This window comes from Canis lupus, chromosome 18 (genome assembly GCF_011100685.1).
Source record: "Canis lupus familiaris isolate Mischka breed German Shepherd chromosome 18, alternate assembly UU_Cfam_GSD_1.0, whole genome shotgun sequence".
Taxonomy (NCBI): domain Eukaryota; kingdom Metazoa; phylum Chordata; class Mammalia; order Carnivora; family Canidae; genus Canis; species Canis lupus.
This window is the reverse complement of record NC_049239.1, coordinates 21607287-22569200: the sequence shown is the minus strand read 5'-3', so window position 1 is coordinate 22569200 and position 961914 is coordinate 21607287. Positions and strand designations below refer to the sequence as shown.

The following is a 961914-nucleotide window of genomic DNA, read 5'->3' as shown; positions in this document are numbered from 1 at the left end:
TATATCAGATTTTTTTCTATTGAATTGTATGAGTTTTAAATACATTTCACCACTTATCAGATATATGCTTTGCAAATATTTTCTCTCATTCCGTAGACTGCTATTTTATTGTATTGATGATTTCTTTTGCTGTATAGCCTTCTTGTTTGATGTAGGCTCACTTGTTTATTTTTGCTTTTGCTTTTGATAGCAAATCCAAAAAATCATTGCTGAGACAATGTCAAGTTTACCCCCATGTTTTCTTCCAGGATTTTGATGGCCTCAGATCTTAAAATGAAGTCTTCAATTCATTTTGAGTTTGTTTTTGTGTCTGGTGTAAGATTGTGGTCCAGTTTATCCTTTTGCACATGACTGTCCAGTTTTCCCAAAAGCATTTGTTGAAGAGACTGTCTTTTCCCCATTGTATATTCTTGCCTCCTTTGTCATAGATTAACTGACCATGTATGCATGAGTTTATTTCTGGGCTCTCCTTCCTGTTCCATCGATCTATGTGTCTGTTTTTATGCCAACACCATACTCTTATGTATATTAGAACTTTGTAATATAATTTGAAATCAGGAAGTATGATGCCTCTGCCTTTGTTCTTCTTTCTTAAGAATGCTTTGGCTATTTGGAATCCTCTGTGGTTTCATGCTAATTTTAAGATTGTTCTACTTCTGTGAAAAATGTCATTGGAATTTCAATAGGTATTACATTGAATCTATATATTACTTTTGGTACTATGGCCATTTTAACGATATTAATTCTTCCAAGCCATGAGTATGGAAGGGGTTCCATTTATGTCATCTTCAATTGCTTTTTATCAATGTCTTACAGTTATCAATGTATAGGCCTTCCACCTCATTAATTAAATTTATTCCTTAGTATTTTATTGTTTTTGATGCAATTATAAATGGGATTTTCTTAATTTCCCTTTTTGATATTTGCTATTAGTGTATAGAAATGCAACTGATTTTTCTATATTGAATTTTGTATCCTGCAACTTTATTGAATTAAATACATTTATTCTAACAATTTTCTATGGACTCCAGGGTTTTTTTATATATAATGTCATGTCATCTTCAAATAGAGACAGTTAAAAACAAAAACAAAAACAAAAACAAATAGAGACAGTTTTACTTCTACTTTTCTGATTTGAATGTCTTTCATTTCTTTTTTCTTGTCTAATTTCTCTGGTTAAGACTTCCTATAATATATTGAATAAAAGTGGCAATAGTAGGCACCCTTGTCTTATTTCAGATTTTAAAGGAAAAGTTTTAAAGTTTCAGTTGAGTGTGATATTAGCTGTGGGCTTGTCATAAATGCCCTTTATTATGTTGAGATATGTTGCTTTTATACCTATTTTGTTGAGAGTTTTTATGAATTCCTGTTAAATTTTGTCAAATGTGTTTTCTGCGTCTATTGAGATGATTATATGACTTTTTCTCTTCATTTTATTAATGTGATATATCACATTGACTGATTTATGGGCATTGAACCATCCTTACGTTTCTGGATAAGTCCCACTTGATCATGGTGTCTGATCCTTTTTATGTATTGTTGAATTAAGTTTGCTAATATTTGTTGAGAATTTTTGCATCCATATTCATCAGGGATGTTGGTCTGTGATTTTCTTTTTTTGTAGTATCCTTGTCTGGCTTTGTTATCAGGGTAATTCAGGCCTTGTAGAATGAATTTGGAAGTAATTCACCCTCTTCTATTTTTTAGAAGAATTTGATAAGAATTGGTGTTAGTTCTTTAAATATTTAGTAGAATTCACCAGGAAAGCCATCCGGTCATCCACTTATGTTTGTTAGGATATTTTTGACTAGTGATTCAATTTTCTTGTTAATAATTCGTCTGCTCAGTACTTTTAACTCATGATTCAGTACTGGTAGATTGTACGGTTCTAGGAATTAATCTTTTTTTTTTTTTTTAGATTGAACGATTTGTCGGCACATGACTGTTCATTGTGGTCTCACGAACCTTTTTATTTCTGTGGTAACAGTTGTAATATCTATTTTGTTTTTTAATTTTATTTATATGAGTCTTCTCACTTCTTTTCTTGGTGAGTTTGGCTAAAAGTTTGTCATTTTATTTATCTTTTCAGCAATCCAGCTCTTAGTCTCATTGATCTTTTTTTACTCTTCTCTTTTTAGTCTACTTCATTTATTTCCACTCTGATCTTTGTTATTTCCTTCCTTCTATTAATGTTGGGGTACTTCTTTTTTTCATGTTTTAAAAATTTGAGGAGGGTTGACACACAATATTACATTAGTTTCATATCTACAGCTTAGTGAATTGACAAATTTATACAGTATGTTATGTTTTTTTGTTTTTAAAGATTTTATTTATTTATTCATGAGAGACACAGAGAGAGGGAGAGAGAGAGGCAGAGACACAGGCAGAGGGAGAAGCAGGCTCCCTGCAGGGAGCCCAATGTGGGACTCTATCCCGGGTCTCCAGGGTCATACCCTGGGCCAAAGGCAGCACTAAAGCGCTGAGCCACACCGGGGTTGCCCTGCTGAGCCACCAGGGCTGCTACATTATGTTATGTTTACCAAAGGGTGGTTACTATCTGCCCCAGTATATCACTGTTACAGTATCTTTGATTATATTCCTTATGCCCTGCCTTTATTCTCCTGACTAGACACAACTAGAAAAATGTTGCTGCAGCCAATGTCAGAGAAATTATGGCCTATGTTCTTTTCTAGGATTTTTATGGTTTCAGGTCTCTCATATTTAGGTCTTTAATCCATATTGATTTTATTTTTGTGTATGGTGTTAGAAAGTGGTCCAGTTTCATTCTTTCACATGTAGCTGTCCAGGTTCCTAGCAACACTTATTGAGGAGACTATCTTTTCCTATTGCATATTCTTGACCCTTTTGTCATAAGATTAATTGACCATATAATCATGGATTTATCTTTGGGCTCTCTATTGTGTTCTTTTGATCTATTAGTCTGTTTTTGTGATGGTACCATACTGTTTCGATTACTAGAGTTTTTTTAGTATATCTTGAAATCTGGGATTGTGATATATCCAGCTTTGTTCTTGTTTCTCAAAATTGCTTTGGCTTTTTGGGATCTTTTATGCTTACATACAAATTTTAGAATGACATGTTCTAGTTTTGTATATCATGGGTTTTTTTTTAGTTCCTTGAGGAGTAATGTTAGGTTATTTATTTAAGATTTTCTTTTTTCTTAACATAGACATTTAGTATTATGAACCTCCCCCTTAGAACTGCTTTTGTTGCATCCAATAAGTTTTGGTATGTTATATTGCTATTTTCATTTCTGTTGAGATTTTTAAAAATTTCTCTTGTGATTTATTCATTGACTCATTGGTGTTCAGTAGCATGTTTAATTTCCACGTATTTGTGAGTTTTCCATTGTTTTTCCTGTAATTGACTTCTAATTTCATAGCACTGTGGTTGGAAAAGAGGGATGATTCATATGATTTCATATGAAATCAATGTTTTTCATATGAAAAAGATTTCAATGATTCAATCATTGAAATATGATTTCATATGATATCATCTTTTTAAATTTATTTCATATGATTTCATATGATTTAAATCTTTTTAAATTTATTAGGACTTTCCTTTGTAGTCTGACATATGATTTCTCCTGGAGAATGTTCCATGTGTGCACAAGAAGTATGTATATTTTTTTGCTTTTAGGTAGAATGTTCTGTAAATATATGTTAAGTCTATCTGGTCTAACATTTCATTTAAGTCCAAAATTTTCTTATTAATTTTCTGTGTGGATGATCCATCCTTAGCTAATACTGTTTTGATTTCTATTCCCTCTTTATGGATTATTAATATTTGCTTTGTATATTTAGATGCTCCTATGTTGGATGCATAGGTCCTCCTATGTTGGATGCACAAATATTTATAAATGCTATATCCTCTTGCTATCTTAATCCCTTTATCATTACATAATAGCCTGCTTTGTCTCTCCTTAGAGTCTTTGTCTTAAGTCTATTTTGTCTTACATATGCATACTACCTCAGCTTTCTTGTGGTTTTCATTTGCATGGAATATTTTTTCTATCCTTCCCTCTGTCTGCATGTGTCCTTAAGGCTTAAGTGAGTCTCTTGTAAACTGCATAGGGTTGGGTCTTGTCCATTTACCTTTTATAACTCTAAATGAGATCCACGATCATGAAATAATATACTTAAAAATAAATGCCATTTACTATTAACATTATTATAAGGAATAATAAATATCAAAATATTTGCTATATTCATTTGGCTATCACTATTCATGGAAGTGATTTCCGACAAAGAGAAATTTGATCTGGGATGCCTGGGTGGCTCAGCGGTTGAGCCTCTGCCTTTGGCTCAGGTCATGGTCCCCAGGCCCTGGGATAGAATCCTGCATTGGGCTCCCTGCAGGGAGCCTGCTTCTCCCTCTGCCTGTGTCTCTGCCTCTCTCATGAGTAAATAAATAAAATCTTTTTTTTTTAAGAGAAATTTGATCAATTAAGTCTTGTTAACTCTAAAAGAGTTGAAGAAAGAAGTGAAGAAGTCCCTTTTCTGACTCCATCTGCTCTTCTTTGCTCACTTTGCTCCTGCCAGATGGGCTTTCTCATTTTCTAACTTGCTAGGGACACTCTCCAGAAACTTTCTTCTGGTTGTTTCTTCTGACTGAAAAACTCTCCTTTGAGATGTGGCTTGCCACATTGTACCTTCTCACAGAAGCCTAACTGTTTTCATAGAACAACATCTTTGCCACCATTCCTTCATTTCTCTACTTTCCTTTTTACATAGTGACAAGAGCTCCCTTCTTGACCAAACTCTAGAATGATCCACTGAGCTCTTTTTCCACTAAGAATCCTGTCAAGTTGGTTTAACTAGAAATTCCTTCTTTACTCCTGATGTTTCCTCTTAGTAATTTTCAATCCACTGACCCTCCACCCCACAGCTTGGCTATAGATTCACACTTTCCTTGTTGTAGTCAATATTGAGCCCATTTCTGTACAGGCATATTTTTCCCCTATTGCAATAGTTTCTGAAATTTTTTTTTAACCACTTACCTGCCTTTAGGCTCTAGTTTTCTTTGACAATAGTACTTACCACCTTCTAACAAACCACATGGTTTAATTACTCTTGTATGACTTATTGTCTGGCTGCACCTATTAGAGTGTAAGCTTCACAAGGCAGGGGTCTTTTTTTCTCATTGATATATTACAAATACCTAGAAAAGTGATGAGCATGTAAAAGGATCTCTATCACATCTGTTGGATTTATTTGACTTAAAATCAATCAACAACAATTGTGTACCTATTATGATGTGTCTAGGTCTTGTACAGAAGGCGGGGGGGAAAGGAAGTTATTTTCTTCCAGTGAATTAAAGAAGCATTAATTGCTTCAAATTCATGACCTATATTATATTTCTCCTGGCATTTGATGCGCATTAAATCAATGGTCACTATACATCACCAGTTATTATGATAGTTTGTATTGTACCCATAATGTACATGTATAGTTCACATATTTGATATGCTTGCACTTACTTTCCTGTTAAGACAATGGGAAGAAACTGCCTTTCTATATTTAGCCAGAAAATGGAAAAGAAAAAGAATCCAGAGGAGATGCAGTTAAGGACTTGTGAAACTGAAAGCTTCAAGAACCAAAGAGGAACCTCTGCCTTGAGTCGAGATCATACTGATTTACTATTAAGAAGATCCAAATTTCACATATTACCACAAGGCAATGTTTTTTCAAAGATTTTTATTCTTATTTAGGATTGTGTAAAAGGAGGTTTTAATTGGTAGACAAGGTCCCACATTATCAAATAAGCTGTTATTTCAATGTTGGAAAAATTTAAATATTATCATAGGATAAAGCATAAGAGGCTGTTAAGTAGTAAAAGTCTAACATATTGCCCCTAGAAATGATATTTATTTATTTATTTATTTATCTATTTATTTTTAGAAATGATTTTTAATAATATTATTCAAAAAAAGCTAGAACATGCATGCTATCCCCAGGTTAGAGTATACTCATAGCTCAGGTTTCAGACTAAGATCTTGCCAAAAAAGAACAGGTTAAGAACTTTTCCTTTGTTTATCCTGCTGGTACATTTTTATAGAACCCTATGATGGAAATAGAGAATGAGAGAAGCTGTAAAGAGATGTAAATAGAATTGAATTTGGGGTAACTAGGTTTAGGCCAATCCTCCTTAGCAACAGAACAGTTAGAATCTGCATTTAAAGTAAAAATTTAACTATGCTATTAAGCAGTTCATTACCTGAAACTAGCAACAAGGGCCATGATACAATGATATGAAAATTGAAACCTATCTAATTCCTTGTCCCTGTGCTAAACAATATTGAGACAAACACATATATGTACATCCCTGTACTAAGCAATAAACAAGAGTAGGTATAATAACTTAGCTATTTGATCCAGGAAATATTTGCTTCTAAAAAATAGCAAAGAATAAATTAAAATAGCTTAATTATCAAAATGAAGGTGTTTGTTCATCAAGGCTCATTTCAAGATCATCACCTTGCTGTATTCACTAATCCATAACTATTATACCATAAACTCAACTCAGTCCCAACCAGTTCTTCACCTTGCAGGGCCCACTTTAAAGTCCCCTAGCCAAGGCCCTAAAACATCAAAAAATATTCTCCACTAAAAATTCTTTATTTTAAGATACTACTAAGACTTTCAAGGTGGGGGGCCCCTGGGTGGCTCAATCAGTTAAGCATCTGCCTTCAGCTCAGGTCATGATCCCAGCCTGCTTCTCCCTCTGCTGCTCCCCTTGCTTTTTTGTGCTCTCTGGATCTCTCTCTGTCAAATACATAAATAATTTTTTTTAAAAAAGACTTTCAAGGTGGAGTTCTGCAATAGGTCTAATAAACTTAGTTTTGCTTAATCAGTGAGTGCCTCTGTTGGTCTTTGGGGAGGACAGTGTTCACCAGATAAAACTAACTCAGTGTTGAAAGACAAAGTACAAAGTCAATGTCCAGTAGGCTAAGACCATTCCAAATACATTAAAGTTGAAGAAAATTGGGGAATGAGGGGGCAGTAATCATTACCACAAAAAACCACACACTATGAGTATTCATGAGTGTGTCTCCAAAAGAGTGTGTTAGAAATACATTATAAAATTGGGGCATTTATTAGGTGATTTTGGGACAGCTTGAAGGAAGATTTGGATTGAATATTGAATGTTGTTTGTGGATTGGATGTTGTCAGGAATTGGAGGCAATTCTAGAGTTGGCTATTATTTTTAGCTTTCTATTGCTGCATAACAAACTACTACAAATTTAGCAGCTTTAAAACAGTACACATTTGTCTCATCATTCTGTGGGTTGAGACTCTAGACATAACTGAGATGAATCGTCTGCTTTAGATCTTCTCACAGGGTTTCAGTCAAGGTGTCACTTGGGCCTGTGGTCTCATCTCAAGGATCACTAGGGAAAGGATTCATTTCCATGTCCTTGGCTTGTTGGAAGAATTCAGTTCTTTATGAGTTGTCATACTGAGGACCTTAGTTCTTTGCTGGCTGTCAGCTGGAGGCCACCTTCAGTTCATTGCCACATGGGTGTCTCCATATGGCAGCTTACTTCATTAAAGTCAGCAAGAGACAGCTAGTCAAGAGTCTACTGGCAAGATGAGAATTAAAATTTTATGTAATGGAATCATGGAAGTAAAATCTCATCATCTTTGCCATATTCTACTGGTTCAAAGCAAGTCAGGGACTCTGCCTACATTCAAGGGACAGAAATTACATAGAGGTGTGACAGCTAGGAGGAGGGATAATTGGGCCATGTCTGGAGTCACTCTGCTTCAGGCATCTTAAGGAATCTTACCTAGGACAAGGGAAGGATAGAGCACAGCTAAAGCTATGAGTAATAAAGCAGTAGTGCTAACTCATATTAACTAGGATAGGAGGATAATTGGATATTTTTGTGCTTTTGACAATCTTTGCATCTTTATCTGTTTAGACATTAATATGAAGTGGTCTTATTTTGGTCTGCATCCATTTATAGTCACAGATGTTGGTGGCATCTGTGATATTGTCTGATGTTGGTGTCGAAAATTGTCTCTTAGGACTCTGTTGTATAAACTATACAGACTTATTATGCACAATTTTACATAAGCTATCATTGCAAACATAGTTTTACTCAATAATGTGAATATAGACCTTTTAAAATTATTTTTTGTTTGGCTTTCTAAAGACCTGGATTAAAAGATAATGAGAGATAGTTGAAACAAAAGAACTTTACACTGTTAACTGTCAGGTTTCTGTTCCCCAAAACCGGCATAGCAGGAATTTCAACAATGTTTTTTTTAATCTTAGAAAAATGACTTAGAAAAAATTATGAATATGAAAATTATAGGAAGTGTGATGACTTAAATGTAATCAAATAAAAATTTAGTGATTGCAATGGTGTTTCCAAGGTTTATGGTTGAAGAAGAAAGTGCAGAATGGGGTTAAGCATCTCCCTTCTATGCACAAGAATGTCAGATGATAAAATTATGTTGGTCCGCCACTGAGAACAATTATATACTTGAAAAAGTGTCCCTGTGGAATCTATAATCATGACATCAAACTTCAGTAGCTGTTTCTGTAGGGAAACCATGACAATAGAACATGATAATACTTAGTACCAGTACTAGTACTCTATGAAAATGGCAGGTAATCCATGGTCAAGATGTCAAAAATTGTCCCTAATTGATTATCTTTCCCAATGTATTTGAAGCATTCCTGCAGATACCAAGGCTATGTCCTTTATTTTTTGACTATTTAATTTGCTCTAGTGTTTCTGAGTCAGATTAATCTACAAAAAAAAAAAAAAAAAAAAGAAAAAAAAGAAAAAAATCTGCTTCCCACCCCTGCATATGCTCATTAATCAGATTCTTTCCTAATGTTTTTTGGTCTCCTATGCTACACACAATAGTTATTCAACAGTCAAAGGCACAGTTCTCATTTACATTCTGTTTCCTGTTTCTCTTCTTAAAAGAATCTTCATTGTCTGTTTCTTTTTGTTTTTCAAGTCAAAGAAAATATTCCTAGCATTCTAGCATCTTCCTTGAAAACACTTCTGCTTCCATCCCACAGTCCCCAGTAGGTGCTGTTCTGCAGTAATTTGATAGTAACTTGCTCCTGCCTACATCAAAGTACTTATGCTTTAATCATTGAGAACCCGATTTCTCTTTCCCTCTGCTAAGAAAAGTATGTAAAACTTATAAAGGGTTTGCTCTGTTTTTTTCTGTTTTTTTGGTGGAGGATTGTTAGGCCCAGCTAGGGATTATGTGATTCCTGGGAGTTTGTGTCTTTGTTAACTTGCTCTCCTATTATTGATTTAGAGGATATATAACTCTGTCAAGATAGTTGTTAACTGGTAGACTGAAATTATGCTTGTCCTATAGCAATGCAGTCCTGTTGTCCTGTACAACGTTAACTAGGTTTATATCTAAATTAGTAATCTTGTTCAAGTATTCATTCTTTTCCAATTCTCCAATTAAGGATTTGACATACATTCACTTTAGGTTCATATACCAGTTATATATTCAACTTTTTGAAAATTCTACTTTGATACCACTAATCTCTTAGAGTCTCTGCCTTTCAACCTTACAGTCAATGTTTGAAATATAGCAGGTGCTAGGGAAATGTTTATTAAGAGTTTGAAGTGAATGTTGCAGAAAAAGAAACTGGACTTGAGAGGAGAACTTGTTTAAATTCTAATGATTCTGGTGTAATAGTGAAATTGGATTGAAAAACCTCAGTTTTAAAATTTTAGTCCAAGGATATTTCTAATGGAACATGACAGCTTGAACACCATATATAGGACTAGATATTCAAATACTATGGTTACCACATGCTTGGAACAAAATATTCTGTTACCTGAAATAAAACTGAAAAATGGCATAACTGCTTTAAACTTTATTATAATATTCAATCACCTTTATGAATGTCAAAATTATGTATAAAAGTAATGTAAAGTAGGTAGTTAACAAAATTATATCACCCATTATATACTTAGGGAACAGTTTTATTACTATACTATCCAGATATTAAAATTTTCAATAACAAAATGTAATAAATATGAGTTATTTTTAGAAAAAGGAGCACAGCAGGTCATAATAGTGCCATATTTTTTCAATTTTTATGAATCATAATATTTATATTACAGTTTCAAAAATGTGCATTTGTAGAACAAGACAGAACATCACACAATCTGGCATCAACTTACACTGTCTTTCAGAAGATAAATTCTAAAACTCTGGCCAAATAATGCCCTCATTTTATGTAAAAACAGACAGGCAGGGACAGAGACAGAGAGAGAAATCATACAGTTGTTCATGAAAAGGTTTTAGGAAAGTGACTTTTGGTTGAAGTCATTTAGAACTTCTCAAAATAAATAAATACACGTGCCACCATAGTCACAAACCAATTTTACAGACATGTTTGTCTATACCACAATGAGATACAAGGGAACAAACAATGCTTTCTCTGAATATTTATAAAGTCATACTAAGTAATCTTCATAAAAATCTCCTCTCATAAGGAAAATTTTAAATTAAATATAATCGATAATATAAATAATAGACATACATATCTTTCTGATTCTGTTTAAGTATTTGACAATTTTCTCTGTAAGGTCTTGACGGGGCCTTGGTAGGGATGTGACATTAAACAAAGCATTGCTTCTGCCCTCAAGAAGATTCATTTTCATGACAAAAAATATGTAAATAAAAAATAACCATGAAAAACAAAGTGATAGAAAGACCCCCAAACGAGAGACAGTATTTTCCCATGGAGGTAATTACCATGAAAAAGGTAACATTTGAACTGACCCTGAAACTGTCAATTCATTCCACAAACTTTTAGTGCATTTCTACTCCTTTCCAGTAAAATGTAACATACTCTGTGGAGGTGAAAGTCATTGCTTTTGGCTTCAAGAAGCGTACATTCTAAAGGCAGAAATGAAAATAGCAAAGGCAAGTCCACCAAGTGTGCTGGGATGGAGCTGTTGCAGGAGTCCCTAGGAACACAAGGAAGTGGTCAATTCAGCATGACCAGGGATGACAGGGCAAGAATGGGATTAAAGGCACAAAAGTGGAGGGTAAATTCAGAAATTGAAAGTGACTAAAAAATGTTCACATGAGCAAATGGTCATGATATATCACAAATGAAAAGAGAGAGAGTACAAAACTATGAGCTTCTGGTCAACACTGTTAGTGCCACACATATTTACCCAGAGGAAGGAGGGAAGGCCATCATAGAAAAGCCAAAATGTGATCAGTGGTGCTATGTGGGTAATAAGATTATATATGATTTTCATTTCCTTGCTTACACTTTTTATGGTCAAATCTGTTACAGCATATCTTTAATGAAGAAAAGATGATAGAGGCTATTTTAAAAAGTGGTCACGGGTTTCTGGAGTGTCATTTTCTATCGTGTGTAGTAGTAAGGGCTAGATAAAAAGACCTGCTGGAGAAGGTGGCAGTGCTTCGAGAGGCCTGTAGGGGACTTTACCTTCCTAGGTTAGCAATTCTGTGTTAATCTCTCAGCTCCCAAATGCTCACTGTCTGCAGTCTGTGTGGCTGCTAGACATTCACTAGGAGTCACACATTTGGCTTCTTGTAGCTTTTAAGTGTAGTCTTAATGAGTCTTACTGTCAAAATGATAAGGGAATATGATTTCTGTCAAAAGCTATTCAGGAGTAACAGAATCGGCAACTCAACCCTCTGAAAATCATTAGCAGGGACCCTAGGTCACTCAGTTGGTTGAATGTCCAATTCCCAATTTCAGCTCAGGTCATGATCTCAGGGTCACGGGATTGACCCCAGCAACAGGCCCCGCACCCAGCAGGGAGTCCACCTAAGATTCTCACTCTCTCTCTCTCTTCCCCCACCCTTTACTCATGGTCTAAATAAATAAATAAATAAATAAATAAATAAATAAATAGGGACGTCTGGGTGTCTCAGCAGTTGAGCATCTGCCTTTGGCTCAGGGCATGATCCTGGTCCAGAGATTGAATCCCACATCTGGCTCCCTGCGAAGAGCCTGCTTCTCCCTCTCTCTCTCTCTCTCTCTCTCTCTGTCTCTCATGAATAAATAAATAAAATCTTGTCAAATAAATAAATAAAATATAAATAAATAAATAAATAAATAAGAGGTATAAAGGCCTTACCCTCAAAACTAGAATCTTCCATTATTCACTTGCATATACTTAGAAGTTTATGGGCTTGTAAACTGACCTAAAACAATGGGAGAACTTCAAGTCCCTGCTTCGTTAAATGTAAGAGATCAGGAAACTAGAATAATCCAAATTTTAAGACATGTTTAGAAATATTTTATTCATGAAAAGGCATTAATTTTTAATCATTTGGAAAACTCACTTTCACTTAAGTGGGTCATTTCCTGACAATGTTAGAAAAATACAATTATTATATATTCAATGATAGTGTAGAACACTAGCTTTTTTCTTATTAATTCTGACATTTCTATTTGACGTTTTTTCTATTTATTGTTTTCATTTGGGACTGGCAAATAGTTTTTAGAAAGCAAGAGGAATGCAAGAGCTTTAAAAGCTGAAATAATTTGAGATTTTCTACACTATACTATTTTAAGCTTCCACCACAGCTTCCTTTAAAATTTTCATCATATATGTATTGGGAACTAATTCTAGCATTTCTACAGCATTTCTCAACAAAAAGCATTGACAGTTGTGTTCAAGGATGTGTTCAAATCTGCTCCAAATCAGACTGGCTTACATCACAGGGTAATAAATCTAAAGTCTTCCTTCCTGGAGGCATTGCAGGGTATTAATGTCTCTTTGTGGAAGGTAGGAGGGGCAGGTCTGCCAACAACTCCTACATAAGACCAAGATCCCCTAAGTTTCAAGGTTATTCAGCTGTGCCACAGATCTGCAGTGGGTGCAGTAGGCACCTTGGCCCACCGCCACGTTACCCCCTATGGGACTTGGGAAGAAATGGGAACATGAAGTATATGCTGTCTTTTGTGCCTCCAATAAGAGATGATTTAAAGCTTTTTGGGCTTGTTTTCTCCTTACCAACCAAATATATGGGAAGTATGGCAAGCTGACCAGTCGCTGCTCCTTAGGAACCAACAGTTCAAGAGATTAAAATTTGGGATTGTAAGAAAATATGTTTTGGGGGGCATTTATATTGCATGCATGTAAATTAATAGTCTGCATTTGTTTTAACAAATTCCAGAGATTTTCTATTTAAATACGTATCATTGGGATGCCTGGGTGGCTCAGTGGTTGAGCATCGGCCTTCGGCTCAGGTCGTAATCCCCAGGGTCCTGGGATCGAGTTCTGCATTGGGCTCCCTGTGAGGAGCCTGCTTCTCCCTCTACCCGTGTCTCTGCCTCTCTCCGTATGTCTCTCATGAATAAATAAATAAAATCTTTTAAAAATAATAGTAATAAATGTGTATTATCCTTAATGTGTCAAACATTTACTTTAATATTATAATTTCCTAAAGTATTTTTGGAGTACCTCCTTTGGAATTATCTTTAACATCTGTTTTTAAATTGCACATGTTATAGCCATATTTTGTTTCCCTCAAAAACAGTATCATTCACCTTGGTCTTATTTTTATTAACCAGATTTGTCTTTGACTGGCTTTCAGCTTCTGATATTCTCATCAGGGATTTTTTTCTAATAAAAAGAACTGAATTTCAAACTAAAGTAAATTCTAAACAAAGTATTCTCAAAGTATTAAATATTTTTTGACCCCTACGTGGATAAAGAAAGAAGAGAAGGAAGGAGGAGGGGGAGGAGGAATCCGAGCCCAGAAAACTAGTTTCTTGGATGATTTATGCAGATTTCAGGTACTTTTTACAAAGTTTTCCAGTTTTGGGGTTAATTTTATTTCACTAATTCAATTTAACAAATGTTTTAAAAAACTATGTATTGTCAACTGAGTTCATCCACCTTAGATGAGATTTTACAGTAAAACAAACCTTATAAAAATAAATTTTAAAAAACATGTAAAATGTTAAACAGTGATTTCCTTTCATTTGAGCCTCCTCACTCAGATTTAGTGTAGTGAACCTGAGGAAATAGAAGTAAAGCCGCCTGGAAACCCTACTAGGGAATAAGACGTATTGGATCACTGAACTTTTAAGAGGATCTCCAGACTAATCCCATCAAAACACAGTGCTATCAAGGACCCTCATGACAGCTAAGAATAGCCAAGAATTTCAACCCCATGCTTCTGGTTCAAAAATCTGACCCTATAATCTGTCCTCCCAAATTTTCCCTTGTCCTCACCCTCTTTCATGAAGTTCCTCTTGATCTCCCTCCCTTTATATTAAATCCCCAAAGATACCACTTTCCCTTTAGCCCTCTTAAAAAAGACCGAATTGTTGGCCTGTTTCTCTCTGACATCCAATCAATGGGAAGGCAGGAGACAGAGTATCCATATGCTTTATTCTGACTTGCCCTCTTTCAAACAAAATTTTCTTCTTCCCCATCAAAAATCTTTCCTCCTCTGAAGCTGACTATCCATCAAGGACATCGTCCTTACACTTTCTCAATTTCTCTATCTTATAACCTGTCAGTCATTCTCCCTCATTAAAAAAGACTTCTACTATATTGTCTTTCATTTTAATCTTACTTCCTTCCCAATTTTTCATGACCACAGCTTTCACATAAATGACAAAATCTGTATTCTCCCCTCTTGATTCCTTTGCTTATTTGTCCTCTGTCTCCAAAACATCTCCTTCCATCTCACCCGTATGCTCCATTCCCACGGTCCTGCTCTAACTCCCCACTACCCCCTGCCCCCTGATGCCGGCAGGGGAGTAGTAAGCAGCTAGTCTGTCGTCTGTTTCTCGCCCTTTATAGGAAGTAGGGAGGAAACATTATCAGAAACGAAAGGTCCCAGATAATTTTGTAATTATTGCAATAGTTTGTAATAATTTATATCTCAATGTAAAAAGGCTAATAATTGACTCTCAGATGATCAATCAGCTGGTGCATTCTAGGAGGGAAACATTTGTCTGTGGGTAGGCTTTTGTCAGGACAAGCCAAAATCTCTAAGTTTATCCAGGAAAGCTTCCTGGAGAATGTTATATAAGCTGTGTAACTCTGCAATTACAGAATGGATGTATTTCCTAACTTGAAATACTCCCTTTTCTGTTGGGTAAGCAGCACAGCTCATTCTGAGGCTTTATCTATTACTCTGGGCCAGAAGGCGGGTCCGATGCATGGAGGAAGATGCTGAGGAGCCATACTCTGGATCTTTTCCTATGCTTCTTGATTATTTATATGAAGCTTAATAGTAAAATCTATAATTTTAATGAATCTTATTTGACAAACCAATCCTTTCTGTCAGTTCAGTCAACAACTACACTATCTCTTAATTACATACTTTTTTTTCCCCTCCTAACAAAATTCTGGAAGCAGTTGAGACTATCTTAGTAAAATATGATATATGATCATAGCACATTGTAATTGTATCATTTATGAAAATCTATTTTTTGTTCTTTCTCTAAATAAATCTAGATTAATCTCCATCTCATCCTGTGGCTTTAAGTATCAACTCTATGCTAACAAGTTACAAATATTTAGCCCAGACTCATTCCTTCCACTCCATAATCTTACTTGACATTTCAGAATGTTTACTTGACATCCAAATCCAGTGGGTGCTAACAAACTTCTTGATTTTTTTTAATCCCTTCTACTTATTATCTATCTTAAGAAATAAAGCCATCAATCACTCAGTGGTTTAAGCTGCAAACATGGAAGCCATTCTAATTTTCTGTCTTTTTCTCAAGCTCCCTTTCCCAAAGCTAATTCATCACCAATTCATGTTGATTCTACAGCCAACATATACTTGGAATCCATTTGATGGATTCCATCTTCACTGGCACCGTCCTAATCTAAACAACCGTCATGTTTACTACAACAGTTTACAATGGTTCCAGGTTGATCTCCTACTGCCACTCTTACTTCTTTCCAGTTCATTCTCCACACAGCACCCAAAGTAAACTCGTAAATTCTGATCTCAACATCTCTCCTACCTAGAAACCTTCAGTAGCTTTTGAACACTGTGGAATAAAAACCAACTTCCTTATTATAATTTACAGCAGTGCGTGTGACTTGGCTCCTGCATGCCTCTCAGATCTTATTCTATAAACAATCCCTCCTTACTATATTTGGTTAAACTGGCCTGTTTTTCCTTCCTCAAGCTAGCTAAGTACATTTTGGCCTTTACCCAAGCTCTTTATGTAGTTGACTTTTCATTCATTTGGCCTCTGATCAAATGGCTTCTCTTTGGAAAAGTTTTCTGTTCTTACCCTCTAAAGCACTTTCTCTACTGGATACCTTCCACAGTATCATTGGACAATTTATTTAAATCATCTTTATTTATTGTTTTACCTGGTTTTTGTCTTTTCATTTCCCACTGGTTATAAACTCCTTGAGTTGATCTATTTTGATTATTTTGTTCATTACTTTATCTTCACGGTCTGGCACATATTAAGCATTCAATAAAGGTTAGCAATTATCATTGTTATTTTAAAACAAATATTTATTAATTACTTAGATTGTTTTGGATACCTCATTCCTTCTTCACAACATCCCTATGATAATATATATATCCCTATGATATATGTATATATATATATATACACACACATATATACATATATTTATATATTCACACCTCTATATATCTTATAACTGAATCTGTACCTATATATAGATATAGATATATTTTTTTGATGGGGGAGTTGCATTTTTTTCAGGGTTATATTCATTCCTAAGTAATGATGCAGTAGAACTAAGATTCAAACCTCAGGCTGGCTAATGGTTTATCTATCTTATTAATTCTTTCAAAGAACCAACTCCTGGTTCTGTTGATCTGTTCCACAGTTCTTCTGGTCTCGATTTCGTTGAGTTCTGCTCGAATCTTTATTAACTCCCTTCTTCTCTTAGGTGTAGGATCTATTTGCTGTTTTTTCTCTAGCTCCTTTATGTGTAAGGTTAGCTTTTGTATTTGAAATTCAAACCTCAGGAGTCCTTGGTCAAACTGTCTCTGTTAAAATTCGCTTTATAATGATTATTACATGTCAGTTATGGTAAGAAATTAGAATAAAACAATGCTATACTTGACAGACTCTGGTAACCAAAAAATTAAACAGTATTAGATAAATTATATTCTGAGCTATAAGAAATGCTTTTAGAAACTCTAACCTTTTGAGTTATTCATAGTATTTATGCTATGAGTAAAAGTTGGAATCAAGGGAAATAGAAAACATCCCAGTAACTCTCTGATGCATGCGTTTTCTTAGACTGCTACCCAGGAGGTTTCACAGAAACATGAAACTTTGACCCAAACTGGAAAGGAGTTCAGGAATTATTTTTTGTGAGAAAATTTGCATTATAAAAGATTTATACAATTGCCATACATATTAATGTCCTATTTGGGATATTATTATTACATTTAAAACATTAGGTAATGATTACTTTTTAATGGAGAATTTGAGACAATTGAGGCTTGAATTATAACAATGATATTTAGCTATGAAATCCTCTTTAATATTTTTATAGTACTTTTACTCTCAGTGTCTTGAATGATATTCTAGGATAACGTTTGGTCACAAGTTCTATGATGTTTGCTCTGTGAGAACAACAAAATAAAACAAAAATAATAGTACCAGTAGAAGTATGATATATTTGATGAATATGTATTGAACTCAAACTCATATTCCAAAGTTCATGCTAGATATTTATCTCCTAACCAAAAGGTCAAAAGAAAATAATGTTTAGAATATGAGCAAGAAAAATTACAAAGAGGGTGGCAAAATTTGAACACCCATTAATTCAGCTACAGTGTCAGAATATTTAAGTTCAGTTGAATAAATAAAGAACATTCCAGGGGTCAAAGAACAAATATATATGGCATGAATTTTGAGAACTGTTATGCTTAAGCTTACTTTAATACTTTAAATTTCATTTTGTGTGGCTTCAAAAATAGCCATCTTTACAAAAGTTACTCAGTTTCTATCTCTATTACTTTCCTATCGCAATATTATTTTATTTTTTTTTCACAATATTATTTTATATCCTTTTCACTTACTGTCTGAGCCACTAACTTCTGGCAATCCTCTAAGCACCTACTTATTGGTGCATTCTATTTCCATGTGACAGACGTTATCTTTCAGCTTGATTACTATCCACTAGCATTCATCATAATAGGCAGAAAATTATTACCCATAGCCCTTGGGCTTCTCCACATTTTCTATTTTGCTAGCTAGAACCCAACCTCTCTGAGCCTCGGTGACACACATACAAAAGTGGGCTAATCCCAGTCAAGAAGATTTGGGATGATAACTAAATTGAGGTAATGTTTATAAGCATGCTTTATAAAATAGCATGTCATAAGAATATAAGATATTATTACTGAGTTGATTTCACCAACCTCTCTATCCATTCCATTTATTGAGCAACCTGAATTAGAAGCAAAAAATATTAAATGATTTTTCTAGACTGAAATTTTGCCTCTATTGCTTGGGCAATTATGCCTTATTTTGTCAGAAGTGCCTAGAGGCAGAAAAGTATATGTAAAACAAAAAGCATTGCGTGAAGATCAAATGAGTCCCTAAGAATTTCTGGGAGTACTAACATTTCAAACTCGAAATCTGGATGTAACTTTTATTCTAGTCCTATTAGCTTATCTAATGTTGAACAATGAAGTTAATTTGTTCAAACGCCAGGTTAAGAAAAGAAGGGATGGATGGTTTGGTCTGCATTAAAAAAATTAAAAATACAAACATACAGCATTATTACTGACTGTTCTAGGAGGAGTCTCACAGTATAAATTTTGTTATAACCAACCCTTGTGATTAGCAAACCCTTTAAGGGGAAATAATGAAGCAAGATACTTTAGTTGGTTACAATTATCCATTAAAATATCTAAACAAAGATCCAGTACTCACCAAAATCAATGTGAAAATAATTTATTCCCTATTCAAAGACTACAGTATTCCACCTAGCAATTATATTTCTTGTTAAATAATACATTAAACACACACACACACACACACACACACATGGGGAGCCTGGGTGGCTCAGCTGGTTAAGCATCCAACTCTTGGTTTGGGCTCAGGTCTTGATCTCAGGATTGTGAGTTCAAGCCCCACATTGGGCTCCACACCAAGTGTGGAGCCTACTTAAAACACATACACACAAACACACACACACACACACACACAGAGGCAGAATTTAAGTTTTAGAAGTCTGTGTAAACTGAGAAGTATGCCTGGACTTAGTGACAAGCAATGCTTTTCTGAGAGAAATACTAAATGACATAATGTATAGCATATATAGAGAGAATACTATGACAGACACACATGATAATATAGAGTACAGCATTCATCTTTACTCTAATTTTAGGTAAAGATCTTTGCAAACACTTACTTTGTACTCCAAACTTTGACCTTGAGCATTTTAATATGATTATTACAATTAAATAAAATTTAATTCAAACACTTATTATATATCTAAGTGGCTGGCACTGATTTCAGTGCTAGAAATACAATGGTTAAAAAAAAAAACTCTGAAATAATAACTCCATTCAGCCCTGAAATTGGCATTCAATATTGAGGTGCTACTCCATGCAGGTAGCAAATGTACCCTTTTACAATCTGTAAGAAGATACCAGGGGATTTAGGACAATTCTAAATGTGTGCATAAGTTGAATGTTCAGCAGAAATCTAGATATCACAACATTTTAAAAAAATCTGTTATTATTGGAAAAAAATTATTTACTTATCTTTTAAATAATTGTTTTACCTTGAGGGATGTTGAATATGTAAGCATTCAGTCTAGTCCCTGATTGGAGCTACTTCATACTCACAATGGTTCTTCCTCAGCAACCCCAGAGTAGTTAATGACAGTAAGTACTTGGGAGTTCCCTTAGGATGTAAGGATCACCACTATTGCTTTTGTTGAAGCCATTTACATACCATCATTCCAGTGATTAATTGCCTTTACCTACTCTTTATTCATTTAAGAAATGTTTGCCCAGCTGTTCAAATATATTATAAGCTGTAACTGGAACACTAGCTCATAAATTACTTACTCTCTTTCTTTCTCCAACTAAATTAGTGATTGTATCAGTAGGGTAATTCAAATATTCCAATATGTTTGACTATTGTCATTTCACAAATGAGAGTAGATACAGTAATGCCCAGGAAAGATCTTTGAGCTTTTCCACAGACTTTGAGCTTCTCTACAACCTTATATTAAGGTGACGCTGAAAACAAATATGGTAGGACTTTCTGGCTGCATACACCAACAAGATAATGTGATAGAACAACTTTCTGTCCACATAGACAGGAGTCGGAGGTCAGTGGGTGAGTATAGCACAGAATATAACGTGTATTCTAGTATAGATATTTTCTTGGACATGTCAACTAGAGAACTCAGATTCAACCAGGCTTTGGAATCATATATGAACTGAATGTTTTTCTGGAAACCCCAGAAGTTTTTATTGCATGCAGCATGATATTTTACCAGGTTCCCCTTCCTAAGGATTTGTGAAAATTGCTGAGAAAATTTAATATATTCTAAAATTCATCCTGCTTGTCATTTGCTAGTTTGGCCAGCCTCCTGCCTCCAATCATTTGATCCAATCTGCTGCAAGATCTATAATCCAGCGATCTGCTTTTCCCAAGCTAGGGCTACTGTCTAATGTATCACATTCCAGTAATTCTTGTTTAATATCACCCATTAATGCTTCAAATCCTAGTATTTTTCTTGTCTTCTACTCTCTGGCTCATACTTTATTGATGGAAACTCTCTCATCTCATCCATGAGTCTATAGATGTGTCTTTAACTATAGGCGAGTCTGTAGACATGTCTTCAACTAGAACTGTTTTTTCCAGTTGTTAAAACAGAGAACATGTTCTCCTACTTGAAGACCAATTGGGGGACGCCTCGGTGGCTCAGTGGTTGAGCGTCTGCCCAGGGCGTGATCCTGGAGACCTGCGATTGAGTCCCAGGTTGGGCTCCCTGCATAGAGCCTGCTTCTTCCTCTGCTTCTGCCTGTTTCTCTGCCTCTCTCTCTCTCTCTCTCTCTGTCTCTGTGTGTGTCTCTCATGAATGAATAAATAAATAAATAAAATATTAAAAAAAAGACCAATTGATCCATGTATGTTCAGGATCTCACTTCTTTTCACCTGTAAATAATTTCTCCTCTCTTAGTTTACCTAATACCTTTTAAAATAATCTGTCATTTTTAGTCTGATTGATTTAAGTCATTTTTCCCATTTCTTTGTGATATATCTAGGTATAGAATTCCTTTATTTATTTAGATTCATATTTGTTTGGCTGCTTGAATTTAATTAAAGTCTACCATCAGTTCTAGAAAACTCTAACAACTATCTTTTTTAACATTGTCCTGTTCCATTCTCTCTTTTCCCCTGCTGGAATCCTGATTAAACTATGTTATTTTTTCTTTCTCGCCATATCCTTTATGTCATTTCTCTGCTTTTCTGTATTTTATTTCTGTTTTCTTTTTCTTTTTCTTTTATTCTCTCTCTGTTAACTATACTTGGAATGTTTTCTTTTGACATAAATTCTAGTTCATTAATTTCCTCTTTAGCTATATCTAATCTACACTTAAACTGATGTCTTAATTTTTAAAGTTTCTATTATTGTCATTTTTTTATTCCTATAATTTTTTGGTTTACTTTTTATAATTTCATCACTTTGACTACTTTCCGATTTTCAGCAAGCATCTTTGAGCCTGTGTGTTGCTTCTTTAAATATATTTGATACAATAGTTTTAGAGTTTGAATATGATCATTCACATACATTAAGCCTTTGAAGAGCAGTTTCTGGCACTACTGTAATTACTGTTTTGCCATTTCTATCTCCTGAAATCTACCTACATTTGGGCCTAGTTATCTTTGGATTCATTTGTGACTACGTTCAATTATTTAAAGAGATCATTTAAAGCTTTTAATGCAATAAATAAGATACTTGTTTGTTCCTGCTTGATATGTGAGGTTATTATCAGTTTAAGACTATCTTACACTAAGATAAAGTCCACAAATTTTGTACGCATCCTAGGAGACTTTAACAGACTATAATTTCGTGTTATCTGTTCCACACCTGGTTCACACTCTCCTTTAGGGTACCATATTTCTAAGACATTCTTGTCTCAGACCTACATTTTCCAATGTGGTTGTCATGCAGTCCTTCTGGTTTGCTTAAATATGGATATAAGTGACCTACTTGATATTACAATGCTTACTTTATATTACTAAGCCATACAAAGCAGCTAATTTTTTAACAAAACATAAAATTATTTTCATCCAATTCAATTACTATTCAGTTCCATTTAAGAATTCTTATAGAATACTTGAGAAATCAAACAATAAATAAACTATTATTCTAAATCCTACTGACAGCGCACATCCTTATAAATGTCCTTTATGTTTTTATTCCATTTACTGAATCTAAATAGCCATCTGACTGCATTTTTATTTAAAAATAAAAGAATAGAAGATGATAGGCATAACACAATGTCTTTGGAACTGAAAACATTGCCTACTGTTGCAAGGCATATACCTCCTGGGAGTATGCTGTGATCCTAGTTTCAATTATAGGTTTAAAAATCAGAGAAACAAGGAAGTAGTAATACTAAAATATATTTTTCTTTAAAACAATCTATATCCTTGACACAATTTAACAAATAGTGAACAATAACAAGGTATTTTATCTAGCTTTCAACTTTAAGGGATGGCTTCTAAAATAAGCTTCTAGAGAGCAGATAGATGGAAGAAAGGAGAGGATGCTGTCTTTAAAAGAATAAGAAGCTAATAAGGAGGAGGATGTCAGATTCATGAAGATGCAGCAGAAATCACTGTTATATCTGCCCTCCATTTATAATTTCCAAAAAGAATGTGGAGATTTTGGGGGCACCTCATGGCTCAGACAGTAGAGTATGCACGTTTGATCTTGGGGCCATGAGTTTTAGCCCTATTTTGGGTACAGAAATTACTTTTAAAACATTCCATTGAAGAAAATGAAGATTTCAAGATAAGATCTGACCAGGACTAAGTAACTTGACTAAATTCATCCTCTTATAGGGTATCTGGGTGGCTCAGTTGGTTACGCATCTGACTCTTAATTTCAGCTCAGGTTATGATCTCAGGGTTGTGAGATTGAGCCCTATGTTAGGCTCTGTTCTTGGCATGGAGCCTGCTTAAGATTGTCTTTCTTCCTCCCCCCCTCTCCACCTCACTCATGATCTCTCTTTCTGAAATAATAAAATAAAATAAAATAAAATAAAATAAAATAAAATAAAATATAAATTCATCCTTTTACAGGTCCATAATACAAGTCCATAATACAAGCACACAAGAGTGTCCTACGGTCTTGTTATTCAAAGTGTAGTCCATAGCTGGTAGAACTTAGAAATGCAGTGTCTTGGGCTCCACTCTAGACCTGCTAATTCAAAATCTGCACTTGAACAAGAGTCTCCAGTTGAATAGCCAAAATAAAGTTATGGAAGCAGTGATTTAAGGAAATTCAAAATTACCTAGTGAAATTTTTGATATAAATGTTACATTAATAAAGATTGTTTTAGGGATCCCTGGGTGGCGCAGCGGTTTGGCGCCTGCCTTTGGCCCGGGGCGTGATCCTGGAGACCTGGGATCGAGTCCCACATCGGGCTCCCGGTGCATGGAGCCTGCTTCTCCCTCTACCTGTGTCTCTGCCTCTCTCTCTCTCTCTGTGTGACTATCATGAATAAATAAATAAAATCTTTAAAAAAAAAAAAAAAAAAAAAAAAGATTGTTTTAGTTTAAATAGCAAAAGCACTTCATTTAGCTTAGTCCTAGTGGTCATTTTATGAAATATTAGAAAATTACAAATAGATAAGATGTATAAATGCTTCTGAAATGTATACCAATGAAATTGTGATTGTCAGGTCTTGAAACCTCACAAAATAAAGAGATTACAAAGATATTTACAAGGCAGACACCTGGGCAAAAGCAAAAGGAAGAAATAAATAATAAGTAACTATTAATACAGTCCTGCCTTGAATGGTAAGTGTACTTTTTAGGAGTTAGGTCAGAATCTGTTCATCTGATAATTCTGCTCCCTAGGGATTTTTCTTTTTTTTAAAAGATTTTTATTTATTTATTCATGAAAGACACAGAGGAGAGAGAGAGGCAGAGACACAGGCAGAGGAAGAAGCAGGCTCCATGCAGGGAGCCTGATGTAGGACTAGATCCCAGGCCTCCAGAATCAGGCTCTGGGCCAAAGGCAGGCGCCAAACCGCTGAGCCACCCAGGGATTCCCCCTAGGGATTTTTCAAAATAAAAAGATTCAAAGGAAGAAACATGTCATATGTATGAAAAAATAGACATCACAGATTTTTCTTTGAAAACATTAACCGAAGACCAATAATCTGAGAAGTAAAGAAGCATTAAATTGCAAGATGTTTATAGCATAGAATACAAAATTAGAGGTATAGAAATAGAACATGTTTATGACTTGGTATCAAGAAATAAGAAATCAGGGGTGCCTGGGTGGCTCAGTTGGTTGGGCATCTGCCTTTGGCTTAGGCTGTGATCCCAAGGTCCTGGGATCAAGTCCTGCATCAGCCTTCTTGCTGAAACAGAGCCTGCTTCTCCTTCTGCCTCCTTCTCTTTCTCTTGTCTCTCATGAATAAATAAACAAAATCTTTTTTAAAAAAGGAAAAGAAAAAAGAAATCAAACTTAAAATCCTGATTTTATTATACTTGTATAAATGCATTCCTATGAATGAGGGCTAGAAAAGCATTTAGAAACATGTAAATTGATTTCTTAGTGTCATGAGATGACAGCACTTTTCCATTTGTAATAATAAAATTTGCAATTTAGAAGGCTAACTTGTGGAATAGTAAAGACTTCCAAAAATCTATTCTTCCATAAAAACAATAAGAACATGCAAAATAAACATTTTCAGAATGCTGGAAATTAAGTAAAGTGATGAAACAAGCCAAGGAACATTTATTCAAGAAAAAGAGTTGGATCTTAGTATGAACAGAGCTTTATAGCATTTAATTTGCCCTCGTCCCATCTTTTCTCTCCTACTCTGTGGTAGCCTTGAAAACCCAAAATCTCACAACTACAATAACTATAAAAAATAGCAGCCTGTCAGGCCCTAAAAAATCAGATTGGTTTGGAACATCCTAAAAGCCGCATCCCCAAAGAACTATTACTATTTGACCTACCTGGCAGCATGCTAAAAAGCCTCAGGACTAGTTTTTATTTGATTCAGCTCAGAGATTCTTCTGCTGAACAGCACTGACCCCAGGACATTAGTAGAAAACAACCAGTGGAGTTGTTTAACATTGGAACTGCCTGAAATAGCATTGCCATTTGGGGCTCATAACATGCTGACCAAAAAAACTTAAAAGGAAAGACGGAAATCTTAGCAGTCCATAGGGGGCTCTGTTATGTTCTTGGGAATTTCAGAGTCCACATGCATATTTATGGCTGTGTTTTTTATTACAAAACACCTAAGAAGGCTACTATCTTTCGCTTCTGGCTGACCTTGAAGTTCTTTCTGCACAGCTAAGTGACAGCTAAGAAGAGTTCCAAATTGCTTGCTGTAGCATTGAAAACATACCTATACACACACAGCTCTTTGGCAAAAGCTGGGGGACTTATTTATTCAAAGTATTTAAAGGAATTTCTGTTCAATCATTACCTGAACACTAAGGTAACAGCAGAGATTTCAATGAGCACACACAACAAAGATTAGACACTTTTAAGTATTAGTTCAGGAAATTCACTAAGTAAACAGGAATAACAAAGCAAAATAACAAACCTGAATCAGTGTAGTGGGATCTAATTTGCAGTTGGAACATTACGTTATTTATCCAGTTTTTTAAAAATAATAATATTAAGAGATACGTAAAGAATCAAGAAAGTATGGCCTTTACGCACGGAAAAAAGCAGCCAGTAGAAACCATCTATGAGGAAGCCCAGATGTTGGACTTTCTAGACAAAGACATTAAATCAGCTATTATAAGTATGTTCATAGAGCATAAGACAAGTCATAGAAAATGCATTTTAATATACTTGTTATCTGCAGAAAGTACAACATGAGCTAGAAAAGCTTTGGTATTTTAGGGAATTTTTTTTTTTAATTTTTTTTTTCATTTATTTATGATAGTCACAGAGAGAGAGAGAGAGAGAGGCAGAAACATAGGCAGAGGGAGAAGCAGGCTCCATGCACCGGGAGCCCGACGTAGGATTCGATCCTGGGTCTCCAGGATCGCGCCCTGGGCCAAAGGCAGGCGCCAAACCGCTGTGCCACCCAGGGATCCCTATTTTAGGGAATTTTTAATTAAAAATATTTAACATGCTACACATGGTAAATGGGTAGGAGTGAAGAAAACAATATTCTTGTTTCAAATAAGTATTTATTCTTTTTTCTGTCTTATTTTATTTAAATTCAATTAGCTAACATATAGTGTATCATTAGTTTCAGATATAGAGTTCAGTCAATCATCATTTGCATGTAAACCCAGTGCTCATTATATCACATGCCCTCCTTAATGCCCATCACCCAGTTTCACTATGCCCTTACCCATCACCCCTCCAGCAACCCTTATTTTGTTTCCTATTATTTAGTACAAATTCCTATAAATTAAAAGTATTTATTCTTATTTAATGTACATTATATTGTATTCTAGTAAATATTTTAAAAATAGCAATTTACCTATGACATCTTAAATTATCAATGGGGTATTCTCAAATAATGAGGGTTTTGGGAAATCTAGTCTTTTGGGTTATTAGAGAAAATCTGTACAGGACAATGACATTCAAACAGCAAGAAATGAAAATGATAGAAGCGTTCAGAATAGGATTAGCAGAATATGATGGCTCCAGAAGAGAAATTCAAATGAACCATAACCAAAGCAGTGCTCTGATCCACACCTCATCAATGGGTCTTACTAATTCTTCAGTGAGAAAGAATTGGAAATTGTTATCAGACACCCATTATATATTATGGATACTTTATTGTTTATAATTAAATTTATAGTAATCATATAATTATATATCATATAATCATATAATAATAATAATCATATAAATTCTATATGTTCAGTACTTTATTATTTTCATAAATTGTTTTAATCAAAACATAGATTAAAAAATCTCTTCCTGGTATTGCTATAAATACATCTGTATAGCTGGCAGCATTCACCTAGAAGTGCTAGTTAGCATTTTGAAAAAGAGACAGCCAAAACCAAGTAATTAGCATTGTAAACAAATGGTTTATTTCTAGGCTAGAAGTCTCATGAAGGTAAGGAGATTTTTATTCTCTACTGAATCCTGAATACCTTGTCTAGAACCTGTCTGGAATATGTGGCTGTCTTTTTTATTAAAGTGCATATACTCATGAATAAATGATTTACCACATTGTCATAATCAGATGTATTTTATAAAAACTAAAGATCATATTGGAGTTATTCAATATTAGCTAAGCATGAACATCTAGACATGGAACAGGATGTCATGTAAAAAGCAGATAATTCTATTATTGGTGATGTCAACCAGAATTTAGATGGCCACTTGCCAATGTTGCTTTAAAAAAGGATTCTGGTTATGAAAAAGAAGTCTAGTTTCTTTTCATTATATCTATACAGAAGGGTTATTTTCCCTAATTTATAAGATCTCTCATTGTGAAAATAAGGTACCTTTTTCCCAGATGTTAATCCATACTGGTATCTCCAACCACTTAAGGAAGGTTCAGAAAGAAATAAAATAGTTTAGTATACTTAGTGGGGAAATTGCATAATAAATGAAAAAGTATATTTGTGTACTTCTTTAAATTAAATATGAATACACCTACTAGAGGGGCTCAAATTTTAAAACAGTGACAATGACAGATATTCACAAGGTTGGGAACAACACAAACTGTCATATGTTGTTTGTGAGAGTATTAAATGGCATAACTATAAAAACCACCTGGCTATTTCTTATAAAATTAACCTAGGTGTAACTTATGACCCAGAAACAAAAGCATATATTCACAAAAAATCATATAAGAATGTTCATAGCAGTTTTATTCATAACAACAAAAAACTGGACATGTTCCAGGTGTCCATTATTAGAACCATGGACTGTGCCATATCCATTATATGGAATATGAAACACCCAACATTGAATGACTAATACACGACATGAGTGAGTTTCAAAAGCATATGCTCAGTAATATTTTAAAAAGGCTGACACAAAGGCCACGTACATAATTCTATTTATATGAAAACACATGGAAGATTCCATTTATGCGAAGTTCTGGGTCAGACAAATGTAAGCTATAGGGGAAAATCAGAATGTCCTTTAATTCTGAAAACAACAGAGTAGGAAATGACTGGAAAGGACATCTGAAACTTTCAGAGAACTCCAGTGGTATTTACACCTAAGATCGTATATTTCATCGTATATAAACAAGTATTGGATTTCTAGCTAATGATACGCATAGGTATATGCTAAAAAGTAAATATAATATTAATCATAGAATCTAGTTGGCAAGTATTTGGGTGCTCCATTCACACCTCTTTCAATTTTTCTTTTGAAGATTTTCATGTTAGAAAAATATAGCTGGAGCGGGAATTTGAATCTAATAATTCACAGAAGTTAAAATGAGGACAAAGAATGCAAACGTATAAATATGGAAAACTTAAGTTGTAAAATTAAAGTCAGAATATAAACGCTGTGCGGCTGTCCTTCTGTCAGCTCTTTTCTTTTCAAGAAATACAAGAATGTGAAAACCTAACAAAAATCGAGTGAGTCTTCAGTGGTAACATGATAGACTTTTAAAGTATCAAGCTGATATGCTACTTATGTGAAATTTATTATGACAATGACGAAAAAAAACAGAGGAAGCAGAATAAAAGATCCCAAGACATGGTTCTTTCTTCTTTTATTCTTTCTTCATTCTTTCTTTTTTTCTTTTTTTGTTTTGAAATATACTTGATATGTAATGGGAATTTAAGGTATATAACATGTGGCTTTGATACATGTACGTACCGCAGTATGATTGCCATGGTAGGGAGAGCCGACACCTCTATCACATCACAGCTCATCATTTCTTCATGGTGGTGGGAACAATTGCGATCTAGTCTCTTAGCAAGTTTGATATTTATAATACAATATCATGTAGCTCTTTTAAATGTTTGCCACCACCACCCCCCAACTGAGGGGCAGTTCAGCCTTCTTCCCCTTTCACTTTCTCTCTCCGCAGGCTGTGCCTGGTTCTGCCCTGAGAACTCAGCCCCCCATTTCTCCAGTAGACTGGAAACCCTCCCAGGCCTCTGTCAGGGAAGCTCAAGAGTAGCTTTTCTTTCATCATCTTACTTGTCAAACACAAAACACATTGAACTAAACAAAGAGAGACTTTATTTAAAAGGATTATTACAAGGAGCAGAAGTGAGGGAGGTAGGAAAGGACGATTAAACCAAGGAGAGCTCTGACCAGAAGTTCTGCAAGCTTCTCACGGGTTAGGCAAGAGGAATAAGGCTGGAAAGAAACACTGTGGGGAAGCAGGGTGAAAGAGTGGTTTGATTGTGTTGCCATGGAAAAGTCTGCATGCGTGAATGGAGGTCTTGGTAGATTCCCCACAAAAAGATTCATGTGAGGATCCATGCTTCAGTAAAGACAGATGGAGGGGCCCTGTGGGTTAAGCCTCTGAGTCTTGGTTTCAGCTGGAGTGATAATTTTAGGTCATGAGACTGAGTCTGACTGAGTCAGACTGACTGAGTCCCCCGTTGGGCTCTGAGCTCTGCTTGGAGTCTGCTTGTGATTCTCTCGCTTTCTCTCCCTTTGCCTGCCCCGCCTCATGCTTACACTCTAAATAAATAAATAAATAGATAGATAGATAGATAGATAGATAGATAATAAATAAATAAATACATAAATACATAAATAAATAAATAAAATCTTTTAAAAAAGAAAAAGATAGCCAGATGGAAAGTACCAAGAGCAAAGCAGCCAAAATACACTCTCAAGGTGGGAGACCCGGAAGGTTCCCCAAGGTGGAACCCACCCCCAAGCTGTTTTGGGATTGGATTTTATTGGATCTCTCTGGGCTGGGAGGAGCTGCAATGTCTGGTCGGTGGTGTCTAACGGAGGCTGCTTCCAATCACTTGGGGGAACTCCTCCCACAAGTTGGGAGGAGGGGTTTTTGACCCTACCATGTTTGTACTGGAACCTTCGTGGCAGCCTTTGTCCATAGAGGTTAGGGGGGCAGGTTGCATTGTAACCACAAGCAAATACATTCTAATGAGCCTAGGGGTAAACCTGGGGCAGAGATGGAAAAGGACAGAGCAGGCTCTGCACGTGTGGCCCTGAGTCTGTTAGCCTCAAGGTCTAGGAACTCTGGCTCAGGGCTTCCTTCTTCCTAGTACCTAGCTTCTCCCTAACAACTGCACAGATCAAAGAACATTTTGCTGTAAGACCAACAATACCCTAGAGAGGCTGTATTGCTAGCTCAAGCTGAGAATGGGTCAAAATTCAGGCGCCGGCAACCAGAGAAGTTTGTTTGTTTATTTATTTATTTATTTTAACCAGAGAAGTTTAAACAAAGTTAAATTAGCAGTCATTTTGTTCGCATTCATCAGTGGTAGCAAGCAGTTCAATTAATCCTTTATGAGGCAAAAAAAAGAGAATTTGGAAGATCGATGTCTTACCTAAATCATACAGGGAAGCATGGTTATCTGCAGTGAGCCATCTCCTAGACATAGAGGGTAGGGGATTTCTTTAACTGGGGCTATTTTTCAGTAACACCGTGCTCCAGTAAATTTCAACACCGTCCTATGTTATACATTCATCAGCATGACTATCTGACATACGTGTATCTCACCCATTAAATTATGTTACGAGGAAATATGAGCCAAGTCCATTTTTGCTGCACATCACAATCTCAGAGTCAAGCGGGCTGGGTGTTAACCAGCATACAAAGGAAAGAATGAGCAAATTGATTCACAATAGTTAAAAGAAACTTTATACCTCAGTTTTCACATCAGTTGACTGAAGGATTTAGATAATTATCTTCCTATTCTGAAATATTTTGGTTTCATAAGACAAGGTATTTACAGAAACACATAGCATATGGATAGAACTGATTTACCCTATTTTTTAGCTGTTAAGGGCAAGATGGCATTTCGTTTGGTATTTTATCTCATGCATTTGAAGTTTTGTTGAAGTATAATTCATGTAGTGAATAATGGCAAAATAGAGATTTTAATTTTTGACAATGTAAACTTAGAGTTTAATTGCCTTTCTCCTTCATCTTGCTGAAAGACTGAATACCATTATCAGATTTGTGGTTGCACCCTCACTACGTCTGATGACTCTCATAATTTAAGAAATCAGCCAATCCAAAGACTTGCCCTGCTTCTAATATCCTGCCCTAAGAACTCCAAAGCTCAACGCATAAACAATAAAAAACCTGCTCTTACTTCCCCTAATGATTGCCATTTTGGAATTGTCAGTGTAATGCATTCTTCCTTGAGGCAGTGAGTCAAAAAAAACTCTGTTTGTTTGTATAAAAACAGCTTAACTTTATTCAAGAGGGCTTTTCCAAAACTTCAGTCCAATGAAACTGAAAGAAACTTGACCTCCTTTAAGAAAAGGAAACATTTGGAAAAACCCATTATGTAAGTCACCACTCCTTCCAAAACTTACATCCGTTTGGGGTAGGACCAGGTGGGGAATTCTCATTTAGGAAAATAGGGTCTAAGTTATAAGCAAAATGGGAATCTCATATCTCATGTAGACCAACTGAGGGTTTCAGCAGGAAAATTTCAAAATCTAGGATACGTCTACTCTTAGAGGTACTCAAGGGAAAAGTTAATGGTAACTGGAGAATCTGAGAAACCCTAGGTCATTGGTCTCCTTTCCCAGGCACTTTAATATCGAACCTCCCACTTCTCAGCAGAAGAAACTTAACCCAAGGACAATTTAGTAGAACTTTAAAACACAGAAGGGAATTTAAAAAATTTTTAAATTTTAGTGGGGGTTGAGATGGTACTTTGGAAATAGTTGTGATTTTAAAAAGACCAGTGAGCTTAGGGTGGATCTTTAAGGAAGGCGAGGATCCTACCTAGAGACCCTTGAGAATTTAAAGCAGTGCTTTGGAGTATAAGGTGCATATAAATCACCTGGAGGTCTTGGTTAAACTGCAGATTCTTATCAAATCTTTTAAAAAATATTTTAGTTATTTATTTATTTGAGAGAGAGAGTGTGAAAGACAGGGAGAGAGAGCAGAACAGAGAGGAGAGGGAGAAGCAGGCTCCCCGTGAGCAGGGAGCCCAACCTAAGGCTGGATTCGAATCATGACCCGAGCCAAAGGCAGACACTTAAGCGACTGAGCCATCCAGGCGCCCTCTCCCCTGAGTCTTGAGTAAAACCTGAGATTTTGCATTTCTAATAAGCTTCCAAGTGATGCTCACGCTGCTGGTTCTTGGTCTACACTATGAGTAAGAAAGGTCACATGGAATGTCTGCAAGGACACCCTAAGGCCACTGATGTTCAGCAGTAAGGGGAAGTGATACCAGGAACTTGACCCCTGATCGTCAACCAGAAGTCTAGGCTTCATCTGGATTTATACAAGGAAGGATCTTTGCAGAGTTTCTTTGGTTTCTAGGCCTAAGATTTCTAGGCCTAGCATGCATTACACAGGCATGTTTAAGGGTTTTTTCCATATGTGCATTAAAATTGAAATTTATTTTGTCTCCTTTAACTCTCAAAGTGTTTATATATATATATATATATATATATATATATATATAAAAATACGATCCTGCTTACAATTTTCAACTCAGCGAGGGGGGAAAAAAAGTCCCTGTTTATTAAGTCAGGACTTTGCCAATCTTTTAATTTAGTGTTGTCAATCTTTTCTGGTGCCTACTTGCTAATCCCCCTATAGGCTTTAGGCTAGAGTTGTGACTAACCAAGTATTTAACATGGAATGATGAAAAAGTGAAAGACATCTTGTTCCCCTGAAGCAGAATGTAAATTCATTCCTAATAGAAATCAGGGCTTTCAATCTCACAGTGCCTTAGTGAATCCATAAAACATTTCTAGCATGTCAATATTTGAACCAATTTAGGAGGAATTTCTCACAATGATTCATCTATTTATCAGAAACACAGGTTTAATATTTTGCATGGGATTTTTAAATGTTTTTAATTTAATGTTTTGGGTTTTTATAACATAGTTTTATGTACTTTATTAAAAACCTATTTAGAAATAGTGCATTCATTTAACTGTATACTAATTTTCAGAAGGTTTAGACAAAGCAATTGCTATACAGAACTAGGCATAATAAAAAAATACTCATACCTATTCAGCTCTCCCTAAACCCAAAGCTAAAGCATACATTTTTGCTAAACAAAACAAGAATGATCTTTTAAATTCAACCTCCATCTCCCTATGTGGGAGCAGAGGGCTTACTTTATATTCAGTAGAGTCACAGATGATAACCAGTTCCCCAAAATTTGCATTCCATACCCAGATTTTCTGTGGAACTCTAGGATGGTATTTTGTTTACCTGCGAGAAAAATTCACTAGAAACCACTAAGAAACTAACTTATTTTCTTAAATAATTTTTAAAATTATTAGTATTATTTGTTTCTCAGTAATGATTCTGGAGGACACATACATAGTGAGACAATTGTTACTAAATATTTGATTTTATGATTTTAAATCATTCCTCTTTATAGAGTTCTTTTACTTACAGTTACAATGTAAGGATTTTTTTAAATTACTAACTACATTTTGAAGACATTTGATAATGTTCACATGGAATGCCATTCCATGGATGTTTTATATTTAGGTTGGATATTTATGATTTTTTTTCTAGTTTTCTTAGCAATAAATGTTTTCTGCTTGACTCTGTGGTTCCTTCAAGGAGATATTTATGTATGTTTTGCTTTTCTTTGTCCTATTACTCAGTTAGTTGTTACCTTAAAAACATTATTTCACTCAAGGATCTTCTAAAGCAGTGAAATTTACTGTTTTCAATATTTTGTTTTAGAGTCATTAATTGCATCTTTTATTTATTTATTGTTAAAGATTTTATTTATTTACTTGACACAGAGAGAGAGAACAAGCAGGGGCAGCAGCAGAGGGAGAAGCAGGCTCCCCACTGAACAAGGAGCCAATATCAGGGCTCAACCCCAGGATCCCGGGATCTTGACCTGAGCCCAAGGCAGACACATAACCAACTGGGCCACCCAGGTGCCCCTAATTGTCTTTTAAAGCAATCTGGAGACTTCCTTCTGATTCTGTCCATGTATTTTAGAAGGCAGAAAAGATAACTTTATTACTATGCCCTTTTTTTGTTTCAAGGACAGACTACATCTGATGTATTTCAAAAGATATATGGAACTTTCCATTTTTATTCTAATTACCCTTTTTAATGATGTTTAATGTTGTCACTTAACAGTGAGGCCATAAAACACTATGCACGGAGGATGCAGATATTAATGACGGCTTCAAAGGAGTATAGTTTGGGGAATGTGCAGTATTGCAGACAGGAATATTTTCTCCCTTGTCTCTGAAGGGATTTTCAATGCAGCAGTACTCAGAGGACTCTCATCTATGATTTTGCTGAGTTTACCTCAAAGACATTTTCTGTTTTATCCTTTCTTTATTTGCCAGGCAGGCTTCAAGCAACAAATTTACATGAGAAAACCATAGTGTACTGACTTTTAATTAAACTTCACACCCAAAATGCATTGGGATTTAATTTAAATATTTAATTGAAACACAACTTTAAAATGAAGATAAGAAAAAAGAATATGAAACTAAGATTGCATGACACTCTGATTTAACCACAACAAGTCCACCCCTCTGTCAATGTGCAGGGAGCTCTCCTCACCCATGGACCACTGAAGTTCTCTTGCTAATGAGTAGCGCCTCCTATGGATTTTGCAGGTACTAAAACTCAGGTCAACCAACACTGAACTCACAATCCTCTCACTCTCTTGTCTTCGCTATTGTGATGAAGAACACTGACCTGCAACTAGTTGTCAAAGCCCGAAGTCCCTATTTCTCCTATTCCTATCTTCTCCTTAATCCAGTGTCCTTTATGAAGATGAACGGCACAAAGCTCTGCTTACACAGGGACACTGCTAACTGGCTGAGTAATCAGGTTTTTTTTCTTCTTCTTCTTCGGTTTGAGCAAGGAATTTAGAAGAACACAAAAAGCAGTGGAGTCAAATCAATTCCAGAACATAATAGCAGAGATCAATGAACTCCTACTGCAGAGGGCAACAAAATCATACAAGAGCCAGAGTTGGATTGAACTCAGAATAGTGTTGCAATATTCTATGAGGTATGGCTGTAGCCATTCTTGACTCTTCCCTGAAAGGTGGAGGTGTGTGTTTTTTTTTTCTCAATCCCAACGAACTTGACCCACAAAATACAATGCCTGTTCTTAATATTCCCATATTACCCAAGGAAACCTAAGCAAGCCCTGCCTGCTAATAGCCAGTGCATAGATGATCCGAAACTATCATGTCAAAAGGATATTGGTAGACAGCAGTATGCAATGGGCATACATAGTTAAAAGCAGAGATTTTGGATTGATTCCTGGTTCTGCCACTTACCAGCTGTGTGGCCTGAGGCAGATCACTTAACCTCTCTATATTTCAGTTTCCTTATATGTAAAATGATAATAGGGCTTAACTCATGAGATTTCCCAGTTTATATGACGGGACTTTTTTTCCTTCGAGTTCTTCATTTGATTTATAAGAATATTACATTGTATTATGAATAGTTAATTTTTATATGCATTGCATGTATTTTGGGAGATGTATTTTTACATTAATTTTATTTTACTCCTGGCCTTGTCTGTAGATAAGAATTATTCTGGTCTCTTGACATACTATTGTGATGTCAGTCCAAGAAATTGTTATGTACCATGGTAATGACCTTAAGTGGAGTAACATTGCTTTGTATTCACTTCCTAATTTCCATGGTTTATTTTTCTAAATGTAGATTTCCAAGATAATGGTACTTGCAGGAGGACCACACCCAAACGGTATGAAAAAGAGATATCTTTGTGTCATTTTTTTCAAAGATCATTTATACATATTTTTCTTCTATAATAAAGCAATAATACATTAACACTTTCAAGTTTGGTGTAATAAAGACTACAGTCTATTGTACTTAAAAGATGAACTGTAATTCCTCTTTTGATCATGTCATTAATGAGCTTGTAACTGCTTGCTAGAAATAAATCTCATTCCGTTCAGCGGCATGCTGCAGCCCGCTTATAATAACTATTGCGAACACCAGGGTTGAAGTTTTAGAAATTTGTATGCCAGTTAACATCACGCTGGTGACTTAAAATTGAAAATGGTGGGAATATTTACACCAAGGAAATCAATAAATGCCACAAATCAGGGTTGTTGGGGTTATTTTTTCTTATTTTTTCAGAGAGCTAACTTTTGAAGACTTACTAGCACACCACCGATACCATGATTTTGTCATATCATGTTTTCCCTGTTTTGAAACAGAATGACTCTTTCAAACCCCAAATTAATCCACTCAAACATTTGGCTCTGGCATTTATTCCACAGAAAATGTAAATAGATTTATGAGAGAAGCCCAGCATCTTCTATCCTTTGTAAAAAAACAAGAACATAAATCCTGTCTGTCCAAAATATAGGCAGAGTAAAGAATGTTGCCCTGTCTTCCTTATCCCATCTGTCATCATAGGTAAAATTTCAACTAAATCTTTTGAGAAATCTGAATAGAATATTTATAAAGCCTTATATTACAGGCTGTACTCAGCAACTTCAGTTTCAGAAAAAGGTGATTTTTATCCAATGAACAACAAGAATGATCTCTAAAGGAATATGCATACAGATCATAGAGAACTTTTTAAATTTTGGCAAATATGCAAATCAGTAAAGATCATTTTCTAATCTCATTCAGGCCACTTCTGAGACAATTATTAGTTCATCATCTCTGATAGTAATATTTGGGTGTTCATAGAGAAACCTAGCCATATTTCTCTTTATTTTGTGTTTGATAAGGAGAATTCTCATCAATAAAAAACACAAGTAGAGATAAATGCACTTCATGTAATGTTCTAAGATGTCCTATCTATAGAATCCTCAAAAATAGCCTTCCCAAATGCAGAGCAAAAGATGGACTTCTTATGTTAGACGTGCTTTTATTTTTTTTCTTGGGTAAATAGATGGTAATTGAATTACCCAGTAATATGTTAAGTATACATTTAGCTCTCTAACAGACTGCAGAACTATTTTCCAGAGTAACTGGTTATGCGGGTTTTGCACTCCCACAAGCAGTATATGAGATTTCCGGTTAATCCATGTCCTCACCCACACTTGGTATTATCTCATTTTTTGAATTTTGACATTTTAGTGAATCTGTAGTAGTATCTCTTTGTAGTTTTAATTTGCACTTCCCTGATGACTAGTGACATTGAGCATCTCCTCTTGTGCTTATTATGTGCCTTCCCTTTTGCCCTTAGTTTTTTTTCCTACATATACCTATCATGTGTTAGTAGATAAGCTACCTACCTTCCGATGCAAGCAGGTGAAACTCACCTGGATTGTTTTGACTAAGAAGGCACTTTATTCAAAGAATACTAAAGAAACCTAAGAAAAGTTGTACAATTGAGTTTAGGCAAAGAAGAATCCAGAGCATCTCTGGTATCTTTTAGTATAAATGTACAAAGAGATCTTTTTCGTACTTATAGAGCTGACAGTTAGGTGACTCAATTCTACAGCTTTAGCACATCACAGTTCCAAATTCTGGATGTCTAGAAAACTCTTATTGCTTCCATTTGAATTAAGATCTTCTTTAGAACATTTTACTTCTTAAATGCTTTTCCCTTAAATTATGGTAGAAAAAGTCACATTTGACACAATTTCCTTTCTTATGTGATAGTCTCATTAGTCTGCTATTTTCTTAAAGAACAGCTTATCCTCATATTCAGCTTTATGGGTTAATGATAAAGATTCTAAATGCACAGAGAAGGAAAGAGGATTGAAAATCTGCCTCATATCCACTACTTTGATGATTCTTGTGGAGAAGAAAAACAGACCGTCAAGGGGAATGTGCTCACCTGTAGCAGGTGGAGATTGAAGGTGAAGTGGAAGATGGGCCACAGGGAGAGCATTATGCAGAGGACATGCTCACATCAAAGAAAGTATACCCTGGACCTCTGAGGCAGAGAGCAATTTTTTGCCTACATAGGCAAGTGTGGCTGTGGACACACAGAAATTTGTAGGTAGGTTATTTGGAGGTAAAACTCCTCTTGCTTAATGTTCTTATTTTCTTACTTAAGAATTTTGATGCTGAGAAGAGAGGTTGTAGGACCTGAAGAAATAAGGAAAGAAAGTAGCTGAGGTAAACAATGGCTTTAAGAACCAAGAAAAATCTACACTTACCAAGCAGTGCTGGATAGAGGCTCAGAGGAGGCTATGGTCCACAGGATTGTAGGGATACTACCTGCATAGTTTTCTGCAAATTTTTTAGGAATCAGCTGTGGAAGAAAGGCTGAAGTGAGTAAGAAGAAAAGGGCTAATGTGATCCACCATATTTTTTTTTCTGGAAGAGAAGAAAGTAGAGCCCAGAGTATGAAGTTTAATTGACCTCAACGTTTTTGGTATCTGCTTTGGCTTGTGTGGTGAAGTCCTTCACTATTTATTTTTAAGATTTATTTATTTATTAGAGAAAGAGCACTCATGGCAAGGAGGGCCGGAGGGAGAGAGAAACTCAAGCAGATTCCATTCTGAGTGTGGAGCCTGATTCGGGGCTCAACTTCTTGACCCTGAGATCATGACCTGAGCTGAAACCAAGAGCTGTGGCTTAACTGATTGCACCACACAGGCACCCCAAGTCCTTCATTTTAAAAAAAAAGGATACAGGGGATCCCTGGGTGGCTCAGTGGTTTAGTGCCTGCCTTTGGTCCAGGGCGTGATTCTGGGGTCCCAGGATCAAGACCTGCATCGGGGTCCCTGTGTGGAGCCTACTTCTCCCTCTGCCTGTGTCTCTGCCTCTCTCTCTCAGTCTGTGTCTCTCATGAATAAATAAATAAAAACTTAAAAAAAAAAAGGATACATATTTGTGTTACTTGCTAATATTTTATTATGTTTATTTTATTATGTTTAACTGGTACTAGTAGTTCACACATTGTAAAATCAACTTTATTATGTATTTGTTATGTACTTGTGATAAAATATATTATTAGTTTTACTGAATAATAATTCTAGAAAACAACATTTTGGCAAAATGAATGCATGAAATCAATATTTTAATGACCTGACCATTACTTTTTTCCTATATTCTTACATGTAAAATGACTGTCTTCAAACATATAAACACTTCTAGCCAGTTTATCAAGCCTACATTGAGAAAATTACCGGTGAGAAGAAAGACTTTCTGAGAATAATTGTATTCAGAATCCAATCTTGCTATTTACTACCTGTGTGACATAATTGTGTTTATTGTTCTTATCTGTTAAAATGGGATGATGATAATAGTACTAACTTCATTGAGTTCTGACAATGAAAAGTCAATGTAAGTATAAGTCTTAGAGATCAGAGCATGAGAAACTCTATATAAGGCTTTTCTTTCTTTTCTTTTTAAAGATTTTAAAAATTTGCTTTATTTGAGGGAGAGGGAGAGAGAGAAAGGGAGAGCACTCACACACACACACACAGAGAGAGAGAGAGAGAGAGAGAGAGAGAGAGAGATGGAGAGGGAGAAGCAGATTCCATGCTGAGCAAGGAGCTGGATACAGGGCTCAATCCCAGGACCCTGGAATCATGACCTGAGCTGAATGCAGATACTTAACCAACTGAGCCACCCAGGATTTATTTTCTTTCTTTCCTTTCCTTTTCTTTTCTTTTCTTTTCTTTTTTTCTTTCTTTCTTTTACTTTCTTTTTTGGGGCGGGAGGGGAGGAGGGGGGACTTATTTCTTATTTTTATGTGGTCTTTTTCTTTCGTTCTTCGTTCTTATCTTGATTTCTTCAGTATTATTCTTACTTCCTTCTCCTTCTCCTTCCTTCCTTCCTTCCTTCCTCTCTTCCTTCCTTCCTTCTTTCTTTCTTCTTTTCTTTCTTTCCTTTTGGCAAATTAGATGGATCTGTGATGGCTTTCAAGATGACCCAGATCTCTCAGCTTCCCTCCTTACACTGAGCATGCTCTTGAGAGTAACAAAGTTCCTGTCACATAATTGATGCCCTATTTACCCCTTCACTCTGGATTCCTTCTTTTCTTCCATCTGGACAACCTCTGTACATCCTACATCCTACAACACTGGCTCATCTTAAAATATCACCTCTATAGTAAACTTTTTTTGACTCTTCCTGGTCCTTATATAGTTCTTAATATTTTATAAAAAATCTCTATTAGCATAAGTCACAGAGTTTGGCAACTTGTAGTGTGAATATTTGTTTTTTCTACTATAATTCAGCACTTCCAGAATAAAAGCTACGTCTTTCATTTATTCTTGCCCTAATATCAATCACTTACAATATTTGTTCAGCAGATGAAAAATTTGGAGAATCAAGAAATAAAGCAGCCCATTAGCCAACCAAATATCTTTAAGAGAAACGTTGGATAATAAATAATAAGAGTTAATATTTATTGAGCCTTATGACATGACATTCCCTTCCTCATGTGCTTTTCTCATTACATCTTCCTAAAAACCCTATGTTTCCCCATATGGAAACTGAGGGTTGGGCCAGGTAATGTACTTGAGTACACAGCTAGTAAGCAATAAAACTGACATTTAGGTCCAGGAAGTCTGCCTACAAAGCTTGAGTAATTAAACTAATATCATTTTTTGTTATATTGGTGATAAATATAAAAGCCATTCATGGATGTATATAGCACATGTCTCTATAAAACCACAGCTATATATCTATATATTTATGCAAACATTGTGAATAATTTCCTCTTTTGTATTTTCCTTTTATCCTTAGTATTATTTTCCTTAAGAACAGACTTGCTCTGATATAGTAATGAACACCTGCCTAATCTACATTTAATGAATGGTTAATTACAATTTGCTAATTTGCTGTGATTGATTGCTTTCTATATTAAATTAACTTTTGTGCTTAGATAGTCATGTTTTTTTTTAATGGCTTTGTAAAGTCCCTGATATCAAGATCCATGATTTAAAAAATAATGACAAAAAATAAATAAAAATAAAAATAAGTAATAATGAGGCCTTCCTCCACATTCTTATCCCATATGCTATTCATTCACTTATTTTTTCATTTGTGTAATAAGTCTAACTAAAGCATTAAGTAGGTTTCTAAATAGTGATCTAAACATTAAAAAAACAAACTCAGAAATCATTGTCCAAAGTCCCTTTGTTTTTGTTACATATGAGATTAAAAATAAATATTTATTCCTAGAAATGTAATGAAAATGTATTATAGGAAACCGTCATGTGCTGATGAACTCTTCTCCTCTTAATAGATTCTAATCTCAACTTGGCACCCAGGATCCAGTGAGCTATAACTGACTCGCACAGTTTTGGTTTAGTTTTGTTTTTATGTAAATTTGATATATTTGGCAACATTTAAAATTCAGGAGAATTTATACAAACTATAGTCCCTGCTTTCTTGTCTAAAAATCAGATCAGGCCACACTGAGCCCACCTTTCTTCAAGGCAGCAAGTCTCTCCTCCTGAGCAGTGATAACCCCTTAAGACCATTAATATGATCTAATTTCCCTCAGTCCTCCCCATTCATTAAGTTCAATCCAGCTCAATTCACTTGGTTATATAACCTTCCCCATTCCTGCAGACATTTAATTTTGTATCCTTTATTCCAAGCTGACTTTATTTAATATAAGCACTCCTAAATGGCATTTATAACTTATTATTCATAATTATTAGTTGTAATTATGTCATTATTCAATAACACTCTTTGTTTTCTCCTTCTTAAACTTTAAAATAAATGGCATAGAAGACACTAAAAGAGCTAAGCTGTTTTGACAAGCCCTGCAATATCTTTGGATTTTCATACTCGGGTCATAGTGTTTAATGAAAGTGACTAGTCATCCTTGACATGCTAAGAACCAGGGAGAAATGCAAGGAATAAATTACATGGCCTTCAGTTTGACAGCATCAATGTATCTTAAAGTTATAACTTTATAACTTCAATTTCTATTTTCAAGTGCAACAAAGAAAATGAAATCACACATGGCATGAAAACATCTAGAACAACAAAAGGAATTTTCTTGATCAAAGAAAACTTGGAAATGAGATATAATTATTAGAGAAAAATTGTTGAGTCTCAGGAAATAATTTTTGCTGCAAAAAGATATTTTTAGCATATTGAATGGAAGTCATATTTTTATTCACATTTTAAATATAATATAATTTAATTCAATTGTCCTTAGTAGACAGGGAAATTACTATGAAGTTATCTTTGTATAGAAATACCATTTGTTTGTGAATACATTAAAATTATGAATCTTGATTATCTCCTATGAAAACTAGTTCATAGTCAAATAGAGGAAATGGACACATCAACAAATACATGATCAAGAATAACAAGTGTTATTACAGGAAAATGACTCTGGTAGTTTTTCTTGGTTAAGATCCAGTTTCAAAGAATAGAATTTGCTCTCACTAAAATAAGCAGCAAGAGATTTATTATGGACAAGTAGGATAATTGGGAAAGCTGAAGATGCAGGTCCTAACTTGAGCTTTCAGAGATGATTCTCAGAGCTCCACCACCAAAGCAGGCTGCCAAGAAGCAACTGCCTCACCTGTTGAACTGAGATGCTTCCGCCATGTTGTCAGTACAGCCAGGATGAAAGGTAACGGAATGATATTTTAAATGGTGACATTTGACCAAAGCAGATATACATCTGGATATGACAGGTAAAGAATATGGAGGAGAAACAGACTTTAAGAAGAAGTCTTCCATTATAAGCAGATTTGGAGAAAGAATGTTCAGTTTTGGAGCAGATAAGGAGAGGCAATGTTCAGGTTTGATTGTGTGGAGTTTGAATAGTCTGTGAGGCACCCAACAGAAATGTCATAGAAGCAGTTGAATATAAGCCTGAGAGAAGTTAGAGTTCAAGATAGTAGTCTGGAAATTGAAGTTAAAGGTGGTAGTAGAGGTTGTGAACTTAGTTACGTTTGCTTAAAGGAAGAGGAAAGAGGGGAGCTCTAGCAAGGACCACATTTATGAGCAGGTGATAAAGGCAAAAATCCAGTAAAAGTGGTTGAGAGATGAGCTCTAGAATGCAGCAGGGTAGATAAAAACCTTTAAAAAAACTACAAGAGAGTGGCAACCTCTTTGAATGCTATAGAGAGGTCAAATAAATCATTAAGACTGTCAATTGTTTCCAGCATTGGCAACCACGGCTACTTTGACACGAATGCTGCCTTGGGAGCTGAAAAAGGCAGAAAGTAGATTGCAGTAGATTGAGGAGTGGTAGGTAATGAATCAGAGTCAGGAAGCAAAAACACACTCTTCTAAAATGCTCACCGATTAGGGTAAGACTTAAGATATCCTAAAAGCCGGGGAAAAAAGATTAAGATGAAAAAAGCTTTGTTTCTCTTTCTTTTTATTTATTAAACAAGAAGATAAATGAGTATATTTATATGTAGAGAAGAAAGATCAGAGAGAAAGATAAAAGTAGAAGAAGGAGAAAAAACGTGAATACTTGATAAAACAAGCCTCTTCAATATTTGAGATGATGAGCCTTGAAAGGAATAACTTCTCCCCCATAAGACTGTAGGAAAAAGAGAAGGGAATTGTCAGGTATAGGTATTTTGTTGTAGGGGAAGAAAGACAAAGTCACATTTGAAAGCCTCAAATCTTTGAGCAGTAGGATATTGACAGTCCTTGAGTGGCTGTGACTTGCAATCACTGAGGAAACGTGGTGAAGGCTGCACTGGCCTACAGTCTTGGTCTCTCTCTTGAGATGTGTATCTACTATCTGGCATAAAGAATGCATCTTATCACACTGCCACAAGCATAGGAGGTCAGTTTCACATACAAAAAAAAATTATAATTGGTCCAAGTCCCTCTTCATTTTGTAACGTTTTTCACTGTTTCATTAACCTTTCCTTCCATCTCTGTAAGTACCAATATCTAAAGTAAGATGTACGGGCCACAGTCATGAGCATCTAAAGAAGTAACCTCTTTGATTTCAGGAACTCATGTGATTATTTTAATTTACTCTTTGAACCCTTCCTATGTTGAGGTATGCTTTTGAAAATAGCCATTTAAATTAGTCCTCTTCAAAATTTTGGTACTAGTCTTATTGTTAGAAACCATAATTGTGCTTCAGAAGTTGCATGTCCATGGATGAATAATAAGCCAACATTAACTTGTATAAAGCCTATATAGCAGATATGCTAAGTTAAAAAAATCCCAACTCTATGCTCTAATAGGAAAGAAGACAATAAAAGAGACACAGAGATATATGGAATATGGGGTGTCATTAGAGGATATGGTGAAGTAGATTTGGGATATTCAATGTCAGACCCCCAGATGGAACTTCATATTATCTTCATTTTGTCTATCCCCATCCACCCTTATAAGTTCCCTTGATGGATACTTGTGCATTTTCTGGAAAAGGAAAGGAAAAGGAAAAGGAAAGGGAAAAGAAAAAAGGAAAAGGAAAAGGAAAAGGAAAAGGAAAAGGAAAGATGTATTAATATTACAAGTTGTTAGAAATACAATAGTCACTTGTTGTATAAGCTGATGTGGGGAGTGGGAGAAAATGACTCAAGACAGACACAGTAGTGGTGGAACAGCAGTAAGGGCAGGCACGAGTAGGGGAGCATCTGTCCTATAATTTTCTCTAGCACCTTACAGTATCACTACAAACTATACAATTGGCCTTTAAAAACATTTTGAAAGCAGTGTTGATTACATATATTAAATGTGGTTAGATTTTCAATATACTATGAAAAATTATTTTAGAGACAGAGTCTCTAAACCAAAATTATTATCTTTATTTAAAATACCAACCTGACATTTCAAGTAAGCCAGTCCATTTATTGGTTAAAAACATGTTGTATAACATCAATGAATAAGCTATTCATACTCTTGTTAAGTATTGTGCTGATCATGTGGACATTCAAATCTTGCCATTAACATTCTCTGAAAACAAAAATGGAATCAATATAAATAAACAAAGGAAAAGAACAAAGGATAGAGTCCTACGAAATCAAACATAAATGAAAAACTAATGTAGAGCTGGTATTACCTCAACAACATGTGCTTAGGAAATGATAAATATTTCAAGAAATAGTAGTTGAGAGAAGAAAAATCGACAGGAACCAAGATATATTTATCCACAAGCTGTTAAATGATCATTTCCCTGTTTTTTAGCATCTTGTTCTCGCCATATCTACCTTATGTTTAACACACTCTGGTAGAAACCACAGACTCTTACTGGAAACAGTTTCTTGAGAATAGTTTAACCTTTAAAAACATATATGTGTGTGTGTGTTTGTGTGTGTGTTCTATATTCATATTAAAATATGGATTCATTTTGGGACACCTGAGTGGCTCAGTTGGTTAAGCATTCGACTCTTGATTTCAGCTCAGGTCATGATCTCAGGGTTATGGGATCAAGCCTCACATTGGGCTCTGTATGGAGAGTGGAGCCTGCCTAAGATTCTCTCTCCCCCTCACTTCCTGCCTCTCCCCTGCTCATGAGCGCTCTCTCTCTCAAAACAAAAAGCAAACAAAATAAAAATCAAACCCACATGATAATAAAATAAAATATTGATTCACTTTTTTCTCAAAATACAGAAGAAACTAAAATAGCCCATATCCTTAACACTATCTATTGAGAAATATTTGGGAATAATGGATAAATAAAATTATCTATATTTAAAGTATACAAAGTGATGATTTGATATGGATATACAATGTGCAACAATTACCAAGATCAAGATAATTAACACATCCATCACCGCACATAGTTTGTGTGTGTGTGTGTGTTTGCATGTGCGTGTGCATGGGAATGCTAAAGATCTACTCTAAGTAATTTTGAAGAATGTGGTACTGCATCCTTACCACCTTCTTGACTGCTGTGACAAAGATATGTAATAACAAAAGATATGTAAAGTATTATGTAGTGTTAGAAAAGTTTTATTTTCCAGAAAATTACAAAATGCTTACCACCTGTTCCTCTCCTCAAAACACCCACTATTAATAGTTTATTGTGACTCCTTCCCCTCACCAAAATATACATTTATTCATATACTCACAGTTTTAAATTTACTTTCACAAAAGAGATCTTAACATATTGCCCTGAATCTTTCTTTTTTCCATTAAAATAGATCTTAGATATCTTTTCCTACTAGTACATATATCAATATTCATTATTTATTATTATGGAAGATCATACCATTGTATTATATATTGTAATGTATTAATCTGTCTCCTTTTCATCAATTATATTCTGGTTGTTTTTAGCATTTACTCTTATAAAAATATCTGCATTGAGTATTCTTGCACATAAATTTGGACAAACTGATAGATTAAATCTAACAGTGAGCCAAAGGTGTAAGTATTTTAAATTTTGACAGATACTGTGAAGTTGTCCTGCAGAGGATGGAACAATTTATGTTTCCAACAGCAATGTATGAGACCCTGGCCAGCACTGAAAAAAATCAAGTATTTTAACTCTTGTAAGTTTAGTAGGAGAAAACTATGTATTTTTTTTCATAATTTGCTGTTCCTCCATTGTTATCGAGATCGAACATCGTTTGCATACACTTTACGGTCATTTGTATTTTTTTGGAGGACACCTTGCTTTTTTATGAAACTTGTTTGTTCGAACAAGGGAAAAAAGGAGAGAGAGAATGACAAACCAAGAAGCGACTCTTTTTTTTTTATTTAATTTAAGTTCAATTAATTAACATGTAGTGTATTATTAGTTTCAGAGGTAGAGCTCAGTGCTTCATCAGTTATATATAACACCTCATGTTCATTACATGATGTACCTTCCTTAATGTCCATCACCCAATTATCCCATCCCCCCAACCCCTTCCCCTCCAGCCACCCTGTTTGTTCCCTATAGTTAAGAGTCTCTTATGGTTTGTCTCCCTCTCTGATTTTGTCTTATTCTATTTTTCCCCTCTCTTCCCCTATGATCCTCTGCTTTGTTTCTTAAATTCCACATATGAATGAAATCCTATGATAATTGTCTTTCTCTGATTGACTTATCTCCTTTAGCATATTACCTTCTAGTTCTATTCACATCATTGCAAATGGTAAGATTTCATATTATTTTGATGGCTGAGTGGTACTACATGTGTGTGTGTGTATATATATATCTTCTTTATCCATTAATCTGGCAGTGGACACCTGGGCTCCAATGCTTATAGCAGCCGTGCCCACAATAGCCAAACTACAGAAAAAGCCAAGAAATGACTCTTAACTATAGAGAACAAACTAGGGGTTGCTGGAGGGGAGATGTGGGGTAGGATTGGGTGAAATAGGTGATGGAAATTAAGGAGCGCACTTGTGATGGGATCTGAGTGATGTATGAAATTGCTGAATGACTATATTGTACTCTTGAAACTGATATAACACTGTGCTATCTATACTGGAATTAAAATAACATTTTTAAAAAAGAAACTGGTTTGTTTCATATTGAGTTGCATAAGCTTTAAATAAATTAAGAAAATTACCCTTTTGTCATATGCATAATTTTTTTCAGCTTGTTATTTTTCAGTTTTCTTTTTTGGAATATATTGTCATCTAGAGTTTTTTGTTTTTAATTTTGTAAGGTCAAATTTTTCAATCTTTTAATTAATGGCTATTCCAAAAGGCTTTCCCTGTTCCAATTCTATTTATAGATTCATTCATACTTTCCTCAGTTTTGCTAATCACCTCAGGTTTTTTTTTTTTAATGTTTTAATCCTTTGGCATTAGGAACATATCTCTTTTGTTGTTGTTTGTTCCAATTAGCAGTACTTTCTATAACACTGAACAATAATTTTTTGTACTTGAAAATTTGTATGCCATAATTATTATCAGTCTAATACCTCTAGGTGCTTGGATCTATATATTTAAGTTTCTGTTTCATTGCCTGGACTCTTTTTTTCCCCTGGATTATACTGCCTTAGGTATTTTCAGTAAGAGTACAAGAGTTTTACCTGGTGACTTTGCTTTGAAACACTTCATTTATTCAATTGATTTTTTGATTATGACTCCCTAGAGGTGAGTGGAGGTGGAAAATATCTGACTTTCCCTGAGCACTTGTTTATGTCACCTCACTGAATTATTTGATTGATTCCTAAACCATAATTCTTCTATACAGGTGTTAATTATCCAATATCACAGAAAAAAAAATCAGCTTCAAAGAGGTCAAGTATCTTGTGCAAAGTCACATAGCTATCAAGTGGCAGAGCTGAGATTCAAACCCATTATGTGTCTGATCTTAAAGCCTATGCTTCTTCCACAACCCTAAGTCTCAATATCTCATCTGAGATACAGGGTCAGGGACACACGGTGACAGGGTCATCCTCCAGCATTAAATATCACATAGAGAGTTGGAATTTGAGGTAGGATGCTAAATATTAGAAGGGAGGTAGGAGTAACCAGCATGGCATTCCTAAATCTGCTAGACAAGAGAGACTATTTGGGTTGGCGGATAGGGTTTGTAAAGGAACTTGAGAAAAATAAAAACTCAAAATGGAGTTTGAGACAGATGGTAGAGAGCTTTGATTACCTGGCTAGAGAGATTGTTTTGTATTTATGGTCTCATTAGAAGGAAAGTTTTTCCTTCTATGCAGTTGTGAGTGCTCTTTTAATTTGACTAGTGCAAGGGTCAGCCAAGTGTCTACTACAGGGCAATTTTGACCAGCCCATTTTTGTTGTTGTTGTTATAAATAACTTTTAGGGAAATATAGGCACCCCCCAGTTGTTTTCATATTGTTTGCTTTTATGTTTCAATGCAGAGTTGAATAGTTGCATAGAGCATGCCTAAATAGCCTAAAAATCTGTCCTCTGTAGAAAAAGCTTGATAACCCTTATCCTAGGATATTTTCGCAAAATGTCACAATAGCTGACCTGCTAAACAGATCAATTTTGTTTATATGAATAAAATGTCAGAAAAGGATTTTCAACATTGATTCAACATTGATTAATTGATTCTTCAACCCATGTCACCATCTAAAATTGCTTGAGGCATCTTTATACTAAAATTGGTATTTATTTAATTTTGTTTTTCTATAATGACACAACTTAAATCATTTGATGCATTCAGAGAAGTAAATAAAAGATATGTCAAACATAAATTGATCAATGAAGTTGTTTATAAGGCCTGATAAAATACTCTGAAAAGCACTCTTTTAAATTTTGCTCTAATATGAAAAAATTTAGAAGTAACCCAAGGTATATATCAAGAATAAAAACCCAAGCATCTAATATAAGGAAATAATAAATTTACTATGTAAATTATGTTACTCTTGTTCAACAAGAGAAGGCCAAATGGACTTCAATGGTAGTGATTATTTATTTGAATTTTCATTATTAGAACCCTTGAGTCATTAGCTAATTAGCGTAAAGTGCATTTGTGAGATGGAGGAGAGGAAAAATGTTGCTGGAGTGCATCAAAAGTGATGTGGTTCCAAGAGTGACTGAGCTCTTAGTAGCTTCCGCCTCTTTAGGTCCTTGACTGGCGACCCCATCCTGGGGTGCTCAAAGCCTCTCCTCCAAATGTCACTTTCCTGCTGAATGGCATCGTCCTTCTAAATGTGTAGAGTCTCAGTTGTTTCTAAATCAACTGTGGATAATTTATACAAAATGTGAACACAAAAATTTAGGTGTTGTTTTAAATTGATATGGAGTAAAATTTAATGATATGCTTCTCATCAAGATAGAAAATGATTTCCTATAATTATCTACTTTAAGAATAAAGTCTTTCATATTTAAAGGAGAATGAATAACTAAATAACTAAATAACTAAATAACTGAATAACTATTTTATCCATGCTCTAGACTTAACCTTGGCACTATTGGTATTGGGGCCAAATGCTTCTTGGTTGTGGGGCTATCCTGTACATTGTGGGGTGTTTTCCAGCATCTGTGGCCTCTACCACTGATTGGCAGTAGCAAGCACCCTATTCCCCTTTCCAGTAGTGGCACACAAAAAATGTCTCTAGACATTGTCAGAAGTCCCTTGCAGGGCAAAATTGGCCCCAGTTAAGAACCACTACCCAAGACAAAGATGTGTGACAGGCTGTGTGCGAACATGTGTACCTCATAATCTAGTTAATAACCAAAACCATGGTTTTAACAGGCAGCCTCCTGTTTTTGGATCTACTCTTTTTCTTGGGAATTGTATTTATTTATTATCTTTTGTGGGGAAGGGAAATGGAGACTCATATATTTAATCTTCAAATTAAACTATCACTAGGCTGCCATTTATTAGCTGCATGACTTGATAAATGACCTCTAGAAGCCTCAAGTTCCTTGTATCGGGAATAATTTTCATAAAGTACTTAGCACCTAGCAGGTTATTAATACGTTTTGGGTTTTTATGGATGATTATTTTAAATTGCATTATAATTATTTCTTTTCCTTCCTCATGGAAAGATTTTATATTTCCATTCCACATGTGTCTTCTATGATTAGCTTTAGCGAATAAATTGTGAGTAAAAGTGGCCACTTTCAAGAAGCTATAAAAACCATTGCATGCTTTTACCGCCCTTCCCCTGGCTCTCCCTTGAGACCAGCAACGTCTCGGGGGCTGTTCCTGCAGCCTGAGACCTGGAATGAAGACAGCATGGAACAGAACCATAGCCAATGTGTGGCAGACACGTAACTTGAGCTCGAAACTAAGTTGTGTGTGTGTGCTTTTTTTTTTCTTTTTAAATCAGCCTAACTTGGCTGGAGCTCATTGATAAGCTAATTAACCAAACATTTCTTGAATGCTTATCACATACCAGATGTGGTATTATGGATAAAGAGATCAGCAAACCCTTCCAGGCTGTTTTATATCGTAGATTCTATGATCAAGAAGGAAAAAAAATAACATGACAAAATTAGCTGACCTGAATGCGATGGAGGCTGCCTTTGTTAGGGAAAGGGAAGTGCCTTTTCAAGTCAAACTCAGGTCAACTAGATTGCTAGTTATAGAGAACAGAAGAAGAATCAGGCTAAAGGAAGTGCAGGGCAGGGAAGCATGCAAACAAGGAGCATTTTCCTTTAATAGGGAAGAATTAGGTGAGGATATGGCATGCAGACTGTGTAGACAGGAGGAGGGGGCACCTGAGTAGTACAGTGGGTTCAGATTCTCACTCTTGGTTTTGGCTCAGGTCCTGATCCCAGGGTTGGAAGATCAAGCACAGAATCCAAGCTCTGTGTGGAGTCTGCTTGAGTTTCTCTCTCTTCTCCCTCTGCCCTTCTCCACCTCTCTCTCTCTCTCTCTCTCTCTCTCTAATAAATATATACATACAGGAGAGGGAGATGCCATCGATATTTTATAGAAATAGTGATGACTGCATTTTGAAATTTGGGATTTATCTGTCTAGACAAAAGGAAAACATTAAACATTTCTAATCAGTAGAATAATAATGTCCTATATTATTCACTGTGTCATTGTCCATACTTCTCGCCTGTTTAGAAGATTTTAATGGCCTTGTAACATTATTTAAAGATGTGTATCTGTGTCTAAATGTCTTATTTCTCAGAACAAACTCAAAGAATAGAGGTTTTTACAGTAAGCTGACATTCAACTTTTCTAACATTGAATTTCTTAGAGAAGTATGATCCTGAAAGAAGAGTAAGAGGGTATTATTCCTTACTGAATAGCACTAGCTTTTTACTTCTTGTTGAAATATTGCCAGTGACAGTGTACTAGGTAGTGTTTCAGGGAGAAAGATGACAGGGAAAAAAATAATAATAACAAAAGCACAATAGTAAGCAAGTCCAAAATAGAAATGGAAACTTGTCATTGGGAAAGATTCTGGAAATGGTAGAGACTCATTTCTTCTTTATTTGAATTCTGTTTGGGATTCATAAGGAATTACCATTTTTTTTTCAGGTAAATCTTTTCTGGGCAAATCTATTCCATTGATGATAATGCCATCCTTTATGGATTTCCTGAAAGCTGTTTCTTGCTACAGAACACATTCCTAACTGATAAATTAGGACACTCAGCCTTTCCAACAATTGTGTAGCCAATCATCATCATCTTATTATTATCATCATCATATATCAAGTGGCTTTGTTCTCATGACTACACTTGGAAATATTATCTCAAATCATAATCATGATACATGGCCACACTCAACTGTAAAGGGATAGAGAGCAAATGAGTTTTAGGCTTTCTAACCTCTATAACCTTCATGGCCACTCTGTCCAGTTTTGTGCCCATTGCCACAACCTTTACATTTAATTCAATAATATTTAAAGTTTAGTTCCTGGCTCTTGGTAGGCACATTTCAAGTATTTGAAGCTACATGTGCCTGCTGGCTGCCATATTGCATGGTGCAGCAGATATGGAATATTTCCATCACCACAGAATGTTCTGTGAAAAAGTACTGCTCTATGATAAAGACATGCAAGAGGAATGAAATTCTACCAATCTTCCATCATGCCTCAAGGTGTCTAACATAGGGAAGGCCCATGTTCAACGGTTCTTCTAAAAGGTTAATAATTACTTATCTACTTCTGTTGTATGAAACCCAAATATTCTATCCCCTTACTGATTAACATTTTTAGAATGGGAAAGAGCAAATAATAAGTTAAAAATAGTGAGTGTACTCTAAATTTGTCTAAAATTCAGTGGAATCACCTACAAACTTTGGTCCTCTACTGCTACTACAAAATTCAAGTAAAGGCATAAAATAAACAAGACAGCAGCCTCTCAGAGATTTAATGCCACTTTCTATGCCAGCCATTCTATAAAATATTAATGAGGACATTTGCTGTAATAAATGTTAATACATTCTCTTGAACGTGTGAACACTGGCAGATGATTCTTTATAGTGACATTCAGTAGTAGGAAGAGTTTATTAAAACAATATATTAATTTTCAGGAAGCTAAAAATAATACTTAAGTTCATATCTGCTGTTTTTATAGTTTCCTACTGATTTTTTAAAATTGGAATAAAGTAATTTTTTGCAGCATAAATGTTTGAATCCAAGAACCAAAACATTGTGTCCATAAAATACCTGAATCTTGCTCTCTCTTATTCGTGATAACATTACTAGAATCAGGAAAGGATAATAAGCATCTATGAACTTCCATACATGAATGAAGGACACACTAACCCATCTCTAGTTACTTAGTGGATATGATTTAAAATCTAGCATCACTCAATATGTGATATTGAGAGAAAGTTCAAGAAAGTTCTCTGATATACTAAAAGCCAATTCCATGCATAGAAAAAAATCCTCGTTTCTATACATTAAAAAAAAAAAAGAATCCTCATTGAGAAACAATTGAATGGACCTTGTCTTTTCTGATATCTTGACGTAATGACTATGGCCTATATGTTACTTTTGTGATACCTCCTGGACCACTCAAAAATGCAAGTATAATTTTGAAACTCATCTTAATCTATAAATCACATAACTATTGATACGTAGGTAACTTTTACGATTTTTGCACTCACTAAATTTGCCTTTTGCAAGGTTGATGATTTTGTTTGATATTTCTGGTTATGATCTTATTAAATGTAAAATTATCCTTTTGGAAATTAGGTAGTGAAAGTAGAGAGATACGCTCTCTAGCAACCCAGAGTAAGATTCAGAATTCTAAACTAGTGATTTCCGTAAAAATATAATGGCATGCCAAGAATATTATTGAAAGTTCTCTGCCTTATATGGCACAACTTAATTTTTCAACAAATACTTATGGAGTACCTTCCTCAGGTGAATCTTCGTATTGCCTAATTGGAGGGGCCACAGAAAAGTTAAAAACACAAAACAATTCAAAAAATGGTTTGCAAAAAAAAAAAAAAAAAAAAAATGGTTTGCAGTCATAGCAGAGCCATTGTATTCTGACAGTGTATTGGAACCAGCTGGGAAGCTGTGGAAACTGTTTCCTCCAAAACTTGCTTGTTGGAGCTTTAGCTCCCCTTGTGGAGCTGGGACTTTTGGGAGGTCATCAGGGTTATGTGAGGTCATGATGTCAGGACCTTCATAATGGGATTGGTACCCTTAAATTGGTACCCCGAAATGAAGAGACAACAGAGAGCTTGTTTTTTTTCCTCTCCTCCAGAGAGTGTGGGTATGTGATTAAGTCATGTGAGTACAGAGCAAGATGGCAACCACCTATATAAATCAAGAGGAGCGGCTTCAAAAGAAATGCTTCCTTGCCTGCCTTTTTTATCTTGGGCTTCCCAACCTCCAGAATGGAAAGATATACATTTTCTGTTTTTACTATCTAGGTTATTGTGTTTTGTTATGGCAGCCAGAGGTGAGTGATATAGAAGCTAAAATGTATGAAAAACAAAGGATGAAATCTCCTACCTCTTCCCACTTTCAAATGTTTGTGTTGGTTTCATCTTGCAGAGCTTTAAGGAAGCTTCTCAGACTGATGAGTCTTCTTTCTCCTCTATTTGCATTGAGAACCACTGTGTAAGATACAGCGCTGTTAGGACAGAAGATAAAGATTACTTTCATGAACTTTTTAAGATAAAAATTGGGTGTTTGATTTTGTTTGTGTTCAGGTGATAGGAATTGATTTAGTTCAGTGAAAGGCAGACATCCCTTCCTCTACATGGACACCCTCATTTTCCCCGGGTTCTGATATCAGATGAAGTGGAATTTTGGGGAGAGTCATGGGAGAGCAAGGTAGGAAACATGAAATTTCTCAGAAGGTGCACTGTCCCAGGATGCACAATGCTTTCCATTTTGGGAGGTCCCAGTCTTTGCAGAACTTTTTTTTTTTTTTTTTTTTTTTTGCAGAGCTTTTCAAGGAGAATGGGAGGTCCTAGCCTACAGGTGGGAGCTAAAACAGGAATTTGGGGTTATCGAGTAAACTTTTTTCAATCATAGCATTGTAAAGTCTGGACTTGAAAGTTTAGTAATTTATATCTTTGTATGATATTGTGCATTAGTCATACCCATAATTTAGAAATAAAAGTCTTAAATTTCCATTGAAGGAGTTTTAGAGTCTGGGGTTACTGAGGAAGGCAGTATTAATTTCTTCCCCTACCCTCTCCTAATAACGTAAAATCATACTGTACACATAATTGGAAAAATAAACAGTCTTTTCCACACTCCAGCAACCCTTCGCGGGACATGATGGCGCTTTCCTAAGGAGCGTTCTCATGTCAATACAGGAAACCATTTCAAAGCCTTAAATCTCTAGAGAAGGCAGGGAGGTAAGAGCTGATACGGCACTACCAAGAAACTGCATTACAGAATGGGATGAATTTGCTGCTATTGCAGATTTTTATCATTTTTGAGTCTCTTCATTGGCTGACTTTGAGGGGGAAAGGAAAGATAATGATTAATAAAAGAGAGTGGCCACACTTTGTGCAAGGTAACTTAGTAGTGGTTTTCAAAGGGTGGGTGGGTCAGTTGCATCAGCATCACCTGAAACTCCTTGGAAATGCTAATGACTTGCCCACATCCAATCTGTAGGAATCAGCAGCTCGGGGGTGGGTCTAGTAGTTGGAGCTTAAACATCTGCAACTGATTTGGATGCAGACTCCACGTGAGAATCATTGCTTTAAAATAACATCAGCTGGGGCACCTGGGTGGCTCAGTCAGATGAGCATCTGACTCTTGATCACAGGGTTGTGGGTCAAGCCCCATGCCTGGCATGGAGCCCACTTTAAAAAATAATAACATCAGCTGTAGGAAGGTGGAACAGTTGGTGTAGGAACAAACTATTCACATAAAATGGACACCTACAAATAACAGGGGCAAAGAGAAGGCTGCAGAACCCCCACTTTGTGAAAAGCGTTGGGTCTCTAGAGAACACAGTGGCAGTGGTGGTGGTGGTGGGGTCTTCGTGAGCATTGCTGCGGGACAGTATGGCACAGCGATGAAGAGCATAAGCTGGAGCCAGATTCTCCAGGCTTCAGTCCTCACCTTTACCATCTAAGAGCTCCATGGCTGTAAAACATTTCTTGATCTGCAAAATACCTAACACAGGGTTTGTTACAGGGATTAAGGAGTTAATATGTGTAAAGCATTTAGAACAGTGCCTGGAACAGAGAGCTCTACGAGTATCTGGTATTTGGGTCTTTCTCAATATATAAAGTGTAGTTTTATATTAAAACCCCTTAATCCAATTGTAAGTTCACTATTTTCTTTATACTTATAGACAGTGCATCTTAAAGAGTTTAAATAACTTGATGGATTAGTCAGGATCCTTGCAATTACTAGTAACAAAGATATAATCAAAATGCTTTGAAAATTTAAGGGGAATGTATTGATCCGGATAGCTACACATTCCAGAGAATCTAGAAAATGTCTGCATTCTTGGTGCTCAAGTCATCGTGTCGGGACCTGTGTTCTTTCGCTATTATTTCTTCTGAGAGGGCAACTCTACACCCTCTTTCCACCTCATCCCTTCTGCTACCTCCCAGTAAAGTGAGTGATAGACTTTATTCCTGTTCAGAGACCCACATTGCAAATCAAAACCTCAGCCTACACTTACTGGAAACACCTGTCAAGGAATCCTAGCATACTCCAATCACAATCCTCCAACTCAGCTTTAGTTCATTTGCCTAACCTTAGGACCCAGGACCTGCTAGCTGTGGGAGGAAATCCCCAGACCTCCTAGCCAACCATGCCCTGCTTCTGCATCGCTTCTAAAACCAGCTGTGGGGCCCTGTACTCTTCAACGCTGCCTGTCCCCATCCCTGGATTGTTTCCCTGGAATAAGGACATACATCAGACTTGTAACAAATTGTTTTGGTTTTGTCATTTGACAGGAGGTTCTCTTCCTGAGTTTTATTTTTTAATTGGAGTATAATTGACAACACAATGTTATACTAGTTTCAGGTGTACAATGTAGTGATGTAACAATTCTATACATTATACCAGACAACACAGCAAGTGGAGTAAACGGCTGTCCCCACACACAAATTACTACCATGTTACTTACCATATTCTTTGTCCTGTACTTTTCATCCTGTGTCTTAGTATTTGTACCTATGGAGGTTTGTACCTCTTAATCCCCTTGACCTAATCCCCTCTTCCCTACCTACCTCCCCTCTGGCAACCAGCAGTTCTTCATATTTATGAGTCTGTTTTTGTTTATCCATTTATTCTTTTTAGATTTTACACATAAGTGAAATCATATGGTATTTATCTTTTCTGACTTAGTGTAACACTTTCTAAGTCCATCCATATTGTCATGAATGGTGAGATTGCATCCTTTTTTTATGGCTGGTTGAGCAATATTTCATTTGATACACGGTGTCAGCTTTATCCATTCATCTAACAATGGACACTTGAGTTGCATCCAAATCTTGGCTATTAACTCTGCAATAAACATAGAGGTGGTGCATGGACCTTTTCAAACTAGTGTTTTTGTTTTCTTAGGGCACATATCCAGCAGTGGAATTACTGGATTGTATGGTAAGCCTATTATAGGATTTTTTGAGGAACCTCAGCCCCTGGGCTTACCCACAAAAGCCTGACTTGGATGATGTGCTTGTCTTTGAGCCAATTACATATCATTTGGTCTGGATCACATGACCATCTTTCCAACAGCAGATCGAGTCAGAACACCTGATCCCCATCCTCTGACCTCAGAAGGACATGAAAAACTCAGGATTCTTGAACAGAAAGAACGGAAGGGGGATGATGGTAGGATTGAAAATAATAGGTGTTGACTGCATGTGCCTAGGGTCATCCAGGTGTCCAGTGGTAGAGCCATGCCTCCTATTAAAGATGCCCATCTGTTTAATTCAGAAGGCATGTTAAGTACTCCCAAATACTACGTGAAATTAAATATTTCTGCTGTTCACTATGAGCTGATCAATGTCCTGGGTTTGAAGAATGTAAAACAACATAAGACCCATTACAGCCCTAAGGAGCTTTATTTAACAGTGGAGACAAACGAAAAGAGAAAATGATAGTGTCTGGATTAAGGTGCTCAGAAAGAGGCATGAAGGGCTCATTAGCAGCAATTAGAAGTACTTCCCTTCTGATCATTAATCACCAAGTACACTTCTGAACTCCAGGATCCGTACCCTCCCTTTGCCAGGGAGCATAGGGCGAGGGGGTGGAGAGGAAGTTAACATCTGAGATGTACCTCCTGGAGGAGGGAGAAATTCTCCTCGGTTATTCTAATTTGATTAATGGAATCCTCAATGTCGATGGTCGACTTCGGGGAACTCACTGCATAAATTAAAAAGGAAAAAGAAAAATCAAACATAAGCTTTAATTAATATATTAGAAGATATCTTCTGCAAAATGGGGGATCTTGATCCTAACACCCCAAATTCTTTCTCCAAACTTTTTTAGTGCTTCAGAGAGAGCCTGAATTCATTCACAAAGAAATGAAAACGAGTTCATTTTCCCTTGGTGCTTACTGGTGAAAACTGCCCATTTAATATAAAAATGACACGTTGGGTGAAGCCAGCTCCATCTGGATAAACTCCGGAGCTGCTGAGGCCCCCGGAGCTCCAATCGGGGCTCTGCCTTTGACATCCGAGCGCTGTGCTTGGCTGGCAAGTCAGAGGGACCGGGCTAGGGTAGGCGACCCAGAATCTTCCATTCATCTCAAGTCAATTTCGTGAATTGGTCCTGAAAACCAAGTATGAGCTGGAGGGCACCCAGCCTTCCTGTGAAATCCACGAGGTGCAGGGAGCAGCACAGTGGTGATGTTAGTCTGGTTGCGTCTTAAGTCAAGATTCTGCTAAAGAGCTGGATTGGAAACTCTTCTTCATTTTAGGGGACGTTGTGAGGCCGTGTGGTCCACACTTCAGGCTGTTAGATTCGTTCAGCACTCCAGAGGTTTCAGCTGGTCCCTGGACTTGTTCAGCTGCTGGTCTGGTTCTGGCAAATTCTCGAGGAAGAGCGGCAGCCCTCTGCTCCATAGCATCCGCCTATCAATTTTCTCATTTCACACAATCTGTCACGGACATCTGCTAAGGGAAATTTTTGACTAAAAAAAAAACAAAAACAAAAACATAAAAGCATTGAGAACTCAACTGTGGAAAGAGGGATGTGAGAAATTTTGAAAATCAACTCCATATACTCTGATCATAAACAATAAAGAGTAGACATTGTATTTAGTTTTGAAGCTAAACAGAGTGAGGCTTGGCATTTGACAGAATGGCCAGCGCCTCCAGGAAAGTGGCCGATGCCTTCACTATTTCAATAGCTTAGATGTAGTTGGGTGTCATGGACGGAACCCTAAAACTCCTGGTAAAGCCCTAACCTCCAGTCTGGTTAGCCGTATTTAGAGTGAGGAATAAAGAGAAAAGGAGTCAGTAAGCTGGGGCCCTGACCCCATAGGGTTAGTGTTCATATAAGAGACACCAGACAGCTCACAGTCCCTCTGCACATCCCCAGTAGATAATCCACGTGAGGACAAATGGCTATCTCCAAGCCAGGGAGAGTGTCCCCACCACGAGCCAATTCCTGCCAGAAGCTGAACTTCGGTAGTTACGTGACACATGAAACCAAACACTTCCTCTACTTCTACCTGGGCCAAGTGGCCATTCTTCTGTTCAAATCTGGTTAAAAGCATGGACTGTGTCACACACCCAGTGATCCGTCCAAAACCAAGGACTGGACCTAAATTCCAAATACAGAGACTGAAATCTTCAGCCTTGCCTAGGGGAACACCTCGATCTTTGAACCTTTATAGTGTTGTTTTGTACAGGGCATTCTCTGTACAAATTTGTTGTGGTTATAAAACAATTAGCAAAACAGCTAACATTTGTATTTATTTTCTATTCCATACCTCTGCCCCATGTTTTTTCTCCTCAAAATCCATTCCTTTCCAAATGAATCTGTTGGAGAAAAAAAAAAAAGGAACTAAGAATGCTTCAGCAAGGCAGCATTGGTCAAGGAATTCAAGATGGTAGATGAATAAGCAATGATTCAAATTTGGGAAGAAAAGACTGCCAAACGATTGGCCCACCAAGCTTTTTAAATTCAGAAGAGCAATTCTAAATCTAAAGAAATGTAGTATTAAAGTAATTACATTACATTGGAAAAAAAAAAAAAAACAAACAAACTCCTCTAGCCTCCAGAACTATGAGAAAATAAGTGTGTGTTCTTAAACCACTCAACCTAAGGGTTGCTGTTGTCAAGGTGGCTACAACTGAATACTGTGGATCTTGGTACAGAGAGGTGGGGTACTGCTGTATCAAATACCTAACCGTGTGCAAGCAGCTTTGGAACTGGGTAATGAGAAGAGCCTGGAGGAGTTCAGAGGTCCATGTTGGGAAAACAGGCTGCTGTGGAGGAACTGTTGATAGAAATACGGACATTCAGGATGATTCTGGTGAGGGTGCAGAAAGAAAAGAGGAGAGCCAGAGAGAAAGCTTTTGTCCTAGAGAACACAGGCATCATCCTCTAGGATGCACAGGGTGTAGGTAGAAATAAGGACACTGAAGGCCCTCGTATTGGAAATGGGCAACTTAGTGAAAACAGGAGGAAGGAACGTCCTTGGTGCGTAGAATTTGTCTGAGTTGTGTTGTAGTATTTTCTGGAATTCAGAATTTGCAAGCAGTAAAATGAGCTACTTTGCTGAGGAAGTTTCTTAGCAAAGAAGTGAAGTAGCTTAGGTTTTTTTTTCCTTTCCTACTTGCAGTACAATGCAAGAGGAGAGAATTTTTTTTTTTTTTTAAGATTTTATTTAGTCATGAGAGACACACACAGAGAGAGAGGCAGAGACACAGGCAGAGAGAGAAGCAGGCTCCATGCAGGGAGCCCAATCCAATGCGGGACTCGATCCTGGAACCCCAGGATATGACCTGGGCCAAAGGGAGAGGCTCAACCAGTGAGCCACCCAGGTGCCCAAGAGGCGAGAATTGATTTGAAGAAATGGTTAAGCAAAGGAACCAGAACTTGAAGACTTCTAAAAACTGAGAAAGCTTCTTCTGAAAAGCACATTAAGGGTGTGGCTGAGCAAACAATTGATTAAGAATCTGGTTTGGATGCAAACCACTGATGTGATCATTTATTTTTAACAGAAGCCAGGAATAGAGGTGGAATTTTATCAGGAGAAACCCAGCCAGTTTTGAACTGAAAGGGGTCAGAGAGAGGCTGAAATGAAGGAAGGCTATCTTGGGTCTTTGTTTTTGTTTTTGTTTTTTTGGTCTACAGGATGGGACCACAGAACTCTTCAGGTCAAACATGTTTTATCCTTTAGGAAAAAGGAAGAACGACCCCAAAGGTGGTTCAGAGATCAGCAGGGTTGCCCTCCCTACTTGCCAGAGGGAAGCCTGGTTTCCCCTTCATTTCGGAGAGTGGGGCCTCAGCTTTGAGGGCCAATAATGCCACTCTCCAGTGCCTCAGGGGCCAGGCCTTGGCCATAGTTGTCAGAGCAGTGCTGCTCCAGGGAGCCAAAGGGTGGGGGTGGGAGGGTGATGCAGCCAGGCCGGGGGCCTGGAGGACAGAATATCAAACTGGAGGATTTCTCTCAACCTTCAGATCTAATGGAATTTACCCTGCTAGATTTTCCATTTGCTTTGGATTCGTCACCCCTGTTTTTCCTTCCATTTTTTCTCTTTTGGCATAGAAACATCTTTCCTGTGCCTGCCACACCAGTGTATTTTGGAAGCACATAACTTGTGTGGTTTCACAGGTTCACAGAGAGTTTTTACATTGGGTTGAATCCTACCTGGAGTCGCCCCCATATCTGGTTTAGTGATACATACACGAGACTTGGGCCATTAGACTTGACAGCTGATGGGAGAATAAGTGAAGACTTTGGAGGCCACTGGGATGGAATGAAGGTACTGTAGATGAGGGAAGGACAAGCAATTTGGGGTCAGGGTGGAATGCTGTGGAGTGAATATTGGTGTCTTTCCAAAATTTGTGTGTGGAAGCTCTAACCTCTGCTGAGGCTTAAAGAAACCATTAAGGTTAAATGGGGTCATAGGGTGAGGCCCTGATCCCATAAGATTAGTGTTCATATAAGGAGAGACACCAGAAAGCTGGCCGGTGTCTGGGTCTACACTCTCGCACTCTTCAGCTTCAAACCGTTAACATAATAAATTTCTGTCTTGAAACCACCCAGCCTGTGATGGTATTTTTTATGGCACGTCAGGCCGACTCCGGTGATAGACAAGGCCATGCGGATATAGATGCCTGTTTTATATGCCAGTCTATGTGTTCATGAGTGGATATTATCAATCTTATTAGCTATCGATTCTTGAATTGATTCACTGATAGCGATAATTGCTTTTCCTAATGTATCATTCCAGTAGCCTTTACAAGAAAAAGAAATGATACTTACCCCAGATAAATTTCTGTCACTATCTCTCCCTTGGGTTTCTGCGATCCTTTACTCGATCATTCTATTTAGCAAGGAACTACTTGCAAGTTCTAACATGCATAATATTTCATACCTTCACATGGTTAAGCATGATCTTCTCTTTATAGAATTCCCTCTGCCTTTTGCAGAGCTAAGAAACTTGTAAGCTTCCAGCGTTCAAGTGAACTATTCCATTTACACCCTTTGGGAAGCCTAACTTCATAGGCAGAATAAATGCCCCTTCCTCGGAGATGCCTGTGTCCCTTGTATGTCATTTAATTAGTGACTTCAGACGATATATGCAAAACCTGCAAAGGAGATGGCTGGGAGGACAAACGCTCGTGAGAGTTAGCACTGATGGGCAATGTTTCTGAGACAGAATTAAGAATGCGTAATTAAGAAAGAAAATTTTTTTTTTTTTTTTTTTTTTAAGTAGAGAAGTGCTGGGTGATGGCAAGATTCAGACAGTAGAGCTGAAACTCGATCTAGTTTTTAAGGAGTCTAACGCAGATGGATCTTGCAATGACCGAGGAGAGGGCAAAGATAAGTCCAAGTTAAGACTCTGCTGGAAGAGGCACAGAGAAGTGTTGGGGTCATGAGCTTATGACAGGGTAAGGAGGGCCATGATTTAGTCACTAATAGGAACTTCAAAAGAGGAGGAGCCTACCCACAGGGATGGGCAGGTGGTGATCTAGAATTGGGAGTGAAAAGGTTCAGATCTGCAGAAGAAGCCAGATGCCCGAGTAGTGTATCAGCCGCATGATCACTTGCTTCTCCTCAGTTTCCCAAGCTGGAAACCTTGGAGTCATACTTGACCATGACTTAGGACTCATTTGGTAGAGTTAGGCCACATCCTAGTGGTTATGCTTCTTAAATAGTTTTTAAATGCCACCCTCCTCTCTATCCCCAACTCTTATGTTATTAAATTAGAATCACTCCAGTACTAGATACCTTTGGTCTGCCCTTCAAGATTCACTCACTAGCTGCCTCCACCTGGCTCTGTGCTCTGGCTTCAGGCGGGGTTTGGCCAGTGGAAACCCTCAGCAAGAGGTGGCAATGAGAAGAAAGGTTCAGGCATTGAATCCCCTGATTCCTTCTCTGTGAGGTCTTCCAGGATGACTGTGTTGTGACAGAAGGTCACTGTTCCTTCTAAAGCCACCCATTGGCATGAGTATATTGACCCAAGTTCTTATGACCTTTCTTTACCCTCCTCCTTTGGCTCTTAGTACCTGGCTCATGCACTACCCTTGTTTAATGCCCCACACTGTGCACACACTCTTCTCCCAGTGCTAGGCTGAGTGTGCTAACAGAACCCTCTCTCCTCTTCCAAAAGGAAGAGCTGATCATGTCATTCTCCAAACTTGCAAATTCTCCTACAAGGTGGACTGAGTTTCCTTTTAATCATTTAAGCATTAACATTTGTGGGAAGAGCGTCACTTCTTGCAATGCTTGCAAGGACCCTGTACTCTGGCTGCTTTGAACATTTGGGCCCCAAAGACCTTTGGCCCTTCTGGTGTTCGTGCTTTGGCATAAACCGTGTCCTCTTCGTGAAATGCTCTCTCCTGAGGTCACAAAGAAACATATCTGTTCGTTGAGCAAAAACAAATGTCATGAAGGGTGGATCTGGGCGGGGGGCAGGGGGGTAATATTTCTTAGCTTACCTGGAGCAATTAGTGAGTATTTACTTAAATCCTATGACAAACTGTACATACTTCTATTACATTGCAAGTAGTACTGTATTTTCATGATTAACTGGCAGGCCTTCCTAGGCCCATTAGACTTAAAGTTTCATAGGAGAAGAACTGTGATATTTTAAAATCTTGATAGCAGTTTAAATCCTGATATCTTACTCCATGCCTGCCATAGATGTTCAGTATAATATGTGGAATAAATAAATATGCCAGCCTGTAAGCTATTAGCTAAAGACCTCACATCTGGTTAAAAGGTAAGATGGTCTAATGGTTACATCTTTTATTTTATTTACTCATGGCCAGAATTAATTTACCTGATCCATCTGGCTAGACTGATGTCCTCCTCCTCCCTGAGTCACTTATCCTATATATACACCTTTCTTAAAACTTTAAATCCGATAGAGAAGTTGATATGGACAGAGTGTTATAAGTGCTTACACTAAAAATTCATAGTCATTCATTAGGTATAAACTGTGTACCATTTTCCATCTATAAACAAATATTTACTGTGTATTTTATTTAGGAGACACGTTTTCAAATAAGAAAATGTGTTTAAACATACATGCCTTTGATTACAGTTGAATAATTGAGGTATATATTGTGTAGCTATAGTTAAATTGCAAGAAAAACTGAATTTATTCAATTAGAATATAAATAAAAATATATCCGGTAAATAATTTAGACCTAATAAGTTAAAGGGAGACTATCTTTCCTAAGTCTGTGATCCTTTTATTTAATGTACCTGCAAGTAATAGGTAAAGTAAAATGCAAACTTCTATTAAGATTTTTACTCCGTCCTTTGCCACACTGCCTACTTGAATAAACAAATTTAATAAACTGAAGGGATATGCTTTCCTTTTTTTTTTCTTTCTGCACAGATGAAGCTTTAAAATAAAGTTTCCCACCTTCTGTTAAGCTTTCAGGGAGGCATCTGTGCCTCTGTAATAAGCAGCTAAGAGGCTAAGTCACATATTTTTCAGCTAAAAAGTCCGATCTGGATTCTTGTGCTGTCTCATTCATGTGAGTCAATGGCCATCCTTGCAGCACTGCTCTGGGAAGGAGAAAAGAAGCTGATGTGAGTTGATCTAAGTTGTGGAAGTCGATCCTGGGCCAGACTATTGGTTGGCTCATGTATTTTGCCCAACAGAGGTTTTTAGGAACTATTGGCCCACCAGGGACAGAAGATCTCTCTTCTCAGGAGCAAGTAATACTTAAGAGAAGGCAGAGAATAAAGACTGAAATGTAAATCATAATTTTAGCAGTGAGAATACCTGTTTAAGAAAAACAGAATTCTAGGTTTCAGCTCAGGTTTCTGCTCAGGTCATGGTCTCCGGGGTCCAAGAGACTCTGTGTTTAGGGGGAGCCTGCTTAAGATTCTCTCTCTCTGCTCCTCCCCTACCCCACTTGCATGCTCTCTCTCTTTCTCTCTCAAATCAATAAATATTTTAAAAAATAAAAACAAATCTTGTCATTTTTTCAAAGAACAAACAATACCATGGAGAAACTACTACTAATCTGGCCGACCTTGAACAGAATAATGACTAGTTAAATGAATTGTGTTAATTCAAAAATTACTTCCTGCCACAGGTATGTCTCAACCTATGCAACAGAAGTTCAGGTTAAGCATTTATTTAAACTAAATTTTCCCAGTGAATTAATAGGAAATGCAACAGAGTTTGCTTTTTAAGGAATATCTATGGCGATGGCTTGTGGAAAATCATTTGTTAAACCATATACTTAGATCCAAATTTCTCTGAATATAAATTTAGATTTTCACGTTCAGTAATAAGATTCAGGAGATATCTGTAGGCTATCCTTGCCATTGGGCCCATTGAAACTGGTATGAGGGCCAGGATAATATTTTGATGTCATCACCAGTCTGCATAGCCATCTAGTTTTACAGCTGTTTGCATTTGGAAAATAAATGGAGTGTATTTCATTCCCAGGGCAGACCTTCAGCAGAGCCTCTTCCAAGCACTAAATTACAGCAGCGCACTGAAGACAAAATATGTTGTGTGATCCATGCCCATTTCATAAAACATTTTTCTCCCTAGTAAGTTTTGATGACTGCACCAATTCTTTGAAAAGCCATGCATATTGAATGAAGGAGGTGGTCTCCGAAAGTAAAGCAAGGCACAAGTTTAAGCCCCAGAAATGCCTGATTTTTTGAGTTATGATCAATACCATTATGTGCTTTTGCCTTAATATTTCATAGCATTTCCATGTTGAGGTGTTTGCATAATGTCACATTATCTTGAGGTAGTGATTATGGAATTGTCTCTAGATTATTTCCAATTTTTTCCAAAAACCTGGTAATGATGCAGTTGGCACCTTTATTCACATATTTTTTTGTATTTTTATTTTTACAGGTGCATAAATAAGCTGTAATGTTGTTTTTATGCAGCAAAAAATATTTCATCTGCATAGATAGGCCCTGTAAATGAAGTCCTCTCGGTGCTGTAACAGTGTTTGGCGTGCACCATACTCACTATATGTTATTGTGGCAACTTTGGGAGATGATGATTTAGAATTTGTTCATGCTAAACTGATATATAGGAAATAGTGTCTTAACGTAGCAAGTTTTTAATTCCTTATATGCTGTTTAGTGATCTTCCTGCAAAGAGTCCTAGCATCAAACATCTAGACTTAGAGACCATTTGCTCGAGAAAGATACTCTATTAGCTTCCATCACATAATCCCCAAACTATAATGAAAAACGTGATGCTTCCCTCACATGCATTCACCCTATAGGCAGCCAGATAAAGGTGCTGACAGGTTTTGCTTCAGTAACTTTGGTGACCTGAGGGTGCCTGGGTGGCTCAGTAGGCTGAGCATCTGACTTCTGCTCAGGTCATGATCTCAGGGTCCTGGGATCAAGCTTAGCAGGGAGTCTGCTTGTCTCCGTTCTTTGACCCTTCCCCCTGCTCATGCTTGCGCTCTCTCTTCCTCTAAATAGGTAAAATATTAAAAAAAAAAAAAAAACAACAACAACAACAACTGAACTTTGGTGAAGAAAACAGTGCCTGATCCAGGAATGACAAAAAAATTAACAATTTGAAGGATGTATTTGAGACCTCTGTAAATCCCCCAGACTTAGAAATATACAAGAACATGAATAGCATACGAAGTAGAATAAGTTCCAGCAAAGACTTTAAATCCATACAGGGAAAAATGAGCAGGTCGTTTTGCCCTTCCACATACACTCTTGATTTCTCTGTATAGGTTTAGGAAACTGTGTTTAGGGAATAAATCTAAGAAAGCTCCTCCCCTTGATTTTTGCAAATAAAATTGCCCATTTGCAGCTCCTTAGATATTTTTGGTTTCTATCACCAACAGTAGCCTATACAGACAATCTTTCATGGAATTTTTATTTGACTTTTATGTGCTCTTTTTATCACATTATTAGCATTTACTAGATAAATTAGAGACCAACACATCAAAATAAAATAAAAATCATAAATGGTATACAGATGGCTAGGCTCCAAGTGGTAAGTTAATTGACTAAATGTAAAACATGAACAAGACTATAAATTACCTATGCCATGGGTCTCCAGGTAACTCCTTGAAAACTACAATTCTTTAATTTTTGAAAACCAAAGTTCTGTACTTTGAAATTAGACTACAAGAATAACTCCTAGCCTGTATGAAACCATAAAAAATTACTTTAAGAAAAAAAAGTCTTGAGCTAGCTAATGTTGAATAGTTTTGTTAACTTGAAACTTCTTTGCAAAGAATTTTTAATGATTTTTTCAAAGTTTAAGATGTATGGGGATATATTTGTCCTTCTATTTCTAGGCTCCTACTTTCTCAGACCAGATACAACTATAGCTACCCACCCCAAATATAGTCTATGCATTGCGTATACATAGTATGTGGATACGTAGTACCATGGATGTGTTATAAATGTACCCTCCACAGTTTTAAACACAGCATATACCTTTTTCTGCTCCTTTTGAAAGTTTAAAATATGTTTTGGAGATCATCCCATATCTTATTTTGTTATCAACTGTGCAACATTCCCCTGTATTGTAACATAATTTTTTATACCAGTCTATACCTCCTTGGCTATTGGTTGCCTGCTTTCTCTCACTAATGTGAAAATACAGTATTGCATATTCTTGCAAATTTTTTGTAACATACCAGAGAATTTTTTTTAAAATAGCTTCCTAAAAATTGAGTTGCTATATCAAAGAAAAAGTGCATTTTTATTATTGATGGTAATTCCAAAATTTCCTTCATAAGAGTTGACCACACTCTCTAAAAATAATGTGTGAAAAGTACCCACATTATACAGGTCGAGGTTCTAAATGTTACCTTTGTTAATTCCTTAGGTGGCCAATACCTCCACTTTGTTATTTTGATTTACATTTTCCTTAAGAGTTGGGTTGAGCATCATTTCACAGGCTTTTGTAGTGAACTGCCAGTTCACGCACTCTATTTTCTAGCGTTGGCAGGTAGTTTTTTTGGTTTTATGAGCTTTTTAATACACCACCCTACCATGCCTTTTTTGTGAAATACATGCTTTTTGCAAAACATAAGCTAGACTTGTTCATTGTTTACAATATACTTTTTACATACACATTAAAATTTTTAGGTGATCAAATTTGGGAACAGATCGGTAATTTCAAGTTTTGGTATAATGCTTCCTATTGGTATTCAAGATCATTTTTAGTTTGGTATTCAAGATCATTTTTAAAAATTGATCTTTTAAAAATACTTCAAAGTTTTTTCTTTTCTTCATATTTTTATTCCATTTTTTTATACCTTTAAAATTTTTTACATATTTATCTTTAATTCTTCTGGAATTCTCACAGATAAAAGGAATATGGAAGAGATTCAGCTTGTTTTGCAGTCATTCACCTGAATCCTTAAGAGTTATTACACTACTGTTAGCTAACTTACTCATTGTATTTCACCTCTGATCAGAAATAGGGGTTTGTCATACACTGATTATTCACATCAGTTTTTATTTTTGAAATCTCCCCTTCTGTCCTCAGTACGAAACTGTTAGTTCTTGTGGCTTTATGCAATAATACAGCTAGTCTTTCCTTATTGCTGTCTTTTTCTCCATAGAACATGATTTCTATATTTTTATATGAAATTTAGTCTTCTCTAGGCAATTGAAGTTGCTGAGTGTTTTAGGGGGGTTAAATAAAAAGTATTAGGGTAACTTGGTACCATTTTATAACTGAGTTATTCCATTCAAGAACATCACATAAAAGGGAATAAATATTTTTCTTCATTTTCAAAAGTTAGATTTGCACAGATCTTGTAAATTTTATTTCTAGAAATTTAACTCTGCTTTTTCTCTTTTACTACTGTAAATATTTTTCTTCCAGATGTTTTCTACTATATGGCTATTTTGATAACTGCATAACTTTCCATGTTACTTATTTTGTCACTAAAATACCTTTCCATGGAAAGTTTATATAATCATACTACTTAAAATGACAATTTTTATCCTAACAGATTAAAAAATACTTTTTCTTGGAATCCATTAAAATTTTTGGATTTGTAGACTTATAATTTTCAAAGTTAGACAATTTGGGCTATTTTTCTATGTTTCTGTTCAGCATGCCACCCCCTCCTGCTTCTTTTGGGTCTCCAATTGCATTAATGTTAAACTACTTGCTATTTTTTCTTAGGTGATGGGTGTTGATTCTTCTTCTTCTTCTTCTTCTTCTTCTTCTTCTTCTTCTTCTTCTTCTTCTTCTTCTTCTTCTTCTTCTCCTTCTCCTTCTCCTTCTCCTTCTCCTTCTCCTTCTCCTTCTCCTTCTTCTTCTTCTTCTTCTTCTCCTCTTCTTTCTTCTGAATTGTCAGGAGCTCATCTGAGCTGAGAGAGAGTGCTGAGCTACCAGGTATCGGAATAGCTGATAAAAGTAGCCCAAAATAAGAGTTAAGCCTTCTGTCACCTTCTGTGATGGTATAAGCAGGAGGCTAGAGCAGGAGAATGTGCTCACTTCTCCTGTTCCACTGTCCCTTCTGGAACACATCTGGAAGAGGGTAAAGTGGCTCAGCATAGGCATGGCGGAGTCATCTCCTAGCTGATGGTCCCTCCACCACATATAAACAACAAAAAGCTTGGGCAGTTTTGTGGATGCTGAGATCAGAGAGAAGGCGGTGGTCTGGATGGGGGAGGCTCAGAGGAGAAGAGTACTGGACACTGAATCAGAGTAGGAGCAGATGTCTTCAGGGTTTCCCCCTGTCCTCAAGGCCAGTCTTCCCTGTCCTCTCCCCCCACCACACCCATGTCCCCCCGAAAGGAGGCCTCAGGAGAGATCACTGCAGACAGATAAAGAAATCAGGATGATTTCTGGGCTAGGAAAGCAAATATGAGAAGGGCTTGTCTGGCCACATGGGCCTGAGTCCCTGACCATCACTCTCTTTGGAGACTGGAAAGCTATTTATGTATACCAAGTCCACCCCGCGGAAGGCAGCTTCCTGCCAGCCACTGCCCTCCCTTCCTGGCCACCACTTGGGCGGTCAGACAGTCTTAATGGCTTATGGTCAGGCTTAAGAAAACAGGTACAGGTTTTTAACCTGGAGCCTGATTACTCGTGTTCTTTGTTTTGGACAGTTTTTACGTACGTTTATGGATTGATTTTTTTCCTGCAGTGTCTACGTGTATTTTTCATTTAAGATAGTGTTTTTTATTTTTAGAAATTTCTTTTGTGTCTTTTAAAATATCTTCCATATCTCATCTGTTCCTGTTTCCCTCTGCTTTCTCGAACATATAGAGCATATGTACAGTAACAGTTTGCGATCCTGCCTGTGTGCCAGATCTGACATCTCTGTAACTTCATGGTTGATTCCTATCACGTTTTCTCCTAATTAAGGAATATATTTTCTTGCTTCCTTGCCTACCTCTGAGCTTTTTAATGGATGTCAGACAATGTCTTGTGAACTTTGTTGATTGCTGGCTTTGTTGCACTTCTTAAAATCATTTTAGGTTTAGTTTTGATAAGCAGTTAATAAAGACCAGCAAAACCCTTTGAGGCTTTGTCAGGACAGGTCCAGAGTAGCCATATCCCAGGCTAATCTGGCCCTGCTACTACCGGCTAGTACCCTGAAAAAGTCTTTCCATTGTGGAGCACAAAAGATACCTAGCTCAGTACGAACAGGTTCATGCTCAGCCAAAGATTTAAAACCCTCTCCTACAAATGTCTAGATCCCTCTCCTTTTCCATGTAGTATTTGTTTTTTCTAGGACTGACTCTGCCCCATAAAACGGAACTCTTTGGGCCTTTCTGAGTTCTGACCTCAGCCTCCTTAACCCAGAGAGACCACAGGCATCTTTAGGTTCTTCCTCCTAGCACTACAGCCTGACACTAACTCCAAGCAGAAAGCTGGTGAGATCATAAAATTCACTTTATTTCCCTCATTCTGATATCATACCTGCTTACCACTTGCTATTCAACATCTAAAAACTATTGTTTAATACATTGTTTTTCCAGTTATTGAAAGTGTATACTGCTGTAGTTGCATGACAAATCACCATAAACTTAGCAGCTTAAAACAACACATTTACTGTCTCCAAGCTTCCACAGGTTAGGAATCCCGCCATGGAATAACTGGGTCCTCTCGTCAGGGTCTTACAAGCCAGGAATCAAGGTGTCTGCAGGACAGTTAGTTCTGGACCTTGGAATTCTCAGCTAAGCTTTTGTGGTTATTGGCAGAACGGCCACCTCTCAGCTCCTTGCAGCCGTTGGTGTCAGGTCTCTTTTCTTGCCATCCCTCAGCAGGGGTGGTTCTCAGCTTGTAGAGGCCATGTGCAGTTCCTTGCCTTTTTATAACATGGTACCTAGTTATGTCTAAACCAGCTTTTTAAAGCCAGGCCCAGTCATAAGAATCTACTTTTTTTATTAACTCCAAATCAATTGATTTGGGAGTTTAGGTTTGTGAAATTCCTTCACTTTTGCCATATTCTATGGGCTTAAAAGCAGATCTCACATCGAACCTGCACATAAGTGGGGGAAGCTGAGGATACGACTCACTGGGAGTACTCCTAGGGGATGTCTTACCGAGACCACGTGGCCATTTTCATCTTTATTTCTTGTTCTTGGTTGAAAGTGGAAATTCTCTAGTTTTCTTTCATTCTTTCTATGAGCCTGCAAGTAGAGCCCTGAAGTTATTAAATGAAGTGATATCAGACTTTCTTGTAGCCAATTTTAAGGGAACTTTCCCCATTATTATTAAATGTTGTCATGCTATCAACCTATATATTTATATGTTAAGAATGCATATTAAATATTGATAAGTTCAATATTAGCAAATGTGTTTTCACAACAAAGAAGAAGACTCTGATTTTTCCCTTTTGGTCTATCTATAAGTTGAATTATTAACATTGAAACAGATTGGCATTTCTAAATTGAACCTCACTTGGTTATGCTGAATGGTTTTTCCCTAGTATTAAGATTCTTTAAATTAATAGACAAAAGTGGGATTCTGTAGTTCTATATTGTAATGTTTTTATTTTAAAGATATGTCTGCTTCATTAAAAAATTCAAGTTTTCCTTTATATGCTTTAGAATGGTTTAAACAATCTAGAAAGGTTTTTTTCCTTAAGTATTTTATAAGATCCAACATGTCTGGCACTTGAAGAGAAATTGCTCTTGTTTACGTTCTCAATTCCTTGTATAAAAATTGGTCTGAATTTATATCTCTCCTAAAGTCAATATTTTTTATTCATATTTTGCTAGAAATCACTCTTTTCCAGTACATTTTTTTAAGACTTGAAAAAGTAGTTCATAGTTTAATTCCCACGGTACTTTTTATTTCCCATTCTGTTGCTTATTTTGTATCCTCCTATTTTTAAAAAGGTTTACAAATGATTTAATTATTCATTGAAAAAAAAGTTCTTGGACTATTTAACAGTTGGTTTAATTACCTAATTTATCTTACCTGATTCCATTCTTTGCCTATTTGACATTTTACTTTTTTTTTTTTTTTTTTTTTGGTACCGGGAGGGGGTTACGAGACTTTTTACTCTCATGTTTGTTTCTTGATTTGAAGATTTAATTCATTTATCTAATACTTCATTCACAAACTAGTTGACTTTTAGTCCCTAACTTTTCCTCCAGGTTCTGATTTTATTGTTCTTACTAAATCCAAGAGTTTCATATATGGAGTTTCATGTCACTTTTTCTAAGAATTTTTTTATTTTAGGTATTAATTCCTCTTTGATGTAAGAATTTTTATGGAGATTTTTTTAATAATTTTAATGTTAAGAGGATAGGAATTTTACAATTTGAGGTTTTTTTGGTAATACCTAATTTAATATAAAATGCTATCAAAAAATGTTTGCCCTGTAGTTTCTAGGTCTTATATTAATGTTCATATTACAGCCATTATAGGATGAATATATGTGCATGTTGTATGAGCACTTGAAAAGAGGAACTGCTTATGCAAGCAAAATTTACTCATTCAAGTTAAATATTTAGGAACCAAGAATATGATCAATGTAGTACCTAGCTAGAATTTTTTAATCCTAAGGTTTGTTGTATAAAAATTCAGGAATTATGTCCAGTGTTTATAGTCTGACATAAACAGCATATATTGTAAGCTCAAAAATAGATACTATCCCCTATCCATGGTGATGAAATTCAAGTTCTGAAAAATTAAAATTTGTTCTTAATTCATCAAGCTGCAAACCTTAACCAGAAAAAAAGAAAAATTATTTACTCAAAATCAGTAATACAGAGAAAAAATACTCATAAGACTTACTGTAGAAATATGAACATACTGTAAATAATTGAAGTGCTGTTTCAGACCCCTCTGGGGAGTTAGGTAACATTGAGTATCATCAACATTCTACCTTTCAGAAATCCAAGCCATATTAAGTTCCAAAATACATGTAGCCCCCAGAACTTCTGGTAAGGGATTGTAGACCTATCTTTCTGTTAAAGTTTTGCCCTATAGAACAAATACACATGATAGATTTATTTTGTTACTTTTGATATTAATAAGTATATTCTAAGGTAAGATATATTTTCTTTCTTCATCTACTTCTTTTTAAATGTTCTGTTATAAAAAGTGTGAACAATTATTTCTTTCTCAAAAATTAAAATTAGTGTAAAAACTATATTCTCTTTCATATGGGATTAAGATATTACAATTAACTATACAGAAAATGTTTCAGTTATGAGACATTGTTAAAATGCCTTAGAGCTCAGGTGAATATAATGCAGGTAAAATGAAAAGAACTTTATAAAAAATATTAAGGATTTTATTATTACAAACACAGATGAGATCTTAAATAGACTTGTTGATTCCGCTCTATTTTATTTCCTTGCCTTCACCAGAATCTCTACACACAGTGCTACAGATAAATCCAAATGCACTGCACCACTACCCTTACTTTCAATACTCCAAAGTACAAACAAGTTAATTACTACAACTTGCTGCCAGTAGTCCTCAAATCAGGAGTTGCCCCAGGTGCTGAATTCTTGGAGAGGAAGAGAGACAAACAGAAAATAGTAATATTAACATATATGGATGGCATAGTGGAAAATGCTATGAGAACAAACAGAAATAGGAAACCAATTATCCAAAAAAGAAAGAAAGAAAGAAAGAAAGAAAGAAAGAAAGAAAGAAACCAATTATCCTAGAGCATGAATGAAGACAGAGACAAGGAAAATTAGATATGAACCTTGGGATTGGTAGAAATGTTCTAATTCGTTAGTTGCAAAAAAAAAAAAATGTTCGTTGAACATTTGTGAGGCACAAAGATATTTAAAGAGAAAATGCTGAAGATAAATGAAAAGAAGGTTTACAATGAGTGTTGTTGGGGGATTGGGTGTCTTGCTAGACACTTTTGGCTCTTTCCACACCATGTTCCTGAAAGAGAACTGACTCATCATCTCTCCCTCGCATGCCTTGCAGCAGATTCCAAGACAGTATTACACTGAATGTGTTTTGTAAATTACAAACAATGATACAAACGTTAAGTGGTACTCCAACAGGTTCCAAGATAGCTCCATAGGCTTTAATAGGTTATGTAATTATCCTAGCTTTCCAAATTATAATGTCCTAAAAGTGATCATTAAATAAAATGAATAGAATGCTGATGGTAGTTCTTGTAAATAAATGCGATAGTAGTGAAGCATTTTAGAAAGAATTTGAGAAAGGGAGCGTTTTAATCTAATATCGCTGGAGAAGACAGCAGTTTTATAAAAGGGAAGAGATTATTAATTGTTTGCATTTTTAAATTGTATGCAGCAAGTTTGCGTTTTCTGTTTCACTAAAAGGCTCATTTGACATTTTCCAATAAATTCCTATGCTTTATATCTCAGCACCTTTGTGTTCATTTTATTTCAGTTTACATTTGCAATATGTGATTTATCTGCTTTTTTATCTGTGCCTCAAGAATAAAGTTCTTGGATTACATTTTGTCAGATAATATGAACAATTTATAAAGGGAAAAAGATGAACACCAACAAATTATTTTTTATCCCTCTGGGTTTTCTGTATGTAATAGACTGTAAAATATCTGAAAGTAAAGACTTTGTTCTCAACATGAAATTCTTAGTGTTAACCAGTATTGGACCAAGAATAAGCATTCACTAAATTCTGTTGAATGAAGGAATAAATTCATGAGAGATAATGTATTACAAGTGGGAAAATATTAATTATTGATTAGTAAACAGAAATTTTAACTCAAGAGCATAAAAGAAAGGTCAGTTAACTAGATGAGTTTACATAGTCTTTCCTCACATTAATATAATAAGGTTATAACAAGTCATAGAGAAATTGGCATATTCAAAACTGCTTGTGAAAATTAAATTGAGCCAGACCTTAAGAAAACCTTTCATCCCTATAAACTATATCCTTCTACTTTAAACTTTTCTATTGGGAGTTTATTCTAAGGAAATAATCCAAATGTGTTAAACAGCTATGAATATAAACAGATATTTATTTTTTAAAAATCCAAAATAATCTTGGCAACCTAAAACACATCTGATGGAGAAATGTTGAAGTAAATTCCTGTACCCTTTTAGGGAACCATTAGTTAGACATTTAAAAATATGCATAGGAATATAATAACTGTATAAATAACTTCTCAAAGTGTCAAGCAAAACTATTGGGATAAAAATCTGTACATATGTTCTATTAAAGGATATGTGCATTGCATCCATAGAAGGAAAAAAAGATGAAAGAAAACAATCTGAATTCAAATTTAGTTTATGATATTACTATGAGTAATTTCTTTTTAAAATCTTTAAATTGTCTGTGGTGGTTACATTGCTGACTCTTAGCAGTTCCTCTTCCATGGCTCTTACCAGTATTCACTCATTAACAGAGAAATAATGCTGAGTGTTTACTATATGATAGACTAATTGCTAGACGCTGAGAATATAAAATTGACTATGTTGATGATGAACAATCAATAAGATACCGTCTATGGGAAGAGTTTTCCCTGAATTTTAGCCTATTATCTGCAACTCTACTAGTGCTCCCAGAAAGTTCATTTGGTCACTAATAAGGCTGCTATGAGGAAGAGAGTGAGATATGAGTGTTAAAGTTTTTATGTGCAGAGGTGAAGGAAAAGTCAAGGAGACCTCATAAACAGATGTCTTTTCCAAAAAGTGTTGGGATAGGGGTAAGAAGAGAAATTTTGAAAAGAGTAACTTAGAGGTTTCCATATAATCATGAAAAATAAATTTCAAGTACTTCAACTTTGTAGTAATTCTCCTGGCACACGATCTAGACTTGTAATAATTCTATATGCAATCCTAAAACTTTTCCCTGGATGTCACCTTTCTCTACTAAATGCAATGAAAAGTGTTAGGGATTATCTCACATGTTTTTTGAAGTTAAAAGTGGGTACATATTACTGGAATGAAGGTTTGGCAGAAGCAAGAGCAGTGCTTAAATGTCCTTTAAACCATAAAGCAGGTGAGATAAACTCTATCAGTAATAGCATAATAGGAACACTAGAGCTGGAATCAAAAGGCCACTACTTGAGTCTCTGGCCTACTGCTGCTCAAAATAAAACCTTGGACAAGTCTCAGAAATCATCTGTTTCCATTTCCCTACTTCTTTATCAATGATGAGAAATCTCTCTATTTATCTACCTACGTATATTATCAGTTTATTAAAATCAGGTTAGAGATCAAATGAAAAATCTAAATGAGAACATTTTTCTCTTTTGATATGTTGTAAATAAAACATTAAAAGTAGTAGTAATTCTGGTAACCTCAAGATTTCGTATCTTCAGACCAATATGCCGTTGCCTCAAAGAAAGGACCACAAGTATTTTATCACTCTGTGTACTCATTTCCTTCTCCTAGATCTAAAATACTTAGTAAAAATTGTAGTTTAAGCAACTGTAGTAAAAACTCGAATAGTTAAGAAGGTCGACACGCATAAATTGGTTGACCTACAAGAAAGTTTGACTTACAGGAAGTGAGATCTCTTTGTGGTCCATTTTTATAATTGTGGTCCTGATTATGTAATTTATTCTATACTTTCAAATTAGCAGACTATTCAAAGAAGTGCAATAACTGGATACTGATGGAGAAATTATCACAAATTATAAATATTAAAAAGCATGTTCAGGACAACTACCCCGGTGGCTCAGCGGTTTAGCACCATCTTCAGCCCAGAGCATGATCCTGGAGTCCTGGGATGGAGTCCCAGGTCGAGCTCCCTGCATGGAGCCTGCTTCTCCCGCCTGTGTCTCTGCCTCTCTCTCTCTGTGTCTCTCATGAATAAATAAATAAAATCTTTTTATTTTTTTTTAAAAAAAAGCATGTTCAGATTTCTGGAATGGCCTTTTGTGTCTGAGAACATTATCTTTATAATTTTTTTCATTCAAAAATTTATAATCCATTTTATTGAATAGAAGTCTTAATTAAGCAACTTTCAAATTCTATGGCTTGAAAAAGAATTGAGCTCTTCAACAGAGACAACTTGAGAACTCTTCACGACATCTAGTAAAAGAGCATAGTTCCATAGGCCAAAAAACTAAACAAACAACTAAGTGACAGAGGAATGGTTAATGACATTTATCATTGCATTAAGTCTATATTTGGAATGTTGAGGGGTTAGAGTTTGTAAGTCATTCTCTGTAGGGAGAAGAGCAATTTCAGTAGGGTGTATCTAAGATATATAGCATATGAGTTGTCACAAAAGTTCTATTGAGATCATATAAAAATATATTGAATGATTCATGTTTCTCTGCTACAAATTACTTGCCTCAGTAAACACACTTCATTCTTCTTTATAAATTTGACTAAATGGGCAGAAAGTCTAATCAGGTAAATATATATTCACCCAACATAAAGTTTAAATAAAGTTCTATTTTACTTTATGACAGGAAAGGGTATCTCAAGAGAAATGGAAATACATGGAAATATCTAGATTCAATCAGTCGTTCTTGCTTTCCCAACTATCTCTTTCCCAAGACGCATATATGGCTTATTTTAGTCAAACCAAAGAAATTACTGGGTGATTCCTGGTCCTTACCTAGTCATTCATATAAAACTTATATTAAATATTCATTGCCTTTTCAATATTTTTGAAGTCTTTAAAAACCATGAAAAGTGGAACCCATGCAAGGACTTGAAAAGAATTTGGTTCTGGTAGAGTTTACAAAATTGCCCCCAACTAACATAAACAAATTTAAGTGTTTAAAGCATTCATTCAAAATGCTCTGTACCTTATCACATATAAGCTTTATTTTAACATATAGCTAGCATATCACTTTTTGTAAGATAGTTATATAAATATATACTGTATATATATATATAAATATATATATATAAGTATATACTGTAAATATAGCAGTGTAAGAGCACTTGAATCTGTTGTTCAGTAGGCACAAATACTCTGGCTACCTTTAGAAAGGAGAACAAGACAAGTTAATTGCAAAATGATAAACACTTTCAATATTCAACACACTTAGAATGCAGACGGAATTTGGCATACTTGATTTACTAATTTCATATACAATAACCCATACTCATGAAATATTTCCTGCTGAGTAATACAAGAAGTGTACCCCCGTGTACCTCCAATAAAAGGTAGTATTGCCAAACAGCTAGTTGTGTTGTTTTGGGTTCCAGAGTAATAGCCAGTCTACTAGGAACACATGTTAAATCCTCATTTATACTGGCGTGCATCTATTGTCTATTTCCGGTAGAATGGGTTTCGCTCTGATCAATAAATGTTTCAGCCTAGTTGTTCATCTTATTAGAGAGGTCAAAGCAGTGACAGAGGTACATCTGTTTTCATGTCAAATAATGTTGGAGGTAATGAATTTTCTCCAAGTAGATAAACAACACTCCTGCAATTGTCCTTCGGTCTCTCACTACAGAGCTGATCATGATTAAGCTGAGGCTCTTGGGGAATTGGAAGTGTTGGCATGTCTTAAAACATTTTTTTACTCCAAAATTTATTTCCATCTCTGTGGTATTTTCAGTTCTTGAGTAGTGACCTGGTTGCATAATATACATCTAAGATGACGCTTGTTACATAATGCATTTGCATAAGTGGGAAAATGTAGCAGAAGGATTGTTCCAAAATACAGCCAGTTAAAATTGTTTTCAGTTGCCTACATAACAAAAAAAGCCCTCTTTGCAAGGTTAAATATTAAATTTAACATGATAATAATTAATAAAGTTTCCTGATGAGCATGATGCAAAAATGCGTATAAATGTAAGTTCACATACATGCCTTGTTAGTGCTTGGTGAAGGCAATCCTGATATTGCACTCTCTTGAGTGACTAAATGAGGGCAACCATAGGTTGCATTTACAGGAAGGTAAAACACAAAGAGATGTGCAGACAAATCTAGAAAGTTTCTATGAGAAACTCAAGTGGTTTGGAAGCAAAAAGTATGAAGGTGTTGTCTCGCTTGCTTGATGGATAGGGACAGTTGTTTCCGTGTGGATTAAGTTATTGTGTTTCATCAAGCCTGTTTCCTGTAACAGAATTGGATGTGATGAATAGATTCAGTCACTCTGATTTGCAGTCACTTGGCAAATTGCTAGCATTCATTTTAGCCCCCACTTTGGCATTGATTGACCATGTAGCACTGTCACTTGAGGCAAGTCACTTGAACCCTATAGTCATTGATGTATAGATTGGCAAGAAATGATTTACGTATTTTACCAAACAGCCAGCCCTGGGGAGAGATACTCAGGCCATGGGACAAAGGGAAATCTTGCCAATTAGCAGATTAATTAGCAATACGAGGTCGTGGACAGGCCACCAGTGTCTGGGAAACCTACAGAGGGGCAAACTGCAGCTATCCTGCATCCACACTTAGGGACCTTATGACCTAGTAAAATTCCAAATCTTCAGCAAGCACATGATTATCATTAGGTTTTTCTATTGAAGACAGATAACAAACACTTAAAGTCAGTATAATTCCACAGGTTGAAGACATTTCAATTTCAAGATTGGGAAAGATGTAACTGAAAAACAATATTAAGCAATTTTTTTTCACTATACTTTTCTTAATTTTGTTTCAATACAGACGATTTCATCATTTGATGGCCCCAGATGGTGGACAGGCATTTGGGGAACATAATTCCTGAGAGGCAGCAGGACCCTGCAATAAAGATTCTGGTATTGGCCAGACTCTGGAGATGCAGAAAGACAGACCAGAATGCAGTGTCCAGAGGTCCAAAGTAGGCAGCAGTGCGTTGGTCACATGGCTGGGATTCACAACAGTCTCCAATCCTGAGGGAAGCAGGTTAGCCTCAGAGAAGATAGAAGCTGGCCGAGTTACTGAGGTCCGACTCAGATTTGAAAGCCAACACGTTGAGACCAAGTCCCTGGGCCAAGGATCAAAAGCTACAACTGTGTAGCTCAGCTAATAGTAGCGGTATAAAAAATGGAACAAAAGGGAATCTTAACCCCAAGCTGTCTAAATTTCTAAATAAGTAGCAGGCTTAAAATCACTAAGAATGATGTGATGCCTGGGTGACTCAATGGTTGAGAGTCTGCCTTCAGCTCAAGGTGTAACCCGGGGTCCTGGGAACAAATCCTGCATCAGGCTCTCTGCAGGGAGCCTGCTTCTCCTTCTGCCTGTGTCTCTGTCTCTCTCTGTGTGTCTCCCATGAATAAATAAATAAAATCTTTAAAAAAAAATTACTGAGAATGAAACACTCGATTCTCATCACTGAGGCTAGAGCTGTCTCGGTACATGGTGGTCATGTCCCTCGCTCTGCAGACGAAGTTGGGGAGCAGGGCTTCTTGCAGCTTACCACATGGAGGGATGGCACGGAGTGGTCTGACCCTACTAGGGGGAGCCTCTTTGTAGTCATTTTCTTACCTCTTCAAAAAACTTGGTGAAATGTTTCGGTGCAATGTTTCTGTCTGTGAGATAGTAAAACAAAACTGCTTGTAAGTCCTCAAAAGGAGCCCTGGCACAGCTCCCGTCGGAGAGTAAAGACTACGTAGCATTCACAGCAGGGCAATTCCTCTGCACAGAGTCCTCCGTCATTTGTCGGCAGTCGCTCTTTGACTCCTAATGGGGATAATCAAACATGAAATTTATAAAAAGGTACAATATATGGATCATGACTTTCCAGACACATCGATAGCTCATTTTAGTGGATTTCATTTGTTATTGTTCATTAAATCATGTAGCTACAATTAAAATTTTTCCAACATTCTCTTAACACATTTTAAAACATTCATTTTGTGCTTAAGCATTCTTTAACTTGGGTTGAAAAACTGTAGCCCACAGGCCACAACTGGCCTACCATTTAAATTTGAATGAACTTCAGTCTGAGAATATTTCTTTTTTTTTTTTTTTGAGAGAATATTTCTTAAAAACATTTTCAGTTGATTTAATAATAGGGCTATACTAAATTCTACCGCTAGTTAAGCAAAATGTTGTCCTCCCCCCAAATAATTTTATTCTCATTAGTAGAGCAATATTACACAAATATTATATGCAATTATTTTTATATTTTTAATTTTGTCAAAAAATACAGAAGATTTTTTTCTCTGTTAAAAAGAAACTATGTAACTTCTTCAATTTTACCTCTAATCCTGAGTCAAAATTACTTATTATGTAGGCTTACAGAAAAATTTACTGACCCTTGTTAAAAATCATCAAAGAAAGTTTACCTTCTGTGCATTATACATTTAAACATAGAAAAAATTTTATTTTACTTAAAATCTTTTAAAAAGTAAGTGGTATAAGTGGCAAATTTGGTTAGCTATTATTTCCATATGTGAGCAAGAAAATAAATCTTTAGTATATTTGAATTTCATGGATTCTGTCCTGAATAAATTATTGGAAGCACATCCACCTTGATAATTTTCAATTTTGAGACAAAATTCTTTTAACATATGAAAACCTTATATCAAGGCTCTGAATATTGTACCAAATATATCTTTTTTTTTTAATTCTTTTTTTTTTTTATTGGTGTTCAATTTACTAACATACAGAATAACACCCAGTGCCCGTCACCCATTCACTCCCACCCCCCGCCCTCCTCCCCTTCTACCACCCCTAGTTCGTTTCCCAGAGTTAGCAGTCTTTACGTTCTGTCTCCCTTTCTGATATTTCCCACACATTTCTTCTCCCTTCCCTTATTTTCCCTTTCACTATTATTTATATTTCCCAAATGAATGAGAACATATAATGTTTGTGCTTCTCCGACTGACTTACTTCACTCAGCATAATACCCTCCAGTTCCATCCACGTTGAAGCAAATGGTGGGTATTTGTCATTTCTAATAGCTGAGTAATATTCCATTGTATACATAAACCACATCTTCTTTATCCATTCATCTTTCGTTGGACACCGAGGCTCCTTCCACAGTTTGGCTATCGTGGCCATTGCTGCTAGAAACATCGGGGTGCAGGTGTCCCGGCGTTTCATTGCATTTGTATCTTTGGGGTAAATCCCCAACAGTGCAATTGCTGGGTCGTAGGGCAGGTATATTTTTAACTGTTTGAGGAACCTCCACACAGTTTTCCAGAGTGGCTGCACCAGTTCACATTCCCACCAAAGACATTAAAGGCATTCAAATTGGCAAAGAAGAAGTCAAACTCTCCCTCTTCGCCGATGACATGATACTCTACATAGAAAACCCAAAAGTCTCCACCCCAAGATTGCTAGAACTCATACAGCAATTCGGTAGCGTGGCAGGATACAAAATCAATGCCCAGAAGTCAGTGGCATTTCTATACACTAACAATGAGACTGAAGAAAGAGAAATTAAGGAGTCAATCCCATTTACAATTGCACCCAAAAGCATAAGATACCTAGGAATAAACCTCACCAAAGATGTAAAGGATCTATACCCTCAAAACTATAGAACGCTTCTGAAAGAAATTGAGGAAGACACAAAGAGATGGAAAAATATTCCATGCTCATGGATTGGCAGAATTAATATTGTGAAAATGTCAATGTTACCCAGGGCAATATACACGTTTAATGCAATCCCTATCAAAATACCATGGACTTTCTTCAGAGAGTTAGAACAAATTATTTTAAGATTTGTGTGGAATCAGAAAAGACCCCGAATAGCCAAGGGAATTTTAAAAAAGAAAACCATATCTGGGGGCATCACAATGCCAGATTTCAGGTTGTACTACAAAGCTGTGGTCATCAAGACAGTGTGGTACTGGCACAAAAACAGACACATAGATCAGTGGAACAGAATAGAGAATCCAGAAGTGGACCCTGAACTTTATGGGCAACTAATATTCGATAAAGGAGGAAAGACTGTACCAAATATATCTGTAGGTATTTCAAATAATACAGAATTATTAAATAGGATATTAATACTGAAGGATTATGAAGGATGAGAAGATCAAATGTTTTATATGAATGTAATGAAAATAAATATTTAAAAATAAAAACCTGAATATTTTCAAAAATAGAAGAAATAAGAATGATAAATTCTATAGAAAGGACAAAGCTTTTATCAAGATAGGATGCACAATTCTTTGGTTTTTAATGACTAATAGGCACATGTAGACAAGTATTAGTGACAAAATAGTCATACAGAATGTTAAAGAAGGAACAATAGATGAAAATTTCTAAAGAACATAACTTGCCAAGAAATAAAGAGAAAAATTGGTGCTTCTTCTTTTCTTAGACAATTTATATTGTATATTTCACTTCTAAAAAATTGGTGACACAAAGATATATTTAGTATTTATATTTTATATTTAATCATATTCTTGAAAACCCATTGACAATAACTTGAGCAGTTAGAATATATATAAACTTTATCCACTTTAGCAAGACTAGGTCAAAACCACAAACCTGTTTTTGAGCTAGAATTTTTTAAAATTTTATTTTAGGGAGAGAAAGAGAACAAGCAGACTTCATGCTGAGTGTGGAGCCAACATGGGTCTCAATCTCATAACCCGAGCTGAAACCAAGAGTTGAACACAACCAACTGTGCCACCCAGGTGCCCCTGAGCTAGGATGTTAATTTTTTTTTTTTTATGATAGTCACACACAGAGAGAGAGAGAGGCAGAGACATAGGCAGAGGGAGAAGCAGGCTCCATCCACGGGGAGCCCGAAGTGGGATTCAATCCCGGGTCTCCAGGATCGTGCCCCGGGCCAAAGGCAGGGGCCAAACCGCTGCGCCACCCAGGGATCCCTGAGCTAGGATGTTAAAATCATAAATCAAATTACAGGACCGTGCCCTGTTTTTCTTTTTTAAATAAGTAAGTACAAGTAAGCTTATTAAATGGAAATCTATAGATAAAATTTCTCATACCTGTCAATTTTCTACAGAAATCAGATTTGTGTTTATGACTTCTTAGGAAAGACTTCCTATTTGAATGGTCTAAAAGTAAAACTCCACATACCCTAAAATACATTTTTATCCCAACCTATTTTTTTGACAGTTATTATCCATACATAACCCTACCTTCGATGTTGCTCCCCCATTTCATCCTTATTTTATCAAAACATTTCTAAAATACACAACCGCACTGCCCTCAAATCTTTATCTCCATAAAGATCACTTTATTTCACAGCTTCAACATTTTAAGGAGTCTGTTAAAATACTCTCCTATACCCTGGCCTCTATACTGCAGTAAAGTCTTCCCATTACTTGAAAAAATGAACACACACAAACACACACACAGTCTGATGAGGACAATTTCTGCTTGAAATTTTCTAAGGTAGCCCAGGATCTGTAGAATAAAGTTCAAATTTCGTAGCATGATGAGATGCTCTTTCTCATCTGTATCCCTCTCTACTCCTCAGTTTTTCCTGGCCACGTGCCTTAATCTTAGGGCATCAGCTTGTCCTGCATCCCCTAACTAGTTAGATTACTTTATGCTTCTTTCCTTTGCCTCTTAAAATCTCTTCTTACCTTCTCCCTTTACTCATCCTTCACCTTCTAGACTGTTCTCTGTGTAATATTTCTGGACCTGCTCTTCATTCAAAGTTAATGCTCTTGCTTTATGATTTCACAGCACTCTGTACCATGTGTAGAATATTTGACAAATTTTATCTTTCTGTATCCCTGCTAGACTGTGCACAGATAACTGACAGAATGATAGTCATCTTTCTGTTCTTAACCCCTAGCAGTAGCTCGACTGTATTAGAGAACCAGTAGGTATGAATAGAAGCATGAGTGACAACTATCCCATTCCATTTTGAAAACAAATCATCTCTGACCACCTAAGCATAGTACCAAGCCCCTTCATGGCTCATCCCTCACCGACTCTAGAGAGTTGTTTCTGCTTTGACAAAACGTTCACTAAACTTACCCTATGGACAAATCATGTGAACAACAGATTTATACTGAGTATGATCTACATCAGTAGCTTATAATTTCACTTGGAAATTTTAATAATCATATAATTTTAATATATAATTATGTAACTATAATATATACAAGTTACAAAGCCTTACATATAGAATCGTCTAAATTGTAAATACTGTTGCAATATACAATTGTAATATTTTTTAAAATATTAAAGTAATCATAGACAAGAATAATATTTTGCATTCCTAAAGCACTTTTACAGTTATAATATCCTTCTATATAAATATTATTTAAACCTTGTATTTGGCAAGACTTAATATCCCCATTTTGTAGAAAATAATTTGTCCAAGGTCACAAGGAATGAACCAGAATAGAGCACATGATTCTGTTTCCCCGTGCTGTTTTCTCTACCAAATCACATTCACAGAGTAACAAAGTGGGGTAAGGACATAGCAGCATATTTGTATTTTGCCACCTCCTACTTAAAAATGTGTATGAGGAAATATGAAAATAGATTCATTCTAGTTGTGTGTTTAGCTACTGGAAAGTTCCAATATTGAAAAGTTGAAGGAGATGACAAAAGTAATTATGTTGCATCTATGACAGTCCTTTGATTTTAAATTCTTCCTGAAGTTAGTGCTACCGAAGTTTTTCCACTTGGCAACCTCTTGTGACTGTTTACCCCCTGAGCTGTCAAAATTATATCCTAATGTGAGGAAGAAATTTTTTATTTTAAAATAAATTTTCTCTAAAAATAAATGCAGCCACCCAAGTTCACCCTGTCCCTAGCAGTGGTAGATGAATATGCATCTCTCTGACAACCTAGCAGAGTAAGGGCTGCCGTCTTTCCCAGCAAACTGACAGTTGTTCTACTAGGAGATGAAAGGGGGGAAAGGCACAGCTAAATCTCACATCCATGTCTTTTAAGCAGACAGTGTTCTAACATTGAGTTTAACCTCCCAAACAGAAGACCCCTCCTTATGTAGAAAGACCTTTCTTCCACACTATGTATTAGAGAAAATACCTACACTGACAGGCAGTCTCCTGTGTTTTGTATAAAAGCCATGAAGTTGGGATTTGTAGATGATAAAACATTTGGACGTCTCATCAAAATGCTTAATCTTCTGGGCACCATAGAACTTAGATGGACTAGAACTGCAATAATTTTTACTTCTACTTCGGTAACCTAAAATTGGCTCCTAGTCAGTGATGGAAGAGTAAGACCCATTCCCTTGAAATTTATAAATTCTAACTCATTTGATCCATTCACTCATTCATTCTTGAAAGAGAATTATCTTCTGGATGCCAGTTATTAGGATAAGCACAAATGTAATACCTAGGCTAAAACCAGTAATGGGATGATTACGTCGGGGAGAACTTTATGAAAGAAGAAATACTTTTGCTGATCCCTAAAAGAGAAAGAAAATTGATCCAAGCAGAAGGACCAATGTATGATTAGAACTAAAGGCAAGAGAGTATATGACACATCTACGAATAACTAAGTTCAGTAATACCGGAGCTAAGCCAGAATCAGCAGGAATGGAGAAAAGAAGACCAATTCCAGATACTTTAAAGACATAGAACTGATAGGTTTCAGTGATGATGTGTTGAGAGTAAATCAGAGAAGTGTGATGTTTAGTTTTCTGATTTGGGTGATTGGCTGTATCATGGTGCTGTTCTCTGTCTGGAAAAATACAAGAGGTAGGGAGGGGGTCAGGGGAAAGTGGAGAAAAACAAGTAGCAGGCCGGGGGAGTTAGGGGCTCAGTTAGAACTACCTATGAAATACCTAGCGGGGTTACTGAGAATGCTAAGACAGATCTACCCAGATTGATATCTGGACTGGAATTTTAGTTTGGCAATTACTAGCATAGAGGTCTTAAGTGGAAATTCAACTTTGAATCTCTTTATTTACCTTAAAATGTATTAATACATTTATAGTTTCAAAAGTCATTTTTTATCAGACTTTAACCCAAAACAGTAGTGTCCTGCCTCAGTTCCACCTCTCTCCTTGATTTCACTCCCAGGCACAAACTTCCCCTACCAACCCCAGCTCCTTTTTATCTTACTCGCCTCATTTCTAAATGACATGCTCTACAACCATTTCTCCCCCTCACATTGTAGGTAATATATTGACTTCCAATTACACAAGCTGAGAGTTTTCCTCCTTTACATTTTCCCTGGCTGTTTTTTAAATACTTATGTCAGTTTACATTAGAAAAATTACCAGTGTTTTTATTTTACTATGACTATGACAATATTATTTATAGATAAGTCTTATAATGTACTATGCTTGTTTCCTCTCTTGTACAGCTGGATTTCTTTCTTCATGGAGTAATTGCTACCATTCTGTTTATTTGCTTAGTTTTCTCTCTTTTTTTTTAAAAGATTTTATTTATTTATTCATGAGACACACACACACACAGAGGCAGAGGCACAGGCAGAGGAAGAAGCAGGCTCCATGCAGGGAGCATGATGTGGGACTTGATCCCAGGACTCCAGGATCATGCCCTGGGCTGAAGGCAGGTACTAAACTGCTGAGCCACCCAGGGATCCCTATTTGCTTAGTTTTCTGTGTCTATCACCAATTCATTCTTAGATAGCTATCAAGAGAATAAATATCCTCGCAATATTTTTAAACATTTTTGTTAAATTTATGAATTTGTTCTTTTTGTTCTTTTTCTCAATATTGCTGTGAGAATCCTCTAGTGGTTTTAAGTTGAACTGGTTACTCTCTGGCCTGTTGCTGCCATAAGCTGTCATGTTAGGGACTTAACCAAAGCCCCATCCCTGAAAATAATGCTTTTCTACTACTCTCATTTCATAGACCCCCTATAATTGATTGAACTGTTTCCCCCAAACTGATACATTGAAGCCCTACCAACCTGTATCTTAAGATGTGACTATATTTACACATAGGGGCTTTAGAGAGGTAATGAAATTAAAATGATGTTGCTAATGTGTGCCCTGATCCAATCTGACTTGTGTTGTCACAAGAAACAATTAAGACAGAAAGAAACATGCACACAGCACAGAGGGGCAACCATGCAAAAGGCTGGCGTTTTTCAATCCATAGGAAGCCAATTCTGTACCTTGAACTTTCAGCCTCTAGGACTGTGAGAAAATAAATTTGTTTTTTTTTACCCAGTCTGTACCATTTTGTTAGGGTAGCTTAGTAAACAAACACAATCCTTTATATTGTTCTTTCCCTCGCCCCATTAGAGAAGGGGTTTATTGTGTTATATGAGAGACTTGCCATAAACAGACTCTTCCACAGTTAGTATCAAAACAATTGGCTGCACATTTCCAAGAGTAAAACAAACCATAGAGGTTGGAGTCCTACCTTAGGACTCACAAAAGTAAATTTTAGTAAAAACCAAAACTATTAAAACATTACAATAAAATATGAGCATATTTTTGACTTGAGGGTTTTAAAGTCCTTTGCAAACAGGTTTTAGAAAAAAATTTAACTTTTTAAAATTAAATTCAATTTGCCAACATATAGTATAACACCTGTATATTGTTCTTGATTCCTTCCCTCCCCACCCTGCTACTTTTTAGACAGAGTATATTCTCCAGGTGTTTTTTGAAAAAGAGTGAATTGGGGTGGAGGAAGGGGGCTTTTGTCCTATCTGAAAATATCTGTATTTAAACTTCATATTTATTTGATAAATTTTCTGGGTATAGAATTCTAGGTTGATTATTTGGTATGCTCCTATGTATTACCTCTCCTGTTATGAATGTTATATATCATATATCTATAACTTCAATTCTTACCTATGTATGAAACTTAACATTTAAGGGTAATCACTACTTTATCCCCCCTCCCATACTTGGAATACAAGTTTATTCCCAAACTTACTGTCATCCTGTAATTCAGTTTTATATTATTCTAATACATTAGGGCATTATTTGGTTACTGGATGCAATCAAGTTTTGTTTAAATTACCTGTACATTTTGTGTCTTTTTCTTCATTAGTTCCTTTTCTCAAACTGTCCAAACTGGACCATCTATCTTTTGCCTACAGATAATGGTTGAAACTTGAGATTTGTTAGCTCTGCAAATTGTATCTTTCACAAAATGTGGTGAAGTTATGGTCATTTAAAAGCATTTTCTACACTATTTTCTCTCTCCTATGCATTGTATTTTTTTTTTAGAGATTTTATTTATTTATTCATGGGAGACACGGGGGGGTGGGGGCAGAGACACAGGCAGAGGGAGAAGCAGGCTCTCTGCAGGGACCCCGATGCGGGACTCAATCCTGGGTCTCCAGGATGATGCCCTGGGCTGAAGGCAGGTGCTCAACTGCTGAGCCACCCTGGTGTCCCCTATGCATTGTATTTTAAAGAATGCAGAAGCTATCAGTAAATCAAAGTAATTTTAACAAAGGAGGAAGTTCTAAAAAGATACATCTGAAAAGAGTAGTGTATCTGTCATGATAGGCTACATCATGCTGTAGACACATCTCTTTGGTGGTCTAAAACATTAAAGGTTTAAATTCTCATTCATGCTCCATTTCTATTGTAGGTCCTCTGGAGTCTCTGCACTGCATTATTAGTTTCTGGAACACTAAACAGCTTCCATCTAGACTATTGTGTTCATGGCTAGGCTGGGGATGGAGGGAAAGAGATAAAGAAAGAGAGAGGTAGGGCCCCGGTTGGTGCTTTTGGTTGAGTGACCAACTCTTGATTTTGGCTCAGGTCATGATCTCAGGGTCATGTGATCGAGCTCTGCATTGGACTGCACATTCAGCGAGGAGTCTGCTTAAGACTCTCTCTCTCTCTCTGTCCCTCCCCTCCACTCTCATTGTCTTTCTCCCTCCCTCCCCCCCAAAAAAAATTTTTTTTAAAAGGAGAGGCAAATAGTTGATTCCTAAATACTACCTCCCAAAGTAAAACATAACTCCACCCAAATGTCGTTGGCTAAAGCAAACTACATGACCACTGCCTAATTCATGGGATCAGAGATGTCTAATTCTAAGTGCCCAGAGAAGAACTAGAATTACTTGGTGAACATCTTCAATAAAAAACTACAGTGAACAATATAAAGAAACCATGAAAAGAATTAGAGTAACGAGAATTTAGTGTTGAATTTGAGGTGAATAAAAACTGTTAAAAAATATTTCTTGGCTAACTCAGTTTCCAAAAAGCTACTAATGAAAAAATATTCAAGCAAAAATGACAAACTTTTACATTCGCTTAATCTAGTTCACTCCTTTCAGATTATAGTGAATCAAGAATTGATTGGGTTTTTTTTCTGAACAATCATAATAGAACATTTACAACCTGTATTAGACAACATATTTTGAATAAGAAAACATACCTTAAAATAATGGCCTTACCTATGTACCATATGCAGTCTAGGCCATATATGAATGCTGAGGAAATCTCTTTTATCCTAGTTTACCTACATGGCACAATGATAGGCCCAAAATATGGCATCAGGAACCTCTAAATTCAGTATCATGATAATTGGATAGCAGGTATTTGGCAATACAGAAATAGCAAAGTATTGCTAAATACATCATAAAGAGAGTGGGTGATATAGATAATATTAATACTCATATTTTGGAAATCTATGTTAACATCTTTTTTGGTTTTTTTTTAAACCTTTTTAAAAAGTAATCTCTATACCCAACGTGGGGCTTAAACTCAAAATCATGAGATCCAGAGTCAAGTGTTCTACTGACTGAGCCTGCCAGATGTCCATATGAGCATCTTCTCTTAAATTTCTTTGGAGTTTTATTTGGTGCTTAAAGAGTACCAAAGACAGATCACTGTAACTGTAATAATCCATTTGTACACTAAGGGGCGCCAGGACCATGTTCATAACACCACACTTTTAGATACAAAGAACTTCTCAAACCTCAAGTATGAGTGTCATTTCCCAGTATAAACCCCCTTTTTTGTGATACTAAATGGGGACCATCATTATTTCATAAATATTTTCCCCAGAGATTCATGCAGTCCTTGAAGCTCCAACTCAGGCACACCAAAGAAATCTTATTAGTGTCATTAAAATTAATATCCATTAAGAGCTTTACACAAATTAACTCACATAGCAACATCTTATTAAATCTCAAAGAAGAAATTCTTAGTCTAAATTTTGAAAAGCCTGAATGAGATATTAATGAAATGCTCTATGTTATCTGTGTTGAAGAGAGTATATATTAGATCAAATAATCCCATGTGTCTTTTCTTCTCTACTTAATATTTCTAGCTTAGAAGGTCGGGTTCAAATTAACGTCAAGAGAATTTTTTATAGAGAGGCTATAGCCTGAGCTCTATGGAGAGCTCTCATCTCTACCACTACCACCTGGAATCCTTGCTCAATGCCTTCCAGAAATGCTAGGTCTTGAGGATTATCACAGTTCACTATGTTTCAGGAAAAATCTATATATAATAAGATTGTTACTCTGAATACGGAAGAAAGGCATAGAGGAATCATATAACCCATAAAGAAAACCCACTTAACAGTAACTTCAACAGATTGCTGGTAAGGTTCACTGTCCTTCTAAATCTCTTTTTGTTTAATTCTCACAATTAAAGAGGCAAATACTATTCTTATTTTAAGTGTGATGAAACTAAAGCTTATAGCAATTAGGTACACTTGGCCTAGGTCTTATAGCTGGTAGGCGCTACAACCAGGATCGATAAAAGTCTGTCTTTTTTCAAAGTTCTGACTTCCAATATGTTATTATCACATTGATTGTTGCCAAATTGGTATACTGAAAGGTTTTTTCTAAAGTCTTTATTGTACTAATAACCTTACCAAATCAACTTTTCTTCAGGGATGGTACAAAAGTATGTTTCTGCAGAGGAAATACAACAGTGTCTTTTTCCACCAATCCTAAAAGTTAGATTTACTTGCAATTCACGTGATTGATTTAAAATGAAAATGGCTAGGTGCCGTGTTGAACTGGAGTACTTGTCACGGAACCTGACCTGTAGCTATCATCCTCAACTGGAGTTAATCAGAATCTGTCAATTTTGTATGCGGGTTTGTTCCTAGGGCCTGAAGGGTGAGGAGCTCACTAAGGATGGAAAAGGAGTTTCAAAGTGGAATTCTCTTTTCCAAGGACTTGTCACATCACTAGATTGTTTTATAATACAAGTCCGTGAGACTGGATGTATTAGCATATGTACACACCAGTACACGAGATTTTAAGTTTTCAACATTTATATAATAAATTGCTTTAAGATAAAACAGGTGTATGAAATGATAACATAGAAGAGTTTGAGCTTGTGAAAAAGGAAAGAAGGAAAGGAGGGGTTTAATACAGAAATTAGTATTTTTAATATTTATAAGACATTCTTTGTTTAAAAAGGAAATTATCCGCACTTTGTACTTTAACTGCTAGAGCTGAAAGAGATCAAAGAAAAGTTCTTATCAGTAGTAAGCTGTTGGCCAAACTTGAAACTTGTGCTTATTAGGCAGCAAACAGCCTAAGGGCCTTGATATTTAAACATAAAAATTTACTTTGTCAGCAAAGTAAGTTTAAGTGGCAGATACAGTTAGATACTGAGCGTGGAATAGCAATGTAACATATAAACAGGAGAAAAAAAGGAATGACCATTATGAACCCATTACCATTGAGACAAATTACAACCTTATGGAGCTTATGTCTCAATTTTGTTCCAGCTACGAGTAACCCAAGAACTGGGTCTGTCCACTCCTCCTGCCCAAGTCCCCCAGTGTACTTCTAGGGCCCTATTAGAGCTCTGTCCTATTCTTTCCCTATAAAGAATTAGTGCTGTTTTTTGTTTTGTTTTGTTTATATTTTATTTATTTATTCATGACAGATACAGAGAGAAAGAGAGAGGCAGAGACACAGGCAGAGGGAGAAGCAGGCTCCATGCAGGGAGCCCAACATGGGACTCGATATCGAGACCCCAGGATCACACCCCGGGCTGAAGGCAGTGCTACACTGCTGGGCCACCAGGGCTGCTCGAATTAGTGCTTTTTAGAGGATGACTGATTTGATGGCCAGTGAACAGAATGATGCTGACCATTCTCTTAAAGACCCTTCAGCAATTTTAGGGGCAATGCTAAAAAGAATCAATATTAAACTAGCTCTTAATGGTCAAATATGATAATTTGAGCATTAAAATAAAACTAAAAATGTTGATTATAATGGTAGTAAAGTTGACAACTGGAACATACTGAGTCTATAAAAGAATAGAGACCTATAGTATTCAAGAGGAAGGATAAAGTGTGTAAGAAGATTAAACAAAATTAGAAGGTAATAGGAGATGACTAGTTCTATTCACTTCAAAATGTAGTAAGGTGGAGTGTTCGTTGTTATACATATATCATCTTGTATGTCAGTTGCAAAAATGTAAATAAAAATTTCTGTTTCATGGAAGAACAAACAGAAGGCATAATAAGTAAACCAAATGGTGCTGGGAAAGTAGATGCTACATTGAGAACAGGAAGGACTAATCAACACCAGTGGTCAGAAAAAAATAAGCAAAAAAGAGAGTAAAGTGATGCTGGATAGAAAGGAATTATTTAGGGGCGCCTGGGTGGCACAGTTGGTTTAACCTTCAGTTTTTGGCTTCAGCTCCAGTCTGATCTCAGAGTTGTGAGATGGAGCCCCATGTTGGGCTCTGTGCTCAGCATAGAGTCTGCTTGGTTTTCTCTCTCCCTCTCCCTCCTGCACACGTACACTCTTTCTCTAAAATAAATCTTTTTTTAAAAAAGAAAGTAATTGTTTATTATTAATAGCTCATACTAATAGCTCATACTAATAATAATCTTTACTACATTCTAGTACTTTATATATATGTACTAACCCACTCAATTCTCCTAATATCTCTGTGAGTTAGATATTATTATTCCTCCCATTTTACAGCTAGAATCTGACACGCAGGTTCTGTGATATGCTCATGATCGCATAATTAACAAGGTTAGAGCTGTGATTTAACTCTAGTAATTAGACTCCAGGACAGTGTGCTTAACCTCTCTACACAATTAAACATTTCACAGGGACCCTTTGAGTTGAACTATTGGGATTCATTCCTGAGGTTTCAGAAGGAAAGACCATAGATGCTCCTATGAATTAAAATAATTTTAAGGAATTATAATTTTCATACAGTGGCCAAAACTTTTAAAAAGTCATTTTGTTGGGGCGGGGGGAGGGCACCCTGGGTGGCTCAGCTAAGTTTAGCGCTGCCTTTGGCCCAGGGTGTGATCCTGGAGACCCAGGATGGAGTCCCACGTTGGGCTCCCTGCATGGAGCCTGCTTCTCCCTCTGCCTGGGTCTCTGCCTCTCTCTCTGTGTGTGTCTTCCATGAATAAATAAATAAAATCTTTGAAAAAAAGTCATTTTGTGATGAACACATCAGGTTCAGAATCAAAAAACATAATATAAAAAGTGTGTACTTAAAAACTACATTTGATGAAACAAGCAAAATTTAGCTACTGAAAGGAAGTTTAGCTAGACTAGTGCCTTGTTCTTGAAACTTCTTGGGAAAAACAACTAAGAATCAGTTGATTTTTTTTTCTTATTAAATAATTCACTTACACAAAATTCACCCATTTAAAGTATATGATTCAGTGGTTTTTACTATATTCAGAATTGCATAATCACCATCACAATCTAATTTTCTCCACTCAAAAAAAAATATCATTTTCCCAATAGAATTGAGCAATCTTTTACCCAGATCTGTACTTCACTGCACCTCAGAATGTATTATTTAGGGGATAGGAGTCTGCAATCATTACTGAAACCCTCAGAAGGAATCAAAACATCATCACTGAATCTCTAGAGATTATGAAAATAAGAATGACAGTAAGAAATGTATAAAATGGGTCCAGGAAAATAAAAGAAATATATTAAGCCTATGGTGCTGATTTTTAAAGAGGGGGAAGGGGTATATACATAAACTTAAAAAGGAGTTTTGTGGTCATTTCTGCAAAATGAGGGGAGGGAGGATGGGGGATGGATGGAATAGGTGATGAGGATTAAGGAGGGCACTTGTGATGAGCGCTGGGTGGTGTATGGAATTGTTGGATCACTGGTATTGTCCACCTGAAATTAATATGGCACTGTGGTTAACTATATTGGAATTAAATTTTTTATAAAGGAATAGAAATGTACAAAAGATCCTATGTGTTCCTCATCACAATCCTGTGTGTTCTCCCCATACATTGAAGTTCCTATGAATGTTTGCGATCTTATGATTACACATGGTATTATCCTACCAGTAAGGCATCATATTATGAAGTCTATCTGCACTATTTTTGGAGTGCTCCTTATTTAGACTCCCATCTGTACAATTATTTGTAAGAAATTACTCTGAAATGTTGGTTATTCAAGAGTATTTACTAAAAGTGACTGAAGGGCTTTGTAATATGAAAGCAACTTAGTCATTTAAGCAGTGACATATATACATATATATGCGCACATAGGTATGAAATAGTTGTGCCTTGATGTGATGACATTTACTATCAGTTACTCAGTTGTCTACAGTTGAGACTTTGTTTACAGAATTTATCTGTTTTATATTTAGTTGTGCAACGGTCTAGGAATTCCTTTGAATTAAGGAAGTTCAACTCCCTCAACATGGACTTGGAGAAAGACTTTCTACAGTTATTATCAAGGAAATGGTATGTATTCTTTATGTAATTTTTAGGTCTGCAAACTCTTCCATCTTGTCCAGTGTGGAATTAGAAAGTAAGTCCATATAATATGGAGTTTTTAATAGGAAAACAGCTCCTGGGCATCTGTTGATTTTTCATTTATTTAGTGTAATCTGTTCCAGGCTGTTCTAAGTACTTCATAAACAATGATTCATTTCATCTTTCTAACTCGGTAAGGCAGGAGTTATCATTATCTCTATTTTACAAGTGAGAACTGGTGTACAGACATAAGAAGAAAATAAAAGTGTGCACTGAAGCTAGATTCTCACAGAAGTTACTGAAATTTAATTGTTGAAATAGTGTCCTAAGTGGGAATGGTAGGATCACACCAATCTGAAGGAGCTGCACTTACAAGCAAATTATCCACTAAGACGATCTGTAGGACAGCAGTGAATATTGTGTGACTCTCCCGTCACATCACTGAAAATAATAGCAGAGATATTTTTGACCTAGTCAGTGTTCCTCCAGGGTCTACTCTTTTCTTCTTTTCTTTTCTTTTTTTCAAATTTTTTTTAATTTTTTTTTTTTTTATTTTAGAGAAAGAGAGAGCACAAGTGAGGGGTGGTGGCAGAGAGAGAGACAATCTCAAGTGGATTCCACACTGAGCATGGAGCCCAATGCAGGCCCTGAGATCAGGGCCTGAGCCAAAACCCAGAGTAAGACGTTAACTGATTGTACTATCCAGGCGCCTCCAGGGTCTACACTCTTAAAATAACGTGGAAAGTGCGCCTGTTCCCAGAAGTCATTGACTTCTGGTTCTTTTGGCTCAGAATTCAGAGCCCCCAAGTCTCCCTGCCCAGTTCCCAAATGCCTCTTGATTTGTCGTCTATTCCCTGCAGAAGCCTGTATGTTCTTTATTTTCTCCTCAGTGGGAGAGACATTGTTTCAACTCAGTAAATTCTTAATGATGGAGCTAGAGCTTTAATATTGCACTAGAGCGGAAAACATTATCATCATAAAAAATCTATAGAAAATATTTAGTGACTCTTGTGAAAATCAATAAAGGGAAACCGCTAAAATGGAGCGGAGAGGTTCGGTAGGGGAGCTCTCATCCCCTACCGCTCACAATCAATTGGACACCCAACGGGAAGAGATGGGCCTTGCCCACCTGGTTCTACACCAGCAGGAAGGAGGAAGGCTTCCTTCTCATCTAGCAACAGCCCAGCCAATGAGAGCCATAGTTCAGCCAATGAAGAGCCACTGTACCTAGAACTCCCAGTCTACTCCATCGGAGCTATGGGCCTTCCCAACTTTCTGCTTTCCTCATGAATAGAGCATGTTCCTCTCCTTTGGTGGACTTGCCTATGGTCTCACCATAGTTTCCTTATCCCTGATTGCAATTCTCTATTATTCCCAAATGAATCCATCTTTTGTGGGTAAAATAAGTGGCAGTTTTATTTGATAAGGTTAGCCATCTGCTTTCAGCCCCACCACTGTGCAGGTGACTGGGCACCTGGTGCTGGGGGTTGTAGGCAAATCTGGGAAACAAAACCAATCACTGAAAGATACCTGTTGCCTTTGTAACAAGTTAGACTCATTGAGGTTTGATGAAATCTTTTAAATCCTATTGGGGGAAAAATTGAATGTTTAGATAAGCATTTCTCTGTAGAATACTTAGGACATGGTGACTTCTTTTCAACTACTGCTTTCCGGCTGACTTTGGTGATAAAATTCTCTGCTAATGCCAGTTCTCACGTACATTACTGGGATTTAATTGCTGAAACAGTGGTTGTGGCACAATCTGATCAAGTCAAGGAGCCACATTTATGAGGGCATTGTTTGGTAAAAGAATTTACCTAGAATTTACCTAGTTTATCAGGGCTAATGTTTTATAAAAACTAAACTGATGTATTTTAATTTCTCTCATGAAAGAAGGATCCTTTCACACTCTTCAGTTTCTAAAGCCCGATCTTGAGGATTATCACTGCAGAATGAGGAGGTAGGGTGGAGGGGTAAAATTGTGTCCACTTTTCCAAGGTAATAGTTTCAAGTCTTGGTTTCATGGTAAGGTAATTTGCTAAGTAAATTTAAAGAACCAGCACCCTGAATTCTTCCACAGTATTTACCCAACACCTTAGAGACAAAGCCTGTGAAAGAAATGTTACCAACTAACCTGAGTTTGCTCTTTGGTAAATCACAGGTAGAAACCCCCAGGTTGAGCTGTCGCATAAAGGAAACTTTATTCACAACAAATAAGGAAATCACAGGGAATAACCTACAAAACTGATTTCCCAAGCAAGGGTGAATGGATTCCTTTCATTTAGGATTGTGGTGAATATTTAGTTAGAGGAGCCTTGTCATCGAATGTAGAGGTAGGCCTAAAGTCGCACATGTGCCTTAAAGAAACATGCTTGCTTACACATGCACTGTATATTAAGTAAATGAGGCTTGTGCTCCACCTGGGGTAGAGATTTTGACATTTTTAAAAAAGGATGTATTTATTTGAGTGAGAGAGGGGAAAGGAAGGAGATTTTAGTATTTTAATGAGGGAGAGGTAGCTGTAGGTCACTGTGACCCATCTGCACAGGTGTAACTTGAGGGTTGAGTTCAAACTGGAATGGGTGGGTCAGAACTCATCCTATGGTAGTCACTATGGCTTGAGGGCCAGGTTGGGTTTCCATCAAGGGATGCTATACCCACTGGGTCTTATGCGGGTTAAGAGATAAACTGGAAACAAGAATTTAAGCAAAAATGTGGAACAAAAATTGATGAGTACAAACAGGTAGGGTGTAAAGATCAGCTGGTGACAGAAAGAGTTACTTGCAGGGAAGGGGGAAATCTGTCCTTTGTGGTCCTCTGGGAAGTTGTGGGAGGAGCAAGCAAAAAAGATAGCCAGAATAAAGGAGGAAGTATAGATAGATTTTAATCTCCTTTTATCTAATTCCAACTGGTGGTAGGCCACTGGATAAGGTGAGAGAAACAAAAAGAGCAAAGGGATTTTACTACCTTCTTGGGTCTCTAGAAGAAGGTATTTGTAGGTATTAATTGTACTAGCAGTGGTGTGTAGTGGAGAAAGAAAGGTGATGAGAAATGGCCATTTTAGGTGACTTAGATGAAATCAGTGCTTCATGACGTCCTGACTGAGAAGTTTCTGCACATGAGCTCTATCCATGAGACCTGAACCCACAGCAGAGTCCATGCTGCAGATGTGATATGTTCACCCTCTCAAAGACCAACACTTTCCTGAGGGAGTATCAGTCCTTCCAGGAAGCCCCAGCTCTTCATTAGGACCCCACAGATCATTGTCCTTGCTCAAAAACTAACAAGCTGTATATGACAGCTTGCTCAGCGCAGACACCAGGTCTGACTGTTTAAAATCATCAGCTGTGGGACGTCTGGGTGCCTGGGTGGTTGAGTGTCTGCCTTCGGCCCAAGTGGTAACCCCGGGGTCCCCGGATCGAGTCCGGCATCAGGTCCCCACAGGGACCCTGCTTCTCCCTCTGCCTGTGTCTCTGCCTCTTTCTCTGTGTCTCATGAATAAATAAATAAAATCTTTAAAAATAAAATAAAAAAATCATCAGCCGCTTTCACAGCCCATTTCATTTCCACCAGTGGTGCTCTGTGGAAGACAGCGCACCAAGTAGCAGCCAAGAGGCTGAGCAGAACAGGCTGACTCATGGGACAGAGGAGTTAAAATTGTAGTTGAAGCCTTGCTGAGGCTTTTGTTTACAACCTAAAAGGCCACCTAGTGCTTCACAAGAGTAGCATGAAAACCAAGCAGCCTTCACAGGAATTAAAATTAGAGCCTCAAATTCTGTCTCCAGTTTTTCATATGTAATCTGACATTCAACCCAAAACCTTGCATTTGAGAAAGTGGACAATATCATGATTGTTGTCAATATTAATACATTTGAAAAATCAGGAAAACTAACAAAAGGCTACATAACATGAGTTTCTACATATTTTAATGAGCTTAACTGAATCCAAGTCAGCAATATTATATTTATTATTTTTATGAGAATTAAGATGTGTGGGAGAGTTTGTGACATAAGAATGAAATGAATTATAGAATGTTTCAGATTCACAGTCAGTTGAAACCATACTGAGCTTGATTTCATTTATCTAAGGGAGAACTTGAAGACTTAAAAAGTTTACAAAGGTCAAAATCAGAGAAAATTTTAGAAAGTGAGACTGAAAAGGAAATACTTCTTTTTTTTTGTTGTTTTTTTTTAAGATTTTATTTATTTATTAATGAGCCCGATGTGGGACTCGATCCTGGGACTCCAGGATCAGGCCCTGAGCTGAAGGCTGCACTGAACCGCTGAGCCACCCAGGCTGCCGAAAAAGGAAATATTTCTTAAGAAGTCTGAGGAAGAGGGTCTGAACTATGGCAAAATCAATGGAAATAGGAAAAAAAAAAAAAAAGAAGTCTGAGGAAGGAGAATGTTTTTTTAACGTATGAAAAAACATTAGTTGGGAATAAACTCTTCTTAATATACAAATAGATGTTTAAGATCATTGAGGAAAGTTGTAGGATTATCCATGTTTTAGAGCAAAAATTAACAACAAATGGATTTTGTGGTTTCTTACCTCATATTTCTAACTCTTTGATTCCATTATTTGTATATTCATTTGTTTGCATGCTGTTTTCTGGTACATAAGTTCTTAAAATGTTTTCTTCAAATACATGCGAGTATAAACTAGCTACATATTCTTATAATCTAATATATCATGGATGCTAAGTGGTTGCTGCATCATACTGAAATCAATAAAACAAACTATTCAAGCTATAATAAAAGTTTCCTGGGGTGTTGTTGCCAGGATAAAGGGGAGAGCAAAAGAAGGAAAAGTGTGTCAGGGATTATACTTTGAAAGCTAATTGAGTTTTTTCTTTTTAATTTTTATTTATTTATGATAGTCACACAGAGAGAGAGAGAGAGGCAGAGACACAGGCAGAGGGAGAAGCAGGCTCCATGCACCGGGAGCCCGACGTGGGATTCGATCCCGGGTCTCCAGGATCGCGCCCTGGGCCAAAGGCAGGTGCCAAACCGCTGCACCACCCAGGGATCCCCACTAATTGAGTTTTTAATGACAAATCTCATGGATATAATCAACCCTAAAATTGCAAGGAGAGTAGAATATGTACCAAATCTCTTTAACAAACTAAAAGTTTTATTGTAGGAAGATTTCTACATAATTCAATGGCTATGGAAAATTGATATGGGCTACAATTAATTATTCATCAGGAAAATTCCCAGTTAGAGAAATCAACAAAAATCAAATGCAGACATGTAGAAGAAAATGGTCTAAGGCCAAAGACAGTCACTTTGTTCTGTCACAATTATCTGACTCCTTCCTAGAGGATAGAATGAAACCTGATAGACAGGAGGTTTAAAACCCACCAGGACATCTTGATTTTTTTTTTTTTTTTTTTTTGGTCAATTGTTTTCTAAATTTCTCTGCTTTCTTTTTCTCCATACAAAACTGCTCTGAAAGATTTATTCTATTTTAAGCAAATATTTAAAATAGAATTTAAATGAAATTAAATTTGGGAAGTGGTGGGGGACACCTCGTTGGCTCAGTTGGTTAAGTGTCTGCCCTCCACTCAGCACTCCTCTGGGGTCCTAGGATCAGCTCCCTGCTGAGCCAGGAGTCTGCTTCTCCCTCTCCCTCGGCTCCTCCCCACTGTCTGTGCTCGCTCCCTCCCATGCTCGCTTGCTCTCAGATAAATAAAATATTAATTAATTTGGGAAGTGGTATACATAATTAATTCTGCTTATCTGGTTCTTAGCGACTGAATTTGAAAATTCCCCAAAGTCCAGCCCATTAGTCTGTTTTTGCTCCTCATCTGGTACTTTGACTCAACAAGACCTGGAAACAGTATGCTGGTTTCCCCGGAGGAATAATTCTGAAGGAACTGTTAGAAATGGAGTCCCTCATGCTGCCTCAATATTGAAAGCTTGGTGCAAGTGGGATCCACTGGAGTAAAAGAAATAAAAACTAGGCAGGGGATCCCTGGGTGGCTCAGCGGTTTAGCTCCTGCCTTTGGCCCAGGGTGTGATCCTGGAGTCCCCGGTCAAGTCCCACATCAGGCTCCCTGCATGGAGCCTGCTTCTCCCTCTGTGTCTCAGCCTCTCTGCCTCTCTCTCTCTCTCTCTCTCTCATATGAATAAATAAATAAAATCTTTAAAAAAACAAAACAAAACAAAACAAAACTAGGCAGCTTTCTCAAAGCTGTTTTACAAAGAACAGAAAAACCTAGCAGGAATCATCACACATTGGCAGTTCTCTCTAAATGCTGAAGGGGTTGGGGAGGATTTTTCCTTTTTCTTGGGTTTGAGCACTGTTGTTTCAGTGTTGTTGAGCACTGCTGTCCTCTCCCTCCCCATCCCCCTAAAAATCACATCAGCTTTTAAATATGGATGTCCTGGAACACCTGGGTGGCTATTTATAAATAAATAAACAAATAAATAAACAAACAAATAAATGAATAAATAAATACATCAATAAATAGACTTTCTGTCCTGGCCTGGCCATAGAGATCACTGGAGGAATAGATGGATTTTAATTCATTCTTTGGATGGAAACACTCTGGAAAATTGTGTGGAGGTTCCTCAGAGTTAAAAATAGATCTGCCCTACGACCCAGCAGTTGCATTGCTGGGGATTTACCCCAAAGATACAGATGCAATGAAACGCCGGGACACCTGCCTCCCGATGTTCACAGCAGCAATGTCCACAATAGCCAAACTGTGGAAGGAGCCTCGGTGTCCATCAACAGATGATGGATAGAGAAGATGTGGTTTCTGTATACACTGGGATATTCCTCAGCCCTCAGAAAGGACGAATCCCCACCATTTGCTTCGACGTGGATGGAACTGGAGGGTATTATGCTGAGTGAAGTGAGTCAATCCGAGAAGGACAATCATCATATGGTCTCATTCATTCGGGGAATATAAAAAATAGTGAAAGGGATTAAAGAGGAAAGGAGAGAAAACGAGTGGGAAATATCAGAAAGGGAGACAGAACATGAGAGACTCCTCACTCTGGGAAACGAACAAGGGGTGGTGGAAGGGGAGGAAGGCGGGGAGTGGGGGTGACTGGGTGGCGGGCACTGAGGGGGGCACTTAGCGGGATGAGCACTGGGTGTTATGCTATATGTTGGCAAATTGAACTCCAATATAAAAGTATACAAAAATAAACAAATAAATAAATAAAGCAAAAAAAATCATTCTTGTCCTCACAATTCATTAGTGGTACCTTCCGATTAAATTTAACTTTTAGTTTTAATATCTAAAATAACTCATGGTTAGTCATCCAGATCAAAACTGGAGGTATTATACTGGACTGTATCTTCCCATATCAGAAATCCTTCTCTCTTTTTATCCTGCTCCTTCTTTTTGCTGAGTATTCCTCTAAAAAAGCAAAACCCAAAAAACCTCTGTGTATGTATGTGTATAAAGTCACCACAAAAAAAAGGGTGTTTCAAATGTCCACAAAGGCATGAGAGACTTTCCAGCTTACAGATTGTACATTTAAACACATATACATGTGTACACACTGGCCGTAATTTTGAGTGTGACCATTCTATTTTTTGGAAAAATCTTTTGAATAAATAGATCATTTGATGTCTTATTTACTTGACAATAATTTTCTCCTCTGGAGTCTACAACAGATAAGTGAAAAAAATGCCCAATAGCAATGTAGTTTTTATCATGTACTTCCATAGTCACAGGCATCAAGCTGGAATCTCACTCTTGTCTACAAATAATCATTAGTCACCACAGCACCTGAAGGTTCCATATGCTCCTGACAATCCCCCAAGATAGATGTGCTCTGTTATTTAAGATTTATGGCTATGCCCATGAGTCATCACTGTATATAATTCAAAAACTGGCATTTGCCCTTGTGCTTAAACATTGATTCTCCCATTCTATCAATGTTTACATCTTATTTTTACAAGTCATAATCAGTTTGTCTTAATAAAATAGTACGTGTTTATGAGCCAAATGTTTTAAAATTATAACTATAATTTGTTAACTAGGGGTGGGAATATTTATTATCTCACAGAAACAAATACATGTTTGAATTATTTGGTGAAGGTGTTGAGGAAGTGGAAAATATTTGGTTTCTAGAGAAGGCCCCCAATTTTTTTGACTTGGAAGTCAAACTAAAGAAAGCCTATTAGTTTGGATGAATGCATGGCCTCTGGGTCAGCATAAATTTTGTTCCATATGCCTGGTCTGCTTCCCAGAATGAAGGTGACATAGAGAGAGAGCAAAATCTTTGGTATCTGAACCAAAACATATTCGGAAGTTGGTCTTCACACACCACAGAAAATAAGGGTGGGCAGCTACATAAAGTAATTGGAGATTCAAGGAGATGAATTCTAATCTTGTAAGCAGATACAACACTGCTAAGGTCAACCATTAGAGAATCATTCCCCAGCTTCATTTTTTAACTCCTGTGGCTCTCCAGTGCCTAAAGGATGGGATCTCAGTTTTATCCTGTCATAAAATTTCTCTCCGAATTCATCTTGAGCTTCTTTCTCAAATTCACTCTGTCTTTTCCCATACATAAAATTTCTATTCATCTCCCAGGAAACATCTATGATTTCATAAAGTTCCCTTTTCTCCAAATGTTCCTATTTTTCTCTTAAAAACAACAGCAACAACAAAACCTTAGACACTCCTTAGACAACCAGATAGGATGTACCTGTTCTCATGCTTTCCCTGGTTTTCCAGGCACAGTAATTGACTCCTCCCACTGTTACCCTTTGCACTTTGTGTATGTTTCCTATCACCTCATATGTGTGATATGTGTGATCATAAAGTGTGTCTTTAGAGGTATTGGTTGCCCATTAGACTTGACAAGCATTTAGAATGTAACGAATCTTGGAAGAATTTAAATTCTCTGCAGAGTCCACAAACTCCAATCCATGCAAGGGGGGCAGGCTGCTCTAAGGGTTAAATTTTTGGAAAACCACTGCATGAACATGTGTTTATGATGATAAGTGGTAGCTCACCAAGAAAGTGGATAGAAAGTGGTGGAGACTGAAGACGAAGGAGCTCTTGCTGAATAGTGCAGCCAAGTGATCTCAAAATGCAAGACAAGCAATGTCTCTGCCTTGCTTGTTGCTTCCATGTCTTTCCATTGTTTTAGAACATAAAGAAGCAGGAACACACACACACACACACACACACACACCCCAAACAAAAATACATAGGTGATAAAATCCTGCCTGACTTGAAATCTCTTAACCTTTATGTCTGCACAGTAGCTCACATTCCTTCTTGATCTCTATGTGGCAGTCTTTCTGTCCTCACTACCTTCAGTCCTTCTGCCATATGGCTTTTTATGTGCTTTTCTTCTTTTTTTATCTTTATTAACCCTTCCTCAAGTCAATTCTCCCTCAGATTCCTCAACCCACCACCAAACGCTTCTGTCTCTACCGCTAAACACAATGCTTCCAGTTTTTAAATGGTAACTACAGTTACCTGTCTCCACACAAAGTTTCTGAGTTCCATGAAGATAAGGACCCTTTATCTGTTTACCCTTATTTTATCTCTAGAAGTAAGCATAGTGCCAGGCAGGAGGTAAGCAGTAAATATTTGTTGGAAGGAAGGAAGGAAGGAAGGAAGGAAGGAAGGAAGGAAGGAAGGAAGGAAGGAAGGAAGGAAGGAAGGAAGGAAAAAAATAAATTATTAGCTTTTAAATGGATGGATGGAAGTTCATTATTCTAATTATCCAGTAAGAGGATAGGTCTGTGAACGAGGGGACAAAGCTATTTAAGATCTTGCTGTACACCTTTAACTTAGGCCTTCAGTCAGTACACCAACAGCAAGGAATTGTTAATATTTTTAAAGATTTTATTTATTTATTCATGAGGGACACAGAGAGAGACAGACACATAGGCAGAGGGAGAAGCAGGCTCCCTGAGGGGAGCCAGCAAGGATTTATTGAATAATAATGCTTGACATGTGTATTAAATGCATGTATTAGTGTCATTATAAACAGTTTGATATAAGAAAGATAGTACATTTAAAAAGTTCTTTTTCAGTTTCATTCGTGGTGGAGAATAGCTTGGTGAGAAAAGGTAACCTTTAGCTCTTGGAGACGAGCTTCTGCTTCTGCCAGAGATTTTTCAGCTATAGTTTCACTGCATTGTTCTATTGTAGACTGATCTTTCCCCTTTCATGCTTTACTCAAGAGAGAGAAAATCTCACCAATTGTGATTTTAATGTGAAAACACATATATAACAATAAAAATCCCCCCAAGATAAGAAATAAAAATCAATAATGATCAAGAAAATATTTAGCTATCAGAAGACAAGAGAAGGAATAAAAATACTTTAAAGGTCTAATAGAAAATTACATAATAAAATAGTATTATTGCTTTCAGCTTTTATGTTTGACACATTTTGGTTTTTTTCAGTAGAATAGTTAAATGATGCTAACTCAAATGTTCTTTAAAAAAAATACCAAACCATACCAAAAATGCTCTTAACACAAATTTTGCATAAAAAACACATCTGAGATTTCATTTCAAATATGTGTTTTACATATTCATAGGTTTGTATATATTACATATTCAAATAGGTATATAAAATGATATAAATAAATATATATACTTACGTTAAATTATATGCATAATTTTATATTTAACATACATATATACATTTAGAGAGGCAACCTTAGTATTTGAGAAATAGGCTTTTTAAGGGGAAGTTTTTAACTTTTCTGTTACTAAGCTTTATATAATTAGCCCATCGGTCCTTTCAACTTAATTTTATATTTAATTATATATTAATAATCAATAGTATTCATGTGTGAGCTAGATCTCTGTCATTCACACAGGGAAATGGTATTTGATTGTGGGAGTATGTTATATTGTATTCACTCTCTTGTGGATATTTGTCTGTTTTCCATGTGTATCTTTAAGAAGAGGGCTCCTGGGGATAGCATGGTATTCCAGTGCATGTATGCCATAGTTTCTCTGCTCTCTATATCTAGGAGTGCAACTGATGACTAAACACAAAACTGGTTTTCAAATTGGCAATCTTAATGTGACCTTCTACCAGGAGTGGATGAGAGTTCCCATTGCTCAATGATCCCTCAAACTTGGCAGCGTTATCACACTTTCTAATTTTTCTAATCCGTCAAAATGGTATATCATTCTGCGTGATGTGTTTAAGTATACGATTTGGTTAATTTTAGTATAATCACAGAGTTATGTAACCATAACACAACCTAATTTAGGAACATTTTTATCATGCCAGAAAGAACTCCACATCCTGGAGCTACTCCACAACCCGCCCTCCAACACAGCCTCAGGCAGCCACTAATGTATTTTGCCTGTACAGACTTGCCTACTCCCAGCATTTCATGTAAATGTGACCACACAATATGTGGTCTTTTTTTTTGGGGGGGGGGGGTTTCAATATGTGGTCTTTTATGATTGCCTACTTTGCTTAGCATAACGTTTTCAGGGATGATTCAGTGTTCACATGAATCAGTATTTCATTTCTTTATATTACTCAATAATACTTCGTTGTATGGATATACCACATTTTGTTTATCCCTTCTTCAGTTAATGAACATTTGAGTTGTTGCCACATTTTGGGTATTAAGAATCATGCTGCTATGAACATTTGTGTACAAGCTTTGACGTGGACACGTTTTTATTTATCTTACATATACACCTGGGAGTGGAATTGCTGGGTTATATGGTAACACCATATTTATTTAACATTTTGAGAGATTTTCAAGCTGTTTTCCAAAGGAGCTGCATCATTTTAAATCCTACCAGCAGATGTGTGAGGATTCCATTCCTCCACAACCTGGTCAACAGTTACTGTATATGTTATTGGTTATAGTCATGCTCGTAGGTATGGGCTGGTTATTTCACTGTGGTTTTGATTTGTATGTCCCTAATGACTAGTGCTGAGAGTCTTCTCACATATTTACTGGCCATTTGTGTATCATCTTTGAACAGAGGCCTATTCGATACTTTATCCAAATTTCATTAGATTTGTCTTCTTATCATTCAGTTGTAAATTTTTTATGCCTTCCGGATACAAGTTCTGTACCAGATATATCTTGTAAGTGAGCTCTCTGTCAAATCAAATGACAATACTCCATCAATCAGTATTTTCTAGAAGGATGCAAGATCATTTTTATTCTTTTTATTTATTTATTTTTATTAAAGATTGTGTTTATTTATTCATGACAGACACAGAGAGAGGCAGAGACACAGGCAGAGGAAGAAGCAGGCTCCATGCAGGGAGCCCGATGCGGGACTCGATCCCAGGACCAGGAATCATGCCCTGGGCCAAAGGCAGACACTCAACCACTGAGCCACCCAGGCATCCTTCAAGACCATTTTTAAATAATGAATATTCTTTAAGGATAGGGCTTCTTGAGAAGCCACAAACTCATTCTGCCTCTTCTAATGTCTGTAAGGCTGTTGTTTTTCATACCTCCCATGGTTGTGAGGTTGATGTTATTCAAGGCTACTGTAGAGCTTTGGATATGAGAAAAGAACTCATATCCAAAATATATAAATAATCTTTACAGTTCAATAACAAACCAAAAACCCAATTTAAAAATTGGCAAAAAATTTTTTTAAATTAGCAAAAGATTTAAAGACACATCTTGAGAGAAGAATTATAAATGACAAAACATGAAAAGATGGCCAGCATGATTAGTCATTAAGGAAATGTAAATTAAAATCATAAGGAGATAACATTACATGCTCTTTAGAATGGATAAAAGTAAGACTCTTAATACTGACTGCTGATGAAAATGTAGTGCAACCAGAATTATGTTACTCTGTTAGTGGGGATGAAAAAAAAAATGGTACACTTTGAAAGAGTTTGGAATGTCTTATAAAACTAGAAAATTTCTTACATGCTCCAGCAATTCCACTAGAAATTTACCCAAGAGGAATGACTTCCGTTCACACAAAATCCATTCAATGAATGTTCATAGTAGCTTCATTCATAATAATAAAATTTAGAAAAAGTTCAAATGTCCATCAAAAGATGAATGGATTAACAGTTTGAATTACATCCCTACAATGTGATGCTATCCTTAATTAAGAGGAAACCTCCTAAAACTACAAAAATATGGATGAATTTCACATGCATTACAGTGAGGAAAGAAGCAGACACAAAAGACCATATAGTGCATGATTCTATTTATATGACATTCTAGAAAAAGCAAAACATTAATGACAGAAAATGGATCAGAGTTTGCCAGAGGCTGGGTGTAGAGGAAAGGAATTGACTATAGCGAGGCTCAAAGGGACTTTCTGGAGTGATGGGAAATTTTCAATACCTTGATTGTGACAGTGGTTACTATATGTATTTATTTGTACTGTCCATTTTAAAAGGGTAAATTTTACAATGTGAAAATGATGCTTCAGTAAAAGTGACAAAAATTTTACATGGATGTTATATTCAACCTTATAAATATAAATATTTTTATAAAATCAAATTACATTTACATTTTAATCCAGAAAACAGACAATACTATCAAGTCTATAGCAAGTGTCAATGACAACAAATGTGTAAGTTACAGAAAAGTAAACCTAACAAAGATGTATAAAAACTTCATGTAGGAAACTTGCAACTTTATTGAAATATTTTAGAGATGATGTAGATAGATGGAAAGACACCATATTGATGGCTAAGAAAAATTTAATGTTACAAAGATGTCCACTTCCCCTGGCTGAGTCATAAATTCTAGTTAAATTCATTCGCTCAGCAAATTTTTACTGAGTACCTATCTTTGCCCAAGGAACAACTGTTTTCAGTGCTTGAGATGTACAAGTGAACAAATCCAAAAATAACTGTCAGTTTTGAGTTTATAATCCAACTGGGTAGGAGATGGGTAGGTGAGAGGGAAGTAAAATAATAATAGGCATATGAATACATAAACTGCATAGTATGTTAGAAGGTGATATTTGACTAAAAACAAGAAGTAGAGGCAACTAAATGAGTAAAAGTAGTGGGGACGGAATTGGGACAGGTTACAATGTTAAAATGGAGTTTTCTTTAAAATCAGCTAATTTACTCTAAAATACATGTGAAAAATGAAGTGGATCAAAATAACTAACTCATTACTGGCAGACGTATATGCACTATAAAGCTGAGGTCCATCAGATATTAAGACCATTTTAAGTTACACTAGTAAGGTGGTCTTGTACTGGTGACTGGAAAACAAAGAAATGTAATAGAGAACCCATAAATATACCCAAAGGTATATAGAAGCCGAGTAAGTAAAGAATAGCTTGTTTGATTAATGATCCTAGGATAGAACTCTGCTTCACAGATACTCAAATAATTTCAAATGGATCAAGGAGTTAAATATAAAAGACAAATTATTTGAAGCAACAATATAGGGGCATATCTTTATGAAATTGTGGTTTGAACAAATTAGGACTAAAAACTGCAACAGTTTTGCGATACCTGGGTGGCTCAGCAGTTGCGGGTCTGCCTTCGGCTCAGGATGTGATCCCAGAGTCCCGGGATCCAGCCCCAGATTGGGCTCCCTGCAGGGATCCGGCTTCTCCCTCTGCCTGTGTCTCTGCCTCTCTCTGTGTCTCTCATGAATAAATAAATAAAATCCTTAAAAAAGTAAAATAAAAACCAAAACAGTTTCTTAAGGAGGCTTTAAAAATGCAACTATAACAACTTTTTAATTTCATTCTAAGAGTCTACTTCATTAGTAATCAAGAATGAATGAGTTAAATTCACAATATTATTCCCACATTCATTAGGCAAAGTAGAAACTGACAATTTCTAATAATAGCAAGGATGTGGAACAATGGTCACATGGGAGTTGAGAGTGATATATAACTGCTTTGAAAAGGAAACCATGATGCCTAATAAAATGTTTGAATATATGATCCTCAAGTCATAGCAGGAATGTTCATAAGATCATGATTTTAAATGAGTTAGAGCGAAGCAAGTTCACATGCGTACATCTCAGGAGCGTGACACTATGTATGCAAAGAAACTTACAGATGAAAGCCTATAGTAACTGTTACATTAAAATTGGTTTCAAAATCAAGGAAAAGAAGACATATTAGTGGAAATAAACAGATACGGCAAAACTATATAGCAAAGAATGATTAACACAACTTCTTGTGTTTACTTCTTAGAGGCAGGGAAGGGAAGTTATTGGGGAAGGGCACATAGGGACTTCAAACATTGAAATGTTCTATGTTGTAAGATTCATCATGGATAGGTCATCTTTTTTTAACAATGATGAACATTATGTAAATTCTTTCGTATATTTTATAATATAAAATTGTAACGAAGTATTGAATATGTTTAGCCATCTAATTTATACCCTATGGTCATCTTACATGTTCCATTTTATAGATACATAGAGCCTCATTTAATATTTGGTTTGCAAAGGTTAAATTCTTAACTACTTTTGAACTAAAATTGGAAAAAGCTTTTTATTTTTATTTTAAAAGATTTTATTTATTTATTCATGAGAGACACACAGGGAGAGAGAGGCAGAGACACAGGCAGAGGGAGAAGCAGGCTCCGTGCAGGGAGCCCCACGTGGGACTCTATCCCGGGACCCCAGGATCAGGCCCTGGGCTGAAGGCGGCGCTAAACCACTGAGCCACCCAGGCTGTCCAGAAAAAGCTTTTTAAATGGAGCCAATTTAACATTCCCTGGAGAAATGAGGGATGTTTTATAAAATAAGTCCTATTAATGCTATAAAATGTTTCCATTAGCTTTCTGATTCGTACAAACTTTGAAACTGATTCCTCCCTTCTCTACGTAGGGTAGGCTGGAATGTATTAACAAGTAATTAAATCAGTCATAACAAAAATTACAAGAGATGTTAAAGCTTGCCAAATACCTACTATGTGTTGGTACCTTTTTTAAGTGAGAGAACGTAGCAGACAACGATCTCTACCTTCAAGAAGCTCACATTGTCAGAGGAGGAGAAAGCCATTCACTAAAGGATATAAGTATAATATGTTGGAAGGTGATAAAAGTTATGGAGGAAATTGAAGCAGGGAAGAGCAAAGAAGTGCAGAGGTAGCGGGAGGGTGGATTTTAAATAGAATGATTAAGAAAGGCTTCCCTGAGAAGCTGACCCTTGAGCTGGTGACTGGGAATGTTAATAGGAATCCTGGGGGAAGAACAACCAGAAAAAGGAAACAGTTATAGGCTCCGAGGTGAGGATGAGAAATGGCGAGGGCAGCATAGATGGATGGAGAAGGGTCATCAGGACAGCAGTGTAGGAAACAAAATCAGAGAGGGGGTAAATCATATAAGACTTAGAGATGATGATAAGAGACCTTGATTTTATTCTAAATGAAACTGACAAATTGTACTCTAATTATATTTTATGGACATACATTGTAACAGGCTCATGAAGGAGATAAGGAGAATTAACTGAAGTTGGGCAAGGCAGATGAACAGGGTGACCAATCAGACCATCGCAGTAATCCAGGTAAGCAGTGATAGTGCTTTGGGTCATGTGTTAGCAGGAAGATGATGTGAGTTTTGTATTTTGAAACAAAGGCAGACAAGATTTGCAGAATTCATATGGAAATGTCAGAGAAAAAGAATCAAGGGTGACTCCAATGCTTTTGTTCTGAAAAACTGAAAACTAGAGTTGCCCTTCCTCTACTCTCACGTGAGGTAAACTATAAGGGGAGCTTGTTTAGAGAGAAGGATCATGAGTTCACTTTATTCAGTTCGAGATTTATGTGTGAACTTGGAGTTCAGAGACAAGTGTGGGCTAAAGATATAAATGTCAGTTAAATATATAATACCCGGCGTCATTAAGAGAGTGTGAGCAGATAAAAAAAATATAAGGGACAATGCCTGAGCCCTGGAGTTTTCCAATATTATGAGGTCTGGAGAAAAAAAAAGGCAAAAGAATAAGAGTGTGGTTGGTGAGGGAGACTGGGGAAGGACCAGGAATGATTTGTCCAGGAAATGGAGGAAATATTTCAAACAAGAAAAGAGTCACCAAATGTGCTAGATGGTGCTCAAAAGTAGAGGAAGATGGGGACTGAGAATTGATTGTTGGAAGTAAGTCATCAGTGACCTTGATAATTCTCTTGGTGGAGGAGGTTTGGCAAAAGCTATTTTGAATGGATCCAAGGAGAAAAAAAAATAGAAAGAATTGAAAACAAAGGAGATAGACAACCACCAAGAGTTTTATTATAAAACCAGAAAAGAAATAAGACAGTTGTTACAGAAGAATGTGGGGTGGAGAATTATTATTATTATTTTTTTTAGCAATGGGAGAAAGCACAGCGTATTACATACGGCAATGAGAATGATTGAGTACAGAGACTGATTGCATGAACCATGTCCCTGAGTGGGAGAGGAAATGGAGTCTGATGTACAAGTGGAAAAGATGACTTCCCAAAGGTGCAAAGACCATGCAGGATTACAAGAGTGAAGGTTGAGTCTAGGATGCTAATGATGATGGAACATGTGCAGTTTGGGTAGAGGGAGCTGGGAAAGATGGTTTTCCTGCAAAATCTTCATGACCAAGAATCACAGATACTGAGAGCAGAAGACCACATAGATTAGGAATCTGTGATACTAGTATTGCTTCTATTGCTCTGAGAGTCCTCTTGAAGCTAGCGGTCAGGGAGTTTAAATCAGAGAGATGATTATGGCAACATGTTTTTCTTCTATGCAAACTGAGAGATGGAAGAGATTTGAGGTAGATGCAAGAGAATGATTAAAATGTGGCTGTGAACTGTAAACTGATCAGGGAAGTGAGGACATGAGAGAAACAGGAAAAAGAAAAATTGGTATAGGGATTAACAGATTGTATACAGGGGTTTGAAGGATTGTTTGACCTTAGGGCAGGTGCTTGAAATGGAGATGATGAGGGTTTACAATGACTGCTGGTAAGTCCTAAGGGATGTGCACATTTGTTGATCTTTGCCTTGATAGGCACCTTTAAATCCTTATATTCAGTGGTCTGCACTGTTTTATGTATTTCTGAGAATAACATACTCAAAAATTATTACTTTGTTTAGCTTTTACAGTTAACAGTTTACTGCTTACATAGGCATTTTATTGTATTAAGGAATTGAGTATGCTAATGCAATATGCAAATTCTTATTTTAAGTCTTAAAATTATTTTCTTTTAATTTTTTAATTGAAGCATAGTTAACATACAATGCTACATTAATTTCAAGTGCAAAACAGTAATTCAACAACTCTGGTATGTTATGCTGTGCTCACCATGAGTGTAGCTACAATCTATTACCCTACAGGTTATCACAGTACAATTGATTATATTCCCTATGCTCTTGCTTTCATCCCTATGACTTAGTGATGCTATAACCGGAAGTCCATACCTCTCATTTCCCTGGATCCATTTGCCCATCTCCCACCCCACCCCCCTACTCTGGCAACTAACAGTTTCTTCTTGGTGTTTATGAGTCTGTTTCTGTTGGTTTTTTTTTTTTAATTCATTTGTTACGTTTTTTTAGATTCCACATATAAGTGAAATCATATGATGTTAGTCTTTTCTTGTCTGATTTATTTCATTTGGCATAAAACTCTGTAGGTCCATCTATATTGTCACAAATGAAAAGATCTTATTCTTTTCTTATAGTTGAGTAATATTGCTGTGTGTGTGTGTGTGTGTGTGTGTGTGTCTACATGTATCCTATTTTCTTTATCCATTCATCTGTTGATGGACACTTGGGTTGTTCCATACCTTGGCTATTATAAATGCAATAAACATAGGATTGCACACATCTTTTCCAATTAGTGTTTTTTCTTTTAAGTGCTCAGTAGTGGAATTCCTGGATTGTATCGTATCTCTTTTTAATTTTTTGAGGAATCTCCATACTGTTTTTCACAGTAGCAGCACCAATTTATGTTCCCACCAACAGTGCAGGAGGGTTCCCTTTTTTCTATAGCCTCATCAACATCTGGATCTTGGTGGGGGGCGGTTTGTTGTTGCTACTAGCCATTCTGACAGGTATAACGTGATATCTCATTGTAGTTTTGTTTTGCATTCCCCTATTGATTGGTGATATTAAGCATTATTCTATTAGTTCTTATAGAAAGTTGTAGTGTTCTTTTCCGCAATACATAAAAAAGTTGATGATATGAGAATATATAGAAAGTATACATAGTAAGATATACATCAATATCAGGATATATCTCATATCTTGATGATATGAGAATATATCAGTGAATGTGAATCACTAATATTCATTAGTGAATATATGCAAGGAATGCTGCCATAAAAAGGACCCACAAGTAGACTGGCATAAATAACAAAGATTTGCCTTCTCCCATGGAAAAATGTGAGTTGCATCTTCAGGCCATCAGGAAGCTTTCTTTCTGTAGTCATTCAGGGAATCTAGTTCTTTCCAAGTTCTTGCTTCTCCCATCCTTCAGGGCAGGTAAGACTCATAAGCATTTATGTGCCATGGACTTCTACAGTAATCTGGTGAAGTTCATGGATCATGTTTATGTGTCATGTTTACTGAACAAATAAAATGCTTCAGGAAACAAATAACACTGAAATACCATGATCAAAATGTATAAATATATGCTTCTTTAAGACTTTAAATTATAAGATTTTTAAATCCTACAGTTTTGCTATAAATAGCATAATTTTAATGCAGTTGTGAACATACATGCAATATCTTGAGATATCTGCAATGTCTGTAATATGATTTGAGAACATCTACGATTTCTGTATTCGCCAAAACCATAAGTACTCTTAATTCTGCTATGATTTATTGTCAATTTTTCAACAGAAGAAAACCCTCAATTAATAAAAACAAAGATAAATTTTTCGCCATCCAAGTTTCACAGATAGGTTGAATTCTGTCCAAGGTCACCGTTGGGTTAAGGGCTAAAAGCTGCTGCTGCTTTAGGGCATATATGTGACTTTCATTCAGGGTCACCCAAAATGGAAGTAGGAAAAAAGTGTGGAGGTCTGAAGACAGGCCTGAAAATTGACACATAGTACTTCAGTCATTCCATCTGAGATAAATCAATCACAGGATGACACCAACTTCAGGAGACCAGGACAAATGTAGTCCAGTCATACATCAAGAAGATGAAAAAACAGAGAGGACAACCAGCAGACTCTGCCACAAAGGACACACCGTACTTTCCCCACATTTCTCCTTCCCATTCCCCCTTTCATGTGATGTTTGTTTTATTTTGTTTTAAAAGTCAATTTTTCTTGCAGATCTGTTCCTTCTGGGTACTCTCTCAGTCTATTGGAAAATCTTAGAATACTAGGATTTTCAGAGGAAATTGTACTTCAAGGTGCAATAATTACACAATTCGAAGGCTTTTTTATTATCCAGGTATAATTGGGCTACAGTATTACTTTTAGGTGTACAACACAGGGGTTCGACATAAGTGTGAAGTGCCAGAAGTTCACCACAATAAATCTGCTTATCATCTGTCACCTTAGAAAGTTAATACAATATCATTGACAATATCATATTCTCTATGCTGTATGTGATATCCCCCTAACTTATTTTACAACTGGAAATTGGTACTTCTTAATCTCCTACACCCATTTTGCCCCAACCCCTACCTTTCTGGCATCTGCCAATCTGTTCTGCATCTATGAGGCCGGGTTTTGCTTGGAAGACATTTTAAGCATCATATAATACAAACAAATGCTGGGAGATTATTCAGAGGTAAGAAAAATGCAAGTATATATGATCCCGTGTATTGTCCAAGTTGGTCTATTATTCTGAAATTTTATTAGGTAAAATAGTTCTTGAAATAGTGTTCCATTTGCCAAATCAGAAATTAACTTTGTATAAAATTGTTGAAAAGATCATTTCTTATCTCAGGTATGTATATACATATGCACATGCATATATTACTTTATTTTTGCTTTTGATTCTAAATCACAAAGATTTACTTTTCTATACTTAAACAAATTAGTAGATAACAAAATAGTCTCTGAAACCCACAATATGATTATCAGGTGACCTTCTAATATTACCCAGGCAGAAGTAGCAATTTTGTGCAGCGAAGATGGCTATCCATCAGATTATTCTACTGTAATATCTCTGCTATGACCAGGGAGACCCAAATAATTATGTCTTCTGTAAGTTAGATGGTGGAAGGGGGAATCAGTTTTTATAAGCTTTTATTTATCAGAACATTTAATCTTGAATAAATATTAGATATCAGAACTTTATCTCACTTGTAATGACCTCGAATAAAAATGAAGATGTAAGAATAAGGTTAAAATGAGTTGTTGATACAAAGAAAAAAAGTCTGCTGCCAGGAAATCAGTTCCAGAGAACTGATTGGCCTGAAGCCCATTTTTACTTCATCCAGGGCAGAGGTGTATTAATAAATGCTTATTTTAGTGATTTGTTTAGTCTGTCTTTATAACCATGTGTTTTTTTTTATTTAATAGGGAATAGTGAGTGCTTTTTTTATAATTATAAGTAGAACACATTCTCTTAGATCTACTTAGCATTGATAATTTTATCACTGTGTCTGCGTCAGCTTTCTTTCTCCTTTTTCTTTTTTTTTTTTTAAGATTCTATTTTTAAGTAATCTCTACACTCAATGTGGGGCTTGAACTCATAACCTCGAGTTCAAGAGTCACACGCTCTATCAACTGAACCAGGCAGGTGCTCCTGTATCAATGTTTCTTAATCTTTTTTGGGAATCACCTGAAATTTGGTAAAAGCTATGTACTCTTTCCCTAAAAAAAAAAAAAAAAAGTACACAAATAGAAATTTTGCATAGAATTTTGAGGTTTCTACAGACACCCCAATATTCTTCCAGAAGGACCCTTAGAGTTCAAGCTGGAAAACTCTTGAAAACCCTGCTTCCTCTACAATTTCATCTAATGGCAAAGGAATCTGAGTGTAGGGATACCCTTTCTCTACATGATACATCTCTAATTTGTTCATTATGCTGGTCTCTCTGCTAGGAAAATGATCTTGCTGCTATTTTCTTATTCATTCATATATATATATATATATATATATATATATGAATATATGTTCATATATATATATTTAAAGATTTTATTTATTTATTTGAGAGAGAGAGAGAGAGCTCACACAAGTGAGGGGAGAGGGCAGAGGAAGAGAGAGAAGCAGGAAGCCAGACACAGGGCTTGGTCTCAGGACCCTGAGATCATGACCTGAGCCAAAAGCACATGTTTGACTGAACCACCCAGGTGCCCCAGGATGAATATACATTAACCACATCTTTTTATTCTAGTCTAGTTCTCACTGATTCAAACAGCGGAAGTAAGTGATACTGTGGATCATCCAAAATAAGGCAGTATTCACAAGTTTACATGACATCTGTTTGAAGCAGTTTAAACCCTAATTGTATTTTAATTACTATTACTGTTAAATTATGTACATTTCTCAGCATATATCACCACAGAAGAGACAGAAGTGTGTTGAAAGATGGAAGGCGTTTTGCATGTATGACAGGAGGGTGAGTGGGAATTTTCTGGTTGTCCCAGAATTGGTGACTAGATCCCAAAGCTGAGATCAAAGAAGTACTAAGCTCCCACTTTCTGAAGAGATAGCCCCCAAATGACATCAGAATCCTCTCTGCAAGATTTACTAAGAGATCAGAACTAGCCCTAGAAGGCTTGCAGAGTAGTAACAGCACAGCATTGCCTTAGCCTACTGAATATCCAGACCTAGCCACACGGCTGTGGAAGCAAGAGCAATTTGGCCTCCCCGTCTCTCATTCCCTCAGTAAAATTGAAATAATAGTGACTATGAGAGTAGTGCTTCAATAGTTCCACTTAGCACATGGTAAATGCTCAGTGGTGTTTATATCTAGCATTTTGTAAGTACTCACTACATCCTATGCTTCAAGGTCTTCCTTTTTAAATTTCTATTTCACATGGCTATTGTAAAGATTAAGGACCAACATAGATCTGAATAAATATAAAAGTACCTGGCCTTTAGTGAGTAGGCAATAAATGCATTATTCCTTCCATAGTTCATACAACCATCACGCCACGCGCATGCTTGTGTGTGTGCACGTGTGTGTAAGTATGTGTAAAAAACTGAGTAGAAAGAGATGCAGTTGGAGGTGTGGATGTGGTGAGCCCTGGGGAAAGGGAAGTGTGTTCTTTGCTGAGAATAATTCCACACAGGGAAAAGTTGTTCATACACCTGCAAAACAGATTGAGAGGGGGGGCTCCGTTAGAATCACTCAGAGATGAAGGCTCCCCAGAAGGGGCAGGGACTCCATTTCCCTAGCGAATGCTAGTTTAGCAAAAGACTTGCTGATGTGCCATGTTCCCAATATTCTTCCCCAGTCCCTGCAGTGTCTGAGCATCCTTTATGTATCACCTCCAATGATTCTCCAGCTTTCCCTAACTCTCAAACCAGATAAGATCTCTTGAATAGGCACACATTGCTTTTCTTTATAGACCTTACCAGAGTTGACACTTACATATTTATTTTGGGTCTGTTTGTTTAATGATTATCTAGCTTAATAAGACATAAGTTTCATTAAGACAAAGAGTCTATTTTTGTATTTCTAGTGTCTAGCCCAGTGACTTGCCCTTAGTTAAGTATTTGATAAATTTTGGGTAAATAAATGATACAAATTGGAAGATAGAAAAATCAATGTTCCCGTGTTGAAAAGGTTCCCATGATCCAAAAGAAGCATAGTACTAGATTAGTTTAGCTATGAAAGAAAAAGATTAATTCTGGTAAAATGATCATAGGAGGTTTATGACATATGTATAGGATTAGAATGAGAATTTGAAGAAAGATGGATGGCAATCAACAAATTGAAGGGGAGAGAAATCTAAGAAAACGTATGTGTGCTAAATATACTGGATTGTGAATAAGTGGATTTGGGAAAGAAGAGAGTAGATTGGGAAAAGAAAAGATACATCTATAATTGTGAGGAATTTGTCATAATAGGTCCCCTTCGATGTGATGCTAATTATTTGGATAATTTCCCATAGAGAATGGTTAGATATTGCAGTTTTTAAGCTGAGAAGGGCATAAGATACATATCAGACAAAGTTTAGTATAGAAAACCAAAGCTAGTTTGATTATTTTGAGCAGAAAGTAACTTAAAATTGCTGGAAGAGTTGGAGAAGTGAGCTCCATATTGGGCCTCCAGAGCTGGCTGTAAAATGTTCCTCAAAACCCAAGAAGCTAGAAAATAGACACAAACTCTGCAGAAAAGTTTTAAAACTGGTGCAGAAAAAAATTCACATCAATATGACTGATTGTAAGCAGAAACCAGACAGGTCAAACATATAAAATGTCTCCATATTATTCCTGCTTTTCAAATATCACATTATTGCCTATAATTGGCAAAACCTAATATGTATCAAGGAACCCAGCAGTAGAGCTTGGTTGGTTGAACACATGATGTACTAGGAGGATGGGGTGCACCCAGAGAGGATATGGAAGCTCCCCCAACCTCCCCACGTTACACTGTACATCTCTTCCATTTGGCTGTTCCTGGAATGTATCCTTTATAATAAACTGATAATACAAGCTGGATCTTGAATTTTCTGAGAAAAGCATATGAGTTCCTACCAGAGCTTCTTGCAATGAAATACACCAGCAGCTGCAATCCAGTGCAATCCTGTCACACCTTCATGATGTTCCCTTGGCCAGGAATATACTAAGAATACACTGTCTCAAGAATAGAAGCACGCAGCAAATTATGGCAAGACGGAGCCACATAAAATACTCTCTCAATTTTCATGACAAATATGGTAATTCTGTGCTAGCCAGCAGAACTACTTTCTTTGTTGTATGGATATTTAGAAACACACAGATTGGAATAGAATGGAACCTATCCTCGGTTGATAGAGTCACCACAAAGGAGTGAAAACATTAGTAACCATTATAGTTGCTGTAACACAGAATTGTTACAAAACCAACTTGCCAGCTAAGCACTCTTACTACTTATTATAGAATAATTGAAGCAATAAAGTACATTTGAAACCTTAAAAAAACTAGTATCAAAGAAATCTAAGAAATGTAGTCTTGGCTTATCTCAGTCTCTCTCCATACTATACTTTGTCTCACCACACTGTTGGGAGGAAGACGTGGAGTTTGCTAGGGTCAACCCACAACACCTCTCAAGGAAGTTTTTTTGTTTGTTTGTTTTTAATTCACTGTCAATTTACCAGTTGACTTGAAGTTAAGAGATTGATTTAATGAAGTTGGTGAGGGAGGGAAGTCACCAGTTGCTTACCCGCAGTCCATGTGTCTACATAAACGTTACGCTTTCAAATAAGACAGAAAATCAAGCTGACCTAACAGATGACTTTCTCTTTTCAGAATTGGTATATAAATGTATTCCCTTTAAAGTACATAATCAGTATGTTTAAAAAATTCTTTAGAAGTTGAACTTGGACTGTGGCAACATTTCAATTCTTAGTTAGAGGCGAGATCAAAAGCTCAGTATACGCTTTGAGTTGTTTTCCACTGAAAGAAGGAAGAGGTAGAGAAATGTGGGCAAAAAACATAACATTTGAAAGTATACAAAGATATGGCTTTAGCTTTTAAAAAAACTCCAAATATCTGAGGTGATCACTAAAATCTCGTGTTTTAAAATATTATTACAAAAATATTGCCTATTAGTATTACACTTCCAAGAACAGCATCCACATTTGGTTAATCACCAATAATCCATTCATCTAGTTGATGTATAGCCATGGCCAGTCCACTGCCTACACTCCAGCCTACATTTTGCTTTTTACAGTCCTTCCATTTGGAAGTGAAAGTCAGGATCCTTGCCAATAAAACAACCACCTCCAATGTTTTCAATATTGCTACCATCACCCTGGCAACACAGAAGACAGGACATAAATAGTTGCTCTGCCAAACATATCTCTTGCCTTGTTTTACCGTGGGAGTTAGAGTTGTCAAGGCAAGTTTATACCAAAGTTAAAAGTAAATTTTGACTTATCAATGGCAAGATTTTCTAAAAAGTGCATCCACATTTTATGTAGACCATTAAGTGGAAGTGTAAATAAAATATAAACTCTATGAGTACCAAGAAAATACTTGTCTTGTTCCCCAGTACTGAGTAGGAGTAGATGCTCTATAATAGTTAATGGATTATTTTTGTTCAATAGAGGCATAGGTTTCTCAAGTACATACAGATTCTCAAGTACATACAGATTCTCAAGTATATACAGATTGACATGATTTACATTACTGTGATGGTAGCATTAAAATATCTTCTTTTAAGATTTTTTAAAAATTTTTAAGTGATCTCTCTGCCCATTGTGGGGCTTGAACTCAGAATCCAGAGATGAAGAGTCACGTGTTCCACCAACGGAGCCAACCAGGAACTACTATCACACCTTTTAAAAATCATAGTCCAGAATATGTTTTAGTTGACAGAATTATAAATGCGTGCAGTGATTTAATGAATTCATTTCAGCTGAATTGTCTCATATACAATCGGACATAATATGATAGGATTCCATTGATGCTCTTGACACTGAACTGTGTACTTTTTATACATGTTGTAGCATTGTAAACCTTCCCACCCAGTGCCACGTGCTGTAGGTATTTTGGAGATAAAACCTAGACCTTAATGCAACAGCAGGATCGAGCAAGTTTACTCAGTTTGTCAGAGGAGGGCAAGACATGAACTCCGTTCATCAAACCCTGTACTCCTTTTACTCCCCATACTGCCTCCCTTGGTCTCTCTCCTCAGGCTACAGAGCTGTTTGGGCTTTTCTGGAGTTAAAAAGTCAAAAATCACACTGTTGTGGTAACCTGGTTTCACTTTCTTAGAATACCTGCCACCATCTCTCCCCAGTAGTGATCTGGGCACGTTTTCCATAATTCATAAATTTCCCGCTTTGAAAGAAGAAGGGCCATGGGAAGTAGAGTAGTCTGGGATTTCCTGCATGTTTATTGAGGATCTCTTTGAAATTAGAACTGGCTTTTGGAAATGGTTTGAGAGAAACAATGTGTATGGTAGATTTTGTGTCACCCTAGAATGAGCCTAATCTGATATTCAAGAAGTCATTAAATGAGAGCTTAATGGGGGGAGGGGGGATAATGAAATACATCACTGAGCTCCCCAGTGAGGAAATATTGTGGCACAGTAGACAGAACTTGACATTTGGAATCCGATTCCAGCTTGAATCTTGACTCTGTTACCTACCAATTTTTCTCACTTGGATAAATAATTTAAAGCCTGATTTCTCTTCTCTGTAAAATGGTAAATTAAAATATCTGGCTTTCAAGGCTGTTGGGAATTTAACTGCTAGCATGTGGAAGCACTCCAAAGGTAAGAAAGTGCTACATTAATATGTTGTGGCAATAACATATCGCTATTATTAGTGTTGGTCCCAGACAGAACACGGAATATTTAATCCAATGTCCTAATTGCACATAAAAGAAAACTGAGTCATAGAGGAGTGAAGTGAGACAAAGATTCCCAATAAACATGAAATAAAAAGAAATTTGAAAATAGATATAAGCCATCATTGCCTATCATCTGTGTATGCCAGTACATTGTCTCATCATATCTACAAGATTTAAAATGACAGCCCTTGCTTTTTGTACTTTGGCTAATGTGCTCTGAACGACTGAATATGAGAGAACAGCTGGTTACAAGTGCTACTCTTCTGTCCAGACTGGGAAGCCCCATATACGAAATAACAAATATTTGTGTAGGAATTGTGTTGTTTAAATAGAATGAGGTTGAGGAACCTCGGTGGCCTCAGTGTTGAACGTCTCCCTTCGGCTCAGGGCGTGATCCCGGGGTCCTGGGATCGAGTCCCACATCGGGCTCCCTGTTCAGGGTGGGTGGGGGGGGTGTGGTCTGCTTTTGCCTCTCCTTCTGCCTGCAGCTCCCCTGTTTATGGTCTCTCTCTCCCTTTCAAATACTAAATAGATAAATAAATAAATAAATAAAATCTTAAAAAAAAATAATAGATCTAATTATCTCTCAAATGCCCCATCTCCAAATGTCATCATATTGGTGGTTAGAGCTTCGACATAAGAATTTTGAAGAAACATCATCACAGTGCATAACAGTGGGAAATAGTGATTGGCTATTGAAATTTAATGGAGATTAATAAATGTGTCTATTAAAAAAGAACACAAGGTCCCTAACAAGGTGACTACCTAGCAAGTACATTTACTTCTCCTTCTCTAAGCCTCTATGAAAGATCAAAGAAATACAAATATTAAAAATTCAATTTATTACTGGAAGACTATAAAAGATAAAACTACACACATAAAAAAAACAAAGCTAGGGGTGCCTGGGTGGCTCTGCCAGTTAAGCATCTGACTTTGGCTCAGGTCATGATCCCGGGGTCCTGGGACTGAGCCCGACACAGTCTGAGCCTGCTTCTCCCTCTCCCTCTGCCCTTCCTCCCCCACTTGTGCTTGCACAGTCACTCACTCTCAAATAAACAAAAATCTTAGAAAAAAAAAAAAAACGGAAACAAAGCTAAATCCAAGCTATCACTCCCACCAACAGCAAAGAATGGTAAGAGATTCTGGAAGTCAGAAAGCAGAGTAGTGGATAATGAAGGAAAACTAAGCTGAGAAACTTGCAACCCTTACAGGTAAAATGGATTTTATTTATTTATTTATTTTAGATTTTATTTATTTATTTATTTATTATTTATTTATTTATTTATTTATTTATTTATTTATTTATTTATTTATTTGACAGAGAGAGAGAGAGAGAGAGAGAGCCCGCGAGAGCACAAGCAGGGAGACAGCAGGTTCCCCACTGGGCAGGGAGCCCAATGGGGCTCGACCCCAGGACTCTGAGATCATGACCCGCAGGCGTCCTAAAATGGACTTTAAAAGGGGTGTGAGGGCAGCCCGGGTGGCTCAGCGGTTTAGCGCCACCTTCAGCCCAGGCTGTGATTCTGTGGTCCCGGGATCGAGTCCCACGTCGGGCTCCCTGCATGGAGCCTGCTTCTCCCTCTGCCTGTGTCTCTGTCTCTCTCTTTCTCTGTGTCTCTCATGAATAAATAAAATATTTTTTAAAAAATAAAAATAAAAATAAATAAATAAATAAATAAATAAATAAATAGGGTGTGAGACACCCTGGGAGGCCCTTCAACTAATCCCAAGTTAGAGACCTTGGAAACTGGGAGGATGGCCAGCTAGTAAAAGAAGAGAAAAACATAAGGACTTCTGCAAGAGTCAGTGACTTCAGCATTAGTTGGGGGACTTGGCTGAGCCAGGGGTCACCAGTGGCCTCAGGGCCCCAAGATGCTCCCCCAGGCCAGTCGGGACCTGGTGTGACCAGGTGGCTGCCTTCCTTCCCACCTCATGCCGGAAGCAAGACACATAGTGGGTTGCCTCATTTCCGATATTTTAAGGGTCAAATTCTCTCGATGCTGCTCCTGAGGAGAAGACACGGGTGGGCCGCAGGGGCCTGGAGCTCCCTGGTGGGATGGGGAAGTCCGTGGGCCGCCGGGGGCCTGGAGCTCGCTGCCGGGTTGGGGAAGGCCGTGGGCCGTGGGGAGGGGGTCGTGAGGGCCTGGAGCTCTGGGGGGCTGCGAAGGCCGTGGGCCGCGGGGAGGGGGTGGGGGTCCTGGAGCTCGCTGCCGGGATGGGGAAGGCCGTGGGCCACGGGGTCCTGGAGCTCGCTGGCGGGATGGGGAAGGCCGTGGGCCGCGGGGTCCTGGAGCTCGCTGGCGGGATGGGGAAGGCCGTGGGCCACGGGGGCCTGGAGCTCGCTGGCGGGATGGGGAAGGCCGTGGGCCGCGGGGGCCTGGAGCTCGCTGGCGGGATGGGGAAGGCCGTGGGCCGCGGGGGCCTGGAGCTCTGGGGGGGCTGCGAAGGCCGTGGGCCGCGGGGAGGGGGTGGGGGTCCTGGAGCTCGCTGCCGGGATGGGGAAGGCTATGGGCCACGGGGTCCTGGAGCTCGCTGGCGGGATGGGGAAGGCCGTGGGCCGCGGGGTCCTGGAGCTCGCTGCCGGGATGGGGAAGGCCGTGGGCCGCGGGGGCCTGGAGCTCGCTGGCAGGATGGGGAAGGCCGTGGGCCGCGGGGGTGGGGGCCGCGAGGGCCTGGAGCTCGCTGGGGGGCTGCGAAGGCCGTGGGCCGCGGGGACGGGGTGGGGGCCTGGAGCTCACTGGCGCTGCGGGGCTGCGAAGGCCTCGGTCCGCGGCCGGTCCCGCCTTCCAGCAGGGGGCGCCCGACCGTCGCGGGGCGGCGTCAGGTCGCGGCCACACCCGGGGACCGGGGCTGCGGCGGCCACGGCGCTCGCTGCTCTGGCTACGGAGCCACCCTGCACTCTCTGCGGCTGTACTTTTAAGGCCAACTCCCGAGTGGCGGCAGAACGTTCTTTAGTTGAGACGCAGGCTTCCCCGGGGGCTCCGGAACGTGCCGCCCCTCCAGGCGAGGCCTCCCAATGGGGAAGGTCGCAGAGACGCCGAGGTCGGCCACGGCTCCAAGGGCTCGTTCGTTCACGCGCATGTTGTTGACCTCAGGACTGCATCAAGTCCATTTTCCATTCTCTCCACTTCTCTAGTTTTTAAAAAATGCTAAAGCCTCCAGGATCGCGGTGATCGAGTCCCACAGCCAGCCTGCCTGAGGGCCCCGCGGGTGCCGGGGCGGCGCCCTGCTCGGTTCTCGGGGGCGCGAGCCCTTCTCCAGGCCACGGGGAGCTTCGAGCTCTCAGCCGCTGCTCCGCAGACCTTGTTCACGTTAGGTCGACATTTACATTAATTTTTTGTGCAGAAATTAATGCTAAGACTTAAATTGTCATTAGAGAAAAAAATAAAGCTAATATGCTGATTTTATAAATAAGAAATTTGTGATGTAGATAGGATTTGTTGAAAATTATACCCAATTCGTAAAGGAGAAAGGACTAGAAGTTAATGCTTCTTCGCGTTTCCTTGTACCCTTTGTCTTAACAAATAGTTTCACAGCTCATTTTATCAGGAGGCTTTGGGGAGATTCGGGAATTATCTGATGCCAGGTGAGAAAAATCCCTCTGCTAGCCTTCTCCACTGCCTGTTTCTAGATTTAAATTGATCTGATTCCCACCTTGTGGAGGTTATTATCAGAGAGATGACCTTTTTGTTACCGCAGAGTACATTGGTCAAGATCAAAGCCAATTGAGTCAGACCTTATTTTCAATTTAGGCTCCTTGTTTTATTATATCTTGTGCAAATTAATCTCTCGCATCCCAGTTTGTCTGTCTTTAGCAGGGGACAGTGGTGGTAACTCTTTCATGGATCTAGTTTGAGGTTGAATCAGCTAGCGTGTTTCTATTGTAGGATGAGGCCTAGGGAATGACACTGTTAGTTATCGTCATTCTCTCACTGAGATCCCAATCATCCCTGCAGGGCTCATCTGCTTATACTATAGTGTCTAATATGTAGAAGGTGAATACAAAATATTAAAATGCAATTGTGGAGGTGCCTGGGTGGCTCCATCGGTTGAAGTCATGGGTCTGGTCATGATCTCCGGATCCTGGGATTGAGCCCTGCGTTGCTGGGCTCCATGCTTAGCGGGGGTTCTGCATCTCTCTCTGCCCCCACCCCCGTGTTCCTCGCTCTCTTTCTCTCCCCCTCTCTAAAACAAATCTTTCCAAAAATCAAAGGCAGGTTGTAAATCTCAAGTGTTGAATCTCTATATCCTCACAAGTGTATACACAATGAAACTGAGTAATGGATGAGAGAAGATTGCACTGGTGGAAATAGAGCAAAAAAGTTTACTACAAGTAGCTATGTCAGTGAGGAAAGAATGTATTAGTGCATTAGTAGTGAATTGGGACTCAGTAAATTTAATTTACACTAATGGCTTATAATGCGTAAGACTTTCACTCCATTAAAAAAAGTTTCTGAAGCATTTAAATTTCCTTATTTTATTTTCATTGGAATACACTAAGAAAATATTTACATATTCATATAGAAACTTAAAAGTTACCTTAAATTCCACCATCTGGAGAGCACTAGTTAAGTGTGTGTGTGCATGTATGCTCCGTAAACTTTAAAGATAACATTTTGATATACATCCTTTCATACTTTTATCTATACATCCATAAAGATTTGAAGAGAGTTAAGGAGTGGACCATATGGCTAACAAAGACAACAGTGTTTAAGGGAGAGAAAACAGTAAGTGCAAAAGCCCTAAATTGGGAACATGCCTAGCATGTTCTAGGAACAGTGAGGTATGTAATGTAGTGGGAGTGGATGGGTGAAAAAAAAAAGTGCAAACCAAAAAAAAAGGTAGCTAGTTAGACAGTTGAAGGTGATGGTAGCTTACATTAGAGTAGGGGCAGTGGAATCAGGAAAACTGTGATATTTTGGGGATAGATAACTTGATATATTTTGAAATTACAGACAAAAAGTGTTATTGGTGAATTCAGAATGAGGTGTGCTGAAAGAGGGCAGCCAAGTGTGATTCCAAGGTTTGTGTGTGGATCATCAGAAGACTGGAGCTGCCATCTGCTGAGTTTGGAAAGAATACAGGGGAAGCAGGTTTGGTCGGGTTCGGGGAGATATCAGGGGCGCCGTTCTGAATAGGTTAAGCTTGAGAGGCATAGTACAATTCCAAGTGGAGGTGCAGGGTGTGCATATGTTAACCTAGAATTCAGTGGAGAAATTTAGGCTGGAGCTTTAAACTTGGGGGCGGGCCATCAACACATAGGTGGCTCTTAAGTTACAAGAATGGAAAAGGTCACCCAGGGAGGATAGACAGAAAAAGAGTTTCAAGGTTTGAGGTGTGGGGCACTTCAAACTCCGAGAGTTTGGAGACAAGCCCAAGAGGCTGAGAGGTTGTCCTTGGGAAGTTGGGAGAAAATTGAGAAAGCCTGTGATTGAAGTGTTCTAAGGAGGGAGTGACAAAGCGTGTTAAGTGCCGTCGTCTGTCATTCAAATTGGCCAACTGAGAACGAACTGATGGATTCAGCAAGGTGCACGTCATTTGCTGCCTTCCATTCTGATAGGGAACTCATTGTTCAAATACCTCCTCGTGGAGAAGCAGGTTCTCCCCCTGCCTATGTCTCTGCTTCTCTCTCTCCATCTCTCATGAATAAATTAAAATTAAAAAAATACAAATACCTCCTCATTCTCACCTAATGACTTGCTACTTATTTCGATGTGAACACAGAAACAGAGAGAAGACCATTTAGGCCATCCCATCTGGGCCTTGGCGGGAAGGATACCCTCTCTCCTGTTACATGGAGGGACTCTCTGTGCTCTTAACTGTAGCCAACCTGCCTTCTTGGTCAAGAGCCCAACCCCTCTTGACAACCCAGGGATATCACTTCAGCAGTACCCGCTTCCAGCACTATTGTTTTCTCCATATTTTGATATTCTCATCAGCATATACATGTCTACAAATAAGTTTATGGGTCAGGCGAATATATACTTTTTTAATGAAATGGTTCAATAATTATCACTGTTCGTGTACATTCATAAAATCTTGGATCTTCAGTTATTCTTTTAGTATCAGAATCCATCTGTGTTGAGATTTAACATGCTTTTAAGCATGGAGAAAGTCACTGTCCTATTTCTGAGTTGCGTCTAAGCATATACATAACTACAAATTTAGAATATTGGTTTGCAAATTATCACAACTGTCTGGTGATTGACCAAGATTTTGACGGCATAGAACTGGAGTAGAAGAGCACCATAATTTTCTGGTTTCGGGAACGGCTGCCATAAAGCATTATCTCTAATTTCACTATCACTTGCACCCGGAGTGGCCTGAACCTCTCTAGTACACAATTCCTTCAGGCAAAGTATCTCAGATATATTTTATGAGGGGCAAAGAGGTTACTTGCAGTTGTAGGAACTGGGCTGGGGAGTAGAATTAGAATAGTGATTGATGCCAGTTTCTTTTCTCGGGTTTAAGTTCATGGAAGGGTATCAACATGCAAACAGCTCGTTGCAGTGCAGTGTGATTACTTCTTTAATAGGGCATATGGGAACATGTAGAAAGGACAGACAACCCAGCTTAGGAAGTAAGGGAATTTGATCAAAAGGACACTTACACATAGGGGATGAGGAAGATGGTGAAGGAGCCAAGAGGAAGGAATTAGGGAAAATCTGAGGCCTCATGGAAATAAAGACCCATGGTTCTGTTTCTGGACCACAAAGTGAAAAAAACAGAAGCAGAAGTTAATAGAAATGGCAAGCTCAGTCGGTTGGACATCTGACTCTTGATTTTGGCTTGGGTTAGGATCTCGGGGTCATGAGATCGAGCCCCATGTTGGGCTTTACTCAGCGGTCTGCTTGAGGATTTTCTCTCCCTTTGCCTTTCCCCTGGCTTTCACTCTGTCTCTCTCTCTGTACATAAATAAATACAATTTTAAAAAATAGAGAAGAGAGAAAGAGAAATGGGAAAGTAAAATCAACATTCCAGATTCATAGAAAAAAAAATGAAAACCAAATTTAAAGGTAGAGATTGAACACATTGACCTCAGAGGTCACAAAGAAGTTGATTTGAAAACCTTTATTACCAAGCACGAAGTATTGCATGAGAAGCCATCTACTGAGGAACCCCTTCCTTAGAAGACATTTGTTAACCAGAAGGAAAGGAAGGTAGAGGACAAAGAGGGCAAGCCAAGCAGGAAGGGAAACGGATACAACACTCTGAGTGCAGAGAAAGAAAAGCAGACCTTCTCCGCCTTCTAATGGCCAGATTTTTTTAAGTCTTAAGATTATAATGTCGCTTCTGGCAGTTGCTTGAGCTAAAACTGGCTTGTCTGCATGAGGTCCCAACAATATCTTTAAATGTGAAAGCAATTAATCAATAACCACAGTAGTTAATCCACATAATGTCAAACCATCAAGTCCTTTACTGAATGGAGGGAACGTTTTGGCATCCGCGATCCATCCCATCTTCAACCGCCCAAAGAATTGATTTTGAATCAGAGGTGCTTTAGGCAGATCGTGAAATTGTGAACTACATTTACTGCTCGAAGCTGCCAGGATGCAATGCGCCGAGCCTCTAGATTGTAGAGCTCCTCCAGGGGACAGGGCCAGCCTTGGCAGCCACGTGAAGTCGGCTGCTTGCCCAGAGTGCCCGAGGCTTCACCCTTCTGTGCCCATTTATTTCTTCTTTGGCTTCTATCTCCTCTCCTCCTGTCAAAACCTTTTTTTTCTTCCCCAGAGAGGGCCTCATGTCAGTCAATTATATTTTAATTTGGGTTCAGATAAGTGTGTTCTTTAGCCCAGGGTTACTTTGCATTTTGAGTCTGAGCATAAATGTTCTTCAGAGAATTTCAGGAATTAACAAGTAGGAAAGCTTTGTACGGTCAGAGAAGATACTTCCCAGGGTCTCCAAAGTCGTGCACCCCATAGATTCCAAATCTAGCTGAATTTAGGAACCTGCTAGTGAAAGAAGTCTCATAGGAACAGAGAATTATTGTTCTTTAGCAGTGGTGACACCTGTTAGTGATAACCTGCCCCCAATCCATTTTCCTGTTCTTCGTAACAGCACCCAATTTTTCCTTTAAAGGATTGCTAACCCCTCACTCTGTGGTTTGGGTAGGGGTAACTCCAACCCTGGCTCCCAGAAGGAGCCTACGATTCCAGCCTAATTAATTTGAGTGTCAAATTTTCCCAGATTCTGCAATTAATTCATCAGTAGGCAAACAGGAAGAGTCAGGGAAGCAGAGGCACATTGACATGGTCTGGGCAGGGCAAGGCCGGGACCATGGACCTCGGGGCTTTGGGACTTTGCCTGGGGTTAGAGGGGAAAGGAAGGTCTCCATTCTCCTGAGCTGCTGAGTGGGACACACGGTAGAAGGAATCACTTGCCATAAGAGGAGCAGCATGTCCCGTGATAGAGCCTGGAAAGGAAAGTGAAGACAAGAAACAGGAGAAGGTGTTTACAAATCCTCATCATCTCGTTTGCGCCGCCGGTCTTTGCAGCTACCTGCAGGAATACTTTTTAGTCAGCTTTGGTTTTATTATTGACAACTACATAAAGCATCGAGGTATTCCAGTTTCTGGTTGATGGTGCTCCCTGAGGAAGCCTGGGATGACGTGCCGACCGCACTGAGGACGCCACCCCTAAGGACACCAGACTGCCACCCTGCCTCCCCTGCTACCCTAAAACTTCTCCCCACGCCCCGCCAGCCCCAAAGCCTGATTTATTTTTGATGTTTATTTAACAGACATTTATAAAGTCATTGTCATTGTCCCAACTGCTTTACAAATATTGACTCTTAGTTTGTCTGACAATCCTGTGAGGTACTTTCTCTTCTCTGCTTGGTTTTGTAGTTGAGGACATTGGGCCAAGATCACAAAGCTTGGGAGCAGAGGCAGGGAGAGAACTGGGAATGGCTAATCCTTTTTTTTAATAAAGATTTTATTTATTTATTTATTTATTTATGATAGACACAGAGAGAGAGAGAGAGGCAGAGACATAGGCCGAGGGAGAAGCAGGCTCCATGCAGGGAGCCCGACGCGGGACTCGATCCCCGGACCCCGGGGACACGCCCAGGCCGAAGGCAGCCGCTCAACCCCGGAGCCTCCCAGGCGTCCTGCCTAATGCTTTTTAAAGCACTTATATCAATGTTCCTCAACCCTGTCTTCACATGAACCTCTAGGGAGTTGTTAAAAAACAAACAAACAAATAAATAATTCTCAGGGCTCAGACCAGAGATTCTGGTTTAAATGGTCTGCCCTGGGACCTGGACATCAGCATTTTTGAAAGCTTTATAGGTGGCTCGAATATGCATTTCTTATCAAACCACCTATTTGCAAAAAAATCAACAATTACCTGGTCCAGGCTCTGAGTATCCAACAAGGAGCTCACTCCAAAGCCCCATTGGCTTCTATATTTTCACTACGAAACAATACTTTTAAAGAGTTATTAAGACAATCCATTGTGATATATGTATATAATAAATTTAAGTTATGGATGATATTTGCTAGGATTGGAGATGGGGCTAGGGTTCATGAAACAATGAATGCACCTAATTGTGATACGGAGGGCAGCAAGAGCATAGGTATTTAGATTTAAATAATTGCAAATGACTCCGTTGTAGCTGCTTCTTCATGCTAAACAGAAAGTAAAATGGGATTCTTTTCCATGCAAGATTTGTACCCGGCCCATATAAATTTAATAGCAGTAAAATACCATTCACTTGCATAGTTTCTGTCTCTGAGGAGTATAGACTAGTACAAACTTGGTCTTCTCCTTTGTGTCTCGACTCTAAAATGAGACAAGAAATAATGCGTAACTTTATTTTCCACTTCCTACTCTCTCATTACCATCCCCAATCTCTGAACTTTTGTGTAGTTTTGAGGGGTCACAGATCCATTAAGCTTGCAGAGACACGTATTGGTAAAAGGTAGGAGTGACATTGTGAAGACCTCTCAAAAATAATGGAGAAAATATTTTGCTTTTTAATATCTCTGGTTACATTGCTTCTAATGCATTAATTTCCATCGTAGCTTGAACTATTCGTGTAGCATATTTAATACTTTCTAGTCCTCCTTCCATTTGCCCTTCAGATTTCTTTAAATGTTATCCTTACAGTTCAGTGTAATTTCTGAGATTTACGTGTACAAGGGAGATCCTAAGCACTCAGGGCTGCTTGATTTCTAATTTATTTTTCTTCAGGGGAAATGAGAAGCTGTTTTCCTGAAATAGTAAAGTATCACTTAAGCTTTTTTAAATCATAAGAATTAATGTGAGATCAGCAACTATATCCATATTTCAGATAAACATCCTAGTCTAAATGTTGTAGTTTCTTTCATTGTTTTTATTGTGTTTTTAAAGGAGTTTTTTCCTAAATAGAACCAACAAATTCTTTTAAATTTTTGCTAAGTTCACCACACTTTAGTGATACCTGCCATCCTCATCTATTCCTCATGCTTTTCATAAATCACTACAACTTTTTAAAAAAAAAGATTTTATTTATTTAGTTGAGAGAGCACAAGCAAGCACAGGGTGGGTGAGGGGCAGAGCGAGAGGGAAAAGCAGACTCCTCCCCTGAGCAGGACACCCCAAGCCCCCACACGGGACTCCACCCCAGGGCCCTGGGATCACCACCTGAGCTAAAGGCAAACATTTAACCAACTGAGCCACCCAGGTGCCCAATCATTTTGCCTTTCAAATAAATACATTTCAATACGTAGAAAGACATTGAGTTATTGATTAAATTGGTGAACATAGAAAATAATCTTTCCGTGTTCTCATTGTTGACAGCAGAAATATATTAGCTTTATTAGTTATTCCCTAATTAGAGAAAGTTCATCAGTGAGGGAAAAGTAACATTCACTCCTTTAAATTAGCAATATGTAAATGTAGAATTACTACTAGGGACTTATAACTCATCAAGGGGAATGCACTGACTTGTCTTCGGGTGGTCTAAAGTGATTCAAGGCTTTGGGGAAGACAGCAAGTAGGTATTAAAATATGCTTTCTATAAAAGGGAAACAGAAAACCTGTATTCTTATTTACTGAAGGGTATTTCAGCATAATAACTAGCATTTGGCAATCTTTGCCACCCCCTCCTCCGGATTCTGAATGAATTCCTTGATTGATTATCGAAGTTTTTGTTGTTTATGTGTGATGAGAGAGAATTTGGGATCTAGGGGTATTCAATGATTTTTCTGATTTACACCACCGGGGGGCACATTCAACAATTAGATTGCCCTCTACCAAATTGTTTCTCTAGTCCATGATGACTCATTTCTTGTGCTTTTTCTAAAGAGGTAAAAATTACTCATTTTTTTTTTGACCTCAGAAATTCTTAGGATTTCTATTGACCATCCTAGCAGTTCATTCATTTCTTTCATAGACTCCCTTTCCTGAGTTTACAAGGCCAACTGGGTCTTGGATTTGTATCCTAGATGTGGTAATAAATATAAAGGATGTTAATAATTCTGAAAACCTAACAAGGCGGGAAATGCATCTTCCCCAATATTCGTTACTGAGAGGGCTAGCTATTCCCAGATTAAACTGTAAAACAGATGAAATATCGTCTATTATGGTCTTCTTTTTTTTTTTTTTTTTTTTTTTTTTTTTTTTTTTTTTTTATTATGGTCTTCTTAAAAGAAGCAACTTCTTTGCCAGGCTCCTGTGTGGTTCAATAAACATGTATCGAGTTTTTACTGTGCAAGGCACTGTACTAAATAGTTAGCAGGCAAAGATGGATGAGTCATTGTCCTTACAACCTGTTGCTCTGCAAACCCAGTTTTTCCTCTCAGTAGAGTCTCTAAATAGGGTGACTGTACACCCTGATTTGCTCCAAACTGTCCCTGTTAACTTCTGCTGTAACAATATTTATAACTGCCACTTGACTCTCCAAGAATATATCTGCATGTATATGTATATATTTCCTTTTTATCTTTCATGATGTTAGTCACCCTGACAAAGAAAATAGTGTTGATGTTAAAAAGGACTTAATATAGGACTCTTCCTTGTAGGTATTGACTTGTATTTACCAATGGCTTAATGAGTTTTTAAAAATTTGTCTATTTTTATTTTGAAATTATTTATACATACAAAAATTTTGCAAAGATCATCTCAAATATCCCTTCAACTAGATCCTCCAAATGCTAACATTTCATAGAACCACAATAAAATGACAGAAAGCAGGAAATAAATATTGATACAATACACGTTCTAATTACAGATGTTATTCAGATTTTGTCAACTGCCCCACTGATGTTCTTTATTTTTTTTTTAAGATTTTATTTATTGATGAGAGACAGAGAAAGAGAGGCAGAGACACAGGCAGAGGGAGAAGCAGGCTCCGTGCAGGGAGCCCGATGTGGGACCCGATCCTGAGAACCTGGGATCACTCCCTGAGCTGAAGGCGGATGCTCAACCACTGAGCCACCCAGGTGCCCCATCCCTAGTGATTCTCTAGCCCAGAATCCAATAAAAAGTCACACATTGCATTTAGTTATAATTTCTCCTTGGTCTCCGCTAATTCTGGAATAGCTCTTCTAAGAAATGTCCTTCAAAGTCCTTCACACTTTTGAAGAATATTGGCAAGTTGTGTCTTAGAATATCCCTCAGTTTCAATTTATACTTTTTCATGATTACATTGGGCCATATATTTTTAGCAATAATAGAAGCAATATAGAAAGCTCATTACTTCATATTAGGCAACAGTCACAGGACTCCTTAAATGATGCTACAAAGACAAATGTCCACTCTTCAATTTTGCAGTGATAGTCCTACCCACATATTATATGGCTGTCCTATGAGGAGTTTGACTATGAGGACAGTTAATTCACTAAAAAATTAAATTTACCTGTATAAAGCAGCGTGGTCAGCTTTGATGTTGAAAAACTCTTTACATGATCTACTTTATCTAAAAATTCAGGCTGAACCAGCAATTGAAAAGGGCACTTCCTACATCTAGCCCTCAATACCTATGTGACACTCATGAGTCAATGAAGTGTTAAGTATTAGTAGAAAATGTATTGAGTGTTTAAGTCCGCCCCGGGTAAATGAGAGTGGAGGTTTTTTTCCTGGAATTCAATAATATAGCAAAGCAGTAAACATTGCCCTTTTCAAAAAAAGTACTACTCTTCTCTTTAGGATGTACTCCTAAAAGCCCTACTTTTTAGGATATCCTTTTCTTTATGTGTATAATGCCTGATTTGTTGAATTTGTTTATATCTTGGAAAGATTAGACACATATTACCTGCAACCTCCTATTTGTTGGCCCTACAAGGATTAATTTAGTGTACTACTATACTTTAAATTACTCTAAGTGCTATATCACCAAACTATATATTCAATTGTTGCCATGAGCTTTTTTTTTTTCTTTTCTTTTCTTCTAAAAGAGCTGTAGCTATTGATTCACAAAATGTGAGAATTTATAAATGCTATTTGGGTAACTTCAGTTTGTAAGGTTTTTAAAAACATTTTTTTAAAGATTTTATTTATTTAATCATGACAGACACAGAGAGAGAGAGAGGCAGAGACACAGGCAGAGGGGGAAGCAGGTCCCATACAGGGAGCCCGACGTGAGACTCGATCCCTGGTCTCCAGGATCAGGCCCTGGGCTGAAGGCGGCGCCAAACCGCTGGGCCATCGGGGCTGCCCGTTTGTAAGGTTTTAAAGAGGAAAAGGAATAAACATTTTTTTCATCCAAAGAGTCCTAGAAAAACTATTACAATGAACAAAAAAGTATTTGTGAAGCAATTTTCTATTTAAGCACGGCTCTGAAAGAAAATACACTTTGTTTACTAAAAACAAGTACAATGAAAACTTCTACTTCTTATATTTTTATTAGAATTTCCTTATTATTACTTAATCCCCATTTATTGTAAATTAAAAGGGCATATCATGCATGTGCGCGAGGTTTAAAAGGAGACAGATTTTTCTGTGTGATTATATAGCCCATGCGGTACTGTGGTTCTCATATCCCATGCATGTTTATGATGATGGACTGGAAAAAAAAAGAGAGAGAAATGTGCTCACACACTCCCTGAAGATAGTGTTAAGCCTCTTGTAAAACACAAATGCTATAAATTTTAAAATAAATTTGAAAGCAGTTTTTTTAGATTTTACCAAAATGCAAATAGGCAATACTCGTTCTCATTCAACTGAATCTGTACCAAAAGGAACATTAAAATTGGGGCCATATGTTCACGGCATGGGATAATCAGATAAGAATAAAGTAGTAGGAGGTTCTGGTTCGCCTGAACTTAATTATATGTTCTTATGAGTCCTGAGATGAAGAATTTCCTTTCCACATTTTATAATATTTTTTAATTAACTGCAAATCAAACAATTTTAAATATTTCTTTTAAAATTCAGCTTGATCCTACAGACCCAGCAGGAGGAAGTAGTTATACATTGACATGGCTACCAGTTGCTAGCAGTGACAGCTGTTCCAGGAGACACATATTTCCCCTTGTATTGCGTTACACATTGCATCTTTGGTTTCTACCTCCACACAAGTTAAAATCAGCACCCTGCAATAATCGTGAGAACTTCTTAGGTGATGCAGCAGAGGAGAGAGATCTAGATAGTAATACTACTTTCCAAGTTCCTGAGGAGATTAAACGAGGCGTATATGAAAATCTCTCTCACTTGGCCTTGTACATACTAGAAGTTTCTCTTCTTTTTTAGCTACAGCAGACCCAATAAGAGTTGATCTTCATTATCTGCTAATAATTTCACTGGGTCCAGACTCCCATCTCACTGTCAGTCTGGAATATCTCTGCCCTTTATCATTTGAGCTATTTTTTTCCTTGTTTATTAGAGAGCTCCACAAACTATTATTCACAAACCATGATTCCGCTGCCATTCTCTGAGGTGTGAGCATCTGCGAGCTGCTCGCAGAGGGTGCAGCTGTTGCTCGGAGGCCGGCTGGCTGCGTTGCCAAGCAACGGCTGCAAGCCAAATCCCGGGGCAGGTTGCTCGGCGGCCGCACCTGCCTGTCGACCCAGCTCTTTATTTAATTAAAAATCTGTTCCCGCACACCAGCTTGGCCGGGGGGGCAGGAGCAGCGATCGATCACAACTATATTAAATGGCCTGCCCGTGTTGTCTCATTGACTTCTTCGGCGCAAACCAGAGGTGTCTCTGGCCACCCCCTTCCTCTTAATGACTTTGCAAAAAAAGTGTGTCCGAGAAAAGTGTAGACGGTTTCTGTCTGCAGGACAGAGAAACGGAAACCCATTGGTCGGGCGCATCGCTCCTGTAATAAAATGTGCCAAAAATAAAATGTTTCATCGACAAGAAAGCTGCTAACAAGACAATACTGCATTTTTTATGTGCAAAACAGGACAAAGAGGATTTCAAGTAGGTATTTACTATTAATTGGGAATTTCAAAAGTCAATGTTTTCCTAGGCCCAATTGCTTTCCTTTCTCCTTTCAATTAACAAAGAACTTCCATCCCAGGTGGCATTACAGTTCACCCTTCTACAGGTTTTCTATTTCCATTCTCCTCATTTTCAAAACTGACAGAGGTTCTTTTATGTCAACCAGATAATATTTGAAATAAAACTGTCAGGAATTAAAACCAGCCACTGAAATGGCTTTTAAAATCCCAGGGGAATCTCACTACTGTTTGTATACGTGTCAGTTGCCCTCTGCCCTTAGAAGTTCATTCCAGCTCCCTGACCCTCTTAAGAATGCTTAGATCTAATAAGTATTTCAAGGGGAAAAAAATGAAAGCTCTTGATCGTGATTGCAGGACAAATTTTTTAATATCAGTAGGTGAAGACTTTAAAGTGGGACTCCAATAAGTGAAGTAGTTCTAATTTTTATGGCATCTATTAAAATCAAGAAAGGTCTTTATTAGAATCCAGTGTTTGTTATATCACCAAAAGCAGCATAGATTGTTATTTAGAAGACTTGAATTCCCTTTGACTGATATATAAATTACCTGTATAAAGGAAGCTTGCTCTTAGAAAAGGTACTTAAAATGCAAATAGTAATACTTCAGTGTTAATGGAAACTGACATTAAAAGAATATAGGAAAGTGGATTTTTTAAATATATTGCGTGTTCAATTAAATTGAGAATTTTTAAAATTTGAAATTAGGATAAAAGTATAAAAAAATTCTGCCATTATATTAGTGTTCTCCTGGTTTGATGCATTTTATAACTTTATTTAGATAAATGCAACTCACAGAATTCTATTGTCATTATCTGCTGCTTGCCTTTTGCCACACTTATATGTTCAATGTTGACATCGAAGCTGTGTTTATTGCTTGTAATACTGCTTAAACTTACTAAGTACCTCATATCCATAAAGCCCTGAAATTTCACAATATCTGCTTCCAATGGAGCCATGCTACCACCCTGGTCTTTCCAGTATGAATAATATAATTTTATTTTTTATTGAAGAACAATGGATATACAAGATTGTCTTAGTTTCAGGTGAAAAACATGGGGATTTGATGTTTATATACATTACAAATGGATCACTACAATAAGCCTAGTGATCCTCTGTCACATACTAAGTGGTTAGAATATTATTGACTATATATTCCCTATGCTGCACATTGTATCCTCTTATTTATTTTATAACTGAAATTTTGTACCTCATCCTCTTTCTCACCCACTTTGGCCAACCTACCACCACCCCTACGTCTGGCAACCATCTGTTTGTTCTCTGAATCTATGAACCTACTTGTATTATTCTTTGTTTTTTTTTTTTTTTAATTCCACATATAACTGAAATCATATTGTATTTGTCTTTTTCTGGCTGACTTTACTTAGCATAATACCTGCAGGTCCATCCTTGTCAAAATCACAAGATTTCATTCTTTTCTTATGGCTCAGTAATATTCCTGTTTGTGTGTGTATATGTGTGTGTGTGTGTGTGTGTGTGTGTTTATTACATCGTGTATCCATTCATCTATTGATGAGAATTAGAGTGCTTCCATGTCTTGGCTATTGTAAGTAATAGTGTGATTAGCGGGGGTGCATGTCTTTTCAAATTCATGTTTTCATTTTCCTTGGAAAATACCTAGAAATAGGATTGCTGGATCATATGATAAATCTATTTTTAATTTTTTGAGGTACTCCATACTATTTTGCAGAGTGCTTGCACCAATTTCTAGTCCACCAGCAGTGACCAGGGTTCCCTTTTCTCCACATCCTTTCCAACACTCTTTTTATTTGTCTTTTTGATAATAGCTATTCTGACAGGTGTGAGATGATATCTTATCATGGCTTTGATTTGCAATTCTCTGATGATTAGTGATGTTGACCTTCTTTTCATGTGCTGTCGCCATTTGCATATCATCTTTGAAAGAAAATCTATTCAGGTCCTCTGTCCATTTTTAATCAGGTTATTTTTGATTTTGAGTGTTATGAATTCTTTATGTATTTTGGATGCTAACCCCTTATTGAATATATTACTTGTAAATATCCTCTCCCACTCAGTACATTACCTTTTTATTTTGCTGATGATTTCCTTTACTATGCAAAAGCTTTTTATTTTGATGTAATCCCAATAGTTTATTTTTGCTTTTGTTGTCCTGAAACGATAAATCCAAAAAAAAATCACTTAAACTGATGTCAAAGAGCTTATTACCTATGCTTTTCCCTAGGAATTTTATGGTTTTAGGTCTTATATTTAAGTCTTTAACCCATTTTGAGTTTTTTTTGTATATGATATTAGAAAGTGATCTAGTTTCATTCATGTCCATGCAGCTGTCCAGTTTTCCCAGCACTATTTATTGAAGAGACTATCTTTTTCCCATTGTATATTCTTGTCTTCTTTGTCATAGATTCATTGACCATAAGGACATGAGTTTATTTCTGGGCTCTTAATTCTATCGATTGGTGTCTGCTCTTGTGCCAGTATCATGCTGTTTGGGTTGCTATAGCTTTGTAGTATAGTTTGAAATCTGGGATTGTGACAGATCCAGCTTTGTTTTTTCTCAAGATTGCTTTGGCTACTCGGGGTCTCTTATGATTCCATATAAATGTTAGGAGTATTTGTTCTAGTTCTGTGAAAAATGCCATTGCTCTTTTAAGAGTGATGACACTGAATCTATAGATTGCTTTAGATAGTACAGACAGTTTAACAATATTCTTCCAATCCATGGGGATAGTAGGTCTTTCCATTTATTTGTATCATCTTCAATTTTTTTTTAATCAGTGTCTAATGGTTTTCAGAGTACTTTCAGAGGTCTTTACCTTTTTGTTTAAATTTATTCCTAGGAATTTTATTCCTTGGATGCAATTGTAAATGAGATTACTTTCTTAATTTCTTTTTCTGATAGTTCATTATTATTGCTTAAAAGCACAAGTGATTTCTGTATATTGATTTTGTATTGTGCAACTTTACTGAATTCATTTGTTAGTTTTAGTAGTTTTTGGTGGAGACTGTTAACTTGAAACTAAAAAGTAGACAAAAGAGGGAAGCAGATGTTTATTTGGGATCAATGAATTGTCCTTCAGGGAGTACAGATACAAGTAGAAACCCAAATAGTGTCCTGTTTCTATGATGAAAGCAGGGATTTTTTTATGTGAAAAAGAAAGGTAAGCAATTACATGAGTTGGAGAAAAGGAAGGGGGAAGAAAAGGTTTTCTGTGAGCATTATCAACTAAACTATTCCGAGTTAAACATTGATTGATTTCTGATTCTATCTTCAGAAAGTCCACCACCATCAGTCTTGTAATCAGGACACCTGTTCTCCTGCCACCTTCTCAAGCCATCACTAAAAACAATTGCCATTTTGCCCAGTTTAAGGGTTTTGGCACTGGTCAAAGATGGCTAAGGCAATTTCTCTGCAGTGGCTACTCTGGCTCTATTTTAAAATGGCTCCAGTCAGGCAGCCTGGGTGGCTCAGCGGTTTTAGCACTGACTTCAGCCCAGGGAGTGATCCTGGAGAAAATAGAATAGAATAGAATAGAATAGAATAGCCCCAGTCATGTCAATTCTTCACTTTGCCTTTATTTGATCTCAGTCTCTAAAAGTATCACTGTTTAACCATTAGAAGGCACCATTGATCAATCATTGGAAAGCATCGCCATTTGAGTATTAGTAAGCCATACCGGTCAGCAAACATTATTGATCCCTCATTGCCAGGAAGGCTCATTCCTAGTATGTCATAAGAGAAGGAAAATTATTTCCTTAGGAGCCATAGGCCATATATGAGTAACAAGAGTGCCAGAGCAGGGAAAGGCTTTACTGTCAAGTTCCTTTAAGGCCAAATGTCTCTTTCATAAGCCTTAGAAATTTCAAAACGCTGAGTGACTATTATTTGGATGATTTCTTTATAACATTAAGCTATACATGGGGGATCCCTGGGTGGCTCGGTGGTTTAGCGCTGCCTTCAGCCCAGGGCGTGATCCTGGAGACCTGGGATGAGTCCCACATCGAGCTCCCTGCATGGAGCCTGCTTCTCCCTCTGCCTAGGTCTCAGCCTCTCTCTCTCTCTCTCTCTGTCTGTCTGTCTCTCATTGACAAATAAATAAAATCTTTAAAAAATAATATTAAGCTGTACAAAAGAGATGAAGTTTTATAATGACAACAATTTGAATAACAGTAAACAAAATGCTGAGTCCAAGTTGGAGGACTGATTTGCACCAAGAAGCAATTCCTGAGGGCAACCAGCTAAAAAGGATCAAAGAACCATGGAGTGTCAGTAGGTATTGCATTTAAACATCAGGTTTGTGTCTGGGTTTTATCTAGTTTGGTTTCTACTTTGCCAGAGGTGTTTACCCAAGTATAATAAGAGGTGTTTATCACGGATCAACCCCTACCCTCTTCAGCTAGGAGGTAATGAAAAACAATCCTATTATCTAATACTACTCTTGCAAGGAAATCCAGAAATCTTTCCTGGGCAGTTATTGCGTTAGCAAAAGTTAGCAATATCCTCCAGGCTTTTAGACAGATTTCTGATCATGTATTTGTTTATGGCAGTGCCTCCCCAGGGAAAAAGTAATCTTCCAAACCTGGCACCTGCAGTGGGATTGACACAACCATGCACTGAACATTCTTATGCAGCCAGTGTCACACTTTAATCTGTGCAGTAAATTTGAAGGTGATGTCTAATGCTGTGTTCTGGTTGATTATATACAATGAAATGGACATGACTAGTTAATACGCTGCATAATGACTTTCAGTTTGGTAGGGATTTATACAATGTTTTCCCCACAGGTCTTTTTGCCAAATACAAGTGAAAATAAATCCTAGTGAGGCACAAATTATGGAATCATCAGGATGAAAACAATCAAACCAAAGGTTTAAAGAGTATGAAAAATGGAGAAGGTTATCTGCAGCTAATAATTAAACTGGTAGAAATCAGGTAGCCTTTAATTTTTTCTGTTCATAAATATCATGCTTCAAGTCTTTGGTCTGAGTGGTCAGGCAAGGAGTCCTAAGAGTCCAAGTAAGAGCCCATATAAGCCTCACTCTATATGAAAGCTCAACAGTACAATTAACATAGAAAGTTAGGGGAAGAATGGTACAAAGATTGGTAATTAGATGTACTAATGGATCTCCTGATTCATTTACAGAGTAAGGCCTCCAATGATCAATTTAACAATTTAAGTTTCCTCCTTATAGAAGGGATTGCGATATACACACAGTGGAATCAGCCTTCCAGGCTGATTTATCTTTATAAAAAGGTAAGAGGGGAACAAGTTATTGTAGAAAATGTTTGACTTCCTTTTATTGTTCAAGACAGAATCAGTATTCTGAGACAAACCAGGGGTGCCCAGGTGACACAGTTAAGCATGTGACTCTTGGTTTCAGCTCAGAACATGATCTCAGGGTCATGAGATTGAACCCCACGTTGGGCTCCATGTTCAGTGTGGAGCCTGGGTTTCTCTCTCCCTCTCCTTCTGCCTCTCGCCATCCCCCAAAATAAATAAATAAATCTTTAAAAACAATCTGGGGCAAGCCAGAGAAATGTGGAGTTACTAATTTAAGAAGTTCATCAGTGTTGTAAGGTAGATCTAACATGAGAATAATTAAGACATACATAAGGGCACAGGCCCGGTTCAGAATTTTGGGTTAGCTATCCATATCAGATGTTGTCTGTTTCATTTTCTTAGTTTGATTTGGGGATTCCCCAGTATTTGCATAGGGCTACATTTGAGGTGGAGACTTTTTCAGCTGTGTGATGTATACTCAAGGCTCAACTCCCTGATGTTTGACTGCCATCTGGATAGTGAGGAAGACCTGGTATAGCCTCCCCAGGGAGATTTAAGGTCAGTCTTTATTCTTATTGATTTAAATAAGAAAGGTAGAAGAAAATTGGAAGCATTGTTTTGGAAAGCCATAGACTAATATTTGAATAAACTAGGAAAAATTTAAGATCCAGTCCAGTGTATAGGAATAAAACAAAACCTCAAAGACAATCTATAGGACTACAATCTAACAAAGAAAAAAAGTGTAAATATAATTTTTCTATAATTACCCCATTTTAAATCAAAGATAACAACAAAAATAATTTGTTTATTTTAAACTTGGCCTCATTATCTAAAAGCAGCAAGAATAGTGACTACTATATCAGCTCTTTTAAAGATTACTTTTTGGACTTCTGGGAAAGATGGCTGAGGAAGAAGACCCTTAACTCACCTTGTCCCATGGATACAACTAGGTAACACCTACACCAGTGTAAATAACCCAGAAAATAACTTAAAGACTGGAAAAACAGACTCCACAGCTCAATGGAGAGAAGAGGCTACATTGAAGGGAGTATGAAGAATGGAGATGTGGTTGGAGCTAAACGAACCGAACGGACCCATGGGAATGTCTGCAGGAGAGAGGGGCTCTGCTGACTCAGATAGGGGAAGAAAGATGATCTTACTACCCAACACCCCAGGCACAGGGAATCTGCACGGGGAGGATGAATATCGGTAACATTTGGCTTTGAAAACCAGAGGGGCTGAATTTCATAAGTTCTTAAAATTAGTGGAGCTTAATACCTAGGGAGATAGGAAACTGAGTACCCATCATTAAAGAGACACCACAGCAGATACAGCATAAAAGCAGCATTTTGAAAAATTCCCGGGTATTAGGGTAGGGAAGTTTTCTACTAATAGAAGATGTTGTATACAAACATAATGGTAGCCACAAATCAAAAGCCAATAATGGGGGGGGGGAAGGGCAAGCAATCCAGTATATTACCAATGAGAGCCAGGAAATCATGAGAGAAGAGAGCAACAGAAGAAGGTAACAGAGAAGAATTACAGAAATAACCACAAAGCAAGTAACAAAATGGCAATATGAATATGCCTAGCCATAATTTTAATGTAAATGGACTAAACACTCAAATCAAAAGACATAGGTGGCAGAATGGCTAAAGAAGAAAACCCAAAAGAGATTTATTTTAGACCTAAAGACACATGCAGATTGAAAATGAAAGGATGGAAAAGCATTTACCTTGCAAATGCAAGTGAAAAGAAAGCCAGGGTAGCAATACTTATATCAGACAAAATAGCCTTTAAACAAAGGCTGCAACAAGAGACAAAGAAAGATGCTATGTAATCATAAAAGGAACAATCCAACACAAAGATATAAATCATAAATATTTTGCACTCAACCTGGGAGCACCCAAATATGTAAAACAGTTAGTAATATAAAGGAAGTAACTGATAGTAATACAGTAATAATAGGGGACTTTAACACCCCACTTACATTAAAGGCTAGATCAGCCAAACAGAAAACTGACAAGAAGAGAGTGACTTCTAATGATACATTGGACCAGATAGACTTAAGAGATGCTTTGCCTCAAAACATTCCATCCTAAAACAGCATAATACACATTATTTTCAAGTGCACATGGAACAGTCTTCAGAACAGATCACATATTAGACAATAGACCAACTCTCAACAAATTCAGAAAGATTGCTTCAGCTCTAATCATTACGTCTTTCCTTCTACTGGTTTTGAGTTTTGTTTGTTCTTTTCCTAGTTCCATTAGGTGTAATGTTAGGTTGTTTGAAAATTTCCTGGCTTCTTTAGAGATGTCTGTATTGCTATAAACTTCCCTCTCACAAGATGTTTGCTACATCCTAAAGATTTTGGACTCTTGTATTTTCATTTGTGACCATGCATTTTTAAAATTTTCTCTTTGATTACGTGATCGACCCATTCATTGTTTAGTAGCATGTGATTTAACCTCCATGTGTTTGTGTTCTTTCAATATTTCTTCTTGTGGATGATTTCTAGTTTCATGGTCCTGTGATTGTAAAATATGCGTAGTATTACTACAATCTTTCAGATTGCCTGCTTCTCCCTCTGCCTATGTCTCTGCCTATGTCTCTCTCTCTCTGTGTGACTATCATAAAAATAAAATAAAAAAATTTAAAAAAAAACAATAGAACAGATCAATGAAACCAGGAGCTTGTTCTTGGAAAAGATCAACAAAATGTATAAACCTTTAGGCAGACTCATAAAAAAAAGAAAGAGGATTCAAGTAAAACAGAAATAAGAGAAAGAAAAACTAGTATCACAGAAATACAAATGATTATAAAACAATATTATGAAAGAGTATATGCCAATAAACTGGACAACCTAGGAGAAATGGATAAATCTCTAGAAATATATAGCTTTCCAAAACTGAATCAGGAAGAAATAAAAAATTTGAACAGACTGATTACCAACAATGAAATTCAATCAGTAATCAAAAAACTCCAAATGAACAAAAGGCCAAGACCAGATGGCCTCCCAGTTGAACTCTAATAAACATTTAAAGAAGAGGGCATCTGGGTAGCTCAGCGGTTGAGCATCTGCCTTTGACTCAGGTTGTGATCCCAGGGTCCTGAGATCAAGTCCCACATTGGGCTCCCCTCAGAGAGCCTGCTTCTCCCTCTGCCTGTGTCTCTGCCTCTCTCTGTGTGTCTCTCATGAATAAATAAATAAAAATTAAAAAAAAACATTTAAAGAGTTACTACCTAGTCTTTTCAAAATAGAAGGGGAAGAAATGTTTCCAAATTCATTCTATGAGGTCAACATTACCTTGATACCAAAACCAGATAAAGACACTATGAGAATGAGAGAGAGAGAGAGAGAAGTACAGGTCAATATCTCTGATGAACATAGATGCAAAAATCCTCAATGTAATATTAGCAAACTGAATCCAACAATACATTGAGAAAATGATTCACCACAATTAAATAGGATTTATTTCTGGGTTTCAAGAATGGTTCAATATTGGCAAATCAGTCATTACGATATGCCACATCAACAAAAGAAAGTATAAATACCATATGATCCTAAAAATAAATAAATAAACAAATAAATAAATAAATAAATAAATACCATATGATCATTTCATTAGATGCAGAAAAAGTACTTGACAACATCCATTTATGAGAAAAATCCTCAACATATAGGCTTAGAGGAAACATACATCAACATAATTAAAGGCCATGTATAAAGAGCCACATTTAGTATCATATTTAATGGTAAAAACAAAACAAAACAAAACAAAACTGAGAGCTTTTCCTGTAAGGTTAGGACAAGACAATGATGTCCACTCTCATCACTTTTATTCAATATAGTACTGAAACTCCTAGGCCACAGCACTCAGACAAGAAAAAGAAATAAAAGACACTTAAATTGTTAAGGAGGAAGTAAAACTTCTCTTTTGCAAATGACATGATACTGTACCTAGAAAACCCTAAAGAATCCACCAAAAAACTACTAGAACTGACAAATGAATTCTGTAAAGTTTCAGTATTTCTTTACACTAATAATTAAGAAGCAGAAAGAGAAACTAAGAAAATGACTCCATTAACAACAGCACCAAAAATAGTGAAAATGCCTAGGAATAAAATTAACCAAGGAGATGAAAGGCCTGTACCCTGAAAACTATAAATCACTAACAAAAGACATTGAAGATCACACAAACAAATGGAAAGATATTCCATGCCTGTGAATGGACAGCAAATGTCTTTTTTTTTTTTTAATGTCCAAGCAATCTATGGATTTAATGCAATCCCTATCAAAATACCAAACATGTTTTTCACAGAATTAAAATAAATAATCCTACAATTTGTATGCAACCACGAAAGACTGTGGATTACCAAAATAGTCTCAAAAAAGAAGAACAAAACTAGGGCATCACAATCCCAGATTTCAAGATAAACTATAAAGCTCTAATGATCAAATCAGTATGATACTGACACAAAAATAGACACATAGATCAACAGAACAGAGAGCCCAGAAATACACCCACGATTATATGGTCAATTAATCTTTGACAAAGGAAGCAAGAATATGCAACACTCTCTTCAGTAAATGGTTTTGGAAAAGCTGGACAGATACATGCAAAAGAATGAAAGTAAAACACTTTCTTACACGATACACAAAAATAAACTCAAAATGGATTAAGGACCTAAATGTGAGACCTGAAGCCATAAAAATTTCTATAAGAAAAGTTACAGGCAGTAATTTCTGTAACATTAGCCATTGCAACATTTTTCTAGATTTGTCTCCCGCGACTAGGGAAACAAAAGCAAAGATAAACGTTTGGGACTACACCAAAACTAGAAGCTCTGCACAACAAAGGAAACAATCAACAAAATTAAAAGACAGCCTGCTGAATGGCAAAAGATATTTGCAAATAACATATCTGATAAAGGATTAGTATCCAAAATACATAAAGAACTTCTATAACTCAACACTGAAAAGATAAATAATCCAATTAAAAAATGAACAGAAAACGTGAACATTTTTCCAGACGAGACATAGAGATGGCCAGCAAACACATAAAAATACACTTAACATTGCTAATTAGCAGGGAAATGCAAATCAAAACCACAACAAGATATCACCTTACAACTGACAGGTAGCTATTATCAAAAAACAAAGATATAGTAAGTATTGGGGGGATGTGGAAAAATGGGAACCCTTGTGCACTATTTATGGGAATGGAAAATGTGGCAGATACTGTGGAAAACATATGGTGGCCCCTCAAAAAAATTAAAAATAGAATTATCATATGATTCAGTAATCACAGTACTGGGTGTTTACCCAAAGAATATAAAAACCCTAATTCAAAAAGATATGTGCACCCAATGTGTTTATTGCATTATGATTTACCATAGCTAAATTGTAGAAGCAGCTCAAGTGTCCATCAATAAATGAATGGATAAAGAAGTCATATCCACTATATATATATGGATAGTGGAGATAGATAGATGATAGATAGATAGATAGATAGATAGATAGATAGATAGATAGATAGATAGATAAGATAGTGGATATATATATATATGGATATATATATGGATAGTGATGGATAGTGGATATACATATATATGGATATATATGGATATATGTGGGATATATATGGAGAGTGGATAAATATATATAGTGGAGTATTATTCAGCCATAAAAAAGAATGAAATCTTGCTATTTGCAACAATGTGGATGGATCTTGAGAGTGTAATGCAAAGCAAAATAAATCAGTTCAAGAATGACAAATTCTGTATGATTTCACTCATATGTATGATTTAAGAAACAAAACAAAGAAAGAAACAAAAAAAGAGAAACACCAAGAAGCAGATTCTTAACTATAGAGAACAAACTGATAGCAGAGGGGAGGTGGGCAGGGGATGGCTAAAATAGGTGATGGGGGTTAAAGAGCACATTTATGATGAGCATTGAGTAATGCATAGAATTGTTAAATCACTATATTGTACATCTGTACTGTATATTAATTATACTGGAATTAAAAATTTTTAAATAAGCAGAAATGCAAAACCAATTTTAAAAAAGATTACTTTGTTGGAACTTTATAAGCAAGGTATTAGGCTGATTTTTCCAAGCAGTTCCCTAAAGCTGTCTGTCATAGCTGAGTCTATGTATATATCTGTCAGACATGACATTTCAGTCAAAGTCTTGGCAGGGGAGCCCATTTTTAAGATTTTTGTCCTGTAATGAGGAGAATAGATTTTTATTGAATTTATGTAGATAAATAATAATGCCTGAATTCTGAAGGGATCAACTAGGCAGAAAAAAGATAAATGTTTTATTTTTGCTTACAAAAGTATATTTTGCCAAATTATTGACAGCTTTAGAAAAAGATTTTCTAAAATGTGGAAAAAGAAAAGATTCAAAATCAGTGATACTTCTGGAAAAAAAATTCATTTAAAAATATAACCATATTAGTTCATTTAGTCCAATGTAATTAATATTTATTCTGCTCAGGGCCAGTTTTGCCATTATTTTTATTGATCTTCCATGATGATGGACAGTGATAGTTTTAAGAAATTTGTCAAGTTTTAATTGTGCCTTTATAATTTGTCCAGCAAAGTAGGTGCTGTGATTATTCAGGATTGTGGAAGGTATGCCCCCACATGGGAAACAGATTTTACACTAAGCCAGAGTTACTGGCAGTTGAAAGAATCCAGTTGTGTCTAGTGGAAGGGGGTCTGCGATCTCTGGAGACGAAAATAGTGATCCTTAAATGCACTAAGAAGGCTAAAGGAATGCCAAAACTAAAAATGGAGTGTGCCAGCGAGCTGAGAAGGACCAAGTGCATGTCTTGGATTTCCCCTAGCTCCAACTATTCATTTAATTTATAACCCTTTTTTACCCATTTTAATTTGTCTAATGAAGACTGTTGCCATGTTATAGGGACATCAGGATAGCAAAAGTCTGATTATGAGGGGCCATTTTTTTTTGAGAAGTAGAATGGACTTTGCCCACATGTGCCACCATGTTTATAGATTTCATTGTCCATTATTAAAAATGTAATGAGAATTTGTTGAAATAGATTTGAAAGCAAAATTTAGTTATTTTGTGACACACAACCTTTTAAGATAACTGGGATTACAAGTGATAAGTTCATTCTGGGAAGCTTGTTACGATATTAAAAGGTTTAAAACACTTGGTCAAGTAAGATCGTAAGCCATTGTGACACAATACTCAAGTTACTCCTTCAGCAAAGGTGATAGAGACTGCTTTCAAATCCAGGCTAATGGGTTACAGGAACCTAAGCTCTTTCAGTAGGGAGGACTCGGTTTAGAGTAATCCAAAGAACTATAAAGCCATTTTTAAGGAAAAATCTTTTACAATCTTTTATCAAGAGCAGACCAAGGGCACAAGAAACAGTCCTTTTCAGACAGAGCAAATCAAGTTGTAGTTTCACAGCAGTGTACTTTTGATATTAAAACTCATTCTTTTTTTTTTTTTTTAAGATTTTATTTATTTATTCATAGAGACACAGAGAGAGAGAGAGAGAGGCAGAGACACAGGCCGAGGCAGGCATGCCGAGAGCCTGACGTGGGACTCCATCCTAGGGTCTCCAGGATCAGGCCCTGGGCTGCAGGCGGCGCTAAACTGCTGCCCCACCGGGGCTGCCCTAAAACTCATTCTTAAATAAATTTTAATCCTAGCCAATTTGACCAAACATTAAGATGCCTTTTTAAATATTTTTTCCCACAAACTTTCTGCAACTTCTTTTATGTTCATATTTTTTACTCAGCCTTCTCTCTTTAAATAACCAACTTTACTTTAGGACAAAATTACCTCCTTTTCCTTAAAAAAAAAAATTTCTGTTTTCTCATATCTTCATTTACTAAAAGCACACATATTCTTTTTGTATTTAGAGATATTTCCCTTAATATTTATAGTAGTGTTAATTATATTTATTAGAATTCTTAACTTTTAGAAGACTTAATTCTAGCAAAAACTAAGTAATGAATTAGGAATTGTGTGGCAAACCACCATTCTTAAGATTGCCAAGTTTATGAATATACTTCATAATTTCTAGAAACATGTTCGTTTACATAGTATACTCTTTCAACAAAGTACAAAACATATTTAACAGATCTAAGTTTATCTTTAGTTTGCCTGTAATAAAGAAGCCAAAAGTAGACAAACCCGTATTTAATAGTTAATATTTAATATTTTATCTTACTTGGAAATGATCTAGTTATTTAAATTGCTATTAATTTAACTTAGCAAATCTCCAAAGTTTTGTGGTTTGGGTTTTTTTTTTTTTTAAGATTTTATTTATTTGAAAGATAGAGAGAGCACAAGTGGGATGGGGGTGGGCAGAGGGAGTGAGAAGGTTCCTCGCGGAGCAGGGAGCCCAGTGTGGGACCCCATCCTAGGGTCCTGGGATCATGACTTGAGCTGAAGGCCAACGCTTAACTGACTGAGCCACCCAGGCGCCCCAATAAATCTCCAAAGTTTTAAGTTACCAGAAAGATTTTGGGAGCTATCTTTAAGAAAACTTTCATCAAACCAAGTTACTGTTGACAAATTTTGTAACAGAGATAACACATTTATTTTTAGTAAACCTAAGTAGACTAAAAGTTCTGTATAGAATGCTGATACTTCCAAAGACAATTCTATTTCAATTAAACAGACATACTTAAATTAGCTTTAAGAGTGAATATTTTTCCAGATCACATGAACTTGAAGAACATTTGGCCTAGTTTTTCCTTTTTTCCTGAGAATTTAGTATGCCCAATCCTTACAAACGGTTGCCTTTAATCAATCAAATTTTAATATTCATGCATCTAGGACACACATGACATATAGACATACTGGACAAAATTTTAGAAGATTTTTTAGAGGGTTTTTCCCCCCTCTCTAAATTTCAAATGACCTTTTCTCCCTTTCTGTTCTCCATTTGATAAGAATTATTTCCCTCAAGTTTGTACTTTAAATAAATATCTGGATGCTAGTTAACATTTTTGTCTTAAAGTTATAGGGATAAACCTCTAATGTATACTTAGAGGAGGCTCTGAAAGTCAGCTTTCATTCTGGCTAAATTTTCAATCATAGAATTATTCAATTTTTCCAAATATCTTGTCAGGTGTCAACCAGGACCAACAGCAAATATTGCTGGCAGTATTGAATAATCCCATTAATTTTTAATTTTAGTTTTCCTTTGGCTTATTTTAGGGAATAGCAGTTTATGAGAAAATCATTCTGAATCTCCTTGACTTTAGGAGGGGTCCATGTGGGGACTCTACTTTGAAGGTAGATACGGGAGTGTCTGTAAGGTCATTAATTTAGCAGCCTCTGTTTACAGGGGCTATCTTGTAGGCACTTCTTATATCTTTAATTTCTCATTAACTTTTTGCACTAAAACTTAAAAAGCTGTTAAAAATAATAATAATTTAAAATAATAATAATTTTAAAAGCTATTCTGGAATTTCAAAGTGTGTTTTTAAGTGTACTTCCTATTTGATTTTACCTAAATCAATGTTCTTCATAATGGTCATAGTTATTCTAGGTTATAGGTGTCCTGAGGGCTGGCAGCAGTTTGGTAGGACCCTAGCCACAAATTAAATTTAACCCACATTTTTGTTTAGCCATATCCAGCCACAAAGGGATATAACCCACATTTCTGTCCAATCATAGGGTCCCAAGTTACTAAGCTAAATTCTCAGGACACAAAATAAAATAACGAGACTGTCATTTTATAGATAATTACAATTTTCTGAGACTGTAGTTCTTTAAGCAAGTATGTTGGAAAATGACCCTCCTCTTAGTATTAAAGATCTCATTTGAAATCTGCAGTTTTTCTTCTCCTTTTATTTTTTTAAAGATTTTATTTATGTATTCATGAGACACAGGGAGAGAGAGAGGCAGAGACATGGGCAGAGGGAGAAGCAGGCTCCCCATGGAGCCCAATGTGGGACTCAATCCCCAGAGCCTGGGATCATGACCTAAGCCAAAGGCAGACACTCATTCACTGAGCCACCCAGGTGCTGAGAAATCTGAAGTTTTTCAAGCCAACTGCACAAAAAGACAGGTTATGGAAGCTCAATGGAGCCCCAAAGTGGCCTTAGTAGTTTTAAATCATCATTACTAATTTCTGTCCTTTCAAATAAACATTTACAGGAAGAGGGGCCGTAATTTCTGAACATAAACTCAGCAGGAGGAATTTCTCAGGGATTTTTTAGAAACTCAAAGTGTTCTTAAGGTAAAGTGAGCAATGAATAGGGGAATCTCTACCAAGGAGAGCTCTTCCAGATTAACCCAGATATTTACCATATAGGGAAACACTTCCAGCTGGTCCTGTGATGAACCAGCAGAGACCCATTGTCTCCTTGGGTGATCACACCCACATTGAGGTATTATCTCCAGAATTTAGGGAAAAAAAACAAAACAAAACAAAACACAGGAACCTCTACCAAAAGGAAGAAGGCAAAAAAAAACTGGGGAAATTCCCAATAGGAGGAGTCAGTCTATCTGAAGAAGCAGCTGAGCGCAAGGGGCTCGCTGTAGGTACAAACCCTGAAGATGCCAGTCCATGAAGGTGAGATTACTTCCAACACCAGATAAAGAAAGAGCCAAAACAAAAGACAAACATACATGTATTTGGGCTCAAAGAATTGCAATCCAAGAAGCACAGAGTCAATGGAAACCCAACTACCGTCCCACTTGAAAGGAGAAAGTAATAGGTTTTTATGAGGAAAAGGAAGCAACATGAGTTGAAGAAAAAGTTTTCTATGCGGGGTAACAAGCTGAACTACTTGGAGTTATACATCGATTAAATACTGATTCTATCTTCAGAAAGTCTCCAGCCATCAGTCTTGTGATCAGAGTATCCATTTTCCCACTGACTTCTCAAACAATTGTTGAAGAGTTGGAGTTTCGCCCAGTCCAAAGATTTGGGCCCAGTTCAAAGATGGCGAAGGCCATTTCTCAGCAATGGTTGCCCAAACTCTCTTTTAAAATGGTTGTGGTCATGTGGATTTATCATAAATCTCTAGGATTTTCTACATATTTTGTCATCTACAAATAGTGACAGTATTTTTTAAAGATTTTATTTATTTATCCATGAGAGACACACAGAGAGACAGAGACACAGGCAGAGGGAGAAGCAGGCTTCTTGCAGGGATCCCAACGTGGGACTCGATCCCAGGTCTCCAGGATCATGACCTGAGCCAAAGGCAGATGCTCAACCACTGAGCTAGCTACCCAGGTGCCCCAATAGTGACAGTTTTATTTACTCCTTTCTGATTTGGATGTCTTTTATTTCTTCTTCTTGACTCTGTCTAGGAATTCCAATATTATGCTGAATAAAACTAGATGTGGTGACCATCCTTGTCTTGTTCTTTATTTTAGAGGAATAGCTTTCAGCTCTTCCCCGTTAGACATGATGTTAGCTGTGAGTTTGTCATATATTTCCTCTATTATGTTGAGATATATTCCTTCTATACCTGTTTTATCAAAAATGGATGTTGAAATTTGTCCAGTGATTTTTCTGCATCTTTTGAAACCATCATATATAATTTTTATTTTTCATTTTGTTAACATGTTGTGTCATGTAGATTGACTTGTGGATATTGAAACATCATCCTTGCATCCCTAAAATAAATTCCACTTGATCATGGTATATAGTTCTTTAAAAAAAAAAAATGTTGAGTATAGTTGACGTACAATGTTAATTTCTTTTTTTTAAGATTTTTTTTTAATTCATTCATGAGCATACACAGAGAGGAGAGAGAGGCAGAGACACAGACAGAGGGAGAAGTAGGCTCCATGCATGGAGCCCGACATGGGACTCAATCCTGGGGCTCCAGGATCATGTCCTGGGCTGAAGGCAGCGCCAAACCGCTGAGCCACCTGGGATGCCCCGATGTTAAATTAATTTCAAGAGTACAGTGATTCAAGTTTTCTATACATTATGCTATACTCAGTACAATGATAGCTACATCTGGCAAAATACATACTGTTACAATATCATTGACTGTAGTCCCTATGCTGTGGCTTTAATTCCTGTGCCTTGTTCATTCCCTAACGGGAAGCCTATATCTTCTACTCCCCTTCACCCATTGTGCCTATCCCTCCACCCCCCTCCTTCCCTCTGGCACCCATCAGTTTGTTCTCTGTATTTACAGATCTGATTGTGCTTTTTGTTTGTCTATTCTTTTGTTTTTTAGAATCCACGTATGATTGAAGTCATATGGTATTCATTTTTCTCTGTGTGATTTATTTCATTTACCATAATACCCTCTGGGTCCATTCATGTTTTCCCAAATGGCATTCACTTATCCATTTTTATGGCTGCATAATATTCCATCACACACACACACACACACACATCCTATATGAGTTAGTGGTTTTTTTTTTGTTTGTTTCCTTTCGGTAAATACCCAGTAGTGGAATTATTGGATCATATAGTATTTTTATCCTTAATTTTTTGAGGACTCTCCATACTGTTTTCCACAGTGACTGTACTGATTTGCAGTCCCACCAACAGTCCATGACAGTTCCCTTTTCTTTACATCCCCCACAACATTTCTTATTTCTTTGTCTTTATTATAATCCCATTCCGATAACTGTGAGGTGATATCTCCCTGTAGTTTTGATATGCATTTACTAATGAACAGTGGTGTCAAGCATCTTTTCATGTGTCTGTTGCCCACTTGTATATCTTTGGAAATTTGTTCATGTCTTCTCTCCATTTTGTAATTGGGTTATTTGTCCTTTTAGTGTTGAGTTGTATAAGTTCTTTATATATCTTGGTACTTGTTCTTCATCAGATACATCATTTGCAAATATCGTCTCCCATTCAGCAGGTTGTCTTAATTTTGTTGACTGTTTCCTTCACTGCGCAGAGCTGTTTATTTTGATGTAGTCCCAATAGTTTATCTTTGCTTTTGTTTCCCTTGCCTCAGGAGAACTATCTAGAAAAATGTTGCTACGGCCAATGTCAGAGAAATTACTGCCTGTCCTCTCTCCTACAATTTTTATGGCTTCAGGTCTTACATTTGGGTCCTTAAGCCATTTTGAGTTTATTTTTGTTTATGATGTAAGAAAATGGTCTAGTTTCATTCTTTTTCATGTAGCTATCTAGCTGTTTGCTGTGGAGGGAAGCCAGGAACCACGGCCTGGCTAGATGGGGCATTTTCACAGGGGAATGTCGGGGTGTGATGTGCTATTAGTAAGCCAGAGGGAGAATGTTGGTGCTCTCCTGGTTCCTGCAGGTGTCCATGTATATAGGCTATGCGGTTGGGGAGGGAAATGCTTCCTGCCAGCTCCTTTGTTCTTGGAGAAGTCTCTCAAGTATTTCTGCCCCTCTGGTGCCTGTACTGAGGTTAATAAACACGTCTCCCTCCCATACTCCCCAGGCATTTTTGAAACTGTGGCTTCTGTGCCGTATCCCTATGGGGCTATCTGTTGTGCTATCTCTTTAAGGGCAGAGACTCCATCCTCTTCTTCTCCCACAGCCGAGCCAGCTGATTTTTAAAGGTCCAGGTATTAAGCCCTGCTGAGTGAAAGAACTTTAAAAAATTATGCACTTCTGATGTGATGTAATGAGCACTGGGTGTTATAAAAGACTGATGAATCATTGACCTCTATCTCTGAAATTAATAATACATTATATGTTAATTAATTGACTTTAAATTTAAAAAATAAAGACATAGCAAAAAAGAAGAAAGAAAACCAAAATTCTCAGGTGTATCACATAGAATGCTTCCTTTCAATTTTTCTGATGTTATAAACTGCAGCAGAAATATCTCTAAATATAAAAAATTATGCACGTCTGGTTTGCAAAGCCAAATATGAGCGTTTGTCTTTCTCATATGGGTTCCCCGTGCTTGTGGCACCTGACATGAGGCCATGTGTCTGTCTCCTCCCCATGCCTGTGGCATCCCTCCCTCCCACAGACAGGCCCACGGGTCTATTTAGCCCACAGTTGTGTCTTCTCCCTTCCTACCCTCCTTGAGGTGGCTCTTCTCTGCAGTTAGCTGTGGAGAATCTCTTCTACCATTTTCAGGTTTTTTACTGGGTTATTTACACCAATGTAGGTGTTATTTGGTTGTATCCACGTGATAAGGTGAGCTTGGGATCCTCCTACTTTGCCATTTTCCCCAGAAGTCCTGAACTTTCATTTTTTGATAGTGTTTTTCTGTTACTGATTCAGTTTTGTTCCTAGTAAATGATCTTTTCAGGTTTTCTATTTCTTCCCAGTTCACTTTTGGAAGATTGTATGTTTCTAGGAACTTATCCATTTCTTCCAGGCTGCCCAATTTGTTGGCATATAATTTTTCTTAGTGTTCTCTTATAATCCGTGGTATTTTTGTTTCATCAGTTGTTACTTCTCCTTTTTTGCTTTTGATTTTATTTTGAGTCCTTACTCTTTTTTTTTTTATTGATGAATCTGGCTAAGGGTTTATCAGTTTTTCTCTTTGCAAAGAACAATTTCTTGATTTCATTGATTTTTTTCTATTGTCTTTTCAGTCTGCATTTCATTTATTTCTTTGATCTTTATTATTTCCTTCCTCCTATCACCTGGGGCCTTGTTTGTTCTTCTTTCTCCAGTCCATTTAGATGTAGGTTTAGATCGTTTATTCAGGCTTTTTCTTATTTCGTGAGGTAGGCCTGTCATGCTATATATCTCCTTCTTATAACTGTTTTTGCTTCATTCCAAATATTCTAGATCATTGTGTTTTCATTTTCATTTGTCTTCATGCATTTTATTCTTTCTGTCATTGCTTTGTTTACCCATTGGCTGTTTAGTATTGTGTCGTGTAGTGTCCTTGTGTTTGTGCTTTTCTTCAGTTTTTTTCTTGTACTTGATTTCTAGTTTCATACATTACAGTCAGAAAAGATGCAATTCTCTTACATTTAATGAAGTTTGTTTTGTGACCCAACATGTGATCTATTCTGGAGAAAGTTCCATGTGCACTTGAAAAGAGAAACAATCTGTCATCTTTGGATGGAATGTTCTGTATATATTTGTTATGTTATCTTATGTCCATCTGGTCTGATGCTTCATTCAAAGACAGTGTTTCCTTATCCATTTGCAGCCTGGATGATCTATTTATTGATGTAAATGGGGTGTTAAAATCTCCTACTTTCATTGTATTACCATCAATTTCTGTGTGTTTATGAATATTTTCTGTATATGTAGTTGAGGGTCTCACTGTTGGGTGAAAAGATATTTACGGTTGTTACATCCTTTTGCAGTGCTAATGCCTTTATCATTATGTAATGCCCTTCTTTGTCTCTTCTCTCTTGTCTCTTTTTTTAGAGTCTTTCTTTTTAGTGTTTGCTTTGTGAGAGATGTATTGCTCCACTACCTTTCTTTTTGTTTCCATCTCCATGGAAATACCTTGTTCCATCCTTTCACTTACAGTCTTTATGTGTCTTTAGGTCTGAAGTGGGTCTCTTGTAGGCAAGCCTATGAGCAGAATGGGTCTTATTTTATTATCTACTCAGCTGCCCTGTGTCTTTTGTTTGGAGCATTTAGTCTAAATACATTTAAAATGGACTTTCAGTTTCTTGTTTTCCAGTTGTTTTTTATAGTTTTTCTCTGTTCCTTTCTTCCTTCCTTGGTCTCTTCCCTTTGTGACTTGATGGGGTTTTTTTTTTTAAATTTAAATTCAATTAACCCACATATAGTACATCATTAGATGGTAGGTTTTTGTTTTGTTTATTTTATTTTATTTTTTAAGATTTTATTTATTCATGAGGCAGAGAGAGAGATAGAGAGAGAGGAAGAGACACAGGCGGAGGGAGGATCAGGCTCCATGCAGGGAGCCCAACGCGGGACTCGGTCCCGGGGCTCCAGGATCAGGCCCTGGCTGAAGGCAGATGCTCAACCACTGAGCCACCCAGGGATCCCCAACATTTGCCGTTTTGACATCATATCTACATCTTTTTATTTTGTTTATCTCTTAACTATTTATTATAGATACAGTTGATTCTATTACTCTTTTCACCATCATACTAGTTTTATGAGTGTTTTGATCTATCTTTACTAAATGTTTGCCCTTATCAGTGAAATTTTTCTTTCATGTGTTTTTTTGTACTTACAGCCTTTTCCACTTCAAGAAGACCCTCATATTTCTTATAAAGTTCCTTTTAGTAGTGATGCTTTTGCTTGTCTGGGTTACTCTTTATCTCTCTTTCAACTCTGATTGATAATCTTGCCAAGTAGAGTACTCTTTATTAAAAGTTTTTTCTTTCTTTTTTAGCATGATGAATATCTCCTGACACCCCTTCTGGACAGCAAAGTTTCTGCTAAAAAATAAGCAGCTGATCTTACAGGGATTGCCTTATACATAGCTAATTGCTTATTTCTAGCTGTTTTTAAGATCCTCTCTTTTTTGTCCTTCTCTGATTGACTTACTTCACTCAGCATAATACCCTCCAGGTCCATCCACCTCGAAGCAAATGGGGGGTATTTGTCATTTCTGATGGCTGAGTCAGAAGACCAGATGGCTGGTCTCTTCCATCGTATACAGAGACCACGTCTTCTCTATCCATTCATCTGTCAGTGGACACCGAAGCTTCTTCCACAGTTTGGCTATTGTGGACATTGCTGCTGTGAACATTCGGGTGCAGGTGTCTTAGTCTTTTACTGAGATGCCCTTTTGATCTTTAATTTTTAATATTTTAATTATATTGCATCTTAGTGTAGATCTTTTTGGGTTCATCCTATTTGAGGCTCTCTGTGTTTCTTTGAACTGGGTGTCTGTTTTCTTCCCTAGGTTAGGGAAGCTTTCAACAATTATTTCTTCAAATAAATATTCTACCCCTTTCCTTCTCTTTTCTTTTTCTGAGACCCCTATAATGTGGATGTTAGCATGCCAGATGTTGTCTCAGAGTCCCTTAAACTATCCTTATTTTTTAAAAGTTCTTGTTGCCATTCAGTTTGGCAAAATTACCTTGTCTTCAGATTGCTGATTACATTCTTCTGTATCAGCTAATCTGCTGTTTATTCCCTTGAGTGAATTATCCAGCTCTTACTGGTAATTTTTCTTACATTTCTATCTCTTCGTTGAAGTTCTCACTGTGCTCATCCATTCTTCTCCTAAGTTTGATAAGCATCTTTATGACCATTACTTTGAACCCTTTATTGAGTAGATTGCTTATTCTATTCCATTTAGTTCTTTTTCTCAGATTTTATCATGTGCGTTGTGCTTTCATTTGGAACATACTCTTGTCTCTCTCTCTCTTTCTTTTTTTTGCCTCTCTGTGGTTGTTTCTGTGTATTAGGGAATTCAGGTATGTCTCCTAATCTTCAAGGAGCAGCCATGTGTAGGAGCTGTCCCATGAAACTCAGAAGCACAAACACCCCTGGCCACTGAGCCAGGTTCTCTAGGGGTATTTCTTATGTGGGCTACAGTTGCTGTCCTGTGTTGGCAGGGCCATGTCTCCTGGTGATGTGCTGATGGGTGGGGTTATCATCCAATTAGCTGTGAGGTCCAGCCAATATGCAGGATTATATGGGGCTGTCAGTGGGATGCACCCCCTGGCATTAACAGTATTTTTTTTGAGAGAGAGAGAGAGAGAGAGAGAGAGAGAGAGAGAAAATCTTAAGCAGGATGCATGCCCAGCATATGAGCCTGACAAAGGGCTTGATCTAAAGACCCTGAGATTATGACCTGAGCCGAAATCAAGAGTTGGACATGTAACTGACTGAACCATCCAGGCACCCCAGCAGTATTAAGGGAGAATACCTAAATGGCTTTGGGATTGGAATGTCAGAATGACAGAGCACAAATGGTTGCCACCAGTGTCTTTGTTCCCCAGGGAGAGGCCCAGATGCCTTCTGCCTCTCTAGCATCCTCTTAAGATTAGTAAGCATTTCCCCTTTCCATGTGGTATATGCACTTCTGATCTGGTATTTTCGCACTGGTTTCCAGGTTGAGTGAATCTGTGTGCAAGCCCTTTAAGAGCAGGTGTTCTTTTCCTTACACTTCCGTAGCTTTCCTGAATGTATTACCTGTTGATTTTCAAAGCCAGGGGTTTTATAGCCTTACCTCTCCTGTCTATGATCTAAGGATGCCTGATGGGAAGCTCCGATTTCTTTCTATTCAGAGAAAATTTCCATACCTTTGAGATCCCTTCTGATTATGGAACCCCAAGCCTGGGGTGTGGTTTTTACTAAGCAGAACCATACCTTTGTCTCTTCTACCCATCCCGGTGCTGTCCTTTGTTATGGGTACTCTGTTAATTCACTTTCTGGGCCCCCTTCATAGGGAATTATTAGATATGTACTTACAGATTTTATTGTGTCCACTGGAGACTGGGAAGTTAGGATCTTTCTGTGCTGCCACTTTGAACCATCCCCATATAAGTTTATTTTTGCTATGTGTTCTGGAACACTGATCACTAGGGAGGTTTCTGATCATTCAGGCCCCACGTGAAGCCCCAGGAGCAACATTCCCCTGTTACTTTCCTGCAAGCAAAACAGGATCAAGTAGTGATTTATTGCCAACCCAAGCTGAAGGCAGAGTCTTAGGAGATTTATAGGGTAAGGAATTGGAGAGAAGGCAAAGGAGAGAAAAAGCAGTTGAGCATGGAGCTCTCTGCCCTTTGCAGACACTTTCCCCAACAGAGACCAGTTTAATATCTTAGAAAAGCTGCTCTCAAATCTCTGCCACACTGTAGATTCAGTAAGGGTTGAATTATATTTTTAGCACCTAAAGCTAAGAAAGAAATTTAAAAACAAACAAAAAAGAATTGATTTAACATTTTTCTAGATTTTACTATGTGCCTGATGAGGTAACAATAAGATATTTTACTCACGGATTATACCACCTGTCCTGTACACAGTAGGATAAAGTGTTAGGGATTTATATAAGATGAGGTATGCTCATGTTGATTATGTATCCTCTATTTTTTTTATTTTTATTTTTTTGTATGAAGACACTTTTGTATACCCCCTTTGTAGAGCTAAGCAATATGATGGACTGCAGGGTCAAAGACTTATAATACACAATATAATTTCAATGGTCTCACGACCTGAGGAAAAATCTTATTAGAAAAAAGGCAATTACTTTACCCTGTGACAAGTCTCATGGTGTAGAGTAGAGGGACAAGAAAGTCTGACGCTTCATCTGAGATTTTGGTGGAAGGATGTACAGGTGTTTTTGTTTTTGTTTTTGTTTTGATGGACAGGATTAAAGACGTTTCTGGCAATGAAAATTGAATACATAAAAACATGAGAATGTTAAATAATGTGATGATTTATGAGAAATAAACATGAGGCAGTTTATATGCCACCGGGTGTAATAGCATAGCATTTAGGATCTCACGGCAATTAGAATCCTTCCATCTGCTACCAATAGTGACCCTGCCTTAACTAACCTTACCTAAGTTTCTGCGTTTTCTGCAGTAAAATGAGGATTATATAAGACCTCTATCACAGAGTTGTGGAGTTTCATATCATGTATGTAAAGTGCTTAACATAATCCCTGCAGTGCTTAACAAAGTACCACTTAATAAACAATCTAATAGTTATTATTATGATTGGGCTACAGAATATATAAAAATAAGTGATGGATATGGACCTGATTAAAAGTGGCCTTATGCCATGCTAAAGAAAAGCACTGTATTCTCAAATCATACTAAAATATCTTTTGTCCTTTTATGTCTTGCAATGGAATAGAATTGATTTTGAGTATTTCCCCTGATATTCTTGTGCAACAAATACCTCAAAGAAAACAAGCCTCAAAGAGAAGCCTGAAAATAGTATGTTTTTACAATGTTGTAAAGTGTATTTACTCAAACAATTCCAAGAAATGTATTTGTAAAGAAAATGTGTACTGGAAAGAGACCTCAGGGTAAGTAAACAAGAAAATGGTAATATAACCTCCTCCACCCCATTTACCATATGTTATTGTGTACCTTACATTAAAAAAAACTACAAAAAAAGAACACATGCTACTTTATAGCCTTCATGTGATATCCTACTGAAGCTGCTTTTAAAATTCAGAGTAACACATGACCCAGAGCTCCACTTACTTAGATGTCATTTCGTTTACCATCAGAAGAGGAAGTACACTAGCCTCTGTCATTTGAATATGTGACCCTCTTGCTCATGTGACATGTAGTTCACTTTAAAATTTCATACTTTGAACCTTTGTTAAACTTATGTGACTGCCTCTCTTCCCTCCTACCTCCTGCTTTTGTTTTATTTGTATTTAATCTATTCCCATCCCTCACCTCAAGATGTGTGAATATTATTAATTATCATAAATACATTTAACAAAATAAATCTTTTTTTTCTAACAGAAATATGCATGAGAATTATTGACTGTTGAGAGATCCGAAAGCATATCGATATAAGACATAAAGGAATTTTATTCCCAGTTTGCCCATTACATGATACTGAGCAACCACTTAGACTAAGTGGAATTCAGTTTCTACACCTAGAAAATAGATCAGTTAAATGCTTTGACTCTCTAGTCCTTCCCAGAACTAAAATTTTGGGGCTGCCATGATTTTATTTATAAGTCAGCTATGTTCTGGTGAAATGCATAATTAACCACTGAAAAACCAACAAAATGACTATGACTTACCATTGAAAAACCAACAAATATCAATATTTGTTGAAAGTATCAGTAATAGGGCAGCCCGGTGGCTCAGCGGTTTAGCACCGCCTTCTTCCCAGGGCCTGATCCTGGAGACCCAGGATCGAGTCCCACATCAGGCTTCCTGCATGGAGCCTGCTTCTCCCTCTGCCTGTGTCTCTGCCCACCCCCACCCCCCCTCTGTGTGTGTCTCTCATGAATAAATAAATAAATAATTAAAAAAAGAAAGTATGAGTAATAAAGATGAGGTAATAAGTCAGAGGTCAAGGTTACTTATTTTAGAATTAATGGAATAAGTACAACAGTGGACAGTAATTTCTTTGAGGGACACATTAGAGGAGTTTCATTTTGATTACTCTGAATGACACTAAAAGGCATAACACGTTCTTCCACACTAAAAGGTTTTTAAATCCTTTCTGTTCAAAAGAAGCAAAGAGTTCAAAATATTTAAAGCATCTCTCAATGAACATTAATGATTTTTCAGCCACTTGTTATATGTTTCCCATTTTTAGTACTCATACCCTGATTTTTTTCTGGAAAATACCTTGCTCTCAGTCCAAATGTTTCTCAGAGGAGTAAAGTACCCCTCTGTCCTATACACCATATTCCACTGGTCTTTGGAATTAATTAGGGTGGGACCCAACCTAAACAGTCAAATCAGAGTAAATCTCATGTCTTTTATTGTAACAAGGGAATAATACCATCACTTGTCCAGAGATCGGGGGCACTGGATTGTAGGGTGGAGAAGCTCTGAAAGGCCACACCCTACCAATATCTGAGAGAGTAAGTACCATTAAAAAAAAAAATTGGTGGGTGCCTGGGTGGTTCAGTGGTTGAGCCTCTGTCTGGCTCAGGTCGTGATCCTAGGGTCCTGGGATCAAGTCCCGCATCGGGCTCCCCATGGGGAGCCTGCTTTTCCTTCTGCCTGTGTCTGCCTCTCTCTGTGCCTCTCACGAACAAATAAATGAAATCTTTACAAAAATAAAAAAGAAATTGGCATTCATTTCACCCCTTCACAAAGTGACTACACGATAAAAGAGTCCAGAATCACTGACAAATCAATCTTTTTTTTTTGACAAATCAATCTTATGTCAAAAAACTTCTCAATTCTGCAAGACAAATTTATAAAAATATGACAAGTGTAATTTTATTTATTTATTTATTTATTTATTTATTTATTTATTTATTTATGAGAGACACACAGAGAGAGAGAGAGAAGCAGAGACACAGGCAGAGGGAGAAGCAGGCTCCATGCAGGGAGCCCAATGTGGGACTCAATCCCGGGACTCCAGGATCACGCCCTTGGCCAAAGGCAGGCGCTGAACTGCTGAACCACCCAGGAATCCCGGATAAGTGTAATTTCTTTATGCAGTCATATATTTTACTCATTTTGCATTTTCAGGTTGATTCAATATGAGATGTCATTGTTTGGATCAGTGCTGTGCAATAGCCACAAACCACATATGGCTATCTATTTACATTTAAATTGATTAAAATGAAATCAATTGAAAAGAAATATTTACTTCCTCAGTCTTTTTTTTTTTTAATTAAATTTGCCAACATATAGTATAACACACTGGGTGTTATACATCCTCAGTCTTATTAGCCATATTTCAAAGGCTCAGTAGCTATGTACCATTAGTATCTATTATATGGCTTATCCAAATATAGATTATTTATATCATCAAAGAAATTTCCATTGGTTAGTGTGGACTTGAAGAATAGAATTCCATGAAAAGCAAAAAAAAGTAATTCACTTGTCCCCAAAAAGGTATGCTTGGAGCCGAGTATGCAGGAATGAGTTGGTAATCAAAGCAGAAGATGATAAAGAAAATTATAGTATGTGAACAACAAAAGCCCCTGAACAAGAAATGACTTGCCTGAGGAAGTGACATCTACCTTGAAAGATGAAGTATACAGAGTATTTTTATTACTCACAAAATTTTCCTTGCACATTTTTAAAGTTAATCCTTCTAATACTTGGCTCCAAGTGGCGAATGTAATGCCTTCTGACCCATAAAGTGGTTTTGCCTTATCCAGAATTTCATATAATGGAATCATATGATATATGGTCTTTTATGTCTTATTTTTTCGATTAGTCTAATGGTATTTAGATGCATTTATTTTGTGGATATCAGCAGTTCATGCCTGTTGATGGCCAAGTAGCATTGTGTGGATGTACATAGTTTCTCCAATCACCTCTTGATGGATATTTACATTCTTTTCAGTTTGGGCTTTTATAAAGGAGTGTGCAGTGCCCATTCAGAGGCGTTGAGTGGACACAAATACCTACTTAAATTTCTCCCTAAATTAACATCTACTATGGTAATTCATTTCCTTTGAGTTTCTCCTGCATAAATATCTACTAATATAATTGCTTTTGAATAAATAACTACTAGTGTAGTTGAATTAGAGTTGAATAAATATAAAACCTTGGTCACTTTTTCATGGGATTTTCATTTCATGGGAAATGAATGAAGAGGATAATTTTCCTTCAGGAAATGATGAAGCTGCCTACTATCAGTTGGTGGTAGTTAAGAACCAAAAAGTAAATAAACTGAGATGCTCTGCAGTCATATACTGTTGTGTGCCAACCTCGTACACAATTGGACAATTGGCACTATAACTCCAATAACCTAAAACTATATTGTATTAGAACTTGTCTTATTTTTAATTTATTAGAATGAATAATCTTTGCTAATTTTAGAATATTTTCAAAATTTTCTGTAATTTGGGGTCAGTCCTCACTGTTGGTACATTCTTTTGCATAAATGAAGTTTTTTTTATCTTAACTAACTCAAAGAAATAATTCTAATATTTTGTAGTGCTTTGGAATATAAAATTCTATCTTCTCATACACAACCATAAGTTTCTGATATATGCGTGTGCAATGGGTAAATAATAAATCGACAGAACATATCTACACATATGTGAGGTAAAGTGCTATTATTTCACGGCTTAAAAGTCTTGTGAAAATTGGATACTACTTACATTAAATAAAGAATCAAATTACAATCTTTATATCAATATAACCAGTTTTACATTTGCATTTTACATAGTGCAGTTTCACATTTTAGATTCTTTGAGATCCTTAGACTTCCAGAACCCTTGGTCTGAGTTTACTTTGTCATATATATGCCATATGTTATCAAAAATATTCCTTAGTTTTGCATAATGGTAAACTTAAATCTGTATTTATTTGAATGAGTAGAAGCTAACAGCATATTCAGCTGTATAACTCACTGCGCAATGATAATGTTTTGCCTGATTATGGAATAAGTACTCCAAAATATTTAATTATCTTTGAACTAATTTAATAAAAATTCAATAGGAAGTACAGCTAGATCACAATCTAATAATTTATGCACAAATAAGACAGAATTGATGTTATCATAGTTATCTTGACTTTTAATCAAGTTTTATGTGATAAACTACCAGGTAATATTAACTAAGTAATTAGCTTTTTTTCCAATATCAATGCATTATCATGTATGATGTCAGATAATACATGACAAAGAGTCTAGACAGTATTTTCTTTAATAATAGAAATAAAATTCTCTATAGTACAATAGAACTAAGACCAATGTGGTCACTGAATAGACTTAACAAGGATGTTAAGTCAGTGTCACATATCCAGTTATGATTGTTAGTCTCTTCTTAATAAAGTATTACAATATCTGAGGGGAGTATCTTTATGAAAAAATCACTAAAAATATTTTCAAAAATCTATAAGAATATCTTTATGAAAATATATTCAATATGATTATTTTAATGAATTATTTGGCTAGAAAATGTTTTACTCACAAATGATCAATGAGTGTCATATATATGTATATGTTAGAGCATCTAATCTGAGGATGCTCTAATATATATTATGGAAAATGTAGCTGATTATTATAAAAATGGCTTGTCCAAAAAATAAATAAAATAAAATAAAATAAAATAAAATAAAATAAAATAAAAAATAAAATAAAATAAAAATGGCTTGTCCAACAAGACCATCTCGCCCTTCTATTCATTATTTGAATCCACTTTTAATTAAATGCTTGGGGCTCTAGAATTTAAAAAATACTGCCTTATCAACTGCATAAACATTTCTTAGATACAGTGATCAGGAATTCTGTTTCCAGACTCCATTCACCCATTCTAATTAGCTGATTTTGAAAGAAAGAAAACCTTGTTTGCCTGGAGTAAGATAAAAAGAGTGCTCTTTTAAGACTCACTTTTCTCCTAAGTAGTTAACTGTCTGATTAAAACTCTCTAAGTGAAGGAAATGGGCATTAGGAATTAATGAGGGTTCTTTATAGCAAAGATTAAAATTATAAAAAATAGAGGCAGAACAAATCTTGAAACTGTGATCATACTATATTCCAGAGGTATCAGTTTAGAGAGCTCCACTGGTAATTGTGTCACTCCAACAGCAGTGGCAGTTAGCTAAAAATTATTCCTTTGGGGGTGGCTCCTAAGTAGCTGAGAGTGCTCAGTATTGGTTGGTTGGTTGGTTGGCTGGTTGGTTGGTTTTTGAGGTATGCCAAAAGCATGTTATGTTTTAACAAAGCAGAGAAAGTTTTCAAGAAAGGAGGAGTCATCCAGACTGACAAATAGTTCTAGACATTGAAGCAAGGTAAGGCTGAAAGATGCTCATTTGATTTAGTGATGTAGAAATTGCTAATTTCCTTGGCAACTGCAATTTCAGTGGAACTGTTGGGAAGAAGAAGCCAGATTGCCATGGGTTGAGAAATGAGTGGGAGGTAAGAAAGAATTCATGATCAGTGTAAAAATTTCCTTCAAAGGGTTTTGTTATGAATCAGGATGAACAAATTAGCTGGCGAGGGTTGAGGGACTAAAAGAGAGTTCTTTGATTATTTTTTTAAATGGGAGCATGTTAAAAGGCTAATGAAGTAAAAGCAGGAAAAATATAGGTTGAACTAGAAGAGAGAAGTTAATGGAGCATGTTCTCTAAGAGTTGGGTGAGTCTTAGGACTCACAATTTTAACGAAAACAAACTCAAATGTTTATGTGGGTACATTTACTAATTCAGTAGCAGGATGTTGGGAGATTTTCCTCCTAACATTTTTCCTTTTGAAGTAGCAGAGAAGTTATCTGTTGAATATGAAGTAGGAGATGGGATAAACTGGCCCTGTTAGAAGCTCAAAAAAAAATTAACTTTATAAAAGGAGAGAATTAGGGATGAAAGGGGACTTTATTTTTTCAGATGGGAATTCTTGGCAGTGTAACTGGTACAGCCAATATAGACATCTCAATCAAAAAAACCCGAAAATCAAACCTTAATCAAATTAAACCTCTAGATCTGTCAACTTGCAAGAAATATGGAGGATAAAGGGACGTGTCAGATGACATCCAGAAAATGTAATCAGCTGAATTCCATGGCGTATGTGATCCAGTTGCTTCAACAAATCAGTGGCATTTTGAAAGGATAAGGGGAACACCGTACTTGTGATCAATTTGGAAAAATTGAGCATTAGCTGGATATTTTAAAATTAAGTTTCCATAACCGGATCTGAGCATTTCTTCTTTGGAATATAACTGCAAGCACTTAAATATTTTGAAGTTAATACTGTTAGCTGGATTTTAAATCATTCAGGACTACTGTTACTTTATTAAGTATGGCGTTAGTATTTCACTTACTTTTGTATGACTTTATCTGAGAGATAAATGTTGATGTGTTTATGAACAAAAAGATAAGATGTCTGAGATTCATCTTAAAATATGTGAGCATAAAAAACTTCGGAGCCAAGTTAGAAGAAGCAAGAATGGCAAAATTTGGATAATAAATGTTGATAAACAGTGTGGAGCTTAACTCTAGGCATCTCTTTCAAAATGTTTTGTTGGGAAGAGTAAGGGCGAGACAGTTGGAGAGGGTGTGGGACAGAGAGGTTGGTTTCTCTGCGGCTGATGAGAGAATCCAGGGGGCAGGGAGAAACTGATGATGCTGGGCAGAGAGGACTACGCGGGCGAGGTTGCTGCGGTGAAAGGGGAGGGGACCCAGAACTGAAGCAGAGAAGTCCAAGTTCACCTTTGCTAAGGGCAGGGAGCCTTTGGCCAATAGAGAAGGTAGGGCGCTGGGAGCAGATGTGCGTAGTTGGTACTCAGTGGGAGGAATTCACAGCTCCTAAATTAATGCTTCTCATTTCACGAATCCAATATAAGGCAAGATAATAAGTGAGATTCAGAAAACAGTGAGGGACCAAAAGAAGTTAGCCAAGAAAAGAGAAACGGGAAGCAGTCCTGGAGACCTGGCACGTGTTTTTCAGGCGGCTCTGTCTCTCCCCAACGCATCTCAGGGAAGGCCTTTGTTTATGAACAGGGGCGGCTGCGATGTGGTCGTGAGAGGACCGAGCACCTTGCTTCTCAGATGACTTTTTTTCTGTGAAATCACTTTATCCTGACATTGATGGGATCAGAGAAGTGAACAGTTCTCTGTGCCAGACTCTGATGAAGCTGCTGGAGGATAAGGGAGTGAGATGAGCAGGGCCTGGGGCCTCCCTTCCCGCCTGCGGCCTGCGGGCCTCTCCAGGCCTCAGACCCGCTGCCCTGGCTGCCCTCGAGGGGCTGCTGCGTCTGGGAGCCCTTTCTTGACTTTATTTCATGACTTGGAAGATGTCTGCTTTGCTGATCAGTGCAACAGAAGCAGAGGCGGCGATTCAGGGGGACTCAGGGATGGCACGATGACACTTGGTCAGCAGATCCGAAGCCAGGCCGCAGGCACGACGTGCCACCTCGCCCAGATCCTGGGAATTAACAACAGATTAGCACAACGTCCTGGTGCAAGTCAGAGTTGGAAGGCCAATTAGATGGAGCTTTTTTTTTTCTAATGTGTCAAAATAATGCAAGTGTCTGTGCTAAATAAATTCATGCTGATGCACTGCTGCGAAAATTGAATGATTAATAAGCTTCGGTATTATTCCTGCTTAGTTTAAGACCAGGCCGACTAAGGCTTGGATATTGTGCGTTGCACATTTCTATGTGGATGTTACAAATTCCATTTTAATTATCTACTTTTTGCGTGTCGTATATTCCCAGATGATACTTTTGTCCATTCTGCCAATTAATAAAAGACCTCAGGCCCTCGTTGTAGAAGAAAGTAAGCTCTGATACTATAAACTAAAATACTTTTCCGGTGTGGGAGCCATCACTAATAAATTCAGCATGCTTAAAATGCTCATAAAACTTTGGATCAAAATATGTATTATATAGTTTTTACTTGTAATGCTTCTGTAATAACTCTGATATGAAAAGTAATCTTAAGGAGAAAATAAATGAAAAATACCTTATCTGTGTCAAAAAGGTAGCAGTTTATTATGGCTATTTTTGATTTAAAATAAAAAAATTAGTTACTTGAGTCTCTATACTAATTTTACAGTGAATTTCGATAAGATACTTTTTTATGTGTGTGAACTCAAAAAAATGTGAAGAAATAAAGCATAAATATTAATCTTTAAGGTACCTCAACAATTCTGGATACATTTAGTTTTCTTTGAGAACATTTTCTTAATATAGCATATAGGCTAAATTTTTTTAAAATATGGTTTAAATTTTGTAAAATACTATATGTCTCTTGAGTAGAATGTATGTATATAATTCAATGTTATTTTCATCACTCATTGCAAGAAAATAATGTGAAAAAAATATCACAAATGACGCTAGATATGACCTTGCTAATCTCTCTTACAGGAGCAATCTGTAGTACATAAACCAACATATAGATTAATGGTCTCATTTCATAGTTTTACGTGGGAAGTTGGAGTCTTCTCATCCCAAATAAATATTAAAAAGCAAATTGAAGATAATAGATGGCATTCTATTTAGCATTTTTATTTATCTTTTTAAAGTTGGCTCCATGCCAGCAGAGCCCGCCATGGGACTTGAACTTAAGACCCTAAGATCAGGACCTAAACTGAGATCAAGAGTCAGATGCTTTAACCAGCTGAGCCACCCCGGTACCCCTTACTTAGCATTTTAAATTAAGTAATGTAATAAACAATAGGTAATCACTTGGGCTCTTAAAGTTAGAATAATTAATTCCCTGGAGTCAAATCAAGTTCATTCAGAGCATTACAAGATAGCATGGCCCTCATTTGTATACTGATATAAGTACTCTTCTTCTTTGTAATTTTAGCTTACAAAATTATTGTACCAAGTACTGAAAAGGTATGCAAAAGATCGAAATATTTCAAGATCTCCTATGGCACATTCTTTCTATTTAGAAATTCTCATCTCCAGGATCACACCCTGAGCCAAGGCAGAGGCTCAACCACTGAGCCACCGAGGTGTCCCGCATTTCTTTCAATCTTTTCATCATGTAAGTATATACACCTTTTAAATAAGATTATATTAGATATAAAGTTGCATTCTTGATTTCATTTTTGCTTTTACTTATTTTTTACAAACTGGAAGTTTGTACCTCTTAATTTCTTTTACCAATTTTGCAAATCAGTCTGCCCCATATACCTCCCCTTGGGCAACCATCAGTTCTTTGTACTTCAGTCTCTTTGGGTTTATTTATCAGTTATTTGTTGTTGTTTTTGTTGTTGTTGTTTTTAGATTCCACATACAAGTGAAATCATAAGGTATTTGTCTTTCTCTTGCAGACTTATTTCACTTAGTATTATTCTTTCTACGTCCATTCATGCCGTCGCAGATGGCAAGATTTCATTCTATTTATGGCTGCGTAATAGTCCAGGGTGTGTGCATGTGCACACACATACCACATCTTCTTCATCCATTCACCTATCAGTGGATACCTGCATTGCTTCCATGTCTTGGCTATTGTAAATAGTGCTGTAAGAAAGATATGGGTACATATATCTTTTTGAATTAGCATTTTGGTTTTCTTTGGTTACGTACCCAGTGGTGGAATTACTGTATCATACAGTATTTCTATTTGCACCAAATCACGTTCCTCCAACAGAGCACTAAGGCTCCCTTTTCTCCCCATCTTTACCAAAACTTGTTGCACCTTGTCTTTTTGATATTAGATATTTCACAGCTGTAAGGTTGATATCTCATTGTGGTTTTGATTTGTACTTCTCTTATGATTAGTGATGCTGAGCATCCTTTCATGTGTCTGTTGACAATCTGTATATCTTCCTTGGAAAAAATCCTTATTCAGGTCTTCTGCCCGTTGTTAGATTATTTTTGTGTGTTTTGAGTTGTATAAATTCTTTATATATTTTGGATATTAACCCCTTATCAGATAAATCTTTGCAAATATCTTCTCCCTCTTAGTAGGTTATCTTTTCATTCTGTTGGTTCAAAAGTTTTTATTTTGATATAGTCCCAGTAGTTTATTTTTGCTTTTTTGTTTCCCTTGCCTAAGGAGTCATATACATAAATATATTGGTAAGGCCAGTGTCTCAGAGATTATTGTCTATGTTTCCTTCTAGGAGTCTTAAAGTTTCAGGTCTCACATTTAGGTCTTCAGTCCATTTTGAGTTTATTTTTATTTATAGTGTATGAAAGTGACCCATGTTTTTTCATGTAGTTTTCTAGTTTTCCCAACACCATTTACATAAGAGACCATCTTCTCTCTATTGTATGTTCTTGCCTCCTTTATCATAGATTAGTTGACCATATAATATGGGTTTACTTCTGGGCTCTCTATTCTATTCTGTTCCATTGATCTACATGTCTCTCTTCTGCCAGGACCATAATGTTTTGATTACAACAGCTCTGTAGAAGAATTGAAGTCTGGGATTGTGATACCTCCTGGTTTGTTCTTTCTCAAGATTTCTCTGGCTATTGAAGGTCTTTTATGCTTCCATATAAATTTTAGAGCTGTTTGCTTTATTTCTTTTTTTTTTTGCTTTATTTCTTTTTTTAAGATTTTATTTATTTATTTATTTATTTATTTATTTATTTATTTATTTGAGACACACAAAGAGAGAGATAGAGAGAGAGGCAGAGACATAGGCAGAGGGAGAAGCAGGCTCCATGCAGGGAGCCGGACATGGGACTCAATCCCGGGTCTCCAGGATCACGCCCTGGGCTGAAGGTGGCGCTAAACTGCTGAGCCACCTGGGCTGCCATGCTTTATTTCTTTAAAAAAAAAAAAAAAAAAGTACTATTGGTATTTTGATAGGGATTTCGTTGAATCTGTAGATTATTTTGGGTACTACGTATATTTTAAAAATATTCTTCAAATCTATGATCATGGTATATCTTTTTGTGTCATGGTATGACATGGTATATCATTTATTTGTGTCATCTTCAATTCCTTTCATCAGTGTCTTCATGTTTTCAGAATACAGATCTTTCACTCCCTTGGGTAAATATATTTCTAGGTATTTTGCTCTTTTGGTGCACTTTTAAATGGCACTGTTTCTTAATTTCTCTTTCTGCTACTTCCTTATTAGTATATAAAATGCAACAAATTTCTGTATGTTAATTTTGTATCTTGCAACTTTCCTGAATTAGTTCTCATCTTTTTTTGGTAGAGCTTTTAGAGTTTTCTTTTTTTTTAATTTTTATTTATTTATGATAGTCACACAGAGAGAGAGAGAGAGGCAGAGACATAGGCAGAGGGAGAAGCAGGCTCCATGCACCGGGAACCCGACGTGAGATTCGATCCCGAGTCTCCAGGATCGCGCCCTGGGCCAAAGGCAGGCGCCAAACCGCTGCACCACCCAGGGATCCCTAGAGTTTTCTATATATAGAATCACGTCATTGGAAAGAGTGACAGTTTTACTTCTTACTTAACCAATTTGGATACCTTTTTCTTTCTTTTTTCTGTCTGATTTCTGCAGTTAGGGCTTACAGTGCCATGTTGAATAAAAGTGGTGAGAGTGGCCATCCTTGTTTATTTTCTGTCCTCAGAGGACAAGCTTTCAGTTTTTCACCATTGAGTATGATGTTAGCTGTGGGGTTTTCATACATTACCTTTATTATGTTGACATATGTTCCCTCTAAGCTCACTTTACTGAGAGTTTTTATCATGAATCGATGTATTTTCTCAAATACTTTTTTTTGCATCTATTGAGATAATCACAAGGTTTCTACTCTTCTTGTTAATATCATGTATTACATTAATTGATTTGCAAAATAGTGAATCATACTTGCATCCCTGTAATACATTTTACTTGATCATGGTGAGTAATCCTTTTACTATATTGTTAAATTTAGTTTGCTAACATTTTGTTAAGGAATTTTGCATCTATGTTCATCAGTGATATTGGCCTGTTCTCTTTTTTGTTAGTGTCTTTGTTTAGTTTTTATATCAAAGGAACACTGGCCTCACTGTATTTGGATGTTTTTCTTCCTCTTCTCTTATTCTATAACAGCTTGAGAAGAATAGATATTAACTTTTCTTTAAACGTTTGGTAGACTTCACCTGTCAAACTTTTTGGTCCTGGATTTTTTTGGAGGGAAAGGATGTGTTTCATTACTGATTTAATTTTGTTACTAGTAATAAGTCTGTTCAGATTTTGTATTTCTTCCTGATTCAATGTCAGAAGACTGCATCCAATGGAAAAAAAAAAAAAAAAAGACTGCATCTAGGAATTTCTCCATTTCTTCTACGTTGTCCAATTTCTTGGCATATAATTGTGTATAGTATTGTCTTATAATTTTTTATATTTCTATGGTATCAATTGTTATCTCTACTTTCATTTCTGATTTTGTTTATTTGAGCCCTCTCTTTTTCTCAATGTATCTGGCCAAAGATCTGTCAATTTTGCTTCTCTTTTCAAAAAAGCAGATCTTGGTTTCATTTATATTTCTTATTGTTTTTGTTTTTGTTTTGTTCTTTTATTTTTGTAGTCTCTATTTCACCTCCTTCCACCCTAATCTTTAATATTTCCTTACTTCTATTAACATTGGGCTTTGTCTGTTCTTCTAGTTTCCTTAGGTGTAAAGTAGATTGTTTATTTGAGATTTTCCTGCTTCTTATAGTAGGCCTCTGTTGCTATGAACTACTGTCCTGGAACTACTTCTGCTGCATCCCAATAATTTTGGACCACTGTGTTTTTATTTTTATTGTCTCTACATATTTTTTTTATTTCCTCTTTGAGTTCTTTGTTAACTCATTGATTGCTAAGCAGTATATTGTTTAGTTTCCATGTGTTCTTGTTTTCTCCAGCTTTTTCTTGTAATTGTTTTCTGATTTCATACTGTTGTGATCAGAAAAGATGCATGATATGATTTCAGTGTTTTTGAACTTACTGAGACTTGTTTTGTGGCCAAACATTTTATCTATCCTGAAGAATGTTCCCTGTGCACTTGAAAAGACTGTATATTCTGTTTTTCGATGGAATGTTCTGTATAATCTGTTAGTTCCATCTAATTTAATGTGTTATTCAAAACCATTATTTCCTTGCTGACTTTTTGTTGGGATGGTCTATCCATTGATGTAAGTGGAATGTTAAAGTCCCCTACTATCATGTGGTACTGTTAATTTCTCCCTTTACGTCTGTCACTCATTTTGTATGTATTTAGGTGCTCCTGTGTTAGCTGTGTACATATTTACAATTGTTATATCCTCTTGTTAGATTGATCTTTTTATCATTATCTAATGCCCTTCTTTGTCTCTTGCTACCAATTTCATTTTAAAGTTTATTTTTTCCGATACAAGTACTGCTACCCTTGTTTTTTGTTTTTGTTTTGTTTTGTTTTGGAGGGGTGTTGTTTTTGTTTGTTTGTTTGTTTGTTTGTTTTTTACTTTTGGACTCCAAATGCATGGAATATCTTTTTCTATCCTTTCACTTTCAGGCTGTATGCATCTTTAGGTCTGAAGTGAGTCTTTTATAAGTATTACATAGATGGATCTTGTTGGGTTTTTTAAAATCTATTTAGTCACCATATTCTTTTGATTGGAGCATTTAGTTCATCTACACTCAAAGTAATTATTGATTGGTATAAATTATTTCCATTTTGTTCATTACTTTCTGGTGTTTTTGAAGTTGCTCTTTGTTCCTTTATTCTTGTTCTCTTCCTTAGTGGTGTGATGGCTTTCTTTTATGTTACACTTGAATTCATTTCTCTTTATTTTTTGTGTCTCTTACAAGTTTTTGATTTGTGGTTACCATTAGATTCATATATAAACATCTTCTTTAAATATTTTATTTATTTACTGGGGTGGGGAGGGAGCATAAGCATGAGTGGGGCTGGGCAGAGGGAAAGGAACAAGCAGACTCTTTGTTGAGCAGGGAGCCTGAGAAGGGACTCGATTCCAGGACCCCAGGATCAAGACCTGAGCTGGAAGCAGATGCTTAACTGACTGAGCCACTGTGCCCCTACCATTGGGTTCATATATAAAACATCCTGTGTAGATAGCTGTCTGTATTAAGTTAATGATTGCTTAAGTGTGAACACATTATAAAAGCATTAAATTTTTACTTCTCCCTTCACATTTTATGTATGCAACATCATATTGTATTGTTTTTATTTTGTGTATTTCTTGACTAATTTGTATAGATATAATTGATTTTACTACTTTTGTGATTGAACCTTCATATTGGCTATTCAAGTAATTAATCTACTATCTCTACTGTATGTTTTCTTTTACCTGTGAAATTTTTTCCTTTCATAATTTTATTCTGGTTATGCCTTTTTCTTTCCACTTAAATAATTCCATTTACTATTTCTTGTAAGGCTGTTTTGGTATTGATGAACTTCTCCAATTATTCTTTTCTTTTTCTTTGTTTTTTGTTTTTTGTTTTTTTTTGCCTGGGAAACTCTTTACCTCTCCTGCAATTCTAAATGATAATCTTGCCAGGCTACATATTCTTGGTTGTAGGTTTTCCCTTTCACTACTTCATATATATTATGCCACTCCCTTCTGGCCTGAAAAGTTTTTGCTGGAAAGGCAGCTGATAACCTTATGGAGTTCCTGTGTATATAACTTTTATTTTATTTCTTTTAATGTTGACTCTTTATCACTACTTTTTGCCATTTTAATTCCTACATGTCTTGGTGTGGACATCCTTGGGTTCATTTTGTTAAAAACCCTCTGTGCTTCCTAGACCTGGGTGTGTGTCTCCTTCCCAGAGTAGGGAAGATTTCAGCTACTGTTCCTTCAGATAAGTTTTCTGCCAACCTCTTACTCTCTTCTCCTTTAGGAATCCCTATAATACAAATATTACTACACATATGATGTTGCAGAGTTTCCTTAACTTAGTCTCATTTTTTTCTTTTTCTCTTTTTGTTGTTCATCTTGTTACTTTCTATTACCCTTTCTTATAGATGACTGGTCTGTTCTCCTGACTCCTCTAATCTTCTGTTGATTTCTTCTAGTCTGTTTCTCAATATCAGTTATTGTATTCTTCAGTTCTGTTTTATTTGGTTTTTTATTTTCTCACTCTTTGTTGAAGCTCATTCCATTCTTTTTCAAGTCTGGTGAATATCTTTATGACCATTATTTTGAACTCTTTATCAGGCATATTGCCTATCTCCACTTCATTTAGCATTTTTTCTGTGATTTTTTTCCTGTTCTTTCATTTGGAACATACTCTTTTGTCTCCTCATGTTGCCCAACTTTCTGTATTTCCTTTTATGTGTAAAGTAGGTCACCTCTGTCTCATGGTCTTGAGAGATAATGGCCTTATATAGAAAATGTCCTTTTGTGCCAAGTAATGCAACTCCACCCTGGTCACCAGATCCAGGTGCTCCAGAGGGGCTCTGCATGTGGGCTGCTTGCACCTTCCTTTTGTGGCTGAGCCACATTTGCCTTCAGCCCATCTGGTTGCTTTGCCTTCTGTGAGAGCACTAGGCAAGATTTGCTCCCTGTGCTGTTGAAAAGTCCAGCTATAGCCATCATAAGGTCAGTGGTGAATGGGGCCAGCATTTGGCCTCTGTAGTTAGCCTCTTTGGTACAGCTGCAGGCACCCTCAAGGGCAGGACTTGCTCCCTATGCAGCTAAGAGGCCAAGCTGCAGGAACTCTGTGCATGTCGGTGTATGTGGTTATCTTCTCCCACTCCCCAGGGCCGAAATCGCCTTGGAGTGGAGCAGGTCAGCTGAGGCCGCCTGTCATATATGGCAGGAGCTGAGGCAAGCAAGTTGGATGAAGGAAGGGTACAGGAGGATGCTAGGGAGGGGCATTCCCTGCTAGCAGATGAGAAAGTTAGCACTGCCTCCCACGTCTGACCAGCTAGGCCAGAAGAGGGCTAGAAAAATGGTGCTTACCAGCACTTTTGTTTCCTGAGAAATCCGAAGATCCCTGCCCCTCTGGCACACATTCTAAGATTAGTCGATAAATCTTCACGTTTACCGGTGGTGCTTTTCAAATTGCTGCCTCTGTACTATGTCTCAGACTGTTATTTAGCTTCCTAGCTTTTTAAGGGCAGAAACGTAGTTTGCTATCACCCTCTGGCTCTCCCAGAAATTAGCCTGGTTGGTTTCCAAAGCCAGACATGGATGCTTTGTCTTTCCGGTGTGGGTTCCCAGGCCTCGGGGTGCACGACGTGTTGTCTGGTCCCCCTGCTTCTCTGTGTTTGTGATCTCTCTCCTGTTTATGGTTAGTCATGCTGGGGGGTTGGTTTCTGACCACCTCTGCATCCCTTCTACCCTTGATGGTGTGGCCTTCTTTCTAGAACTAGCTGTGAAAGCTCTGTCCTGCCAGTCTTCAGGTCATTTCCAGGCAATTTATAAATATAGTTGTTGCCACAAAATGTCTGCAAAATGAGATGAGCTCAGGATCTTCCTGTTCCTGCAGCTTTCCTAATTTTTTTAAAGATTGATTGATTGATTGATTGATTGATTGATTTATGATAGGCAGAGAGAGAGGCAGAGACACAGGAGGAGGGAGAAGCAGGCTCCATGCAGGAAGCCCAATGCGGGACTCGATCCCGGGACTCCAAGATCACACCCTGGGCCAAAGGCAGGTGCCAAACCTCTGAGCCACCCAGGGATCCCCACCTAACTAATTTCTTTTACTTACTCTTTAGTTGTGTTTTATTAAGTACATATATGCTTTACCTCATGGTTTCCATGAGTCGAGGATCCAAGTACAACGTAACTATGTCTTCTGCTCGGTAGCTTACGAGGCTGTCACGTGTCAGCTGGGCTGCGCTCTTATCTGGTGGCCTGACAAAGGCACGATATTCTTCCCAACTCATTCATAATTCACTTCCTTGTAGCTGAAAGCTTTTTCACTGTCTGTCAGCTAAGGCTGCCTTTCCATCCTATAGGCCACCTGCAATTCCTTGCTGTGTGCTTACTTTTCTTTACTTCTCTGGGTTGCTTTTTTGTTTTATTTTGTTTTTTTTGTTTGTTTGTTTGTTTTTGTTTTTGTTTTTGTTTTTTTTGGTGGCGGGAAGGCCATGTACTTCTCTATAACATGGGGCCATTTACTTCATCCAGTATGCAGGGAGAGTCTCTCAACTTGGTGGGACCCTCTTTTCAGGGCTCTCACCTGAGTAACTCTGGCTCCTCTAGAATAGTCTCCTTTTTGATTAATTCAAAGCCAACTGATTTAGAACTTTAATTATACCTGTAAAATTCCTTCACATTTACCATTATGCTACTGGTTAGTAGCAAATTGCAGGTCCTACTCACACTCAAGGGGAGGGAATTATACAGGATGTGATCCCAAGGGGCCAAAATCACAGCGACACACTCAGGTCTGTCTAGTGTTTGGTCATTTAGTTTCCTCAAAATTATTATTTAAAAGGTAAATATTTTTTATAGTTTTGGATGCTTTTAGTTGCCATAACAACAACAACAACAACAAAACTATCATCAAATGAATTTATAATATGAACAGATAGATTTGGAGGGAAAAGGAAAAAGTCAACTATTAAATGTTAAGAGAATTTAGAAATCACCCATTTCCACAAAGCATTACAGTAATTGAAACCAGAAAGATTCTCAATGGATTCTTAAACCATTGAATGAAACATTTTTGAATAACAGAAAATTTCAAATATTACTTCAGAGATTATTTATTAAATAAAAAATAAACTTTTCAATGGAAAATTTTTGTAGATATTCACCTTAATCAATTATTAAATGTAATAGAACAAATAATGATACTATCTGTCTAAAGACAATATCACCTATTTATTATGTTGACAATACAAAATTTCAATTTTGTAGGTTAAAAGTGACCAAATAGCAGCAGCTGTATGATTCATCCTAGTTTTTTTATGCATGAGATACTCCGCAAACAACTGACCCAAACTCTTCCAAAATGTTTATATTATGAAAAACAAAAAAGAGTTGGAAAATGATTATTGATTAAAGTGAACTAAAATGAAATAACAAATCATTGAAATATGCAATCTTTAATTGGATTCTGGATTTTTTTTAAAAAATCAGTAAAGTGGAAAAATTTGAAGATTAAGTATAAATGTATCAAAGTTAAATCTCTTGAATTAAGTAATCATAATTGTGGTAGTAAAAGGGAACAACCTAATTCCTAGGAGACATTTGCCAAAGTACTAAAATATGATCTGTACTATCATGATTTCTGAAAATTTGTTTCACTACGTTGCAGGGGTGGGGAGTTGGTGGGGCTATGTATTAAAAACAGCAAATGTGGCATTTTCTTTAGGATTGAGTGATATAAGTTGGAAGAGCCTTAAGGATATTATTAATAAAAATTTGAAAATATTAGTGACTGGTGTCCTTACAAGGAGAAGAGACATAAGCACACAGATATACAGGGAAATGCCATGTTATAATAGAGACGAAGATTGGAGTGATGTGCCTACAGGCCAAGGAATACCAAGGATTGTTGGCAACGCCAGTAGCAAGATAAAAGGAATGGAACAGATTATTCTCTAGAATTTTCGAAAAGGGCATGGCCCTACCAACATTTGATTTTGAACTTGTAGCCTCCAGAAATGTGAGGGAATAAATTTCTCTTGTTTTAAGTTACCCAGTTGGTGGTAACTTGTTATGGCAGCTCTAGGAAACTATATTATGAAAAAATATGAGAAGAAAGAGATGAACTAGCAATGAGCCTATTTGATTTTTGACAATTTATAAAATAATATAAAGGATCTGGGACTTCCAGAATTTAAAAATAAAATGATATCATATTACCAGCCCTTCTCTGAAAAAAAATACACAAAATAATTAATGACTTCAGGGCAAAGATCAATCCAGGGTGTCCCTGTAGGACTTTCTGTTTCTGTATTTAGAAGGATCTAATTGAGTGTTGCTGTTAAGCAAAACACTTCTAAAGATCTGAACAGATGACCTTGTAGTCCCTTTCTAAGACACTTAGGAGCCTCAGGGGTCCTGTCCCACAAAAGCTTCACACTGGGTACAGATAGAGGAAGGCCTGTCTGAAGAGATCTGGGGGGGATGACTTGTAGATAATGGAATTAATCCCATAATGATACATAGAAAATAATGAGACACAGACAGTAGAAAGTGAAAAAGAGGCCTTTGCTTCCAAAGGCAGCTAGAAAGCCCAGAAATCTCTTCAGCTGCAAATACATGTTGTTCTTTACCAAAATGGCAAGATGACTCAGCCATAGCACCCAGGAGTCTAGATCTATACATATCAAAGAATCATTCCCAGGGAATAGAACTAGTCCCTAATTAGTTAACACAGGTGCTCAACTAGATTTCAGAATTGCTGTGGAACAGTTACTACTGCAACTCTGTTTCCAATTCTCACATCCCTTTGAATGGGAATATCTATTGTGATTATTGCATCTTGGCTTCACAGTTGTATGTTGGGTCTGTGGACATCAGGTAACTTGGCTGTTTAGTCGATAGGCCTTCAGATTGAAAGCTACCATACACAATGAGCATCACCTCAGTGGCTTCCCCTGGACCTGGACCTGAGTTACAGGACCAGGTCCTAGAATGATGCTGTAACAATAATGAGGCTGAGTTCTTGGGAGGAGGGTAGAGGCTATATATTTTCTATATGACAGGAATATAAATAGTTTGTGGATAGAAGGTAGACTCTGTCAGACTAAGAACAGTGACAAATTTTTTTATCATTCCAGGGGAAGGTGGGGTTCATGTGCCCTTTACCTTGAATGTAAGCAGGCTTTGTTACAGCTCTGGTCAGTACATTATGGCAGTAGTGGTGCTGTGCTAGCTTCTGGGTTCAAGCATTAAGAGACTAGAAGAATCTACTTCCTGTGGATGCTCATTGTGCTGTGCCACATCAAGAAGAGTTTTACATATAAATTTTATTGTTCAACTATGGTGGGGCCACAGATCAAAAAACAACTGCCATTGAAAAAATAGTTTGTTGTTCATAATTCCCAAGAGAAGAGGATACACCACACCACATGGGGTCACTCAGAGAATCACTCGCAGGTTCAGGAAGGAATGTATGAGGGAATGTATGGCGTAGGAATCTTTACTGTGGTGTCCATGAGAAAGGCGAGCCCAAGTAGGTAGTTTTGGGATTGGCTAATTAGGGTCATTTCAGCAGCCTCTGGGATCTAGGAGCTTCTTTGCTGATCTGGTACCTGATGCTGTGATGATTAGGCCAGAAGCATATTGCTGCCCAAAGTGTAAAAGGCAGAGATAGAGGAAGTAGTAAAGAGTACGAACTATTGATTGGTTCATTTACATGCAAAAAAGCATTCCCCCTGGTAAGTCATTTGTTATCTCTAAGAATTGGCTAGCCCTCCCTACTCTACAAGGACTCACAAGCCAGAAATACAGAAAATAAGAAAACGTAGTTAATGCAGGAGGTCACTCTGGCCAAGGGATGATGGCCACATGAGTGGGTCAGACAGTGTTCAGTTTACTAAAACCTTCAGCTAAAAATGTGTGCCACCAGGTAATATGCACCACATTAAGACCCTGAGCAAAATCTCTACCCAGACAAGCCTGGTCAACCTGCAGAATCATGAAAGGCAGTCAGTTGTGTTTTAAGCCATTATGTTTGGGGGTGCACAAATCCCAGAAACAGGTAACAGAATCTGTGTATTTGTGGATTTTTATGTATCTACACACACACACACACACACACACACACATAGAGCAAGAAGACAGACAGAGCAAATGGGAAAAATAGCAACAATTGGTCAATAACCTGTGTAAAATATTTATAGTTGTTCTTTGTAAATTTTTTCAATATTTCTGTGAGTTTGAAATTCTTTACAATTTTCTGGAGAAAAACACACATAGGAATAAGAAAAACCATCTTGTGTGCAATACGGACATGATTGTACTAAGAAGGCCAGAGGAAAGAACTAAGCCTTTTCGATAGGTAGATGATTATGTGAGGAGAAAAGTATCCCATTGTGGGTAAAGCCTGCACTAGGAGAGGTGTAACATCACTGAAGTGTAAGAGGAGAGAAAAGAAGCTCTGTAAATAAAAGAAATGTGAAAATACTGTCAGATCCAAAAAATACTTTCGCATTAGGTTACTTCTAGAGATCTGGAAATTATTGTTTCCTTTCAGAAAATCTTTGAGGGGGAAAAAAGAAGTGTTTCTACATGCTGATAATTGGAAAATAAAAATGCCTGTGGCTTTAAAACAATACAATATCTTTATTGGCTCATATAACTGAAAAATCTAGAGGTAGGTGAGGCTTCATAGAAAGCTGAGCATATGGGCAGCCCAGGTGACTCAGCGGTTTAGTGCCTGCCTTCGGCCCGCGGTGTGATCCTGGAGACCTGGGATCGAGTCCCGCGTCGGGCTCCCTGCATGGGGCCTGCTTCTCCCTCTGTCTGTGTCTCTGCCTCTCTCTCTCTCCCTGTCTCTCATAAATAAATAAAATCTTAAAAAAAAAAAGCTGAGCATAATTCTTCATATATATTAACAGGGAGTAAGTTTGGTTTTTTTTTACTGTTTCTTCCCTCTGTCTTCCACTTTATCCTGAACCTGATTCCAACACGACACTCAGCACCTCCGAAGGATATCTGTATTCTTATTCCTTCAGGAAAGAGCAAGTGTCTTTAAAAATCTGAGATTCACTGAGACCAAATGCTCACTATATTCCCAAGGCTGCAGGCCGCTGTTCCATGCAGAAGAAGGAACGCCTTAGTTCTGTGGTTTGCTTCACGAGCCAGGAGCGATACGAGCATCTCTGACCCTACCTATAGGGCACATAGATGTGCCGAGAGCTTAAAAAGTGTAAATTGATGCTCGTAGGCAGTGAACCAATAACCACTGCAGGATATATTTTCTCTCCAGTTCTCATAAATTTCTCTTTGTACATTCCTTCCGTTTTTTCCTTACACTACCAAGTGACCATTTTCTAGGCTAGAACACCTACCTTTAAGAGAGCCAGCCTTATATTGGAAGCTGCCAGTCCTCAGGCAAATTTGTAGGAAAAGGACACTGCCTGCCTTGATCTCAGTCATATGACCAAATAAATGTGGCCATGGCTTTGGGTCAGTTCCAAGAAGCAGGAAGTATCTGGTGCACCACTGGGCTTGTGGTTGTGGATATCACTAAAAAAGGTGGTTTGTGGGAGGGCCACGTATCAACCACATACCTCCACATAGAGGAGGTAGTGGCTCTTGGCTCAAGTTAGTGGACAGGCTCCAAGGTGGTTTCCAGTGACCCCTCATCCTTGAGGGTTGACACCTCACCTGCTCCAGGTGAGTACCGAGGAGGTGATGGAACAGCGTCTGAAGCGACATAGAAGACACTGCAGCTTCAGCCCTGCTCTTGGGGGTTGCTCGCCATAGGGGAAGCCAGGCCCCGTGCCACCTGGGGGAAAACAAGCCTTTCTCCAACAGCCAGCCTCATCTTGCTAGCCCTGACATCTAGCAACACTGGAAACAACTTTCTGCTCTCGATAAGCCTTCAGATGCCTCCAACTCCGACCAATATCTTGACTACGATATAATGCAGGTCTCTGAGACAGAAGTGCCTAGCCTTTTCTGAATTTCTGATTCATAGAAACCGGGAGAGGGGTAAGTTGATGGTTGCCATAAGCCACTAAATTTTGAAGTAATTTGTTATGCAGCAATAAATAGCTAATATAGATTTATAGTATCTCTTTGTCAAAAATCACTGTATTGCTAGATGTATGCATATGTGTGTGCGTGTGTGTGTGTGTGTGTGTGTGTATATATATATACATATCCTGAATTATATATATTAGGTATTATACTTTATTAACAGTTCTTGGAAGCTACTCATTTTTTAAATAAATACTGATGTATTTTCTACTTTTAATAATTAGCAAGTGTATGTGTATGTATGAAATATAAAGTATATTTCAATTATTTCCTACAACAGTATGAAGTAAGTTATAAGGGAAAAACTGAGACTTAAGGAAGTTAGGTAACCTCTCTAAGAACCTCTAACCTAAGTTCACCCAGCTGGTCAGTGACAGTCCAAGACTTCAAGGCCATATTTTTTTACCTCAACGCCCATGCATTTAATCATCGCATTTAAAAAAATTTTTTTAAAGATTTTATTTATTTATTCATGAGAAACACAGAGAGAGAGACAGAGACACAGGCAGAGGGAGAAGCAGGCTCCCAGCGGGGAGCCCAATGTAGGATTTGATCCCAGGACCCCAAGATCACGACCTGAGCCAAAGGGAGACACTCAACAACTGAGCCACCCAGGTGCCCCCATTACATTTTATATAGACCTTCTATCCCTACTAATTGCTCATGATTTACTATGGAATTTAGAATGGTCATATTTTAGTTAGGATTTTGTATTATAGTCACAGAAATGATTGCTCTCTGTCTCATATATACTATGTTTTGGCATTTGGGTGTCAGAATGATGATAGCTTCATAAACCAAATTGAAATGTTATTCCTCTCAGGCTAGAATTTGCACTAGTTAATAGTGTGAAGATCATATATTCCCATAAAATATATATTCCCACAAAATAATATATTTTGAAAGCATGGAATCAAATTACCTGGTTGCAGAGTAACTTTGAGAATATCTTTAGTCCAAATATATTTTTTTTGTTTTTAATTTTTGTTTTAGGATAATCACAAATTTATGGAATGGTAAGTTTCTTTAATAAATGATTTGAAACCCAGTTCCCAAACTGATAACATATCACTCTCAAATAATTTCCATTGTGCAATTCCTATAAACAGGGGCTTTTCCACTATGTAAGAATAATATAATTATCAAAATCAGGAAGTTAGCACTGATATACTTTCCCATCTAATTTTCAGATCCCATTCAAATTTTACTACTTGTTCAAAAAAATATCTTTTCTGCCCATTCACTCAGTTGATAATTCCTGGCTGTGCTTAGCTTTCGTATGTCTTTAGCCTTCAGTCTGGAGGAGCGCCTCCATACTTGATTCTTGTGACCTTGGCATTGCTGTTGCTCATACGTGTTCTGTAGAATGCTTTTCCATTTGAAGTTTTCAAGTGTAACTTCATGATTCGATTCCAATTACGTCTTCGGTAGAAATGTGACAGAAATGGCTGCATCCTCCTCTTGACATCCTTTTGGGTGACACAGGATTTCAACTTTCCCCAGCACTCTTGGTGGTTCACTTTGACCCCTTGGTTAAGACGATGCCTCCTGGGATTGCCCACCAGAAGGTCACTATTTTCTTTTTGAAATTAGTATCTCTTGTGTGGAGATAGTTTGAGGCTATTTATGTATCTTCTTCCTCACTGAACTTTCCACTTCTCCACTCTGTACTTATTTTCATATGGACTCATGGTTTCTCCTTTGATTCAGTGGGTTAGAATCCAGCACTACCATCATGGGGTTGTTAATGCTGCTTCTGATGTGACCAATGGGAGCCTTTTCAGGGTGGCTCTTTTCTTTCTTGTCTTTGAGCATTGCCTTTTCTCGGGCACAAGATGTTCCAGGTTCATCATGTGATTTCCTTGTTGCAAACGTGTTGTTGCCATTTCTTCCACGTGCCCTGGTTACTTTTAGTAGAAATGGTTTTGAGAAGCCACGATTTGAGCTCTAGGTTGGTTTAGGTGATGGAGGTGTCACTGATCGCAGGTGGTGAACAGAGCTAGAGAGTGGCTGTGGGTATCAATGCACATGTGCGTGCGCACGCGCGCGCGCACACACACACACACACACAAACAGTGTGTTGATTGCTGTATCTACCTATATATGGGAAACTCTTAGTTCACCCTGATAAATGTAGTTCTGTTTCAACACCACAAGGTTCATTTTAGTTTTCTCCCTTTCCATATTTCCAATTCCCTTCTATGATATGGAGGAAGCTGGTTCCTGCAATGTTTTAACTTATTTCCTTATTTGATCAGTGCTCTGTTGGGAGGATTTATCTTAGATCGGCCATAAATGGTATCTGCCTTAACTATCATATTATAGTACTTAGTTGTTTGGGGATACATTCAAAGCTCATTTCTCATCTTGTGAATTTGTTTCCCCTGTTTTATCTTGAGTAGAACTGCTAAGTATCTCTTTGTTTTTTTATTATTTTTGTTTGAAAAAATGTTCGGTATAAGGGACTTCTGCTTCTAACTATGCTAAAGGAAGAGTAATTGGGCTTATTTTCTCGCCTGAAACAGTTAAAACTCAATGCAAAATATATGAATGATTTTCAGACTTTTGACACCAGGCAGCACGGGAAGGCGACACCTGAAAGAGGAGACGTTGTGTAGTCAGGTAGTTGCTAAGCAGCAGCATGGGGGCAGCTGCTAGGTTGATTTGCCAAGTTCCGTAGACTGGGCCAGCAAGGAAGCTGTCTGACTGGATCTGGACAGTTGCATACTTGTAGCAACTTGTTCAAAACCTCTGTTTTCTAGGGCTCTTTGCTACAAACATCTTTGAAAAACTACTCCAGGACAAAAGCTATCATGAAACATATAGAAATGTTATGAAAAGTGCATCTCAAGGGGGAAGACAAACTAAGCGGGCACTACCATTGCCCCAGCTTACTGCCTGAAGAGAGTGGCCGGGGTGCAGGGCAGAGACGGGTAACCCAAAGTTTGGTCGTCTCCCTGCCTTATGAAACGTTTTATCCAGTGGTGGTGAGAGGTGGTGAGTTCAGACATCTTTGCCTTGTTTCTGATCATAGCAATTTTATTTCTAGTAGCTCGAAACTGGGAACAACCCAAATGTTCCTGCACAGATGAATAGATGAGCATCTTATAATATATACATAAAATAGAATAGCACCCAACAATAGAGGAACAAATCAACAGATAGAACAAGACAGAATTGAAATAATTATGCTGAGTGAAAGAAGTCAGACATCAAAAAGGGCTCGTGTTGTATAACATTCTAGAAATTGCAAATCTACAGTAACAGAGAATTGATCTGAGTTGCTTGGATTGAGGATCAGAGATAATTACAAAATAACATGAGAGAACGTTAGGGTGGCAGATGTTTGTTATCTAGATTATGGCAGTGATTTCATGAGTGTACACATATGTTCAAACATCAATTTGTACATTTAAATATGTGCAATTTATTGTATGTAAATTATACCTTAATAAAGCTATGGAAGTGGAAGAAAACACTCTGGAGATAGTGGATTTATTTATAAAATTCTGTATCCTAACAGATATTTTGGGGGTTTTTTCCCCCTTATTTTTGTCTTCATTTCAGACCTCTTGAGTTGTATGCTTAATACACCTCTTATCCTCACCAAATTAGTAATGATAACACTTCATAAAATGAATTTGCTTCTAAGTATAGCTTTGATCACTTATTCTGTAATTTTAGTTTTGAATCTCGCCTTCACCTTATAGCTCTTTAGAAAAGTTATTTTATAATTTAGAGGGTGAAACTTTTAGTAGCGATGATGACGTTGCCTTTGGGGTAATCTTTTTTTTTTTTTTAATTTATTCATGAGAGACACATGGGGCGAGGGAGAGAGAGAGAGAGAGAGAGAGAGAGAGGCAGAGACACAGGCAGAGGGAGAAGCAGGCTACATGCAGGGAGCCTGATGCGGGACTCGATCCCGGGACTACAGGATCACACCCTGGGCTGAAGGTGGCACTAAACCACTGAGCCACTGGGGCTGCCCTGGGGTAGATAATCTTAACCTACAATCTTGTATGTCATTTGTTAATTTGTTCAGAATTGTACTTGTTCCCACTTAGTCTACATCACCTCTACCAAGCCAGTGTACCCAGGTCCTAGCTGCTGTGATTTTTGGCAATTAAGAGCTCACAGTTTTCCTTTTCTTAAGAGAATTGCCTCTAGCTAACAGAGTTGGCTTCATCCAAGAGTTAGGTCTCTCCCCTCCAGGGCAGCCCATAATCACTCAATGATTAATAGAGAGGCACAAAAAGTTGAGCCCCCTAATCTCAGAGTGAAAGGAATTACAGGTGCAACTACCTCCAGTGATCCCTTCCTCCTCATGCTTAAGTCCAGAATTTCCTGAGAGTACTTTCTTGCTTAGCTCTTTCCCCATTCCTAGCCTACTCCTCTGCTCCCTTCCTTGGTTAGGGTTTTTCCTCCCTGAAAGGCACGCCCTCAGGAAGTTACAGGCCTTCACTTTCCTACCTCATGCTCTAGGATACCATATTACCATCAGTTTTTTTAGAAGTGCCTCACAGATGCATAACAAGAATATGTACATAAGGGGACGCCTGGGTGGCTCAGCGGTTGAGCGTATGCTTCAGCCTCCGGGCGTGACCCTGGGGTCCTGGGATCGAGTCCCCATGGGCCTCCCTGCATGGGGCCTGCTTCTCCCTCTGCCTGTGTCTCTGCCTCTCTGTGTGTGTCTCTCGTGGATAAATAAATGAAATCTTTAAAAAAAAAGAATATGTACATAAGATCTGTGTTTACACACACAGGCCTCTATATTCATGCAAACTCTTGGACTGATCACCCGGGATCTGAGGTAGCAGCGGAGCTTGCATCGCCCAGGGTAGGCCTGTTTCCGCTCCTTCCCTCGGCACCAAAGCAGCAGCAGGAGCGTCCTGCGTACACTGCCACAGGGGAAAGCTGGACGTAGCTTAGACTTAGGCCCACATCGTTTCTATGCTTTTCCAAATAGCCCTTGAAACCCGCAGTAGAGGAAGTCATCCTGACAGCAAAGGCGTCCACTTGCCATAGCCACACTCCATTCTCCCTTGTCTCAGTAAATCCCACCATTTGCTGTTTTATTTTTTAATTTAATTTGTGTTTATTTGTCTTTGTAGGATTTTATTTATTTAGAGAAAGCAGGCATCGGCAAAGAGGGGAAGGCCCGAGGGAGAATCCGAAGCAGGCCCTCGCTGCACAGAGAGCTGGTTGTGGGGCTCCAGCTCACCCCCAAGACCAGGAGCTGAAACAGAGCCTGACACCCACCAACCAGCCGCCCATCGCTGCTTATGGTGAAGTGATCCCCACGCCCAGCAGGGGGCTTGACTCCCCTGGAGGTCAAGAGTCGCCCCTCTGAGCCAGCCAGGCGCCCCATCCCATGTACTGAATTTTTTAGATGAAGATCTTCGGGCTATACTTCACTCTGCTCTTCCTTTCACCTCGGACAGCCAATCTGCAGCAAATTCCATGAGCCTTACCTTCCAAATATAACCCCAAACTAGTGTTTTCTCAATACCGCCACTACCCGGCCTGTGTCTCCCCTGGATTACTGCCCTCCCCTCCTAAACTCTCTGTTCCCACCCTTGCCTCTTCTGTGCTAACCAGACCAATCATTTTGAAATGTAAGTCAGATCCCATCTGGAACTCTCCCTGGACTTTTCATCCCACTTAAAAGAGAATACGAATTCTTTACATGACCTGGCATGCAACTTTTTCTATACAACCTTTTGTCCTCTTGCCCTTCCTCTTATGCACTGGACTCGAGCCACACTTGTGTTCTTGATACTAACGCATGGTCCTGCATCAGGACCTTTGTACTTTCTGGGACAACTTTTTTTCCCTGTAGATTCTAGGCGACTTTCCTGCTTAACTCCTGTCTCTGCATAAATGTCATGTCCTCCAGGAAACCTTTCTTGATCATCATTTTTAAAAGTATATTCATTACTCTCTGTTTTCTGACTTTGCATTAGTTTTCTGCAGAACTAATTATATTATCTCTTGCTATCTGACCCCTCACTTAATGAAGGCTTAGAAATAATATATGTTTTGTTCACTGGTGTTTCTTCCGTGTATCTAACAGTGCCTGGTACATAACAGCTCTTTGTTAAATAAAATGAATGAATAAAAGAATGGACAAATGAATGACTCAAACTAATGCCACATTCTGGTTAGTGTTATATTTGGTTCATGAATATTTTCAACAGTTTTATTAATTTTTTTCTTGGATTTTCTGGCTTTTTTGTTTTTGTTTAGGGGGGCCTTTTTTTTTTTTTTTGAAAAGCAACATTTGCTTTTCTTAAAGGCCACAGATTTTTGGCTCTTATTTGGGATTTATGTCTCTGTATTTAGGCCAAACTTTCTTGTACAGATATTTAATTGACCCTTACGTTTCGAAGGACCAGTTTTATTGCCTTCGGCTGTTACAATGAGAATTCTGGGCATGGGGCATGACTTGACCCTGCTCTTCCTTTCACATTGAACATGGAATCTTCTCTCAACTGCTATCAGCCCTACCGTCAGAAGCAAAACCAAATGCAGCATTTTCTCAGCTCTCCCGGTACCATGCTCATTTCTTATCTATATTACTGCTATTACCTTGTTCTATCCTTAATTTATAATAAATTTGTAGGCATATTGTCTTTGTTGAACTTTTCATTCCTCTGGCCCAAGCTCACCTCCAAGAACCATCCTTCCATCCTCCTCTACCTGGGACAGATTGCTCTCTGGCTGTCACCATAGGATGCACCTTTATTTCCGTTATGGGTTAAATTCACTTTTTTCTAGATCCATTGTCATGATCATTCTTAGTCCATTATTTTGCTGAAGTATATCCTTTTGCTCTCACCTTCTAGAGTGAGCTCTCCCTCTCAATTTCCAATATTTTACCATTATCCTTAGGCCATTGTTATTTCTTCTGCACTAGCCTCCAGGGGAGTGTTCAATCTGAACATGTGTTTGTGCCTATTATATATTTTTATTCTTTGATAATTCCTCCTGTTCCCATTCCTATTTTCTCTAGTCTCCTCCTGAACTCAATTTAGTCAGGTATTGGGATCTTTAGATGAATTATTTCTCTCTTAAATTCTTCTTCTACATTTGCTTGCTCTACATTCTTTTGGTCTACATTCTGAGAGATTTTATTTATTCTATTTTTAAAGTTAATGTGGATCTATGTTTGTCGATTGTGCATGTTCTTTCCAGTAGATTTTTCTTTTTTTTTCCAGTAGATTTTTCTTTATTTCCTTGCTACTTCTGCTCAACCTATAACTAACTCTCCACACATATAGTATGCTAGTGAATGTGTTCCATGACAGCAACCAATTATTTTATCTTCTGTCCTTCAAGTTTCTGTCCTTAGTTTCCTCTTAGGAAATTCTTCATTTTTTTATTTTGGTCTTTTACTTTAAATATCTTGATTATCAGTTCATAAAATAATATTATTAACATCTCAATTATGGATTTATAAATAATAGGAAAGAGGGCTATTTATCTTATGCATTGAGGATGTTTACCGACTCTCTTAAAGGTAAGTCAAGGACCTGACTTTTATGCTGAGTTTGCCTTAAATTCCAAAACGAACACTGGGATGATGACACCTATTCTTACTCCTTTTCTTCTCACCAGAATTCCACTGAGTTATTTAGAGAACTACACTCTGTTGGAGGTTTTACTGGGTACATGCCAGCAGCAGGCTGTTTTTTATGTGGAGGCATGGGGGTAGGGTGTCAAGTACCTAGTGCTCAGTAATACATAATATTTCCATGTTCAAATCTGGTCTCCCTCCTCTTCATTTCCTCTGTCAGAACTATGTAATGGATTCCCACAGCCTGCTCTATCTACTGGCATTGTTCGTTCCACTCACTGTTTTCTAGATATTCAACAAAAGCTCTTGTGTGCTTTATACTCCACCTTCCTGTCCTCTCTGTTGGTGTAGTGGGATGCAATCTAAACTTTTTATCTTTATCACTATAATGTGATGTGGGGAAAGGAAGAACATAGCCAAGTTTTTAGTCTACTCTGTTGGCCCAGAATCATTAATGTATTGTTGTTGCCTTTTTTTTTTTTTTGATTTAACAAAATATTTGATTCAAATGTTTTTCTGCCTCTAAGGAAAAATAAAAGCTCTTCAAAAGGTGTTAGGCCTAGTGTCATTCCTGACCTTCGTAGGAGACCTTGACCAGTGAACTACTATGGACCTCAAGCCAAGCTTATTAAGTTGATCTGCTCTGATGGAAAAATTGCTATACTTATTTTACTTCTAAAATTATGATTCTGGGCAGCCCGGGTGGCTCAGCAGTTTGGCACCACCTTTAGCCCAGAGTGTGATCCTGGAGTTCTGGGATCGAGTCCCACTCCCTGCATGGAGCTTGCTTCTCCCTCTGCCTGTCTCTCTCTCTCTCTCTCTCTCTCTGTGTGTGTGTGTGTCTCATGAATAAATCAATAACTTCTTTAAAAAATAAAATAAAATTATGATTCTAAGTCTATTATAAAAATGTTTATTAATAAGTTTAAAAATACTTCTAATTGTCACAGAATACTTTCTGACTATATATTTTGAAAAACCAGAAAAAGCATTAGAAGACATAGTGTTATTAAAGAGGGTAAAAAAGAGTTTCATTCTTCAAAAAAGAATCCTCTTTTTATTATAAATTCTGAAGGGGGGGGAACCAGCTGGCATCAAAACAGTAAGTTTTTATTTATAGGAAAAAAAGAATGACAGCTCAATTTACTTTAAGGAGAAGTCATACCAAAAGCTCATAAGAAAAGATTCTGTCCTTTGCAGATGTTCATATTGGTCTCTGAATCTTTTTTCTAGTTGTGGCAACCAGACAGCATCTAGTGGGTAGAGATACACTGGCCTTTCTTCACGGCATGTGCCCAACAATGTTAGGGATAGGGGGTCAATAGGCTGCAAATGAGATTGTAGACTCCTATTATTAAAAAAATTTTTTTAGTACTTGAGAGATAGGAAGATGCAGAAAAGTAGTTGTAATATTTTTTAAGAACAAAATCATACCATTATTTGAAACTGTGTATCTTCATCGGTTCTTTGAAGACTCTGGCTTAATCTGGGTTAGCAGGCTGCTCTTAAACATGTCTGTATGGAACACCATTTGGAAAGCTCAGGACACACGTATTAGTTCCCATTTCCCCTTTGGAGAGAAAGTGCTGTCGATGAATGAAGCAATGTTTGGAATACACATTAGCAAATTCCAGTACATGCAAGTGGCAAGTGTTACTCTGTGGGCATACAGGAGAATTGTAAACGCATCACAAAACATAATTGGCTGTGTTATAATTGGACCCTTGAGAAATACTGTCCTTCTGCAACTCGAGGATTTTCTCCTGGGGAATAGGAAAACCATAGCTCCTTTCTTACCAGTTTCATTCCTGTGCATCTTGAGCATCAATTTAAACTGCAGAGTTGATAGTAACTAAAATATTTATTAAGGAAAAAAGTTAACTTCGTGGAAGTAATACCTTCATAAATCTGATCTTACATCATGCAGTTGTGTATTTTTTGGCAAGCATTATGTTTATTGTATTAAGCATTTCAACCTATGTTTATATGATGTATATTTTTAAGACAGTTTTAAGCCAATTGGAAGAAAAATTAATTTCCAGTTATAAAACACTAATCTGAGATTATTTATATGGGCATGTTAAACTGGAATCACAAGATTGAAGAAATCTAGATTTTTCATGAAGGATTTGTTGCTATCTTTGAGTGAGAGAATGTTTCTAGTTTTATTGTGAAGTGAGATTCTGAGAAAATCATTTTAAATATTAAGTCTCCTATTCATTTTAGGTATAATCAAGCATTGTCATAGTTGTGTGTTGAATAATCCTTGCTGACAAACTTTGCCTTTTTTTAATTGTTTTTTCTTCTCTGGACCCCAGAGCCCCTTGTTCCTCAACCTAACACCAGCCTCATTACATTTGTCTATTGATCTGTTTTGTGCATGTGGCATTTTTCTCACTCTTATAAGATTCCCAATAACAGAGAGCATATCTTATCAATTTTTTGTTGTTGTTCCTACTCTTAGGTTGTTACTTGCTAAGGGCTAGATTGTTGTTGAATTTACATTATCTAGTTTTTTTAATAAACTGGTTCTTTGGGCAGCCTGGGTGGCTCAGCGGTTTAGCACCTGCCTTCAGCCCAGGGCCTGATCCTGGAGACCTGGGATCAAGTCCCACAGCAGGTTCCCTGCATGGAGCCTGCTTCTCCCTCTGCCTGTGTCTCTGCCTCTCTCTCTCTGTCCCTCATGAATAAATAATAAATAAATAAAATATTAAAAAATAAATAAATAAAAATAAACGTTCCTTTTTATTCTTTTGCCTTCCCTTTAAATTCATGGGAGAGTCTAAAAAAGTGAATATTGCTCTTTGACTAAGCTGCTGCAAAGTAAGAAACGAAATGATGAGTAAATCATTACAAATAAGTCAAATCAAACTAGATATTGACACCTCTGAGCAATAATTAAGATTTTAATATCTATCAAAGGAAATTTTATTCTTTAGTAGAAGGCTTATAAACAACAAAGCTCTTTAAACACAAACTGGCTAAATATTCTAGGTAAATGTATTTATGCTTGCAAATTAGATTATTAGGCTTTTCAGTAATCTTAAAATGTCTGAAGTCAGCAGACCACCCCCTGTCCTCATGAGCACATTCAATATTTCCTTAACCATTTCTCTTATTCTCATAACTTATATTGTTATTCTCACTTTCTTTAAATTTTCTGTGGGGCCCTTTGCATAAGGAAAGCAATTTCTGAGATAGAGCCATTTGAAACTAATAATTACTAGATCATGACTATAGAAAACAATTCTTTAGCCAATTTCTTATTTTAAAAGCAGCTGAACATCGGTTGGCTCACACATCCTCCTACCTTCCTCCACCTTCCTCTCTTTGTCCATAATCTTTGGCTTCTGTTAAAGAGCCTATTCTTACACTGTTTGAACCTTGTCTTTCACCCACATACATCCTGCTACTTCGCAGGTAACCATGACAATGCTTCACAGTACTGAGGTTATGTGCCATATAAAATGCAGCCATGCTGTCTTAAATTTATTAGCAAACACACCTTTCCCAAAATACACACACGCACACAAAGATCATATTAAAACTGCATGACATTTAGGAAGTCTTAAAAGACCAAGTATACAATCAAATGATTTAACATGTGGGAAGAGATCATGATTCTTTTGTTAGGAACAAATAAAAAGCATACAAATCCTTGCTAGTACAAAAATAACATCTTAACGTTTTCTAAGTCATTATTCCAGATACTTTCACTCCTTCAGTGTCTGCCTCCTTAAAATTTACATTTGGTAATTAATAATCACAGCAAGTGTGGAGGTAGATCTATTTTCTGGTAAATTATTAACAATTGTTAGTTTAATATTTCTAAAGGCACTCGTCAAGAAGTGAGAAGATTAAGGTTCAGATTCTGGGCAACTGAGAAATCACTGGATCAACCATTCATGGCTGTATAGACTATATCCTAACATTATGTTGACTCACACTTAAGGATTCCTCATCACCTTTTTAAGGTATTCAAGTATCTCCCCTTCTGGCTTCTCTACAGAGCTCTAGTTCATTCTTGAGTTGGGATAATATCATAAAATCCACCAAAAATAAATATTTTTGAGTGTAAGTGGAAAGAATGACCTAAACACTGAGAATAAAAGAAATATGTTAGATGTTCATCTGGCGCTTTGGGAGTTTAAAATTAAATTAGAGACATGAGCCATGTCTTATTGAGTCTTTTTAATAAATGGCCTCTTTCCTTAATAAACTAGTACATACTCAGTGGCCAGTACTGCAACACACTCTCTTAGATGTGCCCAAGAAAGGTAGACACAATGTCAGCCCTCAGGAAACTCCTATTCTATCCATATCTTTCTTTCTCCTTCCACTGCACTTCCTTAGCTCATGCTCTTATTTCAGTACTAAAGTTAGTATCCTTTTCCCAAACTTTTCCTGCTGTCAGTTTATTATGTGCCAGCTTAAACTCTTGAAAACACTTTCCAACACATCACCAACTGTAGACGTTTCCAAAACAATGAAGTTTGTCATTGAAAGACCTCCAAAACCTGGTACTCAGTAAATCTTGTGTTACTCCATTACGGTATTTTTGCCAACATTTTTCCTTCTATCTGGCGCTTCCCTTTGTTTACTGCCTATCAATATTTCAAGACTCAATCCATGCTACAACTGGTCTTTGAGGCCTTCTCAGACATTCAGAATGATATCATTAATAATAAATAATAACAGATAGTACCAGCAATAATAATGATATTTAGTACTGGGAGATTAGGTCTGTGTTCCAGCTATGTACCTGGATCCGTGCCTTACACATATCATCTCGCTCAATCTCATATTGGCTTCTTATTCTTCCTGTAACAAATGACCACAAAATTACCAACTTAAAATAGCACAAATTTCTTATCTACCATTCTGTAGGTTAGAAGTTTAATGCATATCACTGGCTAAAATCAAGGTTTGGGCAGGGCTGTATTCCTATTTTATAAACTCTAGAGGTAATCTGTTGTCTTGCCTTTCCCAGCACCCAGGAAGAGCCATTATATCACCCCCACTGCGTGAAGAGTATATGGGTTGTATGAGAGCAGTGCTTAAAAACAGGAGCTCTGATTCAGAAAGCCTAGGTGTGAATCCTTACATTTCTATTAGCTCTGACCTTGAGAAGTTGCCTTTAATAATTCTATGCCTTAGTTTCCCTTTTCTTTGAAACTGGGATAATAATGATCCGGAACTCATGAGGCACTTAGGATTAAATGTATCAATCCATGTGAGGACTTCCAACAGCTTTTGGAAAGTAGAAGTATTTAAGAAATGGCAGCATTTGTTGTTTTTGTTATGATCATTAGACAAGCCTGTAGAGACATTGAAGCTGTTGCTTCCAAAGGGAGAGGCTGAAGCATAACCTTGAAGGGAGTTAAAGTGCAATTTAATAAGAATAGTAATTTCAATAAGAAAAGGCAAAAGATGGGGCTCGTCAGTTAAGCGTCTGATTCTTGAGGTTGGCTCAGGTCATGATCTCAGGGTCCTGGGATGGAGCCCCAAGTCAGGCTCTGAGCTCAGCATGGAGCCTGCTTAGGATCGCTCCTCCCTCTCCCTCTGCTCCTCTCCCTGCTCACATTCATTTTCTGTCTAAAATAAATAAATCCTTAAAAAAAAAAAAAGAAAGAAAAAGATATTTTTAGTAACATGCAAAACTGTTTAGTTGAAGAGCAGAAATAATGTCCATTAAATATTTCTTAGGACATTTCTACATGCTTAATGTCATAAAACACCTAATCTGGAGCCTGGAAAATAAAATTCTCCAATGATGTTCACTTGTCCTCAAGGCTGTTTTGTTCTGTTTTGTATCTCCTTTTGTCTTAAGTTAGGTTCCCTGGATGTTAATCCTGAGATGAGGATTGTTGTTCAAGTGATCTCTTAGAAAAAGGGAAGTGATGGGAGCAGGATAGAGCTGGAATGTGGTCTCAGCTATAGACTAGTTTCAGTGGGAGACTTCAAGAAGGTTTTGAGTGAAGTTTAGGCCAACATGTTGAGCAAGGGAAGCAGCCATTGTATGTTCTCATGCCAGTCTGCCCAGGTCTGGGTGAGGGACACCCTTCGAGGTGAAATAACTATAGTTTAGCAACTCTGGTGTGGGGGCTGCTGTGAATTGCTATCAGCTAAACCACACAGAAGCTGTTGAATGGGGGTACTGGCCAGTACAGGGGGTCTGAGAAAGATACCACTGCCATCCAGTCCATACTTGATGACTTCTTTGTGTTTTAGGATCTTCTCATTCATATTGCCCTCTACTCCTCTAGACCACTCATGAGCTAAAAAAGAAAAAGACTTCTGCTATATTCAGGTTACACATACATACATATCCATTTATATATAAGAATGCCGTAGGATAACATTATTGGGCTCTATGAAGCACAAGACACTGATTATCACTTGAGATGGATAATCTCATTTATTCCTCAGAATCCAGTAAGGTAATCAGTTTCATTACATCATTATCTAACTGAGGAAATGAAAAGATCAAAAAGAGAGAGAATTGATTACGGTCAAAAAGCTAGGAAGCATAAAAGCTGAGATTCAAATTTAAGGCCTGTCTCAGAAACCATGTTCTAAATGGAGCTAAAATAAATATACTACCTCTTGTCTTTTCTTTCCTAACTCTTCCCTTCTTTGGAGTCATGTGTAAATTCTAGAAAGTAGAGGGCAATCTACATGCAATAATTCTACTCGTAACATACCAGTCCTTAACACTATCTTTGGATCAAGTTCTCTCATGGTTCAAAGTCAGTTTCATTCCAATTTAGGGTTTCATCTAAGTTTTAAATTTGACTCTTATTCTTAGATGATTTAAGTGTCTTAAACTCACAAGCCTACAGTCAGTCTCAGAGAATCAGAAGCCATCTTAGAAATAAACCTTTCTGTGGCTGTCTTACCAGGTGTTCAAATTTAACGCTTCCCAACTTACTAGTTTTCTGTATCCCTACTGAATCTCACAATCATTTTTTTTTTACATGGAATATTGTCTCAGTCATTATTTCAAAGATATGCTTTAAAGGTCTGCCTCTACAAAGGTGATCCAGAAAGGCAGCATGGAGATACAGGAGAAGTGAAGAATAATGAGATAACTAAATAATATGGGTAAATCTGAATAAATATTGACTTGATAAAACTGTAACAACAATGTCTTAGAGAGTTTAAAATACTTTAATAATAATACATGAAGCAAGATGGCATAAATCCAGTTAATATGTTTCAGTATCTTTGCATTGTCTGGGAAATGATAGGTATTGGCTTATCTTAGACTTGAACGAGTCAGCAATGTAATCACTGGAGTAACCACTGAAAGAATATGTAATTATAAGTCTAACAAAGCAGATAATAAAGTAAGAAGAAAATAAGTCAAGGAATGAGGGAAAAGGCACACAAAAGAGACTTATAGAATGCAGAGAGCAAAATGATAGATTTGAATTCAAATAGAGTGGTAGAGTAAATATTGATGGATTGAACATTCCAATTAACAGGCAAGTATTTTCAGACTGAACTTTTTTAAGGGAGCCTCTCCCACAGGAAGCCCGGTGCAGGTCTTGATCCCATGACCCCGGGATCACGACCTGAGCTAAAGGCAGATTCTTAATCACTGAGCAACCCAGGTGCCCCAGACTGAACTGTTTAAAAATTAAAAAGAAAAACTATGCTGCTTACAAAAAAGACATTCTTCATATAAAGAAAGACCAGAAGTAAAAGAACTTTTTAAAGTATGCAAACACTTTTTTAAAAACTAATATAGCTCTATTTATATATGGCAAGAAGCATTACTATCAGTAAAAAGATATTTCATAAGATTTAATTCATTAAGAAGATATAACAATCCTCGACTTTTACATGCCTAATAACACTGCCTCAAGATATATAAAACAAAAACATGTAAAACTAATAAATCCACTTTCAGAGTTGGAGATTTTAACATAAGCCCCTTTGAAACTAACAGAAGAGATAAAACTCAATAGGGATCTAGGAGATTTGAACAACAGGACTATCAAAGTTGACCTAATTAACATATTAATAAGCATCACATCTACACTAAATATTAAGTCACCTTCAAGTTCACACAGAACATTTAACAAAATTAATTATTTGCTGGTCAAGCAAATCTCAACATTCTTCAAAGTACTACAACAATACAAAGTGTTTTCTCCAATCACAGACCAATGGAGCTAGAAATCAAAAGCAAAAAAACAAAAAACAAAAAAACAAAAACAAAAACTAGCCCCACCCTACCAAAATCCTCATAGGTTTTAAAATTAAACAATAATCCTCTGAATGACCTAATCACAGTATTTAGAAAATCTAAGAATTTTTAAATGAAACAACAGTAAAATACTTCCTATCAAAACATATGGGATGCTGCTAAAGCCACACTTAGAAATGTATGGAAAAGAAAAAAGCCTGAAAAATTAATAACCTAGCATCCATCTCAAGAAGCAAGGAGTGCATATAGTGCTCAGGTCTTGAGTTCTATATTTTATTCCTTTTCAAAAGAAAGCAGAGTGTTCACTTCAGCAGTACATACCCTAAAAGAAACCAGATTCCTCTCCCTGTAGAAGTGCTCGATTGTAGTTCAGAAGCGGGAAATGTACATGGTAAACCTGGGATATCCTGTTAGGCCTGAAAGTAAGGAAATTCTCTGAGATGAGTGGGATTCCAAAGAACACAGTATTTGATTTGGAGAGGCTTGTGGATTTTTATACATTGAATTAAGAATTCCCTAAGTAATCTTACTAGAGAGGGGGGGAAGGGAGAGAAAGAGGGAGGGAGAAGAAGGTTAAGTGAAAATGGGAAAGCTTAGATTTACAGAAAAATGTCTCTCTTTTAATGAAAGACTCGTAATGTGAGAAAATAACAATCTCACATCAATTGATGACATCAGTGGTGAAGCCATTGGGTGAAAAGTTGTCGGGGAACAGGACATTTGCAACTCTCAAAACGCTAGACTATGGATGACTTATCGATTACAAATGCGTAGCTTTTTACAATGAAGAAAATTAGGCAGTCCCCGTCTCAACCAAGGGATCAAATTTAGTGTCACCAAAAGTTGGACAATATGACATGATGTTCCTAAAGTTTTCAGGCAATAAAAAAAGCATACGTCATTGCCTGTGAAGTGTCCTTGCCAAGAATTTATCAGACTTGAATCTAATTATGTGGAAATCACTCAGACCAATTCAGGACCAGGGACATTCTACAAGACAACTGGCCTGGTCCCTTCAGTAAATCAATGTCATGAAAGACAACGGTAAGTGTACTGTTCTAGATTAAAAGAGATCGAAGAGACTCTCGAAATTGCCAATGTCATATGTAAATTTTCACTGGATCCTGAATCTGATAAAAAAAAAAAAATAGGGATAATAGGTATTTTGTAGAAAATTGGAGAAAAATGTAATGTGGACTGTATATATTTATGATATGAAATTATAGTCCATTTTCTTAGATGAAAAGAGTTACAGTCTTTTTTTTAATTGCTGCTGTAACAATATTGCACAAAACTTAGTTGAAACCAACAAATTTGCTAAAGATTTGTCGACCAGAAGTCCCTCACTGGTCTACGGGAGCTAAAATCCAAGCCCCGACAGGGCTGCACTCCTTGCTGGTGGCCCCAGGGGACAACTTATTTCCTTGCCTCTTTCAGCGTCAGAGGCCACAATCCCACTGGCTGGGTTGGTGACATTCTCTCTAAGCTGTCTTCCCTCTCCCAGGTCCCTGGGATCATGGCAGGGGAGATTTTCTACTTTTCTGCATCAGCAAAGGTAACCATTCACAGGTTTGCCAGGTGGGAGGTGGGTCTTTCCATGAGGGGGAGGGGGTAGGAGGGGGTAGGAGGTAGGGCATCACTCTCCCCGACACAGTGGTATGTGGTCCTTTAGGACAGTACTTTCATTCTTAGGGGAAGCATGTTTAGCTATTCTGGAATAAGTCTGCAACGTGTGTGTGTGTTTGTGTGTGTGTGTGTGTGTGTAGCCAAATGTAGCAAGATGTTAAGAACCGTTGGATCTAGATGGAGAATTTATGGTTGTTTTTTATTGTTTTTTCCATTTGTCTATAGGTCTAAAATTTTTCAAAAGCGAGGTACTCTTGAGCTTTTTCAGTCCCCAGACAACCCCAGGACATATCTGATTTAAGAGTGACTTCAAAAAAGATAAAATAGGGAGAGAATTTTAAGACTGGGTATCTCCATAAATATATATAAATACAAATACAGAGAGAGCCAAGTAGAATGAAGATAAAGCTGTACTTCATTGTTTTAAAAAAGCGGTCACTCATATTTGAGGGAAAGAAAAGTATTTAGTAGTTTGTAGGTGACACGATGACCTTGTTTTTGTCTATTTAAATAAAATTATAAAGCAGATTTGTTTTGTCTCAGAGTGAACTTGTCTGATGATGCTGTTCTCTGAAAATGCTTTCCAATGGGACAACATCGTGGCTGGGCTGTGAGTGACAGGCCCTGTCTCACAGCTCGGAGTCCCAGCGGCAGGGGTGGCAGGGGTGGGAAGGTACTCAGAAGCCTAGGGCCCTTTCCTTCCTGCTCCCTGCCAGGCCCTCCCTCCACCCTCCCTCCCTCTCTCCTCCCTCCCCTTCTCCCTCCTCCTTCTCCCCCCACTCGCTCCTCCTTCCCCCTCCCTCTCTCCCTCCTCTTCCCTCTCTCCCTTCCCCATCCCTCCCTCTCTCCCTCCCCTTCTTCCCCTCCCTCCCTCCCTCCTCTCTCTTCCATCTCCCCCTCCTTCCTTCCTTCCTTTCTTCCTGTCCTTAGTTCCTTTCTTCTCACGCTGTCTCCCCTTCTGGTTTGACGGCTTTCTTTAGTCTTAGGCTCAGATTCTTTTCTCTTTATTCTTTGTGTCTCTCTTACAGATTTGTGATTTGTTACCATCAGGTTCATATATAACGTCTTATGCACATAGCGATCTATACTGAGCTGATGGTGGCTGAAGTTCGAACTTATTCTAAAAGCACTAATTTTTACAACCCCGCCCCCCCCACCGTGTTCTGTGTGTATGATGTCATACTTTACATCCTTTTATTTTGTGAGTCCCTTGGCTAATATTCCTAGATATACTTGATTTTACTGCTTCTGTGCTTTAACGTCCATATCACTTCTAGATTTCCTTTCATAATGTTCTTACTCCTGCTTATTGCCTTTACTTTCCACTCAAGGAACTTCCTTTAACATGTATTGTAAGGCTGGCTGAGTGATGATGAAAACTCCCTTAACTTCTGACTGTCGGGAAACTCTTTATCTTCTATTCTGAATGATAGCCTTGCTGGATAATCTTGATTGCAGATTTTTGCTTTTTAATACTTTGAATTTATCACGCCACTGCCTCCTGGCCTGCGAAGTTTTTGTGATGCTTTGTTTTCTTTTCAATGAATGCTCAACACATAGCCACAAGTGAGTTTATTTTAACTCTAGTGATAAATCTGCAGAATACTGAATATTGTCCTGAAAAATGGTAAATAACCTAGGATAAACATCTCAAGGAGAATAATTATTCATCCTCATGCATTCACTTGACAAATATTTTGAAAGCCTACTAGGTGGAGAGTACTCTGAGTAACCCCGAGAGGACATGAGTAAGGGACAGTGGTTGTCTTGAAAACAATCAGAAAAACTACGTTTTGGTATATATGTGATAGATATTTCTAATTTAGATCATTTATTGTAAATAAGGAAAACTGTCAGCATGTTTATTAACTAAGTCTTTGTTAAAAGCTAAATTTAGTGGCTGAACTTACCCAAAGAAATCATTGCTAAATGTTACTAATAGCTGCTCCCCATAAAGATTACCAGCTGTGTGGTCTTTAGCAGGGCTATCCATTCACATGAATGATATGAAACCAGAACTGTGCCACGCAGTCTTGGACATTTGTGTATAAAATTAATACTTCTCGGTAAATTTTCTTCCATTGAGTCATAGCAAATGTGATAGTGGGAATCACTATTATTACTGCTAGTGTCATCAGCCTTTTATACTCAGTAAAAGTAATTCTCTGAGAGGAAATAGTTCCCAGGGGAAAACACAGCATTTAAATGTGGTATTAACAAAAGTAACTGACACGCAGAAGGGCCGCCCTCTAAGTCACATGTCGGCTTTTCATCATTAGCTGTTCTCTGCAGGTGCATTTGACCCAGTACATTTTCATGAGTTTAAAAGACTCCCAAGTTACCCGGAATGAATGAAAGAGTTCCTCTTTTTGGTTAATGGGCATTCTCACTTCCAACAGGATTGGGACATTAAACTTTCTGAAATTCACCTTCACGTAGCTTTCATTCCCTTTGTTCATTTTCTGATTGTTTAGTTACCTACTACAGAGATCTGAGAGTTCCTCGTTGCTCTAGGTTCTACTTTTGAGTCATTAAGCCTCAATACTCGCTCATTCCTCCCTCCGTCCACTTTCCTTTCAGGACTTCTGGAACGACGGTAGTGGTAGATCTTCTGTTACTGTCCCACAAGTCCCTGAAGCTCTGTTGGGTCTTGTTTTGTTATCAGAGGGGGAGTGGGCAGATGGAGTGGGAAGGAGCCAGTGCAGGGCTTGATCCCAGGACTCTGAGGTCACGTCCTAGCTGAAACCAAGAGTCAGGAGCTTAACCGACAGAGCCACCAGGCGCCCCTGTTAGTTGTAGGAGTTGTGGCCCCCAGGGACAGCAGGGCAGGAAGAGTGACCTCACTATCCCTGGATGTTGGCAAAGTCCTGGTTCTCGTCCCTGTCTCACATCACCCCGGTGGGGAAGGGAAGGAGTGTTCACTCACTGTGGCTGGTAGTGGAAGGCCGTGCCCCCCAACCCCAGTCTCCACAGCCCAGTGGGCATGGACCAGCCAGCTCCCAGCCCCCGCACCACCCAGAAGGCGGGTGGGGAACCTTGTTACAACCTGGAGGCGGCAGTCTTTCCTCCACCTTGGCTGATGTGGGAGGCAGAGGGGGAGCCATAGTTCTTCCTCTGGTGTTGGGCTGAAGTAGAGCAGTTATTTATTGCTTAAAATGTTTCTCTCTGGCTAAGCTGCCCATTTCCTAGTCATTTGGCTAGAGAGAGCAGGCTTTTGTTGGAGTTATTTTTGTCTGCCCCATTTGTATTTCCAGGTTGCCACTTTTCCAGCAGCCAGTCTGGGATATATGAGGCAAAGAGAAAACCCACTCTTTAACATCATGCTTTATATTCTGGTCCCAAGATATCAAGCTGGCCTGCCTTCTTCTCGCTGCCTTTGAGTTTTGTTATTTTTGTTTTATATATAATGTCTAGGATTTTTAGTTGTAATTACTGGGAGGAATATGGGGAAAAAAAAACACATCTATTCCATCATCCTGAAAGTAGAAATCTGAAAATAAATTTATATTTTCAAATTGATAACTTTTATTTTTTATTTATTTTTTCTTTAAAGATTTTATTTATTTATTCATGAGAGACACAGTGACAGAGAGGCAGAGACACAGGCAGAGGGAGAAGCAGGCTCCATGCAGGGACTCGATCCCAGGACCCCCGGATCATGCCCTGAGACAATGGCAGACGCTCAAGGCTGAGCCACCAGGCAGCCCTCAAACTGATAACTTTTAATTATCATAAATTTTATCAGGAGGGCAGCAAGACTATTTGATAGAAGTCTCATAGGACCCTCAGCATCCAGCTGATTTGGGTAGTTTTGAGGAAAAAAAAAATTTGTTCCTTTTTTTAGCTTTGAATTGAGAAAATTCTGCTTGACACAAATAATCAGTTACCATGATACCCTTTTTATTTCATCTAGGACTCACAGGCACATGTCACCCACTGCCTGTTTTGGTAGGCAAGGTCGGATCGCAGTCGCATGCTATTATTAACCTGTTGTGTACTTGGCCATACAATGGGAGAGTTGAGTGGTTGTGGCAGAAACTTTATGCTGTACAACCTTGAAAATAATGACTATCTATGCCTTTGAAGAAAAAGTTTGGGGGCACCGAGGTGGCTCAGTCGCCTAAGCGTCTGCCTTATGATCCCAGAGTGCTGGATGGAGCCCAGTGTTGGGCTCCTGCCCAGCAGGGAGCCTGCTTCTCCCTCTCTCTCTGCTGCTCCCCCTGCTTGTGTGCAATCTCTCTCTCTCTCTCTCTCTCTCTCAAATAAATAAATAAAATCTTAAAAAAAAAAAGTTTGTCAATTCCTGTTTACAATGTCCTACTTTACCTTCTTATAACACTAGTATATTACTCTAGTCCAGAAATTGAGATGAGAAAGAGTGGACTATTCTTATTTCAAAAATGAATTACTAACTACACTCAATAATTATTATTTTAGCCAGTAAATGAGCCCTTAGTCTTTTGAACATTTATTAATTGGTGAAAAATATTTTTAGGTTGTTTTTCCTTAATCTGACACATACAATATTGTCAATTAAAAAATAATAGATGTCTCAGTTTTAAAGTCAGAATTTCCTAATAAAATATGTTGAGTCTATGGTTGTAAACTTGTTTAATTGCCTATGCTTTATAACTTCATTAAAAGATTGCAGGATTCAGACTTTAGATTACCCGGTGGCATTTTCCTAGCAACATGCAAATAAGTGCATTTTTGCCACAGGTGAGAAATAGGTCAAAAGTGAAGTAAGGGAGAAAGACATGACCATAACTGTGAAATTCTTTTCTGTGTTTCCTACATTTGAGGAGTAGCTAGGAAACTCTCATGGCTGCCAAAGAATAAAGGAGGAGGAGATTGATAGGAGTTGAGTTCAGACAGGTGGCTGTGGACCAGGTCACGTAGGACCTCTTTTGCCATGATGAAACCTTAGATTATTCTCTGAATGAACTGGGCAGCCACTGGGAGGTGTTGGGCAGAGAAAGGAATTACACGATTCAACCAAAATTTTGAAAGGAACACTTTAGCTGATATGTGGAGAATGAGCTGTAAGAAAATAGAAGGGTAAGAGGAATACTACTGCAATAGTCCACGCAAGAGAGAACAGTGATTTGGGCTTGAGTGGTGGATAGTAAGAATTTGATTGACCTTGCTCTCTGGTTCCTGGGAGGTAGCTTCAATGGAATTTCCTGTGTGATAGAAATGTTTTGTTTTCATGGTAGACTCTGATAATTTATGCTAACCAGGTGACTCGTGGTAATCCCCTGCACAGTGAGAAGATGACTCAGAACGGCAGAGACCAAATCTACGATTAGAGGGCTGGGGCTTGAAGCCGCATATCAATCAGCCTGACCCTAGAGGAGAGAGGGCTCTGAAGACTGAGTTCATTCATGTCTGCAATGATTCTGTCAATTGTGCCTATAATGAAACTCCAGTAAAGAAGCTGGATACCAAAGCTCAGATAACAGAGTTTGTGTTCAGAGACATTTTATGAAAGGAAACCAAATACCACTTGGGCAAGTAAGGTTGGCTGCCATGTTTGAGGAGTCATATTTATTTTTGATATTATACGTTTTCCCTTAGAAGGAAGGCATTATATTTGACATGTTGTTGATTGTGAAAATAAAATAGTTTATAACACTTATGTGGATGTGGGAACCTTCTACAATATTGCATATTGATATTAACATTTAATAAATACTGGGGTAAGTCCGGTGTGACCCTGTCCACATCTTTGCACGTTATGGTGCCTCAGACTCTTAAAGCATATATGTTTGCTTTTATAGAAGATTGAATGAACACTATGCTTTCCAGTAATGACATTGTCATTTAAAGTTAGGGAATTGGATGCTCTTCTGAACTGGCAATGCCATAGCTTTAAACAGTTTCATGTGTATGTGTCAAATCACAAAGAACTGTACTCATATGAAGTGATTGGGTAGACTGGATGTTCAAATAAGCACATATGGCTTCAAAGAATCTGTAGATCTTAATTTGGACAAAGAAAACTATAGACTGCAAAACTTCAACTGAAAAAATCCTTGCAGGTAGAAGAATAGCACTGGATAAACAAATACAAGTAGCTAGTGATAAAAAAAAAAAAAAAGACAGATTTTTCAATGTCATTTTAAAATTACTACTGTAAAAATTGAGAATCACTAATTAAAAGCAAAGGACAATTTATTTTTTTTTCAAAGGACAATTTATGACCTCTATCTATCTGTCTATCATCTATCATCTATTTTAATAACTAGATTAATTAAATCTTTGAGCTCTTTGTGTCTATGTAGAATAAAATAGTTTTTTAGGACAGCAGACAGCTCCATTACAGGTGATAGAAAGGAACCTATGATTACCAATTATAGTATCATCTTTTTAGTAAAAATTCTAGCATTTGAAGATACCATGACTGTAGTCATGTGTGTAAGCTTCAGACAGCAATAGATGTTTTCCATAAGAGAATTGTATGTTGCTTTTGGATTTTTTCCAAGCTCTTTCAAAGATTTATATAAAACCAGCTAAATGCTTGATGATTTGTCAGCAACTCTATACTGCAGAAAATTTAGGCGCAGTATACAGAGCTTATCTAATATAAAGGAACCAAAGGAAAATGTTCTTTTGCGTTATGTTTAATGCAAACATTGAAATTAACTGAATGACTCGAATGCATGGAATTATGGGACTTGTCATTTTTAAAATTATCAGCACTCTGGTTTTCAGGTCATAAAAGGACGTTAAATTACATCAACTAGAGTCATGCAGGAGGAGTGCCCTCATTCTGAGTCTGTAAAAAGATATGAGCTCATTGACCTAACTGGCTAAGATTCCAATGTTATTTAAAAGATATGGAGACTTTCTCAAATAAACTTATTAAAGATGGTAGGAAAGTAATTTTGAATATATATACTTTAAAAGCATAGAGCATAGCAGTTATTTCGGTTATCTGTAGATGTTGATTATTGCTACTTGAAACCTAGTTCGGTGTTCCATCAACAAATGACAAGGCTCACTGCTGTGGATATAAAAAATGATGAGAAATAATTTCTGGCCCTTAAGAAATGTATATGCTGTTGTGGGAAGTATAGGATGTATTCACAAGAAAAGTAATTTGCGCAAGACGCTGCAGTTGTCAGAAGTTATAAGATAACTATCTCTGACCGAAGATAGTAAGATGAAGTTATTCGCAGTAAGGAGAAGTTGAGCTGGCCCTTGGAGGGTACGTCACAGCAGGCTATGATAAGGGGATCCAGTAAGGCAGGGGATCAAGCAAATGCTGTGCATGTTTGAAAGTGGCAAAGAGCTTTAGTTCCTGGGATAGTGAATGTGTGTGACAGAGCAGTGAAAATAAGATTGGCCCGGGTTGTGGAGGGTATTAAATGCCAGAATGAGAAAGAAGTATGGGTCCCAAACATTGTATTAATATTTTCATTTGGTTCATGAGTCACTTCATCTGTAAATCAAAATGCAAACTTCAGATGTGGATCAATTAAAAAGTGATGAACTTGCTTACCTAAGAATTGCAATTGTTCATTACAGGCCTCTTTTCTCTGATCCAAGAGATTCTGCAGAAGCAAACTGATGTAGAAACTTAAAACCATTGATTAAAAAATAAATAAATGAATAAAAGGGTGATATAACTATCTTTGTCAGTCTTAAGTATGAATTCAAGTTCTAAAAGAGGATTTCTCAAAAAATAAATAAAATAATAAAGTAGGATTTCCTACTGTTGAAATCTCCTCTGACCTTTTTTTTTTTTTTTAAGATTTTATTTATTCATGAGAGACACACAGAGAGGCAGAGACACAGGCAGAGGGAAAAGCAGGCTCCCAGCAGGGAGCCCGATGTGGGACTCGATCCAGGGACCCCGGGTCACGACCTGAGCCGAAGGCCGACGCTCAACCCCTGAGCCACCCAGGGGTCCCTGAACTGATTTCTTAATACCCCCCAACATACATGGTGGACGTTTGTGATTTGCCTAACCAGCATTCTTTCCTTTTACTCACTCCAGCTTTGCTTGCTCCAGTGTAGCTGATTTCCCTAGCCTTGGGGGAGATGTATGACTGAAGATGAATCACATTCCCTGATCTTGGAACCGAAATCCAGCAGAATGCCACAAACCATAAAACTGAGGCAAAATATCCCCATTTGTGGCAGCCAAGCAAGGAGGTGTATTGGTTTCTGACGGAGCCTCCAGGAGCTGTTCTGTGTCCTTGCAACCAGGACATAAGCTCTCCTTCAGTTTGCTCTTCCATCCTCCAAGAAATTCCGTTTTGTTTTTTTCCGTATGTTTTCCACAGGGAGTTTTTATGACTTGTAATTGATGATACTGACTAGTACCAGGCACCTTCTAATAACAGTTAGGAGATTTTAGTATGAGATGCATGAGTTGACAGCTTATATTTTGGACCTGCTAGTGTCTCAGAGCTAACAGGACAGTATAATTCATTATCTTAAACTAGGACACTTTTGAGACTGATGCTCAGTTTAAAAATTAATTAAAAATTAATCTGTAACAACAGATGTAAAGCAAAACCGGGGCATAAGTCCTGCCCTTTGTTTCAGTGTATCTTGTGTAAAAAACTTCAGATAACAAGCTCTGGTTTGCATTTCACCTCGTCTGAAAATGCTGTCAATGATTCTGTTAAATAATAAATGTTTGAATTCTGAATTACCTCATAAAATGATTGGAGAAAAAGAGTTATTGCAAAAAAAAAATCTCTGCAGCCTGATTTTCTCCTTAATGGGTCTTAATGAAAAGTTATTTGGGTGGTGGTTTGCAAATCATCATTTTAGCTGTGTACTCTATGCCATTGCTGGGAATCCATGTAATTCTAGTAAGACTATTTTACATTTGCTTACTCCACATTACAGTAAAAACAAAACCAAAATCAGCACCAATTAACATAAATGATTGAACTTCAAAAAAAATTGGAGTTTTTTTCAGTCTTTTGCTACTTTTTGGAAAACTGAAATATATTCCAAACTTCAAATAAGATTCGTAAAATCTGCAAATTTACCCTTTTTCATCAAGTTTATAATATTTTACCACTTTCTTGTGATTTTAAAATTGATTTAAAGGTGAAAATTCAGGGGTAGGTGGCTGACTCAATCAGCAGAGTGTGCAGCTCTTGACCTCGGGTTTGTAAGTTCTAGTCCCACATTACGTATAGAGGTTCCTTAAAAATACAAAAATAAATAAATAAATAAATAAATAAATAAATAAATAAATAAATGTCAACACTTAGAAGAACGTAAACTACTTTTTCCTTCCACGAGGATCTTGAGAGAGTACTTTTGGAGGTATGAGACCCTCAACAAAAACCCTTACTCAGAAAAGAATAAGTGGGTGTCACAACTCATGATTTGAGTCCTTAATCTGTTAACATCATTAAGACAATCAAGTAAATCCACTTTCTTTCTATAACTAAAAAACTGCTCTACATTAATTTGGAGATGTGACTCAATCATTTAACTTTGTTCTGTGAAATAGTTGTTAACCAGAGAGAGAGGCTCCGGTGCCCCAGCAGAAAGGAATAATGCAATAGTGGTTTAAGGCCACTAGAGGGGGAGTTGAAAAACACAGCCACAGTTCCAAACTGGAAAGTATCTCTGCAAAACAACGCTTCATTTCAATACGTAGCAATTTATATTTAAAAGTATTGTTTATCTTCATAGAATTTCATTATAAGAAGTCATACTTAAACTTTGAGATAATTTATAAACACAGTGATTTGATGATTTGAGCCAACTAACTGGAAACTGAGTCTTCCTATGTCTTTCCTATGATTTATTTGAAAAGAAACTAAAAGTTAAGACTAATAACATTCATATTTTATGTTTTAGTGAGTATTTTTTGCCATTTGATAAATTTGATAGATTTAGTTTACAAAAATAAACCAACACTTACGTGAAACATGCAAAGGCTGCTATTCGGGCATAATCACACGGTCTGTGATAGAACAGAAATCTGGCAGTACGTTTTAGGAAGAGTGTTTAGAATGACTGTAATTCCTGATAAATTCCAAATTCACTTTTTGAGTATCCCAAAGGCCCAGTAGCTCCTTCAGAATGTCTCCATTTTAGCCATAGGTTAGATTTATCCAAATCAACTTGGTTAAACATTTCCAGCTAGATATCGTTTAGTTCTTTTATTTTTTAACCCAAAACTGCTGTTGGAAAATGTATCATCTTTGAGTGTATGTTTCTTTTTCAAATTTTACAAGTATTAATTTCATTAGACTCCTTATTACCGTTTTTAATTATGAACGTGATGACAATGTTGAATGCTGACGTTACTGAGCCAGACACTGATCAGAGTCCACAATGATCTCGTCTAATGCACCAAAAACTGTTTTAGGTGCGTGAAATGAATGAACTCATCCAGTCCTCAAAACAAGCTCCGGTGAGGTACATGCTCTCATTATCTTGATTCTGTAGATAAGGAAACTGAGGAACAGAGGTTTAGTAACTTGCCTCCTATCTCATGCCAGTAAGGAGTGCAGCTAGGCGGTTGAGCCTCCTAATAGGTTGATAGTTATTTAGAAGTAATTAAGTTCTGCTACTTGGAAACAACAGATTGTTAGAAGTCATCAAGTTCTCATCTATTACTATGCAACCTTGAAGTATATGCCCATTTTTGGTTATTTATTGTTCATTTCTATATCTTAAATTTATATGACCTTAAATTTTAGCAGTGATATGACATAACAAAAAATCCTATTTTCTGGATGGTCAAAACATCATCTTCTTTAAGTTTCATTTTGTGTCTAAATCATATATAAATGTTGCACCAGGTGTCAAAACACTTACATTTTTTAATCTCAGTTTTCACATTTGCTTTTGCTGTTTGTAAAAGCTATATTAGTATGTACTGAATTTTATACAATTACCATTTAATCCTATTGATTTAGTGATATTTAGCATTTAATTAATAAATCTCATTCTATTTTGATTCCTTACCTGTCTTCCTTTTTCTGTAATAATAATGTTGATGATACTGAACAATGTTCATATGATGACATGATACGGAGGCACTTTGCAAGTCTAAAAAATAACCTAAGCCCATTGAATTGATCTCAAAGGTGGAGATTCTATTTCTGCCACTGCCACTTAACTTCTAGCAAGCAAAAGGCAACTTTCTGAGCTTCAGTTTCTCCATCTGAAAACTGAAAAAATTCCAAATGAGGTAGAACCACACAGTTTTCAGAAAGTGAAAAGTGAGTGTGCTAGACAACATCCTGTGGATTGGAAACCATGCAGTGGTGTGTTCGTTATCATTGCTGTGGTTAGTGTTACCTTGGTTAGAGATCAAAAAAATATCAAGAGATGAAAAAGAAGCATGTGACAGCTTATAAGAAGTGAATAGCAGTGAGGCGCCTGGGTGGCTCAGTCAGTTAAGTGACCTATTCTTGATTTCAGCCCACGTCTTAATAATCTCAGGGTAGTGGGTTTGCCCAATATGGGCCCCCAATCGGCCCCATGTTGGGCCCCATACTGGGCATAGAGCCTACTTTAAAAATAAAGTGTATAGCACAAATTTAAAAGTACTGTTTAAGTAAGATAGATTCTAATTAAGATTCTTGAAAGTATTTTTGATTTAAAAAAAAAAAAAAGGGACGCCCGGGTGGCTCAGCGGTTGAGCGCCTGCCTTGGGCCCAGGGTGTGATCCTGGGGTCCCGGGATCGAGTCCCGCATCGGGCTCCCTGCATGGAGCCTGCTTCTCCCTCTGCCTGTGTCTCTGCCTCTCTCTGTGTCTCTCTGTCACTGATGAATAAATAAAGTCTTAAAAAATAAAAAAATAAAAACCCTCAAGCACTAAATAGCTTCCAGTTTAGTTCTGTTCACTCTTAGATTCTGTGAAAGAATGTAAAACAGGATAAGGTTTAAAAAGAACTTAGATTCAAATTATGGATGGTTTTAATATCTAAAACAGTTGACCTTAATCTAAGAGAAAATTGGACTCACTGAATGTTTTCTCACATATAATGATACAAGACCCATAATTTAAGGACATTGATTTTACAGCAACATTTGGGACCAACTGTTAGGTAAGAATGGAGAAGAAAGCCAATTGTAACAGAATAAGTAATCAATTAAGAATGCCTACAAATATTTTCAAAGTATACACCACGACTTTTAAAAATTTGCTTCAAAGTTGAAAAAAATTAATGTTAGTACATAAACATAAATAAAAGAGGTAAATTTGAATTGAGTCCGTATTTTTGTTTATTGCAAATAACTCAGGCTAATTTTAAAAGCAAGCTGTCTAGAGCAGTTATATGCTCTATTAAAAGATCCTACTAAATTGTAAACAAGTTTGCTGAGATAATTTCCTACCTCCCATTTTCATGAATTCCTTTGATCATTTAATTTTGAAAAAGCACTTACATAAATTTCTATAAGTGAGTAATAATGTTTTGACTAAGTACAATATATTATCCACTTATCGGTCATGTAGAAATTTAATTAATCATTACTTAGCAGTGCAATAGAGATTAACTTTTTGACTTCAGTTTAACAATGGCCCATAATATCAAGAAAGTTTAAAATATGGGGGTTCTGGGTGGCTCAGTGGTTAAGTGTCTGCCTTTGGCTCAGGTCAGGATCCTGGGATGGAGTTGGGCATCGGGCTCCCCACAGGGAGCCTGCTTTTCCCTCTGCCTATGTCTCTGCCTCTCCCTCTGTATCTCTCATGAATAAATAAATAAATAAAATTTTAAAAAGAAGAAAATTTAAAATAAATATGAATCCACACAACAGTCAGTGGTAATGCTGTGGATGGTTTTGTTTATTAGTACTAGAGTGACATGAAACCAGCAAGTGAATCACAGCAGCTAGGAAGGAAGGAAGGGTCTAAGAATGGAAGCAATGGGCCAAGATTTCCCTAGAAAATTCCAGAAGAATAATATTAAGATATTTTCACTTACATTTGGTAATGAAGAAATGATAGGCTGGTATGAGTGAGGCATCAGAATGCAATCAAGAAAGTAAGGGGTATCCCAAGCCCAACAAGACAAAAAGAGCAAGTCTTTGAATGAAGCACACAATGATCGCAAGACAAACCCCGTGCTTTTGTCACCGCTTGTAAGCTGCAGGGATAAGGTATGGTGATCACACAGAGACTCACTTTAACTTGGCTACCCCTTCATGAGGAATTCATTTTGGTTTGTCTGTCTCTTCATGAGCAACGAAACTGCATCTAAATGTATCTGGGCTGTGAAATTGAATCCCACTTATTAAATAATAAGTGGCATCTATTGGCAAATTTAGGAATAAACATGTTAATATACTTACTCTGTTAGATGAAACATGACAACTCGCATATTTCCTGAAAGATCTGCTGTTCTATAGAGCCGGATGAGTTCAAGTATATGTTGGTTTATTTTTATTTTTTTTTTTTAAGTATATGTTGGTTTAAATAAGAAATTTTTCTGTTAACCACTGGTTTCTTAACTATGACACTCAAGTACATTTAAAAGTCTTATAAACCCGGGAAACACCAGAAGTGGTCTTATCGAGCAATGAGATATGATGCTGATGCTAATTTAAAGAAAAAATGGCTGTGTGGTAACAGCTGTTAGCTGCTGTGCTCAGACTCTCCACGCTGTTGCTTCTCATTTAAACATAGAAATGAGTGATGTCAGTAAAAATAGTTCTCCCTGGTTAGCTGGCAGCAGATAGACTTCCTAGTTTGTAGCCAAATATCAGAAACTTGATAGATAATATTTCTGTTGCTAATAAGATAGTATGGGCTTTATAGCTTGAAGTAAGAGTAAAATCAGAAGCTCAATGGAGTTGATTTAAAACAAAATTCATGGTTGGTTACAGATAGCGATCAATCACTCTTAAGGTTAAGCTGACTCCGCGGTCATAAACAAGAGTACACATACCAGGAAAAAAAGATATGGAAGTTTCTCTGTGTGCTTTTTAGTGGATTGAAAAGAGAGATTATGATCTGCTGTAGAATTCCAAATAAACCAAAGGTTGTTATTGTGCTTAAGGATAAATATAAAATTGAAATCTGTACCTTCTCTGCAGGAACAATTAAATATAGACCCACGACCTAATCTAAATTGAGTCATAAAAGTCTCATGGTGTCTCTAGTTGCAGAAGGATTCTTACTTCATGTCTCTATTTGCCTAGAAACCTGCTGTATAAGAAAAATGAGGGTGCTTGTGTTTTTATATCAAGCCTCGAGTTTTCAAGGGAAATATTCATAAAAGTGACATATTCTCTCATTTAACTAGTCCAGAGAACTAATTAAAGGAATAAGTGGATGTTGGGAAGGTGGAAATCTGTTTGTTGATGACTTGTTCATAACAATTTCTCGGAGTTCCTAGCCAGTAGGATTTTTTTAAGTGAGCAAAATTATGAAATTCCAATTTGAATCCTTTTATTTTCAGTAGAATTTTCTAGCAATGGGCTGGCTGTAGGAGACTCAGAGCCTAAGCTATAAACTTCACCATCATTCTTTCCCTTGCTTGACATGTTATTCCCTTTTTCAGTCTACATTGTTTTTCAAAACATTCCTTGTCCTCGGTGCTGAGGGACTAACAGGGAACAGAGAAGAGAGGCAACAAGTATATAAAGCATAGGGAAAGCAAAAATTACCTGACAATCAGAGGTCTGAATTCATTCCTGGTATTATAACTAACAAAAGCAAGTTCCCTAGACTGTCTGGGTTTTTGTTTCTTCATCTGCAAAAGTAGGAGTTAGAAATAATGCTCTTCTAGCTCTGTAGTTGATTATTCTGAGTGTGTGAGAGAAGCTGAGATAAATCCTCGTATATTACCAAAGCCCTACCTGTTAGGCAACAAGGGCAGCGCTTTTGGTTTTGCTTCTTCACAGAAACTAATGTGTCCTTTTCAAAACATCATAATTTCTATTTCCACTTTGGAGGGGAAAAAAAGTACAATATAAACTTCAAAATCTGGTAGCATCTGCGGAGAACTTTAGAAATCCTGTTCTAATATGCATTCCCTAAGAGATCTCATTTAACTAGATGTTTGCAAGTAACAGCTCTTTTTCTAGTAGAAAGGGCCGTCAGAATCATTTTGTTAAGACTTGAAGGCCATAGTTTTTACCAATTGTCATAGACCAAAAAACCCTATGTACCTGGAGAGTGAGCTGTGAACTGTGAGCTAACTATTGAACTCTGGAGAGAAATCGTTGTTTTAGATCACCGACGCACGGCAAAGTGTTGGAGATTTTATCATACTTGCAAGCTAACCAGTTGGCTTGCCGTAGTTTCATGGTTCTTGACAAAAGAGTCTTCTGGGTCAAAGAAAAATACCTGATTTCTCATTGTATCAGCTGACAACAAAGTGTGTCAGCATTTAAGCTTCCATCCCAATCTACACAGAAAGATTTGAAGCGGGACAAATGTTACCCATAGCTGGCGTGGGTTACGTTACTGGAGAAGAGTCCTGAGTTGAGGGAATAAATCCTTTGTAATGGGCACCAAGTCTGGCTGACCTTTGCCCCAGAAGAAGACCTGGTATTTATTTATGCACAACAGTAAGCCAGCTTTTGCTCCAGAGGGAGACACTATTTTCATCATAAAAAAATGCTCCTTATACAAACGTCCTCGGGAAGATAGTCCAGAGCACAGGTTGTTGAGTTCCACTAGCAAGTCGTACAGAAATCCAAGAGACCTGTGGAGAATTACTCTCAGCAATCTGTTAAATCAAGCTGTTTAAGAATGCCTAATCACAGAGACCACCTTAAAGTAAAGAATATGTAATATTTTATAATAAAACTGTTTACATTTTAGACATCAATCAAAATTAGAGTTTGGGACAACAGGGAGATAGAAAATAAAGCAAACCAGAATCTCATTTTGACCCAATAATTCTTTTTTCATCATGATAAGTGTGCTCTGTAACCCTCATTAACTGCTTCACCATCCCTCCACCTCACCTCACCTCTGGTAACCGGTTGGCTCTCTCTAGTCAGAATCTGTTCCTTGATTTGTCTCTCTCTCTTTTTCTCTCGTCCTTTGTTCATTTGTTTTGTTTCTTAAGTGCCACATATGAGTGAGATCACATGGTATTTGTGTTTCTCTGAATGACTTATTTTGCTTGACATTCTACTCTAGCTCCATCTATATCATTACAAATGGCAATATTTCATTCTTTTCTTATGGCTGAATAATGTTCTATTGTGTATATATAGCACTTCTTCTTTATTCGTCTACTGATAAATACTTGGGCTGTTTCCATGTCTTGCCATTGTAAATAATGCTGCAATAAACAGGTGCATATATCCATTTAAATTAGTGTTTTGTATTTCGGGGGGTACTCAGTAGTATGATTACTGGGTCATAGAGTAGATCTTTTTTTTTTTTTTTTTTGAGGAATATCCACAGTGTTTTCCAGAGTGGCTGCACCACTTTACCACTTTGCATTTCCACCAACACTGCACAAATGTTCCTTTTTCTCCACATCCTCGCCAACACCTGTTGTTTCTGTGCTGCTGATTTTAGTCATTTTGACAGGTGTGAGGTGATAGCTCATTGTAGTTTTGATTTACATTTCCCTGATGATAAGTAATGTTGTTTATCTTTTCGTGTGTCCGTTGGCCATCTTCATGTCTTCTTTGGAAAAATGTCTCTTCATGTCTTCTACCCATTGTTAATTAGATTATTTGGGATTTTTGGATTTTTAGGTATTGGGATGTACCAGTTCTTTTTTTTTTTTTTTTTTTTTTAATGATAGTCACAGAGAGAGAGAGAGAGAGGCAGAGACATAGGCAGAGGGAGAAGCAGGCCCCATGCACCGGGAGCCTGATGTGGGATTCGATCCTGGGTCTCCAGGATCACGCCCTGGGCCAAAGGCAGGCGCCAAACTGCTGCGCCACCCAGGGATCCCGATGTACCAGTTCTTTACATGTTTTGAATACTAACCCCTTCTCAGATATGTCATTTGCAAATATCTTCTCCCATTCAGGAGTTGCCTTTTGATTTTATTGATATGCATTCTTTGCTGTGCAGAAGCTTTTTATACTTTATGTTTGCTTCAATTTCCTCTGTCCCAAGAAACATACCTAGAAAAATGTTGCTATGGCAAATGTTGAAAACATTGTCTTTTTACCATTGTATATTCATTCCTCCTTTGTGGAAGGTTTATTGACCATATAATTGTGGGTTAATTTCTGACACATAGACCCCCTGATCTATGTGTCTATTTGTATGCCAGTACCACACTGTCTTCATTACTACCATTTTGTAATATAAGTTGAAATTTGGAATTATGATACCTCCAGGTTTCTTTTTCTTTTTTCAAGGTTGCTTTGGCTATTTTTTTCAGATTGTTTGTTCTAGTTCTATGAAAAATGCTGTTGGTATTTTGATAGGGATTGCATTAAATCTGTCAGTTGCTTTGTGTAGTGTAGACATGTTAACAATATTTGTTCTTCCAACCCATGAGCATGGAATGTCCCTTTCTTTGCATTGTCTTGAATTTCTTTCATCAGTGTTTTATAGTTTTCAGAGTACAAGTCTTTCACTTCTTTGGTTGAGTTTATTCCTAGACTCATGATTATTTTTGGTACAGTTGGAAGTGGACTGTTTTCTTAATTTCACTTTGTGATGCTTCATTATTAGTGTCTAGGAATGCGACAGATTTTTCTATATTGATTTTGTATCCTACCCATCAATTCTTTATTTAGAATGACTATGTTAAATGCTATTATCAAGGTCACCAACAATCTCCATTTTGCTGAAGTCATTGATCAGTCCTACAGCCTTCTCTTGACCACCCCGCAGCATTGACAAAGTTGACTACTTCTCTCTTTTGTTTTAAAGAGTTTATTTATTATTCATGAAAGACAGAGAGAGAGAGACAGAGACATGGAGACACGGGGAGAGGGAGAAGCAGGCTCCATGCAGGAAACCCGATGTGGCACTTGATCTCGGGAATCCAGGATCACGCCCTGGGCCGAAGGCAGGCACTAAACCACTGAGCCACCCAGGGTTCCCCAAGTTGACTACTTCTCAATCCTTAAGTACTTCCTCCCTGATTTTTGAGTTGCCACAGCATATTGGTTTTTCTCTTCCCATATTCATAGCTCCTCTCTAGGCTACTTTGCTAAACTTTACTCCTATCACAAAACTATGCATTGTAGTGTGTCCTTGGATAAAGTTTTAGCCATATTCTCCATCAAACTTTTCCTAGGTGATCTCATTCAGGCCCCAAATTAAAATCTTTTTTTTTAAACATTTTGTTTATTTATTCATGAGAATACACAGAGAGGAGAAAGAGAGAGAGAAGCAGAGACACAGGCAGAGGGATAAGCAGGCTCCATGCAGGGAGCCTGAGGTGGGAATTGATCCTGGTACCCCAGGATCATGCCCTGAGCCGAAGGCAGACACTCAACTGCTGAGCCAGCCAGGTGTCCCCCAAATTAAAATCTAATCTGTATTCGAATTACCCAAATTATGTCTCAAGTGGAAAACTCTGTCCAGATATCGAGGCTTATCTATTCAACTAACGATACATACTTCTTCCAGTGTGGAATTGGCATATCTAACTCAACATGTGCAAAAAAAGAACTCTGGATTTCCTCCAGGCCAACAAGATCAGTTTCTCAAGGAGAAACATATTGAATCATTTGCTCAGGCCTTAAATTCGGAAGTTATGCTTGATTTCTCTCTTTTCCATATTCTTGACAATCAGTCCATTAGTGGGTCCTGTCAGCAGTACTTCTACATAAACCTGGCATCTGACTCCTCACCATCTCTAGGACACTACTATTGTCCTAGCTACTGCCACTTCTTGCCTGTTGTACTTCCTTAAGCGCTTTTACTCTTCAGTGTAGTTCATTCTTAGATGGCGGCCACAATGAACATTTTAAGATGACTTAAAATCTTCCCAGCCTTAAACTCCTTCAATGACTTTCACTTTTGAATAGAAATAAAACCACTTCTTCTGAGGGCCTCTGAAGACCCTGTAGCTCTCATTAGCATTCACTGCTTGGCCCTCATCTTGTGCCACTCTCCCAGATATTCTCTGAACTTCAGTCATGCGGTCTTTCTCTTGTGCCTCAAGTACATCAAACCTTTCCCCATCTTGGGTGTATTTCATGTGCTCTTCACTTTGCCCAGAATACTCTTCCCCCAGATTTCTGCATGGTCATGTCTTTGTCATCAGTCACATTGTAGTTCAATTTTATCTCAAAGAGATTTCTCAGAGCTCCCACTCCTAAACCAGTCACTCACTGTAGCAGACACTTCTAGCTGCTTATTATACAGTCATTTTTCTTTGATAACAGAGCTTTGAGTTTATGCGCATCTCGTAGAAGAACAGAGTTTTCAAGGGAGACCAGACCTTTCTCAGCCCCAAGGCATGACTTTTGGTTATTTTAAGGCAAGAATGGTTATCTCAGACTATTAACAATTGATCTGTTTAGGCATAAATCTGTCATAAAATTCAGAGGATGCTTTGAGTATGCAGGAAGCCATGGCAGTTCTAGAAAAATGTATCTCTTAAAAAGAGTGCTCCTTTTACTACCCAAGGATATCTGTCACCTGGGACTGCCAGCTAATTTGGAATTCCTGAGGATAGATTTCAGGCAAAAAAGGGACTGGCCAAGATGCAGAAAATTATCAAAGAAGGAAGAATTTCTGTAAATGGTGAGATAGCTAGCTCTTGAATTAATCAACCAGGAACTTTTCTAGCTCTACCTTCATGTTATGTGAGATAATGTCCTTCTTAAACTTTTATTTTGTTTTTTTTCTATAACTTCAGACAGGTAGCATCCACGCTGCTACATTAGATAGCCAATTATCCTATTTTTTTCTTCCTAGCACTTCCTGCAATAAGGCCAGAAACCTCATCTTTCTTGTTCATTCTTATTTATTTAGCACCAGGATAGTGCCATACATATTCAGCAAATATTTTTAAATTAGTAAATAACTTAGAGAAACAAAACTGATGTCCATTGGAGCTCATAATATATTGAAAGGAATAAATCGTTACATATGTAATAGGTATAATAATCTTTTGAAATATGTTAATGTAGCTTTCTCTTCATCTGTCTACACTATGTAATCTTTCACCAATCAGCTACTGTGCGCATGAGTAATGGGGCGGAATTAGAGCTGTTAAAGCTCTTTGGCTTTGAAGAACAAAAGTAGGATTTTTGAGGGGTGTTTTACAAGATAATTGTCTTTACTCCAGGTGATTTTGGAAAAAGAAAAGAGATTTTCAAAATTCTTTAAGCCTCTATTAGCATATTAAGATTTCAGTCCTCAAAAAAGAAAAAAAGATTTCAGTCCTCCCAGCTGAAGTGCTCAGATGCATCTACAGTGAGGTAGAGAAACATCAAGAAAATGGGTCTTGGGACTTTTGGAAGAAGGTGGTTCGAGAGGTTTCTACAGTAGAGAGAAGGGAGAAAGAGCTTCTTTCAATAGAGAGAAGGGAAAAATATCTTTCCCTTTTCTGTGAGGGGTGTGAGTTTAAAGAACATTATAGAAGTATTAAGACTATATCAGAGGAAACTAAAAATAGTTGAAGTTGGTAGCTTACTTCCCTGGATAGATCATAGAAGAGGCTAAAAGATGGAGAAATCTTTTTGATCTTTTCCAAGCCCTGAAGGCAGGAGATACCTATATGGAAGAGTACTGAGGCAGTGGAAGACTGGTGGGACTAGTAGAGACTTAGAAATCTTTCACCTGAAAGTACAAATGCCTGGAAAGAAGAGCTTTGGAAAGTTTCAGTAGGACACCTCAAAGAATCTGAGCCCACTTCAGTACAGAAATGATGAGAGCAACCACAAAACAGTGGAAACCAATGAGGACCTAGGGAACAGTATATAAATCTGAATATACATAGGCTAACTTTTTGTCACAAATGTGTATCTCTTGTCCAAATTTCACCTTTGAATTATTTTTTTTTAAAAAAGAAGTATTTATTTATTTCAGAAAGAGAGAGAACAAGCAGAGGAGGGGCAGAAGGAGAAGGAGAGAATCCCAAGCAGACTCCAAGAGCAGGGAGCTGAGTCAGTGCTTGATTTCACACCTCTGAGATCCTGACCTGAGTCCAGAATCAAGTGTTAGACACTTAATCGACTTAGCCACCAGGCACCCATCACCTTTGAATTCTAACAAACCTACCCATTTTCCTGCTCAACATTTCTACTGGCATGACAAATTAAAATCTTAAAATTAGCATACTCCCTCAAAATTAGCATACCTAAAACAGAAATCTTATGTTTACAACCCCACACCTGCTTCTCCTTCTGCCTTTTCCATTTCAATAATGTTCACCTTACCCAGTTGTTGAGTTTAAAATCTTGAACATCAGTCTTTACCTTACTCTGAAACTAATACTCAATTTCAAATCCATCTGCAGATTTGGCCACCTCCGAATTCACAATACGATCAAAATATGCGTACTTTCCATTCATCCCCACTACTGCCACTTTAAGCCAATATCCTTTCTTGCATGTACATTTGTGATAGTTTCTTAACTGCTCTCCCTCATTCTAGTTTTGCCAACTTTAACTCTATTTTGTATGCACACACATGTTGGTGTGATACTTTTAAGAGAAAAGTCAGATTATGGGATCCCTGGGTGGCGCAGCGGTTTGGCGCCTGCCTTTGGCCCAGGGCGCGATCCTGGAGACCCGGGATCGAATCCCACATCGGGCTCCCGGTGCATGGAGCCTGCTTCTCCCTCTGCCTGTGTCTCTGCCTCTCTCTCTCTCTCTCTCTCTCTCTCTCTGTGACTATCATAATTAAATAAAAAAAATAAAATTAAATTAAAAAAAAAAAAAGTCAGATTATGTCTCTCAGCTACCTGAATCTGACGAGAGGTTTTCTGCAGCACTAACAACAATATCCGGATCTTTCACTGTAACCTAGGCAGGACGGGGAGGGGCAGGGACGCCCGCAGATCCTCGGGGTCACTGCGGGAGGAGCGAGGGGAGCACAGTGCACCTGCCCCTCTCGGTAAGCGGCAGGAGTGCAGCCCCCGGAGCCTCAGGGACAAGCCGGGGGTCAGGCAGGGGCTGGGGGGTGGGGGCTGAGCCCCAGGAGCAGGTCCAGCCCACAGGCCTCAGAACCCCAGGGCGCCAGGGGAGGCCCCTGATCCTGCGCTCCCCCAGGACAAGTGGAGGTGGGGAGGGTCCAGGATAGGGAGGCTCCTCCTGCCGGGGGCGCCCCAAGCTGTGCAGGTCAGCGTCCCCCATCCCGGGAGCACTTAGGCCCGTGCAGACTGGGAGCTGCCAGGGGAGGGTGGTGTGTTCTGAAGAAGCTGACCCCCGAGTGGGGAGATGGCAGCCACCAGTGTTGCTGTTCCTCCTGGTATCACCCCGTGCCTGGGGTGGGGGGGACAGGGGCCTCACGGCCTACACAGCTCCCACTGAGCCTGGCACCCGGCAGGGGGCGGGGCATCTCCCCAGGTGCACACAACTGAGAATCAGCTCCACAGCCCCGCCCCCAGAGACCAGCTGGAAGGACACGGAAAGAGCAAGTTCGTGACCCAGGAGCACTGGAAAGCTCCAGGACTGAGGGAAAATAGTATATATAACTAGAGGGTCCTGCTTTTTTTTTTTTTTTCCATTACAACTCATTTCTATATCAGACTAAAAATTTCCAATATTTTTCTCTTTTCCCAACTTCACTACAATATTTTACCAACTCTTCATTTTTAAGTTTTTTTCCTTTTTGACTTTCATATTTCTACAATTACATACCTTAGATAGATTTTTCACTTCTGGATTCCCTTCAACACATTCAATTTCATTTTGGGAGATATATGAGAAATGGGGTTTTGTTTTGTGTTTTTTGTTTTTTCTGCCTCGTTTTGTTTTACAATGGTGGAAGTTAGTACCTTCTAAAACACGACCAGCATGCACCAGAACCAAGTGGAACACTGTGCTGGTTTATTCTGTGAGATTATATTCTCTCTTCCGTCCCATTCTGCCCCCCTCTTTTATCTGGTTTATATTGTGGTGGTCAGTGGTGGGGCTTTCTCCAAGTATTTCTGGTTTATATAAATTTGGGGCTGAGCATCTTCTAACATACAGAACGAAATACACTCAAAACCAAGAGGATCGACTCTAGGATCCCTCAGTAGACTACATTCTCTCCCCATCCTCACCACCATCCCCCCCTTTTTTCCCTCTTTTTTCACTTTATTTGTTTTTCTTTTTCTTTTTTCTTCTTTGCTTGGCTTTTGGCTTTTTATTTTTACTACTTTGTTTTAAAATTTGTTTTTCACTTTAGTGGTCCTTTTGTTTTATTTTTTACTGTTCTTCTTTTTCTTTTATTTTCTGGTCTCTGACCTCTTCAGAATCATCTAGAGTGCATTTTATTGAGGTTGTGGCTGATATTCTTGACTCAGCCCACTCATATAGCCACTCTGCACTGGGCAAAATGACTAGAAGGAAGAATTCACCACAAAAGGAAGAATCAGAAACAGCACTCTGCCACAGAGTTACAGAATCTGGATTTCAATACGATGTCAGAAGCCAATTCAGAAGCACAATTATAAAGTGACTGGTGGTTCTGGAAAAAAGCATGAATGACTCAAGAGACTTCATTAGTGCAGAATTGAGATCTAATCAGCCTGAAATTAAAAAATCGATTAATTGAGATGCAATCCAAACTAGTCCTAACGACAAGGACTAATGGGGTGGAAGAGAGAGTGAATGACATAGAAGACAAGATGATGGCAAGGAAGGAAGCTGAGGAAAAAGAGAAAAACAATTAAGAGCCCATAAGGAAAGGCTTCAGGAAATAAATGACAGCCTGAGAAGGAAAGATCTACGTTTCATTGGAGTTCCAGAGGGCACCGAGAGGGATAGAGGGACAGAAAGCATATTTGAACAAATCATAGCTGAGAACTTCCCTAATCTAGGGAGGGACACAGGCATTCAGATCCAGGAGATAGAGAGATTCCCCCCAAAATCAATAACAACCATTCAACACCTAGACATTTAATAGTGAAACTTGCAAATTCCAAAGATAAAGAGAAAATCCTTAAAGCAGCAAGAGATCCCTAACTTATATGGGGAGAAATATTAGGTTAACAGCAGACCTCTCGACAGAGACCTGGCAGGCCAAAAAAGGGCTGGCAGGATATAGCCAGGGTCCTAAATGAGAAGAACCTGCAGCCAAGAATACTTTATCCAGCAAGGCTCTCATTCAGAATAGAGGAGAGAGAAAGAGCTTCCAGGACAGGCAGAAACTGAAAGAATATGTGACCACCAAACAGGCTCTGCAAGAAATATTAAGGGGGACCCTGTAAAAGAAAAAGGAAGCCCAAAGAAATAATCCACAAAACAGGGACTGAATAGGTATTACGATGACACTAAATTCATATATTTCAATAGTTACTCTGAATGTGAATGGGCTAAATGATCCCATCAATAGATGCAGAGTATCAGACTGAATAAAAAGCAAGACCCATCTATTTGCTGTCTATAAGAGACTCATTTTAGACCTAAGGACACCTCCTGCCTGAAAATAAAAGGTTGGAGAACCATTTACCATTCAAATGGTCCTCAAAAGAAAGCAGGGGTAGCAATTCTCATATTAGATAAATTAAAGTTTATCCCAAAGACTGTAGTAAGAGATGAAGAGGGACACTATATCATACTTAAAGGGTCTATCCAACAAGAGAACCTAACAATCATGAATATTTATGCCCCTAATGTGGGAGCTGCCAAGTATATCAATCAATTAATAACCAAAGTAAAGACATACTTAGATAATAATACACTAATACTGGGAGACTTCAACATGGTGCTTTCTGCAAATGACAGATATTCTAAGCTTACCATCACCAAAGAAACAAGGGCCTTAAATGATACACTGGACCAGGTGGATTTCACAGATATTTACAGAACTTTGCATCTGAATGCAATTGAATACACATTCTTCTCAAGTGCACATGGAACTTTCTCCAAAATAGACCACATACTGGGTCACAAATCAGGTCTCAACTGATACAAAAAGATTGGGATTGGCCCCTAGATATTTTCAGACCACAATGATTTGAAACTAGAACTCAGTCACAAGAAGAAATTTGGAAGAAGCTCAAATACGTGGGTTTTAAAGAGCATCCTGCTAAAAGATGAAAGGGTCGGGGCAGCCCCAGTGGCGTAACGGTTTAGCGCCAACTGCAGCCCAGGGTGTGATCCTGGGGACCCGGGATCAAGTCCCACATCAGGCTCCTTGCATGGAGCCTGCTTCTCCCTCTGCCTCTCTCTCTCTCTCTCTGTCTGTCTCTCATGAATAAATAAAATCTTAAAAAAAAAAGATGAAAGGGTCAAACAGGAAATTAGAGAATTATAAAGACGGAAACTAATGGAAACAAAGATACAACCATTAAAAATCTTTGGGATACAGCAAAAGCAGTACTAAGAGGGAAATACATCGCAATACAAGCCTCCCTCAAAAATTGGAAAAAACTCAAATACACAAGCTGACCTCGCACCTAAAGGAACTGAAGAAAGAACAGCAAATAAAACCCATACCAAGCAGAGGAAGGGAGATAATAAAGATTCGAGCAGAACTCAATGAAATAGAGACCAGAAGAACTGTAGAGCAGGTCAACAAAACCAGGAGCTGGTTCTTTGAAAGAATTAATAAGATAGATAAACCCCTATCCAGCCTTCTTAAAAGGAAAAGAGAAAAGACTCAAATAAATAAAATCATCAATGAAAGGGGAGAGATTACAATAAATACCCAGGAAATAAAAAAGATTTTAAAAATGTATGATGAGCAGCTATATGTCAATAAATTAGGCAATCTAGGAGAAATGGATGCATTTCGGGGAAAACCACAAATTACCAAAACTGGAACAGAAAGAACTGGAAAACCTGAACAGGCCAATAACCAGGGAGAAAATTGAAGCAGTCATCAAACACCTCCCAAGACACAACAGTCCAGGGCCAGATGGATTCCCAGGGGAATTCTACCAAACGTTTAAAAAGGAAACAATACCTATTCTACTAAAGCTGTTCCGCAGGGCAGAAAGGGATGGAATGTGTCCAAACTCGTTTTATGAGGCCAGCATTACGTTGATTCCCAAACTAGAGAAAAACCCCACAAAAAGAAGAATTATAGACCAATATCCAGATGAACACGGAAGCAAAAATTCTCACCAAGATACTAGCCAATAGGACCCAACAGTACATTAAGTGGATTATTGGGAACCCTGAGCGGCTCAGTGGTTGAGCATCTACCTTCAGCCTGGGGCGTGATCCCCAGAATCCTGGGATGGAGTCCCACGTCAGGCTTCCTGCATGGAGCCTGCTTCTCTCTCTGCCTGGGTCTCTATTTCTCTCTCTGTGTGTCTCTCATGAATAAATAAATTAATTAATTTAAAAAGAGGATTATTCACCATGACCAAGTGGGATTTATCCCTGGGATGCAAGGGTGGTTCAACACTCATAAAACAACATGATAGATCACAGCAACAAAAGAAAAAACAGGAACCATATGATCCTCTCAATAGATGCAGAGAAAGCATTTGACAAAATACAGCATCCATTCCTGATCAAAACTCTTCAGAGTGTAGGAACAGAGGGAACATTCCTCAGCATCTTAAAAGCCATCTACGAAAAGCCCACAGCAAATATCATTCTCAATGGGGAATCACTGGGAGCCTTTCCCCTAAGATCAGGAACACACAGGGATGTCCACTGTCACCACTGCTATTCAGCATAGTACTAGAAATCCTAGCCTCAGCAATCAGGCAACAGAAATAAAAGGCATTCAAATTGGCAAAGAAGAAGTCAAACTCTCCCTCTTCACAGATGACATGATACTGTACATAGAAAGCCCAAAAGACACCACCCCAAGATTACTAGAACTCGTACAGCCATGCGGCAGTGTGGCAGGATACAAAATCAATGTCCAGAAATCAGGGGCATTTCTATACACTAACAATGAGACTGAAGAAAGAGAAATTAAGGAATCAATCCCATTTACAATTGCACCCAAAAGCATAAAACACCTAGAAATAAACCTAAGAAAAGAGGTAAAGATCTATACCCTAAACACTACAGAACACTTCTGAAAGAAATTGAGGAAGACACAAAGAGATGGAAAAGTATTCCATGCTCATGGATTGGACGAATTAATATTGTGAAAATGTTTATGCTGCCCAGGGCAATTTACACATTTAGTGCAATCCCTATCAAAATCCCATGGATTTTATCCACAGAGTTGGAACAAATCATCTTAAGATTTGTGTGGAATCAGAAAAGACCCTTAATAGCCAGGGGAATATTGAAAAAGAAAACCAGAGCTGGGGGCATCACAATGCCAGATTTCAAGCTGTACTACAGAGCTGTGCTCATCAAGACAGTGTGGTACTGGCACAAACACAGACACATAAAAAAAAAAAAAAAACACAGACACATAGATCAATGGAACCGAATAGAGAATCCAGAAATGGGCCCTCAGCTCTATGGTCAACTAATATTCGACAGAGCCGGAAAGACTATCCACTGGAAAAAGGACAGTCTCTTCAATAAATGGTGCTGGGAAAATTGCACAGCTACATGCAGAAGAATGAAACTAGACCATTCTATTACACCAGACACAAGGATAAACTCAAAATGGATGAAAGATCTAAATGTGAAACAAGAATCCCTCAAAATCCCAGAGGAGAACACAGGCAGCACCCTGTTTGAACTTGACCACAGCAACTTCTTGCAAGATACACCTATGAAGGCAAGGGAAACATAAGCAAAAATGAACTATTGGGTCTTAATCAGGATTAAAAGCTTCTGAAGCAGTCAATAAAACTAAGACAACCTAGAGAATGGGAGAAGATATTTGCAAATGACAGATCAGATAAAGGGCTAGTATCCAAGATCTATAAAGAACTAATCAAACTCAACCCCCAAGAAACAAACAATCCAGGCATGCAATGGGCAGAAGACATGAACAGATTTTCACCGAGGAAGACGTAGACATGGCCAGCAAGCACATGAGAAAATGCTCCGCATCACTTGCCATCAGGGAAATACAAATCCAGACCACAATGAGATCCTACCTCACACCAGTGAGAATGGGGAAAATTAACAAGGCAGGAAACCACAAGTGTTGGAGAGGATGCGGAGAAAGGGGAACCCTCTGCACTGTTGGTGGGAATGTGACCTGGTGCAGCCACTCCGGAAAACTGTATGGAGGTTCCTCAAAGAGTTAAAAATAGATCTGCCCTACGACCCAGCAATTGCACTGCTGGGGATTTATCCCAAAGATACAGATGCAGTGAAACACCAGGACACCTGCCCCGCAGTGTTCACAGCAGCAATGTCCACAATAGCCAAACTGTGGGAGGAGCCTCAGTGTCCATTGACAGATGAATGGATAGAGAAGATGTGGTCTATATATACACTGGGATATTCCTCAGCCCCCAGAAGGGACAAATCCCCATTTGCTTCGACGTGGATGGATCTGGAGAGTATTATGCTGAGTGAAGTAAGTCAATCGGAGAAGGGTAATCATCATATGGTTTCACTCATATGGGGAATTTGAGAAATAGTGAAAGGGATTATAGGGGAAAGGAGGGGAACTGAGTGGGAAATATCAGAGAGGGAGACAACCATGAGAGACTCCTAACTCTGGGAAAGGAACACAGGGCTGTGGAAGGGGAGGTGGGTGGAAGGATGGGGTGATTGTGTGATGGGCACTGAGGAGGGCACCTGATAGGTTGAGCACTGGGTGTTATATGTTGGCAAATCAAACTTAAATAAAAACAAATGTAAACAAAAATCTTTATTAAGTAGGTAGCATTTAAGGTAGACCTTGAGGAATACATATGGTTTCTTAGGATCCAATCAGAACCTGAAAGCGAGTTAGATCCAAGCAATAGATTGCAGACGTGATGACAACTTATCAGCGTCCTGCTTGTAGGATACTGGATTCCATTTTGAGAGACCAGCTTATACTGCAGTTGCAAAATGGGGAAAGGCAAAGTCACAGGGCAAAAGTCCTAGCAGCTCTTAGTTACCAAGGCAAGAATCTGGGTATCCAGAAGCAAGCCTTTTCTTGGTTTGTAGGACTCTGGTGCCTAGAAGGTCATAGCCGAGTTTATAGGTTTATGTGGGAAAAGAACAGATTTGAGGCTGGTTTTAGGCTGCTGTGCTCATTTTTTTCAGACTTTTCCAATATTGCCCCTGCCAGGGAGCAGGATGGTTTCCAGGATCCAAGGTGGTCTGGACCTAGAGATTGGGACTAAGTGTCTTGGTCTGGGTAGGCTGTGCTATGGACTGAATTGCGTCATCCGAAAATTCATAGGTTGAAGCCCTACCCCTCCATATGGCTTAAGTGGAAAAGAATCTTTAAAGAGGTGATTCAGGTTAACTGACAGTGGAGCCCTAATCCAAAAGAACTGAAGTCTTGATATGAAGAGACAGACAGCTCTCTCTGTCCTCCATGTGGGGACGCAGGACAAGGTGGCCATCAGTTAGCTGGGGGCAGAGTTCTTACGGGAAAGCCAGCACGCTAGCTCCCTACTCCTAGCCCTCCCAGCCTCCAGGGCTCTAACAAAGTAAGCTTCGGGTGCTTCAGCACCTCCGTCTATGGTATTTTCTTACCGCAGTCTAACCTAATGCATGAAAGCCAGCAGCGGTCTACAAATTCACGACTACCACTTGGCAAAGTGACCAGGCAAGAGTCAAATCAGAATTTCAGTGTTACTGCCTATGGAAATTCCCGGATAATAGACATTAGGCGGTTTGAGAGGTTGTGGACCTGCTCCGTGGTGCTTCTGCCCACAGCCTCCTGCCCTTGGGTAGTGCCTCCACCTTGCAAAGGGCTGGCCCTACGCGGCCAACCTGATCCCTGGTCATGACGTTGGCGAGCTCGTCCATGATGGTTCAGCACCCATGGCCTAAGGTTCCTACCTACCTTGGCGAGCGAGGCCCTACATGATCCAGCCCCCGTGCTGCACTTTTGATTCACTTCCTGCCACTAACACTAACACTCTAATTTTTGGCCTAAAAGAACAGTGTCGAATGTCACGTGTTCCCATACTATTTTCACAGCTTCAAGCTCTACACTCTTCCTGGAAGCCTTCTCTCCTTCCCAATCCTTCTCCCCCATGTTTATTTATTATTTATTTATTTATTTTTCTTCTCCCCCATTTTTAAAACAGCCATCCCTTCTTCAAGCCCTGGCTATAGTCTTGTCATTTTTCCCTGTCTTTCCGCATCCACATCTTTCCCCATCCCAGAACAGTATTCTGTTCTACTTACTCCCATTACATCTTGAATGTTCATGCATTATATAAACTCAGCTGCCGTCTCTTTTGCAGTGTGCTTCCCTGGAGTAGACTTATTTCAGAGCCATAACTTGTCACATGTTATTCACTTGGCCTGGAAAACTGTCTCCCTCTCTCCTTGTGCTTCTGTTTTGCAAACGTAATTCCTCTTCATCATCAGTCCTTGGCCTAAAATTCTTCTGGAAAACCTTCCCAGTCTCTTAAGGTTAGCTGGTCTCCCGATAAATACCCCTTCTCACTCTCATTAGCCCTTGATAGCATTGTATTTATTTATTTGCTATTTTCCTCACTCCGGAATGATGAGTGAATGTCTTCTCTTGGCTTGAACTATACTGTCCAGGACAGTAGCTGCTAATGACAGGTGACTCATGAACCCTTAAAACGTGGCTGGTCTCCATTGAGTTGGGCTGTAATTATAAAATAGCCATCAGATTTTGAAAGTAGAACCAAAAAATAATATAAAGTATCACAATAAAATTTTATATATGTATTACGTGTTGGAATGATAACATCTTGGACATACTGAGCTAAAAAATTATTTAAATTCACTTTTTTTGTTTTTACTTCTTCTCATCTGGCCACTGGAAAATTAAATATTCTCATATGTGCCATATATTGTTTCTACTGGATAGCACTACTCTAGGTCATGCTCTTCAAACATGGGGAAAACATATTTTATTGATTTTTCTTCATATGCTTGTATGGCTCAAAACCGTATTGAATGAATATATAAATAAATAAACATATTAATAAATTAATAAATGGCAATCAGTGGAAAAATAGCAATATCAAAAGCAAACAAGTTTACACAGGTTGTTATTAATCCAAGTGATTTTAGATTCATCCTAACAATGTTCTTTTCTTTATATTTTTGTAATATAGAAGAAATCAGGGAAAAAGAGACCAGCTTGAAAACCTTATAATGGTAAAGTTTTGACTCTAAAATGTACATCCTGACTTTAATATATACTTTCAATTTTTCATTTGAATCTGTGTTTGGGGGGCAATTCAGAATGTGCCTGTCATAGGCAGATGCTTCTGTTCTCTAAGACTAGAGACATAGGAATCAGTAGGTGGTGGTGCAGATGGCAAAGAGAGGGTGGGGTGACATTTCAAACTGTGGGCGGGACTAATGCAAATTTGGCAGCCCGAATGGAATTTTTGTAGGCCTGATAATTTTTGCAAGACTTCTTGCTTCCCAAGAAGCCTTTGTCTATCCCCCAAACCCCCAACACACACACACACACACACACACACACACACACACACGATTATCTTAACTCTCTCCATTGGAAATCTTTTATATTGCAATTCTCAAAGACCAAAAGAATCCTTCTCAAAATTGTGCTTATGGGACCAAACTTTATGCTTTTAATATCAGAAACCACAGGGATGTCTGTTAAAAAGGATCTTAAATGTAGATAAATAAATTTGGTTTTCATTATGCATTTAATTATTAGAAACATTATGCATATGTATAGTTTTAATATTTAATAACAGCAAATTATTTCATCTGATTTTTTTTTTTTTGCTATGGTCATTGAAATTGCAGAGCTAAAGAATGCAAACTTCCTGAGATAAGTCAACCTCCACAGTGAGCTTGGCTGGCATGACTCAATGCCATTTCCAAAAGCACAAGGTAGAGGAATTTAATCTCTGTATCCTTGATCCCTAACCTTTCTGTAGAGAATGCCCTCCAGCTTGTCAACATGTTCATATAGCAATGATATGTTTTCAACTGTCTAGCCATTATGGCCTGCTGAGTTATATTCTTTTTTTTTTCTTTTATGTGCTTGATCATGGGAGGCCCAATTATGTTACTGAAAATTTTAACTGATGGTAAATTACTCTTACCAATATTCTCCTCTACCAAATTTGTAAAAATATTGGATTTTCAAAGATGAAATTGTTCAATGACTATGATTAAATGATAGAATGCTTTTGGCCCCACAAAATGCAGTAAACCCTTATGTTTTGAATTCCAGTCAATCTCCTTTTAAGTTTTTGCTGTGGCAAGAAAGAAAAAAAGAGAGTGATACTGTCAAGTATTAAGTGAGGCTCTGGAATAACCCATATTGTTAATTGGGATGGTAGTTACTAGGAAAAACAACTTGCCATTATGTAGTAAAATTGCATCTACCCCACTACCAAAAAATTCATTCTTAGAATCATGTCCTAAAGAAATTCTCATACACGTTAACCAAGAAATAGGTACAAGAATGTTCACAGGAACACTCTTGGTGACAGCAGAGAATTAGGAACTACACAAAGGTCTATCTGACAAATTTATACAATGGAATGCTAGACAGCAAGAAAAATGATCTGTAGGTAAAATAAGCATGAATATACCTTGGAGTCATAAGGTTGAGAAGAAAAATAAGACATAAAGGACTACATACAGTAAAATCCCATTCATATAAAGTTTGACATATGCAATATTAAGCAATACATTGATTAGAAATACAGATATAGGAGATAAAAATGTTCATACATTTAAAAAAAAAGTCATGACGAACAGAAAGCTCAAGATACTAGTGAATTCATGGTGAACAAGGGGTGGGGAGTGATGCAAGCAAGGCAGAGCAAGCAAGGGCTTCCAAGTCATCCCAGAAATGCTCTGTTTTTTAACCTGAGTGATGGGTATCGGAGTATTTAATTTATTAATTATATTTTATATAAAGACAAGTTATTAAGTTTCATTAAAACTTACAATTTGTTATGAATATATGTGTATATCAAATAGTTAATGTAAAATAATTTAAAACACAGAGTTAAAAAGGAAAGAAAGGGAGGGAAGGAGAAAGAAAAACATGAAAAAATAAACAGGGAAAAATAATGACTAAGAAAGAGGGAATAAAATAAAACCAGTCTATCTGAGCAAAATGGAAATCCCAAAGAGAAAGTTGCAAAGAATAGAGAAATGTTGGTTATGATTTAATTTCCCTGTTATGTTAACAGTGAAATTGAAATAAGCATGATGATGATGTAGTATCTAATGTTTATGCAATATTTTCCAGACCGTTTCCTCAGTTTATGAATTAACTGATTAGACCATTACGATTACTTCATGGAAGACATTCTATTGCTGTTTTCAGTTTTCACAGTATTAAACTAAAGGAAATAAAATCCCAGTAAACTTGAAAAAGTCACATATTTGGTAAGTGGCAGAGTTGAGTAATCCTATTACAGACAGCCTCCGAGAATTAAGGTGCCCAGATAATGAATAAGTAAACCTATCTGGCAAAGCCTCCATGAAATTCCCCCAGTCCTTTCTAGAATACAGCTAGGTCATTTATGGGACTTTTGCTCAATCTTGTGGAAATCAGGCAAACTTGCTTCAGGAGTTGTAAGATTAAAATCTGAGTTTCTACCTTTACCTTTTAAGAAATTCTACAGTTTCTTGCCTCTTCTCAAGACTGGTCATCCTGCGTGAGATACTGAGTTTGGAATCTGTAGCAGAGGCATTATTAGGTCACTTTTATTAGATGCATTTTCATGCATTACTGTATCTTCCTCTATTTCAATCTTTCATCTTCTTCCCAGAGAAATAGTAAGTCTTATAAAATGAATATAATGAAAATAGGATTTTTCATCCAGTACATAATGTTTACTTCAAGAATAAAATTGAATAATATATTCCATATCTTCAGTCTAGTTTTTTTTTTTTCTTCAGTCTAGTCTTTTTTTTTTTTTTCAGTCTAGTCTTAATTGAAAACTCACTGAGAGCAGTGCCACGTGTAGAGTTTTATAGCCGGAAACCATCACAAGTGGTTACAAACAAGGAAAAATGATAAGATTCTATGTATTTTCTAAAATATTAGTATATGTTATAACCATCTCTTAATTTCTTACATCATTGTGATGACCTTATTTTGTGCAATGATATATGTTTATTAATATTTTATCATTGTAGTTAGTAGAAGTCATCATAAAACAAAATTACATATGACTCATCAAGTCGAGGGGAAAAGCTCAGAATAGTCATCAAAAGTGAGTCACCTTCCTTTTATTCTCTTACCCTGTGGTTCCATGACCTGAGACAGCAGTGATTACATCCTTCCCTGCCCAACTTTCTATGGAACCGAAATCTACCCTCCACCTTAGTCCTTGCTTTAAGTGTGATGAGAATGTGAGGAAAATCTAAAGAGTTTTCCAGATCAGGATACAGCAAGAACACCACAGTCTTCAGAGTCAGTGAAGCCTGGCAGTGTGCCTTCCTAAAGAAGTTTCATAATCTTGTTTTCACTCTCAACAAATCCTTTAAATTTAGCTTCAATTTGTATAAGGGGAGTTAGACCTCCTTCACAAGGTAGTTGTGAAAATTCAGTGAGCTGATATATAAAAAATATACAACAGCATCTCATGCTAGTAGGTGCTTAATAATTTTTAGTGTCCTGAACTTCCATTAACCCAAGTAGATTTTTTAGACCCATTATGAATATATGTAGCCTCAATATCTCTAAAATCATATGGATAAAACCAAAATAATGGAGAAAATACCTTTTCAGGGCATATGAGTCATATCACATTCCTCAGGTCCTTGTCCGGCTGCCTTCAGGACTCCTCAGCTCTGATCGTTGATCATTGGACTCTGCCAGGATTTTCAGCCTTGCTGGTATCCATGGATGGAGGCATTTTTACAAGATCTCACTCAGTGCATAGAGACCTAAGATCAAGTAAGCCTCGCTGATAGTTGTCCTCTTAACCTGTGCCTTAGTTGTTCCAAATGTGTCTCAACTTATTTTAATACCTTTGCTCCTAATTCTGGTAACCAGATTCCTGATCTCCCCTATTTATCCCTTCACCTCCCCCAATCTATTCCCCTCAGATTTGCAAAGATAAATTGTTAACTGTACATCTCTGGTCATGTTATCCTCCAGTTAAATCCTTCAGTGATTTTTCATAATCCTAAGATAAAAGCTAAACTTGATCTTGAAGATCAAAAGTTAACATGATCTTGAAGATTCTGTATAATTTTCACTCTTTATCCCCTTTGTAGCCTCCTAGAGAAGCACTCGTTTTTTTGTTTGTGGTTTTTTTTTTTTGTATGTTTTTGTTTGTTTAACTAAAGTCCAACAACATTAGCTTTAAATTTTTTTTTTCTTGAATGTGATAAACTCTTTCCTGCCTCTGGCCCTATTGCTTCATCAGACTGCCTTCAAAATTTCCTCATTTCTGATTTTTTGTAGCAATTTGACTGTTATATACTTAAATGTGACTTTTTTTTGTATTACAGATTGAGTTTCACAGTGCTTCCTAAATTTCTGAGCTGACATTCTTTGTCAGTTTTAGAAATTCTCAACCATTCTCTGTGCTTCTGCCCTGTTCTCTCTCCTTTCCTTGTGAGACTCCAATTACATGTATGTTAGACCTTTACCCTCCATCCCACATGTCTATACACAATTTTCTGCATTTCTCTCTTTTTTTTCTCTTCTGTCTCTCTCTTTAGTCTGGATAGTTGGAATAAATCTCTATTCCAATCCCATAGTCTTGTCTCCTGCATGTCCATGATGCTATTAAACACAACTATTTTCAGTTCTAAAATTTCTCTCATATTTTTCTTAGATAGTTTTCAGTTCTCTGACAAAATTTTCCCTCATTTCCCTCATTTATTTCTCCACATTTTTCTCTCTTTTCTTGAACGCTGTAATAATAATTATTTGCATGTCCTTGTCTGCTGTCTCCACTTTCTGGATTCCTGTAAGTCTATGTTTATTTTCTTAAGTTTTCTAAATGTTTGATCCTGTGGTCCAGTCTCTTAGCATCCCTAGACTTGCTGACTAAGTTCTGGGCATTAGGCATAAAAATGAAACAGAACAAAACATGGAGGTTCCAAATTATGTTATCTTTCCCTTTCTCCTTGTAGAAAAATGTATTGAGACTAATCTCCTTAATATAATTAGTAACTTCTGGGTTGAGGTTTCAGTAATGTTTTGTCTGCTTCTGCATTTCTCCAGTTTGAGGGCCTTCCCCTCTAGGGTTTTTTTAAAAAAGCATCTGAGCCCTTTTTCTGGAATTTCAGAATCCTAATTTTTCCTTCTCCCACTCCCCTCACCTCCCAGCAAAGTGCAACTATTGATAACTCTGCTATGCTTTTCAAGAGCTTACTTCTTGGCTTGTTAAACTAGCCATGTGTCAGGAATAATTCTCCAAACCTCTCTCCTCATCAGCCTTATGAGACTGCTGAAATATCTTCTGATTTCCTTCCATTGGAGATATTTTGCCCAGGCAGAGTCCATGTCTCAAGCATTTGCTGAGGAATATTCACTCACCTTTCTATGGTCTTCCTTTCTCTGGCCCTCTACTCTGGCTGACTTTGGAGTTCCTTGATACTCTTTCACATTTTGTGTGACTTTTCTAATTATTCCCAAAAGAAGCTTTGGTCTGCTACCAGCTATCCCATTCTATCAGAATAAGAAATATGCTTCAACTTTTTCACATAATTTTTCTCTACTTTTCACCTTTTATGATTAAATGTTTTTTGCTTACTGCCTTTCCCTGAAAAAAATTTAAGATCCAAAAGTATAGGGACCATTGTACTTTCTTCTTCTTCTTTACCTCCTTCACTTTCTGCTTCCCCCTCCTCCTTCTGCTTCCCTCCCTCATCTCTTACTCCCTTGTACTCCTCCCAGCCCCCCACCTTCTTGCCCCCTTTTTTCCCCCTCTCCTCTTTCTTGGAGTCTTTTACAGTTTTTATGTATCCAGGACCTGTATCTCCATGAGCTATTCACTCACTCAGTTCAACTAATCAGCATTTTTGTGGTTGCTGTTCCTTCTCCTGGGATGTAGCTTCATACTGCTAAAGCAGTGGTTTTCCATCCTGGCTGAGGACTTGGTCTTAGTTAGCAAAACCTTTATAAGAAAAATTTCAAAATACTGTTTTGGGTATGATGAATATGTATTAGTAGCAAAGACAACTAACTGTCTAACAAATGTGAAGCCCTGCTCCTATAGTATAACATTGACTTTGGCAAGCCCATGCTGGGGAAAAAGTCTGTGTTTCCTAACCCCTTTTCTCCTAGATAGGACCATGTAACCAATTCTCCTCATAGGAATTCTGTGAGTTGCTTTTATTTATTTATTTTTTAAGATTTTATTTATTTATTCATGAGAGACTCACAGAGAGAGGCAGGGACACAGGCAGAGAGAGAAGCAGGCTCCATGCAGGAAGCCTGATTCAGGACTCGATCCCGGGTCTCCAGGATCATGCCCTGGGGTGAAGGTGGCTCTAAAACCGCTGAGCCACCCAGGCTGCCCTTGAGTTGCTTTTATATCCACTTTTTAAAGAAGGAAGCCTGCATTCTCTTCTCTGTCTCCTTTTGCATGTGATGGTGAGTTTTAGGGAGCTTGGGGCCACATGACTAACAGAACCTTTTTTGCTAATATTATATGGCTGAATCCCCATGTTTTACTATTAATAGTTTAAGAAGGAAATGCCTATTTTGTTGAGCTACTGAAACATGGGTTTATTTGTAAAAACAGTTAACATTCCTAAACTAATACAGAAATTGATTCCTTAAACTGGGTGATACCAGAACAAAGACTTAAAATATGTGGCTTTGGTTCAATGGTCAGGAGGTGTCCAGGAAAGGAGATGATCTAACAGGCTGGGAAAGTAGAGACTCCTGTTCTGCAGTGTCAAAACAGTTCATCAAATTGTTACCATCATAACTTTATAAAGACACCCCATACCACCAAAACTATAGCTCTGTCAAAAAGAAAAGAAAGGAAAAGAAAAAAAGGAAAGGGAAAGGAAAAGAAAAAAAAAAACCCACAGTGAAGATAGTGCATGTTGGATGTTTCTTGCATGACTTCACAGAAATTTACAAGAAAGATAAAGGCTCATGTAAGAATAGGATGAAAAGTTCAGCCCTATGGCAGAGATTGGTTTAAGAGTCTATTATTCCAAAGACGTTTATGATTTCAAAAGGCACAAAGGAAACTGATATTTAAGAGATAGAAACAGAGAGAAGGAGGAAGAGGAATACAAGAACTAAAGCAGATTTGACTATTTAGTCGAGGAAAGAACTTTTGAGTGTGGTTAATATAACTTGGTACCGATGGAAGTGATCAGATCAGAAGCCTCTACCTTTTTAGAGAATTCTATTGTTACAAACCAAATAAACCAAAACATGACCCTGACCTAAAAGAAAAAGCCTACAGCTGTTCAAAAAAAGATCTCTGTCCCTTCAAATTTATAGCAGGAATTGTGATCCAAATCTTTTACTGCTATTACAAATTAGCACAAATGCAGTGGCTTCAGACAACACAAGTTTATGATCTTATAGTTCTGGAGGTCAGAAATTCAAAATGCGTGCTAGACTTAAATAAAAATTTCAATGGGGCTGTGTTTCTTTTTCCATGAGACTTTTGTTTTGTTTTTGTTTTTGTTTGTTTGTCTTTTGCTTTTGTCAGCATCTAGAGACCATTGCATTCCTTAGCTTATGTCCTCCTCTGTCTTAAAAGCCAGCAATGGCTGGTTAAGTCTTTCTCAGGTCTTGTTATTCTGACATTGACTCTCCTGCCTCTCTTATTCATGTGTGAGGAGTCTTCTGATTATATTAGGCCCACCCAGATGATCTAGGATAATCTCTCCATCTTGAGGTTAGATAGCAACCTTAATTTCATCTACAACCTTCATTCTCCCTTGCCATGTCACGCAACATATTCAAGGGTTCAAAAGATTAAAACATAAACATTTCTGGGAGGATATGGTTCTTCCTATCACAGTGGGTATACTACTACTGTTATTCACTGCAGAAACAGTGTTGGAGAATAATGGACAAGGCTGGAGGCAGCAGCCATTGAAAATAATAAATAAGGAAATGTGTCTCAGAGTCAGAAATCAGGGCTTTATCATGGACCTTCTTAAGAGTATGTGTTCTTCACCACGTCATTCTGGTCAGCTGGATTTTGTCATTGCTGAGGAACAGTAACTGTTGTGTGTATGCCATTCTTCCTTTTGCAAATAGGAATTTTTTTTTGCAACCGTACTCTTTGCACTTTGGTGTGTGGTAAGGGGAGGGGCCAGAAACTTGCTCTTCGGAGGTTGCTGTGTCATGGGAAGCCATATCTGAATGAATTCGAATTGTGTAGAGTTCCTTGACATGCGGTTGGATTAAGGGAAGGGGCAGGAATTTAGCTTAGAAGAGAGAAAAAGTTTCTATATATGGAAAGAAGGAAGCACAGACACTTGATGGTCAGAAGATAACCTGATGGTCAGAAGATAACCAACTTGCTACCAAAATTTGTGCTCTAGCTTCTGTTGCATATATGGAAGTTTGCTGCCCAGACAGGGACCCCCATTTGTCAGCCTCCACTTGCATCTGTGTGGGGCCATTTGGCTAGTTTACTATGAGGGAATGAGAGTAGACATGATACATTTCAAGCTATGAAGACTCAGAGATTTCTTGTTTGGTGTCCCTTTCTTCTTTATTCTGGGTTCAAGACTCCGGAGCCTTAAGAGACAGAGGAGCCACGAGAAGGAAAAAAACCTTGCTTCTTGAATGACCACTAGGAGAAATCTGCTTGGTGACAGTCAAGTCTGCACTGGGTTACTAAATGGGCAATAGATATATTTCTTTTATGTTCAGTTCTCAAAAAGTAAGGTATTATTTGTCAGGGAAAACACTATTGCCCTAATACAGAATTATCTACATAGTCAGGGTGGAAAAAAATCCCTTAATCTTATAAAACAAAAATTTAACTTCAGATTAATCTTTCCCTTATTAAAACACCAATATTTATGAAAATCATAGCATAAGTGTGAAAATAATTAGTTGTAATATTTTAATCAGTGCTAAAATTTGTGACTATGTAGGTAAAAAAGAATGCCTAAAATAGCAAAAAGTGTTCATTTGAATATTCCTTTAAAAGTAAGAGGATAAGGGATGCCTAGGTGGATCAGCGGTTGACTGGTTGACTGTCTGCCTTCAGCCTGGGGTGTGATCCCGTTTCCAGGGATTGAGTCCCACATCCTGCTTCCTGTGGGGAGCCTGCTTCTACCCCATCTATGTCTCTGCCTCTCTCTCTTGTGTCTCTCATGAATAAAAATCTTTTTTAAAAAGTAGATAAAATATATTCCTTGATATAATTTAGCATAATCCTCTATTTTTATTTTTAAAGGTCTTGGTGATATTAAGTTTATATGAATATAATCTTGTCACATCAACTTTAAGGTTGGAACAGTTTTTATAGTAAAGAGAAAAAATATATATGTCTATTAACTACAATTACTGTTTTATAGAAAAAGAGTACAAATAGAATCAAATTTTATAGGTAATAACACCTGCAAATGTTGAGTGTATATGACAAGAATTAACCTATTTAGTTTTGCAAATCACTACTACCTTTCCCATAACATTTCAGACTTTGACTCTCTTTATGGTATCAAGGTGGTCTAGTCATGTCACTTATGTTTTAATTTAAACTCAAGAATTAGCTTGCTCCATCTCATAGTCTGATACTGAATGTAATAGTGAATTATCAAATAGTTACAATTCCAGTGCAATATTTCATATAAATTCAAACATTACATGGCTTTGGAAATTGTTTTCAAAAGTCACTATGCTTATAAAATTCTAATTTAAACTCCTGAACCTACAGGGTGACCCGGTCCATGTACTCGCCAGTGCTAATATCTGTACTAGTGCTGGTTATTCACGCTGACATAATAGAAATAAAGAGCAAAGTATCTGTCTCCAGATGATACAGATTTCTTTGGAAAACTCAAGTAATTGAAAGAGGAGGAAGGCTGATTACAATTCTATACTTTATCTATTGAATTGTTTTTATTTCCATAACCATACTTTCATTGTAATATATACTTTTCTGCCCAGGGCTGGAAGACCAGCTTCTATTTTTTAACCTATAAAGAGTTTTGTTTATTTTTTGCTTTCATTCTCTGAAAGGAGTCTGTGACCCATATGAGGTTTAAGACTTATAAGGAAGAGTAAAAAAACAAAACAAAACAAAACAAAAAAACACACACATAAAAATATCCTTCAGTGTCACATAAAGTATATCAAAGAAACATCTAAGGCTCTAAAGTACTCTGTTAATAATGCCTTCGTCTTGATTATCATTCTGACTTTTTTTTTTTTTTAACCAAAACCAAAATAACTTCTCATTGTGCCTGGAAATCTTCTTTCAAGGTGTAGCTGGTTTGTCTGATAAACTGATTTTTGATAATGACAGATGGCTATGTATGTGTCAGTGGAAGAGGTGCTTATGCCTGTGAATGCATTTTGTAACTAACCCAAGGCAATAAATTAGATAATGGAGATTTACACCAAGTAGGAGAGGAAGATGGCCCTGAGGGGTGCATGCTTGGGGAAGAATCAGGTCCCTAACACGTCCTGCCCCTCGTACTGGAGAACAGGCCTCCACTTGGCCTCATGCGTTGTTCGGGCTGTTCTCGGACCCGCCAGTTCCAGGGAATTTGATACATGAAAGGCAGCGGGACGTCTGACAGGCAATTTTACTCGGGAATTGGTGTTAGCGGTAACACCTGATAATAAAACTCACCTCACCGAATCACCATTCTCCCCATGTACCGAGATAATCCACCGGCTTGGAAGCTTTGCTCTCAGCTATTGATTTATAAGATTTGTATTCATCGTGTCATTTTTTAAATGTCTTGCCCTGCCTTCCCTTAGCCCACCTCACATCATCTCCACCTGATAACTATTCTCTTTGTAAAGAACCAGCAGAACTCCGCAGACCCGCAGATTCAGTCTCATCTGCAAATTTGTCAGATATGCAAATTCTTAGGGCCCACCTGTATCCACCAGCCAGAAACTCAGGGCTCGGGCTAATGATGATCCGTGTTTTGGTAGGTCCTCGGGGTGTCAGGATGCATGCCCCAATGTGAGCAGCACCGATGGGTATGAATGATACTATAGCTTCAAGTCAGAGCTCTGGGTTTCTCCTGTCATTAGGATTTTCCAGCAGCCGCTCCTCAGTCCAGCCTCTCTCAATATCCTGGCGCTGAGTGTGTCCTTTGAAACTGCTTAGCGGGGAGGACAAACACTCCTGTCTACAGATCCACCTCTCCCGGATTGGCTCTTAGGAAGACAATTAGAACAGATTTCAGTAATACTGGGTTTACTTGAAACAGATGCAACACCTCATTTCAATTAATTTTTCTACATGTAATGCTTTTGGCTTGCTTACTTCCCTGTCTTGTTTCTTTCATAATATATTTACAGAGTGCCTACTACCGGCCCAGGTACTTGATGAGAAGCAGTATTGCATGTGCATTTTGCAGTCGAGTAAACTGCACTAGACATTACTGTATGTAGCAGAGATGTAATTTAGATATAGTTGGCATGTCATGTAAAGTGTATGATTCAAGGGTTTTTGGTATATTGACTAAGTTGTGGAACCATCCCAACTTAGGACATTCCATCACCCCAAAAAGAAATCCCATACCCATTAGAAGTCACTCCCCATCCCCCTACCTACTCCACACCCTCCCACCGCTGCTGAAAATCCGGCCTAGTCCTAGGCGATCACCAAGATACTTTCTGTCTCTATGGATTGGCTTCTTCTTATTTATATGACATGGCTTTGGACATATCATATAAATAAATCATATAATAGGTGATCTTTTCTGACTGGCTCCTTTTACCCAGCACGTTTTCGAGGTTCATCCATGTTGTAGCAGGTCAGGACTTCGTTAATTTTTATTGCCAAATAATATTTGCTTGGTGATACCACATTGTATTTATATATGGACGTTTGGTTTTTTGCTTTTTGGTTCTTATGTACATTGTTTCCAAGGACATTTCATGTACAGGTTTTTACGTATGTAAGTTTTCGTCTCTCTTGGGTTAATACCTAGGAGTGGAATTGCTGGGTCATATGGTAATTGTATATTTAACCTTTCCCAAAGCAGCCGCCCCATTTTGCATTGCGACCTGCAGTGTAGTTTCTAAGAGTTTTTGACCTGGTATTCTGGATACAAGTTGCAAGTTTTAAAACTTTCTTCTTGCAACCTAAGACTAGAAAAGAGGTAGATATCTCCTATAAACACTTACATATGACAAACACACATTTCATCCACTTTGGGGGTGGGTGTCAAGTAGAAATATATACATTTATGAAGCACATGATTCTTATTAGAATATTAAGCTCTTGGGATACTCTTAATAACAAGTGAATAGATGACTCACTGAAATAGTAATTCATTGAATGAAGACACATATAAATTTCTAGTTTGTATCCAAACATATGGTAAGTTCCTGTGATTTCCATTAGGCACTTACACATAAATGCTTCACATGTGAAAGACAAAACACTTGAGTGTTTTTTTCTCCATGAAATATAATACATTTTTTAATGCTCTTAATGAGATTAAGTGATGACCATCATCCTACATTAATCAATTGATATTTCCAAGGTTATTAAATTAAAAGTTATTTGAAGTCTGTTAGACTTTATGATTAGAAATGGTGATTATAGCCCTAGCAATTGAAGCTAAGCAGAAATTTGAATGCATGCTCAGGTTGCTGACTAAAATCGACATGTTCTTTCTGTGAGAAACTGCAAGCCTGTGTTTCAAGACAGTGATATAAAAAATCACTGTTTGGTACACGTCTGTAAGTTGAAGATTGCCTATATCTATGGATTACCATTACTATTACAGTCTTTAAGAGATACTTTTACTTAAATTTCAAAAAATACTGCAGTGAGAAAGCAGTAAATTCAGTTAGTTGTCTTAATATTTCATTGAGAATTAAAATGACAAATCCTTTATTTGCAGATCTAATAGAAGTTATCAAAATGAAATGCATTTATAGATTTTATTGATCTAATTTTTCTGGTTTCATATTCAGTTTTTAAAGCTTCTCATTTACTTGATCAAGGTGAGGATGTTTTATTTCTATAACATGTTTCTTCCTCATCTCCATTGAAAGGGAAAAAAATCAGTACTCTGAAGGTGTCCTACTGAGGTATTGCTGTTTATGGAAGAACAGTACATGAAGCAGTAAATAGCTCTAGCCAGTGATTAAATGTAAAAGCAGAGTTGATGTACTCGATAAATGCAAATGTCATTTATAGTCTCACATACTTCAATATCATAAATACTCTTCTCATTGTATAAGTACAAGATGACAACACAAAATAAACTCTATAACATATGCCTAAGTGATACAAATAAGAAGGAGGTACATATGCCAATCTGAATTATAATTTTACTGTATTCATATACATACATATGTATGTGTATATGTACACATATATGTATACATACACCTATATGTGTGTATACATGTATATATACATATTTGTATATATGATATATATTATAACAGTGTTTCCAATTAATTATTGATTTTTTATAGAAGTTTAAATAAAAACTTTTTATGGTGATTAACTGCTTGAAGTAAACTATGTAAGGGATATAGGCTAAGTTGTCTATTTGAAAAAACGCTAACCATCAAAAATTTGTATAATTTAGTTATCAAGGTCATCAAAATTTGTCTAACATTAATCTTAAGTTGAATTAACATTTGCAAAAAAAAAAAAAAGGAATTAACATTTGCCACATGTCTGTCTACATAGCTAATACTTGCAGGTCTCACCAAACACTATCCCTGTTCAAAGGTGTAATAATTGATCTTTTTAAATAAAAATGATATTGGAAATCTTTCTACGATACTAAAAGCCATTAGAACATGCTCTTTAAATGGGTGACTTGAATGATATGTGAATTATGTATCAATAAAACTGTTAAAAAAAGAAAAAAATGGGAAAAGACACCTCATTATATATTTCCAATAACTATTTTTTCCATTGTATGTAAATTACCTACATACATAGAGCCTTGAAAAGCATTTATTTATTCTCATTTTTTTGTTACACATGAGAGCAATAGAATCTACCTATATTGATCACTAGTGTGCTAACATAATATGTACATTTTACAGCGTGGACACAAATTACAAAAGAATGAGAAAAATAATGGTACATACTTACTTAGAGCATGTGTCTACCATAAAGTTCATTAAATGTATACTACATGTCAGTTAATTGTCTTTACAGGTTATTGTTTAGATTTCTCAAAAATAATTTGTTATAGATTTTTCAAGTCTTAAGTCAGTAGAGAGGGAGATATTTTTCACATTGCACGTCTAAATGGTTTATCTGTTGTCCTGTAATATCACTCCTTTGGGGTGTGGTTACAAATTAATGAAAAAATGGAATGAATGAGTAAAAAGCTGTATTATTTAATTCTCGCAGGATATTTTCAACTTTAAAAATCTAAAACTGAGGCTCAGGAAGGCTAAGTAATTTGGCCAACCTCTCTGAATTCCTAAATTACAGAGCTAGGCTTTGTAGTTAGGTATGTCTGTGCCATTTCTAGCACACCACTGCATATGACTGTACTTTCCTATAGCTGAGAGTTTCTAATGATTTCAAGACTCGACAGAGTATCTGGAGTCAGGAATTTGAGTATTTGATGGAGGTCTTAGAAATTAATGAGTTCAAGCTTTCTCATTAAGAACAGATTAATGTAAGACATGGACATAGTCTAGGACATATGACATTTAACTTAGTTCAGGGCTTGGGAACATTTTCTGAATGTGAACACTTTTTCAGGTGAGAACAAAGTCATTGAAGCAGCTAAATCACTTTTGCTCTCCCCTCCTAATCCCATTTACACCTTCTGATGGTTGATATGGTTGATGAATTTTTCCTGAGAAAATGCATTAGGAGAAAAGAAGTGGTTCTGAAGGTTGCCCATGGAAAGAAAGTAGGTTCACTAAATTTTATGAGTGATTGACTATAAAAATGTTTGTTACATACAAATCGATATTTTATATGAAGTGGCTTATGATGTTTTCCACTAGAGTTGATATAAAAATCCTGCATGATAAATGATCAGATTGCTGCCTATGGGAATTTCAAATGCAAAGGGAATTTGCAAACTTATGTCATGGTAGATGTACCTAATAATACTTTAATATTATTTTTTAAATTAAATAAAGTGGTGAAATATGAAGATTCTAGAACCTCTTCCACTTTTAGAGAACCTTAAAAGGTTAATAAGATTTTGTATAAGTGGGGCAATATTGAATATTATATATATTGAGCAATAACAACTTTGGTTGATTGAATCCTGAAGTAAACTTGTCCTACTCTTTTGCCTCATTTATGCTACTGATTTTTTGTGGAAGCAGTTCTGGTCTTCACATTTCTTGCTGTTTCTGTTTTACCTCTTTGCATTGTGTTTATCTGCGTTGTATGACCAAACTCCTTTCCCCCTGCACATGGTTCCACCTTCATATTTCCATTTTCCTTTTCTTTGGATAATTCCGCTTTGCATTTCAAAATTTTTCTACTTCCTTTTCTCCTTACTACTTAAAAAAAAAAAAATCCCTTTTTTGGTCACGTGTTAAAGACACTTAACTATTGTCTGTTGGGGAAGAAAAAAATCAAAAGAAGGGGTGGAGAAGGGGAGGAGTGGGGCTGGCTAGTTAACTTGGGGAAGAAAGGGGAGAGAAACAGCAGAACTGGGTTCTGTCCCTGAACACTGATGAATCATGGACATTTGTTAAGGCTTGAATTGAAGTTTTGTCACTGTGTTGTAAGTGAGTTTATGATGACAGTTCATCTTTGATAAGTATTGTGTTGTTCAAAGGGAGAAGTTGTACATAGTTTGAGAAATAGAAATGAAATTTAAAAGAATTGTATAATCAATCCAATATATATAGGAAATCGCATAATACTCTACTGTTGGAAACAAGAGGTCTTGAATGTAAGGAATTTCAGGTACTATTAAAGAGACAGATGACTAAGTCTATAAGCTCTCCCAATCAAAATGTTTTAATGCATGTTCTTATTACGGGTAATGACTACCAACTCTTGTCAATGACATAATTAAAGAAAGTTAAATCACTATTAATGGAAGCTGGATTAGTAAATGTCTTTATGATATTACAGAAATAAAAACTTTCATTTTGAAGTTATCCACTCGATATTTGAGAGTTATGCATTTGTTTGAAATTTACTCTGCAAGTCCTGCTAGTATAAATTCTATCCACTAAAATGAAGGACATCTTGGTAAAAATAGACCGATCTGTGTGTAACAGAATGACTTGCAGTGACATCCAGGTAATAAATATACTTAGCTTGAAACTTAAGACTCAGTTTGCTGTTTAAATTTGGACTATCTTCACCCAGGTTGGCAAATTTATGAAATCAACTCTTTTCTTCTAGCCACCTATGGACATTCTGACAGAATCATATTCTTAAAGAATGGGTCACCTTAGAGTAAAATTTAAGGCACTGTGAATAAGAAAAAGAAATGTGTATAGATTCCAGTTGTAGACAATGCAAGCTATTTATAGATATGTTTAGATCCTTAATCTCAGTTTTAAAGTATAAAATGTTGACGTATTATTAATTACATAAAAATGTAGGATATTAGATAGCATATAACAATATCCTTTAGGCGATTAAGCATCACAGTATCTTTTTTCCCCCAAATTGTCAGAAACCCTTAGGACCCCACCACCTTTTAAGAAGTTATTACTGTATAAAAATATTTGTGCTGTCTTGGTTTTCTGATGCTTCCAAATATCAAGCTTATAAGATTATAACTTCCATCTGTGATAGGTGAGTAAAATAGAGGTCATCTTATTGTCATCTCCCAATAGAATGTAGGATTGTAATTCTATGTTTACTAATATGTTCAGGTAGTCATGTTTTCTTTGCAAATAATTTGCAGGAACTCTTTTTTTTTTTTTTAAAGATTTTATTTATTCATGAGAGACACACAGAGAGAGGCAGATACACAGGCAGAGGGAGAAGCAGGCCTCTAGCAGGGAGTCCGAAGCGGGACTCGATCCCAGGACCCCGGGGTCATGCCCTTAGCCCAAGGGAGACGCTCAACCGCTGAGTCACCCAGGTATCCAAAGAGCAGGGGTTTTAATCATATCTAAAATAAAAATAGGATGATTGCTCTTTTATTTTCTCTCCATTACCCATTACTGCAGAGGGGGAAATTCCTGGCAACACCCTTTGTGGTGCTTCAATGGACACTCATTTAATAGATGAATTCTATATAATCTGTGTAGGCAGTGAATTTGATCCATAACATACCTATAGTCTTAGAGAAACATGCTAGGTTTCAATGGTGGTTTATTGTATTTAAAGTATATTAAAAACCTAATAGAATAGTATCAACCATCTTTCTTTTTCTTTCTCATGAGAGGTTACATCCATAAAATCAAAAAAAAAAAAAAATCCAAACACTGGAAAGAGTGACAACAATTGTTAGTTTGGGTCATTTCAAATGTTATCCTCCATCTCTTATTAACAATGCCCATTATATTTTTGGTGCTATTGAATACTTGCATAAATAACTGAATTCTTCCCTTTGTATAGGCCTAAGTAAATGGGTTCCCCATACTTTGAGCTATCCCTTAAGGCTCAAAAAAAAAAAAAAAAAAAAAAAAAACCAACGAAAACTCCAATTCTGTGGAGTGAAGAGGATCTTACAATGAAATCTAGATTTTCAAGTTTAATAATTCTTCTTTAATGGGAAGTCACGCTGTGGGTGCTTTTTTTTTTTTTTTTTTTCCGGAGATGTGCTTATACTTACTAGGGAAGGGAGAAAGAAAAATGAAGAAATCTGTCATTAGCAGAAATTTAAAAATACAGTACCGTAAAAGCCATGGCTTGTCTGAGGATTTGACAGGATTCAATATAACCGGTAATATTTCTAAATACTTAAATCAGCAGAAGTTTGCCAATATAGGCAAACAACAAACTTCCAATTAGTAACTATTGTTCAATGTTACTTTGTCTTCATTTAGCCGTATCCATTAGCACTTGTGTCACTTGGTGTCCCTTCTTTCAAGTTTAATGCCTTGTCAGTAACTGTATGGCTTGGGCCAGGGGAAAATGTCCTCCAAATATCTGTCTTGTTTGTAGGAATATGTGACCATATTTTTTGATCTAAGGTCGTGTTTTTTCCATGGTGCTTTCTATAATGGCCTCTCTGTGCTGCTTTAGTTTAAAAATACTGAATGTGAACACTGATGTAAGAACCCTCACACATTCCCTTAACCATTCTCCTGGGAATTGGTAGTTCTGAGTTGCTTTCTTTTCATATTCCCATCTCCTGAAAACATTCCCCAAGGACAGAGATAGTTGAGGCTTTCTGTCCATTTGTTTTTAACTTGGGCTCTGTCTGGAACACCCCTGTGCCTGCATATACTGCCTCAAATCGCAAGTCTGTCTTCTTCTGGCTCTTAACGCTGTATCTCGCTCAGAGACAGGTCCTAGCCTCCCATTTGCATGTAAATAAATAAGGCCTGTGGTCACTGTGCTCTTAGTTTCTTAACAGATACCAAAAACCTAGAAAATGAGTGATTGCCTGTTCAATTTTTTTTTGCCACAAACCATTTTTCTTTCTAGTGCTGTGTGTTTGTACATAAGAGAAAAACAGAACAAAACATCTTAATTACATTGTCTTATTCTTAAAGCAAAAATGTTGAAGAAATTAGATTTGATTTACTGAAAAAGATCATTACAAATATGCTTCTACACACAGAAATACGCTCACAGTAAAATGCAACCAAAATTGAATTTTATGCTACTGATACGTATAATATTACCTAAAATCAGGTAGGAGTAAGAGGAGTCATTTCGTGGCTATTAGGCTCATTTGTTCTTTCTGCATTTTTAATAAAAATAAAATGTTTATGAGCACATTAAACATTTACATATAGTAACAACTGAGAGCCAAAAGTTAGACACAAATTGGTCATGAGTAAAAAGTCAGTGCTTCGTGTGAACTAAATATTTTGGATTAAACTTTCATCTGGAAATGATTAATACAGGCATCAGATCTTCATTAATCTTTCTTATTAGATTATTTTCTCTTAAATGAATAGTAGCTATTGATTTGTGACTTCTTATTTATGATGGCCCATAACACAAGTTATGTCATCAGTCCCTATGATTTATAAACATTTTATCTGGAATGGCAAGATTTGGTGAATAAGCAAAATTTTATTACTACTAATGGTGTATGATCTGTTTTTTTTTTTTTTTTTTTTTTTTAGATTTTATTTATTTATTCATGAGAGAGAGAGAGAGAGAGAGACAGAGGCAGAGGGAGACGCAGGCTCCACGTAGGGAGCCTGAGGCAGACTCGATCCCAGGTCTCCAGGATCACGCCCTGGGCTGAAGGCGGCGCTAAACCGCTGAGCCGCCCGGGCTGCCCTATGATCTGGTTTTTACGGAATTTTTCAAAATAACTGAACTGAGTTTAAACGATGCATTGTAGGGGCCTATGGATAATCCAACAGACACAGAATGCTATGTTGTGAAAATGCCCTTGCTCTAGTTATCACAGGTAAGAAATAAAAGCCACATTTTGAGTATCCTCGTTAGAAAGGTTTAGGTCAATGAAGCATTTAATCGCAAGCTCCACAACAGAGGATGAAGCAATGATTTAGGCTACGGCTGATAACCAGCACTTGCAGGAAGAACTGTGGAAGTAGTATCTTTCTTCAACAACTTCAGATATTAGAGAACACAGGGCTTCATCCGAGGGATCCAAAGAAATTGAGATTTGGCTCAAAGGCCAACAAATAATGAAGGCTGACTTACCTTCTCTAGAAGTTTATTACATCCGTTTTGGTCTTTAAGCTCTTTGTCTTAAAGATATAAATTGGAAATGGTGTACTTCCTTCGTAGGAAGTCTGAAGGCATTACTGAAATAATTGACAGAGTACAGAATTCTTACGGAGGGAGGCTGTTGTGGTAGCGACCTATCACATAGACAGTGATGGGCATCTCGTCCTGCTACTCGGAATCCTCAGGCCGAGAAAGAAAATCTGCTTTTGAATCATTAAAGATTGAAACAAAAACGATGGGCTTGACTGGTTACCTAAATCTGGACGGCAAGGCCATCCTCAGTTATGCAAAATACCCTTCCAGGGCTCCCGTTCTCAGGCCATTACATCCCACTTCTTTTCCCATTTGCTGGCTCCCGCGGCCTCCCTCTTTCTAACGGGCAAAAAACAAACTAAGTTAAGTCACGGCGGGGCGCCTTTTGTGAGGTCCCTCCGAAGCGGAGGAGGGAAACAAAGAGCAAGCCAGAGAGGAGGAGAACATAAAGAAAACAAATAAGGCACAAGGAAGGGTGCGAGTCAGGGGGAAGGGAACATCTCGGGGTCAAGAGGCAGAGAGCGGCCTACACTGTGACAGTTCGCTCCGCCGCTGGGCGCTCCGGCTCCTCCCGGGGGGCTGCCCTCGGGGGCTGGACCTCGACTCCGGAGTGGGAAGAGTCGCGGCCCCTCCACAGACCCCTCGGGAAACTAAGAAAAAAAAAAAAAAAAAAAAAAAGCTCATGAAAAATCTTATAGCCATCGCCAATCGCCGCTTTTACCCATACGCAGGTTGGTCGTTCTTTCCCATCAGGAATGGTATTCTCTTCACTTGCTGCGGAAGGCAGCCCCGGCGCATCACGGGGGGCCCTGCCCACGGGGCGCCCCGCTTCCACCCGGGCCGAGGCCGAGCCCCGGGGGAGGCCTGAGCCGAGCCCCCCGCTCTTTCTGGGAGGCCTGAGCCCCGCGCCCCACCGCCCCCCTGCGCACCTCCAGCCCCAGCGCCCCGATCCCTCGCGCCCCTGCACACCTCCAGCCCCCGACCCCCCGCGCCCCTGCACACCTCCAGCCCCCGACCCCCCGCGCCCCTGCACACCTCCAGTTTCCGACCCCCCGCGCCCCTCCACACCTCCAGCCCCCGACCCCCGCGCCCCGGCACGCCCCGAGCCCCCGCCCCCCCGCGCCCCTGCACGCCCCGAGCCCCCGACCCCCGCGCCCCTGCACACCCCAGCCCCCGCCCCCCCGCACACCTCCAGCCCCCAAGCCCCCGCCCCCGCCCCCGCCGCACACCTCGAGCGCCCGTCGCCACCTGTTCCCGCTGCTTCCCCTTCGCGGGCCTGCGCCCTGACCCGGGTCGGCAGCCCCGCAGGGGGCCGGGGCCCGGGGCTCGGGCGGGAGTCGCCGCTGCGCCCCTCGGGCCGGCGGGTCGGGCCGCACCGTCCTCGGCCCGGGCCCCGCGGCTCCGTCGAGGCAGCTGCGCCCCGGCCCCCGGCCCCCCGGCCCCGCGCTCGGCGGCGCCGCCCGACAGCGGGCACAGCGGTGCTCCAGGAGGCGAACCGAACCCCTGCGGCCTCGGCGGCCCGAGGACCGCTCCGCGCCCCGGGGGAGGCGGGGGGCCCGGGCGCGGGCAGAGCCGCGCCGGGCGGTGCAGCCCGAGGAGCCGCCGCCGCGCTCCCCTCCCCGCCCGCTCCCCTCCCTGCTCCCCTCCCCGCTCCCCTCCCTCGCGCCCGGCTCCCCTCCCCGCCCGCCCGGGCCGCCCCCGCCCCGCCCCGCCCGCCCCGCCCGCCCCCGGAGGAGCCGGAGCGAGCCTCCCGCCGCCAGCCGCGTCTCCGCCGCCGCCCCGCGCCCCCGGCCCCTCCCCCCGCCCCCCCGCGGTCGGGGGCATAAATCGGGGAGGAGACCGGGAGGCAGGGCGACGGCGAGCGCGGGCGCCGGCCGACTCGCCGCCTCTGTTCCCGAGTCGCCGCTGATGGCGGCGGAGGCGCGGCGGCCGCGGCGCGGAGCAGCAGCCGGAGCCGGAGCCGGAGCCGGAGCCGGAGCCGCGCGCTAGAGGGTCCGCCCGCCCCCCGCCCCCCGCGCCCCGCCCCTGCCCGCCGACCCGCCCGAGGCTGCCCGCGCCCCGCGCCCCGCCGGCCCCTCGACCGCGAGCATGGCTGCGGGCCGCCTGCTGGCCCTGGCGCTGGCGCTGGCGCTCGTGCAGGCGGCGCTGGTCCGGCCCGCCGCCGCGGAGCCCTTCCCTTCGGCCGTCACGTAAGTCGCCGGCGGGGCCGGGCAGGGGCGCGGGGGGCGGGCAGCGGGCAGCCGGGCCGGGCAGGGGCGCGGGGGGGGGGCGCGGGGGCGGCGGCCGAGCCGGGCGGGGGGCCCCGCGGTCCCGACACGCCCGCCGCCGGCCCGCCGCGCCCCAGCCCTGCGCGGCCGGCGCCCCCGCCCCCGCCCCCGCCTCCGCCCCCGCGAGCTGGGCCGCCCGGCCGGGGCGGTGGGGGGGGTGGGGGGGGCGGTGTCCAGCCGCACGCGCGGCCCTCCAGGCCCGTCCGGGAAAAGTTGTGCGCCGCCCGCCGTCCCACGCTGGGCGCCCCGGGGCCCGCCGGCCCGGATGCTCGGCGGCCGCTCGGCCCGCTCGGGGTCCGGGTCCTGGTCCTGGTCCTGGTCGGGGTCCGGGTCCCGGGGCCCCGCGCCCCCCGGCCCCCCCGCGGCCCCGCCGCTCCTGCCCTTGGGGCGAACACGGCCCGTTCCTGGAGGGAGGGAGCAACGTCTCCAGAGTCCCCTGCAATTTCCTCTTATTTTTAACATTGCTAAAATGACTTAAAAAAAATCCGCTGCTGCTCTGGAAATAGAATATTTAAAGGTAACTGTAGTCACGCGGCAGGAAGGGAAGGGAAAATAATAGTTCTCTTTTCTCTTAGGCTGGAAAAAAAAGAGGCAAAGTCAGTAGCTCCTGAGATACGCACGCACCTCGGAACGGCGCCGGGCGGCCCCTCGGGCGTCCGGGCAGAGCCTTTATTCCGGTTCTTGGAGCTACTTTAAGGCTCCCAGGAGCAGGTGATCTTAAACGGAGGAGTCCCTTGAATGCGTTTTACATCCCGAAAACAAAGCCGAGGTGGCCTCCCGGGACTCCTGCCGCGGGGCCGGCCCGGCTGCCCTTTGTTGGCTCCGCGCGGCGGCCTGGGCGATGCTCCCCGGGCTCCGCGGGTCGCGGCGCCGCCGCGGGTTCAGGATGCGCCCGGAGGCCTCCCTGCCGCCCGCCCGGCCGGGGCGCAAGCCCAGGGATGCGCCGTCTGCCCCGGAGAAGGGGAGCGGCGAATAGTTTTTGTCCTTGATGTGCAGTCCTGGCCCTTTTTCAGATAATCTCCCGTAGGAATGATTGCAGATCCTTTTCCTTACGAAGCGAAAGGGTAAATGCCATCTGTAGATCGTCGTTTAATTGGCAGGATGTTCCAAGCGGAGATTTTGAAATATATAGAGTAAGGATTTCTCTGAAGATGCTTCAGAATCATCCACTCCTATTAGGGAATTACACTTTTATGGATGGAATTCTTTATTCGTTTGGCCGCTTGGCCTATAAAACGAGAACTCCAGTGACTCGCCTTGCATTTTTGTCAGATAAAGAAGTGGCTCTTTAAAAAGGAGCCCGTGTGTGCAGCTTACATATTTTCAGTGTGTTATTTTTAACGGACAATTTATCAATATTTCTTTCATTTGGAGGGAATGCATCATCACCCCAGTGGAGGAAACTGTGACTTTCTAAAGCTACAACAAAATAATAGTCTTTTATTCCTGAACATGCCATGATAAAATACTAATGTACAAGTCCTTATTGTGAGAAGGACGTCTGCAAAAAATGCTGTCCTCAAATTCAAGTGACTTAATGTTTATGGTCAGAAATTCACTGGAGACAAGAAAGAAGATAAAGAAGTGAAGAAAAATAGGAATTAGGAAACCACAATTTCCTTCCTTTGAAACGATTTGAAATTTATTTTTTAGCAATAGAGATTTAAGACATTCTCAAATAATAGGAAATATTAATTATTTGGTAAGGTAAAAGCTTAATAAAAGACCTTGTAGAGAGCTAGGTCAGTCTCCTGTAGGTAACATTAACGCTATTTGGATAAGGCTTGTGCGTCTTCAGTAATTTATTTCAAAAGTTAAAATACCATCTTCTGAGGAGAGGAGAGATGATAGTTGACATTTGTACTTCTTGCTAGGTTTCTGAATAAACTTTATGAAATTTTAAAAAGTGCAGTGTTAATTTTGTCGAGATATGCCATTTGCCTTTCTTGCAAGAAAAGAATTCATACGGGGTGTTTATCATGCTAAATCTCGAATCTTTGGAAAAAAGATTCAAGTTTATAAACATTCAGTACAAAGATTATGGTATCAATAAAGGCAAATTATTGCAGTCCTACGTATAAATTTCTCTGGAAATCATTGATAAGTTCTTTTTTTTTCTTTTTTTTTGACAATTTTATTTTTCCCAGAAAAAGTGGTATCAGTAGTTTTTAGAGGGAGAACATGCCATCAACAGAGTATAAGATTAATTGTGCACTCATTGGAGTGGGACCTCTCCACTAGAATTAAAATTACTAACACGGAGCTTTATTTTTCTTTTAAGTAGTGTTTATAGTGATATTAAAGGCTTAAGTTTTAGTATAATAAAACAAATAATGTATCATTTTACATTTCTTTTAAAATTTTTTTCTGTCTTAGTATATATTCTCAAATAGCATTTTCTTCTGGATTTAGGTATAGTTAAACTGTTCTAAGACTTAACACTAAAATAACAAGGTTCCCCTCCCCCCACCAAGAGAGCAATTTTGATACAATTTTTTTGCTAGGCTAGGCTTTTCTTTTGAAAATGATTGTCTCAATAAAGTGTGAATCATAAATATGCCATATGGTAGCCACCACCTAATGCATGTTGGTTTATATATAAATGGAAATCCCATCATTTTCATGTTATAGTATGCACAGCTTATACTGGTAGTTTAAGATATACTTTTCAAAGAGGGAGTTCTTGCTTGTTCTAGAAATAATTTCTTGGCACATAAATGAAAACACTTCTATTTTAAAACTCAGAATAATATGTATGTTAGCCAGTATTGTAATGTTAATTTGAATCTGTTGCTCTTTATTTTAGGATCTATTTACAAATCCCGATTTAAAAAAAACAACTGTAGTTATAACTACTGTTAATGTTAAACTCTTAGTCATATCAGAATACCAATCAGTCAAGAATAATTGGCTGAGAGCCCATTGGTATGTGGGGGATTTTAATATAAAGTGTGTAATTGGATACATATATTAATAAGAATTATAGATATCTTTGGGAAATAGATAAATCTCATGAAAGAATAGTGCTTTGGAGTTTAAATACTTAAGATATGAATATTTTTTCTGTTACTGAACAAATTTATATTTAAAGGCTGTAGAAAATAAGTTTATGACATTGGAATGGATATCTTTTTCATGTGTTAGAAATGACATAATTATTTTCATTTGGTTCTAACAATTTCTTTTCACATACTACATGTGCAAGGAAATGTACCTTAAGATACAATATGAGGTAAAATATTGTGTAAATTAAAACCTAAAAACAATGAACGTTAATAAATCCCGTTCTCAGATCTTTAATTTGTTCTCAGGAGATTAACTGTGAGACAACATTTATTATTCTACAGGTGTATGTTTAAAATATGCAACAGTAGGTCTATTTTTCAGAAAAGTAGTATCATGGTGTTAAATTTCTTAATATTTACAGGTGGGTATAAGTGTAGCTATTTGGATTGGCATTTGAGTGAGCATTAGGCAGACCATAAAGGATATAATCTAAAAAACATTTTGGGAAGGTACAAGAATCTAAGCAATCTAAAGCAATCTATTATGACTAAAGGAAATAAAATGTACCTTTATTATCGTGTATGGCTTTCACTAGTTTAATTTTAACTTAGTGCATATAAAAATAAAATCTATAGCAAATTGTTCATTTTGAAAACAGAAACTTGACCACTCTTTTTATTCAAAGAAACCTGGCTGTGTAGACACTTTTCTGTTATTTCTCCAACACTGATTAAAAGAAATAATAAAATACTTTCCATTTTCAGGTTTATACATAGTAAGGATTTGCAAAAATATAAATAACACCTGTAAATTCTGTATTCACATTTACTGTTTAGGTTTTTGAGTGTACATAAGAAATAACAGTGCATTTGGGACTTTTTTACATGACTTTAAAATTGAATCCGTAACAAACTACTACTTAATTGGTATGTTTTCTGGAGTATCATTTAAACACATACACAGAAATTTCTCTTCTTTTCCCTGTTTTGTAATGTGGATATAGATTTCCAGGAAAGTAATCTATTCTTCTCAATTCACATCTTGTTTTCTAATACATGTCTTTGGACCATTTATAACCTTAAACTGGACACTTAAATGGTTAAAGTATATTTTAGGGAAATCATCTTTTTTGCTGATTTCCTTTGGTATCTTACATGTATACACACAATCAGTTCTATCATTAATGTACTTAGAAGTTTGAAAAAAAAATCAGATTTTTTTGCAGTGTTACTAAAAAGTAACATTTTGTTATAACTAAAGTGTCAACTTTTCCATCATTTGTAGTAGTATTTCAGAAAAGCGTATAAGCTGCTTATCCTGCGGAAGGAACTCGGTTCCATCGCATCCAGTCCTCATTTACTTAAGACTTGTAGTGTGCATCAGACACCGTGTCAGCCACTTTTTCTTTTCATGGACTGTTTATGTCTAGTACAGCGAATGTCCCCAAGCCTTTCATAGGCTTGCTTTCCAGTAAACTCTGAACTGCGTCAAGATGGTCAACCGTGCGGCTTACAAGTGATTTATTTTGTGTGTGCCTGTGTCCAAAATCATGGAACTGGTTGTATCATATTCTTTCCACATTTGAAAGAAAAAGGCAATTGACTTTAGTGTCAATTGAAATAAAAATGGTAGTACTTTGTGAAAAATATTGTACTTACCTTTTCCTTCAGGGTCTAAAATATTAACACTGCAGAGTTAGATAATTTGTTTACTTTCCATCACAGTATTTTATTCATTAGGTAATATTTTATTACATATGGACATATACACAGACACACACAGGTGCTTGTGCACGTATTTCTTTTAACCTTCTTCAAGTGGTTTGCTGTGGTAGAAAAACCTCAGTAAGGTAAATTTATTAACAGATATATATGCTTGAAGATTCCTGCAAATCTACAACTGTTTTTAGTGGCTGAATCTCTTTCAAAATATTTTCATAACACTAGCATTTCAGAATAATTTGTCAAGAGAATCAAATGAGTTATTGTATACAAAAGCAGCTTGAAATGCTCAGGTCCTGTAGAGACGAGTCATTAACATAATCGATGAGTAGCAAATGAAGTATGATTTTGCCATCTTTTTAGCAAAATAAGTATGCGAAAGAAACTACTGCATTTGAAATGCTGGGCACCTGCTAAAAGGCCTTTGCATACTAAGCAGTTTTTATTTTGGCCATTTAGATATGGGATACTTAGATATTTGTAAGAATTAAACATATTTGGTGTGACATGCTTTAAGAATAAAGGATAAACATGAACAGTTTTAAAAAATATATTTGTGCAATATAAACTGTTAGGTTTCTCTTATAGGTTTATATAACTTGTAGTAATTCAGCATTATTGCTCCTTTAAAATTGCCGTTTATACAAATATTAACAAGATAATAAACAAGGAAAAGATTGACATTGTGGCCTCAACGAACTGGCACACTTTTACAGTTAATTTCAATAATGCAGGATCAGGTTGTTACATATGAAGCAATATTTAAAGTTCTCTTTGAATATGAATGCAGGATATTTCTGGCTAAATGTTATTTTAACATTTGCTTCTGCTGATTTTTTTTTTAACCATATGCTTCTGCTGGATTAAAAAAATTAGGATACATTTTAAATTGTGTCACAAATGGAAGAACAACTTAAAGTAGAAATGATGGCAATGGATAATAATGGTGTTGCCCATTTTAAAGGCTTCAGATAATCTTATTGTTAATTTGAAGTTACTTTTCCTGAGTCATTAAAAATGTATTACAGTTGTCTCTGGGCAAACTGAAAAAATAACTCCTGTATTCTTTTATTCAGATAATTAATTGCTCCTTCTCTGTCTCTCTTTCATACACCTACATACACAGTTACTGTTAATCATGATTTATTATTTGCATATATCATCAAATCAAATGGGGAGTTTTTGATTTGCTTTCTCCCAGTGACCTGTGACCAGACCTCAGGACTTTCTCCTTTGCATCTTCTTTGTTTCAGGGGCCTTTCTCTTACCCTCGGACATTTCTGTCTATAGGGAAATTGTTGAGGAATTTTGATGTGGAGAGAAATCTGTAATACATGATCAACAGTTCTACCAAAATTGTCAAACAGTCTAGACAATTGTTTCTTTTGACATTTCCCCACCTACTGTGGGGGATAATTAGGGGAAAGGAGGAAGAGCTAATAAAATTGTTCTCTGTCTAAGGTGCCTACTGTCAGGCTTTAGAAAGGGATGGTTAGGCATTAATGATGTCTTATTTTGAGGGTTAAAAGAAGAATGGCTTAGTAAAATAAATGGACTCGGGCACACTGAGAAAATCTGTTTTAGGAATGCGATCAAGAGGTGTTGTGGTGAAAATGCCATGAGACGTGATGCAAATGCACGTGGGGCAAACAAAGGAGCCTTCTGATTAACGTGGTGTAGATTTACATTAAGGATGCTAAAAGGGCAGCTGGTCATTTTTTAAATTTTCTTTTTTCTCCCACTTCCCAAGTGAGCATGGCTATTCTGGAAATTATGTTTACTGAACATCAGATTTATGTATAGAGAACTAAATATATTATGGACATTCACCTTAGAAACCAAAGAAGACAATATAGTTGTCTAGGTCTCAAAAAACAGAAGCAATTAAGCGGTATTTTTTAGGGAAACCTTAGGATAATGGATAATTAGATAAATATTAGCATGACACTTTATTAGAGGCTTAAGTGGCGATCATCAAAAAATAAGTAAATTTCTTCAATTAGATTATAAGGAATGAAATAACTCACAGGTAGGTTGGCTTCTAGGTAGTACATTTAAGACTTTGGACTTCTGAGTACGTGGTACATGTTATGTTTTAATTTACACCGTCTTTTTTTTTTAATGTCTCCTGCTTCAAATATTTTTAACATCAAATGTAATTTAATGATTAATGCAGGTATTGTTATTCAGTGTGAATTATGCAGTGCACTGAACTACTGCAGAGCATCCAAAGTGAGGAAGAGAGTCCCCGAGGAAGACATTCACATCTCCAAGGCCTCTATAAAGCAGCAGGATCTGAGGAAGAGTACAGAACATGTTGAAGAAACACTGTCTGTTTTATGTTAAGCATAGGGTTTCTGGGTGTGGGAAGAGATGTTGGTGGGACTGGGCCATTGGTTTGAGTCTAGGTCATAAAGTGTTTGCACCAGAGCTGTGTTTCTGTATGACCTAAGTGGCGATGTGCAGTGTTCACAACAATGTGGACGTTTGTGGTGGCCTAGGTCTGCATTTTCAGACAATGTTGGCCTTCATCCTAGGGTTTTTTAAATTGAAAAGTAAAAGTAATACGTTTTGAATCATAGGATGTAGATGATAGATTCAAGAGGGCCAATAATTGAAGCGAAGACAGTGAGAGCAGTTAGTGAAACACTGCAGAATCTCCAGAATGAGAGATGGCCAAGGTCCAAAACAGAATGGTGGCAAGGGGAGAGCAGCACTGATGTGAGATATAAGGCGGAAGTAAGATTTCAGGTGCTGTTGGTTATGGGATTTGGGGAATCAGGAAGAGATCAGAGTCAGGATTCTGAGAGCTCTATCAGGTAAGCCACGCTACATTGAACTTTGTAGACTAGAGTACACAGGAGGAGCGCTGGGGGTGAAAGTAGTAGTTTCACTGTTGGACATCTTGAGTTTTCAGGGTCTCTCTAGAGGACTTTTAGGCCATTAGGAGGAGGTATGAGAAGGGGATTTGGATAATAAAAGAGAACAGTTTCAGTAGAGTGTTAGAGACAGAAGCATGGTTTCAGTGCCTTGAGGAGTTGGTAGCAGGTGAGAATGTAACAGCAAGTGCAGATTTTCCTTTCAAGGAACTTGGCAGCGAGAGGAAACAGAGATATAGAGAATTAGTTCCGGAAAGAAAGTTTAAGGGATTTGGCCAGCTTTTGTTTACAGAATTAAGAGTAATATTAGGCTATTTGGAATTGCACATAGTAGAAATATTTTTCAGTGGTGGCTGGATGTTCAGTCGTGGGAGTTAAGGTCAAGGACGTGCCAATGACTGCAGAAAGGGGTGGGCCTGTCATCAGGACCATCTCTCATTCCAGTCTCTGGTTTTCTTTGTCTAAGTCTTCATTCTTTGTCCCTGCAGATTGGCTTTCTCTGCTTCCCAGTGTTCATGGTATTGAATGGATGTGAGGGCTTATGTTTTCTCCACTGTTGCTTTGAACCAACTTGAGACATGAATCCTACTCCTAAACAAGGTATATTGGCATTCTGAAAATGGGCCAGATTGGCCACCTATAGCCCATTCAGTTGTGACCGGGCGATGGGATTTGGAAAGAGGACTGGTTGCCTCCGCGTGGGTCACTTCTGCACACATTGGTACACTCTCACTGGGAGGTACTACATTGCAATAGGCCAGTTGTTATTACTATGAATAGAGCAAGCGGCAGTTCTTAGAAAAAGGCCCCTAGAGTGTGGGGAAGGTTTTGGGACAACTAAGGGAGTGTTATCAGACGGAAGATTTGGGCTTCTCAGAGGGAGGAGGCCAAATGGCAGAGATGAAAGAGATGAGAGAGGCCGTGATTGATGGGTGAATGTTCTGACAGAGGCAGGTGAGGAAGGAATCAAGAGGAAGAACAATGTCTTACAAGGTAACTTCTGAAATATGAAACAGCCTTGAGAATTAAAGCAGATGGTTGGAATATAGGAGAGACACACTTTTAATTTGTTGGAGATGTTTTTGGAGGAAAGCTCCAAATTACAGATTCCATTTTCAAGAAAGAATGACATGATTCAGAAAAGTAATACATTAGCAATGTTCAAATTTTGAGATGCACCAACTAGGGTTTTTCTTTATTTGCTAATAACAAAACTCCAGTTCACCCTTTGGTCACAGCAGTATTTGGTTCCCTTTTGTCTTTTTCTTTTGCCTTTTTTTTTTTTTTTTTTTGGCGGGGGGTGGGGGGGAAGATTACCTTGAAGGTCTGTGTAGTTTTGTAGGTTTTTAAAAATATTTTTAATTTATTCATGAGAGACACACAGAGAGAGGCAGAGACAGAGGCAGAGGGAGAAGCAGGTTCCCCGCAGGGAGCCCGATGTGGGACTCTATCCCGGGACCCAGGATCACACCCTGAGCAGAAGGCAGACGCTCAACCACTGAGCCACCCAGGCGTCCCCTAGTTTTGTAGATTTTAATATGTGCATACGTTTATGGCAGGAAGATGTTGTAGCCATATCAATGAAGAGGGAAAAAAAGCAAATAGTTCTTTCTTTTGCCAATTTAGCATAAATTTTTTTGTTATTTGGCAGTTTGGGGTAGTTTGCTGTCCCACCCTGTAGGTGCTCCCACTCTACCCCATAGGCAATCCTGAGCACAGGGCAGAAATTTGAATTGCAACAGATCCTTGTGAAGAAAACAAAATAATGACTTTGATAAGATTACCATATGTAGAATATAGACATATAGACATATAGAATATAGACATATGGAATATTCCTGCAAAGCCCATCCCTAGTCGCCCCTTACAAAGGCATCTCAGGTCTCCTGAAGGTCTGGAAATTACTGGCAGCTACCATCACAGCGGTTCCCTGTGCTTCCGAGATGACTGAATGAATGGTTTGGATCTCACATGCCTTAGGATCTAAGAATCAATCTTGATCTCATTGATCCCAGCTCAGTGTGGAGAAACCACCCTTGTGGTTTGTAACAAGAGATGAGAAGAATCAGATGGGAAGAGTGGGCTATTTATTTCCCTTTCGTGACTTTGCTGTTTTTTTCTCCCCCGTAGGTGTTCACAGTGTACTTGAGTTTATTCTGATGTCTCTTCCTGCAGGATGTTTGGACACTAATAATTACTAACAACTCTCTTCCAGTGATTATGACCCTGCTTTCTGATCATTTTGTGGTCCTTGTGAGTTATCTCTGCGTGGTTTTAAGCCATCAATCTTCAAGCCCTTCCCCTGAGAGAAGTATTAGTATCTTCCCTGTTTTATCAATGAGGAAAGTTAACTTTAGAGTGTGAAGAACTTTCCTGAATTATCTCAGGAGCTGGAATTTGATCCCAAGCTGCTTGATTCAGAATCCTACCCTTCCCTGCCATAACTGCTGCCCTGTGGTGGCGGGGGTTCAGTGGGTTAGCATCCACGGACTCCTCTGGTCCAGTTGTGGGTGGCTGCATAGTCCAGCTGGGATGTCCACTGGAAAGAGGAGTCACTGTAAAGCAGAGCAAAGCCAACTCTCACTTTCAATTTCTCCATCTGCGGAACAAGGATAATATTAACTTAATCCTGAATCACAGTGTTATATGGTGAGGATCAAAGGAGAGGATGCGCGGGGAACTTTGAAGGACTGTTTAATGGGCAGGCTTTATTATTTGTACCACTTGTGATTTTTCTGCCTTCAAGAGATCATGAATTGATGACGAAGGTTTAGTGAGCTAGATTATTGTGCTAATATATCACTCGGGCCATTAGAAAAGCCTGAAATGAATGGGAAAAGGAATGCTTAGCAGGCCCGAGAAACATCCCTTCCTAAAACTTGTGTAGACTTTAATCATAAAGAGGAAATGAAAGGACTAGAGTGAGTGGAGTGTTCTGTCTCCGGGTGAAGGACACAACCTGTGTCCTAAAAGGGACCGTGAAGACAGCAGAACCACAAAGGACTTGACGTGTTTTATCCTGACATTTCAGCCGGCACCTGTTGTCTGAGAACTGTGCCACAGGAGGCGGAACCTATTTTTAAAAGTCTTCCCTTTGCTGATAACCTCTCATTTTCAAACGAAGATGTGAGTTTTCGGCCTCAAGGCAGAATATTGGAAAGTTAATAAAGCGGTGTGTCCATGAAGCTTACCGAACTGATTCCAGACAACCCTCCAAATTGGGTGAGCACAGAGTAGTAAAATTGAGACCCGTTGCATTTTTAGCAACCAACACAGAAGTCACTAGAAATCTGCCAAGAGCGTACTGAAAAAGGCCAATTTCCATTTGACTCATCCCACTGATGATTAGTTACACTCATTTAATCCCACCCCTTCACTTTGTAGTATAAATGGGGGTCAGCCTGTCACAAAACCCTCATCTTACCTACCTATGTTGGTAGAAATAAAACACCTAAATTGTCACTGCGCATATTTAATTGATTCCTAGAGGAAAGTGATGTTTTAGACGAAACTGTGCATTAATAACGTGACTCAGGAGCAGGACTTGGTGATACCATGGGCGCAGCTCGTTTGTGAGTGCCAGGGACCAGCCTTTTTATGGCAGCATCTTGACATTTGCCACAGAAAGGGACGTGTAAAATTCTTATGATGTTCGTCACTTTAAAAATACCAAACCCTTCATTGCCTTGACATTATATTAGAATTGAGTTAAATTTGCATCCGTGAAAATGTTAGGGGAGACCAACAAATGGGCCACGTGAAGGCTCAGGAGGATGGGCACAATGGAGGGTGGGGGATTGCTCTAAATGAAACATGCGGAGTGCTGCTTGGTTGTTTCTCAAAACACCTGATTTTCCTGTCGATATAAATGTAAAAATCAGAATTAATTTTCATGAGGTAAAATTGTATTGTGCCCGTGTAGCTCAGTTCCCAGGGGACTGATACATGGGTTAAGGTCTGCTGGTGAGTAATTGTCTAAAATTTATATTAATACTCTATGGTAATAAATAAACGTAGGGGAATGGTAACTCATCACAGAGCAAACCATGTATGATAATTAGATGAGGTCATTCATCTCCTTAAATTATCAGATGTGACACAACCTGTCTGTGTGGTGTCTAAAAGCCAGCTGAGTCCCTGGGTGTAAACGACCGTGACAGAGGGGTGGCTTGAGGGTTGGAAGCCTTGGATTTGGTCCTACCCTTTCTGGGTTTTTTCTGCATGTGAAGTAGATTGGCCCCTGGGATTCTGTTTTTAGAATATGCACAGGGATCAACGGGCTGCTCAGAATCTTGTCTTTTTCTTTTTTGTTTCCTCTGCATCTCCACCCCTACTAATTGCAGGAAATTATATTTACATGGTGTATATAAATATGGTTTATATAAATGTTATATATGATATTTATGTTTATTATTATGTGACACAACATAACAGTACATTAAAATAAATGTTATATATGATATTTATGTTTAATATCATGTAACAATGTAACAGTACATTAAAATAACATGTAATGTTACAGATGTTATACAATGTAAATGTGTAAACATATATTAATGTCATATATAATATAAACATAATTTATATGAAATGAAAATAAAACATTAGTAAATTCTGCCTATAGATTCTGATGCATTACATGCATATAGAATGTAGGTTTAGAAGACTTTATAAAACCTGAAAATGCTCTCTAGTATCCAGAAGTGCTATCATACTTGTGAAGGACTGCACATTTCATTAGAAATAATTGAAACATCAAATGGATGGGGATAGGATGTATACTTGCTGATTATGATTTTTTTATTTTTTTAAATTTATTTTTAATTTTTTAAAAATATTTTATTTATTTATTCATGAGAGTCACAGAGAGAGAGGCAGAGACACAGGCAGAGGGAGAAGTGGGCTCCATGCAGGAAGCCCGATGCGGGACCCAATCCCAGGACTCCGGATCACGCCCCGAGCCAAAGGCAGATGCAGGTGTCCCTGATTATGATTTTGTAAAAAAATTATTTAATTATTTGAGAGAGAGACCACACGTGTAAACCCAGGGGAGGGGCAGAGGGAGAGCAGAGAGCCCGTTGAGGGGCTCAGTCCCACCACCCCGAGATCATGACCTGAACCAGAGGCAGCTGCTTAACCAACCAACCACCTAGGCATCTTGCTGATTATAATTTTAATTTTTTTAAAATAGCAACCAACACAGAAGTCACTAGAAATCTGCCAAGAGCGTACTGAAAAAGGCCAATTTCCTTGAGTCCTGTGATCCCACTCTTGCAACTCTTCCAAACCCCACAGTGATTCCATGTTGCTGCACTTGCCTCCAGAAGTTGCAAGGAAGCCTGTTGATAGCTATTTAAGCAGAGCCAGAACCAGACTAGTCTCTCTTCTGAAAGTCCCAAGGACTCAAGGTAGGCAAATGGTTGAAAGGACCAGAATTTTTGAGTCAGGTAATGCGCAGGTTAAACTCTACCTCTGGTACAGCCTGTGTGATCATGGCAGGTTAACCTCCCTGAGTCTCAATTTCATGCTCTGTATAGGAGGAATCATACTCCATACCTTTTAGGGGAAATTCTGAGGCTTAGATGGCAGGCCATCAAGTCCTGGTATATGTATATTCCACTGAATTTGTTGAGCAAAGGGTGGAAACTGTTAGTTTCTTTCATCCTATTTCCTGTGAAACCAATAGAACTGGAGGTTTTTCTCCCAGTTATAATCCACTCCTAGGGCTGTCTCTGGACATTACTAGGGATTGTTTGATTTTTCTAAATAGTCTTTTATTCTCTTCATGTTAAACAGATGAGAGCATCGGGAGAAAGTCTTCCCTGGAATGGGCATGGAAATGGGAGGACTTAGGTAAAAAATGAAACACACCAGACCTTGTTCAGTGTCCTGAGGTGGGGTTTAAGGCTCCTCATGCTTTGTGTTGTGGTTGTTGTCTCAAGTTGGGTTCTATGTCACTGAGACAGATGACAAGCTGTGTCAACTGCCAGTTGGGACCGTACCCTCTCAGTTTATCAAATTAGAACAGATTACTCCTAAGACACATAGGTCTTTGGTATTTTAAATGCATTTGGGTGTTGGATTTGTGCTAAGTATCATTAAAGCTTCATTCTTGTACCTGACTACCAAGTACTTACAGTTCTAAAAAGTGCTCATTTATGGTGTGGTTGTAGCCCTTCTAATTGGGCTTCTTCATCTGAACCACAGAACACGGATTATAATTTAAGAGAGTATTTTTCAGTTCTCTCAAAATGGTTCATTATTGATACCATTCTAGAAGCATAGAGAAGTTAACTCTTAAAGCATGGATGCTTTGGAACATTAGGGCTTAATTCCCTCATGGAGCTTGCTTGCTTGGTTCAGAGTGTAGGTTCAAAGCTCAGCTCTCCCATTATTGGCTGGGTAACTTGAACAGTTGGTAAAATCTCATAATGTTGTGAGAATGAAGAATGTGAATTGATGTAAAGCAACGGCACACAGAAAGCATCAAATAAATAGAACTTGATTAGAAACAGGAGAATTTCGTGGTCAGGTGACTTGAGTTCCTCTTTGTGTCTACCACTAATCATGTGGGACCTGAGGAAGAATTCCTGGTTTTAGCACCTTCTAACACCTACTTGCTCAGCACTTGACTATTTCCTAACAGCTTGGTACCAGGCATCTTCCTGTATCTGATTGAAGGGCATATTAGGAGATGTGTAATGAAGTTAGTGTGTTCTGTACATTTTTGTGTACAGAAAAATAATGTTAGTGGCCCATTGCCACCTGAGGATTTTGTTCTGTGAAAGAGGTCCCAGGTGTTCTCTCTTGATAATAGATTTCTTTTTTTTTAAAGATTTTATTTATTTATTCATGATAGACATGGGGGCGGGACAGAGAGGGGCAGAGACACACAGGCAGAGGGAGAAGCAGGCTCCATGCCGGGAGCCTGACGTGGGACTCGATCCAGGGACTCTGGATCATGCCCCGGGCCAAAGGCAGGCACTAAACCACTGAACCACCCAGGGATCCCCATCTCTTGATAATAGATTTCTAAATAGTTGTTGTAAACTATCTGAAGCTGGTAACTCTAAAACTGTATCAGCAATAATTGTGAAACTATATATAGCATAGAATCGTGTCCCCCTTCCCCTTTTAAGACTAGTGATAAATATATCTTACCTTGTGGTATAAATAATATGCAGTTTTTTTAAGATTTATTTTAGAGTGGAGGAGAGTGCGAGAATGAGTGAGCTTGTGCACACACATGTGGGGTGTGGGAGGGGCAGAGGGAGAGACGGAATCCTAAGCAGACCCCATACCGAGTGTGGAGCCTGACACAGGGCTTGACCCCGTGACCCTGAGGCTGTGACCCCTGCTGAAACCAAGAGTTGGACACCCAGCCAACTGAGCCACCCAGGCGCCCCTATTATGAAGTATTTTTTTTTCTTTACACAGCATACATCATTTATATCATACTGTTAAAAGTATCCATTCTGATTTTTCAAGGAGATTTTGTAGTAGAGCTCATCATGCATCTTGAAGTTCAGCGGAGTGTGTATAGAATCACATAAAGCCGACCGGCTTTCCTCCTAGTGTAACTGTGTGATTAAATGAGAGAAGTCAAGGTACTTGTTAAATTCTCAACATTTATGCCAAGAAGATTTGAAAATTATATAAAATTATATAAAAGAGATTAAGTACTGACCACCGATTTAAATGGAAGCAAAATAGAATCTTCATAAAGGCATTTTACATGAAGATGGTTAGATACCGTGGATCCCTTGTTTAGAATTTACTAGTCTAGATTTCTTTATTTATCTTGGTTTTTAAAAAATATTTTATTTAGTTATTCATGAGAGACGCAGAGACAGGCAGAGGGAGAAGCAGGTTCCCTGTGGGGAGCCCAGTGCGGGACTCGATCCCGGGTCCCCAGGATCATGACCTGGGCCAAAGGCAGACACTAAGCCACTGAGCCACCCAGGCATCCCTATCTTGGTTTGGTATTTTTAATACTCTCTAATATATTAGCACAAACTTGGTGGTTTCACACACTGTATATTTTGTCACAGTTTTCTTGGTGAGGAGTCTAGCCGTGGCCTAGCTGGATCCTTGCATTGCCCAGGGCCTCTCGAGCTGCAGTAGGTGGTGACTGGCCTGCTCCCCCTTCTTGGGTTGCTATCTTTTCCTCTGTTAAGCTTATGTGGTTGTCCACACTTCTTTGTGCTTGGGGGAGTAGCTCCTCCCTTCTTGCCCTTGTCCTCAGCTCCCAGAGGCCACTCACTTCTGCTCTCTCTCCTACAGAGTCGTCTCCTCTGGAGGCCAGCAGGAGAATCTCTGTTCCGAAGGGGGCCAGGTCTCATCTTAAGAACTTTCGACTGACTCACTAGAACGCCCAAGGGAACACTCGGTTAGTTCAGAATCAGGTGGGTTGGGATCTTACATCTACAGGATCCCTTCCCCTTTGCCCCGAAACAGCTTCAGTGTGGGAGTGCTGTCCCTTCAGACTCCCACGTCCCACCCCGACTGCGGGAGAGTAGGGGATACATGGGAACCGACCTAGAACCTTTGTTCCATAGGTTTTACTATCAGTCATTAAAACACCAAAACCTCAAACATAGGATACGCATTCCTTGCCCACTGTAGATGTTCACAGACTTTGGAAATGCTCTGAAATACAGGACCTGGCATCTTCTTGCCTCCAGGCAAACCGCTTCGCCACTTTGGTTCTGCTCCATCTGGTAAGGAAAGTAAATTACAATAGCTCATTAGCAGCTCCTTACTAGTGTTGGCTGAACTTTTCAGCCTCTACAAAGACTAGAGTTCTTCATGTTATGGTGTAAGCCAATTTACACAATTATCGTCAATAAATATGTGGAAAATTGTAAGACATTTTTCTTGAAATGTAAAGGATTAAGTTACTTCCAAGTTAAGGTTTATACTTTATGAAATCTTAGGTCTCCTGAATTCTGTGCATTTCCCTGCCTGTATAAATTAGTGATTTCCTCTAATCCTCATCAGCATTTTTTTATACACCCGTATGGAATGGTAATGTTTCTAACGAATGCCCTAATTATAAAGTATTATGCAGAAATCTTTATATGTAACTGAATGCAACCATACCATATATAATTTCTCCTATTCAGTGAATAGATTTCGGTGAACACTGTGACTTCTGATTTTCAGAGAGGAAGATGACCATGAAATGCTTCCTCACTGTACTTAAGTACTGGGTACTCAGTAAGTTTACTTTAAAAAAGGGGTCCCACTATCCCTGCATACGGGTGCGCTGCCCTGTTTACCCAGTTATTTCAGTTTGGAAGTACTGTTGATTGCCTGATTTGTTCAGGATTTCTCTTGTTATACATCTAGCACTAATTAATTTACTAACACTGGGAGTAATTGTCTAATGCAGTGCTTTTCACACTAACTGTGCTAAAGGAATAGAGTTTATTCATTTTTGGGGTAAATTTTATATCCATTGCAAATGTTTATTTTTGTAGAATACAATGCAAATCAATGAGTGGAAAAATGGAATTTAAAAAGACATGAGGGATCCCTGGGTGGCACAGTGGTTTGGCGCCTGCCTTTGGCCCAGGGCGCGATCCTGGAGAACTGGGATCGAATCCCACGTCGGGCTCCCGGTGCATGGAGCCTGCTTCTCCCTCTGCCTATGTCTCTGCCTCTCTCTCTCTGTGTGACTATCATAAATAAATAAAAATTAAAAAAAAATAAACCTCATTCTTCTTTAAAAAAAAAGATATGAACCTTGTTTTTAAATAATTAGATTCAATAGCTGTAACATTACTTTTTAAAACAAAAATTTACAAAAATATCTAAACAATTTCTGTACTTTTCCTTGAGTGGGATCTGCAGAGCACAATCTGAGTGACACTGGTTTGTTTGGTTTGGGTGTTTAAGGTAAAAAATGGCTATTTTCAGTTTAAAAATGGCCTTTAAAAATAGATTTTCAGATTAAAGCATTTTTTAAATGATATAACCTACTTTTTTAATTTTGGCTACTGGATAGCTGTGGCCTTTTTCCTCAAAATAAACATAATATTTTGGTTTAAAAGGAGCTGCCTATTTCAGATTGCTACATGCTAATATAGTTTCTTAGAATTTTATGTCACTTCCAAGCAAATTGGACTTGTAGTGTATTCTCTTTAGATCATTTACTATTCGAATGAGCCAAAACACTTGCTTTGGCAGAGCAAATACTTTGGTATTGCAATAAAGAGGAAGACTGTATATTCTTTATCTGACTTGCTCCTGTAAGTCAGAGCTAATGGGAAGGTAGCTAATCCCTTTTGATGGATTCTTGGATATATTCAAGAAACAGATGGATCCGATATTGTTACTCCACAAATATCTTATGTCCTAGAATCAAGATGGAAACATTTTGGTACATACCTGGGGCAGGTTGATTTTTCTTTTTCTTGACCTTTTTTTCTTTTTTAATTGTATAAAGTGTACTTGGCCTATGAGGCTGAGGGTATATGAAAAGCCCCATAGATACTTCACACGTCACAGTGTCTGCCAAAGTATAAAAGTATAAACATTCTCACTGTGTTGAAACACATCCATAACAAACAATATGATTCTCTTAAAGGCATAAAAGAAAAAAAGAGTTTTCAAAGAATGACTCAAATGCTCACTTAGTAGTGAGAATTGCAAAATCTTTTCATTTTGCAGACCCCAATTTCTCCTTATGCATTTGTGCGTGTTGAAATTATAATATATTGGGATGCCTGCGTGGCTCAGTGGTTGAGTGTCTGCCTTTGGCTCAGGGCATGAGCCTGGAGTCCTGGGATCGAGTCCCACATCGGGTTCCCTGCGTGGAGCCTGCTTCTCCCTCTGCCTGTGTCTCTGCTTCTCCTTGTGTCTCTCATGAATAAATTAATAAAATCTTTAAAAAAAGAAATTATAATAAATGAAAAATTGTTGATTTTTGACAAAGTTTTTATTGTTTTCTACTGGTTCAGCTAGAGATTTTTCTGAAAACCTTTTGCCAAAGATGTTCTCAAATTGTAGGATTTTACCTAACAAAACCAAAGCATATGAAGTTCTAGCAAGAGAGTGGTAAAACAAGATAATCTGCTCTTTATTTTATGCCATTTTATGCAGTCTCTTCTTAGTTATATCTATCACAATATACTTATTCCTGAACATTTATCTTGAGGACTTTCATAGAGTTTTTCATAACTATTGAGATAAACCAGTTTCCTAAAGAAACCAGAATTATATATTTTAAGAATCTCTCGAAGGGTTCTTACTCAATTCTTCAGTAGGTCTCTTAAAACTAATAGAATTAAACAACTCTTTTTATAAAGATGCTGCATCTCCCAGCTAATACGTAGGGTGGCAAGCCAAGAATAATGTCAATATTGACAGTGCTAGACAAACTCTTGCTAACCCTCCCAGAGCAGCTAGCCCTTTTAAGTGATTTTCAGGATAAGCTCACAAAAAGGTACCTTATTGATAAATTCTCTTATAACATAATTTCATGGATCTTACATCCTAAGAACTATGGCTTTTTTCTTTGTAGTATGATAATCCTCTTCAAGAAAGAGAACACTAACAGAGCATTACAAAGACTATGATATTGAGAAATCTGAAATTTTACCAATGGAAATTGCCCACACCCTAAGTAACCATTATAGTTAATTATTATAATACATTATTATCTGTTATTAATATTATGTGCACATCATTTAAGACATCTTGGCGAGGATGACCTTCATACATGAATGTTTTAATTTAATTTCATGCATTTGCAATTTGGCCAGAAATGTGGGTAAGAATTTAGAACCAGATGTCATTGTCTTAAAAACTTTACGTCTAAAAATAAAGTATTATCTTCTTTGTGAGCAGGTTTGGCTAGGGTTTGGTGAGGCCTTTTTCTTAGAACTACGTAGAGCAACAGGCCTGTGCTGTTGCTGCATCATGTGATTTTTGTGAAGCCAAGGCATTAACTCCAAATTATCTATGAAGTTATTCTGTTGACCTTAGATGGTTTTGAAATGAAAGTCTTTGGGTTCTTCTTTCTCTTTCTGATCATCTTCATTTTTAATTAGATTGTGAATTAAGGCACCCTTATGCATACCTGAGCTAGACCTGCCTCCCGGTGAACACTGTGGAAGTGACATGGCCATTATGGTTGGTAGTGTAGGAGGCAGTCACCAACTGTGCTAAATGTGGTTTTGTGTCCATCTGCATTTCTTTCTCTATACTTCTGCCACGATATTTATTCTTTTCCTGATGGATCAAGTACCCATAAGCTCTTCTTTCATGATCAAACTCCTGCTTTTATTTTCCGTCCATGATTTGAGACCTCCTACTCTCTTAAAGCAACAACAAACAAATCTCAAAGGAACTCTTTCCAAAACCACTGAATAAACAGAATCTTTCTAGAGATACCATTCATAACAGAGTTCATTAGCACAGATAAACCTCTAGTGTGCATGCCATATCAGCGCCGACCACATTTTTAAAGAGACGACTTTTCTATAGTTCTCTTCTGTCTTTTACCTGCAACTATGCAATCTTAGGATTTTCTGCCTAACTTCAGACTCTGTCCCTTAAATATCTGATATTATTATAAAAAGGTCATCATTTTTGATAGCTATCAGCGGCACATATGGAGTGATAATAAGCTGAGCATGGCCAGTAAAGAACTACTGTGGATATGTGTGGTATTTTATAAGAGGTGAATGAGAGTGCTATTTTATAAAATTACAGGTAGTAGAATACCAGTGTAATAGACTAAGAAGAAGGGCAGACCACTAGGATACGAGCAACAAAGATGTTAAGGACGTGCACTTAAAGAATTGTAAAGAATAATTGAGTTATATACTTAAGGAACTAAGTGATAATACCAACATGAGAGGAAAGTGTGATTTGATTTCTTTCTATGCAATCTCTTCTTTCTTGCTCTGATTTTTCTATTTTGTGTCATTCTGAATTGATGGTTGAAAATTAACTCTGCAGAAAACGCAATATAAATTTATCAAAGACAAGTACTCTGCAAAGTTGTTTTAGAATAAGGAAACGACCTCAAAACCCTTAATTCCTTGTAGTATTTTACAAAGAAGATGGCCTAGCATTTTTTAAGAGTCAGAACTGGAATTCCTCTTTTATCCAGTTAGGTACATTTCTGAATACATTTCTCATGCTTTTATCTGACAGTGACGGTGGTTCTGTTTCTGGCCTCCAAGATGGGGTAGGGTTATAAGCGATGTTTTATCTTATAAAGAAAACAAAATCACAGGTTGATAATGGGTTGAAAACTGGAAAGAGGCTTTTGGAATCTTCAATTAATATTACATGCGGTTCAGTTTGGACTCATGCGGATTTCTTTTCAATCTTTGGTCTCTCCTGAATCCAGGTATGGTGTGATCAAGGCTTAATTATTTTATTTTAATTTTATAATATTTGTTTATATTTCATAATTTATAGTGTTTGGTAATAGTTTATAATTTTGACAAGTTAGGAAGATTAAATCAGAGAAATTTGACCGAAGATAACCATTAAAGTTTATTGAAATGCACCTAGGGAAAGATAGTGTCAGCCTGTGGGATTTATACCAAGCTGCTAATTTTTCCACACAATTTAAGGCTGCGTTTCTCTAGCTTGGTGTTACTGACATTTTGGACCAGACCATTCTTTGTTTGTTTTTCCTTTCTTTTTAAAAAATTTTTAAATTTAAATTCAATTTAGTTAACGTATAGTGTATTGTTACTTTCAGAGATAGAATTTAGTGATGCATCAGTTGCATATAACACCCAGTTCTCACTACATCAAGTGTCCTCCTTAATCCCCATCACCCAGTCACCCATCCCCCCACCAACCTCACCTTCCACAAATCTATGTTTCTAATAGTTGAGAGTCTTAAATGCTTTACTGCCCTCTCTGTTTTTTATTTTTCCTTGTCTTCCCCTATGTTCATCTGTTTTGTTTCTTAAATTCCATGTATGAGTGAAATCATATGGTATTTGTCTTTCTCTGACACAACATTCTTTGTAATGAGGGCTTGTCCTTTACATTGTAGTATATGTAGTAGCATCCTTGGTTTCCATCTCTTAGAAGCCAATAGCAACCCATCCCCAAGTCTTGACAATAAAAAACATCTCCAGACATGGTGAGATGTCTCCTGAGGTGTGAAATCACCCCTGGTTGAGAACCACTGATCTAAGTGAAATCTGCACAATAAATTGGCCCATGATAGGTGTTCGTGTTGCCAAGGCTGTCTATTTCTGGCTCGGTTTCACAATACTTATGTGGGGTTTGCTTTTCGCTAACGTTTTGTCACATCGGTGAGTTTTATTCATTAATCCCTGATAATAAGTGTGCTATTATAAAAGGTAAATTGGCTAGTTCAAAATATTTTCTAAATTAAGCTGTTAAATTTAGTGCTTTATGAAGCAGGAAGTGTAATTATTTAACATATAGTCAAATGTACAGGGGTGTAATTCCCCTGTTCCTGGAGATCTGTGAATTTCCTAAAGGAAAATTTTGCAGGGAAACATGTCCTTAACAGAAGCATCCTGGTGTCTGCTCTTTCCTGCTGGGTCTAGAGAGGAAATGAGACAATCCATCCTGCCCTTGTCGCACTGCATAAACTGCTTTGTAGATACCAGAAACTCTGAACCCTTGCCAGGGTGGCCTGTGGGCCAACTGTGATTAACATGGACACGCGCACTCTTGCGAGGGGTGTTTGTTACACCTGGGAAAGATGCGCAGAAAACTGATGAAGGTTTTCTTGGCTAAAAGTGCTTCATTTTTTCAGAGGGGAACAATTAACAGAGACGCCAAAACAATGAGAACACTATTGGGACAAACTCACTGTACGACTAAGGTACATCTGTAAGTGAATAATGTTCTAGCTTATACGTGGCTTTGAAATTTTATAGGGCTGGCCTGAACTGATCCCATACCAAAAATATCTTGATGAGTATGGAAAGAATACCAGGTGTTTCTGCTCATCTACTTTTTCTGTAAACAGAGAACGGTAGAAGCCCTTGCGGGCTTGTTCTCTCTTAGGACAGTGCACTTAGAATGACAGCGCGGAGTGGTGGAGCATCAAAACCGCAGCCCCAGTGAGCACTGTCCCTGGCTAGGAGGGAATGTAGCACATGAGGGAAAATGGAAACCCAGAATGGGCCACGATAACCTTTTTCCTTTATTTGATCAAAAAGTAATTTCTCTGCTTCTTTTTCCTCTGGCTGCAAAGAAATAGTACAATATTTTACCTCTTTAGTTGATTGGCTTAAGTGGGAATCTTGAAGTATTTCAGATCCATTCTACTGACTGATTTGGGAGAAGCTAGAAAGATTCACTTTTATGTGAGTAGTATCTCCTTTTTATATTGTGTTCTCTCTGGTACCTCTCTTGTACGTATCATTTTATTAACAAAAGTGAAAATATACTGGGGCGCCTGGGTGGCTCAGTCAGTCGAGTGTCAAACTCTTGGTTTTGGCTCAGGTCATGATCTCAGAGTCTGCTTGTCCTTCTCCTACCCCTTCCCTCTCTGCTTCTCTCCTCGCATGTGCTCTCTCTTTCTTAAATAAATAAACCAAATCATTAAAAAATATACTGCACTCTTACTGTATGAAAAATCTAGTGCATTTCCACATATTTTTCTCCCTTTTTGGGGGATGCTTATTATTCATAAATGAGCAAAATAATTACTGCCTTTCCTTTTCTGTACTACAAACAAACATGATGAAATCTATCCTATACCTGATTCATTTTATTCCACCTCAGCTCTTCCTTTTGTTTACTCTCACATTGGGTTTGATTTGGACCATTTTGGTTTCCACCTGTTGTCTAGCCTAATGATGAATGCTCTTTCACTCTCAAAAGTGTCCAGATTCAGATAACAAATTATGTGGATACCCTATGCTCAGGCTATTTCACCAGTAGGTCTTAGTGTGTAACCCAACTTATGGTGCCATCATTAGGAAATTTAGATTATTATTGTATAATGTGATATATAGTAGAAATATTTGAGTATATATAAACTTCTAAACATATGCCTAGATTGTAGATATGTTCTAAAAAAAAAGCTATCAAGCTTTCATCACAGTTATCAAGAAACTCTTGGTCTACATTATCAACAATAGTTAAACTATGGAAAGAGCCCAACTGTCCATTGACTGATGAATGGATGAAGAAAATGTGGTATATATACATTGGAATATTACTCAACCATCAAAGAGAATGAAATCTTGGCATTTGCAGTGATGTGGATGAAGCTAAAGTGTATTATGCTAAGTGAAATAAATCTGTCAGAGAAAGACAGTACTATATTATTTCACTCATATATGGAGTGTAGGAAACAAAGCAGATGAACATATGAGAAGGGAAGTGTAGGAAACAAAGTAGATGAACATATAAGAAGGGAAAAAAAGAGGGTGGGGGGAAGTGAACCATAAGATTCTCTTAATAGTAGAGAACAAACTGAAGGTTGATGGAAGGAGGTGGGTGGGGAATGGGCATTAAGGAGGGCACTTGTGATGAGCACTGGGTGTTTTATGTAAATGACGAATCACTAAATCCTACTCTTTAAGCCAATAAAACACTATGCAACTAGGAATTTAAATAAAAATTTAGGAAAAAAGAGAAAGAAACATTTGATCTAGCCTATTCATATCCTAGGTATACTCTTTCCTTTAAATGCATTAAGGAATGGGATATTTACTATACATCCTACAATAGCAGTTTAAAGTTTTTAAACAGCTATGAATTACCAAATTATGCAAATCATTGATGTAAGGAACAATCCTAATTTATGCATTACCTATGAGATTGCTTTTAAATTCCTCAATGGGACACTGTCATTGGTTGGCTTGTGTTTGCCCAAAATATATGTTGAATTTCAAACCCTCCCATGAGCTCAGAATGTGACCTTATTTGGATACAGCATGTTTGAAGATGTACTTACCTAGGATTAGGTCATACTGGATAGGGTGGACTAATCCAGTATGACCGATACCCATATAAACAGGGAAAATTTGGACCCCAGTATATGCACAGGACAGTGTCACTTGGAGATTGGAGTTATGCTACTGCAGGCCAGGGAACTACCAGAAGCTAGGAGAGAGCCTGGAACGGATCCTTCCCTACCTTCTTCAAGAAGAGTATGGCCCTGCTGACCTTCAACTTGATCTTGATCTTCAACTTCTAGCCCCCAACCTGTGAGGCAATACATTTCTGTTATTCTAAGCCACCCAGTTTGTGGTACTTTGTTATGATAGCTGTCATACACTAATGCAGACACCATTACTCTGAGCTGCTCTCTAGGGATGTTTATGACATTGCATTTAATTATTTAAGGGCTGGTGTATTATACTTGTCATCATATACCACAATTGCTGCAATAGTTTCATTTTAAATAGGGCATCATTAGAAATAATTTCTTTAGAACATTCAGTCACACATGCTTTCTGTATTTATACTTGTAGACAAATGGTCCTTTACTGGGTACATGTATCATATCCTACATATACTTACCCATCCATCTTGCTCTTCTTCTGGATATTTTTTCTAAGAAAATCTAGATTTATAAGCCCGATACTCCCAAAGATAAGGTGCAGTGTGTTTAAGCGAAAAGAAAAAATTTAAAGTCTTATGAAGCGTAAGTCTGTAGAACCTATGTGGTGGGTAAGACTCACGCATAACCTACCTAACTAGAATGAAGTTGTGTGCAATGTAGCTTATCTCTTAGGTCTTAAAGGCAAGTATTCCAGGTAATTTCATGCAGGTCCTATACTTCATGTATAAGGGTTTTTTTTTCTAGTGTTCTCTTACAGAGACTTATATCTGATGTTTTGTCCTGTACTCTTCTCTGGCATAACACCAATGGATCTGCTCCAGGTTTGGGAAAATGTGTGATGGATAAATGGGATGATTCTTGCCAGACAGACTTTTCAAGAAATAAAGAAAACTCTTAGGCGTTTAAAGATTTGTTTAATGGGGCGGGGGCGGGGGGGAGACAATTTTGAAGATCTTTTTCTTCTCTTAAAATAAGGTAATGTGATAATAGTACCTTCTACTTTGGGACATTTTAAGTTAGAATAGTATGAATTGGTTAACATGTACATTTTAAGAATGCTAATGATATGATTATAAATATAAGTGGGTAGCTGTAACCAGTGCATTAAATACAGCATTTCACAGAAGCATACACTCCCAGGATATACATTCTTCTAGAATCAGAGGTCAGACTTGCTTTGAGGTGTTACTGCCAGTACCGTGTTCACCTTCTTGAAGAGAAAATTTTTATAGTAAACATTCTGGACTCCTACACCTGATAAAATAGAATGGATAAAAATGGATAAAATAGAATGGATAAAAATCACTTGTAGGCTGAATCAATACTGTGTGTATTCTCTTTCAGGACTTGACCCTGTTTTCACTCTGGCCTCCCTGGCTAGAATGCTTGATATGTGCTTGTAACACTCATGGCTATTCCTGCTTCCCACAAATTAGTACTCAATATTTCATTGTCCGGAGTTATGTGTAGTAGGTCTTCTCACTATTTATTTTTCTTGCTTTGTCTGATGCTTAATTTTACCTGGGTGTAGGATCTTTTGTGATTTTTGCTTTTATGCTAGGCATGGGTCCGTGAGTACAGTGTGTGATGTCTCATTCTCCATTTCCTGGGTTTATGCTTTCAAAATGCTCTTTCTTAGTGAGCTCACTGTGTTGTTGTGAGATTTGGATGAGGTGATATATATGTGAATACTTTGAGAACTGTGGAGCTCAGTATTGACAAGTGATGTTAGGGTATTCATTTTCCTCGCTAAGCCAGTTTGTTGGATTTGTAGAATATTACATTCACCACTAAGGTTGGTGGTTGGACTCTATTTCACTATCTAGCTTTTTCTGAGTTCACTTTATATTTGAAATGCAGTTTAGACAGCAGTGTTTATATGCTGTGATTTTAAAATTGTAATCCCGATACAATTATATCCTGGTTTATTGTTCTGGTATTTTACTGGTTAAAATTCTGGCAGATAGGTTAGGGGAAATTAAGTTATAAATGTTATTCATGATAATATATCCTCATTAATAAAATAATTTGATGCGTACTATCATTCTATGGATGTGTCTCTGCATAGTATATGTGTATGTACTATGTATATATAATAAATATACTCATTAATAAAATTAGTGAAATAATTTAATAAACATTACCAGGCAGTATATTAGTCCTTGAAGGAACAAAGTCAATAGAACAAGATCAGGCCTTAGATAACTTATAGAGTAGTTACAACAGTATTTAATATTTATTATTTTTATCTGCTATCTTAAAACTTTATTTTTATTAACGTTTTCTTCTAAATTATTTTGAGTTTACCAGTATTTTGATTGTGATTAAAAAAATACTCAGAAAGGTATTCCATAAAGTATAAATGATAGAACAAGCTCCATTTCTTGTCTTAAGAAATAATGAGGCTTTAGAGCCAAACCGATGTCAGCCACTGTCCTGGAACCCCTAGAAAGCTGTTGGTCGTATGAGACGCATGCAGCCAGGTAGAGATGAGACCTGTGAAGAGCCAGTTCTCTGCCCAGGCCTGAAAATGCAGACACATCACTTCTCTGGCTGAGAAATCAGGGCATGAGTAGAAATAAACTTGCTGATGACCCATTTTTCTTTGGGTAAATGTTAGATGTTACAGAGGGAAAATCAAATAAGTCAATACAAAGTTCCTTTTGCACAGATATGAAAGTGGTTCTGCAGTCAAATTATGAAAGATAAAAAATGATTGGCTAAGAAATGTCCACTTAAGAATTGCTCAGAAAGGTCATCCAAGAAACACGAATGGAAATCTATTTAGTTTGCGTAACAGATACAAATAGATAGGTAGATTAATTCAAATACTATCTCTTTGATTTTTAAGATACAATGATTATAGTTAAAATAATTTAGTGAACAAAATACCTCACCTTTAGCAAACTGTTAATCCTTATTTAAGTGGTTTCTAAGCATTTTAGAGGTTTTTGTCTCATTTTACATCTTTGAAACAACTTGTGAAATGTTTCAGTTAATTCTGAATTTAAGAGTGTTTTGAAAATCCCAAGGGATATGTATAATGTTTACTCTAAATAGACCTTTTGAATTTCAAGTATTCTTTTTAGCACAGGTTCTGCATAATTTTCCACATTTATACCAAGAATTGATGACTTCTGGTCTAGAGTAAGGCAAGGAACAATTCAGTATATTTCAAAAATAAAGCTAGTACTTACCAGGAGATTAACAGCTGATTCCTTTATTTTTTTGAGAAGCAAATCGGAGGAAATGGTTTGGAACAGTTACCTGCACTGATAACTTCATACGCAAGAAGGGACATGTAATTGAAGGCCCGAGCCGTCTCAGGGGAGACTGATCAAGAGCCCAGAGACAAGGCCTGTGAAATGAGGCCCGTGTTTTGATCTATGGTTACTTTTTAGAATTACTTCTCGTGTTCAGTGACACTTAGGTGGGTGGTAACTCAATTACGTTGTTCGAAATTTAGATAAACAGATAATGATTAACCCTGACCTAGGATATTTTGGAGATTTTTCAAATAGAGATTGTGTGGGTGTGTGTGCGTGCGAGAGAAACAGAGAATGAATGAATGTATGAATGAGAGGATGTTTTGGCCTGAGGTGAGGAGTTTACCATCTTGAGGCACTTCTAGGAAACTTTTCAACTTTTGGTCAAATTTAGACCTCTCTTGTGTATGCCCGTTGCAAGAAATATACTAAATGTACTAAAATAAAATGTAAACCTCCAGTGAAGTTTACTATTCAGGAAAAAAAAATTTTCCTGAACATAATTTCTACCCATTAGCTCCTCTGAGCTATATGCCAGAAAAATTGGTAATGGCAAGATATCCACATACCTGTTATGAAAAAAAAAAAGGCTTTAAGAGTTTGGATTCTTGGAGGTAAATGTTATGTCTCTATTTAAGAACATTAACACATTTTAAATAGTATTGCCTCTTGATGTTTTGATCATCAGCTGCTTAGTGAAAAATAATTTATTAGCAATAACCATTTATTAAGTGCTAGACGCCAGGCAGTATGCAAATGTTTTACTTACTTTATTTCAATCTTATCTCAACCTTCTAAAATAGGGGTAGGCATTATGTTGTTCTTTTAAAAATGAAGAAGAAACTGAGGCCTTGCAAATATCACTTTCTGTACTACACAGTTGGTGATAGTGGGTCAGGGATACGCCTCCGATGTGACTCCACACTTGCCCTCAGCCACAACACTCTGTCGTCTTCTCAGGCAAGTGCTCAGGCATCCGGGTGGCTAGGGTCATGATCTTAGGGTCATGAGATGGAGCCCCACATTGGGCTCTGCACTGAGCATAGAGCCTCTTAAGATTCTCTCTCTCAGGCACCTGGTGCCTCAGTTGCTTGAGCACCTGCCTCTGGCTCAGGTCATGATCCTAGGATCCAGCTCATCGTTGGGCTCCCTGCTCAGTAGGGAGCCTGCTTCTCCCTCTGCCCCGCGCCCCCCACTTGTGCTCTTTCTCGCGCGCATGCTCTCTCTCTCTCCCCATCTCAAGTAAATAAATGGATCTTAAAAAAAAAAAAAAGATTCTCTTTCTCCCTCTCTGTCTGCTCCTCTTCTGCTTGATCTCTCTCTAGCTCTCAAAAAAATTTAAAATAAGCATGACCTTATCTGGGTCATTACATATTATTTGTTAATATCTCAACATATATTAATAATTATTTGTATATTATATGGTTACATAAACATAGTTACTATAATATTACTATATAGCTATTATGTAGAATTGTAGAATCCTAATACTAAGTATAGTATCATTAACATTATTGGGAAGACTAGTTTTTCTTTCTCCAAACCAGTGATTTTTTAACGAAGGACGTTTAAGCTGCTCTTTTTCTGGATAAATTAATGAGTCTTTTAACTCTTGCTTCTTAGAGTGGAGTCCCCCAAAGAATACATGAAGTATTAATGGAATAAACATTTTTCCAGAATAATACATGTGAAAGAAATCTTCAAAGTAAAATGGGCAAATGAATATCAAAGAAGCTTCTTTCGGAATGTAATCCTCTGAGAGCAGTCTTAAAGATTAGAAAAGATTCTCTTTACGATTATGAATTTGAACCAGCTGGAATGAGTTCAGTCATGATGAGCATAACTGAGGATCGTTTCTGAAAGCGAGGGAGGTAGGAAGTTAAAAGACCCATCGCCTGGCACCGAGGTCACCTGCTTCGTTAGAGACTGAAATAGAAGCGAACAAGTGTTAAGAATTCATCCTGCCTTCCCGGTGCTTTTGTCGCTTTATTTTTAGAGCTCTGCTCGGGCGTCTGGGAGCACGGTTTGCCTCGACGGGCCTGCTCAGCGAGACTCGCCCTCTCCTGCGGGCTTTGCCTCTCTTGGCAGGCGTGAGGGACTTGCTGATGTCACACGCCAGGCCCCCGGGTCAGCCCCGGCTGTAGCTGGCTTCTTCAGCCCACTGGGCTCCCAAGAGAGCTGATTGTTCTCCTGCCTGTTAACATGTGTTACTTCCTTGCAAAGTCAATCAGAATGAAAGGGCACTGGGTAGATAGTGGTCCAGGAGTGACTAAGAAATATCTAACAGGGACCCCTGGGTGGCACAGGGGTTGAACGCCTGCCTTTGGTTCAGATCGTGATCCTGGGGTCCCGGGATCAAGTCCCGTATCGGGTTCCCCGCAGGGAGCCTGCTTCTCTCTCTGCCTCTTTCTCTGTTTTGCTCATGAATAAACAAAATAAAATAAAATAAAGAATGGATTAAACTGCTGTGATGGATTGATTCATGAGGAGCGGATGAAAAAGAATATTTCAGGGTCTCCCTTATACAACTAAGCTATCATAATTGTCCCAAACCACACAGACATACCATTTTACGGGGGGGGGGGGGGGTAGCGATAAAAGCAGAGTACATTCTTTTTCCTCATTAAAATTGTGCACGTGTGTAATCATAGGAACTCTTATTTAGAGTTTTATCCAGAACATGCTCTTTACTCAAGACCAAAGTAGAAGTAGCAGTTTAAAAGGTATTGTTAAGAGCCACAGTTTCAAATGCTTAAAAAACTTAAAACCCTGAAAACAAAGTAAGCAGAAGAGATCTTAGACAGTAACGTTCTCAGGAACCGTCAGCAGTCCTGCTGTTCATTGGAGTTAGAGAGATACGGTGGTTTAATAACACAGATACACACTTGAATCACTTGGGAAGTTTTCAGAAATTACCAGCGGTTAGGTCCTGCCCTAGAGACTATGATAATTGGCTTGGCATTGGTATTTAAAACACATCTCCCCAGGTGATTGTGTGTGTGTGTGTGTGTGTGCGCGCGCGCGCGTGTGTGCAGTGATGGCTGAAAACCACGGACTTAGAGGAATCAGCAGTAATTAGTTCTGCTTTTGCCCATACATATGTTATCTGGAGTTCCACATTCCACTTCTTCAGATGTCACTTTCTTGTCTTAAAAGCTATGGAAGGGATGACATCTCTTAAACACTGGAGAGCTCTGTAAGGTGCATTTCAGAGGTATATACATCCAAGTATATTTGGTTTGCATAAGTCGCAGAAAATAACATTTTAAGGTACACTGGCATTAGTTTAAAAAATAACAAGTCTTTCATTACCTAACAAGGTATGCATAAGAGCCACTCAAATATTTGTTTAATATCTACTATGTAGGAGACTGATGGAGAGACTAAGGGATTTGGCATTTTATTTGTTCTCAAGATATTTATGTGCAATTAGGGGGAGCTAATAGGTAGAATTTAAGAACTGCTTAACCTTCCGAAGCCATGTGTGCTTCTCAGCACAGCAGTGCTACAGTGAACCCAGGAGTACCCATCTCTGGGCTCATATGGTCTTGGAGAGTCCACAGGAGGTGTGTGCTTGTAGGTTTACCAGATGGTTGGTGTGCAGTCCTCCCCAGTACAGCTCTTCTTTTAAAATTTCGGTCCTTCTGAGTTTTCTTGGTACCTTAAAAGTGCTGAGATCGGATCACTAACTCCTCAGACCTGTTTTGTCTTTCCCTTGCAGATAAATTTTCTTCATTGAATCACATTGTTTTGGGACCATCGTTAATTAGCTGATTATGGCTTGTGTTTACAACTGCTTGGTGCTTGGATATGTTGTTTGTCTTAGACCAGGGTAGCTTTGGAGGTGGCCTTAACAGAATGAGCGGACTGTAGGTGCAGGTTGGTACGCTGAGTTTTCCCACGTCAGGTTAGCAGGAGGAGCAGATTATACAAAGGTAAAGAGTATACCTGATTGAAGAAGGAAAGTTGTTGTTGTAGAGTTCATCGACTTCATCTTCCATGTGCCCTATCTGCCAAGGGCATTTTTGTTATCAGATTATGTTTACAGCTCCTGTCAGGTATTACTTTTATTTAGTAAAAAAAAAAAAAAAAAAAAAAAGAGAGAGAGATCCAAAGAGTTTATGATATTACACGTTAATAAGTCATCAAGCCAAAATTCAAAGACCGTCCATAAAGCATTCGGATCATCCAGAGCAGGGTCCTCCGTGCTCTGCTCTGCTGCCTGTGTAAAGAGGCCAGAGGAAGGTCGGAGGGAGAAGCTGGGTTGAATGCCAGTCCAAAGGGGGGATTTCATCCCCATGGAAGTGGAGAGCCATTGAGGGTTTTTGAAGGGGGAGTGTATTTTCGGTTATTTTGGAACATTAATATGGCCGAGATATTTGGATTATATCAGTTCAGTAAAAATGCTTATTCAGTGAGAGCAGGCGATTGAGTACATGGCGTGTTCTGCGCGGCGGCTGCCTCTGGGGCAGAGTTGGGTTAGGCTGCTTGGACCCTGGCACTCTCCCACTTGGAGGTAGGGCGGGGACACAGCATCTGCCCCTCCCCGACCTCCCTGTGGCAGCAGCCCGTCGGGTGACTGCGGGACGGGCCCGGGGCCGGCGCGGCCGGAGTGGGCGCAGGTGCAGGCCCAGCTCTCCGGCTCTCCGGGGACAGCGCTGGCGCCGCAGCGTCGGTGTGGCTCTGGGGACAGTGGCCGGGGATCGCTCCTGGGGGGCCGTGGAGCCGTCCACGTGGGGACAGGGAGCAGGATGCTGGGTGCCCGGGGAGGCCCACTGAGCGCGCTTCCTTCCCTTGGGTCCCGCTGTTCCCTTGCACGTTGGTCTGCACCCGGTGTGAGTTGCAGTCAGCGGGGGGAGAGGTTGGTGGAAGACCCGCCCTGGGCTCTCTGTTGGGCGCAGGTTGCTTTGGTCTGGTTTCCCCCAGTTTTTATGGTAAGCATCCTCTTTCAGGAAGCATCCTCCTTCTGCCTTGCTGCAAGACATGCCACTCAGAGGCCTAGAGTTTTAGCTGCCCCCCCTTTACGGAGGCAGTCAGAGGATGCTGGACTTCGTGCTGAGGGGACCCACGGTCAGGCCCTGTGGTGCCTCAGTTGGGTCCTTACTGGTGTGGGTTTTCTGTACACCCAGCCGGGGCAGTGATGGACTCTGGGGGAAGGCAGCTCCCGAGAGACAGTGGCCCGGGTGATCTCAGCGTAAGGGGGTGAAGAAGTGGCAGGGAAGGATGAAGTGAAGGAATAATAGGAAGGAAGATGAGCAGAGCTTGGTCACATGATGTGTATGAGAGAAGAAGGGACAGAAACTGGATCAGAAGTACTCATCTGGGTGACATTTTAAAATTTCCTATCTACTCACACAAGCTGCCAACGTGGAAAAGGAATGAGCATTTAAAACACTTTTCTGCTACTTTTTGGCTGTGTTCTTTGAACTTTTGTTTTGGTTCACACAAGCTTTTTAAAAATAGTTCTGTCCCCATGAGTTAATAGGTAGCATGCTGTGACATCCTAATGTTCCAAATGTTAATTTTTGCTTTGAGTGTGGAAATAAGTTCATCTCATTGTACACACCATTCTTTTTATGAAATGTTTGATACGTGGAACTGTGAAAGATACCACTGTTGGCCATAAAGAGAATTCACATTTTGAGAGGTTGTGAGAGAGGAAATATCTAAAGCAAGAGAAAAGCAAATTACATATTAAAATATATCATTCTTTGTGGCAAAGAGCTAATGATTTACTAAATTTGACCAACATGTTTTTTGAGCTGTAAAGATTTTATTTATTTATCTGAGAGAGCTCTCGTGTGCACATGTGTAGCAGCAGGGGGCTTGGGGGAGAAGAGGAGGGGAAGAGTCTCAAGCAGACCTCACACTGAACATGGAGCCCGACATGGGCCTGAGATCATGACCTGAGCTGAAACCAAGAGTTGAATGCTTAGCCAACTGAGCCACCCAGGTGCCCCTGAATTGTCTTTCTTGATGGCTGACACTCTTTGAAGAAAAGTATCAGTACTGTGACCAGAACATAGGGTAAAACTGACCTCATCAAGCATTAGACCGTCTTCCTGGGCTTTCTTATTACCATGCTCTGACTTAGTCTGTGTGTCCTCCACCCCTGATGGAGCAGAAGAGAGGGCCATGAAGTTGTTTCCCAGGAATCCTCAAAGCCTTATGGGCACCAGATGTGATAGCCTAGATGTGGAAACTGTCTTATTCATAATATTATTGCTGTGTCTCAATTCTATGTCAGTGCTGTTATTATTAATAAATTATATTTGCAAGTATATTATTGCAAAATATATTTTGCAAACCAAAATTCATTTACTTTTGTTGAAAGAAATCCTCGTTCAAAAATTTTAGCCACTTGTGACAATATAGATGGACCATGAGGATATTATGATAAGTGAAATGTTGGAGAGAGAAACACAAATAGGATCTCACTGACCTGTGGGATCTGTAAAACAGAACAGCCCCTGCATGTGGAGAGCAGAGTTGCAGTTGCCAGGGTGAGAGGTGTAGGGGTAGGTGAAATACTTTTAGGGTTCATGAGGTATAGACTTCCTGTTACGAAATTAATGGGTCCTGGAGCTATGGTGTGTTGCAGTATAGTGACTATAGTCCGTGGGATTGTAGTATATTTGCAGGTTGCTGGGAGAGATCTTGAAAGTTCTCATGGCAAGGAAGAAACTTTTTTTTTTTTACTTTTTATAGTGACGAATGATGACTAGACTTATTGTGGTGGTCATTTTGCAGTGTTGCAATTTTGGAATCATTATGTTGTATACCTGAAGCTAACAGTGTTGTATATCAATTATATCTCAATTAAACCCATTTTAGCAGGTCTTGCTCTTAGTAATTTTGTGGCCAACATGCAGATAATTAAAAAAATTCAGTTAAGTAAATTAAAACTACAGTAATCTTTCATATTGGGGGAGTATAGGAAGTACACATCTTGTACAGAAATATTATGAGACATTTTGTGCACACTTATTTTACTTATCTAGTGATATGAAAACCACTGTCCAAAATAAAGGTACTCAAATGTGGATGTCACACCCATTTCCCATTGCCTTTTGAATTTCAAATTTATTTTCATAGCTCTGGCAACGTTAGCTCTCTTGTGATAACCTAGGTGGCAGGCGGAGCCCTCAGAATACCCTGGAACGAAGAGTTGAAGACAACTGTCAGGCAGCTGCTAAGTTAAGCTGTGCTGGAGTTCTGTGTGTGAGCCAGTCACATTCTTCAGTTGGATGGAAGACATTTCCCATCAATGGATCTGCCTTATTGGCCTCTTTATAATTTTTTGAGGGGTAGTAAATAGCATATTTGATAATTGAAATTCATTTTTATGTTTGTAGGCCTGTCATTTGAAATTACTTCAACATGACTGTTGACTCATTTTAATTACTGAATTTAAAAAATAATCACCTGGATAAAGTTGAAAAGAAATCTTAAAATCTGAAAATAACAAAAGATTGAGCCAAAAGAGAGAGAGAGAGAGAGAGAGAGAGAGAGAAAGAAGTCTTCCAAGGTTCAAACAGATAAGGATATAAAGAAAGAAGCAGTGCATTGAACACCAAAACTATGATTTCTGAGCTAGGTCTTCTCCAAAGTGGGCAAAAAAAATTAAAGACTTTATTTTTTAGAATAGTTTTAGGTTTACAGCAAAATTGAGAGAAAGGTAGTACCTAGATTTTACATGTTCCCTGTGTGTCTGCACATACATGGACTCCTCCATTAGCCACATCTTTCTCCTTTTATATATAGCTGGAGAATCCAAACCGTGAGCCCAAATGCAAACAGAGTTGAGAATACGATGTTTATTGACGGTGGGTTGGGGAACGTCTTCCAACAAATACAATTCAAACTATAATCTCTATATTTGAAAAGTAGTTCCAGCTGTGCAGACCTGACAGTTTGTGTTATATAAACACAGAAGTACATGCTGAGCCATGTCCCTTGGAATCCCCTCTGAATTCCACAGACAACATTGCTACTATTTCTACAGGCCACTGAGCCACAGCATGAATTCCTTGGACTTTGTCCTTCATTTTCTTACCAACCAGCTTCTGTATTGTTTTTTGTTTTGTTTTGTTTTTTGGGCTAGGGGTGTTTCAGTGTCTTTACTTGGAAATGAAGTAATTTCCTCAGGTTTAGAATCAAGATTCTTGGGGCACTGGGGTGGCTCAGTGGGTTGAGTGTCAGCCTTTGGCTAAGGTCATGGTCTCCAGGTCCTGGGATCCAGTGATGCATTGGTCTCCCAGCTCAGGGAGGAGCCTGCTTCTCCCTCTCCTACCTGTTCATGCTCTCTCTCGCTCTCTCTCTCTCAAATAAATCTTGTAAAAAAAAAAAAAGAATTAAGATTCTTTTTGCATAAATTTAAGTTATTTGTATATTGATTTTAAACCTTAGTTTTAGGACTTTTTTAGACCATTCTGCTAAATTTTTGTGTACTTCATAAATACACATAAGATTAATATTTATTGAACAAGTATTAATGGTCTATTTTCATGTTATGATCTTAATTAGCCATACATCTTTGCTTTTAAATTGAGAGCACTTGTTGCCTTTTAACATGTTGAAACATAAGCCTTTGACCGTTTTTTATGTTCAGAACCCCTGAAAACGGTGATATGAGACTAATCAGATAATTTTAAAAATGTTAAAGAGAAATGAAATGTTGGATTATCAGTATTTTTCGCTAACCCTCCCATATTACCTCAAAAATTATTATAATACAAATAGAATTTTATTCAACCGGTTTTGAAACACTCTAGCTCAAATGAGAATAATTCTCAAAATCAGCTAAGTCAGGAAAGTATCTTGGATGATTTGGATTGTTCTATGTAAATCTCCACTCACTGCCCCAAGTAAATATAGATTTAGTACTTGAGTGACAGCAACAAATGCTGAAACCTAATCCTGATTTCTCAGTGCTCTGATAGGTCATATTTGGCAAATCACTGCTCTCTCTGGACTTCACTGATCTAGCAAATACCTTTTCTGTTGCCCACAGAGGCAAACTACATGAGATGACGGCACAGTGTGAGAAATGAGTTAGTTTTAAAAGTTATCTAATAGTGCCAAACGTGGAATTAAAGAATTTGGCATTAATTATTTTGTAATGCCTACAAAAGTATGTAAGAAATATAACTATTTATTCCTCTATAATTAAATGTTAAATTTGAGTCTTAAGAATGATAGTAGAAAATGTGAGCTAGTTACTTATAACCAACCTCAGTCAATTTAAGGATTCTTCACTAATCCATTACAACCAGGGGTGGCAATTATGTTTCTAGGCTTCGGAAAGCAAGGGTTCATCTAGTCTGCTTTGATAATCTAATCTAACAGCTAATCTGATTTAACTGTTGTCCCTCCTGCAGATCCCTAGATTTGCATGTTCCTGCACATGTCACTCTGTGTCCTCTTCATTGCAACTGTGAGGTTCCTTCAGGTCACTGGCCTCCATCAGCCACTTCCATGCTCTCTTTTGGCCAGACTTTCAAGAACTGTTTTAGAACTCTCATCCAAGGATTTGACTCTGGTCTTTGTACTTTGGCATCCTTCTTTGACCACTGACTCAGTATAGGGTTAGGGGTGGGGGCCAGAAAAGGGGAGAAGAAAGTAAATTCTCAGTTAACAGCACTAGATATTATCCTTTCACATGGAAACCCTTCAGCATTTACATTACTAATATATCTTGTCATCTAACTTGAATATTTCTATTGTCACTACATCTGGCAAGGGAGTGTGGTTGGATTTAGGTGATATTGGAAGCTCAAACAATCCTAAAAAGTCTAGAAATCTTAGAAAAATACCGTGTTTTTTAGTTGTGATTAAAAAAAAAAATCCTTCAAGGTAGTGGAGTAAATAAAGCACTGTCCGCCTTGGAAGGGAATTGAGGAACACTGGGATTGCTTCCCCAGCATGCATTCCACTTTTCACCCATTATGTAGTATCTATAGAATTTTGGTGGGCTCCCATTCCAAGTTAATCAGTGCAACCCCATCCCTCTTGACAGTAGTGGGCATGACCCCCTAGTTTGTTTAGGAGGATGTCTGGGACTATTTTTCAATAGGTAGGGAAAAGAATATTTATCTTCTGGATTTTGTAGGATATATGTAAAGTTGGGGATTGTTACCTATTTTGCTCCCCCAGGTGAAACCATCGTGACATGATACAGGGAAGAAGACAGTGTGACAATAACTGTAGAGAAAGAGAATTAGAGTCCTGGTCATCATCTGGCTATCTTGACTTGAGTATCACCAAGCTCAAAACCAGAACACTTTCTGCCCTACCCTTACCCCAGATTTCATTTTCTTTTCTCTTGGCTAATGGCATCACCCTTTGAGTGTTCCAAGCTAGGAAGCTTAGAATCATCTCAGGACCTTCCTTTCTGATGCTCTTCTGTCCCCCTCACACCCAGAATCAATTGGCTGTCACATCTTTTTCTTACTCCATTCTCTGTCCCCATTGATTATGGCTTAGAGCAAGCCTTTTCCACCTGGCATTTATTAAAAAATAATAATCTGTTAATATTGTGGTCCCTTAACCATAACATTCTGCTTCCACATTGCAGTTTAATAATATTAAAAAACAAGCAAGCAAAGGTAGATAGATGTCTGACCATGCCTCTTCTTTATTAAAAAAAAAAAAAAATCAGTGCATTGCATTGCTTATAGGATAAAGTTCAACTCTTTGGCCATAACCTGTTTGAGGTGATGAATGAATGAGTGTCTCATTTTTCTTTTATTTCTTTTTTTTTTTCATTTTTCTTTTATTTCTAATGCCTCACATTATCTGCCATATGTCAGGTGCCAAAGAGAGATAGCTGAATAAATGAATGAATTATGCTATAGATCTGGAAAACTGGAGGAATGTGTGTTAGTGACTTAAATATAGAAGGTTCTCTATTAGGTTTTAGGTGCATTTAACAGGGAGAAGAGGGGGTGAATTGTAGTGATATCTCCCCAGTGCCCCCTTTGGGATTAAAAAATATATATATTTTTAAATGGAGGGTATAAAATGAAAAGAAAGAAGGTGGGAAGGGATATGAAACCTGTTAATTTTTACTCATTTACATGGAGAGTGAATTACAGCTGTAACATGGATGTGTCACCAGTTTCCCTGTCTGCCAGTTTATAAAATGGAAATGTAAATTTAAAACTGTTTTGTTGTTAACATTTTTAAAAAAAGATTTTATTTATTTATCTTGGGGAGGGGGGGAGCAGAGGGAGAGAGAGAATCTCCAGCAGACTCCCCGCTGAGCATGGAGCTGAACATGGGGTCAGATCTCATGACCCTGAGATCACGACCTGAGCTGAAACCAAGAGTCAGACGCTTAACTGAACCACCCAGGCGCCCTAACGACATTTCTTTTTTTGAATTATTTTTCTATCTTGTGAGAATAGTTCAGTTCCTATATAGCTATTTAAAACACACAGTTTTGTTAAATCACAACAGAGATGAACAGAACTATGGAAGCACGAGTGACTTTCTGTGCTGATTGTGGCTTTTATGAGACTGAAAACTTGATTTTATAATACTTGGAATTTGGCCAGATATTGGCGATTGTGTCAGTCAGACTGGAATTGGTGATTTAAATATAGAACGTTCTCTGTTCCAATATCCAAGTAACTGTCAGTTTATAATTAAAAGAAAGAATTAAAGAACTAAAGGAAGAACAAAAGGGTGAAAGGAAAGAAGGAAAAGGGGATGGAAGCAAAGAAGGGAAGAGAGACAGCTGTGATTTTGTAGTGAGACTTGTTTGGATCTGAGGAAAGCAATTCTAAAATGACACTTACTTTACTTGTGTCCCAACAGCAGCATTTAGCTTCTCTGGACGTATTCATGTGGTTCCAGGTGCAAACACAATTCGTAAGCAATATGAATCTTTACTCCACTACTGTGTTACTTTGGTGAGCTACTTCACCAACATGTCCCGTTTATATAACAGTGCCTGTCACAAAACATGGCACTGGTGGTGAAGTGAGGCCATATGTGCTTAGCACGGTCTTTCATATGACAATACATTTGGTGGTCAGAAAAAAATGCCACCTTCTATGCTAATATTGCTCTTTGTGTAGATACCTCATTAATACACTTACTGTATTAATTGTTATCATTGACACGCCTTTATGTTTCTCTACTAGTTTGTGGGCTCTATCAGCACAGACTTTTGCATTTTTGAAATACTCAATTTTAGGCAAAATGAATATTGTTAAGAATAATCACAAACTGAGGACCTGGGTGACTCAGTAGGTTAAGTGGGTGCCTTTGGCTCAGGTCATGATATCAGGGTCGATATTAGTCGAGCCCCTCATTGTGCTCCTTGCTCAGTGAAAGCAGTCTTGAAAAAAAAGAATAATTGCAATCTAAAATTTTGTAAATACAAATGCATAAAGTGTATAACTATTTATAAAAGGAGAAAAGAGAGGATCAAAAGAATGCCAAAAAGTAAAGACAATGAGTACTAAACTATATTAAATACAAGCATATTCAAATAAATGTGTTGTTATGTCAACATAAGATTAATATTTATTCAAAGTTCAAGAATATAATGATAAGGGTAATCCACATGACAGCAAGGAGGTTGTTAATTGGGAAGACCAAATGCTAATGATAAACAGAAACAAAAACAAAAACATAAACAAATTGAGGGGAAAATAAGTTGGTCAAAGAATGCCTCTTCTTTCTGGATTCTGTTTCCAAGACTGAATGACTTTGGTTGGCAATCCATTGTGGAATGAGGGAGGAGAGGAGGACCATGCAACTTTTATGAAAAATCTGGAAGTTGATGAAAAATATGAAGAACTCAATGTCAGACTTTAAAAAGAAAAGCTCTGAAGTTCACAGCATCAGATATTGGTTAGAAATACGTGAATGGTTTGGGATGTTGTTAGACTTTGTTTTCAGTTAAGGAGTACAAATTAGAATGAATGAGTCTTATTTTGTAGCATCTATTATGGAGCATCAAACTTTTATTTCCTAAAGACATTTAATTTCTTTCATGTCTTTTATATTGCCAATCTGTGGACCCATATTTTAGTATTTTGATTAGTAGTTCAGATCTTGGTTTTATCATCAATTTCCTTCATTAATTGGATACCAGAAGTAGCAGGACCACAGGCAAGAAAACCGAGCTACAGAAAAATAGTTTCACATACAAAGGTGTGGATAATGAATAGGAATAAAGGGGAATATCACAAATTGAGGAATACTTATTTAGAGGTAAGGGAGCAGTGAGTGCAGGGAATCCCCAGGGCAGAAATACATTGCAAAGCCACCTAGAAGCACATCAGCTGTGAGAAAGGCTACTGTTAACATTGAGGAGCTAATTAACATTGAGCTAATTAACATTAGCTAATTTAAGCCCATCCAGATATTCATCTTCGTCTTTAAAGACCCAAATTATGAGACCCATAGGATGATACCTGGAGGTCTGCATTACTTGAAAATTACATGCAACTTAAAAGTTGGAAAGAAAGAAAAAGCTTGGAGAGTAAAGGGCCAATGTGGCAGTTGAGAAGGTAATTTCAACTGAGAAAAAATACCTTTTAAAACTTGAGGTTGGGGTAAGCGCTTATGGGCGGAGTATTTTTATTTGAATTATACATAGAAAAATTTTGACTAATAATTGCCAAAATTAATAAAAGATATTAGAAAGTCCAAATAATTTTTTTTTGGAATAAAGAAGTTTTGAGTTGTCTGCCTGACTTATTATGTTCTTCTGCTACAAAATATTTTTATAGGCTGAGAATATATGTACTTACTACTAAACACTGACCAAAGTCTGAAGTATTGTATTGTAAGTACATACAGGCATGTTATTCTAACTTCTTAGACTCTTAATTTTAGTCAAGTGAACTATTGATTGTAACCAACAGCTCACATCCATGAACAACATAATATTCAGTTTATTTCCTTAAACATTTTTAGAATAAATATTTTTGACTTTCTTACTTAATATGAGTTTTCTGCTGAGAGGTTTATTTTTTAAACTATAACCTAATTACACTAAGGTACTACTAATTCAATATTAAGTGGAAAAAATCTGCTTTTCCAAGCAGAATGCTAGGCATGTTCCCTGGCAAGTATGATTACTTCCATAGCAGTAAAGCACCTGGTACAAAGGAATGGGCCCTGGGATTAGATTGCTCGACGTTGCCCTGTCACTTACTCAGTGTGCAATGTCAGGCAAGTATCCTTTAAATTGTCCATAACTCAGTTTACTCCTCCAGATTGTGCAATCTATCAGAGTCATGGTTTTTGTCTTTTTTGTTCAATACAGTATTCCTAACGTCTAGAATAATGGCCTACATATATAGTAGGCATTCAATGAATACATCTCAAAGTGGGAGCTTGTGTCCTCTGCCAAGAGGGTGCTTGGAAGTGGAGCATTTCCCATAATTCCTCACAAATAGGAAATGCTAGTTGTTGCTATCACTTATTATCATTGTTAGTTTCTATTATTGTGGTTGAGGGTGAAAGAGGTTTAAAAGATAAGAAAATTTAAACTGTTCCAAGTAAGAGGGCCAATGTTTTGCAGAAGGGCTCTCCATTCTAGAAAAGTCTGTTGGTATCTGATAGTTAGTTCTATGTAGTCACACACAGAGGAGAGGATGGATTTATGTGTCCCTCCTAATAAGGGTTGGAAGTGGCCTTGAACCCCCTTCGATTCTTTTCTTGTTATGCTTACCCCTTTTTGGTCTCCTTTTACAGAAAAATAGCCTTTGATTCTTTTACTTTTGATGTTTCTGTTTATTCTGAATTTGAGGCTGGTAACTCGCTGTTGGTGTTAAGGCTTGGTTTTGCTCATCCTAATTATTTCTCTACCTCTTCCTATTATATATGCAATTATTCTGGCTAATTAAATGTAATGGCTAATCTTGTCATTTTTCTTCTCCAAGTATAATACTGATTGGGAAGCTCACAGGTCCAGTATAAGATTATCAGGGCTTAGGAGCTTTATAATATACTCAGTGTTAATAGTAGCCAGAAATGTTTGTCATTTTTTTGGAGAAATCTTTTTTTAAATAGAAAGGATTCTAGGAAAGCAAACAAACCCAAACCCAGACCCAACCACACAAAAAAACAAACAAAAAACTGTGCTGCTAAAAACTCCCCCAAATAAACCTTGTACATGTTACTCCTTTGGGTATGATCCCTTATTCTTTGTTCCATATATAAGATATACTGCTCTCAAAAAGTCTGTGAATCAGACTAACTGGTAAATGATCTTGGATCTCGACTACCTGTTTGTCTCTTGTTCTTTCTCTCCCCACCTGAGGTCTGCCTACCTACTTTATTTATCTATCTTTCCATCATCTATGTATGATAGATTTATCAATGATATTTTAATATGGATAACTTTGGTTTTTCCCCTTTTCCTTTCTTCTTTCCTTCCTTTTTTCTTCTTCCTCTTTCTCTTCCTCCTTCCCTCTTTGTCTTTTTCCTTTTCTTCCTTCCTTACCCCTCTCTTTCTCTTTTTTCCTGTGTCATTTTTCCTGTAAGATGTTTGAGATTTGTAAAGAGGAGTGAAGATACTATGATAAAATCTCTGAATTCTGATTGGAAATGCAGGTAGACATGTCCAGAATTCTGTCCTTGACTCCTCTCATTCCACTTGGACCCAGGGTTAATCAAACCCACCTTTGGGTCCCATTCCACCTTGTACTTGTGTCTCTTGATGTGCTTAATATACTTTAGTTTATTCAGTTTTTCTTTTCTATTATTTGAGAGCAAGAATTGAATTCTTTGATTCCTTGCATTGCTTACTTGGCACATACCAAAGGTTCAGGAAGTTTATTTTTCACCCTTGAAGTTTGGCAGTTTTTTCCAGTTCTTCTCACTTGAACTTTCTGCTGTCCCCCAATTCTTATTTCCATAAAGGGTCATTTCTACTATTTTCTCATTGATGTTCCATTAGGGATCTATAAGATACCTACCTGTAAAGAAGGAATTGTATATTAATTTTATATATACATATATATATATACACACACATACATATACATATATAAGTAACTCAAATTCCTAGTTATTTTGCAAGTTTGTTTGATTTTACATTTTTGGATATCAAGAATAAATATTTCTTTACATTTACTATTATTTTTAAGTCTTACTTTTTATATCATGAGAACACAAATGAAAGCTTTTGTATACATACAATGCAGCATTTAGTAGTTATGCCAAGAGAGTTCAGTTATTCTTACAAATAGATTTTACTTGTTGGAAAAATTTTTTCAAGTCTTAGTTTTGATTACATTAAAATACTTTAAGGATGTACAGAAAGTACATCTTTTTTTATTTGTGATTATACTGGAATAAAATACCCAAGGAATTCAAATTATTTTTAATCTGAATTACTAATTTAAATGTATATTGTATTAGCTCCTCTTTTTATTTGTCTGTATTTTTGTTAATATGGATTCAGGACTATTATTTGAGCCATTGTGTAACTGGAACATGTCTGTGTAGCCTCCAGCATGGATTATACATTCTTTATATTCAAGAACATACTTAGCATTTGTTCTTTTTGTAAGATTTCAGCATTTTTCTTCTGTAAGATGACCTTCATTTCCATTACTTCATTAGAATAGTACATGTTTGTATATAGATGAAAAATTTCCATGCAGATGCTGTTTCAAGGTAATTCAAGTGATATTACCTACCCTTCCTTCCTTCCTTCCTTCCTTCCTTCCTTCCTTCCTTCCTTCCTTCCTTCCTTCCTTCCTTCCTTCCTTCCTTTTTCCTCTTTCCTTCTGAGTAGGTGTGAGATTTCATCATATTGAATCTTTGAGGAATGAGCTGGAAGACTGATTACTTTATAACCTCACATTTATAAAACTCATGGTGTTGATAATATGATCAAATTGATATCACTCCCAGAATATTACTAAGAAAGGAGGAATATTATCTTTCAAGATAAAGGGCTAATTATTTCTTGTCTTTACTGTTTTCTAATGACTTACAGAGGCAGTTGAATATTTAAATCCAAGGGAAAACATTTACAATTAGAGTTTTTGCATTAACATGAGACAGGGTGCAAGAATTCCCTTTTTTTCCTGAGGTGGTAGTGGTTCAGCTTTCCATTTGCATCTATGAAAAGAAGCAAAACTTAAGGAAAAGTAGTCTATTATATGACAACAGTTAAGGCATTTAAAGGCCAAATAATATTTTTGTGCGGTATGCTTTCTTGGCTTGCCATAATATCAGTTTTCCTTTTTGATGTCAATAATTAAAATTTCAATGTGTTTTCAATTTGAGCTGATTAATCTGGATCATCTGAGGCTTCAGAATTGTATGAGTGGGTAAAAAAGACAGGTGAGTCAGAGGGAGGAGAGATTGTATTGCATAATTTGCCAGTCCTGTTCTGTCCACTGTTAGATATTATGAGGAATTTCCTCCTGACACATAAAGCATGCACACTACCTAAGCATCTAATTATAATTACTTGCGTGGTGAATGTGTCTTCACATTCTAAAACCATTTTGAATTAGCTTTTTTTTTTTTTCTTTTTTACCTTGGTACTCTGTGCTTTCAGGGATTTTATATGGTCATATGAACTGTGAGTGATGCTCAATATTGACAAGTACAGTGCAAACAGCAGATGGTAAAATATTGATGGAGACATTTGGGCCAGTTGTCTTGCTTAGAAGTACAGCTTTTTGGCAGTTTTTGGCTTTTTTTACCCCCTGCTTTTTTATACGGTGTACCTTGGAGGGAGGGAGGTCCTTTTTGGTTTTCTAAAGATCCTTTTACGTTTTTTTCATGAGGAAAAAAGTGAATGTTAGGATAGCCTAGAACCACCCCCTTAGTAAAGGAGTTACTGCACCATGTACAGAAATACTTCTCTCAAAATAATGTAATTTCTATGACAAACATTACAAAATTTATTTCTGTTTTATAACTGTGTTACTCTATTCAGTAACTTACATTTTCAAATTCGGATACATAGTTTTGTACTTTATGTGTGTATGTGGGAGGTGCCATCCCATAAGCAGTGGTAAGCGTGTCAAGGGAAAAAAGATGTCTTTTAAGGCCTTTGTGTAGGGGAGGCGAGGACCAGGTTCCCCAAGATCTCTGGAACTGTACACATTCACAGCAATTACTGAATAAATCCTTATTTTTTTTTTTTAGAAGGAGAATTTTGCATCTTTGCTATTCATTTTTTTGCTAACTGGCTATTTCTTGTTGATGATGTAGTCCGTAAGACCTGATTTAAGGAATCCTAGAGTCTGTGAGGCTTCCACTGTATTTCAACTCATAAGTTTGCACAAGTGCTTGAAAGCAGAGAATGAATATTCAACTTTCCCAACAGGCTTTCTTTTACTCCAAGAGAATATGAAAGTAAGGGCCAGTGACCCCGCTTTCTGTTAAAGAAGGTCAAGACCTAAGAGAAGAATTGCTCTCTCCAGTCTTTATTCTACAGATTCTTTTACTGACTTTGGGTAAATTAGAATGTTCTACTGATAGCCCTTCAGATGAGCCACACCCACATTGCCCTTTCTGTAAACCTTTGCAGATTCTGGAATGCTAGATCATCCTCATTTTGCTTGTACTGTTCTGCTCCTTTAGATCCTACAGACGTTCCTGCCAGCCCGGTCTTCTTCTCTGAGATCCTGATGCACGTACATCTTTTTAAGCTTAAATAACAATACGGAATAGCTTATGAGATATATTAACTTATCTGCTTGCTTATTTTTACATTTACATTTTACTAGTTTATGTAATTCCAACAACCCAGTAAGTTAGGTGTTGCTCCTTGTATTTTAAAGCTGGGTAACTAGGGCTGAGAGTTTCTGTGGTCACACATCAAATGAGAATGAGGCATCTATCAAACCCATCTATCAGCAGAGCAGGCCAACTGCACGATTAGAAGGCTGTGGGGCACTGGCTCGTTGGTGGCTCAGTCAGTTAAGCATCAGACTCTTGATTTCCACTCAGGTTGTGATCTCAGGGCCATGAAATCACACTTTGTGTGGGCCCCTGCGAAGCCTGCTTGAGATTCTCTCTCTCCCTCTCCTGCCCTTCCCCCTGCTCATGTGTGCTGGGCTCTCTCTCTCTCTCTCTCTCTCTCATATAAATAAATCTTAAAAAAAAAGAAGGCTAGGGGTAGGGAGACTAGAAGATTATTCTAGTAGAGACAGTACCTTATATTATTGTGCATATTAATACAGCTATATTAATAGATTGTATATTTAAAAATGGAGATGCAGTAAAGGACCAGGAAATCTTTTTTTAAAAAATCAGAGCATATGTCATATATAAATAAAATTTGGAATTCAGTTTGTTGAATATACCCATTGTGAGTATTCAAATCTCTAGTGTGCATTAAAATGTTTGGGGGTACAAATGATTTCCAAAATGGTAGCTGTCTGTAGAAGAAAACAGTCTATGGATTTAAAAATAATCTTCCATCCTTATTGTTTGATTTACCTTAAATTTTTTTTTTTTTTGTTGTGTAATTTCTTTTAACTTTTTCTGGCAAACAGTTTAGATGATCAATTCATGAGGTGAGATCATGAACATACTACCTTTAAAAAGTTATGTATTCTCATCTTGTCTGCAAAGGGTGAAACTATAGGGAGCCTCTCACTAATTTCAAGCAAGTCTTTCTTTCCTCTTTCTTTTCTGGAGAAGAAAACGCCACCCTGGAGAAGCAAGGAAGCCTCAAGTTTGGTGATCTCTGATGCCCCTGAATTTTGCTGACTGTTCTCTTCAGTCTACATCCTGCCTCTGTTGTCTGTGTGCCCTCCAGCTGCTCCCAGCATACATGCCCTGCCCTTCATGGATCCTATGTGCCATGGAAGATACTCTAAGGAATGAACAGCCAACTTGAATATATTCTCGTGGCTTTGTTTATTCCGTTCTCAGCACAGTATAGGGTTGGTTAGAACATCTGCAATTTATTTTCTAATCTGTTTCCCAGCCAGGCGTTCCTCCGTTTCACCATTAGTAAAGGAAGCCAACACAAAAGAAAACCATAACCTCCTCCTTTGATTGTCAAATATAAAGAACTTTGTAGAGCATTTGCTAATTAATGGAAGAAAAGTGCATTTGTGAGTAGAAAGTTCCCTGTGTTCAAATACTTCTTCCTCTGCCAGTGGAAAATCAGGCCTAGATTTGAAGAGATTCGCTCTGGTTTAGTATGAACTGAGGAACCTTCGCTGCGAACGTGAATACTTTATGCTATTCTAATGTATTTTTCGTTTTCTTGGCTACTTCCCATTTGCATCTAGCTGAGGAAGTAACAAAACTGTTACTGCTCTGGTCTCAGATATTTGGAGATAGAGAATGTCAGAAATCCTGTAGGAAAGGTAGTTTTTTTTTTTTTTTTTTTTTTTTTTTTTTATTAGTGACTCCTCCTGGTCATCTGAGTACCTTAGAGAATTAAGGGGTCATTTAGGAAAGTGAAACCTGATATTTTCATGGTAACTTTTATTGTTGGATCATCATATCAATATATGATAACTTCATAAATAACATTTGCTGCCCTTGGCACTTCCAAGCATGATAAAACATTTGTGAATTTGAAGAAACATTAAATTTGGCAGCACAAAATAAGCTAACAATATTGCTAAAAAATGTATGTTTTTGACTCAGATCTGAGCTTCCCTGATCCAGCAGTGATCTTGAGTTTCACATAGAGAATAATAATAAAGAAAATGCCCTTTTTAATGTGAGGCAGAGAGGTGGGGTGGCGATTGGAATAGCATCAAAGAATGCTTTAAAATTTTGCAGGATAAGAATATTGCAATTATTTCTAAGCTATTTCACAAATATTTATGTCTTCATTAGTATTATTTCTAATGGTTGTTCATAAAAACTCGGACCTGGGAAGGGCTAACAATACAGATTACTTCACTTGCCATCATAGTAAAGGCATTTAATGATTTATAAAGGACGTATGGCTATTGGAAATGGGTTTTTTCCAAACAGCTACCTTAAGTGCAATAATTAATAATTAAACTGTCAAAACTATTCTTTAACCACATGATATACATTTAAATTGTCACTATTTTATATTGTATACATTAACTGTGTGTGTATGTATGTAGGGGTGCTTATCTAATTGCTTGTGATAGATTTAACAATTTTTAATTATCGCAGTTTATTTCTACAATGAAACAATGAACAATGGATTGGGTACTTTTGCATATAGAGCCCTTAAATGGTGTGGGACGATATTTTACCTCGCCCTTCATACTTGCGTTGTTTATTTCTGCTCTACTCCCTTGGCTTCAAAAGGTTATGATTATGTTAAAGCGTGATTTGGAACAGGAACTAATTTCTTTCCTCAATCTCATGTGCAAATGTATCTCTAACGTATTGTATATTTTGCACTTTCTAATGATGTGCAATTGCATTTGATATCAAAGTTTCCCAGGAGTATGCAGCACAAAATAAGAATTGGGAATCTGGTTGATTAAAACGGAAGGGTATTCAATACTACATTTTTTTTTTCTTGCTGAGTGTGCGTATTGCAGTGCTTACTGCTATTTGAACACGCAGAAGCTGCCACTTACTTAATGGTAGCCGGTGGTCTCTAGGGGACTTCGCAAAAGATTCCAGAAGGCATAGTGATTTCATGAGCCAAAAATATTTTGAAATTACCTGGAAAAATTCTGCGTGTTTCTAGATGTATTTACAACTCTAAATCTAAAAATTAATGCCAGGATGTAATTAATGTTATGTAGTGAAAAAACAAATAAGGGGCACCTGGGTGACTCAGCAGATTAAACATCTGACCGGCTCAGGTCAGGATGCCAGAGTCCTGGGATCCAGCTCCACTTTGGTCTCTGTGCTCGGTGGGGAGTCTGCTTCTCCCTCTGCCCTTCCCCCTCCCCACTCCTGCTCTCTCTTGCTCTGCTCTCTCTGTCTCTCTCTCAAATAAATAAATACAATCTTTAAAAAAACATAAAATGGGAGAACCTGGGTGGGTCAGTGGTTGAGTGTCTGCCATCTGCTCAGGTCGTGATCTCTGGGTTTGGGGGATCGAGTCCCACATAGGGCTCCCTACAGGGAGCCTGCCTCTCCCTCTGCCTGTGTCTCTGTGCCTCTCATGAATAAATAAATAAAATCTTAAAAAATATACAAAAAACAAAAAACAAATGTCAAAAGTATATCCAGCATAGGTGGTATTTTGTTGTAGTGTTCCAAAAGTATATTTGTAAGCGAATTCTTTGGAAAGCAAATAGCATATTTTATCATTAAAAGAACAACAGTTTCCCAGGTCAGTTTGTAAAGCCCATTTAACCCACATGTACTGGATAAATTAAAATAGAACTATTTCAACTCTGTTTGACCACCAGGCTTTCATGCTTATTTATTCATCATGGGCATCAGTGAGAGACATTTGTAGACATGAGGGGTGGAGGGTAGAGGTGTGGGGGCAGAAGAAATATTTATAAAGAAGTCCCTTTCTCTAAAGATCTACTGATTCCTTATAATCCATTCCTATTTGAGATTCTGAAGTCTCTTTCTTATTTCAGCAATGGGAGTGAAGGCTCTCCAGCCTCTTGGGATAGCCAGTGGCAGGACTGCAAAGAGAAGGATAAGCAAAGCACAAGCTGAGCAAAATGTGATCCTCTTCCTCGGGGAGCTTGCCATCCAGAGGGAAGGCAGAAAATCCTTCCGTTCCTTGTCTTGTGAAGTGGTGACGTTTCTTAGGAGATGTCGCCAGGAGGAGGAGAGGGGGAGGGAACTATTAATGCCGATGGAGGAGAAAGATTTTTGAGGAGAAAGATTTGCGTTGGGCCCAGTATTTCAGGAGGGGCTAACCGTATGGGAGCATTTCAGTGCATTAGTGTGATTTATGCTGCATCTACGTGCATTAATTGATTCTTACATCATGCGCCTTTTCCCTAGTGTCTTGCATCAACACTCAGTTAAAAACAATTCCATCTTTGCTATTTTCAACAGTGAAATACACTTTCTGCTGATTTCTGCCCTAACTTCTACTGACTTCAAATTATGTGAAAAATCTCTCTTCCTCAACCAGTTGTTTTTGTCATTTTGTACAAGACAAACAAATAAGCTTTACATTCTTTTATCTTTAGGCTCTTAATAGAATGTTCATTTCATATTGTAAAACATAAATTCTTTCCAAGGTATCTTTTTTCTTTTTCCTTCTCTCTCTCTCTCTCTCTCTCTTTTTTTTTTTTACTCATTTTCCTATCAGTGATCTGTTTTATTTTAATTTCAAAATATTTTACAATGGGGCAGCCCTGGTGGCACAGCGGTTTAGCGCCGCCTGCAGCCTGGGGTGTGATCCTGGAGACCCGGGGTCGAGTCTCACATCAGGCTCCCTGCGTGGAACCTGCTTCTCCCTCTGTGTGTCTCTGCCTCTCTCTCTCTCTCTCTCTCTCTCTGTCTGTCTATGAATAAATAAATACAATCTTAAAAATTTTTTTTTACAATGAATTGTATTAGTGTGCTTGGGCTGCTACAGCAAAACATGGTAATAGATGGTGTGGCTTACATAATAGATACTTCTTTTTCACAGTTGTAGAGGCTGAGGAGTTCAAGGGGCCAGGTGATTTGGTTCCTGGTGAGAATCCTCTTCCTGGTTTGTGGGTTGCCACCTTTTTAACTGTGTCCTCACCTGCCAGAGAGAATATCTCTCCTTTTTATAAAGCCACAAATTCCATCACGAAGGCCCCACACTCATGACCTCATCTGACTTTATCTCCCTATGGTCCTATCTTCTGAGAAGTCCCATTAGGGAGAAAGGCTTTGACATATTGACTTTTCGGGGCACACAATTCAATCCATAGCATTGAAATTTAATAAAAAAAAATTTAAAAACCCTGGAGCTTTTTCAATTGCTACATTAATTCTCTAGTGTTTTTTTTTCTCTAGTGTTTTTGTCACATGAAACTTGATAAATGAGAGTTTTAAGTGTAAGACTGAAAAGGAGCTGGTTTTTCTGTATTATTTCACCATTTCATATTTTCAGCACTCATTTGGCTGTAAGGAGTGGATATAGACTTCATATAGACTTCCAGATTTTTCCAGAAGCTGCTTCTGACTTGTTTAGTTTAAAAAAAAAAATCATTTGGCTTTTCAAATAGGTAAAATTTTGGTCATCTACATGCCTGAGTGTAAAGAGGTACTGTATAAATATTTACTAACAGCAACATCAGAAACTTCAATTTGTGTGGAAAGAACTTTGAATAAAATAGGGATCTAGCATGTGTATATTAGTAAATAAGCATTAATATCAAATAGAAGTAATTCAAAATAGATGGACTTAAGCCCATCTCTTGTGGAGATGGGTCCAGGGAGAGCAGAGCTCAGGGATAAATACAAAACAATAGAAATACGTACCATACTTGTTCATGCTCTGAAAGCCTCAGCTCATTCTGCATTTCATTGAACTTTTCGTACATACATGCTACTAATTTATTTGTGTATCTGAAGACCGAGGGTGCTGTCCATTTTTATTAGAATATCTGAGAACATTGTCTCTATCCCCTGTTGAAATATCATCATTCTTCTGTGATGCTCCTTTTCATCATAACTGTTAAAAATCCTCTTTCTTCTCAGTCTACATATTTGCTGCTCTATTTCTCCTTGGTGCTTTCTCTTCCAAACAAGGGCTGGTTATGAATAATTGAATGGCAAATAGTTTTTAGTTCAGAGTGGCAGTGGTACAGCTGGCAGTCTTGCCTACAAACATCCTTGGGATGGAAAAGTATAGCCTAGGGCCAAGTTTTCTCTTTTGGAATAGATCAGTGGCCCAAAAATCTTGGTCAAAGAAGTTGAAACACAAGTTCTGTAAGCTTGTCTAGTGGAGAAAAATACCCAACATGAATTAAGATCGGCTTTCTGATCAAGGCTGGTATTCTAAATGGCAAATGTGTAAACATCCCTAGTGGTTAATTTTACAACTTCTGCTGACTTTTAGGTTGCTAGATAAAATATCAGTGTGAGTCCTTCTTCTCCTACTGCGGAACTGATGGTTTAGAAGAATCACAGTACTATTTCAATAGAAGCAGTTGAATGATTGAATCCCAAACCAGAGACCGTGAGAGACTTAAGTCATCCGCACGTACTTGGCTACTTATGGTATGTTCTCGTGCAGAAATGTCTCCAAATAGATTTATGCTTTGTTTTTAGAACAGGCAGTAAATATTTATGAATGCCAGTCATAGAATAGATTTTATACTCTATCTGTATATCTAAACATGTCACTTGATTAGTCTTAAATACCAATAATTCATCCAATCTTTTCAGAAGCACCATTTTAGGCATGTAACGTTTACGGTATCACAAAGCGTATTATGGAGGAGGTGGTCCCCTTACACTTACTTAGACAACCAATGACAAATAGAAGGTCATTTTCTGATTTAAGAGGTCACTTTCCTTTCTTCTTTGGAGGGCCTCCATCCCGCCCACTGCCCCTCCCCTGACAGTCGTCTGAATAGTCTCTGTGAATGGGCCAGCACGCCTCTGTTTAGGCCTGTGCCACTCATGGTGCAGCACTTGAAGGGAAAGAGCAGGTGCAGGTCAGAAGTGAATGGGATAGCCTGAGATCACTGCTGGGAAACATGTTCAAGCAAGTCACAAACTAATCTGGCAATGACTTTAGACAAAGAAGACAAAAGAACACTTTAGGGTCTAAATCACCCACTTGACAGAGGAGGGCTTCGGGAGGAGAAGCCATGTCAGGACTAGTTGCTTATGTTTTCCTTTTCCTTTAGTTCTACTGAATTTTAAAGGTGAAGGACCAAACTCAGGCTCTTAGAAAATCAGGAGATTTCCTTAAATATAAAGTAATTGCTGTGCACAGTTATTTATCATGTTTGTCTGCTTTCTTAGTAGTACTCTGTATGCGGATAACCCAGCTTCAACTTGAACTTTATTTCTCTTACTTTGGGGTTCAAACTATCTTTATGGAGGATTCATTTTTCAAGTCAGGGTGATTTATTTATCTGCTTGATGTATGGTTTTTAAAATAGTCTCATGTAATATGGGCAAAATAAATCTATTAGGAAAAACTGTACTTCTATTAGGATTTTTGTATTTGTACACTTATAAGGACATAATACAGTAGAATATAAATATAATGCAGAGTTAAAGATAAGGAAAGGGTAAATGTCAATAACAGGCTAGAGTAGTTTAGATTTTATTTATTTATTCACGACAGAGAGAGAGAGAGAGAGAGAGAGGCAGAGACACAGGCAGAGGGAGAAGCAGGCTCCATGCAGGGAGCCCGACGGACCCGATCCCGGGCCTCCGGGATCATACCCTGGGCCGAAGGCGGCAACTAAACTGCTGGGCCATTGGGGCTGCCCTTAAACCCAAATATATAAACTGTAAATCAAAAAAATTGGCCTATAGATTTTGTTCTTGAGTCTCCCAGAGGCTAAAGTAAGAAGAGAAATAAATCTCTTATAAAATCTATATATAGAAATAGATTTCTATGTACTAATTTTACAGGGGAGAGCATCCTTTTTCTGGTACTTCGGTCTGAAAGAAATTCATCCATGGGTTTTTAATATATGAATTGTTGAAGGATTAGTAACAGTAAGACTGGATTTTATAAACTTCTCTACATTATAGCTGAGGGTTTATTTTATTTATTTTTAAAAAGATTTTATTTATTTATTAATGAGAGACACGGGGGGGGAGAGAGAGAGAGAGAGAGAGAGAGGCAGAGACACAGGCAGAGGGAGAAGCAGGCTCCATGCAGGGAGCCTGACGTGGGACTCGATCCCAGGATTCCGGGATCACGCCCTGAGCCAAAGGCAGACACTCAACCACTAAGCCACCCAGGCGTCCCTAGCTAAGTGTTTAATAGCAAAATCAAAGTTAGGAAAAGTAATTTAATGGGGTTTTAAGATGACATGATCCAAGAACAACATGGCTTTGATCAACAAATAAGATCTAGACTCCAGAGGAATGTTTTTAAACAGTCTTCCATAAATATTGTTTCACTTCATTAGGCTAATGATAAAAGCAGTCACAAATAATTTGAGAATATATTCTCTGAGGACCCTGGAGTCTAGATGGTCTTTGTTGCTTCTTAGAGACATATTTATATACTACATTAACAGTGAGAGAGTAGTAGTTGGTAGGTTAGAAAGTTTGGTGAAAATTCAGTTTATCTGACCAAAATGCTTATTAAATGGATATTTTTCCCTCCACCTGCCACCAGGCTCTTTATAAAGTATGTTAGGAGAGTATCTAGAGTTACAGTGAGCTTTTCTTTATGTAATAGTTCTTGATTACTCCAAAACGTGAACAACCAAATGATCAATTCTCTAAACTTCTCCTTGAAACAACCAATAATTCTAATAAGATACTTTCTGTATATATGGGCTTTGATCCAAAGGAAGTATTGACACAAAGTTGATGCTATGGATTATCTGAAAGCATAAACCAAAGTTGTTGTAGACTTATTTGATGTTCTTATACCTTTCCAAACAGTCATAACACTAATTTTTCTACTTCATCATCTTTTTTTGGAGGTGAGAAAAATATGGGTTTTGAACTGACCCATGCTTTAATGTCAAAACGAAAAACTTTGCTTCTTGGATAATGCAATGGAAGACATTATAGTTAGAACAGAATGTAAATGTAATAAATGTTGACAATTTAAAGGTAATACTGTAATGGGAAGAAGCTGGGTTTCAGGGGAAAGTGGTGAAGGCAAGGCATTATTTTTTTTCTACTTCTCATACTAAGCGAGTAAGAAATACTGGCTAAAGCCTACAGATAGTCCAATAGGTTCTTTTTTTTTTTAAGATTTTATTTATTTATTCATGAGAGACACAGAGGGAGAGAGAGAGGCAGGCAGAGACACAGGCAGAGGGAGAAGCAGGCTCCATGCAGGGAGCCCGACGTGGAACTCCATCCTTGGACTCCGGGATCATGCCCTGAGCCACCCAGGTACCCCAGTCCAATAGATTCTTAAGATACTATCTCATTCTAAGGATGAAAATAATAGAAAAATATATGACTTAGAAAAGTTGGAAGAAGAGAGGAGAGACTGGTACATGGAGGAAGATAGGGAAGTAGTACAGGTGAGTTAATTTCCATGTATTTAATTGGACTGAGTAGGTCCTTTTTACATCTGAAGAATTAAGAAATGAAGGTGAAAACAGATTATTTCAAGAAAGAACATGACCCAAACAGGAAATATAAAGAAAAACTGGAAAAATTGGTTGTACCTTAATGAAATAGAACTAGGCATGGAATATTATTTTTATTTTTATTTTTATATTTTTAAACAGGTAATGAGGGATTCACTGGGTACATTAAGTTTGAGATTTTAGGAAATTTTCCAAGTGGTCAATAATAATTGAATATGTCTGAGGACAGTACAACTACTTACATTCACACACACGTTTTCCTAAATGCTTTGTTTTTTTTTTTTTTTAAAGAGATCAAGACCTAAGTGGAGATCAAGAGTTGGACAGTTAACCAACTGAGCTACCCAGGCACCCCCTAAATGCTATTTTCAAAGCATTTCAGACGGATGCAAATAAATTAGATACAGATGCTTATTTTTATAAGCACATAGTTGTTTTACGGGTAATCATGAAAGTGTTAGAGTGCTTTGCAAATTTTAAATGGTTAAAAATGGTAGGTGCTTCTATTATTTATGAAGTTTGTCTTTGAAATGTACTTCTAGGAAGAAGTAAATGTTTAATAGCTTTATGAGAAAAAAAAGTCTTATTAATTATGTTTCCATGAATTCTTTTGACCCATGGTCTGGAATTCGTTATTCACCAGAGAAGAGGCTGGAAAGCATCTAATTTATTAGGCAAGTAGTTGGGGAAATATTGAGAAACTTTGGGTAAAAAGTAACTGATACAGGTTACAAAAAAAAAAAAAAAGTACCACTTCCTTTCCCAGGACCCTCCCACATTCCCATTTTAAGGAAAATATAGTTTATCGGGAACAAATATAAATCTGTAAGTTTCAGTTTACAGTCTATAGACAGAGTTAAGAACTGGCTTGGATACAGCTCCTGAGTATGACATAGACACACAGACACAGACACGTAGACACACAGACACACAGACACAGGCGCATAGACACACAGTCAGGGACACAGATACACCCTCAGCAACATTAACCAGTTGACTGTAAGCAAAACTTGCTTGCTCCTGAGACCCAGAACTGTCCTCTGGTCAGATGACAGACAACTTGAATGTTGTTTTTAGGTCTCAGAGTCAAAATTTTAGGTAATAAGTTTGTTGACAAATTAGATTACTTTCAAGGAGACTAAAATAGCAAGGAATCATATTTTAAGAAGAATAATAATTTGATATTTTTAGAAAGCCCAAAGAATTCATGACAGAAGTAGAATGAAGGCATCCAAACTTCAGGGCTAATGAGTAAAAATTATAGAGAACACAGAATATGCTCACCTCAAAGATGTTTCTTCTGTCAATTAAAAAAATGAAAATAAAATGGAACTCTCAAGAAGCTGAGCTTGTCATGACTCATGATGTTCAGTACAATTATAATCATTGCTATTCATTGAGCACTTCTGTACTATTTAAATACTCTTATATCCTTTTAATCTGTTATTTAATTCTCATGATATCCAAAAGGGAAAGGTACTGCTAAATAGCTTCATCTTACAGGTAAGAAAGTAAAGATTCAAGGACACTGTCTTGCCTAGAATCTTACAGGCTGTATGTGACAGGAAATCCCAGTTCTTCTGACTCTGAACCTTGAACTGCCAAGTAAGAAGATCACATCTAGGGGCACCTGGGTGGCTCAGTTCGTTAAGCCTAGGCCCAGGTCACGATCTCAGGGTCCTGGGAACGAGGCCCACTTTGGCTCCCTGCTCAGCGAGGAGTGTGCTTCCCCCTCTCCCTATCACTCTTCATCTCTCTCAGCTTGTTTTTTTTTTCTCTCTCTCTCTCAAATAAAATCTTAAAAAAGATCATGTGTAAATGTAATACATTTAGATTACACATATTTGGAAGAGAGTCTGAGTTAGATGCGCTGAGGGGGGTTTGTTTTGTTTTTAATGTCAACTCTGTGTTTTAATGATTTTCATTGATCTTATGTGAATCCAGCCCGACATGACTTTCTAGTAGTTATGGTTGTAGTATTGAATGGCGTAGGGTAAGAAGACCAGTCCTATTTCTCATCAGGTGGACATCAGAGCAGATTTTTCTGGACATTATAAGACAGTGTTTTGGTGCAATTAGATGCTATTAAAAGAAAGATCTAGAAATACCTGAAATCCTGCTAAACATTGCTCTTGTTTTTTAGATTTTTTTCGGGGGAGTTATATACATAGTTAACATAATTCAGGGAATAAAATACTATCATAGATGCTTCCCAAGTGATTGATAGCCTAGTGCCTTGGTTTTAGAGCTAACGGCTTAGCCATAAATAATGTCTTGTGAATCTAAAATTTGGGTCCCAAATGCTCCTGTATTTGTGGAAGTGATAAGAGCTAAAGCAAGACGAAAAGAGAAAGACCAAGAGAGAAAGAGAAAGCCAGGTCCATGAGTGAAGAAGTTGGAGAATGTGAATAATACAATCTGATATTCCTGAGGTCTGATAATCCTGAGGCAAAAAAGCAGAAGTGAGAGGGAGAGAGAGGGAGAGAGAGAGAGAGAGAGATAGAGAAATCTTTTAAAAAATATTTTATTTATTTATTCATGAGAGAGACACAGAGAGAGGCAGAGACACAGGCAGAGGGAGAAGCAGGCTCCCTGTGGGGAGCCCAATGTGGGACTCGATCCCAGGACCCCAGGATCATGACCTGAGCTGAAGGCAGGTGCTCAACCACTGAGCCACCAGGTGCCCTGAGATCTTTTCTCTTGAAGCATCCTTGCCCCACAGTGACTCCTATACAGACCAGTCCGTATTTGAGATATGAACTGTGATGAGGTTATGCAATCCTTCCCTTAGGTAAGGAGGTGTGCTTCCATCTGGGAGGAAGGAGACCAGTGTTTCATGTTACGGACAGAAAGCAAAACTGTTCCTCTCTTACAATCTTAATTGGATTTTTCAGCCTTCATTCTGGACAGTTTTCCCAAACCTCCTAAGAGCCTTACTGACCATCCCAACTCTGTAGATAAATTACAGGCTGAGACAAGCTGATGGGAAGAGCTGAATCCAACAGATGGTCACAGCTGTATTGATCTAATATAAGAATCCCAGTCTAAATGGAAAAGAGAATCTAATACCTTCCAGGGCAACTCTGAAGCTTTAATCAATAACTGGAATGTTAGATTTTGGCAAAGGAAGAGGTGTTAGATTTTTAAAGCTGACTATATGACCCCGATAAAAAAGAATCAATTTTTTATTAGGAATGGAACCTAATAATTTTGCACAATACATCCAGAATTTCCTTGACAAAATTTGAGTAACGGATCAGCTCCACTGGAATTTAGGTAATTTCTTGTGACTTTAACATAATGCACAAGAAGCCTCAATCAATAATACTTGCATTGGAGAACAGTTTTGAAGTAAGCAACGAGCACGTACAATACTGTCATGTGTATATAATTATCTCAGCGCGTCAAAGGGTGGAAAACAATCTTCAAGTGGCAGAGAATTAATAACCCGCTATTTCATTGTTCAGCATTTTGTTCTAAACTTGTGTTGGTTTTGTTTCTGTTTTCCTTCATTGCCTAAGAGATTTTCTTATAAGTATCAACTTGATATTGCTCAATACAGCTAACTTTCATGAACAGTGAGCTGAAATGCTGTTGAAAGCCAAATATTTTACTTGTCCGTGTCTGAGAAGGCTAGTCGTGAGGAAAAATTTAATTGGGCTAGGTACTATATGGAGATTGTGTGCATATATAGAATCAAGAGTGTAGCCCAGCCCACATGAATTCTTCTAAATTAGATACAGAGCTGTATATTTGGAAGAGAAGCGTGGAGCTGTTCTTTTCAGATGAGAAGAGTTTAACCATTGCTGACACTACTGGATTGATAAGATACTTGCTGCTTTGGATTATCCTTCACTTAGCTGTAAAAAGAATATACAGCTCATATTCAAAGGTTATATTTTACATCTTGGTTGATTCTCTTTGAAGATGATAGTGAAGTAAACCAAGGACAGATGACCGAAGATCATGAGTGTCCTGCTGGCATTGTCAAGTTCGCAGCTGTTTTATACGCGTGATAACAATAAGGGGGACGGTGAGAGTGGTGCCCTGTGCATTAAGGCTTGTTGTATTTCTAGTGTGTGAGTGACAGGCATTCATTGAGCTGTTTAAGACATGAGGCAAGATGGAAAAAATACCCTTTAAAAGCTCCTAGTCATTGAAAAATATATGTTAAAGAATTTAAAACTAAATTTGCTGATGTTTGAGATCCAACCACAGTTGTTTTTTTTTTTTTTTAACTGACCTCCTAAGCTGGTGAACATGTGCACACGCCCAGTTTTCTGATATTTCATAAGAGGTAGAGTGCCCAGTGCTCTAAAGATCCTCTTCGTGACACCTATTTTCTGTACCCCCAGCCCTGGGTGACGGAGTCACAGTGACACGTCCCTTGCACTGACGGGCAACCAATGTGTTTTCAGTCATTAGGATTGCTCCTGGAGCCAGGGGAGCCTGAGGCAATCACCAGTAACTGAGTTTTACTCCAGGGACCTCATAGACACACTGTTTGGGCCTGTAGGCAATTAAGACAGTCTACAAGGAAATCGATAATATTTGGGGAGTGTAGTGTGTATTTGCTAACCACTGTGCTAGATACACTTGTGTGTGTCCTGCCTCGAAACTGTCCATCTTTATGGAGGAGAAACTACACATGTGTAGCTTGTTAACCTCCACGACACGAAATAACAAATACAGAATTGTAAGAAGTGTTGGAAGCAGTACCCGATGAAGTCAGTAGTGTCGATAATATGTGGTCTGAAGAGGAGCTTGGGCGGGCGCAGGGGCGGGGGGGGCATGCCACTGAGGCCCCTGGGAACATTTGCACACGAAGAGGCTGGAGCAGGGCACACACTCCACCCCGGCACATGCCATCGAGATGGCTGGGAGGTTCATCGAGGCACTTGTGGTTTCAGTAGGGAGAGGTTGTATGATTCGGTAGGAAATCCCTGTGTCACTGAAAATGCCCAGGAACAACGGCAGGGTCATCTCTAGCTTCTGGAATGCATGCAGCCACCTGTGCCTCTGGGTTCTCTAATGGCCTGAGGTGGGCCTCGGGGTGATAGAGTACCAGGCGGTGTAATAGAGTACATGGCAGACCACGTGGATAAGGGGATAGGGCGGATATAGGGTATCAGGCAGGGTGATAGGGTATCAGGCGGGGTGGTAGGGTACCACTGCAGACCCCATGGATGACAGGGTGAGGTGGATAGAATGGTGGCAAACCGAAGTGTTCTGTGTGTGTGTGTGTGTGTGTGTGTGTGTGTGTGTGTGTGTCTTAGGAGCATTCAGTCTGAAAGTTGTGTTCCTATGTCTTCTCTGCTCATTTTTTTTCCTTTATGTATCTCTGGCCCCAGTAGGGAATGCTAATTTTTCATTTGAGTTATCTGGAGAAATTCAGATCCAATATAATATTCTTTGGAATAAAGCTCTTATAGTCCATCAGTTTTATGCCTTTAGTTTGTTGAGGATTGGAAAACCGGAACGTGACTTCTAAATCGCAAATTGTACAACTCAGCTACTTCCTTAACCTTTGATTGAAATGTCTCATTTTCTACTTTCCTCCAAATGCTTTTGTTGAGAGATACTTTCATAAAGGTCAACTGAGTCACATCAGTCAGCAGATACTATATACGTCTCCTCAAGGGCAGTTAATAAAAGGGACAGAAGAACATAATTGTGTTAACTCTCTGGATTCTCTGCCTTGCGTAACGGAGTGAGGAGGATCACGGGGCCCATTTCAGGATTCCTGTGCTCCCCTTAATGATGCTATAAGCTAACTTGGTCAACAAACCGTGCAACTGCAACAATTGTGAATCACGTCCTTGTGACGGAACCAATGTTGTACAGTAAATTGCCAGAAGTTGCAATTCCTCACTCTGTGTGTGTGGTTTTCTGTTGTGTTTTTGGTTTTTGGATGTTTTTGTTTGTCTGTGATGCTCTGTTTTTACTAAAAAATTTTTTTGAAACTTCTATGGAAAGCATTGCCATATAGGATATTTTTGTGTGGCTTTTGCTAAATCTGAATTCTGTTACCCTTCATTTAGTTTTATTTATTTTTTCCATCTATTAATTGATCTTCTAGTACTGATTGCAGCCACCATAAATTCTCATTTGCAAAGATGGATGGAACAATGACAAAAGCATGGATCAGAGCTTAGAAGGAGCACCTGTGTTTGCTGTGGGGCGTGTGTGCGCGTGTGTGAGTGTGCCTGTTAGACATCTTGATCCATTTGTACATTTCTCTGGGGAATTTTCAGGCAATTAAGTCAACCTATTGCAAATAGAGCCCTCTCTGCACATTGTGATTTGATAGGAGAATGGGTAATTCCTGTTAATGACTAGTACATCTGTTCAATTATATTGTTTTGTATTGATGGTTAATTACGTGTCAGGTTGGAGGAGGGGGGGACTGTGAAAGCATGATTCCCTTTTAAATGTCAGAGACTCTTCCTAAATTACCTGTCTTTTTAACACACATGGAGCACTTTGACAGGCATTGTGTTCTTCTGACCTTAAAACATTTACCCTGTCTTGGAGAAGAAGTGGAATGTTCCCTGGGAAATGGACTGTATTGGAACTGGCCTGCCTTGAATGTCAGTCATGTCCAGTTTCGTGTGGAGTGACCCTTGTCAACCTTTAGCTGGCAGCAGAAGGAGGGCTTCCCATGGGTAATACAATTTTTGTTAAATAGCCTTTTCTTGGAGAGGATTTCCTTTGGAAAATATGGCTCTAAGTGAAATTGAGGCTATACTCTTTAAAATTATGACTTGCTTTTTTCCTAGATGTATCTAGATACAAGCAAATGAAACACTATTTGCATATTTTCTTTTTTTAAGTGGTATGCTCACACTGAACCTATTTGTAGATTATAGGCTAATGCATAGATTTGTGTTCAGTGAAGAACAGTGAGTATTTATAAATCCAACCCTTGAAAACAGAACAGGAAAAGATTTGTAATAGAGAGTAGAGTGGCTAAGGAGCTAAGTGTTCCTTCCATTAGCGAGGAGTTACGGATGCCATGGTATAAAAGCCTTCTTAGCCAGTTCGTATGTGTATCTCATTTTTTATTGATGTCAGTGGGTGGGTTGAGGCCAAAGATTATTACGTTTTACTTGACAACTCATGCTATGTCACAGGGCGTTACGATGTGTTGTCATAAAGCTATGCATTATGTATGAGATCCTGTAACAATTAAAAAGGGGGAATTGACAGCACAGAAAATTAAGTTCTTAAAAATGAATCATAATGGTGGAGGCTTGCTTGAGTAGAGGACTGATCTTGTTTAATCACCTTGTCTATAAGCGTTTGGAGTGTTTTTGTGGACTGTGTGGTTTTCCTTAACAAAGGAGAAGGATATTAATATTACATTCAAGAAAGCAATAAAGAGTTGTTGATTGTAGTGACTTCAATTAGGCGCCTCTTTCCCAAAGAAAAGGACTTGTGTGGCTTATGGCAGTATAAGAACAATCTGGCAATTTCTCAATTTGGTATTGCTCTTGTACATATTGGTGATCTTTCTTTTTTTCTGACTACACCTTAAGATAGTAAAATACAGAAATATATGAAGGAAACCATCAGCCATTCTCTTTCTTTTAGACACAGTAATATTTAATTATCCATTGTTGAAGGTTCTTTGCAAGACCCCTCTTCCCAATTGTAACAGTATTTAAGATTTTCTAAATACTTAACTAGATTCTTCTCTGCAAACTATATTGTAAATTTGAATAAAAGGATCTTTTATGTTTTAGGTGAGAGTAGAAGATGAAAATCTATTTTCTAACATATATTGTAATTTAATACATAATGAGATTTTGCCTTATTAAATTTATTTCTGTTTGTTGTACTAATCAGTTCTGTAAGTTATTTCTTAGGGAACTAATTCTTGTATGTCTTAAATGCAGTGAGGAATCTCACATTAAGTTCCAGAGGACTGAAAAATTTTTTTGAGGAACGATTATGTTAAAACTACGCAATAATTTTGGAAATATTATGACGATGTTACACAGTATCTTAACATTTACAGTTTATTTTTGTGTTAATATTTGTTTGCTATATTTTTATTTTTGACAGTATTATCTTAGAAGCTGTATGTAAGTTAATGCTATAATAAAGCACACTTTTCATCTTATATAAAATTTTATATTAAATATATGAGCAAAATATAGTTTTTAAGCTTCTGATCTATTTGTTGAATATATAAAATTAAAGATCAGTTAATTTCATTTTATTTTTCTAATAATAAAAACGTTTATTAAATGTAGAAAATACAGAGGGGAAAAAGAAAAATTACAGAGGGGAATTTTAATAAAAGCATGAAAATGACAAACAGTTGTACTGCATTTCAGGATTACAGTCTTGCAGTGAAATAGCACATTAAGCATCTCAGAATTTGATTATAGTGAAAGTTATTTTTAAAATCTTATTCAGAACAAGTGATTTTTTTTCAGTAAAGTTTTATATCAAAGGCACAGTAATTCCAATGTAAACAAATGTTCCCTTTTGAAAAAACTAAGGATATAAATTAGTAATACGTTTATTTCTCAACCTTATGTTTCTAGTTCTAATATTCTAGACTTTGTAGAGCAACCACAATAATTTAGTGAAGATTTATTATGTTGCAGGTATTGTTTTAAGCCCGTCATGGGTAAGATCTTTTTTAATTCCAACAAGAACCCTATGAGTTAAGTACCATTGCTAGCCTAGTTTTTAAAGCGATAGAGCAACTATCCTACATCATCTAGTAAACAGCTGAACGAGAATTAAAACCCAAGAAGTCTGACCAAGGGCCCGAGAACTTAACACAATCACTGTGATACTGCTGACTGGGAAAGAATTGCTCTAAATCTTGTTAGTTGTTGGCAGACCATATCTGTCTAAAGAGACATGTGAATTAGCCTTTAAAAATTCTGTAATTGGGACGCCTGGGTGGCTCAGTGGTTGAGCATCTGCTTTGGGCTCAGGGCGCGATCCTGGAGACCCGGGATCAAGTCCCACGTCGGCCCCCCCCAGGGAGCCTGCTTCTCCCTCTGCCGTGTCTCTGCCTCTCTCTTTGTGTGTCCCTCATTAATAAAATAAATAAATAAAATCTTAAAAAAAAACCCTTAAGAAAATAAAAAAATAAAAATTCTGTAATTACTACCTTTTAATACGTCATGTTGCAAGAGATTTAAACAGACATTATGTACAAAATAAACTATAGAAGCCACATCTTAGGACTCATTTCCCTGCTTCCACTGCCTGTTACCAATCTGATACGTATATTTCTGGTAATGTCCACTGTTTATGGAACTTCTTGTGTGAATGCTTAGAGAAAAAATATATATATTTTTTTTATCTATATAGACCTATGGATAAGTTCACACTCTATGCATTTTTAAGACTTGTTTTTCCCTGAAGATCTTGAGATCTTTCCATTCATTATTTTGTTGTTCCTTTATTTTTTCATTCAGTCCTTTAACTGCTGCGTATTCTATGGAACTGATATATCTGTCATCAACCTATAAGGGGTCCTTATAAGTTTAGGTTGATTTTCTTTATTTCCTATTACTAAAAATGTTCCAGTGGACATCCTTGTCCACACCACTTTGTGGATATCTTGGAGAATTTCCTTATAATAGATGCCTAAAGAAGAATAGGGAATGGGTATTTTTCACATTGAAAGACATTTCCTGATTTGCCTTCAAAGAATATATATGCAAAAAATATACATAGGCACATATGTTCCTATACATATATGCACATGTATACATATGTACTGTATATATGCCTCATACATATACATACATATACAGTCTGAATGCAAACCAGGAAATACTTGATACATACTATAAATTTATCTAGTTATGTATTTCCCAGTCATTGTCAGTATTTTAAAATTTTTATTGCTCTGATGTGTGATCAAATATTTTAATATGCTGAGTTTAATTGATTACTGATAAGGCTGAGTTTCTTTTGAATAGGTTTAGTCTTTTTTTTTTTCCTGGTATTTTCTAGTCATCTGTTACTGTATTTCATTGTTTACATTTTTTATTATGAATTTGTAAAATTTCATGCTGGACTATGTGTTAGCTAAGTAATTCATCAGTTTATTCTCTTGAATTGTTCTGTAGAGAGTCATATTTTATGCATATAATGAAAACATTTTCCCCTTTTCTCTTCCTATATTTATGCCTCTTATTTCTTTTCTTGTCCTAGTAAATTAACTATGAGTTCTGTTAAGGCATTTTTGTATCAAAGAGAGTGGACATTCTTCCTCTTTGTTCGTGATTCAAGTGGAATGTTTTGAATATTTTACTCTCAAATATTTTTTCATGTATCTGATAAATAATGTTTATTAAATTAAGGAAGTTTTTCTCCCTCCCCCTTTTGTAAGAATGTATATTTATTTTCGAGAGAGAGAGATAGAGAGAGAGCGCGAGATCAAGAAGTGGGAGGAGCAGAGAGGGATGGAGAGGGAAGGAGAAAGAAAGTCAAGCAAACTCTGCTGAGCATGGAGCCTGCAGTGAGGCTGGATCTCACGACCCTAAGATCATGACCTGAGCCAAAAACCAAGAGTCTGATGCTTAACCAACTGAGCCATCCAGGTGCCTGGTTTCTTATTCTTTCTAACTTACTGTTTTTTGTTTTTTATTTTATTTTTTTAAATTTTATTTTAAAAAATGTTTTATTTATTCATGAGAGACACACAGAGAGGCAGAGACACAGGCAGAGGGAGAAACAGGCACCCTGTGGGGAGCCCAATGCGGAACTGGATCCCAGGACCCGGGGATCACGCCCTGTGCCAAAGGCAGGTGCTCAACTGCTGAGCTACCCAGGCGTCTCATAACTTACTGTTTTTTAGCAAGAATAAAAATTAAATGTTAGCCAGAGCATTTTTTGGGGGTATTATTGAAATGATCAGATCATTTAATGACTTAATTTAATGGCCTATAATAGTAAGTTGAAAATAATCTGATATTAACCATTAATTTTTTATTTAATATATTCTAGGGATTATTCTAAGTAGGTTTTTTGGTCATAATGAATTTTATTTTACAACCCTGTGAGATGAAAAAATAGACACAGAAATGTTATTTAGATTCTTCAAGTTCACACACAGTTAATGTGTGCAAGTATTGGTATATCCTAACGTGGGATCATGTGTTCTTTCCTGGAATATATGTTTTATGGTCATGGTGGATTATTTTTTTTTAACATTTTCTCTTTGATTTGGTTAATATTTTATAGAGTTTTTTTGTTTATGTTCATAGGTGAGATCAGTTTACAGTCTTTTTTGGGGGGCCTTGTAGTGGGATAACTTTTGGCTATTTCTCTCAGTGTATATTAATTTATAACCCGAAAAAATGTAATGTTATTTCAAAAGATCACTTATAGTTGCTCTGAAACAATAATTGGGAAAGCACTGATGGCAGAGGAAGCTAGAGTCAGACTGTTCAGTTAGCAGGCAGGCAACTCATGCAGTAGCCCGTACACTAGATGAAAAAGTCTTTCAAAGCAGTGACAGAATGGAGAGGGAGAGATGACAAAGAGTTTTGATTGTAACAGAGTTAATATTAACAATTAGCAAATTCCTCTTGTGTGTCAAACCCTAGTCACTGTCATTGACACCGTGAAGGTAAAAGTTGAATGGAGAGCTTGACAAATTATTATGAACTACATTACCCTTTTGATATTGTAAGTAAATTATACAGGCTCCTGGAAAGATTTACTGAGAAGTAAATATTTGAATTTAGCTTTAAAGGATAAATGGAGATTTTCTAGGTGAAAGATTTCAAGTAAGAGGTATTTCCAGCAGAGGGAATAACAGTGTGGAGAACTTGTACGTTAGGGGAAAACGAAAACAAAAACAAAAAAACAACCAGTATGTGATGATGTTAGTAATGTCCTTTACTCAAATTATTTCAGATTTCTGAATTTTTATACAAAATAATTTTAAGATGAATTCGTGTAATTCTGAGTAAGATTGGTAGAAGGATCCTTGATATGTTGGCAAAAGAAAAAAATATCAATAGAAGGTAAGATTGGAAATATAGGAAGTGCTAGTTCTTGGAAGCTGCTTGTAAAACATTGGAGTGTAACTCACTGATCCACGTGGAAATTTCTGAACGGGAAGTAAAATGATAGATAGGATCTGGCTATTATGAGTAACATATTCTCAGGGTTCTTGTTACTATTGTTTAATAATAGAGGGAATGCAGTCCCTTAGCAGCTATCTAGAAAATTGAGACTAGATTACATCATATGTAAAATAACATATTTCTTGGAATTAATTTTCTCTAACAATTTAAACTAAAATGGTCCATCAGTTTGCTTAAAGTCTAAAAATGTGGAAATAGAGATATTCTATTTGCACTTTAATTTCAGAATCTCCTTTTGACTTTGAATGAGAAATCAGCTATGGAATCATTTTTTCCTGGTTCATAGAACTTAATGAGCTTTAAAAAGTGATTTTAACAATTGGCAAAGCCATATAGTGTTAAGTAGTAACCTTGGTGTATTTCCACACAATTTGTATAGCAGCTTTTCTCTGAAGAATCTAAATATTTACCTTAGTATGCCAATACTTTAGCTTCATAGGGAAGTAACTGCAGTCCTTTGGGTGGAAGTTTCAGCAAGTGATGCAGTGTGTTCCCATAATCAAGGCAAATGCTAGTTGAAGTCTAGGTAGTTGAGGAAATTGCTAGTGGTATGGAGCCCTGGATCAAAGCTGATAGAGGTGGACCGTGCCCAGAAATTGTTACTCTCTGATTTATCAGCAGTTGCTGATGCATTGGCTTCATCCCTGTTGAATTTTCCAATTTTTTGCTATAGAAACTCCGCCAAAGAGTTATACACTTATTTATTTAATTAATATTTTACTGGGCAAGTATTTTATCCCAGCAAAGCTATGTGCTTTTGATTTCAAGTAAGAAAGACCTCTCTTATATTGTTTACATTCTGTTAGAGGAAAAGAGACTAAAAATAAGAAAATATAATCATTGCAAGCCTGTGAGTGTCCTGAAGAAACCATAAAGGCCCGATGTGAAGTATAGGTGGCAGGACAAAGTGATAGATTTAGCTAGTGTGGTTAGGAGGTTTCTGTGTGGTTGACATTTGTCATGGGCCTTGAAGGGATGAGAAGAAATAAGAAGGAAAAACATGGTAGGCAGAAGAAAGAGCAGGTGAGAACGTGCTATTTGGTGATGGTGTCAAATTCCACGTAGAGTGGCAAGATGAAAATCTCAATCTGTTCTTCTTACCCAAAATGTTAGTGAATGCAGGGGGCTCTACATCTGTGCTGGACAATGAGTGAGTGGTGTACAACGATGGCTGGCTCAGGGGTATTTTCTCATTTGGGTTCATTTTCTCTCCACTGAGTCTGAGTGCTAAAGTTTCTCTGGCTTATTAGCTGAAATATTAAGGAGTAAAGAAATCCCCAGTTAGGATTGTGGAGAACCACCATGGACTCCTCCGCATAGTATCTTGATTACCCTATTCCTATTTGATCCTCTGTGTTCCACAGAAGATAGGGTCATGCAAATCAAATAATATAATTTCAGCCCTTCTTAAACCTCTCCTTATTAGTACATAGAATGCCTGAAGAGAATGTGAAAGGTGGCTGCCCAAGGTTTAGAAATAGCATATTCTATAGTTTTCCAGTATTTAGAGCAATGAACTAGTTTAAAATTGTGTCTTTTATGTAAATGTTTAAATATAAGAATGCCTAAAATGTAAAGATGCACAAATGTGAGCACCGTTGCAGGGATTATAAACAAGTCACCATTCATTTATTGGTCTGTCTTTGATCTGTATACCAAAAATCAATGTTATTCAAATCCCTCATCCCCACTGAAAAGATATGGGGATAGAAAGATACTCGAAACATAAAGATCAAGGAATATTACTTTCCCTAACAATAAATTAAATATAAACAAAAAAGTATTCTTACAAATAAAAAAAGTCTTAAGAGAGATTTGCCTTCCCAGTTCTGTGTGAAATGGATGAAAGCGACCATGTGTTCCATCATAATTGGATTAAAGGCTATATATCATTTTAGTCTCTAGGACTGTTAATTGCATATCTTAAAAGTTGCAATAATTATTTGAACAATAATAAGCAATGCATTGTCTAAATTTTTTGGTGAGGAGCCAAATTTTTTCAAATGTGCTAAAGTAAATTTTCATCTTTTAAAAAGAAATTTCACATTCATTTTTTTAAAATGTCCTTTTATTTCTGGTCTCCTTTAGTTTTCTGCTCTCCTCCCCACTCCGCCCAACTCCATGTGTACCTCTTCCTCATCCCTTCTCTTGATTTCTTTCTTTTCCTTTGGGTCCATTGAATCTCTTTCAATTTCTTCAGTTTCATTTTCCTTCATTGAATCTTATCTGCTACCAGGTGGCTGTGGTACAAATTCAGGGAGAGTTGGTTAATCAGGAGTGTGTTATTTCCCCTGGGCTTCCTAGCTCTGTTCACTCCTCTGGATTTCTCTAATGAAAAGGAGAGATACTGTGATGGGTCCCATGTAGTCTCTTCCTTTAATTTTCTTGTCTTCGCATTCGTTTCACAGACTGCCCTTCTGTTAAGTCAAAAGAGTAAACCTAGAGAACTTGATCCCCTTGGATGGAAGTTAGAACACCTTAACCACAACCCTGACAGGGATATTTTCTTCAGATGGAGAGTATAGACCCTATTCTTGAATTTATCCAGAGTGATTTCCATGGATTTTCTGAAAAATCTAGCAGGAGCAATCTGACTGAGAGATTCAGGAATAAGGTACTAAGTTTTCTCCCCAGTTTTTCTGAGAGATAATTGACCTGTATCACTGTAAGAGTTTAAGACGTACTGCATGATGGTGTGATTTATATATATTGAGAAATGACTACCACAGTAGGTCCAGCTAACTTCCATCCTATCCTATAGATTCAGAAAAAAAAAAAGAAAAGAAAAAAGAAAAAGAGGGAAACTTTTCTCTTTATGGTAAGAACTCTTAGGATCTACTCTCTTAAAAACCTTCCTATATACTATACGGCAGCGTTAGCTGTAGTCATTGTGGTGGATGTTACAGCCCTTGTACTTACTCATCTTATGACTGGAAATTTGTGCCTTTGGGCCACCTTTCCCCATTTCCCCTCGCCTTCCTTCTACTCCCTCTCCTCCTCAGTCTTTGCCTCTAGTACCTATAATCTGATCTCTTTTTCTAGGAGTTTGGTTTTTTGTTGTTTTTGTTTTTAGATTCCACATATGTGAGATCATACAGTATTTGTCTTTCTCTCCAACTTGTTTCACATAGCATCATGCCTTCAAGATCTGTCCATGTTATTGCAAATGGCAGGAATTTCTCTTATATATATTTTTTATGGCTGAATGATATTCCACTTCACATATATACCACAACTTCTTTATCCATTTATTCATCGATGGACAATTTGGTTGTTTTCATAATGTTGTAATGTGAGCCCCGGTGTTAATATAAAGAAAATGGCTTTATTTACTTAACATCAGTTGTCTTAAAGAAATAGGAAAACCAAATTAATTTCATATTATAGTAGTATTTTGCATGACATGCTAGAAATTATATAGAGAGAGTGGAGGTCTTTAAACAAAACTTCATAGCCATTTCTCTTAACCAGTTTGGGCTTCTAGTAGCTCCTTTTGTATCCAGAGGTAGACAAGAAAGCAGGGACTCTATTGATAGGTCCTTAATTACCTTATGAAATTTTGGGGGTATTTTTTTGATCCATAATTCTGAGGTCACTTACTCCTTTTTAGAATTTGCTGTGTCCTTGTCTCCAGTTGCTGTTTTCTTCCCACAGCTCTGCATTCTTTTTGCCCAGCCCCTTTGAACCATTATGCCTGTGGGTTACTTCTTTGATTCTTGCTTCCAACTTTGCTTTTGGACACTAGATTATTGGATCCTCCTTAGATACATAGTCCAAAGAACCTGAATGGAGGGCAGACCCAATCCACTCCTAAACCCCAAACCCAGGTCCTAGAACTTACCGCTTGGTCAGAAAGATGTTTCTATTAAACTTACATGGATGTTTATTAATCATTATCACCTGTTTGCCCTTGGTTGCTGATTCTTGCTTTTCTCTTAATAACAGGGAGAAGATATAAATTCTTATTTTGCTCATGATATCCATATATTTTTATCCACCTTTCACTCTTTTAAACAGAGCATAAGCAAATAAAAATGGCAGTCATATGGCCACAATTAATCAGTTAAATGCATTTTCCCTTGTCTAGGCACTAGGAATTGGATGTCTAAAGACAGTTTTTTTCTGAAATTTTTAAAATTTTAGTTGTAAATTCCAAATCAATAATCATCATTAGAAAATCAAGCCATATAGAATATATATAAAAACTAAATCTTTTTTTTTAAGATTTTATTTATTTATTCATAGAGACACACATAGAGAGATAGAGAGAGAGAGAGAGAGAAAGAGAGGCAGAGACACAGGCAGAGGGAGAAGCAAGCACCACACAGAGAGCCCGACGTGGGACTCGATCCCGGGTCTCCAGGATCACCCCCTGGGCTGCAGGCGGCGCTAAACCGCTGCGCCACCGGGGCTGCCCTAGAATATATATAAAAACTAAATCTTATTTAGATGATTACCTAATAGTTTATAAGAGAGATATGCCACACCTAGAAGAACTTTCCAATTGTTTTGCCCCCAAACAACAAGGTTGTTAATAAGGTGATGAATGCCTGTCACAGAAAATATTTGGGAGAAAGGGCATGATAATTTTTCACAGGTAATATATATGGGCAGCTTCCATTAAATAGGAAGCTGGACAGCAAGACCAAAAGGTTTCCTCCTTCTGCACTTTCTGGGACTGAAAATAATGTTTATTACCAACAGTCATTGGATAAATAACTTCAGTTAGAGATTTAGTGGCAAGGTGTTCAAAGGTGATGTAAATTCCCATGAGGCCACCATCTCCCTGATGTGATCAAGAGATAGGAGACGATGATCCGGCCCTTGGGGAGATACACCAGGGACAGTGGAAAAGACAGCTTGCCAAACAGCAAGAGATGTGCCAGTGGACTTTTTTTTTTTTCTATTACTACAGGTGACCTAAAACAGGTAGTGTGAATTCTAACAGATTGCCTATGCTCAAATCCTTTTGTATTCTCTGAATAGCAAGAGGAATCCATTCAGCCTCTCGTATACAGAAGGAGCATTTGGAGAGAGACACTATAGGCTGTCAGACCTGTGGGAGGCTGCTGAGTCACATATGATTCACACATCTGGCTTTAGAAATCTTTGGACTTACACATTACAGTATGAGGTGGTCCATTTTAAAACTGCTTGTTGAAATTCACATTGGGATGTACTCTGAAATGAGCACCAGGAACAGTGACAGGATGACTATTTTAAAAAATTAGAATTCTGTAACAATTTATCCTGAATGTTGATAGTTAATTCATGTTACTGGCTGCTTCATGATTCCTTCATATTTCATAGGGATGATGGGTTACATGGGCGTGCCATCTTACCAAAGCATTTTTCTCTTTTCACTAGGGCATGTGACATGCTTGCCACTTTAAAAAAAAATGTTTTTAATTTTTAAAAAGATTTTATTTATTTATTTTCCAGAGGGAGGAAGAGAGAGCATAAGCAGGGAGAACGTCAGAAGGAGAAACAGGCACCCCAGTGAGCTATAATTCCTCCCCAAGAAGCTGTCTTGTGCTTGGCATGCTCAGAGTGCTCAGACCATCAGAGAGGGGAGCACAAGGGCAGTGAACGTATTGCTCAGGCCTAGAGGGTGAAAGAGAACCACGTGAACTTTTCAACCACAAAAAGACTGAAAGCAATTAAATTGTATTTTCTGAGCTGAAAAGATATTTACCATTTCACATTTGAAGGTTTCATTCCAATTTTTTGAGAGTTCTGCACCAATGGTAAATAAAGGAATAAAATTGTTGGGGATAGGCTACCCTTACAGTGGTCCTTTCTGATGATCTTTGGAAGGAGAGTTGTTTTTCATATTTGCAAGGTAATACATTTGCATTGATAGCTTTTTGATTGTGAAATAAACTCTGTCCTGGAACAGGTGGCAGACAAATAATACTGTGGGCCACACAAGTCAGTCTAGGCCTATGCATTTGTATCCTTGCATTGGATTGTTTATTTGAACCTGCATTATGAAGACAGTGAAGGCCAGCTGAGAGTCATATCTCCCATTCATATTTGAAAGATTTAATGTTGCTTTTAGAATATTTTATATTTATAAACATATCAGGGCTGACTCTACATTTAACCTGTTACTTGATGTCAAATCTCTGTGCATGTTGTGAATAATAGGAGAGTCTGTGGCCCTGTACCTGATACTGATGGTGCTGTGCAATCAGTGAAAGCAGTGAAATTTATGTGTTTGTAAATAAAACAAATAGTGCTTGTTTATTTGATAATATGAATGAAAACCTAAAAACTTAATGTGAGGGAAAATTGTAGCATTTCAGTAATCACGTGCATATTTCCACAGATTTTTTTTATTTTTTACGATTTTATTTATTCATTTTGAGAGAGAGAAAGTGGGGGAGGAGAGGGAGAGGGTCTCAAGCAGACTCCCTGCTGAGCACAGAGCCTGCCCCGGGACTAGATCTCATGACTCTGAGATCACAATGTGAGCCAAAATCAAGAGTCAGATGCTCAACCAACTGAGCCACCCAGGCATCCCTCCACAGAGTTTTTTTAAGGAAGAAAATATTTGAGTTTCCCCAATTATTTAAGTCCTCATTTCCTAACTAGAACTTTTCTCTTGCCATGTAAAACTAAGACTTCTCTGCCATTTTTTTCTCCTTATATCAGTGAAGCAAATTTAGAACCCAGGGCTCTGACAGTATGTAAAATAAAAGACATGAATCCTTTGTAAGTTCTGATGAGAGAAGAGTTGAGGACTCCTATCTGGTGATTTATTGATGAGAGCCAAGTCAAGTTTCAGACCATCCTATCAATTAGCATTTATTAAGATCCTATACTCTGTTGGCTTCTTGGGGCAAATTCCTACACTTTGCCATTTACTAACTCTGTGACCTTGGGCAAGTAACTTAACCTCTCTATGCCTAAGTTTCCCTATCTGTAAAGTAGGACTCAATACCTGCCTCAACAGATTTTTGTAAGGATGAGAGGATGTTCACATGACATGTTTAGAACAGCTTCTCACACTTGCATGCTCAATAGATATTATCTACTATCCATTGAGTATCTACTGTATACTTAGAACTGTGTTACACATTCTCAGTATACAGGACTGTGGCCTATCCACTCACTGAAATTAAGTATTGCTGGAGAAAAATAATACTAACAGAACACCTGTATCAATACCACGTGGACATTTTGTAGGGCAGGCTATATGTATATTAGAAATTTAGGAAAAAACAATTTCTGAGGGTGTGAAGACTTGGGAGTGCCTGGAAGTAGGATCTAAGCTAAGTGCACAGACTTGAAGGATGGTTTTTGGGAGTTGAGGGGACTTAGGTAATTTCAGGTGAGCAGGAAACATGATTACCTAACATGAAAAACTGACATATTTTTGAAGCAGCTAACTGGCCTGACTGTAGATATTGATCCATATGGGGAAGTGGATTGGCCATTTAGGTCAGAATCCAAATATAATAAGCATTTGAGTATTTGGTAGTATTGAAAATTTGATGAATGTGCAGTTAATAATTCAGAGAAGAAAGGAAGTATGGACATTTTATCAGGACATTACATTATATCCACATGCTTGAATTAGGCTAAAATACATTTTGGGAACAATCCGCAATGACTGGAAGAAATACAGATAATGCAAGGGAAGATCTTCAATAAAATGAATGGAGGTTTTGTAATAAGCAAATAGGAATTCGGCTCATTTAGTTTATAGAAACAGCAGCAGCAGATTGTGTGGCCATGTGGGGCACCTCTTTTGGCACCAGGCTAGGGGCCGGTACTGGAGGTTGTAACTAACTGTGATGTGGAGGGCTACAATACAAAGCTGTCAGGGCCTCAAGGGAGCAAATCCCTACAGGGGAACTTTCCCCCTTCTAGCTAACCATGAACTACAATAATATCAGCCCTAAAGTGTATTGCTCATTTGTTGTCTCGGAGGCTGCAAGCAAATTGCTAGAGCTGAGGCAAAAAATATTAACTAAAGAAACAATAAAAAAAAAATGCTTGGATAAAACAAAAATCAATCTAAGATGGTATAAAAAGTAGGAATGAAGAATCTTTGATCTTTGAGAATGAGGAGTATATGTATTTATGACACAGATTAAACACATGTACACACACACACACACACACACACACACACAGGAGCAGCAAGAGGCCAACAGAAAATGAAGGCAGAGGAACAGGAACAGCTTAAAATCTGATTTTAGTGATAACCCTCCCCTTTTTTCCCCCCTACTCTCAAGGACTTTTACCTTTCCACTCTGATTAGCATGTTCACATCTCTTTCTGCATTTCTTACAGGATTGACTCTAGATAAAAATGGAACACTAAAGCATTTCACAAGTCTAAACAGCTTTCTAAAAACAGAGCAGCAGTGTTATTGAAAATGGCTTCAATTGAGAATAATTTCAGGAACTAACATTCCTGGCATAACACCCATCTCACAAACAATCCTACATTTAATGTAGATATCAAGCACTCCTGTTATACCAGAATAAAAAAAAAAAAGTATTTCATGATATAGTCTTCTACGATATTATAAGAAATGCCTATTTAGCAAAATAGTGTGTCTGGGCCATCTACATCTTTGGCTTACTTATGTTATATTTATCCGACTACAGGAACACTGTGGGTGGTTTATTACATAACAAAAAGCAGTGTGGCATTGGTGGGCTATTTATAGCAAGCAGAACACTTTTGAAATATATGATCTTATTACTTTAAATTTATGAATCAGCTCTTTATATATATCAACACAATTGAAGTGGTCAGATGGTCAGATCTTCTGATATTTTAATTTTTTTCCTAGGTCCACAAGGTGTAACTATGTCTCTTATTTCCTTGGGGTAAAAATAAAATTATTTCTTAAGAATAGTGACATAGGCGGAGAATGCTCAGGACTAGGGCTTTAAAGGGTGCAGACTGCTTTCTCCCTGGCTCCTCCTCCTCCTCCCAGCCCCCACCTTTCCCCTTCCCCTCTGGATCTTCTGTTCCTCTTTTCTTTAGTCCCTAGGATAATTGTTAGTGGGATAATTAAGGAGGGTGTGGAAGAAAGATGTCTGTTTTACTACTCTCTCCTTGCTAATAGCAGTGGGTTCATACACATCCTTCTCTTTTTTAGAGGACTTACCACATCAAATATAGCTAGGAAGGACAGTTAACTTTGGTAGGATCTATTATAACAATTCTTAGCTATCACTTTGGGTCCATTGTTCCAACCAGTAAAAAGGCAAATTCTCTCTGTAGCATTTAAAACAATTCAATAGATAACTATGTAGACTTGACACTTTGTACTCAACCATTACACTACAATAGATTAAACAGGGTGTAATTTGTGCTCTTCTGAATTTGATGTTCCTCAAAGGCATGGAAAATGAAATGGATTACCATTTTTTTTTTTTTTGTCTTAAATAGTTTCCTGAACTCTGCACTATCCTTCTGAAAGCAGGGAAATCTGACCTCAAAAGGAAGAGTATTAAATGCATGGAAAATATTTTTCTTTTGAATCTAGTGAAAACTTGAATATCTTCTGTATTTGCTTGTAAAATTTTGGCTCTTTCTGTACCATAAAGTGAAATAATTAAGAGATTATCTTAATTATTTGATAAAATATTTGAGTATTTAGAGATCTCATAGTGATTTCTCAAAATTACCCGGAGTCTGCAGACATCATCAAATAGTTGGAAACATATATAGTCAGTTGACTCTGAGTTATTTTAGGGGCAGAGAAAAGATTACAAGACTTTTTTTTTTTTCTATGACATTCTACAATTGAAAGATTTGGATTGATAATGTGTCACTTTAGAGATTTAATAATCCCCTTACAATAGTAAGTCATATTTTGAAAATTTGCTTCTTGTTGAAAACTGGGGGCTTTTTATAGATGCATGGGTCTAGCAGTTCATTTTTTCTGATGTGGATTGTGGAGAGAAGAAATTTAGTAGATCAATCACTTACTCTACTTAAATAAAGATAATTGTGCTTTTTAAAAAACACAGTAATGCAATTACATTTCATTTTGACACATTTTCTATATATTCAATAAATACTTGTGTGCCCACTTATATAGAAGGCACTGTATTTAAATATTGAGGATTCAGTGATGAATAAGAATAAAAGTATATACATTTAATCTTGAAAGTGTACAGAAGAATAAGCAAAAAAGCACAATTAAAAAGCTTTGGGTTAGTGGATAGAGGAGAAAATGTTTTTGTTTGGAGGTTGTGATATTCGAGTATTTGTGGAATTTTTTCTATCACAATGGGGGTAGAGGGTTAATTTCAGTGAGAGGTTCTAGAGCAAACACAGAGCCTGGGAAAGGACAGCACACATGGAAATGCACGAAGTTGGCTTAAGTGAAAGGTCTTAGAAAAAAAGAAGCTGGAAGGCTGGGTGGTTTAATTTTTCTAAACTTTAACTTTTCTCATCTGTGAAAAATGAACACTAGTTTTTGTGAGATCTGATGGGAGTGAATGTTAATCACTTGGGTATGGAGTTTGGCTTAAATATAAAGTCTCAATGCATTTAGCTATCTTCCAACTGTTTTGTGGAAAAAAATGCAGAAAGGCTGTTATTTAACAAAGGATTGGAGGATGAATATGATGAAGAAATTGATGGGATGGATTGAGAAGATGGTTTGCCCATGAGAAGGAACATAACTAACAGTACTACGGGGAGGAAAGGTCATGAGTTCAGGTTATAGATATTTTGAGAAAGAGTGATGGTAGATCAAGATGGAATGGTCTAGCAAATGGTGGTCAAGATAGAACGGGAGCTCACATGTTGGGATTATGTATGTGAGGCTGATAGTTGAAGTCATGAGATTTTGAAGGAGTACAAATAAAGAAAAGAGAGAAAGGAGGAAAGGATCAAACACAGAAGTTGAGAAATAGCAGTGTGTGATCTTAGGAAGATGAAGAGGAATCAGACAATAATGTAGACAAAATATTAGGAGATAGGGTCTCAGGAGCTAACGGAACAATGGGTTTCAAGAGGGCTGTGGAAAAATGGAAGATGGGGTAGTGAAGGGATGGGAAATAGTTCTGTTGGTGATACGTTTCTGATCTTTAGAGTGAGAAACAAAAAGCTATCATCCTAACAGTGAAGCCTCTGTTAGAGGCTCACTTGAGTCTTGAGTTTCGTTTCTACTGAGCAGAATAAATGTGGTCATGTTTGAAAAACTTGGAAATCCAATGTTTTCTCATGGAAATAGCTTTTACTTATGTTCATTCATATCTATATGATCAGATATACATTGGTCGGAGACTGTAGTATATAGTTATTCCTAAGAGAAGGACTTTCAAAAAGACTATTAAACTCCCTGGAGCAATTCGTTCTATTTTACAATGATTTTAGAAATTTGTTCTTTAAAAAAATTATATATTGTTTAAGTGATTTGAAGTGTGCTGTGGATACTCAGTTTCATCTGCCAGCATACTCTTTTATAAGATTGTTAGGCTAAAAAGGAAAAACAATAATGAGAAAGATTTAAAATTTTTTCAGTGCAGTGTTTTCGCATTTCCTAGAAATATTTTAATATTTTTTTGTTTCATAGAAAAGAAATTTAGAAAATAAGCCTTGTGTATGAATACAGTACTCTAACATTTCAATGAGGTTTTTGGTTGTCTTCATTATTTAGGATGAATAGAGATCTTGAAATTCCCAGGTCCTTGAATTCACTTTTCCTTACCTTCTTTCCTGCCTGCTGATATCTGCCCTGCATTCATCGGAACGCCTTTTTGCTCTCCTCTTTCCGTCTCTGGTCAAGAGATGGTGAAGAGATTCACACAGTTGTGCTGATTAGTACCAGAAAAAATGATGACCTCCAGTCTAGGGCACATCTTTAAATACCCTCCAGCTCATGCTCTTTTTAAATCTCCAACTTTCTTTCCAACTGCCCTACCTTAATGCTGCTTATCACTGAACAAATGACTTGTCTCTTTTCTTACAAAAGAAATAGACACCAGTAAGTAGAACTGTCTCAACATTTCAATCAAGTTGTTCTGTTTATTTCCATTTATCTAAAAGCTTTTACATTTTCCCTCCAATCTCTCTGAAAGAGGTATCCTCCCTTCTAGCCATGGATTAGGTTTCTCCTAGGTTATGCTTATTTCTTACTCATTCTCTGCCCTTAGGTTTGGAAGACAGGGCAAGAAAAGGCCTAATTAATCTAGAGCTTCTGAAGGACCTTGCTCTGTCAAAAATTATGTGCTCTCTCCTGAATCTTTAGTTTCTCCTTTTCTACTTGCCATTTTCCTTATACCGGGAAACATGCCAAAATCTCTCCTATTAAAAAAGAAAAATAGGGGTGCCTGAGTGGTCAGTTGGTTAAGTGTCTGACTTGGCTTATGTCATGATTTTGGGGTTCTGGGATTGACCCTGTATCTGGCTCCACGCTAGGTGAGGAGTCTGCTTGTCCATCTCCTCCTGCCCCTCCTGCTGCTTGTGTTCTCTCTCTCCCAAATAAATAAATCAGTAAATATCTTTAAAAAAGAAATTAAAAAAATGCTCTTTGTGCTCTTTGTTCTAGATACTTTTTTAGATTCCACACTGTTTCTCTCATTTTCCTGACATATAAAGTTTGAATAAATTTCTCCCACCTTATTAGATGACTATAACTACATCCTGTCTCTGGAAACTTTTCCCTTCTCTGGGTTTTGTGATATCGTTTGTTCTTCGGTTTCCTTTTCTTTTGCCTCTACTCAGATTCTCTGTCTCTTCTTTATTATTTTCCAGAGTTCTAGTACTGTGTATTTCCTTCTTCCTCCTATATACTGTCCTTTAGGAGTCACACATTGATTTACCTATGTCCTTTATATGTGTTGTAAACACCAAATCTTTATATTCCTATTGAAACTTCTAAGGACTCCAAAATCCAGGTAGATTCAGTTGCCTACTGAATATCTACACATGGATCTCTCAATAACAAATCTAACTGAACCAATAAAACAAACTCATAAATGTCCCTCTACATCCCTCTACATTGTTCTTTCTTCCGTGCCTTCTGTATCAAAAGGTCCTATTATTGTTTAACTGAGGAACTCCATGAATCATCCCAAAATCCTTCCTCCATTTACTGTCTATATATCCAGTAGTACATGAAAGCCTGTTGTCCATACTTCAGAATTTCTGTCGAGCTCATAGTTTCTTATACTTGGCCTCTTCTCCATTTTTCTCTACTGAGCTGGTTTGAATCCCTTCCATTGCTTACTTATCTAGACCTTCCCTTCTAATTTTTCATTTTCCTCTGTGCCACCATCTACTTGGCTGTCAGAAAAATGGTTTCATCATGTTTATGTACAATTAATTGATCTCGTTACTCTTTAACTTCACATTTTCTATTATCCATTATTTTGGGAATACAATATAAATGCTTCAGAATGTAATTTAAGACCTTTGGTCTGGCCTATCTGTCTGCTTGAATTTTGTCCCTGCCATGTCTATTCCCATTCAGTGCCATTTGTTGAACCAACTTGGACTCCAGCCATTGAGACTACTTATAGTTGATGCATATGCCATGTTTGTGTGGCATGATGCATATGCCCTCTGCCTTTATTCTTATTTACTTGCCTTCTCAATTTTATCAAATTCCAGTTGTCTTTCAAATCTCACTTCAAGTAACTTTGAGTCCAGAAAGCCTCCTCTGTCTACCTGCATTACTACATAATAAAAATATATTGAAATATATCCCACCCATGGGATTCAAGACACATTACCCCAAAATATGATACTGAATAGTTTAAGTTGAAGGAGTTTGAGAAATGGCATGTGCAAGAAGTGCTTTCTGACCTTCCTCTCATATGAAAGTTGCTTTCCCTAAAGGCAGAGGGAAGGAACATCCTTATCTTTGAAGATAGGGACAGAGAGAAGAATCTGAATGAATAGGCTTTGTTAAGTTCCTGCTAGTTTACTATACTTAGCTCATATTCTTTGCTCTATCATATCTTTTGCAAAGTTATAATCTTTATCAGACTTAGCATAAGAGCACTCAGGTTTACCATTTCTTTCGGTCTTCATTTCCTTATGAAGGTTCTTGTGTCATGCAAAATGTGTATTATAATTATTTTTAAAGATTTTATTTATTTACCTGACAGAGAGAGAGAGAGAGAGCACAAGCAGGGGGAGTGGCAGGCAGAGGGCAAGGGAGAAGGAGGCTTCCTGCCCAGTGGGGAGCCTGATGTAGGGCTGGATCGCAGGACCCTGGGATCGTGACCTGAGCTGAAGGCCGACACTTCACCAACTGAGCCACCCAGGTGCCCATAAAATGTGTATTAAATAAATGTGTAGGCTTTTCCTTTTTTTTTAAGATTTTATTTATTCATGAGACACACACACACACACACACACACACACACACACACACAGAGGCAGAGACACAGGCAGAGGGAGAAGCTGACTCCTTGCAGGGAGCCCGACGTGGGACTCGATTCCAGGTCTCTAGGATCACGCCCTAGGCGGAAGGCGGTGCTAAACCGCTGAGGATCCCCTAGGCTTTTCCTTTTTAATCTGCTTTTTGTTATAGGGGCCTTCTACTGTCCAGGTATTATATCTAAGTTAAGAACTTAAAAGGGTAGAAGAATAAGATATTTTTCCTCCCCTTTACTACGGGGTGTTTGTTCTCGTCTGCCTTTTTCCTGCCAGATCCAGTTTCAAGACCAGTTGTAAGGCATTTATCTTTCATTTCTGCATCTGTAGTTTTTAGTATCTTCTCCAGCAGGTACGAGTTCTTGTTGAATGGGTTAACAAAGAGCAAACAACATATTCTTCCTTGAGGAGTGCTGTTAGTTTCTTATTCCATGAAAAGGATATATCCTCTGTAAGTTTCTCCAAACTTTCTTAGTACCTTCTGGGGATATTGAGTAAAATAGGGCTTAGCGATTATACATATGTGATTGACAATTTACCTAGAAAGAGAAAGATGGAGACAGATTCTGTACCTCTGAGTGTTTTCCCTTGTGCAATTTTTCACTTTCATGGTGAATGGGATCTTCGCTTACTTCACAGCCATTGTAATCTTCTAATTCCGGGTTTAAAAGGTATAGTACTTACGAATTTTTGGAAATCCAGGTAGCACCCCATATCTATGAAAAATTATCCTTGCTCCTGTAAAGCGTTCTTGACAGCCTGTCAGGGACAAGGAGACTGGGTAGGTCCTCCATTCTTCAGCCAAAGCAGGTTTACCTCAGTGAACATTGGTGGTGACAGTACATTCGGGTGTCAAGTGAGAAAACACATTTTGAAACACTTTAGCACAAATCAGAATTCAGGCCTGAGTTAAGTTCTTTTTTTTTTCCATTTATATTCTTTGTCTCTCAGTTTCTTAGCTAAGGGGATATATAACACTTCTTACTATTTGTCAGTGTTGGGAATTATATTTGAGAAAAGCTGATTTATTTTCTCTGGGTCTTAGGACTTGTTCAGTAACTGCTTGGACAAATGAGGTAGTCTAATGTAAATTAGAAAATGGTGTAGGGGCACCTGGGTGGCTCAGTTGGTTAAGGATCTGCCTTTGCCTAGATCATGATCCCAGGGGCCTGGGATTGAGCCCTGCATGGGGCTCCCTGCTCAGTGGGGAGTCTGCTTCTCCCTCTGCCCCTCTCCATCCCTTGCCTCACTCGTATTCTCTGTCTCTCAAATACATAAATAAAATCATTAAAAAAAATGGTATCCATGTGCTCCTGCCCACTCCCTACTGTAATTAATTAATTAATTAATTAATTAATTAATTAAAGAGAGACATGGAGAGAGAGGCGGAGACACAGGCAGAGGGAGAAGCAGGCTCCATGCAGGGAGCCCGACGTGGGACTCGATCCTGGGTGTCCAGGATCAGGCCCGGGGCTGGAGGCGTTGCTTAGTCCCCCGAGCCACCTGGGCTGCCCTTATCCTTTTTTTGTGACTGACTTCAGTTTTCTTCCTGCCTCTTTAGTTTATCAGCTTGTTATTTTTTTATAGGTTCATATGTACCTCATTTAAATCCCTTTTTTGTGTTATGTGCCCCCCCACATTTTTAAAATTCTGTTACATTTAAATGTATTTGACAAAAAGTTGGTAACACTGCAGTTCTATTTGAATTCTCATCTATCCAAGGGAAAGAAAGGCAAACATGTTTAAGTCTCATGATGGGACTCTTAGGAAATGCACAATTGATTTTCAAAACAGCACTTTTCTAAACCACTCTTGGACATGGTCTCTAAAAGGTGGGGGAACATTAGGTACTAATAAAGTTTGAAGAAGTAGGATAAACAAACAATGGATAGGTGCATGTCATATATGTGTAGGGAGAAGTTCAAATTCAAATATAAATCATTTCCTATCATTCTCACTAATGTTTTCTTGTATTTGCATGGGCAGAACAAGATACACATTGTATGTCTTTTTATCAATAAGGGTGAATAAATGAAATATATGAAGGAATTATAAACTATATTGATTTGAATAGGGAACGTTGTGTGCTCTTGGTAATGTCTCTAATGCCAGGAAGAAGTAAGACCATTGACTTAAGCTTTTCTAAAATGTCTTGACATCCATAACTTGTATTTTACGATGTCCATTTCATTAATCTGAAATATATATATGAAAAGGATTTGAACTGAAATCTTTCAGTCATAATTTTAATGCTCAGAACCATTCCTTTAAGACTTAAGCCTTGATCCAGGAATTTCAAATCTAAGAGTCTAGCCAAAGAAATGAAATACTTTTAACTTTATGCACTAAGATATTTGTTACTGTGTAATTTATAGTGGTTAAAGCTGATGATACTCTTTTTACAAAAAATAATGGTCAAATATATTATGGGATATAGAGATAATGGAATTGGCCATTAAAAATACAAAGTTTATAAAATATTTGCAATGGCATGGGAGAGTATTTCTCATGACCTACGCAAACAGAGATGTGAATTTTACATAATATGCTTTCAACCATGTGAGAGAATTTTAAAAGACTAGAAGTGAATACATCATGATATCAACAGTGGTTATCCAGTGGAATTATGAGAAATTTCCAATTTATGTATTTTTTCAAGTATCCTATATGTAGCACACTCTTAGGATTATATTAAGAAGACTTATCAGCTAAAAGATGAAGTTTAGAATATTCTATTTAGTAACTATTAATAGAATTCTTGTAAGAATTAAGGAAACATGTACCCTTATATTGGACAAGACATCTATGTTGTTTTCTCTTTTTATTTTCTGGGATCTCAGCATCCTAAGAAGTTGACCACTACAGGATCATTGGTTTTGTCATTTGAAAGTGGGTTGGGAGGGTGGACATAGTAGAAACTTGGAGCGGGGAGAAATCTAATGAATTATCTACAGCATGAATATAGTATGTGGCTTTAATTTGCCAGAGATCTGATGGAACATTCTCTTCTGATTTCTGCAGTATCAAGTCATGGGTGGATAAGATGCAAGAAGATCTCGTCACACTGGCAAAGACAGCAAGTGGAGTCAATCAGCTTGTTGATGTGAGTAACATCCCAAGATGTTTGTTAAGCTTTTCTTTGATTCAAATGCAGTTCCGTCTTCTGGGAAACTGCATTTCTGTATTCTGAATAGGACATGACTTTTCATGTTAATCAGGTAGTGACATTTGGAGAAGGAGCCTTGGTACTGCTAGCTACTGTGAACACCGAATGCCATTCCTGAACAATTAAAGTAGTATTCTCACCACATGTTAACATTTACACACAGCCTCATTGTAGATGAGTTCATGTGATGTGTAGATTCTCCTAGAGTACATCTTGGGGTTTTATGTCCCCATTCTTCAGAGTGTATTTAAGAATCTCTCACACAGTGGTGATTCTAAGTCCTGTGATGGATTCTTTTGAATATCCTCAGTGGGAACACATGTTCTCTCTTAGAGGGTAGATTTTATTTTTAAAAATGGTTGGAAAGTGTTTATAGCCATGTCTAGAGACTAGAGTGAGTCATTGAGATGGGTAATAAAGATTTTTGTGCAAGAAAAAGACACTCTAAAATATAGCTTTTCTTACAATTTATGAAATGGCTCTGAAAGTCACTCCAAAATGATTCTTGAAAATGATAGCAACGTATAAATATTCGTATAGCCTCTTAAATAGATGATTTTCCTTGGATGAGAGCACTCACACGTGTAGGCTCCATAAGATTTATTGAAAAACAAATGTTATTTCTTTAGTCTCACTTCCATTCCCATGTAAGTAACAATTTGAAAGTACTTTTATCTTGTGTTCCTAGTGATGTAAGGAGACCTTTCGTTTCCCAAAAATGTGATGAGTCATAGAGGTGAGATATGGTATAAAAGCAAGTTTGTGTATGACATATGGACCTTTGTCATGGACCTTTATTTATTTGTGTGTATTCCTCCCTGGGAGACACTGGAATGTATGGATACCTTGTGTAGTGAGCAAACTTCATAAAGAAACATACCAATGTATGTTGAAGAAGCGTAAAGATTTGTGAGATGAGATAAGGAATGTATTGGGAAATGAGAACTGTCCTTTGTGAATAACAATGATTAAATTTAATTGTAATCAACACGTACTAAGCACATCATATGTCCCAGGCACTGCCCAGGCTGCCAAAGATTGGCAGAGATGCAGCTCCTCTCATTAGAGGACTGACGCTGTACGACTCCTAAGTCCCCATTTTGAGGGTACAAGGGTTCCTGAAAGCCACTGTATGCTGATGCTCAAGGTCTGCAATGATTCCATATAGAAAAAGATATTAAAATACACAATTGTGCAGGATAATAAGGTGAGCCTCTGTGAAAGTGATGGAGTTTGTGAAATGAGAAGAAAAGAAATGAGAATTGACAGATTCTGGTTAGATGTTATATGACTCTCTTTATTGACAGCTCGAGATTAAAAATAAACTGCTCTTGGGAGCTCTTCTTTTGTCTCCACTGTTTCTCTGGCCTCAAAAACCACTTTCTTGGCTGGCTTCATTTTTACTTTGGGTGTTAATATGTGATCCCTTTCACCAAACCTGCTTTTTGCAATGAATCACTTAAAAAACCCCAAAAACTCACCTGATTTCCATTATGCTTTATCAAGTATAGATTACTAGGAACAATGCCAATATTGATGAATCAGTAAGTGGCCTCGTCTGAATTAGGATAAAAAAATTAGAATGGACAGGATGAAAGAAAATCCCCACAATGTTCTGCTTATGTTACATGTACCAAATTAAGTGACAGAAAAAATACAAATAAAAGAATTGTATATTATGTAATGAGGCAAGGGGCAGGGGTGAGAGAGAGAGAGAGGGAGAGAGAGCAGAATCTATGATTGGAGAAGGAATTTAAATATTGGGGCACATGAAGAATGTTATTTTACATAGATAAATGATTCCATATATCCTTCTCTTTTTGCCTAAAGAGCGGAGGTCCATCATGCGGGCCAAAGGGTTCTATTTGTTCTTGGCCATAGGAACCCAAAGTGCAGAGTAGCTGAAGGGCACCAGAGTTGAGAGTGAACTTCATACTGAGTTTGGGGGGGTATTGGAAGCACAGTGATGATCAGAAGTTGAGAGAAATTTAGCAGATTTCTGACTTGATATTTAATATTGTGGAAATGACGATTCTTTCTAGATTATCTAATGGAATTATTTTTGCTGGCATCACAGGGTACAGCTAGCTTTTTACCTGAAGGCTCGAGCAACTAAAATGAGGCAACATAGCTAAAACAAGACATCTTTCCAATTTTGTAAAAATGGCTTTATGGCATCTTGAGACAGTAGCCCAGGGAGGGTTGATAATGATTAACGCATTGTGTTAATTGAAGTTGTACATTGTGTTACTTAGATACATTTATATATTGCAATATGGTTGTAATGATATCTATCACATTAGATACCTATGATTCATTGTTATTGTCTGTTTTTAACAGATTGTACACAAATTTTAGGGTTGTTTCTTCTGTTTTTTGAGAGATGTCTTTTATATTTTGATGGGGTTTACATGGAATCTCCAGATGGCTTTGAGCAGTGTGGCCATTTTAACAATATTAATTCTTCCAGTCCATGAGCACAGGATGTCTTTTTGTTTGTTTGCATCTTCTTTGAAATCTTGCAGCAAAGTGAAGACATTTTATTACTTTTAAACCCACACATAGACATACAAATTCCTGTAGCTGGCAAATGGAGAGGCTGATCATCATATATTAATGAATAGATAACATTAAAAAATTTAAGGTAATCTTAATATTCTTGGAAACACAGTTTTTAAGTTTATAAAACATTCACCAGCAACCATTTTCTCATGTAATATGTTGATAAAATATTTCATGTAGAGCTATACCTAAATTTCATTCAATATATAAATTATCAGATATTCTGAATTAGTGGGTTCTATAATAATGAATTAGCTTTATGAAAAAAATAATTTTATTTTGAGAGACAGCATGTGCATGCGTGTGGGGGGAGAGAGAGAATTTTTTAAAAGATTTTATTTATTTGAGAGAGAGAGAGAGTGAATAGGGGGAGGAGCAGAGAGAGAGGGAGAAGCACACTCTGTGCTGAGCATGGAGCCCGATGCATGGCTCCATCCTGGGACCCTGAGATCATGACCTGACCCCAAATCAAGAGTCCAGCACTTAACTGACTGAGCCATCCAGGTGCCCTTGACAGAGAATCGTAGGCGGGCTCCACGGCCAGCACGATCCAGATGCTTGATCTCCCAACCCTGAGATCAGGACCTGAGCTGAAGTCAGGAAGAGTCGGTCGATTAGCAGACTGAGCCACCAGGTGCCCCATGAAAAGTTTTTAAAAAATAAATTGATAAATACAAACTACTCTTTGTAAAAATAGACTTTTGAATCTGCAAAACATTGTAGTGAAAGGAAACAGAGCTCTGCAAATAGGTCAGAGATCCTCAGTTGCTCCACTTGACTGACCCTGCTCTGGGGAAAGGAAATCATGACAAATATAGGCAAGTCACAAGCATCTGGGAGTTTTGTTGTCTTTTTTGTACTCTTTGCAGTTACCCTTTGCTTTAGGTATCCAAGACTTTCTGAGGGCCTTTTTATTACAAAAAAATAATAATAAGAAGGGACAGATGGTTATCATTCACATTTGTTTGTTACATCTGTAGTAACTCTTTCGTCTCTACACAGAACATATTTGATATTAGGAAGCAGGTGTGAAGACTATATTTTGAAAGAGGTGGAGTTTTTCCAAGTAGGTCATTCCAAATAGGTCTGTTTTCCTGGTTAGGGTCAGATGGGGCCAAGGGACCTGCAGAACCTGCACTGAGGTGAGGTGCATGATGTTCAGAGGATGCAGAATTGAGGGAGGCGTTGGTTTGGAGAGTTCAGCCCTCACTCTCAGAGTGAGTGAGGAGCTCCTGAAATTCTGTGCCCTACGTCCTCGTGTGTGTCACCCGAGGGCTCACCCTGGGGCACAGGGACACTAAAAGCCTGACTCAGTCTGTGTCTTCTGCTCCCTGTGGCTGGAGACCTAGGCATCTGCAGCCTCCTGGACCTCACACTAATCCCAGCCTCTCTGCTACATTCTCTTCCCTGATCTTTTCCCATCCTACATATGATATCAGGTCTTCCTTAGAGCTTTTTTTTTTTTTTGTGATGCTTTGTAAGCTTCCCAGACTCATCTTGTGTTTTGTAAGGTGCACTATTTCTATAGTTATTCCTAACAATATAGGCATCACCCACCTTATCTGACAGCGCTCCATATTCCCCTTCTCTTTCAATTCTAGTGTTGGGTTATATCTTCTGACAATGAAGGATGGTCTTCCCAGACCATCCAAATTTTTTGTTAACGGAGTTGTTTGTATTCTTTTAGCTTTCTAAGAGAGTTGAAATAATGCCTGTCACCTTATTTTAAGGCTTTCTTTTTAAAAAAAAATTTTTTTTTAATTTTAAGGTTTTCTTTTTTTTTTAAATTTTTATTTATTTGTGATAGTCACACACACAGAGAGAGAGAGAGAGAGGCAGAGACATAGGCAGAGGGAGAAGCAGGCTCCATGCACCAGGAGCCCGACATGGGATTCAATCCCGGGTCTCCAGGATCGCGCCCTGGGCCCAAGGCAGGCGCCAAACCGCTGTGCCACCCAGGGATCCCTATTTTAAGGCTTTCTTAAATGCAAATTCTATCTGGGTCTCTGACATGTTAGCCTAGAATATGCAAATGTATTTAAGAAAATTTGCGGATTATTCCCCACCCCTCTGAAAGTATAGGTCAAAAAAAAAAAGTATAGATAAAAAGGTAAAAATCATTCTGCGATGGCATCATCATAGAACTTTCTGGTTTTTGATTCACTGTTGTGATTTCATAAGTTAAAATAAGGTTAAAATCAATACCTTTACATTTCAGTATGCTCTCAAAGCTGTCAATATGAAATGTGTCTAAATATTGAGCATTCAGTACTCTTAATTTAGTATTTACATTAAATGTTTTAAGTGAATAATTTCTTTTCATTAGTAACTCATTAGCAGACTGATGCTTTTACTTTGACATTGTGGTCACGTCATTTATTTAAATAGCATATTCATTTTCTATGTGGTGGAGAGTTTAAGATATTAATCTGTTTACAAAAGAAGATACTCTAGAGCAGAACATAATTAATCATTGGTGATTCTGACTAGGGAATCCATAAGATGCAGAGGCAGCAAGGGCTGGTATCTTTTATCCCCCCCCGGAGAATACTACTAGGTAGCTGGAAGGTGTTAGATTCCCTGTTCCCTGCTTGCCAAGTGAGGTAGGTCCTAACACTCTTCCTTATAGAAATGTTATAGGGGTAAAAGGGAAAATGAAATGAAATGTGAGAGCAATGAAAGAGGCTATGAAAAATTAATATTTATTGCATGTTAAAATGTAGCTTTATATTTTAAAATACAGCTTTATATGTTCATATTACTTTATAAAAGTAATAGAACTACTTTGTAAGAATAGCATAATTACTTTTCAAGTAAAACTATTTATTGTTATTTCACATTCTGGTTTTATTTAGAGTTGCCATATTCTCTCAGTGATGAAATGTTGTAACTAAATGAGCTGCGATAATTACATAGGCAATTTGAGACTGTAGTTATTTTAGGGGAAAATAAAAACTTTTTTTTCTCTAAGTAAAATGAAATCTATTTTGGCCACTGAAAGTACTATCAGTAGACAATTTGGATTCCTTTCACTCACCTACGGAGATTTTAAAGTTTCAGAAACTAATTTATTTTTATATGTTTTATTTTAATTTTTTTGGAGAATCTAATTTTTTAAAAAATGGTAGTTAATTACATTCATTTTGAAAGGTATGGAATAAACTCTAGGGGATTTCTAATCTGATGGCAACTTTCAATATTTTATTAACAGGATTTTGAAGGAAGTGCTATGGGTTCACAAACATTAATTGTAAAAGAAATGGAAATATTTTCTTTTTTACCTTACCGAGCTCTTTCATTATCAATCAATAATTAACACTTAAGTTATACTAGTACTTGAGGGATAAATGATTATTCTTTGTTTTTCCAAATAGTAATCTAATGGTTTTGTAATACTAATTACAGAGAGGATGATATAATGCTGCCTGTACTCTTTTCTTGTCTCTGAGCTCCACAATGAAGATGGAAGCTAAGAACCCCTAAATGATGTAGCCCAGCGGTAGTTTCTCTAGAATGAAGATGAATGGCATAAAAGACCATTATTTGCTACTGCACACTCTCAGGCTACAACATACAGCTTCTTACTATTTATTTTTCCTGGAGACATTTAATGTCTTTATATCTTGTGCTGTGGTTCTCAGCCAGGGGCAGTTTTGTTCCCCAGGAGACATTTGTCAGTGCTTGGAAACATTTGTGATTGTCACAGCTTGGGGAGGGGGTTGCTCCTGGCACCTTGTGTGTAGCGGCCAAGGATGCTGCTGAACATCCCACAATGCACAGGACGCCTTCTCACAACCAGGACTTACCTGGTAAAAATGTCTGTAGCACTCAGGTTGAAAACCTGCTCTACAAGGACTGAAACATTTGAGGCAAGGATAAATGTATGGGATTCTTTCAATGAATATAAATTTGTAAAATTGTCCGCCTTGGTGGGTAGCAGTTTTGCTTTAGAAAAAGCATTTGTTAGTAAGGTATAAGGGGTAAGAGCAAACTAAACAGCGCTGCTTTTTAAAATTGTTTTGTTGGCAGAAATGAATTTGGGTCATTTGGGTTTAGGGACATTAAGCAAGCAGCTCAGTCAGCCTATGGTTAATTATTTTTTAATTTGGTTTTAATGGAATCTAGTATGATCTCTTCCACTTGTAATTGCATATGAATTTGCTGCTCAAAATACTTATACAAGTCTTTTTTTTAAATTTTTTATTTATTTATGATAGTCACAGAGAGAGAGAGAGAGAGAGAGAGAGGCAGAGACATAGGCAGAGGGAGAAGCAGGCTCCATGCACCGGGAGCCCGATGTGGGATTCGATCCCGGGTCTCCAGGATCACGCCCTGGGCCAAAGGCAGGCGCCAAAGGCTGCGCCACCCAGGGATCCCCTTATACAAGTCTTATATAGCTCCAGATATGCAGAGTGAAAGAGGCTAGATTAAGATGTGATCTCTGGAATTAACAAACAAAAAACCCCCAAGTAGTTGGCTTATTTTATGTTTAATGCTTTTCTTATTTTAATTATCAATATTCTTTTAAAATTCTGAGAATTTATTTTTTTACAGATTTTATTTATTTATTTGAGGAGGGAGGAGCAGAGGGGGATGGAGAGGGAGGAGCAGACTCCCCACTGAGTGTGCAGCCGGATGCAGGGCTCCATCTCAGGACTCTGAGACCGTGACTTGAGCCAAAACCCAGATTCGGTTGAGCCACCCAAGCTGCCCTAATTCTGAGTATCTTAAAGATAAACTTACTGTTTACCTTACGTGTGAAATGTCTCTAACTTAAAAATTGAAGAATTCTTGCTATGAATCTTTTTTTTTTTGTTTTTTTTTGCCCAACTTAGTTTTTGTTATAGTTACTGTGTTCCACAAATGAAGCCTTTATATTTCACTTGCACTTGTAGTTAAATAGTAGCGCCTGTTCCTGTGCATAGTGTGGAGAAGGCACAGACAACATATGTTTATGGTTGTCGCTTGTTCTGGTCCTTCTATCACCTTTTTTTTTTTTTTTTTTTCCCTTCTAGCATCTTTAATGCAAGCTTGAAAGTGTCACCATTAAATTCTTGTTAATAGGAATTAGGGCAAGTAGCAATATATGCTGTGGAAGGTTCTCCAATTCTGACTTCATTCTTCCTAAATATTCTTTTTTTTTTTTTAAAGATTTTATTTATGTTTATTTGAAAGAGAGCATGAGAGAGAGAGAGAGAGAGAGAGAGAATGGGGAAGGGGCAGACGGAGAGGGAGAAGCAGGCTCCTTGCTGAGCAGGGAGCCTGATGTGGGGCTCAATTCCACGACCCTGAGATCCTGACCTAAACTGAAGGCAGACACTTAACTGACTGAGCCACCCAGGTGCCCCCTTCCTAAATATTCTTAAAGATAATGTCTCATCTGAAATGTGATACTGTTTCAGCTAAACAGATACACCAAATAGAAAGAATGGAAAGACTAGGGAATATATTATTGAACACTTGAGTTTGATGTTTGAATGCCAATTTGATGTAGTTGTCAGAAAAATACACCCTATAAATTCAAGGACATGATCAATTACCTATGTGTATGTATGTGTGTGTGTGTATGTGTAGGTATGTAATTACATGGTGTGTATAAATACATTCAGATGAGGTTCTTAGTAAGCCTATGTCATATCTTGAGTTCTTCCTATGTGCTAATTTTACTATGAGTTCTGAGCAGGACAGCTTGGAGTTGATTAGAAGATCCAAACTAGTACCCTGAATTTTATAGCTGTCCATGTAGTTTCTCAATTTGCCTTTCAGTCTGTATTTTCCAATAATCCCCTTATATAACACACCCTCTGATTTCTTTCCTCCCTTATTAATGTGTATTTCTTTCAAAGTGTGACTACAATCCCATCTATCATAACCCATAAGGTTTTAGTTTGCCGTGAATTCTGACAGCACAATTTTCTGTACCTCTTTAGCGGAACACTAATATTCTTCATATTGATCATTACCTTATTTTGTGTATTTTCTCTTTTTAAGATCTAATTATCATTTAAGTGGTGTATTTTTTTAATTTTTATTTTTTTAAAGATATTTATATTTGTTTATTGAGAGACAGAGAGAGAGAGGGGCAGAGACACAGAGAGAGAAGCAGACTCCATGCAGGGAGCCCGACGTGGGACTTGATCCTGGGACTCCAGGATCATACCCTGGGCTGAAGGCGGCACTAAACCGCTGAGCCACCCGGGCTGCCCCTAGGTGTTGTATTTAGATTCCAGTATCTAACTGAATGGCGCCTTCCATGGCTTTGTTATTTTTGTAGGTTCAAAATAAATAATTAATTTTAAAATACAAGGAGGAACTTGTTATAAGTCAGCATCCACATTCCTAGCAAAGCCTAGGTATGGTAACTAGTAGTATTAGTAGTACTAGTAACTAGTATCAGTGTAGGCATTGTATTATGTGCTGAGCTGAGCCGTACCAGTGAACAAAATGTCCTCTTGAAATTTACATTCTAGTTAAAGGAAATATGAAATATATAACAAACGTGAAACTTAATAAATTATGTTAGATGATGTTTGCATTTGCTTAAAGGTATCTGAATAGAAATCTCAAGCCATAAAAAATTCAAAGGTAGTTTCCTATCTCAGAAAGCTAGATTATAAGGAAAAGAAAACAAAAGACTGTAATTTATTTATTTAACAATTTGATTAATTAATTAAATAAATAAATATTAAATTTAATATTTATAAATATTTAAAAATATAATGTATAAATATAATAATTTATATTTATAAATTAAATATTTATTTATTTAAAAAATAAAGACATGGAGAGAGAAGCAGAGACACAGGCAGAGGTAGAAGCAGGCTCCCTGTGGGGAGCCCGATGCAGAACTTGATCCCAGGACCCTCGGATCACGCCTTGAGCTGAAGGCAGACTCTCAACCACTGAGACACCCAGGTGCCCCAAAAAGCTGGAATTTAAAGTGATTTTTACCAATTGTATTAAACATGATTCACAGTGTGTTAAAGAGTATTAAAGAGTGAATGATTTTTAAAGCTTGATATTTCTGAGATTGTAACATTTATTATTTTAATAAAAGAGAAAGAGGGGAGTGTTAAAGAAATCGGAAGTTAGTTGGTAAATATTGCATATTCTTTTATAGCAACATTAATTTTTTTAAACTCACCTAATTTTCATTGGAGGAACATAGACTTTTTAAAAATGTTCTTTGTTGGGGGATCCCTGGGTGGGTCAGCGGTTTGGTGCCTGCCTTCAGCCCAGGTCATGACCCCGGAGACCTGGGATCGAGTCCCATGTCGGGCTCCCTGCATGGAGCTTGCTTCTCCTTCTGCCTGGGTCTCTGCCTCTCTCTCTCTCTGTCTCTCATGAATAAATAAAATTTTAAAAAATAATTGTTCTTTGTTATTGGTAATATTTATTCATTTTAATGTCAATTCAGATCTAGTGTCACTAGTTATTGTTTACTTTAGATAAAGGATTCTTCACATCTGAATATCTGCTTCTGTTGGCCAGCTTCTCTGATGATGTAACTTATGATAAATAAAAAGAAAGACTTTATTATACTTGGGAATCATTGCAAAATTTCTTAAGGTAAGGGAACTTTGATCTTTGAAAGTGACCACGAAAGAACATTGTATCATTCTTTTGTGTTAATACATCTTCCAGAAACAAGAGATTCTCAGTTGCTAGGGAACAAGTAGTTCAAAAGCCCACAAAAGACTTAATAAAAAAGAAAAAAATAGAGCCAAGCCATCCCACATTGCAAAATTCAAGTAAAAGTAAGTGAAATTGATTTTGTTAGTCTGTAAAGCAGTTGAGGTGACAAAGCATCTCTTTTCCTGCCCGCATTAGTATTGAAGATGTTAGAGTTTACCCCTGTTAGCCAATAAAGACAGTGAAATGAGAATGATGGTGGGAATTATGTCACATTTTCTTTTAATCCCTCTTATTATTATGAGGTAGAATCATATTCATTCATCCAATTCATATGTATTTTTGGACAATGTATGCACATCTATTTTGATATTTTTAGCTTTTCTCTGTAGAATTTCTTCTCAGAATCCCACATTACTGTGAGCGTCATAATAGGAGTTCTAAGATAATTTCATTATTTTGTAAAGTCGAACGACAATTGCACATTTCTCACAATAGAGCTCATTTTTCCGATGAATGAAATGAATCTAATGAGTAATGAAATGAAGGTGCAAAGTAGTAATTAATAATGTTAATCACAACTTTCAAAGCATGAGGCCTTTCTTAGCATTTTTATTTTTTGGAAGAGTGAATCACTGGAGGAGGTTATTATAGAATTACTATCCAGAGGCTGATTATTATTGTTACCTCTCAGCTGGGAGCTCTTCAGAAATAGGTCATTATTTTAATTTTCTATTGTTAGTGTAACAAATTACCAAAAATGTATTGGCTTAAAACACAAATTTATTATTTTATGACCTTTAGATTATTTTATAACCTTTAGAAGTCCTTCCCTTGGTTCATGGCTCCTCTCCTCCGTCTTCAAAGCTAGCAACATTGGGAGGATTTCTTCTTAGGCTGCCATCTCTCTGGTTTCCTCTCGCATAGTCATGTCTTCCCCCTTCCACTTTGAAGAACCCCTGTGATTACATTGGTGAGTCAAGAGGAAATCTTGTCTCAGAAAGATGACTGTGGGCATGGCAGGACTCTTGATTGCTTGTTCAGGACAAATTCCATGGGAGGGAAGTAAATGTCTAAGGACCAAGGGAAGGGGTTGGCAAAATTTACATTAGGTTTATTACGCAGAAATTTCTGTTTCTCTTTAGGGAACTTAATTTATTCATGAGTTGCCATTCTCTCTCCCAGGGGGAAAACCATCTTAGTATTTCAAAGATTTTGTCCCAAATCCCTTCCAATAATCTCTAATGTTCTTGACTTTGCTCCTTGGCATCTGAGCACAAGGAGAAACATTGATGAGATGTGTAGTATATTTGCTCTTTTCTGTTCTCTTGGCATAGATATAGAATATGATTGCTACTAAGGACGTGGCCAATCTCTGCAGCCTATGTAGGGCCCCTCAACTCTGGGTGGTTGGTACCATCATCCTTCCGCTGGAACCCTGCTCCCTCCACTGTCCCATTTTTCAAGCTCTGCGTTGGGAGTCCCTTGATTGTGCACTCACACAGCGTCCTAGCAGACAGATAATTCTAAGCCACCATTCTTGTTCATCCCAATGGGCTTTTCTGTTTTTCCACATCTTGCTGAAGCCGAGGGAGACCCCAGCAGAGTGGTACTGCGGATCCACTTTGTATAAACGTGCCACATGAGCATTTTACCCTCCGCAGCTTTGGGCAGTGGTTTGCTCCTTTACCATGTAAAATGGGACCCAAACCGCCTCCACTTTGATACTGCAAAGCTTGCATTTCAGTATTCTCACCGATATAATGGTTAATGAAATGTATTTTTTTGGTTTCTTAAAGTAAGTAAATAATATAATGTATGTGAAACACCTCAGACTGGTATGGAGCAGATGCCTCAAAGTGATCACTAATAAAATCTTCCAGGTCATCCAAAACTTGGAAGCCTATCTTGCTTTCAGTAAGCATCTCTGGGGTATCTTTGTTATCCCATGGCATCATAGTAAATATTATGATTTCTGAAACATTTCTTTAGGTCTGTTTGGTAAGCAATTATATCAATCAGTGGTGTTACTTTTTAAATATTACACTTGAGGGTATTCTTAAATGTATCATTCTGAAGATTATCTTGGAATTACGGACTTGGGACAAAGAGACATAGAAGTTTCCATCGGAAAAAGGAAGGAAAGCTATATTCTCTGTTGTCTATGAGTGTAATAGTGAATAATCATTAAAGCCAGTTAATTAAGATTATAAGAAAGCAAGAATGGACAGCTGACACATATTCTTGGCTGTCCAAACTTGTGGCAAGGATGGAAATGAGAGCATTTGAACTACAGAAAAATTAAAACATATTAGTATATCAGTCAGGAGGAAAAACATCCTATCTAGATTCTCTTTATATGCTACATTCTTTCTAGTAGAAGAAATGGAAGCTGGTGTCACACAGCATAAGAGGAATTGACACATGATTTGAATGAAGCTCTGGTATCAAGAACTCATGTTATTTACACTGTGTTCTTGTTTTATTTATTTATTTTTCTGGAAAGAGTGGATAAAATGGTCAGACAGACAATTATTTTTTAGAAAAAAATACTAGGAAGAGAAAGAGAGAGAAATACTTAAAGTTCTACTTCTATTTAAAAAACATTTTAACATGTTAAGTATTTTAGAAATGGGGTTTATTTTAATGACAGGAAAAATTATAAATGTATGTACTTTGTAAAAATATATAATCTTGAAAATCCACTTGAACCCTTCTCCTGAAAACTTTTACTAAACATATATCATGAGAGTTTTTGATAGCTTTCACAGTACCTCTTGCAACAACAAAGAATGTTACATTCTTTAAAGCCAGAAGCAAGAGCTTTTTTTTTTTTTTTTTTTTGATGGGGCAGTAATATGGTTTTAATTCATTTTTATTACCAAGAAAACATTTCAAATGTGGTTTTATTCAGCAAGATATTTATATTGGGGCTGTGGATGTAAGCTTCCTTGATCTCATTTATTTAAAATTTATTTGTGAGTTAGATACTACTTTTTTAATTTCCTAAGCATTTAAAAATTAGAGTCAATTTGAGAGAATATTCTATCTATAGTTGAGAGGATCTCTATATACTTGAATTGTTAATTGTTCCTGATTCATAATCCATCTAATGCATCTGGCCTACGTAGGTAGTGCCTTAGTAAGTGACATTATGTTTAGTACATAATGCAAAGCACACATTGTGTATTTGGAACTGATCTTTACGAACTCTGAGTGCTGGTGTGATCTCTATACCACAGGAAGAATGTCAGACTTCATACAGAAATAAACACAATATTAATGGCACAAAGCATAACTGCCTTTTCCACCAATTAGTTTTATTGGTTTTACTGAAAAAAACTAAATGTCTTGGATCAATTACAGTGATGTTGAGGCTTATCTGTTCGTACCCCAAATCAATTAATCTTTCTAGTTCATGTTCCTGGGTGTCATCTTTGGCTAAGATGAGAGAGAGCCTTGGGCTGGATGGAGTTGTTCATGGACAATCTGGTCTTTAAAATAGGACTCCGTAATCTGCCTCTTAGCAGAAAGTGTAAGCAATTCAGTAATATGCAGGAATTCCAAATAAAACTGAATATGGGGATTTTATATGACTAGATTTCTGTGCCTCGAATGGTTGGGAGGATAAACCCACAGGGTCAAAATTCAAATGAGTATGAGAAAAACTTCATAATTTGAAGAAGTCAAAAAATTTTAGGAGTGAAAGTTTGATTTAAATCCTTTAAAATGATTTTGAATCACACAATTAAAACTTCATGTGAAATTACTGTGTTCTGTTATAAATAAATGTTAGCATATGCATCTATGTATGTTTGAAACCAGTGTTCACCTGTAGCCTCCGTGGCCATCTGAGACCTGGCTATAGAACCTGTTGGTAGTATTGCAGAAATTTGGAGTTGTGCCAGAAAAAGCAGGGTTGAACTGGTTCCTGCATGTGCCTGGATTCACTTCTTCTAAGACGGTAAAAACCTGCCAGGCCCTGGCTTTCAAAGATGGTTTAGTCATGCATGTGCGGCCCATCTGGTGGATGCATAAGGGATTTCCTACTCGGCTCAGCCCTGTAGCCACAAGCATGGTCGCTGCCTCCCCCCACCCTCCCCCTTTCTTTAATCTGTCCTCTCCTGCCAGGAGTGTACAGGCTCTGCAGAACAGGTGCGTCTCCTGCCACTCCAGGGAAATCCTTCGGTAGACACTGTTGGGAGGCAAAATTATAGTCTTCTTTTGCTGCCTAGCTTCCTTGCAGCATAGTTTGATTCAGTGATTCAAATAAAACCTCAAAGATGCAGTTTGCTAATGAAAAATATTTATACTATTAGAGACTGAAGCAAACTATCATCGACTTTTAACCCCTCTGTTTGTGTAATAAAGCTCCCGGTGTTACACGGATTGAACCGTAGCAGGGTCTTTATCTCTCCCCCTCCTCCTCCTTCTTAACCTTCCTCCCTCTCCTCCCTCTCCCCTTCTTCCTCTCTCTCTCTTCCTCAGATTTAGCAGGATACACTTTAATCCCAGGGTTGTAGGGTTGTAGCTAGGGCTAACCGTAGGAGGTCTCCTTCAATACAGTATTGCTTGCCCTTCCTCCCACCTTGGCTCACTGCGCACATCCTCCCAAGTCTGACCTGTAGTGCTTCTGTTCTACTGACTGTAGCGTGGCCTCTCCTCTTCTTTCCTTTTTCCTTCCCTTTCCTTCCCTTTCCCTTTCCCTTTCCCCCTTCCCTTTCCCTTTCCCCCTTCCCTTCCCTTCCCTTCCCTTCCCTTCCCTTCCCTTCCCTTCCCTTCCCTTCCCTTCCCTTTCCTCTTTCTCTCTTTTCTCCTTCCTTCCTTCCTTCCTTCCTTCCCCCCCCCCCCTCGTTTTTAAAACCTGATGGCAGTTAATACCAGGTTTTGAATTTGGGGAGGTACAATTTCAAGTCACAAAATTGTATACACAAATCATTATGGTACAAGATATTTTACAGCCTGTTAACATGACATTGCTATTTTGCGTAGCTGGTGGTCTTACAGCAAATTCTTATTTATATACATGTTTTTGACACATTCAAATTCCAGAAAGATCAAAGTGAAGAAGGGAAAGAGTGGGCCTTTCTAATCATTGTTTATGGTTTAAAATACATTCTACTATGAACTTATGAATCACATCAGCAATTATTATACTAATTTTCTTTTTTCTTCATGCAGATTTATGAAAAGTATCAAGATTTGTATACTGTGGAGCCAAATAATGCGCGGCAGCTGGTGGAAATTGCAGCCAGGGATATTGAGAAACTTCTAAGCAACAGATCTAAAGCTCTGGTGGTGAGTTTTAATTGGATCTGCTCATTTTATTATTTTCATTACTTGTTTTTTTTTTCCACCTTTATTTTCCTTTGTGTGCTTTCTTTACTTCAGAAACTATGTCCATGTAATGTGTTTGTAAAAGGTAAGATATCATAGTTTCATTTGTGAACTCAAAATGATCAGTGGATTACTAATTATTAGTTTATTTTTTATGTTAGATGGCTTTATAACATAGGAACAGCATATTTAATTGGTACATACATCTACTTATACATGTATAAGTTATGATGCATAATAATGTTTAGATCTGTCATACAGCATAAAACCCACAAATATTGCCAGTACCCTTAAAGCTTCCTTTGCAGTATTCTCCTCTGCTTCACCTTCCTCCCTGCCAGAGGCAGCCAAGTTGCTTGATATTTGGTTACTCATTTCTTTTATTTTTATTTTTATTTTTATTTTTATTTATTTATTTATTTATTTATTTATTTATTTATTTATTTATTTATTTTATTTTTTTTTATTTTTAAAAATAGAAGTACCTCACATAAATGTGTTGCGAAACATGGTGGTGGTTAGTTTGCTTGTTTCTCAGCTTTATGAAAATCATGTTGTAATGTAGGTAGCCATCAGCGACTTGCTTTCTTCCTTGTTACGTTTGTATGATTTATCTGGGGGTAGCTTTAATTTGCTCTTATTCACAGCTAAATATTATTTTATGAGGGTGTATAACAATTGGCTCATTTATTCCCTCTTGGTAAATTATTATTTGAATTATCTCTAGATGAGCACTACTATGAATACTGCTGCTGAATTTTCTTGAACATGACAATGGTACACATGTGCAGGGATACCTGTAGGGTGTTATGTACGTGGTAGTAGAAATAATAGGCTCACAAAGTCAGCTTTACAGAAGTATGAAAACTGTTTTCCAAAATGGTTGTATCAGTTTACACTTCCGCCAGCTGCATACGAGTCCCCGTTGATCCATATTCTGACCAATAAATGGCCATGTCAGACTTCTCAATTATAGGCCATCAAATGGGTGTAAACTAGTATCTATTTCTTATTAATGAGGCAGACATTTTATATTCTTTAACCATTTTTGTTTCTTTAGTGAAATATCTGTTCATATCTTTTGGACATTTTAATTTTTTAAATTGATTTGTAGGTGGTGTATTCTTGATGGTAGCTCATTTAAGTTCTATATAATGCAAATAACTTTTTGTGACTTGCTTGTGACTTACCTTTTCATTGTCCTTATGGTGTATTTTGATAAAAGATGTTCTTAATGTAGTCAAAGTCACCTTTAAAAAATGTTTATTAAAAAAAAGTTAGTATTTCAGGGTGTGTGTTTTAAAAATCCTTCCCCATCTTGAGATTGTAAATATTTGTTATTTATTTATTTTTTAGGGAGTTTTATTTATTTATTCATGAGAGACACAGAGAGAGAGGCAGAAACATAGGCAGAGGGAGAAACAGGCTCCCTGCGGGGAGCCCGATGTGGGACTCGATCCTGGACTCCATCCCGGGACACTGGGGTTATGCCCTGATCCAAAGGCAGGTGCTCAACCACTGAGCCACCCAGACATCCCTGTTATATTTTTTTATTATAAAAAGTTCTGTGTCTTTAAGATTTCTTTAATCTACCTTCAGCTGATGTCAGTATATAGTATTAAGTTGCACTTTAAATTAAATGTTTTCCTAACCAATTTTCCCAGGGCCATTATTTAGCTTCCATTACTGCAGTGGGCTCCAGTTATCAAGCTAGATATCTAGTAGGTCCAGTCCCTCACCATATTCTTCAGAAGGATCTTGAGTGTTTTTTTTTAAAGGGTTTTTAAAAATTTATTTATTCATGAGGGACACAGAGAGAGAGGCAGAGACATGCAGAGGGAGAAGCAGGCTCCCTGCAGGGAGCCCGACGTGGGACTGGATCCCAGGACCCCAGGATCATGCCCTGAGCTGAAGGCAGATGCTCAATCACTGAGCCACCCAGGTGTCCCGGATCTTGAGTATTCTTGAACTTTCACATGTAATCTAAATTTTAGATTCAGCATGTTATTACCCAGTAAAATCCTTACTGGGATTTTGATTGATTTGCATTGACTCAGACCAAATTGGGAAGACTGATATCATTATGATATTTTGCTTTCACTTTATAAATATACTATTCTCACCGTTGAGCAAAATTTTATTCCATTCAACAACATTTTAAAACTTCTTCGTGGAGTTCCTATACATCTTCTGTTAGATATAATGCTGGAGCTTACGTTTAGCTTCTGTTAGTCTACAAATCACAGCATTGTTACAAGAATTTGTCCCAGGACAACTCTGAATTTCCGGTTTACTTATCACTCACAGTTCAGATTTTTAGCTTACTATATTATATGTATATCTTGGCACTCAGAAATTTTGCCTGCTTTTTTGACACTTATAAATCTTTATGTTTCTTAAAATATCCAGGATCTTGTTGTAATGTAACAGGAGAGTTCTTTGGAATATTTAAAATACCGTATTGGCAGAAGTTGAAACATTTAATTTTTAAGAAATATATAAATGAGTTATCCATGAGAAGAGAAGTTTTCATTACTGGAGGATTCAATGCATTCTTCCTTTCAGTTTTTAAGCATCATTTGTAGATATTAAGTGTGTTTTTAAATTAAGGTTTATTTAATAAAAATAAGATACATATTTTCTACTTAAGTGGTTAATATTCACTCAATGACAACTGGAAAGGATTCCAATTATATTAATTTTTATCAGCTTACCTTTTTCCTCCGAAAGTAAGAAGTAGATAATCCGGACATCAAAGTCCCATGAAAAAAGACCATAGAATGAAATATGATGTATCTTGCCTTAATTGGATTAGGATGGAGCCTATTGAGACCTTCTTTTCTATCATTTGGAATTGAAGCTCTAGACACCTGGTGCATTATTTGAGTCCTATGGGGGATCAGTGACTATCCTAATGCATGAATGGCAGAGTACAGAAACCACAATGACTGTTTAATTGTAGAATTAGATTATATGTCAGGGAGAAAGAGTCCTGTTTGTTTTCAAACTAAATTCTTTATTTAACTTTTTTGATTCTACAAAAACAGAAAACACATTATTTCAAAGGGAAATGTTTTGAAGCTAATTGAAAAACAGGTGCTACATTGTACTGTAAATGAATGCAAGATAGCATTATTAATTAAGCTCTATTTTTGTTGTAGGCTTATACTCAGGAAGACTTCTTGACTAAAAGAGCTTAATTTATCTGAGCAGGTTGCCAGTGTAATTCCACAAGTAAATATACTGGAAAAGTAATGAATATATAAATTTGAGGTAGATGATAAAATTTAATACCAGTTAGACCTTATGAGCATTTAGTAAGTAATAGTATCTGATTATTTCTCATAGTGAACTAAGCTCTTGATATCATTATTAGTGTCATTTTTTCAGTGAGAAAACTGAGTCTTTGAGAAATCCTCTAACTTGCTCAAAGAAATTTATCTGATAACTAATGTATGTCAGTGCTTCTTAAATTTTAATGAACATTAGTTCAGCTGTGGCACTTGTTAAAATGTACTAGCTTATTCAGTAGACCTGGCCAGAGATACTACAGTTCTAATAAGCTCCCAGGTGATATTGATACTTCCAGTACAAAAACTATGAATTAGCAAGAATGGAAGAGCATTCAGATTCAGGTGTCTGACTTCAAGCTCTGCATTCTTACTACAGAAATACATCTTTTGGCATGAAAAAAGTTTATAATCATAGAGGAAATGACTAAGGAGTATGCTATAAACTATTGTTCATTCAGATTACTTAAGAATTGGATATTCCAGTTGATAGAATATTCTGGAAGGTTATGAATTTTTTTAGTGACTCCTATATCAATTACCCATCTTCAAAAAATGACTAAAATGAAAATAATAGAATATTGAAAATTTTTTTCTTTTTTATTTAAATGTGAGAAAATTTTAAACCCTTATTCTTCTTCAGTATCAAGATTGGAACGTAAGATGAAGAACTAAATTCAGTTCGTTTTTTACTCACATATGTACTGAAGAAATTGCCGGTTTATAGTTAATTCAGTTTGTTTTATCTTTTAAAGAAAATGAACAGCTGGAGGCTTTTCTTTAACCAACCTTCCTTCCTTCCTTCCTTCCTTCCTTCCTTCCTTCCTTCCTTCCTTCCTTCCTTCCTTCCTTCCTTCCTTTTAGTGGAATGATTACTTTTCAATATCTGCGATACTTTTTATTGTGCATGCATATACACAGATTTTATGTTTTTGAACCTTAGATTTTAAATTCTGTTAAAGCCTGTTGATTTAAAACGGAATTGTAATTTGTTGTATTGCTTTTTGTTTATCTTGCATTTGCTTAAGTGTTTGACTCTAAACTACTCCTACCAAGATTTTCTTTTTTTTTTTTTTATTCACACTTATTTAATGCTGTGGTCTTTTTATCTGTTCCCTCAACCAGCATTAGAGCTGAAAGAGAAATCAATCAATCATTTTTAGTTACTTTTGCCCTAAAACTATCTCTTTTATAGCAGAACAGACTTTTTCTTAAAAAGTGATTGCTTAAAAAAACAGTTAAATGATTGGTTTTTTGGTTTTGTTTTGTCTTTACAACTATATAAAAACATGTTTCTGATGATTGATGTTCATTAGGCTCTTACATATAGCCTGTGAAGTAGGAACACTAAACGTTTACTTATTCTTGTTTCATAAATGAGGAAATTCAGACAGATCAGTGTCCTTGCTCAAGACTTGTTTAGATGAAATGAAGTAGTGGTGCAATTCAATTTGAGGGTATCAGTCTACAATCTTTATTTTTTGTTTTCCTTCCAAGCCCAAGCAGGTAATTTCAAACACTTTATTCCCAAAATTATTTCTAAATGACTATTTTTCTGGCATTTGTTACATCTTTGTCTCAGAAAATGGCTTAATGGGATGATTATTAACATTAATCAACATTAACATTATTAATTGCTAATATTGAATTATTCTTAAACAGTCTCAAATCAAAGAATGTTTACAAGCAACAACTCTCTCCACAAAAACACCACAAAATCACAGTAAACATTTAACATAGTTATTATCCACATTTATTTTAGCCTGAACTAGGCTGGAAAAACCTGCAACTATGCACACATAGCTCATGGGAGAAGGCTCTTCAGCACAATAATGTTCCAATTTCTAGTGGTGCCTTCTGAAGGATGGAGGTGAATAAAATCAGTGGTCTCATGCATGGTTCACTAACCTGCCTGGCTAAGGAAATTTGCTGAGTAAATGAAGGTTTCCAGATATTTTGCTAAAAGAAAATAGGATCAAGGTTGTAATAACTGAATTTCTGTGGTGACACTTTTGCAATTATGGTGTATCCTGTCTCCCTCTGGTGTCCTGGTAACTTTAATTAAAACTATTTCAGTTTATTACAAAGCTTTAAATATTGTAATATGCCCAACCTTTTTTTCTATTCTTGATATTGAGCTTATGATTAGAAAATGAAAAGAAGAAAATGACAAATGTTTTCAATGATTCTTAAAGTAGGGTCTTTTTTCTGGAGGATTACATTACTGTTGTTTAATCAAACTGGTTGTGTTTTCTTTTTCTTTCTTTCTTTTTTTAATGTTTCTTTAGCTCCTAAACCCATGGTTCTGCCTCTTTCACGTTTGTCAGAAATGCCTCTAGAGTTGGCTAAAAATGCAGGTTCCCGACCTTTATCTCTAGAGATTTTAACTTGGAAACATAGGAAGAAATCTCAGAAAATTTAGGTTCAAAGAGGTGGTAAAGAGATACAGGAGGAAATGTGAAATTCTTCAGAGACTCAAAGAAGAGTAAAAAATGTATTGTATTTGGCTACTAAGAGTCAATGTTTTACTTCTGTGAAAACAGATTTATTAGAATGTGTTGGAACAGAGTAAAGACTACAGTGTTAAAAAGTGATTGGGACATGATAAATTGTCAAGAAATTTGTGTCTTCATGAAATTTGGTAGGACAGTGAAACAGAAACATGGAGTCTTATTAAATACTTTGTTTTTCTTTTCTGTTTGTTTTTGAGAATGGAGGTATATAAGTATATTTATAGACTGAAAGAGAGGAATCTGTAACATTTGGGGGAAAAAAAAACCCAAAACCCAAAAAAACAAACAACCTGAATGTTGAAGATTGACTCCAGTAAAAACAGGTACAGAGAAGATCAGAGTCATGCCATTTGTCTTTGAAAAGATAGTGGTATTTTTCACTTGAGACAAAAGAGATATTAAAAATGAATAAAGACTTTGCAGATAGAGAAAATCTGAAAGTCCCACTGAATTACTGCTTCTCTCTTGGTGAAGTAGACGTTAATATTTTATGTGAAGAATGAAGGGGCTGTGGGAACTTCAGGACCATACTAAAGACCATACTAAAGAAAAAGTGGAGAGTTTGCTGTGGGTAAGTGAAGTGGCTGATAAATAAAACCTAGGGCCTTCCTAACACTGAGAAAAAATAGAAGGCACAAAATACCTTCATATTCTAAAAATGAGGTCTTGGGCTGCATATGAATTTGAAAGAGCTCTCTGAAATTCTGTGTGTGTGTGTGTGTGTGTGTGTGTGTGTGTGTTTTGACCATTAGTTCAAAATTTGTCTTGTAGTTATAAATTTATCCAGATTGACAAGAACGAGAGAAATTACTTTGGAAAGAGTATGAAATGTTGTGCTATTTCTGTGTTCCCAGAAGAACACGAGTATGCTTACTCTTCTTTTGTTAGTATAAATGTCTTTGAGAGGATTACTCAGATTGTTTATATACATATATCCCTTTGACTCTGCGAGTGGTAAAGGGACCAGGTAGTCTGCATGTGTTTTGCAAAGCTGAGATTACTTTTATTTATTTGGTTTTGATACATGCCTCTAGATGCTAAACATGCAGTGCTGAGGCTAGACATGCTGTCCTGGTGGCTGAGCAATGAAAGGTGGCTTCACTCTGTACAAGCTTACACACAGAAGAGGTAGGCCTTGTAGGACAGCCTACAGCTACCTACAGAGCTGGTCTGCAACTCCAGGAAGTAGGGCTTCCTGCCAAGGCCAAAGCCAGTTTAGCAGAAAGAGGTAGATGGGAATTGAGGGGTAGAGCAGTAAATGGCAGCCAGAAGTGTGGGATTGCAATTGTATGAACTGCCTGGCTTCAGGCAATGCAGAAAAGCACCTCCTAAGAAGGGAACATTTGCTGCTCTCAGAGAGGACCAACACATAATTACAGTCAAGAAAGGGCCTTCCGTTGCCAGCTTCTCATAGTGATGCTGCTAAAATCAGCACCTGTGAGCTGGTAAGGGGCGGGGAGTGCAGATGGGATCAGGAGAAAAAGCTCAGAGAGTGGAAATAGATCTCTCCCATACTTCTTAATCTGAATCTCCTGAAATTTCTTAGCCTGAACCAGTACCAGGCTAGTAATGGGATTACAAATAAATTTTAAATTAGGCTTATTAGACTTTCAATTTTTAACCTAGATTAGATATTTTAATTGATAAGCTGAGATTATTTTTAGGGATAGAAGTAGTATATACAATGCTGAATGGAAAAGTTATAGACTCTGTAAGGCTTGAAGTTATGTTCAAATATGTTTAATACTCAAGGCAACTAATGAGCAATTTAAACAGATGGCAGGTTTGTTTTCTCTCATGTAACAAGAAACCTGGAGGTAGGTAGCTCAAGAGGTTTGTGGAAGTCCCATTCTGTTATTTCTTGTCCATCTCAGTCAGTAACCTCTGGCTCCAAGAGGAAGCAAGAAATGTGGTGCCTTTAATTAAAATGTATATCCATCCAGCCAGTGTCTCCATGAAGACCTTTTCAAGATTTAGAGTGTGTTTTAGGGAAGAATGTCTAGAGAAAATTCAAATTAAGGAAGCAGAAGAAAGAGAGGAAAACATTGTTGGGATGTATGTATGTATGTAGAGTCCCACTCCTTCAAAATAATCATTATATGAACAACTAAATCAGCTTTCTCCAGCAAGGTGTTGGCACAGTATGGGTGGTAGTACTTGAAAGGACTGCCAAATCCATCTTGGGTTGAAAATTGGCAGGATATATTTTGTAAACATCAAGGATACTTAAGAATTAGCGGTAGTTGAAAAGTTTGAAATCCTGAGCCACGGTACGTGGTCTGGTAATTGTCAAGAATTCCAAGTTCAAGAGAGGAGACATTTTTATGTGGATAAAGTGTAAGATTATAGGGAACGTTGGAGAAACAAGACATTGTGGTAAATGTTGGAAATTTGAGAAATGAAGAGTTCTAGTGATGACAAGATTGAGGCATGAGTGAGTGAGCAGGTTACTAAGATGGAAAAGAGTGAAAGGTTTTAGGGTTTTAATGGTGCTGAGCAAGTTAATAATCAGCACTTAGTGAATGTATACTATGGTCCAAACACTTTGCTAGGCTCTTCCTATATATGTCTACCACAACTTATATTCTACAAAGTTGGTATAACTGTTTTCATTTTACAGATGAAAAAGGGAAAGTTCAGAGAATTTAAAAAATTTCAATTATACAGAGCTGGCGAATAAATCAAACCCACTTACGTATCTCTACAGAATACTTGGTGTTTCCTGTGTGCCTCCATTAGTTTAAAAACATACAACATTAACTCATTTAGTCTTCACAATGCATCAGAAAACTCACCTGAAAACTTAGAAAAATTGAAGGTCTTGCCCAAGTCTTACATAGAGTGGCATATTTGGGCTTGAGTTCCTGTTTTTAGATTATATAGTTGTTAGCTCAGTGCACAATATTTCTCACCTCAGTGACATCTCAACAATCTTAGCCAAAATATATTTATGTGTCATTTGTCCAGTCAACTTAGATCTCTCCTTAAAGGTGCCATTATGCCTTTAATGGAGTCCCATGGTAGCTTTGGATTAAACTCCTGGCATGTCAGCATCTTCATCTGTTTCGTTTGGCCCATCGCATCTAACACATACTTAAAGCGGAAGTTAGCTACTAATAAAATACGGACGTACATAACCTGCAGAATGTCTTCTCAGTTAATGTTTTTGCAATAAAATGACTCTTGAGTTTTGAAATCCAGTTTTCACAGAGTAGACAGATTTCTCAGTAAGGTATTTTTCTTTCTTGGTTTCTTTTTTGCTGATTCCTATAAGGTAACTATTTATATTTACAGCCTCCAAACTCAGTATTTTTTAAATAATGTGATATCTGGGAAGAGTCTTAATTTACATTCTAAATTCAATTAGCACATCAGAATCCTGTGTAGATGCTTTAAAGAGCAGGCCAGGTGCCAACCATGGAGATGTGCGTGTTTGCTGTTGGCACTGAGAGGCCACGCAGGCTGATTGTCCGTTAACAATCCTATTTATCTTTTCATCAGGAAGCAGTGTTTGTAGTGCTTTTACATTCTCGTTTAAGAGTTTCTTATATTCGCTAAATGCATGTTATACTGTTCTACTTAGGTTTTAAAAAGTTGGTTAGGGGTATGGATTGATATACATACACTATGAATTTTTTCCATTCAACATAATAAATGATAGACTTTCAGAATTTTTCACTCAAAATATATCAGGTTTTTGGGAAGCAGATTACTGGGTTAAATGGGAGATGCCTGTATTTCTTGATACTATTTGTTAATGTGTCAAATGGAAATCTCTAGCAATACCATCACATTTCCTCTCTCAGGTTACACACTTTAGGGGCAGCTTTATGGATTTTTAAATCTAACATAACGATAGGAATTGGGGGACAAATAGAAGGGATGGTGAAGCACCCAGACCTATGTTTAGGACTTCTTAAATGACACTACAAGGGAAACAGATCCATATGCCCTGGAACTAGGTGGCTACTCTTTACCAACTCAGTGTTTTAATTTTGATTGTATTCTGTTCTAATTAACATGTTCTTTAAAGGTTAGCAGTGAAGTGTTTTGAAACAGTACTTTCTGTTGTAAATGACTTGGTGCCAGAGTGAATTTTCTCCGTCCCTCATTCCATCAAGTAGTGTCTGCGCTAAGTGACCGTGTACACAAAGACACTTTTGAAAAAAAGGTAGTCGCCTTTAACTGGCAGGGCACAATGAAAGGTATAGAGAGCCTAGTTTTTTAACAGAATGTGTTCAAACAGTGTAGGTTTCAAGCAACAGTTGTAGTCTCTTTATGGTCAAAGAAATGTCTTTTGGGAATGTGATTTTCATAGTCTTGAGTTGCCTTAATTCCATAGGATCCAAAAGTAATATTTAAAATATCAGTAAGAGCCTTATTCTGTTGGCAATTTGACCAAAGTAACGTGTGTTCTGATAATGCAGCCATTGAAAAATTCGTGTAAAAGAGTGTTGGGTTTGTTGATTGCATTTAGGAAATGAGAATTTGATGCATGAAGGGACTTACAAAGCTTACGTAGGCTGGAATGACTATGTAGTTTGTGGGGCCCAGTACAAAATGAAAATGTGGCCCTACTTTTTAAAAAGTGATCATGAATTTTTAAGATGGCAGCAGCCGAGTGTTGCACCAGTTGTCGGGTCTTCCTGAGCAGTCTTAATTCGATTACACAGGTGGCACATCCATGAAGCTGGCCAACCTTGCACCCAGGTGACTAATGGGACAACTGGACCTGGTCATGGGATTTGTCCAGTCCTGTTCCTATGATGATCGTCATCAGTCTTCACTTGGTGACTTGAGAGTTTATAAAACCTGTAACAATTGTTAAAAGATTACCTCAAAGTGAGGCAAAAAAAAAAAAAAAATCCATTTTTCTTTCTACTTTTTTTTAATGAAATTATAAACTTGTCCCAAGAGCATGATAGAAATGCTCCGATTTAAATGTGCTAGTAGTATGATGGTTTGCATAAAAATAAATCTAGACACACTAGGGTTAATCTAAGGCCACCCTCTTTGATTCATATAATAGGATTTGTAGCTCAAACTTCATAGTATGCCATATATTTGGAGAGAATCTGATCAAGCAGTGTTTACTCTAAACACTGTTTTAACTGTTTAATGACTTGAACTTCCAGTGGTGGTCTGATTCCTGAATATTCTTCTTAACTTCGTTTTTTTTTAATCTAGTGTTTATCTTTTTACCCATTAACCCCTTATTATCCTATTGCAGAATTACATAAACTCTAAACCCTAAACCTTCTTCGGTGAATTCATTTTCTAGCTTTCACTGAATAACACGCAGGTGGAAGACCTTTATGTGATAGGCAGTGCCATCCCAGCTTTTTTTTTTTTTTTTTTTTTTTTGATATACATGAGGATTCTTTTTGATTCTATTCTCAATAATTTTTTAGAGGTTATAAAATCAAGAACTGCTTTTGCAAAGATGAGCTGTCTTTGCCTTCCTTAAAATCCCCTGACACAATCTACCATCAGAATGACGGAAAGCCCCGTTAATTTTAATTAAAATATCATAGAACCATAAATCTTGTAGGAATTTGGGGAATTCATTTTTCTGACCTCCTTTCAGGCAGGTAAATCTCTAAACTACCAAGATTAGGGACGGTGTCGTTCTTTTCTCAAATATTTTTGGCGACGAAACTTCCCATTATTTGTAATACCTTGCTGTTGTTACTTTGCTTGTTTTTCAAGAAATTATTTCTAACGTCCACGTCCTTGTCTCATTTAAAACTATTTTGTTTTCTGTTCTCTGTGTGCATTACATTTCGATTGGCCTAATCCTTATAAGACCATCTAATTTTGTGTGTGTGTGTGTTGGGAGGGTTGAGGGTGGCGAGAACCATCGACTCATCATGGCTTAGCATTCCTAACAAATAATGATGATTCCTGTTTGCTGAGTAGTCATCATTGCTGGGCATTGTTTTAAATTGTTTACCCGTTTCAGATTCAAGCTTCAGAACAATCTTACGTGGCAGGTACATTATGGTGTCTGAGGATGAGGGGTTGCCCTGACGAAGCAAAGCTGTCTAACTCAGTACTAAGTGGAACAGGTTAATCCTGGGCATCGCTGACTCTCCCTCTGCCTTTTAATAAGCCAGGCCCTGTAACCTAAGGAGCTGTAGCTTCTTTAGCGTTCCTGTATATGTATATGGACGTGTTTTCTATTTCTTTTACATTTTGTGCTGTGTTCTGGAACTTATCAAAGATTTATTCTCCAACTTCCTTAAAACGTAGAGGTCAGAATTGAAGATGGTAATTTAATTTGTAAGGGAGCACTCAGAACAATCACAGTGTAACGGCAAGTTAACCGTTTTTCATACATGTGATCCAGCAGCAAGAGGTGTTATTTATTCTTTGTGGGTTGTATGGTAGATGATATGTATATTAGATGATTCTGATATATTTTTAACTTATGTTGATAAATATACAAGTATATCCTTGTAAATAATTTAAACAGTACAAAAATATAGCGTAAGATGAAAATCAAACTTCTCTTTAGAATCCACTAGAGTAAATGACTTTTTTTTTTTTTTACACAATTTGGTGATTACCCTTTACCCATCCTGTGTGTGTGTGTGTGTGTGTGTGTGTGTGTGTGTGATTTACCAATATTGTTTATGGAGATGTTTATGTCACTGGATTCTAATGCATATAGTTATTTTAATAGCTTTGTAGTATTTATTATATTAATATATTATTTAGCCAATCTCCTATTGAGAGACTTTGTTTCTATATTGTTAACATAGACAGTACTAATACTGTCTATAGCACATCTTTACATATGGAGAAATTTTTGATTTTTATTTTCTTAGAATTAAGTCATATAAAAGGATGGATGAGTCAAAACACAGGTGAGACATTTATACTTTTCTTTTAAGAAAACAGACATCTTTAATCTTTCCACCAATTTCTTCTTCCCTTTTTTTTATGTTTGTTTTTAAATAACAGGGCTTCTGATAGACTCAGGTGGGAGTCACAAGGTTGCCTTTAGCCCAGTATAATAAGTTAAATACGGTTCCTTAAACAAGACTTAATTTTAAATGATAGTTTTTAATTATTATAATAATGTCAAAAACTCATACTGTTCTCTACAGATTAGTGCCTTTGTTGTTGGCAACATAATCAGTGCAAAATTAACAGGCTGGCTGGGGCAAACATCTGTCTTCCAGATTTATTTAAAAAAAAAAATCAGCCTAAGAGTTGCTGTTGCTGATTATGCATACCAGCTCATATGCTCTATCTCGCGTGCATTATCTCAGCCACAGGCAGCATGCCAACGCCGCACTGTGCGTGAGTGATCCTGCTGTCGGCAGACCTTGTATTCTAGGGCATCTGACACCATCGAAGCCCAGTTAAGAGCAAAAACCAAGTTGTGTCTTGACAGGCGAGGCATTAGTTACAAAAGATTGTCCACGCCTTCTGTGGCTAATTTATTCATTTAGTCCCAGGACTCATTACTCCCTAATTGCAGCTGCTCCTGTAAATGTTGGTCTCTTGTTGCCTGACAGTCCAATCGCTTCTCATTGTTTGTACTGATTTTTTTTTCAGAAATTCTAGGTCAGCTGACTCCAAAGTCCAATAACACATCATAATGACTCATTTTCTACAAGAGGGCTTACAGAGAATTTATTGCCCTATATACATTACTGCCTATGCCATTTTTTCTTCTGCACAACAGAATGTGACCTCTTAAAAAGGAAGAGAATTAAATAAATCATCTTGTATGATATTTATGTGCTCAGAATACTTCTTTATGATGCGAATGTGCAATAGCCATTTTTGCTAGTAGTTAATCATAATGAGTTTGACTTTTGCAGAAATGTCCATTTTCTTTAAATGACTTTGCACACATCAACTTGCTCCACTCGAATGGGCTTTTTTAGACTTAGGAGATCAAAACACATTAATAGAGTATATAATTTCTCATGCCTTTATTTAGTAACTACAGTTTGACCCTCTAATTGTATCCATTGGGATGAAATTAATCCCCACAGTTTCTCAGTAGAGAGTGATGACATTTTTAAGTTCAAATATTACAGTGTTCTAAAACTAACAAAGACCTTATATAACACCTTAAATAGAAGGATAATAGTAATAATAATAATTTATTAAATGATCACTGTATTCTAGGCACTGTGCTAAGGACTTTATTTGCATTTATTTATTTAGTCCTTACAACATACTTTTGCTCTTGGTCTTAAAATAATCCCTATTTTATGGAGATACTTTGCCTAAGGATTTGAATCCAGATCCATGTAATTCCCAAACTTGATAGCATTTCTTCTCATTCTGCTTTGACTTCCTATGTGCCAGATACTCTACTGAGTAGAGTATTATTCCATTTAATAATTTCTTCTCTCTTCCTCTCTCCTTCTCCCCTCTTCTTCCTACTCTTGTTCTTCTTCCTCCTTCTCTTCTTCTCACTATTACATAATGTGATAAGGGGAGGAAGTATAGAATTGGAAATTTTGAAGTATATTCAGAGGTCATGTAATTCTAGGTTGGTATTTTTCTTTCAAAATAAGATTATTTTCTTTATTTTTATTTTTTAAAGATTTTATTTATTTATTCATGAGAAACACACACAGAGAGAGAGAGAGAGAGAGAGAGAGTGGCAGAGACACAGGCAGAGGGAGAAGCAGGCTTCATGCAGGGAGCCTGACGTGGGACTCGATCCTGGGTCTCCAGGATCAGGCCCTAGGCTGTAAGCGGCGCTAAACTGCTGAGCCACAGGGGTTGCCCTATTTTCTTTATTTTATATAAGATGTGCTACACACAAGAATTGGCAGTGGTTCCTTATTTTAATTTTAGTGGCAGTGATGGACTGAAAGAGAAGAAAGAAGGAATGGAGGGAACAAAAGAGAGAGGATCTGACTTTTCCATGACTGTCATGCGTTTAGTACTCATGTAAAACTGTGTGGATGTTGGCTGATGGAGGCAGAGATCACAAAATCCTAAATTTTTTTTATTAAGTTCAGTTGTAGTTACTTGGGCTTATATAGGAATATGAGCCATTTAAGAGTATCTACAAGTCACAGACTGTGCTGAGACTTTTATGCCCCTAAATGAATATAGTCTGGGAGTGGTTTAGGGAGACTCTGGTCTGACTATTACACCAGTTGTAGTAAAAGATAAAAAAATAATTGTTCTTATTTCTAAACTTGTGCTTAAATACCCTGTAGATAATCACTCTCATTATGATCAATGAAACCAACATCCATACGTACATACATACCTTTGCACGTACATACGCACATGTCCATGCCTACATATACACACATACACATGTATAATATTGCCCAGTTAGTTGACATCTCAGGAAATAAATGTTATTGGCTCCTAAAGCTTTGGTAGATAATAAGCAAAGATGCAGAGCTAATTGGATCACGTGCAGTTCTAAACTTCAGGTATACTTAAATGACCAACTTTTAACTACAGTTAGTGAAAAAATGGATGTGAGGGGCACCTGGCTCCAGCATTTGTCAGCCCACTGATCAGCAGGGTTGACTTGGCCGATCCGGTTGGCTAGGTGGTGTGCCCTTCCTCACGATCTGTGTGTAACCCTCCTGAAGCCGCATGCTAGGCCAAAGAGAGGTTGGATCTTCAGTCACGGTGTCTGAGTAGCTGTGCTCCCCCGCTGGAAGCTGCAAACCAACTCTTAAGTTCCATTTGTAGGAGAAGATAGAGTGGTCAAGCTTCAGAGACCGCGGACACATCCCAAGGAGGCACTGCATGTGGCAGTCATCTTTGAAATCGATAGATACGTAGAGACGGAGAGAGTTCGGGAGAAAGGAGGAGAAAGAGTGAAGCAGGACATGGTGTACAGTTAAAAGACAAGACGTCTTACTCATTTTTAAAAAGAGAGAGAGAGAGAGGCCGAGGCATCATGAGAGTGGGAAGGTAAGACCTGGAGGCCAACTGAGTTTCCTGAGTAGAATACAAACAACTTGCAACAGCTCTCTTAGAATGTTGATGCTTCAGAAACATTCTAGATGTTTATTGTAGTCACTGTTACTCGTTTGCCCTCAGACTGTTTACTGGAGCTTCGTAATATTGGGAACGACGTTGCCTTTTGGGAATCTTTCTTTAGGTTCACTGGTGTCCGATGTCGGCCAGTCTTCTGGCCTGGGGGTTCAGGGCTGCTACTGGTGGGGCACTCGGGTGATCAAGTTCCTCTGACACTAAGTGGTAGTCCCTAGTCCTCGGCTGGCCGTTCACTCCCGTGGGCCCCCCGCTCTGGAAGCTAAGTCAGCGTGTTAGGCAGCAGCGATGGGCCCTCACCGTGGGCCCCCCTTGGGCACCGCGGGCCGCAGCTGCCGCCCCTGAAGGGTCTCAGACGGGCTCTGCGGTTGGAAACAGCGGTTCTCGGCTGCGTGGAGAGAGCACACTGAGTAAATTCTGGAAGGAGGGCCGTTTGAAGACTTAGAGGCAGTTCCTGTCAAGGCAGCCCGGGCCTTTCCTCTGAGCTCCCCCCCCCGCACATGGGAATTAGCCCTGCCACCTGCCAGGGGCTTACCACATGCATCGCACAGGAGCTGGCCCGTCCAGTTTGTCGTGTTTGTGTGACAGTAGTAATTTCCCACTTCCCCTTGAGTGACAGTGTTGAAAAAGGAAAATAGTGTACGCATTTGAAGAAGCACTGAGCTCCCAGAGCCTCTTCATAGCTTCTACAAATGCAAGATCGTATGGATGGTATGGCTGATGTTTAAAAGCTGGATGATATTGGGGCCCCTGGGGGGCTCAGTGGCTGAGCGCCTGACTTCGGCCCAGAGCCTGACCCCGGGGTCCTGGGATCGAGTCCCACGTCGGGCTTCCTGCATGGAGCCTGCTTCCCCCTCTGCCTGTGTCCCTGCCTCTCTCTCTGTGTGTCTCTCATGAGTAAATAAATAAAATCTTTAAAAAAAAGTTGGATAATATTCAGCTAACATTAATTAGTGAAGGACTGGAGTTGGCCCCGTGTGCCCTCAGTGACGTTAGTCTCTCCTTTTTCTGATTCACGAGGTCTTACCTGTTCAAGTACCATGGGAGGAAGTGTTTTGATTTACATATTAAATCCTGATTCAGTCACTTTAGTCTTTCCTTATGCTTCATATGACAAAGCCATTCCGTTACGTTTAGTTCTCATTATTAGAGAGGGGGAAAGATCTTCTAGGCCTATCTCTTTGCAAAGAGCTGGGTTTTTCTCTGTATGATATATGAGGGTGGTGAAAGAGGGGTTGGAGGTAGAAACAGCAGTGATGAAGATTTTGGATATCATTTTTTACCCCAGTTTTGATTAGAGAATAAACAATTTGACCATGTTTATAAAGACAGCGAGTAATGAAAGGAAATTATTGGGTTATCGAGAACGTATGCAAACAAATAAGCACTATTCAGTGAGAGACAAAACTAATTGTTGTGTCCTATCAGTGATTAGAACAGTGTGTTAAATATGCTTAAAACAGGTATTTTAAATGGTTAAATTATTATATAAACTGATTAAAACTATTCAGTATCTGTTTCCTTTGTAATGCTTAGTGATTCTAATATTGTCGTTTGTTAAGTAAAATATATATTAGGTTTTTGATTTTTGAGAGTCTCTGTTTACTTTTTCTGATTCTGGCATTCCCATACTATAAAACAAATTTTATGTATATTTTATATATATATATATATATATATATATATATATATTAAGATTTATTTGTTTGACAGAGAGGGAAAGAGGGAGAGAGAGAACACAAGTAAGGGAAGTGGCAGGCAGAGAGAGGGGCAGAAGCAGGTTCCTCCAGGAGCAGGGAACCCGATGTAGGGCTCGGTTCCAGGACCATGGGATCTGTAGCATGTTTATTATGTCCCAAAAGTTGTACAAGCTTTACTTATTGGGTTTCAAGAATTTTACCAGGATATGCCTAGGTGAGGATCATTTCTGATCTATTCATTGTACTCTGTGAAGCCATTCTGATCTTTAGACTCAGGTCTTTTTCCAACTCAGGTGCTCTTCTTTCTAGGATATGTTTAGTTTATACTCTATAGTCTTAAAATATTTTAGTATTTGCATGGTAGGTTGGTTGCCTGGATCTCTTCTCCACATCTTTTAGCTTTTCTTTTATTAGCATTTCTTTGTTTTTTCTTCAGTTTGAACTTGCATTTGAGCTTTCAGGCTCCTAGTTCAGGTATCCATAATGATTACCCTCTCTTTTAACTCATCTGCTCAATTTTTTTGTTCATGGAAACTCATGATTTTATTTTATGTTACTCCCTGCATTTATTTATTTATCTTTTAAAGATTTTTTTTTTTAATTTTTAGGGGGAAAACAAGTGTGCAAGCATGGGGGGAGGGGCAGAGGGAAAGAATCGCAAGCAGACTCCCTGTTGAGCCTGGAACCCAACACAGAGCTTGATCTCATGACCCTGAAATCATGGACTAAGCCGAAATCAAGAGTCAGGCACTTAATCGACTGAGCCACCGGGGTGGCTTCTGCATTTATTTTATTATTTTTCATGAGCTCATCTTTCTTCTTTATATGCTCTGTTTCACTAAAGTCTATTCTGATCATTTTACTTGATCTTCTCTCTGGACTTAACATTTTTTTTATCTGTGCCTCCTAGGTTTGCGGTCTAGTGATCGAAATAAAGCTAATGCAAGAATCCCATGGGGGTTGAAAGACAAAGAATTCTTTGGGTCCATGTTATAACAGAGTTTTTAATCAGTTCCCTTGTTTAGAATCTCCCTGCATAGTCTGAACCTCAAGAGCAAGGAAAACTCACTTCACTCAACTAATTTCCTTCTTGTGTGTGTGTGTGTTTTCAAATTGGTTCTAATTTAAAAATAATTTCAAGATAATTTTAAACTTACACCAAAGTTGCAAGATCAGTAACAAAAAATGCAGTTGTATCATTCACCCATATTTCCCTAAAGTGCTTTATCACACCCACACAAAGAACAAGTTGCAGAAATTCTCCTTCATGGCTTTTTGAGGTCTTAGAATGTCACGGGGGACAACATCCAACTTGGGATAAGGGTGAGGGCAGCATAGATGCTAAATTCCGACTCTTCCTGAATCTTCTATTTTCAGTTCTCATATGAGGTGTCTGTACAACTTCCAGTACATATTTACCCCATTGGGGAAAGAGGCTCTGTATTAGTTTTTTCCTCTTGGATCTTATTATGGGCTGATTTGTGTGCTTCCTCAAATTCATTTGTTAGAGACCAGCTCCCAGTTCCTCAGAATGTGACTGTTTTTCCATAGGATGTTTATTTATTTATTTACTTATTTATTGAGAGCAAACAAGCATGCAGATGAGTAGGCATACACGGGATGGGGCAGAGGGAGTGGGAGAGAGAATCTTAGGCAGGTTCCACGCTCAGCATGGAGCCCGAGGTGGGGCTCCATCTTCTGACTCTGAGATCAGGACCTGAGCTGAAATCAAGAGTAGGATGCTTAACTGATTCAGCCACCTACGCATCCCAAAGATAGGATCTTTAAAGAGGTAATTAAGCTGAAGGGTGGTCATTAGGGTGGGCCATCATCCAATAGGGCTGGTGTCCTTAGGAGGAGAGGTTAGGACACAGATGAGCACACAGAGGGAAGATCATCTAAAGACACAAGAGCAATATGATATGGCCATCTACAAATCAAGGAGGGAGGCCTCAGAAGAAACCAACCATGCTGACAATTTGTATTCAAACTTCTAGCATCTAGAAGAGTCATACTTGGTTATAGCAGCCCTAGCAAATAAATGCAAATCTCAATAGATCTAGTGATCCAGAGGTAATGGACTTTTTTATAGAAAGGTGATAAGCTTAAAAACCCAGAGCAGAAGAGATAAAAAACTATTCGTCCCCCCCCCCCCCCCCCCCCCGGTAATATGAAGCAGAATGGTGGAGTACAGGGTGCTGAAGCCTTTATCACTTAGACTTGCTCTGAATCTTCACATTATCAAGGGTGTAATGATGAATAAGTTTATCTCCTGCATTTCTGTACCATATTAAAATGTCATTATTACTGCTGCTAGGTTGATTGGACATTTGAATCAGGAGAGAAGTCCTATTGTTTGAAGTTGCAAAATAAAATAGGTCATTATTTTTTATTTGTATTTAAATACAAATCAAGTAAATTAAGTAGTGTTCTAATATTTTTTGAAGAAAAAGTTGACATGCAAAAGTTGGAACAAAATATTTGTCTCAGGAGCTATAGGATCGCCAATAGTTAGCATACCTCACTCAAGTTAAATTTCTTTGCAATACTTCCTACATATTTTTGATATTCATTACATTTATTTGGTATGCTGACTACGGGAACAACTAAGACTTTTTTTTTGCCAAAAGTCTCATTATCTTGGTATTTGGAAGGGTTGGATGAAAACAATATTCCCTGGCTTTCTCACATTCTCTAATGACCCAGCACATACGGCTGACTGGAAGAATAAATGCTTTTAGTATTTTGAACACAAGTATAATTCCTTTAGTGTCTATAAAAAATTAATGAAGACAAATACAACTTTATTTTTTTTCTTCAATTTTTATTTAAGCTAAGATGGCAACTGTATAACAAATAGAAAAAATATAAAATCAAGCAAGCCAAAAGTATTTACCAGTCTGTAGTGGCAACCTTTGGTACTTTGAGATTCAGATAGAAAAGAAACCAAACATTAAGATTAAAAATGTAATGGCTTAGATGTTATTCATTCATCTGATTTCTTTAGAATGGTATTATTTCTTTCATAAAAGCATGGGATATAATAAAAATAATTGAAAAGGGTATTTATTACTTTACTTAATGTATTTAAACAATTGGTAGACATCTTTGACCCAATATATACTATAGTTTTGTTTTTTATTTAGTATTTATTATTTTACAGTAATATGCATTGTTTGATTTACAAAATATACAGGTTTGATATAAGAAGTTTGAGAATGAGAAAAAAGTTTAAATCCTATCATCTGGAGATAGTCATGATTTATATTTTTGGTGTATATCATCATTCCATTAATTCTGTAAAAATGTTTACTTTAAAAGTTAGATTATGCCAATATAGTTTGTCTGCATGTACATTCATGAATCAGACTCTTGCTTTATAAATATCTCAAATTTATTGTCTCCGTGAATCTTCACAATGATCATTTTAGAGAGAAGTTATCTGAAACTCAGATAAATATATATTTCAAAATCATAAGATATTTTAAACTATTTATTTATTTGAAGAGAGAGAGAGTGAGAGAGAGAGAGAGAGCAAGCACATGGGACAGTGGGAGAAGGAGAGAAAATTTCAAGCAGACTCCATGCTGAGCTGAATCCCACGACCCTCAGATCATGACCTGAGCCAAAACCAAGTGCCACCGAGGCACCCCCAAAGTCATAGCATTAATTAGTGCTAGAGTTAGGACCATTTGAAACTGGTCACCACTGATGCTTTGGGTCTTAAAAGTTATGTCGTATCATTTTCCTAACATACCACCACAATTCCCACATTTTCCTGTATTACTGACTATTCCTTTATAAAATGCTTTTTGTAGTTGTCTAAACTATCTTTTGGACATGACATAGTTTACTTAACATTCCCCTGTCAGTAGACAATTAGGTTTGATTTATGTTTTTCTATATGTAAGTAGTGCTGGGGTACATATTCTTGGAGATAGTTATTGCCCAAATCGTCGATGATTCCTATAAATAAATTATATGGGTTAGATACCATAGAGTTGAGAGTGTGCACATTTCAGGTCTTTTTATTACTTATCCTCAGATTGAGCTCTGAAAGTTTGTGCCACCATTTGAGTGTACCCATTTTTCATTGGATATTACCTTTAGAAATATATAGTGACTACATAAATGAAAATTTTATCATTAATTACAATATTCTTTATGATATGAATTACCAAAACCCTGAAAATCTAGAGTTTTAATAATGGGCACAATTATATGAAAATTTTGCTTTTCCATAGAGTTTAAATGTCCATGGAACATTCTTTTTCTTAAGAAAGAAATTTTAAATATATTCTCGTTGTAGAATATATTTGTATATAATTTATCAAATACAATGTACAATTTAATGCAGACATTCCTCATTTATGTAAATAGAAACTTATTAAAAAAGTATTAGGATATGAAATTTTTGAAAATTAGATACCAGTTTTTTTTTTTTTTTTGTCATCTAATATGGAAGTGTAAATAAATGAAACCCTATTAGGCTACTCTCAGTAACTCTGTTTTTTCATTATGTATAATTGGGACAAGTAACATTTTGTAGTACATATAAAATATTTGCATATTTAGATTCATTAAACTAAGAAAATATTTACCAAAGTAATCACATAACAAACCTTCCTTTAGCTATTCACTTTCCTACTCTTGCAACTTTTATGCAGTAATAAAGAAATTGCAATCTGTAAATTTAAATTGCAATGTAAAATTAATTAAATTTGGATGTTATTTATCACCTTATTTTTTTTTTGTAAAATGTAAGTTTGAAAGTTGCCATCAACTCTTTTTTATAACCATTAACATTAGTAATCCAGATACTAGGTCCTTATCACTATATTGAAATATTTTAGCTCTGTTTTGAAAGAGAGATTATATGAATGTAATGTAATTTTAACTTTAGGGAGTATATTATATATTTATATTATCTCTAACGTTTTTTAGTATCACTTAATAATTGCTCTTAGTAGAAAAAAAAGTGGATAGTCTCCATACTTATGAAGGTAGAAATAATTACTGCAGGGCAGCCCGGGTGGCTCAGCGGTTTAGTGCCGCCTTCAGCCCAGGGCGTCATCCTGGAGACCAGGGATTCAGTCCCGCGTCGGGCTCCCTGTGTGGAACCTGCTTCTCTCTCTGCCTGTGTCTCTGCCTCTCTCTCTGTGTGTATCTCTCATGAATAAATAAATAAAATCTTTAAAAAAGGAAAAAAAAGAAATAATCACTGCAAAAAATTGCCTTTCTTGCATAATTATGATGGCTAAAGCAAGCAAAACACTAATGCTTCCCTCCACGCCCCCCCCCCCCCCCCCACACATATTCTGGATAAAACTCTAGTTTTATATGAATTGGTGTTTTCAATTTTGTTTTATGTGGACAACATGATCTGTATGGGAAATCACAGAAGAGCCATGTTCCCATTTACTTCTATACAAAATATTATTCATTTAGAATTAACTCTGTATTTCTATCAAGGCTTGTCAGCCCTTGTATGATCTGTTTTGTCTTTTCCTCTTTGATTTCATTTTATTTCTATAGACCTCTCAAAATGCTTCAGCTCTTGAGCCTTCTTTATCGTCATTCTCTTGTAAGAATATTTGCATGTTCTGTTTCCTTTCCCAGGTCAGTGCTTCGTCTTCATTCCTTAGATCTCAGTGTGAAGGTCAGTTGATTAAAATAGACGGTTTGACTGTATTGTTTGAATCAGAACTACCCCACTCCCCAAATTGTTTTTCTGAGTTACAGACTCCTATATTATCTTTACAGTGGTGATAACAAACTGATATTAAGTTTTTGTTCATTTATGACTTTGTCTCCTTAAGTGTGAATGTCCATAGATGCCCATTTCAGTTCCTGTTCTTTATGTTTGCCTTACACAGTGCCTGATATACTGGGACTGTTCAAAGAATATTTACGAGTAAAAAAGTCACTTACTGATTAAAATATAGCTCTGTTTCCCTAATGGTCTTTCTAATACTTCTTGTTTTGTTGTAATCCTATTCACTTAGGGCTTTAAAAATGATTTTGAATCACGTTTATTTGCTTGCTGCTCATATAATAATAAAACTGAAAGTTGCAATGAAATAATAGTGAGGACACATTGAAATCGTATAGTTATATTCTACTTTTTACAAGAAACAATCTGCTTTTGTTTCTGAGAACACAAAAAATGCAGAAAAAAGAAAAGGAAATAGAAGAACCAACTTTAACATAACCTCTCAAAAAAAAAAAAGACAATCAACTACAACTACTCGGAATAGTTTGATATGAGATCAACTTTTACATTTTTCTTTAATGTCTATATCATGTCTATATGATACAGAGAGAAATTATTTTTTTCCAGTTCACCATGTTGAATAAAAGTGATTTGGCATTTACCATGGTTTTTCTTATTAATTAAGTTGTGCCTACTTTAGCTTACACTATTATAAAAACCATTTGTGGGAGCCTTCCTTTTAAATAAATTCTGTAGTGTGATTGAACTACAAATATGAAATTTAAAATAAAGCAAGGGGAACTAATTCATGAGTTCTAGTTTCCAGTTTGACATAAAGACAGAAGATACTGTCATCCAGACATTAGAGAGTTATTATAGAAATGAATGGAAAACTTGGATTTTGGCAACTCCTGAAATATATAAGCAAGAAAGGAAACCAGTGGAACCTCAAAGGACATAACATTACAGTAGTATTAACCTTGAGTAGCAACTATAGTTATAGACCTTTTCTTTAGTAAGTATTTGTAAATACAGGAATAAAAGATGGGAATGTCCCTGTGGGAATGTCCACATTGTCCTTGCATTCCCAGTTCATAGAAAATATTTATGTGATACAGCTTTTTAGAGCTATTACTTATTAGAACATTTAAATAATTCATACCAAATGTCATTTAGTAATTCTAATTAACATTTATGTTCTGCAATAGCTGCAAATATTTCTTTATGTCCAATTGGAGGGTTTTTAAACATTTTCTAATTATTCATGCATTTCACAATATATTTTTTAATGCATTTAAGAAGGAAAGTTTATTTTATTTTATTTTTTTTTTAATTTAAACCTCAGTTGCACCCTTACCCTATTTGATTCTAATTAAAACTACCCTTTGGCAAAAAATTCTACTTCTAATATATCCATAGTACAAGGGAAATTGTAAAACATTATGGTTGGGTCTCATTTGGTAATAAGGTTGTTTATGGTGAATGCATACATAATTATTTTTAAGATTACTTATTACTCCTTCTGTTACATAGCAGCAAAATTCTTTATTACTGGCCTCCAGCACCTTAAATAAAATACATTCCTGAGAGGTAACGCTATGTAGAATGAGCTGAACAAAGCCATAAGTCACAGATATTAGTGAAGACCAGAGCTAGATTAAAAAGGCTAAAGGTAATCTTAGAAATAAATGTAGCCACTATATCTTAGAAGTATTTGATTTTTTTATAGGCCCCTCCTTATTCTTTAATTACAGTAAGACTTCTGTACATCTTCATTTCTTTTGAAAATAAATGTTGACCTTACTTGGGGTTTGCTAATCTTCTAAATACTGCACATTCTTTCTGTTATGCTACAGCTTTTACAATAAGGAGTATTGTATTTAATTAGATAAAGTTACGTGTGGAAAACAAGTGATAGGTTATTTTTCAAATCTGCTTCCCCCCAAATTAAATGGGGGATGGTATTTTTATTCAGTATTAGCTGTCAGAAGACATTTATGTCATATTGATTATCAAGGATGTTGTCATACTATTGAATGGAGTAATGCATCTAATACAGTTTTCTTAAGTGAATAAACACAGTATCCTAGACCTTGAAATATAAAATGATCTTTGCATATCAGTCTTCAACTACATGTGCAAATCCTTTTGCTGTCAAGTGTTAGCATTTTATTTATTGGATATAGACTATTAGCCAGGCATATAGATATTAGAGATACAAGAATTCATATTCACATTTATATACAGTTGATCAGGATCCTATACAAGATGTGAAACCGTGAAGAACATACAAGGTACAATGACAATATATAGGAGGAATGATTCATTCTACCTTGTTGGGGTTGGGATGGGGTCAGGCAATGCTATAGCTGCATTGTAAACCAGTATATACTGAAGTGAATAAGAGTTTGACGGCTTATAAAAGAGACATTCTTGTAAAAATAAAATATACAGTTAGGTCTCATAGGTCTAAGTTCCTCTCAGTTCATCAGAATCCTCCCTGCTACTCCAAGAAGGTTTCTAATGATGTGTCTTTCTGCTAATTAATTGTGGTAGCTCAAAGCTTCGTCTCCTGTAACTGCTTTAGCTCCTAAGGCTGCGAAAGTGTAGCTTGACACATTGAGCAGACTGATTGTGATGTCACCAGTGCTCTGAGATGTTAACCCCATTTTAAAAGGGTCACTTAGAGAAACAGCTCTTCCTGTTCAATATCTGCATGTTAACATAGTAATCTCACATTTCCCCCTATCCTTTAGTTATATTGTCACAAAGTTGTCCTGTGTGATAGTAGTGAGTCATTTATGTTCATCATACACTGAATAGTACGACCTGCTAGATTTTGAAACTATCCATCCAATTACAGTGTCTGAGTCCGAGCACAGTCGAGACATATATATGTATATTTTTCCTTTCTGGACAGGCGAAGGAGTAGGTGGGCCAGGTGCTCTTGTTACTGAGATTGAATAGATGAATCTTTTCTCCTCTGATATTTGTTCCTTGCTGTAATGAGGAACATTTTACATTCAGTTATAAATTTTTTTTCTTTATAGGATACTTGAGGAAATGGCAAAGAGAGTATTAGAAATACATATTTTTCTTCCCAAATAATGATGTCTTGTGTTTTACTTCCTTTCCTGAAGGATTTTGTGCAACTGATAATTAGGCGGCAAGGCTTCCTTCTGTTGCCTGTTTAATTTAGCATGCAAAATAGCATGCAAAAATTTAGCAAAATATTGATAACTCTAAGTCTCTGTATACTTGTTATCTTCAGCTGATATGTTTTGGACTGATTTAATTTTTTTTTGTTCTTTTCTTAATTAGATTTTTATAAAGTGAATATATCATCTTGTAAAAACAAAGTAGAACTGTTTTAGCAATATGAAATGTAGCTGGAAAATATACAGTTAAAAAATTAGCTCCAAATTTATTAGTGTAATCCCCTTATGAAGTTTCAGAAAAGTAGTATTGATAGTTTTTAGACTTTAGATTAGATTTTGTTGTGTATGGCTGGGCTGGGCTTCAGGGATACAACTACTCTGCATCTGAGTAATCATTTGTTTTGTTACAAGGGATTTCACTGTAATTATTTTAAGCATACTAGATTCCTTGACTTCTGAAATAGGCTTTTAATAATCAGGAGATTGTTAATGATACAATTTGTTATTAACCTTTAGTCAGTCTTTTCAGTTTTAAATATATTTCTCTCCTAAGAATTAAAACACTTCATCTCAAAGTACAAAAAGTCATATTTATGTTGCGTCAGAAAATCCAATTATAATAAAAATGAATGATGAGTCAGGCCACCTTATATAAACTTCAAGTGTGAGTAACTCTGAATTCCTAGATTCAAGAGAAAAAGACCTGGGATAAAGGAGCTTGATATCAAGTTAAAATTATTTTTATCATGCTTCTATGTTGTAGCTAACTCACATCAAACAAAAAAAAATCTTTTAATTTTATATAGCAAACACAAAGTATTTTATTATTGGTTTTAATAAGTTCTTTCTAATAGTAAAAAGTAAATTTCCTAGTATATTTAACCGTATCAAAATATAGCTCTTATAGTTTATGTTGCTGTTGAACATAATGGTTTAAAACTACTAGAGTTATGATTAAACATATCTAAACAAGTGTGTTTATCTTTACTTCCTCCTAAAACTCCATTAAAGTAAAATTAAGGAATAATGAGGCTTAAATCTCTGAGGACAAAGATTGTAAGACGAGAAGATAATGCCAGATAAGGGTTGCTAACAAAAGTTGAGTGGAGTGGTCGTTGACTTAGAAGAGCCGAAAGCTAAGTGCCTACATTGGTATGATACCCCATTGAGGAAGAATCCCATTGGTGCTCTGGAAGAGTTTAGAAATTGGAGTCACAGGTGACTGTGAAAGGTTGGGTTCAGGGTAGGACTGAAGACAAAGATTGTTTGAGAATGTTTAGAAGAAGTTTCAATCCCAATCCCTTTCTCACTGATCTCAGCCTTCGTTGTACCTAAGAAGCTCTGGACTCAGAGAAACCAGGAGATATGAAATGTGTCATCACTCTAAAAGAGATATCATCAACCTATAAAAGGAAACTTCAAAGATTAAATCAAGTCTACCTAGGGGAAATTCCTAGATTCCTTCCCTCTTGATCTCATAACTAGAAGTTTTGACACTTTTAATTTCTGAAGATACTGGCCCAAGAGGTGAGTCCTACCGAGATTGACATTTTGGGATTCACTAACAAAATGGCCAGGTCACCAACTGATTACCCTGTGGTAAAGCCACATATCAGAAAGGAAATCCATGCACCAAGAACTTCTAGTGAACTTTTCGATGCCTTACTCTTAAATATGGATAGGCAAAGATTACAAGTATTTGAGGAAGTTTTGAACATAATGAGAAAGTCAAAATAACACACTGGATACAAAGAAGAGAAGGACAAAATCAAAAACAGAGACAACATGAACAGTGCAGGAAACAGGAAAAAATAGAAAAACTAAAAGAAATCATTAGTTAAGAGAGCTTTTATTTTTGAAATAAGATTAGAGTGCTATATCTAATTTAGAGAACATATAAAAATGGATAATGGAAATCAAAACATTAAGTAGATGGAGGGAAGATAAAGTCGAGAACACTTTCCTATGGAAAAAGAAGGCAAAGGAATAGAAAACAAAGTCTTAGAAAATTAGAAAATCAGTCTAGGAGATCCCAAATAAAGTAAGACTTCAAAAGAGAAAGAAAAGAAAGTGGATGGGGAAAAATAGGTATATGTAAGTATGTGTGTGATTTTTTTTATTATATATTTTTATATACCTCATGAATGCATATCCATGTATTCATATAAATGTTTGTGTATATATATATATCACAATTATATATACAATGTAGAATTTCCTGTAAGGCCATGAAACCCAGGTTGATAAGAATCTCTAAGTATGAAATACAAGGAAGAAAAGCATTGGCAAGAGGTTTGAGGATTTTAGAGAGAAGATATTACAGCTCTGGGAGAGAAATAAAGGACACTACACTGGAATGATAGTCAAAAGGCACTTTTCAAAAAACAATCCTGAAAGTTAAAAATGGAAATTACTTTCAAAACTCTGAGGAATGGGCAGCCCGGGTGGCTCAGTGGTTTAGCGCGGCCTTCAGCCCACGGCGAGATCCTGGAGTCCGGGGATCGAGGCCCACGTCGGGCTCCCTGCATGGGGCCTGCTTCTCCCTCTGCTGTGTCTCTGCTTCTCTCTCTCTCTCTGTGTCTCATGAATTAAAAACAAACAAAACTTCTAAACTCTGAGGAATGATAATTTCTAAACTAGATTATTTATCCAAGTCAAAGTGTCAGTCAAGCATGAAGTAGGGGAAGTAAAGTCTCAGAAAATTGTTCTCCCATACACCGTTTCTCAGGAAAGTATTGGTAGGAATACTCCAGCAAAATGAGGAAGCAAGTAATAAGGAATACATGGATTCAACAAAACAAAACAGAGACAAGGAATTGAAAATAGAAAAGATAGGGAAATTGCTGGATGTTAGCAGAGTGACTGGCCAGGAATTAATCAGTCCAAACAGGTGTAAGAGGATGGAGGGTTCTGGAGTGATGTCTTCAAGGAAAGCACAAAGCTCAGTGTACGACCAAAGGGATTGACTGTTTCTTTCCAGAGCCTGGCAGTGCAGAACTCCAGGGAAATCAACAGGTTGTAAAAGAAAGACCATGTCGCCACGGTGAACTACGTGGCTTGGCTGTGCCTAATACTGAGAGTATCGTTGATTATATCCACTCTGCGTACTGAATTACCTGGAACTTGTGACTCTTTGCTGGAAAAACTGAAGGAGGGGAAAAACGTTTCCATATGTGTGTATTGGGGAAGGTGAAGTCCTAGAAGATAACTGAGTACTTTTTTGGGAGAAATTCTATAGAAATTATCTAAATTTCAAAAACATAGCAATTTTAGCATGTTAGATTTAAAAATAAAGTCATGTAACGAAAGAGGGTTAATCTGACTTACTGCATATGATGGAATGTGGTCGGCCTGGGAGTCCACTGGGAGTCGAAAAGGGCGTTGCGGGACGTTTAAAAATAATGCCTTCTCTTTCCCTGTCTGACCTGTGACACTGATTGACTTTTAAATTAAGCATCTGTCTGTATTGCTTGGGAACAGTAAAATGTCAGTAACAAGAAAATGCCGTACGCGGTTTCCACGTGGAAGCGAGTATACTCCGTTTGTGTCCCTTTCAGAAAGTCACGCGCTCCCTCTCCAACTTAGCCTGGACTCTTGCTGCTTCTGTTTGTGCCTCTTTTTAACCGGTGTAATATTGTTGAAACGTGTATCTGTTTTCTCCTTGAATTCTCTAGTTGTGCATTTACTCAGGTTGCAATAGCAGCAATTTATCCTCCTGGGCCTTGGCATGTGTCGCATCCCTCGGAGCCCTCCTTGCCCTGCGGGCCGCTGTCCTCTAGCGCCGCTGCCAGGCACTTGCTCAGTCCGGGAGCGGACTCGCCTCTGGAATGCAGTGGCAGCTTCTGCAATGCTGTTCCACCTCCCGTGTCCCGCAGCGCTGGCAGGTCCGGCGATGCTGCAGGTTCTTTCAGGGAACGACCAAGAGGTGAGGGACTGATGAGGCAAAGGCTTTTCAGGGGGAAAGAATAGTCTTGAGGAAGGCCCTATGGGACGTCGGTTTCCTGGTGCCACCGAGAGGCGATTGACTTCATGGTGTTGACTGGTCGTGTTACAGGCCGGCGCTCTACTAGCTCCGAGGCTCTACGTATGAGGAAGACAGCCGCTTCTCTTTTAAGGCCCATCGGGGGAAATGCTGTCAGTGGTGATGTCTGCACAGAGATGGAGTCTGGCCAAGTACTTGTCCAAGGAGAGTCAGAATCAATGAATTATACCTCAGCTATGATAAGTTAAATGGTGATTCTTTCCCCTGTACATCTTTACTCACTGAGAATGATGTTTATTATTTAAAAAAAAGAATGTCTACTACTTTTTAATCGCAGCCCTTTCATTCGTCATATTTCAAATTTCAAGATTAATTATGGAGCTGGTCCATTCTTTGGAATGGTGAGTCCCTTTCCTCCATGTCCGTTTCTATTCCTCTTGTTACTTACCTTTCTATTCTGGGCCTCTGTATACTCCTCTCCACAAACAATTGCAACTTCAAAATGAATAATTCATATGGTTCATTGTATCCTGAATCGGCATATCTGAGAGCAAATATAATACCTTGTGTTTGTGCAGGAAGCCTTTTTGTTCTTTTGCAAGGGAAGAAAAAAAAAATATGTGGAGTGTCAAAAGATGTTTGTGCTAAATTATGTATATGTTGGGCATTTGATTCTTTCAGTCCTGCTAGGGGGTATGTTTGAATGTGGGGATATATAACGAGGTTTTATTGTACTTTTTTGCACTGGATGAATTCAAATATCATTTCATCTCAATTCATCATAAACAAATAGTATTCCTCTTTGCGTTTAGAAGGGACAGACAGGTAACTACTTCAGTTGGATCCCATCAAGATATACAACTGCGTGGAACTAAATATTTGTGCTGTGTGGTCATAGTGACTTTCCGATAGGTAGTGGCTGCTGCAGGCTGGCTACATGACTGTGATTTATTATTTAACTATGGGCTGTGTTCATTTCAGCAGGGAGCCTCTCCTCCTGCAGCTCCTTTGAGATCTGTGACTGTCATCACACTTTGCGCAGTGGCTTGGACATCATTCTCAGTTGCAGGTCCCTCTGAACTCCTCCAAAAGGATTCATTTTCATAACCTCAATGGAACACACCGAGAATTCATGCCTAAGCTTATTGACTCTCTGATATCCAGTGTGTTCATAGAAGCATAAAACCATAGGCAGCTGTTCTTTTGGGTCCCAGTTGTCAGGTGGGAAATTACGAAGAGCTTCATGCTGCTCTAAATAATTAAAATTAATACCCGAAGAAAACCTGCTCAATTAGCATCAGATTCCTTACAGATATGGAATATTAAGCTAGTGTCTGTATGAGACAAGTGTGCGCTTGTGAGATACAAATATTTAAGTAGGAATAATTTTCAATCTGCCTAGACTACTTAACAAAATATATCAATTCAGTGACTCTTAATAAAGCTAAGTCTTCAGAGGTGTGTGTGTGTGTGTGTGTGTGTGTGTGTGTGTTTATTAGGTAGGGAATCCAAAGAAGCCAGCTTTTGATAGGAGTGCTCCTTCCATCAACCCCTGGGCTCCTTAACCCCTAAGCAGTCCTGCCTCCCTTCAATTTCCTTTAAATCATTTACAGCATAACTTTTGGTGGAAAGAATGGGACCAAGGGGAGCCAGGGAAAAAGAACTTTTTTTTTTTTTTTTTTTAGTTTTAGAGAGTGAGAGAGTGAGAGAGCGAGTGGGGGAAGAGGAAGAGGAAATCTCAAGCAGACTCCCTGCTGAGCCTGGAGCCCCACTCAGGGCTTGATCTCACGACCCTGAGATCATGACCTGAGCCAAAACCAAGAGCCGGAAGCTCAACCCACAGAACCACCCAGGCACCCCCAGAATGACATTTTTAATGGAAATAATGAATGACAAAAACAGGTTCTAATATTGGAATGAAGGTCAGGAAGACAACTGTGAGAATGTTTACTCTGGTGCTTGCAGACCGGTACATAAGACACTTGGGAAGTGCATACGTCGGGCGTTCATGGCACTTCTGCAGCAGACAGGCAGCATTAGCCAGCACCCAGCATCCACTGCTCTGCTCCGCGTATGAGAAAAGCATAACAGTGTGAACGGCTGTAACCAAGGTAAAAGTAAGAATATAAACAAGTTCTATTCTTAGTCTTTCTGACTCTCACAGCTTTATCCCTGTATATTTATGTCATTAGAAAGCCCACAGTTTGTTTTCTCATTATTTTAATTGTCCACATTATTTTTAAAAAGGCTTATCAAGGATAGCTTGCCAAAATACATGACATTTGAATCATTAAGGAATCATATTAGGATATCCCAGATCTGAAAGTAGAAAGTGCATTTTAATGCTATCTTTTGAGAATTTGGGTCAGCCCTCCTGGGAGTTCTGCATTTGATATTCATTTCCTCTCTCAGCTGCATTTTTTTCACTGAAAAGACAGTGCACTGAAGCATATAGGACAGATGTTACGTATGAGAAAGAAAACAAAAAACAAACACAACTGTGCAGTGGGTTGCTACTGGGAGGAGATGTAATAGAATTCAGTCTGGATTTTTTTCTAGAACATCCCAACCAAGTATAGCATCCATTCTTGAGGCTGCCTTACTGTTTAACTGCCTGCCTAAATAGAATTTAAATTAGTAGGATATATTTTTTAGAAAAAACAAGGGAGGGAGCCTGGGTGCCTCAGTCCCTTAAGCATCCAACTCTTGATCTCAGCTCAGGTCTTGATCTCAGGGGTCATGAGTTCAAGCCCTGCGTTGGACTCCATGCTGGGAGAGAAGCCTACTTAAAGCACAGAAACAAACAAACGAACGAAAGGACTCGCTGGGGAAAGTGAGCAGGTAAAGGTCCAGGCTGGATTTCCCACGTGTTAATTGATTTATATGCCCGTAACTGGACAGTTGATGTCGAAGTCACTTTCTGGAAATGCTTGATGAAGAAAAGGAAATACGTTGGTGCTGATTGTCAGTGCCCTAGGTTGAAGACCTATGTCACTGAAAAAGCGTGTTCAGAGGACAGTGATAATAAATCGTAAATGAACTGTAAATTGGATCATCTGAAGATTAAAAAAGAAATCACCCTTTTTAATCTATATGTGCTTGTTAAATGATACAGGAGGCAGAAAGCACTTGCCCGCCTTTTCCATGCCCTGGACCTGCTGTGCTTTTGAAACCTATAGGTAAGGCCGATGTGTTCCTGGCGGCCCTCGGAGGCCATTTCATCTTCGTAAATGGGGGGAAAAAGGAGAGGAAGAAGAAGAACAACCCACACCCGCTTAAATCGGCAACCGGACAAAGTCGCTTGGCTAAGGAAGTAAAAACCCGTCAGGGGACATTTTTTCTAATAAAGCATTTTTATTTTTGCTTCCTTCTTTCTCTATTATTAGAACGAACTAGAGCTTTTTAAGGCCAGAGGAGGTGCCGAGGCATGATCCACGCATGTGCCGCATCAGTAATCAGAGCCGGGGAGCCAGGCGGTGGGAGCAGGGCAGCCGAGGGAGGGACCGAGCAAACCCGGAGAAGGGCGGACTCTGAGGCAATCAAAGCGTCCTGTTTTGTTTTGCTGTGTCCTGGGCTGGCGGGGCCGGAGGCACCAACGGCGCGCTCGCTCTCTTTCCTAGACTGTGCGGGAACTCGCGTCCCTCTCCGTGAGGGTTGGGTAGCCCGCGTGTGAGTGTGTGAGTGTGAGACTGAGTGTGAGAGTGAGTGTGTGAGTGTGACTGTGAGTGTGAGACTGAGTGTGAGAGTGTGAGAGCGAGTGTGAGACTGTGAGTGTGTGTGTGACTGTGAGACTGAGTGTGAGAGCGAGTGAGAGTGTGAGTGTGAGAGCGAGTGTGTGAGACTGTGAGAGTGTGTGTGTGTGTGTGAGACAGTGTGAGTGTGAGACTGAGTGTGTGTGAGACTGTGTGTGAGAGCGAGTGTGAGACTGTGAGTGTGTGAGACTGAGTGAGAGTGTGAGAGCGAGTGTGAGACTGTGACTGTGAGACTGTGAGAGCGAGTGAGTGTGTGTGAGTGTGAGAGCGAGTGTGTGACTGTGAGAGTGTGTGACTGTGTGTGTGACAGTGAGTGTGTGTGAGACTGTGAGAGTGAGTGTGAGAGCGAGTGTGAGACTGTGTGTGTGAGACTGTGAGACTGAGTGTGAGAGCGAGTGAGAGTGTGAGTGTGTGAGTGAGAGCGAGTGTGTGACTGAGAGTGTGTGTGTGAGACTGTGTGTGTGACAGTGTGAGTGTGTGACTGTGTGAGTGTGAGAGCGAGTGTGAGACTGTGTGTGAGTGTGAGAGTGTGTGTGAGACTGAGTGTGAGTGTGTGTGTGAGAGCGAGTGTGAGACTGTGAGAGTGTGTGAGTGGGAGTGTGTGTGTGAGTGTGCGCGCGCGCCCTGCTGGAGGGCCAGGCTCTCCCGGAGCCCCTCTAAGCCCGTTTCCTCCTCAGAAGAGCGAGAAGGCGGGGCCGGTGCCTCGGCGCCTCGGCCGCTCGGCCTGCGGGGGGGGAGGGGGGGCGCGGATCCGTGGACTCGGCCTTCACCTGCGCTACAGTCGTCAGAACCGCTCGCGCTCGCGCCCTACGGCGCTCAGTGTAAGGCCCTTGGTCCGCGTGACGCGCAGGCCGCGTGGTCCGCGTGGGCCCGGGTGGTCCGGGTGCGTCCGCGTGGTCGGGCCCAGACCGTCGAGCCCCTTCCGGTTAAAGGTCACCGGAGAGACCGCGTGGGGCGAGGCTGCCGCGCGCCCCGGGGCCCTGCAGGCCTCATCCTCCCGCGGGGCTCCCGACGCCGCGACGGCCGCTGGGGCAGGGCCGGGCCGGGCCGGTCGGGGCGGGGCGGGGCGGCCCCTCACCCCGGGCCCCCGGAGCGCCCCTGGGCGTCTGCACCCCCCGCCCCCCGCCGCGGGCTCCGCGGGCTCCCGGGCTCCCCGCTGGGGCCGCCAGACGTGCGCTCGGCGCTTTGCAAACAGGGGCCGGTGGGATCCGGGCCGCCGGGGCTCGGGCTGCGGAGCACGCGTGGGGGGGCGGGGGGAGGGAAGGGGGCGCCGTCCCCGCGGCCTCCCTGCCCCGCCCCGCGGCTGCCCGTCCCGGTCCCCGCGGCCCCCGGACCCGCCGGCTCGCTCCCTGGGGCCTCGTGCCCTGCTATTGGTTGGGGGCTCGCGCCAGCGCGACTTTGGTGCCGGAAATAATGTGCAAATGTTAACTCTTCTCCATTCTTTGAAAACAAAAATTTGTGTGGGGCAGCCCGGGGGCCAGCGGTCGAGCGTCCGCCTTCGGCCCAGGGCGTGGCCCGGGTCCCGGGATCGAGGCCGCGCCGGGCTGCCTGCGTGGAGCCTGCGTCTCCCTCGGCCTGGGTCTCCGCCTCTCGCTGGGTCTCTCCTGAGTAAACACACACAATCCTTAAAAAAAAAAAAATAAACCAAAAAGTGTTATGTCAATTCAGTGAACGAAGACCGAGCGTGTTGTCGGTGTCAGAGCAGAGCCCAGTGTCCGCTCAGCCCGCGCCCCTGGGGCCCTTCACGTCCATCCTCCTGCCCCGCGGCCCTCAGCGGATCCCCACGGTTAGCGGCTTCTGTGGTGTGTCCCCCCCCCCCCCCCCCCCCGGCTCTGCCCTCCCCGGTAGTCCTTCCTCTCTTCCCCCAGGCTGCTCTGTTTTGCGTCTTAGATTCCACACGACTGAGATCATGTGATAATGGTCTTTCTCGGCTTGACTTCTTTCTCTTCACATACCTTCTACTTCCATCCATGTTGTTACAAATGGCAAGATTTTGTGTTTTTTTTTCTTTTTTTTTTTTGCTGGCCGAGTAGTGGTCCATCGTGCGTGTGTGCGTGTGTGCGTGCGTGTGCCGTCATCTGTATCCGCTCACCTGTCAGCGGACCTCTGGGCTCTTGCCATGCTTCCAGGGCTGTGACCTTTCTCCATTCTTAACAAAGGATGCTCTCTCCTTTACCGTTTCCAAGGACATGGAGACCAGAATAGAACCTAAGACTATAAACTCCGTGTCAACATGGAGGAGCTGGAGCCCGTAAGAGCAGGAAAACTTTGGTTCCACTTCAGTTTAGTATCTTGGGTCTCTTCTCTAAGAGCCCAGAGACTTTGGAGTCTCCGGCTGTCTGGAGCTGGCTGAGACTAGCCGCCCCGGCTAACTGTAATGAGTCCTTTGCACGAGCTCAGTGTTTCATGTAAAATAACCCACAGCGATTGCCATCTCCCTTCCTGCAAACTTCCTGACACACGCCTCTTCCCTCTTTTGCATGCAGCCTTACCTGGAATCTGGTAATAGGCTCAAATACATGCACGTTGCCTCAGCTCTCGAGTAACGGGAGCTACTGTCTCACCTTCCTTTTCTCTTTGACCTTCAGTCCTCATCAGCCTTACTTATTTAAGAATTATTTGTCATTCTTTTTTTTTTTCTACTAAAATTTTGTGGAATTCCAGTAAAAAGAAAAGAATAAAAATAATTTCAAATTTCTCACCTGAAGATCACCACTGCCAATGTATTGTTTTATGCTTTCTAGTCACCATGAGTATGGCTCCAGGAGTGGGGAGAGTGGGGAGAGAGAGAATATATGTGTAGGAAAGTTGAAAATCAGAGAGAAAGACAAGGGTAAAGTTTGAGTTAGAGTTATAGCTGAACATAAGGTGAGAGAGAGAATACCATGCTGGTGGGCGTGGATCCTACATCGTACTGTAGTTATTATTTTTCAGTTTTCTTCTTTCCCTTATAACTATATTGTAAGAATTTAATAGTTTTCTGGAATATTTAAGATCACTCTCATGCTAAATTGACGTAATAGGATTTACTACATATTGGCGTTGTTTTCGTATTTTATTATTCTAAAAACACTATAGTAAATATACTTGAAGATAAAGGTTTATATTTTTCTCTAGAATTATAATAGTGATGTTGTGAAAGCTTGGTATTCTAGAATATTTTAAATGGCTACATTTTATATGAAATCAAGGCTTTTTTTGTTATTTAAGATTTTTGTTTATTTATTCATTCGAGACACAGGCAGAGAGAGAAGCAAGCTCCATGCAGGAGCCCGATGTGGGACTCAATCCCAGGTCTCCAGGATCAGGCCCTGAGCTGAAGACGGCGCTAAACTGCTGAGCCACCAGGGCTGCCCTGAAATCAAGGCTTTGATGCATTTTGCTATTAAACAGGCCTCTGACACACTTGTTTAGACTCAAATTCCTGCTTTCCCAAATCTTAACTTGAGTTATCTATGTTTCTTTTTATTTTTTATTTTATTTTTATTATTATTATTATTTTTTGCATTTCTTTTTAAATTTTGTTCTAGTTGTCAGAAAAAGAAAACGATTTATTGTTTATTTTTTTGGTGACCAGTGTGATTGATCATTTTTGTTTTTTTTGTTACTTGGCTTTTCATCTTCTCAGTAAATTTCCTTTTTCTGTCTTTGCCAAATTTTATTTCATAGGTTCATTTTTAATAATTTGTTTGTATGAGCTTTTATATATTGTGATTTCACACTGCCTTATCATTCCTTTAAAATTCGTTAGCTTGGTTCCGGTTCTGATGAGTAGAGGACACAGTGCCTGCATTAGCCTGAGTGGGCACCGTGCTTGGACAGCTATGAACACCCGGTCATGATGCTCATATTTATTCCAACTTGCCTCTGCCTTTCATTTTTTTTAATTGGTGTCCTTATCAGTCTTTTTCTTTAGGTTCTATCTTTGCCATTTTGTTTAGAAAAAAACTCTAACTTGCACTCTTCCTTTTCTTTTAACAAATTTATTCTTTCATTGTTTTTGTAACTGCTCCCCCTTCCTTTTTTTTCCTCTGTACATTTAATCTCTTCATCCATTTGAGTGGATTTTGGCACATGCAGTGAATGGGCACCTCCCCTCCCCCTTTCTTTCCTATCCAGACAGTTGACTAATGATTCCAGGATCATGTCTCAATTTATTAAAGAATTTATCATAAACCTGCAATTAAAATGACACCTGTTTCTAGTCTTTCAGTTCTATTCCATTAATCTGTTTTGTATTATTGTACTAGTAACATGGACCAATGTTATTTTTTTTCCTTTATTGTGCAATTTAATACCTGGCAGTCCACATATAACTTTGTTTATTTTAAAAATTGGATATTTTTCATGAGGATTGTGAGTAGGGTTTTATCAGAATCTTTCCATTATCCTATCCTCCCCAAAATACATAATTTTAATCCCTAACTGTATATAATCTTGCTTCCCATATTCGTAGATACTGTTCTTAAGAGCCTCTAATGTCAAAAAAAGTCTCTAATGTCTTAAACCTCAAGTCCAATTCTTGTTGGCAAGTCTGCCAGTATCTGTGACATTTTATTGTGTATTATGATGCATGAATAAATATCTATTCTCTCTTTGTATATTTTAACCTTTTATAAAATCATAGGCTCTTTAGATGCTGGCTCCATCCCGGCTTATCTTTTCTATTCACCTTGCCCTCACCTTCTATGTAGTAAACGTCGCATGCTCCTCTTCTACCTCTAGAAGGGACCTTTGGGGCAGGGAGCTTTGAAAACGTATCATAAGCCATCCAACAGTTTGAGGGAGTTCAGCCTGAATTCTGGAGTACGGACTGGAAGAGATGGATACGCTATTTTCTGAAATGATATTTTTTTTTAACTTCAATTCTTTTCTAGCAGCAGGTAGATTGATACTCTTCAGGGAAGGTCTAATATGGTCAAAACACAATTGTAGGAGTGAGTTTTCTGTAATACTTTGTAGGAAGTGTGGGAGACAAAAATCTGTGTCTTGTTTAAGATGTTTAAGTTTCTCTTATAAAGTTAAAGACACTCAAAAAATTCTGAAAGTACGGTCACCACTGCCACAGCACTGACAATTTTACTTGTTTGGCTCTTACATTGGAGGAATTTCAACGTTGATATTTATAATATGTCACAGGAAGGTCACGTGGTACAGCTGCGTTGCTCCCCTGCCCTACCTACATCCATGTAACAGATTGGAACCAAAGGGAGCATATCAGAAATAACCCAAGAAATGTGTTTTCACTTTGCAATCCGTTTTATTGACTTAATCTCCTTATAGAATACCCACTCTGAGTTTTCTCCCATTTTACGATTTAATTTATGCTGCAGTTTCTTCAATAAAATGGAATTATGATTTTATTTGTTGGCAGTATGGGAATTAGTTATAAGAAAATAGGATAATGACTTGGCCCAATTCTATTGAGAGAATCAGACATGCCATCTCCGCCTGCCGAGAGTTTTCCTCCGAAGTCCCGCTAACCCCTCTGCCCCCAGTTCCACCCTGTCTCACAGGTGTTACCCAGCATGCATCGGTCTCAACTCTTACACAGATTTTCTGTCTGGATCTTGCTATTCTTTTTTGGTTCAGACATTCTCCAACTTCCCCAGAACAGTCATGGATCTAAACACAACTGTGATGACAGATTAGATTTAGCTTTGGTATATGGAGTTTACGTGCTTGGTTTTCTTGATATTTGCAGTATTATGAAAGATTTTATAGATTGCTCTCACAAAAAGAAAATCACCGTAAGTTGTTTCAGTAGGTATGACTTTACATTCATAGGAGGTAATGCCATTATAAGATGGAATTATGGACTTTTATCTTATTTTTTAAAAAATATTTTATTTATTTATTTATTTATTTATTTATTTATTTATGAGAGAAAGAGAAGCAGACTCCCTGCTGAGCAGAGAGCCCCGATGCAAGACTAGATCTAAGGACCCTGAGATCATGACTGGAGCTGAAGGCAAATGTCTAACTGACTGAGCCACCCAGGATCCCCAGAATTAGGGAGTTTTAAATAAACATTTTGAATTTAGAATTTTTTTGGACACTTAATTAAAAGTTCATAGTGACATATATTTGCATTTAACGCTTATATTCATATTGCATTTGTCATATTGTTATAAAATCTATATAAAAATAGCACATCTCTTTATAAAATATCCACTATATACTTACTTCAGTCTTTGGTGATCCTTCCTTTCTTGTTAGAATATATCCGCAAAACAAAAGGCACATTACAGCTTTTGAAAGCTTTTGAGGGTAATATTGCTTAGTAATCTCTCTGAAACTTCATACAACTGAGAATGTTCACTGTGTAAGGGATGGCAATTAGGTGATAATTGTGTACGTGAAAAAGTTAGGTGTCTACATTCTCTTGTGTGATAGATGATGTGACTGTCTCTTCAACATCCAGTCCACCCTCTCTTTTGTGTAGCATCTGTTTTGTCTGGATGATACCAGTTTCTCACATACGCTACCTCTTGAAATAGCGACTGGTTCTTGTAACGTGCTAGAACTCACTTAATTAACACATGAGCTTCTACTGTCTAGGAAGACTGATTCAGGTTGTCTCTTCAGTAGTTTTGTGAGGAAGAGAAACCTCTTTCATTCCCACTGATCCAGAACCTGGCTCTCCTAACTAGAACAAGACAGGAGGCTTTGGATCATGGGACCCTTGATTCCTTGATGATAATGCTGAGGTGCTCAATCAAGGAACACTGAGTTACACCTTACCTCTGCACTTCCTATTCTACCATCAGATAAATCCTTTTACTGGTCTTGTCAGTTTGAGTTCAATTTTCAGTTATTTGCAGTTGAAGGAAACCTGGTTTATATACTTGGTCTCATGGAAATAGTTCTGACCTGGATTCTAAATTAAGAACCTAAATTCTTGTCTTAGCTTTTCCATTTACTTGCAGTTAACCTGAGACAAGTAAGTCATTTCTATATAGGAGTAGAACGAGATGACATAAAAGGCTCCCTGTAGCTCTAAAATTCTAGAATCTTATGATCCTAAGTTGGTTTCCAAATTAAAAGTGGGGGGGGGGGACAACAACATGTGCATTTTGGTTAATTATGAAGATGATTGGGATACCTGGTTGGCTCAGTGGTTGACTGTCTGCCTTCAGCTCAGGACATGGTCCTGGGGTCCTGGGATCGAGTCCCTCATCGGGCTCCCCGCAGGGAGCCTGCTTCTCCCTCTGCCTGTGTCTCTGCCTCTCTGTGTCTCTCATGAATAAATAAATAAAATCTTTTAAAAAAATGATGAAGATGATTAATTTCTTTTAGAGCTATGGACTAGACCTCTAGGCACTTGTGAGCAAACCATAGACCGACCCGGAGAGTAGGATGGCAGATATGTACACTCTGTGGGATATATTAAGATGACACATATCTAAGTTTCATCTGGGTAAGTGTTACCATGAGCAAAAAAATGCCACAGAATTTTCTTATTAATTATGTGAACCTTGAGTTTTGCTTCTCTGAGATCTTTTATTTCTGGCATTCTGAAAATTATAATTTCTCTGTACTTTGTCATTCAAATGTTTTTTTATTCAAATGTTTCTGTACCATATATATGATATATGTGCACATGTATGTGAGCCTATGCACACATACATGCAACCTACTATTTTTACATATTCAGTAATGCCATGATTTAGAAAATAGCCAAAACCTAACATTAAAAAATTATTACAAGTAGTATTTGTTTTCACTTATGGTTCATGATAAGACGTTGTTTCTATTTAAAACCAGTATATTTTAATTGCTGCTTTTTTGGTTCACAATATTTTTTTTTAAAAGATTTTATTTATTTATTCATAAGAGACACACAGAGAGAGGCAGAGACAGAGGCAGAGGGAGAAACAGGCTCCATGCAGGGAGCCCCATGTGGGACTTGATCCCGGGACTCCAGGATCATGCCCTGGCCCGAAGGCAGACGCTCAACCGCTGAGCCACCCAGGTGTCCCTTGATTCACAAGATTTACTTTAATAAATGCCAGATTTTATGTTCTCTAAATCCCTGATTTTTTTTCATATTGCTTAAAAGTGAAGACATGGAAAATGTCATGGCTATTAAAATTTTTTTGTTTGTTTTTTTTATGGTGTGCAAGTATAATTTACCTTTGATCATTGAAGCTGTGAGCAGAGACCAGATTGCATGAAAATTAGCTGAACTAAATTTAGTCCTGTCATAAGACACAACCTCCTAACATTTTTAGTTCTTTTTTTTATAACATAAAGCTTCAAGTTACCAGTAATAAGTATTTTATATTTTATTTATTTAGGGAAATTTAATTTATTCCCAGGTTCTAACAACAGATTAGTGTTTCAGAGGCAACTGTTAAAGGACACTTGATCACGAGCAGTGTCCACAGCCTAAGGAGATAACAAGTGTGTCAAGTTGGGCAAGAAGAGGAGATTGATTGTTATTTAAAGAATTAGTTCAGGTTCGATCTCATACACGTTTATCTGTATTCAGATAAGAATAAACTTGAAGAAGAGGTTTTCATCTCTTTGTGGGTTCTGAGATTTAGAATCATTAATATTCCTTAATGAGGAAACATCTTAGAGGGACTGTTATTGGCCAGTTATTTTGATTTCTAAGAAATATAGACTCTTTGATTATAATCAAATTCTGTAAATGTAAATGGCCTATTCATCTACAAAATACAAATTTTCTTAAATTTTGGATTGGCACCTTTTATGAAGTGACTGCCTCATTGGCGGTCTGTTGCTGGGATGGGTAAGTTGCATCCTGGAATGGAAGAAAGGAGCAGAGGGGATCCCTGGGTGGCGCAGCGGTTTGGCGCCTGCGTTTGGCCCAGGGAGCGATCCTGGAGACCCGGGATTGAATCCCACGTCGGGCTCCCAGGGCATGGAGCCTGCTTCCCACGTCGGGCTCCCAGGGCATGGAGCCTGCTTCTCTCTCTCCCTGTGTCTCTGCCTCTCTCTCTCTCTGTGTGACTATCATAAATAAATAAATAAATAAAAATTTAAAAAAAAGGAAAAGAGGAGCAGAAAGCATCCTGTCCTCACATATTTTTCCAGAACATACTCAATTCAGTTTATTGTTCCTCTTTGAAAATGCAGGTACTTCCCTGGAACAGTTAAGGCTATCTGTCACAAAAGAACTACCTTAATAAGCAGACCACATATAAATATTTTTTTAAATACCAGGACCGTGTAATTGGCTGACAAAATGGAATGAAATTTTCATGAAAACGGAGGAAAACCCTAGGGCTGCTTTTTCTCTGGGGTTTCTCTGGCCAGCAATCTTGGATTAAGTGGCTAAGGGTAGGAGTGCCAAGAGCTAGAAAAGAAGTCAGATCATTTTGCCTAGATTCCCAGAAAACTTCGAATCCAACGCAGGTCTTCTACTGATACTTCCACAAGAATATCTGTGATGATCAAGTAGAGCCTTACATAGGGTCGCCTTCTAAGTCTTAATGCCCTGCGTTCCCTCCAATGCTACTAAGTGTTAAATTTTGGAAGCCTTTTACGAATGAAACTAATAAATCTTTAAATATGTGGATTAAATGGCAATATTGTAGTTTATTATTAATTTTTATTTGAATTACTTACACCAAAGAAATAAGAGGACTCATGAAAAGTTATGGTAAATTTTACTAAAGTCCTATTTTTGGAACTTGGTTGGCTTCATCCGAATATGGGAATTTCTTTTCTTAGGAAGATGTATAATTTTGCTTGTCGATATCACTATATTATCTTTATCAATGCTGTTTAAAAAAACAATCACCTTCTATCTGTTGTATAAATCATATCAATATAATAATAGGTTGACATGTACAGGCAATCTGTTTTTGTATATGGTACATTACTAAAAGTTGTATGTATGAACGTTAACATACACATTAAAGGGGAGAGGAACTCTGTTTCAGAGAGCTGAAAGTTAGAAATATTGTTACTGTATTCCTTTTTTTATGGCACAGTCTTCATTGTATATTTTTTAACAGATGTTTGTGTGTGTCTCTATATACATATAGAGATATATGTGTGTATAGATATAGGTGTATCTCCAATTGAGGTTAGATATTGGCTGTTTTTGTTGGATCAGATTTCCATCATCGTCTCAACTCTTTACCCCCCCTCCTTTTTTTTTTTTTTTTTTTTTTTTTTTAAGATTCTACTCATTTATTTGGGAGAGAGAAAGATAAAGATATTGACAGAGATAGTGAGAAACAGCAGGAGCACAGAGGAGAAGGAGAAGCAGACTCCCCGCTGGGTAGGGAACTGGATGAGGGGCTCAATCCCAGGACTCTGGGTTCATGATCTGAGCTGAAGGCAGACGCTTTCCCAGCTGAGCCACTCAGGTGCCCCCATCATTGTCCCAACTCTTAATGTAACCATACTTATGCTTATGTTCCCGGTATCAGTAATTTTACTTTTATGGTCTACAGTGATTGTATAAAATTAAAAAGGACAGGGCTGCCTGGGTGGTTCAGTCAATGAGGCGTCCAACTCTTGATTTTAGCTCTGGTCATGATCTCAGGGTTGTAGATCAAGCCCCGAGTTGGGCTACATACACTCCGCGCAGAATCTGCTTGACATTCTCTTTCTTCCTCTGCCCTTCCCCAACTTGTACTCTCTCTCTCTCTCTCTCTAGATACATGAAATCTTTTAAAGAAAAAAGATTTAAGAGGACAAAATGCAATTAAGAATCCGATACAGAATTATATGGACGACATTGCTGCTGTATAGATAAACATCAAAACTCTGTCCAGTAAAACCATTCTCTTAGGTAGTAGCTAAGCTATGTAATCAGCTCTACATGCTCCAACATTACTTGATGTTAAAAAAGGGTGAGGGGGAGGTGTGTGCGTGCTTGGCTATCTCAGTTGGCAGAGCTTGTGACTCTCGATCTCAGAATTGTGAATTCAAGCCCCACATTGGGCCCAGAACTTAAAAAAAAAAAAAAAAAAAAAGGATGTCAGTGTGTAATCTATCATTGTGACCATCCATGTAACCATCCATGAGTAAGTATCCATTACTCAGAGATTGTCTTAGTTAAGACTTTTTGTACAGTTCCAAATAATAAGATCAGCTGATTTAAATAGTGGATGTATTTATCGGAAGAGCATATTGGGTAATTCACAGATTTGAGGAAACTGCGTACAGGGCCGGGCTGGGGACCACCTACTGGCCACGAGCCCCACACACAGGCATCATGGCTTGCCTTGATTCTGCCAGCACTGGTCACCCGGAGCTGCCGTTGCTTCCCCTACACCTGGATGTTCCTGCCAGGAGGGTCTGTCACTGTCCTTGCTTCTCATTCAGTGTCCAGAACAGGTCCATCTCATTGGCCGAGTCAAAGTGGTTGGCCAAGTCCCAGGGGCCAGCAATGCAAGCAAGCCTTACAAGCTTTTGATTTCTAAACTTGGATGCGGCCATTCTTTCCCGACATAGTTTTTATCTTGAGAAATTCACCAAGGAGATGTTTCAGTGATCAAAACCAAATAAGTAAAGGCTGAGACAAATGTCCAGGGTAAATTTGAGCTAATTGCACTATGCATACCTCGTGAAGATGCTATCTCTAACCACTCCTCTCTCTCTGTTTTAAAGATTTTATTTATTTATTCACGAGAAACACAAAGAGAGAGAGGCAGAGACACAGGCAGAGAGAGGAGCAGGCACCATGCAGGGAGCCCGATGTGGGTCTCGATCCCAGGACCCCAAGATCACGCCCTGGGCCCAAGGCAGAGGCCCAGCTGCTGAGCCACCCAGGCGTCCCTAAACACTCCTCTCTTAAATGATTTGACACTTCAGGAATATTTGATTAATCAAGCAACTCACCTCAGATTGAGAATATGATAAAGTACAACTGCAATTGCTTGCTTGTTTCATCCGTGAAGAAGTGGGAACAGCTAAACAATTAATTGGTGAAGATATAAATGAGATGGTGTGAGTGGAGACCTTGGAATGGCATATCTTTTATGGTGAATATTTTTAATGGGTGACACTTCAAAGCCTATTATGGTCTGCTCAATTTGCTCCTTAAAAATCTATTATGTTTCAATAGAAAATCATTAATTTTACTATCTGTCAAGGGGTAAATATAGTATCTTCTTAAACAATTATTTAGCACTTTCTGTGTGCACGCCACCGTTGCTTGCAAGATACACACTTTGATGTCTGAGTACTGCTGCTCTTCGGCTTCCAGTGTATATTGCCTTTAATCAGGCTGGCAGGATGAAGTGTTGCTTGTGGAAAGTAATTACAGGTTTTCAGTGGAAATGACAGTGTAAAGCCAGCTAGATGGTGGTTGTCATGCTGAAGAGTGTACGAAACACATACACCAACCGTGGGCTCTCTGTAGAAAGACCCCTTCCGGGGATAATGATAGGGCTGCTTTCCGCACTGATAGAATCGGAGAACAACCTGATAGGGGTGCTGCCTTTACTTTGGGTGAACAGCTGTGCTGTCTATTCAAGAAGATCAGAGAAGTTAAGAAAATATTAAATAATGGGCACACACTGCTGGGTACATGCTCTGAGATGCATTTAAATTTAAAGAAATGTTATAAAAGTGGGAGTGGTATCGAAATTTTCATTACTTGGGGAAACAGTTCAAATGTGGCCTTGATTCCATTTCTTTGCAGGAAAGTACACGTGGCAGAGCCAAGGATCTTGCTTTAGGTCCTAAGGAAATTTTGATGTTTAACTGAAATAATAAATTTACGCTGTGATTTAATTGGCAGTGCCAGAGGCCTAGTGCGTGATGGAGGAAGCTGCATTGTGCAGCAGTGTATATATCTCACCTCACACTCATGTGAGACTGGTTCCCGAGCAAGGGTCTGCATTCAGCATACATTTATGGCCACGTGCTTTAGATCACAGTGTGCGTGGGTGCCCCTGTGTAGAATTTTCTTAGACTTGTTTTTCCTGTTCCGTTATATTACGTCTTTATGGATGGCTAGTCCTCATTCAGTCATTCAGAAATATAGGTATTTGACAATTATTTATCGAGTGCCTAATATATATCAAGCACTGATGTAGGGCCTAGAACCAACAAACAAGAAATAATTGCCCCCTCATGGAGCTTGTCTTCTAGTACCCTGCGAGCGTGGAAGTATATTGCATTCGAGTGAGCCCTTGCACATTGTTTGACGATGTTCGTGTAGTGTTCTTCACCTCGCTTGACCCTTTGTCATGCTTTAGTAAGGATAACCTGGCAGTGATGGATGGGTATGAGGAAGCAGTATGCGTTAGAAATGAAGGAGAAAAAATTGAAGCGTAGTACCTATAAGCCAAAAAGGGGAGGGGCAGTGAGAAGAGTAGGTGATGGTCAACATTAAATGAGGCATTTATTGCAACATTCATTCAGAAAACAGGATTTGAATCCCTGCTATTTGGTGGACATTTTTTCTAGGGACTAGAGGTGTAACAGTTATCCAGAGAGATGAATTTTCTGCTGTAATTTTATATTTTATAAAGCAAGGGAGACACACAATAAACCAAAAGAAAATCAAAGAGAGATTTCTGTAGAGTAAAACATGCTCTGACGATTGGTAACGAGAGGAACATAATTCTTAATCTGTTGCCTGGACAGGCTGCTTTGAATATGATGGTTAATAAAGGTCCCCTAAAAAAATAAATAAAAAAAGAAAGGTTCTCTAAGGAAGGAAGGAAGGAAGAGGAAAATGTGGTGGAGGCAGCGGCTGTGTGCAGGGACCACTCCAGGCAGAGGGAGTGGCTAATGGAAAGGCGCTGAGGCCCAGGGAGCTTTTTGTGTTTCAGGGGCAGAAGGGCCAGTATGACTGGAGCTTAATGAGCAAGTATGAGACTGTCCAAGAAGAGTTCAGAGAGGTAGCCAGATTCAGAAGACATGTGGTCTTCTAGAAGAGCATCTGCGATGTGTGTGACAGAGACTATTTCTTTACTTTCTTCACTACAAGAATTGCTTTCTCAATATTGAGAAATTGATAAGTAGAAGTAAATACAATATGGATAGCTGACCTTGACCAATACAGGAGTTTAAGGGCGCTGACTACTACCCCCTTCTCTCTCTCTCTCTCTCTCTTTCTCACACACACACACACACACACACACACACACACACAGAGTCAAGAATCTGTATCTAGCTTTGTTTTTCTAAAAACTTAGCTACTAATAGCCTACCTTCAACTGGAAGGAACCCTTATTAATAACATAAACAGTTGATTAGCACATATTTTGTATGTTTTGTGTATTATGTGTATTAAGTATTATATGTATTTGGTATGTAGTCTTACAATACAGTAGGCTCTAGAGAAGCAATGTTACTAAGAAAATCGTAAGGAAGAGAAAATACATTCACAGTATTGTACCATAAGAAATCCTTGTAAAAATGGACCCATGGCAGTTCAAGCCCATGTTGATCAAGGGTTAGCTCTATACTCTTAATTCTGCACTGAGGAATAAATAACATTGTGGTGCTTTATTTCTCTTCTCTTCTGTCCTTATCCTCTCACATGCACATACATGCAGGCGCAGACACATGTGTAGCACGCAGGTGTTTATTAAATTGAAATTATAGTCCTTACATGTTTAAAACAAGTTATTGGCACTTGATGTGTTACGAAGATCATCAAATATAATGATAAAAAAATGGTATTACATAATATATAAAATACATAATACTATGTAACAATAAACATGAAATATAATTTTAATGGTAACATCATATGGATATATTAAGGTCTGCGGCTTATTTCTAAAACTTCAATTTTTTAGCATCACAAATATGAATTCCATAAACATTTGCATATAAAAATATGTGTCTAAACCTTAGCAGAATTTCCTAAGGTGGAAATTTATCAGACATCATTATTGTTATTATTATGAATACAGCTTGCCAAAATTCTCCCCTGAAATTGTAAGCAGTGTACGAGAGTGTCTTCATCTTTACTTCCTTTGAAACACTGGGTATTACTATTTCTTAAACATCTGAATTGCCAGACCACAAATGGTATCTCACTTTTATCTCTTTCTTTGGTGGTTTTATTTAGAACATGACGTCAAGTTTGTTTGTTATACTGTTTGGGGTATGTCTGCATGATCCATTACCCCCAAACGCAGTGGCTTACAGCTGCAAACATTGGTATCTCATAGTTCCCAGGGCTCAGGAATTCAGGCATTGCCTACGTGGGTAATCTCAGTCTCTGATTGATCAAGGTAATCTGCAGGCTTGACTGGAGCTGGAGGCTCTGCCTGTAAGGGATCTTGAGCCCGTGGCCATTGGCAGGAGACAACATTGCCTTGTTATATGGGCCTGTCTGCTGTGATAGCTCTCTTGCCCCACTGTGAGCGATGCAAGAGAGCCTGAGGAACACTTCTCAGTATCTCTCATGACCTCGTCGCTTACATTGCGCACTAACTTCTACTCTAGGCAGTTTGTTAGAAATGAGTCACTAGGGCGCCTGAGTGGCTCAGTCAGTTAAGCATCAGACTTCTGATTTCCGCTTGAGTCATGATTTCAGGGTCATAAAATTGAGCCCCGTGTCCGGCTCTGTGCTCAGCAGAGTCTGCTTGTCCCTACCCTTCTGCTCCCCCACCGCCCCCCACAAATAAATAAATAAAATCTGAAAAAAAATGAATCACAAAGTCAGGCCTACTGATTGGGGAAAGGAATATCAGAGACTTTATAGACATATTTTAAAGGCACATGATAGTTTTTTACCACTTCCTTACTGGCATATTAGAAGGCATTGACCATGTTACTATTACTATCATTGTTCTTGGGTAACTAAAGTATCACCTCATTATCACAAGGGCTTTTTAAATATGTTTCTCATCTAGTCTAATGACCTTGCTGCCCAAATTGTTATTTTTTTAGAATTTGGAAAGTTAGCTTATAATCATTTCTTATAGAATAACATGTCTTGTAGAGATTATATTGAGGGGAAAAATTTTGTCATAGATTCTGTCTCATAAATTGATCATTTTGAATCTGCTTAAATGAAATTTGGCTTCTGTAAATCTGCCGTTTTTTCATGTGTATCCTCTGTATTGTTAGTTTATCATTTGTTGTCTAGGATTGTAAATACTATTTATTTCAAATAAGCTAGATTCAAGATAGAAGAGAATGTTAGAGTCTTACGTTATAGTTTTTTTCCCTGGCTCTAGCCATTGACTGTCCTCTCGAAACCTTTTTATCTCTTTGGCTCTCATTAACAACTGTCTATCTAAAGCTCAGTTTCTCTCAGCTTCCAAATAGGGATAATAAAAGAATCTTATCCACAGGTAGTTATGGTGCTTAAGAGAAAGAATGTATATTCAAAGCTATGACATGTTAGTAATTGCTTTGTTGTTGGTGGTAGTAGTGGTGATAATCTGAGGACAAAAATCAGCAAATTGAAAATTAGCAGGCTTGTGTGAAATTTGGCCAGTTGAACAGGCTCATTTATGGATGGTAAAAGGTACATAAAATTATAATGGTTAATTTTCATTTTAATGGAATAAGTATGTTTTATGGAATAAAGGTTGGATATAAAGTCTGAGAAGGAATCAAGATCATTCATTTAGTTATTACGTATAGGGAAGAAACTAGAGTAAAAATAAATGACTCAAGCTTTTGAGATTGAATGGCTATATGAAGCGTGGTATTTAGAATAGTAAGGGGAAACTATAGAGGAGAGCTACGTTCTAGAGAAACATGACAAATTTGAGGTGGGGGTGGGCTTTCATATTTGTAATATTTTATGAACATTTTTAGTTTAAGTATTACTATTTATAGAGATAATATCTGAAACATTGAATCTTTGCCATTTTTATGGAATTGTTTTAAAAGACAAATTTTAACTTTGGTGCACTTGTAACACTGTATTTCCTTTGATTGATTCTAATCTTCCCATACTCTGTATATTTCACTGAAAGTTTTTATGAAATATATTAAAAACAAATTAAAACAATGTTAAAAACAAGTTTTTTTCTGTGCTTCTATAAAATATTTAAGAGACTGAATTCACTAGAATTAGTAAAATATTTCTTATTTGTTGATTTCTGTTGTTCACATAGAAAAACTTGTAGAATCCATAAAGAAGTTGGCTTTAAAACCTTTAGTTTCTTCAATTCAGCAAGGCAATCACGTATTGATACTGTGTATGGGGAAAAGTATGAAGGGATGATTATACAAAAAATGTGAAGTGGGACGCCTGGGTGGCTCAGCGGTTGAGCATCTGCCTCGGATGGGGTTGTGACCCTGGGGTCCCGGGATTGAGTCCCCACATCGGGTCCCTGCGTGGAGCCTGATTCTCCCTCTGCCTGTGCCTCTGCATCTCTCTTTCTGTGTCTCTCAAGAATAAATAAATAAAATCTTAAAAGAAATGTGAAGCAGTACTTGTAGTCCAGGAACGTATGGCTGATGGGAGGAACAGACAAGTATCCAATTACATTCACGTCAGTACCATACTAGACATTCAGGTGCTGTAATCCAATGTCTTAAGATGAGTTGTTAGCAAACAAATTATTCTAAGCCGTTTTCCTATTTAGATTCAATATCAGTTGGTGTATCAATATCAAAAAGTTAGACTTTCAACAAATCAATAAGCAAAAATTGACAATCCAACATAAAAAGCAAATATAAGAAAAAACATGTCATACGCACACACATAAACACCAATAAACATGTGAAGGTGTTTACCCTCTTCCTAGAGAAACGTAAATCAGACTATTGGTAGAGCCTTTGTTCACAAATATATATTTTTTAACTGAAAAATATTTTTTTTGGTTTATTTATAAAGGATTTTTGAAGAGGCTTTTGGTAATTTGCCTTAAATCTATTTGATTCTAAGTTAATTTGTCTATTTATGAAGTCTAGATTCTGGATACATTCATTGGGAGATTCCGAGTGGCTAATTTGGTGGAGGAAAATGTATTTCAGAAGTAGTTTGTGCTGTGATTGACATGTAGGTATAGAACAAATCAAATACTTCTTGGATTCATCCAAAAAAGGAGCAATATAGTTCTTCTTCCAGTTTATTTGGACATCATAAAAGGTCAAAGACATTTTTGTTAAGAATTAGTTGAAGAGCTTGTCCACCAATAGACAGAGATAGAAAGCTTTCAAGCACTGGCCTGCTCTGTTTGGGGTTTCATAAGATACTCCTTATGAGTTCATTTCTACAGCTGTTACAATTTACTTACATGTAAGTGATAGTAAATATATAACCATTTTCACAAAATGTTCTTCTGAACTCAAGAGTATTTGGAGAAGCATATACTTATTAAATGTGAGGGAAGCACAAGCTTATTACAACAGCTGAGGCCTGTGAAGGAGTCTGTCCATTGATAACCAGGAGTGCCCTGCACTTAGAAATCTTAAGTCAAAACCCAGATTTCAAATAGACAAAGGAGATGTACCTCATTATTACCCAAAGGCCAGGCAATTTTTCTTTCACTCTTCAAATTGGTTTATTGAATAGAAATGCTCTTGTGGTTTTTTTTTTTCAAGGTAATTGAATGGCTCCTGTAAGACTGTCTCTCTATAATTTTATAAGAAATAATGCATTAGATACACAAAAGAAATACATCATCTGGTAGATCAAGTAGATGATTGAATGAGGGAGAATATATTTCCATGTAGATTCCATCTAAATATATTACATATATTTTTAGTGTTTTATCATCATATAGACAGAGCTAGAATCATTAAAAATAGCTAACTAAAAATACAGTTATAAGATTCTGTATTGCCTCTCACTTCTCGGAATCGAATCCTGGATAAAGGAGAAGGAAAATAAAAAAGAATGATTGAAAAATCAAAAGTTTAATGTGTAAGGAAATGGAAAATGGGCTGCAAATAGTGGCAGGTGCTTGAAGAATAAGGTATAGTATTTTTATTTTTTTTACGTGTAGTTTTAGGATAGATTTATCCTCGAGACAGCAACATTCTATGTTTATGTAGAGCACAGCAGACTTTCCAAATCTTTAATAAGGGTTTGTGGTAAAAGGCAGATATCCAGAAAAGGAACGCAGAGCAAATTAAATAAACTTCTGAGTATACAGCTATGAGTCCCCAGAATGACCTATTGCAAATGGGATTTGTGAATTTCTTGAATGAAATCCAAATAGTGTGTGTGTGTGTGTGTGTTTGTGGTGGTTGTTAAATAGAGGGACAAAAACTACACAGACACCAAAAAAAAGAGAAAAAAAACCCAAAACCCCACACACATTAATATGCATGGGTTAGATTTGGCCCTGGAGATCTGAGATGAAATATGATTGGGTTTGCATTACTTTAGGAAAATTGCAAGGCAATATTTAGAAAAGAAGTATACGGTGAAATTTAGCATTTCAATTTGAGAATAGCACTTTGGTTCTAATGAGCAGATGCTCAACTGTGTATTGAGAGACCTGATGCAATTAAAAGATGTATTTAGGTGGGAGGAGATCATTCAGCCATGGATCGCCTGTCAGCGCTGCCTTGGCCAGCTTTCCTTGTGACAGATGCAGTTAGTTTTTCCTAAGTCTATTCAGCCAGCCATTAATTTGGCAGTGGTCTCTCCAACAATAACTTATAAGACCTGGGTTTGGAAGAAGACTTACGTGTCTCTTTTTTAATATAGCAGAGATCAGATGTGTCAGTGCAGTGATATGAACAAGCTTGATAATGGGATGAATCACACTGACTTCTCAGGAGAGAAGATAGAGACTGAAATTGGAAACAGGACGCATCTAGTTGGGAGAATCTGCTTTAATATAGGTAGATATTTTGCTTTGTAAGTCTCTATATGTGATGGAGAGAGATACAGATTTTAAAATAAGGGCAAGAATGCTTCTTTTTGGAGTAAATGGCCCCATCATCAGTTGTGTATCTTGGATGACACTAATTTTATTTTTAACAATCATAGATGAGGAAGCAGGTGCATCTTGAGTAAGAAAGTGGAGCTTAGAGATGCCGTCATTTACTGGAGGCAAAATTTGATTCAACTGATATGCTTTCCCTTGTCCATTCTTTTCCTTTTCTTTCTTCATTTCTCTTCAGGTCAGAGTCTGGCAGCATAATTAAAATTTGAATTATTTATGAAGAGCCATTAAAGTGGGTGGCTTGCAGATTAGTCAAAGACAGCAGAGCTGACACCAAGCTGCATTTCTTTTACTCTCTCACAATAAATGATACCTTGACTATATGCCTTGAAAGTAAGCATATGACATTGAAGCTTTTAAAAGAAAAATATATAAAACACTGTAACCATTTACACTGAAGCGAACACTGTGTATCTATAATCATTATAATGTGCAGAAACAGGTCTTTGTGTGTGCATACATACATACATAAAAGATGCTTCTCTGCCAATAATTCATTAATATTGAATAGAAATATAATTACCAAGGGGAACAGTTTTTTGTGGATATATAAAGATATGACTAGGACTATAAATATACACACATGGGTATCATTAAGTGCGCATTTTATATTTGGACAGGGACATTGAAACAGTTCAGAAACATCTGTCACCAGCATGATATGTTGAGAAGCAAAGAAATGGAAATGGGTGTCTTGTTTTCTCCAAAGCATTAGGATCTGTAAACATAAACATCATTTTTTTTTAATCTGCCAATTAGAATGAGTTTATGGGCCTAATGCAATTTTTGAAAACAGTAAGAGACTACCTAATAATGTTAAACCGGAATATTCTCCAAATTAGCAGAGAGAGAGAAAAAAAAATGATGTGTTCCTTTATAGCCTCATCCTAGTCTTGGGATACGTTTCATTTTGCATAGTGATTGAGGCAAACCTCTCTATTTTGCTTACCATACCCATGATTTTATTTGTACCATTTAGGTGAAAATCAAACCTACCTTTGCTTTCCTAGCCTTTTTCTTCAAAATATTAAATATTTCCATACCTTTATTTTCATTTTTAATATCTCTTTTAAGATGCCCATATGCAGAATATATTAATGCTCCATTGATACAATTACTTTTGTCTAAGACTTATTCAGTTACATTAATTTCTAGTTTCAGCATTACCTCTCTGGATAGTCAGTCTATTTTTTCTTTTTAAGATTACTTTTTTTATTTGAGAGAGAGAGAGAGAGACAGAGTGAGAGTGAGCACGAGTGGGAGGGAGTGCAGAGAGAGGGAGGAGAGAGAGAAGCAGGGAGCCCTACTCAGGGCTGGATCCCAGGACCACAGGATCATGACCTGAGCTGGAGTCAGACACTTAGCTGACTGAGCCACCCAGGCGCCCCTGGATAGGGTCACTTTTATGGGTTTTATTGTTTTTGAGCAGAAAATTGTTCTTTGTTTCGTAATTTTTGTTTGTGATGGTAGCAGAATTTTTGTTATTTTTGAGAGAAAGAATGTGATTGTGAGAGTGAGCCATATTGGGAGTGGGTCAGAGGAGGAGGAGGGAGGGGGGAGAGAGACAGAGACTTAAGCAGCCTCCACACCCAGTGCAGAGCCCTATCTTATGACCCTAAGATCATGACCTGAGCTGAAATTTAGAGTCGGATGCGTAACTGAACCACCCAGGTGCTCTGGGAACAGTGTTTTAAAAGTATCACCATACAGGTTTAATTATTTAAATTTGGGTTAAAATTCTCTCTATTTGTCTGGAGCCAAATGACCGGCGCATGATGTTTTTCCCAGCAGGTTGGTGTGTATATATATATATAAAACACTAACATATGTCTTCCTCATCTTGTGTTCTCTCTTTTAGGTGTCACTAAATTTCCTTCAGATTTTTGCATGTAGGTCCACGAGTGTTGCAAGATAAAATAATAGCAATAGCAATAACAACAATAAAAATAATAAACTTAATGCTTCTTGTTACTTGTTAGCATGGGAACACCCTATACTTTGTCATTTTCAGTAAAAAAGGACAGGTTGGTCTGCTTCCTCATTAGCATTTGAAATTGGTATTAACCTCCAAATAAGTCATTCACAGGGAAAAATTAATCCATTCTAACACCTTGAATGCCAAGGTCATTGAATGAAAAGTACCAGTAAGACACCAGGCTTTACCAATACCAAAAGGCATTAATTTACCCCATTTTTCTACTTAGAATGAAAATGTTATCTATTTCTAATATTCTCTTTTCCCCATTTGGTGCTTATGATCTCTGTCATACAGTGGTTTTTATTTGATTAGAAATGATTAAGTAGGATACCGTCCTTAATACAGGTGGAGCCTACCATCTTCATGATAGTCTGGAGTACTTCAAAAGACCATTTGTATCCTGTCATTGATTAGTACCTGATATGAGACTTCATCAGCCTAAGGGGGGCTTATCAAAATGGAAATACCATGATAGTGGATTACATAGTAGGTTGGCCTCAGTCACTCTTGGCTTTGTGGAAAAGAAGGAAAAGAGTGGTCTGAGAAGTCTGCAGATAACAAGATTCTTAGAGCTACACATGCTGCTGAGGAAACGAAGGGTTATGGTACCATGTGGGGCTTACCAAAGTGTGTTCCATAGCACCTAGGTTCTGAGAGACATGTTGGGAAAAGTGGGCCGTGATCTAATGAATTTTGGACATGCCTTAGAGTTGATCTCTCTCCTCATGGACCTAACTAAACAGTTGGGTATTTAAAAGACACACTAAGGTCTATATTTAGCAAGTCTATTTATGTTTCTTCAGTCCAATGTTTTACATATCCGAATGATATATAACACGTCATTATAATGTCATTTGAATATTGTGTATGCATATATGTGTATGCATGCATAAGATAGATTGAGTATGTAGTATATAAGTCAATTGGAACTAATGTTCCTTGGACACATTTTCGAGCAATTTGAGAGCTACTGGTGTAGGTTTTAAAAACAGGCTTTATAGTTGAATAGCCTAGAGCAGAATCTGCATCTATCAAACTAAGCAACTTGGAGCAAGTTTCTGAACCTTTCTGAAGCCTACTTCTTCAGCTGTAAACTGCTAAAAGCCGTGTCTACTCACATGATTGTATTTGAAGAGAGAATGCCATAATGTGTTTAGAACTCTTAGTGAAGTTCTATTGTATAGTATTTAGATAATAATACACTGGAGAGAATGATATCTTTAAAGTCATATTTTGCCCATTTCAAATAGTTGCTTAGGGTTAACCTTTTCTAATTGTGTTGCTTGAATTATTTGCATATTATTTCATGGACATAGCATTACTCCTCAAGGAAACCTGTAGTTTCCTATAGTCAATATCTGTTGCTTTTGCCTTCTTGATATTTCTTTTTGCTTCTTGTAAAAAAATACTGTATTCTGTGTGGTCCTGGTGGGATTGTCAATAGAGATGTTGTTGTTGATGATGACACATTGTACTTACATTAACTTATATTTTTATATATTATATATATATTTATATAAACTCATTTAAACCTTATACCAACCCCATAGCATATCTACTATAATCATCGCAATTTTATAGATCCCCAACCTCCCCCACCCCCACCCCCAAGCAACAGCAATAACAACAGCAATAACAAATGAGACAGGAAGAGGTTAAGAAACTAGTTCAAGGTCACACAGCTAATAAGTGATTGAGTTAGTAGTCACACTCAAGCAATAGGGCTCCAGAGTCTGGACTTTTACCCACCACCTCATATACAGAGAAGGGCCCTCACGCAGGGCCTTGTTTCTCACTTCCCACCTGCGTGAGCATATGACCCAATCCAATCATGATTTTCCAGTTCTTTAGCATTTTGATATCAGTTTTCCAGAATAGTTATGATTATGTTTTTCTACCTACTTTAGAACCTCGGTAGTATTTAGGACTGGAAGTAGTATATTCTCAATTAGGAAAGATGAATTTTATTTCTTATGTTGTGGAGTGTTTCCTAAAATACTCTAAAATACTTATTCATATGGTATTCGTTAGCCATTTGACCATCAAAACATGTATATCCAGAGACCATTTGGAGTCTCCAGATTTGTTAAGAGCATTTGCCATTCCAGTCCCTCATTGTTGCTATTTATAAATGGAATGGTATGGTTATAAGTAGCAAAGGGGGCCTTTAGGTAGGCTCAATGACAGAATCATTCACATTCAGATTTGGGCTCATGGCCATTAATAACTCAACTGTGTACCACAGAAATATCACAAAGAGGTTCATATTATAGCTTTGGATGCTTACAAACAGTCCAAACACCACATGTGACATGAATGCTGTATATGTACATACAGAAGGACACTGGAATATCTATACATTAAAATAAATTAAAAAAATAAATTTTGTATTTTAACCTTCTAACCACCTAAACTATTTTGATTGAGGCTTACATAATGATCCTTTCTTGGATAGAAGACGACAACTCCAAAAGAGCCTGTTATCCGACTACATTGTCTGTCTACGTTTCTATGTATGATCTGTCTACCTATCATCATCATCATCATCATCATCATCATCATCATCATCATCTACGCACCTACCCACTTCTATGCCGGTGTTTATTTAGGAATCAGGTATAGGATTTTATTTTCTTGAGTAATTACAGTTTTCTTCAAATAGGCAGAAAACACACTTTCAAAATTACTGGCTTATGTATTCCTCTTAGGCTGAATGAGTGATTACTGAGTGAAATCACATGGGGGTGTGATTAATATTTAAATACCTTCAGAGGAGCTTTCTTGGTGATGTATTTCATCTTGTCATCCTAAACTGTTTCAAGTGACACTCTGGATTTTAAACTAGAAATTCATGTTTTCAGAGCAATAGTGATTATGACTTACAAGCCTTAGGTGAGTAAATGCTGGCGACTCAAAAAAGTGTATCCAAAACCGGAGGGCTCCAATGGTGGACCTGTCAGAAATGCTCAAGAGTAGAAATTTTTTAAAAAACATTTTATTTATTCATTAATGAGAAACAGAAAGAGAGACACAGGCAGAGGGAGAAGCAGGCTCCCTGCGGGGATCCTGGTGTGATCACACTCTGAGCCCAAGGCGGACGCTCATCTACTGAGCCACCCAGGCGTCCCAGGAATAGAAATTTCTTAGGGAAAGTAATGTATACCGTTGTTGTCCATTGAACTGGACAGTCTTACATGTGTTCAGATTGACCAAGGAGCTATATCTTTGGCTAAAACTCACAGAAATGATATTTTCCTCTTTCTCCACGGGGAGAAGGAGTGAGTGAAAACAGCACTGCAGGACTATAATTGCTTAATGAAATGGGGAAGAAAAGGGTGCTGTGACTCTAAACTCTTTGGAATGGGGAATATTTATTGTACTGTATTCATGAGTGAGGGCTGGGTTTCCTTCCCTTTTCTGCTCTAATATCATCAAATTCTATCTGTATCCATTGTACCTCTTTCTCCTCAGTCCCAGAAAAAAATGTTCTTTCCTCTGCTTGAAGCTAATGGCTATACCTGTTTCAAAAACATTTGCCTCCGATCTCTTTCAACATTGGAGTCTCCCTCCACAAGTCTCTGCTCCTATTTGTTTGCAGTCTCTTCCATTTTGCCAGCTCCTGCCTCAAAGCTTACAAGTTTATGCATACTCTAATCTTTTCCATCTTTATAAGATAAATCTACAAACAAAATAAATGTTCTTAAGCCCTCTTTTCCCACCAGCTAATGTGTGTCTTTTCTTCTTTATAGCCAAACTCATATCAGAGCTTCCCAGATTTTCACATTTCATGGACCAATATTTTTTTCTTAATGTGAGAAATTGTCTAAATAGTCTAATAATCTAATATGTATAATAAAATACTATGTCTCCCCAACTTAACTTCTTAAACGAGAGGTTATACATCCTAAAAAGAAAAAGGACATATTTACGGTTATTCTGTTCTGACTACCTGTTTTCAGGTGTATTTAAGTCCTGGAGTGTAGAATTCTTTCATTAATCCCTTCATGTCTTTGTTTGTGATCTCATTGTTGTAACTCAGCGCCTGGAATCATATTTTAGGCATCACCACATTGGCTTTACATCAAAACAAGGAGTGTGATTTAATTCAGTGGATTGAGTTGCCAGTTGTAAATGGAAATTATCCCAAGATGCATATGCATTTTCCCTGAAAATAGATGACTGGCACTGAGTGTGTGTTTTTAGTGTCAAGCCAGGGGTAATGTATATGATTGGTGGTAAAATATAGACTGCTACAGGCTCGGGGCCAGAATCCTGTCTTGTATCCTGTGCCAGTCCCTTCGAGGAGCGGAGCTGACTAGAGCTGATTTGCTCTACTGTAATGCCTTATGTAAGATACCATACTGAGTGTCCTAAAAGGAGGGAAAAATGAACTGTTTTCTTGACTGAAACCTACAGAAACTTGCTTACTTTCTCTCCTTCCCTCCCTCCCCCTCATTCCCCTCTCTCTTTTCTCCTCCCTCTCTCCCTCCTTTCTTTCTTTCTTTCTTTCTTTCTTTCTTTCTTTCTTTCTTTCTTTCTTTCTTTCTTTCTTTCTTTCTTTCTTCTTTCTTTCTTTCTTTCTTTCTTTCTTTCTTTCTTTCTTTCTTTCTTTCTTTCTTTCTTTCTTTCTTTCTTCTTTCTTTTTCTTTCTTGTTATAAAAAGTATTAACATTTGATACCAATACAAATAACAAAGATGGTATAGTATAATTTGGTTAGTTTGCAGAGCAAAACCGAATACTTCCAAATTATAATAACTCAGATGAGATTTGTTTCTGCCACCTTCATTGTTGACATTATTCCCAATGAAGTTTTGCTTCAGATTTTATTTCTATTTTTTAAAATTTATTTATTCATGAGAGACAGAGACAGAGAGAGAGAGAGAGAGAGAGAGAGAGAGGCACAGAGACCTATACAGAGGGAGAAGCAGGCTCCACACAGGGAGCCCCATATGGGACTGTATCCCTGGACTCCAAGATCACTCCCTGAGCTGAAGGCAGTCGCTCGACCACTGAGCCTCCCAGGCGTCCCTTGCTTCAGATTTTAAATAACTTAAAGTTTCAGGTTATTTCAGTTCTCTGTGCTTCTATTTTGTCAAAATAATATTATCATAGTATCCTCTACTGAATGACTTAAGGGTTTTTATCCATAAGCATTAATTTATAAGTTAGGTTTTAACTAACATTTTCTAAACAGGACAGTAAACTCATTTTGAAAGATTCAAATATACTTTTAAAACAGTTTTTATGATTCTATACCACTAATCTTTATTCTCTCTTTGAAGTATATGCTATATGTGTAAAATACCGGTGTATATCTATACTTTTCTGTACCTATAAATGATTATGTGCTCTACATAATCTATATTACTCTCTGGTCCAACTTAATGTTATTGTTAGCAAAATGTATTAGAAAACACACAGTCTTTAAAAAAAAGAAAAAGAAAACACATAGTAAATTATGCAAGGGAAGAATACATTTATAATTTCATATATTCTTTTCCATACTTGGAAGCCTAGTGTTGAAGCATCCAACAGCAACTTGGAAAGAAAAATCAAACTGTGATAGTCAAATTTTAATTGATATGCAGGCACATACGCATATTGGAAGCCTGAAGTATGAGTCTTAGTAATCCAGAATGATTGCTTGAGTAATTTGATGGAATGCATTCACTTATTTAAAGAATTAAAGTACTAAGCTGAAGGGCACTTGGTTATTTAGTTTAAATAAAGATGGGAGACCATAGAGAAAGCCTTCAGCAGTGACTAAGCATTACCTGTAGAGGGAGACATTTAGCTATTGATCTTTGACATTTAGGAACCATTGAAAAGACTGTCCTTAGATGCAAAATCAGTGTCTTCTACTCATTACTATTAACTATATGATTCATCTGAGGCACCTTATTCTGATCACATGCTCAAAAGCTGTTTATCATTTGGCTTTTTTAAAATTTTTTTTTAGTTTTATTTATCTATTCATGAGCGACACAGGGAGAGGCAGACACAGGCAGAGGGAGAAGCAGGCTCCATGCAGGGATCCCAATGTGGGACTCGATCCCCGGACCCCAGGATCACGCCCTGAGCTGAAGACAGACGGTCAACCGCTGAGTCACCCAGGCATACCTATCATTTGGCTTTTTAAGAAGTTTCACCCTCAGGCAGAAGACATATAGGTTATGCCAACTGTAGGGATCCAGAAAATGATAGTTCTTCTATCTTATGAACTGGGTTAATTTTTTCCTAATGAAATATTTATTAAGAGCTCGCTAATGGGATCAGCTTTATTTTGTACTCTGGGGATAAATCAGTGAACAAAAAAGGCAAGTTGCTTGTTCTCAAAAAGCTTATATTCTACAGACAAGATACATTAACACTGAGAAAAATTCTACTGTATATACTAGCAAAGAGACGAATGCTAGCATAATATTATATAATATCCATAATGTTATGTAATTACTTTTCAAAACATATGACTGACCCATCTTACTAATTCAGAAAATGTTATGCTTATTTGGGCAAGGAGAGACCACCCGGCCTTGGAAAGGGAAATAATGCTGTTTTCCTATAGGTCTTGAACATGTTCTGTCCTCCCCACACAAGGAGTGTCTGCCAAAAAGGCACGTGAAGAATTAAAAGCAGAATAATAGGGCTAAACAAATGAAAATTTGAAGAAAATTGAACTAGTGAAAGATATATGAAAACAAGCAATCATTAAGGCTTTCTTTTTCCACAGTTGTATATATAGTATTACTTTTTTTTTTTTTTTCCTGTTAAGGACATTTCAGGAAAATACAGGATTTCCAACGGATTTATGCTGAATGTTAATTTATTTGTTTGTTTGATATTCATTTTTGGAAAGACACCATAGGAATTGACCAAAATAAATTTCAGGGATGGAATAAGGTGAGAGGAGGGAAAAATGTTATCTTTTTAAGCCCTTAATGATATATAATCCACTTTTTAGAAGCCCCCTATTTAGTATGTGGCAAAGAAAAAATGTAATTTGTTTTTCTTTATTAGTATAGTAAAGTAAAGATCAGATGAATAATCTGCTGGTGGCATCAGTTTTTGATATTAGTTTTTAAATCAGAATAGTAACACTCCCCAAGCACAGAGTCAGGGGGAAGGTGAAGTTGCTCATCAAATTGACTTGTCAAGGAAGAAAAGAGGTTTTTTGTTTTTGTTTTTGTCTTTTTCCCCAAACCCATGCCACTTAAAAAATATTTTGACCTTATGTTTCTTAGCCATATGGGAATATACATGGTAAATTCATGGTTTAGTAGCTTCAAGGAATCTGTTCTAAAACCTCTCAAATTTCTGGAGAATAAATATTAACTGCATTTTATTTCTGTTGAAATTCATGTGATAACAATATATTATGTCAGACCATGATATTTATTAAATGAAAAATAAGAGAGAGAAGGATTTAATATACAACCTTAATGTGCATTTCTTCTGTATGCTAATATTGTACATCTTACCAGATTTTTCTTGGTCATCTTAAAATATTTATCAGGATCTTTCAGACTTCCTCATAACATGAGATCATCTTCCATAGCCAACAGTTTTTATCGTTATGTCCTTGACTAATGTTCTTGGACATTATATTATACATAAAATATAACAATACTGTACTTACACAGTTCCTTTTTATGGTTTCCCCTTTTAAGTCAAGTTCAGAAGTCTTGCTGGCCACAGCCATCATCCCTACCTCAGTTCATGCCTTTTATCATTTCTGATCTGTTTTTTTTTTTGCAACTGTCCTCTTGCTTTAGAGTTTTAATGCCCTTTGATTTGATTGATTTTCCACACTACGGCCAGTCATCTTTTTTAAATTCAAAATGTATTTCATTTCTCTACCCCAAATTCCATACTCATGTCTCATTCCCTTCAGGATGTAACTCAAATTATTTTGAAAGCCAAACAGAGCTTGCATTCTGGCAGGAGCCCTGTTTTCCTGGCCGCTCCTCCTCCTGTCTCTGTAGCTGCTCACACTTGCATTCTCTGGCTGCCCACACGCTGTGTTCTGACCTTGCAACACCCTTCGTGTTATGCTTCACCTTCTTAACTTCTCATCCTGAAAAGTGGGCTTTCTCCACAAAACCTTCCTAGATTTTAGTCTGCTTTCTCTCTCTTCCAACTCACCCTCTTCACTGATTTGTATTGGGGTTAAGGGCAGCTCCTTTTGCTTAAACAGCTCAGTTCTTACCACACTGCAGTAACATGTTCTAGAGCTGTGGTGTCCTCTGTTTTGTAATCCTCACGTACAAGAGCTCTCTATCTCCATTGATGAGTACACTGAGCACTCAGCAAATATAGTTTTAATGAATGACCAAATCCATGTTTAATTAAGAGAGGAAGTATGACTGGTGTAGTTGTGATAAGGCCAGGCAGCCCTGTCGCTTTTCAAGTCCTAGCTCCATTGCTTATCAGCTATTACTAATGGCAAGTTACTTAACCTGTCTGTGCTTTATTTTCCTGATTGAAAAATGAACACTACAAGAATAATGACCTTGGACCATGATTTTGAGAACTACATGAAACAGCAAAACGTTTTGTACAACATCGTTGCTCAGAGGAATGTTACCAATATTTTAATTGCAAAGGAGGGAAGCTTATTACAGTATACAGTATCCTTATTTTGTCTCTTCTAAAGCATGTTCACATTCTCATTGTTGAGTAGGAGTAAGAATAGGGTAAAACATATTTAGAAAGTGGTCATCTTGTAGTATCTAGTAAGTAGTCTATAGTAAAGGACATAATGAACTTGATACTCTTGCATTTTGAAGGATGCACTAATTCAAGTAGTGAAATGATTTGCCAGATTTTTTAAAAAGATTTTATTTATTTATTCATTAGAGGCCCAGAGAGAAAGAGAGAGAGAGAGGCCATAGACACAGGCAGAGGGAGAAGCAGGCTCCTTGCAGGAAGCCCCATGTGGGACTTGATCCCTGGACCCGGGATTACGCCCTGAGCCCAAGGTGGACACTCAACCACTGAGTCACCCAGGCGTCCCTAGACTTTTTAATCTTGTCTGTGCTTTGTAGTTCTACAACTGATAACTGTTTGTTGGCCAGAAATGTTTGTCTTTAGAAAACTAGGCATTTGGCATTAGGCAGGTCCAGGTGTGCGTCCCGTCTCCCATGCCTTCCCAGGTGTGTAAACGCTAATGGATTTCTTGACATTTTTAAAATTAACTTGGAAATTATTTTAATGAACCTAATATGTGGCATATAAAAAGCTGAAAAAGTGTTTTTAATGTATAGTTCTGAAAAGAAAAAGAACAGAAGGCATAGCAGCACCAAATCACTTTCAAAGCCTAGAAGGAAAATGGAAAAATGCATTACAGCCCAATCCTTGCACATCCATACTGTCCTTCATGGGCATGGCTATCGAGCGATTGCTTTATAAGGATCTAATTGCAATGTTGCAGTGATAAATATAATTGTACTTTTTTTGGATTATTTAATATGTGTCTGTATTTATGTACTTAGTTTGAGGTATAATTTATGTAGAATGAAATACACAAATTTTATGTGAAACTAAATGAGTGTTGACAGATGTTTACAGCAATGTAGCCCAGACTCCTGTGAAGATACAATTTCCAGTATGACAAAAAGGCCTTTTGTGCCTTCTTTCCTGATTGTCCTTAGTGGATGATTTAAAATCTCTTAGTTTTCTGATATCACAACAGCAACCTATTTTAGGTGCTAGTAAACTATTATATAAGCCTTTTAAAAATGTGGAAATTATGCAGGTGGCAGAAGCAGGTGGTATTTCTGGCTTTGTTTAATATTGTTCAGTAACTTCTTATGACAGCATGGCGTTGAGAGATGGAAGATAGGGAAGGATCTGAGAGATCACATTCTTTGTTATATCCCCTGACTTAATGAAGATTTTTGAATACAGATAGAGATAACTGACTTATTATGTTCCTTATGACTTTTCCTTCTTGTTCCTGGCTTCATTTATTTCAGTACATAGATAAATGTGTGTGGCAGACTTTCTTAGCATTTAAAAATATCTGGAAAAAGATTATTAAAAATTATATAAACCAAGTCCTGAGATATTCTTGTGGTAAAGTGGGAAGTGAGTTTTGGTTGCTGATAGTCTTGGAAAAAAGGATACTGATGGAAAACAAATTTTCAACTGATAGATATTGGAAATTACCAGTGGACCATAAATCTTTTTAAAAAGACAAGAACATACAAAAGAGCCAATATTCAATTTCCTAGAAGAATGCTGTGTACTAAAAGCAGAATGCTGAATATAAGATTAAATTAAAATGTCTTCTTATAGTGAGTTAGAAATTGATATTTATGAAAAAGCGAGATCTTTCACAGATAAGGTCATTGCTTAAACAGGAACAGTTGAAGCTTGGACTCCTTTTGCCATAGTGATCACTCTCAGAGAGAAGATAATTAATGCCACTGACTGTGGGCCCCTAAAAATTACTTTGTCTGTCCTAATTTACATGATGAGGTAAAGAGGAGAATAATTTTCAGAATATCTCAGTAGGAAATGGTAAGTCCTTATTTCTATGGTGTTTAAGAAACAAAATACCTTCCCACTATGAACATTCATTTACATGGGGTCAGCTGACTTCTTGAGTGGCCATCACTAACCTACATCACTAACCTGAGTACTTAGTCACCTTTATTTTAGTGTGGTGATGATGATTATTATTAATAGACATGGTCATGACCTATGGCATCTTAGAATCTGCCAGAGAACCTGTGTAATATTTACATTCTTTGCTTGGCCTGCTCAGTGTTTTCAGGTGTAGCTTAGTTGCATTATAAACCATTTAGTGTCTATTGCTTATACCAGGGCCTTTTCACACATTTGTAGTACTACCTAAGTTCATTTTCTATAAAATAGGAAGCTTATTATTTGAAGACCTCAGGGCTCATCTCTCTCTCTCTCTCTCTCTCTCTCTGAGTGTATGTGTGTGTGTGTGTGTGTGTGTGTATGTATGTGTGTGTGTATTTCATAGAGGTCAAATTTGTTCTTTGTATATTCTCTTTCCAAATTTCAGGATTACTGAAGAATGAATTTGTAATGTTAAAACATCTTTAGTGTTAAAACACCAACTTGATTTATCCTAAAGAAATCTAACAAATCAGGTGAAAATGGTCATGGAGGCTCTCTCCTTATAGTTAATAATTTTTAAAAAAATGTGTTTGTCTACCTAATGCCATCAAATCAAATGAGCCTCTATGACGAAGCACCAAGAATCCCAACACCACATGAGTGGATATGTTTCAGAGCAGAGCTCATTGGGCCTGTGAGGAGAGTTTGGTTCCTCTGCTTTCACTTGCAGGGTTACATACTCAAATTGGCTTAAAAAAAGATGGGCATTGGGATCCCTGGGTGGCCCAGCAGTTTAGCGCCTGCCTTCGGCCCAGGGCGTGATCCTGGAGATCCGGGATCGAGTCCCCCGTCGGGCTCCCTGCATGGAGCCTGCTTCTCCCTCTGCCTGTGTCTCTGTCTCTCTCTCTGTCTCTTGCTCTCTCTGTGTGTTTATCATGAATAAATAAATAAAATCTTAAAAAAAAAAAGATGGGTATAGTTTAATTCCAAATTAGTTCGTTAATGATATGTTATTGCCCTGCTCCAAATCCCCATTTAAAACATTTCCAAGAGGGGGCGCCTCGGTGGCTCATGTCATGATCCTGGGGTGTCGGGATCGAGTCCCACATCAGGCTCCCTGCGTGGGGCCTGCTTCTCCCTCTGCCCATGTCTCTGCCTCTCTCTCTCTCTCTCTCTCTGTGTCTCTCATGAACAAATAAATAACATCTTAAAAAAATTTAAAATAAAAAATGTCCAAGAGGCTGTAAGAAGAGAAAACAAACTACCTTGGTCAGCAGTCCTAGGACGTCCGCTCGCTGTGTGCCGCACACTGTGGCTTCCCTTCTTCTGAACACTGGTGACTCTGGGGGATAAGCTGTGGGCTGAGGGGCCTGGAAGAGGACCTTCGGGGTGGGAGCCTTCTCTGTGGCTCTTCTGCTCTTGGGGGGGGGTGTAGGGAGTGAAAACAAAGAGTGTGTTGATACATAAAGCCGACAGAATTGGCCAAAAGGGCACCAGAAATCTGTCTCATTTCCCACAGGTCTGTGTGTCTGTGTCACGAGCCAGAGATGGTCTGCCCTTTTCATAAAGATCAGAGCTGTCTGAATGTTCTCCAAAATAAGTTTAAAACACTTTTATAGAACAACCACCAATTGGAGGAGCGCGGACAGTTATTCCAGCTGTTTCGTCGGGGCCGTCGCTTTCCTCGGCGCTGCTGCCCCAGCCTGCCAGCCCGCGCGTGACCTAGGGGGCAGCCCACCTGCACCCACAGAGCAGCTTCTGAAACAAAATCTTCTTATGCAGGGTTTAAAAAAAGGTCTGTAATGTTTCTCAGATGTTTTGGTGTAAATAATATTGGATTGGTTCATTAAAAATGATGTATATTTACAGAACCATTTTTTGTTTATAGACCGGAAAATACATTCACATTCTACTATAATGTGAGCAACAGAGTTACGCAAATATCTTTTTAATGTGATAAGATATTTATACATTAAATGTATAAATTAATAGCTCTATTTATGCACGAGATGTGGAAGTGTATATATACCTGTAATACATACTCTAAGATTGACTGAGCGGCCTGTAGGGCATGTGCTTATTTTGCTTATCAGTGGTTTCTAGTTTTTTCCTTGGAATGAGCATGAGGCACTTACAAAATAACAGTTTTTGGTGCTTATTTTTTTTGAACCTAGTAATTCATCATAATTCCCAGACACAGAGGCCTAGTGCTCTGAAGGGCCGCCGTTACTGGGATAGCCTGAAATGAGTTTATCCTGAAGGCAATGGCTCCGATCGCACAGCAAGGTATTGCCCTGCAGTCAGGCCAGGTGGCCGAGATGTACGCCCTGTAGAGCCCGTGCATAGCGCTCAGTAACGTACTTACAGCCGCCAAAGAGAATATGTTTCAATGTGACTCGATAGATTATGCTCTGCTGCAGAGTGATGTTATGAGGACTTTATTTTTTAAAGATTTTACTTATTTATTAATGAGAGACGCACACAGAGAGAGAGGCAGAGACACAGGCAGAGGGAGAAGCAAGCTCCATGCAGGGAACCCGATGTGGGACTTGATCCCGGGGCCCCAGGATCAAGCCCTGAGCTAAAGGCAGATGCTTAACCGCCGAGCCACCCAGGCATCCCAGGACTTTTTTTTTTTTATTATCAGGCTTTTTATAGGAAACCATGAATGTGTATTTTCTTCTCTTCTCTTCTCTTTTCTTTTTCTTTTTTTTTTGTATTTCATTTTCTAATGTTGCCAGTTTCTAATAAGTGAAAATGGAGATTTGACCACCTTTTCTTCAAAGTGAATTTTGCAAAGCTAACAAAAGTGTTTTTTAAATGGTGTGTGTTTAGCTGAATAAGGAATATGCAACAAGTCAAATTACCGAATATTTGAGAATGCTTGTCTTTTAGCAGATTTGGGGTGCCGCTGTTATTTATTTAACAAGCATCTTCACCAAGTTTTATCATGTAGCGTGTTTAGTTATGCCATTATTTGCGTTTTCTTCCACCTTGGAAAATACCAAACCAAAGAGTTCTTTTCTCCTTGGAAGCCATTAAAGGTGAATTTCAATTGCATAGTTGAGACTAACATGAATAGAGGATTATTCAAAGGTTTATTCAAGATGAAAACAATTCTGCATCACTGCAGGGCTGAGCAAGTCCAGGGAGATTCAGAGAATTTTGTCTCATCTGTGAGAACCTTGATTTGGGTAAGACTGTAATCAATGATACTATGAAACCTTCATGTTCCATGGCAAGCATAAGGCTTGCCATGGAATTGCTGTGCACCTGAGACATTTTATTTCTTGCTTGGAGTCAAGTGCTGTTTGCTACATTTGAGTGGACATGCTGAAGGATGCTTTATGCTTTGTTAGAAAATCAGCTCTGAGCCTTGCGACATTTTCAATTTTATTACACTTTTCCCAAGTGTGAGAGGCAATAATGATCAAAGATTTTTTTCCCATGTATAATTCATCTGATTTTGATGGAAAGCATATTGCAATTGTCTACAGAAGTAGAATATGGTTAAAATTAGACAATTAAAATAATCCTGGTAATTGTGTTTATGTATATGAAAGTTGCAAAGCTGGGACTGTTAAGGAAAGATTTTGGAAATAGATTTTCCAAAGACTTTAGTGTTTTGATCTTTCAGCTGCTCTTTAATGCAGACCTTGAGGGTGTACTTTATCAAGCCATCCATTTGTGTGTCATACTGAAGGTGAAATTTCTGGATTACTTGTGGTCTGCATTTATGACCCAGGCAGCCACGCCCTTCACAAGTTTTTTTTTTTTTTTTAAGATTTATTTATTTACTTGGGGGGAGGGCAGAAGGAGAGACTCTCCAAGCAGACTCCCTACTGAGCATGGAGTCCAACGTGGGGCTCCATCCCATACCCAGGAGATCATGACCTGACCCAAAACCAAGAGTAGGATGCTCAACGACTGAGCAACCCCCGTGCCCCTCCCTTCTTCACAACTTGTAAGGTACTTCTGAATTCCTGCTTTGCCTCCTTTAGTTTAGCACTTATTCTAATGTAAGAAACACATGATCTATCTCCAGATACAAATCATGCTTGTGCATTCATATATTCTGTTGCCCAGCATTGCACTTTCATTACCTGTATTTATTTCTGAGATCTCTTTATGTTACTCTGGCACTTCAATTTAGCTGTTTATGTCTGCCCTCCAGATTCTCCAACAGATTTTAAATAAATTTTTACAGTACATTTAGTTATTCTTGTTTTTTAAAGACTTTATTTATCTATTCACGAGAGACACAGAGTCAGAGACATAGACAGAGGGAGAAGCAGGCTCCCTGTGAGGAGCCTGATGCGGGATTCGATCCCAGGACCCCGGGGATCACGACCTGAGCCGAAGGCAGACTCACCCGCCGAGCCACCCAGGTGTCCCAAGATACATTTTAAATAAGCTAATCTATAAATGAACCTTGAAGAGAGACACTCAGAGTTCTTATATAAAGGAATAGGTGTAACTTACCAATAATCAGACTACAGTTTTACACACACACACACACACACACACAAACACACATGTATTTTAAAACTAAGTATACTACAGGAACATTCAGTTAATGGGATGACTGATGATATGCCCGCTTTTGCTACCTATTTGCACATGTGACATTGTGTAAAAGTAAATTGCTCATGTATGGCCTGGGGAAACATATGAAAGCTACTTACAAAGTCCTTAAGAAGATCAAATAAGATAACAGATGTGGTGATACTTTTAAAAATTTGAGTATACTACGCGTGGAGGAAATTTGTAAGAGAGGACACTACATCAGGAATTTCTAAGTAATGAAGAACTTTATTCTTACTGACAAAAATTTTCCTTCATGTGACCTTGTTTTCCTGTGACTGTTAGCTTCCTTTACTCATGATCATTCCATGTTTTATGTCTTGCTTTGTTTCTTGTTTAATTTCATTTTTCATTTATATCAACTGATGTGAAGACATTTGGCCATGCTATTATTTTACTTGCAAATGGCCTTTACGCACATCTGTTAGAAGTTCTTACTTGATTCGGTTAAACATAGGTTAGGGCTGTTGGTCCACTGTAGAAAACTAAAACTAAACCAGTATGCACATAAGAAAATGTCTGTGAAGACCATTTGAAAATGCAATTATGGTTAATAGTTATTTTAGATTCCTTTGTTTCTCAAACTCTCACTTTCTCCCTTTTGTCTTACGGGATTATGGAAACCTCTTTGATAAATAAAAGGATTTGTGTGTAAGGTTTGGATACTTCATCCCTTAGTGTCGTGATGGATTTGAATTTAAAGCTGATTAAAATCCTAATAAATGAATATACATATGAAGTATTTATCCATTGAGATAAAAATGGCATTTTTAATAACAAGAATGAACTTTGTTTCTGTGAGATATTTTCCTTGAGAAGCTCAGTGCCTTTGAAAAATAATAAAACCCCCAAATTATCTCATTAATGTGCATATTAATTAATGAATGAAAACTCTCTCATTTTAAGATACAAATCAAGGTGAAATATGAAAGGCTTTATACCTCTAAATTAGTCTGTTGAAAAAACACTGAGCTCAGCCCAGAGAATTCTTAAAAGTCTTTGGTCTTTATTCCCTTTATGAAGCCAATATGGGATTTCTGGTCACCTTTGAAAATGGAAATTTTGACATTTAAATGCAGGAACTACAAACCGTACTTTTAAAAATTCAAAAGCTAGAGCTAAATGTAAATAATTCTGTGATTTCGCTTTGGAGGTTATAGAGAATATAAAGGCTCAGGGCCTGGGACCTGGAGTCTAGCTTGTAGTATCATGAGCACGTAGGATATTTGCTGCGGCTGCAGCCATGCACTGTTGCGTGAGGGGGTATGAGCCCGATGGCCCAGGGCCTCTGCCTTCTGACCCCTGACGTGGGCCTGGCACCTCGCTCACAGGCCTGTTGTGGGGATTAAAAGAGATACTGTGTGTAAAATACCATATTGCTTGGCAAATAGCATTTATTCATCAACGGCTGTTTTAATCATGAATTGATAATAATAATTATTGGCAATAACAAGTAAATATTTGGGTACCTAATCTGTTCCAATTGGAAATTTTGTTTCCTTATTGAAGCAAAAGATAGGAACCAATTATATGTCCAATATGTATATTTGAAAACATCTGAAAAATATTTACAAGGCATGAAATCTACTGTGGAATTGAATTTCAAATGATTTTTAACTAAAATCAGCCAGGATTCTTCTCTTCTTTGGAAAGGCATATCATAAGTAAGATTTTTTTCTTTAGCAGTGCTTGTGAAGGTGGGCTGGTGGAGGAAATGAGAGGACCAGTTCAGTTTCATATGCCACGTGTAAAGGCTTGGTTTTATTGTAAAATGTAAGACCAGAGCAGTACAGTAAAATGTTTTGGTACGGAATTTATATAGATATTGGAAGCACAGATATCTATATAACACATACCAAAATGTTTTAGTATCATAACTATCCAGAGTTAAATATACAACTTCTAAATAATTTAAAGTTTTCCTTGAAAACTCGATTTGTGGTTTTAAAACAAGATTGACTTTTATAGTACAAGAAACTTGTTTCTTAACTCTGGCACTACATGATTCTAAGGCACACTCTTATTTTTAATAAAATGCGAACGAAATACATTTTCATTGTTTTGGCCAAATATTTTTTCTCTCTGCAATGAATTTAGTATGAGCCTGACTCAACATTGATTTGGGATGTGTGGCTGTGTATAATACAAAACAAACAAATCAAGAAAAAAAATCAACACAATGAGTCCATTTGGAGAAGGAAATTTTTCTATTTCATATAATGAAAATCACTTTTGTGTTGTGCAGTGTTGTTTTATTGAATAGGATCTTTTGCATTTGACGGAGGCATGTTCTTTCAGCAATTACCACTATACATGACTTATTTCCAGCTAGTATATGAGCATAAGGAAGTGGAATTTTTTTAAAAAGATGCAACACCAAAAATCTTACTAGGAGGAGTATAAGTTAGGTAAAGCCCACAAATAAAAATCTTCATCTAAGAGACAAAGAAGTTATTGTAGTGAAGTTGAATATGAAACAAATGACATGTGTAGTATAACATTATGAGGATTGCTTGGAGTACCATGAGCACTTTTATCTGTTTCTTTATTTTACATCCTAGAATACTGTCTGCTGAAAATAATGTCTCAGATAGGTTAGATAATTGATTAAAGTATTTTTCATTATTAATTCTTTTGGTCTAGTGTGTCATAGACTACTCTATGCTGTTAATCCATTATTTCTCATTCATGGCAATAAAATTCCTTTACTGTGACTTTAAGAGTATTCAGAATCACATAATGTCACTTCATCCCTAATCTGGGTCATGCACTACACTAGACATCTTCACTTTTTTTTGCCCTTTATTGAAGCCTCATAGCAACCTTTTGATGACAGATTTTATCTTCTTTATGAGGATAAAGGAATTTTGGAGAATTATTTTAGAAATGTACATTCTTTTAATGATTAGAAGCAGTTAAAGAGGTGTCACCATAATTCTGTTCCTACAGCCCAGGAAATTCTATTTGTTCCTCTACCAGGACTTTCAATACAACAATACGGTGGCTAATGAGGCAGTTTTGCTCCTGGAGGAGTTGAAGATAGTTGCATCTATATATACTATTTAAATTCATACTTTTGATATAGTAGTATTTGCACTAAACCTAGAAATGAATTGCACATATATATGTTTGGGCCCCACATTAACCCTTCTCAACCTTGTCTCCCCATCTCTTCCCTTCCTTTCATCATTAGCACAAGCATGCTCGCACACATATGTTCATTCTCTTTCTCCCTCTTTCCTTCATCATTATAGAATGATTAAGAGATTAAAATGTGAAAGGTGAGATGGTATAAGAAGATCTCCTGGGACTTTGTCCTGAATCCCCAAATTGATCCCACAGAGGAAGGATTCCCAAGATGTTTGAAATTTCACTGTGGGGTACCAGCTTTTCTTCAGCTGCCTGACCCTGAGGAGGTCTGAACAGCGGTTCCCTGGAACCCCAGAAGTCCGTGAATTCGTGCAAAATTAGTCCTGAAAAAAAATGTAGTCCCAATTAACAGAATTCTCTCTGCAGCTTCTACGTGGTGGAGAGAGCAACATATAGAAAAAAAAAATTTAGGTCAAATGTTGAAATACAAACACATAGTTTTATCTTTAATAAGCAATAATATATTAATCTAAACCATTAATAAAGCTTATAAAGGTATCTGATTCATAATAAAGTTAATAAGTACTGAGAACATTTGAAATGTCCTTTTCAATAGATATATGAGTTACATCAGTCCTACTATATACAATTGGTAGAATTATTATACTGAGAGTCTGAGACCGAATTATAGATGTTTTAAGGACTGATTTGAATCCTTAGATTTGTGTACTATTTTTTGGTTTTTGTTTTAGAGAGGGGGAGAGAGATTAGGAGGGAGGGGCAGAAGAAGAGGGAGGCAGAGAGTCTAAAGCAGACTTCATGCTTGATGGAGGAGTTGATCTTATGCCCCTAAGGTCATGACCTGAGCTGAAATCCAAAGTCAGATGGTTGACTGACTGAGCCACCCCGGTGCCCCAAGTTTGCATACTCTTAATTCAGCTCTAATCTTGAAATATTTCAATAACTACACCTTAAAATACCTCTTAAAATTACTTTTAATTGAAGTGTAGTTGACATACCATATTATGTTAGTTTCAGGTATACAGCATTGTGATTCAATGGTTATATACATTATGAAACGCTCACCATGGTCAGTGTAGTCCCCATCTGTTGCCATAAACATTATTACAATATTACGGTACTTTTCATCCCCATGATTATTTTTAGCTGCTACTGGTATCATTACTAATGAGAAACTTGGAATAAACAAGGAAGGCATCACTATAGCAGTGGGGTTTTTTGAGGAGAGAATTGGGTCTACTGAATATATCAAATTATTGGTCCATTGAATCATGATTGAGTAGAGCTAAAATTTTATTTCCCTTATGTCTTCACATGGGCTTGATCCTTTTTTAGAACATATTCTGAATTTGTCATATTAGGCCCATATATGGCTTTATTTGACTATTAGTTTCTTTTAGGGGCAGGAAGAACTAGCTTTCTACAAGCAGCATCCTCTTTAATGTCTTTTGTTTTCCTGACACAGTAATATTTCTAAATTCATATTCTGTTTCTCTTAAACAAATTAAAAGGGAAAAATTTATGGATATAACTAAAATACTGCTGTAAAAATTAAAATAGCCATTACTTAGAGCCTCTCTTGCATTGCTCTTTCCTTTCTATCAGTTAAATATATTGGCTCCCAACATGTTATTATTTTTTTTTTTAAGATTTTATTTATTCATGAGAAACAGAGAGAGACAGAGACACAGGCAGAAGGAGAAGCAGGCTCCCTGCAGGGAGCCCGATGTGGGACTTGATTCCGGGTCCCCAGGACCACACCCTGAGCTGAAGGCAGGCGCTAAACTGCTGAGCCACCCGGGCTGCCCTGCTCCCAACATGTTATAAGGAACTTCCTAAGAATATATTATTTAGTAACATTTTACTTCTTTCAAAATGTCCATATACTATTACATCATTCATCTACTCAATGATTTTTTTTTTTCATTCAACAAAGATTTTTTTGGCACATCTATCATGTGTCAGATATTATAATGAGTTTTGAGAATAAGATGAATGAATTCAATTACCATGTTTGTCTTCAAGCAACATCTAGTCTATCAACAGACAGATCCATCAGAGCCAACTACATGCTTGGTATTATTTAATGTTTTGGTTTAATAAGTGTTTAATGAAAGTCTGTTATATAGCAGTCATCATGAAGATACAAGTGTCTAAGTCAAGATTTCTCCTGTGAAAGAACCCATAGACTCTTTTGGCAAACAGAGATGTATCAATATTGGCTATGGCCAGAATTGTGTTGATGGTCCTGGAAGTGCAGATGGAGTGATTACCTGTCTTGGGCTGGGAGTAGGAATAGTACTACTACTGCCTGCCCTAGGGGATGATGAAATTAAAACATGTTTGGAAACAAAAAGAAAATAATTTGGTTGAAATAGAGAAACTCCACAGAAGAAATTATTTTTTCTTCTGTCTTTTTGGTGGTAACACAGAATACCATGTTAAAGAATTTGGGATTTTTCTTGAAAATGACAGGCAGCAACAGAGGGAATTTAGTGGATCATGCTGGTTTTTAAAAATACAGACCCTGGGAGTATAAACTGACTAAGGCCGGTGGTGAGACAACTTCTCATTAACAAGCACTTTCACTGTTAAGGACCTACGGCCAATGGCTCTTTATTGACAACTGGCAGTCGTTTGTTCCATAAGATTCTTTAAGTACCTATAATTTCCTGAGATCTCAGAATGTAAGGAGACCATAACATGGGCATTTTCTAGGAGACAAGTGTAAAAATGATTTATAGTCACTCTCCCTGAAGTTGTTAGAGATGATCTTTACATATGCTGGACCGACTGAAGACACTTCCTAAATTTGTTTTCAGTATGTGTATTTTCAATTTCATTACACTGGTTTCACTGGTTTATATTTAATGGATATCTCAAAATTACATGTCATATCCTTAGTGAGCAACGGATTATGGAAGAGAGGCTATAGAAAAAAATGAAATATGTATGAAAGTGTAGTGGGCCTATGAGCCTTGGACCTTTGGAGGTGCCCAGTGTGTGCCATAGACTAGCTGTAGACAGAGTAGACGACACACTCCTACATGTGCCACTGTGTTTCAAATGAGTGTTATTTTCTGATAAATAGAAAAGAAAATCATTTCAAAGAATTATTGATTTTATAGAAGGTTTTATTGTTATTTATTCTCCCAATCCACATTATTAAGAGCTCTACAATGGGACAGTCTCCAAAATATTCAGATGGTCAAATATGTTTGCAAAGATTATGAAAATCACTCCAGAGGAGGCACTAATGTCTTCATACCCAGCTGCTAGTTACGTGTTCCTAGACTCCTCTGGTCTTAGCGAGGGCCTGGCCTGGAGTACATGTTAATGCGAAGACATCAGACTCAGGCTCTTTTAAGTCCATTTTCAAGGCATTTTCAAGTCATTGAGGCTTTCTCTTCAGACCTGATTTTATTCGGACTCTCCCTCATATGACTAATAAATAACTCCAGTACGCATTTGGGAATGACTACTGGTGTGATGTAATTTTGCTGCTTTCCTTTAGGTTGGACTTAAGTAAATTGAAGTGTCAAAAATGGGAACTTATTTGGAAGGTTAGTAGAAGTCCACTCGCTAATGGTGAACATGAGAAAATGTAGGTTCTGACAAATGTTAGAGAGTGATTGGGACCTGGACTAGAATACAGACAACCTGAATCCTATTCTCTTCTTCAGCGTGAATTTGTTGTGTGATTTACTGCATGTGAAAAATCAGAACATCTGCCTTTCGGTTCTGTCAACCACAAAAGGAAGATAGTACTTATCTATCTAAATGCGGGTTGGTTGATAGGATGCAGTCAGACTACATAGGAGATAGTGTTTGAAAAGGCATTACTATTTAACTATAAATACCAGTAACAGTAGTAATAAGTGATGTTTCCTTCATTCTAAGGTGCTTCATATTTCCTATTTTGTAGTTGACATCTTTCCTTTCTAGGTAAGCTGCTGATTTCACCAGTTGCTTTGCATTCAGAAAATAATCCCATTTGGTGATTGAAATGTTAATGTGAGATTAATGATTGGTTGTGACTCAACTGTAAAATCAAAAGTACTTACATGAGTAAGGTTTGAGACAACCTGTTTATACTTGATAATTCTAGTAGAAAAAAAAGATGGGGGGAGAAAAACAACCAAGAAACAGGACAGAAATATGCATCTGTGTGTTTGTGTGTGTAGGACTGATGTTTTTCCAGTAACACAATTCTGTTATCATGTGCTCAGTAAAAATTCACTTAGATAGTTTTAGAAATGTTAGTTATGAGATTTTCTCTTTAGTTCCTGATCTTACCCCGTATTAAAAAAAGAGAGAGAGGAGAGGATTATTAGCATGTGAAGAGACTTAAACAATTGTTTTTAGAGTTTAGAACATATTCCTTTTTTCTGTTTCTGAGTTTTTGCATAAATTACATAAGCTCTGGATAAATGAGAAAACAGCTATTAGAAAAAGTCACTTTAAAATATATTGATTGTGGGCAGCCCCGGTGGCACAGCGGTTTAGCGCTGCCTGCAGCCCAGGGCGTGGTCCTGGAGACCCTGGATCGAGTCCCACGTCAGGCTCTCTGTATGATGCCTGCTTCTCCCTCTGCCTATGTCTCTGCCTCTCTCTCTCTCTGTCTCTATGAATAAATAAAATCTTTAAAAAATATTGATTGTAAGCAAAGTGTCATAGAATTAGTGCAATAATTTTTATTTTTACAGCTGCTAGTGATGTAGGTGGACCATTAAAATAAAGGACATTTTTATTTATAAGTACTAAAATACCTAGGCAGAAATGTAAGTGGATCCAACATTTGTGGAGGAAACAGATTTCCTCTAGCAAGTTGTTGCTAACTAATTTATTTCTTCACTCTTCACTCTTCAATACAAAATTTAAAATTTAGAATAAAAATCACCTTCAGTAGATGATAAATTAGTTTTATGGCATGCATGAAACCGCTATAAGTGAGGAAGCATTAGTAAAAACCAAAGCAGTCAGGGGCACCTGGGTGACTCAGTCCCTTAAGCGTTTGACTTTGGCTCTGGCTGTGATCTTAGGGTCCTGGGATCCAGCCAGAGTCCGCAGTCACTGGGGAGTTGGCTTGTCCCTCTGCCCTTCCCCCGACTTGTACTCACACTGTCTCTTTCTCTCAAATAAATAATCTTTTTTTTTAAAAAAAAAAACCCAACATATCAGTTACATAGAACTTAAAAACGCTAAGGTTTTTCTCTCATTTGTGTCATATCTAGTTAGATGCTTTTAGAAAAGCCCAATATGAGAAACTACTAAAAAGCAAGGGACAAAACTTCTAATACCATTGTTTGAATTCTTCATTCTAACTTAAATCAATGAAGAAAATGCTTGCCCAAGTCAGCTTTTTCTGATATACAATTGGTTAGTGTAGAGGTTAAATTAAATTATGAATGTCACATTTAATTTAAAACTAAAGAGAGAAATAGCATCACAGAGAATGTGCACTTTTGTGAATGTCAAGTGCAACTTGTTGAAGGTCTTTTGAAAAACAAGTAGGAACGACTGTGTATTAGTTATGCATGCCTAGAGTACCTACCAGTTTGGAATACAGATGCCAAGTACGCTATTGATCACCGCTGTTTTTTATTCAAGTTGGCTCATGGAATCACATTGTTTCTGTTTTCCTTTTGAAGAGAATGAGCCTTTGCTACAGAATGGATCCAAAGCCTCTTAAAATCTGTTGAAAATAATGTTCTTGCCTTAGGAGCTTGGTTTTCACTTTCCATAATTCGAGATTTATCTGGTAACTTGCTCAGAGTTTCTAGAGAGGCCTTTCCTCTCCTCTGTGTTGTTCTTTAATACTCGTTCTCCTTAACAAAGAAGTATCTTTAGTTAGCATGGTGCTGCAGGACTGAGAATGTTGCCAAATGTTGTTAGCTTGCTTCTTTCTGTTCCCTTCTAAGCCTTTCACTTACCTAAGTGGGAAGGCTAATAGTGTTATTTCATGTAAGGCACTTACTCAGCTCTGCTCACACAGGCACTCATCAGTAGGATAGGTGGTGGGTATATTTCCATTAGGTAGATGAGAAGTGTGATGCATGGAAATGTCAATTCTTTAGTACAGAGACATCACTGGGCCTCATATACAGTGACATTATAGGAATCACCCACAATGAGCCAATCTGTGGCCCATTGACTTGTTATGACATTGTTGCTCCAGACTCCAATATCCAGCCACCAGGGTGGTTTGGCATTGCTACTTGATATTTTAGGCAAAATCTAGAAGAATGAAATGTTATGAATTTAAATGTTTTGAAACCATGAGCATTAATATAAAAGATACAGTTAGAACTGTCATCAGTAGGTCTGTCAGTATTCTTAAGTTGACTAATTTTTAGTTATTCCAGCTGTTATTGTTATTATCATCATCACCATCCTCATCGTCATCCTTGTCAACACTGCACTTCTCTGGTATCACAAAACTTAAGTTGTGATAATAGAATGAGTTACTGGCAATTACAGGATCATTCGATATGGTGAATTCACACTGTTGTCAGTCGGTATGCCAGAAAACATTTTCTCAGGCACTAAATAAAGGATTAAAAGATAATTACTTTAGTTCTATTATATATTAGCAGTAGTTCAGGATGTTTCTTTAAGGAGATAAGGATTAGTATAGTATTTTTATCCACAGAGGGAAGAGTTGATTTTGCCGATTGCACCATAGAGAATATTTGAGCAAAATGTTTAGTTACTTTATATAGTTTACCATTCTACCTGTTTTGTGAGTAATTTTATTTACTTATTAAATATTTTATTTATTTGAGAGAAAGAGCGTGAGCCAGTGCAAGCAGGGGTAGGGCAGAGGGACAAGCAGACTCCCCGCTGGGCAGGGGCTCCATCCCAGGACCCTGGGGTCGTGACCTGAGCTGAAGGCAGACGCTTAACCGACTGAGACACCCAGGAGCCCCTTGTGACTAATTTTAATGAAAAGATGAACAGAATTAAAGCATACCATCATTGGTACTTTAATCTTTTAGTTTGCTTCTTTAGACTGGTGACCATGTTTTGGTAATTTTTATTTTCATTTCACTTCTGGTCACTGAGTTAGGTATTGGGTAGAGATTCTTTGTCAAATGATAAGTTATGGCACTTGAGAAATTACACCTTTATGAGTTATTCTCATAAACCGTCATATTTAATACTAATTCTGCTTAAAGTGAAGGTCTATTACGGGAGTCCAAGAGAGGCACTTAACTCTGGGAAATGAGCAAGGGGTAGTGGAAAGGGAGGTGGGTGGGTGGGGGGATGGGGTGACTGGATGACGGGCACTGAGGGGGGCGCTTGACGAGATGAGCACTGGGTGTTATACTATATGTTGGCAAATCGAACTCCAGTAAAAAAACATACAAAAAAAAAAAAAAAAGAAAGTCCAAGAGATGTGCTTGATTTGGAAAGAGAAATAAGAAAAAGTTTTTCTCTTCAAATGCATCACATATATGGGACAAATCAAAGTAATTTATATTCATTTCACTTTCAAACATTGTATTTTTATGTTAATAAATGTTTTCTTATGTTAACTACTTTGTTTTCTTGAATTGATTGGTTGCATTTTCAGTTTTCTCTACTAGTTGGGTTATCTAAAAAATTCAAAGATAGTTATGGCCCCCTTGTGGTCAAATAATGTAAAAACTCCCAAGATTGAAGAATACTTCATTATCTTTTTCTAAAATGATATTGTTGAAAATTCTAAGGCTATGATTTCAAAAATCACAAAATAGTCTAATATATAATAAGGAAATTAGTTGGTTGAATAGATATTTAATGTATGGTCAAATATCTAGTTTTTAAAATTAGTTAAATGATCAGGTTTATGTAAATAAAACATTTGAAATCACTACATTCCCTACTCCAACTTCTGTGACATTTTAGTGTAGATGTGTTAATAAGCAGTTTAAAAAAGTATGTTTCCTATGATACTGAGTTTGTTAACTCAATGTCACTTAATACGACATTGAGTTAGATATTAAGATAGTAGAGGACATGAAGCAGCATATATTATGTGTATGCTTTTGGTAATTAAATTCTAACATTTTAATTAAAATAATTATCTAGTTTCTCACAAAATTCTGTTTTACTCTTGATTAGGAAAAGAATCTTGAGCTGTTTCATAGAAAATAAACATAAAAGTAGATTTTTGACCTTTTTTTTTCTTCTATGTTCAGTGTATATTTTATGTACTACTTAGGGATTAAAACATATGATGGCAGGAAGTATATATCTTTATGCATATTTCAATTAGTTTATTATTATAATTAATTTATTAATTTCAGTTAATTTATTATAAGCAATTTGTGATAAATTATTTTTACTGAAAAAAATACTGATGTGGAGAGTTTATGTCCTACTTTTTGGAAACAACTTTATATACGTAGAAAAAATAATGCAGATTTGGGCCAATTGCTCTTTAAAATAGCATGTGAAAGTTATATAAGATTGTTTTATGTATAAACCTTTCTACTTAAAATATGAAAACAGATGGTAGTGAACTAAGCAGAAATAAATCGTGTTATGCAAATATAACTACTATCTCTGAGTTGTTTTAGTGAAACAATCTTTTTGGTTTTGATGTGGTTGTAAGAGTGGAGAGGAAATAAGGGTCTCACAATGGATGTATAGTGTGTGCCAGTGATAACATTCACAGTCTGTCTCGATGAGTGCCAGTTTGATATTACTATTTTCATCAGGTTCACTTTCCTTGATCGCATGGGATAATCTTGTCTCTTCAGTGAAGAAATGGAAAAGCTACCAGAAATGAAATGAATACTTCAGTAAAGGTCACAACAAATTTATCAGAGCTTTGCTAGATTAAAAAACATCTGTGAAGGCCAAACTCATCTCTGGTGTTAGAGCACAAGGGATGTTAGTGGATGCTAGTAATTTCTGTTTTTTGATTTATATGCATCATATGAAAACTTCTACCTTGTTAGAATCATGATTCATACAATTTTTGTATGTATGCTATTTTCAACAGTAGGAAACTAGGAAACTAGGAAAAAAGTTGCAAACACCTGTATAAAATTATAGAATCGGTCATATTATGAAAATATTGATATGTTGAAGTTAAAATGTTCTTTGAAACATAGTTCTATATAGTATTCACTCTAAGAGGCTTTAGGAAAAAAAAAATAAGAGGCTTTAGGATTATTTCACCTAAAATAAGTTTTTTACAAAGTGTGTTTTTCCCCTTTAATTAGCTAAAAGCCAGGAAAGAAAACGTTGTCTTCATATGATCACTTAAATGCCTCTATGTCATAAGAAATTAGCTAACTGGTTTTACATGTTTCAACACTTCTGCTTAAAAGCAGTCCTGAAGCATCTTTGTAATTAGTTTATTAATTTTTTTCTTGCTTATTTAGGCTGTTATAGTAGAAATAACATGAGCTATTCTTTACCCCAAATTTTGTAAAAATAGAAGCAGTTACTATATAATTGTCAGCCTTAAATTAGATGACATATGAGAAAAGTCTGTAGCGTAAGGTGTGGCACATGATGTATTTTCAGTAACAGTCAGGTTTTTTGTTTTTTTATGTTTTGTTTTTTCTTTTTCCTCTGTGGAGATCTTATTTCAGTCTGCTGTTGGAAATGGGTGGATTTTCTGGCTTGTTGGCAATACAAAGAAATGAACATTTGTTACTTTGAAATATGCATCATTTATAAAAGAATTAGCCAGATGAAAAATCTGTGTTGTAGATGGCATTTCTCAATGTGTTGAGTATGGGCTAAATGGACATGGTATCTTAATTTCATCTGCTACTTGGTTTTACATTCTAATCCTGTGACTATGTAATATGTAAAACTGGCAAAATTATTTTAGGAACAATAAATACGTTCATTCTCTTGAACTCCTTTTGCTGGGTACGTATCCTCAAGAAATAATTTAAAAAGTAGAAAAAAGGCTGCAAAGTCACACTCCCGGAATAGTAAAAGATTGTGGTCTGAATCTCATGCAGTAGAATAGTTTGAATTTGAATTTATCTGGTGGGTAGAATAGTATCTGAGGTTAAAACAAATATTTTGAAGTGTCTTAGTGTGCATAGTGTTTCATGGGGTAAAGCAAAATTTAAAAAGCCCATGCATATCTTTATTCCCATTATTTATTATAATTATATAATTGCACAAAGGCTATGGAATTAGGGAAATGTTGACATCACTTGAAATAAGGTTGTAGAATTTGGGGTGACAGTGCTCCTGTAATGTCATAATTTTGTTCTTTACATTTGGGATAAGGTGAGGTGGCGAGGGAGAGCACAGGGTGGAAAGGAGAGCAGTTGCTTTTTAATTAGTCCAAGAACATTTATCCTGGAATGCTGATTTCTGTTTACCGTACAGTGTAATTTTTTCCCCTCTTTGGTGACCGTGTATCACAATCTTGCCAAATTGAGGTGTTTGCTTTGGAGTTCTATGTTTGGTTCTCTCCAAAACAGGTCACTGAAATTTGACCTAAACATGTCTTAGAAATTTAAAGGAAAATATAAATTATTCCATAAGCACAGTTACTGGAGACCGTGACCGCCGTGATCTCTGGAAACTTCCAGGTTTGGTGGCTACAGATGTGTTTTGCTGTTCTCCCTTGGTGCGCTCGACTCCAGCTGTAACCACGCAGAGGGGATGTCTCTTCCTGTGGCCTTGGGGTCGGAGGGCACCTGTGCGAGCCAGGTGAGCAGGCTGTGTGAGCGGAGGGAGCGAAACTTCCCTTTCTTGGGGGTCAGGCCCTTCCAGTGTCCGAGGCTGCAGGGAGAGGCCCGGCCCCGCTGCAGGGTCTCAGGAGCACGGACGCCGAAGAGAGGGCGCGGGAGGCAGATTTCATGACTTTTATCAAGTGTCCTATGACCTCATTAGAAGAAACATTTCAAAGGGAACATTTGCTGACATGGCTTTTTGCAGATTCATTTATTCCACAAACATTCAGCTGGAGCCTCCCTTGTACCCTGAGGTTCAGATGTAGGGGGGTGTGGAGGAGTCTGGCCTGCTCCCTGCCTCGAGCAGTTTATGTAAGGGAGAAGTTTGTCCTGCTGAATTTCAAGGCTCCCTAAAATGCAAGCAGCTTCTTTCTCTTTTTATACTCCCCAAAAAGAAAGCCAAGAGTGCTTTTATTACACTGGTATTCTCAGATATATATATTTCCAGTAGATGTAAATTACATTTCACATAGCCTATATATTTCTAGAAGTAAAACTGGCATAATATCTGTGGGTTTCTTTCCCCCTTGGGGAAAAATATCATTTTTAAAAATAACACTTAGCATGATAGAAAATACAAGGTTGGCATTGTGCCTCTTTGGACAGTAAATTCCTTCCTTTACTTGAGCACAAATACATGGTTACCATGATTTTTATTATTAAAGAGTAATTTTCGTATCTATCAAAGTGAAGCACGTGCTCACACCATCATCCTGCAGTTCCACTCTTAGATACATTCCTAGGGGAAATATGTACATTGCCAGAAGACATGCAGTGGAATGTTCAGGGCGGCAGTATTTTTCATAGCCCCAAGCTAGAAACAACCCAAATGTCCACCAATAGTAAAATGGAAACATAAATTACGGGGCATCTGTTACATTGGAATATCACACGGCAGTGAAAACAGTAAGGAAAACCGAAACATACCTTGAGTGAAGGAAGCTAGACGCCAAGTATAGATACTGTTGTCTGATTCCTGATCAGTAAAGTATAAAGCAGGCCAAACTAGTCTATGGTGGTGACGGCATAGAGGTTGCTCTTTTTTGGGGCAGACTCTAGTTCCTGGAAGAGAGCAGAAGGGGGTTTGGGGGGCTGCTAGTTACATGAAGTTTTTTCACCTGTGTGCTGATTACACAGGTGTGTTCAGTTTGTGAAAATTCACTGATCTTGATACTTATTTTTTTGTATGATGTTATATACTTCAATACAAAATTTAAAAATTAACAGCATCAGTTAGCTAGCTGGAAAAATGTGACAGGAAATGGAGCTGTACTCCTAACATTCACGTTCCTTATCTATTATACTGTTTGTGGAAATAAATGAAGATCATACCACCCGCAACAAAAACAGAAGCTGTTTATTCAGGGCTTCCTATAGCAGCCACCATTACTTGGACTTGGCAGAGACTCAAAGGTACGGCAGGGAGTGGGCAAGCATCGTGGAAAAAATCGAAGCTTCGGTTATGCTTGGTTGGAGGATGTTGGCATGGGAAGCCGGAGGTGGGCTGGGAAGAAGGCAGAGATTGGTTTGGGGAGCATAATTAGCTTTCTGTGGTTTGGCCTGAGTTAGAAGCAAGGTAGGGGGCGGGGGAGAGAAGCTTTTAACCAAGTTCTGTTATTTCTGAGGAAGTTGCTGCAGAGTTGTGGTTTGGCCTCCAAGTTGGTTGTTTCAGAAGTTGTGGGTCAGAGTCCTGTTGTCACATACAATCCGAGCAGTCTGTTTGGATATGCAGAAAGAACCATGTGGAAGTGGAATCAGCACGCAGGACACAAGGAAAAGGATACACTCCGTCACAGCCTCACATTTGGTATACTTTGGATCTGACTCTTGATGGCTTATATTTTGGGGGATTAGACCTGTCATCTTTTAGTTCTCCTCAAAGTAATAAGGTATGAGAAAATACCTACTACACTAACCTAAGCCCATACCTACTGAACTAATGTAAGAGGTGGAAAGACAGTTTTTTTATATGAAGGGTGGTCATATCATGTCCAACAGTTGGGACATTCCTTTTCTTGATGGTGAGTTTGTTCAGAAATAGCCATTAAATGCTAACAACCACCCCTCCCCCCGCCAAAAAAAAAGTCTGGATTCTATATGACTATATATTTGGGGTAGTGGTTCTTAATCAGGTTGAACATTGAACATGGTACTGTCCCTACCAGCAGACATAGAATCCAATGCAATTGATGGGGTGTGGGGCCCAAGTATTGCTATTTTTCTTTTAAAGACCCTCTAGTAATTTTAATGTGTGGTTAGTGTTAAGATCCACCAGTTTAGAGCGAAGGTTGTAAAATGAATATCTATATCTACATATCTATCTATCTATAAAGTTTGTGTGATTGTTCATGGTATTGTATGAAATGTTTTACATATCATTAAAATTGTCACCAGCATCCTATGAGGTAGTTGCTATGGTTATCTTTCTTTTAAAGATTAAGAAACTGGAACTCCTGGTAGTTAAATAACTTTGCCTATAGCAATTTAATAATTTATCTAAAGTTACACAAGGTACATGAGTCCTTATTTACAGAGAAAGAATCTGACTTAAACTGGAGTCAGGCTATATGTAGCCTTTATCTTACTTAGTATGAGTTTTCAGACAGTTAACGATGTTTGATTACTTACTGGATGCTGGAAATGTTAATATGATATACAGGATATACATCATAGTTCCTTTCTAAAGTTAAAAAAAACGGAAATTCTAAACCATCTGGCCTCAAGATTTTAGGTGAAGGATTATGGACCTGGAATAAGTAGCAAAACAGAAGTAGGTCTAATGAAATCCAGAGGAATCATTCTTAACCACCAGCTCTCATTTTTATTAAGCTGTGCTAATCTAAAGAATTTCCCTTCTTCATTCTAAGAACATGTTTATCAAAAAAACCCCAAACCAGTCCCTATTATGGATACATCTGTAATTTCAGGCTTGAAAGAGGTATTAACAGCTTGATTGTTAAGCCATTCACTAACCTGATGTTTGACTCTGCTCCGTCTTCTCAGAGCTCCAAGGCCATCCTAGAGCCTTGTCCAGAATCACAAGCAAACTGTCAGCTTTGTTGCTTATACAGTGTATTTTCTTTTCCTTTCAGGTCAGTTGCACTTGTATATCTCAGCTCTTTAAGCCCTTTTATTCTTTTCCATGAGTCATTTAAGACCATGACAATAGTTTCAGCTGACTAATCTTTACAATTTTTCCTAGCCTGTGCCACGTTCTTTTAGGCTGAAGGTCTTTAGTTCATTTAGAATTAATAAATTTGTTCTCCCTTTTGATCTGTTTTATTATTTTTTTCAGCTGTTTATATCTTAAGGCTATATTGACATCTATAGCAACATCTTTTAATTTATTGCTCTATATCTAAGGTTTTAAAATAATTATACTTTTAATTATTAACATGGATTTTGAAAAGGTAAAAAGTAACAAGGTAGTATAAATTTGTTCATTTTTGCACAAATAAAATTTTTATGTATTTTATGTATATGTATGTTTACATATGTTTATGTAATATTTTATGTATTTTATGAAATGCAAAATGAGGGCCTTTTAAGACAGGTTTTATATTACAGGTTAAACTCCACACTGTGTCTGGCTTAAATGATCCTTCGTTTAGAAGGAATGTTGAATATATTCAGTACATAATAAAGTATATAAAAACACACTATTTGGGGTTTAGTTGAGGAGTACAAAATACTGAGATACTTTCCAGGTCTATAGTAACAGAATTAAGCCTCTGAATCCTATATTTCTTCTTCCTTTAAGATATTAAGTGCTTTTATTTTTGGTCAATGGATCTGTTGTAATTTGTAATATAACTGATGATTGAGTGCACTCCTTCCTCGTCTGTACTCAGGAAGCCTACTCTGTTGGTCCTGTAGCTCAATTGCTTTTTAATCGATCCCTCTGAAGAACCAATATGCTAGCAGGATGACAGAGTGTCTCAAAGCCTGCACACCTGCCTGAGAAGTTAAATCAGTTCTTCCTTTCAATGAAAAGAATGGACAATAGGAAAAACAGTCATCTCAGAAAGGAGGCCAAGGCAATACTCGCTTACATCATCATGCAGCTCAATCTCTCTCTTGAAGGGTTTTGTGAGGACAAATGAGAAAATGAAATGCCTAGCAGAGTGAGTCAGCCCTCAATAAATGACGCGGCTGTGGTCATGTTGGTGATAGTATTTTGAGCTATTAGCACCTCTGTGAGTCAACGAGAATCAATGCATCTTTGACTTAAGAAAGTTATTTGGCCATAAGTGAGACTGTTATTCACCTTTGCTTTTGCAGAAGATGTTGGAGAAGAACTGAATGCCTAGTAAATGAACTCAATCACCTGTGACACATTAAAGAAATAATAAGTTCGTATTTGGTATGAAAACAACATTAAAGTAGAATTATGTTGGGTTTTCTAACATATATTTTACGTTTTGTAATTGGTTTTATTTTGATCGATATGTGAATGATAATTTGCATAGCATTTAGTTTCTTTATAGACGTGAGTCCTAATCCAGTTCTACATTTGCATGGAAGGCCTTAATTAATATGCGTACATGCTCAATTAAACAGCCATTTTAAAGGACCCTCAATGTAAAAGAAAATAAGAATCAGAAAGAGCACATCTGTTTACTAAACAGTGGTAAAGCCAACAGTTTAAAAGCTGTCCTCTGATAGGGGAAGGGTTGACATTCCTTTTTGTAGGATGACTGTTTTCCCAAAGGAAAGGCTTGATTGCATGTCTTCTGTGCTCTTCCATATATAAGTCCATATGTGTATGCGTGCCTGCGTACAAGATATACAGATATAAAATATCAACTCTTGTGTAACAATCATAGTGAATAGTCTTTTCCAAAACCTCTTTTAAGTCATGGATTGCCTTGAAAGATTGGTGTGGGATAGGGAACCTTTCAGAGGAAAATGGATATATAAATACATACACAAAATTTTATGAATGGTTTTAAGAAATTGATGGAAGCCCTGAATCTAATTCTGGTATGTGGCTCATGAATCTCTGAGTCAGCACTGTTCTTCAGTCACCTTGAGTTAAGGGAAATCTAAGCAATTTGTTTAATTTTATAATGAGTTTATTAAAGTTCAGAGTAGGTAAGTTAATCCAGCTACTTTATTTCAGGGGTGGAAAAGGCTTACTTGGTAATTCTTTGGCATTTTCTTCCCTTATTTCCCAGCCATGTCCACAGTGATTTAATTCCATAACCAGCGGAGTCTGTAGCATGTGTTCAGTGTTACATAAACACTTCTGTTCATAATTCTTACTGTTCCTTCCATTATTTCTGTCTGCTTATTTTCTACATTTAACTCACTTTCTCGGCAAAGTAACAAGGGCACTTAGACAATGTAAAATGTAGACATGAGAAAATAGGAAAAGCTAAGTGAGAAAGGGAACAATTTTTGTGTAATTCTCAGTATTAACTTTTTGTCATGATTATCAGTAGTTGATGTGTTTTTACATTGGACTGTTGTATCAAACGTAAATTTTGCATCCCCTTAGTGATCAAGTTTATTTTCCAACAGTGGGACATTCCGACTTAGGTCTTGAATTTCATATCCAAATCGAAGCAGAAACTTCATCTGTCATGACATTGCACATTTTAGCTTTGCCGAGGGGAAGACCTAGATGCCACACGGAGAGAAATGTGGCCTGGGGACGAGTAAACAGCCACTACATGATTGATGAACAGGAGCAGTTCACACAGTTTCTGTTAAGACAGGGAGCTACATCTCCTCAGCCCTATGTGAACTCTCAAGTGTGGGCTGACTGAGAAATAGGTCCTGTCTTATTTCTTACCCTCCCTAACATGACAGGAAAAAATGCTCTTTGAATTGTAACAAATCATTGGACACCTAGTAACAGTAGATCAAAATGATTTTATGAACCCTACAAGAGAATGAATGTTGTGAGGAGACCAGAGTATTTTTGTTGTGAAGTTCGTTTTGGAAATTAGTGTGTGACTGAGATCGTCTCTGGAGCTGGCATGCCGGGATTCAAAACTAGACTCTGTTGCTTACTGCTGCCTTGGGTTGGTTACGTAACTGGCTGAACCCTGGCTTTTTCATCTGCCAGATGGGGACGAGGAGTATACCTATATTTTATGTTTTGTGTGAAGACCAAATGAGTTAATGCCTGTGGATAGTAAATAAGCGCCCAATTAATACAAGCAGTTCTTATTTTTAAATTTAAGGTAATGAAAAATGTTTCTCCATGATTTTATAATTCTGCTGCAATGCTACCTAGAAGCTTTAGAAATTATTACCAGTAATGTATTCACTTAGTGAATATTTTCGAGGGCTCACTATGTGCCAGGCACTGCTCTAGGTCCTGGGCAAATAGCAATGAAGGAAACATGGGTGGGATGGGGCTGAGGGAGGCTGCTAACAGGGCTCATAAGGGCACTTGGGAGCAGACAGTTGAAGTCAAGTATGAGAAGGGAACAGATGAGAGCTCCAGGCGGTGGGTTTTCAGGTAGAGCAAGGCTCCAAAGCCAGAGTGTGCTTGACATGTTCAGGGAACTGCTTGGAGACCAGTGGTAGGAATGTCAGACAGAGATGAGATTGGTGGTGGTGGTGGGGGGTGCATGTCATGTCGCCTTCACGGGTGGGGGGAAGTGAAACCACCGGTGGAGCAACAGAGTGACGAATCTGATTTACGTTGTGAGAGGCCTCACTGTGGTTACTGCGTGGAGCATGGGGGGCATGCATGGAATCAGGAAGGTTATTTTGGAATTATTGCAGTGATTTAAGCTAGAAAGGGTGGCATTTGGGGCTAGCCTGAGGGTGGGTGAAGGTGTAGAAAAAGGCCCAATAATATATTAAATACCTACTGTAGCCAGAAGCTTTACATATATATTGTTGAGTCCACCCAACAGCCCTGAAAGGGAACTATTATTGCCACTTAGAGGGATGTTTTGCCCAAGGTCGTTGCAGGTGAAATGGAAAAAGAGCATGATGCTCTTCTCCTCTTCTGTTGCTGAAAGTAAAAGACGAACAGAAAAAAGGACAGGTACAGCACATCAGTCATTATCCGGTTAAGTTTAAACTTTCTTTTTGCACACCTACTATAAATTCCTGCCCGGTGGGTACCTTGGGGGCAGGAGGCGGGGGTGGGTTGTAGGGGTGAGAGATTGAGGAGAATCTCCAAGAGGTCCTGGAATAGGTTTAGGGGTTTTTGTTTTTGCTTTTTCCTCCTCCTCTGTGCTTCCTTCTGTCCCTCTGCTGAGGCTTTGGAGTTTTTAATGTTTTGAGATCCAAGTCATTGAAAATAAAAGAACCCGCCCCCCCCCCCCCAAAAAAAGGAAAATACAAAACTTATTTTGGAACAAGATGAACAGTAATTTAGCATTTTAAGATAAAGCACTAGAAGGGAAAGTACAAAACCAAAAAGTAACAAAAGCAAAAAACCCTGAAACAACTTTTAACTTTTAATTGGGTAGGTATTTATTGAATAAATAATCACTACAATTATGTAATACCTAGTATGTGGCAGGAACTATATTGGATACTTGGGATAAACAATGACTAAGATGTACCTACCCTCAAGAGTTTAGCTGTATAATACATAATAATAGCCTAGATCCAAGCAAAAGATAAAGTTTCTATCCTAAGTTAGAAGGTGGGAAATAAAGCGGTTATGTGACTTGAGGGTGACAGGAAAATCTTCAAGCAGGAGAGAGCGTTGGTGATAGGTCATTGTCTGTCGGACACAACTGAACAGTGCACTTGACCGTGGAGTGTAGAACGTCTTCGTTCTTCATTATGGAGAGCCGTACAAATGCAGTCGCGGGGCCATCCAGGTGCAGGCAGAAGTGTGTATGAACCCGTGCGCGGTGTCGGACCCCTGCCTCTGGCCCCCAGATCTCTCCCGACCGTGGATCACATTAGCTTCTGGTCAGCCTTCTCCGGGGGGGCCGTGAAGAGGGCCCCTCCCTGGCCCAGCGCTGCCTGCCTCCCTGTGCAGCACTAACTCCTCGGCCGATCCACTTCCTATGGTCTTGAATTTGAGCTGCATCTTTGGGCTGCTGCTTTTCATTTCGCAAGCACATGGTCTGATCTCTTCCCATCCCCCGTCAGAGTCCTCATTTTGCTCACTTTTTAATGATATTCTTCTAGCACCTAAAGAAGTGGTCTTAACTTTGCAGTGGAGGTTGGGACTCCTCACATCCTGGTCAAACAAACCCATGCATTATAGTCGATTAAAAGGAATCTCTTATTTTCATTTCATTGCATCTGGCAGGTGTTCATCATCCCAAACTGCTCAGCTTTCAGACTACAGGAGGTTTTTTTTTTTTTTTTTTTTTTTAATCAAAATCATGGCTATTTACTTTAAAAGTACCATTATATAAAATATTCTGTAACTTGTGTTGAAGCCACTTTGACATACCACTAGAAGTCGTAGTAAATTAATCTTGTAACAGTGAACTGATTTAACAACAGTTAGTTGCTTCACTCTGCGGTTGGAAATCTTAGGCCATGTGGTAGCTAAAATAGAATTCTTGAGAACCTCTTGTAGAAAAACTATTAGGAGTGAGTCATCTGTAATATTCAATACTAGAGGATAATATTTATTTGATATGTCTATAATGCAGCAGTGTTTTAGAAATTGTCTGTTATTAAAATTCTTAAATGCATTGGTTCTCAGAGTATGTTCCAAAGACATCTGGAAGTCTCAGAACCCTTTCTGAGGGTCTGCAAGGTACAAATCGTACATAGATAAAGGATACATTCCATGTGCAAGACAGACCAAAAGGATTTAATTTAACAGAGAATGAAAACTTCATTGGTAGGATTTCGGATTCCACTGATGGTACTAATCTTTAAGAAACTAAGAAACAGTTGTTCAATTTGGGTGCAGTTATCACAAAATATTAACCACCATTATCAGTAAAGACTTTAAAATATTCCTTTGTTTTCAAAATACATACTTCTTCCATTCTTCTCACTGTTTTAAAAAGTAGTCATTTTTCATTAAAAATATATCCTTAAATTAATAGAATTATTATTATTATTATTAAATGAAGGAATAGATAATGATTTAAAAATTTTTCACTTTAATTTCAATTATGGTAAATATTAATGGATATAACCCAAATGTACAAAACCTTTTTGGGGTTCTCGATAATTTTTAAGAGTGTAAAGAGGTCATGAGACCAAAACATTTGAGAAATAACTGATACAAAAAAATTGTTGTCCATGACATAAAGATGTGCACTGCCTTCAACAAAATACAATAAAGATTCTTTTAAATCTAGGCTGCTCATTTTTTAAAGTAGTTTCACATTGATATTCGAATACAAAATCTGCATCTTACGGATTTTTACAGCAATTAGTGTCACTCTCTTGATTTTTCTCAGACCTGTAATATGAAGTTCTCAAAAGAATTTTCTTTCCATACTCCTCTGTGTATTGATAAGACAACACAAGCCAGGAACTCAGTGTAGGTTTTTAACAGATGCTGACAAGACTAAAGGCGTGCTCAGTGATCTCTGTTGTGGAGTGGAAACAAAGTTTTGTCACTCCTAATTTTATTGTTATGGACTGGGTTTTTGTTTCCCCTCAAATTCATCTATTGAAACTCTGACCCTCAATGTGTTGGTATTTGCAGGTGGGGCTTTCAGGAGGTAGTTTGGGTTAGAGGAGGTCATGAGGATAGAGCCTTCTTGATGGTATTAATGCCCTTAGAGAAAGAGTAGGATCCATGGAATCTAGAAAAGGCCATGTGATGACATAACCAGACAGGGCCTTCACTAAGAACCCAACCAGGATGGCACCCTGATCTCAAACTGCTAGACTTCCAGACTTTAAATTTGTTGTTTCAACCACCCAGTCTGTGATGATTTATAGTAAGTAGTAGTCCACGATGACCCATATACTTATGCAGACCTTTCACTTAAGATTGACTTCTGCCATTCTCAAAGCCATGCTTTGTATTTTTTTTTGAGATTTCATTTATTGATTGATTTAGAGAGAAAGAGAGAGAGAGAGAGTGAGAGTGCGAGCACGTGGGCAGGAAGAAGAGAAGGAGGGAGAGGGAGAAGGAGAGAATCTCAAGCAGACTCCCTGCTGAGCATGGAGCCAGATGTGGGGGCTTCGTCTCACAACCCTGAGACCATGACCTGAGTTGAAACCAAGAGTCAGACGCTTAACTGACTGAGCCACCCAGGAATCCCCCATGCTTTCTATTTTTAAAGAAGAAGCCAGTTAACAAACCTACAATAATCTTTATGTCATGACAAGGAAAAATTGTAATCATTTCATAAAGATTCTATATATGAAAATAAAAGATTCAACATTGTGCATTTTCTTCAATGTCTAAAGTATTTTTGCATGGATATACTGTTCTTTGGTAGGTACCTTTAATATTGATTTTTTAAATCTTTATATCAGAATGAGATAAAATTAAATCATAAGTCATAGATGAGAAAGTTGCTCAGTATTTTTGTAACTAAAATGCAGTTGGAATATAAGGATCAGGTTTGTAATTTTTGTTTAAGTGTAAATAGATTTAAAGTTACTCTTAACTTTTATGACAGTTTTTTCGTTTATAAAATTTTACAGTGGGAAAAACTATGAAAGCACATGTTTTTTTAATCCAAAGAAAATGACTTTCCTTGAAAATATTTCTAAAATATAAACTGTAACATCACCTAGTATTACATCACTTTTAGCTACTTTTCTTTGTTTAAAAATAAATACAATAGGTAGTGGGAAATCTTTTAATTGTTATACATTAAAAGTCACATATTAATAGCAAAAATATTGAATAGCTCAAAATGTATGACTGTCGGTTGCTATTGGAAACATAATTGCAGACATGGAAGGGATCATGATGCCTTCATTTAAGTCATAGAAATTGAAAAACATCAGTACATATTCTCATAAATACATGTACTCTTTTCTAAGTTAAAAATATTTATAAAATAATCTTGTGAAGTATGCTATATTATATTATGATCGGTCAGTGATAAAGCTGTCAGTTACTTTTTTCAAAATCATAAACATTTGACCTATATTACTTTTATCCATATGATTATACATTCTGTAGATCTTTGTCTTACAAGACTTTGCCTTCAAAAACACTTCTCACATTTTTTTAGATACTTATTAGGCAGCTACCTCAAACAATTGTCAAGCTTCCTTATGTTATACCATTGTGATTTTACAAGTGAATACATTTCAAAAACATCTCTGATAAATGTTTAAAATTTACAATTAATTATCCACACCAGGATAGGAAGGAAAAGGAGCTGACCTGAAATGGAGGATTCCATGGAGACCATTTAGGCAAAACTTGGCTACCCATGCTCCTTTCTTCTATTTATAAGCTGATTTCTTTACTTTGATGATATAGAAATGTTTTTAAAAAAGCAATTCAAAATATGTAACTGTTCCAGATTCCAGTTGGCTCATGGCATTACTTAAACCGGCTGAACTGCTTGACATTTCTTGAGAAAAATAGATTACTTTCTACCAAAAGCAAGTATACATATGAGACCAAGCTAGACGTGTGTTGTGACTATTTCTCAGCCACTGTGGAGAAAATGAAATAAATAGGTGTTGTCCATATTGACACTGATGATGATGATGATGATGATGATGATGACGACGACACTAGTGGTGAAGAAAGAGCTAGAAAAGTTTTCAGAAGGAAAGATTAGCTGGTGGTATTTTTGCCCCTGAAACTTCTGAATTTTAGTAGCTTTGAAATTTATTTTTGCTTTTCCTCTATTAGAAATTAATGAGATGGACATCTGGTCACTCTCATGATAAAAATATTATTTTTCTGTGTGTATGTGTGTGAAACCTCACCATAACTTGGCAGATCTTGCTTGTGGCAATAATATAATAGCTGCAGTAGAACTACTGCAATTGCATCTGTATCTGAAATGTGATTTCCTGCCTCTGTTTTATTTTTTTGAATAGTTTCTTAGTTGAATTTGGAAATGTATCTAATTTATTTAAATCTGGCAATGCAAGTTCTTTGTCAAAGACATAGTCTTTTTCCTGATATTTAAAAAACAAAACAAGAAAATAGATGTAACAGATGTAAATGTAATGTGGAGTACAAATCTTGGTTTCTACTTGCTCTGATTAGCTTCCTAGTTTAGATGTTATAGCTTCAGAATGCTGTCACCTTGTGAGTGTGACTTGCGATTAATTCAAAGTATATTGTTTAAAGGGGTCAGAGAAGAGGTGGTTGAGAGGAGTAAATTAAAAATCACTCACAAGCTAGGCCAGTCAGATGGGTGTTATGAATAAAAGAATGTGAGCTTCTGTCGTTAATGGAGAAAGTCAGACATTATGAAGAGAAGGGAAATCACACTTTATATAGGAAGTGACTATGAGCTTTCTCTTGTCTCTCTGTCCCCCATCGCTTCTTCTTTTCCCCACCACTCTTTCTTCCTTCCTTAAGTTTCAGCTGTGTAAACTTTCAGTGATAATCATTTAGGTTTATAGCCAGTTTGAAGATGAAGAGGTTTTAAGTCCATTGCTGGTTTTTTCTGTTTTGTTTTTGTTTTTGTTTTTTTTTAGAAAAGAGTGCAGTGAGCCAGCAGTGTTGGGGAAAAAGGGAGAGAGAGTGCAAGAGAATCTTAAGCAGGCTCTGTGCTGAGCATGAAGCCTAATGCAGAGCTGGATCTCAAGACTCTGAGATCATGACCTGAGTCAAAATCAAGAGTTGGATGCTTAACCAGTCAAGCTACCCAGGCACCCCATTTAGTTGCCTTTTTACGGACATTTTTTGCTATTTGGGACATTATCTCCTTTTGTTTACTTTTGGATTCATTGTACTCTCCTTACTTGATTTTGCCAGGATCTAGTCTTTGCATAGCTAAAATATTTGAGAAAATTCAAACCATTCTTAGGAGTAAATTGTCTTATTGTGATGCTTTAAGTTCCAGGATGTTTCATAGAAGGAAGAATAAATCAGTAGCTTAATTTTCTGAAAGCAAAGTTTAGAATATTTACTATGAAATATCTCATGAATATGTAGCAAACCAAATTGATTTTGATAAACTGCTTCATATTCTAGTGTTATTAGTCTGTCTAAAATATTTGCTTTGTGTGCTGAGAAATTTAAACAATATAAGGAATATTTGGAAACAAAAAGAGGCGTGAATGTCAGGAGGATAAAAGGAAAAAAAAGAAGCTATTACTTTTAAAATATGCTGGGGAAAAAATCAATACAGAAGTGCTTTGCAGTGACTTGCCTATGTTCAAGACAAGAAATAGTTTGCTGACCTCCATTTTGGTGGATTCTCACTGTGGTTTCCTTCTGACTTTTCTATTAGATTATTCTAGACCTGAGAACCTCTCCTCAAATTGGTCCGGAGCTGACCTACTGTTTATGAAAAATTATTTCAACCACAGCGCTCATTTGAGATGCTTTAAAAAATGCCCTTGCCTATCTCCAAGCCTCTATATGTGGTATGAATAAGTATATTTGAAGCTCTGTAACTCGATAGCATAGAAAGGTCTACTTTAAACATTTAAAAAAATTTTTTTTAAAGATTTTATTTGAGAGAGAGAGAGAGAAAGAGAGAGCACACAAGCAGGGGGTGAGGTAGAGGGAGAGGGACAACCAGACTCCCCACTGAGCAGAGAGTCCTATGTGGGGCTTGATTGCAGGACCCTGATTCATGACCTGAGCCAAAGGCAGACACAGCCTACTGAGCCACCCAGGTGCCCCAAAAGGTCTGCTTTTGAAGACCACAATATAACATCTCTTCATCTTGAGGACAGTACGTACTGAAGAATGAAGAGCCATAGTTTTGTAATTGGACAGCATGGCCAAGTAACCTACAATTTATGTGAAAAAGTGCTTTATTAAGCTGAAAAATCTCAGTTTGAAGCAAAATGGCTTTTGACTAATTTCTATTAAAGGCACAATTAAGATTTATTGTTTGCTATTTTTATGTTAGATTAAATTGGACACAGGACATGTTTATCTTGTACAGAATTTTTCATGATGTACCAGAGAAAATGTAACTGATTCTAAGGAAAAAATGCAAAAATTTTAGTGATATTGATGAGAAAAACATTTTTTAAAAATATTTATTTATTTATTTATTTTAGAGAGTGAGAGCGTGAGAAGGAGGGATAGAGGGAGAGGGTGAGAGAATCTCAAGCAGACTCTCTTCTGAGCATGGAACCTGACATGGGGCTTGAAATCATGACCCTAGATCATTACCTGAGTTGAAATCAGGTGGGATACTTAATTGACTGCACCGCTCAGGTGCCCCCTAGAAAAACATTTTTAGGTAAAGGAAATTCTGGATTTTAGTGTTTTAAGAAAATGGTTGCTGTCAGATTTTGGCATAAAAGAACAACTCATGGTGAAGAAGAAATATAATGTTAATTAAAAGATTGTGGCATTGGATTTTAAAGGAGTATTAATCAATTAATCAAAATTATTTTAAATGCTTACTACCTAGGACACACTGAATAAATTAAAAAGTTTACCAGTGATTTTTAAAACAGTTATAAGAGATTGTACATGAATTATAGTACACATTAATTATATTTTATGTTGAATTAATATGTATCATTTATTGCTAAAACATTCTGAGAAACTTGTATTTCTTTTCACAGAAAATAAAATGTAAGTACTGGGGCTCAGATTCTTGATGTATTTGGAACAAAATTGTGAGAAATTTTGCTTGCTACTATGATTCTAATACACATGTAACTACTTTTTTTTTTCCCATGTACTTTTTATAAAAGCTTCCTTTAAATTCATTGTTCTTTGGAATGCTGACTTAAGTGATCTTTCTTTCTGATATTTCCCTGAAAGGAAGAAGAGACTGTTGAATAAAGCTGGAATTACACATTCTATTGTTTAAATTACTTCATAGTGGTTAAATCCTTTGGAAGTTTATGGATGCTTTTTAGCTTATTAAGTTATTATTATTATTTTAAAGATTTTCTTTTTAAGTGATCTCTACACTCACTGTGGGGCTCAAACCCATGACCCTGAGATCAAGAAGCACATGCTTTACTGACCGAGCCAGAGCCAGCCAGGTGCCCCTCGCTTACTAGATTATTAAGACCCTAAGAGTTAATTGGTTTTTTGATATTAACTTGTTATAAGGAATAATTTTGATGCATTGTGACCAGAAACCACTGTGAGTACCCTGTATTTGCTGCAATCATTTATGCTGTTTTTCATTTTAGTGGGTGTGTCAACTGTACTTGTTAGAGATTTTTTTTTTCTTGTAATCTCTACCTCCAGTATGAGGCTTGAACTCATAAGATTAAGAGTCACGTGCTCTACTGACTGAGCCAACCAGGTGCCCCTCATTTTTATAGATTATAGATTATTTTCTGACTTCTGATGATCTAGTTTCGTTCCAGACTCCTTTAACTTGCAGACTGGGCACCATGTGCTTTTTTGCCCCACTTACATCCTCACTTAGGGGGAAAAGAAATCCTCACTTAGAACCTCTCCTTGAGGACTGAGGATCTTATTCTCTGAGCTGCTGAGAGATTTGACAGTGGTGGCACACAGCCCAAGAAAGCCACCTTGCCCAAGTCTAGACCTCTCTAGGGAGACAGTTTGCGTAAGTGGGTGACGAGAGGGTAAATACAGCATGCAAGAGGCATGCTGCCCATTGAGTTCTGTCGTGAACAGAAGGACGTTACCTTACCGATGATCTGGTGGTAGCAGGCTTTCTCGGAGGAGATCCGTTAGTTTCCTTTCCAAACGTGAGAAAGAGGAGAAGAGGCCAGCAGGTACATACACACAACAGCGCAGGCCAGTTGGAAGTCAAACAAACAAACAAAAACAAAAACAAAAACAAAAACATGGGTCATGTACAGAACTTCCAGCAGCTCAGCATGATGAGTCAGCAGGAGCAAGTAGAGGATGACAAGAGATAAGGACAGAAGAGCAGGGGCATGGCAGGGTAATTAAAATTCATATATGTCAACACAGTGAAAGTGCACTTCGCCTGTAAGCAGGAAGGTGACATGATCAAATTTTAGATGTGTAAGTTTTAGAGGCATATTCTTCTATAATTTTAATTGTGAACAGGTTTTGTTTTGTGTTTGGTTTTTAATGAGCTTAGATTTCAAATCTGCCAAGTGGTTTAAAGTGAAAGAATAGAGTTTTCTAGAAGTACAACCAGCTGAGGAGGGAGAGACGTTTCTTCTGTGTTATTTGGAGATACAAAATGGCCCCTCGATATGTAGCCATATGCATTATACCCAAGGGATTTTGCAGTCTGTCAACCTAAAAGGGACTGGCTCCTCAAGAGTTTCTGTATGAGTTTGTGTGTGTAGATACATGTTTTGAAGAGCTCTACAGTTTTCTAAAGCATTATTTGTTTTTTAGTAAGACAGTCTAGAATGTTGTTTAAGAAGCTGAACCTTGGGGCATCTGGCTTGCTCAGTCAGTAGAGCACGTGAATCTCGATCTCAAGGTCGTATGTTCGAGCCCCACATTGGTCATGGAGCATACTTCAAAAAGTTAAAAAAAAAGAACTACTAGGTGGCCCAATTAGTTAAGCATCTGCCTTCGGCTCAGTCATAAACCTGGGGTCCTGGATTGAGCCCCACATCAGGCTCCCTGCTCAGCAGGGTGTCTGCTTCTCCCTCTCCCTCTGACCCTCCCCTCCCCTTGTGCTCTCTTTTGCTCACTCTCTCAAATAAACAAACACAATCTTAAAATTGTGTTTTGTACCCAGACCTACATGTCTTAAATCCCGGATCTACCACATACTTGCTCTGAGACCTTAAATCTACCAAAATAATTCCTGTGTCTTTATGGGAATAATAATGACATATTAGGTGAGAATGTTTCAATTCTATGTGATATAAACCAAAACAGGTTTCAAAAATAGAAAGGAAGGAAAGAAGAAAGACAGAAGAAAGAAAGAAGGAAGGAAGGAAGGAAGGAAGGAAGGAAGGAAGGAAGGAAGGAAGGAAGGAAAGAAAAGAAAAGAAAGAAGAAAGGAAGGAAGGAAGGAAGGAAGGAAGGAAGGAAGGAAGGAAGGAAGGAAGGAAGGAAGGAAGAAAGAAAGAAAGAAAGAAAGAAAGAAAGAAAGAAAGAAAGAAAGAAAGAAAGAAAGAAAGAAGATAGATAGATATTGGCACACTAACTTTGAATTGTGCCAATCCAAAATCCAGAGGCCCTAATGGATGCAAGAGTTCCAGTGATGTCATCAGAACCTTGGCTCTGCTTGAATTTGTGAAGGCTTCATTCCCAGGCAGACCCCCCCTACTTTGAACAGAAGATGGCACCCAGCAACTCTAGGCATATGTTCCACAAATTTAGCAATTGTGGAAAAAATATGAAGTGTCTCTCATCCAATGGTTCAGTGTAAGTGCTGGCCTGAGTCTTATCATCATCTCTCCTTGTAGCATTTTCATATAAAATTTGAATATATTAGAATTTCAAATAAGCAATGAATCATTTTATTTTTAATTGTGACTTAAACATTGCATAGAATGTGCTTACACCAAGAAATGATTTGTTGTGTATGTGAAATTAAAATTGAACTGGTTTTCCTGTATTTTTATTTGGTAGTGATAGACACTCTTCTTGGGACCCTTGTCTTTTCCTGTGCCCCTCAGTCTGATCAGTATGATGGTGAGTCCACTAGGCCTGGTCACAGCCCTTATTAGCTAACACCTCCCCCTGCAACAAAGCAAATGGATTGAGAAAGGGGGAGAAGTAGTCCCACAACAAAAATTGAGATGCTGTTATCAAAGAAGAGATGCTGTGCAGAGAGCAAACAAAAACATATAACCCAATAAAAATGGTTTCTAATAGAACTTCAGTGAAGATCATGTCATATGGATAATTCTTTGAAAGCTCTTAGCACAACACCTGGCGCATAGAAATCTTAGTAAATGTTTTCTGCTGTATGTATTATTACTATTCTACTGATTCTAAGACATAAGTAATTCCTCCATTCTTTATGTGAACAGGTACTGGGTAATTCTATATTATTTCATAATTTTCATGTAGGAATAAAGGAAAGAATAGGAGAATGGTGAGAGAATTCTGTTGAAAATCTTCATGTGTTGGACTTTTCCCTCTCCCTAAATGTAATTTTTCCTAGGAATGGAAGAAATTGCTAGCTCAAAGGGAAAGGACATTTTACGTCCCCAGATAATTTATGCTGAGCTGGCTCTTAATGATAGTTCTGCAGAAATCCATGTTTCCAACCACAAATGCTGGTTGTCTCCTTTCTACTCAGGAGACTCAGCTATATTTCTTGTAACCTCTGCACTTACCCATGTAGGAATCCAAACTCTGTCTCCAATGTGCAGCTTGTATGATCTCTTTACTACCAAAGTCATAAGTGAAGGTTAAAAACTACTACTTCTGTAGGTCTGTAGCCCAGGAGAGACATTCTCAATACCACCCAACAGCAAAAGAGGTCTCATCTTCCAGATTGTTCAGGAGACGAGACAATTCAATGTTATTACTATTTACCCAGAGCTCTTTATTTCTTTTATGGTAACTTCCACCAGTATGTCTATGGTCTTCTGATGTCAACCAGTCCTCGTAGGCAATCCACACAATAACATGGAGAGTACATTAGAGGTCTTTCTTTGGAAAGAGGATCCAACTATCCAACTAAACCTAATATTAGAGAAAAACCAGGGTTGTGAAGTTGCTCAAATGACCTTTTGAGGAGGAAAAATGAAGACTCTAATCATTCTAACTGATCAAATTGATTTACTTTTCATGAAGGGAGTGGTTCAAAGAACTGTTCTCCCCACTTATTGCTTACTCCAGTTGTTCTTTTTGTTCAGAAAACCAAAGATAAAATTTAACTACGATTTCACTTATTGTATTTATGTATTTATTTATTACGGACAGGTCAAGGAAGAATAGTTCTACTGATGCTTAGCTTTGTCGGTTAAAGATAAAACTGGAAGTAAAAAGTCCCCCTAACAAGACCTAACTGGAACCACACTGGGGAGGTGTATTTACACCTTAACTCTGCATTCTGGGTACATGCAGGGGGCCAGCCAAGAAGATCTCCTGACTTGCTTTGCACGTCCCTCTAAAAAGGAATAGAAATTTATCTCTTTAAAGTAAATTGTTAAATATCTAAAGTTCAGACAACAGTTACTGTCTTAATCTAATGTTCTTTTTTTTAAATTATTTAATCTAATGTTCTTTTAACTAAAAAATCTCAGTCCTACCAAGATCATCTTTTTCTCAATCTCTACTTAAGTAATTACACAAGTTCTTTGAACTCAGCTTCTTTGAAAATTAACGATAAACAGATACATACATATATACATTAATGTATTTAGAAAATTAATTCCATCATCCCCGAATATTTAGGCTCTTCTTATCCCATACTGTGGTAAAATAACTGCATTTATGTGGAAGAGGAAACCTATGTGCAGCATTGTTATTACTCTGTATTGCATTTCTTTAATCATCATTCTCTGCAAGAATAGGTATGTGCTGTGTGATGAGGTGCCTCACATTATGTGGCTAATGTATGAGAAGCGCATTATTAGTACCTATAATAGTGATAATGTCCATTTATACAGCACTTTGGGTGTGATAGACATCGAACTTAGCATCTGACAAACATTAACTCATTTAAATCTTGTATGCATCTTAGCTAGCCATTGCTAGAGAGGGAAAAGTGCACTGCATTTTTTTTTTAAGTTAGGGAAGCCTGGAGGATACTGATATGCTAAGGGGAAAAGGTCTGTGGATAGGTAGACAGAGAGAAAACAAACAATAACAATCCCAAGGAGGCTGCTGGGCACAGGTGAAGAGAGACAGATTCATCTCAGAGGAAACTTCCTCTGAGATAAAGGGAGAGGAAAGGATGGAAGCAAATGCGGATAAATTTAAAGGCAAACAGTACTGTGAGTTTGGTTGATTATGATTATGTATCATCTTAGTTTGGACAGCTGTACCAAAATACCGCACCGCGTGGCTAATGAACAACAGAAATTTATTTTTCACAGTTCTGAAGTCTGGAAGTCTGAGATCAGGATGCCAGCATGGTTGGGTTCTGGTAAGAGCTCTTTTCCAGGTTCCCTGCAGCCAACTTCTTTTTTCCTTACAAAGTGGAAAATAAGCAGGACAGCTCTCTGGGGGTTTCTTTTATAAGAGCAGTAATCCCATTCATGGTGACTCCCACCTTCCTGAGCTAATTACCTCCCAAAGGCCCCAAGTCAAATACCATATAATCCGAAGGATTTCAGTATGAATTTTTGGGGGGACACAAACATTCAGTCCACATCATGTACCAGTTTATAAAATGGTATAGATGCAGACAAGATAAGAGGTTGTGGTGATCCAAGACTGAGAAATTTCTGGAAAGCTGGAGCAGAAAGGCAAGGGAAGTTTCCACGCTGAACACTAATCTCATTACTGTTTGGTTGATACATACATATAGAACAATTATATGTGCCAGCCTCATGTAAGGCATTAAAAGGGTCACAAAAGAATATAAGAATTAATCTCTGCTCTGAGAAGCTCACAGTCTCATTGAGGAGATAAAAGCATATAGACAAGGACAACACAAGGAAATTAGTAGTTAATATTACAATGGATGCTACTGATAATTTACATGTTTGGAGATCAGAGTAATGATGGGGAAAAACTAGTTTCACTAATGTTCTTTAAATCTGACATGCCATTGATTGTAGGATGGGATAATATTGCATTAAAAAAAAAAAAAAGGTCTATAAGCTAGGACTCGTCATCCATTATAAGACCCACCCAGGTTGGGATCCCTGGGTGGCGCAGTGGTTTGGCGCCTGCCTTTGGCCCAGGGCGCGATCCTGGAGACCCAGAATCGAATCCCACATTGGGCTCCTGGTGCATGGAGCCTGCATTCTCCCTCTGCCTGTTGTCTCTGCCTCTCTCTCTCTCTGTGTGACTATCATAAATAAATAAAAATTAAGAAAAAAAAAGACCCACCCAGGTTATATAGATGTTAACATGGGCAAAAAATGTATCTGTCCTAGACAATAGATACAATGAATGAGGAACACTTCAAACTAAATTGGAGTTAAAGCTTCAAACCATTGCATATCTAGTGTAATTTTAAAGAGAGCTATTTTAATGTCAACAAACAAAACAATGAACTTATTACTAATTATCTTTTTGATTCATTTATATGGCAATATTTATATAGTGTATGCTATTTTCTAGGCAGTGTTCTTGTTGACTAATTTTGTATTACCATCTGTGAAAATTGATTTTATATTTAAGTTGAGAAATTTTGACTAAGTTAATGACTGCTGATCTTAAAAGAATTCTGGTGCATAAGGCCATTTGCTTGATAGTTGGAAGCTCTTTCTTATTTTTTTGAAATCCAAAGATTAACATGGTGATTTAAGATTCACGCTTACACTGAGGATGTTTTTAGATTGTGTTGTAAATGTTGGTCTGAAAGTGCCAAAAATATACTTCAGTTTGTTAATTTTTAGAAACAAAGAGGCTAGATTCTTTTGGTTCACACAGTGCAAAAATGTGGCACCGGTTATATAGGGAGCAGTTTGGCAACAGTAAAACATTTCACGACTTCCATTATTTCAGAAACAATGCCTGTTTTCGTTTCTATGATTGTAAGAAAGAATTAGAGATAGAACTTTACCTGGCGTATAGACAGAAATGAGCTCATTAGTGTTGGAATATCTTCTTATAACTGTTGGGAACGAGGAAAGAAAAACCAATCTGTTTGTTCTCTATTTCATATTCATGAGGCTGCTCAGGAGGCAGTTTGATTGACACCATTGGTATATGTTGTCTGCTTTCTTTAGATCAAGCTGGGGGTTTTGATTCACCTATCACTCACTTCCACTTTGTTACCAAGGTCTATTGTGGCTCTCTAAATTGTGTTGTGATGAATTGCCCACTCGGGAATTTTTAGGATATCTTAATCCCAGTATGACAGAAATCCTTTCAATAAATAATCTACCAAGCCCTATGCCAAATGCAAGTGGATCAGTGGACAGAGATTTATGACAGCTTTCACGAATGAAAAGTAGTGGCAGGGAGAGTTTGCTAGTGCACTTGAAAATCTATGAATGGTCTCTATTTCCCAGTTTAATTTTCCCTAGATATATTCGGTTGAAATGTGCTCTGCAGGATTTCCTTTTAAGCTCTGTGTGTGTGTGTGTGTGTGTGTGTGTGTGTGTGTGACCTGTGTGTGTTTGAATTTTCAGTGACTTCATTGGTAAGACTTTACAAAGCAACTGTTGAAAATCATTCTTTTTTTTTGTTTTAAGTTGGGCTTTTTTGGATAAATACAAGCTAATAAAATTGCATAATAGTAAGTCAGGAAAGTTTTGATTAAATGCTTGACAGTGATTTCGAAATCACTTTCAGTCATCTTTTGAAATTAACATTTGAAGAAAGCAATTTGAGATGAGTGAATGACTAATGGCTTTAAAATCTGAGTGATAAGAATAGGTCACTCATTTTAAGAGATTCTTTTATCAAAAAAGTATTTTTGAGTGTCTGAGAAGTTACCTGTACTAGTCTCACTGTAATTATATATTTGAATATGATCTATTTGCATAAAACTGGTACAATACAAAAATAGCAAAAAAAAAATAAGTTTGATAGCCTTAAACAATTAGCCTGTAATATTTTTAATGTAAATTTTGTTGGCTTCTGATTAATGACTTGATATGATAAATAATTTATGTTTGAAATGAAAGCTTATGTCAAAGAATAGAATCTAAGTAGTGTCTTTCATGTATATTATATACATACATACATACATACATATATAATGCATTTTTATTATTTAACATTTAAAAAGTAAGAAGCAATTTTAGGAAGCAAATCTGAAATTGAGTTTTTTTTTTTTTTTTTAGTAATTCTTGCATTATCACATTTAGATTGTGAATTCTGTTGCTATTATAGAAGCAGCATTCTTTCTATAAAGTGACAGCCACCTTTTCTCAGCCTTAAGGTATATGGCACAAGTTCACAACAAGTCAATGTGACATGTTGCTATTTGCCATTAATAATTTGTCAGCCTTATAAGTTTTTTATGAGGCCAGAAGTTTTCTTTAGTAATGAAGAGAGGGTTTTGTACTTAGGTATACACTTGTTCCTTAGTGATATACTGTGTGTGTTTTTTTGTATATATTTGTAAAAACACTAGGGAAAAAATAAACATGGACTGGAAAAGTTTGTGGTTTCCTAAATCCATAAAGTAAATTAAAACAGGCTTATTGTTGCTGTTGTCAGTTAAAAAAGACTGGATTTTTCAGAACATCCCCTAACGAGGTTATTAAATCCCTGCTAAGTACCAGCTTCTTTTCCTTGGACACTGGAGCTACCAGCAGGTGACTGGAGCCTCATTAAGGCTGCAACACAGGGTCAAGGATTAGAATTGCTTCTGGCTGGGATATCTGAAAAAATCAGAGCCTTTAAATCACTACACTTGCGTTCAAATTAGACAGTATTACATACTTTTTACAAAAATCTCAAAGCGTCCCTAATTAACCATGAAAAGTACAATGTTGGATAATTGTTAAATGGAACAAAGTGTTACAGTTTGGGGAGGCACTAGACATTGTACAAATCTTTTTTATTGCCCCTGTCTCATTTGATCCGTACAGTGATTTTGTGAGCCTCCAGGGCAGCTCTTATTAAACTCACATCATAAAAAAGTAAACTGAGGCACAGAGAGAACAGTAATTTGCCTAAGATCACATAGCTACTAGGATAGGATCATAGTTTTTGATAATTTGTCTCTTAAATTCACCATTACTGAATTATATCTGTCCTGTAGAGCACTTGGATCATTTTCTCAACCAGGAGCTGATATAACAGCCCCTCATCACCCTCCCTCATGCCCTCCCACCAAAGGAGTTTTTGAAATTGTGTAAGGGTGTTTTGGTTGTCACATAACAGTTGCTGGCATTTATTTACTTACTTTTAAAGATTTTATTTCTTTACTTATTTTAGAGAGAGAGAGGGCAGGAGAGAACATTGCGGGGAGATGTCGAGGGGGCCTCAGAGAGAATCTGAAGCAGGTTCTCTGCTTAGCACAGAGCACCAGGCAGGACTTGATCTCAGGTCCATGAGATCGTGACCTGAGCCGAAACCAGGAGTCGATTGCTTAACTGACTGGGCCACCCAGGCGCCCCAACAGTTGGTGACATTTCCTGGGTGGAGGGTTGGGGGTAGTTTCACAGTAAACTTTTTCTGCTCTCAAATCTTGTAATAGGTCTTTGGAGAAATATTTACAATCCCTATGCATACGAGGAAAGGAGATTCTTAGAATTTTAGATGCGTGTTTAAATTCCACTTAGGACATTTATTCCTGTTTTCATTTGCTTTTATAAAAGATGTAAGATTATATGATTAAAAATGCTTATTTTCTGAAGAATTTATACGTAGAATTGGTAAAATAATGATAGCTGTAATTCCTCATTCCCGGTTTGGCTTTCAGCTAGAACGTGTGCACATAAAAACATACCTATATTTCCTGTATATCTAGTGTATTTGTTTAGCTGTTATCCTTCCATGTTAGTAATGTCCCTATTGGAACAATAATTTTTAAAACTCTTTTAAATTTGGTATCCTCCTACTATGCCGGATCACCAAAGCTCTGGTTAGCTCCTGCTATTCTGAGACCAAGGGGAAGGGTAATTAGCCTCAGGCTTTGCCTGAAGAAACAGCAGCAAGTGTTCTTTTTGCAAGTAAATTTGCATCTTTTTGCATATATTTAATATTTGATTTGAAAGGGCTAACTATTTTATTTCCTGAATATCTAATTTGACTTTTGGAATGTTAAGGGTAGTAGTATTGTTGCCATTTGACAAGTTAAGTAATAAAAATAAAATACCATATTGTGTTGCTACTTAACTACAATTAGGTAAAATAAGTATTTGGTTTCATGGATGCAGTAGACTTCCATCTTCTGCCCTTCTCATTCGTGAAAGGGGATGAGAAAATGGGTAAGTTTTAAAGTCTTTTCCTATTAAAAGCATAGTCTTTGAATACAATATATGTGTATAGAGAGATATATACTTACTGCCATAAATAAGACATACGGCCTGTGTGCAGTTGATTAACATTGAGCTTATAAATATGCTTCCAAAAGTAATAGATCAAGAGTTAGTTAATAAGTTGGAAAAAGAACACATAAAAATCACATTCATGTCATATTTTATTAAATACATATTTCAAAGTTAGAATTAATAGACATACCATATACCTCAGAAACAAATGACCCTTTAGACATTAATGGGAGACCTCCATTTTATGTGCTTATAATTTTCTTTAATTTTTATTTAGCTGAGTTTTTTTTTACAAAGTATTTTTAAAGTTGCATATTTATCAACATAAAAAGGATTATATATGATTACATCATATATAGTAGGGTTGAAATTGCTGGAGGGAATCAACTGAACTTGATTTAGTCTATTTTATGGGAACTCTTTCAAAGTATATCATAGCTCTCTGGTTTCCGTGGTTAAGCTTTTCAATACTTCAGAGTATTAACAATTACAAATGATATGGGTTGGATTTATATTTGTGTAGACCTGTTTTTATTTTTTAAAATTTTCATAGGGAAATCTATTATTTGAAATTACTTAGTTGTGACTGTATCCATTCTTCTAGTAACTAAGGACATTTGGCTGTAATTCTTTTTTTTATCTGAAAGATTAGTTGACATTTCTTAAAAAGTATATTCATACAATTATTCCCTTATTTTATCTCTGTCCTCTTCTAATGGTGGAAAGTTATGCAAAGCAAACCTAAGCAAACCACCTAGGAGCGGGGCTTGCGCTTGCGGCCCATGTACTGGGTATCAGGTCTGACCTCCTTGCCCTGCCACCTACACTATCCTCGTTATTGTTGAAACCTGAATGTATTGTGTCCTAATTATTGCTGCAGTGGTATATAGAGAACAAACTGCCCAGAAATTAATATCAGAATCTCACTGAGGGATTTTATAGTGACCAGCTTAAAAGGATAAATCACTTATTTGGGACCCTTAAAATAGCAGGGATTGGGGCACTTGGGGTGGCTCAGTCTGTTGAGCATCCAGCTCTTGGTTCTGGCTCAGGTCCTGATCTCATGGGTCCTGGGATCGAGCCCCACGTTGGGCCCTGTGCTCAGTGGGGAGTCTGCTTGAAGATCTTCCTCTGCTCCTCCCCCCTCCACGCTTTTTCTCTCTCTGTCAAATAAATACATCTTTAAAAAATAGCAGAGACTGCTGTAAATGAACATATGAGTGAAAAAAATATATACAGTGTGCAGGAGCAAGAGGTTAGAAGACCGAATACCATGGAAGAGATTTATTAGTCCGTATCCGTACAGGTTGGTTCTGATGGCCCGTCAGCCCCCCGCTGTCAGGCCTGCCATTGCAGCGGGCTGGTCCACACAGGCCCGGGATCACTCGGCTGGGCCAGGCCCCGCCGTTGGGCCACCCGCACGTCCACGGAGACTGATCCACTGGTGAAGTCATGCTGGGAAGTCTGGAAATACTTGGAATAGTCTCCCGGAGGCTGCAGGCCCGGTGAAGTCACTGATGCACGTGATGCATCCTTGGAAGCACCTTTGTGCTCCACAGTGTGTGTGGGTCACAGCACAGTAGGGTTAGGACCCGGAGACCCCGAAGGACGAACCAGATAGGGCGTGAGTTCTCGGCGGTTCTCTCTGAGGTTGTAGTGTCAGCTAGCGGGCCCTTGCATTTCTTAAAGTTTTTTAAAGATTTTATTTATTCATTCATGAGAGACCCAGAGAGAGGCGGAGACCCAGGCCAAGAGAGAGGCAGGCCCCATGCCCAGAGCCCGACGGGGACTCGATCCTGGGACCCGGAGTCACGCCCTGGGCCAAAGGCAGGCACCCAACCGCTGAGCCCCCTGCCCCCCCGTCTTTCTCTGTACCCCTTAGCCTTCCCCCCACGCCTTCTCCTGTCCCCTGTCATTCTCAGCACGCGGGCTTGGACGGCCCACAGCAACCCCCCCGCCCGGGGGCGGGGAGCCTGGCACTGCTCTGCCACCAGCACCTGTGCCAGGCCTGGTGTTTCAGGGTCCCTCCTGCGAACTTGCTGACACTGGACGTGAATGGAGCCACCTAGTATTAGAGATCCTGGAATAATGAATAAACATACGCTCTTTGTGATTCTTTGTCAACTATGTCCATTGAGAACCCCTCGTAAAGGGCACACCTCTGTTCTGTGCATAGCTCACAAGTGCGTGAGAGCACAGGCCGCACCATCACTCTCCTGCAGCATGTTTGCTAGTCCTAAAGCTGCATAACTCCCTGTCTTCCTTACTGGGTGATTGCCTTCGCTTAGAGAAGCCAAACAGCTTATCTCAACACCTTCACATTCCTGAATACGCAAGCTTTACACAAATCATTCCTCCAGCAATGTTCTTTTGCATGATCAGTGTTCAGATTCTTTTTTAGGGTCATTATGTTAAAAAGTATGGAAGAGAGCCTGTGATTAGGGTGTGTTCACAAACAGGCAGCATTTTATGATGGAAAAGGTAAGGTGCTGAAAGATCAAAATAAAGGCATTAAAGAAAAAAGTTTATCAAGAAATAAAGAGGAAAAAAATTGTATAGTACCATGGTTCTAATTCAGAGGCATGCAAATAATGTATAAGAAATCATGGTCTTGGAATCCCTGGCTGGCTCAGTGGTTGAGCGTCTGCCTTTGGCTCAGGCTGTGACCCTGAGGTCCTGGGATCGAGTCCCACATTAGGGCTCCCTGCAGGGAGCCTACTTCTCCCTCCGCCTGTGTCTCTGTCTCTGTCTGTGTGTCTCTCATGAATGAATAAATAAAATCTTAAAAAAAAAGAAAATAAATTATGTTTTTTGCTCATCAAGAAGATAGAAATAAGGTTAGACTCAACTATTGTGTTTATTCTTTTTCAAAATATTCTTTCAAAATAAAAATATATGCGTACAATTTAAAGGAAAATAGGACAGTATGGAAGATTTTAGGACAAAAATAAAAAGATGGAATTATTTAACATCCAAAGGTATATCCTTGTTAATGTTGTGATTCATCAATATATGAATATTTCATAAATATCTGTATGGATATATATGTGGTAGATAAAAGGATTTGTACTTTTCTTTTTGATAAACAATACATAATATACATTCTAGTTGGGTTTATAAGAAAAGAATTTTGAAAAGACACTAATTTTTGAAACTTTTTATTTTTTAAAAAATATTTATTTATTTATTCATGAGAGACACAGAGAGAGAGGCAGAGACACAGGCAGAGGGAGAAGCAGGCTCCTCGCAGGGAGCCTGATGCAGGACTTGATCCTAGGACCCCGGGATCACGACCTGAACCAAAGGCTGGTGCTCAACCCTTGAGCCACCCAGATGCCCCATTTTTGAACCTTATTTTTATGTATTGTCTTTGTAATATATATGTGTGTGTTGTATGTGTGTACGTACACACTCAAACATGTTTTAGGTATGTTTCTCTTTTTAATGATGCTCATAGTTTAGGCAAACACCATTCTGACTTCTGTCTATAGATAAGTTTTGCTTATTTTTTTTTCAGTTTTGCATTTTTCTGTGCTTCATAAAATGAAATAATGTGGTATGCATTCTTTTTTTTTTGTGGTATGCATTCTTTTTGCATCTGTCTTCTTTCATGGAGCGTACTACTTTATAGATTCATTTATGTGTCATTTGTATAGTGGTAATTTCTTATAAATACACCACAATTTGTTTATCCGTTCTCCTATTGATGTACATTTATGTTTCTGATTTTCTGTTTTGCTGTTATGAATAAAACTCCAGTGAAAAGTTTTCTATAAGTCTTTTTGTGGACATATGTTTTTAACTTGTGTGTGTTTGGTGTCGGAGTTGAGTGGGGTTGTATATTTAGGAGTGAAATTGTTGGGTTATAAGATGGGACTATATGTGATTTCATAAGAAACTGCCAAAGAGGAAAACTCAGTATGAAGGTGATTTCTGGTTAAAAGAATGTTAATTATGTCTAATACATCTCTCATGATATAAATAGGGTTAAAGATGAAGTGTTCAGAAGCAATTAGAATCTTTGTCCCTGTATATAGATGTATTAGTCATATAAAACTGCCTCTCATAAGGCCAGTATAATTCATTAGTGAATGTAAGCTTTTAGGGTGAATTATTTTAAGACATTTCTACATGTTCCAGAGCCCCCAAACTCATGCTTTTTTATGCTAAAACAAATGTAATTACATAAATAGTTATCATAGTATAACTTAAGACATTTTGTTTTCATTATTTTTTCTAGAATACCTGATTCCTGCTCTTGCTATTGTCCTTTGTAGCGTGCTGTATATCAAGGCTGTATTCAGAGACAAAACACATATGATAATTGATATTTATGTAATTGACTCATTGATGCAAATAATTGGTACTTGGTGCAAGTAAGTAAATACAGGCCAGTAAAAGCTAAATAAATCAATGAAAATCATACAAATATGTAAATGATATCTTACTCTTTGAACAAGTTGACATCATTGGGGGAACAATGCCTGCGACTATCACAGCTCTAAACTAAAATCATGAATGTCTGGGAGGGAAGATGTCCGCACATTGATTCTTCTGTTAAGACAGAGGCAAAGGAAATCCAGGCTCTTCCTTGTGAATGTCAAAAAATAAGAAGAAATGATCATAGCCCCAATTCAAGGTATTAAGTAAAGTTCTTCACAAAGCCTATGAGTAATTTGAAGGTACAAAAATTGTGAGTCAAAAAAAAAAATTGTGAGTCATTAGTTTTGAATAAAAGGGAAGGTCAAAAATCTCCGGAGCCGGATAGTATTAAAGGAGCAAAGGATTAAGGTTTTGTTAGATTTCCTTTTTAAAATCCCTTTCCTTGATGGCAGTCTAGAGGGCAAGAGCATGCTTCTTCTTTTTTCTTTTTTTTTAAATCTCAAATATCCCTTTGATTGGTTTGAATGTAAATAGAAGGAATCAACTTGTTTTCTCACTTTCATACCAGACTAGATAGTAACACAGACTTGGGCAAAGTTCTGCATAAACATCACTGCCTGGTTCCCACTCCAGACATTCTGACTTCCCTGGCCTGGGATCCAAATATGGTCTCAAGATATTTGGAAGCTCCTTGGTATTTCTCATGTGCAGCAGCCTTTGGGAACCGCCTTGTTAGAGCCTTGTAGCTCGTAATGCTCCATGCGCTTGTTTTGCAGGTGGAAATGCTGAGTCCCAGAAGAAGGAAAGGACTAGCCCAGGTTCACACAATATCTGTGGCAGAGCCAAGATTGGCTATAGTATTTGTGTACCCCACTGATATACCCCTCCCATCCTATTGCTTCTCTAGGTAATCAACCTCCCTGTGCTTTGATTTTCTCATTTGTAAGATGAGGGTCCAGTGGTACCTACTGGTAGGGTGGTTGTGCTGGTCAAAAAAGATGATGTTTCCGGAGTGCTTAGCATGGTGCTTGATTTACAGCACACAACATCCATTTATAGTGGCCGTTGCTGTTTTGTTCTGGGGGCACAGAAACGAATGAGCTGCCCAAAGGACAGTGAGGACCAGGACTGAGAGTCTGCTCTCTGTACCTGGCATTCAGTATAGACTCTGACGTTTAATAAAAGTTTTTCAATGTGGAGGCACCTGGGTGGCTCAATCTGTTAAGCATCTGTCTTTGACTCAGGTTATGATCCTAGGGTGTCTGGATGAGTCCCGCATCCAGTCCCAGCTGAGCTGGGAGCCCACTTCTCCCTCTCCTGCTCCCCTACTCTCTCTCTCACTCTCTCTCTCTCTCTCTCACTCACTTTCTCTTTCTCTCACAATTAAATAAAATATTTTTTAAAAAAGTTTTTTCAATGTGAGGAAAAAAGTCCCCTCCCTTTATTCAAAATATATGTATTTGCATATTTCTTTTTATTTATTATGTATTTACATATATATTTCTACAATATATTATATAATTTTATATTTTATAATTTATATTATATAATTTTATATTTTATAATTACAATATATTATATAATTTTATAATTATATATATAATTTTATTATATATATAAAATTGCCTATTGACATCACTGAAATTAATAAGCTAAGTTAAAGTGTAGTTGGAATCATGTGGTAGCAGATAGATTTTTAAAGAGATATGAAAAGGATAAAATACGTAACTTAATTTTCTTCTTTTTTTTTTCTTTTTTTTTCTTTTTTATTTTTTTTTAATTTTCTTCTTGAATCTTAGTTTAGTCCATAATGTGTTAAAGGTAATTATAATTGAATGCTTAAGTCTTCTGAAAAATGCTTTCTACCTTGTCAGCGTCATGCCTATGGCACATCCATGTAATCTGTGAAGAATCGCCACGTTTTACAAAGTCATTAGGTTTCCTAAGTGCTTGTAACATATTACAGTGCATTAAAAGTAATTTTTATCACACAATAAAAGGAACGTTTGTAGTTCATTATTCTGCTTCATATATTAGGAAGTTATGTGCCTTTAAATTCTAGTCTTTGCAGTGGAGTGCCCTACATTTGTATTGTGATTTATGGTTTACAGAGTTAGAGCACATACGTGATTTTAAACAGTTCTAATATTCTTGAATTATAAAAAATCAACCCACTTTAGAAATGTGTTCTGAACCCCCTAAGACATCAGATATGTTATTCAAAGAGCCATAGATAGGTGAAATTTAAAATACCCCTTTCTATTCATCTTACAAATTACCTTTATATTTTAGGTACTCTCTTTGAATATCACCAATAATTGTATCCTGACACATGAATGGTATTTTTCATTAAATGATCGTTATTAAAGATTAATCTTTATATACATTTAAATCTCTAATGAAGTAACTTTTTTCTTTTCTGTATTATAATCAAATCGTATATATGATAGTTAAATACTTAAAGTAGCCACAATTTTTCATCAACTTGGTTTTACTCAATACTTTGTTTTTTTTTAATTCACATACAAAAAGGATATTTTTTCTCTAAAAAATCATCAAAAATTATATAATCTATGTTTTTTATCCCTGGAAAATGCCCTCATTTCATTATCCCAAAAAAGTATTATTTCAACATTGTACTACTTTCTTCCCACTCCACCTGTCTTCATTTTAAAACAACTGACCTCTGTAAATTTAGAGAGAAAATAGAGGATGTCAGGTGGGAACCTCCTCATTTCTTTGCTCCCTGTTCTCATTGGCAACCATCTCTGTCCTTCTCTTTATTTCTGACTCAGGTTAATTGGAGTCTTCTTGGTGCGAGTCCACCAATCTCTTGTCATTTGGACATCTTTCCCCACTCTTTAATGACTTTGTTCCCCTCCATCAGTTGTTGTTTTGTCTTGTTATTTCTTTAAACAAATCTACGAACAGACCAGCTAATGAAGCATAAAAAAAACAAAAACAAAAAACGTTATCTCTAGGTCACGTGGGGCCAATTCCCCTCAATATGAATCTTTTTCTACTCCTTGAACCTCCTTCACATCACCATTCCTAATGGCCCTAGTTGAATGTGGGATCTCCCTGTTTTCTTCCTATTCTATTAGTGCTGTAACGATCCAACAGGAATCCCTACCTCAGGAATATCTGGCCTGTCTTTCCAGCACCCATCATAGAAGGCTTCAGGGGCATTTATGATAAAACCCAAACCTCCTAGCATATTAAATTGGTTGGGAACATGAGATTCTAACTGTCTGGAAATTTTTGCTGGTCCTCAAGGCAAAGAATCGTGAATGCCAAGTATCCCTGTTCTGTTCTACAGCGAGATACGAGACTGCAGGTAGATTTGCAGAATAGTTCCCTGATCTAGCTCTAACTTTTGCTAATGTCTCACCTTTAGGTTAGTTAATAAAAAGCAAAGAGGATCCCTGGTGGCAGTCCAGCTGTCCCCAGCTAAAGCACCAGGCTGTGGGATTACCTGAATTTCAGTGGGATGGGGAGGTTCACAGGTTCACTGCCGAAGGAATGAACCCCCACTCACAGGTGGTCCCATTTAGCAATCTCCAGCAGGGGAATTTCTGTGGAACTGTGAGGGCTTCCCAGGAAGCAGAGTTAGCACTAGGATTCCTTCACAGCCACGCACAGTGGATTGTAGCTACCTCGCCCGGGAAGACCCTTTGTGCAGTCACTTCTCCTTCTCCTGGGCCAACTAATGATGGTCGCAGCAAGTGGCAGAGGAAAGGTATAGAGCCTGGTTAAGAAATAGTGTGACTTATTCTTCAAGTCCTTTACTTGAGTCAGGACAACCTATAAGAAAGAGAGTTGAAAGTATGATTGAGATTTCATTAGGTCAGAGGGTTCTGGTATGTTTTGTTTTGTTGTTTTTAAATACCGGAGAATTGATTAGAAAGTTAGAGAATCTGGAGGAGGTAACATTCCAGGGTCAGGGGAAGGAGATTTGATGTTGCAAGGAAGAGAGGCAGCTACTTGTGCCTATAGTGTCCTATAGACTTTTTAAAAAAGAAAATCACTCCAGTTCTAGTAGGAAACAAGATCTTTAAATATTTGTTCTCTATTATCTATCTTCATCTTTCATCACTAGCCCTCCAATCCTAAACTCTTATTTTCCCTTTTTAAAAATTTTATTTAAATTCAATTTGCAACATGTAGTGTAACACCCAGTGCTCATCCCATCAAATGCCCTCCTTAGTGCCCGTCAACCAGTCACCCCATCTCCACAATCGCCTCCCTTCAGCAACCCTTAGTTTCCCAGAGTTAGGAGTCTCTCATGGTTTGTCTTCCTCTCTCATTTTTTCCCCACTCAGTTTCTCCCCTACTCTTAAGGTCCTTTCGCTATTTTTTATTTTTTTTAAATTAAAAAAAAGATTTTATATATTTATGACACACACACACACACACACACACACACACGGAGGCAGAGACACAAGCAGAGGGAGAAGCAGGCTCCATGCAGGGAGCCCAAAGTGGGACTCGATTCCGGGACTCCAGGATCACGCCCTGGGCTGAAGGCGGCGCTAAACCGCTGAGCCACCCAGGGATCCCAGTTTCACTATTTTTTATATTCACTATATGAGTGAAACCATATTGTCCTTCTCCGATTGACTTACTTCACTCAGCAGCATACCCTCCAGGTCCATCCACATTGAAGCAAATGGTGAGGATCAGTCCTTTCTGAGGGCCGAGGAATATCCCAATGTATACATAGACCACAGCCTCTCTATCCATTCATCCGTCGATGGACACGGAGGCTCCTTCCACAGTGTGGCTACTGTGGATATTGCTGCTGTAAACATCGGGGTGCAGGTGTCCCGGGGTTTCGCTGCATCTGTATCTTTGGGGTAAATCCCCAGCAGTGCAATTGCTGGGTCTTAGGGCAGATCTATTTTTACCTCTTTGAGGAACCTCCACACAGTTTTCCAGAGTGGCTGCACCAGTTCACATTCCCACCAACAGTGCAGAGGGTTCCCCTTTCTCCACATCCTCTCCAACATTTGTGGTTTCCTGCCTTGTTAATTTTCCCCATTCTCACTGGTGTGAGGTGGGATCTCATGGTGGTCTGGATTTGTATTTCCCTGATGGCCAGTGATGCGGAGCATTTTCTCATGTGCTTGTTGGCCACGTGTAGGTCTTTTTTGGAGAAATTTGTTCATGTATGACTGGATTGTTTGTTTCTTGGGTGTTGAGTTTGATAAGTTCTTTATAGATCTTGGATCCTAGCCCTTTATCTGATAGGTCATTTGCAACTATCTTCTTCCATTCTGTAGGTTGTCTCTTAGCTAAACTCTATGTCTTATCAAAATACTCTGAACACCATTCATCACCTTCTTGACTCAACTGACTCCTATTTGATCTTAAGACTCAGTTCAGGAATGATCTTCTTAATGGAGCCTCCCATAATGTCTTACCCAACTGTATGTAACGTTAGGTGCTCCCTTACATGTTCTTACGGCACCCCACTCGCTTCCATCCCATCACCCATCAACCTGGTGGCCTTATTTGTCTTTCCTTTGAGACCATGTAATTCTCTTTTGTAGCTGCATCCCTGACCCAGGTTGCTGTGTCTTTAATAGACTCAAAGAATTTTATAAATGCAAATTAATTGATAATGTTAGCCTTAAATTGAGATATAATATAAATTAAAAAAATACTTCAAATGTAGTACACTAATAGGAATTTTTAAAGAGATTGCAGATAAAGTAGTTTCCATAAAAGATGAAATTCAAAATGTTGCTGGTGCCTATTATTAATACCGTTGTGTAACCACTTGGAAGCTCTCTCTTGTGCATGCATGTCTGTGTCTCTGTGTCTGTCTGTCTGTCACTCTGTCCTTGGGCTGGGAAGATGCATAAGTACAATACCGCTCACCCTTCAGCCGTCAAGTATTTTCGGTCTCTTATCTCATTACAAAATACACTTGAGAGGTCCTTTTCATTCTAGGTGTTTCAGTCCTTCCCTGCTGATACTTTTACTCTTTCTTCTCCCTGCTCCCTGATCTGACCCTTGCCAGACATAGTTATTGGCCGTTTCCCCACCTCTCAAAGTGTTTTCAGAATTAAGTTTTCTTTAAAACATTAATCTATATGAATAAAAATACGATGTGGCTTTGTTTGCTCGCTTTTCTCATTCGGATTTCTAAGGCTTCTGCTAGGACTTTAGCTGACTAGCCATAATTCACTAACAAAAAACAAAGAAACCCAAAAGGGATTTAAGGAGAAACGGGGGTGAGGGCCACCTTGCCAACCCTCAGCCCTCGCATGGACCCACTCCCATGAGGGACAACCATAAGGGGAAGAAAAATGTTCAATTTTTGTTCTTCCAACACTTTCCTGACCCTGCGTGAACTTGCAGAGGCTTATTCTTGTGATTTTGGCACAAAGCATAATGAAGTCTGTCAGCTTGAAGGCCGAGTGGAGACCATCAGGGAGCTCCTGTGCCTGACAGGACCCCGAGAACCCCGTCATCAGGCCGCCTCCGCTGGTGCTTGTGGACAGGGACCAGTCCCAGCTCTGCCGAGCCCCTCACGGAGAACGGTGTGGACTCTCCCCAGGGCCTGGTGCCAGCTCATGTGGAGCCATGGAGGGCTTTTAGCAGCTACTTTGAAATCTTACTCTAATAAGGTTGATTAGTTTAGGAAATTTAACACAGGCTTCCTCATTTAGGGGGGATTTGCTAAACAACAACATAGTCTTATAATTTTGATGCCAGAATTATTTTACTGAGATTGCGGTCTGCTCTGAAAGCAGTTATGCAGATGTGATACTTTATATATATATATATAAAGTTCACAGAATACACATGATAGATAAAGGGAATATTTTGGAAGCATTTATAAATATGTAATTAGATTTCATTCAGGACCACCAAATGAATTTTCAGGTTGTAGAGCAGCTGATCAAAGACAAAGGTGAAGCATACCAAGTGTTATCCCTAGCTGGCATGTCAAATACATCTGTTTTTAACAATGCACCCTCTTCCAGTACTGAATTTTATTTTTTTATTTTTTATTCATGAGAGATACAGACTTAGAGAGAGAGAGGCAGAGACACAGGCAGAGGGAGAAGCAGGCTCCTCACAGGGAGCCTGATATAGGACTCGATCCTGGATCCCAGGATCATGACCTGAGCTGAAGGCAGGCATCCAACCACTGAGCCACCCAGGCGTCCCCTGAATTTTGAGTGGAGTTGAGGGAAGGATTAAAACCTCAAGCATTCTACAAGTTTTCCAAAACGTTGCCACAATGATTTAGAGAACTCTATGAAGTTTAGTGCATATTACTTTGTTATACTCCCTTTAATGTTATTTGCATTTGTAAAAATTAAGGCTCAGGTGTAGTGCATATTTTGCTTAGATTCTTTTTTTAATATACTATATAAATGAGACATTGCAGTTTGTTCACACTAAATCTTTTTAGACTTAAAAATACCCCCACGTACCCACACATCTCAAAAGATTTGGCAAACTTCAATGAAAGCAATTATTGTTAATTTCAAAGACTGCAAAAATATCCTAGATATTTGTCAGTTTGCCTGGGACTATTTTGGACACAAATGGTAGAAGAGATTAATTTTCTATTGTCATATGGCCATTAGTCATCAAAAAAAAAAAAAAACCCAAAAACCCAGATAATGTGTTAAGGGGTATTGTTTGAAGTTACTTCAGAAATATTTCCAGCTGTGTCTAACATTAATAGTATTGAAGCATTTCTCCCAAATATTTGGCCTTGTTAACCGTTTTGGATTGTGAAGAGGTGGAGTTCAGGTAAAATGTAGTTCTCTCTGTATGTCTACCTGTGAAGCCTGTGTCACACCTGTGTACCCCCTTTGAGATCAGCATATGACTCACCAGATTAGTTCGGCAGAAAAAAGCATCAGACAAATGGAGCACATGGAATTTACTTACACTTTAACTGATGATTTGAAGGTGACTTTGATAAAATTATTTTTGTTGTTGTTTTAAGTAAATTATGACTAAAATGTTAGTATTTTCTCTGCAGGTCAGGGTAGTTTCCATTGTACAAGAGAATAATATTTCCTGGGCCCATTTCAAACATAGAGAAAGGATGGTTTGTGTTGTGTGCATATAGTATTTAAGGTAGGTGTTGCAATACATTAAAATAGAAAAGAGATCACTGCTCCAGTTATTAGCATTTGAAAACCTATGTAGAAAATATAGAAACAATGGAGAGTATTGAATAGAAGGCATAGAAAAATCTAGGCAGTTTGCCCTCAGCCAAAGGGTGTCGATTTAATACTTACACCCCATATTTTTATTATTTGATTATTTGATTATTTTTTGTTATTATTACCTCCATTATTATTATCTTAAATATAATCACATGTCCATAATGGAACTGACTCTGAAACATCTTGAATGCTTACTCTCTGTTTTCTTAACTGGTTGATCATTCTCCCTAACAAACATGTTTCTTAAGAACTGGCTCCCGACTCTTTTTGCTATTCTCTTTATATTTTCTTTCATATATAAGAAGATGACTATTAAATAGGTAATTTAGGGTTTTTTTAACCTGTACTTCCCTTTCCCCAAACACTGAAATCTCTACCTAGATTCCCAGTTTCCATATGCATCTCAAAATTCCAAACTGAACATTTAATATTTGTCTTAGAAAGTCCTTTCTCAGTATTTTTGTACTTTTGACAAAATAGCAATGTCATTTTTGTATTGAACTGTGCTTGCACAATTGTGGTCTCTTTCTTACACTCCTATTGGCCTCAAATAAACAAAACACATTTATTTGATTTCCCGAAATGGTCATGAGTGTCCTACTAAAGATTCAGGGGAAAACTTAGAAAAGGGATTTAAGTCTCTGTCACAAAAATAACACTAAATTTAGAACTAAGCTTCCCAGTTAATTAAAAAGTTTTTTTGACTATCCAAAAATAAGTTGTCACTGGTCTCATTCCATCTATTCTCCATTCAGAGCCCATACTGAAGTGTCTTGTTTCCTTCCTTTCCTCATACCTTCTGGAACTACCTCCCTGGTGTTTTCATTTTCCCTTATGCAGAGTAATTCCACTTGCCTAAGCTTGACTCCCAAACTTGTATGTGTAAAGCCAGCTAGAGGCACCCCTGAATACAGTAGGCTTCTATTTCACAGGATTTAGCCTCTGGCGAAGAATTCATGATTTGTAGGAATAGTTTTCTATAATATCAGCTCTCCTTGCTTCTTCCCTAAGCAGTCCCCGTATTCCATTTACTTTTATTAATCGAAATCACCTCTCTTTTGGCCTCTCTTTTCTGTGAGCCACATACCACCTGGACTTTCATTTCTTAATTTTTTCTCCATCTTCAGAGATTCATTCACTTCATTTATTATTGAATAAAATACTTCTGGATTTCTTGTTTTAATTAGCTCGGTGACCTTGGGCCTGTTCTGAGAAAAGATTCTGTACCTTTACTACAGTCATAGTAATTCTTTTTGATAGGGTTTTTGTGAAGTTACCTTGCACCATGCTGGGCACTCAGTCCTAAGTGATTAAATATAATAATTCCTTATTTTCTTCTTTGGAGTCCCATTGAGTATTAAGTGACTTTAGGGCATTACGATGATCATCCCCTCTCTCTCTCTTTTTAATTTTCTTCTGTTTCTCTACACTAAATTGTAAAGTTCTTAAGAGCAGAAACTTGGTGCTTAAAGAGCATTGTGGACAGTGATAAGAGTCAAACATTTTTCAAATACGTGAATTTTTAAGAATATTACTTTAGGAAGTTACCTGAAGCAGTAAGTCTTTATAGTCAATAAGATTATAATGATGTTTGGTGATAGATGGTGACTACGCTTATCATGGTGAGCACTAAAGTATAGAATTGTTGAATCATTATGTTGGACATCTGAAACAGATGAAACACTGCATGTTAATTATACTTCAATTAAAAAAAAAATACTAGTACCTAAAAAACATGTTTACAAAAAGGAAGTTACCCTATAGTATGTGGTGAGGTTTTTGAGGAGGGGTGTGGGGCCTAAACTCTCATTATGTTGTAAGTATCTTTCTTTGGGTTTCTAGGATGAATGTGAGTCCTAATTGAGAGAGTATTTCTAACTAAGCTGGTATATTGCAGCTTGTTCCTTTGAAATATATCCATTAATACTGTAATTCACTTTTCCCATTTTTCTTTACTTTTCTTTGTTCCTTTCTTTTGACTTGCTGCTTTTAAATACCCATTTGTGCTTGAAGTTGATCACACACACACACACACACACACACACACACACGTTTCCTTAATAAGAGAAGAAGGAAATTATTTGGGTATGCTCATGTTTTGACTATGACTTTTTTAAAATATATATAACTTTTTCTTTGATTTAAAAAAATACAAAAAAAAATTTATAGCCAAAGTTTTCCCAGATAAAAGGTGGAATCGAGTGGAAGGAAAAAAACCAAAGGTTTTATACAGGATAATATTCAAAGCAACTTGCCTATGTTCTTTGAGTTTGAAGGTGGTGATTAGGTTTTCAGATTTAGAGAAGTGTGAGACAACCTAATTAAACACCTTTTTGCTGAAAAGCAGCTCGATAAATCCAGATTGCTTTGGGAACCTCTCAAAGCTTTTATCAGAAAGCTAATACTGCAAAAGTCTTTTAAACTAATAGCTTTTGAAAAATTATTTCCCAGACTGAAAATAATGTATAAAAATATTTAAATAAAATGCATGCTAGAATCCTACATTGGACAGATGCAAAAATGTATCTTCAAAAGTATTAGATTTTATAGTCCATAAGTGCGCCAGTACATATTTTCTAATAATAGTTAAGACAAATTAATTTAATTACTTTATGACCCCTTAGATCTCAGACTTCTCTTTACAAATTCTTAGTAATTATATATTAAGGGGATTGTATAGAGATGCGGATGAAGAAAGAAAAGCAAATCATTATAGCTTGTTGTTGTACAGAAAGCTTTTCTCTGTGAGCATAGTGTCTTATTATTGCTGTCATTGGAAGTATACTTATTAGATGTGAGTTGTTTACCTGTAAATGCAATGAAATACATTTTGTTATTCTGTAGCATCATTCAATAGCATGCCTGCCTTTCCAACAAAAATATTTCTGGGTGGTTCTGACTGACTTTCAGTGCCCCAAATACTTTATATTACCCATTTTGTCATTCTGTAAAGTGAGATGGATGGACTCAGTGAACCCAAAGATCGCTTCTAATCTCTGACAACGTATGATTTTATGACTTGATGTTTTTTGTTTGGTAAGAGAAAATGGTGATGGATTTAAGGAGATTGCGAGGATTCCTTTATTTAGCTGAACATAAGCAACAGCAGTATCAGAGAATATTTAATAAGATGGTATTACAGTTTGAAGGGAGCATGAAATTGCAGTTAGATGGTGAGTAAGGGTGGTGTAAACAAATCCACACACTATTGGGTTGATTAAATTTATCTTTCTGAAAACTGAATCTATGGTGATCTATTATATTACAAATGAAATTTGATGAAAATTAATGAAGCTGAATCCTTATTAGGTGGCCCTGCTTTTCTTCATGTTTGATTGATAGCAAAGGATTGCTACTGTCTTTTAGTAATTAATCTCCTTTGTGCCATAGAACAATTTTTTTTTATTTAAAACAATTTATTCACAGTTAATACAATTATGGATATGAAGCAATTAAACATTGGCTTATATTCAGAATAAAGAAAAACTAATTGATAAACTGAATTCTTCATGCATAGAGCAACAGCAGTACAGTCTTGCTGTGGGGTGATTCTGTGGATGTGAATATCAACATCATTTTGGCTTCTAAAGTGAAATCTTTAAAAAAATAAAATAAAATGGTTACTTTCAGTTACAGAATTTTGTTTCTTTAACTCTTTAAAAGCTTTCACTAATGTGTCCAAAAATGGCAATTTCCCAGACAGTATGCTGTTTGATTGCAAACTCTTCATTTGGGGATTTTTTTTTTTTTTCAAGGCAAGGTAGGGTCTAGCTAATTATTTCAAATGATCCATTCATTTAAAATTACTTGTCTTTGAAGTATATCTATAATAATGTTTGTGGCTACTATTGTTTTCATCTATTTAATGTAAAGTTTTAATATACCCACAATTTTCAAATTTTAGAAGAATTAGTTTAAATTCCTCCTAAACCAAAATTCTATCCATCCCTTGCAGTATCCCTAACGAAGCCACGGCTCTTCATTCCTCTCTTTGTTTTCCCAGCAGCTAGCCTAGTAGAAGCTCAGTTAAACCCCAAGAATGAAAGTCAGGCTTTTCCCACGGAAAGATTTCGTGGTGGGACTTCTCTTTCCCGTTTTCTCCTCTGTAAGAAACCAGTTCTGCTCACTTCTGTTAGTCTCCAGGGTCTGTTGCTTGGCACCTCTAAGCACGTGCCGTAATCAAGTTGTGCCTCTTATTCTAAAATAACCCTTTTGTTCTTCTTTGCTTTTAAATCCTTGTGAAATTGCCCATTTTCCGCTATTCTGTCTTCCATCTAAAACCAATAGAACTTAATTTGTAGTAATTGCATGTTAAGAAAAACCTCTGATTATTCCCATGGATATTTCGATTTAAAAGCACTTTTGAAAATAAAATAAAGAATAAATGAAAGCACTTTTGGAACTGCTAGTGTATGTTTGGGCCAAGGGAGTGAATCTTGGATGGAGCAACTTTTGAGCTCTCTTGGTCAAACCAGGAAAATTGAGTGAAAATACATGAGCTCCTTGTTTCTGGAGCCAGACCCTGAGTCTCTGTTACTTTGCTTGACCATCAATCTCGTGCCTCGTCTGCCCAAGTGGGGGTAAGGCCCAAGCACCGGTGCCCTGTGCTCCTCTCATAGTGTTGGAAGTAGTGGATTCCTGAAAACCCTAATTTACTGGCTATTTGGAAAGTAGACCTTGTACTAAGTGCCACCAGGGAGAACTTTTCAGCAGCATATTATCTTATCTTCTGACACAAAACCGTGCTACATCTATTTATTTGACACTCAGTGAACCAGATGAGTACAGTATACCTTAAATATGAACACGACGTTATTTTGTTTTCACTGTCTCACCCACCAGATATCATTTTCTCCCTGTTTGCTAAAATCCTGTTTTGCTTCCTTCTTTCTTTACAAATCCATCTAATCAAGACTGCTCTTCTCTTAGTATACTTCTATTCTGTTTTATATTTTTTTTCCTCTTTGGTATTCTCTCCTGTTAGATAATGTTGTTCCATGTTTTGGCTTATTTATTTTTTTTTTTTTTTTGAGCATGAAGTTTAGCTTATAGGTATCACAGCTTTCTACCAAGCTTCTAAAATCAAGTTCTATGTATACAAAGTAGGTGCTCATAAATATGTACTAATTGAGTTCATTAACTAAATCAGTTTTGATTTGTTGATGGCTCTCAACTATTTCCTCGGAAATCTTGACTATCTTTTTTTCTTTCTTATGTTTACCCATCTTTTGATCTTCTCTGATGTTGCAATGGAAATGATTCTCATCTACACAAATTGCTGACACAATGTAATAAATACTATTGGACATTTTTTGTATTTCTGAGGTTAACTTTCTATCACATAAATTTAAATTAGTCTATGTTTTCCCATTCCTGGCTCTATAGGTTAGATCATTTCTGGGTTTGCTGTTCTATGATGCTTGAAAGAATTCCAGTTTAATGAGTTTTTTGGTGTAATTTTGAATCAGTAATCCTTTTGGAAATGTATTCGTTCTGTGCATTATTATGCTACTTACATTCAGCCTTTGAGATTGATGGAGGGTAGAGACATCGATTTTATTTGCATTCAGTTGAAAATAGGCTTTTTTTTTTTTTTAAGTTTCACCACATCTTTTTTTTTTTCCTATTGTGCCAGATTTTTTATTACTGGTATGTATTTAAAGCCAGATATATGTAAGGGTTAAATACATGGGTTTTATAAAATCATTTGTTATTGTTTGTGATCTTGAAAGATCAGGTGTTATACAAGGAAAAGACAACTTTAGAGATCTAGTATTTACTGAATTCATTAAATTTTAGATGAGTTATGTTTGTTGCGACATTACATCTCTACCATAAACTTGTGAGGGTGATCATTATCTTTTTTTTGACAGGAGAAGAAACTATAGGACTTAGTAATCTAAATTTAAAGTTAGAATTAAGATCTGTGTCTGAATGCATCATGCATCTTTCTCAGATATCTCATCATCATAGATAGATATACACTCTTTAGCTATTGTGGTTCATTAGGTCACTTTTCTAGAAATTTTCCATTCTATTCATTCCATTCCCGTTGTCGTGGTGGGACTTCTTCTAATGTGTTCCCCTACCTGTTCCCCATCCTAGAAATAAAAATAAGATATAATAAACTTTAAAAGTATGTTTACCCAAACATTTCTTTGTGACAGTTTCTGGATATGATAATCTTTGTTTCTTCTTTTAAGATTTTATTTTTAAGTAATCTCTACACCCAAGGGTGGGACTTGAACTCATGACCCCGAGGTCACTAGTCACATGAGCCAGCCAGGTGCCCCACGGATATGATAATAACCTTCTGTCTCCGGCAGATCTGGTGAACTTCCGAACCTACTGTGGATTGTGCATGTCTCAGATTGACGATGAGAGGAAATGGAAATACCCTGCACTTGCCACTTTGCTTTGCTCTATGACATACACATCAAAGTTACACTGCCTTGTGCTTTTAGTCTCTTACATAGATTTTGGTCAAGTAATTTTTACTATTTTTTTCCAAGAGTCCTTGGGGTGGATAAGGACAATTAGAGGCCTGTTATTCAAGAGGCTTCATTCAGAATTAACCTTTACCACCTTTCCCAAATACAGCCTCTGCACCCTCTTTTTATAGCAAATGTGTTTGCATCTATTTTCCCCTTTCTTTAGGATAAATTATTTTCTTGGAAACTCCTAAATACTTTGGGTAATAAATCTCTGCAAGAAACGTTGCCAGGGTGAATACAGTATATGTGTCCAAACTTAGGTAACAATCTTTCTCCTTTTTTGCCTTTTTAATCATAGATATCATAGATCTCTCTGGAAGGATGAGGGCCAGTAGTTTTAGAGGAGAAAACCCTACCTCTACCATGCATTTTTTATTTGTTATGGTCTGTTTCTTTGTCCCATTGTTGATAGTCATTCTAATTGACAGCTACTTTTGAATTATCAGGATGGGTAATGCTTTTCTAATTTCTAGCAACACAGCTTTATCTCATTTGACCTGTTATGTCTTAGCATGTGAATGCTGCAGCAAGGCAGTGGAGTGTGGTGGGATGGGGAGAGAAAAATAATCAGACATAAAAGGATTCTACTAACTTAGAAAATGAACAAAAAATTCAAATAAATGCTATGAGAGATTTTTTTCAAGTGCTTAATTGTTTAATACAGATCTTATTACTCTACTGTGTATGGAATCAATAGAAATTAATTACTCATTCTTTGTAATTGTCTTCTACTTATGTGAACTTACTTCAGTAAGTTGTATAACTTCTTTCATCAGGTGGGATAGGAACAAGGGTTCTGGAAAAGGTAGCCATATTCATTTCTTTTTTTAAAGATTTTATTTATTTATTCCTGAGAGACAGAGAGAAAGGCAGAGACACAGGCAGAGGGAGAAGCAGGCTCCATGATGCGGGCGGGACTCTATCCCAGGACCCCAGCGTCATGCGCTGAGCTGAAGGCAGACGCTCAACTGATGAGCCATCTAGGCGTCCCAGGTAGCCGTATTCAAATGCCTACTCCTCCACCACTTTCTCTTTGCCAAGCACTTTTTTTTTTTTTTAATTATGCCATATATCTTTCCTCGGAAGATATTATCATTAGCTTCATTTACAAATGGGTGAACGGATTTTAGGGAATTTAAGTTGACCTTCATTTCTGGCTCTTGGAAGTTTGTTTACTCTTCTGTAAAAGCAGCATTTACTAAGTTTGAGAAAGAGATGGAATAATTCCTCTAAGGTGGTTGACAAAGAATAAGCACTGAAAAGATATTATCCCTTACTGTTATTTAGATCTCAGTATGATATTCAATGGAGATAGTCTTTAAAAGGAATTTTATGAATTGTACAAGTAACACACATCTTAACCATCATTATTCTTGATGACATATGGGCATTGTATAATGAATATCCAATTTTAATTTTTCCCAGAAAGAAAAAAGAAAGAAACCTTGAGCTTTCCACTTGACAGCCAAGGGTTTAAAATTTTGTCATTTCTTGGAAGTTCATGTCTAAGAAATATGAGCAGAAAATTATAGAATAATTGTGCAAATTATTAAGAGAATTTTGATAATGTAAGTTACTGGAAGCTTTTTACTAAGATCATTAAAAACTCACTTGAGAACATGGAGAAATAATAACAATAGAACTCAAATAAAAGTGAAAACCTAAAGAACTACTGAATATTTTAAAGCACATTCTCTAGAAAAGGAGGAATCAGGAATGGCATTTTTTTTTTTTTTAAGATTTGTCATGGATGATATTTCTGATATTTAAAAATCTAGTAAATTGAGTATTTACCAATGTTATTGACTGATTTACACATCATAGTGATTTTCCAAGTCCTAGGAGGAAAAATTATACAAGTGAGGAAGGAGCACATGGTACACACTTTTATCCACGACAGAATGTGATATATTCACTTCCAGTGTATTAACAAAAATGAAAGAAAGGGGAGAGTTTCCATAGCAACATTAGCAAAACAAAATTTGCCTACTGTCTAAGATCACATTTTTAAAAGCCCACCCACTCACCAATTTGGAAGCCTGTGAGAATTAATTAAACTCAAAGATAAATTATTTAAAAGTGAAAAAAAATTAAGATAACATGGCCAGAATGGTAAATTGTTTACAACCGGTCAAAGCATAGCTTGAGGTAAAGGCAACAGGTCTCCTTCGATATAATATGAATGAAAGGGAGGGTTAACAGAAGAGGAGAGCTGGAGATAGCAAATTATTATGGTAAAATTAAAAGGATGGAAGGTGGCTGAGGGAGATCTAATCTGACAGGATCTGGGGTGCGCTGCAGTATACTTAGGCCATAGTGATGCACACCTGTTTGATTATAACCTTCAGTAAAATAAAGGAACTCCTCCTTTTTCCCCTTCCTGATGATTCATAATAGCTAATGTTGACAAAGATGTCACCGCTGTATTTGCCTTTGCAAAATCGTGAAATCCTTAAAACAATTCTGTGAAATGGGTATTATTATTTCTGTTTTACAGATGAAAGACAGAAATGCAGAGAAATTAAGTCACTTGTCCCATATTTTCAAAATCAGTACATGTTTTATGGCTTCCTGAATTCTTTTTGAACAAGCCTTGCAGAAGATTTTAATTGGAAATGAAAACTAATTTCAGCATGATATCCAGACTAGCTGAAGGGGCACTTGTGTCATATTTTTTGTTACTACCTAATACTAAGATGTTATTGCATTCACTGGTAATTAAAATGTATGTGTGATAGCTGCCCTGGTCGTTACCTGTTCTAAGAGTAGTTCGGGGGCAGTCGAAGGTAGTGGGTGTCTATCTGTGAGTTGATTTGGGAAGTTAATAAATTAAACTGTTTCAAAACTCCTAAACTATGACAAGGGAAATATAGTGGTAAACACTTGAGGGATTATGTTGAAAACTAAATTATATATGCAAAAAGAAATGATCCTTTACTAAGAGGATAAACCTTTTTAAGTTAGTTTCCACTATAAGATAGCAAAATAAATTTTGTAATTTTTGTTTTTTTGAAGAGAGAGAGAGCGTGCATGCCCATGCACAAGCAGGGGGACAGGAGGAGTTGAAGGGAGGGGGAGAGAAAATCTTCAGCAGGCTCCATGTGCGGTGCGGCATCCACCCTGAGGATCTATTTTATGACCCTGAGATTATGATTTGGGCCCAAAGCAAAAGTCAGATGCTTAACCAACTGAGCCACCCAGGTGCTCTAATTTGGTAAACTTTTTTATCTGCCCTTCCTGTTAATCTTTTTTCCTACTTTATTACATATATAAACTTATATGTATGAGTATATGAAACTAATGTTAAATCATAAATATATGGGGTTTTGATGTATGTATTTATTTATATTCTTGCCTCTAGTTATGGTCTTTGAAGGACTAAAGTCTTTAGATTCACTTTCTGTTTTTTTCCTTAAAAACAAACAAAAAAAGGTAGAAATAAAGTACCAAAAAATAATTTTCAAGGACACTTTTCATCTGGTATACACTTTTTATTACATCAATTTGAATCATTTTCAATTAAGTTGTATTTTTGGTATTTTCATAAACTAATGTCATCAACATGAACTTTGATAAATTTGTAGATTTAAAGGAAGGTGGAGCCTCCCTCGCACAAACCATCTGACCGTGAAAAGTGGCCTTTCCATATCTTTTCCTATCTATTTATTTATTTATTTGATTTTTTTTAAGTAATCTCTACCCCTGTCATAGGACTTGAAACCACGAGATCAATTGTTGCATGCTCCACCGATTGAACCAACCAGGCACCCCTTCTTCCTTCTTTTAAAGTGGTTGCTCTTTTATATCAGTTCTTTGGTATTACCTGGTTCCTACAAAGATTTGAGTATTTTCTTATTATGGTAATTTTCCCCTTTCTACCTTGTATAAAATTTTGTGCCTTATGCTTTATTTGACAATTAACCTATTGAAAACAAAATGAAACCCTGCAACCTACACAAGTGCTTGTAGATTTAAGTGGTGGGCTCCCAAGAACTAAGCAAGTTTGAGCTCTCGTAGTGTCCTGTATTCAAGAGTGGAAGGAAGGAAGGAGGGAAGAAAGGAATTATAAAGGCTATAATTTAGAGTAGTATGTTTCAATAATGTATTTCAAAGAAGAAATATAAAAAGATAAAATTTTAAAAAGTTATAAAATGCAATATTATCAATGCCAGTTATTTTTAGGATGTTTTCTTGAGGATTCGATAACATTTCTATGGTTTCAATATACATTTAATATTGCATTTGTAACATTTTGCGTTTGTTTTGTCAAAAAGGCAAATACGATTTTCCTTTTTTTAAAAACTTATTCGTTCATGAAAGACAGAGAGGGGCAGGCAGAGACAGACACTCCCCCGACGTGGGACTCGATCCCCAGTCTCCAGCATCACGCCTTGGGCCAAAGGCAGGCGCCAAACCACTGAGCCACTCTGGGATTCTCGGTTTTGCTTATTATTTTAACTGTTTTGAAGTTAATGTTAATTGTCTCAAAGTTCATAAGTTTTGGTCAGACTCTAAATCATGATTAACCTTCTGAATAGAAACCAATCCACTCAGGGACTTCTGCTTCACCTGGTCATCTCCACTAAGTCTGATTCACCAGGTTTATTTGTCAAAAAAGGGAGTTAAGAGCAAATCGTTGTTTTCTGTCTCACAGCTGTAAGAGCTTGATGTTAAGATCACAGAAACTTGTGCTTGAACAAGGCTGTGGATTTTTATTTTAGGGCAGTGCTTCTCAAACTTGAGTCTCCAGTGGAATCCCCAGGAGATCTTGTCGTACCCTTGATTGCCGGGACCGCCCCACAAGCTTCTAATTCCATAGGCCTAGGGTGGGATCCAAGACTTTGCTCATCCAATCAGTTCCCAGGTGATGTTGCCCCGTCGGTCTGGGGTCACTTTGAGGAGCACAGTTTTAGAGACACCAAGACTCTGAGGCAGGGCGAAGATGCATGCTCAGCTTAAGCCCGGAGGATAAAATAAATATGCCATCGTTTAAATGCCAGCGCATTGAGTGCAAGGTATGCAGGTGGATCAGTGACCGTTCCTGTGGAAGCGGCTCAACCAGAGGTGGCGGGGCGAGAAACGCAGAAGCTCGGAGATTTTCACTCTTCTGCAAGCTCCCGCCAGCTGGCCACAAATTCAGGAATTCAGACTCCTCAGGGCCGACCCCGTGGCTCGGATGGCTCCCAGCACAGCGGACTGCGTGAGCTGCTGGTTGACACGAGTTACGCCAGGTCCTCTGGGGGGGGGTTGCTGCTCAGTAGCCCGGGTGCACTGGGCTGTTCTACAGCTGAGAAGCCCTGGCTTGGGACCCTCATCTCCCAAAGGGAGCCCACCAGCAAACCTGAGCAACAAGCAGATCTGTTTCCCACCCTGCAGACTCCTCTGTCTTCCTTGTTGATGACCTTCTTTATTACAGAGTTTAAGATGGATTTTTCACCCTGAAGTAGTCAAATGTGTATAATGTTTCTCACTGATAACAGCTTCAAGATTTTCAGCTTATTAACTTTATAATTTTAGTCACTTCTTTGTACCTCACTTTTTTTTTTTTAAGATTTTATTTATTTATTCACGACAGACACACAGAGAGAGAGATAGAGGCAGAGATACAGGCAGAGGGAGCAGCAGGCTCCATGCAGGGAGCCCGACGTGGGACTCGATCCCGGGACTCCAGGGTCAGGCCCTGGGCCGAAGAGAGGCACTCAACTGCTGAGCCACCCAGGGATCCCATGTACCTCACTTTTTTAATATGTTGTAGCTTCCATTTGTTGAGGACCTTACAGTTACCCTTACAATACAATCATCATTTTATAGTTTAGAAAATTGAGGTAAAAGGTATTTAAGTTAGAACTGGTCACATGCGTAGCAAGAGCTAGGGCTAATTTCACTATACTGTGCTCTTCTGTTGTCAGTAGTAAAAAACAAATGCAGTTGTGTGTGCAATTATGAGGTCACATAGGGAAGTAAAATAAGCAAATTAGGACAATTTTGATTTGGTATTTGATAGATTTGTAGGCAATTTGTTGGTAGGTAAAGTGTTAACATGATGTATTCCAAAGAATTCAGTTCTCACCTGAGGAGATGTATTACCTGAGTATGTGATTTCCTCATGGCAGTAGTTTGTTATTGTAACTGTGTGGGACCCTGGAACAGATTATCAGCAGGAATAGGGCTAGACTAGTTTTAGAAACTGTCTTGCTGCTGTTTTCTTTCCCTCTGGAACACTGATTCTCTTCCTTCTCCACACTGATTCTTTCCTGGGTTTCTGAAGCTATATTGGTGTTCAACATTTAGAGAATAAGGCAACTGATCCTAGATTAATTCTAGGATCCCATGGATTGCCCTGGATCCCTGCCACATCCACAGCCGAATTCTAATATTTTTAAGGACTAGGTGATGATGAATTAATTCAGCAATTTTTGAGAATTAATTTTTTTTTTTTTTTTAGATTTTATTTACCTATTCATGAGAGACACACACACACACACACAGAGAGAGAGAGAGGAAGAGACACAGGCAGAGAGAGAAGCAGGCTCCATGCAGGGAGCCTGACATGGGACTCGATCCCAGGTCTCCAGGATCACGCCCTGGGCCGAAGGCAGGTGCTAAACTGCTGGGCCACCGGGGCTGCCCAATTTTTGAGAATTAGGTAGTGATGAATTTGTCCAGCAAGATGCTTGTCAAATAGGAAGACAATTTTTGTAGCCTCTCAAAGTATTGTGATAATGAATGATGATAATTTAGTGAACCTAGTTATAAGTCTTGTTGCAACTGAGATAAAATCTCAAAAATACTGGAAATGATTATTTCCATATTTTCATACACATTCAAATGAATGTCTCCTCCTACTACACATTGTGTGAGATGTTGGAGGTGTACAGATGTGAAAGAGCTGTATCTGACACCTAATGAACTCACATTTCCGGGCTGTTGAGGCGAGGGAGGACGAGTACAGCATTGTGTGGGACTAATCAAGGGCAGTGGGTTATTTTTGTTGATTTCATTAAAATACTCCTCTATTTAGAACAGGATTTCTCCAAGAGTAATTAAATCCATATGTCTAATGTAGCTAAAAATGTTACCTGCTAGAGAAGGGTTTGCAAGGTTTATTTAGTCCCAGGAAAAGGTGGACGGACTATATTAAACATGGAGATTTCTGGTAATGACACCAGGTATAGAAATCAGAATCTTTGGATGGCAGTGGGATTGAGTGGGTTTGTATGGGGTGTGTTGAACAAGCTCATCTGTTGATTCTTTGCAGGTATCAGTGTGTAGAGCTGATATAGAAAATTAATTCATTTGGGACGCCTGGGTGGCTCAGCGATTGAGTGCCTCCCTTTGGCCCAGGGCGTGATCCTGGGGTCCCGGGTTCGAGTCCCACATCAGGCTCCCTGCGTGGAGCCTGCTTCTCCCTCTGCCTGTGTCTCCACCTCTCGCTCTGTGTCTCTCATGAATAAATAAATAAAATCTTTTAAAAAAGAAATTAATTCAATTGAACAACCTTTTTTTTTTTTTTTAATTGTTTTGTGCTATAGAGCCAAAGAAAAGAAAGGTAATGACAATTACCAGTTGTATATTATTTACTTTCACGACAACTAAAAGGAGTTTTGCTGTTCTTACCAGATGACATCTCCTTTACCCTGGCTTCTGTATTCCAAGAGTCTGCCAATTTATTTGGAGCTAATTACATCTCCAAAGATTAGACTTGAAGCTTTGTGGTTAATTTCAAAGGCATTTTCTGAATATGGCACATCCAGACTGAAATCTATACAACATGATCCAGAAGGCATGCTCCAAAAGATTTATTTTTCACTGGACCCACTAATAGAAGAATAAACGATGACTGGCTTGATTTCAACAGCTTTTATTTATATGTTTTGCATACATTATATTCCCTTGAAGCTTGGGCCTGGAAGAGAAATAGTGTTTGTATTATGAAACTTTTATTTTACATAACCTGAAATCAAATCAATTGTAAGAAAATGATAGGCTATCAAAAAAGAATTAATCTGTAGCCTTACTTGCATCTTAGGCAGTATAAGATTTGTATGGGATTTGGCTTAATATAATTACAAAGAAACGTTTTACTATTAATTTTCATAATTTCTTTATGTCATAATTCCAGTATTTACGGAAGTCTTAAATTATTTGAATAGGTATAAATAATAAGAGTATATACTTTATGAATAATTGTAATCAAAGTATGTATTAAAAGTCACATATTATGTAACCTGTTCTGTTTCTCTTAATAAACAATACTCGAGCTGATAAACTCCTTTTTTTCCTCCTTCATAATCTCAAATGGATGGGCTTGTGCTAAGATATTTTACCAGGGTCTGTTGGAATTTTTTGAAGTCATTGGATATATTTTTCTAAATTAAAATAGAGTTTTATTAAAAATAATTTTTTTGTGTCTTGGGATCAATTTGAGATTGCTCTGCTAGAAAAAAGTGAGGTTGAGAAAAAGAAAGATAATGATTATAATTATGTGCTCATGTTTCATGTCATTAAACAAAAGCAGAAAGTCTGCAAAAGCGTATTTTAAGCAAGCACAAGTAAAACATAAAAACAGCGTTTAGTTATCTTTGTAAACGTGGGCTTAGTAACCCATAGCTCCATAGTGACAGGGAGTCGACATCTCTGGATAAGTAGTTTTGCTTGAGTGTTCATTTGGGTTCTTTCAAAATGCATACATAATTCTTGTGTAGAAGGAATGATGGTCCCTTGGTGGAGAGAAGGAATAAATGTGTTCTGATCATGAAGATTCATTAAATGCACAGAGTTTTGGTTCTAAAACGTGGTCTTAGAAATAGTTCCAGCTTTGTTTCCCTGAACATTGTTCTCTCCTCTAGACATTATCTTTACTTTCTAAAACTCTTAGCAAACCATTTCTCAAAACTCATTGGCATTAATTGGTTCTCATTTTCAGTGTAAAGCATCCCTTGCAAGGATAATGGGTTTCTCGTTAGACAAATCATCCCCCACCCTACCCCCTTGAAGCAGGTGGAGTTTCTCTTTGGCATTCAATCTGCACACATGTATTAATTAGAAAGAAGAATCAACAGTGTCAACATCAGATAACATTTACATTATTAAAAAAATACATGCCGAACAATGCCAGGGATACAGACCAATTCATTATAGAGATTGCTCTGAGTAGGGCACTTGGTCACGGGAGGTGAGTGAGGAGAACTTCAAGGTTACTTGTAATTTTCAGTTTGTATATGAAAAATTTCAAAGCAAACACACAAAAAAGATAAAGATGAATTTTGACTAATGGATTTCAGACTATTTTTTTCTATGCTTTTCAATATTTTTAGTCTCCCCCCGGATCAAACAAATAAAAAGACCTGTCGCTAAAAGTGTCATTGGCCAGCAATACACACTTTTTAGAATCTTTCCCATTACTTAATTTTGAGGTATTTCCATTTTTGATAAAACCAGTACTTCAAAAAATTTGTTCTTCATGTGGCAAATTCCACTGAAATAAAGTAAAATAAACAAACCATGTGTATTTTAACCATTAGGAAAGCATCTGCCAAACACTGATCATATGATGTGTTTGTGTGTGTTTGTGGGTATGTGTGTGTATGTGCTAGTTTTATAGTATATGATATGTGGGTGTATATAAATACCTTTAAAAAGCAGGGACTGTGTGCTATACTTTTACTCCCTGACACTTCCATTTAGCAAGTATTTAGTAAATATTTATTGAATGCAAGTAAACACACTCTATATTTACGTAGTGATCGCAGTTACCAAGTGTTGAAAGGTGCCATATTTAACTCGTCCTGGTTAGCCTATTCAGATTTAATAACCTTTTAATATCAAATCCCACTTTCCAGCCTGACTTCATTAGCTAATAGATCTTTGTCAAAATACCAATGTTTCTTTATAGAAATGTTTTTAAGTAATATGTAAGATAGATGTGATTTAAAAAACACATATAAAGCAGTTTCTCCATGTTAAGATTTTCATAGTGGTATCGTGGTTCACTAGGATATAGCAAGTTGCCTGAAAGTTTTTGATAGAATTCTGCTGGGCATATATATTTATGTAAATTTAAATAACATTTATGCATTGTTTTATGTGAATCAAAGAAACACCACATTGTTTCTCATTTGGTTAAGGATATTGGAAAGGGAAGAGTACTTTTTTTTTTAACCTTTTAGATGCAACACTATATTAGATACGGAAGTCAGGTGTTGTCTACTTGAAGTCTTCACAATTTCTCACTAGAATGAAGAATGCTAAAGAAATGTTACACCTCACTGTCCTTTTTTAATATTTCAGGAAATAAGGCGAGAAAGCAGAACATTAACGATCTCTCTTTTCTCATTGTGTTTATGGTAATAATAAAATACAATAAAATTGAGCTAATTTTATTGTCTGCTATATTAAACCATTATATTCCCTGAATTGTTTTTGGACTATTGTGCGGTCCTATAGGCAAGAGCTTTTATGTAGGGCAAAATCAGTGAAATGTAGGGACTATTAAGATGCTTACAGTCATCTCACTCATATATATGCATGTTGAAGTGGTCATCAGTGATTATAGTTCTAACAGGCTATTCTATGAAGTTCCATTTACAAGATTCAAAAAGAAGCAAACCACTGAGTTTATAATGTGCTAGATATTTAGCATACAAATAGAAAATGTAAAGATAGATATTATTCTTAGATGCTGAAAAATGTTAAGCCCATTGCCTAAAATCCCATTAATTAGTGAATAGCATCACTAGGAGTGAAAACCAGATCTGTTTAAGTGAAAAGTGGGTTGCCCATTATAATTTTACACCTCCAAAGTAATTGCTTGTACCTGTACACTTTTCTTCAAAACGTACTTCTCTGTTCATTCACCCAAGTCTGCTATTTTCAGAAGGTATTGTTAGACCATTCAAAAGATTATCCTGATTCTTTTGATATGTTAAGAACATTCGGTGAAAAAAAGCAAAACTCATTAGAGTAATTAAAAAATTGTCAACGTGGGCATTACACAATAAATGGTTAATCCTTCTTGGGTGTTAACTATTTGTACATTAATTACATTAACGTGCATATTTTACTTAGGCTATTGTGTATATCTGTTGCCTCTTTATTAGAAAGAAAAATCTTGACATACGCTAGCCAAAGAAATTGTTTTGGATTAGAGATGTTTCTTTGACTGATGTTTCTAAGCCATTCTTGGTATTAACATGAATAGCGACATTATTGGAGTCTAACTGAACGGTCAGATGATCCCTGAAGGTTTCCTTTGAAAGCTATTATTAAAAGAAAATTCTTTATAATTAAATGTTTCAGGAAACTTTTATTTTTGATCTGCAATTAGCATGCAATCTAAGAAGCATATAGGATATGGGTTGGGAAAGTAGTCTATTTCCAAGAGAAAATATATTTAGGTGTTATTGTTAAGGAGAATGATAGAATTATTTCAGTATACACTGTATAATTATATTGCTTTTATTAGACTTTCATATCACCTGACAGAAATCGGTGCTAGTGGAAGAGATAAGGATATGACAGTAAGTGAGGGTGGGGAATGAATAGGCCTTCAAGGAAGCTGATCTTTCTCTGCTCTGATAAACCTCTCCCATTCTTATTTCTGTTTCTTCTTCCTCTTCCTCTTCTTCTTACAGATCACTGCATATCAAAAGCTTTTTCTCTGATTAGCAGTATTCTCTCAGGATCTGAAGGCAAGACCTGTGTAAAAACAGTTCCTCAGTGGACATAGGATTTTTTTGTGCTGTTTTTGTTTTCAGCGATTTCTAAAAATTTTCTGGGAATTTTCCATTAGCCTGAGTTTTCCACCAGTGTTTCTGGCTTTGATACTGTTATATCTTTCTATATTATCTGAATATCTGGTGATGTTAATATTTGTAATGGGTCTAAGGGAGACTAAATATTGGTCTTGTAGTATGAACACAGGCTTTAGAGTTAGAAGACTTAAGTTCAAGTCCATTTTGTTAAACTTGGGAGTCTTCAAATTGGTCTTTTTTTTTTTTTAAGATTTAATTTATTTATTTATGAGAGGCACAGACAGAGAGAGAGGCAGAGACACAGGCAGAGGGAGAAGCAGATTCCTCCCAGGGAGCCCGATGCAGGACTCGATCCTGGGACTCCAGGATTATGCCCTGAGCCGAAGGCAGGCGCTAAACCTCTGAGCCCCCCAGGGCTCCCCTCAAATTGGTCTTGAGTTGGTTTTCTGTTTTAAATGATCAAACCAATAGGTAGGTAGGGATGTATACATTATTTATACATCTGTGACATTGTATGTATGTATACTTATCATTCTATGCCCAGAGAATTTTCATATACACGTATGCTGTTTCATTTATGATAAAGCCATTTAATGAATCTATCTGGCTTATCTTAAGAACAGAATTAAGTTTCCATTTTCTCTCATAGGTATTTATGCTGAGTTGGGTCTTTTGTATCTTTACTTGGTTTGGTTTTAAGGTTTGATAATAGATTAAACTGTATCATAAATTAAGAAAAAACATATTTTCCTTATTCTGAATTAAGTTATTGTTACAGGATATACTTATGTAGCCAGTTATGGCTACTCTAGCCATAACTATAGTTCTATCCTGAGCAAATGTTCACATTTTATTAGGTAGGAATGTTATCAGTCTTAACACAATTTGCCCATGACATTTAACAGTAGATCATTGGCTTTAAAAATAAAATGTCACTTGACCAGAATAGAAGTTAATTAAGGACTTGAAGTGTCCAAAACACATGTCAGCTTTCTATAAGATGTGGCTAGCTGGTCTTATGCCACAAGGAAGAGCACCATCAGCAACTATTTCTATTCATCCCCAAGATAGCCTCGTTAAGTGTAAAGTTCAGTCTTATGCTTTATTATGAATTCACTGCATAAAAAATATTTCATTAATTTTTGCATGAACAAAGAAGTCAATAGTAGAGCATTTTCTTTTTTTTTTTTAATTTTTTTATTTATTTATGATAGGCACACAATGAGAGAGAGAGAGAGGCAGAGACACAAGCAGGCTCCATGCACTGGGAGCCCGACGTGGGATTTGATCCCAGATCTCCAGGATCGCGCCCTGGGCCAAAGGCAGGCGCCAAACTGCTGCACCACCCAGGGATCCCAGTAGAGCATTTTCATGATTATGTATTTATAGATTTCTAAGCTGGGGCTATAAAATTTAGCAACTTTTAAGCTTCAAACCAAGCTTTTAAAGTATACATTTCTTTCTCATATATAACTACGTCTTTCAGAATCTTGCAGTGACATTGCTTCATAAAATTAGGGTTTAAAAAATTGCATATAGATAGATATGGGTATCAATATAGACAATAAGGAAATAAAGCTGATTTGGATCTCTTCCTAGGAGAATTTTCTTCTGGAAGTTTGTTACCATTGTTCATCCCTTCTTAACCTTTCTTTTTTTTCTAGAAATAATTAACTATGATAATTACTGTCATTATGGTTTGTTAAACATGGATTATGTTCATATCATAAGCCAGTGATTCTGGGTCAGATCAATGACGTTGTACTTTCTCATGCTCTCCAGAGTAGAGAACAACGTGGTAGTTAGAGCTGGAGCTTTGAAAAGCATGTATGCCTCTGTGGGTGAGAATGTCCCCCAGTGTGTTTTGTTTGTGGGGATGGCATCTTCCTTGTGTGTGTTGTGCAAGGGAAAACCTTAATATTAGTTTTCTAAGACATAAAGACATTTTAGAGTTCTAATATTTCTTAGTCAAAAACGTTATTTAATTGATGTATGTTTTACCCAGTATTTTGTTTAAATTCTCAAAAAGCTTAAGTTTATTATTTTTCATATACATATGAACCTTTAGCTGGTCTTGTATTGACTGTTAAAAATGAAGAGTTGGATTCTGAATTTTGTCTAGAATATGCCTTCTTGTTGATTTTCTCATTTTGTCTTTTCTTTCCTTATCTTCTCATCCTAAAGGTTTCCTACAAAGACATTACTTCCATTTCTACTTAATTTGTCACTTTATGTACCTTTTATTACATCTTCACACTGAATTTGAATTTTCAGAATTGTTGTGTTGCAATATTACTGAAAGGCATATGCTTTTCCCTTGGTTTAACTATAGTTAGCTTTTTGTTTTTGTTAGGAATAGAGAGCATCTTTTGGTTACTCTCCCTGGTCCAGTTTCTAACATTTACGAGCTCGCTTTATTTATTTATTTATTTATTTATTTATTTATTTATTTATTCATTTATTTATTTACTTATTTATCTTTTTGTGATAGCGAAGGAGAGAAAGAGAGGAGGGAGAAGGAGAGAGAGAATCTTAACCAGGCTCCACAGTCAGTGGGGAGCCTGACATGGGGCTTGAGATTGTGACCGGAGTTGAAAGCAAGAATTGGATATTTAACTGACTGAGCTACTCAGGTGCCCCTACTGCTCTCCTTTTAATCTATGTTTGCCTAGTGGCTGAGAAACTGAAACCATTGTCATGTCGAACACACTGGAGAATTTTTCTTTTAAATTCAGTTCAGGAATTCTTAACTTTACATCTCCTATTAGACAGTATTTTATAGTGATCAGTAATAGCTACTTAATAGTTTAGTAAGTGAACAGATTATGGTATTAAATAACAGGGGATTGAACTCAGTAACTAATGTAAAAACTGACATGAAGATATGTTTCTGTTATCTAGTGCAGTCTGGATTTACTTTGGAAGAGCACTCACTGGAGTATAGTCCATAGTGAGAGATCAAAACATGAACTAGTAATCCACTACAAGGTTTATACTTTCCTGAAACCTAACCTGATTATTCCCGTCTCTTAAAAATTAGTTTAATATTTATATTTATTCTATTTACTGTTACATCCTTTGTGTTTCTGCCACTAACTTATAGCTGTGTTGGGAGCAGGCCACAGCTGCTCAATATTGAGCCATCTTCTTCTCCAAGATACATAAAGTGCAAATAGAATCATAATTATCTAAGTTAAATTAGATAACTAACATCTATTATTCTGTCTACCAGGCACTGTTCTAAGCACTTCACAGTTTATACCTTGTTTAATCCTCTCTATAATCCATGAGGCCTACTTTGACATTATTCACCTGAGAAAACAGAAGAGTTTCAACTTTCCCCAGGTTTGCACAGCTAGGGTTCATATTTAAACCCAGGCAGTCTGGTTTCAGATCTGTGTTCTTCATCACTAAATGTAAAAGCTTATCACATAGACAACATGATAGTAATACCGAGACATTCAAAGAGAAAAATCTGAAAGCTATTAGAGAAAGAAAAAAATAGAATTTATTTACCAAATGTGATTAGCAGACTGACAACAGACATTTTATCTCCAACTGTACTTAACAGAATAACGTTTTCAAAATGCTAAAGGAAAAATCAGTGTAGAAGTCTGTAACTACATTAACATAGAAGAGTGAATATGACATAAGGCCATTTTCAGATGTGCAGATTTTAACAGTTTAGTATCATAGATTATCTCTGAAAGAACCAATGTACTTCAGCAAGAAGGAAATTACTACATTTGTATGGCTTTTGGTGAAAAACAAACAACCCTCATTATGCTATTAAGAAGGTGCCTAGGATAGTGCTTAGCAAATATTGATTGACATTTCAATATCATTTCCTTTCTACGTATATAGAAATACATACTATAAAGGTATTCACTAAAGACATGTTCCTACCAAGATGAATATACTCTGCTTATTAAAGCTTTCTCTGAAACTGAAATGTTAGTCATTAAAAGAAAGCACTCAAGGTGTCCACATCCTCTGATGACAACAGAGGTAGTTAAACCAGGGTATTCAAGAATAGTAGGTTATTCATATGACTTAAGAGTAAATACACATATATCTACGTTGTAGGTTAGAATACTAAATGATTGGGAATTTATGAATCATAAATAAGGAGTTTCTTTCCCTTTTATGTCCTTATAATTGATTTGAAAACCCCAGCTCTTTATGTATTCGCAAGTATAGATTCACGTGGTCATTTGAATTCTAAGATATAATGTTTCCTTTCCAGCGCTTGGCTTTGGAAGCAGAGAAGGTTCAAGCAGCCCACCAGTGGAGAGAGGATTTTGCGGTAAGGACCCCTTTATAACCATTTGAATTAGTGACATTTTGTGCTTGATAGTTATGATCGCATTAACATTTTTTAATGATACAATCTTAAGATTTTATAAGACCAAAATTCTATATTTTGGCTATATTTTGTTTCTTTAAAAAATGTGCTTTTGGGTAATCAGGCCAGCAAGTTAGGCAAAATGTTCCTGCTTACGTTCCATATTAAAATAAGTCTTCAAAAAAAAAAAAAAAGTCTTTTGAAATGTTATCCTATAATCGGTTATTTGTAAAATTAATTACATTTAAATAGAATTGCATTATAATATCTGAACCATCATTGTAAATGTTATGAATACACTAGTTGAAAAACACATTGCATTTAACAATTTTGAGTTTGTAAGAAGTGATATGCGTATTACAGTCACCTTGGTGGTAGGAAATGTGATCGAAGTAAGAATGAATGTATTACACTTTCTGAATTTTAATTTGCTCCACTTTAGCTAGAAACAATCTTTCTTTTACTGTGGCCTACTTTTAGAAGTTCCAGCTAATATTAGCTTTTCCATATATATTTTTGATAAACTTGTACCCTAAGAGTTGTTAAGCTAATTATACAAAGAGCAGAAATTCTCCTTATACTGAATTTTGTCTATTTCTCTATCATCTATCCATCCTTCAATTATCTGTCCATCATTCCATCCATCTATCCATCAATCTGTCCATCCATTTTCTTTTCTCTATCCCTGTATCTGTGTTTCCATCCATACATCTGTTCATACATAAATCAGTGTATCCAGTCTTTCAGTCTGTTGTATCAATCAATCAGTCAGTCTTACAGTGAGGGGCACAGTGAAAAAGTTTGCTCTATTTTAGTAGTTAAAATATTTATCTTACATATTTTTTATTTATAGTAAAAATCTCTAGTTTCTGATCATAGAAAAATTCCATATAACTAATTTTGGGAATGTTTAAAATAGATCTAGAGTATAAGTGACAGCTTGATTGTACTACTAAATTGGTTTTGAATGTTTTGTAAAATAAAAGTCTCAAATTCTAAGGTAAGAGAGTTGTGCTTCAAAGAACACAAAACTGAGGCTTAGGAATTAGCACTTTTACTTTGTGTAAGCATGATTATATTGTATATCAAAGGAAAATACATTCCATCATATGTCATTCACTTATGATATATGATAATGGTTAGTCCTCCCTGCTTCATGTTTCTGATATTATTTATTTTTACTATCTTTTCCACAAATTTATATTTCTTAAACCAGTAGTCAGTCTGCCAGCTGGAGCCTGTATTTGACTATTACCTATTTGATTCTTTTACTAAAGTGGCATATTGCCTGAGTTGTTGGTGTCATGTAGATACTGGCTTAGTCCATAATTGTTTATCATAGCTAGGTTAGGAAAGATCAGTTTGTCATTCATAATGTATAAAGAAAAAAATTGGTGATTAACTTAGAAACATAAGTTTGGGTATAGAGGGCAGACTGTAAGCTCATGCAGTGAACCGGGTTTACAATGTTGTTAGTTTCTTTTAGATGAAAGGAAAACAAACTTGAATTTTTTTGTTGTTGTTTTCAAATAGACAAAAAGGAGCCCAACTAATATGCCCAAATAAATATCCTTCTGATTAATTAATATTAAATGGAAATTCCTATTTGCTTCTCATCTCAGAGGTGGCATAGTAAAAGCAATGTAAAGATATAGCGGGTATACAGCTAGACCAACTATTCTACTTAGTGTTGGGATAGTACCAGATGGTGGTGTTTTAGTTTAAATTTTGAGTAATTCTTGGAACTCAAAAAATCCTTAACTTCACACGAATCAGCTTTCATAATATATAGATTCCATTGCTGTTTGTAAACTTTTCTTTGCATTTAAGGAATCTGGCAAAATTTCTCATAGTCATTTATTAGTTATATGTCTTTTTCAGTTTCCTAAGGAGAAATAATGTGGTAAAGAATAAAGTAACAAGCAAGGATGTAGTAATGCCATTTATATCATTGGTGCTGTTTTATTTGATTATCATATGATCGCTTTCTGGTTGTAGGAGTTCCTTTTCCAGACATACTGTAAACTCCTTGATATTGTAAAGTCATTAACACTAAATTAGCATTTTGGCCATGATTTATTTCTCCTTGCAGAAGTAATGGGCAACCATTCTACATGACACAATAACTCTCAATGTGTTATGGCTGTTACCATATTTTACTGTATCTGAGCCATTATCATTTGTAAGGCACCCTATCATATATGGATTGCCAAGAAAGAAAAAAAAAGAAGCCAATTAAATTATGATGCATTAGCAATTTTAAGATGTATTCTTATTTGTCAGATGTCAAAGTGTGAAAAATATTTACCCTGAATTGTGACCCCTGTTATTTACTACTCTCTCAGTGCCTGTACCAAACAGTAGCCCCGCTAGGATAAGTCAGGCAAGAGGACAAACGGGCTCCACAATGACACAGAAGCCATTACTAAATTGTAGGTGGTTAAATAGAAAGTAAATGGTTTTCTCAGTAAGTGTTAGGAGTTCTGAGCAAACAGTGACCAGCGTGTGAGAGAATTCTTGAACAAATTCTGTTCTTAATTTCCCCCTAGATTACCTCACAATTTATTTAGGACCTATGAAAATATTGATTGACATCAAAAGAGATTGTTAAAGGGAAAACAAGTTAGTCCACTTTAAAGCTCTGTCAACTCATTTCCTGAGTACCCTTCTGGAAGGACTGTAAGCGGTGTTCACAGAACACGCATCTGTCCCAGCTGGCACACTGAGAATTGATATTTTCCCTATCTTACCGTGCCAGCCATCCCTAGTCTTGACAATAGTCCTTCCTATTTCAAGAGCCCTTTGAAATACCATAAGTTATTTTCTGTTTGAAGAATAGAATGTGAATGCAGATTGCCTACACTCAAATATTGCAAAAATAAGGTGCACTTTTTCCTTTTTCCTTCTTCCCCCAATAAAACAGATGACGCTTCGATTCATAGTATGCAGCAAAGATAAACAAATCTTTTGAAGCCATAAAACAAATCAAATTTAAATCTGTGGTTCGAAACAAGAAATCATCAACATTGAATCTCCTTTTATTTTAGGAGACCACACAAAATAATTGCAAATTACATCAGTACTTTAACCAGTACTTAAAAATGTTTAATTTGTAAGTAAATGCTACCATATTCCAAAAGGTCGTCTTTTTAAATATTATAATCCTTTTATCTTTTAAGATATTTAACTACTTGCATCAGTCGGATAGTTCTTTAGGGGAACCTTTACTAATTTAACACTAGGATGATTTAGAAGAAAGAAAAAATTTCCTAAAAGGTACGTTAGCATTTCCCAAAGATAAAATATTCTGATTCTTCCCTCAAGTATAAGTAGGCAAATTTCATTAATATTACTTAGGTAAAATGCTGATTAACATTTCCTATTCTTTAGTGTAGAGAAATCTCAGGAAAGGCAAGAACAAAAGACAAAGCACTAAAATGCTAAAAATGTTGGCAGCCAGGAAAGGCCCAAGTAATTCACACTCTCCCTCAGCGCCCTCAGTTCCCAACGGAATCTACAATTGAGGTAACACAGGGTGAACACTCTAAATGGATTAAGATTTATGCGGTCATGCATTTACAAGTTCAAACCAATATTTGTAAATAAACTGGATCTACCAGCTGCCTTTCAGGTCTCCACGCAACTTACCAGTGTTAAAGGTGACATTTCCTGTCACTTATGATGGACAAATTATTAAGAGCAGGTGGGAAAAGCAAAAGGAGAGCTTAGAAAACTAATTGTTCTGCATGCAATAATTGCTGTTATTTCTACCGAACAGATCTTTTCCAATTGCGTTTGAAATCTCATTTGATTACATTGCAATGGTTGGTTAACTTAAGCAATTTTGTTTCCAACTAAGCCTGAGATATTAATTGTACTTACACATGTATAAACATAAGGGATGCCTAATTTGTATTTTAATAAGTAGGATCTTTATGGATGGCTTATTAGCATCAGCTTGTTACTGTGCAGACTGAGTACAGACGTCTAGAAATTGGCCAGTAAATAAAACATTTGAGGAGCCTTTTTTAGCTTCAGCTTTACAGAGAAACTAAATTAGAAGGTGAAATTTTTTCTAGTGAAGTTGAATGTTACTGAGTGTCAATCATGCTAACTTGGTTCTCCTAATTTAGTGTTATTTTTATATATTTTTTAAAAATCACTTTTTCAAATTGTATTTTGCAATGTTGCTTTACAAGTTTTATGTTTATAGGAGTCAAATTAATAGGTACTGGTGTTATGTATTTAATTATTTCATCTATCTTATTCATTCCATGAAAATGCATCACTTCTATTGATTGAGGCACAAACAATTGTGAATATGTGAACTGTAAAAAAATACTATATTTATTTCGGTTACACTGTATAAAGATAAACACTGTTCTGAAATATGCCTTGGTAGAAGTTCTGGATGTGAAAGAGCTGACATTTTAGGGATAAAAATTGGGGGAGTGGCATGCTATATTAGTGAATAAATGAATTAACTTAGTAGATTACCAAAATGATTTTAGGGTCTGAATGGATTTGTTTGTTTGTTTATTTATTTATTTATATTCTATCTTTGGTTGAATTGCCCTTTTGGAAAAAAAAAAAAAAACACCGTATCTTAATGTTTTTGCTACATGTCTTTCAATTTTTCAGTCCTACTTTCTTTTAAGTCTTATCAATCTATTCTCATTGTGAAGCTAGATGAAAAGGAGCTACAGGGCAAAACTGATTTCCCCCCAAATTCTGGGAAACTAGTTCCGTAGCAAAGAAGCATCTTTCTGATGCTTTACTCTGTTTGTTTATGCATATATATGAATGCCCATAGGTAGAGCACTATAATGGAGCAGAGTTGAAAGTAATAACTACGGGCTTTAACTTGTTAGTTATTCAAGGTGGTAGCTCTTATCTTTTGTTTCTTTTATTGAAAATGGAAGCTAATATTTATACATTAAGTACCTATAAATTAACACTGGTTTAAGTTTTCATACTTTTAAAAAATATTTTTTATTCATTCATTTGAGAGAGACAGAGCGAGTGAGAGCATGAGCAGGAGGGCGGGGCGGTAGGAGAGGGGGAAGCCGACTCTGCACTGAGCAAGGAGCCTATATCCAGGTGTCCAGACATGAACTGAAGTCAGACCCTAAACCGGCTGAGCCATCCAGGCACCCTCATTTTTCATAATTTTAATATTTACTAATAATCTTTCTAACTTCACTTTCTATTATTTCTGTTAAAGCCAAGGTCACATGGTCTATAGTACAGTAGAACCCCCTAAAGTAAGACATCATGACAATATGTTTGGGATAATGCAAACTTAGATCTAAATATGGCTGTATAAAGTTTTTTCTTTCTTTTTCATCCCTCTCTCAGGAAGGGAGAGAGAAGTTGGGAAGGACAGCTATTGCTTACTTAGGAAATGGGGAGGCACATCGTGGGTCTCTGCATTTTTCCAGACCAGTCTGCTGCCACAGTGTCCTAACTTTGAGCTGATGGAAACATTGCTAAATTATAGGGAGAATTCCTGCAATTGGTGCCATCGTTCTGATACTTGCAGCCATCTATGGCTGCAATGGAATCATCCTCATTGATGTTTAAGCTAGAGTTGATTCCTGCCACAGCTGGTGCCAACTTGTAGCTGTCACAAGAGAGTTTTCCAACTTGGTAATGTCATTAACCTCTCTATAACTTAAGTGGCATTTTATTAAAATTTTTGGACACCACTTATTTGCCTTAAGGTGGGGCTTACTATATTAATTTTTGACCCATGAAAGAAATAAAAAGGTGAAGAAAATGTATAAGCATTATGAATCATCACCCCAATTTACACATAACCCATAGTCTGCAAAGATTTGCTCTCTAACCTTCTGTCCATTTTATTTCCTTATTTAAAAAGTTTCGGTGACTCTCTATTTGGCATCAGTGGCATTCCATTGTCTGCCCAGTCTTACTGTTCCTAAATGTTCTGTTGCAACATCTCCCCAGTAGCTATTATCATTCTAAACTTCTGAGCCTGTGAAACAGAGTGAACTATTTGCCATTTCTCTAAGACATTATTCTTTACTTCATCTTCAGACATTTTGATGGTATCTGCCTAGAAGTGTCCCCCTCCGTCTCCAATTTCTTCTTGCTTTTGTTCCCCTAATCTTAGATTTGTGGTCTGTTTTATATAATTCCCCCATTCCCAGTATTTATTCCAAATATGTACTCAGTACATTATTTTCCTTTATCTACTTTCAGCACTAAAATGTAAACTTCTGGGGATAAGAACTGTGATTGATGCATTGCTAAGAAAATTGTAGTCTAGTATGCAACACATAACGCACAGTAGCCTATATATACAAATTAAAACTATAAATTAAAAATTAATTACTTGTAGTTTTGAGATACCTCTTTTTACTCTAAACATTATGGTCAGTTATACTGGAGACATAATGAAAAATGTATTTGAGCAGCACTTTTTATGTCTGATTATATTTGCCCACAGCCATGGCATAGTTGCAGGAACACTGGGCTTGGAATTATGCAAATCTGTTTCAAATTTTGTCTTTGCCACTACCTTGCAATACAATTTTCAGAAAATAATAGCCTTTTGAATATCATTTCTTTTTCTAAAAACCCTTAGTTTTGTAGTCTCTACCACTATAATTATTTCTGTTAGTTGCTCAGTAATTGTCTCTCTGTGCTCCTGTCAGCCCTATCTCTCTACCAAGGAAAATATTTTCTAGAAATCTCATGATTTGTCCACGTGTTCACAAGCAGGTTGACAGAGGTCCCTGGGTGGCTGTTCACCTCGTCTAGAGAGCATCTGCTAGCTCCATGGCTGTTGTTTTCTATTTGCCATTATTGCTCAAATGGAAAAATATGGTTCTGCGCAGGTGGTTGTCACGCGGCGTGTTCCAAGCTCTGTTCAGAGTGTGCCTTTTCAGAAATAGGGTGAATGACTCCCTTCCTAACTGTGGAGGGGTTTTTAAAAACCTAGATAAATTATATTTGCACCATTTAAAAAGAAAAGCTAATGCAAAAATCCATTAAACCAAATATCAAGTTTTTAATGTGTTGTGGGAAGAACAGAACATGATATCTACTCTCTTAACAAAATGTAATACCATACGGTATTGCTGACTGTAGGTATGGGGTATAGCAAGTCTTCAGGGTTTATTTATCTTGCTTAACTGAAATTTAATGATTGTTGATTATTCACTTGCCATTTTTCTCTCTTCCTGAACCCCTGTTAACCACCGTAAGATTTAGTATACTGGTTTAGCTGGAGGGATATTATGCGTCCAGAATGTAGGAAAGCTACTCAAGCAGGGGTTTGGATAATGTTGAGAGTAAAAAAACGTAAGTAGAAGAAAGTTTTGAGATTTCTCAGACTTAAACCTGAGAGGTTAAATACAAAATGGAAAAAAACCTGGATAATATTTATCTACAAATTTCAAAAATTATGTAACTAGACATTAGTATTGGATTCAAATACCTATGAGAAAAATGTTATGGGAATTTTGGGAATGAAAAGCTATCCCCATCCATGCAAAACTGCCAACTTTTTTTTAAAGCTTATGCCTTTTGTCATCTTCTAACTTTCCAAAACAGCATGTTAATGGATTTATTCATCATACTGTCATCTAATTAATCAGCATTTTTCCCTTTTACATTTTCATTAACATCCAAACTTGCTCCAGTATCTTCTACCACTAAAAAATAGACTTACTATGTATCGGTATCTGTGTATCTATGTATCTATCATCTATATCTTGCCTCTTTTAGCAGCACCTTATTTGTTTGCTCACTTATACTGCAAACTCAGAAGAAATGTAGACCTTCATGATATTTCCATTCCCCTTTGCTCCCATCTCGCTCCAGTCTGAGTGCACATTCCATCCATGGTTCTTTGTAGTTCACGTGTACCTCCTTGTCATCCAGTCTTAGAGCCATCTTCCATTACCTTCATATTTGGTCTGTTTATATCATTTTAATGGACCGCTTACTAGCTCCTTCTTGTTAAAACACTTTCTTTACTTAGGTTTCAGGAAACCCCACTTACTCCCATTCTCCTGTTTTCTCACTATCTGTTCCTTCTCACTCTCTTGTTGAGTACCTGTTTCTTTACATTGGCTCTAATCTTGTCTGCATTTTGGGTTTTCAGAGACCTCCTGTCTTTAATGTCATACTTTGTCCCAGAACACCTCATCCATTTCATTGGATTTAAACATAATTCTACGTAAGTCTTTTTACTGTGCTCTGTGCTCATTTATCTAACTGAACACTTGGAGTCTGTAGTTAGATGTCTTGCCTGCATGTTACTAACATGCTCAGATGAACTGCTGTTTCCATGACTTTCTCCTCTAGTATCCTGATCATCTACTAATTATCCCATCTCAAATGATATCCCGCTTCTCCCCAGTTAATTTAGCCAAAATTTAAGAGTGATCTTTGATTTCTTTCTCTGCCATAACCTCTCATATATTCCATGTGTAAATTCTATCAATTTCAAATACATCATGCGCCAATTTCCCTTCATCTCCTTTACACCCGTCTTTGTCCACGCCCCCCTTCTACAGAATAACCTTGAAATTGTTAATCAAATTCTGAATCAGAGTCTGCTCTACTGCCCTTTGGTATCCACAAATTTATTTCAGATGCATAGTTAAATAAGATTTTAGACTTTCAATTAAATGGAATGATAGGGCCTTTATCAATAAGAGTTTTATAAGATAGGGAAGATATTGCTTTGCATACCCTTCTGGCACAGACATTTTGAGGATTAAGTAAGACTAACAAATTTTAAATTTTTTAAACAATAAAGCAACTAAATATTGGAACACAGTAGTGTGGGTGCCTCAAACCTGAATTTTGAAAGCTGCCTGTCTATGATAGTAGCAACAATAAAATTAAGGCAGCACAAGTAATAGTAAGTTAAAAAAGACCAAATATTATTTTTAGTTAGAATTAATGGCACAGGGATGCCTGGTTGGCTCAGTAGTAGAGCATCTGCCTTTGGCTCAGAGTTTGATCCTGGGATCTGGGGATCGAGTCCTGCATTGGGCTCCTTGTGAGGAGTCTACTTCTCCCTCTGCTTATGTCTCTACCTCTTTCTCTGTATCTCATGAATAAATTTAAAAAATCTTAAAACAAATTAGTGGCACAAAAACGTGAAGTTTTCATATGTGAATTCAGGTTTAACATAACAGTTACAAATACCTTTTTCTGCTTCATCAAAAAACTTACTGATCTGAGAAATAGAGCTTGTAAGTGCTGAATATTATAGAAAGTTATCATGGAATTGTAGGATTCGTGTGCTATGGGACATATTAAATGCTAATTTAATTCTTATATTCCCCAAATTATGAAATTGCTACATTCCAAAAACTGTTTGACTTTGTTATGTTTCACCACCATATGGACAGTTCTCCTGGAGATCTTATAAGAATCACTGGGGAGCTTTTTTTGTTTTTCAAAGTCTTGACCCTTATGTCCTCCCCACAGAATTCTCAGTGCCTTCCTTATAGGGGTGAGAGCCAAGACACTGAGAATCCTTCTCTAAAACAAAACAAAACAATCCTTCCAAATTGGATCATGTATTTGGATTCTAAATCCAAAAGAATCCTTCTCTAGTGAGCATTTTAACTGACACAGTGTGACCCATCTGTCATGTGTGTTAAGACTGAAGAAAGGTTGACAGCCACTAACTGGTACTTATTTGTTATAAAAATATAAATGAAGAGTCTGAATGCAATTCTAAAGCTTAGAAAGAAGGGATTGAGTGGTAAATAAATTTGAACATAGAAAAGAAAATTGTAATAAGAAATTGAATGCTCTAAAAAAATCTAGTTAAGTTTAGTTAGCACCCAGAGAGCAATAGCGACAGTAATCAGACTTGTTCAATCACTTGCCTTCTGAAAGAATAATACCTTAATTGTTTTCATAAGGTTATTTCAGGATCGTTACTTAAAAAATCCAAATGATATAGATAACTGCAAAAGGAAAATTAAAATCTGTCTTAATTGCCACAACTAGATATATTCCTTGTTTACATTAGTGAGCATCATGATCGGTCTACCTGTTACCTCTTTTTTTCATGTATTGTTTCATGACATCCACCAGGAAAACAAAAACAAAAACATGGTTATATGATTTGAATAGAACATATAGACTTGTCATAGGAGAATACATTCTACTGTGAATAAATCAACATGTTCATGGTTCTCTCACCTTCCTTATTCGTCCCCCAATCTTACAAAATTATTTTTACATTAAGGTGTAGGCTCAAAAACCATAATTCCCACAGTGTTTAATCCTGGTTCTATATTTTGATGGTTTAAATGCTATTATCAGGACTGTGTGATAACTGACCTTAAATGCTATCATCAGAACTTCTTCCATACTGACTTATTTCTTTGTGTGTGTGTGTGTGTGTGTTTTAAATTCATAATTTAAGTGAATGGATTTTGTTGTCATGTAGTTTGACCAAGAAGATCCCTGGGATACTCTATTCCCTGAGTTCTTGCATGATTGAGAATATCGGATTTCATTTTGAACTTAAAAGAAACTTTGGTTAAGTATGCTTTTTCTTTTTTTCTTTTATTTCTTTTTTTTTTTTTTTTTTTTTTTGGTTACTTCAAAATTTGGGGCATTGTTTCATTGTCCTCTGTGGCTCTAAAGAAGTCTTAAGCCAGTCTATTTCTAACCCCTGGAGCCCATCCTGAATTGACTTTTTTTTTTTTTTTTTGCTGCTTCCCTAAAACATTCTTCAGTCTTGAGGTTGAACTAAGAATGCTACATCCTGTTGTTGATTGTTTGGTGTCTTTGTATTCAAGTTTTAATTTTATTTCAGAGGTGAGTACTTTAAGCATCTTTTTGAATATTTTTATATAGTTTTTAATGCTCTTTTCATCAGGAATATGACTTTGTGTAAATTGGACCACCTTTTCTGTTTTCCATAACTAGTATGTGCTCTATTATAGTCTTTTTTAAGGATTCTTATATTTTTCATTTCGTTGGCGCGATTTCCCAAAGCCTGTCTGGAATGATGGTCTTTTCATATGCATCTGTGCTTTCCTTGTTTTCATGTAGCTTTCTTCTCTAAATAATCTGTTTTGCATCTCCTCCTCCTTTTCTGTCTCTTCTGGCAGCTCCTTTGGCAGTTTATAAATAATCTCATCTTTAGATCTCCTTTATCTTTTATTTTCTCTCATTATTTTCCTGACCCTCCTTCTCAACCTCTTATTTTAAACACCAAGCTTATAATTTCTCTGAGACTTTGACGAACCGTGGTCTTAATTCTTAATTTTATTTTAGTATCACATGTCTTTAGTTTTCCTTTCTTCCTTCCCCTTTCCAAAATATGGCTATGCATGGATTCCCAAATCTCTGAGTAAACTAACGATGTGATGGAAGAGGATGAAGGAGAATCAAAAGGAGAATTCCCAAGGCAATCTAGGGCTTCTCGTAAGGTGAATAGTCTGAACTGCCTCCAAAATATGTTCTGTATTTTGCATGATTCCAGGCTATTTTTAATGTTCAAGAAGTCTGTGAGACTTATGGTAAAAACAATTAAATCATGGCTTTTCTTGTAGCAATATGCTTATTGCATTTCTCTTTCCTGCTCGGGTTTATTTCCTTTTCTTTTCTACAGCTATCATTTATTAGGTAAAGAATAGAAAACATTAGCTGGTATTAGAATTAATTGCATTTTCAAAACCAAAATAGGGAATGTCTAACACCAGCTCCTGCAAACATATATCTGACTATCCCCTAGATCCCAGCTGGATATTATAAATTCTACTTTTAAACAAATTATTAGAAAATATAGAGAAGGAAATAAAATGTAATGTAAATCAGTGCAAAAATCTACAAAGCAGAAAATAAGTAATATCTGATAAACAGACACCTTTTGCACATGAGAAGTATTGATTCCGAATATGCTTCTGATTCTATGGAATATTTTGTTGTCTAATATAATATTAAGTCTAAATTTATATTTGAACCATTAAATAAGTTGGAAAGTATTATATTTAAAAGGGAAGTGCTCTAATTAATAGAGTATTTCTGCCAACGAGATGCCATAAAGCATCTGATTATTTTAAATAGTGTGATTTTTGGTTATTCATTTAATTCCTAAATCACAGTTTCTTCATCAGTAAAATGGGAATGATATTGGTACCAATAGCACAGAGTTATTTTGAAACTTAATTGAAATAGTGCAAGGAAGCTGTCACAGAGGTCTTTGAGAAGTAAGCTCCAGCTTAAATAAAGGAAATATAAATGATGTCACATTATTGAGAAATTGATGTCATTCAATGTTGGCTAAACAGATAAAACTGAAATTTTATTAACAATCAAATGTCTGTTTTTTTCTTTCTTATATTCCTTCTGCTTGTTTCTAGGGAATCTGCAAAGAGAACGACAATATGCCATCATCAAACACACATACATATGCATAATCAATAGTTTCATCGAGATTGATTTTGCTTGCAGATGTGCTGCTTTCCCCTTTGAAATATATATATTTTTAAAAGATTTTCTTTATTTATTCATGAGAGACCGAGAGAGAGAGAGAGAGAGAGAGGCGCAGAGACACAGGCGGAGGGAGAAGCAGGCTCCCCGCAGGGAGCCCGATGCGGGACTTGATCCCAGGACTCTGGGATCACGCCCTGAGCCAAAGGCAGATGCTCAACCACTGAGCCATCCAGGCGTCCCTTGAAACATATTTTTAAAGACTTCCAACACAAGTAACTGTGAAATATTAAAAAAAAAACAGAACAGCAGTACAGAATCAAAATATCGATTTTGATAAATTATATTCATGCTTCGAGAGAAACACACACATACATATATTTTAGCACAGCCATTTTAAGCTGTTAACGCCCTGACAGCATTTCTGCACTCCTACTAGTGTTTGTGTCAGTGTTGGAATCCCATTACCTTATAGCTCACAATCAGTAAAATCTAATAAATTTTACATTTCCACACTTCTATTTGAAAATCTTAAGCATTTTTATGTTTTTATGTTCTGAGGGTTTTCGGTTTTGAAATAAGAGCGTTAGATATACTCAAGAGAGAACAGATTACAGAACCCAAGTTGAAATAAATCTAAAATGTATGTTTGATGGTTCAACTGCTAAATTCTTTTCTCATAATCCTTGCACTGAGTAAGAATGACCAAATGATATACTAGAAGTGACTATAGCCTGTTTCTTTGGCTAAAAGGGAAATGAAGCCACCTGGCAGAGAATATCAAGGTTTCTGTTATTTTAATAACATATATGTTAATCCTGAGGCTTCCCAGAAATTTCTCTAGTTTTTTAGGGTTTTCTTGGAAATTCTTGTTTTTCCCAGTTTCATTGAGAAATAATTGTCAGCATCACTGTCTAAGTCTCACACATACAGCATGATGCTTTACATGTCTTGTGAAACGAGTACTACGGTAGGTTCAGCTGACATCTATCTTCTCGTATAATTACAACAAAATTCTCCTTGTGATGAGAACTCTTAAGGTTTACTCTTAGCAATTTTTCCTCTGTGTCAGTCAGCAGTAGTAGCTATTGTCATCATGTTGTACGTTCCATCCCTTGTCCTTATTTGCCATATAGCTGGAGGTTGGTACCTTTGACCTTCTTCCTCCAATGAAAGGAAGGTGGCAACATGGCACTTCTGATGTCTTTTTCCATGAGTTTTTTGAGGGTTGCTGTTTTGTTTTTTTCTAAGATTCCACATATAAATGAGTCCTACGGTATTTGTCTTTGACTGACTTCACTCAGCTCATGCCTTCCAGGTCCATCCATGTTGTCACAAATGGTAGAATTTCTTTATTTTGTTATGAGAGACTATATTCCACTGAATATTTATAACATTCCATCGAACATATATACCACAACGTCTTTATCCATTCATCCATGGACAAGCACTTTGTTTCCGTGTCTTGGCTATTGTGTGTAATTTTGATGTGAGAATAGGGGTACAGATACCTTTTCGAATTAGTGTTTTCATTCCCCTTGGATATATCTCCAGGAGTGTGCTGGGTCATACGGTAGCTCTATTTTTAATTTTTTGAGGATCCTTCGTACGATTTTCCCCACCGGCTATACCAACTTGCAATTCTGCCAAAAGTGCACAGTGTTCTGTTTCCTCCACATCCAGGCCAGCATTTATTATCTCTTATCTTTTTGATGATGGCAGTTCCAACAGGGATGAGGTGATACCTTATTGTGGTTTTAATTTGCATTTCCCTAATAATTAGTGGTGTTGAGCATCTTTTCATGTACCTGTTGGCCTTTCATATATCATCTTTGGATATCAGGGCCTTTGCCCATTTATTAATTTTGGGTATTCTTTTGTTTCTGTTTTTTGTTGCTGTTGTTTTGCTTTTGAGTTGTATGAATTCTTGATATATTTTGGATATAAACCCCTTATCAGATATATGGTTTGCAAATATTTTTGTTCTCATCCCTTAGGTTGTCTTTACTTTGTTGATGGTTTTTTTTGTTGTTGTTGTTGTTTTGGCTGTGCAAGGACTTTTTAGTTTGCTATAGTGTCCCTTATTCATTTTTGGTTTTGTTGCTTGTGCTTTAAGCTGTTGTATCTGAAAAATTACCAAGACATGTGTCAAGGAAGTTTGTACCTATGTTTTCTTCTAGGAGTGTCATGGTTTGGGGTCTTACATTTAAGTTTTCTTTAAAGATTTTTATTTATTTATTTATTTATCCATGAGAGACACACAGAGAGAGGCAGAGACACAGGCAGAGGGAGAAGCAGACTCCCTTTGGGAAGCCCGATGCAGGACTCGATCCCAGGACCTCCGGGATTGCAACCTGAGCCAAAGACAGACGCTTAACCACTGAGCCACCCAGGTGTATGACATTTAAGTTTTTAATACATTTGGAGTTACTTTTCTGAGTGGTTGGGTACAGAGACTATCTTTTCTCCATTGAGTATCTTGCCTCCCTTATCAAATATTAGTTTGATTTGAAATGTTAGGGTTTGGGAGCGGACAGCTAAGAAAGAATTCTTGAGATGTCTTTGGTGCAAAAAGGTGGTTTTATTAAAGCTTAGGAAATGTTCAATTACTACCATCTAGTAAGCTCTTTAGTCATAAGATCCTTCAGATGTCTATCAATGGGCCATATGTTTGGAGGATGATTGCTAACATGTATCCTGGGGCATGTGGCAGACTGGTAGAGGGAATTTCCGACGGGATTTTCATATGTTTATGAAGACTTACAGGATCCTGGAGGTCAGGCTAATGTCAAGCTAAGGCTGCCCTTTGCCTTTACAAAAGTCATTAACATTGAGGCAGTTGAGTTCCTGGAGGAAGGTCACTCTGCCTGTCCCAAGTACTTGTCAGTGGGCTGTAAGTTGTAAGGAAGTTTAATTTTGTTTTTCTGTATTTCTTTTGCCTTTGTTCTCCACATCAAATTGACAACATATGCTTCTGAATTTTTGATTCTCTTCTTTTGGTCTATTTGTTTTGACGCCAGTATATGCTGTTTTGACGACTGTAGGTTTATAGTTAAGCTTGAAGTCAGGAGTTGTGATGCTGTTTCTTTGTCCTCCTTTCTCAGAATTTCTTTGGCTCTCTGGGGTCTTTTACAGTTCCATGCCACTTTTAAGAGTGTTTGTTCGACTTCCATAAAAAAATGCAGTCGGGTGGCATCTGGATGGTGCAGTTGGTGCAGTTGTTTAGGCATCCAACTCCTGGTTTCTACTGGGGTTGTGATCTCAGGGTCATTAGATCGAGCCCTGCATGGTGCTCTGTGCTCAGGGAGGAGTCTGCTTAACTCCCTCCCTCTACCCCTCTCCTCCCTCACTCCCACTGTCTCTTTTTCTCTCTCTCAAATAAACAAATTTTAAAAATCTTTAAGGAAATACAGTTGGAATCCTGATAGTGATTATATCAAAACTCTAGATAGCTTTCAGTAGTTTTGATATTTTAGCAATAGTAATTTTCCAATCTGTGAACACAGGATATCTTTCCATTACTTGTGTCTTTGATTTCTTTCATCATCTTGTGGTTTTCAGCATAGAGATCTTTCACCGCCATGGTTCAATCTATTTCTAAGTATTTTATTGTTTTGATGCTGTATTTGTTTCTCAGAAATTTTTTTGTGAGTGTATGGAAATGGTACTGGTTTTTGCATGCTAATTCTGTATCCTGCGATTTTACTGAATCTATTTGGGTAGATCTAGCCGTATTTTTGTTGAGTTATTAGAATTTTCTCTATATAATACTATACTGCTTACCATTAGAGACAGTTTTTCTTTTTCCTTTCTAATTCTGATACCTTTTATTTCGTTTTCTTGCCTGATTGCTCTAGTTAGGAATTCTGGTACTGTGTTACATAGGAGTGGTGAGAATCAGCAGCTTTGTCTGGTTCCAGAACTTTCTCTGAAATTCTGACTCATGAAATTATCTATTTGACTTGATAACCTAGATATTAATCTCAATACATTTCTTTTATCTTGCAGGGGCTTATTATTTTTTAAAAATTTTTATTTATTTTTAGGGAGACAGAGAAAGGGAGAGAGAGAGTAAGCAGGAGCCAGAGGGACAGAGAGAAAGTGAGAGAGAATCCCAAGCTGACTGGCGCCCAGTGCAGAGTCCAACAAGGGGCTCCATGCAGGGCTTTATCTCACAACCCTGAGACCACAACCCCAGCAGAAACCAAGAGTTGGATGCCCAAATGACTGTGCCACTCAGGCACCCCATCTTGCGGGCTTTTAATTCTATATTCTGATTCATAATTAGTTGTTAGTTTGTGGTTATAAGTCAGAATGGTGGAAAACTGAATGGTTCCAATCCAAAAATGAATATTCCCATCATGTGCCATTTTCATCAAACTATTTTCTTATATAATGCACATGGAATAAACACCAACAGAATGTTATGCAACTTTAGAACATTAGATTCTCTGGCATGGGGGCTTTGTATGACCTACTTGCTGTTGTTTCTTTTCTTAGTACTCTCAAATGTCAAGGGTAGTTCATTGAAGAATATAAATTGTCTTGATTCATGCTTTGTGACTCTCAGGAAAAAGACAGCAATGACAAGAAAAACCAAGGTCTATCTACAAAAGCACCGCTTGGCTATGTTGAAAGCTTTGTGAATTTGGAATGAAGACAGGCAATTGTAGTATAATTCCTAGCTCTGCCTGAGAGTGCCAAGAAGCTCTATCTTTCAACAGCTTTAAAGTTCTTCAGGAGATGTAAAATTCAAGGTTACTGTTGAGCAAATTAAATTCATCAAACTACTTTGATTTCTAAGGGTATCAAACATCTATTGCGTGGTTTCAGAGGAAGTCTATGTCATCACTGTAATGCTAGTCAACTTGGTAATATGGAGACTATAAATTTTAAGCAATTTACACAATAAATTATAAAGTGTTTACAAAAGTCTTTGAGCATAAAAAGTCCAAGCACATTTTTGTGCAAAAGAGAAATCTACTTGACTTTCCATTTCAACTCCCCCTCTATCCTACTTCAAAAACAAGAAAAAAAAATATAAGTGATTAATCGTGGTTAATAGTATGGTTAGTGAGATTTTTGTCTATGAATCGGTTACTTGAGATTGTATATATGACCATCTCCTTTTATGAGGAGAAAGGTGAGGGTTTATTTACTATCATACTACAATTATAGTTTCTTTTCCATTTATTTATATACTTTTTAAGAGGTGCAGTTAATGTAAGTGGAGCGATATATAATTCATTTAAAAACAGGGTAGTAATATATTATGTGGGATTATAGAATGCAAGTTGATTACATAGAAAAATCAGAACTGATTTCTGAGTTGCTTGGTATTGATTTCCCACCTTGGAAGAAACAGATGATGGCAGGAGTTTTAATTGCTTAGAAGCTTACCTGCAGGTTTATTTGCGCAAGGCAGTTTGGTTACAAAGGGTTTCCTGCTGGGATATCTGATGATACCAAAAGTACATAGAAAGCAAAAGTAGAAGAGAAGTCAACAAAACAGGTAATTAAATAAGCATTGTATGTGCTAATTGTCGCTAAATTTAAAAGCAGAGTTTATTGAGTTAAAGCAAAAGTGTGGGCATAAAGTTGACTGCACAGCATGCCAACATATTTTGTGTAAATTTATTTTTTTAGACCATGCTATTAGATATTTTGCAATTACATTTTGGTGTATGTTTAATTTCTAAAATCTTACATCTTTAATGAGATAAAAATTCATTTTTAGTTTTTTTAAAGCATCTGCACCTGTTTTATTCATATTCCTTTTTTTTTGGTAAATTGAATGTTCAAGAATTAGATGCAATGGTAAATAAAATATTGTTAACACGTGAATATTGACATTATCTAAACAAATATGACATGCTCAATATATTGTTCTCCAAAGATAATAATGTTTTGCTGATGTTCTTTACTAAAATGCAGTCATTTTAGCTTTTTCAATTTTCCCCTAGTGAAATACATAGTAACAAAGACAGTAATTTGTCACACCCTTCTACCTGGTGATGAAAACTTATCCTGTCTACTCCTTCACCCTTTGATTGTCATTCTTCTTAGGTCAGCTGCCTTACTCTTGGGCTTCTTGGCAGTAAGCAGTCAGGGAGATTTGAATAAGCATAGAGACCAGTTTAGGGAAAATTTTTAGCTTTGCAGAACTGATTTTCTTTCACTAATGGCAGAAAATAACCATTTTAGAAGCTCATCAGTAGGGAATATTGTTTTTTAGAAATGATGAACTTTAAGACATCTTATTCCCACACTAAGGATGTTTGTACTGTTCATGTATGTATTATATTTACAAATACATAGTGTATACCAGTGTGATATTAGTAAATGAAAAGAGGACATTCATTTGCTCTAGAGGAAGTTACATGACCTTTCCTGTCAGAGAGATCCAGATTCAAATTCCATTTTGCTACTCATGAGAGACTCTGAGAGGTTGGCTTACCTTCCTAAACCTTAGTTTCCTAATCTGTACATTATAATAATCTACATCTCATGGATAATTGAGAATATAGTATGAGATTGTATAGTTTTCCATATTAAATTATCAATAAATGGACACAGCATTGTCATTACTATTGTTGATACCTTGTTTTACAAATCTGGGTTTACAAAGATCAACCGACGTTCATTTTTTTGAATCCTATCTTATACTCCATTTTAAGTGTAGTGTGAGTCCTTGTCAGCATTTATACGAGCATGTGTATATGTTCCATGTGCTGTATTCTTTCTGGAAGAAAGATGAGGGCTGGCCATCTCAGGTTCTTTTTTTCCTCTGTATATTCGGACCTTGCACATTTCTTAAAATGTTTTACTCAAAGTTTTGTGCTGGCAAATCTTTAAAAAAAATATTCAAAGAAAGAATAGTTTTAGATCATTGTCTATTGTCTGTGCATATAAGCATGTAATACTTCTTCTGTATGGAGGTGTATGGAGACTGAGGTGTGGGGAGATGGACGATTTGAAGAATTTTTTTGTGTTTGTTACAAAAACACTTTTGAAGACCTATGGCCATTGTATTTTTCAATGTCCTTCAGTCTTTGATTACAAGAAGCTATGGCTCAAGGGAAAAAATCTCATTTATCCCTTTTTCAAAATTTATTTTTATTTTATTTTATTTTTTAATTTTGTTTTCATTTATCCTTTTCATCAGACTAGACTGATAGTACTGATCACAATTTCCTTTCTACTGTTCTGTCAGTTGGTTCATGGCTAAATTCAACGCTTAATTGCAGGATTGTAGGGTTTATAGCAGTTAACCTTTTCCTACCTCTAAGTCTTAAAAAATTATTGTTGCTGAAATGTTTAACTGAGCTGTTCAATAGGTGTTTTGTGATTTGCTCTAAGAACATAATCATATGGGCGCACCTGGCTGCCTCAGTCGATGGAGCATGTGACTTTTGATCTCGGGGTTGTGAGTTCGAGCTCTGCCTTAGGGGTAGAGATTACTTAGAAATAAAATTTCAAAAAATGAATGGAATCATATACCTTAGAATAATAATGTTTAAAGAGTATTAGTGGTTGGAGAAATAAATTTAGAAAAATCTCCATTAGAGCATTTCAAATATAACTTTGTCAATGTCTTTACACAAAACCGAGTTATAAATCAATGACTGGTCAATTAAATATCAATAAGTGGTCATACAAACATCAATGAGACCGTGGTTAAAAGTTTTAAAGCATTGGAATTGGTAAAAGTGGTATTGTATCACAAACTAATTTACAATTATACACGTAAAGAGATCTAGTGATCTATTATATCCTTTTACATAATTTGTCATTTTTAGATACTATAGATCTGAGAGTTATTTAAATGAAGATTGGAGAAAAATAGAAAATGAACAACTTTCAATTGTGTGATTGAGCTATTACCTCATACTTAGGAAATTGGAAATAATTCTGCAGTGATTAAACTAACTTTTAGGGAAATAAAATCTTAAAAAATCCATATGTATATTTAATTATATATAATTTATCATCTTGTATTTTCAGCGTACTTTGTTTATACAAACTAGTTTGCTTTTAGTTTAGAAATTGTAACCGTCTAGAATTTTATTGCAGATAGTCCTGTGTCCTTTTTATGAATTCTCGAGGAAGCTAAACTTACGATCATCTCAACAAAATAATTGGTGGCACATTACTTAAGTGTCACTTAAAATTCTGTGTTAGTGGGTTTTACCGAGTTGTCAGCATTTTTGTGTATCTTTGACAACAGGAATGACCTTTGACCTGGTACGTGAAGTAGAAGAATTACATAAGGTAAGGTTTGAATTTAGGTGTAGATCTACCTGGCTGGTCAGGTCATGGCTACTAACCTAGGTGATCTGTGGGGTGTGAAACCATCTTTCTCTTGTGACTTTTCTCAAATGATCAATAAATAACAAACTGCTTATTATCGATGCAATCATTTTGACGATGTCTTAGTGTATTTCAAAATGAGAATTAAATTAAATAAATAATGCCAGATAATTCTATATGTAAAATTGGAAATATCACTGAAGCATACAACACATTTGGCTAAAGATTTATTCCAATTTAGCAAAACAAATAATCCCTGGACTTACTAGGTAGTTAAGTCTTCTAAAGGCTAGAAGAGTTTGTAATTTTGTTGTCACTTCTCTGAGATCATTGTTCTAGTGTTCTAGTGTTCAATGATACAGGCTCTCCGTCTCTTCCGAAACAGACTGCAACAATATTTAATTTTAAAATTGTTGGAAATATAATAAAATGAAATAAAATGTATTCAAGTGATGTAATAGTATCTTAACAAATTAGGTTGCTAGATTTGGTACATAATATACAGGATGCCCAATTATATTTGAATTTCAGATATACAACAAATATATTTTTTGTGTAGATTCAAAACATACTTTTTACTAAAAGAAAATAGCCATTATTCAAAATTCATCTTTAATTGGGTGTCCTCTGACCTCTGTTTTATCTTGCAGCACTAAAGTACTAAGATTTTCTAAAGCTCATACCTAAAAATACCTAGCCCAAGCTTTTCTCAACTTTCTATATTTATTGAGATATGATTTCTTTTTCTGAGGTATATTAAGCAGTTTGTAAACAATACTAGGTCAGTTATATAACTGTGATTTTTGTATCATTTACTTAATGGGGAATGGAAAGAACATTATGTATATTAAATTCATCAGCTTTGATTAATCATTTGTAGGTTCCTCTCATACTCTGTTGTATATAGTTTGAAAATTTTACCTTTAATCTGTAAAATAGAAAAGATAATTTCACTTGCTCTGCTTTTAGTCTTCATCTTCTTCTTGGATGTGTCTAGAGCTGCTATATTTTTACCAAACAAATAATCCATGAAAGTGGCCAAAATATAAAACAGATTGGAGAAAAAAACCACAGCCTTCTAATTCTGTACGGAGGAAATTGTGTTTGTAAAGGTTAATTGGCTGCTAATACCTTTTCTTCCCACTTCTCACCTGGATATTGACTTTGAAATTTCTTGATTCTTTAAATGTAAAATATTTTTCATACTGATTTTCTTATGCATTAGGAAAGAAGCCAGTATGATCAAAAGAGGAGTATGTTGATGTGTTCCTTTGTTCAGTAGTACATCTGGAAGCATATTTTAAAATGTAGACAACTCTGTAATTGGCTTGGCTTCTCTGCAGGATTTTTGCTCTCCACTGAAGTGACACCAGCCTCTTATGATTGAAATATCTTCATTTAGGCAAGTTCTTTAGCCGATCAGTCTTACTTTGTCCTCAGTTTCTTGTTTGAAACTATCTAAATTTCACTACTTAATCTAAGATAAATCCCCCCTTTTTTAGTTTTAGGAAAATTTTATTTGATATTTCTACTTTATTCTCTTCTTTTTGTAGAATTATATTACTGAAACAAATGTTTTCTGGGTACTTAAATAATGACCTTGGTTATAATTGTATAAAACATTCTAAATATAATTGGAATACTAGATAATAAGATTAATTATACATATATCTGTCTGTCTATATATTTATGTCAATGTTCAAAATTCGCAAAGTTCTATCGGTTAGGTTCTAACATTACATTATCGCTGCCACCCTTTGAAGTTAGAGTTCTTTGTCCAGTTGATAAATTAGAAGACAAACAACTTTGGATGGATTAATTTGTTTGTCACAACAAACTACTAATAATTGAACTGAATTCAGATTTTTAAGATTATCATGTGTATTACATCATGTTGCCTCTGCTTGGAACAACGCTGTAATATTTTGAAAAATATCTTTAATTAATACTCTTAGAAAAAAGATTACACATTATGAAAATGAAATTGAATAACTTATAAAAGTATGTCTGAGAGAAGAAGCCTGGTCCACAGAATTTCCTTTCTCTGTCCCTCTTTTTAAAAATTTTGGACAACAGACGAAATGCAACTAGGAGTATGTTGAGTCTCTTGGATTCCTTGAGAATCTTTTGGATTGTGGCTTTCATAAATTAACACTTTAACAATTATGCATGTTTTAATTAGAGACAAGTTATATCTGAGTGAACAGTTTGAATTGAAAAAAGCTGTTTGAAATACAACTTAATTAAATACAGTTACTAAGCTAGGCTAATGAAGTATAGGCTAGTAGGAATCTGTTTCCAAAGCAATTCTGTATTATGCAGATAGAATGGAGGGCTTCTAAAAGGTCAGATATTATTTCTATTCATTTCTTTTGCAACAGCATTCCTTTCTTTGTACTGTTAGCAAAACTATTTTCACAGAGAGGTAATACAGATTTAAACTGTAATCTATCCCCTAGGGGAAAAAAAATATGATTTCTACTTCAGTTAAACACACATGAATGACATTTCATTATATTAATGAAAGGTAGCAGTGGTTGATATAGAACAGTTAATTTTATGCTATAATGGAGAGATTGCTGGTTTGCTATTTGGTAGGAGTAAAGGGGTTGGTTTTCTTCATATTACAGCTTAAAGTGGTTCATTCAAGCTTTTTGGTGAATGTGTCTATCTCAAAATGTCCATCCTCAGAGAAAGTTATTATTTTTCAGGAATGCGTGAATATATTTTGACTTGATCTTTCTAGATATAAAGAAAAATAAGGACATTGAGCTTTTTTTACACTTGTGCATGTTTCTAAAGAAATATGTCAGAAAAACTTCAGAGTAAGCTTTGCCTTTGTTTTTTCAGAACTGAAAGATATCTCTTTAAATTCTGTTGAATGTTCACAGGATAAGAGAAGGTAATCAAAGGCTCACTGAAAAACAGATGAACAAAGCCACTGAATCTTCTTGTGTGATCTAAAACAAAACACTCAGTGGAAATATCAAAATATATAGGTGTAAGGAATCTAGAGACCATTTTTGTCAACTGATTAATCATTCTGTACCTGAGGAGGCCAATCTGAGGAGAGTCATACTGCTAACTAGTCGGTGCTTAAAGCCATTTGTTGATTTAGCCATGTGCTCAGTAAATATTTCTACAACACTCTTTATGTGCCTGTGGTAGATGTTGACTTCCTGCCCACATCTTCTCAGTGCGCGTGTGCGCGCACACACACACACACACACACACACACTCCAGATTCCTAAAGCATCTGTAAGTTTTTGAGTGCCCTCAGTGGGGACAGAAATTTGCAGTAATGAACACTGTCAAACAATGATGACCAGTACTGGTGAATACCACCCCTGAGACACAGTGGTTCCCAGAAGAACTGAGCCCTGATTGCCCACCTGCTCATTAATGTACCTCACATGAAATCCTTTGTCTCCACCTCTCACTTCTTCACTTCCCTATTATTAGTATGTCCTGGGGTCACCTCTCACATTGATCATTTGTGCTTAAATCCTAAGTGAGTGTCTGCTTCTAGGGAACCAAATTGAAGGCAGTGGTGGAAACCTCTTCTCAAAAACCTTGTCTGTAGAGGATAAAGATAATAGGCAGGTCCTTCAACAACTCCGTGAGGAAGGCAGGCTTGTTCAATAGTCATTGGCATCTAACTTCTGATGGACCTCTGGCCAGGCATCGAGCACAAAGATGACCAATATATTGTCTCTCCCCTTACAGAGTTCAGACAAGTGAACACAGTATAGAACAGTAAGTACAAGGATTGAGGAAGGGGGTTTAGCCAATCTCTGGATCTTTCAGTCATTAATTCCACTCAGTAAACCAGTGAGATGCCTGCCCACTGTTGTTCTCCCTGCTGTACGGAGGAGGAAGAGGTCAGAAGGTGCTACAAGAGGCGTTAACGGGGGGACCTAACCTTGATTTGAAGTGGGAGAGGGGGAAATTTTTTTTCCACTACAAGAAAAGCTTCGTGGCCATACACAAGGTGTGAAAAGGCTTAATTCCAGAATCCCAAATAGGAAAGGTGACATTTTCCCCTCTGTTCTAGGATTTCTCCCAAACGCCTCTTTTCCTTTCTTACTCTTTTCTACCTGTGAGAGGAGCCAGGATATGTATATTTCACTCTTTACTCTCTCTTTGCTCTTCAAAACCAAGTCAGCAAAGTCCCAGCAGTCGTTTCCTCATGGGTAGGAACTTCCCTTAGTCCATATGCTGAGTTCTAACTCTTGATTATTGTTGGGGTATCTAGTTTTGTCTCTCTACATAAAGTTGCCCTTTTTCTAAATTTAGAAATATCTTCTAAATCTTACTTTAATAAGACTGGCTTTTAAGACTATTGCCTCCTGATAGGAACGTAAACCTGATAAAATACCACAGCTGAATGATGATGTATTTATATTAGCCCAAATATTCACCTTAGAGTGCCAGACTGATTGTTTCAATAGTGGGGAGTTGGGATGGAGAAGAGGAAGTGATCCAACAAGCAAAGTGATACCATGATATAAGGCTAATTAAGTTTTTATCAATATATTATTTTCAAGATTATATCTATTATATATATTCAGGGGTTTTATTATTATTATTTTATTTTAGAGAGAGCACATGTGTGCGCCCACAAGCAAGGGAAGGGGGGTACAGGAGAGGAGAGGGAGAGAATCTTAAGCAGACTCCAAGGCCCGTGTAGACCTGGACACAAGCTTGATCCCACAACCCTGAGGTCATGACCTGGGCTGAAATCAAGAGTCAGATGCTTAAGTGACTGAGCCAACCAGGTGCCCCTATTCAGGGAAATTTATAACATTTAATGATATAACATAGGTACATGCCTTTCATGTAATGGGCATATAATCAAAACTTTTTCTCCTTCATTCTTTCTCGTTTAAACACAATGAAAGATACATTTATATAATGGTTACCAGTTTAATGTTCTTCAGAGCTCTGATTTTGACAGATTATTTTATGCTCAGTAATTCATTAGCCATAGTGTAAGTCTTTATATACTTTGTGTTAGCAGGATAATTTTCTGAGGTTGATAATGATTAATTGGAAAAAGCAGTGCTAATATTACAATTGGACAAATTAACATGACTCTAATCCTAGGCCATCATATATTGTTATGATCAAGTGCTGTTAACTTTGATCTTGAGTCAAGAAAATCTGTGAGTTATCAAAGTCAGTAGGAAGAAGCCTAGAAAATAGGATATGTTGATGGATTAAATTTTAATGTTTTAGATGATTATACCTAAAGCTTCATTAGAATTATAGATTAAAGGAGATTAAAGCAAGTTCTCCTCAATATTATAGATGTGTTTGTCCAATCCTGTGCTGAGTTTCCTAGGGGATTTGGTAGCTGAAGAAAATAATATATTTATCTTCTCATATTGTGCTTTTGCTTTTCTCCTGCAGTTTAAATCATATATTTATCAATTTTATTTGGAGCACTAAAAGAACCTTACAGGCAGATTCTTATTAAAGTTTATCAGATGAAGAAATAAATTGCTATAGCTTTTCTGTTTAATAGGAATTGATCTTTGAAGTTCAACAAGCAAAGAACTCTGGAATCACAGTCCAATTGGAATTCCTCTTTGATTTCTTTCAGAGTGAAAGTGGTGTATGCTTTGGCTTATTTGGAACTGTTTTTTAAAAACTATATACTTTTTGTTTACTCTGATGCATTGTGTGTGTACATATGCACGTTTGTGTGTATTTTGTTGATATTTTTAGTTCAGAATTTCTAACACTTCCTTCATGGCTTAATGTTACTACTCATTTATTCATTTATCTGTCCAGTCGATAGTAGTTCATACAACGTTGCAGACACTGCACAAGCATTGAATAGACACATAATAGAATGCTGTCTCTGCTCAAATCAAAACAATTTAATCTCTCTTCTTTTTGCAATCCTCTTTTTTCAATTTATTTTAAGATTTCTTTAATGCAGAAATGATGAACATTTCCTTTGCTGAATATTATATATTTTTTTTTTCCTGCGTAGGGTGTCCAGTCGTGTCACTAGCCCCATAGTATTGCTCAGTGATTGAGTTGTGAGCCTCTTTGTAATCAGGTGATGAAATATAGTAAAGACACCTGGGTCTATCATCTTTTGCTGTGATGACTTTTCTTAGAGGACTTTGGCTCGTTGATTGGTTTAATGTGCTGGCACAGTTATTAAGGAATTCTTCAATTTACTAGCAACATAATGGCTGCTTAAAAATCACAACAGGTGTGCCTGCGTGGCTCAGTTGATTAAGCACCTGCCTTCAGCTCAGGTCATGATCCTGGGGTCTGTGGATTGAGCCCCACTTTGAGCTCCCTGCTCAGTGGAGAGTCTGCTGCTTCCCTCTGTGTACTCACTCTCTCTCTCTCAAATAAATGCATACATTAAAAATAAACACAACAGTTAGAGTATTACAAATATATAATAGCAATCACCTGATGAATCAATGTAAAATATTATCTGCTAAAAGTAACAGAAGTAAACTTTAAAAAGGCCGAAGTTATTTTCCAGTTCTTTTTTCTTCTGGTAAGCTAAAGAAATTAGTATTAAATTAAATTCACATGTTAAAATAGATTATGAGGCAACATTTTTTTATAATAAATTTATTTTTTATTGGTGTTCAATTTACCAAAATACAGAATAACACCCAGTGCTCATCCCATCAAGTGCCCCCCCTCAGTGCCCGTCACCCATTCACCCCCACCCCCCACCCTCCTCCCTTTCCACCACCCCTAGTTCGTTTCCCAGAGTTAGGAGTCTTTATGTTCTGTCTCCCTTTCTGATATTTCCCACACATTTCTTCTCCCTTCCCTTATATTTCCTTTCACTATTATTTATATTCGATTATAAGGCAACATTAAACGAACAGATAAGACAAATCTATCTCAAATATTATTAGACACTATTATTAGGTGAACTTCATAGAGTATCTGTGGAGTTCACTGTCTCTAAGAGGTAGATTATCTGCATTTAGGATAGCAGTACATGGGAGGGACTAGTACTTGACCAGATATTAACACTTTTGGATTCAGTTTACTGTAGGTCTTAGCTTTCAAATATGCAAAATTGAGATTAGTAATATGTCATTATTTTATTTTATTTTTTTAAAGATTTTATTTATTTATTCATGAGAGACACAGAGAGAGGCAGAGACACAGGCGGAGGGAGAAGCAGGCTCCTTACCAGGAGCGCGATGTGGGACTCGATCCCAGGACCCTGGGATCACGACTTGAGCCAAAGGCAGACACTCAACTGCTGAGCCACCCAGGCAACCATCATTATTTTATTTTTAATAATCAGCCTAGGGCAGCCTGGGTGGCTCAGTGGTTTAGTGCCGCCCTCGGCCCAGGGCCTGATCCTGGAGACCTGGGATCGAGTCCCTCGTCGGGCTCCCTGCGTGGAGCCTGTGTATCAGAAAACACATTCCAACTAGCTTAAGAAAAAAATAATAAATTATTGGTTCTGTGATTGAAAGCAAGCAGTTGGAAGTAGCCTCTGTCTCATCAGGATTCAAACTTTAAGCATTTCAGTTGTTGAAACCGTAACTACACCTGGAAAAATGGAATCTTTCTAAGAAAGGAATAGAGAAATGAGATACTATTAATGGATAGATTTAGGCACCTATTAGTTTCTATGGTCAGAGAAGTCAGGTAGTATGGTATTTAGAGTATTTAAAATCACAGAGAAATTTGAAGGATGTAACATATTTAATGGACAGGATGCCTACAGAACTGTCAAACATTACATCTGTACTAGGATTATTTTCAATTTTTTAAAGCAATCTCTATACCCAATGTGGGGCTCAAACTCACGACCCTGACTTGCATGCTCTTCTGAGTGAGACAGCCAGGTGCCCCTTATTGGGCTTTTTAAAATAAATCAACCTTATTTAATATATCAGATTAAAAACAATAACAGCAAGTAGTAATCCCATTTCTTTTGCAGTCTGCCATGTGAAATGCTTGAAGAAAAGACTTTAAATGAATTAAATAGACTCACAGCATACTAACTGGTCTAAGAAAAATAAATGATCAATTCATATATAACTACGAGCTAATGCTAATAGATAACTTCTATGGATATTCCTGATGGTTGATAACATACAGGACATGTATTGTGTGCCAGGCACTGTGCTAGACCCCTTACATCATTTTTTTTTCTTTTAATTGCCTCTTGTCATATATGTGAATGTAGGTTTTCCTCATGCTTTTGTTCCTTGAATCTGCTGACACTGATCTCACGATGGAATGTGCCCATCTTTAGTTTTCCTTTTTTATTTTCATCAGCAGCGTGCTCATGTGTCCAAACCTCAAGCAAATATAATGACATAGGAAAATACTGTTTTTCCAGAACCCCTGTCTTCAGTTTACTGCATCAACCACTCTCAGCTGTCTTTGGGAATTTTTGCTCATAGTCACCATTCTCGCCCCCCTACACACATGCATGCACACACAGACACAATAGGTTCCTAAGTTCTTTTATTCACAAAGAGCTACAGAGCTGCTGATTATCATGTCCTATGGACCTGGTTGACTGGAGCTCATGTCAAGGGCATTGGGGGGTGGGTTTACCAGGTCAGATTGTGACAAAAATATATTAATCAGAATTTATGAATTGTAACGGATTTGTGCTAAACAGTATGGATCTTGGTGGGCAGGAACCATTGACACAACTCATTTTTAACAAGAGTAGCCTTAATATTCACCTGATTGACTTCATTTTTGGAACTGAAAAGTAATGAATATTAAGAATGTGATTTTTTAAAAAGCAACTTTAGCAGACAATACAGTTGCTCAAAATTTGTCAGGCTGTGGATCATGTGCAGAGTCAAGCATACAGCCAAGAAAAGAGAATTAGTAATTTGGACAGGAAGTTGATCTCCATTTGAATTTTGAATGTGTCATATATTTCAGATGTTGGCTATAAAATCCTGATTTTCAGTTCCAATATTTAAATCTTTTCTTTGGCACCATCTTACTTCCATGTGGAAGCTTTGTACTTCTGCTTCCGATTTTTAACATAAATTCATTCTATTCATCAGAGGCCAAGTTTTATAGGAGAGTGGCATGCAAGGGACTGTCACTCACAATATACATTTTTAAGATGGAATGGTCTATTTTGCCCAGATTTAATTTTGACTCCTTGGAAACAATGGGAAACTAAAGTAATTCATCTCTCAACTTGCTAGGAGATGCTTTAAATTTCGGTAAGCAGCAGTATTATGTTAGCGTGGAACATTTGGGTAAATTTGTTTCAAGGAGATAATAAATAACTAAACTACTTGGTTAAAAATCAGAAACAAAACAGTTTGTTCTTGTCATCTGGTGTTGCTCAAATGATGAAAAATAGCTCTCTAAAGGTTTAACTAATCTGCGAATCTAGTTTGATGCTGTTGCTGGCTTTGTCCAATCACACTGTATGTAATACACTAAAACCCACTAAAAACCTTTGTATTTGAGTGTAAATACCTTCCAAGGTGATGTTGTCCAATAATTTGCATGAAAACATCTAGCCAGAAGCATGGTAGAGAAACAGGATGACTCAATTTTGTATTCTGTGCCTGTAATAATTAGCTTATGTGGCATCGTCCTAAAATATTAAAAGATAACTGATATAACTGTGTTTTCCTGGAGGAGGGGCTGAGGGAATTTTGAGTGATAGGATAAGTGAATGAATCACAAACACATGCATACACACGCATGCACGCACACGCGCTTGAATTGATTGTAAATGCAGGAGGAATATTTAAACTATCTGAAGTTTTTAACTCTCACCTATTTTGAAACCGGGGGAAATTTTGGCCGGTGTGGTCATGCCATCCAAGGGTAACTAACGAGAGATACTCTTCAGTTATAGCAGGTCAGAGCAACTGGCTCTGATATTCTTGGCACATGTGTACGAGGAGGATGAGAAACTTGCTTCTTATGGGCACAGTGTGGATAGTCTTCATTTTTATTTTTCCAAAGCTGTACAGAATAAGATCGCCAGACTATCGTTGAATGAGTGAGCTTGGCTCCCTCTGTTTGTTGGGAGACCCCAAATCTCCCTGGGTACAGTCTGAGTGGGATGGAGACAGGGGGCCCAGTAAAGGAAGAAAGGACTCAGCTGATACTTCCTCTTTTTCAGTTCTGCCCCCCTCAGGCCATGTGTCTGTTTTTACAGTTTGGTCTCCTAATTTTCATCCCTATAAGACAGACAGCAGAACATAAAAATAGGCTGATTCAGTGTGAATTGTACTTGATTCCTGAGAATTGTCTTTTAACCCAATCCCTTTGAGATGGTTTTGGATATATTTTGAGCGATTTGATTTCAGACTCAGTTAGTTTAACATAGCCGCACATGTCATATATTTTAAATAGTAGAGGAGATAGCTAAAAATGAATGCGATGGGGAAGAGAATTACTATGACTTCACCAAATTAGAATTTTCCTCAAGCTTATATTTAAAATAATATCTAAGCCACTTTTCAACTCTAAACAAAAACCATGGTTAAGTAAACAATTCTAATTTTATGTAAGAAAGCATGAGGAACTGAGACTGGAAATATTATTTATAGATGATTATACAAATTAAACGTTCTGTGAATGTTTGCCATTTATTTTAATGTCCTATTGCCATGATAGTGAGCTGGTTGATGAATTAAATGCAGTTACACTTTCGCCAAATCCTGATGCCCTATGTAGATTTATGCTTACTGAAATGGATCAATTGAGCTTTTCTGTTAGGTAAGATCAGGGAGTAAATGAAATGTGCATCCTGTCACTGCGAAGTTTAGGGTTTGAGAAAGTCTGTTTATAAAAAATGAGGTAAAAAATGCCTCTAAGCCAAAAGCAACATCACATGCATTGGTGAAGAAGACATTTTGTTGTTAAGGCAATGGATGTAGCAACCAGTTGCGCAGTCCATTATGATCTTTGTTCTCTTATTAAATCATGATGAACTAAGAACACATTTAATTAATTACTTTAGAGTTTTATTAGAAAGCCATACTTCTGTTTTCCTTTGTATTTATATTTTGACCATATAAGAAATGAACGTTGTATAAAGAAAGCATTTTCTTTTTTTTTGAAAGAGAGAGAGAGGGAATGAGGGAGAGCAGGGGAGGAGGAGCAGAGGGAGAGGGAGAGAATCTCAAGCAGACTTCCTGCTGAGTGTAGAGCCTCACAGGGGTTTGGTCTAGGAGGGTGAGATCACGACCTGAGCTGAAATCAAGAGACAGTCACTTAACTGATTAGCACCCCTAAAGAAAGCTTTTTAAAAGTAGAGAAATAAAATACCTCAGTTAAAATAAGTATGGTTGTTGTGTATGCAGTATAATTTTATTGAATAAGGTGGTTTGGGGTTTTTTTCCAGTTTACTTAATAGAAGAAAAAAATCAATTTTGGGGATCTTATGTCTTCCAGAGTCTAGAAAGCCTGTTGCAGATGCATAAAATTTAAATAAAATTTGCAGTACACATTTTCATTAAGTTTTAGAAGCAATATAGAGTTTCTGGAAGAAAAGTAATAGGATTTTGTATAAAATATAGTACAATAACAAAAGGAAAAAATGTCTGAAAACTCTCCAATAAACTTATATTTTCTTCATTTTTATTTTTATTTCAGGCACACTTTAATGTAATAGAATCAAAATACTTAGTTTGAGTTAAACTAGTGTTTCTTTATCATGCTTTATCCTCTTTTGACTCTGTATGTGATATTCTTAATTGTAGGTTTAATTAAATTCTCTTTATTTGTTATATGTGACCCTGTGTATAAGAAAGAAAATTAAAAAAAAAATGTAGTCTGTTAGCTCTATTACCATGGGCCAAATGTAAGTCTAAATATATTAGTTGTTTTATGTAATTGGTCAGTGTCTGTTATTTTATTTAAAAGCTAGGGATAGCTATGTTTAACCTATCTTTTTGTCTCTCTTGGCACAGCGATGTGTGTATATAGATATTTAATGAATGTTTGTTGAAAATAATGATGTTGAATCACTTGAAATTTAATGCAGTTTCATCTTATTTTCTACATTTAAATTCTGTAAATGTAAAGAAGTTAGCAGGAATAAAGTCTAAAATGAAGATAAACTTATTTGAATTTTATCTTTTGATGGAATCCACATTCCAATTTGAAAATTGTCTCCTAAATATAAATTACAGTGTTGCAAGAGGAATCAATAAACTGTTAATTAGATTTGAGACTCTGGTGGATTCAGAAGATTCTCTTACTTTGTGTATATGATGAATTCTGATTTTGTATTTTAGCTTTGTTACAAAATTAATGCTGTAAGAAATGCTTCAGGAATTAGAATTTTTATGCATGTTAAAATTCCTTAGCTACTTAATTCTTTTTAAAGGAATTAATTAAATGGTAATTTTTAGAGTTGTTGATTCTAAATGAAATAAATTCAAAGTCATGGTTTCCTTTAGTATTATGAGTTATGCATTCTGTTATTTATTAATATAGTTTCTAGTTTGGTCTTCAGAGAGATCTATCATCTATAGAACTTTGGGATCATGGTATATTTCTCAGATCAAAAAAAGAGAGGCAGATTCCGTAGCAAATAAATTTGAGAGACAAAACAAGATCTGTTTTATTCCTGGAGATGTATAATGTACATTCATATACTGAAACTCAAAAGCTGAAAAGAGATGATTTTAACTTCACTGTTTATTTTAAAGTCATAGGGCCATAGAATATCTTAAGAACTAGTTATTTCTAACTAGTGGAGGTGGAATATATTTTAAGAAGCACTAATTTCTTGAATTTCTTAGAGTAATATTCTTTTTACAAAAATGTATACTGTATTTTCCTTTAATACAATTTCAGAGTATCCATGTTTTAGGTATTAAATGAGGCACAGAAAAATGCATTTTTACCTAATGCTCCAGTTTCTCCTGAAGACATAGGGAAGATGGATCATATCTCCAATCAAGAGAAGAAAGGAAAAGGAAATCAGTATAAGTGGGTTATTTTAACATTGCAGAGAACTAAACTAGTCTTGGAGCCTCAAAGAATAAAACCTTTAAATTCCTTGACAGTCATTTGTTCATTCTTTCCTTTCCATTTTCATTCTGTAACACAATTTATATCCATAATTTATAGTTATGGCATAGCTGAGCAACATCAATGGCTGATGGAAATGTCTGGATACATTTATTCTTGAAGAGCCAGTGCTCATTCACCACTTTGGTAGAATATGATAATATTAGTGTGTTAGATAATCTGATCTTTTTTGCTGTCTAGATTCAATTATTCTTGATCTCTTGTCTGAATCTCATGAAGAAATTTATGCCAATATTGTCTAGATACACCTTTCTTCACTAATTTCAACATGTGATATATATATATATTTTTTTTAAGTCACATTGTCAGTGAAGTATTAGCAAGCCACATTTGTACATTTTTCTTGAATTATTCTGTTTATGATTTTATGATTTAGGGGTGTGTGTGTATGTGTGTTCTGAGTGTGTACATATATAACTTCTATGCATTATGCATTCTTTATTTTTTCTTGACAAATGATTCTCAGACCTATACTGAGATACATTTTCCTCAGTGCAAGATGTATCACTGATACAGTGTTTTAATATGGTTTTAGAAAATATTGGCTTATCTTTATGGATCTTCGTGGAGTATTTTATGAAAGGAATATTATGAGGGGTTTATTATTTAAAATATACATAAAATATATGCAGTGCTTGATCCAGTATATTTTTACATTTTTACTCAAATAAATAAAGCACTCTTCTTTTCTTTTTTTATAGAGCAATGAAGTTGTCTACTACAATGCCAAGGATGATCTTGATGTGAGTATTAAAAGTTTTACATTAAACTTTGAGATAAACTGAATTATGCTAGGATGACTGGCTTTATAGAAGAAGCTGACATAGCAGGTTCAGTTTTTCAGAAAACGTTCTCTAGCATAAACAGAATACTGGTTTGACCTAACAAGGTAGTGATGGATTTTAGGGCTTATGTGATCTTTAATAAATTGTCTTTGGCATCTTTCTGGGTGGAAAAGCCATGTGTTTCTCTGGATCTGAACTTTCGCTGTGCCCTGTGCAGACCTCAGCCCTCCACGCTGACTGTGGTATCTCACACTCCATTAGCAACATGGGCAACAGAGTTTGGATCCCATCCATCTCTGGAGCCTGACTCTTTTCACCAGGGTTACTAGGCAGGTCTTCTCTGGCCTGAACTGCACATTCCAGGGGGCCCACTTATTTCCCCTACAATGTGAACCACACCTGGGAAGCTGTGCCTTGCCCAACCGATCTTTGAATCATAGTAGGTGTTCAATATGCCTTTTTCAATAAATGACTGTAATGTACATATTCAGGTGATTTTCAAACATGGATTATTTTAGCACAAATAAGTTACTTCTAATATTGCCACATTTGAGCAGACTTGAGGGAGACATTTTAATGACTCAGTTATAGTGGAAGCATTTGCAAAATTATAAAAAATAAGTTTACACTTAAGTTCATTTAAATTCTAATATATTTGACTTTTTTATCATGAAAAAAATATTTATTTACACCTATTTATCCAAAAGTGTTTGTTGAAGGCTTCTTGTATTTTTGGTATCTTTCCAAGAACTTGGGATAGATTTGTGAACAAGTCAAACAAATATAAAAAAAATTACCATTTATTATTCACACTTTTTAATCTGACTCAGAAAATATATTCATGTACTATTTTCTCCTAGCTACTTCACGGGAAAGTGAAAAACATATATAAATCAATTGTAGCGGGCCTTTAGAAAAAAAAATTAAAAAACAACACAAGGTAGTTTGCTTGAGATGCCACACCTTTTCAAACTGCACCACTACTACTACTCCTGAACATCATAGTTTATTGAGCACTGATCTTGCCTGCACACTCCTGACCAGTCTACACACATTCTTTTATTTAATTCCTTCTATGACACTATGAAGGAAGGAGCTTGTGTTTTCTTCATTTAATAAATGAAGAACTAGGATTCTTTTAAAAAGTGCTTTCTTTTTACTAGCCATGGGTGTTTTGTTAGTGCTTTTATGATAATTATTATCCTTTTATGATAATTTTATATGTCATTTTAATGATGTAGGAAGTTTGTTAGGGACAAACCAACAGTTAACACAAGGTGTTTTAATAGTTTATTGATTGATGGGGCACCTGGGTGGCTCAGTGGGTTAAGAGTCTGTCTCTTGATTTTGAATCATGTCATGATCTTGATGGTCAGGTCCTGAGAGCAAGCTCAGCATCGGGCTCTGTGCTCACTGGGGCGTCTGCTTGAGATTCTCCTCTCCGTCTTCCTCTGCACCGCCCCCCCCCACCCCCCGCTTGCACTGGCTTTCTCTCTCTCTCTTTCTCTCTCTCTCTCTCTTTCCCTCTCCCTCTCAGAATAAATAAATCTTCTTTTTAAGATTTTTTAAAATTTATTTATTCATAAGAGACACAGAGAGGCAGAGACACAGGCAGAGGGAGAAGCAGGCTCCACCTAGGGAGCCCAACGTGGGACTCGATCCTGGGTCTCCAGGATCATGCCCTGGGCTGAAGGTGGTGCTAAACCGCTGAGCCACCCAGGAATCCCCCAAATGAATAAATTTTTAAAAAGTAGTTTATTGATTGGTATTAGAATGAATATTATCTTGGGGCAGACATTTTGTTTCACTGTTAAATGGATTAGTATTTGATATTTAAAAATTATGTGGTCATTTAAAATATACATGATAAATCTTTTTCACCCTTCCTTGTATTATACTAATTATAGCTATTTACAAATAGTTTGTAAAACTATGACAAAGATTTCATATTAAATAAAGTAGTTGGATGAACATGCTTGGTCCAATCCCCCAATTGAGTGTTGCCTAAAGATGATGATACCAAATAATCATCAAATATGTTTGCAAATATGTTTTTCTTTTCCTTAAAGCAAATAAAGAAGTCCTATTTTTGGTGTCAAATAAAATAGTTTTGTTTACTTACGTCAAGTTTGCTTCTGAATTAGAAAGTTTTTTTATTTTGCATAGAAATAGTGGGTTTTCTTTGTTCAGGATTTTAACAACCATATGCATAGATGTAGATGCAGCCTTTTAGTGAGCGCCTCCCCAGTTAGTATTCAGTGGTATAATAGAATAGTACAAAGGTAAAATTCATAGTAGTCAGTCACTATGCTGCAAAGTTAGTATATGTCCATTAAAATGGAAAAGTGTGCAGGGATTGTATATTTCTACTACTTGAGCTGTGCTCAGTGCTTAGGGCTACATCATTTGCCGATACAGATGTTTATTCATTTATCCAAATAAAATTGTGTAGGAGAAAAAAGGATTAATACAAGTGAACCTGTTGAACTCATCATGTTTTATTGCCTTCTTCCATCCCCAAAAGTCTATAATATTATAATAAGTTATAAACGTACCTATAAGAAAGATGCATTCTCTTTCTTAGGCCAAGAGATAAGCTTTAGCAAGTGAAATCAAGACTCTGTAAAGCAAAATATCAACTTTAAAATGTAAAACTTAAAAATTATTCACAGAAAAAATAAAATGATGCTCAGGATTTAGAGAAAGTATTTTCAATTCTTTATATATAAATAATAACTGTGAGAATAATTCACAAAGAATATCGTATAGTAGGAAGAGGGTTAGGATAGAAATGAGACTTTGCTTCACGCTTCATTCCAACCTCCAAATCATACTCACTTATAAGGCAGTAAAGCTCATTAAAATTGTTTGCCCTTCACGTAAGACATGCTCTAGGTAATTAGGTGATCCACAGATTTCATTGCAGTTCAGAATATTCTCGGAATACTAGTAGCGGGATCAAGTTTGTTGGAAAATTGTACTATTTCGTGTAAATTTTTTGAGAGCTTATTAAGAACTATAAGGTAATTTATTTTATATTTCAATGAAACTTTTTTTCTTTTTTTCTTTTTTTATTTTTATTTTATTTTTTCAATGAAACTTTTCATTGGGGAAGATTATAGTGCTTTAGAAATGATAGTTCTATTGCTCTTGTAAACTCTTAGACACTGAATAAAAATGAACCATGGGCAGTGATTGGTGTATTGGTTTGACTCTTATAGAGAGAACTAAAGTAAATAAAAGTAACTGAAGGACAAAAGTTTATTTCCCTCATGTAAACATTCTAGATATGAGACCTAATGTGGCGAGTCTCAATCTTCTAGGCTCCAGGGTCCTTCTCTCAGTTTTTCCGCCCTCTTCAGTACAGCTTTTCCATGTTGTGATCCAAGATTGCTGCTCCAACATACACACTGAGTTTTGCATCCTAGATAACAGGAAGGAGGCGCGTGGCAGTAGAAGGCAAGCCGTGGGCCTTTAAGTGTATGTTTGCAGATTGTACACATCGCTCACATCTGCATCCCTTGTCCGCAGCTTGGTGACCAGCCTTGCTGATTTGCATCAGGATGTGGGAATTTAATCCTCCTCAACGTAGGCATGCAGTCAAACAAAATAGAGGATTCTGTTACTAAAGAGAGAATACTAATTGCAAAATAATTAGCAGCTTATGAACAGATCCTCAGTTCCCTCTTCTTGACTTATTGAAGTTAATTCCAAAATGCTACTCACTTATCTGAGTGACTTCTATTCAAGTTCTTCAACTTGGAACTGAGGGAAAAATTCTTTTTTTTTCAAAAGATTTTATTTATTTATTAATGAGAGAGAGAGAGAGAGAGGCAGAGACACAGGCAGAGGGAGAAGCAGGCTTCTTGCAGGGAGCCCAACGTGGGACTCAATCCTGGGTCCCCAGGATCACACCCTGAGCTGAAGGCAGATGCTTAACCACTCAGCCACCCAGGCATCCCAAAAAAACTCTTTTTTATAGTACAATGTACATAAAATTATGTGCTTTATTGAATATCTCTTAGTCTCCCCTTAATGCATGTGTTTTGATCAGTATAATTAAATTATTTTCTGCAATGGAAATATTTATTATCTTACAATGAAAGAAAGTTCAGACATGTAAGTAAATGTTACACTTTGATATTCTAATTTTGGTTTACAGTAGTTACACATTTTTTTTGAAGATTGTTTCTTACCTGATGAAGTTGGACTTCCATGGCGAAATTTACAAACTTTACCAGAAGTCTTGCAATAGAGGTGGATTTAATTGGCTCCAATACTCACAACTTGTAGTGCTTAATATTTTGTATATCAAATGTTAACAAATCATAATGTCATCTCATTGTTTTGGTTCACATTGGCTTGTCATCACTGTTCTTTGCCCTTTGGACTTTTTATATACTGATTTAATTATTTACAGTAGTTTTATTACTCAAATCCATAAAGCCACATCCAGTAATAAAAATAGGTAACTGGAAATTATAGAATGGTAGTTTTATCATCTCACACATCAGCAGCTAATATCTAGTGAATAAACGAACTAATTGGATTGGTAATATTGAGACAATATTATTGATTAATAAATTTGTCCTCATTTGTTTAAGTGGTAGTATAAATGGTTGAGAGCTAATGTTTCTGTTTTAAATGTTATGCCTCCTGAAGGAGACCAAAGGATTGTAAATCCTGAGCCTGTGATTATGATTTTTAACTTTTTCTCCATTTCTGTTTTAGCAGGATTTTTTTTTTAAGGAAAGGATTTATTTTTCCATTATCATGCCTAGTGGTATAGTGATCATTTTCTCGATGTCCTACCTCTCTTACATCAGTCATTTTGTTTCCATGTCCATGATGAATGTATGATTTTAGACATTATTCTTAAATATTTATTTAAGAGCTTCTTGAAATGGAGCTTAAGAGCTTCACATTTTATTTTATGCTTCTACATTATCCATGTACCTTTAATGATCTATATTATTAACATGTAAATATGTGTAAAATACTATATCCCTAATTCTTTTTCAATTGTCAAGATGTTCATATCAGTTATTATTGCCTTTGTTTGGCATTTGAGACACTGATGAAACTTAACTAGTTCTTTCCTAAGTCATCGTGAATTTTATAAAGAAATGGCAGCTTCTTCTTGGAGGTACAACCAGTCTTTTTAAATTATTCCCTTGGGATCCTTCCCTAGAGTGTTACTTCCTGGAGGGCAGCTGTTGGTACTCACAGCAGGTGACTTAGTTCTTACAGCAACCAGCACATTGTAATCACTTAGTGAGGTTTTTTCCCCCCCAATAAGTCAGTGAATCAAAGTTTCAAGAGAAGCTTTTCTTGACACAAATACGAACTGGCTGATGATTAGCAAAGTCATAATTATATATCTTCCATCTCTGTGCTCCATACTTGGTCTCATTTTTAAGGATGCCCTTTTACCACCATGCTCAATTTCAGCCCAGGCCTGTGTGTTTCTGTTATCTGAAGAATTAGAATCAAAAGACCCTGACGAAAATGTTCCCCCTTCTCAAATGCCTACTCTTTACCAGAAACCATACTATACATTCAATTCCATTCTTTGCCTTCAAATTACAAATATGACAGAAGCATTTGTATCTTTGGGGTAAATCCCCAACAGTGCAATTGCTGGGTCGTAGGGCAGGTATATTTTTAACTGTTTGAGGAACCTCCACACAGTTTTCCAGAGTGGCTGCACCAGTTCACATTCCCACCAACAGTGTAGGAGGGTTCCCTTTTCTCCGCATCCTCTCCAACATTTGTTGTTTCCTGCCTTGTTAATTTTCCCCATTCTCACTGGTGTGAGGTGGTATCTCATTGTAGTTTTGATTTGTATTTCCCTGATGGCAAGTGATGCAGAGCATTTTCTCATGTGCATGTTGGCCATGTCTATGTCTTCCTCTGTGAGATTTCTGTTCATGTCTTTTGCCCATTTCATGATTGGATTGTTTGTTTCTTTGGTATTGAGTTTAATAAGTTCTTTATAGATCTTGGAAACTAGCCCTTTATCTGATATGACAAATACCCACCATTTGCTTCAACATGGATGGAACTGGAGGGTATTATGCTGAGTGAAGTAAGTCAGTCGGAGAAGGACAAACATTATATGTTCTCATTCATTTGGGGAATATAAATAATAGTGAAAGGGAAAACAAGGGAAGGGAGAAGAAATGTGTGGGAAATATCAGAAAGGGAGACAGAACGTAAAGACTGCTAACTCTGGGAAACGAACTAGGGGTGGTAGAAGGGGAGGAGGGCGGGGGGTGGGAGTGAATGGGTGACGGGCACTGGGTGTTATTCTGTATGTTAGTAAATTGAACACCAATAAAAAAAATAAAAAAAAAAAAAAAAAAAAAAAAAAAAAAGGAAAAAGCACTGAAAAAAAAAAAAAAAAAAAAAAAAAAAAAAAAAAAAAACAAATATGACAGAAGCAAGAACAAATGCTTGGAAAGAAATCTGTACCATTTTGCTGTTTCCTAATCTTGAGACGGGAAAAGTCTTCCTTCAGTTAAAACTAATCAGATAGAGGGCAGCCCTGGTGGCTCAGTGGTTTAGCACCACCTTCAGCCCATGGTGTGATCCTGGAGACCCGGGGTCAAGTCCCACATCGGGCTCCCTGCATGGAGCCTGCTTCTCTCTCTGTCATGAATAAATAGATAAAATCTTAAAAAAAAAAAACAAAAAACCTAATCAGATAGAAACCAGTCAGTGGAGGGAGTACATGAAGAGATCAATAATAGTACAGTAAAAATACTGTAGTATTAAACATGTTTCCTTTGAGATATTCTTTCAGTTACTTCGCAGAAAACATTAAATGTATGCTTATTCTCTAAAGAAAGAACCAGTGATCTGTATGTAAAGTAGACTAAAATAAAATCATCAAAATCAATACTACTAAAATAACAATTTCACTGGATGAACTAACAAACTTAAGAGTGCAGATTATCCATCAGAAGAAAGAGGAAATACTCCCAGAATGTCAAAAATGTTTTAAAAAATTGTGTGAGAAACGATAACATATGGATGGGGACAATATGCAGTGAGGTGAACCATACATCATGTGTTCCCAAAGATCAAGTCAAAGCGTATGGATTAGAGATTAAAAAAAAAAAAAAAAAAAAAAAAGCTTAATGGAAGAAAGCATTCAGGTTTGCAAAGAAATCTGTATATAATTGTAGATTTGAAAGGCTACAGTGTTTCTTTCATTAGAGGAGACAATACATTTATGTTGGTTAGGATAATGGACATAGGAATATTTTTTAGCAAAGATTTTTAAAGGATTTAGCCAAGATTTTCAAAACTCAAGAACATTTATACCAAAAAACTTGCTCAAGGAAATCCAAGAAGAGATTTCTAGGAGGCAGCTATTTATTTAATTTGGCCTCGAATACTGTTATGCTTAGCTTATGAGTGGACTTTGAAAACAGGTGGCTGAAATTTCCCCAGCAAGTGTGAAGCTTCCCATATAGCAGAGCCAGATTCAATTACGGATACGTGTTGATGTGCTGGCACAGTGTTAAGATCAGAATCTGAATGATTTTGAATGTGGTACATTCTCCAGTTTGCCACAATCCCGTTACTCCCTTGTTTTACTCTCAGCCTGTATCACCTATGCACACAACAGATAAAATAAAAAAAAAATGTACAGGAGAGAATCTGTAGCATCCCAGCATTTAAGGGAAGGTGAGGGGAAGGGGGTGGGCATGTGGGATATGAATAACTGGAAATGAAGAAGGAGTAGCTTTCATAGTAGAAATAAATCATACAAAGAAGGACGTAAATTTAGTATATTTTGGATTCCAGATTAAATTTGGAATCTCCGGTTTCCTGTTATTCTTGCATGCTGGTCTATCAGCACTTAAGATTTGAATATACAGAATGATATATTCAAGTGCAATCTATTGATTTTGTTCATTATAATGATGATACATGGCCTCACTTAAAGGTAGAACAAACGTTCAGAGGTAATCAATTATTCCTTTGGAATATAACCTTTCAGTTGGCTGTATCTGAGTTAGTTTGTGGGGAGCTGTCGAGTTATAAGCTTTTCAATGGCTGTGATATAAGACCATTCCTCAGGGGCGTTTTATGATTTCTGTACTCCCATACTTAGATCAGTGGTATTTATATTCACCACTGGGTATAAAAATACTTCGTGACAGCCAGATTTAGCTGAAGCAGTTGCTGGAATAAAGGGTAAAATTAATGTCCCTTTGGATTGCAATGGATGATGAAAAGTTATGACTATGATTATGTAAACAAATTTTCCAATCGAGACTTAAAGGTGCAGGTGTAACTGGGCTAAGTTATTTGCTGATCCACAGTTCCATGCTGAGCACATACCTTACTGGAAACTTAAGACACTTATTCCTATGGCCAGTGTGCTAATTAATGTTAATATATTCTCTCCTCCAATTATGTGATCATTATGCCCTACAATTTTTTTAAATTTTATTTATTTATTCATGAGAGACACAGAGAGAGAGGCAGAGACACAGGCAGAGGGAGAAGCAGGCTCCATGCAGGGATGCCGATGCGGGACTCAATCCCAGGACCCCGGAGATCACGCCCTGAGCCAAAGGCAGACGCTCAACTGCTGAGCCACCCAGGCGTCCCACCTACTATTTTTCTAATAAAATACTAAGTATTCTTGATAAGCCAATTCAAGTACTACTTTCTCTGGAAGGTTTGTTGAGTTTTTTAGGTAGCGAATGGTATTTCCTTCCTCTGAGTGTCATAAACTAGTTGTCACACCTATCTGGTCTTGTGGTATAATACACCATTTGTATACAGGGATTAACTTTTCTCTTAAATTTTTAGCACCTTGAGATAAGGATCTTAGTCACTTTTTCTCTAGTATTAGTAATAGTTAGTAGGAGTAATTTTTGAGGTGATACCTATTAAATTGGGTAGGTTTCATATGTTTCAATACCCATAGTACTTACATAGCATTTGTAAAAATGTGTTTACTTTTTAAAGTGGCGCTCTATTTGCAAAGTAACTAGGAAACCTCTGGCAAGGATGGTGGAAGTGAAAATGTTTGGTTTCGAGGTTGGGTGGAAACAAGTTAAGACGGGAGTGGCAAAGCTGTCCTTGACCATGGACACAGTTTTCTCATCTTTTCTCACCTAAGCCTCCCTCTCTTGGCCCTTGAAACAGTCATGAGGACCAGCAGTAATGTCAAAAAAGGCAATGTGGTTCCTCCACATCCAAAACTGATTCGAGTTGGGAATAAGCAGGTTTAGAATATTTATATCCAATTCCTTCAAGTGCCATGAGAATCAGGATTTGGGGTTCCAAGTCAGGGCAGATCTGATAAGCTAAATTATTATGAATCTCTGTGATGATATCAGACTTATTGTATTTACTCCATCAAACTAAAGATGTGAATCTGCACATAATTAGAATAAGTAATAGTTGCTCAATTTCATTTCTGAAGAGGTGATAGCATTAAAATGGGTGCCTCTCTATGTAACATTTTTTTAAACTTTTTTTTCACCAGGAAAAGATATCTTAAATGTATAGAAGACAGGAAAGTATAATATCTCCATAATTGCTTCCTCTATTATTTGCTTAAATATTTTATCATAAATTAGTGATATGCCATTTCATTTCTGTATACTTCTGTATGCAATTTGTTTTTCTCCTTTAAATAAATGACAAGACATACATGTATGATCATTATACACCGTGTTATACAGTGGAGGGAGCAGAGTGTGATGGTTAAGAGATTGTATTCTGGAGTGCCACTGCCTGGATTTGAATCCCAGCTCGGCTATTTTCCTAGCTAAGTGATATTGGCAGTCATATAATCTCTCTGTGTTTTACTCTCTTGATCTGTAAAATAAAGGTAACAGTAATAACTACCTCACACAGTTACTGTGAAAACTAGTTAACACATATAAAGCATGTAGAACTTTCCCATCTTGTAATAGGTAATCAGGAATGTTAATGAGCATAATTTAAAAAATAATTATTAATTTATTATAATAAATTTAAGATTTATTTGAAACGATTTTAGCTCCAAGTGGAACCTGTTTGTATGTGTGTATTTGCTGACAATACTGAAGGGGTATTAGATTGAGCTATTTTCCATTTATTGTTATGAATATATATAATCCTTGCATTTGTATAAAAAACTTAAGACAATGCCTAACAAAATAAATACCTGAGTAGAATCTTCAAAAAACTATTTAAAAATATAAACACAATGCAGTGATTTGTCTTCATATCTTTGTAGATTTTGTCTAACCAGATTTGAAAGGAAAATTAAATGTCAAAAAATGAAAGAAAATGCTCCTAATGCAACATTTTTTTTTAAATTTTTTTTTAATTTTTATTTATTTATGATAGTCACAGAGAGAGAGAGAGAGAGAGAGAGGCAGAGGGAGAAGCAGGCTCCATGCACCGGGAGCCTGACGTGGGATTCGATCCCGGGTCTCCAGGATCGCGCCCTGGGCCAAAGGCAGGCGCTAAACCGCTGCGCCACCCAGGGATCCCCTAATGCAACATTTTTAAATGAAATTCCACATTCAAGTTCTCCTGAAATTTGAAATTCATTGAGGTTCTTAGTTTAGGTTTTAGAGACATCTGTCCCAACAAATCCTTAAATTCCCTGAAGGTTAGTGAAGCAGATTCCCCAGAAGGCTTGAGTTGTACCAGCAAGCTGCACTATTTTCTTAATTCCCAGAACAAGCAGAAAGAAAGCAGATCATTACAAACCCTTATTAACCTAATTCCAAGATCTATGTTTCTGACTAAATTTCAGATGAAATGATTTCAACCCCACAATTCCCATGTCGATAAGTTGAGTTGATTTATTTGGTACATTTTATTGTATTGATCGTGTTAAAAATTTGACCTGTCTGCGACATTTGGCTGGTCCCCTGAATTCCCTTGCATATTTATGTTGCTATTTATTTTCTTAGCAGAATCTTGTCTACATTAAAATTAATTCCAACATAATGCCCTATCTAAATGTCTTTTTGAAAGCCCAATCTTTCATGATTTTATTTTATTTTAGAGAAACAAATGTGATTGTAGAATGAGCTAGTAGAGGTATGCATCAAACAGCAACGCAGTCTATTCTAATTATTAATGAAAGAATTAAGCGAAAGTTTCTTTTCTTTTTTTTACACTATCTTATAATATGCGACCTTTATTTCAGACTCTGTTGATGACTGACATTGATTCCTCAAATAGGTGATGGCAGAGAAATCAAATATTAAATTGCTTCTGTATAATAATTGGTTTAATCAGAATTGTTTTGTGTATTAGTTTAAAATAAATGGTTTAAATATTTTGGATGCTATATGTTTGGATTGTAACAATACTCAACATATATATGCTTATTCTATACTAGGCAGTAAGTGTTTTATATACAGTGCACCTTTTAAAGTCCACACTAATCCATTCGGACATATACTATTATTTTAATGATTTTCAGATAAGACAAATGCAATTTAATGAGCTCAAGAGACCTGCCCAGTGTCACACACATGGTATTTGGCTATGCAGGGAATTGAATGTCATGCTGATGGTATGATCCATAGCGAGAGTCATGTGTCACTATTCTTGCCACCCTGCCTCTACCTGGGGCACCTTTGGGAGATGAGAAAGGGCCCTGATGTGGCTGTTATAAGACGGAAGGTTACAATCTTTTGAGAGTTTTGATTTAAAATTTTAATTTAGTATGCCTACTCATTATTCTGTCCATGTTTAATTATTTGGTTTGTATTTTATCTAATCAGCTTCCTCATTGACAGTTATTTGTTTAAGGTGATTTGCAGTGGGTAAAATATGAGCTGTAGGATTGAAAAGATTGTTAGACTTGGCATCATAAATCCTCACTGATCTGATCCACTATCTGCAGTGGTATTTACTATTGATACTTAAAAGTCTGCAGGCACCACTGTGTGAAATATAGCCACATTAAGGTTCGCTGGGGAGAAAACAAACAAACATGAAAGTAGTAAAAAGATAGCTTAGATTAGGTTCTGTTTCTTCTAGGATTTCTGCCTTTTGGTTTTTGAAGCTTTTAAAATTTTTTGAGTCTCTTTTGGCAGTTTTCTAACGCTTTGTGCTCTTGGGCATATACTCCCTTTGCAAGGATAGTTTAAACATTGATTCTCAGTTGTTGGGAGAAGTGGCATATATAATTCTCTTTTATATTCCATATCCACTTCTTTCTTTTCAAAGACTTTTTATTTAAAAAAAATGTTTTTAGAGAGAGAATGAGCTGGGGAAGGGGTCAGGGGAGAGCGGGGGAGAGAGAACCTTGAGCAGACTCCATGCCCAGTGCAGAGCCTGATGTGGGACTCCATCCCAGGGCCCTGAGATCATGGCCTGAGTTGAAACCAAGAGTTGGACGCTTAACCGACGGAGTCACCCCAGCACCCCCAGTTCTTTCTTTTCAGAAGTAGTGTATGGTACCTTTATTTAGAACTCTGTAAACATTTGTTAAGTTTGGAAAATTCACTGGCATCATATGGGCATTTTATACTTAACCTGTGTAAAAGTTAGTAGGCTGCACAAAGATAGGGACTGAATTGTTTTGAATGGTATCTTCATCCTTTTTTTGGTTTGCACATATTAAGTGCACCTCCTGATATAAGAATATTTAGTTATAAATTCTGTATATGTACTACTGAACTAGTATGTTTGTTAGTTCAGCTAATAGTTAATACTGTCAACTGATATATTGACAAGCCTCAAGAGAGGCTTTAAAAGTTTAGTGAGACTTTACAAAGTATAAGTTTAAGGGCATATGGCATTAAAAATCACTATAAGAAAAAGCATAAGCATTTTTCCGGGATGGTTAGTTATTAAATGCCTTTGGAAATTATGATGACCTCATATTACCATGGGAAATACCTCAATAAGTCACATGACCATGGGGCACTATTATTCAATAATAAATATAAATCCAAATTGATAATAGTAACTTTTTTGACTGACTCGTCTAATTGAACTAATGGGACCACAGTTCCTATGCTGTAATGAGACTAAAGAAGAGTCAGTGCTGGAAATAGAAGCATCGTCTCTGTCCTTAACTTTTTGTTTGGTGCAGCTTCCATTACGAGCATTTGATCTTTGATAATTATGAATTTGCAAAGATCTTCTAGAATTACTCGCCCATGTGAAATAGGTTAAACCAGAGAAGGTAACACGTAAATTTACATACCAAGGATAGAGTACTACCGTGAAAGTGACCATCCAGTGAGAAGACAGCCCTTAAGATGCCAGTGTAAGGGGTTTCCTCTCTCTTCTTGTGGGACCTGCAGTGTGACAGGTGACCTGAGACCAGCGCACAGCAGTCAGTAAGGCAGGTGGAGGGGAGTGGTAAGTCAATCCATATAGTCCATATTAGAAGACTTTATTTTTTTTTTCATATTTCATTTGCTAGAAATAGGAGTAAGTTCTAGTGTCTTCTTCCAACCCTCCAATGATTCTCTTGGAGACCACGGACACATGGGACATTCATTTTCATTTAAATTCTTATCAAAACGGTGGCCTTGATTAACAGTGAAGGAAAGTAAAAAGTAAAGTCTGAAATTGAGGCGTTAATGCCCAACTGATGTTTTAATTCATGTTCGGCTACAAATTGTCTGACTGATGTCTGTAGCTCTACACTACAAATGTATTGCCCTAAATTAAGGTGCAAATCATCAGGGGCAATGGCTTCGGTTAAGGAGAGACTCCCTTGGTAAATGCTTCTCTATACCAGCATTCCACCATTTACATGCTCTTGCAGTTACTTGGCATTTAAAAAAACATTTGTAATAATTCTCTTTAAGTTAAAATTCATTGATTGCAGAATTAGAAATTTCAGAGCTAGAATGATTTTTACAGATCTTGTTCTCTTCCCTTTTGTTAAAAGAAAGAGAAAGAGAGAAAGAAAAGGAAGGAAGGAAGGAAGGAAGGAAGGAAGGAAGGAAGGAAGGAAGGAAGGAAGGAAGGAAAAAGTGAGCAAGGTTTGAGAATTGAAATGAAAATGAGAACCTAGATTCCTGACTGAGGCACTGTTTGTCCATTTACCAGATTGCTTCCAACTTTTGTGCTTGCTTCATACTGAAATAGAAAAAGCAGAAGTTTGGTGGCCAGGAAACATAGGTTCAGGTTTATTTATTCACTCAGAAAACCTAAAAATGTGGCAGGCTAATACAGTTCTAAGCAATAGTCTAGATGCCAGGGAAGCAACTAAACAATGCTAATGAGGCCTCTTGCTCTCGGGGAGATTGTATTTTAGTGTAATGAGATTGCAAATGTAGGGCAAAGAAAAGGTTAAATAATTGCAGTTAGATTAGTGCTCTGAAGGTGATAAATGGAGTAATATATTCAGGATTCTATGGGGGTAATTTAGATGGAGGATCTCCAAGAAAGGATTTTTCAACTGTGATCTGAAAAATGCACTAGTGCTGTGAAAGGGAGTCAGGAAGACATGAGGCAAAAGAAACAGCAAGCACAAGGATATTTGGACCAGGAAGAGCATGGTAGTGGAGAGACCAGAAAACAGGCCAGGTATGGTAGGAACATCATGGGCAAGGATATGAAAAGTGGAAGAGTTGTCAGGCGGGAAATACATCATATGGAGTCTTGCAGGCCATAGGTAGGTTTTCATTTCATGTGAGTATGGTGGGGATATTGCAGACCTGGAGTCTAGGCTCTATGATTATACCTTAATTATATGGCATTAGGCACTCTTTGCCTTGGATATCAAGGGAAAATGATTGATCTTTCTCCTCTGTAGTTTTTTTTTTTTAAATCTTTTGCTCTGACAATATTTAATAAAGTATATTTGTCTATTCTAATATTTAGAATATAAAATTGTGCTTTTAATTTTTTAGAAGTAGAATGGCTTCATTTAAATGTTTTCTTTTTGTAATATAAATAAGACGGTATGGTTTCCATGGAGAAGTGCTGTATTGAACTTCTAGACTCTCTAAAATCACATAGTTCTTTTCATATGTAAAATACCATTTCATAATTCCTTAGTGGAGAAAAATATCCTATCAGACTTTCCCCAAAATTTAGTTTACATATTTATATATAAAAATATATACATTTAAATAACTATTTAAAATAAAATAAAACTATTTAAATAGATATACATAGGATAGTATGACATGCTTTTCTTATGCAGGTGGTTTGAAAATCTCATATGCCATGTGGCATGTTTTAAACCAGGCCACAACCCTTCCTGTGAACACACTTACCTGTATTGGGATTCCTCAATGAGAAGGCTCTCATTCTCCTTGTGTGCTAGGTCCTGGGATAGGTGGTTTACAAACCTTCATCCATCATGCAAACTAAAATTACATCAATCTATTTTGAGGATGTTCTCAGATTCTGTATTTTAGCTTGTTTGAATGTTATCATGGTAATCTTTATCAGCAAGCCACCTTAATACACTTCATTTAAGCAACGTCTATTTTGTTTTTTTAATATAATTTAATAAACAAATTATTGCAGTGACTAGTATCCCTTTTTCAGTTAATTTAGTTTGGTTTTATTTCACATCCATACTTGCTTTTCACTCCCTGTCCTATTTGGAAACAGTATATATACAGTGTGTGTGTGTGTGTGTGTGTGTGTGTGTGTGTATAATATATTGCTTTAATACCCTCTACAATACTTCTTAACTTGCTCTGTTTGTTATCGTGGAGTTTCAGCTGCTTACTCTTCCCTTTTCCCCTCAAAGTCTGATTATTTCAGCCTGTTTCTTCTCTTTTCTATGTCATAATTAGTAATAGAAGATTACGTGAAGGTTTAACAATGAATATAATCTTTAAGAACTAGAATTGTTTCGGGCACCTGGGTAGCTCAGTGGTTGAGCTTCTGCCTTCTGCTCAAGGCATGATCTCGGAGGTCCAGGATCCAGTCCCCCATGGGGCTCCCCGCAGAGAGCCTGCTTCTCCCTCTGCCTGTGTCTCTGCCTCTCTCTGTGTGTCTGTCATGAATAAATAAATAAAATCTTAAAAAAAAAGAACTAGAATTGTTTCTTTGATTTTTCTTTTGACTACTAATGTTATAAATTTGCTTTTCATGTTAACTTTAAAACTTTTTTATTAATGCTTTGAGTAAATTGCTTCTGAAGAATTAATGTCATACTTTTTCTGCAAGGTAAACCTGAGGAATTATAACTTTTTAATTACCTGAAGAACTAGAGAAATCCTCTGAATTCATTTTTAAAAACCTCTTGTTTCTTCATCGAACATATTATGATTCGCTAAACTCATACATTTCTGCAAAGGCAATATGGGCATTTATTAAATTTATAATTTAAAAATGCTCTTCTTATGATTTAGTAAAACAAAGTTCAAATGTTATATTGAATCTTTACTATGTAATTTAGACTGTCCTTCAATTTGTGTTTCTTTTCTAATACTAGTCATCCAGGGGATACTTCCCTGAATCATACCATATTCAAGGTGAAAATAGCGACGTAAACCAATTAAGTCAAGAGACACAACAATGTTCTTACTGCCACTGTAACTGGATTCATTATTTAATATTCGGCTTGGCCTTACAACCTGACCAGAATGATTAGGCTGGTTGATGCTCAGCACCTTTTTCTCTCTATTCATTATTCATTAATTTGGCATGGTCAGCTGGCAGCTATTTTGATGAATTTCCATTTCTAATTGATGCAAATAATTTACTACTAAAAAGAAGACTTTCAGGGCACCTGATTGGCTCAGTCAGATAAGCATCTGACTCTTAGTTTCAGTTTAGGTCACGATATCCGGGTTGGGGGATTGAGCACTGAGTCAGGCTCTGCACTCCATACAGAGTCTGTTTGAGATTCTCTCTCCCCCTCTCCCTCTGCCCTTTACCTCTCTCTCTCTCTTTCTCTCTCTCTGTCAAATAAATAAATCTTAAAAAGAAGGAGGCTTTCCTCTGTAGGGTCAGAACAGGTACCCAGCTTTAACTAATGGAACATCACAGAATGGTTAAGATACCAAGGGTAAACTAGTGGTTACATAGGCAACATTGCTTTTTAATCCATGGAGTTGATGCCAACATCCTGGTATACCAGACTTTTTAGATTTAGTGACTAAGAAAGTCTATTTTAAATATATGCATGGTAATTATTTATATTGGATGATATAACATGCCTAAAGGGCATATATCCAAATTTTTATTTGATATTGGGAATACTAGTAAAACTAACTAACTAACTAACTAACTAACTAAATAAATAAATATCTAAAATCAGTTATGGCTACATTGTGTTAAAGTTGCAGATCTCTGTTATAAAAATATCTTTGAAATAGTTATGAAAAAGAAAAAGATGTGTTTAGAGGCAGAAATTTTAAAACACATACTGGAGAAGTGTACACCAGGCTATAGTCTCTAGTTATGTAAGTATTTGGATCATTACACAAGAACTAATTTATTTAACTCCTTTCACTAGGGAGATTGAAATACCAATTGTATTACTTATATAGAGAGTCTCAGTGAACCATTCTTACTCAGTATCAACTAATACTTGCACAGTGTTATGGAACAGAAAAATAAGAGAGCAAGGGAGCTAAACTTAACCATGGTATGATTGTGAACAGAGTTTCTAGTTGAGCATGTGCAATGTGAATTGTGACAGTGATTAAGATACTTTCTATTGCGATTTAGGTAAAATATATATAAGCTTTTATTTTCTAAACATTTTGCTATCAGTTAAAAAAATAAATAAACATTTTGCTATCAGTAGAATATTTTTTACATTTTAAGTTCATGTGAAAAAGGTAACAAGACATTAAAGGTAACAAGACATTAAAAACAAATATATTAGATACCAATTTTACAAACGTTTCATTTGAGATCAATGTATTAAATATGCAAGAGCCTTTTGCGTCTGTCACAGACTTATTATTTTGCCTTTCCAAATTAAATTTGCTAATATGTACTGCTTGTGAAATTGAATGGCCTACCCATTCAAAACTGGCTTGTACTTGGGTCTCTGAGTGATCTAATCTATTATTTAATGATTGGAATTATATTGAGATGAATAGTATGAGAAACATACTTATCATGTTTCACTTATGTGTTCTAATAAATGCATTCAATTATATTTTAGAGTAGGCCCATTCAGTTTCTCTGTATACAGTTATATATGGTAGTCTGTAGAATTCAAGAGACAAATTTATGGGGGAAAATGTTGGAAAGAGATATGCTTATTTTTTCTTCTTGTATGTTCTGGTAAATAGGAAATTTCAACTGCAGGAGAATTTATTTGAAACTTTTTTTTTTTTTGAAACTTTTAATTAACATATTAAACAACATATGTTAAGCTTTTCTTCAAATTCCTTTTCTCACTTTTTTGTATCTAATATTTGCTATATTTTCATTATATCATATAATGCCACAATATATCAAGATGGGCAGAGACATAGCTAGTGATGGTATCATCATAAGTCACAGTAATTTCATAGGTTTAAGGAAATAAATGAGGTACATTTAGAAAGTCTAATATCTTCATGAAAATAATTCATGGAGACTATAACAGGGAGAACCACAGAGAGAAGCTGTATTATTTTTTTTCTTTATATACTTACCAACTATGCATTAAAACTAGTCCCGATACATGATTATACAAATTGAGAAGTACATTATTAATTTTTAAAAATTATTTTGAAAACTACCTTTGTTTTAGTTATTCCTAAAAGCTCTTTATATGGTGATTTAAAAGTGTCAGAATCTCTATAAAGTGTATTTAAAACTTGGTGTTTAAAAAAATAAAAAACTTGCTATTTTTAAGTGTGAGAGGATTCAGAGGAAACAACTTTAACTTTAGTAAGATAATCATATAATGCTTAATAGCACTCTACAAAGGACGTAAAACAAAAATTAATATTTTTTCATTACAATCACATGTTCATTGTATTATTGGAAAAAGCAAGAGAACACAAACATGAAACATAGTTATATTTCATAACTACAAAACCAACAATAGTTGGTTAATAACACACGATTGTATCTGTGATAATTGTGACGTGCTATTGTTGAACATTTAACTTGTTTCCAGATTTAGATAGTGAACTTGTTTCCAGATTTAGATTTCTATTTCTCTAAATATCTCAGGCTACTAATGTGTTCTTTAGTCATTTAAGTTTTCAGAGCTGTATGGACAGTTGTGCATTTAGTTCTTCGTAAACCTGCTGACTTTATGTTGTTGGCACTTTCTTCCAGCCTTCTTAGGAAATTTTCTGGTTGTCCAATTATGTCTTTTCTCTTCTTTATCACTTGCATCATCACTGTAGTGTGCTGCCAAAAAGAGTCCAATTTGATTTGTTTTTTCAGTTTGGTTTTGAGGAGATTACCTTTGGAAGATGGAAAACAGTGTCTAACATTGAGTTGAAAATAAAAGTATGAACTTAAATTTTAAAAAGGACAGAGTTTAAAATAACTGTATTTGAACTGAAAAAAATATTTAACATAATTAGCAAAAACAACAAAAATGTTACAGAGATACATTTTGGATAAATGAATGTGATTCTCTTTTCCTGCCAGGGGAGGGCCATAAGCTAATTCATTATCAAAAGCCTAGTTTGAATAGGTAGAAAATTAATCTTCAACCTTAAACTCCTATGGGCTTTTCTTGAATCATTATTGATTGGAGCTTACCTGCTACCTCAGGAGACAGAAATGGTTGCAGTTAGGATGTACTTGTGCTTAGTTACAGAAGATCCTTTCTGGTATACTTTATTTTTAAAACAAAACAGAACAAAAATTTACAAATGGAAAGCTTGCAAAAATCAAGGGAACATGATACAAAATAATCCTTCATTGCTAGCTTTTGGCAGTCATGTTTACCAAAAGTGGTCAAGCCAAGAATTGTCTGCAACTGCATATAAAAATTTAGTAACATAGATAGTGAAATTTATATTGAGGGGTAATTTTAATTCAATTGTATTTAAAGGAATAAATTCCATTCTGTAAATGCATATTTTAATAAGTACTATGTATGAAAAAGCTCTGGTGTCCTTAGGATGATCCTGAGTGACTCCAACATTGAAGAAATGAGAGAAGTTAGATTTTAATGTGATTAATATAAAGATAATGCTAATTCTGATACCCGAATGTAATTTGTGTACCTGATGTCATCATGGTACTATATTCTATTTATTTTTTTATTTTTACAATATTTCTTCTATGGGGTTTCTTTTTTTTTTACTGTGATATACTTAATATATAGCATAATAGTTTCAAGTGTATGACACAATTACTGATATTGGTATATATTGCAAAATGAGTAGCACAGTAAGTCTAGTTAGATGTCATCATGGTACTATATATATACATATATATTAAGATTTTACTTATTTGAGAGAGCAGAGGCACATGAGCAGGGGAGGGGCAGAGGGAGAAGCCGATTCCCCTCTAAGCAGGGAGCCAGACATAGGACTCTATTCTGGGACTCAGGATTGTGACCTGAGCCGAAGGCAGATGCTTAACCAAGTGAGCCACCCAGGCACCCCGGTACTGTATTTTTAAATATTCTTATACATCTATTTTTTTGAAGACTGTGCATTTGTCAAATGAAGAATGAATGTGGAGTATCTGTTATCTTAAGTTGTAACATTCTTTTTATTGTCTGTCTTCTCTAATACAGCCTGAAAAAAATGAGAGTGAGCCAGGCAGCCAGAGGATAAAACCTGTTTTTATTGATGATGCTAATTTTGGACGACAGATATCCTATCAACATGCAGCAGTCCATATCCCCACTGACATCTATGAGGGCTGTAAGTAAACGGATTTGAACTGCTGTTGGAATACCACAGTCTTGTCTGTTTTTGTTCTCCGATTTGATACCGTTTTGTTTAAGTGTTCTGTAAGATTCTGTGCTCAACTCCCTATAAAAGAAATTGGATTTTCATGAGCAGTTTATGTTCGTGTAACCGCACCCTGAATATTTGTAGGAGAGTCCACATCCTTTGGAGATGTCCTTGTTGAGGAAGTCATTCTGCCTTCCCAGTGGCCATCAGAACTGAAAATTAGTAAGATTGGGTTTTTAAAAAATCCAAATTACGTAGCACAAGTGTTTATAATGCAAGTATACTTATACAAAGTGTAAAGGGAGAGAGCGGTACATTTCAAACTTAAAACCCACATCTTAAGGTTTCCTGTATGTGTCTGGCTGCCTCACCGCAGCTTATAAATAAAGCACGTGCCTCCCAATACGCTGTGGGCTCAAGATGAATGTGGGAGAAAGACTGAAGTAGAAAAAAAAAAAAAAAGACTGAAGTAGAGAACCACTGAGTGGAAGACTTGCTGAGAAGGCTCCACTGAGAGAAAGGGAGGGGAAGGAGCTCCTTAGGCAGACAGGACAGGGCCTGGGCCAGGGGCCCGAGATGCCCTCTGTTAGTAAGGGCAGAGCCTGGAAGCTGGCGAAGAATTGCCCCGAGGACAGTTTGCATGGATGAGGACCACCCGAGACCCAGAGAGCAGGGTCCTTGTTCAGTCACGCCCCTGTGTTCCGGGTCCACCATTCTCTAGGCAGTTCCTACTCTGCCTTCTTGCCTAAGTAACAGGTAAGAAGAAAGGACCACCTGAGATCTTTAAGAGTGTGTGTCTTCTGTTCCCCTTAAGTGGAGAATCTGTGCGGTGATTGGATACCCAGAACCGCGTGGGGTCTGGAGCCAGGTGGCCTGAGTTCAAAACTAGATCTTTGTACTTTTTAAAAGATGTTATTTACTTGAGAGACAGAGAAAGAGAGAGAGAGAGAGAGAGATTGAGCGCAAGCAGGGAAGGGGGGTGGTGTGCAGAGGGAGGAAGAGGAGCAGACTCCTCGCTGAGCAGGGAGCCTGAAGCGGGGCTCCAACCCCCGACCCGAGGATCGAGGATCGTGACCTGGGCTGGCAGTAGACACCTGATCGCCTGAGCCACCCAGGCGCCCCATCACATGCTGTATTTTTTCTCTGACAAATCCTTTAAATTTCTGGGCAAGGGTTTTCTCACCTATAGAATGGGGTTAAGATTACTAACCTAAAAGATGACTGAGGTTAAAGTATATTAATCTACTTGTTTTCCAGCCTAGGAGTAGGTGCTATTTAACTGTTTATTGTTACTGTTCATTACAATTGAAGTTTATTTAAGCACAGGGGACTGAGTACAGGACTAAGAAAATAAATGATGATTTGTATTTTGGATTCACTCTGAGATTGATTAAGAGAATTTGAAGTGCATGTGTCATTCTTTTCATAACAAATCTCATCTTGATCAAATTATTGCATTCTGTTTTTTAATTTTTTTAAAATATATAATGTTTTTTTTCCTATCAGTTCTTTTAAGATATTAAATGTATGGTCTTTCACTATTGACAATAGAAACAAAATGATGTGTATAGGTAGTTTCTATTGTTACATGAGAATTAAACATAATTCGACTTACAGCACTATTGCGAATTCCAAGTTCTTTTAGGAATTACCTGGGATTTAAGTTCATATTTTTTCTTTTAACTTGGCTTATTGTGTACTTTTTAAAAGAATTCTCTTGATACTTGCAATTACATTTTGTAACTGTTAAAACTATTCAGATCATACTGAGCTATACGATACTCATTCTTCAAAAAATATTTCATCTGTATTCATTTCAGATTTTTTATCACCAGTTGTTTTTTTTGGGTATGCCAACAAAATAATCTTTTAACTTAAAGATTGTATCTTTCTATTGAATTCACATTAGAAGAACAAACATACTGGCTGGATATAGAAGTTTTGAGTCAAAATATTTTTTTGTCCATACTCTTGCGGATATCCTTGGCACTGTTTTTTTGACCTGTATTACTATGTTGAAGAAACTGTAGGCCAGGGTCCGTGTTTTCAGTTTGTTACAAAGCTGTCATTATTGTGTTTCTGTTTTGTTGCCTCATCTTTGGGGATTTTTTTTTCTTCTAAAAATCAGTATTATTAAGAAGATACTCAAAGTCACTGATTTTACATAGCATAAGTGCACACAATTTATGTAATACTTTGTTAAAATATTTATTTAGGGGATGCTTGGGTGGCTCAGCGGTTGAGCATCTGCCTTCGGCTCAGAGCGTGATTCTGGGGTCTGGGATCAAGTCCCACGTTGGGTTCCCTGCATGGAGCCTGCTTCTCCCTCTGCCTGTGTCTCTGCCTCTCTCTCTATGTCTCATGAATACATAAATAAAATATTTTAAAAAATAGAATATATATTTACATGGAGAACTTGTATGTAAAGAAACTAAAGCAAGAACCACTATGACTGAAATAAATATGGCATGAACGGAACCCTGGCTCCTTCACCGCCTACGTTCTTAGAGAGGAAGTTTGTCCAGTATTAGCAGGCAAGATGGATTCTCTGAGCGAGTCCATAGATTGCTGTTTATCATTCCCAAAGAAAAGAAAAATAACAAGGTTAACTGTATTATGGTTTGAATCTGCTTGCTTGTGGATCCAGCAGTTTGGGGAGGTAGGGATGGGTGCTTTGGAGAGCTTTGCCTGAGTGCTGGTTCTCCCTAATTCTCCCCCAGGTTGATAGGGCAGCAAGAGCCAGTGGGCCACAGCACTGTTCTTTGCTGGGCATGAACACCTTTCACTGGTGAGGCTTGGAAAGAGGGCTTGCGCATAGTTCCTGGTGTGTATGGCACATGAGGTGCCCCTCTATGGCCTGGAGCTTACTTCCTGGTCGTGAGACAGCACTTCAGACCAGTATGGTATACAGACTCAGTTACCCCACTGGCCTATTCAGCCAGTTCCCTACCTTCAGAGGCACAAAATAATGAGGCTCTTCATACTTTCTCTCACTCCCATTCCTATAGAGCAGTAAATCTTTTTTTTCTTTTTTCCTCTCTCTGTAGAAAAATTTCCCTGCGGTTCAGGAAATCTAATAGGGAGTGTCAAGAAATCCTCAAATTTTTCATTGCATTCTCAAGGAAGGCTATGGGTACTTGACACATTTTTAAAAATCTCCCCTTTCTAAAAAGCATTTACCATGGTGGCAAATTTTAATATAACATAAATATTTAATATAGAAAATGAAGGTCTCCAGAAATAGGACCTCTTGAAGCTAATCATGATTAACAGTTTGGGGCCATAGTCCTATAGAATAACTTTAAATGCAGGAACTAATCGTCCAAATGAGATTTTTCACACTGCTCTTCAACTTGCTTTATTCCTCAACTTAGAGATTCTTGTTAAAGTATTAGAAGAAGACTGCAAATAGGAGAAAGGTTTCCCTTCCAGAGTAGGTTACCCAGACAAAATAAAGATAAAGTGACCTTGCTTAGTTTCTCAATGAAAGGTTCGAGAAATAAATGCAAAAATACATCTCATTTTTCCCCTAGATCGTTACTGCCTAATTTACCAGCCTACTAAGTTTCCTCGTGCATACCTATTGTGAACAACAGAGGCTGAAAGACTCCACAGTTCAGTTGGCCCGGTTCATTTAATAACACCACTTTTTTTGAGTTGAGTAGTTGCTTGACTCCATGCTAACCGTTTTTAATGTAATATTTCCCTTATTTACTATAACATAGTTCGGGTAATTTTGAAGAAGGGGAAAACTGAAGCAGTCTTTGAGGAAAGGCCATATTATTAGTAAGGGATGGGATAAACTTCAGATAAAGTCTAATTCCCATCTTTATATTTTTAGTCACTATAATTGAAATTCCTGATATTGTACATTTGAGTTAATTTTAACTCTTCTGTTATACTGAATTGTCCACAATAATGTACTCTGCCTGAGAATCTTTATTTTCTTACTCTTTTTCCCCTCTTTATTTGATTTTTTTCTTTTTAATTTAAGTTGCATTCATATTAAAGTCTTCATCTAAACATAATTTTTAAAATAATATTAAGTGTGACATGGCATACATAAGCCAAGCCTTTTTTTTTTTTTTTTTTTTTTAGTGTATTGCAAAAGAGTTTTGAATTTTAGAAGTATTTTTCTTTCCGGTTTAGAGTAAACTGTACATATCTACAGAAGATGATTTTAATAATCTTAGGGAATACAAAATACTTTGATTTTGAAACAAAGATAAAATATTTAAATACGTGTTTCCAGAAGTCCTAAGACATGCTTGGGAATGTGTCTTGATTAAAAAATAAATAAATAAAATTAAAATAAATAAAAGAAGAAGGTAAAAAACTCTGTCTTGGATTATTTATTTAGTCTCATTTATCTTAATATTGGTTTCTCCCCTTTGCTGAAATCTCATCAGTAAGACTCTGACCTTGCCTGGCCTCTACTCTTTTAAAATTCATATTCCATGAGATGGGCTGTGTGAGTAAATGACACAGGAGTAAAATAAAAAATGTCAACAAGATCTTGAAATTTAATAATTACTGGTATTCTTGCAGTTTATTGGAACATATCAGATTTACAGGATTGTTCTAGGTTTCTGAATTTAATAAATGTGAAAGCTGACTTTAATTGAAGGCTTAACTGAAGGGAAACGGCCTCTTCTTTCACTGAGACAATGTGTGACTATATTCTCATAAGGAATTTCATGTTCTAATTTCTCAAAGGCAATTACTTTTTAAAGTCCCAAGAATTGAAATGTGATTATCTTTGCTCATTGATATATTTAAAGTTTTAGAATAGTACATTTAATTAGAACCCTATTGGAAAGTGTTCATTTTTGAGAATTTCACTCTTTGGTACTTTTAATTTAGAGAGCTTTGAAACCATACTTAATTTTCAGATCTAATTTATCTGTTGGACAGTTAACAACAACAACATAGAAACTAGTAATAGAAGGATTGAATATTATGACAATTTGGTTTTAATCACAGAACTTATTTTTTAAATCATTTTATTTATTTCTTGAAAAGGTTTTATTTATTTATTCATAAGAGACACAGAGAGAGAGGCAGAGACACAGGCAGAGGGAGAAGCAGGCTCCCTGCAGGGAGCCCGACGTGGGACTCGATCCTAGGACCCCAGGATCATGTCCTGAGCCAAAGGCAGATACTCAACCACTGAGCCACTCAGGTGCCGCTTAAATCACTTTAGATTCAGGTATAGGAACTCTCTTCATAGAATGCTCTTTAGTCATTTATCAATAGATATTTATATTTATAAAATTATTATAGTTCCAAAAGAATTTACAGTAATAAGAGAAAATAGTAACTTCAAATTGCATAACATATTCAGGTACTCAATATTTTTGTCCTTATATTGTAATGTAAGCAAGGCAATTATTTCCATTTTAAAAATTGAAAGAAACTTTTATCACAAGGGAGTATTCATTTTGATAAGAAAGAATTTTCAGGAATTATCTTTTAAAGTCTCATCTGTTTTACTAACAATATTTTTTTATAAATTGAACTACTTAAAATTACTAATACTGCCATTGCAGTCTGTCTTGATGTTGATTTTGTCCTTATAGCCACAGTGTCTCAAATGTCAGTTTAAAAATTAGAGGAAAGATTTGCCCTGCCTTTGCTGACAATTAAATAGATAGCTTTCAATCTTCATAAATTTTAACAACTAATCTGTTCCAAGAGATGGACACTATTTAGTTATAGAGTGCCAATTAATAATTTACATTTGTTTTAAACAACTTATTTTGTTATTCCAACAAATAATGGAGTGGGCAATATCTCTTCCATAGATTTAGAGACTTAATATTTTAGTTGATTGGCATCCTCAAAATAAGGTTGTATGACTTTACAAGTCCAACAGTTGTAAAGATAGATGAAAACTATCTTTTAAAAAAATATTTGGTGCTTTTGGGCAAAAGGCTGGATTCATGAGGAGTGTATGTACTCACGAGTCTATCTTTTTTTTTCCCCAAATTATAGTCCCTTTGAAGAGATTTCACTAGACTGATGTTACTTTATAGTATTGCTTCACCAGATACATTTTGTAGGAGAAGAAACTTTACATGGTATTTGTATAATATTCACTTTCAGTGTATAGTATTATTTTTTAAATTGCAGTTAACTTTAGAAATGAAGTTTGTCCCATATGTCCTTTTTTTTTTTTTTTAAATAAACTGAAAATAAATGGGCAACCTGGGTGGCTCAGTGGTTTAGTGCCGCCTTTGGCCCAGGGTATGATCCTGGAGACCCGGGATCGAGTCCCACGTCGGCTCCCTGCATGGAGCCTGCTTCTCCCTCTGCCTGTGTCTCTGCCTCTCTCTCTCTCTGTTTCTCATGAATAAATAAAATCTTTAAAAGAATTAAAAAAGAAAAAAACACCTGAAATTAAAGAGTAAAATTGTGAATTCTTGGATAATAAGTGATCTGAAAGAAATGCAGCCTTGGGGAATAGGATTACTTGTTGTAACTTGAAATGATTAATAGGAATAAGGTAGATTACTTTGAATGTAGCTGGTTTGAATATAACCAAGATGGATTTTAAAAGTTAACTAAAAAGGACGAGAGCTATCAACTATAGAGCTAAATTGTTTTTTTCACATAGTGTTTGGTTTTAAAAAATGCATTCTCTTCTTTTAAATTATATTGACCATAATGATTGTTGATAGATTTCAATTTCAGTTATCTCACGAGTGTATAATATCTTCAATCTGTATTTGGCATATTATTTAACAAATATTTTATTTATAGGATAGCTCAGAAAAAAAATAACCTATAGGCAAAAGTCAAAATAGTGCTCTGTTCTCAAAATACCAAATAATATAGATTATATTTATATGTACTAAGCAAAATACACTTCTATGATAAAGCAGTATTAAAAGTTTGAGGTAAAAAAAAAAAGTTTGAGGTAAAATATTATAAACTGTCTTATATATGTATAGAAATCTAGGAACATTCAAGATGAGATAACTTGGAGCTCTTTAGTTTTATTAAACATGGTATTATTGAATTACCTCAGAAGAAACTAATAAGTGAAATTTTACTATTTTTAGTTTCATATATGTTCAATACATATCATGAGTAGAAAAATTATAGAATGTTTTCTTTAATTTGCCTGTAATGGATGGAAGTGGAGCATAAAATGAGCAAATAAACAATAGAATGGGCAATATGATAGAATAATAAATATTTTGTATAAAAATAGGGAAGGGTGTTAGGTAGTTCCTGGGTTAGGAGTGGGGAGTTGGTATTTTAAAATAGGTAAAAGGAAGGCCTTGTGATTAAGACAGCAGAGGCCTTGTCACGTGTAGCCTAATGGATAACTGCAAAGACTGATTTTTTTACTGTTACTGTTGTAGTCCAGTATGTTTTAACAAAATACCTTAGACTGAGTGGCTTATACAGTAGATATTTTATTTCTTACAGTTCTAGAGGCTCTGCAGTCCGAGATCAAAGTGCTAGCCGATTTAGTTCCTAGAGAAGGTTCTCTTTCTGGCTTGCCACCATCTTGCTCTATGCTCAAATGACCGTTTCTTTGCACACATGGGGAGAGAATACAAGCTCTGATCTCTCTTCCTCTTCATATGAAGTTCTGTCGTCATGAACTCATCTATCTCTGAAGACTTCTCAAAGGCCCCCCTACTAATGCTGTCACATGGAGGGTTAGGGCTTCCACATGGGAATTTTGGGAGGACACAGACATATAGGAGCTGTTTGGAAGTAATGAAGGTCAAATGAGTTGATGAAGTTGGGGCCCTAAGTCTTGCAGGATGGGTGGCCTTAAAAGAAGAGGTTCTGACATCTGCGCGCACGCACACACAAAGAGGTTATGATATATGCACGTGCACACACATGCATACACATGCGTGTGCACACGCACACACACAAAAGGTCATGTGAAGACATAACAAGAAGGAAACTGTCTACAAGCCCAGTGCGAATGCCATTACAAGAAGTCAAAAAGGCGGTCACGTTGATCTACGCCCCCAGAACTATGAGGAAATAAATTTCTCATTTAAGCCACCCAGTCAATGGTGTTTAGTTATGGCACTCAGGGCTGCCTAAAACCCAAATTTATTTCCTGAGAAAAAAAATACTATAGTCTTAAATTCAGAGTTTAAAAGAATAAGGAAAAAAAAACTATGAAAAAGTTAAATTGGATATTTTATACTTTGTACTGAAATACAATAGTTGAGAAATACTTGCCTCCTATATTTAGATTTACAACCCCCACCTTTTTTTTTCATTTTTAATTCAGAATTGTGGTTTCTGTACTTCCCTTTGAAGCACTTGTGCCCTGGAAAGCAATTAATTTCCACTAAACTCAACAGATGTGACTTGATTAGAACAACAATGAATTTTCAATTCTAACCCTCCATAGCAATGATTAAATTGATGATTTTCCTAGAGAATTCCCTAAGTTATTTGTGGATATGTAGGCTTTGCAGATGTAGAGATTGAAATTTATAGTTAGTGAAGTGTGGTTTTTGTTTCATTTTTGTTTTATCACATTTAAAGGATGGTGGAAGACTTATTATTACAACCTGATTGTCTAGTCATTCAATCATGGTGCCCAGTGTCCAAGATGGTGCTGACAAATGATTTACCATTCTGTGCAGATAATATTGTTTTGTGCACACTACAGTCTGATTACATTTTGAAACACTGTTTCTGGTTCAATTTGCAAAGGATCTCTGTCCCTTAATTGAAACTATTAACTATATAACTATATCTGGAATTACAAAAATCCATAGATCTCATTAAAACTATTAACTATATTACTATATCTGGAATTACAAAAATCCATAGATCTCATTAAAAATAAGGTAGAAATAGTAGTTATCTCAAGAACTGATTTACAAGGTTCACTCCCCTCCTTTATGTGAACACGTATGATGGTGGTTGCTTCTGTCTTTTTCATCACCTGCCATGTTATTTGACAACTACTCATTATTTCTAGCAGAATTTTTCTGGCATGTTCTAAACAAAATTTGTTTTACCCAGTATTTTTCATTTTAAATGACCATGTCACATTAACATCTCACAAGTGTATATTTCATTTAATTCACATCACCTCTTGTTGAGAAAATTTTTTTTTTAATTTTTATTTATTTATGATAGTCACACAGAGAGAGAGATAGAGAGAGAGGCAGAGACACAGGCAGAGGGAGAAGCAGGCTCCATGCACTGGGAGCCCGACGTGGGATTCGATCCCGGGTCTCCAGGATCGCGCCCTGGGCCAAAGGCAGGCGCTAAACCGCTGCACCACCCAGGGATCCCTTGTTGAGAAAATTTTATACTAATGACAAGTGGGCACAATACTTCTGATAAAATTTGTAACTCACTTTGTGTTCTATAGGAATCACTTTGTTGTACAAGTGTGACACATGGTTTGTTGTGAAAATCTAATTTTATTTTGTTAGCCTCCTAAACATTTTCAGTGAATGACTATGGATGATGGTGACTTTCCTGGGGACTTTATAATAATGAAGTAACTATGGTCCCTGAAGTCCTAAAAATAGTTTTAAAAGTTTCAATTCAGAAATTAAAGTGTGTATTGCCACGTGATAGCCCAAATTCCCAATTTGACTTAGTATTAAGTCTTCTCCCCTACCCTAGATGAGAGCTAATGAAAGCCCATAGTAGAGAAGGGGCCAAGAGGGTGGGCATTTCTCAGCCACTCTGAATTTTACCCCCCGCCTCCCCAGGGAGAAGCAAGGAGGGGGTGGGGGAAGGAAAGGAAGATCTTTGTTGCTCCGCTGGATGGCTTTAAGGCCCGGCTAGGTAGATGATGGGTCTTAGACATAATTTAAACTTTTTCTTTGAGGAGAGGTTTTATGGGTTTTTGAGACCTTTCTTGCTGGGTTCTCCTCTTCTGCAGTTCCTTGGACTTAGTAAACATCTTTATATGGTGAGAACCTAATACTAGTTGGTTCCATAGCCCTGGATGGCATTCCAGATTTGCCTCCTCAGAACCACCTAGGGTGCTACAGGACAATAGTAACATCTACATACTTCAACCAGTCTTAGCAGATCCTACCATGTCAGCCAAATTGGGGCATAAAACGTCGTATAGCTTATAATGATGTATTGTATGTCTCTTGTACTATATTTCATTACAAAATTCTCCTATATTGTGTATTTGGCCAAATGGAAATTCTTCCGTACTTAGGAGCTTCATGAAGAATGTTCTCTAAGTGAAGAGTACCTGGAAAGGTGTTTAAAAAATTTAACATACGTGGTTATTTTTTTTTTTAAGATTTGATTTATTTATTAGAGAGAGAGAGAAAGCATGAACAGGCAGTGGCAGTGGAAGCAGACGCAGAGACAGAGGAAGAGGGAGACGCAGACTCCCCAAGGAGCAGGGACCCCAGCTTGGGTCTTGATCCCCAAGACTCCGAGATCATAACCTGATCTGAAGGCAGACACAACCAATTGTGCCACCCAGATGCCCTATAATTTTGGTACTGAATTAAATATAAAACCTCATCTAATAAGGCTACACCCATGTTTAGGTCACATAAATCGCAGCACTTGGTCTAGCGTACTATAACTCATGAAGGAACATCCTAGATCTTCACTTGTTTTCAGAACTGATATTTCTCAGTGTCCTTTCTTAAGGGAGAGATAAAATATTGTGCAACATGGTTGTTAAATGTTCTAAATTCCTTTTTGTTTTTCATATTTTGTTGGGAGCAGAGTTAAAAAGAAAATACTCTGAATTTTTTTTAGTTTATTAATGAACAATTATTATTGTTATAATAACTATATTATTGTTATAATAAGTATAACAGTTATTGCTACCCTTTTGCTTACTGTTTAGTGGGAACAATAAGTAAAAATTACTGTTTTTTTTTCTTCTAAAAAGAAATTTGATAGGGAACATAGAGGGTATGGTATGAAAGGATATGTGTACAATTCAATTCCTCTGTAAATCTGATGGCTAGAAATCAGAAGTGTACTTGGCTAGCTTTCTATGATGCGTATAACAAGTGACAGGCCATTCAAAGGTTGAAGAACAGAGATAATGAAATCTTAAATTAGAATAGCTTTCCAAACAGACTGACAGTACTGTTCAGAACAAATTAAAAAGGGATTGACAATTGGAGAGAAAATGGAGGTCTGGAATTTGAGATGAGAATTTTTTAATCATCTGGCATTTTGCTCATGTATAAAATCTTAGCAGATTTCTCCCTGGAGATAAAATACATTTAAAAGATCTTTCTAAAATCCTATTAAAAAAGAAAGATTTTGAATGGACCAGATTCTAACACTATTTTGTCTCAAGATAGATCATATTTTAAAAGTTGAGGGGCTGTGAGTAACACAAGAATTGAAATTGGACTTAGGCAATATTTACTATCAGTAGAGCAAATGAAGTTATATTTTAACTTAATGAATAATATACAACCCTTTACAAAAAATAGTGCTTAAGGTGTATAGCATTGGAAGGATAGTACCATAGGCCTTGTTGGTTGTTTCAATTCTATGTAAAGATTGTTTTTGTTTCTTGTCATTGGTGGTGAGTGGAAGTGGCGAGAAGTTCCTTATTAACCCCATGAGCACTGGGGCCCTTGTCTCATATCTCCCAGTCTGAAACATAATGAAGAAATGTTCCATTACTACCTTGCCAGGTCTATGAAGAACAGTTGTTCTTTCTGTACTTTCTTGGTAATCACTGCCAATGATTTGGCAATGATTAGCAATTACTAGGCCACTTGGGATATAGAACATATGACCCCAGGAGAGTTACATAAGTAGTGGGAGGCGTTACTTTTAGAAGAAACTCATCTTGTATTCAGCGGTATTTTTATTTTGTTTTTTATGTTTCATTTTAAAGATTTATTTACTTGAGAGACAGGGTGTGCTCTCTCCTGGGAGGAGAAGCAGAGTTAGAAGGAGAGAGTGAATCCTCAAGCGGACACCCTGCTGAATGTGGAGCCTGACCCGGGGCTTAATCTCAAATCCCTGAGATCATGACCTGAGCCAAAATCAAGAATAGGCTTCTTAACCGACTAAGCCTCCCAAGCACTCCTCAGTGGTATCTTTAATACTTAAAATCACTTCTTTATTTAATTTTGATCTTTTGTAAATCAGAGGGTGTCCTTAATTAATAGACAAACATCCTCCTTCCAGGATAATACAATCTTTGGACCGTCTTTCCTGATCAGCTCCATCCCAAAGCTAAGAAACACCTGACAAGAAAAACTAGTGTTTGAATAATTTTTCAGGACACGTATGCACCTTTCCCTGTTTCTAATGGGAAGACTAATGGAAACAATCTTTTATCCCCTGTATTTTTGTCATTTATCATTTGGAGTTTTTGTGTTATCAAATTTAAAATAACATTTTCTTACAAAATTGCTTTCTTGAGGTATCTGAGTGGCTCATTCAGTTGAGCATCTGCCTCTGGCTCCGGCTGTGATCCTAAGACCCTAGGATGGAGCCCCACATCCTCCGGCTCCCAGCTCAGCAGGAGCTTGCTTCTCTCTCTCCCTCTGCCTCTCCCTTCTGCTTGTGGTCTCTCTCTCTCTCTCGCTCTCTTGCCCTCTCTCTCTCATTCTCTCTCAAATAAATAAATAAAATCTTAAACACACACACACACACAAATGTTTTCATTCTTTCTAAATGTGAACAACTTTTATGCAGTAACTTTGCATATATATTATTTCTGGTATTTTGACCTAAAATTTCCTTTTTTGTAACTACCTTAATACCAGTTTTCTAGCCTAGGGAATAAAATTACCATGTTATAAAACAGAAAAAAAAAAACAGATTTTTTTCATCACACTTAATTCTAGAAGATTGATAGCTATTTGAAAAATAAAGTAATTCCTGAAAGGGCCAAACTGTTTATCATCAATTTAAAATATAATTCAAAATAATCTATAAAAATGTTAGAGAATTAGAAACTTATCTCAACTATCCAACTGATACAATTGAGTGATAGCCATCTATAATTTTAAGACCAAGCAGAGTATTAGGTATATAATCATCTTAATGCAGACAGCTCTTTATTTTAGTTGTAGTAAAGTCAGGGTCACTCATCATATTTATTTGTATTTCACTTCTATTACAGGTTGCTTTTAAACCAAGTCCTGTTAAAATCTTGAGTCTAAATTTATTCAACTTACTGTCTGATATTTGTTATTTTCAGAAAGAGGCTGTAGATTGTTTTTGAAGATTTTTGAAAGATTATTCTAAAGTAGAAAAATTGAGAAGTCCTAGAATGGTAAAATTTGGAGTATAAATTAGATAGAAAAGCAGAATGGCACCAAAAATAAAAAATCACGGAGTAGAGAAATTTTAAAATTATGAAAAGAAAATAAGAGTCCAGTGAATATTTAAACAGTGATTTAGCAAAAATATAGTTAGCATTTTTGAGAATATTTTAATACATATCATAGTACATCTGTCAAGAGGATTAAAAGAAAGGACACAAAAGAAGCAGACCATTGTTAGATGAGTGTTAAACAAAATCTATCCTGTATCAGCAGCTCTCATTTTCCTAAGAAAATTTAGCTATATGGACACCTTGGTGGCCTGGTTGCATAAGCATCTGACTTGTGATTTTGGCTCAGGCTGTGATCTCAGAGTCATGTGATGACCCAGCCCCAAATAGGGATCCACATTCCGCATGGATCAAGTCTGCTTGAGGTTCCCTCTCTTTTACTCTCTGTCTGCCTTTCCCCCTTAATGCACGCTCACTCTCTCCCAAATAAGTAAATAAATTGTAGGGCATCTGGGTGACTCAGTGGTTGAGCGTCTGTCTTTGGCTCAGGATGTGATCCTAGGGTCCTGGGATCGAGTCCCACATCAGGATCCTCACAGGGAGCTTGTTCCTCTCTGCCTCTCTCTGTGTGTCTTTCTTGAATAAATAAATAAAATCATCAATCAATCAATCTTAATTTATACCTAAATTTTCTATTTAAAAATTTTTAATCCTGGTCTAATAAAAAATAATGTCATCTACTAAAAGTTCTTAATGTGGAATTGAGCCCGTGTGCGTGCACACACACACACACACACACACACACACATATATCCTCTTTTTCATTCAGTCATTCATCAAGTTAAAAGAAATCAATGTTTTGGGATGCCCAGGTGGCTCAGCGGTTGAGTGCCTGCCTTCAGCCCAGGGCAAGATCCTGGAGTCCCGGGATTGAGTCCCACATCACGCTCCTTGCAGGAAGTCTGCTTCTCCCTCTGCCTGTGTCTCTGCCTCTCTCTCTCTCTGTGTCTCTCATGAATAAATAAATAAAATATTTAGAAAAAAATCAATGTTTTAATAAGTATTCAATAAAAGAGGATGAATTATAGAATTAAGTTTATTCTAATATCAGTGAACTACGTTAGAATTCTTTGATATTAGTTTCTTTTTATAGCTCTTCTGTCAAGGTTATTACATATCCTGCATAGCTTGTGAACATGAACTTCAGCAGATTTTGACATTTTAGTACTTTAATGATGAGACTGTGAGTCTGAAACTCTGAATTTGAAAGTATGTTTACTTTGAAGAACATGAAATTTTTAATGTGAGGTTATCTTTTGTGTAATAAGTTGTATATTTCTGAATTGATAAGTTTTCAATTGATAAGTTTTGAAGTTCAGTTAGTCTACTAAACATAAATGATAAAACATTTTGCTACCGTAAAGCCAATTCTTATGGATGAGTAGCATTAGCAGTACCTATCTGGGTATTTAGGTATATTTTATTCAGAGCATTACATAGATTGTTTCTATCTTTCTCTAAAAGATTGAAAGTGATCTGTATTTTTATGTACAAAGTCTGAATAAATGTATACTAGTTTACAAGGATCTAATTATATAAGAATGAGAATAAGGCTGTTAAATAACCATGGCTCATGCATTTTAGTTTATTACAGTATTGCAGTGAACTACATAGAGTATAAATTATATGTGGTAACCATTAGGAATCAGGTACAAAGATGGGTTATTTGGACTATGTGTCACATAAAAGCACAATCACGGTATTTTAATATTTTCTCCCTACCTTTCAAGAATTGCAATATGTGGCCAACTTTTTCTCCTCTCTGTATCAGAACAAAGTTTTCCATGGAACCATGTTCCACAGATGATTCTAAAGACAGTCCTGGCTCAGCCTTTTATTAGGTTGCTCCTTTTGTGTTCTTCTATGTAAATCATAATTAAAAGAGAAGCCATGATTGTCTATTTTATAGGTTATGTTTTTAATGAAATTAAAAAAATAATTCTGTGAATGCATTTTTTATATGAATGCATTTTTTAATGACTGTTCTGTGCTATATGCCAAAGTAGAGACTGCATTGCTCATCTGTATCTGAGTCTCTCTTTTGCACCAATTGGAGCATCACACCTCTTCCTACGTGTAACAGGTACTTGGCTGGTGCTGCCCAGTGGGTTATGGTGGAAGTGCTTTGTGTGACTTTTCAGCTGGCAAATTGAAATGTTTGCATTAGATTTTCTGGAAGTCTCTTCCCTGCCCATAACCATAGGGGTAGAAATGAATGAAATTTCTAGAAGTCTAGGTCCCTGAGTTGAAGGAGGACATACTGCAGAAAGTAACACCTCTTCTATACCTGAATCCCAGCAACAATAAGCTGTCTGTAGGATAAAGTGAGAAGAACACAGAAACTACTTTGGTATTTAGCCTACTGAAATTGTATACATATTGTATACATGCATGTAAATACACTTATATATACAAGTACATATCAAATATATTCTGATAGTTCTATCTACCTAAGCTCCGAAATCTCACTCTTCATCTACTTGGCTTAGTGTCATCATTCTTTTTATAAAATGACTAACCCCCTATCTTCCTCTGTTTCTCAGGACTTTTTCCAAAATATTAGAAATTAGAATTTTAATCTCAAGGTGTATCTCCAAAATAAATTTTAAAACTTGAAATTTACCAAATTTTAAATCCCTTATCCAACAGATTTATCTACAGCTATAAAATAAAGGACACTTATTCTCTTATTCTCAATCTTTTATTTTGCTTTTCTTTAGATTTTCAAATATGACTGCTAAGGGAAAACAAAAGCTCACAGCTTCTTCTTTTGGGATATTGAATAATAGATTAATTTCAGATAGTTTTAAATCTACACTTTTGTTTATGTCCAAGTCAACAAATTGAGGTACTTGTAAAAATACATAAATCTTACATATTGAAATGATAGTCTCTAATTTATTAATTTGTTTTATAAAACTCAAAATTAAACTGTTAAAGTATGTGATGACACATACTGGCACAATTAGACTGTTTATAATTTATGGCAAAATGTAATTAAGCTAACATGTACATTGTAATCACTAGGCTAGGAGACATTCTCAAAAAGATTTAAGTTTTACCTGGGTTAGCAGTCTATAAGGAATATGTATTCTTTATATATTTATGTATTTAAATATTTTATTGAAATATTTCCATCAATTCTTATAATGAAGTACAAAATGTTGATGAAAATTGAAAATGTTAAGGGTTTTAAGTGGGTCAAATCGGAATAGTATATGCCTTCATGATTTTCATTGTAATGATGAAGTATATTATTTAAAAGTTCCTAAATAAATAAATGCTCCATTTTGGAGCTTTTAGGTTTTCATTTGTTTTATGAATTCTATTTCTAATTTGGCATTTTACTGGTGTTCATTTGTTGAATTTCTGAGTAAATAATGAAGACATAGTGTGTGAGCCATCATGTCCTGTCCACATCCCCAAGATTTTTGCCCTGCTGAGTTCAGACCTTTTGTAGTAGTAAAGTACAGAAGTTGAAAATTGTGTTGTGACCAAGACATTCTTAATTTCAAATTCTTTTTGTACGTATGGTAGCACATATACATAGACTTTCATTTTTGTTAGTGTATAGTTACTACAAAATTAATCTATTCCTATAATCCTATAAATACACAGAAGAATCCCTGAAGATAGGAGTCTCTAAAGGAATGTTATATTTACATATGTGTTATATCTGCATTTACATTTGTTTTTAGTATAAATAGTAATATATAGGTTTCAATGTAAAAGAGTGCCAAATATTTAAATTCCATTTTATTTTAAATATATAACCACAAACTCCTGGTCTTAACTATGACTTATACTTTTTTTTTTATGACTTATACTTTTAAAAAATTATGTTTGAAAAATTTCTAAGCTCTATTTATAAAATTACAATAAAGCATTTGCCAGAAAAATAAAAACTGAAATATTCTGAAAATTGAAATATTTAGAATACCATTTTAAATCTTCTACTTGATCCCAGGTTTACTTTGTATAAGTACACATATGTTTTTCATATCTGTATATCATTCAAGTGTAGAACTTTTTCAAGCAACTTGTATTGATTCAAATTTCAGTTAAAAATACCTTAAGCTAGGTGTCCCTGGAAGGCCCTGTCAGTTAAGCATCTGCCTTTGGCTCAGATCATGATCTCGGGGTCCTGGGATTGAGCCCCAAGTTGGGTTCCCTGTTCTGCTATTTGCTCTCCCTCTGCCCCTCTCTCCCGCTCATGCACACATTCTCTCTCTCTCTCTCTCTCTCTCTCCTCTCCTCCCCACCAAAAATAAATAAATAAATAACCTTAAGCTAGGAAAAAAGTATACTCCCAAAGTCTACATTTTGATGTTGATAGCATAAATGTCAACTTTTTCTGAGCTAAAGGAAAGAATTGTTTAGAAGTGAATACAACAATGTGAATTTTAGCCAAGTTTTTGTTTTAATGAACACATTTTTATGTTCAAACAACTAATAATGCCTTTGAAAGATTTATTAAATAAAAGATGTTAAGTTCTAGACAATACAGGAGATTTTAAAATTTGGTATAAAAATAGTAAACTTCCTATAAAATGATAAGATGGGTTCCAATTGATGGAACGGCCACTGGGCACATCTTTGGAAAGCAAGTGAATATATTTGTATTAAGCAGAAGCTTCTTTGAGGATTATAAAGAAATAGTAAGTTGAACTGCAGTGTCATATTTGGAATTTCCCAAGGCATAAAAAATATTTTTTCTGTCCTCATTCAAAAAAAAAATTGAAGTTTCGACAGTGTCTAGAAAGGCTATTATAATTAAATGCTTTTAAAATGAATTAAATGGTATTGATTATGTGTATATACAGTTTAAATAGATGATAGAATAATATCTGGTGCCCATAGTGATTCACACACACACCCCACTACCTTCTTGTAAAAGGTATTGCTATCTTTTTTAAAGGATATGTGATATTGAAAAGTAGAAAAAAGTGTTAAATGTTAATAAAATACAGGAGCATTTTTAAAAAATGAAATTACAATTGTTATATAGCATTCTGTTAGTTTCAGGTATGCAGCATAATGATTTGGTACTTGTATACATTGCAGAATGATCACATGAAGTCTAGTTATCGACCACTAAGCAGTTTTAAAACAATTTTTTTTCATGCAGTGGGACCCTTTAAGATTTACTCTTAGCCACTCTCTATATGTAATATAATATTATTGACTATAGTTAGCATGGTGTACTTTATGCCTTCATAATTTATATCTCAAACTTTGATTCTCCTATCTTCCTTCACCCACCCATCCCCCAACCCTCCTCTCTTTGACAACCACCAATCTGTTTTCTATTTCTATGAGTTCTGTTTCGTTTGTCCATTTGTTTTTTTAGATTCTACATGTAAGTGAAATTATATGGTATATGTCTTTGGCTAAGTTCACTTAGCATAATATACTCTAGGTCCATCCATTTTGTTGCAAATGGCAAAATGTCATTCATTCTTTTTTATAGCAATGTAGTATTTCATTATGAAATAGTCCATGTACACACACACACACACACACACCACATCTTTTTCATTACTTGTCTATAGGCACTTGGGTTGCTTCCATATCTTGGTTATTGTAAATAAAGCTGCAGTAAACACAGATCTTTTCAAATTTGTATTTTTGTGTTTTGTGTTTATTTTTTGTTTGTTTTGTTTTTTGTTTGTTTGTTTGTTTGTTTTCGGATAAATACTCCAAAGTGGAATTCCTAGATCATAAGGTAGTTAATTTTTTTGATGAACCTTTATATTGTTTTCCATAGTAGCTGCATCAGTTTACATTCCCACCAGTAGCACACAACTGTTGCCTTTTCTCCACATCCTCACTAATACTCATTTCTTGTCTTTTTGATACTTGCCTTTCTGACTCTAGTAGGATGATATCTCATTGTGGCTTTTATTTGCATTTCCCTGATGATGAGTGATGTGAGCATCTTTTCATGTATCTGTTGGCCATCTGCATATCTTCTTTGGAACAATGTCTATTTAGGTCCTCTGTGTTTTAATTGAATTGTTTCTTGTTTTTGTGGTTGCTGCGTAGTTGCATTCATTAAGTATTGTGGATATTACCCTTTCCACGATACATGATTTTCAAATAGGTTCTTGCTTTTGGTGGGTTGCCTTTTGATTTTGTTGATGATTTATTTCACTGTTCAGGAGCTTTTTAGTTTGATGTAGTCCACTTTATTTTTGTTTTTGTTGCTCTTGCCTTTGGAGTCAGATTCAAAATATTATTGCGAAGACTAATATCAAGGAGCTCACTGCCTGTGTTTTCTTTTAAGAATTACATAAATTTAATTGAACACCAATAAAAAATAAATTTATTAAAAAATAAAAGAATTATATAAATTTTGATTTTACATTCAAGTCTTTAACCTGTATTTTGAATTAATATTTGCCTACGTTGTAAGATACTGGATCAGTTACAATCTTTTTGCATATAGTTGTCCAGTATTTTCAACAGTATTTACTGAAAAGACTATCCTTCCCTTCTGTATAATCTCACCTCCTTTATCATAAATTAATTGATCAGATATGCTTGAGTTTATTTCTGGGCTCTCCTGTTCCGTTGATCTTTGTGTATGTTTTTACGCACAGGCTTGGTTTTAGACACAAAATGTTGGCAATGTCATATTTAGGAATAGCAGATAAAAGGCAAAAAATTGGGAGATTGATACTTTAGTAGAATAAATATAAGAGAATTCTAGTTGAATCAAAGAAATGAAAGGCTTTGCCTCAGATTGATTTGGAAGGCCAGAGAAACTGACAAATACTATAAAAGATCCTGGCTTCCATCAGTTTGATATGGAACACAAAGTGACAAGAACTTACAGGCTTCTTTTAAAAACATGAATAAGATTAATATCAAAGAAAATACATTTTGGGAAGAATGGGAAAATCCATTTTAGTAAGCCATCAATGTTTGTATTAGGACATTAACTGTGTGTTTAAGATGAAATGAAGTTTATTACTCCTTAACAATTGCCAAATTTTGTTTTATGAAATATAATATTTAAAACATCTTGATCTGTTTGTTAACCTCCCGATCTTACATTTTATTGAAAGGTTGATTGAAGTTTTCTTTTCCGGAATAAAAATGTATGTTTCTCCATAATTAAATCTTGTCACTCCTGCCTCTGATGAATAAGGGTGGTTGGCATTTGTGCATTCAGAGCCGATGCTGATTTAAATCATTTCTGAAAGTCAAAGGTTGTAAGTGAATTGGGGAAGAGAGCCACACAGTGATGGTGAGAAGAGCATGTTCAGCAATTTGAAGTGTCTTTATAATCCATCTACGACTCCTGTGGTAGAACTTTATGGTCTTAGAAGCTCATGTAATCATCGAGCCTCGGCCTCCTGAGGCTCTGTAAGTGTAAAGGCACAATAGATTACCTCATCATTCTAAGGGAGGCAGAAGGGAAATTGCTTCTTCTCCAAGTGCACAGAAACATTAAAGTGTTCTACATACAGGAGGTGCAGGCATTGTGTCCCTGGTTACTCGGTTTAATTCAATAACTATTTTAAAAAGCAAAATTAAAAAAATACATTAGAAGATGATGGGTTTTTATTGACTTCAGTATCTTTATACTCTGTCTCGATGGACTGTGAGGCATACAGAGAGACACGGAATTGGTATTCAGTGCATTGATTTTAATGCAGATGTGAAAATCAGATTTGAAAGGCACATTAGGTTTTTTCTGTTAAATGAAAACTTTAGATACATGAAGCATCCTGCCCACTGATTACTTTTATAGGGAAAGATGTTTTGTTTATGAGAGGTCCGCATTGTTTCCTTTTGGCAATCTCTCTTTGGTAAGTAAAGCTTCTTTGGTAGGTAAGGGTCTGTAGAGCTTATTGGTGGCAATAATTAACTTCATTCAAAGCAATACTTTCAACTGTTACTGAAACAGTGACTCCTCGACCTGATTTTCCATGTACCTTTCATAGCTAAGCCACAGATTCAGTTTTCTAATTGTCTCTTGAATAACCCTTTTTAATGGATATTTCACAAGCACAGTCATTATGCTTAAAATTGAATTCACCGTTTTTGTCCCAAATATCCCCCATGCTCCAATGCTCATGTCTTTGTTAATAGTGCTATTCAGGCCCAAGCCAGAAAGCCAGTTCTTTTTTTGCCCTTTTTCTATTTTCTGTCACTACAATCTGCAGATTGTTTCTCCTCCTCTTCTTCTTTAAAGATGTATTTATTTCATAGAGAGAGCAGTGGGGAGGGGCAGAGGCAGAGTAAGAAGGAGAAGGAGAGAATCTCAAGCAGACTCCCCAATGAGTGTGGAGCCTGACATGGGGCTCAATCTCACTACCCTGAGATCATGACCAGAACCGAAATCAAGTCTGACTCTCAACCAACTAAGCTCCGTGGAGTCCCTTCTCTTCATCTTTTCAGTCTCATGGCACTTCCCATGTGTACCACCTTTTTTTTTTTTTTTTAAGTTCAGACCATTGCTATTCCTCACTCATCTAACCGTACTAGTTTTCTATCTTGTGTTCCCCATTCACATCTGTCTTGTTTTTAATCTACATTCACTCTTATTTCATAATGACTTCTGAGGAAAGTCTCAAGGGCAAGTATGTTTATTTTGCACATTCCCTTCTATGTCTCTGTAATGCCTAAAATAAAGGTATTTTGTGTTTAGCACTTTGGATCATCATAGCACTTGTGTCTCTATTTCTAATAGGCCACTGTTATCCCACATCCTCCTTTCACTCAACCATTTTGAATAACATCCAGCTTCTGGAATGTGTCTTTAAAAACACAACAAAACAAAGCATCATGCAAACAAAGGAAAAAAAAAAAAAAAAAAAGCAAAGCACTGTGCCATGTACAGGGTGAGAGTGATCACTGAATCAGCCACCTAGCCCTCCCATGACGTCTCCCCTCATCTTTAAAACTGTTTTGTCACCTCCTCCAGGAACTCGAGAGTGACCACCACACCTTTCTCTGACTCTAAAAACATTTGCTTAGCTTCATAGGCAGGTTTACTGTTACTAGAGTCTGTGATAGAAAAGCAGAATTTGATGTAAGCTGCTTTGATTTATCTCTCTGTCTTCTCTATTAGATTTAGAGCAACTTGAGAAGAATTTTCACAATTTATTTGATTTTAATTCCAAGAGCCTAGTCAAGGATTATTAAAAAATATTTTTGAATGATTGAATACAGTGCCAAAATTTAGACCTTCACCTCTCTAGGATTTCATTTATTACTGTAAAAGTGCCCAAACCAGTTCTAATCTGTCATATATTCCTTTGTGCCACATGTATCTGTTTGGATATTTCGGTGTTGCAGGAAAACTGTGTGACTTTTTATCTTTGAAAAATCATTCTATATCATAAAGCCATTCTTTTGCTCTCTGTGAATTTCCTATTTGTCAGTATCATTGGTGTCTCTTATCCTCATGGAGTGCTTTAGACCCATCTTTCCATGGTGAGTGCCTTTGCCTTCACATCTCAGCTTTAAGTATTTCTTCAGAGAGAATATTCCGGACAGCCCAGTCTAAAGTAGCCACCTCGTCAATCTCTATGACGTACCAGTTTTAATTATTTAAGGAGCACCAACCGACTCTGATTGGTTATTATTTAGGTGTTCATTGTGTGTCACTTCCACTAGAATGTTAGAAGGCCTGACTGTTGGAGTGACCCTGTGACCCTGCTAACTCTGGCCCACAGACCCACCATTTACTTTTGTAAATAAAGTTTTATTTATTTATCTAGTTTTGAGTATAGTTGACACATAGTGTTACATTAGTTTCAGGTGTACAACACAGTGATTGGACAGGTTTGTACATTGTAATGTTCACCACAAGTGTAGCTACGCTCCATCCCTGTACATCACTACACTGTTATAATATCATAGACTGTATTTATTATGCTGTGGGTTTTCTCTTTTTTCTTTCTTTTCTTTTTTATTTCTGTGACTTATTCATTCCATAACTGGAAGTCTACATCTTCCACTCTCCTTCACCCATTTTTCCTAATCCCCTCTGGCAACTATATAAAGTCTGATTCTGCTTTTTGCTTGTTTATTCATTTGTTTTATTTTTAGATACCATTTATGAATGAAATAATAAGATACTTGTGTTTCTCAGTCTGACTTATTTAGCATAATACTCTCTAGGTCCATTGATGTTGTCTCCAATGATAAGATCTCATCCTTTTTATGGCTGTGTAATACTCCATTATATACATTACTATATGTGTGTGTACATACATAAATATGCACACATGCATATAAAAATATATGTACATATATAATACATGGGTGTGTGTGCGTGTGTGTACCACGTCTTCCTTATCCATTTCTCTGTTGATGGACACTTAGGTTCTATCCTTATATTGGCTATTGTAAATAATGCTGCAATAAACATAGAGGTGCATATATCTTTTTGAATTAGTGTTACTTTTTTTTAGGTAAATATCCAAAAGTGGAATTATTGGATCATAGGGTTATTTAAAAGTTTTTGAAGAATCTCCAACTGTTTTCTATAATGGCTGTACCAATTTACATTCTTATCAGTAGTGTACAACTGTTCCTTTTCGTCCCTGTCTCCGCCAAGACTTATTTGTCTTTGTAAAAAATTTTAGTCATGTAAATAAAGTTTTATTGAGACACAGTCACATCCATTTGTTAATGTGTTGCCTCTGGCAGCTTTTTTCTACCATTCCAATGTGAGTCATTGTGACAGAGACCATGTAGGTCATAGACCTACAAATATTTCCTATCTGGTCCTTCAAGAAAAAGAAAATTGCCAGCTCCTGCTCAAGAACTTAGATCAGTGCTTCATACAGAGGAGGAACTCAGTAAATATTTGTTAGATGAGTGCGGGATAGAAATTAGGTGATTATAAAATGAAGCACACAAATTGGGAAATACATAATAGGAAGCTTCTTAGATAAAATTGGTTGACTTAAAGGGCTTCCTAAAAACTAGGCTATGGGGCATATACCAGACTCTTCAAAACTTGTGTGTTAAAAGGGGTTGATCTATTACAGAACTTGAAGTCAAGCCAAAGCAATGAGCAGAATTATTTGATTCCTCCAGTTCAGTTGATGATAGCCATCACCTATCACTTTGGATTGAAGGGAGAAGGAATTCTTGGATCATCTGTACCTGCTTAGAATGTAGCACAATGAAGGTTAAACTAAAAATGTTTTGGTATTTACTGAAAATTACTTCTAACTTAAAAAGGTGACCTAACACATGAGAATAAAATTAATATATTCATTTAATCTTCCATTTACTTACAACTATTTTTGAGTACTTCACTATGTTAGTCACTACTGTTTCTTGAATGCCTATTATGCATTAAATATAGCATTATTTTCATTTTGCTGACAGCCCTATCTATCCTAGGTACTGTTTTCTTCATATTCCACCTGAAAAACTAGAACCCTATACATATATATAGTTTGCCAAGTGATATATAACTGTGTATTAAATACAGAACGGTCTCATCCCGTTACTTCTTCCACTATATCCGAGGTATTGGAGGAAACATAAATAACATAATGTCTACCCTAGTAACTGATAGGAAACATGCAAATAAACAAAGATAGTGAAATATGGGAAGCATGTGATGGAGGTCTACAGGAAAAGCTGTAAGAGAGTGGAAATGTTTATAGTCTGCTAAATAAGGAGCAGATGGGGTAGGAAAAATCACAGAAGACCCTACAGAGAAGGTGATGCCAACTGTGCTAGAAAAAAAGGGAGAAGGTTGACAAACGAGCATGGTAGACCCAAGTCCAGAGAGACAGGACAGTATGTGAAGTGCCATGGGAGGTGTTTCCTCTGAGTAAGACACAAGTCTCATCACAGATTGGGTTTATGGCACACGAAACGCAACGGAAGACCAAATCGGGAGATTGGTGGGACCAACGTTTATGGAGAATAACTGAAGACTTTTGATTAGGGAGGGTACTTGCAGAGAAGAATACTGTGACATCAGTAGGAAGAATGGGTGACAGTGAGCTGAAATTGGAAACAGGGAGACTATTTGAAGGTTATTGCTAAAAACCTAAATATGGCCCTAGAGTAAGAGAAGATAAATATGTAGGGACTAGCACCCACATGTCCTGCTCTTTTACCATCTTCGGTTACATTTAACAGATCAGAAATCTTTAAGCCATTTCTAATAGTTTGTGCAAATGATTTGTTTTGATCAGGTTTTGAATCGTTTATATTTTGAAACTATGCCAAAATAACCTGAGTTTCTTGCCTAGTTTTACTTGAAAAATTTAAGCTTTTGTGAGATATTAAGCTATGATTTATTAATTTATTATTAAACACGTGATTTATGAAGATAGATAAATAATTAATTATTTTTTATTAAATTATTTGCTGAGGAACACGTATAAATATAAATTTATAAATAATAAATATAAATTTATTTTATAAAAATAAATTTAAATTAATAAATATAAATTTCATGTGTCAATAACTGTAACAAGTATATGAAATATACTTGTTAATATAATAAATATAAATTAATTAATAAATTAATAATAAATAATACATTTAAATAATAATAAATATAAATTAATAAATATAAATTTCATGTGTCAATAACTGTAACAAGTATATGAAAATCTGAACAAATCATGCTCAGTGTGTTGTAAGCATTATGAAAGCTGACAGTTGATGTATTTTTACAGATGTCTATTTGTATAAATAACAAAGTATGTACTAAGTGTTCTGCAGGTATGTATGCTCTATGCACAGGGACGATCTCTATTCATGTGCAACCAGAGATGTAAGGACGTTAACCTCATGTCTTAGAAATGATGTTAGAGTTTCTTCACAAGTCTGTAACAAGCTAGTTCAATTTCTTAGATTTGTTTGTTTTCACTGTGAAGCAGTGCGTGGTGTTAAAACCTAGTGATTGGTCTTCTTGATTATAGCCAGCTACTACATACTGTGTGTTTCAGGGCATCTAATCCTTCCACCTTAAAATCACCATGCAACTCTGTTCTAAGACTGGCTGATACAACCCTCCGTACTGGGCAGTGTGTGCCTCACTGACAGCATCACCCTATTCCCCAGGAGCCTTGTTATCCTTCTTCTTCAACCATATCTTGTTAGTCTGCTCCAATACTTTTTGATCCTTCCTAGTGAATTCAGCAGCCCAGTTTGACACATAGACACTAAATTCCCTATGCAGTTAGGCAGTCTCAGAGCAAAGGCAAGGGATTTCCCATGTCTAATTTGCTCTGTAATTCTCATCCGAGTTTCCTCTCAGGTCTACCAGAACTGGGTGTTCATTACTCCATGTGTATGTGTGCATGTGTTGCTTCTGGTACATATATTAGATCTTATGTCATTTCCTCTGCCAGAATTTTATTGTTGTCCGTGCTACATTCAGGGCTGCATTCACCCAAGTGGTTTGATTTCAGGAGCATGGGAAGTATCCCATTGTAAAAATTATCTCCTCCCTCAAATTACATGGAACACTGAGTGATATCATTAGTCTTTTTTTCTTTCAATTTGCATTCTCTTAGATGTCAATGGTTTTAGAAGAGTTAACACACTGTTTTCTTCATGTAATGTCAAGTGAAGTAGTGCCATTGGCCATTAATTTGGGGCCAAGGTGAGAGAAAATGTTCCTGAGGCAAGAGGAGGATACAAGGTCTTAATTCCTCATCCTAGCATTTAGGGAGCTCGATCAGAATTGTTCCATCAAGATATTTTTAGTTTTAGTGTTGTATTTTTTTTTAAGATTTGTCTATTTGAGAGAAAGAGCAAGAAAGGAGAGAGCATAAGTTGGAGAGAGGGGAGGGGGTGAGAGAGAGAATCTCAAACTCCCTGCAGAGAGTGAGCCTGACGTGGGGCTCGATCTCATGACCTGAGCCAAAATTAAGACTGAGCCACCTAGGCACCCCTTTCAAGATACGTTTCTAGAAAATCGTTTGTATGCTGGATATTAAAAGGTAAATAAGATGATAATGATAAGGGCTGGTGGAATGTATTGTGCAGTTACTGAGTGACAGTTTTCTAAGTCCATGTAATCTTCAGCACGGCTCTGTGAGGCAGATGCCCTTATAAGACCCATTGTTCAGGGGAGGAAAATGAGCTGTGAGGGAGATTGAAACATTTTTCCCAAGGTCAGGTCTTTTCTTCTGGCATCAAGCCATGAGGTCTATGAGTGGGAAGGCAGTCAGTGAGAGTAGTCTTTGCTTGCACTATATACATCCGCATACTCAATTCATAAATGCCAAGTATTCAGAGGAAAGGGTACCACCAGGAAAATATTATATATGTTTAAAAAAACACCCTCGATTTAAGGTTTTTTAAATTTGGTCTTAATTGAATATTCATTCTCATATGGCTCCCAACTCCATTTGAATGGTCTCAGAGTTTATTTCTCTGTAAAATTCCCCTATTTCATATTTCATTTTTAAAAGTTTAAATAAAAGATGTTTAGAGCATTTTTAGGTATTTTCATTTGTTCAAAATTTAGCATGCTCTGTGTTTGCTGAAATATATCACTAGTATATAGAAAGGAGATATTTAACTTTTTAAAACAATTTTCATTACAAACCGTCAAATTGATGGTAAAAATAACTTGGTTGAAGTAGTATCAATGGGAGCAATTGGATCATCTTTGTCAGGTAATGACACTAAAGTTCCTGGTTTATATTTACAAATTAATACAGTGTTTTCAAATTTAAAATTGTATTTCAACCGCATGATTCCAGTGAAGAGCACCTCATCATGTGAGAGCTTCTAAGTAAAGCAGACAGAAAGAATGTAGCTCATTACAAAATAAATAGAATTACAGTCTAATTGCTGCATGTAAAAGGAATGTTCCTGTTAAAGTGAAATAACTGACAAGACTAAAATAATATGCTGAGCTGTAGAAAGAAGCTTGCTTCTGTGTAAAACAGCCAAAAGAGATACACACCATACAAGATTGTAAACAGCTAAGGAAAGGATTGCCATCATAGCTCTTGTTTACAGATTGCCTTTTATTCATAAACTTTTTGGACATTTATACTAATCCTGCAGATCATCTAGGATTCTTACTGTATTTGTGTTTATTTATTTTATTTAGATGAAAACAGCAGAAGCACAAGGGGTTGAATGATTAAAGTAGCAAGAGCCAGTGATACAGGCTCTTGGCTACCAAAGTTACTAATCATTTATTTGGTCTTAACTCTATTAGAAACAGAAAAGCTTAGAATGCTTGAAAGATAAAACAAAGGTTTTACCTTGCTTCCCATACTTAGGATCTTAAGCAGAATCCCTACATGCCTCCAAGAAAAATCTTACAAGTAATTACCATTTTATTGAAAGTGACATTCAAATCCTTCAATTAATAAACATGACATTAGATCCTCATGTTTTCCATTTCCCTGGCATTATTCTTATTTTCTGTAATGACAAAGTGGATTTCTTCTGGGCTTTTTTGTGCACGCCACAATTTGCAGATTTCATTAAAGCAGAACAGCTGGGTTCTGGGCATTAGCCAGGTGCTCAATCTATGGGAAGCTAAAGAAAGGGAGCAAGGCCAGAAAGCTCAGTAATACGGGGGTCAGGGAACTCACAAGGACAAGGGCCTTTTAATATTAGTACCAAATTCACTATAGGAATAAGGCTTATCTCCTCATCAGGGCCCACGTGTGCCTTGGAGCCTTCTGTTCACCAGTCCGCAGTGGGAGGTGGTAGATTCTGGTGCCTGAGATGTGATTAGAGAGATGAGATTTGGTTTTCCAGTCTGTCTGTACCTTATTAATCTTTCATTTACACTGGGATTAGATGAGATTCCATTAGCCAAATCCACTGAAAAGATTCATTCATTTTAATATTTATGCACACTGTCTAGTCCTTAAAGTGGATTCTTTTTGTGTGTGTACTTAATTGGATCAGTGGGCTTCTTCTTATTAACATTTTTCCTTTATAGAGATGAAGTTGATGAATAAAATTAGTGACATCTGGTGCAGCTCATCTGTCAAATATAACTTTTAATAACTACCTTATGTACTATAGGATAAAATGAACATTGCGGTAAAGGTAAAATCAGTTTAGTTTAGAATCACATAGTAAGTGTTGACTCATTAAAAGAAAAATAAAGCAAAACTGTAATATTCTGTGAATGTCCAAAAACAGGGGGTAAGAAAGGATGAAATTTAATGGCACTAAGAAATAGCTTTGAAGTCCTTACTTAGGTATGAGAAGAGTGCGTTAGAATTTCTGACACTAACATGAAAATCTGCCCCACCCAAAGGATATGAAAATGTTGCTCAAAGCATTAGTATCATGAAATACTATTTTTAAATTATACTGACTTTCACTGTGAAGAAGAAATTTTGTTTCGACTTTTTGTTGACACTGTTCATTGTACATATGGCTTTTTAAAAAGTATATTGGATGTCCTGTGTTTATAGTTTTTCTTGAGCAAGATTTCTAAAGCTGGCATTGTTGACATTTTGAGCTGGGTAATTCTTTGTGGTGGGGGTCATCTCGTGCATCCTAGGATGCTCAGGGCATCCCTGGCCTCTCTCCACTAGGTGCTAGCAATCTCTCATGCATCATGACAATCAAAATGTCTCGAGGCTTTGGTGCATATTCCTCTGGGAGAAATATCACTGTCAAATGAGAAACAGTGTGCTACAAAGGCATAGTTATTTTTTTTTTCACTTTTAAAATTCTAGGTAACCAGAGCTACACATATAATGAAAGCTTAGAAATCAGTTGCTCATGAACAGCACAAATTTTAGAATCTGACATAATTATTTGAGTGCTATATTGCTAACATTTCCCACTGTTTTTTCTGTCAATTTGAATACCTTTTCTATGTTTTATTTTTGCCATTTAAAAAAGGAGATAATATTAGTATCTCACTCAAAGTGTCATTCTAAAAGTTAAATGACATAATGCATAGAAAGTGGTTACCACAACTACTGTCACACAGTGTGTGCTTATGAGGTATTACTGACTTTATCAGTGGCAGTAGTTTAAGTACTACATGCCAGTGTTATCTAAATGCAAGGCTATAATAGAGCAGTATTATTAGTTAAATGGAAAGAGCGTAGTAAACATTTTGTTCAGTTCTCTTATTTTACTTATTTAACTGTAGCGTGTTTAGCATTGTGAAACAAAAATAATTTTAGTATCTATTTTGTTTCATAGCTTTAACATTTACAGGCCTTATCAAAGACGTGTCAAATACCTTGTGTTTTGTAAAAGACATTTTTGATACAGACTTATCAAAGTTATTTTATATTTTGAATAAATCCTACTATGTTTTTTTCTTTGTCTTGCTAGCTTCTATCTGCTTTGTTTGAAAGATGTAGTTGACGTTTATGGGTGTTGTAATTAATCTTAAGGTTTTTCAAATAGTCATATGGTGCTTTCAAGGTACAGTGAGGCCCTGAACCATGACTAAGTCAAGAAAATATATTCAAATTTCAAAGGGAGCGACAGTGTGATACTTTATGGGTTGAAATTTGTGGAGGAAAATAGGATTCAGAACTTGTCAATGATTCTGTAATCCATGTCATAAATAAGATGTAGATTTAAGTCATGTATCTTAGAAGAATTAGCAGGAATTGTAAGGTACTCCTTTTGTGCTGTTTCAAATTAGATTTTTCTTTGTTCCCTTGAGAAGCTAGATTGAACAATAGAATATTCTGAAAGAGAATTGCTGAATACCAAGGCCACGTTTTTGAAAGTATAAGAAGTATAAGAAGAATAGAGACGTATGCTTGGCATTTTGAATCAATTAACAGTGAAATCCTTCCATACTATTCAGAATAGAGGCCCCCAAGTCAAGGCTGACTTCTCCAGCATTCACTGCTTCTAACAGGCTTAGCCTTGCACATTTATAAAAGACTTTTTGTTTTGTTTTGTTTTGTTTTGCAAATCACAACAATTTAACAAAGCTAAAAATCTCCATTTCTTAAAAGTGGACATAAAATGAGGACTAACTTTACTCTTTGTGTAGCCATAAGACACTTAATTCTAAGTTCAGTAGTAATTGGCACTAGGTTCAAGGCTAGATCATCATAGGTTCAAGGCTAGATCATCATTGACCAGTTAGTCTTCACAGGGAAAAAAAAAGTAAGCCACTCATGTACTTCTAAGATCTGTTCAAGCAAGAAATTAAAGAGTTGTGTGAATGCAAAACAGTATTAGCTGGGGGGGAGCAGTGAGTAAAAGGCCATGAGTGAATATAATATAGGTTAAATAACATAATACAGTGTATAATTGAAAATAAGAAATGCGGGGGCATCCTGCGTGGCTCAATGGTTTAGTGCTGCCTTCCCAGGGCATGATCCTGGAGACCCAGGATCGAGTCCCACGTTGGGCTCCCTGCATGGAGCCTGCTTCTCCCTCTGCCTCTGTCTCTGCCTCTCTCTCTCTCTCTTCTCTGTCTCTCATGAATAAATAAATAAAATCTTAAAAAAAAAGAAAATAAGAAATGCAATATAATTTTAAATATTGCTAAAGAATCTATAGAAGAGTTATTATCTGTGTTCCTAAGTTTATCTGTCTAAATAAAAGGATGAAGTTATGTGGCCAAAAAATATTCCAAGATTCCAAGTTTTTTTAAATAATTTATTCTGAAGTTCCTATATGAAACATCTTTTGGCTACCAATTTATATCATTATTCTGCAATTAAATAAAAGTCTTTGAATTTTGATTTCTTTCTGTAGACATTCAAGTAAAGATTGTGACTTCCATAAAACTAATTGCTTTCAGCATTCTTTGTAATATACAATGACAAATGGAAACAAAGTCTGTTTAATTTTAGTGAGTCGGAATGCCACAATTACTTTTTGAGTGTCAAGTCTTTATAAGAACAAACAGAACAATGCATTTTCATATTCATATTAAACAGTGATGTTTGTTGAAGGTAATTTTCGGAGGTATTTGGGCTCCTTTTATTTTTCTCATCATAGAAGGATTATGTTTTATATCTTTTCAGTACCATAGTATTAGGGAAATAGAAGAGACTAAAAATACTGGTTGAGGACAGGAAGGCACTAGCATAACCACATAAACACTTGGTAATACGAAACACCGCCCCCCCCCACAAAAAAAAAAAAAAAAAAACTATTGGTAACTTACCTTTTCTAATATACCAGGCTTTCTACCTAGTTGTAGCCAGAAGAATTACTTAAAAACATCTTCCTAATGAAGCCTACTTAGGAATTTAAATAAGAGAGAGAGAAAGAGAAAAAAAAATGTGTAGGTAATTATAATGGAAGTCGCAGGGGAAGCAAATAGATTCAGGAAATGACATAAACTTTTTAGCATGGCCAATATTCTGCATTAGTTTCACTCTTCTAGCATCTGCCGATTACCCAGTTATTTCAGTATTGTTTATCTTGAGTTATGCTAATAGCATAGAAATGGAGAGATATGAGGCACCGTAGTGATTTTGGAGAAGCCATTTAATTTTACAAGGATAAGCAGATAAAAGTCTGTTCATTTTAGGAAACCAAAATAAGGTATGTTTATTAGTCAAATGGAATACATAGAGTGGATCAGAAAAATATAACCAAATAGCCAAGAAGGATTTAAAATAGCATTCACACTTTTTGATTTGCTTTGATGCTTTACATATTTTCCTTTACATTTTTCACTTGTTCAGTGTAGTTGGAGAAAAGAAATCATACTTGAGCAATTATTTTTCCTTATAGTTTTTTGGTGTTTTAAGGAATTTGAACAGTATAGTTGAATGAATGTCTCTGTGAAGTTTTCTGACTACAGACTTTACTAACTTTGCACTCCCATGACAGATTCTTTGATTTTGATTTCTTTAGACATTTAAGTTAAGATAATGACCAATAGAATAACGATTGCACTAAGAAAATCTGTATAAATATACGAGGGTAAATGGAAGCATCTGTATCCTTAATCTAAGATTAAGCCTTACACATGTGGTAGGTATACGGTACCATTTCTTTCATTTGAATGAAACTTATCAGTTCAAACACCTATTATACAGAATCTTCATGTACTTGGCTCATTTGCAGGTGAACAAATTTTGAGAAAAACATTTTGAAATCTCCTTCAGTAATGTCTTATCTGAAAAGGTATTTTCAGATACATAAACTGCAAACTTTAAGACCTATAACAATAATAAGAATATTTCAAAGCTTGACATTTTCCCCCAAGTACCTAAAAGTATATTCCACAGGGTATCAAAGCGTGATACTTAGTAGTTGTTACCAAACAAAACTGAGAAAACAGCAGCCTTGAAAACAAATAAAACTTTATTAAAAATAATTAGATATCAATTGTTGCTTAATGTGAATTAAAGAGTGACGGAAATTGAAGAGATAGCCGGAATAGATTGGCAATTAATGAAGTATATCTAGATCATAAGTAAACATGATTATTTGTTCAGTAGAATAATAGTGTAAAATTCATGAATGTTTAAAGAAAAGTACAATGTTCCTCTTTTCTGTGATGTTTTGTATATAACTATAAATATTCATGAATAGTGAGTATTAGTTCAGGTTATCTTTGTGAATATAAATTTTTATATAACGGGCCACTTAATGTTCATTGGATCATGCTTTTGAATATAAATTCACTAGTATCTCAGATGCACTATGGATCTGACCCAGCTCATGAATATTCACACCCACAACTCATCTTTCTGCAAGTAATCACATCCATAAAGATGGAAATCTTGTTAGTTCTCAATAATGAGAGATGCATTAGGATGCCCGTCCCAGAACAATTCCACAATACCCTTGCTTTCATTTTTTTGGTAAACGATCAACTTTAAAATATAAACACATATGCTGGGCATCTTTCTTGATAGAAGCTCTTGTTTCTTTTACCTTTATAAAATATTAGGCGCATTTTAACTGTGACTGCATGTGCTTCCTATACTTGCTGTGGTCCCTGAAAAGAGTAGGAATTAAGCTGTATCTCCAAGTCCTTATCCCAAACTCATTTCCACTGTTTAGGCTTGACCATACATTCTCAAGAGCACAGTGGTCCAATCTCCTCATCTGCTCAGGGCATGGTACATACTTTACATATAAAGGGGGCGTGGAGATGTGAGATGATGTATGACAGCTTTTTGTGTAAAGGGAAAATAATATTCTAAGCTGATTAAATGTTTAATATGTTAGAAATAAGATGCTATGATCATGGAGGCCCATAATTATAAATCATATGCTAAATCCCACATTATAATTGCTTCTCTTTCATTATAATGAATGGCATATGTTTTTATTTATTTATTTAAAGATTTTATTTATTTATTCATGAGACACACACACACACACACACACACACACAGAGGCAGAGGAGAAGCAGGCTCTATGCAGGGAGCTCGATGTGGGACTCGATCCTGGGACCCTAGAATCACTCCCTGGGCCGAAGGCAGGTGCTAAACTGCTGAGCCACCCACCCAGGCATCCTCAGCATATGTTTTTAATACCTTTCCAAATTCAGTCAGTAGTTACAAGTAAGAATCAAAATCAATGACCTGGCCCTTAATAGCATCATTCTCTAATATTTAATTGAACTAACCAGAGTAAAAGAACTATTGCTGGTAAAGATAGTAGTAAAGCAACAGCTCCTTCTAATTTCTAACACTGGTATTGTCAAGCCTCTGAATAAATTTTTTCTCTGTCAAAATGTATGCATTTATTGTTGTGTAAACACAGTTAATGAACTATGTAAAATGACAAATACATACTTTTATCCCCCAATTCTATTAACAGACCAAATTATGTTAGTAGTTTACAGAGATTCGTCAATAGAGAAGTGTGGCCATCCAACTGTGTCCTCAGATGTTCTGTAGATTTCTTTGGAGCTGCTTCAAGGGGAAGTACGCCTCCTGCCCCTTCTCCACTGGGAGAGCTGCTATTGCCTGTTTTATGTATCACAGTGGTTCTCAAAGGAAGCAGTTTTGTTTGTATTCTGACAATGTTTGGAAAAATATTGCTTATCACAGCTGGGGGGGTTGGTACTGGCATCTAGTGGGTAGAGGCCATAGATGCTGCTAAACATTCTACAATGCACAGAATAGTTCCCACAACAAAGACTTACCTAGCCCAAAATGTCAATATGGCCTCCATCATATAAAAATTTGTTTGGAGAAATAATTCCATGTCTAAACTTACTGACAACCACCAGATTAGAGTACTTTTAGAGCTAAAGTGATGAAAAAGTATAATATTCTACAAATAAATGAAGACAGATTCAATTAGTAATTATAAATTTGAATTTTTCTTTTTTTCTATAGCAACAATTGTGTTAAATGAACTCAACTGGACAAGTGCCTTAGATGAAGTTTTCAAAAAAAATCGAGAGGAAGATCCTTCATTGTTGTGGCAGGTGTTTGGCAGTGCCACAGGCCTAGCCCGATATTATCCAGGTAAGTGCTCGCTGACTCAGTGGGTATCAAATAAAATTGTAAGTACTAGGCTTAATATTTCTTGATATTTTTTAATAATTAGCTAATATCTGTTAGCTTCTCCTGTATTGTGAGAAAAAGCTATCACACTACTTTTATAAGGAAAGAGTATCCTTTCTTACGTGGGTTTCTATCTACCCAAGTCACTTTAAACTAAAAGACCTCGGGAGCAGCCGGCACTGTTGGCATCTGGAATCAGGCCAGGCTATAGTGATGCTATGAGCAGGTGTCTTTGTTACCTGGAACAGGGGATTTCATGAATCCTAAAACAATTCTGAGATTAGGGTCCATCTGCTCAACAAGGACAGAGTGTTGAATCACAGTGGAGAATGGAATAGAATCTTTTAGAAGCTAATTGAAATATTTCTCCAGATATCAAGTCTGTGTTCTTCTAAGTGTTGATGCTTTGCTTTAGTCAGTGAATGTGGATTTGTTAAAATGAGTATGACAGAAAATAAAATAAAATTTCAGAGAAAATAAAGCTTCCATAATTATCAGGTTGGATTAATTTTGAGGGCATTTTAGTGATGATATATATTCAGTGAAGAGCAATATATTTTACACATTAAAATGAATAAACCCTTATCTAATATCCTTCATTCTTATAAAGGAGGTTAAGGAGAAATAAATCAATAACAAAACTTTATGACTGGTATAGATCCTGAGAACTTGTTGAAAAAACTAAAAGAAACGTCTGCCGATATTTTTAACCTCATCTTTTAGAGTGAACTGTGGCAAATGCTTGTGCTTGAGTATTGTGAGATACATGCTAGGTAATTTGGCTTTGAACAATTGCAATATATAGAAGAATTCTTCTTATGACTTGAGTTTTCTCTTTTTTTTTTTTAATTTTTATTTATTTATGATAGTCACACAGAGAGAGAGAGAGGCAGAGACACAGGCAGAGGGAGAAGCAGGCTCCATGCGCCGGGAGCCCGACGTGGGATTCGATCCAGGGTCTCCCGGATCGCGCCCTGGGCCAAAGGCTGACTTGAGTTTTCTAAATATCTTTTACAAATAGAATTATTCATAATAAAAAGTCAAAACAGTGAAAATGGGGTGAAATAGAAATAAGCTAATATCTAGCTTTGTATGACAAAATGAATAATAGTATGTAGGCATCATCAGCCTGATTGGTCCTTAGATTAGGAAGTCATTCCGCATGGATGCAAATCCACATGGTGAGATCAGTGACAGTTATTTCTTTTTGTAGAAACTCAATGGGCTAGTCAAGACCTACTTCATTTTTCTTTGTTGAAAACAATCATGAGTTAATAAAATAATGTTAGTTAGTATCTGGGATCCCTGGGTGGTGTAGCGGTTTGGCGCCTGCCTTTGGCCCAGGGCGCAATCCTGGGACCTGGGATCGAATCCCACGTCAGGCTCCTGGTGCATGGAGCCTGCTTCTCCCTCTGCCTATGTCTCTGCCTTTGTGTGTGTGTGTGTGTGTGTGACTATCATAAATAAATAAAAAAATTTAAAAAAATGATGTTAGTATCTATGTAATATTATCATATAGGTTGCTACAGGAGTAGAATTTTCTACTTACAGAAATACGGTTCAGTATAGTACAACCCTTCCAAATATTCTTGAGTTATTTACTAATATATTAAAAGTCCTGTATGAGGAGGTTGAAAATTTTAATATATAAGTCCTATTAAAAAATGCACCACTACTCATGAACATAATAAACCTCATATAATAATCCTTAAAGTTATGTCAGGTGTTACAAAACATTTTTAAGTATCATTTTGAAACATAGTAATTAGATACATGATGACTCATTCAGTAAATCACATGTTATAAGAATACATTTATCAATAACTTATAGCATTATATAATTGTAAAGTTTGTTAAAATGTATTGCCTCTTTACAAATTCCACATATGAGTAATTGATGGAAAGGTGGAAAAGATGAGAGAAAATTAGTGTAATAATGAAAAACCAAGAGCCAGTACCAGAGGGAAATTGATGATGCTGAGGGGGAAAAAATTGTTCTAAGAGAAATAGGGGAATGGAGGGAAGACTGCATAAGAAAGAAGAGCGAGAACATGAGGTCAAGAGAGGAAGGAAAGATGGGTTGAGTTATGAGCAGTTTTCAAAGATGGCTCTTTTTACAAGCAGTGCTCACTTTTAACCTTACTGATTATTTTCTATATTCTTTCATTTTGGATGCTAATCAAGGATAATGGCTTTGATTTAATGACTTTAATTTTTTTTTCTTAACTTTCTTCATATATTTTTAAGCGTGCTGACATTTGTCCACTTTATCTTGGAAAAGATGTTTATTTTTTTAATCTGTTTTAATTGAAGTTGGATTTGCCAACATACAGTATAACACCCAGTGCTCATCCTGTCAAGTGCCCCCCCCAGTGCCCGTCACCCAGTCACCCCATCCCACCACCCACCTCCCCTTCCACTACCCCCTTGTTCATTTCCCAGAGTTAGGAGTCTCTCATGGTTTGTCTCCCTCTCTGATATTTCCCACTCAGTTCCCCTCCTTTCCCCTATAATCCCTTTCACTATATCTTATATTCCCCGTATGAGTGAAACCATATGATGATTGTCCTTCTCCAACTGACTTACTTCACTGAGCATAATACCCTCCAGTTCATCCACGTCGAAACAAATGGTGGGGGATTCGTCCTTTCTGAGGGCTGAGAAATATTCCACTGTTTATATAGACCACATTTTCTTTAATTTGAAAAGATATTTGAATGTTTAATTTAGCTGAATCCTTGTGATTCCCCCCGCCCCCAATATTAGCTATGGAAGCAACCCTTGGCTTTCTTGTAGTACTTAGTTTTTGAGCAAAGGTGTGCCAGACAAGTTGGTTCATTGAATGACTGATGGCTGGAATTCATTTACCTATTAGAGGAGGTTATTTAAAATGGGTGTCTTGTATGCTACAAACCACACTTGACATAACTGAGACTTTGGTGATCTCTTCCTAAGTTCTTTTTATTTCATTTTGGTTTTTACTAACCTTTTGGTATACAAGAGCCATACATGATAGGTACAACTTGAGTTTGGAGATAATCTACCTTCTGATACCATCACTATATAATCAGTACTATAAACCTATCCATCTTTAGAAGTTTCTTGCCACCATGCCACCATCTTATCTATTATTATATTTCTTTGTGATAGGAGGGTTAGCAAATTTCTAAGCATATAATACAGTATTTGTAACTATAGGCATTATGTTGTTCAGAAGATCTCTAGGATTTATTCTTCTTCGATAACTGGAACTGTGACCCTCTAATACCTCCCCATTTCTCACCACTACTCTACTTCTATGACTTTACTCTTTTAGATTCTTCATGTAAGTGGTGTCCTGAATTATTTATCTTTCTGTATCTGGCTTATTTCACTTAGTGTGAAGTTCTCCATGTTCATACATGTTGTCACAAATGGCCGAAGATTCTCCTTTTTTCTTTTTTTTAGGACTGTTCTTTTTATATTAATAATAAAATAGAACCAAGTCTATTTATCAAAGATTTTAAGACAATATTATAATTTAAAAGTAAGTCACCATATTTCTGTTGATGCTGACATGTTTTTTTTTTTTCTGACATGTTTTTAACACATTTAACACTTTTTTCAAGCTTAAAGCCTTTTTTTTTTTTCAAGTAAAGTGATTTTTAAAAATGTCTCAGTAAGCCATACTTTTTTCTCTTACCATTTTCATACAGGCCAGGATAATGTAGGGTGGCTCATGTCTAATAAGCATCTGTTAAAGTAAAGGTCAAAAATAGTCTTCAATATTGTTAATTACCTTGCTATGAATGGAAATAAAACATGTTACTTTTACTTAATTGAATTTTTATATAATAAGATTTGTACCTCAGGCTTAGATCTTTCTAGTAGCTATGAGAAACTGGTTGGATTTTTGAAATTGTCTCAATCTTAATCATCAAATCTGGAAAAAAAATACAATAACTCTTCAGTTTATTCCCTAAAGGTTGTTAACGATGAGATAACAAACTGTAAAGTACTTTGGAAATAGAAAACAGTAGGCATTTTTACCAGAGTGACTATCAGAATAATTTTGCCTAAATTCATCTTTCTCTTCATGTGAGAAATTGAAGAACATAATTGAGATTACAGTCAGTTGACAAGGAAACTGAAATAGCCATCTGTTTACAACTCTGTCCACATTTTTAGTAAATAATATCCACCAGTTAACACCACGTGGTTGAGGTGGTCGGAAGAGGAGGGTTTAGCCTCTGACCTTGGTTAATGCACTTCTCAAGAGGGTTTCTGAGTAAAATAAAAGATGCCCAGATAAGTAAGAATGTCACACAAACAACAATGAATTTTTTAATGTAGGTATACAATATTCAGGAAATACGCTAAAAACATATCTGACCTTTATCAAAATTCAAATTTAAGTGAATGTCCTATTTTTTTTAAAGAGTTTATTTATTTATTCTTGAGAGCCAGAGAGAGGCAGAGACACAGGCAGAGGGAGAAGCAGGCTCCCTGCAGGGAGCCCGATGTGGGACTCGATCCCGAGACTCCAGGGATCACACCCTGAGCCGAAGGCAGACGCTCAACCACCAAGCCACCCAGGGATCCCCATTTATCCCGTTATTTAAATGACATGGAGGAACTACTAGAAGTTTCTAGAGCTGATATAGTATAAAGATACCTCTGCAGAGCTGGTTCTGAAAAGCAGTTTGGTCAGTAGTCAGTGACTTTTTGACCTCTGACATCTGTCCTTGGACCCGACTTCAGTGAACTGCCTGCTTTTGGTTGGTGTGGATAGATATAAACTGGAAAAAGGATTCTGTAGGTCTTTTTTCTTCTCTTCCTTCTGCTTTGGCTCTTCCACCCCCTCCCTTCCTCCTTTTTCAGCTTCCAACTTAGATGGGGGGCATAGGCTGTGTGATAAGGGAAGGGACCAATATATTGGGCGGAGGGTGGTTTTGATGCTTGTGACAACTGCCCTCTGCGTAGTGTGTACCTCGGCTAAGTGGGGCTACATCTGTGAGCCCATTTCTTCCCCAGTAACTTAGGATGAGAGAAGATGATTTCCAGTGCAGGACACTAACACTATCTACTTCAGTGTTTAGGGTTTAGCCTTTGCTGGGCCCACAGTCCTTGTTTCATGGGACACGAAGTCCCCCAGGCAGCGTGCTGGCCGGCAAGGCAGTGTAATGTAGGAGTGCTTGCTTTTGAAGCTCTTAATGGATTTGGATAAATGAACTTTAAAGCTATTAAACTGCACTCCAAAGCTATCCGCTTTGTGAAATCTTACCCATCATATGAACAGAGGTTCACATTATTCCTTTACCTGTTAGCATCTCCTGCAATTGTTTTAATTCCTACTGTAATTGGGATCGTAATTAGGAATTAGTGGCTCATAGAAATGCCAGTGGAGGCAGTACTTACTCTTTTTTAGATCATTAATTGTATTTGAAAAAGAAAGAAAAGGGCAGCCCTGGTGGCTCAATGGGTTAGCGCCGCTTCAGCCCAGGGCCTGATCCTGGGGCCCCAGGATCGAGTCCCACGTCAGCTCCCTGCATGGAGCCTGCTTCTCCCTCTGCCTGGGTCACTGCCTCTGTGTGTGTGTGTGTGTGTGTGTGTCTCGTGAATAAATAAAATCTTTAAAGAAAAAGAAGGAAAAGCGTAATATCTACTTCATTTTCATATGACATTTTCCTTTTTTTTTTTAGATTATATATATTTATTTATTTGAGAGAGGGGGGTGGGGGGGTAGCGTCCGAGATAGCGAGCGAGCACAAGCAGGGAGGAGGGGAGAAGCAGGCCTCCCGCTGAGCTGAGCTCCCTCCCAGGACCCCGGGGTCAGGACCTGAGCCGAAGGCAGACCCTTAACTGGCCCAGCCACCCAGGTGCCCCCATTTGACATTTTCTTAATGTCTCCATTAAGCATTTGTTCTTTCTCTGCCCTTCTTCATTTGTTCATTTCAAAACCACTGGATCACAATAAAGTGACCTATTACTTGTTGAGTTGGTATGAAGTACACCTCTGGGAGACAATGCTGTGTTGTTGTATCTGCTAAGATTTTGCTGTAATAAAATGCAAAAGAACCTGTGTACGAAGTATATGGAGCATATTATTTCTGTATGTTCTTGAGTTGTTTAGTACTTTTTTAAAAATAGCTCAAAAATGCTTTAAACGTCAAATAGCACATGACCGGGTGTAGTCCAAAGAATACTTTTTTTTCTTCTTGATTATTTAGGAAGGCAGCACTTGCGATAGATTTCTAGCCAATTTGAAGAAAATAGAATAGTGTTTGAGCCTCAGCATTAATGGTATTTCTACAGGTAACTGTTTTCAGTGATGAATTATCTTTTTAAAAATTCCTAAATTCTTTTTTTTACTTAGATATTTGTGAATGGATGCAAGGTTTAACTATAAATGTATATTTACAGATCTCTGTATGAACAGACTTGAAATGGAAATGATGACATCATCACTTTTTTGTGCTAATAATTATTAAAATCCAGTGTACCAGTTATGGATACTACCAATTACAAAAACGATTTGATTTCAACACTATGGAAGTTTGTTTCTGACCTAAGTCAGAGTATCACGCGGGGGTGCAGACGAGCTGATAGGGACGCTTCCCCCAGACGGGGTCCACACGCCTGCTTTCTCTTGTCATCTGAGCGTGGCCTCCGCCTCAGGCCCACCGCTGCTGCTTGTGCTCCTTCTTAAGGCACCAAGAACGGTTTTCTCCCCCTTGCTCAGAATACTTGCTGGAAGTCACATAAAACCTTCCCTCTTGTGGGACATTGGCCAGTATTCAGTGTTGTCATCAGCACAGTTATGTTCAGGAGGGCCATGTGCGTAGCTAAAGAGCAGACACTGTACAAGGAAGGGGAGAAGAGATTCCAGGGGACAGAAACATCTTGGACTTGGTTACTCTGTGCACATGTGTGTTTTATTTTTTATTTTTAAAAATCTTTTTAAAATATTTTATTTATTTGTTAGAGAGAGAGAGAGAGAGAGAGAGGGAAAGAGAGAGTGAGCAGCAGACTCCCTGCTGAGCAGGGAGCCCGAGCGGGGCTCAATCCCAGGATCCTGGGGTCACAGGCTGAGCCGAAGGCAGATGCTCAAAGACTGAGACAGCCACCCCGGGCATGAGTGTTTCATATTTTTTTTTTAAGATTTTATTTACTTATTCATGAGACAGAGAGAGGCAGGCTCCCCACAGGGAGCCCAATGCAGGACTCGATCCCAGGACCCCGGGACCATGACCTGAGCCGATGACGGATGCGTCACTGGCGCCACTACATGTGTGTTTCAAAAGACCAAATTGTGGTACATCTGGGTGGCTCAGCAGTTGAGTGTCTGCCTTTGGCTCAGGTTGTGGAGGGTCCCAGGATGGAGTCCTGAATCAGACTCCAAGCAGGGAGCCTGCTTCTCCCTCTGCCTATGTCTCTGCCTCTCCTCTCTCCCTCTCTCTCTCCCTCTCTCTCTCTCTCTCTCTGTCTCTCATGAATAAATAAAATCTTTTTTAAAAAAATAAAAGACCAGATTGTCCGATCTGCTGGAAATTTTAATCTACTTAGGGAGTCAAAATTTAATAGATCCTGAAATGTAGATTCCAATACAGATCATTGAATGGTCAAGTGTCAGATAAATTAGACCATACATTTGCTATAGGAGTTTTGAAAAAGACAAGGTGATCATAGACCGGAGTTATGGACTAGGGTACGAACTATGGACTGACAAATCAAGTTGAAGGAGAAAAAGCCAAAGCCTAATCAGAAGGAAGAAAGGCAGGAAGTGAGGAGCAGGGAGATGAGCAAGTAGCGTGAGAGGCTAGTAAGTCCCGTTAATCTCGTAGTTTGTTACAGGGGAGGAGTGCTGTCAAATCAAAAGGTTCATTAACAGCGAGTTAGGCAGCCTCAAATGTCAGAATTGTTTGGGATTTAATGTGTTGGAAAACACCAGGACATTCTGATCAGTGGAACGCTATAGCTTAAAGTAGCTAGAAGAGTGTTTATTCTGATGGGAAGGAGAAACCGAGAACCTTGAAACCAGAGGGAAACCTATTGTAGTGATCAGATGCAGGATTTTAAAGATGTGAACAAGGAACTTAAAAAGGAGAATCTTTGTATAGGAAAAAAAGATGAAGACATTAGAGACCTTACAAAAAAAGAAACATTGATAAACTTCCATATTACATACAAAATGATTAGCAGTGTAGCATTAGCCAACACCTCCATCAGCTCGCATAACTGCCATTTCTTTTTTGTGTTGAGAACATTTACAATGTAGTTTCTTAGCGACTTACAAGTAGATATTATAATATTATTAACCATAATCACCTTGCTGTTCCCCACAAATTCTTCATCTTGTAACTGGAAGTTTGTGCTTCTCCCGCCCACACCTCCCCCGGCCAACCCCTAGCAACCATCCCTCTCCTCTCTGTGTCCAAGAGACTTTGGCTTCTTTAGATTCTACATGTAAGAGAAATCAGATAGTATTTATCTTTCTCTCTCTGACTTTTTTCATCTAGCATAATGCCCTCACATAAGTGTATCAAGTTAGCACATTTTTATATCTGAATTATATCTTAATAAAAAAGATTAAATAAATGAATTTAGTGACAGACATAGATGTAAGGGTGACTTAACTTTTAGTTTGAGTGGAGTGAGAATGTTGGCTCTGTTTGCTGAAAATACCAGAAGTACTTTTATTTGGGGAATAAAGTGGTGAGTTTGATTTAGAACAGTGATTATATATATATATACACACACACACACACACACACACACACATGCATATACACACACATGTAGGGACAAAATATTATCTTGAAATTCTCAATTGATCCTAATTTATGGAGATGACTCATTTTTGTTGTCTTTTGTATAACTCCTCTTACCAGAAGCTGTCTTATTTTTCACACATAAGGGTGGTTGTCATTGTTACTCCCTTTGCAATCAACTCTGGATCCAGTTATGCTTAAATTGATTAAGTGATTTATTTATTTATTTTTTACAGGAAAGAGTAGTTAAAAAGGATGTTAATATGAAGCTGGAAGCTGCTTGTAATGGATGGTGGATAACACTATGTATAAAGCATGAGAATAAGTATTGCTAAAAAAGCTTCAGTTCCTTTTAACTTCAAAAAGATATCCCCCAGAATTCTGTTCTTTCTTTTATACATTGCTAAATTTCTATACCATATGCCATCCATTTTAAAAAAATATTTTATTTATTCATGAGAGACAGAGAGAGGCAGAGACACAGGCAGACGGAGAAGCAGGCTCCCCTCAGAGAGCCCAATGTGGGACTCGATCCCAGGACCCTGGGATCATGCCCTGGGCCGAAGGCAGACGCTCAACCACTGAGCCACCCAGGCGTCCTTCCATCCATTTTTATATACATAGAAACATCTTTGCTATGTAATTAATTTTCATGTTCACTATATGCTAAGAAAAATTAGACTCTTTGTAAAAAATCAGGTGTCTTTCTAAGCACTTCTGTTAAGTACACCAAATAAAAAAAGTAAGAAACAGGTTATTGTCAACATTATTTAAGACTTATTGACTTAGATAGAACAAGAGGCAACTTGTTCTTGTAGAATCATAATTTTTTGTTTTTATAAATATATCAATATTATCTCATTGGATTTGTTTACTTACAAACATGGGCAATTTTTTGTCAGAGTTCACATTTTTCTCTATGTAGCATATATCTGAAATTATTCTCCAGTAGATATTCGTCTTTATAGAACTTGGGTTTTCGAGCTTATTTCTGAGCCACAGCTAGTAACTACTTAGGGGCCATCTAAGTGATTAAGGTGTTGTGTACTGTTTACTTTATTGAATATTCCAGTTAACGCACAACTTGTGTGATATCTGCTGCTCCTGCTGACAAATAGCCCTCTTTGTTAAATGAAAACGTTTTACGTAGGTTATCTGGCATCGGTAGAATTACCAGCGAATCACTTTGTAATAAGTGCTTTTATTCTGAAAACTAGTGATTTGTCCTGGGCTCTGATATGTTGTATCTGCATGTGAGTTAGTGCTGCTTATTTATCTGTAAGTTAGAGAAATGTCTGGACATACTGCATGGTGGCAGCAAAGGCACTCTCAAGCCAAAACAGTGATATCATCTGAACATCAAGTCTCATCGCTCAGTCACTAAGTTAAAATCCCAAAACAATTTCATTAATTGAATCAATATTATCAAGTGTGGGTTGGAAGGGGGGAAAATGGTAAGAAAAGCAAACATCCTGTTTCTAAGGAATGCAAGATATCCTAAGAATTCAAATATTAGAAGGAGTGAATTCTGCTCTGGAGGAGCTGACAGGTGGGAGAAAAAATTATAAACACCTTAAATTAAAATGCAATGTAAAGAGATAGCTGATCAGTATATTAACAAGTTATCTGAAATACAATTTATTTTTTTATTTTTTTAAAAGATTTTGTTTATTCATGAGAGACAGAGAGAGAAAGGCAGAGGCACAGAGAGAGGGAGAAGCAGGCTCCATGCAGGGAGCCCGATGTGGAACTTGATCCTAGGACCCCAGGATCACGCCCTGAGCCGAAGGCAGATGCTCAACCATTGAACCACCCAGGCATCCCTGAAACACAATTTAAGTTATGAGTTCTCAAGTAAAATTATACAGTCTGGCATTGTTTACTTAGTGACATCTGGGTCTCTGACTGTGGGCTTTAGATCATTCCAAGACTCTGACCCAATGTTCATCTCCAGTTTTATTTACTATTTATTTCAGCCTTGATCACGTGCTCTTACATTGCCCTTTTCTCTCCTTTATTTGTTTTATTCTCTACAACCTACCTTTGCTTTTCATATGTCTTAATGCTTTGATGCTAGAGCTCCATCTCTGGTCATAGGCATCTTATCAATCATTTAAGATAGATTATAAATAAGTACCACCTTTCATGTGAAAGCTTTCCCAAAAGCAATCCTTTGTTTTGTCAAAGAACTTGTTTTTTGTCTCGGTTATAATAGCTATCAATTTTATCTTTCTTCTGAATTTATTTTGTATGTATTCTTTTTAAGAAACATTGCAGTGTAACTGCTGGTAGCAATGGCTATGCGTGCGCGCGCGCGCGCGCGTGTGTGTGTGTGTAGTGAATAATAAGTATTTATTATTTATTATTAATAAGTATTTATTATTCTATTATTTATTCTAGGTACTAGAACTGAAAACAAGTATCAGAATATAAAGAGAAGTTTCTAAATAAAATGAAACAAGGACAAAACACAGATGGAAAGCACCAAGAACATAGTGTTCCAATTATCTAGGTCCCTGCCTGTACACCTTTCTCATCTATACCCTTGATCTATGCCAGTGTTCTCCACGGAGTTTCTGGAGTGACCTCATATAGTCCTTTTTTTTTAGATTCCAGGAGATTTTATTGACTATTACAGCAGTCTGCATCATTAGGGGATGGAGTAGGATGGGGAAATGGTATGATGTTCCAAGCCCTAGTCATAGGAATGTGCTTTTAAGCAGCTAAAATCCAAGTACATCTTATAATAATCTATTTTGAAAATCTCTCTATAATCAGTTCCAGTGACCCAGTGATACCGTTTTTTAATATTCACATGATTGTCCATTAGGTGCCAACTTAATTCAAAGTATTGTGTGTATAAGTCATTGAACCTTAACTATAAACCCTTGGAAGTAAGAAATAGGAATCATTACTCTCATTTTACTGAATAACATTAAGTAATGTGTCCAGTGAAAACTCAAGGCGGGCTAGCTCCAAACTCATTTCTGAAGTTCTACACTCGGCTGTTTCCAATCAGACAAGACCATTTTAAAGGACAGCTAAGAGGATAGACTCTTCCTATGATGGTGCCTCCCGTGCCTCCCAGTCTACCTGCTGCCTGTGCATCTCATCGGTGGCTGTGTGTGATAAAGCTTCAGTCATTGAGCTTTTGAAAAACTTGATTGGGAAATGACAATTGTTTGGGGACCAGAATGTGTGCCCCCAAATTCAATATTGATAGATGAAAGATGAAGACATGAAAATTAACTAGATTTTAGTAGTAGAAATATACAAGCAATAAGCAGTTTCCTCACGGCCAAAATAATACTCTAAGAAGATAGAGGAGTGTAAGAAAAAACAGTGAAGTGGATTTCAAAGACTTTGTGAAGCTTTTGCTTCCTTTATGTTCAGGTCTGTGTAATGGGGTAGAGTTCTGACTTCTCTCAGATTATTGATTCAGTTACTTAAACAATGGCTAATGTGACAGAAACTGTACATTTCTCTCAGGTTAAACTCTTACCTAATAGGTAGATGAGTTGTAGACAGTGTGGTCCATCCACCTGCCATTCCTTAGGTCCTGGGCCTCATCTGTATGACCAAAACTGGATTGGTACCACTACATTTATAGTTTAGATGGAAAAAAAGGGAAAACTCTGTGGAAGGCAAGCAGCATGACCATAAAAGTTGTAAATGTATCATATCTCAAATGCTCTTAACTAGAATTTCATCACATGGCCGCAACGTGGTGAGAGACACTGATAAATATAGTTTCTTGTAGGTAATCACCTAAAACTTGAGGCTGTACTGTTACTAGGAGAATGGAGAAAAAGAGTATTGTAAAGCCCTGTCACAGGCTGTCCCTCTGTCATCCCAGTACCTGTGTGTTTTTCGCCCCAACACATAGAACACACCCACCATCTTTCCATAGAAAATGATCCAGAGCCCCAGCAAGTTAGTACATCCAGGTAAGAACCGGGATCTCTGGGTGGCATGAAATTCTCCCATGAAATATCATGTGGATATTACTTTTCCTAATTGGACTGTTTATACAGCAGAGTACCAGTCATTCCTTCCACCCTGTTGCCATTATTGCCCAGGTATCTTACACATGAGGATACTGACTTCTGGATGGCCACTGTAAAAATCCCATTTGAAAAAAGAGAGTAGGAAATACAGAGCAGTCACACGTTTGTAGTATATATTACAACTCCTCAGATAAGAAACCCAAAGACCCCCTACTCTTAGATAAAGAAAATTCCTGGGCTAGCCCATGTGCCTGCTCCTGGTAGTGTTCTCTGGGGGTGTCCTTCTGTCTGTCCTTCTGTCTGTATCCTCTGACACATCCAAAGAGGGTCGTGCTTGAGGATCGACAGCTCTCATATCCTGCTCTTTCTGCAGCAGGTCTAGAGCCCCAAACTTGCTTTTGGGTTACAACCGTGACAAGATTTCTGCAGTCTAGCTTTGGTAACACAAATAGCATAAAAAAATAGTGGGGTGGCTTCTCCTTATTTTCTTCTATGAGTTTCCTGTGCTAGCAGTCTCAGTCCTAAGATTTAGTACAGCAGTCATTCTTTTAAAAAAAAAAAATTATTTGAGAGAGAGAGAGAGAAAAAAAATATGGGGTAGGAGAGTGGCAGAGGGAGAGCGAATGTCCAGCAGACTCCCCACTGAGCACAAAGCATGAGTCAGGGCTCTATCCCATGACCATGAGATCATGACTTGAGCAGAAATCACAAGTTGATTATGTAACTAACTGACTGAGCTATTTAGGTGCCCCAGTCTAGAAATCATTCTTAAATCCAACATCTTTTTTTATATTTACTGGGTTCTGACCTTAGCCCATCTTCATCTCTCTCATTTTAAATATGGCTTACTCAAAACACTGCTGAAAACAGAAAGTTCATTGGTAGAGTAGTGGACATTATTCATATTTCAGTGGTCCATCTGTACTTGTGGCCAAGGCTCCTAGCTGCCTTCCACAGTTGTGTCTTCTCATTCTATTGTGAAATTTTGCCTTTGGAAATAAATGATGCCTGGCCAGGAAATAATAGTTGTCAGACCTCCTCTGTGTCTATGCAGCACCAGTAGTATATCAGTGATAGTAACAGGTGTCAACTCAAGCCTCAGATTGTTGTGACTTGGGTATGCCTTCTCCATACTTCCTAAGTGACTTTAGAAACCAAGTACCGAAGAAGGCAGAAGTGCCACCAGCTGTAGGCCATTGACTACTGGCTTGAAGCAGAATCTATGCCTCTGTGGCTAGGAATTAACTTAGGCTCTCGTCATGTGAGATGAACTTTGTGCTTTGTGCAAGATTTGAGATGTTCATTAGGTTATTTTGTGTTACCATAAGGGATAGACTTCTTTTTCCATGTTTTGGGTATTTCCCAGGTTAAAAGTTTTACTGGATAACAGAGCCCATTTTGTAACACAGAATCTGAAGAGGCCAGCTATTTGCCTTTCTAGATTCTCTGGCATTTCCGTGTGGGTACATAACCCTCAGCCTGTTAATGAGACTCATCCTGGACCCTCATATGGGAGCCGTGATATAAATTAGAGAATGTGGAGAATTCATTTTGGGACAGTAGTATTTGGGCAGCAACATTCAGATTCCTGGAAATGTTATGAGCCATACACTACACATTTATTTAATTGATTGGGGCTTAAAAACAGTTCAAACTCATTATCATGGCTTACAATTCAGAACCATCACTAATAATCCGTAAGAGATAACTGAGGCAAGCTCAAAGTAATGATCCACATAACACCAATTAGATCCAGGCCTTAGGACCAGGGTTGGGTTCTAAGGCATTTTTGAATATGTGAAGTTTACTTTTTTTCTTTTCATGTGACCAAAAATGCACAATCTATTAGAATTAGAAAAGTGCTGTTGCACTCATTAATGGGAAATGCGATTAGCTGTCATTTGAAGTGGTGTTTCTATCAAGAGAATCAGCCCTCAATTCATTATGTGCTTTATTATTTCCTAGCAGCTGAAATGAAAAACTGTACCCATATTATTTTTAGAGCATATTAACCAGAAAATGGCTCTACAATCTGCATATTTTCTCAAGAATATTTTTCTAACTCACATTTCAATATTCTGAGTAATTATGCATTAAATACCTTTTGAAGTCCATGATTCAATAGCTAGCATAGCACACCCCGAATATCATGTGAGGTAGAATTGTAGTCCCGCAGATTTGACCAAAGACACGCCCAAAGCTCATTTTTGTATAGAGAAAACATTCTCATAAACATCCTCACCGTTAAGCATGGCATTCAAAAGTAAGGTGCCCACATTTTGGACTCTACGTCTTACTCCTGTCATCCCAAAATCTTAGTGGAAAGCTAAAGTCAGTTAAAATGAATACCATTTTGCCTTTTTACAGGAATTTTAGCAGCTCCAGTTTCCTCTCAAAACACATATCTTTCATTATGAATCATTAAGAATCTGATTATATCAGGCAATTTCAGTATATGGGTATTATCTTTTTTACTCTTTGACCATCTGCAATTCTAAGGCTCTATAAATAATGTACCACTTAAATGCCACAATGGGATTTTACAACAGATTAACTGGTAATATCACAGAAGAAAGTACATTGTTTAATTTTATCATAATGTAAATATCTTAATTTAGTATAATCAAGGGATATTTCCTAATAGTAAATATCTCAGAAGACTTCTAAGAGAATATTCTTAATATTTTTAATATGTAAATGATCTAATTTTATAAACCATATTAAAATTTAATAGTCTGGCTCATATTATAAATTGCAAACCTTTTTGCTGTCTTTAAAGATACCAATTTTATGGAGCATAGAACCACATATCACAGTTAATTTCACTTAGCAATTATACCAAAAACAAATTTTAGATGAATGTTGTCTGCAGATTTCAGAAATCTAATTTAAACATGACTTTCAAATTTCAGTTTCAAGTCACTTCACAAATTCATTGCTTAACCATTTCCAGCTCATGGTGGTTGTGGGGTTAGCAGTGCTGCCTAATGCCACTTCCGTCATCTATCTCTCTCAATCATTTCTAACAGTCTGAATCCAATCAGGAGAGAAAACATAGTATTTTAAACATGGAAAAAAAAAATTTTGAAACTTGGAAAAAAATTTTTTTGAAACTTAAATTTTAAGAAAAATTATTTATTCATGAGAGACACAGAGAAACAGAGACACAGGCAGGCAGAGGGAATAGCAGGCTTTCTGCGGGGAACCCGATGCAGGACTTGATCCCAGGACCCCAGGATCCCATGGATATCTCCATAAGCCAAAGGCAGATGCTCAACTGCTGAGCCACCCAGGTGCCCCAAAAGTTAATATTTTTAAATAACGAATTGTTATAACAGGGATTGGAAGATTGACTAGAAGTAAAGATCACTCTGAATAAAATAGGAATACCAGGTATGGTATTATATAATGTAATATGTAATAACAACAAACCCTGGAATTGAGGTAGAGAGCCTGAGGAAGCAACCTCAATCCCCCTGTGCTTCTGGACTGAAATCCAGATTTTATTTATTTATTTGGGAGAGAGCACGTTGATCACACAGAGCCAGAGGAGGGGCAGAGGGAGAAGAAGAAGCAGAAGCACACTCCTTGCTGAGCAGGGAACCAGACACAGGGCTTGATCCCTGGGATCATGACCTGAGCCAAAGGCAGACCCTTAACTGACTGAGCCACCGACCCCCCCAAGATCCAGATCTTCGTATACAGACTGGTCATGGCCCACCAAATGACTGAAAGGTTGCTGTGGCGTCATGTGAGAATGGTTTGCTGGTAATTCATCTTTTCGGGTTCAAAATGTCTCATCAGAGGCACTCCACAACAAAAGTAGTCAGGGTGTACTGCTGGCCAGTTTTTGCTGGAGAATCTGAGAGCCCTACAAAAGTTACCCAAGCTGCAGGAGTTGAGCTCTGGAGAATACAATGCCCTGCAGGAGCCAGCCACCAGGAAAGCTTCACATGCTCCAAGGGCCTTTCAGCAAACAAATCTGAAGCAGGAAGCAAAAACACCTTTCTCTTTGAGTGTCTCTCTTTCATCATCTGCTGACAAAGCTTAAAATTGTGCTCCTTGGTAAAAGAAAAATATTTAAAGATCCCAGATCCATTTTCATAGAGCAAGATAAATGGGTGAATTTGGAGCTGGGAGGCAATAAATGTATAAATGGCAAAACATTGTACTGAAAGGATATCATTCACTTCAATTTGTAGTTATCACCCAGACCCTAGCGTGGGGAGTCAGGTATTATAGAGGACTAGTTGAAAGTGAACTGGCATGTCTACCAGCGTGCTCATTGCTTTATTCCAGTGCTACCACAAAAACAAAAGCAAAGTGAAATGTTATTTCACTGGCTATAAGTTTTCTTGCAAGTGCAGATTGTAGGAATAAAAGTAAATTTATCCTTTTGTTTGCATTGACTATATTGTAAGTGGTTGTTGGAGGAGTGCTGTATTTAAACTGCTTTATATAAATTGGTTAGTCTTTTAAAATGATGTTATTTTATAATGTAGTCACTAATGAGAAAGATATTTTATAATTAAGGAGAGGCTCAGAAGTTATTTTTTGATGTATACTAATTGGCCAAATTATCGTAGGTGGCTAATAAATCTGGTTCACGGTAAAGATTTCCATAGTTTTGAATAAAGAAAAACGCAAAATAGATTGGAAGGTATAGGTCATGAGAATTATTATGGAAATCTTCCTAAGAGTCATATGTTCAAGGGGAGGATATTTTCAGCATAAAATTATCATCTGATTTATTAACATTTATTATTCTCCATTAGGTCTAAGTTGCGCGTGTATGTGTGTGCGTAAAGCATTTAATTTTAATTAAAATGTTAGATTTGGTTAAAATAAGTATAAATAATTGCATTTAAAAATCAATGGAGTTAGACAATTTTTTCCCTGATGATTGCAAAATGATAAAGGCTCTGAAACACAGGATTCCTGAATTTGTACTTGAATCATTTCAAATCACTCAAATAAATTTAAGGAAAAAATGTTTTCATGGATTTATTTTAATTTTACTTTAACCTTTTAATTATAATCTCAAATGTTGTGGCCGTTATCAAATATGTGAATAATAAGGTTAAAAAAGTCATCCTATTACATAACAATTCAAGAGAAATAAGTGTCTTTTTATAGATCAAGATAGTATGACATTGAATGAAAATATAAAAATTAAGTAATTGAAAGTACAGTTTCCATTAGTGGCAAATGATTTTCTTTTAAGGAAAATTTTTGTGTTAGTAGAGGGAAAGTAAAAGGTATAATCTCTGAACACCTAGGAAAACTTGTAAGTTAGCATCCAGAAAATCTCTGTGTTTACAAGTCATTTATGAAACAATGTGAAAAAAGAAAATTGACTTACATTAACTTTCTTTTATACTGTTGTGTTGTTTTCCATTTTAAGTAACTTGTATTTTAACTATTGCTCTGGTAAGTGGAATGTGTCAGTAGAGTTTTGTAACTTTTGAAAATATCTTTCTAGATCATATGTAATATTTTGATTTATTTATTTATTTTTTTAAGTTTCATTTTCTCTCTCTTTTAGCTTCTCCATGGGTTGATAACAGTAGAACTCCAAACAAGATTGATCTTTATGATGTACGGAGAAGACCATGGTAAGAATTTTTAGGTAGTCATAAAAAGGTAAACTAGACAAAAGCAAGTTACTTTTTTTGTTAAAAAGTTGAAAAGGCATCTTTCTATTTCATAATAATATTGTCTAATTATTTTAAAGAGCTCTGGTGTTTGTTTTTTCTTTTGATAAATAAGTACTGTTAAATCTCAATGAAGATAATGAGTTTAAGTGAGCAAATAATAATGAAAATTGTTGAAATGATTTATCAAATGATTTCAAATGGACTAAGTTTTAAGTTTTATATTCAATGTCATCTCTAAATCTCTTTTAGCTGCTGGGGATTTCTATTGAAAAGCTCCCAGTTTGCTTGGTGTAGAGCTCTAATGAAGTGTCTAGATATAGTAGAAGACAGTTTGCCTCTGGCAGTGAACTAATGAGAACTGGCCCCAAGGTAAAAGCTGCCCCTAGTTATGGTCACATAGCTTAGGTTTCATTTTCCCAATAGGAAGCCTTTTTTATTCCTTACTACTAAAGCAACTCATTCTCCTAACATATAACTCAAAAAAATACCAGATAGCTCATGATTGCACTCACTAGGAAACAACTATTAAACTTGTTCATTTTATTTCCATTTTTAAAAAATGTATTGAGTCTGTGGCTGTGTCTTTTTTTTATGAATTCACATTTTATATAATTTACTGCTTTGTAACCAATTCTTTCATATCAACACCTTTGAATGCTTATGCCTAAGAGAGATCACTAGCGTCATTTTAGAGGCATGATTATATGGTAGCTTATTTTGAAAATCCCTTATTATTGGACATTTTCATTATTTCTAACTTTTTGCTAGGAGTTTAAACAAATTCCAAGATTCATGATGATTGGTTCAAAGAAATATACTTAAGACTTTTATAATGTCCTGTTAAGCATTCCAGTAGCAATTTACTGAACACTAGCCACATATAATAGTACTAGATATTATTAATCCACATAATATTCTAAAAAATATTTCTCTAGGTTTGGTGGCCCTCAAGCTTTGAGTTGCTGAATGAAGACTGAGACTATGATATCACATAGATTGGGTTTAGGAACTTGTTTTGGGGGAAACCTTAGAACCAAGGTGCCAACCTGTTATCCTGTCCTCTCATCTCCCATAGAGAAGCATGCCAGGAATACTTAAGATGCTGGACATAAACTACATTTGCCTTCCATTGGAATATCCTGGCGGACCTGCCCCTTTCACCTTCTGGCAGAGAAAGGGACTTGGTGCACATTATAAACCGTCTCATGAACACATAGTCCTGAGTAGATACTCACTGTGTTGGATGTCTGAAAACGAATTGGCAGGTTTTCCAGCAGGCTTTTGAAAAGATAGATTTAGTCGAGGGCAAAGAGGCCTCAGAAATAACTAAAAAGTCCAGTTCAGGTTCAGCTCTTCCTGGTAGGTAAGTCAACCCTCCCTCCCCCCAAACTCCATCAGATGGTGTCCAGGCAGCATAAACTTTGGGAATCATTTGCCTGCAATTGTTTCTGTCTTCTACAGTCACTAAACTGTCTGAACACAACTCTCCTAGATTTGCTTTACTAGGCAGGGCTTCTGAATCTGTAGGGCTGGGGTTCCGTGTGAGAATCAGCATTTTGGACTGGTTCTCCAGGTGATTCTTGGACACTCTAAAGTTCTGAGAGGCACAACTTGAAACTCATGGTAATGTTATATGTTAGTCTGTTTTAAGTTACTTCATTATCCCTTTGTATTATCCCTTAGTATCTCTTGTCTGTTGGTATTTGCTTTTTCACATTCCTAGACCACCTGGCTATTTCTGTGTTTATTTATTTATTTTTTTGCATTGAAAAATAGGACAAAATCTTATAATTCCCTAATGGGAATTTCAAATGTAAAAGGTATATATATATATATATATACCTTTTACATCCAAGGGTTAATTTCTTTTGCTTCTAATATTAGAACACATTTCTTGATCTTTTGTTATATCTGTGAAACATATTTTAAATATTCTGCCTCTGACATCTCTATTATGTTAAATATAGCTTTTTGAAAATCGGCGTTGTAGAATTGTGAATGAAAGCACATTGTCTACTGAGATAGAATGGAAGTAGGGTCTTGGTTGGAAAATATCTAATAAATCAATAAATAACAATTCAAAACATACCAGTGTTTAATATTTTTCAAGAGAAAAAAATATTCATATGGTATTTGTTTCAGGTATATCCAAGGAGCTGCATCACCTAAAGATATGCTTATCCTGGTTGATGTGTGAGTAGTTCAATATTCTATGTTTATATACTGAAAATATAGGGAGGATTTGAAGAGAACAGTAATGTGTTGGTACTAAGAAATAGGTTGAGAAAAAAAAGGTCAAAGAACAATTAAGATGATTTTTATATCCAGGCAATTATGAAAATATGAAGAATATATGTTGGAATTGAAAATTATGGCATAGTTCTAAAGTAATTTTTTGAACTTTTTTTGAAAAATTACTCATTTGTTTCTAATTTTTTTGCTTTATATTTTAAACAGGATTAAAGTATATGGTTACTAAAATTTAGCAGTTCCTACTACCCAAAAAAAAAAAAAAAGAAAAGAAAAGAAAAGAAAAGAAAAGAAAGAAAGAAAGAAAGAAAGAAAGAAAGAAAGAAAGAAAGAAAGAAAGAAAAAGAAAAAGAAAAAGACTTTGGCACTTAGTCATTAATGATTCAAATAACTTGTAGGGATTGGTCACAAAAAGATAAATATCAAATACATTAAAGGCCAATTTAAGGAAAATGCTGATATATAGGAAGGAATTCCATGGGTTTTTCAATTGGTTATTTTGTTTATTTTTTACATTGCTACAGGTTAAGGGGTATTTGTGTGTAATCTTGTATTAAGATTTAAAATGAAATTGTAGAACATAGAAAAAAATTAGTTTTTAAGAGCAATACCAAGGAGTTCAAAACATGAGGTATAAAATGCTTATTTTCCCTGAGAAGAAAAGCTTTATCTTCTTATATTCTTTGCCACATTGGAAGAAAATCCAATGTTTTGTAGGCAGCTGAATCCATACCACAAGCTAGTATCAACATTTGAAAACATTTAAAAAATTATCTGAAGGAAACAAGTTATAAACCTATCACCTAGCCTGAGAAAGAGAAGATAAATGAATTCAGCACCTATAACTTAACATGTTGATTCCCATTTCATTTCTTAAGATGTATTTAAATCAGAACATATTTTAATTAAAGTATTGTGGCATTTCTATCATATGTTAGAAGAATCCTTGATATTCTTCTTAGGTATAAATCTAAAGGATGATTCAATATGTTAGAATCTCATTGAATGTATGGTAATTTCTAGAAATAATTTTTCATATTAAAATCATCAGAACCCATATGCATATCCCAGGATCAAAAATGCATATGAAGTTGAAATACCATTTTAAAAGATTATTTTGACAGACATGTCTGGAGGGTCTCCTATATACATTGGGATAATCTAGAGAGAAAGATGAGTAAGTTGTCTCTCAAAAGAAATTCAAGTATTAGTGAGGCTAAACCGTATTCCCAAGTAACTAAAATAATTGTAGAAGGTGATAGATGTGAAGTATGACGTAGCACTAAGAGTCTACAGGAAAGGGCACTTTGATTTAAAGTGTCGGGGAAGACTTCATTAAGGAGATAAAATTAGAATTGATTCCTTCAAGCTAAGATTTCCCAAGGTGGGTGTGGGAGAGGAGAGGAGAAAGAAGGGAATTTCCACTGGAAGAAATGACAGGAATGAAGTGGCTTAGGTGAGAACATCTGGGGCAACTGTGTTGAGCAGATGGAAGAAAAGAGAGAGAATGAAAGTTTCTGAATGCAGGGCTCCTGTGGTCACTGGCTAGTTAGTAGGTCACTGTGAGCTATTAACGGTATTAGGAGAAGGTGTGTTTCCAGAATTTTCACCTGTTTGCATGGGGAGGAGTAGAGACTAAGAGCTGGATAGAGGGGCTGTTACCCAAGCTCGGGGTCTTGAGGTAAGATGCACCTGATGCAGAGTGGAGAGAAGATGGAGAGGAGGCCTCCTCCATGGGAACTGTGAAATGGAGTAGAAAAGGGAAGCAAGTTGTCTGAGTGGGTAGGAAAGTTGAGATGGAGGAGGAAGTTGGATGACTGAAATATCCAGCCTGGTTGGTACCAAGACCAGTAATAGGAAAACTCCTTCTGACATGGCTAACAACTGGTATTCAGTATTTTCCGAATAAGCAAATATGCCACGAGTATCCACAGTTTCTTAAAATCAGCCCTGGACATGCAGTTTTCATCATTGTAGTTAGAAACATACACATTCTGATGCTAATAGGAAAGAGAAGAATCTTTTTAATTTACTTCTACTGTGTCTAAAATGTGATTTTCTCTACTAATTTTTAAAGTCAAAATTATATAAATATTATCTAAATGACCTAGGGTTAGTGCAAAAGTCTCCTTAGGCTGTCTGGAGTTCCTTAAATATGTACTTATGGCTCTGTTTTTTTTTATTTATATATATAGGAGTGGAAGTGTTAGTGGACTGACACTTAAACTGATCCGAACATCTGTCTCCGAAATGTTGGAAACCCTCTCAGATGACGATTTTGTCAATGTTGCTTCAGTAAGTATAAGATGACTGCATTTTTGCTGAATTAATTCTGTAATTTATATCCCCCCCCCGGATTTTAAATACTTCATAGTGTTTTATCATTGATAGGCTGAGATATGTTGATCTATTATAAGACTATGTTACTGAGCTGCCCTATTCTCCAAAAACTTCCATGCTGAGATCCTTTTTGAATGTCTAAGGCTTTACCTAGGAGAGAAGCAATTAAAGTAATAATGAAGACAAAAACACTGCCGATAATCTCCCTTTACTCAAAGGAGCTTGAACAGATGACGTGAACCCCTCTACTCACTGACATTATTGTAACCCCTAATAAGTAACAACTTGGAAGGATAATGATATGGCAATTTTCTGTTTAATACTCATTGTTTTTTACACTGGACACATATCCATGATGCATTATGGTTTTTAAATTGAAGTATAATTAAGAAACAATGTTATATTAGTTTTGGGCATACAACGTACTGATTCAGCGATTCTCTCCATTACTCAGTGCTCACAGTGATAAGTGCAGTCACCATCTGTCACCATACAATGTTATGATAATATTGTTGACTATGTTCCCTGTGCTGTACTTTTCATCTCTGTGACCTATTTTTTTTTATAATTGAAAGTGTGTACCTCTTAATCCCCTTTATCTATTTTACCCATTTCCCCCCTACCCACTCTCTTCTGGCAACCACCAGTTTCTTCTTTGTATTTAAGAGTCTGTCTTTTGTTTGTTCATTTTTTTTGTTTTTTAGATTCTACATATATGTGAAATTATATGGTATTTGTTTCTCTCTACCTGGCATTTCACTTAGCATAATACCTTTTAGGTATATTCATGTTGTCCCGAATAGCAAAATGTCACACTGTTTGATGGCCGAGTCATATGCCATTGTGTGTGTTATGTGTGTGTGTATCTTGCATTGTCCTTATTCATTCGTCTTTTGGTTGATACTTGGGTTAATTCCATATGTAGGCTATTGAAGATAATGCTGCAACGAGCATAGGGGTGCATATATCTTTGAATTAGTGTTTTTATATTCTTTGAGTAAATACCTAGTAGTGGAATTACTGGATCCTATAGTTTTCTGCTCTTAATTATTTGAGGAACTTCCATGTTGTTTTCTGCAGTGGCCACACCAATTTACATCCCCACCGATAGTGCATGAAGGCTTCTTTTTCTCCATGTCCTTACCAACTTCTTGATACTTTTTTTGTCTTTTTCATGTTAGCCATTCTCACAGGTCTAAGGTGATAAAAAATTGCAGTTTGGATATACATTCCCTGATGATGAGTGATATTGAGCATCCTTCCATGTGTTTGTTGGTCATCTCTATGCCTTTCTTGAAAAATGTATTCAGGGCTTCTGCTCATTTTTAAATAGAATTGTTTGTTTTTTATGTGTGATTTTTTTTTTTTTTTGAGGGAAGGGTTTTGGATTGTAGAAGCTATATGTTTTGGTGTTAATCTCTTAATTGGATATATCATTTTCAATATCTTCTCCCATTCAATAGGTGGCTTTTTTGTTTTGTTGTTGGTTTCCTTTGGTGTGCAGAAATTTTGTATTTTAGTTTAGTATCAGCAGTTTAATTTTGCTTTCCCTTACCTGAAGAGGCATATCTAGAAAAATATTGCTAAAGCCAATATCAAAGTGATTATACCTATATTTTCTTTTAGGAGTTTTATGGTTTCAGGTCTCACATTTAGGTCTTAAATCCATTTTGAGCTTATTTTTGTGTATGGCACAAGAAAATGGTCCAGGGATCCCTGGGTGGCGCAGCGGTTTGGCGCCTGCCTTTGGCCCAGGGCGTGATCCTGGAGACCCGGGATCGAATCCCACATCGGGCTCCCGGTGCATGGAGCCTGCTTCTCCCTCTGCCTGTGTCTCTGTGCCTCTCTCTCTCTCTGTGACTATCATAAATAAATAAAAATTAAAAAAAAAAAAGAAAATGGTCCAGTATCATTCTTTTATTCATTGTATATTCTTGCCTCTTTTGTCATTGATCAATTGCCCCTATAAGCAAAGATTTCTGGACTGTTTTTGTTCCATTGATCTATGTGTCTGTTTTTGTGACAGTGCCATACTGTTCTGATTACTTTGTAGTATATCCTGAAATCTGGGATTGTGGTATCCCCAGATTTTTGTTCTTCCTCAAGATTGCTTTGGCTCTCCAGGGTCTTTTGTGATTCCATATAAATTTTAGTGTTATTTGTTCCAGGTATGTAGAAAATTCCATGGATAATATGTATCCTACTAATCTTTGTAATTATAACACTGTATTATGTATTCAAAGTGTTATTTATTAATGCAAGAACTAGTACATATGTCAGTGTGCTATTTTAAATGTCACATTTCCCAAGAACCGTATTAGACCTTCTATGCATAGCTAAAGAGTGTGAACTCTGAGGCAAATAAAACAGGACAAAATGAATTTTACCATTCCTCATTTCAATTCATAGAATGTAGGCAAGAAATCTCATGACCAGGGGCACCTGAGTGGCGCAGTTGGTCATATGACTGACTTTTGGTTTCAGCTCAGGTCATGATCTCAGGGTTGTGAGATTAAGCCCTGGAATGGGCTCTGTGCAGAGTCTGTTTAGGACTCTTTCTCACTCTCCCTCTGCCCCTTTCCCTCTTCCCACCCCACTCTGTCTCAAATAGATAACTAAATTTCATGACCATTTACTGGTGGATATAATTTCACATTTCAAGTGGTTATATTCGCAGAGATGAATGTGAACAATTTGCGGTGAAGTCATTTTGTATTGAATATAAAAGAACAGCTCTGTCCCTGAAATCACATGGGAGGGGGAGAAATTAAAACAACTTCCCTTCCCTGGAAGGGCACCTCTAGGAACAGAGTTGTCAGGGGAAGCACATACAATCTCTATGTTAACCAGGGCTCCATGTAACTAAATGTATGATGTTTATAAGAGGAAAAAGACTTATAACCAAAATGCTTTTAGCTGGATGTCACTGGTTGAAGATAGCGAAAGAACCCAGGATCGAGGTGACAAGACTTCCTAGATATGTCCCATGGGTAATATATGCAAGAAAGTCTTCAAATCTCTTTTTGAGACTTCTTTTCATGTGGGCCACATGTGTGTCTCCAGCATGGTAAGGTATGACTGAGTCTTTTAGTTTCTATGGCTACCACAACAAAATACCATGGATTGCATAGTGGAAACTACAGAAGTTGATTTTCTCACTGTTCTGTAGGCTGGGTCAGTTTCTCCTGCTGCCTCCTTCCTTGGCTGGCAGATGGCAGCCCTATTGCTGCCTTAGGTGGTCATCTGTCTGTACATGCCCATTCCTGGTGTCTCTTCTACTTATATAGACACCGGTTCTATGAAATTATATCCTTATCCTAGTAGCCTAATTATGACTTAACAATCTCTTTGAAGACCTTATCTTTTTGTTTTGTTTTGTTTTGTTTTGTTTTGTTTTGTTTTGTTTTGTTTTGAAGACCTTATCTTTGAATACTGTTACATTCTGAGCTACAAGGAGTTTGGACTTTAACATATGAATTTGAGGGGATACAATTCAGCCCATAATTCCTGGGGAAACACTCTCCAGGTCTAGATCTTTCTCTGCTTTCCCTTAACCTTTAGCAATCCTTTACCTTGTCTGTATCTGTGGTATTATTTAGTAAAACTTGATACTGCATAAGATCTGATTCATGCCAGTCTCAGTTAACACTCTGCTCAGTGTGTGAACTCACCATGTACTCAACAAAATGTAAACAGGTCACATGTAATGCTTGGTGTCTCAAATGATCAGAAAAGTAGTTATTTGGTTTGATTTGTACATAAAATTATCATTCATTACAAAAGCATAACAAAAGATAAAGATGTCAAAAACATTAAATTTGGTATGGATTTGATCTATCTAATGAAATGTTTATAAAGCCAGCAGATATTAAATATAGTCAGTATCTTAAACTGGCTTCTTCTCTCATGGATTCCAAGGTGATAATTTATTTGGGACAGGATCCCAGGAAACACTATCAGCGAAGGACTGTGGAATTGTGTCAAGAGAAGGAAGGTGGAATCAGTTAAAGGATCTCAACTTCATTTAAAGGAACTTTATCATCCTAAAGAATCCTAGAAGCTTTTTAGAATATGAATTTGAAAGTTCTTCTGCCTAAAGACCAAGGAGCCAGGCTTTTAAGCACCAGCCTTTCCCATTGGAGGGCAGAATAGATTCTGGCCACAAGAAGGGAAACTGAGACCAAAAGTTGTCAGTAATGATAGATAGAAAACTGACCAGTGTCCACTATATCCAGAACTGATCCTTAAATATGGTGACTGGTTACAATTTGAAACAAAACAAAACAGACAAGAATATATCAAGAAGGTGGGCTGCTAATGTTAGACCAAGTTCATAATTTATATTTATCTGTTTTCTCCTCTAATACCCTTTCTAATTTCCCTGCACCCTTGCCCAACTCCAGTGCCAGTGGCTTGTCTAGTGGGATGGCCCGACCTTTAAACCCAGACGCCTGTGAATCCATGATCCCTGTATGTCTGTTGCACGGTGGCTCCCGCAATTGTCCACAGTCTTCACCCAGCTTGGAAGTGCTTGGATGAGTCCGCTGAGTTTTATGCTTGGTTCTCCTTTCCCACATTACGTAGCAACGGCCTTCAAGGCCATCTCCTTGTCAGCTGGAACTCTGCCAGGAGATGTATTTTTTTCTTGCATGTTGGTTTTACTGGCTTGAGAAATCCAAAGTATCCAGAGAGTAGCTATAGATTTAGGTTTAGTGAAATTCTTACTGTGACCCAGGTAGGAGCGCCACCTGACCTTTACACCCTACATGGCACGTAGGACATTTGTGTTGAGCCAAGCCTATTCAGAAGGTATAGGGGAATGTGGAAGTTCACTGTTCACAGTTGCATCTACCCAGATGTTCTGTACTTAGGTTCAGTCCCATATTTGCCTGTCATTGCCCTGACTTTTACAGAGGAAACCAGAAAAGGCAATAAATGCAGCCTCCTTTTTAATTATGCGACTCTGAAAAGCACATACTATGCCCAAATTTGAAACGTGAAGCCATCTTGATTTCCCACTCTACGCCCAGAAAAATTTATTACTGGTCTCAGCTCCTGTATATTAGCTTCTTTATATTAGTTAATTTCCTTACATCATTTATGGTTCTTATTTACCATAAAGATATTTTTGTCAACTATACCCTGAATTTTTTATTAACTATATACTGTTGTTCAATTATTTCAGAAAAATCATGAGTAGATTTTCATGTTTGAAAAGTCACTGAATGATTTTAAGTGATCTTATTATTCCAGCCAGAGATTTACCCTTCAGAAATCAGTAGATCTACCAAGATCTAAGGTAGCTGTGTGTTCATTGTTTACCGTATTTATGTATTGACTTTCAATGAATCACAAGTCGTGGGGAATTTTTAGTATTATTTTTCTAAATGCTGCTTTTGTGACAGAAACTATTCTCTGTGTTTTCTGTGATGACTCATTTAGTCTTTACAACTACATTGTTTGGTTGACACTACTACCATTCTTAATTTTACAGATAAAGAAACAGAGTTCTAGTATCTTTTCTAAGGGAAACACAGGATGCGAGCACGGGCATCTTTGTGAGTCTATGTGTAACCACAAAGTTGTGTGGCTGAATGAATGCTAGGGAAAAATAACATATATTTACTAATTTCGTTGTGAAATCTGAATATTTAAATCAAACTCCAAAATACTAGAATTGTTAGAAATTCTAAGAATATGATTAGGTTATGAAAGCAAAGAAATTGTTTTTAAATCTACATTTCTAAAAAAAAAATAAATAAATAAATAAATAAATCTACATTTCTTATTCATTTTTATTTTTATTTATTTTTTTTAATTTTTATTGAAGTTCGATTTGCCAATATATAGTATAACACCTAGTGCTCATCCCATCTAGTGCCCGTCACCCAGTCACCCCAACCCTCCCCACCCACCTCCCCTTCCACCACCCCTTATTCGTTTCCCAGAGTTAGGAGTCTCTCATGGTTTGTCTTCCTCTCTGATATTTCCCACTCAGTTCCCCTCCTTTCCCCTATAATCCCTTTCACTATTTCTTATATTCCCCGAATGAGTGAAACCATATGATGATTGTCCTTCTCTGATTGACTTACTTCACTGAGCATCATACCCTCCAGTTCCATCCACGTCGAAGCATATGGTGGGGATTCGTCCTTTCTAATGGCTGAGGAATATTCCATTGTGTACATAGACCACAGCTTCTCTATCTGCTCATCTGTCGAAGGACACCAAGGCTCCTTCCACAGTTTCGCTGTTCTGGACATTGTTGCTATGAATATTGGGTGCAGGTGTCCTGGCGTTTCACTCCATATCTCTCTTTGGGGTCAATCTGAGCAGTGCAATTGCTGGGTTGTAGGTTAGCTCTATCTTTAACTATTTGAGGAACCTCCACACAGTCTTCCAGGGTGGCTGCACCAGTTCACATTCCCACCAACAGTGCAAGAGGGTTCCCCTCTCTCTACATCCTCCCCAACATTTGTTGTTTCCTGTCTTGTTAATTTTCACCATTCTCACTGTGTGAGGTGGGATCTCACTGTGGTTTTGATTTGTATTTCCCTGATGGCCAGTGATGCGGAGCATTTTCTCATGTGCTTGTTGGCCACGTGTAGGTCTTCTTTGGTGAAATTTATGTTCATGTCTTTTGCTCATTTCATGATTGGATTGCTTGTTTCTTGAGTTTAATAAGTTCTTTCTAGATCATGGATCTTAGTCCTTTATCTTATATGTCATTTGCAAATATCTTCTCCCATTCTGTAGGTTTTTTAGTTTTGTTGACTTGTTTCCTTCGCTGTGCAGAAGCTTTTAATCCTGATTATGTCACAGTAGTTCATTTTTGCTTGTTTCCCTTACCTTCATAGATGTATCTTGCAAGAAGTTGCTGTGGCCAAGTTCAAAAAGGATGTTGCCTGTGTTCTCCTCTAGGATTTTGATTGATTCTTGTCTCACATTTAGATCTTTCATCCATTTTGAGTTTATCTTTATGTCTGGTGTAAGAGAATGATATAGTTTCATTCTTCTGCATGTGGCTGTGAAATTTTCCCAGCACCATTTATTGAAGAGTCTGTCCTTTTTCCAGTGGATAGTCTTTCCTGCTCTGTCGAATATTAGTTGACCATAGGGATGAGGGCCCATTTCTGGCTCCTCTATTCTGTTCCATTGATCTCTGTGTCTGTGTTTGTGCCAGTACCACACTGTCTTGATGATCACAGCTTTTAGTACAGCTTGAAATCCAGCATTGTGATGCCCCTGGCTCTGGTTTTCTTTTTCAATATTCTTCCTGGCTATTCAGGGTTGTTTCTGATTCCACACAAATTTTAAGATGATTTGTTCCAATTCTGAAGAAAGTCCACGGTATTTTGATAGGAATTGCATTGAGTGTGTAAATTACCCTGGGTATCGTAGACATTTTCACAATATTAATTCTTCCAATCCATGAGCACAGAATGTTTTTCCATCCCTTGTGTCTTCCTCAGTTTCTTTGAGAAAGTGTTCTGTAGTTTTTAGGGTATAGATCCTTTACCTCTTTGGTTAGGTTTTTCCTAGGTATCTTATGCTTTTGAGTGCAATTGTAAATGGGATTGACTCCTTAGTTTCTCTTTCTTCAGTCTCATTGTTAGCATATAGAAATGCCATTGATTTCTGGGCATTGATTTTGTATCTTCCCACACTGCCCAATTGCTGTATGAGTTCTAGCAATCTTGGGGTGGAGTCTTTTGAGTTTTCTATATACAGTATCATGTCATCTGCAAAGAGGGAGAGTTTGACTTCTTCTTTGCCAATTTGAATGCCTTTTATTTCTTTTTGTGGTCTGACAGTTGAGGCTAGGACTTCTAGTACTATGTTGACTAGCAGTGGTCAGAGTGGACATCCATGTCATGTTCCTGATCTTAGGGGAAAGGCTCCCAGTGTTTCCCCATTAAGAATGATGTTTGCTGTGGGCTTTTTGTAGATGGCTTTTCAGATGTTGAGGAATGTTCCCTCTGTCCCTACACTCTGAAGAGTTTTGATCAGGAATGGATGCTGTATTTTGTCAAATGCTTTCTCTTCATCTAATGAAAGGGTCATATGATTCTTGTTTTTTCTCTTGTTGATATGATCTATCACATTGATTGCTTTATGAGTGTTGAACCAACCTTGAATCCTGAGGATAAATCCCACTTGGTCATGGTGGATAATCCACTTAATGTATTGTTAGATCCTATTGGCTAGTATCTTGGTGAGAATTTTTGCATCTGAGTTCATCAGGGATATTGGTCCATAATTCTCCTTTTTGGTGGGGTCTTTGTCTGGTTTTGGATTCAGGGTGATGCTGGCCTCATAAAATGAATTTGAAAGTATTCTGTCCCTTTCTATCCTGCGGAAGAGCTTATTAGAATAGGTATTGTTGCTTCTTTAAACATTTGATAGAATTCCCCTGGGAAGCCATCTGACCCTGGACTTTTGTGTCTTGGGAGGTTTTTGATCACTGCTTCAATTTCCTCCCTGATTATTGGCCCGTTCATGTTTTCTATTTCTTCCTGTTCTAGTTGTGGTAACGTGTGGTTTTCCAGAAATGCATCCATTTCTCCTAGATTGCCTAATTTATTGGCGTATAGCTGCTCATAATACATTTTTAAAATAGTTTGTATTTCCTTGGTATTGGTTGTGATCTCTCTTCTTTCATTGATGATTTTATTTATTTGAGTCTTTTCTTTCTTTCTAATAAGGCTGGCTAGGGGTTTATCTATCTTATTAATTCTTTCAAAACTCCTGGTTTTGTTGACCTGCTCTACAGTTCTTCTGGTCTCTATTTCATCGAGTTCTGCTCGAATCTTTATTATCTCTCTTCTGCTTGGTGTAGGTTTTATTTACTGTTCTTTCTCCAGTTCCTTTAGGTGCGAGGTTAGCTTGTATATTTGAGTTTTTTCCAATGTTTTGAGGGAGACTTGTATCGTGATGTATTTCCCTCTTAGGACTGCTTTTGCTGTATCCCAAAGATTTTGAACGGTTGTATCTTCATTTTCACTAGTTTCCAGGAATCATTTTAATTCTTTCCTAATTTCCTGGTTGACCCTTTCATCTTTTAGCAGGATGCTCTTTAACCCCCACATGTTTGAGTTTCTTCCAAATTTTTTCTAGTGACTGAGTTCTAGTTTCAAAGCATTGTGGTCTGAAAATATGCAGGGGGCAATCCCAAACATTTGGTATTGGTTGAGACCTGATTTGTCACCCACTATGTGGTCTATTCTGGAGAAAGTTCCATGTGCACTTGAGAAGAATGTGTATTCAGTTGCGTTCAGATTGCAAAGTTCTGTATATATCTGTGAAATCCATCTGGTCCAGTGTATTATTTAAGGCCCTTGTTTCTTTGGTGATGTTGTGCTTAGAAGATCTGTCATTTACAGAAAGCACCGTGTTGAAGTCTCCCAGTATTAGCATATTGTTATCTAAGTATGTCTTTGCTTTGGTTATTAATTGAGTAATATACTTGGCAGCTCCCACATTAGGGGCATAATATTCATGATTGTTAGGTCCTCTTGTTGGATAGACCCTTTAAGTATGATATAGTGTCCTTCTTCATCTCTTACTACAGTCTTTGGGATAAACTTTAATTTATCTGATATAAGAATTGCTACCCCTGCTTTCTTTTGAGGACCATTTGAATGGTAAATGTTTCTCCAACCTTTCATTTTTAGGCAGGAGGTGTCCTTAGGTCTAAAATGAGTCTCCTATAGGCAGCATATAGATGGGTGTTGTTTTTTTATCCAGTCCGATAACCTGTATCTTTTGATGGGATCATTTAGCCCATTCATGTTCAGAGTAACTGTTGAAAGATATGAATTTAGTGTCATCGTATTACCTATGCAGTCCCTATTTTTGTGGATTGTTCCTCTGGGTTTCCTCTTTCTTTTACAGAGTCCCCCTTAATATTTCCTGCAGAGTTGGTTTGGTGGTCACATATTCTTTCAGTTTCTGCCTATCCTGGAAGTTAAGAATCTCTTGTCTCTCACTGCTTTAAGAATTTCCTCTTTTATCTTTGGAGTTTGCAAGTTTCACTATTAAATGTCAAGGTGTTGAATGGTTTTTATTGATTTGGCGGAGGGGGGGGGTACCTCTCTAAATCCTGGATCTGAATGCCTGTTTTCTTCCCCAGATTAGGGAAGTTCTCAGCTATGATTTGTTCAAATATACTTTTCGCCCTCTGTCCCTCCTGGCATTTTCTGGAACCCCAATTATACGTAGATTCTTCCTTCTAGGCTATTATTTATTTCCCTTAACTTTTCCTCATGGTTTCTTAATCATTTGTCTCTTTTTTCCTCTCTTTCCTTCCTAGTCATCAACTTGTCTTCTATGTTACTCACTCTTTCTTCCACCTCATTAAACCTAGTCATCAGGACATCCAGTTTGGATTGCATGTCATTTAATTGAGTTTTAATTCTGGCCTGATTAGATCTAAATTATGCAGTAGCAAAGTCTCTAAATCCCCTTATGCTTTTTTTCCAGAGCCACCACTAGCTTTATAATTGTGCTTCTGAATTGGTTTTCTGACATTGTATTGAAATCCATATCCTGTAATGCTGTGCCAGAAAGTACTGTTTGTGCCTCTTTCTTTTGTGTCAATTCTTCCTTATACTTATTTTTCTCAGTGCAGAGTGGCTGTATGAGTGGGGTGAGTCAAGAATATCAACCACAACCTAGTAAAATACACCCTAGATGATTCTGATGAGGTCAGAGACCAGAAAATGAAAAGGAAGATTAGAACAAAATAATACAAAAGGACCACTAAAGTGAAAAACAAATCCTAAAACAAAATAGTAAAAAATAAAAGGCCCAAAATCCCAAAGATGGAAAAAAGAAAAAGTAAAAAAGAATAGAAAACAAAAGTAAAGAGGAAAAAAAGAAAAAAAGGGGGGACACTGGGAGATGGTGGTGGTGAAGAAGTTGTAGTGGAGGGAGAATGTAGTCTACCTGAGATGTCCCAGCGGATGATCCTCTGAGTGTATTTTGTTCTGTATATTAGAAGTTGTTCAGTCCCAAATTTATATAAACCAGCAATACTTGTAGAGAGCCCCACAGTGACCACTACAACATAAAGGAGATAAAAGAGGGGGGCAGAATGGGAAGGGAGAGAGAAGATAATCTTGCAGAATGAACCAGCTCGGTGTTCCCCTGGGTTCTGGGTTAATGCTCGTCATGTTTTAGAAGGTACTAACTTCTGCCATTGTAGAACAAAATGAGACCAGAAAACAAAACCCAAAAGAGAAAACCGTATCTCGTATATCTCCAAAAATTAAATTGAGTATGTTGAAGGGAATCCAGAAGTGAAAAATATATCTAAGACCTGCAATTGAAGAAATATGGGGATCCCTGGGTGGCGCAGCGGTTTGGCGCCTGCCTTTGGCCCAGGGCGCGATCCTGGAGACCTGGGATCGAATCCTACATCGGGCTCCCGGTGCATGGAGCCTGCTTCTCCCTCTGCCTATGTCTCTGCCTCTCTCTCTCTCTCTCTCTCTCTGTGACTATCATAAAAAATTTAAAAAAAAAGAAACTTTAAAAAAAAAAAAGAAGAAGAAATATGAAAGCCCCTGGAGCTTTCCAGCGCTGCTGGGTCAAGAACTCGCTCTTGCCCCGTCCTTCCAGCTAGTCTCTGGGGCTGGGAGGGTGGGGGGGGGAGGGGGCGGGAGGTGGTGGCTGCTCTGTTGACTCTCAGGTGTGTGCACCTGGGGAGATGCCCCCCCCCAGGTGCCGGGCTCAGGGGGAGCTGTGGACCCGTGAGGCCTCTGCCCCCCCCCCCAACGACTCCCGCCCTCTCCCCGTGGTGACCCCGGGACCTGGGAGTGCCCCTGCCCCTCCGCGTCCTGCCGGGCTCCCCGCGGTCTGGGCCTCCTGGCGGGGCTCTCCTGTCCCCCACCTTGCCCTGTAGCCCGGCTCCTCCTGGGGTCCCCCCTCCTCGATTTTTTTTTTTTATTCCCCCGCCTCCGACCTGGTTGGCAGCCGCAGCAGGTGCATGTGGCTCAGGCCATTGTCCCTCCGGGCGGCCCGGCAGGTGCGCAGGTGGCGTGGTGTGGCCTGAGGGTGGGGGGGTGGGGAGTGGGGGGCTGAGCTGAGGCCCCTGCTCTGCCACCATCTATTATTAATTTTATTTTATTTTATTTTTATTTTTATTTTTTTTATTATTCATTTTAAAGAAGAATGTTTTGTTTTGGTGGAGGGATTCTTTTAGTAAATGCTTCCATATTTTGGCTTGAAAAAGCACATACGGATTAGATTATTCTGACAAAATTTATATGTTTATTTTCTTTCTTCATCCTTTATCTTTGCTTCTGTCAACTTCGCATGCTCTTATTTGCATTTATATAATATTTAATGTCAACCACATGAACTGTATAATTCAGAAGAGATTCTTGAGTTTTATTAGTTACCATACTATATTTGGGGGTGCAACATGCCTGAAATTGATACATTTAAGGAGAATTAATCATTATACATCGTTTTGGGAAGAGAAAAGCAAAAATATACTTTTGTCTTTAACAGCTAGGCCTTTCTTAATAAATAGAAATTGAGTAATGGGATGGAGATTCTAAGGCAAAACCTTCAAAATATACTTCTTTTTTAAATTTTTTTAAAAATTTATTTATTTATGATAGTCACACAGAGAGAGAGAGAGAGGCAGAGACATAGGCAGGGGGAGAAGCAGGCTCCATGCACTGGGAGCCCGATGTGGGATTCCATCCCAGGTCTCCAGGATCGCGCCCTGGGCCAAAGGCAGGCCCAAACCGCTGCGCCACCCAGGGATCCCCAAAATATACTTCTAATGTCCTGGTGCGTGTGTGCATGCATGCTATAGGTGTGCACGTGCACACGGTTGCATGTATTTTTCTCTCTTTTTTTCTAATCTATTTATTTTTAAATCTTTTGCCCCTCTTTTTGTCCCCACTGAAGGTGTTGGCGAGTCTGGGAAAGAAACGACAGGCCGCCGGGCCCTGGGGAAAGCTGGGGGAGGCAGGGAGTGGCCCGGCAGCTGTGCCCTCCCCCCCGCCGGAGGGTTCGGGTGCTGCTGGCGGGAGCGCACCCAGGCTGCCGAGCCGCCCCCCCGAGCCCTGCAGCGGCCGCCCCCCCCCCCCCCCCCGCCCCACTGGCGCGCTCGCCGCCCCCTGCCCCGCCCGGCCCGGTGGGATCCTGACATTGGCGCGGGGCGAGGAGGGGGAGCGGGCCAGGGTGCCCGGGGCGTGAGCCGTCGGCACCCGGATGTGGGCAGCTGCTCCAGGCTCCGCGCACCTCCTTGCCCAGGACCTGGGTGCAGGGGCAGGTGTGGGGGTGCCGGGAAGGGCTGTCGTTCCCGTCCTCTTGGAAGGCTTTCTGACTTGGGGTCCTTATACAGTGTGGCCCCTGACACGCAGAGGAAGAAGCAGTCGCAGTACCTGAGAGCATCCGCTGTCAGCTGTGGGACACAAGTGTCCATACCCACGGCCTGCTCGAGGCCCAGCGGCCAGTCGGTGAGCAGCAGCCGGAGGTGACAGGTGCACACGCAGGTGCCGGGAGCGGTGCGAGCCGCAGCCAGCGCAGCGCCGGGCCGACGTGGGCACCTGCTGGGCACCTGCTCCCGAGCTCACATCCGCTCGCGGCCGCTTCCCCCTCCCCGGCCGCCGCCGCCGGATGCCTGCAGAACAGTCTGGAGATGAAGCGCAATCTTTGAGGCTCACCGATCAGCTTTTAAGTTTAGTGTGAAATCTCACGCACTTCCCCGTTTGTGACTCGACGGTGTGACACCAGCTAATGTCAATGCGGGTTTGTTTAAATATGAAATTGCACTGTGTCTGCAAGAAGGACGTGCTAGAGACTCTTCCCTGCCTCGTGTGCTTGAAATGTTAGTTTTTCCTCCAAAATAGGTCTCGCGTATTCCCAGACCAGGGCACGGTTTTCTTAGCTCAGATCTTTTTTATTCTGCATATGGTAACAAGCACACTTGTTAAGTTGTTACACAGTTTACATTTAGAAGTGGGTTTTGTTTGTGTTTTTCATCCTTAGGAAACAGGCCCAGGGCACAAATAAACTCACAGACGCTGGCATGCCGCTGCACTCTGGTGACACATGAATTCCAGGAGAGTAATTTTACTTCATGTCTTACAAAATCATCATCATTTAGATTTCAAGCAATTTTTACGTGGATTCATATCTCATTTATGTCAACCAACAAGCATCCTGTAGTGGGGCCTGCGGCCCAGCAGCATGAGCAGCACCTGGCAGCTGGTTAGGAGCCCTCACCTAAGGAGTCAGGATCTTCACTTCGGGAGTCTCTCAAGGGATTCCTAAGCAGTGAGGAAATCAGGAAATCCCACCAAGGAGGTTCCTTCAGCAAAGTCCAGCAGGCATCTGTCTAGAGCTTGTTGTAACTTACGGTGCTTATTATTGATTTAGATTTTAAGATCTTGGTAATTCACAGCATTACTAGTAGTATGGACGTTTATGAATATTCTTATATTGTAGCCATTTGCATTTTGGAGGGGTTTACTAAAACAGGAAGGAGTAGAGTTAGGTTTCTTAAAAGAATGAAAGTTCTCTTTCATATGTATTTGAGTTGTTAAAGGTAAAGATGGGTGCTTTTTAAAATTACCTTCATTTAAAAGACATAAAGAAAACTCCCAAAGGACAAATTGAAAGATTATAACAGGGCATGTAATCAAGGTTATTTAGTTAAAAAAAAAAAAAAAAAAAAAAAAGATTGCCAGAGGATAACTTAATTGCTTTGCAAGTATAAGCAAAGTTTATAAGAAGGTGTTGAAAACCATGATATTTTTTCCATTAATTACATGGTACACTAAAGATAGTTTGGTACTTAGAAATTAATTACATTTTCAGTTTTAGAAATAGCAAAGTAATAAGGTGATGCAGAAGGAATACTTCTCTTTTGAACTGATCTGTTGTTTTTATTTATTTTTAAAAATTTTTATTTATTCGTGAGAGACACAGAGAGGCAGAGAGAGAAGCAGGCTCCCCACGGGGAACCCCATGTGGGACTCGATCCCAGGACCCTAGAATCACGACCTGCGCCAAAGGCAGAGGCTCAACCACGGAGCCATCCAGGCGCCCCTGATCAGTTATTTATAAAGCATAGAAGTTAGAACTTAGCTGCTGGATCTTCAAGGACTTGGAAAAGAGTCCATGCCCAGTAAGCACAGTTGTGTGTCAGTATTTACTGGGTAAAATTAGAGTCCCTGTATTTATTTAATTATAAGAATAGGTGAAGAGAGTAGCTTGGACTAAACTAAGCTGTAGGTTTAGCCAAGTTGCTCACAGTTACTTGAACTATCATATCTACTCCTATTTACTTAGTAGGTTTAAATTCAGCAGAAATTAAAGTATAAGTTGATACTGCACTAAGGTACTTGGAGAATGTATAGACTTGAACCTAATTTGTGAATAGCCAAACCCCATTTCAGCACATTTCCTAAGGTTCTAGAAAGCATTTTGAGAATTTTGATCTCTATGTTAGAGCTTGGAAACATGTGCTTAGACACAAAATATTTTTTGTTTTATGCTCCATTGTAAGAGATTTTGTCATAAAGTGACTATTTGCATTTTAAATCCTCTTATAAATTTCAAATATTGGCATTTGCTTTTTCTCATAATGAATTCATCTTTCTAATGTTTTGTCCAATGTTTGCATGCTTTAAAAATATATTCCACAAATTTTTGCATTCCTCATGATATCTCCTGCTTAAATGCTCTGTTAATAGGTATCTTCTTTATTTAATTGTTTCTTTGTTTTTTCCCATAATCATACTGCAGATTTTTCAAATATTTGTATTCAAATATATTATCCAGTATACATATATGTTTATATATTTGACTTCAGTGGAATTGAGTTAGGTTGAATTTCTTCAGTTTGTGTTGGTAACTTTTTGTTGATCCCAAATGGTATCTTGCATTTAAAAGAACTCATTGGTGATGTTACTAACATTGCTTAAAAAACAGATCTGCTCTTTCTGTTAGGTGCAGATCTTAAAATTATGCACAGATTAGAAATCACTTCCATTTACCCAGAGTCTTGATACTTCTGAGTGTATATAGATGCATGCTTACTCCCCCTCTTTGCTCAGATCTTTGCTCAAGTTCTTCCCTACTAGGAAAGACCCCTCATCTCCAGTACCATTCCGTTTTACTTACACTAATGCTCTAATTAGTATCTATCACTTTACATCACTTTTTCTTTGTAGCATTTGTCTCCACCTGATACTTTATATATACACGTTTGTTGTTTAGTTTCTGTATCCCTGTACTCCCACCTCTCCAGCATTGGATGTTTTCTTGAGTATAGAGACACTGTTTCGCTGAAATGTACATAGAAAAATTCAAGACTCATAGTGCTGCTTCCTTAGTTGAGTCTATTTCTTTGTTAGTCATAACAGTATGGGGAGTGCTACATAGTTGTCAGTATTTTTTTAAAAGATTTTTAGTTTTTTTTATTTATTCATGAGAGACACACAGAGAGAGGCAGAGACACAGGCAAAGAAGCAGGCTCCATGTAGGGAGCCCGATGTGGGACTCAATCCCAGGACCCTGGGATCACAACCTGAGCCAAAGGCAGATGCTCAACCACTAAGCCACCTGGATGCCCCAATTGTCAGAATTTTATAATGAATTTCAATCAGTGATCAAATATTTTTGCATTCTTAAAGAGGCATCTTCGCTTATCTGTGTTGTAGCATCTCTTTTCTGGAAGTACATTAGACATTTGTATCCTTCTCTTTGAATGATACACAAATTTAGGCAAATCCAGCCAAACTCAAAACTGATTTTTTTTTTTTTCAACTAGAGAAGACATTCCAGATAATCAGCCTCAGGTAACCATAAAAACATTGAGCATATTTTCAGTTTTGCATCATAGTGTTGGTAAAGAGGAAAAAAAAATCAGAGTATATGATCTTTTAGGCATTTCATTAAAGTTTCACCCTTCGAAGCTGACAGTTAAATTTCCACAGGGCTATGAAAAACAACAACAACAACAGCAACAACAATTTGTAATAGAAATAATACTAATGCATTTATTATACCTTAAGAATGAGGGATTCCTGGGTGGTGCAATGGTTTAGCACCTGCCTTTGGCCCAGGGCGCGATCCTGGAGACCCGGGATCGAATCCCACGTCGGGCTCCCGGTGCATGGAGCCTGCTTCTCCCTCTGCCTATGTCTCTGCCTCTCTCTCTCTCTGTCTGTGTGACTATCATAAATAAATTAAAAAAAAAAAAAGGAATGATGTCGGGGTACCTGGGTGGCTAAGTCAATTAAACATCCCAGTCTTGATTTTGTCTGAGGTCATGACCTCAGGGTTATGAGATCAAGCACTGTGGCCTCTCCACTGGGTGTGGAGCCTGTTTAAGATTCTTTCTATCAGATCAAATGATAAGATTTTAGAATTTGAGGGTCTTTCCAGTTCATGTAGTAAAGCCTCTCCACACCCCTCCCCACCATTTTTTCCAGAAAGGAGAGAACTGAAGGCCAGAGGACATAGTTGAATCCGTTGTGGCCATTGATGCTTATTAGAAGCAGGGCTTGAGCTAGATTTGACTTTCCTAAATTGGGTTAAAAAATGGAAAATTCTTAATTTTTTTTTATATACTAGACCAAAGAAAACATAAACCAGCAGCCAGTGTTGAGGGCAGAGCAATATCCATTTCAGAACAAGAGTTTTCAACTCCCAGAGTACTAATAACAAATTGATTGCATCTCTAATTGTGCAATGGTAATGACCCCCTTCTGGTTTTCTCTGGACAGGGATTAATAATACAAATTAGAATCCTGTTCACAGTGTTTCAAAAACGTCATGAATTACCTAGCAATACTTTTAATGATATATTTGAAATCGCATTTGAGAAGAGAGAAAAGAATATTAGATACATGTAGAAGAGTTGAATGGAGATATAATAATAAATGTGGAATTAATAACTCTCCGTGAAATGAGAAGGTGGCTCATATGAAGATGTCAGTTTGACCAAAATTTATTGATAAATGGAACTTTAATGAGACCAACAGATAGTTACATAGTTGAACAGAAAGACGGTGTGGAAAAAGAAGCATGACCAGGTGTGGCAGCTTACTCTTTTGGTATAAATTGAAAATGATTCGACACCGTAGTGTGTTCAGCGTTTGGGTTTGCAGTGACTCTGGGCGCTTTGCTTAACATTCTAAGTAAGTCTCAATTCTTCAACTGCGTCATGGAAACTATTAAAACTAAACCCAGTGCTTGCTTCGGCAGCACATAGACTAACATTGGAACAATACAGAGAAGACTAGGATGGCCTCTATGCCAAGATGACTTGCAAATTCATGAAGTGTTCCATGTTTTCAAATCTTCAAACAAACAAACAGAAACTAAACCATAAACTTCACCATAAACTTGGTGAAGATTAAATGAATTCATTAAAGTGCTTAGCCTGGTACATTTGTGATTCTCCATATATGTTAGCTCATATTTGTATGATTAATATTAAAAGTTAAGAAGTTAGTGAAACAATGGAAATAGTGAAGGAATAGTTCTAGAAATGTATTCCACATCTTCACTTGTTATAGAGAATGGATCACAAACCACTAAGTATTCAGTAAAAGGGAAAATCGGCTACTCGGGGGAAAACCGCTTAATGTAATTGTCACCTCACATAATTGGGGGAAATCAATTTTACCATCAAACTACAGTGTAAAATAAGCAAACACTACATTGTAAAATAAGCAAACAAAACCATCAAATGTTAGTAGAGACTATAGATGACATTTATCTAATTAATAAATGGTTTTGTAAGCATATTATTTTAAGAAATCATAAGAATAAGTTTAAAGGTTAAAATTAGAAAGCAAGCCACAAACTAGAGAAAGAAGACTTACAATTCACAAGATTATATGAAAATTGATAAATGAGAAAGAGTTTTACGTCAAAAGCCATCAAAGAAATTCAAGTAATTAAAAGATTAAAATAATATTTTTACTTAGAATTTAGCAAATAAAACTTTTAAGTGTTCATGAAAATGGAGTGAGATTGTTAGAAATATAGTATAAATTGGCACAAAATTTCTAAGTTGGCAATAGCTTAACCTTAAAATCATTCTTAACTGGGAATATTATGTACATATGTGTATAGTTAAATGTTACCACTTATTTCTTGAGTTTTAGGATGACTATCTCATTTCCTTATATTTCTAGTTTCTAAGTTACCTATAAATAATAGGTTTTAAGGATTTCATGCTATTCACTTTGCCTTTATTTTCCTGTATCGCCATCTGGTGTCCAACATGTGGATAGCTTCTGATACCAAAATTGTAAGAGTCTGATACACAGAATTGTATCATTTATTTAATTTAAATAATTCATTTAAATTAAGTTTTGTATAGGATAAATTTGTTACATAAATTATTTATTATACTTATTAAATAAGCTTCACTCCTATTTTATAATTAAAATATATATCCATGTTTAAAGCAGGCTAATCTGAATTTGAGTTGTTTTTGCTAGTTTTATACACAGCGTGAGCCCAGCATTTTGCTTTTACATGGAAACAAAGAGAAGACAGATCAGTAAGACAAGTTCTAAGAAATCATTTAGATAATGTTAAAATTTTCCAAAAACCAAGAAATTATAAGTTATGTCCATTTTACCCATTAAAGAATGTTTTATAATTAAACAGTGTACAAAGTACCCTACAGCAAGTCTGTCTTTGTAAGGATCTAGACTACATGGATTAGGGGAAGGGGTAAAAATGAAAGGTGAGCTGAGTGGTCAAAGATTAAATGTGCCATTTCTATTTCTCTGCAGTTCCAAGTGTAATAATATCACCTTTGGGGTTCTTTTATCTTTAATTCTTAATATTTCTAGAGGAAAACTATTTGAGCCCACTAAGGATTTCAAAGGTAGACTTGGTGCCCTGTGAAAATGTTAGGACACCCCATGAGGGTGCCATTCCTATACAAGGCTGCTTTCGATGAACTTGATGCTTCTTTGACTTAGATTGTGCATCAAGACAGTACCAACATTTCCTTTTTATCCAAGGTGGATTCAATGAACAGCAGAGTTCTCTGTCTCTGAAATATTTTATGAAATGATTTCTTACTTAGCAGGGCATCTGAGAACAAAAATACTGTCTTTATAAAACTAAGAGTTTAAATTACTTCACTTGAGAGGTTAACAATGTATTTTGGCACTAGAAGTATCTTTTAATATGATGTGTGTACTTGACGATATTTAATAGAAATGTTCTTTGGAAGTATTGAAATTTACTGTTCATGGTTATTTCAGAGGCTATTTCAAACATTAAATTAATGTTTGAAGGATACTTGTATCATCCTGTTAGTGACCTTCATTTGAAGGTCACTAAAACTGGTATCGTTTATCAGAATCTTTCTCACTAATCTAGGAGTCCTTTCTGGTTTCAGCATACTAATGGTTTTACAAAAATATTTTTTTAATGATAGAGTTGCACTTTTTAAACATTTTTTTAATTTAAATTCAGTTTACTAACATGTAGTATAAAACCCGGTGCTCATCTCATCACGTTCCCTCGTCAGTGCGGGTCACCCGTTACCCCAGCCCCTGCCCATCTCCCCTTCCACTACCCTTTGTTTGTTTCCCAGAGTTAAGAGTCTCTCATGGCTTATCTCCCTCTCTAATTTGTCCCACTCAGTTCCCCTCCTTTCCCTTCTACTCCCTTTCACTATTTCTTATATTCCCCATATGAGTGAAACCATATGATGATTGTCTTTCTGACAGAGTTGCACTTGAGTTAGCTTCTGCTATGTGCCAGATTCTTTAATAGGTGTTTTACATATATCTTCTTTTTGGCATTTTAATAGTGTTATATTTATATGTATGAATTTATAAGCTTAACATTATAAAGCTAAAATATAATTTCTATAGTTAGGAATCTATAGCTTGATTTTAATTAGTATTTCACACTGTCTTATGAAACTTCCTACATACATTTATTAAATATTTATAGCGTACTATTATATATCCAGTACTGAGGTTACAGTGGTGGGCTGGCTATTTTCTATGACTATGTGGGCTTCTGATCCAGGGGAAGAATCTATCAAGATACATACAAAAAGTAGGAAATTTTAACAGAGTTGTGTTCTGAAAAAAAAAAAAAAAAAAAAAGATACTCCAAGGATGAGGAGATCTTATAATGGGGTGGTTTGACCTAGTCACAAATGATCATGAAAGCCTTTTGTAAGGAAAAACTATTGAGGAAGAGAAGAAAAGTGTTGTAGGCAGAACAGGTTATATGGAAGGAGGAAATGAAAGAATTTTTGTTTGCTTGAGTAAGGATACTAAGTTCTGTATGATTTATACCCCAGATGCTCACTTTTTTTTTTTTTAAGATTTTATTTATTTATTCATGAGAGACAAGGTAGAGGGAGAAGCAGGCTCCCTGTGGGGAGCCCAATGTAGGACTCAATCCCAGGACCCTGGGATCATGCCCTGAGCCAAAGGCAGATGCTCAACCCCGCTCAATCCAGCCCCGCCCCCCCCCCGCCCCCCCAGCTGCTCACCTTAGCCCACACGTCTGTCTTTCTTCCTCAGCATTCTAGCAGAGATTTTTCTCAACAGCTCTCATAAAGGACCTACTCGGTTGAATTTTCTGGGATCAGGAAAGGAATCCGTGTGATATTGTTTTGGATTTCTAACTCTTGGGTTATTTAAATATACAATTTTTTCTTCAAATAAAAGCATGTTCTTAATAATTGACAAAAGCAGGGATCCTTAAATCTATTTTCATTCACAGTATACTATTTCTAAGCTAATACTATATTTTTTAACTTTTGCTCTAAGATTTTTAATACATAAGTGATTTATGTATTAAATATGTGGTTTATAAATGAAAATTTAGGCACATGTTACCAAAGACTGCAGTTTAAGCTTGTGAAAATAAACCTGTTCTTTTTGTCTATTCTAAAAGCAGATGACTGTAAGGTGTCTGTGAAATACACACTTACCTAATTTGGAACTTTTGAAATTTCTCATCCCTTTCCTAAGAGAATAAGATTTGCTATGGGGACTTATACTTTGTAAGCTATTTCTTCCCCTGCATTATTTATGAGTTTTATTATGAGTATGATCATACTATTTCTGTTATACACCACTGAATTTGTATTTAATGAATTGAATTTACATTTAATCAGTTTGTGTTAAAGTGACTTAATGAGATGCTTCATTTTTCTGTGTTAAAAGCAGGTCAAGGCCAACCGAACTCAGGGCAATATATTATTTAGTGCTCATTTTCTGCATAACTTGTAATTTTATCATGGTTCGCAGTTTAACTAAATCAGTTAATAACATTTCCTGTAACCATTTCTAATAATTCTCTGAGGTCAGATATTTTACTCTTAATGCGTTGGCAAACTTCTTTTTTCCCCCAACTTTCTAACATGAGAGTTCTCACGCACTTTTGTTTTCAAAACGGAATGTGCAGAATCAGATAGTGTCAGATTATCAAAGAATGGAATAAAAGAGGCAGTGGAATTTAGAACTGGAGATACTGCGTTTCTAACATTAGAGTCTATGGAAAGAAAGAAATCTATCGGATCATCTTAGTCATATGTAAGATGTACCTGAAAGTAACGTTAAAGTAAAAAAGAGAAAGAACCCAAATTATTTACCTATGCAGGACATTTCCCTTCTTGTTTTATCTCCACTCTCTGCAAACCTTCCAGCTCCCCGGTTACTTTATCTTTATTGTGCCTTTTGTCCCCAGTGAACAGCAAGGCAGACAGTAACTGTCACCGGGCAACCCCCGTGGCCGTCTTCGCCCAGCCGCGTCTATACTGAGCTCTGCTCTTCCTGCTTCTTTGCAGAGCCGAGAGTCGATCCACACTCGGGGGTCACTCCTCCACGCGCAGGCCCTGTCTGTCCTTCCCTGATTTCACAAGACTTTGACATTGCACCTCTTTTCTCTTCCCTGCATCTTTTCCTTCCTTCACGCTTCAGTATCCGTCCCCTCCTGCCCTGGGCCCTTCCCTTGGCTCATCCCGACAGGCACCCCCCTTTCCACCCGGGTTTCCCAGCCAGGGTCTGAAGCCCCTCCACCTGCCACCGCTTCCACCGCACTTCACCGTGACCCTCCCCGACGATGACTGTGCAGCCCGATGAGTTCCCTGGACACTTGGAATTCTGCATCTTTGTATCTGAACTGCGGTTTCTTCCCTGAGACTTTCTTTTCTTCTCTTATCATCCCAAATGGCCTCGTCTCCTGATTTCCTTCCTGCCTCCAAGGGAACTTACTTATACTAAGTTTTCTTAAGGACTCCTTCGATGGCTTTCCTTTTATTTATACGGATGTACAGGAAATTTCTTTGCTGAAGCCTTCTATTTTTTTTTTTTTTTTTAATCTTTAGCCAAGACTTTGGAGCCTCTTGCCTTGAATGTTACGATTTCCTGACTTCACCATCTGTGTGTCTTACTTACGTTGAAAACTCCCCCTCACTCAGACTTGGACTCTGCTTCCCTTGCCTCCTCCTCAAGTCCCCCCGAACCCATCACTCTTCCAGCCCTCGGGCCCTCCTGATGCCCAGGTCAGACCCCTGCATGGCATTCACGACACCACTCTCTTACTAAGCAACAGCCCCAGCCCACTGTCACATGCTGGGGATTCTTCCTCCAGAAAAGGTGTGCAACCCCTCCTCTTCTGACCATCTCCACCAGTAGCACAGCCACTTATTACATTGAGTTGGGTTACTGTAGAGCCTCCTAATTATTTTCTCTCCTTCGAATTTTGCTCGCCTTAAATCCATTTCCCAAACAGCAGCTTGCATGATCTCTTAAATTTTTACATTTGATTATTTTGTCTGTGGCTTAAAATCTTTCTGTGACTTTCCATTTGACAGGAAATCAAATCCCAGGTCTTGAGCATTTCTGTTAGACCCTGCAAGATCTAACCCTGCCTCCCTCCCCAAGCTCATTTTATGTCATTGTCCTCCTCACTCATGTGTGACTGAGCTAAACTCTCCTCCTTTATATATCCCTAAAAGGCTTCCCTTTTGTTGCTCTGTTGGCCTGAAATGTTCTTCTGCAGTAGTCTTCAATGAGACATTTCTCTGGAATCATAGGAAATGCTATTTCTCATGTGAATTTTCGCCCGACTACTCATAGTCCAAACTAGAACCCACTTGTGATATTGTCTCCTAGGCAATAATACTGTATTGCTTTACAGAACTAATCATGTGTCGTAATATGTTAAGAGGTCCTACAAGAGTAGTGAAAACCCGAGACACTTAGGTCGCACCACTAGTCTGGTCCTGACTCTGTGTCTTATTTGCCATGTGACTCTGGGCAAGTTCTTTAACTCCCTCAGTGCCTCCCTTTCTTTGTGAATAGTGATAATATGTATCTTTTCGGGCATTGGCAAAGAGGAAATGATTAATATTTGTAGAGTAAATAGAGTAAATGCAACAGAGTAGACACCGTATATGTGCTTATTACATCCATACATATGTTTATGTTTGTGCATAATTTACTTAATGTGTGAAGGCACAAAACTATCACCCGCCACAATTCTTGACCTATCACAAGCTGATAGTAAATATTTGCTTATTGAATTGATGAAATGTGCAGTGTACCTTATAATTAAGCGTCATTGACTTTCAGAGAAAAAAGGGATGTATTATAAGAATATGTGATCAGTTATAACATTTATATTTCAGTTTGTGATCCACCTAATAAAATTATTTAATTATATGTTTTTGAGAAAACCTCCAACATTTCGTCTCGCCAGGCCCCTACCTTCTAGCAAGTATGGCTTATCGTTATTCCCATTTTGCAGATGTGATACTCGGCCCCGAGAGTCTAAGGGCTCATACAAATCACAGAGTTAGTAAGTGATAGGATGATTCCACTGTCTCAGTGTCCTGGATCTCACTGCACGACTCACTGTTCTTATCTTTTTTGGAAATACCCAATGAACTTTGTGAATACTTTTAATAGGGTTGGTGCTATTACGTCTGTGAGGATTTTTGAATTTCACTTGGGGCAGGTATCAGGGTTGACATTCTCTGCTCCTCTGGCCTCCTTGTTTGTTCAGGGCTTCATCACTCACAGCAGTACCTGTCTGCCCTTTACCTTGTCTCCAACATTCCTCAGCCTTCTGTACGAAAGCCCTAGAGTGATCAGTTTTAAAAGGCCTCCCTTTGGGGGCACCTGGGTGGCTGAATCATTAAGTGGCTACCCTCGACTCAGGTCATGATCCCAAGGTCCTGGGATTGATCCCTGAGCCCTGTGTCAAGTTCTCTGCTCACTGGGGAGCCTGCTTCTCCCTCTCCCTCTGCTGCTCCCTCTCCTTGTGCTCTGTCTCTGTCAAGTCATAAATAAATAAAATCTTTTAAAAAATAAAATAAAAGGCCACCTGTTGTTCTTGATTCTTTCACATTACTTTCCTGGATTAGCCCTGGTATAAAAGGTTGTACCATCACATTTCAGAACAACTAGAAGTCTGTTCCTGTCCTTGACTTTGCCACTTTTCCACCTCGCTTTTCCTTAAGAGTGGCAAGCAGGTGGTTAGCTTGTCCTTGAACCTGCCCAGGTGTTACCATATCATTTCTGGATTCTGAATACATTTCATTGTTTGTTTGTTTTTTTTTTTTTTTCCTTCTCTAAAGGCTGAGAAAATCTGAGAACTGAAAGGGACTTTCCGTACGTAATTCAAGCCCCAAATTTATAATCAGAGAAACTGAGCTTCAGGAAGGGGAGTGACAGGCTCAGGGTTACAGTAGGAGTTAAGGGCTCAGAGGAAAATCGCTATTTGATCCTTAGTGCGCTTTTGTTACCAGTTTATGCATTTATGAAAGAGAAAGCAATGCAACTGGATTGGGACATACAAACCACAAATTCAAATAAAATGATGTGATTGATTTTCATGTTCACTTATATGTTTACTTTTTTATCTTTCACAGTTTAACAGCAATGCCCAGGATGTGAGCTGTTTTCAGCACCTTGTCCAAGCCAATGTGAGAAATAAGAAAGTGCTGAAAGATGCGGTGAATAATATCACAGCAAAAGGAATCACTGATTATAAGAAAGGCTTTAGTTTTGCTTTTGAACAGCTTCTTAATGTAAGTATCCATACCACCCTCTTTTCTCTTTTATTACTGAATCACAGCATATGAATTTCAATATGCTGGTCCTTACTACTATCAGGACTTCAATTACATAACAGTGCAGCTTTACATTTAATTTATAAGCAGACGTGTCCAGGCAGTAGAAATCTTTGAGCTACTTTTATGTTTGAAGCCAAGATTCAAAAGACATACAAAATGGTAGACATTCTTTTTCTTTTAGACCCCTTCTTCCATCATCTTTTAAAACTCTGTTTAAAAAGCACATTTGTAAGATAATTATTTTATTTTTATATGAGCACTTCCAACTTACTTGGCATATTTAGAATATCGTTTCCTTTTTGTTATCTCAATTGGGACTGTGTTTATCTGGATACTTGTGTTTCCAATCATCCAGTGGTCAGTGGGAATGCTTTAGTTTAAACATCTGTTTGGTTCTTAAAATTGTTTCTTAATGTACAGAAAGGTCCAAATGGCCCACATTAAGGTAAGGAGGACATACAATGCCAGAGTAGGAATTCCTTCCTCAGTGAAGTTCACCCTCCAAACAAATCACTCACCAGTGTCTCCATTTTAGACTCTCGATTCCAGCGTGCCTACTACCTGCCCCATACTATGTAGCACATATCTTACACTGCGGACTAGTGTTTGCAAGTGGCCGTGTCATCTGTTTCACTTTGAACTCTTCAAGTGCAAGGATTATCATTCAGTTTTTTAACTGTCATGAAGCAGTAGTATGGCAGTGGTTGAGCGTATGGACCCAACCTTTCTCTACGTTGGTTTCCTTCCTTAAACCATGGCACATACTCAGAAGGATTGTGGATAGAATTGTCCACAGAACCTGACACACAGCAAACATCATATGAGTGTGGGTTGTTGGCTTGGCATTGGAGTCATGATCATTGTGACTATCGTTAATGACTAGCACATGTCTGGTAGACTCAGCTCATAATTCATACCATATTTGCTGAGTCACTGAATAAGCCTTACATGTGCTCTTGTCTGCAAATCTGACTTGGTTGTTCCCTAAGTAAAGCTTCTAAAAACAGCTTTCAAGATGTCTGATTGGTGCTTCATCCGTTTGTTCATTCAGCCAATGTGTATGGCATGCCTCACAATTTCCTGCCACATTACTAGTGCTAGAATAGCAAAGGTAAATAATACTGGCTGATCTCAAGTATGTCTAGCATGATACGGTAAATTACCATTCCTAGTACAATGTGCCCTATTCGAGGGCATTCAGGGTGTGCTTACTTGAGTGGCACCAAAGGGGGTCAGGAAACTGTGGCATTTCCTTGAAAACAGGGTTTTGAAGAATGAGTAGAATCTCGGTAGGTAGATGAGAGATGGAAAATCATTTCAGATAAAAACAACAACATGGACAAAGGCATAGCCATATGAGATAGGATGGCACATTGGAAAAAAAAAAAAACAACAGGTGCTTTGGCATGCCTGGGCTGTAGCAATGCAGGAGCTGTGAGAGGAATCAGAAGGCCACTAGATACCGGTTAATGAGGCATTTAGGAGCAAATGAAAAGTTTACAACGAGTGTTCAAAGTTAATTTGTTGTGTAAGTCCTGGTGTTGGAGTCAAAGCAAAGAAATGCTAAAAGGAGAGTGACATGGTAACTAATTGGATGGGGCTCTGGACTCACATCCTTGGTGGCTGGTGACACAGGAATCTAGACAGAGGGGCTGTGAGAGTGGAGATGTACAGATTGTTCATTTCGGGTATGCGGGGTTGGGGGTGGTGATGTTTATTAGGTAGCGTTAGAGAAGTAGTTGAGTGTTGCACTTTCCAGGGGCAGTATCTTTGGTAAAATGCATGTTTATTAAAATGATGTATGTTGAGTAGCAGAAGGATGAAAACTTGGAACTTGGGAATTCAGATGTAATTGACATGAGATTAAAATGTATTCTTTCTGTGGTAAAGAAATAGAAGTTGCTGGGTTTTTTCACAGTTTTTTTTTCTTTTGAGTCAACTTAGATTTTGCTAAGTTGTGGCATTTTAGTTACATTCTCAATATTGTTAATGTGAGTGGTTCACTCTTATTCAGCTTTGAGTTGTGAAATGACAAGGGGCCTCAAGCCTCTTGTAGAATTTCCGAGGCTGCCTCATCAGAGAGGCCACATTAACTCCCAGATTTACTACTAATTGCTGATTAAATATGATTTAACTCCTCTTGGCCTCTTGCACTGCCTCTACCACACTTATAAGTGATTTTTAATATGTTCTCACTTGTTCCCGAAATAAGTCTCAGATGTCCTGTTTTGCACATGTCCCTTATGTATTGCAGTTTTTCATTTTAAAATAATTTTCCCAGGGGCATTTGGGTGGATCAGGAGGTTAAGTAGCTGACTCTTGATTTCGGCTCAGATCATGATCCTTAGGGTCGTGGGATTGGGCCCTGCATCAGGCCCCGTGCTCAGCGAGGAGTCTGCTTGTCCCTCTCCCTCTGCTCCTTTCCCTGCTCTCTCTCTCTCTCTCTCTCAAGTAAATAAATAAATAAATTCTTAAAAAATAATAATAAAACGAGATTTTTTCCCAGATGTCATTACTTGCCTTATTCAAAGTTGAAGCATATCTTGTTACCTATTTCAAATCTTGTTACCTATTTCAAATACTTCTAGTCACTATCTTAATCACACAATGTCATTCTCTGGTTTTTGTTTGCCCTTGTAAAGTGTATCATTAAGATCCCTGAGCCAAGTATCAAATAGAATTAAATGTATCGCTTATCCCACAATACACCTTAAACTAAGATTTGAGTTAGTCCTCAGGGAGCATTTCATAAAATATTACAACTATACCGAGGTGCATTTTTCAGAAACAAAATTTATTCAGTGTATATATGATAGATGCCGTGCTGTATACTGGCCACACGGTGACGCAAGGACACACAGGGATATACATAATATAATCTGTTGTGAAATAACATATAAAGTAATTTACCAACTCTGCAAATTGTCATTTTATTGAAATAGTCAAGTTCTTGCCTTTATTTAATTTGTTACAAATCCTTAAGGTTTAATTGTGGTGATGGTGTGAACCCTTGGAGAACTGCAAATCCTCTGACCAGGTGCTGACTTTGCTCTACCACACGTCTAGTAAGGAGGCTACTCTTGGGAAAAATCCTGGTGAAAACAAAACATTTCTTTATTCCCCCTTTTGTATATGTCCTAATACCTGTTTCTCTTGGGAAACATTATTATTTTAATTACACAAGCGATCAGTAAGACCCAGTGTGCCTACTTATACCGGTACATGCATTCAGTAATAAAAATACCCCCACTACTTCCAAAAATGAAACCAAGTCCTTATGTAAAATCTTTACTTAATCACTTTTATGTAACAGTCCTTTAGATACATATTATTTTTCCTATCTTCCATAGCCAGATAAAAAGAAATCCTCAAAGAAATTAATTTTAGTTAAGGGATTTCAATGCCTTTCACAAAAGTATTTTGATGATAAAATATGTAACTTTTTATATAGCCAAGTTTTCAGATGGCTTTCTTCCAAGATAAGAACTATGCTTGAATGTGACAAATCGTATTAGTCAATACTTGCATTTTCACAATACTTGGTTAAAAGCTTTAACTGCCAATGTTCTAATGGCCTAATCAATGGGGTGAGATTATATGAAACAGGATCTTTTCATCAATAGAGTATAGTATTGTCTTGATTAACTTTTACAACGGGAAATGGGATTTTTCTTCTTTGAAAAAACAGAGTACAGACTTTCAGCAAGCCTAAACACTGCACGAGAGTTAATGATTTTTTTTTTATCAAAAATAATAGTCATTTAAAGGCCACAGCTAGTGCTGGCCAATCTGGTAACCACAATCCCATGTGGCTTTTGAGATTTAAAAAGTGCCTGGTCTGAATTGAAATGTGTTGTAAATATAAAATATACAGCAGATTTGAAGAGCTACTATGAAAGAAAAAAAATGTAGATTCCCTCAATAATTTTATAGATTTCATGTTGAATTGATAATATTTTGGATGACCGGGTAAAATAAAATACATTAGTAGAATTCACTTCAGAGATTTCTTCATACTTTTATTAATGTGGCTATTAGAAAGTCAAAATTACAAATTTGGCTTGCATTATATCTCCATTGAACAGCACTGACCTGGAGGCTTGGTGTATTCAAAGAAGCTGAGCATTCATAAATTAGTATAAATAATCTTTTATTCTTAACACATTTGAAAACACATTTTCACAACAGTAGAAGCTTGAGATTGTAATTTCAGACCTCAGGGAAGCCCATCTTTCTAAATTAGTTGTTCATTTTAGTGGCCCTTTGGCGCTAATCCATTGTTTTCCTACATCTGACTCTTGGGAGATCTTAAAGTTTAAGAGAGGATTTGCCATTGGAATCGAGTCTTTCAGAATTAGAATATGTGTGGTGAGGATATTTGGGGTTAGGTATTGGCATTTACAAAGAGCATCAGGTGTTAAGGATCACCCAGGAGTTTATAATTTTGGAGAGGTAAAGGGAATAAAGTAGGATGAAAAAGAAAGAAAGGGAACAAAAATATTCATAAATGGATTGAAAATATATGTAGAGGGACGTGCACATTTTTCATTCATACAAATTATTTGTTTCTGGTACAAATTATAGGGAAATAAAATTGATGTAATAACCATTAATTTAAATTCCATTTATTAATCAACCATGGAGAGGTTATTATATGCTGGGCTCTTGAAGATCAAAAAAAGATAAAACTTCGTACCCTTATGGCACTTAAATTCAATCAGGGGAAGCCAACAATAAACAAATAAAATAGAAACTATGTACATAAAAGAATGTAAAATACTATGAAGAAAAATACAACCTGGGAGAGAGACAGCAATTTAAAACATAGTTTCCAGTAAAGTCCTCACTGATAGGAGACATTTGATCAAAGACCCAAAGGAAGTGAAACCTATGAGTATCTGGCGGATGGGAAGAGGCCCTTATAGGGACGGGCTGGGCCTGGTCTAGGAAGTGGTTCTTTGGCATATACTTACTGAACAAATCTTTCACCTACTACTTGCAACCTGTTCATGCTCTTTAAACATTGTCTTATATTCCTTACCTTTTATTGTGAAAGACAGACTTTTTTGTTTGTTTCCCTTACAGTATAATGTTTCCAGAGCCAACTGCAATAAGATTATCATGTTGTTCACGGATGGAGGAGAAGAGAGAGCCCAGGAGATATTTGCCAAGTACAACAAAGACAAAAAAGTGAGTGCAATTTTTTAGGATTTTAATCTTAATGTAGGTGGTTTTTAAGGAGACCATCAGGGAGGGGCAATAAGAGGAGATGTTAGTGTTGCTTATTATAAAATCATACAGATCATGGATTATAAACCATTGGCTAAATTACAGAATTACTGGGGCACCTGGGTGGCTCAGTGGATTAAGCATCTGCCTTTGGCTCAGGTCATGATCCCAGGGACCTGGGATCGAGCCCCACATCTGGCATCCAGCTCAGTGAGGAGCCTGCTTCTCCCTCTCCCTTTTCCTGCTGCTCTACTTACTTGTGCGCTTTCTCTCCTCCCTGCCAAATAAATAAATAAAATCCTTTAAAAAATAAATTACAGAATTATTAAGCGTGATATTTTATGTGATCCATACTTACCTTATGTCTAATTTATTAATAAAATAGTTTGGGCCTGTAGAATCCTATTTGATTCTTATATATAAATTCTGTATTAGAAAATGTTACAGGAAGAGAATAACCAGAAGAGAATGGAAAAATAGGAACAGTTTGAACTTTTCTAGGATAAATTTATGATCATTTAATTATTAAAGATTGTTGTAATAATAAAACTTACTACAGATGCCTAAAAATTATCTGCACAATGTTCTGTAGATTTACAGATAAAGCAGTTTATAATAGCAAAAACTGCATCCTCATTTGAAAACCTTTTGATTCTTGTTTATTTGTATCTAACTTAAAAGTAAAACACTTATTTTACCAGCAAAATGGTTTTATTCTGGAATAGCAGAAGAATTTGAACTCAAGATGTGCAAACCATGTACTCGTACCAAAGGAAAGGAACACTACTCTATAGGGAAAAAAACGTGGAAGTTGGCAAGGGGCTGCTTTGAGCAAAAGTCAGAGTTGAGGGTAGTAATGGTTTCTTGTTGGCTGAATTGAGGTGTTTTGTTACTGGCTGAACTCATTGCTGGACAAGGAGAAACTCTTTATCCTGCCGAAGTAGTAAAGTAAGCATCTTCTGTTGTAAATGCAAAGTGCCTCTCCTTTTTGGGGTCTGCCACTGATGAGGGTTAGTGGGGCATGACAGCTCCTCCTTCCCCGTCTGGCCTCCCAGCACCATTGAAAACGAGGTTCCCTTTATTCATTTGTACAGTTTCAAGAAAATAGTTCAGACAAATTCTTTTATATGTAACATTTTAAATGGTGTGCTATATCAATATGCAATGAGGAATGTGGAGACAAGTATTTTGAGGTTGGAATGTATTTGTTTCAATGATGGTTTAATTGCAGAGAAGAGTATTATTGTAGGGAGACCTGACTATTTTGAATGTTCATCCATGTAGCTAAACCTGCTGATATTGTGTAGAATATCAACTGTAACTATTTCTCTAGCAGTCCTACCATCAGCTTATTTCATCTTTCTTACTCTTTGCATTTGATAAGAGAGTGATCCTCAACTTGCTTTTTTAAAATGCTAAGGATTCATTTTTTTTTAAAAAATGATAGGTTTATAAGATTTTTTTTTTACGTTTCAGGAATTCCAACAGAAATTATATATTTGTCCAGAAGAAGTCTCTTCTGAGTAAAATGCCAGTTCACTTTGCTTTTAATTGGCGTTTTCACCATTTAGAGAGGTGAGCTCATCATGAGCTCTAGTGGACTGTTTTATATGCATTTCAGAAATTAAAAGGGGAATGGAGAAAGGTGAATTAATATATTTAGATAGTTTTGCAGACTCAACATTGTGAATAATTTTGTACAGTATTGGTGAAAATTTTTGGAACACTTTGAAATGTCCTTAGGTGTTTTTTAGCCTATATGTGATGGGAATATGATTGAAGAATTGAAAACATATCCACGCATATAACTTCAAATTAATTACAAACCTTTTTAACACATAACTCTTTCTCTTTGAATACTACATATGTTAGTATGTAGTTAGTATCTACATAATTATGTTATGACATAAGTTGAATACATTGGTTGAGGGGTTTTTTTTCCCTAAATACGTGGTGATTTTAATTTCTTTTGAAAAAGTTAATAAATTGAACTGTTGAGTGAATACTTACAAATGATAACTTAATGTTATGAATATTTCTTAGAAATTCCCAGAACTAAAAGTAATGGGAAGATGTGGGTGTATGGATCTAAGAGACAACGTATAGTAGTTACCTTATTTAGTAACTTACCATTTTTCAAAATTCAGAGCAATCATTGCCCCTTAGAGGATGTCCCTGACTCTCCTCTCCCCTTCAGGCTTGTTTGCATGCTTGTGCTCTGGCATCAGTCCTACATGTCCTTTACACTGTACTCTACCCATGGGATATCTCCTTTGTCTGCTCTCTGGATTACTAGGTCCTACAAGTCTAGGCCTGTGTTTTAACTCTGAACTCTAGGTGCCCAGCAGAGAGCTCAGATTGGAAATCATTCTTAGAGACTGTCAAACAAAAGTTGAAAGGAAGCATGATTTCTATTATAGGACAAATACATAATTATATAAATAACTTGGGGCAAGGAATATTCAGCTTATTTAACTATTCTAAATAAGTCTAACATTACCATATTTTGAAGAGCTCAAGTAAAATAAAATAAATTTAACCCAAAATTCTACTGTGTCTCAAAATCCTACTAGGTAATCTTACTCTTATAATTTGGAAGAGACTTTTTAACACCTTAAATTACTCATAATTTTAAGTATACTTTATTACTTTATGATAGAAGTATGTAAGTACAAGCCCCACTATTCATATCGTTTTTAAATGAATACATGTTTAGATAAACCATCTTTTACTTTATTATATCATCCAAACAAACCACCAGGAATCTCATTCAGTTCTGGGTATTTCTCTTTGTAAAGCAAGAATTTCTTAAAGGAATATAGCAATGAATTTCACATTTCATATCAGAATTTGTATCTAAGATGTATCTTGGTTTTAAGGCATTTATATTATATTCTAACAAGTTTAAATAAAAGAATACAAATGTATAAAAAGAGAAATGATTTTCATCTAAACTTGTAATTTTTCTTCTTCTTCTGAAATTGTATTTGCATCCAGGATTAACACAATAATATGTCTTAGAGGCATTTATCATAAGGGGTTATTTTTCCTTTTTTTTTAAATACAAGAGGAATTATGTCATACGAAAAGCAGTTGTTTTCTACCTTGTCACAAATTGTTTACTTGAATAAATGAGGAATTTACTAGTTTAAAGCCACTTTTCTATGTATACATTCTAAAAATTTCCAGTCTAAATATTAATATCTTAAAACACTGCTTCTCATCCCCTTCACCTTTTATAGGAACTCAACTTTTTAAACAAAGCATTTTGTGACATGCTAAACCACATAATAAATGATTCATATCACATTCACTTTTGTAAAACTAATGAATCTAGTCTTTTTCAACAATCCTGCTGTTCACTGACATATTGACATATTGACTCCTATGCTTTATGGACACACTTTTCTTAGAGCCACACACCTTCCAAAATGCCAAAGCAATTTTGGAAATGAATTAGCACTTTGTTTTGGCAATTTAAATGCTATTTTTGCCTAACACAAAAAGTAAGGTGTTCTTGGAATCAGATACTGTATTGGTTCTGTGATTCTCATCTCAGTGGCTATAGTAAAGTTCTGTAATAAGTACACGTACACATTATGCTTACCTACATATCCAGATATATCCACACATATGTATATCTATTTTGAATGGGTGTCCCCTCTGTCCAGTGTATCTCCAGGAACAAGAGACCATGTGTGCTACATTGGCATGAGATTTCTTATGTAAAGTTGTATGAATCAAACCCAACAACGTGGTTGAGCAGTAAATGAGGAAATAGAAATCTTCAACTTCAGATCAGGTTGTTTAGATGTACACACAGGTATGGATGTACACACACACACACACACACACACACACACACACACATTTTAAGAATGAAAGAGCTAGGGATCCCTGGGTGGCGCAGCGGTTTGGCGCCTGCCTTTGGCCCAGGGCATGGATCCTGGAGACCCGGGATCAAGTCCCACGTCGGGCTCCCGGTGCATGGAGCCTGCTTCTCCCTCTGCCTGTGTCTCTGCCTCTCTCTCTCTCTCTCTCTCTCTCTCTCTCACTGTGTGCCTATCATAAATAAATTAAAATTTTTTAAAAAAAGAATGGAAGAGCTAATTTATTATTCTGTATTATAGATTAGTAAAGGGATACACACACAGGGAAAGCTGACAGATATAAAACAGGGAAATGATTATTGATGGAGATCCTTGAAAGAGGAGTCACAGAGAGATAACAGATCATAGATTTCTTATTTGACCAAGCAGGAATTGTATTTATGGAAACATTGCTCTCTCACATTTCTTATGCACTCTGCTTTGTTGCTCAATGGCTTACCACATTTCCTAATGTGGGAAAACTATATTAAACAAAAATTTTGTGTCTTGGTATTTGCATGTTCTGTAGCCACAATACTGAAAATGATTTTAAGTCAGATCTTTGAGTATATTTGTATTTTGTCAAGACAACATTTACATAGTTAGTTGTTTATGTGAAGGACGTATGTGTGTGTATAGTTTGTATATATACCTACTAAAAATGGCATGTATATATCTAAAATTTTTTTCACCATCTTCAATAGGACTTCAAATGGTTGTGGATGAATTTGAGGATCCCTTTCTAACTTGTCCTTCGTATTCAGAATTCCCCACCTTCCACCCTCCCACCCAATTTGCAATATTTGCAGCTCATAGATACTGATACAGAAGATAATTGCCTGTCTTTGTCATGTAAAGAAGTGTATGACACAAAATGTTCAGTATTTTTGCTGTAAGCATTTTTCTCATAGACATCTTTGCCACAAGCATTTTCACTGCAACCATTTTCACCTTATAACTAAATGGGCAGAAGGCAGTTTTGCCACTAAAGATTTAAAAAAAAAAACTTGATTGACAGATCAGTTTGACAGTTTAGTTTCTCAAACTGGTTAATAGTTTGATTTCTTTTCACCATCAATGCAGCATGCATTAATGGATTGTATTCCCATTTCCGTGTTACATGCCTGTTAGTCCTCATAATGGTGTATATCCATTTCCTCTAGAACTTTGGAATGTCTTATCACTGGACATGTACCAGTATGCCAAGGAAAAACAACTGTGTAGAAGGCTTTCACAATACACACATAAAAAATACAAAGTGCAGTAACAAAATGCATCTTAGTGTTTGGAAACTGATTCCTCTTTTATAAGATGAAGTAAGAGATTTTAGCAAAAGAATAAAATTATGATGCCAAAGGAAGAGACAAATCAACAAGCAAAAAAATCCCAGAAAAGTATAACACTGAATGAAAGACTTCAAAGACCAGTGCTTAGGTTTAACCCACAGAATAAAAGCAGTGAGTTTTGTAGTATTGCTCAGAGAATGTATTCAGGTATACTCGTTTTCCATGTTTCATAATCTTTTTAAATGAATGATGCTCTATAATTTTCATTATTTTATCTTCTATAGTAAAATTGCCTTAAAGCCAATACGTATGCAGTGAAATGTTTGCAGTGAAATTGCTTGCAGGAAATATGTTTACAGTGAAACTATCCAGAACCATGTGTGACAGACCAGTTCCATACTTGCAAAATTAGAATTTGTTGCATAATAAATTTATTATCAACTCAGAATTTCCCTAGCCACTTTATCTTTCAGATGGCCAGTGGGTAAATATAAAATTTGATAGATTTAATAAAATAAAAACTTTACTCTTAAAAATTCTGTATTTGATTCTAACTTTATTTTAAAACATGTTCTTTAAAGAAGTTCAGTCGTGGCTTTATAAATAGGAAAATTACAAAGTCATAAAGTTCGATGAGCTTTAAAAGAAAGGTCTGAAAACTGCTCTTTGAATTCGGTCTTTTCCCCCAAGCCTCTTGCTTGGCATAAATGTGGCTGCTGAATGCTTCATTTCCATCCATTCTTCATCCAGATGACATTAGAAATCATTCAGAGCAACCCAGGTAGGTGTGATGAGGCACATCCGGAGAGCTGATGGATGAGGCTGCAGATATACAGCACAATTTAATGAGGCCAAAAGGTTCGAGAATTAGAACAAAATGTTTGGGTTCCTTCGAAATGTCTTACTCTTGGGAATCAATCTACCTGATTATAGATAGGTACAGCTTTAAAACTGAGTCCGAGTTAATCTCCTCACACAGCTGTTCCATATTAAAACACATTCACTTTATAATCTTTACCTGCAGCAATGCCATTCCTTAGGGTTCACCCGTGTGTATGACACTTCCTTAAAAATGGTGCCAAAACTGAAATGAACTCTATCATAAAGTCCAAACAAATGAATAAAGGAAAGTGAAACCAGACACAGAGTTGAAAGATAATTCCCAGGCCTTGCAAAATTAAAAATACTTGATTTTCTGTAGAATAGCAAAAGGATTGGTTAGCAATGCACACTTAAGATTTCTAGCCAGAGAATCATCTTCTGATTTTTAGCTTAATTCTCAGAATTAGTCGAGAAATGCAAAAGCATCAAGAATTTATAAAATGAAAATTTCAAAATAAATTGAATAAGAAGAACAAGTGGAAAATACAATAGATTAATTTCACACTAAAGAATGCGCACCTAAAATCGTAATAGGCTGGCAGTAGCTGCGTTGTTACTTTCATTATCTAGAAAACAATTAGCAGCGTGTTTCCTAATTTCTTGCAGATCCAGAGGAAAATAATCTGTAGCCTAAATCTAAAGCAAGTTAAAATAATAGCATCTGCCTGTGTGTTTTATATATAACAGTGAAAATTGTCAATTAATTTTTTCAGCAGATGGTAAGGAAAATATTTGTTGCCTTCCCTACTGTCTGCCGGCTTCTGCATCGGGGCAAGAGTGAAGCCTTTGGAAGCAACACATGAATATACGCAGCATTCAGATTTTCAAATAGGCAATCCTTCAACAAATGCACTGCTTCTAGAAGGTTTCCTTTTAGGTATTTTGCCACCTTCCACAGTTACCAAGGGTTTTTCTGCTTTAGAAGAGAAAATATCTTTGTTGATAACAATCAAATATGTTATTTATGCTGGGGTTACTAAGAGTTGAAAACAGTAATTACCAGTAACGCTGGCCCTGCCGGTAGAGAGATTATCCATTGAAAAGGCCTGTTGTGCGTGTGCGTCTGTGTCCTCCTGACAGATTTATTTACATTTGCTTCTCTTTGTATAAAATTAATGTTGACAGTTTCCTGAATTAAGGAAAAATATTATCAGATAGATAAATTCTCTTCAGGTTTGAGCGATACTATGACCACGCATTTTCCAGAATGTTTGATATTTAAGGTCTAATGAGGACGAAGGCAGGTGTTACACGAACACAGCGCGTGGGGAGGCCTAGAGGGCGCGTGCGGCGGATGCGCTTGAATTCCTGTCGGGATGGAATGCTGTCGCCTACCCGGCAGCCGCCCGGTGCCTCGGTGAGGGCTAGACCCGGAAAGGCACGCTCTTCTGCTTTGCCCAAGGCTGCGTGCTGCCCCCCTCCAGGGAGCACCCCCTTTCCCACAGACTCTGGAGCTTCGTGTCTCTGCGTGCTCTGTCCACTTGTTCTCCCAGATTCTGCTTTTGATTATCTTAATTATTTAACTGTTCACTTACCTTGCACTCCCCTCTATGAAGGAATTTGTCCGAATAACACTTTACTTTTTTTAAAGATTTTATTTATTTTTTCATGAGAGACACAGAGAGAGGCAGAGACACAGGCAGAGGGAGAAGCAGGCTCCATGCAGGGAGCCCGACGTGAGACTCGATCCCGGGAATCCGGGATCACGCCCTGAGCTGAAGGCAGGTGCTCAACCACTCAGGCTGCCCACAACACAACTTTAAAAAGAAAAGCAAAATGCGTAGTCACTTAGGTTTTGTATACATGATCTTAAGGAATCGAACGGATGTTTCTGTCCTGTCTTACATGTGGGTGTATAAACATAGATACGTGCCTTGGGGTTATGTTGCTATTTTACATTTATCGACAATTTTTTTAAACATTTTATTTATTCATGGGAGACACAGAGAGAGAGAGAGAAAGAGAGAGACAGAGACAGAGGCAGAGACACAGGCAGAGGGAGAAGCAGGTTCCATGCAGAGAGCCTGATGTGGGACTCGATCCCAGGCCTCCAGGATCAGGCCCTGGGCTGAAGGTGGCACTAAACCGCTGAGCCACCCGGGCTGCCTTATTTATCGACAATTGTAGTGACTTATTCTCACATTATCAGATGATGAGGTGGGCTTGAGGCTCTAGGAAGTAGGGCTCATGCTGGTTTGTAAAAGTACCAGTGAGTCCTTAGAGGCTGGCCCGGTGCTTGATGCACTGCAGTGGCTAAATATTTACTGATATGTTGGAAGTATCAGTAAATGTGCAATAAATAGGCTCCTAAGGTGGTAAACTATAAATAATTCAAAGATGGAAGAAAATCCAATAGGTTTGTTCTTTTTTTAAAAGATAATCCTTTAAAACAATATTTGTTTCCTTTTAATTGGAAGTGAAGCAGAATTGTGTTCCACTCTGGTACATATTATCTTATAAGGAAGGAGGGTTTAAGCGTATATAAAAAATGGTTGTATTGATGGCATCTTTCCATTTAATCAGTCTAACACATACTTCTTCATGAGTGTTCTCATTATTAGTGTCAGTGAAGTATTTGGCGTTACCCAAGAATATCTGAAATAAATCAGTATATTGCTTATTTTCTGACGTCTTAGCTGATGATAGTCTTGGCAGAGCTACAAATTGCTTGGAAATACAATGCACCCATACTTATTCCTCCTTTATCAGGAACTATAAACGTATGCAGAGGGAAGGAGAACTAGACATTACTTATTAGCTGATAATGTGAGGCTGATTCATTTTAATTGTTATTAATAAGTTTTAAATACTCACATAATCCCAAGGCATGTATCCCTGTTATTATGCACCAGCATGTAGGACATGGGAGGGAAGTATCTGCCCAGTTCCTTTGTAGGCTCATGTATGCAAAACCTATGTGACCACTGCATTTTGTTTCCCTTTATAAAGTGATTTGGTGTTATTTCCTTGAACACATTCAGTAGGCCTGGATTAAACTCTCGACCCTGTCTCAGCATAGGAAATTTCATAGAGATATATCTCCTATGCCCACAATGGAATTTAGACAATATTGACCTCTTTCCTTTAGTTCATTGCTAAATGTAATAAAGCCAGCCAAAGTCGTTTCTCTAGAAAGGTGTCATTCTGAATTAGAGTTCTTTTTGAGGTATGGAAGGCTAATGTCTCACTAGTGGAAAAATGTGATCCCGCAGAAATCTGATAATTTGACCAGAGAAGTTGTAGTACCCCTCCCCCGCCCATTACCATAGGTAATATTGACTGAACTTAAATTTTTCCATGTAACATAAAAGCTTTTTATATATCATTTCATTTACAATGGGGATAATCATATGATCAAAATATTTTTATGACCATCATCCTTATCCCCATTTTGGAAATAAGAAAACCAAAATGGGGGAAGTTAAATAACTTGTTGAAAGTCCTACAGCTACCAAGTGGCAGAGTCAAGAATTTAAATGATCTACGGTCCAGATTTCATAAGCTCACATGGAACGTGCCTCGCCAGTCATCGATCTCTGTCTTCCGGGCAGCCTGGTGGGCTGTGCCAATCATCATCTGCCCACCCAGGAGCCTGCCTTGTAGTCCGGCAGCAGGACTTTTGCTCTAAGTTGGGGGGGGGGGGGGGGGAGGCATGCTTCTCGCCGCATTAAGAGGTTAAGACGGATTAAACTAAGCCATCAAAACTTTGCAGACTGCGAGTACCTTTCAGATCATTGGGCTTTATAAAATAAATTAAGTGTGAAAGGTGAATGTGGACACTTTTATTTATTTCATAATGCCACGAAACTAGGCATGTGGGTTATTTGAATGCTCAGGATCCTGGTCCACTTGTGAATTATGGAAACCACTGTAGAATTTTCTCCTAAAATATCCACTCCAATCTAGTATTTGTATAGGCTTAAGGCCAAAAATTTTAGTACACACATAAATTAATAAAACCCATTTCTGACATCATTTTTCTAACATGTTTCGATAGCTGAAGTTTTTATTTTAGTTTTATTGGCCTCTTTTCTTCATAGTCTCATTTCCATTATTCCTTGGAGATTTGCCTATTGTAAATTAAACTTGAACTCTGGGTAACTGATAATTGTTGAGGTGACAGTTTCCAGTAACTGGGTTCTGCTGGGAAAAAAATTCCTATGGCTTTTTAAAATAGGTTGACCCCTGTGGCTTTGGAAAAATCTTAATTGAAGACAACTATTTTCATCTTCAACAAACAGAACAAAACAAAACAGATTAGCAGAAGTCCAGAATTGTAGGATAAAGTTATAAAACAGTGGTATATTGTAAGGAACAAATTAACAGTATATTTTAAATAACCAAATATGCTGTTAATTGAAAGTTTTCTCTGTTCAACTGGACCAGCCTTGACATACCAACATTAGACAGTTGGAAGCACAATATTCTGTTCAGAAAAAAAAAATTGGTTTTTGAAGCAACTGAAGGCAGAATTATGTAATTTGTAACTAATTATAATGACTGACCTTTAAGAATTTTAACTTTATTAACTACACCCTCAAATTACTGTTGCGTTTTTTAATATGCTTATGTAATTAAGCATAAATCAAGACTTGGGAGAAATTTTTCATTCTCTAGAAATAATAAAGTACAGAAAAGGTATAGACATAAAGTATACTTCATTTTGGGGCACCTGGGTGGTTCTCTCTGCCTTTGGCTCGGGTCATGAACCTGGGGTCCTGGAATCGAGTCCCACATCGGGTTCCCTGCATGGAGCCTGCTTCTCCCTCTGCCTTTGTCTCTGCCTCTCTGTGTCTCTCATGAATAAATAAAAATATTTTTTTTAAGTATACTTTATTTTGCTTCAAAAAGTTTGTTCGGCTTCATTGAAGGAGTCTGAATAACTTAAAATGAAAAGATACAGAATTTACCATAAGTATAATGAAACTGCCCAAATTTTCAAAATGTAAAATGACTATCAGCCTAGTTTTGGCTCTATGTTAAAATGAGCATATTTAATTTGAATGACACCAAAGCTTATCTTAGATCCATCTGGTAAGAAGTTGAAACCATTTGGGTACCTGGCTGGCTCAGTAAGTTAAAAATCTGCCTTTAGATCAGGTCATGATCCCAAGGTCCTGGGATCTAGTTCCTCATTATGCTCCCTGCTCAGCAGGGCATCTGCTTCTCCTTCCACTCCTCCCCTCTGCTTGTGCTCTCTCTCTCTCTAATAAATAAATAAAGTCTTAAAAAAAAATTGAAGCCACCCAACCAGCTATTGACTTTTTTTTTCATTTGATGTTTATTTTCATTTATATATGAGGCCTTATATAGATGCAATAGATAAATACTGTTTCAACTCAGTCAAATGTGTATTCAATACTACCTCCCCCTGTTATTTCTACTAAAGACCTGATGTCCAGCATGATTATTTTTAAGTCCATCTGTGACTGTATATGTCTCATATACAACCTAAAGAGGCCAGCATTTTGGAACATGAGCTTAACTAAAATCCAGATTAGTGGAGAAACATTTAACAGATTTTCTAGAAACATTTCAGTTATGAAGTTTCTGGTATGAATATGTTACATGAATCCAGTATTGTGATTACAAATGTACTACTGGGCATGAGTAAAGAAATTTTTCCTCCACAAAAGTTGACTTTGCTCTGATGAAGGCATAGTTTACAGTTAAGTAATTTGCTTAATTTAGACTTTAGATGAAATAATTAACTTATGTGACTGCACATTAAGTATTTTTAGTTATTTTATGTCTTTTTATTTTTTTTTTAAAGATTTTATTTATTTATCCATGAGAGACACAGAGAGAGAGGCAGAGACACAGGCAGAGGGAGAAGCAGGCTCCATGCTGAGAGCCCAACGTGGGACTCGATCCCAGGACTGTGTGATCACGCCCTGAGTCAAAGGCAGATGCTCAACCGCTGAGCCACCCAAGTGGCTCTCTTTTTATTTGTTTTTATATTAGACTATGCAGGTATACTAAGAAGAAAAGAACTCTAAAAATATACATCCTTAAGAATGTAATTTACCTTAATTTTTTACACCGTGCATACTTCAAGGAATTACTTTTGATCTTTCCCCCAAATTATAGATAAATAAGAATAGTAAATTTCAAGTGGAAAACATCAGAGGAATGAGGATATAGCAATCAGCTCCTGTGGACTTGGCATTTGGAATTTTAGAGACAGTTCATTCACTGCTCCACAGGGTGGCAGTAACATAGCATAGAGGAGGAGAATGAACCTACTTAAAATTCGAAGTGGAAAGTTAGAGTGCAAACAGAATCTTTTAAATTTCAGCATTTATTATGAACATGCCTTATAACGTGTATATTGCACATGTTTATGAAATCAAAGAAGTTAATATTCTTACTACATAATTAGGCAGAATATGTAAGGCAAAACTAAATGCCACATGAGTTATGGCAGTTGGGATTAGATAATTTTCCTGTTGGTTCCCTCATTGTTACATAAAGAATTGAAAAGCTAGGGTGCTTTATGTTAAAATTTTTCTCAACCAAGTGTATATTTATAAAATAATTTCAAAAAATTTTAAGTGGTCTATAAAATCATTAAAATATATATGGGATCCCTGGGTGGCGCAGCGGTTTGGCGCCTGCCTTTGGCCCAGGGTGTGATCCTGGAGACCCGGGATCGAATCCCACATCGGGCCCCCGGTGCATGGAGCCTGCTTCTCCCTCTGCCTGTGTCTCTGCCTCTCTCTCTCTCTCTCTGTGACTATCATGAATAAATAAATAAAAATCTTTAAAAATATATATATATATATACAATACAAGTGTTTGGGGGGGGGTAGTGCGTGCATGTGCATATATGTGTATCTACCAAGAGAAAAATAAGCATCTTAGGTATTTTAGAAAGATCTTGGAAATATTGTAATGGTAAAGCAGTTGCAGAAATTATAAAAAAGTTGAATTTATAATTCTTAAGACTTTAGTCACTGTGGAGAAGAAAATTTCAGAAATATAGTGTGAAACAACATCTACAATAAGGCAAATAAAAATTAAATGGTACAGATTATAAAGTTATAATATGGGAATAATTCAATCCGTTAATGCAGCTTTTATTCAATAGCCAAGGAGTTGTGTGGCAAATGAACACAGAGAGAGGCACACACACACAAACAATGTTAGGGTGCTTTAAAATTTTAAAACTCTACATCCAGCTCTGAGTCTAAATTTCTTAATTTGGACATCTTCAAGATCTTCATGTATGCAAATCTGGGGGTTAGGCAAAACTTTTGTAGTAAAACAAAGCAACAGTATTTTTGGTATTTGGGGAAGTTTTTGTTTGTTTTCTTACTAGTATGTGTTTTGGTTGAGTTATGTTTATTTGGACTATTTGGTGAATAGCATCAGTCAAAATCACATAGTGTATGTCTGAGTGTAGCCTCTGTGTTAGTAGAAGTGCTTGCCTTCCAGGGACATCGATATAATTCATTTAGTCTTACTTATTTCTTTATACTGAAAAGTATTTCATGGAAAATATTTTACCAGAACACTGTTGTGGTAAGAAAGACACTAAGAAAAAGCAGTGCTGTAAGTTGAAAACTTGAGACATGCTTTCAAATGTTCATTGTGAAGGAGATCTCCCATGTGCTTTCTGGAGCATCTGGGTTTTTTCCCCTGCCCTTAATTCATGTGACAATTGTTTAAGGTATAGCAGTGCAATTGAATTATCAGTAGGGTGACATACTTGTTTACAAAAATATTTCCATTTAGGAGTAAGTTCAACTCTGTTAAGAGGTAACACTACATTGAAATATGAGCTGTATAGACAGCCCCCAAAATAAATTTTTAGATTTTAAGAAAATGAAATTGGTATGTTTTACCGAATAGGAGGAGTTGATAGGTGTCACCGACTTCTGTTAACCTAGCAGGAGTCACTTGTCCTTAGAATTTGAGATGATTAAAATTCAGATGTGTCCACCAAATGGCTGAGGCAAGCATGGACAACTGAAGGGTGGCTCACATAAAATAAGTGAAACAGTAACATCTCCAATGTACATTTTGGGGCAAGGATTGTTATGAAGTGATCTCTGTGTGGCCAAGACCAGTAGAGGAACAGAAAACAGATGTGAAATCTCTTTTGAGATTTGCACTCTGTGGTAATGTGCAAAGATGAAACAGGCGAAACAATTAGAAAATGTCAGTTCAAACAGTCAATCGACATGAATTAGGGAAAAGCTGTTAACATAGTTCAAACCAGAACATGAATTCATGGAAAAGTGATTTTCTCCATGTTTATCTTTGGAAACGGCTAAAATGTTTCACTGAAAATATTGGTTTACTTAGATTACTAACTTGGTAAAAATCAATATATCCTAAGTATCCATTTTATTAAACATTTGTTGACTCTACATTTATTCTCTATATTCTTATATAATTATGAAATTATAGTATTTTCGAAATTAAACACAGTAGTTTCTGATAAACATTTATATTACTGTAATTTAAAAACTATCTCAACTGAATTTTTAAAATATTTGCATATTTTATACCACATTAGCGACAGTTGAAATTTTGATTCTCTTTAAAAATCTTAGGAGTTTAACATACTTATTTATATATGCTAATCATATTTTCTAGAAAGTGATATAACAACATCATAATCATATATGTGCATACTAAATATTTTCATGGTGCGAATGTAGTGAAACTATCACTAAGTATAATTGCCTTAAGCAAGTAAAAGCATAATGACCATCCTTATAAAGAGATACTTAAGAAATAGGAATTATTATTTTTACTTATGATTATTTTTGCAGTGACTAGGTATGTGGATGTTTTAACTAGGCAAAATTGGTTGGGCCTAAAAGATGCCATTTCTCTTAATGAAACCTCAGTCATGATTCTGACATTGGATCATGACACAGTGCAGGGCACCCAAGGGCTGTCTTAAATTTAGTAGCTGAAGTCCAAGCTGAGAGTAGGTTATGTGGTTTCTCCCCGGTGACTTCTTGAAAGATGTACTGGCCTCGACTTGTCATCTTAATCACCTGAAAAGCCTGCTTGTATTTGTCTTTTGCTTTAGCTCTTTTGTGTTGCCATTCAGTTAAATTTTTGTGTCCTAACAGATCCCTGTGTTTAAATTCACCAGGTACGTGTATTCACATTTTCAGTGGGTCAACATAATTATGACAGAGGACCTATTCAGTGGATGGCCTGTGAAAATAAAGGTAACAGATCTGTTTTCTTGACCATGTTTTAGTACTAAAACAAAATTGGAAGTTGTTGTTAGTTCTACATATTATCATTTAAGATTAAGTTGTAGCTAATGGGGACGCCTGGGTGGCTCAGCAGTTGGGCCTCTGCCTTCAGCCCAGGGTGTGATCCTGGGGTCCCGGGATCCAGTCCCACGTCGGGCTCCCTGCGTGGAGCCTGCCCCTCCCTCTACCCATGTCTCTGCCTCTCTCTGTCTCTCATGAATAAATAAATAAAATCTTAAAAAAAAAAGTGTAGCTAATGTTTACAGTAGTAGAGACAAGAATGAGATGTTGAATGTGTTTGTTTTTTTTAAGATTTATTTATTTAAGAGAAAGTGGGGAAGGGGTGGCAAATGGCAGAGGGAGAGAGAGTCTTTTAAGCAGACTCAGTGCTAAGCTCAGAGCCTGATACAGGTTCAATCTCATGACCCTGAGATCATGACCTGAGCCAAACCAAGAATCAGACCCTCACCCAACTGTGCCACCCAGGGGCCCCTCGATATTGAATGTGTTTTTTTGCAGAGAAAACCCACACAAAAAAAAACTTTGACATTACGTCACAATATATAAAAAGTCAGACATTTGATCATATGGTATATAATATCATATATTGATATCATTTGATCCTTTATTTAAAGATACATATCTAGTAGAATCTTGCATGAAAAATTGAGAATGAGAGAATATCTGAAGTACATAACACTTACTTATAAGGAAGTGTGACACATAGTTGCATTTTTTTCTGAGTGGTTGAATTTTCTTTTAAATGTTTTACACATTCCTAGGTAATTCAGATTTTGTGTACTGAGCCCATGTTCCCCTGTGTACACAGAAAAAAACCCACAAAGATATTGTTTGAAAAATAAACTGAAAACATAACAATTAAAGGAACCTCAATTTATTATGAAAGTCATATTTAGGCAAATATTTTATATAAGTATAATTTTCAGATTCCCATTATCATATATCTTTAATAATTTCTCCAGTGATAAAAATATTTTAGATTGCCACATTCCTTAGTATTCGGTAGAAAAATCACATGTATATGCTACAGTTTAAGAAATGTAGTGAAATTTCTCACAAAGCCTATGCATTTGTTAGGAATATACATTAATCAAACAGTTTCTGCATTTATCAATGGTATTGATATGTTACTCTTTCCTCAATTAGAAGTGAAAAAATTGCTCTTTTCTCCTCCAAAGATCTAAAATAATTTTGTGGCCATACATTATAAATAAATATGTATGTTTGTTTCAGGTTATTATTATGAAATTCCTTCCATTGGAGCAATAAGAATCAATACTCAGGTATGGTTATTTAAAACTTACTTAGATTATTTTTTCAAAGAACAAGATGTTTCTTTGCTGCTTTAAATATGCTCAACTAGAGAAAAGAGGTAAAAATGGAAAAAAAAATATCCATAATGCTGTATTTGTAACACAATGATGAGTATCATGATCATGTAGTGATTATTAATTCATGAAGGTTCCAAGCATTTTCAAATATTCAAAACTCAGGTAAAAAAATCTATGTATTGTTGTTCTTCTCAGATGTTAAAAACATCAGGAAATAAATAAAAAGAAAATTTACTAACAATCTTGTTTCATTTTAAAATAAGCTTACAAGGAGATGATTTTTCTAGAACCATTTATTTTATTTTCTGCTTAATTGCATTATTATTTATTTTTTTCAAATTTGTGTATAAATTCTAGTAAGTTAACATATAGTGTAATATTGGTTTCAGGAGTAGAATTTAGTGATTCATCACTGACACATAACACTCGGTGCTCCTCCTAACATGTGCCCTCCTGAATGCCCATCACCTATTTAACTGTTCAGTTTACAATATGTTAAATAACCTGTAAATTGAAGCAATAAAGTTAATTCAAGTGCAAATTATTTTCAAGTATTCATAAATTACGATTTAAAATCATTACTCAATTTTAGACATGACTGAGGATCCACTAAATAGACTAAGTCAAAATTTAGCATAAAGAACATGGCATTTGTGGAACTAAATACTGACTGTGTTTTATGTTGAAATGAAACAGCAGCTGCACTTGAGTCTGATGTCTTACTTGGCACAGGATTGCATTTATTTTTTGATATGTTTAAATGTAGTTTTGAATTTCAGCCAAACAATCTGTGATATGAAAGCAAGGATGTGGCTGCTTTATTATTTCACATTTGTGTAATTCCATCCAGTAAATCACAGAGCCTTAAATAGTTTAGATTAACATAAAACAATTCACAAGGAACATATTTCACTTATCATTGGCTGTACCTCAGAAAAAGAATGTTTTGCTATTAGAAAAAAACCAGGGTAGATATATTGTATAAATAATATGAGTTCAATATTGTGGATTCAAAGTATGTAGACATACCATCCATGGTATACCCAAAATGGGAATTAAATGATCATATATTTACTCTCTTAATAATTTGATTCTGTATTTATTTTTAACTCTAGATAATTCTGTGGAGTTATTTTGTTTTTGTTTTTAATACAGAATTTCTATTTTTTCAACCATGTGACCTTTTCTTCTCTTTCTTTCTTTCTTTTTTTTTAAATAAATAGGAATATTTGGATGTTCTGGGAAGACCAATGGTGTTAGCAGGAGACAAAGCTAAGCAAGTCCAGTGGACGAATGTTTATCTGGACGCACTGGTAAGACATTGACTGTTCAGCCAGAGATTGTCCTAACAAAAGCATATAGCTGATTGCTGCTTCTTTCTAGGTAACATTTATTTTTCCAATTCATTAAGACTTTCTAAAAGTCCTTTTATCACAACGCTTTTGCTAGAATTTAGATAATATACATAAAAACAGACTTGTCTATTGACAAATGTTGTGTTATTTTTAGGTGATCTGTTGTGAATGTGGGATTTCAAAACCTCAAATCTTAAATTTATGAGCATTTCAAAAACATTTTGAATATTTATATTAAAAAATACTAAAGTTTGGGATACCTGGGTGGTTCAGCAGTTGAGCATCTGCCTTTGGCTCAGGGCATGATCCTGGGGTCCCGGGATCGAGTCCCACGTCGGGCTTCCTGCGTGGAGCCTGCTTCTCCCTCTGCCTGTGTCCCTGCCTCTCTCTGTGTGTCTCTCATGAATAAATAAATAAAATCTTAAAAAAAAATACTAAAGCCATGTGAATGAATACCTGCTACTGCAGACTTTGAACAAAAATTTTGAGGAAAGTATTTTTAAAGTAGACTGTGCAGCTAGCAGAAGGGTGGATAGCCTCCACAACTCAAGCCAGACCCAACAAAGCTTGGGAATATATGCAGTTAAATAGGCAAATAATCTCACCCTACTCTGAAATCACCACAAACCTAGTAACCTCTTTATGTATCTAATCTCTTCTTTCAGATTCAACCCTAGATTTTTTATGGAAATAAGCCTCTGAAATGATCAGAAGTGCTGTGATACAACAAAAACATATTAAGCTGTCCATTGCACAACTGAAATTTCAATATAGATATTCTGTGATATTTCAAACAAGTGGTTCTCAACTAAGGGTGATTTTGCCATGCACAGGTCATTTGGCAATATCTATGGATATTTTCAATAGTCATGACTGGGATGAGGAGGGGTTGCTACTGGAATCTCATGGATAGAGGCCAGGGATGCTATTAAACATCACACAGGACAGTCCCCTCACCCCATGCCCACACACAAAACAAAGAATTATCCAGCTCTCAATAGCATTAGAGCTTATGTTCAGAAAACATGTTTAATATAAGTTTTAGTGTCCTAGTGTGAATGTTGTAAATAGTAAATATCATACTTAAGATTTATTCGTATGCTTGATCTTGGTGAGATTACTTTATTAATATGAGAGAGAACCAAAATATTAAGCCCTGAAAAGTAAATGCTGATTCAAGAACCCTTTTTCCTACTTGGAGTACAATTATATGCTGATACTACTTTTCTGAATGCAATGATGACCCCAAAGGGCAAAATGCAATCCATTTAGAATTACTTATCGTTTGGTTCTTGTAAAATAAACATATACAGGAAGTTGGAAGAAAAATAGGCACTATTAACAGCAGCTTTGCATGCTAAGAAAGATAAAGTGAAGCTTGCTTACCTCAAGTCCTTGCTAAAATTACTATCCAGTGTTCCTTCTTGACATCACGTATTTATTTAAGGTCACATGGTCATCTAAAGCTGTGGTCAAAATGTTTCGTTTTTCCGAATCCATCACAGGACAGGGTATGATAGGAGGAGTCAATAATTATGCCCTCTAGGATTTCCTATGACCAGAAGTTCATTCACCAGCACGTCTGCCTTGTTGGTAGGGTTCTACTGATAGCACAAATGACATTAGGAAGAGATTTTGGTTCTAAACGTGCTGTTCAATAAGCTGAAGCTAAGTATAAAACAAGAAAAAAAAGAAAGGCACAGGAATTGGCTAGTCAGTGGATACAGAGAGCGTTCTTTTTACCAATTTGAGAATGAAAGGTGATGTCTTGTGTTTCTAATTACATGTCTCTAATCTCTGCACGTAGCAGATTCACAATATATGCCAGTCAGTACTTGCTGGTTACGTTAAGGAAAAAAGAGAAACATATTCCAAGACAGTGTAATAAATATAATGAGAATAAAGAAAAGAACTTTGGAAATTCAGAAGAAAGAAGCCATATATTTGGGGATGGTGTAGGGTGAGGTTAAAAAGATGGTGATGGGGCGCCTGGATGGCTCAGTTGGTTAAGCGTCTGACTCATGATTTCAGCTCAGGTCATGATCTTAGGGTCCTAGGATTGAGCCATGTGTCGGGCTCTAAGCTCACTGTGGAGTCCCTCTTTGCTCCCCTGCTTGCTCTTACACACACACTCTCTTTCAAATAATATGTAAAATCTTAAAAAAAATAAAAAGATGTTACTAGTTTAGCTGAACATGTGAGCACAGATAAAGTTTCTGTAATTGGTGGGGAGTAGTGAAACCACACAGTATGCAGTATGAGTCGGGCGAGTGCTGGGTATGTTGGAAAAATGCTACCTTAGTCACTTTTGGGGCTAACGGGAGATAAGAACAGAAACAAGATGGGGACAGTATTGCGGAGAGTTCATTTTATTTGAGAGATAAAGTGAGGCTCTTTGGATAAGAAGATAAAAAGATGGAATCAAGAAAATATAAGTATCAGATAAATTACAGGAGAGCATAAATCTTGTCTTATTTCTGTATTTTGTTCTCTAGAGACTGGCACAGTGTCTAGAAATTGAGTACAAATTATTTGTCCTCTTAATAAATAGAAGACAAAATAGACATCAATGAGTTCATTGATGATCGTGAGTCCTATGTTAGAATTCTAGTATCTCATTCTAGGGCAAATATTCCCATGTTTAGAAGCAAATTACCATACTCTATATAAATGCAAAAGTGATGAACAGACGTTGGTTGTATCCATATATATTTGTTCATATATCATACTAGTATTTTAACAACTATGCATATACATTATAACTCAAAAACTTCTCCAAAAGGAACATTTACTGGATTATGTTTTATAAATCATCTATAATCTGACTTATTGTGGTGGAAAGTTTTCATTAGAGATATGAATTTGCATATTTAACTATAAATATTAACATTTTAAGCATTCTGTCTTAGAACTAAATAGAAAGCCAACGTGTGTATCATCACGCACCAATTATGTGTAGTTGTTTCCTTAATTGTGTTTGTCCTGAACAATTTGGTATCTTGTTCTGCTGAAAGCCTTTGCGTGATTGTCCTTCCTCATTAATTCAGTTCCCATTGTTTTTGGGCTTCCCACACGCACGATTATGAACTTACTGCCTAAGACATTTTCTCTGTGAAGCCAGGCTGTTTCTGGAATTAGAACAAGGGTCACAAGATTTGGATTTGGGGTCATTATTCACAAGAAGATTACTAACATTTTCTCAGCCTAGCAAATTTGAAGTTTTCAATGATAATTTTTAAATCATTTTAAAGTGTGACTTTTTGGAAAAGATAGTTTTGCCATGAAATAATGGTAAAAATATATATGATTGCTGCAGATAGCAAGTAATAAAAGAAAAAAACCTCTGGCTTGAGAATCAGTTTATTTCAACTAATCTCCATGGATTAATTTAATATATGAAATTATCTACATGCCGAATGACACTAGGTCATTATTTTTGTTATACTAAACTGCTTCATGACCAGACTGTTGGATTTGATGTTTGCAGTTGGCTACGTTATTTTACTTTGTCAAAAAGTACTATTTGTTTTGGAGGGTATTTAGGAGCATTATGGCTTCTTTAGAACAGCATAATATTTACCTAGACTATTGCAGAAATGCCGTATTGATAGCATGTTTCTTCTATTTATTCTGCTGTACATCTGTGCTGTAACATGAAACCTTTGGCTTAGGGCATGAAAAAATTTAAAATGAAGCTACAAAAAGGAACAAAAATAAATCCTATGAAACAGTATTTTATTATCATGGAATCCCATGATATTAGGCAAACTATCACAGTGAACAGAAGGGTAGAAGGGCAGGGTGACTGAAATATTTACTGTCATTTGATTTTTTAAATTTTCAAGTTACTTGCAATGCCTTCTTAGGGTATTACTTTAGGTGTTGCATGCTTCAATAGCTGCCTAATAGATTCTGATTATTTCCCAGAGTTTCTCATTGATTCTTTTAAAAAAATAAAAATAAAAGTTTTTAAAAAGCTTGAGATATCCTTTAATCATTTTTTTGTGTCTGTTGATAATGTAACCATAAAATGCAGTGTGGTATACCAGAGACTAATGCAGAATGACAGAGTTTTAAGTTGTAATTCTCATTTGCCTTTTCTTTCTGAATCTATTTTTAGGAACTAGGACTTGTCATTACTGGAACTCTTCCGGTCTTCAACATAACGGGCCAAGTTGAAAATAAGACAAACTTAAAGGTTAAAAGTTAATTGATAAAATTAATAATAATAAATGATAAATGGTGACGTTGAAGCTGAGTGTGGATAAGATATTTCTATAAGGAAATACATACAATGTAACTGTCTTGTGAGACCAGAAGTAAGAGGGAACAGCTGCCTTTGTGATAACCACCTGGGAAAAAGGAAATGCAGGTCAAGTTGTCAGCTTCCCCAGAGCCAGGATTCAACTTAACTCTGTAACTATGAACTGATGAGAACACAAGTTCAGACTCTGGGAGTAATTACATGATAAATGGGCAATACTATTTTGTGCACATTTTAAAAATGTATCTGAGATATCCGTGGAGCTCAGAAAGAAAAATCCAAAGAACAAAACCGTGGTGACGTTTGTAGTCAGTGAACATAGGTATCTTTATTGAATCATTCCGCCTCCTACTCCTATTCAAAGTGTTTTTTTAATCATCACATAAGTGAAGCCCCTGATTTTAAAATGAAAGCTATCTATTTTTTTTCTATTTTTTAAGATTCAAGAGAAATATTTCATGAGTTTCATAACAGTGTTGGTTTCTGTAGCAGTGGTAATATTGTCAATGCAATAAGATACTAGCAACTTCAAGTTCTGAAAAATCTGTATCTTGTACTTGTTAAATTCCATTATTTTTAAAATACTTTTGATTTTGCAGTAGCGTTGGGTTCCTGTTTCTTAGCTTGCATCATAAAGAATTCATAAAGAATTTAAAATGGCAGGAGAATTTAAGATTTTCTCTTTTTTTTTTTCTTTTTTGATACTAAATACTGATTTTATGCTTTGGTTGACATTCCAGATTGGAAGGAAATTTATTTCCAGTTTATGGCATAATGACATCTACTGCACTTATTATTATTTGTTCAGTTATAAATTTCAGTTGAACACTTTCTCAAAATAATGTAGCCATTAAAAACATTAGTTATTCCTCTTTGGAAACCCATTATCATTCTTAAATATCTGTGGGCTCTAAATAATTTAACCCATAGAGGAGTAATTGTCTAACTCCTCAGATGGACTAAGGAATTGCTTTAATTAGCAGTTTTTGCTCAGAGTAGGATTGGTCCATGGCAAAAGAAAATAGTTGTCATAACTTTCTCACTCCCCATGCACCTACACAAAATTCACAGTGGTCTCATAACTATTGAGTGGGTTTTATAATTTTCTTTGTAGCATTTTAATTTATTTTGTAACTTTCATAACTATTTAAAACAAAAATTCCTGATTCTAAATTTAACATCATTTTCATCTTTAATGTCCCAAAGAAGATTATGATGGCAGTTGACCACATAGCCTTTTTGACTTGTAACTAAAGTTTTGATGCCCATTGTTTGGTATTTAGAAGTTGCCAGCACTGAGAAACAGGGTTTGAGGATTTCTGCTATTTTATCACAATGAGGTCATATCCTTTTCAGAATAGTTACACATGTGCAGTCACTATCAATAGCAAAAAAAAAAAAAAATACATTGTTTTCTCATTTCATATTACCTGACATCTTCAGGCTAGACATTTTTGTGGGTTTTTTTTTAATAATAGTATACCACAAAGTCACAAAGTACTCTCTCTCATACACACAGCTACAACTAACTGTACAGAAGCAATTAAAATAAATAACAGGGATAATGAGTACAGGAGGCATCAAATAAAAATTTCCCATCTTTTATAGCGCCACTCATCAAGATCTCATTTTTTAAAGTTAAATAATAATGATGATAAAGTTGTGGGTAAATGAAGGTGAGAATCACTGTAAATTGATATCAAAGAGTGCCTCGCCCTTATATATGTTTTAGCTAGTGTGGAGTACAACTATTGTCAAGCAAAAAGTTGAGCATATATAATAATTGTGTAAAAATATATGCATTTTTGTGTAAAGTACACTACCTTTTTACTGTCTTGTTACAGAATCAGTTGATTCTTGGTGTGATGGGAGTTGATGTGTCTTTGGAAGATATTAAACGACTAACACCACGTTTTACAGTAAGATGAAATTTATTCTCTGGGCATCTTTCTTATTTTAGAGCTTTGTACTAATTTAGCTTGTCTATAAAGCATTTAAGCAATTCTCAAAAACCATGTGCAGTTAAGCTAGTGAAGGAACTAAATTTTAAAAAGAATCTTTAAAATAAAGATACCATGTTATCTTTCTTCATGTTTTAAAATATATTCAGATTTTTTTTAAGAATGTGATTTCGATTATGATTCAGAGATCTTGAAAGTTTTCTGTTTTTTTTTTTTTTTTTCAGCTGTGTCCCAATGGCTATTATTTTGCGATTGATCCTAATGGTTATGTTTTACTACATCCAAATCTTCAGCCAAAGGTATGTATATAATTTGTTTACAGTGACCAGCACAGTTCTGTAAAATTAATGGTTAATGTTCTTAATAGTTTTCTCATCTTTAAATTCACTAAATAGCACCAAATATAAAAGAATGTTATATCTATCATGTTAATAGATGACGATGTATGAAAGTGTGAAAAGTTTTCATTTTCTCTTACCAATTTAGCTCTCCCATATTCCTATCGAATATTTAACTAACCAGTATTCACACCTCAAAGACAGCCATTATCGCCCCGTGCCTGAGTTCACACATCCCACTCGGGATTTTGATTAAGGCTGTAAGGTAACGAGGAGAGTCCCCAGATGGGTGTGAACCTGATAAATATAAGTAATGTTCTTCTGTGCTCAGGCTACATTTTCCAACACCCTATTTTCTGGTAATTATCTCCCCTTTTCATCTCCCAGAGGATTTCTCTTTCTACTTTTGGGCAGGCTTATAAAACTGTGAATGAAATTGAATAAGTAGAACTCTGTGGGATGGGCTTCAGAAATGGAAAGTGTTTATTCATCAGGAAGGTGTGCAAAAGGTGATAAATTCCGTAGATTAACTATTTTATCCTCATTGTTATGCCAAGATGTAAGATATTTTCCTACATTTCTCATCCAACTTATTTCGCTTTCCATTAGTACTTCACAAATGGGGTGAATATATGTTTGTCTAGAAGCAAGAACTGGCAAAATATTATTATATAATTGTAATTTATAAGCATCTTCAGGTTATTGTTTAACTTTGAAGACAATACTGAAGATACTTTAACTCATGCTGAAGGGAATTATATCTAAATTTAGGTTATCTTCCTTTCCTCAGTCATGGGTATTTAATGTTAGTGATATCTTAGGACATCTACAAGTAGGTGCATAAACACACACATTTAATGTTGAGTCATTTAAACATTCAAATCAGTGATAATTAAGAACCGTTGATATTGAATACAAAACTATACTAAGTGGTTACAATAAATATGTCAATTTGAATTCTTCTCACTTTGGAACTTACTTCCATATAAAATCCATCTTGATCTAAATATTAGCTAATCAAGTGTAGCTGCTGATCACTCTGTATTATTTTTCAAGTTTTTCAAGTTTTATTATGAATGTGGTATAGGCATTTTTCCCATTATTTTGAGTCTAACACAGTTCTTTATAAACATGTATATTAAGTTCCTCTTAATAGAGTTATTTATGATTAGCTAAACAGTCTATGATTTTGTCACATTTGGAAATTTTTACCTTTTTAAATCTCTTTTAAGATTTTTTTTTAAATTTGTAATATTATTGTTTGGTCTTTGTATATACCATATATTTTAATTGCATTCCCATAACTGAAGTGATGTAAAAGCAATAACAATGTGATGTTATTACAATAGTAACGTGATGAAGAGTATGAAGGATCCCCATTTTTATGATTGTAGGTCTTAACCCCATCCCCAAAAGGAACTTTATTATTGAGACAAAATAATAAAAAAGAATAATGAGAGTAATGCACATATGATATATAGATATAAATCTGTCATTTAGAGTTAGTAATTTGAAAAAGGTTTTCCCTCTTTATAACCAGTATTTGTGGAGAAAAATTTTATACTCTTTGATGTTAACATACATTTGGCTCAGATTTGGAATCATTTACTAAAACTCATAAAATTACAAAGAAAATATAAATTCTGTAGAAACCCTTAATACAGCCCAAGTGATTTTTCTTCAGGATTATGTCAGCTTTTCATACTTTTATATAGGAAATTATTATAAGCAAGTATATAACAAAGATATTTAGAGAATATTATTTTATAAAACCATTAAAGTATGTTTGAACAGTGATCTTTTTTTGAAATTCACGCTTGTGAATTAAAGATGCTTGTGAATTCTCATCAATAGGTTAAACGTTATAATTTCTGTTTTGTGGGGGATGGTGCATACTATTACGGGTAGATAAAAGAACCACGTACAAAGGATGATATAGTGTAAGGCAACTGGTTTAAAAATTGACAAGCACAAAGGACCAATGTGGTAATACCTGGTATACTAACAAAATTATTCAAATTCTTTCATCAGAAATTTACCAGTAAAAACAAAGGAAGATAATGCTATGTTTCCATAGTAGCCCTTATTATGTAACAAGGTCAAAGTCTAGTGTTATTGCAAGTGTTCTTTGCAAGTGTTATTGCAAGGCATTCTTTGCTGAATGCCTTACGCTTTCTTCCTAAAACTATAATCTTAAATTTATTTCAGTACAATTTTTTAGTTTGTAGAAGGCAGTATGAGAATCCTTTTAAAAGGGCTAGAATATCAGGAAATAAAGTAGCTGTAAACTTTGTCCTTATCTAATTTTCTAAGGAATCATTCTTATTTCCTCAAAGTGTACTGTCTCTACCATGATCACATTTGGACAAATACTGGATTATGTATCCTACTTTTTCCCCAAATGCATTTTAAATTTCCTCCATTTTGTTTCATAAAAATCACCAGATCAGTTAAACATATTAGATATCTAATTTTAGTCAATCTTAAGAAATATTTATTGTATAGGAAATTGTGCATGATCTACGGTTAGAAGTCAGTATTTAAAATCTATTTAAAATGTAAAAAATTAAATAAAATAAATTTATAGTATTAGGATTAAATTCTCTTTCAGTTCCAGAGATACAACATTGGGTAACACTTCAGAAAACAAAGGCACAAATTTTAAAGGTTTAATATTGACACTTTTCGGTACCCTATAATATTTATATTTTAACACATTTGAATTATATAAATACTAAAATTTGCTGGGTTTTTTTTAATCAATATAAAAGTTGTCTGAGGCAAACTACCTTTCTCACTTCCCAAATATGTACTTCTTTGGGGGGAAAAAGGGAAAATATGCAGTCATTTTGCTAACCATTTATTTACTAGCATAAGTTTTCTTAGTCACTGCAAATATTTTTAAACTTTCATTTTATTTGTTGATTCATCACGAACACTATGATACCTGATTAAAATTTATTGTAGGATAGGAGCCTTACCTCTATTGATACAGAGCATGATGAATTACCATCTTTCTGTTGCTTCAGCCTATTGGTGTAGGTATACCAACAATTAATTTAAGAAAAAGGAGACCCAATGTTCAGGTAACTGAATGAAATTGACAGTGCCTTCAAATTTGCTAAATCAGAGTTGAGATTAAGCTTTTCTTCCTAAAAGCATATGATTAATGCTTCCTTTCCTGACTTCAAGCTTCCAGAGCATGAGTTGGAGATGAGCATCATTTCTCAATAAACTACAGCAAAAATGTTATTAATGATGGCAGACGGTATGCATTTGCTAACTAAAGATTGCTAGTAAATTATGTAATGTCGTTAATCAGAACAATCATAATGAGATGGCTTCTAAAAATAAATTTGTTGTTAAATATTATGACGTTAATGTCAAATCCATGTAGCCCTAACAATTGCTTGTGAAATTAACTTCTAAGTGGAGATATACAATTCTGATGTGATAGTTTCTATAAACCATAAAATTTAAGCCAAAATTTCTTTGAATTTCTAAAGTGTTTTTTGGGATTAGAGGTTAGAGAAATTTCCCTAAAGCTAATTAAACGTGTCCAGAATTGCACATAAATGTGAATTTTTATTGCCTGACAAATTCATTTGCAAAATCTTTTCTGTCAACAAAATTTAAATGTTATTTTACATATGCATATTTCTGTATTCACACTAAAAGTAATCAGCAGAAAGGATACTTCCTTCAGTTTAGTACAGTACATTATGAGAATTTCAGAATTTCAAAGGAAGTTAAGTATGACTTAATGTTTTCTATGTAAGGCTATCTTTGCTTTAGAAAAAGTTAGTGGCATTATAATGCAGAGGTTATATGATACTAAGAAGAGACTATTGAACTATAAATTAGCAAAACAGGGTTCTAAGTTAGTTGTACTTATAGCTAATACTGTATCTTTGAGTAGTTCATTAAATCCCATTTTACTTTCTTAACTTGAAAAGCAGGAGAATTAAACTAAGAATTTTTTTTTTTACCCTATGCTGTATGTTCCCCCAGGAAAATAAATATGTATGTTGATCTCCGGCTCCATCTCCTGAAAACTCTGATTTAATATGACCAGGGATATGACCAAGTTAAGGAATAGTGTTTTAGGTTTTCCAGGTTGTTCTAAAGTGCAGGGCCACTGGATGCTGAAGCTTCAGTTTTCTTGTAGCTCTAGAATTCTCTGCAATCTGATCTCCATGTCTATCAGTCTTCATATCTTTTATGATTCCTATAGAGGTTAAAATTATGTTTATGTTATATCTTGACTTATTAAATTGTTTTACATTGCTCTCCATGCATGCTTCTTTTTGTGTATTATCTTCAGTATACTTTTTGCATTTTATATCTTTTAGTGAGTTTTCATTTTTATAGTACTTTCAAATATTGCATGTAAATATTATGATATAATTTGAAAACAAACAACCTGAAAAATGGTTTATTTTTGTTTTCCTTCTAAGGAATCCTCAAATGGCAAACTGGTGACTACACAAGACATTTGAATTTTGGGAAATATTTTTTCAAATAGGCAGTAGTTTTCATAATACTATTAAGTATTTCCATTTAAAATTTGTATAAAAGCATTATGCCTATTGTTTTAGTTTTACAAAGGGTGTTATCTTTATATCAGCTGATATTAAAGTTTTACACATGAGAAATGTTAGATATTTAAAATTTCAAACAAAAGTGTTGGGATAGAATGGACTGGATTCCAGTTCTCAAGACTTGCTTGGTACTTTTTTTTTTATTTAGAGGGTTCTGCTTTTGAATTTTCTAATCACTGTGCCTGTGATCGGTCTTTTAAAAAATGGTCAGCCAGATTGCCATTCACAAAGTACAAGTTATGCATTGACATTTTGCTTTTATGATTTCATTTTCTTCTCTATGTCTTTATATGTTGGATTGGGACATGATCTTCATATTGCCAATTCGTCCTGATAATGCCTCCTCCATGCATGCTGTTTGGGTCTGGTCATGCTATGCATTATCCATTGCATGTAAGATAATATTCTTATTTATGTTTATAGTTTATCATTTTGATTATCTTGACTTTGTTTTGCAGTGAGTGTGTTAAAATTTTAATGCTGTTATGGTGTTTGTGTGAAGATGATTTATTTCAGGGGACTTTAAAGAAGCAGTTCTGAATAATATTGTCCACTGTAGAGTATCCTTTTATTAGTGACTTCCTTGGTTTGGTTTTTTTAAATAAAGGATTACAATTATTTTCGATATTGATTTTTATTTTCTCCTTATGAAATATGCTACATTTCAAATGAATATTTGCTTCTGAGGCAATATGTTGCTGTCAAAACAATGGTCAGTATTAACAGCTATTAAGCAATCTAATACTCCTCTTCCATATTCTAGAGACTTCTGATTCTAGATATCAGGCTCATGAGCAGTGAATATTTTTCTAATAGAAGTGCCAGTTACAGTTGAGATTATTTTTTCATTTGCCTTTAAGAATATCCATTCATCAAAACCCATGGGAATCATAAACTTTCATTATTTAAATGGTTATTCCTTAAAGAAAGGCATTTTTGTCATAATTATAAAATAAGTACATGCCATTATAATCTCATTCAGTATTGGAAATAAGTATTTAGTTTACATATATTTTTAATTATTGTTATTATTATGGGTAGTCAGTCCTCCTTTAATTGTTATTATTATGAGTAGTCAGTCCTCCTAAAACAGTGTTTAAAATAGTGATATTCTGGTTCATTTTGTGGTTTAAGAAAATTAAAAAAAATAGTGATAATCTGAACATATTTTGGGAAAGCCTGTGAAGCTCAAATCATTAAAATTCTAGTGACCTTGCACCGATATAGCATAATTCATATTTATTACTTCTGTCCAATTAAATATCACATTTTGGTGGTATTTATTTTTAGTCAACTTTAAAAATCAATTTCTAAAATTACATAGTTGTAAAATTTTAGATGCATATTAAGATTTCATTATTATAATAAAGTTTAATATTCTATTATGGCATGTCACATTACTTAGCAGTGTAATAAGAGAATCAATGTATTTTTGTTTATCAAATAATTCAATAAGTTCATTTTATAATTGAAAAAAATTGTTAAATGTCATATGCGGTAAATTTGCCAGGTGGACAGTTTTATTTGATATATTTGTGTAAATAAAGAATCTACTTTATTTCACAGTTAATTTTACCTATTGCACACCAGCAAGAAGAAGCAATAGGAGATGTTAAAGCAAGAGACCATATGTAGTGAACCCAAGGGTTATTATTTTAGTTAGATTTTAATTATAGTAGTTTATTCAAGTGCTTGTGACTTGATCACAAATTTTCTTATAAAAATTTACTGAATTTAAAAAAAAAAATTTACTGAATTTAACTTATGAAAATATAATGTCAAATTTTTGAGATTCAAATATATGAAGCAAACTTGGCTTTTTATGCATCTTAAAATATGCCTAGAAGAGTGTTTTACTTAGCAGATTCATAGTTTATAAAAGATTTTCCCTCATATAATTTATTTTTCTAAAATATAAAGAACATGTATTATTTATCTGTTGCGTTTGTTTAATTGCCAAATGTGTTATCCATATGGCTTTATTTTGCTCTTTCCCCATCCTAATTAAAGTTGAGTGGATCTTCAGTTGTCATATTCCCACAGAACTTGTAGTTATAAATGTAGTATCTAACATAGCACTCTGAGACTGTCTTCAGTTGGTGGTACATTCAAATTTTCCTGCTATACTTAAGGCTCAAATTCGTAGCCTATTTATTGTTACTTTAAAATATATGTATATGAAACCAGATACCTTTATATAGCTATTTAATATACCTTAGGTAAGTAACATTTATGGAATTGTTTACATATGAATATATGTTAAATTATTTGTATACAGCATCATTTCATAATGTCAGATATGCTTAATTATTATTATTTTCTGTGTAGAACCCCAAATCTCAGGAGCCAGTAACTTTGGATTTCCTTGATGCAGAATTAGAGAATGACATTAAGGTGGAGGTGAGTGTACCCCTGAGCATTATTCTCAGGTAGGTGCTGAGGCTCATCCATTCCACGGTATTCGTTGAGCAGCTTCACTGTGCTAGCTTCTCTCCTGGGTACTATAATACACAGTGATGATTGTTGTTAAAATTTCGGGAACCTGGGCCCTCTCATCCAAATGGTCATATGAAAAGGAATCAATATTAATATTTTAAGTTGTGTGTGACATGAGTTTGTTTCTTCCATTCCCTAGGTAGAGAAGTTTCAAGTATTTCAGTACAAATGTAACTTATAAGAGATTAACTTCTCTCAACTATGCAAAGGCCACTGTATTTCTTTTAAAATTTGTTACATTAATAAAATAAAATAAAATTTGTTACATTGTGTTTTTATATACACTTGTTTTATACATTTTATACATTGACTCTCTCATTATAGAACAATATAATTTAATTATCATTATTACCCAAGGCCAAGGCATAGAGCTGGGATGTCTTAGGTGTTTAATGAATGTTGGTTACAAGTTATTTTGAAATGATAGAGTGGAGTCATGTAATGTTGCACCAAGGTGATCCTTGGACCCTCACGCTGCTGAGTGACTGTAATAATATTACTTATCTATCCTGTTAAGGCTCAGTTTCCCTTCCATCGGTTCCATAAAGTAATTGACTATTCCTTCATTAATTATATTTCAAAAATTAATGACTAGGTGAAGACAATTAAGGGGACCTTTATTATTTTAAAATATGGAAATGACCATCATGTGGTAACTTTTAAAAGAATATTCCCAAAGGACAACCACAACTACTAGTACAACCACCCTATTTTTTTTTTTCAGTCTGTTCTAAAATAAGGTATAAACCTTGGAAACACCAGTACTTTCATAGTCATACTTAGTCAATTTAGTACTTGCAATAGAGTGATTCTTATATTTTCCCATAGATTCGAAATAAAATGATCGATGGAGAGAGTGGAGAAAAAACATTTCGAACTCTGGTTAAATCTCAAGATGAGGTAAGAATCAGGTCAGGCTTATTCTTATATAAAATGTAAAGATGAATAATGATATTGGTAGTTTGTCTTTCCTATTAAAGCAGTATTTAGAAAACAGCTATCTCAAACACATTTTTAAGACCTTCTTTGCTAGGAGGATATTGTTTTTATCTTAACTCTTTAATTTCTGTAAAATGTTTTGCTTCAGGTTTCTTGATGTTTTACATTATTAATAGTATGTTCTTGAAAATTGTATTTTATGTCTCCATTTTTATCATAGAAAATAGAGCACCTGGGCAGCCCAGGTGGCTCAGCAGTTTAGCGCTGCCTTTGGCCCAGGGCCTGATCCTGGAGACCCGGGATCGAGTCCCACATTGGGCTCCCTGCATGGAGCCTGCTTGTCCCTCTGCCTGTGTCTCTGCCTCTCTCTCTCTCTCTCTCTGTGTCTCTCATGAATAAATAAATAAAATCTTTAAAAAAAAAAAAAAACCTTCATTTAAAAAAAAAAAGAAAGAAAATAGAGCACACAATTTATTTTTTTTTAAAGATTTTGTTTATTCATTCATGAGAGAAACACACAGAGAGAGAGGCAGAGACACAGGCAGAGGGAGAAGCAGGCTCCCTGCAGGGAGCCCAATGTGGGACTCGATCCCAGGACCCCAGGATCACGACCTGAGCCAAAGGTAGACGCTCAACCACTGAGCCATCCAGGAGCCCCCAGAGCACCCAATTTAATGTTTTACCATGTTTTTTAAGGCCAGTTCAGTCATGCAAAATTGAAATATTTAATAGCTGTATGTGTTATGTGATTTGTGCATGCAGATGTTCTAATTGTTGAGTTTCATGTATTGACTTGGGTTTTTAGTCAGTTACCTTTTTTTGACTTATGTTCCTTCACTATATATGCACTTTATGTCATAACTGCCCTGCATTTAAACCTGAAATAAAATCAAGGGGTAACACAACTATACCCATAAATCACTGGTATAAATATGTAGTAAACTTACATTGTTTTACATAGTTGCAGAAGAACTCTGCCTATGAGCAGTGTGTCTATCTATTGTCAGTCAAGTGTGGAGTAAATACACAGACATTCATATATTTGAGTATTTGAAAAATACATAGAATCCAGAAGCTTTGGAGCCTGGAAATTTATGTTCGTGGATAACTTATATCCTTTCCCTCAGTAACAGCCTCTTTAAATGTATACATTTCTTTTGAATTCCTCAGCAGGTCTTTCTCTAAGATGGACCTAGGATCCAAATAGGATCCATTCATTAGCACTTGGCATTTCTCACTTTGATATCATTAGGGGTCCCCATTACCAGAGGACAGGAAGAGGTATATAGCAATTGCAGACATTGTTGAAACTTCGATTCTCTTTACTTAGACTTTAGCCATGCTCTTTACCCACTCGCTCCTTGAGGAAAGATGTAAATCATTCAACAGCTCTGCCAACTTTTCCATGTCATTCTGCCAAAAACTCTTTGACCTACACATTCTTTCCTCAACTTACAAATTAATTTTGTTTGTATTTAGTCACATTGATGTTTTCTTCCTTCAATTTACTGTAAATTCCTCTAACCAATATCCACCTGTAGACTTTGCTTGTTAATAATATTGCAAGAAAACATTATCTTGCATGTTTATTTTCTTAATATGGTATGCTATTTTTTAACTTACTGAATGACACCGATTTGCCTTTTTTTTTATGGGTGGTATGAAATACATGAACATTGTTCCTTTTCGTTTTTAAGAATTTTTCTAGTCCAGAAACCTCCTCACCAATCCCTTTTCTCCCTCTCTCTGTCCTCCACACATGTTGAGCAAACCAGAGGAATATTTGTTGCATAAGGCAACATATATGGTTGTTATAAAATGAATTTGGCATCATACATTATCCTTCATCCTGTCAATTTTTTTAGAAGACTTAGGTATTTTTATTTCATCAGTAAATTGTAGAAAATAGTATTTAGTCCAGGGGTCGATTAAATTAGACAATGATTGTAAAGTGGTTATTGTGATGCCTAAGACCAAGTAACATTTCAGTGAAAGTTATTCTTCTGATGATGATAATAAAGCTGGAGACAACTTAAAAAATATAAAGATGCATATATGCCATCACTGTGCCTAATAGAAGAAAGATTATTTCTTTACTATCATTTGTAGTGATATATGAAAGATTCTTTATCCATCAAGGTATTGAGCTTTGGGCTTTCTTCCCCTGGTGGATTTAGTTGTTTTTCTGACCTTCGGTGGTACTAAGTAATTAGTCTCTTATGATAAATGCCATAACAATGACATAATAACAATAGTAATATGCTAACCATACATTTGGATCTAGAAATGATGTGTTAACTTCTTGGTATTACCAATTTCTCATAAACACATTCTAGTACGGAAATATCTGAGGCTTAGCTAATATATCCTTCTATTGTATTATTAAAATTTATTTCTTAGAAAATAGTTTCAAAGTTTTAAGGTTAATAATTCCACATAAATTACTAAGATTTTGTACTTGAAAGTCCTTAAAAGTTATGAGGCAGATACTTATTTATGTCCTAAAATTTTGCTTTACTTACACATACACACACACCCCCATAACAGAACAAGTAAATGTAGACTAGATCAGACATTTGTGAAGGAGGGTATTGAATGGCCACAGAATTTATAAATAGATTTTAGTGTTCTGCTTTTCATATGAATTCACATAGATTTTATAAGGTGGTAACAACCATATCAAACTTTTTCTCTAGAGATACATTGACAAAGGCAACAGGACATACACGTGGACTCCTGTGAATGGCACAGATTACAGGTAATTAATTAGATTTAAACGTGTATCGTATACAAAAGTATTCTGTTCAGTGTCTTTCACCTATTTCTAGTAGCAGTTTTTGCAGTAGATAAATATTAAGTTTTTGCATTTTCAGAAACTATTTTCACTGTAATTAAAACAAAAGTTATCTTTTCCAGTATAAAAATGTAATAAAATTATAGCTCTAATTTTCAAAATGGAAAAAAGCTAGGAATATAAATTTTAGAAATGAAGACATGTGATATAAATTATTTTACAGGGGATCCCTGGATGGCTCAGCGGTTTAATGCCTGCCTTCGGCCCAGGACGTGATCCTGGAGTACCAGGATTGAGTCCCATATCAGGCTCCCTGCATGGAGCCTGCTTCTCCCTCTGCCTGTGTCTCCACCTATCTCTCTCTCTATATATATATCTATCTCTCATGAAAAAATAAATAAAATCTTTTAAAAATAATATCATTTTACCTATTTATGTTAGTGATAATAAATGGTGACAAAACCGCCTAATAGTTTTTAGTTACCACTGATTTCCTCATTTAAATTGTTAGTTTATATTACTTATATTTAGGTGGAAAGTTAACTTAAAACTTGTTACATCGTACTATTATCTGACATAAATGCTCAGTTGATATAACTTTACCCCATGAATGGCAAGTCTGTAACATCCTGGTCATTCCAAAGGAGAGGGCCTTAGAAAGCTGGACAGACTAATAATACCCTATAGTGCCTTGAAAGTTCTCCATTCTTCACTTGCCAAGCATCTCCTTCACTTTCTTGGTCTAACTTTTCTTGGAGGTCATGGCTTGTCCAGTGGTCCTACTTCCTCATGCTCTTAATACTAAGGTTGATAGAAATATTTCCTTCCTTTTTTCTTTTTAAAGATTTTATTTATTTATACATGGGAGACACACACACACACACAGAGAGAGAGAGAGAGAGAGGCAGAGACACAGGCAGAGGGAGAAGCAGGCTCTATGTAAGGAGCCCGATGTGGGACTTGATCCCGGGACTCCAAGATCACACCCTGGGCTGAAAGCAGTTGCTAAACTGCTGAGCCACCAGGGCTGCCCAGAATATTTCCTTCTTGTTACTCATTTTGTCTTCCTCTTCCCTAAAATCCCCATCTCTGAATCTTTTGTCATCTTCCTCTCATTCCTAAAAGATTTCAATTCCTGGCTCACTACCAATCACGCGTACATTCACATAGACCACTGCGTCTCATAATATTTTTGATGTACCCACATTTATATAAAACAGAACACAAATTATTTACTAAGTCAACTTAAAAAAAAGATTTTAAAAATCCAAGCTTAAATTTTTTTTTATTAGCTTTCAGAGACATGGACTTTGCCAAATTGCTGAAAATTTTTCTAAATGCTTACTCTCAAATTTCTCTACTTAACTGGTCCTGAGCTGATAATCGAGAGCTTGCAAATGTGGTTCTGAGTTTATCTCCTCTTCACTATGTGGGAATAGTGCTTCCTGCCTTTTTTCTTAGATGAACAAATTGTAAATTAGAAAAACTGGATCCTTTTAACCTTAACAATGAGTCAACAATAATGACAGTCATAACTTTTAAATTGTCATTATACCTTGCTTAAGTATGTTTGTAAAAGTCTCACAAATGTCCTCTACATTGGACTTACAACTTCGGGCCAGATTCAGTCTGTTTTCACTATAGCACTTCCCTGAATCACTGTATAAATAAATTCACAATTAACAAAAAAAATAGTTGAACTATGTCAAAGAAGGAGAAGAAAGAACTGGCATCTTTTGATTTAATGAACAAAGTATCCAATTTCATTTAGTGACTTCTGTCTTCTTAAGCCTTGATGTAAATTCAGGTATCACAGTTGAATTATAGTAATTAATTATATTAATAGACTGCTCTTTTTTCATAAAGAATTTAGTTTTATAGAATCATGATTGAGTTGAAAGTATGTTATATTCCATTTAAGTAAGTCAACCATGTTTATATGAGTCACAAAAACATCGCATGGGCTCTCGCATCCACCTGGTGGCCACTAGCTTTATTAGGCTTTAATCCCTGGGAGAAAATAAAGCAGCTTCGGTCTGTTGGTTTTATATGGAGAGAGACAGCAAACACTGCATATGACAACATCATCAACTCAGAATGTTGGTAAAGATTTTATCTGCTATAAGTTGAAGAAATAACCATTGCCTTGAGATGGAAGTAAATCAAGTGTGACTGTATTTTTCTATAAAATGAAGTGTAGCTCTTAATAACAACCTGAGACATGCAGGCCAATAAAATGTATATTTGATATGTCAATTTTAAAACTTCTCTTGTGTTCCTCATGAGTTCCAACACTATTTTTATGGTACGTGAGATGTAACCCAAGCTTGGAGAGTGACACTGTAGCAGCCACATGATATAACGTTATCGGTTTTAATTAGAAGTTTCTCTTAGCAATAAATGCTGATGGAGCAATAAAAAATGTCCTAATTTCCCTTGAGAGGAATTTGTGGGAGACAATCTTCAAATGCTCAGTAATTCTACTCTACATTTTATAAATGGCAAGCGAATCATGAAAGGTCATCTTGCTTTCAGACTAATTGCACTGCTTATTTTAATTTCCATCTCTGCCTCCACTTAAAGGAAGTTACCTATAAAATGAACGGAGAGATTTTCATTATATCTACATAACATTTTATTTCTCTGACCTTTTCTCATAAGGACAGTCTATGAATTACTTAATGAAGGAGAAAGATTTGGGAATTGGAGGTAACAAACATCCACCCATTTTGCTATCTTGACTGAATAATTAAGTTGTAGGAGATAAACCCTTGCTTTTTTTTCCCATTTTGTAGAGTGAATTTTTAACATATATGGTCATAAGAAGGAAAACCTGAAATTTTATATTTTGCCCTGTTCTGTATTAGCCATAAAAAAAAAATAGAGAATGAGAATCTAGCTTGGGCATTCTTCTCAAAGCCTGGGAAACAGGAAACAAGTAATTTAAAAGAAGATCTAGAAATATGCAGAAATACTCAGAAGCCTAGAAATGCACACCTTTTCCTGTGCATTGCTGGATTCTGGATTAAATATTAGAAATGAGTGTTAATGACTCAGTAGGTCACATTAATCGAATGTTGCTCTTTGAAAATACTCGGTTCGCTGGGCATCTTCTATCCCCATTTTTGGTACCCACTAGTTCATAAGTTTCCTTTAGTATTAAAGCAGAGCCAAGGTCATTCAAAGCTGTGAATGTGGCTACGGAATAGTTAGGTCCTACACGCGTGTATTAGCCATTTCCAGGGTGCAAGAATTACACATATGTGGTTGTGTTCTTTCAAACTGCCTAATAGTCAAATATTCTGACTGCTTTATGCTCTAAGAACCAAGAGGATGAGCAAGCAGTCTTTCTTCCTGCTATAAAGGCATCTGAATTTTCTTACCAACAGACATCAGGGAATTTTCCTCAAGAGTCTTAAAATAGGGGGTATTTAACCCCTTCAGGGAGTATATTTCAGATAATCTTACAAATTGTGTAGTAGAAAGGACAATACTTAACGTAATTTTTAAAGAGCGTACATTTGCTGCAGAGCACTTTAACGTGATGTATAATTCAGGAAGGAGGGGTATCCAATTAGTATATTATTTATTTTCTCTAAATGTAACCCTGATACTCTGTATCTTTTTCAACACTCAGAGTATTTTCAGTACACTTTTCTGGAAATACAGTATACACGGCACTTCTTTCTCCGCTAATTCATGGGCACATTCAGTAGCTTATTTTCCTTGTGTCTCTTCTGATTCCCGACAATGTAGAGAACGGAGGACTCTGGATGGCGAGACTCAATAAAGTACTCTATTTGCTAAATGCATTTTCCTGTCATAGTAATATGTCTCTTTTTTCCCATGAGGAAGATCTTTGGATTTTCCATTAACTGGATGTGTCTTTTTTTTTTTTTTAAAGTTGTTTGTTTGTGTTTATGCTTCTCTTGTTTCTATTGCAGTTTGGCCTTGGTATTACCAACCTACAGTTTTTACTATATAAAAGCCAAAATAGAAGAGACAATAACTCAGGCCAGATGTAAGTACTATGAAAGCGACCCAAGAGTCTATTTATCTCTCAGTACCAGCTGTATAAATTTGTCTAGATATCAGAATGCCCAAGGCCTATACATTTTAGTAGGTGTTACTACCAAATCTACAGCAATGATTCTAACCCATTCCAAACATGCAAGGAACAAGAAATATTCTACGTGGATAGAATATGAGCAGGTACCCAGTCTCACTGGCATCCCCACCACCTTACCCTCCTGCCTTGCTTTGTGCTCATAGAATCATTGCAGTGCTGTGTCCTCTGTTGCTGTCATTTTAAGGGTCTGCTAGCTGGTGCAAAATGTTTCACATGGTCTCTACTCATGGCACTGTGCTAATAAGGCTTTAATTTTTCTTTTCTTTTCTTTTTTTTTTTTTTTTTTTTTTGCATTTCGCAAGAATAATATTGTGCTCCACATCTACTCTGTTTGAATAAATTAAATTGCATTGATTGGCGGCTTTGGTCTGGCAATTAACTTCCTTCTCATAATCCAAATTAATAATGTCTTCAGTAACTCAAATGGATTATTTTTTTAAAGCATCTTTTGGAATGTGGAGTAATTATTAACATAAGTGCATATTTTAAGTCATTATTAATCTTTGTTTTGGGTGACTGGATTTAGTAAAGTAAAATGACCATCATATCTTTTGTACATCAGTTACTACTAACAACCTAAATTATATGTTAGGAAGTAAAAAAAAAAAAAAATTGCGTGTCTGTATGTGTGTATATATACCTTTTACATCTGACTTTAACTGCAGTTTCCTTCAGTCCCCTGTCAGTTGTAATCCTCATTATGCTAAATTTATACTTTTATATTTACACTTTCACTTGATAGATATGATGGTCTTTTTAACAACCAGCAACTTTGCATGAGCTCGTTCTTCACATGATAAATGAGGGGATGATGACTAGTTGGTCTTTGATGGTTGGTAAATGCTTCTGAATATAGGCTAACATCGTCGCCATTGCACCTGCGTTAAACACTTTGCAAAATAGACCCTTGAAATCACCACAGTACAGAGAAGATGTTTTAGTAGTAAGTGATAGGACATACCTTCCAGTCTTCAAAAAGATGTCTTTTTTTTTTCCAGAGTACAGCTGTACATAAATAAACCTTTGATCTATGCACAATATTTTTATTCAAGAAAGTCATTGAATAAAATATTGTTTGTGACCCCCTTTGCTTTACCCTCTTTTTTTTTGTTTCCCTGCTTTCTCTTTCTGATGGATTTTCACAGCCAAAAAGGGCAAAATGAAGGGCAAGTATTTTCTTGTTGCTCAATTTCTTTGTTTAGTACACTTGACATTTCCACTGATATTTCCATTCCTATTGGATATTATCCTCTGTGCTTCTCATCTGCTAGATTTTCCTCCATCACTCAAACCTTAGCAGCAATAAGGGGGGAAGAATAAGCTTGTGTTTTCATGTGCAGTCTATTTCACATTTAGGTTTTCTCTGAGGCTTAAAAACTTGGGTGTTTTTATCCTTCCACTTACTAATTCATACCTAAAATGAAAAATGTTACTAATTTACTAAAGGCATCGATGGGTTTATTGAAATCATTTTTCTTTACTGTAATGATAAAAATTTTGTGTTGAGATGTTCAGTGAACTCTGATGTAACATTGATAGAGAGATACCTTGGTTATGGCAGGGTTAGTAAATGGGATATTTAGAACACAACATTTTTCTGATAGAACTGGTGTAATTTGTGTTATGAAATTAAAATGGATTTTATAATCTTAGTATGCAGTGTTAAGGACCTTTATATTCATTGATGTATTTCAATTTAGGATATAAACACTCTTTTTATTTTTTCTTACTAGGTTATCATTCTAATGCCTTCATATTGTCCTAGAAGCTGAGGATGCATACTCTGGATGGCTTATCTAATTCTGTAACATTATCTTTGCAGATTCGGAAACACTGAAACCAGATAATTTTGACGAATCTGGCTATACGTTCATAGCACCAAGGTTGGTTTTGTTTTATTTTACTTTTTTTTATTGCTTGTATGGATAGGTGAGCCTTCAGGAACAGTTCTGAGTTAATCACACTGCCAAATTATGGAACCAAAGGGAGCAATAATTTTAAAACCATAACTGTACTCTATTCATGCACTCAACTCAGTAAGGAACTACCGTATGCCAAGCAATGTTCTGACTCAGGGATGCAATAGTGAATAAGACAGATGTAGACTTTGCTCTTAGTGGAAATACCACTAATACCAGTGTATCCATCAATAGTGAAGAACTGGGTCTTCGCATATGTGAGTACACACGAACACTCTGTATGTAGGTGTGGATATATACACATACACACGGTTGGCTCTACTGAGATCCACAGATAGCTGTGTAGGTATACACATAAGGCTAGAATGTCTTAGGTTATGATTGATGTTAATGCTCTAACAACATTCTGGGAAAGCATTTTAATACAGTGACATTTTCTCACATAATTTTTTAAGATTAATGTTCTTTTTTCTCTTCCCTTATTGTATTTCTCATACAATTCCTCTTTTCTAACCCTAAGATACACCTTTATCCCTACCTCTGCTTTCATGTGATTGATAATAATTTGAGTGTTCTTTTTTTCTTAGTTCTTTTAAAATTTTGTGAATTTTTATTTTAAATTCCAGTTAACATGCTGTGTAGTATTATGTTCAGGTGTACAATATAGTGATTCAGCACTTCCATACAACACCTGGTGCTCATCACAGCAAGTGCCCTCCTTAATCCCCATCCAATTTCACCCATCCCCCCCACCTCCCCTCTGGGGACCATCATTTTGTTTTCTTTTTTTTTTTTTTTTTTTTTTTCTGTAGTTCAGTCTGTTTCTTGGTTTGCCTCTCTCTTTATTTTTCCCTTTGTTTTTTAAATTCCACGTGTACATGAAATTGTACAGTATTTGTCTTTATCCAATAGACTTATTTTACCTAATACTCTGTACCTCCATCTACGTCGTTGCAAATGGCAAGATTTCATTCTGTTTTATGGCTGAGGAATATTCTATTGTGCATAGTATACACTGCATCTTCTTTATCCATTCATCAGTTGATGAACGCCGGGGCTGTTTTCGTCATTTGGCTATTGTGGATAATGCTGCGGTAAAGATCAGGGTGCATGTATCACCTTAGTATTAGTATTTTTGTGTACTTTGAGTAAATACCTAGTAGTGAGATTGCTGGATTGTAAGTAGCTCTATCTTTAACTAACTTCTTGAGGAACCTCCACACTGTTTTCCCGAGTGGCTGCACCAGTCTGCATGCCAACACCTGTTGTTTGTTGTTGATGATAGCACTTGCCCTGGTGTGAGGTGATGAATCATTGGAATTTTGACGTTCATTTCTCAGTTAAGTGAAGTTGAGCATCTTTCCAGATAGTTGGCCATCTGTATGTCTTTTTTTGGAAAAATGTCTACTCATGTCTTCTGCCCATTTTTTCATTGGACTATTCATTTTTAGGTATTAAGTTTTATCTTTATCTATTTTGGATACTAACCTTTTATCAGATATGCCATTTGTAAATATCTTCTCCCATTCTCTAGGTTGCCTCTTAGTTTTGTTGAGTGTTTCTTTCCCTCACTCCTGCAGAAGCTTTTTATTTTGATGAAATCCCAGTAGTTTATTTTTTGTTTCCCTTGCCTCAGGAGATATGGTTTCAAGTCTCACATTTAGGTCTTTTAATCATTTTGAATTTATTGTTGTATCTACTATAAGAAAGTGGTCCAATTTCATTCTTTTGCACATTGTTGTCCAGTTTTCCAACACCATTCATTGAAGAGACTTTCCCATTGGATATTCTTTCTTGCTCTGTCAAAGATTGTCTATATAGTCATGCATTCATTTCTGGGTTTTCTGTTCTGTTCTCTTGATCCTTGTGCCTCTTCTTGTGCCAGTACTGCACTGTTTTGATTATATCCTTTTTTTTTTTTAAAGATTTTATTTATTTATTCATGATAGTCACACAGAGAGAGAGAGAGGCAGAGACATAGGCAGAGGGAGAAGCAGGCTCCATGCAGGGAGCCCGATGTGGGATTCGATCCCGGGTCTCCAGGATCGCGCCCTGGGCCAAAGGCAGATGCCAAACCGCTGCGCCACCCAGGGATCCCTGATTATATCTTAATGTCTTCATATTGTGATAAAAACCCAGGATGCATACGCCAGCTTATCTAATCCTGTAACAGTCATATTTATGGAAAACTGACAGGAATATCTTTTAAACATGATTCAAATCAGTGTCTACTAAGCATTTGTCTTTCCTCTCTTTCGTTTATATCTTTCAACCAACCACCAAGTCTTGCCAGATACAATGTATTTTACGAGTATCAAGTTTATCTGCCAAACTCTGCTGTGTTTGCTCTCATCCAGGTCAGTGCTTTCTCTGACCTAAGCTATGATAGCTGCCTCCTACTTGATGTCCCTACCTCCCCAAATGCGCCTTTACTTCCCAGTCTAGTCTCATTTCTGTAACTGGAGAGAGTTTCTGGAATTCAATAAAATTGTGTTTCTCATCTGCTAAATATGAACCGATAGTTCCATAGTGTCTTGTGACAATCTGTATCTTATATCATCACTTTCAATCGCTCTGTTACTAGATCCCAGTTTACAGTGTGGTCCTTATACCCTAAATCCGGGGCCAGCAAATTACAGCCTGCAGACTGCCTGTTTTATACAAAGTTTTATTAGAACACAGCCATACTTGTTTGGTGATGTATTGTCTGTGGCTGCTTTTACTACAAAGGCAGAGTTGATTAGTTGTGGCCTAGACCTGTGGCCTGTAGAGTCTGAATCATTTATTATCTGGCCCTTCTACAAAAAGTTTGCCAACCTCTGCTCTGAATTCCAAACAACTAAATTTCTCTCAGTTTCTATGTGTGTTGGGGTTTTGTTTTTTTCTCCCCTTCTAGCTCTTTCGATCCACTGATTTTCTATTATGGACTGTACTCAGACACACCCCACCCTTCCCAAATCCCAACTTCAAAGCTCCTTGATCTAGGAATTTCCTTCTCATTTTCACTGGATTAGACATTCTTGCTGACTGCTTCATAGAATACTCTATTTCCTTTACTAGAGCACTGGCCCATTTTAGGTCATTTACTTTCCCCAGTAAAGCCACAACTCTATTTGATTTACATTCAATACAACATCCCATCCATTGCTTGGCACATAATAGGTGCCGAATAAATACATATGGTGTCTGTAGAATCTATAAATACGTAAAGAATATTTTAAAAACCGTTATTAAAAATACCTAAAATCTTACCACTTTTTCCAGCATAAGTAACTGAGCATCTTCAAACTGCTAAAAGCAGTTTTAGCTAGAAAAGAATATTAGAGACAGAACAATATCCCACAGAATATTAACTTACACATTCATTAACAGTATAAGAAGAGATTGAAATTAGATGTGCTATAATGATAAGACTCTCCTTTCATCTCAGATCCATGTTTTGTTTTGTTTTGTTTTTTTTCTCTAGGCAACTTCTTCACTCATCTCTCTCAATTATTGAATAGCAGACCACACAGACTGGCTTTCTGAGCTTTACTGTTAGTCAGTGTGGAAAATATGGTTGAAGGCCCAGTACTCACAGAGAGGATAAATGTAACTTCCAGGTCCCAATTTGTAAGCAATGACTGTTCATTTCATCAAGGATTAACCTATGAACCATTTTCATGGTCTGACTGGAAGAGTAGAATTTCCTCTGTGTTTAGGGAAGGAGTAAATTCTAGAGAAGAGAAACGTGATAGCTTGTGGGACAAACCAATGAATGTCCATCTCAACTAACGTGTTAAAACTTTTACATGAATAATTATTTTTACTGCACAAGCAAACGCTATAGTAAATTAATAGTATTATCCCATTTCACAGATTGGGAAATTTCCTTGCTATTTCAAGATCGAAGTGTGTACATTGATTATCAAATGCTAATCGATCTCAGAAGAACACCCAGCACGTCTGAGTAAAATATAAATGCATAGAGCATTGTTTTTACCTGTTCATCAAAGGGATGAAAAGCTTAAAACATAGAATAATTTTTTTCTTGCTCATAAATCAGAAAGGCATTTCAAAGATGAGTTAGATTGAGAAAGGAAGAACATTAAGTGTGATAGCATCTAATTAAATGCTAATTATGGGAAGAAGTCCATTTGAGGTCTGTCAATAATGATTGAGTGAAAATCATGCCACCTTTCTAAACCCTGCCTCCAATCTAAAATTTTCCATGAACTGAGAAGTTTTACGTTGGTTTTTTTTTGGGGGGGGGCGGGGCGGGGCAGTGTTTTGAAGTTCTGATATTCTCTTTACTCTCTGAGGCTGATTAGCTGATGGTCTGCATCTGAAAATGTTCACTACATAATTGCACTTCTGTCTTCAGTATTTGATTATCCTATCTTCTGTTGAATTAACCTAGTTAATGACAACCTTATATTTGTTTTTTTTTTAAATATTTTTTATTTCCAAAATACTTAGGATAGTATTTCTCAAAGTAGGGATCTCAAACCCCTATGGGTTCCAGAGGCTCTTTTCAGAGAAGCCACCAGGTCAAAGCTATTTTCCTAATAGTGGTAATTATTGGTCTTTTCTCCATGTCAACATTTGAAGACAGTAGAAAAGCTGTGAGGAGCTGATACCTTAGCAGGACTCCAGGCAGTGAAGCTTCTGGTCACTGTTGTAATCTTTCTGGCTGCGGGGGGGGGGGGGGGGGGGGGGGGGGGGGTGGGGAGCCGGTCTCACTTTAAAATATCCTTGATGGAAGCAGTAAAAATTACTAGTTTTATGGAAGCTTTACCCTTGAGTACATGTCTTTTAATATTCAGTGGGGAAAAAAATGGGAATGGTGCTGCATACCAGAGTAACTTGGCTGTCTCAAAGTAAAGCACTTGTGTGATTGAATTTCAAGTTGAAATAGGTGCTCTTCACCCTTTTTTCGTGAAATATAATTTTACTTGACAGAATGACTTAGGTATGTGATAAACATTTTCTCAATAATCAAGTGAGACTTTTACTTTGAAGAGAACAGTATAGAATGTATGTGTTGCTTGTGACAAAATTTGTCCTTTCAAAAAAAAAAAAAAGAAGAATTTGGGGGGAATTTGAATTTACTGCTTCCTAGTAGTTACCTGGCGAGACTGGTGATGTTATTAACGAATGTAATTTTTAAGTTTTAAAATGAAACGTGTCAGATCTGCAAATTTTCCAAATAACCAATTCATAATGTTACAAAATCAGATTCATTTAAGTGTAAGATAGTGCATTGAATTTTAATTTAATAGTATAAAAGGTGTTTCAGATTCCATATTGTAACTACCGACAAATTACTAGTAATCAAATTTTCATGTGTTACTTAAAAAAAAAAATCTGAGAAGTATATAAAATAAGTGCCTTTTCCAGCTATGTATCTTTAGGGAGAATACATTTTTCTCATGTGCCCAAATAGAATCTTGCAATTGATTAAATGCAGAGGTTTTCTAATGAGTCAGGAATTAAAGATATTTGCAAATAGGTAAATCAATGCCACATTTTTCACTAAGTTTTTTTTTTTAAACATAGTAATTTCTCATTAATAAATGTTAACATAGAATGGGTTTATTCTTGATATTTAATATTTCAAATTTTCTCTGTTCATTTTTATATGAAAACTCCAAATACATAACATACAGTGACAATAGTTATTAAGAACAACAAAAGCTAACATTTGTTAAGCACCAGTTGTCCAGAGGACAAGTGCTGAATGTATATTATCCACACCATTCACCCCTTATTGTCAAAGTATTATTCGATGATAGGAGGAAATAGAAATAACAAGAAAATCAAAGCTTGCAAAGTCCCAGAGGTGGTTAAGAGAAAATATTTTCAGTTCCTTTGAGGAAGTGAAAACATTTATTCTTTTAAATAATAAATGAAATAAAATGAAAATACAAATAAAATAATGAAAGCTCATTCTTTTAAAGGTGTGATTTTTATAGCTAATATCTTAAATATTTTTTTCAGAGATTACTGCAATGACCTTAAAATATCAGATAACAACACTGAATTTCTTTTAAATTTCAATGAGTTTATTGATAGAAAAACTCCAAACAACCCATCCTGTAAGTATATACCGATTTGCAGTAACTGTTGAGTGTCACTCTAATTGTATCCAAAGTAGTCAACTCTTGGTTAACATTAGTGCATTGGTATGCTGGTTATTTATTTACTTTGTGAGTTTTTAGTAGTGAAACTTAACAAGTTGGGCTTTTATATATGAAAGAATTTTTATTTCATCCTGAAAGCCAGGTAATAGATACCTATTAGTGTTTAAATGTAAATAGGGCATCCTTACCTTGGCTCCTTTCAAATTTAAGAAACTTAATTTTAATAATATGAAGGTTTTTCATTTTATTGTTCTTGCTATATAGAGGAAAACACTACAACACATTTTTTTATTTATCTCTATCCAGTTTATATAAACAGTTTTAAGATGAAGAGAATAAAAACAAGGTATATATAAAAATATGTCACTTTGGGGTTTTTTTATCCTGACATTCTGTTTTGATAAGTTGACTTTATAGTTTATGCATCTGTAATTTTTCATTTTATGAAGTAAAACAAGTGGGAGCAAATAAAAATTTTAGTAATTAGGCTTTAACCAGTACATTTGTCTTTCGGAGAAATTTACACCATTCATATTATGAAACTTCATAGAGATTAACAGATTCTTGGCTTTTAAAACGTTTAAAAATCTTAACTGTGTTTTGTTCCTGAAAATATTCTATAACAGTACTACTAGGGGTGCCCAGGTGGCTCAGTTAGTTAAGCATCTACCTTCGCCTCAGGTCATGGTCCTGCATGGGGCTCTCTGCTCAGAGGGGAGTCTGCTTCTCCCTCTGCCCTTCTCTCTCTGCTCATGATCTCTCTCTCTCATAAATAAATAAAATCTTAAAAAAATAAAATAAAATAAAAGTACTACCAGGAAAACCTGCAGTGGAAATGAGAGGAAAACCAACTGCATGGCAAAAGTTTTCTTAGTGTATGTAACTTGGGAAAAAAGAAGTAATTGTAACTGACTTTTATGTCCATTTCTCTTCCTCCTCTCATCCTCACTCTTTCTTCTCCTGTGCTTTTCTTTTTATTGTTTTTAAAGATTTTATTTATGTATTTATTTGAGAGAAAAAGAGAGCATGAGCAGGGGAATGAGGCAAGCTGATTCTCCGCTGAGCAGGGAGCCCAACCCAGAGCTCTATTCCCAGACCCTAGGATCATGACCTGATCCTAAGGCAGATACTTACCTAAGCCAACCAGGTGCTCCTGTGCTTTTCTTTTTTGAAATCATTTGCCTTTCCATTAGGAAGGAAAGAACTTCCTCAGTTATAAAAAGTGAATTGAAGCCATCTCTCAAATTTAAATTTATCTCATAAAAAGAAGGAACTTCTAGCACTATTCACATTAGCTAAAAGAATTAGAATTAGCTACTCTGCAAACCAGTCAGGGGTAGATGAAAGCGATACTGATCACCACTGAATGAGAGTGATGCCAAACCTTTTACTTGGTGTGAACTCACTCTGACCCAACCAGAGCCTTTCATTGTTACTTGTGTTCTTGTTCATTTTCTTGACTAATAGGGGTCCCAAAACAGAACTGAAATAATGATAATGAATATTCATTTAATTGGATGCATCTAGGTCCTAGGAAAGTATAAATATGTTGAAACAAAAATACTTTGAGTATCATAGGGCAAATATCCATACCATTGTCTGTTCTGCAATGTCTTCATTTCCCTTCATCCTCAATCTCCCTCCCTGTGATCCAATAGGAAATGCTTGCAGTTCTTAGATAACCATGTGAAGTGTTAAGATTTTATTGGATTTTTAATTATAAAAAGGTAATAATAACTGGGGGCACCTGGGTGGTTCAGTTGGTTAAGCATCTGCCTTCAGCAGATGGGATCACATGTTCTCTCTCTCTCTCAAGTAAGTAAAATCTTTAAAAAAAAAAAAAAAGCTGTAAAATTTATAAATAAAATTTACATTTTTCTCTGAAGTATTATAAATTATAGTTTCATCAATCATCTTTTAGCTCATTTTATCAAATAATATGTACAACTAAAAGTATCAGTGATTAAAATCTAAATAGTTTCTTTTAAAACAGTTCAGGCTATTTTAATTTTGCTTTTATGGAAGCAATTAATCTAATCAAATTATAGTTCTCACTGTTAATTTATTAGCCTACCTAAATGTTTCTGCTATAGAGCTGTTGTCTTCTTCAGATCCCTCATTATTTCTGAACTAATATAAAAATAGATTGTAAGTATTGAGCTTTACCGCTTTACACACATATAATCTGTTTATGAATCGTATGCAGCAGAGGAAATATTTCAAGACACATTTTAAAATTATAGTGTAATTGAAATATGAATACAATTATGAAATTACTTATAAAATTGATTTATATTAGAAATTAGAATAACAGTCTCATTTCTTTTACCTAAAAAGATTTACAGCAAGTAAATTATATCATTCACTTTTCAAATGGACTTTCAAAGGGATTCGTTTTCTGCTATAATAAAAATAGTTCCTAAAATGAAGTCTAAAATATGGATTAAACTGATCCTTTAAAATTGGGTGAAAGATATATTAATTTTTTTTAAAATCAACTAAAATGTTTTCCAGTCTACTCCCTACCTCTTGTAGTAATAAGATTTTAGGCCCCGTATTCCTTACCTGAATAAAATGAAATTTTATCATAAATTTTAAGTTTCAGAGTATATTTGTAAGTTATTCAGAATTTCTTGGGCTTTAACAGAGAAGCCAAGAGAAATGAAAAAGGCGAAGTTTTTTGTTCAAGAATACATGTGAATTGACCCTTGGTCATTGCCATCTGACCCTCCACTACCTTTGAATTTGGGCTAAAATGTTCTTTGGTTATTCCAGAAAGGACAACCTGAAGCCTGTAGTCTTTCAGCATTACCCGTTGATTCCAAAAGCCAGTGTTGGAATAGTGCTGGTCTGTGTTAAGTTATTTAGTTCCTTGGCCAAAACACACAAGCAGAAAACTATACATATTATGTAGTTATATTTTTATGTATAAAATTGTCCATTAAATTATGATGGCTTGCAATCACCATACTAACCTATTAAAAAAAAAAGAGAGGGGTGGGAAAGGCTATTTCCTCAATGTTTCTTGAATGGCGCATTTTGACTATCTTTCTGATAGAGTATAAAATAATTTTCATTTATAATTGGCTTTTCTACTAATTTTGGCTACAGCCTGAAAAATAAGAGGGAAGATGAACAATATTTTTAAAATATGCAGAAAATTAATATTGGATTAATTTTTAATTTATTGAAATATTATACACTCTAAGTTGCTTTTACAAATAGAGACTAAATTTGTTTCATTATTATCTTAATGAAGAAACTATGTGGTTGTAATTGAGGCTATCCTTTTTGTGTGTCAGGTAACACGGATTTGATTAATAGAGTCTTGCTGGATGCAGGCTTTACAAATGAACTTGTCCAAAATTACTGGAGTAAGCAGAAAAACATGTGAGTGTTCTTAATAAAAATATATATATATATAATCTGCATTTCAGTTTAGCTTTTCTCTGAGAAATTTTTTTGGAAAACAGGCCTTGTACCTTTAGTTTATTATTTATCTTTAGGAACAATTTCTTGAGAAAAACGTCTTGCAGTACTTGACAACATGCATTTGCAGCAGTGGGCATTTGTCAGGACTAACCCATGCCATTAGTTAGCTTTCCCTCCAATACACTGCAGAGTGAACAAACTAAATTCAGTAGGCATGTTTGTGTTTCCATGTTTGTGACAGAACAGGACTTCCAGTGAATGTTCGATTGGCCTTTTCATAACACTGCCACACACCCAGTCAACAAATTGAGAGATCCGATTACAGTTCTCATGTACGGTCTCTTCTCTACCCCATTTCCAGTCACTCACCAAATGCTAAATATTTCTTCTAAAAATGTTGTCCTGTCATCTTCACACTTTCCCATTTTTAAGAAATTACAGCAGCTGATTTTCCTGCCTTGAGGGCTTTCAATTCGTCTACCTGTGGCACCTCGTCTAGTCTATTCGCCATAGAACTCACCCCTGCCGGCCTCATTCGTAAAATGCAGTTCCAGTTTCAGGATAAAGGTGAAGCTGTCCAGCACAGATTTCAAGATCATTCATGAGCTGACCATTTCCTAAGAAGCTTATCCTTGACACTTTACTCCCTATTGCTTCTTACTTTACGCCTTATGTTTTTATGACACCAAATGGTATCACACTAGCTTTCCCTTAACATACGCTCTTGGCTCCACATGTAAGATCTTCTTGCCGTCTCTGTCTTCTCTGTTAATTCCTTCTTTAAAATGCAGCTGTGCTTTTCCTTACTACCATGTGTCTTCCTTGAGAATCCTCCCTATAACCCTTAGATATGTCTACTATTATATCATAGTTTGCATATTTACTTTGTCTTCCCTTATTTTAGGAACTCGTTTTATTTCTCTTTGTATCATCAACCTCTAAATTATTATCTTACCAAGAGTAATTGGAATAAAAAATTTCCTTCTTCTGTCTTCTGTTTTAGCAAGGGAGTGAAAGCACGGTTTGTTGTGACTGATGGTGGGATTACCAGAGTTTATCCCAAAGAGTAAGTTCAAATAACATCTGTAGAAATCAGTATGTGACAAAAAATTATGCTGAGGTTCTGTACGTTACTGTATAAGGAAGCCATTCTGTAGAGAAACTGATTAATAGATTAAAATGGAATCATTTAACATATCTACACTATTAAAATAACCTATTTCTTTGAAAATGCTATATGATTATTCATTTGTACTTTTGGATATTTGGGGTATTTATTCCAAAACTTGAGAGATTTTTTTTTTCCTCTTCGTAGACACAAGCCAACCTAAATGACATAGTGGTTACAGCCCGTTGGCAATATTTTCCTAGCACCTCATTGTTTTCACTGTTTTTAATGGGTCTTATCTCTTTTATCCTCAGAACAGTCTGTAAAGTGGGCTGGAGAGACTTATTACTATTAGTTGACCTGTTAACTACCTTGTACATCATTACCTGCAGAGTAAAACTAAGAGCTTTTTCTAACTCTTACTATCACCATTCTATGGTGATATGTAGCCTAAGGAGTATCGTTTACACCATCAATTACCACTGACTTTCTTAGACATACCTGAGATATAGACATATCTGTAAAGTTTCATGATGTTCACAGGCAAGTAGGTTATCAGGCAGATTAAAGAATAAAAATGAAGAGCCATTTCTTCCTTAGGGCTGGAGAAAACTGGCAAGAAAACCCAGAAACATATGAGGACAGCTTCTATAAAAGGAGTCTTGATAATGATAACTATGTTTTCACCGCTCCCTATTTTAACAGTAAGTATCATTTGGAATTCTGCATTCTCAATTTCCTTTTTTTAAAAAATAAATTATTGTTACTATCCACTTTCCCTGAAACCATATATCTTAATTGCTCAGAATAGTCTTTATTCATTATGTACTGTATGCATGACATTGGAAAAACAGAAGCACCTATTTAACTAAGGAGGTAAAATGTATACCCAGCAAACAGGCAGCCCAGAAATGTAGAGAGAGCATATCTGTGGGCATGTGTAATACCTAGAAACACAGGTAGGTAATCCCTTGTTTCACAAACTGCAATTATATTGAAGAATGTATAATGACTTTTAAAAATTAATCAGTTAATCAGTTTTAGTTCAATGAATAAAATGTTCTTGGGTTCTGTCCCCAAACTTTTCTAATTTAATCCCTGAGCCTTGGGGTTGGGGGCAGAGACTGAAGGATGGAGTGTATTCATCCTCATTTTCACAAATGAGGAAACTGAAATTAAGAGAATTTTGGAGTTTTGTCCAGGGACTTGTCTTCTAAAATGCAAAGGCCACCTTGAGTTCTAAGATCAGTCTTTCCACTTCACTTCAGCAGCCTCCTCACTCTTTTAGCAAGCCTGCATACATTATGTTGTGGAAATAAATGCAGCTCAGCTGAAGAAATCATATCCCAACATCAGTTCATTCACAGCAACTCATGGACACTCCAGTGAGCCTGATGTATAGAGAAAGATGAGGGAAGAGAAGACTGCACACCTCCCTATTACCTCTCTGTACTAGAATACTTAAGCAAAACACTATCCACACCTGTAGCTATTAAGAGAAATTCACTATTTGATTTATCTACACAGGCCTAATGTCCTTTTTTGTTTTTGTTTTTTTTCTTTTTCAGAAAGTGGACCTGGTGCTTATGAATCAGGCATTATGGTAAGCAAAGCTGTAGAAATATATATCCAAGGAAAACTTCTTAAACCTGCAGGTAAGCACATATATTTTATATATGTATGTATATACATATATATACATGACCAAAATTAAATGTGATCGACCTAATATTCATATTAAAATCTTCTAGTACTTATCTGGAAGGCTATCAGGGTGCTTCAACCAAAATAAAGGCAAAGACAGACATGGAAATTTTAAAAAATAAAATATAATTAGTTACCTATGAGACTGGGGAAAAATAAAATTGATACTGTATGGAGATGAGTTTTAAAGCTTATATGTTTATACAGCTTCTGACACAAATTTATGGAGTCAAATCAAAATTCTCAATGCTGGGTTGATCTAGCATTTCTGCTCCATAAGTATGTCCTATCAGATGAGTTCAAGTATACAAAAGGATATAAAGCCAAGGATATGGATTTTTGTAATAAGTTATACATGAAAAGTTTCCATCACTGGAGGAAAAGATAAATAAGTTATGGCATATCTATACTATGTGCCTGATGAAATGCATTAGGTAAGAATATTTTTAATAAAATTACAGTAAAGTCGAAAAATGACTTTTTTTTTGCTAAAATAAAACTGAGCATCGATGGGAACTGGCAGTAGGCTGGTGTCAGTGGATGCAATAAAGTAGAAATTATGTTTTTCATTATATGATTCAGTATTTGTTTCAGAGAGCATACACTAGTTCAGACTGAGAGCGTAGGTCAATGGCCTTCCTGCTCCTGCAGGCTGTTTTACCCCTTACTGGTGGAGCTACAGAGACTTCCCCCATCACTAACTCAAACTAAGAAAGAAACTAGAATCACAGCCATGTTTTTGAAACGTGTGTAAATTTTTCTTAATGTCATTTTGCAGTTGTTGGAATTAAAATTGATGTAAACTCTTGGATAGAGAATTTCACCAAAACATCAATCAGGGATCCGGTAAGATAATTTTTTTTCAACGTTTATGCTACACTCCCTGTCAAATGCAAGTAAGAAAAGTAAAAATAAAGTCTTACACATTGACAACATGAATTTTCATTGCTCCCAAATTGAAGCAGAACTATGAATTACTATTTCTGGAAAGTTTTTGTTTCAATTAGTTAATAAAAATAATTCATTGTTATAATTTGAAGTACAAGATAGCTATTAATTGAGATTTTATAAAGATAAAACTATTAGTTTTTATGGGATGGACTAGACTCATCTAATCTTACTTTTATACTTGACAAATTATTCTAAGATTTATAACATAGTAATAGTATATCATTTGATTACTTTTTTATTTAAAAATGTGGGGTGATAATTATGTTTTTGTCTTTCAGTGTGCTGGCCCAGTTTGTGACTGCAAAAGAAACAGTGATGTAAGACAACTTTTTAAAATAAAACTTTTAACTGTCATTTTTTTTGTGTTAACTATTACAAACACATCAGAGCTAAAATTGAAGGAATTTTTATTTGAACACTAAAAAAAGTTACTTTATGGATTTTGAAATCATTTATATGTAAGAATTTGAATTACATGATTGTAATTCCTCACCTTATTTTTTTAAATATTCACATAAAAAGCCTGTCTTGGTATGGACTCTCTTGTCCTCCATCTCAGCTGTGTTTGATCTCATGACCCAGAGATCAGGCAGGACATGAGCCAAAATCGAGTTGGGTACTGAACCAACTGAGCCACCAAGCCCCACCCCCGAATGAACAGAGGTATTTTTTGTTGTTGTTGTTGTTGCTGTTTTTTTAAGATTTTATTTATTTGTTCATGAGAGACACACAGAGAGGCAGAGACAAAAGGCAGAGGGAGAAGCAGACTCCATGCAGGGAGCTCGATGCAGGACTCGATCCCCAGATCCTGGATCACGCCCTCAGCCAAAGGCAGACGCTCAACCACTGAGCCACACAGGCGCCCTCCGAATGGGCTATTTCTACCCCAGGTGTCCTTAAGTTTGATGAGGGCAGTCTTCCTTTGTCTTTGGCACTATCCCTTCATTTGTTCACTCTGTTTATAGTGAAGAGAAAACTTCTTGAGCTAAATTTTAGAATTATGTATTTTTTTAAATCAAATTCCACTTCCATGATTGGATTTTACATTTTCTTGTTACTTCTCTTGCTCTTTGAACTTCCTTTGTCCCAAAGTTAAATATGCTCTAAGAATGATACTATATAAATTATTCCAGAATAAAAAAAAATTTCCACTCTTTTTTCCTAGTTTTGTGTGTCTGTTTATTTCCAAGACAAACAGTGGGTTCATACCATCTCTTTTCTAATCATGCACAATTATAAACCAATAATTTTATTTTTATAGTTTCTCCATTTTGTATAGACTTTATAGACAATGAAGACTGTTTTAGAGCCATGATTTTTAGCAAGCTGCTTCAACATTAGGAGAGTGGGATGCATATATCCCCAACCCTGAAAACAATGTTTTTGTTATCTTATACAATAACAATTAAACCAATTCATGCATTTAAACATGATATAAACCATACTGCCTTTTTTTTTTAAAAGCATGTAGCCTGGTGATTACAATGCACTTTTAAAGATATGTCTTGTCAAAATATTAAGTATGTGTTTATACGTTATTAAATATTTTGTTTTATCCAATTTCCTGGATCATTCAAATGACCAAATGGGAAAAAGATTGACATTTGGAATGGCAAAAAGATTATTCCTGATTTGTTTTTAGGATTTGTTCAAAATGGGTTGACAGTTTTAGCTAAATGGGTGGTAGAGGATAGGAAGCCCTGAGAGTCTGATATGAATCTGTGTGTCTCATTTCATCAGAAGCTCTTGATTATATATGTTTAAATTTTCTCCAATTTTTTTGTTAAAGTCATCTACATACAATGACGTTATAATGCAGCCTTCTAACTAACCATCCTCAAAATGTGTTCTTTTTTTTTTTTTTTTTTTTTTTTTTTTTTTTACTTTGGTAGGTCATGGATTGCGTGATTCTAGATGATGGTGGATTTCTTTTGATGGCAAATCATGATGATTATACAAACCAGGTAGGTTCCTGAAGTGGGACAAAGTACAGTTTCCAAAGTGTATTTTCTTGATTAGCATTACACAAGTCCTTCAAACCATTATAGAAATTCAGGAGTGGTTATAGTACTGTCAGAAAATAAATTTTAAAACGCTGATGTAAAATACACCATTAAATACATTCTGAATATAGTCTCCTGATACTTGTTAGTGGAATTTCCTTTCTGATACTAACAGTTACCTTTAAAACATATAGTTGAGAATGTTAACGTAATGGGAACTTTTTATTCTGGATTTCTCAGAAATTTAGAAAATGTTCCCATATTAAGTATTAATAGTGTCTCAGTACGCGGCTGCTGTGATCTCTTGACGTCTGTTCCAAATCTGCATGTTGGCAGCAGGTAGGCTTAATGGGCTCATGCAGGATTTTAAGCAGATTAGAATCATTTGCCAATTTACTGCATTTCCGAGTGTCTATTTCTGGTTTCTCCTGAGACAGGAAAGCTCTCTCAACCCTGAGCCTTTTGGTAACTGGCTGGAGTTGAGCTTCGTTCCAGTTGGCCCCTTGAGGCCTCTGATCTTGCTCCCACCCCAGCCGTTCTCCTCAATGATGCTACGCCCTGTTTCCCACAAGGAGGCCGAGGGGCTGCGGGGTCACCTGCACCCGCCGCTGGGACCGGGATGGGGACCGAGATGGGGATGGGATGGGGACCGGGATGGGGACAGGGATGGAGACGGGATGGGGACAGAGATGGAGACGGGGACGGGGACGCAGTACCGGCAGCATCTCCTCGGCTCTGCCCCCCCCCCCCCAGGCTTTGCACCTCACGCCCCCACCCCCTCTTCGTCGCCGCGGCCTCAACACGGGCGTCCATCTGAAACTTAATTATTTTTCCTCCTGTAATAGATTGGAAGATTTTTTGGGGAGATCGATCCAAGCTTGATGAGACACCTGGTTAACATCTCGGTTTACGCCTTTAACAAATCTTACGATTACCAGTCGGTGTGCGAGCCCGGCGCTACGCCCAAGCAGGGGGCAGGGCACCGCTCGGCCTACGTGGTCAGTAACCCCGGCCCCGCCCCGCCCCGCCCCTCCCTTGAGGTCCCTCCCCCTCCCCGGAGCCCCTCCCCTCCGCTGTGGACCCTGCCCCGGAGGCCCCGCCCCGCCCTCGAGGTCCCTCCCCCCGCCCCAGGGGCCCCGCCCCCGCCCCAGGGGCCCCGCCCCCGCCCCGGGGGCCCCGCCCCCGCCCCGGGGGCCCCGCCCCCGCCCCGGGGGCCCCGCCCCCCCCCCGGGGGCCCCGCCCCCGCCCCGGGGGGGGGGGCCCCGCTGTAAGGTCCTCCCTTCTGGCCCGCAGCCGTCGGTCGCGGACATCCTGCACATCGGCTGGTGGGCCACGGCTGCTGCCTGGTGAGTGGCACCTGCGCTTCACTGGGGATGCCGAGCGGGTTGTACAAAAATAGTCATGAATGTGAGGACAATACAGATCTCGTGACCACACTGTAGTGTGGTTCATTAGTAGGGGGAACGACTTTCCTTTCATTTCCCTAATCACATACTGCTAATGTTTACAGATAGTTTCTCCTAAATGCTCAACTGAGACTTGTTGGGACGCCTGGGTGCTCAGCGGTTGAGCGTGATCCTGGGGCCCCGGGATCCAGGCCCACATCAGGCTCCCTGTCGGGACCCTGCTGCCCCCTCTGCCCCTGTCTCTGTCTCTCTCATAAATAATTTTTTTTTAAAGCTGTTGCAGCTCTTGTTTTCATATGAAAACAGTGTTTGCTCATGCAAACTCCAGCGTCTTCAGAGATCTATTGAAACTCTTGTGTTTTTCTCTTTACACTCAATTCTTTAAATTGTAGGGGTATTAGCCTATAAGAAGTTTCTGCCTATTGCCTTCAGTACCCAAATTAGATGTCTTCATGGGTTAAATCCAAGACCCCATAACTCATCCTTTCACCTCCTTCCTACTCATCCAAAGGCTGGCACAGGTTCACCCTCCTTACCTCCTTGAACACCTCACTTGAACTGTACCACCTACGAAAACAAGATATGTAAACTGTTTGAGGCACTGTGGAAAGTAGGCAAGATCAGATTTGTCATTGTTGGCCTCTGGTCAAGTTGCTAACCTGCTTGTTTGGGATCCTCTCTCCCCCTCACTCACTTACCTCCTCTGTATCCTGACCCTACAGTATTGTGCAAGCCTTACTGCATGTAGATTAAGCTTTAACATTTATTTAATGGTAAGGCTTTCCCAGGGAAAATGAATGATTATACCAGTTTGTGAAAGTAGCAAAGACTTTAGATTAAAAATCCTATTTTTTTTTTTCTGGGGGAAAAACATGTAAAAAATGGGGCTTTCTGTTGTGACACTGGTATTTATGTGTTAATTGACTCAGGTTTTCTAAATCTCCTAGTAATCCTGAATATGTGATTGCCTTGATTCTATTTACTGGCCAGAATCTACCTCTTTCTCATCACTTTTTTTTTTCTTTTAAACTAAGTTCAGTTCCAGATGATTCTATACTATTCTATAGTATTTGGCTCAATTGTCATTTACTATAAAGCAGAAATGTACCATATGCCCTATGTATATTATAGTTGATGAATGTCACATTATGTATTTACAAGTATATTCTATATTGTCAAGTAAATAGTTTAAAAACCCACAGCACAAAATTGTTTTTGTTTGATCTTTTGTTGTTTTCCACCTTGGAGTTTTAAAACTAAAACAAGGAGCAATCCTGAATGTGAAACTTATGCTGTGAAATACAATTACCACTCCTCCATGATCACATTTGTTATGAGGCCTCTTTACACCTAAGCACCTCTTTCTTGGTCCTGAACATTTCTGACTTCATCACTTCTTTCACAGAAACAAATCTACAGTGTTTTGAATTTAGAAGCATCATGTGCTGAAATGGACCTAATTATATAAAATAAAACTGCTCCTTAACTTTCTATTGTCAGATTATCAATTTTTTCCAAACAGATGAAAAGAAATGTATGTGTACATACAAAATTATTCAGTTTTTTAATTGTACAGCTTATAAAGGAAATATTTATATTTTTATCAATAATTATTCATATTTACAACTTAGGTCTATTCTACAGCAGTTTCTCCTGAGTTTGACCTTTCCACGACTTCTTGAAGCAGGTATGTGAACACTCAGCTGTTTTTATAATTAAAATTTTGTTTTGGGATGTACTGAGTTCATCCAACTCAGAGAAAGTATATGTATTTGTGTATATGAGAGAGAGAGAGAGAGAGAGAGCGCCCATCCATTCAATAGTTTCAAAGATTGGAATCTTTTTGTCATGACTTTCCTAATGCTTTGACAATTTTTTTCTTTTTTAATGTCATTGGCCTCTATTTTGTAACCTCCTATTTATTTTTTTCTCTTGATATTTATTGGGCACTATTAGGGGCTGCCCCTAGATTACCCAGCGATAAATAAGCCCCACAGGGTGCCTGCCCTTATACACTTGGTGTGCTGAGAAATGAAGGCTCTGGGCACTGACTATAGTGTCCCCTCCTGGTGACCTGCGTCCTTTTTTTTTTTTTTTTTTTCCACAGTTGAGATGGAAGAAGAGGACTTTACAGCCTCTCTGTCAAAGCAGAGTTGCATTACCGAACAAACCCAGTATTTCTTCGATAATGATAGTAAATCATTCAGTGGTGTGTTAGACTGTGGAAACTGCTCCAGGTAATCTGTGTCTTCCTTTTAGGAAGAATCCTTTGTCACTAAGAAATTGGATTCGCTTTTATAATCATTACAGAGAGTAATGGAGATTGTTGTTCCAGATCTTTAGTTTCACTGTAGGCTTTAAAAATTTACATTTTTTAGACTTTATCCTGTCTGGATAAGTTGTAATCCTTTCAACTATCAATAATAGGATCAGGAAAATTGTACCTACTTTTAGCCAAAACATAAAGAAATCTGGTAATATAATACATTTTTGTCTAAAAGAATCCCTTAGGGGATCCCTGGGTGGCTCAGCGGTTTAGTGCCTCCCTTTGGCCCAGGATGTGATCCTGGAGACCGGGGATCAAGTCCCACGTCCGGGCTCCCTGCATGGAGCCTGCTTCTCCCTCTGCCTGCGTCTCTGCTTCTCCCCCCGCTCCCCCCGGTCTATCATAAATAAATAAATCTTTAAAAAAATAAATAAAAAATAAAAGAATCCCTTAAAAATTTTTGCTAAGGTCATAGAATTTTATGAACTATAATAAACTTAGAATTAATTATAGTACTTCTATGTAATTCTAAGCCAAATATATGATTTCTATTTACATTTATTTACTAAATAGGTTTAAGAAAGATATTCTGGGGGTGAGGAGTTTTATTTCAACCTTTCACTGAAATTTACAATTGGATGTATCTGAATTGAAATCAAGAACTAGGGATCCCTGGGTGGTGCAGCGGTTTGGTGCCTGCCTTTGGCCCAGGGCGCGATGCTGGAGACCTGGGATCGAATCCCACATCGGGCTCCCAGTGCATGGAGCCTGCTTCTCCCTCTGCCTGTGTCTCTGCCTCTCTCTCTCTGTGACTATCATAAAAAAAATAAATAAATAAAAAATAAAAAAATTAAAAAAAAGAAATCAAGAACTAAGAGAAAATATTACTTCCTAAAAATTATTAGTAGGCATAAAACATCTTGAACAGTTTTTTAAAGAGATTGAGAATTCAGTTTCATTGTGGGGGATAGAAGATAAAGGCAAGGTGGGATTTTTTTAAAGTTTTGAGAGAGACTGATCCTCCCTGTCACAGGATCCCTGATAATGGAGCAGAGAGGCACAGATTTGGGACAACTGTTTCTAGCAACCGAGGGCAGGTTATTCTAGAAGCAGTGTTAACTTAGAAAAGAGGAAATAGGAGGAGGTAAGGTCATCTGAGCATGTGAAAGGGCTGGAATAGTTGCTAAGCGATCTAGACATTTCTAACAGAGAAATGTTTTGCAGAAGCAGTTAGCTGAAACTAGCATGAATTTTTAACCAATATGGTCGGTCAGTAGGACTTTTCTGATTTACTTTAGCACACCTCTGTGTCCTAGGAGGTGGTTGGGGTAGGAAGAGAAGAGTCAGGCATCAACTCAGAAAAAGCATTGCATCTTGTGTAGAACTTAGACTATGAGGCTATCAACTTTAGGGAGCAGAATCGTAACACCTGTGATGGTATCTCAAAACTTCAGAATCCTTTGGCCTTTGACTAATAGGTGTCGGTAACAGCAATCTGTGCTTTAAAAACTAAATAACATTGCAGCGTACCGATTTGTAATCAGGATATGAAGCTCAGTCACGGTGGCTTTTGATTCACTTCATCCTTGTGCCCCAGGTTCAGTGGAGAAAAAGGAAATTCAATTTTTTGGGGAAAATGTATACTCATAAAGAAGTGACTCTCTAATGACAGACTAACATTTTTATTTTAAGAAGCCACTTAAGACATGGAAGAAGAAGAAAAAAAAACAAACACTCAATGGAATTGAAAGCCCTTCAAAGCCCTGTCTCTGTGTCGTCCAGGTTAGAAGTTACAGCCCCGAGAAGCTATTTCAATGATCAGTTATAATTAATATTACATTTTATGCCTGAGTCCCATTAGTCACCTTTCAGGAGCTTGGTAGCCTCAGGAGGCTGCTGTTAACCATGCTGGGCAAAACAGAAAACCTTTCCATCTCTACGACGTTGGTCAACAGCACTGATCTATATTTACTCTGCTCTTAGGCAGGATGCTTAGACTCTTCAGGCTTCTAATATTTTCATCTGTAGAATAAGATAATTTTTCAGTAATAAGTACCACACTTCCTTAAGCATATCAAATCAAACATTTATTCTAGGAGTTTCAGCAACTCAGTCATACTTATTTTGCATTGAGGACTAACACTTAAATTTTCTAGTATTTGGGAGAGGTAACGTGCATGCTGATGAGTCAAACATGGTCATGTTTCTCTTCTAAAATTCATTCTCATTTTGTTTTACTATTTATATTGGTGATGTTTTGTGTTTCAAGAGGTCAGATTTTTTTCTTTCATTTTAATATGTAAAATTGGAGGATTTTTGTTTCTTTCCCCCCCAAAAGAGAATGTCCATTTTCTCTCATTTTTAAAAATATTTGTTTTGCAGAATCTTTCACGTAGAAAAACTTATGAACACCAATTTAATATTTATTATGGTTGAGAGCAAAGGGACTTGTCCCTGTGACACACGACTGCTTATACAAGCAGAGCAGACTTGTATCCTTTGACGTCAGCGATGCTTGGAATCGAACGCCATCTTACAGTAAGGCATCTTTAACCTTGTCACATTGTTTATGCTCAAAGAGCAAAACATACAGAGCGCCGTGATTACCTCCCACAGCAGAACAGACCCCTCGCAGAAAATGTGGTTTGAATGTGCAGACCAATGATGCACCAGAGAATGATGGTATATTGAGGCTCTATGGAGGAGGCAGTGCGGGTTTCCAAGTAGATCTGGAAATGGCTTGCAAGACGAGGGAGGGGCAACTGGTTTGGGGATCCGTTAGCTGGGCCCTGTGTAGCTGGGATTGTTAAAAATGGAGTTGATTATGATGTCTGTCTACAGTGGATATAAATATGCTAAATTGACAATGCAATTAAAGCATTGTGACAGCAGGGATTGTACAGAATTCCTATACCCTTTGCATTTGCCCATGTTTCTTGAAAAAAAAAAAACATGATTTTTATTATTAGCAATTAGTTGTTTATAATAGGAGGCACCCAGGTCCTCCCTTGGGCTGCTTTATATGTATTACTCTGAGTCGTTTGTTCATTTCATCCCCTTAATATTTTACAGATATCTATTCAGTGCTTGCCCAAGGGCATGCTGTATAGAATAAAAATAAAAATAGCAGCCATTAGTTTGACAAAAGAAAATTGTGGCAGTTTACTTCTTTAAATTCCTTAAGCTCTTGAACTAGTTGTGCTGGACTAGACTAGTGGTGTAGGTGTCTGTTCCTTGCTTCGGGAAATGTATTTTTTTTGTGTGGGAAGAATGAATAACTTCATATTCCTTAACGAGTTTCTTTAGCTGATGGTCCGGATCCTTGTGATATGGTTAAACAACCCAGATACCGAAAAGGGCCTGACGTCTGCTTTGATAACAATGTCCTGGTAAGGCCAAACTTTCGTTGTATTAAAACATGAGAACTAGGTGGTCATTGTCTTCAAGAATTTAGAGAGACAAATTAAAAAACTCCAACATAGTGTCTTAATCATAGCTGATGTACTTCGCTGGTAGATTGATTTTTCATTTCAGTATTTTTCAGGGTTAGCCTAAGCTTCACAGTTGCTTCTTCTGTTCTTCCCACAGGAAGAATTGTACTTTCAAACACAATTCCAATCAATTCACTAATAATCCCAGGTTGCAAATGCGGTCGTTTCAAACGCTTTCTCTTCAGTAGTGATTGACAATAAATGCTATATGAGTTGCCTCCTTTCATTTATAGTCCAATCTTGAAGATAGAAAAGGTATTTTTATGTTTGCTTAGTCTTTGTCTTTATTCAGTGCATTAAAAACCTGTGAAACAGCTATTGTCCTGTGATTGTATCATTCTACTTTTTTTAACATGGTTTCTGACTCTGCCAGAGATTTGTATTTTTACCTTGCAGTGGTATTAGACCAGGTCAATTACAAAGGGCTAGCTAGGTTCATAAAATTTTTACAAAACATCTTTATTGTAGGTCATGTAAAGACGACTACTCCTTTTCCTGTAGGGTGGCAGTCTTCCTCCAAGAAATGCTATTCCAACATACCATGCATGCAATCAGCTGTATGCTTTTAAAATAATTTTAATTATTAAGAAACTTTATTCTCAAATGTGAAGGCCACACCATCATTCCTGTCTAGTTTTGAAAACTATTTTTTTTCAATTTAATATTCCTCAATTCTGATTCTTCGTGGTGGACTTTGCATGAAGTAGCTTGCATACACTAAGGAGCATGCAAAGAGAGATCATCATCTTATGAACTGTTTATTCTAAAAAATGTCAGATCACCTCTTGTTTAATGTGCATTTACAGAGGTGGTAATTGATTTAGAATAGACTTACCTCCTATGTACTTATTTACTCAAATATGCACATAGCTACATTTGTCCCAGAAAAAATAAAACACTTCCAGATACATAATATGCACTTAGATACAAATTATTCACTTAGATGAATTAAGGGGAGAACAAAAATAAATAAATAAAATCAATGATGAGAAATAAGGCTTAAAAAACAAGATGTGTTAGCCAGTAATTCCCAGTTATGTCTGCAAGAACTATTGATCATTTCTCTTTGATGGAGAAAGTGATTCAGAGTTGCAGCTAAGTTTATTTTTTTTCCATCATATCCTGTTAGACTTAAATAAAAACCCAGATCTGAAGACTTCTGTTGTTCTGTTATATTTTCAGGAGTTTTGCCCATGTCAAATCATTCCCCAAAGAATGTTGAATGTGGGCCTAAGGGGAGTGTTGCTCATTAGGGAAACTTCATTCATCAACTGTTTGTCACTAGAGACTGAGATTAAATTCACTCAGCTGAACTTTAAAGATCACATACAAACCCTATTACCCCAAATATTTTCATCCTAGGAAACTATCTTCATCAAGGCCCTGCAAAGCTTGGACTATGACAAAAATTTTCAATAATTCATGTTCTTGTGAATTACACATCGGAGTGTGTGTGAAAGTACAACCCTTGCTCTGTAGCTTAATGTGCTAATGATGTCTCGTGTTTCTTTCGCAGTGAAATATTTTGGTAATGCTTATTTTGCAATGGTCACTGTGAATCTGCTCTGGATGGAGGCTCGCATAAACTGCTAACTGCCAGCAAACTGCATGAAATCTCATCTTGTATGTCTTCTTTTCTGTGTTTTCTTTCCTTTTCCTGTACTTGCTACTTTGCCCATTATTAATAGGATCAACTAATGTGCACAAGTCATGCCTCTACCATGATGTCAGCTCCTGTCTTCATTGTACTGCAAGTTTTCATGTGGTGTGGATGGTCAGTCACTTTCTCTAATTTTTCTTTTTTTGTGCATTGCTTGAAATTTTAATAAATAATCCATATCCCTAAATCCACTATAATAAATGCTCTGAAACCAGGTTATTCAAATCCCAGCGCTTATACTGCTTTGTAAATAGTTGAATTCAAATATTGCTTAAGTTGCTAATCCTAAATCAAACATAGGAAAAGGATATGCTTATTTAAAAATCAATACCTTCTTTTAAGATTTTATATAAAGATTAAGTCAGTATGGGAAAAATTATATATGCTTCAAGATGTCTTGCATTTACTAAAGAGAAATACCCTAAGGACAATTATTTGAGTTGGTCATCTCTGTTTTCAAAAGATGCAAACATTTTTTCTAAGTCAACAATTCTGGTTTTTCTTTTCCTTTTTTAGCAAGTGGGACTTAATCAACTTTTTATATTTTTATTACCAAAATATTGATACTCTTATTGAAATATTTTAGAACAAGCGCTTCCAATTTCTAAGTTCATCTTACATAGAATTACAGTATCTAGGCTAAAGTGATCCTTTATTAACCTTTGACCAATTTCTGAATTCTATCATTCATATGACCGAATAACAGTTTCTTTTCCGATGCTCTGAAATCATCATGAGTAGTATTATTGGAGCAACTTTGTGTTCTTTCTTCACTGCTGTCCAGGTATTCATTGATTAGGGAACCACTAGATGGAGATATGGCCATTACTGTGAATGGAGTGAGCTCATCAGAGAGGGATAAAAGTGGAAGAGCAGAGGGAGTCTCAGAAAACAAGTACATTTTTGGGGGGGGGGATCATAAAATCATGGTTTTCATGGCTCAAGATTCCACATGAAAGAAACCTAGCTGATTTGGATAATAAAGACCAAAATTAAATGATCCCCTCTCCATGGACCTATTTTTAAAATTGATAGAGAGGTAGCTACTTGAAGTCATGTTTTACTGATCCCTACCCAAGTGGTTATACCATTTACATATGAAAAATATAGTGAAATCATTTTTTCCATGTTATGTTTTTTATACTCCTCCCTATTTGTGATCATGATAGAAATAAGCAAACTAAAACCTAAGAAAATAGTGTCAATAGTATAAATATTCACTCTGTTTTCACCTTTGATTTAGAGGTTTGCTTCTCTCAATCATAGAATTCTTAGGTAAGATATACAAGCAACTAATTCACACAAAAATATAGGTCAATTCCCCTTTTTTATCTTTATGTTAAAAGTCTGTGAATGTTTCTAAGGTGTTTTTCTTTCTCACCATAAACTATAAACTTACCAAGAAAATAAATATTACTGTGGATTCAGCTGGATGGGATCAGTACATTTTAATGAAATAATTTTTGAAAGATGAAAAGAACACATCTGGGATTCCCTATTATTATTGTGTCCTTGAGCAATATATAATGAATAGTCTTGAGAAGATGATGTAGATGGCATATACTTTACATTAATAAGACTTGTTGAGTCTTTAAAAACACAGTTATCAGTATGGAACAGTGAATCTTATTTATGCAATTTGAGTGTTGATATGATGCCATCAAAAGAAGTATAATTTTCTCTGAAACAACACAAAGTTGAAAAAAATAATGTCAGTATCACCCAAAAAGACGGAGTCATTTGTTCCCGACACTGAAGACCAGTAAAGTCAAAGTCTAGGCTTCAGTGCTAGTCTAATTGTAACTTGGAATTTGTGGTGGGTGAGATTCTGCTCACAGATCTCTGACATCTTCTAAAGGATCATCTCTATATAAGAACTTCAAGAATGACTGCCTAAAGCCAAGACCCCTGTATCCTATGGAATCTAAAAAGAGTCTCAATTATCGATAACCCGTTACAAAGCCCTGTACTGTGAGGACTTCATTAAAACACAAGTGTTCAAATGAGAACTTTTGACAGGAACTTTTTGAAGATTAAAGAGGTAAAGAAGAACAAAAGAAAGTTTATTTATCAAAGAAGTAAAGCAAGCCAGTAATATGTGCCATTGAGAAAGTTCATTATTTTATGCAAACTGCAAACCCAATTTATGATAGCACATTACTGGGTACATGAAGAATGAATATACAGATGTGTGTATGTGGTATACACACATTTATATAGTTGAACAGATACATCACCTACTTCATGGGTTAATGTGGTAAGTGCGCTACAGTGCTGTGTAGGAGAACACGTTATTTGTTAGACATCTTATTCCTATGAAAAGACATACTGTAGAATATCCATCTGCCTAATTTTAAAAATACATTTTCTTTGAAGTTGGTATAGGTGGTTTAACTATAAACCTGTTTAAACTCCAAAGTTATCCATTATTTGAGGGCTGTCTTCACCAGTGATTTTGACTTTTGAGTATGATGACTGTAATTCAGAAAACAAATAAGTTACAAATTATTGAACTCTTACTATCTGTAATTAGCCACCCCTACTTATTCTAATTTGGGAAAGAAAGGCCGAATTAAGAGTTTAGCAATACTTGTTTAACAAGAGAAAACCGAAGATATTTTAGCCACTAGAATACATGGTCTTAAAAGAAAATTGGGACAAAATCATATGAATAAAAGAAAAAAATTCTCAGTTGACTTGTTTATTAAGAGTCTTTTGAGAGGAATCTCTAGATGAAAACTGAAGAAAAATATTAAAATAATGTATATAATATTAACACTGCATTCTTTTTCTCCTTTGAGGTACCAGTGCTAAAAATCAGCCTGATTTACCTACTCATATTGTTTGTGAGATTTTGATCTGTCTTTAAGACAGAAAATGCTAAGGTTTCTCCTACATCAATGCATTTGCGACTTAGAATGGTTTTAGCATCTATCTCTTAATTTCAAGTCTTAGTATATGTGGTTGCCATGCAAAACACATGAGAAAACATGACAGAAACTGAAGAGGCAGATTTTTTTAGTGTTAATCCACTTGCAGACTTGAGGGACTCCAGTTAACTTATCTAAACTGCCCCCTCCCAGACTTGACATCAGGACACACAGGAATTGCAACTGAGCAAATAATAAACAAAACAAAACAAAAACCTATAAATATAAAAGTACTATAATAGGAATTTATTTGACAAAATATATCTTTAACACTTACTGTACACTAGTAAATTAGATCATTCTTCTGGATGTGAGATATCTGAGACGTGTTTATACTAAAAAACATGTTTTTTAATCTGGAATTCAAATGTAACTGAGCATTGTTTCTTTTATCTTGTTGTCCTACCTAGAGGGAAGAGTATTTGAGTAAACAGGAGCAAGTATGAAATCTCTGAGATAGTACACACTTTGACCCACTTCAGAGCCAGACAGTGTTATTAGAGCAGAGGAAGTTGTGGAGGGGAGAGGAATACAGAAGGATAAAGAAGCAGCCAGGTTCCAGAGGCCTTGCTAAGAAATTTAGATTTTGTTCTGAGGGATTAAAGAAAAAAACTTGATTTATGAGTTTTAAGGAGACTGCTTTTTGGTAAAAAGATTGTAAAAGAGCAAGAATTGGAAGCAATGAGACAAGGGAGGCAGCTTTTGAAGGACTGTAGACAAGTGATGGTGACTTAGACATGAGATAGTGAGAAGTGGTAAGTTTGGGGATGTATTTTAAAGCTAAAGTTAAGAATACATGCTGGTGAATTATGGTCAGAAAAATAAAAAGGAGGAGTAATCACCGATGCCCAGTTGACTTTGCCCTGATCTATTCAGGAAGATCATATCTTTGGGCAAGTTTGAGACCTTTCCAAGATGTCAAATAGGAGAGGCAGCAGAGATCAATCAGTGTGGAGGTTAGAGGAGCATTCAGGTCTGAAGATATGCAAGTGTGAGTTATTGTGGTTCTGGTCCAAGATGGTGACATAGAAGTTCCAAACTCACTTTATCCCACAGACACACTAAATCTACAACTATTAGCAAAGAAAGAATTTGAGATACTGAATGACGCATACACACTGGGTGAATGAGAGAGCAGCCACATCAAAACAGGTATGAAAGGCTGAGACACACTATTTCCAGAATCCCTGTCTGTGCCATAGCAACTTAAAATCAGGAGGGAACTGGTAACTCTGAGCTTTTTCCTGCAGAATGAAGGGTTTGCTCTGAAAATCTAATACTCTCACTTTTTAAGACCTCATGCAAGGCACAGTTCCCCCAACCACTATCTCTGATAGTCTAAGAGGGCTTATGTCCGTGAGACCCATAGGACCAAAGGAACATAGAAACAGTTCTCATCAGGCTCAAGAGGACTTACTGCGGCTCTCCTCCCAGGGCTCAGAGAAGATGGACCAGACAGAAATGGCCTACTCTCACTCTTTCCCTGATAGGTGGATATCTGCATCCTTAAACAGCTGTTGCCTGCGAATAAGGCTCATTGAGCACATGCCTCCACTTTCGCCCTATGACACTCTCCAAGAACTCACCTAAAGGAACTTGTAAACACATCTCACATTTGCCTTTTGAGGCTACCGCCCAAAGAACACCCCCTTTATCACTTGGCTCTGGTGGCCGGCAGGGCTGATGTCCTCAGGTACCACAGGACAGTGGCAAATAAACAGGCCTTAACTGCGTATTTCCCCAGGGTTCAGCACAGAGAAAGCAGACAAAAATGCCTTCTGTCAGCCATACCCTAAAATGGAAAGGTCCATTTGCATACCTAAGAAACCGCTGCCCTGGGTCTGTGCTCCAATCAGCCTGCATCCAGGTGCTGTATGATCTCATCTCCACTGGGCCACTGACAGGTATCGCCCACCCACAACTATTGGGAGCTGTTCAAGACTGGGAAAGGTGGCTGTTTCATCTAATGCACAGAAACCAACACAGAGTCCAGGAAAACAAACAGAAAAATATGTTCTAAACAAAACAAGATACAACTCTGCTAAACAGACCTTAAGGAATTCAAAATAATGGTCATAAAGATGCTTAACAAAGTCAGGAAAAAAATGCAGGAACTTGGTGAAAACTCCAATAAAGAGAAAATATGAAGTACAAAAAGGTCACAGAGCTGAATGTAATGTAACAGTAATAACATGAAAGACAAAAATAACATGAATAGATACCTTAAAAAGCATTTGACAAAATACAACATCATTTCATAAGAACCTTGGTCAGATTGGGTCTAGAGGAACATCTGTCAACATAATAAAGGCCGTGTATGTATGACAAACCCACAGCTAACATTCTCACTGGAGGAAAATATCTCAGAGATGTGACAATGCGGCCCACTCTCACTGCTCTTTTTCAATATAGTAGTGGAAGTGCTTCCTAGAATTTTATGCAAGACAAAGAAGTAACAGGGATCCAAATAGGGAAGGAAGAAATAAAACTGCCAGTATTTACAGATGAGATGGTTCTGTATGTAGACAATCCCAAAGACTACCGAAAGACATCATCAAAAAGGAGAGGTGGCACAGATCAATCAGTGTGGAAGTGAGAGGAGAATTTAGCAAATTTTCAGGATATAAAATCAGAAGTCATTTGCCTTTCTATACCTTAATAATAAAACATCTGAAAAAGAAAACTGTCCCATTTGCCATAGCATCAAAAACAAAGTATTTAGGAATAACTTCAAGGAACTAAAAGAGCTACGCAATGAAAACTATAAAACTTTACTGAAAGATGACAGACAGACCTCCTGTGTTTATGGATTTGGAGAATTAATATTGTTAGTATGTTCATACCACTGAGAACTATCTATGGATTGATTCAGTGTACTCCCCATTAAACTTCAAACAACATTCTTCACAGAAATCAAGAAAACAATTCTAAAATTTGTATGGCCCCACAAAAGACCCAAAATACCATGACAATCCCAAGGAAACAGAACAAAGCTACAGTAATCAAAACAGTATGGTACTAGCACAAAAAAAAAAAAAAAAAAAAAAAAACAAGGACTAATGGAACAGAAGGCAGCCCAGAAGGAAACCCCAAATATATACAGCCAACTAATATTCAGTAGGGTAGCCAAGAACACCCAGGGGGAAAGAATGGTCTCCAGCAGACAGTGCTGGGAAAATAAACACAGGCAGGGAAATGGAACTGAACCCTTCTCTTACAAAAATTAACTTTGAAAGGATCACAGGCTTTAATGTAAGATGTGATAGGATAAAAAAAAAAAAAATCCTAGAAGATAAAGCAGCAAGAAAGTCCTTGACGTTGGTCTTGGCAATCATTTCTAGATACAATACGGAAAACACAAAAGCAGAAACCAACAAATGGGACCATGACAGCTTTGAATGCTTCTCCGTAGCCAAAGAAACAACTAAATGAAAAGGCAACCTACAGAATGGGGGAGGGGGCATTGCAAACCATATAGAAGATAAGGAATTAATATCTAGAATATATGAAGAACTCAGAAAAGTTTTTTTTAATCAACTAAAAAATGGACAGAAAAATTTATAGACAAGTTTTTAAAGATGACATCAAAATGGCCATTGGCTACGTGAAAAGATGTTCAGCATGAACAGTCTTCAGGCAAATACAAATGAAAACCACACATTTCAGCTTTAAAGACACACCTTAAAGTATGTGAAAGTGAATGGATGGAAAAATATATTCCATGCAAATGGAAATCAAAAGAAAGCTGGGGTAGCTATACTTGGACACAATAGACTTCAAGACAAAAACTGTAATAAGAGACAATCATTATACACTGATAAAGGGTTCAATCAAAGTGGATCTATAACATTGATAAATATTTATGCATCTGACACAGAGGCACTTGAATATATACAGCAAATATTAACAGACCTAACAGAAGTAGGCAGCAATATAATAGTAGTAGAATACACTTAGCTACAACTATTAGGAAGCAGAAGGCAGTTCTAAGAGGGAAGTTTATTGTGACAAATACCTATATCAAGAATAGAGAAAGGTGGGACGCCTGGGTGGCTCAGTGGTTGAGCATCTGCCTTTGGCCCAGGGTGTGATCCTGGAGTCATGGGATCGAGTCCCATTTCGGGCTCCCTGCATAGAGCCTGCTTCTCCCTCTGCCTGTGTCTCTGCCTCTCTCTCTCTCCCTCTGTCTCTCATGAATAAATAAATAAAATCTCTTAAAAAACAAAAAAAAAAGAATAGAGAAAGGTCTCAAATAAATTTACATATTGAGGATTAAGAACAACCTAAGCCCAATGTTAGAAGGCAGGAAAGAACAAAGATCATAACAGAAAAAAAAGAAAAAAGAAATAGACCCTAAAAAGACGATAGAAAAGGTCAATGCAACTAAGAGCTGGTTTTTTGAGAAGATACAACAGACAAAACTTCAGCTAGACTTACTTAAAAAAAAAAAAAAGGATTAAAATAAAACTAGCAATGAAAGAAGAGACATCAAAATTGATACCACAGAAATATAAAGTATCCTAAGAGACTACCATAAACAATTACATAGCAAAAACTAGAAAATCAGATGAAATTAATAAATTCCTAAAACATTTAGCCTATCCAGAATGATTCATAAAGAAATAGAAAATCTGAATATATCAGTTACTAGTAAACCGACTGAATCAGCTCTCAAAAACCTCCCAACAATCAAAAACCCAGGAGCATACAGCTTCCCTGGTGAATTTTGCCAGACATCCAAAGAAGAATGAATACCAAGCTCTCTCAAAGTCTTTCAAGAAATAACAGGAGGGAACACTTTCAGACCCATTTTGCAAAGCCAGCCTTACCATTATCCCAAAGCCAGACAAGGACACTCCAAGAGTAGAAAATTACAGGCCAGTATCTTTGAGGAACCTAGATGCAAAAATCCTCAACAACATGCTAGCAACTTGAATTCAACAATGCAAAACTATATGCCATCATCAAGTGGGATTTATTCCAAGGATGCAAGGACAGTTCAGCATTGATAAATCGACCAGTGTGATACACCATATTAACAGGGTAAAAGGAAAATCATACCATCTCAATAAATGCAGAGAATGCACTTGCAAAAATGTAACATCATTTTGATAAAACCCTTAATAAAGTTGGTATATAAGGTAAATACCTCAACATAATCAAGGCCCACAGCTGACATGAACAAGACAAGGATGCCCGTTCTTTCCACTTTTCTTCAACATAGTGCTAGAAGTTCTAGGCAGAGCAAGTAGCAAAGAAAAAGAAATAAGCATCCAAATTGCAAAGTAAGAATTAAAACTATCTAATTTGCAGGCAATATATTATATTTAGAAAATGCTAATGACTCCACCTATTGTAATAAAAATAGTAAAATTGCAAGATAAAGAAGTACAAAAATTAGTTGAATTTTATACACTAATAAAATATCAGAGAAGTTGCAAAAATAATTTCATTTACAGTTGTATCCAAAAGAATAAAATACCTAGGAATAAATTTAACCAAGGAGGTAAAAGACCTTACACTAAAAAATTATGACAGAAAATTGAAGACAAAAATAAATGGGATGAGTGCTCATAAATTCGAATTATTGTTAAAATGTTCATACCATCCAAAGCAATCTACAGTTTCACTGCAATTCCTATCAAAATTCCCTGAAATAGAACTAATAATTCTAATATACTTATGAAACTACAAAATCCTAATACCCAAAGCAATCTTAGAAACAAGAACAAAAGCTGGATCCATCACACTTTCTTGATTCTAAACTATATTATAAAAAATACAGTAATCAAACAGTGTGGTACTGGCACATACACACGCACACACAAAACACACACAGATCACACAGATCAATATAACAAAATAGCCCAGAAGTACACCCATGTGTATATGTCCAATTAATTTATGACAAAGGAGCCAAGAATATACAATGAAGAGAGAGAATGGTCTCTTTGATACATAGTACCAGGAATGGCTACACCCAAGACAATCAAACTGGACCACTGTCTTACACAAAAACCAACCAAAAATGGATTAACTACTTGAACTTAAAGACCTGAAAGCATAAACCTCCCAGAAGAAAACCTCAGAAGTAAACTCGTTGATGTTTGTTTGGGCAACGATTTTTTTTTAATTTTACATCATAGGCAAAGGCAACAAAAACAAAAATAAAAATGGGACTACATCAAAATTAAAAGCTTCTGCACAGCGAAGGAGACCCACAAAATTAAAAGGCAGCCCATGAAATGGGTGGAATTAATTGCGAATCATGTTTTGATAAGGGGCCAATATCCCAAATATATAAAGAAATCATACAACTCAGTATCAAAAATCTGACTAAAGAATGGACACAAGATCTGAATAAAATTTTTCTGAAGACCTATAGGTGGCCAACAGGTATAGACATACATTATTTTACCACTCTGTGCTTTATTGCACCTTCACAGATATTGCAAGTTTTTACAAATTGAAGGTTTGTGTCAATTCCACATCAAGCAATTGTACTTGTGTTATTTTTTCAACAGCATTTGCTCACTTGTGTCTTTGTATCATGTTTTGTGATTTTCACAATATTTCAAACTTTTTCACTATAATTATTAAGGTGATCTGTGACCTTTGATATTACCATTATAATTGTTTGGGGGTACCACTAACTGCACTCATTTAGGACACAAGCTTAATAAATATGTCTGTTCTGAATGCTCTACAGACCAGCCATTTCCCCATCCCTTTTTCTCTCCTTGGGCCTTCCTATTCTCTGAGATGAAATGATATTCAAATTAGGTTAGTTAATAACCCTGCAGTCTAAGTGTTCAAGTTAAAAGAAGAGTCACCTTAAATCACAAAGTAGATATGATTGAGCTCACTGAGGATGGCATTTCAAAGGCCAACACAGGCTGAAATCAAGGCATCTTGGCACCAAACATTTGGACAAAATGTGAATGCAAAGGGAAAGTTCTTAAAGGAAATTTAAAGTGCTATCCCAGTGAATACCCAAATGATAAGAAAATCGAAACAGCATTATAACTGACATGGAGCAAGTTTTAGTGGTCTAGATAGGAGATTAAACCAGCCAGCATAGTGCCTAAGCCAAAGCCTAATCCACAACAAGTCCCCAATTCTCTTCATTCCTATGCAAGCTGAGAGAGGGGAGAAGCTGAGAGAGGTGAGAAAGCTGCAAAAGAAAAGTTTGAAGGTAGCAGAGGTTAGTTCATGAGATTAAAGCAAAGCCAGCTCTGTAATATAACAGTACAATGTGAAGCAGCAAATTATCCAGATTACTGAGGTAATCAATGAAAATGGCTAAGCACTAAGTGGCAGGGTTTTTTTTTTTATTTAAATTTTTTAAATTTTAATTCCATTAATTAACATGTATATTATTTCAGAGATGCAGTTAAGTGATTCATCAGTTGCATATAATACCCTGTGCTCATTACACCACATGCCCTCCTTAGTGTCCATCGCCCAGTTACCTCATCACCCCCCTCACTTCCCCTCCAGCAACCTCTTAACTATATAAGAAACGAACTGAGGGTAGTGACAAGTTTTCAGTGTAGATGAAACAGCCTTCTATTGGAAAAAGACCGCATCTGGTTCTTTCGTAGCTGGAGCCAAGGAGTCAATGCCCATCTTCAAAGGACAGACCGTCTCTCTTGTTAGGAGCTCATGAGCTGGTGGCTTTAAGTTGAAGTCAATGCTCATTGACCATTCTGAAAACCCCAGGGCCCCTAAATCAATCTACTCGGCCTGTGCTTTATCAGTGAAAAAACAAAGCTTGGATAACAGCATCTGTTCATGCATGACATGGTTACTGAACATTTGAAGCCCAGTGTTGAGACCTACAGGGGTGCGGGGGGAGTCCTTTCAAAATACACCTGCTTATAGAGAGCAAACTTAACCACCCAAGAGCTATGATAGAGATGTACGGTGAGATGCATGTTGTGTTCATGCCTGCTAACACATCAGCCATTTTGCAGTCCGTGAATCAAGGAGCAATTTCAACCTTTCCAGGTCTCGTTAGTTAAGAAATACATTTTGTGAGGCTATAGCTGTCATGGATAATGATTCCTCTGATGGATCTTGGCAAACTTTACTGAAAACCTTCTGGAAAGGATTTACCATTGTAGATGTCATGAAGAACTCTCACAATTCATGACAAATCAAAATATCAACATGAACGGGAATCTGGAATAAGTAGATCCCAACCCTCATCGATGACTTTGAGGGGCTCATGACTACAGTAGAGGAAGTAATTGCAGACGAGGTAGAAATAGCACAAGAACTAGAATTACAAGTGGCGCCTGAAGATGTGACTGAAATCGCTACAATCTCACGATAAAACTTGAGTGGATGAAACTCACTTATTATGGATGAGCAAAGAAAGTGGTTTCTGGTGACAGAACCTATTCTTGGTAAGGATGCTGTGGATATTGTTAAATGACAATAGGTGAGTTAAGATATTACATAAACTTAGTCAATCAAGCAGTGACAGGGTTTGAGAGGATTGACTTGAAATTTGAAAGAAGTTCTACTGTGGGTACAATACTATAAACAGCATCACGGACGACAGAGAAATTGTTCTTGAAAGGCAGAGGCAATCAGTGTAGCAAACTTCATTGTTGTCTTATTTTGAGGACTGGCCACAGCTACCCAACCTTCAGCAACCACCACCCCGATCAGTCTGCAGCCATCAATAATTGAGGCAAGACCCTCCACCAGCAGAGAAAAAAAAAAAAAGACTCACTGAAAGCCCAGATTTTAGACATAATGCTATTGTACACTTAAGAGACAACAGTATAAACATAACTTTTATATGCACTAGGAAACCAAAACATTCATTTGACTTGCTTTATTGAGATACTTACTTTATTGAATATCTGAAACTGAACTTGCAGTATATCCAAGACATGTCTGTCCATGAAAGAGGTTCAGTGTCACTTAGTAGAGACATGCAAATCAAAACTTAAAGGAGGTATCACCTCACACCTGCTAGAATGGATATTATAAAAAAGACAAGAAGATAACCATTGCTGGCAGGATGTGGAGAAAGGGAATCCTCTGTTAATGGTGGGAATATTAATTGGTACAACCACTATGAAAACCAGTATGGGGCTGCCTCAGAAATTAAAAATATAACTACCATATGAATTGGCAATTCTGGATATTCATTTGAAGACAATGAAAACACGAGAAAAGATAGATGCACAGCTATGTTCATTGCAGCATTTTTTTTCAGTAGCTAAGATATATAAACAACCTAAGTGTCCATCAACAGAGGAATGGATAAAGAAGTAGTGTCTGGATAGATAGAAGGACATCTGGTCATTTGTGTTAACAGGATTGGACCCTGAGGGCATTATGCTGCATGAAACAAAGCCAGATAAAGACAAATAGTGTGTGATATCACTTATATGTGGATTCTATTTAAAAAGAAACAAAGGAAAGAGAAAAAAAATGATAGAAACAAAGAGTAGAAAACTACTTGCCAGTGGCTAGGGAGGGATAAGGAGAGGTTGGTAAAATGATACAAGCTTTTGGCTATAAGATGAAAACAGTCTAAGGATCTAATAAAACATGATGCCTGTAGTTGATAACACTGTAGAACTGAAATCTACCAAGAAAAGTAAAACATAAATATTCTCACCAAACAAGAAAAGTGATAAATATATGGACGATTGACATGTTAATTAACTTGGAGGTGGTAACCTTTCACAATATCTGAGTGTATCAAATCACCTAAATCTAGATTTTAAATATAATTTTATTTGTCCATTAAAACTGAAAGTCAAAATTTTAAAAGCAAAGTGGAAAAAAACATTTTTATACTAAAAAGGATAAAAGTATGAGCTATTAACAAATGAATAGAATTCATAGCTGTACGACTGGATTAGATTACCTAGGAAGAAAATATAAACAGCGAAATAACTCCTGGAAAAGTCTATCATGTGGAGAGCATGAAGAGAAGCAATTTGAGCCAAAGAGAGTAAGATGAACCCAAAACAAGTTTGGGGGGAACCAGAAGATATGTTGGGCAAATATACAGGAGAAAATATTGAAAGACGAGAATGCTGTACATTGCCCAATGCTCTTGAAAAGTCCACTAGAATGAGGACCAAGAATGGAACATCACCTTATGCTTCTCTGTAGATTTAGGAGATAGCTTTTGAAAAATCACGAACAGAAAAAGGTGTTCTGCCTCAAAATGCAGCTCAAGAAGGAAATTTTATTAATTTACTGGGTGGCAGGCACTGTATTAAACCCTAGTGGGGAAAACAAGCCGATATTCTCTTCTCTGCAAGCTCAAGAGTCATTGGATGATCATTCTGAACATTTGCTCCTTTATTTACTTACATTGCCTATTATTTTGACTATTGGATGATGATGAACCTTGGCGTTAGTGAATTCTCTTTGTAAAAAGCCTCATATCTACTTATTTTTCTAAACCAATTTTATGAACTCAGTAACTAAAAGGAATTAAAGGATGTAGAAAATGATACGAAATACAGAACCCAGGGATGAAAGATCCAGGATAATTCTGCATTAGTAGCGAACTTCATGAGCTACCACCAGACAATGGGGATTCTGAATAAGTATAGCAATTCCTTATATTTCATGATTCTGTAATTTAAACATCTGGTGCTAGCTTAGCTCTTTATTTTGAATATATTTTTACAGTGTCTTTTCATGTATGCTTCAAATACATTATTCTTTAATTTTAGTAAAGGTCCAGATGCTACATTTATAGCCTAGTATGTTCACCTTTGAAATTGGATATAAAAGATTTGGAAAATAGAGAAAATCATTTCTCAAATTGACTTTACCAGTCACAAACTTTACCTTATTGAGAATAGTTGTTAAAATCATTAATTCTTGGGAATTCTAAGCCGATAGAAAATTTTTACTCCTTCTTTTTATAAATATACAGGAATATCTGGTACTATGAAAGTTTTTTATTTATTTAGCATCTGGCATATTACTCAAGAGCATTTATTATTAAGGTATTTTCTTTCTTAATCATCAGAATCTGCAACTCAAAATTTAAAGCATTCTTGAAATGGTACTAGGGAAATCACTTTATTCAAAATTGTTGAGCTATAAAATCTAGGGTAATATTTTTTTGGATTCAAATTAAAGCCCTTTTATCAGGTGAGTTCAGAAGTGGCTTGAACACGTGTGCTCTGAAAGGTGGCTTACTAGATACTTCTTCAGGATTTTTCTTTTTCCTTTTTTTTTTTTTTCCCCCAACAGGAGGATTATACCGACTGTGGTGGCGTTTCTGGATTGAATCCCTCCCTGTGGTCCATCATTGGAGTCCAGTTTGTACTACTTTGGCTTTTATCTGGCAGCAGACACTGCCAGTTATGACCTTCTAAAACTCAGTCTGCATAATTAAACTCCAGACCCTGCCAAAACATGAGCCCTCGGTTGCATTAAAATAGGGTCAACTGTGGAATGAGCAGAACATTAGAGCTGGGCCCATACCATGGCATAAATCTAAGGCGCAGACTCCTATGGCACCCACTGGCTGCATGTCAGGGTCTCAGATCCTTAAACTTGTGTGAATGCTGCATCATCTATGTATAACATCAAAGCAAAATTCTATACATGCTCTATTGGAAAATTGGAGAGCTTGTTGTTTGCGTTGTTGGTGATTATATGTAAAAGGGCTCCCCACACTGTTTATGAATCATACAAATTGTCTTGACCTGGAATTTTGACTTGCTGCAATTCTTGTTCTTTTACTAAGAAAATCTCTAGATGGGGAAAAAGGAGTGATTTTTGCCTTCACGTATTCTTCTGTTAAAAATTATTTCCTGCTCTGAGTAGTTATAATTGAAAAACAAAATTGAAAAAGCGAGATTGATGGGATCTGTTGAAATAATAATAATAACAATGGCTAATTTTCTACCAAAAATAAAAATTTGCCATGAATAAAATGCCTTATGAAGAATGGCTTCCCCGCCAAAAGTATAACACAAATGATGACCAATTAAGTTTTGCCGGGGGTAATGGATTGGTGTTTGAAAATCATAACTAAGATAAACTATTAAACTAAAAGGTGCTTGAAGATGTAATTTGAACACGTGACCTATTTCCTCATAAATGTAAGCCCTTAATCAATGCTTTGATGTAATGTTTCTTTTGTTCACAGTAAAGTTATGTAGTGCTAGCCAGATATTTCAAAATGCTCTAAGAGAAGCTTGTTGGGGGGAGGGGCAACGTTTTCTCTTGTGATAAATGAACTTTGGTTACCAAGGGTATTTTGCATGATGCTGCTGCTATTTTAACTTTCGGTTTGTTTTCCTCTTACTGTAGAGTATAGTCCTTTGAAAAGTTAACCGAGTGACATTATTGTTATGTAAGACTCTGAACCTTGCGGTGTAATGCACTTAAGTCATCTTTAAAAATGTCGTTAAATTACTCTGAATATACTGTGCAATGTCAATGCCGAATGACTGGGGTAGGTAAATGGTGAAATGGGAATTCATGGATTTTATACAGACTCGTGCTTTTGCCTGAAAACCTATGTACAGATATTTTAAGTACATAAATCAGATTTGACACATTTATTTTTTGAAGAGTACATATATGTTCTCAATGAAGATTTACACTAGGTTTCCTCTTTGTTCGTTTGAATAGTAGCACGTACACTGCAGACGTTTCTGCTGCTGCTGCTTCTCGCCCTCCGTTTTAAAGGGTACGATCACTTGACCAAAATTTCCATGCAGTTTGATGAGGGTTTTATAATTAACCTGAACAAATAGGAAACCTTGAATCTGTATGTATGCACATGAATACTTGATTGTGAATAATCAAAGTTGTTTTTATACAGCCTCATTGGTGAAAATGATTAGTGTAGTAAATCGGATATTTCATTATAGAGTAAATATGGTAGATTATTATTTATGCTTTTAAAAATAATTTTCAGGGGTAAACAGTGTTTGAAGAAAGGGTAAAAACAAAGAATGTGTAATTCTAGTTCACGTGAGTAATTCTGCCGAAGGCTGGAAGTATACAGATATTTTTTATGGTGAAATGCATCTGTTCTTATTTTGAACATGCCAAATATTGGTGTGTGTATATGCTGGAAATTTTCTTATACATCCTTTTTAAGTCCATATCTTACTGACATCATCCAGCATGCTCTAATATGCTCCGCGTGTCAAAGACAGAACCCGAGTCGTTAGCCTAGTTTAAAAGATACCTGTTTTGTTTTCAGCTTTGCATCCATTTGTAATTCCCTCCCACCACCAATATACCCTAGGAACCATTTGTGTATATTTCCTTATTTAACTATTTTTTATTTAAAAACAGGGGTGGGGTGGGAATGGAATCACGTTGCCAGCTATTGTTCTAAGAATTGACATCAGTTACCATTTCTACCGCATTGTTGTGATTTTGTAGTCTCATTTGTAACTGGTATTGACATTTTAGAAAACACCAAAGTGATTTAAAAAAAATAGAGAACTTCTCACTCTAGTAACACTATGTTGAGATCATGTTGTTTGTTGATTACATATTTAAAACGTATTGTTAACTTTTGCTAGACTATTTTAAATCAAGAAAGTGTTGGGAAGGGGATAACAATATAAAATCATGTTAGTTCGTGTGTATATATGACGCACATTCAAACAACTGAATTGCTTCCAGCATACAACAAACTACCTTAAAATTATCTTTAAAATCTATTAAGTATATTTTCATGGCTAATGTCACTGAAATAGTGTGTTTTCATCAACTACATTGTTGTTGCATTAATCACAGTTAAACTTGGCATCTCTTGGCAGGGTCCTATTGATTACATTTGCCATCAAAATATATTTACATGCACGAGTCTTGCTACGATCCTTTATTTTCTGTTATAAAATAAGCCTATATTTATGGGAACCACATAGCTAGTAATAAATTGGGTAAAAATGTGCTTTCTGACTCAAAATTGGTCTCATGCCTAATTCTAGTCTTCAAAACTTTTTGCATTTTTTCAAAGACAGTAACACTCATCCCATCAAATTGTTATATTTAATTTAGGATTTTTCTGTGAGCTCTAATTCTTGACAGGAACTTAAATTATAACCTGTTATAAATATTGATTTTCAAAGACAAAATGATACAAGGGATGGAGAAGAAAGCTTTTAAACTCTTTGGCTTCTTTCATTCTCTACTCATCCAGTTTTATGTAGTTTGTCATTAAAACGAAATCAAAACAAGTCTCATATTGGTGTTGAGTAACAGGAATGACTTTTGCATTAATGGTTTCTTTATATTTTCTTCATTTGAACAACCAGCATTACTGCCAAACACCAATCGTGGTCCATATTTGTAACAGGTTTTTAACATGACATAGTTAGTTAGCAAGTTTGATTGAAGAGATTTTTAGGTCCTGGGCCTCTAAGACTTTAGTATGATCTTTTTTCATGTTTCTAATGCTTGAGGAGTTATTGCTTTACTTGGAAAAACAACGACAACAAAACAGTGTTGCTGCCATTTGTAAGTTTTCCTAGAATATTCCTTTTATTAACTTTAAAACTGGCCTTACTGGGTTCAAATAGGCAGTATCCCTTTTAAGTGACCTTTGCAACCCAAGTGTTACTTGCTTATTTGATGCTCTCTTCTATTTTACTTCTCATTCAAATCTTTCTCTCCACCAAAGCTTAAATTCTATGTCTTAATTTAAAACTCTGAACTATTCCATTAATGGTTAGTTGACATTAAAATATCTAGAGGTGTAGACAGTTTGACCTTGTGAAACACAATGAATGCTGTGACTTTTTCAAGTGTAGAATAGAATGATGATTTCACTTGCCCCCAACTTGAAATACTTTCTTACTATTTAGAACTTGTATTGTTTTCCCATTAGCAGAATGTTAATATTGCTAATATTTCGTGTACATTTCTGTACAGAACACATCAATACAACAGAAGTATCAAGTGTTGAATAAATTCCAGAATTTCAAAGACTCAGAAAACCCTTACCAAGAGTTTCCTCTACCTAATTTCTAGTTCACATAGTTAACTCAAAGAAATTCCACTGAGACTAATGGGATACTGTCTTGTGTAGATGCCAGTTGAGTTTACAGTGTGACCTAACAAAGCTGTCTTTTTTGTTGTGCTGTATGATTGTTGGATCATGCTTTTTAGGGATACTTTTATTGAAATGCTCAGTGTGCATCCATGCAAAAGGCCAATTGGCTTTGTGAACAAAAGATCTTTTCTCCCCTTTATTATGTTCTCTTGACACTTTTGTGGAAATTAACTAGCCTGATAAAAAACATTTTGTAAAAATTTGTATAATACTGTTATAAAAATATTTATAATCCCAGAAAATGTTGTGTTAAATCTTGTGCAAAAACAGTATATTCAGAATAAAAGTTTATCATTTAAAGTCACCAGTTTGGATTATTTAATTGCACAAAATCCCGTTGAAAGAGACAGAAGTTATTGCAAATATATTTTAATCAAGCCTTCTTGAGGAGAGAATTCAAAATAATGAAGTAAAACTTGGGATTAGGCAAGTGCTTTTGCTATTACAACCTCAGCTCACAAACAAACAGATGTGCTTCTGACTCCTTTTCTAGCTCTGACCCTCCGCATATGGCTCTTGCCATCAAGGCATTTAGGAAGTTATTAATTCAGACTTTGGACTTCTGTTGAAAAAAAAAAAAATCCTCGGCAGAAATAAAAATAATGTTTCCATGTTCCTAAAACCTTAGGAAAGTAGTTTGAAAGAGATCATTAGAATATCTAAAACGTGTGTATCTTTTACACATCTGATTTTTTAAATGCTTCTCCTAGCTACGTTAGAGCAATCAGCAGCTGAAGAAGTGAGGTCTAGTGTGAAGAATTAAACAAACAAAAACCTATTAGGTTTCTTTTACATTTACTCTAGCTTGTAACCTGCCGTCATATGCTCAACTAATAAATAAATTAATGAGCCTGATACCGTGTGAAATCTAGTGTAACGGAGACCTGCTTTTCCTTCTGGGAGCCCTCATATGAGAACAAAAATTACCACACGTGGGAGGAATGCAGTACGTGAATACCAACGATGGTGATTACTGGAAAAGCTGACCTCCAGTTTCTGATCAAGGCATTTTAACAGGAAAAAGCCTACATAAAAGTGTAAGGTGGATAACATTTGTGTTTTGAACATCTGGCTTCGTTTTTTTACCAATTTATCTTCTCAATCAATCCTCTTACTCCCCAGACACCCTCATTTCCTCTATCAATCATCTTGAACCCATCTCCACCTCTTCCCTTGGGACCTTGCTGCATCCATTCTCCTTCCTCAAGCATATTCAGTCTCCCCTTCCCACAGGCTTACATCTTTCTGCCTGTGAACACATTCGGAACACCTATTTAAAACTGAAAAATTAAGCATTTACTGTTGTTGCCTCTTATCCCTGTTACTCCCCAGAGTTGTAAACCTAGGATTAAAATATTCCTTTGCATATCAACACACACATACTGGCAGTCTCTTCTGAATCTCAGCTCGGCAGGGACTCAATACACAACCAGGCCTTGGAATTTTAGATCTGAAAAGGCTCATTATTTCTGACCTTTAGCATGGGGCTACTACCACTGGAAAATTTTAGGTACCAGTATGAGGTCCGAAGAAATTCAAGTATTAGGCATCTTTTTTAAAATTTATCATTTAACATATAGTGTGCTAGAAGTTTCAGAGGTAGAGTTCAGTGATTCATCATATAACAGTGCTCATTACCTCAAGTGCCCTCCTAAAAGCCCATCACCCAGTTACCCCATCTCCCTACCCACCTCTTCAAAGGTATTGGGCATTTCTTAATGCTCAAAGGCTTTCTATATTAAAGTGGAGCTATTCACAGAGACCCTACCTCATTTTCTATAAATTGGTATACAATCAACAATGCTATTTATTTAATATCGTTTTTTAGAGTAGGTTCTACTTTTTTAAAATGAATATATATATAAGGAGATTTAATATTACTGCCATAATTGGGCAACTAATATAATTTGCCACAATTAGTAGGAAAGGCCACAGTTTCATCTCTATTATCATGAAAAGAAATACATAAAATCCCTCAGCATATACCGCTGTCAAATATGCTAGAGTCAACACTTCTTCACCGTTATTGTAATGATAGGTTAGGCCGTTTATATTTCTGTCACTAACGTTTTAAGGTGTAAACCTAGACTCCAACATCTCAATGTAAATTGTAGTTATTAACACATTTAAAAACATATTTCCAAATGCATGCTCTTAAATTTCAAAGTTTGAGATTTTTAGGTTCGTGGGTTGTTTTCCAAACTGCTTTATCCCATAATAGTTTTTTAGTGTCTCGGGATCATAATGTAATTTTAAATGTTTAACATTTTCACTGATAGAAGGACAATTTCTCTTTCTTCTGTCTCATTGTTAGTGTATAGAAATGCAACTGATTTCCGTGCATTGATTGTGTAACCTGCCACATGTCGGGTTGCTGAGGCTAGGACTTCTAGTAGTATGTTGAACAACAGTGGTGAGAGGGGGCATCTCTGTCCTGTTCCTGACCTTAGGGGAAAAAGCTCTCAGTTTTTCCTCATTGAGGATGATATTTGCTGTGGGCTTTGTGTAGATGGCTTTTATAATATTGAAGTGTGTTTCCTCTATCCATACACCGTGGAGAGTTTAATCAAGAAAGGATGCTGCATTTTGTCACACACTTTCTCTGCGTCAATTGAGAGGATCATACGGTTCCTGTCCTTTCTTTTAAGGTGACATAACATGCTGATTGATTTGCAAATGTTGAACCACTACAATTTGATGCTTAGATTTGGATTCTGACTTTACCACTTATTAGCTTTGGAACCAGGTGCAAATTACACAATGTTTCCAAAACTCAGTCTCCTCCTCCATAAACTAGAATAAGTAACTACATCATAGGGTTGCCATGAGGACTAAATGATATAAAAACACCCATAAAGCACTGAGCAAGCACATGCCATCCAATAGCATTACAGGTGTTCTCACAATCCTCTTCTGGTCATCATAATCATCATTTTAGGCTGGAGCTTTTAAGACCCTAATTATCTTCAGGGTTAGCCATTTAAAGCTTACCTCAATTTGATTCAACTGCAGTGTTAGAAATGGAACCTTACACAGATTAAAATAGCAAAACGCAAACAGTCCCTTCCATTATAGAAGTACCGGCTGGAAATACTGAAAATCTAGTAAGCATTTACAATAGTATGAAAAAGTGCTATGATCTAAGAAATAAATGGCACTATGGGAGCTGACGGTAAGATAACCTGGCCAGAAGGAGCTGGACAGAGAAGTGCCAAGATTTCAAGCTGAGGCAAGGAGGTAGCAGTTCTGTAGCAAATAAGAGGTACATTCAAGGCACTGAAAGTAGCTGAATATGAGCCGAGGATGGCTTAAGAGGTGGGTGGATGAGGAGTCTGCAGAGGCAAAGGGCACGAAATTGGAGTCCTCTCTAGAATACACGGCGGCAGGAGGTGGGTGGTGGGTCAGGCGATTGGAAGCTGTGGAAAAATTTTAAGCAGAGAACAGTGTGATCAGATTTGCATGGATGGATGCACTGTGGATGAAATGGGAGTTCCTGGTAGAAGAACGTCTATAGTAGGGAGGCCAGTTGAGCCTCTCATCAAGATGACCAACGTGTTGACTGGCACAGGAAGCTTGACGGGTAAAAAGTGGACTGATTTTATTTAGAAAGGAAAAAGGAGAGAACTCATGATTCACTTGTTGCACTGCAAGGACAAAATTCAGAATTACTTCCAGGGTTTTGAAATTTAATTGTGGGGAAGTTATACAGTCTCCCAAGGTAGGGAACATTGAAGGGTACTAGGGCAGGGATGAGACAGGCAAGACAAGTCCAAGGGAAATAATGAAGGAGAACTTCAGAAATACCGTAAGTGAGCTTCTGTACATGCTGAGGATACGAAGAGAAGAGAGGGTCTCTGCCGCCCACCAGCATATAGGCCAGGATGAGGATTCTCAACACTAAATCATTTAAAAACTCTTAGTGGAATTTCCCTTGATTTCTTTTGGTTTGCTGTAAACACTGATACCCAGAACCTACTCTATTTCAGAATCTCAGGTGTTTTCACTGTGTAGCCAGAATTACACCGCTGGGCATTTTAGACTACAGGTACACCACTGGGCATGTTAGACTACAGGTACAATTCTGATGTAGGTAATTTCTGAATTATACTTTAGGAAACCCTATTCAGATGCAAGTTATTTGTTCCATTTTAAATAAACCCCCTTTTTTGAACATGTATTTTGAAACACACTCTATAATCAATTCCAATATTTTTGAAGACTGTATTTTTTAAAGATTTTATTTATCTATTTGAGAGAGAGAGAGTCAGCACAAATGCCCCCAAGAGCAGGAGGGGCAGAGGGGCAGAGCAGGGAGCCTGATGCGGGGCTTCCATCCCAGGACCCTGGGATCATGACCTGAGCCAAAGGCAGATGCTTAACCAACTCAGCCACCCAAGTGCCCTGAAGACAGTACTTCTTAATGTTAGATTTTTCTCTTTGGATCCAGATTATGTAGCTGTGCCTAGGATAATCAGGACCCACTATTAGAACGATTCCTACTATAGGAGATTCTATTCCCTTTTAAGTCTTATTAATGATATCAAATGTTTTATAGAGTTGAAGAACAGATTTTCCATAAATTGTATTATAGAACTTTGCCAAATCACACTCATCCTTATGGCAAATGATACTGCTAGTTAGGAAAATAAAACAAAAGGAAATTGTATTACTTGACAATCCAGTTTCTGCACATATTTTATTTAATAACTGGTATTCCTTAACAAAAAGCTAATTAGGTTTTTAAAAAACTCAGTTAATTGATGACTATTTCTTATTGGTTTCAGACTATCCATCCTAAAGCACAGAATCTCAAAAAAATCTGACTGACACAAGGGGCCATGTGATACATAGTAGAGACTCTAGGCTGCAGACTGCCTGAGTCCACATCCCAGTTCCCCAACTTGGGCGTGTATTATCATCTTTTTCTCTTCCTCGTCAGTCTAATTTACACTACTGACCCAACAAATATTTGTATATGAACATAATGTCATAGTTACTATCTCATAGTTGCTCATAATTCAGAATTTCAGTAATTCTGAGAAATTCAGTAATTCTGATGCTGATGATTTCAGCTTTCTCTAAAGTGTCTCTCACTTGGCATCAACTGAGAGTTGCTGAGTGGAAGGAGGTGGGTGAAGGATGGGCTAAATGGGTGATGGGCATTGAGGAGGGCCTAGGATGAGCCCTGGGTGTTATATATAAGTGATGAATCACTAAATTCTCCTGCAACTAATATTACACTAAATATTAAATATTAACTAACTAGAATATAAATAAAACTTGAAACATCAAAAAATAAAGTCAAATTTAAAAAGAAATACTTGGTATCAAGAAGATTCCTAAGTTGTGAGGAATATTGCCAGAACTTCAAATTATTCTTCTGGGCATGAGGGATACAATGACAACGAAGAGAAATACAAACACAACACAAGCTGTAGGAGAAATAATTCATTTTTTAAAAATCATGTAAATAAACATACTGCTAACTCTAAAAAACACTTTGCGATAAAAGTTCTTGGTAATAAAGTGATGGCTAAGTAACTCTAAAAAACACTTTGCGATAAAAGTTCTTGGTAATAAAGTGATGGCTAAGGGGAGAACAGGGCCTGATAGAAACTGCAGTAGGTTTAAATGGAAGATCCAAACTGTCCTTAGTGTCTTCATCCAAATATTAGAAACAATTAGACAAACCAATATCCCTGATACAGATGCAAAAACTCCTAAAATAATATTAGCAAACTGAATGTAAGACATTAAGGAGACTATACACCATGACCAAGTGAGATTTATCCTTGGGATGCAAGGATACTTCGACGTACACAAGTCAATAAAAGTAACACATTACATTAATAGATTGAAAGACAAAACCCATAACCATCTCAATAGATGCTGAAAAGCATTTGACAAAATGTAATATATTCCATGATAAAACCTCTGATGTATTGGGTACAGAAGGAATATACCTCAACGTTATAAAGGACATACATTACAAACACCCAGCTAACATTACAATGGATGGAGAAAAAAAATGAAAGTTTTTGTTGTAAGATCAGGAACAAAAATGCCAACTCACACCACAGTACTGGAAATCCCAGCTAGAGCAATTAGGCAAGATAAAGAAATAAAAGTTATCAGAATTGGAAAGGAAGAGGTAAAAGTACCTCCGTTTGCAGATGATATGATTTTATACATGGACAATCCCCAAGACTCCACAAAAACTCTTGCAAATAATCCATGATTTTAGTAAAGTTACAGGATATAAAATTAACATACAGAATTGGCTACATGTGTCTACACTGATCATTAAACATCTGAAAATGAAATAAACTCTTCCATTCATAAAAGCATCAAAAACAATACCTAGGAAAAGTTTTCACCAAGTGACAGAACTTTACAATAAAAACCAAGACTTTGCTGAAAGAAATCAAAATAGACACAGACAAATGGAAACACATACTGTGTGTTTTGAAAAAAACACATGAAAATATGTTAAAAATGTTTAAATGTTTGTTAAAAATGTCCATAGTACCCAAAGCCATCTACAGATTCAACACAATCCCCATCAAAATAATATGGCATTCTTCACATAAATAGGAGAACACAATGCTAAACTTTGTATTAAACTATCAAAGACCCCACATAGTCAAAACAATCCTGAGGAAAGAGTATGGCTAGAGATACTACACTTCCTAATTTCAGACTCAATTATAAATCTAAAATAAAAAATAGTATGGGGGAGTGCCTGGGTAGTTCAGTCAGTTAAGCAGTCAGCTCTTGATTTTGTCTCAGGCCACAATCTCAGGGTCCTGGGATCAAGCCCCAGTAAGGCTCCATGCTTAGTGGGGACTTTGTTGAAGATTCTCTCTCCTTCTGCAACTCTGTGCCTCCACCCTCCTACCCCTGCTCATGCGTGCGTACTCTAAAATAAATAAATAAATCTTGAAAAGAAAATAGTACTGGCACAAAAATAGACACATAGGCCAACAGAACAGAGAACCCCAAACTAAACCTACACATGTACAGTCAATAATATTCAACTGGAGAGCCAAGAACACCTAATGGGGAAAAAAATGGTCTCTTCACAAAATGTTCTAGGAAAACTGGACAAATACATGCAGAACAACAAAATGAGGCACCTAACTTTCACCACCCACAAAAATTGCCTTGAAATTGATCAAAGACTTAAACGTAATACCTGGTATCACAAAACCTTCTGAAGAAAACGTAGGAAAGAATCTCCTCACCATTGATCTCAGCAATGATTTGTTGGATAGATCAATAAGAGTACAAACAAAAGCAAAAGAAAAGAACAAATGAAACTATATCAAATTTACAACCTTTGGCATGGCGGAAGAAACAATAAAATTAAATCAATCTACTGAATGGGAGAAAATGTATGGAAATCCTCTGTCAGATAAGGGCTTAATATCCAAAATCTATAAAGAATTTATACAACTCAGTATCAGGCAAACAAACAAACAATAGTTTTTAAAATCTGATTTTACAATAGGCAGAAAAACTAAATAGACACTTCTCTAAAGACAACATCCAAATGGACAACAGGTACATGAAAAGATGCACAACATAACTTATCATTAAAGAGATGCATATCAAAACCACAATGAGATAACTCTCATCTTTTAGGACAGCTATCATAAAGAAGCAGGAGCTAAGTGTTAGCAAAGATGTGGAGAAGAGGGAACCCTCAGGCACTGTTAGTGGGAATGTAAATTGGTGCAGCCACTATGGAAAACAAGATGGAGGTTCCTCAAAATAATAAAAATAGATGTCCCATATGATTCAGCAATTCCATTTCTGGGTATATATCTGAAGGGAACAAAGACAGGATATTTAAGAGATATATGCACCTCCATGTTTCCTGCAACATTATTCATAATATCTAAGATATGGGAAAAAAAAACCCTAAGTGTCCATCAACAGGTAAATAAAGAGTAAAAACCTCTAACAAGGAAAAGTAACTCCTAAGATGAATGTACAATATAGATAATATTGTTTTATAATCATGAAAATTCCTAAGAGACTAGAACTTTTTTCTAACCACTGAAAAGATAATTATGTGATAGAGGTTTCAAATATTGATACAATAGCAATCATATTACAATATATAAATGTCCCAAATTAACATGTTGTACACCTTAAATTTACACAATGCTGTATGTCAAATGCATTTCAAATGAAAAAAAGAGAGAAAAAACTAGACATCTGGCGCATTGCAGCCGTAGATGTAATGGTGAAGCAGATGGTGACATTATTAGCTCTAGGAGAAACTGACTTCAGATAACAGCTTGGGCTGTGCAAGAAGGAACTCTGTTGCACTGATGGGCATATATTCAAGTTCCTCTCAAGAAAAAAATGCATCTTCTATGCTTTTTTTTATTGTAAATCTTCTCGAATTTTGTCTGTGCTTAATTACCACTTGATACACTACCATTTTCAGTTCCAGGTTCATTTCAGTTTCAATCTCCTGAAATATCATCTCCACCTCTCCTCTAAAACTGCTTTTGATGATATTCCAATTTCCATGTATTCTTTCTGTCATCTTCTGCCTTCTGAAAACCCAAGACTTGTCTGGGTTCCAGTGTTCCACTGTGTTTCTGCTCACTTTTTTCCTCTTTCTACTCTTTCTCAAGACCTTTCAACTCACCTGTCCCTGAAATATTGAAGTTTGTAGAGTTTCATACTGAGTTCTATATTTATCTCATTTTAAAACTTTTACTTATCTGATTTCATTAAAAATGGGTCTTTGTATATTCTATGTGGTCCAAATTTCCAATTGCCACTAGATACTCATTCCTAGATGTTTTAAATACATGCCAAGAAAATAACTTTTATTTCTCAATATATGCTCCTCATTTTTGATTCTGCATTTTTAAAGTTCTGGTCAGAAAGCCCTAGTGAACTAAACTAGAATAGTGTCATTAAATCATCCAATCCAGACAACTCTACCTACTTCTTAATTATCTTTTGATTCTCTACAATTCCTCATGCCCAGTGCAAATTTTTTGCTTCAGACTTGCATCAAATCTTCCCCACTTTAAATGGTCCCCAAATGGTTTCCCTACTTTGAGTATTTTTTCACCTTAACCAATATTCCATGCTATTTCACTTTTATTAAATTTGCCTCTTCTGACATCTTTTCTATTTATTAACATTAAGTGGCTCTCCATTGTTCATTAAATAAAATATAACTGCCTAAGGAGCACATATGATACCAATTACCAACTGACCTCTGCCAAAATCTAACCTTTTATTCTCCTTCCTTTCCCATCTCAACACCAAAAGCTGCAATTTTACCTCAAGCTTCACCAAAAAACCTATATAGTGCCTTCAAATGTAACACATTAATTTGTTTCAGTGCCCAAACCTAGGATTCCCACTTTTCCTAAACTTCCCACAACTTCTCCTAAACTTCCCTATTAGCTGTGTACACGTCAACACAAATTCAAACTGCCATCTCTGTGGAGCATTCTATGATGCTCTAAAGCACAATTATTTTTCCATCTACAAATTGCCATAATATGTGGAATATATTTCTTTTTTTAAAGATTTTATTTATTTATTAATGAGAAATAGGGAGGGAGGGAGACAGAGACAGAAGCAGGCTCCATGCAGGAAACCCAGTGTGGGATTTGATCTTGGGACTCCAGGATCACACCCTGACCCAAAGGCAGACGCTCAACCACTGAGCCACCCAGGCATCCCAATATATTTCTATTAACATCTATAAAAATGTGTTATAATTGCACCAAAAAGAATTAAAACCTAGAAATAAATGTAACCAAGTAGGTCAAACACCTTACTCCAAAAACTACAAGATATTGATGAAAGAAATAAAAGATGACACAAACAAATGGAAAGATATACCATGTACATGGATTGGAAGAATCGATGTCATTAAAATGTCCATACCGCCTGAAGCAATCTACAGATTCAATGTGACCCCCCTCACAAAACCAACAGTACTTTTTGAAGAACTATAACAAAGCATTTTAAAATTTGTATGCAACCACAAAAGACTTTCAAATAACCAAAGCAATCTTGAAAGAGAAGAACAAAGTTGGAGAATTCACACTCCCATATTTTAAGATATTCTGTAAGGTTACAGTAATCAAAACAGAATGGTACTGGTGAAAAAAAAAACATATATACATAGAACAGTGGAACGGAACAGAGAGCCTAGAATTAAACTCATGCTTATATGGTCAATTAATCTATGACAGAGGAGGCAAGAACATGCAATGGGGAAAACATGGTCTTTTCAGTTAATGGTTCTGGGAAAACTGGACAGCTATATGCAAAAGAGTGAAATCATACTACTTTCTTACACTATACACAACAGTAAAGTCAAAATGGATTAAAGACATAAATTTGAGACCTGAAATCATAAAATTCCTAAATGAAAACATAGTCTATAATCTCTTGAACATCAGTCTTAGCAACGTATTATGAATATGTCTTCTCAGGCAAGGGACACAAAAGCAAAATGAAACTATCAGGACTACAGCAAAATAAAAACCTGTTGCACAGCAAAGGAAACTATCAATAAAACAAAAGGGTAATCTAGTGAATGGGAGAAGATATTTGTAAATGACATCCAATGAGGGGTTAATATCTAAAATATATGAAGAATTTGTACAATTTAACAAAAAATTCAATTAAAAATGGACAGAGAACCTGACTATATCTTTTTCCAAAGAAAATGTACAGGTGGCTAATAGACACATGAAAACATGTTCAAAACCACTAATTAGGAGAATACAAATCAAAACCTCAATGAGCTATCACCTCACGCCTGTGAGAATGTCTAATATCAAAGACAGGAAATCACCAGTGTTGGCAAGGGCGTGGAGGAAAGACAACCCTGATGCACGGCTGGTGGGAATGTACATTGGTGGAACCACTGAGGAAAATAGTATGGAGATTCTTCAAAAAAATTAAATATAGACCTACCACAGGATCAAGTCATTCCATTACTGGGTATTTACTCAAAGAAAGCAAAAGACACTGATTTGAAAAGATATATGCATCCCTATATTTATTACAGCATCATCTACAACAGCCAAGATATGAAAGCAATCCATTGATCAATGAATGGATAAGGAAGATGTGGTATTTGTGCATGCACATGTGTACACACATATGCACACAAATGGATTATTCAGCCATAAAAATGAGATCTTGCAGCATAGATGTATATACATAATATACCATGTATTATGCTAAGTGAAATAAGTCAGAAAAGTACAAATACTGTATGATTTCACTTTTATGTGGAATCCAAAAAATAAAACAAATAACAACAACAAAACCAGACTCTACAATACAGGGAACAAACTGGTGGTTGTCAGAGGAGAGGTGGGTGGGGATCTGTGTGGGTGCAATAGGTGAAGGGGATTAAAAGATACAAACTTCTAGTTATAAGAGACAAAAAATACAGCAAGGGAATACAACCAATAAGGTAATAGTTTTGTATGGTGACAAATGGTGACTATACTTCCCTTGATGAGCCCTGAGTAATGTGTAGAATTGCTGAATCAATAACCTGAAAGTAATACATCTGAAACTTATGTAATATGTCAACTGTACTTCAATAATATATATGTTAGGTATTATTTTTTCCTTATTCTTATATTTTTCCATTTTTTATTAGTTTCAAAGGTAGAATTTAGTGATTCATCAGTTGCACAAAACATCTAGTGCTTATCAGATCAAGCGCCCTCTTTGATACCCATCATCTTCCCTCCATCTCTCCCTCCTTCCACAAATAGAGGGTATGTTTCCAATGGTTAAGAGTCTCTTATGATTTATCTTTGTCTCTGATTTCATCTTGTTTCATTTTTCCCTCCCTTCCCTTACACTCTTCTATTTTCTTTCTTAAATTTCCCATGTGAGTTAAATCAAATGGTTTTGGTCTTTCTCTGACTAATTTCACTTAGAATAATACTCCCTAGTTCCATCCACATCACTGCAAATGGCAAGGTTTCATTCTTTTTGGTGGCTGAGTAATATTCCATTGCAATAATATCATCATCATCATCATTATATAAGAATTAGGTTCACCGGAGATTCTCGATGGCTCAGCGGTTTAGTGCCTGCCTTTGGCCCAGGGGGTGATCCTGGAGTCCTGGGATCAAGTCCCACATCAGGCTCCCTGAATGGAGCCTGCTTCTCTCTCTGCCTGTGTCTCTGCCTCTCTTTCTCTGTGTGTCTCTCATGAATGAATGAATAAAATCTTAAAAAAAAAAAAAAAGAATTAGGTTGACCAACATAGGCAGGGGGAGGAAATCTTCAATCCTATTGTTATTTCATCTGTCTCTAAAACAGTATAGTCTGTAGTCTGGAAAAACTAAAATGGGAAATGTTTCTTTAAAAAAACCAAAGCCAAAAGCAACTTATATTGATTGTTTATATTGTCTTGATATTTCAACCTTTTTCTATGAAATGTTATTACCCTCAAATGGCATAAAATGGAAAAAACAGCATAAATGAAAAATAATCTTAACAAATTTACATTATTAGTTATAGATAAGTATATATTAGATGCTGTATGTGTATATGTGTGTGTGTATGTGCATATGTAAAGGAAGTGACAGCAAAAATGTCTAAATTATAGTTCTAAAAGTGACAATAGCATGCCACAAGTGGGGTCTGCCTATTATTTTATTGCATTCCTTGTCAATTAAAAGAATTAACCATGCCGTAAAACAAGAATGGAAAATGAGGGGAATTATCAATCAAAAACCCAGGAAAGTATTAAGCTAAACCTGGAAATTTTTTTTCAAGCTGATAAAAAAATTAAAATTCTATTATCAAAACTATAATAGGTGTTTCTCAACACCCAGTGCACGTCTTAAAAATTTCCATATAAAAGTCATGTTTCAGGGCTACTCCACTATAACACATAGCATTGGGGAGGTGATACTAAATTGTTAAATTAGAACGTGGCCTCATGACATAGTTTGCTGCTGATTTGAGCATGTTTGAGTCACTCCCTCTAATACAGAAAGAGTGTAGCCCTACAATGTGTCACAACCCTGCTGTATTTGTTTCATGGGATATTGAGAGTTTGAGTTCATACTGAACTATTTCATGAATCTGAAGCTCTTCAAACACTGACATTGAAGACAAATTTCATAAACTCTCTGAACCTTGTTCTTTTTCTTGTTGCCCCAATAATTATTCTGTTTCAAAAGCAGATTCAAGTTCTCACTTACTTTGTACATTTCTCTTTCGGGCTATTATTAAATATGCATTACAAAAATTTATTAGTGTATCTTTTGTGTATATAAAAATAATTTATTGTTAAGTCTTCACTAGTGCTTTGATCCATATTTTTAATTAAAGAAAAATATAGGAGCACCTCCATACTCAGTTGGTTGAGCATCTGCCTTTGGCTCAGGTCATGATCCCATTGGGCTCCCTGCTCAGTGGGGAGTCTGCTTTTTCCTCTCCCCCTCTCCCCTGTTTGTTTTCTCTCTCACACTCAAATAAATAAAATCTTTAAAAATATATGAAATATTATTGAACTCAATCTAAGTAACTCACAAATAACCACAAAATTTCTTCTAATTCTTTCCTTACCTTTGTTACTACTCTCAGAAGACATTAGCTTCTTATTATTTTATCTCGTAGGCATAGAGAGTTGATTACATATCATTTAATTGCTCAGGTTTGCCAAAATTACTACCAAGTGGGAGACTTACAGTGAGAGACACTTACTCTTTCAAAGCTGTAGAAGTCTGAAATCAGTGCCAGAGGGCAACTTTCCAATAGCTCTAGGGGAGAATCCTTGCTTGCCTTACCCAGCTTCTGGTGGCTCCAGGCATTCCTTGGCTTGTGGCAGCCTCTTATTTCTTGTCTTCTCTGTCTTTACGTGACCTTCTCCCCTGTCTTTCCCCTCTCTAGCCCCTATGAAGGGTGAATAAATTCTTAGGCTACCAATTTGACTGCTCTTCTGAGTATTTAAAGATGTAGGAGAAGATACGGTGCAATAGCCAGATCCTATGTTCCTGACCAAGGTATTCATTTTCCCATTGTTCAGAAGAGTTGACTGTGGCTCACAACTAAACCCCTTCCCAGAAATTACCTTTGAATGAAGAAGGCTCTTTTGCCCTAAGTTATGCACACCTCAAAGTGGCAGATGAGGAGGTTTTGGAGGCCTGCAGCCCTTGTCTTACTTCAGTCCATCTGTAAGGGGCCATCATCCCAGCTGCCGAGCATCCCACAACATTGATGGGAAGCTCTGTCAGAACTGTACGACACAATTTTCTCTCTGCCTAATTTCTTTCCTTCCCCCTTCCTTCCTTCCTCCTTTTCTTCCTTCTTTTGTATTGTTACTAAAAGCACTTTCTAATAAATCATTTCTATACAAATGTCTCTTTCAGAGCCTGTCTCCCTGGGAACCCAGCCTAAGAAAATAGGCACCTTTAAGAGTCACACAGGAAAACAACTCTTATTGTAATGTATCCTCTATCACCCGGACTTTCCTCCTTCCATCAGAACTGTCCCACCACCCTTTTCAACTTAGTAAATGGAAGTATCATATAGAGAATTCTCAAACCAAAAAACATAGGATTATAATAATCCATGCCCTTTTTCTATAACCAATATCCCACTTTGAGCAACCCCTAGCACTTTTTTTCTAAGTTATACTGGCTGTCTACTTTTCTCTAGTTCATCATCACCCTACTTAGTGTGACCAGTAACTCTCCCTGAACTATTCTGGTTACTCATATTGTGATCTTGAGCAACTTATTTGACTCTTGTAGGCCCCCATAAAATGAAAAAAAAATAATAGTACTAACATAATAGTATTGACATTATAGCTGTGATTAAATGGGTTAATGAAAGTAAGAGTTAAAGAAAACTTGGTATATAATGAGTACTACAGTGTCAGTCATTATCAAGGTTCTGAAATTTTTAAAAGATTTATTTATGTATTTATTTGAGAGAGAGGGAGAGAGAGAGCAGAGCAAGCAAGAGAGCACACAAGCAGGGAGGAGGGGCGGAGAGAGAAGAAAGAAGACTCCCTGCTGAGCAGGGAGCCTGATGTGGGGCTCAATCCCAAGACCTTGGGATCATGACCTGAGCAGAAAGCAGACACTTAACTGACTGGGCCACCCAGGTGCCCCAAGATCCTAAAATTTAATTAGGCCACATTTTATGGTGAGGAATGGAAAGTACATACAAGTGAATGAAGAGAACTAACCGTGGACTTTTCCAAAGGTGGTCTTTGTCCTATCAAACAATATACATCTTCATTGCATGTAACTGCCCAATATTATTACATATAGATGAATTTTAGGACATTTGTATTTTCAAGTGTTCAATATGTACATATAATAGTAAAACATCTTTTATAAAATAGTTTTTTCTAAATATCAGTTATATTAACTTGTCTAAATGGTTCTAATTCAAGAATAAGTAGTCCAGATGCTCCCAGAAGTACATTCCAGAAGCACATTGTGGCCTGTTTCCATTTTGTGGCATTACCCCCGCTGTGAATTTGCTTACTGGTTGATTTCTTTAAAAACTCCCACATATGTACAAAAATACATACTTGACTCTTAGTTTCTTGTCCATCCCTTCCCGTTCCCAGCGGTGACTAAATGGGAAAATAATTCTCAGATTTCTCTAATACTGTGGTTAAAATGTGGTGCTTAAGACTGAGACATGGGCTTGAATGTATGATCTACTACCATGAATTTCTCTACATAAAATATGTATTAAAAGTATCAATTAGGTAACATCATTTTACATGACAGAGTTTGATAAGAATTATAAGATAGGAACTCATTAAATCCCAAATCATGGATATGTAGAGCTTTTTATTAAGCCACTTCCACTACTCTTAACAACAGTAGGGTAAGGAGACAGGTCAGCAAATACGATTACAGTTTGTTTTAACATATAGCCAGAAGAAAGCTTGTGTTTAAGTTTAATAGAACTGAGCTGAGTCTGTTTCAAAAGCTTATACTTACATTGCTCCTACTATATTTATTCCCATTGTCTTATTCTTGTTCATGCATCCAATCAATAAGCTTTTAATTGTTTTTTTTAATTTATTTTTTATTGGTGTTCAATTTACCAACATACAGAATAACCCCCAGTGCCCGTCACCCATTCACTCTCACCCCCTGCCCTCCTCCCCTTCTACCACCCCTAGTTCGTTTCCTAGAGTTAGCAGTCTTTACGCTCTGTCTCCCTTTCTGATATTTCCCACACATTTCTTCTCCCTTCCCTTATATTCCCTTTCACTATTATTTATATTCTCCAAATGAATGAGAACATATCAATAAGCTTTTAATTGTATGTATTTCATTTAGAAACTCTGCTGAGCACTTGAAAAATAATTAATAAAATATACTCTCTTCTCCTAATCCAGTTCCCATCATGACCTACTCTGTATCTGCAGTACAGACAAATGTAAGCACGGTGGAAATAAGTATGACAATAGTGGCAAAATGCTTCACAAAAATGCACAGAACTTATACTTTAGGAAGATCTTGTTGGTATTTAGTTCTGACAGAGGTCAGGACATCCAACATCAAAAGAGAAGGTACTACCCCAAAATAAAAACACAGCAAGCTCGAATAGCCTCTTTGTCTACTGGGGGCTAACGTCTTGGATATGCTGTTCTAAAATATTTGTGGAGAAGCCTCAATAATTGCCATGCTGGTGTCTTTCAGCAAAAGAAAGTTCCATGTGTTCTAGGTTACAACCAGTACAAGTACCCCTGCTTTTCAGTCTTATAAACCTCAAGATTCATTGAAGCTCAAAATGCCTGTATCCAATTTAGTTTCTTATTAGGCACTGTGAGTTGCTCCAGCAGGTTGGTTAAGTAGGGGTGTTTAACTTACAGAACGCAAATTCTCTTACTGAGGAGTGGAGGGACAAACTTAGAAGCAAACATTAACAGATTTGGGGAGGAAAAATCTTTGGAGGAAATGAAATATATCAGCGCACAGACCAAGTGTGTGTGTTTTGGGACATGAATTGATCATGTGTCCCAAATTTTGCATCTATTTCAACCACTAGGGGGTCAAGCAAACCTTGTAACACCCCATCATTAAGGGATGTGTTATGTTGGACTGGACCAGTGAACACTCTGAAGCCACAAACATGTTGCATGACCAGGGTACTCAGATTCACAGTGTTCCTAATCAACACCTACCCTCCTCCACTTATCCCAACTAGCCTTCATGGACTGTTCTTAGGACGATTTGAAAGAGAAATAAATAAAAACCACTATAGATAGTTCTGTGCAATTCATTAGCACCAGCTTACTGAAGACATCTATAATATTAAGTCCCACTCAAGATTGGTTATGAAATAATAAAGAAATACTCTTTGTATACAGGACAATTAGCACTACGTCTTAATTTCCACTTTATCTAGAAAGTCATGGGTTGAGGTTAACATCTACAGTAAGATAATAGCTAATAATTTACCCTGATGGTCAAGGCCTCGGGAAGGATAGTATTGGAAGACTGGTAGCATTAAAATTTGGAGAACACTAATGTGAATGGAGCTCTATGAATGTGGCTAAAGTCTATGAATATGGCAAATAGAACTCCAATAAAAAATACACAAAAAATAAAAAAATAAAAGCTTTAAAAACTAAATAAAAAAATAAAGCCTATAAATATTCTTACCCTTAGGAAGGACCACAAGAGATTTTCTCTAGAAAAATATTTTTTTTCAGTTTTGAGGTACAGTTGACAAAACTGTAAAATATTCAAAGTATACAACATAAGGATTTGAAATATAATGTGAAAGGACTTCTCCCATAGACTGAATTAACATATCCATCACCTCATGTATTTACCTTTTAGAAAACAACTTTTAATAATTGTAGTGTGAGGCCTAAGTAAAATTAAGTCCAAATAGTAAGCGCTACCTTGATGTCTCAATCTGTGGTGGCATAACTACAAGTTTCCCTCCCCACTCTCCTTCTGTGGATAAGATCTGTCTTTATAAAACATAACACACAAAGTTTCTGCCTATACCTAAGTGACAAGTTTCCATTCCCTACTAGCAAATGGAATCACTCAAGTAAGCTAATCACATCCTTCCACTGGAACATCAGGGCATTTCACTGTTTTGAGGCCCCAAACCTCCCAGTATGCTGGGCTGTCCACACTATTCTCAAGAATAACCCTCATGTGCACTCTGATTGTGCAAGGTGTCCTGCTACCCCAGGCTGTTGCTCTAGGTGACTGACAAACTGCTACCAGGATCATTTGTTCATTGTTGGATGTTCTGCATTCAACTATCCCTATAATCCTAGAGGGGGGAATCCCTCACTTACCGATGGAGTGAATAGGAAGTAATTAAAACAATAACCAAGTAGGTAGGATAATAAATTATTCATATTTTAGTCTGCCTTTCTGTTTGTTGGAGTCAAAAAACTTGAACTGAATCAAACTAAACTAAAAGTTAACCATGATCTCAAATATGTGATGGAACCATTCACTATGTAAGGGGAGCCAGGACAGAGACTGGTTGGGAAAGGGTAACAATGAGTTCACTTGGCAAGGCTGAGTTTTATGTGCCTTTGGACACAGGTATAGAGTAGCTGTAGGATAGGAGTCTCTTTCTCAGCAGGGAACTTCAGAGGGAACTATACAGATTTTGGAGTCAATATATGAATAGTACTTGAGGTCATAGGTTTAGATGTGGTAGGTCAGGGAGAGGGGAAAAAGTATTTAGCCTAATGAATCTTTTGACTCCCAGACTTTCTCTTATGCCAATCTAATTTAAATTTCTTATAAACATACATTTTTAAAAGAATATAACAGATGTTTTTAAGGTAGATATTAATTTGCATGAGCATGCCCCAATAATTGCCTGCTTCTAAGTTAAGTTCTGAATTATGTGTGAGGTTTTAGGTCATGTTTGAAATATACCCTAAATATTGAGTAGGAAGGGATGCCTGGGTGGCTCAGCAGTTGAGTGTCTGCCTTCTGCTTAGCTTGATCCTGGGGTCTCAGGATCGAGTTCTGCATCGGGCTCCCTGTGGGGAGCCTGCTTCTCCCTCTGCCTATGTCTCTGCCTTGCTTTCTGAGTCTCTCATGAATAAATAAATAAATAGTCTTAAAAATATTAAATAGGCATGTTCTCAAAATCCTATGCAGGAATTGAATGTGTCCCACACATAGTACAGATGAGCCTATTTCAGAGTAAGAAAATTAGAATATGAAAAGGAAAGTAAGAGAAGAGAAGGGTGGAGAAGGAGAAGAATGTTCATTTCAAATATTACGTCTATGTATTTTTATTTATTTAAATAATTAACACTATATATGCATATATAGTCCCTCCCTGATAAATCCTGAGCTTCTTCAAGACAAAGACCAGTTATTTCTACAATCCCACTGTAACATCAAAAGCTTAACATTTTGATACTGTATTTGTTTTGTGAATCTAGTAAGAATAGACCTATAATATACTCTTGATTTGTCACAAAATTGGTGATTTCAAACCCTTGAAGTGTTTTTTTCTCATATTTAGGTGGGTCTCAAAGTTAGAATAAAACAAATTTCAAAAAAAGTACTCTAACTTCAGATTATAGATGTCAGATAACAGGCAATTTGCCCCTGTTTTGTGAAATGCTACGGGAATAAAGGGAATAAATTGAAGAATTAAATGAAATTAAGAAAGTAACATCAAGAACAGGAGTGGGAGTGCATATCACTGACAAATGAGAAAAAAATAACATTTCTGTTGAAGATATTGGAGAGGTCCCGACCTAGAAAAGTCCATAAAGATGGTAGAAGCAAATCTTTCCAAAGATGCTCTAAGAAGCTCTCATTTCATTTGGGATATGTAAAGTGTAGAAATGAAAAATAAGGCTAACATTTAGAGAAAGTTTAGATATGGAAGAGCTGTCATTAGATTCCCATTTATCCTAATCCTGAACACAAATCACAAGCCATCCATATTTATTCCTAAGGAAATTCATTGATGGTTTGTACAGGAACATAGATAGTTATGACCTCTAAGTATCAGATAAATATGTGACATTTTTTGAAGAAGGATCATTTGTTACCCTTCCAGAACCCTCTTTCCATCACTTGCAGGCCAGCAACAGTGTCTTCACTGTTGTTGAAGTCACTAAGTTTTTGGTTTGCTACTTAGAAAAATCTAATCTCATCCTATTTTGCCTATACTCTTATCCCAATTTTTTTTTTTGCAAACAATGGGAAAACCAAGCCTTTTTACTGAGAACGTTTGTACCACAGAGTTAAGCCCCTATCATTCCAATATTTGGAAGGTCCCACAAAATAAAGAAAAAAGACAAAGGAGAAGAGAAAACAGACTTGACCTAACAGACACTTAGAATGAAAAGTTCACCAAATTCCTATCACTTTAAATTTGAAAAAGCTCACACTTCAACATATTTTCATTAAACTTCAGAACAATAAAGGAGAAGATATTAAAGCTTCCAAAGATTTTTTTTAAGTCATTCAAAAGCAATGAGAAAATGACCACCATGAAAAGCTGCCAGATGTAGTTAAGCACCTGAGTTCTAGAGTCAGGCAATGCAATTTACTAACCACTGGTTTGGGCAACTTGTTTCATTTCTACTTCAGTTACTTCAACTATAAAATGAAAATAGTCATAGCTTTTTATCTTTTATACTTGTTTAGACCTTAAAGTTCTTCAAACAGCACCTATACCTGTTAGCTCTTATAAATGTTGGCTAAAATCATTTTCAGACTTATAAAGATCCATCCTGAAAGTGAGAAGACAGCAGGGCAATGTACTCAGAATTTACAATACACTTTAAATGGTTGTTGTTACAAAATGAACATTACAGTGTCCATTGTCTATATTGGTTCCTAATTGAAATTTGTTTTTAGCTCATGGATACCAATTTCTGTTTGGTAGTAGAGATAATTACCTAACCATTCAAGGTAACTCAGCTAAGTGGGATTTTAAAGCTTGAGCCCTTGGAACTCTCTCTTCCCTTGTTGCTTCTTTTGTTGATAGAAGGAATGAGTTGAAACTGGAGGTACCTAGGAGTGCAATGTCTGCTCCAAATGCTGTCTGTCCTTGATAAGATTCCATGTTTGATCTAGGAGATTGGCCACTGCCTCCATTTTATTTATTTATTTTTTAGAAATTTTAAGCTTTGATGTTGCAATGGAATTACAAGGATCACTGGTTCTTATCTTGAAGTGCTCAGGATTTATCAGGTGGGGAAGATACATGATTATGGATATACAGTTTAAAACTTTTTAATAACAACTATGGGGTTACCAAAGATTATTTTTACCAAGCAGATGTCTTCCCATTGCAGTAATTTTTGTTCCCAGATGTAATAATTTATGTCTCTACTTTTATAGGAAATGCATATATCTTTTTTTTTTTTTATGTGGAGCTTGGTGGTTCTTCTGTCAATTTAGTTCCCACCTTGGTTTTTGTTGCATGTATGTGATACTCTGAACTCTACTATCTCCCAATACACCTTGGACCATTGTTCTATAGGCTCAGTTACAGGGTCCTTCGCCCAATTCGATTGTGAATCCTCAGCAAGCATGCCAACTTCACCATCTCAATCACATTTTGCATCGCAGTCAGAAATTTTCTGATCTTCTTCATGTTGGTAACAGCCAAAGATCTCGGAACTAACTTGCAACTATGCATTTCCATGTCAGATATATACTAAAAGAGTATGTAAATAAGTAGTGTGACTGTAGTGTGAAGATGCTAACTAGATTTAGAAATTTAAAAAAAGTTAGTCTATCACACAGTTACTGGAATACAGAGAGAAAAAATGAGTTTCATTTATAAAAATAAACCATAAAGACTAACCTATCCCTACAGTGTTTCTGTTGAGAAAAAACTTTTATTTTAGCCTTATACTTTCCCATAGATCTCTATCTCATTGCTCAATTATATGTGGTAGGTAAACTTTCTCTTTCCACTATTTAGACAACTGCCTTAATCCATGAATAAGAATGAGAGTTTAGTCCTGAATGTGATTTGATATATAGAGAATGTGGTCTAAGGCTCTGTTTTCAGCTTAAAGTCTATGAATGTCTCTGAAATTCACTTACAATGTCATTTGAGTGTGGTTTCCTATGGTTAAGAGAAATATCTTAATATTTTATGATTTTTTCATTTTGATCCAGCTGTATTTGATAAACTATTACTGAACAATTATTATTTGTTATTGTTTGTTATAGGCCAAATACATATCTCTTTAAGATTTTAGTGATCAAAGTATTAAGCAATATGATGTAATGTTCAAGTTTGATATAGTTTAATTTACAGATTTTTTAAAATCCCCATATTTGGATTGATTAACTTTAAAATAGAAAATCCCAGTTATCAATGACAATTTAAAAAGCAAAAAGGCGAGATATCTGGGTGGCTCAGTGGTTGAGCATCTGCCTTTGGCTCAGGGCATGATTCCGGGGTTCTGGGATCGAGTCCTGCATCAGGCTCCCTGCAGGGAACCTGCTTCTCCTTCTGCCTGTGTCTCTGCTTCTCTGTCTGTATCTCTCATGAATAAATAAATAAAAGCTCTAAAAATTTTTTTGTATATTTTTAATTGGAGTTTGATTTGCCAACATATAGCATAACACCCAGTGCTCATCCCTTCAAGTGCCCCCCTCAGTGCCCATTACCCAGTCACCCCAACCCCCCACCCACCTCCCCTTCTACTACCCCTTTGTTCCATTCCCAGAATTAGGAGTCTCTCATGTTTTGTCTCCCTCTGTGATGTTTAAAAAAAATTAAAAATAAAAAGCAAAAAGACTTCTTGCCTGTTCCTTTAAAAGAAATATATATACATATATAAAAGAATGTTCCTTACAAGAAATATCAGTTATCAAATGCCTTAGGTCACATTTTTAAAATTTCAAGACTGTCTTAATCTTAGTGTGAAAAATAATTTGTATTTCTAAGTTATTTTAAAGCATAGTTGTGGGGATGTAGATAGAAGAAACAATTATTTTAAAAATGAAGAGCTCATAATTTCTCATCATCTGCTCATGCCCTTCTTATAGCACCTAGGTTCAAGGACATGTGGAGTGAAATGTGATAAAGAGTCTGTATACATTATATATTACATTACCAATGTCTAGCTTCAATAAAAACTTCATCCAGCTTCTGTACCATGTGGTATATGAGTTAGGCTCACTTTAATTGACTCCAGCTGTTAGTTACTATGTGGAATAATGAATCATATTCTTTTCAGCATTGTCTAAAATGAGATATGTGTACAAAGGGAGAAAATGTGTAAAAAATAAAAAAATAATCACCAATTTATATTTATTGAGTGTACTAGGACCAAATGAGGGGGAAAAGGGAGAATCTAGAACATGGCAAAGTAAATAATGAACTAAGTTAAAGGCATTCAGGCATAATGCAAAAAGCAGATGTCTAGAAGTCAGTACACCTGGTTTTGGGCCTTGGCTTTGCCACTAACTACCCGTATGAGTGACTGAAGTGTGAATTGCGCATGGTCCTTAGAGCCCAGACAAGGTAAGAGAGGGAACAGTTTACTCTATTTGAATAGCCTAATAGGTGAACCAAGGTGACAATAGAGTATCTACCACAGGACAATACAGAAAAGCACGGCCAAAGAAATTGATAAGCCCAGACTATTTTAGGCCCTAGTCACCCACGGTTGTCCATATAGTGACAGAATATCAGCCAAAAGGAGAGAAGAGGGACAGGAGGTATTTTAGACCCAAGTAAGATCAGTAGTTTTCAAACTGCATGCTAGTGGAGGCCACCTTTGACTAATGAAATCAGATATCTAGAATTGAAACCCAGACATGTAGAGTTGAAACAGACATGCATAAAGTTTTTATAGCTCCCCACATAATTATTACATGTTGTCAAGGTTGGGAATGCATGAGTTACATGGTCATTTGGAAAGGTCTGCCCTTGAAGAAATAGGTCACACTCAAGATACTGGACTGGGCTCAGCACTGAAGCCAAGTTCTAGTGCTGGGAATAAGGTACAGTGACGAGAACTATCCTTCCAGGATTAATGTAAGTGACCAGTGGAACCAAGTGGAAAGTAGATCCCCACCAGAAGATGACTGCACTTAGCACTTGGCGCTAAAGACAGACCACTGAGTGGTGGAGGTGACAACCAGTGTAGCTTAGGATCCCCAATCAGCATCAGTAATCAGGAGAAACACAGCAAACCCAGCTGTGTTAGATAAAGCAAGAGGACACCCAAAGGCAAATGCTACTTCTGCCTTGATTACTTTCTCTGCAAAATGAGGTTGACAAACTATTCCTTAGAATACTCAGGACCTACATCAGTCTTCAGGAATTTTTCACAAGGTATTGCTCTCATGGTTACATCTTCATTCATTCTAATCATCAATACTTCAAAACATTCTAAACTATTCTTTTTTCACAAAAAATTACACATTACTGTAACAAAGTTATTACGAAAACTTTAGCTTAGTCATTTTGAACAGTACCATGTAAATAGTGCAATGAGAAAGAAAAAAGTTGTTAAAATTTGGAAATGAAAAGGTAAAATATCATTATTTGTTGATTAAATAGTACTACCTAAACCCTAGAGGGTATTGCAAACACGAAGTTATATAGAAAAGTGGTGTGTGCAAATTTAATATACATTATCAAGAGTCTTATTTTATACAAACAGGAAATTAGAAAATAAGAATAAAAATGATATTTAGAAAAAATTAATAGGAAATGTGGAAAACTAAAAAATGCTTATGAACTTAAAATAGAACGTTCCTTTAAAAAAATATTTTATTTATTTATTCACGAGAGACAGAGAGAGAGAAAGGCAGAGACACAGGCAGAGGGAGAAGCAGGCTCCCTGTGGGGAGTCCAATGCAGGACTCAATCCCAGGACCTGGGATCACAACCTGAGCCAAAGGCAGATGCTCAACCCCTGAGCCACCCAGGTGTCCCTAAAATAGAAAATTCTTTGAGCTTAATGAGCAAATCTATAATAAAGTGCCTATTGTCACAAAATTGACTTTTAAAATTAACAGAAAGCAAAATTTGTATTTTTAAAACTAAACATGTTAATTTCAAAGTTCATAAAGGAAGGAATATAATGAAAAAAAAATAAGATCAGTTGGGAAGATGATTGTAGAGTTGAAGGATTCTAGGTTTGCCTCATCCCATAGTTACAACTAGGTAACATTCCTTTTTTTTATGGTGCACTTTTTTTAAATAATAAATTTATTTTTTATTGGTGTTCAATTTGCCAACATACAGAATAACACCCAGTGCTCATCCTGTCAAGCACCCCCCTCAGTGCCCGTCACCCATTCACCCCCACCCCCCACCCTCCTCCCCTTCCACCACCCTAGATAGCATTCCTATCAGCATAAATAACCCAGAAAACAACAAAGGCTGGCAAGACAACCACAAGTCAAGTCAGGATGAGGCTGCATCAAAGAAGGTAGGAAGGACAAAGACAAGATCTGGGAGCAGCACTGATGTTGGCTGTCTACAGTGGAGAGGGAACGGGTGCCATGGGCAAGAGCGGGGGAGGGGACTTTCATACTGGGGAGCTAACAGGGAGAATGAATCTCCATATTATTTGCTGGATTTTGTCAGTTCTTAAAAGCAATGAGGCTAAAAGCCTGGAATTTTAAAAGCCAATGGGTTCCACTCTGGGAGTAGGGTCCCCACTCTTAAGGAGACAGCATGATGAATGGCCCTTGCAGATACAGCATTGAACAAGCATTTTGAAAAACGCTGGGGACAGATGAGAGGGAGAATAATTTGCTCATATCAGAGCATGGCCAGGACAGACAGGGATCATATAAGGACAACTCCAGGAAAAAAGGAGCTGGCTGGCACCATTTCCTTGCCTTGCCCCCAGCATAAACCAATGCTACCTATACTCCTCACCTCACTTGTTTTCACAAAGCCCCACTCTCCAACCCCTCTGGCTTCTGCAGATCCTCCCTTCCCAGTCATGCTCCCCTTAGTCCCAATGCTGCTGTTCCTCTCCCCTAGAGGACCAGAAGAAAACCTTGCCGACAGTCCATCTCCCAGCCAGGGCGTCCCTCAGCAGCAGTAGGGTGGGGCTTGTTTCTCAAGCTGAACACTGTGCCCCTTGTTAAAACATGTCCCACCCCTTGCTGGGTACCAGACACTGCCCATGATAGGAAAAGAGTGCCTCTGCAGACAACTGGACTGAAGGAAACAGAGGCCAAAACGCAACAGCAGAGCACACACAACACAGACATTCTTTGAAGTGACAGGCCTTGGGGAACAGGGGACATGGCACCTCAGGACCTCATCTTCATAAGGCCATTATCATTTAAGAGTAAGAGAAGTAGCTGGCTTTCCTAACACACAGAAACAGACACAGAAAGTCAGGAAAAATGAAAAAAAAAAAAAAAAAAAAAACAGTGAAAAATTTCCCAAATGAAAGAACAGGACCAAACCACAAGAAGAGACCAAAAAGAAATGGATGCAAGTAGTATGCCTAATAGTGAATTTAAAGTAATGATCATAAAGATACTCACTAGACTGGAGAATAAATTAGGGGACATCACTGATACCCTTAACCCAGAGATATAAGAACTTATCAAAGATCAAGAACACAACAAATGAAATTAAAAGGATACTTAATGGAATAAATAACAGACTAAGCAAAGCATACATATTAATTATCTAGAAGACAGAGTACTGGAAAATAACCAAGCTAAGCAAAGGAGAGGAGAGAAAATTATGCAAATTGAGAACAGTCTTAGGGAACTCAGTGACTTCATCAAGTGTTAAAACATTTGCATTCTAGGGATCTCAGAGAATAAGAGAGATAAGGGGGCAGAAAATTTATTTGAAGAAATAATAGCTAAAGACTTCCCTAATCTGGAGAAGGAAACAGATATCCAGATCTAGAAGACATAGAGATCCCCCCCCCCCCAATTCAACTCAAGGAAGTCCACACCAAGCCACATAGTAATTAAAATGGCAAAAAGTAATAATGCACAAAACCATTTTAAAGTAGCAAGAAAAAAGACAGTAGTTACATACAAGAGAAACCCCATAAGGCTATCAGAGGATTTTTCAGCAGGACATTTGGAGGCCAGAAAGTAGTGGTATGATATACTCAAAGTACTGAAAGGGATAAATCTGCAGCCAAGAATACTTTATATGGCAAAATTACCATTCAGAAGAGAAGGAAAGATGAAGAGTTTCTCAGACAAGCAAAATTAGAGGAAATCATGAATAAACAAGTCCTACAAGAAATACTAAAGGGGGCTCTTTGAATGGAAAGGGAGACAATAGTGAGAGTATGAAAAGTAAAAATCTAGGAGCATCTCAGTGGTTCAGTCAGTTAAGTGTCTGATTCTTGATTTCGGCTCAGGTCATGATCACAGGATCATGCCTCACTGGGCATGGAGCCTGCTTAAGATTCTCTCCCTCCTTCTCCCTCTGCCCACTGCCCTCCTCCCCCGCTCTTGTGCATGCTCACTCTCTCACTCTTTCTCGCGCATAGTCTTTCTCTCTCAAATAAATAAAATCTTTTTAAAAAATAAATAGGATAGTCCAACCAGAGGCTATAATAATTGTAAATAGTGCACTTAGTCTTTCTTTCTCTCTCTCAAACAAATAAATAAAATCTTAAAAAAATAAAGAGGACAATCCAACTAGTGGCTATAACAATTGTAAATATTTATGCACCCAATATGGGAGCACCCTAATTCATAAAAGAGTTAATAGCAAACATAAAAGATATAATCAATAGTTAAATGATAATAGCAGTAGACTTTAAGATCCCACTTACATTGATGGAAAAATCATCCAAACAAAACACCGACAAGGAAACAGCGGCTTTGAATGACACACAAGATCAGATGGACTTAACAGACATTCAGAACATTCCCTCCTAAAACAGCAGGATACTCTTTTAAGTGCACAAGGAACATTCTCCAGAATATATCACATATCACATATTAGATCACAAAACAAGTCTCAACAAATTAAAAAAAAAAAGAAAATCATACTATGTATCTCTTCTGACTACAACATAAACTAGAAATCAACCACAAGAAAAAATCTGGCAAGAGCATGAATACATGGAGGTTAAATAACATTCTATTAAACAATAAATGGGTCAGTGAAGAAATCAAAGAAGAAATACAAAATTATATGCGAACAAATGAAAGTGAAAACCTGACAGTCCAAAATATTTGGGATATAAAAAAGTGGCTCTGAGAGAATACAGTAATACAGACCTACCTCAAGAAGCAAGGAAAATGTCAAACAACCTAACTTTACACTGAAAGGAGCTAGAAAAAAGAACAAAACCCAAACCCAGCAAAAGGAAAAATAATAAAGATTAGATAAATATATAGAAATAAAGAAATGATATAGAAATAAATGATATAGATAGTGAAAAACAGTAGAAGAGATCAGTGAAACCAGGAGCTGGTTATTTGAAGAAAAAAAAATATATAAGAAATTGATAAAACTCTAGCAAGACTCATTAAAAGAGAGAGAGGATGGATCCAAAAAAACAAAATTACTAATGAAAGAGAAATAACAAAACCACAGAAACACAAACAATTGTAACAATATTATGATGAAACGTTATATGCCAACAAATTCGACAATTAAAGGAAATGGATTAATTCCTAGAAACATATAACCTACCAAACTAAAGCAGAAATAAATTGAGAATTTGAACAGACTAATTACCTGCAATGAAATTAAATCATTAATGATAAAACTCCCCGCAAAACTAATGTCCAGGATTGGATGGCCTCACAGGTGAATTCTACCAAATATTTAAAGAAGAGCTAATATCTATTCTTCTCAAAACATTCCAAAAAAAATAGAAAAGAAGGAAAATTTCCAGATTCGATCTATGAGGCCAGGATTAGCCTGATACCCAAACCAGATAAAGACACACACACACACACACACACACACACACAAAGACACACAAATAAAGAAAACTGCAATTCAGTATCTCTCATGAATATAGATGCAAAAATCCTCAACAAAATATTAGCAAACTGAATCCAAAGTACATTAAAAAAATCATACACCACAATCAAATTGCATTTATTCCCAGGATGCAAGGGTGGTTCATCATTTGCAAAATAATCAGTGTGATATACTACATCAATAAGAAAAAGGATAAATGCCATATAATCATTTTAATAGATACAGAAAAGGATCTGAAAGTACAGTATCCATTCATGATAAAAAAAAAAAAAAACCTGTGCAAAGTAGGTCTAGAGGGAACATACCTCAACATAATAAAGGCCTTATATGAAAAACCCACAGCCAACATTATACTTAATGGTGAAAAACTGAGAGCTTTTCCCGTCAGGCACAAGACAAGGATGTCTACTCTCACCACTGTTGTTCCATATAGTGCTGGCAGTCCTACCCTTCACAGGTAGACAACATACGGAAATGGCATCCAAGTTGACAAGGAAGAGTAAAATTCTCACTATTTACAGATGATAATATATACAGAAAACCCTAAAGACTCTACCAAAAAACTTCTAGAACTGATAAATGAATTCAGTAAGATTCCAGGATGCAAAAATCAAAGTATAGAAAACTGTTGCTTTCCTCTACAACAGTAAGGAAGCAGAAGAATTGAAAGTAAAAGAAAAATCTCACTTCCAATTGCATCAAAAACAACAAAATATTTAGGAATAGACTTAACCAACGTGGTTAAAGACCTGTACTCTGAAAACTATAAAACACTGATAAAAGAAACTGGAGAAAATGAAAAGAAATGGAAAGACATTCCTCGCTCATGGGTTGGAAGCACAAATATTGTTAAAATGTATACATTACCCAAAGCAATTTACAGATTTAACACAGTCCTTACCAAAATACCAACATTTTTCACAGAACTAGAGCAAACAATTCTAAAATTTGTATAACCACAAAGGACCTCAAATAGTCAAAAGCAATCTTGAAAGAGAAAAACAAAACTGGGGGTGTCACAATTCTAGATTTTAAGTTATATTACAAAGCAGTAGTGATTAAAAACAGTATGGTACTGGCATAAAAATGGACACCTAGGTCAGTAGAACAGAAAACTCAAAAATAAAAATATACAGTATATGGTCAATTCATCTTTGAACAAAGGAGGAAAGAAGATGCGACGGGGAAAAGTGTTTTAAAAAAAGTCATGTTGGGAAAATTGGGCAGCCACATACAAAAGAATGAATCTGAACCACTTTCTTTCATCACACACAAAAATAAACTTAAAATGGATGAAAGATCTAAATGTTAGAACTGAAACCATAAAAATCCTTGAAGAGAGCACAGGCAGTAATCTCTCTGACATTAACTGTAGCAACTTCTTTCTAGATAAATCTCCTAAGACAAGAGAAACAAAAGCAAAAATAAACTATTGGGACTACATCACAGTAAAAAGTTTCTGCACAACAAAGCAAACAATCAACAAAACCAAAAGGCATGGGAGAAGATATTTGCAAATGACACATCTGATAAAAGGTTAGTATCCAAAATATATAAAGAATTGATACAACCTAATATCCAAAAAACCCCCAAATAATCCAATTAAAAATTGGCAGAAGACACGAACAGACATTTCTTCAAGGAAAATATCCACATGTCCAACAGACACAAGAAAAGATATTCAGCATCATACATCATCAGGGAAGTGCAGATCAAAATGAGATTCCACCTTGCAAATGTCAGAATGGCTAAAGTCAAAAATTCAAGAAACAAGTGTTGGAGAGGATGTAGAGAAAAGGGAACCCTCATATACTATCGGTTGGAATGTACATTGGTGCAGCCACCATGGAAAACAGTGTGGGAGGTTCTCAAAAAATTAAAAGTAGAACTACTGTATGACCCAGGAACTGCACTACTGGGTATTTACTGGAAAAAAACAAAAACAAAAACAAAAACAAAAACCAAGAACACTAATTTAAAGAGCAACATGCACCTTTATGTTTATTGTGCCATTATTTACAATAGCCAGGCAGCCCATGGGTCTGCTAACGGATGAATGGACATGTATGTGGCATATGTGTGTGCATGTGTACATACCCCCACGATGGATCAGTACTCAGCCAGAAGAACGAAATCTCACCGTTGGCAACAACATGGATAGAGCTGGAGAGTACAACACTAAGTGAAGTAAAAGAAAGACAAGTATCATATGATCTTACTCACATGTGAAATTTAAGAAAGAAAACAAGCAAGGAAAAAAAAAAAAAGAGAAACCAAGAAACAGATCCTTAACCATAGAGAACTAATGGTTACACGAGGAGAGGTGGGTGGAGGGAAAGATGATTAAGGCATGAGGATTAGAGTACACTTAGGATGAAAAAATGAAATAATAAAAAAGAATATATATAACAATGTTGTTGTTAAGGAAAAAATTAAAACAACTTGAACAATAATAGTTTAGTTCTATAGTGGAGACCACATCAAGGAATTTGGGAGCCTATAAAAAAACATGGAACTTTTGTCCAGGTAGGAATTATTTTCTAGCTGAAGGTATTGACTACTAGTGATTCAGTCACAGATCGAAGGCAGATACAAGTCTGGGGTATGCTGTTTGGTTCTTGGTTTATCCAGTGCCTTTGTGAAATCCACATAAAATGTAAGTTACAAAGCTCATCTGAAATGGGGAGGATTAACGTCATTCACCAGCTTCTTTCAGCTTACTAACCCTGATACAGTATTACACTTCTTTAAATTTAATGTAGCCATTGCTCTGTTCTCCTCATCTGACCAACATTTTTCATTTTTGAGTGTCTTTTTTGAGGTCTCCCTTTCACAGCCCCTAACTTGGCTTCATTTCTTCTAACCACGATTTTTCCTTTATTTTTTTAAGGTTTTATTTATTTATTCATGAAAGACACACACACACACACACACACACACACACACACAGAGGCAGAGACACAGGCAGAGGGAGAAGCAGGCTCCCTGCAGGGAGCCCAATGTGGGACTTGATCCCTGGACCCCAGGATCACACCCTGGGCAGAAGGCAGATGCTAAACCGCTGAGCCACCCAGGGATTCCCTCCTTTCTTTTTTTAAATTGAAGTATAAGTGGGATACAATCTTTTATGAGTTTCAGGTGTATACAATATTGATTTGGCAAGTTTCTACATTGCTTGATGCTCAACATGGTAGATATAGTTACTGTCTGTCACCATACTACATTTCCTGCGCTGTAGTTCATCTTTGTGACTTATTTATAACTGGAGGTTTATATTTCTTAATCCTCTTTAACTATTTTTCCCACTCCCCTTCCTACCTCATATGTCCACCACAAGAGTGTTTTCTGTATAAAACGGTCTGTGTGTTAGTTTATTTTTTTATGATCAATCATTATCCTTAACATATATATGAATATGTCTCTTCAGACAAGAGAAACAAAAGCAAAACTAAACTATTGCAACTACACCAAAATAAAAAGCTTTTGCACATCAAGGAAACCATCAACAAAACAAAACAAAAAAGCAACCTGGTAAATGAGAGAAGATATTTGCAAATGTCATATCTGATGAGGGGATGAATAAAGAACATATACAACTCAACAACAAAATCCCCAAATAATCCAATTAAAACATGAAAAGGGACCTGAATAGATCTTTTTCCAAAGAAGACATACAGATGGCCAACACATAGATGAAAAGATGCTCAATCTCACTATTTATCAGGGAAATGCAAGTCAAAATCACAATGAAATATCATCTCATATTAGTTGGAATGGTTAGCATCAAAAAGATTTAAAAAAAAAAAAGGCATTAGTAAGGATGTGGAGAAAAGGAAACCCTTGTGCACAATTGGTGGGAATATAAATTGATGCAACCACTGTGGAAGACAGTATGTATGGAGGTTTCCTAAAAGTGAAAAATAGAACTACCAAAGAATCCAGTAATTCCACCACTGGGACTTTTCCCAAATAAAAGGAAAATACTAATTTAGAAAAAAATATATATATATATACATCCTTATGTTTATTGCAGCATTATTTGCATAGCCAAGACATGGAGGCAACCAATGTCCATAGATCAATGAATAAAGAAGGTGTCTCCCTTCACCTCTCACTCTCTTCTCAGACACATGTACACACACAGAAATATTACTCAGCGATTAAAGATATTGAGATCTTGCCATTTGCAAGAACATGGGTGGATCTTAGAGGTTATTATTCTAAGTAAAATAAATCAGAGAAAAAAAATTACAGTTTTTCAAATAATACATTTCCTTCTTGTAGATTCCAAGACAAACAAATGCTGTTTTAAGCAACTCTAACTACAATGGGAAGCTACTAAGCATTCTTATGTTTACTGCTATAAAGATATAATCATGTCCCTTGTCCTCACATATTGAGTCAATAAACCTTGACATCACTCGCTTTTTATATTTTACTTTCTTAATCACAATCATAAAGTAAATTATTATGACATGTTTTATTAGAAAATAGTCTGATTTCAGAGCTTTAAAAATTATTAGTCTGTGAAGAGGTAATTGTGTGCTAGATGCTATGTGGATTTATCCCATAATTTCATATCCATTATTAATTTATTGAAACACTGGAGGGTTTATAGTTTCATAACTCACTGGTATTATTTTAGATGAATGGTATACTCATGTGCTTTGGAGGGGAAAAACATTTAGAACAGCAATATTTTAAGTCAGAAAATGAAAACACATATATATTTTTTTTCTTTTGCTAAAAACATATATCTAGTTGACATTTTTTTTCCTGATGTTCATCCATTTGGTTGAGACATAAGTAAGCCTTTTAAGACTGATGTGACATGGCACTACATTTTAAATTTTTGTTTTTCTCTGAGTACAAATTGCATTTATCTTAACACAGAAATGTAGCCAATGCTTATTCTACACAGAGGTTCTTTTTATATTTTATAGTTTATATCTTTTTATTGATAGTTTTAGCAAAGAAAATACATTAAATGTTTCTGTCCTCTAAGTAAACTGCTAGTCCATACTGTTCATTTAGAAAGGATAGATTTTTGTTCACCTGAAGCATAGAATTTGGCTCTAGGCCACTAAAACAGTTTGAAAAATGACCTCTAAAATGCTTAAATTAACAAAGCAACTGTATTGTATGTATTCATTTTTGTTTCAGGAGAAGTCATTCATTTTACACCCTTTGAGCAATATGGTTAATTTATCACTAATGTTCATTTTATGATATATTTTAGGAGAGGCATATTGTTTCAACTAAAACACAGAAATGACATTCAAGTCATCTGAAAAGTTTATTTTTTACATACTCTGTAATGTTTTTTGCCAAAGTGCACACACAGTTTACCTGAAGATGGAATAATTATTCTTACTTTTTCACTGCAGATTTCATGCCCTGTATCAGGAAGGTACAAGAAAAGGAGAGAGACTCATGAAATAGGGAAGAGGAGAAAAAGAGGAAAAAGGGGGAGGGAGACAAACAGTGACCCATTAGGTGAATGGTGTTGATGAGATTAAACAAAGTAGATATTAGACAGCAAACCACTGACCTTAATGACTGTGATTGCAATGAAGTGTTAAGGACAGAAACCACCCTTTAATGACTTAAGCAGGAATTGAGATAAAGGCATTACAAATATGTTATGTTGCTAGTGAGCCAGTCGGTTTTTCAGGGGATAATTATAGAAACAAAGTTAGACGAGAAATAGGATTCAAGTTTTGTTCCTTGAAACAAATATGCATTTTGACACTCAACAAATTTACATTTCAACTGAACAAATGTGTAGGATTAAAATAGTCCTCAAGGAAGTCTGAGAACAAGTAAATGAGGGGACTGTTGTCACTCATCTCTGTATGAAATTGATATAAATCCTTTAATTTCCTACTTTACAATAAAAATGTTTTGTTCAACCTTAATAGTCTCCTAAAGACAACAGTGTCTGATTATTTGTCATAACTATACATCATTAGATCACCTATCTCAAACAAATTCTTAGTAGGACTATAGATCTATTGTTGATACTCTTTGTAGCCTTTTAAGATAACCACCTCCATTTAATTACCATGGAAATCCACTAGAAATGTGTTAAACATGAAATTAATCTATCACCATCAATTCTGTTTAGACATAAAGTTCTAGTAAGCTTGAGAGATTTATTTTCCTTTCAGTAGCACATACTATGTAACATGAAGTTTTAATGTGTGGAAAAGTGACTTTTTGATTGCAAGTGTTAGTAAAGAAGAACTTAATATATTTAAAAGCCCACATTTTCCAATGTATGGAATTAAATGAACTTACTGCATCTTTTTTTTTTTAAGATTTTCTTTATTCATGAGAGATTGAGAGAGAGAGAGAGAGAGAGAGAGACAGAGGGAGAAGCAGGCTCCATGCAGGAAGCCTGATGTGGAACTCGATCCCAGAACTCTGAGATCATGCCCTGAGTCAAAGGCAGAAGCTCAACCATTGAGCCACCCAGGCATTCTGAATTTACTGCATCTTAAAGTATTTTGATCTTCATTTAGTACAAAGCTCCACCATCTAAAGTCATAAACATCATTAAAAATAACTAAGTTAAAAATTCTCCTAATATTAAGAAAATAGAAATGTAAAAATAAACCATGGAATACAAAGCATAAAATTATCTCTCCTAATGTTTCCAGAATTATCTCAGAACACTATATAAATTATGTAGTAAAATAGAAATATTCTCAGAAATAATGTATAATTTGATAAAAAATTTTATAAAAAGTTTAAATGAGGTATTATATATTTATGCTACTAACCAAAGATGTTCAAGTAACTTTCTATTTTAACAATGAAATAGAAGTAATAATGTTGAACTATGCTACATACTACTAGCACACAGCAATTTTTACATGGTTAATTCCATGCAGTATTCAATTTGATTAAATTGGTGATTTTCAAAGAGGAATTATAAGTCTTAATTAGTTTGGTTTGCTCTCATTTTGTCTTGTGTTACACTTCAGAAACTCCTAGTTCCTGTTATTGCTTAATATCCAATAGAGCTATTATCACTAGGGTTTACTACCATAATTATTTATGGTATTTGTCATTGATTAATATTTACTTTTTGTTTAGTGTTATCAGAGACTGTCATTTATGCAGTGCTACTAGTTTGTATTTTTAGGATGTTCCCTTTGTGAAGTAATATATGGTCAATTTTTGTGATTATTTCAGAAATCATGGAAAAGATAATGTCTTTGATGTATGTCAGATCTATCTCCTTAAATATGTTATTTTGGCTTACTATATTTATCCTCTTGCTTTATTAGAAATATACATTAAAATTCCTTAACAAGCTGTTTCCATTTTTCCTTGTATTTCTTGTAAGTTGTGTTGCTTTATGAGCTGATGTCTCTGATCTACCCAGGCTAACTAAGAGTCAAAAGAGGGGACATAATTTGCCTATATCAAGAATCAAATATAGATGTCACTGCTGATAAAGCCCATATATTCAATAAATTAGGTGAAATGGAGCACTTCTTTGAAAAACACAAACTATTAAAACTCACTGAAGAAGAAATAGTTAAACTAAATAGTCCTATGTCTATTAAATTAAATTGTGGTTAAAAGATTGAAGAAATTAATTTTTTTTAAATTATGCTTCTCTTCTTCCTTCCATCCTTCCTTTATTTCAGAGAGAGTGAGCAAGTGAGGTGGAGGAGGGAAGGGAGAGGGAGAGAATCCTAAGCAGGCTCCACATCCGGAGCAGAGCCCTATATGGGGCCCAATCTCATGATCCTGAGATCATGACCTGAGCTGAAATTGAGTCAGATGCTTAACTGACTGAAGCATTCAGGCACCCCTAAAATCTTTCAAGTCTGTTTTAACTGACTCAAAGACCAAATGTTTTCAACAGTGAATTCTACTCACATTTAAAAATGAATAATGCCAGCTATTTATAAAGGCAGAACTACATACTGGTAGAACTACATACTGGATACATACTGGTAGAACTACATGGTCAATTCCAGAAAACAGAATCAAAAGGAATATTTCCTATATTTTTTGACTCCAGCATATTATCAAAACTAGACAAAGACATTATACGTACAGACCATTATTGTTCATGAATATAGGCACAAAAATCCCTTAAAAATGAGAAAATCTAGTCCAGCAATAAATAAAAAAAGATAACACTTCATATCCAAGTAGAGTTTATCCCAAGAATGCAAGGTTGGCTCAATCCTGAAACCTTAATCAATGAATTTGAGTGTATTAACAAGCTAAATTGAATAAGCCATATGACCATCTCAACAGATGTAGAAAAAGCATTTGGCAAAAAGCAATATCCATTCATGATAAAAACTCTCAGCAAAATGGTATAGAAAACAAAATCTTTAACCTAATGCTGAATGCAGAGTATCTATGATGCTATAGCTGCATATTACCTAATCATGAAAGACTGAATTATTTCATTCTAATACCTGAAGACAAGAATGTCCTCTACCACCAATATTATTCAGTATTACACTGAAAGTTCTAACTAATGAATACAGAAAGAAAAATAAAAACCATACAAATTGGAACTGTCTTTATTCAGGTGACATAGCTTTCTATGTAGTAAATCCCAATGAATTTATTTTTTTTTCTGGAAATAATAAATGAGTTTAAGTAAGTTTCCAAAATATTAGATCAATTACTAAAATCAATTATATTCGGACATGCTGGGAATTAATTACTGGAATGTAAAGTTAAAAATACCGTTTACAGTAACAGCTGAAAAATGAAATACATAGATATAAACCTATCAAATTTTCCCATGATATATATATGTGGAAAGCTTTAACTCACTGATTAAACAAAATAAAGAAATCCAAGTAACTTGAGGAAAAAAATGGCATATCTATGAATTAGAAATCTGAATAGTGTCATAATGTTCTTTCTAATTTGGTTAATAGATCTGATACAATTCCAATGAAAAATTCAACAAGCACTTACTAGATACCGACTAGCTGATTCTAAAATTCATATGCAAAGGTAAAGGAACTAGATTAAACAATTCTATAAAAGAACAAAATTGAAAATTCACATTTTGGGGATCCCTGGGTGGTGCAGCGGTTTGGCGCCTGCCTTTGGCCCAGGGCGCGATCCTGGAGACACCGGATTGAATCCCATGTTGGGCTCCCGGTGCATGGAGCCTGCTTCTCCCTCTGCCTGTGTCTCTGCCTCTCTCTTTCTCTCTCTCTCTGTGACTATCATAAATAAATAAAAATTTTTTTAAAAAAAGAAAATTCACATTTTTCAATTTCAAGATTTACTCTAACACTTCATTATCAATACAATGTAGTATTGCAGGAAAGATAAGACACAGAAATCAAGGAATCCAATAGAAATCCCAATAATTACATGCAAATATTGTCAACTGTTTTTAACAAAAACTCAAAGATAATTCAATATACAAAAGATAGTGTTTTCAACAAATAAGGCTGGAAAAATTGGACATCAATATGCCAAAGAGAGAAAAAATTATTAAGCTCCAGCATCTAGCTCACATTCTATGTAAAAAAAATGATCATAAACCAAAATCTAAGATCTACAAGTCTAAAATGTTTAAGAATATGTAGGAGATCATCTATATTGCCATGTCTTTAACAAAAAAATTTTTAGAGACAACATCAAAAGCAAAATCCATGAAAGAAGTTGCCAATAAGTTCATTGTTTTTTTTAAATGCTCTGCAATGAACACTAAAAGAATAAAAAGACAAATCACAGACCTTGAGAAGTATTTGAACATCACTTATTTCATAAAGGGCTTATTCCAGAACATATAAAAAACCACTCAGAATTCAATATTTATAAAACAAACAACTCAATAATATACAAACAAAAGATGTGAACATAACTTCACCGAAGATAAACAGTTGGAAAATACATGAAATGATACTCAACATCATTTGTAATTAGGGAAATATAAATCAAAACAATGAGATTCCACTATACATGTATTAAGTAAAATTTTAAAAAAGTTGTCACATAAATGTAGGCTTGGATGTGGGACATTACTTGCTTAGAGCATTCAAAATGGTTCAGGCACTTTGGAGGACATTTTGGCAGTTTTTTAATAAAATTATAGACTTATCATATGATCTAGCAATTACAATTCTAAGTATTTACCCAGGTTATTTGAAAACTTATGGTCACACACAAAATCTGTTTATAGCAGTTTTATTCAAAATAGCTAAAACTAGAAGCAATGTGTGTTGTCTTCCAATGGGATTGGAGAAACAAATAATCTAAGATGGTCTAGAAATAAAAAGAAATGGAGGTATTGTTTTATGTTACATGGATATTTTTAAATGCATTTTGCTAAGTAGAAAAGCCAGACAGAAAAGACTACCTATTAACTGATTCCATTTATATAACCTTCTGGTAAAGGCAATATAATCAAGATGAAAAACAGATCAGTAATTGCTGGTGGTTGCTCAAGTGGAGTGGGAAGTTGACTACAAACAGACACACAAGGGAGCTCTTCTATTATATTACAATAGTGGATATATGAATCTGCATTTGTTAAAACTTATAGAACTATACACCACAGTTAAATTTAATGTATGTAATATTAGAAAAAGAGGAAAGATTATCAACCAAGATGCTGGAGGATGCCCACAATGGAATACAGACTCTAACAAATAAAATAAATTGCATACCAATATATGACATAAATACGCTGAAGGGAAAGTGGGGAAAAAATAGACTTAATTAACCTAGGGAAATGTCTGACTAGAAATTATAGGGCTAAAGACAAAAAGGAATAAATATATATATTATATATTTATATATATACATACATACACACACATAGATAAACTGGATTATGGGAACCAGGTTTCTTATTATTGGAGAGATATGGTACAGATAATAAAGAAGGAAAAGCTAACAGGTGAAGTTGGAAAGATAGCATACTAGGAGATCCCAGTGCTTGCTCTGCCCTCCCCTCGTCCCCCAGAAACAGCAAAACAAGGAATCAACAACTATGTAACAACAAAAATAGCTCTGGGAGAGCTCTAGAATGCAATAAAGGAGATGCAGAAGCACTGTAGAGCATAGAAAGTGAGCATGACTGACAGAAAAGCAGAGAAAACATTTTGTTTGTGCCACTCTATCTCCTGGTCTGCCATAGCTAGGCACTAAGAATAACCCCCTTGATGTTACACTTCGAGGGGGAAGAGAAACTACAAAAAACAAACAAATACTGGAGCTGAAGAATACGATGAATGAAATGAAAATGCAATGGAAAGCTTTAAGAGTACTTTAAAGAGCTTCAACAGATTAATCAAGCAGAAGAAAGACTCTACAAACTTATGCACAGGCTATTTGAAGTTATCCAGTCAGAAGAAAAACAGGAAAAAAATGGAAAAGAATAAAAATAGTGAAGAAATCTATGGGAAACTAAGGAGAGAAGCAACATGTACATCATAGGAGTCCCAGAAGAAGAGAAAGAGAAAAGGGCAGAACACTTATTTAAATAAATAATGGATAAAAACTCCCCTACTTTGGGAGGGAAGTGGGCATCAAGATTCAAAAAGCTACAGGCTCTCAAAGAGGAACAACACAAAGAAGGCTAACCAAGACATATTATAATCAAATTGTAAAAGTCAAGGGAAATTTTAAAAGAATCAAGAGAAAAGCAAATCCTCATAAAGAAGTCTATTAAGAATATATACAGTTTTCTCAGGAGAAACTTTGCAATCTAGGAAAGAGTGGGATGTAGTATTTAATGTACTCCAAGAAGAAAAAAAAAAACACTGCCAACCAAGAATACTATACTCAGCAAAATTATCCTTTAAAAATAGAGAAGAAATAAAATCATTCCTAGACAAACAAAAACTGAGGAAATCCATCACCACTAGACCTGATTTATAAGAAATTATTAGGGATGTTCTCCAAATTGCAGTGAAAAACTACTAAGCAGTATAAAAGCATATGAAAGCATAAACCTCAGAGGTAAAGCTAAGTATGTAGACATATACAGATTAACAAAGTACTATAAAGGTCTTTAAAATTCTAATATAATCCTAACATAAAAGTTAATAGGTAAAAACTTTTTAATGGATACGTAACATGAGAAGAATCGACTTCTGACTACTAGAACACAAAGTATGTATAGAATGGAGTAAAAGTGTAATGTTTTGTATGTGATTGAAGTTATATATTTGTCAACCTGTAGTTGTAGTTACAACATATTTTATTCAAACCTCAGGGTAATCCCCCCCCCCAAAAAAAATGCATGAAAGATACACACAAAAAGAAAATAAAATTCCTAAAAAATAACAAAATAAAAGGAAGTGATTTGAGGAAGATGAATGGGACCAAAAAAAAAACAAAAAAAAAAAAAACAAAAACAAAAACCAAAAACAAAAACAAAAAAGCAAAAGCTCAATCCTGCAAAACAAATAGAAAATAATTGACAAAATAGTAATAGAAACTTGTCACTTATCAATAATTATCTTAAATGTAAATGGATTAAGCTCATCAATCAATCACATACAGTGGCTGAATGGATTCAAAAAAGAAAAACAAAAATAAGATTCACTGATATGCTGTCTACAAGAGACTTCTTTTAGAAGACATATATAGGCTGAAGATAAGGAGATGAAAAATGAAAAAAATATCTTACAAATGGCAACCCAAAGAAAGCAGGAGTAGCTATAATGATCTCAGATAAAGTAGACTTTAAAGTCTTGTTTCTAGGGGATCTCTGGGTGGCTCAGTGGTTTAGCACCTGCCTTTGGCTCAGGGCGTGATCCCGGGTCCGGGGATTGAGTCCCACACCAGGCTCCCTGTGAGGAGCCTGGTTCTCCCTCTGCCTGTGTCTCTGCCTCTCTCATGAATAAATAAATAAAATCTTTAAAAAATAAAAGAAAATCATAAGGAATAGAAAATACATTTACTGTACTGCACTGTATTTATTGAAAAAAAATGTGTATAAGGGGACCTACAAAGTTCAAACCAGTTATTGTTCAAGGTTCACCTATAATTTCAAGTATTTTTTCCAACCAAAATGGAATGAAACTAGAAATCAATGATAGTAAGAACGTAGGAAAATTCATAGATATATAGAAACTCAACAGCACATTCTTAAACAATAATTTGGAATCAAATTTTTAAATTTGAGACAAAAATGAAAACAAAATATATAAAAACCTATAGAATACAACAAATACAAAAGTAAGAAGGAAATTTATAGCAATACATGCTTTTATTGGAAAAGAAGAAAAATCTCTAGTAAACAACTGAACATTGCAATTCAGGGAAATAAAATAAAAAGAACAAACTAGGTCCAAAGTTAGCAGAAACAAGGAAATAAAGATTACAGCAGAAATAAATATGGGACAAAAACATGAACCAAAAAAAAAAAAAATCAATGAAAAGTAGTTTTCTGAAAAACTTAATTGACAGCTCCTTAGCCATAATAATTAAGGAAAAGCAAGAAGACTCAAATAAAATCAGAAATGAAAGAGGGGACATTATAATAAATACCTCAGAAACAAAACATAAGGGATAGTTATGAACAATAACTGAATGACCTACAAGAAATTTCTAGAATTATACAAGTTACAAAAGTTGAATTTGTAAGAAATAGAAACAGATCATAAAAATACAACGATTGAATCAGTAATCAAAAATCTCCTAAAGAAAAGCACAGAACCTAATGGTTTCATAAGTGAGTTATAACAAATTGTCAAAGAAGTGTTAATGCCAAAGGTTACTGAACTTTTCAATAAAACTAATAAAATAAAAAAATAAAATAGAAGAGAGAGTACTTCCACAATTGTTTTATGAGGATAGCTTCACCCTTATATTACAAAACCAAGCAAAGATAATACAAGAAAAATAATTATAGGCCAATATCTGTGATAGATACAGGTGCAAACATTTTTCATAAAATACTAACAAACTGGATTCAATAGCATATTAAAGGAATCATATACTACAATCAAGAAGGATTTATTCCAAGGATACAAGGATGGTTTAACAACCACAATCAATGTGGTGGTATACATTAACAAGATGAAAGGTAAAAATCATAGGATCATCATAGTTGCAGAGGAAGCATTTGATGAGATTCAATATCCATTTGTGATAAAAACTCAATAGAGTGACTTTACAGGGAACGTAACTCAGCATAATAAAAGACCTACAAGACAAGTCCACAGCCAACATCAAACTCAAAACTAAAAACCAGAAAGCTTTGCCCCTAAGATCGTGAACAAGACAAAGATGCTCATTCTCACCAGTTTTATTCAACATAACTAATGGAAATTCTGGCTAGGGAAATTAGGCAAGAAAAAGAAATAAAAGGCATACAAGTCAGAATAGAAGAAATAAAAATGTCTCTATTTGCAAAGGATATATACAGAAAACTCTCAAGATTCCACAGAAAAACTGTTAGAAGAATACAGTAAAGTTACAGTATACAAAAATCAGTATGCATTTTGCAATATGCAATTATTAATGCAAATGAATGCATATTGCAAAATAAATTATCACAATATGCAATGCAAAAATCAGTTGCATTTCTATACAATAAATAATAAAAGGGAATTAAGAAAATAATCTTGATACAACTGCAACAAAATAAAAATACCTAAAAATAATGTAACTAAGGAATTGAAAGACCTATACACTGAAAAGTATAAAGACTTGTTGAAAGAAATCAAAGAACATACAAATAAATGGAAACACTTTCCGTGCTCATGAATATTAAAATGTTCATATTACCTGAAGCAATCTACAGATTCAATGCAATCCCGATAAAAATTCCAAAGACATTTTTCACAGAAATAGAAATAACTTGTATAATTTATGAAAACCACAAAAGATCATGATAAACCAAAGCAATTTTGAAGAAGAAAGCCAGAGGCATCACACTTCCTGATTTCAAACTATACTACAAAGCTACAGCAATCAAAACGGTATGATATTGACATAAAAGCAGACACATAGATCATGGAACAGAATACAGAGCCCAGAAGTAAACTCACACATATATGGCCAATTACTTTACAATAAAGGATCCAAGAATATAAAAAAAGGGAAAAAAAAAGATATATATTATCTTCAATAAGTAGTGCTTAGAAAACTGGATAGCTATATACAAAAGAATGAAACTGGGCCATTATCTTACATCTTACATAAAAATCGACTCAAAACAAATGAAAGATGTGAACGTAATACCTGAAACAACAAAACTCCTAGATGAAAATACAGCAAGTTAGCTCATTGAGATCAGTCTTGGCAATGATTTTTTTGGATTTGACACCAAAAGCAAAGGCAACAAAAAGCAAAAATAAAAAAGAGGAAATTCATCAAAATAAAAATGTTTCTTTAAAAAAAATTGTGTTTAGTTATTCATGAAAGACACAGAGAGGCAGAGACATAGGCAGAGGGAGAAGCAGGCTCCCCACAGGGAGCCTGATGTGGGACTTGATCCCTGGATCCCACTCAGGATCGTAACCCGAAAAAAGGCAGATGCTCAACCACTGAGCCACCCAGGTGCCCCAAACTAAAATGCTCCTGTGTAGTAAATGGAACTATTAAAACCTGAGGTTACTTTGTGGCATGAGAGTATTTTCAAACAACTTTCGGATAAAGGATTAATATTCAAAGTATATAAAGAACTCCTACAACAGCAAAAAAAAAAAAAAAAAAAAAAAAAAGTCTAATTTTAAAAAATGGACAAAAGACTAGAATAGGCATTTTTTTCCAAAGAAGACATCCAAATGGCTTAAGTACAAGGAAGTGTCCTCAGTATTACTAGTTGTCAGGGAAATACAAATCAAAACCACAATTAGATGTCCTCTCACACTTACTGGAATAGATATTTTCAAAAGGATAAGACATAATACATGTTCGGAAGGATATAGAGAAGAGTGATCCCCTTTGTACTGTTGGTAACAATGTAAATTGTGCAGCCACTATATAAAACAGTATGGAGACTCCTCAAAAAATTAAAAATACAAATACCACGTGATTCACCAATCCTACTTCTGGATATTTATCCAAAGAAAACAAAATCACTCTCAAAAAGATAGCTGCAGCATCATGTTCAATGCATTATTTATAATAGGACATGAAGATAAATATCTATCAGTGGGTGAATAAAGAAAATGTGATACACACAGACACACACACATGTGCATGCACAATGGGATATTATTCAACCACAAAGAAAAATAAAATCTTGGCGTTTGTGAAACATGGGTTGACTTTGAGAGCTTAATGCTAAGCAAAATAAGTTAGAGGACAAATATTGTATCATATCGTTTATATGGGAACCTAATAACTGAATTCATAGATACAGAGAACGGGTTTGTAGTTGCCAGAAGTGAGGGTTTAATAAAATGCCAGAGGTTAAAGTGGTTCAAACTTATAAAATTAAAAAAAAAAAAGACAATATACAACAGCCATTTGAAATAGCAACTTTCCAGAAGCTAGCAATAAGATGGAAACTTGCACAGAATGGTGAAGGGCACCTCTGAAAAACCTAAAGCTAATGTGCTTATTGATAAAACTCTAATACATCCCCCTCTATGATTAGGGGCATCATAAGGATGTCTTCTCTCACCACTTTCATTCAATATTGGGCTGCAGGTTCTAGCCAGTGCAATAAGGCAATAATTAAAAGTGCCTTTTACAGATATAAATGTATATAGAGATGTATATATGTAATAAAAGGCATATATGTACATACCTTTTACAGATACAGATGTATATATGTATATGTGTCTTATATAGGTCTTACATATTTAAGAAAGATGTAAAACAGTCACTCATCGATAAGATTTTTTAAATGATTTTAACTAAAATACTGGTAGCATAGTAAAAAATTATATTTTAGGTAACTGAATAGATACTATAAAAATCAGTCAATTCAGTAGATGACACATCTAAGAAATTAGTTCAGTATAGTATTATAATGATGTGTAAATAGACAAGTAGGTTAGACTTAGAAAAACAAAGAAAATATACATTGTGGACAGATAAAAGGATTCAATGTTTGAAAATTAGTAATTCTTGATAAGGTATCAAAATTACACAAAAGTCATAAAGAATGCACTACTAAAACCAAACACATATTATAAACTTATAATTTATAATTATAATATTAATATTAAATTATAATATAATTAATTATATTATAATTTATAATTATAATATTAATAATTAATATTAATATTAATTATAAGTTTATAATTATAAATTATAAACTCTATATTATAAAAAAAAAAAAACCATCACCACCAACAACCCAACTATTCCTTTCCTTATACTTTTTCTCATATCATGGGAAGATAGTGAGCTTAGCAAATACATTTTACATAAATCAATAGAATAAAAATATGATTTTATCATTGTACAATGTAATTTTAAAATATAAGTTATTTAAAATTGAGCAAAGATCAGACTGGAACTGAAAATGGTGATCTAGACCACTACATCACATCACTGCTGCTTTAAAGTGAAAGTTTATAAAATAAGAAATTCCTTTGCAGTTAGGATGATATTTTGAAAGCTGTAGTAAGTTTTGTTGAAACTATAGTATTATCAGGTATGAATATGACTCAGAAATATTAAACATGTTTTCTCGATATATACAATATTTAAGAAAATGAAAATAGAAAGAACTAGAACTTGGATGTTGAAATATTTAAACAGAGTCTTCTGAATACTTTTAGTAAATATGGCCAATGGGGGCTAACTACAAAAGTATCTTTCAAAGGTCATATGGATATTTAAAGATATAGCCCTTATTAAACAGGGTCTAAAAATAAAAAGTATATTCAATAGAAATATGAGGCTCCAATTTTAAGAGTTCATAAAATGTTAAATTATTTTTATATTATGAAAATCAGAAGACTTGTTACTGATTGTTCAAAAATATTACAAAGAAATTTTTTTTAAAAAAGTGCAGGCAAGGGGTCACCTTGGTGGCTCAGTTGGTTAAGTGTCTGCCCTCGGCTCAGGTCATGATCCCAGGTCCTGGGATCCAGTCCCACATCGGGCTCTCCACAGGGAGCCTGCTTCTCCCTCTGCCTATGTCTGTCTCTCATGAATAAATAAATAACATCTTTTTTAAAAATGCAGGAAAGGGTATGTATATATTGCTAATCTTTGAAAAATCTTACAAAAAAAGTATACTACATAAAAGTGGCTCCTTGTTTTATACCTATGGATTGTTTCTACTATGTTATTTCAGTATTATTGACTATATTTCCTATACTGTACTTTTCATCTCCATGACTTGTAACTGGAAGTTTGTACTCTCCTCCCATTTTGTTTTGAGAGAAAGAGAAGGAGAAAGAGAGAGAGAGAGAGAGAGGGAGGGAGGGAGAGAGAGAGAGAGAGAGAGAGAGAGAGAGATGAAAAAGAAGAAGAGAATCTTAAGCAGACTCTACTTCCAGATTGGATGCTGATGTGAAACTTGGTCTCAGGACCCGGATATCACGACCTTGAGCCAAAACCAAGAGTCAGATGTTTAACCAACTGAGCCACCCAGATGTCCCTGGAAGTTTGTACCTCTTAATCCTCTTCTTTTTCATCCACCCCCTAACCCTTTCCCCTCTGGCAATCATTATTTTACTCTATCAGGGATTTTTGTTTGGTTTGTGTTTTAATTTCTTAGATTCCACCTACGTGAAATCATAAGATACCTCGCTTTGACTTATGTCACTTAACAGGATATCCTCTAGGTCCACCCATGTTGCAAATGGCAAGATCTTATTCCCTTTTATGGCTGAGTAATATCCTAGTATTCATCAACCTCTGTGGGGGTGCACAGAATCTTCCTCATCCATGCATCTATCATGGAACACCTCTGGTGCTTCCATATCTTGGCTGCTGTAAATAATGCTGCAATAAACACAAGGGTGAATAGACCTTTTCAGATTAATGTTTTCATTTTCTTTGGGTAAATACCCACTAGTGGAATAACTGGATCCTAATGGTAGTTCTGTTTTTAATTTTTTAAGAAAACTCCATACTGTTTTCCACTGTGATTTCACCAATTAACCTTGCCATCAACAGCACACGAGGGTTCCTTTGCGCATACCCTCACCCACAATTATTTCTTACTTTTTTGATACTAGTCATTCTGACAGGCATGAGGTGATATCTCATTGTGTGTGTGTGTGTGTGTGTGTGTGTGTGTGTGTGTGTGTTTTAATTTCCCTGATGATTACTGACATTAAGCATCTTTTCATGGGTCTGTTTGCCATCTCCAGGTCTTCTTTGGAAACCTATCTATTCATGTACTCTGCCCATTTTTACTTGGATTATTTTGGGTTCCTTGGTATTGAGTTATATAAGTTCTTTATATGTTTTAGATATTAATTCCTTATCAGAGATGTTACTTGAAAATATTTTCTCCCATTCACCAGGGTTTTTGTTGTTAATGGTTTCTTCTACTATGCAAAAGCTTTTTATTTTGGTGTAGTCCTAATGGTTTATTTTTGCTTTTGTTGCTCTTTCCTGAAAAGACATATCTGTAAATGTGTTGTTAAGCAGATGTCTAATAGATTACTGCCTACACATTCTTATACAAATTCTATGGTTTCAGGTCTCACACTTAGGTCTGTAGCTGATTTTGAGTTTATTTCTGTATATGGTGTAAGAAAGTGATCCAGTTTTCCCAACACCATTTATTGAAGAGATTGTATTTTTCCCGTTGTATATTCTCGCTTCCTTTGCTGTAGATTAATTGACCAGATAAGCATGGGTTTATGTATGGGTACTCTACCCTATTCCACTGATCTATGTGTCTATTTTTGTGCCAGCACCGTACTGTTACCACAGGCCTTTTTAAGACTACAAACTTTTTCCATTTCTGTTTATTCTACTATATTAACACTTGCATTCAAAAAGTTTATCTAAAATTCACTGTATTGCATTCAAGTTTTCCTTCATACAGTGAAACTTAAAAAATTGTATTTCAAAAATTAAACATCTTTAGGAATTTTGCTACAAAACCTAATGTCATTTCCCTTAAAAAAAAATAGAGCTAAATTCAACTTGTGCAAATTAGTTTAATTCTGCTTGAAGTAATTTTCAACATAAAGGCTGCTGTTGTGGGTATGAATAATAATTTGAATTGGCAAGTGGTCTTTCACATGGTAATACACATTCTATTATTAACAAACAATTTTGACCCTTTTCTATCTAACAGCAGGATACAGAAAATCCCAATTCATGAAAGTAAGCATTAGCAAACAGAAGTGGAGTAAATTTTCACATCCACTTCTCCAGATAAGGGCAGCTTATGTCAAGGAAATTCAGAATTCTCTAAGACATTTCTTTGAAATCATATCAAATCTTTTCTGTCCTCGAGGCTGACATCATCTTTGGCAAGGTATACCTTATTGATGTTGCCTTTGTCAGACAAAAAATAAGAAATCCACATTTCAATTCTGAGGTTGTCTGAATAGAAGTCATCTTCAAAAGAAGGCTGCAAGTTCCCAGGTGTCTTCAGATTCTTTCCTGAAACTGATACATAAACTCTTGACTTCATTCTGCAGAAATCTTTCCAGCACTGGAAAGTTCACGTTTTGTGAATTCCCTTTCTCCCATCTTCTCTAGAGTGGCAGCTTACAAAAATAAGCTTCTAAATGTTTCAGAAGGCTTTCTAATATTGCCTATAAGGCCAAAGCAAGAATACTCACTCAAAAATCCATGTTGATCTGTATCTGTCCAGAAAATGGCCTTTTATTTGCAATTTTTTTTTAACAATTACAATTCTTTAGAGGAAGAAGAAACTGACTTCAAATTAATGATGAGGGAGAAGCACCACCCCATTTTTCTGGGAAGTATACCATGATAGCTTATAGAACAGATAGATTAAAAGAACCAGTGATTCAAAATAAATAAATAAATAAATAACCAGGGATTCAGAGTCTTACTGCTTCTAAAATGTTCTATAAGGAATCACAGATCTGTGTTTACAAGTCTTGGTGTGTTCTTACAAAGCTAACTCTCAGTAACAGCATTGCTGTTCAACTCCTGGGATAAAAGATCTTTTTCCTGGGCAGCCCAGGTGGCTCAGTGGTTTAGCGTTTGCCTTCGGCCCAGGGCCTGATCCTGGAGACCCATGATCGAGTCCCACCTCAGGCTCCCTGTATGGAACCTACTTCTATCTCTCTCCGTGTCTGTCATGAATAAACAAAATCTTTTAAAAAAAAAGATCGTTTTCCCAGATTAAAGCTACAGTCTCAGCTCTTACCTCCCCTATTCAAATGTGAGGCAGATCTCATATGCCCATTACCTCTACTCTGCATTCAGGGAACCCCACTTCATGTTGTGGGGAAGGAAGAGAGAATGTTACTACGTACTTGGGGGTAAATAGTACACAGGACTTAATTTAGGGGTACCTGAAGATTCAAGCTTTCCCATTTCTCTTCTTTATTCATCACAAGCCAATTTTATTTCCAATTTCATGCCTTAACCCTGTGAATTTTAGCATGTGGCAGAGAGCTAGTGACTACTGCTCTACAGGATTCGGTTTTACAATTGGTCATTTTAGAACCTTGTTGTGAGATTTAGTTTTTTTAAACTAAGTTCCATTTCTGCCCTCATACCAAGAGTCTCTGAGGTCTACTCTTTTAAGAACTTCCATGAAATAGATTAAACTATTCCACTATTTTCAACAAAGTCCCCCAAACCTCCTGCCACAGTTGATCTCACTCTGGGTTTCAAATTACAACATGAAACATTTTACCCAGGTGCTTCAATAATATATAACAAGGATTTGAATTTGCCAGTCTATCTTAGAACACTACTAAAAAAAAATGTTATTTTTTTCTCACAAAAGAAATCGCTTTCAAATTGATTCTAAAACGTAAGAAACCACCACTTAATCAACTGAAAATCGACACCGAGATTTTGTCAAAGGCAGGTCCATCTCAAGTGAACTCAGAGTGGCAGGTGGTAGAAGGAAAGAGAAGAGGTTAGCATTCAGGTGGTGGAGGAGTGAAATTGCTTTATTATCAAATCTCCTTTTGCATTTTTTTAAATTTTTTATTTATTTATGATAGTCACAGAGAGAGAGAGAGGCAGAGACACAGGCAGAGGGAGAAGCAGGCTCCATGCACCGGGAGCCCGATGTGGGATTCGATCCCGGGTCTCCAGGATCGCACCCTGGGCCAAAGGCAGGCGCCAAACCGCTGTGCCACCCAGGGATCCCTCCTTTTGCATTTTTAAAGTAGAAAGTAGAATAACCCAAAACACTTCCCCCCCAAACACCTTCCTAAAACCTTTCAGGGAGGTAATAATAAGCTAACTATTTCTGTGTCTTCATAGTCATCTTTACTTGGACAATTCAGGAGCAGAAAAATCTCACAAAATCTCTGCCCAGAAGATATGGCCCAGGCTGTTCAGAGTGTAACTGGATACAAATCAAAATTTTTATTTTTACTTCATCTGAATTGTCCTATTAAATATCTTGCCTTCCTCCTTGTCTTCTTCCCTTCCTAAACTTAAGATTTGATATGTAAGGGGGGCAAAAAATAATCCAAGTGCTTGACTTGACAGGGATATTTTACTGGTTAAGAAACAAACTGTGGCTGTAAAGAGAGGACTTCAAAACCACAAATCACAAAGAAGCTGGTTTCAGGAAGGTTGCAATAAGGTTTATGAAGCACAGAAGAGGAGGTTGATAGAGCATGAGTCTCAGTGATTAGAATGAGGTTAGTTACATTTTTGCTGATTGGCTACAATGTGCTGAGTCACACTGACAAAAACAAAACAAAATAAAATAAAGTCTCAAAATTTGGCCAGAGTTGAAGTGGGTATCTTAGGAAATATGTCTCTGAGCTTTGCTCAACTTGCATGTGGGCCACTCCCTCAAAGGCAAAGGTAGGTCGCTACCTTTCCATTTTCATTTAACTGGTAAGGTATTGTCTTCCTCATTTTTTTAAATCTCCAAATTAGAATCCTCATCCATGGGATAATTTAAGAACACATCTCAATTATGAAATATCTCCATGTAGGGATTGGTAAATTATTGCTGTAAGGAAAAAGCCTGTTCATATTCTGAGCTATCTTTGTTTTCTTGGTAAGGATAGGATTCCCAAAGTGTAAAGCATTTTTTAATACTATGCAATAAATTGAGAATTGGCAGAGAATTCCCTGGGTTTAGACAGACCTGTTCATTGAGGGAGACAGATTCCTGAGAAATGTTGACATATGGTGGACTTTTTTTTTTTTTATAGATTTTACATATTTTTTTTAGAGAGAGGGGACAAGGATCTGCAGAAGTGGGAGGAGGGGCAGAAGGAGAGGGAGAGAATCCAAAGCAGGATTCTCACTCTGTGCTGAGCTTGGAGCCTGATTGGGGGTGGAGGGTGCACAGGCCTCTATCTCACAACCTTGAGATCATGACCTGAGCCGAAATCAAGAGGCAGACACAATTGCCTGAACCACCCAGGCACCACTGGTTGCCCATTTCTACCATGTATAGACACCTTGATCCCCAGAGAACTCATGCCAGGTAATATTTTTTTTGGAGGGGGGAAGGGAGACACAGGGTAGATGATTCCTTCCCACTTCATTTCCCTCCCCCACCTTATGGATCAACCTCATTATTGAAATAGTTCACTGTCCACAAACTTCTCTAGGTCCTGGAGGTAGGGGTCGTGGCATGGGGCTGGGCTATACTGCAAAGTGAGCGCATCTGCCAACATTTCTAATTTCATCTGCTTAAACATTGGTCTTACGGTTTACCTGGTTGCCCGACTGCTCAATCTAGGCTTCATCAGCTCATTCTTTACTGGTATACAAGGCAGGTTGATGGAGTAGCGAGCGTTTACAGGTAGGCCAAATTATAGTTTATGCATAAAATTGATTTCTTTCATCGAAGATACATGGTGTTATATTGAGGTCTGTCAAATTGACTTTTTAAAACTAAGCTGGTTGTAAAACAGGAGATCTAGCCAACTGTGATTTAAGGGGTAAGTACATAGTGTCCTGATAACTCAGAGCTGGAGCCACTGGGGTTTAGTTGGGATATCAAATAGTTTGTCTGGTGATAGTTGGAAAAGGGGTGAAATCAGGGGTGAAAACAGCCCTGTCAAGCAACCCAGGAGTCGTACAGGATGACAGACTAACACAGTAATTGTTGATTGGTGTTTTTAAGTCCATATTTGCCTCTTAACTCTTCTATGTTGGGGGCGGGGCGAGCCTTGTCTTTTTATCCCAATCTCCTTTTAGAAAGGAGCATGCTCACTCCAGAGGGAATGGTAAAGCAATTGCCCAAACTCATTGGTTTTTTTTGGTTACTCTAGGCAGATTGCCAATTATGAAACCATGGCAATGTTTAAAAAAAAAAAAAAAAAAGGCCTAGATATTCATTCCCAAAGCTGACATTTTTAGCATATCTGAAGCATCTGTATTGGTGGTAACTGTCAAACTTTGCTTTGCAAAATTCAAAGCCAGAACCTGAGTGGGATATTAAATATGAGGATTCTGTTTTCGAGCACTGTAAAAAGAAAGAAACTAAAAGCCGTAAGGCAAATATATTGCACTGACATTCGAGACTCTAACAATGGATTTATTTATTATGCTTTTTAAAAACAAAGAACTAGAAATACACATTCCATTTTGCAAGGTGAGATATATTCTCTCTCTGACAATAAAAATGTAAAAATAAGGTATTTTATGTATTGAAATCCCAATGAATTTGAAATTTGCAAATGATCTCTTTCAGAGGACCTCAAGACAATAGTTTAAAAACCTCGAGTGACTATATAATGATTCATATCCAGAAAGTGCTTGAAAATTGTTAAACACTGATGGTTTGTAATACAAGTTGAAATAGTCCATATTGAAATGACCTCTCGTGAATTGGACTGGCCTGAAAAAACTGTTTTGCCAGGGATCATGTTAAGTGAGTGCTAGCAAGCAGGGAGACAGGTGTTTCCTGTCCCAACCACATGGCATAACCATATAGATTAGCTGCAGGGAATGTAGCCAAAAGATTAAAAAAAAAAAAAACAAAACCCTAATTCAATTTACCACCACTCGTATAGAAATTGGTTTAGGTTTAAATTGTATTCTAAATAGTTTAAAACTCATAATTAAGATTTATATTCTTCCTTATTCCTAGTACAACAATACTACACAATCTCCCACAGTCATAACTGCTTATACCAGGATGGGCTCTTGAACCTTCCCATTCAAACTTTCTAGTAGCATAGGTACTATTTCTGTTACTGCCCTGGAAGATGGGCCACCATCCTCTGCTTGAACACTTCCAGTGTCGGGAAGGAAGGAGGAGGAACGCCAAAGATGCTGGAGACAGGCAAATTCATTTTTAGATACCTCTGAGGCTACTGTTTACTGGTGAGGGGTCAGATATTTAAACTGAAGTTAAAATATTAGGTGCTGCAAAATGGGAAAACATTTACACATCCTGCCTCTGTAAGTAGATCGTGTATTAATGCCCACGTGGATTACCACACAAGACTGCTTTCACAGGCCTCCGAATTTTTGTTATGTCCAAAAGAATACTAAATTGGAGGCGATGTTTTCTGGGGTTAACACTGATAATGACGTGATGATTAATTGGCATCTTTAGGTCTCATTTCCCTAGAACATAGTCATCCATCCAATGCTCTGGACAGTGGGACGCAGGCAGGGCCACTAGGACAGACCATCTCCAGATTCTCTACCCCTGTCCTGCCACATGCTGTAGAGTGAATTACCTGATGACTTAGTCATGTGACACCCTAATAGGCTGTATTAGGGGTTGTCTTGGGGTGTTGCAGAGCAGAGAAGGATACAGGCACTTCCTAAAATAGCACTGCTTACAGGCTAAAAGCTGTGCAGAACTGATGAGCCTTCAAAACAGGTTTTTCCATAGTTCTTTCCTATTAAGAATTACTGAGGAATTATCACACATTTTCTGCGGTGCTATAAAAGCTCTGAGAAAGATGCATAGGTCATGCAGAAGTCTGTCCTAGCAATGCGATAGCACGATTCAGGGGCTGGGTTTGGGGGTCAGCGGCCCAGGAGTCAAATGCCAGAATCACTACTTAAGCCCCACCCAGAACTTTGGACAATTTTTAAAAATAACTCCTTGCTTCAATTTCTTCACCTATAATGTGAAGATAATTATCTGTAGTAAATAGCCTTGGGGCGGGGCGGGGTGGGGGGGCGGTTGTGAGTAACATGGTAAGCTCTGGCACAGAGTTTTCACTTGGTGAGTATCTTCTCTTTGTAGTAAACATGTTCTTAAATGTCACTAAGGCTATTTTATGTATTTTGCTTTGTTTCCATTTATAAGGGAACACACATCCCCATCTTTCTACTCTGCCTTGTAAACCTTGCTATGAAACTCTCAAAAATGAGTATTCCGGTGGAAGAGGCGGACGTTTCTTTCTTTCTCTCCCACTCCCCTTTCCCTTTTCTCTCCCATTCCTTCCCTCTTGCTGAGTCCTGCGTTTTGTGTGATCTAGCAGTTAGGCACTAAGGATCTGCCCACACAGGTAGTAATTTCCTGGGCTGCAGGCTGAAAGCACAAAGACTGCACATGGTGGCTGGGACTTCATCCGCTCGGGGGAGATGGGAGCATAATTATGGCCAAAAGGCAGGGGGAGGTGGGAAAGAGATTTCTCGGAGCAGTGCTTTGCTGGTGTCTTTCAAAAGGGAAAAAAGATTATACCTCTAGGTTAAAAAGCAAGACTAAACCACAGTTATGTAATTTCAAAAGATTCCTCAATCTGTGTTGGCATTATTTTTACAACACTAAACTTCAAAGAAGTAACTAAAGAATTTCTCCTGACCTCATACTACATATATTCCATTAAAAATTCAATTTGTAAAACATATTTCAAATGGTTATTCTCAGGAGAATATGCCTCAGCAAAGACCAGACACATGGAATATTTCAACTGTGTGTGGCTCTTCTTCATTTTTTTTTCTTTTTCTTCACATACAGGATAAGCCGTCTAGATGAATAAAGATATGGTGTGTGCATTTTCCAGGACCAAATTATCTCTGGGCTGTGATCAAGCATGAGAAATTTCCACCCTGAGGAAACAATGTTTGAAGGGAAGCAAAATGAATGTGAGTTCATAGGTAATACTACTTTTATACTGTAAACATATTTGAATTCAAATATATTTTCTTTTATGGAGAATACCTAGGAATTCCTTAATTACGTATTTCCTGGGAATATATAGATTGCCACACTAATTTTGTTTAAAGATGACCAAAGACTAGAAATTTTCTCATCCAATACTCCCATTCTGCAGATACATCAACAAAGAGCCAAATTTCAGAGAGAGAGAGAGAGAGAGAGAGAGCGCATTCTAACTTTGGGACAGAAAACAGCTTGCTGTTTGACGGTCAACTCTTGCCAATCACTAGTGCTTGTGTGCACATTTCTCTTAAGACTAGGGTTAAGTTCAGAGTTGGCTGGAAAGGGTGGTGTGATCAATTAGCATCTGCTCCAGACTTGGGATCAGGTTCAAGGAAGCAAGAAGGTCCCGTGGTTGCTGATGGTAGTTCCTGACGGTCAAGAGAAGAGCCTTTATAGTCCATGCGATCCGACAATGGATCAGAGCGCTACGCTTGCTTTTTGAACACATGTAGATGCACTTCTTAACATTTCCATACCTCAGTTTTCTCAACAAATGGGAATAAGTTATTTATTGAAAAAATACTGATTCAACCAGAGCTTCCCCTACAGCCCTAGATTTACTATTCAGAAGCAATGATGCTTTGTTTCCTAGGCTGACTTCTTCAGGCTGGCATTTACGGCCCAAGACTATGGTAGTGAAAAAGATACTCAAAGGAAGCTGTGAAAAGTTTGTTATGACCAAGAAATGTATGTACCAGTCAAGGATACACACCAAATGTTGAACAAAAGTCACGTGGAAGGAAAAGCTGAGGAACATCACTATACATGAACATAAGCTGTTATGAGAAATTTAGAGACTTATCCTAAAAGCCACCTGGGTCAAGATTCCTGCAGGAATAGGTTGGAGGAAGCATGGCCATACCAACTCTATCACAGACCAGGGAGACCAGGTATTTTGTCCTGGAACAAACAGTACTTCCAGCAAATTGGAAGTCTGAGTGAGCAAAACTTGGAAGAATATAAGATAAGCCATGGGACTGGGCCAACACGTATTACAGCAAGAGCTTCCCTGTCACCAGCTTGGACCATGTGGAGCAGAATGGTGGCCTTGAAATGGAAACTTCTTTCTGTATAGAACTACAGTTATGTCATTTTGAATAGGTTCCAATCTATAGGTTTATAGATCTGTAAGTTCAAGTTTTACCTCTAGGTTTATAAATAAAACATGGAGTTCTCTGCTTCTATGAGCCCTACATGAGAAAATCTGCACAAGTGGAGTCTTTTAAAATGCTGTGGTTAGTCTGAGTATCATCTTTATGGCTATCTTGGTAACTTCCAAACATCGATGACTTCTAATCTATTTTGGGTTTTCAATAATGAAAATTGTTTCAATGGTCAACTTGTATTTGATCTGTTGCTACACTGTGGTGTAAGGACTAGATACTCAAAACCAGCTGTTGGGAGAGTTGTGAAGATGGAGTCATAAAATGACCAAAGGCCAAAGAAATACCTGTGGTTGAGGGAGAGGAGTCATCATTTCCTCTCCACCTGCGGACAAAGTGAAATGAGGACAGGCCATAATAATGTTACTACAACTGTCCAAGGCCAAGAAATTCTATGAGAAAGACACTTTTTAGAGCTGGAGAGAACGTTTAAAATTGTAACTGCCTAGTTTAAACACACTTGTTTAAAACACATTTGTTCATGTTTGACTTGGCAGGTGAAATTGATATCATTAGGTGTCATGTGAGTCTTTCTATTCTAACCTACATAAATATTTAAAAGTAGTAAAAATAATAAATACTTATTAAGTACTTAGTATATGCCGGGCACTGATAATTTCTTTCAACTGTTTTTGATGATTAGGAAAAATATTTATGGCACCTGAGAAGGTAACTCATCACTGAGGAGTAGCTAGGCTTTTCCCCTACATCCACTATTAAGAAAGAGAGCTGATGACCTGGAGCCAAGCTTGTGCTTTTTTTCATCTACTCTGCTGCATGCATTTCTGAAAGTCAGTTGTATTGTCTTTTTAATCTGATGAATCAATTTTACCTCATTTTATTGCCATCCCTGATTCTCATTTATCTTCTCCCTTTTCTAGATGATTGCAGCCCCTCAAATAATGCATTATTTTCATAGTAAAACCCTCATTTATTTATTTTCAAAGATTTTAAGAGAGAGAGAGAGAGAGAGAGACAAAGAGGTAGCAACAGAGAGCATAAGTGAGGAGGAGAGGGAGAAGTTGGTTCCCTGCTAAGCAGAGAGCCCCACACAGGGCTTGATCCCAGGACCCTGGGATCCTGACCTGAGCTGAAGGCAGATGCTTAATGGACTAAGCCACCCGGCTGCCCCTAAAGCCCACATTTAGAGAGATTATTTTTTTCATTGGCTCATAGAAGATGAAGTCAGATAGTAATGTCAGAAACTCCTATATGTTCTACGAGTAGAAACCACACACACACACACACAACACACCTGGAAATAACCTATTGTCTTATTTTTAAAGTAGGCCATTAACTGCTATAACATCACTTTTTTTAACTTGTCACTTCTGATGTATCATATTATGGAGTGTATTAAACTATCAAAAGATGGCATTAGTCTTGAGGTTCCCTTAAATATGGCTCAAATATACTAGTAGTACGAAGTGTTTGTAAATGTATAAACAGCCATCAGTTATAATACTGTGACTGGAAGGTCTGGTTAATGTGAATACAATTGGACAAAATGGACTTTCCAAGCATGGGGAGCCATTTGTAACAGAAGAGATTTTAAATTTTGTACTATATTCTTAGTTTTATGTTGTCAACTATTATGCTAACTTTCCTCAAACTAGAACAACAAATACCATTTTAGCCATGGTGGCAGCTAGACATTCTTGAGGAAGATGGCATCCAAATTCCTCTGTGCTCTTTCCATCAAAGGGGGGTACTGTCCTGCCTGAGATTCTGATAGGTCCTTTTAAATATTTGAAAACTATCCCACATACACCACAATGAACGTGTTAGGTATCCAGCTCTCCTCAGGAAAAAACAAAACAAAACATGTGAGAACAGAAAAATGTGTTGTATGTTCCAGATACTTCTATGAAATCTGTCATGGCTAAATACCATTGATCTGATTAATATTGTTCTTTAATGGACATTTATAGAAAGTGCTCAGTTGTTTTTCATTTGTTTTACTATGAATAAGCTCTTCGCTGATAGATTAGAAAAGCTAGCATGACCTGAAAGACAGAGATGCCTAGGGTCTCCCTTACGTATAAAGCTAGACAAAGTCATATTTGTACATATGCCATTGTTTTTGTTTGATAACATGTATTTTGACTTAAGCATGAAATGACTGACTTTATAAAAACTGAAAACACAGAATATAGAGAAGAGAATAATCATCCTGATTCTCTCACCACTAACATTTCCTTTTGTTATTTTCATCGCTGGAACTCCACTGTTCTGTTTTCACTTAGTGCATCATTAGCATTATCCCATCTCCTCAAAGTTCTTTAAAAATGTATTAGCCCTTTTAGGTCTATAAAAATCGAGTCATTCTGTTGTTAGACATGCAGTTGAGCATGAAGTTTTGTTATTTTAATTTCTTGCTAAAACCAATATACTCACAACAAACATCTCTGTACATAAGCGTACACACACATACTGTTGGTAACATTCCTAGAACCAAAATTGCAGGAACCAAAGTTATAATTTCTGATACAGACAGTTGTGTGGTCACTGCTATGATGTAGTCTTGCTTTAATTGTTATTTCCTTCTAGCTTGTTTTCCTAATTTCTTTTATATCTAAATCTTGAACAAATTTAGATTTTTAAAATTGTTTTGTTGTTGTTTTTAGGAGACTTCACTTTTATACTTTTATTTTCCTAAATTATCCCATAGTGCAATGCATTTTAAAAAAAAATATGCCCTGGGGCACCAGGGTGGTTCAGTGGTTGAGCATCTGCCTTTGGCTCAAATCGTGATCCTAGGGTCCTGGGATTGAGTCCCATATTGGGCTCCCCACAGGGGAGCCTGCTTCTCCCTCTGCCTATGTCTCTGCCTCTCTCTCTGTGTCTCTCATGGGTCATAAAAAAAAACTTAAAATAAAAAGTAAAATATGCTCTAGAATTAAGATATTAATGTTGCATAGCCGTAAAATTTGGGATTCTGAATAGTGATTAGTCTCCATATTTTTTCTGTTATCTAGTATCCAAATAAAAACCTCTGGTACAAATAGTTCTCAATTTGTAAGAGGAAGCAAAAGGCCAAGTTCATTTCTGGAAAATCTGTTCAGGGATGCCAGGACCTAGTACAGAAGGGAAGCAGTATTTGTTGAAGTCTATAAATAAATATTCATTGAATTATTGAATGCTATATAAATCTTATGAATCCTACACTCTTAAGAGGTTTTATGGATCACTATTTTTCTTATTAAGACATAAAAAATGTGACAGTATTTACTGAAATATTTGAATATTTAAAGGATCAGGAGTTGGTTTCTAATGGAGGCATAAAACCTCTTTGCTCCCTCTTGTTTTCCCCCATTATTGGCCTGTCATCTAGTTTCAGTGGTCACTCGTGTGACTGACCCTATACTCTCATCTGGGCTTCCAAGGAAATCGTACTTGGTGGTCTTGTTTGTACAAGTGCGAAAGTTGTTGAAAAATCCTGTAACGCAAGTAATTAGGATTACATTATAGCAAACAAGCAAGAGAGATCTGGGTTTCAATATCCTCCTTCTCCCAGAAACCATCTATTTCATTCCCTTGTATTTTAACCAATTAAATCATCTTATTCTTAAAAGCTCTAGTCTCAAAAGACTACTTAAGGCCTGTAAATTCTTTAAGGCCAACATAGCCTTTGAGGAAATTATACATTGAAATGAACTTTTAGTAAATTCTTACAGCAAACTTTGGGCAGTTCATTTCAGATCCATTCCAGAAAGCGTGGTTATTTTTAGATGTGCAATTCTAGATAATTCTTCCATAGACCTCATCTCTGAGAGTTTAGGATGCATGCTCCTGTTTACTGTAACCATAATGACTATCCTATTTCTACCAGATTTAACACGGCAATAATAGTCTAAGTAAACTAAAATTTAATTATTTTTAAATTTTAAAGGGAGAGAGAGAGAGCGCACAAGAAAGCACACCAGTGGGAGGGACAGTGGGAGAGGGGAGAGGATATCTAGCAGGCTCCCTGCTGAGGTCAGAGGCTGACCCCAGGCTTGATCTCACAATCCAGAGATTGCAACCTGAGCCAAAACCAAGGGCCAGATGCTTAACAGATGATTCTATTCAGCCACCCTTAAGCGAATTATATTATTTTAATAACTAAATTTAATGCTAATTAATTATAATTATAAAACAATGATACATTAGTGTATTTGGTGAAGGTTAAACTATTTGCCCATAGAAAAATATTAAAAGATTTTGTCACTACTCATTAAAAGGCTTTTATTCAATACCCTTCCAGTGTGACTGAGCTGGATAGTGGATGGAGCAGTACCAACAAGGGCTGTAAGTAATGAAGGGACTACTAGGTGAGAAGCCCTTAACGCAGTTTTCGTTCACTGTATGTTCCATATTAGCAACCCATTTCTCATAATAGGAAAACATGCATGAAACAATCATTTTGTCTAACTCCCAAAGCTTTGCAGTAAAGTCAGGATTTCTAATGCAGACTGGAACGACTCAAAAGTCCTGCTCTTTTCCACTTTGATACATTATCTTTACCTGATGAAAAGGATCCTGCATTGTGGGATCATAAGCTAATTCTAGTAATACTCACGTGGCATCAGGGCTGGATAGAAGTATCCTATTTTCTATACGAAGTTAATTCATTGCAACAGCTGCAAAGTCACATCAAATTTCTGTGAGACTCCAGACCCAAAGTGCCAACCAATACTTGATTGTGTGCCAGTTGGTAACCACAGAGCAGGTGAGTCCCAAGGCTAATAGCTTCACTCTCTGCCTTATAATACAGTTGAAAGGATACGGGTCCAAAATTTGTCTCTACACAAAATGATCTGTATGTAACTCTAGCTCTGGGTTTCCTTTCTCAACTGTTTATAGGAAGAAATGTTCTTTTTCTTTTGGCCATATACACCTCTTCTACATGGTTAAATTCCTGCAGTAGAGTAATATATAAAACAACTTGAGTAAAGATCCTGACTTGATCTCAGAACCATACCTTGGGTCTACAGAGTTGCCTTATTATGGGGGGAAGTTTGTAGCAATGGAAAATGTTCAAAATGTAATTGTCATCGTACTCTTTTTAAGAACTACACTACTACACTGTAGCTAACAAACACACATATGTGGTTTAGTACAGGCTTTATATTCTCAGTCTAGCTTAACTTCCTTAGATTAGTAAACAGATTGTTCATCGTCTACTTCCTTTTTAAGTAGTTCTACATTTTTTACTAAAAAGTCTAAAAATAATGAATATTTTAAACACAGTATATGATGTGTTAAGTTCTCTTTCCATGGTATCTCATGATGTATGCTATTTTTAACTTGTTCATAGAGTTTCATGAGGCCAATTCTAAGCGCTGATTTCTCCCTTTAAAAAAAAATGATTTACTTGAAAGAGGGAGTATGAGTGGAGGGAGCAGCAGAGGGAGAGGGAGAGAGAGAATCTCGAGCAGACTCTGCGCTGAGCACGGAGCCTGACGTAGGACTTGATCTCTGGACCCTGAAATCACGACCTGAGCCGAAATCAAGAGTCAGATGCGCAACCAACTGAGCCAACCAGGCATCCCTCCATGTTCTTTAAAAGCATCAAATTTCACAGAGTACAAGTATACTACTTTTTCTTTTTAGTATAGTATTTTCTTTATAAATATTCTGTTCTGAATAATCTTTATGTTAATCAGAACTCTTGGTTACAAAGACAGAAATCCATTTATAATAGTTTCATCAACAACAAGCTATGTAGTAGACATGTGGAAGCATTAAGAACTGAAGGAAAGCTGCATACCCAAATATCAGAAGACAACTATACAGTCAGACCAGTTCAAACCACCCCACAAGTGCCTGCAAAATTTTGCCCATCACTGGTTTCTAGTTCTGTGATTTATCTTTATGTAACTGTAGATGGGCTTCTCCTCAAAGCAGGAGAAATAGCCACCTGCAGCTCTAGACTCAAAAACTCACTTCTGAAGATAAGAAGAGGTTACTTCTGCTAAACAATCCTTTCAAAGATTCTGCTTTTCAGAAGGGCCAGATTGGTTCACTTGCCATCACTTGAACCATTATAGCTAGGGGAAGAAAACATCATTATTGACCCAGCTGGAGGCCCTCCTATGTCCCCCAGTGTTTTGCAATGGTCAACCCTCAAATATTTATGGAATTAATACACCAGAGACAACTTTGTTAAAATATAAACATTAAAAAAAGTCCAAGTACTTAGGAAACATCTTCTCTCTACAATGTCCTTAATTATTGAATTTTTATATAAATCTTCACTGTATTCACAATATATTAAAACATAGTTCTGATAGGGTTACTTATACACAATCACCAAATCTGCCACTTAATCCATCTGTTATTTGAAATTAATCAGAAGATTGATGACTATACACCCTTTTTGAGCATATGACAAAGGCAACTTTTCTGTTGGTTTAAAACCTTGAATAAACTCCTTAAAATTTAACAGTTAAAATGTTTAATACATCGTTCTTTCCAGAAATACTCATTGAACATGCCAGCAATACAGCTGTTTATAAAACAAAGCTCTTGTTATGATTGAGTTTATATGCTTATGAGGGGAGTCAATAAATGGGTAAGTACACAAATCCCTATCAGGTATTGAATAAAGCTGTTTAGGAAACACAGAAATTAGAACAAGGCAAGCAGTGGCATCCAAGGAATGGATATTTTAGATGGAGCGCCCAGGGCAGCTATTCTGAGTGTTGTTGTTTGAGCAAGATTTAGATCAGGGATGGAGTCATGCAAGTAACTCAGGGCAGAGACAGCTACAGGTCTAAGGAGCCTAAAGGAATGATCTAGCATGAGGGAAAAACTGCAAGATATCCACAGAGGAGGACAGAGTGGTAAGAGTTGAAACCAGATCATGTGAGGCTTTATCAAATGTCCAAAATGAAAACACTGATTTTTGTTTCAAATCCGCTTGATGGCCACTAGGTGTCTATTGTGTTGGGAGAGCAGGCCTGCAGAGAAGTGGAGGGCCTCCAACAATTATGATTAGTAATACATTAATTTTTGCTTATTTTCCACTGTTTTGGCCACCTTTAAGTGGTGATTTCAAATAAATGACCTGCAAAAAATTTCAAGGTCGTTGCATCAAATCAATTTTATGTTTTAAATGAGAGGACCACCAATGCTGGGAATAAAATGATAGACACTTAAACTTCGAATTAGATGAGGAAATCAACAAAGTGATTAATACATTGGGATGGTATTGTAGGGCAGCATGAACACCTAAACCTATCTTTAAAAAGGTGGGGGAATTTGCCAGAGCTCATGGAAAGATAGAACTTTTGAGTTAAAGAACATGTGCAAAGACTGGAAGAGTGTGTGTGGAAAATTCAGGACATGCTTAAGGAAGTCAGCACAGCTGAGGCAAAAGGCAGAGAGCTGTAGAGTTTGGGATGTTGGAGAAGATAAGAAGGAAAGCTAAGTGTAGGTCAGTGGGAGAGTCATGAAGAGCAATTATAGCTAAAGCCCAATCAATTTTGTCATTTGGGCAATACCATCAGACAGGTTACTAGGGGAAAAAAAATTTCAAAAGCAAAAGATGGCAAAGGTACTGAGCACTCAAAAGCCCTCTGCGCCTACCAACAATGAAACATTCAGTCCACTTGGGAGGAGAGGGAACACATAGAAGAAATGGTGAGAACTAGAAGGATATCTGCACTCATGGCAACTCATGGCACCTCAAGGAACAGATTTACAACTCAACGCTTCAACTCCTATTGCAATACAAATAAGTAACATTATCTAACATATAAAGAAACATTTGAAGTGAACTTTAGTGTGGTTGTTCGTTTTATCCTTTACTTGTTTTATAATTACTGAAAAATGCTTCTATTAAAAAAATATTAGCTTAGTAAGGATTTTAGGTTCGGTATGATGTTTGGAACAATTAAATCCCTGTGGGCCTTTAAACACATGAATCAATCAGATTTGGATTATAGATGTTTTTGCTATCTTTGTCATTGCAGTATTGGCAATCACTCAGAGCAATAGGAGATTGAATGTAAAAAAAAAGATATAGGCTTCTTAGGGAATCATGTAACACGAATGATAATACAGAAAGCAATGCATATACTGAAGAAATATTTAAAAGCAGTTGCTGAACAGGACTGGATGGTGAGGAATGAAGAAGAATTAAGGACAAAACTCAGTTTCCAGCATTAATTTAGATTCCAACATTTTAGACTATGAAAATTTGTTTAGTAGTTGGACTTAAATTGACTTTTGATAGGCTTTAAAAAATATTTCTTAGTGCACATTCATAGTGCCAACAAAATGAGGCAGAGAGATTAAAAAAAAAAACAGGAGTGCTATTTATATGCAAAAAACCCCTCTTAAATGTTTAATAATAAACCTAATCAATTTATTAAAGTTTTTGAATGCTACTCATCCAAGTTAATACAATTACATTAAAATGGTAATTTAAATTGTTTATGCATGCACATCTGCCTTCTATATTTTTCTGGGTTAGCAAGATCTCATTGCATGTTGTATTCTATTAACATTCATGAGAGTATACACAGATACTACTTGAGTATTGATAACTGCATGTTGGGAAGATTTAACATTTCATTTTTAAGTAAGTATTGATTAATGAGCAATAGATAATTATCATTAGATATTCAGTTCAGGTGAGAATTATTTAGAAGACCCATCCCAAACTGGTCTATTTGCTTTGTATCTAGAGAGATGTGAATGTATAGTAAAAAGACTAATAGTTTCAATAGATAAATTTTCATAATCTGAATCATGGTATACCATATGTACAAGTTAACTAGATGGAACTTCATGTGGTCATTTTAAAATGGATTATGTAATATATTTTCAATGAAAAGGCACTAAAATTCTCAAGGCCCAGTAAAATAGTACATTACTGTGATTGTTGGAATGGTGATTTTTACTCTTAGTATTATCATCTCAGACCTTCAGATAATTGCTATGTCCTTTTCCCTTGTTAGACTTACTGTTGAAATTTTACAGATTTCCAATATTACTTTCAGTTGTCCATCATTACCTAGTTTCCTAAAGGACTACTATCCAAAGGAGAATGGGTGCAAAAAAGCTTGCATTAAAGGGAATTAAAGGCAACATTCTCTTCCTGATTTTTTGCCTTGATGAGCCCATGTGTGGACAATAAGTGTTTAATCGCACCTTACTTAAATTATGTCTGAATATTTAACAAATTGCTTTAAGTTTCAATAAACTTATTTAAAGAAAATACGGAGCCTAATGTCTTAACAATTTATTGATATAGCTCATTTTTATCTCATGCCAATTGTAGGACCATTTACAGCAATTACTTCAAATTTTTTAAATAGACATCAGATTCTAATTATTGGAAACTGAAACACTTCTAAGAAAACAATGTGTTTAATTTATGAAATTTTTGAAAACCTACATCTGTTCTTGAGAGACATCATTGCTTTGACGTCAGTGAGTTAACCACATGTAATAAATTCTTCTTTTTTTTAAAAGTACCCTTGACGGTATGTTTTATGATCTTTGCAATCTTAGCCATTCCCAGGAAACACTTCTATCATTTTCCTTAGTGATACAAGTGTATTATTTATATGAAAAAAAAAAGATGATTCTAAAGACAGAAGCCATTAATGAACGATACTTTGGCTTATGCAGTCTCACACTGTTATGAAAATAGAGTATAAAAAAACTATGTACTTTTAAAATGAGTAAATTAAGTTGTGAGAATTTCAACTGGTTTGTTATTTAGAACATCTGCATAAACACAACATAACAATAAAATAGGTTATCTATTCTTGTATCTTGAGAAATAAGGCCAATAGACAAAATATTGAGTTTCTTCAAGAGTTAAGATGTGTATTGATAATCAAAAGTGTATTCTGTTTTCCTTTGAAACTATTCAAGGGTCCTCTCAGTTCATAGTGGATCTAGTCTTTCCATTGCTCAGAAGAGTTGGAGTTATTCTTGCCTCTTACTGCTTTCACATTCCTCTAATCCACAAATACTGTTGGTTTAACTTTCAAACTGAGTTCAGACTGAGTCCTTGTCATCAACCTCCACGGCCATCACTTTGATCTAAGCCCTCCAGGTTTCTAACCTGAACCACTGCAAGGATATTTCCGAGTATCTCTGCCACCCTTGCCCCTATGTTCAATTCACAGCACAGCAGTTAGAGCGATCCTGTTAAACAATCTAACATTTGCATTTCACCCTCCTGATGGTTTCCCATTTTACGGCGAAAAACCCAGTCTCCACAACTTTCAGTTCCGACGGGATCTCATACTCTTTCCAACATCTATCCTTTCCAACCTCACCCGGCACAATTTCTCCCCTTGCTTTTTCTACTTCAACAAAATCTGCTTCTTTTCTGTCTCTTAAGAAAGGTTGTTGGCCTTAGCGTCTGCTCCTCAGTCAAGAGAGAACACTCTTTCCCTGTATGTCCCTATTGTTTGTTCCTTCATAAAACATTTTTGCAAACCTTACCTTCTCACATTTGGGTCAGATCTTCCACTCCCACTGAAGTTCCGGCAGAAGAGTCAGAGGCTCAAGAGTGTAGTGTAAGGGATAATTAGGGACTATTTATAAAGACTGGGAGGGCTCTAGAAACAGTGCCCACAGATTAGCAACATGGAAGCCATGACCACCCCTAGAGCGAAAGCATGAGGAGAGATGCAATTACCTGAAAGAATGAGGGCTGTGATATTGAGAGGAAAGTCACCTGTTTACAGGAGCTCATGACTCTACGTAAAGAAACAGATACTAATAAGCTATAGTTCAAGGAGGAGTGAGTAGAGGGAATAAATACTGATATTTCTCTCTCTTCCCGTCCTGTGATTGACTGCTGAGGCCACACATCACCTGAATACAAGCCAAAGAATCAGGGAGTCTGGGAGATACACCCTGTGGAGCTAAGCCTTTGAGAGCACAGAGTGGTGGCAGAGAAAGGCAGGGAGCCGATCTGGTAGGTAAAATAAAAAAGAATCACAATTGCCCATCCCTTTTACGCTCCCAGAATCCATGCTCTTTTAAATTACGGCTCTACCAAGGTCATATTTTACATGCTATACAATTGACCATTTTAAAGTTCATTCCCATTGACAAAGATAAGTAGGGGTAGTTGGATGGCAGCAGGACAAGTCAGGGGTGTATGTTCACTGCCTCTTCTCAGGACTGTGTCAACTCTTCCTCCTGTTGTCGTCCAAAGGAACTATGATCATTTGGCTGGTCCATCAGAAGAACATTTTTTGAGACTGTTACAATGTATGTAATATGCTCTTATATAATTTTCTTTTCTTATTTCTCTGTGCCACAACCTGGAAACAAAATCCTTCCACCTTTCCAGGAGCAAGTCAATTACTTCTATTTATCTTTGTTGATGGGAATCGAAAAGAAGGTGATTTCTTGTTCAATAGCTGTGTATCAAACACCAAGGACTATTTGCAGCAATTGTATCAAGCGCCTCTGGGATTAGCTCCAGCTACTGATCATCCTTAAGAAGATTCAGTCATTATTTAAGACTCATTTGGTTTGGTAGTGGCGAAAGACACCAGTTAAACAGTGATGGAAGAGAAATTGCAAACCTGCATTTGTCAAGATGCTAATGATAGTGCTAACCTCTGTAATTCTCCTATAGATGCAGTTTTGCCTGGAAAGTTCTATTTTGGATGGAAAGTAGCATTTATAGGGGCTTCTACTAAAGATAAAATGTTTCTCTCATAGTAGCTCCTACTTCACAGTTAATTATTAGTCAGCTATTTACTAGAGTTTTGCCAGTTATTAATTATACGTATTCTTACTGTGCATGCCTTGAGTAAATAATCACAGGATGGGTTGCTGGGTTCACCATGAGACAGACTCAAATCAAGACTCCTTCTATCATTGTACTTCAATTAACCTCCAGTCTCATCTGTGGGTGAGTGGTGGTTTGATTTCTAGGGACTTGCCTCAGTGAAGAGCCTCTGTGTAGCTCTAATAACCTTCCCAAAAGTCTGTGTATTTTCATCTCTGGTATAGGGTTGTACACCACCTTCCTCCATTTGGGGAAGACGTAGAGAAAGATTCATGGGATAGCCTGTGGCCACATTGTATCTTATGGTTTAGGCCTGCTTCTGGCATGGAAGACCAGGAATTCATCATTAAAATTAAATTCAAGGATCTTTTTTTCAATCAACCCCCCGCCCCCATCATTGCCTCAGGCCTACAGAAGACAGTCATCCCAGAGCTTTCACTAAATCTTTGGAGAATACAGTGTCTTCTGGCCAGAAAGATAGTAGGAGGTGGCTGAGAAGCTTGCAAAAAATTGATCCCCCCAATATTGCCGAGGCCTTAACGCCCCTTCCTTGAGCGTGCCAAGAAGTGTCATTTCAACTTCATTGGTCGTATTTCACCACTGAGTTCGGTTTTCATTTGGTTAATGAACCGAGCCGTTGTTAACTATACTCACAAGTCCTTGAGCTAACCTTAGATTCATCCCAGGTGGGTTTCCCTAAAGTCAGTTAAAATCAATCTTGTATTTTGTCCTCTGTGGTCTCACATTCGTGTCAATGATTTCCACTTAGGTTGTCTAACGTACTGGCTATGCAAATAGGCAAGATCCTTTGTTTGAGCAGGTTTTCCAGTTGTACAACCCTGCTGTGCTGCGATCTAAGCCTCACTAGAGGCCTAGAGGTAGGGTGATGGGTGGGAGTGGCAACCAAGAGCATCTGTAACTCCTTGTTATGGGTGAAGTTATTTAAACTTTTTCTAGAAGGGGAACCTTGTTCTCTGGGGGCACAGAGGCAGGAAGAAGCAGTTTTCTTTTCCAGGGATTATTGAGAAGGATTCAAGTGATCAGTGCTTTCCACCTTGTCTGCGTCTGCCCACATGCCTCCGTGCTCCATCATAGGGTACTAGCCATGCTAAAGCTGTGCCTGTCTCTCAGAGAGGCCCAAGGTGTTGCATGCTTAATTGGAACTGAAATTCTGTAACTCTAGCAACCAAGTCCTTGGCTGGAGCCTCAGCTGTGTCTTTCCCGTTCTTTTATAATTGCCTGAAATTCAGTTAATTTTCCACCCATGTTTTGAGCTTGTAATTCAAGTGTCTCTCACTTCTCGTGCTTTTATGTGATTTAGAAAAAGCTAACTCACCCAACAGTTTTTATGATCCCCATACTGACTAAAGATTCACTAGCACTAGATTGGCCAATGCTTTACCCTCCAGCAGCATTCCATGCCATGCCACCGCCAGTGGTAATGTGAGTAACCTTAATACCAATGCAAGCCACAAATTAGCAGTGTCCCATTTATTCAAACAAGGAGATTCCTTTTTTGCATTCTTCAAATATGTATGCAACAGTTCCAAAAACAGCGTAGAAGGTCTATTTTGGGGAAGCAAAGTTTGTAAAAAACTAAATATCAGAAATTGTACAGGCAGGAAACAAACAGCACAGTTGAAAGAGTATTTCACCAGCTTAATATAAGAACTAGTTACACAGGTGTAAACAGAATAAAGAGAAGCAAAAGGGGATGGCCACACACCCAGGAAGAATCACTGATGGGAAGCCTTTAAACCCTCCAGGCTTGAAAGACAAGGGAAGGGAAAGAAATATTAAGATACTTTACAAGAGTTTTGTCCCTAATGTAGAAGTTGCCCAATAGTCACTGTGGCTACAGCAGTGAGCCATAGCCGCTACCAAACCATGTCCCACGGGGGGCGGTTGGGAGAAAGAAATAATCAGGCCTCTCTCACTTGTGACCTCCTGCTAGCAATTTCCATCATCTAACTCAATTAGAAGCTAGGGAACAAGAGAGTATCGATGAGGCGGTACATAGAGATCATTTTCCCAGGACACAGGACAGAGAGATGTGGAGAAAGGTCTGAATAGGCAAATGGGGGAATAGCAGCACCTTTCTTGACTCTGATCCCTCTATGAAAAGCTGCAACACTCAAGGGGTGCCTGGGTGGCTCAGTCAGTTGGGCATCCACCTCTTGATTTCAGCTCCGGTCATGATCTCAGGTGGTGAGATGGACCCCATATTGGGCTCTGGGTTTAATGGAGTCTACTTCTCTACCTCTTGCTCTGTCCCTCCCCATGTACTCTCTCTCAAGTCAATAAATAAATCTTTTTAAAAAAAAATAGAAAAATAAAAACTACGATACTCCTTTCACCTGACACTGCCAATTTAGGATTTTCTACTTTATTTTTTTCCATATCACATATCATCTTCCCCATATAGTTATTTATTTACTATTGTTTACTATCTATCTTTTTTACTAGAGGGAGAGCTTCATGAAGGTGCAAAGCACAATGTGGAGCTTGACCTAAGACCTGAGATCGTGACCTGAGCCAAACTCCCTGAATTTTTCTAAAGGAATTATCACCTATTCGGCATATTCATATATAAAACTATCTGCATATCCTATAAATCACTAAATGGAAGCAGCTTACTTTTCTCAAGTTTTCCTGTTTTGCTCCCGGCTCTATTCTCAGTGCCTGAAGTAGTGCCTGGCACATAATAGGTACTCCATAAACATTTGTGGAATGAAACTCTATTTTAGGCATAACTAAAACTTCAAGTTTAAATGCTTGAAAATTGTCCAAGGTCTTAAGTCCTGTGCTGTAATTATAATGACCATTTTGCAACCTAACATTAAAAGACAAATGTTTTCACAATACATCCAAACAATTTGTAACAATCCGGCCTATTGTTTCAATTCTGGTGTTTCAAGACTTATTAGAAAGCTAGCTCTTTAAGATTTTTAAAAGACTGATGACCATACAGGACAATTCAAATTAGCAGTTCAGACAGTTGAAAGAATTGACTATACTGCTTCCTCCCTTTTATTTTGATACTAGTCAGTATTACATGGCTATCATATAATCTTAGATATTGTAAGGAAGCAAAAGGTGAATAAATACACATACATTTGATCCTTCACATGTAACAACTCTTTGGCATATATCACATCACATACTATATATCAAAACAGGGCCATCTTGGGGCGCCTGGGTGGCTCAGTTGGTTGAGCATCCAACTCTTGGCTTCAGTTCAGGTCATGATCTCAGGGTTGTGGGATTGAGTCCCTTGTGGAGTTCCCTGCTTAGTGGAGAGTCTGCTCGAGATTCTTTTTCTCCTTCTCCCACTTCTGCTTCCCACCCCACCTGTGTGCATGCGTGCACGGACTCTCTCTCTCTCTCTCTAAAGATAAATAAATAAATCTTAAAAAAAAAAACACAGGGCCATACCATACATTTCTTAATAATCTTAATAATTAAATTCTTTAAAATTTTATTTTGATAAATCATGTAGCAGAGATACTTCTCCATATTAGTAAATATGCAACTAAATATTTTTCTATTAATTCCTACAAGGTATCCTGTTTAGTTTTTTTTTTAAGTCCTTAGTTTTTAATTGTTACTTGGATATTAGGCTATTTTGCTGTTTCAGAAATCTCCCTTTACTGACCAACCATCAGCAAAGTCATTTTTGTAAAGTTTACAGTCTCATATAAGAAAACAGCATGACATTGTTTTAAATAAATTTTTTACTGATAGTTTCTGTGGTTAAAAAAGTCTCATGTTAGAATAGGTATGTGATAGATTTAGAAGTAGTAGCATCTGGGTATCCCTGGGTGGCTCAGTGGCTTAGCGCCTGCCTTTGGCCGAAGGCGCGATCCTGGACTCCCAGGATCGAGTCCCACGTCAGGCTCCCTGCATGGAGCCTGCTTCTCCCTCTGCCTGTGTCTCTGCCTCTCTCTCTCTCTGTCTATCACAAACAAACAAATAAATCTTAAAAAAAATGGTAGCATCTCAGTGCAATTACATATCTCTATAACTTCCAAACACAACTTCAGTTCACTAAAATATTATGTATACTCATCTGAAGACTTTTCTCATCCATGAGATTTTTATTTATTTTTAAATTTTATTTATTTATTTATTTATGAGAGACTATCAGAGAAAGAGGCAGAGACACAGGCAGAGGGAGAAGCAGGCTCCCCTCAAGGAGCCTGATGCAGGACTCAATCCCAGGACCCCAGGATCACGTCCTGAGCCGAACACTGAGGCACCACTGAGCCACCCAGTCATCCCAACATCCATCAGATTTTTAAAGGAAGACTGAATGGCAAATGAATCCAGGATGTTTCATTTTACTGCTACTGAATGTCAGGTTCGTTAACAACCAAATCCCTTCCCTGAAGTCATCAAGACGCATATTCACAAGAGAGATACTGTAGCGAGTGATTGGGTCATAGCTCACTCTTCCCTTCAGGTTTCCCTATGCTCCAGTTTTTCTCGGTGCTCTCTTTCACTCCAATCATCAAGTTAACATTTATGCTCTCAATTCATTGCTCTATGTTAGTTTAATACTGTGGTAACTTACCTTCAAAGTTAATTTAACTTTTTACTTCCCAGGTTCCCAATGTCAAATTGTTGATCACATCAAGATTGTAAATTCCTACACTGCAAACCAATAAAGTGGATGGCCTGGATAGGTCTCCAGAGTGCTCAACACACATTGGACAATAAAATATTATCAGCACATGCTCATTTCTGAATTCTAGAGAGAGTCTGTTAGGCTGTACCTTTTATTGAAACAAGGATAATACAAAAAGTTTGGGAGTCCTCCATTATATTGAAATAATCCAAAAAGTTCAGATATATTTTAGCTACTTAGTTCCTCAGTTTCCCATCTATAGATTATTATGGTCTTCCTTGATTCTTTTCCTTCTTGCCAAGGTCCCTTTGCTACTCTTCACTAATGGTTCCCTGCCACGTTTATGAAATCATATACTTTTTCAGCATGCTTTTAGAGTGTTATGTGACTCACTAAACGTGTAGCTGAGAGAGTTTTGTAGTATTCTGGTTTTGTTTTTTTTTCAGTAGTTGTTTTTCAAGATCATTTTCTATTTACCTCAGCAGGTCTGCAATCACACACAGTACATTATTATTTCAGTAGGACATGAAAAACAATAACAGCATTGATTGAAAGAGCCCGAGGAAAGACATGATTACAATTCAGGAAAACAAAAGACAGAAAAGCAGATGAACAGATACAATCTATTATAACTGGAGATTGAGAGGTCATTGCAGCTGGAATGACCACAAGAATAGCTAGGTTTTTAAATAACATTGTTTTATTATTTTTTTTCCTGATTTGTAAAAGCAACACATGTGTATGCCCATTGGAGCAAATTTTAAAAAAATATACAGATACATAAAAAGGAAAATAAACTATGGGCACCTAAAAAATTACCTTTTAACATATAAATACCACACCTCAAAAACTTTGGTTCATAATTTATTATTTTAAATGATTTCATTAGCATTTTGCTATGTATTAAAATGATTTGATACATAATTTAAAGGCTTTCATATAAATAATATGTATTTTAAAATGTTCCTTTATTATAAATGAAACATTTTACATCTCTTGATAATTATTCACATCTATCTCTTGATAATTATTTACATCTCTTGATAATTTCCTCTAGGAAAGTTGCCAAATCTTTGATAGCAAATGATGAGAATGTCTACGTCTTTGGATGATCAAAAGCATGTATATATCTGTCATGAGTTGAACTGTGTCTCCCAAAAAGAAATGTTGAAGTCCTGATCCTGTGTGTCTGGGAATGTGACCTTACTTGGAAATAGGGTCTTTGCAGATATAATTAGATTGAGGTCATCTTGGATCATGGTGCACCCTAAACCGAATGGCTAATGTCTTAATAAGGACAGGGAGCTTTGGAGACACAAGGAGACACAGAAGTAAGACCCCATGAAGACAGAGGTAAAGATTGGAGTCACGTTGCCACACATCAAGGAATGTTAGGGAGTCCAGGGAGCCACAGAAACCAAAAGAGGCAAGCAAGGATTCTCCCCAGAGCCATTCAAGAGAGGATGGCCCTGCCGATAACTTGATTTTGGACTTCTAGCTTCCAGAACTATGAAAGAATACATTTCTGTTGTTTTAAGCCACCTGTCTGTGGTGCTTTGTTATAGCAGCCTTAGGAAACTAATGCAATATTCTCAATAACCACTCCAGAATTCCATCCTTATTTGGGCTCTAACACATATGTATCTTTCAAAACTAATGAGGAGAAAAATTTTTTCTTATGTGTTGTCTTACTCTGACAGATTGTCTGAGGGTCTAACAGACCCATTTACTGGGTTTTCCTTAAGGCAGATGTGTTATAACTGTGGTTTTATCATTTTTATTTGTGAGGTCCCCCCCATAACCCCCCACCACTACCACCAAGGAGTTCCATGTGTACAGAGCTGTGTGAAAGCTTGGCATTTTACTTCTCATGGACAGCTTTTTTTTTTTTTTTCCCACCAAAGCCCTGACATAGGCAAGATTTCCCTATCATTACAATGGGACACAAAGAACTATTTTTTTAAGAATTTTTTTTGTTTGTTTTGAGTGGTCAAACCTTCTGAGCCCCAGCTTTATTTAGAAATCTGATTTCCAACTCTATCCTGAATTCAGATCCACTACCATGTTTTCACTTGCTGTTGGTTATTAAACTTCAGCTCCCTAGATGCCAGATTCTATATTAAAGCCTAAGTCTTCCTTCCAAAGCATGAGCTAGCGAATTTCCCATTTGCCTTTACATTCCTTATTCATTTATGGATGAAGTTTCCCTTTGGAACCTTTGTGTTTCCTTATCTTTTTAAAAGGTTTATTTATTTGTTTGTTTATTTATTTATTTATTTATTTGGTTTCTTAAATAGAGAAAGAGAGCATGAGGAAGGGCAGAGGGAGAGTGAGAGAGAGAATCTCAAGCAGACTCCCCACTAAGCTTGGAGCCCAATGCGGAGCTAGACACAGGGCTCCATCTCAGGACCCTGACATCATGACCTGAGCCAAAGTCAAGAGTCAGATGCTTAACCAACTGAGCCACCCAGAGGCCCCCAATATATTGTTTTTTGAGTTCCTACAGAGCCAGCAATAACACTGAATACTGTAAAGAGAAATGTAAGACTAACGCCCTATTGCAAGATGCTCATAATCTATCAGAGTGATAGATCATGTAAACGTATGTATAATAGACTGTTGACAGAGTGCTAATAATCTACCAAGAAATAAAAGCAATCAAATATTAAGAAAGTCAAGTTAATATATTCTTCAATATCTTCTTCCTTCACTGGGAGGACCTTTGAAAGTACCTCTTTGTTTGTGGCCATTATTCTTTTTCCCCACATAGCAACATGGCTTCATCTCCAGCCATACTCTGAGAATCTCAGTGTTCTAGCTGAAGTTTCCTATGGTCTCCAGAGGGACAGGACCTGCTGGATGGATGAGGCACAGAGGGATGGCGACATTACAATAAACTTGGTTGTAGGTGGGAAAGACTGAAATGGGGCAGCAGTTCCCTCAGACACCAGGGTCTGGATGGGCAGGACCATAGAACCTGGACTTGCGACAACCTGCCCACTGCTTTGGAGGCTTAATAAGTCAAAAGGCTATGCTCCTGTATGAATCAATAAATTGCCTTTTATATAGTGTGTACTCTCTTCTCTGCTTTCTCTTCCCTATGATAAGTTTAGGTCGGTGGGCTCTCATTTGCTCTTTCTGGCTGGGTGGGGACATTCAGTCACAGGACAAGGAGTAATATGACCACATCTGTGCTTGCTCTGGTAATCAAACTTCATTTTCTAATCTAGCCGTACTGGAAATAAAGAGAAAGTTTGGATTTCCATCTGATCCTGGTTCCACTACTCAACTAGTTCAGAATACACTGGGTGTGCTGGGCCAGAAACCTTAGAATCAGCCTGTAGGAACCAGCATTTTGGGCTCAAGCATTTTGGGACACAGAAGCTTTTTAGTAATACAATGGTATATTTAGTGAGCACAACTCCATGAGTCTTTTATTCTTCCCTGGGGCAGAGAACTCAGACTCCAAAATGATGAATAGTTGTTGCTTTAAGCCATTAAATTTGTTGATTTTTTTTCAGCAGCAAAAGAAAAAAAAAGTAATACAGGTCGGGGGGTGGAAGAGGAAGGGGCGTGAAGCCTCAGAAGCAGCACAAAGCTGAAACCAATCTCATGCCTGATGTCTAATTCTGAAGTGAATGAAGAAGAGGGTTTGTCTTTGCTTTTTCACTGAACTTCATAACATATATAAGACATTTTATACTTTCTTCTCCTGTGTGTGAAATCTCATATGACATGAAAGCGGTGTAAAAGTCTTGTGCTGCTCAATTCATGGCTTTGTGGCAAAAGTAAGCTATATAGTACATTGACAATCTTTCCATATAAAAATTCCCTTTTAAAAAAGATGTGTTACACAGTGTGTTTTCACAAAAGATAGTTGTGAGGTTCTCTTTCAGCTCGTTAATTCTGCCGATTCCCCACTAACATTAGAAACAGTGAAAATTTGAAAACACATATTTAATGCAATTTCAAAAACCCACAGGATATGAAATCTTTACCTTCTGTCCTTTACATTTATATGTAATTTTATGAACTGTGATATTTATATGAATTTTATGAATTCATATTTATATGAGTTGCAGTATTAAAAGAAATTATAGATAACATTAGCACACATATTTATTGAGCACCAACTATGTGCCTGGTTGTCTGTGTCTGGTGGTAACCAAAAGGAGTTCATGCCTGTGCCTATCTTTTTTTTTTTTTTTTAATTTATTCATGACAGACACAGAGAGAGAGGCAGAGGGAAAAGCAGGCTCCATGCGGGGAGCCCAACATGGGATTCGATCCCAGGTCTCCAGGATCACACCCTGGGCCAAAGGTGGTGCTAACCCGCTGAGCCACCGGGGCTGCCCCCTGTCTCTGCCTATCTAATGGTCTGTAATTACAACTGAAGTGTATATTTTCTTTAATTTATTCAGTTGGACACTGAATTCATTTTTCTAGGGCTGCCATAATAAATTACCAGAAAGTGGGTGGCTTACAACAACAGAATTTATTTTCTCACAGTTTTGGAAACCAGAAGTCTGAAATTAAGGTGTTAGCAGAGCCAAGTTTCCTTCACAGGCTCTAGGGGACAATCCTGCACGCCTCTTCCAGCTTCTGGATACTTCTGGCATTCCTTGGCTTGTGACTGTACATTTCCAATTTCTGACTCTGTCTTTACTTGGCTTCTCCTCTCCTCCCCATATATTTTTTCTTTATGTATTTTTTATTAGAAGGGCACTTGTCACTGGATTTAGGACCCATCTTGATAATCCACAATCAACTCATTTAGAGATCTTTAATATAGTTACATCTGCAAAGGCTTTTTTTTTTTTTTTTTCTTTTCGCCAAATAAGTTCATGTTCTCTGGTTCTGGGGTTAGGATGCAGCCATATATTTTTAGGTGCCAGCATTTAACCTACTATAATACTAATCTACAATTCAAAACATAGAAATGATGATGATATTATGTAGAATCACATGACCTCTCATACTACTCTGTTATTAAGAATACTTACTTAAGTGACAAATGGAAATTTTTCCTCCTGGTACAGCTTTAAATGTTTAAAGCAAAGAAATGGTTCTTTATTTTCAATTTGGTTCCTGGTTACTCTTGATCTTTTGACCCCTAATAAAAAAATCTCATCATTCTAGAGATCATTTTCCAATAGAGATTGGACTAGAAAACTTATCCTCTGGAGAAGGAGCTTACCAAATACCCATCTTACTGATTGGAGAGGGATTCTGGAGTTAATGAAAAAAACACTGTTTGATATATCTATTGCCTTTAGATATCAGATTGAAAAATTACCCATACCTTGCAGGGATAGTGAGAAAGAATTTAGAATTTAAAAAGTAAAAAACAACAACAACAACAACAAAAAACGAAAAAACCTCAAAACCTCTCATCCATGACGAAACCATAAGTAATTCTATATTATTAGTATCTATTGAATATATTCCCCTGTCACACAATAATTTAGGAGTCAAAACTAAATATGTGAACCATTTTGCATACTGTGCAATAACCCTTTAACTACTGTGAATGTCAGTTGGTTATCTCACTTCACACCTTAATATTTCTGTCTCAACTATAGTTCAATAAAAAAATAATAAAACGACAAATAAACAAAACTTCTATCTGCTCATGTAATCTAGTAATCAGGGGCTCCTGCTTTCCTCATGGGACTCCTGTTCAATTTATTTGTTTAATATCCTTACAATATTATTCCTAAATCTCAGTAAAAAAAAATGAAGAGCAGATTACATATTTTCTTCCTGTATCGAGAGCAGCATAAAATTTAAAACATATACTTCACCTATTATAAACAAATGAATAATAACATTTTGTCTTGTATCAGTGATAATGTTTTCTTAAAGACCTACAAAGACCTAAATATCTCTGTGCCATAAAATGTATAGAAGGACCAACACACTGAGAAAGTCTGCAGTGTGTGTGTGTGTATGTGTTTGAGAGAGAGAGAGATTTTTGAGGGAAACAAAGGAATATGGGTAAGAACATGTAATCTGTTTGTTGAATCCTCCTTAGAGTTCATAAATAGAGGGTATGACTTTTAGGTTGATGTAAATGTGCTAATACAGTCTTCTTTCAAGTGCAAAGCAAACATTTCTTGGGCTAGTTCTCCAAAATTTTGATAGTTTATGTCTAATAGAATTAAGACATTTGGATTCCATTTCCTCTAAAGTATGCATATGACAAAAATGAGACATGCTTATTTCTTTGCCAATTACACCTTCTATTAGAAAGGTCTGCTTTGATTTCAGGGGCTACTCCAAAAGGGAATACATATCAGGAGATTTGTGCACAAAGAAAAAAAAAAGAAAAAAAAAAAAAACTAACACGCTGCCGACTGAAATGCAAAAGGAAATACTATATAAAAAATGAAATACAAGACGATTGGTGTATAGTTTGAACCATCTGATGGATTTATAGTATGCTTAGCTTTGATTAGCCTGTCAGGCAAACTGAAAGAATTGTTCTGTTATTCAGAGTGCAGATCAAGAAGTGCCTGCAAAGGATGATGACTGAGTTCAGAAGTTTGGGTCAGGTGTCTACTCCTCTACTACACCATGTGTACTCATGTCATCGTGATGAATGCAAGGTAACTTAACACTAATACCGTCTAAATTCAGCTGAGAAGAGTATCACTATCTAAGGCTACTTGTTTTTTTAGCTTACTACTTGACAGCATGACAAAAGTCAAGGGTTATCACTAATGGTGAGTAACAGCCTATAATAATTCCATGTGAGTGAGGAGGAGCTTTGCATGTTTGAAAAAATAAAATGTACCCCAAAACTGTAAAGCTCAAAGCACTTTTTTCCTGTACACCACAAGTCATTAACATTAACCTAAAATTGAAGGGAAATATCCCTTCAATGATGTTTTACTGTCATAACCTAAGAATGTAACATTAAAAAGAAAAGATAATCCTCTGTGGTTTCTCAACATATTCTTTGCATTTAAATCAGACTGTATGCAAAAAAAAAAAAATCACTTAGGTAGAAAAATGCCATGAATTCTTCCCATGAGGATCAATAAATTCAATTTAAAGGTAAAAATAGGGCAGCCCCGGTGACCCAGCAGTTTAGCACTGCCTTCAGCCCGGGGTGTGATCCTGGTCGGGCTCCCTGCATGGAATCTGCTTCTCCCTCTGCCTATCTTTCTTTCTCTCTCTCTTTGTCATGAATAAATAAATAAAATCTTAAAAAAAAAAATAAAGGCTTGGAAGAAAAAGCAAAAGCACTCTGCTGTCAGACAAAATTATTTAAAAAAATAAAAATAAAGATAAAAATAATATTATCCAACTTAATCTTTTCTTTTCAATAGTCTGCTTATTAGATAAGAATGTCAGAACAAGTTCTTTTGAGGTTAAATGGATGTTTTTTTAAATTTCAGCTTTCATGAATTAGAAATTTGTCTGCTGCTTCTCTTAACCACTAATGACTATAACAACAACAACAATAATAAAAAACCTCAAGTGCAATAAAGAAGGTTTTGTTTGCTTTGTTTTGAGCAAGCTTAACATGTGCCAGGTTTTCTGAAATACACAATGCACTAAGCTATTTTATGAAACATACTATTTTCTATGGCTTCTTATCTTTACACTGGATCTATATTTAATTACCAGTATCTGGCTGTTAGAAAGATGCTCAACCACTCAACCACTGAGCCACCCAGGTGTCCCTATAAGAGTAGTTCTAATTAATTAAAATATATCAGTTACCAAAGTGACTTTGAAGTGCAATACCTCCTTATTATCAAAATTCCTTGGAAGTCCTACATTCTCCTTCGCCACAACAATGACTTAACAGTGGATTACATTAAAAGATCAAGAACAATCTTGTCCTGATAAATATAGAAGAAACTTAATAAGAGAGATTACCAAAATCAGTTCTAAATGGAAGAAATATATATATTAGAAAAATACATATATTAATATATACATATTATATGTATATTATCTTGAGATCATTATTTAGGGATGATTTGAAACCTATCTTCCATCAATTATGTAAGAGTTGGTTAGGTTAAATGCATTTTCCTTTTGATTCTCATACAGCATATCTGTTACTTAAAAAGCTTTTCCACAAAGGTAGATTTGCAAAAGTTTCAAAAAGTATTCCCTGTTTTTTTTTTTTTTAATTTCATTTATTCATTCATGAGAGACAGAGAGAGAGAGAGAGGCAGAGACAGGCAGAGGGAGAAGCAGGCTCATCACAGGGAGCCTGATACAAGACTTGATCCCGGGTCTCCAGGATCACACCCTGGGCCGAAGGCAGGCGCTAAACCACTGAGCCACCCAGGGATCCCCAAAGTATTCCCTGTTTTAATAGGTGTGGTAAATTTGTCATTTGGCCACCACTTGGCATATTTTCATTACTCTGCTATCACCAGCTTATACTGAAATTGCCTTATTCTTTTCTGTCTAATCAATATATAAATATGCCTCACCCAACGGTACAATTTTCTAAATTGACTAGATCTTTGAGTCACAAAAAAGTATTGTATTGTTCTTACACATATTTACTGAAAAAATACTTTATTTTTTATACTTTATATACTCCTTTTGCATGAAAATACCCTTTATCTGTGTGTTTAGGTGGGAGGGATGCTCCACTTTGCCACTAGGAGAGAGCATTTCACTCCCCATTCAGTGAACTTTCCACATTTTGGCAGCCCCTGAAGCCATGGGCATACAGTCGAGGTAGCTGCCTACTTGAGGGTCAAGCTTTTCGAAGTCTAGCAAAAAAGAATTAAAGCACAAGAAAGTGTAGTTTGTTTATTCTCATTAGTTATCTTTATTACACATTTTAAAAATGTATGCAAAAGTGAATGGGGTAGTAAAATAAAACCTCTGTGTACATATTCTAATTTCAGCAATGTATCTGATTTTGTTTCATCTGTTGCTTCTCACTGGATTATTTTCATGCAAATCTGAGATATTATATTATTTTATCTACACATAATTCAGTAAATCTCTAAAGAGACAAATACTCTTTAAACAAAAACATAACCACGATGTAATTATGACAACTAAAAATCACTAAGAATTCCTTTATCGGAGTGGCTTTCAAATATTTAAATTCTTACCTATTAAAATGTTCTTATGTAGGTTTTAAGTGCTTGGGCTGCAATTGGCTCAAGTCTTCTGCTGATTTCTTTATTTGGAAAAATTTTAGTCTTCTTTGTGGTAGGTATTATTACCTCATATTTTTCAGATTGAGACCTATATGAAATAAATTCCCTGAGGTCAGAGTTTAAGTAACAGAACTGGTTTAGTTCTAGGCACCTTGTTCTAGTATCTGTGCTCTATCTTACTCAGATCCATATAATTTAGTTTATTTCAGGGTAGAAGAATATAGGGAGTACAATTGTACCCAAAACATGTAACATTCTTTTTCTAAAATTAAACACATACTGAATATGTAAAATTCTTGTCCCTCCAGCTCACCACGTTGGAAACCTTGGAGGACTTAAGATTTCTCACTGTTAGGCTTCACTTTCAGTAAGATGTTGCTACAGATTCTACTTTGGGATCATTCCTTGTTCACAGCACAGCAAATCAGGATCTTAATTTTTTTCTAAATTTTCAATTTCCCTTTGTTGAATTTAAGAAAGTTGCCAGACTGATTTTCCCTAAAGAACAGTTTTGTACTGTCATTAGAATTAGGGCTATGGGACACGTGGCTGAGAGAATAATAATTCTTTGAAAAGCACCAAATATCTAAAAAATCAATATATTATTGTCTAGGCCTGATTCTCTCAAACTTTAGCATGCAATCAGAATCCCCTGCAAGGTTTGCTAAAACACACATTGCCTGGTCCTAGATCTTTCAGTTCAGTAGGGCTGAGAAGGGCTGTGAATTTGCATGTCTAAGAATTGCACAGATGCTGCTGAGGATGCCAGGCCCAGGATCATACTTTGAGAACCACTGGTCTCTCAAACTATTACAAATAATGGGATAGGAAAAACACGGGACTCATGAGATGATCTGGGTTCTTTTTCAGATGTTTCATTTGCAAGGACTATGGGATTATGGAAGTTGGGTGGTGTCTTGAGATTTCATTTTTTCATCTTGAACTGGCTCTAGCTGGTTTGTAAGAGCCACTTTGGCGAATTTCTTCTAAACTCTGATTTCAGTGACATTACAGCTGGAAATAAGCCATGGTAGGAATATTTACACCATAAAAATGGACAATTGTTCTAAATCAGATTTTTTTCCCATTTTTGAGAATCAGTTGCTAACTACCAGAACCCTGTTGATTAGATCCATATTGATTTTCATAAAATTTTCATAAAATTTGTGTTAATAATTTTAAACCTCTCAGTCTCTTTGAAATCATCTGTTTTTCTCTGAGCAACAGATTGTCCTTTCTCAGTGTGTCTTTATTATAAAACTAGAATGAATCTAGGACTTTGAGAAGTGTTTTGATTGGGAACAAAGACATTAATGACTAGGTTTTGGTTTAAATGAATCCTAACTTCATGGAAATGTCTATATTATGATGCATAAATGCAGGAAAATGAAAGGGGAAAATTTTGAAATAAATGTAAGACATGCTTTTCTAGTTTTCTTCTGGTCACAATTCCAGATGTTTTTAAAGATCAAGCCCTAGGCTCTCTTCTCTTCAAACTCTATACTTTCTCCAAAAGAATTTCATCTGATGGTATTCATTAACCCACTTTCTTTGCAAATGACTCCCAAGTTTGTATTTCCTATTAAAAACTTTTCTTTGCGCCTCAGGCCCACAAAACCTAAAGCTAGCTTCATATTTTCACTTAGATAATATGAAAGTTACTCTCATTTGATAGGTACAAAAAACTTTCATGGTCTTCTCCCCAAAGATGGTCCTCTGCCATCATATTTTTACCTTACCACTACATTCCTTATTTTAAATGCCCTTTGAAATCCTCTACTTCTCTTCACTTGAGCTGCTATCTCCCTAAGCCAAACATCTATCTTATCTTACCCAGGCTAATTTGCTAATTTCCCTTATCTCCTCTTATCTTCTTCCAATACACTCTCCTTCTAGTGATGAGATGGTTATTACAAATGCAAGTCTGATAATACTTCACTTTTTTTTTAAATGCTTCATTGATTTCCTCTCCTTTTAGAGTAATATTCAAAAGCCTTAATGCGGGGACGTCTGGGTGGCTCATTGGGTTGTGTTGGGACTTTGGCTCAGGTCATGGTCTCAGGGTCCTGGAATTGAGCCCTGCATCGGGATGCTTGCTCAGCGAGGAGTTTGTTTCGACCTCTCCCTTTGTCCCTCCCCACCCCTCATGCTGTCTTTCTCTGTCTCAAATAAATAAAATCTTTTATTTTTTAATTTTTTTAAATTTATTTATGATAGTCACACACACACACACACACACACACAGAGAGGCAGAGACATAGGCAGAGGGAGAAGCAGGCTCCATGCAGCGGGAGCCCGACGTGGGATTCGATCCCGGGTCTCCAGGATCACGCCCTGGGCCAAAGGCAGGCGCTAAACCGCTGCGCCACCCAGGGATCCCAAATAAAATCTTTAAAAAAAAAAAAAAACCTTAACGTGTTGCACGAACCAACATTACGTGGCCAACAAACATGAAATGACTCTTGCCTATTTTTCTAGGCACATATCAAATACTTCCTTGATCTTTATATGAAAGCCTTATTGGCTCAGGACCTTTGCACATGCAGTTACCTCTGTCTTATATCACTTGACTTCCTCATCTTTGCTTGTATTTAAGATCTCAGTTCAAAATCACTTCATCAGGAAACTCATGCCTCCTAAAGAATACAGAAGAATCCTTTTCCTATAACACTCTGTATTTTTTGTATCATGGCTTTTGCCAGTTATAATTTCATAGGCATTTCTGCTTTATCTGATTAATGTCTATTTCTTTCCTATATATTATAAGCTCCACAATAGTCTGTTTATAGTCACTATTATAGGATGAAAACTTAACAGACTATGGGATACTCAGTAAGAAATCTGTATCATCTATCATCATCTATCAATTGTTGAATAAATGTTACAGTATATTTTATAACTATCTTTCCTTCCCTCCCTCTCTCTCTCTTTCTTCTCTCTCTCCCCCTCCCTCCCCACATCCCTTCCTCTCCCATACTCTTCCCTGTTTCTCTCTCCTTCTCTCTTTCATAGTTCCCTTTTCCTAATAGAGCAGCAAGAGATGTTTATTCCTCTAACCTGCAAGTCATTCTAAGAACCTACCTGCAAGGTCATAATGTAGTGATTCTTAACCCTGGCTGCATATTAGAATCACCTGGGGAGATTTTAATAAATACCCATGCCTAGGCCCACCACAGACCAATTAAATCAGCATTTCTGGAGGTGGGGCTCAGGCAACATTTTTTTTTTAAAGCTCCCTGGGTGATTCTAACGTGCAGCCAGGGTTGTGAAACATGCTGTAATGGATGAAATCTGAATACCCATCTGTTCATGAACCATTCAAGCCATTACTCTTGGCCTAGGAAATTTCTAATTCTAATTAAATGATTCTTATATTTATTCATTCATTTATTCATACAAAATGTATCATTTTAAATCACATCTTAGTATATCTTATATTTGTTACACTCCTATTACATAGTATTTACCACTAGAAGCAAAAGTCTCTACGAGGCATTGTGAAAAACTATCCAATGTGGCCAGATAATGTCCAGATTCTGAATTGAAGTCTTTCCTTGCTTAGCTGACACTATGGGTTTAAATCATAAATTTGAAAGAAAAAAAAAAAACCTTAAAAATCATAAACTTGTCCCTAGAGTTTTCTCTTTGCTTCTCCTCCCACTCTGCATATTTCTTGAGCACGTGGTGGACTTTCACCCCAATTGCGCAAATGTAATAATGCAGACATCATTTATGCAAGAAAACCCGTGAACCTAGTCTGTAAAATAGGCACATCTGTGCAAAAATATTTCTCCCTTCATCTGAAAACTGTGAAAGGGAGCCTTTCGGATTGCTATAACATGTAGGGGCACAGTGGTTAGAGATGCTGTTACAAAAAGAGAAGCTGAAGAGCTGTTGGGGGTGGGCAGGAAGAGTAGAAATATTTAAAAAGAGACATGGTGAAATCAGGAAGCTTTTTCCTCAAAGGGCAGTTGCTGCTGGAGCAACTGAGTCATCCTCCCAGTATTGTCCGTCCTAGATACAGTGAACAGGAAGTGAAAGTTCAGTGTTGCTTACTGTCAATTACCATCCACATAAACAGACACAGGAAGATCAAGTCCTGTTACTTAGCCTTACTGCCCTCGGATGTTTTGATAAATATGTTAGCTATTTACTCAATATAAATAGTCAACTTACATACCCCCGAGGCTAAATTTTACAGTTTTCCTTTTGAACTCCTCTCTTTTAAAGGCACTGTCTTTGCCCACACATTTTCTTTTTGGATTCACCAGCCTCTAGCCCTTGCCTCTCCTCACCTTCTGCTTCCGGGAGGGGAAAGTCTCATCATCCAGGCCTCTCGTAAAGGTAAACTTGGTGCCAGGGAGTAATCCCCTTGGGTCACTAATGGATATTCACACATCTGAGAATGCTGTTAAGAAGCTTCTGAAGTGGAATGCGATTCCAGCTGTAGCAATTACATACTGCTCATATTTCCTAGTTTAGACTCCAGGGAGTTCAACAACTGCCTATTAGCAAGCTGACGATGAAGGAAGCGCTGTAAATCTCACAAGCAATGATAAAGCCGATGCTCCTGGAAGAAGTAGGAAAGAGGGAATTGCAATTAAAAAACAGAACCATGAACCTTGGCCTTTGAGAAGAACAACACCCACAGAAAGTTAATGAAGAACACGAGAGGATAAACTGAACTGTAAACATGTCTTATATCTCTTTTCAGTTATCATCTTGGTTGCAGGCAGAATGAAAGAGAAAACTAAACATCGAGAATCCAAATTAGTCTGTAGGATACATCTAATTCTCAAATACCACATCGGGTTGGGACGCTTCAGAACATTTGGTCACGCCTGTTCAGTGGAGAGGCAGAGAGTGGATTCCTCCTCTCATATGGGTATTTAAGACCATTTAGGCCTCTTAAAAATAGCTATCCAGAGAGGACTTGATTTAAGTGTCATAGAAAGAAAAACAATACACATAGAGAGTTCACTAAGCAGCATGGGATGTATATGAAGTGTCCTAACAACTTAAGAGGCCTTATTAGTGGGCTCACTTGACAGATACAGAAACCAATGTCTAGAGAGATTACGTAGGTCAATGGTAAACCCACAACCATGAAATACCAAGACAGGGGTGGGGACCCAGTTCTGTCTGCTATCAACGTGCACATGTTTTGTATTACCTGATGTTTCCTGCTGTGAATCTCGCTGTGATATATTTGAGGTGATGAGGATAGGAATTTCAAGGCCAAAGAAGGAGATATCAAATCCCAGATGTTTTAATTAGATATGTTTGATTTTTTAATAACAATATGGTGACTTGATGGCTCATCTACTCCCATTGTTTAAACAGAAGTTAATGAAAATTTTGGAATGCGAGATAAGTTCCCTGACCATACCCCAAGTGGACTTGACTGTCTTCAGTGATTGATGACTAGCGGAGAATCTACCCCATGTAGGATGAAAGGAGGGAAGTTTGATATTTAGGCTGAAGGAAAGGGAGAATGAGATGTAATACAGTAAAAAAGACATAAGAATTAAACTTTAGAACGATGAAGAGTGTTTGCTCTATTTTTATTTTCCATAGTGCTTTTATGTATATTATCTTGTTTCAAGCTCACAGTCTTTCTGAGGAGTAAGATCCACTCTCTATAGAAGATCAGGTACTTCAAAATGAGAAAAAACAAAATTATCATATATTACAAAGCAGTAGAGCGCTATTGTCCATGTCACCAATAGCGACCTGGGAGAGGTATAAAATACAACTGTTGTGCTTTTGTAGATTGCTGATGTCTCGCAGTACCATTGTTAGATCTGTTGAAAAGATAATTCTGTTTCTTATTGTTGAGTACACTAAAACAATAAAATACCATCAGACTAGATAGGACCATCCCACTGTAGCCATTCAATAGCCTTAAACCATTTGGAAATGAGGGGGGGAAAGTGCCTATGAACGTACGGTTATATTTGTAAAGCACTATCTCCAAGATGTACAAGTAAATCATCCTTACAGTTTAAACAGCTTAATAGCTGGCTTTGTACTGCATTGGCGGTAGGTGTAAAGCTTAATCTGTAAAGTTTACAGTTTACTAAAGCACAGGAAGTACAAGTGAGGAACACATTTGTACCAGGTGGAAAATCTATCTGCTAAAAATAATCATTTGTCTCCCTGAAAATACTTGTAGTGCTGCATTGCAAATGACTTTATAACACTTCTGACCAAAATCTTTCACTCGATTGGCTTTAAGGAGAATCAGTGGCTGCTCCTCTCTATATAATGGAAATTCCTGTTCCACTGCCAGCGATCCATTAAGATGATTCAGGAAGAATTCGACCAACTGTATTTTGCAATTGCCAGTCTTATCTACTTATCTATTGGTCTGTCTCAAAACAAAACAAAACAAAACAAAACAAACACAATGAAAACTGATAAACTCCCCAAGTAGTTGAGATTCTGCATAAGTTAAATATATGCAATTTTATTTCTTAATTTTAAATCATACTTTGGACTTAGAGAAAAGGAATGTTATGTGATAGTTAAAAAATGGCACACTCTGGAACCAGAATGTTCCAGACTACCTGGGTTCATATGCAGTTAAGGACTGTTTACCAAGTCCTTTACTTTTTATAAGTCCTCTTTTGTCATATGTAAAATAGTTTATCAATAGTGTCTACATCCCAGGATGAGGATTAAAGAAGTTAATGCACGTAACATGCTTACAGCAGTGCCCAGCACCTAGCAACGACCTGCTCAGGTGCTAACTGTGTGCTGCCACTACAGCCCCCCTACTGCGCCACTCTCTCTTCTTTATAAATATAGTTCCCTGTCTGGGTGATATTTTTTTTCTGAGATTAGTACCATTTAGGTGTAAATGTGGAAGTAGGGTAATAATTTTACTTGAAACCTATAAACAGGTATGATAGTTGCCTTCATGTTGTCTAGAAGTTAGTAAAAGTGGGAAAAAGTAGAACTTATGAAGGTGTGAAAAAGTGAAATAAATATATACACTACACTAACAAGATTCTTATCAACCTTAATAATGCCTGTTTAAATCTATCATTTATATGGACTCAGTGTAATGTTTATACACGTACAATTTATGTCCTGCCTTGTCACTCCTTTTTGTCAAACATGTCAGTTCATTTCTAAAAATTTTATTTATTTGAGAGAGAGAGAGCACAAGCGGGGGGTGGGATGGGGAGGGAGAAGTAGGCTCCCCGCTAAGCAGGGAGCCGGGTGCAGGGCTCCATCCCAGGACTCCAGGGTCAGAACCTGAGCCGAAGGCAGATGCCTCACCCACTGAGCCACCCAGCGCCCCTATTGTGTCAAGTTCTTGCATAACTTCATAAATATATTTTAATAGCTTTACAGTATTACATCAAATGGAATATTGTTATTGTTGGAAACATTGTTGGTTTTAATAATGAACAATTACAAATTTTGATCCAATAAAATAGTTCTATAGATTTTTCTTCTTTTGAATTATTTTCTTTGGATCAACTATAATAAGTGTGATTATTGGGTCCAAATGTATGATTTATTTTTTTCTGACCCAACTTTTCTTTCAAAATTGAACTCATATTAATGTTACAATTACAAAATAATATTTGATCAGTGTGAAAATACAAGCGGCACAAAAATGTATGAAGTGAAAAAAATTAAAAAGTCTAATTTCCTATGCCTCAGTAATCACTCTAAGTATTTGTTGTATATTCTTCCAAACTTTGGTCTAATCATTTGTCATTACACTGCATAGAGTCTATATATTGAATATAGCAATCTTCTCTATTTTATTTGATATCTTGTGGATATCTTTTCATTACCACTATTTATAATCGAGACATTTTAACCACTGAATAGTATTTTTCTGTGTGTATGCTATATTTTCTTTCTTTTTTTTTTTTTTCCAAAATAACCCACTGCCATTGGTTATTCTGGTTGTTTCCAAACTATTATTATTATGTTCAAAGAACCAAGCATATATGTTTTTTGTCACATTATTTTATTTTAATAAATTCTAGAAGTAAATTTGCTGAGTAGAAATTGTTATGCACTTAGAACTTAAAATCTCTTTTTACCAAATTGCCCTTCAGAAATGTACTGATGTCTTATTCACTGTGTTCAGAGTCCTCCTCTCACTAGGTTTGTTCACTTAATCTTAATTTGATTGTTCGCTTACAATTGCAGTCTTGGATTACTAATGAAGTAAATATCTTTTCACTTGCCAAATATATTTAAGTTTTGTTTATGGTGAATTTTGTTATGTACTGATTTTTATTTTTATATTTTCACTTAAATGAATACATTTCAGTCCTTTATGATGTTTGGGTTTTTTTTCCCACCAAACCTAAACCTATCATACAACTAGGGGATGAAAATTGTGTTTTCAATGTTTCTTAAATTTTATACTTCAAATCTAAATATGTTAATGAAACTGGAATCTGTGTGCATGTGTGTGCTACATGGGGGGAGAGCATATCACTATATAATTTTTTACTGCTTTTCAATTAGAATTTTATGAGGTGAAGTTATTGTGAGAATTTAATGTCTGTTTATGTATTTATTCTTGTTACTTCCTAAAATAAACAGGACCTATTTGCTCTTTATTATCATTATTTTTTATCTGAAGGGAAGAGCCACAGCATTATACTTGTAAAAATTGCCCTATTTTTGTGCATTTGCTTTTTGAATTAAATGCAGTATTAATTAATTAAGGGTCACACCTCCAAAAGTGGAATTGTGATTGCATAGGGCTATAATCATTAATTTGGGAGAAAACTTACATCTTTATTGATTAGGTCTCCCCTCCCAGGAGCAACATATGCCTAATTGCCACATATTCTTTTGCTTTTGTGATTAAATTTTTCTTTCTTTTGGTCCCCCACATATCAGTTTTTAGTTCTTTGGTTGAAAGCAATAAAACTCCTCTAACAAACAGTTTCAAATCAATTAAACCTTTATAGGGTATCTCTATAAACAAAGGAAAATAATGGGTTCAGAAAGAACAGATGGCCAGAGTGGCTCTGGGACCTAGATGGCAGCATGTAATGGACATCTCCAGGTCCCAGCCGTAAAGCTGGGAGATCACTATATAAAATCGGAGGGAGAGATAGTGAGTAGCCAAAACCAAAATATAGCCTCCATTTTAAACTATCATTATTATCAAGTGAATAGAATGACAATTTTAACTTGTGATGATTAGCTTAACTAAGTCCCAGTGTAAAATAAACCAATGATTTTTAAAATGTTCCTTTAATATAGTTCTCTAATATTCTTTCAAAATTTGAGTATTTTTCTACCTGTTTTCTTGAACTTTCTAAGCATTCAAAACTATTTTATGTAGATAATGATTTTTTTCCTTTCACTTATTTTAGTTATTTTCTTATCTTATGTTCTAGAATATAACCTAATCAGTAGCGATCGTCACACTTTTCCTGTTCCTGATTCTAACAGAAATGCCTCTAGTAGTTCACTGTCCAATATAATTTTTTACTATATCTATATTTACCATGTTAAGAAATATTCTTTTAATCATTAGGCTGGCATTATTGTTTTTTAATTAGGGTTGGATATTGCATTTTATGAAACACTTTTTGGCATATGTTGAGATAAAGTTTTTCTACATTATTTTTGAAATTAGAATTCATTATCAGGCTTGCTTTGGTTGAATCATCCCTGTACACTTGAAATAAAGCCTTCTCAGTCATGGCGTATTATTTTAATAAGAACACAGGACTTGCTCACATTTTATTGATGTATGTAGATCAACGATTGTAAGTAAGCTGTACCCATAATTCTATCATAGCTCTCTTTGGGTGTTTTCAAGTGGAATTTCATTTACTTTCGAATGTAAACTAAGAATAAGCTACTTTCTTCTTAAAATTTTTCCTTTATGTCAAGGTTTCTCAACTCTTGATATTTTGGGCCAATAATCTTTTTGCGGTGAGGGCTGTCCTGTGCATGTAGGAGTTTTAGCAACATTCTTGGCTCATGCCTTTTAGAGACCAATAGAACATTCCCTCACCACCTTGCCCAGTGTGACAATCAAAAATATCTCCAGACATTGACAAATGTCCCTTGTCACACACAAAAATCACCCCCAATTGAAATCTACCAGTGTAAGCTTTGGAAAAGCTTAATGTTTGTGGAAACTTCCCTATGAAACCTTTTGGAACGTGGCTTCTTTTGTGGACTGGTATGGAGTTGTTGGCAAGCTTTCCAAAATTTTTTTAATATTGTTTACCCAGTGGGGTAGTTAATGTCACAGTTTAAACAAGTCCTGTAATGTCCCCCAATGTTCTTTTTCTGCACGTTCCCCTTTCTCATCTGCATGTTCTTCTTGAGCAAGTTAATCATTTCCTATGGCTTCACATCATGCCTGTTCATTACTGAATTCCAGATCTTTTCCCTCCTTTACAGGACTCCAAGGTTTCCAGATTAGTATGTCTATCTGCATTATATATCTGTATCTGGATGTCCCACAGGGCTCTGTCACACCGCACATCTAAAATAGAGTTTGCTGTCCTCCCCCTTTCTAAGGCCCAGCCTCCAGTAGCTGTGTACTCCACATACTCCATCACACCTCAAAGACTTATTAGGAGTCAGGCTAGATTCTGCTTTTTATCCCTGCCTCACTTTGAATTAGCCCAAGTTCTGCAGATTCTTTCTTTTTTTCTTTTCTAAAGATCTCATTTATTTAGTTTAGAGAGAGAGAGAACGTGCAGTGGGGGAGGAGCAGAGGGAGCAAGAGAGAGTCCTAAGCAGACTCTGCACTGAGTGCATAGCCCACGGGGCTGGATTTCACCCCCTGAGATCAGGACCCCAGCCGAAACCAGGAGTCTCCACCACCTAAGTGCCCCTAAGCTCTGCAGACTCTGCATCCAATTACTTATATCTTTTACACATCAGATTCCTGTCACTTCTACCTAGAGTATTTGGTGAAGAAATTTTTAACTCTGAATTTTAAATACCATAATCCACATTTATTTATTGAATATTCTCCAACTCTTAAAAACATCACTGTTATAAGAAGAGTGGAAAAGACTAAAAGTCAAGTCCTATTATGTCAAGGATATAATAAATAAGGAAATGTAATAACTCGGAGAATTGTCTATAGAAGGAGCCAAAAGTCTCTGTACTTGGTGTGTTCAAAGTTTGCTTTAATTACTTTGTAGAGAAGAAAGGGATAATAATCAATTTAAATTGATAATTGATGTTTAAAGTTAGAGCTTTACAACTAGAATGCATGCGTAGTATATGGAGTGATTTAATCAAAGCTGTAAACCTTTATAAAATGAAGTGAAAGGTCCTAGCTAGCTAGATAAATGCAGTAGGGACATTAAATTCCACCATTTGGTTAAAAAAAATCCAACTGTAACTTATGGTTTAGTGATCAGGTGAGCAACATGAGGCTGGTAGTAAATAGAGAACAATTGGAAATGTGGCTCTTTGTGAATATTTTGTGAATGTAACTCCACGCTAATGTATAAATAGTCACATGCTACACTGTCAATTATATCACTAATAACGCTACAATTCAAACTGTTACAGGACAAAGAATTACTTAACTACTACTTGTATTTAAAAAAAAAAGTATATGTGACAAACTTAACAGAAGCATCCTGCAGACTACTAGCAGTGCCTGGGACCTGGATCTGACCGTGTCTGAGACATAGGGTTGCCACGGAGCGGACCAGAGCCCTGTGCAGAGGGCTGATATGAACCCAGCAGCTAGAATGGAGACGATGATAAATGATGGTGCTGGTGTCACAGGGAAACCCAACAGCAGGATTCATTCTGAGATACAAGCAATTTGCTGTCCATTTAAAGTCGGTCATGGCATCAGTTTAAAGTCTAAGTCTAAAGACCAGGCATGTGTTCTAGAATGGCAAGGTTCCAAGCAGGAGCTTCAGCACAGCTAAAGAGTCAAGGACCCAATCATCACAATAAAGGTTCAAGTGAGAATAAGGGAAAAGCTGAGTTATTGGAACACAGCTATGAGTCATTGCTGGAGTGACTTATGTTTTGTCTCCGTTAGCTGGAGCTCCAAGCATCCCTCTAGGATGAAGGGGAGTGTTGCATCTGCAAGTGGTTTTCAAGGAATTCCAGCTGTGTAGAGAGCAGCACTTCAGGATGGAGAATTTGACTTGACTGTGAATTCAGTGCAAGAGATGTAATGCAGTTGTTATCTTCATCATGATCAAAGAGCGTGGTCTAAAAAAAAGGTTGGAATTGTGCTTAGTTCTGGGTCTAAAGTTTTGTGAAGGATAGTTACATGATGCTTTAGGAACAAATTTAATGGCCTATGGTGCCAGGCACATACTGTAAGGGTGTAAAGTGGACCCAGAATGAAAACAAAGAAGGAAAAAAAGAAGTCAGGAAGAGAGGGAAATGAGTGGGAGGGAGCGAGGGAGGGAGGCAGACAGCGTGTGAAAGAGAGGAAGAAAGAACAAGATGTTGAAATGGCAGCTTCCACTGGGCCTGCCTCAGGCAGTAACTGGTGAAGGGTGTGAGGAACTGGGTAGTGCATGTCCTACTTAAGTGGTGACCACTTTAAGGGCCTTTGATCAGACCACCTTCAGATATTTCTCAAAATGTGAGATGGATTTATTATTATGTTTATCTTCTGATTTTTAATCTTGGCAATCAATGTTTTTAACTGTGTGGGCCAAGAAAAATATTCTGTAAGCATGGGCCATCAATCTGAAACCATGCCTCAAGGTAGCAGCTAGAAAAAATGGAAGTGATGACTTTTCCTCCTAAAGGGAATGCATGGGAATGTTTAGTTCGGACAAGTCATAAGACGTACTTCAAATATGGCCAAGACTGTCATGTGGCAAAGATACTGGTTTTTATTTGAAAGGCAGAGTTAGGACCAAAGAAGGTAGTTTCTAATATGATGTAAAGATGAACTTTCTAACAAATCAGAACTCTTCTGCTACACAAATCCTGGAGGGTCTTCCCCTTTAGGACATACTCTACCTGGTGGATAAAATTTTTGGAAGGAATGAAGGAACCTTTGAACTGTATTGGGAAGTAAGATCTGGATGCATTTTCAGACCATGGGAGGACATCAGTTTTCCATTCTTAAGTTGGTTAATAACAGTACTATCCTGGGAAGAGAGAGAATATTATACAAATGTTATATCTTTTGTAATCATCTCAGTTATTGGCTATTCTATTCCATCTCTTTTTTTCTCTTACTCTTTGCATTTCAAGTTTTTAGTGACATAGCTTCAAGTTTACTAATTCTTTCTGCAATTGTGCTCAGTCTGCTGATGAGCCCATCAAAAGCATTTATTTATTTTTTTAGTCTTTTTATTTCTAGTATGTCCTCTTGATTTTTTTCTTAGAATTTCCATTTCTCTGCTTATATTACCTATCCATCCTTATATGTTGTCTGCCTTTTTCAGTAAGGCCCTAACCATATTAATCATAATGATTTTAAATTCCCAAGGTGATTATTTAAAAATCTCTGTATATAGTGGTCCTCCCTTATCCATGGTTTTGCTTTCCATGATCTCAGTTTCCGTGGGTTTGTTTTCTGTGGTTTCACTTACCTGTGGTCAACCACAGCCCGGAAGCAGATGATCCTCATTCTGATGTATCGTCAGAAGGTCAAGAGCATCCTAACGCTGTGTTGTAATGCCTGTGTCATTCACCTCACTTCTCCTCATCACACAGGATTTTACCAGCCCACACCATCACAAGAAGAAGGAGTACAGGGCAGCCCGGGTGGCTCAGCGGTTTAGTGCCGCCTTCGGCCCAGGGCCTGATCCTGGAGTCCCAGGATCGAGTCCCACGTCGGGCTCCCTGTGTGGAGCCTGCTCCTCCCTCTGCCTGTGTCTCTGCCTCTCTCTCTCTCTCTCTGTCTTCCATGAATAAATAAATAAAATATTTTTTTAAAAGAAAGTACAGTATAGTAAGATATGTTGAGAGAGAGCTACCATGTTTAAATAACTTTTATTACAGTATATTGTTATAATTGTTTTATTTTATTATTGTCAATTTCTTATTGTATCAAACTTATAAATTAAACTTTATCATAGGTGTTTATGTATAGGAAAAGCATATCTAGGGTTGAGCGCTGTCCATCATCACAGGCATCCAGTGGTGATCTTGGAATATATCTCCTGTGAATTGGGGGAGGGGAGCAATATACCTAATTTTGGTCCTGATGCTTTGCCTCTCAGAATGTGTTCTTGTCTTGATCATGACTTACAATTTTTTGTTAAAAGCCAGACATGATTGGAAGTGAGGTATATAGTAAAAGGAAGTGAGGTATATAGGCCTTTAGTATGAGGTTTTATGTTTTTCTGAGTGTAGGGTGTATTTATATTTACTGCAGCAGGGCTTTCAGAGGCTAAACTTTTCTTTTGTGTCCATGTTTTTGCCTCCTCTGTGTTTTTTTGCTTTTCCTAGACACATTTAGAAAAGGTCTGAGTTTGAAGTTCTTTTAGCTTTTTCCTGTTATTATGCAGGTGGCATAATTAATATGATGGTAAAATGCAGGAGAAGGAAAGCAATCTATTAGTACTATTATAACATCTCATTCTTTTAGTGTCCAAGTTGGGTATTTCCCTTCCCAATATCAAAAACCAGCAGAGGTTTGGGTTGGGTATTTCCTTTTCCAAGTTTGGGTAGACTCTGGTGAAACCCTAGTCAGTTAGGCTGTGGTAAAATAATTTCCTTGGGGCTGGACCTGGTTGAAAACAGAGAGCTCTGGACATATTTCAAAATGGTTACTTTCCCCCTCCCTCTGTTGGAAACATGAAGTAATTAAAAAATAATCTTCACAAGTAGGGGCACCTGGGTGGCTCAGTCGGTTAAGCATCTGGCTTTGGCTCAGGTCATGATCCCAGAGTCCTGGGATCCAGCCCCACATCAGGTTCCCTGCTCAACAGGGAGTCTGCTTCTCCCTCTGCCCCTCACACTGTTCCTGCTCTCTCTTTCCCTCTATTTCTCACATAAAGAAATCAAATCTTTTTTAAAAAAATCTCAAACTATAATTATAAAAAACTAAATCTTCACAATTAGATTTGTTAAGGCAACTGGAAGTAAAAATCATAAAAGTGATTATGATTAATCCCCATACCCCTCACCCTCAGGAATAGGTCACATCTGAGTTTTTAACTCTTACTGTGCCTCCAGAAAGTCATCAATTATAGTTTAAAATCTTGATACTGATACTGGGTCCAGTTGTAGGGTCCTGCTCCTGTGCTTCTGCTTCAGATTAAAAAGGGATTCTCTGTGTCTGACTCTCCATCTCTCAGTTTTTAGGGTAGCAGCTAGACCTGTGACCTGAATTCTTTGGTATATAACAAAACTATTGACTTTCAGCTTATTTGGCATTTTTCATGTCTGGATGGGAGTGATGATTTCCAAGCTCTTTACATGCTATATCAGAAGTCAGAAGCCAACTGCCCCATAGAAAATACTCAACAAATATTTTGTCTCTTCTTATTTATTTGTTTGTTTGTTTGCTGTTGTTGAAAGTGTAGCCTTTTTTGCCTTAAAGAAGACTATTCTAGGGGCAGCTGGGTGGCTTGGTGGTTGAGTGTTGGCCTTCGGCCCAGGGCGTGATCCCGGGGTCCTGGGATCGAGTCCCACATCGGGCTCCCTATGAGGAGCCTGCTTCTCCCTCTGCCTGTGTCTCTGCCTCTCTCTGTGTCTCTCATGAGTAAATAAAATCTTTAAAAAAAATTTTAAAAAGAAGACTATTCAGTATAGCTTTATAATAAAAAAAATTTAGATTTGTACACCAAGTCACAATTAGATGCATTTTTTGCCTTACATGTATAATGAGTATTTTGTTAGTAAAATAATGAAGTGAAAATGCACACACATTTGTTTGTGTGGGGATTCTTGATCTTCATCTGGAGGAATGTGTTTCAGCGTTTGAATAAGACCATTAGTACGATTGGCATCTGCATAAACTAAATCAGAATCTAAAATTCAGTATACAAAAGCTATTGTTTCACAAAGGAAAATTTCTTTGCCAAATAGGAAGATCTTTGTAGATCTTCCAAACCCAAGTTTGTACTCAGTCACATTCCCCCCTCACCTAATTGGAAGAGTGCAATAAAATTCTTTTTATTTTGCTTATGTTTCCTACTTATTTTTTATTTTGCTTATGTTTCCTACTTATTTTTTATGAGTGACCTCTCTGTAATTGGTGACACACCTTTACTTGTCATCTGAGAGTTGTGTTTCCCAATTCTGAGGTATTATACAAAGTTTACAGAGTTTCTCAGGTCAGAGTTAAAAGCAAAACCCCCCACACGAACAAACAAACGGAAAAAACAAAAACACCCAAAAACTAAAACAAAAAACAAATCCCTAAGTCTCACTTGGTGGAAAGCAGCAGGTGCTGTGTTCACAGTTAAACCCATTGTTCTCTGGAGGGGTTGCAGATCCCGTCTCAGATCTCACACGGCCTCATTTCTGTGTAATCAACACAAACAGCTTCTATCGAAGTGTGTCTTCCAATAGAACCAGATTGCAGTGTGTGCACTCAAGATTGCTGTTACATGTCAAGTATCTTTAGCACAGGATTGTGCCTGTACTGATAGCTCTTCTAAGCTGAAAACACTAATTTTCTTTGCCATTAAACCTCTTTTTGCTTTGCAAGCATCCATTTCGTTGATGGAAGCCTGCCAGTTTTAAGTATTTTACTTGACCTCCCATAGTTCACCAAAATTGTATGAAATTGTTTCCAAAATAATGTATTTTTTGTAGAGTGAAAATATGCCCTCTTTTTAAATTCCGCACACGTCCTGACAATAAATTGTCCTCCTTATTTGGGGGCTGTCAGTTTTGTTTAAAGAATGTGGTAGGAAAACAGGCTGTGCTAATCCAATGTACCTTTCTGATAGAAAGTCTCCTGAGGCATCTGTTCTAAGACCAAGGAAACATTTGAAGGCTTTAAATCTGATTTTTCAGACAGCTGTACTAATTTAACCAAAAGGGTTACAGGAGGCAATGGAGAAAAAAAAAATCTATAAAGTGCTTGGTTGACATTTGAAAAAGAAACTAGATATTTTCTCCTAGCCTCATATAGTGGCACATAATATGAATTGTGACAATGTTCCCAGATTCAATAGGAATAGATGCAAGCATTGGAACTTTTGTCTCCAGATTTATAAGAGCAAATGAATGTTAATTTGCATATTTATGTGCATACATGTATATTCTGGTGCGAACAATATATACTTACTTAGGTATGTGTTATACATACATACTAAATGTGACCATTTTATATATTTTGATTGGCAAATGGTCTTGCAAACCTTTCTTGACAAATATAGATAGGTGACCACATAATTTTGATTAGTATTTAAATAAAACCAAAAGCTGATTGAGTTTTCAATCAATTATTGAATAATCAATTATTATATAGGTGCTTACAAATATTTGGCTTTAAAAAAAATAAATAAAATAAAAAAAAACAAATATTTGGCTTTTTATAATCATATAGTTGATATGGAAATAAATTCCTTATTTATTTCTTTTCATAAAAATGTGTCGCACCACGAGAATAGACCATACAATATGAGATTACTTGCCTTAAAGCGTGGAGCAGAGGAAAGAATAAATTATAGAAAGAGAGAAGTGGAAGTAGAGGTAAGGAGAGGAGAAACTAGAAGAAAACAGAAAATTCTACAATTCATAAAGAGAGGATTTCTGTTGCTTTTGTAGAATTTAGTAAATGGATTCTCACTTTTTGTTCCTACTGGGTGATTCAGTGGTTTTTCACTGCTTTCCTTCCATCGAACAATTCATTTCCCCTGGATCCTTTCTCCTCGTCCTGTGAGGTCAGGGAGGCCTCAACAGCCTGGTGGAGGCAAGCTATGATTCTGACGGAGCCAGGCTGAAGCTTCGGGGGCCAGGGGGTAGGAAGGTAATCTGTAATCAAGGGGGTCACAGTTGCTATTATGTCTTTATTAAAAATACGTCTTGGAGCACCTGGGTGGCTCAGTGGTTGAGCATCTGTCTTTGGCTCAGGCCGTGACCCCAGGGTCCTGGGATCGAGTCCCACGTCGGGCTCCCTGCATGGAGCCTGCTTCTCCCTCTGCCTGTGTCTCTGCCTCTCTCTCTCTTTGTGTCTCTCATGAATAAATAAATAAAATCTTAAAAAAATACTTATTAATAGTACTGAATGAGGACTGTTTTGACAGAATGAAAGTTTTCCAAGTACAGAGTCAAAGAGATACTTCATCTAATACTAAAACTTAAGAATTTTCATAAAGGGTTAGATGTAAAATAATAGACATCATAGGTGTTACCAGCAAAATACCAGCAAAAGGATCCAAACTGAGTACTATGTACTTTGTAGTCACTAATCTTATCCACTGTTTTCAAGTACATTATTTGATTTGCAAGCATAGGTATATGTTGTATTTCTCTGCAAATAATAAATGAAAATTAGCATAAATTGGACACTTATATAATCTCATTAAATCCAGACAACAGGGGTGCCTGGATGGCTCAGTGGTTGAGCATCTGCCTTTGGCGCAGGTCGTGATCCCAGGGTCCCAGGATAGAGTCCCATGTCGGGCTCCCTGCATGGAGCCTGCTGCTCCCTCTGCCTGTGTCTCAGCTTCTCTCTCTGTGTCTCTCATGAATGAATAAATAAAATCTTTAAAAGTAAATAAATAAACCCAGACAATAACTCTACCTGGTTAGTATTATCATCATCCCCAATTTTCTACGGAGGAACCCAGAGAGACGGCTTCTGGTGTAGGGGGATTCCAATGTCTGCAGCATATGGTTGCAGGTTTTATTTCCATTGTACCAGGTGAGAAACACTATGGTAGAGATAAAAGATTTTAGGATATTTACTTTTCATTCTATATAATTACCAAAAAAATAAACACACAAGGAAGGTTTTAAAGGAATTTTTATTGTATGGGGGAGCACAGATCAGCCCAATATGACCAATAAATTCTTTTAAATAGGCTGCTCCATAGCCACAGACATAGGTCACTTTATCAGACAATTACCTGACTGTCCAACAAAACCACCTTCTTAAACATTCCAATATGTTGTTAAGAAAAAGATATGAAGTGTGATGTTAAGTATTAAAATACTTAAAAGCATGCCTGCACTTCTTTGGTGAATGGACGTGCCATTAATGAAGGTATATAAACTTCAGAAAATAAGAGCAGAGTGTGTGAGGAGAGATTTACTTCAAGTGAAATCCTCTGCCCTCAAAGGGTTAAATGTTAACAAAGTTAAAAAGCAGAAATCAGGCTCCTATTAGTCTTGAACACTAATCTTGTTGACGGTTGAAGTGTTTCCTTATTTTATCCATATTTATTATATTGAAGGTGGGTTATATGGTGGTGACTAATGACCAAACATCTGGACCTAGTGACCCTTAAAATTCTCCAGCCATTGCTGTTCACAATTAAATACCACATGAACTAAAATGATATTTTGGCTTGACCAGGACAAATTAGTGTGGCAAAGCTAAAAAAACAGCTTTGCCTTTAGTCTTGAAGAAATCATAGAAAAATCTGAAAAATTTTTATAGGACTTGCATGTCTCGTAATCAACAGAACTAAGAAAACAAAATGAATATTTTCAGAAGAAAATGAGTATTTTGAAGGGTTTATCATTGTGGATATGAAGAATTCGTTTTGGAAGTTTTACCTCCCAGAATTTTGATTGAGCTGTGGAAAATGGGATTACTTCGGGTTAAATAATTTGGCAAACCTCATTTCCAGAGTAATTAATATTATCTGCGGACAGATAACTAAAAAGAAGAGAAGGCAAATGTCATCATCATCATCTTAAGAATTATCCATGAAAGGTAGGTGAGTTTGTCCTCTCCCAGATTTCTACTGAGGATAGGAAGGAGAGACAGCATAGAATGATAGTGGCCGACATAGTAAAGATGGGATTGCCAGAAACACAAAGGAGAAGGTGTTACACAAGAATCTCCGAGTTTGTGTAAGTACCGAAGGGAAAGGCCTCAAAGAAAGTTCTATGTAGAGTCTACAAAGTTTGTCTCTTTTTGTCCCCTCTGGTGAGAAAAGGAGATGGGTTGCTCTGGGGAAAGGTTGGCAAAGGGGAGGAACTCAACCCCTCCAAATGAGTCCATGAAAGATGAAGCCTTCATGATTTGACTTTGATATTAAATTCAAATGCATCTTCTATTAGATTAAAAAAGACCTCTAAGCAGTATAAAGCCTTTGACAAAAAAAAAAAAAAAATCAGAGACCAAATCCACCAGCATGTCAACACACAGTCTCTTGATGAACCCATGTCTACCTTCTAAAATAAGAGCACTCATGGGACACCTGGGTGGCTCAGCAGTTGAGCGTCTGCCTTTGGCTCAGGTCATGATGCTGGAGTCCTGGGATCGAGTCCCACATCGGGCTCCCTGCAGGGAGCCTGCTTCTCCCTCTGCCTGTGTCTCTGCCTCTCTCTCTCTCTCTCTCTCTCTCTCTGTCTGTCATGAATAAATAAATAAAATCTTAAAAAAAAATAAAATAAGAGCACTCAAATACACACAAGACACAAACCAGCCATAATCGGCCCTCAACTATGTGACAGTCTGAGATGAACACTAAGAAGTTTTAGATGGAAGTAAAAGAATCATAGGGTACTCATATAAACCATATCTAATCTAAAGAAAAATATTGAGACACAACTACCCATGTTAAATATGAGAAAGATGGAAAGCTGCTCACCGCTATTAAAAGTGATGCCACAAAAATTTTAAGAACATAAAATGCAATATAAGATTAAATACACTTCTTAGAGAATTTATACAAGGTACTGAAAAATGTTTCCTTAAAGAGTACTTTGAAATCCAGAAGAAGTACATTAAGAAACATGAAACCAGTGAAACAAAAAATGTATCAAAAGAAGTCAAGGATGAGATAATGAAACAATGGAGTAATTTGAAAATTAGAGACTGTGAACGAAAGAAACAAACTGAAAATCAAAACCATATCATTATGGAATTAACAAAGAAGGCACTATTAGGAAATAATAAAATATGCATATTTAAAGCCTAAAATCATGTCATAAGAAGACAATGTTTCTAAGGTGGTTAGAAAAAAGATGTTTTTCTTTGGGTGCAGAACTAATTCTAAGCTTATAGAAAACAAATGTTCCTGAAATAAAAAGTGAATCATTAGGTAGCAAATAGCAAACAATCAAATATATAAAACAAGAATGACAGATTTTCAAAGATAAGTCTAGAGAAACTCAGTAGAATTAAGAGAGTAACTCAAGAAATCTTGTATCCCAAGATAAATCAAGTAGACAAACAAAAAGATATAGATGTATGTAGTAATTAAGATTCATCCAAGGGGATCCCTGGGTGGCTCAGCGGTTTAAGCGCCTGCCTTTGGCCCAGGGCGCGATCCTGGAGTCCCGGATCGAATTCCACGTCGGGCTCCTGGTTCATGGAGCCTGCTTCTCCCTCTGCCTGTGTCTCTGCCTCTCTCTCTCTCTCTGTCTGTCTATCATAAATAAATAAATCTTAAAAAAAAAAGATTCATCCAAATATATGTGTAAATAAACACCATGGCACTGGAACAAAACTTTTTCTTTTAGAAATTTTTTAAAGAATATTTAAATAAGTAGTATATTTTAGATACATTGCAAAATGTGATATAGAATAAATAACACCAATGCAATAAAAGAGTATCCAGCACAAACACACACACGCATATTTACACATATGTGTGGGTAAATATGTATGTATGTAAATATATTTAATATTTGGAATAGAAAATATCAAAAATGAAACCATTACTTATGAAATAATATATGAGGTAGAGCTAAACTTGGACTCAGATGAAAAATTCAGAGCCTTATACATTAATCCTACTTAATTTGATACAAAATAAACATACAAGATAAAATTGTTTAATAGAACAAGACACAGACCACAAAAGAAACCCAAGAAAAGAATAAGGAAGGGTGCAAATAAAACTAAATAGCCATAAATTGGTGAAAAAGAAGGAATAAAGTGAAAAGCCACTTTTTAGATCAATTTACAATAAAGAAATAAAATTAAACAATTGTAGAAAACAAAAGTGACAGTACAAACATAGGCAATTTAAAGTTTTTTTTGCAAAGGTATAGGTAAGTAAATGCAAAAACCTAGAAAACATACATTTTCTATTAAAAAATCAATAGACATAAAAAAGCTAAAACCTTCACAAAACCCAAAATAACAAATAAATGTTCCATTTATTCACCATGGGAAAAAAAAATGGCCACAGAATCACGAGTTAATACTCTTTGCAGGGGATCCCTGGGTAGGTAGCTCAGTAGTTTAGCGCCGCCTTCCGCCCAGGATCCTGTAGTCCCCGGTTCGAGTTCCGCGTCAGGCTCCCTGCATGGAGCCTGCTTCTTCCTCTGCCTGTGTCTTTGCCTTTCTCTGTCTGTGTCTTTCATGAATCAATAAATAAAATCCTTAAAAAAAATACTCTTTGCAAAGTGTCAGGCTCAGACAATGACCAAGTAGCTTTTCTTTATCAATTCTTGAAGGGACTGACATGATGTAATCTCACTGAGTGTGTTCCATAACACAGAGACAAGAATGTAACTCCGCATCACTCTGACCATAAATCCCTATACAGTAATGCAGATTTAAAAAATGAAAGAAAACTTTGAATGCATGATAGGGTGTTATATAATTTCTCCCATAACCCACTATCAGTTTTCCAATAAGAGGATCACTTCTAAAGTATCCCTTATGGTCATCTGTCCTGCCTCTGGGCTTTAAGGTGTAGTGATAATTCAGGAGCCCTAAGTGTTTTTCACAGCCTGTGGCACTTCTTTCCAACACAGGGGGCTCAAACTTGTAACATCAAAAAATAAATCCCAAATAAGTCCCTTTTCCTTCTAGTAGTTTGCATTTGTAAATCACACACACACACACACACACACACACACACATATCACTATTTATGAATATGTGAAACTGATAATTCTTGCATCAAGCTCCAAAGTCAATAAGTCAAATCGACAAGTGCTTGTTCAGTACTCATCCCTCCCTGTCTGAGTAGTTTACAATCTGTGGAGAACTAACTGGAGAACTTCTAGAAACGCTAAATACTCAAAAGGTATTTTTACCATAGAGATCATAAATAACAGAAGAATTGAGATGAGAGAAATATCGAATTATCAAAAGAGGTCAATATCTTTATAGGAGGAAATAATAAATTTCCAAAATTTTAAGTAACTGCCCCAAAGTAACTTTATTTTGACCAGGTAGTAAATCACACACGCAGAACAACCTGGTGGTAAGAAAAGCAAAGATTGTTCATGGGAAATAATTCCCAATTTTTGAAATGCGGTTATATTTTCCTGAATAAATGAGTTAAGCAGACACCATTTGTTGATAAGCATCATATGGGAGAACGGAGTGGTTTGCCATAGTCAGAAAGTAAATCAATCATAGGCCCGAAAATAGAATCCACATGTGCAGACTTGTAGAGCCAGTTGAGCCACAGGCCAACACTCTCTCATCACGCTGGATTAGCTCCGCTCCTGTCCAGGAGGAGACTGTTACTGGGGAGGCTGATTAGACCACGGAACCCAGTCCCAAGGGAACTGACGGACACACCATCTCACGCGCCCCTTAAAATAACTTCAGGACCTGGAGGGTATCATTTGGTACTAGGACGGAAATAAAGGGCATGCTTAGCCCGAGATATTTACCAAATCCACCCCACCTGACTCAGCCACATTAAGGAATTTTTGTTTGAGAAAACCATTTTTTTTGAGGAAACCAATTTTTCTTTTTTGGGGGAGACCCATTATGAGCTGGCTTATGCAATATCATCATTAGAAAATAGTTCATTTTTACCAGGGAGATTTCTGTTTGTTTTGGTAGAATGGCATCAAAGTGTTGGTATACTGGGACTCCAGCAAGGGATGTGTTTTTCTTGTATTCCTAGGCTGTACTTCATTTATTTATTTATTTTCATTCATTCATTCTTCTCTTCTTTAATCAATGAACAAGCTAGTGTCCCATTTTGTTCCCAGATGTGTCATAAAAGGAAAGAGGCAATTTCTACATCACAGTGGAGTGACAGAGACAGACTTGACCTATTCATGTGGACTCTTTCAGTTGCAAATAATGAAAACACAACTCAAATAAAACTGCGCATCAGCAAGAGTAGCTGAGATATCTGGGGTTTGAATGGCTTCTGCTAAAGCTAAGTCTAGGTGCTGGAATAGTGTTTTTAGGGTTTGCCCTCTTTCTCTTGACTTCTTGGTTGTTCTTTACTCCCTAATGTCTTTACTCACGTGCTTACAGGATGCTTAGCAGTCGTGATCTTAGAAAAAAGACATTTTCTTTTCAAGTGTCCGTATTAATTTCAGAGTGGAATCTGGTTTTTGCCACTTAGGTCATTGGTTTTCTTTAAGTTACTCAGTGTAGCCAGGGAAATGTAGTATTGTGATTGGCTTTGATCTGGATTGTGTGTCTCTCCTGCAAGCAGGACAGTGGAAGCAGTTCCCCCAAAGCACAAGGACTAAAATGGGAAGAAATAATTTTTCAAAAATTGACAAGAAAGATAAAATATGTCCATTATGGACATTTAAAAGGATATGTATGTAACACAGGAATCATTGTAGAAACAGAGGTGAGCTTAATCAAGGAACAAAGGAAGTGATGTTCGACGTTCTAGAGGGTTGTGAAGGGTCAAGGGATGCTTAAAAGAGTAGATAAACTTTGACCTAAGTTTTAAAATATAAACAAGATGCTTAATTTTTGGACTAAAGTTGTAAGACCTGACAGCAAGAAGGGAGACCGGAGTTAAAATATAAAGATGCTAAACAACCTGGGAAGTTATCTGCTCTGAGCTCATCAAGTGGCAAACTTTACTCGCCGGGCAGATCAATCACTATACAACTGTGTCTAGATCATAGTAGTTGTTCAATAAAAGTTTGTCGAGTGAATAAAAGTTGAACAATTTCCAACCAAATTGGGAAGAATTAAGTGTAGAATTAGGGAGGAGTAGAATAAACACTTTTCTCCTTTGGGCATTAGCCAAGTACACGGATGCTTTTTGCAAAATTAAAAGGTAGAACTTGGCAGGATTTGAGATTTAGTGATACCACGTTCATTGCTGGACAAGCTTCTAGAAGAAAATGTGGATGATATAAGCAGCCTCTTACTTGTACTCTTCAACATCTAGCAAGACATTTAGGTATAGTTTTCTACTTGCAAGGAAAACAATCATTTTAGATGACACAGGATGTTGGGAGTGCCTAGGAGCTGTTCCGTGCTGTCAAACATTCATGAATGTCAAACACACATGTCCAAAAATTACCTGAGTTAATTTTTGCTCAATTAAAATTTTTTGCCTATGTTCTGAAGTCTTTTGACCACAAACTTTTACTGTCTTGTGTCTTTTTTCCCACCATCCTCACAGCTATTTCTAATTCTCTGTCAAGTCCTGAAGTTCATGATGTGACCCTAAGGGGAAATGACCTTGCAGCAATGGAGACTCTAGATCATGCTCCTTGCGGGCAGGTAGCAAAGCCTTACTTTCCACTGGTGGAAGAGATTTTAAATAATTCATATGTTTCCAATTGGAGTTTAATGAAAACTAAGTAAGTGTTGTTGGCTTTTTTTTTTTTTTAAGATTTTATTTATTCAGGAGAGACACAGAGAGAGAGAGAGACAGAGACAGAGACAGAGACAGAGACATAGGCAGAGGGAGAAGCAAGCTCCATGCAGGGAGCCAGTGTTGTTTTTGCTTGTATTATCCTTCCCTGTTACCAAGACACCTTGCCCTAATCTTACCTTGCCACAATGGGTGGGGAAAAGAAAATACAAAAGTAAGGAGGAGAGTACTCTGACCTCTTACATTTCAAGATTAAGCAATTTATATTTTTCCAAGAATGCTGTGGTGAATTAAGAACACATTTTCTTCAATATTTATTAATCATTTCCTATTCCATCCTATGTGACTATATTGTCCTCCTAAAATTATACTATTATGTACTTACTTATGTTATTTTAATTTTTAAAAAATACTTTATTTATTCATGAGAGACAGAGAGGCAGAGACACAGACAGAGGGAGAAGCAGGCTCCTTGCAGGGAGCCGGATGTAGGACTCGATCCCCAGACCCTGGAATCACTCCCTGAGCTGAAGACAGATGCTCAACCGCTGACCCACCCAGGCATCTCATTTATTTATTTTATTTTTTTTCCATTTATTTATTTTAAAGACTGATTTATTCACTTAAGACAGAGCATAGGCATGAGGGGTGGAGGGAGATGGAGAGAATCTCAAGCTGACCTCGAGCTGAGCCCAAGCCTGTTACAGAACTCAACCTCATGACTCTGAGATCATGACCTGAGTGGAAACCAGGAGTTTGAGTCTCAACCCACTGTGCCACCCAGACATCCCAAATATACTACTATTTAATGTCCATTTTAAAGACAACCTATTTAAAGGTTATCTCTTATTGTTAGATATTTCCCAATATTCCATTAGATCTAATGTGAGCTTGATACAAGTATTTTCTCATTGAGCCTATGCAGAGAATCAGGAAATGGACCAAATAAATAAAAAAAAAAATACAATTCCTGACTTCTTTGTTTGGATCAGGCAAATGCTGTTAGACAATCAGCTATCTCAAGTCTCTAGGCAGGCAATACATGAAGAGAAATAGAAGCAGCAGGAGAATACACAGTGTTTGGAATTTAAGTGTCCTTCACAAGTTGAAGTGTATAGTCAGTGTACAAGGCAATATGCCCTGTGGTTACGGCACTGGGATTGAAAGTAATCCAAAATACAGCTGATTTCCAGTGTCACTATTTTTTAAATGAGTTTTTACTTTGGGAAAATCAGGTAAATTAGCTGAAATTCATTTTCTTTATCAGAAAAATTGAAACAAATTCTCAGGGCAATTGTGAGGATTAAATGAGAAAATGTATGTAAAATATACAATATATTATATGTAAAATATATTGGATCTTACATTATATAGGTGCTCTATAATTAATATTTTCTGAGAAATCTGCCTTTGAGGAACAGATTAGATCCCTGGTTATAACGAAATCAAATGAAGTTAATTATACATGTAAATAAACAAAATATTGGTTACAAGAACAGATACTCATAGATACTTTGAGAAGCACTTGGTGGCAGTGTTCCAGGACCTGAGTCCAGGGGACAGGAGATGAGGATATGAACTGTTCAGTCAAGAGGCCGGGGTACGTTTGATGTGGGGGTGAACACATTCATTGTCCCAGAGCAAGTCTAGCACACGTCAGATAAGCCTTTCACTGATCCCAAATGCAGCAGAATTATCTGGGGGGCTTTTAAAATGCAATTCCCATGCTCCACTTGGACTCCCTAGGCTATGGCTAGATAATCCGTATTTTTAGCTTATGATCCAGACATGCAGCCCAGTTTCGATGGTAGAGGTAATGCTCTTTATTCTGATCATGTGCTGTTCCCTGGGGTTGTGGCCTGGGTCCCCATGGGTCCCCGTGCCCATCTAGGACAGAGGGAGGACGAGCTGATCAGATGGGCAGCACAATGGCATTTCTTGTTATAAATTGGTAGTTGTCACTCTGGCCTATCCCGAGTTTACCATAAACTAGGTTGATATACGGTGTGTTGACCGAATAAAGTTCCGACACTTCTCAATGACAAAGACCAGACAATTCCTCTAGGGAACTGCCAAACTGTGAAACCTCTTAGAAAGTCACGTGACTGGCAAAACCCAGTCCTTCCTTCTCTTCAAAGGTCAACGGTGCTGGCCCAGGGACTGCCCTGTGCTATGGTCACCTCCCTCAGAGTCCGCAGGGCTGCTTGCCGTCCCGTGATTTCTTTCCTTCACAAACGACTGTGAGGAACTCCAGAAATGAATGTGCTTGGAAGAATATTAGAGGACACGCTCGCTGCCTTCTTTGTCCCCGCAGAGGTGTCTGTGTGGGAGCCAAGGGGTCAGCTGAGAAGCAGCACTTTGTGTCACAGGCTTAGCTCCGCTGCAGCAGGTCCCGGTGATCTGGCCAGAGGCTCCACGAGCACACTGCCTTACTTAGAAGAAAAAGAGGAATTATTCTCTCACTTGCTGTGTTTTTTTTTTTTTTTTTTTTTTTTTTTCCAACAAGGGACTCAAGACCATTAAATAATACTTAAAAATAATCCTGCTGCATCAGCAAGCAATCCCTGTGTTGTCAGCGCAAGGCTTTGGTGGACACATGATCATACAGCCTGGTGGGGTAAGTTCAGCGTCTTGCACTGACCACTGTAAGCAAGTCTCATGGTCTGTCCCCACCCCTGAATCCCTGCGATGAGGCTTACTGTGTGGAGAGTATCACTCCCTTCCCTTGTCCCCAAGCAAAAGACCATTGCTCTTGTGTTTAAATTGAAACCAGGCTCTTTGCTGCATGACAAAACCAACTTTCAAAACTAGCAAAATGTAAAAGTTGTGCCACTGGAAATATATTTTTGCCATAATCCCTTGCTAAGTTCCCTAAATTAACTTCGGTATTTCTGGTCTGACAGCATTATTTAAACTTCCCCCACCCAATGCTTCTTGCAGAAGGGGTCAAGTCTCCATCCTGTATTGTCTCATCCCAGTTCGAAGATGAAACTATTCTTAAAAAGTCTAGGAAGGCCTCTCTCATGAGCAAGTAAGGTGCCTACCGGCAAGCTGCCAACAGGCCCAGAGCCGCAGAGCAAAGCGACACAAGCTGGGCCTCCTAAAATTTCTTTCCTTTTTAAAACTTGTTCTAATGTTCAGTCTAATATGTTTTGGGAAGTGTCCCAAAAGGATGACTTTCTGTTGGCTCTGCACTCTTCTGAGACCTGAGTGAGGTTGTTACAAACCAGCTGCCAGGGAGCTGGGATGACGCATCGTGCCCACTGTGCAGGGCTGTGTAGGGAGTACACCTTGCCCCTGCTTCACTGGCTTCAGGGACTGCAGTTTGAGTTGTGATCGGTAGAATAAGGTCTAGGAGGTCCAAAGAGAAAATTAGTTCAAATCTGTTGCATGTTATGTTAGTGTGCAGGGTTTACATTTATAAATTGTGGTTTCATGAGAAGAAAAGAGAGGATTTTCAGAATAACATCATTGCATCTTTTGGTGCTGAGGAGGAAAGGATGTGTCCTGTGTGTGCATTTGCTTAGGCCCTTAACCTCCCAGTCATTCCAGGTCAATGCCAAGCATGCTAGGGGTGTCGAACAGTTTCCCTAGATCATGTGCTATCTTCACATGCTACGTTGATCCTAACAACCTAATGGGAAGGGCACTATTAGCTCTATTTCTTTTATTTTTAATTTTTATGTTTTTTAAAGATTTATTTATTTGATAGAGAGAGCACACAGGTGGGAGGGGCAAGGCGAGGGAGAGAGAATCTCAAGCAGACTCCACTCTGAGCATGGAGCCCGATGCAGGGCTCTACTTCAATACTCTGATGTTGTGACCTGAGCCAAAACCAAGAGTTAGTTGGTTAAACAATGTACCACCCAGGTGCCCTTTGAAAAAATTATTTATTTTACACAGAGAGAGTGCAAGAGAGTGTGGAGGTAGAGAGACAGAGGGAGAGAGAAAGAGAGAGACGGAGAGAACGAGAGAGAGAGAGGGAGAGAGAATCTCCACACCCAGTGCAGAGCCCAACATGGGACTTGATATCATGAACCCAAGATTGTGACCTGAGCCGAAATCAAAAATCAGAACTTAACCCATCCATGCACCCCTGGCCCTATTTGATAGACAAGGCAAAGGGAAATGAAATGATTTGTCCTGAGAGCTGAACTGATATTTGACTAATTCGGCTTTACTCCACTTTCTATGTTATCTCTAAACATGGTAAAGACCAGGTCTGAAATCAATAAATATTTTTCCAGAGAATTCGATGTCCCAAACTTTGGAATAGAGCCAATCTAATCTTTTTCCTTCAAGGTTGTTGATAGTAGGATATTTGCAAACTATAGATATTACAACATAAAACACAATTATTTCTCTCAGAATGTGAATGGAGGAAAATGACATTACTAATTTTCAGATGAATAAACAGACACTTGTACATCTTATTGATTAAATATGGAAATGCCTGCAGAAACTCACAAGTTTGGCAAAATTGAAGCAGAACTTCTTACAATGGAGTATCTCTTTTTCCATTATTAAAATATTTATTTAAATGTCAATTGAATCCAGATGCAGTTTATAACTCCTCTATTCATAAAATGAACTTGGCACCCAAATGCACTAACATATAGTGAAAGAAAAGAGAGTGTTGTAAATCTTTCAAAGTATTTCTAGTATTGAATTCATTTTAGTATAATTCAAATTTTCTATTTCTATTTTTAATCCTCATGATTTTAATAATCAACCAAAATTAGAGCTAAATTTAAAAATATATTCACAAACTCATTCACAACAATGTTAAGACCATCTAGTTATTTTCTACTATACCTGCGTAAGCAGGCACCTGGCGTTACCTACATATCTGTTCCTCTGATGCTGCCCTGATAATGGGACTCAAACACTACTTGAATGCAGACCAGGTGACAACTGGGAGAGAAAAAGGCAAGCTGACAGTAGACCAGGACCAGCAGGATGGTTTCATTGCCTTATTTTTCAAGAACACAGAGGTATTTGTCTACTTGTTTGAGGCTCTAGACATCTGTTAACACTATTTTTATCCAACTTTCTTTTGTCTCAAAATTCAACCTTCAAATTTGAAAGCAACTTTTGGATCTTCATAAAAATCAAGATTTTTTGAATTAAAAATGTTTAATTCAGAATGTGGCTTGATTTTTAAATTTCATTACCCATTCTACTAATGAATTCATCCCATATTGCAAAATATATGTGATTCTCTCATTAAAAATAATAGGAGAGAAATGCCTGGGTGGCTCAGTGGGTTAAGCATCTGACTCTTCCTTTTGGCTCTGATCATGATCTCAGGGTCCTTACAGTACAGTCTGCTTGTCCCTCACCCTCTGCTCTCTCTCTTTCTCTCTCTTTCTCTCCCCCCCCCAAAATAAATAAATAAAATCTTTTAAAAGAGTAATAGGAAATGCAACTTTAAAGCTATCATTAAATAATAATAGTTACCAAATGCTCTAAGTACATTACCTAATTTAAAGGTCACAGGAGCCTAGTAAGACAAATATTATTATCACAAGTTTACACTGAGAGAACTGAATCTCAGAGATGACATACACTTAAAAAGACTGACATCAATGTGATTTGCCCAAGGCCACTGAGGCAGAGTTGGGACAAAAATAACCTAAAATTAAAAAAAATAAGAATAATTTGGTGCTTTCTTTCATACAGAATTACAAAGAAGACCTAAAATATTTAATTAAAAGTCAAGAAATTAGAAAATATAAATAAATGGATCTAGCCTAGAGGTTTAAAAAATGGGATAAATACCCTATGAACTGAACAATATAAAATAGAATTCCCAAGGCTTAAAAGGTAAAAACAAACTTTTGAAGGTGCATCAAATATAGTGGAGAGAAAAAGGACAGTAAAATCCTCACATTTTTAGTGACATCAATTTCTTTTATAACAGTGACCTCCAAGGTGAAGAAGGTCTCTGTTATGATTGTACAAACAGTTCCAAGGACCAAAATCCATCCCTCTGTTTCTCACTGTTCCATCTCTTTGTGTCCTGCTGGATGTTAATAGAAGTTGATGAAGAGAACTGTCCCTAACTCTAGACTAACGTCACTGCCTTCAGTACCCTGGACCTGAGGACTGTGAAAAGCAAGGGGTCCGCATAGAGGAGAGAAGAGACACAGCAGATTCAAGTATTGGAGGTGAGGGGCCAGGAAATAGGGGTGAAATGTTAAAGTGGTAAAGTAAGGAGGGGCTATAGAACAATTGCTGGAGATTGAGAAGGATTTCATCTTTTTCTTTCCCCATGATTTATTCTCCTTCTCAACTTTACTCTTGGCCTCTTTCTTCTCTTCATTCCACTTCCTCTCTACAGCAACAGGAGAATCATGGAATGCTATGGCCGCTCTCAGCCCGATGGTGTTTGGGGAACAGTACATGCTCTTCTCAAGACTTGCCCCTCCTCACACCACTGTCTGTGCCACCATGTTTCTCTGCTCCCCACAGGCCTCTTCAAGGGGAGAAGCAGGAGGAAATGGTGCTGGGCAGGTGGTGGTGAGTTGCAATAGGCTTGTTAGGCATTGGTTGGATCATGTTATCCATCAGTTGGGGAAGGTAAATGATATAGTCTATAGTAACCAGAGAGTAAGCCCCACAGTTGGCCAGTTGAGGTAGCTGACAATAAGTAACAAATGTAGATGTGCAATGTACATATTAGTCAGAAATTGTCAAATATAGCTTATATATTACATATATACCTTTATATCACTAAGAGATAATACAAAATATAGGCATGCAAAAAAAGATTTTCTACTTATTGGCTAATGGACTAAGAAGGCATTTTTTTTTTTTTACAAGTATAAAGTATAATTCAGATGAAAAGTTTAGATACTTTCTTTTAAGCTGGAAACAGCCACAGTTATCAACTCCAGCTTATAGATAGGGAGTCTAATATTTAAAGTGTCTGAGGTATTTATCTGGGGTCACCAGGTATTACGTTTGCATAAATGAATTTCTTACTATGGCATTTTATTTTTACTTATATTAAAATTGAAATTAGGTTTCCTAGTTCCCCATTTATTATGGTCTATGGCACTCATCCAAGTGTCATGGTGTCATAGAAACACATCTCAAGGTAGATATATATACATGTATATATATGTGCATGGGATCTTTCAGCAGTTCTCCTGAGTCATATTTCTAACTGCTTCTATGGTGTTGCCACTGAACTGTCTTGCCACTGCATTCAATTTATCAAGTCCTAACTGCATCGTATCTCTCACAGATACTGTTATTCTTCTAGTCATCTGAATGAGACTAGAAATGTTGGAGTCATCTTTTATTCATTCTGCTCCTTCATCGTCTAATTATGATCTGTCCCCAAGGGTTATCATCCCTTCATCTTTGCCTCCCCTGCTTCATTCCCACAGCTACCCCATACTCAGGGCTTTCATCACTTTAGACTTAAATTCCTGATAGGCTCCCTTGCCTACACTCCATCATCCACCACTCTGGCCTTAGATCAGTGGCCCTTCAATATTCCCAGCCACTAACTAGTCCAAACACTTCTTCTGGAATTCTGAGTCTTTCTAATCTGTCTGTTATCTACGACAGTCTAACATTTAACCCTCAGCCTGAGGGAGGCCACTTTCCCTCCACGTTCCTACCCAAGTCACTTTATTTCTGCTTCCAAACTCTGTCTTGAATAATTTTCTCTTCCTTCCCTCTTATCTCTCCTCTTTTATTCAAACTATAACCATACTTGGAAGCTCAGCTCAAAATCCTTGTCTGTCGTCTTCAATGATTTGAAAAGTTCAGGATGATTTCTCTATTTCCTGAATTCATATGATGTTCAGCAGTATCATAGGCTTTGGGCCTCCATTGTACCCTTATTGGACATAACGTATTTACCTTATCAGAAGTGCTGTAAAACTGTCACCTGCACGTTCAATAGCATCAAAACAGTTGAAGACACATTAAAGGGATATTTTACCAACTGGCTGATTTGTTGAACATGCATTGCTGTTTTTTATAAGCAGACAGGATAAGCAGGCAGGCATCCCTCAGTATCAAATATCTCAAGGAAATGGGCGACTTCTTTAGATTTTACAAGTCTAATAATTTTGGCTTTACTTATATACTTATCCTGAGCCAAATATTCTGAATTTTATGCTGACAAGGGAAGTATCAGAATAGGAAACATCCCTTACTTTAAGGACTGGAGGTTCCCGTGCAGAATTATATATGGAAATTCTTTCCTATTTTAAAATGTAACTCTGATGTCTGATTTGCATCATCCTGTCTAATTGTGTATCAAAATTAATGAGCATCTGAATACATACGCATACCTGAATTTCTGCATATTTTTTTTCATGTCAGTAGTATAATTTCACAAATCAAAAGGCTGAAAGGTACATAGATCCCAGTCAGGTGTCCTTCGGGTTAAATAGAAAACATCTAATTTAAGTTTCTACTATTTCTACCACTTATTCAAAATCTTTGCAAGCAAAGGTAAAAAAGGAACAAGGTTTTCTAGTAAAATGAAACTGCATAAAATCCCCAGCAGTTCAAAACTTGGCATTCTGGACTTTTTCACGAATTACAACTGCAAGTTTAACAGCCAGCCTTGGGGACTTCAATGCACCAGGTAAGGGATATTGTTCCATAGAATAATTGCTCTCTAGGGAAAAGGCATTTCGGTGACTTTCATGTTATAAGGCAGCACGAGCCAGTGGGTCATTAATCATTAGTGAGTGTCACTGAAGAGTTTAAATATAATGAAAAGAGCCCAATGACATTAAATATCAGATGGAAAAAATTGTACAAATTTTCATGATAATCTGACTTACTGACACAAAAGTTCATGCCTATACATATATGCAAATATCAAGTTTAAAAGAAATATGATAAAAGCAACTTAATTTAATACATTGAACAAAAATTTATGTCTCCACAGCTGATTCTTTTGGGGTTATGTGTAGGAGAACAGCAGAGTAGATGGAAATGGGGCAATGCTTTAAGAGTCTGAAATTAAAATGTACCATCTCTTTGAGTTGCTAATTTTTTAAAGGTGAATATTTTAAATTTATTCATCTATCTAAGCATAAGGGAAGCAGCTTGTAGTTAAAATTAAGCATAAAAAATTAAAACATAAAATTAAAGATAAGAAGTAAATATGTAGTTAAAATTAAAATAAGGTAAAACATAATTAAAATAAGACAAATAAGTACTAATAGGAGAAAAAGAGGGCATTCTTTTTCCCCAAAAAACCCTACCTTAAAAAGAGCTAGGGTAGCTATGAACTATTTCTAGCCCTAAGTTTGTAGCAGCTAAGCAGAGAGAGAAATAGAATAAATTATCTCATGGGAAGTATAATAGAACGCCAGGAAAACAGTTTCTTGTTGCACTAAATTTTAAGAGTTTATCTCATAACTGACATTGTGCAGCATTGATTCAGTTAGTCTTCAGTTTCAAACAGCAGAAACCACCTCTGGGTAACTTGAGGAAATTTATTGAAAAGATGTGAGGGAGCTCTCAGAATCAAAGGGAAGGTTGAAAAACCAGGCTTGGACCCAAGAGGAACCAGGCTTCTTTGAGTCTCAGCAGCTGGAACAGTGTGACAGTCTTTCATGGGCAATAGCTCTTCAAGAGGCCACTTCCCTGCCATCCTGGGGTCTGTTCCTAGGACAAGGTGACTTGTGTCTCCATCACAGAAAGAATTTGACAGTTTCTCCCAGGCATGATCCTAACGAATTGGCCCAACTTTTCTGTCGCCCTTGCTTCTCCTAACAGGGATTTACCTGTGCCGGTCACCTGAGGAGCTGCAGCTGCTGTCCTTCTGCTGCCATCGGAGTCCCCCCCACCTCTTCCCACCATGTCAATGGCTAGTGGGCCTTGGCAGGTCAAGATTCATATGGTTCAGCAAAATAATTTGAGGGGAGAGAGAATATTGCACTGAAATGAGAATGAAATTTAATAATTCGGTAAGACTACAAATCACTTAGAGATACAGTTTCTCAGGAGAAAATGAAGCTCTTTGAAAAGGAATCTTAGTCTTCTCTCCTCCTCACCCCTACCCCCAGGCCAGAGTGCAGGAGGAAGGAGGGAGAGTCCACCTTCAGGGAGGAGAACGTAAAGAGCCGCCCCTAAAAAAGCAAAAAGGATATCAGACATTTTTAAACACATCTCCAAATCTGCAAGATATTCAGGATGTCAACACCCAAGAGAGTGTTGGCTGAGCTTGGGTGATGCACAAGCCTGTGGCTGCTGTATGGGGCAGCAGAAGGAGCCTGCAGGGACCTCAGGGCTTCCCTGGTGGGAGAGGAGGCATCCTAACTACCAATCTGTCTGAGGCTATGACAAAGTGAGGAGTGGCAATTCCCTAAAAGGGATCCGTGTTCTCGTAAATGAGGGGAAATGGGTTGCTGAGCCACCAATCCCAAATGGATCCCTGTCCTATACGAAGGGCGGCAGCAGCCACAACAGTAGCAGTATCTTATCTGACGTTCAGTGGGTGCTTACTATCTGCTAGACACCGGGATACGTGCTTTACACTTGTTCAGCCTCACAACCTCCCTATGATGCAGTACACTGATTTATAATTGTGATTTTAATGAATAATTTGCCAAAGACACCTAGATGGTCAGTGATGGAATGGGGATTTGAATCTGGCTTCAGGACTCAGAATCCCCATGGCCATGAAGATAAATGCAAAATCAGAGCTCCTTGAATACACTCTGTATATAATCAAATATATTGTGAAAATGTATGTTAAGTATGTTATTTTAAAAGCCCTGAAGTATCAAGATCATGCCAAAAACAAACTTAAATACATGCAGATGAAGGTCAACATTATTTCAGGAAGAATAAAGGTGATTTTTGTTGTTTGTTTTTTAGATAGAGAGTTTGTAACTGCTTCCTCTGTGTACTTTGATAAATGTAACTTTCTAGTCCAGGTATGTTAATTTAATTAGTTATTTTTGTTTTGCTATTTGTATATTTAAAAAAACACAAGAACAGTAAAATATCTGTTGCCAATAATTTTACAAAAATTCAGATATTCGCAATTTAAAAAGCAAAAGTTCCTTGTCACTCATGCCCAAATCTGCTAGTCCCATTCCCTAGATGAGAGTAGTAAGGTATAATTTTTTAAAATGCCCTTCTTCACAAAGAGCAAGCGGGCTGTTCAACTTCTGTGTCATATTTCTAGCCAACAATTAAAGACAAATGAAAGAGTGCTCTGTTAGGCAACAAGTATACTAAAGCCAAATAAAAGAGAAAGTTGTCAATTGAACTTTCATAGCACCAAATCCTATTTTCTCTGAGATAATGATCATGAAATCATTTAAGAGTTGCAAGGACAAGAAATTGGAGAAATACATTCCTCTACTATATTCCAGTTTCTCTCACTGCTCTCTATTCTTAGTCTTACCATTTTTGTTTTTGTTTTGTTTGTTTTAACTTTGTTGAGTTTAAGAACCATGGGAGAATTTGATAATAACTCTGAATCTTTTTTGTCTCCTCCTCTCGGGAAAAAAAATATTATATGTTTATAGATATACTTGCATGTATATATATATATACCTTCCACAGGCCTATAAATAATTTGGGAAGTTCATTGACACAGAAAGCCTTCTAAGTTCTATGATTAGACCTCTCATTTTAATTCGGTATTTTTTTATTTCTGAATTTACTCCTGGGAATGTGTACTGAGAGATTAAACCAGGAGCTCTGGCCATTATATGCCATGATTTCTGTGCTATACATATACATAACATATCCATATCCATATATATATGTAATATAACATATAAAATAATATATTATTTTGCTACAAATTCCTCAGGCTTCTCTACACATCTCAACTCTCCTAACTCATCTACTTTCCATTATGAAAAAGATGCAGGTGGAGGTACCCATATAGATGTGCATGGACTTAGAAGGATTAACATTTTCTCACGTCCAGGGAACACCAAAGTACCTTATCTTGAGGTTTACTCAAGTATTTTCTATGCCTGAACCACCTCACTTATAAAGTGGCTTTCCTCTAGCTACTCAAAACTCATTTCTCCCACTAAATCAATCTTAACATTTTATATTGCTTAATTCTCGAAACAAATCATTTGTTAGGTGTTTGATGATAAAATAACCAGCAGATCGCCATAGCAAATGAATTTTCTGAGAAAATATTTTATACAGATGTATTCTTCTGGATGGGGAGGATAATGAAGGGTCTGTTTTCATTTGTACTTTGGAGTGACCCTAACTTGAAAGGTGACCGTATCGGTATTACATTTAACTAGAAATTTGTTCTGCGGAGAAATCGAATGTCAAGAGCAGGGTAAATGCCCCCGCAGGGAGGGAAAGTTTCCTTAGGCAAAGCTCTGCCTCTAACACACAAATACCAAGAATATTTTGAATTGGCTCCTTTTAAAAAAAGATGACTAGGCAACCAAGACGTCTAGAGAGAGGCAGTGAAGAAACAACATCAAAATAAGAGAGCGAAGTAAACAATGAGAAAAATAAAGTTGACCCAAGAAGAAAGTAGAACCAAGAAGAGTCACGAAATTTTGGGGGTTCAGTTAAAAAAATTAGGTCCCCTCATTCAAAACTCATCAAAGATTTCAAGATAGCCACAGCCGAGTGTTAAACCAAGAGCGGCTCTGAGCCCAAGGCTCCGTGAGGCTTCCCACATCCCACGCTTGCAGCAGGCCTTCCCCTCTTGGAACAGGGAAGCCAACCTGAATACATCTGTATAAATTACCCTTGGAGAGATTGGAAACGATAATCATTTCCACAGTGTAAGAATAAGACAAAAAGAAAGAAAAGAGCAAAGGGAAAACAAGAAAGAACTCATGAAGTTTAAATACATTTAAAGACATGTCAGAGTTCTCCTTCAGGCCTTAAATTTGGCTCAAATGTGCTAATTGGCTTTATCTTCAGGGTTGGCCTTTGCAAAGCCAAAACGGTGAATATGATATTTCTGAGTTTGTGTCTGGAGGGTGATTGGATTCCCATGAAATCTCATGGCCCATATCAATGTCAATAAAAGAAACAGGCCACGTCATTAACATTTACTTTACGTATCCGAATACTGACCTTCCTCCCAGTCAAGGATTCCTGTGTGTTTCACATATTGCAATTCTTCTAGGAATTGAAGTATTTGGGGCCCCTGGTGCCTCAGTCGTTTGCCTTGCCACTGAGCATCCACCCCTGCTTGGGGCTCAGGCCATGATCTCAGGGTCCTGAGATCAAGCCCCAGTGTGGCCTCGGCACTCAGTGTGGATTCCGCTTGTTCCTCTCCTTCTGCTCCCCCCTTTGCTCTCTCTCTCTCTTATAAATAAATACAATTTTTTTAAAAGTATAAATATTTATTATTGTGAGCGAACAACTCTTCCTTATTAATGATAACTATCAATTAGAATTTTTATTCCCCAAAGGAGTTATTTTCCAAGATTTAAAGAGAGAAGTGAATTTGAATATTGAATGCAAATCTATAGTCGGAATCTGTGGAAATCTGAGGTTATAGTACAGAATGTACTATATTATGTACAGAATGTACTGTATATAGTAGAGAGAGTACACATATTATAAATACCACAAGCAATTGTATATATTTATCTTACTGGAATAAGATATACTTATCAATACTTTGAGGTAAGTAGAGATCGTTGTGTGCACTAGATACTTGAAACCACTGAGGCTCACAGAAGGCAGATTTGACCAAGGTCACCCAGGGTGTAAATGGAGGCAAATGGAACCAAAGCAAATTTTGTTGCTCCAAACCCACTGCTACTTACTTCATACCATCCTATCTTTTCAAAATTGTGGATAACTCATGTCAAAGGTTATCTTTATAAATAAAGCTTAATTATTCTTCTTTGAATAATCAAAAAGGGGGATATACTCTTCTTTTTAAGGATTTATTTATTTTAGAGAGTCAGGGAGAGAACCAACACCAGCCGGAGGGACAGAGGGAGAAGGAGAGACTCTCAGCAGACGTGGGGCTCCACTCGGGGCTCATGACCCTGAGATCACAACCTGAGCTGAAACCAAGAGTGAGACGTAATGGATTCCCCAGTCAGGCACCCCAAGGGAGATATACTTTTAAGGAAAGCATAACATTTGTAGTAAATGAACCATTGGGCCAAACATTTTTACTGTCGAAGACTCCTGAAAAGATTGTTTCAAATGGGCTCCATGGTACACTGAAATGGTCAGGATGAGGGTATGCGGGCCAATCTGGAAGCAGGAAGCATGCCGGGGTACCCTCTCTGCTTTATTCAGAGAAGATGGAGTTTTATCTGCCTGAAATAGCAGGCGAATACATAAACTAGCTTCTGAAGGAAGAAATTCATGGCAAAAAAAAAAAAAAAAAAAGTCAGGAAAGAAAAGGAAAGGAAAATAAATGAAAACCAGCAACACCACTTAATTATTGTTAGTAAAACTCAAGTGCAGTGTTTTATCTAGCAATGGAACAACCAAAAATTTTACCCTTGGTTCAACGATCCCCTTCCGTATAGATCTTTCTGTGATAGCACGCTGCCTATGATTTTAATGATAAACTTCTTTTTGCTCATCTAGTTACCTGAAGAATATTATTTCTTTCACACTGATGCTGATTATAGTGTATTACATACCAGTATTATTTTTTTAAGTAAACCATAAGCCTGGACTTGGGTATAACAGGATTTTTAAAAATGCATTTTCAAATATCCCAGGCTTTCCTAACATCATCATTTCCGCAGTTCCTATTGTTACAAGTTCTCAACAATTCCACTTTCTTTTATACACAGATATCATGATCACGAATCCCCAGGAAAAAAAGTCCCATTTTACATAGTTAACTTTGTGTAAAGCCAGATTTATTTATAAGTCCATAAATCATGCATTTGCACCTGCATAAAAAAATGCTTCATTGTCCAAATGATTTGTTCTTGCCAAGATGATGTTTAATAGAGCCAAACCCAGCAAAATTGTGGTGTTTTCTATTCGTTTCCTCTGTTTGAAGCTTCCCCCATGCTTTGCTGAGCCTGCATCCTCCTATCACATTAATAACACTAGCTATCATTTATTATACTCCTCTTGTGCACCAGGCATTTTACATATGCTATCGGTGAAACTCTACACAACTCTGTAAGGCATTTATTAGTTTCCATATTTTTTGGATGAAGAAAGTGTGGTTTAAGAGATTGAAGCAGTGAGCCACATTGATAATCTCTATGATTTCATAGCTACTTTGTCACTTCACCTTCCAGAAGACCTTCTCTCCAGGCCTTGAAGGGAAACTCGAGATAAAATTCGATACTCCCTTTAAGAAGCAACTTTGTCTCAAGAATAAAACTACCTAGACCTATTTTGGAAATTAATTTGATCATATATGAAGGAATTGCCAAATATTGGGTTTATTCATTCTTCTCAGATTTTTAAATCTTCTCTGACTTTTGATACTTTTCATATCTCCATGAGTAAAATTTTGTCAATAATATATCAAAATTTCATGATTAGAAAATAACACTTTCAAACATTTTCACTTTGTATAGTTTTGTAGAAGAAATATTTTTCTTTGTAAAAATATCACTTGTAGATACTGATGGGTTTATGTATGGGGATTATTAACTATATTATTAGTGATAATGTTTTAAGTCCTTCAAATGCTCATTTCCCTCCCCATGCTAAAGATCTGCATGTCAGCCAAAGTGTTCACATTTTTAGTGTCAAATCCACTGTTAGATTTTATTTACTTTGACTATGTTCTAAAAATCAAGAATTATTTCAATGAAAAAAGAGCTTATGGTTTTAGCTTTAATGATGTTATGAGTTGTTTCAGTATTTAATATTTACATTGGGGAAACAAATGCATTATCTACTTTTCCAAAGATGGATAAGCCAAGAAAAAAAGAGCACTGGAAGACACAGAAAGAGGGTAGTTATTGGGGAGAGGGTGCTACAGGTCTACAGGGTGAATATAAATGGCTAAAATGATCAATTACTTATTTAGGGGATAATTATATATTGGCATCTATTATTTTATAGACAAATCTTCTATTTTATTGTCATATACATTAATGTTCCAGGTCCATTTCAATTTTTTTTATTTTATTTTGCTTTTTTTAAGCTTGGGGTGTGGTTCTATAACGTGCGTCTTAAGTAGCAGAGGTTAAAAAAGAAAATATCAAAAAAATAAAAATAAAAAAATAAAAAATAAAATATCCCAAGGATTTCTCCTGGTCACAGTATGTAAGGATGGACCACACCATAATTCATAGGCTACTGGAGTAACATGTGCTTCCCTATTCTAGTTTAAGCACTTTGTTCCAAACTGTCCCCATGAAACTAAGGTAATTCTTTAAACTATTGGTAAGTCTTAAATGTTTCATAGTTAGATTTTTTTATTTTCTTTTTAAAACTCAAGTAAATGGATGAATTCCTTTCATTGGAAAAGTCACTTTCTTTGCCCCCCTCCATTAAAAAAAAATTCTTTTTTTTTTTTTTAAATTCTAAAGGAGAAGCTTTTCTATATAAGAACTTATTTAAATTTGTCACCAAGTTTTATATGCTTCCATTTTAACCTTCTGGTTAAGTACAGCCACATTTTATCAATTACAGAGATACACGCAGAATAGTTTATGAGAGACACTATGGTATTGTAAAAAGTGTTCTGGACTTTGAATCAGGAAAACAGATTTCTAGCTCGTATTTGCCAGTGAGTGGCTGTGCTGGCTGCGGCAAGTCACTGCGGTGACGACAGTCTGCTTTCTGATCTGTGAAGCGCAGTGCACTGGGTAAATGACACAACATCCAACCCTTGGAGCTCCAGTAGACTCTGGAGTCTATCCTTTCCCCTCCCGGCTGGGAAATGGAAATGTTGGAGAATGATGGAAGAAGCCCTTCAAGTATAAAACACTTTCTTCTTCTTTCTTTCTTTCTTTCTTTCTTTCTTTCTTTCTTTCTTTCTTTCTTTCTTTCTTTCTTTCTTTCATTGCTTAAGTAAAAACTGGTATGGTGGTCTTCAGAAGGAATTTCTCTCTCTCTCTCTCTCTCTCTCTCTCTCTCTCAGTCTCTCTATAAACTTTAGACATTAAATAAATTCACCATGTGTGTGTTCTTTGGCGAACTGGTAACTATTAATTTAATGTGACATTTCCTTCTTAGTTTTCTTCCTAGAGAAAAGAAATCAAATTTAAAATTAAACATTATAACCCTTATTATTTCATTCTCTGTAACTGCATAAAATGGTTTAAAATGAGATTAGTATGTATTTGAGAGAGAAATTTGCAGGTTAACCTTCTTGATATTAGTTAATTACAACCTTCTGTGAGCCTATAGTAACCTTATTTCCAGGGTTAGAGCCAGTTTTTTGCATTAGTTCTTCCAAAGGGACCACATGTCAAATATCCTTGGAACAGGGTACAATTTAAATTACTGGTGGTCTACTAGTTATTTTCAGTCTAGGAGAACAAACACCAGATGTATTATAGACAGACTTTAAAGGGCATTATAAAGGCAAGGGGAGAATGTTCTATTTCTCAAGTTGTGGGATCCACCCATTGTTGTTTTGTATAATAATCTCAGTCTGGAAGAATTCAATTCATTTTTATCATCATACTCTTTGAAATTATTCCATGAATGAAGAGTCCACAAAGCAACCTCATATAAATAAGCAAGACATAATTCAGTATCTATCCCTAGCAAGAGACTTGGAATTTGCATGCCTGATCTAAAGAGAGAGATTGATGATGCACAGTGTGGCAAATCTTATTTAAATTTACTTGATAATGCCCTGTGGTTTTGTTCGAAAATAAAATGTTTACTGATTCAAGAAACAGTTTAGAAAGATTGTCTGCAAAATGAATCTGCTTAATTAAGGGTGAAACAAGCTTTAAAGCCCAAATCATTTTTGTTCTCTGTGGGGCAAGGTTTTCCTGGGGATTTTGCTGATTTTTCCAGCTTCTCCTTTATAATCCCCTGTCCATTTCCCTTCCCTGATCTCCAGCCATACACTGCCTTCAGGGTGACACTGACACTCAGCACAGCCATTAACCATGATTTTGCTAACTGCTCAGTGAGGCCTGGTGTGAATTGATGGCCACCGTCGCCAGCTGTGCAAAGCCTTTGATCTTTATTTACATTTTGATTTCGTGTTTTGGTGCTGGTGGAGATTTTCTAGCCAACACTGGTTAAATGGATTTAAAATTCCGTACAGGATTCTTTTTAGCCACTATCTAATTAGTGGAAGCCTTTTACGAACCTTTTCAATATAGAGCTAGAGCACAGTGCAGTAACTCCAGCTTATTTTTCCCGCCCATAAAGAAATATATATACACTACGTTTTAAGGTAAACGCATTTCCTATTGCACCTTGGCTATTTCCTAACCCCTCTTAGTATTTCCAGCGAGAGTAATTTAAATAAAAGTCCTTACCATTTGTACCATTTCATAAACTTCACTAAACAACACACATAGTATAATTCACTGGAAAAATTTTTGCATTTTTTATATAACAAAGAAATGCACATCTTTAAGGCATTACTTAGGGAGATCGAGATCAGTCTGGACATTTTAATAAAAGTATCTACCTGTCAATATGTATATTTTAAACTTTTTAAAAATCAGAAGTAGGGGTTGCAGGAATTATCTTATAAGCATGGGTAAATGCGTTATCATTTAAATCTGGAAATTTTAAGTATTCTCATGTATTTTGAAGCAAAGCACATATATAAATATTGCAATAAGTGGAGCAATTTGTACATCGATTGCTATGTTATAAGGGATCAAAGAATTACATGGAGCCAAAGAATATTTAGAAGAGAATGGTATTTCTTTAGACATAAATAAATTTCAAAACATAGACTCTATAATGTTTAACTTGGTTCTTAATGGAAATATGTTGTTTTCATGAGATGAGATCCTGAGATAATCCAGAAGTTCTTTATAAGAAACCTAGAAAGAGCCAACTCTATAGCAACCCGCTGGTCACCTAATGAAATATTTTGAATGATTCAATCTGATGTAATGAGAGGTCTCTAAAAATTTTGGAGATGTAAATGTTCTTTTTTGTCCTTTGAAAGCTTACTATCTGGCACTTTCAAAAACATTTGAAGTGGATGACCACTGTTGACTGAAATGTGGAGCTAGAGCTTTCCTGAAAACATGTGTTTGTTCAAATATAATATACAAGTCTTTTCTTCTGGAAAGGCCTTTCAGCAGGAACTCTCTCAAAGGTTATCGCTTTTTGTGCTGTTATTCCTTAGGGCCAACAGTCATGTCTGCACTTGTAAAAGCTGATTAGTGCCTTGAGTTTTGTTGTTGTTGTTTGCTTATTCTACATATTATCTGCGAGGTGGATATAATTATCCCCATTTGCAGACAAGGAAGTGAAACTCAGAATACTGCGTCCAAGCACACTGTAAGTGAACCGTGCATGTTAAGGACACTGCTAATGGGCTTCTTGGAACTGGAATGTAGGTTAGACAAGTTCTAACTCAAGAAAGTAACTTAGCAGAGTTCTATAGGACAGACCTCAGATTTAGTAGAAAACTTTAAAAATATGTGTCTTTTATTCATAAAATATCTATCGTTTATTTTTTTAACATTCACATTTTGTTCATTTATGTGTCCCCCACTGAAAATACAGGGATGATTAATACAGACCTTGCCCTTAAGGCTTTAAGAAGAGCCTAAGATGGGAGAGAGAGAGAGAGAAAGAGAGAGAGAGAGAGATACACTGTAGATAAAACCATGTGACAAATATTATAATCCGTGCATGGTACACATGAGGAGGGAGAAACTATTGTCTGGTGAAGACAGAGAAGATAGTTCAATGGAGGGTGCTAGGCTGTAACATAGAATGATAAAGGATAATCATAAGCCGGGTGAACTGGATAAGTAAGTATATTCCAGGAAGAGAGGACACTCCATGGACATGCACATGCAAAGTGTGAAGTGCATTTATAAAGCTTGCCTTTAATTCTGACTAGCTTTGGCATTGTTGCATAGAGTAGAGGAATTTGTCAGAAGATGAGACTGGAGATTTTGCTTACAGCTGGGTTGGGAAGGTGCTTGTATCCCAGACTCTGGAAAGTCATCAGTTCCTCAGACAAAGAGATAACATGGTCACATTTTTTTTTTTTTAACATGGTCACATTTCAAGATCGTTCTGGTGTAGGATAAATTTGAGGATGCATAATGAAGACAATGAAGAAATGTAGAAGAGTATTAGAGTAGGACAAGAAGCAACTGATGAGAATGTAAACTAAGTAATAATGAAAAGGAAAGTAATAAAAATTACTTGAACAATGTATGAATGGGTAGGTACTAGGGACAGATTTAATAGAAGAATATTTAAAAAAAAAAGTTGAAACAACTGGTGTTTCTTCTGTAGAAATGTCCCCTAACAGAGAGAAGTAGGAAAGGCAGTAAGAATGTGTGAAGAAACTTTGTACTCCGTTTTGGACATTGGGAGGACTTTCAAAATATCCACATAGATGGTGCCCAGTCGCAGTGAACCTGAATCTAGATCTCAGGGGCAGTTAAGGAGGTGTCATAAGAGCATTGTAGGCAATGGGACTGTATGGAAAGCAAAAATATAGTTATTATGCCTGTAATAACAACAACATGATAAAGATAAACAGGTGCCATCTGTCAGATTCAGTTCTTCAGAGGCAGACTCTGAGACAAGGATGCAGGTATGAGTGATTTATTAAGGAGGCACCCTAGGGGAACATGGCAAAGGAGGGGGAAGGCAAGGCAGGGAAAGAAAATAAGCCAAACAACAGAGTGATCACAAAGTCCTGCAAAGAGTTGCTTTCTCCTGCAGGGGATCTTTGGTTGATTGGTTGATTGATTGATTGATTTTAAGCGATCTCTATACCCAACATAGGGCTTGAACTCATGACCCCAAGATCAGGAGTCACATACTCTCTTGACAGAGCCAGCCAGGCACCCCTGTAGGGGGACTTTGAAGTTTAAATCCTGCTTCATGGTTGTTCTCTCAAGCAAGCAAACCTTGGTTGCTCATAGGCCATTACAGAGGACTAAACTTCCCAAGCCCTAGCAGTCACCTCAGAAAGAGTTACAGGAGCTGGATATTGAAAGTAAAATCATCCAGTGGGGAGGCAGATAAAAGGGCAAACACTGGATGGGGCAGCAGCATCATCCCCACTATCATCTATCCCAGTGCTTATTTTAGGATTTGTTGGTAGAATATTAGGCACTATTTGATATGAGAAGGAGCATGAAATGGCTGAAAAACTCTGGAAGAGGAATGAAGAGACTTGGCTTTTAGTCTCATCTTAGCCCAAAGTAATGGGATTGGCAAGTGTTTTGAAGTCTCTACAGTACAGTTTTCTATCTGTTAAATGGACAAAACAATATTTGTCTTGTTGCCTGGGAAGTAATTTGCTGTAATGAACAACAACAACAACAAAAAAAAGCAAGAAAAATTTCACACTTGATCTTGGCCAAAAGGCCGAGAAGCGATAAAGCAAGAAAAATTTCAAATCCGAGCTGAAGAATCTTTCTCAAATCTTCTTTTTTGAAGTGTTGTGACTGTTAAAAGATAGCCATCTTTCATAAACTTTATATAAATGCCAGGTGCTGTGATCAAGGCCTCTTCCAAATATATTATCAATGCAAGTGTGATTTAAGAACCAGAGAGAAATCAGCTTTATAAGTAATGATTAAAATGTTTTGCTTGGGGAAAAAAAAAAATGTTTCTCTTGGGACACCTGGGTGGCTCATTTGGTTAAGCGTCTGCCTTCTGCTCAGGTCATGATCCCGGGGTCCTGGGCTCAAGCCCCTCATCGGGCTCCCTGCTGAGCAGGGAGCCTGCTTTCCCCTCTGTCTCTGCCCCTCCCCACTGCTTATGCTTTCTCTCTCTCTCTCTCTCTCTCTCTTTCAAATAAATAAAAGATTTAAAAATAAATAGATAACATGTTTCTCTTGAACATAAATTCCCATTGTTAAAACTGAGAACAAAAATTTTTTTCTGCCATCAGACAGCTAAAAAATTCACAAAAACAAATTCAATGTTCTATTTTGTTCATGATCAAAAGTTCTTTTCATTGTTAAAATTCCTCTTTTCATCGTTCTTCTGTGGATGCGGATTGGCTAGGTTTTTGTTTTTGTTTTTTAGATTTTATTTATTTGAGAGAGAGCATGTCAGCATGAATGAGGGGAGGGGCAGAGGAAGAGGGAGAAGCAGGCTGCCTGCTGAGCAGGGAGTCCCAAGGCAGATCTATGGGGGGCTCTATCTCAGGACCCTGAGACCCTTGAGACCCTTGAGACCCTTGAGACCATGCCCTGAGTCGAAGGCAGGAATTTAATGGCTGAGCCACCCAGGGCCCTGGACTGGCTAGGTTTACAGGTGCTTAAGAGCTGTGTGATTTTAAGGCATTCATTTGACACCTCTGAGTCTCAGTTTATTCATCAGCGAAATGGTAGATGATATATATTTCGTTGGGTTGTTTGAATTATTAAATGGGCAAAGTGTTTTGAGCAATTTATGGCACATGAAAAGAGTTCTACAGTTGTGTGTGTAAACCTACATATATATAAAATAAAACGTGTGTTAACTTTTTTTGTATACCAGATAATTATAACTGTCAGGGCTATAGAAGGAGTTCAACAAATGCATGTTAAATGAATGGCTTAATTTTATCCTATGATTTAAAATAAGGCTTTAAAATAAGGAAAATAATTAAAGAATTAAAAATTAAAAATATTATCTGTTCTCTTCTGCTCCTCAAAATGACTACTGCATACTGAGCCTAGAAAAATTTAATTACTTGTGTGATCACGAATGTCTCCAGTGGATTATACAATTTATACAGTTTATTTTTTATAAAAATGAGATTCAGCATTTTGTTTTTATTTTATATGTCACATACAGGATGAAATAGTTAAAATATCAGTTATTAACAAAGCAGATTTTTTTATACACAAGATGGTATTGGACCAAATAGCCAACATATTTTAGTTAACAAGATGGCTCAGGGTATGTCAATCAAATTAGAACAATTTACAAGACTAAAAATTTTACATGAACATGGTTAAAAGAAATCCTTTTAAGGTGTTTTACTGTGTAATATACTATTTATGAAATGTTTCACTTTGTAAATGTCATAATTTTTTTATTTGGTAGGATCTAAAGTTCTGCTCAGCATGTGATGGTTCACTCTCTATATCAATAGGTAAGACCTAAGGCATAACCAGTGGTCCAGCCTTACACCGAGTAGTTGGCTATGTGTGTCTCTCAAAATATCGAAGTTCTGCACTTGCTTCTAGACCAATTAAATTCTGGCAGCTATAATTAATTTCACAAAATCTACTAACAATCTTAGAGAATGATTTAATCATAGAATGGGTCAGAATACCTAAAGGCAGCATTAAATACTGTTGGTGTTAAGCCTATCATAAGAAAATGCTTGCAACACGGAAGGAGCATGGAGAGGAAGACAGCTGGACCATATCACGTTCTGCTCATCCAACTTGACCATGGGTGACCAGGGATTTCGAAGCCAATGCTTTCTTATAAATGCCTTATTCCCCTACATCACCCAGCTCATTGTTTAGTCTAATATACTTTCTGCTTAGCTAGTTCCATTCAGGATTTCCTAGTTCCTTCCCATTTGGCTTTGGCAACGCATTCTTGTGAATGGGTGGCATTCTGAAAAGTTTCCATTTTTCTCCTTGAGAAAGAATGTGAAACATAGACCTATTCTAATTTTTATTCAATGGGATTCCGTTTAGTAAGCCTTTCCTAAGAAAATAATATAATGCTGTTAATAATAGTAGTAGCTGCGATTTATTGAGTACTTACTATGTGCCCAGGCACTATGGGGAACACCCTACATTCATTATTTTATTTAACACTTAAAACAGTCATGAAGGGAAAATACTAATATCATGACCATTCTATAGATGAAGAATTGAAGCATGGAAATGGTAAGTAGCTTACTTACAGGTAATGGCAAGTACCTGTAAAACCAGGTACCAGGTACAAGTACCTGGTAAAACCAGGTTTTAAGCCTTCTAAAGTGGACTCCAAGGACCGGGCACTTGTGGTAAGTACTCCAAAAGATGTAGATAAACATCTCATGAGCTTTTCGGGGCTTATGATAAACTCATACATTGAATGAGTAATAAAGTGTCCAATTAAAAACTGCATTTTTTGTAGCTGCTACAGGCAAATGGAGGGAATCAAAAGAAAACTGGGGATCGGGAATCCTCAAAGAAGGTGGTCAGGACTTTGCTTTTTTAGAATAAAAAAAAAGAGATCAGTAATTAAGGTAGGCACACTTGTGCGAAAGAACAAGATAGATAGAAGGAAGGAGGCGGAAGCATTTCAAAGACACCAGGAAAAGAGCCCGAATCTTTCTGGGGGGGGCCAAAGCATCAATAGCAGACCGAAATTCATGAATACTTTCTTCTAGCCCAGTGGTTTTCAAGTGATTTCCTGGAGCTCTGCGATTCTTGGAGTCAAGTGACCCCATGCCCGCTTCAACTGAAAGTGCCCTGCATTTATCTGTGCGTCTGTGTATACAGATGTCCACCCTGGCAGACGGAGAGCGAGCTTCATGTGCCATCATAGCTCGTCACTTTCCTCTAACTACTTTTCTTGAAGAGTTACTATCCCTCATGACACCTTATATCTTCTTAAAGTTTACAATTCACAAGAATGGTTTTCATGACACATCTTTTGATCCTTCCCACAGCCTGGAGCATAGTAGGTGTTCAGTAAATAAATAAAAGGAGAGAAATCTATTGTGGGTATAAGCAGGGTCTCTTGCTCTCTTATTCCCCACTAATAAGATTTCCAACCTTTTGAAACTTGATTTTCTACTATTGCCTTTCTTCTCCCAGATTAGATCTGAAAATAAGGAAAATGTAGAGTACTGGGTCTCTTTCTCCCTGCTTGTAATTATTTCCTCCAATCAGGATGTAGTTTCAAGGGTGGCCAACACTGTCAATCACCCTCTACCCTCCTTTGAAACTCCTTGATTATGGGAAAGTGCTTTGCATGTAATCACTTCAATTACTCAGTAAAACTTCCTGTGTTCCTTCTGCTGTGTTTTAAATTTGGGTTTTTAAAGAGGCTTTGCTACTTTCTCCTCAGATTCATTTAAAAATATATTTGGAAGGAATAGAACAAAATGGCTTTTGAGTATGAGCACACATCTAGTTGTCCAAATTAGCTTGCCCAGCCTGGAGAGTCCATAGGATTGGAGCAGACAATAGGGATGGCAGAGGCATCAGAATGAGGAGCTTTTTTTGCTGAGGGCTAATCCAAGACTTCAGATTCCAGGGAGATTGCAAGCTGGGAACTTGGTAGCAGGCTGTTGCATTTGAAACCATTCATTTTGTCAGAAATTCCTCTGGCATGAAGTTCTGGGGTTACTTTATGGGCGATACACTTCTCTGGCCTTGAACTTTTTTTTTTTTTAAAGCAAAAGTAAAAACAAAACCAAAATGAAAACAAATATAGCAACCACAGCAAAGGACCCTCTTTGCTGGACCTCCCAGTGCAGGGAATGATAGCTTCAAAAAGAGATTCTCTGTTGATCTTTGAGGGCTAGGACCTGCTCTTTGATATTATAGTCACTGTGTTGGTAAAGTCTGCAGAGGAAGCTGCTGGGTTCTGATCATGGGTGGTAGGGGGGTTTACAGGAGGAGGCGAGGACTCCCTTCCCAACTGACTCATCGACTGTAGTCCTTTCAGAATAATCAGTCACTCATGCCACATGATGGCAGGAATCAAAGATTTTTCCATGTAAGCCTAAGCACCCTTAGAAACTCAATTACGGGTGGTGTGATGAAGTCTTGATGGTTTTATATTCAGTGATATATCCTCCTCCTATATGAAGGTTCATTTGACTCTACCAGCATCATGTGAAAATAAACACACGCACTTATTAAGCACCTACTGTGTACTAAGAACTGTGCTGGTGATACTGAGATGAATGAGACCTGGCTTTGACCTCCAGGAGAACGTGGTTTAATGGAGAAAATTCTTCTAATAAAGTAGTTGGAATCCTCTTTCTACCTTATCCTAAACTTAGGCTCTCATTCCCAAGGAACTTTGTGGTAGAGCAAGAATCGCATGCTACTTGAACTGCCAAGATTCTGCTCTCATGACAGTGTCTGTCTCCTATAACCTATTCTAGAGAAAAATCTCTGGGCTTTATGCTCCAGTGTCCTAGTTTCAATCAGCTTGATGGGAAAAGGCTAAAGGCAGAAGAATTCTGATTTTTTTAATGGACATCCAAAGATTAGTGAAAATTTAAGTGGGAAGAGATGAGATGGTGACACTGGGATTATAAAGGGGAAAAAACCCTAAGGAAACAAATTGGCAAAATGCTTTGTGTCATCAGTACTCTTTTATATTAATTCCTTTAGTTCCATCACCAAAAGGGAAAAGAAAGTTTACTTAACCCTCATTAATTATTTGTTAGGTTCTTTTTCTGTGATATTGTCCCCTTATTCTTTACAAAAATCCTGTGAACCAAGTACATCAATTTTATTTTATGGAGTCTCTCTCTATAAGGTGATGGCTATTAACATAGGTTGTCACATTCCTGATGCCATAGTGAATAAGTGGTGGGTCATGTTCTAAATTTGCTTATCTCTTTCCTAAAACCATGTTATTTCCACTAGAAATGTATATATTTTACCTCTATTTTACACATGAGAAACTACGTTTTAAGGAACTTATGTAACTGGTCTAGGTCAACATATCCAGGAAAGTAAGAAGAAAAATAGGAGAGCATCTTATTACTTTTTTTTAACAAGTTTCTTTTTTAGAAGATTTTATTTATTTATTCATGAGAGACACACATGTAGAGAGAGACAAAGACATAGGCAGAGGGAGAAGCAGGCTCCATGCAGGGAGCCCAACATGGGACTTGATCCCGGATCCCAGGATCACGCCCTGGGCTGAAGGCAGGTGCTCAACTGCTGAGCCACCCGAGCACTCAGGAGAGCATCTTAAAAGAATAATCGCCAATGCTTCCTGAACACGATGTGGGTCTCAGCTAATACAAGATTCTGAACCTGGTGATCTGAAAATGAAAATGTCATCAAAAACATTTTAAAGTTAAAAGGGTTGGCTAGTTAATATGATGGTCGGTTAAACTGACTCTGAATTGTCCAAATATTCATTAAATGACCAAAAGGTAACAGAAAATAATTGAAAAGGTAGGTCAGGCGGGAGCTCATTCTGGAAATATAGCGTTAAAATCCTACTTGCTGTTCCCTCTGCCTGAAATTCCTTGTCCCACATTTTTCAAAACTATTTCGTTTTGATATTCTGGTCTTAGCTATATCTTGTCACTCCTCCCACGTAGTCTTCCGTAGCCCAATCTAGATTTTCCATCCTTACCTACCCCACCATTCCACTGCATCACCATGCTTAGGTTCTCCATAGCACTATCATCTGAAATAATCTCAGTCGTTATTTATTTGTCACTGTCTCTTCCCACCAAAATATCATCTCCACATCACCAGAGACCTTCATCTATCTTGTCACCAGTGTATCTTCAGAGCCTAGAGCTATTATTGGCAGAAAGTAGGCACTTGATACATTTTCATGGGAAGGAAAAGGAAGAAGGAATGAATGTAGATAATTCAACTGTATGTAGGTGGGTCTCTGGGCTAAATACTGAGGATTTGTAATTTCATGAGGCATGTTACCCCTCATGAAAGAAGTAAGCTCTGACAATAGGGCAGTTTTCTGAGGGAAGATATTTAGGCATAAGAACAAAATAAAGGACTACATTCTGGAGAGCAGCCGAAGGTACAATGTGAGGGACAAACTGCAGCAGTGGAAGAGATGACTAGAAGCACACGGTAAAGTTATCATGGAAACCGAGTGAGAAAAATGCTTCCTGGTAAACATTGTGGTGTTGGATGTAAAAATTAAAATGTAATTTGTGGGTTAATTTCAGACATCACCAAAAATATGTAGGACCTACTCAGATGCTAACTTATTAACTCTACTTGTAGTTCTATTCAAAGATGAGTAAGAAGTTAAAATTTTACAGTATTTTTGCCTTTGGCCCAAACATTCCTAAACTGTTCCTATGGTAGTATTTTTAAAACAAATTTGCATGTGCTTTTATGTCATATTTGTATAGTATAATGAATGTATAATAATAATAGAAAAAAGTATAGTCGTCTGTGGTACATCTGCACAGTTAAGTGGAATTCCTGTTCTCTACATCAGAACACAATATTTGGCCTGTTATATATTACCATCTTCCCCTGAAATCAGTGGCCCTATTTGGAGGTAAGTGTAACATTAGTGTTAGTTCAATAGCTGGAAAAGATTAGCAAAAATGAAAACAATATTTCTTTTGGCAGAAAATTAAAATTACATTTTAATTATTACCACTTAAATTTTATTTTAGTGAAACTTACACTTAATCTGTAACTCATGGGGTAATTATATACTTGGAAGTTTAGTCTTCAAATTTGTTTGAGTTTTGACTATTTTATCTCCAATGTCTTTGTTGTTATGATATATTCGATGGGAGGTAGAACATTGACTCCTCTTTGTTTTTATTTCAGGAGTTAAAGTAAAAAAAAAAAAAAAAGAATTTATAAAACAATTCTGTATTTTTTCCCCAGAAGTTATTTTCCTTCCTGTCATTAAACGCAATCAGTTTAAATTGTAGATCAATTTGAAAAATCCATATCCAATGTTTATGGGACTATAACACACTTGTACACACCTACACACACTTTTAACCACAGGAGCAGAAAATTAGGTTAATCATGAAGATAATTAATGCGCCACATTGATACGCCCTTGGGTAATCTATACTGAAAAAGTTTTTCATTCTCAAATCAAATATTTTGAGTCATTACACTTTAAAATGGGTTTTCCAGGAGAAATTCTTTTTTTATATCTTTTAAAAATATATATATATTTTTTTTTATTGAAGTTCGACTGGGAAAAATTAAAGAGCAGAAATTCTTAATGAATAGAGTCAAAATCTTTGTTTTTTTTTTTTTTTTTTTTTTTTTTGAGTCAAAATCTTTGTAAGAAAAGCAAATGCAGTCTTGGGGAGACAACCTTTCAAGAATAATGATATTACACACTCAGTTACTTTAAGGACTATTTGTGAATTTACTACTTGTAATTTCTCTGCACACATTTTGAACGTATGAATGCATATTCATACAAGTGCATTCATTTTCATTAATATTGTCTTAATTTCTTTATAAGGAGATTAAAGAATGGTAATTTATTTTTTTTTATTTTTTTTAAGAATGGTAATTTAAATGCATTTCATTTCTATAAATATTATTCAAGACCTATCCATTGTTTTATTGTTTTGAAGTAGCCACAGTCTAATGTCCTACACCTAAAGTCTGATAAGGCCACATAACACGAGGGTGATTTACTAATTATTACATAAATTCAAGACACAGGTGAAAACAAATTGAAGGCTTCAGGGTATGTGCCAGCATCGCCTTGCTCATATGCTTATCTTCATCTTGCTCCCTCATTTTCTTGACACATATTTACCTCAGTAAGATTCCTGATTGCACCTACCAGAATGAACAGAACTCAGGCTGCAGTAAATCTGTTTTAGAACTTTATTTTTAAAAAAAGGAATGGTAAATATATGACTGATAAATACTAAAGGAATTCATTATTTTACCAGTTAGCTGCAATCAGCTTTGCTCTGCTGCTTAGCTTTCAAGAGGTTATTTTTCTAGCTCATTTTAAGCTTTATTCTGAAATATGATTTTTCCCCCATAGGCACTCTGCCAAACCTTAATAAATTTAGTAAGGTCTGACAAGTCTGTTTATATTTTCGTGAACTATGAAGATCAGGGGTTCCTGGAGTAGATGTGAAAGGAGTGTGAGGTGTCATTTAGTTAATTTAAAACACATTATTGGACAGTTACTCTTGATCCTAATGGCATCATAATTAAATTTTATTCCAGTTGAAAAACAAGGTCTCCGGTTTTAAAGGTGGGTAAATATTTCAAAGGCTTTTCTTTGTGATTTATGGATACTTTTTGTTCTAGTTGTTTTTATTTTTATGTTCCAAATGCTTTTCTTTAACAATATGTATTTTTTCTAGTTACAGTGGATTTCAATTTTGAAAAAAAAATTCTATGGCCAGATATTTATCTTTAAATATTACATAATCAAATTATGTGTAAATATATGGGTTGACATAACCTCAGAAACATTAGCTAAAGAATGGATTACATGGGAAAATGACACTTCAAAATTACTGCATTTGTAAGGATTTATTATGTGGGAATAGTTTTACTACATTGTTTTAATACTGCTATAAAATATATTTATGTACATTTTATATTTTATTGTTCCTAAATATCTACAAAATATGTACGAGAAGTTTCACAAGGCTGCTTGAAGAAGTGATACTGGGTGGGCACTGAGAGACCGCACTGAACAAAATGTGGGGAAAGAAAATTTGCATCTGGACAGAAATAGTATGCTTTGCCCACCCCACACCCCAAGTACCCACCCCAGGGGGTTGTTATGAGGATTAAATGGCATGATGTTATAGAAAATTCTTTCCCAGTCCTGGACATATAATATCCTGTCAGTAGATGGCGGATTCTGCATTATGGGAATTGAATCCAGTTGACATCCCTTTAGTTTTTAGTGCAGGAACAGAGCTAAGCTGATTTCTATTCTGTGTAGACTGGGTCATGTTCCCGGTGTCCATTCTCCTCTGAACTTAGTGATTTAAGAGAGCATTTGAACAGAAGCAAGAGCTGAAGATGAGTAGTTGAAACAGGGGTGAGGTTCATCACTGGAAGTGGTACATTAATACTTCATGTATTTGAAAGAGAATAGTCTTATCGTCTTTAACTCAGAATCAGGACCAAATTCCTGAAAATTACAAGGTGGTAGATTTCAGATCAAAGTGGGGAAAGAAAATTTTAAAGAAGGAACATTGTCCAATGATGCAAATGCTTAACAGCAGAAAGAACCACCTAAAATGATAGTAAATTTCTTTGAAGAAATAAGAGAAGATGAAAGACTACTAGCTGAAGGTGGCACTTGGGGCAATGAGTTACTAGGATTTTAGAATTAGGTTTTATTTCAACACCCAAGGAACTTGTAACCACCAATAGGGTTCAGAAGAAATGGAAAATGTCATAAATGTACACAGGGCACAGGGCAGTCTTCAGTTATGATTAAGAGAAATGATGGATCCATACTGCCACTTACCGAATGGAGAAATCAATTATATTATTAAGGAAGAGATTTCTCCCCATTTTCCACATTTAATTCAAATTTAAATCAAAGGAAAACCTCTATCCTCTATTGTAAGCTGCTGTGCAGTAGTTTACTCTTTATTTTTTTTTGTCTTTTCTTTCTTCTTTTTTTTTTCTTGATGGAGGTTAGTAACACAGGTTTGATTTCCAATCCTAGATTTGCATGTACTAAATGTGTGTAGCAAAACTCAGCACTGCATGTGTAAAGTGGAGGTAATAATAGTACTTATCCATATGTTTGTTGTGAGGATTTACAAAAATACTTAAGAAGTATAAAATGTGGAATATGCTTAAAATAGTGCTCTGATAAATGTCTACTATTATTTATGATCTGGAGTCAATGCATTTAAATTATTTACAGCAAAAATCAATAAGGGAGATACCTTGGTGATTCCTCAGGCACATTCCTTAAGTTAGTGAAGATGGTATTTCTAGTTATTTTTAAATTTTAAAAAGTATAGTGAAAATAATAGGGTTGTAGAAACTGTAAGCAGATGAACATCAATGACTAGCCATCATGATGACCAAAAACTAGGACACCTGAGGAAGAGAGAGAATGAATCTCCACTTCTACTTACTTAACAGCTTAAAACTCATGAGAAATGTAATACAAAAAAATGGAAACACAAAATGAAATGTAAAAAATACACGAAATAAATTTATATATCTCTAGTGACTCTCACAGGTATCATTGTTAGGCTTATTGGTGGAAGATAATTTCTCCTTTGGATGGAGAGCATGTCTCCTATTTCTTTGTATGACCTCATATCTATTAGTACATTGGGCACTCAAAGATTATTAATGTCATTTTCCGGCAGGTGCAAGAGAATTGGAGTAGGTTTTAACATATGATTTATGTTTGTAATAAGATGTATAAATACAACAGTCATCCAAGAAATAGTAAATGGGCCAATACGGTGGGGGGGCGGAGACAAATACTTTCAATTACCCACTTTACACCCACAGGTCCTAGAGGATGTAGGCCAGGATTTTTAGCAAAACCCATCTGTGGCTGACAGACTCTGTGTAATTCCTCTAACTACTTTTCTGCTCCTTTTAAATAAATTATTTGGCAAAAATTTTTGCACTGCTACATCAATTTTTCAGCTACATTTTGCACAAGAATTTTGGATTTGCATCCCAGGGGAGCCTCTGGGAAGCCTTAGGGTATCAGATAAACTGGGACTGGAAGAGAGCCAGACATATAAAAGAGCCTCCAACAAGGATAATACTGGTTGTAAAGTCCTCCTTCCTTAGGAATCTGAACAGATAAAGGAAAAGACAGTTTTGCAACTTCCCCTTTCAAAGATACAGATCTCTGTCTTTCATAACAACACTATTGTTTGCTAATCTTCCTGCAATGTCAAGTGTAATTTTTGTGCTTTCTCCTGATTACTTGAATAAACAGCACATTGCCAAATGCTTCTCTGGGGCAGCAGTTGATGCATCATTGCGCAGGGCAAGACTGAAACCACTATGAGGTTAAGATTGCCATCACAACCTAATCAGTACAAATAATTTTTTTAAACTTCCTTGTTATATCATTTGGTCAAGATTTCTTGAATACTTACTAAGTGAAAAGCATAGAAATAGATAATTTGAAAGATACAAGGGAATGTAAGGCTTAACTTCTACCTTTAATGAGTTTATGAACTACTTGGAGAGCTAAGACGACACACATGTGCGGATGTTTATTGCTACTGTAATTGCTACTACAGACTCGGTGGCTTAAAACAATGCAAGTTTATTATCTTTGTTAGTGTAGGTCAGAAGTCTGCCATGGGTTTCACTGGGGAAAAATGAAGATGATGGCTTACCAGTGTTCCTTGTGGGGATTCTAAGGGAGAATCTGTTTCCTGCTGCTTTCAGCTTCAGGAGGCTGCCCCATTCCTTAGCTTGTGGCCCTTCCCTTCATTTTCCACATCAGCAATTTGCATTTCTCTGACCTTTCTTCAGCCATCATAGCCAGGTCTCTCTGAACACAGCTGGGAAAGGTTCTCTGATTTAAAGGACTCATATGATAAAGTAGGGTCCACCTTGACAACCCAGGATAATCTCTCACCTCAAAGTCTTCAACCTGAATCAAGTATGCAAGTCCCTTTTGCTCTGTAAGGTAACACACACTGAGTTGACCAATTGGGACAAGGGCATCTTTGGGGCCATTCATCTGCCTATCACAACACATAAAAACAATGTGGCATGTTTAGCACCTAGCAGAGTCTCCATCAGTGTTTTGAATCAAGGAACGAATAGAAAGATACATAAAGCCATGTATTGACGATATAAGGAAAGTGTATTTAGGTATTTGGAAATATGCAGCACCTGTACATAAATTTACAGGACTTGAGTATGGCTACAGAAATATCTAATTGTTTGAAATCAAAAGATTCTAAGTCAAAAGACTTAAACATATCAATTTAGAATTTATTATAAGTATATGCTTATACAGATATTGTTGGACATTGTTATAATTATCAATAATAAATTCTTTTTTAAAAAATATTTTATTTATTCATGTGAGACACACAGAGAGGGAGAGAGAGAGGCAGAAGGAGAAGTAGGCTCCATCCCGGGTCTCCAGGATCAGGCCCTGGGCTGAAGGCGGCACTAAACCGCTGAGCCACTGGGCTGCCTGGCTATCAGTAATAAATTCTAATGCCAACGCATGTGAATAGCTTCCTAGATTTTGCTATTACAATTTATATATTACTAAGATGGCATTTATTAGAACTGAAATCAATCTCAATAGAGCATCAATGGACATGGATCTTGGGTTTTGCCTTAAATTAATGTCTAAAGATGTGTATGAGGGTATAGAGGGATCTTTTAAGAGTTCTGGAAAAGTAGATCTGTATTTTCAGTTTCAATTTCTTCTTTTGCAAATTGAAACACTTTGGGTCACTTAAAAATCTAGCCGCCCACTAGCTGGTAAACTGGTGTTCTTTAGAGTAGTTTAAGGAGATTTTGACCAAGAGATTTTCTTTATGGATTCATATCTGTGTGTATATGTGTGTTTATGTGCATAAAATTAAATAGTACATTTGCTACCATTTACTAATCTTGTCATATTGCTTGAAAACAAACATCACACATTTTGGGCATGTTAAGGAAAAATGAACAAAGGCTACCCAGAGCCTACTCTTAGTGGTCACTAAGATATTCTAGATGCAACTTGCTATAAACTGAAAAGAGGACAATATATCTTTAATTATGTGCTTTATAGACTTGAATGTAACATGATGGGCTAGCTTGAATTATTTGTAAATAAGAAAAATTAATACTTTATCATTGAGAAATTGAGTCAATAAGGATTTTTTTGCATAGACCATGTCAATATTCAATCTCCTTTTTAATTGATTTAATGGAACAAAATACAAATACTACTAGTTTCTGGATGCTATATTTCCCTTAATTAAGTTCAAGAAAATATTTTAATGGCATACATCTAAGCAAGATGCCAAGGCAAAGTTGCACATGCTCCACATTTTTACATTTTAAAATATCAAAGTAAAAAAAAAATTTAAAAAATCAAAGTATTTCACTTACATAGAATTTTTCACTAGCAATATTTTATCACATGGAATTCTGTGGCCATTCCTACATCTCTAGATTAGTTAATGCAATGATGCATCTGAAAAATTTTAATTCATATTTAGCATCTGAAAATTTATTGTAAAATAATAACAGAATTTTAGATTAAATAACTGTTAAACACTAGGGGGTTTCCTAATATTATGCCACGAGCATGTCTTCATTTTGCATTTTAATTTAGGTATTTTTTTCTTTTTTCAAATATTTTATTTATTTATTCATGAGAGACACATACACAGAGAGGCAGAGACAGGCAAAGGGAAAAGCAGGCTCCATGCAGGGAGCCCAATGTGGGACTCGATCCCAGGTCTCCATCCCAGGTCTCCAGGATCGGGCCCTGGGCTGAAGGCGGCGCCAAACCACTGAGCCACCTGGGCTGCCCTAATTTAGGTGTTTTCTATTTGAGATATTAAGTGACCAAAAGAGTACCTTAAATACTTCAGTACCAATAAGGATAATAACTAAAATTGTATTATGTTCTTAAATATTTCCCATGTGCTTTGTATCACGATTAACCAATCATTACTATAATTAATAAGATAAATATAATTATAAATCACTGTCACACCCTTGTTATAATCATTTTCCAGAAGAGTAAAGTGGATTAATTTGTTCAGTCTTTCTCAGTTGGTTAGTGGTTTATGTAGGGCTTGAATCAGTTGGTCTTGACTTTATCTCTTTGCATACATTAAGATAATTAAATAAATTCATAATGAGAAACATTAAATCATAGGGTATTAAAGCTGTATATTTTACAGAAATCCTGAATTAAAAATTAAGGAAGACACAATATTTTCTTCTGATAAGTAACTGTTAAGATCCTGCTGAGTAACCACAAGGCATGTAGCCCTTTTGGGGAAGTGGAAATTCATTTATGAGGAAAAGGGGAAAAAAAACCCTGGGAGAAATATTAGTATACCTTTAGACATAAGAAATAAATATATTCTTTTGGGGAAGGATAGAGATAGTTAAAGAAAATATTTTATTTACTTTTAGAAGAGAAGGATGTAACCTGATTACTCATAAAAATAAAAATAAAACATAAAAAAAAAAACCAACCATGCAAAAGAAATTCAGAAAACTCTATGAACATTTTTTCTTTTATCAGGGCGAAAAAAAAAAAGTAAGTTTGAGATAGTTATAATCTGGTGTTCTTCACTGTGGGTGTTCTGCTAAATGTCATCACCTAGTCAATATATGAGGTATAATTCTGTTTTAGAGTTGCAGGGTGAGAACATTTTGTTCATTCTAGAGTTCATTTTTCTCCGTTTATTCAGAATTAGATTAAAACATTGAGCAACATACTTCATCTGTCCTTTAAGCTTGGCAATTTTCATAAGTTTGCTATTTTTTCCCCTAACATTGTTGTGAATTATAAAAGCATAGAAATGTAGCAAGATTAATTAAGGAATATAGAGAGTTTCAAGAACCATGAATTAGCCTCCTCATAGTCAACACTACATGGCTAGAGAAAAGTGATGTTTCTGATGGATTTGATAGTCCCTTAGCTCTATAAAGTCCCAGGAATCCAGGGAGGACAAATACTCCCGAACTTGAGAGAGGTAAGAAGTGTGCCAAATACCCTATTATTCGGAATGAGGAGTCCCAGGCTCGTAGATTAGGAATTTAAATGTAAGATTAAAAAAAAAAAAAAAAGCTAAACCATATTGCCTGAACTGAACTAACAAACAAACTGAATATAAATTCAGTCATTTAAAAAAGATCACCAGGTTTCTTATGTTATATGGGACCATGCTATCATAGCATTAAATAGCTCTTTAAGCAATTCCTGTGTAGGGTCAATAGACCAGATGATGTACAGTATAGTATAAAGAACCACCCCCCATACACACACATACACCCCTCCATGTATATAGACATATACATTCACATAAAAGCAGCGCTCCACCAGGTGAAGCCTTTTTCTCTCAGGTTTGAAATGTAATTCCTGGTGTTGAGTGCCATCTGGTAAATGGAGTTGCCCTCAGACATCCCCAAGACCACAATAAACATGCAACATGTACATATAATAAAAGGGAAACCTCACTTTTACTATGTGGCTTTTAAGATGCTAAATAAATGGATTAAACAGTTGCTTTGAAAAGGGCCTTATTGTGACTATTTCATTTTTCTTACAGTAATGATTTTATCCTCTTTGGATTCTCAACTCAGAAAAAAAGAAATCGATTCCCCAAGTTCATACATTTTACTAATAGGCCAGTGCCCAGCATACCAGGTGCAGAATGCTTACGCTTTATAAGTTTGGGGGCACTGCAGATTTAACAAAGCAGCCAACACCTGGAAATACATAAAAGCTGGCCTCTACGCGCGAGGTGATGAGTGTTAGTTAACTAGGCCCCCTGGATTCAGAGAATGGCCCCTTGTGGCTCAGAAAAGAAACCCGAAAGGCAGCATCACAGAGTTTAGTTTTAGCTCAGATTTCCTGGTGTTCTCAACGCCTATCTTCTCTACTCCCAAAGGGCAAGAAACAGCTCTAGTTAGGACTGTCCTGTTGGTTTTCAGAGAATTTCTTTTAATATGCACCCCGCTATTGCTTTATAGCCATGAGTGAACTGCATGAAAAAAAAATTGCTGATTTCTACTAAAGTGTACAAGACATATTTCTAGAGAAAAGATAGCCCTGCTTTTTTACTCACTTGACAATTCCTACCTTGTAATGATGTACTTTGACTGTTACTGTCACTTCCCTGGATGTTGCTTTGTGGTCTCACCACAAACTCTGCAACAAATTTCCTGAGAGTGTGGCAAGTCATGAGTGAGTGGTTTAGTCTATGATTTGATTGAGTAAACATCAGAATCTTTTTACTAGTTAATCCATGATGAATTACCAAGAAAAAAAGAACCAACAAAACTTTACATTATGCCTGTAGTGTGTCCTAGAGTCACGCCTATTGTTTTCAGTTAGGTCATTTTTTTTTTTTTTTAATTATAGGCAAAAACTTGCCAAATTCCCAGGACCCTCTACTTGAAAGCATAGATTGCATCTGATTCCTTAGAAAACAGATGTTTTGTTAAACATGCCCATTTTAAAAAGTTTTTCTCGTGACCAATTTCTCCGTGCTTGTGCTTGACTTATCCTTCAAACAACGAGCTGTATTCAGTCATAGTTCTTTTATGTTCAAACAACAAAGTAATTGAAGTCCTGTTATTCATGTTCAAACCATGTAAAATACGAGTAGAGAGAAAGGAGGGCTCTTCAAACTGCATGTCACCCATACACAGATCACTCGTTAGTATCTTATTTTATCCTTAACGTTGTCTTGCTGTGCCCCTCTTGTTGAGCCTGTAATCACATTTAGATGGCATTTACAGTAATTCCCTTAGACTAGATCAATATTGTTCAATAGGACTTTTGGCAATGGTGGAAATATTCTAGGGGGCCTGGGTGGCTTAGTTGGTTAAGCATCTATGTTCGGCTCGGGTCATGGTCTTAGGGTTTTTCCAGGGGTCCTGGGATGGAGCCCTTGCATTGGGCTCCCTGCTCAGCAAGGAGTCTGCTTCTCCCACGGCCCCTTCCCCCACATGTTCTCTCTCTCTCTCTCTCTCAAAAACAGATAAATAAAAAACTTAAAAAAATCCTATATCTGCTTTGTGCACTGGGAGAGCCAGTAGCCGCACACATTTGGCTATTAACTACTTGAAACAAGGGAAGCACAACTTTAAAGTTTAATTTTAGTTTTACTTAATTTCATTATGAATTTCCATAGCCCTAACTGCCTAGCGGCTGTCACAGTGACAACTCAGATGTAGGCTTTTGTGCCATCCTTGTACTCACTCCTCAACAACTTCTCAGATAAATATGCCATCGTACCTGCTTGTGTCATACTGTTTTCTTTTTTTTATTCTGCATCATGGATTTAGAAATATTGTCTGATCCAAAGTTTTAGTTGAACGATTATTCAGTGTTAGACAGTAGACACACTTTTAGATTTTGTTTTCTGAACAGCAGCTACTCAATGGCCATTTCCGTCCCTGGAATATATCTTCCTTCTTCATCAGGAGCCCCCATTGTAGATGCCGTGTCTCAGGCCTTTCGGGCTGCTACAGCAAAATGCTGCAGAGGGATGGTTTACGAACAACAGACGTTTATTCCCTAGAGTTCTAGAACCTGGAAGTTCAAGATCAGGGCACCAGCAGATGGTGCTTTGTCGTGCCCTCACGGGGTGGAAGGACCAAGGGGTCTCTCTGGAGCCTCATTCATGAGGGCTCCACACAAAGCAACCACCTCTACTGATACTACTGTCATCCCTGGGGGTTAGGATTTCAAAGTTTGTACTTTGGGGGAACACAAAAACTCAGATGATTGCATTTTGGATTTAAACCAAGGCAGATTAATGTGTTGACCAACATTTTATACACATGCTCTGACATGAGCTGTTTTATATAAAGGATATTAATACAAATTACATTGATATTTGCAATATTTCCTAAATGAAAGGTAGTCAACATGAATTCTTCCGTGGTGAGGCCTATAGATGACAAATTACCAACTAGAGGGAGGAACAAATGAAGAGGGAAAGAATGAGAGAATACGGTTGCATGGGAAAGAGAAGCACCACCATAAATTACACAGGTGCTTCTTTCTCAGATGTGGAAGGTAAGAATTGTATAACAGTAAGGTGACCACTAAACAAGTCAGTAGAATAATTAAATTTTAAAGCTGGGAAGGATGCTGGAAATCTCTCAGTCTGGATTGCTGTCCATGTGGCGACTGGATACCAGGACAGCTGCATTCACACTGCACTCACAGTTTAACCTAACACTAGTTACATAGCACCTCCAAATCTCAGTTTCCTTATCTATAAATTAGTGACAATAGAAATACATACCTGTTAGATATACATATTCCCCTTTGTTCAGGTGAGGGGGAGGCACTGGTGAGATAATATATTTGAGACGTTTAGCATAGTATCTGGCACATGATGTCCCATTGAGATACTGAGAAACTGAGATATAGGGAAACAGATATAAGGAGCTTGATTAATTTTCTTAGTTTGTGACACATTTTGTGAAACAGTTGGGATCTGAAACCAGGTATATGACTAAACTGAGTCTATAGGAGTAGAAGCAGCAAGCAGAACAGCACCACACATGTGCCAGTCACCTAACAAATGAAATGACTAGCCCAAGAGCACAGAGCTCATCAGTAGTCTGCAAAGCACAAAGCCACATCAGCTTCTTCCCCATTTACACAAATATAAACATCACTTGTGCTTGAGAAACATGGGGCTTTTGAAGACACAATTTTTTAGAACTAGGAATAGCCTTTTAGAACAAGAAAGTACAATAATGTACATTTTTCCATTCAATCCATCTAGTTGACTTCAAAGTTATACTAGATTTAAGAGGATATTGTATTGGTAGTGAGCACTCATCCTGTAGTTACGTAATTAACGCAGGTTGTAGCAATTACAAATTCTCCTTATAAGATTCTCTGTTTCATCGAAAAAATTTCAGACACATTTTGAGGATTTATACAAACAGTTTAACATCTAAAAGTATAAAGATAAGGTCAAGGGATGGGCAATTCATCATTACTATAATTTAGAAGGAACAAAGAGAGTGTGTATCAAGACAAAGTAAAACAGTAGCACAATTAATGATTTATTCCGTGTGCATAGTTCTTTACAGTTTAGGGAGATTTTAAGTTATTCATATATTCGTTTATTTTGTAAGTTATTACTGAACATGGCTTATATGTTCATCGTGGGCTAACTTCGGTGATTATAATCTTAAACAAAAGACAGGTGGTTCTTCTCATGGGGATTACAGAATTTTCTCCATTCTCTGGGATATGACCACATATTCAAGTCCCACACCTGGATCTTCATTCCTTCGGGATCTTGTGGGAGTTATTTTAGGATAGAAATAACTTAAACTTAAGTTTCCTCAACTATAAAATGGGCATTATAATTCTTTCCTAATATGAATTTATTGTAAGGATCAAATAAGACAAATTTCAGAGAGCATTTGACCCAATGCTTTGCATACACTGAAAGCTAAACACGTATTCGCTATCATTTAACCCAGGGAAACCAAATAACGCGTCCAAGGAGGACTATAAACATAGTTATGGATAGGTTTAAGCATTTACTGTATTTCGCGTGACGATAGAGATCTGAAAGTGTGTGACCTGCCAAATGAGTTTGTCGGTTCCTTGTGGTGCTCTGCATCCCGTCCCTGCTCGGGCCTCTGATGATGACCGCGATCACGCTTAGGGCCCCGATTCTGCCGAGAGAGGGAGGGGGCGAGGGAAGAAATGGAAAGGCCGGTCTCCTTTATCCTTCACCTACAAGTATTTACTCATAGAAAAATCTAGCTTCTTTAAAGAGGAGTATGAATGAATCCCCACTGAGACGAAGAGATGCTGCGGGCGCTTGGGGGTCGCGGCGGGTCGGGGTCTGGGGTGGGGGGCTCGGGGGGCTCGGGGGGCTCGGGCGGCGGCAAAGGCCTCGCGGGCTCGTGCTTCCAGGACGAGACGGTGATTAAAGAGAAGGGGGCGCAGTGGAGGCGGTGGCGGAAAGTAGGTCCGCGGCCCCGCTCCCTCGCCCCGGGCGTTTCCCGTGGGGCTGGGGGGTCCGGGGGCAGCGGGGGGGGGCGCGGGGGGGCAGGGGGCTGTGCCCGTCACCCCCCGTTCCCGGCCGTGGGCGGGCCCTGGGCGCACCCACCTGGGGCTGCGCGGGGAACCCCCGACCGTCTGCGGCGAGCGGGGTCTGGCCCGAGGCATCGAGCGTCCCCTGAAGGTGCGAGGACACATCCTGCAAGCGGCTGGGGTTGAGCCCCGGGGTCTCAGATTCTGCAGACACGAGCCCCCCCATCTCCGATCTCTCCGCCTAGGTTCTGGGGGGCTGTGGGTCCGCGCAGGGGAGGGAGGAGGAGGGAGGCGGGCTAGTGTCCAACTAAGGTGATGTGCGAGGTTTCCGGGGAAAGTCCGTCTTAGAAAGGCGCGCGCTTCACGGAGACACGCGGGGCTGAGTGTGTGTGTGTGTGTGTGGGGGGGAGTGGGGGTGCGGACGGGGCGGGGGGGCGGGGGCGCGGCGGGCAGGGCGCGGGGCGGGGCGGGGCGGGGCGGGGGGCGCACACCGCGGGGCGAGCGCGCAGCTTTGGTCGCGGAGCGCGCGTCGGACGAGCGTCTGGGAAGCCGTCGGGGCCCGGGCCGCGCGAGGGGCAGCTCTCCCGCCCGCCCTCCGCGCCTTCACCCTTTTCCCGGCAAGGCCCTGCCCCCCGAGCCGCCCGGCCTCCCCGAGTCCCCTCTGCCCCCCGAGCCTCCCCAGCCTCCCCGAGACCCCAGCCCCCCCCCGAGCCTCCCCAGCACCCCGAGACCCTCAGCCTCCTCAAGCCCCCCAGCCTCTCCCCCCAGCCTCCCAGCGCCCCCTGCCCCCCTGAGCTCCCCCAGTCCCCCCAGCTCCCCCTCTCCCCCCTAGTCCCCCAGCTCCCCCTGCTCCCCCGAGCCGCCCAGCCCCCCCCCGAGCCTCCCCAGCACCCCCGAGACCCTCAGCCTCCTCGAGCTCCCCCGAGCCCCCCAGCTCCCCCTCTCCCCCCAGCCTCTCCCCGCAGCCTCCCAGTGCCCCCTGCCCCCCAGAGCTCCCCCAGTCGCCCCAGCTCCCCCTCTCCCCCCTAGTCCCCCAGCTCCCCCTGCTCCCCCGAGCCGCCCAGCCCCCCCCCGAGCCTCCCCAGCACCCCCGAGACCCTCAGCCTCCTGCTCCCCCGAGCCCCCCAGCTCCCCCTCTCCCCCCTAGTCCCCCAGCTCCCCCTACCCCCCTGAGCTCCCCCAGCCTCCCCGAGCCCCCAGCACCCCCAGCCTCCCCGAGCCCCCCTCCGAGGCCCCGGAGCCCCCCCCGCCCCCCCCGCCCGAGCCTCGCGCGGGGCCCGGGGCCGGGCCTTGAACCCGCGGCGCCGGCGTGGGGCCCGCGCACGTGGACTGCGGGGCGGCTCTGCCCCCCTCCCGGCCGCCGCCGTCGCGCGGACCCTGGCGCTTTCCCGGGGGCGCTGAGCGAGCGGGTCCCCGCGGGCCTGCCCCCCCCCCCCCCCCCCCCCGGCGGTCGCGCTGGGGCCGAGCTGCGCGCGGCGGGCCGGGGCCGGTGACCTCGGGGCGGGGGGGGCTCCCTCGAAGCGGAGCCGGGGGCGGGGAGCCCGCATCCTCCGCTGCTGGGGGGGGGGGGGCGGTGGGGAAAGGAAGGGGTGGAAGGCAGCGGAGGGATGTTGTTAAACAGTTTCTTACCGTAAGAGGGAGTTCAGACCTCGATCTTTCCAGTTAATCACACAACAAACTTAGCTCATCGCAATAAAAAGCGGCTCAGAGGCGCCGGGTTCCTCAGCACCGAGTGGCCCAGGAGCCGCAGGCGGCCGTGGGCTCCGGGTCGGCGGCGCCCAGCAGCGCCATGTGGGTGACCAAGCTCCTGCCCCTGCTGGTGCTGCAGCAGCTCCTCCTGCACCTCCTCCTGCTGCCCGTCGCCGTCCCCCGTGCAGGTCAGTCTCCTTCTCCACCGTCCTCACCCTCTTGCTCCCTCCCGGCTGAGCCTCCCCTCCCGCACACCCCGTCACCCCATCCCAGCATCCTGCCCCGGCTCCGCGGGGGGCCTGGGTGCGGTGTAGACCTCTCCGTGGGCTTTCTTGTGAATTCTTGTTTCTGTTTGCAAGGCATTTACAATGATCATTAACACCCCCTGAATGCGTGTCCTCCACCCCAGTCCCCAGCCCGGGCTCCCCCCGCCCCCCCTTAGAGTCTCCCAGGCGTGGACCCTGGGGCAGGAATGAAGGGCTAACACTGGCTGGGATTTTGCTGGTTTGGCCAAGTTTAAAGCTGAACGGAAGGTCTGGTCTGAAAGGGGGACTGTGACTGTCCCAGTGACTGTCAGTCCAGCAGGGACGCACTTCTTTCCAGAGGACAGTTTTCCGTGACTCTTCAGGACCCCATGTCGCTCCGTCAACATTCAGGGCTAAATGATGACTTTCTGCAGGTTTTCACTGGGAGAAGGAGATTAAACTCTGGGGATATGCGTATTATCAAAATGAAAGAGAAAGCCTGCCCTCCAAGACCTCCTTCTTTGTGGGTGCGGGCGCCTGCCCTTTGCAACTGCAGTGCAAGGGGGGTGCAAATTCTGTGACAGCGATTCAAGCTGCCCAACGGCTGCTTTCGGCCTCCCAAGTTCTCCCCTGAATTTGCAGGTTGGGAAGGGACGGCTGGTGAGTTCATACTACCTTTCTGAAAGTATAGAGATTCCACTTGGCGCTTTGAGAAGTTTTCTGCTGTTATCAGGGCAAGAGGAAACATCTGTATTTGTTTGTATTATCATTGTAGTGGCTGAGATGCCAATGGGGACAAGGTAGTGAGCACCCTGGGTAGGCACAGGGGAGTAGAAGAATGGAACAAATGCCCACATGGCAAACGTGGCCTTTTCATAAGACAAACCAGACAACTGGCCATATCTTCTGAGATAAGCTAACTATGAAATTTATCAGACCTCTGATGTACTTTCTGATGTAATACAAGGGTTGAAAACATCAAGAATCTGCTAAATGACAAGGTAAAGGATTCAAACCACCTGGCTTTCTTCTATTGTTTTGCGAAGTGGTCCTTGTGAAAAACAACACTGTGCAGGAAGGACCTGTTGGAAAACACTTAGGTAAGATTTCTAGAGAGGTGAACAAGAAGTTAGTGCAATCAGGCAGGTTGTCATGCCTAAGGTGTGTCGTGCTGAAATGAACTCCCCATAAGACATTGCTGATTTTAGGGGATTTTGAGTGTAAATTGAAATCAGGGCTAACATTTGGAGGGCTTTCATTTTTATTTTGTTTTAAAAAATATTTATTTATTTATTTATTTATTTATTTATTTATTTATTTATTTAGAGGGCTTTCATTTTTAAAGACTCAAATGTCGATGGTCTGAAATATAATACTGTTGTACCTGCAATCATCTGTGCTAATGCGAAGGAAACATAACGTGGAAAACCCAAACAGTAGATCAACCATAGACAATGTCTATTTGTTTTTGGCACGCATTACGAAGTTTTGGCAGGAGATATACATTCGTAATTATATTTCACTTTGGCTAATGTTGAAATGACTGCGTTTCCTGAGTATAGGGAGAATGAAGCCCAAGAGTGTGCTGGCAGGCAAGGCGAGGCCAATTGGGAATTACAGATATGCTGTGAATAATTCCTGCAGTGGATAATGCTAAAATTGTCATCAAAAGAGGGCTTGGCTTCATTTGGGTGGCAAGTTTATTTTGATAGTTTTTTTTTTTTTTAAATAGCATTCTCCGAAATGGAGAATGTGGATAGTCCTCTTAGAACATCCAAACTTTGTTCTTTTTTATATCAGCCAACACTTAGAGTTTTTTGTTGTTGTTAAATTGCCTTGGTTATACTTCTAGGTTTATCCTATGAGTCTATAGTTGTACATTTTGTGACATAATACAATGTCCGAAAAGAAGTGGATCCTATAACGAGGTGACAACCAATTACGAACAGAATGTATCATGGAGATCATTTATTACAGTGTTTCTTAAGAAATATGCAATATAGTGGACCTAAGCCATCCGTATAGGTGTTAGTCTACCTATAGACTACCTATCCTCTATAGAGGATAGAATTATCCTCTATCCACTTCTGCCTACACTGGAAACAAATATCCAATCCCCTGTACAAAAGCAGCATTAAATAAGCATCTAATGTCCAGGAACCTGTGGCGGACATAGAGATGAACAAATGAGAAAGAAACCTATGTTTGTTAAGTAACTGTTATGGACTAAGCTCTAAAAAAGAACTTACTTAATTCTAAAAAGATCAACATTATTCAAATTGTCTTACATGGGGAAATTGAGGTTAACGACCTTAATTATCTTATCATAGGGGATAGAGCTGAGATTTCTACCCAAATCCGCAAGAAGGAAATATGTTCTGTTTTTTCTTCTTCTATTTATATGGAAGCTGGAAGCAGTGAAATCAACTGAAATTGCCTTTTAAAAATCTGTTTTGTTAAGTAATATATGAAAAGCTCTGTGTTAGAAATACTATGATACTATGGTTGAGAGTGCATTTCTAGTTGAAGAAGTTTGAGGAAAATACGGTACCCAAGTTGAGTATGAAAAAATGGATAGTAGCATGGTCAGTACCTAAGTCAGGTGAAAAAGTGGCCACAAAGTGGCCAAAGGCCTAAAGGAGAGAAAGTATGAGGACAGGTAACCATGTGGGACTGGTTACTGAGAACCTAAGGGGGGAGTATTATGGCCTGTGATTAGAAAAATGAGATAGGGTAGCGTGCATAAAAGCATGAATGTTGTGCTAAACTATTCTGAACACCGCGGGTGGCAGTTGGAAATTTTCGAGTTGACAAGAGACCCAACTGAAGTTGAACTTCAGTGTGGTTGTTTTGATTGCTGCGTGGAGGGAGCGTTGTTTCTGGAAAAACTCTGCAAGAACCAGTTGTTAGTGACTCCACTAGCTATAGGCCTGCACCAGGTCTCTGAGGTAGCCGGTCAGGGAAGAGACCAGGAGGAGGGGTCTATGAAAGGACATCCTGACAAGGAGGCAGATTAAAGGTGAAGAAGGGAGGCACCAAATCTCACCTTGACTATCACTTCCTTGTGTGAATCTCTTTGGAAGAATTTTGCTTGCTTCTCGAACACCAACTGTGACATCCAAGTCTTAGATAAGAGCCATGAAACCATGAACTAGTATTTATGATCCTTGTCTTTGGGAAGGTTAAAGTCTCCAGTCACAACCGTTCTTTCCATTAATTACTTGTGTACTTTCATCTTAACATCTTGCCACTTCAAGCTGTTAATCACTAATCATGTGGGTAGGTTTCTCAGAATATGTGGAGCCAGATCCCTGCTTCTTTCCACACCCTGCAAATCCTTTCCTTGCATGATTTTCCTTTGAAGTCCATGCTTAGTCCATACAGAGAAGAAAATATATGAGGTACTGAGAGAAATGAGTGTGAGGCCAGGGACCAGAGGGAGAAATGTGTCTCTCTTCAAGCACCTTGATACATTTGACCCTACTTTGTGTTTGTAGGTTTTCAGTAATGATTTCAGTTCTAAAACAGGGATTTCAGGTTCTTCAGGAAATATAGCTTCCAGAATGTTTTCCCATACTGAGAGAAGAGGAGAAAGGAGTTGTAATTTAAAGTACAAGCAAGCATGACAAAGTTGCAGTGATCTCTTACCCTTTGATTTCATTTCAATAGTTTGTTTATAAACTTCAATAGTCATGCACAAAAAATAGTAGGGAAAAATCTGATCCAAAGATTTTTTTTTTTTTTTAGTTTCTTACCAAATTAAGCTGATCTTTTGACTGTTTTCAGTAAAACAAGCATCAGTTGTTAATACATATGGAAGAAAAAGTTGAAACTATTTTCAGAAAAGGAGTTTTATTTTGACATGCTTTTTTTAGACTCCTGTTTTGAATTTTTCTTTTATTTAAGAAGAAATTAGTTTTATAGATGACTGGACTACATGATGTACAACTAGCTTGGACTTCACATTTTTGAGTAATTTGTTACTGACCTAGTAGAAATGAGTAAATTATAAAGGGAAACTTCTAAATAATGAGAAATAGTGAAAAGGGAATCCTGATGCCTGGTTCCCATTGCCTTTGGTTAGTTCTGTAGCCCCAGACAAGCTTTTCACTCCTATCTATTATCTAGTAAAGGGAAATCATAGATTTATTTGCTTTTCTGAATGCTTTTTGATCTTTAGATGAGAGGTAGTGATGGAAAAACTTAGCAGCAAGCAAGAGTTAGACTACTTTTATGAGGGTACAGCCACACATTAACACATCTCAGTAGGACAGCTGAGGATCTATAGAATTAAGCACAACCAACAGTCCCACAGAGACGACTTCTCTCTACAGGCCTCAGTACTTGCCTTCATAGTGCATGGTACTGAGCCAAGAAACCAGACCATTGACAAGGGGTTCTGTTTTATTAGATAATTAGGAAAGTATATATCTGAATTTAATGTTTGCCTCAGACTTTTAAAATTTAGTTTTATGCTCTTAGATATGCATAATAAACACACTGTTCATCATGCCAGTTTTAATTCTATATTTTTAATTAACTGAATTTATTTGAGAAATATATATAATTTTTATATATATATAAACTTAGATTTAGATATAGATCTATATATCTATATATCTTCCATTTTAGTCAAGAATCTTATTTAATAGATTTTCAGCATCCATTAACTAGTATTGGATTCTAAGAAATACTCCAATTTATATAGGAAATCAGATGATTATTATTCTGTGAAACATTTCACAGAACCTAAGAAATAGTGCACTACGCTCAAAGGGAGAAACTCCCAATGCAGAGACATATCTCCCATTAACATGATCCTGTGGCAGAAACCAAAATGTGAAAAGAATTATACCACTTCTTTGCTTGGGAGAATAACAATTTCTTCTCTCTGCCAGAATTAGAGAATGGAATTTCAAAAACAAAGTTAAAACTTTGCATATTTGTAACGTTTTTATCTGAATTAATTTCCAAATATTTACTTAATGATTATAATTTAAATAGATGCAAATATAATATAACTTATTTTGTAGACTGAGTCATTGATATATTAGCATTTCAGGTAATTAAGCAAAGTCATTTGGCAAGTCGGTAAGAATGCCAGAATTATCATCTGTCTGCCAACGTTATGCAAGGCATTTGCTCCACACTCAATAAATAACATGTTGATAGATTATTTGGTTGATTGAATTTCTATGTTAAAATGTCTTTTAAATTATATCTGTTGTACCATGGCCATTCCATCTTGTAGGGCAAAGAAAAGTTAAAAATGAAAACATTATTACAGAAATTAGTACCAGTCTTTGGGGGATTGTGTTCTGGAGTTTTACAGAGAACCAGAAATTCAGAGGACTTCATGTTTTCTCTTATTTATTGTAGACTTCAGGTTAGTATAGACATTAATGAATAGCGTCTGGATGCTTAATAAACCAACTGGAGCCGGTGGTTGCTGGCAAACTTGAGAGTATGATGCCATTGTTTGTACCTCACTCTGCTAGCCATATTTCCAAATTTTCTGCACAAAAATTTTCACCCTCTTTTCTTGGCACATTTCACCACATATAAAGACCAGGAAAGCATTTCCTGTTCTACCATCCAAATTTCTTTTCTACTGATAGCTCTAAACCAGATCTTCAGAAAATTTTTATAAGCCATATTTCTACATACTTAGAATTCTTAAAAAGAAAAAGGTGGCATCATGAGTGTTTAAGAGTGGGGGCCGGGGGTTCTGAAGCTAGGCAGCTGAGTTTTACATGAGGTTTGCTAAATGGGCAATTTAATATTTCCCTGTGTCTTGGTTTCTTCATCTTTAAAATGAATATATTATCACTGCCTTTGTTATAAGGGTGTTCAAAAGAACTTGCAAGCAGAGCAGAGGAGAGGCACAATCATGCCCATCCTTCTTGTATAATAGGTGTAGTCCCTTAGACATTTTGATCCTCATTGTGAAGATGGTGACCATCATCAGAAACTAGGTAACTTCGGGCACATTGAGAATAAAGAAGTAGTTCTTGATCCTCTAAAGTCATCTATAAGATTAAGTCCTTTAGGATGTTTTAGCTCTGTTTTCATGTGTTTAATGGGAGGCTTCATGCTATCTAGGGGCCTTGTAGAATTCCCTCATGAAGAAAAATGATATTGCTACACTAAAGCTTGAAGTTTTACACACTTTTGATTTATAGCATTTGGCTTGATCTCAAGACAAACAATTCAGTGATACTTAAGAAATAGTGCCCCCAAGCACAGAAAACACTTTTGTAGGAAATGAGAGGGGCCAAAATATGAATAATATGCAATACTTTAAAGACAGCCAGCATAATTTATCCACTGCACCATTTTTAGTGAGAAGTTTCTCACATGTAATTGAATTGACTTATCTAATTAATACTATAACTTTCATAAGGACCAACTGCGGAAGGAAATGACAAATTTAATTATAGAGCATGATATGACATGCCTGGGCATTTGGTTTCATACCATTTGGAGACTATCATGTCATTTATTTCTTTACAGTGAACTCTGTCCTAATTTTAAAAGCATATTTCATTTTAAAGAATGTAAATGAGTGACTGTACATGACAAGTGATTTATTCTTCACTGATTACAATATTCTTCTCTTGGTCTTAACTATCTGAGAGTATCAATTCCTAACTCACCTCACCCCCAACCCTTGGAGATCTATCTATCTAATATGTTGTCAGATAAAATCACTATCTTGTGGATGATCCTTAAGGACTTTTTTTTTTTCTATATGAGCCTTAAAAGCTTTTCCTCCATTTTTTAAAAAAAATTATTATTATTAATAGAAGGACAGAAGAAAAGAAGAAACACACTTCATGAATTCAAAAAGTCAGCAAAGACTACTCTAATTAAAGAAGACCCATTACTGAAGATAAAAACAAAAAAAATGAACACTGCAGACCAATGTGCCAATAGATGTATTAGGAATAAAGGACTTCCATTCACTTGCAAGTAAGTTGCTTCATTTTGTTCTTAGGATAACTTTCCAAATATAGCATCTACTAATTATTATCATGTTTTTTTTTGTTTTTTTTTTTTTTGTATTCAGTGTAATTTGCCCTTAAGAGTATAAGCTTAGCTTTAGTTTTAACTCATCATAACAGAAAGTGTAGCTCTCGACTGATGGAAATATGAGTAAGGGAGAACACGTAAACATATCTTTTTAGAATCCACAGTGCCTTTGGTTATGGAATTTGTGTTTTTTCATCTTATGAACAGTTGAATTTTAGAAACCAAAATTCCATTAGATTGTATTTTATCCAACATGTAAAGTATTCTATTTAGAATAAACATTTTTGTTTGTTTGTTTTCTTGCAAGAAGAGTGGAGGCATTTTCAGAATATAAGTTGGGCCAGAATTTGCTGCAACTTACATCGTCTTCAGGGATTTAAATAAAAGGTGTTGAGAGAATTAGATAAAAAAGTAGAGGGATTGGTGTCAGCAGCGAAGGCTGTTCAAAAGGAGTTAGGAGGTAGTGATGATGAAGTTTTAGGTGTAAAGTGACGGAGAAATTCAAAGAGGCAGGAGAGGATTCAAATGGAGGGTTTTCTTATCTTTTGAAATTCCCTATGCAGCCTCACAGGGAAGAATTCCTTCCTACTTTGTCAGTGATCTAAGGATAAAACTTGGGAGTTTCAGGCCATGAAGGAGACCATTGCATCTGAATGATTTTCCGAGTTCCCAAAAGAAAATGCATTTCCTCATTCTTCATAAACATTCCCATCCCCTCATTTACTTTATACCCGTTTATTCTCTGTGGCATTCTATTTTTTACAGGACTGTGCATGACATCCTGTCAGTTTTGAATTCTGCTCCATTTGAGCAGTGATGTGAACACAAATTTTAGTAATGCCATGGCAAGCGATCCTAATTTCATCTTACCTTTTTCAGAGAAATGAGTGCTATTTCTCAGGGAAGCGACCTGGTCAGAGAAGATCCTCAACAGATGTAGGGAAGGAGAGACTATCTCCCTTCTACTCATTCATAACTCTTCTGGAAGTATTTTTATTTCTAAACTGCCAGGGAGGTGTTTCCTGGCAAGGAGAGTGGGGAATTGACTTTGCAAGTATATCCCTATAACAATTCTGTTTCTTTCCCTGACTTTCCTGCCTAGAGATTGTTAAAAATAAATTAGGAGAAACTACTCTCAATCAACATCATAGTTATGTAGATTTATGGTGATGTTCTTCTCAAAATTGAGGAGGTTAGATTTATTGTATTTTCCCCTCACAGGCTTGGGAAGGTGGGGCAAAGGAAACAAGAGAATCTCATGTCATTATTGATTTTTAATTCTAAATCTGAAACGAGACTCTCCTGAATCCACAAGTAAGGAATGTATTCCTACCTCTTGATTTTCACATTAGTCTGCCTTCTGTCTAGAAAACAAAACAAAACAAAAACCTGTCCTTTTGTTTTAAGGAGGAACTAAAATAATTTTGCTGCATTAGAGAACACATGTGACCTGATTAAAAATCTTTACATATGAGGTTGCATACTTTCCTCCTATATTCTGGTTGAGTTACATTTAGCCTTCAATTTTATTGCAACCTGTACAGAAAACCACATATATAATACCTTTATACAGAAAGAGTTCTTCTGCCTAGAAATGTGTCATCCGTCTCACTTGTCTATCCCAAATTTATGTGCACATGTGTTTGGAATCACTAAATACATTAGTTATTCAGAATTGAATGCACAGAATTGAATGGTGATACTCTGAAATTAGATTCTTAATGAATTAAAGGATCTTCTTGCAGGCTTATAATATGGACTAGAATCATTGAAAGATGATGGCAAATATACAAAAATGCTTGGAAAATACCACCAATGCTGTGTGAAAGCATCTGTGATTCACTGGGTGTGGGGTGGAACATTCTAAAACACATCTCTTCCTCAGAAGCTATCAACAGTATTGATTTAACAGAGATTGAAGTTCTTTTCTGCTGGGTAGGAAAGATGACCAGAATGCCTGATTCTAAGCTCCTCAGAAAATTGGTATCTATGAATTGACACAAAAGAAGAAAATATGAGGCTTTCTTCCTCCATCCATGTCTGAGTAACTGGTTCTGGCATTGCCTTCCTGCCATAATCAACTAGGACTCTACACAAAATAAATTACTGAAAGGAATATGATAATTAAGGATAAGATAAAGACACTTAAAATCAAACTTAAAAGAAGGTGTAACTCTAGAATCTGACTGGATCTGGTCTATTTGGAGGTATGAAGTGATTCAAGGAAACACTTTTCTGAGAAAATATGGCATTGTAATGGGATGAGTGGAAAGGGTGAAGTAAAGTCAGCAAACTAGAAGCTTGGTTACCCACTTTTCAGATGGAATCGCCTGTGTATTCATGGAGGCAAATCTTGCATGTTCCTGATGGGGCTCATGAGTCGCCGCCAAGGTGTTCTCATGTCAAAGCCATATGATCAATAGAAGAGTAGCTTATATATGTGTGGTGCACTTTATTTTAATGTGAAGTTAAGTGGCAACTTTAAATTTTGTTTTTAGGTGTTTGTTTAGTTTTTATCTTTATTTGTGTTCTTTTTCTAATTACTATGCAAAGTCATTTGACAACCCCTCCCCCAATATGCTACAATAGCTTAATAGAGAATTTAGCATGTGTTGCATAAGACTGCAATCCATCAGATCAAAATTCAAGTCTGTTATTAGCCAGTCCTCTCATATCTGCCACCACTGCAAAAAAAAAAATACACTTTTATTATTTGCTCTTAATTATTATTTCAGCTGCAAGATGTTCTTGTAGGTAGATGTTTAAAAATATCTCTGTGTTCAAGTCAAAGCTCAAAGTTTATGTGTATAATTTTTTGGAGTTATTTGGATATAGAATAAAATGTTCTAAATAAAAATATGAGATAATAGGTAAAATATTTTAAATCTTATAATGTATTTTTATATGTTTCATAAAAGTTATTTCCCCTTCTTTAAACTTATTTATAAATTGGCAAACTACTAAAAAATAAATGACTAGCTTGGAATATCTAAAATTTTAAGAAAACTATGTGTTCTCAAAACATATTCTATGGATTAGAAGTGAAAAATCCTTATTCTCAGAAAATGTGTATTTCTTTTAATTAGATACTTGTACTTGGTGGCATTGTAATTAGTGTGAACATAGTGAGAAGGAGTTTTAATACCATTTCTTAAAGGAAGGTAAACAGGTCAGAATTCCCACTTGATTTTCTACATTGTAAGACGTGGTAACATTTAATATATTGAAAATTTTATCAATTTTTTTCTATTCTCAGGGTTTTTTTTTTCTACTTACCATCTTGTTTAGAAAGACTTTTTTTAGTGGACAACAAAACTCAATATAATGCTTAGCTATAGGAAGGATGACTGTAGGAGTGGTACATTTTAGTAATTTTCTTCAAGAGAGATATATCAAAAGCATATGCAATGTGATATTAATAGGTTTTTTAAATTAAAAATGTCATGAATGCAAATCTATTTAAGAAACATTGCCTTACATAAACAGTTATCCTGATAGCAAGATTTTTATAGCCTTTAATAAGCTTCCATTCTTTACAAATCACCAAGAAGGGATATAATGCAAAACATTCCAGACTTTTGATTTCAGATTTTTTTTTGCTAGGAAAATCTCTTGGATTGTGTTTTTTCTAATGTGTTTTAGGCAATGTCACTTTAGAATGTACTTTACACAATTACAAGCTTTGGAAATTAATCACGATGTTTCAGCTATAATCATTTGTATATAACTATAAACAAAATCTTCCCACTTGCTGTGTATTTACACACAAAAAAAGTCTTCAGAAATAATTCAAGCAGTTAGGTTATATATTGATTTTGCTTGTTTAAGACTTCATTTCTAGGCATCATTTAGAATAACATGAGAACATTCCAAATAGTATTCTGATATTTAAATCCACACATATGAAAACTTATTTTTGTTTTTTCTTATTTGGTATGAAAGTGGTAGGTTAAAAATCACTCATGTTTTTATTATGCATATATAACCTTGTGTCTTTTTATGTTGCCCTCCTTGGTTAAACCATGTGCCCATTCTTTAAAAACTGTATAAATAGTAGTATTCCTTCTTTTCATTTAGATATTTTTTTCAGGGCCTTTGTTTTTGATAAAGCAAGGAAACGATGCCTCTGGTTCCCTTTCAATAGCATGACAAGTGGAGTGAAAAAAGAGTTTGGTCATGAATTTGATCTCTATGAAAACAAAGGTAACTGGCTTCTCCCTAAATATTTCATAATAAAATAAAGCATAAAATGTATGTAATTTCCTGCCATAGTGCTCTTTCCCAGTAATTTTTCTATATACTGGTTCTGTTACACGGTCAATTCTTCCATAAAGGCAGAGAATACTAGTGTCGTGACTATTTTCAATATGGTAGTTTTAAATTGAGCATTTCCCAAATTTTTCATAATCAGATTGCCCTGTCCCTCTTAATTTCTAGGAGCATCTCCTAGAACTGATGATTGTCCATGTTCATTTTAGAGGGTGCCACCTTAAATTCATAGTTTATTTTTATTTATTTATTTATTTATTTATTTATTTATTTATTTATTTATTTATGATAGTCAGAGAGAGAAAGACAGAGACAGAGACATAGGCAGAGGGAGAAGCAGGCTCCCTGCATCGGGAGCCTGATGTGGGATTCGATCCCGGGTCTCCAGGATCGCGCCCTGGGCCAAAGGCAGGCGCTAAACTGCTGTGCCACCCAGGGAATCCCAAATTCATAGTTTAAAACACCTTATATTATAGTACATTTTGAGCTTAATACATAGTATTTTGAATGTTAACAACTGTGGGTAACTGATTTGTCTTAGTGGTGATTGCTGACAGTAAAATTTGGAGATTTTGAAATATTAGTTGCATCTTTTCCTAATTATTTACTTTATTTATTTAAAGATTTTATTTATTTATTCATGATAGACAACAGAGAGAGAGAGAGGCAGAGACACAGGTAGAGGGAGAAGCAGGCTCCATGCAGGGATCCCAACATGGGACTTGATCCTGGATCTCCAGGATCATGCTCTGGGCTGAAGGCGGTGCTAAACCGCTGAGCCATTTGGGCTGCCCTAATTATTTACTTGTTAATGTGTCTATTTTGTTTCTCTGATACTATATTCACAGGTATTTACTTTTATCCAAAGCCAAACTATATCAATGAAATAATTGGAGAATGTTAAATAAATATGAGTTTTACAAAATAAATCTCTTATCACACAAAATAATAATTATAGATTGTATTTATGATAATAGTATTTCAAGTTTATTGTTTTCTTAAATCATATTATGTCATTAAATTTCTGTTTGGTAATATGCACAGATATGTCTTTATTAGGAGGGTAGAATTTAAGTTAAAATTAATTTATGGTAGAAATAAGATGGCCTAAAAAAAATAAGATGATCTCCATACCCAATAACTCTACAAAACCTAAGCATAATTTAAAACCTAGTATAAGACCATTTTAAGAATTTTTCTAGGTTGCTAGCAGCTGTATATACTATTATTTGATAGGAACATGCAGCTTTTTTTTTTATTTTAAAGATTTATTTATTTATTTGTGATAGAGAGAGAGAGAGAGAGGCAGAGACACAAGAGGAGGGAGAAGCAGGCTCCATGTTAGGAGCCTGACATGGGACTCGATCCCAGAACTCCAGGATCGCACCCTGGGCCAAAGGCAGGCGCTAAACTGCTGAGCCACCCAGAGATCCCCATAGCTTGTTTAAATTTGATCGCCCTGTAGTTTTGCAGCTGAAAAATTACCAAAAATATAGAAAATAATAATCGACATAATATTACTGTCAGCTAAATATACACATACATGCATAGTTTTGCAGCTGAAAAATTACCAAAAATATAGAAAATAATAATCGACATAATATTACTGTCAGCTAAATATACACATACATGCATATACAAAAACTTAAATGATTTTATTGAGAAAGACAGGTTATTTTTATTATGTTGAAGTTACCCTTTGAATTGAATAGATTTTATCAATTACTTAATGTTTATTCTTAACATTTTCTTAAAGTGTTCTATATATATAAGCACATCATTCTGTCAAATTGTTTGCCTGGCCAGTTGTGTGCATTGACTAATCTACACCAAGAACATAGACTAATATATGCTGTTACCTAGAAATATACTCACGAAATTAAAACTTCTCAGTAGTCTTTTTTGTTTTATATTATCCTGAAATGAATGATTTTGAAAACAGTAGAAGTTTTAGGCAAGAAATGTCAAAGATTTGAGATAACTTACATACGTTAATTACCTACAGATTTGGATCGGATTTTATTTTTTAATATGTAGCATATGTTACACATAGTTATACAATTTTTCTCTGCTTTCTTCTGGTAGACTACATTAGGAACTGCATCATTGGTAAAGGAGGTAGCTACAAGGGGACAGTGTCTATCACTAAGAGTGGCATCAAATGCCAGCCCTGGAATTCCATGATACCACATGAACACAGGTAAGAAAAGCATGAAAAAAAGAGCGTGGAGGCTTTCTTTTTTTTATATGTGTGTTAGCAACCTCATGTTAGTCCTTTGGTATAGTCCTACCGTTTTGTAATAACTTAGCAAACTTTGCTGAATTGCATTAAGCCAAGGGTCATGTGGCTTTGTGACTGATATCCAAAGGTGAATACATTTATCGTTAAGATGAGGCCTAACAGTATCTTACCTCAAAAATGTCAGCTTATACATCTTGGTGTTGTTGAGGAAATAATGAAAATGTGATTTAAAAAAAAAAAAGATTTTCCTCCTCCTCTCTATGCCTTTTGGAGCTAGAGTGGAGAGGTTGACTGTGGTATAAACATGACGGATCAGATTCTTACCTGACCCAGGGCCGGACTGTTTGGTACACAACCCTGGCTTAAACATTAGAATTACCTGCTATGAGCCCTTAACAAATCCCACCACCCAGGCATCGACACAGACCAGTTAAATTAGAATATTTTAGGGGAGTAACCCAGGCACTGGTATTTTTTTAAAAAGCTCCTCAGATGATTCCAAAGTACAGCCAAAATTGAGAACCTCTGCTAATAACTCATGGCAGAGATTGACCAGCTTTCCCATTTCACTTATTTAGTGACTGGAGAACACTTCTCATTCCTTGGAAATTAAATGTCTGCACTTCAGAGAAGAATTGTGTTCATTACAACAGATGAATGCTATTTAAACATGGATAAACATATGAATCCATGGGTTCATTAGTCTGAGAGTCTTAATCATCATGGAGGGGAAACATAGATTTTTGAATACTCACTAAAGAACTAAATGTAGCCACAGTTTTTCAGGACCTGTTTCAGAAAAAAATTCAACAGGAGCTAAGGTAGTTTAAAACAGTTCTCCTTGGTCAGGAAATGTATAGGAAGATTTAGTTTACCGTGCTGCAAGTTCCTTGCTGAGCAGTCTCTTATTTATCTTGTTTAATCCCCTCAAGAACCACATAGTGGGTGGTTTTATTAATTCTATTTTATATACAGTGAAACTGAAGAACAAAGAGCCTTAGTGACTTTTCAAGGTCATGCACAACTAGTAAGTGCTCTGGCCAGAATCTGAGCCCAGCCAGTATCAGTGTATAAGCTGTGTTTTTAACATGATACAGGGCATGAGCAGTAGGACACATGCTGTGACTTGTTTTGCAATAATGGTGATGACTTTGCCTTGATGAATTCACTTTTTAAAATTTCATATTATTCATTTTTGAGGAGCATAATTATGCAAGATGATTTTACTTCCATAAACAGACATGAATTAATTGGCCCACTATAAAGAAAAGGAGTTAGTTGCTCTACACTGGGAACAAATCTGTGGTCCCTGCCTAATTAACACCAGCTAGTAAGTGTCCACGCTGATCAGTTTACAGAGTTTTTAATGACAGAAAACAACTGATTTTTTCCCAAATTAGTTACTTATAATAATACACAAATACCTCTGAAACATAATGTTATATTACAGAGCAAAAAAACCAATATAATTGGTTTGTTCCATCATAAGGATTTGCATGGTGTCACTCTCATGACTTGATAAGAGGAAAACATTTTATTTAAGTAGGCAGATCTAAGTTTTTCATGAACAAAGGAATAGCATTTGAAATCAATCCTACCCTAGTTGAGCTCACTAGACTGACCTAGTAGAGGTCTTAATTTCAACCCAAATTCTCTATGATTGTGATTCTGTGCTAGAAAAGTACATGTGAAATAGATCTCCCTGGGAACTGGCTTCCCAGTCCAATCAGTTTTTTTACCAACAAACATTTCCTTGTGGTATAGAGGTTTAGGGCTGAGAGAAGATCTTGTATATTAATCAAATATTTTTTCTTTTTTTATATAACAATGGTAACAATTTTCATCAATTAACAGCTTACTGGCTTATCTGCATGATAGCTTAACACTTAAAGATTAACTTTATGGGAACTAGAAAAAAAATATATGTGTGTCTTGGGGAGTGATTTGTAGACTCCTAAATTGAAATATTTTACAAGTGATTTAATGGGAAGATGATGATAGATGATGAAATTAGTATAGAAGCTTAACCAGAAAATCAGGTGACTTGATATCTACATCTATATCCTTCACTGGCCATCAGCATTCATTAATGAAGCAGATGATGGAATAGATCAAGGTTCCTATGAATGCACTTTATATTAAAAGAAAAGAAAAGATGGCTAGCACCCAGAAGACCTAATTTATATTTCAAAGTACTTTTGGATTTAACTAAGTTTTAAATATTTCTTTACTTCTCTCTCTTAAAGCCTGGCTGATAATGACAAAGAATCATGAATAGTATAAATGTGAATAAAAGTTTATTACAGAGCCTGTTGCCTGGCCAAGGGCTTGTGTGTAATAGTTTCTCATAAACATTTGCTGAATGAACACATATAAGTGAAAAGAGCAGGCTGGCTTCATCCCTTGGCTGAGTATAGCACACTAAAGAGAAGCAGGCTATGCTTCAGAACACACACAAGATACCCCCCAGCAAATGTGGGTAAAAAGCCATACATGCCAAAGAATGAAGGGAAGAGAGGACTAGACTGTCATGAATGTCCTAAAAAGGAATTTCATATGCATTGACATAGATATGGATAGCAGCACCTTTTCTTTTCAGTTTCATTTTATTAACTCCAGTGAGAAAACTTTATTCATATTTCTGCCCTATCTAGTTCTGATTTCTACTTTTTCTGTCTTCCTTACTTATATTTTTACTACTAAGCCATTGACTGATTCATTCACTACTTCACAGCTTTTTAGCTTTACAAATCCACTGGCAAGGAATATGTGTTGTGTGTGTGTGTGTGTGTGCAACAACAATCTCTAAAATCATAGATAACATGTGTATTTCATTTCTCTTAAGTAAGCTGAATACATAAAATGAAACAAGAGGATGTTATACTAATCAAATTCATTCCATATACCTTATAAATGAAGAAGTAAAAAACCCAAAGAGTAAATAAATTAGGTAGGGACTAAGGACTTGTGTCATATAAGTAGCCAAGTGATATATATGGGACAACAATGTAGATTTCGTGATTAACAATAACTTATTCTTACTACTCTACCAAGGTTTTTTTTTTTTTCATAAAATACAGTTATCAGAGCATTTTTTGGGTAAATTTATACTTTACAAAAACCAATCTGAAGTAAAAGTCGGTTTTGATTCTATCAGAAAAATGACTATTTCACTATAAATTTACTATGAAAACTTGGAAAACTGGCAAAATTGAAAGAAAATTTCAAGCAACGGAACAAACAAAAATTTCAAGCAACGGAACAAAACAAAAGTATCAGAAGCTATTCTGGAATAAAAGGGCCAAAAATAAGAAAAAAGATGCTTTCTTTTTCCTCTTAAAATTAAATATACTGTTAAGAACTGTGAAAGCATGATGCGCTTTAATTATATTATAATTTATGCTGGTCATATGGCCTTAAGTCTAATTTTTGTTTCCCCATATTTAAAATGCTAAAGAAGTAAGGATATAAACTCTACCTAAAGACATTTCGCAGTTACAAAGTACTTATAATACCGGTTTCCTTGAAAATGTTTGGTTAGTAGTAAGTCTCTTAGAATAGATTTTCTTTTTGACCAATAATTTATATTTTCAGAAAAAAAATAATTTATATTTTCTGAGGGACTTAACTCTGGCTTATTTCATGTCCAAATTAAAGAATTCCATTACAAAATATTGCTTGGTACCCAAAGCCCGTTCATACACATTTTGTGCCACAACACAACAAAAAACCTGATGACTTCTAAATAAGTTTCCATGGGTCAGAAACACATTTGGATGGTTTTTACCTAGAGACTAAAATCCTTTGACTTCATTAGAAGTGCTAGCTAGAACTCAAAAACTGTTAAGCGTAGAAATAAAGCTTTGTAGCAACAATTGGATTGGATATTGAAAGTGTAACTGGATTTTGAAAAAAAAAATGTTTAGTGTTACCCACAGATGTATATTCTACTTTACTTATGATTTTTTTTTTTGCATTCAGATAAAAGCATCATTGAGGTCAATGCCATAAGCAGCACAGACGAATAAAGAAGGCTTTGCATTTTTCTGAGTTTGTGTTGAAATATTTTATGCTGATAAGAAAACTATAACTAGGGCATTAGAAATTTCAAGTGAAGGTAATGCATTGCAGTCTCTGCACCCCGTGGCAAACTGTTCCAAACTCAGTTTGGAAACACTAAACCCCAGTAGCAGTGAAATTTACCAAAATTTTTGAAAAGAATTAATAATTCTGGGTTTTGCTACGACAGGGTAAAGACTACTAAGTGGCCTGAGGTTAATAATAAGTAGCATTTATTGAATGTCCATTACCCTGTCATGTCTATGAACTCCTGAGGACAGACACCATGTAGAGTGTAAGTCATGGTCACCTCCGTGTGCAGGTAAGCTAGAGGCTGAGAGAGTCTAACTTACCTGCTGGGGTCTCTGGTTAGTACAAGAGAGAACTGAAATTTGAACCCAGGTTTAATTTGATTCTAGACCTTTTGTTTGTGTCACTTGATCAGCCTGTTTCTAAACAGTGCGGGAGAAAAAGGGGGCTGTTCCTTATAAGAATAGCAATAAAAAAAAACAAGTAATTATCTTGGAGAAGCAGCGTAATCAGGAGATTTCAAGGCAATTGCCCCCCCACTCAATCATGTGCCTTCTTTGCGTGGAGCTTTGAAATCGTGATTTGAACAGTTCGGTTCTAGAATGATTGGCTATTAGCAAATCCAGAGATGAGTCACTGTGAATGACGGTGAACGTGGGGATTCGGTCAGGCCAATCTGTAGAACATTCAAGTATTTTAAGAATGGATGAAAATGACAGTTCGGGTTACTATGTATGGAAGGAGGAGATAGAACAGTGGATTTCTGTACTGTAGGAAAGACTTACCCACTAATGAGTAAAATGAATAGGCCAAAAATAAAGTTGCATGCTCTTATACTGTAATGATTATCATTTTAAAACTAGCTTTTTGCCTTCGAGCTATCGGGGTAAAGACCTACAGGAAAACTACTGTCGAAATCCTCGAGGGGAAGAAGGGGGACCTTGGTGTTTCACAAGCAATCCAGAGGTACGCTACGAAGTCTGTGACATTCCTCAGTGTTCAGAAGGTAAATGAGCCTGAATGCCGTGGGGGGCGCTCTGCTCCCGCTTTGTGTAGAACTGCAACTCGCATTAAAGTTAACAGAAACGAATCCAACTATAATAAATATGTCCTTCATTCAAATGCGACTGTAGACAATTACTTGAGCATTTTTTACACAATGTTTTCAAAACTGATTCTCATCAGATTAAGACAGAAGGGTTGTCAGTTTGAATTTCACCAGAGCCTGAGGCATCCCTCTGGGGAGAGCAAAAGCTTGGGCTTCCTCATCTACTGTCCCGAGTTCACATCCTTCAATCCGTTCCCAAAAGTCACCTGAGAGGAGCTGAAAGACGCTTAGCTCTTTAAGAGTGATGCTAATTCTATTCAGCCAGCACCTGCTTCCGCAGAACTTGTGTCAAACTTACTCTGAAGTGGTGTGGCAAGAGTGTCTGAGCCCAGAAGAGAATATGGGAAGGGGTCGCTGGAAGTGCCTTACCCCTGTGTGCGTGTTGGTGAAAAGCAGATTTGTTATGTAGACTGACGTTAAACACCATTGAGAATAGGACCTGAAGAGATCAAAGCGGTAGAGTCCAGTGGGTCTTGAAGGCCGGCCCCCAAGTCCATGTGTGTCTTGACCTCCTCTCCCAGCAGAAAGGGGCACTGTCCTTACTCTTGCACTGGAAGACTGAATGCCTGACAAGAAGGAAGAGTAACCACTTCAGCATTGTATGTGGTTTCATTTTTCTTAATTACCTGGCCACCCAGCAGCTGGCTTTTTAGTTCTGTCGGAAACTAAAATTCTAACAATCCAAATGAAACATGGATTAAGTTCTGATAGAAATTTAGTAGGATTTGGAAATACTTGGGGGTAGGGGGCTGCTGGAATGCTGTCCACTTTTTATAGTAAGATACCTTACCTGTTTGTTATTAACCACATTTTTTGAACTATTTTTCCATAAATATCCATTTAATATTAGGTTGATATTTATCACATGAAAAGGCCATTGTTAGTGAATTGTCATGGAGAAGGTGAATTTGTTTTCTGTTGTTAGTTAATTTAAAATTCTTGACTTCATGTGCTAGAGTCAGTTCCATCTCTGTTTGTAAATTCTTACTTTCCATTCCATATCATATTCTGTTCACTATAACTTCTTCATTGTTTTCTTCTCTTTTAAAAATAATAAACTGATCTGTGATAACGTTATGAACAAGTCTGTTTTGTATGAGTAAATCTGTAATTAATATTTTAAATGTACACATGGAAGAAAAAACCTTACTTTTTGGGGGGCACTCTCCACTATCACAGTCTTCTGAGGCTAGAGGTCATTGCAAGGAGTTTTGTTTATTGATTTTTTTTTTTTTTGACCTGGGAAAGTGTTTGCGAGGGAAGGTAACTTGGTCCAACCTTAAATAGCTTAGCACGTATGTTACTTGACTCGTTCATGTGGGAATGTGTTTTCTCAACAATGTGGTTTTTAAGAACCTTCACCGAAACACACTGGCATAGATCTGGACAGCTAGACAATGTAGGATAAATCTGCTAGAAAAGAAATAATTGGAAAAATTATATTTCCAGTTATCCTCATCTCTGTAGAATGTACATCTCTATCATCCTTTAATAATTTAAGGTCATTACACGTCCCTTAGAAAAGGGCATTGCTCATTACTATTAATGGCACATGATGCTGTTGGTCACCGTAGCACTGTGGAAGATAAGCTTTTTCTGGAAGGAATTAGAAATCTGACAGTAGTTGAGTAACTGTCCTGTGAGAGAAGTAAACCAACACCTGCCCTATAGGCTAAACATATTTCAGGGAGTGTGAATTGAGCTGTGATATTTAAATTCATACTATATTAAACAATGAGTTGGTGGGATTTTACAAAGAGGTTCTAAAATAAGAAGCCCCGTCAATACATTAATAGAGAAAAACAGAGCTATTTATAAAATAGATAATACAAAATATGCAAAATAGTGTAAATGCACTTTTTTGAAATTCTCATAACGTTATTAAGCTCTTGGCTAAATAATAATCTGAAATTTATCAGAAAGCTTTGTTCATAAAAGAAGTGTATCTGATATCCAATGATTGAAATTATTTTTTCATAATTTAATCTTTTAAACATATTAAGCATTCTAAGAGAAAATGAATACTTTTAGCACATTTAGAACTTTAAAAAATATGTAAAGAAAATAGCATTAATGTTTAACTCAAATATTATAAAAAACTGAAGTGTCTAAAATCCAATTTCTTGCTTTAACATTTGCTTGGGATTTGGAACAAAGCAATCACCAGTTATTGGAACAGATGTCTTTTTAAATGACTGTCAAATATTCAAGTAAACACATTTTATTAAGCCATAATTATTATTTTTAATACCTTACACTTAAAATCCCAAATAATACTCCTATAACTCTATGTGCATAATTTCATATTCTGTGGGGAAAGACTTTTAAAAACAAAGGTTTAAATAAAGCAATTATTTATAAATGTGGGTTTGTGAAGCTATTCATATTTCAGACATTTAGTTTTGCTGAAGTAATCATCAGCATGGATTTTTCTGAGAGATATTTCCAAAAGAGTTGTTTTAGTCTGTAAACGCAAATCACTGGTAGTTTTATGACTAAGAAAAACAGAACACAATAATTTTTGAGTTAGTTGGGTAGTATGACGAGAAAGATGCTAAATTAATCCTATTTTTACTACAATTCATGTGCAGCTAATATAGTTTTCTACTTTCATTTAGGCCAGGGATATATTTAGGAAAACTACTCTAGTTATGACTAGAAACATTTATTTAGTTTGAGTTTATGTGATCTGGCAAAGTATTTTGCTTTTGTTGTTTGTTTTTAAAAGGATAAACTTGGTGGAACCATTGAATAATACACTGGCAGAAATAGAGCCAAAAGGAGATAGAGTGAGAAGGGTGATTCTCACCCTATGCAGTGTTCTATAGATCCTACTCTCACCTACCTCCTACTCAAGTCCCTGATTTCCATCCCTACTGCTTGACTTTGAGCTTGGACAACTTAGAAGTTTCTTAGAATTCCAGAAGTTTGAAAAGTGATTGTGAGTTTAAAATTCAGCTCTCTTAAGGTAATTTTTATGAGTAACCTGATGGTTTGATGCAATAGTAAAACAACAAATTGTTCAGCCTGAGTAAGATGGTCAATCTGCTTGCTTCCCTTCTCCTCATCCTCCAATAGGTAAGAATACAACAGGGCAACCTACTATTGTAAACAAGAAGGCAGAGGGTAATGAAGACAATGTTGAAAAGGCAGGAGGTTGACTTTCTAAAATTATTGCTAGGAGTCTGTCTTAAAAATATGACCAATTAGAATGCATAGGAAACAAATTAAGAAACATGGGACGAAAAGATAATTAGGAAAAATGGAATGAACACTGGACTGTGGGTCAGAAGACCTGTGTTCCAGGCACAGCTCTGACATTTTCTGTATTAGGTAAGTCCCTTAAAACTTGTGTGAGCCTTGTTTTCCTCAAACAAGGAAGTCATTGATCAAATGACTTCTTAAATGTTAAAAGTTCTGAGTAATCAAAGAATTATAACTATAATATATTTGTCATCTCAGTTCTATCACAGGACACATTTTATCCCCACCCCAACAACAACTTTCATTGCCTACCAAAATCTTACATTATTCTTGCTGACTTATTTATTATTTTTAAAAAATCTCCTTAAGTCTGCAACTGCATCCATAACTCTCTCTTCACCTTGCTATAAACATAACATACTAATTTATGTTTCTGTACCATTTTATGGGTTTTTTTTTTGCTCCATAATAACTTATTCAAATCTCATCCATACTTCAATATCCAAGTAAAATCTGTTGTCTTCTAAAAGGCCATTACCACCAAACACCTAGAGCTTCTAGAATAGAATGAATTATCCACAAACTTGCTATTCAGTATGAAGTCCAAGGACTAGAAGCATCAGCATCCTCTGGGAGCTAATGACTGATGCCACCCTGTCCTGATCCTCTGAATTAGAACTTGTTCTTTAACAAGATCTCAAAGTGACTTTTATGCACATCAAGGTTTGGAGAAGCATTGATCTACCACACTCACTCTATAAAGCGGGTGTCTTATAGAATCATCCATTTCATCTGTAAAACTATTTTTCCTTAAGAAAATTAAAAATTCTGAATTTGAAGAAAAATGCTTTCTAATAATCCCCACAGTACAGCTTCACAGAAAATCATTTCATTCAATCTCATTAGAAAGGGATGTAGTCTTATCAACTGCATCTGCAAAAGGAGCTATAGTCTCCTTTACAAGCTTAGAGACTGTACACGTGGAGGACTTATTTCTCATGTGTAACCATAGCATTCTGTTCCACTCTTTCGTTCAGTATGAAGGAACAGAGAATGACAGATACCACATCATTTTCCATGAAGACATCAGACCTTGCATTCTTTTGAAAAAGAGAACGAAGTAAATCTGTACCCCATTCGACCAGAAAGCTGAAATGTGATAAAGCATAACCTATGTTGAGCATTTTAATGTGGAAATAATGACCTTGGCCAAACAGAGCACCTCTCATTTATAGTTCAGGTGCTTACGGACTATAGTCTGGGGAATCTCAGAGTCAAAAGAGAGGAAGCTGAATCGGTCCCTTGTCTTAGTTCATAGATTAAGCTACATAAAAAGAAGTAGATGGATCAAGCCAAGTAGTCTCCTGTTTCAGAAACTTAATAGTTAACGTCCTACTATTAGATGATAAAAATGAAAGGCTCAGAAGTGATTACTCTAATATTACATTCCAAATTATTACAAATAGCTTATTAGGCTAGATAGCAGCAGATAAAGCAAAACATTGCTATCTTGGCTTTGCTTTGGCTAGAGCTAGACGATCAGTAGTCACAGGATACAAATTATGTGTGTGGGGAAGTTAGCCGGATTCGTCAGAAAGCCACGCAGTGATGTATTCCACAGGATGCCTGCTCTGCTACAAATCAACCTGTCCATTTGAGAAGTCTCATTTTCAGAGAGCTGATGTGATTCAGAGGTTTCGGTGTGACATAAGAGGCCGGCCGATAGAGAACTATTAATTAACCTCACAGAATCATCAGTAGGATCCTACATAATAATATGAGTTTATACATTTTAAAACAGTGAGTGCGGGGAGTTCAATAGCAGGGCGTCTTCTGTCCTAGTCTAGATAGGATCGTAAGCTTGCCCAGTTATTCAACACAGATGCTCAGTAACAGAAAGGAGCTATGACTTCTTTTAAAATATCCCTGTTCTTTGAATAGCACCAGACTTATGGTTGGAGCTGATCTCTCAAGTTAACCGGGTCCTGATTTGGGCATTCACCATAGGGGTATGATGTGTACTCATTTTAAATTGTGCATTTCCTGTTTATGTGTTTGGGGGGTAACTTGAGAGAAGAGAATTCTTCTGCTGTCAAGATTGACACTGAAACCTTGTGCATTTTAGACCACCAAAGGGTAGATCTCAAGGGCCTCTCTTCTCTTTCCAGTTTCTGGGCACCTTTTGGACAGCTATGGAAAACTCAGAGCCATTCTGGCCCTGTGGTAAATTTGTATGACACTAACCACACAAATCCCAGGTAAACTATAGGAAGAGCTCTGCAGGGAGTATTTTATGCCACTCTTTATGGACATTAGACCTCCATTCAACATTAAAATGGTACATAAATTGTTCTAAAAACTCTTTTTGCTAAACAGGTGATTTACAGCTCAGTGGAACAGTGGTGTTCTTGATTTTGCTGTCAGAAGCAATTAACATGCCATACTTTAATTTTATTAGTTGAATGCATGACCTGCAATGGGGAAAGTTATCGAGGTCCCATGGATCACACAGAATCGGGCAAGATTTGTCAGCGCTGGGATCATCAGACACCGCACCGGCACAAATTCTTGCCGGAAAGGTAAACACTACCAAATTATCCTTTCAGTGATTCTTTTTGCAAACTGTTACTTGCTCCGTGACAAACTGCCTTAGAAATTCTCTTTATATCATGTTTTCTGGATAGTCTTGAGGCAAAAGGGACTTATGACGAGGTATAAGGTATATGGGAATACTGGCTGCACTTTTGACTAGTCTCTGCTGAGTAGATGGAGTCCGCAAAGTCATAATGGTCCTGAACACAGGAGCATCAGTGGGGTGCAGAAGGGGAGCACTAACAGAAGCTTCCTCTTTCTCTTCCACGACAGGAAAAAGACAGAGGCTCATTAAGTAATGACCATAGTCCAAGCTATGAGAGGAGGCATTATTGCTAAATACAAGCCATTGTCCTTCTAAAGCCACATCTTCAGTGACTTAGGTAAAGTGGGGTCACGTGTGTGACGCCATGATCTAGGTCATGCCCATAGAAAGGGAATGAAGGTGGAGCAAACAATTTCTTGGCTGCTTTATCCTAGTGTATTTTGAAATTGCTAATCTGGAGAAGTCAGGCAAGCAAGTCTACTTTTCTCCTCAGGAATAAGTTTTAAGCTTAAATGGTTCAAAAAAAAATACATGTCTAATTTGGCTCATTCATTTCATATGAAATATTTTAGTTGACAAAAATTCCCTGATTTTATTATAAAGATTAAAATACAAACGATTATAGGGAAAGCTCTACCCCCCCCCCCTTTCTGAAAGGTGTTTTTCTTATCTTTTTGTTTATTTGTTGTTCTCTTAAATTAAAACTGTGTGCTGTGGGTTTCAGTGTATCTCTTTGTCTTTTAAGTGAGCGCAGAAGGAATATGGTAACAATTAAAATCAAGTCACCAATTCAGGACCTTGTTAATTTAAAAGGAAGAGGGTAGAGAGAAAGTGGTGTGATGGAGTTTCTCTCTTGCCGTGGTGGAGGTGAGGGCATGACCTAGAAGGGCTCTATTTTCAAAATTGAGCAATCATTAGTAACAGAACTATTGAAACATAACTTTCAGTTTGAACTTTAGGCCTGTCCCAGAAAAGGACCCTTTTTCTTAATGAGTGTTCTACCTGAGGTCATGTTTATATAATCTGTCCTTAATTGGGCTTTGTGAGAAGGAGATTCAGTTTGGGCCCTCAACTGGTGGACAGGTATCAATGGGTCTAAGTTATTTGCAAACGGAATGTATCCTGTGCTTACTGGATCCCTAAGCTAGCAGATGCAATAGTTGATCATTAGCAGTTCTTGTGTGCTGTAAAGAAACTCTCTTCTTCCCCCATCTAGTAGTATCCAAGCTAGGTCGAAAGTTGTTTTGTGAGCTGAGGAGTGGGTGGTGTTTCCAGGCAGATTTACATGACACTTTTCTTGGTGTGGTTTGCAGATATCCCGACAAGGGCTTTGATGATAATTATTGCCGCAACCCTGATGGCAAGCCGAGGCCATGGTGCTATACTCTTGACCCTGACACCCCCTGGGAGTACTGTGCAATTAAAATGTGTGGTAAGTTAGGGTCAAATTTATTGCTTCCTTTTCCTCTCGCAGACTGGATCTAAGCAAGCGATTATTAGGGAGACAGGTTAACAGCTATTTCACTTGATGCTTTAATTGTGTGTAGGATTTAATTTAAGAATGTGTTGCATAATTCTACCCCAATCTTTTGCATTTTCAGAGTCATTGTTTTGAGAGCGATAAATACTCCAGTGAACACATACACACAAAGCATTTGTACTTATGGTATAAAGGTCTCAACATTCTCATGTTATTTAAAAGAATATCCACGGAGGGAGAAAAAGATCAGGGATTAAGTGCAGTATCCTAATGTCATTAGGGCCATAAAAGCCAGGAACTCAGATTTTTACCTTCCAGTCTAGTATTTTTTCCATATCTTTCCTCCCCAGACATAACATGAGCTGTCAACTGACCATGAACCTCTTCTGGTGAATGATAGAATCACACTGAAGAATAGTAAGTCTGATAGAACAATCTCCCAGACATCGTGAAGCTCTAGAGGCTGATGCCCACCTCCCTGGCTGCCTCGTCCACAGCCTGTATTCTGTACCAACCTGTCTTTAGCTGTGCTGTGTTTGTTTTGTATGTACTGGCCTTTGACCAACACTCCTGAACTTATGATAGAAGCTTCTTCCTCATTGGCTTTGTGGTAGCTCTTTAGATCTGTATACTTTGTCCTCTCCTCTGTGGTTAACTTACACATTTTTGCTCTTTGAAATAATACTGGATACTCAGATGTAGACATGCTTTTATTTCTATGAGTACAGGTCTTATTTTTTCAGTGGATCCTAAAATGCTTTAAGACCAGTAGAATCACACAAATTTAGTAAAGTAATGTAATTTAATAATTACATTATGAATTGGCTTGATGATATAAAGATATGCATATAGAGAGGGATATGTAAAGACAAATGTCTACATAAGATTAAGTACCAGTGCCCAAAATGATGGGTGGACAGTTCTGAGCATAGGGATAGGTATTTGCTTATTTCTCTAAAACGGCCTGATGGGGATATCCCTTTGAACAAACTTAATTCAATATTGTTCACACTGTGATACTGCCAAGGTACATTTCTCTCCACAGAGACCTGCTGCTATAAGGAAATGTTGTGGGCAACTCAAATAAAGCCCGTAGAAAGAGGATGTGTCTGGCATATGTGAAATATGCAGAATCTGGTAGGCTCTCCATGTGAACAAAATGTTCCAAGGACACTGAATCATCTGTTTGGTCCCTTAAAAGATGACTCTTGTGACAGTGTTTCTCTGTATAGATTGGGTTAGTTTTACTCATTGACTTTGAAAATCTTGTTAGGCTTTACATTGTTACAGACTATTTAGGTACAACAAACCAACATGTTTCCCTTCCCTTTTGTGTGTGTGTGTGTGTGTGTGTGTGTGTGTGTGTGTTTTAGGTGCTCTTACAAATTGTCTCTGGAATAAAATCAGTATAAATACAAATACACACAGACATGTTCACGTGTATACTCACAGTCACTGTTGCCTATTAATTTACCAACCAGTGTTTGGTTATTTTAAAAGATGTTGTGAGAGAAAAGAAATAAAATAAATATGACTCATCCTCACTACTAGATAGATTTCTTTTTCTTTTCTGTCCAAAGAAGGGTTGGCTAATTATGCAACTAGCAGGCAGTGATTCAGATGGCTTTGTTAAACAGAGGATGATGTTTATAGGATGTTAGTTCTAAGAAAACGGTGGTAGAGTTTGTAAGCCAAGCCTATATAGTTAAGAACAAAATAATCTTTTAAGCATCAGGAATATGTTAGAACTGTTTCATTACAGGAAAACTTTTCGTTTGTAAAATCATATATGGAGATTACATTTTTATTCAAATGAATAAAGGTTAACATTCGGCAATTCTGGAGAGCATATGAGATAATGTTTTATGAGTATGCTTCCAAATAGTTTGGCTTACATTTATAGCACAGCCTAGAATGCAAAACCGAGACATGTGGTGATGGTTTCAACCGTGTAACAGTTTTCTATCGCTTCATAATGAATTACCAACAACTTAGTGGCTTAAAACAATGCATACTTATTACATCATCATTTCTGTGGGTCAGGAGTCCAGGCATGACTCAGGTGGGTTCTCTGCTTAGGACATCCCAGGGCTGTGACACAGGTGCCCACCAGGTCTGGTGACCGGCTGTCTTATTTAAGACTCAGTATCCCATTCCAAGTTCACTGGTTCACTGGTTCAGTCTCTTGTGGTTTCAATGCCGAGGTCCTTAGCTCCTAAAGATTGCCTGGTCCTTCCTGCTGCATGATCCTCTCCACAGTAGGAAGTTTACGTCTTCAAGGCTAACAGCATAGCTTTCTGCTGATTTGAGCCTCTGCACCTATATCCTCTTTTAAAGAGCTCACCTAATTATGTCAGAACCACCCAGGGTAAGTTCCCTTTAATTAACTTAAAGTCAACTGATTAGGGAGTTTACTTGCATCAGCAGAATCTCTTCACTTCCGTTGTATGACGTAAACTAATTACAGAAGTCTCCAAATTCGTGTCCGTGAAACTCACGGGAACACAACACAGTCTTGTTGGGAGTCTGTGGGCATGGACAACTTGGAGGTTCAAATTCTAGCGCCTTTACTTCCCTGTGAATTCTTGCCCAAAATCTTCTGCTTGAGATGCATGTGTTCCTAAGGGGTTGGTCAAGTTCAAAATCCTACCTTTCCATGCACAATTGCCCTTTCCTGCTTTGCTGAGCAAAAGCAAACTGCCCATCCTTCCTGAATTTTAATGCAGTGCATTGTCTTGGGGTATAAAAACCTTGGGGACACTAAGCCAAAGGACCTTTGAAAATACTATTCATGCTGCTGATCATTTATGTGTTATTAATAATCACACAACTGTATCCAGAATATATACATATATGTGTGTGTATGTGTGTGTGGTATATACATGTATTTATCTCAGAATTCTGTAGCCACAGAAATTTAAATAATTAATTTCAAAATATAAAAAAATCTTTCAGAAAAGTATGATGGGGTGAAGAATAAAAATCTCTCCAATATAAAATGCATTAAATTCAAATAACATTCCATGGGTAAAGTGGAGTGGAAAAAAAAATGATTCGAGGAGAAAAAGAGCTTGATAATGTACACCTATCCAGGTACAGGTAGGTATCAAATCACTCCTACTTCGAGTCTATTAATCCATTTAAAAGTGTGATATAAAAATTTTGGTTTCAAAAATGTCAGTAGTTAACATATGCTAGAAATCACATCTTTTGCAGCTATTTAAACTTACCATTAAAAATGTAGGTGTCAACTCAGAAACACGTGAGAGAGCAAAATACTTTTTCAAAATTCTTTTAGTAATAGAAACAAAAAAACAAAGAAAAAAAAAAAAAGCAAAACCAAAACACCACCACCAGCTGAAGACCACTGAACCAGAAGCATCCTTTCCATTCCCAGTAATTGGTCTGGAGGGGACTGAGAAAGGAGGCAGGTGGGTGTGAGCAGAGCTGATTTGAACAGGCCGGTCATGTGAATTAGTGCAGCAAGCAGTGAGGATAACAAGGCGAGGAAGGATGGGAACAGTACTAAAGAGGCTGAGTGCCCAATATGTAATGACAAATGGGATGTAGTGGGAAACAAGATAGGAAAAGAGGAGAGTCTTAAAAATTTCCTGAGTCATTGCCTATTTGAGGAAGATGTAACTTTGAGGAGAAAATCAAGAAAGTGTAGTTCTTCTTATGCAGGTGCTTAATCTCTGCTCAGAACACATCTAAGTTCGATCTTCTCTGAAGGTCATGCAAAATCATAAGTAAATAGTGGCAGCAAAAACTTTTGTGGTGCCAGCAATTCCAGGGAGCATACAAAAAATACAAAGAAGATTGTCGGCCCCTTTTCCATAGGATTTATTCAATAAATATTTACTGGCTAGCTCTTATACCTCAAACACTTTTCTAGTCTGGAGATATAGAGGTGAATACAACACTTGAAGGCCTATGATGAAATTAAAATTTCAGGGCCTTGGCTCCAATTAATAGGGTAAAAGCTGACATTGCCTTGACATTGGCATTATCACACCTTTCAGAGCCAAAGTTTTGAATACTGCCCATTGTTCTTTTTATTTGTTAAAAAGCTGGATGAACCACAGATGTGTTCCTGGCACTTTGCATCCAACCTTTTAATCCTACAATTAATGAGTGCATCCCTGAAAGTGCAGGACAAATGTGGCTCGTCGCCTGACAAATGTGGGCCATGGTGTCCAGTGGCAGGCCTTCTCAGTTACCCTTCACACCATATTCCTCACAAGATGATTTCTACCCAGATGGCAACCGCTCACAAATATTCTAGCCATATGCCATTTAAAAATATATATTACAGCTTTATTTGAAAATTATACCTCAAGAAACTGCGGAAAAGCAGTTTCAAAATTTTATGAACAGATTGCCTCCTTCTGAGTGTGTCTGGAACAGTATAATATACATATATTCAGGTCTCTTCTAAGAATTATTGAATCAAAAGAACAGACAGGGATAGAAAGGAGGGAATTGAATATTTTAAATTTTCCAGAAGGTTCTTGCACACTTTAGCTCTGGAACCACCCCTGATGTAGAGTGAAATAAGCAGATCGTCTGAAGAAGGGGCAAGTGTAAAGTCCAGATGCTGCATTGTGAGGCTTTCCATTCCTGAGCCAATAGGGTTTCTATCTCAGTCAATCAGTGTGGGGTTCCCTAGAGGCACAGAGGGAAAATGCACATACCCAAGGGCAAATCCCATCCTCTGGAGGTTGGTGGTCCTTACCACCAACCAAAGTGGCCGGGTTCCTACCATTCTTCAACATCACATCACTGCCCAAGGCCCTGTGAGCAGAGTCCAGCCATTCCCGTTGCTTCTGAGAGAATTCTATGCCCCACCCCTGAATGTCATCCTAATTCAGACTCCTAATCCTGTATTCTTCTTCCCCTACTGGGCTCCTTCCTCAGGCAACATGAGCATGTAGTAGGCAATCCATCATTTCAGGAGTCAGTGTCACTCCAATTCAGAGTTTCGGCTCAAGTCCATCATCTTCCTGTTGAAGTGGACTCACAGAGTCCCACAGAGAGAGTCATTTCGCTAAGTTATGCTGAGAAAGTTCAGTGAACAGAACTGGGTGTAACTGAACTCTGAAATCCTGGCCTGAAGGAGCTACTAGCTACCCACTAGTGGGGCTGTTTTTATTGATCTTCTCCCTTAAAAACTCCATGACCATCTTTCACATGTGCTCCACACAGTGACTTTGCTCTGCACCATCCATGTCTGGGTCTACCTGCCTATAAAACTTTAACAGATTTCCAGGTATATGGAATTTTAAGACATTGCAAATATATAACAAGACCAGAAATCCTGCATAGTACCTGAATGAAGTACTCAGTTTCTCATGATTTTCCTCTGTAATAACTTTATATTCTGAATAACAGCTTGTTCCGTAGATTAGTTCACGGCTTTTCAGAGAGAAATAATAATATTTGTAGGGAGTCATTCTATTTTTCTGAAGTGAAAATGGCTCCCTGGCAATTAAAAAGCTATCTTTTGGTTGATGTGTCGTAGAAAATCTTACTGATTATTCAAATCGGTTGTTCACAAACTTCTTGAACTGAAGATATCTTTACACTCTACCTTTATTGAGAACCCAAATTGTGTATCCGGGCTATACGAATCAATGTTGACTGTATTGAAAGTTAAATTATGAATTAAAAAATATTCATTCATTAAAAATAGTAATCTCATTTTACTAATGATGCTAATCAATACAACATATTTAAAGTGAAAAATAACTGAATTTTTCAGAAAAATTGGGAGAAAAATGGTATTTAGATTTTTTGCAAACTCAGATTGCAAATTTTGCAAATTTCTTCAGTGTTACTTAATTAGAAGAAGATAGCTTTGTATCTCATGTTTCCTTTTGCATTCAATTTTTTGGAACATAAACACCAAGTGCATCTAGGAATTTCACTCTCTAAAGGACAAATGACATCTTAGCATTGTTATGAAAGTAGCTTTGATCTTCTGAAAGGCTCTCTGGAACCCCAGGTATCCCTCTGCAAACACCTTTTTTTGCTACATGTCAGCCATGTAATCCTGATGTGGTCTCGTTGGAAGATACTTTAACTGGCTATACGTGTTGGCTCCTCCAATTGTTTTCCACCTCTCACCACCAGTGACTTACCCAGTTGGAGATTTCTGTCACCTGTCACTTGTTTCTGGTATTCTTCTTTTATCTTGTAAGATGGTCTAATCTGAGGTTCAACTCTCTTTTGTATGACCGGTACCACCATTATGTTTAACAACCAAAAATCTAGAATAATTCTAGACATGCTCTTTCCTTCACCTCTCACATTTGGTCCATCACGAAGACTTGTCAATTTCATCTTGTACGTACCTCTCAAATCTGCCCATTTTGCTCTCTCACTATCTCCTTTATCCGAGAGAGTGCTGTTGTGTTCTTGAGTATTTAAATAGCCTTCTGAAAGGAGATGAATCCATGTTTACTAGTTTTTCCCTTCAATCCCTTCTTCACACTGCAAATAGAATGATATAGAAATCTGCGTATGTCATTTCCCATCCCTAGCACACCACACACACACACACACACACACGGTAAAAACTCTTCAGTGATTTCCTTTGACCTCATAACAAAGACAAAACAAAACCATCTTACTAAAAAAAGCTTATCCCTAACCGACTATATGCCCCCATGCTATCTACTCCATCTAGAATCACTCACTTCCTGTACTTTATATTTTCCATATTCTCTTTACAGTTCCTTTGCCCCTGCCATCTCCTCTGCCTTGAACATTTTTTTCTTCTTACCTACTTGACAGCTACTCATTGTTCAAATTTCAACTCAGTTACTATCTCCTCAGTTATCATTTCTTCATTTGACTCCCCTGACTTGGTCAAATTCCTTATTATGTATTTATACTACCATAGACCTCTCCTTCTAAGTACTTCTCAGACTCTGGTCTTTACATTTGTTCTTGAATGAATGTTATTCCTACAGAGTGATGGGTATGTACATCTCCTGGAGTTTCTTCTATGGTTCTAGATTTGCATATGACAACTTACTTATTCTCAGACATTGCTACCCAGGAAGATTTCTCCTTATCATCCTAACTCATCCTGAGGTTTCACGCTTCCCTGAACTACTGTTGCTCGTATGTACCTCATTGTCTTTTTTTTATATAAATTTATTTTTTATTGGTGTTCAATTTGCCAACATATAGAATAATACCCAGTGCTCATCCCATCAAGTGCCCCCCTCAGTGCCCGTCACCCAGTCACCCCCACCCCCCACCCACCTCCCCTTCCACCACCCCCTAGTTCGTTTCCCAGAGTTAGGAGTCTCTCATGTTCTGTCTCCCTTTCTGATATTTCCCACTCATTCATTTGGGGAATATAAAAAATAGTGAAGGGGAATAAAGGGGATAGGAGAAAAAATGAGTGTTCCTGGTTGTCTTGATGGCTTTTTCTTTACCAAAAGAGAGACAAATTTCATTATGCTCTACCTTATTTTTCTCCTCCTCTTTCTTTATTGTTAAATTCTAGATACAAACATGTTCAAGACCATTTTATTAAATTTTTAACAGATTACTATGGTGTAGTTCATATAATCTGCATACATTTAATTTATATAATTTGATAGGATCAAACATATGCATAAACCCATGAAACCATTTCCACAAATAAGGTAATAAACGTATCTATCATTTCCAAAAGTTTCCTCCTGCCTGCCCTCCGCTTTTTTTATGTATGTCTAAGAACACAACTTGAGATCTACTCTTGACAGGTTTTTAGCATATGATGTAGTATTGTTTAACTATAGATACTATGTTGTACAGATTTCTAGTTCTCTAGAAGTTACTCATCTTGACTAACTGAAACTTTATACCTGTAGAGCAACTCCCCATTTCAGAAACGAGACCTAGGCAGATTTTTGATAGCTTTCTATTCAAACCATTGTTAGAGACTGAACTATGCAATTCCCCCCAACCCTACCCCCACCACACACACACAAATTCACGTATTTATGCCTTAAATCCCCAATGTGACTATATTTGGAGATAGGGCTTTTAGGAGGTAATTAAGGTTAAATGAGGTCATAAATGTGGGATGCTAATCTGATGGATTGAGTAGCCTTTTAGGTAGAGTAAGACAGACCTCCTCTTTCTCCTCCATATGAGGATATGGTAAGAAGGTGACCATCTGCCAGCCAGGAAGACAGCTCTCACTAGAAACCAAATTGTCTGGCACCTTGATCTTGACCTTCCTAACCTCCAGATTTGTGAGAAATACATTTCTGTTATTTAAGCTCCTGAGTCTACGGTATTTTTGTTATGGTGGTCCAAGCAGACTAATACAACTAATACAGACTAATAGTTGCCATTGGTAATGAATACAAGAATCCTTCCTTCCAGTAACCAATGTACATTGGTGTCATTTTAAAAAAATATGTAACCTTGTGTGTTTATATGTTGGAAAAATAATTTTAGCAAATTATTTTCTTTCTTTTTTTTATTTAAAGATTTTACTTATTTATTTGAGAGAGGGCTAGCAAGAGAGAGCATGAGTAGCAGGGAGAGGGAGAAGCAGACTCCCCCCTGAGCAGGGAGCCTGAAGTGGGGCCCGATCCCAGAACTCCAGGATCATGACCTGAGCTAAAGGCAGATGCTTAACAGAGAGCCCCCGCAGGTACTCCCCCTAGTTATTTCTTTCTTAAAGAAAGCTTTTATTCCTCTGTAGTTTACTATTTTATCCAAGGCTAGAACAGAAATTCATAGAAATAAAATCTTATTATATTCTGAGTCAGGAAAAAACAATACCATCAATGACTCTCTCAAGAGAAAGGTCTTATACTTGGAGGTCTTTTTCAAGATGACTTGAAAAAGGAATAGAGTATAGAATTGAAGATCTTTTTTTTAAAAAAAATGTACTTATTTATTCATGAGAGACAGAGGGAGAGGGAGAGAGGCAGAGACACAGGCAAAGGGAGAAACAAGCTCCATGCAGGGAGCCTGACATGGGACTCGATCCCAGGTCTCCAGGATCACACCCTGGGCCGAAGGCTGGCACTAAACCGCTGAGCCACCCAGGCATCCCAATTTGAAGATCTTTAATGAAAGTCTTCTCTTGAGCATTTTACAACAGAAAAGTCTTGGATAAAGTCCAAGGATAAGTTTCAGATAGGAATTCTAGGTCCATGTGGAAACCAAACGTGCAAGCAATTTGAGGTTTGTCCTTTGGAAGTCTTTATACTACTTTTCCATGTCAATTTTAAAACCAGAAGTTCTTTAAATTTTCATTGAGCCTGATCTTGACATTCATGGCCCAAAGAGCCCAAGTCTGTTGATGGGAGAATAGCTTGACACACTGTTCTCAATCCCCAGGGACCTCCATAAAGTAAATCCTATGTTTCAGTGGCTCTTTAGTAGCTGAAATGGGAATAGAAGTTCGTTGGGCTGAAGTATTCCAAGGAATAATCAGGTATTTGTCCAATGGCCTATTGGACAGCTTGCTTCTGGCTATTGGCAAAAGAACAGCAACAGTTTGATACCACTGGGGCAGAAGGGGAACTATAAATGCAAGGATTTACTTATTGTTCATGTAAAGGTTATGGAGCTCTGGGCATGGCTCTCTATAATATACATGTGCACTCATACACTCCAGTGGCATTTCACAGACCTCTGCCAGGGCTGGGTAGTTTCTCAGCAAAAATCTGACTAGCCTTTCATAGAGAAATAATCAGAGTTGTTACCAGTTATCTTGTTCTAGCGGTTTTTCTGTTGGTGGCAAGATGTTCATCTCAAGGTTTAATGTTCATTCTCTCAAAAAAAAAAAATCTATTTAAACCTCAAAGTTCCCTACCAGATATTATAGCAATCATCATAACACATCCATACCAGCAGGGTGAAATTCGTGTTCCAAGAGGCACCCATTTGATTATGTTGTAAAAGGACAGTGAAAAATGTCAGTAGCACATGTTCTTTGTAAAGCATTTTCAAATAGAAAACTTTGTGTCAATCATCAAAGAAAAACACTTTTTCACTCATAGGCCACTAAGGATCATATAACTATTTTTGCATTTGCTCCAAAGGATAGCCACTACTGACACCCTTGAACAAATGTGTTTTTTTGTTGTTGTTGTTGTTGTTTTTTTTTTTTTTTTTTGTGAGGAACTCTCTTATTTGTCAGTTTCTAGTATTTTCAGCGGTTTGGTAGACAGACTTGCAAAAATGTATGAAGCTTCATATGAAACTTCACACAACTTGATCAACTTCAGCTGATATTCAGGGGTGTTTCTGTGTATCTTTAACACTTTGGTTGGCCGCTGGTCACTTCAACATCTTCCCTTATTCAGGTCCCACTTCAAAGTTTTAAGTCCAAAGGAATAGCGTTCCCAAAATGTAGTAGCTTTTCCCAAATTGACTGGTATGAAACATTTGTTTTTGCATCAAGTTTTGCTATTTATACAGTAGGATAAAGGAGTCCATTTAATTGCAATTCAAGAATAATTGTGTTTGTAAAGGGACTATGTATGTAGGTAACAAAGATGAAACATTTGCACCCCAAGTAAGGAGTCTTAATGAAAGACTTAATAAAAATCATTCACATGGTCCCAGGTGAGGGGTCTATGAAAAATCATCAGATAATATGTATTCAAATAATATGCATGAAGTTTCATAATTCCTATTACTGATGAAAACTAGTGATCTTGTTGTAGTAATATATCTTTTTTTGGCCTTTGATATTTATTCTATATATTACCACCAGAAATCATGTAGTTTTTGTTTATGAGGTCACTTTTAGCAGCTGAATGTCAAATCGGATAAATACAGATATGCTAACTTCAGAAGGGCACTTGTTAGTTAATGAAAAATATTATCTCAATACTTCTATTTTGTAGTTAAAATCATAAATATTTCCACTGAATTAAAACACAAAAATAAATAAATCATCAAGTTGCTTGAGATTATGTATTTAAAAGTTATAGATGCTTATTAAAATAATAGTTAAAAGAATATTATTAATTAGATTTTTAAATATTTTGTTGAGGCCTATCTTCGGCTACTGTAACAGAATACCATAGACTGAGTGGCTTATAAACAACAGGTATTTATTTCTGACAGTTCTGGGGGTTGGGAAGTCAAAGATCAAGGTGCCAGAAGATTCATCACATGGTGGAAGGGGTGAAGGAGCTCTGTGGTATCTTTTTTATATAGGCACTGATCCCACTCATGAGGAATCTGCCCCTATAACCTAATTACCCACCAAAAACCTCATATCCTAATATCACCACATTTGTGATCAGGATTTCAACATATGAATTTTAATTTCAAAAAGTTTGAATTTCCACCAACACATTTAAATCTGTTAAATAGGGTCACCTGGGTGGCTCAGTGGTTGAGCCTCTGCCTTTGTCTCAGGTCATGATCCCTGGGGTCCTGAGATCGAGTCCTGCATCAGCTCCTTGCAGGGACTCTGCCTGCTTCTCCCTCTGCCTATGTCTCTGCTTTTCTCTGTGTCTCTCATGAATAAATAAATAAAATCTTTAAAGAAATCTGTTAAAGAATCCAAATTACTTAAAGTAAATCCAAACTTGTGTTTTTTATTTACTCATTTTTTAAAAAGATTTTATTTATTTATTTAAGAGACAGAGGAGGGAACCCTGGGTGGCGCAGTGGTTTAGCGCCTGCCTTTGGCCCAGGGCGCGATCCTGGAGACCCGGGATCGAATGCCACGTCGGGCTCCCGGTGCATGGAGCCTGCTTCTCCCTCTGCCTGTGTCTCTGCCTCTCTCTCTCTCTCTCTATCATAAATAAATAAAAATTAAAAAAAAATAAAAAAATAAAGTATTCATTTAAAAAAAAATAAAAGAGAGACAGAGGAGAGGGAGAGAGAGCATGAGCAGGGATAAAGGCAGAGGGAGAAGCAGACTCCCCGCTGAGCAGGGAGCCTGATGTGGGGCTTGATCCCAGATGCTGGGATAATGACCTAAGTCAAAAGGCAAATGCTTGACCGACTGAACCACCCAGATGCCCCTTATTTACTCATTTTAACTTATACTGTCTTTAAGTGAATATTTAGTGATTTCTTAAATTACATCAAAGATTTTAAATTATACTAGTGAAAGTTTAGAAAAAATTGTTCAACAAAATTATTCAAATGAGGATTTTATGATTGCTACTTTTAAAAGTGAAAGAATCACTAATTAAAATTTATTGGGGACCTCTGCAGTTGAGGTGCAAAATTAGTACCAACAATTAGGACTCTGAACTTGACGCTGGAATTTTAGTGGATCAATCAACAGTGAAATATTTTCCTTAATATTTTTATTCAAGTTTTTTTTTTTTTTTTTTTAACCTGGGGCTTTTTACTTGGGGTTTCACAGATATTCAAATTAGGAAAAGTTTTCATCTTCTACTAGCCTTAAGATTATATGGTTCCTCTTAAAATTTTCTGATGAACATGTAATTACTCATTGAATTTTCTAGGTATTGATTTCTTCAAGAATTATGATAATATTTGTTTAATTATCTCTCGTTTTATTCAAAAAGTACAGTTAAATTTGTTTTGAGTTTAAGGCTCTGAATTTCAATTGTCATGAGTTATGTTTACAAAATGTTGCTTTAATAAAGGTATTCATGAAAAAAGTTACTTTGAAAATCCAATTACTCTTGTCTAATAGCACATTCTAGAAATTATCTCTGATTTTTAATCTTATATTGACATCTTAGTGTCCAAGAAGCAGAGCATGTTAATCTCTGATGGGCTCAGCCTCTAGCTATGTTCTCAGGGAGATGTGGTGGACCCATATCTAGCCAAAGGCTGTCCCGATTGACCTTGAAACTCACTAAAACTGGTTTTTTTTAATTACATGTTCACAATGTCAGAGTAATACTTGAGAAAAAATGGGTCAGTAATAAACAAATAAAACCAAACACACATATATACGAAGGAAAGTAAGACAGTAGAAGTACCCAAGATAGACAATGAAGTCCCTAAGAAGATTAATTGAAGTGCTTTTGCTCTAGCTGTCCTAACTCTGACCTTCCTCCCCTTGTCTGGATTCTAAGTCCTAACTCAGTTTGCTTCCCAAGAACTTGTGCCCAAGAAGTAGGGGAGTAAAAACTTTTCTTCCTAAAATGTTAGGGTGATGAATTGATGGGTTCCTGGATACACTTGTTTTTGTCTTTTTTTATATCATAGCTTTGTAACTAGGTATGAAATATGTCAGTAAAAGCTTGAACTTTTAACTGTTTTAAAGTTATCATCCTTTAAAGATGTTCCCTTCATATATACCCAGTATCCCCAGATCATTTAACAGTTAAATCATCAGCAATAGTAGCTTGGTGACATTTGTTTCAATAATATATAGTTCCTGAGGACCTGTGAAATCCATCTTACTTTTCTATTTCATCTAAGAACTTTAATTTTAAAGCTTTTTTCCCCTTTACTATCACTGCCTAGGATTTTTTTTTAAGATTTTATTTATTCATGAGAGACACACACAGAGAGAGAGAGAGAGAGAGAGAGAAGGGCAGAGACACAGGCAGAGGGAGAAGCAGGGTCCATGCAGGGAGCCCGTCGTGGGACTTGATCTCGGGTCTCCAGGACCATGCCCTGGGCCAAAGGTGGCATTAAACTGCTGAGCTACCCCGGGCTGCCCAGAACTTTAATTTTAAAATCATAAAGGACTTAGTTAACTAGCACTGACTTTTTCTATACAAGTCATTTCTTCCAGGCCAATAATTTTTGTGCTTCCTGAATTGATATATGTTACCAATATCAGAACATATTAATTCTCAGAAATCAACTCTCAATGAGCACTTTGGGAATCGATCTCTGGACATTTTGCTTATCTTCATTTGAAGTTCCTTTTAATTTAAGGTATTTCTGAGCCAAATTTTCATTCCCTACAGTAGATACATAAGAAATAAAAACAAATTTTAAAAGGAACTGAAGAAAAGTTATTTTAAGGGCAATTTTTGGAAATCTGTTTATACAACATATTCCAGTGGTTGACATGTTCATTGATTAATCCTCCTTCTTTTTTTACTGAGTTTCATAAAATAACTCCAAGCTTAGGTTCCACTTAGTTTTCATGCAACTCAGTGAAATAAAACATTAAGCCCCATGAAGAGTAATTATTTGTTAAAAAAATGTATGTATTCATTCATTCCTTTATTTTAAATTTTATTTATTTATTTATTTATTTATTTATTTATTTATTTATTTATGATAGTCACAGAGAGAGAGAGAGAGAGAGAGAGGCAGAGACACAGGCAGAGGGAGAAGCAGGCTCCATGCACCGGGAGCCCGATGTGGGACTCCATCCCGGGTCTCCAGGATCACGCCCTGGGCCAAAGGCAGGCGCCAAACCGCTGCGCCACCCAGGGATCCCATTCCTTTATTTTAAAGATTTATCTATCTGTTTTATAGAGAGAGAAAGAGAAAGAGTGTGAGTGGAGGGAGAGGTAAAGGGAGAGGGAAAAAAAGAATCATAAGGAGACTCCCTGCTGAGCACTGAGTCCCAGATGGATCTCAATCCCTTGAGTCTGAGATCATGACTTGAGCCAAAATCAAGAGTTGGCTGCTTAACCAACTGAACCACGCAGGAGCTCCACACAGAAAGAAATTTAAATAAAATGAGGAGCAGTTTAAAAAAGAATTTACACTATTACATGTGGAACACTTTTATAGACATCCCTAGCCTCTGAAGGCATATCTAATTCTGACTTCTTTTGAGAAATGACACATAAAATTCCAGAATGGATAAATCAAAGGCATTTGTTCAAATCCTAGACTGTCTTAGTGAGTTTGGAGTTTTATTGTCAGTTTGAGTTTTATCCAGGGGCATTTTCAATGACCATTTAGATTGTAAAGGTTACTGGGGAGTATACATTGACCTCACTCTACAGAACCATACATATTTTCAAGTATGTTTTGAGAAGGTATACGAATTTTAGTTGCTCCAGAAAGTTTTCAGTTATATTTTGTTTGAATAAACATCATTAAAGACAAAAGAGAAGGTCCAAGTTGTAATAAAATTTTAAATTTTGTACTTTTTTTACTTTGTTATGGAGATTTTTGTGATCTGTATGAAGTGCGGTAAGAATTGTATTTGGGCTAGGAAAAATAAATAAATAAATAAATCTGCCTAGGAACAACTGATTTCTTTTAATGTTAACAAACTGATTTAAAAAATTAACATACCAGCTTAGAATATATTTATTGTATTGGAAGAAAACTATGGTTAATGCCATTATCAACTTTTATGTGTATTTAAACAAACTAATTTTAGGATTAATTGTATAGTCATTTCAGAAATACTATCTATTCAGCATATATTAGTTATAAGTGACACATGGCAGTAAATGTGTTTAAAGAATTTTTCACAAATATACTATTTTAGTGTTTGAATGAAAAGAAAATTGGAATAGAGATAGTAATAATGATAAATTGATTTTTTAAAATGTTCTCTAGATCAACTGTTCCCTTTCTTACTTTTTTTATGGCCAACCTTACAGCATAGTGCTTTTTATTTTTTATTTACTTTTTAAAAAAGATTTTATTTATGAGAGAGAGAGAGAGAGAGAGAGAGAGAGAGAGAATGAGACTCAAGCTCCATGGAGGGAGCCTGATGCTGGACTCGATCCTGGGACTCCAGGATTATGCCCTGGGCCAAAGGCAGGCGCTAAACTGCTGAGCCACCCAGGGATACCCTATTTACTTATTTTTAAAAAGATTTTATTTATTTATTAAAAAAAAGAGAGAGAGAAAAAAAAAAAAAACTTGAGCAGGGGCAGGGACAGGAGCAGAGGGAAAAGCTGACTCCCTGATGAGCAGGAAGCCTGACAAGGGGCTTGATCCCAGAACCCTGGGATCATGACCTGAGCCAAAGGCAGACATTTAAGCGACTGAGAAACTCAGGCGCCCCAGCTTAGTGCTTTTTTAATTTCCTTATGTGATCACTATATTACTCCTAGATGTTTCTCAATTCCTAAAGTAAAAAAAAAACTGATTAAAAACATATTTATAAATAAATGTTTATTAATAAATAGAAAGGTTTTATATCTGATGTCAATGAATGAGTAGACAGATCCAGGGAATTTAAGTGTTATTAAATGATGCTCTTTCAAACTAATCTGGATAAAGCCAAGCTAGAATTTTCTATTTCATGAGCAGAGAAATCCTTGAGTCCATCATTCCTTTAGGTGGAGTGAGGTAGCAGTACTGATCCCTTGAATTTTTTATTCTACTCAATTTTTATAAAAACCTATGTGACAGGGATCCCTGGGTGGCACAGCGGTTTAGCGCCTGCCTTTGGCCCAGGGCGCGATCCTGGAGACCCGGGATCGAATCCCATGTCGGGCTCCCGGTGCATGGAGCCTGCTTCTCCCTCTGCCTATGTCTCTGCCTCTCTCTCTGTGACTATCATAAATAAATTAAAAAAAAAAAAAAAAACCTATGTGACAGAAAACCCTAGTAATACATATGCAGATTAACACTGAGGTAGATGACAAATTGAAAGATTTTGCTTAAGTTTAATATTTCTTTTTATCAACAGCTCACAGTACTATGAATGATACAGATGTCCCTATGGAAACAACTGAATGCATTCAAGGTCAAGGAGAAGGTTACCGGGGCACCATCAATACCATTTGGAATGGAGTTCCGTGTCAGCGTTGGGATTCCCAGTATCCTCACCAGCATGACATAACTCCTGAAAATTTCAAGTGCAAGTGAGTATATTAGGCACATACACATTTCAGTAGACTCTGCAGGAAATGAAGCTGAATAGTTACTCTTTACTAACTTCTGTGTTAGTAATTCTTAAACTTTAGTGTGCTGAGGGACAATCAGGACAATCAGGACTTGAAAGATTCATGCACCCAGATATTTTGATTTCTAAGGACTGGGATCTGGACCTCAAATCTGCGTTTTAATGAACACTCTAGGTGATTTTGAATCAGATGGTGATACACCATATCTTGTAAAACACATCTCTAGGTTTCTGATCACAGCTTTGATTTTGCAGGTGCACTTAATAGATCATTAATGGTAATGATAACCAGGCAAGTTTCTAATTAGTACCTTCTTAAAATTTCACATTGATTTGAAGGGGGATTACATATTTTTTCTTTCACAAGAAGAAGCATATTTCAGTCAATATTGTAAACTAATGCATTCTCAGCCTTGAAGTAATATTATTTTTTAAAATTTAAATATGTTTTCTATTGTTTCTAGATTTCCTTTCAAAAGTGGGAAAGTAAAACAATTGTTTAGATAAATCAAGCCAAAGAAACCGCCCTTGAATATCAATTATATTGCTGCTGTGTACCTTCTCCGTAGCTGTTTTTTTTCACCACTTGACTTTAGCTACACAGAACAGCCACAATACCATGTGTTTTTAAATTGTCCACCTTGTTATGGGGAACATAAAATGATTGCTTTTGAAATTTATAACAGACGTGCCATTCATAGTGGCTTTGCTGAAATAGCACCTATAAATAACATATATTGGCTTTATGTAATTGGCTTTTAATAAGAGAGCTTAACATTTCAAGATGGAGAATTATGAGCACTAGTTGGCCCATCCACTGGAGAGAGGAGATATTTTATAGGTGTTTTTTGTTGTTTGTTTGTTTTAGCTAATTCAGTGTATTTGCTTAGATAGTAAATAATCATTTTATTATTCTTTCATTATCTTATAATAACAAATTTTTACTTGTCATTGTGGGTTTGCTTCGCTCATTTCCTTCATAGCGATTCTCTCTGTTCCTGACCCATGTGTTTCACACTTCAGAAATAAATACCAAAGTAGAGAAAGCAAAGAAAATGGGAAAAGATTAGTTAAGACAGACAAAGGAGACAGTATCAGCACCATTCACATATTTTGTTAATTTCTAATGACTGGTAATAATATTCAAGAAATTGTAGATGTACAAATATTCAAAAGAATTTAAGCAGTTATTTATCTAAAATAGCAAATTTGTGTAAACTTGGTGTAAAACTTAACACACATATTTTATATTGACATATTTTTGTGAATATAAGTATATATTAAAAGAATAAAAGATTTTCTTCATCTTAATAATTTTATAATTTATAAGAAGGCTAATGACTTTAATATGGGTTGTAACTATGAACATTTGCTATACAGTGGCTTTAACTATTGGCCATCACTGTTCTCATAATCTTAAATAAGAGTTTATGTCAGGACATATTTTGACTAAATAACTAAACTCAAGTTTCTTCCTTAAAGAGTTTGTCCATTTCCAATGGTGAACTTGGGCATTAATAAAATTATAATACTTCCAATTGGACCTAAGTAATATAAATAATGTAGTTCCAATAGATTAGGTATTAATTTTGTCAAATTACTAGCCAGGAGTCTATGAAGAGAAAACCCATGCTTGCTTCAAATTAGAGAGCATTTTTCAGAAAAGTGAATTATAAAGTACACATATTATTTAATGTGAGCCCTATATTAAGGAAAAATTCTTTTATATATTGAGAATATAGAGAGTATAGACGTTTTCCTTGTTGAGAACTATAAATGCTAATTAAATCACTGCTAAAGTAAGGGATGTGCTTGTACTACATTGGTGGTTTCTTATACAGTTAGGTCTTCTATACTATAATTAGGCCTTAATTTTATAGAAACAAAGTTTTCAGATAACTATTGTAAATCAATAAAGAAGTATTTTATAAGGGAAAGAAATCTATGCAGGAAATTAAATAAGTTAAATACAGAATTCAAGGAAGAAATAGCTACCTTTTTTTTTGGTATCAAATGTTTGGATATGTGGAACTTCCATTTTATTTTATTTTTAAATTTTATTTATTCATGAGAGACAGAGAGAGAGAGAGAGAGAGGCAGAGACAAAGGCAGAGAGAGAAGCAGGCTCCACGCAGGGAGCCCGACGTGGGACTCAATCCCGAGACCCCAGGGTTACACCCTGGGCCGAAGGCAGCGCTATACCGCTGAGCCACCCGGACTACCCAGAACTTCCGTTTTAAATGAGAGTAGTTGACAACTATTAAAAATAGCCTTTCTTCAGCAAAGAGAGATACATGTTGTTTCTATATTATATATGGGCCATGAAAACATAATAAATAAGAGGCCAGTTTTAAAAAATTATAATAGCTGAGAGTCCAAGTGTTGAGAATAAGTGAGAAAAATGAAATGGTACTGTTTTTTCCCTTTCATGAAGCAGTAGTGCTTGTGTGGAACTCCAGGCCTGTGGAATGAAAAGAATACTGACATCTGACAGCCTTTATTTCAGTAATATGGGCAGTGTCAGTTGTGTATACTGAACTCTAAATTGTTATAACTATCCTAAATCTAAAACTTAGAACTCTATTTATAAACATGCATGCATTCTTGGATTCTAGAAATGTAATAGCGCTAACTTACCATTTGTAAGAACGTGGGCAATTTACATTAACATGCTTATTCTCAATAGGGACCTAAGAGAAAATTATTGCCGAAATCCAGATGGGGCTGAGTCACCCTGGTGTTTTACCACTGATCCAAACATCCGAGTTGGCTACTGCTCCCAAATTCCAAAATGTGATGTGTCAAGTGGACAAGGTAATAACTGACATTTTGCAGGGTGGGCACGATTAAATTCAGGGGAAATGCTTAAAGAGAGACCTACTTCGTGTTAACACTGATTTTACTGGTTCACAAACAGAATCGCCAAGTCTGAAATTGCATTTCTTTTATACATTCATTTGCTCAATAATCACTTATTTATTTGAGCGTATACTAGTGCCAGGCACAGGTTTAGACAGTGGGGATATACTAGTAAATAAAACAAAATTCTCTGTCTCCATGGAACTCCAATAAGTCCAGGAAACAGAACACAGGAATAAAACAAACAAATGGAAGTGGGACTACATTAGTTTGTGGTAAGTGCCAGAGAGAAAAATGTCCTAGAGTAAGAAGAGAGGGTGTCGTTATTTTATATTTTAATAGTATGGGAAGATCTGACATATCAAGGGAACACTTAAGGAGGACCTGGAAGAGATAAGGAGCAGCACGTGCCATGTGCATATGTTTGTAAATAGCGTTCAAGGTAGAGGAAACTGCAAGTGCAAATGGCATGAGATGGGAGAGTGCTTTAAAAGGTAAAGGAAAGAGATAGCAAGCTTATCACTTATCACTTAGAGACATCAAGCTTATCACTGTGGCCAGCCAAAGAGCAAGGGGAAGAGTCTTGGGGTACAGTTAGAGAACAGTCTAAAATCAAATATGCCTTGTAGGAATTGGAAGGATTTACACTTTTATTCTGAAAGAGAAAGGATTCTGTTGTAGGGTTTTGAAAAGATAAATTAGATCATCGGTCTGGCTTAAATTTTAACAGGATGACTCTGGGTGCATTATGGAAAAACAGCCAGAGCTTCTGAACTTCTGACAACTTCTCCCAAATGGGAGAAACTATTGCATGGCTCTTTCAGTAATTCAGGAAAGAGAGGAGTGATGTGGACCTGGGTGTCAGCAGTGGAGATGATGTGTAGCAGTGGGGCATGGGATAAATCACAACTGTCTTTGGAAACAGAGATGCCATTGAAGATCACTGTTTTGGGGAGCAGTAGTAGAGAAAAGTCAGATTGCAATAGGTTTTAAAAAGAAATCATTTGCTAAAGATTAATGCTGATGTTGGAATGTGGGCATTTATTAGTATATAATGAGTTGAGGGTTATGATTTTTAAATAATCACATTCTTTCCCATAAATTTAATTATGATGGTCATAGTCCAAAATCATCCTAAAAAGCCCAAGCCAAATTTAAAGCTCCATTTCATAGATTTATTGTTCTATCCATACTTCGTCCATGCTTTAACTTTTCCCTCAGTGCCATTCTTTTCATGAACAACTGTTAATAGTTGTAGAGGGAGGAAGGGGTAAGTTCCTTTTCAGTCAATTTCACTGTTATTTGGCAGATTTTAAAGGTCAGTTGGAAATAAAGTTGAAACCAATGTTTAAGGAAGGTTTAGTACCAGCTGGATCTTCTTTGTCCCTGACTTGTTCATTTAAACATGTGCTGATAATTTGAGATAGAGGCAAACGAGAACCATTGTTTAATAAGCTCCTTACATATATTAAGATGCTTTTATATACATGTATATCACTTACCAAAGGATTAAGTAGTAGAATATGAAAATTTTAGATTATACAAATTCAATTGATGATATTGCTTACCTAATAATTACTAGATAAAGAAATCAGTTTTATTAAATTTAGATAACTTACCTAAATTCTCAAATTAGCACAGCTGGGATTGAATATAACCTTCCTTAAAATGACCTATCCATTACTTTTAACAATATATTATATTATTTTCAACAATATATTATACCTGATGCATGCAACAGTATGCTAGGCTCTGTGAGACAAGTGTTAAAAATGAAGAAGTCCACTCAAGAGACACTGTTTGCCAATTCAACACATAGCTGTGAAGTTTTAAAGTTATGCCATTGTGTGATACTGCCAAGCTAATGGTATGAAGTGTTAGTATGTGATATGTATGCATGCATGCACATGCATACATGTGGAAGGATATTGCTCTTATCCTTCTCCATATAACAAAAAATATAAACACATACGTACTGATGAATTAGAAATGTTTTTCTTAAATCTTGCAACATCTGAATTAGCATATATACAAATACTCTTTGGATTGAATATGAAATAACTATCAAAAATTAGAAACTGAAATTATAGGCTTTCTTTAAAAATACTTTTAAAATACAACTATTGAATTATATAATAAACACTTAAAGCAGTAAGCAGGATGCAATTCATAGTTTTAAATGATTATATCAATATCATAAATAATGAAGACAAGTGAATTAAATTACAAACTGAGAGTTGGGGAAAAAGATAAACCAAAAGCAGTATACAAAGGAAAACCACCGAGATAAAGCAGACATTAATAAAGTCTAGAACTAATAATACTAGACATAATGAATAAAGCAAAGTGATTGTTTTTTGAAAAAACTAACAAAATAAATAATTACCAGCTAGTTGACTCAAAAAAAAAAAAAAAAGAAACAAAAATAGAAAATAATAGTTATCAAGAGGGAAATAAGGATTGAAACAGGAAAATTGAAAATCATAAAAGATGGGATGCCTGGGTGGCTCAGCGGTTGAGCATCTGCCTTTGGCTCAGGGCGTGATCCTGGGGTCCTGGGATCGAGTCCCACATTGGGCTCCCTGCAGGGAGCCTGCTTCTCCCCCTGCCTGTGTCTCTGCCTCTCTCTGTGTGTCTTTCATGAATAAATAAATAAAATCTTTAAAAAAATCATAAAAGACAATTTTATTTAACTTCATGTAGAAAACTTTGGAAATAACAAAATAGATAATTTACTAGGGAATTTCTAATTATTTGAATTGAATTGATGCTGGTCAATTCAGTTAGTCAAAGAATTAGATCTATTCTTACAGAAGAAATACAGAAATGTATTAATGAAAACTGTTCCATCAAAAATATACTGTGCCTACGTGCATTCACAGACCATTTAATCTCAGTGCTACATAAATTTCCATCTAGCTTAACACATATATTAAAGCTTCCATCAGTAGTGATGAAATTATAATACCTAAACATGATGAAAGTACCACAAATAAAAACAATAAACATCTCATTTGTATATAAAATTTTTATTTGCTTTTACTTTTGTTTAAAGATTTTATTTATTTGTGAGAGAGCCGGACTCGATCCCCAGACTCAAGATCATGCCCTGAGCCAAAGGCAGACGCTCGACGGCTGAGCCACCGAAGCATTCCTGTGAATATAAAATTTTTGAAAGAAATTTGAATGAACAGTCTGTTAAAACAATTTAAAAATAATACATACTGATTTAATGGAGTTGAGTCTAAGAACAAAAATGATTCAGTTTTAGATACCCATTAACATTCATCTTAGATCTAAAAAAAACGATCATATAATAAATGTTAACAGCTTTTGAAATTCCTGTTACAAAAATCACTACTTTCTCATAAAAATACCCAAATAAGAATTTCTGGAATATATATACTACACACCCATATCCATATATCTATATCAATATATCTGTATCTATCTATATCTATCTATATAAACACAAAGACAGAGACTTCCCTAAAATATGTTTTCACATTTTAACATATGCACATATATATACACAGATGTATCCACATACACAAACACATATATCCATTATACTTGATGGTAAACATTATAGACATTAAAAAAGAAAACAAGAATGTATACTATTTTTACTATCTAACATCATAAATATAATTTAACATGGTTTAACATATTCCTCTTTAATATTGTATTGGAGAGATTATTCCATATAAATAAGAAAACATTGATTGGGTTAAAAAGGAAAAGATCTTTATTTATGGAAAGATGTAATAGTAATGTACTTTGAAAAATGAATTCAAGTAATAAAAAATCCCTAAGGTAGCATTCATATGTGAGTTTGAAGATTTAATTAAGGAGAAAACTGTATCTATAATAGCAACAAAACTTATAGAAACAGGAATAAGTTTAGAAAGAAATCTGCAAAATCTATGTAATAAAATTTTAAAATCACTACTGCAGGCCACTAAAGTGTACTTTAATGTGGAAAAGCATCCCTTGCTCTTGATATGAGAACTCAGCATTATAAATACATCAATTCTACATAACCTAATTTTTATTTGAGAGAGAGTGCTAGCAGGGGAAGGGCAGAGGGATAGTGAGAGAGGATCTTAAGCAGGCTCCACTCTCGGCACGGAGCCTGAAGTTGAGCTTGATCTCAGGTCCTGAGATCGTGACCTGAGCCAAAATCAAGAATCGAATGCTTAACGAACTGAGCCACCCTTGCATCCCTGCCTAAGTTAATTTATAAATGTAATGTGATACTAATAAATAGATCCATAGGTTGTTTTTCTCATTCCAAACAAACTGATTCTGTAGTTCTCTTGGAAGAATAAACATGTAAGTACACTATGGGAGATCTTTATAAATAAGGCTGATTAGAGGCAGTTAACCTTATCAGATATTAAAACATTTTATAAAGAGCTTGTAATTAAGACTTTAGTTCTAGTGCAATGAATAAATTGGCAATTGGAAAAAAATGTAGAGGTCAGAAATAGATTTCTTACAGAGATTTATTACATTAAGAGTGTGGAACTATGTATCACTGGGTGAAAAATGAACTTTTGAAATATAATGGGTAAAATTAAAAACAATAAAATTGAATACATGCCTTACACCATCCCTAAAATAAACTCCAAATGTGTAGGAGCTCTGAATGTAAAAAAGGAAACCACATAGATACTAGAAGTAAACGTGGAAGAATTCTTTTTTAACTTAGATATGGTGAAAAGCTATCTAATTAACACTTAAAATCTAGAGGCCGTAAAAGAAAAAAAATAAAAATCTACCACGGCAAGTGTGCATACACACACACACACACACCTCTTATTGATCGATTGATTGATTGAGAGAGTCTGAGAGGAAGAGCAGGAGCAAAGCTAGAAGTTGGGAGAGAAGCAGAGGGAAAGAGAAAGAGAGAGAGGGAATCAAGCAGGCTCCATGCCCAGCGCAGAGCCCAACATGGGTCTTGATCTCACCAGCCTTATGATTTGAGCCAAAATCAAAAGTCAAATGCTTAACTAACTGAGCCACCCAGGTGTCCCCCAAACCCGTATTTAAATTCAAAAGACAAATGACAAATTTGAAAGTAAGTGTTAAAATGTATCTTATAGATAAAGGGAAATATTTTAAAATATAAAAATTCTAAAACCAAAAAGTGAAGGATAAAAAAATCTAAGTAATGAATAAAATATATGAATTCTAGATTTCTAAAAATAAAGTACGTATATGTAAATTCTCTTCAAACACATGGAAATTATGCTTCAAATCACACATAACAAAAGCACTCTTGGCACCTATTTTTTTTATTTAAGATTTTATTTATTTATTCATGAGAAACACAGAGAGAGAGAGAGGCAGAGACAGGCAGAGGGAGAAGCAGGCCCCATGCAGGGACCTTGACATGGGACTTGAACCCAGGATTCCAGGGTCACGGCCCAGGCTGAAGGCAGGCGCTCAACTGCCGAGCCACCAGGCGTCCCTTGGCACCTATTTCTTATCTCATCCTTAGCTTTCATCACTAAAATAAACAAAGTCCCCTTGGAGAAATTGATGATTCCAGGAGGCCTGAGACAAAGTGAGGCTGGAGTATCTTTCACCAGCAAGTTAAAAAGTGCTAAAAAAACTCATGTCTTCTCAAAAACCTATAACCCACATCACATCATGAAGAAAACATCAGACAAAGCCAAGTGATGGGCATTAAAAAAAAAAAATACTTGACCGGGGCACCTGGGTGGCTCAGTAAGTTGAGGGTCTGACTCTTGATTTCAGCTTAGGTCATGATCTCAGGGTCATGGGATCCTGCAATAGAGTCCATGTAAGGCTATGTGCTCAGGAGGAGAGTCCACTTGAGATTCTCTCTCTCCTACTCTTTCCCCCATCCAATAAATAAATCTTTTGAAAAATGATCAAAAAATATTTGAACAATTTTCCTCAAAATTGACAAGATCATCAAATAAGAAAGTCAGAAAAACTGTCATATTTAGAAGAGCCTTAGGAAATGACAGCTAAATATAATGGGGTATCACGTGGGAGCCTAGGACACAAAAAAGGATACTAGTTTAACAACTAAAAATATTTCAACAAAATACAGTCTTGTTAATAATGCATCAGTTTGGCTCAATAGTTATGACAAAGCTATCATACTAATGTAAGATATTAAAAGTGGGAAAAACTGTGTAGTATATAAGAACTTTCTGTAACATGTACTACTTTCTTACAAATTAAATCTATTCCAAAATAAAGTTTTAGAAGAAAAAGTATATCGTAGGCTTTATTCAAGTAAAAGCGTAGTGGTGGTGAGGAGGATCTCTTCCACCAATATAGAAGAAAACATATATGCAAAAAATCCAAAAATATGTAAAAGAGCAGTACTCGTGTCCTGCATTGCACAATTGCTTTCTTCAGTAAGAATCCATCTAAAGAAAAAAAAAAAAAAAAAAAGAATCCATCTAAAGAATTTACTACCTAACAGCTAAAGTTTTAAACTTTCCTAATATGGTGGACAAAAGCACCATCAGAGGAAAATGTTTTCATTAGTATATTCTGCTTATGTACAAGTATTGGACTTTTCAAGTTTATGCTTTCCGAAAAGAATTTTATTGTGTACTGGAATGGCTGCTATGTTATCTGTATCAAGTCTTATCCTATTTCAGTTTTTATATTTAAGCCCAAATTCCTTATAGTGCTATTATGAAATGTGATGCATGGATTTGAAAACCTGACTATTGAGTATACTTATTATATTTCTTTTTCACTATGTTAACTGATTCTTGAACAAATTATTAAATTATTTAAAAATTTTATTAGGATTTATATCTATTTATTATGATATTAAAGTATATTTAAAGCCAATGGTAGACTACAGTTTACCAAATTTTAAAATATTTTAAAAAGATTTTATTTATTTTAAAAATAGTTTATTTATTTATTTATTCATTCATTCATTCATTTATATTTATTTGAGAGACAGAGAGAGACAGAGAGAGAGAGAGAGAGAGAGCACGCCGAGCAGGTGGGAGGGGCAAGGTGAGAAGTAGACTTCCCGCTTAGCAGGGAGCCTGGGATCATGACCTCGCTGAAGGCAGGTGCTTAACTAACTGACTGAACCACCCAGGCGCCGGGCTTACCAAGTTTTTAAACAGAAATAATCTTGATGTATGTTTGTAGACAATATTTTATAGCCAAATCTGCAATTCTCAGTCATCTAAAAATCAGGAATGTTTAATAGTCACTTTTTAAATATGCGTTATTATTTAAATTATGGAATAGTGTTTCTTTTCAAATATAAAACTGCAACTCACATATTTGGAAGAACTGTTTTTCTTTACTTGACTTCCTTTTTATGATATTTTAAAATTAGGAATATGGACACTTCTATCAATGTTTAATAAAACACAAATTACTCATTTAAAAAAAAGTGAGAAAGAAAACCACATGGGACACAGTAAAAGGCACAGAAGCCAGTTAAAAGTGGCTTCCATCAGCTAACTTTGGAACAACTTTGAGTATCCAAATGAGCAACAGGAATAGATTAGATATCATCCTGAGTAAAAAGAGGACATAGGAGTCTCTATGTATATTCCCATTTCTACCACAGGCACTAGTATTACTAGCAGCAGCAGCAGCAGCAGCATCACCATCACCAGTGGTAGTAGAATACTTACACAGAAGGAATAGGGGAGAAGGAAAAGCTCTGATTTACAGAAAAATGATAATAAAGAAATGTAGGACATTGAAGAACAACTATTTTAAAACAATGAATCATAATTGATTCATGTAAAAGTAATCAAAGTATGCCTAAACCATTTTATGAAAATTTGGAAATAAGATATTTACTCAATCTCAGAGGCCCCAACAATTTTCCTTTACATCACTTAACCAAGTTATCAAACTCACCCCCAATAATGGAACAAACTGACATCATATGTCATATGACAAAATGCTCTGAAAAGGACCAAAATATCATCTATGCCATAATCCTGTCTTTAAATTGATTTTAATCATGAGAAAATAATCAGACAAAATGAAATTAAAGAGCATTTGCAAAACAGCTGGCTTGGGTGACTCAGAATGTTAATCTTGGGAACGATGAAAACCCAAACACAACGAATGTGACGAGTATATGAGTGTTTGTTATATTATTCTTCTGACTTTTCTGTGGAGCTAAGTTTTTCAGAAGAAAATGTTGGGAAATATATACGTGATTCTAAAAATTCTCATTTCTTAGGTATCCCTAAGGGCCACTCATTTAATTTTTTTCTTTGATTTTTTGTTTGTTTGTAATAAGATACATAAACCTTTAAGGAAGAAGAAATGTGGCTGAAAATAAAGACACTTTAATCTGAAATATTTGTACAGAGTGTATTGTCTTAATTTTTATGTTGACTTTCATGAATTTTCATGCTTGTAAATAATGTTTTTCTTCTATACTTCCTTGTATTCATTAGTCCTCTTTAATGTATTTTATGTTTAGATTGTTATCGGGGGAATGGCAAAAATTATATGGGCAATTTATCCAAAACACGATCTGGACTAACATGTTCAATGTGGGAGAAGAACATGGAAGACTTACATAGGTGTGTAGATTTCTTTCTATCAATACATAATATGTGGTTATAACAATATCTGCTGGTACAGATATGCACATTGCTATTTCTTTCTATTCTCATATATTATAGTAAGCTAAGACAAACATTAGATTTGTTATTCTATGCAACTCAATTTAGCATTTTCCCTTCATGTAACAAATATTTTTTCTTTTTAAAGATTTATTTATTTGAGGGGGGTGGGGAGAGGAGGAGGGGCAGAGGGAGAGAGAATCCTGAAGCAGTCTCTTTCCTGGAGCTCTACCTAGAGATCATGACCTGAGCTAAAATCAAGAGTCGGCAACTTAACCCACTGAGCCACCCAAGCGCCCCCAAATTTTTAAATAAGCAATTCAATATAGCACATTATTATTGAATATTTACTATGTGTTCTGTTCTGTGATAAGATGCCCATGGGAGACGTTAATAAAAAGTGGGCACAAGTTTTGGCTTCGCCATCACGAATGATATGGCCATATTGAGAAAACAATTGTACAGCCTGATAAGACAGTGCGTAATTAAGTGGCTAATCTAGTGCTTCAAATAGTATATTATATGATTGTGTTCTCATAGTTAATTACTAATTGTTAACATCAATTTATGAAAAATCAGTGTGACCATGAGTGTACATACATATCTTAAATATCCACTTAACTATTAACAACTTATAGAGATAGGTTTCCTGCTATAACTTTATTTTGAAACACTAAATTTTTCTACAACCAAAGGAGTGTATATGCAATTGAAAAAAAAAAAGACTATATATTTTAGAGAATTAGAGATTTTGACATTGGACATATTCACAGAAAAAAACTGTCTGCTACTCAACCCTAGCAATAGTGCTAGTGTGTTTGAAATTACTATAAAAGTCTGAGACATAGTGGTGACATAAAACTGATTTTAATAAATATCCCAGAATATAATCTGCAGTAGAATAGAAGGAAAAAAGGTTAGTATCATTTGATCAAGTACTTATGCTGTGGTTTCTTTACACAAGTTATAATCTTATTTGGTCATCATAATTCTATGTGGAAGATATTTCTATATGTGTGAATAAGAATTTAAGGGCTCTGAGAGGTTGAGTTATTTTGCCTCTAGTTATACTTTAATTTTAACTTTATTCTCTTCCAAAATGTACTCACTGGTGGATGATATGGTTTCAATTAACTTACTTCACAAACAGTGATAGTTCTAAAGCCGTGCTCTCCAATATAAACATGCATTTCACATATGTAAATTGCACATGTACTTTTGTTTTCTATTAGCCACATTTAAAGGAGTAAAAATAAACAGGCAAGACTATTTTAAATAATATATTTTATTAATCCAATATATCTAAAGCCTTTTCATTTCATTATGTATCCAATATAAAATTATTAATGAGATATTTTACATTTTTTTCATATTAAAGCTTCAAGATTTGGTGTATATTTACAATTAGAGCACCTCTCAATTTGGGCTAGCTACATACCAATTCTTCAGTAGCTGCCTGTGGCCTAGTAGCTACTGTATTGGACACTGTAGCTCTAGGATTTCAAAGATAAGCCAAATTCCAACCTCAGGATCTCATGCTCCGAAATGCCATCCAACAGGAAATGCCAATACCATATTATAAAAATCATGAAAAATAGCATATTTTATGCTGAGAGAATACAAAGTGCCCGAAATAATTTTGGTAAGGTTGAAAGATGGTGTAATTTGGTTAATGCCCACAGAAAAGGAATTCTCTAGTTGCAAGACCATATAGAGCCTTGAAAGCTGGACTAGGAACTTTGGATTTTATCCTAAGCATTAAGATTCATTAGAGAATTTTAAGTGAGAATTAGAATGATTAAGATGAAATGCTGATTTCAACACTGCCATGTGGTGGATCTAGGTCTTACGGACTTGTGAGAGACAATAGTACCAACTCTGCCATCAGAAATCTCTGAAGAGGGATCCCTGGGTGGTGCAGCGGTTTGGCGCCTGCCTTTGGCCCAGGGCATGATCCTGGAGACCTGGGATCGAATCCCACATCAGGCTCCTGGTGCATGGAGCCTGCTTCTCCCTCTGCCTATGTCTCTGCCTCTCTCTCTCTGTGACTATCATAAATAAATAAAAAAAACTTAAAATATATAAAAATTAAGAAATCTCTGAAGATTTGGACATTGGAAACTTGATGTTTTTGTGGTGGAAGAATTTGCACCTCAGAAATTAGCAAGGACAACAGATAAAGTCTTCATACACATCTCAGAGCCCTCTTTTAAACATTACCAGCATACCACTGAAATACATGGCATATTCACATAGGGAACTCATCGTTAAAACCATTAATTCACTGAGTTTGGGTTGGATATTTGGAAATAGTTAAAAGTTATTTGAAAACAAATTGCAGTAAATTGATGAAGGCTTAATTTTGGTTTAAGAATAAACTACAACTAGGGGTGCCTGTGTGGCTCAGTGGTTGAATGTCTGCCTTTGGCTCAGGTCCTGGGATGGAGTCCTGCATCAGGCTCCCCGCAGGGAGCCTGCTTCTCCCTCTGCCTGAGTCTCTGCCTCTTTCTCTGTGTCTCTCATGAATAAATAAACAAAAAATCTTGAAAAAAAAAGAAACTACAACTAAGTAAGGACATAGTATAGAACGGTGGTTTGAACATTGACTCTAGAGCTATTTGTTCAAACCTCTGCTCTACTGCTTATAAGCCATGTGACCTCAGAAAAATCATTTTCTGTGGATTTCTATTTCATCAAGTATGAAATAGCATAATCTTAAAGCCCATCTCATTAGGTTGGTTTAAGCTTATATATGTAAATCACATAATAGAATCTGGCACATAGTAAGTACTATATTTGATATTATTGGTTCAGAAAATGAAACTGAGTTTGGAAAGATAGTCCAACTTTCCCTGTCCAAGCTTTTCCAGTTTTTTAATGCCCATTAATTACATTTAAGTATGGTAAGAATTATTAATCCAAAACAAATTCAGTCACTTATATAATTTTCATGACTTGATTGGGATGGTCATTTGGAGTTTGGCTTTATTAATCTTAACAAAATAAATATAAATACTGATGTTATATGAGTGGGCATGGTCTTATAAAATAATGCACAGTATTTTTGCTTTTCTTTTGTAATAAACTTAGTAAGGGGCGCCCGGGTGGCTCAGTGGTTGAGCATCTGCCTTTGGCCCTGGGTGTGGTCCTGGAGTCCCAGGATCAAGTCCCACATTGGGCTCCCTGCATAAAGCCTGCTTCTCCCTCTGCCTGTGTCTCTGCTTCTCTCTGTGTCTCTCATGAATAAATAAATAAAATCTTAAAAAAAAATAAAAAACAAACTTAGTTAAGATGTAAAATAAGAAAGTGTTACTCAGTTACCTGTCAAAAACTCCTGTATTCTAACTATATGATCAGTGAAACTTTAGATTTTAATTATTTCATTAGCACACTATTAATTCTTCAGTGTATCTTTCTGTCCTTGGACAGAATGATGTTGCTAGTAATGCTTCTTATGTTTCTGAAACATGAAAAATACTTTTGCAATAGCTTGCATTTTCTATGTATTTTATAACCTTGATCTTTGTCACCTGCTCTTTTTCTGTCAGTGTTTCTCCATTTCTATGCCTACAAGTATTGTTACCTTGCCACTGTAATCATTAAATAGAAGCAAAATCACAAAATATTTCATCGTTTTATCTATGCTAATTATGTAGCCCTATTCCATAATCCTGAATAGAAAACACACTTCCAAACTGCAAGAACAACAACAAAATATGTCTAAAACAAAATTACCAAAATTCACATGAAGTAGAAGCTTGTGTTGTATCTGTAATGAAAGTTACATGCTAGGATTTATCTTCTTGGTGACAGTTTGTTTCTCTTGGACACAATGAGCAGCTTGTGATGTTTAGAGTTTGTTGTTTATGCAGGCATATCTTCTGGGAACCAGATGCTAGTAAGCTGAATAAGAATTACTGCCGGAATCCTGATGACGATGCCCATGGTCCCTGGTGTTACACGGGAAATCCTCTCATTCCATGGGATTATTGTCCTATTTTTCGTTGTAAGTACTTTTAATGATCTTCTTCAGGTGAAATATTTTAAATACACTGAATCTCCTTTAAATTGATACCTTAGTCAGAGGTGGAAATATAGGAGGGTTAGAGCTGATCCTAAAATGGGATGCATTCTAAACTGTAATACAGACACACAGACACAGACATACACACACACACACACCCCAGAGAGACCTTTCTTCATCTCTCTTGTAGACAAGGAGACATTCTGCTGACCTTTTAAAGAAGATTTCCTCCTCAGAAAATCCTCATTTGAAGTCCAGAACCAATAAATGGCTGTCATTGTAATATGTAGCAGAAAGACCCCCCCAATACTAACTGAGAGCTCTAACAAAGCCACCACCCAGTAATAGACCTATGGATAGACCTGAGATAGTGTTCCCTTCATTTTCTTCTCAGTACCTTAGCCTAAAACTAGAAAGCCTAGAGCATTCCATCCACATCTCTGAGTCAAAGATGATTTTTTAAAGATGATATTGTTTAAAGAGTATCAATGTGTAAAGTAAAAGATATATGTAAAATATATATTTCTGATACACTGAATATAAAAGAGCTCCTATATATCAATAAGATAAAATGAGATAATTTAGAACAATGAAGAAAATGAATTTTCAAGAGTAAGTATAATTAATAGACAAAATACATTAAAACTTAATAGTAAGAAAAAAATGAAATTGTAGAAGCATAAGATCATTTCATAAATCAGGTTGGCAAATAAGAAAATAATCATTAATGCTCAATATTAGTGAAGGTCTGCATAGTCAGAGTCTTTCAATACTGTGCAACTTTATGAATTGGAAAGTTTGTCTGGAAGTCAAACAAGGATTTGGATAAATGTCTCAGAATTTTTCAAGTTTGGCACTGCTGACATTTTGTACTGCATAAAACTTTGGTGTAGGAAGCTGGCCTGTGGACTATAAACTGTTTGGTGATGTCCCTGGCCTCTAGCCACTAGATGTCAATAAAACCACCCCTCCCTCCAGTCGTGAGAACCAAAAAACATCTCCAGACATTGCCAAAAATCCCCTGGGGAGCAAAGTCATCTCTACTAAGTACTACTGATTGGTATATATTTAGATGGAAGTATATCCTCCATATGTTATTGAGTGAAAAAGGCTTGTTATAAAGCTGTGTCAGTAGCAAAAGACCATTTAACTAGACTGTGCATCTCATAGCTCTGTGTTTATAACAAACATCTTTAAACACTATGTTAAACTATCTCCTGTCTAAAAAATACATATTTATATAAGTTCAATAAGAGTCCTATTTTAAGGATGTTTTTCTCAGTACGTGGGAAGATGAGTGAAATAGGTGATGGGGATTATAGAGTAAACGTCATGATAAGCACTGAGTAATATGTATAATTGTTGAATCACTATATTGTACACATGAAACTAATACAACACTGTATGTTAATTCTACTGAAATTAAAATTTTAAAAACTCAATATATCAAAAAAGAATGTTTTTCATGTGAGAAAAGCTAGTGGCAAGTACCTTAAAAACAGAAACAAAAGTAGTGCCCATTTTAAAAAGATTAGATTGAAGATATCATGTTTGCTTTATTTTTAAAACTTTCTTTAAAGATTTTATTTATTCATGAGAGACACAGGCCAAGAGAAAAGCAGGCTCCTTGAGGGGAGCCTGATGCAGGACTTGATCCCAGGACCCCAGGATCACGGCCTGAGCCAAAGGCAGATGCTCAACTGCTGAGCCACCCAGGCACCCCTCATGTTTGCTTTAAAACATGAAATACAAACACATATTCTGTGACAAATCAAAGAGATAATTTATTGCCGTAAATAGAAACACTAATTATGTTTTGTGAACTTTTAGCATAAAAAAGCAAACTTCTTAAATATAATGTTCATCTAGTATGGCAATATGAACATCTTGGAACTTTCTAACCTATGTTTAATAAATAAATTATCTATAATGGTAAGTAAACACCTTCCTTACCTGTTTGCAAAGACATAGCATATCATATTATATTTCATCAGCTATCATCATAGCCATTCAAATTAGTTAGTGTGTTCTTAATTTTCTTTTTTTCTCATATTAGGGTTTGCATAGGTCCTGAAAATGCTCTTCTTTAGATGTCTTTCTAGGCTTAACATTACAAAGCAAAGAAACCTACCTCTCTGGGACATAAATCTTTTTAAAGGTTCAAGGATAATTTTTTATAAGTATTAGCTTTACTTGATGATACCTTTTTGTGAAGTCTCTATGATTAAGAATAATGGAGGCTAATAAAATATCCAATGGTCTAGGAAGAAGGAAAAAAAGTCAGGCTTTTAAAACAGATCTATGTCTAACATAGATATAGTTAAGAGTAAAATGCTCTTGTAGAATCTCAGGGAACGGTGATTTGGTTTATAAACCTGACACAGGACTCTAATAATTTTAAAAGTTTTCAAAACATTTTTAACTAACATTTTACAACTAAAAGTATTGTGCTATTGAAAGATTTCAGAGTGTTGCTGGCATTTGATTAAATGCTACTGCAGATAACTCATTTTTATTTCAATACATTCTGAACATTAATTTCAATAAATATTTTTATACTGTCATTTTTCTAACTATTATTTATAGCCAGGATATATTTACATTTTCCTGCTGGTGAAAGGCTAATAAAATTTGTCTTTAGAAGATTTGAGTTCTTATTTAACTGTAGAGACTATATAAGTCATTTTCACACTGTACATTTGTATTACAAATCATACAAAAGTTTTTATTTCTTTTTAAAAAATGCTTAACGGGCAGCCTGAGTGGCTCAGTGGTTTAGCGCCGCCTTCAGCCCAGGGCGTGATCCTGGAGACCTGGGATGAGTCCCACATCGAGCTCCCTGCATGGAGCCTGCTTCTCCCTCTGCCTGTGTCTCTGCCTCTCTCTCTGCATCTCTCTGTGTCTCTTGTGAATAAATAAATAAAATCGTAAAAAATAAAAAATAAAAAATGCTTACAGAATAGTACTTAGTATACATTTTTAAGATTATCAGATATGTAAAAATAAAACTAGAGAAATGCCTATATATTAATCTATACACATACATACTTTGTAGATCTTAGAAAAATCTTCAGTATTAAATACTTACAGTGTAGCAGTTAAGAGCTTCAACTCCAATTTCCAGGTCAAGAATTTCAGTTCTCTCACTGTAAGTGTCTTGGATAACTTAACTTCCATCTAAGTTTATATTATTTATTCATTTATTAATAACTTTAAATTGAGTTGCTATTGTGTGCAAAGCTCTATATTATAACATGCTAGATACACAGCAATATAAATAATAGGTTTTTACCTTTGGTTAGTTTTCAGTGTAGAGACATTTATATAAATATAATGGTTTAATAAATATATATTCAAAATAACATGTAATGAAAATAGGAATATAAATATCTGCCTGAAGAAATATGTGATGTCCATAAGGTTTTGAACTTGGTTGAAGCTTTAAGAATGTATTAAATAAAGTTTTTTTCAGTAAGAACTCATATTTGGTTCTGAGGCCATATAAACACATAACACGCACACTACCTACCCTTCCTGAGGTAAAACTTCTATCATCAACATATTTCCTTTCAAATTCAAGTTGAATCAATACAGAAGATTTATATCACATATACGTACATATATGATAAATATTTGTGTGATTTTATATATATATCTATATATATACACACATTTCAGATTTTAGTACTGTGGTGGAGATGGGGGAAAGCAAAAAAAAAAAAAGTAAGAATAGTATTTGATGGTAAAATAGCAAAATCCTAGAGCGCAGTTTCTCAAAGTTTGGCTCAAAGTGTGCAACAGAAGAACCTAGAATGCTTTTTAAAAACTCATAATCTATCTACCAACTCAGAATCGTTAGAAATCTGATTTATTTGATATTTCAGAATATTCCAAAGTGTGAGAAATATTAGTTCAAAGGAAAAATATATATGTATAAAATAATTATAAATTATTAAGTCCCAAATACACAATATCTATAAATTTTCTAAAATTTAAAAACTGCAGTAAATTACAATAATGAGCTAACCATTTTGTTTACCTATTAGCTTGATGCTTAGAAATAGAAAAGTTGATATACAATCAAGGATAGAGAAGTCTAGTCTGTTTCATCGCAATACCAGAAAGAATAAAAATCTAGTTTTTAATTTTAGAATTTTCAAGTAATTGATTTGAGTGGAAAAACCAATATCCTTGATGTTTTAATGACCATAGTTGGCCTCAATCCTAATTTGTATTATGAGCTAAAACACTGACCTCAGCTGACTTTAAGACAAAATCCTCCCCCAGACTAAGCTAAAGGGAAAGGGAAACAATGAAATTTATGTGTTTTCCTTTACCCTTATTCATTTAAAATATCGTGATCTGGAAAATGAACATAAATAAAGATGACTCTTTAGCATATATTAATTCTCATGAGATTCGCCATTAATAACAATCAAATTTGCATATATTACAAGGGAATCCATATGCTATTATTGTTTTGTTGCCAGTTTATTTGAGCTCAGGGCATTTCCAGGGCTTGACAATCAGCTGGGTCTAAACAGTGCCTGACTAACTTCCAGGCCATCAATTCCTCAGACATTAAACTTCAGGAAATGTCCTATGCCTCATTCATTATTGCATAAGTATTTGCAAATCTAGTATCTTCCAAGCTTTTCTCTTTGCAGCCATTAAACCGCAGTTGGGATGTTATGAAAAAAGAGTAAGTTATGAAGTTTTAGTTAGAATTAACTTGCAGTTCTCTTTTTTCCATATTTTTTATTACCATATGAAAAATAATATTTGAAATATTCTAACAAAATATAATTATATTTTGTTATCTCTCTTCTTCCATTAGTGACATTGATTTCTATCTTCTAGAATTTTTGAAGAGTTTTCAGAAGCATGTGATGTTTCAGTTGTCCTCAACCATAGAAAAAAATTCAAGTGATTTTTGAAAACAAACATAAAGGTTTCAAATTACAGTATAACACATGGTCGGTCTATGAATGGCTCAAGCAAACTATAATAAGCATTAGTGCTATTTGTTCATTGTGTGCCATGTTGGGCATCTAGGTAGAGGGATACAGCTCTTTGAGGTCAGTAGTGTAATCCAGGCTGCCAGCACACTCAGCAAACCACACACCTGAGAGCCTCCACAGTCATAAAATAGGGCTTTTTCCACATTATCCACTACAAGTAGGTGTGTATCTTCATTACTGCCCCATAAAAGTGATACGTAACTACTAAAAACATACCACTACATTCTATTTTTAAATAAATGTCAAGAATTTTAATGAGTTATCCGATTCATGGACCTTTCCATTTCAATATATAGCTTTGGCTCTATATGACAGAAATGTGTATTATGAACTGTGTATATGTGTATATATTTATTTTTACAGGTGAAGGTGATACCACACCTACAATAGTCAATTTAGACCGTAAGTAATCTTTTACTTTTTTATTTTTTCAAGATTTTATGTATTTAGTCATGAGAGACAGAGAGAGAGGCAGAGACACAGGCAGAGAGAAAAAATCAGAGTCCATGCAGGGAGCCCGATGTGGGACTCGATCCTGGGACTTCAGCGCCCTGGGCTGAAGGCAGACGCTTAACCACTGAATCACCCAGGTGACCCAGTAATCTTTTAAAATATGTAGTTTATTTGACTCTCTATGTGTCAGAGATGATGTCATAATTTTCTTTATGGAAAAATATCACTCTATTAACTTCTGTCATAAAAATAAATTAATCTATTTGTTTTTTATTGATATTTTTTCTATGTGCATGTGTAAAAGTGGCTACAAAGGTAACTACATTATATCAATATTCAATTCTCAGAACATATAAGTTATATTTAATTTTGAAAAGAGCATTTATCTTGTTTGTGATTTTGGGCAAAATATATGTAATGGATGTTCACCATTCTTTAAATTAAACTAGGATGCTAAAGTTTAAAAGACTAAAACCTGCTCTAACCTGTTCTATCTTTAAGACTCTTCAAATGCTCCGCTAGGTGAAAATGATATAAACTAAGAGGTTCAATAAATCCTCAATTTAACAAAATCTTCTTGGAGCTGCTTGCTTTTGATTTTCACATACTCCTTGGGCTGAAGGAAGATACTCAAGTGTTTTGACTTAAGTAACCACCTGCTGTGTCCCAGGTTGAGGAAGCAAATGGAAATTTTAGACCATACATAGGAGTAGAAAGGATAAAGGCAAGGGATATGGAGAGGGGTCAGGAAAAAGTTGACTCCAAACAACTTGGTATTGTGTCATTTGGGTACACTGATTTGGACATAATAAATATGTCACTTGGATACAATTTCAATATAGTGTTGGTAACCTGTTTCCAAATGACTCTACATTTTGAAATGAGTTTCTGAATCATAAAAATTCTGAGCCTGTTTCTGAATCATAAAAATTCAGAAGTAATAAAAAACCAAATAGAATTTTTTTTATTGAGGCTATTGATTTCCATTGACATGTAGAAATAACTACTATAAATAACATTTTTTCATTTTATATTGAGGTTTGTGAGGGAAATTCAATTAGTGTTAGACTTGAAGAGCCTGTGCTTAGTGCTTGGTGAGCAAAATCATTGTCACTATGGCAATACCTTGAGTTGATTCATTTTCTGTGTTGTTTACCTAGGTGAGTACAGCAAACATTTTAGGCCTGATGTGACACTCTAGTCATAACACCTACCTTCTTTCCTCCCATATATTCTTCTGACAAAATTATAGTAGTAGTTACATTTGTTTAGTTACCATTGCTTTTAAGAAAACTGAGAGGCACTGATTATTTCAAAATGTTTTGTCAAAATGTTATCTTTGGTCCTCTTTTTAGATCCTGTAATATCTTGTGCCAAAACAAAACAATTACGAGTTGTAAATGGAATTCCAACACGGACTAATGTAGGATGGATGGTTAGTTTGAAATACAGGTAATTATTAATAGACACAAATCAGATGTATTTGGACTACTTGCAAAAGTCATATTCCCAACAGGATGTTTGTGCCACCCACACAGGCAGGCACTCATTTGAGCAGGATACAAGAGGAGACTGACCGTATTCTGCTTGTCAACGGCCCTGGATTTTACAATTTGTGCCTCCACAGAGAGTTCCTTTTAAATGTTCACGGAGGTCCCATATGTGTTGGCACCATCTCTGATTACAAGTGATGCTTCGGTAGTGATTAAGAAAGCACTACTACATAGAGAACCTACTTATACCTTGACATCACTGTAGTAGTTTTAAGAAGTTAGAACTTCCTAGAGTAAAGGAAGAAAGTGCATCCTTGCTACAATTAAATCACAGTGACATTAAAGTAGAATAAAGACACTTGAAACTCAAGTTCTTTTATGAATAAGCCAATTCTTAGCAAGCATGAAGTTTGTATCCTTTGCTATAAATATAGATAAGACTTTAGATACCATGTAGAAGACAGCCTAAAGTTCTTTTAGTATATCCTTGCAAGGAGTAACCCATCAAATTTTACAAGTATTTATGTCGATAACTATAGTGTAGCTGTCCTGCGTGTGTAGTACTGAAAGAGACTTGTGAGACTCACCAGAATTTAGAGCCAATTATGAAATATAAAGGTTTAATGAAGGCTCCAAGGGGAAAGAGTGTTTCATTTGCTTTATAGAAAATGTTCTAGGAATCCACATATCTGAATGAATTAGTGATTCTTTGCAAATCTCATAAGTCCAGGAAAAAAAAAAAGGGGGCATATACTACCTAATTTATTATTACCCATGGGAGATTGTATAAGAATACTCCTTTGGGAGTCTGCACCCTTGGAGCAGCAGGTGAAACTCTTTTTGCATCAGATTAGAGTACTATAAACTTTTAGATAAACATATTTTCTTTTGAGTCCAAGTCCTCAGTAAAAACAGCTGTTTAGTTATTCTTCCAAAACACATACTGAGAGGAATAGAAATTAAAACTCGATATATACTCTCATCCTCCTCTGTGGTATAGGCCATAAATAATTGTGGTCTTAGTCTGGGAACCTTCTTCTTTTACTCTCTGAAGCACTGACCATCTATACTCTTTGGAACTGTAAATTGTGAAAAGTTGTGCTTTTTCTGTTTCTACACCAAAAAAACAATGCATTTACAGATTTAAGATATCATCAAATAAATGCACTAGTATTTTTCACTCTCTATAAATATTTTATAATTTCCTAGATGATATGCCTTACAAAATTGTCTTCTTTTATAAGTGAAATATTAGATTGCTTATTTTAAGCTAAACAAATTTACTGAAACTCAACAATGTCCTAAGTTAATGTATCAAAAATAAGTAATGGTGATGAAAGAAAGGAATAGTGTACCGATCTATATTGCTACCACCAGATAGTTTTCAGGGTCTTAGGTAAAAACTCAAATTTGCGTTTTTGTAATCAGACATTGAATTTAAAATAAGTCTACATTGTTTTTGTTGTTCTTTTGCATTTTTTTTGTTTATTCTAAATATTCTATTTTTGTAGTACATACTTGTTCTCCCAAGGATAGATACGCACACAGGTAAATGTATGTGTGTTGGCAATGCATGTTGGTGTGTAGTGACAGGGCTCTTAAACAAAAATAAAGTTGATTTCCTAAAATTGTAATCACATTATGAAAAAATGCTAATGCTAAAATCCTCAAATATCATCTTTCCAGTCAAAGGATTATTCATTTTATTCTAGTTAATTTTTACATTTTCCTCTCAAATGTATCTATTTTTAACAAATGGAGACATAGGTTTAGCATTAATTGGCAGGCACCCTTTCTGCACAGATGTTACTTGTTTCTTTTTCCTCTCTCTCATAGAAATAAACATATCTGTGGAGGATCATTGATAAAGGAAAGTTGGATTCTTACTGCAAGACAATGTTTCCCCTCTCGGTAAAGTGTTTCTGAAGCCAATATTTGTTTTGAGCACTTAAAAATATGTAAAACCTCCATTTAGCTTTTAGACTTAGAATATGTATTCACTTAACAGATTCACCAGCACGGCATGAACAAATTAATTTCTTTCTTTAGATTTAACTCACAAAATTCACTTTGACTTAATTGACATTTGTGACTAGATACTACTTCTGTTCATTTCTTTCCACAATTTTTTTTCTTTTTTTTTTTCTTTTTTTTTTCTTTTTTTTTTTCTTTTTTTTTCCCTTTTTTTTTTCTTTTTTTTTTTCTTTCCACAATTGACATTATTCTCATTTGGGGGGAAATTTTGCTAGAATTATGTAAATAATTTTTTTTCCTCAACCTCTTCCTTGCAATGCTACATTTCTAGATAGAAATTCTTTTCTGAATTATCAACAAATTTCTCTCAAGTCTCACTTGTCCTTTCTTATGTAGATACAGCATCCAAATCATCCCGGGAATAATTTTTAATGAGAATTAGCCTAAGGAAAAGTTAAGGAGGCAGCATTTGTAAGCTTACTTCCTGATTCTCATCAAAGTCACTTGTATTTTGTTAGAATAAATTTTCAATCATCATTGATAAGCCAAACATATACAAAGCGAAGATAAGAAGGAAAATCTACAGAAAATTATAATTTATGTAATGTGCTTTACCTGAGAATTTTTCTCACGTGATTTACTCTTAAACATAATCAAAAGGTTGTTTTTTTGTTTTAAATAACAGTTTAGAATTTGAGCAGTTTAAAGGCTCTTTCTGCTTATGTGTACTTGTAGCATTCCAGATCTCTCATAACAAATATGTTGCCCTTTATTATTTTTGATGCAAATTTTAAATTTAGTTATTTATCTGCTCTTATAAGCTAAAATAATAATATGGGTGAACAATATCACCCAATTTAAAATTATATTTTACATTTAAATTTTTAATTTAGAAACAGAGACTTGAAAGATTATGAAGCTTGGCTTGGGATTCATGACGTCCACGGAAAAGGAGATGAGAAACGCAAACAGGTTCTGAATGTTTCCCAGCTGGTATATGGGCCTGAAGGATCAGATCTGGTATTACTGAAGCTTGCTAGGTTAGTTGCTTAAGAAGGCTTTATATTTTTAACCTACAATGGAATTAGTGAAGCTTTTTCTTTATATATGTGGCTATTCTTTCTCTTTTATGTAAATTTATTATAAAAGCATATGTCACATGTCATATGTGTGTGTATTACACAGAGACAAAGAGAGTCATCTTCAAAATTTTCAAAACTTAATAAATTAAGTTTGACCAATAGTCTGATCAGCCTGCTCCAAAACCAAAACTTAGTGAATAATCATCTGATAACTTTAATAGGTAAAATAATGCATAAAAAAGCAGTGACCATTACCATTTAGCAAGTAATATTAACAAGTAAGTGACTCATTTCTCTGCTATCTACTCCTACTTCTACTACAAACATATAATAGACATTCCCTTTTTCTTTTTTTGAGAAACAAGACTTCTTATTCTCAATATCATATTAAAGATTAATACTAAATTTAAATTTATTAATTCTGTGTTGAATTCAATCAAGGGTATTTACCATTGCATTTTCTATTTTCAGGCCCGCTATCCTGGATGATTTTGTTAGTACAATCGATTTACCTAATTATGGATGCACCATTCCTGAAAAAACCACTTGCAGTGTTTATGGCTGGGGTTATACTGGATGTAAGCTATTTTTAAAAAGATAAGACAACATTATACTTATTTTATTTAAAACAATTCTATTTGTTTCTCATTTTTCTCACCTTACCCTGTGTTGATTAACTGTACATTTTTGCTCCATTCTAGCGATCAACTTTGATGGTCTATTACGAGTAGCACATCTCTATATTATGGGGAATGAGAAATGCAGCCAATACCATCAAGGGAAGGTGACACTGAATGAGTCTGAAATATGTGCTGGAGCTGAAAATATTGTATCAGGACCATGTGAGGTAAAAAGGGCATTTTTAAAAAATAAGAAGTATATAGTAAATATCATAGATTCTTATGTTTCTTTTTTGTTTGGTCCATTTTTCTCAAATAAAAATCATTGTCTACCAACTTGTTCTAAGAGAGAGAAATTGGGGAAAGATAATCCCCTTCATTACTCTTGTGCACTTATTTTAACTAAATAGTACGAAAAACCATGTTTCATTATCAGCAAGCTAAGATGAGATTTGTCTCTCAAAACAGCAATAACCTAATACAGCCAGAACTCTAATGGAAAGCTGTTCAAATTAAAAGTCTCCAATATGTAGTTTGATACAATAGCTTGCATTTTTCTAATGTTTTCTAAAGTTATCCGATCTCCCCAAGTTCTCCCTGAATGAACTCTATGCCTGATTTTAAACTTTTAAATGTGTTTTTGGTTAAGCCAGTGTGTGTATGCTGGTGTGTGTATGTGTGTGTGGGAGGTGGGGGGTTAAACAAATTCTATTTTAGAAAACCAAAAGGTCGAAGTTGGTGACTTTAAGAGCTTGAACATTTTCATTTGTTAGGCAACTGTTCTTTCAACTTGACAGTGCTCCTATCCCTATTGTACATAGACAAGCTGTTAAACCATTATTTTATGTGTAATATTTTCTTTACTTTTTAAATTTTAACAATTTTAATCAATTTTTATACACATTTTGTTATTTTTAAATTATTTCTGAAGTTGAGAACATTTTTTTACATTTTTGTTAAAATTTTAATTCCAGTGTGGTTAACATACAGTGTTAGTCTATGGTATACAATATAGTGATTCAAAAATTCTATACATCATTACTCAGTGCTCATCATGATAAATGTACTCTTAATCCCCATCACCTATGTCATCCATCCTACCCAACCCCACTCTGGTAAGCATCAGTGTGTTCTTTATTGTTAAGATTTGTTTTTTGGGGTTTTTTTCTTTGTTTTGTATCTTAAATTCCCCATATGAATGATTTCAAAAATCATATGGTACTTGTCTTTCTCTGACTGGCTTATTTCACTTGGCATTATACACTCTAGATTCATCCATGTTCCTGCAAATGGCAAGATTTCATTCTTTTTTTATGGCTGAGTAATATCCCAGTGTGTGTGTGTCTTCTTTATCCATTCATCTCTTCTATTAAGGGACCCTTGAGCTGCTTCCATAATTTGGCTATTGTAAATAATATTGCAATAAACATAGGGGTGCACGTATCCTATTGAATCATTGTTTTCATACTTCTTGGGTAAATACCCAGTAGTGGAATTACTGGATCATACAGTAGTTCTATTTTTTTAATTTTTTGAGGAACCTCCACGCTGTCTTCCATGGTAGTTGTACCAGTTTACATTCTCACCAGTAGTGCAAGAGAATGCCTTGTTTTTCCACATCGTGGCTAATGCTTGTTGCTTCTAGTAGTTTTGATTTTAGCCCTTCTGATAGGTATGAGGTGGTATCTCATTGTAGTTTTGATTTGCATTCCCCTGATTATGAGTGATGTTGAACCTCTTGTCACGTGTCTGTTCAAAATGTTTGTTCATGTCTTCTGCTCATTTTTCAATTGGATCATTCATTTTTTGAGTGTTGACCTATATAAGGTTTATATATTTTGGATGCTAACTCTTCATCAGATATGTCATTTGCAAATATCTTCTTCCATTCATTGGGTAGCCTTTTTTAGTTTGTTGACTATTTCCTTCACTGTGCAGAAGGTTTTTATTTTGATGCTTGATGTAGTCCCAGTAATTTATTTTCGCTTTTGTTTCCTTTGCCTCAAAGGACATATCTAGAAAAATATTGTTATGACTGATATCAAAGAAATTACTGCCAGTGCTTTCAGTGGTTTCAAGTCTCACATTATGTTCTTAATCCATTTTGAATTTGTGTGAATTATTTGTGTGTATGGTGTAAGAAAGTGGTCCAGTTTCATTCTTTGCATATTGCTGTCCAGTTTTCCCAACACCATTTGTTGAAGAGATGGTCTTTTTCCCATTGCATCTTCTTCCTCCTTTGTTGAAGATTAATTGACTATATATAATTGTTGGTTTATTTCTGGATTTTCTATTCTGTTCCGTTGATCTATGTGTCTATTTTTGCCAGTACCATGCAGTTTGGTTATGACAGCTTTGTAATATATCTTGAAATCTAACATTGTGATACCTCCAGTTTTGTTCTTTTAATTTTTCATTTGCTTTGGCTCTTCAGGGTCTTTTATGGTTCCATACAAATTTTAGAGGTTTTCTTTTCTTTTTTCTAGTTATGTATAAAATGCTATTGGTATTTTGATAGGAATTGCATAATATTTATAGATTCCTCTATAGCATGGACATTTTAACAATATTTGTTCTCTCAGGCCACGAACATGGAGTATCTTTTCATTTCTTTGTGTCATCTTCAATTTCTTTCATCATTGTTTTATAGTTTTCAGAACACAGGTCTTTCACCACCTTGGTTAAGTCTATTCCTAGGCCTTTTATTATCTTTGGTGCAATTGTAAATGGGATTGTTTTCTTATTTCTCTTTCTGATACTTTATTATTAGTATTATTATATTTATTATTAGTATATGGAAATACAATAGATTTCTATGCATTGGTTTTGTATACTGTGACCTCACTGAATTCATTTGTCAGTTCTAGTAGTTTTTTTGGTGGAGTCTTTAGGGTTTCCTGTTTAGAGTATCATGTCATCTGCAAATAGTGAAAGTTTGACTTCTTCCTCACTGATTTGAATACCTTTGATTTCTTTTTGGTATCTGATTGCTATGGCAAGGACTTCTAGTACTATGTTACATAAAAATGGTGAGAGTGAACTTCCCTTTCTTGTTCCTGACTATATAAGAAGAGCTCTCAGTTTTTTCCCACTGAAGATTATATTAGCTATGGGTTTTTCATAGATGGCCTTTATAATGTTGAGGTGTGTTCCCTCCAAACCCACTTTCTTAAAGGTTTTTGTCATGAATGGATATCATATTTGTCAAATGCTTTTTCTATATCTTTTGAAATAATCATATGGTTTTTATCCATTCTGTTATTCATGTGATTCATGTTATTCATGTTGATTGATTTGCAAATATTGAACCAATCTTATACCCCAGGAATGAATCTCACTTGGTCATGATGAATGATTTTTTAAATGTATTGTTGGATTTGGTTTACTAATATTTTGTTGAGAATTTCTGCATCTATGTTCATCAGGGATATTGGCCTGTAGTTCTCTTTTTTCTCTAGTGTCTTTATCTGGTTTTGATATCAAGGTAATGCTAGCTAGCATCATAGAATGAATTTGGAAGCTTTTCTTCCTCTTCTATTTTGGGATTCTTTGCAAATAGGTATTAACTCTTCTTTAAATGTTTGGTAGAAGTCCCCTGTGAAGCCTTCTGCTCCTCAACTTTTGTTTGTTGGGAGGGTTGTTGTTTTTTTTTTTTTCTGATTTAATTTCATTGGTGGTAATTGGTTTACTTAAATTTTCTATTTCTTCCTGATTCAGTTTTGGGAAGTTATATGTTTCTAGGAATTTATTCATTTCTTCTAGGTTGCCCAATTTGTTGGCATGTAATTTTTCATAACATTCTCTTATAATTGTTTGTATTTCTGTAGTGTCAATTTTTATCTCTTTTTCATATCTGATTTTATTTGAGTCCTCTCTTTGTCTCTCTCTATGATGAATCTGGCTAAAGGTTAATTAATTTTGTTGATCTTTTTAGGGGGTCCCTGGGTGGCTCAGTTGGTTAAGTGTCTGCTTTGGCTCAGGTCATGATCTTGGGGTCCTGGGATTGGGTCCCGCATTGGGTTCCCTGCTTAGTGGGAAGTCTGCTTCTCCCTCTTCCTCTCCCCTTCCTTCTTGCTTATACTCTCTGCCCTTTCTAGTGCTCTCTCTCTCTCAAATAAATAAAATCTTAAAAAAAAATTGTTGATCTTTTCAAAGAGTCAGCTTCTGTTTTCATTGATCTGTTCTATTGATTTTTTTTCTTTCTGTTTTATTTCTACTCTAATCTGTATTATTCCCTTCCTTTTGCAGGGTTTGAGTTTTGTTTGTTCTTTTTCTAGGTTCTTTCAGTGTGAGGTTAGGTTATTTTTTCTTGCTTTGTGAGGTAGACCTGTGTTGCTATAAATTTCCATTTTACAACAGCTTTTGCTACGTCCCAAAGATTTTAGACCATGTGTTTTTATTTTCACTTGTCTCCATGTATTTTTGGTTTCCTCTTTGATTTCTTGGTTAACTCATTCACTCTTTAGTAGTGTGTTATTTAACCTACATATATTTGTCGTCTTTCTAGTATTTTCTTGTGGTTGATTTCTAGTTTCATGGTGATGCAGTTGGAAAAGATGCACAGTACACCTCTGATCTTTTTCAATTTGTTATGACTTGTTTTGTGGCCTTATATGTAATCTATTCTGGAGAATGTCATATGCAGAATTGAAAAGAATGTGTATTCTACTGTTTTAGGATGGAATGCTCTGAATATATGTCAAATCCATCTGGTTCATTCATTGTGTCATTCAAAGCCACTATTTGTTGATTTTCCATTTGGATGATCTATCCATTGATATAAGTGGGGTCTTAAAAGTTTTCCTACTAGTATTGTGTTACCATCAATTATTTCCTTTATGTTTGTTATTAGCTGCTTTATGTACTAGGCTGCTCCCATGGTGGGTGCATAAATATTTACAATTGTTATATCTTCTTGTCGGATTGTTCCCTGTATGATTATATAGTGTCCCTCTTTGTCTCTTGTTACAGTTTTTGTTTTAAAGTCTGTTTTGTCTGATAAAATTATTGCCACCCCAGCTTTCTTTTCACTTCCATTTGCATGGTAAATGCTTTTCCATCCTCTCCCTTCCAATCTACATATGTTTAGGTGTGAAATTATTTCTAGGCAGCGTATACATGGGTCTTGCTTTTTTACCCATTCTGTTACCTTATGTCTTTTGATTGGAATATTTAGATGTATTTTGAATGTAAGAGACACAGTCTCTAAGCCTAGGAGCTATGGAGTTGAGGAATACTCTGTGAGGTAAGGCATGGAATGAGGAAAGTAAATAGTGAAATATCTTTTGACATGTAGGAAAAAATTCTGAATATGGAGTATAAATATGTGCTGCCATGCATGTGCTATATATATTGATCTGAGATTCTATTCCTGAAAAAAAAAAAGCTTATTACTAAGTCAGAGTTTTAAAAACTGCTTTAAAATGATATAGTTAGAAACAGATTGTGTGTTTATAACCACTTTCAAATTTGATGTTTTTCCAGTAGACCAGTATTACTATGTTCATTATTAGAATTGAAAATCTGCTAGGAGAAAGCTTGATTGATTGATTGATTGATTGATCTTGTTACCTACCTACTTATACTAAAAGCCATTTATTTATTTATTTATTTATTTATTTATTTATTTATTTATTTATTTATTTATATTTATATTTTACTTATTTATTCATGACAGAGAGAGAGAGGCAGAGACACAGGCAGAGGGAGGGAGAAGCAGGCTCCCTGCTGGGAGCCTGATGCGGGACTTGATCCCAGAGCCCTGGGATCACGTCCTGAGCCAAAGGCAGGCAGTCAACCACTGAGCCCCCCAGGTGCCCTTTCAGTGGTGCATCAAAAGCCTTTTAAACTAAAGTTTTGAGCTCAACACAGCTTCAAGATCATTTAAGAGGCCATGCACTTTTCTGGCCTTTTTGCTGTTACAAAAATGCTTCAGCAACTGCTCAGCAGGAACAGCCTTTAAGGTGATGTATTATCTGTATATTTTTAGAGTTCTAATTTTAGCATTGAATTATTTATTATAGTATCATATATTTATTTTTTATCCATATTGACAAGAAAATTTTAAATTGATTCTGTCACTTCCTAGAAATGCATTTATCTTCCAGAATGCTTTTTTTAAAATTTTAATATCACTTATATTTCAAATAAGATAATATAATCCCTGAAGCCGCTGAAATCTAAACACTGAAGAAAATCTCCCAAATGTTTATATAATAGCAATAGGATCACATTTGGTGAAAGTCTGCCAAAGTGAATTGCTTTGGAGAATTATTTGTATCAGTGATCACTGGTACATTTATTTAAAAATCAGATTTATTAACTCGTATGGCATGGTTCATACAATGTCTCCTGGAATAAACTCTTTTCCCTTATTGTGTTATCTCCTACTTCACCCGCACCTTGATTTTCCCCATCATACAATGCCCGTAGCACTCTTCTTTACACTTGTTACAGAACTAAATTCTGCAGTAATTCATCTCATCACATCACTGTTAGGGAAAATTCAAGGTAGTCTCACTCCTCTCACACAAGGATGCCAGAAGCCAGTCATTGCAATCTTAGAAGGTTACATCGTGCATGAAAGTGATGTAACGTATTTGCAATAATTATATATAATAATACACATTAGTATATACATGTTTATAAAAATATATACACAAATCAATCAGTTTATCATCTTTCATCTGTCACCTGTGTCTGATGATAAAATAGGGTAACTATATAAGAAATGCCATGAAATTATAGGCTACCTTCCACAAAGGGAACTATGAGATATATATAAGTATATTAACTACAAATACAGTAGTAAATACAAAAATATTCTTTCTTTATGCCTGAAAATGTAATTTGCAAACAATAAATAGAATTATTTTATCAATTAGAATTTATATTTAATTTGCTAAAATCTTTCTGGGGACAAGATTGAAGGAAGGAAAACAAAAAGCTTTAGAAATAAGGGAATTTGTGATGAAATTTAATCATTAAAATTGTATGATTATAGGTGGAATACAAAAGTTCTTGTATTTTTCAACATTTTCTAAATTTTCTATATTGAACATATTTTGAACATGAGAAGAAAATAAAAGTAAATATAAAGTGTACCCTCTAAATAGCTATTTGGTGTTATTTGGTGTTAATCTGCATTCAACAGAGAAAAACCCTCTTTAAAAGATGAGTAAATATTTTGTATAAGGCAAATCATTCTTTTTTGTTTAAAGATTTTATGTATGTATGTATGTATTTATTTATGAGTGTGTGTGCAAGCAGGGAGAGGAGCAGAGGGAGAAGGGCAAGTAAATTCTGTGCTGAGTGTGGAGCCTGATGCAGGGCTCGATCCCATGACCATGAGATCATGACCTGAGCTGAACTCAAGAGCACTCAGGGTGAATACTCCACAGGACAAGACTTTGAATTTTTGTACTTCTGTCACTCTGACTTGGGTAATTCAGTAGAAAGATGACCAATGGTCTAGTACATCTCTTGGTGTCTTCATATCTCAGTTGCAGCTATTCTCTTTTTTTGTATGTGTATATTTGAGATATAAATCTATATAGAAGATACTCATGAATTCTTAACTTTTGTTTCTAAAATAATACTTTGTTGTCCTTTTTGTTATTGTTGCATGTCTTTCTCTTAGGGAGATTATGGTGGCCCACTTGTTTGCGAACAACATAAAATGAGGATGGTTCTTGGCGTCATTGTTCCTGGTCGTGGATGTGCCATTCCAAATCGTCCTGGCATTTTTGTCCGAGTAGCATATTATGCAAAATGGATACACAAAATTATATTAACGTATAAGATACAACAGTCATAGCTGATGTAACTGTGTCTGAAGCTTCCATCAATACAATTCTCTTTTACACGAAGATTTCGGAGAACATGGAATTAAAGTGTCACTTAAAACAATCCTAAGACAACTACTTGAGTGTCATGTTTGTTAAGATACTCATTAATATTTATGGGTGTTTTCTGTTGTTTTGTTTGTCAGTGTTATTTTGTAAATGTTGAAGTGAATTAAGGTACATGCAAGTGTAGTAACATATCTCCTGAAGATACTTGAATGGATTAAAAATTGCAAAGGTATAATTGCTGGATGATAAAAGATTTAACAGAAAAGTTCAATTAATCTCTACGCTGCTTTCCAAGGTTAGTTTATGAATAAACCATAAGTTAAACATTATTTTAACCTCACAAAGACAATTTATACCTGTGTCCTTAAATTGTAACTCTATATTAAATTATATTACCTTTCATATACCATACATTATATTTCATTCATTTCTCCTCACTGTGTATCCTGTAATACTGGTACACATACTTTTTACAAAATCATGTACCCATATATTCAGACCTGGGTACAATGTGCATGCACTAGAGTTCAAATCATGGTATATGTATGTAACCTCTAAATATTCTGAAAGTATGTATTTGTAGTTTTTCCTTAAGAGAAAAATAGAAATTTCTGAAGATTAGTAGAAATT

The 961914-nt window shown here is 36.8% G+C and overlaps 2 protein-coding genes, 2 long non-coding RNA genes, 1 other non-coding gene and 1 pseudogene across 13 annotated transcripts; 4 read left to right on the top strand and 2 right to left on the bottom strand.

Moving 5' to 3' along the window:
- Positions 1-257271: 257271 nt before the first annotated feature.
- On the top strand, positions 257272-733016 carry CACNA2D1 (calcium voltage-gated channel auxiliary subunit alpha2delta 1). Of its 8 annotated transcripts, none has more exons than XM_038562838.1 (40): positions 257272-257395; positions 343003-343084; positions 358523-358639; positions 503623-503682; positions 538230-538271; positions 558937-559066; positions 594635-594766; positions 613108-613177; positions 615362-615412; positions 617665-617764; positions 643716-643874; positions 649005-649109; positions 664301-664379; positions 665664-665713; positions 666985-667074; positions 671237-671314; positions 673225-673299; positions 673566-673640; positions 676709-676765; positions 680624-680680; positions 681605-681676; positions 684412-684473; positions 688454-688530; positions 689784-689804; positions 690461-690521; positions 696537-696634; positions 699982-700069; positions 701115-701177; positions 701820-701923; positions 702788-702874; positions 703702-703769; positions 704153-704191; positions 705767-705838; positions 706723-706875; positions 707171-707223; positions 708915-708970; positions 709391-709520; positions 711932-712041; positions 712856-712938; positions 728878-733016. In XM_038562838.1, exons 1-40 carry the CDS (start codon positions 257295-257297, stop codon positions 728992-728994), a joined length of 3324 nt encoding a protein of 1107 aa, XP_038418766.1. In that variant the 5' UTR covers positions 257272-257294; the 3' UTR covers positions 728995-733016. The 8 variants fall into 8 exon arrangements, with proteins under 8 accessions (XP_038418766.1, XP_038418765.1, XP_038418769.1 ...); XM_038562837.1 differs by having other exon boundaries at positions 680609-680680; XM_038562841.1 differs by lacking the exon at positions 676709-676765.
- On the bottom strand, positions 443035-446668 carry LOC119864187. Of its 2 annotated transcripts, none has more exons than XR_005373230.1 (3): positions 446541-446668; positions 444495-444629; positions 443035-443719 (listed from the first exon to the last, which is right to left on the bottom strand). It is a non-coding gene; the product is annotated as an uncharacterized LOC119864187 (long non-coding RNA). The 2 variants fall into 2 exon arrangements; XR_005373231.1 differs by having other exon boundaries at positions 443035-443712.
- Positions 636028-636134, top strand: LOC119864339. The gene has a single exon (XR_005373724.1). It is a non-coding gene; the product is annotated as a U6 spliceosomal RNA (small nuclear RNA).
- Positions 733017-843625: 110609 nt separating the features above from the next.
- LOC111090804 lies at positions 843626-851027 on the top strand. Its single transcript, XR_005372920.1, has 3 exons — positions 843626-843719; positions 847142-847272; positions 850862-851027. It is a non-coding gene; the product is annotated as an uncharacterized LOC111090804 (long non-coding RNA).
- An 11374-nt stretch (positions 851028-862401) lies between these two features.
- Positions 862402-862549, bottom strand: LOC119877263 (annotated as a pseudogene).
- Positions 862550-884330: 21781 nt separating this feature from the next.
- HGF (hepatocyte growth factor) lies at positions 884331-961653 on the top strand. Its single transcript, NM_001002964.1, has 18 exons — positions 884331-884418; positions 891282-891447; positions 895598-895710; positions 897862-897976; positions 902971-903113; positions 908878-908998; positions 910371-910489; positions 927075-927249; positions 929977-930104; positions 938620-938722; positions 942637-942770; positions 948173-948211; positions 949618-949714; positions 951592-951666; positions 952623-952769; positions 953283-953389; positions 953513-953658; positions 961071-961653. The coding sequence occupies exons 1-18, from the start codon at positions 884331-884333 to the stop codon at positions 961245-961247; spliced, it is 2193 nt and encodes a 730-aa protein (NP_001002964.1). The 3' UTR covers positions 961248-961653.
- The last annotated feature ends 261 nt before the right edge of the window (positions 961654-961914 follow it).

Excerpts from the sequence above, each read along its gene's own strand:
- CACNA2D1 (XM_038562837.1), top strand. The coding sequence starts at position 257,295 with ATGGCTGCGGGCCGCCTGCTGGCCCTGGCGCTGGCGCTGGCGCTCGTG. Across the intron at positions 673,300-673,565 it reads GACTAACACCACGTTTTACA|CTGTGTCCCAATGGCTATTA; the intron begins GTAAGATGAAAT and ends TTTTTTTTTCAG. Across the intron at positions 703,770-704,152 it reads AAACATCAATCAGGGATCCG|TGTGCTGGCCCAGTTTGTGA; the intron begins GTAAGATAATTT and ends TTTGTCTTTCAG.
- HGF (NM_001002964.1), top strand. The coding sequence starts at position 884,331 with ATGTGGGTGACCAAGCTCCTGCCCCTGCTGGTGCTGCAGCAGCTCCTC. Across the intron at positions 891,448-895,597 it reads GGACTTCCATTCACTTGCAA|GGCCTTTGTTTTTGATAAAG; the intron begins GTAAGTTGCTTC and ends TATTTTTTTCAG. Across the intron at positions 948,212-949,617 it reads TACAATAGTCAATTTAGACC|ATCCTGTAATATCTTGTGCC; the intron begins GTAAGTAATCTT and ends TCCTCTTTTTAG.